Source organism: Coccidioides immitis (genome assembly GCF_000149335.2).
Source record: "Coccidioides immitis RS genomic scaffold supercont3.5, whole genome shotgun sequence".
NCBI classification, from domain to species: domain Eukaryota; kingdom Fungi; phylum Ascomycota; class Eurotiomycetes; order Onygenales; family Onygenaceae; genus Coccidioides; species Coccidioides immitis.
The window spans coordinates 1450160-2476832 of record NW_004504307.1 but is presented as its reverse complement, the minus strand read 5'-3'; the positions used below and the strand labels follow the sequence as shown (position 1 = coordinate 2476832).

Here is a 1026673-nt window from a genome sequence, read left to right as displayed (position 1 = left end):
CAAGGACCAGGTTTCACCGGGTGTCGCAGACTCTCAGTGGCTTCCTCAAAAGTCTGTTGGGTGGCCATACATTGCGTTGAATTTCCTTAGCACATGCGGATAAATCTACATGTATGTCTGGCCTTGTCACGCCGTCCTTGTGGTTCGGCGACCATGGTCCACGGGGTGACGCGCGCTTTCTGCGCTGCCTGAAATGGCCGCGGGTGTCCCAAAGAGGGAGGATCCGCCTCACTGCGTCCGTCGCGTCAGAAGATCCGGTTTCGCTTCTGATGTCACATCGCGTTCTGCCTTTGATTGTCGTCTCAATCACTGGCTTGGGACCCAGGCTTTTCAGACACACTCACGTGATAAATATATGATGCCAAAAATACTCAGCCTTTTTGTACTGTATTGCAAGGTACGGTACCGAATGGTTACGGAGTACGGAGTACGTGGTCACATAACGTCGCCGACTCAGAGTTACGGTTATCGCCCAAAAATCTGCGCGCTGGCAGGACCGAGCCACCTCCCAGAAAAACTGTGCCCTTCTTCCGGATGACGTACGAATTCGCAACCGGGGCAACGGGGAATTCCTCGTGGATGGCGAACTTTTTTGGTCGGCGACCCTTAAGATTGTGGCGATGATGGATAATCCACATCTGGGACAGGATTTTGTGATGGGGCAAGTTGTAAAAATATGCATTGCTGCGCGTATGTAGGGAAATGGTGGGCACCCCCTTTCTCTTCGTCTTTTTTGGCCTCAAACCTTGGGAGTCCATCGTGGAGCACCTTCAGCAATCAAATCATGGCAAACGCCGAGAAGAGATGGAGCACGCGGTACGGAGTACCGTCCGGCATAATTTTATTGACTACTGTGTACGGGGCACGGTGGACGGTTGTACTCTGTACTCCGCACTGTAAAATACCTAACGAATTCTTGCTGTATCCTCCAGGAACAGCATACCTGCTAGTCAAATTGGAAAACTAGCCACAGGGCCCTGAGCAAGTGTCATCACATGTTTCTCCGAACTTTGCAGAAATTCCATACAGTGGATGTTGATCCTTAATGCACAAATTATTAAAATCGCACCAGCCCCGTACGGAGTACCGAGCGGTTACTCCGTTGTGTGATGTGACATTCCTGGCGATGTTTGGATAGGTGGATGACTCCATCCACGGCATGGATGGCTTCGGGGATGGGCAGTATTATTCCGTACATGACATGGAATTGGTAATAACGGGATGACATGAACAGCTCACCCCTGCAAGAAAAGTGTTCAGCCAATTAGGTGCCGTGTTCTTCGGTCGTCTCAACACATGCGCCGCGCCCATACATGCTCAGTCGGTACTCTGGACGTATCCACCGTATTTTATGATACGGGTGGTTCGGAGATGCTAGTCGCCCGGATTTAACTTGTGGGCTCTGGCCTTCGGGGCTCGCAAGGCTTAAGGTTAGAAAATCCAATCCTGGAGGCTGGAGGGCCCATCACAATTTGTTACAACATCACCCGCACATCAGCGGCTGGGGCCCTGCTTCCTGTCCCTGCAGGAGGTGTTTCCCCAATAAAATTAGCTGCAAACCCAAACTTGGCGCTACCAAAAGGAAGTAATTTTTCTTTTTCTTTTTCTTTCTCATTTTCGCCTGCTCCGTTCTCCAAACCTTGATCTCTCCACCACCTTGTTTGGCTGGGATCCAGTTGCGAGTCAAGGATACATTCTGGAAGCTCGGCTTGTCAAACAGATCCAGCGCTAACTGCATTGTTAGGCTAGTCAAGAATGGCTGCGAGATGGTAACTTCACGACATAACACCGGGAACACTGCACCCACTCTCCACTATCCACGGCTAACAAGCTGTGTATGATGTCCAGTCCCAAGCGGCCGGTTTTCCATGTTACGCATGCCAGCCGATATGACTTTCCTATTATGAAGCAGGCCAGCACATCCAAGTAGGATTATTAGCTCATAAACCCTACTATTTGCTTCCTTTTTTTCTCTCTTTATCTGCTCTCCCGTCCATCATAAGAGGAATACTCTGTATTCTTCCTTCAAATCTGTCTTCCCCTTTATCACTTTCTTCCAAGACACGATGGCTCAATTTGATACGATATCTTCTATCGACTTGAGTGGGAGTCCTGGATATATGTACCCAGTACATTTCGGTGGCCTAGCAAGGAGACACTCGAACCGTATCACTAAGATCCCCAGCGCTGGAAACAGCCCCCGAAACTGTGTGAGAGGAGATATAATGCCCAAGAGTGGATCGCATCGTCGCTTTTCCACCCAAAGTGACAAGCTAGCGGCAAGCTTTTATGCTGCTCTCCAGAAGGCAACTGCATCACGTCTCGATCTAGCACCCATGCCGAGCTATCAACTTGCTCTCCCTTTGGCAATACCTCCGACGACAAAGGAGGATGTTTCAGCAAATGCCCAAGTTACGGCTGCATCCGACAGCTTCATGGACTGGGGATTTGCTGAGATGTCAGCTCTTGCCAACAATCAAGCCCAATTCGAAACGATTTCTACCCAGTCACCGTTTGACGGTTATTTACCGCCACAACAGCCCGTGTGTTATCAAGAGCCTGAACCGGAGTCTGACTGGCCGACATATATACCTATGGTATCATCAACTTCGATCGACTCTGAGTATTCTCATTCACCACGAGCGAATACGCCTCTAAACTGTCGCGTTCCGGTATCCAGAGATACTACAGCAGCTTCCTCGCCAGAACTGTTTTCATACCGAGAGTTTCCTGAACCGAAAACCCCTCCATCATTCTCTTCGGAAAGCACCAACAAATCAGAGGAGGTCCTTGTCGGAGTTGGTTTATATGATGAGCCCGATGCCGTCTCGTGGGATGAATCATCGAGACCAAATCATTATAGGATTGGTGCCATTGGTGGTCCTTTATTTAGAGCCGAGCCACTGGTTGGAAAAGGACTGAAGTTGGAGGAGACTTTCAGTCCACCCCCTCTCGAAAGCGACGACGATGACGACGCGAAGTCTGAAACTGGCTAATCCTTGACCTGGTTTAAGCCGCCCTTGCTATCCGAAATATTCATAGGCGCACTAATTTTTGATGGCCTGCTGCTTTGATGAGCGTCTTAGCTATTCTTGTCTTTGTACCATATTAACTATTAACACCCATGGATACACCAGTGTATATTTATTGAATGATGATGATAATGAGCAGGTTCAAATTCCGGAGGATAAAAAATTGCAAAGAATTTGATTGATTACATAACACTACCGTAGCACGACATTTAATTGGTTTAAATGAGATGATGGTTAGGCTAAGCATTTTAGCTTTAATCTAAATTCAAACTTTATCTTCGCCCATCAAATTCGGCGAGAATGCCAAAGAACGCCTTCAGGTCGGAAAGGAGCTCCAACAGCTAACACCCAGGACGACATTGAATATGGCTGTTTCATTTCGTTCCAAGATTTGAAGTTTAAGTCTTTCGGAATCTAACATATATCTCCTCTTTCTCTCTTTCCAAAGCATAGAGCATTGATACCCATATTTTCATTTCATTCGCATATCAATCTTCCTACCCCATGATCCTGAGCTGGCGCTATTAGCATTTCGCTTGCCAGAGTCACCTTCGAGTTCAGACCCGCTTCTTCGCCTATAAGCGAAGCAACTCAAAAGATAGTGTTGTCATTGAATCATATAACATGCCGCAATTAACATTCACTCCCTGGAAGGAGTACTCCCAGCTCGTTGCAGTGCGAGATCAATTTTATCCGCCACCTGGTTACCAGGGACCCGACATGCGGCCCAAAGCCTCTAGTATTGTATGCTGCTTATCAGTTCTATTACCTTTTCCTATGTTCTGACGTGCAATAGGTATGGGTCTGGAAAGTCCGAGGAAATCTGCCGCATGCCGTGGAGGCGACAGCGCTTTTGACGGACGCGATTTTGCATGATGACCCAGGAAAGAATTCGATATTTTCGATACGCGCGACGTATTCATCAGCGTTTTGTAGGTAAGATAAATGATCAACCTATTATTCGCTTACCGCATTGGAACATTTCATATTTGTCTGCCTGTGGCTAATGTAGCGTTTCAGATTTATCACTGGGCTGGTAGATTCCAAACTACATGGAAGGAGACAAACCATGTACCAAAAAGCCATGACACTTGGGGTACCGGCGTCATTTGTGGAATTACGTCACGAAGCAACACATCGCGAACTCCCCTCCCTGGTGGTTTTACGAAACGCAGCTCAAAGATCGCTTGAGTGGCTGTGGGAGTTCTACTGGGAGAAGATTGGAGCTAGCATTCCGGCGGAGTTGGGTCCACTGGATAATTCACATTCATCTGAACAAGCTCTGAGCGATGCCATTTGGGGTATTTTACAACCTCTCACAGAGAACAGGGCAGGACGGAGTGACGGAAGTAGAAAGCTAAATTTGGCATCAAGCATACGTGAGCTCGTCGCCATCTGTGAGAGCGAAAATGGTGGGAATAGGCTTCTTGTGAGGGCGCTTCTGCGGCCGGGCGTCCTGGTACCGGAAACAAGGAGGTATGCGCCGTCTTAAACTCCAATGCGTTTTTAATGCTAACAATTTGATATATTTGAAGTCTTGGAGATCGAATGGACCATATTTTGTCCACATGGGATGACTTCCTGAAGGAGATATGCCGACATTACACGCCATTCTTGACAAAGTTCGCAGACGAGATGGCAGACTTACTGTCTCTTTCTATGTCATTGGATGCAGCAAAAGATCCCTACAGAGAGGGCGTTTACGGATGGTTTGAACACGTGCTGAAGTCGAGCTCGTGGGCTCTGCTTCGAAAACAATATTTGATTCTATCCTATGCCCAAGCAGTTTGCCGAAATGGAGGGGGATATTGGAGGGATCGCCTTCATAATTTAATCGAGAGCTGCGGAGACTGGTCGGAGTTATCTGCTAGATCCGCGCGCATCTCTCAAGAAGCCACGAAACACGAATCGGAAACTGGGCTACATATGGTCAGCCTACGAGATCATGGCTGGACTTTAGAGCGAAAGCGCATCTTCAGGCCTATAGGCGTGGTCTAGGGCATAGCTATCGTTTTAACGGGGTACCAGGGTTTAGGGTTGCCGTTCTGCTGCTTATGCAGCGTATAATTCCTTCCCCAAGGTACGGTAATTATCAATAACTAAAAGATTCCCTGTTGCAGAAATGATTAGCAATTCTAAGGTTTCGCTGATGCTCCAGGAATATGAACCTGAGCAACATTGTAATGATAAATGAGGGATCCGAGTGCTAGGCATACCAAATGCTTGAGATATCCGATTTGGCCGATGTCTACATGGAGTAGAACGCGCTTGCGGATGACCGAGCCGGAAGTATACCAGCTGTGAAACGTTTTGAACGTGGGGAACAGCCGAGTCACCCGGCCGTGGAAAATGTATTTTTAAATAACCATCTGCTGGAAATATAGCAAGGTTTGTGATGTATGAACCTGCTTGCATTTCACAAGTTTCAATTTAGTGAACTGAGAATGCCAAACCCAAGTGCTACAAGGTATGAGCAATATAGAACAAACGAACCAGTAACCCTTTTGTTGGATTTCATCGAAGACTGTCGCAAGTACGGAGTGCTCCTCGCAGTTTGGTGTTGAAGCTTCCTCCGAAATTGGCTTGGCAAGCCCAAGCTAGCCAGGAAGCCGAGCCGAGCTCTCAACGCGAAAGACGTCACCCCGCATCTCCCACAACATTCTCCCACAACATTCTCCCACAGCACTCCGTACTTAACGGAGTATTTGCCCGTTCCTTCAATTGTATAATCGCATATTATCTCCGCAAACCCATGCTTTCAAGACGGCCCTTTATAGAGCTGATATCATCTTCAGGTATATCTAGATTGGTATCCAAACGCAAAATGCATATCGAATCGATTCCCATGTGTATGTCTTCCTCCGGTAGAAAATGCGTTGTATGGCCATATCATTATGTAGGAATTCATTTTGGATTCCTAAGTGTTGGCTTCGCTGATGGAAACGGGACCATGCGACAGGGACTGGCAAGGGCAACAACTATGCCTATCTGATATCCGATGAGCCGACTAAGGATGCTGTGATCGTCGATCCCGCAAATCCGCCGGAGTATGTTTAAGGCTCCTTTTTTGGCTGTTGGAGGTGCATTCGGCAGTATCGGGAATGCTGACGGATGGAGAGGTTAGGGTAATTCCCGTTCTGAAGTCACATATCGATTCCGGCAAGATTAATCTGAAAGCCATCATCAATACACATCAGTCAGTACATATACACCACCATGGGCTTCATGTTGTGACAAAACTGACCACTATTTAGCCACTGGGATCATGCTGGTGGGAACGATGGAATTGTAAGTGTTATTTCCGTGCTCAAGGCTAGTCTGCCTTTTTGGTGCAATATCAAATTGACAAATTCCGATTGCGGATATCAGCTTCAGCAATTTGGAAATCTCGACGTGATCGGTGGCAAGGATTGCAAGATGGTCACCAAGACTCCAGCTCATGGTGAAAAATTCAAAATTGGCGATCGTATAACTGTGACTGCCCTACATACCCCATGTCACACGCAAGATAGTATCTGCTACTTTGCTGAAGACGGAAACCAGCGGGTGGTATTTACCGGAGATACCCTATTTATTGCCGGTTGGTTGCGCGCTATCGGTTGAGGATAATGAATGCTTACCATGATGCTAGGATGTGGCCGATTCTTCGAGGGCAACGCCCAAGAGATGCACAGGGCTCTTAATGAGGTTCTTGCAACGCTGCCAGACGATACTAAAGTCTACGTAAGTTTACACCGCTGGTGCCGGAAATGATATCTAGGAAGGACCGGATTCAGTTCTGTTTCGGACAGATGCTGATCAAGATCATCCTCTCGTAGCCCGGTCACGAGTATACCAAATCCAACGTGAAGTTCTGTCTCTCGGTATCGCAGTCAGAGCCGATCAAAAAGCTCCAGGCCTATTGCGAAAATAATTCGCGAACGGAGGGTAAATTTACTATTGGGGATGAAAAGGTATGCCCATGCGTGCATTCTCCTCGAGCCAGCTTCTTTTTAGTGTAGTGACTAACTCAAGGTCTTCTAGTTACATAACGTTTTCATGAGAGTCACGGTGCGTAGCTAGGATACACCCCCCATGGTATTCGGCGACTGACGTATTCCGCTTCACAGGACCCCGAGATGCAAAAGGCTACAGGGATGACAAGCCCTGTGGATGTTATGAATGCCTTGAGAGAAATGAAGAATGCTGCGTAGGTCCGTGACATAAATATCCAATATCAACAACGCGGACGGCTTAAACCCCGGAAGGTGAGCAAGGCTCCCGAGTACCGCATCACAAACGTAAGATTCAAAGCTCGGCGACCAGGTGGGGAATTTGTTATATCTTGATTTTGATCTTCTCCTCAGTGTATTGTATTTGGCTAAATATATGGAGTTTGACACTTCGCTGTAACCTGTTGATAGGCCACTTATGACGTCACTCTCATGGAGTATGCGTGGGCGAAGATATATAAACGAGTGCCCTATAGATTCAATACCAATAGCGACAACTGGAAATGGTCGCTTTTGCCCAGAGATCAAATATCTTAACCTATCTTTCAGCAGGAAACACAGATTCGTCGCAACAGCCATGTCACAAGCAGGCGCAAAAGAGGTTCCCGGCGAACCTATGACACTGGAAAACAAAGCGCTCACAACCGGAGCATCGATGATTCAAAACTTCAAGCCTGTCAACCAAATATGCGCCCATTTACATGCATATCATGTGTATGCAGACGATCCCACCCGATGCGTGGAGGCCAATCACTATTGTAGCCACGTAAATGCAGGTCAGTACAAACCTTATCTTTCCGTGCGTCCTGGAATTCATAACTAATGGCCGGAATGCAACTTGTAGACTTCAGGCAGTGTCTCATCTATGACTCCCCTGAAAAGAATGCCCGCCTCATTGGAGTGGAGTACATGATCACGCCAAAAATATACGAATCGCTTCCCAAGGAAGAGCGCGAATTATGGCATTCCCATGAATTCGAAGTCAAGAGCGGAATGCTCGTTATGTCGGCTCCAAAGGGTAAAGCTTTCCTTTCCACGTACCCCTTATCAGGGAGAAGCGAGTAGCTAATGGGATGATCGTTTTAAACATATTCAGGTACACCCGCAGCCGTCTGGGACAAAGCCGAACTCGCAGAAATGGAAAACGTGGTGCCTCTTTATGGCAAAACATATCACATGTGGCAAGTAGACCGAGGTGACGCGGTGCCCATGGGTGCGCCTCAACTTATGGGTAGTTTCACGTCTGAGGAAGCGGTGAAGAAGGCGTGCCCAGGTGGTATTCAGCAGCTGGCGGACAGTACGAAAGATAGATTTGGCATTGATATTTACAAGAAGCGGGAGGAGAGAAAAGGAGTGAGGCCAGGGTGGAAGATCCATCCTGATGCCGACGCATTTTGGAAGAAGTAAGGCTCGCCCTGCATGGAAACAAAATGAATTACTATCGCCTGGCTCTCGGAACGGAGTATACTTGGAATGAAAAAAGCTCACCTCCACTTTACGCAAAATATGCTCCCTAGGATGCATGAAATTTGCATAATACACTAGATGGGAGGAATTATCATGAATTCTCTTATTACTTTTATCTAATATTGAGATAGTATCGTATCTCATAATGCCAATGCACTGAGCATCATAAATCTCGGTCCACTCTGTACAGATAGAAACTCCTAAAGACCCAAACATCATGTCTCCCACTCAGTCCGCCTAGTTTCTCATTGTCTATACTGAAATAAACCAGAAACCAGGTTGACTGCTTTGGGCAAAGTCCACTCCATCTGTTGTGTATGTGGCTCCATAGTATACTTTTGCTTCTTCGTCCACACTCGCACGCTCAGGGAAAAAGGTTCTTTTTCGGCAACGACGAGCTCTAGCATATGCAGAAGCGTAGAGGGGAAAATAAAAGGTATGAAATGGGGGGGGGGGGAAGGCGTGGAACTCGTGAAGGGTTGCGCATGGAGGTGGCGCTCGGAGTGACAGTGACTAGGAATTCTCATTCATTTCTAATTGCTCGTGATGAGCTTAGGTCGAGCTGAGGTGGTCGAGTTGCGGACGGAAAGATTCAATTATGCCCAAGCATCAATGTTTGCAATTGTCAATATAAGCTTCATCATGATGCGCTTGCCTTTGTCAGCACATGATTACCAACATTGCAAGCCATAGGCAGTGAGTAATGAACAATTTGTGAGGTGGTTGAACCGTGCAGCCAAATGGGGATTGGAAGCTGAGATGTTTCGAGAGGAAAATATTTTGCTTTTATGCTGTGTGCTCCGGCGAGCCGTTTGCACCACGCGCGTAATTGATGTTTGCTGCGTAAGTTATGGGTGCAAAGCAGGCAAACAGCTCCCCCCCCTGTCCCGTTAGAAGGATTGTCGACTCCATTAATGAGTATCGAACTACGAGGGGTGTAAAAGTGTGCTCAGAAACGAGTGGCTTGACTTTCTTTACCAGAATAAGTTTACAAAAAGCTCTATTCAGCCCACGTTACCCATGAGCGCCAACAATATATACACTACCACAAACTATCATGCTTCGTCAACCCATTCTCTCCCTCCATTTGCGATAGCCTTTGTTTTCCGGTCAAGTACTTCAGACACTTTCGTACTAACACCATCTTTTCCTGCGTGTCTGTTCTCAAATTCCTTGATGGTTTTTGTCTTGGAAGCAGCGGACTGGCGTACATATTCTCGGATGCTGGCCTCAGAAGGGAGCGTAAATATCGAGTGCGGATATTCCTTGTAATCTCCTTCGGGGTTCAGTAGTGGAAGACGCTGTTCACCCGGCTGGATACGGAAAAACTCATCCACATCCTTTTCGGTGACTTCTTCCAGGGTGGCTGGTTTCCAGTTGGGCTTGGTTGGGGGCTTGTTGATGAGGCGCGCGGTGACCCCTTCCACAAAATCTGGGTGCTCCATGAATCGGCCAGCAATTTTTTCTTCACGCTGGAAGGTTTCAGCAATGGACCATGTACGACCAACACGAAGTTGGCGGAGAGTGACTTTGAGCGCAGTCGGCGAGCGTGCTTTTAGTGTCTCCACTGTCTTCTGTGCCCATTCCTTGTTATCAGTTTCAGCTTCAAGGGCAACAATGATCTCCTCGACTGTAGGTTTTGAGAAGCAGCGGTCAATGGACTCGCGGAGACTTCCACCTAGCAAGATCTTCTCGTCGGGTAGACCCGTAGAAAACTCCGAAATCGTACGGTTGATCAGGGCTAGGCGCTCTTTCAATGGAGCATAATCCTTGAAAACCAGTTCAGAGAGACGTGCCGTGAGGTTGCTGAGGGAGCTTGAGTGGAGATAGTGCGTAGCAATTCCAGAATAGAAGGCCTGGACACCCACGAGCCTCTCCGAGGTCAACGCGAGGTAGGTTCCAATTTCTCCATCAAGGCGTGGCAGGAAGAAAGATCCTCCAACATCAGGGAAAAATCCGATTGTCGTCTCAGGCATGGCGAAGACGGTTTTTTCAGTAGCGATCCGGAAAGGAGCATGGACGCTAAGCCCAACACCACCACCCATTGTAATGCCATCTAGGATCGCAATGTACGGTTTCGAATATGTCGCAATGAGGTGGTCGAGCTTGTATTCGAGGGAGAAGAAGTCTTTTGATTTCTGCTGTCCTTCCTTTCCTTGGGTATTCTGCGACGCAAGAGTAGCAACATCACCTCCAGCGCAAAATGCCTTTTCTCCGACTCCGGAAATCATGATTATGTTCGCCAGCTGCGATTTTTCCCATTCCTAGTAGAATCACTTTAGTGTCGCATCGCGCATGCACGTAAGGTAAAATGCATACCTTTAGTCTGGGAATAATTTTTCGCGCCATAGAGCCATTGAGAGAGTTCAATTTCCTCGGCCTGTTAAGCTCGATTGATCGAATACCATAGAGATTGTTGAATACGACATCATCGGGCTCATCGCCGGGGAGTTCTCTAGGAATCTCTGCTGCAGTGGTCGCCATCTTGAGACCAGTCCAGTCAGTCAGCAAAGTCCAGCCTCATTATGGGAAAAAGACAATTGATCTCCATCGATTACTCACCCGTGCTTGTCCTGCGAAAGCTGAGTTCACCACCTTCGTTCTCAAGGGCATGGTGTTTGAGGAAGCCCGCGAGAACCAGCTCAGCGGCGATGACCGGACACAACTAGATCGGAGGAACATTAATGACATTAGGAAATCTGCAATATCAACTGCACCGTAGTTGAAAGCAGTAAACTCGCGGGTGTGACAGGAAGTCGATTGCTGTTCCCTCGAGCCGGAGTGGAGCAGTCTCGGCGATTGGTGGTGATGGGAAAAAGTTGGAGAGCTTTCCTTTCTCCGCTCGGTTGACCTCGGACAATATCATCGCATCAATGGACTTGATTTTCGCATTGATTTCTCATTAATTACAGCCAAAGAGGCATAATAAGCGAGGAATGATTCGTGTAAAGTCAGTAGATTTTTTTTTTTCTTTTTTATTTTAAAAAAGCGCTACATTTGTTTCGAGAAATAACTCCTGTCACGTCCTATTCCGCCGCCAAAAGAGACAATATCAAATCAAAAGCCAAAGGGCATAATAGATACTTCAAGCAAAATCTATTGTACAAATAATATGTTTCCAATTACGCTTTGATTGGCCTGCTCTGCAAATCGCTGGAATGGTTGGCGAGCATCCGGTCCAGTGCCATCTTCTCGATGATCAATCGTCCGGTCTCGAGTAAATCCTTCACATCCACGTCCTCACGATCAAGCACCCTTGCCTCTTCGCTGATTTCTGCTATGGATCTAAAGAGCTTCTCCTTCTTCACCTCCGTAATAAGGAGCGATCGCCCAAATTTCTTTCCCCAGTTATGCGTATCGAAAATCTCCTTTAAGAAATGCACAGTCGTATCCTTGGGCATAGAAATATTGTCGTTAACAATGATTAATTGTCCCCGGCGGTATCGATAACTTAGTGCAGTCCGCCATGCCTTATCGTAGATCTTTTGTGGCAGTTCTGTTGAAAAGTCTCGCGGGTGGGGACCATGTGCAACACCACCCCCCCTCAACATGGGCGACTTCTTATCTCCCAAACGCGCTCTACCAGTTCCTTTCTGTGGGCGGATCTTTTTGCGGCTTCCTCGTACTTCACTTCTCCATTTGGTGTTTGCAGTGCCTTGGCGTGCCATGTCACCCTCATAGACCACAGCACGGTGCAATATGTCGCGGCGAAGAGGGAGAAGCAGGTGCTCATGCTTATATTCAAGGAACCGAAGTGGTTCCATCGTAGGAAAATCGTAGAGAGTGGCAATGGCAGGAGTAGGTTTCCAGATCGGTGTAGGGATATCGTTTGGAGATGTAGAAGCTACGTGGGCATCAGCAAAAGCTGATAAGGGCGTACCGGCCGGGATTTGCGTCTCTGTAGCCATTGAGCGTGATAGTTGTTTTGGGAGACATTGCTGAAATTCCCGTTAGCTATGAAAGAGCACACGGACTGGTTAGAAGGCGTACTTTGGGAGGCTCGAGGGCTCCCGCCCAGTTGCAACTGCGGCTTAGCCACTTCAAAGCCCCAAGAGCTTTGCTGCCGTTCATCGTGATATAGACCGGAGCCTAGTTATTTCCTTCGTCGCTTCAGGCAGATTGGAATGCTGAGGATGAACGATCGAGTCGTTCGTCGCAAGGTGATTTTGCGGATTTCGAATTTTGGCGCTAGTGAACCCAATTCGGGACACGAAAAATCTTGGGCCCTTCCAACCCTTCTCAACACCACCCATTCTGATTGACCAGTTCACTTTCTCTCGTCAGTACAACCATGGGGCACTGCGAGTTGGCGTCAAAGCAATTGCTGCAATGTGTGCGCCAATCCTATAAAGGTGGCCTTGCAGCGTTACAGCTCCAATCGACCCGCTCATTCACCTCCACCGCCATACCGTTCGAAGAAGCGCAAGCCGAAACTCCAACGCAGCCTTTCTACCGAGCGCCAGATCCCGCTTTAGTGACGAGCCCTCGACTGGAACGAAGACTCATCCGAGCTGGAAAATTTCCTATTGGTTCGCGCAGACGAAGAGCGGCGCTTCAGGGTTCCCTTAATATCCCATTCGAACAGCTGCCATACCAATGTTTCCAGGAAGCTCGAAAGGTTCTCATAGAAGACAGAGCGGAAAAGTTGAAGCAGATAGAAATAGAACGGGCACGGTTGGAGAAGTTACGTGCAGTAAAGCCCGAGGATATTGGCGGAGAGGCTCTGAAGCAGTCCAGAATCAAGGGCACGGAGCGATATCTCGAGAAATTGAAGATCCTTGCGGACATCAATGACCCTCTGATTAAGAGGAGGTTTGAAGATGGATTGGGTAGGTTTCCCTTTATTTGGAGCAATTGCCCAATTAAATGTCCTAACAAAGCGTAGGGGATATGACAAAGCCCATCTATCGATTCCTAGCCAACAAGAAGTGGAGAGAATACCGACGGGAGATTCTCATCCAACGAATTACACAAATGAAAGTAATTCCAGACGTGCTCCCCCACATTGACCCCGTCGTTGATGTGAAGTTATCATTCGGCAGAAAGAGCGTACAGCCCGGCGAATTTGTGAATTCTCGTGTTAGTTCCGTGGCGCCCAAACTTGAAATACAATCGTTCATCAAAGGAGAAAAGCTGGTCACCATCGCAGTCGTAGATCCCGACGTGCCAAATCTCGAAACCGACGGCTTTGACAGTCACTGCCATTTCCTTGCTGTCAACGTACCCATCAACCCCACCGACACCTTTGTTTCCCTAGGCGACTTATCCGCAGAGTCACAGGTTCTCCTCCCGTGGTTCCCGCCGACTGCGCAGAAAGGAAGTCCTTACCACCGGCTCTCAATCTTTATCCTGGAACAGAAGGATCAGAAAGCTTTGGACTACAAAACCGTCGCCGAGAAAGTTCAACGAGAGAATTTCTCTCTTCGAAGCATTCAGGGAAGACATCAGCTCAAGCCAATCGGTGCCCATTTGTTTAGAACCCAGTGGGACGAGGATATGGCCGATGTGATGAATAAGTTTGGAATTGAGGGTGCAGATGTTGAATTGAGACGAAAGAGGATTGAGCCTCTACCATACAAACGTAGAAACCCGGCTTCTTTTAGATAATCTCGGTAATGAGCGGCTTTGGGGTCGGCGTGCTTTTGTTGGGACGTTTTTTTTCGTCTGATTTCATATTGTACAATAGGGCTATTTAAACAGAGAGGCTTCTTTATAGATAGTTGTCCCATGTATTTAAAATGGTACTTCATGATGCTACGGTTCCACGATATCCCCGAAGAAATGGGCGGCGATCATGGCTGGCTCCTTGAGATGTCTTCGACGGGTTTCAGCGAGTTCTCCATACGCTGATAGTTGAGTGGCCACCACATTTTCCCAATTACTTTCCCCGAGATTAGACCCATTGGGAGTGGACCGAAATCTCTCGAATCTCTTGACCAAGGTAGGTTATCACCAGTGACCATGATATGACCTTCAGGAACCTATCCAACAACCAGGCGCCATCAGCACTTCCAATTCGCTGTAATTGAACCCAAAAACATCTTACCTGGATCATCTTCGCCAAAGGGCCTCCATGATCCTCCGGATCAACCAACACATAGTCTCCCGGCATCCCGACCACCCTCTTCGCCGCCATCATCACATAGGATGGGTGCTTAAAGGTAACGATATCGCCGACCGCAATTCCCCTTCCATACTTGTAATATTTCGAGATTAATAGGTAGTCGCCTTTGAAGTGTATCGTCGGGTACATTGACGGCCCCGAGGAAAGTTGGAGCTCGTAAGCATGCTCGTTAAAGACTTTCGCGGCACAAAAGGTGCCTGCGACCCATAGACCGAGGCGAAACGGGCTTGCCCGCAGCCTGCCTCTTTTGCCGCCGGAGCGGAACAGCCGGCCAATTAAAGAGCTGGTCATGGAAGTATTCGCAGTTGCGGTCTCGACATCTTCCTTTTCGCCCGGCAGCTTCAAAGTTGGAGTCGTTTGGTACCTGCGCTACAGAATTGGAAGTGGAGGATACCCATCACGTGACCTGGAACGAGCCATGCGTGATGTCGTGATGGGTTCGAATATCACAAAGAACTGCTTTGAAGGAGATTGCTTTTCGCCTACTTTCCCAGCTTATAGACCGTGCCGAATTTTGAGTTAGGGATCGCGACTCCCTGCCCGGAATAACTGTATAACTCCTCCATACATAGAGAAGCCACGCCAGCCATTCGATATCGAAGACCTTGGGCAAAAGGTGCATTCTGCTATAATCCAAAATGCGTAATCGTTACAATACTTCAGTAATCAAACCTCTAGCCTGATGCCAAACGCCATCGCCTTTCACTTGAGCGAAACCCAACTCCGAATCGAATGCACCCGTGCAACCTAATACCGGACCCATAATATTAGAACCGGCACGCCGCGCAGAGATCTCAATCAAAATACGCCCGCCCTCTTCATAACATCTTTGAATTGTTCAACATTTACACCTGCATGCAGCCCTTCCCCTCCATTCGCTTCCCGAATCATATCTCGCAACAGCTCGTCACTCACTTCTTCTTTTAACTCCCTTGCAACACGTCGTAAATGAGACAGGAGAATAGGCCCATCCGTGCCGCGCGTGAAAAGATGGTACGCGTGCTCTACTTCCTGCGATATAGCCTCTTCGGTGCGAGCGTGTAGTTTCAGAGCGCATACAGAGAGAAACGGTTCGTAGCAGACATATCCTGTGCGAGATGGATCGACGGCAGAGAGAATGGAGTTAAGCTCGGATTGAGATTGGGGAGGTAAGCCGAGGGCCCTAATGTGCATTATGCGCGCGTTAGCTTAGGGATTGTAAACATACACCAGTTTGAAGAGGAACCTACACCAGCGCCCGTCGCACATTTTCCGTTTCGATCACACCCTCCTCCTCATCGGCGTATTCCTCAGCATCGCTAGGGAGATCGTCAACAATGAAGAGGCGGAACGCCTCTTTTATTTCAGTTTCTTCTTCAGCGGTGATATCATTCTCTTTTGCAAGCTTCGAGAGTCGAGCTTTCTTGGGCTGGCTTTGGGCGGGGGCGGATGTCGCCCCGCGACGTTTTGGCGGCTGATGGGAAAACATTAGTGATTGGGAGGAGTTATTGTACACCTATTGAAGTAGAGAGGTTTGATACGGCATGGGTACTTACCATGGTGAAGGGATGATTATGCAATGGATCCTGTGCGGAGTTTGGATGCTTCGTGCCGGTAGTGCTCATGGGTTCTCAGCATTGACGTAAGGCAGTCGGAGCCTTGGAGCATCATCACTCCAAAGAACCCAGCTATATCCTGATGCTCCGTCTATCTCTCACTCAGATGTGTTAAAACACTGATTTTCTATCCCTCAGATTTATGATTAAATAATTTTGACAGGTTTACTATCACTTTAGTCTCGGACACCATCCAATCTGGTTATATAATTCAGTTATCGCAATGGACGTGACCTTATACATCTACGACCTGTCAAATGTGAGAGCCTCCGGCACTGAAACGCATCCCGCTTTTTCCGAAGATGCTGACTTGATTCTAGGGGCTTGCTCGAAATGTATGTTCTATGATATTCATACAAAATCCTTGATGTGCAGCTTGCGCTGATATCGTCTCATCAACCAGCTCTCTCTACAAATAACTGGGACACAGATAGACGCAATATACCATACCTCGCTTGTTTTCGCTGGAGTAGAATATTACTTCGGTCGGGGAATTCAGCAAGCCGCCCCTGGATCGACGCATCATGGCCAACCAATCGAGACCCTTCTCCTCGGGAGGTCAGAACTTCCGATGGAGGTGATTATTGAGTATATGGATTCCCTAGCAAGAACCTATACAGAAGACGTATGGACCTGTCTAATCCTTTCATTCTCCTCGAATCTTCCTTTATGCGAGACCAAACCTGATAATTCTTAGTCCTATGACTTATTTCTGCGAAACTGCAACAACTTTACACATGATTTGGCCATGTTCTTGGTTGGCAAAGGCATTCCAGAGCATATCAGAAATCTACCAGAAACATTTTTGAATTCGCCTTTCGGGCAGATGATGAAGCCATACATTGACAATATGCTCCGAGGCCCAGCACAAGGACCTCCACCTCAGCCCGGCCAACCAATGACCCCATCAACACCACAAGCACTTGTTCCGTCTCCGAGTGGGCGAGTTCATAACGTTACAACTCTCAACGAGCTTAAGAATTTACTCTTGCAAGCGCAAAACTCGTGTGCCGTGATATTTTTTACATCGTCAACTTGCCCCCCTTGCAAGCTTGTGTATCCGGCATATGATCAACTCGCTGAAGAGGTTGGCAACAAAGCCACATTGATCAAAGTGGACATAAATTATGCTTATGAGATTTCATCAACGTATAATGTTCGGGCTACGCCTACTTTCATGACGTTTTTAAAGGGACAAAAGGATGATGAATGGAGCGGCGCCGACGAGGGTAGACTTCGCAGTAATGTTCGCCTATTGGTTCAGATGGCCTGGCCACCGCATCCTCATACCAACATGAAGCTCCCCAGCTTACAGAGAATGATTGATTCATATATTTGCTATAGGAAAGTTCCACCTTTGGATAAGCTCGTTCAAAAAGTTGGGGCTGCGGCCAACGATCCCACCTGGGCAGAATTGGTTACTTTCCTTAAGCAAGAAAGCAAACCAAACTCTGCAAAACCGCCCATCCCAAACTTGTCATCCCTCGCAGCTTTTATCCAGACAAAGTTCCCCCGACTGCCTTCGGAGATCCAGTTCGCCGTGGTCGACCTGGTGCGAACCGCCTTCATCGATCCAAGAGTGAGCGGGTTCTTCGCCGAAGAGAAAGACCACAAGACTCTCTTGACCCTGCTGGATCGTGCCAAAGACCCCTCAAATTGCCCTTACAATCACCAACTGGTCATGCAACAACTAATGTGCAACCTTTTCACCTCCCAGCTTTACCCTGACCAGCTATTATCCCACGACGCCCTCCGTGACACCTGCATAAATTTTGCAACTGCTTGCTTACTCGATTCGCACGGAAATCTTCGTGTGGCAGCGGCTTCCTTCATTTACAACCTCGCTGCTCTAAACCATAATGAGAGGCTACAGGATCACCCGGATAAGCTAACGGAGAGCACTCAGGTAGAACTTGTTGCATCGCTGCTTGAGGCTATTCGCAAGGAATCAGAGAGCTCTGACAATTTACGTGGCTTGCTTTTGTCGTTGGGTCTCCTGGTATATTGTGCGCCCATGGATGGGGATATCTTAGAGCTATGTCGAGCGATGGATGCTGGAAACATTGTGCTAGACAAGTCAAATGTCGAGGCGTTTTCGGGAGAGAAACTTATCAAAGAGATTGGGAGTCAACTCTTAGAGGAGGGATTGGTGTAATGCCCCCTAAAATAGAGCAGAAAACAAAGGATATGATTGCCACTCCAGAGTATATGTTGTCACCAATAACTTCAATTTTATATTCGAGGTAAGGAGACAGAGATTGTGTCCGTCTAAAGGCCCCAGTTAAACGGCACTTTAATAGAAAAGCTAAAAGAGATCAAGAAAAGATTGCATCCTTCATGTGCTATCAAAACAAGAGAAAGCAAATTGACATGACAAAAAGGTTCCCACCAGGGGAGTCGTTAACCCTGATGATACGTCCTTGCCGAGATTCGAACCCAGAGTGCCCCTGATGCCTCCCGTCCCGTTAGGGCTGTTCCAGGGTTGTTGACTTAACAACTAGGCCACAGGGGCTCTCTGGATTGCTTGCCATAGTATATCCAGGGGGGATAAGTTCATCTGGTTGTCAGGGAAATGTAAGGAAATTGCTGTGAGGTCCTGCATATATCAAGGCTTCCCCCCAATTATGTCCCAGGCCAAGGTGTCTTCAGAATGAATTTAATTGAGCGAGTGCGTGGCATAGATATTAGATCCCTAAAAACTGCGCCTTGAGAAGGGCCCATTGGTACTTTTAAGCCGTCCTATTTGTGATGTAAGCAGTGCTTATTTTCCTTGCTGTGAAGCATCAAGCTGATCTCTATCAGAATATAACCTCACAACTTTTGAAATGTAGGGATAAAATGCAGCGCTGCATGATATTTGATTTTATCACCAAATACATTATCTGTACGCTAATTCCATAGGGAATATGGTTGAACTTAAATATTCAGTTGTTTTCAAATTTGGTTGGATGTTATCCCTGGGTATCAGAACAAAAATTCCTCCCCCAACTAATCATAAGAGATCTGCAGAAGCAGTTGCAAACAGAGGTTCATATTCTACTTCTGCGTGTGCCCATCAAACACGTGATGTATGGACTGTACATGAAAGCTGTGGAAGCAAAAAGGGTGTCACAAAGTTGTCTTGTGGACCCTGCTGGGGCGAACATGGCTTGATCCTCCCTTCAACAGCATGGGGGTAGGCACTGCTTCTTGTTTGTGCGAGCCCAAAATTCATATACTTGCTATCAGTGCCAAGTTCTTTATCCTTTCTTTTAACGAAAATAAAGAATTGCAACTTGAAGGCTGGATGATAGTATCCGGCGGGCATAAGCTCCTCTTAAACCTGTCTTCGCGTTTTTTGTCATGGACTGGCAGCATAACTACCTATGCATAGCCGGAAGAAAATCAAACTGGCTGGGTGAATTCTGGCTTGTTGCTCGAACATTTTCTAAACCACCTGACTCAATATCTAAGAGGCACTGTACTAGAAAAACGATGTTAGGTCGGGATCATAAAGTACTGAATGGTTCCCTGGCTGGCGGTGGCTGTCGGGTAGATTTCGGAGTTTGATAGTTGCTATGGCAACACTGCCGGCCTTGTATTTCGTCATTGGACTGGCCAGCCAAACTCAATTCATTTGTGGGTGGCGAAATGGTACAGAGCACAGTTGTTGTTTGAGGATGGAGACACTGCTACACTAAAGAAGAACAATAAGAAGCGAGTGGAATAAGCTGTTGTTATTTTGTTTATGTTGGGCGCGAGGCCATAGTAGTGCACACACAAAATGACAGGGAGAATAAATATGGAGTGCTCCATAGGCAAGGCTGTACTCTGTAGGGCTGCACACACACTCCTTCCATAATCACGCGGGGCGGCAACAGAGTTGGCTGGGTCTCACATATACATTGTTTGGATCCCCTTCTCTTTGTCTCTGAAACCTTTCCCCTCCTCACCATGTTTTACAAGAGATAATGGATTCTGTTTTCACACTGATTGAAGATATAGTCCCGTACGCCCGAACTGATAATCGCGCCCACATTAGCTACTCTCTTGTGAGTTTGCTCCTTAACAAACATAAGCAAGCGGAAAACATACTAACAGATTCGAGTTGCGCAGTGTCTTGAATTTCTATGGGATATTTCTCCTGCGAGTACTCCGTACTTTTGCGAGGATATCACTGTTTTCCAACCACTCTAAATTGCACTTGGCCTAGCCTGCACTAGCTAAGGGCTCAAGGCACACGCTAACCTTTTCAAGCAGTTTCACAACAACACCCGTCTGGACCAGCAGTTCGACGGGAGCTGGAGCGGCCGCCCAAGTCCCTTCACAGTTACACAGGAGCATGAAGATATCAAAACATTGAAACACTTTCTAGCATCAGTTGTGCATTGTCGGCAATAGTTAAAGCTGCTTCGCAGGCTCGCCCAAGAAAACAAAACCCAGGAGTATTGGATAATGAACATCTAGCCGTTTCTCCTCAGTACCCTCTCGATCGTATGTTTTATAATTATCTCTGTCGACATCGCGACATTGCTCTGCAGCTTGACTGGATGCTAAAAAACACAAAGAACATGTCTTTGGACCCGCGCTTTTACAATAGTATTGCCCATCTCCCGCCGAGACCCTCTTTGTCGCATTCCTCGTCAAACTACCCGCCCGAATATGGAAGCTTTACGCCGAGCATGGCTTCTTTCACGTCAGCGTCCGTGGCGGGAGTTAGGTCAACTGCGTCGAGCCCGTCGTTGCGATCGAAAGAGAGAATAATAGCGCCCGCGACCAGGCCTGGAACTCCCATGAATGGAGGCGGGGGCGGAGGAAACGTCAAGGTGGTTGTCAGAGTCAGAGGGTTCTTACCGAGGGGTATGTCGGCGCTCTGGAATAATCGTCCCATTTCTCGGAAATATCTAATGCTTTCTTTTCCGATAAACTGCAGAGATACAACGTGGAGCGCACTGTTTAGTTCATATGAACCCGGCTACTCAGAGCACAACGCTCTTGGCACCGTCTGGAGCTCAAGGCCAAATCTCTAAGGTGCAAAGTCGAAGCAAGGTGGTCGAAGATAAGACATTTACGTTTGATAATTCCTTTTGGTCGCATGATGAAGACGATCCCCACTACGCAACCCAAGAAGACGTGTATAACTGCCTGGGAGAAGAGTTTCTTGATCACAATTTCGAGGGTTACCACACGTGTATATTTGCTTATGGTCAAACAGGATCCGGAAAGAGTTATACAATGATGGGAACCCCCGAGAACCCAGGTCTAATCCCCCGAACGTGCGAAGACCTCTTCCAGCGAATCGAAAATTCCCAGTCGCCCGATGTGACGTACCATGTTCGAGTGTCATATTTTGAAGTATACAATGAACATGTTCGCGATTTGCTCGTGCCGAGAACAGATACGCCCTACTATCTGAAAATTCGAGAATCTCCCACAGACGGGCCATATGTGAAAGATCTCACCGATGTTCCCGTTCGAAATTTCGCAGAGGTGTTACGCTACATGAGAAAAGGAGACGCGTCCCGGACGACCGCAAGTACCAAAATGAACGATACTAGCTCGCGATCCCATGCAGTTTTCACTATCATGTTGAAACAAATACACCATGATCTTACCACTGATGAAACCATTGAGCGCACTGCAAGAATTCGACTGGTGGATCTAGCGGGATCAGAACGAGCGAAAGCAACCGAGGCAACTGGGCAGCGGCTACGAGAAGGGTCGAACATTAACAAATCGCTTACCACATTGGGCCGCGTGATAGCTGCACTAGCAGACAATAGACCTGGACGTGCTCGTAAAAATAAGGATATCGTTCCATATCGTGACTCTATCTTGACTTGGCTACTTAAAGACAGCTTAGGAGGGAATTCAAAAACAGCAATGATTGCGTGTATCGCTCCGTCAGACTACGAAGAAACGCTATCAACACTCCGCTACGCCGACCAAGCCAAGCGCATCCGAACCCGGGCGGTTATCAACCAAGATCATGTCTCAGCTGCAGAGAGAGACGCACAGATTGCAGAGATGGCTGAGACTATTCGCACACTTCAATTGAGTGTCAGCCAGCAAGCCGTCTCTAAACGTGACATGGAAATGCAGAACGAAAAGCTTGAGGAATACCAAAAGCAAGTGACAAAGCTCCAAAGACTGATGGAAGAAACCAAAATGGTCAGTGAAAACAAGATTCGACAGCTTCAGACCGAAAATGAAGCTCTAAGGCTTCATTTGCGTCTTGCATTGGACAGTTTGAAGAATCCGATACCCCCTGTTGAAGTGATCAAGAGGCGTAATCGGAATAGCAGCCCCGCTCTAGCATCAGCTAAGGAAGAGATTAAGAGCGAGAAGGATCGAGACAAAGAAAACACGGCACCACAAGAGCCACCGGATCTTATCTGGGAGGATTCCATCAGCGAACTGGATGTCGAGGTGCAGGCCGAGATGGAGGATCTTCTTTCCGACCTAAGCTTCTTCCGACGTAAGCTGGCCGACGATTGTGAAAGGTTCGGCGTAAAACGACGGAGTCGCGGGGATCGCAAAACACTTTCTGAAGTTTCGATGAATAGATGACGGATTAATTGGCTTGGAGTTTTCCCATGGAATCCCGAGGACTTGGAGTTTGGACGGAAGTTTTGCGAGCGCATGGGCTTTGTTTCGGATGAGTGAACTGATTTTTCATTTTCGACTGAAGAACGACGTTTTTATGCATGACTTTCTTGAGATATTCTTATGCTTCTGATACTCTAGGTGGGTCAGGTTTGTCAGGACAGCGATGACCTTGTATGTTGTATGATCAGTCATTCTTCCTTCTATTATCACAGGATAAGAAAATACTTCTTGTGTGACATTGATTTTCTACTTTTTGCTGGCATGTACACTGTTTGTTTCTTGACTCTATTTATTTCTGCAGAGCGGTTAAAATGTTCACATATCAAAATTGGGATGCTGAAGAATTGATTGCACGCTGCCCAATTCATTGGATGAGGGCAGTGAAGGTCGGTCCAGACTGAAATCACAGCAGCCAATATGCAGTACCAGTGTGCCTAATCCTTGGTATGAATCATTCTCAGTTTTAGTGACAGTCCCTCAATAATGAAACTTGATAAGGCATGAAAGGAAGAAGCAAACAGCGAAAGGAAAAGAAAAATGGCTCCTATATCAGGAACACAAATATTATGGCTCCTGAGTATCTTATTGATATTTTATTTCTCCCTACCTGCTTTCCTACAGAAGAAACTGGCATTCAGAATGACCGAATCCACAAAGAAAAACGGGTTTGGCAGGGCAACGGTCGCGTTGTCGCGCAGGTGTTTGAGATGGCCGCGGAGGAAGTTGATGGGGATCTTCCGATCCAAAAAGTCACGACCGCCGAGAGCTCCACACATGACTCAATACGCCGTCCAGCACCATCGTCACCACGCTACCACCGCCGAGGAGAACTCTAATGGCAATATCGCTGTCGACAAGGAAATTTTACGCACTGATGCAATTATGTGGGCTCCACAGGGCGTTGTGAATTCCGGTGTGCCGCAATTGAGCGGAGGTGAGTCATCAACGAAGAAAGGTGACAGAACAAGTGCGGCCGCGACTTCTGGTTCTCCTTCTGCGGCGATGAATGGTGGGGTTGAGAAGAAGAAGGATGAGGAGAAGGGGGTGGATGGGAAACAAACTACGGAGAAGAAAGATAAGCCTGAGGGCGCTGCCAACGCGCCGAAGTTGTCCAATGCAGAGTTGAAGAAGAGGGCTAAGGCTGAGAAGGCTGCGAGACGGGCGAAAGAAAAGCAGGAGCGTGAGCAGCAGGCTGGTCCAGCTGCGCAGTCGCAGGCGGGCCAGCAGCCTGCTGGGCCGAAGAAGGGAGATAATAAACAGTCGCAGAAAAAGGGTGAGGGTCAAAAGGCTCAGAAGCAGGGCGCGGGAGCGGCGGTGGTTGCGCAACGGAGGGGATCAGTACATGTTCCTGCCGCAGAGGCCAAAAAGAAGAAGAAGAAGGCCGAGAATGAGAATATTGTGGCTGTTTTTGGACATCTGCCGTGGCATTCCCGCCGTGCTGGGATTGCGGGTGTCGGTAAAGAGATTCACCCTGCTGTCGTTGCTCTCGGAATGCAGCTGCGGGATTATGTGATTTGCGGAAGCTCAGCGAGATGCGTTGCGACATTGCTGGCTTTAAGAAGGGTATGCTGCTGTGCAAAGCTCGGGTCGATTGGCTCTAGGATTGGACGGAGTGCTAAGATTTTTTTTTTTTTTTTCATGATAGGTTGTTCAAGCATATATTACACCGATCGGCACGTCCCTCTCTCGCAATCTGACCACGTACCTTTCCCACCAGATTAACTACCTGACGACGTGCCGTCCTCTCGCAATCAGTCAAGGAAATGCCATTCGTGCGTTGAAATTGGAGATCACAACCATTGATCCTGGTGATTCTGAAGATGAAGCGAAGCAACAGATTTACGACTATATAGACAACTACATCCGTGAAAAGTATACTGTGGCTTCTCAAGTAATCGCCAACAGCGCTGCAGAGAAGATCAAAGATGGGGACGTTATACTTTGCTATGCGAACAGCAGTGTCGTTCAAAAAGCCCTGCTTACAGCGCATGCGCAAGGCAAAAAGTTCCGCGTTTTCATCGTTGATACCCGACCCCTCTTCGAGGGAAAGAATCTTGCTCGTACACTATCCAAGGCTGGCCTGGAGGTGCAGTACTCGCTTATAAACGGAATCGCATATGCTATCAGGGAGGCAACAAAGGTATTCCTAGGCGCTCACGCCATGACCAGCAATGGATGCCTCTTCTCAAGAGTTGGAACAGCACTCGTCGCAATGTCGGCGAAGGAGAGAGTGGGAGGTATTGATATTCCTGTCATCGTATGTTGCGAAACAGCCAAATTCACGGACCGTGTTGCCCTCGACAGTATCGTCGTGAACGAAATCGCAGAAGCGGATGACTTAGTGGGTATCGAACCGTCAGAACAAGTTACCCAATTATCGCCGCCCACACCCGCACCAACTAGAAAGGGTGGTTCTACCAAATCCGCCGGAGCGAATGCAGATACCAGTTCACTAGCCTCGTCGCTTGGCCCTACATCCCTGGTGACTGATCACAATCGGCCGCTGCAGAATTGGCGAGATATGAAGCACCTACAACTGCTAAATATAATGCATGATGTTACGCCGGCGCAATATATTGACATGGTCATCACAGAAATGGGAAGCTTACCTCCCAGTGCTGTGCCCATTGTACACCGGATGAGTACCGAATCCGAAGGTGGGTGAAATCTCCTTGGCTGCCTTTGGAAGTGCTTGCTTTGAGGTGTATTTGTGAGGTTCGCTAACTTGGAATTTACTACGAAACAGACTCGAAGCACTATTAAACGCGGTGCAATAAATGACTATTTTGGTCCTTTCCTATTCTTCAGTTCCGATATTTTTGCGTATCCTGTCTAAGCTGGAATGATTCTTTCTTTTCTGACAGTTGGGACGGAGGCCTTGGGACCTTTCACCTCTTTTTGATGTATGTATCTACGTAGCCGTTTCAAAAGTTGGGCGCCGGGGAAAGGATTGTTATTTATACTGGGATCACTTTAGATGCATGATTAGCCACAAGGTATAATTGAACGGCTGAGATTTAATAATGACTCTCGATCTTCAGTAGTTGCTAATTTTTTGAACGCATCCCTCATGGGCTCTCTCAAATCTTCGTTATGTCAGCATATCCTTTCTAAACGGCTCTTGGACCAAGAGTCAACAGCAAACAACATAGCACAAGCTATTGATATTCAAAGGCCTAGCCAAAGGGAAACACTGAACTAATTTAGAATTTGGAGATTTCCAAAGCAGCCATCACAATGGTACTCACAATCCTTCCGTACTCTACTTTCATTTCTACCCAAGCTCAGCGAACTGACACGAACAACCATAGTCTAAAGATTCCTCACCCACGTATATCCATTTCCACCACCCCCGCCTCGCCGACCTTTTCGAAGATTTTAACCGCCCATACACCTCTGCGGCCAGCATATCCTCTGCAAATAACCCTTCATCGATCGCTAACCCAGCCCACCACGCCCAAAACCAATCCATACCAGCATCCCAAACCCCTTCTTTCCTCCCCATCGAAGACATCTTTGTCCTTCCGCAATTTCAACCTGTGAATCCTGAAGATGAGGATGACGTGGTTCCAGATCAGCATGCGGCATTTGGAATTACGAGGGCGATGGATGGGCGGAGGGAGACTGTTTGGCGCGATCTGGGGTTGGAGGAGCTGATGAGAGGGGTGAGGCTTGGTGGTGCGGAGAGGAAAGGTGGTGGGGAAGGAGACTTGGTGGGGAGTCGAGCAAGGAGAATGAGGAGGGTTGTCTGTTTGAGATGAACGTTGCTTTTTTGCGCTTTCACAAGGCTAATGGGGTACATACTCTTTGCGTTTACTGTTCGCATACGGACTGGAACTTGGTCGAGGCTGGCTGCATGGAATGGCGTATGAGTTATCCGGTTCTATGTCGTTGAGCGAGAGGGAGTGCGCCATCATTAGATACTCTCGGAATTCGTGTGCGTTGCTATCATATAATAACGATGTTCGTGATGATTTTAATGGATACGAGCCCTTAACCCTGCAACCCGATCCCGATTTACATTATCTGCTTTAAAAGTGCCCAAAACTCCGAAATTTCCGCGTATTCCCGCTTAAATCCTGATGATATCAACCCTCGCCCTTTCGAACAGTCTATGATTAATATATTTCGCGTTCTGTTCTTCCTCCGTGAGCACCCGTGGATGCACTGCGAGTTGTGCGTAGGTTCCTGGCCCTCTCCTCTTGGATACAGTGCCTGGGTTAATCACCAAAACACCCTCAATAACCTATAGACCAGGTAAATTTTCAATCTTACAGTAGAGGGGTTGAATGAGGCGTATAATCTTACCTTGACGAATGGTGGTAAAACGCTAGGGATAATGAGAACATCCGGTTGGACATTCCACCACTCTCCCAATTTCAAATATCTAAGGTCCAGCATGGCGCCTGTCGCAATTCCATTTTCGGTGCCAGACTTTGGTAGATGCTCTCTAGCAGACGGTGGAAAAACGGGAGAAAAGTGTCGTTGCTCAATAAGATACCGTGATAATCTCGTCAACAAATTCCCTTCTGTCGGCTTCCCGCCTAGCACTTCTTCTCGTCTCAGCTCGTATAAGACGTCATACGAGCATAGGCCAAAAACAGATTCATTCAAAGATATGGTAACAGGATTAGGTACCATGCGTACTTGTTTAGGTAGTCCAAGTTCCAACCTTGGTAGCATATCCTGGGGCCAGGACACGTGTCTGTTCACTGCATCGCGCACAGAAGGAACTAAAACAATGGTGATGCTAGGTACGGCCATGGCCAGTCGATGCAGTGGACGTGAGATACAGTACCTGAAAAGAACTGAGAGTGTCGCAGTATCAGGATCTAGGCCATTTATTTCTGGAAGATCAAAGTCTCCGGTGGCAATTAACGGATGTTCAATATCAAGAAAAGGCCCTGTTAATACTAATGTATCAATAGACTGCTCAGCAGCTTTGGCGCAAAGTTCGTTCAGGGGCTCGAAGTTCAAATTGTCGTCCGTCGTATATGGTCCTGAGGCAACGAGTATGTTTAAGGGTGCACTGCCTGACTCGCTGAGTCGCTCATTTATAGAACTTATAATTTCGGGGGAGGAAGCAGCAGGAGGAAGAAAGGGAGGCTGTAGAACTTCAAGAGCAGAGAAATATTCGCCGGAAGCGTTAATTCCCTTGATTGCGACAATTTGACCTGGAAACAATTGGACTGATGGTAGTGAGTCGACCTTGAGAGGCACGCGCAAACCAGCACCCGTGCGTCGAGACATTTCAAAAACCAAAGATGCCGTGTTTAGCCTGCCTTCCATGCTGTCAGAAGCAATTCTACCTACGGCGATAACTTCCCTGGTGCTTTGGTGAGCTGCATTCCCAAAAGGCGTATCATCCGAACTATGTTGCTTTTGATACACAGCCGCGAACTCGTCTATCCGGTCGTCGAGGACTTCGGAGCATTCAGACAATTTCATAGCCATTGGTTTGTATGAGAACTTTTTGATGTCCGTGTTTGCTGCCAACTTTATGCGCGCTTCCGAATAGGGGGCTACGGGGGCCTGAGCCGCCGGGAGGTTGGGATTTAGGGTTTCCAATATCTCCCCGTTATTCTTGCGTTCGGAGAAAGGGGTGGGACTGTACTGGTTATTAGGCTAACATTCGAATACAGAGGAAATGCGAGTGGTACTCATACGCAGGTAGGTTAGATGCCCCACCGGATAGTTTGATAGGAGTGCGGGCATTCAATGGGGAGCTGAAGTCTCCTCCTCTGCTCGCCTTGGACGTCAAAGGAGTGTCAAATCCAGCTTTCCGCTTAACGGGTTTCGCAGCAGTATGTGGTGTATTTGGGACTAAGTCTCCTAACCTACTTGACAGTTAGCAACGAAATGTGATTGAAAATAGAATTCCCTAATATCATACATGTCAAATACATCCTGGTTATTTTTAAGGGCACGAGGAGCCGCAGAAGCCATGCTCCTTTTTTCTGATGGTCTTAGGTGACCTTTTCCTCTTGATTCCCGTTCCAGCGTATCCTGAATATCTTGTTTCAATGCACGCGCTGTGTCCAAGTTCAATTGTGTCTCTTCCCCCATCTTCATGGAGTATGATTCCCATTTAAAGAACAGTTCTTGCGGGGATAGTGCGTGAATATCCATAATGGATCGAAGCTCCGCAAGCACATCTCGAGGCAGTCCGTCAGGACTACCTCCCGCAAAAAGCTCATTGAGCTCCGCTGTAATTTCGTCCATATTTGATTTAAGATTCTGTAGTGTAACGCTCAATGGTTGTCGAAGGAGATCAACCGTACTCAGTATGTGCGGAAGGTCTCTCCCATCCCATCCATCGAGCCGGCCGTTTGACGCGTGTCGACGCGTTGAGTGGTCTGCGCCGGAACAACAGTTTTTGCGGAAATTTGTGTTTCTGCCAAAGGCTAAAATAACGATCAACCACTATTGGCTGATCACACTCACCGCTTTGGGTGAGCTGGACCTTGTTGAAACAGCTTGCGTTCAGCGTGCCGGGCTTTGGATGCAACTGGTACTCGCGCTCTTTGAATTCATCGAGTTTGGAAGCTTTGAAGCTTGTTTTGTCCCTCGTTTCTGGTGGCACTCTATTATTGAATTTTAAGGACAATGGAAGCGCCAAAGGAGGAATCTGCTGCCCCTGTCGAACCTCAGCAGCAACCGGAGACCCCGGAGGATGCGAAGGAGGAAAAAACGAATAATGAAAATCAAGCAACGACTACAACAGACAACAAACCAAATGAGAATAAATCTTTCGCTGATACTCTTCCCCTCTCGGCTGCCGATGGCCTCATCAAAACTCTTTTTCCCCGACCTCTCGACGACTGCAGGCCTTCATCTCCCCCTGAATTGACCGCCGAGGAGCAGACGAAGTATGAGACCGTGTTGAAAGCAGTCTCCGAGTGGACGACGATTCCGACTACGTCTTCCAAAAATGCACCAACCGAACCTCTTACAGATGATGAGCGAATGTTCCTTACCCGAGAATGCTTACTCCGGTACCTTCGTGCCACAAAGTGGAATGTCGCGGATGCTATCCAGCGCCTCCAGGCAACTTTAACGTGGAGACGGGAATACGGTGTTAAAGAACATACTCAAGAATACATCTCGGTTGAAAATGAGACTGGGAAACAAATTATCCTAGGTTTTGACAACAGTGGTCGCCCCTGTCTATACTTGAACCCAGCAAGACAAAATACCGAGCACAGCGATCGCCAGATACAGCACCTTGTGTTTATGCTGGAACGGGTAATTGATCTGATGGGACCGGATCAAGAATCCCTCGCGCTGCTGGTCAACTTCAAGCAGACAAGGTCCGGGCAAAACGCCACAATCGGTCAAGGCAGGCAGACCCTTCATATTCTCCAGAATCACTACCCTGAGCGTTTGGGACGGGCCCTGGTAATTAACAGTGAGTTTCGCTGTAGCTGTGTGCTTTAATATAACTCTTTTGCTAAACCACTTCCCTAGTGCCTCTCGTCATTCTGGGATTTATGAAACTAATTACACCGTTCATCGACCCACGGACTCGCGAAAAATTAAAGTTTAACGAGGATCTTCGACAACATGTCCCCCCTGCTCAACTCTGGAAGGCTGTCAATGGAGATGTCGAATTTGAATATGACCATGCTAGCTACTGGCCAGCGCTTAATGCCCTCGCCGCCCAGCGGAGAGAAGAGTACCGCGAAAGGTGGAATAAAGGAGGTAAACTTGTGGGTGAGCACGAAAACTATCTTAAAGGAGGACCGGGAAAGAGCCGTGCGGAGACCGAAGTGCCCAATACTGCTAGAGTCGAAGAGAAATTGGAGCAGTTGGATGTTACCGATTCACCCGCCGCCCCAGCCCAGCCCGTGGCGGCATAAAAGGATGGAGTGTGGTTGGGCGATGTTCCGTATCCTCTTCCGGGGTTGCATCGTTTTCGGTATTTCTTTTTCTTTCTTTCTTTCTTTTTTTTTTTTTTTTTTAAATGTGGTCTTCGCACAAAAGAGTTTCCATGGTTTCACGGGAGCGTTGATATTGCTACATCATGTCGAGATAGATACCCGCTAGAATATACTTTCTAACCTTATTATTTTTAATGACATCAATCATTGTTCTTTCGAGACGTACGGAGTAGCTGTTTCCATCCGCGATGGGAGAGAGCAAGAAAAGGCATCGTTCATTCGTCACGGCCAGCAGTTACACAGCATCCTGGACGACGGGGACGATCATCAAGTTGCTTCCTCGGTGACCATCAACCTAAATCGACGAGGATATCGCGGAACAACAAAGGGCCGAGACATCCCACTTCAAAAAGCCAGTGAAACTAATGTGCCCAGAGGAGGGAACATCATCGTCGCCGCCGCCGCCAACTGGGCAGAGTAACTGGAGGATGCGGGCGAATACCAACTTAGATCGAATGCATGGATAGCTCTGTGGCAGTCACTTCCTGGCCTGGTTGCTTGAACAAACTGTAGGCCTGCGTTTCAACCCTATTATTTTTACGTTGGATGAATGTCTGGATTCATGTGAAGCTCTCGTGAGCTATTAAGTCGACGCACTTGGATTGGGAGTGCACTGTGCCTCGTTCATGTTTCTGCGACAGCCAAAATCGCAATCGCTTCACGCAACCCACCCATCGCAAGCTGATATTAATCCCTCTGCTCCGCTAATACCTTTCTCACACTATTTTATGCAGCTGTTGTCACCGGAGCCCACACCGCAATGATGCCGGATGAGGCTCTGACTCGACCACATGCGACGGCTTCCACAAAATCTTCACATCCCGCCTCGAACCTGGGCTCATCGCCTTACGGCACATCCAGAAGCGGTCACGAGGCGGGATTTGTGCAGCCGTCGTCCTACCTGCGACCGAGAGCTGCCTCCCGACCAATTGTTCCTGTTGAAAGGCCCGTTGACCGTGAAGAACGACAAGCTCTGGTGAGTGCTATCTCTTCACGAGGGAGAAATCATTCTGTTGCCCTTGGAACTACGCTTTTGACTTCTTGACTTTCCTCCATCCTTCTCTCCCTTCGGCAATCTAACCTTTCAATAACCAAGCAACTAACTCGTTCCTCTTAGTGGCATATCCGAGATTTCTTGAAAAGTCACACCAGTTATGATGTTTTACCTCTCAGCTTCCGCCTTATTGTGTTTGATACTTCCTTGTCAGTCAAAGAGAGTCTGAATATTCTCATACAAAATGGTCAGTTAGCAACCCCGTTCTACCGCAGTCTGAAGAAATGTGGAATTCCGTTCGTTAACCGCGGTACATATGCCCATAGGCATCGTTTCCGCTCCTCTTTGGGATTCGCACACGTCGACATTTGCCGGCTTGCTTACCACCTCCGACTACATAAATGTTATTCAGTATTATTTTCAGAACCCTGCCGCGCTGGCGAAAATAGATCAGTTTCGGTTAAGCAGCCTCCGAGGTATCGGTGATCCCCTCCAATAACCAATTTGCAGCAAATGTTAACAAGTATTCACTTGGTATTTTCAGAAATCGAAAGAGCACTTGGTGTTGCTCCGCCAGAAACGATCTCGATCGATCCCGAAAAGCCCCTTTATCAAGCATGCCGGTACATGCTATCTTCAAGGGCGCGTAGGATACCGCTAGTGTCATACGACAGTCAGACCGACAGACCTCTCGTTGTCAGCGTCGTCACACAGTATCGAATCCTGAAGTTTATGGCGGTTAACGTGCCCCAGACGCAGAGCCTACGTAAACCACTTAAAGAAATCGGCTTGGGAACATACAAGAATATTGTTACGGCGTCAATCGATACGCCGGTTATCGATATTATCCATAAGCTGGTTGAGCGCAGCATCTCCAGTGTTCCAATTGTCAACTCGGAAGGTAAGCGGATAGTGGGCAATGCTTTCTTGGCTTCCCATGAAGAAAGTCGTTTTCTCACGTTTCTCGTCTTCATTAGGTGTTGTCTACAATGTGTTTGAAGCCGTTGACGTCATCACGTTAATAAAGGGAGGAGTTTATGACGATCTGAGCCTCCCCGTTGGAGAGGCACTGAAGAAGCGTTCACCGGTGCGTGTGAAATCTTCAAACCCCGGTGTGGACGCCAGCTGATAACCAGACAGGATTTCCCCGGTATCTATACGTGCTCCGTTGAAGATGGCCTCGATACTATTCTCGACACCCTTCGGAAATCTCGAGTTCACCGGTTCATCGTAGTTGACGAATTCTTTCGACTAAAAGGCGTTCTTACACTCAGTGACATCCTTCACTATCTAGTCATCGAGGGTGAACTGGACGAACCTTAACATTCATGCACGGAATACAAGGAGTTTAAAGAGGGACGGAGTTGGTCTGGGAGCATGCATGGTATACAGGGTGGTTTTGGACTCGGAACTTTGGCTTTCATACGCCTCTTATTGTAAAAAAAAGAAGGGTAATTGGGACCGGAAGGGGCATGTCAACCGGTTTTCTTCAGTTATGGATCCTCGAAGATTGGCACATTTTCCTTTGAATCACGACATATTAGAAGAGATCATGGCGGCGCCACAACTCTCGACGAACTTGACACAAAATCTTTTGGTATCCGCTTCTACTATTGTTCATTAACTTGGTTCCTCATTTAGTCGCTTCTCATAATCGTCTATATCTTGTTAAATGAATTTTAACTAATGACAGAGACAGAGCATCACCAGGCTGAGATCATCTAAGCTGTCAAGGTTGGGTCCGCTCCCAGCCGCTTCCAAAGCACAGCCAGCTTGAAAGTTTGGTGGCTGTCAAGTTTATCTCCACACACCACGAGCCCAGTGATACTTTCCCAGGAAATATCTGAGTGGATTGCACTTTCACGGGCTTGCCGAAGCAGCGTCCCTGCCAGTTCCAAACCTCAACGCCGAGTCTTTCGTCATATCCTCCCGCAAGGTGGATTTCCTTGCTTTTTCAGCATGTTGCTCTTCAACCCCGAGGAACGTATAATTCATCGCAGCTACACGACTCTGCCGTCATTTAACAAATAGGAAAGCAACTGTGGGACATGGGATGTGGGAGATGGGATTTGCACAAGCTCGACAGTATTTATCCCGACTTTATAGGAGAACACCGAGGAAAGCGGCCGAATCAGAATCAAACAGATCCGAGTCCACCACTCCTTTCGCGCCTGCGACTATCAATTTGGCTCAAAAGCTAGAGCTCTGTGCCAGTAACACTCCTAAAACACTTGACCTCGATATTGCAGACCAAGCATTGGCTCAGCGCTCACAGAACAACAACAATTCCTCACAAGTTGATGTGCAGAAACAGCACAGCTCAAAATACAGCGTCTCAGCTATCACAGTCGAAACGCCTACCGATCAGGCTGGGCAGCAATCCCTTTCCAACATCTCCAACATCCGATGTGCGTCAAGTCGCCACAATAAGGATTCATTCCTCTCAGTTTCTCAGACTCCCCGCTCGGATGAATTGGTCCCTGCTAAGAAGCTGAGAAGGTCACCGAGAGCAGAAGCTCTTGCACTCAGGCCGAACCCAGACGATCAGCTCACGTCAAGGCATACGAGTAACCAAAGCATCTTTTCCGAAAAGTCTAATACGACTGTGCATCGCTACCCCTCAAAAAGATGTCAGAGTCCAATAGCTACGCTAGATGCGTTCATCTCTCAACGGGCCATTGATCCTTTTTCCGATAGCCATGCGATCAGACAGGCTTCAGAAGGGTCGTCACGTCATCGATCCTCACAGAATACGACTGATCGAGGCCATAATGCTGAACTGGGAAGCTCCCATGACTTCCTGATTTCCGAACTTAAGCATGGTATGCATTCGGTGACCTTACCTGCTGCACCAAGCGGCAATCATTCGATCTCGAGGATACCAAGTAGCTCATCCGACGGCACCTCACGAAGAATCCTGGAAAGGAAAAGCACCGCGCGGAGGGAATTCGCGAGGTCTAAGGCATTCCTTGCATTCAATACCTCTGCTCCATATTTTGGACTTGAGTCCCTTATCTCACCCAAAATGCATACACAGACCTTAGGTATGTAGTAGATCTTCCGAGTAGAAAAGGCTTAAATTTATAATAATTTGAATTAATCAGCTACCCCGGCGGTCAACCAGCCCAATTCCTTTCTCCGTCGGATCCGGACGGCGAAATCAACCTTGACAATAGGACGAAAGAAAAGTGTCAGGCAGAAACTGAGACGCATGAAGACTTTGGAAAGCCTCACAGCACAGTATCGCCCGGGGTCGTTGACAGGTAGAACTTTAGAGGACCTTTCTCGCCTTGGAGGAGAAAGCATATTGTCAAAGCTTCCTTCCCGATACTTTCCTGGGACACTGAAGCTTCCAACTTGTATCGCAGCAACCGTTAACGCATTGATAACACATGGTAAATAGAACTCCCTGTATTCAACGAACTTGACAGTGACTGGAATGCAGGTACCGCTCTTCCATTTATCCACAGGGAGCCGGGCAAACCAGAGTTGGTTAACGCTTTGTACAGCTATTATGCAGGGCAAGTTTTGGGTGCGGAGAAGCTTAAGGATAAGATCAACAAGACCATGAGACCGATAGACCTCCCCATGGAACAGATAAATGCTCGCGAACGTGGCCGAGCCGACAAGTATATGCATGTCATATCTACTGTGCTCAAACACTTTCTTGCTGAGATTCCTGGGGGCATATTCGGTTCCGTACGCTTATTCCACGCACTAGAGGGGATATATGAGAATGAATTTTCGCATATGAGTAGTCGCTACGACCCCGGCCGAAAGCATTATTTGCCGGAAATAGCGCCTTCTCTAGCAGCTAAAGTCAGAATGATCGCGCTTGCAATGATGGCATTGACAACTGATGCACAGTTGGAGCTCATTTTCTCCATTTTTGGTTTGCTCGCAGTAACAGCAGATGAATCTCATGTAATGAAACAATTTCACTATGATTGTCTCCACCCCAAATTGGAATGTGATCGCTGTGCAGGGCTCACAGACTCTATCCAGCTGGGAGAAAACTTTGGACATCTTTTGTGTGGAATTCGAGAACCTGAATCGGCGGTGGGGTGCAAAACCTATCAGGAGACACATGCTGCCAATATCGCTACAATGTTGATTATCCTGTGGAAAGATATTTCACGGCAGTTCTGCCGGTGGGAGCTCATTGAAGCGTGATCAAACTATAGCTGCGGAAATATGTGAATGAGCAGCACAAGCATCTGCTGCTATGCCATATGCTTATCAGCAACAAATATTTATTATGATGTTGATGTGCATTACTCCAAAACACGTTTATCCAATTAAAACACAATTTTAAAACAATGCCATATGCTTCAGGCAGTGATTCTGTCACCTCTTGTGTAACATGATGCTAAGTATCCGGTACGTTGCATCTTCATCTGCCTTTACCCCATCTTGTCTCCTTCAACAGCTTGTACCTGCGATTCGCTCACGGGCAGAGTTCGCTCTTGCTCTCTTGGCCATCTGGCCCGCCACGATGTCCATTGTTCTTGTAAATTGTCGGTTGTTGGTCGAACATGGGTCCTCACATCGGATATAAGCTCTCCAATATCGGGTCGACCCCTATAATACCACAGCCCGCCACGGATCACGAGCGTAAACAGGGCAAGCCAAAATAGGGTGGTAAACAAGAATCCAATAATGGCGATGACAGCGGACAGGATGAAAGAGATAGCCGCTTCTAAGCCGAGTGGGATAAAGGCTGTTATCTTGAGAATGGAAAGGAGGACGTATCGAATTGGAAAAGTTGAAGTGGGTGAAGCTGAATAGGGGGGCTCCGGTACAGTGGCGGAGAGCATGGGGGAGAGGGAAAGGGTCAGAAGGGGCGCTTTCGTGGAGGGGGGTTGCTGGTCCTGTGATTTCGTACGTTGGTTAACGGATGACCTTGTGGTAAGTATTTGAGAAAGGCTTGCAACGACTTACCCAGTCCGGCCCGTCCGTCCGGATTTCTAGGTCTCCATTCTCATTCCATAGCGTTCGAAGGGTTACGTACATCCTCCCATTGGTCGCGGAGGCGAAGAGGAGCACGGCGTCTGCTTCATCGAACTATGGTGGGCTGATCCCATCAGTTTCTCCGGCTGGGGACCGCACGGTGAATGGTTTGGAGGCAGAGAGGATATTGGTTCCATTATTTAGTGGCCTGCTTCTAGGTAAAGAGATGGGAGTTGAGTGGGAGATTTTGAGGCTGAGATTCGCACCATCTGTATGTGGGAGAGCGGGTGCGATGGTGAAGGAGAGGGCGAAGTACGATTGTTCGTTGAGCCGAGCCTTGTCGATGGCTTCATGATCTCGCTCGGAATAAGGAAAATAAACTGATGTTCTAAAGAATTTGTTAGAGATTCCAATACAAATGAAATGGTACGAATGATTCGCGTTCATGTGAACCGAGATACTCACGAGTATACCCTTGTTAACGTCTTTCCTGCGCGCAAGACTTCAGTAGGATAGTTGGTGCCATCGTCGTTACGTGCTGGCGAGGGCAAAGCAGCATATATGCATGCGAGGACTAGTCTGGGTCAGGACTCCGATCGCCTCGGGTTTGGGGTGTTCTTCGGTGACATATGACTCCATAATAAGGCTGAACTCCTTTTGGTCCCTCTGTTCTTCATATATCACACACAGAACCAGGTGAAAACACTGTAAATGGTGGTCCGCAACGCGGTTCTCGGTTCGTATCGTCGCCGCGCTGTGTCACGATCCCGAAACACCATTTTCAAGCGAGAATGTCACAAAATTTCTTCTCCCTTAAGTTACATAAATCTACCCTCGATTCCAATTAGGCGTCAAAGTACTCCGTATACTCAAATTAACGATGAGACGGTTACCACGGCCTATATAAAACGGCCATGTCTGACGCCGTTTTAAGCCTGCTGCTAACCAAGGCCTGACTTGGCGCCACACCCACTCATGCCTATCTACTGGATTACATAAGCTAGAAAGGCGTAACTAACTAACTAACTAGCCCAAAGGGGCTTAGCATATGTAAAATAACCAAGCTTAACCTCTTTGAGTTTGAGAGCCAAACGAGCTTAATTTTGAGCCTCATTCTTGGCAGGTTTGGGATGATATTTGGCCGTCTCGCCGCAGAGAAACCACTTTCAATGAGCCGAACGGACACACTCTTCCTGGGGGCTTCATCCGTCTCATCTCGATCCCATGCTTTCGTCAGTGAACCGTTGCTTGCTTCGTCTCGCGAAGAGGTGTGATGGAGAAGTGGCAAGTTGATGACAAAGATCGGCCCCACGGTGATTGGCGAGTGAGACGAGCCCCCCCACACTTACAGCTGCATCATCTCTCAACCTCCCTCATCAACACAACCAGAAAGGCGACTGCAGCCACAATGTTGAGCACGAACGGGATCAAAAGCCAGAATTGTCACCTTGATCGCGCCACTGTGGCCTTCTCAGGCTCTTTGGTCTGAGGGGCAGCATTGGCAACCTTTTGAACCAATTCGTGGAGCCTCAGTCCGATTCTGCAGACAGTTCCAGCCCCGCCTCAAATTCGAGTGACAATGAGTCTCCCAACCTCCCGCAATCGCACCTCCTTCCAACAGCTGGAAAAGGTTTGTTGTCTTTGTTTGTGTTTAGAGAGAACAGATCGAATTTTAAATTCATTCACTGACTATGCATGCACCAGCTGGGCGAAGGTACATATGCAACGGTTAGTTGGTTTCCCGCCTATCACCCAAGATCAGGAAGCCAAAAGCGGGGCTAGTGCTAACGTATGCTTTCCCCTACACATATAGGTCTACAAAGGGCGCAACTGCCAAACGAATGAGATAGTGGCCTTGAAGGAGATCCATCTCGACGAGGAAGAGGGAACTCCCTCGACCGCGATCCGGGAGATTTCTTTGATGAAGGAACTCGACCATGAAAATATTCTTTCTCTACGCGATGTTCTGAATACAGACAACAAACTCATCCTTGTGTTTGAGTACATGGACAATGACCTCAAGCGCTACATGGATGCGCAGAATGGACCTCTGGATCCCAACACTATTAAATCGTTCTTCTACCAATTGATGCGCGGCATCGCCTTCTGCCACGAAAATCGCATTCTCCATCGAGATTTGAAGCCCCAGAACCTGCTGATCAACCGGAACGGTCGGCTGAAACTTGCCGATTTTGGGCTAGCACGTGCCTTTGGGATTCCCATCAATACCTTTTCTAATGAGGTGGTCACCCTCTGGTATCGGCCCCCGGATGTGCTGTTGGGGAGCCGCAGCTACAATACCAGCATTGATATCTGGTCTGCTGCTTGCATCATGGCTGAAATGTACAACGGTCGCCCGCTGTTTTCGGGAACGACGAACGAAGACCAGTTGCTCAAGATCTTTCGCGTGATGGGCACCCCCACTGAGCTTACATGGCCTGGAGTCAGCCAGCTACCCGAATACAAATCTACTTTCCCGGTTTACGCCCCGCAAAGCCTACGACGCCTGGTTCCACGGATAGATCCGATAGGCGCCGATCTTCTGGAACGCATGCTGCAGTTACGCCCAGACTTCCGCCTCAGTGCGAGCGATGCGCTGCAACATCCGTGGTTCCATAGCCTCCCTGAATTCACAGCATCCCACCAAAATACCTTAAAACTGAACTACCCAAATTAACGATATTGCTCACATGTGAACGAGTGAGACGAATATTCCTTAGCAAATGCAAGTTAACTTGAGTGCCTGACCTGGCTTGACCGCTCGCCCAATAATCATGTGCACCTCGTCCCAAACATGTCTGGGCTCGATAACCTGAAAAAGGATCTCCAAAATCGACCGAGTCGTCTGTGAGAGAGCCGGAAAATCTAAATTCTGTTAGACTCGAGCTCTAAGTATTGGATTTTTGTCTATCTTCTGTTGTTTGACCTGAAAATGTTGGTGTTGCATATCTCTAAGGCCTTCCATTCAGGACTGGGAGTCACAGATCTTTCAGCAGACACACGCACCCACCAGGACTTTGTCTGGGAATGTAACATAACTAGTATAGTATATCCCGTATACAGTGATAAACCAATGGAGTAAACCTTGCGCCCTGTTTCTCAGAGATCAGGAGGAGATGCCACTTAGTTAGCTGGGTGGCAGGTTGCGGCGGGTTACTACCCAGGCGCCCCATGTAACCTGGTTAGACAGGGGGTTAGTCAGCAAGACCGCAAAAATAACCAGGTTTTCTGGGGGGTTGGCGTCGTACGGTTATCTTGGCGGTTGCATACTAGCTGGTACAGAGGGTGGTGCTGAGTCAGCCATTTGGACCAGTGAGAGTTCTTTATTACAGAGGTCTTTCAGACAGCGCCGTACGGCTGGAACAGCAGTATCGGGGTGCACCCACCGGACGACCGACCGACCATCTGTGATAGCTCAGGTCAGCAGCTGGGGATCTCAGAGAAGGTCCTGTAGAGCAGGCAAATATAGGTTCTGTAGATAGCTAGATGCCTACATAGTATGATTATACTATTCTCTATCCCGTACGGGGCAGAGTGTGTGTGTAGCAGTGCTGCTCAGCACCAGCGCCTGATGCAGCCGTGATGCTGCCCCGATGCTCAGTTTGTTTATATACACCATACCGATACACCGTACGGCAGGTAGTATCAGAATCAGTAAACAGTAGATTAAGCATCGTCTTGACAACAGATTTTCTTTTCCTTTCTTCCTTCTCTCCTCTCCTCTCCTCTCCTCTCCTCTTCTCTCTTTCTTTTACTCTAAGCCTGTTCATCAGAGCCTTCATTGCCACCATTGCTTTGCTTCTCTCGTGAGTCTTCCTGTAGATTATGCATCAGCCATCATCCATCAATCGTACGATAGCAAGCTGACTGACTCACAGAACAATTTCACAATTTCGTGTCGCTACAACGTCCTCCGCCGCTAAGACCTCCGCTCGCCCCTCCCCCCTCTCCCCCCCACAAATCTGAGAAAGAAAATGTCTGTACGGCCCTGTGTGTTGGTGGAATGCGAGAAGGAGGCGCTGACTCGTTGATATAGGGCGCTTGTTCGATGGACCCCCTCCCACCCTGACCAGATGGAGCAGGACCTTGCTGAAGCTGCTGCCCGGGCCCAAACTGATGGTCAACCACCCTGTCTCTTTGTTGGACAGAATCAGCTGGCCCCGTACGCCCACTCCCCTCAGTCACGGCGACTGCTTGCTCAACCAGGAAGGAATGTGGAGTTTGTTCTCGGACGAATCTTCCCCTACCAGATTAACATGCACCGCCAGTCGTACATCAATGCAATTCTGATCCAGTCACGCGGGAGAACTTTGCACTGGAGCAGTATCTGCAACAGATGCACAGAGATGGAGCCCATGGCCCCATTCCCATTGTGCCGCCGTGCGTACGGTCACTTTGGAGGCGCATGCGGGAACTGCAAATGGCCAGACTATGCATCCCGCTGCTCTCTGCATGGCAGGCCAGAATCTGCAGTGAGGTATGATGACAGAGGACCGAGTTCGTACAGAGCTGCTGGCCACCCACACACACCAGGCAGCAGGGCCAGCCTGGGACTGTCTCCTGCCCGCCCAATTCTTCTCCTTGAGAGTGGGACAGCAAATGATCCCATCCATGTTGAAACCAATTCCCCCCCGCCCCGCTCTGGAGATCCGCCGTCAGTCTTCCCGTACGAGATTGAGGAGCCTGAGGAGCCAGAGGATGGCTCTCAGAGCAATCCTATCACCTTAAACTAGGTATGCATGGACTTTCTTTTCTGGCTTGTCTGCTTTCTTTCTTTTCTTTGTGATTTTTCTCAACTGCTCTTGCCTAGTCGTACAGGCCCTGTGTACGGCACCTGGACATGGTTTGCACTTCTACGCAGTGTCCAGGACCAGTAGCCCTAAGGGGTGAAGCCAAGCAAACCACCATCATGTATTCAGCATCTCTTCTTCTTTATCTTCCTATCGTACGACGGGCCGTGCTGGGTATGATGGACAGGGTTTGCCATAATAAGAATCAGGGCAGTTTCTTTTTCACTCGCAGCATTCTGGATAGTCTGTTCAAACTGAGCTTCCCACGCTGCCGTACAAGCTCTAGTTCCTCTACAGCAGCACTGCCACTGGCACTCCCCTGTCTCTGTCTGTTAATATAATCAATGATCACCTTTCTTCTGCTGTAGAACATTCTCTCTGTGCCACCTGGCCGCCATTTTGCTCCGTACAAGGCATCTAGACTCTGTACTGAAGGGCCACCCCCCAGACCAACTGTCCATTCCTGCCACAGATCTGGGACTGTAGTGATTGTACGAGAAAGCTGGTATGTGGCTGGAACAGAGGCACTAGCAGAGGCTGGAGCTACCCCTAATGAACAGGCTGGGGCTTGTGCTTCTCTGGATGCTGTAGAACCACTGTCTCTCTCTTCATCTTTATCTTCAAAGGCAGCAGCTGCTGTCATCATTCTTTGACCAGCAGGAAATGCTCGTACAAGAAAAGAAACCTGCCCACTGGTCAGTGCTTCTAACTGGTTGTTAATTTTTTGCAGTCCTGTTTCCAGGGCAGTATGTAAATGACCACAGGCCACACCCAGATCCTGCTGTACAATGCGCAGCTGATCTGCCACCATGGGCACTGTCTGCTGCAGCTGCATTTCGTACGGCTCCTCTTTGTGGGTGTTGGCCACCCGGACTGCCTCTGCAAACTGACGATAGTCCTCCCTCATGAACACAGGGCTGGTCCACAGGGGGTGGCCGGGGAAGAGAGGCTGAAGGATGACAGAGTCCTGCAGGAGGACCGTACGGAGATGATGGAGCAGGCGTAGAAACCCTTGAGCAGCCAGATCATCCCTATCCAGCCGCACAGCAGAAGGTCCCCTGGGCTGGTCCCAAGGACCACTCTGATCTGAAAATCTTCTCAGCTCTGGCCCCTGGAGGCAGGAGTTGGGGTCCTGGGCATCATACGACTCAAACCACCGCATCCAGTCATCAACCCAGGGCCAGACAGCGCGCTCCAGTGACTCAGGCACAGGCACCCTGGCCCGCGGCAGGTAGAAGTTCCCAGGTGTGCGGGAGTCAAAGCCAGCCATGGCCCGTACAAACTTCCTGGGGATGTTAGTCAGATAGCACTGGCTGAGGGCATCACTGTTCCATCTTCCAGCACGGCGGATCTGGCCCTCACTGACCCCAACCTGCTCTGCATGCCTGGCTCCAGCAGCTCGCCCAGCATGGGTCTTCTTCAGGCCAGAAAGCCCTGTCCCACTGTAGATGCGTCGAATCCAGTCCAGCTGGGTCTCATACGACAGGGGCTTCCTCACATCATCCCCCTTGATCAGGTGCAGCTGGTACCAGTCCTGGCGGTTGTGGAACTGGGGTGGTGGCTCTCGTACAATGTCCCATCGGTAGAAGAGGTAAAAGGCTGTCTGTGCCATGGTGCAGAGCAAGGGGTTGCAATGGCGCATCACTGTGGCATACTCAATCCGGCCCATCTGGTTAGTCTTGCCATTTCCCATGATCAAAACCATGGGGAAGCAAGGGGTTGGGCCTTCATTTGTCAGCTCCAGGGTGAAGAGATCAGCCAGCTGTGCCGTACGGCGGGATTCACCGCGGAGAAGCATGCTGTGGCCCATTAGGAAGTCCACTGCAGTGCGGAGATGTGGCTCCACTGACTGGCCTTTTTTGGACTCTGACCAGCCCTGCCAGCAGTACTCAACCAGCCGTACAATGTCCTTCTCATGATATCCATCCAGCAGGGTTCCTGCGCCGCGATCCACAAACTCTGCCTTCTTGCGTTCATGCTCCTGTCTTGAATGGGTTTCAAGCAGGGCCCGGACGGCCTGGCCAACTGGATGGGGGTGAGGGTTTGTACGACAGCTCCGTTGGTAGCTCCAGAGATTGACAATTGCAGCCTTGTAGGCCTTGATGGATGGTTGGCCCAGGGTTTGCACAACAGGCTCTCCATTCTCATTTGTACGGTCGCGGGAATGGCAGGATCTTTTGGCTGGACGGCCAACCACACATTCAGACAGGAACCAGAGCAGCTTCTGCTCTGTCACCAGCTCTCCATCCTGGAAGCCCTTCGTCCGGCAGAAATGCTAGCAAGTAGAAGCCAGAGGGTGTCAGCCAGGCCAATGCAGATGCGTCGTACGGCATGAGAACAGGGCAGAAGAGAGCAAGAATCAACAAGAGGATGCATATAATACAGATACCTACCCTCCACTCCTCCTGGCGCGACTCATACTGCATCCGGGTCTTCTTTGGCCGGGCATCCAGGGCGCTATCAAGTGCATGCCGTACGCGTGCCTCCATCTCCACCATCAGGGCAGACTGGCTGTTCAGAGTTGGAGTGGCCATGCTGTCTAGTGTTGCAGAGAGTATGTCAATTAATGTAGATTCATCAGAAGCAGAAGCTCCTGTACAATACAGAATGGATTGAGATGGAGCTGAAAAGATTAGTGATCTTGATCACTCTGTACTGATTATATAATCTACCTCTCACCCTCCCTGGTCCAAACAGGTTATTTGGCGGCTTGGCAGTAACCAGGCAGCAACCTGGGTGATCACCCACACTAAACCCCCCCCATCTATCCGCTAGTTATAGGGCATGGGTGGTGTCGAAGCTTATGTAACAAAGAAAGCTGAGGGCCCCACACTGCGACCCGACCAAATCTTATCAAAAAATAATATCCGCGATAATTGTCAATAAAAAAAAGTCATCTTGAAGTCAAGGGTGAAAGGGAAAGATGAAAACTCCGAAATTAAAATCGAATAGAAGTAAGGTGATCGCGGAAACTTTCTTTTTGAGATCTGCCTCTAATTGCCCACGGCATTCTAGCGAAATCCGTCCGCTCTCGTGCTGCGCGACGAGATGCCTCTCCAAGTGTCGATGTCGACAAGTCTATAGCGTCACTTCCCCGTGCGGAGCGAACTGTCTTGACCCGACCTTCCGTCCTCGGTGCACAGCATGTCGCTGGTGTATCGAAAAAGAAGCAAAAGCGCCAGACGCGGGCGCAACGTCTCCGGCAAGAAAAGGGATTAGAACGGGCAGAAATAGTGATGGATAAAACTGAAAAGAAGGTTGCGAAGAGCATGAATAGAGGAAAGGTTGTAAAAGCACGAAAGGTGAGGAAAATAATACTCCGTGTGTGTGTTCAGTGGTATTGACATAGGGCACAGGCTACGTGGGATGACCTCAACAAACGGGGCACAAATGCATATAAGATTCTACAAGATCAAGGCCCTGATGCCATGGATACGAGCGACAACGAAAGACAACCGAAACAACGAAAACCAGCCGTGTCATCCGTTAATCCACCGCAACTCGCCCAACCCGCGCAGACGGAGCAGTTTGATTTTGAACTCGACGGAGAGATCACCTAAACCCGGACAGCGGCTTCAAAATTATTTTCACAATGGATCTTATTTCTTGGGCCTCAGTTGAATAATCATCCGGTCTATTTCCGCCACAGTATTGCCGGAGGCGCGAGTTCTTAACCGCTCAAGGCTGCTGATATCTTTTGCCTTGAGGGCCTCTTCTCCGGCCTTAACTACCATTCCGCACTTGATCCACATCTCAATTCTTTCGGAAACGCCTAGTGTGGTGCACTTGGGGATAAATGTGGAAGCAAGTTTCGTGTTTCCGGCCCCGAGAATCTCGTTGTAAAAAGGCTATCATATATAAGCTACCATTCACGCAAAAAGATTAAATGGCTCCCTGCTGGAATTTCCAAGGTTTAAGGAACATACCTCCCATCCAATAGGGGATTTTTTGGCTTTGCCTATTTCTTCAAGCTCCCCCCAGTCACGCTTTGCGACTAAACCTCGCAGTCTCAACCACCAATAAGTTTTCTCGGGAACTTTGAATTCACTCTGAACTTTGCTGGCGCGTTTCCCGTAACCAGATCGAATCAGCCTGTATATAGTTTCGTTCACACTTAGACCAACAAAATTGACGCCGTCAGAGAGATCTTTGTCTAGGCCTTCTTGGATTTTCAGGAGTTGAGACGCTTCGGTTAGTGCCTTGAGATGCGATTGAACGTTTGCGTCTTTAGAATCTGAGAGCAAGCGAGATGCGATACGCATCTTATCTATTTTTCCTTGCAGACTGGGTTGTTTTAGAGCCTCTCTGAAGAGCAGATTCGATCCATCAATAGACCTGTCATCTTGGTAAAACAAGTCTTTTAGTAGCTCGACGTCTTGATCCCAAGCGGACGCTTCGACCAGCGCTGAAGCCACCGGTCGATTGTTTATTGTCCTGAAGAACGTTGCCAACGGAAGCTTTCGTTTCAGTTGGAGCAAAACGAAGAAGATTAGATCTGTATCTCCACTCTCTATCGCTTTATCCAGTGCAAGCGTATCTTCCTCCATGCTCAAGAGTAATGGAACCTGCTTCCCTGCACGGGGCTCAAAATTCAGGAGCTGCGTAGCTAGATGTGCACGACCTTCATCGTAGGCTGCTCGAGCGATAGATTCGAAAGATATTCCTTGCTTTCCGTGCAGCCTTTGAACTATCAAATGGCAAATTGCTTCGTCATCTTCACTCGAAGTCTTCACTTTCTGGCTCGCCCAGTGGACATAGATTTTATCAGCAGGCAATCGAAGATACTCGGATAAACGAATGGCAAGGAGGTATTCATGCCGGTTAATTAAACGTTCAATTAACCTCTCGGGAGTAAGTCGGAGATATTGCTCATAAGAAATGGGGAGGCCGATCCGGTAATCGCGAACCGCATTCAGCACGCGTAATTTCTCACACATATCTACAAATTCGTCGCTGTTATATAGCTCAAGAATCGATTTGCCGAACGATGCAGCCTTGAGAAGCTGCTTCTGCCAAAAAGGATTAAACTCCTGTCCCGCTGCCTTGACACATGTGTCGACCGCCTCGACAAGGTTTGGCCGAATACGCTGGGCGTTTTCATTCGCGGTTGGGGACCTCTTTTCAAGTTGCTCAACTGAATCTAGTAATACTGCAGCTGGAGAATTTGAACCAAGTCTGAATACTTCTGCTGTCATATCTGCTCTAATGTTAGATATTACTTGAAGATATTCGAAGGAAAACGAAGCATTACCAGGAACCTTCTGCAAAAACTCGCAAGCCTCGTTAGTGAACAGTCTCACTCCATCAAAGTCCGGGATAACGTGAATGTGGCCATCATAAAAATACCTTCAGCAGCATGTCAGTCTCGATCGTATTCGGAGTTGAGGTGCGTTATATAGTACTTAGCAGAGGCCCCGTTGGGACCAACATTATGAACTTCATCCTCCCAAGATAGAACTACAGAATCATTGCCACACCATGTTACGCCTTTAGGTGGAGTTTTGGCGCCGGAATCGTATTCACTGAATTTGTTCTGAAAGTCGCTGCTGACGACCCAGAGCTTCCCATCACCTGTGAACAAGGCGACAAAACGGCCGTTCGAAGAGACGCTAATATGCTTAAAAGGGCCATTTTGCAACACACGATCTTCTGCATCAGTAACATCTACCACGTAGATGGTCTGACTAATTGAAAGGAGCACTTCCACGGAACGAGAAAGCGTATAACTAGGTGGGGTAATTGACCATGAATGGATTTCCCCTTCTGGCGGAAGGGCGAGCAGCTTTGGCCGGGGCTCATTGTAGCTGGTCACTGATACCAACTGATTATTATAGAGAAGAGCAACAAACCCAGTCGACCAGAATCGACAGTCCTTTACACGGTGCTCTTCCGCAGCCTAGAGCCGAGTTAACAAATGAACATAATAACACACCCAAAACAAAACAAAAAAAAAAAAAAAAAAAAAAAAAAAAAAAGGGAAGAAAGAAAGAAAGAAAAGGCACCAGTTCATACAGCTCCTAGAGAAAACGGCGAGAAATCTCCGTTCAGACCATAGTAGCACCGCACGGTACCATCTTCGGCCACCACCAGTAGCTTTTCGTCTTCCGACCACCCAAGGCCCCGAATAGACCCATGATCCCACTAAGTAAGATTAGAATTTGAATTCGCATTAGAGGGAGGACCGCAAACTAACATTGATACGGTTTATCCGTTGTCCAGAATACGAAAATATATCTATACTTGATTTTGCGGGCTGCGGATCTCGATATCTTTGCAGCTTACTTTCATCACGATACAAAGCTAATAGATGGATAATTAGTTCAACTCAAGCGACATGCGATGGGAGCAAGTTCACCTATTGCACCGCCGTACGGGGCGCCAACGGCAATATAGTTTTCTAACTCTAGGTCTTCATCAAAAACCGCATCGTAGATTCGGATTTTGCGGTAGAGCTGATCACCAACTTTCTCCCAATCAGCACGGGGATTTGTAGAAGCCATTGGAGCACATGAGAATCGAAGTCGCAGGCCTCATCGCATTAAACGGTTGAGTGATAAGCTACTGTTCACATATGCAGAGAGAAGGTTCGAGGAGGGAAAAGTAGCCGTGTATTGGCAGTCTCTCCTCCTGGTGGCCTGCTTCGATGGCTTAAACTGGTCGATCAGGATGGTTGGTTCGTTACTAGTGGTTATACTTAAATACTGGAAATATTACAGAGGGCTGTTACATACTCTCGGCGGCCCATCAAGACGACCGCCACGGACGACGATAATACCAAGCAGCACTTCCGTTATTTCGGCATGGATTATGAAAAAGGGCAGAGTGGTTATTATGGCGGACAATACTGAGTTATATGATAAACTTGAGGATTTATCTGACCTTGAAATTGCTCTCCTACTCTGTCTCGTCTCCCAGGAACATGGCATCATCGATACAGACCCTGAGGCTATCGATGATCTAGGTAGAGAGTTGAGCCTGGTATGGGTGATATTCTGTTTTCTGTATGACTCTTTGTGCTATGGGCTTAGCTAAGTCGCCTTCAGATTGTCGAGAATACGTTTGGGTTATCAAATGTTGTTTTTGATGGCTCTCCTCATACCTCCCTTGAGGAGTTCAGCAATGCAATTTTGACACCGGAGAGAGATAGAAATGAGAGTCGAAGATCTCGATGCTCACAGTCAAGCGCTGATGTGGATGGAGTAAGTCTATATTTGCCGAAAGCCTACTTTCGCTGCTCCAATGAAGCGGCTTTCTTTACGATGTTGATGGCACCCTCCGACTTTTCAATGCGCTGACGGTTCTTTAGTATTTCGAAACCGTTTCTTTTTACAGCGATGTAACTTCTAGAGACAAACATAAGTCGCGGCTGAGACAGAGCTACTTGGACGATAGGAAAGTCGTCAATGTCATCATTGCGAAGAGGTTTGACCAGACGCCCGACGAAGTTCAGGTCCAAGCCTTGGAGGTGGGTTGGTATCCGCAGTAAATTCTTCTTAGCACCATCGCTAATAGGTGGTGAATTTAGCTTATTCGGCTGAAGCGCATCTTTACCAGAACTGCGGTACATAACACACCAAAAACGTTTCTTTTCATCCCATTGCTTGCCGCCAATGGTAAACCTTTATCATCGTTACTAAACAAACACCTGGTATATTAGCACTGCCTAATGAATGAAGGAAACAGTCACTAATTAACTGATAGAATGACCACATTTTCCTTTCTCATTTTCATGACGCAATGGATGGGTTTGCAAATCTTGAAGATGATTCCGGTTGGATATCCGATGGAGCGGCTTCATCCTTGTCAGTAGTTCGGCCGTCTTCTCATTTATCACCGGCTATCCATCGACCCCGTCCAATTCTGGAAGAAGTATGATATCACCCAAGGCCTTTTTTTGCAACCACCATGGACTTTGCTCACCGGTTATTATAGGAAATTACGATCCTCCGACGACTAGGCGATAGCGTAACTATTTCCGCCGACATGACTTGCTATCTTCACAACTTTATTGTGTTTTTAAGGCTTCACCGTGGAGTTTCCGGTGGTATATCAGCCGCATCAACTTGTCACTTTCAGACATTAGCTAGGTAAGTTAGCAAAGCTCAGAGATCTTTTCCGTCTCTTACACACTTTGTAGATTCCTCGCTCCGTTGCAACGGCTAGATTGCTTAGTCCCTTCACTGGTCGCCATTGCTGCCAAAAAGGCATACAGGCATCGCATCGTCGTTGCTCGTCCAAAAGACGATCGCAGTCTGCTCTATGGGAGCAGCTTGGCCGCGGCCAGATCTGTTTTAGCAGATCTGACCCCGGAGAGTATTATTGAGGAAGTCCTAACAGAGGTCGAGGCACCTCTGTAACTGGAATGATTTCCCAATGTTGTCAAGGTTGATTGATTGATGTGCTGTTCTGGCAATACTGGCATTACTGTAGCTCTACAGTGGAGGTATTGTTAGCCTTGAACATGGATGAGCGAGCACAGTATTACCCTTATGGGTCTTCATTTTGCCTGGTACCTTCCAGGTCCAGGTCAAATGTTTGGGCTCCTGACCACAGGACCAGGGTCGAAGAAGAAATGTCGACGACATGAGTACACATTGTGGTAAGGTCCTGAATGTACATCCTGAGATGAGCAGAACAATTACAGTGCCATAGGTAGGTTGTGTTCTTACCCAGTGGAAACCACTTAGCAGTGTGCCCTGCCTTACTCAGTTGAACAAGGCCCCATTCAATTTGACAGCTCTGGTGCCTTACACTGAGAGTTTCTCTTGATATCACCGGGAGATGGAAGGGTGAATTCCAGCTGCACATTCCTTGGTGGTTTCCAAAGCCTCCACTTTCCTTTTTCCACCTGGAAAATGAAGCAGGATCCTGGTGCTTGTGCACTTCTACATTTGTTGATTTCGTTCTCCAAATGCTACCGCTCTAACAATTTTTCTCCCCTTACAGACTATCAAGATAGGGATATTTCAAGTATTGGTATTCTCCTTGCTTCGAGATTAACAGCTTCAAATCTCCTTGCCACATTTGGAACGCCGACAATTCAAGTTCTGTGACGTTGATTGATAGAGAATACTTTCACGATTCCAGATTTGTGGCTTCTATCAATATCAGATGGCACGAGCGCGGTATGATAACAACGGAAGGCCCATATTTGAGGTAATTGCCCCACACAATAACCCAAGGAGTCAATTAACGGCGCCAAGGTAATACTGACGTTTATCTCCATATTAGCTGCCGTACATTCCGCTCCCGGAGAAGATTCCCGAAGGCCTTACTCCAGACTTAGTGACAAGATTCCGCTACGGGCTTCGGCGATATCTTCTTCTTGAGCATTTGTGGACGGTCCAACTTGGCACAATATATGTGCGAAACCACAGAAACATTGTCCATGCACACGCCTTTTGGTCGGAACATGGCCCGCGGACATGGGAAGGGAAGCAGTACGGTTTGACGGAGACCTGGATCACTAATGCGATGTTGAAGGCCAAATATGAATTGATCGGCTTGGTTCGCACTAGCAGGCTTCGCACTTTAATAAATGCTAGGCTAAACGAAAGATCAGAAACCACACCTCCACAGATATCAGGAAAGGCCCAGGAACCCATATCTCCACGGAATTGCGGTGGCAAGTCAGACTCCACTAGTAAAGAAGAAGATGTTGAGTCATATTCATCGGGTCAGAACTTGATGGAACTCCGAGCATCTCGACGGGGGTATTGGAGCCGACCATCGTTTCCAGGTAAGACAAAGGAAGAGCCTTCGATCCGAGAGCCGGGAGGCGACAATCAAATGGTGACTGTAAGACCCGAAGATATAGCTTCGTCCCTAGGCCGGAATAGTCTCAAGGAGTCATCACCTGCGATATCGGAACTTGTGTCATCGATTTCGACGGACCACTCGCAGGTTCTGAACCCTTTTACGCGAGCAGAAGGGCACAACAATGTGGTCCCAAACCGCCTTGGCGAGCAACTTCAGAAAATGAAAGATGCAGATCCGGGTTGGGAGAGGAGAGAAATGGAGAGACGTAAACAACTCCAGGTCTTCAAGCGGAAGCAAAATCCAATGTTCGGAAAGGGGCCATCAGATACACGAGACATAATCGTGAATATTTCAGGGATGGCGGGCCGGGTCCGGTTCAAAGGTCAGAGAAGAGCGACTGACAACCAACCAGCGGCAACCCTTCGAAGGTCGCAGAGGATAAAGGCACAGGACACCTCACTTTCCCGTCGTTTTCATCAACCTGGAGAACATGGAGATGGACTTGCCCCCACCGCCGGGAGCCCCGGGTTGAAAAGGAAAGAAGGAAGGATGTTTGGTCCCGAGAATACGGGCCAAGGGAGGTCACTATCTCCCAATGGCGAAGGAAATGATGCAGAGATGGAGCTCTAAAGTGACGCAAATTTGATCACAGGCCTAGTGGCCTGTTACCTACCCTTTTTTGCCTTTCCTGTTTGGCGGTCTAGCAATCTTATATAGATTAAGTGATAAAGACAGGGGATTAGATATTCCATAACTCTTTGAAGCACGCCCTATTAACATCATACCGTATCCTTCAAGAATGACTTAGGAAGGACAAGCAAGCCCATGCGTCTTCATACCAGAATTGCTAACACAAAATTATATAGTCTGACTGCATGGATGTCGCCATAGGAGTAGCAAAAGGGTGCACGGGGTTGCTAAAGCTATGAGTGGATAATGAGGTTGAGTATTCGAATCTTTTGCTGTAGGTGGTAATAGGGATCAAGGAAGTGCCCAAGTACTCCGTATCGTGATACAAATTAAGGGGCTTGTTGGGGCTGCTAACTTGGATTGTCTTCTGTTGGGTATCAATTTCTCTGCATGCCTTATTCGCAGTAATGTAGAAGAGTGTGGCTGTGCTATGCATGTACACAGAACTCTGTACATAGTTACTTGGAGTGTTGTACGAAATAGTACGGAGTATTTCCTGTGATAATTAACTTAATTGTGTTCCATTTGCAAGTACGAAACTCTCTTGATAGCGTTGATCATGATCAAATTGAGCAACTATGTAACTAATATCTATAACCAAGCTCTCGGAGGTTAATTCTGCGTAACATGTTTGCAAAATAATCTTAAAATCAACCAGGCAATCCAGGCTCCTTATCAGGATGTTGATGAGAACAAGGCATAATAAAGAACAATCAATGGGCATCCAAAGAGACAACCTTGCTTAAGCGTATCCAGGAAAAAAGAGTACATAGCATCCAAAACAAGCTTTCACAAACCACTGGATGGACCAAGCTTCTACAAACCCAAATTGGCTGTGAATGAGCATGACGTAGCTCACCTTCCAAGTTACTGTGCATTATTGATAAACAATTCTCTCCTCCTAAACCCTCCACCATTCCTGACCTCATTGTTCCCACCATTCATGTCAACCGCTTCATCCGAGACTTCGGTAACCCGCTTCCACTCATTCAAGATGGCTTCGATCTCGGTTCGCTGATCCTCCACAATGGCATCCATTTTGATGTCATTCCTATCGTACCCAAAGGGGTCTTCGAGCTGGGAACCGATACCTTCGATCCCGTAAAGGGTGAAGATGACAAGGCTGACAATGGGAACGGCCCACCATCCCATGTCGTCAACCATTGCAAAGGGAAGAACACAGCCGAACAGGGCGAGGACCTGCTTTTGGTGAATGCTGTGGAAGATGTTAGCAGAGCACTCAAACGCGCCATCAAACCCCTCCTTCCCCCCCCAAAGAGAAGGAGAGAAAAAAAAAAGGAAAGGAAAGAAAGCCATTTTGCGGAAAGGCGTACAGATGAGCAATAGGGATAGGCGTCAATTTAATAGTTTCCATCTTCCCATACGCGTCGACCATCGTGGAGACTTGATTTCCCATTTGACTCGCTCCTGGAGGATCAAACCAGCCTCTTTCGAGACCACGCTTGATAAAGCCCTCGACGAAAAAGCTCAGTTGTAACGGGATCGACAACCCATTATCCTCGAGGCACGCAAATCCGGTGGGCAGCAAATCTACGTATTCCTCTTTCGACGAGCCGCCGCCGACCCCAGCACCGTTCTCGATGATCGGCTGTACTGACCATCCCACGCTCCATTCGGCGCGTAGGTAGTTCTTCACGGCATAGGGAAACGCGATCATGACCCGAATTGTACGCTCGATATCTTGTCTTTCTGCTACGGTGAGGGGGCGATTGCGATTGCATGAATTAAGCAGGATGCTTCTCGCCAGGTTACGGATGGCGGTGTGGATGGTGGTGAGGGCATTGCGGCCATCCCAAAAGCGATTGTAGGACGTTTGGTTACGGAAGACGAGGATGAGACCGACGACGATGGAGAGGGAAGGTATCTATAAGGGCAACAAAACAAGTGGTTTTTGCGTTAAGATTGGGTGTTGGTTTGTCGAAGATGAGGAATTGGAGAGAAAAGGAAGGTCATTTATTGATCTCACGATTGTTGGTGGTAAACCAAGGCTATCATAGACGTATTTATCCAAGCAGACAACCAGCACGGTAAACAACGCGTGACAGATCAGTGGGACGAGAACGGCACTATGGACGGCACCCTTGATGAAGCGTAGGACGAGCGGCCATCTAACGTTACACAGAAGCAAGGGTTAGCGAATGAGAACGGAAATGCAGGCCAATTTCGAACATTCACAGAGTCGTCGTTTCTATGACTGACCTTCGAGGCTTGGACCTATGCGACTTCATGAACGGATGAGTCGCACGTCGCTGATGATGCTGGGTGTTTGTGGTAGAACTTCCGTTACTGAAGTTCGACTGCTCCACGAGACGCATCGTCGTACACACACACCGCACTGGGGGAACTAGGAGACACAGACAGATTTCGAGATTTATGATCACGCGATGGCCTGGCCTATTGTAATAGCAATGAAATGAACTCTGCCGGGTTTGTTTCAGAAAAGGAGAGAGAAGAAAAAAGGTCCTAATATTCCCCCCACAGCCCCTTCTTTTCTCGAAAGACAGTTAACGGCATCACCACTGTCTGGCTGGACGCCGTTTTAAAGGCTGAGACTGAAACCGGCGCCGCCAGGGAGTGGAGAAGTGGAGTGGAAAAGCAAGATTTCATCCCTGAGGCTACCGAGCTCTCCCCCCCTCACCATTTCACAACCGATCAGTGACAGCTCACACCGTTGTTAGTGTTATCCAATGACCAAATAGATAAACTATGGTTACGGAGTATAGAGTACCGACTTCAACAAGGCAAGAATTAGGTATAAACTACAGTCATCAACTCCTCAGAGTTGTATCGGTTCCTTCAAAAAACCATATGCTCTCTCGATGGATGCCGTAAAGAGCCTTCCAATGCATGATTGGAACTCCAGCACTCCGTGAACGCCTCCCGGTGGGAAGCTGCAAAACCACTTAAAACGCTACCACGGGCAAGTGTAAAAGAGAAAAGAAAGAAATTTAAAATGAAAAAGTCACGATGCGCCGCAGTCCCAATTACCAAGAATGTGTAGATAGGCGAATGTATCGTACGGACGAGCGTCGAAAAGACGTCCAAAAGAACAGTATGGTAGGGTACTGATAACCTTTGGAGATGAGCGTTACAATCGGCCCGCGCGGCCATCTAATGCCAGCGGGCCTAGATCGTTTCTAGGGGTCAAAGGGCAATCTTCGAAATTATCGCGAACGATAGGCGAAGCGCCAGTTGAGGCTGCGAGTCGGTTTTGTGTGGCCTGATCTACAGTGCGCGAGAAATTTCTGCGAGGAATATCAATGTTCGGAGTGCGTGCAATTTCGTCTATCGACTCGCTCTGCACGTTTCTCGTAAGAGAATCGTCCGACTCCGGGTTTGCCTCTTCGGAAGGCACGTCTGGGGCGTCATGGAACACGTCTTGAGCGGTGTGCACTCCTTCAAGTTCGCTAGAGCGGTGGCTGTTGAGTGGGATTTGGCCGTCCGGTTGACAGTCACCTATCCCAGAAGCTTGGTCTGCAACAGCGTTTAGAGAAGCGCAGGGTGCCTCTATAGCTGGGTGGTCCTGTGAATGGATAGGGCCATCCTCGTCTTCATCACCCATGTCATTCGTATCGTCTACATCAGCACTCAAATCCGTATAAGCTCGACAGTTGGGGCACTGGAACATGGGATATTCAGGAGTATGGATCAATCTGCGGATGCATTTGTAGTGCCACACATGTGCGCAAGCCGCCATGAAAAGACATTGATAAGGTCTCTGCTGATAGGTTAGCCCTCATGTAAAGATGATTCCAGATTAAGATTAGATAGAAGTGGGAGCACGAACCAGAACTGAATTGAGACAAATAGAACACTCCCTGCAGCCTTTGTAGTCTGCATCAGCACCTTTCCCAAGGCTGTTAATAAGACTTTCTGTGTTTTTACTGGCATCTGCAATCAGCCAAAATGATTATCATTTATTTGAGGTTTACAACTTACTTGAACTCATTTGGCCCACGCTGCCATGTCCGATTGCACTCGATGCGGATCCGGACGCATCTGAAAATCATCTCTTCTCCGCCTCTGAAATCAATACCTAGTTGTATAACATCACCATCTCGTACAGCATATAATCTTGACGGAGTGTTTGGCTGGCTCAGGCGCATGTGGTTAAGGAATGTCCCAGAAGAGCTACCAACATCTTTGATGTGCCACTGTCCATTCACGAATGAAAATTCACAGTGCTTCCGGCTAACAACTTTGGACTTAAACCCAACTGGCGCGGCTGACGGTTTAGATGGGTTTGCAACTGGTACGCCGTCACGTTCCGAGTACCTGCCCACTTTGATAATGCAATCGTCGTCGGGCATTGTGCGAGATATTGGAGTAAACGGCAAGGATGGTCTCGAGTACTGGGCATGGTGAGGGATCAATCGGATAGTGGGTCGTGAACGAGCTTTGGCAGGTCCTATGCTACTGGGAGTGGCGTCAACTGTCATATGAGTGGAGTCTTGCTGAGTTGAACCGTTGGGGTAGGACTCTGAAGTAGCCGGTGGGGAAGTATGTGACTCGTCGGCAGGGCCCGATGTAGTTGGAGGTGAGGAAAATTGTTGGGCCATGAAAGCGTCGGTTGACGCCACCCGCAGCCGCATAGGATCCGATGGTCTAATGTCTGCCTCGTTTGCCGGGGTCGATCGGGAAGAGTGGGAAGACACGTCGGAGCGGTCTTCTGAGGAGCTGGAGGATCCACTCGCTTCGCGATGATTCATACCAACGTCGTTAGTGTTGCCGCTAGCATGGGAGTCTCGTGGTTCAGGAGCCGACCGTGTAGAAACGGTCGGTTGAAGATCGTGGGTGAGATGGTCAGCGGCGGTATCAAAGACTGGAGAGTGAGGCGAAAGGGCCAATCCGACGGCACGTGTCAGGCTGTACCGGTTGGAACGTGATGATTGAGTTGGAGAGTGAGGGGAGTTGGGGTTGTGGGTATGATGGGTTCGAAGTTGGCTCAGGCGCCGGAGTCGACTCGCAAAGGACAAACCTGACGGCGGAGACTCAGGAGCAAAGCTTGCGGAAGAAGCCGTTGTAGTAGTCATCGACGTAAAGTAGAATTCACCCTGTCGGGGGAAGGTTGATTTGATGTTAGCGCGGGATTCTTGACATATCAAGGTGCCAGGGAAGAAAGAAACTTAAACGGGCCAACGGCGGGATTGTCTCTGCCCGGTTTCGAGCAAAGTGCTATGCCAAATACCTTAAATGCTTAGGAATTGACCGGAACAGAGGGTCGCAGGCTAGGAGGAGAGCAATAGATGTGTTCTAGCTCCGCTGAGAAATGTCAAAAAGTGGCCAGCCTTACGAGGCGCCTACCAGAAGGTTGGCAAACTCCCCGGGTGTGTGTTTCGAGTTTTGTTCGAGAGTCCTGTGATTGCCTGCAGGGATTGGCGACGAGGATAATTGCTTCTTTTCGAGATCTCCAGCAATAGATCTCCTCGTAGCAAGTAGATTGAGTGGGAGAACGGGGCGATCAGAGAGGCATGCAGGCGATGAATATGAAAGCAGTTCAGAGCAGAGTTCTCAAGCACCGCAAAAGTGAGGAGTCGCAGCCGGGATATTGCATGCTGCGGTGGGCAGGGGAGCGAAAGGAGAGTCAAGAAAAGGTGATGATACGTTCCAAAGATGATGTCGGCGGTGATGGTGCTTTTATTTTACTCGTCATGGACTGACTGTGGAGCAAGTCGCGATGTCACGAGCTTCTCTTGAAAGAAACCTTAGTTGAAACTAAATCCAAGCAGTCCTCTCCCTCACCTCCTCGCCATGAGTCCGCCGGCACACCCACGGTGTCGCCCAATCCCAGCCGCCTCTTTTCCAAGCCCATCCCCGGCTTTCCCAGGGCGTAATTAATGTGTGATTGGGCCGCCCGCTCCCAGCCCGCATGCACCATTTTTGCCCTTGAGGGCGCTGGGACTCGCGAACAGCTCCAGTCACCCATCGACAGTCACTCCGGACCACAGACAGCGTGTTTTCGATGCGAGGAGAGCTGATTTACACTTTCTCCCTCCTCACATGGGTCGTTTCCGATTTTCTGGGTTATCTCAGTGGCTACTGGATATCGAATACGGAGCGGTATTCTGGGCTTCCAAGCCTTTCTGCTTCTTAACTTTGCAGGCCATTTGCCTTGTCCCGCTTAGAGTTGCTTCCCAAACTTCCGCGGGGGAGCGTGGCACGGTGCGCTCTGAAGTCTGCACGAGCCGTAACTCTGAACACATGAATGTACACCGTACTCTCTCCGTATCTATATATAGCCGCCTGTACCTCGGAGGGTGCTCGCCAGAGCCGGTTCCATATTTCCGCTGCACGCCCTATACGCATTTGCCACAGAGCCGCGATTGATGGGCGCGATCGACTCGAACCATCGCGCTTAGATCTGTTATCTGCTGCTCATTCTTCCTCAAACTCCTCTGAAGGATCATGTCATCGGTAATGTGTACCGCGTTTTGGCTGGGATATCTTCCGAGACCATGTACCCTGTCCGTCCATCGACCATGCGGGCAGCTATAAAAAAGATCCCAACTGGCAAAGGGATCCCCGTCTTTTAGAGCGACATTTGCCTTAAATGTCCAATTTGTACGGAGTATTTTCCATGGTTCAACCCTCAAATGGTTACTTAAAGGGCCAATCACCTTTCTATGTTTTATATGAACTTGAGAGCGAAATGTGTCCAACGGACTTTTGCGATCACAAACCCCCGTGAGCTATTTATGAAATTATCTTCCCCATTAAAATGGCTGATAACTTTCCTTCCCCCCCCCCCCCCCCCCCCCCCCCTACAGGTCGAGTACGTTTAATTCTGCGTTGTAGGGTTGACTGCGACCTTTGAAGATTCGGTTTATCTGTCGATATCCTAATACCCGGAATTTGACTTTTCTCTGCATTTATTCGATAGTAATACTAAGGCAGGTTTAGCGACCTCAAGACCTTCGAATGTTGCGCCGGTGGAATTAATGCCAGAGAATGCAAATTGTGGCTCGCCGTGGGAGTCCATTTGGATATATGTGGACGATTTGTAGTGTCGCTACGAATGGCATTTATGGGTCTCCTACTCTGTACGGAGTACTGAAGCTGGGTTCCTTTAAGATTCTGGTGGTTCTTGGGAGGTTGAGAGGAAAGAATTGTTCTGCATTTGACATCTGGCAAGATTGCTCTGCTGTCTACATTAAATGTTTAAAGGTCTTTTCCGCCCCATTGTATTTCGATGATAATAGTTATCCTGAAGCAGCCAAAGTTCAAGGGCTCCCAGTGGTTATCACATATGGCTATACTCAGTACGAGGATTGCAGTGAATGAAGCGAACTCTTTCAGGCTTTTTTCCATCACAGTTGGTTCTCCGCATGAATTTGAAACCTTAGCTCGTTCCCCTGCAAGTGTTCCTGTGGAGGGGTAGCTTGAGAGTTATATCTGATACGCCGGTAAGTTACTTAAACAATCGCTAGAATAATCGCACACGCTAGGTGCGTAGGCTGGCCCGAGGCTATTCGGTTAAGCTTCTGTCCAAATAAACCAGCCTGCGCTCGCACAATGTGATTGTAGATATATTCATCAGTGCGTTGAAAGGAGGATATTCCGTACAAGGATGCAGAGTTCCCCAGCTCAGCGCCTTAAGTGGACGAAGTCCGAAACCATCGCAGCCATGTTACATAGCTATGGAGTACTCGTTGCTCTCGAGCTAATTTTGCGGAATCGAACTCTTGTGTTAACGAAGAGTAGTTAAATTAGCGAGCCGGCGAATTAACTGGCAGCGGAGAGATGACGGGCGGGAGTTCGCGCCTCCTATTTATTTCTCGCCCAAACACCCTGGAGCGATCGAACGAGTTAGTCTGTAGCGCTGCTCCACACTGGCGAGCGATCTTCCCCCGTTGCATCTCGTCGTGTTCTCCATCTCACTTCCAGAAAACCTCCCTGAGTGCTGCCCAAGCCAATTGATCATTTCCATGAAGTAATCATTCTTAGCAATTCTCCATTCTCTCCTTCGTTTGATCTCCCTTTTTTTTGTTTCCCTTTGTTCTTTGTTCCTTTTTGTCCCAGTCATTCCTTTCTGATTACAGCCGCCGGTCGCTTGAATCAGGAGGGAGAGTCCCCTGTTCGCTTTGGCCCAATTCCAATGTTGGAAAATAGCTAGATATGTCTCTTAATGGCTTAGATGATCCAGCCATCATCGAGTCCTACCAGACTGCCTTGACCGAGGCCGGAGGGTGGTGAGTTCTTGCTGTGTCTTTTTGGTTCATGGAAAAGCCTATTTATCGTTTGCCCATTATCCTCTCTTCGTCCCGATAAAAGCGAAAATCAAAACATTGCAAATCATTTATCCATCGCATTTACTAACAGATTGGTCAACCTTTTATGCAGGTTCCTTATCAAATATGTCTCCAGAGACGTGGTCGCGCTTCTGGCCAGAGGTACGGGCGGCGTCGCTGAGATCCGCATTACAATCGATAGCTACGAAGAGAAATCTCCGCTCTATGGATTCTTACAATATCGCCGGAGGAAAGTCATACTGAGATATGTTCCGGAGGGGGTTTCGAGGATCTTGCAAGGTACTCCTGTTTACACAATGGCGTTGACCTCTTGTCTTTATCAATTTCCCCTGGAGGTCAGGCCCCTTTTCTCTTGGAGCTAGACGCTGACGTTTCTACTCCTAGCGCGGATCTCCGTCCAGTTCCAATCGGTATTGGATAAATTTTCACCGCATGACACAGTCTTTTCTCTGACGGTTTCCTCCGAACTTACCGAAAATGCGTTATCGTCCGCCTGTTTGCTCCATACCGCATCTCGCTCCATGACCTCATCCTCCAGTTCCTTAAGACGTTGTCAGTTAGGAGAGATCACAGAAGACGCTGAAGTGGAAGAGAGTGCCTCGATTGCGGATAGATCGATCGCCGAGAGTAGCTTGGCTGCTGATGACCGGAGAGGAAGTATTTGTAGTCGAACTTCCGAGGCCACAGCTGTACCAGGGCGCTATAAGGCGGGAGAATCACAGGCTCCTTCAGTGGCTGAAACTGCGTCAATACGGTCAAGAGGCTACTCAGACCATAGGTCTGAGAAACCATTGCCTTCTATCCCACACGACTACACACGGAGTCGAACAAACGGGGTAGCTCACAAAAACCTAGTGGATCAACTCTCCCAGTGCGCGAATGAGCCGCGAAAATCAACTCAGTCTTCAAGACCCTCAACTAGAGATCTAGACCAAGCGAGCCTACGTCCACCAAAGATAAAACTAGGACCTCGCCCGTCAGTGGATGTGAATGGCCGACCTCGCACCGCCGGATCTATGGGTAGGTCGCGTGAAAGTCGTCCGGTAGCCGCACTCCCTGCTGGTGTTCGGTCAACCAGCAGAAGAAGCTATGCTCCTCGACCCAAGTCTCAACCGGATCTTATTCCTCCAACTCTTGCGGATGCCCCTCCAATCCCCACACTTTTGCCTCCTCCCCCCGTCCTAGGTTCATTTTCGAGAAACCCACCTGCTTCCCCTAAATCCGCCAGAAGCGTTGCTTCTTCGATCGGAGTGACTCCGGAGAAGCAAAGGCTAATGAAGGCTCTAGAATTACGGAAAAGACAGATAGAAAAACAATCCCAGGAAGCCAAGAGACGCAATCAACAAGAAGAGGCGGAACCGAGAGAATTGAAGAATGATACGTCCCAAGATGTTTTAACGAGGCCCTGTGTCAAGCCTGAAGCTTGTGAAATCAAAGTTGAAGAAGTACAAGAGACAAAACCAGAAGAACCAGCGGACTCATCGCAGAGCATTCCCGAACTGCCTGCGGCTGTTGAAGCCGAAGCGAAAGTTCCAGTGGGTGACCCATCCAAACTTGACTCAGCCGTTGATCTCTCTGTCGCTGAACAGACCCCTCAAAAGGATGTTTCGAAGCCGTCCGTGGTCCTTGATCATGCTGAAGCATCTTCATCTCTGGCTCTTTCATCAGGCACGCCCCACACTCCTGATACCGGTGTTACTGAACTATCTAAGGCCGATCAACATGATCATCCCCCGTCTAGCCCTAGCCCTGCTGGAGAGACGACAGCTTCGACGGATGATACACTCGCGCAATTAAATAAGTCTCTGGATGCTAGGGAGCCGGCGGACATCGACCCATGTGAGATTGAGATACCATCTGATCTTCAATGTCCAGACACCCCTACCCCACGCGCAATTCCGGTTGAATTCTCTCAGACAACGGATCCTGAATCAGAGCGTTCTTCTATCGAACGACCGGGGTCTACGAATGCAAGTGAAGAGATATCTCAGCCTGATACCGAGGTCTCTCAATATCAGTCAGACGTTTCATTGCCTATCGCTGAAGACAAAAACACAGAGCAAGATCCAGAATCTCAAGGAGATAATGAAAAGCACAATGATCGCAAACAGAAACGTCGTGCTATGCTTGAGCCTATCCATATTCCGGGGCGCAATGAGGACTTGGATGAAGAAAACTTGCTCTCGGATGATTCGTTCATGGAAGAACTGAAATCAGCAACTGTTCAGGAAGCCAAACCAGTCGCTGTGCCTAAGACTCCTCTTACCCCGTTTTCCACGAGTGGAGATCTTTCTTCTTCGGAGAGGTGGAGAGGTTCTCGGATTGTATCAAATCCAAGTGCCGGTGGCATAGACATACAGGCGCTCCCTATCGGAAGATCTGCATCAGGGTCGTACTTCAATAATCAGGATGCGATTCCGGTACTCGTGGCAAAGAAAGTCAATGTTTCCTCGGGCATCTCTAAACGCATTAAAGCCTTGGAGATGTTTTCTAGCCGCGAGTCCGGCCCGAGCCATGCACCCGTAGTTCCATCGTCATCCACTTCAACCTCTCCATTCGAGAAATTCCGCAAACGAGCCACGATGAGCCCGGCTAATGTGCTTTCTCCTAGTACCCCTAAGGGGAATAAATCCCAAGCAGCACAAGAAGGTAGTAACCAAATACCTAAACGCAACGATTCACTCTCTCCCACTGGCTCAACGAAGGGAAAGCCAAACTCAGTTTCTGTGACCGCCCGGATCGTTCGTGACCCTTCTGCTCCTCCTCCAGACCCTTCTGTCGATCCCTCTGAGCCCAGTGTTTTGAATCTTCAGCGCAGCCAGTTGATAGTTGAACATGACGGCGACGGCGAAACACATTCAACAAGGCCAATATCCCCACCACCAAAACAAGAAAGAAAACGCTGGTCTATTTCGTCCATTGGCTCCAAGCACATTCCTGATGCAATTCCTCTACGACGTTCTGATTCAACTACAAGCAAACTCTCTGTTTCGTCACGCTCTAAGTTGGATGGCCCCCTTCCACGCTTATCTACTGATACACACACCCACCTCGATAGTGTTGATGAAGTACTAGAGGACAAGAAAGAGTCTAGAAAGTCGCGATTGATGCGGCGTATGTCGACAATAACATCACATTCCCGGCGGGGTATAATCAACGCTCTCAGCCCAACAGTGAAGGAAGAAGACCCACCAAACCCGCCACCAAAAGAAGAAGAGGAACAGACTCCAGAACTTCCACAAGTCGTTGATATTGGGGAGGTAAACGTGCAATTCCCAGATACGCTGCTTTGGAAACGCCGATTTATGCGTATCGATGACCACGGATACCTTATCTTGACCCCGGGAACCATCGATGGGACCACAAGAAATATTATCAAACGGTATCATCTCTCTGAATTTCGGACGCCATCTCTACCAGACCAAGATAGACAAGAATTGCCAAACAGTATTGTGCTAGATTTCAAGAACGGAAGCACTTTGCAATGCGCCTGTGAGTCGAGGAACGGCCAGAAAGCAGTTCTCCAGAGTAAGTTTAACTTTCAACGTATCACTTTGTGAACCCGGTGCTAATTATGTTTTGCAGTACTTCTCGAAGCCCACAATTCATATCAGCATCGATAACTGCCAAGTTCGCCTCTCGTCACTCTTCGATTTGCACTTTTGCTTCTTGGAGTCAGACAACTTATTTTTCTTTCCACCTACCAGTTATTTTCAATTACTATTAGTTATTTTCGATTTCTATTTCTTTTATATTTCTTGTGTATACAATGGCAGATCTCTCGCCTTTCCTTTGGTCTTTTCCGATGGCAGGGATACAACACTTGGGCTTCCCGTTTCTCATTCAACCTTTGACCGTTATGCATTGTTACGATACCTCCCTTCGATTCTTCTCTCCCTCGCTTTGTGTTTCGTTTGTTTCCACTTTTCAATAGGTGGGCTACAAATCCATATTTTTCACCGATTTAGTTCTTGGATGGCCACCAACAAAATATTCGAGCTTCATCATTATCTTCGATACCCCTTTTCCTATTTTTTTTTTTTTTTTAACCCCGCTCAAATCCTCGTTTTAGCGAGACAAGCCATTCGCTACCTGCTATACGCGGCGTATTTTACGCGATATCAAAATTCTAATCTATTTATTTTGCTCTTCAACCTTGGACTGGGCCCGAGTATTTTTCAAGCTGAGCTCCTCGTGAGGAAAGACAACGTCACCCACTGACTTGTTTCAGATGGACTGTTTCTATTTTCCTCTTTTAAGTTCTCACCCCTTGGTAGATACTTCTAGGAGAAGAATGATCGAATCTATAAACTCTGGACATACTACGAGGGTCCCCATGGCCAAGATTATGCAAGCTAACCATGTCTAGGAAATGGCCTATGTATATTCGACATTGTTCATCATACATATGTGCGCCTCATCACTCATTGGCTCTCATTCCCACTTCCACTTTCTTCGGTTTTGCTTTTCATCTTCTCCTGCCACTCATCTAGGAACCTCTGCACTTTTGGTCCCCACACCTCTTCACCAGCCTCAAGATCCTTATACTCTAAAATCTTATCTGGTGAGAGTTCGAAATCTCCCTGACGAGTGCGGACCAGGGAACTCATTATTGCATTGCTGTTCAGCGCTAGACCAAGGTCGTGCGCAAGGGAGCGGACATAGAAGCCAGAGGAAACTGTCATGGTGAGTTTTACAGCCGGTGGTGGGGGGATTGGTTGTACGCAGTCTGATGCAGATTGAGATTCCTGAGGCTCAGACGCAGCGACCGGTAGCGAGTCTGCTGTTGTGGGTTCTGGTGCTGTTTCGGTTTGGGTGTTGGAAGGATTTACCTTCTGACGCTTCGACGAAGGTTCTGCTTCCTCTGTTATAATTCCATCAGCCGATGGCGATGGCTTCCTTTTAAGAGACTTGTCTTCCTGCACATGCTTCTGTTCCTTTTCAATAATATCCTTCTCTTTTGAAATCATTTTCTCCGCGACGTTTTTCTCTGTAGGTCCGGCTTCTTCCGTGGGCCATTTCCATCCATGCGTCCCGGGCTCATACCATTCCACGATCTCCAAATTCGTTACTTCGACCGGCCTCTCTGCAATCTCCACAGGCGGCTCTTTTCCCTCTCTAGCATACTCGTAGAGCTTCTTTCCTTGAACTTTGAGCGCCGAGAATATCGAAGGCCGCTGCATAATCTTGCCTCTAAAGCCCTTCAGTGCCTCCTCCACAGTTTCCCTCGTAATATGCTCGTATGGCGCCCGGCTAACCACTTTCCCTACGCGATCATACGAATCGGTTGCAACACCGAACAGGACCACGGCCTCGTACGTCTTCGTGCACGCGAGGAAGTTGTTCAATTGTTTCGTCCCTTTCCCCACACCAGTGATTAGCACGCCGGTGGCAATTGGGTCGAGCGTGCCTCCATGTCCTATTTTCACTTGGATGCGCTTATCTCGGCGTCTTCGCTGCTGGTTTCTCGGCTCCTGCTTACGACGCTCGCGCTCGGCCGTGAGCCAAGGTTGGAAGAATTTGGACGGGTTGAAGTGGCGCTGAAGATCTCGAAGGACGTCGGCGGAGGAGATCCCACCGGGCTTATGAACGGCTGGTATATATCTCCGTTAGATTGCCGATATTCAATTGGAGAATCTGAGCTCAGGAAAAAGAAGAGGCGATTTTTTTCTTTTCCCTCGGGAGGACGTGGAGACTCACCGAAAACTCCCTCAAGGTTGGACATGGCGGGCCGGAGCTTAGTATGCCACCGGCTGGTTAACATCGAAAATTATATTTAGGAGCGAGTTTGTTGGAAATTTTGGGGGGAGAAAAGTTCTCCACTGGCGAGATGTCGTGGTGAAGCTTTCCAATCCCGACGCGAGTCTCGAACCTTCAACCGACCTAATCAATGCTAGAGGTAGCGCAAACGGTACTCCGTATTGCACTATGAATATTAAATTTACCAGAGCTTTATTGTGATTATATGCAAATACAAAGCACGGAACACTCCGGGTTCAGTTTGGAATCTTCTCTACGAAGCTGCGTAGTCCGTACACAAACTTTTGGAATTGGAGGGCTGGCGGTTGGGAAGGCCCCTGAGCCACCCCTATTGAATGGCCTAAAGAGCCCCCGGACTCGGCCTCCGGGACCGCCCAGCCAGGGCCTGTTTCCCCTAAACTTAATGGTGACCAGGGGATCAAGGCCAACACCCTCCCCGGTACGATACGATACGGTACGATACTGAAAGCCGAACACGAGAGTAGGGGGGCTGATACCGTACTCGGTAATTGGCCTGTTCAGCTAGTGTCATAACCAGAGCTCTCCTTAGCTAAGCCGGGCCGCCTAGCTCGTTCCTGAGAGCTGCAATGACGATGATGTGGGTGATATGAGGTGAAAGATATGAAGTAGTCCTCCCGCCCAGGAACGTCAAAGTCCAATGCCTTCTTCTCTGAAGACATCTCATTTCCTCCTTTTCGATTCGTTCGCCATGACAGTTCCGGAGAGATGACTGCGCGAATTGAAAGTATTCTCGCTGCCAGGAGCCCTTCCCTTACAGATGAGAATGACTGGGAAGAGTTCACCTTGAGTGATGTCAAGGTCCGGGTTCCAGGCAAGGTCCGATACGCCAATCTCCTGTATGCGTCTCCCGAGAACCCCGTCTCTGTCACTGGACAGTTAGAACTGGTCGAAGAACATCAAAAGCCTCTAGGTACGGCCCAAGTCGATTGCTGGAAGCACAGCTTACTGATCGATCTATTACCTCTAGTTTTGGATGAAAATTATCGCGCGAAACGAGTTATCATTGAAAATGTGACGCACTTTGCTTATGGCCAACATGACGATGGGGAAGTCGGAATTTGGGTCGCTGGAAAGCCGGGGTGGTTTTCGGTCTCTCCGGCCAAGGGCTACAAAGCGGTATTCAACGAAATGGTCGAAGCTGTTGATCTTTTATATTTTATAACAGACAAACACCAACCAAAGGGTCGGAAGAGAAAGCAGTGGAATCCTAAACTGGACTACCTCCTTGATCAAGTGAGGCCCGTTCCATCATTATAGCTTGGCTCAGCTAGACACTGATTCATGAAAGTATATAAAACACACGCATGAAGCATGCGAGGACGCAGATGATGCTGCTGAGGTGTTTGACAAACACCATGCTTTTCTTATGAAGCAAATGTTTCAGGGGAGAGAAGGCATTGACTGGGATACTACGCCTATCTACAAATATTTTCGGGACAAATACAAGGTATGGTAATTTTGGTGTGACCTTATATTCTTCACGGAAATGCCCTAATACTCCTCTCTAGGAATTATTCCAGGAACTAGAAAATGAATCTGCCAAGGAAGGTCCTATCAACATCACCGGCGACGAAGAGGTTGAGGATGATAATACCGAATCACCGGATGCTGTTACCGTTGAAAGAACGCAGGCCGATACTGTATTTGAGGCTATTCTTGATATGCGGAAGTCAAAACAAGGCCTCAAACCGCAACTGACATTGAAAACTGTCGCAGAATACTTGCTAAAGCGCTTTGAGATGGTTTCCTTAGATTATGCTATTGATCTAATGAAAGCACGTGCAAGTTATTTGATTGAGATGATGGATAACGCGAGGAATTCATCCTCCGTTGACTGGTCCCGGAAAACGATTTATAAACAATTAAAAAAAGCGGAACGTTCGGCCAGCACCCAAGACGTCTGCAACACTCCCTTACATCCTCGCCCTCCGGAGGACCAAGAGAATTCTTCATCTTCTCCCGAAGAAAGCGACGAGGAGGAACTTCCAAGGCAGAGACGAGCACGTATGTCAATTCTTCGGCCGAAATTAAGTTCTGTTCCTATGAAGCGTGCTGGAAAATCCGCCAAGCAACCCCCAAGTGAAGCTTCCGACTCGGAGGAATTAGAAGACATGAATCTAATCGAAGATACACCGACGCGACCTGGAGGACATCACATGACTCAAGAACCGTTGCCTCCGAGAGTAAATGAGCTTGCGCGATCCGTCATCTCTATTTCCGACTTAGAAACATCATCTCCTCACGCGAGGTCCGTACAGGAGGCTGTAGAGCCACCTGGCAAAACTGGACCCTTTATCAATGGCAATTCCACAATGCCATCTCCAGCACTGGCGCCGCCCGACGTTAATCACCCCCCAGACACATGGATTTGTTCCGTACATGGATGCGGCAAGGCGGTCTACAAAGCTTCCTCGAAGCGATCCAAAGAAGTAATCCTTGACCACTCACTAGTGCATGCTAATGATACCCAGACAAAGCTGAACTTAGTGTTTGCTGAGCAACGTCTGAATGTCAATGCTTCCGTGGACCATCTCCTAAATAGAATTCGCGATTTTGGATCCCTTCAAGAAGACGCCGGCGATGGGGAGATAGATTCCGGCTCGAAGAAGATAAAAGTCCATGAATGAAACCTATACCCAAACTTTATCAGCCTTGGTGGTTTTATACTTGGTGCTGTTTTGCAAGATTATAATGAAATTCCAACCCGTATACCCTTGACAATGGTTTGGCCGTACTTTCTCCGCATATCACACAATACCCGGGACATTTCTTGCTATAGCCAGGGTTGTCTTCCCGCATATCCCAGCTTTGGGGCACCTTCTCATCCTGCTCCCCCAGGAAGTTAGGACATGGGCATCCACAGCTCCAAGGATATGAAGACCTCTAATATATTTTGCAGTGCTCCCTGCAGATCTTCCATTTCCATCCCAGCAATCACACACTGGTATTCTAAACAGCTGTCAGTTTACTATGCAAATAACGTTTTGCACCTTTCATAACTCCCGTGGTCTACACTACACTACTTTAATAACCATATATCATTATTATACCTACATGGATATGCTCTGGCAAAAGGTTTCGTTATTAGTATGAGAATACATGTTTCGGACATGATTAAATGAAAATACCAATCCAGTTCAGTTCAAACCGAAGTGAAATTAACGCACTGAATTTTTTTGACTATGTCTATTCCCAAGCATTTATGCCATAAAATTCAGATTTTCCAGTCCGTGCCACAAAATAAAACCAACACCAGGGAAGGAAAATTACCCTTGATAGTGCGCACAAAACAAAAACTACAAAGGGTACATGGCCATAAAAGGAGACTGTGTGGAAGCTAGCAAATGTGTGGACATAAATCATCTCTTTGCCGCCGCCCTCCTACTCTTGCCTGGCCGCTTTGCTGCACCACCAGGTTTCTTCCCTTTCATCTTGCTTACAGAGAACCCTTTCAAATCACCACTCGACATTGCATCTCCACTCTTCGCAAATCGCTTCTTCCCTCCGAAACCGTACTTTTCGTTCTTCTTTTGCCGTTTAGGATTTGGCCCACCCGTAGGATTTTGCTTCTTGCGCTCGGATTTACCGGCGTCTTCGAGTGCAACGTCAAAAAGATCTTCGTCCTCAGTCGGAGCTCCACCGTCGATTTTGCGTTCTACATGATTGATTAGCATATGGTTTATCCTGCAATGGAAACTGTCTTTTTGGTTTATCCAGATCTCAAAAGTGTGGGGGAACACATACTTCTTTTCAAACTGTTGATCTTCTCCAGCGTCTCTCTCTTCTCCTTCTGTCGCTGCTGCAGCTTCGCAATCTGCACTTGCTTTCCGAACTTCTTCAATTCACGCTGCTTCTTCGCTTCTGCACTAGCTTTCTTCGCGGCTGCTTCCTCGAACAATTTCTTTTTAATCTTGCCCATATGCTCATCACTCTTGACCATCTCCGCAAAGTAATCCGTCGGTCTAGAAAACGGAACACCTTCTTTCTTTAATAGGCTCCGGGCGTTCGTAGCTGCAGATACACAAACTTTATAGAAAGCTAGTTCACGATTTAGATCGTCGTTGGGGTCGGGTATGTCTATTTGCTCTGTGGATGTGAGGGAGTTATGCTCTGAGAATGGTGTGCTTTCGTTGATGAAGGATATCCGCTTGAGAGATGCTCGTATGGCGGCAGAATTGTTGATGGTGAGTCGTTGGTGCGGTATTACGTCTGCTCGATCGTCTTCAGAAAGCTCTGAAAGGGGGATGTCTTCGTCTGAATCTGCCTCTCCGGCATCGAGCTCATTTTCGTCGTGTTCGTCCTCATTTTCAGAATCCCCCTCGTCTCCCGACGCATTGGTCTCTGCCTGTGTCGCTTTTGGGTCTTCTTTCCTCTCGTCTCCTTTCTTGGTAACAGCAGCAGTATCTCGTTTTTCTTCGTTGAGATTGCTTGAGTCTTCAGGTCCGTTCACCTTCTGATTTAAGCGCTGTGTCAGTGATATGCGATACTTTCTCAAATCTATAGGACTAGAAATCACCTCCTCGTTATCCACTTCATTTTCTTCCTTCTGGCGTTCCGCCCTTAGTCGTTTCTTCTTCTCTGCTGCTTTTTGTAGCTTTTTCTGACGCTCCTTGTCGAAATCTCGGCCCTTGTGGGCGTCAAGGGCGTTGAGCAATTTGCTTTTCTTCACCATTTCGAGGTAGTGGTACAATAACTTTCAATTCACTCAGACAAAAACGTTCATCAAGCAGCCATGATTCTCTTCAGCGCGAACATGTCTGCGATTCTTCTCCCGCGAAATTTCGGTAGCTTTCGCGCTAGACCGGGAATAGGCTAGTGCCGGTGGAGCTTGTCCCCAGCACGTGAGATTGATCTTATCTAATCTAATCTTTGGACGTCCCCACCAATCAGGTCACACCACCACCACTCTTTGTGCATGTTGCGCCAAGTGCAACCGCCGGAGAGCAATCACCAAACACCCCCCTTCTTCCGATCACACCGGGTTGCTATGTGCCCGTCTCCTGCAAAATTTCAATTGCTCTTTTCTGTCCCTTAGTTTTGTAAGGAAGAGTGTGCACTGCTCTATCTACTCCTGAGTCTGCTGTTGAAAATGAGCGGTACCGGCACCCCTAACCGTGCTTCCATTACCTCTCCAAGTACAACAAAGCAAGGGACACCCGCAGAGGTGAGCTTCGTTTCCCAGGAGTCCCCATATTTTTTATAAAGATCAATTCTGACCTATCTCCGGTTTCTAACCCTAAGGCATCAACCGAAGACAACGGCTCCCAGCAGCTCGCCGTGGCAGTCGACGATCTCCTAGATCAGCTACAGCACCGGTTTACCAATGTGTCGAACGAGATATTTGGAAAATGTGAGGCCCGAAGATCCTGTGCTACTCTCCCTGACCGGTTTCCCAGGGGATAGTTTAGCTTTTGCAGGTATATACTAACGTATGGGCATGGGCAGTGGACGATATGGCGCGAAGACTCGATGAATTGGAAGCTTCCCTGACGATTGCCAGCGAGGCAGACCGATCGAATTAAGGCTTAATCCTTTCCCAAGCGCTCGTCGAAAGTCTTTACTACGCTACAACTATCTTGACAATCCAACTTAATTATGACGAAATGATGCATGTCCGATTTCTGAGCGAAGAGCTCGTCAAATCCGGCGGTTGATACCCTTTTTATCGAGTTGCAACAATGATACCATTTGATATAACTACTGTAATGTCTGATTTCACGGGCGTTATACCAAACATACACCTTTGTTGTTTGACTCGCATTACACATGTATGTTCATATAATCCTCGGATGAATTTTTTGCCCTTTAGAGGTTGCTTTTTTAATTTGCTCCCTGTAACTGGCCATGTACCCTGTAGGCAACCAGTAGCTGTACATACATACAAAGATGACATGAATATTTTGGCTTGAAAGTTAACCGTGACCCAACACTGTCCCTGTGCTCATGTTAAGCCTAAAGCTTAGTCAATAGGTATACAATGCCAATAGATGTGATAAAAACCTGCAAACACCATCAAAGCTCATCTTTGGCTCCTTTCTTTCCTTCCTTGCCCAAAAATCTTCTCAAGATATTGGATCTTGAGACCAGATCGTCTAATTTCTCTGGAGCCAGGCTACCCTTGCTCTTCATCTTCTCCAATCTCGCCAGCTCTTTAGCAGCATATCCAGAATTCTCGGAAAGCTTGGTGGCCACCTTGACATAATACTGCGCATATTTCTGCTTGAGATCTCCTGCGGCAGCCTTGATGTCCTTTGCAATCTCAGCAATTGCTCCTCCGGAAACGTATCTGGCTACAATATCATCGAGAGCTTCAATGGCCCCGCCTTTGGCATTCAATCCTCCTCCTACGGCACGGTGTGTTCCGCATTTCTCGTTCACGAAATTAACCAGAGCGTCTTCAGACCGGGGACCACTGTAGGTCTCGCCTTCTTTAGAACCCTTGGGGAAGAATTTAATTGTTGGGTAGCCAGTGACCTTTTGGTCGCGGGCAGTGGCTTTCGACTGTTCTGCTTCAGCGTCGACTTTCGCGATAAGGACGTCAGGTTCACGCATGAAATCCTCAGTGAGAGCTTCCCATGTAGGAGCCAGGGTTTTGCAGTCTGTACAGTTATGTCAATAAGTGAATTCCAATCACAATGCGTTGACCAGAAAGCTTGAACGGGAAAAGGGTACGTACGACCGCACCATGGAGCCGTAAAGGCCACAAAAACATGCTTATCTCCTCCAACTTCCTTCGCAAACGACTGATCCGTCAACATCTTCACCACGCTGTCCCCAGCCTTTTTTATCCCCTTGGGCTTCACGCCGGTCTTATCCGTAACAAACTTGGCTAGGCTCTCCAGATCCCTTCCACCCTCATACTCTTCACCCTCAGCGCTCTTCCCATCGAACCATTTCAGCGTTGGGAAGCCCTGGACCTTATTCTTCTTGCCTAGAGACTTATGCGCATCCGCATCGACCTTGCTGATATGCAGTTTATCACTTGCATGGGCGAAGGCGTGGCCGAGCTGTTCGTAGACCGGAGCAAGGTTGCGGCAGTGCCCGCACCAGGGGGCGAAGAACTCGACGAGTCCCGGCTTGCCGGATTCAAGGACGATTTTTTCAAAGTTGGAGGGGATTAGATCGAGGACGGCGGAGTCGGCATTGACGACATTGGTGAGGAGAGCCAGGGAGGCCACGAGGAGGCTGCTCAATCGAGCCATGCTAGAAACGAAAACTTCGCTCTACACCACTCAGGAGGGTAAAAGAGAACCAGAATCACGAAGACTATTAAATAGTATATGTTCAGTAAATGGTCGTATGTCAATGGGCAGCGATGTTTGGAAAGCTAAATTACTCCAGACGTTGGAAGCATAGTTGACCGGTTTTTTGCTGACGTGCTGAACTTATGTGGCTATCGAGATCAGGACACCGTTGCTTCCTTGAGAACTGCGCGCCCCATAGTTAGTTGACTGCGAGCACGCTTGTCTTCATCTTTACTTCTATTCTACTTGAGGTACGGAGCAGCTTGGTGAATAACAAGCATACGAGCTCTCCATCAGATTTCTCGGCAAGTCGACGCGTCATCGAAATGTCCTCTTCCCAGTTATTATCTTGACACCTAACGGCGTGGCACGGTAACTTGTGGGACGGACCTTTCGGAAAGTTACCCCTGTCAATATCCGGACGTGTACGGAGTACTCCGTATCATCCTCTCTAAATAATCGCCTTACACAGCTCAGACGCCGGGCTTCGCAACCGATCCCTGCGACACTGGATTGGCGATTATCTCATCCGTCCTTGTTCCACCATGAGTGCGGTTGGAGTCCCTTTAGACAGACCGAGAAACACGCGAATAGCGTACGTCGACAATTAGATGGACCTCAGTAATCAGAATTGAGGTTTGCTCACAGCTTCAACAGGTTGTCGGAAATGCCACGCGCGGAAGATTAAATGCTCAGGCGACATACCTTGTACCAACTGCAGGCAAGCCAACAGCCATGCAAAGTGCATATATCCCAGCCGTAACCGGCGTGTCAAGGTCCAACAGAGGTACCACGCCCGATTGGATTATCCCGACTGTACTGAACAGGATACTCTAGCTACATAGATGACTTACTTGAAGAAATCCACCGCCTTCGGCAAGCCGCCCAGGCTCCCGAGTCCACCCAGCGAACCAAGTGAGTTGGAGGCCCATGTAGCGCCGAAACGGCCAGGACTGCCCCTCCGGATCCATCTTCAGCCGTGTCTGTCACGAGTGTCGAGGCAAACACGTTGCAGGGTGCCGATACCGGTCCTGCAACGCTGGCCGCGAAGACTGGGGATGGTGTTCGAAATCCACTGCTAGATGAGCGTCCGTGGTTTTTCCCTTTGACTGCGGAGATGCCCATCCTTGTAGGGGAAGCCACCGATGTAGCATTTGCTACTAGGTTCCGCCAAGAGTTATTAGGAAACTCGCAGAGTCACTTTCCGCGCACTCAAAACGTACATGACGAGACCATCTGTTCCCTATGGAACTCGGAATACCCCTGGCCTACTCCTTCAAGAGCTCGTTTTCTGCTCAAGGTGTCACTCAGTACTTACTGCATGCCGACGCTACTACCTCGTGCAGAGGAGCTCTACTCTTCAACTTCTGGAACAGGCAATTCATACTCCTGCGTTATGCGATATAATCTCCATCTGCAAGCTCCTTGCGCTCTTTGCTCTAGGCGAAGCATACTCTACGAGAACCTGTCTATCTGAAGACCAGTTCCCTGGCATTGGGTATTATGTGAGCGCTACACGGATGCTTCGGGTGCTTAGTGAGCAGCCCAGAATTGACTGCGTTGAGATTATGATGGCGCTTGAACGTTAGACGCCCATACCGCGTACAGCAACAATGCTGATCACGTACTGTCCATATACTCACTTGCTATGAACCGCCGACATTCTGCATATTGCTTAGTAGGATATGCCGTACGGTTTGGCATAATAATGGGCCTTCATCTCAATGTTCCGCAGAATCAGCTACCCAGCCGCGAGCTACAGGAGCATCGGAACCGAGTCTGGTGGACCGCGTACATACTCGATCGAAGTTGGGCGTGCATGCTCGGCAAGCCGGTATCTATCCAAGACGAGGATATTGATGTCAATCTTCCCTCCACGATTCCATGGTCCTCTGAAAGCACTACTGAAGACTTTGCAGATACTGATTATCTGATAGCGAGTCTTCGTATTGCCAATCTGGGTGCTCAGATCACCGGATCAATCTATAGTCGGAGAACACACGGTAGCTCCTTTTCTTGCCGGGTCCAACAAGCGCACGGCCAAATAAACTGGTTTGTTTCGGGCGGCAATAAACGTACATCGGCTCGCAGTGTGCCTGGAATTTACCCTCGAGGAAGCAAAGCAAGACGACATGAGAAGTAAACATGCGTTTTTGCGTGTATGTGGGCCCACAATATGTGAGTACTGGCTCCAGTAACGTATCCTGTACTCCGAATATCGAGCTTTCGTCTCTATGACGATAATCGTACTTCCACAGCGACCACGATTTCCACGTTTCAGTATCGCATTCACAGATGATTTTGATCCGAAATAAGTACGAGGGGCAAGCGGGATATAAAGGGGGAGCGAGCCCTGCTTCATGATCTTTTTTGTTTGATTTGCTTTCTTTTGTCTTGTTCCATTTCCTTTGTTTCGCTAATCAGTACGGGAGTATTTCCATCATTTTAATGAGACACTGCACCATAAGCCAAAACCAATGTGCTGCGGTTTCTGATACCAATGGGTCACGCCCAAAGCGGCTCATGGGAAGTCAGCGCTTTCTGCTGCATTTCTTGAGTCTTGGGTGTTTGGGCAATGCTTTTGTTAACACCTTTCCTTGCTTGCTTTCCTCTCTCCCAATCTATCAGAATCAAGGCGCTTCAGATACTAGGTTGGACGTTACATTGATAAGAATATTGTAACCTTGGGAAGCTCATAGGATGTACTTTGGATATGCAGAGAACCTCAACAGTCATGGGACATGTCAGGAGAGATACTGTGTCCAGCTTGACATTTGCATAGAAAAGCTTGTCTCTGACGCAAAAAGTACATGAAATTTAAAAAAGGGGGCGGAAAAACTGATGGAGGACTCATATGCTTGTCATTCACTAAGCTACCTAAAGGGGAATCTCGGCTAATCTATGTGGGTCACATGAGCGAGGTGCTAGTTGGATTACCTAACACCCCCCCATGCAATGAGCTCCAGCAGTGAGCAAGAGCCACAAAGATCTAAAGCTTCCAAATCTCTCAAATCCACAATAAAAATTAATTACAAAATCCAGATTTATTTCTTCTTTAGGCTTAGCTCCATTCACTGTGATATGGTATTTTCACCAGCTTTACTGATAAGCCTTCATATTTTCCTGTATTAATCTGTCACCCCTATTACACTTACAAATTGAGTATAGGAATCCATTGTGAAAGTCTTTGTAAGCCTGTCAGCTTTATTTGCATCACTTCCAATATGCTTGATTGAGATTTCATTCTTTTGCATCTAGTCTCTTAGTATATAATACTGAATCTCAATATGGCATGCTCTTCATATTATAGCTTCAGCTTTGACTAAGTTAATGGCTCTCTTGTTGTCAATACTTAATTTTGAGCTTTTTAGTCTTGCTGAGCCTTCACTAATTACTTTAGTGTCTATCAACAGGTTGTTGATTCAAACTAGTTCACAAGCAGCTTTGCTAGCTGTCAAATACTCTGCTTTGATTGTAGATTTTGAGATAGATGTCTGGTGTTGTGATCTCTATAATATTGGAGCTCCATTCATGATAATAATATAGCTGCTGGTGAATTTGTATGTGAGGTTGGCTCCAGTCCAGTCAGAATCTGAACTGGCTGCTGGTTTCAAGTCTTTAGAATTCATATCTTTTTTGAAGACTATTTCTTTTGATTTTGTGCTTTTGAGATAGTGTAGAATCTGCTTGAATGCTGTCCAGCTCTCCCTATTGGACCTGCTATTGAATCTTGCCAGATAATTGACTGTAAATGTAATATCTGGTCTTGTACATGTAACTAGAAACTGTAGGGAGTCCAGGTCTTTTCTATAATTTGTAGGCATGACCTGCTTGTTAACTCCATCTTTAAAAGTCTGATCTGATGTAAATTTGATGCTTATTTCTTTCTTCATTGATGTTTTGGAAGATTTACAGTCTTTTATTTCATATTTATTTAGTAAATTCTTGATATACTGTTTCTGATTCACAAAAAGATTGTGAGGATCATACATGTGGATCAGCATGACAATGAATCTATAGGAGAAATTGTATGTAGAAAAGAGTACACAAGATAAAAGATCTGGTATTGACAGCTATGTATGACTTCTAGACAAGATTGCCACTGGCTTCTAACAAGAAATTTATACAGTGGCAGTCTTTTATGTGTGCTTGTGAGTATATGACTTAGTGTCTCACAAGAACACATGTACTTTCAACAGCTTATAAGTTCAGATCCTGAGTTTTTGCAGATATTATTTGTCTGTATAAGAGATTTGCAGATAAATTCTTACAGATTCTCTTTTCTTGTAAGTCTTAATCTCTCAAGACAGCTATTTTATTAAAAATCTTCATGAGTAAAAAAACAAAATCTCTTGAGAAAAATAAAAATTTCCTCATAAGAAAAAGAGTACAGCCTCACTAGAGATATAATATTAACACAACTCTAATAATATAACACAACATAATAATATAACAGAGCTCAATAACACAATAATATGTAGAGAGTCTTTATTATTCTTACTAGCTTTATGTTATTATTAGATAATAAGCACTAGCTTAAGAAAGAGCTTTCTCTTACTTTTTCTTTCTCTTCTTTTCTTCTCTTTCTTCTCTAGTCTATATTACTATTATTAAGATAAGTGAATCCTTCAAGCACTGCTTTGCATGAGAGACAGGCTTGTAGAAGATCTCTGATAATTAAAAGAATTAAAAATAGCTTTATTCAGATATTTTATATACTTGATTTTACAGTTACAAGTTAGTAAGTTTACTCTTGATTACATCTTTACTTTATATAATCATGAAGTTTTATCTTTATATAGAATTTGATTTACAGAAAGACTAATACTTACTAGAAGTTTCTACAGATTTACAGTCTCTTCTTCTTCTCTTTTATAAGTTATTGCTGCTCTTCTTTCTTAAAAGAACTCTTATCTTTTTTTTTGTGAAAGAAGTTGGGCCTTTAATAAGTAATCTTGAGAATTTAAGAAGAGTTTATAACTGATAATTTTAAAGTATTATTACTTCTCTCTCTTTCTCTTCTTTATCAGTTGTTGTTACTTTCTCTTTATTAGCTCAAGCTGTAAGTACTTCTTGCAAGCTGACATTTAATTTACATGCTAATGAAGTTAGAGTTCTGCTGCTCTGTCTCTTCTCTCTGTAGTTGTTATACTGGCTCCAGTCAGAAATATGAGTATTCTCTATCATATTTCAGTTTACAGCTAACTCTTTCTAGATTATTGTTGCCATTCTCTCTGCTCTAGCAGGATTTGTGAATGCTATAGTTCTGTAGAATATCTGGAATTATCCAGTATCTTTCTCATGAGATCAATAATAATAGTTCCAGACTATCTTTATTTAAATACTGCCAGCTACTACTTTTGCTGGTGCTTCACAAGCTAATTCAGTAGTTTTTCCAGATCTTCTACTTCATACTGAAGTACAAGCTTTATCTGCTCACAAAAAAGCATGGTATCACAAGTCTATTTAAAGATCCATGCTTATTACTGGTTTGAATAATTCAAATTAGTTAGCTGTTCACATCCAGCTCTGCAAGAATATTCTTGTAACTTGAGCTGGAGTCCAGCTGTTATTAGAACAGAAGTGCTCTATCTGCAAGAGAGCTCAGCAAGACTATAGTAATATAGTTTTTACAGAGTGCATCTCTACAGGCTTGAATTAAAAATATAATAATTATTTATACTGTAGATATCTTGCTTGCTCTTTCCAGCAGTAAGATTATAAATAGTTGTTACAGATCTTTATAAGAGAAAGCTAGAGGCTCTTATATAATTCTTAGCTTAGTTTTTTCTTCTTTTAAGATTAATTTAATTCAGTTCAGACTATATCTTTTCTCTTTCTAACTTATTTTCTAGCTTTACTACCTTCATTCATCTTTTTTATAAATCAGGCTTGTCCAGATTTCTACTATAAAATTGTTGAAGTAGCTTTCTCAGTAAACAGATATTGCTTACAGATACTCATATCTTGTTCTTCTTATTATTATAATCTTTCTAATATACTCTATATTACAGTTTGTAACTCTCTCTCTTTAAGTTAATTATCTTACAGATCTGATACTTCTTTTCATTCTTGTTTGTCTTATAAACTTTATAATAAGATAAGCTATCAATTTCTTTACAGGTCTTGTGCTTGTGGAGCAGAAATACATAAAAAATATCATGAGTTTACAGATCTAGAGACAGCTTCAGTTTGTAGACTCACAAATCTATCTTCTTTATAATTCTACAAGGCCCATGTCTTAATAAATTCAATTTTTTATTAGACTGTACAGTCTTGATATTGTGAAGGTCAAGTCACATCTTGTCTTTCATCTGAAAAGTCTTTATAATGTACTTCTGATTATAGTACTTCTTCTGATAGACTTGTATTTTTATAAGTAATTTCTTGATCTTCTTGTGGAGCAATCTTATTGTCTCTGTCTGATTCTTTAAATTCTTGCACATATAGTCATACTTTTCAGAGTCCAACAGATTCATTTGTGGATTTAATTCATATATTAGCTGAAAAGATAATTTCTGTGTGGAGGCCTGCTGTAAGTTATTGTATGTGAACTCTGTTATTAGTAATTACATTATCTAGTCATCTTAATCATAACTGATATAGCTTTACAGATACTGCTCTAATATACTATTTAGTCTCTCAGTTTGATTATCAGTTTGCAGGTGGAATACCATGCTTATTACTCTTGTAATCTTCAAGATGTGAGTTAAATTACTCTAAAATTCACTTGTGAACAAAGATTCTTAATCTGTTACTATGCTTGCAGATAATCTGTATAATCTCACTATCTCATAAACAAAAAAATAAGTTAATTTCTCTGATATCAGCTTCTTTATTATAGGGATAAAGTGAGTCATTCTTATAAGCTAGTCTACTACAACCAGAATACAGTCAAACTGCATCTTCTTAAAATTCAGGCTTGTGAAGAGATCTGTAATAACATTTATGCTAATAAATTTTCAAGAGTAATTCAGAATTAATAAGAGTAATAATTCTTCTTGAGATTTCTTATAAACTCTTCTTAAGCTCTGGCAGACTCTACAGACTTCACAATACTTCTTCACCAGTTCTCTTATTCTTGATCAAAAGTATTTGTGAGCTATAAGCTTGTATGTTCTTACTGTAGCAAAATGCTCTGCAAGAGATAAATTATAATAACATCTGATTAGCTCTATTCACAAGGCCTCATTCTGAAAGATGTACATGTAATCATCTCTATAGAGAATGCTCTTCTTCTCTTTTCACATCATGAATTTCTTCATGCCTATCTTAATGTCTTTACAGATCTCAGCTGCATAGTCATCACTTTACAGTAGATTTGGCAATAATGTTAACAGATTAAAGCTGCTCTTCTTATAAGAATTCTTCTTGTAAACCAGATCTTTGATTTTCTAAATCTGTATTATAATCTTCTTTACTTTGCATGTGTCTTTCAAGATAATCTTTACAAGTAGTTTCTTGATTGCAATTTAAAGCTTTACAGAGATGAGTTATATGTTCTTATCTTCTCTCTTCTCTCTCTGGTTAAAAGAAACTTGAGCTGTCAGTTTCAACTTTTCTGTAGTCTCTTGCTTCTTCACAAGCATCATCCTCAGTTGGTTTACAGTCTTGTAACTCTTTGTATCATCTAGACCAGTCTTCTTGATATAATCAAATCTTTATAAGAGTTCATTTGCTGAGTTCTTGATTTCTTTCACATGGTTAACTGTAAATCAAAAGACTGTCAGTCTTTGTGTCCAGCAGACCTGTCTTTACAAGAGATCTTGAGCAGTCTGAAAATAGTGCAAGCTATTATAATCTGTAAGAACTTGAACTGATGTTTGCAAGTCTTTCAACCAGCAGTATTAATATCTAAATGATTCTACAATTGTGAGCAGTTCTTGATTATAAATATTATAGTTCATCTCTACAGATTATATCTTCTGTAAATAAAACTCAACTGGAACTCAAATGCCATTTTTTGCCAGCTGTAATAGAATATTATATACTATAAAGTCAGATGCATCTGTTTCCAGTCTGGTCTTCTATTTTATATCAAAATAATAAAGCATAACAGCTTCTGTGAACACTCTTTTTAGATTTATAAAGACTTTGTGATCTTTCTTAGTCATGAAAGTGTTGGCCTCTCTTCTTATCTCTCTTCATGCATGTCTGCTTAGCTTTACTTCTTCTTTCTTTAGGAGAGCAGTCAGCCTGCAGACTATCTTAGAGAATCTTGAAATGAAGTATCTGTAAAAGTTTGTGAATTCTAAGAAGATCTGAACCTCTTTCTTACTGGTTAACTCTGGTCAGTCAAGAATAGTGTCCACATGACTCTTCTTCATAAGAATACTCTCTAGTGTTATAATATACTCAAGATAGTCAATCTTATAAGTATTGAACTTGCACTTTGCCAGCTTGCAATAAAGATCTGTATTCTTGAGTGTCTTAAGTACTAATTTTACATGCTTCTTATGATCTTTCTTATAAGCTGAGTACACAATCACATTATCAAGATAGGTCACTGTGAACACATCCAGATATTTGCTAAGTGCCTTCACAATATATAATTGAAAGGCTGCTGGTGTATTCATGAGTTTAAAAGATACTATCAAGTACTCAAATAGTCTCTGTAAAGTTCAAAATGCAGTCTTTCATTCATTCTCTTTATGAATTCTTAATCTATAATAGGTATTCTTGATATTTAACTGAGTGAATATTGCAGCTCCTACAAGCTTATACAACATATCTTCAATTAGTAGTAGAGAATATCTATTCTTGATCATTTTTGAATTCAGATTATGATAGTTCACACACATTCTTAATCTGCTGTTCTTCTTGAACACAAACAGAATGGGTGCTTCTGTAAATAACTTAGAAGAGCAAATGAACCCATGAATTAGTGCACTGCTCAGATATTTGTGAAGAGTCTCTTGTTCAGCTTATAAAAGTCTGTACATTCTTTTAAATTCTGGCTGCTTCTCCAGCTCAAGATCTATAATTAAATTATCTTTATAATGTGGTGGCAGCTTTCAAGCTCTCTTATTGCTAAACACTTCTGTAAGTTTGTAGTAGACTTCTGGTATCTGAAGATCTAGATCTGCTGTCATCACTTGTTCTGATTTGCAGAGAGTTATTATATAGATAAACTTCTCTTTCTTCACTAGCTCTAAGAGATTAACTGGTTTAATCTTTGTGAGTAGATTGTGACACACAGTTTGGTAACTCTAGTCTTAGTTCTCTGAAATACATCTTGAAATTGTGTTACTGTAGTCAGCTCAAACTTACTAGCATCTCATCTTTTATATTTATAACCATCACTTGTTCATGAAACAACTGCCAGTTTCCCTGAAAGTCACAGACTTTAAAGAATATATTCATAATCTCTTCTGTAAGAGTGATATTCTCATAATTTATAGCAGTTTCAATCTCTATAGATATTTTGTGCACCTCTAGCACTAGCTTTGTGGTCAATTATAAGCTAATCACTAGAGATTGAGAACCAGAGTCTATTAGTGCTGACCAGATGATACTTCTGTCAGTTGAACTTTATATGTCTAGAATAATGAAGAGGAGAGCAAGAAGACTTTTCTTGAACAACTTTATTATATTAATTCTATCTACTTGTGGCCTCTCAATTTTCTATTTACTACTCTTCTTCTTGAGACAGTCTTTCACAAGATATTTCTTTTAGCTACACTCAAAGCACTTCTCTTCTTTTCTTAAAGCTTTATAATTCTTGATAAGATCTTTCTTCATCTTCTGAGCAGATCTCTAAAGTTAACTTCTCTTATTTATTTACAGTCTTAAGTTATCAGTCTTCATATCTCTGCAAGTACTTTCAACTGGATTGATAGACTTTACATGCAAGGCATTCTTTTCAAGAGCTGCTGTCATACTTGATCAGAGTCAGGTAGTCAGTACTACTATCTTATTAATATTATCTGGTATTTCCAGCTGTTCATTCAGTTTAGCTTGCATGAGCTCATTCAAGTTCTCTATATATAGATTTTTTTTTATTTTTTCAAAACTTTCAAATTCTTCACCAATTTCTGTTGTGAGCTCTAGAAATTATTAGTGATAGACTTGGTCAGTTTCATTCAAATTCTTATAAAGATTAAAGATTGCTCATCAAGAGTTTTATATATGATTTGCTGGATCTTCTAGTCTTATATGTAGAAATTTCTTGAGATTATTTCAGTTATTCTTTAATAAATTATTTTTACAGTAAATCTTCCAGAGATCTTTTTCAATATAATTAAGTTCTGTAAGAGCATACATGAGGGTTTTCTCATCATTCAATTTGCTTGTGTTATGAGTGAATTCAATACTAAAGGTGAACTGCTGATATTTTGTATAAAAGCTAGTCTGATAGAGCTTCATATATTATGGTGGTCTCAAGACTGATGAATGCTTTACAGATATTAGATTAGAGATAATTATATCAAGAGATTCACTTCATAAGTGCTTTTAAGTAGTCTGGAAAGTATTTAACTTTTGTTGTCATTTTATCATTCTCTTTAGTAGTTTGGTTTTCTCACAAAGTTGTTGAATTTTATCTCTTGATACTAAGATAGACTCTCTCTCTGAAGTCATAATATTAGTTTTGATTTCATTCATGGTTGAGAGAGCTGAGATAGTTTCAAGATTTATTATCTTCTCATAAACTTGGGTTTGTTCTTCAGATAGATTTTCTGCTGGTATTTCAGGTTCACAAGCTTCAGAAGATTGGCTTCTTTGTATTGATATTATTATCAGGCATCATTAAAGAAGAGTGGCAAAATGTGAGAATCATACATGTGAATCAGTATGATAATGAATCTATAGAAGAAATTGTATATAGAAAAGAGTACACAAGATAAAAGATCTGGTATTGATAGCTATATACAACTTCTAGACAAGATTGCTACTGGCTTCCAACAAGAAGTTCATGCAGTGGTGGCCTTTTATATATGCTTGCAAGCACATGACTTAGTGCCTTGCAAGGACACATGTACTTCCAACAGCTTGCAAGCCCAGGCTCTGGGCCCTTGCAGGTGTTGTTTGTCCATGTAAGGGGTTCGCGGGCAAATTCTTACACTTTCAAGAGAGACCTGAGATACAGTGGAAAAGTCTATTAACAGAGTTAGTGAGAATGACACTACAGTCTGCTGGCTCAGAAAGAAATTATATAGAGAGATTTCTAGCAATTTATAAAGAATTTGAGAGATTAGAGTTCAAACAACTGGACTACACTCTACATAATATTTTGAAGATGAACATTATATCTTAATAAAGAGAGTTCATACAAAATTAATTTGATATGACATACCAGAGCAGAACAAATCTATCAGAGAAGAATTTGAAAGATCTATTAAAGAATATTCTCTATCAAATTCTCAAGAAAGATCAGAAGAAAGACAGCAGATTTATAAGATTAAATACAAATGTAATAACAAGCTCAGATCTTCAAAGATCTTATAAGAATACAAACTTCAAATTCAATTCAGAGAAGAGCTCACTGCAAATCTGGAACTGCTATATCTATAGTAAACCTGGCCACTTAGCTAAATTCTGCAGATCTAATAAGAATATAAAGTCTAACAAGTCTAAGAAAAACTCTAAGAGCAAAAGCAAGAAAGCAACAACAGTTGTAACAGACAAGATTTATTTAGTTCACAAAGCAGTCTTTTCTACAAGAGAAGCCTGCAAATCCACAAACAGATGGATTCTTGACTCTGGAGCTGAATCTTACATAATCTTACATACAGATCTAGTTCAAATAGACTCAAAGAGCCATGCAATATAACTGCTTATGACAAATGGTTTGAAATCAGTCACCAGAGAATTAAGCATGGCCAGTATTCAAACTAACAATAATGAATTGAGTATTAGAGAGGTTAGAATCATGTCTGATCTCCAGGTTAATTTCATAAGCTTTGAAAAGCTTATACAAGACAGTTTTACAGTAGAACAGCTTTATGTTAACAGAGAACACATCTTTCTACTAAAATCAGAAGATAAAATACAGAGCTTTGAAGCCATACTTAATGAAGATGATATTCTAGTCCTGCAAATATCTAGAATACATAATTTACTAGCATATGTGTTTCCAGTATCTACAAAACTTCTAGAGTTCTGCTATATAACAGCAACTCTAGAGAATAAAGATGACATGCTTTTGGCACCAAATCATCTGGCAAAGATATCAGAAATCAAGAAGAATACAATAGCCAATTGGCACAAATACTAAGGGCATCTGAATGCCTATAATATAGCTATTTTAGCTAGAGACCTGAGAATGGCAATACTAATAAAGAGAGTGAAGAAGCTAGAGTTCTGTAAAACCTGTACTAAAGCTAAGCAAGCTCACAATCCATTCAAATCTAGAACATACTCTACAAAGTCTGGAGCTAAAATTTTTATTGATATTGCAGGTGGCAGCCATACTCTATCTACAGACTCTAATTCTTCAAGCTACAGTAGAGCAAAGTATTTCCTACTTATAACAGATAATGCCACATGATATAGATGAATCTATTTTCTGAAGAAGCAAGTAAAAGCTCCAGAAACTCTGAAGAACTGAATTAACATGATTAAAGCATCCATCAAACAAAAGATTGACACTATACTATCTGACAGAGCTCCCAAATTGACAAGTTAATAACTAGCTGAATTCTACAGAAGCAAGAGTATACAAAAGAAGATTACATGTTCATATACATCTCAACAAGATAAAATAAGTAAATAAGAAATATAACTTCTTTGCAAACATACAAGAAGTGTACTTATAGACTCAGAGCTACTCAATAAGTTATAGAGTGAAGCTCTTGCTACAGTCTTCATGATGATAAATCTATCACCTACCTCAGTACCTCTATATGAATGCAAGAGCATGAAGCTGTTGACACCCTTTAAAGTCTGAACAGGTCACTAACCTCATTGCAGATGAGTTCATAAATGAAGATGTGATATCTACATGAAGATCTTGAACAAATTCTCAAAGCTCCAATCTAGATTCAAGAAGATTAAATTTGTAGAATATCATGGCATGCACATCTACAGGCTTTGGGACCCAGAAACAAACAGTATAATGATCTTACAAGATATTATATTTGACAAGAAATTGAATTAAATCCCTACAAATTCACTAACAGAAGCTGAATACATTGAACTTCTGGAGAAGTATGATTATATAGATCCATTAAATGGCTGGCAACACAAGCTACTAGCTTATCTTACAAAGTCCCAGAAATCATAAAGAAGCTTACAGACAGCAAATTAGAGGCTTTAGAGCTTACATATCTGGACAAAGAGCAAGAAATTCTCTCAGATGTAATGAAAGAAGAAGAGGCAAATGAAGCTGAGCTTCCAGTACTCAGTATACATACAAACATATTAAAATTCATCACCAAAGCCAAACACTTTGAAGAGTGACTTTATTGAAAGAAGGCTCTAGATGTTAAAGTCTCCAAACTATAAGAGAAAGACATCTGAATTTTAATTAAGAAGAAATCTGAAATACAGATTCTCTCTGACAAATAGGTATTTAATAGAAAGCTCAATAATACAGGTGGTACAGTACAATTCAAAGCCCATTGAGTTATACATAGATTTGAACAGCAAGAAGATATTCACTACAAGAAAATCTATACAGCAGTTGTCAGTAAATCTATAACAAGAGTCTTCTTTGCTATCTCAACAGTCAAGAACTGGAAGATCAGAGTTTTTGACTTCATAACAGTCTTTCTAAATAGCACTCTTTCAGAGAATAAATGTGTATACATTCAACTACTTACTGGATTCAAGCACAGGCAGGGTAATCTAGTAGAGCTCTTATTCCAGGAACTCTACAGATTAAAGCAAGCTGCTAGACTCTGGTATCAAGCAGCTACTGACTATCTGAAATCTCTAGAATTCCAGATCTCTCCATATAATATGAGCCTACTCTACCACAAGAAGAAGCAAATCTTTCTAACCCTACATGTTAACAACTGCTGTATAATGAGACATAATGAAGCTGAAACAGAATGACTTATCAAGAAGCTTCAGAAATGCTTCAAGATCAAGAAGATTATGAAGCAAGATTATTATCTAGGCATGTGAGTTCAAAAGCAGCCAAATAAAGACCTTTGTAAGAATTTGCCTGTGAACTTCTTATACAGACAAACAACACCTGCAAGGGCTCAGGGCCTGGGCTCACAAGCTGTTGGAAGTACATGTGTCCTTGTGAGGCACTAAGTCACATGCTCACAAGCACATATAAAAGATTACCACTGCACAAACTCCTTGTTGAGAGCCAGTGGCAATCTTGTTTAGAAGTTATACATAGCTGCTAATACCAGATCTTTTATCTCACATACTCTTTTCTATATATAATTTCTTCTATAGATTCATTGTTACACCAATTCACACATATAATTCTCACATTTTGCCACTCTTCTTTAGTGATGCCTGACAATGATATCAATACAAAGAAGCTAATCTTCTGAAGCTTGTGAATCTGAAACACCAGCAGAAAATCTACCTGAAGAACAAACTCAAGTTTGTGAGAAGATGATAAATCTTGAAACCACCTCAGCTCTCTTAACCATAGATAAAATCAAAACTAGTATTATAACTTCAGAGAGAGAGTCTACCTTAGCATCAAGAGATGAAATCCAACAACTTCACAAGAAAACCAAACTACTAAAGAGAATGACAAAATGGCAAGAAAAGTTAAATACTCTTCAGATTACCCAAAAGTACTTGTGAAGTAAATCTCTTAATATAATTATCTCTAACTCAATACTCACAAAGTATTCATCAGTCTTGAGACCATTATAACATACAAAGCTCTATCAGACTGACTTCTATACAAAATATCAGCAGTTCATCTCCAGCATTAAATTCACTTGCAATGTAAGCAAATTAGATAATAAGAAAACTCTCACATATGCTCTTACAGAACTTAATTATATTGAAAAAGATCTCTGAAAGATTTACTGTAAAAATAACTTATTAAAGAATAACTGGAATAATCTCAAGAAATTTCTACATACAAGACTAGAAGATCCAGCAAATCATATATAAAACTCTTGATAAGTAATCTTCAATCTTCACAAGAGTTTGAATGAAACTAATCAAGTCTACCACCAACAATTTCTAGAGCTTGCAACAGAAATTGGTGAAGAATTTAAAAGCTTTAAAAAAATGAAGAAGAATCTATATATAGAGAACTTGAATAAGCTCATACAAGCTAAACTGAATAAACAGCTGGAAATACCAGATGATATTAATAAGATAGTAGCACTGACTATCTGACTTTAATCAAGTGTGACAGCAGTTCTTGAAAAGAATGCCTCACATACAAAGTCTATTAATTCAGTTAAAAGTACTTATAAAGATATGAAAACTGATGACTCAAGACTGTAAACAGATAAGAGAAGTTAACCCCAGAGATCTGCTCAGAAAATAGAGAAAGATCTTATTAAGAATTATAAAGCTTTGAGAAAAGAAGAAAAGTGCTTTGAGTGTAGTTAAAAGAGATATCTTGTGAAAGACTGTTCCAAGAAGAAGAATAGCAAATAGAAAATTGGGGAACTATAAGTAGATAAAATTAATATAATGAAGTTGTTCAAGAAAAGTCTTCTTGCTCTTCCCTCTATTGTTCTAGATATATGAAGCTCAACTAACAAAAGTATTACCTGGTCAGCACTAATAGACTCTGGTTGTTAATCTCTAGTGATTAGCTTATGATTGGCTGCAAAGCTAGTGCTAGAGGTGCACAAGATGTCTATAGAGATTGAAACTACTATAGATTATGAGAATATTGTAGTGGGGATTCTGGTACCATATTAGGACAAAGGTTGTTCCAGTCTGAGGCGCAAAACCCCCCCAGCTACTATCTCTGAGCTATATAAACCACCCATAGCCCCTGCATCTCACTCAATACCTTTGCGCACCTTTGTACTTTTCCACACACTCATTCTTTATTGCTAGTTTGGTTATTAGTTAGAGAATATGAAGATCTCTTGTTCATGAAGCTTGTCACTGTTTCTTATTAGAGCTGCCTGTATTAGTACAGGCTCTTTAGTACTATTATTTCTTATGAGCTTAGGCATCCATTAAGGCATGCTTCTCTGTTCTTACTACTTGGCCATTACCATTCTTACTATGTTGTGATTTTTCATCCTTCTTGCACTCTCACCATCTCAACCAACTCACCTACTTTGACAAGGCATCCCATCATACCCTGCTTCATTTGGTGACCAAGCTGAGACCTGAAGATGATGATGTGGTGATTTGATGGCTGCCAAGAAAGAAAAACAAATTCTGAGACACATGAAGCAATACACTATTTCAAGGTAAGATCTTATGGACTAGGAATACAGTACTAATCAGGTTTTTGTTTAGGAACAAGATTAGAGAGCTTAGATTTGAATGGCTCTTATCTAAAGCTTGCTCAATAAATAGGTTTTTTTGGAAAGATATTGAATCATTGAGAAACAACAGAACATACTATGTGACATGACCAAAGATCAAGAAATCAAGAAATCAGGATCAGAATCAACTATGGTTGAAGGTACTACAGGATCATACACAACTATGTCACAAGGTGAGGACAGGAGAATTGTGGTTCACTCCCACATTCCTATGCCTTCCCCTGGCACGGCAAATGCACCTTGGTTTGATGGCAGAGATGCTATCTTGTTTATTGAAAGGTTTTATCAAATGTGCAAGGATCATGGGGTAATTGACTCTAAGAATATTATCAAACAGTTGGCTAGGTACTGTGTTACATGGATTGGAGAATGGATGAAGACCTTAGAAGACTACAAGGAAGGTAATTGGGAAGTATTCTCTAAAGAGATTATTCATGAATTTCATGATCAGGACATTACTTACAAGATTCACCATTGGAATTATCTTCAAGCAATTACAAAGAAACTGCATGCTTGGGATAGCAATATTCGCGCCTATATTTGAGAATACACTACTATTACCAGTACAGTACAAGCCAATGGAAGGCTTGATGAATTCACTAAGATGTCTTGGTTCCTTCAGGGGCTGCCTGAGAAGCTCCAGAATAAGATTATTGACAAGGCAAAGCTCAATCTTTCAGACAATATGTCACCTATTGATTTTAGGAAGGTTGTTCAAGTAACCATGGATTTGATCAACCAGTATGAAGGAAATAAGAAGGTCTTTGAAGAAGATGAAATGAAGCAGAAGAAAATGGAGAAGCTTGGTGAGTGATATTAATTAGCTAACAAACCTCCTACAGTTGAGGCTCCAAAGAAAACAGCTAGTTCTGTGAAGACTGAAGAATCTGAATTGAAATCCAAAGCCAAGAGCTCTGAGAGCACCAATATTGAAGCTGTAATTGAAAAGATGACCAATGAGTTTACAAATTTGGCATTGACCATGAGAGTACAGTCAAATCAGATACAAGGGAATTCCAATCAGTACTATATGCTGCAGAGAGAAGGGCCTCCAAAACCCATACCAAATTATACAACAAATGTGACTACTAATTCTGCAACAGTACAAGAGAACATCCAACTGCAATTAGTCAATTCTTATGTGACTCAAAATGGTTTGCTGATGACAAGCTATCATTCTAGTGGCCAAGGAGGAGCTTGAACTGGAGGAATTTTAATATGTTCCTCATGCTTTTACTGTGGAAAACCTGGACACCATCAATCTCAGTGTTACAAATACCAATCTGATGCAAATAACAGATTCTGTCATATTGATGATGAAGGGAACTTGTGCATGGGTTCCTCTGGTCAAAACTATCAAGTTGTCACTCCTAAACCTGGAATACTGAACATGTATATTGTATGATTTATGGAAGAGGATGAATGGGTGATTCTGGAGTTGACAAGCTCTAAAAAGAAGACCAATCAGCAAGAAGAGACACCTCCAGCAAATTCAACCAGTGTGAAGATCCAAGCAGGATGACTTGCATACCTAATGTCTGATGGAGAATCTGATTCAGATAAGGAATATGAACCACTGGAAGAAAGAATATCAGTCAATGTTGGAACTGTTGGAGAAGCTAAGAACAGTCAAAAAGCTAAGATTGCAATACCCCATACTCAGTGTACTGGACAATTTATTATCTACCAGGATAATCAAGCTAGTGTCAATAATGATATCATGGAAGACATTGAACCAATCAATCAGAAGAAGCCTGAAATTCAGAACAAGACCATGGAGAAACAAAGACCAAGATATTCTGCAACAGATTGTTTATTCTCTCAGATCTGTGATTCAACAGATGCCAATGAATTAATGGGTTGAATTCTCAATGGGAAGATTGAAGTGTCAGTCAAGAAGCTTATAGATGTATCACCAAAGCTTTATCAAGCATTCTTCAGATCAGATTAGAATAACAGTACTAGCAAAAGCCATGCAAAGGTTGGAGTCTCCAAACTGGTTCAGTCTGAGCTAAAGATCAATTCCAGTCAACTTACATTGAAGCCCATGGTACCAAAATCCAAAACAGCATATGGAATGCATTCATTATATGTGCCAGTCACTATAAACCAACAAGAATTAATGGTGTTGATTGATACTGGTTCAGAAATCAATTTGTTGTCTTGGAAGTACACTGAAATGTTGAATCTGCCAATGAAAAATAAGCTGTGAGTGACCATGGTTGTTCAAACAGGAGAAGTTGCTCCTTTTTACACATTTTGTAATGAAGTGCCTGTTCAGATCAGAGACATTATTACCTATACCCCTTTTCTTATATTCAAGAGAGGGGATCAGCAACTTATTCTTGAAAGACCTTGGCAATTTGCTGCCTGTTGGGGATGCAACACCTCAGATGACAGAGGAGTGAACTGTAAAATTTATAATGAGAAATGAACACATCATCTAGTTTTTGAAGGCTTTAAGCCAAGCTTGAGCAACATGAGATATGCAACTGATAAATCAAACAGCAATCATTTAAATAATTCAACAGGTATTTAATCAGGCAGGTGCCCGTGGATACAAGGCCTGATGAGAATAAAGAAAATGCAATGAAGACAATGGGTATAAGAATTAATAATGAGAAGGTTAAAGGTCAGGAGGTTGAAAAGAATAGAGAAGTCAGAAGCATTGGCAGCAGTACTGGCATTGATGGCTACAGCAATAAGAAGAAACATAGTTCTGGCAATGGTGAATCCAAAAGTGTGCTAAGCCTAATTGGATTGACCAGCACACTGGTGAATCAAATGAACCAATCAGAGGACAAGAATAATTTTGCATCAGGAGTTTGGATTTTCTGTTCTCCACTTCCCAATCTGGACAGCATTACAGCTCACTGCAAACATTACACACACAATATTAATTCCAGCTTAATTTGAAAACCTATTCCACAAAGTGCTCAATCAATTTATACATCTCTGAACAAAAATCATGATTTTGTCACAAAGAAATTGTGTCAAGTTGACATTTTCAATAGTGGCTGGAACATCAGGCTGCCTTCTTCAGAAGTCTGGAGAGTGTGCACTGCTTATAAGTGGAAAGCTGATAAGATAAGGCTGTTAGCACCTGGAAAATCTAATGGAAGCAAACTGGAAGGCCTAGATAATTGGGTGGATGTTTGTTTGGATAAGTATTATCCTGAGGAGAAACACATCACATTTAATTATAAATTTGATGACCACATTAGGCCTAGAATTACACCTTTTCCTGTTGGAGAACAGCTAACAAATGAGAGAATTGAGAAGCTCAAAATTGGATTTGAACTAACAAGTCAGGAGAAGGAATTTTTCATATCAGTCCTTTATAAATGTGAAGAGGCATTGGCATAGTCATTCAAAGACCTATGTGGCATTCATCCTGAATGCTTGCCTCTGCAGGTTATTAAGACAGAGCCTCATGAAGCTTGGCAGACTAAGACTTACCAAATTCCTCATGCTCTACATGATAAGCTAATTAAAATCATTCAGGACAGGTTAGAAGCTAAAACATTGGAGCCTTGCCATGGTTCATATACCAACCCCTATTTTCTGGTTGCAAAGAAACAGAAAGGTGAATATTATTTAGTTAATACAGCACATATGTACAACAAAGTTACTATTCAAGATGCTTTTATTCCTTCTAATGTTGACAAATACACTGAAGACTTCAGCAGACTTGTTATGGCTAGCCTATGCAACTTGTTCTCTGGATATAATAATTTTCCATTAGCTGAAGAGAGCAGGGATATGACAGCCATTGCAACCCCTATTGGGCTCTTTCACCATACAACTTTAGTTCAAGGGGCAACAAATTCACCAGCTCAAGCCCAACACAGGATAATGAAGATTATACAAGAAGTTTTTCCAGAGATTGCTTGAGCCTTTATGAATGATCTTGGGGTAAAGAGATCATGTGTCAAAAATGAAACTGAAGTCCTCCCAGAAATAAGAAGATTTGTTTATGACCATCTGCAGAACCTGGACTATGTTCTATGGCTTGTTGAAATCTCTGGAGCTAGAATCTCCAGCACCAAATCTCAATTCTGCATGTCTGGAGTCAATGTCATTGAATGAATCTGTAACTATGACAGACAACAATCTGAGGAAACTAAGGTAGCTAAAATTGCAAATTGGCCTACTTCTATAAGTGTTACAGAATTACAAGGATTCCTAGAGCTTGCTGAATATTTCCAAATACTCATAGAGTATTACAGTTGGATAACTAAACCTTTACATTATCTGCTTTGACAAAATGTTATATGGTCATGGACTGAAGAGCAAAATGATGCCTTTATGCTTTTGAAGAAAAAGTTATGTTCATTCCCTATCATTCTTCTAATCAATTATGGACAAGATCCTTTGCTTATCACTGTGGCTGTTGATGCCAGTGGATTAGGATGGGGAGAATGCATTATTCAGGAGCAACAAGGGGCTCAACATCCTGCATGATATGAATCCAGGGTATGGAATGATTCAGAGAAAACATATGATGCTGACAAACAAGAATGCAGAGCTGTTTTGAAAGCCTTCAAGAAATTCTGACACCATATCTATGGAGTACCCTTTACCTTGGAAATTGATGCAAAAACTCTTGTCACCCAACTTAATAGGACTGCTACAGATGTTCCAGGAGCTTTGGTTACTAATTGAATAGCTTGGATACACCTCTTTGACTTTACTGTTAAACATGTTCCTGGGACAAAATACACAGCTGCTGACAGACTGTCTCATCAAGGACTAGATACTGGGGAACAATCTGAATCTGAAGAAGACAAAGATCTGTTTGCCTTTATGGATTCTATAAGAGTTTTAGCTGGCTGAGCTCTCAATAGTGAAGATCTTAGGATACTGGACTCCACATATTCAGAAGAATCAGAGAAAATTGCACAATACCTAACCACCCTATCAAAACCATTGGGCATGGAAGGAAAAGAGTACACAAGATTCTGAAAGAAAACAATTAAATATGTGGTGGAGGCCAATCAACTATTTAGACAAGTGGGATCTGGTGTGTCTCTAAGACATGTCATGGACAACAAAGAACAATGCAAACAAATTTTACACATGATGCATGACAAATTTGGCCATAAAGAGCAAGAGAGAACATACTCTACCTTACAAGCTCAATACTGGTGGTCAGAGATGTATAAAGATGTGTCTGCTTATGTGAAGCACTGTTCTCAATGTCAACAAAGAGATTCACAAAGGTTAAGTGAAGAGCTTCATTCTATCTGGACTCCTATCTGTTGAGAGAAAGTTGGAGTGGATATCAAACACATGCCTTCCTGTTGAGGATGAAATTATTTAGTTGTTGCAAGATGTGACTTCACTGAATGGGTGGAAGCTAGAGTATTGAAGAAGGCAACAGCTGAAGCTGTGGCCAAATTTCTTTATGAGAATATCATCTGTCAATGGGGCCTGCCTGCCAAATTTGTTATGGATGGAGGACCAGAGAATAAGAATGTTGTGGAGACCTTACTAAAGAAATTCAACATCAAATGCATTGTTATTTCACCCTATAATCCTCCTGCAAATGGTATGGTGGAAGTTGGTCATAAGTCTTTGGCTGATGGATTAGCTAAAGCCACCAATAGTACTGGAAGGGATTGAATTAAACATCTTCCTGCAATTCTGATGGTGGATCAAATGACAACTAAGGCTAGTACTGGTATCTCCTCTTATAGATTGCTAATGGACCAGGAGGCAGTTCTTCCAGTTGAACTCAAGATTCCCACTTGGCAAACAATTCCATGGCAAAATGTCCAAACAACTGAAGACCTTCTTCTGATGTGTGCATGTCAAATTGAACAACAAGATGAGGATGTTCTGGAAGCAGCACATCATCAGCTCCAAATGCACACTAAGAATAAGGAATACTTTGATGATACCCATAATATTCAGACCAACCCTCTTCAACCTGGAGACCTTGTCTTGCTTCACAATACCAAAGAAGAACAGAATATGTCTAGAAACAACACCCTGTGCTTTTGATAGCTAGAACCCTATAGGGTTAAGTCCACCAATCAAGAACTAGGTTCCTATCACCTTGAAGAGTTAGATGGCACTGAAATCAAAGGATCTATTGCAGGAAGCAGATTAAAGAAGTACCTTATAAGACCTGGAATGGAGCAGCTCAGTGATAGCCCAGCAGATTCAGATGAAGAGATGGAGAATGTTCCTCAAAAATATGCCACAAGAAGCCAGCCTAATATTCCCTCTAGCAGTTCCTTGAATGTTAGCTTCTTGAATAGGGGGGATGATCAAGGTCAGAGTGAGAGCAAAAATGAAAATGATCAAGAAGAAATAGAGCAAATGCAATTACTAACTGTTATATCAGATGACTGGAGCTTTGCTGTTGTTATATCTCCACAAGATGTTTAATTTGTTGTGTTTTGTTTGCAAAAGTGAAGTTTTTGCTTGCTTATTTGGGAAGTTTCTCTTTCTTTGTTATTTGCAGAAGCCTTCACTTTTTCTGAATTTTTCAGAAGATATTTAAAGACTGATTTTTCTTTTCTGAAGCTTCTACTGTCTTTTACATTCAAGCTTGATTCTTTTTACAGATTCAACATTTTCAACACTTCTTCTTGCCTTCTATTTTGTTATTCTGACATTTGCAATTCTTTTTGGATCACTAATATCCTTCAAAATGGCTGGACAAAGCAACTTGCCTCCTCTAGCCCCTGCACCTAAAAACCAAGGCCTGGTCATTACCAGAGACAGTAAAGTCAATCTGGATGGCCATTTCTTCAATAACCTAACAGCAGCTATGGAATACATCAATAACCAAGCTCTGCACCATCACTACAGCCTACAGATCAAGCTAATGAATGCACTGATGTGAGTGACTGATGTGATTACTGACTTAGTGGCCCATTTCTATCAATATGTTGAAAGATTCAGAGCTTGACAACACATTATACACACTAATTTCAAAGCCAATTTCCATGATGCTCAAAAGGTTACCCTGGATGTCAAACAACATCACATTAATATGCAAAAGATCAAGGATAGACTTGTCACTACATGAGGTATTGACAGGATTGATGCTATATGGTCAAAAGTGGAGAGCCTGTGGGCAGCACAAAAGCTTTATTATACTCTAAATGTCTACAAGAATTGGGATAAGTTCACCAATAATATTAACAGTGCAGTGCTCTGAAGACTAGATGCTACAGGGGCTGGACATCACCAGAGCTTAGCTATATTGCCAGGCAATTATACTACAGCCAACAAAGAAGTTGACTGTATATGTGAACTTTCTTCAAGAGATGCTCTATGCTGATGGGGCCTTACCATTGGCAACTACAGTCTTCTACAGCTGTTGGCTCTTCCACAGTCATCTAGCTCCCAACATTCAATTCAGAATATTGCTAGGAGCTCTTCCACTGCAAGCAGCTCCTGAGATCTACTGGAAGGACTACAGTCTCCAAGATTGCCAAGAGACATTCCAATGAGTGAAATATCTATATCACATAGCTGTAATGTGTTGGGAGCCTCTATATATAGCACAATGTCAATTAGATTGCATGGATTTGAAACTGGCCAATTACAGCCACCATTTGAATTCACCAGCATGCTGGCCAATCCATCCAGCTAATCAGAAGCTCTAAAGTGCTGCAGTGAAAGAATTGCAGCCATGTCAGCACACCAAACCCTCCAAGACTTAGGTAACAATGATGAGTCTGTTATTCCTTCTGAAAGTGATGAAGAGATACCTCAACACAAGCATGAAGAATCTGTCATGGCAGTATGCTCTGGTACTTGCTGTTGCTGTGGATTTGAACAGCAACTCCTGCAAAAGATAAAGAGTATTAAAATGTGTTCAGAATTGGAGCTTATTTGCATTCTGGAGCAATTAGGAAAGGCATTTAGCAATAAGAAAGCTGATATCTACCTATACTATAACCATGCAAAACTAATGGCTTCAAAACTCAGGTTGCAGACTCACACACTTAATAGAGAGGAGCTTCTCAACTGTTTGGCTCACATCCATAGAAATTGTTGCAACATTAACTCAGTCAAGACCAATGACAGCACCTACCTCTGGTTCTGTTTGGCAAATAGACTGGCTAGAGCTGAAGATGCTTTAGGCATTTACAAATTCAAACATCAGCCAATTATCTCTCTGGTTGCAAACATGAGAATGTTTGACTTTAACTAATACATACAGATCACTAGAGTTAACAAGTTCATCACCAGCAATCTTCAGAAGGAATGGGAGACTACTGGATCTGTTATTATTCTCCAGCTAATGCACTGGTGGAATGATAGGTTACAAGGCACCACCACCACAGTACTCACTCAGGTCAATGGTGAATATGATATGTACTACCATCATCAGTGAATGATGGGAGGTTGTGACAATTATGGATGGTTGAGAACAATGTACCACAGTATCAGCCAACAACTCATGTGCCAGGACCCTGTGTACTACCTATAGTACATGCTGACAAGACCTGACCATGCTTGGAAATTAATCTTCTATCCATATTATGCCAAGTATGCTAAGCCAGGGGATAAAACTGGATTTCACCATATTGATGTCAACATTCCAGATGCTATTACTACTGGAAGGGGCATTAACATGATACAAGGATCCTTGACCTTAACAGCAGAAGAGCCTGGCAACTACACAGAAATCTTGCCAGGAATGCATAACCATCTAGAGAATTGGTGGGAACTAGTTAAAGAACAAGACTTATCCACCAATGGCTATGTTCACCATATTAAGAATACAATGTATACCAAAGACAACAAAAGAAAATTTAGTATTAGGTGGACCAACATCATTTGTAAATCTGGCAATATCTGAATTACAAGCCCTCTGCTGCCCCATGGAGCTCATAGTCCATGCAAAAAGATCCAGTGTACTATGCTATCCTGGTATGTGGCAATCCAGGAGGACCATGAACATCTTGAAGTCAATAAAGCTGGTACCTGGTTACAGCTCTTCACTGCATATAGAGATCTAGTTCCAGAGTCATCATCATCTTCCAGCCATTCAAACCATTACACATCAGTTCCATATTGATTCCCTACTGCTATTCAATTGCAAGGCTTAGGAGCTATATCAGATGCCTTGGTAGGCCAAATTAGGTGGGACAACTCTATGATAATTGAGGAGCTCAATACCCTCTTTGGACCAGAAGAGAAGAAGGCTCAGAACTTCATTAATAACTGATGCCTAAAGGCCACACAAATTGCTTTGGATGCCATTGTCAAGACATACCAAATTGAAAAGAAAGCTTTTGGTAACAAATTCTATTGGCATTGTGTGCACAACAACATTGATCCAGCATCAGTTTGGCCTTCCCCTCCTCCCAAGAACTTGGTGGAAGAAGAGAATCATGGTGATTACTATTAGGGATTGCTGCTGTCACTCTCTTTATTCTTATTTCCTATCTCTTTTCTTACCAGATTGTTACTAATTCTTAGCCTCTTATTTTCTTTACTAAATTGTCTTTGTTTTGTTTCATATGTTGCCTGTTGTCAGGGGATGCCAACAGTGAAAGCCAGGAGAAAATGTAGTGGGGATTCTGGTATTATATTAGAACAAAGGTTGTTCCAGTCCAAGGCACAAAACTCCCCCAGCTACTATCTCTAAGCTATATAAACCATCTATAGCTCCTGCATCTTGCTCAATACCTTCATGCACCTTTGTACTTTTCCACACACTCATTCTTTATTGCTAGTTTGGTTATTAGTTAGAGAATATGAAGATCTCTTGTTTATGAAGCTTGCCACTGTTTCTTATTAGAGCTGCCTGTGTTAGTACAGACTCTTTAGTACTATTATTTCTTATGAGCTTAGGCGTCCATTAAGGCATGCTTCTCTGTTCTTACTACTTGGCCATTACCATCCTTACTATGTTGTGATTTTTCATCCTTCTTGCGCTCTCACCATCTCAACCAACTCGCCTACTTTGATGAGGCATCCCATCGTACCCTGCTTCAATATCACTCTTGTGAAAGAGATTGTGAATATATTCTTTAAAGTCTGTAACTCTCAGAAAAACTGGCAGTTATTTCATAAACAAGTGATGGTTGCAAATATAAAAGATAAGATGCTAGTGAATTTAAGCTGGCTGCAGTAATATAATTTCAAGATGTATTTCAGAGAACTAAGACTAGAGTTCCAAACTGTATGTTGCAATTCACTTGTGAAGATTAAATCAGTTAATCTTTCAGAGCTAGTGAAGAGAGGGAAGCCCATCTATATAATGATTCTCTGTAAATCAGAACAGATAGTGACAGTGAACCTAGACCTCCAGATACTGGAAGTCTACCACAAACTTGTGGAAGTGTTTAGTGACAAGAGAGCTTGAGAGCTGCCACCACACTATAAAGATGATTTAGCCATAGATCTTAAGCTGGAGAAGCAGCCAGAATTTGAAAGAATATACAGACTTTTGCAAGCTGAACAAGAGACTCTTTATAAATATCTGAGCAGTATACTAATTCATGAGTTTATCTGCTCTTCTAAGTTATCTGTGAAAGTACTTATTCTATTCACATTCAAGAAGAACAGCAGACTAAGAATGTGTGTAGATTATCACAATCTGAATTCAAAAATAGTTAAGAATAGATATTCTCTACTACTAATTAAAGATGTGTTGTATAAGCTTGTGAGAGCTATAATATTCACTCAGTTAGATGTCAAGAATATCTATTATAGATTGAGAATTTATAAAGAGAATAAGTAGAAGACTGCATTTTGAACTTTACAGAAACTATTTAAGTGCTTGATAGTGTCTTTTGAACTTATAAATACACCAGCAGTCTTCCAATCATATATTATAAAGGCACTTAGCAAATATCTGAATGTGTTCACAGTGGTCTATTTTAATAATGTAATCATGTACTTGACTTGTGAAAAAGATCATAAGAAGCATGTAAAATTGATACTTAAGATACTCAAGAATGCAGATCTTTATTACAAGCTGGTAAAGTGCAAGTTCAATACTTGTGAGATTGATTATCTTGAATATGTTATAACACCAGAGAGTGTTTTTATAAAGAAGAGCTGTGTGGACACTATTCTTAACTGACTAGAGCCAATCAGTAAGAAAGAGATTCAGATCTTCTTAGAATTTATAAACTTTTACAGATGCTTCATTTCAAGATTCTCTAAAATAGTCTACAGTCTGACTGCTCTTCTAAAGAGACAAGAAGCAAAGCTAAGCAGACATGTGTGAAGAAAGATAAGAAGAGAGATTAATACTTTTATGACTGAGAAAGATTATAAAGTCTTTATAGATCTAAAAAGAGTGTTTACAGAAGCTGTTATGCTTTATTATTTTGATATAAAATAAAAGACCAGACTGGAAACAGATGCATCTGACTTTACAGTATGTAATATTCTATTACAGCTGATAAAGAATGGCATTTGAGTTCCAGTTAAGTTTTATTTGTAAAAGATGTAATCTGTAAAGATGAACTATAATATTCATGATCAAGAACTACTTGTGATTATGAAGTTATTTAAATATTAGTGCTGCTGGTTGAAAGGCTTGTGAACATCAGTTCAAGTTCTTACAGATTATAATAGCTTGTACTATTTTCAGACTGCTCAAGATCTCTTGTAAAGACAGATCTGCTGGACATAAAGACTGATAGTCTTTTGATTTATAGTTGACCATGTAAAAGAAACCAAGAATCTGGCAGATAAATTCTTGTAAAGATCTGATTATATCAAGAAGACTGGTCTAGATGACATGAAGAATTATGAGACTGCAAATCAACTGAGAGTGATGCTTGTGAAGAAGCAAGAGATTACAGAAAAGTTAAAACTAACAGCTCAAGTTTCTTCCAACCAGAGAGAAAAGAGAGAAGATAAGAATACACAACTCATCTCTCTAAAGCTTCAGATTGTGATCAAGAAACTACTTGTGAAGATTGTCTTGAAAGATATATATAAAGTAAAGAAGATTGCAATGCAGATTCAGAAGATCAAAAATCTGATTTATGAGAAGAATTCTTATAAGAAGAGCAGCTCTAATCTGTTAGCATTATTATCAAATCTACTGCAAAGTGATGACTATGCAGCTGAGATCTGTAAAGACATTAAAATGGGCATGGAGAAATTCATAATGTGGAAAGAGAAGAAGAGCATTCTCTATAAAAATAATTACATATACATCTCTCAGAATAAGATCTTGTGAATAGAGCTGATCAGATGTTATTATAATCTATCTCTTACAGAGTATTTTGCTACAGCAAGAATATACAAGCTTATAACTTGCAAATACTTTTAATCAAGAATAAGAGAACTAGTGAAGAAGTGTTGTGAAGCCTGTAGAGTCTGTCAGAACTTAAGAAGAGTTTGTGGAAAACCTCAAGAAGAACTATCACTCTTACTAATTCTGAATTGCTCTTGAAAATCTATTAGCATGAATATTATTACAGATCTTCCTGTAAGTCTGAATTTTAAGAAGATGCAGTTTAACTGTATTCTGATTGTAGTGAACCAGCTTATAAAGATGGCTCACTTTATCTCTATAATAAAGAAGCTGACATCAGAGAAATTAGCTCATCTTTTTGTTCACAAGATAGTGAGATTATACAGATTATCTGTAAATATAGTAACAGATTGAGAATCTCTGTTTGCAAGTGAATTTTGAAATAATTTGACTTATATCTTAAAGATTGTGAGAGCAATGAGTACAGTATTCCATTTACAAACTGATGGTTAAACTGAGAGACTGAATAGTATGCTAGAGCAGTACCTGCAAAGCTATATCAGTTATAATCAAGATGACTGAGTGATGTAGTTATCAATAGCAGAGTTTACATACAATAACTTACAGCAGGCCTTCATACAGAAATTATCTTTTCAGCTGATATATGAGTTGAATTTGTGAACAGATCTGTTGGATTCTGAGAAGTATAGCTATATGTACAAGAATTCAAAGAATCAGGTGGAGACAATAATATTACTCTATAAGAAGATCAAGAAATTACTTATAAAGGCACAAGTCTACTAGAAGAAGTATTATAATCAGAAGTACACTATAAAGACTTTCCAGATAGAAGACAAGATATAGCTTGATCTTTACAATATCAAGACTGTATAGCCTAATAAAAAATTAAATTTGTTAAGACATGGGTCTTGTAGAATTATAAAAAAGATAGACTTGTGAGTCTATAAATTAAAGCTGCCTTCAGATCTGCAAACTTATAATATTTTTCATGTATTTCTGCTCTGTAAGTACAAGACCTGTAAAGAAATTGATAGCTTATCTTATTATGAAGTTTGTAAGATAAATGAGAATAAAAAGAAGTATCAGATCTGTAAGATAATTAACTTAAAGAAAGAGAGTTGTGAGCTGTAGTACAGAATACATTAGAAAAATTATAATAATAAGAAGAACAAGACATGAGTGCCTGCAAGCAATATCTGTTCATTAAGAAAGCTACTTTAATAATTTTATAGTAGAAATCTGGACAAGTCTGGTTTGTGAAAGAGATAAATGAAGATAGTAAAGCTAGAAAATGAGTTAGAGAGAGAAAAGATATAGTCTGAACTGAATCAAATTAATCTTAAAAGAAGAAAAAACTAAGTTAAGAACTATATAAGAGTCTCCAGCTTTCTTTTATAAAGATCTGTAATAACTATCTATAATCTTACTGCTGAAAAGAGCAAGCAAGATGCTTACAGTATAGACAGTTATTATATTTTTAACTCAAGTTTGTAGAGATGCACTCTGCAAAGACTATATTACTATAGTCTTGCTAAGCTTTCTTGTAGATAAAGCACTTCTGTTCTGGTGACAGCTGAATCTCAGCTTGAGTTACAAGAATACTCTTACAAAGCTAGATATGAACAGCTAACTGATTTAAATTATTCAAACCAACAATAAGTACAGGTTTTTGAATAGACTTATAACATCATGCTCTTTTACAGACAGACAAAGCTTGTACCTTAGTATAAAATGAGAGATCTGGAAGAATCATCAGATTAGCCTGTAAAGCATCAGTAAAAGTAGTAACTAATAGTATTTGAGTGAAGATAATCTGAAATCACTATTATCAGTCTTGTGAAAGAGATACTGAATGATTTCAGACACTCTGTAAAACTACAGCACTCACAAATCCTGCTGAAGCAGGAGAAATAACAACAATAATCTAGAGAGAGTTAGTCATGAACTGAAATGTGATAGAAAATACTCACATTTTCAGTCAGAGCTGGTGCAATAATTACAGAAAAGAAAGATAGAGCAGCAGAACTCTAACTTCATTAGCATGTGAATTAAATATCAGCTTACAAGAAGTACTTATAGCTTGAGCTGGCAGAAGAGAGAGCAGTAATAACTAGTAAAGAAGAGAAAGAGAAAGAAATAATAATACTCTAAAATTATTAGTTGTAAATTCTTCTCAAATTCTCAAGACTACTTATTAAAGACTCAACTTCTTCTGTAAAGAGAAAGATAGAGATTTTTCTGAAAGAGAAGAGCAGTAATAACTTACAAAAGAGAAAAAAAAAAGACTGTAAATCTGCAGAAACTTTTAGCAAGTATTAGTTTTTCTGCAAATCAAATCTTATATAAAGACAAAACTTCATAACTACATGAAGCAAAAATGCAATCAAGAGTAAACTTACTAACTTGTGACTACAAGATTAAGTATACAGAATATCTGAATAAAGCTATTTTTAATTCTTCTAATTATTAGAGATCTTCTGTAAGTCTGTCTCTCACATAAAGCAGTGCTTGAAGAGTTCACTTATCTTAATAATAATAATATAAGCTAGAGAAGAAAGAGAAGAAAAGAAGAGAAAGAAAAAGCAAGAGAAAGCTCTCTCTTAAGCTAGTACTTATTATCTAATAATAATATAGAGCTAGTGAGAACAATAGAGACTCTCTACATATTGTTGTATTATTGAGCTCTCTTATATTATTATGTTGTGTTGTATTATTAGAGTTGTGTTGATATTATATCTTTAGTAAAGCTGTACTCTTTTTCTTATAAGAAAATTTTTATTTTTCTCAAGAGATTTTATTTTTCTACTTATAAAGATTTTTAATGAGACAGCTGTCTTAAGAGATCAAGACTTACAAGAGAAAAGAATCTGTAAGAATTTATCTGTAAATCTCTTATATAGATAAACAATATCTACAAAAGCTTAGAGTCTGAACTTGTAAGCTGTTGAAAGTACATGTGTTCTTGTGAGATACTAAGTCACATGCTTGCAAGCACACATAAAAGACTGCCACTGTATGAATCTCTTGTTGGAAGCCAGTGGTAATCTTGTCTAGAAGTTATATATAGCTGCCAATATCAGATCTTTTATCTTACATACTCTTTTCTACATACAATTTCTTCTATAGATTCATTGTCACACCAATCCACACATATAATTCTCACAGAAAGACTGTTCTTACAGCTTTCCAGAGTTTATAAGCACTAAGACTATCTGATTTCTTAAAATGTTCACTGACTTGTGCAGATATTGTACTGCCAATTAGATTATATAGTTATTTATTCTAAATATTCTAGTATTGTGAAATCTTTAAGTTCTCTGGCTATAGTGAGATCTCTTGTCTTTCCAGAATAATCTTCTCAGTATCTACTTGATGAGCTATCTTTAGAATAGCTTTACTTCATGCTAGATAGTTGCTGGCCCCAGCCAGAATTATAGACTTCTTTACTGTTTTTAAGATCTTTATAAATTAATTGATCACTTTGCTGGTTTGTGTATTCATGTCTATAAGATTACTGACAAATTCTTCTAGTTTATTCTCAAAGTCTATTTCTTGATTCTCTTTTTATTGAGCTTCTTGCTCTGGATTTTCCTGCACTGTTACAGGTGTGTTTACTTGGCCTGATAAGAGACTTACTTGCTGTATCAGCTATTATATTGTTTTCTGTTGTTGCAGCATCATTCTGTATAATATTTGAAGTTCACTCTTCTCTTTAGACTTCTGCTTGTCATTTGGCCAGTTATCTCTAAGCCTACTCAATCATCTAAGCTTGATTTAAGATGTAGAGAGATTTATTGGAGCCTTTCAGTCAGAGGTTCAGTGCTCCAGTTCATCTGTATGGTTCATCATGGCTTTGGTGTTGCCAGATGCTTAATTTGCTTGCTAGATGTGTTTAGCAGATGTTTTGCTCACTTTCTGATTAAGTGCCAGAAAGCTACAGAGTTCAACTTGCTCTTCAGCTCAGTGCCAGAAAGCTACAGAGGTTTGCATGTATAGAAGATGTCTACTTTGATGTATGCTCTCTTTAGTGCTTATAAAATCTCATTATTCACAAGAATAATCATTCAGGATGTTGATCATAAGCTTCAATATCCAATTAAGCTGTAAATCAATCTTATATGCTTGCTCTTCAGCACAAAGGACTATAACCTGATGGAGGACTCATATGCTTGTCATTCACTAAGCTACCTAAAGGGGAATCTCGGCTAATCTATGTGGGTCACGTGAGCGAGGTGCTAGTTGGATTACCTAACAAAAACCCTTCGGCGGAGCTCAGATCTGCCCGCCGAGCTTTGTGGCATCACTTTGCTATCGCATGCTTTACTCATCACCCCTATCACCACCCTTAGCCCCCCAACCCTAATCCATCTCTAAGTCCCTAAATCATGGAATTCGTGTGTAGAAATGGGTGTAGGATAGTGAACAGTGCTAGAGATACTTCCTTTACCAAAAGTTGAGAAGTCCTCGAAAAATTTCTTGGCAAAATTCTAGCACCGCCGAGCGAAGGACCCGGAATTGAAAGGCTGAGAACTGATGTTTCCCATCTTATGAACCCTGTTAAGTACCGTAGTAACATTGGGATGCTTTAACCGACTTGTCAGTTTCCCAGCCCACTTGGGTGGTGTGTCCTCACCCAAGCCTCACCTACCTCGCCCTCCCCTTGGTGAGAAGGCTGGGTTACCTCCAGCGTTCCTCCAGGACCAGTGCCAAAAGAGCATTGTGGAAAAATCCGGATTCCCTCTTGACTTTTGGAGGTCTATAAATCCATTTTTACAGACCCATAGCAATGGCTATGATCACTTTCCTACGACACGTGTGTCCGCCCCCACACCATTTGTTTTCCCCTGTTCCTTGAGTCTCTCACATCTTAGCAATATTTGTTGCCAGCGGAGCTTTTACTCTAGGCCGGAATACATAAATGGTACATTATAGAGTATAATTGGAGCTGATAATGTACAGGAAGAGCGTTAGGTTGTGTATGAGAATAATAGGTTACCTTCGGTCCTGAAGCCACCTGTTCGTGTCCTCCCATAAGTTAGCATCCTTAAATTCTTTCGAAGGAGCGTTCTGAGTAACTTTGTAGACCTGCGCCTCTTATCAGCACATGAATCGCGGAACTAAGGCGAAAAACTTACTGCATCCCAGATCTGGAAAGCCATGTCTAAATTTTCAACGAAACTGTGACTATGCTGGAACCATTCTTTTCCTTTCGTCTTGACCTCGGCCCGCACGGACTGTGATGTCGGCTCAGGTTGTTGCGGCAAGTCGTCCAGATAGGTGCGCACAGCGATCCCGAGGCCGCAGTCATTGTCATCAATAAATGGCAGGCTAGTGACACTGTCAGTGCAGGCAACGATAGTCAAACGGAATTAACGTACTCGAGGCTCAAGCTGGACAAATCACTTCGATCCCGACACGCTTCTCCGCTAAGAAGCAAGCCAGCGAGTATGACTTCTATTAAGTCGCGGAGAGTCGACCGAATTGCGTAGATCAACGAATGGAAAGACAAAAGCTGTCTACTTAATGGACCAGAATATCCAATGGACTTGTGGCGAATTTTGCCGAAACATGCAACGCGAGAAACAAGCAGGTTAAACGATTTCTCCTCAGCTATCAAATGATCCTTTCCATCAGTACAACTGAATAGCCAAATGCCCGGGTTCACCTTACCTGTGCCTCTCATCGGGCCCCCTGAAATGTTCGCAAAAACATCTTTTGAATTTAAAATTCCTAAACGGAGCATTTCTACCGCTAGAAAAGCGGGTTCCTCTAGATTTTCAGATGGGTTTAGCGAGGATAGAGCTGCTTCCAATGCTTTGCCCCATGTTGTGAGCTGGTGCTTTTCGTCAATGTAGCCTCGTAGCTGCAAGAACCGCCAAGTGACATTGGCGAGAATTTCAGATTTTGAAGAAAGTGGCTAAATCAGTCAGCATGTTGAACATTAAAGCCCAGGCGAGAACCTACCGGAGCATCTTTACCGGCGAACGACTTTGAAACAAAGGCCGGATCTTTAACGATCGCCAAAGAGGATGTCAGAAGCGGAGATGAGCCCTATTGACATGTTAGAGCGCAAAGAGTATGCAACACATCTTTAGATTGGGTCATTGAAATTACCTGAAGCTCCTGTAACCCATCAGGAAGCTGGGCTTTGCGAAGGCGCCAAGACACGATGGTCTCTTTTACCGATGGCAAGGTCTTTAAGTTGATAGTTCGGTCGGCTTTGTTATCATACCAAGGACGAATATGAATAGCCTTTGTCTGATAAAACCGATGCAGCGAGTTGGAGAGAAGACAAAGAGATTGAGTACGGATAGGAGTAAGCATATCGGATACGAGGCGGCGATAGATGTCGGAATCCTCCGTGCCAAGTGGGAGAGTGATTGGAATTTCACCAGATGTTAGCCAATTGGGAACATTTGGCCCTAAGATGCCTTTAGAAATATAAAAGTAAAGTTCCTCTGGGAGTCGTTGCCCAATCAGTTCGTGCAAGTCGGACGATGCATTCTCAGGGTCCATTGGCCCTACTTTGCCGTCGGTGTCCATAACAATGTGATGTTTTACAGTCATAAACGCCCGTTTAAAACGATCTGCATACTGTAGATCTCGTTGATCATCTTCGAATTGGGCACAGAGAGCAAGAGCATTCCTCCCAGAGCTGTTGTACAAGTTCAGCGCTTCGCGAATGTTCAGTACCTTCCCCGGATACGGGTGGTTTTCGAAGGGAGGAAAGGTTCGGAGAAAGGGAGAGCCGAGAAGCAGGCAGAAGTCGACGAATTGATCGTTGCTCAGGTGATTTAAATCATTGGCACATGTCTGCCTCGTGATCCAACTGAAGTGGAAAAGATCTGTATCAACTTTCGTGATAACCTTCTCGACATCGAATAAAAAGAGCTCTGTCGGTCCAAAGACAGCATCAATAAGCCGGTTCGGCCCTTTCTCAAGGTAGGCTAGCTATAAAGAGACCCAAAAGTAAGCTAGCAAACCTGGGAATCAAGAAGCAAAGTCCTAATTTACCTGAGGGGCGGCAGAATATGGCGCAACAATAAAATCAATTCCCTCTGCAAGAAGAATTCTTTGGAGAAATTTATAAAGTGATTCCGGCTTTGCGCTTCCTGTAGGGTCAAAATCAGCCACCGCCCTATCTCTTGATTGATCACGCATCCCTACCCGCGTTGCTGAATGCATCAACCACCTGTTCCGCCTGTTGCTGATCGTAGTATTCCCAGGCCTGTTCTAGGGCGCGAGTAGACTGATTCTGAGCTATGATATCCGGTTCCGGCTTGCCGACTTCCAATCCATCGAACACAAACACGCACGTAACTCCGGCATTCTTAAGAGCTTGGAGTTCTCTTTCAATGTGGGACTTTAGCGCAAATGGGAATCCTCCCAGGGCAATCAGAAGAGGTTCCTTGGTAACATGATGGTTTAAATGAAGATCAAGGTAGTGAGAAGCATGGATACCAATCACGGCACCCTTTAAGGCGGAGAGGGACAAGGCCTGGATGCGACTGGTTGCCCAATCATCAAAACCGCGGACTAATCAAGGAATTGGTTATTAGAAAGACCCGGTGAAAGGTTAACACCCAGGATAGTTTAGAATGGCACTTACTCGGCATTGTTGATATTGCTGTCAGTGGGCTCTCACCACCTTGAGCTTGCTAAGATGAACGTCCCACAGAATTGAGGCCAAGTCAAGATGAGGCTTGACGACGCCGTAGGGTTATCAAGTCTGGGGCCCACTAGGTCCAGGAACAAGAACGAGACCAGAAGTTGATTGGAAAAGCTACGCTCAACCAGTAAGCACACCTTCTGAACAGGTGGACTGGGTGAAGAGGTGCAGGAGAAAGGCGACTTTTGTCTGTAAGGCTTGGGAAGTGCCAGTGAGCTTTCACCTGTGACACTCTAGTCTGCTGAGTCATCACCCGCATCCAGTTTGCTGCACTCAACACTTGCATATGAAACTGAGCACTCAAAATGCCTACAGCCGATTAGCAAACTCCTTAGAAAGCAGATATCATCTTTCAGAACCATCATTTTCATTCCATTGTTCATCTCTAGCACTACCCGCAGACAGCTAAATACAAGTGTGTAAACTTGCACCAAAAAGCAGAGGAGGCTTCGGGCGAGGTACCAGGAACGCCAAGAGGACTGGTTGGCTAAACCCTTTTGGGAATAACTAGTTAGCCAAGCACGGACAGCCGATAAGATAAGGGCCCGTCAGCTTTTGTCCCTCCATCGGCAAGCCAGGGCTGCAATGTCCGAAGAGGACGGGTATCGACATCATACATATCCAGCTGCAGAGTTGGACTCTCATATTACCTTACCGTCCGTTGAACCACCATGGCAAACCCTTCTCGGTACTCTCCATTGACGAAGCTTCCCATTCAACTCCCCATTATTGATATTTCGAACACCCGCCCGGAAACGGGCAAAGCGATGATAGATGCAGCCACCAAATACGGATTTCTATACGTTGATAGTGTGACCAGTGACTTTTCAGATGAGGATGTGGAATCGGCTTTTGCAATGGTATCTACCTAACACTCTAACTCGTGTATGCAAGAATGATGTACAGTACATGCCTAAACTCGACGATGGCATACCAACACCTACACTTTAAAGGTACTATCTCCAAGATACATCGCTGATAGCTTTAACGTAGGCGCGAAAATTTTTTGCATCTCCACATGAAGAAAAAGTGCAAGTTAAAATCGGATCAAATGTATAGATCAACCCGGACCTGTCATCGTTGCGCTTCATTGCTTAACAGGCGTAGAATAGGGGCTGGACAGGTATGCATGTTGAGACTTTAGATCCGAATCATCAAAAGGTATGACCCTTAAAATGAATCAAATAGCTATTTTCAACAAGACTGATTGCAGGTACCTTGGCAGAGAGGTGATTTTAAGGAGTATGTAAAATCTTATTCTCCATTGGCAAAGTCGTCCAGGGCGTTTCTCTCACGAATACAGAGCATTCAACTTCGGCGAATTCAAGAATGATAAAGCGCAGCAACCTCTCCCTTCCTCCCTCGTCCCTCATGAAGCGGAGATATCTCGCTTCATGAACCTATGCAGAAAGACATGTGACCGTATTCTCACCCTTCTTGCGTTGGGATTAGGAGTACGTACCCCCCACTCGGGGTGTCTTCCCGCCAATCTAATCACCACCTCTCTCCATCCATAGATCCCATCGGATTGGTTCACCACACGACACGATTCCTCCAAAGGTCCCTCGGGTGTGACATTCCGCTTCCTCTACTACCCATCCATCCAATCCCCTTCGACCTCCACATTCCAGCAAAACATTGACGTCCGGGCCGGGGCCCACAGCGACTACGGAAGCATCACCCTCCTCTTCCAACGCGACGGACAGCCCGGCCTCGAAATCCAAACTCCAACGGGGGGATGGGCACCTGTTCCCATCCGACCCCAGCAGGAGTCCACGACGACAAGCTTCCCGCCGATTCTGGTCAACATCGGCGACTTGCTCAGCTACTGGACGAACGGGCTGTTGAAGTCCACCGTTCATCGAGTTGTGTTTCCAGTGGAACAGCAGTCAGGTTCTTCTCACGGCGATGATAGATATAGCATGGCGTATTTCTGCCATCCGCTGGACGATACGGAACTTGTTCCCGTGCCTAGCAAGCTAGTTGAGCAGCATAGAGATGCAATTGCCGGCTACGGGCCCAACGCCGATAAAATTATGACGGCTCGCGACCATCTTGCAAGTAGACTAGCGGCAACGTATGGTGGCAATCCAAATGAGTATAAGTAAGATTGGAATAAATATAAATATATATCTGATCGCATAGATAGCCTCAAGAGTTTGCTTGATATATCCCAACTGACGTATAACAAAGCCCAAAGCCTACGATCTACCCATATGAGAATACTATGCAGGCATTATGTTCAAAACAGACAAGAGTTTGACATAAACCAACCAGGGTAAATTCACTAGAACACAAAAAAGTATCAAGTATGTGAGTGGTAATATACTAAGGTATCAAATTTCAGAAAGCACAGCTGCACACAAGGGAAAAAAAAAACAAACAAATGAAAATTATTGGGGAGTGTGATTGAACGCTATCAGCCAAATGCGTTTGAAAATTGTGGTAGTAGGAATTTGGTGTAAAAAGAGGGAATTGGACTTGAGACCTCCCAGGATGAAGTAGAAAATTGAACAGAAGTCAATCTGGGAATCACACAGAGGGGAATAATGTGTAAATTTACTAATCAATATGAGTAATAGGGGAAAATCGCAGGGTTTGCAGTAATATCATTATACTGATCGTGGCATGTATTGGTATCACAAAGGAGACTCGTGAAATGCGACTTTTCGTCATGGTATCAGGCTTGAGTGAAAACATCAAACTTGAGAAAGGACTAATTGTTGGGGTATTACCGCAATGCCAGCGCACCGTTCAATGTCAAGATTGCAAATGCAAAGTAGAATGTATAAGCCAGAGGGTATATGATAAGAACAGTAGTAGGCGGACGAACACCATGCTGTCTATGGATTAGGGTGAGCTGTGGCACCAGTGCCGATGGTAGACCCAGGCGTTCTTCTGGCATTCCTTGCTGCAGTACTTTGTCCGCCGGCAGCGACGGCACTTGGCAAACTGCCTTTGGAATTCCTCCCATTTCCCACATTTATAATAAGCACACTGCCGGATGCCACCACGTGAATCATCTTTTCTGCAAAGGTTTCTCATCACCACGCAGGCCCAGTACTGCATTTCCTTGGTGTGATGTCGGACAGTAAATTTCTCAACAAGAGGAAAAATGTTGAAATCGTCAGGCAACAAATACTCCTCTGTTTCCTCAGTGGGTTCTGTCGGGGGCACCAATAAGCCGCTAGGGTCGTCCACAAGGTGGATATCCTTTCCGATCTTTAATTTAGGGACAAGATGCGTATTCTGGAAATACGACCGCAAGCTACAGTATTTGGAAACATAGGCTAAAAGTTGGAGTGCCATAAGCACATCCTCATCCCGAGGCATCGCCGCTAAAACGGCGTTTGGCACAGTGCGGTCACGAAGGTAATAAGGATATGGTATTTGATTGGCCGCTGGTGTCGCCGTAGCGACGGCTGTACGGGTAGGAGAAAGGGTGATCGCACCGTTCGCTTGTTGTGCTGCCGGATTCATCAGGCTGCCGTCAGGGACGGATCGGTGTGTGATATTAAATGTCTCCGCATCAGCTTGTTCCGAAGGATTCGGAAGCGCAATTCCGTGAGAGTCTGTGCCATCATTCATGATAGCATCCTGGTCCGTGACACTTTCGATTTCCATCCCAGCTTGAAGTCCGACGATTGATTCAGTAACATTTGGCTCAGCAGAGTCATCACCCATAACAACATCTTCAGTATTTCCATCGTCAGATTCGCCAGATGTTGAACGCTGTTGACGAACGGAGGGGCGCCGTCTTGCTCTTGGGGTGAATTGTGGGATTGACTGTGCTTCAACAGCGGTGTGAGGAGTGGTCGGGGAGTCCGGTTGGGAGGTAAGCCCGTTTTGTAAACCGGGCACCTGTGACGGCAATCGGTCTGCATCGCGAACCGGCCGTAAACCGAAGCCATCGGTAGTATCCATGGATGGAACAGCCGTTGCAAGAGGCTGTATGATCCTGTGGCGATGACCACCTGGTTGAAGCGTGCGGTGTGAATGTGTTTCACGAGAGAAACTGGTTCGCTCCGGAGGAGACGTTAGAACCATTTGCGGAGAAGGAGTGATTTCCATGGCACCCGCGTCGGGTTGACGGGCGTCTTGGGAAAACGGATGAGGTATTTCTATTGATGGTGGGGGTGCTTGCCGCCGAGTCGTGCGATGTTCTGAAATGGAAGCCGCTGAGCGGTCCAAGGACGAGCGGATGACTTGTTCCCGGGGACGCGGTTGAGCTTTGTGGGCTTTAGCAGAACTCCGTTGGGGTTCTGCGTCGGTCGCGCTTCGTATCTTATCGACAACTTGGATATAGTTATCGAGAATAGTCGCAATCACCGGGACCATATCAGCCTCCACAACTCTTGTTCGCACATTCTCGGAGCCTCGTACACCGATATTCACGATACACTGAAAGGCAAGATTCCACTTCCACATTTCCATCAAATCTTTGCTGCGTCCCTCTTTGAGGATACAAACTAAACGCTCGATCCCTCCATCAACAGTGAGGATATCTCGAATACGAGCGGAAGATGTCGTGAGATATGCTAGATGGTTCAAAGAGTTTATAAGCGGAAGCGTTGACGTGCAGTCGAGTGCACGTCGGTCATATAGAGTTGTGGTGATGCTAACAGCCGCCTTATTGACGCTCGGGATACTAAAGTTGACTTCCCGCATCGTCACGGAGGATCTGGCTATCGTTTAGAAGGGGTGGTCTAGTGAACTGCAGATACGGCAAGAATTTTAGCTTCAGATGTCTCATCTGGCTCCCACAGCACATCTTACCTTTAATGGATTTAGGTCTCAAGAGGATAATACCTCAGATGATAAACGCGAGAAGCTTAGCAAGAACCGGGACGCAAAAAAAGGCACTCTAGAGTAACCACAGAAGAAAGATCTTAATGAAACTATGTCGATGATTGCAGGGGTATTGTTCCAGAAAACGTGAGGCTTGAATCAAACTTGGCGTTAAAGCAGGTTTCGAGAAGCATAGAACATTCAGATTCGGCCGTATTAGGGCATATTATTGAAAGTAAGGAGGCGGATCGGTAAGACTCTAGATGTTTTGACAAGTTCGATGTCAACGAGGTGGCTTGTCGAAAGGTTGGGCCTGTAATCAGATGGAGCGCGGGAGGCTGGTTGGCCTGCAACTTGAAACAGGAGAAAAAAGGACACGGATCACCAAAAGCAATCTCGAGGTCGTCGAAGTCGAAAAACTTGAATAATGATAGATTGCTGCCACCACCAAGGTCTCAAGTTGCAGATGAGCAGCAGGTTTAGGGGGTTGACGGCTTAGCGAGCGGAGGAGAATGAGGAGGAGGCGGCGGCGCGGCGGCGAAGAATCAGGCACTGGCGGCTGTGAGAAGCGGTACGAGCGGAGTGGAATGGAAAAGAAGGAAAGGTTCAAAAATCGGCGTAGAATGAAAGAATATCAAATAGAGAGAGGGGGTGAGGGAAGAAAGACATAGAGGAGATGATGTGATTAGGGATTGAAGAGGAGAACCCGGTGAGGATTGTCACAAAACCCTCGAACAGCGTGGATGGTGTTACAGGGGGAACTTCGCTGGTGGAAAGGCTGCGCTAAGACTGAGGTCCGATACCTTTTTGCCCCCAAGCCAAGACCCGGCCAACCAACTCTCTCAGCGACTGCAAACCAACCGATCACCAAAAAGTCGAGGAGTGAGAACCTCAGGGGAATTAGCTAGAGAAAGTCTTGCAAGCTTCTTATCGCTCTGGGGGATCACTTGCAGCACGAAAGGACGGGGTTTGTTTCGGGCTGTCTTGCGAGTTGCTGAGACCTTGTGCGCGTTATCCAGTTGCTATGATCTTCTGATTCTACTCCCTCCATGTTGGGCACGCCACCATAAATGTTAAAACGAGCATTGGGTTGCCCTCTATGACTCGGACAGAAATTTCCTCTCATTGACCCCGTTTTCAGAGAGGAATTTTCAGCCTAAACTACAGAGTACTCCAGCCTACCTTTCCGTTATGGTACCTGCATAGTGCCAGAGACCATACCGTATTCAAGGGTCAAATGGGTCGGACGGAAGGGTGCCTGATGACATGGTGACCTTCGCCGAGCGGACGCTGAGCTCTATTTCTCATAGACCACAATAGTATGTAGGCAATTACACAACAGCATTTGCATAATGGGAGCTTCGAGTGATGAATTGAGACAGATGACAGCAACATCCTGGTTTCTCAAAAGCTTTCGTGGGCCATGGTAGACGCCGGGTTTGCCACAAATTTTTTGGCATGACTCTGGTGTACATTCCTTCTCATCTTGAAAACCTCCATGCAACCTGACCACATAACCTTGCTGGCAAGTTGACTTGTTTCTAAAAACGTTATCCTGGGGCAAGGTGCGTGGCGAAGGGGTGCTTCATAATGGCTGTCCAGAGCAGCTTTTGCTCTATATTAGTTAATCAGATACGAAAGAAGTTGCCGAGTCCGAGAACCGCCATAGACTCTCTGGTTATCTGATGGAATGACGGTTCCGTTCATTCGGGAATCGCGTGTGCTCGTTATCGAGCTTTCAAAAGGTTTCATCAGTAGAACTTTGTCGGTAGTTGTGTGTAACTCTCCGTGTCACTCTTTTTTCTTTTCTTTTCTTTTCTTTTTTTTTTTTGAAGATTGATGGATGTGTTTCGACGGGCAATCCGTATTCATGAATATTATTAGTACTCCGTACGTACTTGGGAGGATTCGTTCATCTCCCGCCATCGGGATGTGATCTGCGATGACTTGCATTAATCAAGGCTCTCCGAGGAAACTTATTGCGGTTCGACCCACACTGGTAAATTTCCTCGTCCGCAGCGCGGATGTAGGGGGTTGCTCCCATTTGTTCCGCTGTTAAGACATCGACGGGATATAAAACGGTGATACATATGCCTGGGGGACCGAGTCCTCCGTGTGTGGCTGAAGATCCATTCGAGGGCGGGAGATCGCTTGGCGTGCTGGGAGGGAGCTTGGGGGGCTTTTCGGGTCCAAACCAACTTCCGCTCGTTCTGACGCTGAAATTCCCACGCAGCCAGTCATTTCCCTAGAGCCAAGCCTGGATCAGACGGCTTTATTGGATGGCAATTCTCCTGCTCGGGATGCGTGCAGCCAATCGCTGTGGCCAAAACCCGGTTACTTTGGCGCCCATAATAAGCCATAATAACATACAGGCGTGTATCGGTCTGTCGAGTACGGTTGATACATACAGCTGGTCAAAGCTTCCGGCCTAATCACTCTAAAAAAATTACCCCCTCGGCACTCCGGATTACTGCCTCCGAACCACTCATTATTGAAACACTTATTTAGCCTCTCTGTCTCTGATATCAGCAGGACTCGACCGAGAATCTCTGTGCAGAAAAGCTTCGGAGAGGGTGATTGCTGTGTTGGCGTCAGTCGGCCAATCCGCCTCAAGCTCATGTTGCACAAGTTACGGCACACAAAGAACGAAAAAAGATAACCCCCTCAGCTGTTAATTCGAGAATCTGATAGGGCCGTTGAGCGCTCCCTCCGCCTGAGTCAACGAGGGGCACGGTATCGCCTCCAAAGTCTGGATGCATCATCTGTCCAAAGCGTTGATTGTGTTCCGCACAAGAAGGAGATAGCATTGATAATCGATACGGGCAATGCCTGGAGTGCTATTTTGATTAATTTCATGTTGCTTGCATGTCTTGGAAGTCTAGGATGACCGATAACCCCATGGATGATCGAGGGTTCGAGAGGAACTCAGGACCCCACAAGGCCACATTAATAATGTAAAGTTAGGCTTTCCAATTCATTCCCTCTCAGAGGTTGAGAGCCTGAAAGTAGCGACGGAGGACTGGGCTCCGGAATGCTGGATATGACCCGAGCGATGGGATGTCAAACAGCTCTGTACGGAGCCGTACCGCGTAAAATAATGACGTGCAGCCTGGAGAAAAGAAACAACGAGCAACAATTGGCCATGAACGAGGGGAAGTGGGTAACTTGTATGGAGCGCTGGGGCTGTTTTTCGCCAAAGCTCCCGTCCATCCTTTGTCCTGTCCTCCGTATGTAGTAAAAGTGTTCTGCTTGAGAGTAACTGACATGGTGCGGAGAAGATAGGCATGTTTAACGGCTGCGAGGGATAAGCGTTACATGTCTTCTTTCAAACCACCTTTTTGAGAAGATCTTCCCCCCAGCCGCAACGCCCAGAGTGGAATTTTCATTCGAGAAAACGTCTGGTGCCCCTGGAGTCCGTGATGAAAGCCCACCTGACCCCACAGCAGAGCCGTATGGTTACATGAATGTATTTTCGGCTCTGTTACCACGAGCTGAAACTTAATTCGGTATGGTTATTTTTACTGGTATTATTAACCAGAAACCCCAAAAGGGGATAACTGCACACCCAACCAATTACTGCGCCTCTGGTGACACTGCTCATCTTTCCACGACCCCAATCTGAGGACTTGGACTGACCTATTCTTGCCTTACTCTCCAATCAAGGCCTTCTCGCTTCGTCTCCAACCTATCATTGAGTCAGGCACGCAGAGGCTCACGACATTCATCCTCTCTCACCACTTCTGTGAGAGTGAGCGCCCCTCCGGAACCCCCCGTGGGCATACAGCTAGTCCGCTTCGGTTCAACCCCCCCGGCTCGATCGTCCTCGCGTTCCTGCACCATCAATCTTAACAACGAAAATTAAGGCCCCCCTGGATCAAGATTCAACCATCAATCGACCCTTTCTCTCTTCCTATCTCCATCCAATTGATCCAGCTCTACGCCTCGTTGCCACTTGACATCGCCGCCGATCATGGACAGCGAGCAATTGCAGGCGAAGATAACGGCTGCCAGACGCGAGGCAGAGGGTTTAAAAGATCGAATCAAGCGAAGGAAAGATGAATTGGCCGATACCACCCGTAAGGCCCTCCCTTTTTCGCAATTGTTCCCTCGCGCTTCCTCTTTGATCTCATTGTTTTGTTTCGAGTCACTCCTATGGACGGGTTGTCGGAGTCAAGGGGCAACACCGCCAACGTGGAATCTGATAGCCTTGTTCATCTGATGTTAACATCTTCTCTTCTCTATACCAGTTCGCCAAGTTGCGCAGAACAATACGGATCCGTTACCGCGGATTGGCATGCGCCCTCGACGAAATCTGAAAGGCCATCTCGCCAAAATCTACGCTATGCACTGGTCGACCGATCGCCGACACTTGGTCTCTGCTTCTCAAGATGGGAAGCTCATAATTTGGGATGCATACACGACAAACAAAGTTCACGCTATTCCCCTTCGCTCTTCCTGGGTTATGACCTGCGCCTACGCTCCCAGTGGAAATTACGTCGCATGCGGTGGTCTTGACAACATTTGCTCAATCTACAACCTTTCTTCGCGAGAAGGCCCCACCCGGGTCGCCAGGGAATTGTCCGGTCACTCAGGTTATCTATCATGTTGCAGATTCATCAACGACCGCCGAATCATCACGTCTTCCGGCGATATGACGTGTATGTTGTGGGATATTGAGTCGGGAACAAAAGTCACCGAATTTGCCGACCATCTTGGGGATGTCATGAGCATCAGCATTAATCCGACAAACAATAACATCTTCGTTTCCGGCGCATGCGATGCCTTCGCCAAGTTGTGGGATACCCGAGTTGACAAGGCCGTTCAAACCTTCTCCGGCCACGAATCCGATATTAACGCCATCCAATTTTTTCCGGACGGCAATGCATTCGGAACTGGCTCGGACGACACTTCTTGCCGATTGTTTGATATCCGGGCGGATCGCGAATTGAACATTTACCAGGTCCGTCAAATTCAAAGCAGTTCTTCTTACACAGTTTTACTCCAATCACATACCATGAAAACTTGCGTGAAACTAATCATCATATTTATTTAGAGCGATCAAGTTCTCTGTGGAATCACATCTGTTGCTTTCTCGGTATCTGGACGACTTTTGTTCGCAGGTTATGATGATTTTGAATGCAAAGTATGTTGCGCCTTTTACCAGAGGCTCCTTTTTCGAAATTCATGCATTTATAACATGTCATCTAGGTCTGGGACGTTTTGCGAGGTGATAAGGTTGGCTCGTTGAGCGGCCACGAGAATCGCGTGAGCTGCTTGGGCGTGAGCAATGATGGAATAAGTTTATGCACAGGATCTTGGGATTCCCTTGTGAGTTTTCATTTAGCCATCAATTTAACAAGTTACACGCTTACACTCGGTTAATTAGCTCAAAATCTGGGCTTGGTAAGGCCCAAGCTCGGGTTGGAACTTCGAAGTCGCCATCAGCTGCCAGCGTATATCCTCGAAACAGTCAAGGCCCCTCCTTGTACAATAACCAGTTCATCATTTGACCGTCGCTTCCTCTCTACATTTCGCTATCCGTACATTACATTATTGCCATACGAGACTTCCTTTTTGAAACCCTTGAGATGTAAAGATGGCTTGGTTATCTGTGCGCGCCTCCGCGGTTAAGAAGCAGTTGCTCGTTCTGACCTATGAGCCTGTTGTGAACGACACAGCACGACGACGACATGACAGTATTTTGTTGGCTCTCCATATCACAAATCCATTTGACTGTACCGGCAGAAGACCCGAAAAAGTGGGTGAAGGAGAATTTGCGAAAAGTGTGCTTCCAATATATTGGAGCAGACATAGGAAGTTTTGAAATTATATCGCACATTTTTTTGGCTCTTAATTGATCGTTGGGTTGGGTTGATGATTGATACATGGCTTTTTCTACCTAAAACCCTCAGCGGCTTTGCAGACGGTTCTTCCTCATCTTTTTTGATTTACATGTACCGAATCCTTGTTCCCTTGTTTTCCAGCTTTGTATCGCATTTGGCCCCGTCGGCCATGAAATTTCCCTTTTTTTTTTCCGTTGGTGTTTCCTTTTATCCCTTTTCTTTTCCCTTTGGCGGGTCGGGAACGATAATGCGCTTCATACCAATCTTTTTCTCATCCTTTAGGTACTAACCTTTATTCTCGCCCCCACCGGTCGAACCTTTTTCCTCCCTCTTTCCCGCCCGCCCTGTTCCTGCAATCAGTTCATTATTCCCCCTTTGTTGGTGTTTTTTTCATTTCCTCTCCTTCCATGGCTGGTTCCGACCAAGCCGCCCTTTTCTGTATGATTTTTCAGGGTGCTCTTTATCATTCACCTTTGTCTACACCTTTCCCTTTTTTTTTTTTTTTTTTTTTTTTTTTCTCTTTCTTCCCTTCTTGGCCCAGAAACATCACGTGGTTGGGTTGTTGAGCTGGGCCGTCATAAATCTTTTTTAATTCTTCCTATTATATGTATTTAGGCCCAGAGTGTGAGAAAGGTGCGTGTGTATGTATGTGGTGGTTACGTTTGGGGTGACAAAGCAGTTTTGATATTGTTAAAATTTTAAAAATTTTTGGTCTATTTTTTCTTTTTTTCCTTTCTTTTGGTTCATATGTACGGAGATAGCCACACCTTGCTGGGTCATGTACTCATCATGGGCTATATCATTTACATCGTCCCAATCAGCAGCTCCCGTTACCACAGCCTCCAGTCATGTTGTTTTGGATACTATGTGGGTTTACGTATTTATCCTCTAGATTTGTAAGAGCTGAAGGAATTTTGCGTATTCCTCTTTCCGTCTCCCAGGCCTAGAAAATCGGGATCCGGAGATTGCGGGTGCTGGATATTTCCCAACTCCCCGATAGCATTGCACATTATCGTTGATATCTGTTTAGGTTGCGGTTGCGAGTGTTCCATCCTATTTCTCAATATTCATATATATATACTAGCCACATCTTTATAGTATATATGTAGAAATCACCATCTGGTCCGCAATACCTACAGACAGGAAAGGATGAGCTATCAAGGCTTCAAGCAGCCAGCATCAGCTTCTCCTTTCTACCCAATTCACTGGTGCGACGGGAACGCCGGTGGTCAAGCAAGCTTTGATATTTTCCAAGCACTCCAGTTCTGAAAGCATCCATGCTCCAGTCGTGTTTCCTCCCAAGTGGGGCTGAATGATACATTTCTCACTCGTCCTGAAGTACTCACTGTGCAAAGGGAAATTAGATGAAAAGAATATATAAACAGTATGTGGCTTATCCGCTCAATATCATAAGAAACTCACAATAGCTCCATATTGGGATGCAGCTACCTTTGGCGGCCGGGTGGGAAGATATTAAAGAACAAGAGAAGAGAAGAAGGGGGGAATACATACTTGATCGTCGGCTCCCCCTCAAACACATCTAGTCCTGCCATTTTCACCTTTCCAGCCTCCAGAGCTTCGATCAGTGCGCCTTCATCGACCACTTCACCCCGTGCCGTGTTGACGAAGTATGCACCATCTTTCATTTTCGCAAATTCTTTTCGACCTATGAGACCTGTCGTCGCATCGTTCAGTGGGCAGTTTATCGATACGATGTCGGAAGTAGAAAGCAAATCGTCCAGCGTTGGGCAGTATGAGGCATTATATTGCTCTTCAATGTCCAGGGACAGGCGTTTCCGGCTGTAATATCTGATCTTGAGGTTGAATGCCAACGCTTTTTTGGCCAAGAGCTACCGTTGGATTCTCCGTAGAAGGGAGATATTCTCAGTCAAGGTTAAACATCCTTTCTTTTCCCCTCCATAAACGTAGCTGTTCATGATCTGGTAGGGAATTCCACGACGCATGGGCTTGGGAAAAAGGGGTAATTGCACATACCTTTCCGATACTCCCCATTCCCACAATACCCAGCGTCAGACCCCTCGGATCCGTCGACGGATTAACAACCAAATCCCTCCATCTGCCTTCCCTTGCCGATCGTTCTGCCACTGTTGTGTTCTTCAATGTCGCCAAGATGAGAAACATGGCCATATCCGCGGTGGCTTCTGAAATTGCATTGCGTGTATTACAAAACCAGATGTTATTCTTGGTCATCCAGTCGACGTCGAAAGCGTTGAATCCGGCAGGTGCCGCAGCGACGATTTTGAGATGTGGGAGCAAGGGTCCGAAGAGTTCGGCGTCGAATGGTTTAAAGGGAATGATTCCTATCCGGACCATGACCGCATCGAACGGACCGCAGGAGGCTGCCAGTTGGGCGATCTCGGGAATCGCACCGGCACGGTCCGTAGATTTGAGGACCTGACTGGCGGGTTAGCTTGGGTGGGTGAAAACTCGTCTTGATATTTGAAAGGCCAGCAGACATGGAGTTCGAATTTGGAGGTGAAGTCTTCCAGATAGGTCTTGTTGGTGTAGGCTGGATAGCTCAAGGCCAGGACCTTTGGCTTCCTTGATTGTTGTTCTGAAGACATTGTAAGTGTTTTAAAGTAACTGACTCAATTGTTGCGTCGAGCTCTGTTTCTTGAGCATTGTCCACCATAGCCCAGGCCGTTCTATTCCCTAATATTTGCAATGTTAATGATGCTTGTGCTTTCCCCGCGCGTCCAGAGTATTTCGACCGATAGATTTGAGGATTGCGCGCGCCTACTACCTGTTCGGCAAGAAAGAGAAGCCGACGGCGAAAGTCCGTATTCCCATGCAGAGCTAGTTTTGAGCTTCGGGATGTGACAGTCCATCAATTGCCGCACAAGTCCACCGATTAAGGGCATAGTCCCAATTGTGACATATCTCGGCTCATTACGACCAAACTTCACAGACAAGATGCTCTCTACCTGCGTATATGTCTCCCTCTCTGATACGGCACCGTTTTGAACGCCATGGATTGGGGATGAACCCCCTGTGGGGATACATCTGCACAGGGCGTGCCGATGATATAACAACCAATTCTATGGTGAATCCGCTGTGCTGCTGTGGCTTTCCAGTGTGGAGAACGGAATTGCATGCATAAAAGGCTTAATTGGTCGGCAGGAGTGGTTTGAGGCTGAGTAGGGCGGACTTGGGCTAGCCGAAGGGCCGCGGTGGGAGACAGGGTGCGTACGAGGGAACTTGAAACTAACGAAGTGACACCCTTTTGGATGGAGTACCTCTCGTGGTGAAGTTGCTGCGGAGGTTGTTGGCTCTGGGTTGTGGAGCATGGAGCCTGGAGATGGATTTGCAGGCCAATCCATCAAGCTATAACCCACAAGAGCTAGTCTCGGGACGTTGGGTTTGGATAAAGGGGATGGGATGTGGTCTGGATGAACTGTGTGCCATGGTGAGGCAATTCCAAACAGACATTTCCAAGACAACTCCCAACTTGAGCATGAGCCACATCCACATTCACTTTGCTAACAGCCTTTGAAACCCCCCAAGACAGCTCTTTTGAGTGTTTTGGGAGCAACCGGAGTTCAAGCAGCAAAACGGAGTCCCTGAACCACAATCCACAAATGGGGATAGCCCAGGCCCACGTCGATCAGCAGGCTGCCGGTTCCATTCCGGCCCCCCAAAGCTGACGTGTAATCAACGAACAATAAAATTTAGCTCGAACCAGTTGCACCTGGGCTATGAAGCCGCATTACTCCGTACATACATTACTGTACATGTTACGCATGGCGCTGTTGTTGGTCGGGAGGAGTCCCCGTAACGATGATCTCCCATTCATCAAAGAGACGCCTGCGGGTGATGGATGTCCAGCAGGCTGCTTCCTTTGCCTTTCCGTGTGTCTTTCTCAGGAGGACTGTTGCACTCTCGCAGACAGCCCAAGATGCCTCAGTCCTCCTCGTTCGAGCTTCTTCCGCTACGACAGTCGGTCGACACCCTTCCTGAGCTTGATGACCACCTCACGCTCCTCCCCAAGTCTCCAGGCGATGTCGACCCAGGTCTGTTCCGCCAGCCCAGACCCGCGAGGACCTGGCTAGGCTCTTGCGTTCGATACTCTCGCTTGCCCTTCTCGCTGGTCGAACAGTGCTTGAAAACACGCAAGACCACGCGGAAGAGATTCGGCTTTCGACGCGTCCTCAGGCTCACGGTCTTACTCATCGGCGCATTCATTTGCATATCGGTCGTTGAAGCAATTCTATATCCCTCCTATCAGACTCCTCCTGCGCATTATCATGCCCTGCAACGGAGAATACTTGGTTCAGCGCGGCCGGGCCGTGGGAATCCAAACGGCGAGAAGATATTCATTGCAGCCAACATCATAAACGAAGACCTGATCCGTGGAGCTTGGGGGGACGCGATGCGGGAATTGGTTGATATCCTAGGAGAAGAGAATGTTTTCGTCAGTGTCTATGAGAATGACAGTGGCGTTGGAACGTCCGATGCTCTTCGAGAATTCCAAGAAAGGCTACGATGTTAGCACATGCTCCTCAAACTTTTCCACTCCCTTCTCATCGTGGTATCTTAGCTGACAGTACCCGCAGGTAATTCCTCCATCGTCACGGGGGACAACCTATCCTTGTCAGACCTACCAAGCAGCACTGTACCTTCCGGTGAGAAGAGGATCAAACGCATCGCATACCTCGCTGAAGTACGGAACCGCGCTCTCAGACCTCTTGACCCTACCTACACACCTCTTGATTCTCAAACAGGATTCCAACACGCGAATATGAGATTCGACCGAATTTTATTTCTGAACGACATCTTCTTCTCCCCAGCTGATGCCGTACAGCTATTGTTCTCGACGAATAAGAGCAGATATCGTGCCGCATGCGCTATCGATTTCGTCTCGAACGTGATGTTCTACGACTCATTCGTCGTCAGAGACACCAATGGGTATGGCATGGGGCTGATGTTCTTCCCGTGGTTCCCACCAACAGGAAGTGCCGAAAGTCGAAACGCCGTCTTAGCCGAGAAGGATGCAGTCCCTGTTCGCAGCTGTTGGGGGGGAATGGTTGCCTTTGAGGCTGGACAGTTTCAGAGCTTATCTACTCAACTTTCTCCCTGGTTGACGGCACGCTTTCGCTACGAGCCCGAATCGTTCTGGGAGGCTGCCGAATGTTGTCTAATCTTTTCAGATTTGGAGGATGCCTTTGGCGAGCCAAATGTCTCCGAGGGTACAGGGGTGTTTGTCAACCCGTTTATCAGGGTGTCGTACACCCGGCACACGTGGAACTGGCTGCCGTTTTTCAAGAGATATGAGCGCATATTCCGCAATCTACAGTATATCGTCAGCAAGATCGGCTACCCTGAATACAATCCCCGACGCTTGCATAAGCCAGGTCAATTGGTGAAGCAAAGATCATGGGTGAACAATGTGGACGGACCAGGAACGGGAGGAGCATTTCAGATGGTCGAAAGCAAAGCTACGCCAGGAGGCTTTTGCGGACAGAGACGCATGTTTCTGATGAAGCGTGACTTTGAATCGGCAAATAGACGGGAAGAAAAAAATTGGGAGAGTATACCAGTGCCTTGGTAAACATTCGGTGTTCAGAACTTTTCTTTTTTACCTTTTTTTTTTTTTTAAATTATTCGCATTCGGGAGCGAGAGTAAATCTGCACAGCACTTGGCGGAGTTTTATGGGACTTGAACTGAGCGTTAAGCAACATTTCACAAGCGATAAACACACTTCATGTTGCAACTACGCAATGCCTGACTACATTCTATTAATAGCTAATAGCTTTTTACCTGCTAGCTTCCATACTTTGTGGACACAACTCGGCCAGCGCAAGATCCAACAATAGACTCCTGCGAATAAAAGCCCCTTATGAAGGCAGCATTGGTACCTTTCAAAATCACATACTTTGATGGATCTCTTCCTTTTCCCTTACATGTTAAAGAGTGATCATGCCTGCGAAGCTGCGCCCCTATTGTGCTTGGAGAGTGGAGATTCTGCACGCAATCACTTCATGGTGACAGAGCTATAAAATTGTCAGGGAATCATGCTGTCATGGCTATCCCTGTTCTTTGATCCTTCTATAGATCTAGAGAGCTGTAACGTGCAATCTGACCATTGTTTCCTTTGTCTTTTTCTTTCTTTCTTTCTTTTTTTTTTTTTTTTTTTTTTTTTTAAATTTGTTTTTTTGGGAAGGAAATGGGGGTAGATCTGTGGGCACAAACGTGGCAGATACCTAATAGTATGCAGAAGGGATCTGCTGAATTAAAGGCCGGTCCGAAAACACGGGCCATGACTTTGTAGGACCTTGAGATGAGAGGGAGAGGGAATATTCTTGTCGAGCGGGAGCATTGACCGGGGAGACTGAGTTGTTCAGAGGATGTCAAGGGATTGAAGGCAGTTGAAATTGATCTGATCGACAAGAGACCAGACGCGGATGCTCCGTTACCGTAAGATCATCATGTTGGGGTTGCTAATGGTTAGCCCGAATGCAGTGGCGGGAAGGGTTGTCTTTTGCACAGCAGTTGAGCAGAACGCGTCCCTGGGATCGATGTCAAGTTAATTGGCAATGGAGACATGTCAACGGGCGTCAGGTTGACGGAAAGCAAAACTAGGCATGAAAGGAGTCACATAGTTAGTATTAAATAGTAGTTATGGCCTGCGCTTGTCTCGGAAGCTTCCAATATCAGCTGGACGCAGTGGGGTTTTTCCCCTTGTCGCCCATCCCGGCGGATGTCGTTAATGTTTGACGAGTTGAGTGAGTCGCCCGGGGAGGACAAGGGGTTGACTCACTTAACCTGGCGCGCGTTCAACACGAGGTTAATCAAAGAATGATGCCACACGTGCGTCTTGTTTGCTCCCCGACATGATACATGATGCGGCTCGCCTACGAGCAGATCGAAAGCCACCGATGCAATCGTCCTTCGGTATGTCCGTCACGACGATCGCGAGTGGAGTTTTTAGTGAGGCTGGTTTTATGTTGAGAACGTGCCACGCCACCGATGGCGGTTTCATGTGCTTCTGGCGCCGTCTGGAAGGAGTTCGCGTGGATGGACTCTTTCAATTTCTCTAACCATGGTCGGCCAGCGTGGTCGTCGCCTTATGGGGCCCGGTGGTGGGAATTGGCCGTTTTGTTGTGTCTGTGATCCTGAAACAGGGGCCCCTGAGTGGCGCTAACGGGGCGAAAGGACCGGCAGGCCTCAACTATTTTTGAGAATCTGGCCAGGATGGGCATCGAGGAGAGGCCACACTGGTCCGACAGATGACGATCTCCAGTCTTTTGCTTCTTCCTTTCAGATTCCTTTTCGCGGGCCCGAATTGCGAGAACAGCCACGGCGACTCAAGAGACGCGCGAGGCGTGACCGCTCATTGGTCCTGAAACAAACTCCACGCCCCTCCGGAACTGCCCCCTTCTTCAGGCTGGAATGTTGGCTCGCCCAGCCGTGTCCATTGTTTCATGAACCCTTTCTTCCCAGAATTCGTCAAGTGACATATATATCCTAATCCCCGTTTGCCGGTTCACCTCCGAGAAATTTTTTTCTTTCTGTCTCTTTCACCATGTCAGCTGCCCAGGACGAAGTGAACCGCCTTCTGAACAGTCAAGAGGATCGAGCCACCTGCCATCCCGAAGACCGCCTCAAGACCGAAGATCTCCATTCCTCTCCCTCAGAAGACGAAGAGGAAGAGGTATCACGACGCGAAAAGAGAACTTCCAGACTAAAGTACATCCCTTCCGACTCCGACGCCGACGACAGCGATTACAACATGATCACCTCGCAGCCAGCCGCTTATCATGTCCCCAAAACATGGTTCGACGCGAACACCGGTCCTAAGGGTGTCATTGCCGACGCGCAATCTTATGAGCGCGCAAAGAAGAGATCATTCCGTCGTACTTTGATGAGCGCCGCCGGCATCGATTACCAGCCGTCCTACAACAAACCAGAAGCTATTCACCAGGAAAAAGCGAGTCCATCGGCCCCTCAGACCCCCGAGGAAAGCGACGATGAAAAGTTCATGCGAGAGTGGCGAGAGGCGCGCATGCGCGAACTTCAAAATAAGAACATGAGACGTTCGAGTCCGAGCAAGAGAAGATACGGATCTGTCGAAGTTGTCGGCGCAAATGGATACCTTGATGCCGTGGAGAGAGTCACGGCAGACACCGTTGTCGTAGTCTGCATATATGATCCTGAGGTTGGTGAATTGCATTTCCATGTCTCCCTTCAAGTCCGACGACAGTGTATTCTAACAGGTTCTTGTCGAAACGTTGTAGTTGTCCGAAAGTTCTATCGTTGAGGATTGTCTAAACACAGTCGCACGCAAACATGCTACGACACGATTCGTTAAACTACACCACGAAATTGCGGAAATGGACCACATCGAAGCTCCTGCTCTGCTTGCTTACCGTGGCGGCGATGTCTTTGCGACCATAGTGGATATTTTCCGGCAGCTTCCTGACGGGCGCGATTGCAGCTCGTCTAGCCTTGAAGCTCTTCTGATGCAGTATGTCTTCCGGTCAAATCCTCGCGGGCTATGGGAAACAAGGAACACTAACTCTCTATAGACATCGTGTTCTCTGATTTACGACTCTGCTTTCTTTCGTCTCACTCTTTTCTTTCTTTTCGCAATTTCCATAGACTCCGAAATGACGTGAACCAAACAATAAGTTGATTTAATGTCCTACAACGCTGCTGGACACGGCGTATGAATAAAGCCGGTCAATTGCTCCGGACATCTACGTTAATTTTGCCTTTTTCTTTCTAATGAGCTTTTTTTTTTTTTATCCTGGAGTTCTAGCACACGTACATCCCTTAGATTGGTCTTGGGAGGGTATATTGGAGGCGGATCTTTTTCAGGTGATTTTTTGGGAATTGGAATGAGCGGTAAACTGATATACAGCAAGAAAAATCTCTTGATGGCTGATGGCAGGATTTTTTTTTTTTTTTTTTTTAATCCCTTTTTGGGCTTCTGCATGTTTGCTTTGGACTCTGTATTACTATTAATTCCTTCTTTATGCCAAATGTCTTTCTGGTATGTCTTCCGCTCCTCAGCCTCCTTGGCAGCTGTTACGTATCTCCTTTCTTTTTGCCAATAATAGATCACTTGTCTTGAAAATAATACGATCCTTAAGGTTAGGGGGTTCTCCTCTGAGCTACCTCTGGGCAAGCTGGTGGATTCTCGCACAGACACTTGAGGAGATCGGTATGCTGAGACCCGAGAGTTGCGTAACCTACGATCTGAAACAAAAAGATGATGCCCAACGTGGTTAGCGAAATATCTCTTACCAGGTGCTCCGATTATCAGGGATTGGGTGAACACTTCCAATTGGTAACTTATTACTCCGTATCCATTATGGACTTGAAGTTTCCATGAAACAGAAATCAATCGCGTACATACGGAGCACTGTTGGCTGGTTGATAGAGGAGATATTTACTCCATGTTTCTGGACTTTTGGCTGGACATGATATCCCAACTGTTTTCATTAAACGAATTTTCTTCGAGGATTCAGAACTAGTCACTATCAAAGCCATGCCAGGTTTCATCAGAGCCATCACTATCTCCATCCTCTGTTACCTCCCCTTTCGAACTGTTTGATGTTGAATTTTGCTCTCTCACAAACCCTGCCACGAAAAATCCACCGGTACCCTCTACATCTCTGGCGGAACATCTCAAACAGGCCTCACTCTCCATGTCTGTTAACTCCCATGTCTCCTCTCCGTCGACAGGTTTATGTTCACGTTTCAGCCATCCTCGATGAGGCCAATTTTTCAGCCCTTCAGCCTGTTCTGATCTTGGCAAGATTTTCCATTGCCGTTCCCTAGCGACAGAAGACTGTAGGGCACGATAGACTACGTTTTCATTTTCCTGGGCGTGTATAGAGCAGGTGCTGTAGGTGATCCGCGTAGCACATGGGAATTTAAACGCATGTTCGATAATTTGGGCCTGGAGATTTGAAAGCTTGGTGAGACGGGAAATATCAACTTCTCCGCCCACAGCCTCGTTTTCAAAGGTGTCCGGCGCTGGCGATTCCGAGGTCGAAGCCTCTGGAGGACCTGGCTTGCGTTTTCTCTTGCGGCTGTTGGGGCCACTATTCACAAACCCCCGGCTGTTTTGAGACTTTGGCTCCGGTAAATCTAGCCGAGGGACGTCCTCACGCTTTACAATACCACTGCCCGAACAGCTTGGGTCGAGAAGAAGACCCGTGACGTTCTTGAATCGAGGGTCTTCAGGATCCAAAGCCAGGAAATCCTGGCCCGCAAGGACAGTGACCCGATCATCTACTCCTGCGATTCCAACCATCTTCTGGAGAATTTTTGATCTGGTAGGTGACGCATCAAGGGAATATATTTTGGCCCCCTTTCGGCCAGCCGCAGATAACAATGACGCTAAATGGGTTGTTTTGTTTCCCGGGGCGGCACAGCCGTCTATTAGATCTCCACTCCAAGAAGCTGCCTGATCTCCGAGCAATAAGTACGCTGGGAAACAGGAAGCCTTGTCCTGGAGGATGATCTTTCCTTGCTTATACGCCGGAGTCGAGAGCAATTGCGACGTGGATGCGACGGCAATCAGGTCTGGAATATGCTTGTCAGCATAATATGCCCTGGTCGTCGATGTCGAGAGCCCGTGAAGGGATGTAACAGGGGTGTAGCCGGCAAAGGTGGTGTTCAACTCTTGCTCCAGGGTGGTGCGGGCATTGTTGATGCGAACCCATCGGGGACTGGGGAGCGCCTTGTCCCCTGCATCTCGATTTGTTGCCGTTTCTATAGCTGAGCGTAACTGTTCTACGGAAGCGCAACCACGACGTATGCGAATCCTGGTGAACTCTGCGTTCAATCGTGTCTTGTGTCGTTCAACTGCGAGACGGAGGGGATGGTTGGAGGGAGAGGCGATTCCCCTTTTAGATAGGAGGAGATCATGGGTTAGGAGAAGTGAGAGAAGTGGAGTGAGCTATTTTGCCTAAGTCGCATTGGTTAGACTTCTCCGTACTTTCGCCGTTTTCGAGCATTGGTTTCAGCTTGGATCGCTTATCCGCCGAAATCTGTCGGGGAAACGGAGAAGAAAGCAAACAGAACCCACCTTCGGCTCATGTGCAAGAATATCCGAACTGTCCACCACTTCCTTCAATACTGCGTTCCATTTCGTTACTTCGGTGATGAGAGCATATATTTGAGGCGGAGATGATTTCAGACGGGAGTTGTATATTCGCGATTTCAATGAACCGCCTACCTCAAGCGGGGCGGTCAAAATGGACACCACATCGAAGTATAACGACATCTCAGACCCCTTCTCACAGTGAGCCTCCAGCAATGTTCTCGGGCTTTGCGATCGCCCTCGTCATGTTTTTCTCTGCGCTGAAGACCGTGGTCGCAGCGGATCCCTGGCAAGCGCAGTTAGTCATCGGATCTTATCTTATCGTTCCAGGCCTGCTAACTAAGTAGTTACCCAAGACAGTTTAGCGTAGCTAACTCACTAACTAGCTCGGAACGGCGCTAGCATGTCCACGGTAACAGTTCCACCTCGGTTGCGCTAGTTAACGGAGTAGTTCAATCGAATCCTTCGACGGTCGACCTCGCCGTCGTCGAGCTAACCTCGTCTGCTGGTCGCCAACAAGGCTCTCGACAGCTCCTCCAGCTGCATGAAAGGCATCTACTTATCATGAATCCAAGTTTACGTTGCTTTATTTCTAAGTCCTATTATGTAGGATGGTGACTGTCAACGCCTCTTCTCCCTCATGATTCAGCATCACATCCGTCTTTCACATGAACATTCACAAGGATTCAACAGTTCAGCCTTGCTCTTCTATCCTGGAGAAACGCTAAAATAGCAGAAACAAGGTGTTTTACCAAAGCATCTTTTGAGTTTACCCCTGACTACGGCCTCGCTCCCCGTCGAACCAAGCGCAGAACTTGTCAAGAACGGAGGATTCGCACGGGAAACTTTTCTTCTCTTCTTTTTTCTCCGGATATACGTACACCTATGCCAGAGTACGGAAATCGGTCACGTCCAATTATGGAGACTCATAAAGGTCGCCATGTTATGGAGCAAGGCGCCCTACTCCGTAGATCAGTTATTTCATCATAGCGCCGTCCGTGTCCGGGGTTTTATCCGGTCGTGAACTAGTTCTTTTCTGGTACATTCCCTTTGCAGTCGGCGCCGCTTCGCTCCACTTCGTGGATGGGCCATAAACTGCAAAGTTTGGAGTATCCAATAGCTAATGGATTGTCCTCCTTAGCGGACGATCAAATGCTCTTGTCTCTTTCTTTCTTTTCTTTTTTCCGGGCTGGATGCGGGAACACGTGTTGGACTTCGGACACCTTCGCATCCCAGAAGTGCGAAGAATATACGGGGTACATACAAGTCTCTTCCATGAACCCTCCTGATTCCAAAAACAAGGGTCCTCTACTGAATACCCAATAGGAAGGGAGCGGCAAGAGTCACGATGCTGGATTCCGTGAACTTCTCGGTTGCGCCAAGGGAGTCGCTGGTTTCAAGCTTCCAAGGCCGTTGCATGAAGTCGTGATGAGCTGCATTAGGGTGGCCTGAACTAGCGCCAAATATGCTTTGAACTCCTGCCTGGGCGAATATCTGGGAGGAATAGCACAACACTTGAACCAAGAAACGAAACAGCCGTTGCTTTCCTCAGCTGACTTTTTTTTTTCCGTTTCGTGAGACTTAGGGTCACTGAGGGGTCAGGGGCTGGGTGCTCAAAGATGAGTATATAATCTTCGTCACCACTCCCTGGTTAGTGATCCTCTTTCTTTCGAGCTCTCACAGCCCAAGTCATTCGTTTTGTTTTTTTCAAAGTAGTCATTCGTTTTTACAGCAGGATTGCTGTTTGAAAATGCGCTCGTCGTTCTTTTCCACTATTGTGGCAGCGTTGGCTGCTGCCACTGCCGCCGTTCCTTTTCCAGGCCCAGTGGCCGCCCCGAAGGGAGAAGCCTTCATTGAAGCTTCGACTCCCAATTTCTTACGACCTATCAAACTCTCAGACCTCGAACCACAAGACAACCTCAACGAGCGCACCTTGCCCGACTTTTCTTGCTTTAAGCCAGTGCAAAATGCTAACATGCTCTTTGGTGGCCTCGCCGGTATGACACTGCGCTTGTCAATTGTTAATTATGGCCTACTCGCTGATTCTTTAAGGTTCCGGCAAACTCTTCCTGGCAAATATGACGCTTCATGCGTCTGATAACCTCCCTATCGTCATGATGGAAACTTTTGAAGACTTGACCTCTGCTGTTGACTGCAAGGGGGACGATGGAGAAATGTCCCTTACTTTCAAATCGAAGGCTGCTTATGAATTTGCCATAACGTCGTGGGACTATATCAACGCCAAAACTGATGCAGAATTCCTGATGATTGCCAATCATGCTAGTTGCGGTCCCGAAGGACAACGCCAGGCGTACAGGTAAAATTCAGGACGACCAGCCTATGATCTATGTATCGATATTGATTTCTATTTTAGGATTACTGACGTGATTAACGATGCCGGAGAACTTTGTGTTACTCTCAAGGCCAAGGCGGTCGCCTGGAAGCAATTTGCCGGCGCCTTCGACATTGACTTTGGTCATTATAAGATGTCCACGCAAGCTCTCTTCTCTCTCCAAGCAAAGGGTGTCATTGGATGGATTGGCGAAGCTATTGAAAAATTCAAGGATGGCCTTGATGCTGGCTTCAAGGGCGGAATCAAGGATATAATTGACGTGATCGATGGTGATGGCGATATTTGCCTGCCAGTCAACATTCCCATCAATATCTTCAAACCAAACACTGAAGTTACTTTGTACAAGGGCCCTGGGTACGTGTCACCCGTGAATGCTTGAAGCACGACACTGATATGATGTTCCTAGATCCCCTGCCGAGATTGAGCTCAGCTGTCAGAACTGCTACGTGCAGGGAACTTTCCTTACTACTGGAACTCTGAAGGTAATGATGCTTTCTTATATGGTAGTGGACTATTCTCATATTTTCTAGGTTGAAAACTACCTCACTACTGAATTGAAACTCGAAATTGAGCCAAAGGATTTCAGTACCGCTGCTGAATTCGAACTCGACTTGGTGAACGTCAAGAAGGAGATTAAGTACTCTCAGACCATTTTCGAAAAGGTTATTCCATTTACCGGAATCGAGATCCCCGGTATCCTGTCCATTGGTGCTAAGGTTGGCTTGTTGATCCACGGCGACGTCAAGTTCACTGGCAGCGCCACTGTTAACTTCGGATGCACCGCCAAACTTCCAAATGGCGGCAAAATGACCCTCGTCCTTATCGGCGATGGCAAGTCCGGCGTCGTAGGCTTGGACAAGATCGAGGCGAAGTCGGACGTCACCTTTAACAATGGATACATTGACCTTGATACCACCACTGTTCCTGAACCCAAGATTACTTGGGGCTTTGAAATTCTTGGCGGTGCTGGCATCGAAGCTGGCGTCAAGTTTGGCATCCCAATTGATCTCAACCTTACTGCTGGTCTCAGTAAGTTTATTGACTCTTCCATGTCTGGATTTTGTTTATTCTGGTTTCCCGGCTAACTTGACATTTTCCAAACAATTCAGAGGAGGGAGGTTGGTGCCCAGATAGCAATGTTAAGACTGGTGTAACTCTCGCTGCCGGTGCCAGTCTGCAGCTGGACCTTGGAGTCTGGGAAGTCGATCGGACCCCAATCTTCGAGATCCCTCTCCTGGATTTCCCAATTCAATGCCCGAAGTACTGCAAGCCCCTTCCTGGACTTGAGCCCGGAAAGAATGAACCTGGAAAGGAAGAACCTGGAAAGGGAGAGCCTGAAAAGGGCAACCCCGGAACCAAACCCCCAATGAAGTGCAACAAATGTGGTATGTTTCATGTCATTACGATTTGAGGGACCCCCAATCCAACCGCAATATCATTCTGACTGCTCCTCTTTAGGTAAATGCACGCCAATCTAAATAATCAGAGCTTCTGCTGTGAAAATATGCACTTTTGCAACACACCGTCTCGAGTGTGCTAATACTAGTGGATACGATTCCCGCCTATGCTGATATAGAAACCTGCACACCACGCCCAATATATTACTTAAACCACCTCTAGGGTGAATTTAACTGGGATGTTTTGCAGAAGTTTCACTCTTAATGTTTAGTTACCTAATGGCTGTGCTTGATAAAAAGTCATCTAACCTTCGCTGATGTCCTCTCTGTCTTGGGAGTGTATGTACGGAGTATATGACATGGATATAATAGATTCTGCATCCTTGTATGCTACACCTGTATAAAGTATAACTCCTTATAATTGCAAGCAAAGATCAATGCTCTTGTGTTCACACCCATCTCTGAGTACCTGGGCAAAGCTTTGCCAACCGTAGGCACAACTGATAGTGACATAGTTAAAAATGTGCTTGTGGGGTAAAGGTTGAAACAATGAGTAGCATTAGAGGAAAGAAAAAGGTTAAACGGTGCTTTCATATGCCATTCAATTATTAAGAGACCCAACCCAGAATATCTCATGCCATCAGTGAATGTATCGCCAGAATTACACGAAAGTGGAACCTTGTCGCCAATGTACTCCGTGGCAAAATCAGACCAAAAGATGAGAGAAAAATAACTCAAGGCTATGAGTAAAAGGAAAGACCATATGCGGGGCCAATGGCAGCAGAGGACACGAAGATGTGGGCGGAAGCAAAGAGATATGGCCTATTTTACATCTGTATTTTCAGCACACGCAATTGCAGGACTTTTTTTTCCCTTTTCTTTTTCTCTTCTCCAGCTTTTGGTTCTTTTCCCCATATTTAACAATGCTGGTTATCTCCCAATGAATTTCGATTTTAGCATATTAATTTAAAATAGGGGTGCAAGCATATTCGCTCACACAACTCCCTTTTCCTGAGAGAAATCCCAGAGCATCTTGATAAGGCTGTCGGGCAGGGTATACAGGTCGACATGGAATTCACCCTCTATATGTGCAGTAGAAATTAGTAAGGCATAGATGTTATATTGAAGCATAATACTTACGTTCAATATCATTCTTTGTATATGAATCTGGTGACTTATGATCATGAACCATCTGAACAACTTGAAGAAGATCATCCTCTCCAAGCTTCTGTAAACCATCGGCAAGCCTCTCCATATCAATCTAGAGATAATAGTTAGTGACAGAAGCACCAAATCTGACTGCAATACCACAGAGGCTTCAATCAAGGCATACATTCTTATCGACGCGTTTCTTTTTCTTTGAGCTATCATCCTGGCCACGCTTCGACTTCAGACCATTTTCATCTCCTGGGACGGGACCAAATTCGCGTAGGGCAGCGAGGACGGCTGGCTTAGGGTTCTTAAAGGTCTGATATCCGACTGTTAGAGACCAAGGGACCAGATATCGGAAACAGTGGCATCGAATATAAAGAATATAACTCACAAGAACGTGCTTCGACTCGTATCTATTCTGTTGGAAGTTCAAATCATGAGCGATAACATGTTCCTTGTCCGGCGCAAGAAGCCGAATGGACATGTCAAACTCTCCCCATCCCTCTTCTTCAATTCTGAACGGCGGAGCCTTGAAAGCTGGCAACAGAAGAGAACTAGTTAGCAGGGCCCCAGCCCTTACAATACAATATAAATGTCACGCGTGTCTTCCGGTAACTTAGGGTACCAAAAAGCATGAATTAGACGCGCAACTCACTTTGAACAGCTCTGTCTTCGAAACTCGGGTGAAGAGTATAAGTCACTTCACTAAAAAGAGTCGCAGGAACCTGTTCTCCATGCTCGTTCAGGAGATAAACTTCAACGGACCACCGACGGACCGGCAAGCCGTCAAATTCAGAGGATTTCTCCCTATCTCATGATATACCCAATCAGCACGGGTCCCAACGCACAGTACTCCTTTTCGGACATAGCTTAGCAGCACAGCAGCAGCATCCATGTATATAGAGCGAGATTTATGTGGTACATATTCTCTCATTCCGTTTCGAAAGGGGGAACCCGCGGGGCGGGGTAAAAACCGCATGCACGGCGGTGGACGAGTTCCAGCAACACAGGTCGACAACAACAGGGAGGTAAGAATACATACGTCGGGGCCTGCTCTGTAATGAGCTTGACAGTGCGTTTGACCTGCGTGTGTCTCGGCATTAGTATTGGCGTTCACCTGAAGAGCTGCGTGATAGGTGCGACAGAGGTTGAGTGTGAAGGGATGGTGACGCGATGATGAAAGAAGCTGTTTTTGCAAGAGTGCAACATGAGGTCCAGAGGGCTCCGGAAGCTTACATCAGGCATCCTTCCTGGTTGTGTTATTGACTGTTTCTGGAACACTTGCAGAAGTGTTGGTGGTCGCGAAGTTGTGTTGCGGGGAACGCCGTTGTTGGCCAGGTGAGTTCTCTGGGTGATTGTACACAGACAATGTCAGAGGGAGGAATAGAGATCTCTAGACAGAGTGCTGATTGAGAGATTAAGAGATGAGATGAGATGGATGATATGGGTTTCGTCTCATTTCATTGTAAGAGGAGAGTTGCCGCCCGCCATCTAGAGTGGGATGCGACTTTGGGGTGGTTATCAGCAACCCACTCTCCAAGCAGAGTTAAATAGTTAAATATTAGAATGCGGAGCTGTCCAGCAAACATCTTCAACATCAAACAACAAACCATACAAAATAAAATTCAATACTTGTCAAAATTCACTTGATATTGGGGTGCTATCAACTGAGTGCTCTATGTACTACTGGTGTTTTTTTTTTTTCGTTTCCCTACAAAATAAGGGCGGAGGGCCCAGGACCGGAGCTATTCGTAGTACTCATCATCTGGTATTCACCATCGATCCGAACCGCTCTCCCTGGAGCCAAACGGGGGTTTGATAGAAAATAGCCACAGAGCTCGATGGTCGCAATAGGGAACTCAAAGGGGATGGGGTAAGTGCATCGGGATGAGTTTGTTTTCAATAGATCTGGGCGTAGGGACGGGGATGGAGCAAATTAGTGTAGATCACTGTGGGGAGCTATCTCATCTCTGTGGGTTTCGCCATGGCGGGCAACCGTTCCTGGTCGACTTCAGGAGAGAATCATGTACGTTTACTGTTTGTTGAAAAGTTTTTCGTTTTCCTCCTGAGCTTTCTCGAATGCCTCCTTGAAGAGATTGGCGTCTACAGACCGGTATCGTTAGCCTCAGTCTATCCACTTTTTTCCCTCTTTAAGTAAAACTATCAACTCACTTTCACTATTGGCAAAACGAATGGCCAAAGTCTGCGCCTCGGGTTCACCTTCGCTGACGTCCGCGGCAGCATTCCACACCCAGCTTCGATCACTTCCAACGTTTGGAGACAACTTCATATCAGGGACGACTAGAACGAGCATATTGTCAGTATATCATCCTTCCTGGTTCCAATCCGCAAAGAAGGAAAGGAACGTACTGTAGTGGTTCGCGCAAACTTTGTGAGTCTTATCTCTTCGCATAACCAAGCGAGTCTTGTGGTTCTCCTTGTGCTTCAACAGTCTCACATCGCCGGTTCCACGCTCTTTCCACTCTCTAGAGTCGGTATCAAACTTGAAAAGCTTCGCACGCATCTTGAAAACTTGCTCCTCGAGCTCCTCATTTGTCTTGATCTCAACCTTCTCAGTCAGGCGATAAACGGGCTCGAAATCGACATCAGGCTCGGCTTCAACATCCTATAGCATTGCAGTTTCTATTAGCCTTTGGAAATATATTCCTCGCAATGGCAAAAAAGTTTATCAAAATGAATGTGATAAGCAGCACCGCAGAGATCGACCGCGGGGAGGGAAAAGAAGAAAAGCAAAAAAAAAATAAAAGGAAAAAAATAAAAGGAAATAGAAAATGATTCAGCGGTCGGAGAAACAATCTCCTATCAAAGACGGCAAAATTCCACAAAGCTGAGCAGCCGCTTACAGCTTCTTCGCTCTCCTTCTTCTTTGAAGATCCAGATGGTTCGGCTTGATCATCCTCGGCTGCTTCTTTCTTTTCCTTCTTGGGACCCCCACCAAACATCGAGAACACACTGTCAGAGGTGACAGGCTTCGCCTCCTGCTCAGCAGCAGGTTTGTCTGTGGTCTCTCCTTGCTTGGTTTCGGCCTCAGGTTCTGTGGTGGCAGGGACCTCTTCCTTCTTCTCTTCGGGAGGGGCAGTGGTGGTGGGGTCGGGTTTTGTCTCGGTGTCAGACATCGTGAGCGGTGCTATGTGTTGTTGAGGGCAAAGAAAATGTAGAAAAGGGCAATGTAAATGGGAGACTATCTGGGGTAAAGGGATCTAGATAGCAAGACCTCTATTACTTGATGATCGGGTTGTTTGGCATTAAAGGTCAAGGGGAGAAAATGTGGGCTGATAATGGTGGTGCACTACTTAGTTAGCGCCCAATCTTGCAAGACAAGCTCCACACGATTGTTTGGGATATATTCTTCTCACGCTCTTCAAACATGGAGAACTCCCTTTCTTTCACCTCTAGAATGGTCTTAAAGTATCAATTCCCAATGAGATATTAATTCTGTCTGCATACAGAGCACAAGATACAAGAAATTCCCACCACCATGATTCCTGATCAATTCCTTGATTCACCTTGAATGTCAAGAAGGCTGATATGCGAGAAAATAAGAGGCATTTCTACCAAGGAGAAGGGTGAACTAATAACTACATTTCCTTGGAGAAATAATTATCATGATTGGCATATTTGCGCCAAACCTGCAAACCAAACACCACCTGTCCTTGAGATGTCTCATACACGAAAACAAATATCAACAAGAATGAGAAGAGGAAAAGAGCAAACACAGGAGAAGAGAATATAGTAGACTCTACCTCTGCTTAATCCCTTTGGCAGAACATGATTTTCCATTACAAGACTCTTGCGGCTTTCTCCATCCAAGTCGAGCATCTCGAGCCAAATGGAACGCCTGCTTCTGCGCTGCAGCCAGGGACTGCGACTTGGTAGCTCTTTCGGCTGTGCGCTTTAGCTGCGTGAGATCCACATTCAGTGCTGACTGGCGCGCTCGCTTTGCGTGCTGCTGCACTTTCGAAAACATCCCGTGGGCAATCTCTGTGGTTTCTTTGGCAATGATCTGCGCTTGCTCTCGTAAGAGCCGTGAAGACTCCTTCATCAGCTCTGATGACTCTTTTTGGATCTCTTCAGAATACCGTTTTGCCTTGCTCACAGTCTCGCATGCCGCCTTAAGGATTTGCTTGATTGAGGCTTGAGGACCAAAGCCGCTTTCTGCTCTGAAAGTGTCGCTCACGGACTGCAGGTCAAAGAAGACTCGATAATACGCCTCGGAAATCCCGGCCTGAGCAGCACTCAAGTCGTTCCTTAGCTGATACGAAAGAGATTGAGCTGCCTTTTTCCAGCTTGCTATTTTAAGCCATGGAGTACCGAAGTCGATCTCGGTGATTTGTTCTACAAGCGGCTTCGCTTTCGCTGAGATTGTGACGTTCATAACCCCGTGGGCATCCTCTCTGGCCAGTCGTAATGTATATACATTATCGAAAAGCTTTGAAAGGTGGAAATCCAATTTTGTATCCGCCTTTGTGATTTTGACTTCGAATTTTGGAACCTTTCTCATCGATGATATGCGAGTTGGTACTTTGATGATCACATGGCAATCACCCACGACATATACCTGAAACTTGTCCGTGTTATTTGGTTTCTGAACGTTCGAGTGGGTCAATTTCAGGATATCATCATTGACACTCAGAGACTTGTCTTTCGCGCAACTGGAGAGAACCACCGCATTCGATTTCGGTAGCAGTGATGTTCCCATTGAATTCGATTTAGTGCTTGGAATTAGTGTCGTGTGGGAGCCGGCCGAAATCTTTCCATGTGCAATGGAAACAGAGACATTGGCGAATCCGGCAAAATACTTAAATAGAGCAAAGAGTAGTGTTCCTAATCCAGTGCAGCAGAGACATATCATAGCAACCCCAATAATCAACCCTAGGATGCGGCCATTCATGGTTCTTAAATTGCACCCATCTTTCCAGAAATGATAACAATTTGAGCCTGTCCCATATTTCGCAATGTCAGACATTCTCCCGTCTTGGTTCGTATATCGCCGAAGAGAGACTAGCTTCGCTTGTTCCTTGGGGTGAATTCCGGCAAGGGACGCCAAGTTTCGATTAAGTTGCGCGGGTGAAATATTCTCAAAGGTGACTAGGTCTATGGGATATCTACCCACGACCTTGGAGCTGCCACTGCCTGGATCGCGCGATTCTAGGCAGATATGCAGGGTTCGCGGATCAATAGAGATTGAAGAATCATGGCCATCCCAAAGCGGAGATTCGGAGATCACCATTGCAGGTATGTTATGCCTTTCCATGAACGTGAAGGCGAGATTGCGCGTGGCATATGTTGAGATATCTTCAGTTTCTCTCACGAAGAAAATGGTAATATCTGGCGCAACCCAACTCGAAGCAGAAATTAACTGAAAGCCAGACTCTGTCCTTGTGGATATGACCGGCTCTCTGTCCTTGAAAGAAAGGCCAATACTGTCAGCATTTCTCGGGCCAGCTAACGCCTCGGCGGAAACGGCTTCCTCCACGACAAGCTGAACGTGGATGGGGAGTAATTCGGCATAATTTGGGGTGGCATCTGGGCCAAAAGAAGCTGGGACAACATGGAACCGTGATGAATTTGCAGAGCCAGCATACACACTATTCTTAGGGCTAGTAACTAGTACGTCTCCAAGTTTGTCCAGAACGTTAGACTTGAACATTGGATTCCCAATGTAAAGCACTCGGAATGGCTTTTCCACATCAATGGGCTTTTTGGAAACTGATTGCTGAACGGAGATGGCAAGGTCTCCCTGCCCGATATCGAAGGGAACGCCGAAACGCAAAGCGTCGGCTTTATCAAGTACCTGGACGGTGTGCTTCAATTCCACAACTTCCGTAGATGGCCAATAATCCGGTTCATCGAATACAATTGATTCAGACGTCGACATAAAACTAGCTTGCATTTTGTGTTCATTTTCAAAGTTATTTTCAGCCTCGCGATAGATAGGTGGTAGGAAAGGCCGGGATTCAGAGCAGTGACTCTCGGTGTCCTCGCTGTCGATATCACTCTCCAGGTCCCGGCTGCCGAGACTTGCAACATCGTCCGCGACACTATGGCCGACTAGGGACATATTATCTGTATGCTCCGAACGCCATTCATCTTCGGAATGCGCGTCTGAATTGCTGAGCGTGGCCCAGCTCTCGCTCAGGGAGCTTGCGGGTCGATTAGAGGGTGCTGACGTCATCGTATTGTCGGATTCAAGTGTCCGGCGAGGACGACGATGAGAGAGCCGTTCGATAGAGAGGCGATGGGGTTTGTTGAAGGAGAGCAAGCCCTTCAAATTACATCTGGAAGCAGGGCATTAGCTATCATTCACTCGTCTGCTGGAATATCAAGAGGTTGAGGTCAGAGGTACTCCTTACAAGATGTATAAGCTTGACGGCGGCGGCGTCAAGTTTAGGTCGGGGCACCGCAGCCCCTGGAAGATGCAGAAAAGAAAGGTTGAGTAGACCTTTGTCACGAGGAAGGGAGAAAGGCACCGGTAGAAAGCAAGAGGTATAGTGCGTTGAAGCGGTCGGTCGTTACTCCTGATCTAGATTGGGTACGGGAGCAGGCGGAGCTGTATTTCGAAAGAGTGGGGTTTCGAAGCAATGATCTGGATGCCGATTAGTTTGTTGGCACGCCGCAGCAGCCCCTTGTCTGGCAAGGCATATGAAGTAGCGTTCTTAGAAGGTCATCACATCTGCCCGAGCTCCTTGAATACCGAAGCTGAGGGTTGAAACGATGAGCTGGCACGACCTCAGTTGATGGGCGAGTCGAGTTCACAGGTGGGGTCGGATGCTGGGGGGTTAAAACATTGGTTAAGCTTCGCGTCAATACTTAGGCAGAACCGCTGCCTAAGGCTCATCAACCAATGGCGCTGGCAGATCTCCCACAAAATGCAACTTCAGCCTGCTATGTGATTTCAGCTCATCAAAGCACCATCAGGGAGCGGATATTTACTTGATTCCCTGGAGTACGAGCAATGGGTTATCAATAGCAGAGTACCGCATTCAGCCGGAAAAGATACAGAATATGGAGTAAATTGTCGATGGAAATGTCCCTGAAAGCATGTTCCACTCTTTCAAAGGCGGGCTGTATGCGCACGGATGATATCATGACTCTAGCTTTTTTGGTCCAGGCTTGTTTGGAAATATCTCCAACCTCAACAATGTTGATATTGAGAGCGCATGGAGAGACGGGTATAAAGCTTCCATCATGTGGAGCGGATATTCGTTTTCCAGAGTTTACCAATCACTTATGTTAAATGTCAAATGCCAGACATATCTTTTGTTTGATGAAGATTTTCGCCTGATGGTTCATTTGCAATATTAGACAATGGGCAAGTAGTGAGAGCTCATCGTCTGAGCAGCTCCTTCATCAACCCACGAAAGACATGTACCTTACCTCGTAAGCAGAAATAGCAAGTTAACAGAAGCCTAGAGTCCGCTCGGACCTTTCTCCCTGAATATAAACATGCTGCGGAAGAACACATGAATCGAAAAAGGAAAAAAAGAGTCAAACCATCCTATGTACACACCGAAAAAGGTAAAGAGGGTGAGAAGAATATTATAAATGTAAATGGAATAGGATGGTCTACACGGTACAAAGTTATTTCATAAGCAGGATGTTGTACATGCCTTCAGCAAGGATTTTCGAATCATTCCAGCATCTGGATGTAGTGTAACTAGAGGACCACTGCGGATGGAGATGGGGCATGGATATACGAATAGGAGAAAACATAAAAGGTGCATCTTGTCACAAGCAATTTTGCCTCTGTGATTCACTTTGGTGACACCGAAGCTTGATAGCGCAACGTTGGTTGGATTAACCGTTGTTGTTTGGGTATGGCATATCTTTTTGGGAAAGCCTATACCGATAACACTCAAGCACGACGCATATCTGTGGACAGGGATGGAGGGTGTTAAAACAGAGTTATGAAGAAAAGTGGATTTTATGTTCATCCAAAAGAATAGAAGCGTAATTAGGCACCATAAAAATTCGGAAGTATAGTGTTGTTTTTGAATTGAGAAGGTTGATGAATTATCCCCCGTGAAACGCCGTGTTTCCGATTATCCCATGGCCAACAGGAAATGCAGGAATAAACTGAATATAGGCTTCGAAGTGCCAGATAGAGGTATAGGTATTGAACGCTCTGTAACAACTTTCGAGGACCATACGGAGGAGCGCTAAAGAAAACGTACGGAAATGCGCGCTGAATCGAGTCGTTAAGGAGATGCCCATCCTCCGGCTACTTTAACCCATTCGGCCAAGCAGCTACCTTGCTTGCCTTCGACATCAACGATGTCAGTATCACATCTGCATCTGCAGCCGACCCCATTTTCCTTTGGAGGATCTGGAGTGTCCCAATACTCGTCCTCTTCTTGACGCTTCTTTTCGTCTTCAGTCGTCATTTCCAACCACGGAATACGATCGCGCTGGCGGGCTGGAGCATTTGCTGGACAGTGCTGAATCGTTGTATGTCGGTATCCGAAATCTCTGAAGTAATGGATGTCGCTAGGTGACAAGAGCGCACCGGCAGCAAGAGAATGTATGGGAGCATCACCCCACTAATGACAGTTAGCAAGATTTAGAAGTGGGAAAGGTGGCACATCTCTGCTTACCCTTTCCATCCAGAAACCTCCGCTGCGGTCCATCATCGTAAAGAAATCTTCGTACTCTTTACTACGGAACCAGTCAAGTCGAGCAATTTCAAAGTTACTCCAGAAATGGCACATGTTGTACTCTTCGCCCTCCATGGCCTCGGGACTAACCTCCGGGATGCCGCTATCGCCGGGCGTTGTTTGTAGGAGTTCATCTGGTAGTGGATTTTCACCAGGTTTTCCCTCCTTTGGCTTTTGTTGGGTTTCCACTGGCTCTTCCAAGAACATTTCCCAGAGTCCTTTAGATGTCAAATTATTCATTCGCTTGTAGGCAGATGCATAGCGGAAAATATTCGGTACGGTCTCTCGGAGCTCCTTAACAGCAATGGTAAAGCCGTAAGTTTTGTTGTGCTCGATCATCTTAAGGAAGGGATCACTGTGAACCTAATTAGCATCTCTGAGAGGTAGGAGGGAAAGGAGATCATACTAGGTAATGTCACAGAAATATTTGATATCGGGTTCCAGGCGCCAGTACCACTCATAGTTCATGAGCAGAGGATGCTTATAGAAGAACCTGGATTTTGCTGTCAGCGACCTTCACTTGGCACTGACCGATGCGAAGCTTACCCTGAATAAAAGCGGCACATGTGGTGGTAACTCTCCAATCCGCCATACATGATAGCTGCATCACCTTGTTTGCGGATTCCTTCCTTTGCCACTTCATGATCTATCCAGTCGGGATAACCCCACATGGTCGAGTCGATTTTACCGAATTCGACCGAAGCACCGGTATAATTTCTCACTGTGGATTTGAAATCCTCATCGAAATCGCCGTCGTTTAAGAACACATAAGGATAATTGTAGAATCGATTGAAATGCCTCTCGATCGATTTCATGGATTGTATCACGCCATCTATCTCCTTATTTCGGGCCAAGACGACAAAAGCTGCGTTGGCCCTGGGGGTCGAGGTATCAAGTTCGAGGCAGCCGGTTGCGAATACTTTGTCATACTTCTCGCTGATTTTTCTATAGATTTGATCGCCCAGGTCAACTGCGATGCACTGCAAAGGGCGTGGGAAGCGTAACGGGGAAGGAAACTCACCTTATCGTCGGAGGAGTGCCAGCTGGCACGAGGATTCCACCCGAGGAAGAGGGATGGGTGACGATGAGAAGAACAATAAGAACAATTACAATACATGGAAATAATAAAACAAATCCTAAGGGAATTGAGATGGCGGAGTTTCTTCTTAAACGTATCCGCCGTCTGAAGAAAGCAAAACGTGGTATTATGGTCCCCTTCTCGCTCAGAGCATTGTCGAGGGATGCCGCCACGGGCAAGTATGATACTCGCTTTGCGAGTCGATGTATGATGCCCATCGAAGTGACGTGATTGTTGTATCCTTCAATCCTCGTTAGTCAAGGAAGGTGGATCGCGGCGGCCGGGGGCCCCTTATTGGGAGAACGTAGTGTCGCTTGTTGCAGGGCCACGATAAAAGCGACAGATTGGGGGACCTGGGCCACAGAGAGGACCAAAATCGTCGTAGAAGGGTGAGGTTGGCAGGGCGTTAGGCGTAACGAGCGACTAGGGAGTGAAAATCGGCTTCGCTTTCACAGTCGAAAGGCTCGATCTGGGGAAACCTCTTGCTCTGCCAGGATCACTGCCGACGACAGTCATCCAATGGACCGAAATCCGACCACCGAAAGGAAAACAGATTGCCCAGCAATGATCATGGATCAGAAACAAGACCGAGAAAGGTGATATTGGTTGATTCCGGCGAAAAGACGGGAGGTCTGAGGCTTTTTTTCTCCTCGTCGGCTTTCTTGCAGATGAACCTTCACAGGAGAAACAGTGCCAAGACTGATTCTAACCACAAGGGACGAAAGTCCGCCAACAGAAAACCTCCCCCCGATCGCAGATATCAAATCTCGGCCAACCAAAAAGAGTCTAGAATTTTGCCATCCAAAATTTTGACCAAGGTTCTGACTTTCTGTCTTCCTTTCTCAGCACGAGTTATTTCCTCTGTTCTACTCCGTACAGAGTACAGATACTCTTCCTCCTTGAGATTGATACTGGATTACTTTACTGTGCGACGAAGGCCTCCTGAATTCTCAACAACGCCCGTATTTGTGTTATTTAGCTGCATAATAGGCTCACCCTGCATTCCTCCATCATTTTTCCAGCCAGCGACTGAAGCGGAGTTTTATTAGAGTCGGATCAGCAGGCGAAAGAGTGGGATAGCTAAGCAAAAACGCGTAAGCTGTTTTAGTGGGCTTTGTTGGGGGCTTGATGGACGCAAACAGAGCAAACATGGAATACCTTGGTTCTTGGGCAACATACTGGTAACCGGGACCTGCAACATCAATATCAACACCAACTCGACCATCCCAACTTGGAACTGACTGAGCATCCTCCATTCTACGGCCCACATGAATTTGGCAGGATGATGGCAGGATGTATACCGCTCACGACAAGCAGACTCCTTCGCTTTTGAGTGTGCTCTCTTCCAAATTCAATACGGACATACTCCGTGCAGTGGATTTGAATGTTCACTTCATCTCTTCCTTTGCAATCACAGCATCAGCATTTAACCTCACGTAGAAGGCTGTAGATTTGCGGCGGACCTACACACTCGTGAGCACTCAATATTTCAATACGGAGTCATCCGTACCCAGACAACTGACGGCAACCCACCCACTCTCTCCATAATTACTCTGTAAAACCGGCCCGTCGGCAGCAACCCTAATTCCGGCTTATGTCGGAAATTCGGATCGGGCAATTTTTGATGGCAGGTTCAGGGCCAAGGGAACATCGTTTTTGAGTTGAGAAGAGCTGGGGAGCTGAGACTCAGGAATGTGACTTGGCAAGCAAGCAGTAATCGTCGTCTGTTATTTCTGATGTCATAGTCAGATAACGGTCGACAAAGGGGCATGTGTAAGATTGGCGTGTGGTTGTCCTATTCACAGCCCCCGAGGTGGCCAACGAGTTGCATGAAAACTGCTTGAGAGCGGAGACCAGCTTGCTGTCTGGAAGCTGGAGGAAGACAGCGATATACCAAGATTCCTTGCCGAGACAAATGCCTCAGGGAGAAGTATGGCATCTCCAATGGTGACCGCCCGGCTGCTGGAGAGCTGATGTGAATTAGATACCTTCATCATGCTCATGCAATGATCAGTGGTAAACTCACATGTTATGCTCTATCTTGTATGGTTTGCATCTCCTTCGATGGTCCCCGGAGTTTATTACTGGTTGCTCTCTGGAGCTTATCGTCAATTAGGCATTACCGCATTGGCAATTATGGCGGAATTGTGAATTCTCCGAAGATGAGCTGGAGCCAAGATGTTTCGTATGCAGAGAGGTGGATTTTAGTGTTGTCAGGTTACAGAGGACAGAGCTGAATGAATCCAACTGTTTCCTGCTATCTCTTCACTCCTTATGGCCGTTGATTTTGAAAACAGAAATAGAAAGATGGTTATTGTAAGGCTTGTAGGATATATTCAGTGAGATGAGTGGACTATTATTAATTACTGGTGAAATTCACTGGTCAACTACAGAGTATGTCAGTGCTAAAGCGCCGTGTTCCCTACCGTACGGATGAACCTGTAGCTCCCCATCCTCGACTCAAACAACACATCTGCAAGTTAACTGCATACTTCCCTCGATTCCCTCAACTCTAGTATTCCACAAGAATCATTGACAAACTTGATCAACATGCCCGCTAAACTACGAATTCAACCCCTACCGAAGCCCGACCCGGCCTAGAAGGAGGTAAATTTTCTAGACTCCTCCTTTTTCGCGACCAAGGCAGGCCAAAAAAGGGGGTTGCCCACTCCCATAGAAGTCATCGCCCTCTCAAAAGACTTCAAAACTGATCCACCGCCCGCCCCGGTTAAGTTTGATCATCTCAACCTTCTTGTCAAGTTTGGTTCAGCTGTGGAGATTGAAGAAGCCCTATGCCTACGCATGATTCGAAAGACCTTCTGTGACAAGATACCTGTCCCAGAGGTGTATGGCTGGAAAGTTCACAACGGCTGTGTATTTATATACATGGAGCTTATTCGAGGAGACACATTGCATGATCGATGGGATTCTCTAAGTGAAGCTGAGAAGGCCTCAATCTGTGATCAGCTTCAGGTGATCGTTTCCTCACTCCGCCAGGTTGAACAAGATCCAAAGGATCCATTTATTGGTATGCATGCCTCGCACTATTTCATGAAACTGTTGTGCTGATACTTGTAGGATCCATCGCTCGTCAACATTTACATGACTATGTATTTGAAACTATGCCCTGGAAGGGACCTTTTAAAAATGAGAGAAAATTCAACGACTGGTTCTCTTCACTGCCTCAGCACTGGCTTCCTGAATCACGCAAATATCGGGACCCCTATCGTGACTACTTGCCAGACAATGGAACCATCAAGCTGACTCATGGGGACTTGCATCATGGTAACATTTTAATCTCGCCAACACGTCCCCCGCGTATTATTGCTCTCATTGATTGGGCCCATGCTGGTGGGTACCCAGAATTCTGGGAGTATTGCAAGGCTCTGTACACATCACATTATGAGGGAGAGTGGCGTAATGTTTGGATACCCAAGTTCTTAGACCCGTACGAGACTGAGGGTACTATTTTTGGGGGAATATGTATCGCAGATGGGAGCAATATGAGTTGTTCAGATTGAATTTCATGTTTGATGATATTTCTCACAACCTTATAATGTTTAGCCATGAAGATGAAATTGCTATAGCACTGATGGTTGTGGGAATTGCTCTCAACACTGGAAAATAATAACATACGAAATACAACTAACCAGCCACCCTGTTGACCAGTCCAGATTTGGTAGTCGTGTCGGTTAAGGAGAGAGATCGTATCATTGCCAGTAAAGAGTCTTTCACTAGCTTCTAAGAACACTTCAGATCTTGGTTTAAAATCTTCGCACTGCTAAAACTAAATACTTGGCAGTTTGATAAATTATGAAGTGCCTGTACTCCGTACTCGTCAATTGTATGCATGTATGTACATACATGCATGCTTTGGTGAATTTACAGGTACAAGGAAATACCAACTCAGGTTGAATGAAATGCGTGGTTAGTTGGTGGTGACAAATTTTGAAGCAGCTGGTTATGACCCTTAACAAGTTAATACATAGCTCAACCACTCCATACTAGCTACGAAGTAAATATTAATTTCTCTTCACAGAGTACTATGTCTTTGTTCTTTAATATAACCATACCCCAAACCTTCAAAATATCTTCAAGATGGTTATGGTTGTCACGAACGAAGCTTGACTCCTTATAACAAATTTGATAGTTGGCTGCTTTTACCACTGCACATAAAAAGCCCCTGGATCAAGGCCCCCAAAACCAGCTAGGAAATATCTCCGCCTAAGAACAGATACGGATTTTAGGCGCCATCGCAAACTGGGTTTCCGAGCTGAACGCGTTAAATTCACTTTGAATACCCTGTCAAATTACCCTAATATATTCTTAACATCGGATCGCGTTCGTGGGAAGAGGATCACCAGCCATGGACGGGGACGAGAGTGGATGGGAGATGTCGGACAATGAGGTATACAAAGGCGACAACACTTTGGCCTCGTCACATTGCACCACAGCATCCGGAAGATCAAATTTCCTTGAGGTGCCCGGCAACGGCATGACGTCGTCCTCGAATTACTCCACAGCTCCTCGGAGGCCAAAGACGCGTCATTCAGCAATATCGCCAACAGGCCATGCCGACGCCCAACCATCAATTGACAGCCATAGCCCTTTAAATAGTGAATTTGAATCAACAAATATTCACCCGGAGCGTGTGATATTCAATGGATATCTCTTGTATCTCAGAAACAAGAAATGGGTTCGGCAGTGGAAAAAGTTTTGGGTTGTTCTTCGGGTGGGCAAACTAGCATTCTATAAGAATGAACAGGAGTATTCGGCAATGAAGATAATTTCCATTGACGAGGTGATCGATGCCGCCGATATCGACCCGATTTCCCGATCCAAAGTGTTCTGCTTCCAAATTATCACCGAAGACACTAGGTATAGGTTTTGCGCTCTCGACGAAGCTGCCCTTGGGAAATGGCTCGGCTCGTTGAAATTTGTGTTGACAAGAGCTCTCGGAGCGCCGCGCTGTCAACCCTCTAGTTCAGATGTTCCAGACTCTTCCCTGGAAATGCGATGAACCATACTCTCTACTCCGCACCTTGTTGGTGAAGCTTTCATATCAGCCCCGTCAGTTCCTCGCTCAAGGAACACTCGATTTACTGCGCGCATGTATTTTTTCAGCATTGCGATATGGCAAAAAATTCCTTCCCCCTCATCCCATATTTTTGCATTGCTATTGGGATATATGAACGCTATCTACGTACTCCGTATTGGTTGTGGGGTGTTCAATGGTCTCCTGATGACGCTGGCGACTCTCCGTATTCTTCGGAAACAAGATGTATTTACATGGGCGAGCTGCGTGGCATTTTTAGAATGATGGGCTACCTTTTAAATAGCAGGCTTTGATACCCTTTAATGTTCTGCTTAAGACAATGTTCTATAATTATTCCCTTTGGTTTTGGTATCCTTGGACATTCTAAGTTTTTCCCAGAATGATACAGAATATTTTTAGCTTCAATCCAGGAGTGGCTGATGGTCTGAGCACTGGCGCATGTCCTACCGAGTTCGTTTGTTCGGAGTACCCACGTTGTCTTGGCACCGGGATTGGGGCTTTGGCGCTAGAGGTCTTGGCTCATAAACGGATCTGCGCCGCAGTTTTTGCGGCTCGAGCGTTTCCTTCTCATCTACTGAGTATTATCAGTAATTTTCTGCCTTCGTCTTTTTTGGACTCACCTACATACATTCCTTTTTCATCATTTCTTATCTTGTTAATTCATCTCCATTCTTTTTCGTACTTTTTATATTGTCTCTGCTTACCCTCGTTTGGCTTAGAACTGTCCGGCTTTAGAAATGAGCTTCTTTGATCATCTCCAGAAGAAAGGTGTTGGGGCGATCCAGGCGCAAAAGGTCCAGATTCGCAAAGTAGAGCGCAAACCATCTAAAGTGGTATCCTCCTCGTCTTCATCCTCGATTGCGAAGCCGCAACGGCGTCTAGATACTGTCTCAAAACCCGTTGCAGCCCGCAGATCCGCAAGCTCCGCAAGCAAGCCTGCACGTCATCCTCAACCGAGATCGAGGCCGCCTTCGCGCAAAAGGAACACTATTGAGCCAACTCTTTTCGGTAGTAGCGAGGAGAGCGATACGGATGTGTCTCTAGACCTTCGGATAACCAAGAGGGCAAGGGTTAGCTCCAGCGTTGAGCCGGATTTACACCGTCGCGTTCGGGATACAGATGCATTTTCCGATGGAGAAGCCGCATTTGATATGATACATGCTGCAGATATTATTTCGTCTAAAAAATCTCTAGGTTTTAATAATGCCTTCGGGATCGAGGATGGTCCAATCATTGTGGAGTTACAATATCCTGGAGCTCCACAGAAAGAGAGGTTGGTTTAACTAGAGCTGGCATGTGTTTCATTTGTATCTGGTTTTCTAAACTTGAAATTTTGCAGATATCAGTTGGTAGTGCCTCGTGACAACGATGGATTCAAACCCCTTGACGATATTGTCCAGGTGTTAGAAATTGTCTCGCAGAACTACATTTCCGAAGAACACCTAGCGCTTTTTGAAGACGAATCGAATGGTCTGCTACGACGCTTGCGTCGTGCGTTGAGCAATACGTCTTTAACGGACTTTTTAGATGGAGTCAAAAGCTACAATGAAACTATCCAAAGACTTCACCAGGACGGATCGATTTCTAGACATTTGGATTCTAAACACGCGTTGGCGCTTCCATTAGTCGAGAGGATCTTGACACAGGTGTATTCGCGGACGGTTTCGCCTCGAGTAGATTCTCTGCGCCAATATGAGAACGGCTCTGACAACGTTTATGGTGAATTATTGCCGCGGCTTGTCTCAAAGATTTTCGCCGAAACCCGTTTGAAGTCAGATCAAGTATTCGTCGACTTAGGGTCGGGAGTTGGAAATGTCGTTCTTCAGGCAGCTTTGGAAATCGGATGTGAGAGCTGGGGCTGTGAGATGATGCAAAACGCCTGTGACCTGGCAGAACTCCAAGAAAAGGAATTCAAAACCCGTTGCCGTCTGTGGGGTCTGCAACCTGGCCAGACACACCTGAAAAGAGGTGATTTTCTCGAAGTTGATAGCGTTGGCAAAATTCTCCAGAAGGCCGACGTGGTTCTTATCAACAACCAAGCCTTCACCCCAGAATTAAACCACAAATTGGTAAACTACTTCCTCGATATGAAAGAAGGCTGCCAGATTGTATCGCTCAAGTCCTTTGTTCCTGCGGGACATCGGATACAATCTAGGAATTTGAATTCGCCTATTAATCTGCTTTCGGTCAAGCAAAAGCAGTACTGGTCTGACAGTGTCAGCTGGACCAATGCCGCAGGAACATATTTTATTGCAACCAAGGATAGTTCCCGACTGAAAGCCTTTTTAGAGTCATCGACGTGAAAGAACAAGTGTTTTTTGGCTGATCATGTTTGTTGGTGGCTTTTCTAGTTTGCATTATAGTACTCGTTCCTCCTTTTTCAACTTTCTTTTGGATATATGCGTATAGAGCGAGGGATACCCTATTACACCCGGCTAGATGTGTTTTACAGGCTTGGATTGAGCAAGGTTGGATCTCTCTTTGAGGGTATTAAATTGGTTTTGGCGAAATGGATGACCTGGGATATGTAATTAGACGACATTATTATGAGATACCCGGATCACCGCTTCATGTTGCTATCGCTGCTGAGAATGAGGGGTGGAAATCCCTGCTACAGCGAATGTATGATGTTGTGATCGACTAATGTTTATTTCCATAAAGTCATTAGGAACATAACGCTAGTACATTGCATGATACTCATCATGACATTCAATCGTCTTAAGGATATTCATGAGAATTTCGACGCTTTATTCATGGCTTCGGCTTCCTGGCCCATTCTCGCCATCCACCGGTCGATTAGTTCTTTATTCTCCTTTTCCAACTTTTTTGCTCGGTCTTCTGACATATTAAATTGCAAATTAAGTGATACGAGTTCATCTTGGACATCCTAATATTTCCGCCCAAAGGAGTTGAATAGTCAGAGAGAGAGAGTCTGAAGGATGCCCTCTGCGCGGACACAAAAAAGGGCGAAGGGGACATCTTACATCCAATAGCTTCGCCTTTCCTCGAAGTTCTTCGTCTCTATCCCTGAGGCGCTGCTGCAACTGTGTTCGTTCCACTGATAGATCCAAAATCTTCTTGTTATCGACAGTGGCCTTCTTCTTTGCGTTTTCCAGGTCCTCTGTTGTCCTTTTTAATCGGACTAGGAGCTCTGTGCGCGAACGTTGCGCCTCAGCAAGGTCCTTGCGCGCGGCAGCCAAAGCATCGGGAACACTTGGAGGCTGTATAGGAGGTGTGTCACGCCTGCCTAGTTTCTTAGGAGTGGCTGTGGAGGGGGATTGCGGCGGATTTGGGATCGTAGGAGTGGGAGGGAGAGAATTGGAAGTTTCTAGTTTGCTGGTGCGGTCGGCAAGGCGGGTATCTAGGGACTGGTGGTGAGCAAATCTTCTTTGAAAGAGACTCACATAGAACCCCAGCCTGGAGTAATTATCATACAGGCATCATAGAGCGACTCATTCGCTTTTTCCCGCTCATCGCGGACTCCAAGGGCGGTATAGTACTCTTCCCTCCAATTGGACATCGTAATTAATGGCGTTTATCTGTCTCTCTCTCTTGAAGGTCAACAACAAGAAGACAACGCGGTAGGTCAATGATCTTCGACTACCCCGGTATGGGATCGAAGTCTTGAAAGGTCAGCTGGGCATTGAGTGCTCCTGGAGAGGTTTGGAGTGGGTGAGCGGAGGCATGAGCTCTATTTACTACATGGGTGGATCATAAATAGAACTGCTCTGTCCTCCAAGGTCTGCAGTCAATTCCTCTTTGTGAAGATATTGTCAACCTAATATTTTGTCGTTTTGGAGAGGGTGATGGCTGGCGCTGGTTGGCATGTCTTGGCAACGATGATGCATGGTTGAGACCTGGTCAGCGGTCACCTCACAAGTTACTCCCCCAAAGCTCTCTCCATCTGACCATCCACCTCCGCATCCACCAACCACCTTTGCAGTCGCAAGTGGCTCCTCTTTTATTGCCTGAACTATCATATTTCCACCTGAACACTATATGTTGCTATATTGTATTGCGGTCCACCTTTCTTGACCTGTATCTCCAGAACATCGGTGTCCATAAAACGATTCCCGTCCCCAAGCCGCCCACCAGAGTGGCAGTCAAACCTCATTCTCGTCCACTCATACTTTCATTACAGTCATGGCAACGCGGAAGAAGGTCCTTCTGAAGGTTAGTATACCCTCTGTAACTGGTTGTTATTCGTATTTTCGCTAATGCTTCTCCATGTTTTAGGTTATCATCCTCGGTGATAGCGGTGTCGGCAAAACTAGTCTTATGAACCAATATGTCGGTACCTTTCCGTATCGCACAGCGGCCTGGGTGATACTTATACTCTGTTGTTGAATAGGTAAACAAGAAATATAGTGCTAGTTACAAAGCTACCATCGGCGCGGACTACCTGACGAAGGAAGTTCTAGTTGACGATCGATTGGTTACTATGCAGGTATCCTCTCTGCCAGCCTGAAGCCGCCCCTGCCTCTACTAACTAAATTTCAGCTCTGGGACACTGCCGGACAAGAAAGATTTCAGTCACTAGGTGTCGCCTTTTATCGAGGAGCAGATTGCTGCGTGTTGGTATACGATGTCAACAATTCCAAGAGCTTCGAGAACCTTGATAGTTGGCGGGATGAGTTTCTTATTCAGGCTTGTCCCAGGGACCCTGAGAGCTTCCCATTCGTAAGTGGTTCAAATATTGACAGGTCTGGTAGATCGGCTAACGGAGTCCCAGGTTGTGCTTGGAAACAAAGTCGATGTTGACGAGTCCAAACGGATGATATCCACCAAACGAGCGTCAACGTATTGTCAATCTAAGGGAAACATTCCATATTTCGAGACGAGCGCCAAAGAAGCTATTAATGTAGAGCAGGCATTCGAAGGTTTGTGTGAATTCCATTTTTGCTGATGTTTTATTTGCTAATGTGGAGTATAGTTATTGCAAAGGTTGCTCTTACGCAAGAGGAATCAGAAGAATTCAATGGCGATTTCACAGACCCGATCAACATCCATCTCGACAACGACCGCGATACCTGCGCATGTTAACAATGCCTCGTCATTTCCTGGTTCGCAACCAGCAACAAGTGGCCCCCTGGAAATAATGTCTGGTACTCGATGCTTCCTATGGGGGGCCACACATTACTGATGGTCAATGTGTCAGATAAAAAATACATTGACGTTTGATTAATATCGTTCCGCTTCATGGGCTGGGGTTCGTTCGGCGTTGTTTCCGTGGTTTCTTTACCTGGATATGGATTATGGCACTCCTTGTATCATTTGGACTTCTTGCTAGCCATACTTTCCTACAATATTTTGACTCTCAAGGCGCGTTTCATTCTTGCCCTCTTGGCTGCAGGACAAAGGGTCGGACACTTATTCGAAATAATCAGAAGTATAGCACTCCTTTCGTCCGATATGGGTGTTAGTAGCATTTTATTGTCAACGGTAATTGATCAATCGAATGATAAGACACGGCTTCGGTTTCAAAATTTTTTTGAAGTACATACACACTTTTGATTTCACTGGGAACGGATTAAGCAGGCATTGGAGGTATTTCAGTGTGGGTTGCGGGTTTACTTGGCCCCCGGAAGTGACCTCAAGGTACTATGGAGGACGCGAGCTAGCCCCGATAAATATTTACCTTTCAGATTTCGTGAACATTCAACGTTACACCTCTCTGGCCACGGGGGCGAGGATGTCACGAATCACACTAGTCACAACTTGGTCCACCTTTGTGCGTACTTATGGATACAAACATTGATGTACTTGTGTCACTCCTTATCTGATTCGGTGAACTGCCCTATTGGCGGATCATAGAACGTATGGCGCTCCTGGAGGCTACGGCTGGGGAGACTGGAACCTCTGCTCATGCGGGCCACGCCGCTGAAGAAGGTGTTGCATCCTATGGCGTGAATCAAGAGTTTCCTTCTCGAGAGACTGCATACAAACCGTGCGGGAAACCCACCGTCAGGCGCTCACCGTTCGGAGGCATCGCGAGGCATACACTAGGCGTGCTTCTCCTACTGATTGTCGTATTTTTATGGACCACATCGAATTTCCTTGCCAGTGTACGTGCAATTCATTTTCGAGGTTATAAGTGTTTCATAGTCCCATTTATATCCCAGTTGATATACTGACAGTCCACTCAACATCCACGCAGACGATCTTCGCGGATAATACCTATTCCAAGCCCTTCTTCGTGACGTATCTCAACACTGCAGTGTTCACCTTACCACTTATCCCATATGCATTGCGCAGAGGTTTCCAGTGGTGGAAAGAAACGAGGGCAAACGCGGATGTCTCACACCAAGCAGAGGATGGACCATTAGAAGAAGAATCGCATCCATTTCTGAGCTCGGAGGATGAGCCCGGGATTAGACACGATGCTCCTGGCAATCCATCAGCGTCTGCAGATGGGCTACCTCGGTGTAGCAAGGAGGTTTGCGAAAAATTGGATTTCCGGGCGACTGCGCGATTAAGTCTCCAATTCTGCCTCTTATGGGTGAGCGAACTACACCTACGGAGCGAACTTGCACCCACCTGCTAACAAGGCTCCTAGTTTGCAGTGAGTGCCTCATTTACTTGACTACTATCATTACATCCATTTATGATGAACCTTCAGGCGAACTATTTCGCGTACGCATGCCTGCAGTATACCACGGTTGGGAGCACAACGATTTTAACATCGACAAGTGGTGAGTTGGGTTCGTTTGCATAATCTTGGAGGATACTGACAAATTAGGGGTATGGACTCTTATTTTCGGGGCAACACTCGGTGTAGAGAAGTTTACGGCACGTAAACTTTTCGGCGTCATTGCCTCTCTGACGGGAATTATTATTATCTCCAGGGTTGATTTATCTGGATCCAACGATGAAAATCGTGGCTCTTTTCCCTACAAGTCCCCAGCTGAGATAGCTATCGGTGATGCAATGGCTGCGTTTAGTGCCATATTATATGGCGTTTACATTATAGTGATGAAGAAGCGGGTAGGCGATGAAAGCCGGGTGAGCATGGCCCTGTTTTTCGGGTTGGTTGGCCTTTGGAATACTTTTATTATGTGGCCCGGGTTTTTTATCTTGCACTTTACCGGACTAGAACCGTTTGCATGGCCTGACTCACACTTAACATGGACGATAATCCGGGTATGTATTAAGATGTCATCTTCACAGTTTATCTTTTGTTTCTCCCATCTGAAACGAGCCTTCGCGGTTGAACTGCTAACCAACCTCGCTCTCTAGACTAATGCGATTGTATCGCTGGCTTCGGATATCTGCTGGGCCTATGCTATGCTTCTCACTACGCCATTGGTTGTGACAGTAGGACTCAGCATGACAATTCCTTTGTCCCTTATTGCCCAGATTTTCATCCATGGCCAATATTCGACCGTGCTTTATTGGATAGGCGCAGCGATCGTCTTTCTGTCTTTCATTTTTGTAAACCACGAGAGCAAGACTGAAGCAGAGTGAATTGAAGTAAGAAGGGCTGGGCGATACAATCATTTTGCATGCTGCTTAACCTAGAGATACCCTTATATATACATCAGTGGAGCAAAATCCCAACTAGAAAGTACATGGACGATCTAGCCGTCGAATATCATATATTTCGGATTCTTAGAGTAAAGCTTCGAGATGGTGCACATCCATCATGTATCTAGATGGTGATGAAGAGAATCTATATTTTGAAATATACCGATTCACATTCCGATGCAATACGCCCAAATATACTCCATAGTCCCATAAAGGACGGTATATGCACTTCCCTATCCAATCAGAAGCCGACATCCGGAGCAATTGATTACTTATTCCGCTTCTTGGCTAATCTCTTCTGGGCCCTGACATCCTTTTTCAACCTCGCATCCACAATCTTATATTTGCCCTTGACGCCCCTTGGCCGGCCTGAAATTCCTCTGTTACCACCCTTTGCTACGACTAACTTCACGTTCTGTTTGGGCTTCTTCTTTGTCGCCCTTGCCATCATTCTCGCAATGGTCTGTGCTTTGTCTCTCTCACTCACACCCTCGTCTTCTGCCAAAAGCGCGGATTTTTTCTTCAGTTTTTCTAATCGCTGAGCTTCTTTGAATTTTTTCCTGCCCTTTGCTTCACGGACTTTCTTGATTGGCCGAGCGTTGATAGCACGCATCTTTTCGCGGATTGCAGCAGCGGCGGCGGCTGTTATAGGTCGGAGAGGTTTGGAATGTTTGTTCTCATCATCAAGGAACCATTCGGGCAGACCATCAATATCTCTGAATGCATACTTGTTGAAACCATCGTCGACGACATCGGCGGAAGTTTTCTCGCCTGTGGCCATCTGCTGGGCGAGTGCCATGGCTTCGGCAGTGATGATGTCGATATCTTATCTTAGGGTTAGCAATTTGGACATATTCAAAACCAGGCAAGATTTGTCACCTACCGAGTTTACCTTCCTTCGTGCGAGGATCATCTTTTTGTTCTTCGAACCCTTCTGCATTTGGTTTGGAAGAACGGCCACTCTGCTTCTTTGTCGCCGGAAGGGAATCCACAGACATTTTGCTCTCGTTGTCAGTCGTTTCGTAATCTTCGGAATCATTGTCATCATCAGTCTCCTCATCTTGTTCCGATGGATTCTGTTTCCTCTCTGCTTCCTCTCCCTCTTCATCTTCCTCATCGTCCTCATTGCCGAGACCTTGGAATAAATCCTGATCAAAAAATAACGCCGCTTTGTTAGAAAGACCATTTGCTTGACCATTTCTAAGAATGCCAGGTTGCGCTTGAGGGGCGTCCTCATCATCGTCAGTTAACCTATCACTTTCTTTATCAGAGTCTGAAAATCCTTCCCACTCCTCCGTCTCTAAGCCCTTGCGAGCTTTCTTGGCCCGTAATTTTGAATCGCGCTCCTCGCGATCTTCTTGATACTTTTCGTACATTGCATCTAGTTCTCGTTCAAGGCGGTCCTCCTCATCATCACTCGCCACATCGCTTGTAGCTGAACTTTCTTCATCTTCCTCGCTCTGAACATCAACCATCTTTCCACTCGTAATATTTCTCGTCGCTCCCTCTCGAGTGATAGGTTTTATAGAGAACATCGCTCCCTCCCCCATCGGTCCACTCTGCTCCATACCAATGTCCGTTGGCGTGATCATGTGCATTTGTAGCCGTACTATTTCTTTTTGCTTCCGTTCGTTTTCTCTTCGGCGTTCTTTCTTTTTCCTCGATGACTCGTGTTCCTGTAATCGCTGCATTTCTTCTTGGATAGCGAGCTCTTCATCCATGGGCTCGATTTCAGCAACCTCTTCTGATTCCTCTGCCTTCTTGGCCCCCTTTTTGACCGCCAGCCCAAACTGCTCTCGCACCTTTAGACGCCATCTTAAGAGAGTTCGGAATTCCTTTTTTCCTAAAACTTTGAGATCCTCGCAGCAACTTCGAATTTCGTCTGTGGTCTCAGGAAGCCGTTCGAGGGTTGCCAAAGCAAGGTCACCACTTGGAGACTGATGAAAACTCAATGTATTATACGTTCCGAGGATTGCGATTGGGTCGGTAGTATTAATGAATTCTGTGACGGGGATTTCTTTATGCTGTGTGTAATCTCCCTCTTCATAACCCTCTCTTTTTCTCTTTTTCTTCTCCGGGTTGAATACCTTCGCTTCATTGTTCGGCGTGGGATCTTGCAATTCCGCAAAAACATGTCTGGGATCCAGGAATTTCGGGTCCATGCGCTTCGGTGCTTTAAATCCCCGGCATACAACGAAAATTTCCGCAGAAACATTTCTTGAGGACGGGGGTTTCGTTGCTTCGACAGAAGTAAACAATTGCTTAAATACCCACAACAATGAATTGTAATCCTTCGATCTAAAGACCTTTGTAACGAATGTTCCGCCGGCAACCAAAAATTCCGTTGCGAGTTTCAACGACTGTAGGGCTAATTCGGCCTGGGAGAAAGCATCTTGTACCCAAGCAGTACCAACATTGGGAGCTCCGTCGTGAAGAACCGTATCCGCTTTCCAGGTTTTCAAATGTTGCCGGATTGTCGCACGACATTTATCCGTGGTGATGTCGCTTTGAAAGGTGATCACTCGAGGTATCGGTTTAATTGGCGCGAGGTCAACTCCGACAATAAGAGACTCTGTGGGCATACATTCCGCAGCCACTTGACACCATGACTAGAAAGGAATTTCGGGTCAAAATAACTTCACGAGGAGTAACATAGGACAACGTACACCAGGTGCTGCGCAAAGATCAAGAAGTACTTTGCTCTTCTCAAGGAAACCGTATTTTTTATTAAGTTGGATTAATTTGAAGGCTGCTCGAGCTCTATAGCCTTTCTCTTTGGCAAGCTTATACCACTTGTCCAAGCGACCCTTGCCATGCTAGGAGACGAAATCCTGTTAGCTGATGTTCTCAGGGAAGTGCTTGGAGAATGGTCAGTACCTTTTTCTGGATAGCCATAGTTACGCGACCTCAAGTCTAGAGTAGCTGAGGAGCAAAACGGACAACCAGACGCCGCTCACCTCGCCGCCTTCAAATCAGCTCGATTAGATACCGAGATCGAAATATTTGAATGCCAAGATCCATCAACAGCCACATACTTCTAGCCACAAATCACATGATATTATGTAATCCGAATATGGCTTGGCGCGGATGACATCACGTTACTCTGGCTCTCGGCCTATCAGATGATGGAACGACGACCACGCTCAGTGGTTGTCATGATGATGGCATTCAATGCCAATTCATCACTCTCTGAAAGCAACCCCCAGAACCCTATCCTTCTATCAAGTGACTCCCCTTCGAGCTTTGATTCATGTTTTTTGCGGGCTTCATGTGATGCCGGCTCATAGATTCTTCTTATGGCGCATACGGAGCCTCGGAAGCTGGTGAACCAACAAAAGGGCCGTCAGTCAGACCCACCTCCGAAATCTCATTTAAAAGAGGACTCTTCACAGAATGGGCGCGAAAATGTGACCGTATGTGTCATTTCATCTGTTTTAGTGGTGATAGCAGCTGAACTCCTTTTGTTTAGACGTGGTACATGAAGTCCTGGCCTCGGAAGTCCAAGGCACCAGCGATAACGGAGGTTGCGCGCGAGAGCATTTCGGCAACAAATACACATCTGTCGGAACGGACTCGATCTAGTACACCTGTGTCGCGACAATCGAGGACCCAATCCATAGACCTTATGAAGAAGGGTAGACTGTCAACAAGGTCACTTCCCGCCGATGTTACTACTACGAGAATCAATGTTGCTTCCAGTAGATCGTCACCTGTGCTGGGAACGTCCAATGAGTTCTCGCCGGCTACCAAACCTGAAAATGGGGACGATAGCGCTAAAGAGGAGGCTCTGATCCCTGTGACCGAGACAAAGAATAGCGCACAAACAGAAGAGCAAAATAGATGGAAGGAAAGTCTCGAGACTGACGAAGAACCGACGAAACCAGATCAGCCAGCAGAGAAAGGCGCTCAAGGAAATACGGCAAGTCCACAACCTGGATGGTTCAGTTGGCTTTCACGTAGCAAAGATGGGGCGGATAATTCTACCACTGATGAAAACAGGCAAACCACACCAACCGGTGTCACGTTAACTAAATCCCCGATAAAGATTGAGCCTGCCCCTGAGACGGAGCCAGAGACTGTAAATCAGTTGGTAGCTGATTCAGACCAAGATGCAAGCAAGAATATGAGTGTGGAGCCTCCTACGAATACGGACAGCACTTCGACCACCACACCTCAAAAAAGATCTTGGTTATATATGTGGGCAGTGAGTCCTGCCACTTCTCAAGAAGCGAATTTTGGAAATGGGAACCCCAAATTAGAAAAAAGCCAATTAGTCGAGACGAACCCAGCAGAGTCGTCGCAGCAGGTGATGCCGGACCAGGCAGAAAGTATGCATGCGACGGGACCTGACGTGAATGCTACTGTCAATGATGCTACCCCGGTACGAGACGTTGCCAGACCAACCAGCTGGCTTTTTTGGTCTAGAGAAAGACAAGATACGGGAGCTACGCCGAACACCGCGCAAGAAACCTCCACAGAATCACCTGGGTCAACACAGCAGAATAACCCGGAAGCTACAGTAGGCCCGGTAGATGCCCAACCGGCTCCCGCTGTATCAAATCTAAAGTCAAAAAATAAGGGCTCTTCAAAATCCGCAAAGGCTGTTGCGGTGGAACTAGGCCCTGAAGTTCCGCCTGAATCGGCTAAACAGCCTGTGTCTTCGCAAGCAAAGAAGTCCCATACTCCCCCCAATCAAGTATTACCTTCATTTGAAAACACTTTCCCCTCACAAGAGCGGCCCGGCATATTTCAGCAACTAGGACGCTTAATTTATTATGGCAAGGGCCCGGAACCGAAACATGTTTTACGTGTGCAGGATCGGCCTCAGATTAAGAAGGCACTGGCTATCGGTATTCATGGCTACTTTCCCGCTCCGTTGATACGAAATATCATTGGTCAACCCACAGGAACATCAGTAAAATTCGCGATGATGGCAGAAAAGGCCATCCTACAATGGGCCGCAACTAATAATTCACCATGCCAGGTTGAAAAGATCATACTCGAAGGCGAGGGCCGTATATCTGAACGGGTGGATCTACTATGGAAACTACTACTCAACTGGATCGACCATGTCAGGAGAGCTGATTTTATTATGGTATCCTGCCATAGCCAGGGAGTACCTGTGGCAACGATGCTTGTAGCCAAATTAATTGCTTTTGGCTGCATTAGCTCTGCACGTATATGCATCTGCGCAATGGCCGGGGTTAATCTCGGTCCGTTCCCAGACTATAGGTCAAGGTGGATAAGTGGCTCTGCTGGTGAATTGTTCGATTTTGCCGATTCGAAAAGCAAGGTTTCCCAGGACTATCTGACAGCACTTGAAACTGTGCTCGATTCCGGAGTCAAAATAGCGTACATAGGTAGTATTGATGATCAGCTGGTGTCCCTAGAGGTATGTCGCCCCCGATATGTCATTCCTAGTCCACTTCTGACGTAGCAGCAGTCGTCTGTTTTCGCAACCATTTCCCATCCTCATATTTGCCGCGCCGTATTTGTGGACGGTAGGGTACATGCGCCAAGTTTGTAAGCAATATCCCACTTTGTGATCATGTCAGTGCTGCGGCTTACCCATCCTCTTGTAGTGTATCACATTTAGTTGGCTTCTGTATGAAGCTGCGTAACCTCGGAATATCCGATCACGGCCTTATCCGTGAACTCAGCTCCCCATTGGCAGGAAGTTTATACTTAGGAGAAGGACACTCTCGCCTCTACGATGACGATGCTGTTTACCAGTGAGTTCCCTCCTGTGGTCATTCCGGGTTTGCTTTGCTGACCTTTGCTGACTTTTATCAGACTCGCTGTCCGATTCGCGCTCGAAACAACACCTGCTCCCAGTACGAAACTGGAAATACATACCGTTCGTCTATCGAACCCCTCGAATCCTTATATTCTCCCTTTTGCCATGCGAGGTGTCCTGGAGGAAGAATACGTTCGGAGAGAATTATCCGAAGAAACAATCGAACTTCTAAAACAATTTGATGACTGGAAACCATCTACCAAGGTATTGAAGGATGTAAAATTTAGATTGGAAGGGATCCGGTCGAAGCTGTGACTCAGGTTGAACAGTAACCCATCTGGGGGTTCAAAGAACTATAAAAGATTTTCCTGCCATTTACTCCGGAATCCACGGAGTACCACTTAGCCTTTAGCCACTATGTTATATACCCTATGTCCTTTAAGCCATGAGCTTTGCCATGCTAGTTGTCTTGGGGGTCTATGTTTAGAATAGAGATAGAAGTAAGTGAATAAGAGATGAAATTGTTCACGCTCTCTCTCACTATCCAAAATAAAGTAGAACATTCAGAGATAATAGCTGCAAAGGATGTCTTATCATCCTTCCTCTCGGTCATCTATATTCTTAAATACCTAATTTTTTTTTTTTTTTTCACACACTTTCACCAAGGCTCTCAGGCTATGCTTGACCAATATTAATATAATATCTCCTCAAGCTATGCGATATATGTGGTTTCATACACACACAAGTAAATTCACAGTTCTGACGATCTGTAAATTGGTGATGTCCAATTGACCCTGTCCTTTCGATCGATGCTCGAATATTCATACCCGCATATAGAGGACTAGAATTCCAGGAAGACATATAATAGCTCTGCAGGATATATTCACTTTCAGTTTCTTAGCAACTGTGAAATCCACACAAATCCATTTTACGCAGAAACTCTGAGCGAGGGGAGATAGAGATACAGTGATGGGAGCAGTTGTGAAGGAACGCAGAATGTCGCCCAACTGAGAGTGGAACCGAAGGAAACTCTTCAAATAAATAGCACTAAAATGATGCGTAAGGTGGCTCACCACTCAACGAGCCAAACCACTCAACGAGCCAAATTCCTTCCAATGCTCCACGCTACGAATTTATTAATTATCTCAACAACGAATTATTATTATTAAACTAGCTATTAAATATTAAATGAGTGTGTTCTTTAAAGCATAGAAATTAGTGTGGCTATGAAAATAAACGTGTGGACAGCCTGATATTGCGGCCAGAGCGAGAGATACGGGGGGTGGATAGGAAAGATTGTAAAGGAATGTCAGCAGTAGATTTCTCAGCTAGAGAGCCTAAAGGCTTGTTAGGGAGGCTAGTAAAGCTCTTACTACTGCTTTGGGAAGATTGTATAGGCTTGCCGCGACGAGGTTCTTTCGTAGGGAGGCCCTGCCGACGGCGCTTTGAAGCCGGCGCTTGAAGCTCTGACTGCCAGCATTTACTAGCACGTTCAACAGCCTGTCTCTCCTTCTCTGCTTGTTGTAAAGCCTTTTTCTCCTCACAGGCAACACGCTGGGCCTCTCGTTGTATAGCACGTTCAAGCTTTTCAGCCTCTCATTGCTCGCGGGCCTTCATACAGGCAGTCTCTCATTCAATCCGTTTTTCTTCAGCCTCCCTAGCTGCCTGCTCTCTTTGGAGCTCCCGTTGAAGCTTTGCCTCTTGTGTTTGAGCAATTTTGTGAGCTTTCTCAGCCTCTATTTCATCCCAGCGTTCCTGAGCCTGCAGAACTTTTGTAGGACTCCAGAACTGGGCCTGGCTCGGATTATCGCGATCAAGTAGGCCTAGGGGCTTGCCTCACTTGCGGCGCTGTTTCTCCATCATGATAGTCAATTTTAGAGCCCGATTTTCATGCTCTAGCAGTTCATTTCATATTGCAAATTGCTTGCTGGCTTTGATAACCTGTCCAATACTCTGCGAATTTAAGCTGTGCTGAAGATGAATACCCTTAACCTCTTGACAAAGCTCCTGTATATTTGTAGGGATGGAAGGCTCAACTAGTGGTGCAGGGCCTTGTTGATCAGCAGTTTCAAATCAGCTTAGTTGATGCTGGGGATCCAGGGGATAAATGCCAGTCTTTGCAAAGCCAGCACATATATTGTCACCTGTCAAAGCCTTCTTCCATGCTGCATTGAATAGTCTCCAGAAATCCCTTTTTGTCATTCAAATATAGCCCAGTCCACAGCATAGTAGGGATTCCAGCTCGCTGGAATACACCTTGCCCAGCGGCCCAAAAACACCAACATCAAGAGGCTGCAAACAGTGGGTAGAGTGTGGTGGAAGGATCAACAGCAGGATCCTTTCGCGGTTTGCATATTCAATAAATTTCATATTTATATGGGAAGAATGCCCATCTAGTAGAAGCAGACATCTTGCCCTACCTGCTTTTGCCTTTGTATGCGGATTAAAAACCCGTTGCAACCACTCCAGGCCATATTCATCATTGCTCCAGCTGTTCACTGAGGCTGCAAAGTAGGCATATTCACTTCTGTCAAAATCATCCAGCCATGTATCCTGAAGATCTCTGGATTCACCCTGATAAATAAGAGCTGGAGGTAATGCAATCCCATCTGCAGAGACTGAACAGAGCAGTGAGAGGAATTCCCGGCTTCCATCCTGAGTTGCAACACTTTTACCAGCTTGTAGGGCTTTAATAGAGACAAGGTGCTTTGAGGCATGACAGGAGCCTAGGAGGAATCCTTTTTCATCAAAGTTGTATGTGTTTTCTGGTGTAATATTATACTGGCTGATTTTCTCACTCAACTAAATGCAGCAGTGCAAGCACTCAACAAGTTAGCCAAATTCAACAACTGCACTTGCAAAGAAGCAAAAAAAAGCATCAAATTACAAGGCTATAGAAGTGCTGAAAGCAGTGGTAATTATCTGCTACCTGTCTATTCTTGTCAAGCGGCTTGAGATAAACAGTCTTGATCTTGTCCTTGTGGCGCTCACAAAACCATGTCACCCAGTTGATTCCCATGTCCTCTCCCGTCATCTCTTGCATGATATTTTGAAGGATTTGAGGCGTAGGAGCAAGGCCGCGGTCGCAGAGCTTGTTTATATACTCTAGGAGCTCATCCTCCTGTATATTGGTGAGCTTCTTCTTATGTCTGGAGGTTGCTTCATGGTGATTGACTTGTAGGCCTTGATGCCGCTGGCGCAGGGTCTCTTGGCTGAGTGAATATTTTTTCGCGGTCGCACTGTAATTTGGAGTCTCTTGCGATTCAAGATCTTCAATTGCAAGCTTAATTGCTTCGTTGTTGACCATGCTATTGCATAATGAAGTTGAGCGTTGAAGAAATTTGATGGTGCGAAAATTTGGCTCGTTGAGTGGTTTGGCTCGTTGAGTGGTGAGCCACCTTAACTATTTCGCCCCTCCCCCCCTTTTTTCTTTTTCTTTTCTTTTCTTTTTCTTTTTCTTTCCCACAAAAGTCTTGAGAACCTTAAGGCTTAGCTGTAGTTAAACCTTGCGCTTGGGGATATATGGAGGGGGCACGAAATTAATTGACAGTATATAGGGTATCTTTTTATCACGTGTAGGATTATTGTCTAATGGCTGTACATTGGCGGAGCTGGTTGACCTGTAAAGAATTTGTTTCGCTGGCCCTCGGTGATGTTAGGGGCTAGAAGTCGGAAAGCAGCGTAGTGTCTCTATTCGACAGTGAAGAAAACCATGAGCAGAGCTCGATAGACGTTCTGCATCTTGGGACAGGGACCATTCAAGGTTACGGTTGTGGAAACGCCGTCAAAAAGGCTCCTTCGATTTCATCTAGAATTACGAGCTTGGTTAACATACTAGACACTCACAGGGCAGAAAGTACCAAAACAGTCTCTTGATGGAAAGAGGAGAACGCACCTCTCATCCCATCTAACGCCTCGAAAGCAATTGCATAGTTCTTGACTGCGTCAATCACGCATCTCAATCCATGCCGAAGCCGTTCACGTAGCTGATCTGTATTGCTCAATGGAGTGTTTTCCGCATTATGTTTTGTGATGCAAGATTTGTAGTATAACATGAGCATAGCATAGCTACTTTGCATAGCACAGCAAGCGAATGAAGGCATTGTGCGCGGCATCGGGTCACATGATGGAGTAAAGCCTCCAGGTGGTCTGTCTCCGTAGGGAGGGTGTGGGTACGGCAGACTGTCAAACATCTGAGCAATAGTAAGGGCAGATTCAAGGCATATACTGGTCGAATCGTAATTGGAGAATGGGAAAGATTCTTCGGATACCCAGGAGTATGTCGATGCATCTGAGGCGGGAGGGGAAACAGACGGCGAAATATCGCTAGGAGTCGGCACTTGAGATAAACTGGCACTGCAACATGAAACTTTAGAATCTGCTCGCTGTTCGGTGCTCGTGCTTTCTGTATCTGCGGAACCGATACTCGCGCATGTAAGGTCACAGTGCTTTTTTATAAAAATCGGTATATCTAAGAAGGCGCGGAACCGATGAATTTTGATACGAGCACTGTAACTTCTTTGTTACTATGCAGACTAGGGCGTTGTTGGACGGAGACTCATATGTACCTGCTGATTTTTATTCGCGCAATTGCCCTGACGCTATTTGCAGTGATCGCCTCTGAACGATACGCATCAAGCGCAGAAACATGTGGTGGGGGATGAATATTAGCTTGGGAGAGGGCAGCTAAAGCCCAAAAATCCAGCTTCTTCACTCTCTCATATATGCGAGACATATCGGCGCGGCCCCTTAGAGCACGATTGAGGTCACACACGTATTGCGTTGCAGAAACGAGAACTTGCTGCGCTTGGACTAGTACAGCCCATGCCTAAAGCGCTGTCAGTAGCTCCTCGAAGCAAAATATTTAAGAGATCGGGTACGGTACATCAGAATCAGCAGAAAAAAGGGGCAATGGGGTGACAAAGTGAGGGTCCGTCACGAGGATTGCGGGAGCCTAAAATTATAATAGGGATTAGACAGCCTTCATTGACTTAGGGATCCCGGCCTTACCGTGTTACTAACGATTGAGCCCTGACAAACGCAGTAAAACTAGAGTGATGATTAAAACCTATCCATATACCTTGCTAGCGGCGTTCCGCCGGGGGGGTTTTCATCATACTGTCATCCACCACGCTCTCCGTCTTGCTTCAGCAAAAATATCATCTTCCCTGCCTTGTGTGTGAAGTGACATATTGAGAGCCTTGACATATGCCTCGCCAGCACGGTTCCGCATTTTAACAAGGTTACCTCGCTGTGTATATTCATAAACGCTGAGGATAAGCAGCGCCAGAATGCTCTCCAGTTCAACGGGCGTGTTTGGGTGCACTGGAAGTCTTTTGGGTATCGGTTGCTCATTGAGGAGCGCTTGCGCAGGACTATCACAAGATTCAGTCAATTCTGACTCTGCTTCCACGCTATCTAGCGCGGCACGGGCAAATCTATGAGAATATGCGCGTCTTATCAATATAGACTCCGACGAAGACGGATCCGGATCTGCTGGGTGCGGAACACGCGCGAGCACCGCCGAAATGGCTAAGGTAACCGGTGATTTCGGATGATAAACAAGTGGCGGGTTATCAGATGTCATATCCGGGCTTGAAGGAAGCTCCAGGGGTGAATCCAAGCCTTGCGGTGCGTGGGGGGGAGGGAACACTGGGAAATAATCGTGAATAAATGTGTAATAACCATTCAATCTAGTATGCGTATTAGAATGCCGAAATTAAGAATCCGAATGGAAGAGTTCGACAGAGTAAGCACTGACATGTCTTGTTCGCTTCCGTAGACCCTAACTCTAGTCGGGGCCGACGGAGGGAGGGGTGTTGGCACAGGTTCTGAGGCCAAAGCCGGATAAGAAGCAGAGGATCCCGGCATAAAGAGGCCTTCAAGCATTGACTGGACTTCGTTGGGAAAATCGAGTGCTCTGAGACCGGCGCCAGGAACGGCAAGCGTGTCAACTTGGTTGAATAGTTCTATTTTGCTTATCGGATCAACGCCATCCCGTCAAAGGTCTCTTCGCGGCGGCTCATACCTTCGTCAAGCCGAGGAATCGGATGGACAACGCTCCATATTTTACTTTCCGAAGATTCCATCGCTACTGATGCTGCCGGAATGACCTTCTTCTTTCGCGGACCGCCGCGTCTACTTGGTAAATAACTGCAATCTTTTCCCTTGAGGGTGCACTAATGGATGGATAAAACCGTTTAGCATGTCTTCGAATACTGATATTTCTGCACGGCCATTGGCGCTTTACCCACGTACACCAGAGCATGGGTCCTTTCCGTCGCATCTAATTCTGGAGGCTCGACTAAGATTGATTTTGTTACTAAATAAGTTATAGTTCGTACACAAAGCATGAGAGTGGAAAGCCATTTTAACAAGCAGGTAGGCCAAGGAGAACAAACAGCGCGGAACCGAACATTGTCAATACGAACTGAAACTGGGCGTGACTTCAGGTAGCAAAGAGAGTCCACCATGAGGACGCATCACTTACCATGATAGACAAGCAACCTTGACGGGCGGCTTCGTGAACTTCTTGCGCGTTCCTTTCCCCGCTGGGGGCCTTTCCAGGCGCATCTCAGTCTTGTTGTCCTGGTCCATGGCGAGACTGAGGGCGAAGCTGCCTGGTTACGGCGACTCAGAATTGAGAGGCAGTTATATAGTTCAGCTTCCTAGCAGCTTGGCTGTCTTAGAGTGAATTGACATGCTTGGGAATGTAGCAACAGTCCAGGCCGGGCGATGGGCGGGTGTGTGTTGTTGAGCGATAGTCGGGATCAGCCTAACGGGGGGGAAACTCGAGACGGCTCCAAAATTGCATATGTCATGTGCCAAGAAAAAGGTTCGTGTCCGATCCGCTGATGAGTCAGCGACCCATCTGAGATCTCACCAACGGATACCCCACCATCGATCGTGACGGCGGCTTGGCGTCAGCGCTTGGCTCTTCAACGGCTGCACGCCTACTGGGAACCACTGGAGGGAGGGCCTCGAGGGCTCAGCCCGCCACGCAGCTCTACTAATAGAATCTTGCCAGGTCGTCAATGGCACTCGCTTACTCGGCTTGCCAGATCCTTGGAACGACTGACATCCACCTGCATTGACAGGAAATTGCCAAACGAGCCAACACATGAGCTAATTATCGACGAGTGGCCGGACTTCATACCAAGCTTTGCCCGAAGTACCAATTTGGCTAGGCCGCGAGCTCGGCTGCAAGCTAATATACGTAAGTCTGCTGGGGACGGCCGCACAAATGTGGGTCACATGATTCTGGCGACGCCCTGTATTGATCTATTGCCACCAGGTTGACAGCCACAATATGGAGCACTCAGCCTGGATTGGTGCGGAATTTGAGGTTGGGCGATCATCTTGGGATGGGGGAAGTTGTTGGATCTGCATGGCTAGCCTTTTGAGAATAGTCCTGAGAATGGTGACGAGGAAATCTTGCATTTCCTCATTGGAGAAATTCATCATGGGCATGATGTGATGAGAAATAGAATATCGAGCCGTATTTTAATGATCTATACGTTGTAGTATGCTCGCATTTAAGATTGTTGATATATTTTTCTCGGGGCCACAGCTACTGAACGCTCTTCCATACACTTTTGGGCACATTTGTTGGCAATCCGTGGCCCTTCAAACACTGATCAATAAGCCACATTCCCACGACGAATTCCTCCCTTGACAGCATGCCGACAGCGTCGTGGCTTACTAGTTTCCAAATTTTCGCCAGCTCAGCCTGCGGTAGCCGAGAGCGACTCCAGATATCTCGGACCACCAGGTCTACAACCAGATCTTCATATGCAAGCGACTTCCTAATAACCTTCTGATCGACGTTCGGGTCATGCATAACACCAAATCGGGCCACACCTCTATTAGCTTCCCAAACTTCCTCGTATCTTTTCCGCTCACTCGAAATGACTTGGCCCTGCACGACGTTTCCACTCTCTATCTGAAACACTTCAGGGTTGGGATTAAAAGTCACCCGCCTTGGTGGTTTTGGGGGTAATTCACTGCCAGATTTTGGCTCATCGAGCATGTCCATCCCCCTTTTTAATATCTCATCAGGGCCGAGGGCTGGCGGATTTACTTTGCTGGAATCGCTTGATAGCTGCAATAAGGGCTGAGAGGGAGAACCTCTCTGCCTTGGCGGTGGCGGTGGCGGTGGTTGTTTAAGACCACGTTTCGAACCCAATGCAGCGTGAGAAGGTATCAAATATGATGCGGTCATTGCGTCCGCTAGTGCGCTGTCGGATATGTCCGATTCCCGTACTTCCAATGTGTGGTTGACCCCGGAACCTTCTTGGTCCGTATGCAGACTTGGTGGGTCGAGCTGTAGCAGTTCTGACTCCGTAGATAATTGGGACGATCGTGGTGGAACGGGGGGTGCTTCTTTCTTCCTCTGAGGAAGGGGTGTCGGGCTCTTCCAAGAACTCATCTCGGCGTGAGGATCTCGACTGCCGTGTCTTACAGCCTTAGAAGCTGTGAATTCTCGTCTATCGGCTAGCTCAGCGCCTGTCTCCGAGTCCGAGGATAATATGGCGGATGTATTTTTATTGCTCAAAGGAACAGCTGGAAAATGAGCAATTGGGGAGATATTGCGACTTCTGCCGTGTTGTTGATTGCCACATAGCTCTGTTCCCGTGGCCTTTACCAGCTTGGTTCCTGGTTTCAATGCGGCTCGTTGTGGAGGAATAGGAGGCTTGGCCGTGATAGAAGGGTTTTGAGAAGGTGCTTGCCGCGAGAAAGATGCCTTTTCAAGGGGTATTGAAGCCTCGGCGGAAAATTGCTTGATTCTATCTCTCACCGTCGCCGTGGCCCGAATATCATCATGCTGAAGCCCATCCTTACTCGCTGACTCGGCGTCAGCGGTCACAGGAATCTTCATCCCATTTTTTCCTTGCCTGGTTCCTTGTTTTAGCAGGAGCGGCTTTGAGAATTCGAGATGTAAATCCTATTATTGCGCCGCGCAAAGCGTTGAATGAGAATTCGTCCCGGGGCGCCTGTGGTGTCTAGAGCCCCTGTCACGTGTAGTAGATTAGTCAGCATATTAGTTGTCTCGCTAACCAGTTAACCTAGTTAGTTACGAAGTTAGTTACGCAGTTAAATAGTTTAGTTACATACATCCCAAGGATCCTTGATAATATGATCATCACATCATTCTCAGTACATTTGGTAGCATGCTCCTTGGCTTTCATTCAAGGATTGCTGCATTTTGCTGTGATAATATTACCACGGACATATAACCACTTCTGATCTAGTTGACTTGCCACAATAAGAGATTGGTCAAAGCCTGCTTTGATACATGATATCCAAATTTTTCAAGACTTTACAGGCTTCTTCTGCAGGTTTATATATTGCTATGCCAGAATTACAGCATCTTTGACTAATCTGTTACAGAAGAGCAGCATCAGGTCTTTAATTCAGTCTGCCCAAATGAGCCCTGCCTATTTGCCCATCATGCTCTCCGACTTTAGTTCGAGTTACTACCCTAGTAAACTCTATGGTTCAGTTAACTGCTTAGCATATAATTCATCACATGGAGCATTCTTCCCTAGGTAGATCATATATAATATTCAGCACAAGTTACAATATTCATTATAATGTATTCATTAGTATATAGCATCATATTTCTATCTTCATATAATGCTGCTCTAGCCTGAAAGGGATCAATTCAATACTTCTGTTGCAAAAAAGGTAATGACCACGTCGACCCTCGCAGTCTGGGTTCCAAAGGTGAGTTGCTGAAATGTGAAAGTACATGAGGGAGGCAATCGTGTCATGCCAATGAAGCTCGCCCCTACCCCGACTACTACTACTTAGGAGGACGTCCTATTGATGTGAAATTTGCCTTTCTGTGTGCCTGTAGGTTTTCAAAAGGCTCTGAAGTGCATATTATAACCTTTTGTCAAATTCCTATAGCTTGCTGTGGTTTGTTTGGCTCCATCATTGTGTCTTCCACAGTGCTACTGACTTGAAGTTTCCACCATAACACAACTTTGCTGAACATACAGCCACAGACAACCAGAAATGATTCTGAGATTTTCAACTCACAGAATGCTGCTGATCCAAATCCTGTCAATAAGGCAGCAATTGCTGATGGTGGCATCTGTGGTCTGATTTACACAATTCACAGAGCAAGGGTCAGATCAGGTACATCTGAAGATCAACTCCTGTTAAAAGAATAGCATGGATGGCTGTGCTCCAGATTTCAATTCCTTTCAATCCCAAATGAACTAACATCCAGGATCTCCCCAAACCACTAAGCGATGAGCTCTACGCATGCCCACAAATTTCCGAATAACACACCCAACTATCGTACGCGTTGTACCTCTGCGGAAAACCAACATAACAAGCTGGCTTCGACACCACTTTACCCCCATTTGGGTAACATTGGGCTACGACATGCCCATCCGCATTGGGTATGTATCCCTCCCACCGAATCCGGTTATCACCACCAGCACCCTTAGGACGGTACCAGAAGTCTATCTCTGCAACACCACATACTTTTTCCAGTTTGACCTTCCATTCGCCGTTGCTGGCCTTTCCAACGAATCCAGTCTCACTGCGCCGGTCACCATCGCAATAGCACTTCCTCTCGAAGTAGTTGGATGGGCAGGTGAAGTACCTGACAGGAACGTTCGGTCCGTCGCTGACCATTAGATGGAAGTCGGCAGTGGCACAGCAGGCCAGGACAGCTGCAATAACTATGTTTTGAATGAGTGAGGCGCGCATGGTTGCTCGTGGCGAGGACTTGATTGATGATAAATAGGTGGAGGGATTTAGTTGGGACTGCATCGGTGATCAGCTATTCCTGTGCATTTCTTGGACGCAGCTTATGTAGATGTTTCGCGGTCAGACTTACACCGCGGAATAATGGGGAGGCTAGATTCGCCGCTGAGGCGATCTGGTTCGGGGTAGAAAAGCGAGAAAGAAGAGGAGGGAAGCTGCTGCAAGATGGTGGTTTAAGGAGTCCATGGTCGGCCGACGACCGTTGATCGATCGTCTGTTCAGCCTTCTCCAGCTTCCTGGGATTGGCCTCCCCAGTCGTCTAGCGCGCGCATTGCCACGTCAGGATCAAAAGTTCCGCCCGAAAAGAGGAGATGGCCGGTCTGCATGGCCTGTACGGAGTACTACGGACTAAAATACGAGCCTGTGCATTCCCGTGCATCCCCCATACGGAGTACTCCGTAGCGGAGTAGTCATCCAGAACACTTGGCGCCAAATGACGTCAGGTCACCTGATCTTGTGTTGTGGTCGCGTTCTGCTGCCTGGAGACAAAACATCCTGGGGCGTGGAGGTCGGTTTTGGAGGTCAGGCTGAGGGCATTCTCGGCTTATTTATATGGAAGGAGGCTTATATTTTGGAGTATGTCCAAGGAAGAAAGTGGTTAGTGGAGCTAGCGATTCACTCTGTAACTGCCATATCTGGCAATGGACCGATTGAACAACGTTGGGGGAGAGACTGAGAGGGAGCTCGATGAGAAGTTCGCTGATGAGATACCATTGCCTGTAGACAACGGCTAATTTGTGTATTAGATATCCCAACCGTCCCCGCAATAAACACTCGACATTACCTTTCCATGACCTTTTCCTTACGCTTTTCAATCCTCTAAATGGAAACAAGAAGAGACCAACAGGACCTGCCGCCGCTCGCAAGAAGTTGGGACCACATGGAGGACAACAGACCCTTTCCCCGCAGGAATTACGGCGAGATATTATTCAACGTTTCATTTCACGATGGAGAAAGGAAGTAGGGAACGATATCTATCCTGCGTTTCGATTGATCATACCTGAGAAAGATCGAGATCGTGCGATGTATGGCTTGAAAGAGAAGACAATTGGAAAACTGCTGGTTAAAATTATGAAAATTGATAAAAACTCCGAAGATGGATTTAACCTTTTGAACTGGAAGCTTCCAGGCCAAAGCATGGCGAGTCGAATGGCTGGCGATTTTGCTGGTCGCTGCTACGAAGTGATATCAAAGCGACCTATAAGAACGGATGTTGGCAACATGACCATCCAGGAGGTCAATGACAAACTGGATGTTCTAGCTGCTACCAGTAAGGAAGATGAGCAGATACCTGTTCTTGAAGAGTTCTACAGAAACATGAACCCTGAAGAACTGATGTGGCTCATAAGAATCATTTTGCGTCAAATGAAAGTTGGAGCCACTGAGCGGACGTTCTTCGAGATATGGCATCCAGATGCAGAGAGCCTGTTTAGCATATCCAGCAGCCTTCGCCGAGTTTGTTGGGAATTATATGACCCGAATGTCCGCCTGGAGGCCGATGAAGCACGGGTGACGCTCATGCAATGCTTTCAACCTCAATTGGCGCAGTTTCAAATGCATTCATTTCCAAAGATGATCGAGAGGATGCGGCTCTCCCCCGACGATCCAACGTTCTGGATCGAAGAGAAGCTAGATGGTGAGCGAATCCAGCTTCATATGATGTCCGACGACTCCATTCCTGGAGGTAAAAGATTTGGATTCTGGTCACGTAAAGCAAAGGATTATACATATTTGTATGGGAACGGATTCTACGATGAGAATGGAGCATTGACGCGACATCTTAAAGATGCTTTTGCAGATGGTGTTGATAACATTATTCTCGATGGAGAAATGATTACCTGGGACCCAGAACAAGACGCACCATTGCCCTTTGGCACGCTCAAAACAGCAGCTTTATCAGAGCAGAGGAACCCATTCTCGGCTACTGGCCAAAGGCCCTTATTTCGGATTTTCGATATCTTGTACCTCAATGATAAAGCCTTAACCAGATACACATTACGGGATAGAAGACGAGCCCTTGAAGCCAGTATCAAACCAGTCCATCGTCGTTTGGAAGTTCATACCTACGAAATCGGTAATTCTGCTGCAGATATTGAGCCTCAGCTCCGGAAGGTGGTGGCAGAGGCATCTGAAGGGCTTGTTCTTAAGAATCCAAATTCACCTTATCGTCTGAATGACCGCCACGACGATTGGATGAAAGTGAAACCTGAATATATGACGGAGTTTGGTGAATCCCTTGATTGCGTTGTGATCGGTGGATACTATGGCTCAGGTAAACGGGGCGGTGGATTAGCAAGTTTTCTGTGTGGACTGAGGGTTGACGAAGCCCAAGTTCGACAGGGGGCTAGCCCGATGAAATGCTACTCATTTCTTAAAGTTGGAGGAGGATTCACGGCTCCAGACTATGCGAATATTCGCCACCATACCGACGGCAAATGGAAAGATTGGAATCCCAAGAAGCCGCCAACTGAGTTTATTGAATTGGCTGGTGGTGATGCACAGTACGAACGCCCTGACGTATGGATTCGACCCGATGAGTCTGTTGTTCTGTGTGTCAAAGCAGCCTCTGTGACTCCTAGTGACCAGTTTCGATTGGGGTTGACAGTTCGCTTTCCGCGATTCAAGCGGTTACGAATGGATAAGGATTGGAAAAGCGCCCTGTCCATTCAAGAATTCATGGACTTAAAGGCGAATGCAGAAAGAGAGCAGAAAGAAAAGGAATTCAAGATCGATAACTCCCGAAGAAAACGGGCGAAGAGGGCTGTCAAGAAACCGCTTACAATTGCTGGATACGATGAAAGCAAAAGGGCCGGTTTTACAGGTCCATCAGGGCATGTTTTTGAAGGAATGAATTTTTGTGAGTACCTATCGCATTTTACAACGCATGACTCATCCTAATCAGCCCTCGCAGTCGTTATTACGGATTCAGTTGAGCCGGAGAAGAAGTCCAAACTTGAGCTGGAACAATTGATCAAAGCAAATGGCGGGAAAATATATCAAACCCATACGGCAGCACCGAATACTCTTTGTATTGCAGAGAGAAGTATGTTCCCGCAGCCCAGAAGACTTACGAAGACGATGCTGACAAAGGCTGTAGGAACTGTTAAGGTTGCATCTGTGCAAAAAGTAGCAAAAGAAAGTATCATTCGTCCGTCTTGGCTGTTTGACTGCATTAAGCAGAATGAAGTCGACAAAGGGCTACCGGATTTGTTGATCCCCTTCGAACCGAGGTTTGTCTATGACTGTTGTGGACTTCGCACAGCTTCCTAACTTGTATCTCTCTGCAGACATATGTATTTTACGGTGAAAAGCCAAGAAGAAGAGATAGCCCGACATGTGGACGAATATTCAGATAGCTACGCGCGAGATATTACCCCAAATGAGCTAAGCAAGGTAAAGCAGCAATTTTCAGGAGCAATAGTAGAATCTAACATTTTAACAGCTTCTTGTTTCGATGCCCCTAATCCCTAATCTCCCACCACCCCACATTTCAAAAACGGAAACCCAGATACAAGAACGAGAAAGCACCTTCCAGGAGCTGCGAGGCTGGCTATTCAAAAATCAAGTGCTACATTTTGTCAAACGTCGATCGGATTCCATGCTGTCGCTCCCTCTACGTCTTGCGTCTAATCTTGCTCGATTCGCGGGTGCTTCGGTGGCAAATGAACTGGAGGACAAAAGCATCACCCATGTCGTCATTGACACGGACAGTCAACCGGCTGATGTTTCTGCTTTGCGCTCTGCGATATCGAAGCGTGTAGCTGCTGGGAGAAGAATTCCGCATCTTGTGACTATTGCCTGGATCCAAGACAGCTGGAAGGCAGAATCATTGCTAGATGAAGAGCGTACGTGTTCCCCTCGTTCTGTGCAGCCAGGCATTTTGTTTCGCTCCTTTTTTTTTTTTTTTTTTTTCCCTTTTTATTTGGCCATATAATTGATCTGTTATATGCCCCTTCTCGGTTTAACATGTCATTGCATACATAGGGTTCGCTCCGACCGCCTAGTTATGGTTGGTCAACTCCGTCAACTGGTTTTCTACGATTGGTAGTTGGATAGGGTGGTCGTATCATCCGACTACTTGTTCGTGTTGTCAAATGGAGCTTGCTTGGACAATAGAGATCTCTATTAACAGGGCTATACGTATTATAAGGATAATAATTAAAGGACAAAGGGGGCTTCGATCTAAAACAGGTGATTGCGGGAGATATATATATATATAAAACTATACTTCAATAAGCTACTCCATGGTGTTTTTGGACACTATTTCCGGGGTGGGAAGTTGACATTCTCTTTCTTTCTAAAATCCACTATCAACTGGAAGACATTGGTTTGCTTAACTACAGCAAGTGTCTCTGGTGGCCAATGGCGCTCTCTTCCGGTTCGGTGGCATAGTGGCTGAATACTTTTAATAGTCTGTACTCCGTAAGCAGGACATCGATTCTTGATGACAGAACCCCAAAAATGGTTTAGTGCGCTCGTGACATAGGCGCGGCTAGACACGGTTCCAACCTTGGTGTTTGCGGATAATCAATTTTCCGTCGCCGTAGTAGATGAGGTAGGTAACTTAGGTAACTAGCTACAGCGGGCGCGAGCAGCTGGGAATGCAGCTTTGGCCGAAATAATCTCCGTCCAGTTGACAGTCATGCGGTGGTTTCAAGAAGCGCGATATTAGCACGCATCAACTTGATTTATGGCACCCCTACTGACCAGCTGAAATGGCCGAGCCTAAACGACGTTTCAAGCTGATCCTTTTGACCCGCCCTTGATGATGTCTCGATGATGCAGCCTTGCGGTCACTTCGTTCTCCTTGTTCGCATCATCCGTTTCGCAAACCATGAATGCACATTCCCGCCAGGGTCTTTCTTACCCTATCCGAAACCTGAGCGACCGGCACCTTCACGATGATACTGTTGCTCGATGGATGCCATATCTGTCAGCGATAGCATACGCTTTCGTATCCTCTGTCTTCGTCTACTCCTTACTTGTATATCTTAATATTTTACCGTCGTTTAACTTATCCAGACTAGCTTGGAAACTCATAGTTATGCTTTCTCCGGGTCCTATTGTCTTCGCCCTCGATAAAAATCCGAACGAAGGAGGTGTTTCGAAGGATAACAACCTAGCGCGTGATATCCCAATGAAGGAACAGGCGTTGCGGAGAATTTTGCGCTTGGATAGAACATCTTTCTTGTCTGGGCCGTCTGGGTATCCGAAAACAGGGTCGATCCATTTACGTACAACGCGCCTAGCTCCTGCAGGACTAGGAAACTTCAATAATTCATGCTACCAGAACAGCATTATTCAGGGATTAGCGTCGCTTCGTCAGCTTGATTATTTTTTAAAAAACAACCTTCAAACCCTTGGGCACGTACAACAAATGTCCACGCATGTATCTCTGAAAGAAACAATAGCGCAGCTTAATACCCTTTCAAATGCCGGGCGCAAGCTATGGCTTCCCAACGAACTCAAATCGATGAGTAGCTGGCAACAGCAAGACGCTCAAGAATACTATTCGAAGCTGGTGGAGCAGATTGATAAAGAAATAAGCGAGGCGTCAAAATCTCTGGTTACCGACGATGGCTTTAAGCTCAGCCTAACGGCGCTTCAAAGAAACCCTTGTTCTTCTCCCGATGAAAACCGCGTCTGTGAAATATTAAAACGAATCGGATTTGTGGACTTGGTCGGTCCTTTCGATAACCCTCTAGAAGGGCTCATGGCGCAGCGCGTCGGGTGCATGACGTGTGGCTATTGTGAAGGGCTTTCTCTAATCCCATTCACCTGTCTCACGGTTCCACTTGCCCAACATATTGAGTACGATGTAAGAGACTGTTTAGATGACTATACCGCGCTAGAGCCAATTGAGGGGGTAGAATGCATTAAATGCACGGTTCTACGCGTCAAAGCGGGTCTGCTCGAATTCCTCGACAAGTTAAGGTCTAATGATTGGTCACAACTTGAGCCAAGTGATAAAGCGCAGAAGGAGGCTCTGAGCCAAATGACAGAATCCAGGTTAAATGCAGTCCAGGATGTCCTGCAAAATGAAGATTTCTCGGAGAAGGCTCTCTCAGAACATTGCCGCCTCAACCCGAGGAATCGTGTCTCTTCGACAAAGTCGAGGCAATCGGTCATTGCAAGGGCACCAAAATCGCTCGCTATTCATATCAATCGCAGTGTGTTCGACGAGTTAACCGGGGTTCTCAGAAAGAATTACGCCAAAGTTATCTTCCCAGACATTCTAGACCTAGACGAATGGTGCTTAGGCAGTAAGCAAATCGGTACAACGGATGATACTTTAACTGAAAACTGGGAAGCGGATCCAACGAAATCCATGCTCTCTTCCCCTAGCGCAGCATTTCAGTCTCTAAACAGAAAGTACGAGCTGCGTGCTGTCATTACCCATTATGGACGGCATGATGATGGGCACTACATTTGTTATAGGAAATTTTCGACCGAGTTGCCTACAGATTTAGTCTTAGCCGACAATAGGCAGAGCAAGATGGAAGGGGGAGAAGAGCAGTGGTTTGAACTGAGCGATGCGGACGTTACCTCGGTCAGCAAAAACATTGTCATGGAACAAGGAGGCGCGTTCATGCTTTTCTACGAACTAATTGGTAATGCCTCAGAAAAGCCTATTGACGTTCCTTCTGATCCCTCTTCCCAAAATTTCACCGAAAGCTCCTGCGAAAGCCCAGTTGACGGGCCAGATTGAGAGCAGACCGGTTTTGCTCAACAATTGAAACGGCCCAGACTGCCTTTAGCATCTTCGCGTCAACCCATATAGTTGCTTGGATGCTTCACAGCACCTCATCTAGTGGCTCAATGGCATTGTCTACCCCGTCTCTCCTTCGAACCCGGCTTGTACGTCTGTCCGTGGCTATTGGACTCTCAGGAATCCTCAGTCCATTTTCTCCTAGCCATTATCTTCCTTGCAACGCCTTCGTACGCCATATTGAGCATGAGAGCTGTTACTCGATTGTCGCCCTAACAATCGTTCCCACCAGCACCATTTTCCTTAATGGATAATGCGCAAGGTGCCTCTGTAGCTGCAATGTTTAGCGATATAGATAGAGTTTTTAGAAAGCTCACTGCTTCTTCTCACGATTGTTCTCTTCAAGAATCACCGCAATATGCAACTGGATAGGCAATATGGACATCGGTCCTCGTTGGACCGTCAGGTAGAAGCTAGTAGGAGGTTAGAAAAAGGACGTGTGAGTCAGCCCGGCTTGCTCGTTGACTTCTACATCAATGATTAAAGGAAGTTTTTTTCTGTCGCAATTCATCGAGCTGCTGTGACTCCATCAGCTTGATGCAAGAGTTATCAAAACAAACAGTCATATGTATATAAACAAGTCGATGACGTATTGTATTGGGGATATTATGGCGGACGAGGTATAAGGTGCCGTAAGCTTACTTTACAACTCTTGTTTACTCTTTGGACACTGCTGGATTTGTTAGGAAGTACCGCAACCTTAAGTTAACTCCCGTGTCAACCGCACATGGCCATGGCCGCGAAACCCAGCGAGAACTTGGAAGCAAGGTTCGGCAGAGCACGCAGTCATTCAAGCTAAACCACTTTCTCCGTACCAGAAAGAAGGAAAGCATGCATGTGGGAATCGAGTCATGTAGCTATCGCCAATCCTCTATGAGTAAACAGTGATGTGAATGTGACGGATTGAATCGATCCACGGCAGCTTAATGGGTTCGCTGTCAATCGAAATAAGCTTTCTACCTTGACGGAACCTTAACCTTAATCTAAAGCTAATATCAACTTCTGAGTCCCCAATTGCCAAGGAGTCCTCAAGATTGACACCGAGAAACTATTCTCAGACCATGCACTGGGGTATGGAAGAGCCCTATTTGAGAGATGTTGCAGGCCAAATACACAATAGATATCATTTAGAGGTGCTGTATGTTGTCAATCAAAATGTTATTTTCTTTTTCCCCAAAGCAAGGGGCAAGGGCATGGAAACACGTGAGGAGTTGTGACCATCTCCCAGCCATCAGCAAACAGGGTTTCTGGAACCACAAAGCCAAACAACAAAAGTTACAGTATTAATGTTTACTGAATCTATCAATGCTTTTAGGAGCCTACTACAGTCATAAATGCCTTCGGAGTCATAGCCAGTACTGCTTAACAGTGGAACGCCTTTGAGTTGGGATCCGTTCTCAATTGAAGACTATGCATTTCCCTCATTTTGAATTGGTGACGAGCATTCGTACCATGGCATAGCGCTGATTGCTCTGTTGTTTAGGAAAATAACTTCCTAATTGAGATCTCTGACTTCTGCCGCTATGTTTACTTCTAGCTAGAGCTTCTTAAGTTCTGTGCGATGAGCGTTTAATCCAGAGATATTCTATATGAGATAGGCCTTCGGCTGAAGGAAGAAAAGAATCGGAAAAGCAATACTTGCCCGTGTGTCCCCAGTATGCGTTTTTTTAATCGATAAACGGCCCGTAGGTGAGTAACAAGTTTATCGCTTCCCTGCTAGCTGCACCGCCGGCGGTGTGCAATGGCCGTCTCATGAGTTGAGCGAAGAGATCCATGGAAGCGGAGCCCATAACAATCTCTCTGAAAGTTACTCCCAGTTAACTCCCCCGTAGTCGACATGTCGGTTCCATGGCAAAGTTTTGACTCCAAATCTAGAGGACTCATATTCCTGTTCAAGATGGGCCGTTTTGATGTGATGCGATACTTCTGGCGAAATGAAAAGACTCATAGCCATCCATATTGCTCATTGAGAGTCAGAACTTTTTATATGACTCGAGTTCGAAAAAATATAAATAGCCCGCTTGGTCGGCATTTCGAATCTTTCCTCCCTCGCTCTGTTCTGAGTCCCAAAAAGAAAAGAAAAACATTCAGTGCATATCATCCATTCTCAAGGAATAGTTGGTTAATACCTCTTGCACATATCTTTCATCCTCGGCAAGCCTCCTCTTTACGATGCAGAACACTCAGTCCGACTTTTTGCCAGAGAGTTTCACTGGATTGCTGGAGAACGACATCAACGCCAACATCACTGCTCTGGACATGCCATCGGCTCCTGATGGCTACTACTCAGTCAGCCAATTTCCTAACGGCCCTGGCTCATTCATGTCTGACACTCAAATGGATCCATCGATCTCGAGAATGCCATGGTATGTATAAACCGCCCAAGTTATGGAGAATGACCCCGTTCTCCTAAGCAGACTTTGTTTATCAACCCAATAACTAACGGAGATTGCAGTGGAGGGGAAATGGGCGCAGCTCAACTTACCCTCAATCACCAAAATCCCGCAATGAATTCACAAATGGAGAATCCTCATGAGGACCTGGACACTTTTCTTGACTTGCCCGCGATTCCCGACTTGCCTTGGTCCGACAACTTCCTCTTCGACGACAATTCGGGTTCGGCTCCCGCAACTCAAATAGAGGGAAGAGAGGAAAATCCTGAAAGTCCTAGCGAGGGCCAAAGTGCGCCTTCGAGCCCACCCTGCGAATCCAGCGGGCCGAGCCAGCCAGTCCCAAAGCGCTCCTTGCCGAAAGACGACGAGGATGCAAAAGCTCACGAGCGTCGGATCAAGAACCGACATTCGGCGAAGAAGACTCGAGAGAAAAAGAAAGATGAACTCGCAGCAATGACTGCTAAAATGGCGAGAATGGAACAGAAACTTCGACGCCATGAATTCTTCCACAAATCGATCCATTCAGTGTGCGATGCATATGGTGGAAGTTGCCCGGGCAATTGCCAGCTATCTCAATGCATCAAGCAACTTTTCGCCCGTGAGGGAATTAAAAATCTTCAGCATTTGGTACGTGAACTAGAGAACAACCAATAAAAAGAATAAAAAATGGGAAGAAGGGGGCGAAGGTGGTGGTTGTACTGTGCTGTTACTAAAGAAGAATGTTGTCTGTCAGCTTGTGGATGTCTAGACTGTCTTGAGCTTGCTTGCTCTTTTCTTTGGAACATGTTGAAAAGATTTTGTTCTTGTTTCCCTATATTCTTATCAGTGTATTTGTATCCTGTCTATTTTTCTTTTCCTTTTTCTGTTCTCTCATACACCAAAAAAAAAAAAATAAAAAAAAAATAAAGAGACCAGGAGTAGGAGGGAGGGATTTAATTTTCCTAATAATGCTGTGCATGCAGAAGCAAGTTCAAGTCTGTATCATAGATTGCTTCTATTCTGTATTATTAGCCACATTTTGCAATGAAATGTTTAATTATGCTTCAACTCATGCAACACAGCAGAATGCAATAATCAAAGGAGGAAATGGACTTAGCGCTGTGAAAGTTACCATGCAAAAGCTACGAGACTCTCAGAGGATAAACTCCATACTCTACGGTGTACACGGAAACTTGACAGGCCTTGTCACCTTGCTAGATATGGAGTGTAAGAGTCCCCATAGTTGAATACCCTCGACTATGACTATAGCTACCTCACTATGAGATCGCTCTTCTCTGGGCCACTGCAATAGTCCACAGCATATCGGGTTCTTGTACTCCGTAGGTAAAACTAGAAACACGACGTTGCAGGACAAAAGGTCGGCTGGTATGACCGCCGGGTTTTGTCTGCAGCTTAGTTAATCCATCAATGCAGGGGCTCCTATTGGCTGATACGCCGACATCGTCTCGTTTCGTTGCCGCCCCATGTCTGGTTGCCTCGTGGGGTCGATCGCCCCAAGATTCACCGCGGATCAACGAGCGAAGGGTTGAGACTCGCGCAGCGCTGATTTGATTCAAGACAATTCCAGCCTCCTCCCGAGCCCTATTGCGCTTCCTGCCATCCCGTTATTGAAATTGTGACGGCTTCTCGGGTCGTGCGCAGATTTCGTCCCATCGTCGTCCTAATCATCTCGACTTCCAACGGCCGGGAACAACCCTGTCCTGACGCTCCGTGCGGATCGTTCATGGCTGGCGTCTTCCTTCTTGGTCGTGGCTAGGCTTTGCAAACTCATCGATTCGTTTGCTGCTAGCTGGAAAGTGCGCGCTCATAGAGTCTCCCGAGACCAATACGAATACTCGAGATTACCTCGTTAGACCTCCAGCCATCGTTCATGCTGTGTTCACCCTCGTCGAGCGGCTTCCTCTCCGGCCAAGACGACCCTTACGACATATTTTACGCCGATACTACGTGTTGAAACGGAATGCGTCAGCCCACCAAGTGGGAATGACCCATCGGCCGATATACTGGTCAAGGCTCCGCATCGAAGATTTTTTAAACCGAGTGCAATTCTTACAATAATGGCTGATAGTGAGGCCGCGGCAGATGTTGAGCGGACGGCGGTGGCTAAACAAAGGGTTCGTCAATCCGGGAAACAGAGATCGAAACTCAAAAATCAAGACAAGACACCTGCAGCTAAGAGAAGATGCGTCTCAACTGCATGCATTGCGTGCAGGAAACGGAAGTCAAAGGTATGCTTGCTGCAAATCCATTTAGACTATACATGCGCTAATAGAAATTACCTGCAAGTGCGATGGAAACACTCCTAGCTGCGCTGCGTGTTCCTCCGTTTACCATACGCCATGTAAGCACACCAATTTGTTTGTCTTTCCTGTGGCTAAGATATGATTGGTAGGCATATACGATCCAAACTCGGATCATAGACGCAAAGGTGTTTATAAGCAAGACATTGATAACTTGAAGAACCGGAACACAACACTTCAAACTTTGGTCGAAGCAATCCTCAACTACGATGAAGATGATGTTTTGGACCTCGTGCGCCAGATGCGGTCCAGCGATGACCTGGAGGCAGTGGCGGAATCTATCCTAACACGGCAATCTAAGAAGGATGGTTCAAAATCGGAACTCCCTTCTCGGAGCGATGAGGACATTGCTGCCTTTGGCGTACCGCAGTTTGAGTCCGAATTGGCTGGAAGGATAAGCGAGCTCAAGCTCGATGGCACGGTGAAGTACGTTGGCGGGACTTCGAACTTGATATTTCTACCTGCCAGTTCCGATTCCGATGACTCGGATCCGTGCCTACCCGGCTTAAGTAGTGCTGAGCCTCTGGATGACTCGATTAGATGCTGGACTACGGTCACAAAAAGCAAGGAATTGATTCGTCACCTGCTCACGATGTACTTTACATGGCACTATCCCTACTTCACGACTTTGTCAAAGAGGTTGTTTTATCGCGATTTTGTACGAGGCCGACCAAGTGAATACTGCTCTGCTCTACTCGTCAATGCCATGCTTGCTCTTGGCTGCCACTTCAGCTCCTGGCCTGCCACTCGCGAAGATCCCAATGATTCTGCAACCGCTGGAGATCACTTTTTCCGTGAGGCGAAGAGGTTGATCCTGGAACACGATGAGCATGAGAAGGCTAGACTCTGCAACGTGCAGGCTTTTGCAATAATGTCAGTCCGAGAGGCTGGCTGCGGCAGGGAGGGCTCTGGTTGGGTGTATAGCGGCATGAGTTTTCGTATGGCTTATGATTTGGGGCTAAATGTGGACGCGACGGGCATTGGTTCTAATCGGTTAAACGACCAAGATATAGACGCACGTCGCATCACCTTTTGGGGGTGTTATTTGTTTGATAAGTTAGTAGATTCACCGCTTAACTTGGATTGTTGTCTAACACATTTGCAGGTGCTGGTCAAACTATCTAGGTCGACAGCCACAGCTATCCGGCGCGCAAATTACAGTCCCCAAAGTTGATGTTTTTCCTGATGAAGATTCAGAGATGTGGTCACCTTACACAGATGTTGGAGTTTCGCAAGAGCATGTGCAACCTGCTCGGACAAGGGCGGTTGCACTGCAAATTTCCAAACTCTGTGAAATTAGCAGTGATTTATTGTCAAGCTTTTATAATCCTATCCCTGTGAACAGACATATGGGAAAGCAAGAAGAGCTCAGACGACTAAGTCAGCTACACACCAGACTTGAAGCATGGAGAAAAGATCTGCCGAAAGAGATGGAACCAAAGGATGGGCAATTGCCCCAAGTTTTACTTATGCAGTAAGCCAAAACTTAAAAGTGCTAACAACCGAACTATTAGTCGCTTGCTAACCCATATTAGCATGTTTTTCCAATTACTTTTTATCCATCTCTACAGACCGTTCCTCAAGTATACCAAAGCAACATCTCCCCTCCCGCAGCACGTTTCTCCAAGGAAACTCTGCACACAAAGTGCTTCCATGATTTCGAAGCTGCTTCGAATCTATAAACGAAGTTACAATTTGCGCCAAATATGCAATGTCGCTGTATATATTGTCCATTCGGCATGTACGATCCATCTTCTTAACCTTCCCGATAAGGCGTCACGGAGAGATATTGTATACGGTCTCAAAAACCTGGAGGAAATGGCAGAGAGCTGGCTATGTGCCCGCAGGACTCTTCGGATTCTAGATTTATCTGCACAGAAGTGGCATATCGCTCTCCCCGCTGAAGCCACTGCCATCCTAGAGCGGTCTCACGCGAAATTTGGCTCTTGGGCTTCCTGGGATCAAGTGCACTCTTCATCCACTTCTGATGAGTCAACTAAAATGCCCAGCCAGGAGGCCCCATCGATCCCTTCAACCCGTGGATCAAGTCCTGATGAAAATTTGAAATCTGTTCAAGCTCATCCTCAACCAGCAGGAACTCCGTTGCAAGTGATGCCTCAGTTCGCCCAGGCTTTCCGTCCCGTTTCCCAGAAGTCGGCAATACATCCATCGCAATCCGTTAAAGACTTTCAATGTAACCCATCACTCCCAGAACCGCCTCCAAAGCCTTCCTGTTATACAGATGTGGATATTCAGCCAAAGTTGGAGGATTCTGGATCTCCGCCAATTTTAACAGTGACTGATACTTCCTCCACAAGTTTGGAAGCACCTCAAATCCCAGCCTTTGCCGAGATTGACAATCTTGTGGAGGAGAGTCAGGATTGGTGGTTCAAAGACCAGAACGCTTTAGCCCTTGGGCTAGACAACTGGGACTGGGGTAGCCCAGATGGAGCCTGTGGAGATATTGACGTCGAACGGACGATGCCGCCAACAAGCACGCCGACACCATCTTTTGGAGAGAGTCCTCACTTGATACCTGGTCAGGTTACCGGAGTGATCAGCCCCAATATAGGAGTGCATAATGCTCCCCATGCCTACAGCGGTGGCTATTATGTCCCTGAGTCCACACCTGACAGCATCAATGTTACACAGCCTTTTACAGGGCCGCCATCTGAACCTGGGATTCACACCCCCAACCAAATGTACTATTAACAATACCATCGCAATCAGTCGATTGTGGCTCATGACTTATGAATTGTCATCTCATTGTAATCTGGTGCGGGATTTTTTTTTTTGTTGATTTTTGATATTCTGTTCATTTGTGATTCTATAGATGGTTCTATGTGAGAAGCCTTGCTTGCAGAAAGCATTTGCCTCACATACCCTCAACATTTCTCCTTTTGGCTCTATCTTTTGGGAATTGGGGGGGTTGTACATCAAATTGGCACTGGTATGTTTTCTTTTCGCCCTCTTTTTTTTTTTTTTTTTTTTTTTTTTAAAAAAAAAAAAATTTCGGGCTAAACAGGATTTATGGATATCTTCTTTCTTTATGTGCAAACTTTCTCTGTGGAAAGTTCGGCTTTTGGATTCCGCTTTGGGAACCTGATATCGATTCTTGGATGTACATAGTTGATTTAGAGTGTATATATTTTAATAATTTTCTTGTATTTCAGCTGCTTTGGGCAATTTAAATCAGGACATTTTGCCTCCCAGGTTTATAAACATATACATTGCATGTGGTGAAGGAAATAAGCCAAAAGCAAGCATGGAACAGGGCGTTGGTATCACTGTTGATTGGTTTCTTGTTAGCATCTAGCAGCAAACACTCAAGAAACATTGAAAGAGTGGAACCCACCAAAAAGTAATCTGCAACGGGTTTCTTTGCTGGCATTCCTCTGGTATCCTGAGGTGCAGCATCGAATACTCTGTATCTCCTCCCTGGTCCGACGATACTTCGCCTCTCACCACGTCCACCTCGGATGCCGCCCAGACTCCGACCATAGTCACCATTACTTCTCGAGATGGTGCCTCCACCACTCGCATCCTCACCTAATTCTAATATCGCGGCAACATTGCCACACCTGTAGCAGTAATTTGGTGCTGACCAAACTGTCACAATACCACCATCGAACATCTCCTTGAAGCCTTCCATGACGAGTTGATGTGCGCGAGCAATCAAAGAGAGATCGTTCTTATAGCTAAAATGCTTCACGATGTCTGCACCGAAGAGGAAGCCTGCACCTCTGGGACTTAAACCCCACCCTTCTATCTCATCAGGGTCAGACCAGAGTAAATCGCACATGGCACCTTCGTGGGGCACTTCTTGCTTTCGATCGATGAGACGGATCTTATCCACGCTGTCGACAAGCGGTGAAAGCCCACCGTGAACGCAAAGAACAGCGCCCGAACTGCTTGACAGACTCCCTATGCTGTCAGAGGTCGCGCCTGTCCCCGCAGGCCCCGTTCTGGACGGCGTGTTGGTGGGAGCTGAGGATATGTCTCTGGGTGGTGAAACGTCCCGGATATCGTTCGCCAATTCCTGCGATCCACGGTCCCTCCGTCGATAGGCTGCGTATGTGACTTCGCCTTTCGAATTTAACACTTCAATCTCGAGTATCCCGTCCTCGCTGGTCGAAGACCCGGTGATGGAATGTGAAGTGCCCAAGGAATCGTGGACCATCGACGTTGATGGCCCCGTTGGTTCCAGTTCTGAACTGGCGCCCAGGACCAAAGCGCCCAAAGCTAAATAGTCAAATACCTCGCAACAATAACGCCAAACATTCGCATTACCATATTTTCGAATACATTCATCGTAGAACCCATAAACTGTCGTGATCTGTCTTGATTCATGATTACCCCGGATCAACGTGATCCTATCTGGATATCGCACTTTCAAACACAATAGCAAGAGGAAGGACTCGAGGGAGTAGAAACCGCGATCAACGAAGTCACCCATAAAGAGGTAGTTGGTATCAGGGACATCACCACCGACGCGAAACAGTTCCATCAAATCATGAAATTGGCCATGGATATCTCCACAAATCGTGACCGGAGCATCGACCGTGACGACGTTGCCCTCTTCGATGAGTAGCTCGCGGGCTTTGTAGCAGAGTTCGCGGACTTGGGGCTCGGGGATGGGGCGGCATTTGCGCAGTTGCGCGATGGCTCTGTGGTAAAGGGAGAACGGTAGTCAGCACTGTGTCGCAGCATCAATCAAAAGAACTTGCACGTACTTGTCAAGGTCACTCATTTTGTAGGGAGTGTGTTCGATGCTTACAATCAGCTCATGCGGCGCGCTCCTGGGCTGCTTCGGCACAAGCGAGTGAGGGTTTGTCTATGTTTGCAGGAGTTCTGGCTTCTTCATTTTTAAGAAACAGAAAAAAAAGAATAGTGAAGGACTGACGCTAGACTAGGATGGAGACATCGCTTGTCAGGAACAAGATACCTATGACGGTAAGTCGAGCTGCGAAGCTTCGATGGCGATAAGGACTTCACAGCCGATTTCTGGAGCGCCAAGCCATTGACGCGCTCCAACTCTGAACCCCAACCACTTTAAACTCTGCAGATCGCAGAAATCAGCACCGCTCATCCATGAAATCCGCAAGCATATTTCTTGCATTCCTTTATTCTGTAACCCCCCTTCCCCCCAAACAGCTCTTAGAAAGCAAGTTGTCCTTTAACAATGCTACTTGCTGCACTGATTTTGGGATCACGGGTCGGATAACAAAGTACAACCCTGATATGGCCGGTGGGAGCGTTGTTACTTCTCTTATCCTTCCAACGTCTTTGCATTAGCCTCGTCGTATCACTCAGAAAAATGGCTCTGTCGAATATTCCCGCAATGGAAGAAGGAGAGCTAAAATATCTGGTTTCCGGTGAATTTTAATGATAACCCAGAGAGCAAGGAATTCTCAAGGACTCCTAGTTGCTCATATGCCCTTAAAACCTCAATACTTTGGCAATGTCTACTGATATGTCCTAGATCGCAGGCACAGTGACACAAGCGGTAAAGAGCTAGTGAAAACCTCCTTCAAATTGAAAGGTCGGCGACCTGAGCTACACGGAGGACAGAAAAAGCGCCTTGAACTTGAGTACTACGACAAAGAACAGGTGGAGTCGGGCGTGGAGAAACGACTCGTGTTAAAATAGAAAATAGAAGAAAACGATGTCGAACTCGGCAGAAAACTTGCAGAGTTCCAGCAAATTTGAACCAAGATGGTGGTTTTTCGCCGTGAACTGAACACAAGGTCAGCTGTATTTCTAACTCCGTCATCGATGAAAATCGGTGGTTGTTAAAATGGCAAAAATGACCCAGAAATCGATGGACGAGTGATCCGCCTACGATGACCTTTTGATAGGCATCAGCAGCCTCTTTTTATGTTCCTAGTCATCAAATAGAAGAAACGACAAGCTTGCCCGTTGTGAGGAGATGATTCTTGTCATTCTCAAAAGCAAACACTCAAACAAGAATGCCCCATATTCCCCTAAGGGAGCTCTGGCGGTTGTGAATCGGAATTCAAGAGGACCCATGGGTATCAGTGCAACCACCAAATGTGTACATTTCTAGCTCCGAGCTATAGAGTAATTCTTTAGGTGCCTGGGCCCGCGATATAGCCTCCTCATATTGATCTCGCGGCATAAGCCGGAAGTGGTTGTGCTCGGGGGACGAATGGTGATACAAGTGGTAGATTGGAGTGCGTGAGAAGCCAAGGCCCTGCTTCTCCTTGGGGTTCTGGTCCATGCTGACTAGGAGTGTTTTATTGCATCACCAATTTACGTAGTCCGCCGAAGAACTTGATGTATTTATTGCACGAGGCACTACGGAGTACTTCGTAAACAGCTTTAGGTTGTCTGCAGAGTACTGCATACAGAGTAAGTGGATCAGGCGTTAGTGTTCTTCGCCCGGCTTGTTATCCGCTGCGAATAACTTCTGTGCGGAGTTGGCTTGGGCCCCCTGCTGAAAGGTTTGCTGTTGGCAGTCTCACTCCTTGTCAATGCGTATACTCAATGTTTTTGCGGGACGACGAAGTTGGCAATGGTGAAGTCACGTGACAATATGTTTTGCACACACCCCGATTGGCCAATTCTTTTCTGAGTTGAAGCCCGAGATCCATTCCAAAGTGCGCAAGAAATAAAAATCATCGGGATTCACTCAATTGCCCCCATGTGCAGGTCACAATGAGACAAGTTGTGTAGGTGCGTTCGAAATTTTCGGGGCTTAATTAGAGAGAGGTTGCAACTTGGCTGATATCCTTCTTTTCAGGAATAAAGCCACCGGGGACCGTTGACTGAAGTACGCAATGCGGGAGTTGATGAAAACGTACACCTAAAATACCTGTCCCAATGCCCCCGCATCTCCATCCGCGGTCGCGTTCGACCACATCGCTCTTTACAGCGACGCTCCTAGCCTCGTTCCTAATTGTCGGAATGCCGCATCTTTTCCCGTGTCCCGCGCCCCGACATACGTTAGCGGACTCCGAAATGATAACGATGCCGGACGGTCAACAGAGAATACGAAGGCGTAGAAGAAAAGAAACAGGAAAAGTACCAGAAGCACCGGGAGAATTGCTTTCCGAGCAGGCCCATGAATTGGAGGACGCTGCAGCAGAATTCCGACATATGGACGCGGAGGCAAGAAGGCTCACGAAGATGGGTAGAGAGTGCCCGGTCCCGAAGCCCAAGGGTATCGTTGGCCAAATTCTCGGCCTAGATGCACGAAGGGAAAGTGGCGGCGGAGCCGATTTTAGAAAATTAGATGCTCCGCCCAGAGGAAACGACGGATGACCAAGGCCCATTGATGCGAAGGCCGTCGACTTTTAACGGCCATCCTATGTACATTATCAATTTCCCAGTTTATACGCGGCATGAGATTGGAGTTATTGCAATATCATATTTGGGGCGTGTAACCCGACTGATCTTGGGAAGGACGTTGCACGTTTATAGTCGGATTCTTTTTATACGCTGATTTAGGACGGCACAATGTTGGACAAGGAAGATGATATCTGGTGGTTGAGCCTGTATCATCTATTGCTATCGTGGCTAGAGAGCCCCGATATATGTACTTTATAGATGCGGTTACGGCGTAGCAATCTGTGTGAACAAGGGACTAAACCACTCCATATTCCAGGACGATCCGTTCAGAAACCATACAAGGACAGCTTTCAATTACATTCTGATGATGAAATAGTCTTTCAAAGATCAGATGAAAAGTGCAGCCACTGCCAAATTATTGTATATCGGGTAACTAAGACAGAAATTATTTATCTCCACTGGTCGGTAGAGCCGGAGACAAGGGCTGCAAGGGCAGGATCGCGAACACCCATCTTTTAAGGAATTGATGGTTGCGCTAGCATCTTTAAAGGCCAACAACAATACAAAAACTAAAAATAAACAAAGCCTTATCAGCCAGATTTATCAGAATGAATGTTTAATAAATTGCCATTCTTGATACGCTTAACTAGGCGGCGTTGTCTTGACGAGCGGATTCCACCCGAATATCCTCCTGGCCGTCCGACCCTCCGGCATCAAGATGGAGCTTTGCAGGCTCTGTATTGACCTCTGCACGAACCCAAAGCATTCGAAATGGATCTGCCCATTACTTCTGCTAGCAGAAAGTGTTCTATGTTCCCTTATTGTTTGGAAAATACCGTGTAGGTCTAATCCCCCCTGTCATGGCCTACGATTACCGCAGCTCACCTGGTAATGTTTGTGACCAGACACGGAGATCGACTGGTCCACTTATATGCAACAAGTTTCGATATTTCTCTCCGGTGAACGTGATTATACGCTTATCAAAGGTTCTACGGGACCCCTCGTCTACCCTGCGGGACATGTCTACGCGTTCTCCCTTCTATATTCCGTGACAGATGAAGGACGGGACATCGCGTTTGCCCAAATTATATTCGCCGGGCTATATATTGTTGCGCTGGCTCTTGTCATGGCAACTTACTGGTCGGCCGGTGCTCCGCCGTACATATATCCACTTCTTGTGTTGTCAAAGCGCCTGCATAGTATCTTTATGCTCAGGATGTTTAATGACGGGATTGCGACGCTGCTCCTTTGGGCGACAATATACATGCTCCAGAAGCGTCGATGGTCCACTGCCGTTATGCTGTGGTCAGCAGGAGTCAGTGTTAAAATGACTCTCCTCCTAGTTGCTCCTGCGCTTGCGGTAATTCTTACTTTAGCCGTCGGGTTTCCCAGTGCATTAGGCTTAGGGATACTATCTTTGCTTGTACAGGTGCGTCAACACAAAATATCCTACTTATTCTCTGAACTAATAGATATGTATAGCTTCTCATTGCAATTCCTTTTTTGCAGAAGAGCCCTGTCGGATACTTTGCAAGAGCCTTTGAGTTCACAAGGCAGTTTCTTTTCAAATGGACCGTCAACTGGCGATTTGTTGGCGAGGAAATATTCCTTTCTAGGTCATTTTCATTGACGCTATTGGTTGTGCATCTATCTCTTTTAGCTCTTTTTCTTGGATTCTCCTGGTTACACCCATCACGGAAGTCTTTGACACAGATTGCCAGAGATATACTGCAAGGGAAAAATACACGATACACCCTCACAACCAACTTCATTACCAAAACTATGTTGACTTCGCTGGTTATAGGTTTCCTGTGCGCAAGAAGCCTGCACTACCAGTTCTTTTCGTACCTGGCATGGGCTTCGCCATTGTTGCTCTGGGAATCAGGCCTTCGACCACTTTATATTTTCGCGTTATGTCTAATACAGGAATATGCTTGGAACGTATATCCAAGCACATCCTTGAGTTCAATGGCGGTTGTGATGGCCCTTGCATCTCAAGTCTTGGCTCCCGCTTTAAACTAAGACAAAAATGCCAAATGAGAAGCTTTCTTGTTCGCAAGGGGGGCAGAAGGGAGGGCGGGCGGACGGATCGTACTCGAGATCGATCAATCCTACATAGAAGCTTGCTTATCCTCAGGGAATTCGATAAGTTTTCATCTTGCACTATCCGCCTGTCACTCTTCATCCGAGGCGTCCGATGGCGGCATTTTGCCCACATTGGAGTCTTCGTCATCGCTATCCGGTATGGGTTGTCTCACAAACTCTTTCGGCCTGCTAAAAGGATTAACATATGGCAGGTTGGCGGGGAAACATCGAAGCGCACTAACCAAAAATCCGCTTTGCGCCATGCCTTTTCGTCTCTCACAATGTTTACTATTTGCCCGGAGAGTTTGTTATCCCTCTCTTCAAGTGCATTCGTATCAACGACGACAAAGGATCCCCGTTTCATCCAAATAGTTGAGCGAAACCGAGCGGGCAACTCCACCAACATCGACTCCCTGGACGGCAGTTCCACGGAATAAAGGTTATTTCCGGTCGCGCGGATAACTCTGGCGATTCGATGGCCTTCTGGCAGAGCAGCTGGTGGTATGAGAGTCTCTTCAGCTGTAGCCAGCAGCCTCCTTCTTGGTGGCGCCATGATCCTGCTCGTGATGAAGCTGAAAGTTTGATAACAGCCAACAAGACTGGTTGTTTTGTGGGTTTGGATATCTTCTCGTGCCAAGACTAAACCTTCCCCGTGGATCGATTGATGGATCTTTTGGTTGGTTGAATGGAGCCGAGCTTGCCGCATTTGGCCTAGTGCAGATCGGTTCTACTTCTACGAGCAAACATCGGAAATGTTTCGTGCTTCAACGCCTGTTTTCCTCGCTACAACTTCATGCTTCAGCCATCTTACGAGGTATGAAGGGAATCGGCTCCAATCCTTGATATGCGAGATCTTGCATTTGCTCTACCAGGTATCAAAATCGAAGTACACGACTCAGACCACAAAAATGTAAAGTTCAAAAATCGCCGAGATTCCTTGGAGTGTGGAAAAGCATTGGGCCATAATTGAATCGCGAGCATCTCGCGGTTGATCGATAATCAGCAAGTATCGCTGTGGTTGTTGCCTCCATCATGGCAAGCCGCTCCGCAGAATTTGATAATCTTGATTTCGCCGTTCGGTCCACCAATGCATTGGAAAAGAGTATTCTGGACGTGCCGTGGGTCGGTCGGCATCTTCGCTTCGTGCAACGCTTGAGTGATTTGGGCATAATAGTTTCCTAATGCCGAAGTTAGGACAGAGATCCAGGAGTAGTATGGAAGAACATGTGTCAGTCCTCTCAACTTACCTTTCCTCAAGAGGACGTAGCCGCAGTACTGGAGACCGGTCTGGCAATTGTCCGCAGCGACAAGAGAAGCCATGGCGCCCACAACGGCGAGGGCAATTGAAGTAAATTTGACCATGGTGTCTAGTTGAGGGTTTGGCTTTCGCGACAAGAGGCTCGGGGAGTGGTTTAAACTGAGAGATTGATTTTGCTTGATTGTTGAACAAGACATACATTTGAGCGGGAGAGTGACGGGTTTATATAGACTTGGATTCTCATGTTTTCACACATGTGGATCCTTTGATTATTCTAATTGCAATAGAAAAGGCAAGCACCATAGCGAAATGGATGAGAAAGTCTGCATGGTCTGTAGTCTGCAAGCTGCTTACCAATAGTAGTGTATAACAATGTGTTGGTTCTGCTTGCTCCGTTTCCAATGCAACATGAACTTGCAACTGCTCAATAGGAGGTCAGAAGTTGAGCAACTTCATGCATTTTGAAGGATTGTGGATAAGTCGAGATGTAGATGTTTGTGTTGGTTTTCTTGTCATGTTGCTGTTGTTCCTGGGAAGAAAGTTCATGAATTTGCAATGTGGTGCATTAGTTAGTTATCTTCCCGTTTCGGACTCCGTCAACGCAAACAAGCAATCCGTACAGAGTAGTTGCAATTATATGAAGTTTCATCTTTCATTTTTTTCATTTTTCATTTTTTTCAATTTTTCAATTATTTATATATATATATATATATATACATTCATATACTGATCCTAAGCTTGATTTGGCATTTCAAGTCGGATCGCTAAAGTTGCTGATGGGATCAGGCTAGAAGATGGATCGGTGCGGATGGAGTCCCAATTTACACGCTTTCCAAGGCACAAGAAGACGAATATATCGACATATGGAGTCCTTTGCTGCAAGATAGGCCGTGGAGACCTGACAAGCCCGTCTTCAGGGGGAAATATTGGTGCAGATCATCAGGCCATATTCAGAACAAGGGATTCCACCATCGGGAGGTTATACCCTGGCTATTCCGGGTCAAAGAGGGGCTGATTTTACGAGCTGTTCGAAGTCTGCCAAAATTAGCCGGCGATTCCAGGTGGCCTGCCACGGTTGAGCATCCCTGACATGCTGCAGGATAATTCTTCGCTTTGGGGTTCAGAAATTCAATTACTCCTACCCAGATTCAACAGAACAGGATCCCCCATCTCTGGGCCTGCATCATTGTCCCGCCAGCCCATAAAAAACATGGTCCTGACTCCTCCGGATAGGGCAATTTCCCGCAAAGCTTGAGATTTTGCCGGAGACACTACTTGAAGCTATGGAGTAACCACTGACAAGTTCCTTCATTGCTTGCATCACACCTGCTCGTCAGCTTGATTAACTACCTCAGCAAGCCGCAAGGCGGGTTCATCACATACCTGACGGAGGTTTTTGCCGTCAAATACATAAATAGTCCCCAGCTAGGAGAGCCTCGGCAAGTCCTCTGTACTGGCATAAAAATGTCCTTGATGAAGACAGGCATCTGAAACTTTCCATAGTCATATGCTTGTCAGATGTCTTCGTTCGGCTCCACCTAACTACAAGGCGGTGGGCTATTGGAACATTTCGGGAGCGTTGCACCGCCTCCTACGCGATGGCAAAACGGGGCAATGAGCGGCCAGCATCGCACGCGCGGCCGAGCCAACAGGTTTGGAAACAAACCTAAACATTTTAGGTTTACTTAGCCATCCTCTGGATTCCTGTCATCCCCAAAGTACTCGACTTGACCACGGACATCGAATGAGAAAGCTGCTTCCCACTCCCTCTATCCCTCCCGCCGCTCCATGTTCCGCGTTTATGGAACATGTCCTATACTGCCGGCTCTTGTACTGAGCTCGACCAGCTACCCCCCGCCTTAAGCCCGGCGGTTGTTCAGGATCGTACGGAGGGCGGAGTGCTAGTTGCTACAAAGAATGAACCACATGGCTCGCAGTTTACGGCACATAATCGCCAACCTCTGCGGCTCGGGAATGACAATCACGATCCTGAAGGTAGAGAGTCTGTATCATTCGCCGAAAATGAAGCCCCAAGCGTCGCTCAAAGCTTTGCTTTCCCGCCGAAAACTACATGTCGAATGCTTAGCTGTTGTTTGATGACTTTGGAGGCGGCTTAAATGACAGTGCTCCCGGTGCATTAATCCCCTACATCGAAAAAGAGTATGGCATTGGCTATGCGGTCGTGTCTCTCATATTTGTGACCAACGCCTTGGGATTCATCCTCGCTGCACCCTGTACCCATGTCCTTGAAGCCCGTCTCGGCCGCGCTTGGACATATTCGCTGTCTTTATTAATGGTCGCCATTGCACATGCAGCAATAATTGCCAAACCGCCGTTCGCTGTGGTCGTTTCATGCTTTTTCTTCATTGGATTCGGGCTTGCGGTTAGCCTGGCACTCAACAACGTTTTCTGTGCCAACCTAGTGAACAACACGGCTGCACTTGGGGGTCTCCACGGCGCTTATGGCGTCGGTGGTACGATTTCGCCGCTAATCGCAACTGCAATTTCGGCGAGCGGCATCCCCTGGAGCATCTTCTACGTTATCCCGCTTGCCGTTGGGCTTATCAATATCGTATTCTCGGTTTGGTCTTTCCGAGACTATGAGAAAGACCTATCCGTCCACCAGCCCCCTACTGCCCGACAAGTATCTCCTCAACATTCTGCTCAGAGCACAGGAGCCCATAGAGACCATGCTCTTAAGAAAGCCATCAAGAATAGGGTCACGCTACTGGGAGCGTTGTTCATATTTGCGTACCAAGGTGCCGAAGTTTCCATTTCTGGATGGGCCGTGTCTTTTCTTGTTGCTTATCGCGGGGGGGAAATTGCCAAGGTCGGATATATTAGCACTGGCTTTTGGGCTGGCATTTCCCTAGGCCGGTTCCTTCTGTCTCATCCTGCTCAGAAACTTGGGAGAAAGGTCTCTACGGCCGGCCTCATAGCGGGTTCAGCGTTTCTTCAACTGCTCGTCTGGCTAGTTCCTAACATCGTTGGTGATGCCATTGCGCTCGCCATTGTCGGTCTTCTGCTTGGTCCCATATATCCGTGTGCCACAGCTGTTTTCGCGACATTGCTTCCACGTGGAATCCAGCTTTCGAGTCTAGGATTCGTTAGCGCCATGGGTAGCAGTGGTGGCGCAGTAGCGCCGTTTTTCACCGGTCTTCTCGCACAGAATCTTGGTACAGTAGTGCTACACCCGATATGCATAATGCTGTATGCTGTGATGCTTGTTTCTTGGGTTTTCCTTCCAAAGATTCGAAAAGAGGACTGAATGACCAAACAGTTCGCATCCTTAAGGAACCAACACAACTTCCTAGCCTCAGGACATAAACTATTGATCAGTAATTCTCCCCAAAGGTGGGAGCAATAATGCCCCGTCCACCAACGTCTCTATCCTTTCCACTTTATACACACATATTCATTGCGCAGATAACATGAAACTAGGTTGAACGTACAGAGTACAGATGTGCTAGTTTATATATATCTTTGATATAATTAGCCTTTTTTAGGCCTAGGGCACCATATGTTTTACAGGTCATCCCGCCGTACCGACGCCCGGTTGAGAGGGATTCTTTTCTATATATTGTTGAGGTGCTCAGCTTTCAGCCTGATCCTAAGAAAGGTTGGGGCGTCGAGCAAAGGGGGCAAAAGGGCTCTGGGAGGAGTCAGCTACATTCAACGGCTACCTTCACCATGCCAACCGAATGAGGAATAATGTCACTCCGCAGCAATCCCTTTGCTGGTAAGTTCTAGCTATGTAAACTCTCCAGCCATCTTAATTTGGACTGCCCGTCTTGAACCCCTCCCCTGGAACGGCTGTACTCCATGCAACAACAATCATTTTGTGGCGTCGGCCAGATGGAGGAAGTAGTCAACCAAAGTCCATAATCCCGTGGGACCAAACACACGCTGAGAAAACATTGTCACATCTCCGAGTTGGCCATTTCCGGAAACTGGATCATCCGTTATACATAATCCCCATTAGAAGCCACACTCGTGTCTCCTGAGGAGCAACGATTAAGGCGAATCTCTATCTCCCGTGGTTCCGTAGAACCTAATGTAACCAGCCCCCGAAGCCAGGAAATACCGTCAGGTGATTGGGTCGGAGTGGACAATTAAGGCCGTAAAGGTTCAAGCACGGAGGACTCACCATCTGCGATGAGAATGAATAGGGCGAAATTATTGCAACTTGTCGACACAACTGCAGCCGACAGCTTTTTCATCGATGTCAAACCTGGGCTGCAAGAGTCAAGTTCAGGCCAAGATTTGGATTGGCGGGTGTGCGAGAAATTTATCCCCACCATCGCAAGCGGCTCTTTTAGTTCGTTCCCCTCCCTGACCGTATGGATTACACCATCCGTCGAATCGCAACTAAACCATCTGCCTCGAAACCCTAGATCTAGGATAAACTGGGAATACCACACGCAGCTCAATCCACAGTTGTATATTTTGCTAATTTCGATATTTTGCGTAACTGGGGTTTCATTCGTCTTCCGGTCGTGGGCAACTGGGCCCTTGCTCTGCCTCACGAGTGCGATCAGAGGTATGTTCACAGTGGTGATGCACAGCATTCGCTGGCGCCTCTCTACAGTTTTATCTCCTTCAATCACTGCGTTGATCATGTAAACGCTGCCTCATATCTTTTGTCCATGCCCTGTTGTGGTTCCGCCGAGCAAAGGGGTGACCGGAATCTTCTACGGGGCCATTCACGCAAGCTTAGCCCTATCTCTTCCCACGAACACAACAAAACCAATTTAAACATCTCTGCTAATTTTCACTTCGTCAAAGCGCCAACCAACTGATTAGTCTCAACCAAAGAGCGGCCTCTGCAAAGGCGCAACCGCAAAGATGGATGGCGACGACGAGCTCATGGCCAAAGTCTACCGCAAGATCGAGCGGGAGAAGGCCCTTATCAATGCCGCTACAAACATGCGCCAGTCGACCGATAATCCTCTCGTGCAGCAACGAGTCGATGCGAATATCCGTGATGGCAGGAAGAATATCGCATATTTAGAGGAGAAGATGCGGGAATTGCAACTGCGAAAGATGGGTCGTGAAGCCGGTCAACAGCCTGGCTCGCCAACTCAGCAACGGCATTCCGGGGGAGCGCCACCGCCTCCTCCAAAGGATGGCGGACATTATTCTTCTGATATCGGTTACGCTCAGGAAGGTTCAGGTTCGATGCCATCTCAAGCCCCCTTCCATGACCCTAGACCAGGAGGCCCAATCCCGAAGGCTAGACCAAACTTTAGCAAGCTAGGTAGGCCATACAGCCAAATCTTCATATTGCATGAAACGTCGGTCAGGCTAATGATTTCTCAGACTTAATCAAATACGACACTCCTTACCTTGGTCCCAAAATCCAACTCATGTTATCCCAATTAGAATTCAAGCTGAGCGTCGAGAAACAGTATAAAGCTGGTATAGAAAAGATGGTTCGCTTATATCAAGATGAAGGTGACAGAAAAAGCCGAGCTGATGCTGAGGGAAGACGTGTTGAGAGCAATCAGAAAATCCAGCTTCTAAAGCAAGCTCTGAAGCGATATGAAGACCTGCATGTGGATATTGAAAGTGCAGACCATCCCGATGGTACGTAGCTAGTATGTGCGATTTCCATTCGTGTGCTGACCACCCCTTCCCCTACCGCAGATGAAAGTTTGAGCTCCCCAAACATTCGTAAACCGCTTACGGGCCATTTGACCATGCGCATCCACGCAGTGAGGGATGTAGATCATGCTGCTGGCTCGCGATTCTCCAGGGGACCTGAAACATTCGTCATCATGAAAGTCGAAGATGCAATCAAAGCGAAGACGAAGGCTACGCGCAACGACAAGTGGGCAGAAGAGACCTTCAATGTTGACATTGACAAGGCCAACGAGATAGAACTCACTGTATATGATAAAAGTGGAGATCGCCCTACCCCTATCGGCATGCTCTGGATTCGACTCTCCGATATTGCCGAAGAAATGCGTCGTAAGAAAATCGAAACCGAGTTTAATACGTCAGGATGGGTTTCGGCAGATAAGATGGAACATGGAGCTGCAAGAACTGAATCTCATTTCCAAGTCAACGCTCCTCAACACCCCCAACATGACCAGGCTAGCCAACCTGGACCAGGCGCCACAGTGATGATTGACTCTTGGTTCGCCTTGGAGCCAGTCGGTAGGATCCATCTTACGATGAGCTTTGGTGAGTAAATCGCTATGTAAACATCTTTGCTATAAATTTGGTGTTAACACGTCTGTAGCCAAGCAATTGAAGGATCGCAGACCTTTCGATATTGGTCTTAACCGACAAGGAGCCGTTCGCCAGAAGAAGGAAGAAGTTCACGAAAAACAAGGGCACAAATTCGTTACACAGCAGTTTTATAACATTATGCGTTGTGCGCTTTGCGGTGATTTCTTGAAGTACGCCGCTGGTATGCAGTGCTCAGATTGCAAATACACTTGTCATAAGAAATGCTACCCCAAGGTGGTCACGAAGTGTATCAGCAAAGCCAATTACGAGACCGATCCCGATGAGGAGAAAATTAATCACCGCATCCCACATAGATTTGAGTTTTACTCTAATATCTCGGCCAATTGGTGCTGTCATTGCGGATACTTACTGCCCTTTGGCCGGAAGAATTCGAAGAAATGCTCAGGTAAGGTCCTTGTTCAAGCGATGATGTTACAACGCGCTGATTTTCATAAGAATGTGGGCTCACCTGCCACGCTCAATGCGCACATCTCGTGCCTGATTTTTGTGGCATGTCAATGGAGGTAGCCAACAAAATCCTCGAGACTCTCCATAAGACCAAGAACTATAACAGGGCTGGAGGTGCCATGGCTGCCAAAACACTTCGTCGTAGTGATAAACAACCCGCTCCTGAGACACAGAAACCTACAGATGCCTTTGGTCCACAAAAACCTATATCCGCCGACGCTGTCAGTGCCGCGCATTTGTCTTACACGGCGCCCCAGTCTGGACCAGCTGGTAGACCAAGCGCACCTCCGACAAATACTGCGGCTGCGGCTGCAGCTGCAGCTGCTGGTATGCGACCTCCGTCTCAACAAGGAATCCCCTATGACCGAAATTCCACAGACTATACCAATAATAGACCTCCTTATATTGAGACTCAGACACAACCAAAGCCACCACCTCATGCCCATTATGATCCAAGTGCATATGCAAGCATAGATACATACTCGCAGCCACCTCAGCTTCCTCCAATTCTAGTATCGCAACAGGTACCCCATCATTACGGTATGCAACAGCAAACTCCAATTGCTACCCAGGCGCCCCAGGTATCGCTGCCTACAAAAGAGCAAATGCAGGCACCCGTCCCAATTCAGCAACCACCGAAGCGAGTTGGTTTGGATCACTTCAACTTCCTTGCTGTGCTCGGAAAAGGAAACTTTGGGAAGGTCATGCTCGCAGAGACTAAAACGACCAGGAAACTCTATGCTATCAAGGTCTTGAAGAAAGAGTTTATCATTGAGAACGATGAAGTTGAAAGTACGAAGTCTGAGAAACGAGTCTTCTTGATTGCAAATAAAGAGCGACACCCGTTTCTTCTGAACCTACACGCATGCTTCCAGACTGAAACCCGTGTCTATTTCGTCATGGAATATATCAGTGGTGGCGATTTGATGTTGCATATTCAGCGCGGCCAGTTTGGTTTAAAGCGAGCACAGTAAGACCTGTCCGATTACGCTGATGGCAGGGATGCTGACATGAATTAGGTTTTATGCTGCCGAGGTTTGCCTGGCGTTGAAATACTTCCACGAGAACGGCGTCATTTATCGCGACTTGAAACTCGATAATATCTTACTCACTCTTGATGGTCACATTAAGATTGGCGATTATGGTCTTTGTAAGGAGGATATGTGGTATGGTTCCACCACTAGTACATTCTGCGGCACTCCGGAATTTATGGCGCCTGAGGTACGACTCCCTTTCTCTAATCGATTCATGACGTACTAATAACTGATTATATAGATCCTGTTGGACAAGAAATACGGACGTGCAGTCGACTGGTGGGCGTTCGGTGTCCTCATTTATCAAATGCTTCTTCAGCAGTCTCCTTTCCGCGGAGAGGATGAAGACGAGATTTATGACGCCATTCTGGCCGATGAGCCTCTGTATCCGATCCATATGCCTCGTGACTCGGTTTCCATCTTGCAAAAACTGTTAACCCGGGAGCCAGAATTGCGGCTCGGCTCTGGCCCTACCGATGCACAGGAGATCATGTCTCATGCATTCTTCCGAAATATCAATTGGGAGGATATCTACCATAAACGGGTCTCACCGCCGTTCTTCCCAACAATTACCAGCCCGACTGATACAAGCAATTTCGATCAAGAATTTACAAGCGTGACTCCCGTTCTTACCCCTGTGCAATCTGGTAAGTAGTCATGAACTCCTATGTTGATGTACGTTTACTAACTTATCCTTCCCACAGTCCTTTCTCAGGCCATGCAAGAGGAGTTCCGTGGATTCTCGTATTTTGCAGACTTCGTGTGATTTCCCACTTGCAAATAATTGATTCAGACTACTACGTCATATTCTGCTTACATGAGAGTTTTGTCCTCTTTTTCTTTTTTTTCCCTTCAAACGGATTTGACGGGTTTACGATGATGTAATTCCACATACCCCTTAATGTGTCACAAAAATGCAGCAGGTCGGATAACAAGCAGAAGAAAGCAGGTGTGGTTCTACTATTTTTACCAACGGAAAGTTTGGGAGGTCAGGTCTCTATATCGTTTCCGCCTTTTCTAAGGTTATCCCAACGCTCTCCTCGGGTTCTATTGTTTTTCCGTCCTTTTGGCGCTAAATCCGTTAACAGTGCTTCGTATAACACCAGTAATTTTCCCCCAATAGCCTCGCCAATAGAACTTATTTCAATCTTCATTTTTCAGCTGATGAGAGCGAGTTATTTACAGAATTCGATATTATTTATTAGATGAAAATCATCCGCCCAAGAAAGTGAAAATAACTAAAAGCACAAACCGACGAACGAGGAGAGACTTGTCAATTTCTCTCAGAAAAAGCAATCCCTGAATAGCGAAGGTGCAGCACAAGTTGATGCGAATCTGAAGTCTACATTCCCGGACCAAAGCCCACCAATGGGACCCTTGCCGTGCTTCACCCGGATCTTCACCAAATTGCACATTAACCATGGCAAATTCATGGGACCTAGATGAGATTTTTGCGAATATGTCCTTGCCGCTCAAAGAGAAGACATGGTGTCTGATTCTGAAGGCCCTTCTTCTGATATCGAAGTTTTAATTCCCGACTACGAAAAATACGTTGATCCTTGCTCCGAATTTAAGTGGCTGAAGGTGATTGATGGTGAGACTATATATCAACGGTCCAGTCGTTCACGCTTGGTACATAATCGGGCACTGCAGGGCATTCCTAATTTGAAGAAATAGGACTGAGGATACGTTCCGGCATAATATGGAGGAGCCGGAGCATGAAATGGCCGAGCTGGCATTCGAGCTCTTTGATCAATTCGGCTGTTTTCAATCCCAGTCCAAGAAACACCCGGTGAAACGGGGATGGGGGGTCTGGAGTGACGAGCCGAACAATAGAAATACTATTTTGATTGAGGAGTTGACAATTTCACCAACCCATCAACAGCAAGGGATAGGTCCCAGGCTGGCTTGTGCAGTCCAGGAGCTAGCTTCAGAGAAAAGCGGAAAATTTGTTGGGATAAGTTGGCCGGGGGTTTCTTGAACATGAAGTGCATCGTGAAACCTCTGGTGGGGAGACTGTTATCAGGAGACAACTTGAGGATGCTGCGCTCTCCTTCTGGGGAACATTGGAATTCCGGGGAATTAGTTCTTCTCGCTGGCTCGGGTATTCGCCCGATGAACAGCACCCAAGTCGCTCTCTATCACCTGGACAGGATTTTGACTTGCCTCGCTTCCAGAGGATGCCTCCTATACAGGAGATTGACCTTTTTAATCAAGGCACTCCCAACCATCGATGATCCAGAGTGCCTGACTCGGCTTGGAAATATCTTTGGCGATGCTTTTCTAGACGATACCAGATGGGAAGCCACAGATGAGGACGGCAATACACTACTTCATCTCGTGCCCTCTTCTTCCAAGGCGTAAACTGCCCAGTGGCTGATGCAGAGGGATTCCGGCCTCCTCTCTCAACGGAACGCCCATGGGAATACCCCAGTGGAGGTCATGGAGGCATCAATGGAGCGAAAACGGATAATCTACGAGCACGGATTTAAAAGAACAGACATCTCCGACCAGTTTACCGGATACGACGACGTGACGATCTCATGCCTAACCATGCTTAGAGGACTCGTGCTGAAGCAGATATTAGAAGCTTAGCTCTCGCGTCTGAAATTTGGCTGTACATGTGGTAGCTGCCTTGGGGGGTTCCTTAACACCAACTTGCAAGATATGTTGCCTTTTCATGCCGAGACAACGTTAGACTTCACTTACACGATTGGAGATGAAAGGGACAGAAAGTCTTGGTGTTCGGAATTTGAAGATGACCTTGATTACCTTTCCGAGCCGATTGCGCAGAGTTTAGCCACAAACAAGGACTCGAGAACTGGTTTTCGCATGTTGTGGAAGTATCTTGCTAACTGTATTAGGGCAAATACGTTGCCTACAGGAGAGAATCTTCTGCTCCTTGTTCAAAATGTGAATGAATGGCCACCACACTGTCGGAATTTTATTCAAAGGGGGAAGCTATCTCATCGGTAGCTAATATGTTATTCAAGAAAACGATGGTGTTAAGGGGGCTTTTATTACATATTAGCACCCAAGAGCCGAGAAGGAAAATATACACAGTGTCGCAGAACTTGCCATGGAAGTAACATTATCTTGGTACCACGAATCCAATTGTTGTTCGGTTTAGGTTCATCTAACTCGTTAGCACATTGGATTGAGCATCTCTCAGAGGCCTCACGCGCATCACCTGCCACACCCGCGCTGAAAAGCGGCATGCCTCCAGCACTCCTGCGGGACTAGGACTAGTGCTAAAGAAGTACTTTGGGAACATCCAGATTTCCTTTTGAATTTGGGAGGTGGCCAGCAGGCACAGAGTGCTTTATACCAAGAAAGCCCGATACACCTGCGGAAGGTCTATACCATATCAACTACACCGGCCTGAAGCTTCCTCTGAAAGAAACAGTGGCAGCATGGTGTCTTTAGCTTTCTGAGGCATAGACTGACAACAAATGTCATTGTTCAAGATGGGACATGCATCGTGCGCTTTTTCATTCCTGACAAAGCCCATTCACTAGTCATAGTGTGGATGACAATGCCTTACATGTCTATATGCAAATCAACTTTGTTTTTCCAGTGTCTGGAAGCCGAACTTGCTAGTTCTTTCTGCTCAAACATCTTCAAATACCCGCAGTTTCCAGTCCAGTGGCATCCACATGGCATTGTTAAGCAATATATGTTTCATTTTCCTGTCCTGCGCTGATACTAAGTGAACCTAGCTGCTCTGGAGGCGAGTCCTTCTTTTTTAGTTTCGAAGTTTCACCACTTTCCGCCTAATGGCTGACGTTGATGAATATGTCTTGTATCAGTACTGGAACTGCATATATAATGGTGACCGTCCGACACCTCACCGCAATCAGAACTTTGATAAAGGCCTTGACGGCGACACTTTAGTAGGCGATGCAAATACCCCCTTCAAAAAGCAAAGACGACTCGCCGGCCCTCGCTATACACTTCCGAGACCTGATCGATATATGCGGAGGGATACATCTTTGGACATTCATGGCAATAGCTCGGTCAGCTCCGCCACACTGTGTGGCGATGATGATGATGCGGAGCCTAGACACAGGGCTAAACTTTCGGAGTCTGATATTGAGTCCGGAGGGCCTTTCAATTCCGGAGATCAAGACGTAAATGCAAGGCCAGGTAGGGCGTCAACGGGCGCACGGATCTTGGATGATACTTCTAACAGCTCCGTACCTGAAAACTATTTAAATCACACGATTGTTCCCCAAGGCGCACAAGAGAATTCTCTCTCCGCTGATGCAAGCCTGACGGAAGGACATAGTCTAGAAGCGCTTATAGGGGCCAAGCATCAGGACGAGGAACCAAAAAGCTGGGCGGCTGCTGTTGAACTCCCCTCTGGTTATTGGGCAGATGCGGAACTAGAGCTTCTCTTCCGGCTTTCTACGCGAGGACTCGAGTCTCTGGTTCCCAGCACTTGGAGATTGGACTTTCCCATGTTCCCCAGATCATTGTTTTGCGAGTGCGGGACAAAAGATTCCTTTATTGGGTCAATGAAGGGGCGAGAGTTCCGTGGTACGTAGACCCCTTTGATGAAGGCAACTCCCAAGAAATATTGAATACTAATGGTCAAATATAGCAATAAAAGCTCTCAAAAGCGTCCTATCCATAGGACCTCGCGCCGTGAGAGACCGCCAGCTTTGCCATCTTCGCCCAGAACTTGCCGTTAAACGCATTTTGGATTCCTATATCCGCTGGGCGCTTTGGGACGCGGACATACTTCATCGCTGGTGTCTTATACCACTTTACACTGTATATGCTCTCCGGGAGAAGCAATCAGTCAGTTCCGGCGTGAAGTTCACTATTCGCAACCTTATATCAATGACCAACCGATATCGTACTACACAGCGTTTGAAGCAAAACGCTCAAGCTCGAGCCAATATTATCAACAGTCACAACCAGGGATATGAGAAGTACGGATTTCCTGTCCTTACAGGGTTCTTGATATGCGGGTCAATTGTTGCTATTATCACATTAGACTCGGATCCCACTGCAAGACCTGCGCTTGATCCGGAAACGTCTGCCCGGTTTATTGCAAAGTTAGACTTTAGCGAACCTGGCCAAGACGTGTGGAATTCTCTGGCAATCGCAATTTCCGTAGTTTGGATGCGGAATAGGATGTTGCAGCTGGGCAGTAAGATACTGAATCCGGAGCGTCTGTGCCTTGATCCCAATTGCGGCTGTTCTGGCAAAATTTCATAGTGGTAAAATTTAACCATGAAAAACCCGTGAAGCCGATAACCATATCGTCAACAAACTAATTTCCATTGGCTTTTATTAATGTATCAAGAATAAATTCAGCCAATAGAAGTTTAAGATTTGAACGTGTTTCCAAGGCGCTAGTATCATCACTGTAAGGCATCAACACTCCTTACAAGCCGCTTGATCTCAGCACGCAATGGACACCCATAAATAGCGATGGGTTCAATAATACAAGGTCACGCATCGTGAATCATGGATGCGCCGGGAGACAGAGATATTGAACTTCAGCGTGCCTCTGGGGATCTTATACATGAATTCAAGGCAAAATTACCTCCCCTCCTTTGGAAATCTGCTGGCGATAAGCGTCAAGTCCATCGATGGGCCCAACGTGTACGGACAGAAAAGTTAAGGACCCTTGTAGGTGCGACCTTTTCTTCTACAGAGAGAAAATCGTGACTAAAGAAAGATACAGTTAGAACCTTTCCAGGAATGGCCACAACTGTTAGATCCTCACTTGCAGGGAATATTATCCCAACTGACCGATGCCTTTCTTACCTACCTTGAATTGTATCAAGATCAATATGCCTCCACTGCGGCTGTCACTATCCCTAAAAATGGAGCCGTGGAGCCGCTTCCTCGAGCTATTTGCAAACTCATCTACGTTCTATGCAAAGTTCGTGGCGTGAAAGTCATTACTAGGTTCCTCAACAATGAGCCAAGGTATCTTGAGCCCATTCTTCGCGCCTTCATCGACTGGGATAGCGTGGTTGCGGATAACGATGCGGCTGCGTCATCTATGGGCCAAGGACTACCGTTGACGTGGGAAGAGAGATATGTTATCCTTCAATGGCTGTCTCACTTGTTTCTGGCGCCATTTGACCTAGCATCAATCTCGTCTGACACCATTCCTATTCCGTATGATAACCTCTCTGTTCTATCTGGATTATCGGCTTATCTTCCTCCTGTGACGCGGTCTGCACTTTCAATCAGCCTAAAGTATGCGCTACTTCCAGGGAAGGAGAGAGAAACCGCCGTCGCTCTATTGGCGAGACTTGCATTGAGATCGGACATGCAAAAATTGGGTGTCCTCGAGGCGCTCATTAATTGGGCTTACAGTACGTTGGATTCGAATTCAAGTGGCTCAACAAACCCGGAATATGCAACTATCGGGATTTTGTCCTTTATTGCACGGCTAGGCGTTCAGGGTCGAGCGGATGACCTTGGTCCATATGTGGAATCTATATCTGATAGGACTATGGCGCTTACAATAGAAAAGTCTCCAGTTTGCAAGGCTATTCGGGCGTCCGCATTTGCTCGAAAGATTTTGATTAAGATTATCAGATCTATGGCCATCCTTACACTTGCGCTAGAAGAGAGGCTTAGTAGGGAGTTCTCGGATAAGAGCTCCACGATCTTAGAAAATGCAATCGATCATTTTCTCCTGTCACTTGCAGATAAAGATACCCCTGTGCGGCTGGCCGCGAGCAAAGCGCTCAGTATGGTGACTCTCAAGCTAGGTCCAGAAATGGGTTCTGACATCGTCGAAGCGGTTTTGGAGGCGTTGGAAGACAATATTCTCTACGAAAAGCGAGACGGTACCCTGATCTCCCGTTTCCAGGCCGAGAAGACCGACCCGAGCCTCATCAAACGGAACACAAGTGCTGTCAATACCCAAATATGGCACGGACAGATCCTGACCCTGGGGCACCTGCTTTTCCGACGAGCTTTGCCTTCGAGCAAGCTTGGGCAAGTGCTACAATCATTATTCTGTGGCCTTGACTTTGAACAGAGGTCATCAACTGGAAGCTCTGTCGGGAGCGGCGTTCGGGATGCATCATGTTTTGGCATTTGGTCCGTTGCTCGAAAATATTCCACTAAGGAGCTTCAAGTTTTGGATCCTCGCGAGGTGAAAGTTAGAACAAGTCAGGATGACAACGTCTTGCAGGTTCTTGCCATTGAGCTGGTTTGTGCAGCGTGTTTGGATCCCTCCGGAAATATACGTCGAGGCGCTTCAGCCGCCTTACAAGAATTGATTGGTCGTCACCCAGATATGGTATTTGAAGGGATATCTCTTGTCCAAATTGTTGATTATCATGCAGTCGCTCGCCGGGCAAAAGCCATGCAGGAAGTTGCAAGGGACGCTGCAGCCCTTGGAAGTATATATTGGTTGCCGCTCTTTGGCGCATTGCTAGATTGGCGTGGAATAGGATCCCCGGACTCTCGGTCAAGAAGGGCTGCTGCCTCTGCAATTGGAGAGCTGAGTTCACAGGGAAGTTATAATACCATACTTGCTGTGCTGTGCCAGACCCGTCAACGTCTCTCGGATATGTCGCCATACGCTATTGAGCCGCGGCATGGGTGTTTGCTATCACTGGCAGCGGTGATAGAAACATTCCTATCCTTTAAACTGACAGAACCTGATCCCGATGGCACTGCTCGCCAGATCGCATCCGAAGTATCTAAGCTCTGGGAGATTTTAGATAGCAAAACAGGGCCAACCAAAGAGAGCCTCACTCTTTCTGAGCTTCGACCTGACTTGATTGCGGAAGCGTCTGCACGCTTCTTATCCGCACTTGCTCGATCATATGCTCCGGCGGCTGGACAAAGTGGCCCAAGCCGAAGGCTCCCAGAAAAGTTTCTTAATAAAGCTATTGACATTTTGGGGCTTTGCGTTTGCCGTAGCGATGATATCCCTATGAAGGCATCGTCCGAGGCAGCCTCTGATCTTTTTGTGCTTTTATCCTCGGAAAAGCAATTGGATGTATTGAAACGGTGGCTAGACAATATCGATGCGAGCTGGAAGTCCGCAACAGGCCAAGGCCAAATTGCAGCCTTGGGAGTGGTATTCAAGCATGTTCCAACTGCAGGCCAGGGAAGAAAATTGATTTTACGCGGACTTCTTAAATCAACTGCAGTCGAAGAGTTGATTGCTAAGCGGAAATCTGCCGCGCAATGCATTGCAACGCAGATTTTGCCATTCTCAGGTTCCGTATTTTCTTCCCTAGCAGGAAATGAAATGCTACTAACAGACACTTAAAACAGATGAGATTGAACTTCTTTCCAGCCACCTTCAAGTGTTCCTAAATGATTACACAACAGATAGGAGGGGTGATATTGGCTCATTAATTCGACTCGAAGCCATCGGCGGCGTAAAACTCAATCTCCAATCTAAATTCAGGCGGTCGCCTTACACACATGATTTAATGAAATGTGTAATTAGGCTTGCCGCGGAAAAGCTAGATAAAGTGCGCTTTGAGGCGTGGAAATGTTTTGAGGCCTTCTGGGGTTCAGAACCTGCCCTGCCCCCATTACAGATGTGAGTATACTCTCCATGAAGTATTCATTCAGAAGCTGATCATCCCCAGGATGTATGAACATTTAAGTGAAGTTTGCACAGTAGAGTACTTCTTACAACTCTTTATTCTCCTTTCGGTTGACTGGCTTCGACCATCTCTATTAAAGGGGTTAGTGACGTCTTTCAGCGCCGGTACAGAAGGTTTAGTTCGAGCCTCGCGACTTGCTCTGGTGCAGTTTATTCAAGAACAGGCTGGAGACGATAGCAACCGGTTGAAGCTAAACATTTTCAATGACATGATGTGGGTATTAGAGAGCACGATGGATGATGATCGTTACGCTATACCGGCTGTTGATACCATCTGTTTTCTCCTCGGCAATTGCTTCGAAGACTTAGCAGGTTTAGATCTTAAGTAAGTATGGTATTAGAACAAAAGTTAGCTTGTTGGTCGCTAAACAAAAACTGTACAGTTTCCGAAAATTATTTCTTCTTGTCCAAAAGTCACACTTTAAGTCCTCGAACATACCCAGAATCGAGGTTGCAGTTAAAACATACGCTACCCTACTGCGCCAGGAATGCATTCAGAAAGACGTTATGAAGAAAATGATGAGTCTGTTACTACATTCGTACCCCAAGGTATGCAAATGTTGATTATGGGGGATATTCTCGAAGTTGAAAGAAATGATGGCTAATTTGCACTAGATTCGCTCGATCACCGCTGAATGCCTTTTCATGGAGATAAACAATGAAATATTTAAGAAGACCGATTGGCTATTGTCACCACACCAGCTGAAAACTACCGTGGATAAACTACGACAAGAGTATCGTCTCACTTAGAATATATATATATATATATATATACATAGACATGGAGTCTGAAGTATCATTGAAAATAAAAGCATCCAAAAGGTGACCCTTTTCAACATTATGTCAATTTTTCAGTACTCCAGCTGTCGGCCTAACTTCCCTGGCATAGTGGATGAGGCAACCCCTTTTAAGAATGCCCTAGGATTACTTCTGCTGCTGAAGATTGTAAATTCTATGGCAAATGTCATGGAACAGTATTGAGTCAGAAAGATATCCCGCTGTTACTTCGTTTTTATCATGAGGTTGAAGCGCAATAGAAACTACTAAGCTCTGAGGTTGATGCGGATGGATGGAATGGATGGAATGGGTGGAATGGATGGTGCTCTTAATGTAAAGCGGCGATGTGTTCTTGGTCGCGTAGGTTATAAATGGGCTTAAAACAGCGTCCAAAACAGGACTAGAGCTGGACCTGCCCAGGAAGCTTGTCGGCCCGACATTTCCCCGGCTGCTTTCCTGCATCCATAGCACGAGATACTTGGATCAACACTGCTATCTGGAGGAGCTTCCACTAAGAATTTGTGATTGAATATACTGTCGCCCTGGAGATGGCAGTCCTAGCTCCAGCCGCTTCCGGCATACCGCCGAATTCAACGTAAGCTCCGTCCCTTCCCTCCTCGCGCCTTTTCAAGTCCGGTACAGAACTGATGTTTTCGATAGAGTCTATGTCCGCGCCAGCCTTACACCTTGTTCAGATATCCCTCTTGCTGACTACATCATTGCATTGTGCAGGTCCGAAACCTTGAAGAGAGAATAAAGGTAGAGCAGTTAAAGGAAGCCCTATCCGAAATCTTCTCCGAGTACGGCTCCATTCTTGAGATCGTCGCAAAGACAAACGTCAAGGCGAAAGGCCAAGCTTTCATTGTGTTTGATAACGTCGACTCTGCAACACGCGCTATTGAGGAGATCAATGGGTTTGAGTTGTTCGAAAAGCCCATGGTGTTGGACTATGCGAAAACAAGAAGCGATGCTACGGTCTTAAGGGAAGGGGGTGAACAGGAATTAGAGGCACATAAGAGGAAAAGATTGGCTGAGAAAGGTTTGTTGATAACGCCTTTGGATAACTTAGAGTGTAATCCCTGTGCTAATTTGCTTTCCTGGACATACAGAAAGAAAACAAGCCCAAGAAGCACTCGAGGCCCAGAAGAAACTGAAGAGACCGGCCGCCGCCACCGCAGATACTCGCCCAGCCAAGACAACGAGAGGAGCAGGCTTGAAACCAACTGGTGCTGCTGCTGCGCCGGTCATACCAGATGAATATCTTCCACCCAACAAGATTCTGTTCTTAAGAGAGGTCCCGGATTCATATGATGCGAGTGGCCTCACGGCTATATTCAGCCGCTTCGAAGGATTTAAAGAAGTACGTATGGTCCCAGGTCGAAAGGGAATCGCGTTCGTGGAGTATGAAAATGAAACCGGAGCCATCAGTGCAAAGGAGGCAACATCTGGCATGGCGTTGGGCGAGAATGGAAAGCCAATGCGGGTCACCTACCAGAGACAGTAGTCATGCGGGGATTCTCCCGTCTTTTTCTTTTTTTTTTTTTTTAAAAAAAACTTTGTGGGATGATATGACAATACTCTTTGGTCGTTGGGGCGTCTGGGTGGTTTTTTAATGATGGATTCGGTAGCCAAGTTAGCATTGAGTTCCACAGTAGTCAATACAAAGCGCCCGGTTGTGTACTAGCTATACATCTGGAATTATCATGTGAAATATAATTTCCATGGCCTAAAAAATCACATCTTCATCCTCTTCCTGCGCCAATAGGTCTGCAGGGCCATTGTTACTGGGAGACTCCTTTCCGGCAGCCCCCTCCGCTTTGTCCCGCCTTGCTTTGATCTCTGCATCCAATGCAGCTGTGTCTCTTTGCTTCTTGTTCGAAACCTAATGCCAATTGTCAGTACCTGTCGTCGTATTGACCCATGATTACATACCTTTTTTAACCGGTAGAATTCCTCTCGGTCGAGCTCATCCAACTCTGAGTTGATGTCTTGCATTATATTAGTATGCATTAGTAGAATTTAAGGGCGCGAAGACGACCTACATTTAATTGTGTTCTCAGTTCGAGGAATGATGACATGCTCACTAGGTACGAAAGTTAGAATAGATAATGGGACATAAGATGCCTGGTTTTTAGGTCGTCCGTACATTGCATTCACTGGCAAGGGACGGTTAGCAGAAGAACGCTATATTCATATGGAGCCAAGCATACCTCTTCTGTTTACCACCTTAATCACTTCGTCTAAGATTACGAATGCAGTCTTCAAAGATATTCAGCCTAATTCTCACAATACCTGGAGAGTATGCTCACCTGTAGACTCGCAAGCTCAACGAGCGTCTCGACCGCCCTCGCGTACGTCTCACGACATCTTTGTACCTGTTGGCCTCCCTTGCCAAGGCCAGTCAAACCGAAATCGTTGCTTCCTTCCGCAGTAACACTTTCAAATTGCGGCAAAAGGACGCCCGAGACGTTTTCTTGCTTTGTTCGAACCCGAAAGCGGGCCTGCTTGGCGGACTCCTGAATCTGAAAGCCGATATCACCGCCAACCGCGTACGACACCTCAGCGAGGGAGAAAGCCGCGATTTGCATTACACGGCCCATTTTCCGTTTAGCTTCATCGATTCGCCGCGTAATGTCTGCTGAGGATTAGATTTGTACTAAAGGATAATTTGCACCGGGGATCCATCAGACCTCGGAATCGCCTGTACTCAACGAGATCTAATCAGCCGGAAAGAACCGCATAGAATAAAGACACGTATAACAAGCGTACTTTGTCAATGCTTCACTTTTGCGTTTCAGGAGACTGTGGCCTTGTTCCGCACCCTTCAGCTTGCCTTTCATCAGGCCCAGCGATTGTCGGGTGGGAAACACGGCTTCTCGATCCTAGCAGCCAGCAATCAGAGACGACAACTTGGCAGAATTTCATCACGCCGGAGAGCTTACAGCTGATCCGGACATCTTCAACAATATGCGAGCACCCTTTGATGAAATGAAACTGGGGAGCAGGCGCCTTACGTTTCGGCGCCCGTCATATGACCACCACAGCGATTAGACGTCGCGCGGTCATACGAATGACGCTGTCCGCAGAAGCTTGGACCACCCAGACTACGGACGCGCACCGTTGACTGACTAATTTAGTGGTCAGCCCGCATTGATGTCACGTGAGCGCGGCCATTCCTTTCAACATCCAGAGTTGACCCAAGTGTCAAAGAATTGCAAGCGCCAACAATCACCGTTGACTACAGGTCTTACATTTCAGGAGCACAGTGGCGACCTCACATAGGTCCCACTCTCGCGAGTGGTGAAATGCCGGGGACCGTTTTGAACGCCAGAGCTTCGCAGCAGCGCGCAGAAGTCGACAAGATGGATTCAGCTCGGTCTGATCTCTATTTGATTGTGAGCGCTGATCTTTTGGATTACTCCGGTCGTTGTGCTGATATATTTTTACGCAGTCCAGCGAGGATGCGGTGTATGAGCAGGATATTCTGCGCGATCCGGCCAGCATTAAACCCTGGCTTTCATATATCGAGTTCAAGCAGCAGAATGGAACAGCGTACGAACAGGCGTTTGTAAGTGACCGTTCGCCATAAGCAATGGAGCCTTACCTAATATCAATTTAAAAAGGTCATGGAGCGGGCTTGCAAGCATCTCCCGAGGTCATACAAGCTGTGGAAAATGGTATATGGCAGTTTCCTTCCTTCTGTTTTCTTTGGGCGGTAATTGACCGTTGCATAGTATCTCGAGTTCCGAATCAAACATCTCCGAGGGCGAAACCCGGCGGTTCATCGAATAGAGTATCTCAAGGTCAATGCTCTCTTTGAACGGGCCGTCATTCTTCTCAATAAAATGCCACGGATTTGGGAAATGTACCTCGCATTCTTGCTAGAGCAGCCGTTGGTTACGCAAACTCGGCGAACGTTTGACCGTGCCCTTCGCGCTTTACCAATCACCCAGCATAATCGAATATGGAAACTGTACAAGTCCTTCGCGGTCTCTGCTTCCGGTGACACGGCCGTCAAAATATGGGATCGTTACATGCAAATACACCCCGAGAATGCCGAGGAATACATCGATATCTTGGTGGAGATGAAACAATATACTGATGCCGTGAGACGATATATTGAGGTCCTAGACGATCCAAGATTTCAGTCCAAAAAGGGCAAAAGCCATTTCGAACTCTGGACAGAAATGGTAGAGCTACTTGTCAATCACGCCAAGGAGATCGAAACAGGCCCGCAGTCGGGAATTGACGTGGCGGCAATCATTCACAGCGGCATTGACAGATTTCCCGACCAGAGAGGTAAACTCTGGGTTGGTCTAGCGACATACTGGATCACTCGCGGCAATTTCGAAAAAGCCCGGGATGTTTTCGAAGAGGGTGTCACAACCGTTATGACGGTCCGTGACTTTACAATGATATTTGATTCCTACGTTGAGTTTGAAGAATCTATCATTAGTGCCTTGATGGAAACAGCCGCTGTTCGTTTGGATGAAGGGAAGGCCGATGAGAATGCTGACTTCGACCTTGACCTTCGTATGATGAGATTCGAGCAACTGATGGATCGCCGACCCTTTTTGGTTAACGATGTCCTTTTGAGACAAAACCCCAACAACGTCGTAGAGTGGAACAAACGAGTGGCTTTGTGGGGCGATAATAAAGAAGAAGTTGTCCGCACTTATGGGGCTGCTATTGCTGCAATCAACCCCAAGAAGGCTCACGGGAAATTCCACGAACTCTGGGTTAATTTCGCTAAGTTTTACGAGAAAGGTGGAGATCTCGCTACCGCAAGGATAATTTTCGACAAAGCAGTCAAGGTGCCTTTCAAGTCCGTCGAAGAGTTAGCTGAGATCTGGTGCGAGTGGGCAGAAATGGAGCTGCGGAACGAGAATTTCGATCAAGCTGTGAACATTATGGCCAAAGCTACTCTCTCATCTAAGCGTTCTACCGTCGACTACTTTGACGATAAGCTGACTCCTCAACAACGCATACATAAGAGCTGGAAGGTATGGAGTTTCTATGTTGATTTGGTGGAGAGTGTTGGGAACCTTGATGAAACGAAGAATGTATATGAAAGGATCTTCGAGCTTCGGATTGCAACTCCCCAGACAGTCGTCAATTATGCCAATCTGCTGGAGGAGAATAAGTATTTTGAAGAATCCTTCAAGATCTATGAGCGAGGTCTTGATCTCTTTAGCTATCCAGTTGCTTTCGAGCTGTGGAACCTCTATTTGACCAAAGCCGTTGACCGGAAAATCAGCATTGAACGATTACGGGATCTGTTTGAACAAGCCGTGGATGGATGCCCACCTAAGTACGCTAAGACTCTTTACTTAATGTACGGCAATCTTGAGGAAGAGCGGGGCCTCGCACGTCATGCAATGCGGATCTACGAGCGCGCGACTCGCGCAGTATCGGATAAGGACAGATTTGAAATGTTCAACTTCTACATCACCAAATCAGCATCCAATTTTGGCTTAACGTCGACTAGGCCTATTTATGAACGCGCCATTGCCGCGTTACCCGATAATGAAGCGAAGGAAATGTGTCTGAAATTTGCAGAAATGGAGCGCAGGCTGGGTGAGATCGATCGAGCTCGCGCAATATATGGGCATGCCTCTCAATTTTGTGATCCTCGGACCAACGCCGGTTTCTGGCAAAAATGGGAGGCATTTGAAGTTCAGCACGGTAACGAAGACACATTCAAAGAAATGCTACGTATTAAACGAAGTGTCCAAGTTCAGTACAAGTAAGTTTTAGATCATCCCTATCTATCTCACATAAGCAACATGCATAAACTAATGTGGAACTACAGTACGGATGTCAACTTCATTGCATCCCAGGCGATCGCCAGGAGCAAGCAACTTGCAAAAGAAGCAGCCGACGTCGCAGCCGCTGAAGAACCCGAGGAGCGTGCGGACGCCATGGCAGCTTTAGAGCGCCACGCCAAAGCTCCAGCCGGCTTTGTTCCCGCAAGCACTGGCCCTGAAGGAGGTAACCGCCCAGTTACAGAAAGAGATCAAGCACCAGCAACCAATCCCGATGCTATTGATCTCGACGAAGATATGGCTGCGGAGGAACCTCAAGAAGCCAGTTCATGAACAGCCCGACGCCACTCAATGCATTATCTTTGAGAACGCTTAACCGCTCTATTGAATTTCCACGATACCATATGTCGCACAAATTGCTCGGCATTTACATTTCCATTTTCATTTCTTGATATCTTGAATTGATTCGATGTTATCAGCTCAAACAACTTTTCTTCTTCATATTCAGTGAAGGAATTCTCTATCGTTCTCTACCTTTCTTATGAGTATATTTATTCCCTCACTCCTTTAGATCTACTTTTCTTATGTTTTCGATTCTGCGGATAGCTGGGGAAATGGATTTAGGCGTGGCTTATCAGCGATACGGTGTTCAACGGCGCGAGAAGGTAGACGGGCGTGCTGTCCTTGTGTACACCTACTCACATATCAAACAACCTTCCCCTTGGAGATATGCATGATTCTTCATTATCTTTTCATAATCAGGAGAATCTACTGCATATTGTTCTATGACATCTACTAGCCTCTCTAGAGTGCTATCACTGTTATTCTGTAGCTCTTGTATCATTTAAGTATGGGCAGTGTTGTGACAGATATACCTTTCCACAGTTTAAGAGGCTGAAACAATTTCCTTGCTAATAGTTTTATTTAATTGAACTTTTTTTTCTGCCACTTCAACTTTGTATTGCTTTTAATTGTCGTCTGTAGTTACTGCGATCTGGCCGCATGGTTGGGGCTCCCCTTAGATCGGGTGCGGAGAAGCCGCCAAAGGATGGCGTTGCGTTGGACAACTTAGTTAATAACTTCAGAGCTCGGAGCTGCGCGTGCCATTTTCAGCAAATTTCTCACAAATCAATATTTTAGAACATATCCCTGCGTTGAAACCTCCTTTGGCCCATCGGAGAATTTCTATTGCAGGTCCTTTTTGTTGAATTACCCATAATTTTGAAAGGCAATGCTATCCTAATTCTTTGAACACGTGGTTCGCTCCGAGCTCCTGCTTGTCGCCTCTCACAGTCTACCGCCGTTGACCTTAACCAAGGAAGAAGTTTACAGGGTAAACATGAGCGTCGAGTCCGGATCAAGCGTCAGGAATGATTCGCAACAAGCTCCCGGTCAATCATCGTCGGCGAGATCCTCTACGTCGATTCCAAATGGACCCCACGCCGAGACCGCGAACTCGCAACGACCGGTCCCCATAGCGGTGGACCCGATCGCCTTGGTGACTTCAGAATGCATCACGGTTACTTCGTCGATGCGAAAGCATGCGAGATGGGCACATTCCTCTGTGGCAGCTATTCTGGGAGGAAGCGGGTCGTCAAGGCCATACGAATTGGATGCTTCGACGCCCCCCAGCCCGCGGCATGGCTCATCCGGCCAAAAAGCCAATACCGGGTTAGCGCCTCCGAGAGCGAGTACTGCGAGCAGTGATCTAGATCTTGTGCTTGCTGGAAGATGGGGTCTACGGGGAAAGAAAGGGAAGAGTATGCAGGATAACCCTCTTATGTCGGCCTTCACACGACTGCGTGTCGACTTGAAAGAATGTCGTGATATACGCACCTTCGATGCACCCTCCCTCCTTCATCCTTTCCTTCAGGTTATCCGCTCTTCGTCCACCTCCGCACCCATCACTTCGCTGGCCCTAATCGCGATCACGAAGTTCTTTGCCTATGGTATCATTAACAATGATTCCCCGAGGCTATCAATGGCACTCCAGCGATTGTCTGCAGCTATAACGCACTGCCGGTTTGAAGCTAGCGATTCCGCTGCAGATGAGATCGTTCTGTTGCGGATTCTAAAACTTATGGAGGGAATGATTTCCAGGCCGGAAGGAGAGCTGCTCGGAGACGAGAGTGTCTGCGAGATGATGGAAACTGGATTGAGCATGTGCTGTCAGGTTCGGCTATCGGAAGTCCTTCGGAGATCCGCTGAGATAGCGATGGTGAATATGTGCCAGGTTATTTTCCAACGTCTAACTCAACTAGACGCAGAAGCAACGTCTGGCGATCAACTAGCTAGGGATGATGAGTTGCTTGATGATACAAATACCTTAAAGATGGATCCTTCAGTCGACGGAGATACTGTGGCGTCTCAACATCAATCCAGCTTAGACCCAGATACTTCTTCTGCTGAGCCGCCACGCCCTAGCGGTGATGGACGACCGAGCACGACTGTAAATGGTGACGGAACCATCCAGCCCGAGGAGTTCATGTATCCTGAAGCGAAGCCATACGGTTTACCTTCCATCCGGGAACTGTTCCGCGTGCTTATTGATTTGCTTGATCCTCATAATCTGCAGCATACAGATGCCATGAGAGTCATGTCCCTGAGGATCATTGACGTGGCTCTAGAAGTCGCGGGCCCATCCATCGCAAGACATCCCAGCCTCGCTCAGCTCGCTCGGGACTATCTGTGCCGATATCTGTTCCAACTGGTGAAATCGGAGAATGTAGCTATTTTGAACGGCTCTCTCAGAGTCGCAGGGACGCTCTTGTCTACTTGTCGACACGTCTTAAAACTACAGCAGGAGCTATTCCTATCCTACTTGGTTGCATGTCTGCACCCACGGGTAGAAATACCCCGGGAACCTGGAATCGATCCTGCGCTCTATGTTGGCGTTCCACAGGCCCCGAAACTAGTGAAACCGTCTCCTTCGCAAGCAGGTAGCGGACGGTCGACCCCTGTTCCCGTCAAAGATCGTCAAAAGCTTGGGATGGAAGGTGGATCTCGAAGACCTGAGTCCAGAGAGGCTATGGTAGAGAGCATAGGGGCTTTGGCACGAATTCCCAACTTCATGACAGAGCTTTTCGTCAATTACGATTGTGAAGTCGACCGAGGTGATCTTTGCGAGGACATGATTGGGCTATTATCTCGAAATGCATTTCCCGACTCCGCGACGTGGAGCACAACTAATGTTCCACCACTTTGCCTCGATGCTCTACTAGGTTATGTCCAATTTATTGCCGATAGGCTTGATGACGAACCAAAATACGAAGGACTCCCTGACCTCTCGCGATTAAAAGAGCAGCGACAGCGAAAGGCAATTATAATTCAAGGAGCCACGAAATTTAACGAAGACCCTAAAGCTGGAATTGCTTTTTTTGCTTCGAAAGGGATCATTGAGGATATCGAAAATCCAAAGCTAATCGCAAGATTCCTCAAGGGTACGAGTCGTATTTCCAAAAAAACGCTGGGGGAATACATTTCCAACCGCAACAATGAGAAGATTCTGGAGGCATTCATGGAGCTGTTCGATTTCGAAGGCGTCGGTATTGTGGATGCCCTTCGACACGTTCTGGGTTCTTTTCGGCTTCCGGGAGAGTCTCCTTTAATCCAACGGATTGTCACCGTATTCGCTGAAAAATATCTTGCTGGAGGCAAGCCCAAAGAAGCCGCTGACTCGGATTCTCTTTTTGTTTTGACGTACGCCATTATAATGTTAAACACCGACCTACATAACCCCAACGTAAAGCCCCAAAATCGCATGACGTTAGAAGGTTTCACTAAAAATCTTGGAGGAGTGAACGCTGGCCGCGACTTTCCAGCTGAGTATCTGGAAGGAATTTATCGCTCAATTCAACAAAATGAAATTATCTTGCCTGATGAGCACGAAAACAAGCATGCGTTCGAGTATGCGTGGAAGGAATTGCTGATAAAGGCAACCACCGCTGGTGACTTAATACGATGCGATTCTAACATATTTGATGCCGAGATGTTCGAGGCGACTTGGCGTCCTGTGGTAGCTACTCTCTCTTACGTCTTCATGTCTGCATCGGATGATGCGGTGTTCTCCAGAGTTGTCATTGGATTTGACCAATGCGCGAAGATTGCCGCGAAATATGGGGTAACAGAGGCGCTTGACCGCATAATATTCTGTCTTAGCTCCATTAGCACTCTCGCCTTGGAGGCCCCCCCCAACACTTCTCTCAATACAGAGGTGCAAATAGGGAAGAAAACGGTTATGGTGAGCGAGCTCGCGGTGAAGCTAGGAAGAGACTTCAGAGCACAACTTGCTACAGTTGTTTTGTTCCGCGTGATCTCAGGCAGCGAAGCGGCTATCCAGAACGGATGGGGATATGTCGTCAGGATCCTTCATCATTTATTCATAAACTCTCTCATCCCTCAACTCGATATACGAGACTCCGGTCTTGATATTCCCCCGATCCCCCTTCAACCACCCTCCCAAGTTGTTGACCGAGATGGGCGTAGTAACGAGGCGGGCTTGTTCTCTGCGTTTACGTCCTATCTCTCCAGCTACGCGGCTGATGACCCCCCTGAGCCGTCCGATGAGGAAATTGAGAACACAATGTGCACTATTGACTGCATTAATGCATGCGGGGTTTCTGACCTACTTGAGAGCATAAGGTAAAACGGACCTCTGACGGCAATATGCTCTTCTCTTCTAATGTAATAGCAGGTCCATTCCCATATCCTCCAAATCTCATCTTGTCAGCGCTCTTCTTGCCAAACTTCCCGATACGAGTCCTGCTGTCATTACTGTAAAATCCGAACGCCCACAGGTTCATTCATCGAGGGCCGCAACCAGCAAAACGAACATTACGAAGCCCGCCTATAAACCAGGAACGGTTTACATACTCGAGTTAGCGACATTGCTTGTGTTACGAGACGCTGATACAATACAGCAACTGGGGGAGAGTCTGATGCGAACATTGCAAGACATTATTCGAGACGCTAAAAATGTACACCCGTTGATGCTTTCTCGCGTAATATATTATCTTTTGGTTCTTCTGCGTCGCAGCTACGTATGTATTCGTGTCCTTTGACCTTTTTTACTTCATGACTAACGTTTCACAGGAATATTCCTTTATGAGGCCCCCAGTTGTTCTCCATTCCATATCCAGTTTTGAACAAGATACCCTTGAAAGCGTTGCTGTCCCAGTAATCACTGGTCTCGCAAGCATTGTCAGCGAGGCTCCACTCTGGAAAGAAATTACGAAATACCCAGACTTTTGGTCCATCCTTCAAAGATTACATCAACACCAAGACGGAGCTGCCATGATATTTGAACTTTTGCAAAATATTATCGAGTCTGACCCCGCGGTGGTTACTGCGGACAATTATGAGGCAGCAGTTGGCCTCGCGAATGACTTTGCAAACTCCGGAAGCATTGTGGCTTCTCAAGAATTGCGGTATGAGTCTTCAGTGAGAAGGTCCCGGTCGGTCAAAAAGTCCAACAAAATACAGTTCGTTCTCCCACAGCTGGTTATGTCCATCGCTATTACACCGGCATGCTGATGTACTCCTCGAGTAGGGATAATCCTTTCGTAATCCGGGGCACAAAAGCGATAGGAATCATCTTCCACATGACTGCTCGTGTACCAACGCTCATTAGCCAGTCGCATCTAGAACGAAACGAAGGTAACAATCACCCGCGGGCTACTCTGATAGATCTCTGAGCTGACATAACCCTAGCATGGGCTGCATATTGGTCCCCAATATTCAACGCTCTTACCACCCAATGTCTCAACCCTTGTCGAGATATCAGGCATCAGGCAATTTCTGCCCTGCAACGAACGTTGTTATCTCCGGAACTTGCGTCTACAGATCATAAGGAATGGGTGGCGATTTTCAGCGAAGTCCTATTCCCGTTAATATTGCGCCTACTTAAGCCGGAGGTCTACCAATCGGATCCAGTCGGCATGAGCGAGACCCGAGTTCAGGCAGCGACGCTTGTGTGCAAGGTATTCTTGCATTATCTTGTCTTGCTGTCCGAATGGGAGGGTATGCTTGACTTGTGGTTGAACATCCTTGATATCCTGGACCGCATGATGAATAGTGGGCAAGGCGACAGTCTTGTAAGTATTTCGCGTTGTTAGTTGAGAAATTAAGAGAAGGTGACCGGATCTAATTCGAATGTCAAACTACAGGAGGCGGTCCCTGAGAGCTTGAAGAATATACTTCTCGTCATGGCAGATGGAGGATACCTATCACCTCCAAGCGAAGATCCAACCAAGGAGAAGATATGGATTGAGACCCAAAGAAGACTAGATCGGTTTCTTCCCGACTTGTTCAAGGAAATATTCCCGTCGGCTTTTGAAGAAAAGGCCGCCCCGACAGCATCAGCGCATGACCAACTTCCACATCCTACAGCCGAGAGGGCAAGCGATGAGAAATCCAGCGACAAGGGTGACCAAGCCCTAGAAGAAGGGGACAACGTGGACTAATACTATTATCAATATGATGCATCCCTTTTGTGCGCTTTGGGCCCCACAAGCGGCAATGACTTTTGATAGACAAGCTGCAATTAAGGTGTTTGTGATATACTAGAGTAAATAGAGAGTTGTGCTGCTGAGCGAGTCCCTTTATCAGAATGGTGTATTATGCTGTCGCTGGTATATGCTTTCATTTTTCCGTATTGAAATTCTGCCTGCTGGGTTATGATAAGGACTATTTCCGTCCTAGTTAACTAGTTAGTTAACTAACATCTGAAATCCATCTGATGACTAATTAACTATATACCTCTCAGCGCTGCAGCACCCTGTGTATTTTCACCCTGAGCTTGTGGCTTTGAGGTGTGTCTCTTCCTAGGACAAAGTTATGCTTTAAAAAGTATACAGTTTACATGCCGACATATCCTGATTTCCCCATTTGAAGATTTGGGAGGAGATCTGTGATAGTTCTTCTCACACCCCATTGACAACTTTAATGAATGTTAGCTATGCATCATCCCAGATCAATGGGCCCACGTTACTGCTATGAGTGCGCCCACACTGCTAATAAAGACACGAAGAGGCCTCGATGTTATTCCGAGGCTACAGGTGAGGGGTGCCCTTGGATGCAGTTTTGGTCGACTCAGAGTGATGAGAAGCTACGGGCTGAAGCTTTTACTAAGGTGCAGGGTACTAAAACTAATTGGGATTCTTGAGAGCACCGGCCCCCGTCTCATTACATGCTCCAATAGGGGCTCCAGCGAGACCTATCTCATAAGATAGAGGGGTAACTAACCAGAGACGCATGCCTTTCTTACATGCCCAGTTCGAATATGACTGTGCTCGCCGCTCAGTAAGGAGGCGCTGTTTGTTCCATGAGGGGAATTCCACACGAGGTGTTATTGAATGGTTGATGAGGAGTTTCTTCCGCGCAGAAAACCCAAGTTAACTCTCTGGTTGCACAGCAGGCATCATATTTCGGGGTCGCAAGAGCCAATGGAGAAGTTGAACGGCTATGGTTGTCTCTCCTCTGCCCAAGGTTGTGTCTATCTTCGGCTGGGCCCGAAGTGCTCGTGCGTCAGGCGTTCATGTATGTATGTGCGGGATTATTTACAAGATCGACTCCTCCCACGTCAACTGCTTGGCCCCGAAAACAAGCTCATCTGGACAAGAAGGCGACGATGCATGAGTTAAGGCCCAGAACGTAGAAAAGCGAGCGGGTGATAATTGGCTCGACACCGAGCCATTGCCGGTGGAATACAGTAGGTGCTTGAGAGGAGGTTGAGGGCCGGTCACAGGTACTTGCAGGTACCCTCATGGGAACTGGATCCAAGGTCGTTAGCTCATGTGACAAACAGTGTGTCGTACTGTGGCTGTGGTGGATTCCATGGATCCCGGCCTGAACTGGTGTCGAAGCTGGGGAGTTTCTTGCAACCCCACCACCAAGAAAAAAAAAAAAAAAAAAAAAAAAAAAAAAAGGTTAAAATTAAAAGTACAAGGCAGTTTGTTACAGTGTCCTGAAAATAAAAAACAACAACGGGCCTTGTGTGCGGTTTACCCGGATCGAACGGGTGACCTCATGATATTTATTCAAACACCGAAGTTTCAACTTCAGTCATGCGCTCTCCCAACTGAGCTAAAACCGCTGGATGAAGAAATTCTAACTTCCATTCTGTATGTGTTGTTTTACCCTTTCAGTCGCCTACCGTACTACCCAGCCAACCAACCAGCGTTAAGATGAAAGAACAAGATTTTGCGGGCACCAATGAACCGGTATCCTCGTCTTCTTAACACAGAAAAATGATTTTGGTAGTTTTCTCTCACTCCGAGACATGGCTGCTGGAGTGCTGGCAGGGAAGGCTACGTCTGCGGTGCTGCTGAGCACCCCGCTGGAGAAAGGGGGAGCGGAGTCCAGATTTGATACTCGAATCTCGGCTAAACCTTGGCTGACGGTTGTTTGGGATGGACGCTGTGGCTGGGTGGCGAATTCCTGGACAGCGGAGCCGGAACATTAATAAAGCGAGGGATTTGCGCTTTCCAACCAGCCCCGGTAACCAGGACCCCCGCCACAACCCGCACGAGCGCCACCCCGCCAGCCCATACGGAGGAGGGAGCCTCTCCCAGACGTGGGCACATGCGCACCTACGTAACACCCTCTTAAAATGACCAAGCCGCCGTGCGTGTATCCGAGGTAGGTAGGCCGTTCAAGAGCGTGAAAGATGGCCGTGCATGCAACAGAACCTGTGGCTCGCTCGGATGCCAAGGATGCTCTACACGGTCTTAGCTCGTTGGGAGGTGGCCAAGCGGCTTCCACACGGACCACTACTCTATCTCGGCATCAAGCCCTATGGCACCACCTCTGTCCGACCCCAGCTGCACTCTGAGGATCTGCCAGCATCTTGTGCGCCTAACCTTCGAGAATTTGTTATCCCGTGAACCACCCCATCTCGGTTTCGGTTTGCTCCAAATTTGCGAATGAGCAACAGCCAGCAATCCCGACTAGCTAATGTCTCACCACATCTTCACCACCCCAAGTACTTCTTGATGTCTGAACACTCTTCCTTTCCTCCTCACCCAAAAAAGAAAAAATAACCTAAAAGCTTTTGCTCCTGAGCAGTGATGCATTCTTATTCGTTAAATAAGAAAGGCTCGGCTGACGGTCAGCTGCGACATTTTGTACTGCAGAAGTACAGTGTACGTCATCTGGAGCGGCAAGGGTCCATGCCAGACTTCCTCTGGAAATAAGCTACCTTTCTTTGCATCACCCCACATGGCGAAGGTTTGGATTGCTTATTGATCGCACGCGCAACAAGATAACCATACCTAAAGCGTCATCCACATTGGCTAAACCACGCTCGTCTCATAGCCCAACCATGATTATATATGCCCACGACCCAATGAATCGGCGAGCTCGAAAGCCAATCACCCCTCAAGTCTTTAGGCAGGGGGTATCCATGAAGGCTAAGTTGCGACAATTTCTACGGAGTACGTACTGACGAATCTTTTATTGCTGGCGACCCGTCGAGTCTGGGCCGCCGGACTGTGGCTGGGGACCGGTCTGTGTCCGTTGTTCAGCCAGCTTGCCCTCCACACGTTACTATAAGACCACTTCTCGTCCTATCATCTCCTCTCTGACTCAAAAGACAGATAACAAACGACCCGCCATCGTTGCTCTGTCATCATTATCAGATCCTCAGTTACAAAACAAGCATTTAAGACACCACCTTAACCTTTTCCTTCTTTCTTTTTCGTTCGATTTTCCACCCCCGCTCTGAAAGGATACATACCTCTGATATCCAGTATCTCATCCACATTCATACCATCTGCTACTCGCTTGATGTCTGGAAATACGAGGCACGCCGCCAGCCCAGACGGAAGGGAAAGGGGTAAGTGCGGATGCTACATCCCTTCTTAAGCTTCAAATCCCCCCGTTCTCAATTTATATCCTTCACTTCTCTGCCTTTTTCTTATCGGCCTCTCAGCAAATGCTAATGCAGAAATATTATGCCAGCTGGAGCAGAGCATATGCACGATCAGCGAGGCTCAAACATGCAAACTCACGAGTCGCCCCAGCTAAGAGATCCTTTCACTGGACGCTCTCCTTCCACGGATTCTGGCGTTATCGAGGCCGAATCTCCTACTCAAGGTGATGCTCGGCGTTCTGACCCTTTGTCTACCTCTGAATCAAAGTCGCCGCTGCGGGATAGGCGCATGAGCAAGGAGTGGGGTATGCGAGCCCACATTTTTTTTATCGAAGCACCACCTATTGGATTTGAGGCTAATTTAGGATTCTTAGACGCCGCTAAAGTGCCTCCATCGCGATTTCAGAAGCCAGAAGGCAGCATCTTCTCGACGTCCAGCTCGCGAGACAGCCACATCACAAGACGGGATCGTGATGCTTCTTACCACGCCAAATTGAAGGAGAAGGCATGTAACAATCACCCATCGATTCCATCCTCATAAATGGATAGATTCGGCAGCCTCAAAACTGCATTTTGCTAACAGCTGCTCTGTTACCATAGGGTTGGGTGTGAGTGTCGCCGTTGATTTATGACGTCATTTCTCTCGCCGCTTTAAAAAATAAACAAGCTAGTCTCGCCAAGACACGATAAATGCGTCTGATTTGCCAAGCGATTGCTATTCTGCAGCTGCACGGTTGCTACCAATTGATGCTCCCCACGGATGTTATTTATGCCTTTTATTCCAATTGCCGCTACGATATCTTGGGGCTCATTCGATTCAAACGTTTTCTATTCGGTTTGATCAAAGAAGATGCCCTTGCTGATTTTACGCCAGTGGGATTTTGTGATTGCTGAACTCGGCAATGGATCCATTGGCTTTCTGAGTGTGGATGCGATTTGTTGCTACTTTTCCAACTTGCAATTTACAGATTGATATTTTGTGTATGACAACAATGAAAGGACATTAGAGAGAACTTTTCTCATATTTCCTGTATTCTTTGTGTTTTGAGTGTTTGGCAAGGGGTGATTTCAAATGGACATCTTCGGTGTCAACCGCATAAGAATTCGTCGTTCTTGGCCCGAGCCCCGAGATAAGGGCCAGAGGATGTACCTGAGCATGGATGGACAAAAGGACGCTGTGCAAGCCCCAGCAGAATTTGCTGGGGTCAATATGCGCAAGGAGCCCTGATGGTACGGGGCTTCTTTCTTTTTTTTTTTTTTTTTTTTTTTTTTTTTTTAAAAAAGCGGGAAGCAGTGTTCGATCTGATACCCAGTGCTAGTTTAATTAAATTCTAAAAGAGTAACATAACTGCTCCGTACTCGATAAGCTGGGGGGGTTAACTAAAAAGAAACAAACTGACGAAGCATTGGGCTGGCTGGCTGGTTCGCTCGCTAGGCCGGAGCCATCCGCAAGGTTAAGCTCGCATCCTTCCGCTCTGCGAGGCACTTGCCGGGAGATCGATCCCTTGCTGCACAACATTGGCTCAGCTCTGTGGCTGGCTGGCCGGGCTGATGGCGCGCCCACCCCCCCCGTTCCCGGTGCGATCGACTCCATCCACAGCAGGGGTTTCTCCGAATTCGGTTTGTTTATCGATTTCCTCGATGGGGGGTTTGTTTTCCCAGGTACACGTGTAGCTCCGCCCCGCGCGGCCAATCACACGGCGAGCTTGCTGGCAAATCGGCACCAACAAGTCGATCAGGTTAATTAGCGGCTCTCCACGCTGTCGTTAAATAATAGGCGCCTCGGGAACGGATTCGCGCTTGCCTCTCCCATTCATTTCCATTTCCTCTTGCCCAGCGTGCTCCAGTCTTTTTGGTCGAGAGATATTGGCAGGTTGCCTTTGATTGGATGGGGGTCACGATGGATCGTTAACAGCCACCCGATCTAGATCAACGACTGCGATCCCAGCGGTCAGCTTCTTCCCAGTTACCTGAGTTAACCAGGATAAACGAGGAGGGGGTGACGAGTTGGGTTCGCTTTGGGCGTTTCTCGAGCCAGTTGCCGCATTGGTTGGGCAGGAGTGACCGCCCGCCACGCCATCTGCGGGATGATTTGACGACGAAAAGAAAAGCCCCGAACAATACCTATAACTAGTTACTTGTCATACCCAAATCAGGCAGTCGAATTATTTGTGCCTGTGGACTCTTTCGAAAACGGAGGAGGCGCGCCTTTTTGCTTCCTCGGTCCCTCGCTACATTTAGCTATCCTGCCCTGTCTGGCTGTTTTTTGCCGATTGCAGTTAAGGCATCGTTTCCACCCGGCATCCCGAAACGACAGGCGCGGGGACCGGTAGTGGCTTGGGCTTTGTTTTCTTTTTCCCTTTTTTTTCCCTTTTTTTTTTTTTAACACCTGCCAGGCTTGTTAGTTACGACAGGCCCCTCTGCCTTTCCTGATCCGTCTCCGCCATGGCTTCCTTATCCAGCTCCCTCGCGGGGCTTCCGCTGGAGCAGCTCGCCCTCTTCCACGCCGTCGACCCCTATCTGTCTTCCGTCTTCATCTTCCACGGCCCCGCCACCACCGCCAATTCGACGCTGAGCAGCTCGCGCATTCAAGCACACATAATCGCTCCCGGTGGGGTGCATAGCTATCCCCGAATTACAATATCTCCCGCCGCCCCGCTCTACGCTGCAGTCAATCACCTACCCCGCGATAAACAAGGGGATGAAGTATATCGTGGTCTGGCCGTGTGTCTGTTCAAATACTTTTGCGAGTTACCAGAGGTGGTGAAGGATGCTCTGACGGCCCTGACACTGTCGGGAAAGCAATGTACGCTATTACCGAATCTCTTCAACGAGGTTCATGCAGCGGATCTGGCGAATAAAATGGCAAAGGTGGAAAATGCGGCACAAGTAATACCGGATCTGAAGGATGCGTTTGCGGATAGGATCGTTCCGTGCATCGACGTCGACTTTGTTTTACCGCCGGGGACTGTCAACATGGCCACGCACACTTCACGCGATGCAGGGTCTGATGCTGAGCAGTGTCAGAAGTTCTCTGATCGCTTCGGGGCATATGCTCCTCTTATTGAAGCGTTGGGGGATCCGATCTTCCTGCCAACTTCGAAATTAAAACGTGCACCGTCGCAACCGACGAATATGAGCAAGTCAAGGCTTTTTTCTGCAGCGCAGAAGGAGACCTTGCGTCTTTCTATGTGTGAAGTGGTGGATACCGAAGAGAGATATGTTGGGAAGATGTATGACTTGGTTCACAACATCGCGCATGAATTTCGCCAGAAGGCTAGGGATAGATCCGTTTCTAGCACCAGTCCTGATGAGAAGGACTTAATGAAACTATTCCCAACTTGTCTTAATGACATACTTGAAGTCAACCTCAGATTCCTGAATGATATACGCCAAATACTCGAAGATACAGAGAAAGATACTCTTGGAGACATAACGAAAGACACTGTACTTGATTCGGCGGCACTGGCTAGAGACTCTAACGGAAATAGAAAGGATCCAATGGGGATTATCGCCTTTGCACGTTGTCTCCAAGAGTGGTTCCCGCGATTTTCCCAGCCGTACGGGGAATACATGAATGCCCACACCGGATTCACAAAGGTTTTAAACACGTTCTTGCATGATCACAATTCGTCATTCTCGAAGAGAGTCTATGAATCTGGCGAACAAAGAATGCGCTCATTACTTATGGAACCGGTCCAACGTCTACCGCGATACAGCCTCCTCATTGATGCAATGACAGGTGCGCTTCCAGTTGTGCATCCTGCTGTCAAACCGCTCTTGAACGCACGCGATATCATAACCGAAATTTGCTCCTTGGATTCGTCGAGACGCAATGGGCAAACCTCTAAACGGCTGCAGGCCTTGGTGACGGGATGGCCCGCCTCGGTTTCTCCATCCGGGAGATTAATTACTGCGGTTGACTTTTTCACCCTTGTCCCGCCATATCGTCCCGGACTTCAAGGATCCCGAGGTGAGACTGGCATTATGCTAGTCTACACTGATTTTCTGATTCTTATGTCCAAAACTCCGGAAAGCAAACTCACCGCCCGTGGATTGTATGCCGAGCTGGACAAACCGCAGCCAGGATATGGAACGGATCCAGCAGCTTCTACTCCCGAGCTGAAATTTTTGCAAGCAAGTCGTATCGGTAGTGTTCGTTGCACCCAGTCCAAGTGCGGAAACATCATGTATCTTGCTCCGGCTGAAAATATCTTGCGAAATGAGCGATCGCCATCGAAACTAATGCTTCACGCCCTTGAATTGATGTCGAGCTACGAGGGTAAGGCGCATCGGTTGATTGAGGAAATCACAAAGGCAAGAATTGAGGGAAGATTTCCAGAACAATATCGCGAACGCGGAAAATGGTCCCTACACTATCCTGACGGGGCTTACGAGAACCTGGGAACTTTGATATCCGTATTTGAGGAAAATTCAGACGAAACGCTTCCTTCGAGCACATCATCGACAGTAAGGCTGAATTTCGATGGTCCAAAGACTAATCTGGTGAAGGATGCAGCAAATACCGATGTGGAAGTGAGCGTTGTGATGTCAATGGCTGCTGGCGGAAAATACAAGATGGAATTTGATTCTGTTGTTGGGATTTCTTTCACGGATCTATTTGCACCACAGGACTTTATTTTAATTCTGTCAAAGCGACGTAAGTGTATGGTGTATCTATGTTTAAGAAATAGGGCTAATTATCATAGTTCATACACTCCTTCGGCCATTATGTCAGCCCCAGAATCCTTTCCTTACTGATGCAGTCCTCAGTGCGAACTTTAGCATACTCCGCATTATCGCCGACCATATCCTCGCCTCAGCTAAAGTGACAAAAGGCCTCCGGCCACGATCTCCATCCAAGCTTCTATCAAGCTTTTGGGGAGGTGGCCAAGCAAAGGAGTTGCATTTACCCCAAAAAGGCTTGCTTCCACCGGCCCAAATAACACCTAGTCCTCCCACCTTTTCTGTTGCAGATTTCGATAGTCCACAAAAGGAACTCCCTTCAACCCCATCCCCTCAGAAAGGAGCGAAGGCTATTGATGGTGGAATATCCAATGGAGGAATAAATATTGCAGATGAAACTGCCACTCAGTTGGAACAATTGGAGAAAACGTTTACCGCATATACTATCGCGATACGCTCAAGGAGCGGAAATATTGTGGGTCGTGTCCTTCGAGCCAGAGATCGAGCTGATCAGGCAGCTGTGAACGAGCTTTATAATGTTCTTTTGGATGATGCCGGTAAAATTCAGGCCGCTGCCGAAGCCCCCGTGGATGTGCTCATTGTAGCGTTTGAGACCTTTATGGCTAAAGCTTGGAAGGAGAAGATTGGCCCTGTTATTCCTGCTCAATCTCTCGTGCTCATTCAGAACCAATTTGACTCTATGTTTCCGGGTGATTTTGAGGATTTCTTTCATAGATTCCTAGCAGAAATGAGTCCTCAGACACGGAGAGCTCTCACAGGCCTTGTTAAGTTATTAGCAGAACTGCTTGATGCTTCAGGCAACGATGGTGACCGGGGTGCATTGACTGAAGTTTTCTCGGAAATCTTGACTGAGGAAGGGGACCCTAGGGAGTATATTTCTCTTCTAGATCGCCTTGTTGAAGACTTTGAAAGACTATTTGATGGGAACGCACCTTTCATAGCCCCGATGGAGGGTACTTTGCTCAATGACCCCACAAATCGGCGTGATCGATCACAGTCAGTCAATAATGGCTCCATCAATTCCAATAGTTCATCGTTTCGCAAGAGATTCGGTTTCGGGCTTCACCGTGAACGCAGCAAAACGGAGAGCGAGAGCAAAGTTAGCTCCATTATCCGTACTCTCAGTAAGTCGAAGGGTTCTGGATCTGGGTCCGCTGCAGATGCCGAAGCGCCAGCTTCGACATTACCAAAGGTCGGCCTCATGCGAGCCAAATCAACGGACGTGGATACCAGGCTACATACACTCTTGCGCCCCGGTTCACGAGACCGTCCATTTATGCCGACCTTTTTCTCCAGTGATCACGACTTATATCGCCCCGGCAGCGCTCATAGTAACGCAGCAACACTAAGCTCAATAGGCGAGGATCGTGTTGAGAAGCCTGTTTCTCCTCGAAAGAAACGTAGAAGTTCCCTGTCGGATCTGAGACCGCTGTCTGCAGGCGATATAACACCATTGTTTCAGTCTCCTAAAGCGACAAGACGGGTAGAGTCACCCGTTACGCCAGCCAGTCACAATTCAGAATCCGATCCATCGACTACCCCAACGGGATCATCCGGCCAGAGAAATGGGACAAGTCTTCGATCTCCTATCCGGCTTCCCTCTCCTCCTCGCGTTACGTCTCCAGTGCGAACCCTCCCAAGAAGTCGCAAAGAGAATACCCCTCCCTCTCCTCGGACTGCTCTTGGCGATAAACCCGTGAACAGAAAGACCAATATATCGACAAGCCCCAAGAAACGCACAGATATTCGGCCGCAAAACTACCATTCAAACGTTACTGGTCTTAAGGAAAGATCGTTGCCACCGAATGGAACTGAAGCATCTCGGATACCACTGTCCACCACGTCTACACCAAAGGTCCAGAAGTTGAAGATGCAGAACCCACAGAAGGTATGTCGCACATTGGGGTTCGTTTTTGGAGATCTGTCTAACCTTTTCTGTAGCTTCGAGAACGAGTCCAAAATGAAAAGAGAACAGTTGCATCAGCTGAATCGACGTTGCAGGCAGAGCTGGCATCCATTGGGCAAGAGATCTCTAATTCACGAGCTTCTCCTATCAAAGGGCGCCCAACATCGTCCAGTGGAACTTCCAAATCAATATCCTCTCCTACGTCATCGAGTCCGTCGACGGCACTTATTGCCCGTGTTCGGGGTCTTTCCGATAAAGTCGCTGCTGTCACTTCGGACCTTAATTCCAGGACTGCGTCTCTTGAGAAGGATATTGAAAATTCCCTTATCGTTAGCGAGAGACGTGCAAAGAAACTCGATGAACTCTATCGCGAAGCTAGTGCTGAGAATGAAGCTTTATACCAGCGCTTTAACGATGAGCTGAGCAGAATTGCCAAAGATGTTCGACATGGAGCTGGGGAGATGGCGCTCAGGGAACAGTTAAAAGAGAGCCTTGACGAGCTTGCTAGAGTAAAGAAAGAAAATTTCCGATTGAAGAGAGAAATTGGTGGATTGAAGGCGCAACAAGTTGTTACTGACTAATGTTGAAATGCATGATGATGATGGCTGAAAAGGAGGTGTGGCTATTCTTTCGTGCTGGGTACATGCGAATTTGGCGTTATAGGAAGGGTGGATTGTTGTGGATGATACCATAAGCCCATTGATGATCGCTTGGAGCCGTTTTCATTCCTTTTTTTTTTCTTTTTGTTTTTAAGCCAGCCTTGGTGGTCAGCGATTTGAAAACTTTTAAGGTGGTTTGCATTGCTTATGAAGTACAGTGTTGATACAGCATTGGCTTGAGCGGATATACGGTTGGGAGGCATTGTGCTTGTTTTTAGCCTGTGAATGTACAAATTCTAACGAAAATATACAACTTTCTTCGTCTCGGATTAGGATCTTTTACTCTATATGGTAATCCTCCTGCTGGCCTTTGGTAGGAGCATCGCGCAGCGTGCGCATCCATCAGTAGCGAGCTGTTAACTCTTGACATGAGAATATCTTACACAAGTGCAGACCGTAGTTGAGGTTATCAATGCCCTAATCGGAAAGATTACACAGTATCTATTCATACCGTGCCGCTCATTAAAATACACGCGGAGCAACGGCTAGGTTTGAAAATCGATCTTCGGTACTCATGAACCGGGGGTATCGTACATAGATACAAAACACACATCTCAATACTTTACACATTATCCGTATGAAACTTTGCTGGAACGCGCGTGTCTGCTTAACAACCTTTGCAGTCTTATCTATCAGTGTCCACTTGCGCCGTATCAATAGCTTTCCTCCGTGGACGGAGAGGAGCTCCATAATTTACGTTCCCAGTTCATGCACCGGATCGTGACTGGATCGACATGTTTGAATATAATATCCCATTCAATGATCCAGGGACAAATGTATTCGTCATCTGGGTCCTGCTCCTGGTCGACTGTTTTGGGCGATGTTAGGTCATTCGATGGCGCTTGGATAGATTTTCGAGGCATTCGTACCCATATCTTCTTTCCCGTGCGGCGATGGAATGATGGTACGGCAACAAGTTTTCGGGTGTCATTTATGTTATAGTGTTTGTCTTCTTCATATTCTCCGTTACCGTATCTTCCTTCGTCGTTTATGTCGTCTCCTTCGGGAAAGCCGGCAGTCGCTTTGGCTACATCGTTTCTGCTGCATTTTGAAGTTGGGGGTAGAGAAGCAGATGGGGAATCTTCTGGGCTGTCAACCTCTATCTTCTCGGGGTCTGAGGCTGGAGGCGTATTAGAGCCCGCAGGGATGGACAGGGCTTCTTTTCTTCCTTCCTCCGGCTGAATGGTTTCCGGGGTAGAATGCCAGAGCACTGGAATTGTCTTTCGAAGATTGCCCGGTGCAAAACAAGAAAGGAGAACATCGAAGGCCTTCTTCTTCCATCGGGATGCATCGAGCCTTCGGCCCCCCGGGTACGATTCAGGCCGTAAATCTCGATCCGTCAGCTTCCATGAACTCCGACGTTGATAAAAGGGATTACCAAGTTCAGATCGGCGAATTCCAACGACGTCCTCTTGAGACATGGGCTTCATTGTTACTTGAATGGTGTCACCAAAGCTGTAGATGTGTGCCTTGGGAGTCGCACCCCCTTTGAGAGCGAACGTTTTGTTTTGTCTAGTCGCTCGAAGACGGACCCAGTATCTACCATCCCAGAGTTTCCACTGAGTCCACCTGCTTTCGTTTACACTTTGCCATCCTGCCTTGTTAATTTGTTCAGGGACCGGGTCGGGAAGACATATTCCAAACTTAGTGATGGGTGGCGGTAAATGTCGGCGTAAGGGCTCTCGCGAGAGTAGCCAAATATTTGGGTCTGTAGGATTGTCTGCAACGCCTCTGAGATTCTGGAACGCGATGAGAGCGTCCTGACTCCGGCGCTTGAAACTATGCGGAAAGACTCCATATTTCCCCTTTCTTTTTTGGGGTTGAAATTGAACGCCGCCGAGCGTGAATACATCGGGAGATGATGTGTCTTCGGATGATCGAGGCCAGAGCAGTTTGGCGGCTCTGACTAGACCCTCTTGCGACACCTGAAGATCCGATTCTGGGGTTACTAACTCAATTAACGTGCGTACGACTTTTAATTGCACGTCAAAAGGATTTATATGTGGATGATCTTGATGGGGATCGTTAAAGGTCTCTTTAAAAAAGTCAACTTCTTCAGCGAAGGGTAGCCGAACGAGCAATGTTCCAGAGCTAAAATCAAAGTTGATGACGCGGACAAGTTTTAAAAAACTGTCGGTCAGATCCTGTAAACGTTCCTTGGCTCTTTGATTCTTGCTGATAAATGCTAGTATTGAAGGACTTTGTAACGCGCGAGGCAAGTCCCCTGATGACAACAGCTTGCGCACAGTGTTTCGGACGGTCAGTGTATGGTCTTCATTGGTGGGATCAATCACAAATGGGACCCTTGCAACGCGGCAAGTAGCTTCCAGTCGTGCCTTTGGGAATGAGCGAAACGGGCGGAATATATAAACACCACCAGTTGCAGTATAGAGGCTTGAATCCGGTTGTGGCAAAGGTGCTCTAGCACCCTCATTATTCATTAGATTTGGTTTTATCGGCGCCATTCTAGGAGTTCGATCAGCGGAGATGGCCTCTATGCTCGTAATATCACCACTCTGTGATACGCCCCATAGACTGTGGCACTCAGGAATGGGAGAAACGCTGTCAAATCCAGCAAGACCAAAGCGTCCATGACCTTGGGCTAACCGAAGCAAGGCAGTTTCAACGTTATCATCTCTGTGATGGCCTAGAAATAGTGCTCGTATGTTTTCCGTTACACATGCAGTCCCAAGAGCTTGATAGCGAAGTCTCCTTGCGAGCGTTTCAAAATTTGGCAATCTTGCTGGATCTTTTGTTCCCTCAGGCCATTGCAGTGTGAGAACCTGGGATTTTAATCCTAAAGTGTTTCGGTTAGCTGCAGCTTAAAATAGATATGTCATCGAAATAAAGGGTCTCACCCATCGACTTGATCCATCCCGCAACCTTAAGAGCTTCATCGGTGCTTTTTTCTCGAGCTTTATGATCCACTATAAATGCTTTCACGTTTAGGTCTGGAATATGCCCTTCTACTATTAACCTTCTACAGAGATGGGCCAAGGCCATAGAATCCGGCCCACCGCTAACTGCAAGGGCTGAGGTGGTATGTTAGAAGCCAGATGACATAGCAGTCGGATACAACCAGTCCACATACCAATATTGCGTGGAAGAGCATTTTCCTTTCCATTTTGCCCTACCCGCAACCTCCAGGCTCTCTTAACTTCGTGATAGAATTCTTGTGTGAAGACCGGGCGGATGAGACTATTCTGGGGTTTCAAAGTCATGACCGAATAATCTCCTGCCTGAGAGTAAAATGTACATTCTGCCTTCCTAGGCACAAACTCTCTATTATTCGGAGGATATAATGCAATTTATTTGTTCTTCGCTCACTTTTCGGCCCCTTTGAAGCTTCAAGGAATATCGATCTAACTGTCCCGGCCAATAGGGTTACGGTTCCCCTGCGGAATTACATCACGTGGAAGAAAACGTTAGTAAGCTGGCCAGCCGTAAGGAGTAAGTTGAAGTCTGCTACAGGTTTGCTCGTCGGAGTGGCCAGGAGAGAAGTGATTAATATTCTAGGAGAGAATTATGCTGCCAGGAAGATGGAGATTGAATATCCACGGGGGATAATACGAGTATGCACGCCTTTGAGAGCGGCCCTGGCGGGTGTTTCCCGAGCGGAGAAGGGCGTGATACTCGGTTTTCCGATGACGTTTGAAGCCTTGGAAACCTAAATTTCTGCTCAAATTTCCACCCTCAAACATCCAAAAAAAAGCCCTGGAGGATCGCACCGTGGGAGCTGCGGTTGCCGTGGAGTGAGTTGTTTGATCGTTCCTTTCGGTTGGACAGCATGTGTTTGGATAAAATCGCTACGTAACAACTCACTCGCTGTCGCCAATGGAAGCGGTTGACCATCCCCGAGAGGATGCGTCACAGGCCTTAGTCCCCTCTCTCTGGACGAGATCCCTCTTGGTATGTGCTTGATACATATTAATGCACTATTATCAATCACCAATTTGGAGACTCCAGCTCCAAATCTATCTTTGCTAACTAGTCTACTTTTGGTAGGCCGGAGCGGTCGCCGGTCTCACGGTTGACGTCTCTCTCTTTCCTCTTGATACCATCAAAACTAGACTCCAACAAGCTCGAAAGCGCCAAGTTAACTCCAGTTCGAGCCCGTCGGCCAAAACTGGGCTACCATTACTCCGCCAGACCTTCCGAGGCATTTATGCCGGCTTGCCGTCGGTGCTCCTAGGGTCCGCGCCATCCGCTGCGAGCTTCTTCGTCGTTTACGATGGTGTGAAACGCCTCCTCCTTCCCCCTCGACATTCAACTGAAAATATACCGGTATCATGGCAGCATTCGGTGCTCACGCACTCTCTCGCCTCGTCCATGGGAGAAGTATCTGCTTGTGCAATCCGAGTCCCCACCGAAGTGATCAAGCAGCGGGCTCAGGCCGGACTATTTGGCGGCTCCACATTGTTAGCTCTCAAAGACATCCTTTCTCTGCGTCATGGTGATTTACCAGGTGGAGGCAAGGGAAGTTGGAGACTGGTTTTCCGCGAACTGTATCGAGGGACGGCAATTACTATCTCGCGCGAAATCCCGTTCACCATCTTACAGTTTACAATGTGGGAACGGATGAAAGATGCATATGCCTCGTGGAAGCACAAATCAGACCCTACGGCCCCTGTATCGGCGACTTCGAGTGCCTTCTTTGGCAGTATTGCTGGCGCGATTTCTGCGGGTTTGACGACTCCGCTCGATGTGGTTAAAACGAGAGTCATGCTGGCTCGAAGAACTGGGAGCGGTGACGGTGCAGGAAAGATCAGGGTGAGGGATGTTGTACAGGGGATTTGGAGGGACGAAGGGTTTGGTGCGTTTTGGAGGGGCATTGGCCCACGTGTCGCTTGGATTGGCATTGGGGGTGCAGTGTTTCTTGGAAGCTATCAACGGGCGTGGAACTTACTTGAAGGCAGGAAGCTTAAAAGGGAACGTGCTGAGTTGGATTTGTAAGAACGCAGTGCGTACTGCGGGTTGGATTTGGTATGTCCAATGCCGCAGTATTCAAATTTGTACAATATGAACAATGGATTTATAATAGACTTGAAATACACATGTTTGATATCTGATGCCTCACATATTACTAACATAGAATATGCTTCCTATAACCACCTTGTCGGAAGACGGGCTTGACATGCCCCAATGTATGGCAGCTTCCAGGGTGATTTGGTATCATCCCTGAAGAATCGTTTTTATAGCTAAAGGAGGGCTTTCAACCATGCCATTCCAAATGTGGTTCGAAACTTTAGCACACAATAGCAAGGATGATAAAGGAATTGGCTCCTAGCCGTCCAAAAGAAGTTGGACAAGATGAATAATGAACTCGCTCCGGAAATCGATTTTATCTCTTGCTGGTGGTCCAGATAGAGTATGGGCTCGGGCACATCGTTAGCAATGTACTCCGTACTTGCAATATTATGCAAACTGCATCGGAAATATCCAAAAGAAGACATGAAAATGGAGCAAACTTCGTGGAGTGGGATGTCTGGTCGGAAGATGGCCGGCTAGGCTTCCATTCATCTCCGAACCCGGACCGCCAGCGCCATGAGATATATGTTTGAGGACCTCGAGACTAGTCTATTGTCGCCCGGCCGAAATCGGACTCGACTCCATAGTGGAACCTCGTGACACAAGGTCCTCCATGGTCCAGTTGCCACTCTTAAGCTTCTAGCAAAAACTTGGGGTATATTGACAGTAGTGGCATCGTTCATGCAAGTGGTCGTTGGCAGCAGTACGCCTGATATGCCGATTTCTCCTCCCATAAGGTCAAATATGGCTCTGGTCTGAACTTTGAAGGGAGGTGGATTGGCTGTGGGTTGCCAAGTTGGTGGGGGGTATTTACCAAGCGAGCAGTATATGAAGACCTTGGCCAAGCGTGGCGATGGTGCGGAATTTGGTGGTCACTTTTGATACGGCAAAGTGAAGCAGAAAACGGGAGTGAAACAACGGGTTGCGGTGGGGAGAAAATGGCACGCAAAGCGACCAAAGCTATTTCGAAGTCGAATACGGAGTACAGAGTACGGAGTCTCGAGCAAACTAGAGGAGTGGCTTGCCGGTTTGTTGGAACAACAGCAGACGAGAGCAACTCGAGAGAAGGGGGGAGTGAACGGCATTGATCTCGCGTCTGGCCTCGGAAAGCTAAACTTCTCGAGAAGAGCCGGCAGCCGCCTATTGGTCAGGCGGCAAGTGGCGCCAAGACGCTAAAACATCCACCTCCTCACACCGGGACGGGTCAACTAATCCCCCGGCACCTAGTCTCATCGACAACTCGACGTCCTGGCTTGGCTCCTGAGACTTCGCTGTCCAGTTCTGCTCGGTTTTTCGCCGGCTAACCAAGCCTGAGGACCCCATGAGGATGGCTCTAAGGATCGCACCCCGTAACCTTTGCTGAAATGGTCCGTCAAACTCGGCAAATGCTGATTCTCTGCTTTCCTCGATCCTTTTCGCCTTTCACACATGGGTTTAACTCCAACCCGTGTATCACAGCTAATTTTCGGACGCTCAGCTCTTATCACATAAACAACCCTGATATACAGATACTAGTGCAATAGTAACCCATCGACAGGCTATAATTGTTGGGTATCTGCGACCCGCAACACACAGTTCAACCTGGCTGGAAACTGTGGAGAATTTGGACTTAAAGCTACGGAGTGCTCCGTACGGAACATTCAAATGGCAACTTCGTTCCCACGAAAAATAAGAGAGAAAAGAGCAACTCTAAATTGAAAGCTGAAATTGAGGCCGTCGAGAACCACAGGGCGGTATCTTGAATCGCCCGGAGGCCCGCTCTCATGAATCATGACCACACTCGCGCGGGGCATCAATTCGAGATCCAAAGCTTTCGTTCGTCGCCTACAAGACTATCCAGCCTCTCCACTTCTATGCTGAATCCATTGCGGCGTCTATGGGCATAACCATTATTTGCCAGCACTCACAGGACTTCAAAGGCCAAGTAAACGTGTGCTTGGCACCGTCCCTGCGATTTGGTTCCGAAGTTTAAACCTACTTTTGAACTTTGGTCTCAAAAAGCTGGATGAAATGCTAGCCGGGTCTTGGCGGTGAGATCGTTGAATGTGTCAAAACGCCGCTACGAAATCGATCTCTATCCGCGGAATATCCTAGAATGCATTTTGCCGTGGGATCTGGAAACGGGAGCACCGGCAATTCGCCTCCTTGTGTTCCTATATGCTATGTAGGTACGAGAACGTCCAGCCCTTAGTAGCCACGAATTTTGGCGCCTGCAGCACACGAATTCGTGGCGGGATAGAAAAATTCAGAAAACGCTGAGGCGACATCGTCCCCGAATAGAGAGATCTACAGGGGACCTTTGAAGCTCTTTCTGGCTTCCCAACAGCCCCATTGTCGCCACCGGTAGGGAGTCAATTCACGATCGTCCCGGGAAGAGGCCTCGGTCCGGTCATGTATTGTATGTACTCCGTACGCTCTCCGCATTTACCCCGCGTCTTCTGTCCTTCTCACGCTAACGGCGATCTGCGCCAAGCTGATGCCAAGAACCTCAAGAGGCAAAGGAAAGGGCCCCTATTCCACCCTCGTGTTAAAAAAACGCGGAGAGTTTGTGTCCCATTACTTGTTTAGCCGCAGCGATTAGGTCGAGAGCTGCCAAAGCTCCGGTCCTCATACTCAAATGACTAGTTTAGAGCCCCATTGCCGTGCGGCCATTTTCTCGTATTGCAAGAATGGCCTTAATTCAATGATTCATGGCCTCCACCAGCAAGATTCTGGGTCCTGCTGTGTAGGACGATGGTTCCGTACATAAACTACCACCTGTCGTGCTGTGCTCGACAGCTCTCATCTCTTCTTCAAACATTTTTTTCCTTCTCGTTTTTTCATCTGCCAGAGAGCCACTGAAGAATATGGCGTCCCAAACAACCTCGGCGGAGGGAAAGCAGTCTCCTATCCATATCGAGGATGGATCCAAGCTCGATAGTGAGAGCAACGAGGCATTTACCCCAAAAGAAGCTGCCTCCTTGCGGCGTCGAATTGATCTGCGACTTATTCCGGCGTTGGGTTTCATGTATGGAATATCACTTATGGATCGAAAGAACGTCTCGAATGCGGCCATCGCCGGCATGAGGACAGACCTTTCCTTGCTGGAAGGATATCGGTACAGTCTCATAACTCTATGTTTCTTTATCACATACGTCGTTTTCCAATCTCCGATGACAGTGATATGCCGCAAGGTCGGGCCTCGCATATTCTTACCAGGCATCTGTTTTCTATGGGGCGCTCTCGTTATCGGGCTTGGATTTGCGAAAAATTGGACCACAGTGGTGGGCCTGAGACTTGTGCTTGGAATTCTGGAAGCTGGCTATTTCCCCGGCTGTGTTTACCTCTTGTCGACGTGGTACACCCGGTGTAAGATTTCCTCCTATGTCACATTTATGCATTCTTCATTCGTGCTAATCGCCAACCAGTCGAGGTTGCACGGCGATACTCGGTATTTTACTTGATCGGTAGTCTTGCGTCCGCCTTGTCGGGAATCCTTGCATATGGCTTAATGCAAATGGAGGGTGTTCAAGGTGTTCGCGGATGGAGATGGTAAGCATTCTCGGCTTGATTTCTACTTGGCATTTGGCTAAATAGTTGTTCAGGATTTTCATTATGGAAGGTGTTGTAAGTTTTACTATTGTCTCGAAACCGACCCTCTGCGTGTGACTCATGATATACAAGATAACCTGCGCAATTGCAATTTTCGCATATGCCTTCATCGTTCGGTTCCCCGACCAGGAACGAGACAAACCCTCCTTCCGGTTTCTACAGCCTCACGAATGCCAGTACATCATTGATCGTCTGGAGGAAGATAGACGAGATGTGGTAGCTGAAAAATTTACCCTTAAACGATTTTTGAAGCCGGCTGGAGATTTCGAGATATGGGTGTTTGCATTCATGTTCTTGTAAGGAATCATGTTCGAAGGCTGCTTTTGGAATTGACTTACGTCTAACATCATCATTAGCTGTCTCACCACTGTCACCTATGCGTTTGCATGTAGGATACCGACATCTTGACCATCTCATTTCAACCTTATCTACACATACTGACAGGAATAGTCTTCCTACCCATCATTCTACGAGATAATCTGGGTTTCAGCCTTGCTGCGTCCCAATGTCTCATTGCGCCCCCGTACGTCTTCTCGGCAATTCTGATGTTCGTAACATCATGGATTAGTGATCGCTACCGGATGCGCGCCCCCATTATACTCCTGAACTGCATCATCTTAATTGTTGGACTCCCTATCATGGGATTCCATTCAAACAACGCAGTGCGATATTTTGGGGTGTTCATTGCTGTTGCTGGTGCCAATGCCAATGTTCCTGCTATAATGGCATATCAGGTACTGTCCCACTTCCGGTCTTAAAACAAAATGCATTCATCATTGACATATGTTCACCTGCAGGCAAACAACATTCGTGGCCAGTGGAAGCGTGCTTTCTGCTCAGCGACCCTGACTGGTTTTGGAGGCATTGGTGGAATCTCTGGGAGTCTTGTGTTCCGAAGCCAGGATCGGCCCGACTACATGCCCGGTATGGTGGCATGTATTGTGTACGTACTGCCATTTACACTTGGGCCAGTTTTACTTTTGTGAGAGTACACTGCTAACACTTTTGATAACTGCCTAGCTGCGCGGTGGCCATTATGATCTGTGCTACACTTCTCACCCTGTACTTCAGGGCTACAAACAAGAAGGCTGATCGGGGCGAGAAGATTATTGGTGAAGATCCTGACTTCAGGTATACGCTGTAGAAAGTTGTGTACTCGCACAATTTCGTACGTTTTACGAAGATGAAAATGATTCCTCGATAATCGAAATAATGAAATTTGACGATGATGAGGATTCGCATATTTCCGAAAGTCTCCTAAGAAAAACTCTAAAAATTTTGGAGCCTCAAGTTTGGGCGAGGTGAGATGCTGACAGCGCCATCTGTTATCCCATCCAATCCACACCGTAGAAAAGGTCTTTCAAGCCATCACTTTTTTCCAGAAAGGAAGCACTTATGATCAGACGGGGACAGCTAGGTCACAGAGCTGAGGACAATCAATCCATCCGAATGGCCAACTATAGTGTGAGCACTAATATTGGCCATGTCCGAAAGGTGGATTTCCCGTGTAATCCCCCGCACCGCACCACTCGCCGAAAACGATACTTTTCGAGACACATCATATGGATCTACAAAATCTCCTGGAATTTACCGGCGGCCCGCGGGCCCTAGAATGAACCGAAATTCCAAGTTGACCAATACAGATTCGCTGCTCGAGAGCTGTGTGCTAACCGTCCGTTGGTTACATCATGATATTACCAATATTTAGACTTGAGCCTTCTTTAGTTCCGCCGCGCGGGGGGCGGGGCGGTGAAATGGACTAGGGATGGATCTCAGTGTGTGCTAACTCCAAGAAGTATGGATGGTTTTACACCAGAACATGTCACAGAAGAAGCTCCCATATGGGATTCATTGATGAGAACTAAACTTATAGTGCCATAGACTCTGGATCAGTGTGCAACAGGATGGACAGAAGCACTTTGACTGTTAGTGCGTGGTATAGAGACGCATGTTTCTTCTATTCCCTGTTTCAGTTGTATGGTATGGAGGTTATAAAAGTGCCATTTTAAACTTTTCTAACGGCTGCCAGTCCCTGCTGCCGTTTGGGTGCAGTGGAGGATCCAATAGGGGTATCGTTTGCGTCTCCGGCATTTGGTGTCGCTATCGTCTGAGTACAACGCAAAGACAATTGGCATCACACCGCAAGGGAAGCGCTAGCTTAAAAATTAGACGCATCGGGCGATCGCCTGCGCGACTTGAGAGAGGCAAGGCGTCAACGCTTTACATGGAATGGTTGGAGCGTAAGGTTATGATAATTGCGGTATCACTTTGCAAAGAAAGAGGAATTCATGTCCAGAAGGACTCAACCTACATGGATAATCCTAGGAATTGGGGAAGGTATGGATAATGTAGTTGCTGATACCGAGCTCAGATCACAGCGAAACCGGGTATATGGCTGCCTGCAACACACCAAGCGGGAACCCTATTTTCAACCGCGTCCAAAGAAAAATCACCCAACAAAAAAAAAGCAGACCTCCAAATGGGTTACAACCGGCGACTCACGTCTGGCGCCTAGAAAGGAGCAAAAAAAGTTGGAGCTGCTGGGAATCGAACCCAGGACCTCTCCCATGCTAAGGGAACATTATACCACTAAACCACAGCCCCTATTCGCTTGTTACGCTGTTGTCGAGTTATGCACTAGTAATTACATTTATCCGTGACGTCACTGGCCGAGATTTCACGTAATTTTTTGGTAAGAGCGGCGTATCATACATCAATACCCGCGAACTTTATCTATGCTTAAATAAGGTTGCTCCCCACATCTCATCTGCTGGCTTCGGCTCCATCCCAAACGTTCCCTCCCACGATCCGACGGGATTCAGAAACCCCATGGCGGCCTTCAGTCTACTAAACACCCTATATATGCTTGGTCGACAACCCGAAGCCGTCCACTGGTCATTGCTCAACTTGTCTCCGTTCAATCTCGAGTGAGCAATCCCTCCGGATCTCTTGGATGGCGAGGAAACATCTCCAACGAGTCAGCTATGGTCCGTGAGCATACCGCGCGGATAAATCCCTTCTAATCCTGTCCTGAGCTTACCAATATCGCTCCGATTTAGAGCTGCCTATGCCCGATGGCCCGGGTGGACATCGCTTAGGTGTGAATGGTCTGGCCATTGACGCTGGTCGTTCCATCTTGTGAGTCTATGTCCCCGTTCGCGATCGCGCGTCGTTGTCGCAAACCCCCCGACAAGGTGGCTTTCTTGGCTAATATATTACACTTACAGATACTCAGCTGGTCGCGATGGCGTTATATGTAGTTGGGATTTACATCTCGATCCCCGCTCTCGAGATCCTTCACCGAGCCGTTCTTTGTCGTCTTCGCTGGGCGAAGGTTCGCAAAGGCCGGGGTCAAGGTCCAGCACTAGTTCCGCGCAACAAACCACCTTTCGCCGACAAGTCCAAGCCCACACCCACTGGATAAACGATATTACCCTTGCTCAAAGCAATACCGTGCTTGTATCCGGCTCATCAGATACCACCGTTAGGGTCTGGCGACAGGATTCCGAGGATTCAAACATACCGTCATCCATTGGCAGACACAGGGACTATGTCAAGTGTTTGGCATCTCCTCGACATCACGCCGACTGGGTCGCATCCGGTGGGTTGGATCATAAAATCTACGTTTGGGATTTGAACGGCGGGTGGGAAAAACTCAAGATCGATGTCTCGGAGGATGGTAAGGCGCAAAAGGGTTCGGTATACGCTCTGGGTGCCAAAGGGTCTATTCTAGTTAGTGGAGGGCCCGATGGTGTCGTCCGCGTATGGGATTCCAATTCTGGGAAACTTGCAAACAACTTTATGGGCCACACAGACAACGTTCGTGGTATCCTAATCAACGATGACGCAAACACTATCATTACAGCGTCCTCGGATCAAACTGTCAAAGTGTGGTCGATAACCGCCGGCCGATGTATGCATACTCTTACTATGCACAACGAGAGCGTCTGGTCGTTATATTCGGACCACCCTCAACTATCCGTATTCTACTCGAGTGACAGAGCCGGTGTAGTGGCGAAGACAGACACAAGAAACGCCGCCGATATGGATCAAGGAATCTGTGTCGCTGCTTTGCAAGAAAATGAAGGAGTGTTTAAAGTCGTTGCTGCCAACGATCATATCTGGACAGCTACACCCAAATGCAGTATTAATCGCTGGAGCGATGTTGACACCACAGATATCGATTTCATCCCATCACAACAGTTATATCATCATACATCTAATGTGGCTACGCAACGCGAATCTACCAAGACCGCCAAAATAAAAATTTCGCGATCCTCGATTTTAGCCCTGTCTGATACCTCTCAAACTCCGCAGTCGGAAGAAGCATGCATTCCCGCTCAAACTCAGCCAAAAGAGACCCTTGAAGGCAAGAATGGGCTGGTGAAGCATATGATGCTAAACGATAGAACCCGTGCTCTTACTAAAGATACGGCTGGTGAAGTTGTCTTATGGGATCTCATAAGAGTAAGATGGTCATAGAGTCCACAGTATCCCCGAGCGTTCTGCTAACATTTCAAAGTGCGTTGCGATACAGTCGTTTGGCAAGGGTCATTTAGATGATATTGCTGCGAAATTAAACACCACTAGGACTATCGCTAATTGGTGCACGTTGCATATCCGAACAGGAACACTCTCCGTTATTTTAGAACCTCATAGGTGCTTCGACGGCGAGATGTATGCTGATGAGTCTGATCTGCCAGACTTAAGCCAGTTCAGGGAAGATCAGAGAAGTATGATGTGTCCTCCGTCTAATTTATTCATCTTCTGACGTCTTTCCGTTAAATTTATAGTTAATCTGGGGAAGTGGGTCCTTTGTTATCTGTTTGCCGGTCTCGTTGATGAAGAGATACGGAGGGACGCTGAGTATCGGACGTCTCTCGAAGCAAAAATGCAGGACTCAAAGAGTACTTCCGGACCGGAAGCTCCCAACTTTATAGACATCCCGCCTATTACGATCCAAAATCCGGAATCAGAAAATTCGCCTCGGTCGCCCGCAATGGCGGCTCAGTCTCTGGGTGAGCTACGCTCGACAAGTATGTCTCCAGGGATGTCAATTGGTGTTGCAACACCGGCACCGCTTTCCACATCCACACCAGAAAACCCCTTCTCGAGCCTTGCGGATTCATCGGGCGATGACCATAATGGAAAAAGAATTGATCGTCCTGGAGCGGATGGCTATTTCGTTTCCAAACTCAGTACCTCATCCGTGGATTCCTCAGCGTCGAACGCGAAAACCCCAGCGGCTGGAGAAACTACGTTGCCTGGCCCCTCCCCAACCTCTCCAGTTGGACCAGAAAAAGAAGAGAAAGCTAAGCGCAGTGGCTCTCTGTTTGGCAAGAAATTCCAGATGTCTTTTCCTAAAAAGCTAGGCCGGACGTCTACGGAAGCAAAGCCCGTCGTGGAAGAGAAAACGGAGGAATCTGACGGCTCTTCAGAAAAGGAAAAGGAAAAGGTGCCTGATCTAACGTTTCGCGGTGTTATCGACGAGATGAGAGCTTCGTACGAGACGGCTTTGGCAGCAGAGCCCGAACAAAAGCTCCAGTCAAAGATCACACCGATCCCTGAAAATGAAACGCCAGTAATATCCATTCCACCAAATACACCTATTATCATTCAAGAGGATGGCCCGGGCATTCCAGTTGCCCCTGATATCTATAGAGGAACTGTAACGACTATCAGCCGAGATACTGACGAGCTAGAGAAAGTCGCACCGGCGTGGCTTGGGCGTCTTCTCTTGGAGGTTAGTAAACGTAGTCCAACAAGATCAAATGATCTGCTCCCTTACTTCATAGACAATGCTGACGCTGGCCAGAATCGAATGGAGGGAGATACTGTAAAAATTACATTCTCCGTCAAACCCTACAAAAACCTCTTGCCTGAGGCCATCGATCCGTAAGCCTTTCCTATTTCTTTTGTTTTCTTTCTCCCGTCTGAAGTCTATTATATTTCTGCCCCAATTGTGTTTCGCTCCCTTTCTTCCCAGATTCATCACCATTACAGACCATGTTGTTGGAACAACAGGGCAAGAGCTAATTTTGCCGAAAAAAGGAGTTCAACCAACTCTCGATTAAGCGCCAATCGAATGCTTCGTGCCAAAAAGATCCTTGCATATGTCGCAGAACGTATTGATCCACAGTACTCCGCGGATAACTCAGATGAAAACTACATGAAGCCGGAAGATTATTTGGAATTGTACTGCCAAAACACAGTATGTTGCCTGCTCTTTATTCCTTGACCCTATCTTGTGTTATGAGTACATACTAACATTCTATGATAGTTAATACCTCCCGACATGACTCTGTTGACAATGCGCACCCATGTCTGGCGTACAGGCAATGATATGGTCCTTTACTACAAAGCAAATGGCAAACGCATAATCCCATTCCATCAGAAGGACGACTCGCAGACCTGTGCTACCAATGGTAGCACCGCTGTCGCCGCTGCAGGAGAAGATAACGATGGCCAAAAACAACCGCAGCAAGAAAACGGCAAATCTACAGAATCTACAGGCATGTTACCAGCAGCAAACAGCAATTCCGGAGCCAAGAAAGATGGGACGGCTGGGATAAGCACTGGAGGTTCGACGCCCGCGTCTCATTCACGAACTGGGTCTTCAACTGAACTTCTAGCATGAGGGTATCAGAGCAATCGCTGATGCATATCTGCTAATCATTTAATTCACCATTATATTCTCCCTAACCCCCCTCCGGGGATTTTCTACCAAGGCGCGCATTTAAACTAATTGGATTGTATGATTGCCCCGGCAATTGAGTTGTACAACGTGTTCATTGATTTCGTGTCTATATCTTCGTGTCATTCATATACATAATTTACGGAATCGGGAACTAATCGCTCATCGAAAAGTTCCTATTTATGGATATGGATGTATGTACAACAAGCTTCTTTTTAAGAACAATCCAGAAATTTTTTAAAAAAAAAGAAAAAAAGAAGCCTCCGTAAATGAATAAAACCGACACCACATAACAAAAGACGACCAAAAAGCTTCCCGCTTCCCTATTCGCAGTAAACGCCAGTGAAAGCCCAGCCTGGTCAATCCCATATTTAAAATGCTATGATTACTAAAAGTAAGAAAAGGAAAGAGGAAAGAGAAAATGAGGGAAAAGGGAAAACTCTCTTTCTTTTCTTTTGAGTATCGGATATATCAAGTCTCGTAATCATCATTTCTGGTTTTGATTATTTGTTGGTGGCGGGGCCCCGGATGGTGGCTCTAAGACGTGCGTATGGTTGGGCGCGTTCATAACTTGGCCCGACTCTTCTTGTCTACAGATCTCGCTACTTCGCACCCATTCGTCTGAGAGCACTTCTTCCAGCGTCGCTCGTTCACGTGGGTTAACTTTCAACATGCGGCCGATGATTTGTCTGGATTCTCGGGGCAGAAGCCGGAGGAGTCTCCAGGGGCCTTTGATAACTTCCTGTCGTTGACCGGAGCCGCCATGCGACTGTGACTGTTGCGATGGTGGTGGATTGGTAGCTTTCGGGGCGGTTGTCGGCTGTTCGGATAGTGAGCTGGTGTTATTGGGAGGATGATTTTCGTTCTTCTTCAAATCTCGCGCCGCGGGGTCGGATTGAGGGTATATTCCTCCGCTCCCATGCCGGTGATGATGTCGAGAGACCGGTGAACGTCCACGGTCACTTCGCCATTCTTTATCCACAGAAGCCAAGTCTGCCGTAGATCTTGGCCGTGGTCGACCAACTTCTCTCGGTGGACCGTCAGGGACTGGAGTTCCTGGTGAAGGTGGTGAAACAAAAAGCTTATACGAGTTATCGGTTATTCTAGGTTGCTTCCATGGGAATCGACGTAAAGACATGCAGCAAAATATTATAGCTAGTGACCAGATGTCCGTCGCCCGGGGATCGTATTTCTTCTTTTCTTCGTACACTTCCGGGGCCAAATAAGGGTCAGACCCGACAATACCTGCAAAAAAAGAAATGGTCAGTTCAATCTCAATTGCAGTGTCCAGTTCCATCTAAGATAAACATACCGGAAGATAGAACAATGTTGGTCTCAAAGGGGTACCTAAACACGACTGCACTTCCGAAATCAATCAACTTCATGATTCCGCGATCGTTGACAACCACGTTGTCTAATTTGAGATCCCGATGCGCAAGTCCCATGCTATGGAGGTAGGTAACACCATTGATAATCTGCAGGAAAGAGCATGTGATCTCTTCTCGTGTCATCTTGCCTGTCATCACACATGCAAATAGGTCGTATGGTGCGTACTCCATGACTTGATACCAGCTATTGTTCTCATGGAGAATATCCAAAGTTTCTATAATATTCCCATGGTGCAGAGTGGAGCCAATACAGAATTCTGCTGTAACTTTCTTCGCGTATTCCTTTTCCGTCTCCCACTTATGACGATCTCGGAATTGCTTAACAGCAAATGTGACTCCATCAGTATTTCGCTTCAGTAGGCGGACGGAGCCTCCTGCTCCTGATCCAAGAACTCTTCCTAGCTTTCCGTACTTGGATTGGAGGCCATGATCATCAGCAAATGGAACGCTAGGGCCACTAGCCCGGAATGGATCGGCTTTGCTTGAGGATCTTGAAGACCGTTTACCGTGAATAGAAGCAGGCGATTCGCCGCGTTTTTGTTTCCCACCCATTCGGAAGAAACGCCTCAATTCGGACATTGAGCCGTGGGGCTTATGCTTCTCCAGATGGCCGTCGAGATGGCGATTTTCCTTTTTACCAAACAACTTCTTATCATGTTGTTTTTCAAAGGCAGGTGCTAAAGGAGCAGACGAAAGAGACTTGTTGGAACGACGTTTTGAATCAAGGCTGCCGAAAATGAATCTTTCATCCAATTGGGAAAGATTCGTTTGTGGGGGAGGCATTCTACTCCTAGAATAGGGGTCATTCTGGTCCCCCAGAGGAAAGGGAGCACCGGGGCCCATGATAGAAGAGGCAGAAGAGCCGATATCGTGTCTCGGAGTTGAAGGTGGGCTCTCGTCAGAGGGTCCAAGGAAGAATTTCGGCTTGCGTTGGGATTCCCTTGGAGGCGCGGGGATATCAGACATGGAATATGGCCTTGCTGATGTCAGCCCTGAGGATGAAGAAGGCCTTGAGCCGTACCCGGCCGGCGACCGGGAACCATAGCTCTTGCCCGAATTATCATTTGAGAGGGATGATTGTGGTGTCATGGCCGAATAGTTCACAATTGTCCGGTTGATTCTATCTCTCATCTGTTCCGCATCGTGGGGGCCGAGAACAGGAGAATGCGGTCCGGAAGGAGGCGGGGAAGGGCCATCTCGATGACTACGCGTAGTTGAGTCCCTAGAAGGTGCCTAGAGTGAGGGATTAGTAAAGAGCTTGGCCTCGAAATAGTAAAATCCGAAAGCATCTGCAGGAATTGGACACGGTTAAACGACCTGGCTGAATCGCAGGAAATCAACATACTCTTGTAGGTGGGAGGGAAACGGGCTCAAAAGCAAAATTCTGCATCCGAGTCTCTTGCAGCCTTGATTTTTGTAATTTTATGGTAATATCGCGCAGTTCGGTTCGGCTTTCGGGACGCAAAGGATTTGCATGATCCCCTTCCGGAGCTTGTGGCGGGTCATTGGAGAGAGTTATTGTAGGCCGACTTTTCGAGGGTTCGATTTCCTGGTTCTTGGAAGCAAAGCGCACGGCTGCATGGCCTCCATTGAGGCACGAAGAATCGTCCGCAGTTGCCATGGTAGAGCCCGACTGTTGAGAATCAGTTGCAGTCGTGGACATGGTTGGGCCTAAGAGTTATAACGGTGAGCATGGAAATGCTTCGAGCTAATACTTAACAGCAGGAAATGCACAGGGAGCTACAGAAAAGGGATAATGGCAAAAGAAGAAGAAAAGATGGACGAAGGTCGGAAGGGGGAAAAAAAAATAAGAAATACCAAACAAAAGAAAAAAAAAAGCTGACTGACGTGGTTTTCTTATCTGAATCCGATACGGTCGAGTGAAATCACTGTATTGGGTAAGAAGATAAGCGACCCGGGATTTTTTCCTTGTTGACGCATCCCCAATTCAATTATCGTCGGTCGTGGAGGAGAGGCAGCTAGTTATCAAGTCGTTCGTCGATCGCGTCTTGTTTCTAGGAGTATGCAATCCTGATTCTAGGTGGTGGCTACCCAGGACTTAAATATCGAAACAAAACGAGGGTAGTCGTTATGATTGTTTGGAGACGGGAACGAAAGAACCTCTGCTGCAGCTGGAGCTGTACGCATAAAGTTCTAAAGGCGGGAAAGGGTCGTTCGTTGGCCGTTGGCGGTGAAATTGCGATCAATCCGACGATATCTGGGCGGGACAGAGCGGAGTGGGGAGGGAGTCGCTGGAGATTTGGATGCGGGAAGGGGTCTTCGGTCAAATTTGCACCCGACAAGATTTTTAGTACAGTGAAGGAGCCAGCCAGCGAGCTGTGAATGGTGGGCTTGCAGTTGATTTGCATTCACTACGAGCACCACAAACGTCCAGAAGACGATGTTCTCGGTCTCGACAGGAGTTGGCTTCTTTGCCGCAGAAAGGAAAAAAAATGTCAGTTCCTCGCGGCTTGTAGTTGAAGTTGTCGGCGCAAAAATTCGTCGAAAGGTTCGCAGCGTGCGCCTCTATGACATAATGGCCTGACAGGGTGACGGATTAGTTACGACACGCCCGGCGCCGTGCAGGTACCGTGGCCACGATAACCACGGGCAGACTGCGGGAGCAACCTCAAAGGGGTACACCGTGGTGGCCTGATATGCGGTAATATTACAGTGGCGTTACCGCCGAGGGACCTTTGGCGGCTCATGTGGCTTTCACGTGATTAACCGGTGCATGTGTGATTACTAAGCAGTGTTCTAGAACATTTCCGAAACAAGAAAAGCGTGGCTCAGCCTTTCTTTCTGCCAGGCGGCGAACACCGGCACTTCCGGATCCGTCATTCACCTTTTTTGCAGCTAAATTAGGTATATTCATACTCCAGACACGGTTTACGGCAGGGCGCCACCCAGCTTGGTCCGCGGTAGGCAGTGCCGGCCCCTGTCCTGTGAAGCATCCGAGCACCCACGCCGGATGATAGTTGACTGGGCGACGTGGCATCATTTTGGCCAAATATAGCTCGATAACGTCGTAGACGTACATCCATCATTTTACTGCAAGGAGCTTCCAATATAGTACAGTCCATCACAAATACACAAAACAAAGAAAGAGGATATCCTCGCTCTTCTTCCCATAACGCCATGCAATTGAAAATGAAACGTTGAAAAGCTGCTTCCGACGCCCTTCCGCTTCGCAGGGTGTCATGGTACAACCTCAAGGCCAATTGACTTCGCCTGCGCGATCACACTCTTACACAGCCCCTCCAAGCTTAACCCAGACAATCTGATCTCTGACTGCTTAATCTTGGCGATTTCGTAAACATGCTTTAGCGACACCGAGCCGATGCTCTCATGACCCGGATTTCCACCACCGCGCAGACGGCCAGCACGCTCGTCCACTCTTGCGGCCTGGAGTAGAAGCCAAGATGTCGCTGGGGTTCGAAGTTCGAATGTGAAAGATCTGTCAGGACGCACGGTTACTCGGGCTGGAACCGGCACGCCAGGATTGATGTGTGCCGTGCGGGCATTAAATTCCTGTCATACGGGAGCGGTTTAGCCGAGGAAAGGTAAGGTACAGCGCAGGAAGGAAGCAGCTTATATACTCACCTTGCAGAAATCCATGCTTTTCACACCCTTGCTACCAAGAGCCGGACCGACGGGAGGACTTGGGCTGGCCTGGCCAGCACCAACGATCAGCTTGACGATCTGATCTTTTGGGACGATCTTCCGCGTAGCCATTGTGACGAATGCTCCGGGGACTCTGCCGGTTTCTTGAAAGCTGCGATGTACTTCGCTGCCAACCGGGACCTCCTTTGCGATCCTGCAGCGGCTTCTGCTTGCTCTATGTTGCGCTGGTCTATCCGAACCGAGTCGCTTTTTCTTGTCCGAAGTTTTTTTTGTCGTTAAGCGGGCGTTTAGGTAACCGCCTGAGGATCGCGCTTACCGCATCCAATCATGGGCTGCTATGTTTCGGAATAAATTTATTCCGTTACCCAGGTCCCTGACATCGTCAGCTTCCCTGCAACCTCCGTTTCCCGAAATCTTGATCTCTCGCTGCCCAACCTCAGGTTCCTCCGTAGCGTGATCAAACAATCCTGACCACTCCATCACCATGAACTGGCTAAAATCTACGTGAGAATATTCTTTGTGGCAAGCACTATCAAAAAAGGTTCTTCTCGGCAACTAACTACGTTGTGTTGTATTTAGCTTAGCCACTGTCGCTGGTACCCAAGAGCCCATCTATGGCCCCACTGCGATCCAGTCTGTCGCAGAACAAACAAAGACAGCTCCCTATTCGGAGCTGAAAAAGGATGACATGAAATGGAAAGCTATGCAGTCCACTTGTGTGGAGACTCAAACGTTCTATATTACGTCCGACCAAGGTGATCAGGCAATGGTCCAAGTGATCTACAGCAATGTCGCGTGAGAATCCTTCAAGGAGTGCCTGGCGCCCTTAATCAAGTCCTATGCTGAACAATGTGTCTTTCTTGCAGCGGACTTCATACGACATGCCATCTCAACACCAAGATTTACTCCACAGACCCCCAGATCCCGCACAAGTGGCACTCCGATACCATCCACAATCACATCTTTGACGAGGATATGCTGTCATTCGGCGGCGACAATGTTGCAATAACCCTCAGTGAGGACGGTACTTCTTACACCATCAAGTCCGCCCTCAATGAGAATAGCCTTGTCAATCTCACCATGACCCGTGTGGCCCCAGGCTTTGTCGCCGGGACCAATGGTACATCGAATTTTGGTACCGACCCCGAACGACCCTGGGGTAGCATGCGTCACTCTTTCTGGCCTCGATGCAAAGTCGAAGGGACCATTATAACCCCGGAGCGGGAAATAAACTGTAGTGGAAGGGGATTCTTCGTGCATGCATTGCAGGGAATGAAACCCCATCATCTCGGTATTTTCATTTATTCTCCCACCCGGCTTCTATTTTACATTTTGCTCATACGTAACTTAGCTGCGAGATGGAACTTTGCCAACTTCCAAAGCCCCACATATTCTGCCATCATCATGGAGTATACCACTCCCCCATCCTATGGATCGACCGTCGTCAATGTTGGCGGCATCGCGAAAGACGGGGAAATCATATATGCAGGGACTTCGAATACGGCATCGCATGGGGAGATCGTCAAGGACTCGGAAAATGACTGGCCAGAGCCAAAGACTATCAAATTTACATGGTCTGGCCAAAACAAGGACGACAAGGAAGTTAGTGCCGTCCTTGAAGGCCCCCTTGGACAGAGGCTTGATAGAGTCGATGTCATGGCAGAAGTCCCTGGTTTCATTAAGTCAATTGTTGGCAGTGTTGCAGGGACAAGACCCTATATCTACCAGGTTGGCATTATCCCATGGCTTTTCTTGTGCCCCCAAGCTTGAGAGTGGTTGCATGCTGATACAAGTTATAGTATTCTCCTCAGGAGAAGCTGAGTCTGAAACTCCGTGTTGGAGATACGGAGATCACCGAAGAAGGGACTCTTTATTCCGAAGCAACCTTTATATCTTAGAAGACTTAGAGACCGGCTTGGCTCTATCCTTTTGGCTGGTTGGATTGGCGTTAGAGTTGTCTTTTGGCATGTCTGAACGAGACAATCCGTTCGCTTTTTATCATTATTAGAACAATTTTAATCCTAGTGAAAATATAGATCTCCTTGGGAGATCTAATTGTCCTTCAAATGATATATAATTTTGTCGAGTGAGGATTTCTGGAGTTTCTCCTTGCCCATTGGTCTACACAAAGTGTTTACCAACACCTAGTTGAGTTCATACGTTGGAAGGCCCAGCCTCCTTTTCCCAGTCGTACTCGGCGACAAGCAGCACATCTGCTGCGAGTAACACAACAGTTGTCATGGCCAAAAAGGCTTTCTTTCCCTCCTTTTGATCCTTTTCCCCTTCCCTTCATCCTCCTCTTTCTCTTCATTTTCATTCTCGTCCCCGAACCTCGTTACCCCCTTCCCTTCATCGCTCAAAAAGTCAACATATTCCTCCCTTTCCAAGAACAACTCCACAAGGGTATTTTACACCATGACCATTCCATACTCTACCCGCCCACTTTCTTCCAAGGGAATGGAACACTTGACTCATTTACGCTAGTAAGTTCGAATCCCTCCCTTGCCAACTGCTGGCGCCATCTGAACCGGGTAGCGTGGAATCTTTGGGTCCCGGGTCGAACGACAAAGCCGAGAGAGCGTTGCTAATGCCCTTTTTTTCCCAATATACAGCAGGAAGCAATCCAGAGACAACATTATCGGAATCAGTAAGTGCAATGACTTTGTCATTTTGCTTTCTTGTGAGAGACGTTGATGCTAAAGGCTGCCACAGCTCGCCCGGCTATCCGGTATGTCAGAATGCTTGCTGCATCTCTCTCCAGGACCAGTAGTCCTTTTTCACCTTTTATGTGAGCCTGCAAGTATTTACTTTGCTCACTCCTTTGCACTGTCTATTTAGCCGTCTGGCCAGACGTGGAGGCGTCAAACGTATCCAGAAAAGCATCTACGATACCGCTCGTGAGGTTCTCCTGGATCGATTGAGAATGGTAGGCTTACTCGACTCTCAAAAGATATTACCTACTTTGGCCTTCCTCTAATCCTATACCCAGATCATCAGACAAATTGTCGAAGTTCTCGAATCGGGAGGTTCAAGTTCGAAAACGAGAAAAGTGAGTCACCGCTGTGCTTTAGGATGATATATGACGCAGAGTTCGACCTATCATGCCGTGACTAACTTATATTAGACCGTTACAACTGAAGACGTAAGCTTCCCTTGTTCGGCTCAAGCAATGCTAGGCTGATAATTACTAACCGCTTGATGGGAAGGTTGTTTATGTTTTGCAGAGGGTAAGTACATAACTTCATTCCGCATCCCTTCTACCCATTAATTACATACATATCATATGTATTGCAATTGGCTAATGAGACCCAATCCTCCTGCAGATCGGGAGTCGTATTTATGGTTTTGGCACAACGCTTAAACTTAAGTGATTGTTTAGCTTGTTCTAAACCTATCGACGCTGTTTTCGGTCACCGGGTTTTGTGTGGTCTGTTTGTGATCTTGGGCCAACTGGGCTTACGAAATTTCTGATGTCGGTGGAGCATGTTTACTGGGATTTGTGTTCGATATAAGGCATATCATTTCTTTACTTTTTTATGTCTATCGAGCAGGGTTACGTACTTGGCAAGTCAATAGGTAGACCATGCGACATATTTGATTGTTAACAGATATGATGTTATTTACGCACTGTATTCGGAGATCAGGCCTTTAACAAAGATATAAAGCAAAACTGGTATCATATCATAGTCACATTACACATAAGGCATCAAAAATCCATGTCATCATCATCGCAGCCCAACTTAGCAGGGAGGCTTGTCCACATTTGATGAAAAGGCAAAGGGTCAATAATCTATAACACAAAAATGTGCTCATCACATCGAATCAATGGATAAAGCTCGTTTCTGGGCTCGTTTTCTTGCCCTTTCCCTGCATTTTTTGTTGTATGCCGTGTATTCTGAATGATGTTTCACAGCTTCTTTCCACCCGTCAATGGACTTCTTGATCCCATACGCCGCAACTGAGAGTGTGGCCACGTCTTTCAGATTTCCCACCAGCCGCTGCTTGCGTGCCTCCGCGGGACTGATCTTGCCTTGGCTCAATTTTAACAGCCGCTCTTTACGCTTTTCTCGGCTCTCGTAGAGCTCGTGACCGGCATGAATCGTGGCCACGGTGGCGAGGCCGGCAGCGAATAACCCTTTCCCGAGTATCTTGCGACGAGTGTGTGCCTCGTCGGTACTGGAGCCGGAAGATGAGCTTGTGTCTGAAGAAGAGCTGGAAGACTGGTCTGATCCATCACTGTTGCAGTCATGACAAGGCACGGAGCATGATCTTCGTGGACGGTATCCATCAGAGCAGTACTCATACTCTTCCGAAGAGCTATAGAACTCTCCAGGGCAGTAACCAGAGACGCTTTTGGTTCTACGTCTGTGAGAAGAGCGGGATTTGCTTCTTTCATCGTCACACCGGCCGCGCGACAAAGATCTATACAAGTCACAGGCCTTTTTGCCTGCCGCAGCCAGTATGCCGGATGGAGTCAAATCTTTAAACCTATTCTTTCTCTCGGCTTTTGGAGATCCACCATGACAGGATTCAGACTCCGAATGATCATGGTCCCGCCGTCGACTCAACCTAGGGGGTTCAAAACCCTGGCGCCCACGGCTTCTTCCACGAGACCTCGGCCCAAATGATCTAGACCTAGGGGAACACCGACGAGAAAGCAGCGAACGACCTTGAAACACGGTCAGTCTCATCTCTCGAGCAAGTAGTCTATCGCACCACCAGCATCTAGAATGGACCAGGTGGACCCATCTAACGCGTAAACAAAGTCCAACTTACGTGGAGAAGCTTCAGGTCCATGACAGTATCGGAGGAACGCGTCTTGGTATCGAGATGGGGAACGTCCTGATACTCGGCTCCGCTCGCAGTAGATCGTCTCTCCACCGGTAGAGACCCACTCTTGATACCGAGAGCCAGGCGGAAAGTCTCTTTGGATTTCTTCCACGTCGGATCTGAGACTCTCTGAAGGCCAACATGGGGGATGAGAAGGATATGGAAGATATGAATACGCCATGGCTGCGGGGCAAACACGGCTATGGAATATAATACTGACACGGAGTCGAGCAGTAGGGTTTGAATAAACCCGCACATTTCTCTGCGGCCGGCGATCTCAAGCCATCACCTGCTCGTGAGACCAGCTGCCAGCGTGACCCCGACAATGACGTCAGTGGGCTAACCGTGTGGTCGAGATCGCGCTCGCTGCACCTCTCGGTGTGCTGGTGGCTTGAAGCGTCCTTTGGTCGTATCTTCAGGGTATTCCATAACCGGCTACTCTGTGGTATCTCAGAAGCATTTCTCACAAGTCAAATTTGTGAGTTGGTGTACGGAGTACTCCGTAAGCAAAGCACAATATGTTCAGAATGGGGCTTGGAAAGATGCTGGCCAAGGCTTCAAGGGCCATCCCACTATCACGAGGTCAAGATGAGGACGACTAGTTATATCACCAAAAGTCCCGTGCTTCAATGGATGGGGGGTCGCCGTTTGCTTGTTTGCTCCAAGGATCCATGGACGATTCTCACCCCTTGAACCGTCGGCCATTGTTTCTACCCATCAATCCACAGATCCGGTGATGTGATTCCTTATTACAGGCATGTGTAGGATATGCGCGGGTATATCCTGACCTGACACAATATTTCATCATGTTGACCGACATAGCATCGTCAATGCCGGAGCGCAGCCTTGATAAGAATACGAGCTGCCCGCCCCCGCCGTCGGTTCAGCTTTTTTCTCCGACCGTCCGGCGTCAAGCGTGAACTTCTCCTCGAGTGCTGAGCAACAAAGACACTCCCATGTAGCCAAGATATGCATTCGCAGAGAGGTTGCATGCTATCGACAAAGTCGCGAAAATGCTTTATAGCTTGCACTGAGAGGACCGGAGGAATCTTGGTGTGCGAGTGTTCCGTACATCCACAAGCCAGGCATTTGACAGGCATTCGACTCTTTTCACGTTGCTTATTTTATCTAGTTACTCCGTACGGAGTAGTCAGTTAATAATGGGCCCACCAGAGCTTACGACAGTTGGATATCTAGTGACGCCAACGTTGTATTCCTGCAGGCTGCCATGCTTGGGCGGTTGAATTTAAGACCCAGCCGAGAAACGGTGCGCAGACCTCTTTAAAATTCTTCAACTACGACTACGGAGTATTTCACCTTATTTACCGAAGCTGTTGGGCTTGGGTATGTAAGTCAACAAGCATTTTCCAAGCAAGAGGTGTCAATATTGAACACTGAGTTTCTTTGTGTAACCAACTCCCTGTGTCGCCGATGACACCCATGGAGCAGGATAAACAGGGGGCGAATCCCAACTCTAAAGGAAAGAAGCATGGTGCCAAACCAAACCCTTGCTACTCTGAAACACACCTCCACTGCTTCAACAGGAGCGTGAAAGCTGAGACCCGGGAACAGAATGGTAGATCAAGGGTACATGCGGGTTGAACCAACATGGGCATCCTTGGTTGGAGCATGAGTTCGAGTGACAAAGTGACAGCACCGCGTGACAATGGCTTCCTTTGGGGATCTTTGCTTTATTTATTCTAGGTTGAAAATAGCAGATTAAGAAAACTCCATGCTCTACGCCGTATATACACTCCAGACTTGGTATCTTGAAAATATTTTGCATGTGGGTCGCTAGATCAGGGTATATTGCATAGACTTAAATATCATCCTCAAGTACGGAGTAGAAACCACCCAATTTTCAAAATGGAGCAAAAAATCCCAAGAAACTCCAATCTCCTCACTCATCCATGTCACTCTTCAAATGAGTACCTTGCGCGAAGGGATAATAACCAGGAGCGTTAAAAATGTCTCCATCGTGTATTCCGTAAGCTCAACGACTTCTCTTGGCCAATATAATCTGCTCCAAAAACGCCCGAGCCCACTTCTCCTGCTTCTCAAACACAGTATTAAACATCATAGGTAGTGGCTTTACCGAATTTGCATGATCATCAGCGAAAATCGGCCCGTCCAATGTTCGTAGTCGACAGTTAGCCACAACATCCGTTAAGAGGCGTGTCCCAATACCTCGAAAGCGATACGTCCTCTTAACCGTCCACGCGCGAATAATACCCGTCCACCTCGCGGAGCTTTTCCGCCTTGATGACCTTGGTCGAACGCCCAGCATGTCGGGAGAAGTCATCGCCTTTGCGATTCTCAGGACAAGTACCCCGACTACTTCGCCGTTTTCCTTGGCCACCAGGATCTCATCTCGTTTGTGCGAGGCACCGGTTATCGAGTTCCCCGACAGCCATGGCCAACTTCCAACTCTTTCAATCACATCTGAATATCCCCGTAGCATGGATTTGACTATGAGCAGCAGCATGACACTATAGCCGACCCATGTACTCATCATAAGTATCACATCGCTCAACGATCCGGTATATAGTAATTTCACACTAGTTAGGAAGAAAAGAATCGAAACTGCTAAAATCAGTGGGTGGAAGATAATGGCCTTTGCCGCCATTTGACGTTGTTGGGAGATGCTTTCTGCAATCAGCTCGAGGGCTGCAGCAGCATCTTCTTCTGTGGTCGCCTGCGATATTTGTATGGGAAGATCCGCAAGTAGAGGATCTATCTCGGAAGCATAGCTTGTTTTCTCATCTAAGTACGCCGGGTCTGATGATATGTGGATAGTTGCGTCATCGGAGGAAAGCTCCGTTGAAAGTGGATGTCGAGAGAAACGTGAAGACGGGTTGAGTGTTTTGGGTGTGTTCAAAATTGATATAGGAGTGGACGGACTGTAAATATCTTCTTGGTCGGCGGCACAGATCTGAAGGTTTGCACGTAGGTAAGAAAGAAAGGCTAGTATTTCAATTCGAGTTAGACAAGTTCGTCGAGCTACCCAAGGCCAACAATGGAATGCTACTAGAGTTCCATAGGCTTGAAAGAGCTGCGTATATTTGCGCAATGCCTTCAAAGTATGCACAATCACACCTGCAGCCGGCTTTGGAGAACTCACCTAGAGGAATAAGTAGCCCTGGGACCTGATCTCCCCCGGTCCAATGCTGCAACCTCGCTCCATTCCCATCATCACTGCTATAAAGCAAAGGCACACGGGAAAGAACCGAACTTGACTGTGACGGTACCGAATGGGGAGACAGGCGTAATTCTCTTAACTTCGCTGGCCGCTTCATTTTGTGGAAAAGCTCGAACAGCAATCCAGGCTGGAGTGTATATAATTCGAAGACATCAATAACAGAAAGTCGGGTAAGAAGGCGTAGACCTCGAGGCACCGGGTCAAGGGCACAATTAGAAAACTAAAATCGTTCCAGCGAGAAGGCGATATGCCGGGAATAGAGTAGTTAATATGTTGAAAAGAATTAAAACAGGAAAAAGCTCCTCAGGGCCTCGCTTTCATTCACCAAAAAGAAAAAAAAAAAAAAAATCTCTGTGTGAAGAAATAAAGGAAAAACCCCCAAACAAGTTGGCCGGGAGTCGATAGCTAGATAAGTAACCAAAATGATAGCCCACAAAGAAAAGCCGTAACAAAATAAAAATAAAAATGAAAAACGGAAAAAATCACCCCAACCCAGTCAAAACCTGGCCCTCTTTTTACATAAAAAGAAGAACCTCCGTGGAGGGGAGGGGGAAAATCAGCCCTGAGGATATCCCGAGTCGAGTCTGCCCTTTTCCACTCTTCCCCGCCCTCCAGCTGCGGGACGGGTTCCAATCACCATCGCTCATTGCTTCGTTGACGTACGGCAAAAAAGAAAGTCCGGGGCCAAACGAGAAGGTTCACCAAAGAGACGCCTCGACAGCGAGCTGAAACAAAGCCCCAAACGGGGCCAAGAGGGCGAGAATGCAAGAAAACACAATCCGCAACCGCTGGAGCTTGCGTCACGCCGCCAAGGGATCAGCAGCTCCTTGTCTCCTCTTTGGCTCCATTGGCAGAGTCCGGCGGCCACCTCTGCGGCACCCGTTCATCGCTGTCGGGCTCACTGGATCCGGCGATGGGGATTAGCCTCAAGCGATCTCTGATCTTCAACCATCCTGTGACAAGGGAAGGGCGAAGACGTTCGGCGGGCCTCCGCTGTTTCGGATTGATGTCTGACCCCAATCCCAGGCTTCCCGCAGAGTTTTAAAACAAGGGGCTCCCCCGCAAGAACGTTGAGAGCAGCACTCTTATCGACTGGATATTTCCGCAGCAGGAGTCAAAAACTTCCGGCAAAAAAATGTTTATATTAACTCTACACAGTCGTTCCCAACTAATACAAATCTTGAAGTAAAGTCAAATCTAACCATTTAGCTAAAAACACAAGTCGACGAAGGAGATGGAAATGTAGTTCAGGATATAACAACAGGCGAGAAGTAGACAAAAGGGCAATGGACACAAATTAAGGGGAAAATGGAGACTAGAAGACCAGTGCACCAAGGAAAATACTCTCGATGGAGCTGATAAATGTCAACAGCAAGTAACTCGCGGGTATCCACCAAACCAGGACGAGATGATGGGCAATCAAAAATGCAACCGGAACGCCTCCAAAATGTTGGCGAAAACGAAAAGAAAACGAGCGGATTAAAGCTTCCAAATCCCTTAGTTCCATTACCCATGAACCCAGACCCGAAAAAAAGGAAGAAAGTGAAAATGGTACGAGAGACAATAGTCGCCGAGTGTGCCCGTTTCAATTGCGATCACGCTGCGCTTTCACCCTGCTAGATCGCAGCCGCTTCGATCATCAGTTGTTCTCCTTCATCCAACAACGTCGTAATCTTGGCTAGGTTGGCAATCATGCGTTTGCCATGACCAACCAAAAGTAACTTCTCGGCATTGCCAGGGAGTCCCAGATACGTAGGTGGTTCTCGCTCCGGCAGCCGGTTCACCCACTCGTTGAAATCGCGGATACCGGTTGTCGAGGGCAGCAGTAAAATTTCGTCTTCGATGCCCGGAATCAATTTATGATCGTCCTCGAACGCTGCTGGTGTCATAAACGTTCGCACAAGATCATTTAGCAGCTTCAAGTCTTCAGCATCGTCTATCTTCCCACCATACGTTTCAGTGATTAGCGTGCGAAGCAAGTCCCAAGGGAACTTTTGCGGTGCAACGTTGGATCTGCCCTGAGCCACTGACGCCACCCAGGTGTCGATGATGAAGGCGCAGCACTCGTACTACAAAGGCATAATACGTCAGCATAAAATCTCAAGCAATACAAACGAAACACTACTTACGTCGCTGTCATTGAACTCCCAGAAGCCTTTCCATCCCAAACTTGGCGCATATCGTAGTCTCTCCTGGACAACAGCATGTAAGAACGATAGCAAAAGGTAGATACGAGCCTTCTCAACGGGTGGTTTGCTCGCCCTCAAGCTCAAAGAAGAGAGGGAATCCTTCATGTTGGCACGGATTCCAGCGGGTTGTTCGTACATCAGGACTCTTGAAGCTCGGATCAGATTTACGGGGATCTTCGGACTCGATTCCATCGAAAGGAAGAGTCTAAAGTTAGCATGCGGCTTGAGTGAATCGAGTCGTTTCTCTAAACTTTGCAGCCAAGATGGTGCGAGGTGAACGTTCTTGACCAAGACCCAAGTTCCGGTTGCGGCCGCATTGTTGATTGCCTTGTCTGCGCTCTCGAGGCCTTCGTTAGATCCCATGGCGATATTGGCGCAAGTGGCATGCATTCGCTCGACAAGTCCATCGACTTTGTAACTAGCGTCAAATCCGGGGCTGGAACTGAGCGCAATCGGAGTGGTGGCTGTTACTTGGTCAACGACTTCCTTGAGATCTCCACTGTCTTCAAATAGCGATCGTCCAAATACTGTTACGACAAAATTTTCCGCAGCAGGGACAAACCTGTCCATTCGGAAGAGCTTCACAAGCAGGAGGGAGCGAAGTTGCCGATCAAAAGCCTCCGTGCTATCCTCCCAGACAGAGGGGACGAAATTTTCTGCAATTTCTTCAGTGAAGAACTGTTCCCAGATTTCTTCCTCAATAGTTGGAATGATGTTCTTGAAAACAACCATTTGGGAAGCCTTGGACATGACGATATCCTTTGCTTTAGGAGCCGTTGAGACATCCCATCCTTCCAAAGTCGGGTCGAGAATGTCGTCAATAATGCTCCTGTCCATCTGATATGGAGATGCCTGTGCTAGGAGCATAGCTAGAGTTATTCTATCCTTCTGAAGCAGGCCAAGAGATGTTCGCTGGAATGCAGTGATGAAAAGATCACGTAGAATAATATTGACTCTGGCGGCATGATCCTTCTCCTGGGATAAACGATGATTATTGTGCAGGACATTGTTAAAGATATCGATAAAGTATTGGAGAGAGAACTGGTAAAAATGGTTGAGGTGGTGAAGCTGTTCGAGAACAGCGAAGACAGCACTGCATGATCTGGCAATGACATTGTATTGCTGCGTAATATTCTCGACTTCTGTCATCACACCCTCTGTCTCCACCATCTTGTTCGAAATCTCGGCTGCCTCCTTCTTTAGCGTTTCAAGTGTTTCGATAACGTTATCATCGTCTAGAATGTTACCGCGGGACTCATTAAGTGCTTGAAGAAGCCGTTTTTCTAGCTGACGAAGATGGATCTTAAATTCGCCTTGGAGCTTGATAAGGTTCGTTCTCCGCTCATCGACGTCAGGACGCTCTACTTTGAGCACTTCATTGAGAGACTGAGTTTGCAAGCTGCTTTGGGTGACCGTGAAGTTGACAAATGTGGTTCTGCTGCATACATCAGGAGGGAAGCAGGCAGATGGGTCTCGTGTCGACAAAAAGAGTTTGAATGCCGGCGAGAAGTCAATTTCTTGCTTTCCAAGTTGGATGAGGACACGACCACCGGTCTTCTGGTACTCTTTATTGAGAACATGATTGAGGATCGGGTCCAAGTGTTCAGCGTCCTGGATGAGGATGGGATTGCCAAATCGTAGTGCACTCTCAAGTTGTTTGATGAACGAGTCATCCAGGAAACTTGTGACAGTTAGTTTTCGTTCTTTGCTCTCCTTCTGTAAAAATTCGGTAACTCGACCGGACGGGTCAATAATGAGAGGATATCTATTGAACCGCTTGAGAATGATTGCGTTCTCCGTACACAAGTCGTCGACGGGAAGAGAGTTCTCCTGCCAAGATAGCCTTTCATCTGCGTTGGAGAGATATTCCGTGATTGGATTGTGTGGTTTGAAGTTGATACCGGATTGTGCTAGTTGATTTACCCAGTCATCAATCATGGCCTTGCGGAACTGCTGATCGTACAGCCCACCGTATGCAAGGAAAGCGGCCGCAATAAGAACGTCTCCCACTAAAGTAGAAATTTGGGTTTCGAAAGATTTGCTTCCCTCCTCCCATCGAGAACGTTCGGAGGATAAGCTGTCAAGCAAACGAACGCTTCTATCAACTTTAAACTCCACTCTTGACATTTCTGCTTTGATTGCCTGAGTTTCACTGATAAGAGCTGCGTATTCGGCTTTGTATGTTGCAATGCTATCCTCAAGGTTGTTGATCGTGTTCTCAATAGCCTGTGCTTCGGCTTTTGTCTGGAGTGCCTGGTCTTCTAACTGAATGACCTCTTCGCGGAGCGGGCCTACTCGATCTAGGATCTCAGAATAATTAACCTGCGCTTCCACCCACTGAACGAGCGGGCCGCAGGCTTTACTAGCACGGTTAACTCTTTCGAAAGTGAAATCTTCCTTCGACAAGTAGTCGTTGTTCATCCTGGTTCTAAGGCCGCGGGTCATCTGCCTTTCATTATCATAATTGACAATGCTGGCAATAAAGTCATCTCTGCGAATAATACCTTGTATGGTTTTCCAGCTGTCCACTCTGTGACCGAGAAGCGTGCACACGGATTCCAAAGCAAGACGAACGCCCGCAGGGGGGTTCGCCATAGAACGAACTTCTGTAAGATGTTGTTTCTTGATATTGCTAACACTTTTCTGGGCTTCAATGACGGCGGGCTCGGCTCTTGCAAGATCGTGGAGTACAATCTCTTTTCGTTTGGCAACTTCTTGCTCTTGCTTTTCGAGTGCTGCTTGAATTTCGAGCGAAGCGGATTTACGCTGTTCCGCCTCCCGTTGATCGGCCACCATTCGTTGTAGTTTTTCGTTGGCTTCTGCATCTTTCTTCTCAAGTTGACTCTTCTTTTGGGCTAGACTTGCTCTCAAGTCCCTGACTTTGTCGACGGTCTCCCTGAGTTTCTCCAAGCCAACATTGAGATGGCGTTGCTGTTCCTCTAGGTCTTCGCGTTTCTCATTAAAGAGCCGGACGTACTGCGCAACGAAATCTAGATAATGTCGAGGCGTGAGATATGTAGTTTTGCCCTGTTGCTTGTGCAGGCGTTGGTTAAACCGATGCAAGGAATAGTGAATATAAACCATCGAGTTAACGACGGTATCACGATGAGACGCCGGGAGGGAGAGAGCTCGATAAGCTACAGGAATACTATCCGGGGCAATGAAATTTGGTTTATCGAGATCGACGGATTGTGTAAGTTCATAGCCAACCTGGTATAGAGCCTGATCAGACCAATCACCAAGCCAGTTGAGTACGCAGCGATTGAAAAGTGCTGGACTAGTGGCAGCTTTGGAGGATAACCCGTCTTCTGGAGGGTTCATGGTGAACACAACATGGAGATTTTTGACGATTTGCTGGGTGAACCACTTGTAAAGCTCTTCTTGCGAGTCCAGAAGAAGGCCTTGTCGTTGAGCTCCTTCTTTGCAAGCAGTCATTAATGATGCAAATTCGTCTCCCTCAAAGAGACCAGGAACTTCGGCGTTAGCGAGAAGTGTATTCATGCGTTCCAAAAAGCCTGAATCTAGGACGTTTGACTCGTCCATGATAAAGCAAATTTTCTCTCCTTTACAGCCAGCTCTGCGAAGCACACTTCTAAGGTCCTCATCAAAGTCTTCCGCTGAGTACTTGCCGTGTACCTTGATTTGGAATACTTTGAGGCCGTTCATCCAGGCAACAAAGCGAGACAATGTCGTCTTACCACTTCCACTCACACCAATGAGGATAAGATGGCCTTGAGGTTGTCGGAACACACGATCAATACGTAGCGCATGCTCCAATACATCGTTGAATAACACTAGAGGCACATCCACCTCTTCCTCGCAGAAAGTTTTCAGTCTTGCTTTCACGAACTCGCGGAGTTGTTCCTGCTCTACCGGAACATAATGTTTCGAAAGCCAGTTCGAGAAAAGAATTGGGGCTTTCAACGCTTGCTGCTCATCGATAGTTGGGAAGTGCTCGAAGGCAATGCGCCTGACGCTGTCAGCGGTCCACTGTCTTTCATCCTCCTCTACGAGTCGGTCCTGGAATAGTCGCAAGGCTTCATGAGCCCATATCCTAACAAGGCCTTCAACGGATAGATTCTCAAGTGGCTTGATAGCCTCGTATACGCCACGAACCCATCTGGTAAGCTCTCTTGGGGAGTAGACATAGTGGGGTTGGATTTTTGGAGTGAACCTGGCTTGAGATTCCAAATAGAACTGGACCATAGCCTTTGTGAGAGCTTCAGAATAACCACGAAGCATAGGAATGATCTTGAGAATCGCAGTGTTGAAAGTACCGTAGATTTGTAATAAGGAAACTTCTCCCGGGTAATCGACCATAATCAAAGGAGCATGACGGAGGAATCTCTCACCAAGAGGAGTTCTACCAGCATCAGTAGGGGGGTTGCAGGCACCAACGAACTGAATGCGATCCAGAGTAATCCAAGTCTTGTCCGAAGTTCTCCAGAATCCGTTTTGCTCGACTAGTTGTCGCAAGAAAGAGATGGCACGCTGTGTTCCGTATTGATCGGGGGCTGGAAGGTTGATTTCGTCGCAGAAAATAACGAGCCAACGGCCAATTTGGCTTGGTGACATTATCACGCCATTAAGGGTCTTCTTATATTCGCAGTACTGCTCAAAAGTTTTAATCAACAGGTCTGGTGTAGTCGCACTGGAAAAGTTAAGGCCAACAACTTCCATATTCGGCAACTTGCGAAGGGCAGAGAACAGCGTCATGGTTTTACCGGATCCCGGTGGGCCGCAAAGCAGAAGGGGTTTGTGCTCGGCGAGCCAAGAGTATAAAACGTCCTCATGTCGAACGGTATCCAAAGTTGGGATAATGACATCCGTTTGCGTGACCGAATGAGTGTTGATTTCCACAGACGGCACTTGAGACTGCCAAGTTGTCCATTCGCCCTTGGGTAAAGTAACATCATAATCGATGAGGGATGATGAATTGCCAAGCAAGGGGGTATCAATGGTTGAGAGTGCCGTGACAAATTCGCCAAACGATTTTCGTTCTTCTAACGGACAGTCACCAGTCAATGACCAGACGAGTGCGAGGAGTAACTTTTTGGACAAATATGCATCCATCTGTTCTGCTTCTAAGGGGAAGTCCATATGTTGGATATTATACTCCAGAATGTTCCGACATGCCTTGTTGAGCAAGCTGAAAAGCGTATTAAGGGCCCGTATATCGCTGTATTCCATGATGTGGGTATATTTTTTGGCTTCCTGGAGGGTTTTTAGAATAAGATCGTCCCTTTGCAGTAGCTGGTCAAGAAACAATGCAAGTGTTTTCTGGGTGTCCAGGGTTTTAGCAGACGCTTGGCCAGTAGGAACAGTGTCGTCGTCGAGGTCTTCGAACGTTCTTGTTTTCAGGGATTCAATATAATTTGTCACCATCATATTCGGAGTCACCGTATCGTCACTAAACCACACCATACCACATCGGCTGACAGTGGCCAAAGTAGCATACTTGAGGTTCTCAACTTCAAACATAATGCGAACATTCGGTGGGAGGTTCAAACGTTCACCGTTGGGCAATGTCAATAATTTATTGTCGTCCAACACGCTGTTCAAATTTTCAACCCATTCTGGGTCGACGTCGCCATCAAATACGATCCAATGTCGTTTGGAATCTTCACCACGTAGATTGTCCACAATCTTTCTTAGGATGCCAGTAAAGAGACCATCTGTCCATTCACGGGTCGTGCTGTCGAGATTCCCGTACAGAGCCTCCTTGGACATGACCTTGGAGTCAATAACGTGGCAAACACCTTCGATGCCTTCGACTTTTTGTAGGGCTTGTAGGAGAACTTTCCAAGCTGAACTTTTACCGGATCCAGACCTGCCAACCATCATGACGCCATGATGAATACCTTGAATTTGGTATAACTGTAGAGTCTTCGTGATCCATGTGTCTGTTGCAACGAAATGGTTCTCAACAGCGATCTCGCGAATAGCTTGCGTCAGCTTTTCAAAGTTGGCAGGCACATACTCAACGCCAGGGAAATCTTCAGCCTGAATTTCCAGCATCATTTCAACATCCTGACGAATGAGTTTAGGCGCAATTGTTTCGCGAACGCTCTGGACGATAATTTGTGGTTCGACTATTTCATTGGGTCCAATATCACCATCGGAGTTGGCAAGGCGAAGACGTTTCAAACCACCGGAGCTCACAAGCACACTCTTCAAGGCTCGAAGGCCAAAATCATAATGCGCTTGTTTTGTGAGGCGAGTTGAGCAGTGATCAAAGAAAGGAACAGTCTGCCGGGACAGTGCTTTAGCCTGTTTGAAACCTTGGGAAAACAACATGACTTCAGCAATGAGTTCCTTGTCCGGTTTAGACATAGCGACACTTCGGAAAAGTTTCTTCAAATTGTCCGGCAGGTTTGAACGACCAGCATAACCAGGATTCATCGTGATGAAAATTCCGGTATTAGGATTGACACGAAGACGACGCCCAACCAACTCAATTTGAGCCTTCGTTTCATCATCAGTATTCTTCAGACCAATTTGGATGTTCTGAATCTGCTGAGATACTGCGGAAAGGATTCTTTCCTCGAGGCGGTTAAATTCATCGAAACATCCCCAAGCACCAACCTGGCAGATACCCAAGAAGATCCTACCCATAGCTTGGAAATCAAATGTATCATCACAGCAGAACACGAGAGTGAATCGGCCAAGTTGCAACCCGAGTGCCTTAACTGATTCGGTCTTACCGGTACCTGCAGGGCCATATGGAGAGCCACCCAACCTCTGACACAGCGCTTGAGTAAGGGTGAGGAAACACCGATCAGTAAGTGGGGTGCGAACAAGCCGTTCGGGAACACCGAGATACTCAAAACCATAGTCCAATTTCGCATTGGCCATCTGGACGTGAAGGCGCTGCAAAAAGTCACCCTCAGCACGATAAACGTAGCGCATTTGTAGTAGCCACAGGTAGTGCGTCGGGGACGAAGCATTATTATCAATCAACTTCGCAATAGCATCGCGCTGGTGAACAAACTCGGTGATCATGTGTTCGCACTTCTTTCGTGTAATCGGATCCAGTTCACCAAGGACAGTAACTGCTAGAAGGTCGAGGACTCTCGCTTCAGAATCGTACAAAGCTTGCAGCCCGCTACCACCGTCCTCGAGGGCTTTTTGGACTGCATTGGTCCATACAACCTGACTTCCAAGGACAACGATTTGCGCTGGATAATTTGCGAGGTAATCACTAAAAGCGGTTTGGTCAATCTCCGTGGCTGAATAAATAGACTCGAATTGCTCAATGGCTTCCGCAAGGAGCTCCGCCAGGGTCGACTTCATGCTATTTTCAAGGGCCGCGAGCCAATCATTGATTCTGGGAGACTTAAGCAGAGAGACCTCTTTTTTCAGCCTCACTTCTTCACCCTCTTTGGAAGTAAATCCGACGATATTTCCGTCATCATCCATCACTAGTCCGGACAATCCAGCAAACATTTTCTTGAAATGTTTCGCAACACGAAGGGTATCATTGCTATTGCCGATGATTTCCAATAGATCCTCGTCACCGACAAAATAAAAGCGAGGGAAGGACACACGCTCCCGCTCGAGATATTCACCGAGAGCTTTCTGTATCTTATTGAGGAGCTCAGCCAACCTTTCAAGGGACTTCTGTACTCCATTAATCGCCAGAACATCAAGGACAAACGGCGATTTATAGACTTTCTTCATCACAGCAAAGAATTCCGAATTTATGTTTTGAAAACGGCCGGATTCCAGGGGCAGTAGATGCTTGATATCCGCATTTCCAGTGAAGACACCTTCAAGGTAGACCCATTGTCGCTGAACGTCAATCCAGACATCAAAAAGCACGTGTACACGGTTTAGCTTATCTTCCCAGGAAGTAGCCTCTTCCTCGAATTCTTTGTAGTACGGTGAATGTCTCATCGCCTGAAGAGAGTTCAAGTTTTCACTACATTTCGCAAACAAATCATCGAAGCCTTTGATCAGACGGCATTTGTTCTGGTAGTTCACAAGGTCCAACGAATAACTCTGCCACGTTTCGCGAACCATTTTTAAGAACTCTTCGAGGGCCATCTCTCCTTGCGCTTGAGTGATGATATCACGAATCACCGCCTCGCTGGCCGCAAGATTCAGATCCCAAACATCACCAAGAGCCAACGAAACTTGGGAGAACCGTTTTCCCGGCTTGAGGGCCTTGAAAATCTTTTGCCAGTGTCGCTCGCGCACCGCTTCGGATTTCATGTCGGAAAGTAACGGATTAACCTTCAGTAGCTGGCGGAGTATGTTCTGGATATGCTCAAACGCAGCGTATTGCCTCATTCGACTAGGCATTTCCTTCGTCATTCTAATAAGCCCATCGAGAGATTGTCGAAGCTTACGAGGTTGGACACTGTTCCAAAGAACGTCCCTTAGCTCATTCAGGCTTTTCCAGATAGTTGATAGGGCAGCCCAAACAGCCATAAAATCCTGAACCTCCTCAAGAATGGCAGCAAGAGCGGTTTCGGGGCTACTAGGGAGATCAAGCGCTTCTTTTGCTTTTGAGACCATCTCAAATTCGGATTGCAAGCTTTCCAGACGGGATTGGAAATGACTAAGTGTTCTGGATGCCTCTTCGGGAGGAGTGGAGCCAGATACAGGCTTTTCTTCGTTCCACTGTGAGATAATCTCGGCAATCTTGTCGTTGATTACTTTATCCTCAGCGGTAATCTTGGCCCTCAAAGCGTCGGTCTGGTCTTGGACCGTCTTGCTCCTACGCTCTAGTATATCATTGAGAGCTAGCCATTCACCGTCAACCTGCTCAACGTGCAACCAGTCGTTGGGGAACTGATAGCGCTGACGAGCAAGGGTGGCCTGACCCTGTCGGAAAAGATCGACCTCCGGTTCCCACACCCGGGCTTTGCGTTTGCATTGCTGGACAATGGTAATGAATGACACTGCATGCGCGGTTGACGATGCTTCTAACGACTGTCCCTCGAGGTCTCTTCGGGCAGCCTGGAGTTCGGCATAAACTTCTCGCATCCGGGTCCCGAGCTTTCCACCAAAATTCAGTAATATTTCCCGTTGCCATTGATCGTACTTCGCATTGACCTTAGTTTGAACTTGTTCATAATCGATCCTAATAGTACCAAAAGATCTTCTAACTTCAGACGTATCAAAAGTTGCGCGGCTTCTGCGAATCTCTTGAAGTAATTGTAACCATTGTGACAGGTCATCGCCAAGGACATCATAAACATATGAGGATTGCAGATCCCATAAAGATTGGAACTGCAGCCATTTTTCAATGTATTCGGAAATCTCTTGCAGTCTAGCTTCCACCACAGAGTAAACTTCTGTCAATTCATCGGCACAATATTGAGGAAGTGCAGAGAAATGCGTTTCAGAAAGACGAGCTTTTTCTGCATGGATTGACATCTTATATCTCGACGATTTTATTCTTTCCAAGTTACACAGAACCCCAACCCATTGATCGAAATGAGAGAACCAATTGGCTCTCGCAAATTCTAATGGGGGATCCAGGTGCATAACTTGATTCCTCATCGATATCTCGTGAAGGAGGTTGGGAAACTGGATGTTCTGGATTTGAGCTTCTTCTGCTGAATCGGAAAGTTCTCCATGGCTAATTTTGTGAGCTTGTTCATGTTTCGCTTCCTGGAATGATCGGATCCAGTGCCGAATCGCTCTACGTAGTCGATCCTGTAGAATTGACTCGACCATGTTGTTCAAGTTAGCGACCCAGAACCCGAGATTAGCATAATTTTCCAAGTTCAGTTTGTCAACGGCGATTTGAATTTGGTCAAGACGCTGACGAAAGGCATCGGCCTCGTAAGGGCAAGACTTGAGTTCAAGGATAGTTTTCTGAACGGATTCGTCGATAGAAGTCAATGTGGCAGATTTAGCTTGCAACACAGATGCTGAGAGAGCAAATTCTCGAACAAACTGAACATGCTTGCTTTCGCCTCGAGCGGGTGTAACAGAAGGGTCCACAGAGCCGTTGGCAATGCCCTGTTTGACATGAAGCTCGTACGAGTGGATGAATGATTCCCATCGCAGTGGCAGGCCCTTCATGATGAGAGCTTGAACATCATTCTGATACCCATTCAGGAGTATGGTTGCTTGTGACATCGATGCGATCGCCCGAATAGTCTGGTGCAGCGTTCGGACACTTTCCATTAAGCTGATCGCAAAAGGATATACACGCTTGGCCTCCTTGGATATGCTGTTGATTGCGTGAGGAATCTGGAAATTTAGCCAAACAAGGTTTCTAACTTCCTTGAAAAGGGCGATTATTTGTGCGTCGAAATTAACGACAAGTTCGAAGGCGTTACCAGCAGCCCTATTGCGAGTAATGTTAAATAATCGTCCAGATATCGTGATATTTCGTCTTTGAACATCTTGTAGCCAAGCTTGGTAAACGGGTCGAGTGTCGAGCTTCTTACGGAACATGTTACTTTCGGCTTGTAGCTTCTGTCCTTCGGAATGAAGATCCCAGTCTTCTCCAAGGACATCTTCTACCTTTCGCATGTACCCATCTAATTGTCGCTCGATCTGTCGTGCCCAGATAATGGCACCTGATACCGGTGGAAGATCTCGTAGCTGCGCCATTGCATGAGCTTCTGAATGGCCATACTGCTGTTTGAATCGTTCATGTAAGGCAGCGATATCCTTTTTCACATCATCGATCAATTCGGTCTGATATTTCCCAATAGCACTCCTGATCTTAGGGCGGACCAGCAAGGCATTGAATTTCGAAAATACACGGAATTTCTCGTTCGCATTCTGCGCGGTGGCAAGGCGATCCCGAAGTCGTGCAATTATCAGGTTTTCAACCCGGGATGTTCTTTCATTATACGCAGTCTCTTCCCGAATCCATCGCTCCGTGCCTTTTGGCGAAACGTCAAGAACATCGACGTCTTTCAGTGGTGCATACGCTTGCCTCACCTCTTCAACAGCATCGACATCTCCGATATCATCAAGAGCAATGGTATCAGTTTCAGTGCCTAAAGGACCGCCAGGCTGGGTTGACCTGGGGCCAAGGACATTCATAATCGTGCGTTGAAGTTGTTCGTGGTTCGTCCGGAACGTGTTGATATATTTTAGACGATCCTGTGTCTCCGCATGTTTCGACCTGACTTTAATGGGGATGAATTTCTCATTTCGACGCCTCATGGCATCACGAGCGACGTTGGTGAATTCCTTGATGTTCTCGTCCCATGCACGCCATACTACTTGGGCGGCGCGCATTAAAGAGCGGAATTCCTTAAAGTCAAGATGCATGATCGCCTTGCCATTGATTAAAGTGTGTATTCTTGAATCAAGATCTCCGGAAATGGCTTCTACAAGAGACAAAGCGCGCTTGATCGGGTACGGGCAAAGGCGGAGCTTTTTGTTCAAATGTGCGAATATCAAGTTCAACGCCTCCTGGACCTTCTGCAGAGATGTTGCTGACTGTAATTCTGGAAGAGGAAAGTCGCGAAGCAGTTGGTTGTATTTCTGCACCGTTTCTGCAGCTTCCTTTAGACCGGTATCTGCGACAAAACTCAGGGTAGCTTGGTAACGTTTAGCATGTCGGAGGATATCCATAGTCAGCTGAACCCCATCCGCTTGAAGTTGGGCCTCGATCCCCTCAAGAGCAGTTTCCATGTCGAGCCAAAAGTTGATCTCTTGAGCCGCAGAGCCGCTTTCAGGGTCGCGAGACATCTTTGTGATACTTTGAATAGACTTGATCCACCCATTAACAGTACTCTGAATACTGTTGATGACAAGGTGGTTCTCGAGCACAGCACCTGGGACAAGCTCTACCGACGGTTTCACGCCTCGGAGTTGGGCCTCATCTAATGCCGACTGCACTATTTCATGCATGGGGAGGTTCAAAGCCGGGATTTCTATATTTTGCTGAAGATGCAGCAGGCTAAGTTCGAGCTCGGCGATCTTTTTCTTCGCACCTGGTACACCAGTTTTGGCGTCCGCGTCTCCTTTCGTTTTGGAAGCATCTTGACCCCTTGTGTACGCTTCAAAATATGGCGCTAGGGCGAGATGGACAAAGGAATGGAGGACTTCATACGGTGAAGTTGCAGGGCCCTGAGATATGGCCGTGTTACTCGAAGCAGAAAACCCCGGTAATGTGAGAACCTGGACCTGTGATGAGACAGGGATCGCGGGATCAAGTGGCGATGGTGATTTAAGAAACGCGACTGCGGCAACCGTATTTGATGCTATTGATATCTCCGAGTTAAGAGTGTAGATGTATTGGGTGGATGAAGCTTCAACAAAAATGAGAAATTCGTCAGCTTCTCAATCCTAGCATCAGCGTTGGAGGTTGCATCATTACATACAAGGTTCCTCTTCTGTTCCATTAGTGTCCTCCACTTCAGCGACTTCCTTGTGAGCGTAGATCGCGGTCTGCGACTCGGAAGCGAATCGACTGCATCTTTGGAGTGTTTCCGAATATTTTGACGTTGACAGCAAGCTTCCGGTGCTCTCTAAATCTTTCCTTAGCGCCCCTAGAGTCCCCTGGAGGACTTCCGCCAGGTGTTGGACAACGATAGTTGGATCCGTAGTCGGGAACGTTGTTGGCGGAGCGAGGCCATTTGACACCCCTTGCGAAGCGACCTCCATCCTCTGGTACCCACGAACCCTAACTAGTCCCACGGGTTCATCGAAAAGGTGAACTTAAGAGAAAGGATCCAGGGTCATATGTACATCGACCGATAATGTGGTGGTCGTTAGAATCATGTAAAAGAGAAGTAAAAGAGTCAAGCTCTCCTGTTTGACAATGCTGGATCTCCCCTGCTTCAACTTTTTGGTGGACGCGGCGTGTTTACACCATGCAGGTCACGGGACTCGGGCCGTCAGGGGGTGTGGTTAAATTAGAGGCCCGGCTTCGCTAGTCCAATTACAGCTTAGTGGATCCTGAAACGTGGTTCGTGGTTCCGTGAGTTGATGACTAATGACGTGGCTCCCTTTATTTTGAACCATTCCCTTGCTCTTCAAAAACGATTTGCTGTACGGAGAACGCGGAGTACTCCGTACGGATATGGTGTACAGAGCATGAACTGACGGAGCCGACATCCGTACCTTTTTGTTAAAGAAAAAGAAAAATAAAAGAAAAAGAAAAGGGAAAAGCTCATTTCCATTCAATAACTACTCCGTAGGATAGCCTTTATTCGTTTCCAGCTTCGCTTTGACCTGCCTGGCAATTACATCCATATATCTCCCGGAATCTGAATGGCGGCAAGCCCTCAAGTTTCGAAAGAGCTGCCTCGCTCGCCTTCAGCTTAGCATAACGAGACGAAGAGGCTACGCCCTCAGCCACTACTTCATCATGCACGATAACAGCTGCAAGCACCCGCGTGCCTGGCCCATCAACATATGGCACTTCGCCAGCTTTCAAGCAGTAATTTGAACAGCCAAAGTCGATGGCCAGCCTGTTATGTAGATACGTCTGCAATATTGTTAGCCTGGATTCCACGTCTCTTTGAGCCCAGAAACTTAACCGTTGGGTGTTTGTTTGCGTAGGTGTCGTAAATGGTCATGTCTTCGAAATGCTTCTTGAGGAATTTCTGGAAGAATTCCTCGACTACCTCAAAGCTGAAGCCTGAGTCAATAAATATTGCGCCAATATACGCTTCTACCATGTCTGGAAGGCACTATAGAACCGGTTAGACTCTGATTTGCTCCCAAGGAGCTCGACGAATTATGGAAGCGGCGTACCTTCGGCGGGTCGCTCGTCAATGTCCACGCATCAGGGGGGTCACCACTTTCTAGCTCTGCTGCTTCAATTTCCTCCACATAATTGGTAATTTGCGACTGAAGCGAGGTGGAAAAGTGGTTGAGATGAGAATGGAGTCCAAGTCTCACTGCAACAGAGCCAAGAAACTTGTTTGACACCATCGCCATCTGGATACATTGTTAGGACATGGCTGAAACGGTGGCAGGGTTGAGGGCCTTACTTTATGCTCTGTGAGCCATTGAGGATCTTTATCTGGATGTTTATGATAAATGTGCTCGACACAGGCCATATCAAGCAAGGCGTCACCGAGGAATTCCAACCTTTGATAACAGGGAACTCTCGCCCACGCACTAGGGTATGAAGGGTGCGTAAAGGCAGACCGTAGGAGCTTTGGATATTTAAAATCGTAACCCAATTTCTTTTTAACTTGAGCTGCTAAGTCAAGTTCTGCGGCATCCACGACAGCTGTTTGATACTTAGGAATTGAGTAGAGCCGAGAGTATTGCTCCCAATTCAAAACGTTATGATCATCGCTACTGACGAGAGCAGTCACCGCTTTAACTGCGATGTCAAAGCGGTGATTCTTGCTGGCTAACAGGCAGCATGCCCCAATCAGAGCTTCACAAACGTCGGCAATAGTTTTATCTGCAAGGGCATGCTTATTCTCGGTAGCACCTTTACTCTGCCCTTTACCCTGCAGCAAGGTCAGGCCTCCTGGATACCAACCTCTCCTATTCCCAAGTCAGTATGTAAGCTACATGGTTCGGGCAAATGGGTATATACCTGGAGAAACTTTGACTTCGTATAAATGCATAAAGCTTGAACCGTACTGCAGTTTTGAAAAGGTTCTGGTTACAGACCAAACACATTCGCTTGACGTGAAAATCATACTCGTCGTTATCTGGATTCATTGCAAATAACGAGATCGAAGTTGCCATTTTCAAAAAGCAATCACCAAGAAATTCTAATCGTTCGTAGTTTTTGCCCATTCCCCTCTGAAAATGAATCTGTTGGGCTCGATGTTCATCGGTGTTATCTGAGTCCTTAGTCAAAGCCTCAAGTGCGAGCTCCGGAGAAATGGGTAGATCCAATTCCTGGCAAGCTTCTAAAGCAATAAGATACGATTCAATACGACTGATTATCGCCGGAAATGCGAAAGCAAAGGCGGCAACTGAAGCTGGTATCTTTCAAGTGTGTCAACCATTTATAGTAGCTCCCGCATCCCAATTTAAACTTACCGCCGAAATCGTTAGAGGCTCAAGACAAATATAATAGTCTCCTTCTTTTATTTTTTCCTTGTTAGTCCGCTTATCCAAAAGATTTCTGCGTAACTGAATTATCTCCGCCTTAATAACGGGTTGGGTCCAGTCGCAATTTTCCAGGAACTTCTTTCTGGCATTTTTAAACAGACTAAGACAGTAGTCCATTATATTGCCCATATGTCGTCGCCGTGCCATTGAAGAGGGCGGAGGGTCCGAGGGTCGAAGACTTGGATCAATTCCGTGTGTGAAGTAGCGGTACCTGCCATCCCATCTGTCATAAACAAATCGATTGGCAAAGAATGCCGCCGAGTTACTTGAGGACCAGGGAATCTCCGGGTTATCAAAAACAAACTGAAGAATCCCCCAGTCCAGAAGATCGCGTGATGCCGAAGAGGAGATATCGCAGCTTAGATTCAAAGGCGCAAGCCAATACGTCATCATTCCTACATCTCGATCATAGACCTTATGAAATATATCCTGAAATATCCGAAGCGTAAAGGTAGTAAGGACCTCCAGGTCATGGCTCGATACTTGGAAACCAGAGCTTATTGAGCTGCAAATAACGTCGCACTCAATATCATCCTCCAGATATAATGGAAATTCTGGAAAATGTGGCAATTTCTCTCGAGTTAAGAGAACCAGTGGATGATACTCCCTGTGCAAGAGTCTTCGCGGGCGAAAACCAAGAACCACGATATTGAGGGAGGTAGGTATGATTCCACGAGAAGTTTCCCACAATTTTGGTTTAACCTTCATATCATATTGATTGCTTTTCTTAGAGGAGATTGCCAGGCGCGCATTTCTCATGGCCGGTAAGCGTTTATGGTATGTGGACACAAAATGATCGTCAAGGAGCCCGTGCTTTCGGAGCAACAAGCATGTTTCAAAAGCGGCAGATTGTTTGGCAATTAGTTTCTTCGAGGCGGGTTTCCCAACTATACCACGTATTGGTGATTTCTCTGGAAGGACAACCTCACAGACAAACGCGTTTTTTGTGAACCGGTGGTAATAGCTCACTACTGTTGAGGTCTCCTTTTCGTATTGCTGAAAATAATGTCAGAGCTTAAGCAACCGAGCAAATAAGGAGGCCTTACCAGGGAGTTAGCAAAATGGGCTAGAACAACCAGGGAAGAACTGTAAGTTAACTTTGCTCCAGTAGTTTGGACAGTGTAGGATTTCCGATTTCGATCACTCTCGTAGAGTGCGTCTACATCATCGGAATTTAGAATGCGATCCTTTGGGAGAGAGATACAGAACCGCTTCATAATTTCCTGTTTTTGCGTGTGATGATTAGGCATGTCTAGGCAAGAATTTTAGGGGAGTTCTTACTTCTGAAGATTGAAGATGATTCACACTTTCTCTGTGAACAAAATTATCTCGCTCCACCAAGTGAGCAAACTAACAGGAGGATCAGCAAAGGTCAAAATCCTGTGACGCAACAGCCCTACCGTTGAATTCATGTGTCTTGCTCGCCCCCGACTCTGGATGTATTGAGTAAGGGTTGACGCAAGGTCAAATCTGCCAACTTGAGTTGAAGAGAAATCCATTAAGTAGCGGCGGGACATGCATACCTGACTATAAGGTTGCAGTCCGGAATATCAAGGCCTTCCTCCGCAACAGAAGTTGCAAACTTCGGCATTGTTAATGGGAATACGCAGTAAATACATCGGCAGTCTTACCAAGCAATTCACCTCTCCTTTTCTAAATGAAACCACTGCCAAAACCTGCTGCCGGAACGATATATTCATGCCGCCAGAGGCATCTGACCGCACCCCTATTAATACTCCTGGCCGAAGATGCTTGGTTCCAATCCTAGAAAAAAGATCGCATAGAATCCTGGCAGTGTGTCGCTGCTCTGTGAAAACGATGCACTTGGTATCCGTGTGTCTCTCAAAATATTTCAAGAGCTCATGATGCAATCTCCGGACTTTGGGGCTGAGAAGTTCAGGTCGAACCGCAGGATCTCCAAATTTATGGGAACGTATTATTTCACTTGCTTCGCGAATACGTTGGATTTCGGCTTCGGGTCTCACAATTTTAGCTATTGGTAGATTGCCCATGGCAGTTCGAGCTGCACGCCCTTCCAGCTTTGGCAATGATTCCTCGGTCAATGCATATGACCAAACCCAATCGGCGCACCAGGCCCCCAGATTTGACGAGGCCTTGAGAGAAAATGTGAAAAGCTTTTCGAGTGCACGTAGATCCCCAAAACGGGAACGTAGTTCTTTGTAAAGTCGCGTTTCAAATGGTTGATCAAGTCGATCATAGCTCCAGACCTCCTCGTTAGGTCGCGGAACACTCTGCCGTAGGAGAGAAAGATTGGACGCCGTCGCTATTTGGCTATTCAACAGTGTCTCAAGGTTTCTATTTTGGGTTAGCATTTTCGAATCACGCGTCTGGAGAATGTCGCGGATAACCTTGCAGCTTTTACCACATCCATTTTGGCATCGACGGGTGATGCTGTCATGCCAAATATTTTCGGCCTTTTAGCGTTTCCATCCTTCAAGTAGAAGTCCTTGACAATCCTATGAGGGCTATCAGCTCTGTATTACCACACATACATTGAGCTTTACCTTGCATAGGGGTGATCTTTCTTTGCATTATGAGCTTCGTCGAAGATCAGCAAGTTGATGTTTTCCATTTTAACAAAAGCATGGAGTAGACACTGATATAGCACTTCAGCAGTGCAAACAATGACCATATTTTTAGCAAGATGTCTTTCCCATGTCTCTCCATTCCACAAGTCCGTTTCCATGGCACCGCAAAATTTATCGACCCTTTGATTGATGTTATTCTGAAGCACTGCAGCTTGTTGGAAAACAAGCGTTACACTATCGACCTACAAGAGAGATTAGCTGGGGAAAGAGTGTTCCGAAAAGATTATATCAAACCAAAAAAAAAGACACTCGATGAGGTTTCTCAGCACTTCGGTCGATCAGCTCTTGCTCAATTATGTGCTTAAGAAGCAACACTGCTATCAACGTCTTCCCAGAGCCTACGCAGAATCAGACTTCCATCGCCAGCCCGTCCGTTAAATTCAATGAGGATAGGAGACAAGATGTAAAGAATGGAGACGCCAATAATACCGGTATCTAGGACAGCAATGATATTGTCCTTCTTTGCCTTTTCGAACAATTCTACCTGATACTCTCGTGGATCATGTATCACGGAGGCAAAGTCTTGCTTTGCAAGGAGATTCGACATAGACAATTCATCGTCCTTCGTCGCTTTGATTACTTCCTTGATATCTTCTGCCGTGATTTCTTCTGCCCGCGCTGATAATCTATACCATAACCCTGTTAGAGAAAGAGGAGGTGAGTGTACTTTTGGGAGGTCAACCAACAGCTCCTTGAATCGCAAGTTTTGCTTCCGGCGAATACTGGGTTCGTCGGCGTTGTTTGGATGGGTATGTTCATCTTCGCTGTCTGATTCTGCAGGCTCGGACGGTCCAGCTGGATCGGGCACAACGGAGTCGTTGGGTTCATCGTTTATCCTCTGCGGCTCCTCCATTTTGCAATCTGAGGTTCCCGTTTAACAAGCCCTATGGTTTGAAGAATTGGCAAGACAGCAATGAATGGAAGTAGAGTTTTTAGGGGAGTTCAGCTTGGTAGAAAAAAGCTGGTTCTTTGATATCACCTTGCAATCTAAACTTGCATCGCAAATCTGTGACCACTGTACTGGATGGAAAGGCCAGTTGATAATTTCTTCGGAATGACTGAAGTGAAGGGTAATCAAAGCAGCCTTAGGCTGAAAGAAAGATAAGGGAGTTTCTTTTGACCAAGGGTTGGCCAAAACAGCTACCCCGCTGTTCCATTCGTGTAAACAGAGGGAACAAGAGAAGAGGGTGTATGGCAAGTGAGGATGAAGATTTCAATTCACCTAGCAATGACCCTTAGATGCATGGCATACAAAGGGTTGACGGCAAGTGCCTGGCTCTTTTCTGTTTGTTGGTTGCTTATTTCAATCAAAAAGTGGTCCTTGGACCAGAGATGAATGTCAAAGAAGGCATGCAGGTTCGTACACCATGTGTTCTGCTGAGCTGGCAGACACCCAGAGCCAATCGGAGGCAGCAGGAATACACATTGAGAGACCTTCCTGATGTGTTGAGCAAGACCTCACTGATATATCCTTTCTATGAACACGTCTACACCTGGTCAGCATGTATCAGTGAATCTTAAAACATGCAAGCTCAAGATGCTTGGAATGGCGGTGGGTCCTGACCATGAATGAAACATTTATTGCCCACATTTTAGTTGCGGCTTGCTTAGGAACTAGTTCCATCACAAGCTCCGACGAGTGTACATACATACCTACCACACTACTCCGTACTCTGTACCCTGTACACTTATCAACATCAAGTTTGGCAACTAACTCGGGGCACTCTTCAGCTATTGCACAACCAGCCCACGATGGACGAGGAACCTAGGAGTCTGCAGGCTCTCTTTACTTCCGCCAAGTCTCAAAAAAAGGCATTGGAAACTGCTACCGACATCAACGACCCCTCTAATGGAGACCAGCTCAATTCCACAATTCAGGCGTTTGAATCCTGCCAGAAACTAATCCATAAGCTCTCCATATTTAGCCCAAATGAGTCTCTGGAAGACATCGCCACCGCCGATTTGCAGTACGATTCCTTTTAATCTTGGGTCGCATATTCCAATCTAACCCGCAGCGCAATCTTAGGTACCTCTCCGTTGGCTACCTTTTCGCTGAACTGCTCCAACGATCACAATATGCAGATCGCCTGAAGAATGTTCAACGCACTCGTGAAGAGTATGAAAGTTTTCTGGAGTTGCTGGATCAGTATGGAATCCTATCTCAATCATATAAGAACCTCTACGAACAATACGTCGAATCTCCGGACTCATTCAGTCTTGCTCCGTCGAACGATTTTGCTGCCCGACGACAAGTTAAAATTGATCGATTTCGCGAAGAAAAGGAGTTAAAACAGAAAATTGAGGTATAAACCTCGAAATGGCCAACGATAGGGTACAATTAAACGATCTACTAACTTCTACACTTTCATGTTATTAGTATCTCTCCCAAAATCAGAAGTCGATAGACCACGATGATGAGATTGTGAGACAGCTATATCTAGCAGAAATAAACCTCTACACACACCACACCTTTCAATCTTTGGACATGCTGTCGCAGGAACTATCTATGCTGAAACTTGCGGCAAAAGCTGCCTCAGAGCGTCCATCCCAAACCCCGGAGGACTCAAGGACACCTGGTACAAGCAGCGCTCCAGGCTATTCGGAGCGACTCGATGTTGGCCTTTCTTCGGGTAGTCGTGGAGGAAGAGGCCCTCTTCTTAGCAAGGGTGGTGTTCCCCTTCAACCTTTCGTCCTAACGAGTCGAAGGGCAGAACTTCAGAGAGGAGTTTTTCGGCCTGGTCACAATTTGCCGACAATGACAATAGAAGAATACTTGGAAGAAGAGCGAAAGAGAGGAGGAATTATCGAAGGTGGGGGTGAACAATCTGGCGCGCCGAAAGAAATTGACGAAGATGACATGAAGAAGGCCGACGAAGAAACGATGAAGGCACGAGCGTGGGATGAATTCAAAGAGGAAAACCCAAGAGGTTCCGGCAACACCTTAAACAAAGGCTAAATAGGAATGCATCATTATTTCCTCTACAATGCTGTTGACCTTTTGTGTCAATCCTTCACTGTCTGACGAGTGTTCCGAGGGACAAGATTATGCCGAAGTTATCTCGCACGGCCGGATCGGGAAATTCTCGCTTTTCAACTCTGGCCATCTTTTTAAAACGAGATCTAAGAGACCTTGGCCGAGAATTTCATACCCCTGTCAACTATAACGTTAGCAGATAAAAGGCATCCGCACAACGTCACTTGCAAAAACCTGCCTTTTCGCCCAGATGGAGGCCGTCAGTGAAATAACCGCGTCCAAATCGTTTCGACCCCGGCATGCCACAGCCTGGTAATATATCTTCGAGATCAAGTTTGTGGAAGATATCACCTGGGTCGCCGTCGCCGTCGTCTAGACACGCAGCCTTGGTGATAATAGTCCAGAAGTCTAAAAGTGCCACTCGTTCCGCCCTTTCCTGAAACTCATGCCCAATTTCGACAATTTTCTTCGCAAATTTTCTTTTCGATTCCCAAGTCCTGTAGCCTCGACCCTTGGCAGCCACATGCCACAAAGCGTCGGCAACCGAGGGGATATCCAAGTCGCTTTCCGAGCCCTCTTTTGGAGGAGGAGGTACGTTGACCGGTGGTGGTGAAATCAAAATGACTTTAGTGCCCTTTGTAGCAGGATGATTAAGGATGCTATTGACATAGTGTCGGATATGTTCTTCGTATTCTTCTATGGGAACGTATGTGCCGGCACCATCTAAACAGGCGTCATTAGCTCCAAGAAATATCGTTATAAAGAGCGGCGCGGGTGAGCCACGCTCCTTTGCCTTGTCAAGGATTCGTTCCTTGAAGATTCTGCGAAGCGACCTTGTCGTTTGTCTTCTCCAACCACGATCAGCAAATTCATTTTTCCTCTATTTCTCTATTTGTAAGGGTAATAGGTGCATAGAGCGTACCCGGCATATCCTATTTCAAACTATATCAGCGGGTGAACTCCACCATGGGCCTTCATGAACCCAACAATGGTAATTACCTTCATTGACAACCTCAACCCGGTCTTTGTAATACTGTTCTAATCTCCACCCAAACCCCGAATCCAATTCCGAACACCCCCATTCCGTTAGAGAATCGCCAAAGAGGTAGACTCGCGGATAATCATCTGGAGCTTGGCTGTCGCGGAGATGATCGATGGATCTGAACATTATCAACAATCAACAGAGTTTCGACTTAGCTGTCAAGCCTGGTCTTAAGCTTGAGGGGTATTTTGGGGATGTGAAGCGGAGCCGCGAAAGGGACTTGGGATGTGAACAATGTATCCGGAAGATTTGAAAGTATCAACGGCCACTATATCCTTGGGTGTTGTGGTTCTGGGTTTTCCCAAGGCAAAGCAGCTTTAGGTCGATAGGCAGCCGTGGAGCGATTTAGCCAATAATACACACACCCGCAGCTTCCATGCTACCTGGGCTGACGAGCAACACGACGACCCCGAGCATGTCAGCTTGAGAAATTGACGGTAGTTACGGAGTACATTGGAATTGGAATATCGGATTTCGACAAGTATGTGCAGTTTAGTTGATACAAACTTCCTGCTTTGGCATTGGGGATCAGGTCTCATCTTGAGTTGTATACATTTTACCTGCAATAATCAAGAAGAAATAAATATCTCCTCGTTTATTGCTCTTTTTTCTGGTTTTGAATATCTTCAAGTATCTTCCCGGCCCCCCTGGCAACAAGCTTCAACGCTACCTCTTTTCCAAACGTCTCCGCCGCCTCGTCCGACTGGACATTACCGTCTTCCTCGATTTCCACGGCTTCCTTTCCGTCAACACTCGTCACGATTGACCTCAATCTGAGGAGATCCTTCCCATTATCATCTTGAATCCATTCCGTTTCAACACCAAGGGGTGCGCTACAACCACCTTCAAGGATTCTCAGTAAACTCCTCTCTGCGAGGCATGTATATGTAGTCTTCACATCTCCAATCTTGTTGAGCATATCTCTCATAACCTCATCGTCGGTGCGGATCTCAATTCCCAGGCCTCCTTGGCCAACGGCATGAAGCATCTTTCCGTTTGTAGAATCCAAGTATTGAGAGATGCGATCCTCCCGACCGGTCCTTAGCAGTCCAGCAGCAGCCAGTATCAAGCAGCTGAATGGCCCATCTTGAGCGTCGAGCTTTGCTAACCGGGTGTCGATATTGCCTCTGACATCCTGAACCTTCAGGTGTGGATAGTGTCGTGCAAGTTGAGCAATGCGTCGGACTGACGATGTTCCTACAACTGACCCTGGTGGCAGTTCAGCCAGAGTCATCGAAGGTAGGCCCTTTTTTAAAACTAGCACATCTCTTGGATTCTCGCGTTTCATAACAGCTGCCAGTACGCAGGCAGATGGAATTTGCGTTGGGATGTCTAGCGCAAAGAAAGATGTCAGCCGCGGATCTTGAGGTTGTGTTGAGACAGAAGCACGATTAACCTTTTAATGAATTCACCACGAGATCTACTTGCTTCGCTATGAGCAATTCCTCAAGTTCTTCAGTCCAGAGGTTTTTCGTCGTGAACGCTCGTAGAGGAGTAACTTTGTTCAAGTCTCCAGCAGCATCGCGACTATGGACTTTGAATTCACAGTCAGGGAAAGCAGCTTGAAGAGCATTTCGAACAAGGTCAGTTTGTACGAGAGCAAGCTGAGATTTTCTTGTCCCGATGGTAAACGTTTTCCTTTCAGTTGAGGCCATTGTGATGGAGGGGGTTGGAGGGGTAAATCGGAAGAAAAAAAAGGAGGTAGCTAGAAGGTGGAATGGGATCTAGCTGGACTTTTTAGTAAAGGAGACTGCAGGTTAAGAAAAGTCTTTGCAACTGTGATGAGAGAATACTGTTTCTAAGGTTCTTCAAAATTCGCAGCTGATGGTTGTCGAGTTGATCAGAATCTGAATGCTCCGTACTCCATACATGCTCTTCACCTCCCACGTTTCGCGCGTTGGGACCCGAACCTTAACTGATGAGGAGGTTGACCATACACAACTCCGGTTACGGCACTTATTCATTGTTGCCCCTCGCTTTCAATTCCTTGCATGCTATTAATTCATCTCAGACGTATTTACGCCACCAATGCCCCAAAACATTCGAGTTTTGCGAGACGGATTCGGCCGTGATAGGTCTTGCACCACGCGGCGAACGCCGACAGGCCAGGCAAGTGTCACGTGAATACACTTTGCCGCCGGGGTTTTGGCCTCTGGTAAAACAAGAAGGCTGCTTACGGTCAGGGAAATACTGTAATACGGTAACCTCGGTATATTGCTGCTGGCACGGTGGCACCGTTTCTCCCTTTCATCTGAGGGGACATTATCCGGTTCTTGGGGATTTTCTTCACATTGTCTTTATAAAAAACCCACTGCCCTTGCTCTTTACGTCTTGATTCACACAGTAGCTGTTGTTCTGATCTCCTGAGATGGCCTCATAGTCATCCTACATAAAAGCCTGCACTCTAGGTCCTTTACACATCAACTACCATGAGTTCCACGAGTAGCCGAACGATGAAGCTCCCTCTTATCCCTCTAGCGAAGGGAACTCTCCTCCTTCCCGGCACGACCTTGCGAATTCCCCTTGCGGACCGTTCCGATATACCAATCCTATTGACGTCCGTATTTAGTCGATCTTCTCAAAGATACAGTAATGCCCCAATTATTGTCGGCTGCGTCCCTCTTGGTTCACCGCTCCTTTCGAAGGACGGTCAACGCTTGCTAGAAGATGGAGAGCATGAGAACGAACGATCCCAAGATACTACGAAGGTTGACCCGGCACGTGCATCCAGAGGGGATTTATTTGGATATGGTACCGTTGCCAAAATCATTGGTGTCCAAGGCCGGCCGAATGCCGAACCGTACATGCTCGTAGAAGGGGCAAAGAGGTTTACAATTCGCAAATTTACAAAGGACAAGCCACATTTTGAAGCCGAAGTTGTCGTTTATGATGAGCCAGGTATGCTTTGCTTCTGTTCATCTGGAATATGATTACGATCTGCGCCTGTGCTGATTGCTCCGGTCTTCCAGTGCCTCATTCCATTGATGCCGAAATCCCAGATCTGTTTGATCAACTCAAACACTTGTCTCGCGAGTTTCTCGCGTTGCTAAGGTTGGCGTCAATGTTCTCGTCGAAGTCAGGCATGTCGCCACTTGTTGCGAGAAGGTTCGAGCTTCTCATCTCCAAAAAGGACCTTTCCCAGGCGGGTAGTCTCGCCGACTTCATGGCAGAAATAGCCGATGGGAGCTTTGAAGAGAAGTTACGAGTATTGGCGTCATTGGACCTGAAGACTCGGCTGGAACGCGTAGTTGAATTGCTTGTCAAGCAGGTGCAGTCCATCAAAAATGTCATCAAAGTTACCACTATCTCCACGACCGGTCTGCCCACAAACATCGGAATCGACATAAATACGCTGGACCCTCGCCAGAGAGAAATGTTTGCAAGACGCCCAGCTGGTGCGGTTATGCCGTTGGGAAAGGGTGATGGCGAAGGGGAGAAGGAAAATAGCGAAATCGATGAGCTCCAGCAGAGACTCCAGGATGCCCAGTTGAGCCCTGAAGCCCAAAAGGTTGCCGATCGAGAACTCAAGCGATTACGGCAAATGAACCCGATTAATGCGGAATATGGCGTGTGCCGTACCTACTTGGAGAATCTAGCCGAAATTCCATGGACAAAGGTGACAGAGGACCAGCTTGGCGTTGAAACATTGCAACGAGCACGGAAACAACTCGATGATGACCACTATGGCCTGGAGAAAATCAAGAAGCGGCTGCTGGAGTATCTGGCAGTTCTCAAACTTAAACAGTCACTTAACAGCGAAGTTGATGCCGAGATCTCCAAGCTGTCCTCTGATCTAAATGCCACTGAGGGGAAATTGGATGAGGGAGAACCAGTACCTGACGCCGAGCGCGACAATATTGAAGCCAAGCTGCATGTGCTTAAGTCTAAGCGAAAGACTGATAAATCACCAATTCTACTTCTAGTCGGCCCTCCTGGCACTGGTAAGACCAGTCTTGCAAAGTCAATTGCGACGTCTTTAGGACGCAAATTTCACCGGATTTCACTGGGAGGAGTGAGAGATGAGGCAGAAATTCGAGGCCATCGTAGAACATATGTTGCAGCCATGCCTGGTCTCATCGTGAATGGTCTCAAAAAGGTTGGCGTTGCAAATCCGGTATTCCTGCTCGATGAAATTGACAAAGTGGGCGGTGCAAACTTCCACGGTGATCCATCAGCAGCGATGCTCGAAGTTTTGGATCCTGAGCAGAATCACAGCTTTTCGGATCATTACATCAATATTCCAATCGACTTGAGCAAAGTATTATTCATTGCAACTGCCAACTCGCTGGACACGATTCCTGCTCCATTGCTTGACCGTATGGAAACAATACAGCTGTCAGGCTATACCACCATCGAAAAGCGACATATCGCGAGGAGACACCTCGTCCCGAAACAAGTCAGAACGAACGGTCTCTCCGAAGGACAAGTCGAATTGTCAGACGACATCCTCGACAAAATAATTACATCATATACTCGTGAGTCCGGAGTTCGCAACTTGGAAAGGGAGATAGGCTCCGTTTGTCGATTCAAAGCTGTTCAGTACGCAGATGCAAAGGATGCCAACAAAGTTGCTACATACAATCCCAATGTCACCATTGAAGATCTGGACGAGATCCTTGGCATTGAGAAATTCGACGAAGAAATTGCGGAGAAACATGCGAGACCTGGGATTGTCACTGGCCTTGTAGCGTACTCGAGTGGTGGCCAAGGCAGTATCCTTTTCATTGAAGTTGCTGACATGCCCGGAAATGGAAGTGTTCAACTGACTGGCAAACTTGGTGACGTCTTAAAGGAATCCGTCGAGGTCGCTTTGACCTGGGTCAAAGCCCACTCGTATGAACTAGGTGTCACACAGGACCCAAATGAGGACATCATGAAGCATCGCAGCCTCCACGTCCACTGCCCATCTGGAGCCATTCCAAAGGATGGCCCTTCTGCAGGCCTCGCTCATACTATTGCCTTGGTTTCGCTTTTCGCGGGTAAAACAGTTCCTCCAGAGATTGCCATGACAGGCGAAATCTCTCTTCGTGGACGGGTGATGCCAGTTGGCGGTATTAAGGAGAAACTCATCGGTGCCCATAGGGCCGGTGTAAAGACAGTCCTTCTTCCCGATCATAATCGAAAAGATGTGCGGGATGTTCCCATGGAAGTGCAGAGCGGCCTCGAAATTGTCTATGTCAAGTAAGTCGTCAACAACCACCCGTCTTTGATTTCTCTCTCATCAGGCTAGCTCCCCGCAAATGCTAACGTTTTGTTTTAAAGGCATATCTGGGAAGCTATTCGACACATTTGGCCCCACGGCCATTGGCCAGGTGAACATCGTCACCCGCTATTTGAAAGCAGGCTGTAGTCCCATTTTAATGCATATCGGAGTGTTCTTCACACCAGATTTGATTAGTCCTTTTGTGTCACGCACATTACATATCGTGATATAGCGACGGTGTTGGAGAGAAGTGGCGATTTTGTCTTGCTTTGAGCGTTGGACTTTTCAGCTCAGTCATATGTATACTACTATAATCATTGCACTCTATTTCTAGTTCTTTATTTCGAGATTTTCCTATCTTTGACCACGTCAATATGATCATGGTAGGGTCCACTTAGTACCAGATGCGTGTAAATCCACATGTCTATTGATACAGTCCTGGCATCTAGAGGCCAAGGAAAAATAGTGTTAGATAATACATATTTGAGGTTGAATATAGCCAGACATCAATCTTAAACTTCAAACGCCGTCAGTTTGTATCCAACTGCGCGTTAAAAGATCCCAAATATCTTCTCACAGCTCTCTGCTGCCATTCGCTGCTTGGATATATATTACTTTTACGAGGACGATGACGTTTGTGAGGACGGTGTTGTTTGTGGTCTAAGCAATGGCCTCTCAAAGTTCAACCCAAGAGTTTGCCACGTTGGCTGCCACGTCTCCCTCCCCTGCTTTAGGCGCTTCGCCTGCTCGGCAAGCAATTCTCTCTGGCGTTCCGGGGCTTTCATGCCGGATTCTGGGCCGTGCGCCTCCTGATAATCCTCCTGCATCTTTTTCGCTTCGAAATAGGTGTCTCGCTCCCACCTGCAAATCAGAACGAGTAGTTAGTTTTTTATCATCTCTTCACGCAAATTGCTTTGATGCGTCAACCCTGTGAGAAGAGGAAACACAGTCATAACATACGGTGAAAAGTCTTTTGGTTCCTCCGGCCACACAAACGGCTCTGTCATTTCCACTGTCATCTTCTTCCTGGCCATCGGCCTTCTAAGTGGACCATAGCCCTCTTTGCCCATTGGTCTCTCCCTTGTGACTTTCTGCTGCTCAACGTAGCTTCGCACCTTGATCACGTCGACGTCATATACTCTTTTCAAGTAATCCTTCATGTCCAGTTTGTTGAAGGACAGCGGAACCCAGAACGAGGCGTAGCGTGGTGGGAGAAAAGGTGTGCGGATTAAGGTTATTGTGAATTCTGGTCTGTATGATGGTTACATTAGCAAAGAATTTTCGAGTTTTCTGAGAATTATCCGGGAATGGAAGAAAGCGCATACAGGTAGACTTGTTTCCGCTGCTCAACGGGAGCTGGAGGTTTGAACCAATTGAACGGGAGGTTCCTGATGCTCGGTGCTCTCGGCATTTTATTATTATATACACGGTGTAATGCCTAAAAACGGAAATTGAGGCGACAAGGGAAGATAATTCGGGCTGCTTGAGCTGGGAGGTAGATTGTCAGAGCGACCTTGCTGTCGCTGGCTCGGCGATGATCTTTTTTGCGGCTTGAGATAAGACTGCGTAGTTTGATGTTGCAGCACTCCGTAGTCAATTAGTTAACTAGTTAACTATTCACTTAGTTAGGCTTTCTCCCGAACATTGTCTGGCAGCCCCTAGTTGGACAGAGTTTTCTACACTCTGAGGTAAAAATCGCGTTTGTTTGCCTTGACAGGGTTTTATCGTAGTGGGAATTTGAAGAGTGTGTCCTAACTACCTTTGATACTTTTTCAGCATCGAGTAGCATAAATGACATGTACGGGATAATTTCATTGTTTGAATTACTCATTACGGCTGCTTATGCGAACTCAGTCCGTATGGAGCACCCCATAGACTAGCTCCTACTCATGACGGCTCTGAAATTCGAAGCCTATCAATTCCTAGGGTATCTTTTGATATTGATGGTGCCTGTTGAGTGCCATCATCTTCTTCCCTCGTATTGAGCGTAGTGCCTCCGTCCTCATCTTCGTAGTCTTCGTCAGAATCCAATTCCGATTCACTGCCCTCATCGCCTCTCTCCCCTCCAGCACCCCCATCAACGCCAACTTCTTTCATATACGCTTCTAAATCTCTAGCCATTTTTCTAGAAAAGCCAGAAGCTTCCACTTCGACGTCCAATCTCACAGCACCGTCTCTGCCAACGAGCTTTTTGGCATCACGGAAAAAAGGCCCCGGCTCATCACTCACAAAGCCAAACCTTCTCTGGAAATACCTTTTGATGCAGTTAACATCTCTATCAAAATACATCTCGGCATTCATGTGATCTGTGGAAACCATTTGCGGAAAGTCAATGATCACAGGCACTAGTTGAAGGTCGTCCAAATCGATTTCTGATCCTTCTGGCTGCTTTCCTTTCGCGGCCTTCTTCGACTCTTCTTTGATTAATATATTGAATTCGTTGAAATCACCATGTATTAGCCCGTATCTTGCGAGACGAAGGATCATATCGATCAACTCAGAATATAATGACGCAGGATCGGGCACCGAAGCGATCTGTCGTAGGGGAAAAGCATCGATCAAGCTCATGACAATAGTATGGCGATTCTGGGCGATTGGCTCTGGCACTGGAAAACCATGTTCCCTAAGTGCCTTCATGAACGCAAATTCCTTAACCGCGGCTAATCGAGACATGTACATCCATGATGCGGACGTGCGATGCCGGAGATAATCCCGATTATTCTTAATCGATCGAAACGAGATTCGACCTAAACGGTGAATTTTCAATATCCTCTGCGTTTTCGAGTTGTCTGCAACAACTATAATATCCGATTCCTTCCCGACGCCAATCTGATTCCCGATTGAATATATGGTCTTCTGTTTCTGGTGGGTGTGGAGCGCGAGGTAATCGAGACCGCCATACGTTAGTCTATATCCGTCATCTATTCAAACCCAGACATATCAGTCCTAGATTTCTTGACAGCCACTATTGTCCTAAGCATTGGGTCGAGTTTACTGCACATTTTGCATTTTTAACTCTCGCTATCAAGTTCAACTTTGCGAGATTCGATATACACTTATGAACGCCGCTGCCACCGCGAAGGCCAGAGAGCTGAATGATCAGAGGTGTAGGGACAACTTCATGATTTCTACTTCCAATTTCGATCTGCGGAGATATAACTTTTGCTCAGAATGCCTCTCATAACGTTGTACGGTGCGGGGGTACTCACGCCTGAAAGAACTCGAAAATCCTCATTCGTGAGGTATCGCATCGCCTTTGCGTCGAGCTTCATATTAACGGACTAACCCCTCACTAGAGGTTGGATATTTCGTATTGATGTATCCCAATGTCCAAATGCAAGACAGCAACCCTGTATTTGCCTTTGATACTCTGAGCTTGACACGACTTTTTCTGTGCTGTCTGCTAGATAAGGCGGCCACAGATCTTATCAATCACGTGATACTCAATAGCCGATCTTCAAAGTGGAATGAATGCCACAATCAGACAGTTTAGCCTGCTACCCAAGGCGTGTATGTTCGGTAAGATCCCTCTCTAAGAAGCCTTTTATTCCGGTGATCCTGAAAGACATAAATCATAGAGCACTATGTGACTTTTCAATTTTGAAATTAATTGTATTGAACACACCTACTTGCCGCAAAACAGGAACCCCAGTTTATCTAGCAGTAATGCAAAAGAAAATACATTTCATCCCATAGAACAATCCAGATCCGACATGCCAAAACCTTATGATGAGCTTTCCCATTCGGGGTTCTACAAAAGGGTTGCAGTTAGTATCTGGTTCAACATTCGCAAAAATAATTGATTTTTTGCTTACCTTTCGCAAAATGACAAGCCCTTCAAGGCTGCTACTAAGACTGATATACTCCTCGTCTTCCAGCTCGGCCCTTTCTCCATAGGACAGGAGGACAGGAGTGCTTTGTGTTTGCCAGCCAGTGATAGTCTTTGGTCTACCAGCCTGGCCCACGACATCCACAGCTTGGCCAACCCGAACGTTCACCTTAAGTGGCTGCAAATCCTCGTCGAGAGTAACAAGGAATCGAGGGTACATGGCGGTAACAAGATAATATAAAAGGTAATGCGAGTCGGCAAGAACGAAATCTTTGGCATCTATCATGGCGACCAAGACGGTGAGTAGACCGGCTGCAGCAACTCGCGATAGAACCTGACGGTCAGTGTGGAATGGGTTGAATGTAAGACTGCCTTTCCCCATGTGAAGGAGACCCTGAGCAATTCGGACCATGAACAAAGAGTTTTGGTCACGGTGATAGTAGCTGGCAAGTTGTCGGAGGAGTTGTGCAAGCCTAGCATTGTTGGTACCCGCACCAAGGAGACCCATCGCGAATATGGCATTGATGGCGACGTCATTGTCATTATCGTGACTGTATCGCGACAAGGTATCATAAACGCCCATTTGTGGGTTGCTTGCGCTGATGAGACCCATAGCAAGAGGAACGGCTTTTCTGATATTTGCAGCCCCGTAGTGCATGAGATGTCCGAATTGCCGGAGCACCATCTCTTGGCCAATATCCTCTCCCATTGCGATAAGGGACAGACCCAGAACGGCATATGACTGAACGAGCTCCTCCCCCTTCTTCTCCTCCTTGTCTTCAATTTGATCATTGCAAATATGGAGAAGCTCTTGAAGTTTTAAGACCGTACCGGTGCCTGCCCAGGCACAAACGGAAGCCAAGACAGAGGTGGGCTTGGCCATCGGGTGATCAATCGCTTTCAGGATATCAAGAATTACCTCGACTTCTTCCTGTCTTCCAAAATACAGGAGCGCAAGTCCAAGAGCCATAAATCTTGTCCACTTGTCTTTTAGCTGAGGTTGTCTCTCTTCGTCCATCAAAGTCGTAGCGATGGCCTCGCTAACCTGATGATTCGAAGAGCCAACAAATACTAAACCTAAGGACACAGCTGCCATAGCCGAAATTTGCATGGGCAATGATGCATCTTCAACAATAGGTAGCAATAGGTCCAACAGGTCCTCTCTGCACGATCCAGCGTACGAAAGACCCAAGCCCATTATCGATGCTACTCTCATCATGGTGTTTTTGTTAGACAAGTTTTCCGCGTCACCGAGGAGAGCAAGTGCGGGATCGGAATCAAGCCGGACACCAGAATTGAGAATACCGATGGCGAGTAATGCTCCCGCCCTGATTTGGTGCTCTTCTGCATATGTGAACTTGTCGATTTTATCCAAACCTTCCTCAACGTTCCATTGAAGAAGCATTCCCATCGATGCGGTGGTCGACATCATACCATCATCCTTCGTTTTCCAAACCCACGGTCCCTTATCATCTTCAACCAACATCATCTTATCGTTGCAGAACCCAGCGTTCGTGAAGGCATTAACGAAAGCACTGGCAAGGTTATGTCTTGCAGAATCGACATTGGTGAGGCCCGCACCCCGATTGCTCTCAAGGTGAGTCTTATAGATATCTTCGGGCATTCTTGGATCGATGATATTTAGTTCCTTCGCAAGCGTCCGGAAGTGTGTGGAAAGCTGAGTGTTGTTTAAACAATCCACCAATTCCGAATCTTTATCGTCGTCAAGATCAAGCCAGATTTGTTGACGAGCAACGAGGAAAGCCATCTGTCTCCTAATCGATTTGTCGGTTGTAGCATTGAAGTCGCTCATTATCAAATCAATATCGTTCAAACGAATGGCGATAACGATGGCCTGCGTAAATTTGTTGTACCGCATATAAATATCGTGGGCCGTCCGTAAAAATTGGTGATCCTCCGGATATGTGAGCAGATTGACCATGCTGACCATATAAAGGCACACTCTGGGGTATGTATTTTCGTCGACAAATTTGGAAATCTCTTCGATCATTTCTAGCTCGCTCAAGAGATCAACGGCATCGGCTTCGGCATTATGTCTGAGGAAATAGGGCACCAGAGACAATGCGAGGTCAACCAAGTCTTGTACATCCTTTTCGTCCGTTATCCTATTCTGATACTCCTGCCCAATCTCCAAAGCAAGGTGTCTGATATACTCATGGCCCCAGGACCCAAGGTCATCTGATCGGGAAAGAAGGCGATATTTTAGCGTTTCAAACTTTTCTTCATCACCGTATGTCATCCCTAGTACGGATAGCATATCTGCAAGCGAGTCCTGCGCGATGTTAGTTTCCACTGTTACCCAAGGCACTCATCCCATCTTACTTTGTCGTCGCCAGCTAACCACTGTTCGTACAAAGTTGTGAGCTCGTCATAGTGTGGCCGCAGGAACTTCAAGGGCTTTGGCACCGCGGTCATAGATGAGGTGGAGGTCTTGATAAGCTCTTTGATCGTCTCTAGAGCTTGTTTGTATAATGAGGTATTGGGTTCCTAAATACGACAAGTGAGCCACTGTTCAGATTGTGTAAAGACTGCGCATGTCATTTTACCTGCAATCTTTCCACCAGCATCTCAAGCTTCTCCTTCAGCTGCTGGTCTTCTTCACTGAGTTCTTCTATAGAGCACATTTAGCACCACATTGCGGAAAGTGCTCAAAGTCTCAAAGAGTCACGTCGTCATACCTTCTTTAGGCTCCTCATCTTTCTTCCCATTCATCATAAACTTTCCATCTTTGCTGTCCTTTTTATCCTCTTGTAGTTCGCGAACATCATCTATCTTTCCCTTGCCCTTGTCCGAGGCGCCAGCTTGGTCCTCCTTCGCCATCGTGGAGGTCGTGGAGAGAAAATGGGAAAATGTGGATTGATGGAGTAACACAAACTTTGCCCGAGACCCCAAACTTCGACAGAGGGAAAAGATAGGGGAATACGACGAGAAGAGGTAAATGGGTTAAATTGTTCTTTGGAAGTGCTTGAAGTTGAAGCTCCAGGTTGCTGCTGGTGATGCAGCTTCACCAGGCTGCTTAGTCAGAATCGAAGCCTGAAAAATGCGCAGTCCGCCAACTTCGAAATCCTTTCTCAAGCCTCACTCAACGTATGGGGTTGTTTGAGGTCGAATTGCTTTTGTCCATGCCATTCTCCTGGCTCACAACTCAGCAAAACTAGGCCTACGCACGCATTCGAGCGAGTTGTCGTTAACTTCTTGGGTGACTCCGAAATATAATGCTTTGTATGCAGTTGGCCTTCTCCTTACTTCCACCGAAAATGGCTCCAAGATGGAGCATCCTACGGAAAACTAAGGCTGGCTCTTGCCGCGAAATATATATCCACATATGTGTAGCCATGACCTGAACAAACGGCCCAGTTTGAAAACCAAGGAAAATGCAAAAGGAAATCCATCTTCGCCATTCCAATCCATATGGACCCCAAAAATGTCGCGGAAAGAGAAAAAAAAAAAAAAAAAAAAAAAAAAAAAGGCGCCATAAATCATGCAGTAGAAGAATTGTTATCAGAGGCCCCCGCGTGAGTAGCCATCCATTAGTACATAATGCCACAGTCATTTTTCGTCGTCTTCCAAGCAAAACAGATCGTTCGTGCTCAGAGGAACCAAATCAGGAGGGTCATGCTCAGAATCGCAGCCTCCAACCTCCAATCTGAAGCTTTTGAGATATGATTCAGTGGAGTTAATGAGGTCGTCGGGTCCGTTCTTGGCCCCAGACGGCGACAGGATACTTAGGGATGAGAGACGTGGCAGGTGCCCTGGAAATGCACTAAGTAAATTAGACATAGACAAAGATTCTGACACGGCCTTCTCAGCTGACTCAAATCGAGGATCATAGCTTGAGTCGTCAATTAATGTTGCTTGCGGGTCGTGGATTTCATTCTGGCTAAGTTCAGGGGGTTCTGCTTCTTCCGTCGATGCGTGCTCTTCCGGAATCTGGAACAGCTCGTTATGGACAGTAGCCAGAGAGAAACCATCTTCCGCGGCAAATGCCGGGTAGAGAAGATAATAGCCACGTGCTCGAATAAATTCCAGCATATACTCCATCCAAGAGGGGTATCTGTTTAAAACAGACTTAGGGCGGGTCGTTTGTTTTGTTTTCAATGACGGAGCAAATCGATTCGAAAGGAAAGAATGGAACTCAATCCATTTGTCCCCAAAGTAGAGCGCAGCATTGCTATTGGGGGCCTGCCAAAGGAAAACAGGCAAAGTATGGCTGTGTTCCGCAAGTGACACTGTCTCCATATATGGGGGTGAAAACTCGGTCCCATCAGTCGGTTTAAACGAAGGGAGCTCCAGCGAAATCCCTAACAACTGATAGGCAGCCCGTGCTTCCATGATTGAATATTTGTATTTTAAAATCGAATATTTGAGAAAATGGTAAAATGATGGCGCTAGCTCTGCGTGCGGGGAAAGTACCAAAACGTGAGAATACCAAGGTTTTCGTGGGTAAAATGCATCGATGCTTCTTATAGCCGCCTCTTCAGCAGCTGTATTTCTCGTAATGCGACGGCGAAGGGTAAATTGGCGGCCTTCCGTATGTGGCGGCCAGGTAAACCTGCCAAGGAAGTCTGTCAATGCGGGATCAACGTCAAAAGGTAATTCAATAGTCAATCCAGGTGCCGGGCCAAAGTAATCCGCCTTTTGGAGGGATTTGAGGAGTCGTAAGAGAGATCCAGACGAAGCGGGTGGAGCATGAACGAGGATCTCAATCTGGGCTCTATTCCAAGCTGTGAGGCGGTTAGAATTGATTTGAAGAGAGCGGGATCCGACAGTCTGAAAATATTTTGTTCACCATACCTGCCAGAGCCCGTGAATCCAGCTTTGTAATCCATTTGAAGCTCGAGGCACGGCCTTTAAGGCCTATATGTGCTATACCTGTTTGCGATGCCCGCGTTTTCACTCCCCTCACAAGAAAAGGTTCGTCTCGACTTTCATGCGTGATTATGGCACGGGGATGAAGGATTTTCAGCATATGAACAAGTCCGGATTTGACACTTGCTTCCATTCTCGCATCCGTGGACCAAGGGCCGTAATCGGGACGAGCATCTAGACGGAGTCAATATGCATGTAGACAACACGCAAACATCAGGTGCAATCTTGCATACCATGCCAAATCAATGGGCATTCTGACTCATTATAGCCATTTACTTCTTGAATTCCTTCAATTGACAGCTCATCCCGACCCATCAGTGCGATATGTACCTGATTCAGCTCATGTCCGGACATTTCACAAGCAAGCGGCAGAAGGTCCGAGATACACTTCAGATTTGCAGCGGCGAAGAGGACGAGTTTATTCTGGCGACGATATCTCATAAATCCATGGACGGAGTATAGCGACCTAGCTAGCGAATAAAATCGTATCGGGCCATTGAAATAGTGACTGCTCTGTTTACCATTCGAGGCGTTTGGAGGGCCATTTGGACGCATTATTCCATTGCGAGTCGGATAGAACCCATTATCAACAGTGTCTCCAGTAGAATCATCATTCTCGCCCGAAAGACTTCGAAAAAGTGAATGGCTGAGGAGGAGGCAACAAAGAATGATGCCGATGATCACGAAGAATCGTCGGCGGCGCGGAAGCCGGCATGATGCGAGAGACGGCCTTCGGAGCTGTGCAGGTTTGCGAAAGTGGTCATCATCCTTCTTCCCGAGCTCTTCATCTGCAAGGAATATTCTCCTTGAGAGATGCATGGCCGCTGCCGTTAGCGCTGCGCTCCTCGGGAGCTCTTCCACGCGACTTTATCATCGAAAACGTATGCGGAGCAGTGGAGTGGAAAGGGGCCAGCCGGGAAATTGCTGGTTACATAACCAACTCGTGAATTGCTGATCATATGTGGCTTGTCGACGAAACCATTGCCCGCATGCAGATTTATGATCTGCGCCGAGTGTTCCTCTGTGCAAGAAAATCGGAGTAACATGGCGGATTTATTTGTCCCGGCAGTCCACTTCTAGACCGCTGCCAACTCCTACTGCCCCGTCCCACCCCGTCTTGGCGTTTTGCGGCGGATTTCGAAGGCCAACGCGAACCACCATCGTCTGTCCCGGACGGCCGCACGATAAACAACACAAAACCATTTCGCCTGATGATGCGGATATGCTCTCTTGAATCTGCACCCCTATGTCAGAAAGAATAAACAACCCATGCCGCATCCGGCGGTTCATTTCAACAACAATCGACACCCTCTTGCCGCACACTCCCAAAACAACCATACCCTGTAGCTAAACATCATAACTACGTCTGATGAACTAGTCTGTAGCCCGTGGCTAACCCATATACTGCGATCAACCCCCGTCCCCAATGGATCAAGACACGATGGAAATTGATGGCATCCAGGACCATAGAGGAGTCAAGCGCACCGCCGCTGACGCTGGATTCCCAGGTCCAGGCCCGAGAAAGATCCAGGTATGAAATGTCCCCAAAGTTATCGTGCGCTATTGATTGACGGCCCAACAGGCTTTGGACCCGGATGTTGTTAACAAAATTGCTGCGGGAGAGATCATCGTTGCTCCCATGCATGCATTGAAAGAGTTGATCGAGAATTCTGTGGATGCTGGTGCTACAGCAGTGGAAATCCTGGTCAAGGATGGGGGTCTTAAGCTCCTTCAAATCACCGATAATGGCCACGGAATCGATGTTAGTCAGGCCTCCATTGCTTAACGGTGTTGTGAAAGTCTTGGCTAACGTCTTGCGCAGAGTGAGGATCTACCGATACTGTGCGAAAGATTTACTACGTCCAAGCTCAAGGCCTTTGAGGACTTGTCCAGCATAGCCACTTACGGTTTTCGGGGTGAGGCCTTGGCAAGTATCAGCCATATAGCCCATCTCACCGTGACCACCAAGACAGCTGGCTCTAGCTGCGCATGGAGAGCACATTATCGAGACGGTAAACTTGTGCCTGCGAAACCCGGGCAAAGTGCAGAGCCTAAACCCACAGCCGGGCGCGGCGGCACCCAGATAACGGTACGGAGAACCGCATGTTATGTTGTTAAAACCTTTTTCTTACTGATCTTTAGGTCGAGGACCTGTTCTACAATGTTCCAACCCGACGCCGTGCTTTCAGGTCCGCAAGTGAAGAATATGCGAAAATCCTTGACATCGTTGGACGCTACGCTGTCCACTGCAATGGAGTTTCATTTTCCTGCAAAAAACATGGAGACTCAGGGGTTAGCGTATCAACTCCAGTGAACTCAAGCACGATTGACCGCATAAGGCAAATTCATGGAAGTGCCGTGGCCAACGAGCTTATTCCTTTTGATGTAGAGGACTCGGCACTGGGCTTCCGTGCGTCAGGCTTCGCAAGCAATGCAAATTACCATGCTAAACGCACGGTTATTTTGTTGTTTATCAATCATCGGTCCGTGGAATCATCTGGAATACGGAAAGCCGTGGAGCAAACGTATTCCGCTTTCCTGCCGAAAGGCGGGCACCCCTTTGCGTACCTAAACATCGAAATCGAGCCGCACAGAGTGGACGTCAACGTTCACCCCACAAAGCGAGAAGTTAACTTCCTAAACGAAGACGAAATAATTGAGCTGATCTGCAATGCGGTCAGGACGAAATTGGCGAATGTCGACTCCAGTCGCACTTTCATGACTCAAACATTACTTCCCGGCATACATCCGTCGGGCACTCCACCCGCCGATACCTCTTCACCGAGAGCTACGATAGAGGGGAAGGTACCACTCCGAACAGTAGCTGGGTCTAAAAGGCCCTACGAGAACAATCTAGTCAGAACAGACGTAAAGATGAGAAAGATTACGTCCATGTTCCCAGTCGGAACCCCGGAACAAGGTGCAAACCAAGAAGGGGGTTCCCAGTCACAACATACCCATAGTTACGAAGCCAGCGGCCGTGAATCGGTTAACATTCGCCTCACGTCGGTAAAGAACCTGCGGGCTGCGGTACGATCGACGATGCATAATAGTTTGACAGACATCTTCTCTTCGCTGACTTATGTGGGGTTGGTGGATGAACGACGCCGGATCGCAGCGATCCAGTCTGGGGTCAAGCTCTATCTTGTAGACTATGGAATGGTCTGCAATGAATTCTTCTATCAGATTGGATTAACTGATTTCGGGAATTTTGGGGTGATCAATCTCGAATCATCGCCACGTTTAGTAGACCTGCTCTCGCTTGCTGCCGCCGTCGAACGTGATGAGCACCACCGCCGCATCAAAGCAGGCGAGGGAGGAGAGTCCAATCCATCCAACGCTGTGAACAATGGGGACCCTAGCAATATTGACTTCAGTCGAGTTCCAGAGATAATCGCTGCCCATCTCATTGAGAAGAGAGAAATGCTCAACGAGTATTTCTCCCTCTCCATTTCGGAAGATGGTAGCCTGCTATCCATTCCCTTACTGCTAAAGAATTATATGCCTTCCCTAGCAAAGCTTCCACGATTCCTTCTCCGTCTCGGACCATACGTTGATTGGACAAACGAAGAGGCCTGTTTCCGGACATTTCTAAGAGAGCTGGCCGCATTCTATACTCCAGAACAATTACCCACCATCCCAGCCACCCCCACACCCGCCATCGCCAGCCTCGGCGCCGACGGTTCTAACACGCAGGGAGAGCGGCCAACACAGGAAAGCTTGAACGCCCAGCACCAGTCGGAAACTCAACCTAGTTCTACACCACCGCAAAAAGAGGACCCGTCTATCACCCGCCGACGAACCCAGTTGGCATGGATGCTGGAGCATATCCTCTTTCCGGCGATCAGATCTCGGCTAGTGGCGACAGATGATCTGGTAAGAGGGGTTGTGGAGGTTGCTGATCTCAAGGGCTTATACAGAGTTTTCGAAAGATGCTGAAGCGCAAGAGAGCATACTTGCTGAAAAGTTGGAAATAATGAAACTGACTACTCTTTAAAAAAAAAAAAAAAAAAAAAAAAAAAAAAAAGGAAAAAGAAAGAGATAATCTTGGCCGTAAAATTTAATGATGGTTTGCTCATTTCCCACCCACCCGGGGCTCTTCTTCGGTTGATTTCTGTCTTGTTGGTTTGAAAAGGTCCTCTTTCATTTATCTTTTCTTTTCTTTTCTTTTTCTTTTTTTTAACGTGAAGCGCTCTACTATGATATTAGCTACTTCATTTTCTCTTCGGCATACGTATATACCCCCCAATATCAATTTCCGGAACCACATTCCCCCCAAAAATTACTATGAAAGCTCAGCAAACAACAAAAGGGTAGTTTATTAGTTGATTCTTGTAAAACACACCCTACAATATGTTTTATAGCGCCAGCAGGATGAGACACGAGAGAGATGATGAAAAAAGAGATTTGATTCTTGAGCCTGCTAATTTTAGACAACACGTCCAAATTGAGAGAGAAACGCGAGGGGAAAAAAAAAGAAAAAGCAAAACAGGGGAAAAGGAAAAGGGAAGATAACCAAAAAAATGGAAAGGTTCATATTTCTCAGTGTCTCTCTCATTGGTACCAGCATATATTTCCGTGTAATGTATTCTCCCATTTCCTCTGTAGTTAGTTCGTGTGTCTGTGTTTGATTTAATCGATACGATCCCTCGACTCCAAACAAGTGCCTGTCCAGTCCAGTCCAGTCCAGCTAAAAAATCATAGATCTCCGACCTCGTAGAAAATAACAAGAGAAGAAAGAAGAGGAGAAGATAGAAGAAAGTCTGGCAGATCAGAAAAAGGGGTAAAAAAGGAAAAAGAGGTAGAAGACCCATACATTCCCGCCATATAAATATATAAAATACCGAAGTCAGCCATCATGAAAACAAAAAAGGGGGGAGAAAGATCATATTCCTCATCATAGTGCGTCCGCGATAGTCGTTAAAGCAATTAAAAATGACAAATATTACGCTCGGACGCCTTCTATTGTCTCGAGTACGGCTTATTCATGAGAGCTATCTCACGCGCAATCGTCGTCCATTCTAGCTCACGTCGGATGGGCTGGTTACGTTTTAGCTGGAGATGCTCGTCCCATTTAAGAAGTTCGTAGCTAATGGCTCATCAGCATCGGCTCAAGGAGCGATAACTTGTCCTGGCCTAATTGCGGTGGGTTTGACCAGGCATTCATGGGTACATAAGCTAAGTAAGGGTATACAGAGCTAAACACTCACACAAATCGCAGATGTGGTTGGATAATGACGTTTAATCTTCTAGCACGAACGTAGCAGCTGCGGTCCCGTCAGCATGTAATTGCCTCAAAACACATGGAGAGAGAACGTACTATGCTCGGGGAAAGGACAACCCCAGTGACGCCATCACCTCTGCAATGCAGATAGTCGCCGACCTCGAAACGCCAACACGACAATGGACCAAGGCAGCAGTGCCGTCCAATTTTCCTTTCTCTGGATGAAGCTGTTAGTCCCTCTGACCATTCCCCAAGTTGCGATCCAAGCAGTACAAATATCGAGGACCTACCGATAAATTGCAAACATCGATCAAACTCCTTTGTCAAAGGATCTATACCGTTGTCTTGAACGTCGTCTATCATCATTAGGTTCTCTGAACCCCAACTCATAAGCTCCGTTTCCGGCCAGGATACCGGCTCTCCGATGCTCAGTATACGTCCAATCCCCAAGGCTTTCAACAACTCAGGATTGTTCGCATGTGTCAAGTTACCCAGATACATATACGGCAATATCCGACTGGGAAGGGAGCCATCCAGCCGCGCCATCCAGCCAGGGTCAGGCTGATTGATAAGCCTCGCCGCTTTCGCAGCAGGGCTTTCGCGCAATAACTGGTGCTGTATAGTTGTCAAAAATGTGACATCCGAAGGATACGCGAAAAAGTTCCTCTTCTTCTCACAATGTAGCCTTAGCCATGCTTCGTGAGCCGGCACACCCTCGGCAAACATGAAATATGCTATAGCTAGAAGGGAACTCTCAGTGTACCCATCAGCACAATGGATCAAAACTTTCTTAGGGCGAGGACCCAGAGTGATCATCTGAATATCTCCGTCAGATTCGACTCTTGCTTGGTCTTGCATTTGCTCCGATCCCTGTGAGTGTGTGATATGGTAGATCCATCTGCAGGTGTCAATGATGTCAAACACTTCAACCTGGCTCAGTTCCGATGCTATGAGACTTCCAGATGAGGGAAATTCTATGCTCTGGGGCCCAGATTCAAGGAGAGCCGTGACTTTGGTTAGATATCGTGGGTCCGGTATATTGGCAACATCGTGGGCCTCGATCATGAGGTCAAAACCTGCCTCCAGCCCGTTATTTGAGGAGAGCTCCGGCGTGAAGCCAAGGTAAACGTTTTCCGATATTTCTGATGGGTGAGACATGTTACACATCTCTATTCTCTCCCAGCGGACTAGGTTGCTCAGTAAAATTGCCATCCAGCCGACGGACTATATGAAGGACTTACAGAAATCCATCAGCCCATCGTTGACCTGCCCATCGGAGCGAACGGCCACCAATTCAGGATGTTGCTGTTCAAGGTGGTGGAAGGGCGCTGGGATAGTCAGTTCATGTTCCAGTGAGTGACTATGAAAAAGCAAGGCGACACCTACTTGATAGAACAAAGGTGTTCACGAGGCGGAGCTCCTCTCCAGGGTCGAACCTGTGCCTCCATGCTTCCTGAGCTGACGAGATCTCTTTAGCCAAAGATAGCACCTGGGCGGGCCTGACACCATCTTCTCCGTAGAGGATAATGTCCGAAATGGGAGCGAGTTTGGCGGTCTGAATTTGGAAATTTCGCACCGAGAATCCGACCGGCGGGTCCGGGTCGGGGAATGTAGAGCCATTGATGATCTCACCGGGTGCCACTGCCCCTTTGACCCTTGAACTGGCCAGTTCTCCGCCCACCTTGACAATGACTATACTCCTCAAACATTTCGGTATACGTCGCAGGGTCCTCCGCCTTGGGACGAAGAACGCCAATTGGATCTGGTTGTCTGGATGTAAACCGTGCAGCCATGGAAAAACTTTGTTGGGTTCCGGTAGGGCTCGCGTGGACGCCTCGTCGAGCGCCGCAGCCAATTGGTCTGCGTCGATGGTGTAGACCGGAGGATTATCATAGACCTTTGGGAACTTGGTGGGAGGATAGAGAAATGTCTTCACAGGCTTTGTTGTCGATATGGATGGAGCTGGGACCTTGGAGCTTGCAGGAGGTGGACCTGTGGGGCAAACTGGGAGGTGCTTATTTGGTATCGGCGTTTGGGCTCTCGGTGCGGAACCACTGAGGCTGAGGGCGGAGGGAAGGGGAGGGGGAGTCGAAGAGTGTTGAACTGGATGTTGCTGGACCACAATCATCGCCATATTACGCTGTCTGGGAGCTTAGAACACTCGAAAAAAAGCTGACCCCGAAGCTGTTTTGGTGGACGTCACGTAGCTTGGTTCGGACGAATCACGGTCACATGTGAGGGGCAAGTAGGAAACGTATATAGCTGGCGGAGGTTGTTGGATGAAAAAGCAGCAGCGCTGGAGATATATAGGGTGTGGGAAGACAAGCGAGCGACAAGTTGAACGGGAGGATGAACTGGTGACACAGCGTTAACAGGGAGAACAGCAAGTATTTGCCAAACGGGAAGATCAGCCCACCGGGTCGACGAGAGACGAGCGAGAGCATCAGCACTCGGCCATCGTCAGTATCTGCACATCTGAGGGCCGCGAAAGCGGGTCAATTAAGAAGATCGTTGAGGTCCTGGTGCTTTTACAGCAACCGCATGGAACAAATCAACAAAAGCAGCAACTCACGCTCTGATGCGAGTAGAACCGATCGATTCTCTTCCTCACTTTCTGGCAGGGGAGCAACGGATAAGGCACGCCAAGAGCAAATCGAAGTTCAATTACGTAGACGACGCCAACGCATCCGGCAAAGAATATGATCAATACTAAATAGCAACAGAGGGCAACAGTCGAAGCAAAAGGAAAACGAAGTGGAGAGTGCCGGACAGACGGCGATGAACAATAATACGGCCGATATCCATGGGTTTGAAAAAAGGGAGAATGGATGGGATGGCGGGGAGGGGGGAAGAGAGAGCGCATCCATGCAGGTGATTTGCTGGGCGACCAAAAGTAGCTTACGGAGTTTGTTACCCAGTGAGTTAGGATTTAGGCCCGCGGACGGAGCAAACTAAACGGTGGTGTTTTCCGTCCCGTATGTACTCCGTACGTCCATACTTTCATCCACACATCCATACATAGTTTGGGGGGGGGGGGGGGGAGGGGGGCAGAGTGGCATGATGGCTACATCGGGATGTGGAACTTGGTACGGTGGGGAGACCACCGGGTTTTGGTAGGGCAGAGCAGGGGATCTCCCTCTTGTTCTTTATTTTATTTTATTGTTTTTTCCTTTTTTTTTAATCAAAACCTCGTTTCAGCGGGGATTCAAGAAGATGTTTGATGATATGTTTTTTTTTTAAGCTAGGCGTTGAAACTGGACATGCTGTTTCTGTTTCTTCTTCCTGTTAGAGTGTGAGACGATGCGAGTCGCACACAATCCAACCGCGGCTGTGAGGAATCAATCAGGTTGGGTCAAAAGGACGAACCGTCCTCCAGCCAACAGTTCATCACAGCATGCAGGACGCGAGTGACGGCCAACACATCAACCTTGCAGGGTGTGCGTGCTTGGAAGGCAGGGCATATAAGCACGGAGCAGGCATGTATGGACATATGTACCTCTCAGGTACCTCTTCTTTTTGGGTTCGCCATCTAGACACGTTTCTCTCCCTTTCAAGTCACTGGCTGAACTTCTAGCCCGCTCTGCTCTTCTCTCTCTCTCTCTCTCTCTCTCTCTCTCTCTCTCTCTCTCTCTCTCTCTCTCTCTGTCTCTCTCGCGCGCCTCTCTCTCTAAGTCTCCGACTCTCGCAGCCCGCCGGTGACTGGGCCCAGTCCTTGTCTGCGTGCATGGCGCCCGCCCAGGAAGAGGCAGAAAACAACCCTGTGGGGGGTGGCGACTCCACCAACCAAAACCCAGCCCGGCCCGGCCAATCGCAGGCCGCGGAACAGGGAGGGTGGGCCGATTGGGCTTTTGCTGTGGTGGGGTAGGACATCCCCAAGGCCGGACAGTGGGACGTGTTTTTTCTTTTTTTTTTGTGTTGACCCCGGACTTGGCTCCGTGTCATGTGGGAAAAACAGCTCAGGAGTAGGAAAGAATAGGTAAGTAGGCAGGAAGGCAGTCGGGGGAGAGGAAAAGAAAAAACCTGGAATTTTTGTTCACTGCTTTTGGATGGATGGAGGGCATGATGATGGTAGTCAATTGAGGCTTGCGTGATCAAGAATCTGGCCTACTTTTTTTAGGGGGAAAAAGATGCTTTTTATTCGCTGATGTGACTGACTAGTATATGTATGTACATATGTACACATGTTTGTGTATGTGCTTGATCAGGATGAGATCAGAATCTAGGCTGGCACATTCTTTGTTTGCGGGATGCTCTTGCAGGTGACCTATGAGGGATGTCGGGTGGTTGTTTGGCGTTGGGACGGGAGAGAGAGTCCAGACCTTCTGCGTCAAAAAGTGAAGGGGGATCATTCTTGAAGGTGGTTTGACACACACACACTCTCTCTCTCTCTTTTTCCCCCTCCCCTTGGAACCCTGCTGGCTGCTTCTGTGCCTACAGGAAAAACGCAAGAAATGTCCTTGAGGAAGAAGACCAGACTACGTTAGCTCAAGGGGCCTCGAAGAGGCGATGGTTTAGTAACTCCCCCGTCTCATTCGACACGATATACAAGAAGCGAATAGACACATGTAGCAGGTATGTATCAGCCGTTTCGGATCCAGGGCCTGCGTGTCTGACATGGATGTCATCCTGCCTTTTTCTTTTTTTGCCCACAATCCCCCTCTAGCCACCCGCTTGTTTATTCATCCCGCATGTAGGATACGGTCACGTGGTCGCCTTCTGCCTGAGCTCGTCGGCTAGCCGATCAAGATAGAACCGGGCAACATCGCTGGGCAGCCGATCAAATGAACGAGCAATCTTCTCCACATCCTTGCGCCCTTTCTCGTAGGCGTGTAGATCGCGGTTGCCGTACACATCCCGCCCGGGTGCGTAGCCCTGCACGAGGCTGCGGAAAAACACGTTGACTGCCACACTGACCCTGGCCGTGGGGCAGGCTGTGTGGAGCCAGAGTGGCGGGAGGAAGAGGATGTCTCCAGGTTTCATGACTGCCTCGTGCGGAGTCGTGCCGTACGGGGATGTGGGCTGGCTATCTGAAGTGTTCTGGAAGACGTTGATCGAGGAGCTTGACGCGCCGGGGGCGAATCCTAGTTTCGAAACGTCCCATGGGGGATACAAGATCAGCTTCTTCTCGCCTCGCACTTGGCAGAGAACATTGGCAAGAACCTGGATATTTCAATAGCCCCGGTCGTCAGCTCAAAACGAAACTTGGCTGCTGGGGCGAGAAACACAAGAGAGTTGTTTTTGGGGGGAAGGGGGAGGGGGGAGAAAGGGGAGACAATCTCACATCGTAGTGCAGCCATAAGATCACTGGCCCCGATATCCTTAGTGGAGAGCTATGAGCCTGTTCCGAAACCAATGACAGCTCGGGTGGCAGTCTGAAGTCGTCCTTAAGGCCAGGAAAATCCGTAGAAAGGTTGGCAGGCTCTTCGGAAGGCTTCTGAGCTGAAATCGCTCGCAGGTATTGTCGAGAACCCGCATGCACTTCATTCAAGAAAGTGCCAAATTCCTTTGTCACATACGTGAAGTTTTTCGTCTGAAAGTCCATATGCTCCGAACGCGAATCATGAACAACGACCTAAACGAGTTGGTGTTTTGATTCAATTTCTGATTCTCCCCGAGATGGGCTTTCGAAAGCAAACATACCTTCCGGTCATGTCCAACTGCGTTTCTGAGATATTCCTTAGTCCATGACTCCACGCATGGCCCGATATCGAGCCCTTCTAGGATCACAGGCCTCGACTTGTCAACAATCGTTCGAAAATCTCGAGGACTGGCTATCTTTACCCGCGAGACTGTAACAAGTGAATCTGCACTAGTCACAACGGGCTGTGGCGTCGCTGTTATTGTTCGTGCTGGACTTTGCTCTGAATCGATGGATGGCTCAACTGGAAGCCATTCATTAACCGCATTCGGTGTTGCGTCTTGCAGAAGCCATGTTCCTCCATTCCAGTAAGTTCCGAAGGAGAAGCATACTGCCCCGCCACCGACTATCAGAACTTTGCGCTCTGCTACAGGAAACGAGGAATGACCAACAAGCAGTGGTCGTGGGCCGTCAGAATCGATTGCTATGCCTGCTGCGGCCAAAATGCTGTCGCTATGTGATAGCGGGTCTTGCATAAAAGACCGCAGTGAGCTTATATCCAAAAGTATGATCTCATACTTTTGAGGAACAGAGCCGTCAACAGTTATTCCGCCGCTGACGATAATTTTGTTTCCCATCAGGTTGGCCGTTGACCCGAATCTCCCCAACCACCTGAACAACGGCATTCTAGTTGAAAGTTTTTCTGTCAATTCTTCCAACGTGAGGGAGATATCACCCTCGTCGGATCTAGATATCTGCCAGGTCCAAAAATCATTCAGAACTACGCCCCCCTGTGACATCCCGCCGAACATAATCCCTGTTTGGTTGTCAATACTGATAAGCGAGGCGCCAAATCGCGCTCTTGGGGTTCGGCCAATAATGTTTATCTCATTCCATCCGCTTTGTTCAGACCACAAGAGAAATTGCCCCAAGGTATCGCCAGTTGCTGACTTGCCTCCGTAGAGTAGAACATGCTTGCTACCTTGGCCTAGGTCAACAGCAACTGTAGAATGCCGGAAGCACGGAATCGGAAGACTATCAACCTGGTTCCATTTACCATTTGACTTTAGCCAGCAATCGCCTAATGGCATGGTTGGCGAGGCTCTTCCACCCGTAAGGAGGCATTGTTCGCCAAAAACGGTCGTAGAATGACACATTCGCGCCCCGATACTTGTTGGGGGCATATCGTGGATCGAGTGGTTTACCTCAGATTCGCTGTAAGCTTGTGCTGATGAGAGGCGGGTTTGGAGCCCCAATCCGCCGTGCAAACCAACCATGTGCTTCTTGATGGGAACAATGGACCCAAATCGCCTTTGACCATTAAATCTGGGCGGACACTGCGGCACCAGCCTTAATTGTTCGACATGAGTATCAGTTTCTCTTGTGGGCTCTTCAGAATCACCATTAGTTTTCGAACGTTTTGTCGAGGCCAGAAGTAGGAAATAATGGGATGCGAAAAGGGCGAATTCTTCCCATTCGTCAAAGGCTTCGTATTTGTCGAGAGATTCCCTCTGTAGATCGTTCAAGAATTGGGAATCGCTCCATAGCTCCCATAAGCTCTTTGCATTCGCGTATTTCCAGCCGGCATCAACAAAACGTTGTTCTTGTTTTCGTAGCGAAGGATACTCATGGATGGAGTACAGCGGAGTTCTTAGTTTCTGGAAATGATTCATCATCGTCTGCGAGAAAGGGTGCCCAGGTCCATCGGGGAAATATTGCTCGAGTAGACAGAAATTCGTGTCTGCTATTCATCAGTATATATGTAAGGAGGTCGCTGGGATCACACTTGTTCGTACCATCGCTTAGTGTCGATGCCCACTGAAGGAGGGCATCTGCAGATTTGACATCCATGTAAGTCAGAGACACTTCAGCGGTGCAAAGTATAGAGAAATCACTAGGAGAGCCGAGTTCAGACCTCAGCGACTTTTCCAATTCTGAGAGCTCGACCAGGTCGCAACCAATGCCGATGTACTGCCTGCTGCGTAGGAGCACGACGTCATCTTCAGCTGGATACTCGGCATCTGGGATAAGGCTACTAAGTGCAGCGGTTTTGTGTATCGTGTTTCGTTTCTCGACCATCAGCTTGTGGTAGTCGACATCGATAAACCGGACATTTTGGCATAGTGCGGGATCATGGGTGAGGAATTGAAAGGGCAATGGATCACTAGTTAGAGTAGAAACAGGGCCTCCGTTAGCTTTGCAGGACCAATTGAGCCTATAAATGCAAAGTGCACCTACAATCCGCAGCCGAAATTTATAATGACCTTTGGTCGATCGGAAGGTCGTTCAAGAAACACTTTCACCGTATGTTCAATGGCATACATACGCAGCCAGTACCCTCGATTGATCAATGGCGACCGCCGCTGGCGCTTCTTCACGAAGTACCGAATAAAATGCGGCTCGGGATAGTATAGCTGTTCCACACTCCGTTTCGAAATAATACTACTTCCATTCGTCTAAATGTAGACCGCTTAGTAAACTTAAAGACGTGTTCCGGTAAAAGCTGGGGTTCGAGGACAGCTCACACCCATGACCAGGCCTTTCTCCAGGTCTGTTTTGGCATCTGGCTGCCCGGAACCTGGGCATCGTAACCGAGGCATCTTAACCCAAGAGCAGGATGTCCGTTCCTCCCTGGCGAGCGCTACATTCTTCCATACAGCACTGAGGTCCTATGCCCCTCTAAAAATTCGTTATCGGCTCTGCTATCAAACACGCCAAGCCGGCGGCGCTTGGCCAAACTCTCCACGTGACGCCATCGAGATGTGGTCCGAGCGTTGGCGTTGGCGTCATTTGACTTCCCGCAGATTTGGTGGTGACCTACCAGAGTATCTGAACCTCACGACCTCGCTGCAGGCAACGGGCGAATCTCATCGTGCAGCTTCCCGGAAAGCTCCTTTGTTTTTCTCTCCATCTCCGTATCCTCAACCGCCCCGACCAAACTCTGTCAAAAGCGCATTCGTGATGAACGGCTTATAGCCTTTCAAGTGGAGAGTTATCCGGCGCGGAGGAGCCTTGGGAGTCTTGTCGTCGTGATTCTGCCCACACCACCTTGTTACGGGACGGATATCTTCTTTTACAACCCTTTCCTTCTATATCTTTCGCGATTGCACCCTGTTTGCCTAGCATGTCGATGAACTTTGTGACTTTCAACCAGGACTACAGCTATCTGGCTGTTGGTGTGTGCAGACATTCCTGCCCGTGAACAGCATGCATTCCCCCGCACTCGCTGCTGACGCTTACCGGTTTTAGGTACCTCAAAAGGATTCCGAATATTTACCACAGATCCGTTCGGGAAAAGCTATGAGACCAAGGAAGGGAACATAGCTATCCTAGAGATGCTCTTTTCGACGTCTCTGGTCGCGGTTATCCTCTCACCTCGACGATTGCAGATCATGAACACTAAGGTATCACATCCAACAATCCAGAACCTTTTTACTACAAGTGTAGGAAGCTTCTTTGTCCTGATTGCTAACTTTTATGCTCCTCTCAAGCGACAATCCGTCATATGCGAGCTCACCTTCCCGACCACTGTTCTAGCCATCCGATTAAACAGGAAACGTCTTGTAATTGTATTGGAAGACCAGATATATATCTATGATATTCAGACTATGAAACTCGTTTATACCATTGAGACCTCGCCGAACCCAAATGGTAGAGTTGCTACTACACGGTACTACTGTTGGAAAACCGGGCTAATTCTATCCCTTCGAATTTCTAGCTATCTGCGCCCTTGCACCATCCTCAGATAATTGCTACCTCGCCTATCCACTTCCTCAAAAGGCCCCTCCACCAAGCTTCTCTCCTCCCTCCCATGGCCCCCCTTCAAACACCCATATCCCTCCAACCAGTGGAGAGGTTCTGATATTCGATGCATATAAACTCGAGGCGGTCAATGTGGTAGAAGCACACAAGTCACCTTTATCATTTCTTGCATTGAACAGTGAAGGCACTCTTTTGGCAACTGCGTCTGACAAGGGAACAATTATCCGCGTCTTTTCGGTTCCCGCTGCTCATAAATTGTACCAGTTCAGAAGAGGGTCAATGCCGTCACGAATCTATAGTATGTCCTTTAACATAACGTCCACCTTGCTGTGCGTGTCATCAGCGACGGAGACCATTCATATTTTCAAACTGGGACAGCAACAAGGGTTGTCGAAAACCAGCAGTCCAAGTCGCAAACTGGAATCCAGTCGAGGTTCCGGAGATGAGTCTGCTGTCGAGTCCGCAAGTTCCGAGATGTCATCTCGAAAACATAACGGCACATTCATGGGAATGATCCGACGCACCTCCCAAAATGTTGGCAATAGCTTCGCGGCCACCGTTGGCGGCTATTTGCCCAAGGGAGTAACGGAAATGTGGGAGCCAGAACGCGATTTTGCCTGGATTAAATTACCTAAGTCGAATGGCGGCAATGGTGGCTCTGGACCTGTACGGAGTGTTGTCGCGATGAGCAGCAACACGCCTCAAGTGATGGTGGTGACAAGTGAGGGTAACTTTTACGTTTTTAATATTGATCTTTCAAAAGGAGGAGAGGGAACGTTGGTGAAGCAATATTCGTACGTTCCTTCACTTGTACTTGGCAAATGCTCCCCGAGCTTATGCTGACGTTTTTACTAGGGTGCTTGACTCCAGTGATAGAATGGGCTCAACAGATTTAGATTATTAAGATGCCTCCTTACGATACCAGGTCGGAATTTTCTGTTTTTTAGCCATTTTGGTCTACTTTACCTTAGGTTCTGTGCTCCGGAATTATTGGGCGTTTCGTGGTGCATTGGCAGCGACTTTTCTTTTTCTTTTTTTTCTTCCCCCCTTCCGATATGATTTCCACAATGGGTTATTAAATAGCAATTTCTCATCTCGTCCAGCTCGAATTTTGCTGGTCCACCGAGTGGAATACATACTGATTATGTATGTGCGGGAAGTTAGGATACATCAATTCAAGATACCAGATATATTACTGGTGAGGGTATCTGCGTAGATTTTCGTATCAAAAGTTTTCGTCCGGCAATTCTTCCCGCTTCCTGTGAGTCATTTTCGTCGGGATCCCAGCGGAAGCAGAGAAAGGTCCAAACTCAGCCCAATAATACGTTGAGAAACAGGGATACAGTCCAAACGGGTCTTAGGGGAGGGCTGAGATCATATGAGGTTTTATCTTGCATGAGTCTGGGAGACGAGCGGAGCTTTGCATTCTCAGCACACGAGCCAAATCCCGCCTGGAACGGCGTGGGCATCGACTCGGAATTTAACTCGAGAAAGATGGGGTTTGATCAACAGAGCTAAAGAACTATGCAGAACCTGCATTTATGCGACTTTCCAGCAAGGCCACACGGAAATCTGCTTCATAAGATGGGGGGCCCCCTTCGTCTGACTGACTTCTAGCTGTTTCTTTTTTGGTTTGCTCAAAAAGTTTTGTCTTTTTCCGCCAACTCAAAAAGTGTTGCATTCTCGATTTGCTGAAGGTGCCAACAGCGATGGAGCTGCAGGCTATTCACCAAGGCCCGAGTCGAGCCGGGACTATGCCAAACGTGAACGCTATAGAGTCCGAACCCAAAGCTCCATCTGACAACCCTACGTTGTCTGTGGAGGACCTGGCCGCTCCACCCACCGCTGCTACCATCCAGCCTACCTGGAAGCATCCCAAGACGAATATATGGCGCTTTATCTCGTGTAATTATAGCTTTATCATTCTTGGTGCCAATGATGCCGCTTATGGGGTAGGTTATCAAATATCCATTGCCAAGAATGAGCTCCCGGTTGACTATATCTTCTAGGCAATTATCCCATATGTATGTTGAGCTGCTTTCAACTACCGTCATGGGCATGGGAGAACCGTTTCTAATCTGTTGCGCAGCTTGAATCGTACTATAATGTCTCCTACACAGTGGTTTCTCTTGTCTTTCTATCGCCGATCGTGGGCTACGTGACTTCAGCTTCAATTAATAATATGATTCACATGAAGCTTGGTCAGAGAGGCGTTGCCATGTTGAGCCCTGGAGCACACCTGGCGGCCTATATCATTATCTGCGTGCACCCTCCCTTCCCAGTGCTTGTCATTGCTTTTATTCTGGCAGGGTTTGGCAATGGCCTGGCAGACGCCGCGTGGAATGCCTGGGTGGGTGGAATGGCAAATGCAAATGAGTTATTGGGCATTCTCCATGCATTCTATGGTTTGGGTGCTACGCTATCACCGACTGTTGCAACCAGTCTCATCACAAAGGCGCACTGGGAATGGTTTCAATTTTACTATCTGATCGTTGGTGCTGCGATTTTAGAGCTGGTATTCATGACGGCAACATTCTGGACAGCGACTGCAACAAAGTATTGTGCTGATAATCCTCCTGCAGCAATTCCGGAGTTTGATATTACTGCTCATGCACCAGAATCGACAAAGAAATTAAGTGTGATATTAAACAGAATTTTCGGTGGTAGTCGAACTGCGGAAGCACTCAAGAACAGAGTCACCTGGGTCTGCAGCATCTTCATCTCAATTTATGCGGGCGCGGAAGTCGGCCTTGGAGGCTGGATCGTCACATTCATGATCAACATCCGCCATGGAAGTGCCTTCGCGTCGGGTATGAGTGCAACCGGATTTTGGCTTGGACTTACCGTGGGACGCGTGATCCTAGGATTTGTAACTCCACGAGTCTTCAGGTCTGAGAAACATGCCGTCATCGTGTATCTCTTGTGCACTATCGTCCTCGAGTTACTCTTCTGGCTGGTCCCTCAGTTCTATGTGTCGGCGGTGATGGTCTCGTTCGTCGGCTTCTTTTTGGGACCTCTATTCCCGATCGCCATTGTTGCTGCGACAAAGTTGCTGCCGAAGCACATTCACGTATCAGCTATCGGGTTTGCAGCGGCTATCGGGGCCTCAGGATCCACTGCATTCCCTTTCGCAGTGGGTGCCATCGCCCAGGAGAAAGGTGTACAAATTTTACAGCCGTTCATACTCGGAATTCTAGTTGCGTGCCTGGGAATTTGGCTGTTTTTGCCGAGTCTATCAAAAAAGAGGCAGTAAATAATAGATGTTCTTACAGCATGAGAGATGAAGAACGAAAGTTTGAAAGGTGTGCGTGCGCACTGTTAAGTATATCCTGAGTGCTATACGGAGTACACTCTTGGAAAAGAGCATTAAAATATCCTGATAGGCAAAAGCTGATAATAACAAAAATAAATATTAATATTTGTTGCCGGAGTATTGTGTAAAGTGTTCTCGAAAATTATTGTATACTTCCAGTTTGCCCGCATTTGACTTTCCACAGAAAAGATCCCTAGCCCACTTCCTGCATCTCTCCCTGTGATCATCTTTGATGGCTTCGTTAAATAAATAAATAACCGAGCTGTATCTATCAGTCCCTACAATGAATCGACCCTCCCATATAGACCAGGCGCAAAGCTTAGATGATCCGAAGGAGAAGTTTTCATCTGAAAGTCTTTCCACATCCCGAGTACGGCACAAGCAAAGGAATCGGGCAAATCCTTTACAGCGCGGTATCGAAGAATTCTTAACGTCCCACATCTCTTCGTCATTTCTCATTGAGCCCAATATTCCATTTTCAAATCTAATTTCCTCTCTGCCTAAGCGCTACACAATATACCCGCCTCTCCTCCTTCTCCCTCAAAATACTTTCGACTCCGACCCTCATTGGAAGAGGTTGCTCTCCTCCTTCAAGCAGGACCAACTGAACACTTTATATGCCTGCGTTGCAGCGGCGTTTTCTGCCCAGGGCGTGACTCATATTGCAATTAACGCCCCAATTGCACTTAGGAAGGGCGATTCTGGCGATGAAAATCGAATGAGGAGTCCCACGGGTGTTACACCCTTGTATGGCGACTTTGGACATTTACCAGCTGATTCAGATACGGGAAAGGAGGAAAATCCCAGTGCTTCGGACTTGCAATCAGCATTCTGGGTCCAGGTGGTGCAGAATTCTGGAATCATTCAGATTTGGGCGCCGCTCTTCTCGATGTTTAGTCGGGGTAATATCATTGAGAAAGCGCGAATACTCGGCGCCGCGTCAACGTTTGAAGGCCTCACGGAGGCTGAGTTGGGCCAGAAACTAAAAGACATTGCGGTGGTCGACATGTACGCCGGAATTGGGTATTTCGTGTTTTCCTACTTGAAAAGAGGTGTTGGAAGAGTGTGGGCGTGGGAGCTGAATGGCTGGTCGATTGAGGGACTGAAAAGAGGTGCTCAGGCGAATGGCTGGAAGATTAAGAGTGTACGGGTGGACTCGAGCGGGAGTGTAGAGGGATTGGATGAGCTAATAGAGGGATTGAGTGACGAGGACCGGGTTGTCGCATTCCATGGTGATAATAGGTTTGCTGCGCGCATTCTATCGCAGGTGAAGGAGAGGCTGGAGAGAAAGGGGGCCTGGAAGAGTATCCGCCATGTGAATCTTGGTCTACTGCCTACATCTCAGGATTCTTGGGAGGGAGCAGTCGGATTACTAGACCATAAATACCAAGGTTGGGCTCATGTTCACGAGAATGTTGCGGTCGACGATATCGACGAAAAGAGTGACTATATTGTTCACGAGTTTGAGTCGCTTCTACAATCAGCTAGAAAAACCCGGCCATCATCGAGCTCGAATTCAGCTGTAGAGTGTCGAGCCGTGGAAAGGGTGAAAACATACGCCCCAGGCGTCATGCACTGTGTATTTGATATTCGTGTATAGCAGGTTGTAACTATGGGAATCTCTGGGATGCAAAACCCTTGATGGACAAACTCGCTCGAAACGCTCATGGTCAATGCTTAACATGAACACAAATCGCGGTCTATCGCCGAAGGTAGCCAAATCGTTCATAAAGGTTCTTCAAATAAATCAAACCCATACTCCTCGCAAAGAATACATAACATATGGAAGATCATGGCATAACCAAGAGTATGCATGCAGTGTTAAGAGGTGCTCCTCTTAAACTTCTCGGGGATGTTTGCCTCCACTATAGACATCATCTGAAGTTGGTCGAGTTTGTTCTGGGCGTGCTCCTCCTCGTCATGTCTGCGGAAATGCTCAATGTCCTCCGGATGCGTTAGATCCTCCGGCCTAGCATTTTCACCGTGGTATTTCTCGAAGTGGTGAATCTCATATTCATACTCCATATCTCCGTGATGTCCGGGGCCGACGCCAAAGTCGGGAAGTTTCTTGCCCTCTTTGGAGAGTCTCAGCCACTCTTCCTTTGTGATCACGCCAGTCCTTTTTGGATCAAAGATCGCAAACACCTCAGTCAAGATTTGTTTCTTTCGGTCTTCGGTTAAATTAGAATTAGATTCGTCGTCGAGACCATACGTCTTTCGCACTTCTTCGGGAGTCCATGTTCCAGTGCTGTCGTAGTCATGCAGAAGGAAGAAGGAGGCGGCATCGAAGTCAGAAATATGATGTTCCTCTGTGAAGAGTTCAGTCGTCAGCTCTAATCTGAAATATAGCGACCAATGGGGTGACCATGCAGCAAGCGAAAGATACTAGTTATAATGATTTGTCTTCCGTACCTATCATATGCCTTGTCTCCCAGTCCGCGTCTGGGGGAACCTCCGGTATATGGGCAGATATTAGTGGCATCGCCACTAATAATGCTATCAACAAGCTGTGTATGACCGCCATTTCGACAACGAGGAATCTAGATATCTAGCCGTTTCGGCTGCATGGGCGCAAATCGAAACGTGCCATAACGCCGGGTTACAGCCTGTCCTCTTGTCTCTCGCTGCCGCACGCGCGAGCCAGGGCAATGTTTGCATCGTTTGTTAAGCAGCTAAACGCTGACGTAAGCACTGCAGCCCACCTCCCGAGATTGCCCAACGACAACGCAAAAAAAGAATGTCGTTGTGATGGAGACGTCTGTCCGAGCCCTTTCTGGCTTGCGGTTTACGATCAATGTGTCTGCTACCCAAGTATTGTCGCCGCCCAGAGTTACTTCGAAATCGAATCGTGCCGAGTATAGACGAATTGGAAGATAATTGACGCCCGCCAACCCGGCCGCAATGACAAGAACCTAGCTCGATCATGCAAAGCCTCTGGTTCCGATCGGCCCCCCCGACCTGTACTTGCCGTTGTATATCGTGTCTAAGTACTGGTTCCAATGCGGTATCAAACAGGGCGGCCGCAGCGGCCAGCCGGAGACGTTTATTGCTCGGCAATTCCATTACAATGTTCTACTCTACCATTTTTGTGACTGCGGTGATGCTGGATACCAAGTCTAAAGGGAAGCGACGGCTTGAGCGGGAAAAGGAGATTGAAGCAGTGAAAGCGGAAGTCCGGGAAATGAAGGAGGAAGAGCATCGTATATTGGAGTCGTTGGCACGAAGATGGAGACCACTCCAGCGTTCTTTCCGGTCGGCGAGACGTCACTATAGCACGGCTGCAAGCCCCGTGGCAGAGTATGAACGATACCGGAGTATGGCCTCGCAATCAACTAAAGAACTGTATGAGGATGCTCCCGAAATTCCCTCCCAGACAATTCCCGAAAATGAGGATGAACAAGAACCTTTCGAAGGAGCGCCAGAGATAACACCCACGCGAAAGAGGGCTATACGACTACTTGCTATGAGAATGCTTGGGATAAGATTATTATTGCGGCCTTCTATAGCGCATACATATGGAACCGAAAGCAAGACTCGTGTCCACAATCCCAAGCCGGTCAATCTGAGCGTAGACGAACTACTTGAAAAACTTGAAGTAGTACAAAGGCGGCTTATGCAGATTAAATTTTCTTCAAAGGCTTATTACGGCGACGTTTGCGTCGATATCAATCTCGACGACCATGGACGTCTGCTTCAGACGAGAAACGCAGCGTCATATAAACTACTGAGTCTTTTTCATTTTTACGAGTCTGGGAGTATTTCTGTCGATCATCTTATTTCAGAAGTTGCGCGGATACTTATCGCCGCAGAGGAACCTCTATCTCCGAGGGGTGTTGAGACATTGATTTCCAAGTTTGCCCGGGCCCGAATGAATGACGTGGTGAAAATGGCGATGGACTCCTTATTTAAAAATTCATTTCCCTTGACGATTCCCGTTATAGTCTCTTCGCTCAGTTGGTTTAGCAAGGCCAGGGATTTATCTGGATTTGAAAACTTTTTGGATTTACTACGGAGGCCTGACCCGTTCGTCGATATGCCTTTGCGCTGGCATTCCACCAACATCGGTGGTGTTGAAATAGCCATTCCTCCTAGTTCGACGCCTAGCCCCTTCGTTCTCAACTCCCTCATTGCATGCGCTCTTCAATTTGATCAACCGCACAAGGCCGACGCATGGCTTGATGTATTGCGTGCGATGGGCTTTAGTGACACGATCCCAACTCTAGGAGCTTATCTTCGATATTATTCACTTCGAGCCGACTGGACGAAGGGTCGACATGTCTTGATGAGGGCTGTCTTCTATCTTTTGTCAAGTAGGAATCATCCGAGGCACGAAATTGAGCGGCTGATCCTCTACATGATAATACTATGCGAAACCTGTGGGAGGAAGCAGATCGCCGATCTAATTGTCGATGCAGCAGTCTCCTCTGGGGTTAGATGGGAACACTCAACCTCATCACGAGATTCCAGGCCAGCGTTATTGTGGGCAGTCCAGAAATGGCGAGATGCTGCCATCGATTCCGTGGATAGTGTAGGCGACCTCTCTCCAGGAGAAAGATACTTTCAGTTTGCACGAAAAATTGAACCGGGCATTCGAAGAGTGGTCGAGGAATTTCTTCCAGAGGATGATCTAACGCAGCAACGACTGAGGCTTCAAGAGAGCTTCAATATGAAGTATTACAAGTTAATAACCAACTTTGGCGATAGTCCCTCTCGTCCTACCTCCACAGTCAAAGATCCAATAGACGAGTTCGAGTCGACCAAAACAGAACTAAGGAGACTACGGGGGGTCGTCAGCCTCCAAGGCGCGGTAATTGCGAAATTAGAGGCCTCTATATCATCTCCACCTAGGACACACGGCAGGGCACCCTGGCACACCAAGTCGTCAATACATGCACGAACACAAGACAATATGGCGAATCGGGAATTCGGCGGCTTTCCTAACAATATAAGGGGTAATAGATATCGGCTAGGTTCCATCCTCAATCGGGGGAGTTTCGCTCGAAACAATAAAGACGAGAACCAAACCGCGAGCGTTGATATCCGCGATGATACCGAGGTGCCCCGATAGTTGCCCTGAATCCATAACCTTAGGACATACCGACAGTCGTATGCATAGCTGGATACAGTGCATTATGTTAGCATCCAATCCATACCTGCTGCCCACAGGACTCATTTGTAACCCGTCGTCCCTTGACCACCTTTTACCTTTTTCACCTGCACAGTCTACAATGAAAACGCCGGCGGCTTTTCTTTTAGTATCTGCCCGGCGTGGCACTTTGATGTTCAATGATTTCCACGCCAGTAACCGAGTTTTTTTCCTCGATATACCTGTACGAATAGTTACCTATCTTTTGGTTACCATATAAAATCATTTCCATGCTTTATATTAGGAATTCTTCGCTCCTCACCGGGTGCTCGGTTTGGTACCTCACACCTCGGGAACTTGGATGTGTGAATGGGTTGACGGTTTTAATTATAAATGGACATGGCATGGCGTTTCTGACTTCTCTGGATATTAACCTTTAAATGATAGGAAGCTTGCTGCCTATGTGTACATATATATGGGCCATGGAGTCAAAATAAAATACAATAAATTATTGCCTGACTAGTTGGATCTTATACGGTGCATCTGAGAAGCATTGACCCTGCAAGTCTAAAAAGAAATAAAAGTATATCAGGAGACCGAGATACGGAAAATATACGCCATCATAATCTATATATGATCTTGTTCTAGGTCAAAGGGGTTGAATAACGGAGAATTCATTAATATTATACATATTCCCCTCAAATAACAAGAAACGCCTCTAGCTTTATTGGATCCAATCTGAAAAGGTCGGAGCAACTCTAGGTCGGAATACAAGGAACATAATTGCGTCAAAGTACATAAAAAAAAAAAGAAAAGAAAAGAAAAGAAAAGAAAAAGAAAAGAAAGAAAAAGAAAAGAAAGAAAAAAAAAACACAGTTTATCGTTGCTTCCTCGATTCTGAACGCATTCTCTCCTTTCGTGAGAGCCGCTCTGCAGCACGAAGTAGGGCAGACCTAATTTCGCCTTTGGGGAAAGTCGAAATATCATAATATGATGGCGCCATGTCCTACGATATAGGGGTCAGCGCACTCGAATATCAAACCTCAAACCTCAAGGGGGTAAGCCCGGAAATTCTAGGGACACAACTTACGAGTAGCCATTCACCCTTGATAGCGGTCACCGTTCGGATGAAGTTCTTCGAGGTCAAAACGAATTCGTTATACAAAACCCACTCCGCTTCGTGGCCAAGCACTGTACTTGGATGCAACAGTACAGAGTCGTTATTATCCTTCACGGTTCTATACAAGCTCTTGCCTTGACTTTCTTTCTTGGCAACTTGCATGAAAAATCCAGTGACTAGAGCTCGACGAATGTTTTCATAGTATTTTTTGTCCTCAAATGGCGTAGACACAAGCTCGAGTTCATTTCGCTCCATTATGCGTTGTAGTTGCTGGCGTACGTTGTCTGCAGACTGCAGAGCGCGAAACGAGAGGAAATGATCATGACACCACTGTCGAGGGTTTGCCTGTGCCTCTGGGCTTTTGAATGCGTGGTATACGTTAAGGAGAGTTAAATGATCGCCATCGGGGTGCGCAAACAATGCCTTCATGTCGTCCGCGCGTTTTCGTTGAGAGGCAGGGCGTACAAAGACTTGCGGGACAGAAAGAAGCGACGTGATCGAGAGGATCTCATTGGAGCAATAATACTCAGCAGAAGATATTAGCATCACGGCTAGCGCAGGGTCCAAGGGGAATTCCGAGGCTAGACGGCCCAGATCCGTGAGTTCTCCCTCGTCGTCCAAACAAGCGAGATAATTCAGCTCTTCCAAAGCGCGCATGAGCGTCTCGGGGGCAGGAGGGTCCATGAGATCGAAATGAACAAGGTCCTCTATTCCGAGTTTCTTCAACTCTAGTACCGTTGCGGACAAGTTGGAACGGAGAATTTCCGGATATGTTTGGTCAATGAGTTCCTTCTTGAATGCACCTTCAGTGTATAAGCGGAAGCACTTTCCGGGCCGTGTTCGACCTGCACGACCTGCACGCTGTTGTGCCGATGCCTTGGATATAGGCGAGACTAAAAGTGATTCCACACGGATGCGGGGATTGTAAATTTTCTGCTTGGAAAACCCAGGATCGACCACATAAACTATACCGTCGATGGTAAGGGACGTTTCGGCGATATTAGTGGAGACGATGCATTTTCTTCCAGGACGTCCGTTCGGCTTACGAGGCGGAGGGGCTGGATCAAAAATGCGTTGTTGCATAGCAGGTGGAAGCGTGCCATACAGGGGATAGACTTTCATCGGGCCAGCATCCGCCTCTCGGATCATTTCATCTACCTCCAGGGAGATCTTGCGAACGGCGTCTTCAATTTCTTCTTCGCCGGTCAAAAACAAGAGGATATCGCCTTCCGGCTCGGTGGCATGAATCTGCAGGACGGTTCTAATCGCAGCTTCCACGTAATCTTGCTCTGGTTCTGGTGTATAGAAGATTTCGACTGGATGAGTACGGCCAGGAACAGCTAAGAGAGGAGCGTCGTTGAAGTAACGTTGGAACTTTTGCGCATCCAGCGTCGCAGACATAACAATCAGTTTTAAATCGGCTCTGCGCTTTACAACATCCTTGAGCAGCCCCATCAGGACATCTGTCGCCATTGTGCGCTCGTGGGCTTCGTCGAGGATAATTGTGCTATAGCGAGTAAGATCAGGGTCGTGCATAGCTTCTCTTAGCAACATGCCGTCGGTCATATATTTCAAGATAGTTTTAGGGCTGGTCATGTCTTCGAATCGAATACTGTAACCGACCTCATCTCCAAGCTTGACGTCCATCTCGTTGGCGACGCGCTCAGCGACTGACATTGCTGCTACTCGACGAGGCTGGGTACATGCCACTATTTTGTTTCGGAGTTGAGGAAGGTCGTCGTAAAGTACAAACTGAGGAATTTGCGTCGTTTTACCAGAACCGGTTTCACCAACGAAAACCAGGATCTGCGATTTTTGGTAGAGCTGCAAGAATTCATCTCTGCCAAGAGGGAAAAGGTATTAGATTCATGGGAATGAAAGAGGACGGAAAGCGCATCACAACGCACCTTTGCGCATGGACAGGCAGGTCTCTACGCGTTTTCAAGATGGAAAAGTATCTCTCGCTTGCAGGCTTGCCGGTGAAAGGATTAACTTTGGAGTTTTCCACCGCCCTTGCCATCGCAGAGTTCGTCTTGTGCCTCTTGAATTCGGCTAAAGGAGAGTCCGTTGAAGCTCCATTAGCTCTGCCGTTGCCGTTCGCCGAGTCTTCGAACATATGGGCAAGGTAGGGGTTGTCGCGCGGATCAACATTTGTGGCGGTGGTTTTCAGTCGTTTCGCTGGAGGTTTCTCTTCTGTTTTGGGGCGCTTTTGAGCCATAGCTACTAGTTCTTATAGGCAGGAAAAGCTACGGGAGGTAAAGATGGAGTGAGGACTCTTTGATGCGCAGTTGGCGATGTGATAAAAAAAAAAGTTCGCGTGGGGCGAGATAGGAAACTTAGCCGAGTTCTCTTATCGCGCCAAACTTGCCCTGGCACACGCCCGTCACAATTCGTCGAATCTGCCAAACATCGAAGCAACCTGCGCAGAGAGGCACGATGAGCTCCCAGAGCGAAGATCCCGCGATTACTTTTTCTGCTTGTTGATCATTTGGTTCTCTCATAGTTGGATAAACATGACGTGATTGCGAGCTCTGCTAAATAGCCAAATAGAACCGCGAACTCCCGCCCCGCTCCACCAGGCCTGAGGAAAATATTTCTCCAGGGTTTCGGGAAGCAATTCGGATCGGTGGGAGAAGCTGCTTGGTTTTTAGTGATATCTATGCATGATGGAAGCCTCGGACAGTTGGACTCCCACATTTGTAGTGGGACAGCATGAAAGTGACCGAAAACTACCTGTGTCTCTGGACACCGTCCAGCGGGCTCACGACTGCAATGTATGGATGATTTCCTCTCTCTTTATGCTCAGGAAATGGCTAACCTTGCTGAAGTATGATGTTGTCACAACTCCAATTACAACGTCCGAGTTTCATTCCAACGTCCTCACCTTGATTGGCTCCCATCTATGTAGCCTGGAGCGGCCGGTCCAAGATGCGTGTGGCACGCTGGCGACATCCCAGAACACCAAACCTCTTACAATTCCATCCTTGTCGCTTTCCGATTCGCATCTGAGCCCGAATGGATCCCTAGGCAATGTGATTGCCATCACCAGCAAGTGGATTGATCTCTGTTCGCCGGATCCTCTAATCGCGGACGTCTCTCGCCAAATATTAATGCATGAGGTTGCCTATGCTGCGTTCTGCGGTGTGAGCTATGTCATCATTCAAGGACCCAGATTACATCATGGGAGCCTTCGTGGCGAAGGCTTAATGTATTATGCTCGCACGATCCAGGAAGTCTTGAATGTTGCGCCCTATATCCAAGTACATATTTGGTTTCAGATGACCGATAACCCCAGTGCGGAGACCACTGACATTGGCAACTTGGCTCCCTTTGCGCGAGCGGAATATCTACATCAGCAGGACCCAACTGTATCCACTGATCCGGATCAATTTGGTACTTGGGATGCGTGGGATGCGGTTAGGAGAGTCTGTAAACATCACTCGCGTCTCTTCGTAGGTATGAAACAGATTTGCTTCTTCATTTCCGCGTCATTTGTACTCCTAAATACCCTTTTTGCACCATTCGCTTCGTCAGATGTCACATTTTCTCCTTTCTTTCTACCCGATAAATCATACTAATATTTGACTTCGTAGCCTTGACGCTACCTAAATATCTTCCTTCTGCACCTGTGCAATCAAGGTGGCTCTCTGAACCTGTCCATATTCTGACCATTGACGGCAATGTGTTCGTGAAAAATCAAAAGGGATACCCAGTCCTGTCTAGGGTGCATCAGGGTCTGATTTCTCGGTTCATGCGCCTTAAGGTGCAACCTTGGATTATTCTATGTGATGTTGGCCCTATTCCCGATCCTTTTCAGCAGAGTGATGAATCTCCCACCCCCGCGGAAGCAGTGCAAAGGCTCGGTCCCAATTTTAGCAAAAAGAGCTACGACCCAACGCCTCATCTTTCATATATACGAAATCTCCAAACAAAACAACCGCCCCGCACGCCTATGGAGCGCTTCGGAGTGGGGTATCAAGACTTTTTGCAAGCGCCGTTGCAACCGCTGACCGTGAATCTGGAGAGTGTGACATATGAAGTTTTTGAAAAAGATCCTATTAAGTATGAATGGTATGAACGTGCGATTGCAAAAGCTTTGAAAGATTGGATAGCCAAAAAGAAGACAACTTCTTCCCCAGATGGACGTGTTGTTGTCGCAGTGGTTGGGGCTGGCCGCGGGCCTTTGGTGACCAGAGCGATACGGGCAAGTGTCGAGGCAGGTGTGGATATTGAAATGTGGGCTGTTGAAAAGAACCAGAACGCATTCGTCCACCTTCAACGACAAAACAAGACTATATGGGCAGGGAGCGTAAATTTGTGCCAATCTGACATGAGGAGCTGGAAAGGTCCCCATCGCGTGGCCTTACGGGGACCTGATGGACAAGATGCCTCGACGCTTCATTACCCTGTTGACATCTTTGTTTCCGAGCTCTTAGGCTCTTTCGGAGACAATGAATTGTCCCCGGAGTGTCTTGATGGAGTCACGCATCTCCTGAACCCAGACCATGGAATTTCCATTCCAGCATCATACTCCGCCCACCTTACTCCTATATCCTCTCCTCGTCTCCATGCTGATGTTACTGCTCAAAGCGCGTCTAACCCAGCAGCCCCAGAGACACCATACGTTGTCATGCTTCACGCATTTGACTTCCTCTCCACGGTTCAACCCGCCTCAGGAACAGCCAGTCCAAAATCTTCAAACGGTCAGAATTCCTTGCCTTCAAACAAGATCACCAAGACCCCTACGCCTCCACCTACGTTCGAAACTCCAACGCCTATCGTCCATACAGCTTGGTCCTTCTCCCATCCAAACTCCAATATCCCACCCCCTTCCAGGTCGTCATCCGTCCTGTCGAACGCACACAATGTGCGTCAAACACGGCTTACGTTTCCCTGCCGAGAACGTGGTGTATGTCACGGTCTGGGTGGATATTTTGAAACAGTGCTGTATGACGATGTGGAGTTGTCCACAAACCCAGTAACGATGGACACAAAGAGCGAAGGGATGATAAGTTGGTTTCCGATCTATTTCCCATTAAAGGTAAGCCCTATCGAACCTGGCCTCTAGCAAGTTGATGATTTCGGATAATACTGATTTTATGCTTTGTTAAAACACAGACACCCTTGCACGTTCCTGAAAACTCCGAAGCGGTTGTCACCATGTATCGACAAACCGATGACAGGAAGGTGTGGTATGAGTGGATCGTGGAGGTCTACGAGCTACGTGAAGCAACGGGGAATGGTGTCCGAAAGCTGCGTGTAGCGATGAGTGAATTTCATTCAAGTATTAAGGATGGATGTCTAATGTAATCGGCATCGAGCCAGCTACATGCGATCTGATGAATGCAAATCATGCCACATAACTACTAGATCACTCAAAGAATAATTGGATACTACAAGCTGATTATTGGATACATCCTGATCGCACATTTCAAGTCCTAACAGATTAAAAGCTATCACGCACTCCTGCGCAGTCCTTGACACGTTTCGCCAATGACTCTGTGGCTGATTACAACTTCCTTACGCTTCTCGCAGCTCGTCATGCCACTCGTCTTTTCATTTCGAGACTTATTCTGAGGTTCAGCAGGGGCTTCAGTAGGCTTGGGTTTAGACTGCTGGCCCATGGAGCTGGTTTCTTGCATAGCGGCCATCCAAGGTGGTCAGACTATCTTTAACACCTCCGCGGTCGTTCTTGCGAGGCCTGGAGGAGAGACGACGGATAGCATTTTCTTTAATTCTGCAAGACTTTTCTCAAATAGGTCCAAATTTTCTATGATTTCACGAGTTAATCATATGCATTGTTGTTCGAACATAGTTCGGTGAAGGCCATCTCTTCGCGCTCTGATCTTGTCCTCAGCCATATGAAGTCTGTTCTTTGTTTTATTAGTCGACAATATATCTCTAGTGATACATTAGCCTGATTGTGCAGCGAGTTTATCTTTCAAGTCGCGGAACGATTCTTGTGTCATTCCAATGATTTGTGGAAGCATCTGGTCAGTCTGTCTAAATTCCACAAGCGGGTCAAATGTGCTCGCCCTTGATAGAATCCAAATTCGCTGCTTGCGCCCCTGCTGCAAGCTATGGACCTGTTTGATCGCACTCAATGTCATATTGACGTGGATGGCCGGCTCTAGAAACACCACTTCAGAGCATTCTTGATGAAGGTTTACGCCCATGGAGCACAAATCGCAAGCTACAACAAGGACTTCGATCCCGGTGTGCCGGTTGTTGAACTCGTCACGTATGCTTGTCCATCCTGACGAAGGCATACTAGCACGTAGGGATAGGACGTTGTACTCAAGCAATTATAGAGAAGCTACAATGTGAAATGGACGATAAGATATTCCACAAAGACAAGGAGTCGCTACTTCTCTGCGCCCACTACCTCCTGTATATCTTCACAAAGGTAGGGGATTTCGGTGTAGTATTGCAGAGGAATTCTGCCATCACGATCAGTAGAGACACTGCGAATGTTGATATCAACAATCATTTTGCTAATCAGCCATTCAGGCGCTGAGTCTGGTTTCTTGAGCAAGTTGGCGTTGTCTGTGAGGTCTTTCTCGACGTACATGTAGAACAAGAGCGTTTCCAGTGAGAATGAAAAGGAAGCATGGCGTAGTCGTCTATAGGTCGGCATGTTAAAGTGATCACCTACACAGGCGCCATGTCCCATATACTCTTAGCTTAAGTTTAGGTATCAAAAAGAAAAAAGAATAAAACGAAATCTTAAATAAGAAAACAAAGCTTGAGCAGAGCTTGACAAAAGCCAACAACTCGAGCCAGGTATTTGAAAATTCCTCGACTAAACCGACTCCCAGACTTGATGCACCATCAGGGCTGGCAGGCTCGCTGAATAAGAAGCGCGCGTAACTAAGTGTTAACATGATGACAATCAGCTTTATCATTCCAAAGAGGAGGACCTGAAGCCCAAGAAGTATTAGGTCTATGGCTTGGAAACATGGAAACGTAGTGCCTATTACTAAAAAAAAATGTTTCAACAACACATTAGAGCAGGCTGCCGTATCATAACAGCTATGCCAAAAACTAGGACGAAGTAACCTGATTCTCCGCCTCCGTCAAACCTTTCCGAATAGCGAGAACGCTGTCGACGATAACCGCGTCGATGCCCTCGTTGACTTGTAACTAAATCACACCAGAAATGTTAGCGGCATTACTTACTAAAAAAATTTAACATGTCGAGGGACACTTTCTGAGCCTACCTTGACGTTCGCCGGATCATTATTCGCCACCCCGTACGAGACGCAAACCAATCCAGACTCTTTCACCACCTTCACCAATCTGGGACTTATCACTAGTGGTTCTGCCGTCGTGACAACGCCCAAGAGATTCCACCTGGACGCGAAGCGAATCGCTTCCTGCAAACTACTCGCGCGGATATCTCCGACAGCCCCGACTCCCGAGTCTGTCAAAAACAGGACAGGGATAGAGGGCTGTTTGAAGGAGAGAAGCAGGCAGATGTCTGGATTAAACGATGAGAAAATCATGTTGCGACCTTCGCCGAGATCGTAGACGGTGGTGAGCACGGTGTCGACAAATGAATTAAGCTCGACAGCGTAGGTGTCCATCTCTTCTTCCTCACTTTCGTGAAGCATAGGGTATTCTGAAGATTTCATTAGATGGCTTGGCATGCAAACAGCAAGCGAAGATAAAAAGAATCTTACTCATTTCCATGTTGAAACCAACCGATTTCGGTAGCTCTTTGAATAAATCTCTGAGCGTGGCGAAAGGGGCTTGAATATGACTTCCGCGTGTGTTGCCTTTGAATCCCTTTTTCTTAAAATCTCTGGTATGCTTCATCCTCTCATCAAAGTTTGGCACACCCAATTCTTCACCAACCGACATAGATCTCTGCCGTATAGGAGCCTCTCGCAAATTGTCCAGCGACGGATTAGCACTTCGAGCGCTCCTGGTATTCTGAGTCGCACGGGGAGTTCGACCGTCGCTGACATGCAAGAACTAGCAACCGGTTAGCGTCTGTGAAAACTCTCCTCAAGTAGTCTAAGCTACTGACTTGTTCCAAAGTAAGGGTGTGCACCGGGGCGTCGATTCCTGTCTCGCTGACTAAAAAGTCATGATAGATAACAGGAACATGATCTTTGGTCAGCTGAATATCTACTTCAATTAGCCAAACACACCATTTCTGCGGGAAAGGACAAGTAATATATACCAAACTATATAGCCTGTTAGCCACGATACACAACTCGACGGTATATTTCTACGCAACTCACCTCAACATAAGATGCTCCAAGGTTTGCAGCAGCGATAAAGGACTGTTATGGTTAGATAAACACTATTCCAAGATCCCTAAATGCAACACACCTGGACCGTGTTTTCCCCCAACTGCAATGATTTCCGGCCAGCGATGTTCTTTCCAAGACCTTTACAGATTACATAGGTTAGGAGTACACATAACCAAAAGGATGAAAACGCGAAGTGAAGTCACCTCGATGTCCGATAACCATTGTCGAAGCCATGGTCTTCCAGTACGTCTGATCCTCCTTGACCGACATCTTCGGATGACAAAACGGAGTAATGATCAAGAAGTTGAACGTAACCGACCCGATAACGTCAAGGGTGTTGGCAGCGATAATGGGCACGGTGGAGTCGCCTTGAAGACTGATGCGCTTAGATCCCACGTGAGGCTTGATGCTGGATAACAATGCAACTCCTCTTCCAAGGACACGATCTTTTGACCCAGCATAAGTTGGGACCAGGTCAAAAATAATCTTCGCCTTGGTCGCATCGGCGGAATGGAAAACAATAGGTTCGGTAGACAGGTTATCCTGGATCGGCAGGTCAATGATCTCTGGTTCACCATGAGCACCACTTGCAGAAACAACGATGGATAGAGCAGTGTCAAGTTGAGTAAGATGTGCATTTGCCATGGGAATGCGGTCAAGGTTGACCGCCGGAATGTGCTTCCTCATGTCCATTGTCCCAAGACTGACCAAGATCATGCTCTCATCAGTCAAATATCTATGGCCAAAGGTCTTAATGGCTTCTGCGGGCCGACCATTTCCATTGGTGTTGGATTTGCGATCGGCCAGGGAGGATTGAAGCGGTGGAGACGAAGAGAGGGTAGTGGGCACAGAAACATCGGACTCGCTGCAACATTCGGTGGTGGATGTAGCTTCTGCCAAAAGCTTCGCGATCGAAATATGCCCTCTGAGTGCAGCATGTTCTTTGGCAGTCCATCCTGAAGAATCAGGTCTCTCGAGGTCAGCACCAGCTTCAATCAAAAGTTGGACAACACCAATATTTCCATCAACGCAAGCAATGAATAAAGGTGTCCAGGAGTAGGTGTTCTCCGCAAGCTCTGTGTTTGCCTTTTGGTGCTCTGTGCCTTCGAGAAGCGCTTTCGCACATTTCTCGTGGCCGAACCGAGCAGCAACATGCAAGGCAGTTTCTCCTTGGTCATCTTGATAATTGATATCAACGTCGGCGTCAACCAAGAGCTGGACAATGTCAATGAAGTTCGCTTTCGTAGCCAAAGCGAGAACGGCACTAGATTTGGAAACGTGTTTCCGGATGGCCGCCTTTTCCTCGCTCCTGCCCCTCCAGTTCTCCGCATCGAGGAGAGCCCGGGTCGTGAGAGGGTGCCCTCGAACGACGCTCAGATGTAAAGGGGCCCAACCTTCTTCGTCTTGCCAGTTAGGGCCGTCGATGCCTTCCGAGACATCAAACATATCCCATGCCTGAAGGTGCTCGATGATCACTTCGCAGACAACCTTGAACCCATACTGCGCACCGTAATGCAACGGGGTGCGGCCAGAGATGTCTTTGGCCAGCAAAGCAGAACGATGGCGGGGCTGGAGATTGTCTAGCAAGTACTCGAGAAATGCGACAGAAGGGTCATCACGCTGCAAAATCGTGGATTGGTCTGCCTCCTTTGTCACGGGGACCTGTGGTACAAGAGAGGGCGGAGCCGCCGGAGTTATATAATTCGAGTTATCAACGGGGAAGTTAAGAACCGTAGATGCAGAGGTGTCAGAATCGGCGGTTGTTTGTGATCTTCCAATAGAGATCACTAAGCGATGGATACAGTTGCGTTTGTTAATATCATCTTCTTCTTCAAGGTTTTCAAGCTTTCCGAGCAAAGCAATGAGGCACGCCTTTGAGCGGTTGAAAATCGATCGCTGCAAAAGTGATTTCAATACTCTGGGGTATACATTGTCGCCAAGATCATCGGCCGCGATCTTTAATGTCTGCAGTAGCTCTAAAAGGATGTGGGTGTCATCCCTACGGAGAGCCTCATCGACAGCATTAAGCAGGCTTGCAGGGAGGTTTAGGCTCTGGCGAGACGGCACTTTCTTCAAAGATAGAGAAGAGTGGGTCGAACTGGCATCGTCCATGGATTTTTCGTCTCCGAGCACCGACAACCAGTCGTTAACAATTTTCATACGGTTCGTCAGCCGAGCGTTGGTTGCAAACGGCGACGGATCAACCTTGGTGGGCAAGTATCTCATTTGCGCCTGCGCACCGGGGAGCTTTTTGTCCAGCTTCTTGGTGATTTTAATGAATCCTCGACGATTCACCTCGCCGTACCATTGTAACTTTCTCAGCTGTCCACGCAGCTCCAACAAAGCGGCCAAAAGATCATCCAAATCTTCAGCATCAAGCCGGTGTGAAGGCATCACCGAGTGACCGAAGCGGTCTTCAAGCAGCTTCAATCTACGGGAACAATCTGCAAACTTTTTGTTGTAGAATTGATCCACATCTTCGAGGTTTCGGTCGAGGGAATAGAAGAAGCCTACGACCCGTCACGTAAAAGTTAGCAAATCTGAGACCCTTTAACAAGAGTAGCGACGAGTTCTGCGGTTTTTCATACCAGCCAGATCAGGCTCCTCTCCATTTTTCTTCGCCTGGATCGCGGACTTGATGAGCTTCTTCAAGCTCTTGTATTTGATGTAGCTGGCACTCCATTCCGGCACCATATTACGGGGTAAATTCCTTCCAAACTTCATCTTGACCCGCTACTCGAGACGAACAACTCCCAATAAACCCTGAGGGGAGTTGCTACAAGCCCTTCCAGAGGATTTTCGTCTCGTCTAGCCTTGACCCTTATGCGACAACCAACCCGTTTCACGATGGCGCCAGAGCGGAAAAGACCGGGTTCAAAGGACGACTTGAAGAAATCGACGGTTAAAAGGATAGGTTCGAAATTCCTCCCAGACGAAACGAAAGAAAATAGCCCGAGAAGGGGAGAAGAAGGGAAAAAAGTAAGATAGTGAGGGCAAAAACAGAGCGAAAACCGGTGCAGCACTTTGTTTCTCAAATGAAAGTCGAACGGCGTAAACGAACCCGGAAAGAAAGGCAAGCAAACGAGAAAATGGTTGAGGGCGCCATCGGGATCGAGTTGTGTCAATACATCAGGCGGAAGATGGCGGTATAAACCCGTTGTCTTTGGATATGACTGCTCAGCAACAGTTCGAAAAAGGAGGTGAGGTGGTCACTAACTTGTTAGTCGAGGGGATTAAATGAGGTGGAGGAGATGGTTTAAGTTGGCCTGAGATTTAACCAGCAATTAACAACGTTTGAGAAGAAGTCAAAAAAGCTTGGTCTGTTAGCCTGTCGTGGCGTACTTAGTGGGGACGGAGAGGTTCATGTGCAGAGACGATTGGAGCGGGAGGACCGCTGGGCGACGGCGAACCCAGGTTGACGATGAGCAAGGGACCAGGGGATGGGGCAAACCTACCACCGGAAGAATGTGGCGGGGGGCTTCGGCGAGTGATTCTTATCGTTCGCTCTGCCGGAGAAGCGAGGATGCGATGGGAATCGAGTTGGGAGAAGCGCACCGGCGACGACTCCTTGCTTGATGAGCTGGTTAGTCCGCTCTGTACTCCGTACTTCGAACTCCGTACGAGTTGCACTTTTTGCAGCTAACTGAGGCGGCGGAGAACAGCAGCTGAGTTAAAAATAATAAACTAACCAACTAGCTCGTGAACCTCTCGAGAAAACCGACGGTTATTGGACAATTGCCCTCCACCCCAGTGACACTCTGCAGGCGAGACGAGAGAGGTGCAGCATCGCAAACGGCCAGCTCCCTGTCTCCGAGAAGACCCTCCCGGGTGCTCCATCCATCCTCCCATCCCATATTGATTAACCGACTAACCCACCTAACGCAGGATCATGAACACCCGCAAAAAGCAATAAAGCGTGCCTCCAGGCTCATATCCCGTTGGACAGGCGAGAGGTTCACCATGTACGATACAAACGCCGAAGCTGCTGCTCATAGCCGACAAATCGACCGACAAAAGCTCCTCTAACAAACGATCCAAACGGTGGAAGATAAATCGATCGTCTTCCGCATGACCAGGTCAGCCATTCTCAAAATCAGGAAACAAGAATTAAAAAAAGGACCCAAAAGCCCCAACCTAAACATGTCAAAAAAAAAACTCATATTCACCACCATAACTACGGTACGCAGCGCATATTTCCAATCGAAACAACCCCGCTGGACCACACTTGAACTTTCAACCAATATAGTGGACTACCGGCACACCCTCCTCTTCCCCCCTTCCAACCCATTTCCTGGCAAAACCAGAACACGCCCACCATGTGTTCCAGTGGAAACGACACACCCTGAGTGATCAAAGCGCCACTCGACAGAGCAAATGCCGCCCCAGAACCCCCTGTATCCTCGTCGCCAGGGATTCGAGCTGTGACGGATGCCAAGGGAGCGCCCAGAACAAGCTTTCGACGCCGAAAACGACCGAAGTTCCCGGCCTGTGCCCAGCGGTCAAGTGACCAATCAACTAGGAAATGGGAGACCGGTGGCATTGGCCGTTGGGATACGGGGGGTGATGTCTTGATAAAGCGGCCGTCCTCCGACTGAGGAGCCCTCATGCGTTTCCAGGAGCTGTGACCCGGGATGATGGACATAATATACGGCTGCTTCGTATGATGGTGAAAGATGTAAGTACCAAGGATGACGTGCGACGACAACAGCCAAACTCTGGTCATAAAATGTATATCTGAAGACCAGGGAGACATGGATTACTCTCGACTACAGAATAATCAACTCATATCATCATAATCTCAGAAAGTACAGCACGCACCACTCGGTCGTGTGAGAAAACGAAAGAGGAACTCGAATGGAGACACAGGAAACGCCCGCCACGTACGCCCAATGCCAAAACCCAAAGAAAAAGAACAGGAGTGAATGGAGCGCCAAAAAAAGCCAGAATAAACGTTCACCCTGGCGCCGTAGACACCAAAACCATTATCAAAACGGGAAAAGCATGTAAAAGAATCACCGAAATCGCTCGCCCCGGCGGGGACGAGTTTGGTCACTGCACCCAACAAAACCGAGAGGAAAACGAAAAAAAAAAGGCCAAACCCCCCCTGCCATTCCAAATCACCAGTCATGTCAATAATTTCCAATGCCTGCCCCCGATGTATATTATGCTCTGGATTAAATAGTCATTCCGAGAAAGAGGAGGAAAAAAAAGGTAAACAAGGATGGAAAACCAAGAAAAACCACGGTCTACTGCCACGTATCGCTTTCAGTTGATCAACGCTTTCAACGCCTCAACTCCGCTTTCCACCACTGCCGGATTATGCGATTGTGTAAGGCACGTCTTCAACGTATCTAGTGCGCCATTCTCGAGTAAGTCCTTCTTTGCCCGCTTGCCAATATCGCCGGTGGCCCGGACAAGGTTGTTCAAGCAAACAACGCCCCGATGCACCAAGCCATCGTCATCGTCGGCGCACAGTCCCAGAATAATCTTCAATCCCCGCTCCCGATCAAGAATGGCAGACACCGCCGATTCGTATTCAGTAAGCATAGCCAGAGCGCCGCCAGCCGCTCGGCGGGTCGGAAGGTCCTCCACGTCCGCGAGAGCGAGAATTATATGTAGACGCTGGCTCGCGCGGGCCGATCTGTCTGCAAATTTACCGATACCCTGTTCGCAGGTCATCAGATTGCAAACGAGCTCGCAGGCAGCACGTTGGATATAGCTGTGACCTGACAAAAGTAGGTCCTCGATAGTGGTCCATCCGGCACGGACGATGCTCGCTCCGGCGTTTCTGTCGGGTGACGATGCAAGATTTGTTAGGGCAAGAAGGCTTTCAAAAATTGGGAGGAGGTCGCGTGGCTGGTCCGTAGAACTCGTCTCTGATGGAGTAAGGAGAAGCAGTAATGGCCGAACCGCTGAAGTGATCTGGGGGAATCCCGAAGATGGGAAAACGTGAGATGGATTCACCGAGATTAAAATTCGTGCAAGCGCGTGCGCAGCATTATAAGTAGAGTCGTTCAATTTCCGAGCCGCGTCCCCTCCTGGATTAAGGGCCGCGACGAGAAGTTTCACGGCACCTTGCTGAGCTAGCTTTCCTCTCGATTTAGGGTCTCTCGACAGAGCCAAAAGGATCTGATGGTTAAGGCTCTTTATCGACGAGAGATTCTGCTTTTCGCAATCAATCAGTAGAGGCACAACGCCGGCATCAATGACGGCAGTGCAACGAATTTTCACGTGCTCTTCATCGTCTAGTTTATGAGGTTGCGCTGGCTTCGAGGTATTCGCGTACGCTTTAAGTTCCGAAAGCTTCCTTTGCTCCTCTGATAGATTCGGTCGATATTTGGTGACGTTCCATATCGTCATGAGCCCACCATACAACAGCGTATTCTCCGCCTTCCTGTTCCTCAGAATGTGAACCAGGTTCTTGAGAAAGTCCGAGTCCTTTGCTATTTGCTCTTTCACTTCCGGTTTCACGGAGGAATACGCCAGTCCTTCAGCAGCATGACCGATCCCTTCTCCCGAAGGTTGTTCAGAGAGCAAATTTTTAAACCGTTCCACCAAGTCATGGGATTCAGTGCTTACTTCCTGCATACGGCTTGACAAAGCTTCTGATTTTTTTTCAGAGGCCTGGATTTTCGCTAGAATCACTGCAGAAAGACCCGCAGCTTCCTGTGATCCGTTGCTGAGGGTATATGACAAACATTCTGAATGGTGCTTGTCAATAGCATCCCTGCAAGCTCGATCGATGCAAGCCGCATTAAATAGCTCCAGGACTGCTAATTCCAAAGCAGGGTACTTTTGTCTCTTATAAAGCAAGGGAGTAAGTGACTGTAGAAATCCCTCTGATAAGAAAAGGGTTGACGCTATGGCGGGTACGAGAGGAAAGACAACTGCAGCAGCGGAGAAAGCGATGATGTAGTCTTCGCATCTACGCCTTGCGACGCGCGCTTTCACAACCTTTGTGAAAAGTTCTTGACCGGTCTCTTGGGACGCCTCCAGGTACTTTGCAGTCGCCAAGGTCGCTTGGCTGCGTACATCAACTGGAAGTCTTAGGTCAAGAGAAGAAAGGATCACATCGAATCCTTCTTCGTCGATTAGATGATGCAGGCATTGTGCATCGACAGCGAGAAGTCGCGCGATTCCTTTGAGGGAGCGGCCGTCATGGTCATGACCGGATTCCATCAGCTTTGCGATAAACAGCTGGAGAAGCTCCCCTTCACAATGGCTCCGATTGGTCTCTGATGGCCAGAGCCCTTTATCCAGAACGACCGTGTCCAAACAGACCACAGCGCCATCACCGCGATCGTATATCTCATCGAAGAACTGCGTCGCAGAGCTCTGCAGCTCTGCAGCGAAGTACTGTCGACAAGACGCGCTTTGACGAACCAAACCACTGATTATATCATCCTGCGTGGCAGAGTGTTTGGAGGCGGGAGATGCGAGGACAAGCTTCAAAGACGCGAGGGCTACATCAGTAGGCGGCTCAAGCCCCTCTTGGCGAAGGTATCTTGCTGCCTCCTTGCCGGCATCTTCATCCTGCTGGTGGATATAACGCCGACAAAGGTTCAGCAGCGTGTGGTTATTCTCCTCATCTTCTCGAACTTTCAAAAATGCCGCTTTAACTTCGGCGTTTTCAGGAGCGAGAGCTATGGCTTCGCGGAGGTTGCGGGAGGCAGCCTAGAGAATAACCCAGGGGCCAAATTAGCATGGGAACTCATCTGCAGGTCTTTGAGAAGGGATCCGGGACGGACCTCGCGATGGCCAGCATCTACAAGCTCAACAGCTTCCCTTACAAGTCGCGCCGCCTGATCGTTATTAAGCACCGAAACCATGGGCGGCGTACTTGAATCTGAGTGTATTTTTTTCTTTTTTTTTCGTTCTGTCAAAAGAAATACGGTGTTGGTTTTCTTTCAGTCTCAGTTCGTTTGGTGGGAAAATCGAGGAAGAGTTGTATCTATTGTGTCAGTCGCCTCCCTTCGCCTTTGACTCAGAAAATCACGGGCGGAATTTTTATGCAGAAGCTGCTCGACAGAGGTAAATATATCCAGGCTAGTTTAGGGACTCTCGGGGGCGGCACGGTGACCATCCAACCAAGCACGGGCTGGATTAAAACTCCGGGGATGGGGGAGGCGTGAGGATTCCGTGGCGAAAAGCAATAACACGAACGGAGCAGTCCGTGTGATTCTCCGTACGAGCACAACTGCGGGATCACCCCGGCCGCGAAAGGCAGCAGTTCTGTTGGGAGCTGGCTGGCCTCTGGGAGGCGTGTCTGTTGGGGAATGAGTCAGGAGGGCGGCCGTGGTTAGAACAGGGAGCCGCTGTCCCTATGAGGCTGTTGAGCGGGATATGCAGATTGGTGAAGGTGAGGAAGAAGACACAGATGGAGGATCAGACGCGAGAGATGACAGAAAAGAGTCTCTCTTTCGTCACGCATGCAAAAAGTGTCCTGTGAAAAATGATTTATCATGGCAGGCAAAAGAGGGTTTGGTGAGCTCTGGAACCGCCCAAGATAGGACATGCTCTGAACCATTCCCTTTTCATGCGCAGTGGAGCTTATCTATCTCTTGGAAGTTACATCACAACAAGGCGCCGCACAGCGGAGAGTTGTCCAGTAATTACGCACAGTATGACCCAGCTGCTGAATGCATCCATCCAACCACGCACGAGCTCCTGGACATGGTCTGGCGTGACTTGTGCAGGTGCCCGGCTGGCGCTGGTTGCACGCCGGGCGCATTCTCCTGGTAATGAAGTAACTAAAGCCTTATCGGATCTGATAACGGGATCCAGAGTTCGTTGGTATAGCTAGTTGGTTGGCTGGAACTCCTTGTTGGTTTGTTACCTGGCTGTGACGGCGCATATTCGGAATGCAGATGTAACACAATGGGGGTTGGGAGCACTCCATATGATATATAATAGACAGCCCGGGGCAACTGAGCAACTCCATACATCTAGCAACAATTCAAGCTCTCACCCTCCTTCACCTTGACCTTCACCGATCAAAATGACGGTGAGGACTAGCTGAGTGATATTCACGCCCAAAGGCGAATACGAGGATGCGCATTGCTTGGCCTGATAAGGCGTATTGTCGATTCCCTCCCCTGTAACAGGGTTTTGTACAGAGTACGTTTGTGTATTACGTCTGTGAAACCCCGCTTATGTCATCAATGCACATCGAAGCTCTGAGCATCGCAAAGCTGCGGGACGATGACATCGCATGGGGGTTTCAACGACGAGGGAGACGGGCTGGTCATGCAAGAAATTCTCCCCTCCCCCCGCTAAACTTCGCGGAAAGGAGATCTTTATTTGCACGTTTCCGGCTTTGGAAGAGAGGAGCGAGCCTGGTGTTCCTCCGTCAGGGCACCCGGCATCATGAACCCTGTTGATTCTTCCGATCACTTTGAAGCTGGTATGATCCGAAGCTTCAGATTTCCATCACCATGCGAAATAAGCCCCGCAGGAGAGAGAAAAGAAAAAAAAAAGAAATTGATAAAATAGGATCAAAGCTGACTGAGTGATTTTCTCCCCCAGATACCGCTGCATCACTCCTAACCATTGTGCTCGACACCAACCCGCACGCTTGGGCCCTGCTAGAAGACACCCTCCCACTCTCCACAGCTGTCGCCAATCTCCTCGTCTTCGTCAACGCCCATCTCGCTTGCAACTATGCGAACAAGGTGGCTGTTGTCGCCAGCCACTCCCAAGAGGCCCGATGGCTGTATCCGACCCCAACCACAGCCCCATCAAACACAAACCAAGATGAGCCAGCAGACACAGACGGAGACGTCGCCATGTCTTCCACAACAGGAGGCGAAAGCCCAGCATCCAACAAATACCGCCCCTTCCGCATCGTCGAGGAGCAACTAACCCGCAACCTCAAAGCCCTCCTCGCCACAACCTCCCCGGCCTCCGTCAGCTCCGCCACCTCGACCATGATGGCCGGCGCTCTCACCCTTGCCCTGAGCCACATAAACCGCGAGACAATCGCCTACGCCGAAACCCACGGCACTTCCAGACTCGATAGCGATCCTTCCAATCCCACCCCGACGGCCACCGGCCTCCCTCCACCACCAGGCTCCCACCCAGACCCAACCTCACAATCATCCCACTCCTCCCCGACCGGCCTCCAGTCCCGCATCCTCATAATCTCCGTAAGCAGCGCCACGGGCTCAGCCCACCAGTACATCCCTATCATGAACAGTATCTTCGCCTGCCAGCGCCTGCATATCCCCATCGACATCTGCAAACTCTCCGGCGATGCCGTCTTCCTCCAGCAAGCCTGCGACGCCACCCGCGGCATCTACGTTCCCGTAGACCACCCCCGCGGATTCCTACAGTACCTCATGGTGGCTTTCCTCCCGGACCAGCGCTCACGGCGACACCTGATCCTGCCCACACGCGTTGACGTTGACTTCCGCGCCGCCTGCTTCTGCCACCGGAAGGTCGTCGATGTGGGCTTCGTCTGCAGCATTTGCCTGAGCATCTTCTGCGAGCCTCCAGAGGGCGCGGACTGTCTGACCTGCGGTACTCACTTGGAGTTGGGAGATTACGGTGCGAAGCCGGTTGTCATCGCGAGGAAGAAGAAGCGTAAAAAGGGTGCTACAAAGGCCCTCGTCGCAAATGGAGGCTCGTCTGGCGGAGCGACTCCAATTTCTAATCCAACATCAACACCTACTTTACCTTAGGAGATCACCAGAGACAATATACATACCAATCGGACCCATTTCGCATCCTTCCCTTCGTCCAGAAACCCTATTCCGTAATCCTCAGAGTGAGTTGATCTTGAAGATTACCTCTAAGGGATTCTTAAAACATGTACGCAGATTACATAAAAAAATGAAACTAAAAGGGTTCTAGAGACTTTATAGGATTTCCCTAGCACTACATCTCAAAACCCAATTGGAATTTGGAACTACGCGAGGTTGTGAAGACAAAAACAAAGGCTTCCTCACTGCCCTCGCATCATTCCAGATCCATTTTACCAACCATACCCGCCCGTTTTATGTGCTGAGAGGAGCATATGACAAAATATTTAGGAAGAGCACGGAAGAGCAAGTTTAATGGGGTTCAGGGTCAGATTAGGTAAGAGGATGCCAGCCTCCAAAGGCAACACAACCGTCTTTCATAGGAACTTCGTCCGGATATTTTTTCCCCCCTAAAATTGACCGGAAATCCGAGGGTATCTGGCCGCAAAGCTGGTTTATGACTTGCTTGGCTTGTATCTAGATCTACCGCGAGAAATCATCAGCACTCTCAAACTACTTTGTAAACTGGTTTCGTTGAATCATGGGAACGGGAAGGATGCTGGGCGCATTGCGAGATGCAATTTACCTGTTCAACCTAGTATATCGTCCTCCTTGTGCCACTTTGCTGTAACCTTTGTTTCGGGACATAAGGCAGCACGGCTCGGGATCATCTGAAGTCATTGAGGCAATGGCCTGTGAAAGAACGGTTGGCAGTTAGCTCAAATAAGGCTCCCTATAATCATTTGGGGAAGTAGTTCTCACAAAGGAGTCCGTGTTATGCCCAAAAAAGAAAGCTATCCCTTCGGTTGTCCTTTTGACAGCCATGATTCCTATCGCAGCATGGCAATGGCTCGCTTTGACACCGGGATGACCTACAGGCCAGAGTATAGCACAAGAACAAAGTTAATACTAACGAATCATACAGCATAGAAGTAAAATTGCGTAGGCTAGGGGGAAGCGGAACAAAGTCAATAACGTACCCATGAACTCATTCTCGATCACGGCCTTCAAAGCTTCATCTTCAGTGACTTCCTCGAAAGTTCCCGGCTTGCCTGGGACTTTTCGAATACTGCTATATATCCGCTCTGCACACAGGCCCGCGGCCATTGTAGTAGCCATGTGCTCGCCGGTTCCGCTTGTCACCGCCGCGGCCGAGGTTGCCGATTCATCCTTTGGCTCTACTGGAACGACAGCTGTGCCAACCCCGACCAACGCAGCCGGTCCTGTTCGTCCGCAATGTTTCATGCCAATACCCCCTGAGGATGAACCAGCAGCGATATTCCCGTAGCAGTCTATCGCGATAGCACCAACTGTATCACTGATATCATCATCCCTACCTACAAGCAATTGTTCATTCAGCCGCTTGAACCTCCCCGAGCTTTCAACCTGCAACGGGGTGGTACCGGCTTCCGTTGCAGAGGATGCTGGTGGTAGACCGATTGGAGGTGGATAGGCGGCACGGATATCGCCTGAACATTCCCTTGGGAGCTCGTTGGCTTGTGTATCGGATGTTGACGGGACAGGTTCCCAATGAACGACGTTGTCAACATAGTCTGGGTCGCTTTCCGCATTTGCATCGGGCTCTGAAGCGCCATCGTCCGGCAAATTACGATCAACTATGGTGTTAATAGCCGCATCAGTGTCCACATCCATCTCGCAGACAAGATTTTCTCGAACTGAGCCATCGGGGCTCGATTCAAGATCCATACGTCCTACGTTGCTTGGCGAATTGGCGCTGCGCCTCGAGCGATGCGATGAACTGGGGCTAGAGCCTACGCATGCTTGGGAAGCTCTGGCTGTACTTGGTTTACGAGGAGAACGGCATGCAGGATCCCACTCTTTCGCCTGGCGTTGTAGCTCCAGTTGCTGTAATTCGTGGTTCCAACGAAGCCAGCGTTCTCGAGCACCCCTGGAAACAAGCGAGTTTGCGGGAAGGACTGATATTCCCTGCTCGTAGGCAAATTCAATCGCGCCAGCTCCTGCAATAAGGTTTGGAGGCACACGATTGAAGGCCAAGGGCTTGGTGGATGCGTCTAGGATGACACGAGCGAGAGTAATTGGATTTTTGACGTCTATGAAGCAACGGCATCAGCGCAAAACTTGAATGATCCGAGGGATACAAGTCACTAACGCTCAACTGCTCCGACTGCTCCGCTACGACCAAGGTGATCCACAATAGTCGCGTCGCATTCGACTGTGCCGTTGATTGTAAGGTTGCTACCATAGCCAGCGTTTGTAATCTCGTGGTCTTCGAGAAACTTGACCGCAACTTCAACGGCGTCCACAGCGCTGCCTCCGGATTTTAAAACGGCCATAGCAAGGATAGCCGCCCTTTATAGCCTTAGTTACGGCTGTCCGATTAAAAAAAAAAAAAAAAAAGAAAAGAAAAGAAAAGAAAAAAAATTAGGCAAGAATCTTTCGAGGAACAGCTTACTGATTGCAAACCCATAGATGTATTTCCTCACTTTGGTGGCTATGAAACCCTGCACCGGCATGAACATAAATGGCAGATATGCCTTTGGCCTCAGATGAAGCTGAAACCATCATGTTGGTGATTTCAAGGAACCTCAAGAGTTGGTATCAAGCCTATCACCCAGGAGATTATATAACGTTTAGACGCGTGTGGTATCTTGCAAGGCAAATTTTCAAACACCAAGAGCCTTCCTGGATGCAACGCGCTCAGGAGTCAGTCGGGCAAGGAGTGGTGTGAAAGTGAGATGAATGAGCAGGATGAAAACTAATCGCGGCAGGTTGGATATCTTGCACATAGAGCACCCTTTATCACTGGTCTCGGTGGTCCACAGCTCTAGTTGAGAAGCTCCCAGCAAGGCATATAACAGGGTGGAGAGGTAGAAAGGGGATTCATGTATAGTCTAATAGCAGAGAATTATGAGCTGTTGTCCAGAAAATACTTTCATCTTCACGTCACTGGAGGTGATACCAACAGGATCAAAGGACAAGCCACAGCACATGCAGCGTAAAGGACACAGCAACGTGCCTCTTGTGCGTGAAGCGATAATAGGAATATACAATAACGAATGGCTAGAGAGCAGAGGAGGTAACCAAATGAGAAGCTCTCCTCTTACGAGATTCAGACGGGTATAAAGAACAATGAACAGGGGAGCGAGGCCTTGAAGGGTCGTGTTCAATTCTGCCTCAAGCCATGAGAAGAGAACCTCAAGGATACAGTGAGATCATATAGCCACGGAAGCTGCCATAATTGTACTGCATTGATTAAAAACACCAACTTCCCTATCCCACAGCCCGAAGAGGAGGAAAGTCCAGATGGGCAGACGCGCCGATTCGCAGTGATTGCTTCCAGCAGGAAAGGCATCCGATCCGTTCCTCCCACTACCACAGCATCAGCTCTACGGGCTTCTCCATTCCGTCTGACATACGGCCCCGCATCGACCGAAGTACAGTGAATAATATTCAATATAAAGCTGCCAATATATCTTCCACTATTCGGGCTAATACAAGCCACGAGGTTGGCCGCCCGGGAAGCGCCAAATTGTTAATCCGACCCGTTATTAGTAAGCGAACTTCCAAAAATCACAACTTATATATCACAAATGAGTTTGTACGGTGCCTTCGGGCATTTGGTCTTATTGAAACGATACAGAGAAGATTAGCATGGCCCCTGCACTAAGGATGACACGCTCAATCAAAGAGAAGCTCCAAGTTTTTTTGCCGGAGCTGCGTTGGGGTGCGGTGCGAATGCTGGCTCCTGTCTTCCGGCACGGTGCGACGGGACTCTCGCGTTCGAATCTGGGTGCGGCCCGGTTTTCTTTTCTTGTTTCTGTTATTCCCAACTGCTTGGGGCGGATAGCACGATAAGGTAGCCTGAGAAATTGTAACGGGGCCGAATCAAGTCCATTCAGCTATTGCAGAGTCTGAAATGAAATATGCTAGGAGTAACCATAAGGTACTTAAACGGAGCTGTGCAGTAACTACGTACTTTGTGTCCGCATATCCGAGGTGCTTGCTGTCCGTCTGGCTTAAGGGTATGCTCCAGTTAGAATAATACTTTAAAGCCTTCCACATATTTTGCTGCTCAACATACTTGTCTGCTAGCAAGTCAAGCACACCAGTTGCAGCATACTTTCAACAGCTATTTTGCTAAAGCAAGAACTACAGAGGACAAGGAAATTAACTCGCCATCGTCGCCATGGACGGGGCAGTTATCCCCCCCGGTTTTGCTTGGCTGGAAAGCAAGATATACTAATGTATTCAGTTATTTACATCTTCTCTTAGCATCGGCAAAGGTGCCATGGCCTACTCTTCACATTTCCCATCGAACCGTAGGTCATAGCTTTGCAGCGTATTCTATGGTTATCCAGAGAAAAACATGTTTCTGGTGTTGATGAGTGCAGCCAAATCCATCTCCAGTTGAGGCGTGGCTTGGCACCAGCGAACCCCCAAATGACGCGGATGCTTCACCCACCACGCTGCTCCTCTCCGTGCATACATATCCACCCAATTCCCACTCCACGTCGCAACGGAGTATGTTCTTTGCCGACACTACCTCGACCATTGAGTGACATTGTTTTCGCCATTGTTTGAATTCCTGAGACTCTGATTGCCCACTCGTAGGCTCAACAGCAGCCAGCTAGGCCGCCATCTCCACACATCCCGCAACCATGGCGTCGCAAACACCCGCCGTTGTCATGGACAAGTACGATGATCTTATGTTTGTTCCTCTGTTGCCTCCTTTCAAGCTAACAGATATTCTACTTTTAGCGGCACCGGATACTCTAAGCTAGGTGTGTTATAGCTATCGCAAATCAGGCGTTACTTCAGCTGACGATCCATTCAAGGTTTCGCCGGAAACGACTCTCCCTCCTTTGTCTTTCCAACCGCGATTGCCACAAAGGCCAGTGGAGGAGCAGCAGGGACGGGCTCGGGTAGACCGCCAGTCGCAAATAAGCCGTCGTTCTTGACTGGAGGCGCGGGGCCAAGTTCTTCGTTGTCCGCGAAGAGGGGCACGGAAGACCTGGATTACTTCATTGGAGATGAGGCACTTGCTGCAACTTCAGGGCCGGGATATGGCCTTCATTATCCTATTAGACACGGCCAAATCGAGAATTGGGATCATATGGAGCGTTTCTGGTCCAATTCTATCTTCAAGTATCTGAGAGTGGAGCCAGAGGATCATTACTTCCTTCTCACCGAACCGGTATGTTTGACCCCCTTTACCTTTTTGCTGCTCGCCCGAGTGAGTTGATTGACTGCTGGTAGCCATTAAACCCGCCTGAAAATAGAGAAAATACTGCTGAAATTTTCTTCGAGTCTTTCAATTGCGCAGGATTATATATCGCTGTCCAAGCCGTGCTAGCCCTTGCTGCATCATGGACGTCATCCAAAGTCACTGATAGATCTTTGACGGGTACCGTCATTGACTCTGGTGACGGTGTTACACACGTTATCCCCGTGGCGGAGGGATACGTCATTGGATCCTCAATCAAAAGCATCCCCATTGCCGGCAGAGACATCACATATTTCGTTCAGAATCTACTCCGTACAAGAGGAGAGCCAGATAGCTCAATGAAGACCGCAGAAAGAGTCAAGGAAGAGTACTGCTACGTCTGCCCGGATATTGTGAAGGAGTTCGCCCGCTACGACAAGGAACCAGACCGATTCTTGAAGCATACCGTCACTTCTCCTAACGGACGAAGCGTCACTATAGATATTGGCTACGAGCGATTCCTTGCCCCGGAAATCTTTTTCAACCCTGAAATTTACTCGTCAGATTTCTTAACCCCACTCCCCAATGTTGTTGATGGTGTCATCCAGTCTTCCCCGATTGATGTGAGACGAGGTCTATATAAGAACATTGTCTTGTCCGGAGGATCGACCTTGTATAAGGATTTTGGTCGCCGTTTGCAACGCGATATCAGACATCTTGTCGATGCTCGTATCCGCGCTTCAGAAGCTCGTAGCGGCGGGGCCAAGAGCGGTGGATTAGAAGTCCAGGTTATTACCCACAAGAGACAGCGCCATGGACCCTGGTTCGGTGGAAGTCTCCTTGGCCAGACACCTGAATTCCGAAGCTATTGTCATACCAAGGTAGGTTGTCTTAATCTCCCCCTAAACACTTGCGGTGTAACTGAGACTTTTGACAGGCTGAATACGACGAGATTGGCCCGTCTATTGTGAGACGATTTGCGCTACTTGGAGGACCGGGGAGCACCTAGATAGCATCGCAATACAAGGCATAGGCCCTTCCAACTTGACATTCGCGCATATAATCTCTGTGTATACGATTAAATGGTTCAAAGCATCTAGGTAGAGGGCCCCAAAGCTCACCCAACGTGTCGTGTGGGTGATAACCGAAATTGACATCCAGAATCATATTGAATCAGATTTCATCACGGGTATTTCTAGTAAAAATTTGACTTTTCTGGAGCTCAAAGGAATATTGTACAGGACCACGCACTCACACTCACTCAACGTTGGCCACTCTATTCAAAACAGCCACACTCTCCACATGGCCGGTTTGTGGGAAGAAGTCAAAGCCCTTAATACTCTCAATCTCATACCTCACACTACTCTTTCCACTTCCATCACCCGTATCTCCCCGGACCATCACGCCAACATCTCTCGCTTGCGTATGAACGTTACAGCTCACATATACCACCCTCGCGGGGCCAAATGCCAACAGCTGCTTCAAAAAGTTCGTATCACACCCCTTTCGCGGGGGGTCAATAACCAATAACGTCTGATCCGGGGGATATGGTACATCCTGGAACAACTTCGCCGCGTCTGCGGCGGCAAAGCCCGTGTTTTTCAATTTGTTAAGACGGGCATTTTCACGGGCTGATTCGATGGAACCCGCTGCGACATCTACGCCGAGAGACGAACGGAAGACGGTAGAGAGGGCGATCGTGAAAAGACCGGAGCCGCAGTAGGCGTCGAGAAGATATTTTAGTTTGGGCTTTGAAGGGTCGGAATCGGCAGATGCTGGGAGGGCACGTTCGCGCACGTATTGGGTGAAGGGAGAGAGGATTGAGTTGTTATTTTGGAAGAACGTTCCGGCGACGTTGCGGAAGAGATAGTCGTCGATGTATTCAGATGAGATTCCTTTTTGGTCCGTGATATAGCTCTTTTCTTCGATGTAGTCCGGGTGGTCTATCCGGATCACATCCTTCTTCTCTGTTGCGTTTTCCTCAATTTTGTCTCTGGGTATTCGTCTCGTATTTTCCCGAACCAGCAGAGTTGCGCCGGCCTTGAATTGATGCAGACTATCCAAGACTCTTTGCCGCTCGTTCTTCAGCCCTACTCTCACGATGTCTGTTCCGAGCGGGCAATCTTCGATGTCCATAACCTTTCGTCGTCCTTTCATCATAAACCCAATATTTAAAGGCTCTGTCAAGTTATGGGCTGCCTTCTTCACTCGCCCGGGAAGCGAAAAGTGCGGGGTCAGTTTCGTCCTGTACCCATACTGCAACGGCGAACCCATTGTTTCCTCTATGCCAGGAACCTGCACCGAGTTCAGTCCCGAGAAGTTGATATATGCTTTTTCGATAATTCTCTTCTTATGCTTAAGCTGATCTTCGTAAGGAAGCATTTGGAACTGGCAGCCACCACACTTCGCGAAATATTGACACTTGATTAACGAATCGTCCCGTTGCGGCGAAGGCTTCGTCACTTCAATGAAATCAGCAAGACTGTAGGATTCCCTTCCCATAGTCCTATATACCCTTATTTTTACCGTATCGCCAGGGAGAGTGAAAGGAACAGCGTAGACATGGTCGCGCGCGGGCGAGAGCGCAAGGCCGTCTCCGGTGGAAGAGAGTTCGGTTATTGTAACTTCTGTCTCCGGAAAATTCTCATCTTTTCCAGTACGAACAACAGTAGGAGATGCCTCTGTCTCAATAGTATCTGCTTCAGGCTTATTCCTCCGAAGAAGATCCCTGATATCAGTCAGGAGTACATCATCTTCAGCCCCTCGGTCACGATTCTGCTTCTCACTGCCTCTCTTTCTCTTGCGCGAGCCTTGTCCGCGATCTCGGGAACCTCCTCGCGAGCTATGCTCCATTTTAAATGAAAGTTTCGTCTGGTTTAACCCTGACTGAGCAACGTAGGTACGTAACGGTAAAGGTGTCCAGCACCGGGTTACGGGTGGTCGAGCAAACTGTCGCGCAGACCAAGCGAGTCGCTGGAAGAAGAAATGGGACATGGGCTAACAATCCAAGCAACCCATACGCTTCCAGCCCTGTCACCCTATTCTTCACGGCTCCGGTCGATATGGATGCGACTCTTTTGACCTCCAATCCTCCGGAAGTTTTCCTCGTCCAGCTGGTCGCATAACGGTCTTTATGCGACCAAATTTTGGCGCAAAAAGGAAAAACGTTCCTCCGAGCAAAGCTAGGTCTTCACTTCATCCCAAAACCTCTCTTCAACCAGCCCGAGTCGACCTCCAATTGACCAAAGTCCAGGGCCAATTCCCCCGGCCTCATACCCGTCGTCAAGATGAGCATCTCACGGCCTACAGCTCGTTGCCTTTTCTGCTCGTTTTCGCGACCAGCGACGACGCCGGTGCTATCTCGCCTGCCCCGACGCCAATTCCACCCATCTCCCGCTCAATCCAAAAACGACGAGAAAAAGCCCGAAATCCCAGAACCGACGCCCTCAACCTCAACTTCAACTTCAGCCTCAGAAGGAAAGACATGGCACGACCTTAAATCGTCGCACTTCAAATCATACACGGAATTAGAGAAGTCGCGCTTTTACGAGGAGTACTCCGGCAAGCAAATCGCGGCCATCGAAGCCGGTGAAAAGAGCATCGACCCAGAAGACCTCGCCAAACAATTCCAACAGCGCGACGACCCCTGGGCCATACAATATCTCGATGACTTCTCGACCATCGAGCCCGTGATTGACCATCACAAGCGCGCCCCAGTTACGAATTACGACCCCAATTCCCGTCTAAAGACCGAAGATGAAATCGTCGACGACCTTGCCGAGTATATAATGAATATGCCGGACGACGCAACAACCGCCGACTGGCTCCGATTCACGGACAACATGCGTCTAACGGTGGGTAAAGCCGAAGCCGAGCTCGACCCCCACAGCTCTCTCGTGCCCGACCTCTTCGAACCCGGCGAGAACCTGGAAAATATCGGCGAACATCAAAGAAAAGACATGAAGAAAGCCGCGGCCGGAGAAGGAGGCGAAATCGCTCCTGCATTGCGGCAACTGATGCAGGTCACCGGCTACTCTCAGCAACAGATCAAGGGGTTGAGGGTCAAAGCCCTGGTGACGCACAGCGTCGTCAACCAAACTCGTTTGGGGAAAATCCGCAAGACCTACGTTCTCTCTGTGGCGGGAAATGGAAAGGGCTTGCTGGGTATCGGAGAAGGAAAATCAGAAGAACCCACCGAAGCGCGTGTCCAATCCCAATACCGTGCAATCCGCAATATGCAGCCTATCCTACGATATGAAGATCGAACCATCTTCGGAGACGTCAAGGGAAAAGTCGGCGCCGTTGAATTGCAACTCATGCATAGACCCCCAGGTAAAGTTTCATCTATCTCCCGGAGCAACTCTTGGAAAGAGAAATACCACTGACACTTTTCCCCGCCAGGCTTCGGTCTCCGTTGCCAACAATACATCTGGGAAATGTGCCGCGCAGCAGGTATTCACGACCTCGCTGCCCGAGTCACCCGCTCCCGGAACCCCATGAACACCGTCAAAGCCGCTTACCAAGCTCTCCTGAGCCAGAAGCACCCAGAGGACATTGCCCGCGCGCGAGGCAAGAAATTAGTCGACGTGAGAAAGGTCTATTACGCCGGAAACGTATAGTTAATTGCACAGATTTCTTCGGGTAAAGTGGCAGGGGGGAAAGTCGTACCATCGTCTAGTGGAGGTATCTCTTACTGAAGAAGGGGATGAAAGGATTTGTTTAACTACTATACACAGTTCTAGCGAGCTACAAGTCCCCAAAAGTGATATCCCGTGAGGTTGTACTTGTACTATACACGGAGGAGGGATTCTTTTCATGTATACATACACATCATTCTGGATAGAATCGTCTTTTTTTACTTTTTTCTATTCGATTTCCGTTGGCAGCAAATGAGAGCAGATAAAATGTATTTTTAGTCTACTTAGGCAAGGACTATTAACTAGATATCTAGGAAATCTCCTTTTGTGCTTTGCTCTTTTATTTCTCTTTCTCTCCCACGAAATCAAGAGGATCTCAAGACCCATTTATCTTTCAGTCCTCATATCTTCATTCCTAGCGGCTCTGTCTGCATCTTAGATCTAAAAAGGGGGTAAAAAAAGGGAAAAAAAAAAAAAAAAAAAAGGGAGAGAGAGAGAACATGCAAGCCATCAAAAATCGTCAAGACAAAACAGACAAAAAGGAGGGGAAAAAAAAAAAGATCCTCCAAGCAAGACACACATCTTAAAATACGGCACACACATAGATAACGCCTCGGCACAAAAGACAAACCGACACGCACATCAGCACAAAGCCCTCCTTGAGTCGACAAAAATAAATACGAAGGGGGGTGTCCGATGAAGAACAAAACGCACATTTCTGCCAAGACTTTGATTGAGGGAGGTTGAATGCAAACCAAGCGGGAATAATAGCTGGTGAACTTTCATAACACAACAAAAAGGACAAAAAGCCACAGTATTGAACAGGGCAAATATGCATGTCAAAGACCTTGATGGGAACAACGGCACGAAAGATAAAAATCCCACCGCTTCCTCCCAAAGAGTAAAGAAAACACCGAATACTGCACTTGTGTAAATGAGAGACAGGAGTAGCAAATCACTTTGAGGGCAGGAAGTGATTGACACGTAGCGAGAGTCCGTTGCGATGTCCAGAAAACGGTGTTGTAAAGAAGGGTAAGGAATTGTAGAAAGAGCTCGACTTCATCTGGAGAAGTGATCCACGAAGCGAAAGGTGAGGAGGAACAGGCGAGATAAAAGAGTCGGCTCTGAAAAGGTGGGCACATTCTGGGGGAAAGGCGGATGGGTAATAATGGGGATTGATTGAAACAGAAACGGAGCCGTGCAGGGGCTGGAAACGGAACAATAACTCAAACCGCACTCCGAAAACGCCCACGAGCATATGTGGCAATGCAAATGAAAAGCAGAAAACAACAAGCAGTGCGTATCTTAGCGAAGAAGACAAGAAGGAAAAAAAAAGGAAAGTCAAAAAGAAAATCATGCTCTATACCCATTAAAGCTATCATCAGCCAGCTGTCCATGATAATCGCCGTCGTGGTGAAGAGTGACGCTATTGAAGTCCTCAAAAGGATCGGGTATCTGTTCTCCTGGCGTTGCAAGCCCCGAGTCCATCGGCACACCTTTCAATTTGCTTGTGCCACCGATATCAACACTGGCGCTCTCCTTCATGTTGCGGAAATTCACGGTATCAATAGCGCGGCCTTGGTGAGGAATCATCGGTGGTTTCATATGTCGAATGAGCGCCCACTGGGTGGTGCGGAAAAAAGGATGTGTCTTGACGTCCGACGCGCCGGCACGGGCACCTAGTCGTTTCGTTTCGTCTTTGATAAGGAGCTTGCGGATGAGGGATTTACAGAGGCTGGAGAGACTATAAGTAAGCCGCTTGCTGAATTGGCTCAAAACTGAAGAGAGAGGGAGAAAGCTACTTACTTCGATATTTGTTGGGCACCCGCATGGTCGGGGAACGGCACGTCATTCCTCAAGATATTTGCGAACGTAGCGTTTCGATTCTTGCCCTTGAACGGCGTAATTCCGTAAAGCATCTCGTATATCAAAATGCCCAAGGTCCACCAATCAACAGCACTTGTGTGTCCATCGCCTTTAATAACCTCAGGCGCAATATATTCCTCTGTTCCGACGAAAGAATTTGTCCGGAAGTTGGCGATACATGACTTAGTGTCGATCGTGGGTAGAGAAGATGACGAAGTCCCGTTGCGACCAACTATCATCGTAGGGGCACCCCCGGGGCCAGATTGCTTGGAGAGGTCGAAGTCTGACAACATGATATGCCCTGATTGATGTAGCAATATATCTACATAGTGTTAGAATGTGCCAAAAGCAACCTCACCAATGACAAGGTATACTCACTTTCCGGTTTGAGATCCCGATATATGAATCCCATCAAATGAAGGTATTCCAAGGCAGCTGTCACCTCTGCAGCATAGAAACGGGCATCATCTTCGGGAATACATTTTCCAGGTCGTGTTTGGAGGGCTAGTACAGTTTAGCAAGGCCATCCGCAACAGTTTGTTCGTAGCACATGGCATACCTCTAAAGAACTCCCCGCCACTGCAATACTCCATGCAAAGATAAAGATGCTCTTCAGACTGGAACGAGTGGTACAGTGTAACTATGAACGGATGATTGCTCGTGGCCAGAATCTCTTGCTCCGCCAAGGCTCTCTTGATTTTATTCCGCTTTATCATCTCCTTCTTGCTCAAAACTAAGAAGTCGAGACGTCAGAAAAGAGAAAACCAAAAAAAAAAAAAAAAAAAAAAAAAAAAAAGGTTTGGGTAGGGGGGTCCTGGGACGTAGGGCGTCATGGGTCAACACCCACCTTTCATGGCATATAGTCTATTCGATTTCTTCTCGCGAACCAGGTAGACTTTGCCGACATCGCCTTTCCCAATCAACTTGATCTTATCAAAGCTTCCGGGGCCCACCTCCACATTGCGCACCTTGATCGAATTCGAGCTATACGTCCGTCGGCAATTGACAAAACTCCGGGGAACCGACAGGGTTGAAGCACGTTCATCGGAGATCGAAGCGGCCTGGGATCCCGGCTGATCGACAAAGCTCAACTTGGGCGAAGCTCCCCCGGAGGCAACCAACGGCTCCTTCCCCAGCTCTGCAGTCTTTGGTCGATCACCTGAGCCATCGCCGCTGAACAATCCCTGGGCATTGGGCGCCGACGCCACTCTTCTCAGCTTCCTAGCCAGCTCTTCTTTGCCGGCCGCGGTGGCCTGGTCTGATGCCGGGACGCCCTCCACCTGCAACTCCGGTGTATCCGGGGGCGAGGAAGGAGCACTGTCATCGTTCCGATGTCGTAAAGCCGGATAACCCTGATGATGGAAATACGGGTTCGCATCGGCGGTCGGAGAGGCAATTTCATCGAGCGGATTACCTTCGCTGGCAACTGTAGTAGACCGATTCCGACCAATCGTAGGGAGGAAGCGAGACTGTCTAAAAGTAGACTTGCTCTCAGGCTTAGTCGAGAGGTGTGCGTGACCGGAGGAGGTATGATGGGCACCACCGCTCCCGCTACCGCCGCCACTGTTGCTGACGGTCGGGGTATTCGATGAGGAGGAGCTGTTTATCCGGAAGAAATTCTTTAGTCTGGTTGGGAAGTGGGATGGATCGCCGGAATGTTTTCTGCTGGGGAGCGAGAGGCCGGGGAATGGACGTTTCTCTGACCCAACACCAGACGAACCGGAGGAGGAGTTGAATAGCTGTGTCATTGCTCTTCACCGGCGTGTCGAGCGTAGTCGAGGTGAAAGGACAACACAGAGACACACGCAGTGCGGAGGATCGTCAAACAAACAACGACGGTGAAACAGGATACGCGGAATCGTAATAACTGGACATGAAACTCAAGACGAAGAAACGATGACGCGATACCACTTTTGGCCGAAATTGAACTTCCGGCTCTAAACGAACGTCCCTTTTTTTTTCCTTTTTCCTTTTAACCCTCTTCACTAGGAAATGTAATTATGTACTCGGCCGACGAGGACGAAGTAAGTGGCGACGACTCTCTCTTTTTTTTTTTTTTAAATTTAATATTTCAGGAGATGTGGGGATGTTAAGAAACTGGGGTTCCTGAGTTGTTGAGACAGGCTAGCGGAGGCGTTGTCCAAGGATCGAAGGGTTGCCGGCCATTGACGCCCAGAGGAGCACGCAAGATGTATGTAGGATGCCGCGGGACAAAGGAAAGAGTTGCAGGCGACCTAGACCGGATGGTAATCGAGTACGCGGTCAGCTAGAGCGTCCAGAGCAGCAGGAGGGCTCGAGGACGGGGATGAGCGAGAGAGAGGAGAGCAGAAGAGTTGTAGCGGATGGTGCAAGTCGGTGGCTTGGTTGACCCCGAGACCGCAGCATCGCCGGCGTGATCCTTTTTCCTCTTTTTTTTTTGGCTCAGAGTTGGTTTTGACTCGCGCTTAGTTGGAGTCTTTGACTCTTTTTTTTGGGGGGGGGGAAAGAAAAAAAAGGATGACATGCAGAGAGACACAAGTCGACAGGCCGCGCTTACAGGCACGATACGCCGGTTACGGCCCCCTACGCCCGCCTGCGTCGTGAAAAATTGAAACGTTACGTTTTCGGATGCTGGGTCTGCGTCTGGAAGTGGAACCTGGGCGGAACCTTCTGCTCCATAAGACTCGTCACCAAGAACACAGTCTCTGGCATGTATAACTGTCGTACCTCACCCAGCGACTTTCAGCAACGCCGAAAACGACACACATTAAAAAAAATATATATATAAATAATAAAAAAAAAAAAGAAAAGAGAAAAAAGAGAACTCTCAAGAAATCCCCTGTGGCCCTATCGGAATGAAAAGATCTACTACTACAGTTGAACGCCTCGCCGTCCCAACGACCCATCCAGAGCGATTGCCACAACTCTTCCTCTTCGCCATCGTGGAAGTGTGAAGCATCCGGGATAGGACCTTCTCACCACGGTTGCTGTCGCTGGCAGACCCATGGAACGTAGCCGAGCCTCCTTGGAGCTTTGGGTTTTCTTGATCAAACAATCGCTACAGTGCGCAGCCCTGATCCCTTCAGGCAAAAAAAACTAGTCAAGGAAAGCAGAACACTCGCTAGCAAGCAGGTCTCTATATTAATTCTTTCAATGCATATGGGAGCTACTCCAATATACCCACATAAACAATAGCAAAGAGCACAATCTATCCTACCGTCATCCTTTTCAGAGGGCAATGGGACAGAACTCCGAGCGAAAAAAAGCAGACCAGATCTCAATCTGATGCCTCCCATGTTTCTTCCCAAACACCCCAGCGAACCGTAACCCCCCGGAGTACTTACGGAGTACGGAGTACAGTGTGCCGAATCTACGGCTCCCAACTATATAACTAGGTACAAAAACACCTAAAATACTCCGTACACGCAGTACCTCAAGAAGAACACCAATAAATTCACCGCCCAAGCTTTACCAGAGACCGAAAAAATTAACATTATTCCCCAGGAAAAGAAAATCAACGGGAAATCTGGTCGGACAACGATGTTTTTCGTCCGCTCCGAGAAAAAAAAGCAGATCCGTTTTTTTTTCAACTTAATGCACAATAACTATCTGCCACAAACCTTCGGAATGCTGACCTCTCTTCTCGCCACCACGATCCCCTTTCGCAGCTTGCGCCTGACAGGCCACCCTTACGAAGATATCCGGAGACAAAAAGAAACACACCGTTTGCAATGATAGTTTCTAGACGAGTATTGCTGACTCACAATCGTGGCCAGTTCTAACCCCAATGGCCATATGTTCTGTACGCGCATTACGGAGTACTATGCATGCATAGCTACAGAGTACATGTTCTCATAGTCGTCACTACAATTTCTTCCACCGGCCACATCGGCCAGATCCAGTCCGTTCAGCAGGCAGAACCCAACAAGCCGAGATCACAATATAGACAGAGGCTGCAGCAAGGCTTACGAAAAAAAAAAAAAAAAAAAAAAAGGGGAAGGTCGAATCCTCTGTATCCAAGATGCGACCACCTAGTGCAAGACCCATGATGTCGCCGGACTTGATTCCATGTACTCCATAGTTATCATGGAAACTATTATATACGAAGCTCGCAAAGTGGTATCATCATTATATAAATCTATACCTAAAAAAAATAATAAAATAAAATAAAATAAAATAAATAATCAAACCATCAGCTTTTTCGAGGGAGGGAAGTAATTAGAAATTCGTCAGATATCATGTGTAGGACCAAACATTCTTTTTTTATCCGTCGTTTCGAAGAATGGGTCTCGTTTAAAAAAAAAAATAAAAATAAAAATAAAAAAATAAAGATAAAAACCCCAGCTTATGAACTTTGCTGCTGCTGCTGCTCCAATTGCCGCAGCTCGTCAACAGTCAACTCGCTCTTCGCCCGCGTAACACGCACCCTGAGCACCATGATCAAAAACGCAACCACAGAGCACCCAACCTGGTACCAAAATGCGACCTGGTAGCTCTTCTTCCGCCCCAGATGCTCCGTCTCCACCTGCGCGATGTCGCCGAATCCAAGGAAGAACGCAATGCTAAGATGCAGCACGGAGTTGATCAGCGCGCCCGCGAGGCCCTGGCGCTCGCTGGGTTGCTTCGTCGTGATGAAGATGTTCGTGATGTTGAAGATAATGTCGATCCCCATGGTCGCGCATATCATCGCCGGAAACACAAAGGCCCAGTATGAAGCGCCCTCCGGCATCAACGCGAACAGGAGGCCGGAACCCATCCATACGAGCGCAGAGATTCCGAGTAAGATATTGCCGGATACTAGGTGAAGGAAGATTCCGATGGCCATGGGGAAGATAAACCCGCCAACGACCATGGGGGTGCACCAGGCAACGACCTGCATGGGGCTTGCTCCCATTATGTGGACCATGCTAGGGACATTTTATCAGCATTTCTCTCATAAATTTTATTCAGCTGCGGGAATAGAGAAGGGTAAACGTACTATAATGTTCCGTACAGCAAGAACACGCCAAACGATCCGTAAAAAAATAGAAGCGCAATGACCAGAGATTTCATGTGCGGCACCGCAAACAGGTCAAACGGCAGCAGAGGATGTTCCGCAACCCAGCCCTCCACGTAAAACGCCGCTCCTAAAAACAGCCATCCGAGAATGAAACAGACGCAGATATACGGCGTTTTCCAGCCATTAGCGGCATGTGCACTGTCGGTGATGGCGAAGACAATCAAGACCAGACCAGGGACGATGAGGGCCGCGCCCCAATAGTCCATCTTGACCCCTTGCTTCCTCCTCTGTTCAGAGTCCGACGGAATAAAGATATACGATGTCGTCGTGGTGATGGCAACGAGAATGGCTCCGATCCAGAAATACCACGACCAATTCAGGTACTGAGCACTGAGCCCCGAGAAAAAGATGCCGGCGAAGAATCCAATAACCGCACATGTCCCGTATATGCTAAACACGAGATTCTTCCGGGGTCCGGGTCGGTAGACATTAGCCAGAAGCATTAGGCTCGTTGGGAGATAGGCGGCCGGCCCCAATCCTTGCAGCGCTCGACAGATGATGAGCATCAATCTGTTTTTCGAAAATCCAGCGATGAGGGACCAGATGCCCAGCCATGCCATTCCCCCAACATAAACGGGGAAGCCGCCGATCATGTCACCGAGCCGGCCAAAGAACAGCAAGACGGAGGCAATCACCAGCGAAAATGCACTGGCGGGCCAAACGGCCATTGCATCAGGGATATTAAACTCCTTCACCAGCGTGGGTATAATCACGTTGAATCCAGATATAAAATATTCCTGCGCACAGCATGAGTTAACCCAAACATAAAGATAAAATAAAATAAAATAAAAAAATACAGGAGGCAAATAACTTACCGACAGAACTTGCGACATGACAATCGAGAAACAGAAGGCAATCTCTGACCACGCATTGTTGAACACGTCGGGGCGGGCTCTTCCCAGCTTCTCGATATCCATCTCGCTGTAGTAAGGATCGGAAGATCCACTCCCGTCCTTTTCACGCTGCTCTTGACCCGAGAGCTGCTCACAGTCTGTCTCGTATTTCTCTTGCTGGACATCTCCACCACCAGCTGCCCCCTGGCTCTGTGCAGATTTTATAGACATCGCGGGCAGTGTCGGTTCGGAAAAGCCCTAGAGTTGATCTTCTCCAAAGGGTATATGCAAAAAGAAAGAGAGATGGTGTATATGTCAGGTAGGTCAGGTATATATGTTATGTATGCAGGGCAGATGATAACTATTAATATATGAGGCGGAGGAACCACCAACCCCCTGCTCGATACAATCACGATCGGTGTTGGAAACGAAGGATTATGTATCTGCTCAAAAGCGCGCGTCCATGCATCTATATATGCCAGAAGGAGTCATCATCTTCTCGCTTTCCCCCCCTCTGTTCGAGAATGATAAGCAATGAAGAAAACAAGAACTAGGGAAGTCGGAAGAAAAGAAAGGAATTAATAAAAAAAAAAAATGAAATGAAATGAACGAATCCCCCAGAGCAATGTGACTCAGTGCATTGCTGATAACCGCTAACTCTCTTAAGCTATTGGGCGGAAGCGAAAAAAATTATTATAAAATATTAAAGCGGATGTGGCTTCTCTTTTTAAACGCGGAGGGAGCGGGAAAGCGGAGACCCACGGAGCGAACTGCTCTTGTTCGAACTTGGGCGGAGAAGTTTGCCAAGGGAAAGGCTACAAATTTAGGAGGTTAAGCATAACTTGATGTGTATTCTGTACGGACTAATTGTGCTCCGGATTAAAAAAAAATGCAGAGTTGTTGGCTCTGGTTTCTTTTTTGTTTCTTTTTTTTTTCCTTTTTTTTTTTTTTTTGCCTTTTTAGAAAATACATAGAGTAGAGATAGACGCGGGACGGGTTCGCCACCCCCCAAGAAACGTGCTTTAGCAGCTTTATGCGCCAGAACATTCCCCGTCTGGAACCGCCCGGTCCGAGGCTTGACAGGCGGAAAAGCGCGCTTGCCTGGCCCGCGTGGCTCTCCGTAACTCCCGCCCACACAAACAAAAGCCACAAACGCGGTCTCGACTTGCCCTCATAAAATTCACTAGCGCGTCGGAAAACGCGGAGTCTCCTTTTTTTTCTTTTTTCTTTTTTGGGGGGTGGGTATACTTTCCCTTTTGGGATATACAGCTGGCCCGGTCCAGTCAAGTCCGGCCAGGCCAGGCCAAAACATGCTGTGGCGGACCTGGACTCTGCAGGCGTGACGTCATGTCCTACTGGCGCCCCCGAGCTTAGTATCACGTGACATTACGGTTTAGATGATACATTTGGAAGGGGGCCGCAGTGAGGTGGATTTATCTTAATCGCGTGTTGTTTTGTCGGTTAACTGTTCAGATGCAAGCATCCAACTCCTCCTCCACCAATCCGTCGTTCGTGGGAGTGCAGCCTAAAATTAACTACTACATGGCACCAACTCGCAAATTCGGCAAATTCGGAGTACATATCACCCCGCACCACGCGAAAGTCAGATGCCACTCTACGGGGGCTGTATAGTCTCATTCCAAATGACCATTTGTCCCAACATCCCGCCCGGCGCCGTACCTGCGGCACAGAGCGTCACACAGCCGAGGCCACGAGGATGTAGTGTAACTGATGGAAATGCAATTATCTTCATGTCTTCCCACCACACCAGGCCGCTACTGGGAAAATGCCGTATATATATATATTGCCAGGGGGCTAGAAAACCACAACCCGCGGTTAATACAGAGTGCATTCTCGGGGAAAAATTGTTACAGCCGTTGTGGTGAGATGTATAATCGGTACTGACAACATGATCCATAACGAAATCACGGAATATTCCTGTATTGCTGTACCGCTATTGATCTAAAAAGACTCTTAATTGCCTCCCTTTTACCTCCAACCTCCCAGCGAATTCGCTGCCGGCCCTCCCCACTTTCTTGAATTCAATTATCGTGACTTTCCATCGTGTTTTCCTCCAATATCAAAGCTAATCGATTCACCATACCCTTCTAGAGAAAAATGCTGGCTGGCTGGCTGGCTCTTAGGCCAATGTATTCCAACAAAGAGTATAAACCACACTTCAATCCATACGAATAGCATAAACCTGTTATAAAGTAGATTCAAACTGGGGACCGTCGCAACATGTGTCTGTCAGAATGGTGGGTGGTCAAGGTCCTGTTTCCTGATTTCTGCTCTGTCTTCCTCTCGTAGCATCTGGAAGAAAGCGCGCACTTCCATGGCATTAGGATCTTTGCGCATCTGCCGCCGAAACCACGACATCTTCCTTCCATTTGCCATATCTATGCGGTCATTGCCCTTAATCAAAGTAGCATCGGGTGTTACATCCGTTGTAGCCGTCGTGGGCTTCGACGTCTGGCCCGCTGAGTCGCCGGCTCCATCGAACGGCGGTAAAATGCCCATTGAGCTAACCTGAAATGAGGCACCTGATCCAACCCGTCGAGCGCCAGAGTTGTGTCCCGGAGCTTTCGAAGACGTTGATAGGTTAGGAGGCGCAAGCGTCACTGATTGAGATTCAGAGTATAATCCAGATCTAGCATTTCTGCTTCTGTTGCCAACCTTATCTCGGTTCTTTACGCAAGTGCATCGTTTTGGCTGTTGGTTCGATAAAGGGCTTAAGGGCTGCCTGTATAGAGTTAGAGTCTATTATGCATTAAAATGACGAAGCTCGATTTCCGGTACTTGCATTTGAGATTGCCCTTTAACGACCGTTTTCTGGGGGCTAGTCTCGTTCGCGGCACCTATATTGTTGCAGCTTGAGCTGTCCTCTATTCCCGGGACTTGACTATTATCGAAGGTCAGCGGAGATCGCCCACCGGATTTAGAAAGTTGAGACATACAGAGCGTTCTCATTTGACAGAGGAACCCCTAGCCTTGCTCCTGTCATCAAAGCAGAACTCTGTGCTCTGTCCTCCCTGGCATTGCTCGAAGAGGGTGCACCGTCTTGTAGCTGCGCCGAGTCTCCAACAGAAGAATCAATCCTCATCGCATTCATTACTGCTGTAAGTCGGGAAAGCTCCCTAAAATAGGGCTCGAGAGGTTCTTTGCGTTTTGCTGCTTCTTCGATTCTGTGATAAAGTAAATCAAGCTCGTACGGAGGAACCGCACTCATTTTATCGGCCTGTCTTCCCTCAAATTTGGCTTTGCCCATATCCGCCCCTATGGTTCGGCAATATGCATTTTGGGCATTCAAATAGTTCTGTATGGCCAGGTCAGGGTTTATGCCCCAGTTCTGAGCGGCAGTAAGTGTCCGATTAAGGTCTGCGGGAAGATGGCAATTCTGAGAGGGGGGATTGAAAGTGTCAAATTGAGCGTACGGTGCTGCAGCCATTGACCGCCCAGGAAGAACAGGACCAAAGGCATCGTCGGAAAAGAAATTTGACGCTGGAGTAAGTCCTGCTGGATTCAATCCCAGCTGCAGATGTGAACCCGCTTGAAAAAAAGTGGAATTATTGTTTGCTGGCTGAAAGGCTCCATATGCGCCTAAAAAAGGAAACTGGGTGGCTTGGCCTGGGTTAATCATGGAGGTATGGTCAGAAACCTGACTGGTCCCTGGAGCCTCGAATTTTGAGGATTGGACAAGGCCTTCTAAGTGCTCCTTGTGTACCCTCGCAGAATCTAATTTCCGGACTAGTTCGACACGCTGCTCTACAAGCAGCTTCTTAGTCGCAGAGTCAATATCCCAGGTGTGCAATGCCATATACCTGTCCAAATTTGAAAGTTGGTTAGCGATGTTATCGTGCTCTTGGACAGCCGACTCTAAAAGGCTTTTCGCTCCTGTATCGTGATCCCCTCCATTTAAAGCAGAACTGGCCCCATGGCCAATATAAGGATTAAAGGCAATGCTACCATTCACGGGGATAAACTGTGGAGATGGGTTGAGGGGAAAAGTGGTACCCAGCTGGTACATTCCAAACGTATTGCCAGCCTGGGGAACATACGGAAGTTGAAGCGGCTGCTGCACATTCTCTGGGAATTCCATAAGCTGTGGGACATATAGTTGCGGGTTCGGTGAAAACATTTCGAATTGGTCGCTTTCACCGACATTCGTTGGTACCGCTTGGGAAATTGAGATTCCGTCAAACGACATTGGGCCTAATTTCACGGACTGCCCGGCACCGATGGCAGTCGGGATATTAGTTTTTTGATTTGAAACTCTCGGTACATTTGTGATTGATGCCTTGTGAAGACCGGTCTGCCCTTCGGTTCCAGTAGTGATCTTCAGATTCGAGACGGCATGTGTTCCTTCGTGGCTGGATGGTGGTGCCTTGATGGGTATTGCTCGGCTATGTGATCCACTCGGTGCCTTCCGTTGCCTCACATTGCCGGCACAGGGTTTGGTTTCAAGGCTCAAACCTTGCCTTTCTGCTTGGACCCCTTTCATTATGGCGTCAGTCTTCGCTTCAACGGCGGTCACGGGCAACTTGAATTCTGGTGCTGGACCTTGCAAGGTCATTGGGACGATCCGTCCACCAGCCGTGACCCTATGATGTTTAGGCGAAGAATGCTCCTTGAGAAATCGTGCGAAACCTGCATGGCTCTGAGCAAGGGTTCCCTGAGGCGCATTGACGGGTTGTCGACGGGGATGCCGTACAGACTCGTGACCATCATCGGTGGTAACAGAAACGGTAGAAGACTGACGCTGGTGGTTCACGGACCTTTCTCTTAGAATACGACTTCCAATGCCATTATTGCGCCTTGATCCCGCAGCATCTATTCAAGGTAAGTTATACGACAGCAACACAAGGACTATACCGGGCAAGTCTATGGATATTAAAATTGCTTCCGTACCATGAAATCCAGCACAGTCTGAACTCGGTCCTTGCATGGACTTTCCAGCTTCTAATTGAAGTCCAATATCAAGTAGAGTTGGGATGTCATATCTCTGGCCTCTTATTGTTTGTCGTCCGACACCCGGTCGACTAACCTTACTTGACTTAGGAGGCTGTGTGGGTGGCCGGGCGGATTTGGGAGTTTGGGGAATCATCTTAGTAGAATCAATGGCCCTAGTCAACGCAGGAACGGCCTCGCTAACTTTGTTTGATGGCGAAGCGCCTATTGTAGGAAGTCAACGTCAGCGCGTAGGAGTTCTGGATACATCCCAGAGCATACCTTGGCTCCTTAGCTTCGAGGCTGCGTAATCCTCTGACAACATGGAGTCTCGCCTTATTCGCAGTCGTTCCGACCTATACTTAGCAACCCAGAGGGATATTCTGGAGGTTTCTAACTAAGGATGATTCAAGAGAGCGGTTATCAAAAGTTTAGGATAGAGAATAATCTGAAGATACGGGAAAGGGTAGAGACAGAGGGAGGTTCTTCCGGCTGCAGATGGCCCAGCTCCTCCGCTGTCACGGAAGGAAATGGCCGCCCGCTTTAGGCTGACCGCTGGACAGTGGAAATAATGCTACTTTGGATGTACGTCTGATAGTTGTGGAAAGGATTTGGGGAGTTAGGACGGGAACAGTTCGCAAGGCGGGAAGCTTCTGACAGCAAGACAGACTCTTCTCGGAGCAGAGATGGAGCAGAGATGGTAAAAAACGGACGAGAGGAAAGGGGGTCGTGGAGGAATGTTTGTCGCAGAGAGTCAACGACAACAACACAAGGCAGGGAAGGTGGGCGAGGCAACGAAAGGGAAGGAATCAAGCAAGGCAAGCCCCCTTGGAAACCGCAAAGGCTGTCGGCCATTTGACTGCCTCCTTCAATGCGTAGCTCATTGCGCTCTGCTCTCCCTTCAGCGCCATTGTCCAGGGCCATTGGACTGGCTGGGTAGACGGCGCATTCACCTGGCAGGTAGCCATTCAATCAGGCGCAGTCTGCTCGTCACAGCAAACCAGCATCGTCAATCCCAGACAAAGGCACGATTCCACGACCGCGGTCAGGGCCTTTCCCACCGAAACAAACACAACAAACTTGCCGCGCACCCAGCAGTTCAGGGGTGTGTTTCTCACAATTATGGAATAGTTACGGAGTCCTGAGTATCTGTTTCCGAATATAGATTGCATGCACTCGATTATTATGCTAGGTACGGAGAACATTGGATGCCGTATTTTTTTGGAGAGGATATGTAAGGACCAATACTATTCATCATTCTATCAACACTTCATCTGATCATATATCAGGGGGGAGCACAGCTTTGAAGAAGGGGGAAAAAAAAAAGGGTTCAAATAAAATAAATACATACAAATGGATGGATGCATCACATCACATCACAACAAGAACATAATAAAATCAAACAGCAATTTATACATGAACGTGTCAAAGTTTCAAAAACATAGAAGAACAGACATCCAACCCGGAACCAACATAACTTTCGTAAACACTTAGTCAACATCCCTCTCCGGATCCTTTCCTGCGTCGACCTTGGGCTTTCGCCACCCGAGGCAGTAAGAGACAAGCGCGATGATGCCTCCAACCACCATCATGAAAACAATGATAGCCCCCACCACCATTAGGGCCTGCAATCGCCGGTGATCCTGTTTGTAGGACTTCTGGTCGACGTTGACGTGGTCATCGTTGTTATCGTTGTCCTTCTGGTCGGTGACTGGTGGGCAGAATTCGGCCTCGCTGCCGCAAAACGAACACCACTGTGTGGTGGACATCGAGATGCTACCCATTTGACTGATAAATTCGTCGTAGGGTATCTCCACTTTCGATGCGAAGAGTGGATATGGAACGTAGCCGGCGTCAGCGTCCGCTGTGCTGGTCCCGTTGCGAAGCAAGAATCTGACTTGCAGGTCGGTGGCCCTTTCCGGGTAATCAGTGGAGTTGTCCGATGGCCGGCTAAAGAGCTCGATGCTCATCGAGGCCCCGTGATTTGGCATCCCTTGAAAGTCTTGCTGGTGGCCGGAGACACCCGCAACCGAAGCGAACGCGATCATAGTGGAGACGTCACCAAACAGAAGCGACATCTTCTTGTTGGTGCCGCGAGATTCAACATTGCTTTCGAGAGCTCTTGTAATAGCAGGTGCCAGAGTTTTACCAGCGACCGCTCGTGTATACTGCCGGTCGGCCATGGTGAAAGGCTGACTGTTCAATGCAGAAGTCATGCGGCTCGCAAGATATCGTGCTCGCAGTAATTCTTCCGCTGAAATAAGATTGCGGGCAGTTTCATTGTTCGCGTATTGGTAGTCAAGATGCTCCCAAATAAGACGCGCGTTGAGAAGATGGAGTTTGTTTGGTTTGATAAGGCCATCGAGGACACGAGCGTACAATACTCTGTAGAAAGCTTCCGCTCCGTCTTGAAGTGCGTCGAGGTCTTCGTTTTGCAGTAATGCAAGCCGTACTCCGTTTAGCACGGGGCAATTCACGTTTCCGGCGAGTTCGATAACCGCAGGATTTGCTGGGGTTAAAGTCTCAAAGTTTGAGAGTGGAAAAGAAGCGTTGTCGCTTCTAGGGAGAGATGTCGGTGGATAGAGACCCTGCATGAATGCTTGGGCCGAAGCAGATGTCAGTTGGTCCGAAGTCACAACGACATCGATCTCTCCGTTGGTAAAGTTGCTTGGCGGGATTCCGTCGATTTGGTGGAACTCAACCGCGCCCTCAGGGAGGGGGGAGATGTAGCGATTTCGAACAGAAGCGCCAGCGTGGATAAGCTGCCTGGTTCCCAAAGGTGTCAACTCAGCATCGCTCAGACCCGGGTTGCCCTGCCCGACCGTGGTAAAGACGACGGTGCCCCAGATTTTTTCTTTGAGTTCGGTCTGAGCGTTGGCAGTGGCCGCAAACAAGGCAATGCCAATAGTGGTGGAGTGGAAGTGCATGTTGACAGGGAAGCAGATGTATTGAGCTTTGAAAATTGTTTTGATGCCAAGAAATAGGGCAGAATTGTTCTTGTTTTTGTTTTTTGCTTTTTTAGCAGTGGTTATGCTTCAATCATAAGTGGAACAGCTCAGGAGCTGGAAGCAGTAGTATGGAGCAGGGCCACAGGGAGGGAAAAGAAAAAAAAAAGGAAGGAAAAAGGGCAAACGAACGCCCTTTTATAGTGAGCCTTTGAGTCATATTTTTTTTGCTATGAGCCATTCTACAGTCATGATACAGTCAGATATGTGCTCTGACGAGGAACAAGAACCGTGGATTGGCAAATATATCATCGAGGATAGTCATAGTCCAGACCCAGCGATGCGGTTGTCCGCACGGAGCGGCACACCGAGTTGCACTCATCTTTGGAAGAGAACCGTTAGAGTCCATCATCTGAGAATGATATTCAGCTGAAGAGGCTATTTTGATATTGGAGTGCATAGAGCTTTAGAGAAATAGAGCTCTCTAGAGTTCGAGACAGTTGGGACTGTCCAATGCATGGTGCCACGGAAGCGAAGGATGTGTGACACATATATATGAGTCCATCTTCTCAACACAAGAAGATGCTGATGTCAATGAAGCCGTAGAACGGGCCAGAGTGCATGACGCTGCGATGTCCAGCGTAGATGACTGGAGATGTTGACTTGGAGAGAGGTTGAGGACCGGGCCTCCTGACTGGCTGGACCGAAGAGTCGCTGACTAACGAAGATGACTAAGACTCCGGCTGACCACGCAACGCAGGTTGGCAGAAGTTCGAAAAAGTGAAAAAACAAATTGTGGGCGAAGAAAATCGGTGGTTGAGATGTGAAATTGCTCTTTTTCCGTCTGACTTGCCCTTCTGTCTCGGAGGTTTCCATCGCGTTGATCTCTTTATCGCATGTTGCACGATTCTCGGCCTGCACTCTTGTCGGCCACTGGGCGGGGGAAACAGATCCCACGTTGAGCCCTATTCCTGCGCCCTATCCCTAAGCCCTCATTTCTTCTCCTGGAAATAGTTACCCCGTTTGTCATCTCGGCGGCCAACCATCATGGCCGTCGCTCAAGCTCCCAGCCCTCCTGTCCAAATAAAGACGGAGGGTCCCTCTTCCCCAGTCGACGATGCGACGTCGATCAACTGTAAGCTCTCGATCTCTCTACCACCGGCACAGGCCTCTCTGCAGTGCTCCCGGCCAGACGTAGCTAGAGCAACTACTGACCTTTCCCGCGTCGTGGTAGCTACTCCCAAGGTGACACATGCCCGCGACGACGATGAGCCCCATGGCCTTTCTCCTGCCACTAAAAAACGGCGAACGGGTTCTGCCGGCGAGACCGCTTCGCCGAGCGCAGAGCAGGCTCCAGGTTTGAGCTCAGAACCGCGCCCAGTCCAGAATGCTCCGGCTCAATCAGCACCGCCATCTCAACTACCGGAGCCGAAGGCCCATTCTGCCGACCAAAATGGCCAATCTTCGGCAACAGATGCTTCCAATAAGAGCTCCTTCAGTGGGGATGTTTCTGCACCTCCTGCGACACAGGCTCCATCCGAGTCTAATGTCCTGGAAACGATATCGTTCATCATGGACCAGCCCGGGAGAATCGAAAACCAATCTTCTTTGAATAAGCGACTACAGGAGGCAAGCAAGTCGGCAAGCATCAATGCGGTTAAATCAAACCCCGATTGGAAGACAGAGAGTCTTCCCATTCTCGATAATTTGGTATGTACTATTGCAAATCCGACCCAGCCGTTTTTTCCTCTCCTGACTTCCTTTAAAGGCAACCCAAATTCTCTCCTTGTTAGCACGGTCGAGTTATAAAGACATCACGTCCATAGTATCTGAGCCGAATTCAGAGAATGGCCATGCCTACTCTAGCATGCGGTCACTTTTCGATCATGCCAAAAAGGTCTACTCAACCAACGGCCCTTTCCTATCAGCAACACAACTAGGTTTCACCGAACCGGGCCAAATTGACATTATTCGAAAGGCGAATATGGCATCTTTCGTTTCGAGTATTTTCGGAACTCAGGGGATTGGGTTTTCTGAACTCCACGATCACTTCCTGGAGATATTCGTTCCTGAAGGAAGTCGACTTCTCAAAGGGCAAGGTGCTCTATTCCTCGAGCTGAAGACACAGGCCTTTATTGCCTCCATGAACAACAGTGAGCAAGGTCGACGCGAGATCCTCCGCAATCTGTTCCCTGACGATCTTGGACTGAAGCTCCTGGCAAGAAGACCGGGAAACAAACAACTTGCGCCGAGCGAAACCGACTTTGTGAAGCGGGCATGGTCACGACGTGACATTCTTCTGGCCGAAATAGATAATCCTGAGTCAGTCAGAACCTTGCCAGAAAGATACCGCTGGGAAGATTTCTTGAGAGATTTGAGTTCTTACGTTAGCAAACATTATGACTCTACAACCACTCAGGTAAGTGACTGCCCTCTCTTCAGTTCCATTCTGTGGGCTAAAATATTCACACTACTAGTGTAAAAAGGCAAGCAAAGGTCCCTCTGTAGAGAGCGGAGATGCTCCCTCACAGGCAGCGAATCCACCCCCCGAATCACGTAATATGCCTCTTGAAACACAATTCTCTATAACCCCTAATCCTCCCGAGGCCCCCATCGATCGTAGTGCTGGGCGAGTCGATCTTGTTGCAAGAGCTGCTCGTGCAGCGCAAATTGCCCTCCAGGGACAAGGGTTCCGACATACGCCTCGGCCAGTGAGCAACCCGAACCCACAGGCGCCACAACAACCACAGCAACCTCAGCAACCGTTCAACCCAACTCCGCCCCATGTGCAGCATCAGCCAGTAACAGCCGCTCAACCGACCTTTCACTACACAACTGCTTCGCCGACACCCCCTCCTCCCCCGCAGCCGACGCAGGTCACCTTCCATCAGAACCAGTTTCATTTCCAACAGTATAATCCTCAGGCCGCATCCGCCTCCTCCAGAGCCAATGCCGCCGCGAATTATGGGTATATGCCTGGAATTCCACATTATTCCCAGTCCCAACCCACCCAGATTCTGTATGAGCGAGCAAGGATGGCGACAACCGCGAAATCATCTCCCACAAGCCGCCGAGCCGGGCTTCCTAGTCAGCGGCGTCCTTGGACCACTGAGGAAGAAAATGCATTGATGGCAGGACTTGATCGGGTGAAAGGCCCTCATTGGAGTCAAATTCTTGCCATGTTTGGGCCAGGGGGCACAATAAATGAAGCATTGAAAGATCGCAACCAGGTCCAGCTCAAGGACAAAGCACGCAATTTGAAATTGTTCTTTTTGAAAAGTGGGATTGAAGTGCCTTATTATCTAAAGTTCGTCACTGGAGAGCTCAAGACCCGTGCGCCAGCACAAGCCGCTAAGCAAGAAGCGAGAGAGCGAGAGCGGAGAAGAGGAGAAGAAGATAAAGCGCATGTGGAAGGACTAGAGGGTATGATGGCCCTTGCAGGGGCCCATCCTCCACATAACCAGGGCGAGGCTGCTGCAACACCTATGAATATAGCTACTCCACCGGCTTATCCTCAGACTCAAGAACAGCAGCAAGCGACACTTGACCAGACCACTGAACAAGCCTTAATTCAGAGACTCACACAGGAAACCAAAGCCGAGAGCTTGCAACCGCCTCCACAGCAAGGTCCAGTCGATCCGTCCCTGCAACATCGGGTTTAAAACAGTTGATTTTCCAGTTTTCTACCTCGCATTAACTCTTGGGAGAACAGATATTTGTATTTCTAGTTATTTATTATCTTCTTTTTCGAAATTTTGGGCAGGCAGGGTTTGTTCTAAATTTTATTTTATGCAACAGGTTGGGATGGTGGCAGCGTGGAGTTCGGGGAAGCTTTTAAGGGCATTGCTTCAAGGCTTGCAGAGTAGTCCGAGATACGTTGCGGTTTTACATACAGTTTGGAAATAGAGGAGGAGGAGAATGAGGAGAAAATACCATTCTACTTGGATATTCTTTCAACAGGATTTGGGTGAGCTTTTAACCTTGGTGGAGCTCTTAACGTTAAGCCTGTCTCGTATATTATCACCCAGAAAGGCCTTTAGAAAATTCATCTCGACCCAAGACTTGGATCCAAGGCAGCGACCACAAGAGGCATAGTTGCTGAGTCGTCGACCGACCTGAGCAATATCCGTTAATCCATTTGATACCTATACACTCCTGGCAGCATTTTTCTGGTGACGATTTCTCTCCGGCACTTTACGCCTGCCCGAAAACCCGCCGTTGATAATCACTGATCTCACTGTGAAATCCATCAAATCTATCCCTAGCAGTGATATTCTGAAGAGGCCGTATTGAGTATTACAGAATCCCGTTTTCGACCCATCCCATCCCATCGCATTTTGCCTCCATTGTTCAGTGACTTGAAACATATAATAGCATGGCCGAATCAAAATCGCCGCCTTCCTCAGGCCAACAAACTGACGTCGCACAACAACCATCACACCCGGAACCACAGACTCAGGCGATACCAGAGTCGTCAGAGGCTCCTTCAGGATCTGCCACCCCAGCAAATAATCAACAGGTCACCGCAGAAGCAGCAGAGACTGCATCGGCACCACCATCGCTGCCGCAACCGTCACAGCCACAGCAGCCGCAGGAGCAGCAAAATCCCGTGCCTCAGGCATCAGAACCCGCGACAACACCAGACACAACCGGGTTGACACGACATGCTTCGGCTGGTGATGATGTTGAGATGAGCACGGATCCTAACGACAGTACACCGCACCAGCACCAGCACCAGCAACAACACCAGCAGCAGCAGCAGGAAGACGTAGTCATGGGCGGAACAGAGACTGCCACCGGCTCTAGTGGCAGCGGTGGAGGGAACAACAATGCAGCGGCAAATGGAGCAACTGCCGGTGCGACTGCAACGTTGGAGGCTAATGGCCTTGGAGGGAATATGCTGAATGGAATAGATTCGATCGCACCGCCGACTAAAAAGCATACTAGCCTACGGGAGTTCCTGGGACAGATGGATGAATACGCTCCTATCGTACGTCTTATTGATACCCTAAGCTTTCTTAAGAGGGTGATGATTTTAATTCTGCGTTCTTCATCTACATGCTAACTTGAGTGCTCTCTCATCCTTTTAGATTCCCGACGCCGTAACAGCTCACTATCTCACTATCGCCGGTCTCCCACCTCCCGGCAACGGGCCCAACCAAACCCCACCCCATCTCGCCCGCCTCCTCGCCCTCGCAACTCAGAAATTCATCGCCGACATTGCTGCAGATGCATACCAATATTCTCGCATCAGAGCATCCAATAGCTCCTCATCAAATAACCCCATGGGCGCAATCAACGTGACTGCAGGCCTCAACGTGGCTGCTGGTCAGGGCGGCAATGTTGCTGGAGGCAGCGGACAAGGCGGATCGGGTGGTGGAGAGCAGCAAGGCAAGGGAAAGAGCGGCGCAGCGGGTTTGCACCTGGGAGTTCAGAGAGCTGGTTTTGGCGGTGGTGGACAGGGAGGCGGACAGGGGAAGACCGTGCTTACGATGGAAGACCTCGGTATGGCGGTCGGAGAGTACGGGGTGAGTGTGAAGAGAGGGGAGTTCTATCGATGAGTCTGGCTGGAGGGGAGAGAGGAGCGTGGATACGTGTTGGTTTTATTCGAGTTCCTTGCTCTTTCGGGGTGGTTTATGGCGTGCGGACGGATCTAGCATGGGCTAATGATTCTCCTTGTCCATTTCTATATTTCGTTCTGGTGGGTCGGGGAGTCTGACATGGAAACGGCGTTATTGCTGGCGTTGAAAAGGAAGTTAAGGCTAGTACTTGGCCACTGGAATATCCACGGTCTCCTTTTTATTTGGCCGATCTACTTTAATTTGCATATTATATGAAGACATGTATTATACACCAGGAAATGCATGCGTTGGAATCTCTCCATTCCACGATAACGTACGCCAGATATCAATACAATTCCACGAACATATTCCGTACAATAAGGGGTCCATTTTCTATAATACATTTAATCCCAGACAAATCTGCCATAAACTCCATGCGATGGCGCAAAGAGCAACCCTAGCGGGTATATCATCAATATATCCATCCAAGGAAAAATTCAGTTCCGCTCTCGCGGTCGCTCTTCCAAAAGAAGGAACCCAACGTCAAGCTTTCTCGTTTGTGATAAGACGCCTGGCAAAACACAACGAACGATCTAACCACCAACCAACAGCTAAAAAAGGGGTGGGGAGGAAAATCAAGAATTTTTCGAAGGTTGATGCAAGAATCTCTTCCTCGTCCTATAGTCGTCCCAGTCTATATCAGCACCAGGTGCAAGCATCAAACGAAAGAGCGTACAGAATGGGATAGGAGGAAAACTCACGGCACAAACTCCCCCAGCTTCCTCCCCACCATCTCTTCCGTTATAAACACATCGACATGGTCCTTGCCATTATGCACCGCGAACCTTAGACCCACGAAATTAGGCAGGATGGTGGCGGACCGCGCATTCGTCTTGATGGCGGGTGTGCCTGGTGGTGGAGGTATAGTGCGCGGGAGAGGAAGACTACGGATATAATGTTTCTCGAGTCAGTATTAAAGCATTGCGGGGGGAACTTTTTTTTCCGTTGTGTATGGCACAGATTAGGAGAAAAGAAATCCGGCCCAGAGGATGGGGATGCGATTGCGAGTGCGAGAAGTTTCGGGGGGAAGAATTGGGTGGAGAGAACGTACGGGACGATATTCGGTCCTGGGTGACATGTTGGCGTTAGCAAAACCACAGTAGAACAAGGAATATAGTAAAGAAATATGCTGTACCTTTCCATACGGACCGTTTGCAAAGAGCGCGTGTGAAGAACATCTTGTACTGTTTCCTGACCGCCGTCGCTGCGTCCGAACGAGCTCGACGTGATAAACTCCGCTGCGGTCAAAATCAATGGGCTCCGAGTGTAGATCACGTGACCTTGAGCTTGGTGGCTCGACTGCCGGCTGGAATTGTTATGGAGTATTCAGAAGGATTATGCACACACATAGGTTAAGTGGTTGAAGAATACTGGTATATTAATAGCTCAACGTCCCTCGTTCACTACATAAATGCTGAATGTAAAATATACTGCTTTTGTTGATTTCTAGAGGGGTTAACCCTCCGCCAGCTCCTCCAGTATCTGAGCTAGGCTACGGAGACCTTGAAGAGCATTCTCATCGGGGCCTTGCCCAGGAGTCCATTGCGCGTGCGCAAAATCTATTAGACGGGCATCGTGTACCTTCTTAGGTTCTTCTTCATCCTCGTCGAGTTCTCCAAAGCTGGCAATATCCTCGGGTCCAATCTCTATGTTGATCGTGCTCTGAGCCGCTAATTTCTGTGCAGCTTGAGGATCTAGATCTGCCATTGAAGCTAAGTCCATGATTCCATCACCTTCCTCTCCAGCTTCAGTGCCGATCTCCGAAGAGCCTTCGGCCTTCTTCTTGTCCTCTTCAACCAGGGCTTGTTCGAGGGATTTGGCGCTTCCCTCGTAGACAAGGAGGACACTAGCAGAGTACATCCGGCTCTCTTCATTTTCAAGCATGGACTGCATGCCTCGGATTTCCAACGCCAATCTTTTAGCAATTATTTTGGAGTAATCTGTGCCTTCGGTTTTGGCACTGCCAAGGAAAGCTTTAATTCCTTGCTTCACGTTCTGTTTGTTGAACGCTCGGCCATAGTACTTGTCGTAGCGTCTATACCCAGCAGACTCGGCGATATTCACTTTTTCTTTAACTTCATCGTCAATACTGGACGGAATATGGTTGTGTACCGGGACGAGCGTGTCTTCTTCTTCACTCGGATAGTCATTTTCTCCCCCAATCCAGACTTTCATCCCAGCAATACGGAATCCCAAGCTTGAACTAGTGGTTTGCTTCGACACCTCGTCTAACTTTGCTCTTTTGCTTGGGGTCGCATCGTCAGCCCACAGCCTGGCACCGAGTTTCACGTCCAGTACACAGGGTCTTTTGAAGCCACTGGCGATGTTTTCTAGTACAATAGAGAGACCAGTGTCCAGCTTGCGGCCACCAGAGGGCACCCACTCCGGTTCCGGCTGTGACGTTGATTTGGTTATGGAAATAGCTTTGGGGTGTTGAGACAATTCGGGAGTCAGAGGAGTGTCAGTGCCAGATGCTTCCGTGGACGTAAGAGCAATGGATGTCTCGCCAATCTGCTGTACAGGCAAATTGAGAGACTCTTGAGGTGCAGCGGTCAGTGTGCCCATGAACGTTGGGATATAGCGGAGAAATTCAAGGTGGCTGGCGCAAGATTCGTAGAATGTAATCTCGTGTTGGGTGCAGGGTTTGGCGATAAGGGAGCCGTCGGCATGGCAAAGAACGCCGTCACTAAACACCATTGAAATTAGCTTGAGATATCCTAAGGTGTTTAGGGGTATCTAGCGGTGGTTCCCGAGGCGTAGACATTCGTGGGAGGTCACTTACTGTCCAGCGGCGGCATGATCAAAAGCAATGAAGCTGTCTTCATGCAGCCTCGCGGCCTTCTGGCCTCTGGGGTTTGACGATTCCGACATTATACGGCGGCTGCTATACAGCGGATACCCGGGAGGATGAGTGGGAGTGTATGCGTGGACTGTTGGGGAGTGCGAGCGTGCAGGGACAGCGAGGCGGCGGGAGGCAGCGAAGGGGGGTTTGTACGTGACATGTTGTCCGTTACAGATAAAGCAGCCGCGGACCCACAACGTTGCGGGTGCTTAAAAGTCTAACAGGCAAGCGAGGCAGTCACGACTCACTTGGGCGAAGCCGGGGAACTGGGAAGGCACACAGGGGTGTTTCTGTGCGAGGCGTGCGTGAGTGGTGGTTGCCGTAATCTGCATGCAGCGAGAAGATCCGGTTCGGGAAGCCGTAGCTTACTTAGCCTTTATTAGTTATGCGTAACTTACGGAGTACAGAAGACAAAAACAGCCCCGAAGCGGCGGTGCAGGAGCTCACTTCAATGAATGAAGCAACATCTCGGCTAGGCTATGCCGGATCGAGTAGGTAGACACCAGCCACACCAGCCAACGTGTCATTATCTTATCAATCTTATCAATATCTTCTGCCGTTGGCTGCCCTGTCGCCGTGTGGAGGAAGAGATCACGGACAAAAAATAAAAGCTCACAGAGAAGCCATCCCACTCTGTAGTTACAAGTTATGGGGCCAAATAGGTCTAATTATTTGGTTTATTTCTTTATCATTTGAGATTCATGCTACAACGTCGCCAATGATGGCTATGCCTGTGGGTAATAGTTTCACGGGGCACTGCAGCTCATTATACCATGCAGCAATCGATCATCCAGACCGGTAAAGTCATAAAAAAAGGGGCTTGCATAGTTAGTTGGTTGGTTGATTGAAGGATCAGCTACAATTCTAACCTACCGTGAAGCATTCTGTCAAGTTTGTCTCCATTCACTTTTGTCCTTTCAACAAGGAGGGAAGATGACTCTTGTAGAGTGAAGCCTTGAACCCAGAATGCTCTGAATCAGTGCATCGACGCCTATTTCCTCTCTCTCTCTCTCTCTCTCTCTGTGTGTGTGTGGGGTGAAGCCTCATGCCTTCACTTCACCCTTCTTATTCTCTCTTTGTTTGACCATCCCGCAACTGCAGCTTACTAAATCTCTTTCTCTTCTCACAACGAGCCATTCTCTCACATTCCAAACTTTGCATCCCAGCACATTTTCTGTAACCAGTCTTCAAGTTTGGTTGGTGTCGTCATTATGGCATCTGAATCTCCTTCTGGCAGCCCATCTATCGCAGAGACACTGTCTACTGCTGCGCCTATTGACTTGCCGTATCGCCCAAAACCGGGAGCCTCATTGGATCAACCTGCAGCTCTGAATGGGCCCAAAAGTGAGCCTGAGAATGATGCAGACGATGAGGAGGACGCCGGTGCGGGAGGTGAAGTCGCAGAGATGAAAAGGAAAAAGAAGAAAAAGAAAAGAAAGCCGGGAAAGTCTAAGGTCGAATATCGGGTTGTTCTATTTGTTGACTACAAAGCCTGACTTTCCGGTATAGAAGAAACCCTCTGGGTATGAAGAATACTATGTCGATACTCCGATGACACCAGCTGAATATGAGGAGGAGAAGAAATTATATGATGAGTGTGTTTTGCTAGGACTCCCTAAAGATGATATTAAATTACTGACAGAGCCATATTCAAGGTCCTTTTCCGCAATTCAGTGAGTCTCCCCTCTCTGCTGTTCACCATAGACATAGGGGTCTAATACCCTGCTAGTCGTCTTGAAACCTGCATCCAGCGCTATGAGACCAAACGTCGAATGAACTCGGAGCGCAGAGATATCTTCTTGAAATATCTGTCATATGGAGGCGTCAATGTCGGTCCAAAAATGTTCGAAGGAAATGATCAAAAAGATCTTCAGCGTCTAGACTCGGAGGATATAGTCACGGCCACAGCCCAGACAAACATTCCTGAGGATCGTGCTCACTGGGATGTCGATTTTGAAGCCGTTGCCAAGGGATTCCTGTATGTTATTCGTTTCTACGTTATCCTGTGTCGCTTCAACTTAGCTTTTGCTAACCGTATCATCAGCTCCTCCGTCATCCCGCGATTCATCGGCCTTGAGACCGAACAACAAGTTGATCTAGTGACGAGCACGATCAAGAACTTTCTCAATTATGTTATATACCATGACGTCTGCCCCGAACATAGAGAAAACATCATGGCTGCACGCACAATCTGCGATAAAGCGAAGGACCAGCTCTGGAAAGCCCAACAGGCGAATACAGTCGCGCCGGGGGACTTCAACATGGCCTGCTCTACCTTGTTCGGTGGTTCATACTTTGGCGCCTACACAGGTGACCATGAATGGAGCAAAGGCCTAGAATCCGCCGGCATGCCTGGAATGACGGCACGAAAAGTTGTCAAGTTTGGCATCGCGGGTGCCGGCACCTACGAACAAGCAGAGCGTTTCCGCGACCTTGTGCACGCCAATAGAATCTCAGCAAAGCTTGTTCATGAAGATGGATTCGAAATATTATCGATTACCCCGGCCAGTCCAGAAATCAAACAGTTTTACCGTGAGTACGCACCGGATCTTAACCCACTTGCAAAAATGCGAGCTCGTGCATGGCGTAATCCGGAGCTACCAGCAGAAGACCTTCCAAAGGGAGAGTCTCCAAAGTATTTGTCTGAAGATGGATCTGGAAATCCGGCTGAGTTTGAGTTTTTCATCGAGGACAACCTTCTCCAGTTTTATTTCGTGGGCATGAAAATTGAGGCGCATGTGCGTGAGCTTAATAGTGGCATTCATTACTTTGACAATGTCTTTGCGATGTACTGTGCGTTTCATACCGTCTTACCAAACGAAGCTATGATGGGGTGGAAAGAACCAAAAGATATCCGGCCTGATCACCTCTGCTGGGAGGCGCCCTGTGATTCTAAGGAAGATAGGGAAGAAACTGCGGTAGCGGAGGATGAAGTGGAATAATGGGGCAACATTATTCCTGTGTCACTCACCTCATGTGGTTTCGATGAATGCTCCGGATATCGAGGAAGAGAGTCACCGGGAAAGAGAACATTCGAATTGCAGATGGCTTAAAACTTGAGTCATTTAGCCTATCGGTACGTCGTACTTAATACATACATCGGTATTATCAATCCTTTATGTATGCACCAGAATCATAAAGTGAATCAGTTTCTATTGAACTTGGTTCCATACGTTATTATCCTTTATCCTTTCTTTTTTTATTTTTTGCTTGCTTGTTAAGCACGCGGCCAAAATAACCATGGATTACGGCCTCAAGAGAAGTTTGCCGGTCGTTTTTCGGCCTTCAAGATCCTATTAATGCCGTTAGTCTTAGTTCATAGATTGCAAAACAAAACCGACTTGCACATACAATATGTGCTTGAGCAGCCTGCTCCAAGGGGTAGATCTTGTGAAGTCTAGTTTTCAACTTTCCGGATTTGACCATGTTGAAAAGCTCATTCGTATAATAGTCGAATTCCTCCTGGGTAGCGATGTAGCCGAATAGAGAGGTGCGGAGAACCTTGATATTCTTTGCAGAGAGGAGCCTGGGAGAAAAAGTCAGCGTGCCTCCAAGAGGATGAACATACAACAAAACGCCTTGGACGTACTGGATATTTAATGGAGGAACAGGGCCACTCGCATTGCCAAAGAACACCATGGTTCCCTTGCGCTTAACGGCTTTGATGCTGTCCTCCCACGTATCCTTGCCCACCGAATCATAAACCGCCGCGACACCCTCACCACCAGTGACCTCCATGACTTTCCCAAGCCAATTAGCTCCCTCGGGAGACTTATAGTCGATCACCACATCCGCACCCAAGCTCTTCACCAGCTCCGCTTTCTCCGGCCCGCCCGCCGTCCCAATGACCTTGGCCCCAATATCCTTCAGCATCTGCGTCATGAGAAATCCCGCACCCCCCGCCGCAGCATGCACCAAGATCCAATCACCCTTCTGCACAGGATACGCCTCCTTCACCAACGAAAGCGTTGTGATCCCGCTCAACAACACAGAGAGCGCCTGCTCATCGGAGATTCCCTCAGGGATCCTCACCACCCTCTTCTCCGCCTGAGCCACGGAGTACTCTGCATAGCCACCTGTGTTCAGCCAGGCAACGCGATCGCCGACCTTGAAGCCCTGCGGGTTGGGTCCGGAACCGAGCGCCACGATGATCCCTGCTCCTTCGCGGCCGAGTATTTCGGGCTTGGGGGACTGGTAGAGCCCCGTGCGGAAGTATGTGTCAATGTAGTTTACGCCGGAGAGATTGTTTTTGATCAGGACTTCGCCTGGGCCAGGGGTGGGGACGGGCAGGGAGGTGTGGTATTCAAGGACTTCAGGCCCGCCCGTGCGGGAGATTTGAATGGCTGCTTGGGTGGTGGGGATGGTGATTCCGGCCATGGTGCGAAGGTATCTAGATGCTTGGAGAAAGGATCCGGTCGTGGAGGGTGTTGGTGTTGCCCTGGGACAGATGCGGGAGAGCAGAGGGTTTTGTAGTCGCAGGATAGGCCCCGCTCGATATGACAAATGGAGAATTGATGTCATGGTTGTCTACTTGCATCGGGATTGTGGAAGCGGGACGCACCGTTCCCAAGTTATAGATTACTGCGGGAGAGGTGGTTTGCATCGTGGAGTTTGGATGGCGGTGTTAGCAACTCGTCCGGGAGGTGTTTTAACAATCACATCCCCGCGGGGGTTTGCGCCCTTTGACTGCAGTCGATTCGAAATCATGGTGATCAAAACAAGTTTGCCAGTGGAGGCCAGGCATAATAGACTTCGTCGTGGCCGGGAAGACGAGGAAAGTTCGGCGGTAGTTTGTTGAACCGGCAGGCTGCATTTGTAAGCGGCGTGCGGGATCCTTGGCGGCCGTCTCTTCTTGGTTAGGCGTACGGGGAGCTTAACCGGGGGCAGCTTCGCCCCTGCAGCACAGGGGTTGCTTAGGCGCCGTCATTAGGGCCCAGGGAACCCTCGTTCGGCTTCAAATCGCCGTTCCCATCACGAAAGATCATGATGAGCAAAAAAAAGAGAGGGGGGGAAGAAAAGAAAAGAAAAAGAAACAAATGTTAAAGTCGAAACTGCTGCATTGCCAGCATCGCTGGGGAATTTCTCATTCTGGTCTCATCTCTCAATTGCTATCTTCGACGTTGCTTGGTATCGGTGCTGGCAGGTATGCACTACCTTGCTGTTAAGAGACTAAAAATAACGTTCCACTGAAAGCATCCACAGCGTGCGGGATTCTCAATGAGGATCAACGTGGAGGTGCCTTTTAAGGCCGTTTAGTTATACCAGTGTCGCTCAACATCTCCGCCCAAATTCCGGATTTCCTCCCGCATGCTCAGGCATGATGCGACCCAACTAGCAAAGCGACTTTGTTCTAGTGGTTGAGAAGAGAGAAATGTGAACTCTGCGTCCATGATCGTTTTGCAGCCTAATTCAACCATCGCGACGGAAAACGCGATCCAGGGAACTAGAGTTTAATTGCCCAATCGGTTGAGAAAGGTCCGCAACACATGCATCAGGACAACACCAGCTTGATCGCGAGAGCTGCTAGTAGAGGGTTGTGAAACCATACCTAGGACTGGAAACCCATATTTCCGCAGCGGTCAAGTTCCACAGGACAACGCAAGGTGGTGTGCGCCAGGACATCTGATGCAGAAAGCAATATTCTCCTGCCGGCCAAAGGTATTGGGATCGGTGCTCGGGTATGGAAGTCCATACATACAACTGAACGTATCTCTCACGGCAACGGCAGCTCACCCAACTTAGGGCAGCCTTTGGCGTCCACCCATAAGTGAAAGACAGGTGTTTCCAGGCCATCGGTCTTGCAAGACGTGCATCAGTGCATCAGCAAGCCATGACTGCCCTTGAGAAGCCAGCATTTTGTGCTTAGTATGCGCACACTCGATACTACCCACTCCTATGGCCGCAAGAACAATCGCAGGCACCCATACAATACATGTGGTCCTGGTGCTCTGTCACTAGCTCTGTGTAGATTTGGCAGACAAGACTCGCTGGCGCAGGCTTGTTTCAGGCGCGGGGTTTGAATTGCGAAAGGGTTTCATCGGCAATATCGAATCCATCCATCCAAGGGTGCCAGGCAGAAAACTCCGAATTGTCTGTCTTCTCCTCCATCTGCCGAGGGTGGCATGCTGACCATGACCATCGAGTTACAAAACCGTTGTAAGGGGGACTCGGGCGAGCAGCAACGTGGAGTGAGGGCCTATCGTAATGCCATTAGGTGGTAAAGAAGGGCAATCCTCGGTAAAAACTCGAGATGAATGACGACTCCACGTCTCGTGGTAGAAGAGACATACGCATTCTTAGGTGACATCACAAGTGGATGCGGCATCCTTTCAAAAGAATGCCTCGATATGATCAGAAGCCTAGTTAGGATTCGATCCCGTCCTCGGTTGTTGAGAGGGCTCTTCCTTGCAACCAGATCATGGGATTGCCAGGAGCCAAGCGGAACTAGTCAGTGTGGGATAGAAAAGGGTTCTCTGTCTGCTATTGTAATGCTCGATCGCATAAGAACTCTTCCCATCGAACGGCCATCTATCGTCCGGATTGGATAGACCATGCAAGCACAGCAGAAAAAGCAGCCATGAGCTGAGTGTTTATGGTCATTGCAGCTCGTGGAGAAGCTTGCTCTCGGGAAATGAATAACTCGCTGGGGAATCTGCAGCCTTACGCCCCGTTGACGTGCCCAAGCGATATTGGGCACGCAAAGCACCAACCAGCTGTCAGGCACCGCCAGTCCAGGGATCATCGCTGGATGCCGACTACCTCGCGCGCTCCTTCAAAGGTGGACTTCTCCAAGAACCACATGCAGGCATGACGTCGTGGTTGCGCCTCTGCTGGGCGATCCACTCCAGCGAAGGAGTTTGAAACAATCACTGGATTGTTTCGTCCCCGTCGAGGTGGGCAAAATGCACGAGCAGTGGGCTTTTGTCGTCATCGGGCAAATTGAAGCGCCAGCAGAGGACGAAAGTGTGTCGCATCTGTGCTGCCACCTTCAGGCCAAATCCATCGTGGTTATCCACATCGCTGCCCACGGCTGGTGAGGCGAGGAAGCATTGAATTTTTTTTCTCCTTACCCACCCTCCAGCCTCCGCAGATTGCTGCAGATGGGTTTCAAATTCACGTTCCACAACGTCCAACCAATTTTGTGACCCATGCCGCATCAAGGAAACGGGCGCTGAAATTGGTTTGGTGCTTTGGCTTCATGATCCCGGCTTCATCCAATGAATAACCACAAGGCAAGCGCCTGCAGCCAATCCAGAGAAACGAAGCCAAAAGATCAAGAGTTTTTTCTGCGTTGCCAAGTCACAATGTCGCCTGCAAGTCGATATTGCGCCTGTATGTGAGTATGTATGTTCTCTGCACCTTGAGTGACGCTTCTCTACATTGGCCGAGGAACGGCACTCTGGCACGCTCAGAAACCCAATGGCTCCAATTGTCATTTACTGCCTGAATATCCGCCTCTGTGGGGATGAGGTTATTCTTCCTTTCCCGCCACAATTCCCTTTTCCTCTGCTTAAATACAAGTGATCGTTCCCGCCGGTCACCTCTTTCTCTTCTCCCTCCCCGAACCTACACAATGCTAAAATAACCAAGAAGATCACCGTTGGAAATTATATGGTTGAAGCCCCGGACTGAACGCCTTTCCCTTGGATCCTGATTTCCGTTCGCCTGCATTGCCCGCGACCACCCTGTGCTGCCGGAGCCGACCCCTAGGATATGTCTGTTTTGAAGAGATTGTTACGGGAAAATCTATCATGGATGCGTTCTAGCAGCTAATATTTCCCGGACGTTGCGCTGAGCATTTTTATTTTCTTTTTTTGCCGGACGGAATTGCCTTTCTTCCTACTGTTTCCATCAAACACCTTGCTGTTCTACGATGCCTTCCACAGTGTCCGTTGCGCGGAGCTGGCCTCCTGCGCCTATTGTTGAAGACGAGGCAGAATCGGTTCTCCATGAGATTTTTGAGGATGGCTCTGCTGTGAACAGAGATGATGTTTCCATAGTATCCCGAGGATCTGTTGATCAGTATCCCATTCTTGTTCCTGTGGAGGTGCAGGAACCCTTCCCGGCGTTGGCCGACTCAAATGGGAATCACACTTGGAATGTCAAAGCAAGTCATACAACGCTGAATGCCGGGTCTGCAGCCCCTCGTTCTGGCTCTCTGAGTCGCGCGTCTTCTATTTCTGGACCACACTCAACCAAGAAGAAGACGAACAAGGTCCGCTTTGCGGAGCCGGTTCATGATTGCCACAAGCCCAAAGTCCAGCCTGGTTGGAACCCATTACCTTTAGAACTCCTCGGATCTATGACTAATGTTCTTGAAGGAGTCGAGTATCTTCCAGTGCCAGCGAGTTATGCCAGAGAATCTTCTGGCGCACAGGATCATGACACCTACCAATGTCGCCCCTCTCGCTCCGAGGTGGATCAACTCACTCGTAACTCTCGACGATACTCGCAACGGCCTGCCGAAAACTATAACAATCTTGACGATGTCCGGCAATCTACCCGACGGTTAAGCTGGAACACATGGGAGGAGGAGGACCAGGATGGTAATGTTTCCTGGATCAAGGAGAGAAAATACGAATGGCACAGTGATGATGAAATCTCCTCTTACCGCGGGACCCATTACAAGCACTGGAGAGAATCTAGCCGGATTGTTACTGAGAGAATATCGACTGAGGTCTCGCCAGTCAGATCATCCTCACAACGATATATTGATGCCCCTGACCGCTCTCGAGACCGGGGTGCGATCAACGGTTCCAACGAGAGTGTTGCCAGTTCTACCGGTCGTCGAACTTCGACAATGAATGGGGCTGCTGCTTCAGCGGCTAAATACAATAACGTTGTATACTCTCAGAGAGGCAGAACAGGAAAAGATTCGTCGCGGAGAGAACATTCTCGGCCTCCAACTTCTCGCGGTGGCTCGGAAGCATCTTCGGCGCGGCGAGGTCACTCAGTTTATCCTCAAGCATCCTCAAACTATGATGATGTCCGTGCGCCACAATCGCACGTATCCTCCCGGTCTCCTGCAGCCATTTCTGGCACAGTTTCTCGGCCTCGAAGCTCAAGCGATGGAATCCGACGCCCAGTAGATAGCCCGAAATTCTCTCTCTCACCTTGCCCAAGGTCGATTCCAATGGCTGGCTACCGCGAGTGGTACACGTTTATTGGCCTGACCCATCTTGATATCTGCCCTTCATGCGCGAGTCAAATTGAAGCAACTCGCTTCCGTGATTTGTTTATTCCCAGTCTTCCAAAGCCCGCCGATGCAAAAATCCGGTGCTCTTTCAGCCAGCCATGGGCTCGACTAGCATTTGTTCAGACAATGAAACTCGGACTCAATCATCTAGAGTTGTTATACCAAATTACTCGACCTCCAATCGGCGGCCAGCCTTGCACCGGCCGAGTACCTTCGCTACAATCTTGGTATCGCGTCTCAGATCTCGAGACGGGACGAACCATCTCAGACTTCAACGCATGCTCAGCCTGTTTCCGTAACCTATCGATCCTCATGCCATCCCTCCGCGATTCATTCCGACCCGGTCCCATCGGACAAGAACGTATCTGCGACCTTCGCACCGACAGCACTCGATTTATCCAGTATCTCGACCTGTTCGACGCCGCTGTGACACGCAGCTTCCATGATCCGCACCGCTACATCGACCTACGCGACTTCATCCGCTACGCCAAGCGCAAGAACAAGATGTACGACTGCCCACGAGACCATATCGTCGTTGGATCCTGGCATTATATCCCCGAACTCCCTGAATTTACCATCTGCGAAGACTGCTATGACGATGTGGTCTGGCCGATTGCCAACGGTCCCATCGCGAACAGGATCACTCGCACCCTGCAACGCCTCCCTGGCGGCGGAAAGCAGGCGAGTTGCTATCTGTATAGCCCACGTATGCGAGCCAAGTTTCGGGAAGCCGTGAAACTAGGCGATTTCGGGTCCCTGAAAGCTGCAGTGCTAAAACGCTATGGTGTGGAGACGAAGTTCCGTGAGAGGAAGAAGCTATTGCTCGAAGACGTTGCGAGGGGCTACGATCGCGACAGAGACTTGAGACTTAATGCTGAGGGTTGGAAGAGGAACGAGTAGATGGGAGAATTTCCAAGTTTACCGCCATTTGTCACGATTATGAATTGCGCGCTCTCTCTGGTCAGATTGTGCTGCGATGTATTTGGAGGGGCTTCACTATAAACATTTTCCAACGGTTGATCTTCAGGTTATTTTCTTTTCTTTTCACTCTCGTTTGGGTTCGGCCTTAATGTTGCCCTTGACAATACTGGTCTGTTTGCTGTCTGCATTTCAGGAGTTACTGCGTTTTATATCTCTGACTGTGTGTGGCTCGCATAGGTGTATTCGTATTCAACTATTTGTTTTGTCTCTTTTTTGGGTTTCATATCTATTCCCTGTCATTTTTATTTGTCTTTTTAAGGTGACATTGCTGTTTGTATTGCTGTCTTCATCTTTAACACCCTGTACTCTGTACACGTCACTCTTTTGATATATTATCACGAAATGGCTGTAATTCAGAGGTTGTGACGATATCTTAGGTAGAATGAGAATGTATAATAGGACTTTTTCCTGTGGGCCTAATAGATTCCTTGGTAGAATTTCATTTATTCGTCTTTCAAATGTTCTATTTATTATTCCTTCGAAATAGATGCATACCTTGTCCTGTTCATATAATCCTTCCCTAAACCTGGGTTTTTGTCCGGTGCCCTATTGTGCATAAGTATCATCTTCCACCCATCCAGATGCCCGCCAAATTCATTCTCTCGAAATGAAGTGAAATCATGGACTCTATCCGATCAATCCTACCACCTCACCAGGCCATTTTCTCCCCCAGATCATCGCCCTATTCGGCACCCTGCCACCGACTGGCGCTAGCAGCCTTAACTTACCACCTTGGCCCTTCTTCTCGTCGACATCTGCAATGTATATGAAACCCATAATACTCGCATCGCGGACCTCGTCCAATGACGCGTTGGGAGCAGCATTGGTGATTGCTAACAACGTATTCGCTAGGGACATTGGTGCTGGGGAAGGAAGATTTGTAAACGGAGTAGTGGAACTTGTAGAAGCGGATGGGAAACCTGTGGTGGCACTTGGGAGTTCGGATCGGAGGCCTGGGAGAAGGCCAGATGGGGGTTGAAGGGAGGTTGTGCCCGTGAGAGAGGTATTATGATCGTTTTCTTCATGTCCGCCGGGCAGGAATGAATCGAATTTTGATGGGTCGTATTCATCTTCTTCGCCTTCTGTGGCGATGGTGATGCTGTATATAGATAAGCTGTTAAAGTCGACCTGCGAGGTGTGTGGAGAAAGCGTCATCGTGGTGCCTGTGGTTGTGGAGGAGAGCGAGAGCGCTGAGGATGCAGTTGATGGTACAGGACTTCCAAAGAAGTACGACCGTATTTGAGATTCGCGAACATATTTCATGAATGTCGCATCACGGTCGACGCAACCGCCCGATTTGGTGAGTTTCACCACTGAGATTCGCTCATCAGAAGCAGCTGCTGTCGCTGACGTGGCGATTGGTTTGTTATCGTAGTTTTTGACCATGGTGCTGTAAAGGCGCTCTGAACCGATGACAAGGATGGTGGATACTAAAAGCGCCCTGTTAGCCGGTACCGTTTCGTGTGAAGCAAAAATAGGGGAGTAGCATTATCTTACTTGAGAATTCGGTCACAATATGATGTATAACGTCTTCAGAAGCACCTTTCCCTTGGCCAATGATGCCGGGCGTGTCAATAATGACACCAGCTTCCCTCGCATCCGAATCCTCTGCCATCCTGCCCGTCACAGCCAGTGCCAACCTGGATACAATCGCCTTATAGTAACTCCCATCCCCATCCAAGCAGGCCGGTAACCCATAAAAATACACCAGCGGCAGCTTCACGGGTATCGGACTAGGGCCAGACATCGGACTACTCCCCCACCCTTCTTCCACATCGATCATAGACCGAAACGCCGTCGCCGTCAACGCCCCAGGAACACTCAGCATGCCCTCCGACGGATCCAAATTCACAACCAAGGGCTGTCTCCCCATCTTCGTCGCATATCCCGTCAATATCTTCGCCAGACTCGTCTTCCCCGCATCTTCCGGTCCGAGGATGAGCACCCGTGGCCCATCTCTCCCGGCGGCTTTGGCATCATGCCTCATCGTCTCCAGCGCGAAGTGCACATTCGCATATTCGGCCATGGGCGTCTCTTCGGCGATGTATTCGACCTGACATCCCCCGTTCCCGGGGCCAGGAGGTACAGGCGCACTTCCCACAGGCCCAATGGGAACGGGGTCACCCGCCCCGACTTCCAGCGTACATCCGTGCCATGTGTATATTGCGGCTTTCGTTCCAGAGAAAGTGTAAGTTTGCGACGTAGCAAGTTCAGTGCCGAATAATTCTGCAGTGCCCGCGAGTAACTACACAGGCACCCCTCCAACAAAAAGGGCATCACTGTTAGCTTCTTTCGTAGCAAACTGAGCGGTTTGTCAGGCGTCGATGGAGCTCTCCCAGTAGGCCCAATTACTTTGAATCACGCCGGAAATCTTGACAGACAAAACGAAGAAAGAAAAGTATGGAAAGAAGGCGTGACGTTACCTTCACCCGGGTTGTATTCCCGAAAGCGACTTCAAATCTCCATTCCGATCCCTTGGGAAGACTGATCTGCGTCGGTTGCGGGGGAGCTCTTCGGGCTTCGATGGGCTGTTGTGAAAGCTCTAACCCGGGGAGAGACATTGCATTGCCCTCCACCACCTAACTGCCAGCGCAAAAGGTGTTTGTATAGGATTTATAATTGGATTTAAGGCAATGAGTCCATAAAGTAAGCTGCTGGCGGTCGTGTGTAAGGTTGATTTGGAACAATTGAGGTTGTCGTGCAGCTATCCGGAACAATGCTTGGGGTTCAGTTGCGGAGCAGCAGTCAGCTTGTGCCACACCTTTGACTACAGAAATATGCGACGAATATCAACCTTACTACACAGCTATGTGCTACAGATACCTATTTTTATTAATAGTTGAAGATACATTCTGGTATTCTGATCAATCATTCACGTTAATAACCTGAGTTTTCAATCTTTGCATTGCCCTCTCTCACACTCCTAACCTTTTTAATCAGATTGCCACACTGTCCCATAACTCAGTCAAACAAAGCTTTGCCAAACACTAGCTGACTTGAAAGTCACAAGCTCAAACAAAAGAGGGGGGGTGGTTCTGAAATTTGCGGCAGACTTCAAAACTCATGCCGTGTAAGCAACACGCGATAACAAAGGCAATTATCTCGGATGAAATCTTTCCCCTTTTGGTCCCAAAAGAAAATCGGAATTCAATTCACATGGAATAGTCCTGGGAAGAAGATAGGACCGAGCAATCAATGCGCAGGTCTAGCGCGTATTTCAGTCAAAATACTGACAGGATCGATTGATGAATGAAATCTCCACCACTCAGTAGATGCCGGGGGAACAAATCGAAGTGAAGCCGACACTCATACCACGCTGGGTTTATTAAGGGGGTTAATAAGATATTAAGGGATTAAGGAATGACGGGAAAATGTGATGGAGATGATGGTGCTTAGATTGAGAAGCAATAGAAGAGTCGACTGGAGAGAACGAGGGATAGCGAACGGGAAGAGTGGCCACATTTGTCGAGCTTCAGGCGAGTAGGGGGTCCTGGGACGAGATAAGCGCGGTCTTGGGGAACGTATTGGCAATAGATTCAGTGTGTACAGCACAGAGGTATGAATTGTTAGGGAGGGTTATGGGGAAAAAAAAAAAATAAAATAAAATGCTAGAGCGCAAAGGGATGAAAAATCAATTGACATGATATACAAGATTCCTAACAAAACACACTGCAGAATAAACCATTTCGAGTAAAGGAATATCACTGGCCTGGACACCTCGTCGAGACGATGGAAAGGCGGGTGATGGGCTAAATTGTAAGATATAAGCTGGAGAGCGGTCTCTGACTGCCTATCCTATCAAATGCTTCGTGTAGTGCGTACTTAGTGAGGCAACCAGCTGTTTCTGTTTAGCAATTTTGCTAAAAGAAATACGGAATTGTAGCGCTGTAGAGCAGTCATTAGCAATGCCTATTCTCAAGGGAAAAGATGGTCACCTACGCAATCGCCAATGTTGCTGTTACTCCGATAAGAGCCCGGTTTCGAACTCGCTCGCGTCTCAATCTCTCCTCGAGTAGTCTCGCCTTCTTAGCTGGTTGCGTCGGAATGTTTTCAGTATCTTCTTCGCCTTCTTCAATAGTTGCTTCCACTTTTCGCTTCCTGGAGGCCTTCGGGGACGGATTGCCAGTCCCTTCCTGCCCTTCCTGTAGTCTAACCGCTTCTTCGACCATTTCCTTCGCCTTTGCGATCATTTCCTCAGTGTCATTCGGCATGGGTAGTTCCGGCAGACCATCTGGCACTTCGACAGTAACATTTGTTCGTGATGTCTCCAAATCTTCCGTTGTATCGACAACTGTTTCCGACTCGACACTTACTTTAACATGGTCGGTGGATTTCTTTACCGGTATCGTCTCTCCTTCAGAATCGCCGACTTCTTGTTCTCCATTTACTTTAACGGGTTCTTCCTGCGCCTCTTCGGCATTCTCGCCGTCGCCTACAGCTTCCGTATGCGCAACAGAGGCAACAGCGTCAAGAGTGCTTTGCAAAGATTCACTAACTGCAGCAGCCGACGGTGTGCCAAGGTCCTTTTGAGCCCGCGTTTGCCTCTTGCGTGGAGTGGCTTTCTTAGCCGCAGATGACTTGGAGGGCGACGCCGATCGAAGCGTCCTGGTCCGAGCGGATGGTGGTGGCGCGAAGCTTGAGCTATCGATCTTCGAAATATCAAACTTGGGGGGTGGGTTGATTATGTGTTCAGGTTTCGAAGGGGATTTAGAAGAGCTCTGGGGCATATCTGCTGGATCCAATAACGCGCGAACCCAATGGCTCATCCTGTATTCTTCCGCGAGTTCCAGTGCTGCACAGATGTCGTTAGCTTCAGCATGGATTGGGGGGGCGAATGCATCGCATGATCATTCATACCGAGTTCGGGGGATATCCAGAGATTTCCAGCGACCTCATCCGGGCTGGTTTCGGGAAGGCCTCTCAGATATTCGCGCTCACTCTTTTCATCGGCTAATTTGGCCCAGGGAAAAGCAATCTTAAACATGCCTGTCGCGCTCACATAACCGTCCTTGCTGCGTCGCTATTATGTCAGACGAAACCAGTTAGTAAAAGCGCAATCATTGAGTGGACGTATAGCCTAAGTGCGCTGTCAAACGAAGACGGAAATGTCTCACCATCAAAAAGTATGTGTCGGGGTGCTGATTTGTTGGAGAAAGCGGGAAAATCTCCGAGCCCTTGAGGTTCTTAGGGAGCGGCGCTCGCAGGTGCGCATACTCGAATATTCCAAGATTCTCAGGCCTGGTGGCATTAGATGTCCCGACATGATCCGCACGAACGGTCAGGTTCGTCGACCCAAGACGACGACGCGCAAGAAGCTCCTCATCTGTAGAAAATCCAAAAAAAAAAAAAAAATGAAAGACGCGTTAGTCAAAAAACTACACTGAGGGCATCAGAAGAAGCGTGACACAATTGCCCCGGTCGCGGTCGAATCGCGGGCTGCAGCAGGAAAAAAGAAAACGAGAGGAGCGAATAAGAGTCGTACTTACACGATGGGGAGACATCTGGTTGAATCATAGGATTATGTTTCGCTGGAAGTGGTCGCATGGCGAAAACGGGTAGATTGTCACTATTCAAAGGCACACGATGACTTGCGCCAAAGGAAAGAGAGAAGAATTCTATCGATTGCGGATTAAGCGTGGGTTGGCAAGGGTGAATTTGTGCTGGGAGGGACGGGTGCCACGTTGCAGGCGCGTTCCTCAAATCGCAGGGAAGACTACAAAGATCCGGGTTTCGCGTGATGGAACACCCGCGCGATAAATAGCACCAAGAGATAAGATATGGTGACGCGATAGAGTTGCTTTGGGGCCAAGGCAGTGTGGGCCAACTGTCAGACGGGAAGGGGAAAGGGAAAAAAAACTTCTGAGGTAAAAGGGGGATGGTTGGGGGGTGAAGGAGAAGAGAGTGACGGTCAGCAAGAATCGTCGAGCCCGCGATGAGATCAACCAAGAGCCAAACAAGGGGGCCCTCAACAAGCCAGCGCCGCCAGCGGATTTGTCACGCTGGCGATTTAGCGGGCACTTATCCAATCAGGTCGGCCGCCGCCCTCGCCTCCTCCCAACAACCTCCCCAGAACTCGTGCTGAGTCATACAATTGGTGCCCCATCCGGCAATCGACGACTTCAACGCCTGGTTCTATGCGCAGGGCCAGTTCAGCCCGACGGCTTCAGACGATCGAGATGGCTACCTGTACTTTAGCTAAGTTCAAGTCCGGCATGTACGGTATCAATACACTGACACCCCACGAGCGCTGAAACTCGAACTGCGCGTTTTATTCTGCAGACACCGTCTCGGCGACCAGAGCTGCATGTCCATCCGCATTCCTCAGTGAGATGTACCATTGACCTAAACCTGCAAAATGCCATGACACCAGCCCATACAATGCTCATATGAATGACACTGTTTGTATATAAATACACGCGCCAGCCATATCTCGAAATCCCCGTCTAAAGTGACATCGACAGAGCCCAATTCGCTACCTTTAGTCAATCGTAACAGACGTGGTTAGAAGAGATACCAGCCAGGAAGACGAAGTGTAGTTTTCGGTTCTGGTGCAGATGGAAATACTTAAATTCAGCCATAGAGACTTATCATCCCCCATCCTGGTAACTCACCAGTCAGTACGGAGTACAAACATCAATGAAAGATATCACTGATAATCATGCTGTAAGGGTCCTCGCGGACATAGATATTTTATGTCCTATTGACCATAGTTATTAACCAGAGGGAAATTCTTAGGTAATCTACCTTTGGGAGTGCCCAGCGGACGCCAAATGGGCTGGCCACTCTTGAGGCCAGAACCCCCACCATAGCTTCGCAGCGCCCGCCAGTCACGACTCACCGGCCAGCGTATCCAGGCAGTTTTTCCCACCCAATTCGACAACGACCCACGACGCTTAGTTACCCCTCGTTTCAGCCAACAAACATTGCGACATCTCCCCAACTTTTCCTTTCATTTCTCCGGGACTTATTTTCATCTGCTCATCTCCTTGCCGCCTGTCATCCGGTCCATACGCTTCAAAAGTCTTATACATATATCCATAGAGCTTAATAAAAAGGCTCGCTTTGATCCTTGGTACGCGTCTCGAGATATTACGTGATCTCTCCCCGCATGTTCACCGACACCTGTACGAGCGTGCAGTCAAGCAAAACATTGAAGTTGGCAGCTGACAACACTCTTTGTTCTTGACAGGCTATTTTACCATGGCTGACCACGAGCATGACGATGACTTGAACCCAACCAAGACCGAGGGCTTTAAAGTTGGCGAGAAGAAGACAGTGGAAGAATATCAGAAGCTTGGTACGTCGGACCAGTACTTCCCCTTGTTTTGGAACGCAATGTCTACATTTTTTGCTGGAGATCAGCAGGGAATTTATATTTCTCCCGTTCGATTTTTTTCTTTCACATCATTGCGGAGTGTCCTTGGCGCAATGGACGGGAATAATATGTGGTTTGGGACCATCACTGTACACTGGCTTCGGCTACGTAGAACCACTCCACCTACCCCAATCAACCACTCATATACACCCTCCCGGCATCTAAGAAAACAATCAAATGCCAAAACCCACCATGCTAACCCACAATTCACTCCATCCAGACGCAAACGATGAATCTCTCAACCGCTGGAAAGCCTCCCTTGGACTTGGCAGCGGCACCGCCATCTCCGACCCCAACGACCCCCGCAAATGCATCATCAAATCTCTCGCTTTGGAGGTCGAAGGCAGACCAGATATCACAGTCGACCTCTCCGCACCTGGGTCAGTGGAGAAGCTAAAGGACAAGCCGTTCACCATCAAGGAAGGCTGCAAATTCCGAATGAAGGCGACGTTCGTTGTTCAGCATGAAGTGCTGAGCGGATTGAAGTATGTCCAGGTGGTTAAGAGAAAGGGCGTGAGAGTGAGCAAGGACCAAGAGATGCTTGTAAGTTTGGGTTTCGTCATCCCTTCGACGAGCGGCCTTTTTTTTTCCCTTTTTTTTGCCGTCGAAAATGCGTCTAGGTTAAAAGTGTATCTGACGATATACCCCAGGGGAGTTACGCTCCAAACACCACAGACAAGCCGGTCTATGAGAAGAAGTGTAAGTCCCTGAAGCAGTGTTCGTTTAAATACTCGGTTTTAACCGATACTCGCAGTCAACGAGGAACAAGCACCGTCGGGCATGCTTGCTCGGGGTCATTATACCGCCCTTTCTAGATTCGTGGATGACGACGACACCACCCATTTGCAGTTCGAATGGTCTTTCGATTTCGCCAAGGATTGGTAATTTTTCGTCGAGTAGCAATTTGGCGTTCATTCAGTTGAAATATCATAGCGAACACGCGTCCTCTTTGTTTCTCCGAACATTGGGATCCTTTGCCATACCCTGATATTCTTTTGTTCTTTCATTTAAATCCAAAGCTCCATCTGCATCGATCCTCATTCTTGAAACCGGTCTTTTACAGACAACTGGTGTATGCTCCCGTCTACCATCAGAAATATCGTGTTTGCTTTTTGTTACCAGAGACGAAGGGATCTATCCGATAACCAAAAGGAAGGAAACGGGAAGAGAATTAAAAAAAAAAAAAAAAAAAAAAAAAAAAAAAAGAGAAAACCTGTTCATGCTCATAGGTATCTTTGCACACATAACAAGAATCAAGGGTATCATAAAAAGTATTCAATTACAGGGCTCTGGCCATTCTTTCCCTGCTGAGCGTGTTGGTCGCCACGATGAATGTCGTTGTTTTCCGGCGCCGCATCGAAGATGTTAAAATAACGCTCGCCCGTGTCGCTGACTTCCAAGACGCTGGCCAAGTTCCCGCACCGGTAACAGTAATTTGGGGCGCTCCAGACGGTGCTCAGCCGGTCATCATAGAGGATCTGGTATCCCTCCTGACATAGCTGATGCGCTCGTAATATGTGGGACATATTATTGATCTCAAGAAATTTCTTCACCACCTGCGCACCGAAGGTGTATCCCGCACCACGCGGGGATAAAGAGAACTCATCGCGTTCCGTATCCGGGTCGGACCAGACGAGATCTGCCATGGGTCCTTCATGAGGGATCTCTCGAAACCGATCGATGATTTTGATCTGATCTATGGAGTGGATGGACGGGGAGAGGCCGCCATGCACGCAGAAGATCTGGTCGTTGATCACTACGCTGAGAGTAAGGAAGTCGAACATGTCGGTGAAGTAGTGCCAGACGTTGGCATTGCCGTACTTGCGGGCACATTCGGTATAGAAGCCATATGATTGGGTGACGCCGCGGGATTCATGGTTGCCGCGGATAAGATGGACGCGCTGGGGATAGCGCAGTTTGAGGCAGACGAGGAGGGAGATTGTTTCGACGCTGAAGAGGCCGCGGTCGACGTAGTCTCCTATAAATGAAGTGAAAGGGTGAACATCAGTTCAAATCCCCAATCTGGAGAGGAAAGGAGGTGTCTTCATACCGAGAAATAGGTAATTGGTATTAGGACAGAAGCCGCCAATCTTGAAAATCTCAATCAGGTCGTAGAACTGACCATGGATGTCACCGACCACGGTGACCGGAGCAGCGATGTGCACCACATTGCTCTCCCGCATTAATAGCTCTTTCGCTTTGGCGCATATTGCCTCGACTACGGAGTCGGCGAGCAATTCCTTTTTATACAGTCTTTCGATGCATTCATCTAAGTCGATGCTCGCTGCAGAAAAGAAACTCGAAATTAGCCTCAACATCCCGGCGCCAGAGACGGGGAGCAACTAACCCGGTAGTCCAGGCATGACTGCAATGCAATGAGAAAATAATTAGGGAGAAAAAAAGATTGATCGTGATCCTCTCAAACAATAAGGATAACCTGCAAAAACCCGAAAAGAATAGTACTCCTAAAGAAAACAGGAGGGGAACCAGTGAGGGAGATCAGTCGCATCGTTGATGTTCATCACGTTGAACGGGGTGGAAAAGAAAAGGAACGGATCTAGAGTGCAAAGAACATGTTCACATCTACTTCAGCAGCTGGGCATGGTACACACATCAACATGAAATATCTGACAAGGCAATGCGGTTCTCAAAAGGTTTGGTTCGCAGCCATCGGCCCGTGTTAGAGGAGCTTTCCACAAAGTCCGTTGCCCGACCTGCTGACTAACAAGGTGCGATGCTTGGCTTGCCAAGGGTTCCAGACTAGGCCTAATTTGGCGGTGGTCCAACAGCCCTTGGAGTTCACAAGGAAACTAATGCTTGCTCCAAGGATGGGATTTGCAAAGTGGATGGCAATATTTTCTTGTTATTTGAGGGTAGCACAAAGATTGCTTGGGATCAAATTTTATAGTATACTCTGTACATTCAATGAGTTTCCAATGCATCCCCAAAGATGCTCACACCAAAAGTTTATCATGCAGCACAGGCGGCTGAGAAACATGCACAAATCTAATGCCTACAGAGAAGGTGTTGAGGTTGCTGTACAGAGTAGCAACCAAAGAAAATGTCGCAACTGTGGCTTTCATGCTTATTCTTAACACAGGAGATGGCTTCATGAGTGCCAGTCTCCTGAGGAGCGCATGATCGCCAATGAATTGCTAAAAGGACATAGTCGATCCACCTCCTCTCATCTTCCAGAGTATCTCTCTAAAGCCGGATCGCGGCGGAGACCCTGTACCAGCTTAATCCCGATCACCCGGAAGGTGGAAGGCTGTTTCCAGTAGATAACCAGCTGCTAGACGAACCCCCTAAGCTCGCGCGTGAGACACCAGTTGCATTCACTTTCTACACCCACGCGAAGTACTATGTTGGCGCCCCCCCCTCCCTTAGATAGGAGTCTTTGAGCTCCGGCATGGATTCTTCTAGACTTTTTTTTCAAAGAATAGTGGAGTGAACAAACATGCGTGTTTTATTTGGCTGATGAGCCTGCTATGTGTGTTTGTAAAGCCGCTGTTTTGGATGTTTGAGTTGGCTAAATGGACGAAGCACATGGGAGCTTTGTGATTCTGGAGTGTTCTGCTCAAACATTGTTTTCTTCGATAGATAAAATGACCTAGCATTGGACGAGTTACCATGATGCAGTTGCTTGGTTTCTAGGTCATCGTTCTGTGTAGGCGGGTGTGGTCGACACGGTGACGTTGAACAAGAACCCTCACCCAGGAAGTGATCCAAGGCGGCGGCCAGAGCTTGTGGCTAACTAGTTACGCAAATCAGGGCAAGGGGCAAGAATAGTTAGTCTGAAATCACTGTGATTGCTGTGTAAACAAGGCATGCTCAACAAACTGTCACAGTAACAGAAATAATCATCATCTCGATGTTTTGAATGCTTCCTGGGCCAATCAGCGCAAGACCATCGCGCCACCTTGTTCTGATCCTTTCCCAATAGCGTTAGACTGAAAGATAGCCACACGTGACAGAAGCTCTTCCAAAGGGGATTTTGCGTCCATGGGAACCATCCACCTTGACAGCATCACCTTCTCTCCTCCTCTTCCTCACCCCAACCTCACCTCCTCAGCTCCATTCCTGCATTTTTGTCGGCCTTTATCTTCAGGAAAGATAAAATAACACAATTTGTTTTTTTCGGCTAATCTCCTGTGTTTTCGGGCTTGATCATTGTTTGTTGTGCAGCATCCAGAACTTGAGGTTCTGCTCCGTATATATAGCAGTTTTGCAACGCACAGGCGGCTTCAGTCCTTTAGACACCTGCCGTAGTTTTGTGCTTGGGTTGCCCTGGCGAGTGCAACAACAACATCATCATCATCTGGATACCATATCTGACCAAATATTTTTTTGGATACTACAGAGTACATACCATCTATTTGCCTTTCCAAATCTGAGGGAAAAAAAAAAAAGGGAAAAAAACAAGAAGAAAAAAAACTGGTTTCCATTTATTTGCATGATTTTGTCCCCGCTATCGGGTTGACTTCTGATGGTTGCGAGATAGTCGCTGCAATTGTTCCTCCCACTTCTGAGAAGCACATGATGCCAGCCTGTTAAGCCATCTCACTCCCCTCCTCATCCCTCTTTCTCTCACTTTCTATCCATCCCGGCCAACAAGTTGGGTTCATCTTCGAAGCCGGAAACGATGCCCAATCTAGCAGTGCCTGACGGAGGCTTGGATCCTCATCCACAGCCAGCTTCGGCCTCCAAGGCACCGCCGCGAGGGCATAAAAATCATGGGAAACGGCAAAGGAAACACCAGCACTCCCATCCGCCGGGCCCTCCCGATGCAACAGGTCAGGGTCCTCCAGCCCATGTATGTTATAACTGTGGGTCTCCCGACCATTTCATCCAGCACTGTCCCGAGAGGCGCCAGGATGGCTATTCGTAAGTCTGAACCATTTTGAGCCATGTGTCCTCGAAAGAAGGCAACTGATTGCGCTACATTTAGCGGTTCTCATCGACATCCACATCCTCCAAAACGACAGAAAACATCAGGATCACTGGAGTCGCATTACCGCGGGAGTTCGTCCTCTCACAAGCAACGCTCTCGTCCTCAACGGGGCTTCACCCATCCGCCTCCTCCCGACTATCACCAGATGCCCAATCAGGGCCTATATGAACCGCCTCCTGGGCCTTATCCTCCCCAACATCATGATCCTTGGCATCCACCCCCTTCTCAGCCTTATGGGTATCCTTATGGACCCCACGAGCCGCCTTATCCTTCAAGCTCCTATGGCCCATCATACCCCAGCCCACGAGGCGCTCACGGGCCTATGCACGGCCAACAAGATTATTTCCCCCCACCGTACGCCCGCCACTCTGGAGAAAGGGATCACCCTCCTTATCAGTCGGAGCGTCGACCGCCCCCGCCCAGGGAATCACGTCGTGGGCATGCTCGGGAATACTGGAGTCGTTACGACAATATTCGCCCAATCGCACCTACCGTCGAGCCCTGGATGGAAGATCTAGATATGGTGGAAATCCCAGAGCCTAGGCAAGATCCGAATCAGATTGGTAAGCTCGACATCATTACTTTCTTCATTCAATGCTCATTGTACGCCCAGTATGGAGGCCTCCCCAACCCGTTGCCCGACCTCTCCCGTCAACGTTAACGGACCGTGATGAGATTACAATGCCCCCGCCACTAGCATCCTTGCCCCGTGGGATGTCTATATCGAAATATATTCTCGACAAGAAAGCCGAGGAGTTTACTTGTAACATCAGGGATACTGAAGATTGGCCTTTTATTATGGATGATCCAATTTTTATGGAAATCCCCGCGGATGGAAAGTTAATTTCGATCAAAGAACTCCTTGCCATTCAAAGCAAGGTCTACGAGACTCACCGGGTCGAACGCCCATCCACACCTGAACCAAAAGAAGATGAGAGCGAAGAGATCAACGAAGAAGACAACGGCCAAGTCGATGAAGAGGAAGCACATGACGATGATTCGTATGCAAGTGGCTCTGACAGACGTTACGATGATGACTCTAGATCGTACGCCTCCTCCGAAGTGCAGGATGAGCCCGCTTCACCCGTTTCTGGCAAAGCTATTGAGCTTAATGTCCATGAGCAGCTGCGAGATGAAGATGACAGCGAACATTCAGAAGAAAAGTAAGTTTGGACCTTTGGTCAATACTCCCCTTCTTCTAGGGATTGTGACCCTGATTTATTTATTTTTTCTAAAGGTTTCATAGTGATACCCGAGAAAAGTCCAATGGCCGACCATGGCCTCGAGGCCGCAATAATCATGACCACGTAAGACATAGCGATCCCGGACGCGATAGTGAATTTTCTAGTAGAAAACAACAGGCGTCCAACCGTCGTGTGAACAACAATAAACCCCAACCATGGTGGCGCCCAAGACCGCAGCATCAACACCAGCTTCCACCGCCACCTCCACCGCCAAAGGACGAGCTACCTCCATCGAAAAAGGTGTCAATGGAGAGTAAAAGCCAAATTCTTAGCGGCCACTCTACTTCCACTGGTCATGACAACGACCAAAACGGCCAGCGGCAAGGCACTAATATCAACAAAATCAAATCGGAGGCACGTCATGAGCACCGAGAGCCTCGAGGCCATGCACAAGCCCATCGTAACAGCCATAAGCGGGTCAAAGCCGAAGATCCTGACAGCGACGGCAACGAGCCTCGTCGCCAAGTTGACGACGTTACGCCGAGAATGAAACGACGCCAGCCCCAGGTGGCTGATGCCTACAGGTAGCTTCCTATTTCCCCGTACTGCCGCTTGCCTCTTACTGATTTAAAGCAGTCGTCGATGGTGAGCCGGCGAGACGTACGTAAAGGACGACAGCCCATTTACTTTTTCTTTCTCCTTTTCCTTCGATAACCCATACCCTTGAATATATTTAATATAAGCTTGTCCTAGTTAGGGCTACGGCTTATTCAACTCTCCTTCGCGAGGTCCTCTGAGGGTTTGTTTGATCGGCAAGAGATCATATATATCCAAAATGTCACTTTTGGATCAATGTCTCTGCTCCAAGTGGCCACGCTATTCGATGCCGTGTGGAGCCAACCGCGCTGTCACAGGTCTCCACAAAGCCAAAGGCGTCTCCGTGCGAGAAACCGGGGCGAGAAGATATTTTTCCTTTCAATTACCATTCGGATGGGTTAAAAAGAAAACATTTCATCTCTATTACAAGAGCATTTTTAATTCGGAGTTCTGTGATTACTCTTGCACTTTACCAAGTGCTGGTCATTTTTCCATATTATGGAGGCATTTCTATATCCATGCTTTCAGTTTCCTTCTGGAGCGTCTATGACTGTATCATCTATGAGAGCCCTTGTCTGTGCACAGAACAGAGTGTACCTTTACGAGGCTCTCCCAAAGTAAAAGGTGATATCTCTCAGGTAAGCGAATCTCATTGTAGATAAGAGAGATATTGGATCCATCAACCTCATTAACCACTCCTGCACAAAACGGCGGGGCCTCAGCTGAGGCAGCCGGTTTGGCCTCTGACCCTATGTGATACAAAGGAAATATGCATCAGGTAAAAAGTCAAGGTGCAGTCAAGAGCTTTCTAGCCCTAGCCGGCTTCGCTTGGATTCTCTGCGCGACGTCCTGGGTTGAGGATTATTCATGGAGAGCCCGCTTTGCCCGTTCTGTGTGGCGCAGGGCGGGTTAACTTGCTGAATGCGAATGCAATGCAGGGAGATAGAGGATGTGTGTGTAAGGCCTTGTTACCCTTCTGCCGTTGGAAGAAATTTTGAGCCTCTCTGCTAGGGGGTTATTGATCCCTGGAACCGGATAAAACCGTAAAGCATGCATTAAGCATACTGGCCCTACAGATGAATAATGTCTCACATGGGGCAAACCCTGTGGTTGCATGATCTGACTGAGGCTAAAAGTTGAAGGACGAGAGATATTTCGCTGCTTATGAATATTTCCTCGTTTTTGAAAGCGTGTGTGAAGCAGTGGTGCGCTCGGGACGTTCTCAGGAGCCTTACCCTTTTTTTTTTTTTTTTTTTTTTTTTGGCTAGATGGGAGAGGATGTTGCAACGCTCCGTGCTGACCTCCTCACTATTTAATACGACGGTCAAAGCTATGCAGCGACTGGATGGTAGGTTGCTAGAGAGATAAAGGCAAAGTTAAAAAGGCTTAGAGGTAGAATCGGATTTTGTTTTCACGAAATTGGATACTTATTCCACTTGCTACGCTCCAGCTCTCAAGCCCATCTGACTCGCATGCAGGGGGTAAGTTCTGCTCTGCCCAAATACACCTCTATTGTCCGTAGTTAGATCTAGATCTCCGATGGAGGTGGCCCGCGTCGATGATCTAAGGTTGACGACACGAACGGGGTTCATGCGTCGCAAACATAAAAGGAGCTGATTGGGTTAAACTCTACGATCAGAAACATTCATGCTCGAGAGCGCTCGCACAGAGTTGAAACGAAAAAATATCTTGATCTCGACCGGGGGTGGGAGAAAATACGGGTGCTGCGGATCAGCAGGTCAGTCAACCATTCGATCAAGGCTGAATAGCTCGACAGCCAGCGCTGCTTTGACGGAAAACCTTCTCCATCTCATAAACAAACTGACTCCATGGGGATTCAAGAAGTTACACAGACCGACATGCTGGAAACATGGGTCTGGTGCGGATAGATGAACCACGAAACGCTGGCTCCCGTTCAATAAATTTTTCTTGGTCAATAACCGTTCTCAACCATCAAAAGAAATACATGATTGACAGGGCCCGAGAGAAATATTCTCGTTTGTCCAGCTGCACAAATGTCGGGCTTATCTTAGCCTCGTGTTCAGCCTATTTTAAGCCTCGTTTCGCGTGCGCGTGCAAATCGGATTCCTTGCTAGTGTCCTTCTCGGCCATGTCTGTCTCCGGCTAGTACAAAAAGTTATCAGGGGAGGAAAGGGGGAGGATGTCCAGCAGAAAATATTAAGCCTCGACGAGGAATGCCGCCGTTTTCGATCTCGTCGTCCGTTCCTATTCATCGATATCGGTCCGGAAACTTCATGGCTGTCAACTCGTCGAGCGTTTATCATCTAAAATTTGAAGCTGCCTGAGTATCGAGATCCTGTCGCGATCCTCTCCCGACAGAGAGGTGAAGTAAGTTCCCTTTTCCCCACCTCTCTGAGTTAAAATAGCATGACAAACGGCGTAATATGGAGACGTGGGATGGTTAATTATGCATAGAGACTTTTTTTTTTTTTTTTTTTTTAAAAAAAAAAAAAAGAAAATTGTAGGACATACCAGTCGAGCACTGCAGAAGAGACTCACTGGACCAGAGACAATGCCACGATTCTTCCCGGCCAGAACCTGCCTTATTCTCCTAGTTCTCTTTGCCCTTGCTCACGGAGGCCCCGTCGGAGCTCCCGCTGGAGGCTCACCTGGAAATGGCCCTCTCGGCTCCTCTCCAGGCGGACCGCAAGGCCCAGTCCCCGTTGGCGCTGGCGGAGATTCCGACGGAGCCAAACCTGCTGCCAACCCCTTTCAGAACCTCTATCGAGGCGTGAATACCACTCTAGCTATCCTCAGTGCTGTGTTGATGACAATGACATACGCTGTGTTGATTGGACCCGGCACGAGGCTGTCAAGCACCAGTAAGATTCCACTGGGCGCCATCAGAACGAATATTGGCAATCTTCTCTCTCGTACCTGGCCTGATATGAGCACGTCTTCGGATACGACCGCCACGGGGAAGTCTGTTAAGTCGACGGACGGGGACTCTATCAGGCTGTTCTACGTCGGCAAGCTAGATAACGACGGCGGTGATGGAAGGACAGCTAGAGGAATAGAAGATTGCGAGGGCCTTCCCAAGACGAGGATCCAGACTCCGCCAATGTGGCTGACTGCCGGCTCGTCGCTAACGAAAAGCATTGTACAAGTAGCCATTTGGGAATGGGTCTGCTTGTGGATGGTCCTGGCCATGATTATCGCAACGCTGATGTATAACGGTTTCCTCACGAAACAGAAAACTCCGGATGCCTATCCCCGACTTGTCGTTGCGATTATCTACTTTACTGCCTTTGGCATTCATGCGTGGTATGTCTGGAAGACGTGCAGAAGCTTTTTCACGCTCCTGGGCGCCGGCGCGACCTGGAGTTTGCTGAATAAGGCTTCTTTTTCTTCGGTTGACCTCGGCCAGCTTAAAGCAGGGATTTCGGGAGGCACACCGCCTGTTTTCAGGAAGATCGGGAAACCTGACACTAGCCCTAACTTTCCTCCATATGAAAACTGTCGTTTGAAGGAGACCAGAGCTTTGAAAAGTGCTGATCCTACCGAGACCTCTGCGACTCCCGCTGAGGAAGACGAGGGCGCTGTGAATACCGTGACACGCTGGCAGAAGCAAGAGATTTCGTCTACCGTGCAAGCAGCTAGCGTCGCTCTAGAGAGAGTGATTACGAACGTCGTGTCAATCGTGGGTATCACCATCACGACTGGATTTGCGACATGGACAACGATTTCCGACGGCGGGGACAGTACCACACAGCTCGGTTCGCTGGCTCTCCTTGCTTCTCTCACAATCGGGTCTGGAGCGATGTTCAGCAGTGCCATCGAACTCAGCGTTATGGAAACATCGTTCCGAAATGTCCTCTTCTACAAGGAGGTCCTGATTAACAGGCAGGCTACAGCACACGTACAGAAACGAGCTAAAAAGAAGGATGTTGTTGGGTTCACGCATAATACGGTGGATATGAAAACAGTCGGAGTCCTAGAACTGGCTCGTTTCACGAAGCTATGGGCTTTGATCATATTTGGTCCTGCATACGCACTATTACCTAGTGAAGAGGACCACTTCAGACAGTCTGTTGGCGCGGATTTCGAAGTTTGCAGCGCCGTGAGGGACAAGCAGGTGTTGCTAACGACAGCAGCTACCACTGAACGCCAGGCACACACTGATGACGGTAATTTCGAGTCAATTAACGTCTGTTTCCTTGCGAACAGGGACTGGAGATCCCCCGGGAGTGCAACTTCATTGGAAACCACGGAACCCCACGTCCTCAGCAAGACGGTATAGGCGTGTCTCGTCCTTGGTTTCCTTCCCAAAAAAAAAAAAGTCCCATGATGCATATTCATACAGTATCCTCCTATAAATCCGTTTTCCGCTCCCCGTCCACGAGTTCCGTCTGTGAGCCGGGTTTCAAGAATAAAACGCTCATGCTAAGTCCATGCTTCGGCCACTCACGACGATACGACTGATATCGAAACGCGCCTTTTGGTTCCATGTCTGTCGAAGGATGGCGATCAACAATCGTTGATCCCCCGCTTTCCGTAATTTTTTGGTGGTTCACCCCATTGCGTTCAAGCTCACACACAGCCAATGTTGACAGCTTGAAAGATGTCCCGGGCGGAACCTCTTTGCCCAAAGCCAAGGCCAGCTCTTGTCGATCACTCTCCGTCATCTCGTGTCTTACAATCGAGTCGTTTAAAAGATCCTCACGCCCCGCCTGAATAAACACATCCCGGATGTGTGGTTCCATTTCGTCATCCCAATGAAACTGGGTGTACCGATCACCTATTCCCGGGCCTATATATGCAGAAATATCATTCCTGTCCGCTCCACATGCGACCATCGCATTGACCGTATTTGAAACCACTCCTCTGACCAGCGGTTTCCAACCAGCATGCGCGAGACCAATCACTCCCGATTCCGGCGCATATAGGAATATCGACGGGCAATCCGCGCCCTGCACTCCAAGCACAAACTGAGGCGACCTGGTAACTACCCCATCATAAGTCACTGCCTTCGGGTCGTTACTACTAGAACTCCTCTCGACGGGCATAATTCCTCCCGTACGCTTGTTGGAAATCCATTCAAAGTCTTCCGCTATTATGGCCTGTCCAGAATGGGGCCAGCCTCCATTCGGCCACGTTAAGCGCCGAGAGTCAAATCCGAGCTGGGTCGCAAGACATTTCAAATTTTGCGCAAAATAATCCGAGTGGTCGCCGCCATCGCCTGTAGTTGGCGGTGGGCGAAAGGAAAAGCTGTGGTTTGCTTCAAGCGATGTTCCCTTACCCGTAAAGGCAGCGCAAATTCGACGGTGAGAGTCAAGCCCGGAGGCGTGGAATATCGGAGAAAGCATGGGTATCGATGTAGCTCTCATTTGGCCTTTCTGGCATGTATAGAGGTGTAAGAAGAAAATAGGGTCAAGTTCGTATAAAACGTTGCGGGGTAAAGTTGCCCTTCTTTTGCTTTGGCATTTGCGTTGGCTAGTTAAATGCGCAGATCAGCGGTTAGGGAGTTTGGTTCGCCATTTCAGTCGCTTTCACACCCCTTAAGGCATCCCTGCAACATCCCCTGTTCCTGAAGCGTGCAGAAGCAGCGTGATGCATCATGGGCGGCAAAAAGTTCAAGGATGCGACCAACACAGACGTTAGAAGTTCTGAGTCAGGCAAGGAGTCATGTGACTGGGACCTGATGCCCATCGAGATGCGCAACAGAAACATTCAAATGCAGCTAGAATCGCTATGCCTCTATACGTAAAAAGCACCCATGCCTCCCCGGAGATGAAGATACACAAGTCTATGTTATTACGAGCCTGGCCTTCTCACTCTGGGGTTCATCATCTTCATCATCCTCTTCCTCCTCGTCAGACTCCTCTTCATCATCCTCATCCGTGCTTTCTTCCTCTTCCTCTTCGTCGGTTTCTTCCTCCGTGCTGCCTTCTTCTTCGTCATCCTCTTCCTCTTCCTCCTCGCTCTCAGCGAGCCAGTCATCCAGCGTCAAGTTTTTACTCCGACCGGCCACTGCGCCGCCATTCAGTTTACTTCCAGAAGCCGCAGCTCCATCATGCTCCTTCAATGCCCGGTCTAATCGCTCGCCAGCCGTGATGTAACCCTTCTCACCAGCCTCACCCCTGACTTCTTCCTCTCTGAGCCTTGGATCCGGTTCCTTGCCAGGTTCTACCCAGTCTGGTAAGGACTCATAACCCTTCAGACCATGGACACCCGCATCAGAACCTATGACAAGCGTGGCCGAGCCGAGAAGGAAGTCTTTTCTCGATTCAGAGGGCGAAGGGGTGTGAGGAACTGGTTTTGGTGCAAGAAGGAGCAAGCTGGCCAGCTCCGTGGATGCAGGATTTTCCAGAAGAGCCTTAAATAGTCGAGCTCGATCTCGAAGATCGTAAGACGTATCGTAGCGAACCAGGAGAAGGATATATCGCCAGAGAGTTGTGATGGTGTCCTCCTGTGGGGCACTCTCTTCGGGGCTGTTGGCGGCTTCCGATTGTTCCTTAGGCTCTTCGCTTGACTGGGCAGGTTCTTGGGACTTTGCCTTATTTAAAAGATGATGGAGGTATACCTTAGCCCCTAGTAGGAGAATTTGTTGCTTCGCCGTTTCAGATTCGTCTGCAAACCCCTTGGCTAGGATCCTCAAAACGTCGGGTGCTATATTATCTTTAGAGTCCATCCCTGCAAATTCTCCGACTAACCATATGATCGTCGCTCGAGCCTCTGGACTCGTCGTCGTATCAAGCCGTTTTGCGAGCACCACAACGGTGCTCTTATGCGAAGCGGGATCCTGTTGAATAAGGTGTCTTATAACTGTCAGGGCTTCCGAGACTAGGTTCTCATCAACACTAGAGAGTTGTCTAAAGAGGATATTGAGGCATTTCCCGGATGTACTGGTGTCATTCTGAGCACATCGGCCAATGGCGCGAACACTTTCTCGGACCAGATCAGCGTCAAACCCATTTGAGAAGTGCTCCAATTCACTGAGAATAAGTCCCTTCATATGCATTCCGCAATGAGGGAATAAGATAGTCAAAAGCTCCAGCTTCAAAATCCATATTTGTTGCGGGTCTGTTGACTGAACCAGGAAATGGCTGATGTATTTCGTGAACGCCTTAGGAATAAGCAGTGCGATGGCGACAATGTTGTATAACGCGATCTGCCGGATATCCTGGGGACTGCGGAGTAAGGCAACCATCGGCCCCACGGCGGATTCCAGCTGTTCGACGGATCCTAAATACCGGAAACACCGCACAACGTCAAGGATAACTGCTGAGTTTCGGCTCTGGAGTAGTGGTTTGCAAGCCTTTAAAAACATATCGAGATCGGGATCCACCACTTCTATTTCTTCTTCCCCTTCCTCGACCTCGCCACTGGCATCATGTTCATCATCATAGAATCCTTTCAGGGTTGACTTCTTGACCTTTTGCGTCCTTCGTGGAAAACACTTCCGTGCGTACACTGTCATGAGCCTTAGGGTTGCAAGCTGACCCCACTCGTCCATATCGACCAACTTCCTCACGATACTGCGGTAGTGCTTGTGAATCAAATCGATCCTCTCCGGGCAAACGTCCATGAACGCAGCCACAGCCGGCCCAACCACAAAATACTGATGGTCGCCTAGTAGTGTTGAAAGATATTCTGTGAGCTGAGGCAACGTACTCGGATCCAAGCGGTAGCATTTTGGAATGGCCAACGCAGCAGCTTTGCGTACATGCGGACTCATGTCACCGCACCCGCGTTTGATCGCCAGGGAGACAATTTGGCTTATCACTGGAACTCTAATTCCCGACATTGTCCGTAGGGCCAACGCACGTACTTGGGGGTTCTGGTCGGTGAGGGATTTCTGGATCGTATTGATTGATAGAAGTGCGAGATCCGGCTCTTCCTCCGCATACTTTAACAGATATATGTAAACAAGCTTCTTGACCTCAACATTCGGGTTTGCCACGTTCTTGACGACGGAGGAGAAGAAAGCTAGGCATGATTCCGACCTGTACATCATCTGAAATGTGGTCAATATCAGCTGTCTGCGTGCTTCAGGTCTGCGGGCGAGTGGCGAGTTGTTACCGAAATGACTTTTCGCAGGCCATCGAGGATCTCTCGATCAACCCTGCTATCCAGAAGCTTCTTAATTTGTGAGGAGGAGGCATTTCGAGGGGAATAGCTTGATCTCTGGGCTCTGACGCTGCTGGCGGAGTGGGCGGCTTCAAGGGTGAGTTCGCGGGCTGTATAACAACATGAGTAAAGGCTGAATTTCCAGTCGGGGTACACCATATATACCTGTTTCCAGCATGGACGAGATCCGCGATACTGTCTCCATCGTGGCTAGCGCTGGGCTTCACGCCCCGGAGTCTTTGGGCAAGAATTCAGGTGGCCGTTTGTAGAGTTAAACTTCGCACGGAGAACGTCTGACCCGCGCCCGTGTAGTCAGCATGACAACATCGGCCTCTTCCCCACAAATGCAACGTCGACTTCCACACTTTTTTCAATCACCAACGGGTACGGAGGCAAATCGGGGCTATAAATCTTCTCGAAATACGCTGCGGATAACATAACAAATAAAATGGTATTAAAAATGCCTCTTGGATAATCTTCGGCTCCGTTGTGTCTCGAAACTCAATGAACTCCCTTCCTACTCCGACAATCAAATCCTTCGACCTGGTAGCAGACTTCTTAGAGCACATTCTACATGGCAGTGCCTCGAGCACCACACTGATCGTTTGCTGGACAAGAGAAAAATTTATACAGAAGCTTATTTCTTCAATTCAGCTTCAATCTAGGCAAACTGAAGGCGAAGAGCACCCTACATCCGAGGAGGCTCCGATACTTTCCTCTACCCTTCTGTCGAACACAATTGACATTCTTGACAAGTCTCGGAGAGTGACTTTATCCTTTTGCCCCAGCCTGGAACATCTTCGCGCCTACCTAGGAACATCGAATAAATGGCCCGGCCCACGATTAAATCCAGAAAATGGCCCCGATACAGAACAACCGCTCCTCGCCATACTCAGCCCTATTGCTCTGCATTTCCACACTTCTCAGTTTTCTGCCCAGGGTATTTCGAGAACCCTCGCTCTCGCTGTAGAAGCTGCCTCGAGGAAGAGCACCCGCTTGGTTTTATGTGAATGTCAGGACTTGAACGCTGGTGAAGAGGAACATGCGTTTTCAAACAATCCATGGGACATGGCTGTTCCTCTATTGAATTCATCAACCACATCAAGGCAACCGGTTGAAATATCAGCTGCACAGACTGTCCAAATCAGGAGGATTGCAAAAAAATGGTTCCATTTTGACCAAACAGAGAGAGAAGCAGCAGGACCTTGAGCATATAACTGCGGACCAAAAAAATTACCAACGCCGCCCACGGCGTTGTGCGTACACACATGCATCCATCCATAGACCCGGACTCCCATAATACCATACAGCAATAGGGTATCTTCAAAAATAAAAAGGTCAACTGAACTCCCAACGTGTACCATCCCAAATCCCATTCTTAAAGACACTTTTCCATCTCTGTAATATAAAGTTTAATGTGTGACTCCATCTTCAGATATTCATCATGCGCCCGATGAATCTCATTCTCAATATTCTCTTTGAGGTCGACCATCTGGATATGAGTTAATAAAATCAGACATTCAAACCTGCGACAAGGTGCTTAGGTAAATACCTTCTTCTCTGTTTGCTCAATCCTGATCCTCCTCCGCTCCATGTCGCGCTGCTTTTCAGCTCGCTCTTCACGAAGCTGCTTCTGTATGTTGTGCAACTCTTCCATTCTCGCTTGGGCTTGTTCAGCCTTTTCTCGGGCGCTTTTCCTGAGAGCTTCTGTCCGTTCATGCCATCGCCCTAGTTGTCTTTGCAGCATCCTTTCAGTCTGAGCCACTTCTCTCACCGTATTTCCTCTCTCAGCCAAGGCATCCTTATTTCGAATTGCCCGAGCATCTTCTTCCTCCTCTTTCTGCAGTTCTGCTGAAATATCCTCCAAAACCTTGATACAGCTCTGTACGTCGTTGCTTATAACGCTAAAAGTGTCCATCGACATTTGCAATGCTCGCATTCGCCTCTCCATATTATCAATCTGGATTTTATCCCTCGTTAGATTTTCTGATAATTCTGTTAGTGCCGCTTGGAGGATCGCAGGGCTCTGTGACACATATGGTCGCAATTTCTCGCTTTCTTGTCGGGTTTTCAGCAGTTTTTCAGTTTTCTCCTCTAGCAAGGTTTGCGTTCGTGTCTTTTCTCCTTTCACCCTCTCGAACGTTTCCGCAACACGCTCTTGATTCCGCCTCAACTCCAACAGTCTCGCCTTCATTTCATCGTTCCTCCTGACTTTCTCCTTAACCACCCCTTCCATTTCCCTCTGCTGTGTATGCATTTCTTCGAGACGCTGCTCCAGCTCCTGGTTTTCCGCGTATAACGACTCAATGCGAGATTTTGTGTTTTCGGATTTGTTAAAGTGCTCATCGATCACGGCCGTCTGCGATTCCCGAAATCGAACGAAATTGATCAGGTACGAGAATATTTTAGCCATTCGGTCATATGTGGGCTTCGTGAGATCTGTAAACGTAAAATCTTGAACTCCGCACTACATTTCAGTGAAAGTGTAAGCTGTGAAGCGGAAAAACTTAAGCCAGTTAATTCGTCGTATCCGCGTACCTGTATCATCAGCTTACGCAGCGAGACGAAAAATCCCATGAGATTGCGCGAATCGGGTGGGATAATTCCAGCATGGTCACCGCAGATATCCTCTGCTGCCGCCAGCATGGCAGGCTCGACCGTTTCCCGGGTTGTGTTCATGAATAGCTCCGCAAACCACTCGAAGATGATCTGAATTTGTTGGGGATTGGGTTTCAGCAGATCCGCTACCGTAAAAGGAATCCCGATGTCATTGATACATCCCGCAATGACTTTGTCTGGCTGGAAGCTATATGTTAGAGTCGCCCAAACTTCAAGCTGGATTGGGAGCTGGGCGAGCTTACAAGGCGAAGGAACGCATCGGTGTCGTCTTCCTTGGGTTTCCGGTTTCGATTATGCTGCTGTTGACCGCCATGATGAAACTGCTGGCTCATTCGAGAGTTGTATGCCATTATCGCGAGGAGTAATGCTGCCTCGAAGCAGGGTGTCACGGATGGCGCTGGTGATGATGCCCCTCTGTTTGGTTTGTTTACATTGAGACCGGATGGAAGATGTGCGACTAGGCCAAATGCACACTAGCTCGTTGGAGGAGACATTTGGGCACCGGACAAACAGTGCAAACATGCAGCTGTGACTCTTCCGTCCAGCATTATTATATTGTCTGCGAGCGAACGGTCGCATCCAGGTCTTCAAGCCCGTATAAACCTGATAACCATTCTCATTTTCTCTCTGGCGGATCTTTCAATTCCAACTTCGGCCCTGGAGCTATATTGACTACACGCTCTCTCCCTCCCAAAGTCGTCCTCTGTTCTAACAAAATTCCAACCCCCGCCAACCTTTTTCTGAGCTTTCGAATCTGCATTATCCTATCGCAAACGAGCATTTTGGCATAATTATACAATACCATGGGGAACGAAACGGAACCCCAAAATGGAGAATCAAAGCCATTCGAGTGCGCCACCCTATAGCCCCAAGCTGTTTCTGTATCTCCTGCTAACCGACTCTTCATTTAGCATCATTTCCACATATAATGAGCTTCTAAGCTCCGATCCCGATCTCACAATGCCAATTGCCGCTATTGAGGCCTTAGTCCTACTACTAACTCACTCTCCTTCATCGACTATTTCCGAAACCCTCGACCTCCTAAAGACACACACGGAGCGCCTGAAGCGTGCAATCCCGAACCCCATCGGCCTTTCCGCCGGCACCGACCTTTTCCAACGATACATAATCAGCACCCTGCAGAGGCCGGGGAAGCTAGGGCCTGCGGGAGACTTCAACGCTATAAGAGCGCATCTGCTATCAAACGGTCGGCTGTTTATCAAACGGGCCAAGGAGAGCAGAGATAAGATCGCGGCTTTTGGCAGTGGATTTGTACGGGATGGGAGTACGGTGTTGACGAACGGTGGCTCTCGCGTGGTAGGCGCTCTGCTGAAAAAGGTTGCTGCGGAGGGTCATGAGTTTAGTTCTTCTCCCGTGCGGTTTCGCGTGATATATGTGCTCCATGATGGGCATGATAACGGCAATTCTCAGACCGATCGAGATACGGAAGGGATGGATATTGTTCTCTCACTTAGATCGAAAGGTGTTCCTGTTGCGACAATTCCAGAGTCCGCGGTCGCTTACTCCATGGGGATGGTGGACATGGTGATTGTGGGTGCTGAAGGGGTCGTCGAGAACGGAGGTATAATATCCCGACTGGGCACGTACCAGATGGGACTGTTGGCCAAATCGGTGGGCAAGCCATTCTACGTCGTCACCGAAAGCCATAAATTCGTCAGGTTATACCCGCTGGGCCAGTACGACTTGCCGATCAGTCAGCACATTATGGATTTCAAGACCAGTGATGATTCGATCAAAAAAGAGGTGCCGAAGGAGGAGACGCCGAAATCTGGCGCCCTGCCCAAGCGCGAGGCGGTGGATTTCACACCACCACATTTAATAACTGCTTTGATAACAGAAGGGGGAGTGCTTACGCCGAGTGCGGTCAGTGAGGAGCTGATCAAAATCTGGTTTTAATGAGATTGAAATGAAAAGAGAAAAAAAAAAAAAATGAATGATGATTCTCTTTAAACAAAATCTGTTATAGAAGCTTCAAAATCTATGGGCTCATGGAGTAAATGCTGTGCCTAATGAATGGGGGAAATTCGCTTTGACCGTGCTTGCTAGTCTCCCCCGCAGTTGCAGAAGCAATGAGAGGATGAAAAAGTTAAGGATGAAGTTAAGAAAACCAGCTGGACTGATGTGGAGAAGTGTTGGCATTCACCCAGTCCTAATGAGCATTGCACGATGCCGGACACTGAGCTATGTGTTCGAAACTGTCGGGGGATTTGAGGTGATGGGCTTTATGTGATAAATCTTATCATACTACATTCATCTCTGCATTTACAAAAGTGGTGGCCAATATGTGTACATATCACCCAAAGAATACCAATCATAGCTTGCACCAATTTCTTCGGTAAAAAATGCCCTTAGCCATACTATGTGTATGTATTTGTATGCACAACTGCAATTTCGCCCCCGCCGAAAAAAAGAGGTTCGCCAATCAATGCTCTTGTCTCTCTCTGCCCCCCTGAATGAGACGACCTCCATACACATCACAAAAGGGATACCAAACGATCTATACATGGGTAGTTTTTAAGAATGTATCAAAGACAGTAGCGAATCATTGGAATTCTCCAAAATCCTCATCGTCATCAAATCCTGAAGGACTGTGTTTCTGCTCGGTGACTTGCGTGGTGGGTTCCAAAGTTGATAGCGGTCTCCTGCGTCGATCCGTCCGGCTGTCTCTCGCTGCAGGGGGTGGAGGAATAAAGAACGAGCTTTGGTCAAGGCCATTACCGGAAGATGCAGCACCAGCAGCAGCAGCAGGAGGAGGAGGCGGGGGGATAGGAAAGGGGGCCTTCTGATCTTCTTGAGTAGGAGTATCTGAAAGTCGGGAGCCAGCAAATGGCCGTTCAGGCCGTTGCCGATCGCCCATGTCGACAGTGATAGTCTGTCCCGGTTTCAAACTGTAATCCTTGGGTTTGGTGTCGACAGGCCTTGGAGACGTTTGAGGCTTTGGCGGCTGCTGCCTTATCCCAGGCGACATACACACCCTACCTCTCGGCGGAGCAACCCCGGGCCTCCTCCCAACCGCAGCATGGGAGAGCATCGGGCCCTTCTGAGACTCGACATTCTTATCCCCATCGACGGGCTTAAAACCCAGAACCTTCCTCGCCTCCTGCAGCGAAACGCCAAAATCAAACGCTTCGCTCCGATCTTGAAACCCAATCCCCAACATCGCCTTCCTGCCTTCTCCAACGACGCGTAAGGCGAAAAATCGCGACGAATCAATGACGTGCTCGACGACGCCGGCGTCGGTGTACGGTGCAGCGGCGAATAGATCCCCGGTGCTCACATCCTCCAGCAATATGTCCGTTTTCACTTTTTCCTGCGGCTCTTCTGCACTGGTGGCCGGTCGTCCGGACCTGACGAGCGGACTGGCGGGGACGGGGATAGCGGTTTCGAGAATGCGCAGACGCGCGGTGAATATCTCCTTTGTTTTGCCGTCGTTGCGGGGGTCGGGAGTGGTCCAGTCGGCGGCAGTGTAGCCCTTCATGGACATTAAAGGCGGAATTGCGTAGACGTGGACCGGATGGCACACGTAGAGGACGCGCTGGATGGCGTCGGCGGGAAGGGGTTGGCCCGTTGCGGGATCGACGATGCCGGACATTTTGGGCGGCAAGGAGGGGGGAAACTTGGAGGATCAAGAGGGGGAGAGTGGTTTGGCGGCGGATTTAGATGGATTTAGGCATCGGGAAGAGGTTGGGAAGTTCCATAGGCAAGAAAGATACAGGAGATTGAAAAGGACATGTTTGCTGCGAGGATATTGCACCACGTCGGAGGGAGGGTTGTTGCGCCTCAAAGAGCTTCCGCGTGTTATTCGTTCGCGATCGGGCGGGATCATTGGGGAGGTGGGGGTTTGATGCCAAGTCCTCCGTTTCAGCCGTCGTGACGAGAGATTGACACGAGTTTTGCAGGGCGACAGACTTGCATGCCAGTTCACATTTTCAAAAAGGAAAATAAAAAGATGGAAGTATATCGATCTTGCCAGCATCGTCACCCTCTCGTTGGAGCATTGCCCGCCCGCAGAGTAGTTGGTCACCACTATTTGACTAAGAGATGAAAGGTAAACACTCTCTACAAGTCAAGGGGACCCGTGGCGCAATGGTAGCGCAGCAGACTCCAGATCTGAAGGTTGTGCGTTCAATTCGCACCGGGTTCATCGCAGACAGTTCCACGGAACATCTTCTTTTTTTTTTTCTTTCGTTTACTTTTTTTAGTTATTATTTCTCCATCTCGCTGAATCGGTCGGTTAAAAAGGCAGCTTTTCCTTTTTTTCTTTTTTTCCTTTTCTTTTCTTTTCTTTTTTTTTTAAAGCGGTGTATGCGAATTACACATTTTGGAAATTGTAACAAAATACTCCCAGTCTCGAGATCAACGAGTTGAGCAGCGGCAGTTATCATCCCATCGCCGCAGGACGGACGGCCTCTTCCAGACTATACTTTGGAAGCAAAAACACTCAGATGGATGAATTGCTGTAACTGCACTTGTTATTATGATGTCCCAGTAGCCAAAGCATGCATTCTCTTTGATCATAAGCACAGAATCAGTGAAAGACCACAGTTCCTTGCACTACGTACCGAAATACTGACCTACGACCAGCAGGAAACTTCAAATAAGATACATGCACATCATACCAAACTGGAAGACGCTGGTCTGGTTGTCCATCCTGATGAACTAATACCACAGCTCAATATATAAGCGATGACTGGAAACTCGGTGTTCTTGCCAGAGAGGAGTGCCCGCGTGCTAAAATGCTCGGGATCGGGCATAAATGAGTCGAAAGAGGATGGGCTTATATTATGTAGACCGGCTAAATTTAGGTCAAATGTTCTCAGACGAGGTAGCTTTTCCAACATTGCTGCTTGCAATGTTGGATAGTTCAAGCCACAGCTCTCCTCATTCACTCTTTGTTCGAGAGAATTAGAATCTTCTTGAATGCATTTGATCATCCCTCCTACACGCCTAACACCTACGAATCATCAAACCGAGCAATTAAGCACTGCGTATCGGGAAATTCATCAGTGCGGAGAACCTCCCTGATTTCACCGTCCCACCTGTCATTATCGGGTGGTAGATGGTCTCGAATTCGCAGAACAAACTGCGCAGCGTTCCATTTCGACCGTTGACCGGAGCCCCTGGTCCACCTCTAGGGAGACTCGGCGCTGGACGCCACAGCGGGCAACACTAGATCGAGAAACGAACCAGCGAAGTCGTAGAGTCTGAGATCGTACGAAGTGCTGGCTTAGTGTTGTGCATACGGTTCCAGAGGTTGCCATGGTTGTGTGGTGTGATCGAAGTCGTTCCTGATGATGAGAGCATGTCCATCCCGTTTACTCTCCCTTTGCGGGGAGGAAGAGGGATCCGGAATGAAATGGTTCTGAATATCCAGCAAACCATTGTCTTTTTACGATCTAACGTGAATACAGAGTAGAGCTGGCAGTAAGCATCGGATACGTGGCTTATAGATTAACATATCACTTCCCACAACCTCTTCGTGGGGTGGACGACTCCTTCACTCTCCCTTGGATAGGATATGACCAAACTTTCACCACTAACACAAACTCGGCGGCTCGAGGCCCGAAGCGCGCCGCGGACTGCTTGGAGTCGAACCCGCAAGTTAGATACTGCACGGGAACCCGGGAAGCGGATTGGCACAGATCGATGGATGTACTCCGTAATCACACATGTATATGGCATTCGGTTCTCTTACTCCGTATTCGTGTCACTTCTCATGACTCAGAAGACGGGGATCGTGTCTCCTCTTTTGCTCTCCTCACCTCCGCCGTGTTATCCAGATCCAACGTCGGCGCGCGCAGCAAAAAGGCATGCGATCCCAATTGCACAAGGCAATTTTCGAAGTGAATAAGGGGATTTCTACTCCGTACACCGCGGTATATATATATATTTATTTCCCAGCAACTCGAGAGCAAGCTTGGTGCTAATTAACGCCCTTCCGGAGAATCATTTCGGAGGAATTTACGGAGCACAGCTAACTAAAATAGTTAGTTACAAAGTTCGCTGGTAGGGCGTGCAGCGGCCCTTCGCATGATCCCTGTCACGGTAGCATCTATACAACCGGCAACTGAGTGCCGACCAAACTACATTTCTAATTCTGAATGACGCTTGATGCTTGCTGCAGTCCATCCTCTGAAGCACCTCAGTCAAATGATGTTAATTTCGTCACCGATAGCGGATGATTCAGGAACCGGACAGATCTAAGCGACAACAAACCTGTGGTTGCAGGAAAGTCAAAAGTCTCAAGCCTCCTTACACGCTTGAATCATGATATTCCTCTGCACACGATCCATGTGGGGGAGTGCAGGCCGGTTTGTTTCGCTGGCGGGCAATCCCACAATGCTTCGTTGTTGTTCTGGAAGTGCTCGTGTTCTCCATCTCGGCCAGCTGTGGGGATTGTCGGGGTTTAAATAACTAGCTCCGTGCGATTCTTTTTTTTTTTTGAGGGCAAAGCTACAGGCATGGTTTTAGTTAAGCTTGCTCAGAACCTTAACCACCAGAGGGGAGGCAAGTAGAAAATCATGGATATGCGAGGGAATTTTCGTACGTCATTCCTTCCTGGGTTCAATATTTCATATGCGAGTCTTTGCTGTGAGTGAGCTACGGGATGACAAGGAGGCTGCCGATCCCATCGGATTCAGTGGCCGTGGATTGTCTCGCTTCGCCACCTTGGAACGATTCCACCTCTTTCGCGCTCCAAAGATACACCAAACGGCGTGGATGGATAGACTTTTCATCCTTTCTGGCGGAAAATTTCTCGCCTTGCTCTGTTGTTGACCCACATCGTGCCACCCTCAGAAACCGGAGAAAAAAATGATCGGCCACACAATACGGAGCCATATTGGAGATTATTCTCCTCATTCTTTCTTCCTCTCCTCCTGCTTCTGGAGGGCATTATTCAGCCTCGGGTCTGCTCGTGTGTTCTCCCCCTCAAGAGCACGCGCCCGTCTGGCTCATATACGTCCGGCTCTCCTATAAAAGCCCGGCCCCGCCCACTTTTGCCCCCCCCCCCCCCCCCCCCCCCCCCGGGTTGAGCATCTTGCTTTTGCTCCCTTGTCTTGCACCGCCAGAATCGGTTGTGCATCTCGCAACAACCGGCCAATAATGGCGAAAGAGGACGGGTTTCCGCCGTCTCCTGAGATCTTCGAGAAGGAAACAAGCGAGCAGTTGACTAAGGCTGGTTCCGACGATGTGGAGCAGCATGGCGGCTCTAAGTTACCTGAGCTCAAGAGAAAGCTCAAAAGCCGACATTTGCAGATGATTGCTATCGGTACGGGCCCTGCTCTAGGTTTCATTTTGTCTACTCTTTCGTGTCTTTCCCGCCCTCAAGGACGCCTCGTGAGGGATAGATAACTTATACTTATTGAACTTTCCTCGATCTCTAGGCGGAACGATCGGGACGGGCTTGTTCATTGGTAGCGGTGGTGCAATCGCCAAATCTGGTCCCGCCGGAGCGTTGATTGCATATGCGTTTGTCGGCTCTATCGTCTTCTCAGTCGTCGTCTCGCTCGGCGAGATGGCAACATACATTCCTATAGCCGGTGCATTCACCTCCTATGCCACTCGATTCGTCGATCCCAGTCTCGGTTTTGCCATGGGGTGGATATACTGGTTTTCATGGGCCATCACCTTCGCACTTGAACTCACAGCAACTGGTCTTATTATCCAGTACTGGAAATCCAGTATCTCGATCGCCATCTTCATCGCCATCTTCTGGGTCGTCATCACTGTTATCAACTTGTTACCCGTCAGCTTCTATGGGGAAATCGAGTTCTGGTTTTCCACCATCAAAGTGCTCACCGTGATTGGTTTCATGATCTTTGGCATCTGCATGAACGCAGGAGTGGGTCAGCAGGGGTATCTAGGATTCACCTACTGGAAGAACCCGGGTGCCTTCGCTCCATATCTCCTTGATGTCATCGGTGAGGACAAAGTAGCCCTCGCGAAGTTCATCGGCTTCTGGGCTGTGCTCATCCAGGCCGGATTCTCTTATCAGGGAACCGAGTTGGTTGGTGTCGCCGTGGGAGAGACTAAGAATCCCCGCAAATCTGTGCCAGCAGCGATCAAGAAGACTTTCTACCGAATCCTATTCCTCTTCGTCCTCACCGTCTTTTTCATCGGCATCCTTATCCCTTACACAAATAAAGATCTCCTATCCGACGCTTCTGATGCTTCCGCTTCGCCATTTGTCATCGCAGTCAAACTTGCCGGCGTCAAGACACTTCCCGGTCTCATCAACGCCGTGCTACTCACCGTCGTCCTCTCAGCGGCCAACTCCAATGTCTACTCTGGCAGTAGAATTGCCGTCGGCCTGGCCCAGGTCGGCTCAGCTCCGCGCTTTCTCGGGAAGACAACGTCCAGAGGTGTTCCGATCTGGAGCGTCCTGTTCACCTCCGCACTGGGGCTCCTAGGGTTCCTCAACCTCTCCAACGACGGCTCCGTCGTCTTCGAATGGTTCATGAACATCAGCAGCATTGCCGGGTTCATCTCCTGGTCGTGCATCAACGGCTGTCACATCCGCTTCATGAGCGTCCTCCGATCCCGAAACATCAGCCGCGACTCCCTCCCTTACAAAGCGCCCTTCCAGCCGTATCTCGCGTGGTACGGCCTCTTCTTTAACGTCCTCATCATCATCACGCAGGGTTTCACAGCTTTCATTCCATGGAACACGACCAACTTTTTCATCGCATATGTCAGCCTAATCCTCTTCGCCGTGCTATTCATCGGCCACAAGGTCATTTTCAGAACCAAGCCTGTCGAGCTGTTCGCAGTCGATATAGATACAGGTCGTTTGGAGCATGAGGTGGACGAATGGGAGAACAAGGCAGCTTTGACTTTCAAGCAGAGGGTTCGCCGGCGGTTAACAAGGATGTTTTGCTAACAGACTGCTCCCCACCCCCGAGCGCGTGTACGTCATTTGTCTTGTTCCAATCTTCGCTGTTATATTATTTCCACAGATACCACATAAACGGGAAAAAAAAACAAAAAAAAGGAAAGAAAAGAAATTTTTTATGATTAGTCTGCTGCAAGAGTGAAGCAGCAGTATTTCCCACCTGCAGGGAACGCCTTCTTGCCTTGGCTGTGATTGAATATCTTACAAGCTCCGTCCTCACTTTTGACCAGGAGGATGATTTTTCGAGACGCAGCGTACGTCCACTTCCTGCTACTCTTTGACGGACAGGCTCGAGCCAGTCCTGCTGGCGGTCTCAGGCTAGACCGTGCCGATGATCCGCAGCCACCCCCCTCATAGATATTTAACTCCATCCAGCTCACAACTAATAATGGATCTTTGATTTTTGAAACCTTGTGCTAGAAAATCAGCACTCGCAATACCTCTCATAGTCTTTTTCTGGAGCCAAAATCTGCCCTGACAACGATCATGACTTTGTGCTCTGATAGCGGTTATGCCAAGATCTATGTGTTGTAGGATCTCCCATGGAATTCGCGGAAATGTAGTGACTTGTTCTGACTGAATTGGAGGGATTAACGGCCAAGCTTATCTTAAATTTTCTCTTCAATTTTATCTATTTGATCAGCACCAATGAGCTCCCATATCTGTTATAACGGCGGTGTCGGAGATGGTGTGGATCAAAGGCTTTCTTTTTATTTTTCGGATCTAAAGAAAGTTGCTAAAGCCGACTTTCAAGACTGTGCCCCGGGGGACCGACCAGTTGGCTAACAAGCCAAGTTGATTTAGCTAGCTACCGAAGTAAATGGCCAGACATACTCTGCAATCCATCTTCAATCCCTCTTTGTAACTAAGGGAGAATAATCAATTACGAAATACTGTACTCCGTACGGAGTACGTGCAAAAATAGAACGGCAGAGCCTCCCTGACTTCTTCTTCAATGACATCCCTGAACCCAGCGGCCCCATTCTCACCTCAAAAACCTCCATAGCCTCCGCCAAACCGCGACGGGGGTTTAGTTACGATAAGCTGGGTATTGGAGTAGGCTTATCCTCCCCCCCTCCCCCGGGGGGTCTCCCTGTTCGACTTGAGACAATTGCCGCGAACCCTTGACTTATCCACCTTTCTCTTTTTTTTTTCTTTTTGGGCTTTCCGGAGGATATTTCCAAAACTCCCCCTTGCTAGTTTTCCAGGCACAGGACAGGGAAAAAGGGGTTGGGGGGGAGGGAAGGGAAGGGCAAAGGGAAGGGCAGAGTAAGGGTTATCCGTAATACTCCGCCCAGCTCACTTTTCTTCCTGCTTCTCTTCGTACCTAACCCCGAGAGATAAAATTTCAGCCTCTTCGTTCACTATTCGTCATTCTGATAGAAGGCGCCCCGTTGCTCGTTTTCTTGGGCCTATGTGTTGCCCGGCGGGTTCGTCTCAACCTCCTAACCAAAAATTTATCTATCATCATGATAATGAACTATGTTAGTATACTAATGTATGTATGGAGTAGTTTATGCAAACTATATCGAGAGCTCTCCGGCCGGGGGGTGAACGGTGACACAAACTCTCTTTACCCTCCCTCCTTCAACCCGGTCCGCAAGATGAGGGAAAGCGAATCTTGGTACGGAAGAGGAGTCGAGACATAAGCCAAAAGAAGCCTTAACTATTCAAACCCCCACCCTCTTTTCAAAAAAAAAGAAAAGAAAAACTCAATTGCCGACTTTTGAGCAATACGGCCGGCCGGCTATATACATATGCACCAGGTACGTATTGCGTTGAGAATAAAAAGGACAAGCTTCTCCAGGTTCCCCAGGTCCTTGGATGGAGGAGATATTTATGCTTGGTCCGTTTTTCTTCTCCTTTCTTACTTTCTATCAATGCTCCATCGTTAGTTGATGGTCCCCAAGGGAGCAAGATAATGCTATCGACTCGGAAAAAGCTCGTCAAGACGGAAAAAAAAGAACAAAACAAAACAAAACCCAAACTCCCAGATAAACATGTTATTGTGGAGTAAATCGCATACAGATCATTGGTAACCGGGACGCCATGGGAGTCTTCCCCCCTCCCCCCCTCCTCCTCCTCTTTTTGAAGTCGTGCTGAGGACTCGTTCCCAGTTCTAGATTAACTATAAGCATGGACTATGAACATATATGTTGCACCCCAGACATAACTTGTGGAATAGGAAAAGGAAACAAAAATCTAATAGCCGCGAAAAGCTAAGCCCCTAAAATATATATATATATATATACTCTGTATATACTCCGTATTTATACTGATATGATAAAGGTACCCAGCACGCAGTAGCTTGCAGTATATACATGCGGAGCGGTGATGGGTTGTTTCAACCGTAGAATTCTCGGGGCCAAACAGGAACAGCCAAGCCCACAGACCCTTGTTTGGCTTCCGCAGTTGGCACCCTGTTGCAGCTGAAGAATAATGTAGTGTCAACACTAAACCTTGGAAGATGGGTCCCTAGGACTTCCCAATGAGGCATCCAAGACATCTCTCGTCGAGACGCGGTAAATCAGGGTCAGAAGCCGTCACCGTCAACAAGGGGAACAGTCTGCAAGTCTCGCCGAATATTCCCCTTTTTTTTTTTTTTTTTTTCCTGGCTCTTCCCGCAATTCCGTTACGATCACACCATAATTTATGCAGTACAACACCCTAGCCTCCGCTGGTCGATAGTTCCAGGAGATCCTTGCTTTTTCGTACCCACCTCAGGCCTGAGGGGAGAGAGAGGAGTATGACAGGGCAGGCATCACAAAGAGAGAGAGAGTTTCTGCTATCCCTAGCTGGTAGACCACGAAGAGAGACAGATAGAACAGATGACAGATGAGATTGCGCGGGCTACGGTGGCTCTGCTGGCTCTGCTGGCCCTGCTGGCCCTGTTCTGGCGGAGTTCTGGCCGGCCGTCAGCCCAGTTGCGCCGCCGCGCCTCCAAGCATCAAGGGCGATCGAGTGCAAGCCATGTTCCGGCCGCGACCGGGCGGGAGCTGCCCGCGGAGGATCATTGTTCCGGAGCTGCGAGACACGGCCAATCGGGGTAGATCGCGCTAAGCCCTACCGGGGCTAGTGAGTACGGCGCACTAGGCCCAGAACGGCATCGCCCCATGTGCAAAACTTCGACCCAAAAAAAGCAAGCGCGCCCACCTTTCCCGACACAGAAAGTTTCCTCCCCCCCCCCCCAAGAGGAAGGAACCAACCGGGCCCCCAGTTGCAAAGTCAAGGAAACTGCCCCAAATTTTTACTTTTGGGTGACAGGAACACAAGACTCAATCTGACATCAACAACTGCAACGGCTCACTCTCTTCCACTCCTCCTCTCCTCTCCTCTCCTTTTCTCTCTTCTCTCTCTTTCTCTCTTCTCTCTCTCTCTTCTATCTTCTCTCTCTCTCTTCTTCCTCACATCCCATCTCCATGTCCGCCTTGCATAAAGCCAGCCTCGCACACCCTCGTCCCACTCCATTTGACTCTCCATCACTCCAATTAAAAAAAATACTTGACCCCACAACCGTCACAACACGTCATTTTTAATTTTTTTTTTTTTTTTTTTTTTTATTTGTTTCGTCCCTCGCTGAGCTGGCGTTGTCAGTCGTCGGCTGTCGGTGCAAGCTGCCGCACCGGCTCACGCAGTCGTGATGGCACTCTGGCCCTTCGGAAAGAGGAAGAATCGTGCTTTCAGACGATCTGATGGAGCATCCAGCCCGTCATCCGCTCAGAGAGCTGCCTCCTTCTCCTGTACCGCCAAATCTGAGTCCTCCATCCCGAACCACAACGCCTCTGCTACACCCGTAAAGACCCACCGAAGAGACTCCAAGCGGCGGAAGAACCGTCGTGACCAAGGTGCAATCGGCGGTGAGGACTCCTGCCTTCCTCCTCGCCAGATCACCACCCCGTCTCCCGTTCCGTCCCCCGACCTCGACACGAGCCCGTCCTTCCACTTCTCTGCCCTGGCCCGCCCCGAACGCGTCGACTCTCCTTCCGTCCGCACCTTCTCTCCCTTCAGGTTCCAGCCCAGCCTCAACATGTCCCAGAACAGCTTGTCCAGAAGCTTCAACGATGTCCCGACCCTGCGAAGTCAGAGGCGCTCCACAGAACCGAGCCTCTTGCGCCGCAAGTCAAGCAAGCGCAAACGTAACGACTACGCCCGAGAACAGGAAATTCGGAACATGGCCCTCGAGAGCAATTGGGACTTACCCCCCGGTCGGGCCCAGACCGACCTGAGAGCTTCGCGCCCCAAGTACGAACGCCTGCGATCCATATCCCCAGATTCCCACGCATACAAGCTCAGTGTCTTCGATGCATTGTCTCCCCGTCCTGTCTTACGCTATGCACGGACTCCTCGATACGTAGATCCTTCGAGGTCCGCGGCTTCTAAGAGCAAGTGCAGGGCTTTGCGACTCGGAGACCTGGATGGAGAACACCGGATAAATGAACTTGCCGATGATATGGACGCGGGGACTCTAAGGGAGCTTATGGAAAGAGATCGTCGTAGGAGGGCGGCGAGACGAACCGCTTGTCCCACGGTCAAGCTCGAAAACCCCCCGAAACCACGTCGACAGCATTCAATGAAGCATAATCAACCTCCTCCTTCAAACAACCGCGAAACAAATATCGACACAGCGATGACTAATCGGAAACATGATCAGATGGAGTTGTCAAAGACGCCGAACCATACTGAGTCTTGGCTCCGGGACCCTTCCAAAGAAAGCTTTACCGCAAATGCAAATGACGAAGTGCACGAGAAGAAGCCAACGGTGGAGGAAACCCAGATCGTTGTCGACGATGAAAAATCCTTTGTCCACGTTTCGGCAATCGACGCCGCCGCCGATATCAAACACGAACTCGCCGGGCAGGAGATGGGCTCCGTCTCGGATATATCACCAACGCAAAAAAGTGAAAAGCGGCTGTCCTCAAATGCTGGCCGCATCGGTCGATCCCTCTCATCATTCTTTCGTCGTGGCTCTCGGTTCAAGAGAGAACCTCAAGGACAACCGAAAGAAGGCCCAAGCTTTTCGGTCCCGTCCCGAGAATCTTTCTCAAGGATCTCCCATACGGAAGTTGCGGGAATGCCGCCGGCGATCCCGAAAAAGAGCAGCCTCCGATTTGACGGACAGTCTATGCAGTCCAGGTTCACCGAGCACTTCGATGAGCCCATGGATAACATGCGTTCCCCGACCGCGATCGATATATACCCCACATCACATCGATTCAGCGTTTGCACTGGTAGGGGAACTGTGGCGACTGCCCCAATCGAAGCCCAGGACACATTCCGCGCATCCGGAGCAAACAGTCCAGATACACGTCCCAACAGCATTTTCCTAGCTCAGTCCCTAGCATCCATAGACTCGGAGGGCAGTTGGCTCTCAGGAAAGCCGTCTCGTCACCTTTCCCAGGCACGGTTAGCCCAATACCGTGGCAGCGCAGAATCCAAGGATGATCCAACCGAATCATCACCAGAGGAACGTCCCGCAAGCGATGAAATTCTCGGACCCCTTTCTATTCCTGTCCCTGAAGAAGAGGAGGAGTTCGAGATCCCTATCAGCGGCAATGCTAAACCCCAAGACAATGACGGGACAACTTGGCATGACAGCGTTGGAAAGCGACCGCGTCTCATTCGTCCTTGTACTCGAGCAAAATCCAAAGAAGGATTGTTTACTGAGTTCCTCGAAAGCGCTTCAGAGGTCGACACACCCTCGGACGACAGTCCGCTCGACATCGAAGCGGAAATGGAAGTCCATCGTGCCACCAGCGTTGACCTGGGAAAAGGTCATACACGTCACATCAGTGCTGGAAGTGCAAAGCTTTTAGACCTGTCTTCTCGCCTATCCGAAGATCGAAGACCAAGTTCAGGGACTTTCAGCAGCGGTGTCCTACCGTCGCCACCACTTAGCCAATAGAACGAGCAAGTTGAATCATAGTACTGGAGACGAATATTGCAACTTACCCTGATCTGACGTCCACTCCTTTCCACCCATTTCCTTTGTCAGTTACGTCGAAATGTCGTTTTCCTAACGCCCTTCTTTCTCTTCTTCATGCCCCGACCGATACGTCGAATACGTGACCCACGCTCCTTTAGCATATCATTTCCTTTGTCATACAAGAGAGGAAAAAACAAAAAGAAATAACATCGAAAGTCAGATGAGTAATGACGACCTGGATATCAAGCCGACCAACGTTAGTGGCCATTGCTGCATCGTCAGATTGGCTTCTTACCCAGGATGTTCAGCTCCAGCAGTTCTGCCAGCTTCGATTCGGGGTCTTTTGATTTTAAATTTGTCCTTTTTGCATTTGTTAATATGGGGTTTGATCGTCTTTTTCTGTTTATTGAACTGCTGTTTCTTCATTTGTCATTTCGGGTTATGATAGGTTAGGCAGAACGGCCCATGGTTTGCATTGGAAGAGCACGGCGTTTTGCGGTGCCTAGAGAGAAAAAAAACGTGAAATACCCCAGCGAGCCCTCTTCCAAATCGATTCTTGTGCGTTCTTCGTGGGCCACGGCGTTCAGTCTTGTCCTCATTTGCTAAGTTTTCTTTCGATATTCAACGAGCCTGGGTCGAGGGATGGCACTCCAGACGGGGGGATGGCCGCGGATGGCCTGGCGGAGGGATGGAGGAAGTCTGAGAGAAAAAGAAAGAGCGCAGAAGCTGAGGCCGAGAAGGAGGGCGCTTTTATATGTGTTCGTCTGCCCAGGCAGCGGTGGCTCGGCGGCGGCAAATATCGAAATTCACCCGCCGCAGTGTGTGACTGACCTGCCTGTTTTGACGAAAACAACCAGCCGCTCTCTTTCTGGTGTCTTCACCTGCCCGCCCCTTGTTTTGCCGCTGTTCTGGCCGTTTTTGCTTGTTTCCCCCGGATACGATACCCACCTGTGCTTCCCACTGGCTGTCTCAGTTGTCACCTGTAATCACGTTTGCTCCTCTTCCTCTACTACATCCCCAGTCCTTCTTCTGAGTGTTTTTTTTTCTTCTGCATCAACAGAGCAGTGGAGTTGCCTGGGCAGTGATATCTTGTGTTTTCTTCTATGTTTTCTTTTATCAGGATCTCTTTTATGAGACTAGCAGGGCACAGAAAGATTATCTTATTTGTTTTGCGACAAATCACATAGCACACATATCTGCAATCAATCTACCTTTGTCCTTAGCTACTGTTTTGTTGCAATCACCAGATCAGAACCAGCTATGACAGCCTGACCTCTTTCTATTACTTTAAGCACATTCCACATCCAGAAAAGCTCCAGTGTCTCTGTCGCGAAGGGCTGGTGATTGACAACATAACCTTCATCATGGGGCGTTGTGATCTCTGCTGTATCTGCAAATTGCCCATTGGCGTCACCCCGTATATCGAGACAGACCAAATTGACTGGGAGAGAGTGGCCTGGTGGAATCACTGCAGATTCAGTATGTTTATGGCTCATAAATTAGATCTCCCCTTTCTCCTTGCCCCTTTCTTTTTTTAAAAGCTTAAACCAAAAGTATTTTCCCGTCCTGACATGAATCTAGTCAATCTACCTGGTTCACCTCCCGACTACGAGGTCTCTGAAGCTTGCTACTCCGAAAATGGATGTGCATACGACAGTTTGAAATACGAGCCGAGCGACCACGAGGTGCCGACGGACAGCTCGCCTAAAACGAATCGTATGGGCCGGTACCTCGTCTGGTGCCAATGCGTCCCAGGCACTCCGTGTCACGCCCCCGAGCCACACTGCTACCAGATGCACACCTTCTGCTGGAGCTTCTTGAATAAAGTATTGGGGTCGCGCGTGGAGAATAATATGGATACCCTGCTCGAGAGCATTGAGGTCGTCTGGGAGCAAGGGACAGCAGCAGCAACGACAACAAGCGACACGCCCTCCGCCGACGACGAGAGCGGTCAACAGCAGCATTGCCTTGAGGTTCCGCATTCGGGGAGTTTCCCGGGGACTCTGTCGATGTTCGGCGTGCCGTCGAGTAATCCTGCGCTTGAGAGGCTGATCGATCATTGTCGAATTGACAGCGACAGTTTGAGCGAGAAAGAGGCGAGCAGCGACGACGAGGTTCCTCTGCGCCAGCGACGTGGTAGCTTCGGTCGTCCTGGCAGGTTGCCCGTAGAGTTACAGCTGACCGTGCTCGATTTTCTTACGGACATCGCGGATATCGGCAATGCGGTGGCTGCGTTTCAATGGAGCGTGTCGGGTTCGTACCTCAGACGCCGGTTTCCTTACAAGGCGATCTACGAGTTGGACGATATCTCGACAGACGAGCTGGACTGGTCGGCGTTTATTATTGGATTTAACGAGCTTCTCATGGATCCGTCGTGGGGTATACGCCATCGGTTGCGCATCTTTAAGATTGTGTGCAGCATTCGCGACAAGTTTCTCGAGCTTGAGCTCGAGAGTGATAAGAGCGAGTGAGCAGGACAGAGTTGAATGTTAGGGGATAAGATGAGACACCATTTGGAAACTCATTTCTGGTTGCAATTTTTTTTTTTGTTCGCAGCTCTTCCTCTGTGGAGAAAAAATGTTGACATGATCTGGTGGGCTCTGGTTGGCAAATGAGCTGCGTATTTGCGATTGCTAGTATCTCTGAAAGATTCTGTGTTTGTGATTGTCTTTTTAATTATTCTCTTGCACACTATTCCTCTCTATGTGTGGGTTAGAAAAGACAACCGATTGACGGAAGAAGTGTTGGCCTCTACACTACATTTGTTTGTAAAGCTGCCTTGGACAAATCCACTATCCTAATGCAATTAGTTGGTCGTCCAGAGTGTTTTGTGCATGCTCGTAAAGTTCGTGGGATCCAAAAAAAAGATATCCCCGAACTGCGTCGTAGATCATGTAATAAGCAGGCAGGGGCATACCTATTGCTATCAAGCGCGAGAATGTTCAGTTTCCAGTAGATCTAGCTTGCAATCTGTTTGACGACTGGCTGCGCACTGAGATAAATAACTTCTTAGCGACAGCCGCTAAATTGGGCTAGAATGAAGGGACCCGGCGCAGTGATGGGTTTAAATAGCCAGTAATTCCCGCCCCCCGAGGCCCGTAAACCATCGCATATAAACTCTGTATGACTCCTCCATGCTTTTCTTAGTAGTGTTTCTTGACATACTTCATACAATATTGAGTCGCTCGATGACAGGCGCAGTCTGGACTCCGAGGAGAATTTTGACTTTGGGGGAGAAAAGCCTGTAGGAGCGCGGACAAGGATGGGAGGGGAGCAAAAATGCCAGAGCAGGTTGCATATGGTATGTAAGGTTAAGATCCGATCCGGGGGGGAGGGTTTGGGATGGTTTTTCTCAACAAGCAAAAAGATCGTTGCCAGCGATCGGCAAGCTGTCATTCTAATTCTAATCTTATTCTCTGTTTCCTGCGATATTCTTTTCGCCGGTTTTGGGCTCTGCAATTTTTATTTTTTTTTTATTTTTATTTTTTAAAAGCACGACGCCGGTAAGCAAGCAGGCAGTTAGCTCGGGATCCGAATTCCCCTCTTTTCGACCCGGGCAAGTTCGCTCGACCTCGTGTCTGAATTGGCTTGGTGCTCAAGGGGCCATCCCTGCAACCAGCAAGCAACGCAAACTGGCAAATGGTGCTGCTGGGGCCGGCGAGTGATGGGATATCCGGAAATGGCTCGACGCGCCCTTCCTCCTCCTCCAGCTCCGACTCCGATTCCGACGGGCTTGGTTCCAAGGAACGCCAACGCCTCCGGACCGGATTGAACCTCTCTCTCTCTCTGTCTCCTCTGAGTCGGATTCTTCCCCCCCGCGACACCGTGAACGGAGCTGCTCGCTTGTTTGCCTGCTGTGCCGCGGCGATCGACAGCTGCGCCATCACGTGGGCGACGAGATCGGCTGCAACAAGCACTCTTGGCGAGCGAGTTGCTGGGAGGCATTTTCCGGGGGGAGAAGAAGAAGAAGACGAGGAGTATGGTACGTCGAGAGTATCCCTGGTGGCTTTATATTTACACTCGGAACGCACGCTCGCGCATGGCCACTCTAGCTGGGCCGGCATCAGGGCCAACTTACTAGGGGAGAGAGGGGGGGTTGAGAAAGGCGTCGCTCGGCCCTCAACGGCCGGCGAACATTTAACAAGGCATCCGATGTCCTTGCAAGGGGAGGAGGAGGAGGAGGAGGAGAGGGGGGACGGCCCAAGGACACGATACCAAATTCCCGCTAATTAGTGATTTTATTCAAACGGACGGGAGAAACTGGGGCGTTTTCTTGCTTCCACCGGTGTTCGATGTAACCATGAACCGCCGCCAAGGTCATCCATGGCACTCTCTCTCTCCTCTCTCTCCATTCTCTTCTCTGTCTGTGTCTCTCTCTCGGCCTCTCTCTCCACGAAAAAGCCACCAGCCTGCTAGTCATGAAGGTTACTACGGTAGTGTTGCTACGGGCGTGTTACTCTGTCGAAGAGGGAAGAAAACAAAAGGCCGACTTCTACCCAATTATTATCACCCAGTGATAATATACTACGACAATTTCCCCTCTGCCCATGTACGCTGCTCCACCGTCTACCCATTTTTCGGGATTGCTCGTCCATTGACGATGATGCTTGAACCGGGTACTCCGTATAGAGGACAGCCCTCAGCGCTATTCGTTGCCTGGTGCCGGATGCCGGCGATGAAGTGCTCAGGCAGCAACAAGGGCGCGAAAAAAAAAAAAAAAAAGAGGGAGAGAAGCGGCTCGCATTCCGCCATGGTTCTAGTGTTTTTTTTTTCGTTTCCTCGTGTTTTTTTTCTTTCTGCTTCCATCCGGTATTCCCTGATCGCCAAGGATGAAGGAGTATACACATTTAATGTGGCCCGCCTTTGACATTACATATACATATATTAAATTGCGGGGGGAGAAATAAGCATTTTTGCTTTTTCCAGAGCTTCCCGGCGCCGATCGCTGGTATAAATCCGGGTAGTAGGCCGGTTTTCTCGGAGAGGCTTGCAGCTTGCTTTGCCGCCTGCTCAGTCATATAATTGCTTCCCTCCCTTCCTCGCCTTCCCTGCCACTGGCTCTCTCTCTCTCTCTCTCTCTTTTTTTTTTTTTTTTTTTTCTCTTTTTTTCTCTCCTTCTCCCTCTGTCGTTTTTCTCTTTCTCCCTTTTGTCCCTCCCAGGTCGACGGGGTTGAGTATCAGGTATCAGAGGTCACCATGTCTCAACGGACAGAGCACAACGGAAGCTGGCTACGGAACGCCGGGTCTCTCCTCTCGGTCCTAGCCTGCGTAGCTGTCCTTGCCAGCCCAGCTTCGGCCACCCCGGCATCAGCAGCAGCTCCCCGGACCGATGACTATCTAAAGCGTGCGGAACGCATTCTCAAATTCACCCCGCTGATCGACGGGCACAACGACCTCCCCAACTTCATCCGGAAGACGACGAAGAACCAGATCTATGATGGGAAGATTCCGTTTGAGGACGAGCTGCCCGGCCACACTGACCTGAAGAGGCTGCGGAAGGGCAGAGTGGGCGGACAGTTTTGGAGTGTTTACACACCCTGTCCTGACCCACCAGTGCCCATTGACGACCCTACAGTGCGTATTATCAGACGGATAATCTCTCTTTTTTTTTTTTTTTTTTTTTTTTTTTTTTAATTTTGCCTGGTGGGAAGATGGAATTGGCTGATCTGGTGTGGTTTGTTTGTGTTTTTTCCTGGTGTAGTGGTCCGTTCGGGATACCTTGGAGCAGATCGATGTGACTAAGCGCCTTATCGAAAAATACTCGCGCGATCTGCAGTTCTGTGGAGACGCAAGGTGTGCTCGGAGGGCGTTCAGGAGAGGAAAGATTGCCAGTTTCCTGGGTATCGAGGTAAATAAAGCTTCCCCCAATTCCTTACAATTCTGCAATTGCAAAAACGGCGAAAAAAAAGGGAACTTATGTCTCATAATATATTCTGCTTGAAACAAAACACAGGGAGGACATCAGATCGGCAACTCTCTCGGTGACCTGCGCCGGGTGTATGAGCTGGGCGTGCGCTACATCACGGTCACTCACAACTGCGACAATGCATTTGCGACCGCGCAGTCGACCGTCGCCGACGGCTTGCCGGACACCGGACTGATGAAGCCGTTCGGCATCGAGTTCGTCAAGGAGATGAACCGCCTTGGCATGCTCGTAGACCTGTCGCACGTGTCCGCAAACACCATGAGAGACACATTGAAAGTCGCGCGGGCACCGGTCATCTTCTCGCACTCGTCCGCATACGCGGTGTCCAACCACCTGCGCAACGTGCCCGACGACGTGCTGAAGGAGGTCGCGAAGAACAACGGCGTGGTCATGGTCACCTTCGTGTCCCGGTTCGTCAACGTCGAGAATCCCGATGCTGCAGACATCAACACCGTGGTTGATCATATCTTCCATATCGCCAAGGTTGCCGGTTGGGACCACGTTGGCATTGGAGGTGACTACGACGGCACCGTTTACCTTCCCAAGGGTCTAGAGGTAAGATAGAAAGTCCCCCCTTTTTTTTTCTTTTTTTATTTTTATTTTTATTTTTATTTTTTTTATTTTTTTTTTTTTATTTATTTATTTATTTTTTTTGCCCCCCTTTCTATTCTCCCTGCCAATTCGATCCAAAAAAGCTAACGACTGCTCGACAAGGATGTGTCCAAGTACCCCCACCTCATCGCCCGAGTCCTCGAACGCGGAGCCACAACCCAGCAGGTCCGCAAGCTCGTAGGCGAGAACATCCTCCGGGTGTGGACTGAGGTGGAGAGAATCGCGAAGCGCCTCCAGAGAACCGAGCTCCCCAACGAAGCGTACTGGGAGGGCCGCAACTGGACCAGACCCGCCAAGCGGGATCTGAACGCTGACTTCGAGGGCAGAAGCGTGCCATTGTTCACTTCTGCGTCGAACGGCGACTTCTGTGATTAGTTGGAGGTGGAACTGAGATCCTTTTTTTAATTTAATTTTATTTTATTTTATTTTTCTTGGTACATGTCAATATATTTTTTTTTTTTTTTTTTTTTGTTGAGGACGGGCCTGCTGCGGCCTGCCTTTTGGATAGTATATAGTATATACAGGGAATACGGAGTGAGTATTCCGTAATATAACTCTTCTTCTTCTTCTTTTTTTTTTACTTTAATGCATATCTGGCCATCTCGGTGCTAAGTCCAGGAATACTGTTAACTCTTTCAGTTATCGGCACCGGCAATTGGATGTGTTGCAGAGTGATGTTCCCTGCTGATACAACCACTAAACCCAGAAGGGCATAGAGGCGGGAAAATCTCTGCTCAAAAAGCAGAAAACGACCAGACAAGACTTTCAAAAGCAAGGCAAAAGCAAAAAAAAGAAAAAGAAAGAAGAAGAAGGAAAACAGAAAAAAAAAAAAAAAAAAACAAGAGAAAAGAGAAAAGAGACAGAGAAGAGAGCCAAGACAGAGCGAGTCTCTTCGTTGTCTACGACTCTGCTGAATTAGTAATTGGATCGCCGTCTAGAATCCCCTCGCGAGCGGCTAAGCATGGCGGCGATAACGTCATCCCGGGCGCCCCTCCTCTCGCTCCTGCGCAGCCGCTGCTCTCCGCGCCCTCCTCAGAGCACTACTAATAGACAGCCCGTCTCGCCCCTCCGGCATCCTGCTCATCCTGCTCATCCTGCTCATCCTGTTGCAACTGCTGCTCTCTTCCGCCCGTCAACCTGCACCGTGGCATCATCGCTGCTTCGAGTCCTGCCATCAGCATCAGCATCACTGTCATCGTCCGCGCGAAGGACATTCAGCACCACCCTCCCACCCCGCTTTCGAGGAACTGCCGCAAACATGGTTGTCACCGCACTTAAGGAGTGAGTCTTGTCCCCTCCCTTCACAGCACAGGAGAAAAGGAACAAAGGACGATTGTTGTTTCATTCATCAAAAGGCCAAATCAATCACATATCCCCATAAAAAGAAAAAGAAAAAAAGAAAAGGAAAGAAAGGAAAGAAAAAAGAAAAAGGAAAGAAAAGAAGAAGAAGAAGAAGAAAAAAATGCCAGCAGCCAAAACCCCATCCCACTTCACTCCCTCACCGCCCTGCCCTGCCCTGCTCTACACCGTTTCTCCCCAAGTTACCCCGCTCCCACTTCCACACATACCCCCCCTTCCAATAACCATCCATTTTCTTCGCTCTCTCTTCCTCTCCTGACCCACTAACCATCCTTCCCAGCAATGCCGCCTTCCAAGCTGCCATAAACCCCGCTGCCGTCGCCAGCGAAGGCAAGAAACTCGTCGTCGTCGACTGCTTCGCGACCTGGTGCGGCCCCTGCCAGGCCATCGCCCCCAAAGTCAACGAGTTCAGCGAGAAATACCCCGACGTCGCCTTCTACAAGATCGATGTCGACGATGCTCCCGACGTCGCGCAGGAGTTGGGCGTGAGGGCCATGCCGACTTTCGTGTTCTTCAAAGATGGACAGAAGGTCGACGAGGTGCTCGGCGCAGTGCCTCCGGCTTTGGAGGCGGCGATCCAGAAGAACCGGGCATAGATTATTTGATTATTTTTCCCTTTTTTTTTTTTTCCGGTTAACAAGGGGAGATGTTGAAGATCGAAATTTGGGATGAATAGATGCTTGGGATACTAGGGAGGGAGGTTTGAAGGGGTAGACGTTTGTTGTTATTGATTCTGCTTGTTTTTAGAGGCCTCTGCGGTGGTGTTTTTTGTAATTTTTGCTTCAGATATCTTGAACAGATCGGATCTGGGCATACCTTAAAAAACCACACCCACGCCCTGTCTACCTACCCACCTACCTACCTACCTACTCTACTCTACTCTACTCTAACCAATGAAGAATCTACGACAAAACTGTTTTGGTTGCTCTTATGCATAGCATCCCATGACCGGAATAGAGATTTATTATATCCCATCCAAATACTTGAAAAGTCCTACCCAAGATTCCTTTCCAAGCAGTTCCGAATCCAGAGGTTTTTTTTAAAAAAAAGGCTGCGTCCTGAGAAGTTTATGCATCACTTTTTTTTCCTTTTGGCCAGCTCACCAACCACATAAGTCATTATCGTCAACCAGCCCAAAAATATGCAGGAACTTACCCCCACTCAGATATAAATAAGACATTACTACTAACTAGCTAGCCACACACACATTACCAGCTAGTGGCTATTTGAAGACTGATCCTATGTATATATATATATATGTACTCCGTATATATATATGTATATTTTCCCAAGGTTAGTAACACACAAAGGCTTACTGACTCTCTGTCCTCAATCCATCTTCGCCTCAAGAAAATTCCCTTCCCCCCACCAGCCAAAACAGGCCCCCCACCTTGGCCGCGGAGAGCCAAACCCTCTAGATCTATCCAAGTAGTGTATGAATAAGGATAGTTTTTCACCCTACCCTTTACCCAGCACGTATATAACCCCATTTGCTCAAGAGAAGAGAAGAAGGCGTTTTCATCCCTTGAGGAGACCTTTTGACTCGGATCCGGGAGGTGATTGAACTCGGAGAATCGGGCGAATTCGATGGAAGGGGGGTGGTTTGGCGGGTTACTGATTCCCATCCACCCTTATCACACGCTCTTTCTGACTTAAAAAAGGGGGGCCATATATCATTTTTAAGTCGTACGTAGCTGAAGGGAGGTTATCTAGTTCATAACTACGCAGTTTGATAATAGCCGTCGCGGGACTCCTTTTTAGCCCCTGAAAACCCGAAGTCAAAATCTGTAGATTATAAGGGAGCTGAATCAATTTTCAGCCCTGTCCCTCCCAATGCTTAAGAAAATCAAACGATTGTTTTTTCATGTTACCTTTTACCGTGTAGGCAGTCCTTGTAATATAACTGGCAAGCAATGCCTAGAACCCAAACACCATAATGCTATGGAATCTATGACCATCATTGGTCTTTATGCTAGCGGAAAACGAAGTGAGAGATAGAAAAGGAGCAGAGGAAGATGCATAGGATATGAGGCATAGACATGAGAGAGATAAGGTCGCCAACGTGGCGCTGTGTACCAAGGCCAACTTAAAGAGCGAACTGAAGATGTCGAAACAGGCTATAATGGCATGCAGTGGACTCCTGACAGCTGAAAAGAGCGAAGGTCTCTTTGTCCTTGTTCTGCAGGAGAGGTTTGTCAATGAGACGCAAATTTCGATAAAACAAAACATTAACACTAAATCTATGCCTCGTTAAAACAGCAAACATGTAGATACGCGAGTATGCATTCGCTTTAGAAGAGTCCATATCCGGGACATCTCTATGCAAGGACCAGCCCAGGAGACTTAAAACCCCAAAAACGCCAAAACACCACGCTATGCCATGACAATCGTTGCGAATAAAGGGAGCCCAACGGTTCATCAACGGGTCGGGTCATAAGATTTCGGCCCAGTTGCTTTTAAAGAAAGGTCATTTATCGGAATCCCCGGAGTCGTCACCTCCCTCACTACCAGTCGCAGAATTGCCGCTGTCGGGACCCCCAGTCAAAGTGCCGTCGGAGCTCTTAGCTCTGCGTTCACCGGTGTTTGGCTCTTTCTCGGGAACTTTGACTTCTGTGTCTTCGTCTGTCTCGACTTCTGTGTCGTCTTCGGGAGTGTCAATTCCCCTTGGCGTTTCAACCACGGCATCTGGATCGACCCTCAATTGGATTGAAATGACGTCATCTCTGTTGTCGCCCCTGACTGAGATACCGACGGTCACGTCCTGCAGGATACGACGCTTGCGCTCTCTCGCAGAGCGACGGACGCCGGATCGAACAGGGTCTTCGTCGTCGTCGTCGTCGTCGTCGCTAGGGTCGGCGGGTCGTTTGCTTCCAGTGCTATGGCGGGAAGAGGACCTTGACGAAGCTCTCAAGCATGCCCGAGTGGCCGGGTTAACACCGCCAGGTGAGGCCATGACAGTACCAGAGGTCTCAGTACCTGGCGTTGGAGCTACGGACGATTGAGAGGACGAGGAGAAATCGTCATCGAGAAGACGGGAGAAGGCGAAGTCGATGTCCCCACGGCACTTTGTCAACACTGCCCTGATTGTATCGTAATCAAGGAAAGGAAGGGCTTCAGCAATCGTGCTGATCTTCCATGGCTCAGCCAGGGTCAGTGGTGTCGGCAAAGTCTGCGTTGCAACAGAATGGCTTCGAGCGTTTGCAGCATTCTTGTTGCCCTCCTTGACGACTTGAGCGTCAGCTCCATTTTTATCGAGTCGTCTGGGGAGGCTTGGTAGCCCTTCACGAGGGGCATCCAGGCGTCTGACTGACGAGTAGTGTTGGTACTCCTATCAAAAAAAAAAAAAAAAAAAAGGGTCATTTAACCATGGCCTGCAGGTAATACTGTTTCAAAAAGAATAGTAAGAGGGCGTACGTGGTATGCGAGATGGACGGTCTCCCTGTCGGGATCCACGTCGTGGAGGTTGCTGGTGAACTCCTGCACCGTGTCGGCCTGGTACACAACGATATCTCGTGCGTAGGCCTGACAGAATGCCTGGAGCTCAAAAGCACCACCCCACTCGTGCGGCTCGCCCATCTTCGAAAGCATCTCCTCGAACTTGGAGTTTATCCTGTCCACGCTTGGGGTGGAGCCAACACTACTGAAAGATCTGTTTGCCTGCCTGGAGGCCTCTCTTGTGGAACGAGGGCGGTCTGGACCGAGATCTACGAAATGTATGAAGGAGTCTCGGTGCTTGCGGATGTGGTCTACCAGTCGCTGGCGGACCTTGTCGTGGTGATCTGGGGTTCCGTAAAGCTGGTCTGAAAGGGAATAGAATAGGCAATTGCCTGGAGAAGGTCCGGTTAGTAGGAAGGGGGGTAAAAAAAAAAAACAAATCACGGCTAAGATCTCAACGAGGGAAACGTGAGAAATATTGTTGCGTACCATCTCCCTGGATATCGGCTGCATAACAATTTAGTCTTTCAAGGCGTTCCTTCAGACGCCGATCGGACTCCTCCACAGTCGAGTTTCTGCGCGAGGAGCGAGCACTCAGGCCAGCGGATCGTGCATTAAGCCTTGAACGGGCCATAATAGGCACAATCCTAGTGGCAGGAGGCAAAGTTGTGTCAGCCATATTTGCGGAAGTGTGACTTGCAGCAGCGGCATTGGAGGAGAATCTGCAACGAGGGAACTAAGGGCTCCCTCAAAACATGCCAGAATAAAAATAAAAATAAAAAAAATTGAGATAAGTATAGTTCTTCCAAAATAAAAAAACAAAAGGAAAAAAAAATATAAAAAAAGAAAAAAAAGGGTAGATATCAATCGACAAAGAAGTTGAGAAAAAAAAGACAAAAAAAAAAAAAAAAAGATGTGGAAGAGAAGCCGATTGAGCCTCCCCGGCAAGAAGTGAGGTTTTTGAGAGGGAGAGGGAAGAGAGAAAGAGGAAAGGGCGAAGGAGGGTGTGGGGGAGGTCAGGAAGGCTTAAAGGGGGAAGGAGAGAAGGGGAAAGAGAGAGGAAAGAGAGGAAAGAGGAGAGGTTGAAGAGGGAAGGAAAAACACGAAAATTGACGTGTTAGCAACAGGCAGGCGCGACTTTTCCCTTTTCCCCCCAACCCAAATTAGTTCAGAAACGGGTAAGGGCTAAAAAAAAAGAAAAAAAAAAGGAAGAAAAGAAAGAAGGAACAAGCAAGTTCTTGGCGTCATCGTCCACTCTTTCCGTGAAACTTCGCTGGAATTGGGAAGGTGCTTACCGGGAGCTCGCGGAGGAAGAAGGTTAATCCAAGCAATGTGGTTGGCGGAAGTGCCGACAGATTGTCGCAGTCGACCAATGGGAGGCGGGAATAAGCGCGGATGGTCGGGGTGTGGGGCCGAGTGGCGGCTATCCTTTCGGTGGTACGGAAAGAAACATATGTGAAGTACAGAGTATGTATGTTGAGTCTAAATGAAAGGGAGAGTGTAAAAGTGAAGGACTTGTCACGGATAAATTGAATCTCAAGAATCTCGCAAAGCAAGGAAACTCGAGAAGGAAGGGAAGAAAGAAAGAAAGAAAGAATGAATGAATGACAATGAAGAAAAAAAAAATGAAGGAAGGAAATTAGAGGAGAGAGCCGAGTTGTGAAGCAAAATTATAAAAACACCATCATTCAATCCTCATTGTGATGCCAACTAGTCATGAATGGGTGCTCACTTATATTGAGCATGCTGCTACAGCAGTGAGCGTACAGCTGCCCGTCATATTGTCATATACCATATAATATTGTGGCCCTATTCGCCCCTATTCAACACAGCACAATACTTACTCCCCATTTGCAAACGCCCATTGACCCTTGACTTATGACAAGCTCCATGAAAACATGTCCACAGTAAAGCCACGCGGCCTGACGTTGCCTGGATGTTTAGAGATGCCATACAACAGCATTGGAATATATCCTCTTGTAGGCCGTGATGCAGCACCCAAATTGAGTATTTCTTTTTCTTTTTCTTTTTTTTTTTCTTTCTCACAGAGCAGAATGGCTAGGCAAATCCCTGCTCTAGCTCTCGAATAGATTTCAATGGATATTCCATCATTTTTGAGCCACGGCAACCCATGCATGCTAACATTAACACCCAAAAATCAACCATGTAACCAGCATTTTTGCATGTTTTGAGAAGCCTTCTCCTTCGGAAGAAATATCCTGATGGCTGGTTGACAAAAGCATAGGATTGTGGTGAACATGGGAGGAGTAAATAAAAAAAAGTGGTTAACATCGCAAAGTAGAGAGGAGCTGTCATATAGCAAGCCTGTGGCATTTGTTTCTATGATGGCTATCCGGCCCCAGGTGTCACAGCTCCTTTGCGGAAGCAGATCGGTCTTGGCTTGCAACTGAGGGACATCTCCACGCACGCGGGTTTGGTTACAGAAGAGTAGACGCAAGTTTCAGCTTTGTGAGAAGATGTAGGACCCTGGGCTGGGATCAGGTGAGACAGGAGAGGAGAGATACTAGAACCGATCAGTTCAAGGTATACTGATAATACAATAATCCAACGCAAAACGAGTCTATAAATGGATAGTCAGGACTGCACTTCGGCGCTAGACTGATCCCGGTCGACTAGAAGAAGCCCTACTGTAGAACGACGCAGATGAAGCGAGTATCATGTGCGGGTATCATTTACACATTATTGGTATCCGCTACTGAATCCATTTTTGGCCCTGACTAGAGCCATCCCGGTATGACAACAGGTTCGTCTTCAGTTCAGACGGAATTCGCGTGCAGCATACCTACCAACAGGTTATCTCGCCGACGACCAGCTGACAATGTTGGTCGTCGCACAACAGGCGATGGGCCGCCAGACCGGAATCGGCCATGGCTGGACATCAGCGAACGACGTCGAAAAGAAAAAAACAAACATCCCCTGAGTAGGCTCACGTCGCCATACCTGCTGACAGTATTCCCGAACGATCAAGGCTTCGTACGAAATGAAAAAGACATTGGGATCCTAGCTCTCTAGATAAGGAGCTTGGTGATCTAGAAGCCTGCTACCTAAAATACTAATAGACATCATAGCTCCCCTCGATACCCCTTGCTTTGTGTCCCCGTGGGCCAAGGTATCACAGCTACCTCAAATATCCTTATCCGTCGAAACCTAGCCATCCCGGAAAACTTGGGAGTCGCTTGGTGGATCGATATTTCGCTTGGAGGGTCGCACCCGAGACATGAATCTTTTTTACCTTTCTTTTTTTTCTTTCTTTTTCTTTTCTTTTTTTCCCCCTTGTTTGGCTGGATAGGAGGTGGCTTTTCGGCCTTTAATTCGCTGATTTCTGCGTGGGAGACGCGATATGCATGCCTTGGAGATTTACGGCTTTTGGGATTTGTTGGCTTATTCCGACAATATTTTTTTTTTAAACCTCTGCTTTAACGAGGGTGGGACGGGGCATGGCTGTTTCTCAGAAGCTTCTCCGCAGTGAACAATGGAAGAACCCACAATAATACGGAGTACATAGCTAGTGCCGGCACTCTGATATAGTTAACGACGAAACCCGGAACACGCCCCTCACGAGTCACGCCCTTCGCCGCTCTTTCACTGTCGAGCTTCTTTCATTTTTTTCATTATTCTTTTACTTTCTCTTCAAGGATTCAGTGCTTGAATTATCTCGACAGAGCTTTATCCCTGCCTGATCCCAGACAATGGCGTCCAACAAGATCGTTATCATAGGGTGAGCTCTCCGCCGTGCTGCACGTTAGCCGGAGCCGAAAACGCATCGCTTACCCGGAGTCTAGGGGAGGCGTGATCGGATTGACTACCGCATACCTACTCTCCAAGGATAAATCCAATGTTATTACAGTTGCTGCAAAGCATATGCCCGGCGATTACGATGTTGAATATTGCTCTCCATGGGCCGGCGCAAACTTTCTGCCGTGAGTTGGCCCGAGAAGCTCTAGTCCCTTCACGACATATACCTTGCTCCGGTCTGATATAATCCGCTCTTGGTTGCAATTTTGCTAATTCGGGGCTTATACATAGTGTAGGAGCTCCGGGTAGCGCTCATGCGAAATGGGAGGCCAATACGTGGCCTGTATTTGAGGACCTGGCGCGGAATAATCCCGAAGCAGGAATTCACTTCCAGGGTGAGACTTTACCACTGCGGCGGTTTAGCAACGACAGAAGCACTGAGCTGCATTTTTTAGATTCTATTATATACAATCGCCTCAAGGACGCCAGCTCTGACACTGCTGTCTGGTTCAAAGAGCTGATCAACCCGAACCCTTGGTACAAAGACATTGTCCCCGACGTATGCAAATATACAAACCGCGCTCCCTCCCCCCCCCGGCTCTCCAGCCAAGCTGACACCCACCATTCTTAGTTCCGCCCCATACCCAAGGAGAAATTACCCCATGGATTTGACAATGGCTCCTGCTTTACCTCTGTTTGCCTCAATGCGCCGGTCTACCTTGCGTGGCTCGTCTCACAGTGTCGTAAGAATGGCGTAGTCTTCAAGCGTGCTGTTTTCACGCATATTGTCGATGCAGCCGGTGCTCACCACTCTGGTCAAAAGGCCGATGTCGTCGTCAACTGCACTGGTCTATCTTCCAAGTATCTGGGCGGTGTTGAGGATCAAAAAATGTATCCAGCCCGTGGACAGGTGATTGTCGTTCGTAACGAAGTTCCAGCGATGTACTCTGTATCGGGAACCGACGACGGTCCTAACGAGGCTGGATATATCATGATGAGGGCAGCCGGTATTTTTTTTTTTTTTTTTTCTTTTTTTTTTTTTCTTTTTTTTAACATCTACCAAGCGAATCTCTGAAATCACCTCGGATTGAAGGATCCCAGCTAACTCTCACAATTTAGGTGGTGGAACAATCCTAGGGGGCTGCTACCAACGGCACAACTATGAAAGCCAACCGGACCCTAATCTCGCCATCCGCATCATGAAAAGATGTGTTGCTCTTTGCCCCGAACTAGTCGGCAAAGACGCCAACGGCAATCAGCGCGGTATAGAAGCCCTTGATATCGTCCGACACGGCGTCGGCCTGCGGCCTCTTAGAGAAGGAGGTCCTCGAGTGGAGCGTGACAACATCGGCGGCGTTTCTGTCATACACAACTACGGCCACGGAGGGTTCGGGTATCAAGCTTCATTCGGTACCTGCGCTGATGCGGTCGCGCTGGTCGAAAAGGCACTGGATGAGAAGAAGCGCAGGGCTAGACTATGATTTAGATGGGGTTGATTGTTTCATATAACTAGTTAGCTTAGACCTGTTTCTTTTATTAACTAATGGCTTTAGGGTTCAATTGTTTTCCAAATCTTTTTGCTAAGCATTGTTCTAAACATTAGTTAGTCCAGCAAAGGTAAACTTTCATTCACCACATGAGTAGAAAACATCTTCGACGAGTTTTTCTTATACAGATGTGAGACCTTCCTGGGATGCCACTCTCTCACTTCGGCATGCCACCCCGCAAAGAAACTTTTTCACGATCGACGGCAACGCGGAACTGTAACCGGCCAGCTTTTGAATACTTTTTCCTTTTTTCCTCCCGACCCTGGCTCGGCTTTGCGGTTCGACAAGGATAAGACGGGCAAGGTGTATTCCGCTGTGCGCTAAAAACGAGAAAATATTTTGAGCTCCGTCTGGTGAGACGGGGCGTGATCGCGAGAAGTTTATTTGTCCTGCGATGTCCGTCCGACAAGGCAGTTTGAGAAGCTCATATTAATTAAATAGCAGCCCTCTGGACCTCTTATCGGGTTTAGAATTCAAATTACTTTCTGCCCTAGTGCTCTGTCCTGGGAGGTTTAGTTATTTGCCAGCTTGAAAGCCGTTGTTTTCGTAGCTGTTAACTGAGCTCCCCATACTGATAACTTTTGAGGAATTTGATCCTTAAACCTTTTTTTTTTTTTTTTTTCCCTTCTCTCTGATTTATTTTGACTCCCGGGGAAGTGGATCCAACACTGTGCAAGAGCTCTACAGAGCCTTTTTTCTTTTGACTCATCGAGTTGAATCGGCTCTCAATCTCCTCCGTGCATTGAGAGTAACATGGCAGCCTCTGTCAAGATGCCAGAAGAGCAATTGAAACCCCCGCTCTCCAAACAATCCACGCAAGAGCATATCCAAGAGTCTCCTGCCAATGGTATGGAGGACTCTGAACCCGGTGACGAGCCCAGTCTGGCCGAAATCAACCGGATATACAGGTATGCCACTTGCACCTGAACAAAACACACAACCCCCGCGCGCCGGGCAAAGTGTGCGTCTTCAGACCTAACCGACCGATCTGATTTCTTCTGCCTACAGAAAACTCGACTGGCGCATAATACCGCCGTTCTGGGTGCTTTACTTCCTATGCGCATCCATCAGATCCACCGTCGGTCTCTCGCAGACCATGAATATTGCAGAGAAGCATGATCTCGGGTCCGTTCTGCAGATGACCCCGCACGAGATTTCTACGAGTCTGGCGCTGTTCTACGTGTGCTACGTCGTCTTCGACCTTCCCTCCAATTTGATCATGACGAGACTCAGCCCGAGAGTCTGGATGAGTCGGATCGTCATTGGCGTGGGGGTCATTGGAAGCTGTATGGCTGCCGCGAAGGCAGCATGGTCGCTGTAGTACGTGTGATCCGTTATATATAATACCGTTCGCACTAACTTGGGTTGATACAAGTCTTCTCCGCCTCCTCCTTGGAGTCGTGATGGCTGGACTATGGCCTGGCATGGCGTACTACCTCACGCTTTTCTACCCGCCATCGCGCACCGGCAAGCGAATTGGCTTCTACTTCACAGCAGCACAGGTCTCAGCGGCCGTGGTCGGCCTGGTATCTGCCGGATTCCAGAAGATGGACGGTGAAAGGGGTATTGTTGGTTTCCGATGGATGTTTCTCATCTACGGGATCTGTGGTACCGCGACGGGAATTTCACTGCTCTGGTGGCTTCCAGAACGACCCTTGCCGCCCGGTGAATCACCCAGTCCCCGGTCAAAAGTGTCCAGGTGGCTGCCACAGACGCCGCCCGCATTGACGGGAAGAGATGCGGAGGTACACTACCGCGACCTAAAACGTATTTATCACCGGACACAGTGGACGCTCTCGGATCTTGGTCGTGTCCTCATGGACTGGCGCATCTGGCCGTTATTGATCATGTACTTCGGCGTCGTCGGCGTAGGAATAGGCGTACAGAGCTACGGGACGGTGATCATTCGTGCCACTAATCCCAAACTCACAGGCGTCGAGCTCAGTCTCCTCTTCGCCCCTATCTGGATCGTACGTACCCTGAAATCTTTCCCATATATATGAACCCCCCCTTTCTCTTCCCCCAATGAAAAAAAGAAACAAGCAACTTACCAACTAACCCAACCCCCCCAAAAAAAAACAAAAACAGACCGACCTCCTCTCCATCCTCCTCATCACCCCTCTCTCCGACCGCTTCCACCACCATCGCGCCCTCTTCTTCTCCCTCCCCGCCACCCTCCAGATCCTCGGCCTCCTCCTGACCACCTACGCCGGCAACCCCAGCACCACCCCCTGGCCGCGCTACGCGGGCCTCCTCATCGTCGGCTTCGGCCTCGGCCCCACCGTCCCCATCACCATGACCTGGACAAACGAGGTCTTCCAGCCCCGCCACGGCGAAGTCGGCGTGGCCGCTGCGTCCGCCGTGGTGTCCGGCCTGGGCAACCTGGGCAGCATTGTGAGCACGTATGCGCTGTACGCGGGTTGGGAGAGTGATCGGCTGGCGAGCGGGGCGAGCCAGTATCGGAAGAGTAACTGGGTTATGATTGGGATGTTGGTGGGGAGTATTTTGGCGGCGGTGGTGATGGAGGTGTTGTTGAGGGTTGTGGATGGGAAGAAGGGAGGTGCTGAGGTTGATGGGGATGGAGCGGCGAGGAGGGAGTCGAGGCAGAGGGGACTGGAGGGAGTGTGGTTTTTGAAGTGGAGGAAGAAGTGAGAAGAAGAAAGAAAGAAAAAAAAAAAAGAGAAAAGAGAAAAAGAAAGGGAGAAAGCTGAGCTGCGGGACTTCGCCGAACTCACCCGCCTTCTGACGATCCCCTGCTGCCCGAATCGATTCATATGGAGTACATTCCTGGGATTTTGCAGGCTGCAGCGTCACGCCTAAGTGTGCTCTACGTCTCCTGTTTGAAAGATGATATTGATTTTCACCGAAAGTGAAATCTTCGTGTTTATATAAGACCCTACGCGTAACCAAAAAAAAAAAAAAAGATATGTTAGAAGTCTCCATTGAAGGGGCATCGCTGATGAGATCGAATCATCCTACTACGAACAAACTTCTCAATCACCATGGCTACCACGGGCAAATTGCAGAAGTGATCCGTCATTATCTGCATGAAGATTGCACATTTTGAAAATTAAACCAGACCGAAGAGCTCTTGTGGCGCAATGGTTGAATTCAGGATATTCTGAGGGAATCACAATTCCATCAAGTTGATTAAGATCCAGCACAAACTCCCAACAACCTAGTGTCCCATGTAGTGATAGAAGTACAAACCGCGCACCAGACATGCACCACCATCCCAATGCATGATATGTATATATATACTCAAAACAGTCATGAAACCTCGAAAAGGATGTCAGATTGATCGAATGGGCGATTCTGCGTTTGGGAGACCCAGTGGCATGCGTACTCGAATAGTACTCCGCGAGTGTTTACTAGATGTTTACCAGCAATACTCGTGTCGATAGAATTCACATTCCCACCGAAAGTGATTGCAATTTGGTATTTCTCCAGTAATTCTCGGTTCCTTTTTTTTCTTTCTTTGCTTGAATCCAGCCACGGTGGGCTTCTTTCAAAAAAAAAGAGAAAAAAATTGAAAAGGAACATGGCTCATCTGGAAACATGCTTGACATGGATCCGTCAGAGCGCAGTTCAAAAAAACGCAAAGCGCGGTCAAATGATCGAATCTGCACATCGGGGAAAAGAATAACAAAGTGGGGACACAGTGATTAGGAGGGGAAGATGGAGTGTATGGGTTAAGAATAAATGTGATCATGGGCGTCAGGGCAAAAACGTGTGGGGTGAGAAATATATATAACAAAAAGCGAACAAGTCTAATTATAAGTGATTGACACTCATGCCTAGTCGCCAGTCTCCAAATCGTGACGCCAGTGGGGTATAAGGGAAAGCAAAGGACAAGATTTAAGAAGCACCGCAGAGCTAAAGAGAGAGAGAGAGAGCCATGTCAGCGTGAGCCTGGGAAAGATGTATCTGATGTAGTCAACTTACAGTTTCGACAATAATGCCGGTGATCTGATAAGGATCGGCATTACTGGCGGGTCTTCTGTCTTCAAAGTATCCCTTGCCGTCCTTGGCGACCTGGCGAGGAATGCGAATGCTGCCACCACGGTCGGCAACACCCCAGCTGAACTTGTCGATGCTGCCGGTTTCATGGCGTCCGGTGAGGCGGTCTTCGTTACCTTCACCGTAGACAGCAATGTGCTCGAAGTGGCGGGTTTCGAGTTTCTTCATAGCAGCCTCGATGACCTTCATACCGCCCTCGTTACGCATAGCCTCGGTGGAAACGTTGGTGTGGAGACCAGCACCGTTCCAATCGCCAGGAATGGGCTTTGGAGCGAATGAAATGATAGCACCGAATTCTTCAGCGACACGGTTGAGGAGGAAACGAGACATCCAGAGCTGGTCACCGACTACACGCAAAAATCCAATTTAGTTGCCAACATATATGAAAAAGGTCTAATGGGAGTGGAAACTCACGGTCGATGCCTTCACAGGGGCCAACCTGGTATTCCCACTGAGCAGGCATGACTTCGGCGTTGATGCCAGAGATGTTGATGCCAGCATAGAGACAGGCCTTGTAGTGGGCCTCTACGATGTCACGGCAGTGGACCTTGCCGGTACCAACGCCGCAGTAGTATGGTCCCTGGGCGCCTGGAAAACCACCCTTGGGCCAGCCATATGGCCAGCCGTCGGGGCCAAGGAGGGTGTACTCCTGCTCCAAACCAAACCAGAAATGTTCATGGGCATTAGCTCGCATTAACCGAGCGGCCTCGTGGCGGTAGTTGTACTTGTTAGGGGAACCATCGCTGTCCCAGGTCTCGCAGAGAACCAAAATGTTCTCTCCTCGTCGGAAGGGGTCTGGGAAGATGGCAACGGGGCGAAGGTAGACATCGGAGTTGTCTCCGGGAGCCTGACCTGTTGATGAACCGTCGAAGTTCCACTCTGGAAGCTCGTCTGCGGATTTTACGACCTTGTTGACGGTCTAAAAAAAAAAAAAAAAAAAAAAAAAAAGATTCGATCAGTCGGAACCACTCCGAAACAGAACATTTGGGTGGCGATGACTCACCTTGGTTTTTGATCGAACACCGCCGCAAGCATCAATCCAGATGTATTCCGCCATGATCTTACCCCGCTGATCGAGTTCCATGTATTTTTTTAACTATATCCAGTGCATGTCAGTGAATTGGTGTAGGGTGAGCGAGTTCAAGCCGAATCGAGGGCAACGTACGTTCTCCGCATTGGAGATATGAGTTTTGGGAGCCTAATTGCAGATAAGAATTGTTAGTCCGGTCTCGCGTCAATTCGTGCAACAGGCACACACATGGGGAGGTAGAGAGAGAGAGAGAGAGTCTGGACGTACCATGGTGACTGATGATATGTAGGTCGAGGCCGTGACTGACTGCACAGTGGGCACTACTGTTCAAGCAAGAGTGGATGGAGGGGCAATCAAGAGCGATGTTCAGAAGCGACTGGTCGAGAGCAATAAGCCTTACTTCGAAAGAAGAAAAGATGGAGAGGAGATTTGAAGCAGATGCAACACAAAGAATCGAGGGATATCACCAAGAAGGGAATAAAAGGGAAAAAGAAAAAAAAAAGGTTGAGGAAATAATGTGGAGAGAAGTCGGAGGAAGAAAAGAAGGGAAGAAGAAGATTTTATGCAAAACCGCGGGACTCGCTGGCTGGGCAAAAAAGATAAAGAGCAGGAAGCTGTGTGGGATCAGGTTTTTTCCCTCGGGACATTACCGTCACCGTAATACCCGCAATGCGTGGCTGTATCACTTGTTCCGCGCTAAAGTTTAAATCCCTCAGCTGGACTTGCGGCGGTGCACTGCCAAATTTAGCAGCAGCCGAGCGATTCTCGGGCAGAACAGGAAGCTAAGTCACGTGTTTGCGGGCACCATCCGTGGCTGGAGAGTCGTTCTTTCGTCATTTTGTGTGTCTCGGGCATTCCGAGATCGCTGAGGCATTAAATCATCAGCGCGGGGACGGCCGACTCCGTGCTTCACTTCGATGGCATCTGACTGCATATTTATTCTTTACGAGATCATGCCTCATTTGCGTTGTCTGCGCTCGAGGTTTGCAACAGGGGAAGCCGGGAGCGTGTGAAAAGAAATTTGAATCACAGGGAAAATCGAGACCTTTTGTGTGAGTGTGAGTGAGAGAGAGTGTGTGTGGCGCGATCACGCCCTGTGGTGGGCATGTGTGGCAGTTGTTTCAGGACACCGCGATACCGTTCTGTTACAGTATTGAAATACCGAGCGACTCGCATGGCCAAACCCTGATAAGGAATCCGCAGGACTGATAGGCTTATCGGGTGCTTATCAGGAACGAGGGAGCCGCGACTTGCTGACTGGCACCAGGAACAGCCTGGCAATCCCGCAGTGCACACGAATCGCCGTGACAGCGACGTTGCTCCAATACCGCAATTGAACTACAGTACAACAGCGTTGTCAGCAAGACCGGGGATGGAGGCCGTGGCTGCAGAGAGCAACTGGAAAGCTCGAGGAAGCTTTCCTCCCCCCCGGTTTCACCAACTTTGAAAAACATCCAATCCCCGCTGCCCAAATTGACCGCTTCGAGAGCTCTGGACCAGTCTCCATCGGGCAGCAATACACTGGACAGCAAAAAAAAAGGAGAGTTGATCTTCCTTTTTTTTTTTTTTTTTTGTTCCCTCCCTTATCGCGACAGGCGGGTCGAGAGGCCCGGAGTTAAAAAATAAATAAATAAAAAAAAAGAGAAGAAGAAAAAGAAAAGTCCAGCTGCACCAACCCTGCCCAAGCTGGCCCCGTTTCGATTGGATGTTATTCGCCGTCTGGATCGCGTTCCTTATGCAAGGGGCCGATCGCTTATCGTCCGCCAACGGACACGCCATGCCGAATCAGGACTGGTCCCGCCAAGCCTGCTGCCGTCATCGGGTGGAGTCGGGGTGTCGCCGCCAAGCTGTTATGTAAGACGGAAGATCTCGATTCTCCGCCGTATACGGAGTAGGGAGATTTTACCCCAAAACAGGTACTTCCGTCCATGCTTACAATGTAGTTTACTGTCTGCTCCATGCTTCTGTAGTTTTAGTTTTATGGTTGAATTCTCCTGTGTATTTCTTTTTTCTCTGCCAAAAAAAAAAAAAGTCAGATCCTCAACCGATATGTGTGCATCGAACAAACAATTCAAAAAAAAAATAAAAATAAAAAGAATGGTCCCTTGCAAAGCAGGCTGGGGACGAAAGGAGAGGCTCGAATTCAATCTCAAGCCGAAAGATAAACCATCCGCCTTTGATTGGCCGGTTCCCTGTTATCGTCAGCCCTGTTTTCGCTCTTCATTATGTATGTACGGAGTACGGAGTATGTAGTACTGTATGCTTCTTCCCCACACACACACACACTCCTGACTGTCACAAAGTTGAGCTCCCCGCGTGAGACGGAAGTTTCTTCCGGAAGATGCTGGTGCGGGAAGGCTCCGGGGCCGCTCATTCCACCCGTTAAGCGGGCTGCCCGCTTCCCGCTTCAAATCTCGCGGGGTAGTCAAATTCGCTCCCGATGGGGGGGAACTTTGGTGATATAGATGGGGAGATATAAGTTCAATTGGAGATGGTGGGATGGGTGAGCTTCGTCGGCTTGGGAGCTTAAAAAAAAAAAAAGAAAAAGGTTTAGACGCTCTGCTCTCCTCGTGGAGCTTCTTCCTCATTGAAGAGGCAAAAGTTACGAGCCGGGCGATCGGGGATGACCAGGAAAAGGGACATTGGCAGGAAGTCCAGGTCATCCAAAAGTGTGTCATCCGAGGTCTTCGAACCTGTTACTAACATAAGTAACTTACATACGTAGAGCTGCTGGCCTTTTTTTTTTTTTTTTTTTCCCAGTATGATGATGGATCACCCAGTGGCCCGCAGGCCATGAAGCTGGATTAGTTATACAGCCTCAGAATCAGGCAGCGAGCCTCGTTCGAATAACCAGGTTTCCTTTACCTGAACCACCGCCGGTGATGTAATTCTCCTCCGTGAAGACTTGGATTTTTTGTCTCTCACTCATCACCTTCTTTTAAACGTATTCCTACCCGGTGAATTACAATGTAGCAAATAACCGTGAATTACACCCAACCCTGGTTTATTCGCTGTAAAGTTAACCTGAAGATGCTAAATGACGTTAGAGATCGAGGGGGATGAAGATATCTCGGGATTGACAAGGAGAGAGGGAAGGCCTAGGTCTAGCGGGGTCCCGTTGTCGTTGACTTTTGCATCTTCTCCAGGATCCAACCCCCGTTTATTTATTTATTTATTTTGGTACCTTTCAGGACATCTAATCTAGCATTAGCAGAGGTCTATCTTGGGGGAAAAAAGCATCCTCTATTTGAAATAGCAACGAGAAGACAACATGCATTTAGTTGGGACGAGCTGACCTTATCCGTCCCATTGCTTGCAGTGGTCAACAGTGCTTCCTGGAACCCCGATTCGCTTAATCTGAAGCTCCTCGAAAACTGGAAGATTGGTTTAAATGGCCAGATGTTCCGTTTTTTATTTTTTTTTGGATCACAGACCATTCTATGAGAGACTAATTCTCGGAACCACTTCCAAGAAAATGTGGGAGTTTGTTTAAATAGGCCATTTCCAGTCCTGGTTTTTGTACGTGCATCCAATGGGAGGAGTCCGGGATATCAGACAACATAAATTGATTATCATAGAGTCGATTCAACAGCTGTCTAGATTTCTCAAGACCATCTCTGAGAGCACGTATCAGATCTCCCCCCGCCGCCATTCCTGAAAAGCATTAGAGCTATAGGGACAGGTCCGGGAGGAACTATAGACCACGGGAAGCTAGCTTCTGAAACTTTACATCCCTGGCAAGATGAGTTTGGGGGTGCATAGGATATATGTACGGCTCAAATTAGTTATGAGCAGCACGAAAGCTATAGAGCAGGGTTAGCAGGCATCCCTGATGCGACTGAAATACCCGCAAAACTGCATTGTGGGTTTCCCTATAGTTTTCCTAACTTTTTCAACACTGACTCCTGTGTCTGAACAAAAGTGATTACGCTCTAAAAGCGCTATTCCAGCATGCAGATGGGCAATGGCAGCCTCGTCTTTTCCATTACCTCCAAATTCTTTAAACCGTACATGATAACTTTCTGGATAGAACCATATGCCCATGCATATTGTTCTGCCAAGAATCCTGCTCCCGTATTGCCAATTGGAGAGCTGATAGGAAACGGGGTTTATTCGCCCGATGAATTGAAGTGGTGTAAGTGGTTTAGGAGGTGGGACAAAATTAGACAGGCAGTACCAATGGATTGATATGGAGATGGCCTTTGCGGGGGTTTAGAACAGAGACAGCATGGAATTGATATCTGAGTAGAGCTTACCAATAATAGTACCGTCCAGTTGCATTCCGCCATCCTTTAGTTATTGTACAAAAGTTCGACCGTGGCTACCGGTCAGGGAAATAATATTATCGGCGGAGGCTTTGTTCTTCAGCCCGCAGCCGCTGGACAAGCTTCTCCCTCAAGAACGGGCTTAATCCGAGTCTACACACCATTAGACATAACACTCTGCTCAAGCGAGAGAGAGGAGAAAACTTACATTCCATTTCTCGTTACAATTCGGTACGTTCCTAAACAGGGTCTGTTAAGATAAAAAAGGTCTTCAAGCAAACACGCGCAATCGGCCAGCCTTGCATGCAGCCATAGAGGTGCAAAAAAACAACATACCACTAGGTTGATAATTCCCATTCCCTTCAATATTTCCATTCCCGTCTACCTCCAAACTTCCGAATATATCTTCCGGCCTAAGGATCCCCGTTAGTCGAAAGATATATATATATATATATATATATATCGAAGTGGGGAAATGTTCTCGATACCAAGCAATTCGTCCGTATTCCGGCGGATTTCTGCTATCCGACACATGAATCCATCCGCCGCGGCCACCGGACCCGACTCCGCCCTGGCCGCTCGCTCCGCCGCTGGAATCGCCTCCCGTCCCACCCCCGCTGCCGTACGCTGGCCTCTTGCGTCGGGGCTGCGGAGAGAAAAACACCCCGCCGGATCCTAAATTTGCGCCCGCCGTAGAGGCCATGACTTGCGCTTGCGATTTGACGTCCGGGTCTTCGTGCGCATGTTCGGAGACGACGGATTGCAGGATGTTAAGAAAACGTGGGTTCTCGACGAATGAACTTGGGGTGGGCGGGAGCTGGGAGGTGGTGCCGATGGCAAGCTCTGGGGTTGGGGGGTTGGCGGGTAGGAGGGAGAGGGTGTGGGTGTTCGGAGAGAGTTGGTTGGCGAATATGTACTTTTTTTTTGTTTTGAGATTGTATCTCTCGATTAGCATTGCTGTGCTGAACGGAGGATTTCGCGAGTGTTTTATTGGAGGTGCGACTTGATGGCGGAGAGCTTACAATGTGAGGATGGCCTTGGAGCGTCGAGGATGGTCTGGTCTGGAGTATCCTTGGGTTCAAGACAGTTCGGCGGAAAGGCCCTAGAATAGAGGAGATGGGTAATTGAGCCATTGTTGGTCGCTGATAAAGGAGTTGGATACTTCAAGTAGAAGAATCGCTGCTGTTGCAAGTAGACAGTTCCCAGCGGAAAAACAAATGTGACGATGACACCGTTAGTTAAACTATGTTGTAACTACTACGCATATCCTTGTGGAGACCGAAAACCACACCGGGCTACCTATAAACTGAGAGGTACTCCATTGACCTTCTCTCACTTTCTACCCATCAAGCAAGCAGCCAAATCCTCCCTCCCTCCCTCCCTCCCTCAGCCTCTCAGGATAGAACCCGTTTTGCCTCGCCGTCTGGGCACCATTCCACTGCCACGTCCCGACGCACCAAAACATGAGTGTCAACAGTCTTTGGTTCAAGTGGAAGAGCTTAAGACTCCCGTGGCGGAGATTTTTCTTGGTCGGTGCGTTTCCCATTGCTCAATCTTTTCTTTTTTAACTAATTTCTCTAACTGCGGCTTCAGGCCAGGATCTGGCCGGCAACACCTTCTGGGAATTCAAGGACGCTGCCAATTCCTCACGGCTCAGGCGCATCGTGAAATACAATCCAAAGACCCATTATGCAGATGTCAAGGTATCACGTAAGTGCCTCATCTCCCTCGAACATACTCGGAGTCGGACCACTGACCAAGCTTGCCCTTAAACAGCGCAATGGCACCAGTGGCTGCGACATGTTCGGCCAGAACCCCCTTCGATAGCAGAACAGCAGCAGGAGCTTGTACGCCAAGAGCAGATCAAGTATCTCGCCAAACTTGCCGATGAACGATGGGCCAGCAAGCCTTCGTATCTCGACAAGCCACAGGAACAGCAGTCGGGACCTGCGATCGAATCGAGAACGCCGGCATACCATACCGGCCCGAAACCAACCGCCGAACAGGCCGGTGTGCGCTCAGCGATCGGTAGCGAAGCCGAACTGCTGCAGCAAGGGACGAAGAAGAAGAAGAGGAAGATAAAGACTAGTCCTTGGGAAGGGGAATCCGGTGCGCCGGGCGAAAAGTGGCAACCGGAGGCGTGGAATCCTTCTGCGGCAAAAAGATAAAAAGAATCTTCTCCCTTGGGGATGTCACAGATTTACCAATTCGACGTATAACCACCAAGTCTACGCGGGGAGCAATCTGCTTCATGTTATGAGTATCAGAAGACGTTCAAAGGCCATTCGAGCCACCATCTTCATTGACCATTTGCCCGTGCTCCACGGGACAAGTGAGACGCATTGACGGCAGTTCGAAAGAAGAAAAACATTGATCAGGCACGGACTTTCTCAGTGCAGCCTTGCAGAATCCCCTCCGCCATCTCTTCCCGATGATCACGTCGGATCATCCGCTTCAAAACTCTCCATTCTTGGTGACAATGATCGCAGACCGGCTACTTCTGCCATGTATGTATGATACTGTACCATAGCGTTTACATACTTCGTGTGTACATTTACTTTGGATAATAAAAGCAGGACTTACTTTACACCTGTTTGCACAGAATCCCGTGAACTTCATGATGCGCCTGGCATATGTATGTATCTGCGCTGCAGGTGCCTTTGGCACTCATCCTGTGATGCGACTTGGTCAACTCCTATTTGATCCACAGACGCTTTTTCTTTTCCCATCGACCACAAATTTGGAAATACATGCAACCCACCGCCAAAGGGAGAATAACCTAAATTCGGAGCTCTTGGGTTACTATGGGTAGTGGCACAACCCCCTCCAGTGGGTAGATCGGTGGCACAAGATCACACCAGGCTATTCAATCTCTCGGTTACCTCGACAGGTTCTCTCTTCCCGTCTGACTCGAATGTGTGTCGCATTTTTCCTACTGCCAGCGAGCCCTAGCACCGATCGAGCGGTGATTCTCTCCCCACCGTTTCATTTAGCCCCCTAGGGTTCTTGTTTTTCCTTTCTAAAGAGTCCTTTTTTGTTTTTTTCTTTTCTTTTTTAGGAGGAATTGCATCTCTATTCTCGAGCTTTGTCCTAGTCTCAAAAGGGCCCAGGCAGGCACCCGTGCATACTTGTACTCCCTTTCTTCCCTGTTTCTTTTCCGCACTTTTCCACACACTATTATTAGAAAATCCAGGGGTGGGGGGAGAGTCCGTCCGTGTGTCTGTTTCCGCTTCATGACTCAGGAGCTCGGCTGCCTTATGGTCAAACAGAGTCAGGCGTACATGCTCTTCATATCAAGCCATGATAAGATACTTTTCCCCTTGCACAAATGCAGGGATTCCGTTCCATGCCCGTGGATTTCTTTTTCTTGACTGTTTGTTTAACTCTTGTCATCCTCCTCGCTTTGTTATCGCGAATATACCATCGGAGAATTAGGCCTCCCTCTCCAATCGAAACAACCTGCATAGCTACGTCAGTGAGACAATCCGAGGCCTCGGGACATAAAGACTCCTTGATCACTAAGCTGTCCACTCTGCACGTATCTAGCCAGGGATTTTTGTGCGCGTATGTGCCGTGAGACCCGCTTTATCTTGTTCAGCTCGTGCAGATGAAATTTATGTATAGGCTGACAGGCATCAGCATGTTTCAAAACCCCTTGCTACAAATGTGTGTACATACATAGTCCTACTTACTTTCATGCAGGGCTAACACGAAAAGAGAACATTCAGCGCTGCTCATATGTATGTACCTATGTGTTGAGGTGATATAAATAGTCCATGCGTACTACATACAATATGTATACGGGAGTGGGAGTGAATCCGTGAGAACAGAACACGATGCACGTTCGGAGTGTTAAACAAAAGGGGGTGGAAGTCAAAGCAGCCTGCATTGGCATCTGCCCAACCCCAATGTCAATGTGCTCCCAAGATTGGAAGACACAGAGGCACATGACAGCACAGTTTCCTCCTCTCTACCTTAAAACACAATACCCTGAATACCCGGGAGGGATAGGCTACTAGGGCTATCATCGATCGGCTACAGAGCATCCCAACGATGTCTTCGGTAATCGTCCCACTATGCATATACTACCCACCGTCCACATCACCATAATTCTACCTACACTTCAAAACTTCTATTTTCAACCCTGGAGAACACTTTTCAGCCATTTCGGAAACTATTAAAAAAATTAAGATAAAGAAAAGGATCTTTCATAAGTCAAATAGTTTGCATACATCCAGGTGGCCTCTTCAAACCCCGCATGTTTGGTCGAACGTCCCGCGTAGTACAAGCACTTCAACTCATTTTTTAGGTAGAAGGGAAGGGGAGGATCGTTCTGAGGCTCGGGGGGGCTTGCCACTGCATGATCCCTTAGTCCAGATTGGGAGTTTGTTCTTTTTCAAAATACGGGGGTTACATATCCCTGTGGCCTCGCGGCGAAATCCCCATGGGGGCGTTGTATTATTGTGGCACAAGGAGGTAAAAGCCGGAGTACTGTGGAAAGGAGCGGAATTCGAGGATATGAGGAAGAATGATTGTATCTGGGTTACATACTCTGTTTGGTCATGTTGAATTTTTAAAAAAAAAAAGGTAGACTGGTAGATAATGTATTCAGTTTTCATAATAGCCATGCGTAGAATTCATTTCCAGAAAAAAGGCTTCAAAAAACGAAGGCCACCCAGTATGTAAACAGTAGACAGTAGAAAAATCATCAAAAGCCTCCAGAGGTAACATGACAAAAGAGGAAAAGAGAAGATGAAGGAAAACAAAGACGATGGGTCCAGCAAGCGAAACGAGACATCCTGTCAGCGCTCATCAGAAAAAGGCCTCTAATATATACATCCACTTTAAGAAGAAGAAACGAAAGCAACCCGTGCTTAACAAAGTACAGCCTCCAACGCCTCGACGTCGCCTCCTGCCTTTCGAACGGCCAGCAATGCCGCTTCTGAGAGCTTCCTTCGCTTCTCCCTTGCTTCTTGCTCGCGTCTGGCTTTGGTCTTCGAGCTGCCGCTCGGTGCAACGCCTGTAAGTAGTTTCTGGCTATCTTCAGGTGTAAAATTAACGAAGGAAACGGTGACGGGGTTTCTATTCCCCATCGTTGAACTGCAGTGGGGAGTTGTGTTGTGGACTGGCATTGTTCTGGTAATTTTTGAGGTCGAGGTACCTGGAAAACTGGATGCTTTGCGCGGGTTCGTACGTCGTTGATGATTTGTGATTTGCTGTCGGGACTTTGGCGAGCGGTGGCTGGCTCCAATCGGAGTGACTCGGGCAGGCGTCATTGGCGGAACTGTTGACCCAGGAGAGACCGAAGACGCGTGGGATGGCGATGCGGAATTATGCGACGATCCAAATGACGGCGGCCGCTGCAGAGATTCGGGGGCGAGTTCGAGTGGATATTGCGGGCCTGCTGGAGGCTCTGGACATGAGAGAGGTGGTACCGTAAGACTTGGTTCCGTAACATGCGGAAGTTCAGTGTGTTGGGTGACGTGGAGGCTCAAATCGGCATCATGCACCGGAACAGCGGTGTGGTCGGTGCGATTATGTTGTGGCCGTTGGGGAGCCGGTGCCATCAACATCGGAGCATAGCCACTGTGGGAATAGGGCTGTAGGCCTCTATTCGGCAGTGACGACGGGCCCCACCAGGTTTGCGCATCTGAAGGTTGATGCTCATGATGAGAGTACTGATATAGAGAAGTATCAAGAAGCTGGGAATTCCAGGGTTGATAAACCGAACCTTCCGATTGAGAGCGTAGGAGATGCATGGGAGCGGTCTGGCTGGATGGTAGAGCTATCGGTGAAGGTGTTGTATGTTCGAGGCACCGCGGGAAAGATGCAGTGCAGGGCGCGGGCATTGTCGAATGCTGCGTCGGAGAAACCATATTCGATCCATACTGTGTTGGTGACGCGCTTTGCTCCGAAGCACGACGTGTGTTAACAGCGGGAGTTATGTAATCGCGTTGAATGGCGGTCTGTGGCATCGGTGAGATTGAAATGCGTTCGCCAGCAGGTTGCCCACAGCTCGGAAAACGGCCGTGCCAGGCCTCTTGATATGCCATTGTGCAGCTAGAACGCGGTGAAATCGTCAATTCAAAAGGAGAGCCCTGTTTTCGAATTGAACCGACATAATCATTCGATTTATGGTTCGAGAGGTCCGTTGCAGACAGGTCTCCGTACTTGTATGTCGGTCGCTGGCGGAGCGTCGAAGCAGACCTCGAATCTGTTTCCTTTCGCCCTCTAAATAGCAACCCCGAATCGAACGTAAATTCATCGACTGTGGAAAGTCTGCTCACGTTGTCAAAGGCCTGCGTTGCCTCAGAGCAGAGCGTTTCCGACGTGTGAAATGGTGAAAGATGAGGGCTCCAATGCTGGGATGAAAGCTCGCCGCCCTTCATTATCGAAGATAGACTCGCATGAAAGGGGTCTTCCAGACCACATGATAACGGGACTTCTTTGTTGCTGGCATGCCTGAAAGTCTGTATCTCATCATGCTGGTCGAACGCACTCTGCAGCGAGCCATCAGCAGATTGAGCAGCAATATGCTGATCTTTATCTTCCGTTTTCGTCGAGTCTTCCACCGAGTTGGAAAGGGGCATCATGACTAGATGCTATAATTGGATAGGACAATATTCCGCATATAGATTCCAAGCTAGCCTGACAGAAAGGCCCGCTCAGTTTACATAAATGGCAAAGTGAGGGGTAGGAGGGAAATGAATATAGGGCGATTCCTTCGGCGTGCAAAAAAGCGCAGAGGAAAAGAAAAAGAAAAAGAAAGAAGGAAAAGAGAAGACTTAAAAATATAACCCAACGGACGAAGATCAACAACCGATGGATGTACACGGAAAAAACCACGTCGAACTAAACTCGAGAAAATGTCGGACACAGAAGGAAACAGCCTCGAAACCAGCAGCGGACTCTTAACAAGCCGCTCACAATGATGTTCGCCGACCACGACAAAAGAATTAAAAAAGGACGCGCTCGGCGATCATGCAGTCGGAATAGCCGGTTAAGTGAGAGCGAAACGGACGAAAGCTCAAGGGACCTATGCAGTGGTGGATGGAGATGGTGAAGAAAGGTGGAGAGCGAGGGCAGACGGGGTTAGGCAGCCGCAGCAGCCCACACCGGCCTTGAAACGGGATATATTTGCAAGAACAGCAGCCGTTGAGGGCATCAGTGCAGACACATGGGAAACAAAGAATGGCCAAAACAAAGTTACCGAATAACAAAGACCTCAGCGAAACCTAAAGATATATAGCAGCACATGACTGTACACTATATATCATATATAAATTCCCAAGGGAAATGACCGGAGAAAAAAAAGGGAAAAGGAAAAGGAAAAGGAAAAGGAAAAATAAAAATAAAAAAATAAAAATAAAAAGTAACGTGAATATGATTGATGAGCCAGAAACCAGACTGGTCTCGTTGCACGAGGCGAGGCCCAAAAATATTAATCAATGGGGTCAAAGGAAACCAGTCGGTTGTCAATGCACTACCGTACACTAAACAAGGCTTGCCGCCAAAAACTTGATCCCGACGGCATGGAATGAACGATGACTTTGCCTGCATAATATAGGTAAGCTAGTCAGATATCCAGGAACTGCTCGCTGAGGTTGTTGTCCAACCACACAGCAAGTGTTCTGCGAATCAGAGCTGAGCAACATGGACAAGGCCAGAAGAAAATGGAACACAGGCCGTTGGTGGGAAAAATGACAAGTCAGCAGGGCAATGGTCCCTCATTCGAGGTCACAACCAATCTCCGGGAACACAGAAGCTCGAGCATAGAGCAACACGGCCCGAAATGTTGACTTCTCTACGTCATGCAGGTTTCCCGGTTGAGGCAAGGAGGCGAAGGCTTAATGGTCACGATATTAAAGATCAGGTTGGTACATGAATATGTAATTTGAGTTGCAGGCCAGCACAGCACACACCAATAGATACACACAAAAAAGAGATAGAAGGGGGAGAGATGGGAGTCGAGCGTTCCGAGGTATAGTTCCTGCAAGGGAGGAGGGACTGTAACATGACACGAGAGAAGGTTGTACACCACGTTGCTGACACCAGCTTTCGAAGGGATGTCAACCGTGGATTTGCCGGGAGATCAAAAAGCTATTTCTGCACGCTGCAATTGCGGCTCGACTTTTAAAGCATTCAAACAAAGAGATCTTAGCTCCGAGGAGCAACTCCTTTGTCTCTGGGAGAGATTTTGGGGAGAATAATACTCGTATTCGACGTCTAGTTAGCCACTTACAAAAAAAGTCAGTCCATACCTGAAATATTCCAGAGTTACCGAGCTGACGGGACCTAAAAACCGAGCCAGACAAGTTAATCCTCTTTATGACAGATTTTGGCCTGAGGACGACGAGCAAACCAGACTACCAGCACCGCAGCCCACTAACCAGCGAGATGGGAGTTTAAGCTCGAGCTACTCCGTAGAGCGAAGAGAGGAGAGATGGGCGTCGTCCCCCACGCCAGGAGCTTTCCATCGACAGACGGATGCACGACGGCTGTTGAGGGCTCTCTCTCCGGCTCGCCTGGACGATCAGCAATGCGGTTGCGAGGCAGACAGAGAGAGAGCGCTGACGGGAAGACGGGATGGTGCAGCTTGCTTTGTGAAGTCTGATTAGAGTTGGGGCCAAAAAACGAAAAAAAGAGGGGCGGGCGACTAGATCACGTGAAATATTACATCATCTGGGGGGAGCGTGTGACTGCTGACTAATAAAGAGTGGCAGTCAACATGATCGGAAAGGTAAATAATCCGATCCCGTGGCTCGGCACCTTCCGCCCCATGACGACAAAGGTCCCATTTTCCTTCCCTTTTTTCTTCCCATTTTCCGCGACTTCCTTCTTCCGTCCCGCCCAAACTTCTCGTCTGGGAAACGACGAATGTGACGTCCTTCTCCCCCCTCATCGATTTCTCCCCAAACAGTGACTTCTCTCTGTGCGCAAACAGCACACCTTTACCAAACGCGCGTTTTGTTTTGCATCCGCCACCAACGTGCCTGCTTTTCAGCCTCCGGCCATCGTACCTGCCCAACCCGCACTCACTCCGCGTCCAACAGTCATCCTTCCTCTTTCCACTTCCACCTCCGCTTCGTCTTCATTTCCCCCCGCCCTCCAAACCTCCTATAAAACTCTCCACCTCCGTAACCGTCGCGCGACTACTCCCTGAGAATCTCCCCCCCCCCCCCTCCCAAAAAGTATCTATTCGGCACCCTTCATCCCACTAAGCCGCGTCGTTAGACCAAATGCTGTTCAAAGTCAAACTCTACCGATTGGATGGAAGGAATACTCTACTATATCCCAGGAACTTCAGACAAAGCATTCATCCCCAAGACAATTCTCCTAGGCTATTTTCATTTCGCTGCGACGAACCCAACCCCGTGTTTAGATCTATAGCGGAGAGTAGGAACCATCTTTAACCGCAGAAGAGATATATCTCTGAAGAACAAAACAATAGCTGCTCCTGTAGCCCTCTAAGAGGCTCTGAAAAACAAAAAAAAAAAAAAAAAAAAGGCCAACACACAAAGACAGGTGAACACAAAAATGGGTTTTATCATGGGCCACTGGACGCAGTGGTGTGCGGTGTCTGCTTGTTGAGTTTGGTGATGCTGCCAGCCATGGTTCCCTCCCTCGCTGTCTGGGGGAATCCCCGCCTGATTCACTCTTCACTGCCCTCGACTCTCTCACACCTTAAAGAATCGCCTTGAGACCCTCGCTCCCTCTCTTCGTCCTACGCATATCCCCAAACCCTCTCCTGCTGCTGCTTCCCCATCCACTCCGGCATCCTATCTTTGCCCTATCCATCCAGCCGAACACGTCCTCGAACTTGCATCCTGCTCAGTGCTTCAGTCTGACACTGATCCCCTTGACACCTTCCCCCCTTTCTTTGTAGGAGTTCCAAAAAAAAAAAAAAAGGGTGTGGACTCCAATCGCTGTTGGAATATTGGTTTGTTTCTCGCCTTTTTAGATATTATTTCTTGGCTGTTTGGCCTCTCTTTGCTCCTTCGGCAGGCTCTTCTCCTTAAGCTTATGCGCTCTTCTGGAGACCACACAACGATGTCGCAAAGCGAGGACGAAAAGCCCTCCTTGGAGGACTCGGGCCCGCTCACCTCTCCCCACTTTAACCTCGCCAGCTCGATCATCGCACACTGCCTTGCCAACAACCCTTTCGAAGCTGCTTTTATAAATCGCGGCCCTGGCATCTTTGCTGCGGCATTTGCCTCCTTTTCTCGCTTACCTGCTGCGTTCGTTGGGAACAAGGCCAATCCAAATGCCCCTTTCCGCACTAATATGGAAGCCGTTGTTGCGGCGAACGATGATGCGCATTCGTGCTCGAGTTTCGCATCCACCGCTATGTCTTCGGATGTTATGTCCCCTTCCGGCATGTCCACGCCATCGACCATGATCGGCGACGCCTCCGTCGATTCCTCGTTTTTCTCTATCCCACCCCGGTGTTCATCTCCTTACACACCCCCATACGACCTTGGGTCGTCTTTTAGAGATCCCGAGCAGGCTATGAGCAACGTGGATGATTCTGACGAGGATCAGTACTCCGATGAGGATTCTGATTGCGAATTTGCCGATGTTGAAAGCGACCATGGATCTGAGGTCGGATCCGCTGGATATGACGAATATAGTGTCGATGAAATGGCATATGAAGGCTCAGAGGATGGTGATTCGTGCATTGGGGGTGACGAAATGGAAAATGACGGTGTGTACCATTGAGTGTATCCTTCTCTCTGTTCAGCACTAACCAGTCTTTTCCAGATGATTCCATCGAGGAGCAGCTGTCTTTTATATCGTTCGAGCGCTCAGTTCACTTCTCCTCCGCTGATGATGAAGTGATCCCCGACGCTGGCTTTGAAGAGCCAGTCCCGGATGCCGTTCCTGAGATGACCTGTCATGAAAGGATGGCTTTAGCGGAGCATCTGAAGACCCGACGAATTGGAAACTGGGAGAATGGAGGAGACTACGATCCCGAGGAGCATTCCCGCGATTCTTTACAGCTGGACAAGGAGCTCCTTTCCGCTTATATTAACGGTTTACGCACCTTGAATAGAAATCGCTGTGAGACAGCTCTCCGATCACGAACGCTGCATGCGAGCCACGAGAGGCTAGGCCAAGTCGATGTGCAGACAGATAAAGATATGAATGAATATTTTGAGCGTATCAACGACCTCCTTCGTGGCATTTTCCCCAACCTATTCACCGAAGACGAGTACCTTCGGATCCTTTCCGAAGCTGAATCGGCCATCTCCATTGATGAATGCGGTCAGCTGACTTATGAATCCCATTCAGTGGCTGTCCAGCACATGATACGGAGCCTGCTGGCTGAACGACTTGGTTATGATGATATGTTCCTCGAAGATGAGATACTGGAGTGGTTCGCCGGCAACCTGATTGCACCGCTGGGTCAACAGGCTCTGGCCCGTCGGCATCAAGAAAACTGAATGGTTTATCTGTCTTATGGATTTATGACGATCTATTATCTTTTCCCGTACGGGTTACCCTTGTGCTTAGCATGTTCCTGCCTGACCTTTGGTTTAATCCGTTTAGAGGGGCCGATTACATAAAATCAAGGAACGAGGAGTTTCATGGAGTTTTTCCTCGGTTTCCTATTATTCCCCCCCCAATTTTTTTTTTTTTTTTTTAAAAAAAAAGAAAAAAGAAAGTAGTGCGATTTACTGATTTCGGGACTTTGCGGGAGCTTTTCTGTTTCTTGAAAATTCTACTGCCCTTTTCTTTAATAATGCTAATTATTTATTTTCTTTTCCCTTTTCATATGTGCTGTACGTTCCTTTTCAAGTGAAAGATAGAGGAAGTTTCTCTCCATCTTTGAACTGCTGGAACAATGCTCCTATGCGTTGCCATCGAAATACTCTGTGTTGTGGCAGAGTATCTATATATATATATCTATATGTAGAGTACAATTCGTCCATCGCACGGAGCAACTGCGATACCACTTCATATAACCAATGGAGTGTAACCTCCAACAATCCAGTACATAAAAAGTTTCTTCCTGACATCCGGTGAATTCGGAGCTTTTTTGTGCCTCCCCTTTTTTTTTTTTTCTTTTTTTTTTTTTTGGTTTTAACTACATAACTGTGTACCTGCTATATCCCACCCCCTTGTACGGGCCTGCAGGCTATAGTGCTACGGCTAGTTAGTTTAGGGCATGTTATATAACTTGCTTATAAAAAAAGGATAAAAGAAGAAGAGAGAGCAAGCAAGGAGAAATAGAATAAGGAAGTGAATTCATCAGGGTGCTTTTGGCTTCTTTCTTTTGCTTTTTCTTTTCTGTTCTCTAAAAAAAAAGGGACGAGGAAAGTTATTAGCAACGCACACCATATACGTACATACGTACCGTGCTCTGGTTGGATTCTGGAGCGTGGATATTACATGCAAAGGCAAGCATCCTCAGACGAAGGGAAGGGGGTGGGGGAGAGGTGTCATTTAATCAGAGATCCCTGTAGGATGTGTAACGGCTAACGCCGGTGGTCCAGCAGAAGGGACGGGCAGATTTTATACTTAAGGACTGTGGGTGAGGTGAATGAATGAATGAGTGAGTGAGTGAGAGAGAATGTGTTTCGTGTCGGCGCTAGCAGTTTAGTTACGTATGGACGGAGTAGCTGAGTACGAAAAATGTGTTCTTATCATTCCTTTTTAGCTTCTAGAAAACGATCTCGAGATTGAGTAGCTAACTAGAGAGGAGAGAGCCTGGGCTCTTCTTTTTTTCTTTTTTATTTTTATTTTTATTTTTATTTTTTTTCGTCAATTTCAGAATTATAACTGCATAACTAAGTAATAAAATGGGCGATATTACTGCCGTGCTTCTGGGGGGATACAAGCCACCCCCAGGGAGAAGGGAAAATCTGGGGGCGGAATAAAATCTCGCGGGTGGTCATTTAAGTTGGTCAACCGACCAGGGGTTGGGCTCCCTTTCTTCCCCAGGGCTCGCTCTCTGCCCGCCAGTGTCCGGGGGGTGCCGCGACAGCCCTATTGGCCGGCAATATCGATCTCTTTTTCTCGTTCTTTCAGTCATCTTTTCGCCTTTGGATCCTTCTCTTGGGGCGGTTGAGATTCTAACTTGTGCTGCCTTGTGCTGCCCTCTCTGTGAAGGATGATTCGGGGAATTCCACCTTTTCCGTCCTGCTGCTACGGGGGGTGACAATTCCCGTTCCAATGTTCTACGAGCCCCATCATCACTCTCTTTGCTTTCGTGTTTCGATTCCTGAGGTACCATGTTCTCCGTAGCTCGGATGCTGATTTGTCAAGCTCCACAAAAAAAAAAAAAAATCATCGATTGCGTGCCCGCGATGGACTGACTCCAATTCATGGCCCGGCGAAGGGCCCCAGACATGGCACTAACCGTTATCCTGGAGGTTCCTGGACACTCGCCGACAGGGGGGCCGATTGGGGGGGCGCGCGGCGACAAGAGCTAGCGGCATGCATGACATGACAGGGATGTGCGAGCCACGCAAACCGCGAACTCGATCAATTTGAAACTTGAAGCTGGAGGAAGGCAAGAGAGAGAACGCCTTAAACTATCGGTTAACTCGATAGTTTGTTAGTTCTGGATCAACACTGCGATCAAGAGAGATACTAGCTCGAAGAGAGGGGGGTGGGCACGGTCGTCGATAGCTTACTCATGACCTCTCTCGCTAGCGAGCGAGTGTCCATCCATCATCAAGGTTGGCACTATTGGAATCTGAGTCTCGCTCGACCCAAGCGGCCAGAGGTACAGGTGGGCCGGTCGTCCCCATCATGCGATCGAATGATTGGGCTGGGATTTCCGGATCAGACAGTCTTCAGGTCTTTCGAAACCTTCAATGCCTGGATGGGTGGGTATGATAGATGGACGGGGCTGCTTGATTCCCAATCTTCTTGATTTTCTTTTTTGGCTTTTTTTGTTTTCCCATGATCTTCCCCAGGGCTCCAGGGTTGCCTGCAGGTTGCATCTGCGGCACGGTGCACTTGCGAACGGTTGTTCGATGATCATTCTATGGAAATTCCACCGGCGAATGTGGCAATGGGTCTTCTTTTGATCTGCAGGCTTTGGAAGAGAAAAAAAAAAAAAAAAAAAGGAAAAAAGAAAAAAGAAGAAGAAGAGATGACTGGTTGAGTCTTGTCAGTTGATAACTACGTTCGGTAAAACAGGACGAGAGAGATAGAGAGAGACATGATAGCTCTGGGCTACTTTCGATCCAGAGAGGACTGATTATGCGAGAAGGGGAAAATTCAGCTCTACGTTAAATTCCGGCCTATCAGACAAGTAAAAAAAGGGGCGCCCCCTTCTCGCAGAAGAGCACTCCGCCCCGTGCTCCTCTGCGCTCTCTCGCTCAGCTCTGTGTAGCACAAGCGACGAGGCTTCCCATGATTGGCATTCGTCTGCTGCTCTGTTGGGGGGTTGCGGCTGGAAGACGAGAGAAGGGCAGAGCCAGCTCGCAACGCCGAATTTCAAGTCGCTTTCTTCAAGTCCGCCTGTGTTCGACAGTCAGACAGAGGAGCAAGCAACCGGCGATCTCGCGACCAAGCGGAACGCATATCTTTAGTAGAAACTCAGTTTTAGGGCCGCCAGCTGACGAGTTAACATCGCTAGCTGGGCTTATCGTAGTTTAACTAACCGCCTAGTTTCAACTGCGCTCCGTGCTCCGAACAGCGTCAGAGAGCAAAGGGAAGAAGAAAAAATAAAAAAAATAAAAAAAATAAATTTACTTAAGACCCTTGCCGGATCTAAAGAAAAAGGGCCCGCATCCCGCAAATCCCCACTTTCTCCTGAACTCCTCTGCTTGTCGGTAGTTTTCTCTTGAAGAATCTTTTTTTTTTTCATTTTCCTCCTCGAGGCTTTTCATTTCCCTTTCATCTCTTTCTCCTGCTCATCTCGACTTCGGTGCTGAGGCGGTGTTGCCACTATCTCTCCTGCTTTGACGCCGTCGTCGCAACCGTCGTCCTGCAGCTGCTGCCGCCCCGTCGTCCAATTGAATTTCCTCGCAAGCCAAGGGCTCCTGAGCAAACTACGACCGTCGAGCGATCATGGGAGTGTCCATGCTGCCGGCGCCCTGAAAATCAAACGACGACTAAAAAGGATAAATATATCAGACAAGGGCTTTCTTTTGCAATTTCGGAGAAAAAAACCCAGTACCCGCACTGCCCGTTGAATAATTTACATGCCGAAGCGGACTTGGCTCTTCCTCCACGGCTTAAAACGAAGTAGTAAAGATATAACTGTTCCTTGTTGCGTTGTCTCGTCCGTTTCCTTTGTGTAAGTCACCGCTACCCGTCCGACCGCCTCCCGTGTGCAAGGGGGAGGGGATTTATTTCCATCCCCAGGGTTAAGAAGGAAAGATTAAGGCCCGGGGGGGGGGAAGAAAAAAAAGAGAAAAACAAATACGGAGTACATCGTGGATGTTTGCAATCCCCCAGTCCTCTGTTGCTGATGCTCCCCAATTGCTTCAGGTACATTGCTCCTTTTTCTCGATTACCGACCTTTTAAACCCCCCTATGTCACGCCCGCAGTGAATCCATCTACCTTTTTGTTTTTGGCGGGAGTTGTACAGGCGGCCCCTGAAACCGGCGAAGCTGTTTCTCGCACGAATGACCTTCCGTGTGGACTTCGAATGAAATTCATTCCCATCCCGCCATGCAGCGCGATCACCCACCTCAGGGATTTGGCACGCGGTCATCCCGGCGAAACCGCAGTTCCAGCTTGTCCACAGACTATAAGAAGATCCCAAAGACGAGCTGCCTACTTTCACCGCCCCTCGTCAACCCGCAACCGCAGTATGTAGTGTCCTCAGCCGTCCGACAGGTGATCACCGCGGATCACAACGCCGCCACAGCGGATAGATTCCACAACGAGCGTATCGATATCACGGATGCGGCGTTGATGCTGCTGAATGGCTTCCTGGACAACCTGCTGTTCAGCATCCTGTTAACCGCCAAATCCACCAAGATCATTGCCATTCGACCGGCGGTGTCCGAGGTGCTGAAGCCCAGATTGGCGAGGGAGGTGGTTTCTGCCGCGGACGATGAGCTGGGTGAATATATCGGAGGAAGCGATGACGAGGATTTCCCAGAGTTCTGCGGTGGCCAGGAACCGTCCGGGCATTTCGAGCTGGAGAGGTCGTGGAAGCTGACTCGCCTGAGATGCATGGTGTACTCGAGGTTGGGCGACATGGAGGAGGAAGATGAGGAAGATCACCTCCGCCGAGAAGGCCTGGACGAGAACGGATCCCGTCCCGGTCGGTTTTCCAATCACATTGGACACATCACACCTGCAGCCGCTATTTTTCTTACGTCCATATTAGAATACATTGGCGAGAACGCTCTCCTTATTGTCGCTGAGAATGCACGTAACAGGTCAAGTTACGGGTCCCCGAAATCCAACGAAGGCCAGTCGGAGGAGGCCCAGATACCCAGGCCTTTAATAATAGACGACGTTGACGTGGAGAAAATAGCTTTGAACCCAACGCTGGGCCGGCTGTGGCGGACTTGGAGGAAGCATTCCAGGCTACCTGGGCTTTCAAGGACCCTCTCGCGGGAATCCCTGTTACGTTCACCACGAAAGACGAGCAGCAGACAGAGCAGCGTTGGCACGCTAGAGACCGTTGACGAACCGCAGCTTCGTCCAATTACCTCCCATCCACCCGTCTCGGAAAACGTCGAGCCAATAGACCCTACCGCCATACCTCTCCCACTATCAGATAACGACGTCGACGAAATTGAGATTCCGGGTTTTACTGCCCAACTTGCTGTAGCGATTCCTGCACGCGCCTTTCGACCACGAAGTCTTTTCATAACGCATAATGATATTAATCCTCGCGCAACCCCAGAGCCGGCCTTGCCCAAATCGGCTTCTGTTCTCGAATACCGCACACATTCGCGATCTCACTCTCTCCCCACCACGCCGCTGAAGGTTAGAGCGACTCCTCCCAAGAAAGCTCCAGACCTGGTTGTCATTCCGGCGAAGAACGAGGAGAAGGAGGAGGAGGAGGTGGTGGAGGATAACGATTCGGAAACAATGGATGAAAATGCAGAGCATGTCAATATAACTCGAACACGAGGATCCAGTACCCTTGATTGCGAGTCGCGTCCTCAGCGACGTGAGTCCGTGACACTTAATTCTTGTCTTAACGCCGACGATGACCTTGGAAGCCCCGTTTCTTCACTGCATTCTGATGCTATTGGAGTGGCGATCGGTCATTCCCAAATATCCGAAGCTCCTTCGCCAGTTTCTCAAAAGGACAGTTGGATATCAAAGGGAAGTTCAGAGTATGAAGACTACGAACAACAGCCACAACAACAGCAGCCAGCGTTCACAATTCCATCGGCCAATCAGCCAGCAGCGCTTCACGGACAGCAATCCGGTAGAGAAAAGGAGACACCGATGACTCTTCGCCCGACACAACAGCTCCCCGTAGATCTTTATTCGACCGCTCCATCTCCTATCCCACAAAAATCTCCTTTACGACGTTATGCACATGAGCATCCCACCCCTCCCGCTGAAGGAGATGACACGATAGTCGAGACTGCGTTCGTTTCGCAGCCTAGCAGTTCCGTCTCTCCGCCCCCGAGACTCACCCCTCTTCGGGAACTAGTTGCAACAGCGACCAGTACTCCAGACGAACACTCGCCCAGCCTGCCTGCAGTTTCTCAATCTGCAGCGTCATCCGAGCCGATGTCTGCGTCGAGCAAAAGCGATAGATCTACAAGCTCTCAAGCTAAGCGCATTAATATTAAAATCCCCGTGACTGGTAACACGGTCCACGCGATGACCAACTCTCCTCGAAGTGTTTCTTCCGCGAGGGAGCGTGCTGGAGTGCAGCGTGTTTCCCCTCCTCCGTCTAAATCGCCTAGTGAGCCGGGAGGGATGAGACCTCGTCGTTCAGAGAGCAATAGTAGTTTTCCCGAACGGAGGCCTATTACGTCCGGCTCCGGCACTTCTCAGGTATCAAGCAAGCTCAAGGGGCTGGTGAGCAGACAGATGACTAGCACATCATTGCGTTCATCTGGGGATGCAAACGGCGACGGAACTTCCGACCTGGACCAGCTTATTGAGAGCGACGAGACTCTTCACTACACGCTGACGCCCAAGACTATGAGGGAAATAGAGGTAAGTTGTCACTAGACGGCTTTACAATTACGTAACCGCGCTAATCCCCGAGCGCAGGATCCTGGTTCTCCCCGGTGGGCATCCGTGCGGACAGGGAGCGTGGATTTGAGAGATTCCGGCAGTGCAAAGGGCTCGCCTACAATTGGTGGCGGCTCAAACGGGCTGCGTATCACCGCGTCTGCACAAAGCCCTCCCAGAGGGCCTGCGCCACAGCCGAGAGACGCTCGTGCAGAGGTGAAATCCGTCCGAGAATTCGCCAACTTTATCAAACACACCGGCCCCGGGCCCAACTCGATGAAGCACACTCCCATCGTCATTCCTAGCTCGATACGGCAAAGCAACATGTCGCACGACTTCACCTCTATGGCCTCACCATCACCCGTATCGTCCCGTGCACAGAGTTCTATGTCGGGATACCTCTCAAGACCCAACCGGCCTCGCCTGGAGGCCCGCCCGGCTGTGGCGCCTAAGGATAACCAGACTTCGGAACTGATCGATTTTATCCGGGAAGGACCTCCACGGGATGGATCGCACCGAATTCCTCGGACTGTCGCACCGTTCCGGACGACGATGGATTCAGATGACTTCCACTCTCTAAGTCCGACACGCCTGGATAGAGACACGTTCACCCATAGCTCCATAGCAAGCACCCAGGATGATTCTGTGGCCGCACGATCTTTCAATTCATCTTTTAATTCGCGTACGGGGCTGCTCGAGGCGGTGAGCCAAGGGAATAATCGGCCGGTTAGACCTCAGGCTCAATTGCACTCTGTACTGGATTCGCCAGTGGATGAAGTTCGGGAACCTGTTCGGTCTCGCCGGCGAGTGAGAGATCCATACGCCATCGACACAGATAGCGAAGACGAGTTCGATGAGCAGCCGCGGAGACCTCAGAAAAAGGAAGAAAGCCTGATGGATTTCCTCCGCAATGTTCCCCCGCCTCCCACCAACGACGAACCTCCTCAGCTCCTATCCGTCAACATGCGCGCTGCAAACGCGATGCAGCCCGTCAAACCTAGGTCCAAAAGCACGGCATCCACGATGAAATCTCGTCTCATGCGGACCACCTCAACAGACAAAGCACCCAAATCTAAACTATCACGATCCTCTTTACGATCCCAGAAGTCCTTCGCGACAAATCCTGTCACAACGACCCCAGCGGATGCGCCCGCCCTCCCCTCACTACACACAACCACGTCATCCGTATCATCCCAGTATTCCTTCCGACAGGAACCGTACGCCCCTAATGTGACGACATACCCTGCACACGTCGATCGCCTTCGAAACGGGTACAACATGGGTCCGCATCCCACCGACGACATGCGAACACCACCACATTATCGCACTGGTAATTCCGGAACCGCGGCGTTGGCGGATTTTCTGAGAAACACGGCTCCTCCGGAGTCTCCGCAGACGTCTCGCCCGCCTACTTCTTCCGCAAAGGAAAGTGGTGGAGGCCTTGGTTCGTTCTCCAGGGTGTTTTCGCGGAAGAAAAAGCAGGCTATTTAATTTTTTTTTTTTTTTTTAATTACTTTTTAAGTTTCCTTTGCTTTTTGGCTATTTTCTCTCTCTCTCTCTCTGTGTGGGCTCTCGGGAGATATGCTATATCGTTGCTTTGGGATAGGGCATCTTTTTTTTTAATGTCTCCTATATTTATTCTATCTCTTTATATTTTCCTTTTTGGAGCGCTGCGGCGTTTTTGCCATATGCATGAATGATTCAGGAATTCTTTCCGTTGGAATATCATAATTTCTTAGAAGAGGACTGTTTTGATTTCGATTTTGGCACTTCCCTACTATCACTACTATTTTCGCACCAAGCTGGGTCAAGTTTTTCCTTTTCCTTTTCTTTTACTTTTTCTTTTTCTTTCCTTTTCCTACTCGATTCCCTTTAATCCCACGTTTGTTCATGTATATATTTTATGTACTGGGAAGAAGGATACCTCTTATGTGACGAACGTCAGCCGCTTATTTGGCGGTTGGTTGGTTTTTTGCTCCAATTGCTTCACTCCTTATCTCTCTTTTCTGCCTTATTCTTTTCCAATGCCGTTTACTCTGGCTCTTTAATATCCATCTCTGATATCCTGCCCTCCAAAGACGGTGACGTACGACCCATTTGAGTTTTGTGCTGTACATATATATCTTGCCGTAGCTGAAGGAGGTGCGTCCCTCTGATTTGCAATTTCCACGTCGCGGTTTTCTCCTCTTTCTGGCACTGCGAAATCTCTGTTTCTATGCCCTTTGAGGTCGGTGTCTTGTCAGCATCATGAGAAGTTATTATCAGCCCTGTCAAGCGCGAGGCGGATGTGCTTTGCTAGGCTTCCCTCCGTCAAGCTCCGAGGGTGAAGTCTCACATTCGATAATGCGATGGCGTACCCCTTCATCGCATTGGCGTGGATTTCGGGCAGACAGCTTTCATGGTTTCAAGACTTCCCAATACCACCTCAGACAAAATATTGCATTGATACATGCGCCGCTTATCGAATATAAAAAAGAAGTTGGTATGCCTGATACATTTACTTCTTTTTATTTTACCCCTTTTTTATTTTACCCTTTTTTTTTTTTTTTTTTTTTTTTAATTTTCCCCTTCATTCTACCCTAGGTTATCACATCAATGCAAGTCATCCACGCCGTTGCCCGCCGGCCGTCCAGCACTTGTCGTGGGCCTGTTCGCTTCCTCACCATGCTGCTGCCTCTTTCTCGGCAGGCGGAAACAATGCTTTTTGACGGTCGAAGGAGCTACCCATTCCGGCCGGGATGCACCGCTCTCTCCAATCGCGGGCAAGCCACGACAGACACCTCTCCTGCCTACAAGACTCTGCTGCTCTCTAACTCCCTCATCCATTGTCAGACCTTCACTACTCCTTTCTTGATATCTACCTGATACAGAGGGAAGAAAGGACTCCCGGCTTTTTATTCACCTTAACCATACGTCTTGAGTTCATCTCAGCCATGTCAAGTATGGAGAAGAAATGCTATGCTGTGGACCCGGACGGAGATGTTGTGCTGCTGGTGCGGCAGCAGGAAACGCCGTTTGCTGCGTGGGAGGGGGGCGCGTCAAATCCGTCTAAGGTAGAGGGGTCCAATTCCCCTTACCCTCCTCTGCAGCGAAAACCTTCAATTTTGAAAGGAGACAAGAAGGGAACGGAGCACAAAAAAGGTAGAAAATCTGCTGATTTCATCAAGGAACCCGTGTCCGCCGAAGGTCCCATGGCTGTCCACGATCCTGAGCCGATTGAACCGAATTCTCATGCTGATCAAAACCAGGCTAGCCAGCCATCTACTCCTGCGAAATCCACGCCATGGAAGTCGGCCAATAACTCTACTGATTCCTCTCAATCAGAAAATCTTGCGACACAAGATGAGTACTCATGGTTTAAAGTCTCTCCGCGCCACCTGATGCTGGCTTCGCCGCACTTCAAGGAAACGTTGACTGAAGGAGGGAGAAAAGCGCACATTCTGGATTCTGATGGATGCATAACCATCCGAGAAGACGGCAGAGACCCAGACGCTATGTTGCTTCTGATGAACGTTATCCACGGACGCACACGCATGGTCCCGCAAGAGATTACCCTTGAGATGCTCGCTAAAGTTGCTGTTCTCGTTGACGTGTATCAATGTTCCGAGGTTGTTGCGGTATTTTCAGACATTTGGATTCAGCGATTAACCGTCCCTTTTCCAAACACCTATTCTAGGGATCTCATTCTATGGATTTGGGTCGCTTGGGTGTTCCGAAAGCCAGAGGAGTTTCAGCTAGCTACACAAATTGCCCTGTGCCAAACTCCAGGACCACTTCCGACCCTTGGGTTGCCAATTCCACAGAAAGTAATTGGTAAGGAGTCTGAGGTTTTACGTATTCTTTGGGTGCTAATCGGCCGTTTAGATACGATCGATGAACAGAGGAAGGATTCCATTGACCAGATAGTGGAACACCTCCATGGACTTCGACAAGATTTCCTTGAGCAACAGGAGTCATGCTCCTTTGAATGTAGTTCGATGTTGTTCGGTGCGCTTACTATAGAGATGCACAGGCGGAATCTTCTTCCACGGACTGCATCGCCTTTTCCCGGTGCTAGTTTCGCGAAGGTTGTCCAGAGTGTTCGCCTGATCCGATCTCCCACGTGGTGCCCTGTTGCCGGATGGGTCTCGTTTAATTCCACTTGCAGAGCGCATGGCTGCATTCTGAGCAAATTTATCGATCCGGTGATTGAAGGCCTGGAACACGATCTGGCGGGATTAGAGTTGAATGATATCGAATGATTGAAATTTCATGCTTACAAGAGTTTATTGCCAAACACTCAGCCCGCAGCGAAAGGGACAAGGATGGGTTATCAGCATTGCAAATGAAGACACTTTTCTGGAGTATGGATCACTTTGAATGTTACTTTCTATCTTATTAGCGAACAAGGCAAAATTCTATGTCTTCTAGTAGTCAGCTATCTGTTCTGAGTTAGTGTAGGAGGGTTGGCTGAGGCCATCCTAGTTCCATCAAGTATACACAATAAGATGGTTTTGTTTGCTTTTGTTGGAATATGTGGCCAGTGGGTCAGATAAGTGATGTCCATCTCTTATATCCAGCTTGTATTCTTTCTTTTGTCTTGTTGTTCATTGGTTAACTTCTATCCAAATCATTGATATCAGCATTGGCTGCTTCATTGGACCAGATGATGAATTTAGTGCCCTGAGTTTTTGGAGATAGCACAGCTGGCACAGCAGATATCATAAGTTAGAGGGATCTGAAATGAGGAGACTTGTGGAAAAGAGAGCCTACAGATTCACAGAATTACTGCTGAGAATGAAAGACGGTATACGCCGTAGAGCAGGTATGTATTTGGGTGCAGAGCGCGGAAAATCTTGCTTCCGGCGACCGAAGCACTCGGCCTCCTGAACCAACCAACAACAGTGTACCGTGGCATCGAGCTGCAACAAGCTATAGACGTTCACGCAATTCCCCCTTCGAGGACGCTATCTTCATCCAAGATGGGTTCTACGGATGTGGGCCTCCGGTGCCTTTTTCGCAGATTACTGCTCCTTTGCATCTTCATCTCCGTTTCTAATGCCTTGAGATTCGACCTTATTGCCAACACACATAGCGGGAAGCACGAGCGATGTGTACGCAACTTCGTCAATCGGGACCAGCTTGTCGTTGTGACGGCCATTGTTAGCGGGCAGAAGGGGGATGGACAGGTTGTGAATATGCATGTATGTTGGGGATTTCCTTGCTTTCTTTCCTTTTCCCCTTTCCCCTGTCTTTGATCTGTTTACCCTGGTGTCCCCGAGTTCTCCGAAAAGGAACTAAGCTAATGCTTTCGCCTATGGATGCGCAGATTAAAGATTCCGTGGGGAATGAGTACGGTCGTCCGAAAGATGTAGTGGGCGAAACTAGACAGGCTTTCACGGCCTCCGCCGACGCCTCTTTCGATGTGTGCTTTTCGAATATCCTCGTTGGCCGATGTGCGTTTCATCCCCTCGTTCCCCTTCTTACATCGATCTTCTCTCCGTTTATTGGATGAATTTTCTAACAATTTTGTCGCGAGTAGCATCCGGAGCTCTTCCCCACCGCAGTGTTGAGCTAGATATCGATATTGGCGCTGATGCCCGGGACTGGGACGCCATCAAGGTCCAAGAGAAGCTGAAACCCGTCGAAGCCGACCTGCGCCGTATCGAAGCCATGGTTGGCGAGGTTGTTACGGAGATGGATTATATGCGTCTGCGGGAGCAGAAGCTGAGAGACACAAATGAGAGTACGAATGAGCGCGTCAAATGGTTCGCGTTTGGAACAATGGGTATGTTGCTGGGGTTGGGCGCTTGGCAGGTCGTCTATTTGAGAGCGTACTTTAGGTGAGTCCCCCTACGTTTCTGCAGTTCTCCATGTTTGTTTCCTGTCTTCAAGGAGGAGGGACAAGGACGGGTTAGCAGCTGGTGATGTGGAGGAGCCATGGGCTGACGCTACTGGCAAAATAGATCGAAGCACCTTATCTGAGTTCGTCGATTTGCTCTTTTGCTTTTGGTGTTTATACCCTTTACCAGCAATGGGAATACATATAAAAGGTTTACACTCTGGCGAGAGGGGGATGGTTTCCTGAACATGTTTCTTTGTCTTTGCGTCTCATGGCTACGGTAACAGGCGATGAAATTCATGGTTGTGCTCCCGTATGTTGGAATACATATTAATATAACGATGATATGCCTTGACATAAACTTCTTTTCTCCCAAATCTGGACGTTTTTGCATGTATTCAGACCCAAGGAAAGATGAGTATCATGTTTGGAACATGGTCCTGTGGGATTAAACTTAGTAAATATACTCCACTATGCTCTCGAGCCATTTAGCCGCCCGGTTGAGGTTTATGCTTCAACTAACTTCTACGTACGAAGTATTTGGTTTAAAGAGCACCTCGTATACGCTGTTATCAAATGGTGTGCCGGCGGAAAAGGCCGAAGTGCTTAGTGCAAACATACCAAACAACGAAAGCGTCCAATGGCGTAACCGGCCTTGATGCGCAGAAAGAGCCGGCAATGAATGCATCTTTGACCTCTCCCTGCTTGGAAAATCAAGAAGTTCAGTGAAAGATAAGCCTGCCAAAATGAATAGCTCTCGAAGTATCTGTCGTTATTTAGGACATTTCACCTCGTCTCGGTTTGGGCGGAGTATCTCCCCTCGACAACCCAGCGGATTCGAGCTGTTCACATTACCACCTCGGTGCTTATCAACGAGCAATGCTTGGTTAAATAACAATGGATCGTCACAGCCAGTCTCCTCCTCGTCATCAGGAGGACAAGGGCGAAGCGGCACACCGAGAAGGCATGAACTGGAGTTGGGTGAGATGGAAGGGATCACATTCAAAGTTGAGCCGTTGAGGAGAACGGGAGAGGACGTGGCAACGATGAGAGCGCGGCTATTATGTTTGTCATCCCACCTGTTGATACTCTTTCCCCGATGTGCGGAGCTGCATCGCTGACTCTCACCGCGGGAATAAAAAACAAAAGATCAATCCCGCAAACGTGGAACTCTTGAATCAGATCTACTCCTATCAACCTTTGCCGCCACAAACCTTTCCACCATGTCCAAGTCCCAATTGGAAGAGTATGATCGCTTCCTCGATGAAAATGACTGGGATATATACTACTGGGCTACGCAAGAACCTCCCGCGCCCGGCACCGAGCCTGAAGCCGATGCAAAGCCAAAGGATGCTGTCACCGACACCTGGAAGAACGGAGCTGCGAAGAGTGGGGAGTGGGCACAGACGGTGGGTGCGTTCAAGCCGGCCTACAGACCGGTGCCGGAGAGGTGGGCGGAAAGTGAAATTCTGAAGTTGCTGAGAGAGCACGTCAAGGATAAGAGTGCGCTGGGGGAGAAGAGCGGTGACAAGGCCACTGGGGGGGGCCTGGGAAGGATGCCCAACATTGAGGTTTTCAACTCGTAGGGCTGGATATGGAGGTTGTCTCAATGTATGTACTATAATTACCCCATTGCATGATCGGTGTCCCAGGCATAAAGTACTCCGTATATAGATTTGAGAAAAATTGTATATTAAAGCTGTACCATGAAGATGCCTCGCGCTTATAATATGTAGGTCATCTGAAAAGAGTGGTGATATATAAGTATATATGGGGACGCGCGATGTACATCCCTGCAGCTTCGACCAGAACAAGTTAACGGGTCGTTCCCTCGAAAGCGGTGACAGAAGGGGCGAGCTCCCCGGGAGCGCAAACTTGGCTCACAGCTGCTCCCACACACGCCGGAACTCCGCCGTCGCGACTGTGCTGGTGCCGCTGGTGCCGCTGGACGTTGCGGTGGTCGAAAAAGCTCCCGCTGCAGGGCGGACGGGGAAGGTCTCGCTTAGTTCCCAACTAGGCCTAGCGCGCACAACGACCCCCCGACCCAGCAAATCAGCGTGCGCTTAGGGCTTCTGTGTGCGTCTTTGCTCCCTCGACAATTTGCGAGCAACCGACAGCGCTTCATAAAATCCAACCCCCATTGCTCGCCCACCCTCGCACTCCCTCCCGCCCACCGTCGAGGTTTCTTTAAGACTCTCTCAGGCTTCGAGCACAGGTCTGCATAGCAATCATGGCTGAGCAGTTGGTTCTCCGTGGTACCCTTGAGGGCCACAACGGCTGGGTTACCGCCCTGGCGACTTCAATGGAGAAGTAAGATGAAAAACGCATCTGTCCTTGCGGATCTGGCGATTGGGATCATGTACACGCAAACGAGAACCAATGGGATGCTGACAGTCTCTCGATTTTAGCCCTAATATGCTCCTCTCCGCCAGTCGCGACAAGACTTTGATCATCTGGAACTTGACCCGTGACGAGACCGCATATGGATACCCAAAGCGAAGCCTCCACGGCCACTCTCACATCGTCTCTGACTGCGTATGTTTCTTTTTGCCTGGAAAATGACTGCTTGCTGCAAACTTCGGCTTGGAAATAATCGTTCGTGCATGGCTAATTGGTTACACGTTGTTCCGTCGCATAGGTCATCTCCTCCGATGGTGCTTATGCTCTCTCCAGCTCCTGGGACAAGACTCTTCGTCTGTGGGAGCTCTCCACCGGCAACACCACCCGCACCTTCGTTGGCCACACCAACGATGTCCTCTCCGTCTCTTTCTCTGCCGACAACCGCCAGATCGTTTCCGGATCTCGTGACCGAACGATCAAGCTCTGGAACACCCTCGGAGACTGCAAGTACACCATTACCGACAAGGGTCACACCGAATGGGTTTCCTGCGTCCGCTTCAGCCCCAACCCTCAGAACCCCGTCATCGTCAGTGCTGGCTGGGATAAGCTCGTGAAGGTACGCTTGATCTTGTGTTCAGATATCGCTTTTGTTCTACGAAAACCCTCCCAAAGGATGTTTTGCAACCTTAAAAGTATTTGCTACTTCAGAGCCCCGTTGGGCCATGAGACAATCATCACCAATTGCCCTGATGGAAATCACGTTAACATTCAATGTGTTCTGCGCGTACATCTTTTCTTTTTATCGGCATTTCTTGCTAATTTGTAACACCAGGTCTGGGAACTCTCCACCTGCCGCATCCAGACCGACCACATCGGTCACACTGGTTACATCAACACCGTCACCATCTCCCCCGACGGCTCCCTCTGCGCCTCCGGCGGCAAGGACGGAATCACCATGCTCTGGGATCTTAACGAATCCAAACACCTCTACTCCCTCCAGGCCGGAGATGAGATCCACGCCCTTGTCTTCTCTCCCAACCGGTACTGGCTCTGCGCTGCTACCTCCAGCTGCATCACTATCTTCGACTTGGAGAAGAAGAGCAAGGTCGATGAGCTTAAGCTCGACTTGGTCGAGGGTGGCAAGAAGAGCGGCGAGCCTGAGCCAATCTCCTTGGCCTGGTCCGCGGATGGCCAGACTCTCTTTGCTGGTTACACTGATAACAAGATTCGCGCTTGGGGTGTGATGTCGCGGGCATAGAAACCGAACTAGGTGTATCCTAGAAAATTGTTAAATCAGTAAACAAGTAATGGGCTGGGATGGACGAGCGATGAGCAATGACTTTTTTCCTCGAAATCACAAAAGAAACCAACGGTTGGAGTTTGGGAACGATAAAAGAATGGAAACTTTTGAAGAGTGAAGATTCCGTTCTTTCGTTGGTCCCCTTTTCCAAATGTCGGATATAAAAGGGCGTCCTGGTCCAACGAGGGTAGGAAGAGTAATTAGCCATGGATACGGGGATTGGTGTGTCTCCCAATTTACTGGCTTCCTTTCTATTTGTCCTCTACTTTTTCCTTGTTGTGCACTTGTTGGTAGATATACGGAGTAAATCCCGTTATGTTCAACTAGGCTCCTTTTTTCCCAAGCTGTCCTTGGTCCAATATCATTTCGTAGACTGCTCCGTGTAGAGTGTGCCGACCCAGTTACCAACCGGAAGGCCTCCCTTATCACAAGATCCCACAGTTGTACCTATAATGTACATACAATACATGTTTTATATTCCCCAAACATATCACAGAAAAAGCATGCCGAACTACCTTATCATCTATGCTGCTCTCACGCCTGCTTTTTTAGCCTTTCCAGCCCTTCATTTGCTCTGCTCACGCCTTCAGGGGATTGGATTTTCTTCGCTATCTCCCGAGCCTCTCCATAATACTTCTTTGCCTCGCTAAAATGGCCCTGCATTTCCGCGATCTCTCCTAGATTGTAGGTCGCAGTCAGACAGCCTTGATCGCATTCTTCAGTACGCACTGGCGGTTGAATCTTGTCCGCCACATCGAGAGCTTTCTTGGCCCATTCCGAGGCCGCGTTGAGCAATTGGTCACGCGATACGGGAGGCATATGGGTCCCCGATGTGGTTTCCGCAGGAGGCGGGGTTGGATTCTGGGCCTGTTCCGCCATCTGGCTTGAGATATTGTTCAGTAAAACGACCTGGGCGCATGTGCTCGGTCGATCCTGCTGGTCTTCTTTGATCAGGGAGAGGGACTGCATGTACAAAGCCGTCGAGAGGTCGCTCCGACCTCTTTCAGCGTAGAAGTCTGCGAGTTCGTTGAATGCAAATGCTACCTCAGTGAGGTTGAGGTAATAGTCGCCGTCTCCTTGGGAAACGGGGAGGTTCATTTCCCGGCGGTGCTGAAGCTCGGCGCGGCTTAGGTCAACGGCCGAGAGGAGTGCCTTTTCGGCTTTGTCTGTCTCTCGCACATAATCACTTGAGTAGAGTTCTGCAATCTTGACCCCGACTCCGGCGGCTCTTTTCATGACGAAACCACGCCGTCGCTCCTCCTCTGCCTCCTTTTCCTGTTCTGCCTTCCGCTCCTCTCCCGTGCCAGTGGGGTCGTCTATCCGGTTTCCATCCCTTGCCCGTTCTCTGTTCCTGATCATCTGCTTTCTCCTCCCGTTCTGCACCCATTCAAGACAGTCCTTCTGCGTCTTCTCTAGTACTTCAATGGCTGGCTTCATCATCCCCGCTTTCTCCAACATATGAGGAATCTGCAACCTAATCCCCAACACTTCCTCCGAAAATGGGTGCATGCCCAGCTGATCCGCAGCAATCAATGCCTGCTTATACCAATGTAGGGCGCGAACGGGATTTAGTTCGAATTCGGTGTAATATATGGCTTTGCGTAAGCTGTCACCCACGGGTTTGGGGAAACGCGAGAATTGAGGCTCCACGCGAGTGATGTGGTCGTATAAGAGGTATATGAGGCCGCTTGTCATGCTAACCGCAAAAAGAAGGGTTGCGGTCATGCCAATGGGGCGTTCGCGCCAGACATGTTTCCTGGCTTCGTTGAAGTTGTCCCGGAAGCGGGAGAAGAGGGTATAAGGTCGAGATTGGGTTGGATGAAGATATCGGGGAGAGAATTGAGGTCGAGACATGGCATTAGGTCGGTAGGACAGGGGGTTCCCTTGCGTTCGGCTGCTGAAGAATCGGGATGGGATGATGGCGGGAGTTGGGCCAGTCGGCGGGGAGGCGCCAATGCGCCGGAGGGTTTGGTTGAGCATTTGTAGACTTCAAATATATTATGACGGCATAGCAGAATTGAGGTTATTAATAAAGTCTAGCAAGCCATAATACTTCAGATAAAGGGGTTGGTTGCACTTGAAAAAGATGGCTGTTCCGTATGGAACTGGGAGTCGGAGAGAGCCTCTGAAACTTTCGACGCTTTGGATCAAGCTCCGATGACGTCTTGGCAGAGGGAAGTTAAACCGGACTTCGGACAAAATGGCATGGATCAGTACGGAGTACAGGGTTACTGACGCACGCGGTTTGTTGTCGGAAATGCTATCACATTTTACTTGAAGCCGTTCGATAAGACTGGTTGTTTATCTACGAGACGGGACATTTTCATATCGCGACGATGTGTGGTCGATATGCGTTGGGCGTTGTATGCAATACCGTTGATTCTACATGGGTCTTCACCGACCTTTTTCGTGAATGAATGATATCTGACTGTATCTAGCGCCTCGCCTTCATTAGACACCAACTGCAACGTCAAGGCCAGCAAGTGGATGAAGTTCCAGATGACGACGACGTGAGAGAAACTTACAACTTCGCCCCTGGGTACTATGGTGCCGTCTACCGCGCTGATACCCCTGACCAGGGGGGATATAATCCTGCTGAGGCATACGACGGAGGACGTCATGCCGCAGAGCATAAGATGCCGGAAGATGAGGGCAAGGCACAGCTGACTAGTGGAGGAATCGAAGACGAACGTGTCAAGTATAAGCTTCAGGGTATGAAATGGGGTCTTGTTCCATTCTGGACGAAACGGTCACCAAATTATGGCTCGTTGATGAAAACTATCAATTGTCGAGACGACTCTCTGGCTGAGAATAAGGGGATGTGGACGTCCATGAAAAAGCGGAAGCGCTGTGTAGTTGTTTGTCAGGGGTTCTATGAATGGCTAAAAAAGGGTAAGGAAAAGATTCCACATTTCATTCGCCGGAAAGATGGCGATCTGATGTGCTTTGCCGGATTATGGGACTGCGTCAAGTATGACGGTATGTATAGCGGCCGCCGGGAGCTTAAGATTTCCTAAAAAAGAATTTTTATTAACACTATATCCAGATTCCGATGAAAAACTGTACACTTTTACAATAATCACGACTTCTTCAAATGCCTACCTGAGCTTTATACATGACCGCATGCCTGTTATCCTGGAACCGGGAAGCCCAGAAATGGCCGCATGGCTTGATCCCCATCGGACCACTTGGACTAAAGAACTGCAGTCCATGCTGAAACCCTACCAAGGGGAGCTGGAAGCATACCCGGTGAACAGAGATGTAGGGAAAGTGGGAAACAACTCTCCCGACTTTATTATCCCGATCAATAGCCAAGAGAACAAGAAGAATATTGCCAACTTCTTCGCGAACACACAAAAGAAGGCAAAGGCTGAGGGACCGTCATCACAGCCCGGCAAGGTAGTGAATGAAATCGAGCAGCTAGAGAAGGATTTAAAATTTAAATCAGACCTCGAACCTGAATCACAGGAAATATCTAAGGACAAGGGACCTATGACCGAATCTGCGGGGACCAAGCGCGGATATCCGGTCGACGAAGCGGCAGACGTTAAGCCAGCCAAAATTCCTAGGACGGGAGGCACCTCCAAGTCGCCAACCAAGCGTGCAGCTTCAATATCACCGGTGAAGGCTACCATTCCAGGAAGGAAGACGCGCAGTGCTACAAGCAACGGTTCAGCCGCTGGCAGCGGCAAAACGGCCGATGCGAAGCGAGCTGCGCGTGGAAGTCAGCGGATCACAAGTTTCTTCAAGAAGTGATTTGCCAATTACGGCGGATAGAAGAGCTAACGCTGCACTACATCCTCGAATCTCCCCGTGTTCCCCCGGGCGTATCCTCCTAACCAGCGCCTCTCTCTCGCCGAAGCATCCGTGCCCATCGAATTGAGTCCTCGGCTGTGCCTGGCGGAATGACGTCAGCCTGACTCAGCCCTTACCTAAGCCCGCTCTCCCGCGATTGCGCTCCGTTCTTCGGCTCAGCTTCACCGCCGCGCCGGCTGCTTCCCCGCATCGCCAACGCCTGCGCAGCGATCACGACGGACGGCGCCCCGGCCAATTGGTGATGTTTGCGCGCTTATGGCCGTTTAGGCTTGAAACTCTCGGTTTTCCGGACTTGCCGGATTTTCATCCCGACTCCGGCTAACTACCCCAGATCGACACGGCAGAACCCTACCTTAATAGCCTTGGACGTAGTTCTCCCGGCGGATATATAACTTGAATGCTTGTCTACCTAATCTGAGCTTCATTTTGGCGTGTCTTATTGCATTGGCTTGCGTGTTTCCTACTGCATTATTATCGGATTGAGACTAGCTACGCTCGAGTCACTGAGCCGGTCGCGCCGGTCGACATCGACCTTCATCCACCCCGTTTTCTCTTCCTCTACTCCCGTTTACAAGCAAACTTCGTTCCTTTTCATCATGTTGTTATCTTTTCTTTTTAACCCGTATGTTCTTGCGGGGATTTTCATCTTTGTGTTTTATATTGTGCCCTATCTACGGCTTTCGTACCTGCGTGATATCCCTTCGCCATTCGCTGCCGGGTTCTCCAACCTCTGGCTTTTATATCAATGTCGAAGGGGAAAGAGATATCAGGCTGTGCATGACGCTCATAAGAAATATGGAAAACTCGTGAGAATTCAGCCAGACCATGTCTCCGTCGCCGACGCCGATGCCATCCAGACCATCTATGGTCATGGAAATGGTTTCCTGAAATCGTAAGTGTAATCGAAACTGTACATAAGCTTTGTTTATTATCGCACCTACTTTCCAATTGAGCGAATCTCTGCTCGTTCCATTTCATCCCATGTGCTAAATTCTGCCTGCGTAGTGAGTACTACGATGCTTTCGTGTCCATCCGTCGCGGGCTCTTTAATACTCGCAGTCGGGCCGAACATACTCGAAAACGGAAGACTGTTTCCCACACCTTCAGTGCCAAATCAGTAGGCCAGTTTGAGCAGTATATCCATGCCAACCTGCAGCTTTTCTTCCAGCAATGGACCAATATTTCTGAGGTGCAGCGAAACCCAAAATCCGGATATGCATCGATTGACGCTCTGAATTGGTTTAATTATCTTGCCTTTGATATCATTGGCGACCTAGCATTCGGTGCCCCATTTGGCATGCTTTCAAAAGGGAGAGACGTGGCGGAGATGAGAAAATCGCCGGATTCCCCGGCTTCGTACGTTCCTGCCATTCAAGTTCTCAACCGGCGCGGAGAGGTTTCAGCAACTTTGGGATGTTTCCCCGCTCTGAAACCGTTTGCGAAGTATCTCCCAGATAAGTTCTTCCGGGATGGGTTGGAAGCAGTGGAGCACCTGGCTGGTATTGCGGTAGCACGTGTGTCCGAACGTCTTCGCCCGGAGGTGATGGCGAAAAATACTCGAGTTGATCTTCTATCTCGCCTGATGGAGGGCCGTGATGAGACTGGTGCAAAACTCGGCCGTGAAGAACTCACTGCCGAAGCATTGACACAACTCATTGCAGGTTCAGATACGACTTCTAACACCTCTTGCGCCATGCTCTATTGGGTCTTGAGAACTCCGGGTGTCATTGAGAAGTTGCAAGAAGCCTTGGACGAGGCAGTTCCGGCCCACGTCAACGTCCCATCGTTCTCTATGGTCAGAGACATTCCTTAGTATGTGGCTATCATATCATCTGTTCATTCTATTAAACCAAACATCTAACCACCGTTGTTAGCTTACAATGGGTTATTTGGGAAACGATGCGCATCCACAGCACTTCGTCTCTCGGTCTTCCTCGCGAAATCCCACCAAATTCGCCGCCGGTCACAATCGAAGGCCATGTTTTCCACCCAGGAACTATCCTCTCAGTTCCCGCTTATACCATCCACCACTCACCAGAGATCTGGGGACCCGATGTGGAAGAATTCGTCCCAACTCGGTGGGATCCCGCTCGACTAACCCCACGACAGAAGGCGGCATTTATTCCCTTCAGCTATGGTCCACGCGCCTGCGTTGGAAGAAACGTTGCGGAGATGGAGCTCCATTGTATTGCAGCAACGGTCTTCAAAAATTTTGAGTTCCGGTTGGAGCAGGATGGTCCCATGGAGACCTCCGAGGGTTTCCTGAGGAAGCCCCTTGGGCTGATGGTCGGCATTAGGAGGCGACAGCCAAACTTGAACTAACAGTCAAGGCTGTAACATCGAATATATGATTATTCTCCATGAGAAAAAAAAAAGCGTCTATATGGGCAGTTCATAACGGTGGGATCGACCAAAAGGAGGCATGCCGGGAGCTATGCCATATTGAAGGATGAATTTCTGTGCTATCGATGGTGGACTTCTGAACTTGTTTCGGGATGGCTATATGGCCAGCACATGTGAATTGTGTACCTAAGGAATAAGTTGGGGGTTGTATTTAGGAAGAGTTTCTCAGGTCTTTTTCGTACGAGCTTTGTCTTCTATCTCAACATCATCACACTTTCTACTGCCGACTTTCAGAGCTTATATTGCAAACTGCAAAGGCAAAAATGAAAAAGCAGAATCAGCCATCAGTGTGCTTCCTTATCCACTTCAGAACCCATTCGACCAACATTCCCAAATCCTCGCAGGTCTCGAGTACTCTCGCAATTTGTGACCGTAGTTTCCTCTTTTCATCTTCGCATTTTTCATTGGATGTGTAATCGGTAGCATTACTAGGCAATATGCCAGAGATGTGTGATATATTAATCTCTCCATTGAGACCGATGTCTGCACCAATCATGACCTGCCGGGAGGCGATTCGCGTCAACAGCGGAGCTGAGTCTGAGCTCCTCATCTGATTATCCTCGTTGATGTTGAAAACAAGCAGTACTGTAGGTGGGAGAGACATTGGTGTTCTAAGCGAGATATCGACGCGGACTTCGTTTGCAGGAGGTGTAGAAATCGCTGTTGGGGGCGGCTTGAAGCCGTTATTTCTTCCGCTTCTCAGCAGCGAATTAAGTCTGCATTCCGTAGGGTTGACATTGCTGATGAAGTATCCATTCGGTCTGGATTCTTGGAAGAGTTGAGGAACTGACTTTTCTCCTGGTGTTCTCTGGGTGTCGCTCCTGGAGGCCGTTTGGGAATCAGAGAAAATTCGTCGTAAAAGACTGGAAATAAATGCATATTGTCGCAGGATCTTTTCATTAATTAGCATGGTTTAATACAGATTTGAAAGCGGGGAACGGCTAGGCTACTCACAGGAAGCACATCGGCTAATTGACGCGGATGCGAAAAGGGTATATCACGAATTGTGCGACCCGGTACCTGTTCAAAAGTATTGAACGTATAAGTATGTCGCTGTTTGACCGGTTTTCCATCCGCGCCGAATGTAGATATCTCTCTTTTTTGCATAACCTGTCTCCCCTCGAATTCAATAAAATTAGAATCACCTTGTGAAGGAACCACAAGGCTGTCGTAGGTAGTAGTCTTGGATTCCTGCATCATATTCGCCCCTATGGCTCGATAAATCTCGACAGCAGCAAATATGGGCATGTCAACTGGCGGCTCAAGCCGTGCGACGAAGCGTATATTGGGCGCCGTTGAGGATAATATGGTCGGTTCGAGAGCCACAGAATCCGGATTGTTGCTCAGAGGAGATACTAGTGTAGGCGGGGGTTCCGTCCAATTAATCATTCTAATCTCAAGTCCGTTGTCGCCGCCATCCTCATTTCTAATCTCTGTAAAGACGTCTGCTGAGACCCATTCTTTCGACACGCGAAGAGACGGGTATCCGGTTTCACATTCGATAGCGGCGCTGTAGAAATTAGCTTTGTCGGGAACCTCTTCGTCATCCTGTGCTGGCAGGTCGGTGTCCATCGCATTACTCGGCGGGACTTGTTTGGCCTCAAACATGCGCCTTTGATCAACCCAATACCTAAGCATCAATCCAACGTGCTTTCCTCCATGCATAGATGGTTTTCCAATCCATCCTTTGCATATATGATCCAAGTGGCTTTGCCGCGTTCCATGTTTCTTCTCTTCGTCCCAAATCCTTCTCAAGCATTCATAGATCCCTTCGACAGCCTCAAAACAATTGATTTCTCTGCTCAACTGGTCCAATCTCGCTAGCCGCCGCAAATTTTCATGGAACTCTGCCATGGACTTCCAATGTCCACCTTCCTGTTCTCCAGGACCCTGCATCAAATTCCTCTTCAACACTTCCGACGCCTCAACTCTCCTTTCCCCTTCCGGCGCGTCAGGAGTCGCATATCTCAAGGTAACATTCTTAACAATCTCCTGACCGGGTTCAAACTCGACTTCCAAATCGAGAGAATTTCCCGCTATGCTGAGATCGTTATCTTGCCACATACACTCCAGGCCTTCCAGTTTACCCAACCTCTCAATGCCCTCGCGACACACGCCTCGACCGGCAACACGCGTCCGAAGTAGCTGCAAAACCTCGTCTATACGTTTCCTTTTCTCGTCCTCGATATCCTTTGGGCCGGTTATACCCAGTGACGGAATCGCCATGGAGTGCAAGTCGCCCTCATTGATGCCTTGGCCACCAAGGGCGTCATTGGCCGCCGGAGACGGCGTAATTCCACCCAGCCCAAGCGCTAAAAGAGCTGATGGAGAGCTGAACACGGCCACATCTTCTATTGCGGCCGACGTGATGGGGAGAGGCGTGGGATACTGGTGTGACGACGTGCTGGGGTAGTTCTGATGCCCCTGGCCTGAAGCGGAGGGCGTCTTCATGGAAGGAGACTTGTGTGATAGAGGGCGGCCCATGGGTACGGCTGACGGGTGAGGAGAAGATGTGAACTGGGTGGGAGTGGCGCCCAGATTGCTCTTTGAAAACGGCGTTGCCATCGTGGGAAAGAGTAAAGGATATAGCCCCGACTTCTTCAAAAAAGTGGATTTACCTCAGATAAAAAGAAGCAGCTACCATAAAATTTCCGGTGATAAAGGTATCCAAGGAAACGCTCTCAGCACATGCAGCTAGGGCGCGAGCTGAGAGCATGGGAGCATGTATTAGTATGTATTTATATCCGTTCAATGCTCAAAGTCAACCGTGCTCTGAGTCCTTCAGAGGCTCATTCCAAGAAATCAATCACAATGCCATTGAATGTATCAGACTCTTGAATTGCACAAATTACACTTTTTGTTTGCAAATCAGGACTATTATTGTAAGTAGTGTTGACTCTTTTGAGGTATGAGCTGATGAAGACTGATGATGTTCATCGGACTGCTTGCCGCTTTTGCAGGGATTTAGTGCCGCTTTTAGTTAACTAGTTAACTAGTTAGTCAGTTAACCAGTTTAGCCAACTCAGCCAGTTAACTAGTTAGCTCCTGGACGCACTTATAATACTCTGGAAAAAAAATATGCTAGACTATCACAACCAACATGAATTCAAAGTTTCATAGATCCTTATTCATATCCAAATTGGTGTATTTACAGGAAGCCAATAGCTCTGTTAGATGTGTTCTTTGGAGCTTGGAAAATAACAATGTTTTCAGTCGAAAAGAGAAGACAAAATATGTGCAGGATCCATCTAGCTGTACAAAACTAACTCGGGTGTCCAGCACACGACCACACACACACAGGAACCATTCTATCTCGCGTAATGTGTATTTTCACAAAATCATTGACTTGCGAGAGATTGAAGATTTAAGTCATTTACTGACCGTTGCCGTTGTAGGTAAGCTTGTTGGTGGTGCCGGCGCCTGGGTTGTTGATGACCTCGAGACCAAGCTCCTTGATACGGTCACAGGCGGCGCTGGCGGTGATGTTCTCAAGGGCGATGAGGTAAGCGCCCATACCGGCAATGTGAGGAGCAGCCATGGAGGTTCCGGACAAGGTCTGGGTGCCACCGCCGGGTGCGAGGGAAAGGATCTCCTCTCCAGGGGCGTAGATGTCAACTGCATTACGGGTTAGAGCTATAAACTAATAAAGGCTTGAACTCTTAGATGCGTACCGACGGCTCCAAAGTTGGAGAATGAGGCCTTCTGGTCGTTGATGTTAGAGGCGGCGACTGTGCAGACGGTTGGCTCGGAGGCCGGAGAGCTGTTCTCGGCATCTTGCTGTAGGCAAATCAGCGCAAATTCCCAAGTAACTAGACTGCATCACTGCGATCTCAGCTCCTTTGATAACTTACGTTGTCGTTTCCGGCGGCGACAGCAACATGGAGACCAGCCTGGACGGCGTTGGCGACAGCCATGTTGGTGGTGTCACTTCTGGCTCCACCCAAGCTCAAGTTGATGACGGCTCTCTCAGCAACATTGTTTTCCATCGCATGGTTGACAGACCAGTCGATACCGGCGATGACTCCACTGTTGGAGCCAGATCCCCGTGCATCGAGCACCTTAACAGCGATGATTCTCACTTTCTTGGCAACACCGTATGTCAGCGAGCCAATGGTACCACCAACGTGGGTACCGTGACCATTGCCATCAGTATCATCATCATCAACATGGTTGGAGCCCCAGACAGCACGGCCCTCGAAGTCAGGGTGCTCAATATCGACACCGGTGTCGATGTCATAGGCCCAAACGCCATCACCAGCAGTATCATCATAGACATAGTCCATGTTTCCAGGCTCCTGGTGGGAGACACGGCCGAGACCCCAGGTTGGTGCGTCTGGCTGTTCGACAAGCTCGGTGAGTCTGACAACGTGGTCATGCTCGATAAATGCGACCTAATGTCGTTTAGTATTAAAGAGTCAAGGTTGCGCTCGGAAAGGTGTAGCATACATCAGGGCTCTGGGAAATATCCTTGATAGTATCCCTATCGAAAACGCCGCTGTAACCCTTCATCCGCATGAAATCATAGGTCTTCTTGATGCCGTGGTTCAACAGCGCCCGTCTTGTCAAGTTGGTGTGGTGCATGTCGGAAACCCAGGCGCGGTGGCTGCCAAAGGCCTCGCCGGAGACGCCGTCCTTCATCACGACAATGTACTGGTTGGGGATGACATCGTCGGGGCGGCTGGGAGAGAGGATTTTTGCAGCATTGGCAGCAGATGCTGCTGCGAGGGAGATGGAAAGAGTCTTGATGAAACCCATGATGAGAGCTGACACGAGATAGACGATTCCAGCAATGTTGGTTGATGCAATGGGTGAAGATGAAAGCAGGGCACTTCGCAGGCTTTTATAAATTCACGATACAGCTTCATCATATCATTGAAGTGAGGGATTCACCGTATCTAGCGCGGTTATTTCTGCAGCATCCACTAGCAAAGTAACCTTGCACTGGGAATAGACACCGTGGGGGGCCGTACTTGGGGAAATCATATTCGGGTATTCATGGACGCAGCATTCCAGCGCCGCAAGCTAACAATAAGCTGTAGGCACTAAGCAGCGATTTCGAAGGGTTCATCATTGACGGTTTGAGTAATAAAAGTCGCCGATGAGGTGAAACCTTGCTCAAGGATCAAACGGATGAGGGCCCAGGTCCCAATGGCTGAACAGAATAATGAGCAAGGGATCCAATTGCATGTTCCAGAGGTGGAGACAGGGGTAGTCGGCCAAGATTAATTCTTCAGATTCCGATGATCTGTGCATGAGAGAGATACAGCCAAATCCGCCATACTCGGCGACAGCACTGAGTTCAGAGACAAAGTTCATCTCCCGCCTCAGTAGATGATAAGGTAACCTTGAATTCAGGATAAGTACTCCGTAAAGATAACAAACAATAAAAGGGCAATCCCACGCTTCCAGAGTAGGAGTCACTACGATAGCACAAGTTAACACCGGAGCTGGTCTTAAAATGCCGAAGACGGGAAAAGTACAAATAAAGAGGGACATAAATCGCCGCCTAGGGGGACTCGGCTTGATCGAAGGGCATGACCGGCAGCTAGAAACCCTTGTCCACCGACTCTGTATCAATTCCTTCGGTAACATGATTGTCGATGCGATCGACAGCCAGAACAAGCGGAGAACATCAGTTTGGCAGCGGGAGCACATGTGCACTCCAGGATAGTGAGAAGACTCCTAAGCCTTCTATGCTTCAAAAGTAGTCGGGCCGCCTCCGAAGTTCCTCAAAATTTGTAAGATCTACTCAGAATTTCCTTGAAAGATCAGTGGGCAGAACAAAGCAAAGGTGTGGGGTAATTTGACAAGGCAAGGGTAGGAAGACGCTCAACGAGTCATGAGACCCTTGGGAGGCATATACACATGTAAGAGGTTCTCGGGAATTAATCTCCCGAATTCCCCGTCTGAAGGGCGGTTATTCCGTACCCCGTAGAGGGGAAAGAAATATGCGCAAGATACGGGCAGTAGCGATGACTAAGGATGCGATCTATGCCTTCAGCCAAGCGACTCAACATCTTGATAGAACCATCGATGGGCTCGAGTCAAAGATGACAGGGTATATAGGACAAAAGCCCATGCGGCTTAGACACTATGCATATGGGGGATCCTTAAGGCCCAGAAATCCAAGCATATTACTCCGCATCCCCTGCTAGAAATGCCATGGAGCGGCAAAACATCAAACATTAGCCCCTAACAGATGAGTGGTATACTTCGATAGACTTAAACGGCGGTCCATCGCGTCATGAAAGGCTGGCTGAATTGTCAGAAACTGCACCGCGTTCCCGACTGCCAGATGCACTCTTCTTCAAGAGCATTGCGAGATGGGAATCTGATGGAACAGCGTGACAAGGGTGGCTAAAACCACGGCGAGTGCATGTAGCTATCTGGAGAGCGGGGATATCGAAGGATGCTCGACGCGCGTGTCAGCCCGACGAAGAGCAAGGATGTGAGTATTAAAACGACCAACGGCAGCGCCGTCTACAACAGGAAACAGGTCGGCGTACGTCAGTGCTCAGAAGGTTGCAGGATAAACAGATAAACAGCCGATGGAGGCCGTGAGAGCGCTGTCTGGAATCCCTGGGTTGTCGAGCGAAGGAAAGGTTCGAGGACGTCTGGAGAACGCAATCGGCGAAGAGGGCCATCCCGTTTGACGCCGATCAACGTCGTGATGGGCAGGTTCGAAAGGGCTGATCGATTGCTGGTCGACGGTCGATGAAACAGCAACAGAAAGGATGTTGGATTAAGCTTCGGACGCTAACGTCTCAATACGCCGAGTTACCCGGCCGGAAGGCCATTCTATTGGCCATGTGTAAATTAGCGCCGGGGTTGCAGCATACCATTGGACAGATTTGTTACCACGTCCCAGTCGTGACAAGCGCCGACGATCACAGCGCCGTGCTTTGCTTGGGGGAAACGCGCCGACGATCCAACTCCACTTCAGTCTCCTCCAGCACAACCAACCTGGGGGATGGCCAGGAACTCCGTGCGCACCGGCATTTCATTCGCAGTCCGTCCTCGACGCCTCATAGAGATCAGGCCCTGTGGTGGGAACACACGTCATGTCCAAGCCCAACACGCGAGTCGCACATCCCACCTGACGGAACCCTATTTCCTAAGCGACGGCGGAGCTATCAACCCCAAGCTAATATGACTATGGGGTACGGAGTAGACAGGTCAAAGCCAACGAAGTTCCACGTGAAAACGAAACGAATCATCTGCAATAGCCGCGTGCATCGATCGAAGCCCAAGATTTTCTAGAAGAAATTACCCCAGGGGCAAGGGCGGGCGGAGCAACGATCGACCCGGTGCACAATGCAACCCATCGAACCATCCTCGTAATCGGCCGACATGGAAGGAACAGAGTGCCTTGCCGGTAATAACTCGCCTTCTGTGTCTCTCATGGCTTTAAGGAGAGGACCTTGGTTGCAAATACGTATTCTCCGTGCTTCCCCAGGCGCTCCAGCTCCTCCGGGATATGCAGCTTCGCTCCTGGGGCTAGGATTGACCGACGGCACATGAAAAAGTTGGGAGCAACCTAATTTTGATATCTTCACTTGAGGGGGGGCTTCTGGAAGGCGCAGAGGACTTACAGATTACCGGTATTGAGAGGTTTGTTCAGAGACCTCCCCATCGATTCATATGTCCGTACCCTCTGCAAAGATGTCGTGCTGCGTTAAATCTGGGTACGTACGGAGAGGTCGCTGCTTCTACCCATTTCTTGGGTCCTTTATCGACATTGATTATTTTCTCGAACCGCGCAAAATACAGATACCGAGTGATACGCCCGTCTCAAGCCTAACTCAATCGTCAGATTTGAACGATTCCGACTTCCCACACACGCACATGTGCCAATCGAGAAAATCAGGTTCAACATCGTATAACGGCATCCACATCTTGTGGCTCGGCATCCCGTGGACATCTTCATTTCAAGTTGGAAACACCGAGCGTCTCTTCCATTGTGCGCAAATGCTATTGGGTCCTCCCTTCTCAAAGGGAAAAACCCTGAGTTTCTTGATGCTCTGTGATTGCTACTCTCGTGCAACAACTCACAGGAGGTTTAATGATCACACCACTTGCCATATATCGGGAAACAATATACCTGCGAGTTGTTTATTGAGCTCCCCCCGTGTTTGAATACCCTTCAAAGACAAGGGTCTTTCCCTGGTTTTCTTCGAATTAATACACCGCAATAGTACATCAAATAACGTCGCTCCATTCGACGACGATTTTGAGATCGTGCCAACCACAGTACACTCAGATTATCCTTTTGCTCGGGTGATGCTATAAAAAACGAGCATGGATGCTCCAGAGGATTAATTTCTTTCGTTAATCGCAGTCTCAAATGCGTATCTGATGTTTTGCATTTAACAAAGTTAGATAGCGACAGAAATCATGTCCGAAGCCCTATTCGAGGTAAGCCTAGTGACATAGGAATTGGATAACATAGACCTAGGAAAATTTCCGTTAATAGATCTACGGGAATGGATCTACCCGATTTCTATATCCCAGATATCCGCATCAGATCTACATCGATGTACGGAGTAGATTCATCCTAGGTTCTACTCCTCCGGGGCTGACTTCACTTATTCTTCACTTTTTATCTTTCATATCCACTGATATTCAAGTTGATGTGAGCAGCAAGAACTTATTTTCAAAGAGCGATTTTTACCTTTTCCTACAATTCTGCTTCACTGAGACTTTCTTAGCTGTTCAGCATCATGAGGCTTTCGTGTCTAGGATTCCCTTCTTGAATATGCTAATGCGAGGACATAATCTCATTGAGTTCCTGAATATCACTGACCACAGCTAAGATCAGGAAAGGAGAAAAGCAAACAGGAGATCGATCCTTCTGTGTTGTTTGGGCTCCTATTTGTGCTCAAATCATAATTCGCACAATCATGGCTCATATGACGGTCATCGTACGCATGCAGCAACGCCATGAAGGCCGGACTTACGTTCGATGCAGGCACATATATAGCCTTGATTTGTCAAAACGGCTCAGGGACTTCTCAGCGTTTTGGGAGTTCGCGAGTTCAGAATAGATCTTGTGACATACGCTACCGTGTATAAAGATTTGGCACAGGGGCCCAGACTTGTGGCGGAAAGGTAATCAGCTAAAATGAACTTGTTGTGAGGTATTCGCCCAGAAAGCATATTTCAAGATGAATCGTTACTGAAATCAAACCCGTTGGATTAGATTTTCTATGGTCCACCGCCCGAAAGCGTCCTAATCTTACCTGTGCAATGAAAGACTGGCTTTAGAGTTTGTTCAATTGATTGCCACATAATGTCGACTTCCGTGTGGCATTGCCTAGCAAGAGGCTATAGTCAAGCACAAAGCAGCAACCAGGAACTGCCCAATAATTAAACTTAGGAATCCCCCGGCCAAAGCAGAATCTGAGTATACGCAAAAAGGTGTACGTTGAAGAATCTAGCTTAAAAGCGGACAACTCGACTTTGGGCGGTGAAACTCTGGGCATATTGAAGCTCTACAACCACTCAGTGATGAAGCAATCCCCTCTATGCTTTTAGTTGGGGCACACCTTGGAGACGCGAAGAGTCACCTGGGCTAGGAAGCATTGCCCTTTGGGAAAAATTTACAGAGTAGCTTTGCTGACGGGGTTCAAGAGGTACCTAAAAAAAGAAACCCGTGGCGCATTAGAGTTTTCCTCCAAATTGCGATTTCATCCCTCTCACCTCGAAAATTTAACTTGCCCATCTACACGCCCCTTGGCGCGAGTCCTTAGAGGATCTCCTTGCTGGGCGGCGGTATCAACCTCCCCTGGAGAACATTACGCTCCCTACCAGGCAAATCCCTCGGAGAAATGGAACGTGATGTCCAGGAATCAGCTAAGACTAGCTAGACATAGCGGCTGCAGCCAGCAGCAGAGGATAAGGATGTTGTCGTTCCTAGGTACGATGAAGTGAGCGTCGGCGTTGACCAGCGACACGCTCCACACACACAAACAAAAAAAAAAAAAAAAAAGGCTACTCGGCAGAAATCTTGTACGTCCTCCTCTATGCACCCTTTTAAAAGGGTAACCCAGCATAGACTTGCGCGGCAATTTGTTGGACTGGAGGACCAGCCTTAGTTCACTTTTCGGTGATTGAACCCAATGTGTTTATGCTCTCTGACGGCTCCTCTCTGCCGGACACCTCCAATTCCCATTTAATCCGATATGGGAGCAGGCGGCGGGAGAATATTGCCAGGATGGTAATCGGAGGTTGTCAATGGCGCAGGGGATGCGCAATAACCTTTTGTGGCGGTTGGACAGTATGTGTGGTCGAGGGCTCGCTGCCTATCCCGAAGGACCTTTAGAAGTTTTTGCTCCCAAATCGCTATGCGGGTGAGATTCAACGTACTGAATAGGATCTTTAAGTGGACAGATCAATGATTCAAGCCTTTATGCAAACCGGGCGCAGCAGCTCAGGATCACAAATGCATAACCTTGTTCCAAGTCACGATATCACGTTGAGCAAAGATACCATCTAGCAACAAGGCACGAGCCTACAGTACTATTCCAAGATGTGTTTCATGACGGAGTAAGGTGGATATGGAGGTAAGTTTGATAAAACCAGATATCATTCAGCTTTGGTCCTGGGATGGTGCTAGAATGGTTTTATAAAAGACTTTTTGGCTTCTGGCCCTCTCCTCGGTTACTTGAGGAAAGCTACCGATGGGGTAAAACTGTCGATGACCATTAGGCCAAAAGAGGCTGTCCTCTAATGGCCCCTGGCTGCTTGAGCTGCTAAGATATGTGAGGCTACCTCCTCCAATGTGACAAAGTTTCACGGAAAAAGCGAGGCTTGATATCCAAAGAACTAAAATTCACCGGGCCTAAGAGATGAACTTGGTAAGACACAAACTCCATACCAGCTAGTGGCCTTGTCAATGATCTTGACATTGCTGTTGTTTCGGTGCAGATGACCGGGTGAAGCAGAGCTTCATCCACAGCAACATTTAGCAAGATATAATCTATCGGAGGTTACCGCACTTATCAGCACTGCTGCCTACAAGTCAACTCAAAGGGCAGGGCTCTAGAACATCCGAACACAAATAGCCTCAGAGTGACAATCACTCCCCTACAACCATGGGTTGGATGCCAAGCATGATGCCTGCGTCTCATCATAGAATCGTCTGAACACACTAACACTCCTCATGATGCAATGATGACAACGGACATCTCTATATACTTATGATGCCATGTTGAACCCAAAAGAACAGGGAAAAGGGGAACCTATACCCATGATTACATATTTAACCCTTTTCCCGTTCCTTTTTTTTTTTTTTTTTTTCCCTCCTTATTTTCACCCCTGAAAACTCCTCTATCCGTACTTCATGTGGACAATATTTTATAATATTAGTCACACAATATCCATATGTTACCGGGAGCTTGACAATCTATCTACATTTTCACCCTCAGATTACAAAGCCATGTTTCTCTTCTGGCCAGAAGCCCTTGAAAAGTTCTTGGACGATCATCACTGCTTCAGACTTGCAACTGCCTTGAATATCTTCAAGACTGTGTGTCACATGCCTATAGCCAAAACGGATGTGCAGGGGGAAAGAGCCGATCGTTACAAGGCCGAGGATAAGGAGGCTTTGGAGACTCTTCATCGTCGAGAGCAACTTCTGGAAAAGAGGATGGCGATTGAAATGAAAACCGAAAAGCATACATCCGCAGAGCTGGAGGAACTGAATATATTGGACAGTGAGCTGAAGGTATTGAAGGCGAAGTACTGGAAACATCAGGATGAAATGTATCAGCTTCAGTATGATACTGTCTTCTATCAACCATACATGTGGAGAATACGGCGGGCGCATCTTATAAGACAATGGAAGGCCAAAAAGGGCAACAAACCGGTTACTATGTGGCCAAAAGACGTTAGAGCGTGCAAGGCCAGAGGGGGATGCTGCGTTCGACAATGCGGATGCTGCTTCCGCCCGCGCTCAAGTCTGATTGGAGCCGAAGATGTATATAGTCACTGCACCAAAGAGTGCAAATGCTGTGTTCACTATTTCAACTTGCCATAAAGGGGGATTAAGGAGAGCACCTGCCCCCCTAATTGAATGCAGTTTCCATCTTCATTCCTTCTATATTCAGCCCTTCATGGCTCGCCGGTTTCCAGTTTCAGCGCTCTTGCCGTAAAGGGAGAAGTGAGAAGGGAAAGAGAGCACTGGAGAGCTCTTTCCTTAAGCTCCCCATTCCCCCAGTATATATTCCCCCTCTTCCCCCCCGTTTCTTCCTCTTCTCTCTTCGTCTCTTCTTCTCTTTTCTCCCCTTGTGGATGCCACAACAACACCAACAACAGCACCAGCACCAGCAACAACAGCAGCAACAACAACAACAACAGGAGAAGGAGGAAAAAAAAAAAAAAAAAAAAAAAAAATTAAATTATATATATATATTTTTTATCATGAGGACCGTCGAGGTCGCCTCGGCGGGTTGGGTGGCGGTGGTGGGGGTGGGGGTTCTTGGGGGGGTGGTGGTCCTCGTGGCGGGGATCAGGTGGCTTGCTGGCCCTATGGTCAGCAGCTGGGCAGCTCGCCGGTAAGTAACCCCTAACCTAGTGAGCCTTGTCATTCAGTATATGCTGACTTGGCTCAAGGTGGCCTGCCCAGCAAGAGGCAATAGAGCTGGTTGCCGTTGAGAGGCCAGCTCGAGCCCAGGCTGGCCAAGAGCCAGCAACACCTGCCCCTGCCGCAGGACAGGGGGGTGAGGTGGTTGGGGGGGTGGTGGCCGCGGCCGGGCGGGACGCCGGGCCTTAGTTTTTATTTTTTATTTCTTACTCCGTATTTCTTATTTGTATTTTTTACTTTTTATATTTTTACCTTTGGGCAGGTGGTGTGTGGCGGCGCGCCAAGCACGCAGTCTGAGGTAAGCCAGCCCCTCCCGTCGATCCGCCTTTGAGATCTATCGATTTGCCCCATCGTTGTCGGCATTCTCCTTCGTCCACATCACGTTCCCGATTGCTCAGATGTTTCTCGGTTTCTGACAAACTCCTCCCATTTTCCTCCCCAGATCTTTTCGCAGGCTTCAGTCGAGTTTCTAACATGGCATCTGTCACTTCACTAGATAAGGATCTCAGATCATTGCGCCTGTCTAGATACACACCCCAGGCTGCCAATGAAATACGCGACTGGATCGAAGAGGTTTTGCAGGAGAGATTGCCTCCGGGCGACTTCCTGGAAGCGCTGAAAGATGGTGTGGCTCTTTGTCGGTATGCGCGAACGCCGCGTCTTATCAGGGACATTCAAGTGCACTAATTGGTAAAAACGCTTCTAGGCTAGTTAACCTTGCCGTCGGTTCTCCGGGAGTTAAATACAAGGTCTCAACGATGCCCTTCGTTCAAATGGAAAATATATCCCACTTCCTCCACGCTTGTCAGATGGCGCCCCTGAGTCTTCAGCCCCACGATGTCTTCCTCACAGTCGATCTCTACGAGTCAAAGGATCCCGCCCAAGTCCTCCAATGCCTCATTGCATTCAGTCGGAGAGCCCATACCATCCAGCCAGCACGGTTTCCACGCGCAATTGGCAAGATCAAGAGTGATTTGGTGAGCCCTCAATTGAGTGGATCTAGTCAGACCGGCTTCAAAGCAACCTCCGCATCTGGTCGAAATCGCGGAACTAGCAACGTCAGCGAGTCTGGTTCAAAACCGTTTAGCCCCATTTCCGGACGGTCAAGCCCGGAAAAGCGACCTCCGGCATCTCCAAGTTCTCCTGGGTCAGCCAAGATAAGCGCCTGGAGCACTAAGACTGAGGAGGCTACGACATTACCAGCATGGAATATCCACCAGTACGGGTATATGGGAGGAGCTAGTCAGGGAAATCTGGGGATATCCTTTGGCGCAAGACGACAGATCACTTCTCAGACTCCGCCTGTCCCAAGCTTAGCCGAGAAGGAGAGACGGAGAAAGGAGGCCGCTGAAGAAGAAAGGCGGAGACGAAAAGCGGAAGAAGCCGAGCGCCAGCGCCAACTCGAACGCGAAGCTGAGGAACAACGTGCTAGGGAGGAAGAAGAAAGGAGATGGGAAGAGGAGACAAGAAAGCTACGGGAAAAGGAGCGGCTTGCTGTCGAAGAGGAAAAGAGACAATGGGAGGCGGAGCAGCGACAATGGGAAGAAGAGGATCGCCGGCGACAGCAGGAAGAAAGGGAGGCTGAAGAAAGACTGGAGAAAGAAAGGCAGCGGAAACGCGGCCTTGCGGATGCTCGGCTGAACGGCCAATTCTTGAGTCAGTATCAGGCGGGTCAACGATCAAACCGTGGTACTTCCCCTGGTGAACCGGCTCCCACGCCAGAGAGTGAACGTATTAAAGCCCTTGAACGGGAACTCGAGCTTGCGAAAGAAAGAGAGAGACAATACGAGAGGGAGCGTCAAGAACTCGCCCGCTCGCGTCAAGTATCGAGCACAAGCAACGCCTCGCAAGATAGTGCGCGCAGCCGTCCACCCCCCAAGCCCGCAAGACCAAGCTACGACCTGACCTCTCAGGAGGAAGAGCGGAAACTCCTCCGGTCCGAATGGCAAGCCAACCAAGATGCTGCATCAACATTTGAACACGCACCACCCGCCTTACCACCGCGCTCTCTTCCCGAGCCGCCCGTATCTCCGCGTCCACTCCCGGACCCGGCTAACTACCCCAAAACTCGCACAGACCGATTCTTAGCGACCAACCCTGCACCACAAGCAACCCAGCCGGCCTCCCACCGACCCCCGGAATTCTCCACCGAAGCTGAAGTCGACGAAGAAAACCGCCGCCGCGTCGCTTCGACTCAAAAGACTCGTGCCGGGGGCTGGGCATCGAAGTCTCTCCTGGAGCGAGAAATGGAGCGTGAACGCGAGCGCCAGCGGGAGTGGGAAGAAAATCAAAAGCATACTAGAGAGGCCGCTAAATCTGGCGTGAATACCGCGGGGACGGGTCCGGGTGAAGGCGGTTGGGATGTTAACCAGTACGGGTACATCGGTGGCGATAACCAGAACAGAGGCTCGACAGGGATCGGATTTGGTGCGAGGAGGCAGATTATTGGCCCGCGCCCGCCCAGATAAGTTATCTGCGCTGTATCTGTCGTGTCGACGTGGTTGTGGGCGGGATGGCTTGAAATTAGGCCTTTTATATGTTTCGACTGATACCATGCATTGTGTTATCCTTCATTTTTTTTTTTTTTCTTTTCAACCTTTTTCTCCAATCCTTTGCACGCCAAGCTCGGCTTGATATATCATTTCTGCTTTTCGTTGCCCTTTGTCTGGCCCTTTAAACAGCCTAATTTTATTGACACGCGGCTGCCTGGAGAACTGTGCGAGCAAACCTGTAAATACATTCCGAAATAGTTCTTTCTGAAGTACATAGAATTGTGTTTAATTATGCTCTCATGTAGATGTATGGGCTTCTATCATTGACCGTGCTATCAAATCGGGTTGTAGCTGGGTATTATAATATCAACGCAGTATGGCGCTACGTTCATAAGGACCGATACTAAATAGACATCATGAGCCGGTTCCACCGGTTTCCGAAAACGAACATCCCTAAAACGGGAATATTGTCTGCCGTATGGAGCTGAGCGCGTATATATGAAGCCTGTTCGGCGAAACCCCCCGCGTGGACGGAAGGTATCCTTTATGGGTAAACCACTGCCCTTTGCCGTTGGACCTCAGATACACACGTCTCCTATATCAATTTGACCAATTCCAAATTCGCGATCCATTTACTAGCGCCATCCCAAATGAGATTTCACTCCACTGGTGGTTCAGGCGGTGCAACCCGCTCAACCAGGCACGTCAATCGCTCTCCACTCTCAATCAACCACGTCCATCCAAACTCCTCCGCCTTCATCTTACTCTGCCCTATCTTCGTATCCTTCAGCGCTTTCTCCGCCCTTGCCTCAATTCCCATCTCAACCGCCTCCTTCAATGACGGCCCGCCCTGTAGCAATCCGCTCGCCGCTAGCAGACGAAGCACGGACTCGAGCAAGATCGACATCCTGGCGTTGTCGATAGTATCGGACGTGCTCGCGGCGTAGGGAAGAAAATCTAACTCCAACTTGTCCTGGGTGAGGTATGGCTCTCGGCAGGTAGGCTTCCTACTTTCGCAGAGGCGCTCGAGGAGCATCTCGCATAGGGTGGTTTGGGCATCGACGGAGAATTGACATAGGACAGAAGGCGAGACGAAGACTTGGAATATGGGCAGGGGCAGGTGGCGGATGAAGTCAACGTAAAGGAGGTATAATCTATCGACACTCATGAAATGATCTGGGATGGAGGCTGAGACGCGGGATATGATAGCCAGAAAGCGCTGGCGAAGAGCGAGTGAGTCCAGGTCGCCGAGCATGGTCAGGTTTTCGGAACAGGCTCTGTTTAATAAATCGTAGTTCTTGTCGACGTCGTCATTACCCGCATGGCGGGCTTTTGTTGTCCTCTGTCTCTTTGGGCGCGTAGGCAACGTCTCCCTGAGTTCGTTGCGGACTGAATCACTCTCGTCGTCGTCGACGTCCCACTCCAGGTAGTCCCCGTAGATCTCCTCATCAATATTCACGTTGACCTCCCGTTTCCTCGGCTTAGCGGTCTCCTCCTTGAGCTCCAGCAACTCTTTATGGAAAACTTCTCGAAACTCATTCGTCGAGCCAGGAGTTCCATCGGCAAAAATAGCTCTCATCATCCTTCTGTCCGGACTCGACACTCCCGACGTCGCTTTGTAATACTGGTAAATCAAACTGCCGCACAGAATCCTCTCGCACTCCGCACGGACAGCTGTTTCCCCCTCAGGATCTCTCTCCAACTCCACGACCAGCCTCATTCTTTCCCTCCAATCCGCCTCGAGGGCCTCACACAGAAACTCCAACAGCAATCTCCACCTCGGCCACCGACTAGGATGCAAAACCGCACAATTGAACGCCCAGCCAACAACATGCCAAAAGTCCTCCGCGCGCGACCACAGAGCGCCGCGATGCGCCAGCTCAAAATTCAACGCCTCCTTCTCCATAGGCTTCTCCGCTCCATCGTCCGCCACGGCCCGCCTTGCTCCGGACCGGGATTTGGTGAAATGTGTAAAAGTAAACGCGGCGTCGAAATTCGCCGCCAGGGGGCCGACCAGCGAATTCGTCAACCGGAGCAGCTGCAGGGCGATGTTCGCGGCCTGCTTGTTATCGGCAGATTTCGCTCGGGTCGTCGTGGACGGGTGCACGACGATTGTCGCGGCGACGGCGAGGAATTCAGGCGGTGGTGAAGGAACTGGCGCGTCGGGCGTTGCGCTGCCCGAGGAGAGGAGGCTCAGGAGGAGGTTAAGACCATGGCAATCTGGAAGAGTTAGATTTGTTTGCTTTTCGTTTTTAGATAATTTTCACAATGTGGAGGATAATTTATGCCCGTGCGGGGCTGTTGGTGAGGGGGAGACGAACATAGTTGTTCCTCGAAGTAAACGCCGCAGTGCTCGCGGAGCTCGAACGAGAGCTGCTTTGTCGGTCGGTATTTGGACCGTGAAGGCCTGGCCTGGGTATCCATGGCTGGATCGAAGATACTCATACCATCCTTGCGATAGTGTAATGGCTGTTAGAGCGAGTTTCCAACCAGCTAACCCAGTAACTGAGCCGTAGTTGGTTGACCAACGCGCCGAGGGGACGCGAGAAGTTAATGAGGCTTCTGGATAGCCAGGACCAGCAGATCGGGAAGAGTCAAAAGAAGGTTAAGTACCGACTAACTAGTTTAGCGTGACGGGGCAAATCCACACAGCGTGAAAGTATTTTAGCTCCTAAAGGTCCCAGAAAATATGGTCGAAGACGATGATATGAAATGGCGATCGAGTACGGATTAGGACTGCATGGACAGCACAAGAAACGGTCATTATGGCTCCCTTTGCTTTCATATGGCGGAATCAGACAGTACGAGAGCAAAGCCAATATCTTCGCTCCATCTGCCATTGAACATGAAGCCAAAGCCATCCCGAAGGTTTAATTTTCGATATTTTTGACCAGAGAGAATGGCTCCTCCTGCAACTGGATTAATCGTTGCTACCGGGCGTCGGTGTCTGTTCAAGCAACTGATTCAGGAGAGACGGCGTTACTCGGTCGCGTCTGGTTAGCAACATACAAGCATCCTTGCCCCTAATAGTATATTCCAGTGACCTCACAGTTTTGCAGGTCCGGGCAGAACAAACTTGTTCTAGACGATGTTTTGAAGACCATATTCTCGGGCTTTAATGAGGATATATAACCCCGGCTTCACGAAAGTCCATATATACATAATTACCCCATAATAGCATTCCAGATCAGCAGATACCTGTATACAGATATCTTCCTGATGACTTCCTGAACTTTGCCAGGCCAAGGATATTCCTAAGCAGTTCAGAAAACAGATTCCCAAAGCTTACTTGGAAGGGATTGCTGAACCACAACAGCCATGATGTTATCCATTTAAGTGATTCAGAGCCAGTTTCCTTTTTCATACCCCTATCTACCTTCATCCAGATATCAAGCCTGACAACATCATGGTTGACTACTGTGGTGTTCACCAGCATGCAAGACCTAGGCAAAACAGACGAAGGCATCTCACTGTTGCCTCATTTCCCATAACATCAAAATGCTGAATAACTACCCCGCCAGGACTCAGTGTGCTGCCCTCGCCGACTGGGAATTTAACAGCCACAACTCAGTTTCCGGCGAAGACCTCAGGGTTGTTACCAAGGACGCCTCCTAGTATGAACAGATACCAGCTCATGTGATTGGCCTCACAGAAAGTGGGCGAGACAACCTGGTATTCCTGCTGGACAGAGAGAGCGGCGTCATTTATTAGCCTGAGTGTCCCGGGGAGATCCGGTACGACTCATCCGCCCTGCGGGAGCAGGTGGTCCGCGATCCGTATGACTACGCGCGGGAGACTGAGGCGGTATGGCGTGCCAGGGGTGCAGTCTGGGAGATCGCGGATGTCTTTGAGATTCTTAAGGGCCAGTTTTGGCGGCTTCACTTTGTGCCCACAAGCGAGCAGTTGGTCACGGATGTCGACACCTTGTACTCTCCAACCAATGATGAAGTGGTATCCATGCTGCAGAACATCTATCACGAGCACGGCTGGGACGACTTACAGAAATATCGCACGCGAGAGTGTCTGGAGGCGGTGAAGAAAGCATTGGAGGAGCACTATCCTTGACGGGATGGACTATCATGGCAACAAGGCTTTGGTTTTGTGGTGTTTTCCCGGAAATTTATCTCATCCTTATTGGGATGGGCGGCTTGCCTTACTGAGGAGTGCACAGACAATTTGTGCGCACAAATGGTTGTAGGCCATGGAGATATGGAAGTGAAACCAATTGAACAGTTACTCGGTTGTCCAAAATATGAAATGTACGTACACGGGTGCATCATGTACTGGTTATCGACCAGTTGTTGGGATTGGATATACATACACATAATATCGCATCTTCCTGGACCAAAAATATAAAAGAAACATTTGGCATTTAAATTTGTATTTATTTAATCAACTAGCTTACTGACTATATGTTATGTTGTGGGTACTGATTTGGCCTACCGATTGTGTTCTCCACAACTTCGACGTTGAGAAAATATATAGCTTCGTTTTTCTCCCACGCGCTGCCAGCCTTGAGGAGTAGGCTGGTTATCCCTCATGTTGGAGGAGCAAGGCGAGTATTTTTACTTGGGTTTGTTCCCGAGAAGGCCATGCAACATCGCGGTGGGTTTGTGTTGGATAGGGATGGAGAGGAAATCCAACTTTCACCCTTGTAGAGTCAGCATCAGGTTTCTAGGCCCCCCCCAGCGGAAGTGGTATCTTTCTCTGGTGTTAACTCGCAAATTAATCCCTGCATTTATCTACTAAATGGTAACTGTTGGTGTGAAGAGCTGAGTTGAGAAGTTTGACATTTCAACTCATCAGCTCCCATCCATAACAACCACCCAATAGAAGCAAACCAAAGCGAACTTAGATTTTCTGCAAGACATCCCGCCGGCACTTCTACGCGTTTCGCGACGGCGTCGCCCATGCATATGGACCCTTGCCACGGACTGATCTAGCCAGCTTGGGGTGATTGCGGCTAGCATGATTTAGCCCGCCGTGCTCACAGGAGGTTAACCCCTGTGGAAGTTCCTAACAGTATGGAGGACTCCGTACGGAGTACTCAGTATCCCCTCTCATGATTGAAAGTGGCAGAATGATTGGGCTGACTACCTGGTGAAAGTTATCCAACCTTATCATTCGGAATACGCAGTCCATTCGTTCTTGACTGAGACACTATAGCGATGCTGACATAGATACGGTGTACACGTATATGTACAAAGAGACAGATACACATACGGAGTACTCCGTACAAAAAGGGGAGGGGGGGAAGAAAAGCATGACTCCTTTCCATGACCTTTTTGAGTCAGCCGCGGCTTTTTGTATCGTGGTGGGAATTTGTCTGCCAGGCCCCCTGAAGCCATGCTTGAGAACCGGAGTGCTCCGTACGCCCCGTACCTATATATAGAGTACTCCATGTATGCTTTTACACCTCGAGGAGAGCCTGGTGAAATGCTAAATTGGCTAGTCAGATTCTTCCGAATGCCCGTCATATATTGGTCTTGGAATCCAACCATCGAGCATCGAGCAGCGTACATTACTGTACATATCTGCTGGCTGGTGGCCTCGGTGTTTTGTAGTAGTACATATGGAGCTGGCAAAGCTTTTAACTAAACAAAGTCGCTTTTTAAGCCCCTGGCTGCCAAGAAGTGCCCGCCAGCCAAACCTTTTAGTTAAACGATGGAAATGCCAAGGCACTAGGCCTATTTTGTTAAAAAGTGCAAAGTAATTCCGTTTTCCGTTCTCCGAAAGTATTGACTGCGAAGGACGTGTCATTCCGGAATAGAAGCCTAGTTTTTTTGAGCTCGCTTTTTTCTATCTCGATAATTCTAAGTAGAAGAAAATTGACATAGAGTGGCATGAGGACTTGGCAGACGTCGATTGCGACAAAAAAAAAAAAAAAAAAAAAAAAAGAACACTTCGCTAAAGCCGACACACAGTTCCAAGTTACAGAGCGGGCGATTTCCCAACGGCATTCTCACGGGAGAGAGTAAAAGGGGATGAAAAAAAAAAAAATTGACAATATGAAATTTGCTGTTTTGCGCTTTACTTAGACTACGAATCCTCGTCCTCCTCAACGAACCAACCAATCCGCATGCGGTGAGACTGGATGAGTGTGTTAGCTCAAATTCCCATTTTGACTCATTGGGATATCCACGATGGTCTTGCCGGGATAGAAACCCCAACAAGAGGGGAAGGGGAGAGGGTTGGGGGTGGGGGTCTCACTATCGGAAGCTTTGGAATAACGACACCAAGGACTGCCAAGAAATTGATAATGAAATATGTCAAGTCGTAATGCGTGTAGTGGGTGCTGAGGAGAAACAGGACTATTGGAACGCTGAGGAGGAACTTTTTGGCTGGGGTGTACTGGTCGCCATTATCGATTTGCTCCCACATATTAAGGTTGTCGTAGGCGCCGGCATTAAACTCAAAGGGTACGCCACGGACCCAGTGGAACATGAGGAAGGAGCCGAACATGTAGGATATGTTGGTGAGGGTCCATGAAGTCTCCTGGGAGACACCGGGTATGATATCGTAGAAGATCTTGAGGGCGATGATGAGGACGAAGTGGATGGTCCAGGCACCTGCAGTAAACACCCGCAAGAGTCAGCCAGATGCATTGCAAACGCGGAGGAGACGCGCCTCAGGGTCACGGCGACAGGATGTTCGGCTTCTTGGAAAAGGAAAAAAAAAAAAGAAGAAGAACCACCCACCCCCTCACTTACCTTTCGCATTTACCCAGTTGGCGTTTAGGTTCGGCAGGGCGGCTTGGTCGCTGGTATGCTCGATGGATTCCTGCGGCTCCTGGTAGATGATGCTGCTGGAGCGTCGTCTGCGGCCTGTCTTGGTTTGAGACATGGCGGCGTCGGGCGAAAGATGGTTTGGCCGATTGAGCTTTCCGGGGTCGAGTTCGGCCGTGAGGGCGGAGGTTCGGGGAACTAGGAGGGACGACAGTTTGGCGGTGTTGGGCGGGTCCCTTTCTTTAAAAAAAAAAAAAAAAAAAAAGATAAAAAGAAAATAGATAGATAAATAAAAAAAGGGGGGGTGGAATGAAAGGGAGAGAGGCAAAGAAAGAGCAGAATCGGGAGTGGAGCGAAGAGGATCGAAAGCAATGAGAAAAGGTCGATGCAGCACTGCTAGCGCTAAAAGGCCCGGGGGGGTTCTGGCTACCGAGGCGAGTTTGAAGACAAAGCTGGCCGGAAATCGGGAGTGGGTTGTGACGGAAGGAAAAAGAGGACGAAGAGGAGGATGGAGATGAAGAAGCGAGCGGAATGCAGGTAGGCAGGAGGCGCTGGGCGCGGAGACGGCGGCCGGGCAGTAGGTAGTATTCACAGGTAGGATTGATTGTATATAGTAGAATGGCTGTTCTGTGTGGCAAGCAATATGTATAGTGGTAGTAAGCACTTTGTAGTTATGTGACAACAACAACAACAAAAAAAGGTACCAATGACTTATCACACCCTCAAAAACAAAAAAACCCCCCTTAAGAGATATGTAAGCAAGCAAAAAATTGAGATTTGAAAAGTGTTTTTTTTGGCGACGAGAAGAGCGGCGAGAGGGAACAGCAAGGGCACTTCCAGGGCGGGTCGACGGAGGCAGACGGGGGGATGGCAGAGGCAGAGGCGGAGGGCAGAGCAGCAGCACGACTGAAGAAGGGCCGGGGATGAAGATGTCCGGGACAGGCAGCGCGATGGCGTTTTTGAAGTTCGAAGCTTCTGCCGTCGTCATCTTGCGGGCACCGGCCACACTAGGCCAGATGGGGGATGGCGTGGCTGACTAACATGTTGGCACGTGCATGCAAATATTCAGAGCAAAAACCAGACGACGAGACAACAGAGACAACAGAAAGACAAGAGAGAAAAGAGAGAGAGAGAGAGAGAGAGAAAACACAGAGCACTCCTGCTGCTGCGAACAGTGTTGGGCTAACTGATTCATCTGTGAACCACCTAACTAGTTACCCCACTACTTGCTGCTGTTGGTGTGTCCGTCTGTCATGCCTGGCCGCGACCAGGGAAATGACAGCGCCGACGACTCGCGGACCGCTGCCGTCCGCCCTCGATCCAAGCAGAAACCTTCCCGGGTAACAAAGCCGCCGCCACCACCGCCGCCATCGTCGTCGTCGCAGCAGTCCGCCAGAGGCCGTCGCCCGCCGAGGAGTCGCAGGGCCGGCCGCCAGGATCCCCTAGATTTCGTCCCGCGCGGCGCCACCTTCACAAATGCGTCGCTCCCCGTCGACGGAGATTCCAGCTCAGATCAGCCCTCAGATGACGGCGGAAGCCAGCACTCCCCTTCAGATGCCGCTGCGCAACCTCTCTCCGACGTGATCATGCAGCCTGCCGTCAATTGGAACAAAGGCGGCGGGGGCGCGATCAGAACAAGCCTCCGTGGGTCTGGAGGCACATCCACTCCCGTCTCTGCGCCTGCGTCCGCCGCGTTCGACGCTGTCAATGACAGATATTGGCGTAGTCGAAGCGCTTCCGCCTCGGAAGACGAGGGCCCCAACAGCTCGAGGCCAAGTGCAAATAAACCAGATAACAATTCTGGTGATGATGGGAGGATATCAAACGAAAGTGCTGGAGGCTTGGTGATGTCTGAGGACTCGGAGCTTGAGAGTGACGCAGAGGCTGATAACTCCATAATGCTCAACCTGAGCACGCCGACTCAAAATGAAAACGTTGTACAAACAAGTGCAATAAATGGAATGGAGACCTTTAATTCCCACGCAAACGGGCCCACTGAGACCCAGACCCAGATGCAAGAGGTCAGAGCAGAGAGTGTTATTGAACAACCACCTGTCTCTCGTGATAATGCAGTCTCTCGCAAGCACAACAGTGCAGAGACAATTGCAGCATTTGAGTCCTTTAGTTCAAAATACCCCTCTCCTCCACACACTCTGGCTGATCTTGCCCGAGAGGACCGAGACATGCAGATAAAGTATATTCATTACAACAAAGAACTTAAAAATGTTGATATGAATCTGCCGATTAGATGTACAGATTGTATGGCGGAAGGCCACCTTTCGGAGATCTGCCCTTATAAAGAAGTGAGAATTCCATTGTTCCCTGCCCCTCTCCTCTTTTTCACTTCCTTTCTTATTTGCTCTCGTTCTTTTTTTTTTTCAAAACTATATTTTTTGCTTCTCTTGCCAAAAAGAAATATGAGCTATCTGAGAAGTTGACTCTGAAAACAGTGTAAACATTGTGGCGCTTGGGGCATACACGAAAGCAGATTTTGTCCCGCTTGGAGGCGGTGCCAGAGGTGTAGAGAGCGGGGCCATGATGAGGTTGACTGCCCTTCTCTGCTCAAGGGATTGGCCTCCGAAGTTCCATGCGATTTCTGCGGCTCTAGCCAACACATCGAGGGTGAATGTGACCTGCTATGGAAGCTACCCAAACGTGACCTAGGTATAAGTCAAATCTTTGTGTCTGTATGCTGCAGTTTCTGCACGAGCAAAGAACACCTTTTGGGCGACTGTCCAATCCGGCCGTTTTCTATGAACTCTTCGTCCTGGACTCTGAGAACCGTTGATCCGGCCTCTATTGCCAATCTTGGCGACACCAAGCTTTCCCTCGACGCACAGAATACCAACAGAGATGAACATCTTACAGGCCTGCGGATTAAAGGACGTGCCAATGAACGTGCGGAATCAGATGAGGAGAATGACGATTTTACCGGGGCTACCCGCTGGAAGCCACTCAACAAACAGCCGCCTCGTACACATATCCGATTCGGTAGTGGAATCGGTCGCGGACGAAATCTAGGCGAAGACCGCCAGGATGGAAACGGAGGTGATAGGTACATACCTCACGATTATGGACGCGAATATCGCGATCGAGAACCCTTCGCTGGCCGTAGCTCTCGGCAACGGTCCTTGTCGCCCGAACCGTACCCTCCACGGCCGCGAGGCGGTGGTTCTGTCAGACCTGCACCACCCAGATCCCCACCTCGTGGACGTGGACGACACCCACTACCACCCCTGCCGCCACCGCCTGCTCGGGGTGGGAGCAAGAACAAAAGGGGTGGCTCTCGTGGTGGGAAAGGCGCCAAAAATTCCGATAATAGGGATGTGTATCGACCAATGCCCAGTGCCGCGAAGCGGGCTTGGGACAAGCATAGGTTTTGAAAATATGCGATTCTAAGTTCTAGTGCACATTGTTTTTGACCAGCCGTGCCGAAACGCTTTCCTTTTTTTGGTCCTTGGGTTCAGCCACGCGGGGAATCGAGGAATAAGTCTAGTTACTATCGTGGCCCGCCGATGGTCTTGCAACAGCATTGCGTTGCTAATGGCTCTATTGATGCCAGAGAACATACCTGCCAGCCGTCCACTTTAGGCTACTGGGCTTATACAGTACATACACGCAGTCAGTGGCCAAGGCGAGAAATGATCCTGTCCTGCTAGGTTCGCATCGTCCAGGAAATCATCATAAGGCCGATCTTAAAGCAGGCTGTCGCTGATTGTAACAAGGTACAGAGCACATACGTCTATTTTGCAAGGGGAAAATAGTTGTCCCCGGGTCACCGAGCCCTCTGATTCATTTTTGTCCAGGAGGAACAAAAAGGGGATAGGAAAAAAAGGAGAAACTGATATGGAACCTCCTAATTGCCCGACTGTCATGGCCTAAATAACTAGTAATTACTGCTTCGCGTAGTTGAGGCCCATGACATCAGGGGCTATGGAGTAGTTTCTAGCAAAAGAATCGGGTATCCGCCATGTTTGCCATGCATAGAGCTGACCATAGAAATAGTCCGCACCAAATTAAGATCTATGTTGGTCAACTCGCATGTCAGGAGTTTTTCCAGTCAGACTCATTAACAACAGATAGAACTAGGCACTACAGCAAGTCTATTAAAGCCATGTTTAGTTCTATGCTCAGTAGCTATTTATTTACATCATTTGTCTCTATGGCAAGTTACGGGTAGTTAACTAGTAGTGCATGAAAGCCAGAGGGGAAAGGGGAACCCGTCACCGCGAGCCTTAAATTACTTAATCTTCCCCGGGAGATACAAACCCATTCTCCAAAATGTCAATCAAATCGTCCAAGCGCTCTATCCACAGATTCGTGTGGTCATGTTCTTTCAGCGCCTGGTTACGGTCGTTAACCAAGAGCACGGTGGCGGCTCCGGCTTTATGGCCGGCTGTCATGTCGTCAAGGCTGTCTCCGACCTAGAGATTCGAATATGTTATTTGCTATATTTCTTCACCTTGAATGGCCAGGGCTTGGGAAATGGGTCCTTTTTTTTTTTTTTTTTTCTTTTTGATTTTTTTATTTTTCCTCCCGTAGGGGAGGAAAGTCGGTTGCAAACTCACCATAATCAAGTCATCTGCTCCATTCTCCAGCCCCCATTCCTTCGCAATGTGCAAGATACCAGCTGGGTCCGGCTTTGGCATCAAATCGGGAGTATCCCGAGTTACTATCGGAGTGAATACATGCGTGGGCAGATGTGTTGTCAGGAGATGCGTTACCGGCGCCCTTCAACAAGCAAATCAGCTGCCAGGAAAACAAGACAATTTACCGGGGCCGGGGGGGGAAGGGAATAAATAAAGAGGAACATAGCATACTCGAAATTTCGCGTACACAGTGCTCGCTTCATGCCTCTTGAGTGGAGGTAGTCCATGAGTTGGGTGAGGCCCGGCTGGGGTTTCTGCTTAACCATCGCAGAGCGCTCGATTGCTTGGACCTTGGCTGCGGCGGCCGTTCGTTCTTCCTGGGTGGGAAGGCCGCGAATGTGGGTTATGATGTCCACGGATTTATCGATGCCTAAGGCGGACCTACGAGATACAAGTACTGGTGTTATCATTGGGCTGGATTATCCTTTTCTGGGCGAGACGGGATAGCTGAGATGGAAGGCAGCACATACCGCATCTCTTGGAACATGTAGTGCTGTGGCAGGCTAGAGTGGGGGGGTTAGCTTGATGTATTTGAATAGGAGATAATGTAGCAATTCAAGTCATGAAACACACTCTTTTCTTCCCTTGAAGCGGAAGAATGGAAGATCATCAGGCCTAATCGTTGCGAAAAATTCACGCTGAAGAGCTGATACACCTGCTTGCTCGCAGCATCCCATGGAGTGGGGGGTATATATATGTTCTCCTCCATGACCATAGAATAAAACAAGGAAAATGGAAGCAAATTCCCTCCTGAAGAGACGTACATGACAAACCATACCCAAGAGGAATGAAATGAAAGAAAAGAATGGAAAAGAACTCACCAGAGTGTCCCATCAACATCAAACACCACGCCCTTCAAATCCGGCGCTGTTCCCCCACTTCCGAGCCGCACCCTCACCTCCGGATTCAACGGCGCGAATCTGCGCATTCTCCCCCGCTGCTGCTGCTGTTCTGACTGCGCGCGTACCTGCGGAGCAGACGACATATCTCTTTTTCTACTGCTGCGGGTTGCTGTTGGTGATGAGACGTAGTGGAGAATGTGGTTAAACGGGTGGGACGAGAATAGTCGGATGGTGTGGTGATGCGCGGATCTATGGAGAGGCGCGAGCATCACTTTCTCTAGAGTATTAGGGAGTCAGGACAAGGGTGGGCGGGACGCGGCGTGTGAGTCTATGGGGGGGTATTTCATGCATGCACAACCGTCGACGTAGTTAAGCTGGCTGGTGCGGTCTCTGCGGCGTGATTTCGGCGGGAGAATCGGCCGCCAAGACTTTGCTGCAATATCAGCTATTTACGCAGTACTGGCCGGCTAGACCGCAGCCACAGATATTAGGATTAGAATTGGAATTGGAATACATTTTTCACATTGATGATCATAGGGGGGTTAATTCATACACCAGAAACACAAAAAAGAGGGAGGGGGGCGTAAAGAGAAAAGCACACGACGCAGAAACGAAGGTGACAAAACCTAGGCCCACATTTATCGCCCGCAGGATTTAACAGTCAAAAGCTTCATCACCGGCGCTGAGCTGCATAGGCAAATTAAATCGAAGAAGAGAAAGCAAAAAAAAGAAGGGAGGCCATTGTCATCAAGTCATCATACCAATCCGCAACGAGGCTTTAAAAAAAAAGGAAAGGAAAAGAAATAGCAACGCGAAGGAAAGCTAGGAAGGGGGAATACAAAATCATAAACACAAGGGGGAGTCAATATTATTTTTGTCTAGGGAAAAAAAAAAAAAAAAAAAAGAGAGGATCCATCAAAAGCGCTCTCCTTTTTCAACCGTCTGCATAATGGATCGTCTTCCTCTTGTCGCAAGTGCCACACAGCAAAAGCGGTGCATGGGAGCACGGAAGAAATCGAAACTGATAGACAAAATGTGTTCACAGGCCTGGAAACGGAAAAGTGGAAAGACAAACAAAGAAAACTGAAAAATAGCAAATTTAATACTCGTCGTCCTCATCATCGATCTGATGCGGACTACCCTGATGCTGTGTGTGTCTCTTCACATTGGAAAAACCACCTTGGCCACTGCTATATTTCCCAGAACTGGGATTTGGTCGAGGACCGGTAGGCCTCCGCTGAGGACCAGTGCGGCCGGGAGATCCCTTAGGTGACCCAATTTTCTACAAGTAAAGTTAGGGTCAGTCCCTGAAAAAGCTAGTAGGTAACGAGTAGAGAGGATTGAAAATCTTCCAAAAAAAGGAAAAAAAAAAAAAAGAACATACCCCATCTGGATTGCTCATATTACTAGTTTCTCGCAGTGCGACTCTCTCCGCATAGCTTGGCTGAACTCCATCTTTAATACTCGCTGGTCGGTGTGGAACTAAGGGGCCCTCGTCTCTGATCTTGGGCGGTCGGGGTGGCCCAGTGTGTCTACTGGTGATGGATGAAGTAGCCGAATATCCTCCGTCGGAAAGTGGTGACCGACGACCCGCGTTAGACTGAGGCTGATGCTGATAGCCAGCTCCTTCGATGCTATGGTTCGACACCCAAGCTTCGGTCGCTGGTGACTCCATATGCGTGTAGTTATGCGCCTGCGTTTCAAGGTGCGTTTGGTACCGTGCGCCAGGACGCGGCTGCGGGTGTTGAAGGTTCAAACTATCCCTGTGAGCGCGATACTTCGGAATCTCTGATACCTGCGACGGGACGAGGGGAGAGGGCGGTCGATTCTCGGATCTGTTCTCACGATCCAAACTGCCGTTTGAGCGGAGTCGATCGTCACCTCGGTGGTCGTAGCAATCGTTCGTAGCATATCCGCTCAGATTCAGATCGGACCCGGAGCGCGACATTTCTGAATACGGACGCTCCTTCCGGCCCAGCTGCATGCTGTTCTTGATGTTCTCGCCCATAGAGGAAGCTGTCGTCTTCGACCAGCGTGATACTCTCGGGAAGAAAGAGGAGCTGCTCGATTTGTGCTTGCGAGATTTGTCCGTGGACATCTTGGGTGTTGTCTCGTTGCTCAAGGCTCCACTGGCAACGGCAACTCGCTCAGGGGTTGTTATCGGAACCGACCCTCCTCGCTTATGGCGGCCGAGAAAATGAGCATCGGCGTTCATCTGAGGGTCAAGAAGCACTTCTTCCTGAGGCGTCAGGGGCTCTTCGTTATCCTCCATCACCGGGCTAATACGGCGTTCGGTCTCATGCTGCAGGGACAAGTGCTTCGCATCGCCGGTGGAACGAGGAGAGTTCGAATACCGCGCGGACTGATTCGAGCCGTTTGCCGGCTGTCCTTGAGACCCGAAACCATCTAAAGAACCACGGGGGTTATCCAGTGAGTTACGAGTTTCCGTCAGCGTATTCCCTCGTAGCTGGTTCTCCTGCGTAGCCCTTAAAGCCTCCACTTCCGCAAGTAGATGAACAAGCATATCCTCTATGTGCGTCAAATCATTGGAACTCTTCAAGCTCAGACCCTTCAGCGCGCGTTTAAACACGTTCTTCCTCTTCGTCGGCGTATCATCATCGTCTTCCGACGTGCGTCTCGGGGCCCGTGAAGCGCTCGCTGGCTGTGGTCGAGGTCCATTGAGCATTTGACGAGTCTGTCCATGATGTTTTTCGGTAGTATCCAGTAATTTCTCGTCCTGCGTCGCAATAAATTTTTTCATATCTTCGAATGAGTTGCGCATTTCTGCCGCGCTGCGTACGAGAGTGACCAATATCTCAGTATCACGAGCATTTCTCTGAGCGTCTCGAACGGTCAACTAGAATAGCGGTTAGTATCAGGATATAAAAAATAAAATATATATAAATAAAAAGAGGGAGAGGCCAAAGCAGAACAAAAAACGATGGTAGACAAACATGATCCATAAGCGCGACAATATCCTTCGACTGAATCATATCAATCCCACGTCCAGTAGCACTATCGTACAGAGGAGACGCAATGCCATGAGAAAACCCACTGAGCTGCCGTCTGTGCGTATATGGATCGTCATCCTCTTCCAACGGGCTACTAAACGGAATATCTTCCAGTGCCGCCAGACCTTTCCCCTTTGGCTCTGGCGTAGCGGAGCTGGCAGATCGGTGATTCGCACCAGAGATATAACCCTCGTCTTTCCCTCCTCCGGGAGAAATCACATCGACACGGTCGTTGTGATAGGCGTTTGATTGGTCATAGTATGGCTGATCGAGAGGAGCGCTCTCTTCGGCGATCACTCCCAATCCCGTAGGTCCAGATCTGTCCATGAGCAAGGGACTTGGTTCGAGAGGGTCATGGTATTGGTTCGGATTAGTCAGTATATCTCCCTGGACGCCTGGGGGACTGGAACCAAAGGGCCAATGTTCACGACTGCCTTGCGGCATGCCGCCGATCGGACCTTGTATGATTGACGGATTCGTATTGATCTCAGATTCCTCTGAGTCCGGAATATGTCCAATTTCGGGGATCGGGCTTCCGGCGCTTGGAAGGCCGGTGGCACCCATATATGGTCTGTCATCTTCGTCCGTGGAGTTTGCGACGCTTTGAGGCGGCGAACTGACTCCCATCCGTTTCTGGAACGATGTCTCAGCGGGTCCGGAGGGAATGTTTAACTGTTGTTTCAGGGGGCTTCCTTTTCTGTTTACGGTGACATCGCGAGTCAACTCTCTCACGGAACCCGAAGAACCCCAGCTGCGGGGACGGCTAGGTGGCTCGAGGACTGGCGAGTGAGTCGACCCCGCATCCACGACAGACGGATCAAGCAGAGACGCCACGGCGGATTCCACACCGATCGGCGTATGGATAAACTCCGCGTTGGCAGCGGCACCTCTTGCAACTTCGTGACCTGGATCAAAGGGATCGTCAAAGTTCTCATCAGTGTACCTAGTCATTCGCTTCGCGTCGACGCTTCCCACTTCGGTTTCCTCTCCTACGCTTCGATGATCGTCATCGTATTCTTCGTGCTGACTCTCCTCCCAGTGCTCATCGCTCCGCGAAAGTCTGGGGGAGTCACCGTATCCAAGCTCTACACCAGATTCATTCTGATGATCGCTCAGGGCTCTTCGTCTCTCGCTGCTATGGTCTGTGTTTCGCGTCGACCTCGCTAGGTCTGTGCTTGGTGCTGAAGAAAGAGAATCAATCGATAGTCGGTGGTCGCCGTGGGCTAAGGGGGCATGTTGAATACCTTCTTGCTCTTCCTCATTCTCCTCTTGCTCCTCCTGGTAACTTGCAACGCTCTGTATCGGGCTAAGCGCACCACGCTGTAAAAATAGGTTGCCGCCCTCCTTGCCGTAGGGATAATCAATGTCGATGCCTGGGATGTCCGGGCTTGGAGAGGCGTCTCGTTCGTGAGCTGGTTCCTGCTCGATCTCGTCGATATTGAGGGGAGGGTTTGACAGATTACTTCGGGGCGATTTAAGGCTGTTTTGCGAAGCTCGTGGAGTAATATCGAGAGGTCTAGTGGTGGGTGAGGTAACTTCTCGGGGTGAACCGCGGACGACCTCTCCGCGGAGAGGGCCGGCGCTGTTATCGGACATCTGTGACTGAATAGACTGTCTGGTGACTTGTGATTCCAATTCGCTCCGCAGGTGAGGCATAGGCGCCACATCGTGCTTCTCAAAGATAAGTTCAGTCTCGTTGATACCTCCACTGCCGCTACGTCGCGAGCCGCGTTCCCGCTTGCTACCAAAGCTCGACGTCGAATCATGGTGCTTCAACGCAGCCGCAGTAAGGGCTGTTCCAACGATCTTTGCCGCTTCGGCGTCGCGAAGACCTTTACTCTTCTTCCGGTAGATTCCTGGCTCTTCTGGGGCGAGGAATTCGGCGAATTTCGAACCCCTCCGTTCTCGTGGCGGTGAATGTTGCTTTTTCCGCCTTCGCTCTCTTCTGCTGCTATATTCGTTTGACGGGCTCTGCGGACTCTGGGGATCTTCATTGCCAACCACCAGCCGTGGCTTACTCACATCGGGAGCGCTGGCATGCTTCGACAAGCGTCTGGTTAATTCGTCTTTCGAGCCAACGCTTCCCGAGGCGCGGGAGGCACTTGTGTCGTGTTCAAATTTCGCACGGTTGGATTGCACCTTCTGATCTTTCTTTAGCTCCTTTAGCTCGGGGAGAATGAGTCGTCGAATCGCGTCTTCCACGGTCTCTAGGAGCTTAGGATTATTGAGAGATGAACGTGAAGTGCCCGATCGGAAAGAACATTGATCACCGCCGGCTTTGCTGTGTGAAAGTGCAGAGTTACTCAGCAGGCTGGACTCTGGACTGATCAGATCTTTCTCTCGATGCTTTCCGGATCGCTTTCTCGGAGACTTTAGATCGGACTCAAATATATCCCGTCCCATATCCCTGCTGCTCTGGGCTCTCTCGTTCGGTCTCTGTTTTGGCCGCGAGACGTGGTCTCTCGGCGCACTGCTCAGTTTCTCCGCGGCCTTTTGCGCGATCCTCTCACGACTCAGGCTGCGGCTCCTTCTACGTGAGGGTGTCTTCAGCAGATTATCGTTTTGCTCAAATTCTTCTTCGTCACTGAAACTATGGCGTCTGCGACGTTGGGTCTCGGAAGCACCACCCATCGTGCTCCCAAACAGGCTCTCGGGGGGCATGGAAGAAATTTCAGACGTAGGTTGTACGTATCGCGAGGAGACACCGCTATTGTGGTCCACAAATTCGATCTCTACGGGCGGTTGGCGCGCAGTCGGGGTCTCATCCGCTCCAGACGTGGCCGAGCTATCGTCAGCGGCTCCCTCTGCCGACTCCTTTGTGCGATTAGGCGTCCCGAGGGAGATGCGCCTGGTGTAGGACGGCTTGCGCCCGGAGGAAGTCTCGGTGATGTGAACGTGGTCGTCTCGATCTTTATTCTTGCGTGACGAGGACGGAGTCACCCTGACACGCACGCTGGGTCGGGAGTTGACGCCGCTGGATCTCTTCCCGCCTTCGAAGTACTCTATCAGAAGGGAGGTGTGAGAGTTGTGTCCAGAGCGCGACACCTTGCTCTCCTCTCGCTCGCGAGGCTGGGACTTGCGGCGAGTGGAAATGGTGATTGGGCTTCCGTCGTCGGGGAGGGAGTAGGATGTTTTGTCAGTGCGGCGGGATATATCAGTGGCGATGTCGGTGCCGGTGCCGGTGCCTGTGCCGCTGCCACCGGTTGTGTCGAGGAAAGTAGAATCTGTGGGTGCTGGGAGAATCGGTTTGCGGGTGTCAACACCCATCTTGATCAAGGACCCTTATCCGGCCAATATCATACTCAAGAAAAAATTGACACAAAAAAAAAAAGTGGACGCAAAGGGAGGATGGAAGGAAGGGAGAGATAGCCAGGCGGAGGGCGGTCTTCGCGAGGTATGTATATGTTATATATGTATATGGATACTTCGTGGAATTGGAAAAGCGAAAGAACTTGCAGGATTCGACTTGTGAAGAGGCTAAGAGTGCTGGCTTGTTGGAGACATCTGGTTCTGTGACACAGCGACTATTACCTGCTGAGAAATGTTCCGGAAACCATGCGATGATGTCGCCTGCGGCTGGGTGTTGTTGTTGTTGTTTGAGAGGCCTTGAGGAACGCAGTCAGCCAACCTTCTATTCACATGAGAGAAAAACCGATTTTTTTTCTATTTCTAAGGTATCTGCTTGAAGCTTGGATTAGGTTGCGAGGGAGAGACAATGCTCACAATCTGGTTTGTTGATGTTGGTCTGTTTGCTTTGTTGTGGTTGTTCCTCGAGGCACAACGAACTAACTAGCGGACGTAACTAGCTAGCTTCACCAGTTGGGAGGTGGTCGGTCGAGATGATATCGCTGGGCAGCCAAGCAGCAGGAGATGGCAGCAGTGCGTAAGCACGATGTGGGAGATGAGTGGCCTTACGAGGGAATTGAAAAAAAAAAAAATCAAAAGGGTAGCATTCAGAGAGGCTCGAGGGCCAGGCCGTGGTTGCAGCGGGCGGCGCTGGTGGTGGTGGTCGGTGGTGGGGACAAGCAGGTGAGGTGATACAGCAAAAGGAAAAAATTCCGATCTGGTGGCTGGAGAAACGACGGGAAGAGGAGGACGAGCAGCGTGAACAGCGAGCGAATTTGGGGTTGAGCGAATACGGGGCGCGCGAGGTGCGTTTGGCCCAGTCAGCTAGCTGGTGTTTTGATGTGTTGTCCAGCTCCTCTGGTCTTTTTTTATTGTTTTTTTGTTTTTTTTTATTTATTTATTTATTTTATTTTTCCCACCTTGTCTCGCCCGGCAGAGGTTGAGGGTGAGAGAAAAGCACCGACCGAGAGAGCAGGGCTGAGATGGGCGCTCACATTGGCGGCCTTGGAGAGCCAATGAGGGGGAGCAGGGCCACTCATAACTCATTCAAGCGATTCACGCTGACCTTGACAGCCTGTCAATGCCGGATGTGCCTAGAGTAAAAAAAAAAAAGAAAATTCTCCAAAACCTACAGAGTACTCCTTACATAGTTCAAATGTCAACAAAAAAAGGTGCAGACAGACTTTTTTGCCCGATTTCTGGAACGTTGCTGGGGACGAGCCACAGCCGCCTGCCGCTCCGCCCACCCGCCAACCAGCAAAATGGCAAACCCAACCAGCCCAGCCAACCCGGGCCAGCGTGTCTCATGTCTCTGTCTCTCTCTCTCTTCCCCCCGCAGCCAAAACTTACTTAACTGGTTAATTGGCTAGCCTTCAGCTCCGTCACTGTTTTGCTCTGTTTACTCTTCAATCCTTCCAAATAACCATGGCTGGTTTGAAAGGGTCAGGGTTTGTTATGGAGGTACCTTTACAGGGTACAGTGCTTCCGAAGAAACTTTGCTGGTTTTACCCAGCTCTCCCAGGATGATTTTCTTCTGGACTTACATCATGTTATAGTTAGCGCAGCTTAATATTCCATTTTATAATTTTGACCTCACCAAACCATTTACAAGGTTCTAAGTCTCAGGCAGTTGATGAAGAGGGGCATCTTTTCAGACCCTCATTTGGGTTCCATGTGTATCTCGACGCAAGTACTCCGTACTCCGTAGAAAAATAACAAATGAGCTCCACAACTTATATAAGATCAAACTGACCATCACAGATCATACGAAATTAACTTTTCCTTTGCCGCAACGAAGGAAACAGCACTGGTCTCAAGGAATGCATCGACAATAAACTCTTTGAATGGAGCTTGAAAAGGGCATTCAGATCAAGGTGGAGGTGCTTGATGGGGGAAGGGCGGGATTTAACCCCTTACTACAATGCAGTTCCAGTCCGTGGAGATATCGAGGCCTACACTGCAGAGAAGTCTCTGGGTTAGAGGTATTAATTCATCGGATACCACAAACAAAGTATCCTGCGGGTATGTTAGCTTCTCATTCTCGAGTAATCTAGGCTTTTTTTTTTTTTTAGCCTCAATATACTCCGTACATTGGTCAAATAATGGTACTTCGTAGACTGTAAGAAGACAGTTTCCCCCAGAGGATGTTAGGTACGCTGCCCAAACTCAGAAGTTGAGATACGGATGCAACCAAAAATTCATAAAGACGGAGATTGCGAATTTCGGGGCTAGATGTCTGGCTGTTGGACCACATATATACTGGAGCTGGTATCTCTGTGTTTTGGATTGGAGGGCAAGAAGACCATTCTAGGCCTGTTTTCTCAGAGGATAAGCTTGGGTCCGGATGCGCAGTCTTCACTACCGCGCGTTCGGGCCCTTCGGAACGGACATACATACATACAGCGTGCATCGTACGTACATATGCTGGTAGCTTACGGATACTTCTCATGCCCTGAGTGTTCCCGTGAAGATCACCAAGCCTTGAAGATGGTTTCTTTTTTCCCCCTTAAAAGACCACTACATATGTAACCAGTGATTATTTTCCATGTATGGATTAAATAAACTGTTTACCCCAGCGTAATGCCCTAGTAACATACATACGTATACACATGTATGCCCCCGCAATCCAGGGCAGGAAACAGCCGGCAAAAACAGGGAAATCCGCGAAATGACGCCGTATGTATGTATTGCCGACCGGCCGAATTCTCCAGCATTGGCCAATCACAGTGTGCCGTCACCATCCAGCCAGCCTTAGCCCATTCCTCTTCGGGAAAGTAGTTGTAATTGCCTGCCGGAGTGTCCGTTACGTGATCGCTGCTTGGCTTAGTTTGGAGAGTTGCTTGGAATGTTCCTCTCACCGCGCCTGTATGTGTGTGTGTGTGTGAGAGCGCTTTTGAGCCCCGGAGCCGGCAGGAGGACGTGCTGTGCTCGAATTGACATCCACTCCATTCCCCCTGAAGAATAACTAGTCAACGGCGTGGTGTGATCCCCTCGAGATTGCCCCGTCCTGATACATTACGGGAACAATAATTTCAGGCCAGCCATGCTCTTGTCACGGTATACCCTTTTCTGGGCGTTGTCCGCCGCGCTGAGCGGGTACGCCAGTGCCGCTGGAGAAGTATTGAGACGGCAGGATTCAGTCGAATGTGAGACCATCCTAGAGCTTCCAATGTTGCTCAAAACGGAATGATGTTGCTAACGATACTACTGCCTCCTTCGACCGACTTTAGTGTCTGCTACGACCGAATTACCATCTACTACGGCCACCGCTGATGCCTCCGTGTCTGCGTTCACTTCAGAGGCAGTAGAGACCTCAACCGCTACGGTACCAGCCCCAACGCAGGACGCTTCTCCTCCAGAGCCCACGGATAGCGACGTGGAGGCATGCCATGCCGACGAAGGCAGCCCAGGCTACCCGTTCTGCGAGCCGCGTGTCGGCCAGGAGCTCTATGTTGACGATGTTCCACATCCAGGTAATGCCAAACAAAGATAATAACTGTGCTTTCTTTGAGCAGTGCTGACTCGATATTGGCGGGGGGAAACCACAGTAACATGGGACGTCGATGCATTCGGAATCAATTCCACCGTCATCATCACCCTCGAATTCGTAAACGTCTCGGAAAGCGAGAGCAAACTGGCCTACACCTCCGAGCCCAGACCCAACAAGATCGGCTTCGTAGATATCAAGATGGACAAGTCCTGGCTCCGAGACAAGCCACGCAACAACCTGACCCTGCACCTTATCAACTTCGTCGCGAACAACGAAGAGCACCGCAACGTGAAGATCGGTCCCACATTCTCCCTGACCAAGAAGCCGGTCCAGCACTACCCGCCGCCTCCGCCGTCCAAGCCCAATAAGCTGGGCCTGATGGTCGGCCTGCCCGTCGCCCTGGTTGTCGTCTTCTTCATCGCCTGCGGCCTGTGCATCGGTATGCGCAAACACCGTCGTATCGGGCTGGGTAGCATCATGGGCCGTCGGAGCAAGGGCTACGGAGGAGCGAAGTCGAGAATAGAGAGACTAGGAGGACGCGGTAGACGTCGAGATCGATCCGTCCGGCTCGACGACCTGGAAGATGTGGATCGGTACACTGATGACCCGCAGGGAAGGGCTGACATGGACCGGTTCAACGATATGGAGAGGAATCAGGGGAATGCGTTCAAGACCGATCTTGCACGTATGAAGACCTGGAGATAAGGGGTTAATTTATATTTTTCCCTAGAGAGGGCCCTACTCCTACTCCAATTCCTGCTTGGATGAAGGCTCTTCATGCCGCGGTGTTTCCTTTGGTAAGATGGCAGGCCCGTTGGGTACTGTGACTTTCTTTTTCCCGTCACATTTAGGAATAACAGAGGGGTCTTCATGCCTCATGACTACCCTCTGGTACTGGTACTTTGGTTGATGCTGCCATTACATGCGGGAAACATTCTTCTCAATTGTATGATATTAGCTATTATGGATTGATTGTACACTTCTTTTGCGGGAACATGTATATACTATGGGGGAAGTAAAAAAAAATGATATGATGGGTCGGGGTCGGGGTCAATTGGGAAAATAAAAGGGGAGGCTAATTAAATAGAATAGGATACTTTTGTGATGCCCTGATTGCAATCTTGGACGCAAACTACCATAAGAGGGAGAAAAAAGCATTGGGCTTGGGTCCGGGAGTATATTAATACCCAAGGCCTTTTCTTTTTTATATCATATCCCTTTCCATTTCGGTCTTCCGCGCCTCTGCACGGGAATCCATGGGCTAGCTCTCTTCAGCATTGAAGTTCGGATTATATGAGCTTTGTATGGAGTAAATTCCTGCAAGAGCAATCCAAATATAACTACATCGGTCTCGAATACTACATCCCTTCAATTAGAGATTTCAGCATTTTACGGTTATCTGGTGAGTAGGAGGCTAAATCCGATCCATCTTGTGGCCGGATCCGGCGCTCTTCTCGCTGAAGGCGTCTCCACGCACAATGCTAGGTAACTATTCAACAAGTTGTCGCGGGTTTCTCTTAGCGATTCAAATCGATAACTTGTCAAACAGAGGAGAATGTTGCGAGATAGAAGAATACAAATTTTCTCTTTGAATCCTCACTTATAATCAAAGGCACATTGCCACACTGAACTGTGGAAAGCAATCCTTACAACATCTGTGTGATGAGCTTCTAGAGAATTACAAATTGCCAGTGAGAGATTAAAAGAAACAGAAACAAAATCAACAAATCTATCAAACTGCTGAGACTGCACTTTTTCGATGTCATGCACGGAGTAAACTATTAGTCAGCAGAAGTACGGAGTACTTTCTCCTCAGTTATTTTAGGAGATCCGGCAGTCTCCCTCTGAGCATCATCTTCACACTTATCACAACATGTCTGCTAGCGATCTGCTGTTGTTAATGACTCACCTCGCTTCCTCTAAGGGAGCTCAGGTTAATTGGGAGATGTTTTCAAGGAGTTCGAGCGGCAGAGAGGTTAATGGCATGTCGTCTTGTTTTTCCTTAGTGGCACCGATGGGCTGAGGATTGGGACAATCCGCGATTGTGGTGGATTTGAAGATAGTCAAGGTGAAGGTCAAAGAATTGAGGTATGTAACCATCGCATGACGACCCGGATCATCTTGTTCCAGATTAGCGTGCCACACACGCCGCTTTATCTTCACCCTTCCTCGTCTTGCCCTCAGCTCTGTTCTCCACCAAGTCGCCCTTCGCTCCATCACTGTACTAGGTCTACGCAATGAGCTCTGTCAACTCAACATCTCTACCCCCGGTCCCCAGGCAGGCTACTTTTTGCTTTTCCTTTATCCAGGCTTGCCCTACACTCATGTTGACAGGCTTGCTTTTTCCCCCCTTTTTTGTTCTTGCAGAGTTCCATTATGTCTAAGAAGATCGCTCTTGAAGAGTGGTACAGAGACTACATGCCTTCGGCTTTGACTTCAACAAATTAAAGCTAAGTGGCAAGTAGGTGCTTAGGACACTGGAAGATAGCACTAAGAGAAATTACAGAAGTAGCTGGAAGCTCTGAGAGGAGTAGGTCCCACGATCCCTAGGCCTTTGATATCTTGTTGTCTGCTGGCTGACAATCTTGGAGGTTCCTGTAGGTATTATAGCACGTATGCTGAGCATGATATCTACCACAAACAGACCAAAAAGCATTTCATCATACAAACTGCTCTAAGAGACATGTGCAAAAGAAGCCCAAGGACACATACATTCACCAACAATGAAAAGATCTCACAGCTGAGTGGAACAGCCACACTGATAAAAAGCATTTCATTACTATGACCAACTTATGTGGCTATTTTCCTTAGATATCAGAACAGAAGAGAACACCCATGATTGGCCTGCTTTTTCCTCTCTAATTTATCTAGGAGGAACTGCACAAGTGTGTGCTAATTAATTGTGGGCGGCATAAAGTGAAGTACTTGACACTGATCCACTTCAAAATCATCCCCCAGCAGCCCTGGTGCAATGACTGGCATCTCTATCGGTATCTGATCTACTGCATATACATGCCTAGCCTGCTCAAGAACTGCATGTAAGCCTGGACAAGTACTGGAATGAACATCATGCTTGGGTTCAGGCTGCAAGTTCTATATAGAAGGAAGAGACAGCGGTTGCGAACTAACCAAACCAGAACTTGACCATTCTGTTGCCCTCAAGAGGGACACAAAGAACATGTTCAACCAGCGGCAAAAGCAGTTCAGGCCCCTTTCCAATTTTTCCTTGTGGCCCTTCGCCACTCTCAAGCCTAGGCCGAGCCCTTATCCCCCGATGACATTTCACGGGTATGTCTTGCCCTCCTCACACACCCGCTTAAACACCTCTTCCGTGTGCTGCAGCACTTTCTCCACCGCGCCCTCCTCCCTCGTCTTCCCCAATTTCTTGTTCGCTGGGAACACCTCTCCGTCCCAACTCACCCAGTAACAACCACTCCCCTTCGTACTATCGCTGCCAACCGCGACATCCCCTTCCATCCCCTCACCCTCAGCTTTGGGAGGAAACCTCTCACTCGTCGCAGCAAACAAATGCCTCTCCCCACTCTCGTCAATCGGCACCATAAATGCACTCAATAGCGGTGTCAGCACAGCAGCCAGCACGCCCCCAGCCGGCATTTCACGCATCAGGCCCGTGGCCACACCAGAAGGGTACGCGTGGACGAACGAGGTATGCGGGTGTCGCTGCGCCATGCCCTCCAGGAAAAAATCACCCATCAGGCTGGCATGCGCGCCGCAATTTTTGAGGCTGAACGTGTGCTTCAGACTGAGGTCGGAGAAGTTGAGCTTACCGGAGCCGCCGGCGCGGACGGAGACGAGCGGTTCTAGTACGGAGACTACGCGGGATAGTCTAGCATTGGCCTTGACAGAGGGGTCTTGCGCGGCCACGGTTAAGAGGGGAAGCAAGTTGACAATGAATCGCATCCGCGCGTAGTAATGCAGCACGAATTTGCGGTCCAGGCCTTCGGCCGTCTCGTCCCGGCCTTTCAGCGTCATGTATCCCGGTGTCATGAATAGCAGGTTTAGCTTTTTCTCTTTGGCTGCGATCTCGGCGCACACGCTATCGACGTTCTTAAGCAGGGATATGTCGGTTTGGAGAAAGGTCGGCTGGGCGGAGGAGTTTATGCTTTTCATGGAGGCAATGGCGGTGTCGGCGGCGGACTGGTTGCGGCCGATGAGGTAGATTTTGGGGGAGAGCGTGTGACGAGCGAAGGCGAGGGCTGTGGAGAGGGAGATGCCGGAGGTGCCGCCGACTGGGGGGTATTAGTGAAATGAAAAGGCTTACAAGAGATGAGATAGGGTAAAGGAGAGCCTTTGCAGCGCGGGCATTCTGCTTCAAGAGCAAGAATATTTTCGGCGGGAGTATCGTAAAGAGTGAAACGTTGGAGCACGTTGAACTTACCAAACACCGCGACGAGACCTGGGGCTAGAGATTTGAGAGCCGCATTGTGGGCTTGGATAGCTTGGAGGTTCACCATCGCTGCTTCGCGGAGACTGGATACGGAATTATCGGATGTAGGACCTTTATGAGATCTGGGTTTCCTTATTGCGAAGAACACTTGGTCCAAGAAGAGGAACTGCAAAAGCAGGGGAGGCCGTTACCGTTGGTAAATGATTAACTATCCGATAGCCCAGCTGTGCCTTGGGGAAGTGAGATAAGCTTCAGCAGCCGGAACGAGGTGGTGGAACCGCGTCAAGTACTCCGAGTGCTTTCTCGTGTGTGATTCATACGTTGGTTGAGCTCCGACGGGAGAAGACTGGACAGCACGGTCCGTAAACAAGGATTGGGTTTTGGATACAGACGAATAATTTACTTAAAAGGCCCTGTGGTACCGGAAGGGCCTATGCATACGATGACCACAGGCAGATAGTGAGCAAGCAGGAGTGTTCCAATTAATGCCAAGCCCTTCTGTGAAGCTGATGGAAGCTCAAACTGCGCAGGACAGACGAAGCAAGCCTAAGTCGAACCAATGCAACATGGGCTGGGGGGGAAGACCAGACCACTGGACAGGGATAAGTCGGTTTCTGGCCCAAAACGGCGCAAACCCGCGTGGGTTCCTCTAAACTAGGTTGGGCCAAGGCCCGAAAACTGATCTGGCTGACACGATACATCGACCTGGCTGATGTGAGCCATTGCCTGAATGACGCAGACCAAAATTGGTCGCGAAACACGTCCAGGCCTTGTTGGTATGGATCACGTTAGCCATGTGTTCGGTTCAAAACCGAGAGCGAAGAAGCCCGGGGCGCGCTCTCAACAATGTGCTGCTTCATCTAATGATGCCGCCCCGGAGAATCTTCTGCTCCTGGCAGTTGACGCCCACCCCGACAACCATATTCCACCCTTCTACCTTCAGTCCTTCTTTTTTTCTTTTTAGTATAGTTAATACGTTCAATTGATGTTTATTCGCGCCGTCGAACCAGGACACCCGCAGAGATGAGCTTGGTGGGCAATTTCGGGGCTAATGACAACCGCGGAGCCGAAAGTGCGAAGGACGGCGTCTCCAGCGTGGTGACGAGGGAAGAGGAGGTTCATCAGCTGGCCAGGCAGTTCACAGAGCAGAGCACTTATTCAACGACTGTGCAGAACCGCTTTGCGGCGGATCCTGGATCGGCCCTCGACCCCAATGGAGATAACTTCAATGCCCGGGCTTGGTGCAAGGCCATGCTGCGGATGCACACCGAGGACAACCAAGCACATCCACTCCGGACACTGGGCGTAGCCTTCAGCAACTTGAACGTGCATGGCTTCAGTTCCGATGCTGATTACCAGAAGAGCGTAGGCAACGTCTGGTTAGAGACTCTCAGCCTGGCGAGAAAGTTCATAAGTCAACGTCAGCGCAAAATCAAAATTCTACAGAGCTTGGATGGATTGGTTGAAGCTGGAGAAATGCTTGCAGTGCTTGGACCACCTGGATCGGGATGCTCGACATTCTTGAAGACCATCGCTGGAGAGACATACGGCCTTATTGTCGACAAGACCTCAAACATCAATTACCAAGGTACGTCCGACATCATTCATAGGACGCCTTCCTGCTAATGGTCATCAGGTGTGAGCGCAAAGCAAATGGCCAACGAGTTTAGGGGGGAAGGCATCTACACCGCTGAGGTCGACGTCCACTTCCCCAAGCTCACGGTTGGAGATACTCTCTTCTTTGCTGCGCGGGCCCGAGTACCACGCCACATTCCTGGAGGAGCAACTGTGAACCAGTACGCCACGCACATGCGGGACGTCATCATGGCCATTTTCGGTATCAGCCACACCAAGAACACTATCGTAGGAAACGACTTCGTCCGCGGTGTATCCGGTGGAGAGCGCAAACGTGTTAGTATTGCTGAAGCTTGCCTCAGCATGGCGCCGCTGCAATGTTGGGACAACTCCACTCGTGGTCTCGACAGTGCCAATGCCATCGAGTTCTGTAAGACTCTTCGCATGCAGACTGACATCAATGACACCACGGCCTGCGTTTCCCTTTATCAAGCTCCTCAGGCTGCCTACGACAACTTCGACAAGGTCCTGGTTCTATACGAAGGTCGCCAGATCTACTTTGGCCGCACAACCACGGCTAAGCAGTATTTCCTTGACATGGGTTTTGCCTGCCCTGACCGACAAACCGATGCCGATTTCCTCACTTCCATGACTAGCCACCTCGAGCGTGTCGTGCAGCCAGGCTACGAAGCCCGCGTGCCCCGGACGCCTGATGAGTTCGCCGCACGATGGAAAGCCTCAGCAGAGCGAGCACAGCTTGTGAAAGACATTGAGGCGTACAACGCAAAGTTTGCACTCGGTGGTGAATATCTGGACAAGTTCAAGCAATCCCGGAGAGCTCAGCAAGCCAAGGCCCAGCGTGTGTCGTCACCCTACACTCTTTCATACGTACAACAGGTTAAATTGTGCTTATGGCGCGGTTTCAAACGATTAAAGCCTGATCCCAGTATCACTATTTCTTCATTAGTTGGAAATTCTATCATGGCTCTCGTCATCGCCAGTATCTTTTACGACCTCAAGGCCGATACCAACAGCTTCTTCCAGCGTAGTGCTCTCCTCTTCTTTGCTGTTCTCATGAATGCTTTTGGTTCCGGCCTTGAAATGCTCACTCTTTATGCTCAACGAGGGATTGTGGAGAAACACTCTCGATATGCCCTCTACCACCCGTCTGCTGAAGCATTTGCATCTATGCTCATGGATTTGCCCTACAAAACTCTCAACACCATCACTTACAATTTGGTTCTCTATTTCATGACAAATCTAAGACGAGAACCTGGTGCTTTCTTCTTTTTTGTATTCACCTCATTCATTCTGACTCTAACCATGTCCATGTTCTTCCGGTCCATTGCATCGCTGACAAGAACCCTTGTTCAAGCGCTCGTCCCTGCCGCGATTCTAATTCTGGGTCTCAGTATGTACACTGGTTTCACCATTCCGACGCAGTACATGCTTGGATGGGCCCGTTGGATTGCCTATATCAATCCTATCAGCTATGGTTTTGAGTCTCTAATGATCAATGAGTTCCACAACCGTGACTTCGCCTGTGTCAACTACGTCCCGTCGGGCCCTGGCTACGCGGGTATTGGACCTAACAACCATGTTTGCTCCACAGTCGGATCAGTGCCTGGACAGCCCTATGTCAATGGCGACAGTTACATTGAGTCATCTTATGGCTATACCGCCTCGCACAAGTGGAGGAACGTTGGCATTATATTTGCCTTCATGTTCATCCTCATGATTGTCTATCTGGTTGCTACTGAGTTAGTCACCGAGAAGAAGCCAAAGGGCGAGATCCTCGTGTTCCGTCGCGGACACAAGGCCCTGAAGAAGAGCAAGTCAGAGGATGATGTCGAAAGCGGTAGTGGCCGCAGTGTTGTTGTGGAGAAGTCCCAATCAGATGACATTGCCATAATCGAACGCCAGACTGCTATCTTCCAATGGAAAGATGTTTGCTACGATATCAAGGTCGGAAAGGAGCATCGCAGGATTCTTGATCATGTTGATGGATGGGTCAAACCAGGTACCTTGACCGCGCTTATGGGTGTTTCTGGTGCTGGGAAGACCACACTATTAGATGTTTTGGCTACTCGTACCACCATGGGTGTTATCACTGGGGAGATACTTGTTGATGGCAAACCTCGTGATGAATCCTTCCAGCGCAAGACTGGCTATGCTCAACAACAAGATCTGCATTTGAACACCTCCACGGTTCGCGAGGCCCTTACCTTCTCTGCTCTTCTACGCCAGCCTGCTCACGTCCCTCGTCAAGAGAAGATTGACTATGTTACAGAGGTCATAAAGCTTCTAGAAATGACTGAGTATGCCGATGCCATCATTGGTGTGCCTGGTGACGGTCTCAATGTCGAGCAACGCAAACGCCTCACAATCGGTGTGGAGCTTGCCGCCAGGCCAGCTCTACTTCTCTTCTTGGATGAACCTACATCTGGACTTGATTCTCAGACATCGTGGGCTATCCTTGATCTCCTTGACAAACTGAAGAAGAACGGCCAGGCTATTCTTTGCACCATTCATCAACCCTCCGCCATCCTGTTCCAGCGCTTCGATCGTCTCCTCTTCCTCCAGGCCGGTGGACGCATCGTGTATTACGGAGATATTGGCGAGAACTCTCAAATCCTTATTGACTACTTCGTCCGCAATGGTGGACCCCCGTGCCCTCCTGCTGCTAACCCCGCTGAATGGATGCTCGACGTTATCGGTGCTGCTCCCGGATCCCACACTGACATCGACTGGTACGACACATGGCGCAACTCCCCCGAGTATAGACGTGTCCAAGAACACCTCGCCAAACTGAAACTTGAAAGTTCCCAACAGGTCGGCCTTGCCCGCACTCTCTCGGGCCAGAAGCGCGAGGACAAGGCTAGCTACCGCGAATTCGCCGCTCCATTCGGTGCACAGCTCTGTGAAGTCCAGACCCGAGTGTTCCAGCAAATTTGGCGCTCACCCACGTACATTTACTCCAAGACCGCACTATGCGTTAGTTCGTCTCTCTTTGTCGGTTTCTCTCTGTTTAATACTCCCAACACGATCCAGGGACTTCAGAACCAGATGTTCGCTATCTTCATGTTGTTGACTCTTTTCGGTCAACTCATCCAGCAAATCATGCCACATTTCGTTGCCCAGCGCGCTTTGTACGAGGCCCGCGAACGTCTATCTAAAACTTACTCTTGGAAAGCTTTCATGATATCTAACATTGTCGTTGAACTCCCTTGGAACTCGCTCATGTCCGTCCTCATGTTTATTTGCTGGTACTACCCCATCGGTCTGAACCACAATGCCGAACCTACTGACTCCGTCACGCTACGTGGCGTGCAAATGTGGCTCTTCATCTGGACCTTCCTTCTTTTTTCATCCACCTTTGCACACTTTATGATCGCGGCTTTCGAAACTGCCGAGAACGCCGGTAACACGGGTAACTTGCTCTTCATGCTCTGTCTCCTGTTCTGCGGTGTCCTCGCTACGCCCAACCAGCTCCCAGGTTTCTGGATCTTTATGTACCGCGTCTCACCATTCACGTACCTCGTCAGTGGTATGCTGTCCGTCGGCATCTCCAACACAGAAGTCACATGCGCGCCAAACGAGTACCTGCGCTTCGACCCGCTGAACGGGACCTGCGGCGAGTACATGGAAGCGTACAAGGCCACTATGGGCGGCTACATCGAAAACGAACTTGCGACCTCAAACTGCAATTTCTGTCCCATCAGCGACACAAATGTTTTCCTTAGTTCTGTCTCAGCCAACTACTCAGATGTGTGGCGCAACTTCGGCATTATGTGGGTGTACATCATTTTCAATATCTTTGCGGCGTGTGCGCTGTACTGGTGGGTGCGTGTCCCGAAGGCAAAGAAACCAGTGGCCGCCAAGACCAACTAGTGTCTGACACGATTCTTCGTGTTATGAGTATACCTTGCTGGCTCAACTTGCCAGGACTTTACGACAACAGAATAAGTTCTTACATTGGGCCTAGTTCCTCTTAAGCATTCAGGACGGAGAAATACAAGAAGACTTCTCCCCAAACTTCCTGCATGTTTTCCTGTACACAATAGACGAATGTTTCTTTTTCTGTCGTTACCCTGAGGTTTCACTTTGTTATTCTGCTTTTTGGAGATTGCTCAGAGGGTGTTATCTTTGGTACCTGCTTGCATATCTCTTTTTGGGAAAGCTATTAGGTGTGACATGCCCCGTGGTTAAGGCTCAGTTGGGATCTGCTACTTTCGGGGTTTGCCTTTTTGAAGCTGGCATGAATTGGTATATGGTGGGTAATTTGCCTAATCCGGCCATTCCCCATTAGAATCAAAACAAGCTACCCCAAGCAAAGGAAATTTGACCTGTTCTATCGTTACTTTCCTTTCATCCATGGCCTCTAAACTGCAATAGCTTTCCGCTCTGATGTTATACAACATCGATCCACCTTCAGTCTCATACTCACCCTACTCCTGATCATACCCACTTCACAATGCATTCCGTCACATTCTCCTTCATCTCGCTTTCAGCCTGTCTCCTGACGTCGACTGTTGTTGCGTCAGCTAGGCCTTTGACATTTGATCTAAAGAACTTCACATTGTCATACGGGATGTGGCTGTTATCGGTGGCGGCTCTGCAGGCACATATGCATCCATTACTCTGAAGGATGAAGGCAAATCGGTCATTGTTATTGAAAAACAAAACGGGTCAGGTGGGCCACACCGAGACATATATTGATCCTGCGACCGGCACCACAATTGATATGGGGGTCCTGATCTGGCACAACATTACAGTTGTAAAGGACTACTTTAAACGATTCGATATCCCAATCACTAATTCTGCTGGTTTCTTTCAATCTGCGTTAAACTATGATTTTCGTACCGGAAAAGAAGTCACAACTCCATCGGAAGCGGAGGTATCCGCAGCCTTCGCAGCCAATACGACACAGAATTCCAAATACCCCGGGTTGAACGATGGGATATTCCTTCCAAGCCCTGTGCCCGAGGAGTTGTATATGCCTTTTGGTGAGTTTGTACAGAAGTATGGACTTCAAGCGGCGGTTCCCACCATGTTCAACTACAATCCGGGTGTCGGAAATATACTGGCGAATCCAACGCTTGAACAATTCCGATACTGCGGATTGAATACGGTGCGGTCCTTATCGGCTGGCTTTCTGACTACGGCCCGGCAAAACAGCAGCGAGCCGTACTCCAGAGCCGAAATAGAGTTGTCTTCGTCCTCAAGTCTTCTCCTTGATTCCAAGGTCGCGTATGCGGATCGAGGCGAAGGAGGGGCAGGTATCAAACTCGTTGTTCGTACACCCCAAGGCTACAAGCTTATTCTCGCGAAGAAGCTCCTCATTGCCATACCCCCAAAGCTTGACTTCCTAGCCCCGATGGACCTTAGCGACAAAGAAAAGAGAACTCTTTGGAAAGTTTATTGACGCGGGCTACTATGTCGGCATCTTAAAGAACACGGGGCCTCCCCGAGGACGCCAGCATCTCGAATGCTGCCCAGGATTCGGAGTACAACTTGCCTCCTCTCCCGGGAGTGTACAGCTTCGCCCCATCTAGACTTCCCGGATTGCAAATGGTCGCCTACGCCACTCCGCAGAGTCCTAAATCCTTTCCCCTGTCTAACGCGATGGTGAAGGCGGACATAATAAGGACCGTCAAGAGACTTCAGAAGCAAAATCCGGACAAGTTTGGCCAAACAGATCCTGAATTTGTTGATTTTAGATCGCATGCCCCGTATACTCTTCAAGTCAGTGCTGAGGATATTAAGGTCGGATTTTATGAGAAGCTGTATGCGTTGCAAGGCCCAAGAAATACGTACTGGACTGGCGCGGCATTCAGGGGGGAAGATAGTAGTTTACTCTGGAAGTACGTGGAGGAAATAGTGGTGCCGCAAATGCTTGCAGGTCCATGAGCTTTTCGTCCAGGATCGATAGATTGAACTTGCTTGCTCGGGCCATGACTCTGTCAAATCTGCGATTTAGAAAGACAGCACAAATAAACAACCGTAAATATGACTTGGACTTCATATTTCAATCCTATCTAGAACATCTAGTGCAGTTTCAGGTATATATTTTATGTGACCTAGTCCGGGTGATCTGTGTCCTGTTAACTAGTTAGCTAACTAACTAACTGTTAGCTAGTTACTCCGTAGTTATTACATATGAGCGCTGCTCCGTACTCCGAGCGGTCCGCTATGCTCGGTAGTTGTGATCACATCACAGCCACTCCACTCGTCCCCACCACTTCTCCAGACTTTGTCACAGGCATTTGGCACCACACCTTGTCCATCAGAATCGCATCTGTGGCTACACGATGCCATTACAAACTCGAGAGGTCAGACAACAGAGTGAAAGCGTAGGAAAGGAGAAACGGAAACCTGTCCGCCGTGACCCGGAGAAGAGGCGGCAACAGAACATTCGAGCACAAAGAAAGTACCGTGAGTGCAACTCTTCTCTCATGTCAGCAACCCCCAGACCATAGGCACAGGAATCTCTGGAGAAATAAATACTGACTATTCATCCACTAGGAGAGAAGCTTCGTGAGCGTCTGGCTTATCTTGAAGCACTTGCTGCATCTGCAGCACAGAGCGATGCTATTGAACGAACATCGACTGCGGGCACAGGCCAATCTGAGGCGGTCACAACGCATGGCTCATCCAGCACTCCAACCCATATACTTCCAAAGACTCCCCCATCTTATGATGCTTCGGACATATCTGTTTCCAGTTTATCTCCAGTCACTCTAGGAGAATATCAACGATTTATTCCACATTCAGATGACACCCTATCCTCACTGACCATCTGGGATTCTACACCACATTTTTCTATCCGATGACATGTCATCCGCACCGAGTTTATGGGATTCTCCAACACATGTTGATCCTTCCCTTCTCATTCTTGATAAACAAAACGACAGTCTTGGTCCATATTGGACCACCACCATCGATTGCGGCTGCGCCAGTCCACACTTCCAGATACAGACACACGGTTCAGATCCATTTCGCTATGGCGAGGTCAGGGTACTCAAATTTAAACCGAGTGCCACAGCAGCAGATCCGTATGCCAACAACCTTCGCATTGAAAGAGTCTGCACTATAACTGCATTATATGCTCTTGGAATGCATGTTGGCATCACCGAGGAGATGGTCTGTGCTGACGAATCTTTCTCACCGTTCTTCCGGTCTATCACGGAGTCGATAGATGATATGATCAAAGCAAATACGATTGGCACAGTGCAGAGAATCTTCAAAACACTGAAGCCTGACTTGAGGCCGAGTAGCGAGCAAATTACTATCCAGCATCACCCATACATAGATATTCTACCCTTTCCGACACTACGAAAAAATCTCATCACCCATCAGGAAGAGATTGACGAGGATGAGTTCTTCCTTGATATCCTTACCGGATTAGTGTGTTGGGGAGGTGCAGGCATTGGAAGGAAGGATCGAGAAGACTCCACTGGATATGCTTCGACAGGTACGCCCTGGGACGTCCGTAGTTGGGAGGCGAGGGTGTGGTTTTTGAAGAAATATTGGACTTTGCTAGGTGGTGAAGATGGAGAGCTTGTACGGCAAAGCGAGCGGTGGCGCAGTATCCGAGGGGACGACACGCTGAACATGGAGGTGCATAGCTAGCAATAGAATTCCGCAATCGTTGCTAAGCTTCAGGTTACAGATGGCCCGTGGTGTCACCAATATATGCCAAGCATACCGGACCGAGCGTAGCATTCTCAGCAACGGGAGGTTATTAACAACCAGCCAATCCTGCAGCAATAGCTATGAGGGCAGCGGCGCTCACTGTGCAACTCACATGTACGGACCGGAATTGTTGGCAGGCTCTCTACTACTAGGATTCGCCTCGTGACAACTGACTAGGGCGGTAAAGCGATACGAAGCACAATGATCTCAGTGGTATCAGAATTCTATCTACCGTGCTATCCCCTACCAGTCTATGAGCTCCAGTGACCATGGTCCCTGCACGAGAAACACAGGTCACAGGTCTAACCATAGTCCGTCCAGCAGCTATCCTACACTTTCAGCATCTCTAGCATCAACCTCAATGAAAAGTTCTCTTCACCGAACTTTGCTTCTAAGATTCCAACCTCCCTTTCCAACTCGCCATGCAGTTCCCTGAGAACGTCGAGCGTGTAATCCAGACTTTTTGTCTTTTTCATAGTTGCCAACACCTCTCGCTTGGCCTCAATGCTGAGCTTTCCGTCTAGCCTTCTCTTCATGAGGAATGCCCGCAGCTGCATTGCATCGCCCGCAAACTTGGGCTCTGACTCAACAGTTCAGATGCAGTGGATCAGCGTGAAGGAGAGCTTCCCTTCATCGAGGTCCTCGGCAAAGCCCTTCTGCTTAGCGTAGTCGGCGGAAGCGAGGTTCTGGTAGTCGTCGCGGATCTGGAAGAAGCGCCCCACGAGGCAACTCAACAGGTTCAGAGCGTCGTCTGACACCTTCTCGCCGACCGGGCTTTCGGCGACCATCAATCGTGTCAGCATGCGGAATAGGCCACCCGTCTTCATATCAACCATTTTCAGATACTCTGATACGGACGGGCATAGTGTATTGTGCGTCCAGTAGAGGTCATAGCTCTGCCCCACATGCAGCTGTTGCATCTCTTCGATGAAGATGCGAAGGCATGACGGGTTGCCGAGCTCGGTAGCCATACCTGTCGCTTTGACATATTGGTACGTCGCGCTGTTGATTGTCTGGGCGGTGCCATAGATGTTGTGAGTAGAGGGCCTACCACGACGAAGTGGTGAGTCGTCTTCGATGTCATCAAGCCTGAGCATCGTTAGACGGTTTGAATGAGACATGGCAGGATGGAAGAGTGAGAAAAAAAAAGGTGGGTAGCAAGGTAATTGGGCCTGAATGAGTAGAAGAAGACTAACATGAGAGATGCGCTATGCAGCATCTTGACGATGCTCTTGATCATTTTAGCCGACTTCTGGGGCACTTTAAGCCATGTGTTGAGGGAGTCTATGGCCTGGTCACGGAAACCCTTAGAAGGAAGGGAGGTGAGGTATCGATATGGTTGGAGAACAACCTAATAATTACCGTCAGTTACACCTCCGAGGATATGTCATATCTATATTTGAGGGGAATCAGCGTAGGGAAGACGCCCAACTCACATCATCGCTCAGCTCTGGTAAATTCAGATCAACGGCCAAAGACACCACATCCGCAAGAGCAAATGAATCCGTGCTCAGTTGCGATATCTGTGCCGACTTCTTGACACATTTAGTGCCATTCTTCTTTGTGTCGTCACCCGTACCGCTACCGTTCCTCTTCCTCTTGAGGCCGTTGGCCTTGGTTGATGCATAATGCCCATTACCGTTGACAAGAGGCTCCTTACGTTCGGTTTCGACAGGAAGGCCGTTAGTTGCATCCTTCGGTGGCCACATTGCCGGGTATTTCTCCAGGCCATACTCAGCTCTCAGCAACTGCAACTCATTGAATTTGGTTGGTCCGTTGTATCTCGGACAATTAGTACTCCAGGCAGCGTTTCCTGAAAGTGTGTACTGCATGACCTCTATGTATCTCTTAAGTTCATCACTGATATCCGTCCGTGCCCTGGTGTTCTTGACCACGCGGACATAGTTGGCACATTCGACGCGGATGCGCTCTTTACAAATCTCTCTTGCTTCTTCTTCGCTACAGCCGTGCTCCCTCATGACAACCAAGATGGCGTTTTGAACATTGGCGTCACCGCGCTCCTTCTCGAATGAGAATAGATCATTAGTGAGAGAGGCAGTGATCAAAGCAGGCTTCAGAAGCTCCCTCGCCTCATCCGCCTCTTCCTCGGGGATGGTAATAGCGCAGCCAAACGTGACAAGACCATGCCAGCGCCTTGATAGCAGAACACAATTAGTCCCAGCTAGGTAGGCTTAATCTAGGATGCTGAAGTCATTGGTGGGTGCGGGAGGCTTACATGTATCCCACGTCGAGGGCCCTATAAGGGATGTACTCCTCAAGAGTATTAAAGTGCGTTTCGTCCTGCCGTCTACTGGAATGTTGGACGCCAGCAGCCCAGCTCTTGGCGACAGTCATTGCTCTCTCAGGGTCAATTGCCATCATCTCGCGGAGAATCTGAGCGACGATTTTACGCTTTCCAGAAGCGGCTTTCTCGTCGATCTTGCCGGTCTGACCGCCCTGTTCCAAAGCATGCTCCATTTCGTCCAAAGATGCGTTGTGGATCTCTTTATCGATGACGTCTGCAATCAATTAGCCTCATTCAGGATACTTCACAGGGCTACAGGCAATTGACCCATACCGTCATGCATGAAACCAAATTCAAGCGCATAAGCGGTAATCTCCATTCTGTCTGGGAGACATTCGGGCACCGCGGCAGTGATGAAGCTAAAGTCTGGGCCCAAGAGGCCTGCATAAGGCTTCTCTAGGGGCCCAACCAAGCGGCGCCAGTCTTCCTGAGCCCTAAACGCACCGACTTCTTCGAGGTCGCCAGCCACGTGCCTCCTGAGATCTATTCCAGGACAAAGACCTTGCGTGTCGTAGGTGGAAGAGTCGATGATCGTCGAATACTTGTGGGCCATTTTATATGCAAACGCGAAGAATGTTTCCGTGGTAAAGGGGTGTTAAGGCTTTGAGGTCGCAGAGAAACGAGACAAGTTGTCATACATAAACACGTACAGGCTCAGCAAAAGGAGATGGATAACAATGATATTTCCGGCTTGAGCAATCGTTCTGCGGGACATCTCAGCATCCACAGTGCTGGCTTTTGAACAGTCAGGCGCTTCTAGGAGTGATCCGCTTCTCTTAAATGGCGCATTTCCACTTCTACTACGCTACCAGGTGGTAAGAATAGAGCCATTTGCCGTATGAAGACATTCGACTCAGATCTTCTTCTTCTGGTAAAGTGCCTAAAGGGCAAGGCCCGATGCAGGACAGCGAGAGGCGAGCTAACAACCCGTAGCCCCAAGAAACGAATAGATAGGTCGAAAGATGGAACGGGCGAATTTCCGCCCCTCAAAGAGGGCAGAAGGGAACCTTGGTAAGACTCCTCAAGGCGCCGAATAGAGAATAGCCATATTGGGCGATTTACCGAGATATGTCACCCAATAAGCGACTGGGGTCGTTTTTGGGGCCGCGAAAGAGCAAGTCCCTGAAGAAGTGTATTCCGGTAAGATAGCGCGACTTGTGTTCAAGCCCTTTATAAAATGTGAATTCAAGACTTTTATCTTGTCTGGTGCCGCAACTCACTTGTGCGTCGTGATTTCACTTATCCATCAGGCCTCGTTGAACCATGAGAGGCCCCCCTTCCCCTGACCCAAGCGTCTCCCGACTTCTTTTCTCCAAGGCTTCCATCGGTCTATCTCAAATGGAGGCATACTTGCCCAAAAATCTCGGTTTGCGTGCTACCGTCGCTATCCTCGTTATAAGTGTGTTCTATATTCTCAGCCTAGTCATATATCGCCTCTTCTTTTCTCCTATAGCAAAATTTCCGGGTCCCAAGCTTGCCGCAGTAACGGGTTGGTACGAGTTGTACTACGATGTTGTCAAGAAAGGGAAATACCTGTTTGAGATTGAGAAGATGCATGACAAGTATGGTATGTACTATGACTTTCGTGATTTTCAATAGCTCCACCGCACAAGAACCAGTGCGCATGTTGTAGAGGAATGAAGCTCACGACTTTTAAACTATGTAGGACCAATTGTAAGGATTAACCCACATGAGCTCTCCATTCGGGACCCAGAATACTACGATGAACTCTACGTCGCGGGCTCCGTCCGCCCAACGGAAAGGTATAAGGGTTTCGTTGATGGTATTGTCGACTTTGACGGATCTCATCTCGCGACTATAGGACATGACCTCCACCGCAAGAGGAGAAAGCCACTCGACCCCTATTTTTCTCGAGCTGGGGTGACAAAGCTAGAGCCCATGGTGGCAGAGCTTTGCGAGAAGCTAATTATAGAACGGTTCGAAGGGTTTAAGGGAACTGGGAAAGTAGTGAGACTGGATCATGCCTTCACAGCCTTCTCTGGCGACGTGATCAACAGGATTTGTATTGATGACCCGCCCAATCTCGTGGACGATCCGGAGTTCGCTCCATGGTGGTTTGAACTTTTCCATAGTGGTATAGTATCGCTGCCTCTGTTCATGGGTCTGCCTTGGCTAATCCAGTAAGTAACCTCCGCATCCATAAAGTTCATTTGCTAATCCGAATAGTTTCATCCGTCTTATTCCCGAGAGCATTCTCGCGAAACTGGATGCCAGGAGTCAGACTTTCAACAAGTTCAAGCTGGTATCAATAAGCCCCAAATCCCATCATCTCTATCTTCATTTCCCTGCTGACACTTTTTAGATGTGCGACGAACATCTCCGCGTGGCCAAGCGTGAAAAGGCTGCCCTAGGATCCAAAGATACGACAGCGATGGGTGGGCGCCTCACCCTTTTCCGGCATATGGTCAGCAGTGACCTTCCGCCATCTGAGCTCACAGACGAGCGCCTGTCGAAGGAAGCCCAAGTCCTAATTGGTTCTGGCACAATCACCACAGCTGGGACGATGGGCTTCCTTTGCTATCACATAATGGCCAATCCAGCTATCAGGAAACGTTTAGAAGAAGAGCTGAAGCCTGTCATGGAGGGCTACCCTCAGAGGAAACCGACTTGGGCCCAACTGGAGAAGGTAGCATATTTGCAGGCATTGGTTAAAGAGGGCCTTCGGTATTCTTTCCTCGTGTCTCTGGTGGCTGAACCATCATTAAAAACAGCTGACTGACTGACATTGTGTAATAGCCTCAGCTACGGCACAATGCACCGCCGTCCGCGTGTTTCTCCGAAACAAGCTCTCCGGTTCAAGGAGTGGGTGATCCCAGCCGGCGTTCCGGTTGGCATGTCCGCATACTTCGCGCATCGCAATCCTCACTTTTTTCCGCGACCATTAGAATTTATACCTGAGCGATGGCTGGAGAACGTTACTCCCGAGATGAATCGCAACTTCATCCCATTTTCAAAGGGGTCACGGCACTGTTTGGGAATGAAGTAAGCCTGTCCTTTAAACCCGGCCCTATTGTCAATCGGGTTGACCGGAGGGGATAACGTCTCTGACTTGCCAATTTGAATAGTCTTGCCTATTGTGAACTTAATCACATCCTCGCCGCCCTGTTCCGCCCGGGAGGTGCCGGTTTCAGCCTTTACGAGACAGACGAGTCGGACGTCATGCCAGCTCATGATTTGATAGTACCTTTGCCAAAGCTGGATACAAAGGGTGTTCGGGTCATGTTCCATTAAGTGCCAGAGCGCGCTCTTTCCGGACCTTGGCATGATCAGCATTGGAGCTATGTAGTGTATTGTGATGAAGTGGTGAATGCCGTAGTTAAACATTCTGAGTACGCGCCAGTGACGAGGGCTTAACTAGTTAATAAATCCTCAAGCACCAACCTTCTTCTATATCACGCACGTAACCTTTTAGTTGGCTTAAAAACGTGTGCATAAGGATCGGCACTCGAAAACAAACTTCATACTAGGAATGTTTACGGAGTAGAGCATTCACCTCTGTATATATCTTTCTCAAGTTCGCCGAGTCTTATTTCAGCTCGCGCCAGGTTTGCTGTCTGCGCCTCTCACAGAACCTTGCTACCCACGTTCTTCAGGTCTGCTAACAACTCCATCACCGCCCTTAATTGGAGAAGGATTAGAACGCGGACCAGATGCTCCCATTCCAGGGGGGAACTGATCTCGTAGTCGCCTAGAAGGAGTTTTCGCCAGTCCGACGATGTTCTCGTGCGCGTTGATACGATTTGGCCGGAGTGCCTATAGTCGGTCTTGGGTGAAGAGGAACAAGCGGATGTAGCAAGGTCTCGATCCTCAACGTTGGCATGATGCGAATGGCCATCGGTGGGCGAGCAACCCGGCAAGGAGGATGGTACCAAGCCTGCCCTGGTGTCGCCGTCTTTCATATGGTACAATCCGACAATCTGTCCACAACCCGCAACGAGCCTTTCGGCCATGAAAACCAATAGAACAAGATTCTCTCTCTTAGTCATACAACCGCCGCACTTGAGCTTCGAACGACAGAACTTGATGGCTTCCTTCTGATACGCGATGATGGAGTCCAGTTCGGCGCGCTTGCCAGAGTTATAACTAGCCTCAAATTCCTCGACGGCGAAGATAACTGCAGCCAAGCACCGGCATGACTTCCCCAGGGGGTTCTCAGACGAAAATGCAGTTGAGGCTAAGCTGGATATGTGTAAGGATGTGGGCGTAGCGATGCAGCCCATGTCGAGGGACAAATCTTGGGATTGTCCGGAAGATGGGGAGTACCGTAACATCTCATCTCCTAAGCTTAATGGCGATGATGGGAGATTTTCAGACGTCCTAGCAGCCGTAGGTTGGATTGACTCAGGGCCCGTTCTGGGTAAGCTCGTGGAGAAACTAGGCGATGGTGAGAGGGTATCGTTGGAGGTGTTATCTCCATCTCTATCACGAGCTCGTTGATCAAATCCAGCAAGAAAAGACTGGAAAATGTTCAGTGGGATGTCGGTCAATCTATGTGTTGGAAGTTCTGCAAGCAACTGTTGTCCTTGCTCAGCAACAACATTGCCATCCGCCGGGAGTGAAGACGCAATGGGCTGCTTGTCTGAACACAACCTTTCCTCATGCTCGGTTATTTCGGAGCTTGAAGGGGCTGACGACGGAGTCAACAGGGCCGGCGCGTGCTCGTTCTGTGGAATATTGATGCTTGCCTTCTGTATTCTCTTATTGCCCCGATGCTTTATGGAAGCGAAAGTGCATTTCTTTCCAAGGCGCTTGCATCGGCCGCAGCCATCATGAGCGGGACTGCATTTGACCTACGGACATAGATCAAATCTGTCAGTATGAATGTCCTGATCTCTACAATGTATGTGATCCAGAATTTTCATTTGTTACCTTCTTGGCTCTGCATCTATCGCAAACTAAAGTTCTTTCTAGATTTGATGATCCGAGAGGCCTCTCAACAAACTCTACCTCGTTCTTATGAGAGTTCCAGTGCAGAGTCCCAAACATAATGTAAAGCCTGCTATTAGATATATTATAGAACTGACTGCATAAGATTATAATGAATAATAATAATAATAATAATAATAATAATAATAATATATTATAGTCAGACTATGGTTGCTAGGGTCTCGGGGGTGTGGTCTGACTATTTGCTTTTATATATACATGTATACTCCGTATACGGAGTATATATATATGGTTTTGTTTTTGAAAACAAGTGCAAGGTTGCATCCAACAGATCCATCAAACAGCTTAGGCTCCTGAAGGTTTGTTTCATCACAAAGCTTATATCAACGGAGCTCATATTTCCGGGCCATGACTAGCTCGTCAACCGCCTCCTGCAGAATCAACCTACCAGCGCTGACGTTGGCCCTCCAGGAATGTGAGCAGTCCCGGATTGTTGACAGACATCCCCACCCTTCCCTTGGGCTTAGAATCTATGCTGCACTGGTCGGGGACGCTGAGCCAAATAAATGGTATTGACAGGTGCTCGTCCTCCGTACTGTGGGTCGCATCCACCGTACCTCAAATAGAGTGTTAGCTACGGCACAACATTGTCAGGAAATGGACGATGAAGGGGAGGGAAATTGGGTACGAAACGAACCAAACCAATCCCGAATTTGGCAGCTTGCTTTGCTGATGGCAGCCCGACAAAACATGTATCAACTGGTGCTCTAGCTCAAATTGAGGTCTTCAAATCACTCTGTGGCTTAAGGGTATCATCGGGTGGGTTCGGTAGGATAGATAAGACCCCTGGAGCCCAGAGCGGTTAAAAAATACATGCGACAGTTTTATAAATAGTAAGGAATCAGTGTGAAGCCAGATCCATTTGGCAATCGTTTAAAGTGTGTGAGCAGGGAGTGGCAAATGTAGGATGTCAAAACGAGGTTAACCGCTTTAGCCAGAACAATATCACCCCTCTGTGTTGCTTTGTGAAGTTGTCATCCAACACAAGGCTGGAACCTCAAGCACATGGATCCTTTTCCGGACTTGGCACAATCATTTATTGGAAAATTTACACGAGGAGCTCGATTTTTGCTTGCCAGCGAGGGCTGTCGCTCACCCTGCCTTTACCCTGCTCTACACTTCACGCCCGCCTTCAGCCCTAGGCTTCAGGAAAGCCTCTCGCCAATCCAGATTAAAGCCGCTCGCCCTCAACCCAAATGCAACCCCAGTGCCAAAAGCGGATTTTCGCTGAATGCAGACCCCCCTATGGTGCTTAGAGGTTATTTGGGTGGGGGGGTTCTTATATTACGACCATTTAACTATTGCTGGGGGCACAGGAATTATTGGCCAAAAGCTTCTCACAGCGGTCAAGTAATAGCCGCGAGTCTGTCCAGTAATCCTTAGAGTTTCAATGCCTTGTAACCGCAAATAGAGCGTACCGCGACGGCTGTACTTTATTACATGGCACCAGGGCTTTGTATGGATGTGAAATGTAAGTTGGTTGGTATTATACTGAGGTGGCTGTAGGCACCAGTGTCTCTATTCTACTTTGGTACAATATCTTGAATGCTGAGTACAAGTGTGCTACAAACAGATTATCTTATATCCTCAGAAGCCTTGAAAGCTCTCGGTATCAGTGAAAGAGTGGTAGATTTAACTAGGTGTGTTCATTTTCTATATATTTGAAGCATTGATTGCTGCAGTTGCTATATGCCCATTGTTCACAGCAGAAAAGATCTCTCGATACCTAGCCAGAATCAGCTCTCTTCTACCATAAACAGAAGCTGTGTGTTCTTCTTATGAAATCATCAGCATGTCTTGCGTCCTTGATCCTGCATTCTTTTGTCATAATCAGAAGTTGCAAGAATCTCTGTGAGGCTCTTTCTGAGCTACAGATGAGCCTCTTGCCCACCAGCAAGTAGCCTGTAAGATGTTCAATCGATGAGGCAACAACAGACACAAGCATCGGGATATCACTCATCAGGAGCACTAGCAAGTTAGAAACAATGGATAGCTTGATGTGTTGTATTGCTTTTGATATCTTGATGAACAAGCAAAGTGTGTTCTGCTTCAGAGATACGACCCTTGAGCTGCTCTCACCTTCACTAGTCATTTAATCATCTTCCGCAACATCATCTCCGTATCGAGACTGATGATGTAGTTGTAGGTATTCCACTTACCGCCGGGCGCAATGCTGGCGTCAACAGCTGAAGGGTAAATAGGATGGGGTAAACCATTATAGCCCATAGGTACTTCCACAGCCAGCTGCTCTGGAGGACACAGATCCGCATTCCCCGCAGGGCCTTGCAATGGAGCCTGACCAGAGACCTGGGTTTGGCTCACTAGGTCTTTCAATGAATGGAGGGAGATCAGAGAAGTATATGGTACTTCACTGGTTCCAGTTCTCACTTCTGTAAATGTCTCTATCTGTAGTGGGCTAGATGTTTCACTCCATCTACATTGTCCAAATTGATCACAATTGACTGGCCTGGCAGGATTGAAAGGGTGATGTCAATGATATAATAAGGACAACACATTATAGACAAAAGAAAGGAGAGGAAGGAAACTCAGCCATACCTGTCACATGCTTGATTTCATGCTATTTGCTGCTGTAGGGAGCGGGCTTGACTTGGTGTCACAGCTTTCGCACATGGGAGAAGAGTCATGATTGCTGGTGAGATAGTCTACAGCCAAGATGACAGAGCATGTCATGAACTGATCAAGACATGTAGATGTTGATCTCTCATCTGTCCTGAGGCTTGGCTCTGTGCTTGCTTCATGCACGGAAAGACTGATGGCAGTGAAAGCCACAGCCTCAATATCCTGAAGTGCCTGATTGAAGTGAAACGCATGAAGACTCTCTGTGATGGACAATCCCAACTCTGGTTCTGATTCATGTTCATGTTCATGTTGCAGTTCACTGGTACTCTTGAAGCACATCTGTGACATTGCACATGTAGTGGATGGCTTGAACATAATGGGGGTGATGCTGGGCCTGCAATCGCCTGGATAGGAGTTTCTGGGGTAGGGCTGATGGGAGGAAAGCTGGTGGTGGTCCAGGAGTATGTGCGGGAGTGGAAGCAGCAGAAGTGGAAATAATCATGGAGGGCAATGTAGGTTGAGAGAGACTTGGAGGAGAGAGGGACAGGAAGAAGAGCCATGTGTGTTCCTTGAGATATCTTTTTGCTGGGATTGAATGAAGACCTTGACAACCCGGGGGTTTGGTGTAATATTATATCATCCAGATTGACTGCCATTCCCAATTGGTACTCTGGGGCCATCTGTTTATGCTTCCTGAGCGATCAGAGGATGATTTCCAAGGGAATAACCCCCCACTTATATACAGATTATTGAAAGGGCATGAGGATGTAGGGGTCGCTGATCCCTCTTGATTGCTGCAGCACATCTCCATAGTGATTCCCAGAGATAACATTCCGTGGAATCATGATGGCCAGGCCCACGTCATCTCGCTCGTGTATTCAGCTCCACACGGCCGATTGTTATATGCAACCCAATCTTTACCCTTGGCTCGTTGCGTTGCAGATTAATCTGCCGGTCTCACGACGTCTCACCAGGTGGTTCTGCTTCCATTTTCAAACAGGACAAAGAGACAAGCCCGGACTACCAGTGTCAGCTGGAAGGGGGCCCGGAGGTTGGACAAATGAACCCAATCCAGCATTCTGCTTTGAACAGCAGCATAGGAAAGCTGGGAATTATCTCTTGGCCAGATAGAATTGCATATTCTTGTCATTGTACACCACTGAAGATCAATCTATTGAAGTTCATGTTCAGAGTCCCCAAACTACGAGGCATTTGTGTCATTAATCAGAAGCAAAGCAAGCAGCATTGATTTCAATTCCACATCAGCTTAAGTGTGCTAGCTCAAGTGCTAGAAAAGGAAAGAAGATCCAGCATCAAGATGATGCAGTGACCACAGAGACAGAGAAGAGAGGATATAGTTGGATCGAAGCCTAGATGGTAATAGACAATCACAGCAAAAAGTATAGAGAGTTGAAGAGTATGAGATCAAGAGGCATAGAGAAAAGGGAGGGGGAAAGAGAGAGAGAGAGAGAGAGAAAGAGGAAGATGGATACGGAGAACACTGATCTCAGATGCACGATGAATGAAGGCAAGGAAAGGCCAGGAGAAGGCAGCTAACAGTGTGATGGAAGTGAGGACTAGATTGAAATGGAAAAGAGGAAATGCTTGCAACACAGGCAATTGAAGGAGGTGTTATATAACTTGAAGGGCGACGCGGTCATGGCATTGCTAGCAAGTGAAGACTTCCAAAGTGATAAACACAGGACTGAGAGAACGGCGCGAGACTATTTGCAGCGAGGCGCCATGCCAGATGGGGCATAGCGGGCTTGATGAAGAACTCCCAGTGGAAAGATTACAAAAGAAATAATGATCAGAAACATACTCCGTATAGGGAGTATTAAATATATTGCGTATCTTCTCTTCTTCCACAAGGCATACTCCACACGGGGTAAGCTACATTAGCTAGCTAGCTAAAAGCTCTCACTCATACTTTTCTAGTAGCCATATAAGCAAACAAGCCAACAATTTCTTTTTCTTTTTTTTTTTTTTGAAAAGAAAATATAAAGAAAAAGGAGAAAAAGAGAAAAAAAAATTAATCATGGATCATTTCAATCATTCTTCTAAGGATTCATTCCCTTTTTCCATCCCCCTTCTCCCGCTTCTGTCCTTTCCGTAGGTAGTTTAGGGGGAAAAAAAAGAAAGAAAAAGAACAAGAACAAGAAAAGAAGGAAAAACAGAATCCCACGAAGGAAGCTTATTTCTCCATTTTGTCTCCCGTGTATCGTTGAGAATATAGAAAAAAAGGGGCAGGGAAAAGAAAAGGTGAAAGAAAAGCAAGAACGCCGTTTCTTGATTGCGAGATACCACAATAAAAAAGGAAAGGAAAGAAAATAAAATAAAATAGAAAACGAGATAAATAAACCCGACCGTTGATATGAACTCCCAAATGTTTTCATTCCTCTTGTTCCTCGGTCTTTCTGTGCCTAGGGCACGTTGAGAAGACGAGTGCTTCGACCCGAATCCCAGCAAAGGCCAGTGGAGTGGGAAAGAGATGCAAAATAAGAAAAGATATGATCAGAGGATTGCGGGGTTACAGTGTGAAGGAGGTAATACATAGATGAATAGGTGGCCTGAGAACTTGAGAATGAAGGGAACAACCTAATCAGATCTATTACTCCATTGGAGCACCGTAAAAGCGCTTCAGCAAGTTGGAAACCTCCTTGTATTCTTGCTTCACATCGGTAAGAACCCTGCTAGCTTTTGCTAGACACTTGGCTTGGTCGGGCTCAAACCGAGTACCGGACTCGTCCTTTTGGGCACCAAAGTGTTGGATCTTCTCGCACGATTCTTTAACCTTGTTGAGTCCAAGGGTGGCTGAGGAGCCTTTTAGAAAATGTCCCAATTGGGAGACTTCTTCGAGGTTTTTGGAGTTGCTAAACCAGCAAAACTTCCGTCAGCAAATCAAATTCAGCGGGGAAAGAAAAAGGAGGGGAAGAAAAGAAAAGACAGGAAGAGGGGAAGCTCGTCGGATAATCGTAGGGTTTGATTGCCCAAGTCGTGGTGGGTGTATAAGGGATTTGTCGGAACTTTTGAGAGTGTGTCACGAGGTATTGCGATGACGTCATACGGTGCGCTACTCACATTGCCTGTTCTATGTTGTCAAAGGTGGCCTCCGCCTGCTCGAAAAAGCCATAGACGATGCCTTTGCTGAATTCTCGCTCTTCCTCGTCGTCGTCCATTTCCAAAATCTGTTCAAATGTTACACGGTCGATCAGCTCGTTTTTGAATAAAATATCAGTTTCGCCGGTCTATGGAGTAGGCAGCAGGTCAGCTCTCCAAATCCCGCATCAACGAGAGAGGATGGAATGATCTTGGGCAGGGGCACGATACCGAGGTTTCCTCAGCCGGGGTTGCTGGAGGCGCCATTTTGGATGATGAAGGGTCGGAGTGGGAGGAGGAGTATGAGGAATGCACCAAGGATGGCATTGATTATGGTGATGTCGGGTTTCTTGCTTGAAGTCGATGAGCTTCCCTCCGATGCGCCTTAGCAATGTGGGCCTTTCCTTCGCCGCACTTTCCAATATGTAGTAGAAATGAAGAAGCAAGCCAGTGCAGCGAAGCGTGTCTTGCCAGAGTTTATCACCGTCGTATGCAAGTCAAAAACCGCCGGGAAGAAAGGTGAGCGGGGTCTAATATGGTGGACTGGAGGCTGCGCCAAACGTAAGGAAATAGTTCTAGTGAGATTCACTCCTTGTAATGAAGTTAGCCAAATAATCTCATAAGTATCGTGGCAAACAAGAGAGTTTGAAAATAAAAGATCTAGAAGCACGGTGGGGTTGGAAATGCCATTGCTCCCTATGTTAACAGGGCTTTGCCACGCTACAGTTCAGGCCTTGCCCTACGCTTTTTTTTAATACATTCCTCTCCTTTTTCTTTTTCTTTTTCTTCTCCTTCTTCCTTTTTTTTTTTTTTTTTAGACGTGCCATAATGGCCCTCGTGGGTCGACACAGCAAGATTCGGAGAATGAGTGGCAGGCTCTGCCAATGAAACAGGGTGTGATAGTGATAACAGCGTAGCAAAGCAAGGAAGGCTGCGGGACCCGGGGTACTTTGGCAGAACACAATAAAAACGCACGTCTGTACTGTAGGAAAGAGGCACACGAGCAACAAGACGCCTGCTACTCACCCCTCGGTTGATTTCAACTTTTGTATCGCAAGCCGGAGTGATTTTGACTTCGGAAATGCCGAGGCCAATCAAGCACGTCTAAGCCAAGCGGAAAACGTCAGGTTAAGCTCAGAGGGTAATTAAGGAGTAAGAGACAGAGAGAGAGAGAGAGAGAGAGGGAAAGAAAATGGGAGGGGAGGAATGGATGGAGTGAGGCAGCGTTGAGAGACAAGGTTAAGAGGGAGGCGGCGGTAGTGGTGGTTTGTGGTGGTGGGATTTTCTAATGGCGCAGCGGCGGGGAAGCCAAAATGAGGTAATCAGGTAACTAACGTTGACAGCAACAAGGGTAGCACACCAACAGAACCAAGCACAAGGGAGGAAAATGGACATCTCCTGTTCATTCAACAACAAGATGCAGTGAAAGGGGGGGAAAAAACAAAAATGCGTGCAGTGGTCAAGTCCAGGCTGGCTTGAGGTAGTAAGCCCCACAGACAATAAAGTGCTCCTCTCAGAGCTGCGAAAATAGTGATAGAACTGTAGATGTGGGTTTGATGGAATGGGAGGGGAGGGAAAAAAAAAAAAAGTTAAAGTGTTAAAGTGTTTTAACATCGCCCAAGATTTGGCTCTTAGGTTTAAAAGGTACACTCTGTTGCTGAAAAAAGCGTTATTTTATGAACTGCTTACCTTCTTCACCTTTGAGGATTTCACTCTGAACAAGCAGAGAATCCAAGTGATACCACAAGAGATATGTTCTTTTTGGCTAATCAGAAGCAGGAAACAATGAAGGAAAGCTTAACAGAATTCTCAAGAGAAGGGCCAAATTCTTTCGGCTGTGTGATTCAGCGGAATGGAGCTTTTGAGGACCGGGAGACAAACAAGCTGATCGAAAACAGGGTGAAGGAGGAAAGGCAGAGGAGAATCTTCGGTGCAAGGATGCGAATCGCGTTGTGGAGGAGACCGAGGAGGATGTGGGGGGAGAGGAGTGATGAGGAATAAGGAAAAGTGAACTGGACAGACGGGCGCAGAGGGAGAGGGAGAGAGGAAGACAGCGCGTGAGGGAGGGAGGGAGGCCAAAGAGGTAGCGGACTAGTCGAGTGTGAAGCTAAATAATTTTAACTCTACAGGAGTGAAGAGCAGCGCTGTAGTGGATAATCAGCAGCGGAAAAGACTGCTGTTGCTGCTGCGTCTCTGCTTGTCTCCCCCTCGAGGGGCCTGCACACAAAATGAAAATCACTAAACTATCAGTCTGCTGTTGAGTTACATAGCACATGCTCCGAACTGCCACAACCCTGCTTGCCGATGCCAACTAATCCTTTCTCTTTCTCCCCCCTCTCCCTCTTTTTTTTTTTTTTTTTTTTTTTCCTCTCTCTTTTCGGGCTCGTCATTACAGCGTCCTATTTTCCCCCTAATTTTTTTTGGCATAGGGTCGAAGAGAGCTTTGCATCCATTCTTCCCTCCCTTTTCTCAGCGACGTGCCACTGGGGTTGACGTGGAAATGCGGTCTCTGCATCTGATCCTTGCGTCTGGCCTATTGACTTTTCCCCTTTATCCTCTATGCCGCTGAGAGCGTCTTGTCCTTCGAGGGAGGTGGGCTTCCCTGTTACTCTGTACAGTCCGTCATTTGACCGCTTCTTTTTTCTACCTGCCTCAAGAAGGGGCTGCACCCTGCGTTGCAGGATGGGTGAGACCGAGCAACCTCCCCGGCGAACCGCTGTGATCGTCTCTCCTGGAGCATGCAAGGAGGGCTGTCACACTAACTATGTATTTCTTATTTATACCCGCAAGCGTGCTCTGGACAAATTAGCCGCCCGCCTTTTTGCCCGTCGAAGCATCTGCTTCCGGCCTCCTAAGATTCCGTATCGCTGGGGAGAACTCTAAGACCGAGCGAGCGCACTGTGGGCCGGGTCTTGTCCAACTGACGTAATGGGAAACGCCAGGGCCAGACTCCCACAGTAGCCCTGCTTCACATCGCTCACACCGAACCCCGTCCTGGTTCCTTTTTTTCCCCCCTCTCCCTTGTCCCTTTTTCTACTTCCCGGAGAGGGATAAAATCCAGCATGTTGGGTTAGCCTCTCACCCGCCGGCCTGTCAGAGGCTTGCAGGGGTCTCGTCCATAGAAAAAAAAAAAACAAAAAAGACAAAAGACAAAAAGGCGCCGGAGGAGCGTGTCGTTAATATCCACTTGAGAAAGTAAAAAAAAACAAAAAAAAAGGGAAAAGAAAAAGAAAGAGAGTGAGGGAAAAGACCAAAAAAATCAAATATTGACTTTCGTCAGATCGTCTACCCCAGCAATGGTGTATCGTCGTAGGGGGTCTCGGCCTTCCCCCGTTGGCTGGGAGGGCGACGTTTCCGTGGGCGAGCAACTGTCCGAGCAGAAGAAAAAAAGAAAGTTCACCCGTTTCACGCGCTGCTGCTGTTCCTGCAAGATGACGATGTCACGATGAAACCCACCAGCCACCACAATCACTCTCCCTCCGCATAACTCCCCTAACTCGGCAGGTACTTTGGTCGTACTCAACGGCTGGAGTGACTTGACTCGCTGTGACGAAGCTGCATAGAGTTCCTTCTGCATCTACCCCCTTTCCTTTTTTTTTTTTTTTGGTGGCTTCTGCTGCTGCTACTACTTCCTCTTCTTACCCAATTTGTGGCTCAACTAACCCCTCGGCTACCCGATCCGGCCACCCTTGACGACCGGGGAGGGAAAGAGCTCCCCCGCCCGCGTTTCCCTCCCCAAAACACCCCCGATGATGTCACTGGTGGATACCGTCACAGGCGTACTGCAGATACACTGTGGAGCTGCCATTGTTACCAGATTCCGAGAACTGGGCCAATCAGCGCCCACAGCCCTCGTGCCATGTCCCGCTGGCCTGTGGGTTCCGGACGTACCAGAGGCGTAAGTGTGTCTTTTACCGTTATCGAGCCGCCCGAAAACTAGCCGGTTCGGGCTGCCCAATTAGACCGCGGCCCTCTCCTATCTTTTTTCTTTTTTTTTCGCTCATCGTCGGCGCAGGTCTTGCTGCCGTTGTCAAATGGTGCTGCTTTCTGTTGCTGTTGCTGCTGCTGCTGCTGTTGTTGTTGTTGTTGACCTGGCTGCAGCAAGCGGGCGGTCTCAGCTTGAACCTGCAGACGCCTCCGGTCACAGGTTGACTTGGTCGTCCCGGTTGGTTGGCTAGAGCTATGTATCTGTTTCCTTCCCCGGAATCTGATCACAGCAAGGACCGGCCTTCCCCCTCTGGCTAAAGTCGCACCATCGGGGCGACCGGCCACCAGCAGATGTGCTGCAAAGAGCACTGCACTGGACAGACTGCAGGCAATGGAATCCCTCAAACAAGGCAGATGAGTTGCAAATGCCGTTCTTCACTCAGGATGCTCGCGTCCTGTGCACAATGGATATCCTCTGCTCCTTTTAGGAAATATATATTCCGTACATATATATTTTATATATGATACTTTTGTTCGCGTGTGAGAAAAGTGACTGATCCGCTCATACTCTCCCGTGTTGCAAATGAACTTGAGATTCTACGTCCAGTCACCAGCTTTCCTTCCCACATTCCCTTTCTACCGTCTTAACCTCCCAATCTTCCCTCAGGCTTCCTTTGACAGGCAACTGAGCACATCCAGGTGGACCTCGGGTTCTGTTTTGAACGAAATCATACATCCAGACAACCCCACTGGGACGTAGGCCACCGCAGATCAATCTGGAAGTAACGTTGCCAGCTTCTTCCAGTACCAGAGAAGTACTTCGATCTCTTCTCCCTTCTCATCTTTCAGCTGAGCTCCTCCTGGACAACAGGGCAAGCCAGCCGACGACGGATGTCGTGGGAAGAGTTAAAGCGACGGTGAGAGATTGTGAGGTTTTTCTTTTTCTTTTTTTTTTAAAAAAAAAGAAAAGAAAAATAATAATAACAAATGTCTCGCAGTTCCTCAATCTACGATAGACAAGCAAGGAGATATCTCTACTTCCGGTTCGTTGTAGCATACTTACAAAACAAGTCAAAAAGGGAAATCTACCCTTGACCAAAGAGATTAGACTCTAGACGAAGCAATAACGTCTGGACAAGCCCTAGATATCTTGGAGAATCCACGCTTCAGGCGCTGGTTGGGAGGATGTTCGGGAGCGAACTTTCTGGTGGGTTGATTTCGACGGGATGTTCAAAGGGAGAAGAAGGACGAAGAGAAAAGAATGGTTAAAGGCGTACAGAAGGGACGGGCACGTACGTATCCGGATCTGACTGTGAATTGATGCCAAGCACGAGGATGGCTGTGAAGTGGAGTAGCATTTGTTCCTGACGCCCTTCCTACATATATGTTTTTGCTCTCATTGAAGGCTGGGCATGTGTTTTGGAATCTCCCAACCTGCCGATACACTGGTTTCCTAAATAGGCAGGTGGGTTGCCCGAACGGTATAACAAGTTCTACGCCATTCACCGCTTATTTACACCCTCATTCTACGTATATACAGGGGGAAAGCAAGCATCGTATCACATTTTGCGGTTTTATTTTCTCTTTACGACACTTATAATTTACCGAGACTCGAGGCTCCCTGTTGTGTAGTAACTTTTGGAGGGGTAATACCTTCTACCGAGAAGAAGATGGAAGACGAAAAAAAAAAAAAAAAAAAAAGAAAAAAGATCCCAAGAGAAAATGTCTCTCTAAATTCGCACTCTTCGGGAAGGCCGTCGCCTCACCAGGGCTGTTTCGTAACCGTTCCTCGTATCATCATCCAAAGCACTTTAAAATTATAACAACAAAAAGAAATTAATATCGGGGGCCGACCGAAAGAGAGTGTACGAGAGAGCAAAGGGGAAACAAAAGTGGCCGAAAGGAGGAAAAGGGGGGTGATGGTATAAGAGCGGCGGGGCGACCGGGGGGAAACAGGAAAGGAGAAGAGTAAGTAAATTTTTGAAAACCAAAAGCAGAACGCCTACTCTATGCCTCTGTGTACTCCTTCTCCTTGGCTGCGAACTGCGCCTTCTCGTCGGCAGTGAGGTCCAGGAGGGGGTGGTCCTCGCCGGACTTGAGGTTTCTGTGGTATGCACGAATAATGCTGTCCGCATCGTCGATGGCGATAGGCCTGATGTCGGCGAGCGCCTTGATCTTGGCCGTGCACTCCTTGTACTGTGCGTCGGTCATCTCGAGGTTGAGTTGTTGAGCACGTGACTTGATGGCATTCCAGCCGGTGAGCCGGGAGGCAAAATGCACGTATCTCGTCATGCCGAAGTCGGCCGGGTTGATGATCTCATATGTGCTAGGGTTGTTCAGGATGGCCTTGGCATGGATACCGGCCTTGTGGGTGAAGGCGCAGAAGCCGGTGATGTAGTTGTTGAAAGGAATGTTGATCTCGACAGCTTCGGCGACGAGGTCCTCGATGTCCTTGAGCTTGTGGAGCTTGTACTTGCTCATCACGTAGTCGCGATCAACGGCGATCATGCGGGCCATGAGACCTCCGAGAGGGGTGATACCATTGCGTTCACCGATGCCGAGAACAGAGGTGTCAACGTGGGTGGCACCACCTTCCAAGGCACAGTAGGCGTTGGCAATCGCACATCCGGTGTCATTGTGCAGGTGAATTTCGATGTCGCACTTGACGACGCCACGCAGGACACGGACGAGCTCGTAGACTTGGCGAGGGGAGGCGCAGCCAACGGTATCTGCAATACCAACTCGATTGACACCGACTTGGTCCACGGCAGAGTACAGAGAGAGAAGCTCTACCAAATCAGATCTGAAAGAGTCTTCGCTGGAGAATCTGACCTCAATGCCCTTGGACTTGACGAATTCGATGACCTCAATCGCAGTGTTCTTGATGTATGTCATATCCTTTCCATGGGAATGCTCGCGGAGGTAGGACGATGTGCCGATAACGACATCACTATTGAATATGTCAATGGCCTGCAACACACGGCACAATTATACACACATGCAGCAAGAGAGGCTTACACTCCATCGACACCGGTTTCCACCGCGACTCGGGCATCGTCCATGTGACATCTGATATGTGTGAGAATCTACAGCGGCAAAATAAAGAGGTCAGCTTAGTTGTCCCTCGGCCTGTCACAGCGTTAAGCACGTGGAGGCACCGACCTTAGCCTTCAATCCAAGCTTGCAGATAGCTTCACAATCCTTCCTCGATTGTTCCGAAGCGCACGGACTAGTGAGTTCAATCTACCCGACAACCATGTCAGCTTTCTTTGTTTAATTTTCTTGTCATTTTTTACTTTATTTTTTTTTTTTTAATTTTTTTTCCCCTCCGATGTCTGGCGATAAACAAATTAGGCCAAGGGTCCCCAAGGTAAGTATGACTCACATAGTCAACGCCAAAGTCGTCCAGTGCCTTGGCGATCTCAATCTTCTTCTGGGTATCAAAGAACGCATTGGCGAACTGTTCGCCCTCTCGTAGAGTACTCTCGATGATCTTAAACCTCGAGACGTTGCTGAGGAAGTCTGTGACTCCGGCATTGTGGCCGTATGGATTTCTGGCAGTGTGTGGGTGTGGGTTCTCTCGGGCAGGAATGGCTGTGTAACCTGGGTGATTGGGGAGACCTGTCCCTGGAGGCAGGGAGTGTGTCAGTAGAGCAAATTTCAAATAAGTATCTGAGGGCTGCAAGAAAAATAAACACCCAGACTCACCGTTGACACCATTCACGCCATTGGCGTGGCCGTTGGTTGCGGACATTGTGAAGGCGGGGTATGAGCTCGAGGCAGAGTGGTGGGATAAAAGAGAGGAACTGAGCTTCAAAGAGGAAGAGAAAGGATCAGAGAGATATGTGAAAGCAAAAGTGACAGTGAGTCAGAGTAAATAGATGAAGCGCAATTGGCACAGAGAAGAAAAGAACTTTTTTTTAAAGGTAGTGAGAGTGGAGCGGAAGAGAAAGGAGATCCCAAGCCAGAAAATTATGACTCTTTCACTTTGACTTTTTTTTTCTGGTTTATTTTTTTTTTTTTTTTTTTTTTATTTTTATTTTTTGACTGATATCGAACTCGACCAAGGCTCGGCGCGGAACATTTCACGGCAAAAACTAAGACAGGCTAAAAATACACCAAGTTTAACTGGCAGCCAGCCACTCGGAGCTCACCGCTTTTGTAATCAGCGGTATCGTTACGGGTTTGCCGCGGAGAGACAGGGGGGCCAAAGTGGTCAACTGTATTTCCCCAAACCCAACTCGCGGAAAAATACGTACAGGGATTGTCATGTAACTAACCTATTATCTTATCTTCGAGCTGCCTCGACATGCAAAGCGTCTGCATCGTTGCACTGCATCTTGCGAAGAGAGGTCAATTGGCCTTGAAAGAGAGTGGCTTCCCCCGTCTCGTTTAAAAGAAGGGATCCAGGGAAGATGAAATGCCACATTACGCCCCAGCCGCAAAGAAAACAGAAACCTGTTCTGTTTGGTATCGAATTTGAAATAATAAAAAAAAAGAAAAAAGGGAGTGACAGGACAAGCTTCTTGCAGCCGATTACGGAGCAAACAGAGGAAAAGCCAAACCCACAATCCTGGCTACCAAGAAACGCTATTTCCCACCCAAACCCGCCCGAGCACGAATATTTTGGCTTTGCTTCCCTTCCTCCCCCACACACACACACACACCAGACATATTAGCTCCCGGCCCCCCCTGGATCGCTTCGTTGGCAGATTAAGCCACAAATGACTGAGACGTGAAACCAAATGGAAAGTCGACGCAGAACATACATAAACTTGTAAAAGGGATTGACCGAATTCGACGTTGATTCTAGTACTTGCCTGTTCCTGCAGGGTCTTGCGGTGGACGAGAAACATTTGGCTCTACCCCACCGGAGACGAAGCCCATGTGTGGTGGGTATGCTGGCTCGTCGTTCGTTTTGCGTAAGGACCTGCTTAGGCAAATGCGCCGACAATGGACATTCCGGCCGCTTTGTTGAAAGAGGTGTCAGTGCTCCTCCGCTTGAATGTAACGCCAATGTCTCATTAAGCTTACCTCCCATCAAGACATAGATGAAACCGGAGATCTTCTGCTTCTTGGTCAGATGCTGGGCCTCCTCAGAGAGGAAATCTTCCGCTAGAAGGTCCACGAGGGCGGCGTAGATAAGGAGACCAGAAGAGCTGGTTTCAATCAGTATATGGCTTTTCAAAATACTTCCTCCTCTCTCTCACTCTCTTTCTCTGTGCGAGAGAGAGAGAATCAGGTGGGAAAACAAGGTCTTACATCGCATTGAATGTTCCAACCATAATCAAACCGAACGCGCTCTCGGCATCATAAGTGTTGCGAGCAATCAACCCAATCGCCTGGCCAATCGGAGCCGTCGTGCCGAATGCCAGAACCAAAAGCCATGGACGCATTGATCCCTTTGGATAAGGTACTGCCGCAATGCGAGACCCCAGACCCAGCCCCTCAAACGCCTGATGGAACAAGATGGCGATGAGCAACACCATAAATCCTTCCGTTTCAATGGATACGGTCATCCCGACAAACACGGAGTGGAACAGGATACCGCCTTCGAGGATCGTGATGTTGAGAGACATTTTCCTCAGCACCGCCGGGTCGACTTCCCCTACTTCCAGGTCCCGAGGGATATCAGATTGCACAGGGGCGGTCTGTTTGAGCTCTATGGTTTGCATGTCATCATCGCGGCGCGCTGCTGTCCGGAGCATCGCTTGTGTCCACTCGCGCTCTCGCACGTATTGTTCATAGAAGACCATAAACCACGTTGGCATCGAAGACGGTTCGGACAAGTACGAGTCTTCAAAGCGGTTTGCACCGGAGTAGACCCTAAGAAGGAACCAATTAGCAAGCAGAAACCTCACCCGCATTTTCTTGCCAGGCCTAGTAGTCGACTGGGAACGAACTTATAGGCCGCTTTCTCCTCGTACCAGTCATCGGATGATGCATCGCTCATAACCTTGTTCTCTGTTGGCCACGAAATTTCATTGTTCCTGGTCTGTGCATTGTGATGGTGCTGGTGCGGACGGTTGATACTCTCCCCTGTGGCTCCGCCATGGCTGTGGCCCCCGGTTTTCGCGTTTAAATACATCTCTAAAGCGAAAAGCGCAAAGAGCGACCCGAGCATGATTACGCCCGGCATCGCGGGGTATTGCTCGGTAAAGAGAGGCGGTAGGCATGGATCATTCAAGGAAGTGAATGCAGTTGGGAGGAGCTATTTAGCCGTTAGAAGCGGAGCATCCAAACAATCGCGTCGCTGGAGAGAATGTACATGTACAAAAGCCGTTGCGATCAAGACACCTGTGCCGAAATGCTTACAGAAAAAGAAAGCATTCGGCGGGATCTGTAGACGCGGAATCTTTTTGGCCACGACTGGGAAACCGGCGCCTGGAAGAAAGAGAGTGCGTGAGCTCAGATGCTCATCGGCGACGTCTTCTTTAGGTTCTTGCTCATACCCATAGTACTAAACGCCAGGACGAGGACTTTATTCCATGTTAGATAACTCGTCCATGATGCTGGTGCAAATGAGTGGGGATGGGCATACACAGTGCGGCGACGTGCAATGGGAGATCATACTCCGCATCGTTCCCTTTCGCGCCGCCACATTGAGGTCGAGACATGTCCTCCATGATGATTGTCCTTCCGCGTCCTGACTGCGCAAAGATACAAAATTACCGCCCAGCGGTAAGAATCATAATCAGAAATGAACGATGAATGAAAGCAAGGAATAAAAACGGGCTTGCATTGACCAGCAATGTGCACGTATGAGAAGAAAATAAAATAATAATAATAAAAAAAAAAAAGAGGTCAGGATGGCCCAGTCAAAACATTGTTGAGTGAAAGATGAAATGGACAAGAAGTTCCAAGGCCTGCATGATATGTCACTGGAATTTGGATTTTAGCTTCCAGTCCGCGGAAAGACTGCAGGCTGGGATTTGTTAAAGCTCGCCGATCAGGTGCAAAAATTAACTACCAATCGGTTGTTGCAACAAACGTGTTTTGATAGGGGGCCTAATCCATTCCCCGTCCGATCAGATAACTATCTGACAGTGAAGAAAAGGGGCGCTAAGCAGCCCCGAGCAGACAAACCCGGTGCTCTAGCCCGAACTGCAGTCTCCTCTCAGTCTCGTAGATTTAGAGCTCCAGTGAAGAAGCACGTCGGAGCCGTCACGAAGATCCGCTTAGTTTAAACCTTCTGCGAGCGGAGTTTCGGCTAGAATCTGTCGCTGGAATAGGCAGTGCTTTGACCAGAGAATCGAAGACGTAACTTCCAGCGGTTTATCCAGTGTCTGGGGACGGCATGTCTTGGACTCTCCCATCATGGCAATGACCGGCAGGGCGCTTGATGCCAAGAGCTGGAGTATTTGGGGATTCCCATGCCAGGAGATCTCAAGCTCAGAACTTTAGCTGTAGTGAGACACCACCAAGTCAAGCCAAAACAAGCAGCACCAAGCACAGCCCAGTCATGGGTGTGCATCAGGAGCGCAAAGTCTTTTTCATCGGTCAAGTGTTCCCCGGAGAAGACGGTGGTGGATTTTAAGGTCTCTTGTCTTGCACGCAGCTTGGAGCCGTCGATCTTGGCATGCGGTTATGCGACAAGACAAGTTTGGGACTGTGCGGCAGACATCTTGGCGGCCATCGCTCACGGTTACAGATCGTACCCGCGACGGTGCTCAACCATTGAGCGTTTCAGGCGAAGTTACGGCGAGAAGAGGCAAAAAGGAAAAAAATGTCGTCCGGGCCGGGGGGGAAAAGCGATGAACACTGCCTCAATGGTGTTCGTGACGTAGCTGCTGCCGCTAGAAAAGAACGGGCATCTGATGCAGCTTATAACGGCTCTCTTCTCTCGTCGTCGTCTTGCATCGACCTTACCTTATCCTCATGAGGGGGATTGTTTGCCATCTAGATTTCAGATCTTTTGCGGCAGCTCTGCATGAAGCACTGATCTTACTGTTTTGTGACACCCGCCAAGCCCCTTAAATACCTTCCTCTTCCACTGAAGGATCGGTCATGGCGACAACTCCTGAGGGCCAAAACATAGATCGAGATATCGTTATGCGCGATGCCTCCGAGAACGTTCCACGTTTGAATCAACCAGTCCCCGGTGACGATGCAATCCTCGCAATCAACGCCCCTTTCAACGCGTCAGCTCCCAAAATCGACCACGAAGACCCTCTCGGACTTAGCCAGCTCAAGAAGGCCGACCTATCCTCAATCAAGGTAGACTACCCGGCGGGGAATCAGAGGAAGATCAAGGCGTACTACACCAAGCAGAACGCACTCATTGATCAGTTCCTCCAGAGCAAGGATGAAGAGGCCCTAGCTGTCCAAGACTTTCAGAGGAACGGGGGAAAAGTTAAATGGGCCGTGAACCTGAGTTTCATGGTCAACTTCTGTTTGTTCATCATTCAGCTGTATGCCGCGATCTCGACTGGATCCCTATCGCTGTTTGCAACTGCGGCAGACGCGTTTATGGACCTCGTCTCATCGATCGTGATGTTGACAACTTCACGAATGGCGGCTCGTCCCAAGCCCCACAAGTACCCAGTCGGCCGGCGCCGGATCGAGACCGTGGGAATCATCCTCTTCTGCGCCTTGATGACAACAGTCGCGATCCAGTTGATCATTGAGTCGGGCCGGGCTCTGGGAAGCGGCGACACCGACAGCAGCGAGGAGCTGCACATTATCCCTCTGATATTCGTAGGAACCGCCATCTTCTCAAAGTTCTGCCTGTTCTGCTACTGTTTCTGGCTCCGACGGTATCCAGCGGCACGGATATTTTTCATCGATCACCGGAATGATTTGGCCGTCAATGTTTTCGGTCTGGTCATGTCCATCGTTGGCGATAGGTTTGTTTGGTACCTCGACCCCGTCGGCGCTATCTGCATTGCGCTCCTGATCCTCGTCTCTTGGGTATCCACTGCGTTTGAAAACGTCTGGTTGCTGGTGGGCAAGGCTGCACCCAGAGAGTTCGTCAACAAGTGCATCTACGTTTCACTTACGCATGATGCCCGCATCCAGAAAGTAGACACCGTAAGCACCCCACCCCTATTTCCACAGGCTCCTGTATCCACTGGTCACTGTGGGTTTATCGTTCATAGCTCCCTTTATCCTCTTTCTATCAGCACGTTAACGTGTGATGCCTCTGTTGTTTAGTGTCGAGCGTATCATTCTGGCGAGCTCTACTATGTCGAAGTAGATGTTATCATGGACCCAACCACTCAGCTTAAGGACTCACACGACGTGAGCCAGGCCTTGCAACGAAAACTTGAGGGTTTAGCAGCTGTAGAACGGGCGTTCGTCCATGTTGATTATGAAGACGATCATAATGTGCATGAGGAGCACAAGCCGCTATTCGATCCTGCAACCTATCGGCAACCACGAACACTGAAGGAATGGTTGAAAGATATGGTGCAGCGGCGATAAACTGAACAATGCGCCAAGTTTTGTGTGGGAAAGCTCCCAGCCAAAACTCTTTCTTTTTAGCAAATCGATTGGGTTCTCTGCGATGGCTATGGATGGCTCGCATGCCGGCTCCTATGACTTCTCTCCTAATGATAGAATACTCGCAAAGATTAATGCACCCCAGAGCCGCTGATCCATCCCTAACCAGCACTGGATTCTGGGAACATCATGTGTGGTTTTATTCAAAGTATTTGCGTGCTTACTATCCCTGCCTGGAGTACACAAGGAGCCTCAACATTCTCTGGAATAAAGTGGGCCCTCTCAGTGCTCCCCTCTGTCGTCGTTTCCTGCCTCCTGTCCTTTGGACTGATCTTCATTCATCACGGACGAGATAAACCCCTGAGAACTCTTCCAGTTCAAGGCCTATTTTAACGTTGCTGTCACGGATCCCTTCAGACACATTTGACAGCTCTTTTATTATTCGATATAGAACGGATGTTACTGGCCAGAGAAGTATACGGCCGTTTTGCGTTTGCAATGCCCCTACCTGCCCAGCCACCATGGTCCCCAGCAAAAAATTTGTTGATATGGCCTAAATTTTATTTCTATGCTTCCGAGTCTTCAGTAATAATTTTGCTTTGTACTCCGTACGGAAATTAAAAGCCCAGAACATAGCAAATGAATCGGGTCACCAACATGCTGATAGAGGACTGGTGTGCTAAGGCCCCTTCCCTAAGCCACCCAACCCTAACCGGAGCTGAGCATATGTATGGCGTTTCGAATATAGAGGCTCCTGTACTCCGTATATGGTCACTGCTATCGCTATGCAAAAACCTTCCGGCCTAAGAGCTTAACGTTTGGGCTTGAAGGGCAAAATTAAAAAAAAAAAAGAAAAGAAAAAATAAAACTTATTCCGTAAATCGAAAATGAATGCATATACAGAGTATGGAGGACGGAGTAGAACCAAAGCTGATTATTTGGGAGCACAAATCAAGGTTTGTGACTTGTCAACAGGTTTGTTCAGACCTATGGTGCCCAAACAATGTGGCGGTTCGCTCTGTGCTTGCAAGTGTTTATCATGCAAGATCAAGCTCAGGATTCCTTCTCGGCTGCATCCAAAGGTTCAAAGAAGCAGTGCTTCCGGTCCATAAGTGCATGCCCTGGGAACCAAAAGAGGCGCGTCTCTGGAATGCGCGACACGGAGGTCCTGGCCCTCAAAAAACATGGACTGTTCCCGCTACTCCAGTGTTGTCGAAAGCGACCCCGCGTTAAAGTGGACAGGAAGTCATTGGGGCGAGCACAGTGAAGTTACTGCCTGGTTACAGAGTAAAGACACTTGGTTCCGCACCCAACAGCTTATTGATGTGTCTTTCTCGAGCATGCCGGAAGCAGAACTCTGTAAATGGAGAACGGCGACTGCAAACATGGCTGGAATGAGGTAACTCGGCTGGATGCAGGTATGTGTGTGACTTAAGTGTTGGGGTCCGATAGTTACTCCGTACGGAGTAGAAACTAAGGTGTTTTGGGACTGGGCCCCAGGTTAGCAGCCTGTTCACCCCTGGTTCATGAAACAACCTTGATCTCGGTCGCACACAGCTGCCTTGTCCTTGTCGTTGCACAAGCATCTGGAGCCTTCGCGTCTTCATTTTTCTTCTTTCTTCTTTGATTCTTCTTTTTTTTTCGCTCCGTGTCGTTTATTGCCAATACACCTATCTAATCTCTTATTTTGAGGACCAGTGCTACCGAGAGCAAGCTCCAAAGGTTACGTGTCTCCTTTCAACAGCTCCTATCCGCAATGCGTCTCTCCTCGACCCTCGTCCTGCTTCCAGCGCTCGCTGCAGCGCAGAATCAATTTCCATTTGCAGAGCAACTGCAAGGACTGATAGAAAAAGCGAAGTCTTTCCTTCCGACCGCTCCGGCCGTTGCTACGCCCCCGGAACAGTCCGCTGCCCCTCCAGTTGTACCCAAGAGAAAGAAGGACGTGGCCTCCGTGAAGTTGAGCAATTGGCAATCACTACTTGCGCCTGTTCCGGCCGACGCGTCACAAGAAGCGCGAGAATGGCTCGTCTATGTCACTGGAGGGAACAAGACGTGTTTTGGGCGTTGCGGACCTGCAGACAAAGCCTGGAATGTGAGTTTCCCTTTCCCCCCCTTTTTCCCCCCCCGTCTGAAACAAGTTCACTCGAAATTTTTCCACCCCCAATAATACTGAACTATGCTATGACCTATTAGGAGTCGATTCCTCTATTTGCGACGGACCTTACCTCCCCTTCCCTGGGTGTCCTTGACTGCGAGAAGGAAGCCATACTTTGTTCCATTTGGTCTGCTGGTGCCCCTTCACTGTGGTACTTCCAGATTCCCGTCGCCCCAGAGGCCGAGCAGCCTAAACCTGCCACTTCGATCCACACTTTGCACGTGAATGTTACCACAGTCACGGCGGAAGACATCTACAAGGTCCATTCCGAGAAACGTTGGGAGAAGGTCCCCGCGTATGAGGGTGCCTTTCACCCGATGGATGGCTGGCTCGCCCAGTACGGTCTTAATGTGGTTATTGGCTACATCGTTTTCGGAATCGGCCAGGTCCCAAGTTGGCTTATGATGGTTGGTATCAGTTTCATCAGTCGATCGATGATGTAAGTTTAACGAAATATTTGTTGTTTTGTTCACAGTTGCTTACACCACCTAGGAGCCGCCGACTTGGTCCACAGCAGCAGCAACAGCAACGGAGAGCCGCTGCTGCACCCCAGGCTGCAGGAACGCAGTGAACGCGCTTTGCTCTTTTCCCTGAAAAAAATTCTTTTTTCTTTTCCCAACCTCTACGGGTTACGAATCTCCAGTTCTTCGAAATGTTTTGCGATGCTCGATAGTAGATAATGAGGATTTGGACTGGATGAAAGCCACTTTATATCAATGATTAATTGGAGGGGCTAGATTTAACTATGTGATTTCTTCATGTATGTATTTGTTAGTTTTCAATGGAGTTCACGAGTATGTGATCATTTTTCTCGACATTCAGGCCTTATCGCGCTACGGAGAATGGGATATAAAAGTTGAAGCAGAGCAATACTAAATAAAGAATTCCAAAGAAAAATATATATATATATATATATTCATCTATAGAAATGACAGCCGAGTTGAAACAAAAGTACTCACTGCAACTTGTTTATACCCCGTGCTCAAACTGCAGGACATCATCAGAACCACACGCGACCAAGGTTCGATTCGGACAACCTTCCCTCAAAGTTTAACCTTCCACCCTCATTCGATACTCCGGCTGTACTCCGATTTCACGCGTTTCCATTCACTTTCAAGCATTAAAATACTATGGTCTCACCCTCCATGTCGCCAATGGAGCGGCCTCCGCCAACGACGACGGCGATCGTGATCGCGACAGCTATTTTGGCAGGCGTCGCGGGATATTTTATTGGCCAAGGAGCATCCATAGGGCTTTTCGGGTCGGCGCCTGTTTCGCACCGACGTGCGCCTGCGGTGAAGGATGTCTCTGAAGACGAAGAGAACGACGAGGAGGAGCTGGAAAGTGAGGATGAGGGAGGTGAGCTTGCAACGTTCGAAGGCAATGCAGAGGAGGTGAAGCTTGTTCTGGTGGTGAGAACGGATTTGGGCATGGGGAAAGGTGAGGATTTTCATAAGTAGTCTGACCTTTCTTTTTTCTTTTCCTTTTTTTTTTTTTTTTTATTTTTATTTTCATTTTTTTCTTGCTATGGCTTTATCTAGGATTCGCCTCTCGATTTAACTTGTACAAAGATTTAGAATAGAGGCGTCTCGCTCGCCATCTTACTGAGGGTTTTGCTTTGGCGGCGTATCGTTTGTTTTCTGCTTTCTCGACAGCGTGCTGACTCGTCACGGCTGGTTCTTCTCTAGGCAAAATCGCCGCTCAGTGCTCCCATGCTACGCTCGCTTGCTACAAATACTACTTCTCCAAGGCTCCTGACTCATCTATCCTCAGACGCTGGGATAGAGGTGGTCAGGCCAAGGTTGCGCTTCAGGTGAAGAGTGAGGAAGACATGCTACTCCTGCAGGCGCAAGCACTAAGCTTAGGATTGTGTGCTCGTGTAATACAAGATGCTGGACGGACACAGATCGCGAGCGGCAGCCGGACAGTTCTAGGAATTCTGGGACCGAAAAGTGTTGTTGACAGTGTGACGGGCCATTTGAAGCTACTGTGATGGGTGCTCTTCTTTTTCAAGAGAACATTCTTGATAATCTGTTAGACACGGGCGTTTGAGGGAGTACAAAACCACAGGAAAGAGCTGTTTGGGATAGGAAAGGTTTTCAAGAAACTTGTTTTTATTGACTATATAAAATGTGTGGCTGTATATATGGGTTTTGCGCATGCAGCAAACATAGAATTTCAGGCCCATCAAGGCCAGGGTCCTTCATACATGAAAAGCAAATTCATTTCGTCGCAAGCGTTATGCCTAAGCGAATCAATCACAGAGGAGACAAAAAAGGTATGTTGGCTGCCATGGTTTTTCCCTAACCTCATCAGCCGACGGCCTAATCCCATAAAGGGATGTATCGGTGAAGGGAGGTGGAATATGGCGTCTTCAGCATATCAGGCCATCTCACCGAGCTCACCAAATGGGAGCTCAAGGCAGAGTGTACTCCTGACCGCTGCATCTCAATCTGAGATCTGTCGACCGGAAATTGACACCATGAAATTTAAATAGTGATGGCTCCATAGGTCGTCGAACTGTCCAGAATCAACCGAAACACAGCCGAAGACCACCACGAATGATGGTCGACCGCTCGAACAGGATTGCTGGGCACAGATCTGTGGTTTGGTTGAGGAAAAGAAAGGAAGAAAAGGAAGAGAAATCGAAGAAGAAAATTTTGGCCTTTATTCTGCCGACGGAGAGTTTTCGGGACGGGAGAATTTTGATCCGTTGATACAGTTAAGTAAGCAGGCTGCCGAAGCTTATTGATGGCTGGCCGAGACCGTGCTGGTATTATTTGCCTCGTGCCAGGCGCGGCCGTACAGCATAGCTCTGCTCTACCTTCTCAACGACCTAACAGTTAATCGCTGAAGTCTGCGACGCTTTACAGCATGGCGGACGCATTGTCCATTGAACAAAATAACAAAATTCGGGTCGCCCTTGGTCTGAAGCCTCTCCCTGTCCCCGGCGCCTCGAACGAATATGATGGCCCCGTTTTCAAGCCATCCAAAGGCGATGAAGGGTCGAGCTCCGCGGAAGATGAGCCTGGTAGCACACTAGAGTCTCGAATTGCTCAAGGATACGATAACTGGAAGACCCTCCAGGATGAAGAGGAAGCAAAGAAGAAGCGCCAGGCCAGAAATGAAGCCATCAAACGGGCCAGAGATGCGGCGCAGCGGATGGCGAAGTTGGAAGGCAAGGGTCTAGGAGAGGTTGATGACAATTTGGATACCAAGTCATGGTTAATGCAGCATAAGAAAAAGCAGAAAAAGATCGAGAAAGAGCGCGCACGAAGGTTGGCGGAGGAGCTGGCTGAGCGAGAGCGAATGGCAGAGTATACTTCTAAAGATCTGGCGGGTGTTAAGGTGGCACATGAAATCGGTCAGTTCGATGAAGAGGGAGAACATATTCTCACTCTCAAGGACACAACGATCGATGAAAATGAGGAAGAAGGGGATGAGCTGGAAAATGTCAATTTGAGGGATGTCGAGAAGACAAAAGAAAGGCTAGACTTGAAAAAGAAAAGGACTGCCTATGACCCCACTGACTACGATGGTTCGGGGTCGATACTGGCACAGTACGATGAGGAGATTGAAGGGAAGAAGAGGAGACATTTCACACTGGATGCAAAGGACATCACGCCCGAAGAAAGGGAAGCGAAACGACAAGATGTTACATCGAAGCTGAAAACTGGCATGGTCAATCTCGATGTTGTACAGGACACCATGCCTTCTGATTATCTCGATATCTCTGAAATTAAAGTCAAGAAGCCCAAGAAGAAGAAGGCAAAAAGCACCCGACGAAAGGCAGTTGACGAGGAAGAAATATTTCCTCTACCTGATACTACCGAGACGTCTACAGCTGGTCAATCCAACGGAGACCAAATGGATGTTGACCGTGCAGAGGGAGAAGGTAGCTCGGCCCCTGCCGTCCAGAAACGGCCTCGTGAGGATATATCTTTCGCCGACGATGAAGATCTACAAGCCTCTTTAGCAGCGCAGAGAAGGGCAGCATTCAAGAAGCGAAAGAAGATGCGGCCAGAAGATATAGCCAGACAACTTAGAGAAGAGTCTGAGCAAGCCGCTAACGGGATGGATATTGATACGAATGAGGACGATCAGCCTGGTTTGGTCATTGATGAAACCTCTGAATTCGTCGCCAATTTGCAACGACCAACAATTCCAGAGCGCCGGCACAGACCTACAAGTGAATCAGCAGGAGAAGAAGTGCGTGCGGAATCACCACCTATAAATGTGAAGGAGGAACTTGAAGACATGGATATAGACCGATCGTATGGCGATATTGAGGATGAAGAAGAACTGAAGGAGCGCCTTCTGCGCGAGGGCTCACAGCCCAATATTACCACGACTGGATTGGAAGAAGAGAGCACCCTAGATCAAGGCCTTGGGGCTACGCTGGCTATGTTAAGGCAGCGTGGTCTCGTCAAGGAATCGGAAGCTAGCGGTCTCAATTCTCTTCAGCGTGACCGCCAGAAGTTCTTGCTCAAGAAACGACAACGAGAAGCCGAGGCAGAGAGGCGCGCAAGAGCTCAACGCGAGCGGGATCGTGCATCTGGGAAACTCGATCGTATGTCAGCACGAGACAGGGAGGAGTATGCCCGGTGGGAGAACAAGCAGCGCGATCAGCAGGAATCCCGTTCGATGGCGGAAATTTTCAACCGCGAATACAAGCCCGATGTTCAGTTGAAGTATGTGGATGAACATGGCCGCTTGATGAATCAGAAAGAGGCGTTTAAACATCTGAGCCATCAGTTCCACGGTAAGGGCAGCGGAAAGATGAAGACGGAGAAGCATTTGAAGAAGATTGAGGATGAGAAGAAACGAGAGGCGATGAGTACGCTTGATAGCAGCCAGCATACTGGGATGAACAATGCAATGGGGGCCACTGCACGGCGAACAAGGCAGGCTGGCGTTCGACTTGCCTGAACGACGCCGTTCCTGTCGAAGGGTTGTCAAGGAGAGTGGGTTGGGAATTTAATTATCGAGGACCTTTGGCGTTTCCTTGCTATTGCTTGTTACAAACCCAAGCCTGATAAATGGATTTTCCTGCTGTTACATGGACAAAGTCCGCGCCGGTCATTTACTGCGCTTGTCATCCAATTCCCACTTTTATGGAATGGACGCATGTCTGGCATCATCCGTCCATCGCTGGACTAACCGTGAATGTAAATGTCATAATAGATATGATGATGATGTGGAGATACTCGAAGCAAGCCCTTTTGTTACTTTATCAATAATGCCCATAGCTTGTACTATATAGTAGAGTCTCTACAGGTGTACCTCATCATGTCCCAGGCGGCTTCTATCCTTCTCTCGTGTCTTCCATCGACATGGATTTTTGGGTGGCGCGAATAGCGGCTGCAACGATCAAGCGATCGACAATCAGACCATTTGTGATCTCTCCTTCCATGATACGCTAAACTCAAAGTAGTTAATCTACGGCAGAGACACAGAATCAGATGGATGACTCAGCAGATGGAACATGCCAAGCCATATCTTACGTACTCCAACGGCGACTTCAGCCTGCCTTCGAATCGTCATCCAGCACAGCGAATCTAATCCCCAAGTTGGCCGACGTCGCTCGACGTTGAAGAGACCTTTGCGAGTCAGCTCGACGGAGTGGCTACCCGTTTTGCCGGATTGACGATGAATCCCTGTTCTCGATCCCGTCGAGTCAGCGTTAATTGTCGAACTACCAAAGTCAGGCCGTGACGCCCCCAGTTCGCCGCCACCACACTCGCTACGACGAAAATTACCCGGCTGGCTTTGGAGGAAAAAGGGAACGCGCCAGACGACGGGGATTAGGCTTGTTAAATATTGCGGGAGCTTCTCTCCAACAAGCTCACTGCCGTTGTTCGGATAAAAACAAGACTACTGAGATTTAGCCATTGCCATGGCTGCAGATGATGACCAAAGGCACGATGGTAGACTTGCACCGGGATTACCGAGCCGCCAATCTTCCAGATCGCCTCTGAGAAATTCAACAAGCGGCGACGAAAGGAATAGTGATACACAGGAGGAGCAGATATTATTGCAAGATTTAGGGGCATATAGTGCTCCCGAGGATGCTCGAGAGGGCCCAGTGGAACCTACCGATTCGCAAAGTTCTGCTGCAGAGCAGACTAGGAGGGCTTCAGATATAGAAGCCACAACTTTCCGCAGACCCTCGCAGCGTGTTCGATTCTCCACGGATATAGAGCGTACCTCTGAAGCTGATTCCGGCCACGATACTCTCGGGGAGTTGGCAGACCGTCCTACTAGTCGCGGCAGCCGCATTGCCGCTTCTGGGCTTACCGTTGGGACGGAAAACATACCGCTTTCGTCCCATCCCGCTCGATTGTCTCCTAGAAGCGCTGAGAACCCCCCCCGCGTCTCCCCTGGCCCTGGCGGCTCTCCTTCCTCACCTGCCGTGACATCTCCAACGTCTCGTAGCCGAGGATATTCACTCCGACGTTCGCTCTTCAATCGGAATCTCCAACAGGGTACTTCGCCGGTAAGAGATACGTCTACTAATCCAGGACATATTGCCATCGACGGAAGTGTTACGGCCAAACATACGCGGTCGCACAGCGGCTCGTCCAACAAGAATGGAGTTATTGAAGTTGCGCGAGTATCATCCAGTAGCAGGGAAGATGATTCTGCATCTGCCTCAGAGGAAGCGGACACGCTCAAAAAAGTCCGTACATCCCGCTTACCTGGCTCCGTCGACCAATGGGCGATGAAATGGAGATTCGTCGATTGGATCATGGTATGGTTGGAATCATTTGGTACCGCATTTCAAAAGCATGTCCTTCGAATCAAGCCAATTCCACCAAGTCAAGATGGGAGGCATATCGACCTGGATGTCCACCGGACCGAGCCCCTCATTGATGAGCGAACTGGGAAGCACTATATAAGCAACTACATTCGGTCAAGCCGATATAGTTTATGGAGCTTCTTTCCCAAACAGCTCATCGCCCAATTCTCAAAACTTGCGAATTTCTATTTCCTCATTGTTGCTGTTTTACAAATGATACCCGGTCTAAGTACGACTGGTACTTTTACCACATTCGTTCCATTAATGATTTTTGTTGGAATTTCTATGGGCAAGGAGGGATTTGATGATTTTCGTCGTTATAGACTGGATAAGGAGGAGAACAATCGGATTGCTTGGGTTCTCCGCCCCGGTAATCCGGACGAAGATGCACCGGAAACCCCACTAAATAGATCTGAACCAAAGGTGGAAAGACCAGAAGCCTGGACACCGACAAAGTGGATCGACATCCAAGTGGGCGATGTCATTCGGCTGGATCGCGATCAGCCTGCCCCTGCTGATATAGCACTTCTGCACGCTGAAGAACCCAATGGAATCGCCTACATCGAAACTATGGCGCTTGATGGCGAAACAAATTTGAAAAGCAAAAAGCCGAGTATTCCTGTTGCAAAGACTTGTGCCACCATTGAAGACATCATCTCAAATAAGTCTATCCACTTCGCCGTGGAAGATCCGAATATTGACCTCTATAAATTCGACGGTAACGTCGCGGTCGGGGCAGAGAAACTGCCCTTGACCAACAATGAAGTTATCTATCGTGGGAGTGTTCTTCGCAATACACATGAAGCGATTGGTCTGGTCATCTATACCGGAGAAGAGTGCAAGATTCGAATGAACGCCAACAAAAACCCGCGAATAAAAGCACCTGCTCTTCAAGCTGTGGTGAACAGAGTTGTAGCGGTGATTGTCCTCTTCGTTGTTGTCCTAGCTTCTGCCTGTACGATTGCTTATCGCTTCTGGTCTCACGATTTTGAGAGCATGTCCTGGTATCTTGAGGAGGCCAAAGTTTCTTATGGTCCAATCTTTACTTCGTTTATCATTATGTTTAACACCATGATTCCGATCTCCCTCTACGTCAGTCTCGAAATCGTCAAAGTTGCCCAAATGTTTTTACTAAACGATATTGACATGTACGACGAGGATTCGAATACTCCTCTGGAAGCGAGAACCTCCACCATCAATGAGGAACTCGGTCAAGTTAGGTGAGCAGTAGTCAATCACGTACTTTACAACAGAAAATGCTGATGATAAGGATTGCAGTTACATATTCTCCGATAAAACGGGCACATTAACAAACAACTCCATGCGCTTCCGCAAAATGAGCGTAGCCGGGACAGCCTGGCTTCACGACACTGATTTAAACGAAGATGCGGAAGGCAAAATGCTTCTGCATAAGAAGAGAAAGGGCAAGAAAGTAGCCGGCAGAAAGTCTGTCGCGGATGAGGCAACAAGAATGTCCCGATTGTCCAGGCCTTCCAATGTCTCAAACAGTAAAGACCGGGCCGGCACCTCACCTTCACGATGGAAGTCAAATAGGCGGAATAGGCAATACCACGGTGGACGAACAACTGAAATGATGCGCTATATGGAGCAGAAACCCCACACATTGTTCGCGAAAAAAACAAAACTATTCATTCTGGCCATGGCCCTGTGCCACACTTGTCTTCCGGAGGAGACTGAAGATGGAGACATCTCGTTTCAGGCCGCCTCGCCAGACGAAGTTGCATTGGTCCTTGCTGCTAAGGAGCTTGGGTATGTGGTTGTAGAAAGACAGCCAAATAGTATAACCATACGGAAACAGTCTGTTGGTTCCGATGAGGATTATGTTGATGAAGTTTACGAAGTTTTGGATGTCATCGAATTTTCAAGCAGCCGGAAACGAATGTCGATTGTGATACGTCTACCGGATCAACGAATTTGTATCTTCTGTAAAGGTGCAGATTCAATTCTAATGAAGCGACTCAAACGCTCTGGTTTGGCGGAAGAAAAGGTCACTGAGATCGAGAGGCGAGCGAGTGTGAGGAAGAGTATGGAAGCTAGGGAGGTGATGAGACGTAACAGTGAACATCAAGCCAGGAAGGACATCAAACGATCCAGTCTGAGTATTAGGCGTCCCAGCTTTGTTGGCGGGCGGAGATCGAGCGTGTCTGGGATGCCACGCTCCGCCCTTCGGGATAGTATTGACGTGTGGTTACGAGACCGTGAGACTGACGGCGGAATGGATCTTCGAGTCGATGGAAATGAGCATTACAGCCCGCGCCCGTCTGCCCAGTTCGGTGGTCGAGGTTCTCTTGCCTATTCTGATGGTCGGCTTTCATTTCAAACCGATGATGGCGAAGACCTAGTTGAAGAGGCTCTTGTTGTCAACGAAGCCCAAGTTTTCGAAAGATGTTTCCAACATTTGAACGATTTTGCGACGGAGGGCCTGCGAACACTCCTTTATGGATACCGATATATCACTGAAGCCGAATACAAAGAATGGAAAACGCAGTACCATGACGCCATAACTAGCTTGTTCAATCGCCAGGAGAGGATTGAAGAAGTAGCAGAGCAAATTGAAGATCAGTTTGAACTTCTGGGTGCAACTGCCATTGAGGATAAGCTCCAAAAGGGTGTGCCAGAAGCTATTGACAAATTGAGACGGGCTAATATCAAGTTATGGATGCTCACTGGCGACAAGAGAGAGACCGCTCTCAACATTGGACATTCTTGTCGCCTGGTAAAGGATTATTCGTCTGTTATAACCATCGATCATGAAGCTGGGAATGTCGAGCAAATCATAACCTCCACAGCATCTGATATACAACTTGGCAACGTGGCTCATTCAGTTGTTGTTGTGGACGGTCAGACGCTTTCTGTTATTGAAGCAGATCCGGTCCTTCAATCTCTTTTCTTCGACCTCGCCATCCTTGCCGACTCTGTGATATGCTGTCGTGCAAGCCCGAAACAAAAAGCATTCCTCGTCAAAGCAATCCGAAAACGGGTAAACAAATCTATCACCCTAGCGATCGGGGATGGTGCAAACGATATTGCGATGATTCAGGAAGCCCACGTTGGTATTGGAATAACTGGAAAAGAAGGGCTCCAAGCCGCTCGAATCTCAGATTACTCGATTGCTCAGTTTAGATTCCTACTCAAGTTACTACTTGTTCACGGTCGGTGGAATTATGTCCGCGTCTGCAAATATACCTTGGGTACATTCTGGAAGGAAACTTTATTCTATCTGACGCAGGCTCTTTATCAGCGTTGGAATGGTTATACCGGGACTAGCTTGTATGAGCCTTGGGCTTTGAGTATGTTTAATACTCTCTTCACATCTCTACCGGTCATCTTTCTCGGAATTTTCGAAAAAGACCTCGCTGCTTCGACTCTGCTTGCAGTTCCCGAGCTGTACACAAAGGGCCAACTGCGCAAGGGTTTCAATATCAAGTTGTATCTTGGATGGGCATTTATGGGAACCTGCGAAGCGATGATTGTCTACTTTGTTATGTATGGGCTGTGGGGTACAGCCCCCATCACCAATGACAACGGCGTATTCGCCATGGGTTTGCTTACGTACTCGGCTGCCGTGGTTATCATATCGGTGAAGCTCCAGGTGCTTGAGATCCACAACCATTCCGTGATGGCTGTGATTTCCACCGTGCTTTCTATCGGTGGTTGGTGGCTGTGGAACGTCATCCTATCAGAACGCTACGAGATCGACGAGATCTACAACGTCCGCGACAATTTCCTCATTCGCACCGGGCGGGATCTTCTTTGGTGGACGACGCTCCTCCTCTCTATCGTCGCTGTAATCCTGTTTGAAGTTGCCGTCAGCACGGTGCGAGCCACCCTCTTCCCGACAGACATTGATATCTTCCAGGAATACGAGCAGGATCTTGAAATCCGGAAACGCTTCGAGGAAGCCGCCGCCATGGAACTGCAGCAAGGATGGGATCGTGGAACCAAGAAAACTAGCGCTGAGCTGGAGCGCGAAGCTGCGATTGAAGCGGCGAGAGAATTACAGGTTCAAGAATTGCTCGATCGACGGAATAATGAGGAGGAGGTTCTCATTGGCAAGGGAGCGGCCACGGCCTCCGGAGCTCGCCGTTCCGGTGACCAGATGGAGGATATAGATCTCGGCGATGGAGAACGCCGCGGAAGCTCGGCTGGACCACGTCGGTCGTTGGACATTAATGAATTATTTAGTAAGGGGTTTGGAGCGATCCGGAAGGGACCGGATCTAAGATGATCTCCTACATCTCAGCGACTTCTCTGTGGAGCTGCTGTGTATCCTCTTTTCGGGCGCCTCTCCCTTGAAGGCGAGCTCCTCGTTCTCCCAACTCTTGCGTATCTTTTTTTTTCGGTAAAGTTTCTCTTGTCTACGGTCAACGCTGAATGTGTTGCATGACCTTTGATGGCTTTCATGCTCTGTTCTCATACAACCGAGATTGTATATATTACTCACCCTCCTTATCGTGCCCCCAATTTGCACATATTTCTCTCACTCTATTTCTCTCACTCTATTTCTCCCCCTCACCCCCCCTCACCCCCCCAATTTCTATATCCTCACTTAAACACCCCTTTCAGCTCTCCAGTCCTTCAAGAGTCAACATGGTGAGAGCTCGGAAACTCTTGGGAGAAAAAGTCCTTTCCCTTCCCCCCCCCAACAGGTATCCCTGAAGATGCATCACCTGACATTCCAAATCTGACGCCGGTGTCTTACATGTTTCTGTTATAGGGTCCGCCATTCATGCAGGCCTTAGACCCTCTTTCACCAGGGCCCTAAACCGACATGTATCTTCACATCCCCCCAAGGTTCCACTCTCCCCTGTATATAGATGGTATTGTTTTATGATATCCCTGTTTCGTTGATTGGTTGAAATATTAACTTTTTTTTTCTTTTTTTGGTCCTTGGATTCCCTTTACGTTTTTTGGATGCATCGTCGCCAATTCGATGATTTCCTGCTGTTTATGCGATGATTCCATAGGCAGAAGAGTAGGTAGATAGGGTGAAACAACTGTGCTTTCTTATGTAATATGTGTTATACATCCGGTTGGGGAGAGATGATGATACTGTCGATGATGTTGTTGAACCGGATGGGAGACGAATTGGTCAGGCATCGGAGTGTCCGGTGCGGTGAGTGGGTTGTCCGCCTTTTGGCCTTTTTGGAAGCTATCCATCCCAGGTCTATTTAGTTAAGCACAACCCAAGCATCCCTGATAATGGCGTATGTTTCAGAAATATTTCAGAGTGCCTAATTTAAATAGGGCTCTTTTTCTCACTCTTTCAAGATTTAGCAGCAACCTTCGAGAATGAAGTACTCCGTATGGAGAAGCTTTCCTTGAGCACGGACTTTCTCGGCCCCCTTGCTACCACGTACTTAATAGCTGAGTGTCTTAAGTGTGAGACGAGAGAGCATGGGTAATTTCGCCGTCATTGTCAGCTCGACTCGCGGCCAGAGGTAAGGTCAAGATTTTTTTTTTTACTTATTCTGTTCGGGGAAACGAAGCCGATTTCCCAGCGGACTTTTCCATCCAGTGTACATACGTATGTACAGTACGTCTCGCCGCAAAGCGATATACGATGCCCCTTGACGACTATTAAGGGCAAAGATGATTCGCATTTCCAACTTCTCTCTTCGTTAGTTGACTAGTCAGATGACGATGAAGACAGCCAACATCCCCAAAATTATTAGGTAAGTGGTTGACCAGGGGCCCCGGGCCGGGGTACATAGTCTATTTCCAGGGTTGCTGGGGTGAAACGGTTTCAATTTCGCTTGACTCGGGTCCCTCTCTTTGAAAGGTGGAAAATCTAGAAATTCCTGCGATGGGATGGTATGCGTGGCGAATTACATTGTCTTACTCCGCACAGAGGACAGAGGACTGACTCACTTGCAAGATCACGCCATGAGATTGAGCGAGGAGTTTCATCAGCCGGATGTTGGGATACATTTGTGATGCAGGCATGCATGCATGCAAGCGTGCTAACACGCTGCATGCGGGTGATTGCCCTTGCAGAACTGCTTGAGTACCCGCGTGGACCTGCTTCGGGAACCGACTGCTGATGGGCCGTGGCTAAGGCTGGCAAGCGAATCAGTTCTTAGAGGCTGATAGGGGTCAAATCGTGTTCGTTAAAGATGGCTACATTTGAGTTGATATACGGAGTAGGGAGTAGTCCGCGTGTAATTACCTCCTTGAGCCATCGAATACTGCTCTTGTGCGACGATAAGGGCCACGGGGCTAATCCGCGATAGCCGCTCGATATTTCTTTCGCCAATCTATGCTCAGACTTGAACAAACCCTGAAATTGGCCCAAAAGCTGAAGGAGGACTCGGGAAGTGCTTCATTGATTGTTTGGAAAAGGCAACTTGTTTGGGGGGAGCAGTTATCTATTGACGGAGTGGCATTTTGAACTTTGGTCTGACTTGATTTTGCGGCCAGTTTGAGTCAGTCCTTGTCATGGAGACGGAAAACGCGCCGGGACTATGTCATGGAAAGGAAGTTAAAGCGCATGAGCGTTGATCGACACGGCGACGGCATATCGTGAAATTGTTTTTTTCCTCTTCGCATTGACCATCAGCTAAAGAGATCCAAGCATTACATAGGAAGTGGAGAGACAGTTCTCATAACACATATGTAGGAAAACGGGTTGGCTAACTCACTAGTCTCGGGCTCTCGTCGCGATTTCGAGGTTGGTAGGATTTTTTCTGGAACATCGCGAGGGCTTGTCTTGTACCACCTCGCCAGCTCATGCTTTCACTCCTTTCCGCACCCCTTTTGGTGTGCGACATTTGCTTTTTATTCTGTTTCTCAGCCTTGTGGAGCCGATTTACCTTCATTTGGCGGGTTTCGCTTGGAGTCATGAGACTACGCTACAGAGAAACATGGACATGGGGACGTGCTCTAAATCGGCAACAGGAATACGCTCTAACTCGGAGCGGGAGCCACGAAAAACACGAAAAGAGGAGATGGTTCCCAAAAGTGTTGCTTCTAATAATAGTACACTATAGCGGCCCTCTCCGGAGTTGGACGGATGGCAAGCCAACGCGTCTTCCCGCATAATTTCCGGGTTAGCCAAGGTGAAAGACGTGTGCAAGCCTCGCCCTTTTCTCAGAGTTGGGACGATTCTTCATAGAAACGTCTCTCGCATGTCGATGCGGAGGTGGTTTGAGATCTCTCTCAAGAAAACTTCCAGCGCCTTTCGCGGCATCCCCTGCATATACGAGACGAACAGGAATGCTGCAGGCAACACGACGACTCGGGCTATGTGTTGTGCCTGAAGTTTCTTTTCCGTTATATTTCATGACCCCCTTGTAATAATAGGCAAGATTGTCCCGAGCGAGAAACGTGGGGAAAGACGTGTCCGCCTTTGAGGAAGTTTAGCCAAGGTATGTTATAATTCGGGTGCTTGGCCAGGACTCAGCACGGTTTTGTTAATCGAAGGCTGGAAGCTTCGAGATCCAGTCTGCAATTTCGAAAGTTAGCCAATCACCGACTACTTTCGGTGCATATATCACCGTGGATATACATCGCCAGTGCGAGAATGGAATAATTTTCCTCGAATCCCTTCCCCCCAGTTTTAAGGGAACCACCTACGGAGTACTCCGTAAGGGTAGTTAATATTACGCCTTGCTATCGACAGGCTTGCTCTGCGATTGTGCTGCAATATATCTTTGTTTCAAGTAATAAACTATCGAGTCGAAAACACCAAGATTGACGGAGCTTTGAAAGGTTTCAAGAAAAGCTTTCGTAGCCGCGTGACACGGACCCTCAAGTCTGCAAATAGAGAGACGGAGGAAGGAAAAAGCTTTTCGATAGCAATTATATACGCACCTTTCGCTCTCGTCATGGGTAGCATTTTCCTAATTGTATGCGGGGAATGGATGGCTACCTTCCCCCCTGCATCACAACAGAAAACGGCCACTTGTCGTTCGCAGTCAACATGCGTGGAACTGTTTATCGGAAGCGAGACTTCGGCGGATCATTGAATATAGCTCGAATTCCAAAGAAGAGAGCGGGGGTGTCGCAAAAGAATATGAGGAAGTTTTGGGTAGAAAATCTTTGGCCTTTTAGCCGCGGGGAGAGCAAATGTCTCATTATCCCTGCGAACGATGCTGGAAGCTTCATTTCAATATTTCTAGATTAGAGAGCCACCAGAACCGGGTTTAGCTTTGAGTGAAGAACGGTTCCCTCAGAAGATTGGCATTTTTTTGAAATGGACCCCCTCGCATCTGGTGGCCTTGTGATCAAAATCTCTACCAGTTTCGCACGCGCAATGCAACCGAACCGGTGCAGGCCCAAAAGTCTTTCATCATACCAAATGGGGCGCGTGAAGCATGGTATGAGCTGCATGTCAGAGAAGAGAGGGGGGAAGAATCGCATGGTACGCAGGGCTTGTATGTACCTGTTTCCATGGCGCGAATTGAATCAATGGATGGGGTGTTTGCTTCTCATCTGAGCGCTATGAATAGACAAACGCACCCCTGCATATGCGGTGTCAGTTTTTGTCTTCTTCATCCATTATCTTAAGGCAGATCAATAGGAGCTTTGTGCTACGGACGGAGAAGCTTCTTAAATATCCGAGAATTCGGGAGGTTGTACGGAGTACTCCACAGCCGCATATGTGTGGGAAGGAGAGAGGAAAATGTCAAACCCAGCTCCCAGCAGCGATCATTCCTCGGGTCAAGCGGGGAGACGATGTTTCCAGATCTGTCGGTACAGGACACGGGGTCTGGGATATGGCCTTTGCCAGGGTGAGTTTCAAACATCCCCATGTGGGTACAGGGCGGACCGGATTTGGACGCCAGGAGTGGCAAACGGGGCGTGAACCATCGCCTGCAGGAGTCGAGTTGCTGCAACGGTGCAACCCCATGACTGCTTCGCCCATTCCCTCGTCTGTTTTGGCATTGACGGTCGATGCTCAGGCCGCGATAGCTGGCAAGACTCTCTGGGTATCGCTCTTGGCGGGGAGGGGCCTCAAACGGAGCATGTCTCCGCACTCATGGCGGCATGGTACTTGGCTGTTTCTGGACGAGCAACGGTCTGGTGACGTCGTCCTGGATGAAGTCGGTGAGACCACATTGTCTGATCGTCTGCATGAAGGTTGAAAGGCGAGGTTGAGGAGCAAGGATGGAGAGAGAGAGAGAGAGAGAGAGTGAAGGCGAGCGAGAGAGACATCCAGTGCTGCCCCTCCTTCCCCCAATTTTTCCTATAGTTCTCTCCTTCCCCTTCTAGTGGTTGTTTAGGCAGTGTGATTAGTCATCATGATGCACGCACGCAAACAAACTTGGAAAGCGCATGCTTGTGGCGCCGCTAGTCCGGATCGGGTCCGCTGAGCAACCGAAAATGGCCAGGCACGCAGCCAATCAGCACGCGCGAACTATTCGCTTAGGCGGAAGCTAAACTTAATCGGGCGCTGCAGATATTCCAATCAGAAAGCGCACCGTTGGGAGTGAGCATCCGCTAAGCCGGTTCGGGAAGGGTACCTGACGGCGCTAGTTCTGGATTGGGTAAGGTCTGGCTGTGCTGGCAGCGTCACAAAACACCACCCGTACGGCAGATGCACCCGGGATAATTACGCTAGGGTAGGAGGAGGAGTGACCTGGTGTGTCTTACACTCTGCAGTGTAAAGGAATGTACCACGTCTGACGGCAGGGTCTGGAAGGATACCGAAACAGGCCTAGCGGGGTATTAGGACGGTCCCCTGGGCGGTGTTTGGCTTGACCTCATCCGGGCTTGGCTGGGCTGTTTCGCCGTGACGCTCAGTCTCGCTGCAGCGTTGCTCTCTCTGTCTCTCTGTCTCTCTCTCTCTCTCTCTCTCTCTCTCTCTCTCTCTCTCTCTGTCTCTCTCTCTTCGCTCTCTTTCTTCTCTTTCTCAACAATCTTTTTTCTCTTTGGTCTCAGGCACTCTTTATTCTTTTTCCCCCCACACCCTCCTTTTCCCCTCTCTGCCACATCACCTTCTTACTCTCCTTTCACATTCATTTTCATCCTCTTTTTATTTTTTATTTTTTTCTTTCTTGGTTCCCCCTCTCCTTTTCAACAAGAGTTATCTCTCTTATCAGGATTGTCCGTTCACTCCTTCACGGCTTCCACTCCACACTCCTTCGTGATACCAGATACGCTTTTCCTTTCCTAGCTGTCCATCCCATTCTTTTTCTTGGCCCTCAGTCCATCACTCTTCGTGGCAATCGACGACGACGTTCTTTGGAGAACCCTCCCGACTGACTGACCACCAAACCTCGCCTTACCGGCTTGATACTGTTCCCTGTCGCTGCCTTGGTCCAGCGACTCCTGTCGTTTCTTGATTCTTTTCTTCTTCTGGACCTTTCGCACCGTCATCCACCCTGGTCCTGGGATGCCCCAGCGTTGATTCATCCGGGAATACGCCACTTTCCAAACGTCCCTACGTTTTGAACTGCGGTTGAAGCGTCGCAAGACCACCATCATCTTCCGCATATCCCACCGGCTCTCGACGCCTACGTTCGTTTCAAACCCTTATTGTTACCCCCGTCCGCTCTCTTCAGCAAAACAAGAGACCATCCTCGAGCTTGATGCCTCGAGTTTCTACGATCTGACGATTCATCGCTGCTTGTCGACTGGCTCGCGACCAAATACATTCTTTTCTTTTCTTTTCTCAAGTGCCCTCATCGACTGACCACACAAACATACACGCACACACACACACACCTACCCGAACCTCCTTTCCCGTATCCTCTTGCGATCACCTTAAATCTTCACTGAGGAGATTAAGATACTCCACCAGCATGTCACTGAAGCCGGAGTCTCAGAGCATATCTGCTCCTTCGGGCGCCCCTGCACCGCCCGTTGCTCCCGCGATGGCCAATGCGCCGACGAATTCCGGTGCGCCAGGCCCTGCTACCTCTGTCCAACAACAACAACAGCAGCAGCAACAACGTACTTCACGACGTCCTCCGCGAAAAAGCACGCTCACTCAGCAGCAAAAGAACCATAAGCGTCAACGTGCCACTCAAGACCAGCTTGTGACTTTGGAGATGGAATTCAACAAGAACCCCACGCCAACTGCCGCAGTGCGCGAGAGAATCGCGGAGGAGATCAACATGACTGAACGCTCGGTTCAGATCTGGTTCCAGAATCGGTACGTGTTGGAAGGATTGGGTTTTTAGCATCTGATCTTTGTGAGGAGTACTTGGCTAACCCCTAAAACTTTCTCTCACAGACGAGCCAAGATCAAGATGATTGCGAAAAGAGGAATTGAGACGGGCGAAGATTGTGATTCCGTGCCCGAATCGATGCGCCAGTACTTGGCCTTGCACTGGGACCCTTCCAAATCCCGTAATTTGTTCAATCGGGGCTATGGTTCTGGTGACCCGATGCTCAATGCACCGACCTCGTCCAGCAAAATCGGTATGTTCCCGTTTTATCCCGCGGACAGCTGTTGGTCACCGTCAGTTCTAACCAACTCTTTCCTGTCGCCAGTGATATCCCACTTCTCCTGTCGCTCCCTGAGAGTTGGAACGTGGAGACGTGTTGGCCAAAACACGATGGACTTGGTCATCTTTTATTCACCGGACAAGTCTTGTATGACATACTATATCAACAATGACTCTGCAGGATACAAGATCGAGTATCCGTTTTCATATATCAAGAATATCGCCTTGGAACCTGCGGAACCCGGTCCAACCGGTGATGCTACCCCTCCAAAGTTTGGTGGAATTGTCATCGAACTAAATCGTCCTCCAAATTTCTACATGGATTCGTCCAACTCCGGTGGCTTCTATCAGTGTGGTGACTTCACAGAAGATCAGCAGGCCACCAAATCTCTTGTTCACCATCTTGGAGGCGGTCACCCAAAGGTCCTCAGCGTTCAATTGGCGAAGCTAGTATCCTTGGAATCCTTTCAGAATCGTCATATCCACTATGGCTTTACCGGTTTCGCGTCGGCTCCGGTGTCTCCGCACATCATCCATCGCCCAGCTTCACAGCCAAACCAAATGGCCCGTCGCCAGTCCGCGATCTACCAGGAAAATCATTTTGGTATGGGGCTACATCCACCGCGTGGCCATAAACGCCAGCGCAGTCGTTCCGTGCCCGTTCCAGTTGATTTCTCCGCGATGCAAACGCCCATGCCATCCTTCCACGTTCAGAACCCGTCGACGCAATTCCAACCCAATCCGAATATCTTTGCTCCTGTACCCCAGACGCATATCCCGGTGAATGGGGTTGCAGGTGCGTTACAGGTTGACACTTCTGCTGGCTACAATCTCGATTTCCACAATTACCCCATGTCTGCAGCGACGGCTTCTCCTCCAGAATTCGCAAGCCCATCTCTTTTTGCGACCACGGCTCCCCCCGACCAGCCACAGACGACTCACTTGGGCGCGCCATACAATGTCCCGTTCTTGTCACCTTCGTCGATGGTCGACCATGGCAATGTCATTGCACACTCAGCATCTCCACTGTCTCACGTTAGTCAGGCCGAACCTAGCATAGCAGACCAGTCACCACCACTTACCACTACGCAACGTAGTTCTCCCGCTGAAATGTTTCCCGTTTCAAATGACCCAGCATCTTCGCTGCCTGACGACGGTCTCCTCCTGAGCGAGATGTATTCCAAGCAGAACCTAAATGTCTCGATGCCCTCACCCCCAATGGATGATACCACTTTCGCCTTAACATTGCAAGGCCTCCATGATCAAGGAGCTTCAGATAATGGCGTTGATTTCCATGGCATGCTTTCCTTCGACACAGTGGATCCAATGTCGCTGGGTGCCGATTCTTAATACTTGGTTCTTTTAGAAGAGCAACCATCGAATCGCAACAGCATCTCTTGGTTTTGGGTCACCCTTTTTAATATATAATTGATCAAATCTCCCACATGAATTTGGAGCGTGAACAGCTGTCGACCCGCGGAACATATCTTAGGAATATACCGGACGAGAACGTCGCTGAAAATGCGTGAATTAGCCCGTTACCTACATGCATATCATCTGCATTATTTCCTTTAACCATGCGACATTTTTATCACCACGATTCGCTCATCGCAGCCAAGTCTGTTTTAAAATCCTCAAAAAATGAAAAAGCACTGTGAATCTACGGCATTCTGTCTTGCACTTGAACGGGGAAATTCTTACTGGAGAACATACCGCCAAAAACCCCCCCTACTCATGCCTTTACATCCTTGCCTACGGCTGGGCCTGTAGACGCTATATTCTTTGAATTCCGCTCGATTCTTGAAATTGAAATATCCACTTGTTTTCCCTGGCCTTTTTTGTTTTTCTTATTTGAAGCGTGAAGTTCTTTTTTCTTTTCTTTTCTTTTCTTTTCACTTTTCTTTTTTTTTTTTCTTTCTGTTACGTTTTTTATTTTAGTTTCTATTCCTATCCATCAGAATGGCTTTTCATTTTATTATGATCTATCGATTTTTTATTCATCATACCATTCCTGCTATTTTACGCGTGTATTTTCGAGGGAACTTCGGATGGGATTGGGGTTTGAGGTTGATTCGCTTCTCCATTGCCTTTTTCTTTTCTCTCTCCACCCCCCCTTTTTTTTCCCCTTCTCTTCTTTTATATATTCCTATTTTATTCATTTCTTTCCATTCGTCCAGACAACGTTTTGTCAGAGACCTCTTAATTGCTCTACTCCACTTTTTTTGCCCCTTCATAAAGCTTCCCCTATCCCAACTATCAGTGGGTGATTTTGTTCATTGCTCTCTAGCAGCCAGCTTTCCCAGCTTGGAGGCTCTGAGTATGCGGCCTAATATCTCGGACGATGCCACGGCCTTTGGTGGATTCTCTGCTCCCGAAAGCACCGTCTGTCTCTGGTGCAACCCTTGCCGAAGCCGCGAGCGAGCGAAAACGGGCTACCAGAGGAATCAAGGACGTAATTGACTTTTGGATGTTTACGAATGGGGAGACTTCTTTGAGAGAGTGGGAGGTGCTTGCTTCTTTTTCTTTTCCTGATGACTAGGGATGAAATTGATTCATAGTTTGTGCCCTATTTTTTCCTCTGTCATTCTGCTTTCCTATTTGTTTTTTTTTTTTTCTCTGGGAGCGGAATTGATCCTCTTTTTTTGTATCTTATAGCGGGACCTATGTATACCTATCAATGAGTATCTTATTCTTACGCCAATGAACTGGAGTGAACAAACCCTCACAATGCCAACCCTATTTTGCCGTCAGCGCAATATTTAAGAAAGGAAAATCTCCAGCAAAGCACCTGTCACAAGGGCCATCACTGGCCAAAAAATCATCCATCCTCTCTTGGCTCACATCAGTCCGCTCCCTCCCATCCCTTCGGCACCGAAGGTTTCACACCTCTTCTCCTCAGATACGCTTCCAACCTTGCCTCTAACTTAGCCAGCACACCACGATAATCCACCCCTTGCCTACCCCGCCCCTCACCCTCCGCCCCCTCCGTCACCCCATCACGAACCCAAACACTCCACGCACCCATCAAGCTCGCCATTAACACATCTGTGCCCAAGCGATCTCCCACCACAGCTATCTCCGCAGGCGACTCGACGACGTTGCGCGCCATGAGATATTTCAGGATGGCGGGGAACGAAAATGGTTTCTTCAGCGGTGTCTTGTGGCCACCGGGGTGGTGTTGGAGGGGTGGGGAGCGGAAGACGGGGATGCGCAGGTCGTGAAGGTGGGATTCGAGCGTGGTGGCTTCGGCGGCGTAGATGGGTTGGTCTGGGTTGCTGCCGGAGGTGTTGGAGACGATGAGGATGCCGTGCGGGTTATGGGTGAGATTGAAGGGGGAGGATGGGTCGGTACGCAGTGCATGTAGCTTGGAGAGGTAGCTAGGGGGGATAGAGAGGGTGTTGGGGGGTGTGAAGGTGTTGTCTTTGTCGAGGACGAGGGCACGGATAGTCGGGGGCGGGCGCGGGTGCGTTGCGGTAGAGGAGGGCGGGAGGAGGTGCGGGCCTAGGTCGTGTGGGAGGTCGAGGAGGGTTGGGATGGTGTAGTTTGGGAGCAGGTAGGAGGGCTGGCGGAGGAGCGTGGAGATGGTGAGATTGAAGGCTGGGATGTTGCTGTTGAGCGGGCGCATGTTGAAGCTGGTCGACAAGCCGAGATTTTGAGGAGATTGGGGTAGAGTGCGTTGGAATACGATCAATTGGTAGTAGAATCACATCTCTATGCCCTGTGGGAGTGGAGCCATGCCAGTGACGGGCAGAGAGCTGTTGCGCATAGTTTGTTTTGTCTTCATCATCATCATCATCATCTTGGTGGCTTTTGGATCTGATGTTGGCCCGTGCGCCACTCTCCAACCTTCAGTGAAAAGACTCGCTGCGTGTCGGCTTCAGCATCATTTTGCGCATTCACCCACTCACTCACACGCCTCACAAATAGCTGCTTGGAAGTTCCTTTTCCTTTCTACCTGAGCTGTCTTCTGTTTCCCGCCCCCCCAACTTCGAATAATCACCACCCACCATGGGCAAGCTAACCAGCACAATTGGCATTCCAATCAAGCTTCTCAACGAAGCACAGGTGAGTCGGCTTTGCCACCCGCCTTGATCTACACATGCTGCCCCGGAGTGGCACCATGCCGTATCCTAGCCATAATGCATATGCTGACTCGTGTGCACTGCTCCCAGGGCCATGTCGTCACCCTCGAAATCACATCCGGCCAGGTCTACAGAGGAAAGCTCCTAGAAGGTGCGCAATACATCCCGCTCTACTTCCCGCGATATATCTCTCCTAATTCGCAATCCCACGCACTTATACTTGGAGGGAGCACACTGGATAGTAATGGGAACAACGCTAACAGTTTTTGGTTTTCGCGACGCTTAGCCGAAGATAACATGAACGTCCAACTGAAAGATATTACCGTCACGGCGCGCGATGGTCGTGTTTCGCATCTCGACCAAGTCTATATTCGTGGAAGCCATGTCAGATTCTTTATTGTTCCAGATATGTTGCGGTATGTCTGATCCTTTCCGCTTCTGACGTGTGCCATGGCGCATCTTTTTTTTGGGGGGATTTTGGCTTTTTTTTCGCTAGATGGGTATGTTCGATACTAACGGGTGCCGTTTTCTATATAGAAACGCACCGATGTTCCGAACAAGAGGTCAGCGCGGAAGAGGTGTTGGTTTGGCTCGAGGCAGAGCGACGGTCAACAGAGCCCGTGGTCAGCGACGAGGTTAGGTGTGATGTGATGTGAAAGACTCACGAAGATACCGGAGACAGCATGTAGAAATGGCCACGGTGCTGAAACATGCCTGCCTGTCCTTCACGGACATATCCACCGTGGCGGTTGTGCGTTTATCTGCCTACTTTTGGGGCTCCTTGATAGATAACGGCTGGCGATGAGGCGTGGGAGGTTTAATTCTACATGGGCGACGCTGAAACCCTTTTTCTTTTTCTCATGAGATAATTGATTGCCTGTTCTAACGCTTGGGACGAAACGAGAAGATTGATTTTTCAACTGCCGCGGTCTGTGTTAATGACTAGCCCTCCAGTTACTTCATCGGAAGGTGGGCCATATATATTATTGGGATCCTACCAAACCCAGCTTCAAGTAACATAAAATCCAATGCACTTGATGTGAATGGCTATTTACAGTTCAAGGCTCTCAGCTCCCCGCGTAGCGTAGTCGGTGCCCTTGCACGATACCCAAGACAAGTAACAATTTGTATTCAATCACTTTGCATTTTAACTGCTTATACGGAATAGATCAAAAGAGTCAGGGAGCAGCAGTGAAGTTAGTCTGACCCCATTGATATGGTATAAAAGACTGAACGCTTTCCTCTCGTTGGGTTCTTCGACTTCCGCCCCGCGTTTCTTGGTTCCTGTATTCCACTCCGCTCCACCCTCATCGCACCTCGATCATCATGTCTTTAACGGCCTCCGGGGCTACAGCACAGACTCAGAAGAATGCCAATAGAATATCAAATCCTCAGCGACTCCTGGTGCTGACACCACATGCGCATTCCCAGACCACCATCCCACCCTTTCTGCACAGCTTGACCGGGAATCCGGTTCCCCCGCCAGGAGTACAAAATGATCCCCCGCCAAACGAAGAAACCAGCGAAGGTATATCCCAACGCCCTTCACCTTTTATTACAGTAGAAAGAAAAAGACTCTCAAGAGCTAATCTAACCGCGTTCAGGACCGGGACATCAATCAACCGCAACGTTCGCCGGCTACTCCACCCACCCACCATTGCCCCTAAACACCAAATACTACTCAGCCGATATCCCAATATGGGTAGACGAAATTCCTATCCCAGCAGTCTCTTCTCCCGCCTCATTACAATCCCAGACATCCCAAGCAGAACAAGAAAATAACACGCCATCCACCTGGTCCGCCACCTTCCTCGCTCCGCCAGCCGCCGAAGTCCGCGCCGCCATTGGCGCGATACTTATCTTGCTCCAAAAGCCGGTCAGCGTGAGTTCGGCGGTACCGAGCGGGGAAGCGACGGTGGAAAGAGAGCGGGTGCGTGAGGGTATAGCTGCGTTGAAGACTGTGGTCAAAGCTGTGGCGGATGTAAAGAGGAAGATTGAGGAGGAGAGAGGGGATAGCGGGATAGGTGACGTGCCGGGACTGGTGATCTTGGTTGGAAGCGAGGATAAAAAGGGGAGTAAGCGATTGGGAGAGAATTTTGAAGATGCCTCTCTAGGTGGTGGGGAGGACGGAGGGCTGAGAGAGATGGCGGAGTATGGAGTGAGATGGTGGGATGAGGAGCTGACTGGGATGGGAATATATGATTTTGAAGTTGTGGGCTGGGATCCTGCTGGGGCTGAGACTGAGGGAGAGAAGAGAAGGAATGAATTTGGAGGTAGGTTTTTCTACATTTAATTCCTCCTTTTGAAGCCCTTTTTCTTCCGTCTCTAACGAGTATACGATAGAGCTTGAAGGGATGCCGAGGATACGGGAGGTCCTCGAGACCAATGAATGGGCTATGGCTTCCAGCATCGGGGATGATCTAGATTCTGCTTCTGGTTTCCTGGAGGATCTGGATGACGACAGGCTAGACTTAGAAATTGGCGAACTCGAGCGGGAAATGGTTGGGCTGCGGATGGCAATTGAGAACGGCGGAGGTGACGGTGCCGACTTGGAAGGGGAAGATTTTGATGAAGACGATCTGAAGGTCGAGCAAATGGAGGGATTAATGCTCAGAGTACAAGCCATCAAAGGTGAGTATTCCTCCATTTCGCCCAAGTATTCGACTGATCCCTGTTTTCAGATATGGGAGCTGATCTCCCCGACTCGGAACGGAGGACATTTGCAGCCAAAGCAATCAGGGATATCATGAAAGACTTATGATCAATGTCCGAACATTTCACGAGAACATTAGGTTGCATGTTATTTCCTCCACCTTTATCCGTACACTCCTAACAACCCATACCAACAGACTTCCTCGTGCTCCGATACCGTTTTGATCGATGCACACCATGTACCCATGTCTCTCAAATGTCTTTGCAGTAACCCAAATGAAAAATCACTTTCTATCGTACAAACTGCTGCGTCCGATGCAGAATTCCGGAGAATCGCATATGTATGCATCGTCTCAGGTGGCTTTTTTTGCCGCGGCTTTCATAACCTTTCGTCTTTGAGCCATCATATGCGTGTACAAGATGTACGAGCCTATATTTGAATCAGAAACCCTATGCTCCGCAACGAGATCCAATGTCATGTTTGGTCGTCCTTACCTGGGACATAAACTAACAAAATAGCCTTAAACACCCACGGCAGTAACGGATGCACCATGATCGCCGGCTCCAAGGCAAGATACATCAACACGCACTCGCTCGAAATCCCGATCGGATACAGCACAAAAAAGGTATTATACCTAGATCAACCAAAACATCAAATCAGCATCGTTACCCAAGCACTCAAGTACGCGGAAGGAAAAAAGAGGAGGGGGGAAAGCAAGAAACTAACCTCAACCAACTAAGCCATCCAGGCACTCCATTGCCCGAAATCTGCAGCATAAAGAACCCGTATCTCACACATTCTGTCACTCCCCAAGCTCCCAAACACCCGACGAACCCCCAATCTCCCAACTTCCCTCCCCCCCCTCTACCCCCACCGAGGATTCCCATTTCCCTCCCCACCCTCTCCTCCGCAAACATCCACATCACTCCCCAAACCACCACAATCCTGCTCGCAACCTGCATCAGCGTCGTAATCACCGGTGCCCGCACGATGCCCACCAGCGAATGCACAATCTCCAGCAGCGCAAGCGACTGCGTCACCCGCAGCAGCGGGAAGAGCGCATTGTAGGTGGCTGCTACATGGCCGGTGGGGACAAGCAGAGCTAAGAGAAGAAACAGACGAAGAGTGATGACGCTCCAGAGGGCGAAGGATGCCGTGTTGTACAGGAGGAGGTAGGCCCGTGAGGTGGTGAAGACAGTTTTCGCGGGAACGGACGAGGCGGGAGCTTTGGCAGACATTTCGTTCTTAATTTTTCGTTTCTGTGGCACAGATTAAGTTTTCCGGGGGATGCCTTCGCCTCCTCTCCTTGCACCTGGTTCGAATCCAGAAGCGGGACGGCGATTGAGTCTATATTCGCGTTCGCGTGTGTGTGTTGTGCGTTCGTTGCGTCTTCATGAAACCGTGAACCTTACTCCGTGCCTGAGCTCCGTTTTCAGTCACGTGATAGCTCCCCCTGTTGAGCCGGGCGACGTCATCCTCAAGCTAAGGTCAAGGCTTCAGCACAGCAACAGCCAGCTCGCGCAATAAACTAACTAGTTACCTGTTGGGTGTAGGAAATAATAGCATATAGAGAGGAATTTCCATTTCAATGAACGACTATATAAAGGCAATGTACAGTACATAATCAACATATTCCATGCAGCCCACGATCATTCATTACTCCGTGCCTCTGCTCCTCATATTAGTTATACGAATAAACGTGGTATCATCGAAAATTAACACTTCAACATAAAAGCACATTGCAAAAAGAGGGTATATAAATTTGAGTCAGCCCATTCCTGAGGTAGAATGACGTCCGAAAGGAAGACATTTTTCGACTCCTTGCCTGTCAGTATTTACTGTTTAAACTGGGGCTCTGGTCCCAGGAATCGTGTGAGGGCCGTTGAGCGTAGCTTCACCAGCAGCGGTGGAGAGTGACGGATAGGTGGTTAGAGGCTGAGGCGCGGGAGCAGAAGGTTCTGTAGTAGCAGGTTCTGCAGCAGCACGCTCTGCTGCCTCTTGCTCACGAGTCTTGACGACAATCTGATGCGGTTTGCGTGTGATCGGAGCAAGTGTCGGTAAGCTGCTGCTCTCGGACGCACTACCGATTCCAAAGACAGGTGACTCCCATCTTTCTCCCTTCTCGGCGAGCTCTCTGTATTCAGTGGCTTTGGTGGAGATGCCTCCGGGTAGTTCAATTCCCTTGAAGATAGAATCGTGCTGGGTGAAGGCCATGTTGACTTTGGTCTCGCTCTTCGGTTTAGCCTCCGCCTTCTTCCGTGCCTCCTCTTTTCTTTCTGCCATTTTCTTCCGTGTTGCTGCAAGATAGTGTGCGTACATGCTACGTTTGTCTTCGGGATCACTTCGAGCGGCCTCTCGGGTACGTTGAGCCTCGTTGTAGATTTCATATGCGAAAGCATCCCCCTTCGTGAATGAGTCGCGAATTTGCTTTTCTACCGCCTTCTGGATGGCTGGTCGCATGACCTTGAACAGAAGGGGCCTAAACATAGTGAAGAGAAGCTTGTGTTTGGATTTCTTCAGTTTCACATCAAAATTTTTGATTGTGACATCGACGATTTCAGGTTTGATGAAATGTTGCCTATCCTCTGCTTGGGAGGTTGATCCAACGATTTTAAAACTGAAACCTTCGCCGCCTAGGTAGATGTTCATGATACCGACATCCGAAATTCTTGGAAATCCCTTCTTCTTCCGTACGTAATAACTCACATCTATGGAAATGTATCAGTTACGGCCAATGCAAAGTGAAATAGGAAGACGCACCCTTCAAGTCAGATTGGACTCCTGTGGCGGAGATCATCACTTTGTTGTCGTGCTTGTTGGTGATTTTCTTGCGTCCCCAACGCCAGTAATTATCGCTACCAAACTCGAGCACATTGGGCATCAGGTTATCGGTTTCAACGGCAAGATTTTCCACAATCTAAGAGTCAGTCAGTAAAAGATCCCGATGGCCTCAAAGCTTGTCATCTTACTTACCAAATCTATCATCGGATCAGACACTTCAATGCGTGGGATAGGAATGTAATGAAGATTTTCAAAGATCCCTGGGACCACCACATTGGCAAAGTCTTTAAGCAGATGTTTCTTGAAGACAACCCTTCCCTGCATATCAGTTCCAAGATTCGTCCAAAGCCGCTGCAGAGATTGAGCAAAATCTCTGTTAAGAGGATCCTGATCAAATTGTTCGCCGATAAACTTGACCTCGCCCACAAGGCGGTTGGTGTCGTCTCGATAACGGTCTCGGAGCAGGTAGTGACCCTCATCATAAAGTCTCTTCCACTCTTCGTTCGACTCTTCCTGCAAGACGAATCCTTGCTCCTGGAGACAGCGGCTAAGTGATATATTAGCAACGCCTTCTACTTGCCATTCAAAACTTTAACGACTTACCGAGTAAATAAATTCACGGATTTGAACCACTCTCTCAGTCGAGGATCACTGTCGGCATCTTTATAGATCTTATTAACAGCCTCGAACACGTCATCAAGAGATGTGGAGTTGGCAGAGCGCTCGAGGAGTGTCTGCTAAGCAGTCAGCAAAACAAAATATCCAGCCGACCTAATTTTCTTTTCTTTTTTTTGGGGAAGCATACTCTAAGCTTGGTTTCCAATTTCTGGAGATCGGACTCTTCCCTTGCACCCTTCAACGTTCCTGCTCCCTGCTTGGATAAGGATTTGGTGTGGCCGGTATATGTTTCTGCTACTGACAGCAGAGTTTCAATGGCATGTTGGTCTATATTGAAGCCCTCTGTTAGCAACGACTTTTTTTTTCCTGATGGACGGTACGAGAGCATACAATCAGAGTGTCCCTGGATCTCCACAATCATCTTCTTCACTCGCCACACGGTTTGCTCTCGACGCTCTTTCGGCATCTTTGAAGCGAGGAATTCTTTAGTGCGTTCAGTAGCCTCGCGTCTACGGGATTTGGCCTCTTCAGTTACAGCACCATCGACTGTTCCGTTCTGCTCAGCAGGCCCTGCTTCTTTAGCCGCTCCTTTGCGGGCCTCCTTGTCCTTTTGAGTCTTCGTTTTCATTCGGGCTTTGATGCCCTCCTTGGACATATCGGGCTTCTCATGCCACACACCCTCAGGAGCTGGTTGGTCGATTTGAGCAAGCCTATCCTCGGAAGGCCTCACGACGTTTGCGGCCTTTTGGGCCGTATCACCAGCTATATCACGGAGGAGGAGAGTGGCATCGCTAACTGCCAAGAGGTATTAGTCCATTGCGATTGAAAAGTGAGGTTACATATTACTGACGGAGCTTTCTGAATTCCCCATTGGTCACCAAAAGCGTCCCCAAGGTTTTCAAACCCTCGGCGACTTGCTGACCGTGTTGTTTGGCACCCTCTCTGTCTACTGGCTTCTCTGGAGTTTCCACTTGAGGGCGCTGGAAGTTCTCGGCATCCCAAATGAACTCCTGCAAAAGGTTCCCTTCATTTTTAACTAGGACGAGATTCTTGGCGCTATTGATAACATTGCGAACGTCCTGTACGACCACGCGACCTTCCTCGGAGAGTTTGGTTGACGGTGAAGTAAAAGGTTTAGATTGTAGCACACTGTTTAATGCAATATCAATCTGTTTGTTCTAGTTATCCTTTGTTAGTATGTCGTCCCAAGTGGAGGCTCAATTGGCTACTTACTGATGGCACTTTTCCTCTTTTGAACGCCGAATATATGCCATAGACTTGCAATTTGCGGTTAATATCCTATCCTAGCAGTTAGAATGGAATTGGAGTGATTTAAGATGTTAGGAAGTGTCACCCTTTCCCTCTGTTCGGGGTCTAAAGGCTTATTGACTACGTTGGTTTTCGGCATTTTGAAAAACGTCTCTCAGCACTAACTTCGATACGTAAGGAATAGTATTAGACTTGAAGAATTAAAAGCATATGTCAATTGACATCCGGACTTGGGTGGCAAGAAGAGCTGTCCAAGGGATTGAATAGACGCGATCCAGGCAAATTAGGGAAGGGGTAAATTCCGTATGTATACAAAATAAGCAATAATTAGTCAAGTAGGATAGAGAGGTTCACGAGGTGGAAGAGGATCGGCATTTGTAGGTAGCGCCGGGGGTATATCCTCAGTAGAAGGACGAAAGGAAGACAAGAAGGCAGCACGATCGACTAATGTCTTTAAGAACCCCCGGAAGGAGATGGGTAGCACTTGACGTCATGGAGTTCGCATTCCGTCTCCCTCTTCACTTTCTGGCAGAGAAAAAGCTATTTGGCAGGAAGGAATATCTGATGGCAGGAAATGGAAATCATCTTTGTTATGATGATGATTAGCATGTAGCCGGTGTCCAAGGACTTCTACTTGGATGAGGAAATCCGGGTTCTTCCATCCTCCTCAGGCAGTCTCGCACGGCCCTGTGGCACCACCAAGGCGCTGATCATTGTTGCTGATCGGCCAGTTGGTGAGGAGGTCAGTCGCATCGACGAGCAGGATTGCTCGCGTCACTGCAAAGCCTGCGTTGCAGGTCAGGGAGCTGAGTCGTCGGCTACGTCATGACCCCAGAGCCAGGGAAGTCAATCAGAAAGCAAACGAGCAGGCTCGAGAGCTGAACAAGCCATGATTGGCACCTGTGCTGCCAACAATTTGCATTAACTTTTGCTGCCTCCACACTGAAAGTCTCGACCACTGAGTTTGAAGTTAATTGGCCCGGATTTCCCTGAGGAACATGTGGCTTGCTTCCCGCTGATGGCAGCTTCAACGTTCCAGGGTCTCCCCATACTCCTCCCCAAGACTAAAGTCTGACAAGGCGCACGGCTCCAGACGGGAGGCAAGGCTTGCGCATTCGTTGAGAGTTGATCTCGCCCGTCGACTGGCGGACGAAGCGCAACCGGCAGCCTAACCCCAAACTGGCAATATTGGTAAATACATATCACGTGATATCGTGACTTCAGCGCCGCACTTTTGGACGCGTCTTGCGAGGGGCAAAACAATTGGAAATTTGACATATTTCCGTTGTCTTGTTTTCTCTCGGATATAGACTTTTATAGGCGGCTACTGTATCAAAGTGCGACGATCAGAGTTTATCTGAAGTGCCTGGCCGGCTCATCCATCCTGCAATGCGCCCGAAAAGGCAGACGAGATTGAACTTTACTCCTGTTTCATCCTCCTCTCCTAAGGCGGTACACAGCTCCGCCCGAGCCACTGATCGACTTGCTAATGTTCGTTATTCTCCAACCTTTAGCTCACCGCTCGCGTCAAAAGCGGCTGTCAAACGCGAGCCGATCTCAAGTAGCCCGACTCCGTTGCGCATAATAAAGAGTGAGCCGTCGTCCGATGAAGACGAGGATCCCATTCGGGCTCCAGGTTCGGCCTTCCGCTGTCGTCGATTCTCATTGCGCGAAGTAAAACAAGAACCATCGTCCGACGACGACGATGAAGAAGAAGAAGACACAGTCCGTGCCCCTCATCCTAGCCGTCGAACGGGGAAAAGACCAATTGTTGGATCCAGCGACGATAGTGGTGGGCAAGAAGACTCCGATTCTGACGATATCGTTAAGCCATCTCGCACAAAGCGCAGAAGGCACAATGAAGAAGTAAAGACTCCTGTGCGGTCTCGTGACCAATCAGATCAAGAGATGCGCGACCTAGAGGAGGATATGGAGGATCTCCGGGACACTGGTATCTCCTCTCTGTCCTTGTTTAGGCTTTGGAGAATGCACTGGTCTTACTAACATGCCATTTACTCTAGCTACGACAAAACGCAGAACAAGGGGATACGCCGCTCAGTCGGCCAGCAAACTTAGACAAAAGCAGCAGCTAGAGGCTCTGCGTCGTCGTCGTGCCGGTGAAAGACCAGCAACGGTATCCCCGCCCGAGAAATCAGAAAGTTCGCAGGAAGACGAAGAAGCGTCCATATTGTCCGTCTCTACTTCCTCGGACGAGGATATACTAGAGGATAGCGACATTGAGCCTGCCGTCCCAGAAGACCTTGATAAATACGAAGATGATTTTGTGTTGGAAGACGACGACGCCGAAATTGGTGCCCCAGCGCACCTGGTTGACATGCCATTCGAGTTCTCCCGTCACCGGTACAAGCGACTTAGAGACCATTTCAGAGACGTCGTCGAGTGGATGGTGCATAACAAGCTGAACCCAGCGTTTTCTCGAGAAGACGAGGTGTATAAAGTTGCGTTTATTAAGGTCAATGACGAAGTGACAGGTGTGGCGGGCTCGCAGTTGGTGTCTTCTGTCTGGAGCAAAAAGTTCATACGAGCGCTCGAAGCCCGACCAGGTATTGAAGTCACCCCCGAACCGCATGCGAGGCTACTTCAAAATTGGTGTGACGCCTGCAACAGATCAAAGCATCCACCTAAATTTGATATCCGCTTCACCGGGAAACCATATCTCCTGGAAACCCTGGAGCCGGTTTACGATGATGAGGACAGCATCGCTAGCGACGATGTCGTCGATGAAGAGGAAGGAACTGACCCGTTAGATCGAAGCAACATTGACCGCGAAGGCCGCCGGATCGCTGACGAAAGTACTCATTTCTACGTTGGAAAGTTCTGCAAAGCGAAAGCAACTATGGCACACACCCTTATCCACTGGCGCTTCCGCCTCAATGAATGGGTCATTGATTATCTGGAGCGCAAAGGCGTCTTTTCAAACGCGAAAATTTTGGAGCGAGAGCATTGGAGTGTGAAGAAGAAGACGCGGTACGCGAATGAGGTGGTGGATGAGATGCAAGAAAAGGAGATCGATCGGCTGTGGAAGGATTTCAACTTGAACTTGAAAGGGGCGAAGCAGGACGGAGGGGTGAGTTTTCGCTTTTCTTTTCTTTTCTTTTTTTTTTTCCCTCCCCAAGGTCATAGATTTATAGGGACCAGGGCTGACGGATAATTAACTTGTCAGGAATAACAACGGTGATAAGCCTTCGGAGTGATATGGTTCTGGCGTTCTCCGTACTTTCCTCCCTAATGATAGTAGCCCGCATAGTCCGGGTGCACTCAGTATCATGTTGACTATTTGCCCAGCAGGAAGCTTTGGTCTAGAATTTTTCGAAGCCTTCAACCCCGGCTGATATCCTTTTTGAGATACCCATACTCACCTTATTTTTCTCTTCACTCTTTAAATATGTTAAGATTAGATATCAGCCGTAATGGCTTCATTCGGGTCTTAGCGCGGTCCAAATGATATGAGTTAACCAAATTCCCATTGACTATATACACATACCGCATCCTCCGTTGGAAAATGATAGCATTAAAAGAAAGATCCCAGGGCGATAAAACTACAGGTTTTCGAAATGTGAGAGAAGAGAGAGGATAAGGCTGGTCGTGTCGTAGCGGGAGTTCGGCAGAACGGAGGAAGAGAAAACCAATTGGTGGGCATATTCATCAATGCCCTACTAGGCTTAGGAGAACCGATTGAAAAACGTGGTATCTTTTGCACGGTCATAAGGAGATCCACCACGACCTCGATAGCGTATTTTGGCATGGGCACGTATTTCAGGAACCGTATGAAAGAAAACAAATTCATCGTTGGAAGACAACCAGCCACCACAGGCTCAAACGGCATGCGAGATAAAACCTATACTGGGGGTTGCATTCCGTCGTCCGATTCAATTGTATTCTTCTGGTTCAATTTGGACGAGTTTGGTTCCATCCGTTTAGATGGCTGGCTGAGCGCCTTGCTGACCTTGCGTCAAGGCACTCGTGGCACCGGGAGTTAACATCTGCAAAAAGTTACCCAAGTCAGCCAATGTGTCCCAAGCTAGATATATCAATTGGAAGGCGGTCCTTTTTCAGGGGGTTACAGACCTCGTTAGCGCCCTTGATCATGCCCTGCTCCCTCTCCATCTGGACATATTGCTGCTCCTCGGCCAGGGCGAGGGCCCAAGGCACACCCAGCAAGAAAGCACTTGTGCTCACCACCCACAGCGTCTTCCCGCCAAAGGACAAGGTTGATTTTGTGAAGGAGGTGATGGCGGAGACTGTGCTTGAGATTTTCCGCCGGGAGGATGGGGGAATGATATCTTGGAGGGCGGCGATGCGTTCATAGAGGGATTCTTCTTCAAGAGTGGCGTAGGAGTCGGTTGAGATCTCGGACTCTTTTGGGATGGGGGGCAGTGTTGTTAGTTAACTGGAGGACAGAGAAGAGGAATGGTGAAGGACATACCGGTGTCTGTGTAGTCGTCGTCGTCGTCGCTCAGGAGTAGGGCGTCGTTCTTGGTTGTGGCGGGCTTCTCCTTGAAGTGCTCGTCCTCGACCTCGGTGAGCTTGACCATTTTGAAAGTTTTACTATTAGGTAGGTATAGAGGCTAGTAATACAAGAAGAGCTGAATGAAAAACAAGCTCACTGGCGACGGGAAGACGAAGAAGAAGAAGAAGAAGGAGGGTGCGTTTGGGCGTTGGACGGAGAGCAAGCTTCGAGTCTTCGCTTTTTCGCTGAACTTCAGAAAAGAAACCAAACTTTTTCTGCTCGCCGCCTTTACGGTTGCTGACTAAATGATTAGCTAACGGGCCTCTATCCAGGGCGGCACTGCGCTTTTCCCTTTCTGGCCGCCATCCGACTTTTCTTCCAGCATCGCGAGAAACAAACAACGCCGCAAAGGGAGTGCCAGACTGCACGATCGAGGATCTTCGCAGTGGGCACGGCCCAGTGAGCGCATCAAGAGACGGTTCAATTGCAGCGCAATCTCCTCCTGTCACACCCTTGCACGACTTGGAAAAGTCTCTTTTGGCACGTTGCACACCCGCCCAGGGTCTCGACCGTCCATTTGACTTTGGCAAACAACCTTCTTTGATATCCAGGCAGTCGGCCAGACCTGCCGCCGACCATGAAAAAGGGTTCTACACAGAAAGGCGCCGATCACCCCCCGTTGCCTTTTTTTGCAAGATTTCCGTCGCCAGGAAAGGCCTGCCGCTGATACAGCTCGCTGTGCCTTTGGTCCCCTAGCTGCCCATACATTCCTTGCAAAAGCGCACCCCCTCCTGCAGCGGCTGCATCCGCTCGGCCCGTATTCGCAGCGGACACAAAATCCAGATCCAGGAACAAAGCATAGAAACCGTCACCGCCGAAATGCGCATGCAGCGCCGTTCATTACGCGGCCATTTCTGACTGGATTTTAAAAGAGTCGGGAAAAGAAGATAAGTAATAATATTTTTTTTTTGGAAAAAAAAAAAAAAAAAAAAAAAAAAAGAGGGCTGGCGCAGAAAAATTTCGCCTAGCTCGGTTGCAGCGGATTCATTAAATTCAAAGCAATACCACTATCGCATTTCCCGGAATCCTCAACTCGCACGACCAAATAACACTCTTCCACTCTCCCTTTTTCCTCCCCTTACCCAGTCTCTCTCTCTCTCTCTTTGTGCTGGATTACTTCCTCAAGCGGAAATCCAACATCATGGCCGAAGATTATTTCCCAGACATCCCCATCCCTCCGCCCAAAAACCGGGGCTACCTCCAACCCTTCATCCTCCCCCCGCGCCGGCAGCACACCCACACCGTGATTCTCCTCCACGGCCGCGGCGGCAACGGTCGCGACTTTGGCGTCGAGCTGATCACCACCAAGCTTCTCTCATGCGACACGCTCCCGCAGCGCTTTCCCAGCACAAAATTCATTTTCCCCACCGCCAAGCTACGGCGGTCCACGCAGTTCAAGCGCATTCCCATCGCGCAATGGTTCGACCTGACGAATCTAGGCACGGAAAATGAGCGACGGGACATACAGCATGAAGGATTGAGGGAGAGCGCGCAGTTCGTACATCGGCTCATCGAGGAGGAGGCGGCGCTGGTGGGGATTGGGAACGTTGTTGTGGGCGGGCTGAGTCAGGGCGCTGCGCAGGCACTACATATACTGATGAGCTACGATGATGGCGGGAAGGGCGGCCTGGGAGGGTACGTGGGTATGAGTGGTTGGTTGCCGTTTCAGAAAGAGATGGCAGAACTGGTGAATGAGTACTCTCGTGATGCGAACGGTGACCGATTGGACGACCCGTTTGAGGGGAATGGAGAAGACGGGCCGGCGCACCTACTAAACTTGTCGGGTGATAGCCGTTCCGATCTTGGCGCTCGTGCGGTGAATTTCTCGCGTGAATGTGTCCTTGATATCGACCCGCTTCCACCGAGGGATACGGCGCCTGGCTGCCTATCCACCCCCATCTGGCTTGCGCACGGGGCGCTCGACGAGAAGGTCCGACCGCGCTTGGGCGAACTGGCCGCTCAGACGATGGAGAAGCTTGGGTGGGACGTTACGTGGATGCTGTATGATGACCTGGAGCATTGGTTTGCGCCATACGAGCTGGATGATATGGCCATATTTTTGAGCGCGAGGGTGGGCATACCGGAGGTAGATTAGCCCGTCGGATATCGCACTTATGGAAGAGGCTCACCAATCGAAAAAAAAAAAAAAAAAGGAAATGAAAAAGGATTGGCGCAAGAATGGGTATCGTGGGATTGGGCGCGGCTGGCATGTGTTCCTTTACCGATGAGATATGGGTTTTTGGGGTTTCTTTTCTTTTCTTTTCATTTGGTCTTCGATATCAGAAAATGATAAGCTCTTGCATGGCAGGACCGTTTGGGTGCTTAAGGGATGCCTTTTTTTTTTTTTGTTTGCTTGCCCGGGTTGTTGGTTTGTGCATTGGCATATGCGGGAATACCGCGAGTGATGCAGCTATTTTGCTATTGTGTTTTGATGCATATCATGATATCAATTCAGGTAGTTCAGAGTACTTGGTATGTACTTGTATATTAATTTCTATCACAATGCATGTATCAAACTAGAGATAACAATAACGCCACAGCAAATTTTTCCCTTGGAAAGGTGAGAGTGTTGTACAAACATCCATTATCCTCCACTTATCCAGATGTTCATCCCCTTTCTTTCATAGCAGAAATATCCAATCACTCATACCACAAGCCTAGACAGATAAAAAGGAAACCAGGGGATCACAAAGGCAAAAAAAAAAAAATGATAAGATCACCTTCTTCCTAGATACCACCCGTTAATCCTATCCTGAATATCATTCCACCTCATCGGATTCAACTTGACTCCTTCCAACTCTCCCTCCTGCAACACCACCGTCGGCAGTCCCGTGCCCATCCCCTTGTTCTTCACCTTACCGAAGAACACGTCCTTCGCAACACGCCGTAGATCCGCCACCGTCACGGCCTCGATCTGCTTACACATCTCCATCGCCCCGATCTTGCGTCCGTGCACCTGCACCTGTCTGCCCAGGTCCTCGAGCTCGACCATGCGCGACTCCAGGTTCATCAGCAGCGACGAGCGCAGCTGGTTCTTGGCGCGATTGACCTCGGCGAGCTGCAGGGCCGAGTAGCCCTTCTCCAGGGTGAGCGCCTGCAGCTCACCGCAGATCACATCGATCATGTGTGTCAGGCGTTGCGGATGGCAGGAAGCGGAGATGCCGAAGAGTCCGCTGTCGGTGTAGCTGAGGTTGAAGGCCATGCAGCTCTCGACCCAGCCGTGTTGATTGAGAACGTTGGTGTAGAGGCGTGAGTACATGCCTTTGCCGGGACCGCCGGCGGAGAAGGAGCCGCCACCGCCGAGGAGGGTTTGGAGGGTGGCGAGGGCGTAGATGTCTGGGGAGGAGATGGGGAGGGCTTCGAAGGCGATGTGGATGTAGCTGAGGCGGGGGAGGGCGGGGTTAGCGGGAGGCGGGATGGGCGGGAGGGAGAGGAAGCCGCCGGTGTAGTGGGATACTTGGTTGAGATTGAGAGTGTCGGGTTTCAAAAGGTCTGGAGAGAGCGGGGAGACGGAGGCGCGTGCTGAGGCGGAGGTAGAGAGGGATTTGAGGAATGGGAGTTTGGAGAACATCCCCGACGATGAAGATCTGGACGTAGACGCAGAGGACGATGTTCTCGAAGACGAGGAGGAGGAGGAGGACGACGTCTCGGCCACTGTCGTAGATGAAGGAGAAAACGCCGGCATCGTAGGAACCTCCTCATCGGCATCATTAACCCTGATCTCGCTGCCTACTCCCTCTAGCACCGGCGCCGTCTTCCTCTTCATATCGCCAAAATACATCTCCGTCAACCTCACCGCCTCCGCATGCGGCACGCCGGCAAACGCAACTACCATCCTCTCCGGCCCAAAGAACACATCCCGATACCTCTCCACCGTCTTCCTATCGATCTGATCCAGCCTCTCCTTCGGACACAGCAGCGGATTCCCCAGCGTATTATCCTTGTACGCCGCCATGTTCACCAGCTCCGGCAATATCATCTCGGGCTTCGCCCACAGCTCACGGATCTCATAGTCCGCCACGGCAAGCTGCATCTGCACCTCTTCGTCCGTGATGAGCGGCTCGCGGATCGTCTCCGCCAGAAGGCCCAGCGTCGTCGGCACCGCGGAGTTGAAGCTCGCGGACTGGTACATCAGCGACTCCCGCGACGACGCGCACTGGATGTTTCCCCCCAGCGACTCCAGCGCCTCGAGCATCTGGTCGCCCGTCCGCGTCTTCGTCGATTTGAACGCCAGCCGGTCGACGATGTGGCTCACGCCGCGGAGGCTTTCGTTCTCGTATCGTGAGCCTGCGTCGATGTACACGCCGACGCCGGCGAAGGGCCCCGGCAGCGATTCCGTGGCGACGCGGAGGCCATTGGGTAAGGTGGTGATCTGGTCAAGCTCAACGGGGTCCTACAGAGAATAAAGAACGAAAAAAGGGCCTTTGCGTCAGACAATCTTCTTCTTCTTCTTCTTCTTGTTTTGTCGGGGAGGTTTTTGGCTTACCTTGGTTGCGGTCTCGGAGCCGGTGGATTTGACCTGTGCGAACCGTTTAGTCCATCGAGGATTGAACCTCTGCGCTAGATGCGGGCGAATAAAAGGTCGTAATGAGCCCGGTCTTATTGCAAAACGAGGCATTGTGGAAGTGATGGCTTGCACGGAGACCGACTGTCGTGGAGCTCTCTCTCTCTCGTCTCTCTTCCGACGCGGTTAAAGGAAAGAAAAGAAAATCCGCTCGCCGTTGTGGTGATGCAACAAAAACGGGCTTCAAGCGCGAAAGTTACTTTTTATTTTTAGCGCAGCACATGACGAGAGACGATTTATATATATATATACTCCGTATATATATATATATATATATGAGGTCCAGACGAGAAAAAAAAACAGTTCGCATCAAAAAGACTATGTACATACAGATGATGTCTATGAAAAATATATATATATAGATTTAAAATGTAATGTCTACTAATACTTCAAGGGATTCCGACATTCAAAAACAATTCACAAGAAAAAAAGTAAAATAAAAATAAAAAATAAAAAAATAAAAATAGTTAATGCTCGGCGGCCCATTTCCGATACCACTCGAGACAGGCAGCATTGGCAACGCTCGCTCCCGTCTTGATGTTCAATCCACACAGGATCTGCTTCACTGCGTTCTCGATCTTCTTGCCATTGGATGTCACGGGAATCTCTGGGCAGGAGTCGATGATGGCTGGCACATGGCGGGGACTCAGCTCCTTACGGATCACGGCCTGGATGCGAGCCGCCAGACCATCAGGCAGAGTCGGCGGCTCCCTGAGGACTCCGTTTGGAGTAGAGACCCCCGAGGACGACGCGGAGGACGTGTTGTTCAGCTTGACGAACAGGACAACGGTCTCGTCGGTCTCAATTCCATTTCTTCGCCGTCCGATGCACAGAGAGTCCTCGATCTCGTCGGCAAAATGCTTCAGGATCACGTTGTATATCTCAGCGCTTCCGAATCTCACGCCGGCGGGCTTCAACACACCGTCGCTTCTGCCTAGCATGACCAGTCCTCCCGTGACGGGATTGATCTTGACGAAATCCCCATGGTGCCAGGTGTGATCTCCGTACGTCTCGAAGTAGCTCGAACGGTACTTTGCTTCGCCGACGGCGCCCGGAGGCCAGAACATGACGGGTTGCGCGGGAAACGGCTTGGTGCACACCAGGTCTCCAGCGTCATCCGTCTTGCTGATGTCATTGGCCGCGTGGTCAAAGACGGACACGGCCATGCCCAGTCCTCGACACTGGATCTCTCCTCGGTGGACAGGAAGGATCGGGCAGCACGCTCCAAAGAGCGAGATGATGTCCGTGCCACCGGTGATGGAACCCAGCAGGATATCCTCGTGGATGGAAGAGTAGACGTAGTCAAACGTCGAAGGGGCCAGCGGAGAGCCAGTGCTGAAGATTGCCCGCAATGTCCGGAACGTCACGGGTCGGTGGGGATGCTTTCGCGGGTTCAGCGCGGCCTGCTCCAGCACGGAGAGGTATTTCGCAGAGGTTCCGAAGTGGGTGATGTGTAGCTCGTCGATCAGTCGAGCCATGGCCATGTCGCCTTTTCCGTTTTCCGGGTCCAGCGGTCGGAAAGGTGATCCGTCATAGAGCACAATGCTCGATCCGCTGGCCAGCGCGGACACGAGCCAGTGCCACATCATCCATGTTGTGGTGGTGAAGTAGAACAATCTGTCGCCAGGGCCGATGTCGCAGTGAAGCACATGCTCCTTCTTGTGCTGAAGAAGGGTGCCCAGGGCTCCATGGACGATGGGTTTCGGTGCTCCGGTCGTGCCGGAAGAGTAGAGGATGTAGATGGGGTGATCGGGCGGGAGATATTCGAATCGTAAGGGAGCGTCTGACGTCCGGGCGGAGGCTATGAAGTCGGCATAGGTGACAGTGGAACCGTTGGGTGATACGACGGAGGAGACGTCAAAGGCATGATCTCTGACGGCGTCAAAGATGACGACCAGCTGCAGGCACGGCAAACTTGCGGCAACGTCGGCGACCTTTGCATGTGTGTCGTGGACCTTGCCGTTGTATATGGAGGCATTGTCCGCAAAGAGCAGCTTGGGCTCGATCTGGCGCAAGCGCTCTAGGACGGCGTGGACCCCGGTATCCGTGGAGACGCCGCTCCAGAGAGCTCCTATGGAGGTCGTGGCCAGCATGGCGATCAAGGTGTTGGGATGATTCCCGACGAACCCGGCAACCCGATCTCCCTTGGCCACGCCAGCATCGCGCATGGCGGCGATGCACAGCCGAACCCTTTCGCGCAGGTCCTTCCATGAGATGTGTTCGCGGGTGGATTCGGTGGCAGCGATGACGGCGACGGCGTGCTCGTGGGGATTGCTGGACGGGAAGAGGAGGTTCTCCGCGAAATTAAGCAGAGATCCATCGAAGAACGGGCGTTTCGGGAACAGGAGGGCTTCCGGTTGGCAGACCTAAAGAGTGCAAGCTTTACCATCAGCGCAAGATGTTTCTTTTCCTCTTTCTTTGCTTTTCTTTTCTCTTCTTTTTTTTTTTTTTTTTTTTACCCTCCCCGCCTGAAAAGAGAGAAAAATATCAAGGGTTAATTAAAACTGACCTTCTCATACGGCCTGTGAGCCTTGACGCCGGTGTAGTTCCACACCTCCTCCCAGAACTTGGCGGGCTCATCGACGCTCCATTGCCAGAGATCGTGGTATGACTCTAGACCGGGAGCGTGCTTCGAGGCGACGATGGACTTGAACTTGTGGATGCTGGTGGCCTCAGGGTTGGCGGGTCGCCACAGCTCTCTTGCGTCTTCTGCGTAGTCCCCCATACCGTTGGTCCTGTCTATGAATGGCATCACCGGGGGCCAGCAGGCTTGGTGAGTGGGAGGAGGGAGGGGTTTCTTTGTTTCCAGGCGGCGGCGGCGGTGGTTCTCCGAGAGCTAGTCTACTGTTATCGGAGCGGCGGATTAGAATTTGGGTGAGAGTACGGAGTAGAAGTATATAAGTTAACCAACCAACTAACTAGTTACTGGACACTCCCGCGAACAACAAGGCCCTCCCTCTGTTTTTCTGTGAGACAGTTTGAATCCGCCCGCCTCTCAACTCCTCTTTTCAACTCGCTTTTCAACTCGCTTTTCAACTCGCTTTTCAACTCGCTTTTCAACTCTCTCTCTCTCTCTCTCTCTTCGACTTTTCGCTTCCGCCGCCGAAACTCGCGTCCGCTCGCCGCCTTCCGAAAAAAGATCAAATTTCCGAAGCGTCGGAAGCCGAATTGGCCAATCAGAGGCTGTCGGGGCCTGGCTTGCTTAGGTAATACCAACGCTGCCTCCTGCCTAATCGGGACCGGAATCGGGTTAATATACTTCCGCCCCACCGTTTTGAGCCGCTGTTGGGACCAGTCACGTGAGGTTATGGGAGGCTGTGCAACTTGCACGGAGCAACCTGCTGTATGTAGATACACTGTATATCTTATGTAGAGGGTTGCACACAAGGAGTACATGCGCCGCTGTGCACTTAGTTAATTATAAAATCACACGCCCCGTTTGCTTAACCTGAGAGGAAACGCAGAAAACGGCCTCTACAGGGATTCGCCGGCGATGGGGGTTGGGGGTTGGGGGTTGGAAGACACGCACAAAATTGGGTAATTGGCAACGTTAAGATAAACTAACTATAGAATAACTCCGCCCATAGTTGGGTAGCATGTGCCTTCTTCCCCGTCTGACCACAACTCCTTTCTCATTCTTCCAGCGTCTACAGAGTAATGTGGGTGGCTTCAGCCATCCTTGGTCTGGATCGCTTCGATGATGTCTTCACAAGCAGTCTGGATTGTACGGGAGTAATATGCATGACCGCAACTAAGAATGACGTGCACTCAAAGGAGTGAGCCGCTGAACCACGCCTCTGGACCACAGGTTCTAGAACGATAGGCGAAATCCCAATCATGATCGAAAGCTTACCATATTTTTTCCTCGTTGTGTGGAAAGTGAGCGGTGGTGTTTTTGGGTCGGGGGAGGAATCGCAGCTCAGCTAGACCACGCATATTTCCGCCAAGGGAGACGAAGGAGAATATTTGGAATGAGCATATCTAACTCTCCAACTGCTGTAGTTCCGGCGGCGCAACAGGGTGTCACCAAATCGACACGAGAGAGAGAGAGAGAGAGAGAGAGAGAGAGAGAGAGAGCGTGTGTGTGTGTGTGTGTGTGTGTGTGTGAGAGAGAGAGACAGAATACTCCGTATTGGAGTGTGCTTCTTCCAGCTCTCGGAGCGAGCGATTTGAACTTGTCTTTTCGGGAAATTGACGGCAGATCCCACAGACGTAAGCAGCCCACTCGTGGCCACTTGGGGCTCTGCGTCTGGGGAATTGATGGTCTCGTAGGTCTGGATATCATGCATATCAAACTCGCCATCTGTAGCTACATTACCTTCCGACTCCTCACAAAGGCACCCGTATGTCATCTGTTCTTGGTGGCCACTCGGAGGCTAAGCGGTATGGCTCGCAGGAGCGATACAGATCAGACGAATCTTCTATCGATCAGTGTGCTAAACTCGAGTGGACCCCGGCACGGAACGTACTTTGCTGCTGCTGGCGATGGGGAGTGTGTCCAGGTGGATCCTCCGTGGCCTTCGGAGGAAATATCCTGAAGAAGACTTAATCTAGGCTTATCATCTTACGAGAACCAGCTCCTTTGCGTCACAAGCAGAGGATCCGGGCTGCAATTCTTGGTCCGAATCCTTGAGGCCAGCAGCAAAGTAACTATGTAGGCACTGGGCGTATGGGCATCTACGCCTCCCTCAAGCCAACGTTCCTTTACACACCTGCAGATGACTTGGGCTAGCCCCCTTTTGTCTTTTCTGTTCCTTTTTTTGTTTTTTTTTTTTCTTTTCTTTTCTTTTCCTTTTTTTTTTGCAACTCAGAGGAGAGGTCTCAAATCCACATCAGGCCAGAGTTCCGGTAACCGGGAGGCAGAATGGATGAGTCCTGCAGGGTCTCGATAGAACAGACATGGAACGCGAGGTTGCTCCCTTGCCCACACTTTTCCAGTGTAGTACACAGGCCAGGGGAAATTTGCCGGCTTGTCGAATGGCAGGCTAAGATGTTTTGTGGTTTTTCCAGTTGGGTTCATTGCTTTTTGTGGTTTTTCTAAGTCGGGTTCATTGCTCCATTCCTTCAAAATGGCATACACAATATGATGACGCCTGGTACCCCGGTCCTTAGGATCCAGCCCACTCTGCACCACCACCAAGACGGAGCAGACAGCACGATAGAGGCTAGAGCCGCCGCTCAGGGCGTGATGAGACAGCAAGACCCTTCGCCAGAGAGCGAGTTCCAAGTCAGAGCTGCCGGTCAACTAAATAGCTTGCCCTGCCTCGTGTGCTTTTTTTTTTAATTTTTTTTTTAATTTTATTTCACCAGTTCATTCAACGTCAAGCTGTCTCTCCCACGCAATCCCTCGCCGTCACGAGCGTTGTGCCCGTCAAAGCTGTTTTTAGCTGCTTTTTTTGCTGGTTTGCAGTTTTTGCTTTTGCTTTTGCTTTTGTTTTGCCCCTGAATGCGCTAGTAATATTAGGCCCGTAAGATTACTTTACCTCCCTGTGCGGTGTTGTGGTTGGCTGCGCGCGGGCGGCGGGCGGTAACGGCGTTTCGCGTCCGAATCAAACGCAGACAGCGAAAAACAAAAACAAAAAAAAAACAGCAGCAAGTCAAAAGTCAAGTAAGAGACGAAAAGTTCTCCTCAAAAGTCTCCTAACAACTAGTTAGTTACATCTCCAAGAGAGAGACGTGCAGTCTTCCGATGTCGTGAGCCTGGAGAGCTCGTCCTCGCGCGTCTGTGTGCTCTCTCTCTCTCTCTCCCCCCCCGTTCCCCTCCTCTCTTCCTCTCTTCCTCTCCCCTTTCTCTCTCTCTCTCTCTCTCTCTCTGTGCTCTGGTTCCCACTATTCCCGGCTGCACCGGATCGCTCCACTGAAGGTTTGTTCTCGGCCCTCTCTGTCCTTGCTCGACATGAATTTCTTCCCTCTTTTTCTTTTTCCTTTTTGGCATTTCTTTTCTTACGCCACACAGCCCTTAAAATTGAGACAAAAGATATCATGATTTAAGCGTAAACGGTCATCAGTGTTGATAGGCGTTCTCTGGAATTCCTCGTCGCTCCCTTTTTCCATGGATGCAATCGTTGACCTTTCTCGCCAGAAGCTTTCTCTCCCCAAAACTCAGCCTTCCATCGAGACTACCTCGCCAGCGCCATCACACTGCTCTGCTCTCCTCTCCGGCTGCCGCGCCAATCGGCGTAGTTGAGCTGCGATTCGAGCCCTTCAGATAAACCTTTTTTACTTCCCTTTTAATCTCCCTCTCTCTTTTTTTTCCTTTTTTTTTTTTTTTTTTTTTTAAACCCTCCCCCTGCGATGCCTCGTCGACCTACGAGCTCCCTCGTCGACATCTCCTCGAACTCCTCGTCCTCTGCTTCCACCGCGCCTGAGAAACTCTCGACGACAAAACCTACAAATCCAAGTCGCAACCGCTTCAGCCAATTGCTCCTCAGTAGCCCCAAGCCCAAGTCGGAAGCCGTCTCGACCCCTGGTGGTGGCTCACATCCACGCAACGGTCCTGCTGCTGTGAACGGCTCCGCTCGTCTGCCCACCATCTCCCTTTCCACCGCAAACGCGCCCAGCATGGATTCCTCCGCGACCACTCTCTTCCAGCCGCCCTCCCCCCACGAGGCGCACCGCATCGCAAAGCAGCATGCCCAGTTCGGGCCCCTCGGTCATCCTACCCACCGCTACACCTCCCGTCACCAGGGCGGCGCCTTTCCGGACCCGATCATGGACGAACCCCCGTATTTTTATTTGCTTACCACCTATATCAGTTACTTAATCCTAATAGCGTTTGGCCATGTCCGCGATTTTTTCGGGAAGCGGTTCAAGGAGAAGGACTACCGCCATCTGAAACCTCAGAACGGTTACGGCGCCCTGAACAGTGATTTCGACAACTTCTACGTTCGTCGCCTGAAGCTTCGCATCAACGACTGCTTCGAGCGCCCCGTCACGGGCGTTCCCGGACGATATATCACCCTGATCGACCGTGTCAGCGATGACCAGAATCGCCATTTTCGCTTCACCGGCACGACCACGGACACCCTGAACATGAGCTCGTACAACTACCTCGGGTTCGCCCAGTCTGAAGGCCCGTGCGCGGATGCCGTTGAGCAGACCATCCGCAAATACGGCATCAGCTCCGTCGGCACCAGAGTCGACGCCGGCACTCAGGATCTCCACGTCGAAGTCGAAGACCTGGTCGCCAGATTCGTGGGCAAGGAAGCGTCTATGGTCTTCTCCATGGGATTCGGCACTAACGCCAGTATCTTCCCGGCCCTGGTGTCCAAGGGGTGCTTGATCATCTCGGATGAGCTAAACCACGCGTCTATCCGCTACGGTGCAAGGTTGTCCGGGGCTTCTATCGAGATGTTCAAGCACAACGACGTCAACGCTTTGGAGAAAAAACTGCGTGAAGTGATCTCCCAGGGCCAGCCACGCACCCACCGCCCGTGGAAGAAGATCCTGCTGGTCGTCGAGGGGCTCTATTCGATGGAGGGTTCAATGTGCAACCTTCCGGGAATCCTTGCCTTGAAGAAAAAGTACAAGTTCAACCTGTTCATCGATGAAGCCCACTCCGTCGGAGCCATTGGACCACGGGGAAGAGGAATCTGTGACTATTTCGGCATTGACACAAAGGAGGTCGACATCCTGATGGGTACGCTTACAAAGTCGTTTGGTGCGAACGGTGGCTACATCGCTGCGGACAAGGTCGTCATCGACAAACTGCGCGCATCAAACGCTGCGGTGTTCTTCGGAGAAGCACCAACGCCGCCAATATTGGCTCAGATCTCTACGTCTCTAAGGATCATCACCGGAGAACTTGTTCCCGGCCAAGGAGAAGAGAGACTGCAGAGATTGGCGTTCAATTCACGGTACCTGCGCCTGGGCCTGAAGCGTCTTGGCTTCATCGTCTATGGAAACGATGACTCACCGATCATCCCTCTTCTGCTCTTCAACCCCGCCAAGATGCCGGCCTTTTCACACGAGATGTTGAAGAGGAAGATATCGGTCGTCGTCGTCGGTTACCCCGCCACTCCCCTCGTGTCATCTCGAGCTCGATTTTGTGTCTCCGCCGCACATACGAAAGACGATCTCGACCGTTTACTGTCGGCGTGTGACGAAATTGGAAATGTGTTACAGCTCAAGTTCTCGAGTGGTGTCGCTGGTGGTGCCCTACCTCCTCCAGACGGAGTAAGCCCAGAGATGGAGAATGACTGGTATCGTCAGCAAACCACCGCGGGCAAAATCACTCCTCCGAGATGGCGTTACGAAGACGTTGTTCGTCGGGGGGTCCAAGACGTCAAGCAGCCTCTAAGATAACGGGAGGCTTCTATTTGTCGGCTGCGTCTTCCGAAAGGAGGGTGGATCAGTGCGGGCCGTTGTGATACCCTCCACCGTCTTCAGATGTGGACTGCCTCTTCTTTCGGTTAAGGGGTGTGTTACCACCCTGCTGATGTGAGCCGTTTGATGGCAGAGGGAAAAAGAGAAAAAAGAAAAGAAAAAAGGGAAAAAAAAAGGAAAAAAAAAGGGGGTTCCAATTGTCTAGCATTTTGCAGCGTACACTCGCTCTAGCTTTGTCGGCGTTGTTGTTGATGGGAGCTTGGTTCCCCCAGAGCTCTCTTCTGCTGTGGAGGTAATAATGTCTTGGGTGACTCAATCCCGGTTGTTTGCTTCTTCCTCTTCTTCCCTTTTTTTCCCTTTTTTTTTTTTTTTTTTTTTTTTTTTCTTTTTTCTTTTTCCTTTTATCTCTCCTCCGCTTCTTCCCTCATTCTCTGGCGAGGTTTCCTGCCGAAACTTGCTGCCAGCCCTCCTCTGACGCGCTATTTGTCTCGGAAGCTAGCCTATGTGGTATATACAGAGTATTCGATGATACATCGGGTTGCCGCTTCTGAGATTCATGTCGGCTACAGTCTGGCCCGGCTTCGTGGCCGAGACACTGACTCATCGGGCATGATATTCCCTCCCGCATGCGGTTTTGCTCTCCAGAGTTGTCTTTGGCTCTATTTCTCTGAGATTCCCACTCGTGTTGTACGCGCCTTATGCTCCGCTTTTACCTCTTCTCTTCTTTTTCTTTTTTTTGCCTTCTTTTCCCCGATTTGTCTCAGTTTCTAGCTTCCCCCAATTCCTTTTCCCCTCCACCGCCCCCCGAAAAGGGAAAAAAAAAAAAAGGAAAAAAGGAAAAAAGACTGAAGACCGCGGATTTGTACATTCATGAGAGAATGAAAAACCTAATGCCTTTTAATGGACAACTTTGCTTCTTTGCGGCTTCAACTCTTTTCTTGAGGGTTATTCTTCCTTTTTTTTTTTCCCCCTTTTCTGCCTTTTTTTAATTACGATGTCAATAGAGAAATGTCTGGAGATGGGCATGGTTTGTAACTAAACTAATAATGCATAGCTATCTAATATCCCCGCCTAGCGGAAGAATCGGATGATGTGGCTTTTTTTTGGAGTCCAGGCAGGATTTTCTTTTCCCTCTCTCTTTTTTTTTTTTTTTTTTTTTTTTCCTCTGTCTTACTGTCTGTTCATTGTGCGGCCTGGGCTCTTGGACAACTAATGAGGACTAACATATACATACTTATCTGCGAATTAATATTACATGCATGATCCTAATGCAGCAGCGCAGTCGATATCCGCTCTTGCAGCGGGTTCACTTTTCCCATTGTCCTGCTGCGAAACCTCCCTCCGGAGATTCTTTCCATCCAACCACACCGTGTTTCTTCTCAATCTCCCCCCGGCTAGGAGCGTTGAGACATGTCTTTCATATCGGAAGAGTGTCTGCCGGCTATCACTTGGCATGTTTTCGCTCTCTCTCTCTCTCTCTCTCTCTCTCTCTCTCTCTCTCTCTCTCTCTCTATCTTTTCCCCCTCTCTGTCTGTCTGTGCCTGTCTGTATTTTCTTTGTCTTCAACTATCCGTATGTACACGCGTGCATTACTTCTAGCCTCTTGGTACCATGGCGTCCCGCTCACTGTCAAGAGACGGGAAGACACTGCCTCCCATTATTGGACATTCAGGGTGGAAAACGGCCCTTTCATTTTCGACATGTTAGCCGTACACACTGTCCACCTTTTGTTTTGTGTTTTTTCGCTTTTGGCCTGTTGATCTGCTCTTCTTTGTGACACACAGCTTGCAAGACCCGGTAGGTGGAGGGGGAAAAAAGGGGGTCTGCGCGGATATTCGCTCTTTTTGTCTTTTGCAGAGACGGATATGTGCCCTCCTCCGCCCCAGCAGTGGCCTGTGCGTGTATGCTAGCAGTCTGAGCCTGGCTGGCCTTGGGCGGATGGGAAAGGGTATATTAAGGCCCTGGATTCCTGCGAAAAGACCAACTTTCCTTTTTTTTCTCTCATCATAATCAACACAATCATGGTCAGGATCCTGGAACTTGCTTTCACATATATAATGTTGTTCTGAGGTTTGACTGTTCGTCTCTCAAGCTGCTCCAGAAACAACAGATTCCGTGGAGCTTTCCTGGTCATCTACCGCTGTTGCTTTTTTTTTTTTTTTTCCCCATTTGAAGCTCTTCGTCTTGTGATTTTGAACCTTGCTCCAGCTTTGATTTGCAGGGAGAAAATCGATTGCCTTCGTTTTCCCAGTTATTGGGAGGCATTTCCCCCTTTGCAGCTCCTGGTCTCCCTCCCACTTCCTGCCGAAGCCTGGATACGTCGCATATTTCCCGTCTATCCGACAATTCTCGTGAGTATACCGAACATCTTAAGTGCCGTGCCTTCTTGCCGTCTTCGCTTCAGGGCTATTCCAGCCTCTTTGTCTGTCTCCTCTATACGGTATATACGGGGTTATTTTGAATATCCGCGTCTTCCCTGCTTGCCGGTGGTAAGTTACTGTTCTCTGACGTGCTGCGTCCGGTTCGCCTTCTTGATCTAATGTGTGTGGCATGTAGGATGATTCCGTTACTTCATTTTTGGCACCGTTAGTCCTCGTGCTGTTGTTGTAGGGGATCCAGGCGCATCTCCTCAAAACACAAGTTTTCAAACGGTGAGACATCCCGGGCTAGCCCCTCTGATCGAAGATCTGCCGATGTGAGCAAACTACTCTTCGTGCTCCGGTCCACCACACAGATCAAATATATACGTGCCGTCTTCGGGATTGGGAGAACTTTAACGTGGGGTCTGTTGAACGGTGATATAAGGTACCCGCGACGATACTATACAACAGCTTCTTCAGACCTCCGTCAAAATTGGTCTATTACTTGTGCCTCTCTCTCTCTCTCTTTCGCGCTCTCTCTGGATTTGATAGGAGAGAGCAACAGTTCGCGATTCGTGAATATATTGTCCTTGTCCCGGCGGACTGCCTGACGGCTGTCAGAATTGCAATATTCTCCCCCCTCCTCGATCACAGTCACACATCTCCCGGTCTACATTATACAACTCTCCAGATTACCTTGTCAGGACCTCTTGTTCTGCCAAGTATATCCTAAATCCTTCCCTCCTTTCCTTCTGCTCCTTCGGTGTCATCGCTTGTTTTGAGCCTCTGAATTCGAAATTCATCCGGCAAAGGCTGCCTACGACACTCAACGAAGAGTATTTAAACGTCCCGAGAAAATGTGCCATCAAATTATTCGACATTGCGTCTGCGGTCATACGGAATCCGGTGGATTTCATCCATGTCAGAGGAAGGGCAACAAGAGGGATGGGTGTCGTCGGGTGATAGAGATCCCTACGGGATGGGGATTATGCTATTTGTGCCGGAGGAGCCGATAAGCCACGGTCTTCCTTCCTTTTAAGAGCTTGGGGGATTTGTTTTTTTTACTGCTATATATACGAGACCTGGATGTCCGTACCCGAAGCAAGACATGTGCCATAATATCTCGCGGTTCGGCGTTTACAACGTTCATTCAGCTGCGCGATATATATCCAACAACGAACGGTCGGCAAAAAGTGCATTGCCCTTAAAGCTTGGGTTCTCATGCGGCTTGCTTCTTCGAATCAGGGCCGACGCGTCTGTGTCCAAGCCGAATCACCTAAGCGAAAACAACGCCCGTCTTGAAATGGGGCGTCGCTGGTTGGCCCGAATCCGCTGCATCGTTCCGTGCCATGAAGAGCTTTGATTTCAATCGATATGTTCGTATTACTGGCATCAACAAATTCACTGTCAACCTACAAAAGGAGTGGGAGACTACTGGATCCATGTCATTCTTCAGCTTATGCGTTGGTGGAATGATAAACTGCAAGGGGTAACCGCAACAGTCCTGACACGTGTGAACGGCGAATATGATATATATTATCATCATCAATGGATGATGGGCGGAAGAGATAACTATGGATGGCTTCGCACCATGCGTTCGATTCACGGCTCAAATCTCAGATTGGCCACTATATCTGGCTGGTTGAACACGCAGGGGATATCAAAATGGCGGGTCCCCTCAGTATGTATATATGTAAGGTCTTGCGCGGGTGTCTTGGAGTCGCAGTGCTACAACTATCACACAGAGCAACGGAATCCTCTTTGACAAGTATGGCTTCATCTCGGAGCTGAGGGTGATCACCAGCGTGACGGAGATCCGATGCATGTCTTGAAGAATATCCCAACCCCATGTGGCTTTCTTCGTGATCCATTGTCGAATCTGCTCAGGTTCTGCCTTGTTCTGTCAATGGTCCTGTTATCCAAGAGCTTGGAATAGCAGGTTATTTTCCGTGCTGCTTGGAATGTCATCGTTCGCGTGCGCCATCGAAAACACGGGCTCCTCTGTTGTGTCTGTAGTGTCGAAGCTCTTGGAGTTGTCTACCTGTCCCCTCTTCATCGGCACTCTTCACTCAGTGTTTGATGTATGATTTAGCTATCGGCCTCTCTTTATCGGGCGCGCTTCGAGCTGACTGTGTATCTCAAACCGTCTAGGAGCATCATGAAAACATGGGCTAGATCCTAACAGTAGCCATGTCAGTTGCGTGGGTCGTTCGCCGTGTCTTGACACTCCGCTACGAAGTACTTGCGCGGGGGCATACCAGATCCTACGTGTATGTTATCCCAACTTATAACTGCGAGCTCGGCTCATTAAATTGACGCGACAATGCTGGGATTGCATGCTTTACACATGAACTGAAGCTAGTCCATGCTTCCGCAAAGGATTCGCTCTGACTACAGTTCGGACGGACTGCGCTATTCCGCATGTAACCCTCTTGTGTGCAGTCCCGATGCCCAGAACGCTCAAAGTATATATATGACGGAATGGCAATAGATATGATACCATTTCATTGGATATTGCGATAATTCATCTATGACGGAATCAACTAAATTTCGACAATAGCGATATTAGAGGTATCGGCGATTATAACTCAAAAACACTCCAACATTGCCTCTTCGCGGTCCTGCTCAAGGTTGGGCCTAGGGCCTGCTGTTGAGCTTTGTTAAGGAGGGATGTTGTCGATAGTTTGGTATTCGTTCGATCGGTTACCTCAATCCCTATATCAAAACAGAGGCAAGCCAATCCAGTTCAGAGCAATATATAGAATCCGGATTCCGCATGGGGTCTCGATATGTGAACTTTTTCGAATCCTCCCCCTTGCAATATGAACGACACATGCGGCCGAGGCAGCATGAGGCATTGAACCTAGAGAGTCCGAGCGCTCTTTGGTTACATACTTTCTACCTTCTCTGAACTAGCTTAACAACAATTTCGTCGTTATAAAATTAGGGAAGGGCGTTTTCTGCTGCACTGGTAATGTTCATGCAGGGCTGGCTTACAGCGACTTTGACTACTGGCAGTTCATTTCTCTTCATTTCTCGATGCAGGACTACAGTACAGGGATGCTCTCCTCTCGGATCACAATGAGAGGCGATATTACGCCTCCCCCTAGGACCATGTCAATCCTCCAAATGAATACCCCTGATATGGTCCCGGGTCGGTGCAGGGGCGCACTCTTGCTTTACTACTGGTGATGACGTATATTATATATTTGTTCTACCCCTTAATACTTGAGGGAGCTTTAATGATGGAGCCACACAAACATCGTCCGGGTTCGAATGCTTGCGCCGGTCAAATCCTCTCCGCTCTGGACAACCGCCTTGATCATGAGTTCAAGCATCTGCGTACCCATCATCCCATACCGTCATATTCAGAATCCAGAATAGGAAACCAAACATGCCACCCTGGGTGTGTTTGTTTGGGTACGTCAACTACAGTCGACAAGCTATCATCCGCAGTTGTGATTCAGCACAATGCTTGCTGATCCGCCTCAGCTCTCTTGCTTGTGGTGAAATGTGCCCCACGCCCGACATGTCTTTTTTTTCCTATACCTCCAAACTTTATGATCGGACAGAATTCATGCTCCTCGCTATTCTGCATTAATCGTATCACGACCCGTTGTTCTATGCCCCCTACTGTCCGTGGTGCGGCCTGCTGCTCAAGTGTGTTCACTCGGCATGTGAACAGTATTTTCGATTGCATAACCCCCCGAGCCTTTTATATATTAAATTGTGTTCCCCGCCAGGCATATTTAGAGGCAATGTTGAACGTCATAAGGTCCCCTGGTGATCGAAATCTCAACATGGGTCGCTCTTCGCGGGAAACGGAGAGCGACACGCATGTCTGTTGGATATTTTATTCTATTTTATTATTTTGACTTTCTTGTGAGCACATTGTTACCTTCTCTTTCTCTCTCTCAAGTTCCGGTTGAACCTTTAATTTGTATGGATAGTATCAGAATCGAGGGATTCATTGATGACGCATACATTGACAGTTTTGACCGGTGCCTTCTTATCAACCATTGTATCTCTAGGTTAGTTATCAGCGAATCTGGATTCTCATATTCCGAGTTAATGCAATAAGCTTGCAACTCTGTCCTCACCCTTTCTCCATCTCATGATTCCCACCAGTCATCTGTCTGGGAGTCATCGGGTATCGGTTTTCTTCCCAGATCAATGGAAATAGACATCAGCATTGGGGCGGACTGTGCTTGCTCGAGGGATGGTTGCAATGAGGTCAAAAACTGCTTTCAAATCTTGGTGTCGGATGCTTTGCGGATGACAAATGCGCTGGGATGAACATTATCTGAGAAGGCATGGCTATATGAAGTGTCAGGCAATGAATTGTGTTCCTAAGCAACTATAACAGGGGGCTGCCCCCCCCCCACCGAATAGTCTCGCGTATCAATAAATATCCCCCAGATGGGGTTCATAAAGCCTCTTGAAGTCTGGTAGGTTTTGCGAATCGAAATGTGCATATTAGGGTTGTTCACATGAGGTGAAAATAAGGGAGTCCAGCTCCCAAAGGAAGAAATAAGCTATTCTGCTGACTACTAGGTATCTGCCTCAAGAACATTAAACCTCACAGCAGGCAAAGAATATGATGACGGCCCTCATCATCTGGGATTTGGCTTCTCTTCTGTCCCTACGCCGGCTACTTTTCCATTCGCGAAAGAGCCGTCACAATAGAACTTAACTCTCGTGCAAAAGCATCTTCTCCCTGCCTTGATATCACACGCTTCCTCTTTCGGTTACCAGCGTTCGGGCTTATCGGCCCTAAGGCCTCCCGAGAATCGAGTTCGGAGCGTTCAAAATCCACAATCATGACAGTTCCAGTATGTTTGTCGTGGAGTACATTGCGTGGTGCCGCGTCACAGTGAAGAACACCAAGCTTGTGCATCTCTTTGTAAGCTGCGGTCACAGTGTCAGTGACATTTTGCTTGTTCAGCAGGTTCATGCAATGAGCTAATGGCTGACCACCCCAGCTGAGAAATAAAAAGTGACTAAAGACACCACAGTCATAGTAGTATGGTAGAATTAGATCTACCATTCCGAGGCATACAGGGACGTACTTGCCCTGGATAGATCGGAGGCGATTGTAGATCTTGTTCTCATGCTGGAGTCTGTCAAGATCAAAGCTCTCCATGCCTTTGGCTACCATGGTATAGCTGTGAGATGACAGGCACACCTTAAAAAGAGACCCGAGCGCCCCAGATATGTAGAGCGGGACGCAGTCCGCATCGGGGCCCCGGTCTTTGGCAAGTTGTTCGCGGATAAGTTGCTGAAATTCCTGCTGGCTGATGTGCTCTGGCCCATGATGCTCGAAGTTAGGACATGTTTCATCCACTGGACCACCATTTGCTAGCCCCAGTAAGCACTTCTGGGTGCAAAATGGTCGATTGTTTATCACTCGCTGTTGCACTGGTTGCTGACCTCTTCGAGAACTGTTGGGCTTTTTGTCAGATCTTGTCCCTGGGGACATCAAGGCCTGGCGTCTACCAGAACGGTAGGAGTGCTTTGGGCTGGGAGAGGGCGGGCCTTCTTCGCTGCTGCTGCTGTCATCATCGGCCACCATGTCACTGTCCAAAGGCTTGCACCGACTCCGGGTCTGAATCGGAGAGCGTTTAAAGCCTTTCCAACGTTGTGGTTTATATGGAGTAGCGCGGGGTTCTTTCCGCACCGTCTCGGGAATGTCTCTTAGCACGTCGTCATACTCCACTGGCCAAACATCCAGGGTAGTCGTCCGATCGTGCCATGAAGCTGGGGGCGGGTCGACACTGAGGGCTTGGATAGCAAAGGCAAAAGCCTGTGCGGCAGCCGTGCGATGGAGCCTTGTTTGGTCATCGTCCATGACATCTAGGCTCGGGACACACAGTGAAAAATAAACGATTGTCGGGTCATCATTGGGAATATGCAGGAAGACAAAAGCTTCTCCTGTGCACACATAACCGTACTGGATACCCTTGCCAATCATGTAAGAGAAGAGCTGAGTAACAATCGCAGCAGCGAGGCACTTGGCTGCAAATGCAAAGTTTCCGCCATTCTTGTTGATCACATCGCGCTCTGGTTGGATTTCGGACTCGAGCCCTGTGACAAGCTCATCGAGACGCAGCTTGTGCGGTGCTTTGTACTCGATCGCAAATACCGGGATATGACCTCCACCAGAGTCTCTATAGACGCAGTACTGGTCAGCTTGATTGCCTTTTCCCCTTGCCTTGCGCCGGGGTTTGGTGGCCCCGGGGGGAACAGGTGACGGCTCGAGGTTAGTATGGCTCTCAAATGTCACTGTTCCTCGGAGGCCCAGGGCATCCCGAAGCGTGGAATCTTTGTATACCTCATCCATCAGAGTTTGTACCGGGTTCTCAACGACGTCACGTTCAAAATAACGGAGGCAGTTCTCACTGCTGAGCGGCCTCAGATAAGACTTTACAAACTGCAAGCTATGTTGAGATGGAAAAAGAGGCTGCGAAGAGAACAAGCTGCTGCCTTTTAGCTGGTTCCAGATTGCCTCCTGTTGCATTGCAAAATCCTCACCCCATGGAATGATCCGTCGAGGGAAGAGCCTATTGCTCGGGTTGGTAGGCTCCCCTTGTGTGGTCAGGGCGGGGTTGGTAACTATCTGGATCGAGAGCTGGAGTGAATGGCAGGCTTCGAGGTATTGCTCAACAGTTTGCGGCTGGGCCCCCCGTGCAAGCTCCTCGGCTGCTTCTCGACGGAGCTGTGCTTCCAATGCATTGCTCTCGGCTGCTTCTCGACGGCGTTGTTCCTCCTCGCGGAGCCGCTTCTCTTCCTCATAAAGGCGGCGAAGCCGAGTAAGCTCATCTTCCTCCATGGCGAGCAGCCGGCAGGCTCGAACGTAGATGATAATTATCACGCACAAGCCGTCTATAATAGCCCTATTATAGGAATAGATATAGGCTTTGATGTTAAATCATAGGTCAGCAAAGGGGACTGGCTGGACCTAGGGATAAGAAGGAACCTTAATTCTTCGCGTAGATATTGACAGGATATTGAACTAACCAACTGAGCCAAAAAGGATTGATCCTTTTTGGCTAGAGGCGCTCTAAGTCTAACACAGGATTGACCAGTGGGAGCCCCTTTTGCTGCTGTGGCTCGTCGCTGGGCTAGCATAGGTGAGTGGTGAAGACTTCTGTATGCGTCGTCGTCGACGCGTTGAAGAGCTGTTGTTGTTGGGGAAGGCTTCAAACCTTAACCTTCCTTGGAAATAGTGCCGCCGGACTGGAAAAACAATCCCCCGAGAGACAAAAGCTCTTAGGATAATTGGACTCACCCCCTAGGTGATTGGCCTTTTTCGTAGGTGGTCTAGATTTGGGAGGATCAGGGAATGGTTAGGGCGGGTTGAAATGAAATTTTAGGGGATCAATTATGGGGGAAAATATAAATTTGAAGTGTTAACTTAGTTACTTTGCAAGTTTGGTTTTGAAACTTTCATCACGTTACAGCTGGTTGGGTCAACTTTGCTGAGAGCTCACGGTAGGTTGATCTGTACGCTTGTCAGTTGCCTTGCTCCTTCACTTACAAGGACAACACTGCTGAATAACAGCAGCGAGTACGGAGTACTTGAGGACAATCCAATGCACTCATCCATCATATTTCCCGTCTCGCCGGGTGAGTGCTCTTCGGGAGAAGGGTTTATACTCTCAAAAGGCCCCAAGCATGATGCAAGCCAATTTCAACAGACATTAAGAGGCCTGAGCAGCAACCATTTCGACCGAACGTATTTTCTTTTCTGGCCATGACTTTACTACGGTGGCACTCTGTCACACGATTCTGACTCGATACAGACAAGGAGTCAAGAATGGCTGTGAGATGCAAAGGAAAATGCTTTCCACATCGTTCTACTGCCTGAGAACTCTCTATATCTGATTTATTCCTCTTACTTCAATCTCAGATATATCCAACTCCAAAATTAACGATTCACACGTCATTATTTAAATACATTGACAGGCTTTGCATCACCCCATACAATGTCTGCCTGATGCAAATGATCCAATGTGTCTGCCATTTGACTCGTCCACTTCTGCTGTAAAGAGGTTGGGACGCAGAGTACCCCGTACGTTCTAATGTTATATGCTAGCAGTCCATCCAATACAGTAGTACTCCTAAAACCCGGGAAGGTTCTTTGTCACAGACTATACCGCAGAGGCTGGGGACTTGTATATTCATATATGCTTCCAATTCCCCTATTCATTTGTAGCTCTCGATCTCACAAATAATACTTCTCTCCTCACCAGCACCTTAAGAAACAAATCTTCACATCCACAAGCACTTCTTTGGGGGTCCAAAGCGAATAGTGTAAGATTTTTCTGGTTGAGGTAGTCACGTAGAACTTCGCTTTGCTGGCAGCTGGCAAGTCTCGAAATAATGACAGGAATAGTCGTAGTGCCCCAGTCTTGGAGATATTCAGGATGTTCATCTGTATCCGTCGCTTCGACGAGTCGTAAGTATTGGTTTAGAATAGCTAGAGAAATACGAAGCTAATCAAGTCCTACGGAAAATCAAGCAGCTCCTTTTATCTAAGAATATGTCTTTAACTAATTTCATAGCTCTAAGCAAACTTAAAGAAGTAGAGATCTGATACTTTATAATCTAAAAGAATCATTGATTCAAGAAAAGTTCTTTTGATACTATAAAGAAATTAAATAGAACATTATCTGAGTCTTTTTTGATATCTTGTATACATATCTGAAAATCAAGAATGATTTCAAGAGTCTGCTTACTGTCTGAAACTCAGATATCCAAATAAATAAGACTAAAAAGCATTCTGTATTTCTTATTGAATAATAGATATCATTGTCAAGAAAAATGCAAGGACTTGAGAAGTCATATCAAGTAAGGCTTGGAGAGGAAGAAATATATTGCTTGAGCTAGAAGCTATAACAGACTTGAGTGAAGGGATCTGACTCTCTTCCTGCCACTTGTTCTGGGGTTCTGCTTTCCTTAACCCTAGCTCCGACACAGAAGCGGAGACATTGTAGTGACAATGTCTGGCTGTAGCCTTGCAACATGCATGTGAGAGTGCCTTTTCAATCCTTTCATATCTCGCGGAGATTTGGGCGACCACGCTCTGCAGCTGTTGGTCTACCGTGAAGTTGACGGTCAGGTATCCCCATCATCTACCACTTTTTGTTTGGTGTTGGCGGTGGAAACTCATACTCCGCAAGGACCAGAAACATCAGCATCAATGTGGCAGTCATTGCAGAAGTGAAAGACTTTATTCAGCAGACTTTCCAGTCATCAATGTCACATCTGTTGAGGACGACGACAATTGAAATCTTGGCTTTCGTCCGATGGCTTCCAAGAAAGACGATAATATAGCTCATCTCACTATAGTAGCATACAAACAAGACCTCTATGTGGGTAACAAAGGTCACTTGGGTATAGTGTGCATTTGGCCCACTGGAGATATATAGTTAACAGAAAAGACGCACTGAAAAAGGCCAAGGAGCACAAATAGGATGCTGGCTAAAACATGCTGCCATATATAGTGCACGGCATGCTGTGGGGGATCATGATGTGAACATGCTGTGTAATGTAATCGCCAAAACGCTAGAACATCGCCAATGTAAGGTTATAGGCAGGTCGTGATCATCATTGTACACTAGGGTATCAACAGGCTCTTGCGTGTTGAAAAAGGGCCAAGTGGATGCTGGGGAAACAAGCAGGCTAGCGAGGGTAGAAAAGAAGGGGAAAAAAAAGAAGCAAAAAGATCCCCTTAGGCCCATGTGTAAGTCTAATGGGATCTGACCATATGCACCCGACCATCTAAAAGATGCTGATGTCAATCACAAAAGAAAACAAGCATCGCATCACATCGCATAGGGTATAAAAATTACATAGCCCTCTTAAACACCACCATATGAATCACTTCCGCGGGATGCCAATAATGCTCGGTTCTCCACCGCCATCGCCGCCCGTAGAGCCTCGTTATCTCTCTCCGGCGAGCCCGAGGGGATCCAGCCCCTCATCCAACCCGTGACTTTCTTCCATCTGCTTCGGCCCTCGGCCTCCTCACGGATCTTGATCACGAGCTCCTCATCCTTCTCTGCGTACATCATAAACTGCAATCCCACCGTGAAATCCAGGACTAAGACGCCTGCGGCGCCAAGCCAGAAGGGAATCGCTCGCCCAATCCATTCCAAGCGGTCGCTACCATCGGGACCAGCCCATCCACCGCCGCCGTACGGTGGGAAATCGAACCAGGCATTTGGATTAGTGAGCAAGGAGGTCGAGTAGAAGAAATTCCCGCAGAAAGCCGCGAAGAAAAGCAGCGGCGACAGGCCGGTAGTGCTCTTCCGGCGATAGTTCTTGAATATCTGCGGCAGGCGAGAGGCAAGATACATGATGGTGGAGGTCCAGGACGCGATACGCCCGGCGATTACTTTGACGTCGGAGTCCGGCAGCGATGGGTGAGGAGTGGTAGGAGGAGCGCGGGATTCGGGGATTGAGGCAGCATTCGAAAGAACAGCGCAGAGCATGGTGATCATGATAACCGTGCGGGGGGATGTGAACGGCACCGGGCTGCTCGCGCTGGCACCTGTGCGTTCAATAGTACGACTGGACGAACTTCTTTTCTCGCTCTGGTTGGAGGGAGTGTGGCTTTGTGGTGTATCCAGACTCCGAACGGTTTGTGTCGCAACGGTCTTACCTTCGAGTCGCGGCACCGTAGGAGTGGAAGCCAACTGGCAGCATGAGTTGGTTTCCAAGGACAGCACGCCTTCCCATGACTCTTCCTCGTCGTCATCCTCGGGAGCACTTATATAGCCATATCGTGGGAACCGCCATCCTTTCAAGTACGTATACCAGTAGTATTGGAAGACAAGCACAATATCCACCATCACATAGTAACTAGCGATGATGACCTGCCAACCAGCCTGGTTCGTTAAGACTGAACCTATCAGATTACCCGAGTCGCCCAGGCACCATTCGACGAGAAACCACACTGACAACCCCGCTGTTGACTGGAGACTGTAATTCTTGTATATCTGCGGAAGCTGCGCGAACAGCCAGGAAACGATGCTCAGTGTTCCCAGGGTCGACGACAGCAACGCTAAGTGCGTCGGCAGACATATGTGAAGGAACGACGATACGGTAGCCAGGAAGGGCGTAGCAGGTTCGCAGTGCTCAGGAATAGCCGCTGTCGATGGGTACTGGACCCATGGTGAAGGCATTATCTGATGCTCTTCGCCCCCGATCGCTTGTGATTTTGACAGTGGCTCACTCCTTGCCCATAGGTGAGTCAAATAACGTCAAATAAACGTTGGGAAGGTTGAGGACAGGATGGTTGCTCAAAAAAAAACAAATATAAGAGGAAGCGTTGAATAAAGAGTCCCGATGACCTCGGGAAGTTGTCAGGCGACGAAGTCAGGTTGGAGGGTTGGGAAGTCGGTGTCTTAACTAAGAGTCAACTACTCCGTAATAGGGAGGGTTTCAGAACGCGGGCGGAAAGCCTTCGACGAGCAGCGCGTGAAACGTGAAGCCCTGTCGGACAGGCCAGGTACGTCAGAGGCTGTTTTCGATGTTGCCCGTCACTAGTCCGTGGAAGCGTGAAGGGTCTGACGTGGTCAGGTTCGCGGCCTCAGGTTGCATTCGCGGGATGAACACGCTGCTCAAAGCAGAGAGGCAAAAAAAAAAAAATAAATAAATAAATTAAAGGAAGAGAAAACAAATGGAAGCACAACAAAACGCTTCAGAGCTAAAGAGAGTGAACGAAAGAGAATGAGGGACGGGCAGGGACTTTTTACATCACTCCCTCTCCTCACTCAACATCGATGGAGGAGACGCTCTTGGGTCGGATTAGACTTATCACGCGGACGCGATTTGGATTTGTTCGGCGCCAGAGTTAACTTAGTTAGTTAGCTGGCACGAAGTTGACTGGTCAGTTGGCTGTTGATAAGCTGAACTCACTCACTAATTGGCGGACTGTAACTGGCTTGATGTGATCTAAACTTTTGATCCTGACAGCAACTCTGCAGACCCACAGGCAAGCCTCTCTGCTCACCAGCAGACTCCGCATCCCATGAACTGTTATCGCGAGCGAGCAAAAACAGGCGCACCGCCATCTTGTTAAAGCAAGATGTGGTAGCTATTGAATAGGACCCTGTTTGTATCTTTAAAACTGGGCTGCATCCGTGTCTTCATGGCTTAGCTGAGGGCTGACATTTCACACACCATGGCTTGGAACCCCCTCGACTGACTATCACACGTGCGGGCAAGCAGTTCTGAAAAAGATCGCAAAATGGAGGGAAAAAAAAAAAAAAAAAAAAAAATCATAGTGCAGCATGTGCATATACATAGCTTTCGAACCAGACTTTGAACACAGCACTGAGCGTCAACGTGGATCAGATCCCGGGCTGGAGGAGGTCACCCTGTGCGACGAGGATGAACCCGCAGCTTCATTGACTGTATGTAAGTCACCAGGCGCTGCGTTCGCCTTGACCTTTTCCTTTCCTTTTTTTTTTTTTTTTTGTTTTTTTCCCACGGGCCAAAAGGATGCTAAGAACTCCTGCATACGAAAGGGAACACTCCTTGAAGTTGCAGGTATTCGTAAATGTCTTTACGTTTCCCACACGAAGAGCGATCTCGTGCCGTCGGGGATCCGCTGAAATGGCTTTTTTTCAACTCTACACATATGGGAGATAATAGTGGAAGCGATAAATGCTCGTGGTCTAGGTTTTCCACCATCGCATCTGTCTCCTTTCTTATTCAAAGAGGCATTACGCCCAGTCTCCCCGGAACACAGCGGATCTCGTGCGTCAAATCAACATCTATCCCAAGGGAATTGATGTCGAGAAAATGCTCAAAAAAAAGAAGTGACCCTTCTCAAACTCAAAATCCTTTATACATAGTGTTTGCCAAGTATGTGCCTATGAGTGTCGGTAGTTGCCTATGTATGTTACCAAACATTAAACACTAGAAGCGGACAAAGTAAAGTGAAGGGTGGTATGTAGAAGGGAAAGGAGGACAGCAAAAGATCATAGTTCATTCATGGGATATGGAGTGAGATGCAAGGAGCAATCAAGTTTTGAACGAGAAACGAGGAATGGAAGGGGGAAAAAGGGCACTAAGCCAAATATAAAATAGGTCACAAAGGAAAAGAATATCGAAGGGAAAGGGAAAGGAGGACATAAATATGTGCATACAGACGTACCAAAAAGTACTCCGAATTGGGGGTGCAAGAATGAAAGTAGAAGAGGGTCCAAAAGAATGTATGGAGAGAGTCGACTTGATTCAAGGACATAGAAATGCTGAGGGTATTCAAAAGCATGGCAAAGAAGGGGGGAAAAATAAAAAAATATAACCACGGAATAGGCCGCAAGAGCTTGAGCAACGCCCGAAAGCTCCATCACACCTCAGAACTGTTCGACTCATCGAATCATTTTGGCATTGGATCTGCTGGGTAAAGCAAGATGGCCGCCGTGCAGAAAAGCATGAAAGACAAGGACCAAGAGATGCCTAAACTTTTAGTGGTAGTGCCTTCAACGAAATTTTCAGCACAAACACAACAATAATGGCCCAGCAGCCCATTGCTGAAAGCGCAGTGGCTTTATCACACGATAAGATTGCTCAGCCGGTTCAGCAATATCTCTTGGCTTGAGGCAGATCTCAGCTAGTATCGCCGGTTTATTTTACTGCAACGGTAGATTTTCGAGCTAACCACCCGTTGAGCATATCATCGAGGCGACTAGACATCTCATTGAGAGACCTGCTCTCATCCTTGAACAGATTTCCCGTGACCGGATGATCTGGCCCTGCTGGCAAGACATTTGACTTGTCGTGAACGATTATTATTAGATCTCGGATATCACTGCCGTCTTCCAGATAGGCTCGGAGACCAGCATCATTCCATATAGGGCTGTGAACAGGTGAAACTACGGTACTCGCTGGTGCAGTAGTATCGGTTTTCGTTTGGTGGATGTCAAGGATATCGGAAGAGGGCTGGGATAGGGAACGTGTAGAGATAGAACCATCATCGTTGGATAGCCTCTTTGTCGACAATACCGGGAGATCGTTAACGCCCTGAATATCCAAAGAAGGACCTCGAGACCCGCTCTCGTGTGATTCTTTCGGTGACATCGGGTTATTTTCTTCCTTAAGAGGAGCAACGGCTCGAATAGAAAGCTCTGCAGGCTTATCGACGACATCGACTGAGGGAGCGGGGGTATTTTGGAAGCTGGGTGAAAGGGGAGATGACACTGCAGAGTTGGAAACAGAATCTGACGCAGAAGTAGCGGTTGTCGTGGTGAAAGATGGGTCATGCCTAGGTTCGGAAGGACTTGTGTGGATGGCAGGGTTGGTGTCTCCATTGAGGTCAGGCGCCACAGCCCGTACCGACGATTTATGGTTCTTGCTTGGTGTGGTCGAGTCGACCGTCTGTGGAGAGCCTCCGCGTGGTTGCTTTTGGAGCTTACTTGGATGTCTCTGAGGCGCTGCCTGCGGTTTCGACGGAGGTGTTTCTTCTTTTAATGACTCCGTGGAGAGTTTACGCTCCGTCGATGATCGGGCGGACTCTTCGGACACTTTTTCATGCTCCTCCCCATCGTCTTCGAAGGCTTTACTCTTCCTGTCCTTTCTCTTGAACAAGCCACTGAGCATCCCTGATTTCTTTTCTTTCCGCTTTTTCTCATCTTTGCTTCTGTCGCCAATCAGCGCCTCGAAGCTTCCACGACCTCTCGTCTGCGGCCAAAAATTAGTATGAATGCCAAGACGGCTCCTTGCGACATCCAACTTACCTCTTTCGTGTCGGTCACTTGACTACTTTCATTGGCATCATCACGCAAAAGATTTGGAGTAAGCGATATTTTCTTCGTCTCGACAGTGTCATCCTTGAAGAACGAATCTGTATTTCTGAATACTCCGTTTCTAGACCTTCCATGCCTAAATTCTTCTAATCTTGAAGTTAGAATCGCAGCTTTGTCCTACTGTATGACTTTAGGCATTACCTTGCTGATTAGCCGACTCCTCAGAGTCTCGCGTCTGATCCGAAGTTCGATCTGTTGACTCCTCGTCTTGGGGCTGCGAGGGATCCCTGTCAGCTTGAGGCTTAGGACGTAGTGGTTCGACCTTCATGTTGCCCATAGAAGATTCTTCTCGTATGACCTGAATATCTGAGCGTTCGGACTCGTATTCTCCTTCCCCTTCTTCCTCCCGTATCCCTTCTTCGTCGAAAAGCTGATCGTCAATATCTTCTTCCTCGGTAGAATAATCGATGTCCGACGCCTCAAAGTAAGTCGGGGATGCGAATGTCACAGTTTTCGCGTTTCGCCGACGTATGGCCTTTTTTAATGAGTTCTTGGGCTTTTCTGCATTATCACTAAGCATAGTGGCCGACAGCTACTGTTGTCAGTAAAAGTCCCAGAAATATGGTATGGGATGTCCATACATCAATATTCCTGTGTTTATTGAAACGAGCAACTCGCTCTGTTGGTGTTTCAATATGCTCAGCAGGGAGATAACCTTAACTAAAGTTAGTCATGGACACAAATTGGGATGTTGCGTGTGAAATTTACCTATGCTACCATCTTTCACAACTCGAACAAGCCACCAATAGCTATTGCTATCATCCAGAAGGACCATTGTGTCGCCTTTGGTGGCGTTGGCCTGGCCCTCTACAGTTGCAAAGAATGTATGCAGAGCATAAACAAATTCAAAATCAATATCCTCTAGTTTTTGTTAGTAGTTTGCACTGACAGAGATAAAAATCCATAGACTGGGAGACCAGCCATCTATAAAGCCGGAAGATCGGAGTAACAACAGGGTGACTGTCCATATACTGCTAAACAGGGGAACTCGATAGCGGCAAAACTGTGAGCAATCTAGGCTAACGCCAATGGTGGAGTGATAGGGGCTTTCTCAATCAATGAGCAAGCTAGCCTCATTGGTATTGTCCATGCAGCGGAAGTACCCTCTCCCGACAGCGGAAACCAATGTGAAGCCAAATGCTCTCACACCAACAACTGGAAATGATAAATATTACCACTGTATTAAAGTGATAAAGAAATTTACGTGTAGGAGTGTATTGCGCTCCTCTTTCTCTGGGGCTGTGGGGTATGCAGTAGGAGGAGAGGTGCTATTGAAGGGGAAAGTAAAGTAGCCTGCTGCACCTACCATCGTCGATTGAGGGAGAACTGGAGATTTTATCCAGCATATCATCGTCTAGATGATCGTCCATGTCGTCGTCCGCGGCGTCCTCTTCGAGATATTGTTGATAACCGCCCATCCGATCACCGTGCAATCCATTCAGGTGGTCAGGGTCATCCTGATCGCTGTAGTTATACTCTTCGTCGATCCGGTGGTGGACGTCTCTTCGAAGATCGGCAATCTCATCCGGAGTATCGCGTTCGGCATTTCGCAGCGCCTGGTCTTGGTGGCGGCCGTGGGGGGATGGAGATAAGGATTCTTGCAGGTCAGCCGTTTCTAGGGACGGCAGCGAGTGGTTAGTACGGCGGGTGAGGCCTGAAGCTGCTGATCTGGTACGGAGTAGTCAGGTCTTACCGGCTCGGGATATCTGGGGTCGAGTCATATTGCGTCACAGACGTGGTCGGGGCACCGACTAAGGGGGTAATAAAGTGGCAGGTGGAAAGGCGTGATAAACATTGATATGTGGGCCGGGAGAACGAAGCGGGAGTGTAGCTCTTGCAACCTTAGAATTTGGCCCGCGTGCAGGGACCATATAGCAGACAGAGTCAAAGGATGGAGATAGAAGTCCGCTCCGGAGCGGGGACACTTGCAGGCAAGGAAAGGAAAGGAAACGAAGGGAAGGGAAATTGCCCAACCACGATGAGAGCAGGCGATGTGGACTAGAAAAGAACGACGGATCCGCTCTCATCGGACGGCCGTGCCATCATTCGTGGTTCGCAGACAAAGGGAGAGGATGAGGAGGGCAGCTGGAAGTGAGCGAAGAGGCGCGGCGGTCGTTCAAGCCCGGCAGCATCAGCACCAAGCAGCAGCAGCAGCGACGACAAAACGGGGCAGACAACAATTTAGACTTTCAGGAGGTTGACAGGCGGTTCCAGATTGAGTTTAGCGTTGGGCGGCAACGGTCTGCGGCGCTAAAAATTAAGGTCTGGCGCACTCTAAACCAGATGCGGCCTAGCGTGTGCGCCAAGCGGCTAACGCAGCCTAATCTCGAACAAGCAACTGGTCAGGGCTAGCCCTGGAGTGTCCGGCGCCGATCGACAGCAGGGCTTGGCATACACGTGACTGAGGATGACACCATTCCCTTATCTAACCGATTGATGATGGCGCCCGATTGGGTTTAGCGGCGCAGCGATAAGGCATTCTCGTTGTTTTGTTCCGGAATCTCCCGAACCTGCGCGACGGGGAAGGAGCTTCGAGCAGGCAGCGCAGCCCGGCAGGGATCTTTTCTGCTTGCTTGCTTTGCTTTGCTCTGGCTGCTTGGTCTTCCGGGCTCATCCCATCTCTTCTCATCCTCCTGTTCTTTTTCTTCTTCTTCTTCTCCTTTTTTTTTTTGCCTTCTTTCATCCTCCTTCACCTCTACCTAAGTTCTTTCAATCCTCCCCAACTTCACCTCATATATCTGCGTGACATCACAACCTAAATCACCCCGATAATAGACTTTCTGAAGATAACAAAACTCTATCGACGGCGGAGTACCAAGATCCAATCTGGGCGACACACCCCCGCAGCCAGTCTCCATCTTTGGACCCTCTCTCTGCTCATGAGAGAAACCCCCAAGCTCTTTTAAGTCATCCTCAGTCCCTCCCTGAGCATCTCCCCATAAGAGCTTGGCCGAAGCAGAACTTCCTACTCTCTCTTCACGCTGCTCGCTGGCCTGTACCTGCGCTACTTTTGCCTTCGCTTCTGCCATCCCCGTCCACCTCGAAGGGGGGATGGCCCATACGGAGATCGTTCCATTTGAAGACAAGAAGACTGACACGCGTTACTCGAACTCACCCATCCCGGTGCGAGAAGGCAACAACTTTGACTACGATGGCAGAAGAACATTCAACCCCCGAGACGCCTTCAGGTATGAAGGAGGCATGATACATCCCAGCATGTCTACCCAACAGGCCGAATCCTGGGAGGAGCACCATCCAACCCCCCCTATTGCTGTTCCCTATCCTGGAGACAAGCATCCCGATCACGAATCTTACCATGATGGCTCACCTTACGAAGAACATTCATCGTCCCTTGAGGATTTTACTCGAAATAGGCGGACGTCTATCAGTTTTAACCCGGAGGTCACCCTTGACTGTGGCACTCACCATGCCTTGGATGAACCCCTGAGGAACCTACGTCTTAGGGAGCGAGCCGCTGTGGAATCACCTTGCAGCGGTGACAGTAGCGAATCCGGAGAAAACCAGGCGGGCAGCTCCCACGAGTACCACCCTGCTGCCCGTCCGCTGTTCCCACGAGGCTTCTCGCAGCAATCCTTGGGATCATCGGCTTCTGACAGTTTCTCTGTCGATACAGAATTACCTCGTGCTTCGTCTCTAACATCGCTGTCCACCGCTTCGCCGGTCACGGACGAACTGCGAACACCCCCAGACGGGCGTCGAGATGTTTATATCCCGACATTGCCCTGCTCTCCTTTGTCCCACCCGCATTCCTTGGATGGAGCGGAAGGATGGTTTGGGAGATACGGCCTTGGTGGCAAAGCGCGGAGCTACTCAGGCAGACCCGGCAGCTTACGACTTCGTCATGGGTCTCGAAGACCCACAACCTCCGGTGGCAAATCTCCCGCCAGTGCTTTTTTGTCGATGTTTGGCCGTGAAGCGTCCGCACCGAAACCCGACGATGAGGGACAGTTGGTGGGGACGGATTATGTTCTTGGCAAAACCATCGGATACGGAGGTTTTAGCACTGTCAAGGAGGTTTTCAAGGTCAATGACGATGGCCGGACAGAACGCCTCGCGGTCAAGATTGTAAAGAAGAACCTTGTCGGACAGTCTGAAAGACAAAATGAACAGTTCCAAGCCGAGTTCGACCACGAAGTCCGAGTGTGGAGATACCTAAACCACCCTAATATCTTGCCGCTCGAGGCGGTCTATGAAACAGATTACGCTACATTCTGCTTTACTCGAATGACAAACGGTGGCACCTTGTTCGACCTCGTCAAAAAGCACCACCGCGAAGGCCTCAGGATGGACCAGGCGAAGCATTACGCCTATCAGCTGGCATCTGCCATTAGATATCTGCATGAGGACGCTCGCGTGGTCCATCGGGATGTGAAGCTTGAGAACTGTCTTCTCCATTTCAAAGACCCCAATGATAAGGAGGCGCTCGGCAAGCTGTATCTCTGTGACTTTGGGATGTCTGAATGGATGATGGCAGACACCAGCGTCAATGCTCCTGCCCCCTACGGTGATGCTGCCGATCGACCACCGCCAAAGAATATCGGCCCATCGAACATGAGTACAAGCATCGCCGGCGGTGTGGGAGGAAGTCTCGAGTATGCTGCACCGGAGTTGATCATGTCAAAAGAAGGAGTACTTGAGCCGGCCGCTGACATATGGGCTCTCGGAGTTATTGTTTTCGCTCTTGTGGCCGGTTCCCGACCTTTCGATCACTCCTTCCAACCCAAGGTGCAAACGAATATTGTGCATGGACGATGGGATAGGGGTGCTGTTTTCAAGGGTGAACAAGAACTTGAGCAACGCAACGATGCGCTGGCTTTGATTCAGGGATGCCTTGAACTGGACCCAATGAGGCGCTGGACGATCGCCGATGTCATGGAGTGTCGGTGGTTTGATGAATACGTTGAAACAGTCGAAGAACATATTCCTCCACAGTGGAAGTACTAGACTTGACTTCCCCTTACTTCTACACTTTACCTCTTTTTCTTTTACGAGAGTTATGGACTTTTTTACGGAGCAAGAATTGCAAGGCGTCTTGGCTTGTTTTACTGATGCTTGGCCTGGGATCGGGGACGGGCGGTTTCGTTGATACCCTCCAAATGATACCTTGGCGTGCTTTTTTCTCGCTACTCTCCCGGGAGCATTGTCTGGGGTTCGACGGGATTGGTCATCTTTGTTTGTGTTTTTGTTTTTGTTCGGCCCTTTTTGCGGAGTCATTTTTCAAAGTTTAAAGCTTGTTTTCCTTTCCCTTGCTCATAATCCTATATTGCCTTGTCACCCTATTTGCTATCTATGGGGGGTGGTTGGAGTTTGTCTTATTGATATCCTTTTCGGCAAGGTCTGCATGCTCCTGGCTCCGTTTCCATTGTGCGATTAATATCCTCCTTTTTCAATCTTTGTCTAGGTGGGTTTATCTACTTTGGTGGCATGGAGTTGGTCGCCTTTTTTTTTTTTTTCTTTTCGGGTATTATTTGATATCAACTGGGATTACAAGCCCATATATTTCCGCCTTGCAGTTTTGCTATTGTTCAGGTGGCGCTTGATGATAATGTCTTACATTTCCTGAAGTTTTCACTTCCTATCAGTTATGGCCCTGTTCTTGTTTTTGATAGGATTTGTTTTCTTTTTCTGTGTATGGCGTCCTGGTGGCTGGCTTTCATGTTTTGCATCGCTGGATTCATGCATGTCTGGCATCTCTTATGGGGAACTTTTATGGCCAATAACTGTACCAGTATGCTGCTATTATGCAATTGCTAGTGGGAGAGGATATTCATCACTTTTTAGCTTGAAGATAAAAAAGCAATAATGCATAATAATCATACAAATCACTGGATCATCCTTTTTTGGATCGTAGAGGAGGAGGAGAAGAAGGACGAGGTGATGGTGGGGAAGCATTTAAAACTGGGCTTGACCGGTGCAACACCCTGGACCCGGGAGTATGCAGTTTTCAAGGCATGTGTACGCCACGGATGCCAGCCAAGTCAACCGGGTCCGGGATTCAGTCTCTTGATAAGAGTTGGTATGTCATTCCAGGCGTGCCCAATGATCAGGGCCCAGAGTTTTCGTGGAGATAAGTGCCAATCAGCCAATTGTTCGCAGCTTCACAGGACAATGCATGTATATAACCAGACATGCTCCATGCATGCATGCATACATAATGGAATAGGGAAAAACACTGGTGTGGGGGTGGGGGTTTTGGTTGGGAGGGGGGTGGAAGTGCAGAAACAAATCATCGGTATCTGGTTGGCTCCAAGTACCAGAACCAGGATTGTGAAGAGGTAAGGTTGTGTGATATGCACGTGTGCGGAGTAGCAAGAAGGATAGAGAAAAAAGAAAGGAAGAAAAAAGCATGAGGTTATTTGGTAAAGCTAAGATTGTTGAAGCTTGTCGACAAGACGGAGTCTATACTCCCGTATGTACGGAGTACATTGCAAAGTCTTCCTGGAAACAGTTCGATGGAAGAGGACCCAAGGTCTAGTACTGGCTCTTCCTCGGGCTGCAATTGGCTTTTGGAAGGCGTTGAAGCTTGGGCCCTCTTTTTTTCTTTTTTTTTTTCCCTTTTTTTTCCTTTTTCTTTTCCTTTTTTTTTTTTTTGCGGGTGGAACCGGGCGGGCAGAAAGTTGTGTATTTGATTTCCGAGGAGAGCGGGATGAGTTCGTTGTTCTCCGGGGTTGAATGGCTGCTGGACTGTTTGTTAGATGTGTGTGGGCTTTGGGGAGATTTCTTCAACGGCTGCTTTGCTCGTCAAGCTTTTGCTCGAGTTGGACGGCTTAAAGAGTCCAACAGGACTCGTAGCAAGTTCGAATTCGACATGGTCAACGAGTATCTAACTAATTAAGTAGATCATCCATCCCCTTCGATTTCCACTGAACAATCTAAAAAAGGAGAAAAGAAAATGTAAGAAAGAAAAAGTGTAGTCTGGTCAAAGTCCCCGAACCAGTCTTAACAGATGACAGCTTGACTCGGACGGACGATCGGGACCAAAAATCATTGCTGCGAGAGCTGCACGCACCAGTGCGAACTCGTCCACGAAGAATCGAAGATGTGATTCTAGGAAGAGGAGCTTTTGCTGTCTGTTTTGAAATGCTCTGAATGAGCCACCACAACTTCGGGATGTCCAAGCTGTATGTCTGAAGTTTAGGCATTACTAACTAATCAACTACATGGCCTGGGATCGTCCTGGCGGGGGAATTCAAACATCTCCTACGGAGTACTACAGATAGACACTTTCGAGATTTGCCACCTGTTTTGATCTTGGTTGATGTCATTTCTTTGCTGGAGAACGAACATGTCAGCAAGATAGTGAGTGACTTATGGAGAATCAGAGGAAAAATCAAGGTTAATTCCAGAATGGAACCATCACCAATTCATGACTAGTTAGTTAACCATCATCAGGATGCGAGCTTTTTTTATTTTTTCCAGCAGAAGAACTTCCCAAACATCACTCTGCCCCTTGCTCCATAGACCACGCTGACTCCTGAGCACGTCAGCCCGCAGACTTTTTCTCTTTTTCGCCTCCAGATTCACAGATCAGCTCCACCGCAACCAAGAAGGCGAAAAGAGCGCGCTAAAAGAGTGGCAACGCGGCCGTCTTGTTTCGGTGAGTTAGTGGCCGGCCCTGCACACCAATCCACGGGCTCGCCGGCTTCAGAGTTCTCGCCTGTGATCCAAGAATAGCGCGAGTTTAATCCCGTAAAGAGTCATCTTTTGCTCTTTGTCCCTTGTTTCTTTTTATCACATCTGCTGCGCAATTGAGAATTTTCTTCCCTAGCTTTTTTTTTTTTGTCTGGTCTGACACATCCTCATCAGTCTGATCTCATCGCGCTACCCTTTCTGTCTATTGTAGCTAATTTGCAAAGACTCCCGGATCCTTCAGCGCAGTCGTGTTATTGCTGTAGTATCGTGTCATACCCAGGATAACAGCTGATAACGCCCCAGTACAAGCACAACAACACACAACACATATGGTCAATTCAAAGGTGCTGGCCCGGCCAGCATTGCAGCTGTCAATCGCTGCTTCTCGCCGACCTTTACCGACCGTCTCCCAAAGACAATTCGCCCAATTGACACGTCCCGTAATACGGACTCGCCGCGGAGTAATCGAGCACTCTGCCCCTCGTCGGACCAATGCCACCGCCGCCTCTCCGTCACCTGCACCAAAACCAAAGAAGAGAGCTGGGTTCTTCAGATGGTCATATCGGTTATTCCTGCTATCGCTGGTGGGCGGAGTGGGCGCATTGGGACACAGTATCTATCTACTGCGTCACCCCGCCGAGCAGTTTGCTCCAGATCCAGAGAAGAAGACCCTGGTGATTCTGGGTACGGCATCCCTTTTCCTCGACTGAGGAGCACATCACTGACAGCATTGGAACCATACAGGCACCGGCTGGGGCTCAGTTTCCCTCCTCAAGAAGCTTGATACCGCCAACTACAATGTCGTCGTCATTTCTCCGCGCAATTTCTTCCTCTTCACCCCTCTTCTGCCATCGTGTACCACCGGTCTGATCGAACATCGCTCGATCATGGAGCCTGTTCGCAACATCCTCCGGCACAAGTCCGCCACTGTGAAATACTACGAGGCCAAGGCCACAAAGATTGATTATGAGAGGAAGGTCGTGCAGATCAGTGATGAATCGGAGATCAAAGGCGATACTTCCCAGACCGAAGTCCCGTTCGACATGCTGGTCGTGGGAGTCGGTGCAGCCAATGCGACGTTCGGTAGGTCAAGCGCATAAAAGTAATGTCTCCCGCCTAGCATGGCATGAGCGCTGATTCGTCTGGAACATCAGGTATCCCTGGCGTCAAGGAGCATTCTTGCTTCTTGAAAGAGGTGGGCGATGCGCAGAAGATTCGCACACGAATCATGGACTGCGTCGAGACCGCTATCTTCAAGGACCAAACCCCCGAGGAGGTCAAACGCCTTCTTCACATGGTCGTCGTTGGAGGCGGTCCAACCGGGGTTGAGTTCGCCGGTGAACTTCAGGACTTCTTCAATGAGGATCTGAAGAAGTGGATTCCGGACATCAAGGATAACTTCCACGTCACTTTGGTCGAGGCTTTGCCAAACGTATGGCCTTAAAAAAATAAATTCACAATCCATTTTATTGCATTGATGCTAACTTGTTACTTCAGGTTCTTCCCATGTTCTCCAAGCAGCTTATTGACTACACCGAATCTACATTCAAAGAAGAGGCGATCACTATTCGCACCAAGACAATGGTGAAGAATGTCACAGATAAGTACATCGAAGCCGAGGTCACCAATCCCGATGGTTCAAAGGAAATGGAGAAGATTCCGTACGGGCTCCTTGTGTGGGCTACCGGTAATGCCGTGCGCCCCGTCGTCAAGGATCTGATGAGCCAAATCCCCGCCCAAAAGATCTCCCGCCGCGGTCTCGCCGTTAACGAATATCTCGTCGTCAACGGAACCGAGAATATCTGGGCCGTCGGCGACTGCGCCATAACCAACTACGCACCCACCGCCCAAGTAGCTAGCCAGGAGGGCGCATTCCTTGCAAGGCTCTTCAACACCATGGCCAAAACTGAAGCCATCGAGAAAGACCTGAAGAAACTCTCCGTCGCGCAATACGAAGCAAAGGACGACGAGAAGCGCAACCAGCTCCTCGATGAGATTCGGGCGCTGCAGAAACAGCTCCGCCGCACCAAGCAGATTGGCCCGTTCCAGTACTCCCACCAGGGAAGTCTAGCGTACATCGGCAAGGAACGCGCCGTCGCGGATATCAGCTGGCTCAGCGGGAATATCGCTAGCGGTGGGACCCTAACGTATCTTTTCTGGCGCAGCGCCTATCTGAGCATGTGCTTTAGCAGTGAGTTTTTATCTCTCTTTTCTTCTCGCATGTGCTATTTCGGCTTCGTGGCCGAGTGCGAAATCCCATCCTTCCGTATTTTCCCGAAATGAGCTTTGGTCCTCTTTTTTTTTCTTCTTTGGTGGATTTCTAACATGGATCGTCATCCGATTTAGCGCGCAACCGCGTCCTCGTCGCACTCGACTGGGTCAAAGCCAGACTCTTTGGTCGTGATGTCTCCAGAGAGTGAAAATAAAAGCAAAAGAAAAATAAGCCCAAAAACAATAACGACTCGTTTCTCGTGTATCTTGATATGAAATCGGACCGCATCGTTCGGCATTCTCGCCGAAAGCCTCCTACCCTTTTTCCCCCCCGCAGCGTCGGACGCCAAATCCATCCACCAGATCCTGTGTGTTAAGAGCGCGCACTTGTCCTTTTTCTTTTTCTTTTTTTTTTTTTTTTTTTTTTTTTTTTGATTTGATTTCTCTCCCTGTGTTTTTGAATTGACTCTGTTTTGAAAAGTGTTTTTTCTCCCCATTTTCTTACTTGTACAACATGATCTGGGCATCCATTAATATTTGATATTTTGAGCTAGCGCTGTTATCCTCTAACTTTGGTGGTTATTTTGGTGTTCCATACACACAAAGATGGCATCTGTTCTTTGCCCTCCTGTCTTTTCGTTCTGTCTTCCTTTTCCATCCTTTGATATTGTTTAGAATACACATAGACTTTTCGCACCCGGATCACTCCGTATTCTGCCTTTTTTTTTTTTTTTTTTTTTTCTTCTTTTTTTCTCCTGCTTTTCCGTACCTTGAGCAACCGTTTTCTTGGGACTATAGGAGATGAGAATATACTGACTTTATAGAACAAGTCGCACGGATACCCATGGATCTGGCTCTTTTGCACAAAGGATTGAATGACAAGAATGCTATCACGATAATTCGCCTTATCCCTTCCATTTAAAGAATCTACATTGTAGATTTGATAGTAAATATAGTTATACTCGTGTGGGCTTACATACTGTATATCCAGAACTAAGATTTTTGCAAAATGAAAGTCCGAAGCTGAGGAACAGCGTGTTCTCTCCCCCCCCACAAACACCACTGGATCGTCCCCCGATTCTTCTTAGGTAGCGCTCAGGTTCCGAGGTGTGTATAGCAGCCGATACGGCCATCGTAGTTGGTGATGAGTTCATCTATAAAACGAGTTAAAAAAGCAAAAAAGGAGAGGAACTCTGGTGGGAAGCAAAATGTTCAGTGCATACCCAGGTTGATTTTCGACTCCGGCGCACCGCCACGGCCATCTTGACACTTGCACGTCATCCAACCATCGCGTTGTACGATACAGTCTTTGCAGGTTTTGTGGAAGTGGCCGCTATTCATTAATTTTGGGTTAGCATTCGAGTATGTACGTATCCAGGTTGGGGTGAGGGAAGGGTCTCAGGTCAAGAAGCCTTGGGCTGTTTTGCCCCCGCCGGACCCCCGCCCGGGGGGGGGGGGGGGGGAACATACTTGTTGCGAGGAACAATTTTTCCGTGATCATTCGCGTAGCAAAGGTTCAGATCTAGCTTGCTGGCGTGGCTATCTTTGTCGCACACGGTGAACAGGAAGGCGTCGGCAACAGCGGTGACCGAACATGTTTTTATGAAGCCGCCGGCATCGACTGCCGTAGCCAGGGCGGCGACAAGAAGAGGGATGGCTGTGAGGAGCTGCATGTTTGACTAGGCTTTCGAAAAGGTATTATCCAGAGAGAGGCCTTTTTCTTCGGGGATATGGATGGACGGCAGATGCTGCTTTCGTGGCCGGATTCGAGGAATTTGCAGGGGGAGGTGCCGGTGGTTTATATATCTTTTCTCCTGCGTGGACAGTTATGGCCCTTCTGTAATTAGATATTGGTTAGATCTATGTCCCATGATTCTGCTGTCTTATGTGTTGGGGAAACATCTGTGCCCCCATTCCGGCGCCAGAAGGCGCTTTGTCTTTCTTCAATAAGCCCAAAAACTATGGGAAGGGGTCAGAGGAGGGCCGTGCCACTTGACCTCCGGAAAGCCAATGCGACAATTACATATTATATATGCAGTTTGCATGCATATACATACAGAGTGCAGACATTGAGGCACAGATGCTGCTCAATATCGACTGTCGGTGCTGAACACTGACTTTACTAGTAACCCAGAAGTCCGTGGCGGAATACCCTGGCTGCCAAATGTTTTAGTCTGGCATGAATCGTGCATGGCTCTGCCATGATGATCCCTTGAGCTTATGGCAAGGCCATTAACAACATTTGGATATATGTACTGTCGAACTCGAAGGCCGCAAGACTCCTATCTTCCTATTTTTCATGATCTCTTGCAACAGGGACTTCAAGCGTGTCTCGTGGCGGAGTTGGGATGTGTAATTTGGATGCGAATTGGTAGATTGCCTCTTTCTCTTCCTTCAGCGCAATGAGATAACCAATACCTAAACAAGATGCGAAGGCTGACCAACCCCACACGAAACAGGGCACACACAGTGAACTCCTTGATCCATGGATCTAGAGCTATTTCAATGTATGATCTCGTTTTCCTTTTCAGTCGATTGTGGAAGGCGTGCACCAATAACAAGCGGGCTCTTAGCGTTGGGATGTTGGCGTCGATTGTTGGAAGGCTATGCCACCTGCCGAGCTGCGAGAAATCCGATTTCGTGCCAGGATAACTAGGCCAGGAAAGCCCTCTCGAAGCAGAAGCATTTGTATATATGCACATACTAGTATAGTATGTATGTGTGGCTAGCAAAGCGGCAAATTATATCGGCCCTATTTTATTGTTGTGAAGCAAGTTTAAATTCGACAAAGGGTATCCGACGAGACGGTTCAAAGAACCACGAACGCATTGCAGCAGATGTGGAGCAGCAAAGACTCAAGACAAAGAAACTTGCCGTGCCCTGTAGGTTCAGCTGAAGCCAGCTTATTTACCATCTATTTTCCTCATCCGTCTCTTCCGAGGAGACCTAGGAGCCCGCCACAATCGCACAGCGACGGCTGTGAAGTTCCGGAAGGGGGCGTGTTGCGGAACGGTCTGGACGGACGACGGGAGCTTGGACCGATTCAAGGTCATCCGCATCAAAGGAGACTCTATCACGACGAGAGACTGTGTAGGTCACTTTTCTGCAAGGCTCCTTTGTCAAGTGCTGGTACCGTGCCGACTCCTGTCCTGAGCAAGAAGCTTTGTCTTGGCATCCTGTTCTATATCATGAAGGAAATGGATGTTTGTCTGTTGATCCTCAGAACGGGTTCTATCCGCGCCGAATCTCTTGGCTATGTTCATTGGGATATCAGTGAACGTTTTTTCTTTTCTCTTAAAAAAAAGGCCGCAAACCCCGGTCTCGTCACAGGGATTACACAATAAGTGGCTCCATTATGGCCTACCGTCAAGCTACTCCATCGAACTACATTTATTTTCCATAACTCCAGATTTAAACCAAGTATATAGTCTGTCCAGCAGATCTTCCAATACTCAAGCAGGGCGAAGAAAGAGAAAACTTGTCTCTCCCTCATGATCCGCGATGGCCATAGCAGGTGAGATGTCCATCAATGTTCTTCACAACAGCGTCTATACACTATCAGCCACATCATTCAAGGGGAGAGGATGCTCCAAGAAAGATGAGATTTTAATTTACTCATGTCTATTTTCGTATCCTCCTGCCCGCTGCCCTTTTTGTTGCAAAAGCACCGAAGAATTCCCTCTCCAGTTCCACCGCAATAGTTGCAGCTGTTGTGGAAGTAACCCCTATATTTAACAGTGATCGCGATGATTAGTCTCTCTCAAGAGTCACCCATACCTCCGAGTAAACTGCAGGAGGAAAAGTGACTATCATACTCATTCCGAGCAACGATTTGTCCATCAGAGTTTGCAAAGCAATGGTTCAAGTCGAGGGATGTTCGTATCTCACCCCTAGGCGCTTGACAAAGCGCAGTGAGGGTGTTCTGCTGAACGCCGAGGATATCGCATGACTTTGAGAAATTATCGGCAAGCGGGACGGCAATAGCTGCAGGAGATATGGATGAAAGTAGCAGAGGCAAGGCGTTGAGAAATTTCATCTTGTCTTGATGTTGAATACGAAGGACAGCAAGATTGGCACAGCTTTGATTCCTCCTTGGATTTGGGAATTTGAATATCTCATATTGGAGTGTGAGATGGGAGGGTTGACGGCTTATATCCCTTATCAAGAGTCCTCACTTCAAGTTTGCGTTTGCCATGCGACGGACATATCATTCTCCGGGACATGCAGCCACCCTACTCTATAATCCTGTGTTTGTGAGAGCTTTGGTTGTTTATTTGAAACTTGCGTCGATGGATACCTCGCCGTTCATGGACGGGAGCCACAAACAAGAGTCCTGTTAGATCGGCGAGTGGAGATGCCTGAGCATGAATAGGTTAAGCTTGATCATGTCTGTAAGCGCCCTAGGACTCTTTCGGGGCTACTATGCGGGGAACCTAGTCCTCGGAAGGCCAACTGGGCTATTTCCCGTTGAGATTCTGCCGTGCACAGGGGAGGAGAGAAGCCTGTATTTAGGGTAGCGGAGATGCAGGGTCCAGTCGGAGACGCATTAAATAGGTAAAAAGATCAAACAACAATAAGTATTCCGTGCCAGGAAACGGCTTTCCGTTATAACTATCCTCCGGTGAAAACTGAAACACACTATTGATGCTTCTAGGCGTGGACAGGTCTTAGGATATAATAGAAAATTTGGGTTTGACGCCTTTAGTTGCGTGAACAGCCTCCATACTGTCGGCCCTGCGGGATCGAGGAAACGTTTTCTAATGCCGCAGAGGAAGCGTCTCCAGCGTCCCTGCAGGCGATTCAATCCAGAAGCAATAGATTCAAAGAAAGCACTGAGACCTTGATTGAGAGAAAAGGGCGTTCAAACGCCATGGGGTTATGCGCCTGTCATACCATGACGGATAAATTGCCCCTTTAGACCCTTGCTCCCCGGCCTTGCAGAACTCGCTTCTCACGGAGTTTATATAGGCAACACCGCCTTAAAAGTTCCACTCTGCCGATATCCGTGGAAATTGGTCTAGAATGAACAGGGACTTGTTGGTTCCAAGGCCATTCTCTGCTCGTGTGATGCGGATTGATAAACACGGTTTCGAGGAATCTCAAGCTCCTGATGGCGGAGTTGAAGGTGGGGGTTTCAAGAGGGGCAATAATTCGTAGAAGATAAGGGCGGTGAGCAACAGCAAATCAAGCTTCCATCATGTGTTGAACACTGTTGCTCAAAGGACCAATATTTCCCCAATCAGGACTAGCAGGAAACTATTCCGGCCCGGGGGGGGGGGGGGGGGGGGAATTTGTAGGGATGCTTTTGCCCGCAAACTAAGTGGTGTATATGGTGGTCTGAAGCCTCCATGACGTGCTTTTTGTGTTTTTGTATCTAACTGTGGTTTAGCAAATATGAGTAGGGACTGCTGCACCTGCTTCGGCCCCAGCATCACTGATAGGAACAATGCCAAATTTTAACCTTTGCCATTCACACTTACATACCTGGCTTTCTTCCCTAAGTTTACAAGGCATCAGTTGGCTCACGATGTGCACAGAGCTCAATGCCCTTTTTGCCACCGTTGCTGCTGGGAAGATACAATTGATCTTCACATGCACAGATTTGCCAATGTGATCTAGCTAGTACGGCAGGCTACCGGCCCATGCTCAAGAATGTTCCAGGGTTGCTAAGTATGCGGAATGGAGGCACTCAAAGAATGGCTGTAGTGGCTAAGTCCTTTATTCAACTCATATTTTAGTATTAATACCGGGACTTTCCCTTTCTTATCCTGTCTTCACAAGCATTCTCTATCTCCATTGATTTACATTGTTCACAGTTGGATGGTAAGTTCTCACCCTTAACGTCTGAAAATGAGCAAGCCCTCTCACTCAACTCAAGATTCAGACAACAGAATGGAATCATCTACACATGATTTCTCCTGTCAACCCGTTGAGCCGACTCAGCACACTTGTAAAGCCGGGTTTGTCGTGACATGCCAAGTTGTCGTGACATGCCAAGTTGTCGTGACATGCCAAGTCGCATAAAACTTTCCATCTTCCTTGACAGCGCAACGAAGTAATCTCAATCATTGGTTTTATTTTGACATTCTTCGACGAGGCGTGGGTTGCTGGATGCTTGATATTAGGCGCGGTATTGCCACTCGATAATGAGGCCTTGAGAAGAATCTGTTTCTCAGTTATTGAAAGCATCGTGCCCAATCTTTCCCCATGTGCTACATTGTTGTAAAACACCACAATCCTTTGGAAGCTCCTTGTTCTCCAACTTATTGTGCCTACCTACGGTTGACGATTTGTTTGTTGAATGGAATGTGTAACTTGTCATGCACCGTCATTATGTCATATCCCGGCCCTCTTAACTTGTTAAAAGCAAATGATTCGATTCCTGGGTATAATACGGCGTTATTGGCATAGATCATAACAATCATAAGCACGACATTGAATAGAACCTGGATCGTCCCCTGTATTTCAATAGTTTTGAAAAAGCAGACGCGAATCAGTAAAGCGCTCGCCCACTCTAAGTACTCACTGCCTTATCAAGCCATCCTCCCAATCTCAACGTGATGAGTCGACCCAGTTCCGTGGACCCGCCCTCTCGCGCCCCGAGCTCCTCCATGTCCCGAAGGATCTTGTCAATGTACTCTCCTGCGCCTGACAAATGAAGGATATACGCAATTGCTCTGTGTAGAGCAAGGAGTCGGGCTAGTGGGGGATCGATGGACCGATCATCAGTGAGGTGTAAGGTACGGGTGATAGGAAATCGGAATTCTGGTAAGGCAGCAGCAGGAAGAAAAGTATCGATTTGGTAGGTGTGTTCCTGGTTAGGAACAGGCTCGAAGTAAATTTGGAAGTTGCCAAAGATGGTATGAAGGTCACGGGCCAGGGTCATGGCGTTGAAGGCTCGGTCGATATTTGTCCCATCAATGAGAAGAGATACATCGCAGTCGAACATATTGAGGATCATAACTGCGGCCTTTTTGGACTCACTCTATGCACCAGTTAGTCCTGAATGATTGGAAAGAAAAAAAAAAAAAAAGAAAAGAAGAAGTCAAGAAAAGAAATCCGTTTCAGCAGATGCCTTACTAAAGTATTGTCCGAGTCTGTCTGTGTTAGAGAATGTGGCAGAATATGCGCCACTTCGAGAAACTTTAATGGCTGGCCTTGAAGTTGATGTCCTTCATCGTCCTGAGCATTACTACCCTGCTGTATCAGTCGAATTATTGCCTCTTTCCGATCAAACGCACGAGATATCACGCAGCGATGACGGTCACGAATAAGGCAAGCGCCTCGGAGAACTGATAATCGTTCTGGCGTCCCGACAGACTCATGAGCTGGACCCGTTGAACTGCTGAAAGATGAGCGGGTGATGGTTGCGTGGTGCGCTGGCTAGAGGCTTTTACTATATGAAGCAAGAAGAAAGAAGTTTAGCAAATGTCACACAATGGATGTAGTAGTAGACAGGGCAACAAACGCGGTATAAAAAAGTTGTCCAGCAGGAAGTCTGCAAAACTGGTCAGCTTCTCATTTATCTCATCACCGTTATCATCAAAGTCAATGTCTCCTCCAGCAACATCTAGGTCTATCGACTCAAAAAACGCGCGTAAGAATGTGTCTTGCGATAATTCTGAGCACGAATACTCGTAAGTGTACTGCACAAGGAGTGGGCGGCTGTATGCAGCATCAGGCGATTTCTCTGTTCTACAATAGTTGATGATACTGTAGAATCTTTGTTTTGCCTGCGTGCGCTTCTGCACTGGTAAGAACTCAGGTCCTGAGACGTTGAGGATGCCCTCTAGGGAGGCCTGGTGGCGGTGTGGAGCCATTGTTTGCTTCGTCGAAGGACAATGGGAAAAAGAGAGAAGAGGCGCGTTTACATTGCGTTGTTGACTAAGCAGGTGAGAGGAAGGTAACTAATGTTAGCAGGGTCTCCATCATAGTCAACGTGGTCGGCACGTAATATTAATTTCCCGAGAACATCACGTGATCCAGAAAATCACCGCCGAAACGACGAAAAAGCAGTCGAACTTGCGGCGAGTGAATGCAGACACAGCACGCTCCTTGCTCCGGATAACAAGATATAGACACAATGCCTCCGCGGTTGCCCTGGCGGCTGCCGTCACACCTATCTCCATCACTAGGGGCCCTATCCTCGCAGCCACAGCTCCTCTCCTCGGCCCCATCACCTCTCCTCCGCAGCCTCCCTTCTCTTCTCCCATGCCAGTCGTTAAGCCAGCAGTCGAGCCAGAACCGCTACGCATCGATCCTGTCGACACTGTCCGATGTTCCAAACGCATACAATAAGCGCATTAGACGAGGTCGCGGTCCCGCTTCCGGCAAGGGTAAGACCTCTGGTCGAGGTCACAAGGGTCAAAAGCAGCATGGCAAAGTACCCGCGGGCTTCAACGGTGGACAGACCAAGGATATCGTCGTCCACGGAGAGAGAGGATTTGACAATATGTAAACTCCTCCCCCACTCTCCTCCCCCCCTTGCCCTTTCAATAGGCGATCCGGACCCGTTGCTAACCCGATTGAAACCAGCTTTACCGCGGACATCTCCAAGGTCAATCTTGACCGCATCCAGGACTGGATCAACCAAGGCCGCATCGATCCCTCGCAGCCCATCACCATCAGAGAACTCGTGAAAACCCGCTGCATCCACGGCATCAAAGACGGCGTCAAGCTGCTCGGCCGCGGAGGCTCCACCGCCCTCAAACAACCCATCAACATCATCGTCTCCCGCGCCTCCGCCTCCGCCATTGCCGCCGTTGAAGCTGCCGGCGGAACGATAGTGACACGCTACTACACGCGACATGCCATCAAGCGGATCCTCAACGGCAGGACGGATCCGTACGTCTCGCTGGCGTGGGCGAATGCCCAGATTCACGCTGAAGCTGAGGGGGACGGTGCTGAGGCGAAGACGAAGGAGTTGAGTATTGGTATGGGATTCGATAAGCCCAGGGCAAAGGGCGAAGGGTTCCAATACCGGTTACCGGATCCCACGAATCGTAAGGATATCGAGTACTACAGAGATCCCGCGCATAGGGGCTATTTGAGTTATCTAGTAGGAGAGGGAGAGGGACCGAGTTTGTACTTTACGCCGCCGGGAGAGGAGGGGAAGAAGACGAAGAAGGTCGGCAAGAAGGCGTCGGAGAATCGGGTGTGGTAGTTTCCTTTCTTTGTTTTGCTTCCGATGGTGTATATTAAGTGAACTGGTTACATGGCATCTACGCTTGTCTGCGAATAAGGCTATTTCATATTATGACCTGAGCTTTCTTGCGTGTATATGACCGAGGATACTCTCTATGTACCGTCTAAATATGTCCGTAACCCAGCTAGAACAGACAAAACAAAACAGCTCTACAATTCCCGTCACGAAACCAAAATGTATCACAGCTTCACCCCATCATCCCACACCCTTAGTAGTCCATCTTGTATTGTCGTAGCCACCAGCGTCCCATCCGGTCCCCAAATCTGCCCCTGATGCAACGCCCTATTCTCCCCCGCCCTTGTCGTCCTCGCCTCGATAGTAAACCACTTCCTACCCCTCCCCTCACCCAAATCTGCTGTCCCCTCAGCCCCAGCATGCACATCCAACCTATCCCAATCAATCATCCTCATCGCCGGCCCATGCGTATGTATGACGACCGTATGACTCAAACTCGCAATCCGCCTCACCCGCTGCGCCCTATTCAGCGCCCACGCAATCAACCACAGCGAATTCCTATCGCTCGCAAACAGATGCGCGCATATATGCAAATTATCAAACTCACCCGCCTCATCACGAGCCCGGAGCGCAGCGATATCGTCCCTGCCGTAACCGCTCCCCTCCTCATCGTCGCCGGGGAGCCCAAACAACCTATAAAAATGCACCTGCCGATACCGCGTCGGATCCTCCTTCGCCCCAACCATCTCGTTATACCTTTTCATCTTCACTTTTCTAATATCGGTACCCGAGAACGGCACGGCCGGACGAAGGCCCTTCTCCACCTCCTCGGTCCACTGTGGTGTATCTAACGACGGTGCTAGCGGCTGGTTTTCCCGCTTGATTCCCTGGAGAGCCACCTTGTACCTTCCGTCGATGTCCATGGGGGGCTGAAAGGAGAAATTATAACTGCTCTCAACGCGCTTGAAGCTAACAAGGCATGAAAAGCAGATTTCTTCCTTCTGACGGACGTCAACGGCGCGGAGGCAGTAGGTTTGGCCTTCGCGGACATGGCGGACGTAAAATGTAAAGGGGATGGATCCGGTGCCTGGAGCCGTGAAGGAACCGGTAATGTTCTGCAGGAGTTACTCCTTCTTTTTAGATCTAGTTGATGAAACAGGAGGGCTTTTTATCTCAAAAAAAAAAAAAAAAAAAAAAAAAAAAAAAAAAAAAAAAAGGAAAGAAAAGAAAAGAAAAGAAGGGGGAAAAGGCTCATGATGAAGCAAGCAGCCAAAGATCCACCAAGCATGTATCGATCAATACATACGTGTATCAGCATCCCCTTATCCACCGTTTTTGCTGCTGCATACGCGGAGTGCCCGAATACATAACCCCCATACGCGACTCTAAACTCGCGCGGTCGCAGGGGCGCGTATTTCGCGCGAAATCGCTCGTACTTATGCCCACTGGGCGATTCCGTACCGGCATCGAGACGATCGAGAGCGAAGAGCTTGACGAGCGGGAGATAGGCGGGGGGTTGCGGGGCCGTTGGGTATGTGCTCTCGTCGACGGCTGGGTTTTTTTCCGGCAACGGAGCGGAGGAGCTGGAAGGGGCCATGTGGTCGGAATCACAGCCTGCGGTGTACTGTGAGCAATAGGGGTGGAGCTCCTCTCCTCTTTTTATCCGGGAATAGAGGCGAGAAAGACTGGAAGGGAAAGACGCAGGAAAAGTGGAACGAAGTGAAGAAGACCAAGCCTCCCTCGTCACGCCAGTGAACAGCACAAACATTCAGAGCACAAACAAGGGAAATAGGAGAGAAAAAAAAAAAAAAAAGAAGAAGAAACAAAGAGTCCAAAACGGACTCCGTAGAGTTATTACTTCCTAGTAGCCAAAACCGCCTCCTAGGTTCAATATCCCCGCCCCCCGCGAGGCTCGGTTTCCTCCTCCGCCGCCGCCGGGGGTACTTAAGCTGTCCGGGACGTCCAAGCCCTCCATACGGAGCCTTACGGAGATGCCATTCCGCACCATTCTTCACGCAATGATCTTCCCAACATAGCTTCGTACCCTACCACAGCTTCAAGGACGCCAGCGCGAGAGTTGTCCCGGTTGTCGCTGCGTCTGCTCAGGCGGCGGCTTTCTGCCCTCGGCAACCCCGGATTTACCACGGCCCGATCCCATCCCCATCACGTGACTCAGCCCCTTTTTCTTGGGTCAGCGAGTTCGTATGTGCAATGAACGCGGAGAATGTGGAGGGGCGAGTGGTGGTTTGAAGGGGAATGCTAAGATGCAATTAACGGTATGCCGTGCTATTCAAAGTGAAGTTTAATAGTGTGGGCACAACGGATACGGCCCCATGCAGTATCCGCCACAAACAAACACCCGCTGCAAACGGCTACAGACGTGATTAAAATCCATACGGAGTACTCATACAGAAAGTGTCTGAAAGTAAAAGTAGCAAACCACGGTCCATGGTTGCCACATAACTAAATTCATAGCCGATGTATGATATCGCAACGGTGGTGGTCCTTACTCCCATCCCCCATATCCGGGCACCAGACCAGTACCCAGCAATTTCAATAATAAATGAATAAGAAAAGATGACCGGGCCTAAAACTCACCCATCACCTTAAACGGGGCAGGCCAGAATAGAGATAAAAGTCCTCTGATAAAAATTGTCATGATCGCATAACGTATGTGGTATAAAACATGCATCAGTTTCCAATCTACAAATTAACGCCAGGGAAATGCAAAACGAAATAGGCTTCAAAGATATAATGCTGTACAAGGCGGCGGGAAAAAGAGGGTGAGAGAGAGGTAAGGCGTTGCTAGGCGTCTTCTTTTCAAGGGAACATGGCCGTTTTAGGTAGTTCTCTGAAACATGCGAGGAACAGAGCGTGTTGGTGTGTAAGGTTGCTCAGACCACCCGTCTGGCTGTGGGTAATAAGGCAACACGCCGGTTCGACGCTCAGTGATAGACTTGCTCAGTGGCTGGTAATGCATCATGTCCATGGGAAGATGTCTTGGTTGCTGAAGGGAGGCAGATGGTGGAGGATACAAAAGGGTGTTGACAGCCCGAACTGGTCGATACGGAGAGTTTCGATCCAGAACCGAAATTGGTGAAAGACGGGTGGGAGTATGGCTCGAATAGGCCGAGAGAGCAGGAGATATATCCGTTGACGAATTGATCGGATAAGGGCTCGACCGCCTGTTGAGATCCGGGACAATGGCCGGGACACTTGGGAGGTTGATAGGTAACGGCGCCAAAGATGTCGGAGTAATTGGTTGCTGAGGCCACGTACCGGGGGGTGCATACACGGCGGACATGGCACGGGCTACAGGGACAGGCAGCTGGTTGGAGAGGGTGGCACCATTGCACGGGAGGGGGTTGGTAGAAATCGTCAATGCAGGCGTAGGAAGCTGACAGGTCGGTAGCTGCGGAACACGGACACTTGGCTGGGATCCTACCGTTCCAGTTGACATACTGGACAAGGTGCTGCATGCAGAAGTTGATAGTGGTGGTACAGAGGTCGGGTAAAGAACATGGGACGATATTGGCTGGACACGGTTGTTTGATCCTGCCAGCTTCTTCACTGGGTGAGCGTCTGCCTGTCCGTCCCAGCTCCGCTTTCTATTATTCATCAGTGGCTCGACAGTTGCCGGTGAGTGAACGATCGGAAGTGGGAAAGACACCCCGGAAGAATTCGTTGCAGGTGGAGAAGGTAGAGTCGGAATTTTAGGCTGGGGAAGGGTGATAGGGCTACCGGACATTGGTGTTAAGGATGGTGAGATCTGAAGAATTGGCGTTCTGGGTTGCTGAGACAAGGTATCCTGGGGCATGCGGGACGCACGATCGAAATACAGAGCGAAGATCCGTAACTTCGAGTGCCATTTCTCCCATTCCTCCTTGGTGACAAAGAGATTATACCGAACGTTGCTAAGGAATTCGACTTCCATCACATGGATTTCTTGTATTGCTATACCGGAAACTTCAGCCCATGTCTTGTTCGTGTAGGTATTGTCGTCGAGAACTAAACAGATCTATGTCAGCATCCCTCGACTTCACCTGACACCTCAAAAGGGAGGGGGGGAAAGGGGGATTCATACACTTGTTCCCCATCATCAGAGCAATTGTCATCAATCTGAACTCGCTACCCCGTTTACCTCTCACAGACGGATTGAACTTCTTCAACCGGTATACGAACAGCAAAGCCAAAAGGACAACGTTCCGACTGACTTGTGTTGTGGAGAGAATCGTGGTCATCCATTTTCTGAACCCGATGCTAGGCATAGACTCTGGATCAAGGGGAGGAAGATTATAGTAGGGTGAGGACGCTCCATCTTCGATTTGCTTGAGTTTCGAGGCTTTGGCGAACCAGAAGAGACAAGTTATCTACAAACAAATCACCTGTCAGTCAAAAAAGCCGCACAATTTTGATGTTTTTCCTAGAGGAATAGGTCTCACCTGAGCAGCAAAATCCGCCAAGCTACCTCCATTCTCGCAGATCGATGATGGGACCTGAAGATATATAGCAATGGAGCTTTCCTTGGCTGGCTTGGGTTCACTTTCTGGTAGCTGGCTCGTCAGTGACGGAGGCTGTTGTTGTCGTGAGCCCTGAGTGACCACTTTCGGTTCTGACACCGAAGGAGCCATAGGGACGTTGCTGATGTTCGTATGCAAGGGACCAGGAAATTTGTAGCCGTGCCCCCCATGACTGAGCGGGAAGGCGAGGTCAGTCATGTCCTTTGGCGGGGTTGATAAGCCGTAATGGAATTCCGTCGACGAGCTCAAGGCATTCGCGGAGGCTTCTAGACCGGTAGCCTGCTTATAAGTTGGAGGTTCTCGAGCGGGTCGGTTGGTAAAGGGAGGTTCGGTCCAAGTAGGAAGAGGAAGATGAAGCATGGGGACTTGCTGGACCGGCGACGAGAAAGAAGGTGAAGAAGGTGGTGTGTTGTTGACAATTAGTTGACGTTCGAGGTCAGGAAGGAGAAAGAAGCATTGAGAAGAGTGGTGAAAGCAAAATCAGAAAGGAGGGCGTCCATCAACCTAAGGTTTGATCGTTTTTGCATTCAAGTGGAGGACGGACCATGCCTCGAAAGGGACAGAGAGGTGAAGTGGATCGGGGAAGATGACAGAAACAATGGGGAAAAAAAAGAGTTCATGTCAATGGAGTCAATGAAGGCAACAAGAATAATATTAATTTTGAAGCTTTTTTTTTTTTTTTTTGGTAAATTTCTTTCCCTTTTTCTGCCTGTTTTGTTTTTTTCCCCCCTTTAGTATTATTGAGGAGGGACGGCGAAATTGTGGTAGGCGCTGTTAGGCGTCGTGGTGTAATGCAATGAGGAAGCTGGAAGAGCAGGCCGGGTGGAGTCAAGTGGAAGCTTCTCGGCATGATTTGTTGGAAGTGAAGTCTCACATATAGATTCAACCATGGCGGGGATGGACCGTCACCACATGCCACCCCAGGCGGAAAAGAGTTAGCGGTGATAGCAGGAGTAATTAACAGGAGAAGTCCGGAATTAGAGACCAGGCATGCTCCATCAAACTCAAAGTAAGAGAGACGGCAAAACACAAAAAAAAAAAAAAAAAAAAAAAAAAAAAAGGAGTGACGGGAGTGCCGGGTAGAGTGTCGCAGTGATCCCTTGGGTTAAAAGGCCGTATTCAATAGACTGTGGTACTCCGGATGTATGGATAGACACAAGAGGTGCCTCTCTGACCCGGGGAAGGGTTACGGAATCATACTAAAGAAGAGGGTCTCACTAGTACTAAGCATAGGGAGTTACGGAATGTACGTAACTGGTGGTGAGAAAAAGTCTTGCCGAGGAACCAGGTGTTCTGGAAAGGGAAAAAATAAAAATAACAAAGATTGAAAAAGATGGAACACTTTCTTTTTCATCCATGATCCATTCAGCAGCTACCTTTTTTTTTTTCCCACCAACAGGATCATTGAAATTTGGCGGGAGTAAAATAAAAAAAAAAGGCAGAAAGGGCAGAAATAATGTTTTTCGCAAATTAATGCCGGCCTTCTTTATTGTGACCACCCTGGTTCTAGCGGTAGTTGGCGAGGTTTGACCCAGAAACAGGACCAGACCGGACCGGGAGGGCTGAAGGCTGATCGCTGCTGGTGCTTGGATGGCTGCCAGAAAGATCCGATCTTGCCTAAATTTTTCGCCATCCTTCGTTAATTTTTCTTGTCGTGAAGATGGCAAAAAGAAGAAATGTGCGCGAGCGAGGGAAAAGGGAATGGGAGGGGGGGGGAAAAGTGGGAAGAAAGGGATGGGCTAGCGCGGTTGATGTCAGCAGTGAATGTGGCACGGTGGAGTTGGTAACGTTAGGTCGCTCGTCTCGTCCTGTTACCTGGTAACACCCGCATGACCACCCGTATTCATTGGTCCGCCGTCGTATGTATTACACCGTACGCCCTGTGTTCTGTAAATTCCCTTCCGTCCTCACGGATGCGCCCCAAGCAACCTCCCCTTACCTCAAACGCGCGCCCCCCCCACCAACTAAAGTTCGCCCTGCTTTCCGTCCATCCCACAACGCCTCGATCCCTCTCCGTATTACCAATGTATTACTCCCTGTCGGATGGCCACCGGAGTTACTCTCGTGGAGAGGGGGGCAGGGTGTTTCCGTTCCATACATACGGAGCACATACATTGAGATCCTTTCCGGTGGCTGAGGATGATCCAAGGAATGTGCAGCGCCAGCGTCACTTATCACCAGTCTTTGGTCCCAGATCCGTAATCATAATCATCGTTATTAAGAATATTAATCATAAACCACACGTAATATCAAAAAAAGTCCATGGTCGATGGAACGGGGCTTCATCACCCTGCAGTCTTTGTGCATTACATGTATGCCGCTTCCGCGACACCTCAACTTTCGGGGAATACCAAGATAGTCCATCGATCGCCGTTATAGAGTCCTCCGTAGAGCGATTCCTGGATACAGAGTTGCAGAACCATCGCAGACTATCGAATGTATGATTGGGGTGTCGAACGATCCAAGGGAACGATCCATGTGGAGGAATGATACATCCCATCTTTCACCTGCCATGTTCACACCCGCAAATCACCACCCAGGACCGATAATTTTAAGCGACGCCTCTTCTGAAATTCCCTCGCCGGAATTGCTGGAACATATCGAAGCATGTTAGGTCCCCCAGGCGCCAGATGTAATGGAGTGCACCCAACGGAGGATGAAGGGGCGGGGCAAGTTTGAAGGCGCTGACCCCGACGCTAAGGTAAGTGGAGAGTTTGTGAATGAACGTAGCGCCCTGCAAGCTGGCGTATGATAGCCCATAGTAACTGCGATGTTGAGTTATACTAACTCCAGGGGAATGCTACATACGGAGTACACTTTGCGACCTTTTTGCTCCAACAGAATTGGCGCCCTGGGCGAAGATGGGTTTAAACTACGGAGCACACCGGTCCAGTGAGACACTTTTCCTCCAGCGTCATGCACGACTGTTTGATTTGCCTTGATGGGCGTAACACGGGAATATACGGAGCCTGGGTGGATTTTGTGGGCAAGGCACACGCGCACATACCCCAGTCTGCAAACGAGAAAGAAGTAATGAGAAGTGCAACACAATACCCGATAATATATGTATGTATGTATGTACTCCGTATGTCGATTTATTCTGCTCGCCCTGGATCTTTTTACAAGCTGCCACGAAGCGTGATATGATAGACCCGGAAAGGTAGGAGATCAAGGAGGCGAGGTTCCTTAATGCGTGTGATACACCTTCTCGACATACTGGAGCAAAGGAGTCCTTGACCAGGGCAAAAAAAAAAAAAAAAAAAAAAAAAAAAAAATAGATAACTCATAAAGGAGCTCTGTAAATCGCTGCCGTTGTTACGCTTGCTTCCCAGCACGCCGCAGGTCATGAAGGATAGGCACTGGAGAGTGGGGGGATATTACTCGTCCTCCTTGTCGGGGTTTTGAATCCAGCCAGGGTTGGAGGGCTGAGCAAACTCCCCGGATCGCGACTGATAGCGTTCCTTACAGTGCATGAGATGAGACTCGGCAACCAAGCTTTGTCCAGTGAAGTTGGTAGAGAGGGAAAGATTGACGAGGAAAAAGGATCAACCTGCGGCCGGATGACGATTGCTGATGGCTGAATAACGACGGACCCAGGCGCAACACCCCCTATCAAACTTCGGTTGCGCAAGTATGCACGGAAGAAAGGGGTTGGTTGGCAACGGAATCGTGGGTTTCCTTTCTGGTCCACACAAAGCCGGGAAAGGAGGAAAGTGTGATTCTGGGGAAGGGAAGGCTAGGTTTCTTTCGATTTTCAGACCGATGATAAGTGAAGGCTGAATGAGACAAGAGGCTGGACTGCACGCAGCTGCTTGCTGCGATGCAATCCCGCATCGAGCCTGGCAGGTCAAATCTCACCAAAAAAGCCTGTAATTTTCAAACCCAGCCTTGCCCAGTGGAAGCTCATATTCAATCGTATTGGATGAGCGAACGGCCAATCAGGGGAGCAACCTGGGAAGCGCAAACCCAAGCCGGTGCGGTAAAATTGCCTCGGCGGTAATCTCCTCACGGTGGCATTGCGGTGGATTGAGAGGGCGACCACATGTAACGCTGTAAGTTACAGTGTTATGAAGATACGTATGTATATACAGTGTCCCGTAGTCCGTATCCCGTACTGTACGCGGTCCAGTATGTAACTCGGAGTATGGACGGAGTACGTATGGGTGTATTCGGTGGCATCAGATCTTCCCTCGGTAGCCCCATCAATTTTGCATAGGTGTCTAAAGGACCGCCGTCTAACGCCAGGAGCACGATCCAGTGTTTCCTATCCAACTTTGCCTGCTGCTTTTTGTTCCTCTGGCGATCAATCACCAGCCCAACCGAGGATGCCCGTTTCGACGAAACGAATGATTGTCAGGTGAGCCATTAATATATCTGCCTTGGGTCATGGATCCAACACATTCCCTTTCTGTGGACTCCTTAGCGTTGGCACTCCCAACGTCCCAGCATCCCGACGGACGGGCGGTGGTTGGATGGGCCAGCTGATTCGCCTGCCAGCCGTGTCTGGCCCTGTTGATGCGGTACATGCTGAGCGGACGCGGAGCAGCGAAGGACCAAAGTTACGAGCGTGGCATTCATGACTAAGAAATGAACCCAACGCGTTCCAAGGGTTGGACATTAGCGCGGTTAAGCGGCTCTTGATTGGATTCTGGCCGGTTTTATTCGCTAGGAGAACGCGAATCACGAATCGCGACCCATCGCCCTCGTTTTGCCATACGGGACTGATACGCTGCTGCTGGAATGGGTGATTCGTCCCGCCCGTAACTCGTCAGATTATGTGGTCTCTGTGCCTTGTTCGCTCACAGGAGTGTCGCTGGAGCGCCTCAGAAGGGAAGGGAAGGGGAAATAAGACACAAAAAAAAAAAAAAAAAAAAAAGGAAAAAGGGAGAGACCCTTCAAACCTGCCCTGTCGTAGCGTATTCTCAATGCTGGTGAGGTGAGTGGCTATTTTGGTGCCGGCTCATCTCCCCAGCCAAAAGAGTCTCCCCGTCCACCTGCACGAACGGCACACAGATGCTCGCATCAGGCACGCGTATTTGGTCGGGCAAAGGCGGGTCTTCCTTGTGGCTCAATCTCTTGTCAATTTCCGTGACTTTGACCCAAAGTTTCAATCCTCGCAAAATGTACGGACTAAGGTTACAACAGCCGTTACATACTTGCCCTTAAACCATCACCGGATCATCAATGGTTCAAACAAAGATAAGTGTTTCTCCCGCGTGCGTTGAGCGACGCTCGGTATCGGCGAGGTGATGAGCATCAGGGTGGCTGGCTCACCTGTTGCATGCATCCAAAAAATCTTAATCATCAGGATGGTTTTGTCTTGCATATATGTGTGTGTGTGTGTGTGTGTGTGTGTGCCTGAAAAGGGAAAACGAGACGGTGCTGCCACTTCTTCCCTTGTCTCTTGTGTAAGCCCAATTTTCTCGCCCTTCAATGACGGACGTATGTGTGTACATCCGCCTCCTGTATTCCACCACCCATGACACCCCACGGTACAGGATGCCTTGCCCGACAGTTCCGCATTGAACAATCAACTGCCCGTGTCCGAATTGCTGAACAGGCTTTTCGAAGCGACGCGCGTGTCTCCTTGGGGCGAAGATTGGCGCATGTGATAACGTTCAGTACTCCGTAGTTCGTCCTTTATTGCGTGATCTTTTTCCCCTTCTCAAGGGTAAGAACCTCGCAAGTTGCGTCGGCGATGTGGCTAATTTTTCCCTCCTGGGCCCCGCTAGTTACGGCATACTTTCGCTCACCGAGTTTTAAACTATGGATTCCCGGCCTGCAGCTCCTACAGGATGGTTTGTTTTTTTCCCCGAATCTCCCTGTCAGATAATAAGACCAGTTTGAACCTTCCTGTTTTAAGGATCTAGCCCGGCAAAATTTGAAGTTGCTCGGAATTCATTAAGTTGACGAGGATAGTCTTGTCACGTCCTCTTTTTTTTAAAGGAGCGTGGATTCGGTTATGTCGCGGTAGTCGAGAATCAAACTTGGACTCTCAGCAACACCACATTGGGGGGGGGGGGGGGGGGGAAGCATGCTGCAACCCTAAGACAAATTTGATCCCCAGTGAGCCTGCAGGCATGGATATGGAGAATCGAGCCACCAGTCCGTCACGAATTACCAGCCAGATAGAGAAAGAAAATTTTTCGCCGCTGGCCAGGCCGAACCTTGTTCAGAATATGGATTTTGGGTTGGCTACGACAAACAAAAGTCGTGGGACAGTCTTGCTCAGAGGGACCTGCTGGATAAGCCCTTCGACAAGGTGGATCCGGTGTATAAGCATCTGTCTCTTTCCTTGTTTTCCCCCATGAGATGTGATATTTTTCCTTGCCATACAGGATCGCTTTGTGCTGTTGGCCTTGCAAATCCTCCCTTTTTCAAGAGCAAGGAAACCGGAGTTTGAAAGGGAGTCGAAAGTAGGAGCTCTAGACGCAGGGTGACTCCAAAGAAATGCTCCAGACTATTGAACCCACTACTGATCCCATGGAAAATCCATTGCGTCTTGCACCCAATATCCGCGGATATCATGAAAAGGCTTGCTTTGCTCTGAAACCTGTTGGGACAAGTGAAGACGAGGGATAAGCTTACACTGCAGTTTTACTAGCAGCGTCGCATAAGCAATCCACTTGAAAATGACGATTTTTACGATGCCCGACATTCTCTCCCATCAGGAACGGCGGAAAGAATTAGCACCCTGCCCTTCTCGCTGTGCAATGGATATTGCATACTTTCATTAGTTTGTTTCTGGGTGCTGGAGCAGTTGAAACCCTGTATGAGAATGATGGGGATGTGTCAATACTTTTATCTGAAAGCACTTCGGAATACAGCCCCATCATCCCCTTACCAGGCAATATAATATCACACCTCTGAGACTCCACTGGAGTATGTGGTGGTATATTTTCTTCTTAGCATTCAGGCGGCTCGTAACTTTATACATATATCAGCAGTATTAATATATCTTTATTCGGAAATAGTGTTCCACTGAGTGACGATGATATCATGAGATTTGTGATTCATGAGAGCAACAGGAAAAAGAGTGCGTGCATGTCCCAACCATTTCCGGTTGGAAGAGATCCAGGAGCCTAACCGAGTGACATAAGATTGAGTCTGGGGATAGGAATGACGCCGAGTGTTGCCATGCGGCAGGGTCAGGTCAGGGATTCAGCCCTCGGACAGGGTATTCTAAGCCTGCATAATACCTAAACCCGACAAAGGATCAGTGCGCCGTCATCATAGAGTCTGACTTAGTGACGGGCCAGTCTCCACGTCTTTTTGGCCTTTTCTTTTCTTTTCTTTTCTTTTCTTTTTTTTTTTTTTTTGGGTGTCCGGCGGATCCAGTAACTTGAAGATAGGCTTACTCAAAAGTGAGAAGGCGAATTTAGGCGGGATTGCATTGTAAAAAAAGGGTCATCCATGCTAACTCCCAAGAGCAATTATGCATCCAGAAGAAAAGGAAAGCAAAATAAATAAACTAACGGGGCTGCAAAGAGGAATTCCCTCTTCTTCTCGTCATGCAAGATTCGCGCTATATCCCGATGCCCTCTCGCATTCTTTAAAAAGAAAGAGAAAAATCATCATCTTTGTCAAATACCTGAGGCGTATTCGTGGAGTCATCTGACATAGCTCACGCAATAAGGCAGCAGATTACTCAAAGTGTTCCCGTTCAGCTGAGCTGCAGGTCGTGGGCAGGCCTGGATAAATCTCCCTCTATGTGTCAAGGATAAGATGTTCTATGGGGTGCTCCGTACGGAATACGGGTAAGTGATCCAGAAATGGCTACTCCTTTCTTTGGTTTCTGACGATCCAAGGGATTGCTCCGGCGTCTTGTCACACTCTCTGATGCTGCACGACGGCGACAGCGATTTGGCGAAAGGCACAGGATGGTATGATGCATGAGACCTGAGTGATCTCGCGGGGGTCCGAGACATTCGTTCTTGATTGATTGATTGAATGCAAGCCATACGGTATTGAAATTTTGAACTTAAACCTATTTTCATTTGATCGAGGAGAGGACATTGTTTTATGGGCTGAGCCCGGATCAGCAAGACAACCGACATAAACCCGTTGTCGTTTGGGTCAAAGATTCCAGCAAAGCCTGGACGACAGGCAAGGATGTGCCAGCAACGGTGCAACATCGCCAAGGAAATCCTAGACCGCGGCCTGCTACAGGGTCACCGCCTACATTTCAAGCAAGTGATTTTTTTACTTTGGAGCATATTATTCAATGCCTGAAGGGGGATAGGATGCGCACACCCGCCCATCATTTATCATGATCATGCAATCATTGCCCGTTGCGACGTCGTTTTCGTTCAGGTCGACCTCCTTTACGATAACTCCGGCCTTTGTCGCCGCCGGGACTAGCGAATAACGTGCAGGTACATATTATATTTTCTATGATTTGGGTGTCGGTCATGCACAGGGGAACGAACGAAACCCAGAGCTCTCAGATTCCCAGATCCAGCTTTTTTCTACAATATCCCGAAGCTCGCCCGGCTTTATCCCCTAGTATATACCGCGGATTGGCGGTCTTTCGCCGTTGTTTCCTTCCCGGTATCGCACCCTGACCTGTCAGAGAGCCAGTCCGTCGTATGCGTGTCCTGGCTATGTATGCTTGGGTTCGGGCGAGTTGAGAGCGAGTGTTTTGAGGAGAGGTGATCGTTCAAATGAACTTGAAGGGTGGGAAACGGTGATGGGTTTTCGTGTCTGTCAGCCACGAGGCCAAATCGGACCTGAGACATGTCGAAAAGATCTAGAGGATCTAGACACTCAAAAGAAGTGAATTTGAAGACCCGAGCAGACTTGGTGATGTTTCTCGTCTAAATGGCATTCGCAGTTGAGTGTGCGCTCGCGTCTGTTGAAAGTGCAAGAATGCTGCGGAGCATGGACTATTAGGACATGGAAAGTCTAGCTTCAAACACCCCCCCCAAAGCTGGTCTGGGCAGAAAGAAACGCGGAGGAGTTCCGTATTTGGATGCCAGTCTTGAAACGTTAGGATTATGCGAGTTGACTGAGAACGGCTGTACTTCGTGCGTCAACCCGCCTCCTGAGTTAGTCAATTAGGGGTTCCGGGAAATGGTAATGCAGCGACTCTTGCCACACTCATTCCAAATCGGATTGAACAATTAACTGATGCATTATTGGCGGAGCGATAGAGTAAGCATCAAGTCACCGCGCGATTTTGGGGATATCACGGGTTCCACCAAAGAGGATGCACAAGGGCGAAATGTATGGACGCTCTTCCCCGGCTGGGACTCTGTAACTAATGGAGAGCAGATCTCTTCGTGTTAGTTATTGGCGACAAGAATCTAGCAAGTCAGCAGATATTCTTGGGCAAGTTGGCGCCTATTTTTAGAATGTTACGGCTGCAATGGACTGAGACTCGAAATGGTCTGTATGGAGTCGCGAAATCAAACACGCTTTGTTTCTGGGATGTGACCAGAAACATGCACCTAGCATGTATGCGGCGCCTTTGAGCGATAGCTAAAGATCCAATCTTACCTCGCGAGAGATGGGGGCGGCTAAGTTGGTGAGTTTGTATTTAACCCTGGCATCGGCGACAGGGGATGGCGAACACCAAATGAGTTCGCAGCTCAACGTGCATCCGGCTTTGATTATTGTCGTGAGCAGATATTCGATATCGCCGCGAAGCCATCGGGTGAAGCCCGTCTTTTCCCCAAGATGAGAATGTAACGATAGATTGGGCGGGATCGAAGCTCATTCATTTCTCCTGAGTGACCATTAGTTACAGCTGATGTCCGCCTCTTCCCCTCTCGCTGGCGCCGTTGAAGCTATCACTGCTATCCCTGATCCTTATTATTTCACCCCCCCGGTCAAGAAGAGAGGGACGACCTCAAGTTCACATGTTTTCAGTGGGCTGTGCCTGAACCGACCCTCTCCACAACCCAGCCCCCCATCTTTCATTTCCCAAATTCTCATTCCGTTCTCCTGGATCATACATGGCGGATTATCAATCAGATACATCTTGCTAGCTTCAAGAAAGAAAGAGGAGCGCTTAACCCAACATTCATGTGTTGGTATTTCCCGCCTCACCATTTTTTGACACCAAGGCATGGCGGGACCTCGGGGTTGAGTTGACGGGGCAATCAGCTGCCTTAGTTTACTCCGTACCCTCATCTCCGTTTTAAGAACCGATCGCTGCCTACGAGTCGATTCGACCCTTGATCACTTGCCTGCTACCGGAATAGGTCCATCTTTCACACCATCTCACGGGCGGTGATGGAATTACCCCTATTCTCTCACAGGCTCCAACATACAAACACTCGACAATGGAGGGCTCCTGGATGCTTGTTCTATTGGTTACCCGAGGATTACCGGTAGCCACTGGTTCTGCAGGAGTTACATTCCTCCTTAAGGAAAGAAACAAGATACCAATTTTTTTTTTTTTTTTTTTTTTTTTTTTTTTTTTTTTTTTTTTTTTTTGGAAACATTTCTCGTCGCTGGAAAACGCAAGCCCAACACCTCCATGGTTACCGAAGGCTTGGCAGTGCGCTGTTGCGGATCGATATGTGGCCACTATCGATGTTCGCTGTATAGGGAGAGGAAAAACAAAGGAAAGACGGTGTTGCAGAGTTGTTGCTGCGGCTTCCCTTTAACAAGTTATAGAGTGTTGAACCAGTTGGTTTCGCTATTGGTGATTATCAACGAAGTTCCCTGCTTCCTAGCGTTCTGTTCGCACAACTGGCCTGCGTTGCAAAGACACCCTGAGATTGGTAGCTGTTTCTAAACTCACTTGTTTGCTACATTTAGGCTACCCAGTAGTAGCTCTTGCGTTGTTCCGTCTTGCTCCAAGATATTAAGAAAATCCAGTTACACTGTCCTTCTATAGCTACTAGACCAATGCGGCTTTCTTCCCGAATTTTGTCGCCTGGCCATTTCTATCTTTCTGGAGAGGAACTTGCTTATGAGACTACTTAGGATTAAAACTGCCGAATCTTGGGTGGTTCAATCCCTCGTAGAGGGTGTTCCGCCTCTTGCTCGAGCTGTCTGGAATGTCCGGGTGATACACAAAGCTTTAAGTCCACTCTACCTTCGAAAACAAACCGACTGAGGTCCGCTATGTGGTTACATCATGCGGGTTAGAATGGACGGTTATTTGTCTTCCCGAGATGTGGTCTCTGTACCACTTTTCCAGTGTCACGCTGCTGTTGACAATGACAACCGATTCATTGTCACACCCTGGTAGAAAAAGGTATAGGGTCAATTTCAAATTACCAGTCTACAATGGAACGGATGATATCAATTGCTATTAGAAGACAGCTTGTTTGTTTTACGCGTTGCTCTTTTTTAGTTTTTCCAGCATCTCAGACATACTCATTCCGTCGCATCCGGCGAATGTCCAACATTGTTTTCTCACCTTTCGCCAGTACAACAGTTCAGCCGAGCCGCTCTCAGAGATTGGAACGAACCTCGGAGGCTCTTCAAATATTGGCCAACTCTGGATGACTCTGTCACGGAGAATACGTACTGCCCTTTCTGGCTTTCTTTGTGATCCGGGACTGGTAGGTGGTTGTGGTGTGATGTTTTATCTATTGCGATATTTGAGCGACTATCTCAACTATGTCTTGAACTCCGTTGGACAAGTGCCGATTCCCGGTTGTCCTATGAACTTGATTGGTATGTAATGGGCAGTGCGCTGAAGGATCTCCGGATATCGCGGGCGGTAAGTCGATGGTGGCTGGTTCAACGTCTTGACAGCGTTAGGCGAGCCTCAGAAGGCAACTGTAGGACTCGAAGGCGGGATCATGACCGTGTAGGTTTCGAAAATAGAGAAGACTCGATGCCACCTGGGATCAGTACTTCGTGCCAGATGCCTTAATACTCACATGACAGGTTGAATTGGGAGGTAACGCATGCGCTCAGCCATTTTGCTTTTTCCCAGGGATGCACTTGGCTGATGCGATGGTTCGAAGACATCAGCATGGTTAATTATCTCTCCTATTCCCGCCGTCAGTTACTCCTTACCAAGTTTTAGAAGCTCCCTTGTGTCTAGCTGTGCGTTGACCTTAAATGCTTCCCTGCATTATCCTCTTGCACATTCCTCTAGTCGGTTCATATCCTCCCTGAGTAGCTCCCCTTAGTCTTTCGTATGGCTTCCCTTTACCTCCTCTTATCATTTACTCCCTATAGCTTCCAAAAAGCAATCCATACTGCGCCCGACAACCTCGTAAACCTCCCTTATCCCTTACAACTTCGCCTTTGACTCCTCCAATGGTTATTACCTCACATGATCTCCATAAATGGGTTTCCTGGTTTGGACTTCGTCTTAAGGAGTACTTGGTGCTGTAGTTAGTTAATTGGCTACGCAAGTTTTGCATTGGCGGGAAATGGGCCATTGCTCGGTCCAACTTACCACTATTGCATAGCTGTTCAATTAGCCTTGCAATCGGGATGATGCTCAATATCCCCAAAAGGCTCAAGATATTGTTCTTGGCAAGGGGTTCGGTTCTCGAAGTGCTATATCTTAAGCCCTTCACTTATTCAGGCATGACGTAATATCGCACCCTGTCGCGCAGACGGTGAGCCAGATGCGTTTGTCGTCAGCTTAAGCGATTCGGTTCTCTCGGAAGCCAAAAAGCTACGAGCCATCGAGCGCGGGAACAAAACAGATAATGTAGAATGAAGAAGACTCTGCTTCTCGTCTTCATTCATGGGTTCAAGGTGGGGTTTGCTCCTCTGCAGTGCATTAGCTAGTACTCAGGAAGTCTGACTCTGACTATGACGAAATGTACAGGGCGGAGACGATACCTTTGGCACTTTTCCATCGCATCTACGTGCCATAACCAGCCACGCCCTGCCTAACATCGATGTTGTTGCGGTGACATACCCCAAGTTCGAGACAAGGGGTGATTTGCAGGACTGTGTCGCCAGGTTGAGAGAATGGTCCGTCTCGTCTCGTCTCTTTTGCATGCGTTCAACACCAGGGACATGACCTGGCTAACACAGGAAGCAATAAAACATGCGCAACAGGCTTCAAAACGTTGTGATAGACATCGAAGTCTCCAACCAGGCCCCCTCGCCTACCGTCGACCCATCTGTCCACGTTATCCTCATTGGACACTCCATGGGCGGCGTCGTCGGTGCAGAAGCCATACGTCTACTCGCATCTGAGCAGTTACTCCCTCCGTCTGGCGCTGCGCACCCATCATCGAAATGGGACGATGCCAAACTCTCAGACGAACGCGCAGCAGGAATCCAGCCCAACGCGTTTATGTTTCCTCATATCCAGGGCCTCATGGCTTTCGACACCCCTTTCCTCGGGATCGCCCCGGGGACGGTCTCCTACACAGCTGAAAGCCAATACAAAGCCGCCACTACGGCTTACGGCGCAATCACAGAAGTCGCCAGCGCGTTTGGCTGGGGCAGTGGCGGCGGTGGCGGCTCTTCGGCCTCGAAAAAGGACCGCAAGGAACCACCCGCCGCCCTTCCACCCGCAACCAAATCTACTGATGACGCTGCAGCCACACCATCATGGCAGCGCTGGGGACGGTACGCCATGTTCGCGGGCGCCGCAGGTGCCGTGGCAGCAGGCGGAGCAGCGGCTTTATACACCCAACGCGACCGGTTCTCAGCGGGCTGGACGTGGGCGACCTCGCATCTCGAATTCGTCGGGTGTCTAGCTCGTCCGGAGGAGTTACGTCGTCGCATCTCCGCCATTGCGCGGCTGCATGTAGACCGCGGAATAGGCGCCGCGAATTTCTACACACGCCTTGGCCGCAGCGCAATCACCGTGCCCTCCGAGGTGTCAACAGGTTCTGCCCAGCAACAACAGCAGCAGCAGCAGTTCTCAATAAGGGATGTATTACGCTCGAAGATCCGCACGTTTTGCAATCTCCCACAAGATGTGGAGGAAAAGAAAGCGCGGGATGAGGGCAATTCTCGCGATCTTGAGTCGAATGAGGGGTTGGAGTGGATCGAGGTAGTAAATGATAATGCCCAAGATGAAACCAAAGCGCATATGACTATGTTTTCGCCTGCGGATAACCCGGCATTTTACGAGATGGCGCACCAGGCGAGAGATTTGTTGATCAGATGGGTTGATAAAGGATGGTACTCAACCGCAGGCAGTGCTCCGGGGAAGGAGAGTGAGGATCGTTGACAAGGTGCCCACAGGGATGAAAGGTCATCAAATATACCCGTATTATATGGGAAAACGCATCTTCCATAGACCAAAGGATATAATATTTAGAGCGCAATTATCTATTAAAATTAATATAAAAGGGAAAATATGACACTCGACTCGTGAAGACTATGTGCAAGAAAACAACGCTTGGAGTAAGATTGAAGACTAGACCAATGTGCGCCGGGGAAAGAAGCCATGTAACATCAAAACGCCACAAAGGAGATTCATCACAAAATCTTAGCGGGATAATAAGGGTGAAGAATAAGACATGGGCAAAGAGGGGGGAAGAGATTTGAGAGGTATCAGCTTATACGAAAAGTCGCGTGAGCCAAATTATAGGTGCTCTATGTGCGGTAAGCACTATACATCCGGCGCGCTAAGAAAGGTGGGGGGAAGTCGAACGAAAGTGGTGGATCTAATAATTCGATTGTCCGCCATAAGTGGATGAGCGATGGTGGTACACACTGCCCGCGTATTCTGAATTGGTATCGAGGTATACAGTGGCCCTGCGTTCCTCTTCAGGAAGGAGCTCTTTGACCTCCCAGTTGTTCTGCTTTAAGCCGACGGAGAACTCGAGATCTTCTTTGGTAATCGAATCCCAGTACTATAATACTGTTAACTTTCTTTGCGCATCGAATGACGAAAGCGTTCACTCAAGGAATGCGACGTACCTTATAGATCATCATGACGGCAAGAAGGTTGCATAGAGTTGCGAAAAACAGGCCATCCAAATAATGCTGAACACTCTCACAGATAACAGCGCTGAAAGAGTAGAGTATGACTTGGCCTATAATAAAAAAGAATACACCAAAGGTAATGTGCCAGAGCGGCCAACGATCTTGGAGTGTATTCACAACCAAGATGATCTGCATGACCACATATACAAACAAGCATATGGCGTTGAGAATGTAGACGACAACAAAAAGGCCGATGGTGTTTGATGGAGAAAGTCCGGCCCAGGACTTGAAGGTTAGGAGTGAAACGGCGCCCGAAATTAAGAACATCCCAAGAGAGGAGAGTCGTAGAAGCCAAACCGAAAGGGCGGTTCCATCCTCATAGAGCTGGAACCCTACGAATCCGTTGACCAGCAAACAAGTGCAGAGGGCGGAGGCAAAACCATTCTGAACTGCAGCGAAGAACGGGAAGACGGCGTTTCCAGGGGGTGCGACACCGGAATCCAAGACCAGAGAGCATATCGTCAATGCCATATAGATGTAGAAAAATGTAATTATCTCCTTGCGTCCTGTAACACCAATGAGACGAGAGGGCTTAGTGCCAATTGATCATCATATCATTGTCGGCAACGGTAAGAATGCGGGAAACTTACCGACAGCAGTGAACTTTGATCGTACATGAATGATCATAATCGCAGTCATGGCCAGAGCTACAATGTGCATGACATCTGTGGCGCCCTGGAAGATAATGGTGTTGGCAACCTCAATATTCCTTGCGTAGCAACTTGGCAAAATCCCTTTTGTACCGGACAACGAGGACGAGCCGACTAGTGAGCATAAAGGAATCGCTGCCTTCCGGCATAGCGAGTCAAACTGGCCGAAGCTCATGGTGCCTGGTCACAGAACTCCTCTTCGGGGAGTGCCGATGTCGAGAAAGAAAAGCGCGGGGTCGACGATGGTGAGAGAGAAAGGCTGCGCGGTGGCTGGTTAGAGACTCGGTCGGAAGGCAAAGGAATAAGGGGCGTCGACGAGGGAGGTAAAAAAAAAAAAAAAAAAAAAAAAAAGCAGTGAAGCTAAACGAGTGAATACAATAAAGTGACAACACGGTAGAGGCGGAGGGAGGGTAAGTTTGGCGGCGATGAACAGCGCGAAGGACGGCGGATGTTGTCGTCGTTCGTCGTCTCGGCGGAGAGGACTGACATTGGGGTTTCCTCTTTGAGGCTAGTTGCGGCTTTACTGTTTTGGGTTGGGAGGTTTGATTAGATTAGATAATCAAGGATCGTGGATCCCAGCCACACTCTAGACCTAACAAGCACTAGCGCCGATCCTGGGTTGGGGCTTGCCGCTTTCCAGACCAGGACTAGAGCAAACCTTGCTATGCTGACACATTCCCCCCTGTTTGGCACTAAACCGGATCAGGCATTTTCAACAATTGATGCTCTGGCAGTTTGATAAAGCATTAATATGACGGCTATATTATTGCCTCTAAACGGCTATCATGGATAATTTTTCATGCTTTGCTTGGGGCAGAGCCTGTGCCTGAATATTGGTGACAAATTGGCATTTCGAAGAACTTTCTCTCTGACACTTCTCTTTTCATTAGGCTGCATGGGTACCCCTTCATACATCTAATCAAGATGCTCTGGTTCATTTCCGAATGGCTCCGACGGCTGTGGAGTAATGCATGGCGGATTCCCTCCTTTATGGAACACCTTATGGAGCTAATTCTGGAACTAATTCTTAACTCATCTAACCGCTCCTTAGTTCAATACTGATGACCCAAATATCCGAGTGACAGGGTGGTGTGGGTCACGATCCAATCACCGGGTTCCTCTGGCAAAGTATCAACTTCAATTATCTCTCTGCGAGTCTGATATACGTCAAAGCGCATGCAGAAACATTCCAGATTTTCCCCCCTGGGACTTGGGTTCCGGGATTAACGTCTCTGATTCGGTCATGCCTTTCAGTCTTCTAGAAATCACGCCATTGCGACGAACAAGATCCAAGCCTAAGCTCCATTCTGAATATGACTGACCTATCAAGCTAATAGTTTTGAGACAGCGATGCTGCCATCTGATATCGGGAATTGGCGGATATCCTTGCATCCCAAATGCCACTCCAGCAAAGTGCGTCCGAGCACTCCTTGTGGAGAGAAGCTGATTCAAAGTGCGCGTCTCATTTCTCGTATCTTCGTGTGGCCAATTGCGGCTGCGCGGAGAAACCGAGGGAATCAGGCTGCTAAATCTTTTTCCCTCAAAGTTCATGCCAACTGCTACATGCGTCAATGGCTGATTGCTCTGAGAAGCACCTACCCGATTCCCGAAGTAGTCACAGCGGGAACTTTGTCAGACTCTTTATATTCCTCAAATCTCACCGTTCTTGTCTAGCTTCAAAGTTACGGCGTCTACTGGTTCCAACAAATTTTCCTTTTTTTTTTTTTTATTTAAAAAAAAAAAAAAAAAAAAAAAAAAAATTGCAGAAGTAAATAAATAAAAACCGCTCAGCGAGCAGCCGATATTGCGATCGGGATGTTTCATGTAAAGCGTACTGTCTAATAAGATTAGGAACCCAGCAATTCTTCAATCTTTTCAAACGGGAACTAGTCGAGATTCCCCGCCATCATGGGTCCCCTAAGGGTACTCAAGCTCTGGCACGTCGATGGAAGCGTTTGCTGTGGCCTGGTGGGCATCCTTGAATTCCCTTTGTTTCGTCATTTTCACATGCGACAACAGCGATAATGCCTGTCGACTGGTGTATTATTGGTACTTCAGCCCTGGAAGCTTGGATCCTCATCCATCCTAGCTCCGATCTACAGTGGTTGAATCAGGCAATCTCCACAATGCTGCAAAGTTTAGACGTCCCAAAAAGAGCGTGAGCTTTGGGAGGTGGTTCGTGCTTTTGACAGCCAAATTTTCCCGTCACATTAGGTCGGTATGTACGGAGTAGCTTGGCTGGTTTCGGATTAGTCCTGTGTGATTCCCATCAGAGGGATGTTGCTGGCCTGGCTGCCATTGAAAAGAGGCCTCCCGCCTGCTTCTTCTGAGCGAAAAGCAGTCCGGACATCCATAGTTCATTCAAACTTCATTTCTTATCGCGACACTGACAATTGAAGGTATGGAAAGGGCTAAGTTCTCCAAAGGGACATTCCAGACACTGACGCCACCCATTTATAGATCGTTGCCTGTTTTACACACGTAATATCATCTCAGAGCTCCGGCGTTTACAAGATTTTACGGGTTTTAGTGAGGCTCCGAAAAAGCCATCTACTCAGACCCTTGCAACAATGTGCAACTTTTTCAAGAATTTCTACGTCTATAGCTCTTGTCGAGACCCTGCCAACCATTTCTTCCGCATTTCAACAGATGGGAATGGCGGATCCCGGTGCAGCGGGAGCCCCCACGAGCGGTTTATTGTGGTTGTGGGCCAATGCCGAGTTTGCAAGCGTTAATTGGCACCTTCATGAATCGCAACCGTTGTGTAGCAAGGATAGCTATGTCGCAGCCCTCATACAGCTTCGAAAGAAAGCTGCGCATTGATGGAGAAGGGACGAGGCTGGGACTCCCCTACATCCAAGCACTGTGGTGAGATCCCCTGTATGACGCCGAACTTTCGCATAATTATTCTAACTGGTCTCGCAAGGTATTGCTGGCAATCCTGGTTGATGACATCCTACACGTCCCCTGGTTAGGGCTGTGTCTGCTACGCCGTGATGACATCTCATGATTAGCTGAAACGGGGAGTTCTGGTGTCTAGTCATGGGGAGACAACGGCTGCATTTGCTCTGGAGCAGTTTCCCTATTGAATCTTTGTAATTTTCCCCCTTTGCTAATCCCATTTTTGACTATAAAATTTCTACTCCTGTGTCGCGCACTGCCAAATACCCCGCTTTGGTTTTTCCTGCTTTTGTTTGGTGCTCTTCTCCTCATCATCTTTTTTGAATGGACTGTCGATTTTAAAAGTATCGTGGCGTTGTATTTGGAGATCCTCTTTTGGTTCAGTCTTTCAGAGGTATTTTTTACAATACCAAGTGACTGGAGCTGGAACGTTCTCGGTCACTTCCTATCAGCCGCGGAGTCATATATCGATTGTATTTCATCCGTATGTATGAATCATGAATGCCCCTAGAATTAAGTTGATACGTCAAATATTTTTGGTGGGACATAAAAAGGAGCCCTCAATTTTCACTTTTTTTTAGAGATATTAGTGCTACAACTCCTCTGTACACGTGCATTTCCCGTCTGCAAGTATGTGTATATTGTGCGTTTGACAAATCATGTTGAACTCACGGCGATTTTCTCTTCAGATTTCAGAGCCTGGAAAGTAGATGTGCAGCTCGGCGGTCTCCTTACTTTGATTTCTGGGTACACGAGCTAGTCCAGCATCCAATAGTACCCTCTTATGCGAGAGGAGCACGGGCATCCCACATCATGCAGAGTCCTCCGAATGGTGTTGGAGAAAAACAAAATTGCCGAACGCTGATCGAATGCACGGGACCGTAGTTTAAAGGTCTTTGGACCCAAGGAGTCGGGACACCATTTTGGAAGCAAATATTTCCAAATGGAATCGAAATGAAAAGTCCCGATATCAACGCTTTCGAGGCAGGTCAACACTCCATCCTTGGGATACTCTTGGCAACCCGACGTTTAGTGATCTCGGCTGCTCAGCCAACCGCGTTTGCACAAAATAATAACCTCCGTGCAATATAGAAGTTTGACGTTTTCAAGAGGGGCCTGGGTTTGCTTGGGACCAGGATCCGACAAGGGTGTAACGAAACCTTCACATTCTGATTTTCGCGCCCAGCCATAACCCACGGGCGTGCCATACAGGGATCATTGGTAGGGGGGAATGCGTGGTGCGGTCAGTTAATGTTCCTTCTTATGCTCAGTCTAAACTATCCTCTTAATTTGGTGACTGTCTCGGGTGTTTACCGGCAAGGATGGCACGCCTCAAATTCCGAATGTGTAAAAAAATGAGGGGTTAATCTGACAACTCGAGGCAAGCCTTTTGTCGATGCCTAGTCATAGAGAAGGACGGGATAATTCCCTCGTTGTTTTGTCAAAGGGGTGATGATGCCGTTGATCTCTCTCGATAAAGATCTGATGGACACGCATCGGCGTTATATGCAATTGAATGCACCAGGCCGCTTCCATGAAAGCCCTCCGGGCGCCGGGAGCGAGGGGAGGACCACGGACAATTAAGCCAGTCCCGGCACACAAAACTGTCCGCTGCACAGGCCTCGTCGGCCACAACGCCAAGGTAGAATAGCAGTTTGCTTTGCACGGAGTAGAACTGCCTTCACTCTAGTTAAGCCAAGAGGAAGGGGGGGAAAAAAAAAAAATTTCGTCCTTCCCCTATTAGGCCGAAAAAGCAAAGGAGAAACGGTTTTGTGCAAGAAAGAAGCGGCCCAGCTTCTATTCAGTTGTTGGGTATCCCGCTCTCTCGCATCTCGGCACATCCCACGCATTGTCACGCATAGCTAAATCGGGATCGTTCCATCCGGAATTGAATGATACTTAATGCGAAGCCGCTGCCTCCGTGCTTCAGCACATATTATATGTACCCCCGTTTTGGATACGGGTTGTCCCTCACATCCGTGGGCGATATTAATGGATCCTATTATCGTTAAGGGGGTGGGGGAGAGGGGTTTATTCTTCCAGAAATGCCGGGGGAAACCGAGATCAAATCCCAAAAGCATCAAAATTTATAGTTTCGCACCGATTAGGGGTTGCTTAAGTTCCCATCAGCTGGTTGGTGAGCTATGGTGTACATGTCCCAGGGTTCAACAACTGGCTAAAAAGCTTCTGCCAAAGGGTTGGATTTGACCCATGGAGGCTTCAAAGGAAATTTTCGGCGCAGCAACTTTTTGTGGTCAAGAAAAACAATTATCTTATTAGTTAAGTAAGTTAACTGGCTAACTACGGAGTACCTCACCAGTCAACTTACTCGAAGCAACACCTCAGAGGCATGGATTGCAGTCGCCGCAGTTCTTTGAGTAGGGGGCCCATGGACTCTTGACTCCAGTCTGGATGACTGTCCGCTGCGGTGAGGAGGAGATAGGTTTCAGTTATCTCAACTGATGCCAGGGGCAGATGTCATTGTGCAGTCTTGTGAAAGATGGATAAATGGACCCGAATCAGGAACAAAGAAGCTCCCCAGCCACAAAATGGCAGTTTCTCGAAACCACCTTCTTTCTCCTCCAAACTCATGGGCCGCATGAGTTCACTACTCCGTACATACCAACCTTTACTCAGATATGCGCGGTTGTCGACAGCCGTACCCACAAGGCGCGCTGAGTCGTCAGCGCATGCATCATCAGTGTTGGAGTCGCCGTTGGATCAGCATCAACCAGCCAATCATTTGCAGTGGGGAAATTTAGGACCAGCGTCCAAAATATCAAACACCCTTAAGTTGGCGGAATGATCTCATGATAGGCGTGGCACTGCGGTGTTGCCCGGAGAGCTTTGTCTCTCGAGCTCCAGGGATGAACGGCTTCAAGAAGCAGCGCGGGCTGCTGGTTCTTGGGATACAGCTGCCCTTTTTTTTTTTTTTTTTTTTTTTTTTTTCCGGCCTAATTTGACTTATATGTGCGGTGGAGACAAACAACCTGGACTTCTAATGAAACATTGCAGGATTCATGAGAACTGGTCTCAGTATCTCTAGAAAATGCTACTCTGAATTTGAAAGCACATATCCCAATATCAAGTCTCCTGGCTTTTGCCCCTTTTGTCCCGAATCATGTTCGAGTCAGTTCCATTACTTTCGCAGTTTCTTAAAGAAACGGAATCGGATGAGCATTCCATAGACTTGTCTTCGTCATATCGGACAGATCTCCAGAGCTCGCGCAGCTCCACGCCGCTCTGGTCCTTCATCGGTTTACAGATTGCACGATTTGGCCGCCGATGTCGAGCGGGGTTCCGATATCAGAACGTATTATACATCAAGCAGAGCCCCATATCGCGTCGATCGCGCGTCTGCTGCCTCTTGTTTAAGGCCCTAAAGATTACGCTTTCTTTCGGTATCTTATTCGTCTTGGTCTCGGCCATCGAAGCAATTCTGTATCCATCTTATCAGAATCCGCCGAAGCACTACACCGAACTACACCAAAGGATTTTCAAGGCTTCCTGGTCTGGTCGGGGCAATGTGAATCACGAAAAGGTGTTTATTGCGGCAAATATCATCAATGAAAAATTAATTCGAGGCCCGTGGGGGCAGGCGTTGATGGAATTAGTGGAGATCTTGGGGGAAGAGAATGTGTTTATCAGCATTTATGAAAATGATAGTGGGGAGGGCACAAGCGCTGCGCTCAACGGCCTGCGGGATGCTTTGCTATGTTTGTGTCTTCAGCTAGAGTTTCAAGGGGAATATAGCAATGGAAAGACTGACCAGCTGGCCCTTATTAGGCAATTCTTCTATTGTGACTGGTGACCATATTCCTTTATCACAGTTCCCTACCGTGACTCTGCCAAATGGAGAAGAGAGAACAAAGCGAATTGCTTATCTCGCAGAAGTACGCAATCGGGTGCTTAGGCCGCTAGACCCGTCGTATAATCCTGGAAGTGACGCCAATGGTTTTCGGCGTACCTCGACCAAATTCGACAAAGTTCTTTTTCTAAACGACGTCTACTTTTCCCCGATTGACGCCGTTCAGCTGTTGTTTTCGACTAACGCGGACCCCGGGGGCCGTGCTAGGTATCGTGCAGCATGTGCCGTCGACTTTATCTCCCCAGTCAAGTTTTATGACACGTTTGTCGTAAGAGACGCTGAAGGGCATAGCATTGGAACACCATTCTTCCCTTGGTTCTCCACTGCAGGCGAAGGTCAGAGTCGAGAGGATGTGCTTGCGGGAAAGGACAGTGTGCCTGTTCGCAGCTGCTGGGGAGGAATGGCAGCCTTCGATGCTAAGACGTTTCAGCGGCCACAGAGTTCAGAGACGCTTGAGCTTTTACTTCCGTTCCGACACGATCCTGAGCCATTTTGGGAAGCTGCGGAATGTTGTTTGATATTTGCAGATATAGAACAGCACCTGGGCACCCCTGATCCCGAGAAGGCGTCAGGGGTATTCATCAATCCTTATATTCGTGCCGCTTATTCACGTAGGACGTGGGAATGGCTCCCTTTCGTTCGGAGATACGAACGGATATTCAACAATTTCCAGCGCATTGGAAGTGCGTACGGCTATCCGAGGTATAACCCTCGTCGACTACATGAGCCCGGACAGCTTGTCAAGCAAAAAGTTTGGGTAACTGATGCCCAAAGACCACTAAAGGGTTCATATCAAGAGTTTGAGAGGCTGGCTTCGGCCGGAGGATTCTGTGGAGAAAGGACAATGTTCGTTATGCAACGGGATGTTGCAAAGGCGAATACTAACGGCGGCGGCAAGAACTGGAAGGAAATCCAGGCTCCTTGAATCTTGATGTAGGGACAACTTTGAAAAATCCCGCAACGGCGAGATTTGGTGGGAAGTATCAACGATATCCTGAAACACCTTTTTTTTTCCCCTCGAGGGTTGGTTTCAGGCCAATTGGATACTCCCGCGTGGTCACGGCATGCCGTTGTGCCGGGATAACTATGTTTGCCAAGATCGGGATACTCCCTCGACTCGTGGGAGCCTGGAGGCCCATCTGGGCGATCGGCATATTGAAACGAAGGGTACAGATCGTCAGGGAAATCGCGAATATTTTGGAATATTCTCCTTTACAGATGCTATAGTTCCGCGAGAAGCATGGATGTAGACCCCTAAAGACTACCAAGAGAGTTACTCTGCTTCCCAAGGTTGTAATGCGATAAATTAACGGTGGGCAGGGGCAGAGTTATTGAGATTACCTCGTACACCCGAGTGCATATTGAGAAAATAATAGGCAGCGCTTTTATGGACATTTACCATTGTAACCACTCAGTTCTTTTCTTTTCTTTTCTTTTTCTTTTTTTTTTTTCTTTAATCGATTCTGGTTTATATTGTCTTTGCCTTTCCCCATTCACCTTTTCCTCTATTCATGGGTCCCTAGACCTGACAATTTCTCGATTTTCAGTGCCATACTAATAAAAAGAGGTTGAGATCTGAACTGTCACACTCGTAGGACTGGAAGCTAAATAGCACCTTGCAGGGCTGGGTAAACTGTGGCAAAAAGATCAATAGTGAATGTTTCAATTCCCCGGCATCTTGGCCTAGATATAGCGACATATTCATGAACATGCGTTCCGGTAAAGGAATATTTAGAGTGAGCGGTAAGAATTTAAAATTCCCTGAAGGGAGTGAGTTCGAAGGAACGGTCAAGATTGAGTAGATAGTCGAGGCTTAATCATAAGAAATTTCTGTCGTCTAGGTGTTTTATTTTGGGTTGGTGGGGGGGGGAGAAATAAAATAAAATAAAATAAAATAAAAATAAACCATGGGTCTCCGTATATGGGGATGCGATGAGTACTATCATAGGAGAGAGGGGGGGTATATATTGCATGGGAAAGAAATCTGACCAAGTGATCGGCTGTGCTGGGCCGGCGGTTGGGTTTAAAGTATTCCACCTTAGCCAAAAGATTTCGTAGAGCGTCTTTTCATCTCTTGCAATTTTCCTTTTGGGGACATGCACTCTGAGTGTTGCCTAGTGCTGATGGAATTGGCCACCGCTGTTGGAGATGGCGGATAGTCTGACTCTGCCCACTTCCGCCTCATAATTCGAGCTTGCTGATGCAAAACCCAACTCGACGTGGTTCTGAAATGTGGTGGTTCGCTGTCTTCCGAGAATACTGTGCCGGCGTAGTTGCTTGTTAATGAGGGTAATCGATACGTTGGGGCCGCTGAGGACATCGAGGTTCTCTTTGTTGTTGGGGTGGACCATGAAAACTTGGAGATGCTCCCGCGAACCCGACCCTTGAGAGGACTGCCCGGGAATTCTTGCGAGCAGTAAGGTCGCGGGCGTGGAGATGGAAGGTCTAGGCGGAATGCTTCTGATGATCTCGTGCTGATGGTGGCATGGGTCTTTGCAGGCATTTTTGGAAGGTCGTCCATGATAGAATCTCGGTCTGTCAGGGATAACTCGGAATTGGTATCGGGAGGGTTTGGCAAGGGCTTTTCTCGCAGAAGAATATTGGATAGACCTGAGCCTCTTCGGGATTGCTTGCCGGCATGCATTAAAAATTTTCGAAATATTGACGAGGCTGACGAATCAGTCCGTGAATGGCGGAATGGCCCAGCGAAAGCTGGTGCAAAGGTGGATTCAGGGTCCCAATTAAGGTCCCCAGGTCCACTCGGCAGCTGGTTCTTTTCGCTAATCCATACTTCATCTGGGGCACCTCTTTGATTCGAGCGCCGGGAGTTAGTGCTTGCGGCCCCGCATCTCCGCCTTACGCATCTCAATATTAACCAGCCGATTAGGGTTAGGAGAAGAAGCGTAGCAACTAGTACACGTCAGTTAATCAATGCCTGGCGAGGCCTGGCTCAAGGTATTTTCATACTTGTGACACCAACCGCTAGACAGGCAACACGAGCAGGGTCATGGAGAAAGTTGTTGGACTTTGGTCCATTGTCGGAGATCGAAGACGAGGATGGAGCGACGCTAGGCGAACTGGGATGGGTTCTATCCGAATTGGCTGTTTCTGTAATCTTGGAAACGATAGTTTCTGTTTTGATGCCGATGGTGGGTGTAGGCTGCTCAACGAAATTGGAACTTATGGGTTCAGTCGTCGAGACGGTTTCGAACTTGGCCGTGGAAGTCGGCATCTGGGAAGTGCGGAGCACGGATTCCGGTTGATCGGGAGGAAATATTATAGGTGGTCCTTCCGATGGTGGCGGCGGTGGAAAAAACACGGGAGGAGCAGGGAAGTTGTTGTTTTCCCTCCCTCCATCCGGATTATCAGGAGGAGCCCCGTTGTCCGGCCTTCCGCCTCCATTATTCCCGCCCTTCCCGTTCCCGTTGCCGTTCCCGTTTCCCATGCGACCTTTATTTTCCCTCTTACCAATCTTCAAGGAGGGATTAGACACACCCAAGTCAGCCACAGATCGAACGAATGAGCGACATGGGATTGATTTTCGGGACGCAAAATCGGCATGATGCCCTTCGCGGTTTTCAGCAAAGGTCTTCAAGTCCCGTTCGCCGAGGAAGAAGGATAAAGATGAGTAAGCTCTTTGACCCCACGAATGATTGCCGCTGGCCTCTTTTCGTGTGAGAAGGTTGTTATGAGATCGACGTCTTGAACTCAATTCCTCCAGTAGGCATTGCGCCGTCTCGTCATCCTCATTGCTCCTAGCAATACGGAATTTCCTCTGCGCGCGGCTCATTGCTTTTTCCTATCTCTTTCCGAGTTGACCGAAGTGAGCGTTGTTCGTAAAGCAAGGTATCCGAGGGCTAGCTACCAGGCCAGCCGAATTGTGAAATGAATGGAGACCCTCTTCAAGAATTGAAGCTCAAATTAAAAGGAAACGTGTGCAAGGGGGAAAAAAAATAATTGATGAAAAAAGAAAGGACAAAGAATACGAGGGAGGGTGTAGCAGAGAGAAGTCAAGGCTAAGATGAGAGTCTGTCAGTGGGAATGTTTCTGCTTAAGTCGGAGATACATATTCCGCTCTCTTGTGTCTGTCTTGTGGGGGAATTCGGGAGATCGTCATTCTACCCCAAGTCTGATGGAGACTTTGGCCTGGACGGGACTGTGGCGCTGCAGAGTGGATTCCTTCGATAGACGTGCAGAGGGAATGGCCACACTTTTGCTACGATGCACGTCCTCAGTGATTGCGGGAGTCGAACAACTCGCTAGTTGCTTTCGAAAAGGGGGAGACAACAGAATGAAGCACAAGATTTGATGTTAGCAAGGGTCAGGGTTCGAAGCGGCTGGGATACCTAATTTTGTCAGCTGTCAGACATTATTCAGACTTCACGGGATGACAGCATACGCATTGGGCTCATGAGGTCTAGGTCATGATTTTTGAGGAGCAGGTCTCAATCCAAAAACAGAGGCATTTTTCGATTCATCACTTATGTTATGTTGCAAATTGAAGAGTCATACAAGAAATGTTCGTGTTCATAACGATGATAACATCAATTTAAAATGAACTAGAGTTGTGAATGATCCCTGATTGTGCTGACTGAATAATTGGGCAAATTCGATCGCCATATAAACAGGATTTATTAATTATATCTGGTAATTGATGGGCATAATCCCATACGACGTCCTCGGTGCGCCTTTTCCCCGTCGAGTTTCGGAGGAACAGGCTAATAATGCCACCACTGCAGCTTAACTCATTAGCAACTATGCGCGACCGCGCGCAGAGTGAACCCAAACAAAATCGGTCGTGCTTATTCGGAATAACTCACCAGAGGTTCTCGGAGAGGGAAGAAGCTGCCCTCGCGTCTGTGAAAAGGAGCTTTGACACAATGCAAGGACCCCGAGGTTCGGAACAGAAAAACAGGAACTCAGTACGAGATGCAGACAGGGAATTGCAAAATTAAATCGCTGCGACGATTGTTGATGAACAAGGCCGTATCCTTGTCTCTTTAATGAGTTCATAAGATCGTTGCTGTCATCCCGAACTCGCGAGGCCTTCGCATGGCGCTGCCCTTCTCTCTTTGTTCGTTCAAGGCGTCGACTTGTTCAACGAGCAGCTTTTTGGGAAGTGTAACTTGGATCCCTTAGCCCAGACACCGCCTGGCTCCTCTTTTCTTTGGCCGGTGTTGAGCGTGTGTCACAGTGACGAAACTATTAGCTGGGGATCTGGCCAACACCTCAAGGGTCAAGCGCGCGATCACGCTGCCAAAACGAAGGGAGAGACATCGATCGTGCATTAGCAGAATGCAAACTGGGGCCCGCTGATTGGCTGTGGGGGATAGCTCTGCCGCTAATCTTCATCTCGTGGATGCAACTCACCCGTGTTCATTTCGCCCGACCACGCTGCGGCGGTCTCGATTGCTGCTGGCGCGACGAACGACGTGGGGAGGTCGCTGACGGCGCCCTTACATAAGACGCTCAGGTACCACGACGGCGATGCATAGACTCGCTGCGAGATCCATCATCTTCGTCACAACCGTCGTCAACGACTGAGAGAAGAAGCGGTTAGGGAAATCTGGAGAGGGTAAATCCTCATGTCAGGAATGGGACGGTGTCTTTTGCCGTGTTTCACCAGCTCTGCGCTAAAAACCTTGCGTGAAAAATCGCAACACGGAGAGCGAGTTCGCTGCGCATGAGCCAACGGGCACTCCGAGGTTGGCTTCCTGATTCTGAGACACGATGATCCTACGATTGAGTTTGTCTTCTTGAGGTGAGAATGACCGCGTTGCTTCACTATTCGATAGTTTGCTAACTAGGTGGCCGAGTGCTCCGCATTCTATCTTGCCCTCGGCTCCGCTAATACGATGTAAAGTCTGGAGTCCCGAGTTACAGAGGCTCAGCTTGACCACGCCCTAAAAAAGCTTCTTTGGTGGAGAATAACAGAATGGCTGTCCCGGAAAAACAGAAGCTCAGTTCTCTCATTTCAAATTCATCGGTTCTGTTGCTCAAATGCTCAAAGGCAGACACTATGCTGGTGGAAAGCCTCCAACCGAAATGCTCATGCAGGTTGAAACGTGAACCTGTCACCCACAACCGAAATGTACGCCCACAAAAACAACTAATTACGGGGAGAATCAATGGGAGTTCAGCTAACTTATCTCTCCAATAACTAATGTCTTGTTGTCCTTGGTCTCGGTGCTTCTCGGCTTAATATTCACTCCGCTTTGCCGTTTGTCATCAGCGGCTTTGGATCGCGGGTCATGCAGAACAACTATGGGGAGGGAAAGCCATGCACGTTAACATCATATCTTCAATCTTATGATGAAGAAACATGCTCACCTTGCACTGCGCCCCATTATCATTGCAATCCAAATCTCCAACAACCTTGAAGCCCATGCGTTCATAAATTTTGACATTGGGTTCGGCCTTCGAGCTCTCCAGGTAACACCCCATGCCTTCTTTGTCAGCTTGATCCGTAACGATTTCTACCAACTTCTTCCCTATTCCCTTCCCGTGCATCCCTGGCAGGACCGCGACTATGTTGCAGTGATAATATCCCTGAGGATCAGTCAAGAATTTCTGTTCTGCTTTGAACTGGGAGTCTTTGTAGATCCAGTATCGACGAACCAGGAGTCCGCCGCGACCCCCAAACTGGACGTTGGTGACCAACTGACGAAAGCTGAGGAGCCAATCTTGGAAGCGTGAAGGCCAGCTCTCGCTCTGTCCAGCGACATGTGGCTTGAGCCACATAGACACGCCGACCACACGGTACGATGGCGATTTTTCGGAACCGTTCTGGCCGTTGCCTTGTGGGACTCTCTCTCGGGCAACATAGAACAGGCCATTGTTGATGCCCCAGAGGCAACGGTTCCTTAGGGATGCGGTATTTCTTTCCTTGGAGAACTAGTGTTTCTCAATAAAACAACCCAGAGGTCATCTGGCCGCGGGCGAAGAAAGACCTCGGCCGCGAAACAAAGTGGAAAATGTCAGTGATATTTTTATACTGATTTGTGTATGGGGATCAACAGCCGCATGCTCTAGTCTACTCGACGCCAATATATGCAACCTCGACGTTAATTGGAGCCGTGACACATACCTTGGCAGGGTCAAACACCCAGCGGAAATATGGGTCATCCTCAAAGGCCCTCTGAACGCACTCAATTGCGCCAGGGATATCCTCCAGGGTCAATGGTCTGACTTCGATCGACATAATGGACTGTGTTTTATACAGCAATCCTTTCCGTCTCTCTCTCTCTCTCTTTTTTTCTTTAAAATTGAAATGGCTCAAAAGCAAGCAATCACGAGTCGTCTATCGGCGATGAGGCTAACGGCTTGTAGCAATATAAAATACTACTACTATTACTCGGAGGTCTCAAGAAGAGAGCTAATGCAATAGCACAAGGAGCAGAAAGCCTGCAATCCAACATCAACGTTGATAGTGCTAGGAAGATCCCTTAAAGAATTGGGTACTAGGGTTCAAGAGAGAGGACGTGGAATCGACAGTATGCTCTGTCAGACGTCACGATGGAACAAGTAATGTGTGAAACGACGGACAAGATTCTTGCAATGTCAAACGCGCAGCGAAGATCTCCGAAGTCAACGTTCTTAGACAGACTGAAATTCTCAGCGCTACCGGAAAACGATCACTTTAAGGAGCGGATGGCGATCCTTTTATATTCCAGGCCACTGGGTTTAGGCACGGAAAAGCAATGTTGCTCTCGACATGCTCTCGCTTTCCCACCTTCAAGGAATAAAGAGTGACGCGGTAGACTCTCCCAACAGGTGGTGAGCGGTTCGGTTCGCCTTCAGCTTCGGAGACTTGGCTCTTGGATCCCATTTGTCACTTGATCTCCCTTCCCCTCCTGATCACAACGACGGCTCACATGGGTGCGGAGAAGCGCATAATGCTGCAGTCACTGTCCCTCGATGGCGCTGGCTTGTTCATCGAGCATCGTCGCTGCGACCGGCCTCGGCCAATCGGATGGGCGGCGGCGCGGATTAGTCAGGTGACGGTTCTTGGGCTGAGCAGCCAATCGCAGCGGTGCTTCGGGCGGCCTCGCAGCGCCTTCTCCGCAGCTACCATTGCCGAGTCGCTCCGAGCTGCAGCCGCCCGGGCTTTCGGCGGGCGCTCAAACCACGCTGGGCCGCTGCTGGGAGTCTGGGACTCTCGAGGGAGGTTTCACCGGCTGGGCTGTGTGTCGCGCTCCGGGCTTCAGGCGCGCGCCGCCCAGGCTCCTCGAGGTCACCTAAACAATTATTATCATTGGCCGCCATGACTCCCCGGGCAGTCGTCGCACAGAGGGCGGAGAGTTTGGCATGCCGTCTTGGTCTCGACCTCCCTCTATCTTCGTTGAGTTTCAGGTACCCTCCACATCGATTCCACCAGAGCTCCACTCGAGCGCGCGCCAAAAAACTGACCTACAGCAGGACTCCGCTGCTAGATGAATGATGTGTCCCGCATCGAGCTGCTTGTCATGGCAAGTACAAGCGTGATCCCATCTGCTGGTGACCGCTAACTATATTTGGTGGTGTTTCACCTCGCGAGGCAGACTTGCTGCTTTGTTCCAGTCCACTGAGAAGTGTAGAAAGTGAGCGCTACCTTTTTGTTGGTGAGTTCGAGATCGATGCCTTTTTGACAGGATGACTGCGTTGGCAGTGGAATCTATGGCCTCCTCCAATGTTTGGACATCGCAGCGTACTGCCTAAACCGTATCGTACATGTAAACTTGAGTTCAACCAGATTCTGTTCTCCTTATGTTCCTTCAAATCCCAGATCCAGATCTCTATATGGCCAGTGCCTACGAGAATCTCAATCGATCGTGGGTGATTGGAATAAAGCCGGACCCTTCTAACCCACGTGGGTTGAGCACTGAAGGGCGAAATACATGATTCGTCTCTCAAATTCGAGGAGCCCGTATACGATACTTTTCCTTTCTTTTCTTTTTTTCTTTTTTCCCTCAAACACCTTGTGGTCTGGCGAATGGGAAGTTGTTCCCATTCGGCTGCATCTCACATTAAACAAGGGATTTGGATGCAATCCAAGGGACAGCGAACAATTCACATAAACAGCTCAAAAGAGCAAGAGATCTGACCATCAGGCAAATATTGTATTTTGATGGGATTGAAAAACGCTGCTAATAGCAGCATTTACAACATTGCGAGTGCAAGCACTAACTTCCAAAAGAAGGATGAGAAGCAGTGGAGCGAAGACAAATCTATGCCACAGTGGATTCCATCATCGTCCTGCTCCCAGATTTTTTTTTTTTTTTTTGGGTTGGGGGGGGGGGGGGGGGGGGAATTGGGACAAGTTCTAGGACAAATTCTGGGCCCTGGATGCCCCCAAACGCCATATCGGAGGATATCCGCAATCATGATCAATCCCGGGGATGGCGGGGAGGCCGACGCGGGGCCGTTTTAACCCCGGCGGGGGCGCAGTGCTTATGGGGCTTCGGAAGCCTTATCAACAAGTGTGGACGTGCGGGAGCGGAACAAGTCCTTTAGCTGTTGTTCGGGACTTGGGCGGGATTCAATTAGGCTATTCTTCTCCAAAACCAGGATAGGTAATCCCATCCGAGACGCCAGTGGATCCAGGGGTGACTTCTTGCAAGTGTTGAGTATATATGTTTGCGGTGAACCGCTGGGATGCCGGGCTCTCCCTCTTGTTCAATTACCTCCAATTTCCATCCGAAAAAGACCGGCCTTGATATCTTCTAAGGGCGTCTCTCCGAAGAATCTGATTGGAGAACTACAGAGAGATACTCTGGTGCACTACAACTGTTCATTTGCTTTATTATCGTTGGCGTAGATGTCGATGTACAGGGCTCGTCCTCAATTTGACCCGGTACCTTTGGGGCACCTCCGGAAGTGAACCTCCAGACCGATCATCACAGTTACGCTGAGCTTCCCCACACGGGAGTGCCGCGGGCCGTACCTTCGTCTTTGATCATCGAGCCGATATTGCCTTGGCACGTCTAGCCTCTGTCGCCTGGAACCGCCTATGAAGGTATCATAGGAACAACTTGGTCGGCACCTTGGATTCGAGAACCGTTGATCAAGGCTGGTCGACCGGCATCGCCCCTTAAGGCATACTTACCCTAAAGGGCGTTCGCTATCATGCAAGTTATTCAGATATAAGATGAAAGTGCAATAAGCTGGAAGTAGATTGTGACGTGCAGATATTATGATATTTCTATTTTTTTAAGTTTAGCTATTGAGCCATTCTAGCACACAGCATGGAGCCCTGCCTGAACGCCAGAAAAGAAAAAGGAAGAAAGAAGAGAAAGGGAATAAAAGTTGAGAGAGCTGTCGCGGTTTCGTACCTACAAGTGTTGCTATCACGGATATCCACGAGTTACCAGTTTGTCACGGTTCTATACGACTTTCGCGGGATAGCTCGTCCAGAAATCGAGTCTCTCGCTCCAATCGCTCCACCCTTCATAGTCCTTTCCTCAACATCAAAGCAACCATGTGTCGCCGTCCCGTTGTTACATAACGGCCAAACCTCTCTATGTTCCATGTCGCAAAACAGGTTATCGCTCAGTGAGACAAAGTCAGGCCCAACCGAGGTTCGGCTCTGGCACAGCTCCTCCGCCTTATGGTACGGCGAGCCGCTCACAACCAATACTTCTCTCTTGAACTGGGAGCGGAGTTTCTGTTGACGCCGAGAAATAGGCCGAGAGCGGGGCATTCGGTAGTAGTCGTCATTTCTGCGAGCCCTGTACGGCCGTCTTCCGTCCTCAGTGAGTTTCCCGCCCACAAGCACCTTTCTGATGTCCTTATCCACAAGACCAGGGCCATACTCGAGGGGTGGATCAAATATATAGATGTCGTCTTCCGTTTTCATATACTCATACGCATGGAATCGTGGCCTGCTGCACATGGTTTCCGGGTATTTGGCATATTGCATCTTACGGCCTTCCCCAGAAACATCGAAGTCCGTAATATGCATTGAGATCCCTTGAGTTCGAAATCCGGAGCTACGGTCCCGATCGATCCAGATACATTTCGGGTTGAATTGCGCTGTGGGCGTGCCTCCTTTGCTCTTGAGCACTGTATCGGTATAATACCAGTCCGCCCCGCATATACCTCCAACGTCGCCGATCCAGCCGTAAACGTCATTGTTCCATTTCATTCCAATATACGCAACGCAAATTGCATCGATTCCACCATTAGTTATTGAGATATATTCAGCTAGTGGTTGACCGAGTTCGTGGTAATGTTTCACCAATATATCAACAGGGCTACCGTTGTAAACACGTTTTTTGGTTCCGACTGCGTGACCAAGTCTTTTCCCGTGTACGCTCCATACAGAGACTCCCGGGATATTTCCAGAGGAACTATATTTCTCCCGAAGGGATCCGGTCCCAACCTTGACGAGTGTGCCAACCGGCTCTTTTTGAGGAATAAACGCTGGTATGGCCATACCGACCATAGCCAAACCAAGCAATAGACCCACGATGCCGAGGACATCGCGACGGGCAATGGAGGCCGCCACTTCCGTGGAGCGCGACATTTCCACAAGGTCGATTGAGGAGTTTGCCCGTAGCCCGGTCATTTTTAATCAACCGCAGTCTGGGGGAGAATGCTGCAATTAAGCAATCTGGGCAAAGAAAAGGCATTAGGTAAAATCACCAGTCAAATGAATGTCCACATTCCAAGAGGATGCGGGTGAAGAGTCCAGTTTAAAGAAAGAAAGAAAAGCATAGAATTTGGATACAAATTGTCCAGACGGACGGGCTTTTCATGCTCGGATAGAAAAGAACTGGTTGCCAGGGAGTGAGATCAAAATTCCTAACGTCAGACATAATCGGATGACACACGGAGAATACTTCTAAGTGAGAATCGAGGTACAACTAAACTCCTGGGCTATAGAATTACGACGGAGTTAGGGCTATACTGACACGGATGATCCGACTCGAGAGCCTCTTCGGGGCGTTGGATCGCGCATCGCTTTGAGGTGCATATTTTCCAAAAAGTCTGTCCACTGTTCGCCGGTTTAACGAAAACGCTTGCAACAACAATCTGAAACAGCTCAGAGCCCTATGATAATCTTCATCATTTCAAGCCCTGTGGGATTCATCGGAGATGTCTTCGAAAGGAGGCAAGACACCTTCTCCCCGTGTCACATAGGGAGCCGGACCTTGGTTAGGCTCCCTGACAGTTTAACAAGGTGACTTTTTGTCCAGCCATTTGGAAAAGAAGAAGTCTTCTCCTTCTCCCCCCGAGGAGCTAGGCGGGTGTTGTTTTCGCATGCTGCAGGGACCGAAACAGACAGAACCCGCAGACAGTCGCGCTTTTGATGTTTTGGAATGGCGTCTTGGCATCACACAACGTCCTCCACTGTCGCGGTGAGTTTGAGCATCATTGTTATCATTTTTGGAGGAGTTCAGTGCACAACGTCGTTACATACCAATTACTCCTTTGCTATCCAAGCGAGCTCAGTGTCAAACTTGTCTTCACATATTACGGCTACACTGTTCTGCCCATCCTCCAGGACACAATAATGATGAAAGGCCATGAAAACCAAGGGCAATAGGATTTCCCCATTTCAGCGGCTACAGAGCACATAGTTGGTCCGGAGGATTGATTGAAGCAAAAAGGACCCGGCGGGTTGAAGTTTAGCTAAACTGCATAGGTATGATGAGGCCTGGGGTTGCATTTCTCTGCATGCTTTTTAATCGCCCTAAACCAAGGATCTGGCAAGCTACATCTCAACTACACTGGAATGATGTCTTGAAGGGCAGTTTTTTACTAGCAATTTCAATTCGATGACTACGTGCGGATTTCCAACTCGGAATACACAGATGTGGGGGATGGCATGTCGCACGATCCAGACTTGAACTCAGGCCCCGGCAGAGGTTGGGCGGTCAGTTCTGTCAATCAGGATCGATGACTGACTCGCCAGGTTTCCTATCACACAAGCCACCGGAGGAAAATCCAATTCCTGTTGGGAGGGGAGCTATCCCTCAGCCAAAACAGTCCGGGTGACAGGAGGTTCCATGGGTTCAAGGCCGTATATAACCTGAGTGCTGGAACCGACCCAAACAATTTAGCTTGATCATAGTTTGCAGATCGCCTTGCTCCTTGGGCCCTTTCGCTCCGAGCTACCCTTTACGATGGGTTTCAATCTAATGAAAGCAATATTCCTATTGATAGCCGCCCCTGTCCTCAAAGCTTCGATTATACCCGCGAGGAGTTCTACTCCTGATGCTGGGCTGTTACCTGTCCTAGAATCTGTTAGCCAGCCCACTGATATCCAGCAACGCCACGGTATGCGACCTTTTTTGCCCTGCTATTGGCATACGCCTTCAAGTAGCTAACAATTGGTTAGAGTTACGGTACCGTAAAGCTGATGAGTTCGGAAATGCTCCCGAACATAACGTCGGTGCGGCGTATTTTGGAGGCCTAAAACATGTGCGCGCTCCACCAGCGTTTCGTCCAAGGCCCCCGTCCCCGGGTGGAAGGGGAACGTCGGGGGGTGCGGGCGCTAATTCACCTCCGCTCAGTCCGCCGAGGCCACCAAGCCCGGGGATAGGAGCAGGAGCAGGATCGCGAATCGAAGGACCGGCTGAGCCTGTTATACCGCAGTCTGGCAAAGGGGACTGGAGTTATTTTTCTCAGTCCGGCAAAAATTCGAAAGAGTGGCTAGATAAAGTGATTGCACGCAAGCAGCCCGATGCGCCACCCCGGCCGTGGCAGGAATTCTACGCGAAAGATGCATCTCCTGTGAATATCAAATTTTCCAAGGATATACAGGCGGCAACCAAACTCCCGCAGAATTTGCAGTTCACCCGACACACTTTCAAGTCGAAATCTTCAGAACTAGGAGTGTACGAGAATGGCGTCAACCACGAAAAAGGTGTCATCATGTCGATCAGAACAAATAATAAGAATGACCACCTTACTGCAAAGGAAAATAGAATGGAGTGGAGTGAAGCCGCAATGAAGTCATGGAAGCAAGACTCCCCAAAAGATTCCAAGAGCCTAGAGTGGGTTATAAAGGATCTTGTGGACAATGTGGACACGAAGGCGGTTATGGCGCAGGCGCACGCAAAGGCAGGTTATCCGGCGGGCAAGGCGGGAGCGCAATTTCGATATGACGAATCGAATCCCAAGATGAAGGAGGCATTCATAGCCTTAAGCGGAACTAAGGAGGTTAAAGGGGTTTATGGCCTGCTGGGCAACAATCGAGCCGCTCTTGGGGATAAGAAAATATCCTCAATTTACACCTTTCCGGATTCACCACATTTGGCCATCAAGGTGGACAAAGCGAAGGCTCCCGAAAAGGCGGGAGAACCAGGGCCTGCAATGAGAGTTCGTTTTATGGCGAGGCACGGGCTGGCCTAGTGCACTGGAAAGTGGAGTCGGTATTCCACTTGGGCTACAGAGTACTTCGGTGAGATGCTCGGTATAGTTAGTTATACTCAGCTTTTGAATTTTGTCTTTTTCTTCTAGAATTTCTATTCCGGGTGCACCTGTTCGTTTCGAGGTACAATACAATGCCAATAGACTTAATTATATTAACCTTCAACTGCATTGGCAATCCTTGCCCAAGCGTTTGCACGTTAACATTTGCATTTCTCCTGTGGAACCTGGCCAGATGGAAGCCCTGCTACTGGAGATGTTCCAGCATATATGGTTATTTACCTTCCCAAACCCTATTCGATGTGTACCACTTACCTCTCACTAGCTTGGTGCAAGCCATTCGTCTCACCGTGCTGAGCAGAGAAAACGGGTAATATTTTCGGAGATAGGTCTAGTTTTGGGAGTGTCCGACGATTTGGATCCGCTGATCGAGTCTCTGGTGAATCATGCGAGTGACAGTGAGGCCGAGTTTAGGCTCCTAGGTCAATGTTGACGAAATCATATATATCTAAATATTACATGACTAGCCGATCACCCCTACTGGGGATACAACAGCCGCAATGGCGAAGTTCTACCTAGGATAGGGTGTGACCTTATTACCCTGGACATCTTGAGGTGTTGATTTTATATAGCTGCACTTAACGGAGACAAGTTTGGTGATATAGAGACCTGGAGTGATTTTATGGTATGTAAGCTGCTTTTCTTGAGTTGATACGTGAAACCATTCCAAAGATCAGATGCGTATCGACAGACTAGTTCGACTCTCTCAAAAAGCCTGAGTTTATGCTTTGGGAGGTTTTGATACAGATATACCGCCGTGGAATTAAATCCAATGCCTGCCTCCGCTTGTAACTCACGCTAAATCCTGTTTCGTGAAGAATTCATTTCAGACAACCCTACTCCGTACAGTTCCGTCGAGCCATATATTATTCTCGCCGATGCATTATCAATCCATTCAATTCGCAATAATTCTTCGCCTGAAAAATGCTCCGTCGCTAAACGCTTGATGTGGTCCGTCATCAATTCGTTGACGCACTAGGGTCCTTTTTTGTGTCGGCTATGGCTATCACAAGGCGGGCTAGACGAGCGGTTCATCTTCACCTCAAAGTGGATTCATGAACTTGAACAACACTGCGTAAGTCTTCAGGACTTGACCTTGACTATCGCAGTACTGGGCTCTGGATGCACTGCGTTGATTAACCGGGTCTCATTGCTTCTCGAGTCTCTGAGCAAATTCCGCCGGCCGTCATTCGTTGATATTAATGATCCTCTAAAAGCTCTGGTTAATTTCGCGGATGAACGCCCCGCTCGCACTGCTCTCTAAACCATTATCAAAACTAAGCTGCAGGAAAAGTCTACTTTGCGATGATTGAGGCCGGGATTCACTATAGTGTTGGCCCTGCATCACTTTGTCCTCGTGAGAGGAAGTTTTGACATTTTTGGAGGGGAAGCGTAGGAATTGGCAAGAGAATTGGCCTAATTGCCCTCTGTTATTAGACTAGGTCGCTTCATATGAGTGCTTTTCGGATGAATTGCGTTGAAATTTGGGGCATAGCAGAATTATGCGTGGAAAAAGGTCATCACCATATAGACAAATATCTGGCAGGGAGGAATTAGGCGTAGAGCGCGCCAAGATTAAGATGTGAAAAGCTGGAGGCAATGCAAGGAAAATGATGCTACTAGCTAGATTCACAATGCGAGAAACATGAAGTCAACATGATGGGTATATACATGCACTGACAGGAAATGGGATCTTATGGATTGATAGGCATGGTGATACATCTTTCACACAGGGAGGGAACTGGGTTTGATGTGGCGGCTAGGCTCCTATGCGGATCTGAACAAATAGGGTTTGAGGGCGTAATTGTGTCTGATTTGTGACACGACTGCCCTTCCCTCAACGACAGGTATGTTTTTTATTCCCCGTGAAAGGAGCATTATTCTGGTTAGATCCTATGATGGCCGAGGTGACCCTCTGCCATCTGGTATCATTGAAGCTCTCTTCCGAAGTTGCTCCAATATCGCTGCTTCCTCCTCTCTTATTGCCATTTCTTCTGCTTGTAGCATTTGTAGCTGTGATGCTCGCTCCTTTCTCCGCTGCTCCACTGCCGCTAGATTTGCTAGCAGACCGTCTATCTCGCTACCTTGATCGGATACAGGACTAGTCGGGGGGTCGACTAATGATGGGCGCCGCGACGACGAAGGATCCGACATGCGTACCGGTCTTGGAGGAGGGGTTGATGGAGTCATGGGGCTCACAGACTCCGAATTTGAGGCCCGGAAGGGCGCACAGAGCTTTGAGCCACTATCAATTCGTTGGTGTCTCGAAGACCCTGCGAATGAGGTTCTATCGAGGTCTATTTCCCCGGTCGGCTGAGTATTCCAATGTGAAGAGCCAGCTTCGGACCGAGACACCCTCGGAGTCATAAGCGAGTCACCGTCGAACCTAGGCATTGCAGGGGACGCTTCTAACTCAAGAAACTGATTGCTGTTCGTTCTGCTGACTTCTGTGCCACAAATCTCATATATCATCGGTGGATCTTCTTCTTTTGTGGCCGGTGGCTCCTCCGGTTCCTTAACTTTGGCCCTTGTAAGGGGACCGATAATCTTTCGAAATGCGAACCAGATATCCTTAACTTTTGGCTTTGTACGGACATGGCCAGTCCTTCGCAACGCGAACCAGAGGAGTAGCAATAGTAGTAGCCCTCCAAAAAGGGCCAACGGCACCGCGATAGCTATGGTAGTCGTCTCGTCTATGCCGCTACTGCTCTCTTCCTCATCGTCTTCTGTAAATGAGGTAGTATGTGACTGAGTGGGCGATGGAGTCAATATTGGTGAGGTTGTAAATTCGGGCGAAGACGTCGTTGGGGTAGAAGTTGCAGAAACGTCTTCGGATGTTTCTGTAGAAGTATAGGAGATTGTTGTATAGGATGTGCTATACGTGGTGACATCCGTCGCGGATCTCGTTGCGATGAAGTCTGTTAAGATATCATAATCCCATTGAATTGTGACATAGGCTGAATAACATTCGTTTGTGATAATTTCCCAAGCGTCAGATCCAGCATCTGCCGAACAGTTATCGTCGAGACATTCCCCAATGTCAAAAAGATAACTCGTGTTCTCACAGCAGTCGGTGTCTGTCAGCCACTGATCGCAGGCGTAGTCGTTGACAGCGCTCTGAAAACAGCTTTCCTACATCCTCCACTATATCAACATTGTAGTCTTTAGAGCATTTGGGGACGAAGTTTAATTTCCTTACTGCACATGCTGGTGTATCCCGTTTTAGCAAACCAACGGCAACGGCTGCACCGACACCTGTAGCGCCAGCAACGACAATGAAAGCCTGGGCGGACCGCATCTTGGCCCAAGATTCACGCGATTACGGATCAATCTTGCCTAGTACGCTTACTCTGCTGACATTCTGATTCCCAATAGGCAGAGCAGAGGGCGTTTCAGCATTGGTTGCAACGCTGACGGAGGCATAGATTCACGAGCACAAAGGCATTGCTTTCAGGAAGCACCCGGGACCACCGAGGGATGTCACGATCTCCCCATTCCAGAAAGGAGGAAAGGGGCGAATCTCCTGGCATTTTGCATTGCAGGGTTCATATATTGGCCGTTTTAAGGGTGCATTCAAGGTCAACCACTGGTATCAATGTTCCCTTCCTGGGTACCAAACTGTTGGGTGTAGGAACTAATAGCAGCATCAAGTCTAGCCTGCTTGTAACTAGGGGGACCGGTTGGTATCCATGCCTAGGAGATAAAATTCGACACTACGGCTATAGTCGATGCGCTTCCAACGGCTGCTGGCAAGTTGCTTTAGGAACTTCTAGCGACGCAATAATTGGACCGGCAGCAATTGGTTTGAATGAGGACGCTAATGTATGTCGTGCTTGCTACCGCTGGCGATCAGTCGCATCCCCGCTAGCCAAGCTTGAACTAAAGCTCCAAGCGACAAAGCAATGTGAGTGGCGCAGAATTACCAAGGTTCTTTTGCATGGATTTCTGGTCAAGCTCCCGTCGAGAAACGGCTAGGCCGGATGTTAATTATTTACGTGGATGTGATTCCAGATGAGCACTCTCATAATTCGAGCCAGGTATTTCGGAGCTCGATCATTCTGGGGTTCGTTAGGGCTTTGTTTGGAAACCGAAAAGCTATCTCCAGGTGATATCATTTCCGTACGGGGTATTATGTATTCCAATGTCGTCATTGAAGGCGGATATGTGCCCATGTCTGAGCCGCCGAGGGTACCCTTCCCAGGCCATCCTGCCTCGCCTCCCCGAAACTTGACCAGAATAGCTAAAGCAACATGGCTCTCCCGCCGCGGATCCAACACTCGAGCAAGACCTATTTACACATATTCCAAGGTGACATAGCTGTGCAGAGACCAGATATTGGACGAAAGTGAGACATATCTGTGGAGATGGCCACAAGGAACCATGTGCCTCGATCACATCTCCAAAAGTCGGGACCAGCCCGCTAATGGACGATGCGGGACGGTGGCGTTGGGGGCTGTTTGTTTCTGCCGGGCCGTCCAACCTGCCAGCGACGGTTTGGCGTGCATCTACTCCGTAGTCGTATTCGCATTGACCCTGATTTCCGGAAAGGACATGTGATTTTCCACGTTGAGACGGGAATTGTCCATCACAATGAGGTTTCTGCTTTGCAGCCTAAGTAGAGGAAGTCATGAAGTTGAAACGGCATGTTTTCAATGAACTGCGGAAGAAGAACGGTCGAGAATTCTTGAACCAACTTTGATCCCGCGCATAATTAGCCCGCTTGCGTAAAAACTGAAAAGGAGAAATGTTGGCTACAGTTCGATCTCAACAAGTCAATGGTAACCACAAGAATCACTGCAAAAAAAATTGGAGCTGCTGGGAATCGAACCCAGGACCTCTCCCATGCTAAGGGAACATTATACCACTAAACCACAGCCCCTTTGTGTGATGCTGGGTCCGGCCCTCGTTATTGTCAGAATAAGCATTCCGAGTACTGCGTAGGGCTCCAGAGGAATGCCGATGGAAGTTCGAAGAGGATAAAGCCCCAGGTCACCCAAGAAGAGGGAGAATGAAAATGCTTCGGGACGAGCAGTATATTCTCTGTTGCAGCCCTTCATCGGCTAAGGGCCAAACACCCGCAGCCGTCTGCTCCCAGGTGGGTTCCCAACAGGGTTTAGCGCCTAAATTCACAATTCCACAAAGTGTGAGAACTCAGATGGTCGAAACAGAACAATGGATTTAGCCTTTCCCTGTTAATGTCATTCCTTTGAATACACTGCAGCTCCTTCTTTGTCAATTGATATGAAATGGCCTTGTTATACGCAGGCCGGGAGGGTGTACCTGGCCACGGCCTCTTGCAAACTTGGTTAGGGATTCAGGTTGTTTAGCCTCAGATCAGGCTTCGTGGGCGATCGTGAGACAGAATTGTCCCTATCCAGGCTCTAATGGAGCCTGACTAGCCTTGCGTAAGGGCCATGGGACGTTGGCGCCATCGTTCGTGTCATGAACCTGGGCATCGCGGTTACGGGTGGCCTGGATGTGGTTTGGCAAGTAAAAGGCTTTAACTTTTACCGACTTGCCAATGTATGTATTTCCTTCGGGTTCCTCAATATGCCCAATATATATACCATACCCTGTGGCAGTGTTAGGGATACTCTTATTTTGTGCTTAGACTGTCTGCCATCTAAAAGAATCACAACTATGGCAGGTAGCTTGGAGGAAGGAGATTTCGAATTCATTTTCAACAATGTTATTTTCCCGCCACAGCTACCTCAATCTGGAGACGCTGATGAGTGGAAACACGAAGATGCTCTTATCTCTTTGGCGCTGAGTGTTACGCGAATCTTTCTTGAAAATGATTCCGAAGAGGCCCGGCCAACGTGGCATTCCGTTGCCGATATGCTTGAGAACTTGAAGGCGATTGGCAAGCAAGACCTGATCTCCGAGATTGATCTTGTCCAAGTCTTGGAAAACCTAAATGGTTCCAGTAAGTGGAAAACATCCCTGAGGTCCAACAGCACGGTTTGTCTAACCGGTTCAGGGGGGCATGATGTGCTTCATACGCGCTCAAAACTGTGGCTGGCTCATGCAAAGTGACGCACAGGCTCGAAGCGTTATTGTCGATGCATTCGAGGCATCCCCAAGCTGCGAAGAGGTCCTCAAAAGCAAAGGACCGCTTGGTCCGACATTTCCCTGGAAGAAGCGTGCGGATTCCTCTTGATATAGTGGAGAAGACAGAATTTCAAGAGTATCTGGCACGGGAACTCTCCTGCCTTTCTCAAGAGCAAGTGGACGAGATGGTACCCATCGCGGGCGGGGCTGGGCAGGGCGTTTTTTTTGGTTTGTTGAGGAAGCCTTTGCCCTCGTTCGCAAGACACGGGGAATTTTGGGGGATTCAGGGCAACATTTGATTTCTTCTGTGAGTGGAATGTCTGTAACTAAATTCCTACTAGAATGACCCAGAATGTAGGATAGATCTCACAATCAAAAAGGATAGGTAGAACTACTCCGTATTACCTGTCGAAATAGTCCCGGTATCCTATCATAATAAGAACAGTGCCTCGTATTTACTATATATCTACTCCGTATTTATGTGTGGTGTAAAGTACGTTGGCAGCGGATTAGACAGAACACATGCTCCCGACTTCATGTCATCGATATGCTAGTTAATATACTTATATGTTTTTGGCCTATACACATTCTTTGACGAAAAGTACAGACTTGGGGGTCATCACTAATCACGTTTTCTTTTTATTTGCAGGCCAAATTCGTTCCAAGTCGTACCCATTACCATTTGAGTCAAGAAGCAAAAAAAAAGAAAAAAAGAAAAAGAAAAAGAGACAGATGCGAGATAAGAAACCAGTATTTCGTAGTAGCATCATATCCGTACGGCGTGGAGCACGTTATGAAAAGGCTTTCCCAAAATGTTGCCGGAAAAAAAAGGGGGGGGAAATGGAGAAGCAAGGAAAAAAGCGCGAATTACCACCCCCCATGCAAGGCATGCTTGTTATTTTGGTTAAAAAGTAAGGATTAGTTCTTCACTTTTGCAACCTCGAAGGATTAAACAATTAAGAGGGAAAGGATATTCCGGCTTGCAAAAGAAAAATAAAAAAAAAAAAAAAAAAAATAAGGCAAGATAAACAAAAATAAATGGATGCAGGTATACATATTCCTCAAGAGGACAACCAAAACACCGCACCCCTCCCGTGACACCTTGATCTAAGGGATGAACCAAACCCGTTTTTCGCCCCTTCCGATGATGCAGGCATATTGAATAAGAATACCAATAGCTCCAAAAAGGTGTTTGAGAGAGGGAAAAAAAAAAAGAAAGAAAGAAAGAAAGAAAGAGAGAAAGGAGGAGTAAAAAGAATGGACAAAAGATGGAGATGAATATGGGTTAGGTAGGTAGTTGTTTGTCTGTCTGCCTGCCTCTCAATCTGCAATCGCGTCGATCCGGACCAACTCCCTAGGTATCTCTATACTCCGGTGCACCCGGCCCCCTGGCGTTAGCGGGACATCCACTCTCGCGTTACCGCGCGTGTTTTCATCGTATTCCTGCTCCGCGTGATGCAGGCGGTGGAAGTAATCCAGGATGCCAGCGCTGGGGTCGTCGGTCGGTATGATCGTGGAGTAGTCTGGTGGAGGAGTGACGAGCGGTGGTGGTGGCGGGACGTCCTCGAACGGGGGCGGTGCGAAGGATGGGATTCGGATAAGGTGAATGGGGCGGGTGGGTATGTTGGAGGGATTACTGGATTCGCTGCTGTTGTCGGCTTGGTCGGCGGTGAGAGTGCTGGTGGAGCTGGTGGAGCTGGATGGCTGTGGGTGGAAGGATGGGTCGCTGGACATGTTGAGGAGCATGCTGAGATGGGCTGGGCTGGCGCTATGGGCGTGGTATGGGGCTTTCGTGGTTGGTTGGGCACCGGGGCAGCCACACTCGTACTCTTCAGAAGGAAAGGATGAAGGGGAGGAGTAGGACGGGAGATAGATGTTCGACTGAGTTGCTAGGCAGGATAGGATATGGAATGGTGAATCGATCGAGATCTCAAAGTGGCGACGCTTCTTGGGGTAAGCTTCATCCGGTCTGGATAGACGAAGAACGATCTGTAGAGTGTTAGAGTCTTGCTGATGTGCTAGTGACAATTGACAGAAATAAATGACTTGCCTTGATCCAGTGATTTATTTCAATGTTCTCGTACATCGTATCACAATGCAATCTTTGCGAAGAGTCCCTTTCCTTCATGAGTGGGCACGTAGGAAGCTGCACATCGAACTCCATCTCTGTAGGTCCGGCTCCAAAATCACTCTCAAGATCACCGAGCAAACTCGTCCGACGTGGATCGACTACCTCGTGGCCCTGCGCCGCGGCGGCTCGATCATCCCAGTGGATTCCACCACCGGCAGTGATCCGCATCCTACTCCCCGGGTAGGCGCTAACGCTAGCAGAGTCCGCACGCTTCTCAAAAAGCAGGAGTTGCTTACTGCTATCAAGGCGATGCGCGGTCTTGCCCGAGGTCCATTGCTGGATCGTCTCGGTCACATACACTTTTATTCGATGGCAGGCTACTTTTGCCAGAGGGGTGAGCTTGAATGCGATTGGGATCTTGGCTCCTAATGGGAAAGATTTTCCGGATATGACGATGTCGTAGTGCAGCTGATCCTCCCACGTACGAGAAATCGCAATTGGCTCGACTTGCTCCAATGACCCCTGAGACGGCGTGCGAACGAAAAGAACCTCCTTCACACCGAGCAGGTTTGGCCGGAATACACCAGCACGCTCCACGCTCACGTCCAACCAGTACTTGACCGAAGCGCAATCGGTCTTGATAGTCTCGGGGAGTTTCGAATCGATCGGCAGCTCGAAATTGTAGATATAGTCTCCAGGCCGGAAGGTTTTGTATCCCTTCTGGGCTACCGATTGCCCGTTGTAGTACGCTTCACCCTTTACGAAGCTTCGAGATGGCGTGTGCTTGAGAGATAGGCTTCTGAGCTCCTTTATACCTACTCGTTCCATGCTTGAAGCCGAGTGTGCCTTGTTAAAGACTTCGATTGTCGAGATGCCTAATCCCTCCTTGCCTCCCTGCGGACGAGTCAATTGAACAAAATCTGCGCCGTAGCCGTTCTCCGCGCTGCCAAACTGAGCATTGAAGAACGGCCATGTATGCGTCATCAGGCTATGATCGTCATTGTACTGAGCCCTTTTACCCGGCACGCCTAGGAAGAAGAAGAACAAGAAGAAGCAGCAGTCAGTATATCACCTTCAAAAACGCAAAAACGAGGCGCGCTCTTCCCCCCAACTCCAGGTGTCTCTCACCTTCTGGCCACGCGGAATGCACCGCACCCTTGAACGTGAGGTATATCTTTTTGATCTTGGTGGACTTCGAGATCTTCAAATGCAGATGGCCCCTCAGCATCGACGTCTTCGATGCCTCCCGCGCATCGAATCCTTCCATGAAGATGACCGGCTCCGTCTGGGCGATCGAAACCGAGATGCCATTTCCGGAGGCTACGAGCTTCTCGTTCGCCAGCGGCGGCAGCACGGAGGGGGCATCGGAGCTGATGGAGGACCGGGCGGAGTCGTCGTTCTGGAGCCGGTCACGGAGGACGTCGGCACGGGTCTGGTGTTCTAAGTCGAGCCACATCTCCTCATCCCGGGGCGCAGGTTCGCTTGGCGGCTCGTCAAGTACGAAGCACCCTGGTCTCGGGGGTCGGCGATGCCTTTGGAACGAGGAAAGAGGGTGCTCCGGGTGGGGAACGTGGAGGAGATGTCGTTTCGCGTTTTCCCGTTGCAACGCCACTTTAGCAAAGCTTGTCGCCAGAATTCTTTAAGATATAGGGGAGCAGTTGTGGAGAGAGATACCGAGGCTAAAAAAAAAAGAAAAAGGAAAAAGAAAAAGGAGGAAAAAAAGAGTATAAAAGGGCCGCAGATACAAAGGTGCAGGTGGCTAAACTGGAGAAGAGTCCGTCCACCTTAAAGTATGACGTGCGGCGGACTGGATGGCATGTAACTCCGTCGTTGGACGATGAAAAGCACCATCAATTCCCGGAGCTCTACGATAAAAAAAGGGGATTTGAATCGAGGCAGAACTCCCGAGGAAGCGAGTGAGGGAAGAGAGAAGTGGTTGAAGATGGGTCGGCGTCAGAGAAGAGAAGAGAACCGCAGGACGAGGCAGAATAAGCTCCACGTCAAGATGCGCCACCTGGTCGTCGGAGGTGCAGAAAAGAACCTCGGGGGGGAGGTTAGAAAGTCCTTTTTTAGGAGTCTGGCCCACGGATTCTCCTGCTTTTGAGTTTTTCTCGGCGACGAGCGATTACATAGGGGAGAAGGGCAGAGTAATATACTCCGGATGTAGGAAAAAAAAAAGGATTCCTAAGATCGAGAACAAGCACAAAGGCTAAAAACGGCCGCCCCGAGCTTTTGGGCTTTTTTCGCCTCGAATGGTCCCCTTGACGTAATTCAAAAAAGAAGCGTGTTTTTTTTCCCTTTTTTTTTTTTCCCCTTCCGGCAAACTCGAAGCTTGTGCTTGTTCGCGGCCAGAAGAATTGAGGAAGTGTACAGTAGTAGCTTGCAACTGGTGATGATAACCTCGGAGGACCTGACGATCTGGAACTCACTCCAGAAAATTCCCTCCCAACGTTCAACCTAAAAACAAATGCCCCGGCAAAATGATGTCAATTCTCTTTTTTCTTTCTTTCTTTTTTCTTTTTTCTTTTTCCCGCTTCCAAGACCTCTTCAAGCCTTCAGAACTAGCTCCCCGCAATGACTAAAAAGCGGAGCGCGACGCGAAAGATGATCCTCGCCGTCCGCCCCAGTCCGTCTGCCAAGATGTCAATCCGGCGTCAAACAGGACAAGGTTGAAGATCGAAGTCGGATCTGGCCGAGATCAATACAGCAACAAGTGATCGACGGGAAGTTTTTTTTGACAGAAAGAATTGCTGGAAAAAAGGGAAAAAAAAAAAAAGATGTAACTCCGTAGTTTTTAACTATCTCCCGCCGTAGCTTGAGAAGTCAGATTTTAATATCTTGTCTCTTCTTTATTTTTTTGAATTTTTATTTATTATTTTTATTTTATTTTTTTTTTTTCAAATTAATCCAACTCCCATCCCCCATCCCCAGCCCCATCTGGCCATCCTCTCCCTGCATCACTCGGCCAGTCCCGCGGAACGGCGCTCGAACTCAAACCCGTCGAAACTCCGGTCATTGGCTCTAACGTGGCGGACACGAGGGCACTTCCCCGACCCTTTTTCTTTTTCCCAGCTCCGGGGCTTGAAAAAAAAAAAAAAAAAAAAAAAAAAAAGAGAAAAGAAAAAAAGAAAAAAATCGTTAAATCACGGGGTTGAAGGGGGAAAAAAAAGAGTGAAAGTTTTGATGGACGTCCTCGGATCTAAATACATAAACTACATTATTCTTTCAAAAACCAACCTCCAGAGGGAAAGGGGGGAAAGAAAAGGGAAGAAAGGGAAGAAAGACCATCCCGGTAGACTTCCGAGGAGGAGGATATAACTTCCCGAGGACGGAAATGCTTTTCTTTGGTGGGATAAAACATCAATGTAAATGTACGGAGCATTATGCGTCACGATATGGAGACGGAAGTGCTTTGAGGCTTGGGGTCGCGAGACCCTCTAAGGCCCGGGATCAGGTCTTAGTTTGAAGGTTACAGGGACCTCCCAGGGGTCTGCTGCAGCTGGTCTGCGATGCTGCAGACCGACACGAAGCAGCTCGAAGATACCTCCCCCCCCCTCTGCGGCACGACCGCCGACATTTCTCCGGCCGCGCCAGCCGGCCAGCGGGATGTCCCCGTCTGTTATCTCAAGCAAGACGCGACGACGTAATCACGACGGAGAAGAAATGTGTCTAGGGATGTTTTGTAGATATCTATAGTGGCAATTTTTCGCTTCTACATCAAATTCATATGGGGTATCGAAGTCATACAGTGATTATCGCTAAAAGCAAAAAAATTGGGGTAGCTTAAACCCGGCTGAGGTCGTTTCACGCAAACCATGAGTCGTCCAACTCCCCGATATCAGCACCGTGGAGCAGCAGGTCATCCCCTCCGCCCACAAAATCTGCTGCCCCGATGAATGCATCGTCAAACGCCGAAGCCACGTCGTCCATAGGTATGTCGGTCCGTCCCGCCTCCTGAGTCTGCGTGGTGGATGGGTTTGCCGGATTAGATGTGCCATTGGATGCATCCTTTGGAGGATTGGCCTCCTCAGCAGTGCCGCTTTCGAGGCCTGGCAGTCCTATGATGGCCTCGTCGGTGCCGGCATTTGCATAGCTCTCCAGCCCGGGAAGAAGAGACCCGAATGTTCCCCCAAGGTCGAGCTCGCTCTCAGTCAGCGGAAGTGGGCCTTCCGGTGCACCCATCTCCTCCGTTAGGTCTATATGGCTGATGTTCGCGGGGGTGCTTTCAGGATCTGCTTCCGGTGGGGCACCGGCAGGGTTCTTTTCCTCGACGGAAGGTGGCTGGAGCGCCGGAGCCGTTGCCGGTAGGGCAAGCGCCGTGTCCGCGGTGGTAGGAGGAGCGGTAGACAGGAGATTCTGATCTGGAGCCGAATCGGGCGGTGCGGGGGGCGTGCTTGTTGAGAGAGGCTGCGTGGTTGGAACGGTGGGTTGCGCCGGAGATTTCGACTCAACTTTCATGGTGACATCATCTCGGCGTTGCTCATCGGTGTCCTCCATCTGCACATCCTTTGTCTTCTCTTCCTGAGTAGTGGCCAGAGGCTTGGAAGCCCGTAACGTTGACTTTCTCAACACGATAGCTTCATAGTCCTTTTCGAGAAACGCCTTTGCGATGAACTGCAGCAAGTCAGTAAATACAGCACAAAATTGTCCTTTTCTTTCTGTTTCTCTTTTCTTTTCTTTTCTTTTCTTTTTCCTTTTTCCTCATTTTTATGTTTCTTCTTTTTGGGGGAGGAAAGGTGGAAGCTGTTGACGTACGATCTGTTCGGACAGGTCATCGAGTGCGGATTGATACTGTTCGTGAACGGCGGGGAAATTCCTCTTCAGCTGGGTTCGGGACTGAAGCGACCCGCAGGTTCGAAAGAATCGACCGGTCTCGATAAGCTGGTTTGAGTCGCGTGTCAGCGTCTGATTTGAACGCCAAAAGGCAGAAAAGCGGCAAGGGCGAGGTCGAGGACAGACCGTCTGGTTGACCATGGCGGTCAACGTTTCCAGGGATTCATCGCATGGTTGCATGGGCGTGGCCATGGCTGCATAGGAAGTGTGCAAGTAGCGCTGGGCGGAACTGGGCAGATCTGGCGAGATGAGATTAATTTTAAGCGTTCAGAAGATCGCTTAAAGGACAAAAAGACCGAGACCAGGACTGGGGGATGATGAGCATTGACTGCCTGATCTGGCAGAAAGCGGGCGCGGGTAAGTAGCAAGAGGAAGGAAGCGATGCGAGACTCGTGGGGGGATCCGACTGATCTTTCCTTAACAGATAGGGCAATATCCAAAAAAAAAAAAAGAAAAAGAAAAAGAAAAAGAAACAATCGGCAAGAGCAGCAAAAAACAGCAGTAAACAACAGAAAACAGCAGGCGGCGGTGGCGGCCGACGAGAAAGGGAAAGGGCGGTCCAGAACGAAGAGCCCCAAAAGCGGAATGGCGCGCCAAGACCGGAAAGCTCGCTGAGCCCATGGCACCAATGACTAATCCCCCTTTCCGCCCCCAGAAACGACGCCGCTAGACCCGGAGCGGCTTAGGATCCCAGCTCCGCGGCCAATCATCAGCTCGTACCGGCCACTCAGTCGCCAAGCACGCCCTTTTCCTGTCCGGGCATGGTCCCACAAGCTTCTTTGTGACTCGCTGCTTTTTCTGCTAGGGCAGGTGTTGTGCTGTTGCTTGCCGTTTCTCCTCCCACCACCACCAGCGAGAACCACCAACAAACCACCGCCAAACCGCCGCCTCTTCATTTCTGCTTCTCTTCTCCTCCTCTCCTGCTCCTGCTCTCTCTCTTTCTCTTCCTCCTCTCTCTTTCCTCCTCTCTCCTCCTCCATCCCAGTCAAGAGATCCCAAACGTGCATTTTATTTTCCTCTTTGTCGGTTGTGTGGCTCTCTTTTCTCTTTCCCTCTCCCTCTCTCCCTCTCTCTCTCTTTTTTTTCCTCTCTGTACCAATCTGTTGTTATATATATTCTGTGTGTCGTGCTTTCGTCCCACCTTTCCTATTCATCATAGCAAGTCTTGTTTTCGTGGCTTGTTAGCTTCTCTCCTCCATTGTTTCTTTTTTTTTCTTCCATCTTCTTCCTTTTTTTTTTTCTTTTCTTTTTTTGATTTTTTTTTTTTCCCTCCCTCTCTTCCGCCCTCTTCCACTTATCTCTTTTCCCTCTTCCTTCACGATAAATTTTCTCCCAGCTTCTTCCATTGTTGGTGTTGGCAATTTTCTTCCCTATCCCGTGCGATAACCTCCAATTTCTCCCCGTTGTGCGACTTTCTGTTTCGAAGCTTCGTTCGACTCCTCCGCCCCTCGTCTCTATCTCTGCATCGCGGATCTAGGCGTCTGGCATTCCTCGTGATTGCTCTACTTCTTTCCACTCGCCTCCTCTCTTCATTAGCGACCTTTCTCCGTTAGACGTCTACGATTACAGTTTAACGTCTTTCTCCCGCCCCTCCCCCTCAAAAAAGAGGAAAAAAAAGTCTTCGTGGTTTTAGCTGTAGCGTTGTCGGCATCCGATCGAGTTTGCGTCGGTTTGGCTAGCTTAAAAAACAAGAAGAGGTCAACACAAAAGTCCATCAACGCACCAATAATCGACCCCAGCTGCGCCGTCTCCCAGCATCTTTAGTCCTTTTTAGACCGGTTTGGAACCGGCTGTCCGTGCGTACATCTTCCTCCCGCTCCCATCGAGTGACCATCGACCAGCGATAGTGACGGATCTTGTTTCACCAGTAGTTACACTTTTGCCTACTTCTGCCATCTCTTCGACAGCAATACCCCGGTCAAATCCAGAAGGGGAAAAAGCACACACACACACACACACACACACACACACCAAAAACAAAAAAAAAAAGGAAAAAAGAAAGAAAAGAACAAGAAGAGATACTCATCCCTCTCACAGTCGAGTAATCTCTCCTGACGTGACCTTCTCCGTTCCGTCTGCTTGTTTCTCTGCGTTCTACCAAACACAATGGCCGACAACGCCCCACCAGCCACCTCTTCGTCCCTCCCTCCTCCTCCACAGGCACCTGCAGGCGCTCCCGGCCAGCAGCAGTTGGACAAGGCTCAGGGGAACGGCCAGGGAAACCCTTCACACATGCCACCTCCGCCGCTGCCGCCCGTCGTCATCCCCCAAAACACCAACCCAATCCCTACTGCCATCACCTCTCCCATGTCTGGCAACATGATGTCACCGACCAGCGCTGGTGGCTACGTGCGTCGAGCCGCTCCCGAGCCAAACAAGCGTGCCTTGTATGTTGGTGGTCTCGACCCACGTGTGACCGAGGATATCCTGCGACAGATTTTTGAAACAACTGGCCACGTCCAGAGTGTGAAGATTATCCCCGACAAGAATGTAAGTGGCTTCACGCTTACCCAGTTCGGGTTCTTTGTTTGGAGCAAGGTTGAAGATGACTCCCATGGCTGCCCCTCCACACACCACACACACACAAACTCTCTCTCTCTCTCTCTGTGATACAGTCATCAACAACTCTTTACAACATCTGATACACAATACCACTACCTCCCACAAAGCGCAGTTACTGATTGATGCAACCTAGTTCCAGAGCAAGGGATTGAACTACGGCTTTGTTGAGTACGACGATCCAGGTGCCGCAGAACGCGCAATGCAGACTCTCAACGGCCGTCGCGTCCACCAGTCGGTATGTGATCCACATCAAAAACTCCCCCGCCTCTCTTCAAAACTGCCTTTTGCTCTTTCTCCCTTCTCCCTTCTAACCAAGTCTATCATCATGACAGGAAATCCGTGTCAACTGGGCTTATCAGTCGAACAACGCGAACAAGGAGGACACCTCCAACCACTTCCACATATTTGTTGGCGATCTGAGTAATGAAGTGAACGACGAAGTTCTGCTTCAGGCCTTCTCTGCCTTTGGCTCTGTCTCCGAGGCCCGTGTTATGTGGGATATGAAGACCGGTCGCTCCCGTGGTTACGGTTTCGTCGCTTTCCGCGAACGTGCTGATGCTGAAAAGGCCTTGAGCTCCATGGATGGTGAATGGTTGGGTTCTCGTGCGATTCGCTGCAACTGGGCCAACCAGAAGGGTCAGCCTTCGATTTCTCAGCAGCAGGCCATGGCCGCAATGGGCATGACGCCGACCACTCCTTTCGGCCATCATCATTTCCCCACACACGGTGTCCAGAGCTATGACATGGTCGTCCAGCAAACCCCTCAGTGGCAGACTACGTGCTACGTCGGAAATCTGACCCCTTACACCACTCAGAACGACCTTGTTCCGTTGTTCCAGAACTTTGGCTACGTCGTCGAAACTCGATTCCAGGCCGATCGGGGATTTGCATTTGTCAAGATGGATACTCATGAGAATGCTGCCATGGCCATCTGCCAGCTCAACGGCTACAACGTCAATGGGCGACCGCTGAAGTGCAGTGTAAGCTTTCCTTTAAACCTTGGACGTTGGGAGCCACCTTGGTGCTAATTTAGTTTCTTTTGCAGTGGGGTAAAGACCGCCCTCCAACTGGCCAATTTGACTATTCTCCTCAGCAAGGTGCTAACCCAGCCTTTAATTCCGGTACCTCCCCATACTTCCCCCAATATGGTGGTCCTGGTGGGCCTATGACCCCTCAAGGTCGGTAGCCAAATACGCTGGAGCTAACACCATAGTTGGCAACCCTTCTACTAACCCTCTCTCCCACAGGTCCTAATCCTGCCGGCCGTGGCTGGGATCAGTCTGGCGCCAACTTTGGCCCTGGAATGCCCGGCCAGGGCTATGGTCAAGTTCCCGGAGGTGCTGCTGGGTACGGCCGTGGCCAGAACAATCCCGGATCGGGATGGGCACAGCCCAATGCTGGCAACTTCGGCAACGGCTTTGGAGGCTATCAAGCTTAATCACGCTCGAAATCTCGCACCTAACGATAACCACTAGTAATGCCATCTTCAATCACTCCCTGTCCTGGGTTGTCATCTATAATCCGTTTTATCATGAAGAACCCGTGTTACTGGTATTTTCCTCCTTTTTCTTTTTGCCCCTTTCTTTGCTTTTTGGTTCCTACTATTATTCAACGAGTGTGTCTTTGAAATTTTTCTTTTGATGGTTCGTCATCGAGATTTCCCCAAGTATTTTTTCCAAATTGCTCGATCCAAGTGGGCTCTTGCGAGAGTTTTCATTCTGCTTTCGATGTTCCGTTTAGTATTGGCCGTTTTCGAATGAAATTCTCTTCCTGTCTAATTAAACGAACAATACCCCTTGGATTTATTCGATGTCATCATTCAAGATTGTTCTCGAAATCTCCTTATTATGACTTGCAGTTTCTAAGATGCTATGCGTTTTTCTCACTGGGAATTTGGTGCTATAATTTCTTCCTCTCTGGCTCTTTTGTTATTTCCCCATGAGCGCCTTAGGATTGATTGAAAAGCGAAAAGTATCTTATGATTTCCGAGTGATGATGAAATCCTTTTTCTACTGAATGTGACTCTCTCGACTTTGAATATCCGTTATTGTTGGAGTTGTGCTTTCCAATTTTTCTCCTAGCTGATTGGCTGTGTAGCGTATGGTCCTACCTTTTTTTTTTTTTTTAATTTTTTTTTTTTTTCTCCTGATCAGTTCCTTCATCTGTACGAAGTATGCCTCTGGCTCAGTCCGCGATATTCCGCCACAGGCTTTGCAAAAATTGCTGCTTTTTCACTTTTGAAGGTGCAAGATGTGATATACCTTTTCTTTTTCTCTGGTCTGTTCGCAAGCATCCATTGATTCAAGTGGAACTCCCTGAGTCACACAAGGCATTAGATAACTACGTGGATGAAAATGTATCCTTACACGTCAAGCCAGCCGTTCTGGTCTCCTCCAGTCTATCTGTGGTCCTGTCTGATTTCTTTCTTTCTTTTTTTTTGCCAAACTCTGTATAACCGGCTGTGTGAAGCTTATACTGGCTGGGATGACCCCATATTATAACATGCTTGCCTTTCAATCCGAGCGGCTCTCCAATGGATTGTGCACTTGCTGCTGTCAAAGTGTGCAGCCTTGCGGATCTTTCTCCCTCTTGCTCTCAGACCTGTCACTTAATAATTGATATTGAAGTGGTAGTGAAAACGCTGGGTCTTTTGGATGGGCGTTTGTTCTAGGTATATATCTAGAATGTATTGCTTTCCTATAAGAATACCTATTTGATTTCGTTTGAATCCATGTCGAGTAAGATTTACTTACTCTAGACAGGGAGATGATAGATAACAATGTCGATAAAGGGAAAAGGAGGGCCTTGTGCTACTGATCCGAATACCCGAAATAATGAGCCATACCTGTCAGGAGAACAGACAGGAGTGCCCGCCGAGCATTTTAGCTGTTTGTACCATCTTGTAAACGATGCGATATTGTCACAATATTGCACGCATGAGGACTGATTATTTAGGTTCTGTTCAGCTCCTTCAGTTCCTCTTTTTTTCTTCTTCTCCTCCTCCTTCTCCTTCCCCTTGATCTTCATCTTCTTTCGCTCCTTTATTAGGCAATTCTTTGGCCTAGAAGATCAAGACTTCCTGGTAAAAGGGAGAACACCTCCAACATGCCTGTGAAGGACTTCCTTCACTCCGGGCTCTGTGCCAATACTAAGCTTTTGGATGATGGCACTCAATTTTCGTGTCAAGAAAATGCCGACAAAGGATGTGGTGGATGCCATTTGGTTCAGGTCAGTCCTCAATAGAATCTTTTGCCCTCCCCTCAAGATACGATGCTGATCTTGTGCTCCTCCAGTATTGCAGCAAGGACTGTCAAGCTGCTCACTGGGCACAACACAAACTTTTCTGCAAGTCTCCTCTAGGAACAGCGACATGGAGGCCAGCATGGGCGGTTGAGAGGCGTCCCCCAGCTTTTGATGAACCCGGCGTGTCTTCTGGTGCAGGCTCTGCCAGTCAAACCTACTTTGGGCGCCCAGATAGGAAGGAAAATCTTCTCGGGGATATGCCGGCATTGGATTTGCTGAACTTGGAGAAGAACGAGGGGAGCCATGCATCTCAAGATCTTAGCGTGCTTTCCGCTGGTAAGGAGATCCCTTCTATTCGTAAATTATACTGAATCTTGACCGATGTGAGGAAGCATCGGGCGACATACGCAACGTCGTAAAGACTATCGTTGACGTTCCTAATACTTATACCGGGGCATTGACGTTCGTTGTGAACGATTCCAACTTTGACGTTGTGGCCAGAAATGCAATCCTGCTTCTCACGGCTTTCAATTTTCCGCCTGAAGAAGCGACGCCGATTATGCTCCATTTGTGGTATTCTGCTTTCATCCCGGCGGAGATCTTGGAAGCGGTACAGGAAAAGCTGCTGCCACTCGTTGACCATGTGTGCAGAAAAATACGTAAGCGTCCAAACAATGAATTCTCAATGATTTGGAGGCGCGGCCAATGTTCGCTGCGTCTAGTCTTGCAGAAGGGCAAATGGTTTCGGCTGCGTCAGTTTTTCAAGGTCCCGGACAATATGTCGGTTCAGAACGCTATGGGCATTCGTCAGGATACAACAATGGCTATCCACAAATTGGATTCCGCTCAGCGTGTATACTACTCCAACCCACCGTTCTGGCGCGTCTCGAAGTTGAAGTTCCGCGAGGATGGTATTGTGCTGCCCTTTGGCTCATGTCGTGCAAAGTTTAATACTCCAAATCCGTGAGGAGCCCCCATTTTTTTTTTTTTTTTTTTAATTTCTAATTTTGTTTTCTTTAACTAAGAATGAAGAAGTCATGGGCTAACAGCTTGACAGGACGCTGTTCTTCGAGAGCAAAGGCTGGCTTCTGCCAGATGTTGCCGACCCTCTGGAGGGCTGGTGTCTTGAGGACATCTTGGTAAAGACTCCCCTGGCAAAAAATGACCTCTATGGCGCTCTTTTCTTTTATCTGAGGGATATCATTTTCAAATTTTGTCGTCGCGTTTCGGCTATGGAGTGTCATATCGATCTCTTCCAAGTCAGGGCGGCATACCTTCCGGCCATGGCTGGAGGGCCAATATTTGATAGGATTGAGGTAATGTCTTTTCCCCGACTAAAAAAAAGTTTTGTCGTCCTTAATCCTAACCATATCAGCTTTCCAACCTCGCCGACAAAGAATACTATGGGATCGGACACTGCATCGGTGCGTTTGGTGTCATGCTCAAAGAGAAATCTAAGAATCCGCATGCAACCATGTTGACTCTATTCATGAACGCGGTCGACGGCAAGCCAAAGCCTAACAACGTGACCAAGAACAGTCTTGTCAAGAAGGCAAATTTGGAGCGATATATTCCAGGAATCTCAGAGCTGAAGCTCTCCCCATCTCCGTACGATCCGGACAAGTTCAAGATCGTAGAGGGTCTAGCGCTTCTGCGGAATCCAGAAGGGCAGTTTCATCGATACATGCAGGTTATGGAGTTCTCGAAGTTGAGCGAGGCTTTCGAGATGGGGATCAAGGGGGTTAATACCATAGCGCCCAAGTGGCCTCTGCGGCTTCGAGAGAATGCTACGAAGGCAGAGTTTGATATGTTGCTGGCATCTGCGAAGAGCGGCACACCGCGGTACGTGGAGTGGACTCAGGCGAAGTAAACAGCATGGAGGGATCCAAGGATGCGAGTGTGGGGTGCTACGGTGTAATCTTGACCCTTCAGGGATTAACTATTGTGGCAAAGACTCTGAACGCCTGGAACCTGGATCTAAGGCATCGTTTAAAGCTCCCTGTCAACCTTCTACATTGATCGAGGCATCGTGGCATTGGTAAAAATGGCTTGTTGATATTGAGAACAAAGCAAAAAGGAAAAGAAAAAAGAGGAAAAAAAAAAAAAAGGAAAAGAAAAGAAAAGAAAAGAAAAAAAAAGGAAAAGAAAAGAAAAGAAAAAAAAAAAAAAAAAAATCCAGTTAAGACTTGAATGGTAGTTAGTTATTAGCTTACAAGGCTTGAGGATAGTGAATATCAAGGTATTCAAATCTGAGCTCTTTGAGAAACCCAGAAATAGAAGAGTAGAAAACCAAGGGGATGGTCATTTACTTTGGTAGCTGGGCTCGGTTTGGCCAGGAAGGTACGGAGTAGTCAATGAAATATTTCTAATATGCGCCAGAAGCGGTATCTCGTCCCGTTAATTCTGAGATATTTGCTGAGTACGGAGTATAGAGTAAAGATTTAGATTACAGATATCGCAAGATCTATATAGTACTCGGTCGTGATTTTCGTGGAAAGGGATTGTTTTAAGGAGCTTTGGAAACAAAAAAAAAAAAAAAGAAAAAAAATGGAGGGCTTTTGAGGTGATTGGACGGAAAGGAGGTTGGCCCAGAAGCGTACGCTCAACGCCAGCCCAGCCCAATATCTAAAAACCAATTGCTTGTCTTCAGACCGACACTATCATACGAAAATATATCAGTCTGCGGCTTGATTCCTGTTGCGCTGAATATACGACACAAAAAAGTTTGGCCCAAGGTCTTTTCCGTGCCTTTGAGTCTAAGTTCCGCCCCTTGGTTCCCCGCCGGTTTCCATGGAAAATGGAGGCGCGCAACCAGGAGCGCCAGTTCCACACCGCAGCGGGAACAATGAAGCCGGTCGAAGGTCTAGATCCGGCAGCGCCTCCAGCGTGCTGCACAAACGAAGCTTTTCGTCGTCATTATTTTCCAAATTTACCTTTGCACGTATGAACCAGTCGAGCGGTAATGTTGCCGAACGCGGCGGTGAAAACGCGGCCCAGATGCAGGGCGAGGATGCTGGGCCATTTTTGGGCCGAGAGATATTGGAGGCGCGAGCGGGGGGAGGGAGGGCTATGGCCACTGCGTTGCAGCAGCAGATAAGGACGAGGAGGAGAAAAGGCTCCCTGAGAAAGACAGCGCTGTTGGGGACGGGAGTCCTGAGAATGGCCCAGAAGGGCCCGCCCAGCCGGGCTGCGGAGGTCTCTCGCGATGTCTCTCCCAACAAAGACATCGACCGAAACAAGGACACGGGCGCGGAGCAGACAAGCCGCGATGGTCTAACGCGCTTTCCTGATCTCTCTCTACCTGTCGGACACGATGAAGGTGCAACAATGGCTTCGCGGCCATTCGATCAACGAGCTCCTCCACGACCACCTACGCCTCCCGTCCGCCCATCTCCCCAGCCGGCCTGGAATCACCATCCATCCCAAGGGCGGGAGCAGCCACAGCATCAACAGCAGATGAAGAAACCCGTACAGCAAGTCACCTCACATTCGGCCTCGGAAGCCCGCAGCACAATGAGCTCCCTGCGCGACGATGTCCCCACCGACGAGGACGACCTGGTCTCCTTCCCGCCCCTCACCAACTCCCTCTCGCGCCTCTCCAGTCAAACAAGCACCAGCAGCATCTCCGCCTTATCCTCCCTGCCCCCGCGCCGCATCCCGCTATCAATTCCCACCCTCTCGTGCAGCTCAGACTCTTACTTCCCACCCCTCGGCTCCAACGACGCCGGAACCATCGCGAAATCCCGCCCTCGCGCTCCCTCCCAGCGCGTTCGGTCCCCGCTCGCAACAAACCCCGCCGAAATGGCCTCCTCCCCCGAAGGATGGGACTACTCCGAGACCGAATGGTGGGGCTGGATCATACTGGTCGTGACGTGGGTGGTGTTTGTCGTGGGCATGGGCAGCTGTCTGGGGGTATGGAGCTGGGCATGGGATGTTGGAGAGACACCCTATGCGCCGCCGGAGCTAGAGGATGATCCAACGCTGCCAATTGTGGGATACTATCCAGCGCTGATTATACTGACGGCGGTGATGGCGTGGGTTTGGGTGGTGGTGGCGTGGATGGGAATGAAGTATTTTCGGCATGCCAATATTTCGGGAGAGGATATATGAATGGCCCTCAGTTGGTTTGCGCAGATTGCGTTTTGGATGTTATTACGACAGATCCTATCCGGTTGAATTTGGATTTCTCGCCCGATATGGTAAGTAATCTCGCGGGAGCTGTGGGAAATTAAAAAAAAAGGCGAGCAAGATTGAAATAAATATCTTTGTGTGATACCCAAAAAAGCTTGCTAACATGCTATAATAGATTCTTAAGACGCCCGAGACACCAACCTATATCTAAAGGACGCCCGCTCAGTGGTATAACTATTTGTAAAAATCAACAATTTTTGGGGGCCGGCTCAAAGAGACGCCAGCAGCCAATAGCAGGAATTTCCAGAAATCAATCAGTGTTTGAACACGATCGCGTTAAAGACTGGCCTGTGCCATCTTTCGATTTAGCAAGTGAAGCCTGCGCACCTCATCTGTTTGCCGTCGATCGATGGGCTCTTCAATGGGGGTCGTTGACTCAGATGTGTTCGGAGTCCCCGTTTCTCCCAGGGCAACAGTCGTGCCTGGTGCTTTGCTAACCAAGCCCTTGGAAACTGCGAAGCCGGCGGAGCGATCGTGATTTGGATCCTCATCGTAAAACTCATCTATGATGGGATGGATAAGAACTGTTTGTTTGTGGATGGTAAGCATAGAATTTGTTGGTACCGTCACCCAGTTATCTGTAATGACATAGTTAGCAAAAGCACGTCTTCTCTGACCAGCGAAATTATCGGGTAAAATAGGGGGAGCTGGGATATCTTACGTCTCTCGAATGTTAGGGGTTCGCTCGCAACTAGGACAATATCGGCCCCTTTATCGTGCCTTTCCATCTTGAAGTGTCCTTTCGTTTTCCCTTCCTTCCACTTTGTCCCGGACGAGAAGTACAAACTTGCAGCCTCATCGGTCTTGCTGCTCACATATCGCGTGCAGACTACGGTGTGGCCATCTGTGACGGCAAAGTTGAGGAGGCTTCTGGTCTCGACGTCGGTCATCGGGCAATCTTTTGGGATGTTCGCCACCATCTCGTTGATTCTGCTTATTGTCCTATTCATGACTTTGCGTAAAAGCACATGACCGAAGCCGCCTTCCGGTGCGTCGCTTGGGTTGACTCCTTCGCGCTCCATTAGATCCAAGAACAAGGCGAAGGCCCATTCGCTGTCTGTGCCCCCTTTTACGCCAAGATACCATTTATCGGCGAGTGAATCGGCCAGAGTGCGCTTGATATATTTCCACCCTCCCAAATTTCCATTGTGCATCCACATCAGCGTGTTGTGTTGGAACGGGTGGCAATTATTATCTGCAAGGGCTCCTTCAGTGGTAGCCCTTACATGCGCAAAGACCAGGGATGAGCATGTTTTCGAGGCTATGCGTTCGAGGTTCTCGCAATTCCAGGCGGGTAATGTCGAGGTGAAGATGCAAGGGTCGCGGCCGAGTTTTGGATCTGTGTAAAACCCTACTCCGAAACCATCGCCGTTCACCGGGCGGCGGGTGTCCTGAAAACAAGACGCGAGTGTCAGAAAGCGCTGTCCGCAGAATCCACGCCGGGGATGAGGTGACTCACAAGTCTGAGCCGAGAATCATAGGATTGTGTAAGGATGGAGTGAGAGGGTTCGGTGATGAGCTTGCTCAAGAGGATGTCATTCCTGCCCTTGTAGACCTGTGATTTTGTTAGCGACTCGGATCAGGGTGCCTTTCGATAAATATCAAATCTCAGTACATACGAGAAAACGACACATGGCGGGTAATAATGACCTGTCAAATCTTCGAAAGCAAACAGACTAGCGGCCGGTCAAGGTGGTGAATCACACTGGGGAGAAAAAAAAGGATTACGCTACTCGCAATCTGCGCTGTTGTTTCACCTGGAGACAACTACAAGAAAAGGACAAGCAATCAATGAATAATGAGATTGGGAAAACAATTTTGTCTGCATTAACTCGAGATAAGGTTGCCTATATCATTAGTTTTAGCTGAGCTGTCACCTTCTCGATTGCCAACACACAGGTAAAGCTCCTAATGCACAATATCCAGCAGGCTTTCTGGCTCGCAGAAAAGTAGATTTGGAAGAGAATCGAGGGATCTTATCATAGAGAGAAGAGACAAGAATAACCAGATAGTTTATTTTTTTTTTTCAAACCTCTTGTCCTCCGTCCCCGGCTCCTCGCATTTATTGGTGACTCCTCTGCGTTGGTGCAAATCGGAGCTTCGAATGTCGTGATGCAACCCGTGTCACGTGAAAGTCTCTCCAGCAGGGTAAGGTTTATGCTAGTACATATATGGCTAGTTTAAATAATACTTGATTAGTCAGATACTCCAGATGTCTCGGCATTTTTGGTAACCACCCAAAAGCGTCGAACGCGGTTTCTCGAGCCAGAAGCCGGCATGCTTCAACGATACACGGGCCCAGTTGACGCGTATCACTGCTACACGCTTGCATATCCCATAGACACATGAGAAAGAAATCATGAGTGGGAGACTACTCTCCCGCAGCTCCGCGCTGTTATCTAGGAGAAGCGCTTTGGCCGCCCGACGTCTCCATCATGCAGGCGGTATTCAGTCCGGCGGGCTCCTACGCACGCAGGGAAATGGATATTACCTACGTGCACGCCTCCCCTCGGTGATCCGGCAGAATTGGATACATAATGTCCCCGCCGTGCGGACGATCTCGTTTGCGAGGATCATTCCAAAGTTGGCGATGAAGTTAGTGCGGGTTCCGGCGATGTTTGGTGGAGCGATGATTGCGGGGTTGGCGTATTTGCAGTATCAGGCTTCTCGTACGTTATTCCCTTTTCTCATGCGGAAGGCGATGTGGAAATACATGGCGATGGGGCTAACCCGTGCATTTACAATATCCCAGAGGCGGGGAATTATGTCATTGATTTTTTTAAATCCGCTGGCGAAACGGCTGGAGGAATTGCATCTAGCGCTATTCAGGGTATCCAAGGAGTAGCAGAACAGACCCAGAGAGGATGGGAGAGGACGACGGAAGGGATCGAGTTACCCGAGTGGGCACAGAAGATACTTCGATTGGAGGAGCATGCTGAGAAAAACGGCGGCGGGTCCGGTAGCGATGGAGCTGGTGGAAGTGGTGGCCCTAAAAAGAGCAGAATTGGTGCCGCTGGGGTGGCAGGCGCGACGACCGGCTCGGCTCTCGGGTACGATTCGACAGACGACGAAGTTGCGGAAGGGCGGCGAGCAGTGGACGAGCAAATGATGACTCTGACGAGGAAGATGATCGAAATCCGAAACATGCTTCAACGCATCGGGCAATCAAACTCTCTCACCCTCCCTTCTATCGTTGTTATTGGTTCACAGTCCTCCGGGAAAAGTTCGGTTTTAGAGGCCATTGTTGGACATGAGTTCCTCCCCAAAGGATTGAATATGGTGACGAGGAGACCTATTGAATTGACTCTAATCAATACACCAAACTCTCAGGCTGAATATGGAGAGTTTCCAGCTCTGGGTCTTGGCAAAATCACTGATTTCAGCCTCATCCAGCGTACTTTGACAGAGCTAAACCTGGCGGTACCGGAGAAAGATTGCGTCGCGGATGATCCTATTCAGCTTTCAATATACTCACCCCACGTGCCCGATTTATCTCTTATCGACTTACCTGGTTATATTCAAGTTGCCGGCCGCGACCAGCCGGCGGAACTGAAGCAAAAGATTTCCGATCTTTGTGACAAGTATATCCAAGGACCCAACATCATTCTCGCAATTTCTGCAGCAGACGTTGACCTCGCAAACTCGACAGCACTAAGAGCTAGTCGTCGTGTTGATCCACGAGGAGAACGTACAATCGGGGTTGTTACGAAGATGGATCTTGTCGATCCCGATAGAGGGGCCAGTATACTCTCAGATAAGAAATACCCCCTGCGATTGGGATACGTGGGAATAATCTCACGAATTCCTCCTACTTCGGGATTATTCTCAAGAGGTTCTGGTAATTTAACCAATGCTATTGTCAAGAATGAGAATACGTATTTCGGCAACCACCCTCAGCAGTTTGGACCTGGCGCTGAGGTCTTAGTTGGGACGACAACATTGAGAAAGAAATTGATGCGTGTTTTGGAGCAGACCATGGCGGCCAATTTGGCCAGTACACGGGATGCGGTGTCGCAGGAGCTGGAGGAGGCGACATATGAATTCAAAGTTCAGTACAATGACCGGCCCCTGAGCGCAGAGTCGTACCTTGCGGAAAGCCTGGACAGTTTCAAGCATTCATTTAAAGAATTCACTGAAAGTTTCGGCCGCCCACAGGTGCGAGAATTGCTGAAAGCTCATCTAGACCAGCGTGTGATGGATATTCTTGCCCAGAGATATTGGAATCGACCCATCGATGACTTATCACCTCCCCTTCCTGATCCCGATCCCCTCACAGACCTACCGAAAGCCGATCCAGAGTCTCTCTATTGGCACAGAAAGTTGGATGCTTCGTCCTCAGCCTTGACAAAATTGGGGATTGGACGACTGGCCACTACTGTTGTGGCAAATGCGTTGCAGAATCGCGTCGATGATTTGATCGCCTGCTCCACATTTGCTTCACATCCATACGCTCAAAAGGCCATTGGAGATGCCACTACGAGCATCCTGAATGACCGATTTTTTAGCACGAGCGATCAGGTTGAGAATTGTATCAAACCATACAAGTACGAAATCGAAGTTGATGACTTTGAATGGACAAAAGGCCGAGAGAATGTCGGTAAGGTATTGAAAGAAGAGCTAAAGGCTTGCGAATCGGCATTGAAGCATGTTGAAGACTCGGTGGGAAAACGTAAACTCAAAGACGTCATGAACTTTGTTGACAAAGTGCGAAGAGGCGATGTTCAAGTTGAAGGTGATGGTACTGGGGGAGCAGGCGGATTCAGTGCTGCCCTGATACAAAAAGGTTTGTATCTTCGCCCCGTTCCTAGTTGACTTTGGGATGTGAGCTCACGTAATATTAGGTCGAGAGGGTGCCTTCCTTCGAGACAGGGCCGATATCATAAAGATGCGGCTCTTGGCTGTTCGTTCAAAGCAATGCGCTTCTAAGAAGAACAAATATTACTGTCCGGAAATATTCCTCGACGTTGTTGCCGACAAACTCACCGCCACAGCCGTCCTTTTCCTCAACGTGGAGCTTCTTTCCGAATTTTACTACCATTTCCCTCGTGAACTGGACTTGAGGCTCGGTCGCCATCTCTCCGACGCAGAAGTTGAGCGATTTGCGCGCGAAGACCCGCGGATTCGTCGTCATTTGGATATAATTCAGAAAAAAGAGATGCTTGAGCTAGTGTTACAGAAGATTGAGAGTTTAAGACAGCTGGAGGGAAGGAGCAAACCGAATTCCCAGCAGCGAGGCTCACTCTCGAAAGAGAGAGCGAAAAGTTGGCGTCTCTTTTAGGATCACAACAACTTAACCATCCTTTACTTACTTGTTTCTTTTCCGTTAAAGCACTTTGCATTTCTTCAACTGTCTTCCTTTACTTTGCTTTTGCCATATTATATACCAGGGACTTATCACATTTTGAATGGCGTCAATTGTTCTTTTTTGGGCCATATACAGGTGGTTTCGTTCCATATCTTTCTATTCTTGCAACTAACGGATGAAATTCGGGCGGCCCTCGCTTCTGATGAGAAATATTATCTCTTCTCTGCGTATAGTCTTTCTTTTCCACTTCCCGTGTCTTTTTTTAATGCTCCGAGTATAGAGTCGGAACACTGTACCACTATTTTTGTTTGCCTGCTATCGCATGGCATCGAGAAAGAAAATGGAGATACCGGATTCGGCGTTGGGATCAATGCAACACTCCGTTGAAATGCAAGGCGCTTTTGAGCCAGAGTAAGAAGAAAAGTTCTATAGTACATAGTCCACCTATGGACCGCCATATCCCAGCATAAAATTGGTATACAAGAACCCCGTTTGTCGTCGAAATCGAGAAACAGACACAAAAAAGAATGCAATGCAACTCTTCAAAACGCCAGTGAGCCCCCACGGCCAAAATGTGTATATCATAACGACAGTCGCAAAAGACCCATATCTCCCACCACCGACAGTTTTCACACTTTCGCCCGTCCACCGGGTGAACACGGATCCCCTAGATCTGGTCCTGCAGTCTCTGTCTATCATTCCACTTCACTTTACCCTCCACATCTTTGATCTCTTCCAGCGTCGAACCCAACTTGACCACGGAAAATCGGATCATCCGGGGATCCAACCCCAGCGTGCGACGGACTTCTTGCTGCACGGGCCCAGAACTGTCGAAGCGCATTATGAAGTGGTAGCCTGTGGTGTATTGTGCTTGATGCTTGGTGGTGGGGTGTGGGAGGCGGAAAGCACCCCAGTTTGTGAAGCCGCGAACGACGCCGCCGGAGCGGAGGACTTGGAGACCGGCGGTGCGGGCAATTCTAAAGACAGGTGTTGGGTGAGCTCCTTTTTATCGGGGGGGATGGGCGGGATTTTAGGGAGACGTGTAAAGAGAGTTGAGAGCTTACTCTTTTACTTCATTGAGACTGCCCGGACGGACCTGCGAAGATGACAGTTAGAGACCTTCGGATTCTGGGAGATGGAAGCAGTATGGACTGCGAACGTACAATTGCAATTAGTTCGTATAGCATTGTTGAAACGTGAGGAGATGGACTAGGTGGCGGAGGGCGGGTTTGGACGGTGAAGAAGATGAAGATTGAGGGTTGAGAGACGCTGTATTTAATTTTCAGATAATTGTATCAATTCCGTTACTGTAATTTATTTGGGACATATGGTACTTGAATTTCTCCCGTATATCTCGTTGCAGTTTAGCGTACAAGCAACTTGTCAGGTCAGGTATTGGTATTACCAATGTCCCCAGCTCCATGAGAAGGATAAGAGCGGCTGTTGATGTGTGCAGATAGGCATTGCAATTCACAGAATTTCACAGAGGATAAAACCACACAAAAGGTTAAAATACTGAGAATTATGGTACTCTAGAGCTCATCTGGTAATCTAGTTTGTTCTCTGAACAATTGGCCTTTCACAGGCTCTGAAAATACTGCCGACTCCAAGTTTCCCGTCGGAGAATGACCAAATTCCAGACTCTTTTCGTCCGAATGAAGCAGCATTTCTCCCACCCACACTAGCTTTGCTGTCGCATCCTTGCATCGACACAACAGAACATTGTTACTCACCAGAGAGTGAAAACAAAAAAGAAAAATTCAATTCCATTGTGATCAATTCATTTCCCACTGTATCTCAATTGCGCCATCAGAATGTCGTCGGCTGCCGTTCGAATTGTGAACCCGCTGTGGAGTGCCTTTGCGGCAGCTCCCAAGGTCCGAGTGTGCTCTTCTCCCCTCCGCTATGCCGCTCCCTCTTGGAATGCATTCTATAATACCAGGAGGGGCTTTTCACAGAGCGCTTTCTGTACGTATAGCATAATTGACCCATGACTTTATATCTCCGCCTGGTTCATTTCTCACAACATTCGCCGCATAACACCGCCAGATGCGCTTCAACCTTGGTAACGATTTTTGCTGACTCGATTGACTATCAGGCCAGGCGAAGAAATACACCGAGCAGCATGAATGGGTCGAGTTGTCCGCAGATAACACTACCGGTACGGCTAAATCCGCCCTCTAATAACGTCCCTGCCTCTCCATCCCTCTCTAACACTTCTCTCTAGCCACTGTTGGTATCACCCACTACGCTGCCAAGTCCCTAGGAGATGTTGTCTTCGTCGAACTTCCCGCTGTTGAATCCGAAGTCAGTTCTGGAGAAACCATTGGCGCCGTGGAATCGGTCAAGTCTGCTTCCGATATCATGTCTCCGGTCTCTGGCACCGTCGTTGAGACCAACACTGCGTTGGAGGAGAAACCAAAGATCGTCAACGACTCTCCTGAGGCTGACGGTTGGTTTGTCAAGATCAAGGTCACCGACCAGACTGAATTGGAAGGATTGATGGATGAGGCCGCTTATAAAGCTTCCTTGGAGGAAGAGGAGTAGGCTGCGAACTTCTTTTCATTGCCGATTGTCTTGAGATGCATGCGCCTCATTTAGGGTCTCCCCGTTTGTGTCGTTTGTTTAAAAAAAAATAAAAATAAAATAAAAATAAAAAGGACTAGAAAAGCCCACAAGGAATGGTCGTCCCTCGCATTATCGATTGCTGGAATTCGCCGGCTGTCGTCTCAACACTCTTCCATCCTTCGACGTCCATTGCGTGAAATGTCGAAGTATAAGTCGTTGTTCTACGTTCTCTTGGTCTATGATTTACATGATCTTGTACTAAATGCTCTAACCCTCGGGCTGAAAGAGCGTAGAACTGGGAGCGATTCGAGCTGGTTGCTATTTTGCTTCTATCTCGTCTAACTACGCTGCATACACGATGTTCTGTACATACATCTTTCTTCAACAGATTCTACATCCTAATCCTACCACCCAAAGGAAAATTTGCGCAAAGCCGCATCAATATTCCCAGCTAATTTCATCGTCGCGTCCTCCGTACGGAGCGTCTACGTAACTAAGTACTTAAGCAGTGCGAAACTTTAAACGGTTCACAGCCCTGCTAGGTCCACGGCAACACATCAACTTCAAGAAATGCTCAATCCGCTCCTACAATCCCCAGCCATTCTGAAGGCTAAATTATTTCGAAGCCTTGAACCTGGAACGTAATGCAGCTTTCTTTTTTTCCCGTCATACTTGGTCGGGATGACTCCCTAGTCAGCCTTGCTCAGCCAAAACTGCTAATATCTCGGCCGCCCAAACATGTCGATCCTTAGCTGTTGGGCCGCGTGGACCTTGTTGAGGGACCTGGTTGGAATCTGCTAGCCCTTGAATCAAGCGATTCAAGCCCCTCTCCTGAGCCTCGCTAACAGGCGCAGTTCGAGCAAGTTGAGAGAGCGGCCGTCTCTTCATTTGCGGGATTCGAGTTGAATTTTTTTTTTTTTTTTCCTCCCTCCTTTGCTTCGTTTCCTCTTCTTTTCGATTGGCATACATGCCACACGCTGAGAAACGTCTGTTGTCTGGCTGGCAGCGTTAAACACGGCAGATGAAGCAGCTGTTGTCTAAGGCATGGCGCTATCGTCAAAACGGGTGGCGACAAACAGCTGTGCTCAACACGGTGGGTATATCCATTTTCACTCTCTTGAATATCGCTCTTCTGGCCTGGAGCAGCGCGAAACTTGGCACCATCAACGGGAATGTCATCCTCTTCAGAGGCAATTGCGCCACCACCAAGAAAGCTAACATATGGTTGCATTTACTTCTCAATGTCTTCTCCACGGGAATACTCGCCTCGTCCAACTTCTTCATGCAAGTTTTGAGCTCTCCATCCCGGAGCGAAGTGGATTCTGCCCACAGGAAGAGCATCTCCCTTGAAGTCGGCGTTCCATCCATCAGAAACGTCTTTTACATCTCCAATTTTAAGAAGATATGCTCGTTTCTCTTTTTCCTCAGCTCAATCCCGGTCCATCTGTTCTTCAACAGTGCCATCTTTACCACCGATTATCAAGGGAGTAAGTGGCAACTTACTATCGCGTCAGAAGGCTTCGCCAATGGCGCCCAATACTTCCCGCCAGGCGCATTGCTCTTGCCCGCTGGTGCAGCTACGGGTGTAACGGGATACGGTCAACCAGTTAGTCTTACCGATTACTTAGACCATGATTCAGAAGTGATTAAGAAAATTTCATCTACGGCTAAAGAATCCCGCGGCTGGAAACGCATCGAGGTTCCCGAGTGCCGATCACAGTATCAGTTTTGCTCCGCGCGCACTAAATACGGTGATGTGGTGATGGTTGTCGAGTCCCACAACTCAAGTTTCATGTTCAGCAGAGACAAACGTCTGGGTTGGACGCGAGACGGCATCTTCGAATCTCCGTCTCGCAATGCTGCTCAATTTTGGGACCCGTATGTCCCTGCTTCGGAAAGCAATTCTCTTTGGTTTTCTTCTATGTGTAGCACGGAGGCAGATCTTAACCCACGGACGCATCGCTTTGCAGGATGTTTTCAAAACTGCAGCCGTGCTTACGGACAAATTGATAGGGGATACGACGTCCTTCCCGCAGACAGGATCAACCCACATTATAGCTTTAACTTTTTGCTGGACGAGTTTGTTGAGGCCAGCTTGCAATCAAAAAGACCGATAGTTAAGTCTCAAAATGCCTTGAAGTTTGACCTGAAATATTGTTTAGTTCAAGAGATCGACCCAGTTTGCAAAGTCGGCCTCTCAACCAAAGTGCTGCTGATCGTCTTCTTTTGCCTTATAACGAAAACATGCCTATGTATAGTGGTCCTTGCAACACCACGTCCAGAGGATTCTCTGGTCGTGCCAGGAGATGCTATTGTCTCGTTCATCACAGCGCCAGAGGAGAAAACTGCGGCAAGATGCACACTGGATCGTTTCGTTGCAGACAGGATTTCGAGCAGCATGACATCCAGACCGATACAACCTCAACAGGAACCACCACCACAGCCGCAGCAATGGCGCCGAAGAAATCGGCGATGGCTTTCAGCTATACCAATTTCAGCATGGGTGCGGAGTTATTTTATTTTCACAGGCGTAATTATCTTCTTGGTCGCCATGTTTGTGACTGCAAACAACACGTACCCTGTCAAGGGCGGGTAAGCACACCCCCTTCCTTTTTTTCGCTTTAATCTCGAGGTTAACAGCTTTCTAGACAGCAAGCCTTCTCTCATAGCCCACACAATGGCCTCCTAAATACAGAAGGGTCCTCAGGGCTATTACTGTTGCCCGCCATTATATTGGCTAACGCACCCCAACTGCTTTTGTCTTTTTCGTACTTTGTGTATAATGCATTGTACACAAGATTATGTGTTGAAAAAGAGTGGAATTCACTTAGCCAAAAATACCGCCCAATTCGTGTCACTCGCCCCCGAGGCCAACAAATATCAACCTACCGACTCCAGCTCCCATATCGGTACAGTATCCCTTTGATTGTCATCAGTGTACTTCTGCACTGGTTAGTATCAAACACGCTATATGTCTTCATTCTCGAGGGCGGTGAGTTATCCGTTCTGTTGGGCCCCCTTATATGCGGATTCGTACTGATATTGTATCCCTCACAGGCTATTTTCTGGTCGAACAAAAATCTTATCAATACTTCAATCCGGTGCAGCCAGATCCTGTGCCTCGTGTTTCTGGTTTTAGCGATGATTCCTACGTTGGTATTGGCTTCTCAACAATATCGATCCTTGTTGTGCTCTTGATTGCCTGCTTTCTCGCCACCATTCCTTTTATATTATGCAGCAAGAGGATGAAAGGTCCCATGGTCTTGGGGGGGAGCAACTCGATGGTGATATCCGCTGCTTGTCATTTGTCTTTAGTTTCGGCAACGGGTTCAATGTCGCCATTGGCTGGGAGCGAAAGAGAGGACGGGTATGAACAGGTTCCATTGAGAGAATGGCCCCAAGCCACCTCACCGAAAAATAAGCTGTTTACGCAGAAGATCTCTCAGCTAGAGACGTTTGAGGTGCAGGGTCTGCTTGAATCCGCCCAGCCTCCCTCAGGCGGAGAGCAAAGGCAGGGTGAACTAGATTGCAAGGATGATATAGGAGCAAGTGAGAAGGTTGCATTGATTCAAATGGCGCAAAGTCGACTTCGTTGGGGAGTGGTTAAGATGCCGGAATCATTCTACCAACAGTTTTCAGATATGGGTGAAGACGTGGGTCACCTTGCTTTTGGTATAAAGGAGCAAAATGTTGAGGAGCCCGTGGATGGACATTGGTATGCATAACATAAGCTGCTAGAAACTTGTGCTAAAGCGGCATGATATGGATACTGTATAGGAAACTTTTGGGGTACTTCCATAATAATGTGTTATATTCATATTTGGACAATAGTTTCCGCTAATGACGCATAACGAGTAGATGTAGATAACTGGTTTAGGTGGTTGCGAACGGAAAGTTGAAGGGAAATCATTAGAAATGGATCCAAAGACCAACGAGCAAGCCTGGAAGCTTGCTCTACCATATTCGGCTCACTGTTGCTCGCTGAGCATGTGGAAGGATATTGAAATGCAAGGCGGGCTTTACGGTTGATGAGTGATGACATATATCAGTTTCTGCAGGGCTTTTTGCGGTCTCATTGTCGTGCTCGCTCGCTGTCAAAACATGTATCGAGAAGTATCCAGGAGAGTTCTATTTGCCTCTTAGCCTGTCATCACTTCCCTGTAGTTCAGCTGGGACAATCGTCTGTGAATCAAGCATTTGTGGTGGTGTCGCTGCTGTTGGTTTGACCGCATATTGCATATATTCCCTTGAAAGTGGCTCTGCGGCAAGGTTGGCTTGAGCAGCCCGGCGCCGTCTTCGAAATAACCACCATCCGGCAGCAATTACTGCACCAACTGCTGCCGTGACACCCACCCCGATGCCGGCAGTAGGTCCGGCCCCGAGGCCACGGTCGCTCCTATTGTCTGCTTCTGAATCGGAGGTTGAAGTGACTGGTGGCGACGCTGTCGTCGACGAAGGCATTATTGATGATGACGTTGTGGTGGTGTCGGACGTGTCGTCAGTGGCATTTACAATGCTAAACTTTGGCGAATCAATCGGAGCGCCAAAGCGTGTGCCGTTAACGATCAGGAACTGGAATAAATTCGATCGAGTCAGATCGAAGCCGTAGTCGACGACCGTCCACGAGATCTTTTTCGGACGATCTACCGTATCGGCTGTGTAAATCGAAAGTGAGTAAACCAGCTTCATTTCTCCCAGCGACCTCGTCAAGATGTCAAGGTGGAGAAAATGGCGTACATATGAGCCAGCTAATTGTCATGTTGACTTGTGGCTGATAAATCCCCAGCGATAGGATGTTATAGCTATCTGTTCCATCCCAACGCAGGGTGACTGTTTCGCCGAGTCTATATTGTCTGCTGCCATCTGGTCCAGGCGGCTCGATGAACTGTGCTCGGACAGCCTGGAGGTAGTTAAACACAAGAAAACAGAGCTGCCATAGTAACAACATTCTGTTCACTTGTAGATGAAGAGAGGATCACCATCAAGTTTCACGAGAATCAGCAAGGGAAAAAAAACCGAGACAAAAGGGACAAAAGTAAAAAGAAAACCTCTACGGAGTACTCCGTACAGGTATCGACTCAAGATGTGGCCCAAGGCTTCACCCAGCAGCGCAATCAATTGCTATCCACCCTACTACTCAGGCAGCGGCTTCAGCTCTGTGCCAAGGGGAAGGCGTGGGTCCAACAGTCTTTGCAACACGCCAGAGGACGGGAATGCTCACTAGTCTGGTTGGTAACAGGGCTCATTGGCGGATAGACCGGGAACTGTTTCAGCACATCCATGCGACGCTCCTGACAGGTCCATGATTGATGGTTGCCATCACAGCTCTGGGGGCGAAAAAAAAACAAAGGGGGGTACGGAATACGACGTGCTAACAATTGGGATCGGGTCATCCTTGTCACAATGGGCCCATTGCTGGAATCGTGACAAAACATTTCCTCGACGTTGAGGAACCGGACTCGGGAGAGAGCGATTCCAACAGGGAGTCTGGAGCCTCTCATCTGCCGAAGAAACATGCTAGTTCCAGGAGAGTGGTGGCTCTTAATTATTTCAGTTGAAATGTTCAATTTCGCGGAATTGAAGCCGAGTCATCTCACCTTCTGGAAAATGGGTATTGAAGTGCAGACGAACTCGGCTGCTGAGTTTGATGGAGGCTGCAATCCACCGACCCCAAACGCCGTAAATGAAAGCAGTCCCTAGAGCGATGGAGTAGTACCAACGCTACATCACGATAGAAAAGGCGAGCTCACATTCCGAGGAGCAACATTATTCACAAGAAATATCTCATATTAAAGCCCGAGCGCGGTAGTCCGTACAAATGCAATCTAGCTGCCATAATCCCCTTCTTCGCCCTCAAATTCAACTCTAAAATCTCGCCTAAATAACTTGACGCCGGTTTGTATTCCCAGCTTGCTTCCCCGCTATATCTCAGTGTCTTCATGGAGAGCATGAATTTCCCTCTGGAGCGGATTCACTCGAGGCGAGGTCATGTGATAGCGATTAGAATTATGGATGTGAACCAAATGGTTACCCATAGTCGAGCCTCCCATCAAATTCTCACTAGAAGCCTCAGGGGTAACTTCGGCCTAGATTTTGTGAGTGTACTCCGTAAACGTCTATGTATTCCGTAGATCGACCGTCAATCTAGGCCAAATTTGCCGCTAAGACCATGGCGCATGAAAAGCGTCGTTTCCTGTGTAGCCCTAAGCATGAAGCTTATCGAACCCCGTCATCCTAGGGCATCTGTCTCTAGGCCGAGCTTTGCCTAGCTTCGTCCTTTTCACGGCTTTATTTATTCTCGATCAATATGTGCAGAGTGTGTCAATCAGATGTCACTGTAACAATGCAAGGAGAGATCATAGTATGTACATAGCTGTTATACGGGAGGAATCGATTCTCGACATATTGGACACTGCAGTCGCAGTCTCATCCAAGTCTCCAAGCACGAACTATGGAAAATATGGCGGCACGGGGTAACCATATATGTACGCCGACTCAGAAGATTTGTGGCACTTTCGGTCACACTAGTCCCTGAACTGCTTGCTCCGCTTCCAGGGGTTAAGAGAACAGGCACGTCGATGTCCTGCATGCAAATGGCGCAGTCGAAAACCTTTCTTTTCCGGTCCTTGTTGCCTTGTTTGTTGTTGTCTCGCGAGTTTTCAGGACCGTCCCGCTGTTCTGCTCGGAGTGAACTTAGAGGTAGGATATCACCAGATTCCAAATCTTCACCTGATCCACTAGCAGATGCATCTCGCAGTATTGGGTGATAATCGTATGCTGGTGGAACCCAAGTCTTTGGGACAAAGAATCTTGGGCCGAGAATATCTTGGGTAACGAGCACCCAGTTTTGGATCCAAATCCACGAAGCAAAAGCGAACAGTTCAGCCGAGCTAAACGTCGTTAACACGGCGTTGCGGGGAAACAGGTAGAAGTACGTAAAGGGGAAAATACGCAACATGCTTTCCCCAATCACGAACTCCCACCGAAGCGCTTTGCGACAATTGCGCATGATATTTCGATATATCTGGGGTATCCAGAAAGAAAGGTAGATAAAGATGAGAATATCCGCGTATATCGCAGCAAGGCGAGTTGGCCAGAAAGTCGCCCACGAGGAGAGGAAAAACAAGCTGAAAAGTGTAAAGTAAAACCGTGTATACATTGCCCCTGCGCTGACACCGGGTTCGCTGTTGGCCTGCCTTTGATTTGGGGGTGTCTCATCTGAGGGACTGTCCTGATCTGGAGGAAGGATGATTGGAGTGGCACCGGTGTCACGCGGGCTTGGATTAGTAGCCGGTGCGGGAAGGGAACCTGGCTGAGTGGAAGAAGTTTGAGAAGAGCCAGAACTAGAGAGAGCCTCTCTTCGCTCGGGCTCCTGGATTGTCCATATCTCAATCTGGAACTTCATTCCTAGAAAGCTGATGGAGAAAAAAGCTAAAAATGAAGTAGCGGTGATTAATAGAAACGAAGCCTCTGACCAGAGTTGAACCAATACGAAGGATATCAGCAGAGCGTCTCCCATTGACATCACCGCAATCGTAAAAAAGCTTACTCGGCTTCGCGTTGATGGGGTGGACGATTCTTTCATCTGCCGCATAAGCAGATTGATATGCAGAATAAAAATGCCAGCAATAATAACAATGAATCGTTTCGCATATTTAGAATACTCCTCACGCTTTAGACCCGAAAGATAAAGTTCATCCTGAGGGGTATAGACTGGAGGCCCCTTAGACTCAAGGAAGAAGCCACAGTCAGGAGAAATCATAGCAGCCGACATCACGATTGGGGGTGGATTTGGAATAGGAGCGCCTTTAGGAAATCGAAGTTCATTTTCAATAGCATTTAGTATAGACGTCTGGGCAGTTGTAGCTCCAATTACGACAGGATGCTGCTGGATATAAACGATATATTCGCATTTAGGAGTCGGAAATGCCGCTGTCTCCCCGTCATAGGGCAAAGACGACCAAGGCAAGTATTGTTCTGGCTGGGTCCGCTTTAATTCCAGAGCATCAGAGAGGGTCTTGTTAAGCAATCGGCGAGAGGTTTGGAAACTGTCTCTGGACAAAGCGAAATGAGGCAGAGCCGTAATGCCAGCAAACTTCTCGCTCGTAGTGGTCAACACGATTGCCCCTGTCGCCGGGAAGTGTATCCCAAACAGTGGCACAACCCAACTGTCGCCGAGGGCATCGTTCATCTCCACTAACATGCGAGCTCTGATATCTCTGACGGAAACGCCGTTCACATCCAAGGCCTTGCCACCTTCCTCCTCTTGAAAGTCAAGGACGAGTCGCCCATCATTTGCAGTGATATTGCGCCCAAACTCATGTGTGAAGTAGTCATGCTTTGTTGCTATGGACGTCAAGTTCAGGTTTGGGCGATGGGCGAGCTCTGGTTCCATCCACCGTACCCAATCGCCCCGCACCCTGCCAGTGACATTTCGGTACACAGGGAGAATCAAGCCCGTCAGGTTGGATTCGGGAGTGAGATCATGGGACTGAGCTAAAGAGAGCTCCGGGACCGATATCCCGTAGGTATGAAGGATAGAATGTAGTTGTTTCCTGGCTCGAGTTTGCACCACAGGGAGGAGGCCCCATGCGTACCCGTCGTCCTTTGTTAATCCGGCGAGCGGCAGCCAGCGATCGTTCTGGCTATTTAAATCCCCATATCTTGAAGAGTTGAGCCAGGACAACGCGCGCTGTTCGTCAGTTATTTGCTTTTGGAGCTCCTCCTTGGACACCGGCGCTCGTGGGTGCGGATCTGGCGCGGTGAAGAGGAAGAACAGGAGAAGGAAGACGAGAAAGGCACGGCGGCTATCCATGAACAGCAACCAACAGAAACCATGGAAGCCTTATCCCTTGTTCTGAAATGAAAATCCATTGCCAGCGCCAAATTTGAGGCCGGATGGTGGCGAGAAGTCTGTATGCAGGACCAACAAATGGTGGTTGAGATGTGGAAAGGCGCGCCTGTGAACGCATTCCACCAAATATGCTTTCACCTGGGATTGCTAGACCAACGTATGTATCATGAATACAACAACAAGACAACAGAACAAACCAATTTCCCTCTGTGAATTGATATGATTGTGCTGAGCATGGCAATAACAACTGGATAATTTTTGCTTTTACTCTTGTTCCTCCCATGGAAGAAGGATTTGCACCATCCTCAGCCTTCATCAGCCATGGCTTCGAATCCCTCAATCCCCGTCCCTCCACGGACTCCCACTCCTCCATCTGATGAACCCGCGACTGCTAATTCAGTTGGCTCTTCTTTGGCGACTCCGATGACAGCTTCGTTCTCCCGCGATGCCCTTTCCCCCATGGTCGACACGTTTGCATCTGGAGGTATGGGATACGGCTAGTTCAACCTATGGCAAGCAAGGGCTAATGCGAAAGTCTTTTCTCAGATCCCGCTTGGAATCCACAGAGACGAGCCAGCCAGGATATTTCGGGGCCCTTCAATTTTAAGCCGACCGCTCTTGCGAAAACTCCAGTCGTGAAATCCGTAAGCCTGAGCTTATCAACGGTCACCGAATTCAGCTAACCTCGACACAGGGCGTAGGGCAGCGTCGTGGCCACAAATACAAGCACAGCAGCGTATCTCATCAGATATTCCTCGAGCCGCCTCCAAGAGCACCGCTGGCACTCCCCAACTCGTTGCCTATTCCGACATTAAAAGAATGCCGTGGCAGTATGTCTAAAGAGCAAAAGGTCCGCTTTTGGTGGAGCTTATGCCATATGGCAGTTGCCGGAAATACGCTGTGGAGTGCTCATGGATCTATGGCCATGACTGGACTTTCACATCTATTACTTTTCGACTCATTGGGAGCCATGCTTTGCGTCGCTGTTGACGTCCTTGGGAATTTTGAAGTCTGGAGGCGATCGACTGTCCGTCACCCGTTTGGCCTTGAACGTGCTGAGGTGGTCGCCGGCTTTGCCCTTTCTGTCTTGCTCTTTTTCATGGGCGGAGATCTCATATCTCACGCTATCACTCATCTCCTAGAGACTTCGGGTTCAGGGTCCCATCGTCCACATTCTCATGGACGTGTTTCCTCCGGGAGTATTGATATCACTGCGCTTCTTGCTCTTTTAGCCACTATCATATCCGCCATTGGCCTGAAAAACCATGCAAGGATTGGAAAAGCAATGCGCTTTGCATACATTGAGTCGTTGCCTTCTTTACTCAGCAATCCGGCACATTTTCTAACGCTCTCATGCTCCTCTCTCTTGCTGCTTCTTCCTCTTTTGTCTGTGACTATCTACACGTGGATGGACAGGGCCTTTGCTCTGGCAGTTGCTGTGTCAATGTGCGCTCTGGGGATAAGACTTGTGGCTACTCTTGGATCTATGCTTTTGATGTCATACTCAGGACGGGGAGTTTCAAGCCTGATGAAAGACATCGTGTCTCACCCATCTGTCTCAGGAGTCGAAGAAGCCAAATTCTGGCAGGTCCATTATGGGCTTTGCATGGCAAATCTCAAACTTAGGGTCGCTGGACCGGAAGATAGCCTTACCAAACTGCGGGAGCGGATCTCAAGTATGATCAAGGAACGACTCGGAGGAGGATATGGATCTGGAGGCCAGAAATGGGAGGTCTCCATTCAGTTAAATGTTGAACAGCTGTGATCTTTCTCCAAGCATTGGATTCAAGCTATTCAATTGGTTCTTCCCACAGCATACCATGATACCCTTGAAGCAATGTTTCTTGTGTCTATTTGTTCTATGTGGCTGCTATAATACGTTTCAGCCTATGTTTACATTTTGAAAGTGCACTAAAAGCTTCGAGATGCTTCCATGTCAAATCCTGATAATGTGACGAGACTTCTCCTGCCAACTCTTCTCTTTTGCACTATCCTCTCAGCAGTTAGTTCCTGCTATGGGTAAACAACATATCACCGTCATCATCAAGTGCCGGTTGCTGTGGCGATCCCAAGAGAAGTGAATTCAGGCCAGTCTCCTAACATTTCTTACACAACAAACTCTCATTCATCTTCCTTTTCTTCCAAGCCTCTCTTACAAAGCTATGCGGCCATGATTCACAACCATCATGGCTCCACAGTCTCTTATCAAGGAAACTGATAATGAAAACTTAATTGAAAGACCTGCTGATGTACAAACGCCTTGCTTTTTGACCTTACCATTAAATGTGCGTCAAAAGATATATCATTTCGCTCTTGTTCCGGAGCGTGTCTTCATCAAGCCATTTGTCCCAACGTGCTTCAGGTCGGGCAATGATGAGCAGAAAAAGTACGAGAAACCAAATCTCGCTGTTTTACGTGTCTGTAAACAGATTTACGAGGAAGCAGCTGTAGTGTTCTATAAAGAAAATAAGTTTTCGATCGTCGTCCCGGACTTTCTACTCTGCATGATTCAGAAATACCCGCGCCTCGCGCAAAACATCAAGCTTATTCGCCATGTGGAAATCATATTTGATATTTGCGACTTCCATTATCTCACTGGTGTGTTTCGTGTTCAGTTGGAGATGATGGGTCAGACTATAACGCGTCAAGAGGATAAATTCCCTGCTGGCAAACCGGCTGCAAAGAAGATCTTTGCTGTCAGTGCACGTCTCGCAGGTGCGGAGGAATACATAGTTGGCAAGGGCAGTGGAGACAATACCAAATGGGACGACGAGGGTGACGGCACCGAAGGTCATGACGCCGAAATCAATAAGGGAAGCGAGAATGGACCGGCACAACATGTCGAAGATACAGATGGAAATGAATGCAAAGTGGAAGTCCACTGCCAGGGCGCCGAAGCAAGCACGCATTCTTTCTCTTCAGACTATACGACCGATACCACTCCCACTTTTCTGGATTCAGCCCATGAGAAAGACATTGCAAGGCTCAATGATCTTCTTTGGGGCCGAACCCTAACATTCATTCGCCAGCGCCTGCAGTTAGAACATATTTACATGGATTTTAAAGGTTGTTTCTGCCCTGGTGGGTGCTGTCGTCCTATCAGTCATGCCATGGAATGGGGAATTATCAAGCATTTCCGCCATGGTATACCCAATTTTGTGTCCATTAGTGGGGCAAGCGAAGCAGAACGCGAGGAAGTTGTCGACATTCTTCATAAGCAGCGTCTGACCAGGAGGGTTGTCGAAAAAATGTCAATGGGCGAAAATGCCGATGAAGAGTTTGAAAATACGCAAAGAGGCAAAACAGGTGATGGAAAGGAGGAAGTACGGAACGAAGCAGAAAAGGTCGGCAAGGAGGTGAAGATGGATCCGCCCAACTCGCCAAAGAGGAAAGTTCACAGAGAAGACGTTGCAGATGGGGATGGGAAGGACGCAGAAGAGAGGATCGAGCCCGCACTGAAGAGTAAGGGTAAGGAGAAGCAGAATCCGAAGGACACGGATGCTACAGAAGACGCTTCCCTGCACAACGTTGGAACAGCCCCTACATGCTAAAATGAGGTGACTGAGACCTTAAAGGTGCCGTATCCAACAAAAGGGTGTTGCATAAGCTCAGTTTCCTCGGGTTTTGGCACTTGAAAACAATGAACGAGAACTGAAAAGGGATGCAAGGTTAAAATGTAGTTATTTTACATCTATTTTTCATACCGTCCTTTGGGAGTTTCTCGGAAAACATAGTTGAATTGACAGAATTGAACCAATTGTAAAATCGCAGAGAAATTGTAAAATCGCAGAGAACATGCCAGAGTCCTTTTCTTCATGCCTCCACGGAACCGAACCATTCGTTATATTTTTGGACATCCTGTCCTTTTTCTCTGCGTCTCCGTCCCTTATACTCTATCGGACCCGACCAGCCGCTCAAGATTGTATTGCCACCTGGGTCTCAATCGAATTCACCCAAGTATTGTTTACGAAGTGCTGGCCAGCATTCCGCCCTCCTCTATCTTGCTCAACCCTGGCTCGCCAGCTTCTCTCTCGGCTCTTCTTCGTCGTTTTTCCAAAAGCATCTCTTTTCTATCTGCGAGCATTTTCAATTGTCTCGATTCGACCCCTTCAAGCCAGTATCCAAAGCTTCCGCCGACGGTCGCAAAAAGTGGGTAAACCCATAAAGATTCTCTGTTAAAGAAGGGGCGCATTTCGATACCGAGCTGCCAGAGACGGACGGCAATACCTATAGAAGAATATGTCAGGCATCGGCTATTATACAGCGGGGGATATAGTGCACGGTGTATGTGAACTTAGGTAATAACAGCGAAGCAATTAACTGTAATTTTGCAAGATTATGCACAGAATACAAGGTTGCGTACCGAAACCGCTCCAAAAAAGCACCTTATGCACAGGCATGGTGGGTTAGAATGTGGTTGATGCGGAGCGACCAAAGTGAGATGTGCGGATAGTAGGCGTGATATGGTCTCAATGTAATGTACAGGAAGAGAAGGCGGGCGACTAGTATCCTCTGGCCTCTGATTTTTATTGGGGTTTTCCCTTAGCGAGGGCCGCAATTGAGTCCTGAGCGTTTTGATTCGGGATGATGTCGTCGCGATGCGTTGCACACCAACCCTTCGTCGGGAAGGACTGTCGGAACTGGGGGAACCTTTATCCGTATCCGTCGCGCTCCAGTGGAAGCTTGAGCTGCCACACCGGCGCATGCAGCCAGCAAGGCCTGGCAATGTGGAATCCTTCCCCTTACAGTCACCCTCCCGGATATTTGTAGCGATGGCTACGTCCGATATTGAAATGACTGGTACCAAGCGGTCGGGAGAAGAAATCGGCAATGTCTATCGGAAAAAGTTCAAAGCTTCGGAGCTGCCGATCTCTCCTGCCCAGCGCGCAGCCATTGATAATTTGCTTTACTCTTTCAAGAAGAAGGGCGGATTTGATGCTGCGCGGAAGAAAATATGGGCTGAATTCAATAATGATAGTGTAAGTCCAGAGACAACCAATGCCTTAGATCTAGCCAGCCCAACTAGTTACTGAATTCCGATACGTTTCTTTATAGGAGGCGAAGAAGTCTTTTATCGTATCTTTAATTGAAATGGCGGAATCTGAAATTGAACGTGACCCTTCGCTATTATCCCGCGAGAGGGGTAAAGCTGCTACGCTTATAGAAGGCGCTGTGGATCGAAGCGATCTCTACAAAAGTGTAGAAAACGCAATAGATGCATTGTCTGCCAACTGTCTTGAGGAAATCCTCGACACCCTTAGAAGTATTCGTCGGCAGGAAGTGGGCGAGGAGATTGCTATGGCAGAGCAACGAAAGGGCAATACTACAGATGAGGAATACGCCCGTTTGGTAGAAGCTAAGAGGCAGGAGAGGGAAGAAGCAAGATTGAAGGAACTAGAAATGAAGAAAAAACTCGAAGAAGAACGCGCCAAGGCTGAAGCAGAAGAACGACAGAGACAAAGAGAGCTCCGGAGACAGCAAAAGGAAGCTGAACGAAAAGAACGTGAAGAGCGCGAGGAAAAGCGTCGTGTCGAGCGCGAGAAGCGGCGCGAAGAGGAAAGGAAACTTGAAGAACAACGAGAAAAAGAGCGCGAAGAGCGGAGAAGGCGACGTGATGAAGAAGAGAGAGAGCACCGAGAACGCCGGCGCGAGGAGCGCGAAAGGGAACGAGAGAGAGAAAGAGAACGTGAAAGAGAAGACGATCGACGCCGTGACGAGCGCGATCGCGACCGTGGGAGAGACCGTGATAGAGATTGGAATCGTGACGTAAAATCTGAGCGAACACCCAAAAAGGAACGGTCCGATACTCCACGGGAACCCTCTCAACCTCCCGCACCTGTGGACGAAAAGGCTTTGGAAGACGAAGCTCTAGAACTTCTTCTCAAGGAGGGGAAGGAGCTTGCCGCCAAATCCCGGCAACGTCCTGAATTTGATTTTGAGAAAGCAGAAGCGTTGGAGATGGAAGAGCAGCAAGCCCAAGCACCACATCAGGCGCAAACACGAACCAGCATCCCTTCTCGTCCAAAAACAGAACGAGCATCTGATCATACAACACGAGAAGCTACTGAAGATCGGTACGACAAGTACCGAGGCCGACAACGTGATGATTCCAGAAGCAGGTCGCGAACTAGGCGATCGTCGCGCTATGAAGATGACCGATATCGTTGGAGGGACTCTGACAGGAGAGATTCTGAGAGAAGAGATCGTGAGATGGACCTATATCGGCCATCACGTGAGAGACATGATCGAGATGATCGGTCGGATACACGGAGGAGGAGTCGTGTCCGGAGCCGAACGCCTATCCGGGATCGAGATCGAGGCGACGGCTATCGGCCTCACGATAGAGAAGGGGAAAGAGAGAAAGACTCAGATAGGGACTTCAATCGGGACCGGGACAGGGACAGGGAGAGGGATAGGGACAAGGAAAGAGAAAGAGAAAGAGAAAGGGAAAACGACAGAGATCAGGATAAGGAAAGAGGGAGGGATAGGGATAGAGACCGAGATAGGGAGAGGGATAGAGATAGGAACCGGGATCGGGATCGGGATCGAGACTGGGATCGAAGTGACCGTAGCTATCGTCCCCGCGCTTACTCTCATTCGCGGTCACGTTCACGTTCACGGCGTCGAAGATCAAGGTCTCGGGTTCGTTCTCGCTCTCGCTCCCTGACACGCAGGGGCCGGGAGGAGAGAGACCGCTCTGAGTCCCGCAGGCGACTATCTCGTCGATCTAGATCGCCTAACCAGCTCGATATTGACCGCTATGTGCCACCGACCTCTACTCGAAGTCGCTCGCCTAAACGAAGGGTGCGCTCACCGGAGCGGGACAGAACATGGTCCGATAGGGACCGCGTTCGTGATCGGTCCCGTGATCGGGACAGAGACTGGGATAGAGATCGCGAGCGCGATCACGATCGAAGCCGGATAGATCGGTATATCCCTGGTGGTGGCTCTGTCGTTGGCAGTGCGAGTTCAGTCCGTGGCTCGAGTGTTGATAGAGATGATCGCAGGAGTAGACGGAGAAGCCGGAGCCCTAGGAATGATTTTCTGTACGCTCTCTGCTGATGGATAATCATCGAAACTTGATTTTTTGCTTGGGTTCAAGGTGCATATTTGCGCGGCGCATATTTCCTACGAATAGTTGGGCCGGTTCAAGTTGTTGACTCCCGCCTTCATCGTTTTCGTTTCAGCTTTTTGGTATATACCCTAGTCATGTGTGTAATGGGCACTGTTAATGTCTGATGGATAGATTGGTATGGAGAAGGAATTTGGTCCCAATTTGTTGTCATGCTTCATTGCAGATTGTAGCGGAAGTAAATGCCAACTTCAGGAACCGAACCATGAACGCTAGTCGTCAAATACACGTTAGCCAAGGTGCCGCAAGGCGCAACATAAATCTATCGGAATGCCTCATCCTCGCATAAAAGAAAGAGTCCCTCTCAATGTCAAAAATCATTAAGCCCCCAGAGTATACGAGAACCTCCAAATTGACACTTTCATTTTATTTTACTTCCCAGCTTCATCCCCGCCGCCGGGGTCCTTTGATGGACATTGGCTGGTCTCTTTATTTGTGGCATTATTACTCTCCTCTTTGTTCTTCATGGCAGCTTTCATGGCAGCTTCATACCCGTCATGCTCGTCATGCCGTTTATAGTAATACGTTTTTGACGAGGCCGGTCGTAGTTCATGGGAAAGGCGCTCGATGATTGTCTCCCCAAGTATTCGGATGGATTTTTCATTTCTACCGGCTTTGTTCCAGACAGAGATGAGGTGGGTTTTGAAACGGACGGAGGAAGACACGCCCAGAACATGATCGTGCTCTAGGGAGGTCGAAAAAAAAGAGGAAGAACAAGTTAGATTTGTTGTGCTTGATATAAATCTTTAAGGCTCTTTGAAATGCAAAAGCAGCTCGCGACTTACCTCCTTGCACGGCGGCTTGTAGTTCATTCGCCATGCAGAGAATGGCTAGTTCGTGAAAGAAGGCGTGGCATTTCGCCTTGGGGACCTGGAAAGTCCAACACCCGCCGTTCGCGTTCTCGGGGTCCTCCCATATTGGCTTCGTTCCTTTTCTGAAAATATGTACTGAATCTCGCAGCTTGACTTTATCCCAAGGATAATTGTTGTATACTCGGTAAAAGGTAGCGATATCCGCAACATCCCCATGTAGCAGATATAGTCTCTCGTCGTAGTTGGTTGACTCCACCTGCTTTTCGTACCATACTACCCATCGGTACTGGAAAGGAAGCGGCCGCAGTTTGCCAATAATATTCTGGTGGAGGGATTTGCGGGTTGCGGGGGATTTCGTGTCGTCGTTACTCTCGTCTGGCTGCAAATCTGGGCCTGTGGTCCTAATGCTCGGATTGCTCATGGTGGACGAGGGCATTTTTTGGAATTTGCAGCTGGAAAAAAAAAAATGGCCGGAGATGGGCATTCGGCAGCTGTTTTCTTCTTCCAGGTAGAAGAGACTCAAGCTCAAACCATCTAGGACCAAAGGAGAAAGGGAGACGTTTTCAGGATACACGCGGTCCGCACCATTTGCCGGGATGTTTGTAATTTGCTGTGCTAGTTGATGGCTGTGCACCCAGCATCACACTCGTAAATGAGAGAAGTCAGCCTGCGGCTCTTCCAAATAAGCAAAAATTCAGCAGCCACCTAAACACAGCACAATGTTAAGCTAGTTGAAGCTGGGATAGGATCGAAGCAGATCCACATTTCATGGGATGCTGAAGCATTGATGCCGGAGCGGGCAGTTAATACCGCAGATTGTGAGGAGTTGAAAGAGGCGCGGTCAACCCCAGACACGGCGGTTAAGTAACTATGTACTCCGTACGGAGTATGAACTTGTTAGTCAACGAGCTATGACCCCCGCCGGCCCAAGTCCGAAGAACAGCGCGCCTTCGAGCCGGTGAGCACACTTGGATTTGTCTGCAAGTTAAACGGCAATGATTAGGCCTTCACTTTATAGCGCCAAAGAACCCCCTTCACTCTCATTCCGGACATCCAAGGCCAATCAGCGTAGGCTTGGTATGAGTTCGGGGGGTTTAGTTATGGAGACGATTGCTCCCTACTCCGTAGGCGTAAGAGAGAATGCGGAGATTAGGCTTTGGCCAGTTACCATGCGGATACCTCCGCACTTCTCCGTACAGAACCACGGATACTTACCACTGCCATGCCGCAGAGCATGCCGGTTACAGGAGAGCCATTCGAGCCATGCAAAAATTTTACATACATGCTCCATATGTATGTCGGGAACAGCCTTGTGGCGCGTCAATTGGTCACGAATCTGGCCACTTCTCTTTTGTCTCTCATTTATTTTTCTTTTTATTTGCTTTTTTTTTTTTTTTTTTTTTTTTTTAATTTTCTACGGAGTACATAAATTAACTGTTACCTGCTAGCCAGCTGTAGAGCGAGTTATGTAGTAGCGTGTTCATGGTTTAATGATTTGTGTTTCTGTCGCTCGACCGTTTTGCAGGTTCAAAGACGAGCAAAACCCGAGAGAACTCGAAGGAAAAAAAAGAAAAAAAAAAAAAGGATTGACCTTGGCAGGGCTCGAACCTGCAGTCTCCTGATTCGTAGTCAGACGCGTTGCCAATTACGCCACAAGGCCAGTTGGTCATTCACGTGATCAATTCCATATATTTTTTTTGGAAGAGCGTGAGCCCCAGAAGGAATATGTGAACTGAGGGGGCGTCTCGACTGCGGCGACGGCGGAGTTTGTAACTCGCGCCGCTGTGACTGAGCGAGCCGTCTCGCTGAAGTTTCGTCAACGCTACCGGGAGGCACCATAAAAAATATGTTCCTAAAATCCACTACGGTAGGTACAGTACTCCGTTGTTATCATATGATCTGGTTCCCTTGACCGCCCGTTAAGATTGGACAGCAGAATCGAATGATGTCAGATTGTCGCACTACAGAGAGTTTACGGAGTACCGTACTCCGTACTCCGTAGTCGATTTCTCAAAACTTTTCATGCGTCGCAACGGTTTTACAGCCTCGAATATTCAAGGGCATTAGCTGTTTGCGGATGATCAACGCGAGACAGAAGTTATCTTGTTCGACCGTTTGATCCATCTGAAGCTTTCATACCGTTCAAAGGCCAATTTTGGTTGCTCCATCGCCCCCGACACAAATCCCGCCAGGAGCTTCAAAAGTCAAACAAGCTGCAAACGTCTGATCTTCGCCGCTAGTCTCGGGCTACCATTGCATCCCAGAACTCCGTATCTCGATAAATATCATGTCGAGATCATCGAACAAACGCCCTCCCGAAACCGACGTGTCCGATTCAAGCCCAAAAAGGCCCCGACCCCACTCTAATCGCAGCGTTTCGACAAACAGCGATAACAGCGGTGCATCCTCCCACAACACCGCCTCACACGAGCTAAGCTCGCCAAGTTCCCCTTCTTCCTCCTCTTTAGCTCCTACCCCTTATTCGGCTTCCTCATCATCGTCGAGTGGTCGCCGCGATCGTGATGATTTAAGTTCTGTCGCGCCCAACGGCGACGCTGTACATTCAGTACCGAGCGAAGATGAGGAAAACGAGCCTATAATACTCACACGCCCTAAACCTCCTATGTATCGCATCCCTACTTCCGACCTATCAGCGCGTCTCGCGGCATTTCTCCCCGCCCTCAGAGCTGCGAATGACAATCTCGAAAGAGACATTGCTGCAGGAAAAGTAATGAGTGCCGAAATTCACGATGATAGTGAGGACGTCGATGATCGCGCCGATGGTGAAGGTCGAAGGACCGATCAGTACATTGAGATGGTCAGCGGTGCTTCCTTGTATCTGTCGAAAGAGTGTTGAGCTGATATCTAGACCCTAGAATCTCGGCCTTGGAGTCCTGGAACAGAAATCGGATGATGAGTCTGAGGCTAGTAGTGACAGAAGCCCTGATTCTTCCAATGGTGAAAGTGAGGGCACCCGGTGGTCCAGAGGCGATACAGATGTCTTGGATAGGTTAATGGGGAATAAACCCATAACAACAAGGCCAATAATTGAAGAGATGGAACAATGATATCCATCACAGCAACATACCAACTGGTGCCCAAACTTCTTTGGCCCACCTTCTAAATAATATTTTCTGGATACCTTTAGCATCTTGATATACGCTTTCTTGGCTACCAGGATTTTGGTTTGATTTATGATACCCAAAAACATGCAGTTTCCAATATAATCTGAATTTTATATTTCTCCAAGTCGTACCAAAAGGACGCATTTGCAAAATATGGACTCTTTCTTTTTGCCACCAAAAAGAAGAATACTATTTTAGATAAAGGGAAGAGTACATGTTAAGACTTCAACAGGTATGAAAACAAGGCCCAGCCCAAGAAACAATGAACATGACATTTAAAGGGAGAAATTGAGGGCGCACAGAGAACTTGTTCGCTTTGAATCAACGTTTCTTGTCAACATCGCCATAGTCATCAATTACTATTATATACGCAGAAATAAGACAGAGGGCGAAGGGAAACAGTCGTCAAAGAAATCTAAGTCTATCTTTAAGTAATTTGCTTGACACGACATTGCCAGCCGGAATCCTTGCTGAGAAGGGGAAGACTAAAGAATAAAGTGTTAGCATGCCATCCACGCCGAAATGAAGGGAGGAAATATCAATTCCGGATATTTCCTTACCTGGCACCCAAACACCATCCCAGCTCATTTCCATCGATTTTCTTTGCTGTCTTAACTTCTCTATCAAGAGGCATCTCATAGCCATGATGAAGGAGTGAAAGCATAAAGTTCAAATCCAAACAATATTCGGGGCGACCCTTTAGTTCTTCTAAAGCGTCGGCGATTCCACTGAACACACCCCAGCTACCTTCCCCAGAGCAAACTGTGCTTGTCAAATGTTGAAGATCGCGCAGAGTAAACGAATCAGGCATTCCAAGCGGAGCCGTGCGGTCATAAAAGTACGAGAAAATGTACACATCCTCTCGGGCAAACGTTTTGGCAAGGGATGGCTGATGGATACCATTGAACGAGCAAGGTTTAAGAGCGCATTCGGCATCTTTCCGGAGAATTTTGTCAGCAATGCTGCGACATTGAGCTGCCGCTGAGGAACCCTCCTTTGGGCCAACCATTTTGACCTGAAGCTTAGCTCCAAGGGGATGATCCTCAGCAAGTGTGACGTTGACAGCGGCTTCCATGCCGGGACCAACGCAAGGATTAATAATTGGGTCAGAAAGCCAAGATCGGTCTTCACCATTAGAAGTGTGCATTGTTTCAACGATAGCTTTATGAACTGCGTTCCTGGCTGCCATGAGCCCGTAGCCGAGATGTGAGTGTTGATATAAGGTGAATTTTCTGCCGCCGAAGGTGAGCTCATATTTATGATCACCGTCTTCCATCTGGTCCGGAACTTTGAACATCGGTTCAAAAACAATTTGAGTGGAGCCTCCTCCGAGGTCAAATATAGCAGCTGTGGGGTTTTGCTCAGGGCTACCAATATTCCCGAGAAGATAGTTGGTCGTGATCCATGCATATACACCCTCGTCTTTTCCATCCATAATCTCGACTCCGCCTTGCTCCTTCGACACAACCGGGAATGGATACACCGTTTCTAATCGATGTCGTACCGCTTCCAAAATCTTTTGGCTAAGCTCTGGGCCAAGCATACGTAATCCCGCTGTCGCTTTAACAGCCACCGGCGAGCAAGATCTGTACTCTTCCGGCACCGTATCTAAAGCCACCTGCATCAAAGGGTCGAGACTCTTTGCAGCCCCTTCTGCGTCTCCACCATAAGAACTGAGTCCAGCTCCGCCTTTCCTCTTTTCTGTCATCTTAAACTCCTCATGTTCAAGCTCGGGGGTAGGGCCGCAGTTATTGAATCGATAGACATGAATTCTGGAACCAGTACTTCCAGCATCGATCATCAACGCGTATTGAATTAGAGGCTTCGAGGGGTGATGTGGTTTCGTGCATTTCGACGTTGCAGTGTGACTTCCGATGGACGTGGATGGGTTACTCGACGGCGAGAGAATGTATATGAAAAACAGCAAAAGAGCGAGGACACCGCCCGTTTTCAGGTATCTTGTCCTCTGGCTTTGTGTCATAACGACGGCTAGGCAACCTTTCCCTAGCTCCAATAAAGACTGGTCCCCACGTCTGGCCAGGATTTCGAGGCGCTTTTCCTTTCGGTTCGTACGCTTTCGGGTGGTGGGCTTTCGCCTGAGAGAGGATCGTGAATCTAAGGGCGTCGAAGTACTAGTATTAATTGTAGTCTCAAAGGACATACGGTCCTGAACAAACAACGGCTTGTGCAAGAAATCAACGCAATAAAACAATCCCAGTCAGGGGTATTCAGCGAGTGGCACGCCCTCGAAGAGTCATAGATGGAAAAGCGACGCGATCAAGAATGGGTAAAAACTGAATCTGCACGGTATTCAGCTATACATTCCTAAGTCCCTACCCCTTTTTTTTCCCCGTAAAACTGACAAGAAAATTGTAGTGAGGACAGAAGTTGAGAAGCCAACTGGAAGTTTCGCGAGACGGCAAAATCAGACTCGGACTGTGGCGCGGAAAGTGTGGCTCGATCCCTGCTCGCCCTGTATTTCTTGGCTTTCAGAAACATCACAGGATTAACGCCGTCAATTGTCGTGCAGCTACAGGTTCAACAAAAGAAAAGGATCGATTTAGTCTCTCATCTGATTTATCAATTCACACTCTTGCTCTTCAAAGCTACCATGACACACACACCACCCGTGTTTTCCGCCGCCCAAGCCCTCCGGTCTGCGTTCCTTCCGCGTATTCAGACCCACGCGCGACGCCCAGTTACAGGGTCCCTAAACGTATACAAGTTAAAGAGATTAAATCATTCAGAACGTCAGCCTCTGCAGCATCGTTTCGGTGCTCGTGCCCAGCAGATTCCGTGGCCAAAGATTCCCACAACCCCCTCACTCAAAGCCCCGCGAGACGAGGCCATTCGGCATCAGCGAGTACACATTGTGGAGGAGGATGGATCGATAGGCCCGGCAATACCGCTCCGACAAGTACTCGGCAGATTCGATCGCACAGAGTACTCCCTCGTTGAGTTGATATCGCCATCCGAGAATTATGGCTCTATTTGTAAAATCATGACCAAACGGACATTGCGCGAGCAAGAATATGCCAGAAGCCGAACGTCCAAACCCAAGCCCGCGAAGCAAATTGAGTTGAATTGGGCAATTGATCCCAATGATCTTGAAAACCGGCTGAATCAGATGGAGTCGTTCATTGCCAAGGGGAAGAAGGTGGAATTGATATTGACTTCAAAAGCTCGGAAGAGAAAGGCTACAGAACCCGAAGCGCAAAAGACGTTGGCAGCAGTGAAAGAGAAAATACAGGAAATTGGAGCTATTCAGAGCAAGAAAATGCAGGGACGACTGTTAGGCCATGTCCAGTTCTTCTTGGAAGGGAAGAAGTAGTGGGTGTATAACATCATCGTGCACCTTGTCGATTCGTTGAGATGAAATGTGGTTATATTGAGGCCTTGTTCACTTTTTTCTACAATATACCCCTTAGACAGATTGGTTTCCACTTCTTTGCGAGTCTTCCGTACGGAGTACGTATACTGTAATTTCGAGAGTCCTTCGTCTTCCGCAGCTTTGTCCGTATGGGGATGATTTAGCGCGGTTCCTCCACAGTGTACTTGGTGAGCCCGTCAAATCATGTTCCACAACTGTGGCGCAGTCAATGCTGGAGACCAGGGCTGCGCTCTGATTGGCTAGCTCTGTTAGGAGGGTGCTGAGTAAGCAACCTTGTTCGGAAAAGTTTTGGGAGAGGAAGCTGTCGCAGCGTCAGAAAAATTTTGTTTTGGAAGTTGGGACGACGGGAAAGCAGCCTTGCCAATTCCACCTCTTCTTTCATTAAAGGATTGTCAAGATGTCGAACATTTCTAGATCTCTCAATGTCCTTCTCAGGACCAGCAGAATCTCTCTGCAAAGACCGAGAGCCGTCAATCCTGTCCAACATGTCTTCGCTCGAGACAGACTGGTTGCTCGGGGCATGGCGACCGCCTTCGAGAGAACCAAGCCCCACGTCAATGTTGGTAGGTTGCATAGCAGATTTAATCCGTTGTTTTCTCAGCTAATATTCAAAAGGCACCATTGGTCACGTCGATCACGGAAAGGTTGGTACCAATCCGAGCCACTGTTCGAATCTCTCCCTAACGATCTCCACAGACAACCTTGACCGCAGCCATCACCAAGCGTCAAGCAGAGAAGGGCATGGCCAGCTTCTTGGAATATGGTGCAATTGACAGGGCTCCTGAGGAGAGAAAGCGTGGTATCACTATCTCTTCTTCGCACATCGAATACCAGACAGACAACCGACACTATGCCCACGTCGACTGCCCTGGACACGCCGATTACATTAAAAACATGATTACTGGTGCAGCCAACATGGATGGCGCAGTTGTCGTCGTTGCTGCTTCAGACGGTCAAATGTATGCAACCGAGAGCACTCCCGGATCTTGGTTTAAATGGCACTAATATAAAGACAGGCCTCAAACTCGAGAGCATTTACTTCTCGCCCGTCAGATCGGTATCCAAAAAATCGTCGTCTTCGTGAACAAGGTTGATGCCATCGAGGACAAGGAGATGTTGGAGCTTGTTGAATTGGAGATGCGTGAACTCCTAACCAGCTACGGTTTTGAGGGTGAAGAAACTCCCATCATTTTTGGCTCTGCTCTCTGTGCCCTCGAAGGAAGACAACCCGAGATCGGTGTTACCAAGATTGATGAGCTCTTGCAGGCCGTCGACACCTGGATTCCCACTCCTCAGCGTGAGACTGACAAGCCCTTCTTGATGTCCATTGAGGAAGTGTTCTCTATTTCCGGACGAGGAACCGTTGTCTCCGGCCGTGTGGAGCGTGGTATCCTCAAGAAGGACTCCGAAGTTGAAATTGTCGGCGGTTCGCCCGAGCCAATCAAAACCAAGGTTACCGATATCGAAACCTTTAAGAAGTCTTGCGACGAGTCTCGCGCTGGTGATAACTCCGGCTTGCTCCTACGAGGCGTTAAGCGTGAAGATATTAGCCGTGGCATGGTCGTCGCTGTCCCAGGCAGTGTCAAGGCCCATACTGAATTCTTAGTTTCGCTTTACGTCCTTACCGAAGCTGAGGGTGGGCGCAAATCTGGATTCAGCAGCAAGTACCGCCCACAGATGTTCATTCGCACTGCCGGTATGTAATACTGCGATAATTTCGTTGACATGGTACTGATTGAATTCTATAGACGAAGCCGCTCAGCTCAGCTGGCCCGGAGAAGATCAAGACAAGATGGCTATGCCAGGAGACAATATCGAAATGATTTGCACCACCTTGCACCCAGTTGCCGCCGAGGCTGGCCAGCGATTCAACATTCGTGAAGGTGGAAGGACCGTCGCTACTGGCCTTGTCACCCGTGTCATTAAATAAACAATTTGAACTACGCTCTCTCGCCATTACTACCATTTCATGTACCACTTTTATAAGCACGCATGCTAAAACAGGTGAATTCTGGGGTACCAATAAACGGAGTCTGTGTCTTGACTGTACATCATGTTAATTTTCGTGTGGGTTCATTTGCTACTTTGGTCTTTTTTACACGGGAAGGAATCTACATGTAACAATATGATATAGCTTCTCTCGACTCTTCTTGACTTGTTATTTTCACACGAATTGAATGATCTTAATTCCAGAGCTTCTATTCAATGGCATATTCCTATCGCGTTAGGTATGGCTCGTGTTTCCAAAGCCGGCAACGGCCCGGACTTCTCGTCTGTAAGAAGAGATAGTCTGGTGAAGATATCCCGGAAATCAAACTTTACAATCGCAAGGTTCACGTTCCATTCATTATCGCCACCATCTTTGTCCTATGTTATACCCAAATAGCGATACATGATTATTTGGAGAGCCGTTTCCACGCTTCACAGTTTTGAAGCACTCCCGAAAACGAAAATATCACCACTCGCAGTACCTGAAGTCGAGAGCAGAAAATCTGCGTGTCCGAGAACCACCGGCCGCAATTCCATAACATTGTTCGACAATTAACAGACCAGCCTTAACGCACAGATCTTCATTCTTGAATTTACCGTTTTGGGCAACGTATCCGACGCCTCCCTCAGTGCCCTCGACTTTCTTCCAACTGACACACTTCCTGTGAAAGTGACCACGGCAGTAAGCCGCGACGGCTCTCTTGGCATCATCTTTGCTCATGCAATTTTCACCTTTGGCCTCGTGGTGGCATATTGCAGCAAGAGTGCTGGACGAAAAGGCCGCCAGCGCTACGGTGACGGCGGAGAGGACGTGCATGGTTAACTGGATCGGGTGCTGGCTGGCTCTCTATGTGAGACGAGTACTGTTATATTTATCACATAGATATCATCTTACCTCGAGAAGAGGAAGCTCTTCAAAAGTGTCGGCTTGAAGTATACTGACGGGGATAGCAGAGGTGCTTGCGGAGAATTGAACAATGATTTTTCCTGCTCAGCGGAAACCAGTGATTTTACATATCTCTCTTCACTTTCCCCCTTTTCTTCTTCTCGCTGGCAACGCCGCCCCAGGAGATACGTCAGTTGGCCTCAAATCCTCGTCTAGGAGCCACATCTCCAGAGGGGGACCTTGAGGTTGCCGTTGCATTGATTATCCAGAGGAATTTGGATACTTCATATTCTCTAAAACAATATCGAGTCAAAGATAGAAATTTTGAGCCCACTGGTGGTCCAATCATTCGCAAGATCACCAGACTTGATGGTACCCTGACGAAAGCATCGAATACATCTCTACTCCGTAGACGATGCATATTTATATGATTGGCTCGATATAATCAACAATTATTGGTCCGTTGTTTTGAAATATTGGGTGACAGGTCGGTACGGCTGAGCTGTGTAGATAACTCACTACGACGTTTACCTGAATTTTAATCCGCAATAAAAACTTTTAAGTTTACGCGCGCGATTATCAGGATGCTAGAGATTATAGGCTCAACACGGCTATTGGTATATTATCGATCCGCAACAGGTGCCGTAGTATCTGATTTGTTCGGAAGAGACCGTCTGCAAGGCCAAGCGTCGCCTATTTATACCTGAAAGTCTTCCATTCCGGGGGCCTTTCATAGCACTGATTGATACAGTAGGACACGACTCTGAAGTATGTGGCCAGATTGCTATGCAACGTGGGTCCATCCTGAGACAAACTCGCATCTGCGCCACATCTTCCCGAGCTTTCGAAGGGAAAAAGTGAAATCATTCGTTCGTTGCTTCTCGGAGACATGAAGAGTATATAGTACAGTCCTCCGAGTTTGAATACTGTTTAGCAGAGCCGTGTTGAACCTGAGGATTCCGGTTTTTAACCTTGAGCAATCTCCTGGTCAGCGCTTTGTACTCCCTGAATATATATATATATATATATTCATATATATCCATATATATATATATACAGCTAGCGCATTTCAACCACCAGGCAAGCTCCCCACGCAAGCTGTTCCACGCATCTAATCATCATAGGTTGCATTTGGAGCGTAGATCATCAAGCTTAGATGAGGTAGTCGCGTGTATGGAAACAGAACACACAAGCCTTGTTTAAATTCCCAGTGAAAGGGCGATTGGCTAAAACCAAACAGTTTCGATATCCTCCCACAGATGGCATAGTACATAAGCGGAGATCACAACAGGAGCCATGCCATAATTTGTTAAGGTTGCTGAAAGAGTATCTATAGAGTCACAGGCCCAGGCTAGAGGTAAAAATAGTATAAAACTTCCATGGAAAAATTTCTTCACTGTGATAACCGCGGAGCGACCAGAGCTGTATACATAGCATCATTTTTCAAATGCCTTCAGAAGGCTATGTGAGCAAACACATGCGTCTATCCATTAGCATCAAGTCTAGCATTGATGGAGGCGGGAAACATCCACTGTTTCCCAGTATTGGGTAATAGATGGGTCAATTTCCCATAGATATTGGACTAAGCTAGGATGTATAATCACAATGTCATGTGTGATCGTTCTGAACCTTATCTAAAGTAGGAGGAACCACAATGTCAGAGAATAGCCTTCTTGTGTGAATCAATCTATTCAATGTTTGGAAGGTGATTGCAACCAGGAGAAATAAACAATATCCACAGGGCTCTGCGAAGCAGGGCTGGTAGTCTTATTATTTGGCCAGCCGGATCTTCCAAGGAAGCATGTGGATGTCAACAAAATTTGCGAATCGCGTTTAAGATGTCAGTGGCTATAGGGTATATTTTGTCATCATATCAAGCAAATCCAAGAACTCGGTCAGGCATAATTGATATCAGCAGAGATGGCCTTCACCACATCAGAAGCAATGTGAGCCGCTGAAGGAGGACATGGGCAGAAAAGTCCCTCCTCCCCAACCACGAACCCAGATTCATCAGTGGGTTTGAGCACATTGTTGAAATGAGACATGCACGTCAAAAGGCGGTTCGCAAGTCAAGGTAGAAAGCAACATGAAAAGAGTAGAAATTATACTCGCCATGGAGGAAGTGAGACTGAGTGGCAAAAGAAAGTACCTGGAATAATGCCAAGATTGGCGCGATCGGCGACTCGGTGAAGCGTAAGTTAGTTAAGCTCTCGGCAAGGAAGCTGGTTCGCCGAGCCTTACCAAGCCACGAGGGACAGTTAGTTAACTGGTTAACTAATAATGTCGCTAGCCGGATATAGTTAGTCAGTTATTCAACCTCCCTCAGTTCCACCTTGGTTCCCCCCAAATACATTGCATCGCTGCCCTGCTCAGTACCTTTGTGTGAATTACAAACTAATCACTTGCTTTCACCTTTAATGCATTTTCACTTTTGTTATTATGGCGATATATATATATATTTATAATAATGCCCCATTCTTTGGAACGTGACAGCTTCCCAAGCAAAAGTGGAAGATCAAACTGTCAATATATATTCACAATAAAACCAACATTCTTTAGATACAGTGACTTGCAAATTCGAACAGATACCCTTAAATATTAACAAGTGGGAGGTTGAAATACAAGAAACAGATTTTTGAAAATCAAAAACAGACCCTCACTCAATTCCTTCTTATCTTCAACTCCAGCAAACTCAGCTCTATTATCTTGCCTTCTCTGCATCCCCAGCCTTGTTGTTTGACAATGTCATAAAGCCTAGCCATGTCTATTGGTTCAGGATTTGGGCATTGATAATACCGCGGATTTCCTCATAGTACTCGGGTGTCATGCCGGTCCAATCCATGCAAGAAGTGCCGCAGGGAATGGGTGTGGGACCTCCCGAAGTGTTGCCGTCAAGGACTGTGGCGAGTACCATGCAGCTGGTAGGTAGACCCTCCACTCGAATATCGTTTTCGTTAACGGGCCCAGTGATTGTGATGTGGCCTTTCAAAGCATCATTATAGCAGTCGTCCCAGTTATGTTGAGGCACGCCAGGAGGTGCAGGGCCCGCGCCGTCCCTTCGGACACCAAGCTCTTTTCTGAGCTCCCGGGCCATCTGTCGTGCGTGAATGTAGGCAGAACGACGGTGTTTGCAGGACTTTGTGACTGCGCAGGTGACGCCTACGCTAACTCCTCCGGAAACGATACCACCGACGACACCAGAAATGATACCAGCGCTGATTCCACTAGCGGCCACTCCAGCGGCCGCTCCAGCAGCACCTCCAGCAGCTATAGCAGTGCCAAGGGCGGCAAAAACTGGAGCGGGAACTCCCTGAAGGAAGACGAGACTGGCGAGGACGGGCGCGACGATGGTGATGGCTTTCATCTTGATCGGTTTCAGAGTGGATTTCAGAGTGAATAGGATATCTGGCGAAGTTCGATTTTGGGGACAGGAGGGTATATAGAGAAGTAATCTTTTGCAAGTGGTGAGTTGAGTGCGGACGATGCTGTTGTTGCTGGTAAGAATACTCGCAGCTAGACAGGTCGAATGCAGCCCTTTTATAGGCATCTCTTCTCTCCCAAAATGGCTTTTTAGGGAAAGCGATATGATTGTTTCAATGCCTGTCATTCAGCGAAGGATGATGATGAAACTACATTCTCCTTCGAAGGATCCAACCTGCTCAAGGAGCTGCAAATTCTCCATAGCCACAATCCCACATTTGTCCGATAAGGGCCGAAAGTATTGCCATCCAGAAGTTACCTAATAAAGGAACTATGGGGATAGAAGCAGGAGTCTAGCACCCTATATGCGCAGAGGGGTTTCAATCCTACTGTATCCTCAGCAGAATTGTTGGTAGTTAGTTATGAGCCTAATTGTTTGCCCTGGCATACATATGAGTGTGGGATGCTGATTCCAGCACTGCGCTAAGTCATATTGCAACGAATTCAAGATCAAGTGCATGCGCAATCTCAATTTTAGTGGGATGAATAAGACGAGTAGTCTGGATTACCTAGTTTGTAGATGGAAGAAAATGATCAAAGAACAGCCACACTGCCAGAGATTGGATCAGAAATAGATGCCAGATGTTTCATGTCTCGCATGGTTTGCCTATGTTTAAAGATAGAATCAAATTTTGTTGCTCATGCATGGGGCCAGGTAGCATCCCTCAGCTGTGCTTCTAAGGCTTACTTTGGCTGTTTCAAACCTTCACTTTGTTAAACTTTTTCACTGGTTAAATATTAACTAGAGAAGCTAGCTAAATTTATGTAGCAAAGTGATTGAGTGACTCAGGAATCTCCAGAAGGTTAGATCCCGCTGTCACTTGCAACCACAGCACCACATCCGCACTGATGCGTAGAAGTAGCTAAGCCGACAAACACATGGGGTTTGGCCCCCGCATTGCATGAGTTCATTCTTACATTGTTGATTGAACCTGCATCAATGATGTATAAAGCCATGGTTTTGGAATCCCCCCTGAGTCTTGTCAATCCAGACCACTAGGTCACTCAATTGTTCCCACAAGCCGATGTCTTTGCGATCGTGATATAGATTACTTCTATGTCTTCTGACCCAACTCCAACTTCTGCAGCGCCCCGAATATACTCCCTACTGGTTTCATTTGAGCATCACTGTCATGCGAACCGCACTGTCATCATGCCTGCCCGTGCTCAGAATCCTTGCTTCAACGTTCATGGCGTGGAAACTCCTCAGCCTAGCCACCAACACTTCCCATCCCGCTATGGTAGTCCTTTCAGGATCTATGGAACCCGCTTTCCAGAGAGGTGATATCATCTTCCTCTCGAATTGGACTCAGCAGGTGGAAGTCGGAGATATCCCTGTCCTTTGGTTCGAGGGAAACCCATTGCCGATGGTCCATCGCGCAGTGGAAGTGCAGTACGAGTAAGTATGAGCCAAGCTTTGTTCCTATTTTATTTCTTCGTAGTTTTATTCATTTCTTCCTTCCCCCCCGGGACATGCCTTCGATTCGGAGACCGAAAGGTGCAGAAGAAGATACTATGTGTTTCAGGGATTGGGGGTGGCTGACTTCTCGCCAAAGTGGGACCGGCCGACAGTTAATCATGACCAAGGGCGATAACAGCAAGCTAAGAGATGTGGCGCTGTACCCTCCTGGTCAAATATATGTGTACCGAACCCAGGTTGTTGGCATGGTGCGAGGGTATGTGCCTTATTTGGGTTGGGTGACAATTGCCTTCAGGGAGGTTCCCTGGCTTAGGGAACTGTTGATTATTGGCATTGGTGCTATAGGGATGTTTCAAATAATGCTTGGACAGGAAGAAAAATTGACTGGGAAAGGATGAAAGAAAGAGTAACTGGTCAACGAACATGGCTTTATCATCGATGTGTGCTGTTATTGGATTATGAAGTACCAAGCCCACAGATTGCAAACTTAATCACGTACTTCAGATAATTCGTCGTGATGCTTATGCCCAAAACATGTACATACATATCCATTTTTGGCTGACAGAGACTGATAAATAGAATCTGAAAGGTATATTCCACAATTAATCACTCCACGCCTACCTACTCCATACTCTGGATCCAATTACTATGCGCCTTTTCAACGTTGACTCTAAGACTTCGCATTTAACATAAGAGATTCGATCATCAACGCCTGTTTGATTGACAAACGCAACGCTTTCGGATACAACCATCTCGGCACCATCCAGAAAAACCACGAAAAAACCCATACGAGTCCCAATATTCTCCCCACCACACGCAGTTTGGAATTCCGCCGCAGCTCCAACTCAATCCATGTGCCCTTGACTGCGTATTTCCAGAGCCTTGCCACGAGGATTTCGACCGCGACAACAACAAAATTGGCGCAGAAGAACAATATATCAAGGTGCGCAAAGCCCTCGCCCGTTCGCCATGATGCCAGGGCGTGGGCTAACCCGGACAAGAAGAAGATCCCAAAAGCTTCTACTGTCTTTGCGACGCCAGTGGTGAGCTGAAGATGTAGAACTCGCTGGATGATAATTCGCGTCCACTGAGAAAGCGTTGGTGTCGCAATGCGGTGCCAGAAGCGGCCCCAGAACCGACGCACAGTCCACGCATCGGCGATATTTCCGAACAATGATGGCCAGTCTTCTGGATTGTCGAGACGGAGGATGGCAACAAAGAAAATGGCCAGAATGGCGTGACACGATTCGAGAAACACAAAATTAGCCCAGATCCATGAAACACTTATGAATGCGCGCAGTAGGAACTGGTGTCTGGAGATGGGATCAACATCCTCTTCATCAATGCGAATACCGAGGAGAGGTCGGATGATTGGAAGTTGATCTGGTGTGAAATCGAGAACGTTGCTGTTTGCGAAGAGATGTGCTTGAATTTTCTTGACAAGCATGCGGTCTATGATGACGATGGCGGCCACTTTAAGGCCGCTTCGGAGCGTGAAAAAGAGCAGAGATCGCCAGGGCGTAGATCCCGGGCCCGGCTGGCGGAATTTGAGGTGCCGGGGATTGTTCCAGATGCGACATGCCGCAGAGATGGTGTGTCTGTTCGGCCGGAGAATGACACTGCTGCTAGAAGCGGCAGCAGGAGTGTTATCTGGCTTTGCGACGAGCGAGTGCTTTTGCATAAACAGAATACTAGGAAGGATAAGCATGAAAATGGTGCTTGTGAAGGCTGTATATGAATCGAGCCCTATAATACCGCCCAGTGCCTTTTTGCTGTCAATGGAAAATAATGACCAAGCTGCTAGTAGCCATGTCGGTAAGAGGAAGACGCGGTGGTATTTGGCGGGGAAATGAAGTGCTCCTGTCGTCACTATGGTAGAGGCCACGAACAGGAGGGAAGGTCTGAAAGTATTCAGCAAGAGAGAAATCAATGAAATCATTTTTCTGTTTGCTTTGCTAGTAAGAAACGATAGCTAGTTGCTGACAGCAGAGAGCGAAAATGGGGGACATGGCCGATATTTGCACTGGGCGGCATGTCACAGTTATAGTCTAGCGCAGGAAGAAAAGAACACGATGAGACCGCAGGAGCATGGCTCCGTGGGTGGCGTAGAATCCGATCCATCAAAATATCTCTCTGTTGGGTAGCCACATGTAGCCCAGAGATGGGAGAGCATTTGATGTTGTCGCCGGCCCCATGTCTAGGGCAAGGTTGGTGATGGCTGTGGATATGCAGGGGCTAATCCTTTGACGTTGGTAACCCCAAAATAAATAATGTTTCGGTTAGTAAAATAATCCCATGCAGCTTTGATTAAGACCGAAAGTCGAGAATAGTAGTCACGGCTGTACTTTGCGTCCATCAGAGATATATTAAATCGGTTGTCTCTCTTTCATATCGCATCCTCACACCCAACCTCCATTATGATCTATCTCTTAGACTGCAGCCCGAAAATTTCTTGTTGAACATCCTACGAATTTTGATCAAGTTCCCTTATTCCCGAGATGTCTTTCAAGGATTCCTCTGTGTCTACAAGACCATCGTCCGAGTATACTGGTGTGTATGAAAAGGCACCACCTGTGAGAGGTCATCGTGTGAAGCTCCTCATCATCGGGATCATCAGCGGCGTAGTAATTGGGACTGCCCTTGGTATAGGTGTTGGTGTCGGCTTGTCGGAGAGGAAATAATGAGTATGGTCGGTGGTAAGTCACATGGCGAACACCCTGTGTATGTAGTTACCGTTAATCATTATCATGATAGAATAGACGAGCATTTGAACCGAGGCGTTTAGCCCCAGTCGTGATGAGTGGTGACCTCTAGTGGATAAGGAGACGTTCGTATGATAGCGGCCGCTGCAATTGGTGTGGACTGATCGATATCGATGGTTTTATCGAAGTGATGGTGAACTGGAGTTAGCTAGGGAGTGTGATGCTCAAGTTCGTCGGCTTGAATATCTGAGGCGTAGCCAATTTATTGCAACCCCATCTAATACATGGCGCCTCCGAATTTTCAAACTAGAGTGTAATCGAATCTTCGTCATGTAAAATTGATTCGCAGGCTCTTACTCAATACTCGTAGCAATGGTCCTGTTCTGGCTGTCAAGGAACCAGATCCTCATTCCCGTGATGATAGCCATGACGGCCCATCGGTCTCCCAACTCGCCCGTCTTTCCACTCCCCATGAAGCGAATGTTAAAAGGCTTGTTCATGGACCAAACCGGCTTCCACCCAAATACCGCGACAACTTCGACCTCACAGCCATCCCCCCATCCATCACTACCATTTCCTTCGAAATTGGCTGCTCCAGACCCATCCTTGGAGGAGGCCGACGTGGGCCTGGAGCGAAAACGTAAGAGCTTAACCGCATGTTTTGCATAGTCTGGGTCGTCAGTCTTCAGTTTTCGCCATTCGAATCGCTCGCGTCGGAAGCCGTCACGGCCAACCTCAATCGAGAAGCGAAACACAACAGTTTTCCGGTCACTCAAGACACTGGCGCGCATAATCTCTGTCACCGAACTTGTGTCCCCTTGCGCAGCGGGATCGTTGGTCAGGTTGAGGCCCGGGCCAGACGACGGGGTTAATGGTGGAAGGGTGATAACGCTGATAGGTGATTTGAGATTCCAGCCCTTTTGCTCACTGACGACGGCCAGCGCGGGGTCCTTGTCACTCGGGCCGTTATAGAGGACAACGCAGGGTATGTTTGGCCCTTTCGAAGAAATGCCAGCATGTGTTGAAGCAGTGTAAAGTTTGTGGTTGGTCGAATCGCCTAGGTGGAAGACCCGAGTGATTTTCCACTGATAGTACGCACTCAAAGCAGTGGGGAACGGGTGATATGGCGAGACAGACTGGTTCATCGAGAAATGGGCGACGGGCGATACATGTTGACAGGTGGAGAATGGTTGTGATGGCGGCTCGCATGGTGAGTATGGCGGTGGTGCGATGTCATTTTGCTCTGTCGTAGCCGCCTCTGCTTCGTCGCGGTTGCCCATATTGATGGATCGGCTGCTTTTTCGGTACGAGCTCGTCCTATCGTTAGAAGCGAGCAGGTTAAATGTCGCGCTTGTTTTTTGAACCTCAAGTTTTGAATCGGGTGGTCTGAAGCCAGAGGAGGTATACGGTGTATTCTTGCATCATGAGGGAGGACACCTCTGATTTCCGGGAGCTGCTCAGTTTTAATGCGCGACTGTTTGGCGAGAGAACTCCAACCTGCCCAACAGTGATCCTACATATGCAGCTACAGTAGCAGCGCAGTTTTGCCCTTAAATTAGAAACAGCCCGCTGCGCCACACCAGGATGTTAACTAAATATGCAAGGGGCGATTATAGCGCGAGCCAGGGTCAGCATCCAAATGGCATTGTTCCACTGAGTGGGCTTGGGGAATGGGGATATCAAAACATCATATTTCCAGCGTTATATTGAGCTTTTCAGGCCTTAAATAAATAGGGTTGGGGAGCCACTTCGTCGATTTATAAGAAAGCATGAAAATCGAGAAGGCAAGCAGGAGATGGTCACTGGTGATGTTTGGCTCCGTGTGCGCCACCTTGGCTGTGCGTAGTACCTCCTGTCTGCATTCCGCTTCTTCGCCCAAAGGGTCAAGAAAGACACCCAGAGAAATATGGCTCCAACAATTATCTTCTTAGGTGATAAGGCCATGCGCAATAGAAATTGAAAGGCGGTCCTCTAAAAGGATACCCAATGTCAATAGGACCACCCGGCAGCCCTGAGAAAGGAGCCCTTGGCCGACGATTGTGCCAGGACTACGGAGTATAACATGTATCATTTTTCTGTCTGCGCCTCTATGGGGGAGACCTGTCGCTCCACAGACCCGGATGCGAAGAGCATCCGCGATCACACCAATAATCCTGATTTTCTTCCAGGCGAGGTCATCCTCAATCTCTTGCAACCAAAGATGGACAAAGAAGAGGGTCGAGGTGGCTACCGCGCGGTTCTTGTCAATGGTTTTCCGAGACGCAGCGCAGGATGTCTCTATTGAGGAGCAGGTGAAAGGCCTTCCCATCCTGCCTTCGTCTGTGATCACCTTGTGCCGCCTGGAAGGCTTCACGGCTGAGAGGCGCAACGAAATTTTGGGGGGGAGAGAGCTAGATTGTGCGGCCGGGTGTTGCGATCCTTCCCAATTGCCCCGAAAGATAGAGCGAAACTACATTCTTGAGCCGAAGGCTCCCCGGACGGGATGAATACACCAATGAGATGCTTTGGAAAAAGATATCGTCAGCATGAAGAGAAGACCGTGAGTATTGTGGATCGGTATCGTCGAGTACATCCTCAAAGATGTTATAATTATTGCACTCTATTCGTCCCTAGAGGATCTTTCCAGCATGAACTAGGTTGATTCGAGCATAGAAAAGGAAATGTCTCATGATGCCCGTCTTAAAACCCAGCAGCAGAAAGCGATTTGGAGCAATCTCAATGAAGGCTGAGGTCCAATATACAGGATACCATGCTGGGCTAGAAGGCTGATGAGTAGGGCATCTGACCAGCGAAACTCCGATGTGCACCATATACTGAGAAGAGAATGACATAAAAGTGTTAATATCCTGGAAATCTCATTGAAGTCCGTGGACTGTGCTGAGTCCTTTAAAATGCCTGCCTAAAGCCCCCAGAAAAATGTTCTTTCGCCAGAACATTTAACTGAGTGCTCCGCACTCCGTACGAAATCAATCAAATAGGGAATCCCAACACTGGTTCAACTTTATTATTGGCTCAGTTTGTTCCAAAATCCGATTCCCAGTCGCAGCCGTGGAAGTCCTTGCTCAATGATAAGCCGAGAAACTCTAATTTTGTTTGCGGATAGAGTACGGAGTACGGAGTATTGATGTTGGGTCAAAGATGTTATGGGCCTGCAAGTTTCGGTTGCATCTTCAACAAGACTCCGCGAAATCAGCAGGCAGGGCCTCAAGTAGTTATGCAAGCCGGACTTTTCGACCGCATGCTCCGGCTAATCATTGAAGTGGAATGCAAACTCTGCTTCAATGATAAATCCAGAGGTTTTCTTAACAGTGGGAACAAATGCTCACCGCCCGGTTTTACGTCTCGACGATCTTGGCTGTCGAAACTTTGAGAGGATGCTTATTTTAATAGAGACATGCTTTTATCGCCACATAGAACGTGGCCTACGCAATCGAAACAAGAAATGGCCAAGCTAAAGTGCGCCCGGATCCTAAGGCTCGTTATGTCCTACTGTAGTTCGAGGTCGACTCACCCTCCGAAACCGCAAAGATTGTTCGTAGTGTCAATCCCAATCTTATACGTTCTGTCGAGCAACTTTTGGCTAGCGTAGATCGCCCCGTTTCACGACGTGTACGGAGTAGAAAGGGCAATGTTAATATCGTGTTCGATCGGACCGATTTTGAACATGGGGTACGGAGTAGACGAGGTGGAACTGGAACGTGAAATCTCAGTGGATCCCAATGACGAGGTTTCTATGGAACGAAAGCGGTCCGCTCTTGCGGAGATGCACGGAAAAATCGACGCGGTTAGAAAAGTATTCAAGATCATTCCTTGCGGTTGAACCAATGGGCAAACAATCGGCGGATTTCGCAACAAGTAGGGTGGCTGCATTTAAACTCCCGTCCCGGGAGGTTTGAGGAACGGCCCTGAAGGGAGCACGGGAAGGGGTTGACGTATAGTTAATTATCACAATTATCTGACTTTCACTATCACTTTACCGTGTCCTGCATCAGCGATTTCCGTCAAGTTGGGCCACCCGCGCCCAAAGTAAAGATTCCTCATCAGACGACATATAAATGCATGCACGTCGTGCTTCGTTAGGAATGTGCACTTCGTACACGCAATTGGTAAAGGTCTCCACCAAGCACATCAGCGGTTGCAAGTAACTTATTCGCACTGCGGCGGCATCCAACGCGTCTGGCTGGAGATCTGGTATAGCCATTGTTCCGATGGGCCGGGTTTGGGCTGACCGGGCTGGGAGAGTAAGTATGAGGCGGCCATGATGCTTTCCACGACCCGTTCGAAGGCAGCGAATGTGATTCCACATGTGCTCTCCTCTCAGGTTACACAAGAGTCCTGGGGCATTGACATCAAGTGACATTTCCATGGCAGCTAAGAGGGGGGGAAGGGGGAGAGTTCTTCCGCAAGGGCAAGACAGAGTGACAAAGTGTCGCGAATTGAGTTTTGCTGCCAAGGCGGGTCGCCTATCAGGGTTTGAATCAAACCTTGGGTGCATCGTCGCGCCTCCGCCACTCTCCCTGAGGCGTCGAGGACGGGGATGACGAAACAACCCCCTTCGGTTTTACCAGAAGATCCGAGCCAGGAACTTGCCGAAATTCGCTTGCTCAGGCCTCATGGTGAGTACAACATAAGGCGTTCGAGCAGCAAATCAGAATATGATGCCTCACTTCATCGCTGCCTCCTATTCCTGATCCAGCTAGTTTGTGTATGCTTTTTCCTTGCCCATTCTCCCTGGAATCCAACAATCTCTCTGGCCCCAGAACGACCCTTCTCTCTTCAAGCCCATTTGTTTTCTCTCCTTCAGGGGTTTAGGAATCTCTCAAGTCTTCTCAGAGGTTGGTGTATGCACATTTCTTTCCCAATCATCCGCATGCAGATTTAGGTTGTGCATGATGCGGGCTTGATGATTTGGAATCTTTATTAGTCGCATTCTAAAAGGTCTCGAGCTTGGAAGGTTTTCTTCACGAGGTCCGCCCAGTGTCCCATTTTGGTGCGAAACAGCCGGGTTTGAAAGGGGAAAAAAGGAACAAGGAAGAGCCCAAAAAAGATTTGTCAAACATGTCGACCACAACCTTGACGGATTCGCTGTGGCAGCGATCGAAGAAGAAGATTCCGCTCTTGGGGCGCATTTCGAAACTGAAAAATGGTGAGTGTTGCACCCCCTTCAATTATTCGCTTCCGAAGCTTTTGGAATTTTTTTTCCCTTTTGCTCCATTTTGTCAAGTTTCTATTCGCTGTTGGTCGACTAGGGACTCGTGGGGTCTCCATCTATTAATCTCCTTATGAGTTGCCCAGAGAGCAACCCCAGCCGCACAGATCAGGCGCCGCGGCGGGTTGATCCTCTCTATGAAATCACCCTCGACGCATCCTCACCGGCACCTTGATCGTGTTACGATGTGGAACTGTGCTTTTGATTTTTTCTTTTTGTCCACCAACGATGCCAATCCCTCTATGTCTCGTGGTACACATCATGGTTCCGGATCGGCCTGTGTTATATTATTTTCACTATAGTGGCATGATGTTGAAGGTTTAATAGGCACACTCACGGCTGAAAACGAAACCGACGCAGCAAAGGCTGCGCATGCGCGACGGCGGGAACAGGTCAGGAGAGCCCAGCGGTGAGTACATAGTTGTGAGACAGCTCCGCGGATCACGGCCAGGGTTCTTATAATTTTCTATACTGCCAGCAATCACCGAGAAAGAAAGGAAAATTATATCAAGGCCCTCGAACGGGAGTTTCGTACCTTGCGCGATGAGGAGGATTCCATAACGATGGAGACGCAGAAAATAGTGGACGAGAACAAGATACTTCGTGATATCATGCTTGCGAATGGAATCCCATTTCCGGGAAAGGCCCAAGCTCCAAGTGCCCAGACTCGACCACCCACTATCGTTAGGGTGATTGGGAATCCCGGTGATGAGCAGCGCTTACAAGTTTCTGTGGATGGTGCTCTCGACAAGCCACGGATATTCCCGCCAGACCCAATAGATCTAGACAGCCGAAAGATGCCAACTCCAGACCAAACTCCCTGTTGCCTGCAACCTGCCATTACGAATGACTCTCCGAATGCCGCCTCACAAAGCCCTCCGAACCATACTGTAGGACCAAATCATTGCAACCATGCAGTGCTGCCAACGTCTTCCCAAGGCCATCCCCTCGGATTAGATGCCACGCAAGTTGGAGTTGATTTTGTTCTCTTGTACATTCACCCTATCCCCCCCACCAAAAAGTAAATCAGGACGGTTGCTGACTTAGTTATTGGAAAAGCTTGGAACGCCACTGCTTACAACATGCAAGGACATCTTGTGCAAAGTCCCCATTCTCTGGTCACATTCTTACTTTCCAAACACCATTGCTTGCCAATGGTCCGGATGTACTTCATGATAATGACACATGGGAGATTCCCGCCTGCCATCTTGATCGGCTTTTTGACCTCGCTGGGGCGTTGAACCTTGAAGGTGATATAACTCCAGTGCAAGCATGGAATAGGATTAAACAGCACTCCTTGTTTCACAAGCTTAATGCGGAAACTTTGCGAAATTTGACTGTACAGCTGAGAAAGGAAGTCCAATGTTTTGGGTACGTGTGATTCCTGAGTATTCTTGGGTGTTCTAGGCTGCCTTACTCTGGAGATGGTGCTGACAGATGACTTTCAATTAGGTTCGGAGCTGTGATTGATGAACAACTGTTCAATATGTATTTGGAACAGGCCTTCCGTTCACTCTAAGTATCAAAGCATAGCCTCACAGTGTTTCTTTTGTTATTTTTTCTTTCTTTTCTTCATTTGCTTGCTTGGTGTTTTAGAGCAAGCGACCCAAATTGCAATTTTCATCCTAATTGTTTCAGGCAAAACTCTGGTGACATCATTTCAAGGATCCGCATTGTCAGATTCTCCTGAAGATTTTTTTTTCTTTCGCTCGCCTTGTTTGCTTTCTGTGGAAAATTTTTTTTATTTCAGTATTGTTTCTGGAATCACATTCACAAAGCGTTCACATGTATCAGATAGCCGAGAACAGCCATTTCCTTTTGCTTGATTATACCCTGCATCGCGCCTATATCTCCCATCTTGTTGCATGCTTAACCTCGAAAGCAGCTAGATAGTCCCTTATTTCCTTATACCTCTCAAATGGTTCGGTTTGCGCGAAATCAACATGATGTGCAATCTTGCGCCACCCAGAGAATAATACAAACTCGTCTTTCTCCGCACCATCCTTCCCAGATTCCTGTTCACGATCGATCCTCCACCCTCCACAGATTGGCTGCGGGGCCGTGAATTCGACCAGGGACTGCTTATTCTTCTCGAATGTAGCCACAAAACTATCCTTCTTCCCCGCGGCTATGAAATGTCTCACAATCGCAACTATTGGTGCTGAGAATGGCATGATGCCTTCTGAACCTTCCTTAGTCGCCAGCTGGTCAATGTCCAAATGAAACATCCACTCCACGGTAAGCAAATTCTCTAAAGCTTCTAACAATGCCTGGTTTTTTTCTGAGGGAATCCATTGATCGACATGCTGGGTGAGGCTGGTCCAGTTGCCGATGATGTAAATATAAGAAGGGTCTTCGACCTGCGTAAAGAAGTGGAATGGGTAGCCAGTGAACGATTCCATAGCGTGCTTTGCGGATCGGAGGGAGGACTGAAGAGCGGCATTGTCGACAGTGATTGTGGGTTTAAGATGAAGAAGGGCAAGCTCAGTGAGAGGCATAATTGCTTAGGTTTCCGGTTGAGATTTTCGCTCAACTTGTGTTTTGAGGATGGATATCAGATTTACTCGAGGAAGATTTGGACAGGCGTTTGGAGATTTAAATTCACGCGGTTTCCGTCGTCTCAGGACGTAAAATACTTTCGCAAATATATACTTCTCCGTTCTGTCCCTGTAGATTCGATGCTTTGTGATTTTGGTGTTCCGAGTATGCTTCTCAAAATTCGGGTTTCGAGATCGGTGGCCTCAAATTAACCCTAACTGCCTGAGTTCGGGATGCCGAGGTTTCGCCCCGTTTGCCCAAAGGAAGCTCCGGGTGCACGATATTGAACAGGCTCACCTGGAATGATTGGCAAATATATGGGAATAAAATAGGAACCAATGTAATATTTTTGAGACAGGCCTCGTGGAAGAAGAAGAAGAAGAAGACGACGAAGAAGAAGAAGACAAAGTTATCCTCATGAAATACTGTGTCCAGGGCCCAATTTTGACGTATGCTTTGTTGCCTCGTAAGCCCAGAACAACAACAGCGCTGCTTGATAATTGGTCATGATTTAAGCTTGAGGATGCACCACATAAGCTGAATTGCACACTAACACGCAATCACCCCACCACACACATATTCATTGTCCTAGTTCACTAGCTGTTTAGTAGTGTGTTAACTACAGTAGTCAGATGGCGCACAACAAGCAGAATAAAAGAAACACTCATCAAGGGTTGTGGCTCCCCTTGTGTGAACTGCCACTTCAGTCCATACAAGGCATAAAAGAAAAGCCGATCCCCTTATGGTTTCTTCCCCCATCCCTCCCGTTTCCTGGTTGTGATGTCACTAGCTACCCTATTCTCAACAGTTAAAGCCTCGCATTTAATAGGTTTGAAACTGCTCCTTACATACCCATGTACTCTGTATAGGTGTCTGTTGTGTGGTTGTCTTTCGCAGGACTCCCATTACTGCACTTTCCGCAGTCTTAAAACCTCCCTGGTTGTCAATGAGACCTCACCAGGAACTACTAATAGACTGATAAAGCAAAGTTGTCACAAGCAAACAGGGCATACTGCTTAACAGCCTTGAAGGCCCACAACCATTCATATGTCTGGCGTCACTAAGCTGAAGGTTTAAAGCTTGGGTGGTTTGACCCCCACTCCCGGTCTTGTTCCGGGAGGCAACCGGCGGGGACGACGGCTCGAGGGCAGTACTGTAGTTACTCAATCCAAACGGTGGACGGATTGGGCATGGTGGAAAACTGGGCCGCGTCCGGTAACTCTGTAGTAACCCCTTACTTACAGGTAATAACTACATGCTTGTTGCCCACAGTATCTCTGCGCCCAAAATACCTTATCAGCTCTGCAACATTATTGCAGATTAAAGTAGTTTCTCTTTGCATAATTGCATTTATATCAACTTGAGGTATATGTAAATCGATTATCATTATATTATGCAAATAGGAGAACCCGGGCTATTAACGAACCTTTCTCGTGGCAGTTTACACCCACCTCACGTTCTCCATTAGGCAAAAGGATCTGGGATAAACTAGACTCATTTTGAAAGTAAAAATAATGGATATGGATCCCTGGGTAGCAAGTATGTAGGGTTGAGGTTCAATATTGTCCCCCAGACATCTGCCAAAAACTATCTCTTAGACTAGGCAACAGCGAAAGCTGATTGAACTGGCTCTTTCATATGTCGATCAAACTTTTGATCTGCTCTGGGGGTTGAGCAACGGAAATCTTCGCGTCAACTCGTCCGTCTTGACCCGAAATATTCCAGGCGACTCCGTACTCCGTACACGAGGCCGATTTCAGTCCTAGGAATAGGGTTGGGGCATCTGTAGGTGCCACTGCTTACCGTTCCTTCGAGCGGCTGCTTGTTGTAACTGGTGGGAGAGAGAGAAAAGTTGAGCCTCTGGGCCAGGATAAGAGGTCTCTCGTCCACGTATCTTATTGACTTTTCTCTGGCTCTGGACTCTTCCATCGCGATTGCCAGTGAGTGATAATGAGCAGTTTGGTCTATACGGAGGAACTATCGGAGGAGTACCGTAGCGACGGCGTAATGAAATTCCCGATAAGCAGGAATTAGTAATTGGTAGAATGGATGAGTCCGCATCGGAGCCAAGGCGCAATTTTTGCCGATTCGTGAATCACAGTTCTCCGTAACCAACTTCTCGGGCTCAATCCAGCCCTACGAAAGCCATCACCGAATCATCACTCCATCCGGCTTCATTGGACTCCTCGTTGGAAAGCTGAGAATGTAGCCAAGAGTCTAGTTAGCGGGCTGGAACCTGACAAGTAATCCTCCACGTCATTATTAGACTGCTTCTTTACTTCCGCCAAAGTGACAATTGACGTCGAACGGACGAATTCGTCCGGTGGTCTTTCTCATCATGACTCCTCCAGCAAGATGTCGGGTTTCCGAATGGAGTCGACGGAGAACTGCTTCGATGGCTTCTCAATATATAAGAGCGGCTGTTACGTCGCTTCATCGTCCATCATCACCGAGTAAGGAGCCGGCAACGGAAACTATTTCAAGCCCTTTTCTCAAGAGCTCCTCGAAAAGGAAAACCCATCTTTTCAGTTTTTTCCCACAAAAGTTATCGTTTCTCTTTATAACATCATGGGTCTGAGCATAGCGGACTCGGTGACCCCAAGGCCCAGTACCTCATCTGGCACCACGGTGCAAGGCGACTCGGATCCAATATCGCTCAAATCGGGGAAAGCCACTCAGCAATCTCGGGATTTTCCCGGCGCTCCAGAAGAAGAGGGGAGTACCGAAGATGCGGCGGATGATGGAATGGAATACCCAGGCCCCCTGGCCACGTTCTTTATCGTCATTGCCCTGATTCTAGCGGTCTTTCTAATGGCACTGGATATGACGATCGTTGCCACTGCAATCCCAAAGATCACCGACCAGTTTAAGTCGCTGGACCAGGTTGGCTGGTACGGCTCTGCATTCTTCCTCACGATCGCTTCCTTCCAGTCCACATGGGGTAAAGGGTACAAATACTTCCCCCTAAAGTCGGTGTTTATGCTTTCGATTTTCGTTTTTGAATTGGGGTCCTTGGTATGCGCCGTCGCTAATAATAGCACGACCTTGATCGTTGGACGAGCCATTGCTGGTGCTGGTGCTTCTGGACTGGCGAGTGGCGCGTACACTATCATCGCCTTTGCTGCACCCCCCAATCGACGGCCTGCATATACCGGTATCCTTGGAGCAACCTACGGCATTGCTAGTGTCATTGGCCCTCTCTTGGGAGGTGTTTTTACCGACAAAGTATCATGGCGCTGGTGGTAAGTGTCTTGTGGAAAATTACAGTGAAATAATCACCTACATAGCACGGGCCTGACAGCGGATGAAATCTAGTTTCTATATCAACCTTCCTATTGGTGCTGTCAGTATTGTGATTTTGATACTGGTCTTCGAGGCACCGCCCGCCGCTGCACCGGCTAAAGCGACATTGCGAGAAAAGCTTCTCCAAATGGATCTAGTGGGGACGTCGATCATCATGTGTGCCGTGGTGAGCTTCCTGCTGGCTTTGCAGTGGGGTGGAGTCACGAAGCAATGGTCCGATGCCAAGGTGATTGGCACGCTGGTGGTTTTCGGTATGCTGGTCATCCTATTCGTGATCAACGAGTGGTGGATGGACGAAAGAGCTCTCCTTCAGCCAAGATTGTTGAAGAACCGCGACATTCTTGTTTCACTGCTCTACGTCTTCTTCTTTGCGGGACCCTTCTTCGTTTTGGTCTATTACCTGCCGATCTATTTCCAGTCGATTAAGCACGTTTCCGCAGCCCAGTCCGGGATCCGCAACCTTCCGTTCATTTTAGCAACCAGCATATGCTCAATTATTTCTGGCGGACTGATCACTGTCTTTGGACAATACTCTTATCTCATGATCGCCGGATCCGGCATTGCTACAATCGGCAGTGGGTTAATCTACATGTTCGACATGGACACGCCAACCGGGAAATGGATCGGATATCAAATCTTCGTGGGGATCGGTGCGGGCCTTGCCATCCAGGTACCTGTTATCGTCAATCAGGCGCTCGTCGCCTCTTCAGATCTGGCCAGTGTCACTGCGATCACAATGTTCTTACAGACCATGGGCGGTGCCATTTGGGTGTCGGCCGGACAAGCCGGTTGGGTGAACAAACTCCTCCAGAAACTCCCTCAAGTTGCACCTAACGTAAGACCCGATTTAGTGGTTGCCACTGGTGCTGCTGAACTTCACAAAGTCTTTGGATCGGAGGATCTTAATGGCGTGTTGATTGCCTATATGGATGGATTGAAGGTTGTGTTTATTATCTGCGTGGCGACCGCTGGTGTGAGCTTCACCATTTCCTTGTTTGCCAGGCCCAGAAACATCAAGGGGAAGGCAACAATGGGAAGTGTGGCCTAAAGAGGCCATTAACTGCACGTTTTGGGCTGGTGTTTAAAATTAGCGGTAAGGAGTATATGAGAGACTCTACGGAGTACTGATGTTTATGATGCATTTCTGACTGTACATATTTTATCCATTGGAGTAACCCTTAGTTAGAGCGAGCGAATAGAATAGAGAGCTGCAGGTGGGATTCTATTGGAACCTTCGGTACGGAGTACCTATCTTCAGTGCACGGAGCAAAAAATGGTCCGAGTCCCACATGATGGATGGACTCGCTTGTCATTCGCTAGCTATCTACGGAGGAAAGGGGATTTCGTCTAATCTAGGCACCAGTTAACTAGTTATGGGCTGTGCAAGCGCTTGGCTTATGTAACCCTTAACAAATAATAGCCTCGGACGAGAAATCGGACGTTTGCCCGGACAAAATTCGTCCGAAACGCCCGACATAGGAGATGCTGATATTAGGAAACGAGCTCAGAAGCCCTTGTGGGACAGGTTTGCGACGGACTTTATGAGCATCACGATGTCCGTTTTCTTTCATGGCAGCTTCCTCCTGTTCCGGAGTCAAGCTGCATATGATCTCCCATGGTATTCCTCCCAATGAAGTAGAGAGTTAATCTCAGCATTCCAGCTTGGGTCTACTCCGGACCTATTTTTATCCCTCTCGACCGCAATATAGAACTACGCCCTTCTCCAAATGGATCCCTTCATATACCACTCGGGGTCTAAAGCCCTCTCGAGCTTACCCCCAGCAACCTCTGATATTCAGCCGCCTCGCAAAAAAATGAGAAAGGGGACAAAGAGCTGTGTTGAATGTATGTGGCAGTTATCTGTATCTACGTATATCTTGTTCTTTTCCTCGGGCTTGTTCTGATACCTCTCCATCCAGGTCGACGTCGCAAGATCCGATGCACATTTAGTTCTTCGCGGCCCGAACGCTGCAATGAATGCTTTTCGCGAGGAGTGAATTGTATCGACCAGGAGCATGCGCCCGTAAACCTAAATAAGTCGCAATCCCGAACAGCTGAGCCATCGTACAGTTTACGAGAACGGGTCGCGGTTCTAGAGAGCACGGTGGAAGACATCCTTAGACAGCTAGGAGAGGAAAGGGGGAAGCATTTGCACGATGGGCTGCTTAAGTCCTCGTTCGGTTGGTCTTGTTTTTTCTGATTTTGTTGAGGCCATAACTATTACGGCGCTGACTGTTCATTCTGGTAGCTTCGGCATCGCATAATGGCTACTCCACGAATTGTGCTCCGACGCCGCCAGAGTCCGCTGACTCGGCGCCAAAAGGTCAGAATGAGCAGGCGCCCTTATTGTCACTCTTCGATAATCACATTGTCTCCCGATCTGCAGTTCCTGGGGAAAATCATGAATCTCTTTCGATGCAACGCGAGTCCCCAGAATATGCAGCCTTAAGATCTTTACTACTCTCACTAATGCCACCGGTCTCGGACATGCAGAAGATTCTGCAGACTTTCCCCTATCTGCACGGTGGTCTACTAAAGCAGTACCCTGAAATTTGCGGCGATAATCTATCACGCTTTCTTGCCGATAGGCCGGAAGTTGCAAGCCCAGAAGCATTGGGCGACCTCGCCAAGCTCCTTATCCTTCTCGTTATGGCTATTGATCAATCGTCTGCTTCATTCAATTTTCACGATCTCCAAGTCCCTCTCTCTCCAATTAGCTTTACCCACAACGTCCTCTCCACTGTAGATCGTATGATTTTCAGCGATGAAGATATCGCATCCACTGTCTCTGGGATTGAGTGCTTGCTTTTCGCCGGAAAGCACTATATGGTTGGGGGACGACCTCGGAGAGCCTGGCGGCTTTTTCGCCGGGGTATCGAATCTGCCCAATTACATGGTTTGCACTTGTCAATGAACCGAGCGCTACCTCACAATGACAGAATGAGCTTGCGACATTTATATATTTGGTGTTCATTGGTGTGCTGTGACAGATATATGAGTCTCATACTGGGCCTTCCTTACGCCGTTCCCGACCGCTTTGTCGCCCCTCATATGCAGCTTTTGGAAAAGACTGCATTCTTTGAAACCTCTGAGGGTTATGTTTATCGACTATGTCTCTTTTATGGCGGGATAATCGATAGAAATCAAGATCCAAACAACCTATCGCTTCCGAAGACACTCCAGCTTGATCGGGAACTCAGTGAGCTCTCAGCTCCATTCCGCCAGGGTAGCTTAGATGTAGAGCCTAACCGAGGGCCTGGTGACGTGCTTTTATGCCACTTTGTGCACAATTTTACCCGTGTGATGCTTCACCTTCCGTTTGTTCTAAACTCGGATTCAGACGCTGGGTCTCGGTACTGCCGCAATGCTGCGCTTGAATCCTCGCGGAATTGCATTAAATTCTACCAGAAAATTCGAACTGATGCCGGCCTGCAGTACACTGCGTGCAAGATGATTGACTTTCAGATGTTTACTGGCGCGATGCTTCTTGGAATTCATCTGCTTGGAGTGCTCAAAATGCCGCAGCACATAACGCTGGAAGATGCGGAGGACTGGCAAATGCTGAGACAGGCTGCCCGGCTCTTTCGAGAGATTTCTTCTGGTCCATACGGCACCGTGGCAGCGCAGTGCGCGAACGTTCTTGAGATGCTATGTGGCTCCCCTGAAGCCCCAAAAGAATGTCGAAATGGCTATCAGAACGGGTGCAAGGTTACTATCCCGTATTTTGGAACGTTCTATCTTCGCCCCGGGAGGAAGTTTGGACTACCAGAATCTTGCCAGCAGGCTTATTCACCTGGATCTGTTCAACGCACTAGCCGTTCCGATATCGACTCAAGGGATTACATCACGCCCTCAACAGCGACACCTGTTTCAGATGTCCCGCGCACTGGGCGGTCTGGAGATGGCCAATCTCCATTCTTAGACGGTGGATTTGTGTCTTTCGAAAACATTCTTGCCCTCCCCAACGTTGATTTTGACGTGAGCAAGATTCCTAACGTGGATGAAGACATGCGCGGGTGGCGGATGGATCCCAGCTTGGGCTTGGATCTCTGTCTTGATCAAGGATGGAATCTGGATTGGTTGGATCCCAGTAGTCTTCCAAGTCCACCATCATAAAGGAGCGTGTTGGCTTAGATCTCCTTGTCTTTGGCATCTGATACCCAAATGTTTGATCTGTGATTATGTACGGAGTACGGAGTATATACACTTCATCTTCAACTGAACTACGGAGTAAATCATGAGACTAATCGTTACATACTTGCAGCCGAACCTCCTCAGGCAGTCTATTGGGCAAGTGTTGTGGTTTGCCCAATTTTCGCAGAGTCATACGTGACAATATATGGACAATTGCTCCGTACTTATCTCCATTTGACTGGTCACAGCAATAAAAGTAGTGTTTCAAACGAATCGCCCTGGATCGAGCTCTTTGAAGTCTAAAAGTGCCAGGATGGCACCATTCCTTAAATAGTTTAGCGCCCCATAACACAACCTGCCCCAGTGGCTCCAGAACTGGCATCACCAGACACTCCCTGACCGATAAACAGTCAAATCACAGCCTACTCCCATCCACAGATGGCGACAGGCTATATTCCTTTCTCTCATTGCCCTTAATGACTGATAGTACCTCTAAGCATATACCATCTTTGCATCTTGCGGAGGCAGTTTCGTGCTGTCTCCGGCAGCTCTAAAATCGAAACATCTGAACCCTATTTTCCTCTCCACATAGCTTTATGCGACCTTGCGCATTTACACTGCAATTTTGCTTCGTACTACCCCGTTTTCCCTTGATTGGGTGATATATTGCCTTCTTCTCTCTAGCAGAGTACTGCGCAACAGGAAGTAGTAGCCATGGTGTCCAACGGCCATTTCGCATACGCAGAGGATGATCCTGTGGCAAGCTATGAGCATGGGGTGCAAGTGGTGGATGAGGACAAGGAGTTCAAGTACGCTCCTCGACTATCTATCAATCTGTTGACAGGACTTCCCTGAAGCTGTGCGCATGCAGGAATCTAACCTATTCGTTGACTATCTCAGTCCCAACCTCTCCAAGTACCTCGCTTACGAAGGCGTCACACCCGCCGGGTTTAATTACCATCTGATCTCTGTCTTTGGGTCCCAGTCTACCGGAAAATCTACTTTACTTAACTACCTCTTTGGCACACACTTCAGTGTCATGTCCGAAACCGAGAGACGACAGACTACGAAGGGAATATGGATGTCCAAGAATAAGCGCCAGGATTGTGAGCGGGAGAATAGCTTGCCTCATCTGCAGAATAACAGGATGGCCGATAACATACTTGTCATGGATGTTGAAGGTACCGATGGACGAGAGCGCGGCGAAGACCAGGATTTCGAGCGGAAAAGTGCGCTCTTTGCGCTTGCGACCAGCGAAGTGCTGATTGTTAATATTTGGGAACATCAAGTTGGCCTGTATCAGGGGGCAAATATGGGACTTTTGAAAACCGTATTTGAGGTCAATATGCAACTGTTCCTGAAAGACAAAAAGTATGGCGCCCCTCACTACGGTTTACGTTTATGGGAAACATATTTGCTGATGGCTCGGATGAAGATCTACCCCACGGTCATTGCTTTTCTTCGTGATTCGTGATTTCTTAGGAACCACGCCCCTCCAAAATTTGCAGAACACCCTGATGCAGGACCTCCAGCGCATTTGGACGTCGCTTTCGAAGCCTCCAGGCCTGGAAAATTCCACAATCGAGGACTATTTCGATTTCGAATTCGCAGCCCTTCCACACAAAAATTTTCAAACGGACAAGTTCGTCGCAGAGGTCAAGAAGCTTAGCATGCGTTTCCGTGAAGGACACCGAGATCCTTCCAAAGGTAATAAGACGGAGGGCGGGATATTTTTATCCGAGTACCATAGACGTATTCCTGCCGATGGCTTTGCTGTGTATGCTGAGGGTATATGGGATCAGATTGTGAACAATAAGGACCTGGATCTGCCAACTCAACAAGAACTACTGGCTCAGTTTCGTTGCGATGAGATCTCCCGCGAAGTCCTTGTCGCTTTTGACGAGGCCGTTGTTCCGTTTGAAACAAAACAGGCGGAAGCGGCTCAATCCGGAAATCCCGAAGTCTTCGCTGGCCTTGGTCCAGCAATGAAAAATGCAAGGGTGAAGACTCTAAGTGCTTTTGAGACGGAAGCTAGCCGCTATCACAAGCGCGTCTTTCAAATGAAAAGGGCAGAGCTGGAAGACAAAATGGACACTCGTCTCAAAGTTCTGTTCTCTGGTCAGCTTACCGCCGCTCACAAATCTGGTATCGCTCAATTTAGCGATGCTGTCTCCGCCGCTGTTAAAGCTGGACAAAAGAAAGGTGCAAGCTATGATTTTGCTGACATTGTAAACAAGGAGAAGAGAATCGCGCTAGAGAGATTCGAAGACGATGCAAAAGCCACTGTCATTGAGGGTGCTTGTTGGAGTAATTACACGCAAGAACTCGCCCTTTATCAGAAGGATCTCGAGAAGATCAGTGCGCAACTTAGAAAGGACGAAATGAGGCGCCTTGCGACGAGGGTTGAACGATGGGTGCGGTCTCGACTGGGCGAGTCCGTGGGGCTCGAATTCAATGCTCTTGGCTCGGGTAGAGGCGGTTCTGGCGCCCCCGAAACAGGCGATAAACCATCGGAAGACACCATTTGGGATAGAATATGGTCCATATTTGTTGCCACTGTTCTCGAGGCTGAGCAGAGATTCACTGAACGTGCTAGTAGCTTTGATGCTAGCTTAGAAGAGGTCGATGTTGGGTTATGGAGGTTGCGCAGAAAGGCTTGGGGGGTGCTGCGATCCAAGATCGACGAAGAGATGATGGAAGGTAACCTACTTTTAAAACTGCGAGAGAATTTTGAAGACAAGTTCCGATATGATTCGGCGGGTGTTCCGAGAATATGGCGGCCTACAGATGATATTGAGGGGCTGTATACCAAGGCCCGGGAGTCCACCCTCACCCTTATTCCCCTTTTATCCAGATTTCGCCTCCAGGAGACAAATGCGACTCCGCAACTTGATAGATGGGTTGGATACACCCCTAGTGCTGCAACCCCAGCCGACGAGGAGGACTTGGTCCCAATTGGCGGAGTTGACGATGACGGAAAAAGTTTGGAGGAAGAGATGACTATGCTCAGCGAGACCAAGAGGCAGGACTTGACAGTTCGATTTAAGAAGGCAGCCGACGGTGTTTATGTTGAAGCGAAGAGAAGTGCGATTGGCGGAATGACTCAGATTCCAGTGTACTTTTACATTTTATTGCTGGCACTTGGTTGGAATGAGATTATTGCTGGTGAGTTTTGTCGATGGATTCCCTCGTTTATTGTTTATGCTGACAATCTACCCCACACAGTCCTTCGAAACCCTGTATATTTTTTTATGCTCTTCCTTTGCTCTGTCGCAGCCTATATCATCTACCAGCTCAATCTTTGGGGTCCTATGGTGAAAATGGCCGAGGCGGCTTCGCATCAAGCCGTGGAAGAAGGCAAGAAGAGACTTCGGGACCTCCTTGAGCCGTCAGACATCGGACACCACGGTATGAAATATAAGAACGGTACGGAGCAGTATGAGATGTCGCACGTCCGGAGTGGCCGGAATGCTACAAAGATCAATGAAAGAGACGATGACGATGAAGTTGAAGGTGAAGAAACATGGTAATACCAAGATTTTTTTTTTTTTTTTTTAATATTCTTTGTCTTTTGTTGGAATACATACTGCACTCCGGTTATCAGTGTATACATAGCAGTGTTCATCAATGTTCAGGGACCCAAATACTTTTATACATAAGCAGAGGGTGCAGTTCACAGTGCCCTCTGGCTAGAGTCGGTCTGGACACTTAACTAGGTCTAACCACGATGATTTACGGGCCCTCTTGATGGCCCTCTTGCGACCGCCATTTAGATCTCCTCTCAGGTAGCAACGGCGGTTAATTTCTTTGAGAAAAGACATATTGATCTTGAAGCATTCGCATGTTGCTTCTCTGCGTTCCCTAACAACCCTATATCGAATTTGCAAAGGCATGTGTATTTTCACAGAGAAGTTTTTGACATATCGGCTCTTCTATGTTCATTCTCCCCATCGCAATGAATGCAGATCAGGGGGTTCATTCCTGTGTAGCTGTCACTACTTATTGGGTGTCTACTCTGTATGGAGCGAAGAAAATATGAGATTAATATTCTCTGATGATAAATTGGTGGGTTTGGAATCATCAGCACACCCTCATCATTTCCGATCCTCTTACTGGACCACGAGAGGCTGTCTCGTGTCTGGTAGTTCTTCGTTTGGGGGGGGGCACATTTGCTTTTTCGGCCTGGACGACATCTTCTATCGATAAATCCGCGGAGGAGCTTTACAGTGGATCTATGAACCAGCTGACTTGCCCGCTGAGGCGACTCGAGAACCAGAGCGACAACATTTCCTGACATTCAAAGGTGGCGTCATTGGAGGGCGGCGGGTCCCGAGCAAACGCCGACTGTTCGCTGGATCGGGCAAAACCGCCAAAGAGTCATCCATCGCCAACAAACTTGCAAATCCCGAGCAGTGAAGTATATTAAGACTATGGAGGAGAATCCGCAAGAACATCAAAGCATATAATTTGCCTCTGCGATAGCTCAATTGTCATTATTTAATTGAATTTTCCTTGGGGTATTCATTTTATCCTCCGCATTCTTTACTAGAGTTCTCCGGTTTTCTCCAGATAAAGAAAAAAAAGGAAAAATTCGACGTCATCGTATTCCTGACCCAGCTGCTGGTTTTTCTCGCTTCTTCCGATTACCACGGCTACATCCCCCCAAAGTCCCACGCTTTGGACATCAACACATTTCGATCTCTTTTCGGTTAATAAAGTCGAACTCCTCACCGCAATGAAGCTCCTCACCAAGGAACAGGAAGATGCGCACTACGAGTACGTACCCAGGTATCCCGGTTTTGTCGAAATTTTGCATCAAAAGACTAACCCAGCATGAAACAGTGCTGTCGTCAAGGGTGGCTCGATCGGCGGTGTCCTCGGCCTGATCGGGGGATACGCCGGTGTAGCACTTGCTTCTCGACGCTGGACAACCATCCGAACTCTCACACTACCCATGAAAGCCTTCCTCGTCACCTCTGCCGGCAGTTTTGCTGCCGTCATCGCTGCCGATATCAGCTCGCGAGATTTTGACTACAGCGTGCATCAGGAAAAGCGCCTTGTCACCGAGAGACAGGAGCGCCTGCGGAACGAGCAATGGGCGAGGATGACGACGATGGAGCGAGTCATGGATTTCGCTCGCAGGGAGAAGTATAAGATTATCGGTGCCACTTGGGTTGCTAGCATGATTGGCTCGTTTGTTTTGGTGGGGAGAAATCCGTACTTGAGTGGACAGCAGAAGATCGTGCAGGCTCGTGTCTATGCGCAGGGTCTGACACTGGCGGTGCTGTGTGCCTCCGCGGCTTTTGAGATTCATGACCAGAGACAGGGCAAAGGCGTCTTGGACGCTTTGAAGGCCAAAAAGGGCAAAGAGGGAAGCCAAGTAGCACAGGGCAGTGAGGATTTATGGAAGGACATGGTTGACGCTGAGGAAGAGCGGATGAATCGCAAGAAGGAGAAGGCCGACCCCGGCCACTGAGCAAAATTACGAAGACGGTCCCATGCGTTCTCCTTTGGCAATGTTACAACGTTGGTCTAGGCCACCTAAATCACGAATCTCTTGAGAAACCGCCTCCAGCTAACTGGTTTTCTCTACCCGCCGTCATCACTTCAATACAAAGATCGCACCTATCTCGACAGCTTGCTTTGATTCTCCGCGCCGGCGATGGAGACAGAAACCTGGTTGCCGACAAAAATTTCTCTTAATTTGTACAGTATACGAATTCACGACGCTTGCGAGCGCCACCGGTTTGGTCCGGTTTCATACTCGACTACTCTCCTCTCAACCTTGCTCTCTTTCTACGGAAACGTCTCAAATCGTTACCTGATGAATCTCTCCTTCCGACACATCATAACGGCGTTTTCGAGTTTAGTTTTGAGAAAGGGATATATGGCGGGTTTGTTCTGTTTCTTTAAACAAGAAGGTCCCTTCTTTCTTTCTTTCTTTTTCTTTTTCTTTTTCTTTTCCTTTTCCTTTTCCCCTTCTTTTTTTTTTTTTTTTTTTTTTTTTTTTTTTTTTTTCTTTTTTTTTCATAAAGGCTTTGTGTCTTTTCTGCATTGCATAGTCTCACATTTTTTAGGTGGCCTTTATTGGACTTAGGTGGTCTTCATATACACAAAGCTTGGTGTGTATTCGATAAATGAATACAGGCTTTCCCTTCTGTTTTTTTCTTTTATATACTACATTGCCGACATCGGCAGCTAACGTCCATTACAGATCAAAAAAGAGGCAATTCCTTTTGAGATGGAGCTCGTTTGAATGCCGTCTGACAATTACACACAATTATGAAAATATAGTGCTGTAATAATATCAATCCAATTCCATATCTAGAATATCTAAGAGTTACTTCGTATATAATTAAAATGTCCTATTCGGAGTTTATGCACTCGTTGCCAATAAACCTGAACTGCACCAATAAAGCCTCCCAAACGTAATAGCCAGGACAGAAAAGGTCCGGCGCCGATTACTGGAGATTCAAGGTCATAAACTTCTCCCCACATAGGAAGTTATAAAACCGACGCTGCCTCTTCATACAACTTCGCGTCCATATTGATAAAGCCCTGCACGATCTCCAGCCCCCGCAGCCTCTCCTGCTCGATTTTCTCCCAGGTCCACATCGAACTATCCCACGAGGAGCGGGCCTTCTTATCATTTTCCAACACCGCCAGATCCAAATTAGTGCTTTCACCGAGTGTCAACACCTCCCGGAGAGCAGACTCCTCCAACCCATCTTCTACATTAACTGCTTCTCCACTAGCCGGTGTTTCCAACGACACCGTTGCTGAAACTTCCCCATCGGGGCGTGGAGGTAGCAATCCACTTGCTCTCAGGACCTTCTCAGGGCGAATAGTCAAGCGACCTTTTTTCGTCACGTATTTACTCACTCCCACGGCAAGAAGCGTCTTTCCCTCACCCTTACGTTTCTCCGGTCGAAGGAAGAATGTCAAAACATACATCCACTTCTCGTCCCATCCGGCAACTTTGCTCTGCATCTCATAGCGTTCATAAGGCTTGATTTCCTTTTTAAAGGTGCAGTGCACGCTACCCAGCATTACTGCCAGTCTACCACGGGGGTACTTCGGTTTCCCCTGCTCGTCAACCTCCGTATCCATCTCCTTTCGGAGGACCCTAAACCCGGGTGTGTAGAGATTCGTTACTAGAACAGTACGGGCGATGTCGAGGTCAGAAAAGTAGGTGCTGTTCGATTTGTGGCAGTTATAGTCTGTCTCCCAAAGTGGAGCGCGGCTAGTTAAACCGGCTGGCATGAATATGGGGTGGAGATGCGGCTCCAGGCATGTCTTGGAATCGGATCGGAGTTTGGGGTCGGGGTAGACATGCGGTTGCCAGCGAATGCGACGGAAGAGATGGAAGAAGAGGCGGACCTATTTTTGTTTACAATAGATTTGGAATTAGCTAAGTTTCTCGACCCCGAGTGAATTGGAACGTTGTACTCCGTAGAGGATGTAGAACTAAAAAGAGGGAACCATACATGCCAGGAAAACGGTGCAGACTTGAGATTGAACAAGACGTATATGAAAACGGCGTTTCTCCATGTGCATTGCGATACGCACCATTCTATGATGGTCTTTAAGGTAGTGAAACCAGGAAGGGACAGGACAGCCATTGCTGTATCAACTGGTATATCGAGCTCAGAGTAGGAAACAAGTGCTTATAGTCTATACTCCACTAAATGCAATAAATCGGAGGCACTGTGCAGAAATTGCGATGCGGCACAGATGATGACCGAGTGCCGCAAAGGCTAGAAGAAGCAGCTAAGAATCCAGAAGTGAACGAAGGAAGAATTGAACCGTGTAGCTCTATTTCATACGTTTATCGTGATTTGAAGAAAAACAAAAGCGCGGCAACCTGAACGAGTGAAGATTGCAAAGGGGAAGCTAACACAAGAGAGAACAGGAATGAGGGAGTTTCAACTCGAGGAAGTATTTTTTTTTTTTTTGGGTCGTGATTCTTCTCTTTCATTCCAACAAGCGATCCGAGAGCTCCGTTAGAATAAAGTTCAGCTGGAAGTTAGAGTTATTTTTAAAGTTGAGCCGAGGCTCACCTGCTTCACATCTCTTTGCCCCTGACTCCTGAGTGGTACTTATTCGGGCGCTTTGGACTCCTGTATAGAGTATCCAGTACGGAGTACGGAGTACTCCGTAGTGTTATGAGGTCCCCTTAGACGTGACGGTGTCTCCGATATATTCGGCTATCCTACGGAGCACTCTGTATTTTGTACCAACCATGTGAAAGGAAGCTTCGCGTTATGGCCAACTGAGCACATCAACAAGTCGGTACTCCATACGGAGTACTGGCTCCGGAATACCTATCCAAACCCGCGAGAATGAGCGCCACAAGCATCATGTTATCAAGTGCGATATCAAAAGATATACTTCGTAGGAGCTTATCCCCGAACTAATGTTCGGGGCATTTATAAAGGCTGGGTTCCAGAACTTCCATTAACCTTCCTGCTGGTAGCAACAGACTGGACAACGGCAAACAGGCAGACTCATGACCAATTTTATTCCGACATATGTTATAGTTTAGAGGTTTGCACCTACTGCTAACCCGAGGGTAAAGCACGTTAACTATTGTGTGTATAACAGCACATGCTTGCATTATCCCAATGGCTGGTCTGGTGGCTTTTAATTTTCCTAACCCTACACATATGCCTAGGTTCGCGAGCCTTTGATTCAATGAGTACGAAGATGGCACAGTCCACTCCTGCCGGGAAAACAGTAAAGTTGAGCGACTTCGAAATAACCCCTATGAATACTCCGTACATGTTCATCAACTATGTTTGCAGGATTAATCACTAATCCACAGCAGCCTCATTACAATTCTTTTCGTTTATCTGCGCTATCTTTAAACATAAACGGCATCGGAATATCGATTGCCGCTGTCCATTTCCTACCAGACCAAGTCTCCTCATTGGGCTTCTCCCCCAGTGCTCTGATATTCTCGGCTATTTCTTCAACATTTGACCAGACACGGAGGATATTCTCTCCGATCAACTTTCGAGCTTGCTCGTCCGTTACTCCACGCTCAAGTAAAAGCTCAATAAGCCGCGGGTACTTTGAGACATTCTAATCAAAGGTTTAGCCAGGGAGGTGGTTCCTTATGAGAACTTAGGAAGGGACACTAACCTCAAGACCTTCGGGAACATCCGCAGTACCATCAAAGTCAGAGCCAATGCCAACATGATCCCACCCCGCCACCTTTGCTACATGGAGGATATGGTCAACTGCATCGTGGATAGTTGCAGAAGCAGGATCATCCACTTTTAGGAATGAGGGTACGAATGTAACCATTACAACACCGCCATTTTTGGTAACACCATTCAGCACATCATCAGGTACGTTCCTGAGGTGCTTAGAGAGCGCGTACGAAGAGGAATGCGAGAACATAACAGGAGCCTTTGTCACAGATAGGATATCTCGCATGGTCTGATGGGACACGTGGGATAGGTCAACCAGCATGCCAAGGCGGTTCATCTCTTTGACGAATTCGCGACCGAAATCCGTCAGACCAAGATCTGGTTTCCCAACAGCGACGGTTGAGGCTGCAGTGGCAAACGCATTGTCACAATTATGTGTTACGGTGATGTAGCGTACACCAAGATCATACACTTGTCTTAGTGAAGCAAGCGAATTTCCGATTTGATGACCTCCCTAATCATCATTTCTTTAGCCGTTTACCGGATCCTAAGGATGGAGAATGCAATTGAAATTCGTACCTCGATTCCCAGAAAACTGCCAACCTTTCCTCTTTTAAACGCAGCTTTGGCGCAAGATGCCGATTCGCAGTACTCGAGAAGGTCAGGGTACTCTTGCACGAGTCGTTTTGTGACATCAATCTGCTCAAGCGTATCTCTGACCGCCCACTAAACATGGAATGGATACCTTAGCACCTCTCCAATATCGGACAATGCAAAGTAACAGCAATTGGGCTTCTAATTCAAATTGGCACTTCATACCGTGGGATCATCAATCTCCGCATTTGGGTCTGTCGCGCACTCGACAAAGACACTCCAAAACTGACCTCCAAGCTTCCCTTCCTGGATCTTTATTTGGTCCGTATGACTTAGCAAACCGGTTCGAAACGGCAATTTTTCATGATCGTAGATCTTGTTCTTTGTCTCTAGTCGAATAAGATATGGAAGATCATTATGTCCGTCAATTAGTGGCGTGGTCGACAGTATTCGATTCGCTCTCGTAGCATAGTCGTGAGGGTCTATGTGAACAGACTTAAAGATAGAGTCCAGAGGGATTATGTATTTGGATACTATTCCAGCGCACGCGCAAATTATAAAAACCTTTATCATAGTACCCGTCCAAGACTGTTGCCGGGAAGGTCTCGGCACATTTTCGATTTCGGACGCCGCTGCGTGACTCGGCTGAGACCGCGCCGAGCCTTTTTCATTGTCGCGGGCCGACATGGTGGACGTGGGTTCGGCGGAATCTTTGTGATTGATATCCCAACTCCCCGGGAGAAAGCAGGGTGCTGGAATTGGTGAGATGCCCTTTGCTTATAAATAGTTTAGCCCAGTAGTTTATTCCACTCAAGCGGGGAAAGCTATCCTCATCTCATGTTTTGGTCGTCCAATGATGGGGAACACGCTCCGGTCAAGGAGACTCGGAAAGTCAAAAAACACCCCTTGGATGGGATTTAGGCCGACATAGCCGACGCCATGAAAGATACATAGCCAGTCTCGGCTTTACGAAGTTTGCGTGTTGTTATCCCAGCTCGGATTCCTTTTGCCGTAGTTAGCTTGCTGTAGTTAACTAAATGCTACATATCAAGAGTTCGTCCCAGCTGTATTAACTGACTGACTGCCGGTTGGTTAGTTAACGATTTATTCGACGGTTCATAAAATTCAACACACATCATGTATCTTACCTATTGTATGGCAAACACAACATCTATCAAGCCGTCGAGGAGCCTGCTGCACTAGCCAGCTCTCAACAAACAAGCGAGAAAAGAAAAATATAAATATAAAATCTAATAACGCCCAAGGGATTATCCCAATCTAGTATGTTACAGGATATGATGCAGGGGAAAAAGGTGTAAAGCAGTAAAGTAACATGAGAGATCCCATACTTTATTCACCTCCCTTATTATACAGATTCCTTGAACCTAGCCCGGCTCAGTTCGGTGCTGACCTTGTACGTACCCAAACTCCTGGGGGAATAATGCCCAAAGACTACCTCGATAGGGGTATGTCCTAATACTAAGCATTGCGCTCAAAGGCTAACTTTCATAAAATATAACATTGTTTCATCTGGGACGTGGATTTAGGACCGGAGATCAGTTGCTGTGCACTTCCCTTGGCTGTCAAGGGCTGAGTTGACGATCCAGTCGCCATTTCATCAGTTGGCTTTTCAGGCGGTGAGGCAACCGTTCTGGTTTCTGTTGCTGATGGGATCCCCACTACCTCCGAAACTGGGGATGCTGGCCATGCAAGCTTGGTTGGATTTGACGTCGGCGCTAATAGACGTGGTTGTGAATCCAAAGGTTTAAGGGGATTGGGTTCTTGGTCTTGCACCACTAACCTTTCAGCTTCCAGTTCCCCAGGCCGGGTATTGTCTAGTGCAAGTTCCTGCCCATCACGTTGCTCCGTTGTCTGAAATAATGATTCAGCATCCTTGGACTCCTTTTCGTCCTCATTAACCTGTCGTTCTGAACCATCAAATTCTGGAGCCGGATTTGACGCATGACTGTCAGTCACTGCGTCCTCAAGTTCTGCATTCTTGCCTGGAGAACTTTTAGCCGAATCTTCCAATGCTGGCAACATCTCAGCGGGCTTTACTGAGCGGTCGTCCGGTGTCGATCCATCAACTCTTGACAGTTCATCCGGGAGTTCTGCCTCTAATGTTGCGGTTTCGTCTTCGGATAGTGGGGATTTTAGTTTCATTTGAGTTCTAGGTAAATTAGGGGATGCATCCTTCATAGTCAGGAACCCGTCATCCTTTTTCGCTTGCGACATAATGACCTCATTTTCATCATTGTTTCCCAATTCTGGCAGTCTCTGTTTCGTACTGCTCGCGTCGAATTCCAGCTTCTCATCTTCGAGGCCACTGTTGAAAACTTTGCCAAAGGATTCTTCTAACAACTCTCCAACTAGAAATCGATTCTCGTTATTTTCTCTTAGCATGGCGTCTAAAGCTCTTTGCTCCCTCCTATTCAGTTCCTCTCTTAATTCTCGTATCTTGGTGAATTCATCCTTTAATCGGCTTTCGAGGAAATGCAAGTGTAACTCTTGCGATCGCGTGATCCTCTTAAGTTCGAGATGCAGCTCGTTCAACTGACACTCCCTGGTAGTGTCCCGAATCATGCCGGTGAAAATTATAGCATTGTGGATCATGTCATCTAATCCCCTGACACTAACATGTAGCCGGTGCACGGCGGCATGTCGAAGTCCACACAAGGAGGCGAACACAGAGGATATGTCCGAGTTATACCTATTGTCCAGAGCACCGTCCGGCAGATTTTTGAGTCGATAATACATGTTTCCCGTCCACCTATTCAATTCGATAGCCTCAGGACAATCCCATCCTCTCTCGGAGGCCAGTGCAGGTGCCCACTTTGAAGTGAATTCATAGCAACTCTTTTCCAGTAAAGTTTGAATTTTCGAAAGAATGGTGTGCTGGACCTTGTACGGGATGTATGGCGGGAACAACGAGCGAACTTTCGTCCCCGGAATATTGGTCCCAGAGCACTGCGCATCCAAGGCACCGTAATTAGTCGTCGCTAACGGCTTACGCGGAGTAGAATTTCGGGTTTTTGTCTCTTCGGCAATATCCACTTCACCGGCGGGTTGAACCTCGTCTTTTTGCGGGGTTTCTTGATCTAAAAGGCTCACTTGCTCAAGGATTTCACTCCCCGGCTCGAGCGTGTTTTCCTCCGATTGAGGATGCTCTGCAGCTTGCGTGGATGAAGTCTCAAACAAAGTTGGGAATTGTTCTTTGGCTTTTGACTCGGAATGAAACACGCCCTTCTGCACAAGAGATTTTAGGGTCTTAACAATCGTATCAATTCCGAGTCTTTCAACCAGGGACTCTGCAGCCCGTTTGTGACTGATGACAATATTTCTAAGAGAAACACCCTTTATAAGTTTTCCCTTACTTTTCTTCTCAAGAAGAGGTTTGTATGTGACGAAGATCTGTTGTTCGTCTGGAAGTTCAGAAGCCTCATCAGTGTTGCCGCTTTTACAGCCTTCGGCTTTTGAGGAAATATGTTGGCGTTGGACCTGACGGTTGTCAATCACGATTTACCCAGTAGCTATGGAAAGGAGATACATATCTTACATGTAAATTGAGTCGGTAAAAGTAGTGATGGTGCGCTACCGGCCGGTTCCTTCGGGGTCCCGTTATTGTACTGATAGGACAGCGCCATGATACCTGCAAGGGTCTTCGGTAGAGCATCCTCGACGCAGATAGCTGTCCTCTCTGCAGAGGTGATCGGCTGTAGCGCTACACAATAGTTTAGTAATTACTGATAATTCAACAGGGTGCTCGCATACCCCGTTGGATACTCTTTACTCTCCCGATTCACTTCCTCAAGGCTGGTTACAGGTGTCTCAGCACAGAAGAAGGAATGAGAAGGCGACCAAGAGCCAAATACTTGGGTATGGATCTAGCAGTGACTTACAGCAATCATTTCTCGCTGCATTGATTGCGCCAGGGTATGTATGTATAATCATATACATTAAAGCCAGGAGGGTTCTCACCGCATAGGAATAAATCAGCTCTTCCAATAAGAAACACGTGAACATAACATGTCTTCCAATCTAATCGCTCCGAGCTACGGAGTTACTCCAAACTGAATATCAGAAAAAAATCGAAAAGTCAGAATTTGATGTCCAATTAAAGTTTGTACCGATCGGATTGCGCCGATCTATGCTGAGTCATCGAGCCGACCCACTTTTCCGCGCAAATTAATTTTTCGGATGGCCGAGCCAAATCGGCTGGTCCCAGGAGACATCGAAGACTCAAAGTCTACGGAGTCCATCTCGGTGGTGCAGAGGCCATTCGGCCACCACATTCAGGTGACCTGGCGGGCCGTACCCTCCGATTCTAAAGCCACTTGGAAACCTATGCTTCAAAGGTTGCCTGAATCCAGGGACTCTCTGGTCGATAGGACAACCGGTTCTTGCTGGAATTTCACATAGTTAACGGTTGCGAGCATATTTGCGAAAAGTAGACCGAGCCAAGCAAGTCGGCTTCTGAATGTAGAAGGTGTATACAAGGGTAGGCCTTGAGTCCCTTCTCCTCGGTTGGAGAGATCCATTCTCGGGAGCTAGTTGAAATATCAATGTCTCCCTAGAACCCCCTCCATTCGGGATGTCTGGACACGGTATGCTTGTCAGATATGTGACGCCAAAAATTCTGCATAGTACGGAATGTTGAGGCTTCCAATCCACGACAGGTGCCACGGAGTCCAGTGTTGCCACCGTTCCGGTTACAAATATATCTTTTGGGAATACCAGAGGTCGAGTTTGTACAGCCCTGGGGCTTTCCGATTAACTAGAAAGCAACCTCACATATCTACCAAAGGAAATCTCGATGACACATGAAATTTAAGCTTTGGCATTGAAACGGAGATATCGACAGACGCTAGGTCATTTAAACATACCATTGTTTATCATATCCGGCATGGAAACCCTGAAGATAGCCCCCTGAATCAGATCCAGTAATGAACCAACCCAAATTCATAGTTTTGTGGAAATTCTATCTTGAGTAATGGCTTTAGTTATTGAGAGCAACGCCACAATTGCCACGCATTAATAACGATATCTCGTGGAATAGTCTATGAAAAATTCCCGCTATTAGCTTAGGGATAAATGCGACAAGGGTGATGACAGACAAAATCCCACTCACCCTTTGGACTAACAACCAAGCCCCTTCCCTTCTTAGCGCCTCTGTAAATTGCCTCTATAATATCAATCAACTCCTGCTTGTCCTCAAGCACCCAGTTCAATTTATTATTGTTTCCCGTGCCAAAGTCGCACATCATATGCTTGTTGCGAAAAAAGAACATGATTGTCATCGGGTCGTAAAGTTCGTACATCTGTTTGAAATCCGGAACCTGGTCAATATCGCAAAGATAAATGACAGCAAAGCTTTTCACACGGTCTGCAACTTTGTAAAGAACTTCATCCTGGGCCATGCCTATGAGAGAGTTAGTTAGGGTGGGTAGGTTAGAAAACAAACGCATTTGTTATGGATCTGCCTACAGTCTTTGTCCCAGTCGCGTCCAAAACGAATGACAACCAGCCTATCCTCTTCAGAAAGAATAGCTTGGTCGACATGCCAAGCTGTAGGCAAGTGTGGAAGAACAACAGAACCCATCCTGCGTGGTCTTCAAGGTTGGGGTGATTATGATGACAGTCGAGGTTGCAGCGGACGGTGATAAGGCTGAAATATAGTTTGGGTCACGTGGAGGAGAACCCGGGACCTCCACCCACAGAGGTGCGCAACTTCGATGCCTAATGTTCCCATCAGATCATTGTTGGAAACAAGTGAGAGATTGGTAAATTGTTTGTTATTGTTTTTCACTTTTTCCAGCATCCCACCATGCTGGCTGGCGCCTTTTCTGCAAGCTCTAGTGTCTGTCGAAGAAGACTTCTGAGGCTGATGGCCCCGCAAAACAACAATGATTCAGGTGATAGTTGAGTTGCAAGCATTGCAGGCTCTCATGACATGCTGCTCTACAAGACTCGAATAAGTCCTGAGCCTGTTAATCGAGAGAATTGAGATCAGAATAATTCACTTTACACGAGAAGAGGCATTTTAGGTACCAAAGATATCAAAAAAAAGCCTGGCAGCAGGTATCATTACTCAGCTATGCGCGTTTAGAGAATAGCACGGAGCCCTGGGAGGCCCATATTAAACTGCCAAGTTATCTTTACAGTTCCAATGTGGTAACTTAACCTATTCTGTTTTGGCGTTATTGGTATTCGAACCAAGCCCGCTGGACGCTTTGAGTTGAAAGATTTGAAACGGAATTTGCCAACCATGGAGTGATATAAGGCGCTTCTATGGACCCTACCTTTTGATAGTGACATTTTACTGAAAGCTACAGATCATGACTATTCAATACTATCAGCATCTACATATTAATTCCTATTCCTGTTGCCTGTCGCCGAAACTTGACCACGGACTGTGCGTACCCTCCTCACTCAATTTAACAGAATCTTCAACAGTACAAGACCTGTGGGCTAACAAGAAATGATAATAGGATTGTTGATTTTCAATCTTCATAGAAATGAAATGTGCTCAGCATTGCCGTCAGCTTCCACTGTATATTGAACAAGTGTGAATCTTCTGACACCGTTAACTACATACAGGCCAAATATCTAGTCAAGCACGTAATCACACCTCGGGTCATTGGTTGCTCAGCCGAGGATATTGTTTCCGCCGACGTGACACATTGACATCGTTGGACTGGCTTCAAGGGGCTCGTTTGAGACAAAATGGCTGTACCAGGTGAACTTCGGTCCAGGCAAGTGAAGTTCTCAATGATCTGGCATGAAGGATGTGTCCAATTTCAGCTGCCGGGTGGTATCCGGATGCAAAAAATGTAGCATACTCGAATCTCGGTCCGTCATCTAGTGCTAGGTTCGCCGGTGCGTCCATCGGGCAATCGAAATCAATCCGGCGGCGGAGAATCCCCGGGCACAACGACTGGGAATCAGAAGGACTGTGGTCCGACTACTCTCTCTCAGAGGCCATCCCGACCTCACCGATCGCCAAACATTTGCGAAACACTTCAACCTCCCTGATAGAATCGCTATTTTTCACTTTTCGCCGACTTTTATGGCAACAATGCTATAAACCAACTTGTGCGGTGTGATGTCGGGAAAACCTAACTGCGATCCACACCGCGTACGAGAGCTGCGGATGGAATTCCAATTATGGCCAAACCCTTAGTCGCGGTATTGATTTCACACGGTACTGCATTGTCTTGCGTTTCATCTTTTGACACTTTCATATTTTCACTCTCCCTTTCCACCTGTAATCAAGGCAGGCCCATCTCGCCATTAAAAAAGAAACCAGCGCGAGAACCAACACCCCTCCGGAGAAAGCAACAAACGCCGTTGTTCCCGCTCTTGATTGGAGTTCGGCTGTGATTGGAATAGAGATTAGAGTACTAATCCTGTTGTCAGCATGACTTCAATCATTCGGGTCACACTGGACGGCTTACGCGAGGGCCACCATGCTATAACTTGTGCCAAACCATTGACCGTACTCACTTGCTTTGCAGAGCTGTCCTATGCACACTGGAGCGAGGCTCACGACACTCCCAGAGCCGAAACCAAACACAGGCACCATGACATAAAATAAAGCAACATTATGGCCCACAGGCAACCAGAGCGCTAACGTAGCAAATACAGAGATCAAAATGGAGAGTAACATGCTATTGTACCGACCATAGCTGTCTGCAATGAACCCAGCTGTGAATCGCCCAATTGCTGAGCCGCTGTTTTGACCGAGTTAGTAGCTGTTCGTCGAACATCAGGAATGAATATACTAACGCATTTAGTATCGCAATCGAGTTAAAACTCGTCCGCTGCCCAAACCCTTGTTCAAGGGCGTAAGTAGGGAGCAGTCCAAACGTGGAGTAGAGCACAAACTCGAAACCTAAATTACTTTGTGAGTATTCTCTTGGTGCGGGATACATAAGAAAAGGGTTTTTAACATACACGAGATTCCAACAGTGGCCCAGGTGAATTTTGGATCCTGAAAGCATTTCAAACTGACGACTCCTTTTTGCTTCCCAGTTGGGAGCCGGCCTCGAATGAACAGATTGCCTAGGAACACAAGGACAAATATGACAAGCGCCAACAACCGCATTGACCAAGCCCACGAAAAATGATTTAATATGGGATTCAGCGCTAAAGGAAACGATATCCCCGCTAAGCTTGTGCCCATGAACGCAACTCCAGTTGCTAAGCCTCTTCTCGCTTCAAACCAGTGGGAGATCACTGAAAGCGCAACGGTAGTGAGGATCGCACAGCTAATTCCGGCCAACACTCCAAAGCAAAGCATGAAGTGCCAATACTTTGTGCATTCCCCCAATAATAGCACATACCCGACACATCCCACTGAACCCACGAGTGTTAATATCCTGGGCCCATATCGATCGAAAAGCGGCCCGACCTGCACGCCGAGGAAGAGGGTTAAGAATACTTGGGTCGAGGATATCCATCCAATTGCCTGCGAGCTGTAGGCAGAGAGTTGATTCAGTTGCCAGTACGATTGAAAAATCCCCATGGAATTAGCCATTCCAAAACTCGCGGCGATCAAGCAAAAGGACGAAAAGACAACAAGCCAGGCGGCCGGACCTCCTTCAGGAAATGATAACGTGCCAGATATTGTCTGGGATAGCTGGTTCTCTAACTGGTTCTCCTCATCGCCTCCGGCTAGTGCGGATGACAACGCTTCATGCCTGGGACGGGGAACGTCTTGTGTTTGCTGTCGTTCATGTTGCATGTTTTCCCTGTCACGCGAAGGGTCAGATATTGTTGGATTGCTTTCTGTGTTTGCAAATTGGGAGAGCGTTAAAACTGCTGATTCTGCTATTATTTAGTGGCCAAAACTACCAGGCTGCGAAATGTGTCGTTGGAATTCGTTAGGAAAATATACTCGCATCAGAATGAGTTCTGGTTATGAGTTGACGGTGCTTTCCTTTATGCTCGACACTCGGGTCACGCTCGTCACATTTTCTTCGGCGTGTCTCAGTCATCCTGTTCCATAACCACAAATTCAAGGGACCTGTCCTGCCATGCGGCGAAAATGCACGGAATTGGTAATTCTCGACGTCCACAGAAGCTGACGGAATTGATGCCGAGCCGACGCCATGACTGGTATTTTGTCGGCAATGCAAAGTTTTGATGATAATGCTAGATATCGCCACGCTTTTGCCAGGTTGACAATCGCTCGACGGATGTCGAAAGGCCTTTGTCGGCTTTATCTCCCAATGAATTGCATCCGCTTCTCCGTTAGAGCCGAGAGCGACATCTTGTCTCAAGCCTGGTAAGTCTCGGATCCACATTACTATCAGATTACATGAGCTAGGTCTCAAAGCGGCATGACAAACACGTCGATTGGGTCTAGCCCGTTTTCTGGTCAAGGTTACTAGTTAACTTAGCTACGGAGTACGTTAACCAACAAGCTAGGGATTTGCCCCATGTGGAGAGCACGTTCCCCAGTGCTTATCCCGTCTGCTTGGCCTGGGGTAACTAACAGTTTAATCCAACAGTTCTCGACCTATGCCTGACACTCTTTGCCCTAACGAGCAAGATCAAGCATAATACCCTAAGAGGACTTGATACAATCGACTTTATGACTTTCACAAAAATGAATAAAATCCTCACCGTACCTCCTGCGGAAAGTTTCCGCAGCAACTTTCCCTTTTCTCCTTATCGGCCGAAGGCCACTCTGATCATGTTCTATCTTCAGCCCATGCAGCTTTGGCCAACTATGGCGACACCAGCAAAGATCGTCAGTCCTGCACTGGACAATGTTTAATTCTCTTGATGATTTATATCCTCCTATCGCCACATTCTGGGTTGGCACTTCTTCATGGAAGGCCGTCATCGGAAAACCCATCTTATACCCATATACTTGATTGAATTGGCAACAGCTCTCCTTTCATATACCTCACTTCAACATGGTAGATGAGGAGAAATTCACGGAGGAGAATCCTTGTATACAGGGGCATGAAACGGTATTCGAGAGCAATAATGTAGCCACAGAGACAGAAAAGAGTGGCGGCCTCAGCAAGGTGTTCAGCGCCGCCATTGACTACGGAAAAAAGGACTCTACGGTTCACACAGATATTGGGTTGGGTCTCTTCCAGCAGTCTCTACAATACGACCAGGAGCAACTCGCAAGAGATGTTGGGAGAGTCCGATGGAAATTGGATTTGCTCGTGCTTCCAATGATGATGACCACCTATATGTTGAGCTTTTTGGATAAAATGACGTAAGCTATCTCCTCAAAATGAAAGTCCAGCATCTAACCATCCTCGAGTCTTAACTACTCCAATGCTTATGGCCTCCAAGAGGATACTCATATGAGCGGTGATGAGTACTCTTGGGTTGCTTCAGCCCTGTATTTTGGCTGGTTTGTGGGCTCATACCCGTCTAACCTCATTCTTCAACGAGTGCCAGTTGGGAAGTTCGTGGGCTACATGCTCTTCGTCTGGGGAGGAATTTGTATGCTTCAAGCTGCAGTTTTCAACTTCGCAGGTTTTTTCGCTGTGCGATTCTTCCTCGGCGCCGTGGAGGCTTGTGTGTCTCCGGCTTGGCTTTTGCTCTCTGCTACCCTATGGACTCGTGAGGAGCAACCTCTAAGGACATCATTCTGGCTTTCTACCAACGGCATGGCATCTATCATCGGTGCCCTCCTCAGCTATGGCCTAGGACATGTTGATAATCTCTCCGTTCCCAACTGGAAGCTTATCTATCTTGTATGTTTTTTGGAACGACCCTTTTAAATTAGAGAGTACCTAACCGAAGTTTTAGGTCGTTGGCGCAATGACAGTCGCTTGGGGAATCGTGCTAGTACTTTTTATGCCAGATGGGCCCCATAACGCAAAAATGCTCACTGAGTATGAACGGGTCGTCGCAGTGTGGCGTATCCGGCGCAATAAAACTGGAATTCAGAATGCAAAGTTCCGCCCATATCAACTCAAAGAAGCTTTACTCGACCCGAAATCCTATCTAGTTTTGCTCATGGGAGTATGCTACGGGATTCTGAATGGCGGAGTAAGCAACTTTCTGAGCGCGTTAATCAAAGGGTTTGGGTTCTCTGGCCTGCAAGCCAGTTTACTCCAGACCCCTTCCGGCGGTACTCAGATAATTCTGGGTATCGTGTTTGGCTACATTTCTACCATCCGAAATATGGTCGGTGTAACGGTCTTGCTTTCGTGTCTTCCTGGAGTAGCAGGGCTGATCGGTATTTTAACCATCCCACTCGAAAACCGTTACTCGCTCGTGGCGTGTGCATCGCTACAGACTGTCGTCGGGTCCCCCATCGTTCTAACTTGGACGCTGCCATCTTTAAATGTGTCAGGCCATACCAAGCGCTCTACCGTAATGGGGCTATATTTCGCTTGTTATTGCGCGGGAAATATAGCAGGGCCTCACCTGTTTATTGCTCATGAGGCGCCGCGATACATGTCTGCAATCAAGGGGTTATTGGCTACTTACGGGGCCGGGATAGTCCTGCAAGTTTTCTACACGACATTATGCTATTTTGACAACAAGAGCCGAGATCGCTTAGGACAATGTACGGATGAGGCGGAGGAAGCTCTTGAAGGATTTGAAGATATGACGGATAAAGAGAATAGGAACTTCAGATATCGTTTGTGATCAGGATCCGGTGAATAACTCTTGCCTAAATCCGCAAGATAAGCCTCCAGGCAGTGAATCAGTGTTCCAGTGGAATAGGACGAATTGCCCTTCGGCTTTTTGAATCAAGCAAGCAGATATGCTTTCCTGAGTTGCTACTAGTTATATCTCATGCTTCAAGCAGAATATGGTGTTCCTTATACTTCATTTGTGCTGTTCAATATTAGTAGTTTCTACAGAGTATCAATGGCCTTAATTCTAACCTGAAGTTTAACATGTAGTGGCATACTTCTATTTAAATAACCGAGTAGTTGGAAGGGTGATTTCGGTGTGCTGGATGCCAATAACCGGGCTATTCTGCTGCTCCAGATGTATGGGATAACCAACACTACATATAGAACTGCAACATCCATCGGACGATGGGCAAGGGGAGCGAAAGATATTATCTGCAAGCCTACCTTGTGTTCTGCTACTCTACATTCATACACCCAAGTGTGATTACCATGAGCTACATACTGTTCCTCGTGGCTAGGTATCCACCGAGTTACTCCCCCTCCCCGGATCTACAAAGAAAACCCGCCTACTCCGCACTCCGGAGGCGTCAACGTTGGGGTTCTCCAAGATACATGAGTAACATCTTGGGTGAGCGATGATCAAAAATACCCCGCTCGTTATTCGGCAGATACGCTCCAGAGAAAATTGCCTCGTACCTATAGGCCCTGGTACACGAGCCTCGAGTAATCACCTTAAGCTTTGGCTAACAAAGGTGTTTGCGAGTTGGGTTTTGCCGTCACTTTGCATGTTATTTTGGTTCTCCATGAGCATTCACTCGTTAACTTATAGCAGCTTGGCTGGTTGCCGATCTGAACCTTAAATGAACAACCAGCGATTCGACTTGTTCGCCGTCTCAAGGGGCCAGCCAAGTTGTTATCAGCTGCAATCTACGGAGTAGCTCTGGCAGGGCTGATTACAACAATACTGTGCCAATTTCTGCCCGCTAGCCCATCAACTGGCTAAGAAATATGCATGTAGTTGGCCCCTGTGAATCAGAGCTGCTTGCTCCGCAGCGGACAAATTATCAACTTAAAAAAAGGAGGCAAGTCTTTTCCTCGTGTTTGGAAGCCCGGCGGGGTATGCTTGGGATCGATAATCGTGGCCTTCGTGGTTTCTCGGAGCCAATTCCGCCACGCGAGTACTCCCTACTACTGTGGGTATCACGACTAGCCATGTTTCTGGCTGAGTTGTTTGCCGGCGGAGGACACCACGGAAAAGATATTCTTTCCCGAGTTCAGGAAATCGTATCCCGTTCCTTGGAATGGACAGTATGAAAGGAAGTGTGCGGAATTGAGGCCGAAGAGCGACCGATCGGATATGAGAGTGAAAGGACGGTTCTGTGGTGATAGAGCACCTCCGGAGCAGTTTACGTATGACAGGGTGTCAGACGCATTCCTCTTTGCTCTTCTGGCCCGCACCATCCGGTTAGAGGGGGAAGATGGCTGGCCGTCACATTGCTTCCCCATGACTGTTACGGTTCGATGCGTATGGTGTTTGCCCGCGAGCCCTCCTCATAACAGTACTATTATTTTGCAAAAATGTTGTCGTGCAGAAGGCTGCGATGCAGCTAATGTACACATGCCTCTTTGCAGCTGGAGACTCTGGGTTCCTGTCCGACAGAGATCTTCCGCAGCACCGGGGTAATTATCATCGCTAAACAGAATGTTCCGCAGAGTATACCTACCGCGGACTCCTATCGTCATGTCCTTGAGAACGAGCGCTTTCCTTGAAATGGTAGAGGTGAAGGGCTAGTCATTGGCTTTCACGGTTTCAGCTCCGGTCATTATACCTTGGGTATAGGTGTCCACTGATAATGACCTCTTTGCAGAAATAAAGTAATCCATATTAACAAGCCTTGATTTGCAAATTTTGTCGTTAGGCCAACTATGATAGACCCCAATTTCCACTTATACGTTACCTATCGGAATCCTCCGCTCGTATGAGCCATGCGGCTTCACTCCTCATCCAGCGATGTGACGAGCAAAGCCAGGGCCAAACTAGAGAGCCATATAGCCACAAATTACGGTCTTTTCCCAAGCTGACTCTTCTGTACTCGATAATTAGGCCCCCTGTCGAGTCCAGGCCCGATATTCCCCAACCCTTTCACTTCCATGTAATTAATATATATATGCATATGTCATAATTGCCACTCAGCAAAGGAAAACCGCCCGTGCGGCGTATATTATGTACCAGTGGAGTGCAAGGGTGCGCGCTTGATAGCACTGAAGCCAGGAGGCATTCGTAGAACTGAATGCACGCCTTCAACGCCCTGCTCAATTGCAAGCATTCTCGGTTTTGTCTCCCCAGCGCAGGTAGCCTTGAGACTGGAGGGCCGCCAGTAATTCATAACAGATAATTTGGGTTTATTGTTGATACTAGTTACCTTCGCTGTAACCCACGCCGCCATTTGCTCCCTAGCCTAATCCACCTCCCGGGACGCCATCGAGAACAAGAAAAGCTTCAAGGGGATGAAAATCACGTATCGTTACAGAACCAAAGCAAAACAACAAAGCGGATAAAGAGGCAGTATGAATAATGGGGTAGGGGAAGTTATTAGTTAATAAGTTGTCGACTCCGCAAATCACCTCGTCCTCCGGCATGCAAGAAAATAAGGTAGTCATCATCCAGTGATAAAAGCCAACGGGGCCTAGCGTGGTCATCACGATTTTGGTTAATGATGTTTAAATTTCATCTTTTCGAGGCTTTCGTCGCTGCAATCTGTCTAGCTTTCATACGCCTGAAGCGATCCTCGCCGCTAGCACCCAATGGGCGAGCAAATTTGCTTTCCTGCACCAGGGTGGAGCGAGGCACAACTGTATATGTCGTATGTCCACCTTGGGCGCGGGCACGGCTCGCTAGACGAGGAGGAAGTAGCTCTCTGGCACGAGCTTCGGCAGCAGTGGCTTGGGCGGATACTTGTCGATGGCGAACGGCAAGTTGACTGTGAAAACAAGAGCGTTAGATTTACAACACGAGAAATGTAGGACAACTGGAAATTGCAAATATGGTACATGCCGTGGATCAAAGTCAACTTCTTCATAGACTCTCTTGGAGTAGTCATCGCTCTTCTGCAAGATAGGGCGCGTCCATTCTGCTAGAAGCCGTTCTGCCTGCCGCTTGATTGTGGTTTGTGGTCGCTTACTTTTGGTGTAGAACACGATAACCTTGCCAATACCACTGGCAATTAATGCGTCTTTGGTGATTGGAAGTCTCGATAACGCGGCGAAAAGCTCTCGCTGAATGTCGTAAGCAGGCAACGAGCCATCGTCCAAAGGCTCCAGGAAGAACTTGACAGCCTCGAGAAGGTTGATTTCCGGATCCACCAAGCTATTCACATACTGATTGCGGTTTAGCAGCGAGACTACCTCGGGAAGCATTTTCAATTTGTGCTGGGCGGGACGGTTCTCTCTGCGGGCAATGCTGTCAAGTCTGGCTGCATCGGTCATCCTGCGACGGACATCCTCAATCTCTGCATCGGCTTGATCCGCAAGATCCTATGTTGATTCATAAGCATGACGTCCGTAGATGTAGATAAAACAATCACATACGATTCCATCTGCTTTTCTCACACGTCGTTTAGTAGGCTTTTTCAACGCCTCGTCCATCATCCGATCCAAGGCACGACGACGTCCTGAAACCACAAATTAGTCACAAATGCGATAAATCGGGTAGCCGTAATAGATCATACGTGTAGCTGGGTCCAACTCCTCCTCATTCACTTCATCGACGACCTTGCTGCTTCTCTCCCTGCCTTCTTTGCGCTTCCTTGACCGTCTGCCTTCCACCGTTTCGCCTTCGCTGAATGCATCATCGCTATCCCGTTGCTTCCTACGACTCTTCTTCTCACGCTTGGATTCCTTCTTTTTCTTCTTGCGCTGCGCCTCGTCCTCCTCTTCGGTTCTTCTGCGCTTATGGCGACCGATTAACTTGAGATTCTCCTCATCGATCGCGAGAGCTGGACGATCATCGATGGCGACGTTCGCCGGGTCAAAACCTTCAAACTGCGCTTCATCAACATCAGAGAGAACGGATTCATCATCAGAGAGATCCGCGGCGGCAAGAGGATCTGTGGGGACCGGGTCGTTCGCCACGGTTTCTTCGTTGTCAATAGTGGAATCGACTGGTGGGGAATCAGTTCGAGGCTCTGGCGAGGCCGACATTTTGATAATAGGCTTGCTTAGAAACCAATATGAAGAAGGCTCCGGGGAGGTGAGTGTGATAACAGGACAGGTGAAACAGGAAAGCTGTTGTGGTAGCGTTAAGAAAGGGTATTGTTGTTTTAAATGAAGAGCAAAGGAATAAGAGGGGGAAGAAAAGTGAATATAAATTGGAGACTGAACAGAAAACCCACTGGAACTGAATGTGGTGCTACAGTGAGGTTCTCGAAGGCGACCTTCATCTGCTTCCTCTTTGACCGGATTGGTTGGTGTTTGCATCAAAACTTTAAATTTTGGGCCTCTGAAAAAGTTATGATGACAGCAGCAACATCGGCCTTAAACAACAACTTCTCCAAACCCTGATTATACATCTTACTTAAAAATATTTTAGCAAGCTCTTTATTCATTGAGTGGATCCCTATTCTGATCTTAACAAGATGTTTATGCCAGGTAAGCCTTCAAATCACTTTCGGAACATTGTCCAAAGTATAGAGGAGTTCTAATATTGGCCAAGGTCAAGAGCAGCTCTCCAAGGAAGAGATCAAGGTCAGCCAGCACTTTGTTCGCTCATGAGGTCCTTCAGAACATCGCAATACCAAAGAGGCATGCAACTTTCCAGGACTGACAATTATTCCTGCAGGCCGGGGAAGTTGAAGCCCGCCAAACTGTCAACATGGTTGTTGCCGGAAGCATCCTTTTATATCTCTGTATGTTAGAAAAATTTGCACTTCATCATGAGGGCTGCTGCTGATCTGCTATCGTTCTTTCCTAGCTCCTTTCGCCATTGATTTGGTCCGTAAATTGTTTTAATTTACCGCCAGCTATGAGCTACGAAGCATACCGCCCACTCCCGAAACCTCTTTATACATACCATTACTATCTCAGGGAGCACGTTTAGGCACAGGCACATTAACCTCCATGCTTATGCATTACGGTTTGATTGTTCGAGGATAGGATAAGCCTATTTGACTTTAGATCTTTATTTGATTTGGTTAAGGGAAGGCAAACTCGGTGTATCAGGTCTCATCATTACACATGTACAATAAATAGCTGGCCAGCAGTACTGGAATATCTTGCTTTTGATTCTAGGCGGGAAATCCCAAAAAATATAAACCCGATAGCCGCTCACGCTCTCACCAACGCCACGGTCAAAGAGGTTACAAATTAATCCGTAAACAGTCCAGGTGAAGAGAAGAAAACGTCAAGATGGACGGAAACGTTAGAGTGGATATCTCTTTAAGATATGCTAGATTTCTCCAGGTCCTCATAATCTTTCTGAATCGCGGCAAGTTCTTTATTTAGGTGTTGTATTTGTGACGCATAATCATCCAAAATCTATACACGGTTAGCAAGATTGACTTGACAAGGTAAATGCCTGCGAAGCAATGTCATACCTTTTTGGCCGCCTTCAGCTGCGCATCGCTCAAAGTGTCATCTTCTTGTTGTGCCGCTCCCTTGCCTGTTCGTTCAATCTCCATTTGTAGACGTTTTGTATTTTCTCTGATTGCAAGCATCCTCGCCCAAATTTCTTCGGATCTCCCATTTAGAGTTGGATCAAACATAGAGCGTTCAAGCTGGAGCAGTTTCTTTGACAGCTCTTCTTCCGCTTCATCCATGGCATATCCACGATTCCTAAGCAACTGCGTTTTTGAGGCCAACGCGAGACATCTTTGGCTCAACACTTGATGTTTCCTCCTACATGCAGCGATCCTGACTGAAATCGTAAGGTCATGACGGGATAGTAGTTCGGTAAGGGCATTGTTGATTTCATGTAGCCTTGTTTGTATCATGGTCAAAAAGTCTCGTTGTCGCTGGGCCCGTTTCCCAAGTTCCCAAAAGCCCCTTACGAGAACTGGGACGTACGCGGGCCCAGGACGCTTCCGCAGAGCGTCTTCCCATTTATTCTCATCATCGATTGGACCTGGTTGGAAGAACGGCGCAGTCTCGTCGCTCGCATAATTGTACAGGTAGGAACGAAATGGAGAGGCTCGGTGTATTGGGTCCCATTTATCTTTGACGATCATCATTTGCATCGGAACAGTTCGATGGACTTGGGTGGCTCTTAGCATTGGTGTCAACTTCCGGAAATGACGTATAACTTACCACCAGTCATCCCTTGGCCGGGTGTCCATATGGTCGAACCAGGAGCCTGAGATTGTCCTAGCGTCTGACCCAATTGAGATTGTGCTTGCGGTTGCCCAACGCCACCAAGTGTTGACCCAAACGGCGGTTGCTTCTGACCAAGACCTGAAAATAGGCTACCAGCCTGTTGTGGCGGTTGTTGAGAAGTCGAGCCAAAGGCAGAGAAGAGGCCACCTCCACCCTGCGATGGTTGCTGCTGAGGTTGGGAGCCTACAACTCCAAAAAGACTACCGGTTTGTTGTTGTGGTTGTTGCTGGGTAGAACTGCCTAGCCCAGTAAAAAGACTACCAGTTTGCTGCGTTTGCTGCTGGGGCTGTTGCTGGGTTGAACTTCCGAGCCCAGAGAAGAGACCGCCAGCTTGTTGTTGGGGCTGCTGCGTGCCGGAACCAAATGCAGAGAAAGGACTGCTGCTTTGTTGCTGGCCTACACCACCAAACAGGCCGCCGGGTTTTGACTGCACTCCCAATGTTCCAAACGGCGAGGTGCTTTGCTGCTGCTGTTGTTGTGAGCCACCAAAAAGACCTCCACCCTGCTGGGATTGGCCTGTTGTTAAACCAGACCCAAACGGACTAGGTTTCTGAGCGCCAAATAAAGACATGCTGATGAAGATTGAGAGAAAATAGTAGCCAGGGGATTGGGGACAAAGACGGATTAATCGGTGGAGGGCTGCCTGTGAGTGTCACTATCAGAAGGCGGCGGAGAGGCTGACCGGAGTCAATCGCCGTGTGATAAGATCAATGTCATAAGGGACCGCAATCGGTTAATGCTCAGCTGGATTAAAGTGATAAGCACTATAGTTGTTGAAGTCGTAGGCGGGCGACCGGACTCCTCCAGGAACAGCACACCACCGCCGTTCTTTCGTGGTCGTTTGCGCACTGAGCAAGGATGTGCTCTAGCGGGCCTTTGTTTTTCTCGCAAAGCTCACAGCATGCATTCTATGACTAGCCCTTAATAGGACTAGCGGATCATTAATCCACGCTAAACTGCAAACAGATTAATCGAAATACTGGAAACTCAATCTCGCGTTCTCGACGCGTCGAGGTTTCGCGTAACTGAGACTTTGCTTTTCTCGACCGAATTGAACGAAAATGCGTTTGATGGATTGAACGATGATGATTATGCTCTTGTGATATTCGTTTCCACAATTCAACGCCATGCCACCAAAGGACCCTCAACAGAAAGCGCAGGAATTGGCCAAGCTGTGGCTCACAAAAGGAGGCATTCATCATGAGGATTCTGATGACGAGCTTGGATGTGAAGATCTTCCCTGGGAATGGATTTATGACTGCAGTTTCCCGGTTAGTGGCTTGGAGCAGCATCAGGAGGATGCGACGAGAAAGAAGAAAGGCAAACAGTCAAACTCAGCACCTGCCCAGGCTCCGAGAAAGATCATAGGAGCGCGAATGGGCTCTTTCGAATGCAGATTGGGTCAAACCGTTCTTCTCAAATCCCCCGAAGCGGGCAAGGATTGGGCCGGAATTATCTGTGAGTTCCTTGAGGAAGAAGCAGAGGAAAATGGACGCTCCATCGACCAGACATGTCCACTGAAAGCTGCAAATATCATGTGGTTTGCATCGCCAGATGAGTTTCTATCTACGAGAAAGAAGAAGAGATCCGATGCTCTTCCAAATGAGCAGTATATTACCGTTGATTTTAACGTAAACCCCTTAACTTCGATCAATGGGAAAGCGAAGGTGCTTTCTAAGGATGCGTTTTATGCCAAATATCCAGACGGTAAACCCCCAAAGGGCCGGTCTGCTTTGGCCGAATATAACAAGTGTATCATTTGTCGGAGAGGCGTCAATCAGCTTCAAGGAAGATATACGGAAGAGTTTATCTGGGAGGACATTTATAGAGAGAGCGAGGACGGCATTTTTGAGCTCATCGAGATTATCAAGGCTGGTTTAAAGCGGTCACGAAAGCGAAAAGCGGACGACCATGAAGTAAGTCATAGATACAATTTAATTGGAGACGATTCAAATGGATGTTGATTGATATGGCTATAGGCAAAGGCTGCCACTCCAACAACACCAAGAAAGAAGCAGAAAACCACATCCGTAGCAGGGACTCCCCACTCAGAACGCAAAAAGGTTCTCATGACCCCTACCCAAAAAAGGTATGCCAATATTTCAACGCTCCCCTAAACAATTTTGACAGAGCTGGATTAATAACTGCGATTACAGGATCTTAGTGAAAAAGCCCCTTGAATTCACGCCCCTTGGAACACGTATTCTCTCGCCATCATATTTCTCCACCCCTTACAGGCAAGCCCGAAATCTTCTCCATGTTTCCACGGTTCCTAATTCCCTTCCCTGTCGAGATGCAGAGTTCTGCACTGTATATGATAGCCTTCGTGTTGCTATTACCGAAGGTACTGGAACTTGTATCTATATCTCTGGGCCTCCTGGAACCGGGAAAACTGCGACAGTTCGGGACGTCATCGCACATCTAAATGCAGCAGTGATGTCCGAAGAGATGGATGATTTCATTTTTGTTGAAATAAACGGGATGAAGGTCACAGATCCGCACCAGTCTTACTCCCTACTATGGGAGGCTCTCAAAGGGGATCGTGTATCACCCTCTCATGCCCTTGGCCTTCTTGAACGGGAGTTTTCCCGGCCATCCCCGCGTCGGGTACCCTGTGTTGTCCTGATGGATGAGCTGGATCAGCTTGTTACAAAAAATCAGTCTGTCATGTACAATTTCTTTAACTGGCCGGCTCTACGACATTCCCACCTCGTGGTTCTAGCCGTAGCGAATACCATGGACCTCCCAGAAAGAACTCTCAGCAACAAAATATCGAGTCGTCTTGGCTTGACTCGGATTACATTTTCGGGATATAAACATCAGGAGTTAATGGAGATTATAGGCTCACGTCTCGAAAACGTTCCGGGAAATATTGTGGATTCTGATGCGATACAATTCGCTAGCCGGAAGGTTGCAGCTGTTAGTGGAGATGCACGTCGCGCACTCGACATTTGTCGGCGTGCAGTAGAGATTGCAGAACAAGCTAGCGAAGCTCTCCAAATGAAGAACAACAGTCATTCTTTAGATGCAGATGGAGATCTGCCACCCACACCAAGCAAGACTAGCGGCTGTCGCGGCCGAAACAATATCAAGGAGCCTCTTTTAAAGCCACAAAACAATGAGCCTAAATCAGCTCAGCAGCCAGTCACTTTACCTCGCGTCACAATTGCAACAATCAAGCAAGCCATCCAGGAAGCGACATCCACTCCTCTCCAACAATCTCTCCGCTGCCTCCCTCTCGCGGCCAAAGTCTTTCTTTCCGGCCTCCTCGCACGTGTCCGACGCACGGGAATTACCGAATCGGCTCTTGGTGATATCCTTGATGAAACAAAACGCATATCTGATGGTGCAATAGCAGTGACCGGTGCGGCTAGTGCGGTATTAAAAGAATATATATTATCCCAGTCGCGCGTTCATGCGATGGGATTTGCAGCGGTTGAGTTAATGAATACGGGGATTTTAGCATTGGAGGGGGAGTTAGGGATTAAAAATGGGTATGGAATGGGTTATGCGTTGGGTAAAGGAAACCGAAGTGGAAAGGTGCGGTTGAGGATCGCACCCGAGGACGTCAAGGCGGCATTTAGGGATGATGCCGAAGCAAAGATGTTAGGAATCGGATATGAATGTTAGAGGCATGGTATGATTATGTATACACGGGCACGCCGTCATGTGGCCGACCGTGAACGCCTGGTCATGTAATGAGGAACAGATACAGATCTAGATATAATTTTGTAACCAACTGAAGTTCTCCCAGGCCCAATTACAAGCATTCAAGCGAAGTTAAGAACAGGATAAACGCCATGAAATGCAAGAATACACCAAGGCGGACCATTTGCAGCAAATAGCTCCCCAATTAATACCGCTGTCTTCCTAGCGTAGGTTTCCAATCCAGTGGGTGCGTTTCAGGGGTAGCTTCATCATCAGGCTTCCACACCTTGATCGTCTTATCAGCCTCGCCACATATCAATCTCAAGCCTGTACGATCAAACGTCGAAGACATGACTCCAGCTTCAGCCTCCAAGGAGCCTGGTTGTGCCGTAGTCTCTAATGTTTGAAAACGATGTCCTGATTTCCAATCCCAGAAAGAAATTGACCCATTATCACCACCGGAAAATAGAACGTTGTCCTCGTTGACGGAGAGAGTATTGATAATGGCATTGTGGCCTTCAAAGTTCTGCATAAACGCACCCTCTGGACATTTCCATTGTTTGATACTTCCCGCACTAGCGCTTGCAAAGGTGAACTCTTTTGGATGGATAGCTAAAGCCCGGACACCTTTCTTGTGGTGAGTCAAAACGCCCATTGTTTTGCCTGCAGCAAGATCCCACAACCGGACAGTGGCGTCCAGGGAAGCGGATATGACCTGTGGATCTGCCTCTTGGCACTTCACGTCCGAGACAGTCCCCTTGTGGCCGCTGAGGACATGGATATTGCTCCGAGTTCGCATATCCCATACTCGAGCAACACCATCTCTGCCACCTGTAACTAGCACGTCCAAGGTAGGGTGTAAAGAGAGAGTATATACGCCACTTAGATGGCCATGATAATGGCGAATAACTTTGTTCGTTTCTAGGTCCCAGCATTTCACCATCTTATCTTCGCCACATGAAAATAGGTAGGGATGTCGTGGAGACACTGCCAGGCCTCTAACGGTGGAAATATGACCCGTCAAAGTAAGTCGGAGAGCACCTGTAGCCAAATCCCAAATTTTAATCGTTCTGTCTCCGGCGCCGCTGGCAAACCACTCATTATTCGGCTCCACGGCTAAACTTCGAACCCATCCAAGATGCCCGGATATCACGCGCATCAGCTTCCATGGAGCATGCCATTCCGGTTTAGGTTGTTGAGACACTGCTGGCCGTCGCACCAGGCTTCTAGGAGCTCCGTCTGCATTATTTTGGACCCCGCTTGAGGACGAACTTTTCACGAGTGCCGTCGAGGTCGCTGTACCTCCTTCCGCTCTGTTTTTTGGGCGCTTTGCTCGACCGGCGGCCGACGCCTTTGCTTGCTTCTCCGCTAACGATGGAGGAAGTGCCTGTAAATCACTGTACTCTGCTTTTCGACGGTATGACACGCCAATAGAATCACCGCTGGTGGAGGTCGATGAATTAGATAGGAGGTAATCAGAACCGAAAAGGTCTAATGTTCGCTTTACGGAGGTTCGAACAGCTTGATCGGAGGTTGGTGAGCTCTGGGCAACGTCCATGGTCGCAAAGCGCAATCCGCCCTCTGTGATATTTGACTATTGAGAATTGCTCCGCGCAAAACGCGTTGGCGCGGAGAAAATCCGATTTGGGGGAAAGAATAAACAAAAGCTTTGAATTTTATGCCTTCTCCTGGCTCATCTGCAATATGTACTTCTCAAATGTTCCGAATGGCGAGAAGACTGGAGGAAGATGAAACTGCAAGCTCAAAGTCCTGTCAAGACGGCCCGACAGCCGGTCTTTCAACGCCAAGACAGAACCAAGCTCTCATAGCCAACTCAAAGTCGCCTGATACCCGTCTCCGCGGGCATTTCGCATGGCTGACATGACGAGACTAGAAGTTGATGACTCTTTAATTTACTACTTGCGGAATTAATTGCCCAACTAATGGATCCTGATTATCATGCCAAATTTGCTATACACGAGGCTACTCGTGAAGGGAAGAGTATATAGTTCCCTCTCTCCTCTCCGCAAGTTCAATCACTCTGACCAGCCAAACTATTAGCTTCTGAAGTTGAGTCTCTGCTCAACGTAGGTGGCACCGGAGCTCTTGGATATCAAATGCAAACTATTTGCTAGGCCAGTATTGTTAATATACTTCGTCGTTCAGGCCAACCCAAAGCTTGCTGTCCTGAGAGATGGCGATGACCGCTTGCCCATTCACTGGGCTGCAGCTTACAATCAATTGCCCATAGCTCGACTGTTAGCTTCTCAGAAAAAATTTGATCCAGATGTTACCGTTCGTGGAGCTTATATATTCCCGTTGGAATTTAGAATACTATGCATATGTCATGGCCAAAAACTAATCTCAGTTGTCGGCGATTTAGGACTCTTCGGGATGGACCCCTCTCATGATCGCGGCTAGTCTGAAGGACAATGAAGGCCGGCCCATGATAGAGCTCCTTCTACAAAAGGGTGCAGACGTCAATCTAAAAAGCACCACAGGCCAGGTATCTCGCCCTACCGTGCCACCAGAGCGTCTAATCCTCATCGTTTCTGCTTTGAATACTAAATTGTCTACATAGAACGCAATTCATTTTGCAGCCTCCAAGAGCAACACGGACATTGTTCGTACTCTCATCTCTAATGAATGCAGTGCCAGAGTCCGCGATAATCGAGGCCAACTTGCTCTCCACCGTGCCGCGGCAATCGGCTCAGTTCCAATACTCAATATCTTATTGCGAGAAGGGAGAAGTCCACTGAATGCTACTGACGTGGATGGGTTAACTGCATTGCATCACGCAATTTCAGAAGGTCATGGGGAGGCCGCATTAGTACTCTTGCGCGCCGGTGCGGAAGTAGACAAAAGGGACAATGAAGGGAGGTTGGCCATTGATTTGGCTCCTGATATCAAGGTACGCATAATTATACTTAAACTCGCAGAATTTATTCCTCATTTATTCCTATCACTCTAGGTTCGGAAGTATATCCTACAAGCCGCTGAGCGGGAAGGAATTGAGTTGCCATGATGAATTTAATGCCTCTAATTTTGTTTTAATACCTTCAAATGATCAGCAAACCCCTCATGGAACAGAAAATACAATAATATTACCCATAGAGTTGGGTCTTGGGTTGAACTTGTCGAATATATATACTGCTGGTCATTTCATTGTACTCTCCACAAGCTCCCGGTATATCTTCTTTAAATCTTGGATATCTGCCTTCTGTTCCTCGACGAGCTCGCTCTTCTCACCAAGCATTTCGAGTGTAGTCTGGTATCTTTCATCTAAGTCCCTAACGGCTGCCTCTAAATCTTGTATTCGCTTATCGCAAGTTCTTTTTTCTTCCACTTCTTTCATCAATGCAACGACTTCCTGTCTGGCTTCATCTCTTTGATTTGTTATGCAAACTAGCTCATCCTTAAATGCGGCTCGTTCATTTTCCAAACGGCGGACCGTAGCACTCATCCTTTCAACAAGTTGAACCGAGGGACCAGCAGCAACCGTAGAAGCAGAGACTATATCATTTATCCCCTTGGACTGATGGGTTTCCGGAGCTGATGGGGTTACAGGGCTTATAGCTCCTGTGAAATACTCCTCTGGCTCTAACACCTGCACGGAAGAAATCTCCAACGACGCCGAGGAATTGTCATGGGGAAGATGCCGAAGGCAGAGACTTGAATTTAGTGATGAATATGAACTTTGTCTGGGTGGGGTATTTAGTCCTGGAGGGAAAAGGGGGAGCACTGGCGATCGGCGGCTTGAAGGCCGGTCAGGCATGGTTGCAAGAGTTTCAGACTTCCGGTTTGCTGTCATAGGTGATTCGCTATGTGGGTGAAGGTATGGTGGCGAGGATGATAGCTGCTCATGCCATTTCGACTTCTCCTCTTCGAGGCGTTGAGACCATGCAGCATCCTGGCGCTCTCTTTCAGTTTCGAATGTTTGCTTCGCTTCAAGAAGGTCGGCCTCTGCCTTAAGGAGCCTTTGTGATAACTTCTTTACTTCTCGTCTACTTTCTTCTAGGTCTCTTTCCATTTCCTGGAAAGCTTCGTGGGAGTTCTCGACTTCGGTTTCAATACGCTTAGATTTCAGGTTCTGCACCATCGTTAATATTAGCAATTTTCCTCTCACTTTCGCTCCACGTAGCACAGCTTACCGCTTCTCTGACCTTCCGTCGCAAGTCACCTTCCCTTCGTGCGAATTCGTCCCTTTCGTTTTCAACATTTGCCAAACGAGATATCAGCGAGCTCTCAATACCATTCCAGTTTTCTCTCGCAACTGCGTACTGCGTTTGTAATCGTTCGATTTGCCGCAGAAGCTTTGCTTGAGCGTCGCCCGTGGCACTGGAGGATACCTCCTCTGCCCTAGCCCGCAAAGTTTCCATTTTACCTTCCAACACCGATAATTCTCCCCGAAGCTCCATCTCTTGTACTCGGCTACGCTCTCTTTCCCTTTCAAGAATTTCTTTTAGATCTCGAATCTCTCTCCGCAATTTCTCTTCGCTTATTTCGCGCTCAATTTTGGCGCTAGCAAGGTCATCCTTGAGTTCTGCCACCCGTCGGCTTTCAGCTTCCGATGAGCCCATTTGTGCTCTTCGCTCAGCTGCTTCGGCTCTGGCGACTGCTTTGTTCAGCCGGGAATTTAGATCCGCCACTTCTGCTCTCAAGTTATCTCGTTCCGTAGTAACGTTCCCCAAGTCTTTCTCGGTTTTCGCCTGAGCATTCAATTTCGACAAAGCCCGTTTCTCTGCTTGTTCAAAGCGTTGAGCTCTATCCTCTGCCTTTGAAAGGTCTTTCTCTATGTTTTCTATTCGCCTTTTGGCGTCTGTCTGCGACTTTGTGCTTTCTGCAATATACTGCCGGAGCTTCTTGATGGTCGCGCGGTGCTGCAGTTCCGTTTTTGACAGCTTTTGCCCTTCTTCCATCAAGGCAGCTATACGCTCGTCCTTCTCAAACAACTTCTTCTCTAAACTTCCCGGAGTTGCAGTGGCAGCCGCGTTCTTCGCCGATTCGGCCGCCTCCTTGGCCAAATACTTTAGTTTAGCTTGTAAAGCGTCAATTTTTTCGATGTAACCGTGCATCTCTTCCTGCCACTGGGCTTCAGCGGTGTCGTGCTCAGCCTGTAATCGAGATGAGGCCCCTTCAGTCGCTGTCTCTTCTTCATTGGGCGGCGCAGAAACCCCAATTGCCGGGATAAGTCTGTTATGATACCCATCCTGACTTGAATCCAACAAAGTCGTACCTCTATCAGAACTTATGGATTGTCGCGGCTCGGATCCAGACACTTTCCCTGAGCCTGCGGGTATGTCCTCCGATGTTCTGCGAGACGAGTTGCCAACATCAGGGCTCGAGAGTAGAGTAGATACATCGTCGGCCCTTGTCAAAATTTCCAGAATGCTTCTTGGGCTATCTACACTCGCCCTAATCTCTGTAGAAGGACGTGGGCTGGGAGCCTGGGAAGGTACGCCTGGCGAAGAGTGATTGCTGACAACGTTTGAGGATGATCCGCTTTGCTTCACCATCGCACGGGCAAGCCTCTCTTGGAGACGGTCATTCTTCCGAGCAGAAGAGGAGCTTCTTGAAATAGCTACGACCGTAAGCTACTGGAATGCTGGGACAAAAAAAAGAGAAGAAGAAGAAGAAGAAGAAGCCGCTGACTTACTAGCTGAGGCACTTTTTGCGGAAGGTTTCCCGGTGAACACATTGGGCTGCTCTGTAGTACTCTCTTTCTTATTTTCATCTGCAGGTATATGGTCGTCATTTTCCGCCAGTATAGTATCCAAACGCGACTCGACACCGGCGACCGCTTGCTGCAGAAAGGAGCCGACGGACCATTTTGGAGTTTTTGTAGACTGTGGATTGGTAGACATTATCCAGGAAAATATAGATTCTCTCCTCTAAACAGTGGCAAAGCCTGTCATTGAATTACTCTGTCGATTCGTCCCATCGAAACTCGCGGGGCCCTTTTCCAGGCTGGTAAATTGGAAATTGGCTCCCGCTTCTGGATATTGCGCCGACTCCTAATCAGGGAGACTGTCTGGTTCGGCATGAGAAGTGGGCTTGAAATAACTATCGAGCGTGAGAGTAAACAATCGACCACAGGCAGTTGTCAGTTCATACTAAAGCCTTTGTCAAGGACAGCAATGGGTCATTTGAGTTCGTTTTACCTTGAACTCAGCGCCGTCTTGGGTTGCCCTGTTAGCCAAGCCCATTCTTGGCACACCCCAGGCCGCATCACAAGTTAGTTAGCGTCGTTTAGCCAACCACAGCCGACGACCATGTCTATGTCACTCCGTAGCTGCATGGAGGGAAGCTCACTTCGACGTCAGATGAACTGCATCCAAGGGTTATAATCAACCCCTTCCTCCCCGCGGCCATATGCACTGCAACTACATGCCATATTATTCTTAAATTCCTTTTCGTCGATAATGTCTTTAGACTCGCCCACGTACTTGAACTCTTTGCAGAACAATATCCGTGCCCGGCCTATTCCATGGGAGGGCGCAGTTCGAGCTGGAAGCATCACCGAAGAGCAACTCAGGCGGGTCAAGGCTGTCGATAAAGTGAGGAAAGATCAAAGGCAAAAAGCGGTTGAAAAGGATTTGAGCGCCTATACAAACCTTCTCGCTGGTGGAAGCTCCGGGAAGAGTATCTTAGAGTCTGCCGCCAGGCGCGCCGACATCATCCAGTATGTTTTGGTGCTTGCCGGGGATCTAATCAACGGTATGCGAAACCCGATTCAGCACCGACTGTCTTCAGAACCATCGTCCAGGGATGATTGCATTTTAACCAAGTCTCTTTCCTGATGCTAGATGCTCCGGCTCTCAAGAAAGCACTGCTCGAAGATCAGGGAAGCTACCGACATTTCCTTCCTCTACTCCAGCACTCTTCCACCCCCGAAGACCCGATCCCACTTTTAGCCTCGTGCTTCTTAATCAACCTCATCTCCGCCTCCTTGCTTTCCTCCCAGAAAACCAGGCGGAAGGATGAAGAAGCCCTTCCGCGACTTTTCTCGTACCTTGCGACATTAACCAAAAATGCGGACACCGGCCTTCAGGATATTGGTGTGCAGGGCTTTTCAGAGCTCTTAAGGACGTCACGATCTAGGGAGTTGTTTTGGGACCACAGGGCGGCTACTGTGGAACCGCTTATGGACATTTTGCGCGCTGCTGCAGGGTCTGGGAAAGACAACGGATCTACCACCCTCGCTGGAAGCAGCGCCCGAACGGCTGAAATGAAGATTGGAGGCGGTGTAGGGATCCAGCTCCTGTATCATGTGCTCATCGTGATCTGGGAGCTTAGCTTTGAGGGTAAGCTGGTCGGTGACCAGCTAGAATTGTACGGGTTCTCCTGGCTTAATCTGTGCTCGAACTTCACCTCTAACGGACCTCTAGGGATCATGAAATTATCGCTCTTTATGCACATCTTTTGCGAATTTCTCCGAAAGAGAAAACCACTCGTCTGCTTGTCTACACGCTTTTGAACATCCTTTCCACCAACAAGACATCTCTACTCCCCGTGGCTGTGTTCGTCGGCCTCCCTTCCTTGTTGACTACCATGGGTGCTCGACACTATGTCGATGAAGATCTTCTTGAGGCTATGCAATCTCTATCTGATATGCTCGAAGAATATACCAAAACACAAACTACCTTCGATACATATGCCGCGGAAGTTATGTCAGGCCATTTAAGATGGTCCCCGCCTCACAAGAATACAACCTTCTGGCGTGAAAACGCCCGCCGCATCCTCGACGAAGAGCGTGGGCAACTACCAAAAAAGCTTGCTGAAATCCTGTCGAAGAGCTGGGAGACGGATAAGCAAGTGCTGGCAATCGCATGCCACGATGTTGGTTGTCTGGTACGGGAAGTTCCGGAACGTCGTCATCAACTCGAAAAGCTAGGCGTTAAGGCTCGGGTTATGGAGCTGATGGCCGACCGGGACGAATCAGTTAGATGGGAAAGCTTGAGAGCTGTTGGGGAATGGTTGAGATATACCTTTGACAACTGAGATCTTAATTAAAACTGCCATGATTCCCGGACTCTCTTGTATATCAGCGACATTCGACTCCTAATTGACATCCTTTGCTAATCTACATACTTAGAACCTTCGTGCATCCGATACTTTTTATTTTTATTTTACATTTTTTGGGAAGAGTCTACTTCTCCGAGGTTCGGATCGGGCTTTTGTCTTTGCCAGGTATGAGCATTACTGAGGAGTATTGTCCTACGGTACCGATGCTAAATAAGTAACATATACGGAGTATTTGACTCTGGCAAATGATCCGTACATAAAACAGAATAGCGAATCGATACGGGCATGGAGTCCTCCTTCTGGGGTAATCTGTAGATATGTACGGAGTAAGAGTACGGAGTACGGAGTACATACATACATACATACATACATGCGCGTCTTCATCGGAGGGCTGCAGCTAGCGATGTCATGTTTAGTGGGTTCCTCCGTGTCGCATGGCGCTGGTGTTGAAAAGAGGACAAGGTCAGCCGACGTCAGCCGAATTAAGCGCTGTGTTGCAAAAGCCGTATCATCGGTGTGTGGACGAACGTGTTTGGTCAAGGCAGTTGGGAAAGTTACCGTGACAGTTCGCGCCGTCAACAAAGGCTGCTGAATGGCCGGCGACCGCGTTTTGCCCCTGAAACTCTCGTAATTCCGGAACGGTAACTTTTGCCCTGATTGGCTGTTCGCTGCTGGCGGGTGTCGAGTCTTCGGGTCTCCCAATCTGCAGCACCTCCGTCCATCGGTAGACAACAAACTTACGCACTCTGTAACTACCGGTGAGTCGAATGGAAAATATGCCATGCGCTCAGAGACAAACAAGACCCAGGGTTACTGGAGGATTTGGCATCCTTCAGGATGGCAGCTGAAGAGGAACGGAGTAACCCTGTGTTCTTCTTGAACCTGCCGCGGCTCGAGCAACAGCGTTTTCTGCCAGGCTCGACTCCAGCCCGGCTCGCGGGCTGGTTGCTTTGTGGTGATTGGCAGGAACAGGAGTTCACTGCCTGAGGCCTGTTTTCGTTGCAGGGACAGGTCCGCAGCTGATTGGCGAGGAGGGGGTGTTCCTGGCCTCCGCCCCGTCCCAAAATAACCTAGCCGTCCAACATTCTCGCTCCACTGGCATCGACGGCCTCAGTTCTCCACTCCACCAAGGCTATTCTTCCCCTGACTTCTATTATTATGGACAAAGCCCATTTCATTGACCCTTCCCACCATTTCGCCTCCCGTCAATGACCATTCATCTTGCGGTTTGGCATGGTTGCCGGCTAAATGCTTGTAGAGCCTGGAACTTCCACCCTTCCCCTCGTCTTTCTAGTTTTCATCGTTCAGCTGTGATGCTGGATTCCCGATAGCCCTCCAGATATACGTCTCGGCCTTCACGATTCGCATCCATGGCCGCTGACTTTCCTCCTACTGATCCCCCTGACACAAGCCTTCCCGCCGTGCGCTAAGCCGTTAGCTTTGCTAATCATTCCCGATTGGTCCCTGGCCTTAGCATGATAACCCCAAATGACCCGGCATTTCGACAATTCACCCCTGATCCGGTAGACCACGATCTGCCAGGGTTGACGATGACCCCTTCTCTCGACTCCCCCGGTGTCTTCACTGTTTCGTCAGTCGCGAGATCAAGCACCGTAGCGACTTCGATCGAGTCAAGACAGTCCATCCAAAGCCCCCAGTCCCCAAAGGGCTCCTTTGCGCCTCACCCTCATTCTCCCAGGAGTCCTGCCTTTCTTTCATCTCCCATTCGCAGGAAACCCCTTCCTCCCAATGTTGCTCCTCTGACCCGTACGGCGGTTCATCACCGGTCGTCCATAACCTCCTCTCCATCTGCCGCCACCAGGACCACCACAAGAACAACAATCACAAACAATATACCCTCTTCGGCTTGCCTACAACAGGAGCAGTTCACCCTGAGGGATCTTGATAAGTTAGTGGCTTCCGTCGCCTTCCCCTTTGACCCTGCATGCTAATTATATTCCCGTCCGTACATTCGCTGACTCGTTCATTGTTCTCATTGTTCTCATATGCAGGTATCCTCACGGCCAGAGTCCTCTACATACGCCACGCGGTTCCATCACAGCCTTTCCGACCGCAGATATACCAAAACCAAGAGTTGCCAATGTCTCCCCATTCGAGAACTCTATACATACTCGCATTGCTAGCCAGCCGCTAATACCAACAACCCACCGTGATCTACCTCCACAACAAGGGAAGGAACCGAAACGAGCACTGACCATGGCGCTTCATCTACCTTCAAGCCGGCCTCCTCCCTTGCGGATCGACCTCAATTCGCGTAAGATGTCATCCGGTTCTAGCGACTACAACAAACAGCTTCCTAAAACTCCCGGTAGCAAAATCACCTCATTCTTCGGCTGGAAGAGCGCCGCGTCTCCTGGTACTGAATCAAATAGCACGGAAATATCGGATTCTATTCTATCTCCGATGCCATCCCCGATGATAGCATCCACTCAACCGTCTGCACAATCATCTAGATTCCCTTCGCGGGACTCGTTTGCTGCTCCATCCCCTAAGATGTTGCCTTCGCGGGCACATACGATGCCAGCAGAGCATGCCATCAGCTCGAAGGTAGCAGACCTCGAAAATGAACTGCGCGAGATAAGTTGCGAACTGGCAGGCTCGATACGGAGAGAAATGGATTTGGAGGACTTAGTTGAGCGGTTGCAGACGGAAATGAGTATACCTGACGGGCATCGTCGCGGCAGCGACTACTTTTCCGACTCTGGCTATGGCTCCGTTAAATATCCTCCGAGTGAGAATGGAATGTCTAAAGGAGAAGATATTGAGAAGATGAAGCGATCATATGAACAGGAGCGAGCCCAGATGAAAGTCGACTTGTCCCAAAAACTTCAGGAGGAGAGATCTCGCCGACAGGTTGCCGAATCTCACGTACATATATTGGAGGGCCAAGTGCACCAGGTATGGGCATCCAGTCTAGATACCCCTTGCAACATCCTGCGCTAACAATGACTTGCTACACAGCTCCGACGGGAGAAAGTAGATACCTCAAATGCAGCTGCTCGAGCAAAGGAACTCGAAACTGCTCTAGAAGATACGCGTCGGCGGCTAACAGAGGAAAGACAGTTGAAAGATAACTTTGAAGACCTTCTCACTGCCATGAGGGTGGAGCTGGAGCAGCATCGAAATGAGCGAGATCAGCTTCAGAGTCGCATGCAACAAGAGATAGAAGCTCTTCGGAATGAAAACTCTCTCCTGAGCCAAAGCCGGAAAATGATCACCGATACGCAACCCCAGCAGTCTCGCTTCAATTCCATAGCCGAAGAAGATGGAGAACCCCCTATGCGAATGTCTGGCCTCTCGAGGTCCAATTCCCTCGCAAGAATTCCCCCAAGCCGGTCAGGTGGTTTGTCAAGATCAGGGTCTCTATCCCGCCCGAGCTCTATGATTGGAAAAGAACGCGATTTTCGAGAATCACTGGTGGATCGGGTAAAGGACGTCGAAATGCAACGCGACGCTCTCCATCAAACTGTGAAAAGCCTCCTTGAGCGTCAAAATTATCTGGCCAAACAACATCAAAAGCGTGTTCGACTATTAGAGCTGGAGATAGACCGTATCAAACAATCTAACTCGCCACGCAGACCAGGATATGAGCGAGAAGTTATAACTTTGAGAGAAGAAATTAATATCCTCAGGCGGCGCGCAGACGACGCTTTGGAACAGAAATGGCAGTGCGAGAAGGGCTTAGCCGGCTTAAAGATGGACCTTGACCGCGCAGAGCAAGAGACGAGCTCCTTGCGAGCCCTCCTCGAACACGCCGTTAATCCTGCGGACCATGGCCTTGAAGCAGATGACCTAAGCGATTTCCATGCCACGTCTAAGTCTCTTGAGGATGCGTACAGGCAACTCCAGTCCAATAGACAAGGACGTTTCGTCTCTGCAGATGACCCCGACTTAGAGGATGCCCTCGTTCGTCAAGTGCTACAGCAAGTTGCGATGAACAGTGCACTTCGCAATAGGCTGGCTCAGGCTATTGGCCAAGGTGAACAGGAACAAAAAATTTCAGCCGAAAGAATCAATGAGATGCAGGCCAAGCTAAAGCTGCTTGAGGAGACATTAATTTTGGCGCAGCAGCAGTCCGAAGATGAGATGGCTAAGCATGAACAAGAAATTTTAGCCTTGAATGAGAGCCACAATGCTCAGCTTTTACGTGCTAAAAACGGAGTGCGGAGTCCAGCGCTATTGTCGCCTCTTCTTCCAACCTCGCCTTTCTCTGGTCCGCGATCCCCGCGCCTCCAGGTCACCACTAGTGGGCCTGGTGTTGCATTGAACGAGGCCGTTCACGTTTCAAGCCTTGAGGCGAAAGTGAAGGAGCTTGAAAAAGCTTTGCGAGATGCGGATAAGGAGATGGAGCAAGTTGTGGGCAGAATGAATAAGGCCCAGATTGAGGTCGCGGAACTCCAAACCGATAGGTCAGTGATAAACTATATGTCCGATTACATCCAAGAGCCATCCATTGACATGATAATCTACAGAGACGAGGCACTCCGTCGGACGAGGAGGCTTCAAGCCCAGATCATTGACCAAATCAACAATGGTGATAACTGATCTTCAGCCTTACATGATGATATGAACGTCAACGTTACCGTACTGGCGCATCCGAAATTCTAATGCGAAATTCCTTACAACCGACATGCTGCCCAATGGCCGTCCGGACCCTCGAAAATTTCACGTGTGTCCAATCACTGATCAATCGATCTGTTTCATTTTGTTTACACGACTATTTCGATGATATTCATATCATATCCCATTTATTTTCGCATTTATATATCTAATTTTATGATTCGTTCCCCTCGAGGATAAATTCACACGTTAATTTCTAGTCAAGGGCTATACCTTTGAATTGTGGGATCGAATGGATTTGTGTCCATTGACCGTCCCTACTTAGCTTATTTCATTTTTAATAAGCTCTCCCCTTTAGGTGGTGCTTCCCATTTCATCTCTTTGCATCTTAGGCGGTTAAGCGGAAGATCATGACTTAATGTATTGTATGTACATTATTGGGTTTGGAGTTACCTTCACACCATTTGCCTAATTTTTTACTGCATTTTCAGTCGGTTGGTTTGGTGATTTTCTTCTCTTTTTCTTTTTCTTTTTTTTTTTTTTTCCAAATAAGATGCATCATTGGAGTTTGATACCAGGATTGGTGTGATTCTCTAGACACCTGGATTGTGTCCCCCTTCTCTTTATCCTGCCCAAAGGGTATGGTTTGTGATTTATACTTCTCTTCCCAATAGGGTGATGTACGTTCTCGAAGCTTCCTATTCTACTTCTGTCTCTCTAAATTATCTCCCGTATTTTGGTATGTGGTTATAATGATATTATGGCCATTTCATAAAATCGGAATCTGATAATGATGGTTTAGCTATTGCACTACGATCGCCCAGTCGCGTTTTCTCGTTCGATCAAGACAGACCCTGCCCTGATGGGCCCTCAGAAAATAACGAAATTGCCCAGCCTCCTGGGAGACCGATCGAATAAAAAGCGCATAGATTTATGTTATTGTGGACGAATTGAAAGTCAATCATCTTCTCCGTTGTGTGAACCTCGTGTTGCCAAACACCGAAGCCCCGAAACGTTATCAGATTGAAAACAAAGTTATCTGATAATCTTAGACCCAAACCTTAATTTAACCCCACCTGGCAATATCCAATGGGCAACACTCATCCGTGCTCGTCGCTGCGGCGGCAAAGAGACTGAATCTTCTGATCTCTTCAGTCTCGAGATTAAAGGACAGGCTGTTTACAAATAATATGATAGAACAAGCTTCTGGGCACATCTTTCCTGCTGCAACAAATATGGCTCACTTGACTGAGGTTAACAACTGGCCAGGCATCCATCCGAACGATAAACCATTCTCGCAGCAGGATGCGGCGCCTGACTTTGCCAAGCCAAGGCGTGAAGTGGGCCTATCGGCCCATGTTCTTCCTTATCTGATCAGATTTTCTTCATGCGCGGCCTTCTGGTAACCGTGTAGCCACCTTTCTCGCCTTGCGCCTGTTCGTTCTTCTCTCAAATGCATTCCTGAAGATTTACCGGTGCCTTACGAAGACACTTAAGATAAAGTGAAAATACCTTGTTCTTTTTTATCCTTGCTTTTTGTGTTTGCATCCCGAGTCGAAAATAGTCAGTGTCGAGGCCCGGATGTCCGAGCACCTAGCATTTCTTCAATCGGGTGTTGTCGGCACACAGAGATTGATTCCCCTGGTTCCTTTTTTTTAAAAAAAGAAAGGGAAAGAAAAATAGCTCGGTAACTCGTTACATTCCCATTTTCCGGAAATGCTAAGACTCTAGAAGTGCTCTGTGACATTGCTCTCTTTGCCTTTCCCTTTGTTGTCCTTTCTCGTGAGAAGAGGCTCGTTTATACAGGATACTTCCCATCATCTCCACGCTGTTTTTAGAGACTCTCTCCTGAAAGACAGAGAAAGGTAGTAAGCAATGCGCTTTCTTTCCGTATCCATCGTCCTTTCGGCCGGGGTGTCCCTGGCCGCCGATATCCCTGAATCAGCCCGCTGTGTAATTTCAGTTGCAGAGGCTTTGTCTCATATAAGATTCGCCGGCTCCCTCAATTCTACATACACTGGTTATATTTGCACAAATAGGCTCCATACCTATTCTCTTTACGCCGCTATAAAGCTATACTGCTCTCTCTCGAATATTGAGCCCGGTTTGCACGTGTTGGATGGTGATTGCGAAAAGGAAGGCTTTAAAAGAATACCCTATAAAGATGTGGAACCGCAGCTTTCTGATGAGTATCTTGCTTCGTTGAGAGTGGTGGAGTTTGGAGAAGTGGCTAAGAGGATACGATTACCGGAACCGGTTCTTATTTCAGGGAATTACTTTTGGAGGGCATTTAGGACTAATGTGAGATGCTCTTTTATATTTCAGTTATGTTCTTTGAATACATCTTAGAATAGCTAATAGCATATACTCGCAGAGAGCATGGGCTTTCGAGACTTGGGCACACCATGCATTCGGGTGAGTTGGTTATTACAATGATATCTTATCTTAGTTCCCATGCTAATTCGGCTGATAGGAACGCTTCCTACTGGTTTTGGGGTGTCGTTCTACTATGTGGTGTTATTAATCGTCTATATGAATATTTCTTGGCTGGTAGATTACTCCGTTGGAGATACGATCAAGAAGGGCATTATTCGCTCGCGAGATCCGCGCCGCGACGTTTCGCTTCGGCTTTTCTCACCACTCGCCATTGGATCAGAGCTTATTTAATCCTTCCACCTGCAATTGGCGATTATCATCAACGGCTTTTGTACTGGTGTGCAGTTCCTACCCGCATCGAGGCCATCGTGATCGTCCTCTATTATCTTCTCAGCCTAGCCCTCACTATTGTTGGGTACGACGTCTTCAAAGGAAATCTTTAGTAAGTGTATTCGGATCCTACACACACACACACACACACATATATATATATGTGTGTGTGTGTTTCTTCGGGTGCAGAAAACCGGGAATTGACATGAAATTTGATTTAGCTGGGATGATATTTCTACCCAGGCATGGCGCTACCTCTCTGATAGAGCAGGCATAATGTCATATGCGAATCTAGTGCTTTTATGGCTCTTTGCAGGAAGAAATAATCCTTTCCTCTGGGCTACAGGTTGGAACTTCGGAACTTTCAACCTTTTTCACCGCGCTGTTGCCAGAGTCGCCACAATACAAGCGATCATTCATTCCGTGGGCTATACCGTGTTGACTCTAAGGGGTAAGAAAAGTCAGCCCTCCAGCATGGACCTATGCAACTGACTGTTGTAAGTGCATTCGTATCTCTCATATTGGCCGTCGGCGTGGTGGTACATGGGAGCAGTGGTAAGTTTGAGCATGACCCTTAGCTTCCTCAGTTTCCCTATTCTAATGCATTGGTCATTTAGGGTACTATCGGAATGGGGCTCCTCCTTGGATTTTCGTCTATCTGGCTCCGACGTAATTATTATGAGGTCTTCCTGCTTATTCATATAGCCCTTTCAGCGGTAATCTTAGTTGGCTTATTCATGTAATACCACCATTTATGATCCGAGGACTCTAACACCGAGCAATGCTAACTGTTAATAGCCATACGAGCATCTTTACAGGAGGATATGACAAATATCTCTGGCCGGTGGTGATTGTCTGGCTATTAGAAAGGGCCGCCCGCCTCGTCAAGCTGGTACACTGCAATATTTACCTCCGCCGCAATGGCAAGAAGCCGTTGATTTCGAAAGGCACAGCGTACTACGATAGGTCATCTAACCTCATCCGACTTCGAATCGTCCCAGGCTTGGGAACACTGGTTCCTCGGCCGGGGCAGTTTTACTATATTTATCAGCCGCTGAAATTGAGAGGTTATGAAAGCCATCCATTCACTGTTGGCAGTTGGTCCCAACACATAGAAGGGGAACCTTATCACTTTAGGCCTGTCTCTCCTGGGAGGCACAAGATCGAAATGCCAATCAGTCACTCTCTCACGTTCTGGATTCGACCTTTTAACGGCTGGACGCGGAGGTTACAGTCGGAATGCATCTCGCAAGGCTGTGCAGTTCAGTCCACGTTCCTTCTTGAAGGCCCGTATGGCGTCTCAATTCCGCTACACAAATACGAAAATGTTATCCTGATTGCCGGAGGAGCTGGATTTGCGGGTGTATGGCCACATATCGAGGAGCACTTGAGACGTTCATGCGGGCCCGTTTTACAGCTAACGGAAGATACCCCTCATTCTAAAGGCTTGCCTATTCCGGCCACCCGAACAAGAAATATGACGTTGATTATGGCCTCAAAGCAACGGGAACTCTACAATGAGCTCCTCGACGGGGAGAAGCTGCGTTTGCTTAGCCAAATGGGCATTAGGACAGAATTCTATTCCACGTCGTATTCCACATGTTCATCGCCGTCGGCCGAAGAAGCGCTTGACGAAACTAGCCAGCTACTTTCTCGAGACACAGATCCAATCCATGGCCACCGCGCTTTAACGTCGATACCAATTAAGCATGGTCGTCCGAATATCACAAAGATAATCAACCATTCATTGTATGACGCTTACGGAGACGAGGAGCCTGTATCCAATAGCGGCCTGCAAACGGCAGTGTTAGTGTGTGGTCCAGCGGCGATGGCAGATGATACGAGAGCCGCAGTACGTGATTTACTTAAAAAAGGGTACAAAGGAATTGATTATTTTGAAGAGGCTTTCAATTGGTGAAAGAATGGATGGGCTTCAGTGTGCATGCTTCAAACAAACAAGACCATTACTCTCACCCTTTTTAGGAGGCAACTTGCCCCTTACTAAAGAAATACTTAGAGCGAGCTACCCAAAGTTAATGTTAGTTTTTCTGTGAAATAGCTCGTACAAAGGAGGAGAGACATCTCTGCCGAGGACAATAGAGCACTTTTTGCTATCCTCACCTTTAAAAAAAGATCCAAAAAAGTTATCACGAAATGCATCGGCCGGGAATCGAACCCGGGGCCCGTCGATGGCAACGACGGATTTTACCACTAAACCACCAATGCTGATACGCTTCTGGATTGTAGATCCGATCCTGAAGAGCAATTCAAAATGCGCAGCCATATATAAGGTTTGTTTTCGGATTTTCCGCCAAGGCTCTTGGCAGTACTCCATACAGACGCCAAGCCCCTCGTCCGGCTGCCAGGCAAAATTAGCGCCTTGGTACCAGATTACAAACTACAGTATTAATGGCGTTTTTCTGACCAATAGGTTCACACACTAAAATATATGGGAATCTATTGGTTAAGCAAAACACATTCATAGCTGGTTTTTGTGTTGATTTTCAAAAACGCGTTTTCATTGATATATCAAATCAGTATGGAGTATAGAGAATCCTATGAGACCCATCACACCAGCTAGAGGACCTGACTGCCAGTTCTCTGGTGGCTGCTTGACCATGCAATAATCAATGCTTATATGCTTTACCAGCTATCTTGTTCCTGCTCTACTACTAGACTGATTGGGCATATGGCATTCTGGGAACAACTCTATAAGACTCTCTTCAAATCTGCTGACCCCCTACTACCACAATAATCAAGTATGGATCTTATTCATTCACAAACTACATTGTCAGCTATGGCATTTTGTGTCTGGTGTCAGTATATAAAAAGCAACAGAGTCAAATGAAGAAAGGGCAGGTCCCTAGATCACTATATGATTGCTCAGCTTATAGTAGCTCTCTGCCTCAAGGGGTGTTGCTGGGAACAGTGCCATTCTATGGAATTGTACAGAGTACAGAGTACGGAGTACAGAGTAATATAATCAAAATAGGCTTAGAGGGAATAAATTACAAATTACTGCTAAATACAGCCAAATACACCAGTTTCCAATAGAATTCCAGTATTAAATACACTACTGTACACGCTAATTTCTACGCTAATTTTGCCTGGCGGCCGGACGAGGGGATAATATGAGTATCAAACGTTTGTTCCGTTTGCATGGGAGCGCGAAACATCAACGCGAGGTGCAGAGTACCGAGTATGCGAGCCGTCGGAAAAGCACGATTTGTAACCTCGAAACATAATATTTTTTTTATTTTATTTTCATTGCTTTTTCCAAGTAGTAATACCCCGGACTGAATATTCCCTGGCTGTTACTGTTGGACTTTTTAAAGCTGGCTGGCCTCACTCTTTCTCTTGAGCTCGAAATCAACCTTCCATTATTTCACCCCTCCTGAAAAAGTTACCGCTCCACGAAAATATTCGCACGCAGTGCGCGATCTCTATGAGCATATTCCCGTAGCTCAACATTCATAAATTGTGTGGCATATCGATCGAAGAAGTTGCCAGGGAGATGGAGGTCATTGAAGGTAATAGAGAAAACCACTCCTTTTAATGGATATAAGGAAGCACTAGATCAATTGACAGTCAGCTAATTGTCTACGTTTTATTTGTAGAATACGTCATCCCTACTTTCCACACAATACGAGAGAATATTCCACCATCCGTGTATCTCCAGATTGCTTCCTATGCCGCTATCGCCAATGAGTACTTCCAATACCTCCGGTTTGTATATGCCGAACCATATATCATCAACCCTATAAACACCCTGATCAATTCGCCCCCGGATCTCTACTCAATCCTGATCCTTTTCTTCATTCTCGTAATCTCGCTCAAAGTCCTTGATTATGCTCGGCGAGTGATTACGTTTTGGATTGTTCTTTTTCTCCGGCTCCTATTTTGGAGTGCGATCTTGGGTGGCGGTTATTATGTATATAAGGTCGGATGGGGAAAGGCATCGCAAGATGCCGCTTGGATTTTGGGGCTGATGGAAGGATTCATACAGCAGCTGTTGAGTGAAAGTGATACCTCTACACGAAGCAGAAACGGGCCTGGGTATAAGAGAACAGGACAGGGACGGAGGCTGAACTCGGGTCAAAGGGGATAGCCGGATTATTGCAAGAGTTTAATTGGCATATTTACAAGCATGCCATAAACTGAGGTTTTTCTTGGACTATTTCATATCGAAGTCTATGGGTGACTGTGCTCGTGGCATCTTGATGCGTATACCATTATTTTCTTTCTGGAGCCCATGCGGTCTCTTTATGTGTCACTCTCGCATATCACCATTCTCACCGCTCGAAAGGGCAGGTTTCTAGATTTGCGGCTCAGCCAGGTCAGCTGAAGCCGCATTGTAGAGGCCGGTCCTGGTGGGAAAAAGCCTCTCGTGCGATGAATGGACCTTTGCAGCCTTCCAAGCCACAGCATCGTGATCGGGAGCGAAGTAGATGGTAAGCCTCAAATGGCTTTCCGACCCCAACGGTTTATCATGTTCAGGCTTTTAGGAGTATTCAACAACGCAGAAGCTGCCTCACTCCAGGTCATATTCTTGCTCGTCTGCCGGCTCTCTCGGCTCTTGTGCCTCATGGAACTGAATGGCGTCATCAATGTAGCTTAGCACTCCCGCAATGCTATCCTCATCCTGCACGTTTAGCTTCAAGAACGATACCATGCTGAAGTCGTCAATAAGTTGACCGACAGCACGGTTTAGCCGTTTGAAGGAGCTGCCGCTTAGTAATTCGCCGGTAGATGAGGGATCACAGGGTGTTTCTCCATCATTCTTTTCATCATTCAGCAGCTCAACGTCGACGGACATAAATCTCTTCAGTTCCCGCTTTCCCACCAACCCTTTGACCTGGTCCATCTTGCTTAAGATATTGACGTGCGGTATCTCTAGTAAAATCATGGCAGACATGGCACTCAGGGTGCCAGCAAAGAATTTTGCGCGATCCACCACAAATATGCTTTCCATGAGGTATGCAGCGCAAAGCGAAATATTCAACGGGCCAGCACGGGAAAGATATTGTATCAGCGACGGCAGTAACGGCACATGAGTGTATAACTCTATTTGACCTGGCATGTCAAATATAATTAAATACTCTTCGCTCAATGGATCCAGCGCTTCGTTGAGAAAATCGAGGTTCTGAAGGAGGAATTCAAAACAGTACATCAAACCGCCGTTTGGGCCAAGACCCAATTCTTCCATCACATCTTCCAGAGTAATAAGCTCTCGAATGTCCAAATCCGGTTCATAGGCAAAAGATTCAGCGGCGGGGTCGAGATTTACGTAGAAGCAACTGCGTCGCGCGTTTTGAAGGTGTTGTATGAGCGCGGTGCAAAAGGTCGTCTTGCCGGCGCCCGCTGGGCCCATAACCAAAACACCGAATTTTGACATAGTAGGGATGGAAAGATTTTGGATGGTAGGCCAGAAGGCTAAGACAAAATTCAGTTGTAACTGTGTGTTTCCTGAAGAAGTGGTTTTTTCTCCTCCGCCCGGGATGTTGACTAGTTAATTGGTGGGGTGTGAGAAATTGAGTGTGTGGATGGATAACTTTGCGGGAGGAACACGGACTTCACGACAGCACATCCTCCTAGTGTCTCTGATCAATAACTCTGCTAAAGGCCATTGAGCTTGTTTGTTGCTTTCTCCAAGTTGGGATGGGTGGGGTTATCCATGACGAGCAGAGTATGCACAATAGAGGCATGCGTTGTTCTGCCATTCTAATCCGCCTACCATTTCCGACACCCGATGTCGCAATCCAGACAAACAGAGCAAACACTGCTCGGAGCCCGAACGAACCAAAAATTACTCCGCGCCCCCAAGCAAAAAGCCCACTGCTCCGCCCCTCCCTTGAAAAGAGAAACTCCGAAATCCTCCTCTCAAAACCCCTCTCTCCCTCATTTCCATCAGCATTCCCTCTTGCCTTTATCCCTTTTCCATTTTTATTCTCCCTTTTTTTCAACTACCTCAGTTCTATCCCAACTTTCTTTTTGCATCGATTGTTTTCCGAGACTCAAGCACAATGGGCTCCATCGCAAACGGCGTGCAAAAGCGAGAGGGTACTTTCCTCTTCACCTCTGAGTCTGTTGGAGAGGGCCATCCAGACAAGATTGCGTACGTGCTTGACCAAAGCCGCCCTGTAAAAGTGGATCTTGTTTGAGCCCATTGAATCTAACTATAGACACAGCGATCAGGTGTCCGATGCCATCCTCGATGCCTGCCTTGCTGAGGACCCTTTGTCAAAGGTGACTTGCCCCGCTTGCGTTGACCATCATTCAAAAAACTAACGCTCAGATGACAGGTCGCTTGTGAAACTGCAACAAAGACTGGTAAGATGAAAAAATATTAGCTGTTGTTGATAATTGTAATTTGATGTATTAACCTGCACCAATAGGCATGATCATGGTTTTTGGTGAGATCACCACCAAAGCCAATCTTGATTACCAACGAATTATTCGAAACGCTATCAAAGACATTGGCTACGACGACTCCTCTAAAGGTTTCGATTATAAAACTTGTAATGTCCTTGTTGCCATTGAGCAGCAGTCTCCCGATATCGCCCAAGGTCTTCACTACGACGAAGCTCTGGAGAAACTCGGTGCTGGAGACCAGGGTATTATGTTTGGCTATGCCACCGATGAAACCCCTGAATTGTTACCATTGACGATCCAGCTTGCCCATAAGCTCAATCGGGCCATGAAGGAGGCTAGATTAGATGGCAGCCTTCCATGGCTCCGCCCTGACACTAAAACTCAAGTTACCGTTGAATATGCTCATGACAATGGTGCGATGAAGCCTCTTCGCGTTGATACTGTGGTTGTCAGCGCCCAGCACAGTGAGGATATCACTACTGAAGAGCTCCGCAAAGAGATCTTGAACAAAATCATCAAAAAGGTCATTCCCGAAAACCTCTTGGACGACCGCACCATTTACCATATCCAACCATCCGGCTTATTTATTATCGGTGGTCCTCAGGGTGATGCTGGTCTAACCGGCCGGAAGATTATTGTTGATACATATGGCGGCTGGGGTGCCCACGGTGGTGGTGCTTTCTCCGGAAAAGACTATTCCAAAGTCGACCGTTCTGCTGCTTATGTTGCACGGTGGATCGCTAAGTCTCTTGTCAACGCCGGCCTCGCTCGTCGTGCCCTTGTTCAGCTCTCTTATGCTATCGGTATTGCTGAACCGCTTTCGATCTTCGTCGAAACTTATGGCACCTCCACCAAATCTTCCGCCGAGTTGGTGAAGATTATCAGAGACAACTTCGACCTCCGACCCGGCGTTATTGTGCAGGAACTTGACTTGGCCAAACCGATCTACTACAAGACCGCCAAAAATGGCCACTTCACAGACCAGAGCTTCGCCTGGGAAAAGCCCAAGACTCTCAAGTTCTAAGTCTCCCACTTCCCAGCCTCGCTTTGTACGAAATAAATGTCTTATGATCGCGACGATTTTGCTTTGTTTTCAACAACTCAAAGCACGGCTATAGATGGATGGTTCTTTCTCCCGCTTTCCTTTTCTCTCATTGCACGAGGCCTATGACCACGGCGCTTTGGCAAAAAATTCAACATGTGATACCAATTTCTTTTTACTGGATGGCGTTACAGAGGGCGCTGTAAAAGTTTCGACAGAAGTTGTCTGGATTTCGGAACATAGAAAATGAACCACACTAATTCATCGGACCTGAGGGAGGAAGGAAATACAATTATATGCAATGGATAATCGGGTTTCCCCAGTCGCAACGGTGGATGACCCAACGGTGATGGAAAGGGCCAATTGTGGCCTCTTATTCTTTCAGATTTATCAATTTTGCTACCTCTATGTAAATTTTAGCAGCTTCAACGGATGTGATATCTCAAGATGCAAAATAATCCCCAAAATTCAACAAAGGTCATGAGGGATTGGAAGTCGAGCTACCGAGTACAGAGAATGAGATCGTCTTACTGGAACACCTGCCCACTCAGTGCAAGTCATGTGATTAGTTTATAGTTATACGGACTATTACGGGATTCGGAGGGTAAGGAACTACGGCCTACGGAGTACGGGGTACCTCATACTCCGTATTCCGTATTATTACGGAGTACTCCGTACATGTACTCCGTATGGATGTGGCATGACGCGTGAAGATGCGCCGGAAAACGCAATCACCAGCGATGACGCTCGACCAGGTGTTAGGGTTAAAATCATCAGAATCTTCTCCATATTGCACATTAATGTATCTTATGTATGGGACTATTTTTCTAGTCTAGTTCTTACTCGATAAACCTCATCTCTTCGTGAAGCATGAATGGCGTCCCTTCGAAATGTCACGGTACTCGAACCCTCATCTTTAGCATCTTTAAACACGCAAAGTGACTTTTCGGCCCCGGCATTGAAAAAAAGAAAGAGGTTCCACGAGGATGGCAAGAACGGTGCCAAATGCATATTGTCCTCTGCCATCGATATTCAGGTGTGTGCTGCATGTTCATACTGTACAATCCTCCTCGTTCAACACCCAAAGCTCTGCTAATGCTTTCCGCACAACAGCCCTACACATCTTCATTATCGGATAAAACAGAAACCCTCATACCTATCATTTTATTACCACGATCTAGGTTACCCCTCTCATGGCTGGATCCTTGCCCGAACCCACCCCGAAGCATAGCGCCGGGGAAACTCTTCGTTTCAAATATTCTCGCCCTTGAAATCGGACTACAGGATAGGGGAAGACATGTCGTGCTTGTTGCACGTTTGCGCGGTGAAAAGCATTCGTCTATAAATTTTATGGGCCCAACAGAAGGAAGTGATTGTGAGGAGGAGCTATATGTTGTCGAAAGAGTGAAAAAGGGTATATACTCCGTATGTCCCTTAGGTCGTCATATTCGAGAAGGGGACGTCATCGTCGCGTCCAAGGGCTGGAAACCTGAAGGAACGGGCCATTGTCTAAGTTCGGGTTCAGCAACCGGGGAAGACGACTGGTTCCAGAGAGCTAAAATTCTTCACGACTTTGAGGGAGGGAATTTTGGGAACCTCGCCATAAACGATGTAACACTAGTATTTGATCAGTGGCCAGGAATCACAGGAAGTGCAAACATCACTGAACAGCCCGAGAGTGTTCCCGTACCGGAAGAAAATACGTCCATCGAACTAGGCTGTTTGTACGATGCTATCCACCAAGGGCCTGAGAATTCCTTTGGAAGTCCCGGTCAGAAAAATATCGAAGGTATATTACTTGAACATATTTCAGCTTATATGCTAATTCCACTTTGACATCAGCGAATTCGCCGTGCCCCCGAGACATATTGGATAATCTTAAAACCCAGTACCTCGAAACCCTCTATATTTCCAAAGTAAGTTATTTGGCCAAACTAGACAATTGTAGTTTAGGCGGCTCACAACCCACAGGCTTCTGTAGCCTACTTCGCTAAAGGACCGCTTTCTCGCGCGCGCGCAGCTTTTCAATCCGCTAAGGATACTGCAGCCATGCGTGTGTTAGATCTTTATTACTTTTACCGGGAATGCATTATGCCTGTGAAAAGAATGGATATAAAATATCGAGATTCTGTGCCGGAAGTGGTGCGGAATTTCGCCCTGGGCCTCGCGGAAGGTGGAAAAGCCGCTGTACTCTCACTGAAAGGAGGAAAGCGCAAAAACAGAAAGAGAAAAATTGGGAGAAATGGTTTGTATCCAGATGAACGGGATTTAATTGCAAGGTGGTGGAGCCACAGAAATGTGGCAGAATCGCCGTTGGAAGCATCTTCCGGAGATGAAGAGCTGAAACAATTGGTAGCAGATCTGCGCTTCCGCGAAACACAGCTCCAAATACTTCTGATTCTTGAGGCAATGTCCTTGGAACTCTCTATGGGTGCAACTGATGGAAATATTCCGGAGTTAGAGCTGCAAGTCTCACGGGCAAATAAGGTCTCCAAGAAGAAAGCTCAGGACTTAGGCATGCTTCTCGAACTTCTGGTAGACAGGCTTTGTATATGGCATACGGTAAGTTCGAATGATCCTGTCTCAGTTAATCCTGTGAAAAGGCAAGACAAGGGTAAGGAGAACGATAAACTACGAGACTTTTGCACGGAGGTTATAGTCCCTTTTTACGCCTCTCGCCTTCCAGAGCAATGCAGAGCTCTGAGCGGAAAACTTGGTGGGCCTATATCCGCCTCACCTAAACGTCCCACTATATTGCGGCAGAAGAGTTCAGCGGATAGCGCTGGTGAGACGGTCAAGAAACAAAATCAAAGGTCTCGTCGGACTCTTCAACGCGTTCTAACTGATGAGAAAGCTGCCATAACAAGACTCAATGCGGCTGTTCCAAAACTCAAACGAGAGTCCAGCGAGCCGGATTTTCAGTCTCTGGTCTCAAGGGGACGGGGTGGTATCCAAAAGCCCAGGCGTATCGATAACCGGGAAATAGATCTCGATGCTGTTGCGCGGCAGCATGAAACAAAACTCAGGAAAATGGCCATGCTTATTGAACAAAAGAAGGAATTGGATGCAGCAATCAATGCCCTAAGAAAGCCGAACAGAGAGCTGGTAGCTCGGGATTGGGCGGATTCTGCGGAGAAGAGGGCTTCGATCGGGAGCTCAAGAAAGCAGAAAGATCCGATCAGGAACCCTTTAGGCGAAGGAGTACAGGTAATTGTAACTCCTAAAGGTCTTCGAAAGAAAGACTGTGAGACATCCAGTGTGCCTTCCATCTCAAGACGTCCTCTAGCATCGAATGGAGAGATAGGTTTATCGACATCATTTGGCGTGAACGAGCAAGTCATTCAATCTTCTGCTCTGCGATCGCACAATCTCTTCGGATCGAGGCTTAATCCTAAAATCATTCCGAAGTCCGTCCAAGAAACCCCGTCAAAACGCTCTTCACAGATTCCGGTGGTTTCAAGCTCTACTGTCAATACTCAAGCTGGTCCGACTGGCGTTTTAGAGCCCACCGAAAAGCCTTTCAAAGTTCCTGGACCTTTGAGACGGGGTAACTTCAAATCGTCCGCGCCTGGGTTTACGACACCTACGAAACCTCCAAGGTCCCATATTAACAATGGAGTCATAGCTTCATATGCAGGTTATAACATGAAAAACGATAACGAGTCTACCTTTGGCGTTGAGGAGACTCCACCTCAGCTACTTCCACGCCGACTTGGTGTATCGAAAACGTCCGGGGACACCTCCGTTCTCTCAACTAAAGCGGTCGATCCTATTACCCTCAGAACTCCCATAAAATGTGCTGGATCTGTATCCAACGGCAGCGCGTCTCCCACGGTACAGGTCTCCATTAATTCACGCTTAAATGCGGAGAAGTCAATATATGATCAATTGGGATGGGATAATGATGAAGAAGACGACGATGAACTTGCACTGTGTTAGAGTAGGTAAACTGATGTTGGTGCTTACCAGTACTCTACTCTACCTAATTAAACTCATGTTGGCTGTTCTCCCGAGTCACGATTTTCAAAGTATCGTTTGGAAGAGCCGCATGCTGCAAAACCCAACATCATCCGCTCGAGTTGGACAAGATCTCAAGCTCTGTCTCCTATTACTTAAGTGCAACTCAAGGTCATCTGATTCAAGCTCCAGAGCCCAGAAACTTTATGAAATATCATGCCGTGACACCATATCTCGAAAGTGTCAAAACGAGGGTATGCCCGCTTCGGTTCTTTTACTCTAGGCAGCCCTGACCATCTGCGTTTTGTTTCAATATCCCCGAGTCCGACAAGCGCCCTAGCCGTTCCAGGGTGTATGCTTATCGACTTGCGTCATGATTTCGTCTTGCATACTTGATATTCACGCGGATATCCCCTTATTTGGTCTGAAAAACCAAAATCGCAGATCAGACTAATTTTCGGGCTTCCGGTGGTAAAACTTGCATATACGTGAAATAGCTAGATAGAGTCCAGCCATTCTGTTCGCCTGTCACTAGTGGTCGAGAATTTTCCCGATCGTGTGATTCAAATTTTGAGTATGATTAGTCCCACATAAGCACATCGAGGATTCCATGATCGCCCCTCTGTTTTTCACCCGTGTTCTTGAAACAAATATGAAACATTAACAGCTGACCCTTATCCCAGGAATCGTGTAACATTCGTATGTTTCCAGAAGCGATTCGAACTTCCTCACAGCTCTTTAAGAGCGAGCTGAGGAACGTTTAAATCGGTAACGGGTGGAGAACTCGGGAGGATGCAGTGATACAGCGCCCTTTGTGTCGCGATTCAAGCTTGAGGGTGTTACGACGCGGAGGCCGGTCTTGATATATATCCAACAATATGGTTAAGTCCGAGAGGCAAACCAAATTCCATAAGTCCTAAAAGCCGGACAAAAAGCCGGCTTCAGCTATTCATGTTACACTCAACTCAGATAGCGGGATGATTCGGTCGTCTGTTTACATGTCAGGCTCGAAGCTTCAAATATCTGGTGCCTTGCTCCTCCCCGCTATCCAAACCCTCTAATGGAGTAAAGCCTTCGATATTTATCGTTCATTGTCTGTCTGCCAATAGTCATAATGCGCCTCAGTCCATCAAAATTGTTGCTCCTGGTAGCCTTCCCGCTTTTCAAGGCTAGCGTTGTTCCACACGATATTCCTATCAGGCAACCCACAGGGCTCCAGACGCTTGATAATGATCATGGTATGGGCCTTTTGTCACGCTTGAGGAACATCTGAGTTAACCAGTAATTAGTCCCGCAATCTCATAAGATACGGGGGTTGTCCAGAAATTCGCTTGCAGGCACGTTCCAGACTGCCCATGGTATCTTGAAGAACTCGCGGGCCCCTCCAATCCGTCCCCCATCTCGTGGACCCTCGCCGGGTCGTGGCGGAAAGCCACAGAATGAGCCCTCTGTACAACACCCCCCCGAACCTAAAGCTCCGAATTCACCGGGAGCCACGATCGGGGATCGAATCCCAGAACCGGGAACACTACGGCCTCCACCTTCCGATGTTGGAGATTGGAACTATTTTCTGAAATCAGGCACCAACTCTCAAAAGTGGTTAGATGCAGTTTTCAAATCCAAACAAGCGGATTTCACCCCCATATCCTGGGAGCGCGGATATAAAAGAGTCGACCATGCACCGATTTCTTGGGTACCGGATGCGGAGGTACAGGCTATCACTAAATTGGAATCTGGACCGGGTTACATGCTGATGAATTATAAGAGCGAGGGTGCGCCCACGATTGCTTTCAACAATATCTTCCACAAAGACAAAGGGGCTATCGTCGCGCTAGTTAACTTTAAAAGTCAAGATGTGTCTGCTCCTGCTGTTCGACTGAAGTGGTCAGATCTCATGTGGCAATCCTGGAAAGAGACTGCTGGAGACAAAGCTAACAGCCTGCGCTGGGTTGTGCAAGACAACATCGTAAATGCTCATACAGAATCCATTATGATACAGGCACATGGGAAGGTGGGATTTCCCCCAAACAAAAACATAGGGAAATTCTGGTATCATGGTGCAGATGACAGCATGAAGGAATCCTTTTTGGCCTTGGCAGGAACTGATAACGTCAGAGGAGTATTTCGCATCGCAGCAAATTACCGCAATGAGTTAGATAATGCCTGGGTGAAGAATATATACACCATTAAGAGTGGACCCCATATTATAGTGGAGTTGGGAAGAGGACCACGTCCGGCAAAGAGGTCCGATATCCAAGGAAAACACATCCGTCACTCCTCATGGAAAAAACAGCCCATTACTATTTAGAATCAAGGCCAACATCCACTTAACATGCTAAAACCCAGGCTACTGCGGAGGAGGATGATGAGGGGTGTTGTGAAACTGAGGGAAAGTGAGGCACAATCTACTAGGATTGCGCATGTGCCCTCATAGATCCAACCCTGGCTATTTGTATCCTGCTTTTTTCTCTCCTTCTTTGTTGATTGGTTGTAATACGGAGGAGGCTCAGTTAAATCTTGCTTTTGAAGTTCCCCCCCCTTTCTCCGGCCTGCGACTCTTGTCTCGGGGCTGGATCTCTATGGAGTGTTTTATAGATTTCGAGCGCAGCATATCCAACGGCCGCTTTGATTTTGCACGTAAAGGATTTTTTGGAAACTGTAAAATCCAATCCTCCAACCTCTGCATTTCATTCTGAAAGAAATCAGTAAATTTACCGCCCAGCCGAAAGAGACGTCAAGCCGCCACATCAGGAGAGCCATTTCTTGCGGCCGATAAGAGTATCGGAGATGGATTCTCGGCCCTGAAGTTGCACGGAAAAGCTCGAAAACTACTTACCATACCATGTCTAGTTGGGCCTAGATGGTGAATTTGATCTAGGAGCAAGCTCGCGGTTCGGGTGCTAATTGCCGGGCCCAAGTCTTATATTATTGAATGTTCCCTGAGGAACACACTGTCACCAAGGACTGTATGATCTGCTACTTTTGGGAGTATACCCCTTGTCCGTAGGTTGAGGCACAATTAGCGTGGTTTCTAGTGTGTAATAGAATACAGAGAACTACACATCATAATTGGTTGATATGGACTTATTACTGTATGCCAAGGTTTCAGTGACTATGACCATGTTCTATTGGCCAACACAGAAAGTCTAAAAAGTATATTGCCCTGTCTCACCGCCGAACCACCTGGCCGAGCAAGAGTATGAAAATTAAGCCAGCATAAATGTTTAAATCAGAGGCATATTGGCCAGAAATACCTTTCAAAAGAGCTTTTTTGACCATGGTTGAGGCATTAGAGAGTGCTGTATGGAGAACAAGATGCAGGTTTTCATGGAGAGATGTGTTTCTTGCACCAACATGTTGCAACTTCATTGATGGTTCCAGATGCTCTAGCCAATAGATTTGCATTTTGATTTGCAGTGAACTCTATGTAAGTAGTATGATGTTTCATTGGCTTTTGGATCAATGCTACTCGCTAGTGTTGTATTCAAACAAAATCGCGCTAATTGTGCCTCAACCTACGGACAAGGGGTATACTCCAAAATAGCTCTGCCCCTAAAGCCTCCAAAACTTGAACAATGCCTTCATGCATAGCAGCCTAGCCTTGGGGTAAAAAGATGTGGGATTGCTGTCCTGGGGTTTGTGAATTTCCCTGATGGTTTTCACATGCGGAAACATAGAGCGGTTCTCGCTTTGTCTTGCGCCCTGGGTATGTATTGTTCTTTAACCCTTGAGGCCATATCACTGCTAATTGCAAATGACCTCTCCTAAGGAACAATCTGGAAATGAACAGGGCTTTTATCAAAGACTATTGTGAAGCAATGTGATAATATTCAATCTCAGGCCCCTTGAAGTGGATGAAGTTCACAATGACTTGACGCCACAACCTGTATCAGCCCATACATTTAACACAGCTTTGGTTCTTGTTACAATGCTTGAACCCCCGTTGTATCTCCGGTCTAGGTCAGGACTTATAGGTGACAATGTCTACAAAAGCCGGGAATAATTTTTGAATGCGGTATTGAAAGAGCTCGGGGGCGCTGAATTTTCAGATGGACCCTAGCCTGTTAGTGTATCAGACGGGGTTCTCTCGAAAGCCCAAGGCCCGCGTGACGGGACGTTGCCTCGTCCCTACTGAGAGTACTCCGTATTAGTCCCGAAAACTGGGGACTAGCGTCTCGACAAGTCCTGGATACATATTGTGGCCCCAGACTCGCAACGGGTGGATCACCAACTGAAAATCTCAAGAGTGTAAAGGGAATTTATCCGTATTCTCCTCCGGAGACCGTTTTGACACGCGATTGTTGTGCGATGATGTAGGCAATGTGGACTGAGTTCCATAAGAGGCTAGTGGTGTCTGATTGCCAGATTCCGAGTACAACGCATTGTCCCTCGCCTCCCCCCGGGGAGGGAGGTGTAAAATGTCCTGACATGAAAGCAGGAAGAGGAAATTAGAGGGAAAAGAGCTTCCTAGGACAACCTAATCCATATTTTGACCCTAGTGAGAAGATTAGTTCCTTGTCAATCAACATGGAACCCTTGATAATTACTATTCATTTCCAATGAACTTCTCAAATATACTAGGAACAATGCGGGTTTGAGTAGTTAAAGCATTCATTCAGGCCCAAGTACTCTGTATTTCAATGATGTACTCCATACATAAGTTCTCACTATCCATCTATTTTTTATGCACCTATGAAATGCGCAACTGGCCATTTTGAGTGAAAATATCAAGTTCCATACTGAAAACGGAGTACATAAGAAAGAATTAAGAAGTAAGGTAATTCATAAGAAAAGGTGTCACCGATGCTGGCTATATAAGGAGCTTGCTAGAAGGTAACAGATGTCGAGTTCCATAAACCATATGTCTCCCAAATATTTTCATCACTTTATACACTCTCAAAATCTTTGTGGTTTCATACATTACCTATTTTTTTCTATGAACAAACCCATAGCTCTATTCTTGGTTCAGGTTCCCATCCGCGTGAACATGCTTTTGAGTGTCATATTGATGGGCCGAGGACATTGGATATATGCGAGGCAGGTGGAGAGGACCCAGAGGAAGCAGTGGATGGCGCAGAAATAGTGATGTGAGCGGACGCATGAGAGAGAAAGGTGGTCTTGAAGATGACAGAGAAAGTAGAGGTAGCAGAGGCTTCAGAGGCATGGGAAGAATGGACAGGGAACAAGAATTTGGGGGCCGTGGTTATTGTTCTATACATCTGAGTGAAGCCGAAGATACCTCGAAATCTGTGACGTCAAGAAACAGTGTGGTGCGCTCAGGTGGAAAGTTATCCGAGCCCCTCAAGGCTGGATAGCCGAGAAGAACAATTTTGCTACCGGAGGTAGTTCGACTTCTTTCCTGTTTCAAACCAGAGGGGAAGACCTGCAGCGAAGCAGATATGAAGCATACTCTTCATACCTCATCCTTTGTTTTGAATATGAAGTGGAGGAGTTACAAGAATGCGCCAGCCTTATATCACAACCAGATAGCGGAGAAAGCACTAGTGGTTTGGCAGCGATCATCATTCTCACACCACTTTTTAACAATCACACTGAGCGGGCGTAAGCTATTACTAGGAAGAAATTTATTCTTCTTGTGATGCCTATCTTGGCAAATATTATGGGCCCTATGAGACCTATTTAGGGGCCCACTAGCAATTTGCACACAGGACCCATTGGCAAGGGCCATTCATGCAAGTAAATTCTTTTGATCATCATGATACGCACCAGGTATCATTATTTATTTAGACTAGAAGCCAGATAAGCACTTCAATGTTCATCAAAATTGATGATTGTGGACAAAGTATTCCAAGGAGTTTCATGGCCCGTTTCCGGATAGTAACATCTAAATAGCAGGAAGACATGGACTAACCTAGTCTTCTTTTCATTCCCAAATTGGAGATTCTGATATTTTTTGTTTCTTGTTGTTCTGCCCAAATGCCCCTAGCTTTCTTTGTAGGCAGCTCCTAATCACCATTGGTGGACAGGCATGGTGTCCCTAGTGCAATTGCTGTCTGATTGTTGTATGTAGCCATTTGAGCATCAGAAAAACAGCATGTTTTTAATGGTCTTGCTGGTCCTCAAGCTCAAAACATTACAATCCACAGAAAGGCACCAAGAGTTGTTTGGTGAAGAAATGGGTTATATAATAAGGCTACTAAGGTTTCACCCAGTTTGGAGCTGTCAAAATATCACAAGCATTCTCCTTTAGGCTTGTTACAATACATATAACTAAGTTACACTGAATCTAGGTATGATGTTCTGGAGGCTCAATAAGAGCACTTAGGACTTCTATATCTCTCCAGCTCCGACTGTCCTCACCAAGTTGATTCCTCCAAAAAGCATGTTCTTTCTCAGTGATTCTGTCATACATATTGCTATGAATATTACTCCTTTTAACTTTATATATACTTTACTATCATACAGAGCTACATCAATCCTTCAATTTTGTGATGTGACAGTTATCTGTTTACGGGCTTCCGCTACTACTACTACCTGATGCGGCCTCTGCCTACCAAGGTCGGGGCCTCAAATTCAATACCTACAGACACAGGCAGTATGGATGTAAACAGCATTGTCACTAAATACCCATGACCATGCCAAGCCTTTCTGTATCAGTTGGTGGCCTGCTCTGTCCTCCGTAGCTGGCGACCTCATTCCTTAACTACTCCGTACAGGCGCGGAATTGGCATGGTTCTGGAGGTGACTTCATACTTGCCTACCACATCTCTGTGCTCTCCGATTGTTGCACAGCCAAGCTTTGGAGATGACAATAACCAACCAGCTAACTCCTATTCTATTACTGCTATGCAGAGTACTCCGTACAGGAGGTAACTAACTGTTTTATTGTTTGTGTGATTTTGCCGCTAACTCAACCGCCTTAAGAATGGAGATGTTGGACAATGACCGAGAAGCCTTTTTTTTTTTTTTTTTTTTTTTTAACAAATGATTTGGGACTGATACGTAAATTTTTAGCTTTCTCAACTGAAACAGTCTTCAAATGCTGGTGAGCTCTCTTCCCAGCGAAAAGCTAATCATATCAAGCCATCTCCCGGGATCCTGGCCGTGATCACATACATTTGTAAACACGGCTCGGTACCCAACTGGCCGGCGTTCCACAGCACTGTCGGAACAATATCTTTTAGCGAAAAAGATGCTCTCGAGGAATTTGTTTCAGGATTCTCCTTGGCAACCTTGTCATTGCCTAAGTAAATGAAGGCCACCCTGCATAATTGATCCGATCTCCGATTCGACCAAAGACGTCCGTTCACGGCCTTGAACCCTTCGCCTGGCAGGCTCACCGTTTTACCCAGACTTACTGGGCTTGAGTCGAGCCATGGCTCTGGATTAAATCTCTATATCCTGCGGCATTTTCCCTAGCTTGGTGAACTTTGTCGAAGGCATGGGTGGTCGGGTTAAGTTATAGGGCAAAATGCAAAATGCCCCTCCGATAAACTGCGAGCAAAGGATCTCAGGTTTGCACCGTCCGAGTTCTCCACAGCCGGCATTTCTTTTTTTTTTTTTTTTTTTTTTTTTTTTTGTTTGTGAGAGAGACCTGCACAAAGATACCTGCGAGCAAATACGGAGTAGTGTTTTCGCTGATCGATTGTCATATAATCTTGGCTATATGTCACGACGTATCTGAAGAAGATCGGCTCTTTGTGCTTGAGTAACGGGACCGGAGTTGGTGATGTATGGCTTTGGACTATCGCTGCAGCTGCTTCCCTAACACGGAGCTTTGTTTTCGGCACCGAAATGCAAGTTGAAAACTGTTTCGTGATGTGTCCGAGAGGCGATATCAATCTTGATATGTTCTACGCCATTCTCCAGAAGGACTACGCAAACAAGGTATACATGGAGATTTACGAGAAAACCAATGCGGGTTTAGGGATATAGAGATCACTAGCCAAAGTTCCTCGGGTCGATTACGGGATTTTACTGCCCGTCAATCTTAGGACTTAATGCCGTTATTCCAGCGGGCCTGGATACCTGTTTCGTTTGCTCCAAATCCTTTACCTGTTGGGAAATATTTCAAGATCTAGAGTAGTGCTCCGACGGAGGGATATAGCAAGTTGACATTTTTTGCACATAATTGCTCTATGGGCCACCTCAGAGCCTTGAAGGCCGAACAGTTCCTTTCTGTAGAAGTCTCCTCGCATGAAAAGAAATTGTTTATGCAGAATATGACATCAAGTACTCCGTAAGCTAGGGCGTAAGGCAAATGGGCCGGCTTGTTAAACTGGGCACAACCTATCCAGTCAAATGCTCAACCTTTGTGAGACAAAGATTCTTGGCCTTGCTACCTGATGGCAAAATAGTAGTCATGGGACCAAAACGCAGCACAGATCGAAAGGCCAAACCAGAAACGCTCTGGGATCGGCACAACGATTGATAACACCGGCCCCTGGAGCGAATAATCATGGGGTTACAAAGACATGTGTTAAATGGGTGGCATGTCTCTTTGGGACTCGAAGTGCCTGAGGTGAGTAGTCTTGATGAGAATATTGTGGATTATGTGCTCTGCACACTTGAGTAAGTTTAGGGAAGGAAAACAAAAGGCAGTTCGAATTTGTTCCAGGGAACGCAGGCTCGAGTGCATCGTCCTGACGCCTCTGTATAACTAATCTGTCGATCTTCTCCTTGTTTTACTATCTTTTCTTTTTAAGTCGGACGGAAGTAGCGAGAAGGAACCGGGATTCTAGGAGACTGACTCAACATTGGGATTCGAGGCGAATAGGATGTTGACATTGGCGGCCGCTTCCTGGATATCCGCCGGTGGTCGTTCTGTTCCACCCGTATCATAGGTATCGTTTTGCAGACCGCTCGCACAAGATGAGCGAGCTTGTTGCCTAGCCATGTTTTAGTCTTATGTACTCCGTACTCCGTATGTCGAAGCCGGTTTTCGCATCCGGCTGGACCAGGGAGCGTTGCCAGGCAATCACCTCTTAGTGTGGGCCGAAATAAAGGCAAACGGAACTGTAATATCCTGAAGAAAAATAAATATTTCCATACTTTAGGATTTGCGTGGGAAGGTTACACAAAACCAAAATGGCGAGATTTCACATGCGAGTCCAGCTAGGCGGCTGGGGCGAGTAATGACGCGGAAAATGAGCTGCTGAGGATAGCTGGATATGAAGAACACTGCAGGACATGCATGTCCTTACAGGGAAGAATTGTCCCGTGAGCTGGAAGAGATGGTGCCTAGTCTCGTAAAAAAAATCAAACATGGCTTTATGAAGTACATTGCAATGATTGCCAGAGTCGGACAAAGAAGTCAAACCTGACCACATGAGCTGCATACATATTACTCTGCTGGCTGTTTGTGAGATATTAGGCCAGGGCGAAGTGTTTCACAAGCAATATGTGGAGTTGTGCCTTGCTACATGATGGTGTTATGGTTTCCTCACGGGAAGAAATTGGGTTTGATCTTGTTTGACTTGCTGTGCGTGAACAGGGGCGGGGAAGGAAAGAAAAGAAAAGAAAATGAACAAGCTCGGTTTGGACTTTAATGGCTCGCTAAACAAAGTCTTTGAGGCCATCAGTACGGAGTAATAGACAGATGAATCATAAAAAGTTGCTCCCAGTGTCTGTCTCATAAACACAGAGTATACATCATACCCCGCTTTATGAAACTTTCCCCAAACCTGTGCACTGGGAACCGGAAGGCAAATATTATGTATGGAGTAGGGTATGCAGTAACCTAACATCGATAGGGATCCATGATGCTATCAAGAAGTCAAGTCGATACACAGCTTTAGGAGATCCCGCCTTTTTGATTGATGCCATATCTGGCCGTGCCGCAACTAGATGTGATGTGCAAAGGACTCCTTATGTGTAGTGGTCGCGAAGTGCAGTGTATGGATGCACTCGCTCCAGGAAATTATTGACCTGGATGAAATAGGTCAAGGCGGTTGCTGGGTGGGCGGATGATCGACCATGCCCTAGACAAGAATATGATCCGCGAGCGAACTGTTACGGCTCCAAGATCCGAAGGCTACCTGAAGTGACGACGACGATGATGATGAAGATGACTCGTTCGCTCGGGCAATAATATGATTGCAGCGGTATCCTGACGAGCGCACGGACGCCGAACCACGGGTCATGGGTTTTTCCGCTGCCAATTTTGGATTTTGAGTTAGGTTATGAAGTTGATCGTCGGTGTGTGAACTCATGTTTCCGGCCCATGCAGCTCTCTAGAGGACTCCGCATCATAACCCGGGTGGTGCTGCGATGGAGCACGGGAAGGTCTGGTGGAGGTCGAGCAAACTTCCATTAATCGTCGATTGACTCAAGAGCCAAGACAGGCAGATGCCCGTCCTCCAATCAAGGTTCGAAGATAAACGCCAAGCCTGTATTAGTCATCCCGCTCCGTGTCGCGCAAGCGAGTCTGGGCACATGACTTTCTTTTCTGCCTTTCCCCTCACTTTCTCCTTCGTCCTTCAGCCTCTCTGGCCGGGACGGACAACAAGACGAACAGACAGACAAGACAGGCAGACATCCATACATGCACCCACGCCGCACCCGGAGACACTTTGGGATGGGAGCAGCAGCAGCAGCAGCGAAAAAGAGGAATGTGTCCCTTTGAACCCTGCAGATCCTGTCACCACACCTGACGACTCTCCGCCGTCCTTCCCTGCTCTGCCCTAGATTCCTGCTTGTGGTGAATAACACTCTTCACTGCAACAACGTTACGACCACGCACCCCCCACAGCTTGGCTTTCTCTTATTAATCTACTTCTTTTCGTCCCTGGTCCGTGACCTTATCATCCGCCATTGCTGCGGGAGGAGAATCTCTCCGCTTTTCTTCCTGCTGTCGCCTGCTGGGCTAAACCAGCTTGCAAATCTTGCATCTCCACCTCTTCCCCCCCGATCAAACTTTTGATAATCATTCACTTCCGAGCCTTGCCGTGCTTCGTTTCCATCCCACCCTGGCCTGACCATCAATCTCTCAGCCCCTCTCAAAACACTCTCTGTCCCTTTATTTTTTTTTTGAATTTTTTTTTTCTGACATACCCCATTTTACTTCTTCCTTTTGAGTTTCTCCCTTCCTCCTTTCGGTCTTGGTTCCCTCCCCGGCTCATCCCAAAGCCGCGTGTGGCAGTGCGCGGCTCTTTCCGCCACCCACAGCCCAAGAGAAAGTTCCGCTTAAAGGAAAGAGCAGGAGGCTCCACCTTCTTTGGTAAGGGGCATAATCACTGAAGCCTAAGAAGAAGAAGAAGAAGAAGAAGAAGAAGAAGAAAAAAAAAAGAAAGAAGAAAGAAGGAAAGAAAAAAGAGAGGGGGAGAGAGAGAGAGAGAAAAAAGAAAGTCACAGCATTATTGTTTTTCCAACCCAGAACGCGAAAACCAAGACACACCTCAGTCCTCCCTTTGGCGCTGAGTCGATGCTGTCGATAGGCAATCAGTTGCATTTTACTCTTAGAGCCTTCTTGTCTGGAGATCGATTTTAAGTTAAGACACACCGCATAAGTCCAAGTATCACCACTGTCTCCAGACATCAGGGTATGTAACTAGACCACATCTTGTGTTCTATTTCTCATTTGTTTTTGGCTTTGTCATCTGCCTGTTGCTCCCTTCCTCTGGGTGGTTTAGCCCCCATACCTCATGTTAGTTCTTAATGTCTATCACTCCATTTTTTTTGTTGTTGTTGTTTTTTGGACCTTCACCTTAAGTACCCACCCGCGTCAAACCGCCCCTCTTGCAAAGTATTTCCTCCTTGCATTGTTTGTCTGTCCGTCATCCACCCAATCGCCTCCCCGCCCGCGGTGCCACCTCAAACCTCGATGCGCTTGTGCTGCCGTTGGAGTTTTAACCACATTACATCACATCCCAGCTGCAGCTGGACTCTCCCTATCTTCGTCTCATCTGATTTGAACAGTGTGCCGCGTTTCAACTATTATTGTTTGATCAGCATCCACTGTCTTATTTGATTTCTATCGCTTCACACCCTTGCTCTCTCAGTTTCCCCATTTGTTGCAACTCTCGATCCCCACACATCCCCGCCAGCCCGCAAATCGTTTTCTTTTTTTCCCCCCCCCCCCCAAACTCATCTTTCCGCCCTCTCTTCCCCCTCTTCCGGCGCAGGATCTGGCCCGCCGAGTACGCCAACCTCAAGTCTAACTCCTGCTAGCACCCAAGTCCCGCAGACTACCTCGGTCCACCACTCTCTCTCATCGTCATGTACGCCAGTTCCGCATCAGTACAGGGGTCCATAAACGGCCTTGGTAGCGACCTCATTGATGGTTCTGGCACCATCAACCCCGCAGCTCTCAATAATCCAGGTATGCCTCGACGAACTCTTCCACCTAAGCCCGGAAAGCGAATCATTATGTATCACTTTCGTTCTATGCCCTTCGATGCTTTTTCCTCTAAAGTCGTTGACAGTCTTTTCATCTTTTATACTCGAAATGATACTGACGCGGTCGCATCCAGCCACCCTTCACTCCTCGCCTTTAGCCGCCCCAGCCTCTAGCACGCCAACAAGTGACGCCCATATCAACGCTACGGCCACAAGTATTCCCGCTGCTGATAATGCTCACGCAAACAGTCCTACTCTCACGCGAGGCATCAAACGCGGCCGTTCAGCCGACCCATACGACGAACAGCACGGTGAGCATGAAGCTGTTGAGGATGGTACGTCGGCTACATGTAATACCTTTTCTCTTTACGTTTTTGTGTGTTTTATACCTTACTTGGGGGAAAGCTATCTTATCCCTCTATCTTCTGGCTATAAAGCGTAGACGATCTGACCTTGAATTATCCCTAGATGAGCAAGTACGTCGTAAGCGAGGGAGACCCCCCAAACATTCGCGACCGTCTGGCTCGACCCCGACCTCAAGCCCATTAGCCTCCCAAAAACAAACCAAAGGCCCACTCACCCAACAGCCACAAACTCCGCAGCTGTCGGCACAGAGGCTCCCAACCATGGCCGGCACACCTGTTTCGCAATCATCTCCTCCTCCCAGACCAACGCCAACGAAACCGGTCATCAAAGCGTTGCCCACTGTGAGAGATCATACGACCGACCAGTTAAGTCCGGATGGTGACGAGTATATACCCAAGGAATTTGACGCGAGTGGTGAGAAGAAAGTGGATACACTCGGATATCTTCAGGATGGTCGTACCTACAAATGCAGAACTTTCCGCGTGTATAATAGGGGGGACAAGCTGTTCATGTTGGCTACGGAATGTGCTCGAGTCTTGGGATATCGTGACTCTTACCTGCTCTTTAATAAAAATCGGTCGTTGTTCAAGATAATCGCTAGCCAGGAGGAAAAGGACGATTTGATCAGCCAAGATATCCTTCCATATTCATATCGATCACGCCAGATTGCAATTGTTACCGCGAAGTCAATGTTTCGCCAGTTTGGTAGTCGGGTTGTCGTCAACGGTCGACGAGTTCGCGACGATTATTGGGAAAGTAAAGCAAGAAAACAAGGCTTTACAGAGGAAGACTTGGCGGGAGAGAAGCGACCGGGAGGGGCTAAGGCAAGAGAAGCAGCTGAAGCTGCCAGTGCGGGAACTCTTCCGGCCCTTGGCCACGGGGATGTGATTTATAGCAACGCTCCCCCTCCAGACGGCTTGGTTCATGCGCCTGGATTGCCACCCGGTCTGGCAACGACTTTAGCCCCCCTTCCGATGATAAATCCTGTCCCAACGGATGATCCGCGGATGAGGGAGTATAGCACTATACCGCGAGCTAGACAGGAACTTACGGGACAGCCTTATCAGGATCGCATTCAAACTACGGCCACATCCGAGTTGTTAACCCAAGCAACGCACACAACCGATTTTAGCAAAGCCTTGAATCAACAACGAGGATTCCGTGGGAGAGGACTGGAGGATAGCTGGTTCAAGTCGCGTGATTTGCCGACATCAGATCAGGGTCTACCATCCCTCTCCGGCCAGATCGAGCCAAATTTAGCCTCTTCCCAAACTCTCCAGTCTCCACAGTTGACTTCGTCCGGAATGCTTACATCGACCCCGATAACACAGCAGCCACAGCGTGTGCTCACCCCTCAGTCTTCTTTCCCTCAATCTTCAATGACACCATCGATCCGCGGAGTATCTCAAGGTATAAGGCCCGAACAGTTACATCACCGCGCTCCCCTATCGTCTGCGAGTACGAGTCAAGCCTCGCTGTATACGTATGCCCAGCCTCAGCAATTGTGGGGTCAGCCGCCCGCTCAACCCATGGGAGCACCCCAGTTTAACCCTCAGGTTCATTCCCAGCAGTCGCCTTCTCCCCATTTACCGTCACATCAATCGCCGCGGCATTTAAGTCGTCCCGCTCAGTCTCCTCAATTGCATTCTCAGTCCCAGAGCCATGGTCAGCAAAATCTTGTCGCAGTTAGTTACACTGGCACGACAGGAGCTGCGTACCCATCAATGCCTGCTGCAAGAGGAGCTTATTCCCCGACAAATCCAAATATGGGCCAGTCTTATCTCGCGGGTCAAAATCCACAACCAAATGTAGGCCTAGGGATGGTTACAAGTGCGACACTTCCTGGTTGGTCATCAACTACTACTGGTGGTCCTTTACACTCCGGCCAATCTCAGGGAGGCCCTACACAGAGCGGGTGGCCGAATACATTCTAAGAGAGACACGAATTCTTATGATTCATTTCCTAGAGTCTTATTTATTTTTATTTTTTTATGAATGCACAAAGCATAGGTGTTGGAATTGGCATATATACAGAATGCTGGGTGGTGATGTGTCTTTCTATTTGCACTCTGTCTGTCTTCGGCTAAATTGGAAAGTTCTCCTAATTCCATCCGGTTCTTTGTCTTCTTGAATTGTTTTAAATTGACTTATTCCCCCCTTTTGCTTGTGCATTTTCTGTTCATACCGGGTAAGGTTTGATTTTTTGCATGAGAATCACTTAATTTTTTTTATTTCTCTTTTATATGTATATTTTTTTTTTTTTTTTTTTACTTTTATTTTATTTCTCTTACTATTGCGCTCTTTGGTTGAGCTTTATTCATGCCCTAGCCCCATTTTTCTTGCATAAGAAGCTGGGGGATGTTGTAATTAATGTCTTCTCAGCTCTGTATAGTTATGTATGTATCCTTTTTCATACCCTGAGATGATACCCATTTTTTCCTTGTCTGCTTGAATTAATCCATTCATTCCTTTTTATGAAGATAGGTATAATACTGTTCCTCGAGCCTCTATTTCCCAATGAAAAGGAGGGCCCCGTCGTCCCTTTTATTATGCATTTTTAAATTGCCAGATTGGCTAGGATAACTTTTTTTTTTTTTTTGCCCTGAAGCAGTACACCCTTTACGCCAATGGGGTCATGTCCACAAGTATTATTCTCAGGGATAGAGAGAGTAAAGCAGAATATATCAATGCTGCGTAGACAGAGCATATGGTTTCATGATCAGGAAAGGAGTATATACATGTATTGCACTACACTTTGAAGCTGCTTATTAGCTAAATGTATATTATTAGAACCATTACTTCATACACTGGACAATATTATGCAACACAAGTATGATAATCCTGTAGTAGTTCATTATATCCTTGCTCTTTTAGATAGCTGCTTGTCAAAGACACAGCTTGTCACATTAATCCACATATCAGTATTAAACAGTAATCAGCATGAAGGATAAGGTTTGGACATAGGAAAGGGGGTAGGTAGACTATAACTAGGGTCCTGAAGCCAGAGGCTTCATATGAAGTTCAGTAGACACAAGCACAAAGAAAGGGAAAGATAAAGAAAGACTTGGAGGACATGGCTAGCTAGGAAACCAGAGTCAAGAATTGGACATAAAACCAAAAGAAAAGGATTAGAGATTAAGTAATATTAATTTATCAATGCTGTGTTGTGGATAATTTGTAGGGAAAAGCAAAATAGAATCCCAGCCAATTCCGGTTCACATGTGGTCATATACATTCCGCAGAATTAGGTTGGGTATAATTGAAAATTTGGGCAAAGCTGAGTGCTAGTGATGTCGGGAAAAGGTGTTAAATAGGGTATTGATGTATATATGATGAAGGCACAAAAGCAATTGGGTAATGTGAAATCTGTGAGCCCATCTAAAAGCACACGCAAGGAACAGTAGACTTTGAACAGTAATTTTTGTCACCGAATTCACCAAGGCTTTGATTGATCTTCGGCTGCCCGGAAGCAAGTTGGTGTGAAGCAAGCATATCGGTATGTTGCTGATGCTTAAATTCTTTGATCATAAACTCAGAGTTTTGGTGCAGGACAGGCAGGGCCATGTTGTGACCATGATGAGTTAGGTCTTTGAACCTGACATTGCGGAGTTGGCGGGAACTTGACTCTCCAATCTTCCCCAGTTGCTGTACATGCTCCATGAACTTGAGTGGCTTTGTTGGGTAATGGGGAATATATGAATGGGTTTGGGCATAAGAATTTCCGGCACCGACATACTTGCTGGGTTTACTGTTGTCTCCACCCACAGATCATTCAACATAGGACCATTTGATATGGGCTGCGAATAACCTTCATACGATGTTGTGGACATCGATGATAATGGATTGAAAGAGTGATAATGCGGCTGTGATAAAACATTGGGATTGTGCGGGGTTCTCGGAGGAGAATGGATGTCTATGGAGTGCGATAATGGAAATGGCTGGGGACACCGCATTTCATCTGTTGGCGAGAGACAGTATTGCGCGTCGTTTGGAGTTGGCGGAACTAGGTATTGTAAATCATCTGGTGTCAATGGAGTGGGTGGTGCCATGCTTGTTGCCACTAACGGAGGAACCATAAAATCCGAATTGGAAGATGAAGCACCACTAATGTCTAGTGAAGCTCTCATCCCTAGAGGAGAACGGAGGGGAGCCGAAACTTTGCGTATCCCCCCATATCTTGGGCTCAAACTCGAGGAGAGATTGTGCGAAGACTTGACGTGTCGTAAAGAGTGGGATACCGCCCATGTGGGTGTTCTCGTAGTTGGAGACATCGAAGAGGGTCCAACGAGGGCTTGACTTGGCCCACCGATTCCGATAGCAGCCGGACGCGGCCGTTTTCGACGGGCTGCAAGATCTAGCTTCTTATCACGACGGCGTGGGAAGATAGTGCCATCGGGCGGAGAGACTTGTGGATCCTGCAACTCTTTCTCAATAGACCGCTCAGCGATGGACATACTTTGCACAAGGTTTCTCTGACTAGAGTATTTTTGTGGACATGATGGGCAAGACTCTTGTCGTTGAACTCTTATATCTGTAGCGCCAAAGTCCAGAATCGCTGTATGGGGGAAAGTTTGCATAACGGGCTCATCATTTGGATACGATCGGCCTTTTGACAAACCGGAATGCGCCTCGCATGTGCTGTAAGATACGCAAAAAATGGGTTTATTGCCGGCATCTGACTCCTGTTGCCAGAGTTCAGCGGATCTGAATTCAGTGGGCGGTTGCGAGCTATTCACGTTGGGCGCATCGATAGGTTCCGTGCAAAGGGCGTTATTAAGCTGGCTTGAGATGGACCAAGCGGAAGATTCGAGTTGATCGGCTGTTAGACCGTCGTTGGTCTTTTCTGGTAAGGCATTTTTTTCTCGGCTTTGAGGCCCCTCGGCAACATCAACGGTCTTTGTTGTACTTGTCTCATGCGGCCCACGTGGATCTAACTTCCGCGATGGGGGCAAAGAAACGCCTTCCTTCACCGGAGGATGGGATGAATTTGATTGATTTCCTAGGGGCTCTGCATTCAAGTTGCCGTCATTTGGGGTTGACACAACTTGGTTCTCGCCCAGCATATGGTCAGAACCAGAAACTTTGTCCGCATACTGTGTTCTTCTAGCATCGGTAGATGAGGAAATTTCTTCTCTTTTTAGGTTTTCAGAGCTTTTCATCGCTTGCATTCTTTTAAATTCCTCTTGACGCTTTTGTTGTTTTTCTTTGGCTCTTCGATTCTGAAACCAGTTCTGTGAAAGGTGAGTTAGTTTCCACTTATATCTACTCTCAACCTGGGTACATACTGCAACTCGAGGTAAAGTGAGGTTTGTTTGCATAGCAAGCTGGCGCTTTACATTACTAGTTGGCTTTGGCTGAGCTTGAAATTGTGCCTCCAAAGTCTCAACTTGTTCCTTCGTCAAACGGGGTCTTGACAGATTTTCGACATACTCATGGTAATCTTCGAAGGGTACCGGGTGTCCATAAAACCCGGGGAATCCGGGGAACTCGCTCGGAGAATAGGAAACAAAACAAGGATCCGTGGGCGGGTTACACTGGGTAAACGAAGCTGGAACACCATAACCGACGGACGGGTCAATAAAAGGACCAACATTGTGCTCGCCAAAGGGAAATGGAGTGTGGATGTAATCCATTTCGGGAGACCTTCGAAGGAATGACCGGACTCTGAACTCTGGAAGTGGAGAGCTCAGATACCCGAGCAAAAGGCGATTTCCAAGTCAACATTTAGCTCATTGCCTCCGGACAAAGGGCATGATGGTCCTTATATGTGTTGGTGTTAAATATGGAGTGAACACATGTAAACAGGCTCTGGCTCGATTGAAATTAGAGTGTACTCTGTTCAGTTATTTCGGCGATTCAGTAATGAGAGAACAGAGGCCAGAAAGAAAAAGACACAGTATTAAATGAATGAAAGAAGTTGGATTGAATGGCTAATGAGTGTATGACAGTGAGTAAAATGCAATAATAATGATTGACTGGGAGTAAGGAAACAAACGAATGCAATGAGGAGCAAGTGATGAGTGAAGGAGTGGTTGCTGGCGGGAAAGGCGTCCAGGGAGAGGCAGCGCCAAGGTTCAGTTAAACCTGCTGGTAACTTTGCGTTAAGCTTAGGGGAGAGGGATGGGCGGGAAAAGACCGTTTCGAGGCATGGATCCTCATTGGCTGGTCCCTGATCAAAAGGGCGGCAATTGGCTCCATCACTGGTCGGGTTGGAATGGGACACGATTAACTGGTTACGGAGAGTTAGCTAGTGGGAAGACGGGGAAGTTGGGAATACCGGCCGGCGCGCATACGCGAGAATACCGCAGCATTATCTTCCATGGCAAAAGCATACAGCCCTGTCGAATTGCCGGTGGGTAATGATCTCAGATGTAGCTTACATTTTCAACTTGCTGCACAAGCCACTCTAAATTATCCAGCTGATGTTCCACAACAGAAGCAGTTCGTTGTACGGAGTACTCCGTACACCTGTTATCTTACGGGCATAGGCTCCATTAGGCTCAAATTATCCCTGGCAGGATGGAAACCTCTTGATAAAAAGCCCAAAGCGTTCCTCTCCTTTTTCTCTTTAAAAGAAAAGGATTTTAATTCCGTTTGTATTTGCAAATCAAAAATTACATATATTCGACTCTACATAGCATTAATTGGCCCTCTTCCTGTCTCAAAAGGGCGTCGCTTTCTTCTTGACAGTTGTCCTGTCTTGGATCTCTGTGTTTAACCTGGTTCTTACGGAGTAGTTCCTCATAGCTTAAGGATATATTCTTCTACTTGTCTACGAGCCACTTCTATGTACCGATTGTGGGGGCTTTTGTTAGTTTCGTGGCATGGCATTCTTAGATCAGAAGGAAAGTATGAACATCTCGAGAGCAATCTAGTATTATTGCCATTGCAAACAGTTGCGTATTTCTACTTGGACTTGACCATTATGCTTAATCAGTTTGAAGCTTCGAAGGTCTCGTATAATCCAGTCAGCCCCAGCCTGTTTCAATCGGGTGGGATCATGGGTTGTAGCAAGCGCTAGGACTTTGAAGCCCGCTGCTTTGCCCGCTGTGACACCCGACGGGGCATCCTCGATGACAAGCATTGATGAGTTCTCGTCAAACCCAAGCCGCGAACGCCCCAACTGATAACACTGAGGGTTTGGCTTTCCAATTTTCACGTCTTCTGCGACCACAAGGTTCTTGGGGCGCGCAAGCTTCAGCACGTCTAACCAACCATTTATCAAAGCGTGGGTTCCAGATGTCACAACTGCCCAAGGTGCCCCTGCCTCATCGAGTGCATTTAAAATATCTCTTGCACCAGGAATTTCGACGGCATCGCTACCGTATTCTTTGGGAATCCGACCCTCGACGGAGCTGACATCTGGGCAAGTCTGGAATTAGCATGCATTTTGTATAGAGAGCATAAGGTGAGCTGATATACACGATACGCACATTCCCAGTTGGCTCTTTCTGGAGCATGGATCTTTAGGACATCAATGCTTCTACGGCCATGGGATGTCACAAGGATCATTGCTGGGTCAACGCCAATTTCTTGTCCTATTCTATTAATGTTTAGAGACAAGATAAAATGCTTAGTAGAATCATAAACATGCCATATCATACTGACCTGTGCCAATGCTTCACGATTGCTGTGCGACAGGAAGTTGATGTCAGCAATAATTCCAATATACAGTCTTCCTGAAACCAACCTTCTGTGGAGTCTATTATTGTTCCATCAAAGTCAAACAGGAGGCCATCAAAGGCGTGAACCTGTGGTGGACCAGAGAAATTCGACATTGATCCCATTTTGTTATCTTTAGTTTGGGAATTTAACTACGCTGGGTAATTAGGGAAGAATTTCAGAAAGCATGGGTCTTGAATAAGGTGCTTGAGGAACCTCTTATTGTATGCATCCATGTACCTCAAGCTAAGGCTTGATTCTCAAGTGAATGCGCTATTTTCAGCCTTATGTTGATCAACAACGAAAAATCTCTGCACATGCGATCATGGCTTCCAAGTGGCTTTCAGGTGGAGTTAAGGTTTTCTCAAACTTCCCATTGTTACAAGCTCGGGTGTACAGAGTACTTCATACAGAGACAGGGGTTGGGACAATAAGTTCCTGCAACAGGCTCCTCCGCATAGTTGCTTCATTAATAACTCACTTAGGTACAGTAAAGCCTCTATATAATGATCACTTTACATAACGAATCCTCTACATAACGGATGAAAATCTCTTCCAAAATTAAATCTCCATACAAAATATTCATTAACCTGTATACGACAAGATTTGTTGAATATCTCTCAAGATTTCTTAATATATCATTATAAAAAGGCCAAAAAAGACCAAAATGCCCCACTAAACCATAATTTTGATTGAGCAGAAGAAGAAATTACACTCTCACAAGACTCTTAATTCTTCCCTCTCCAACAAGGTCTTGATGACATGGTGAAAAAGCTTTGCTTGTATGAAGAGCAGCAGGATAAGGGAGATACAGAGCTAATTCAACAGTTAAATCATTATGAGAGAAGATTAGAGGCTCAGAGGCTTGAAAATCAGCAGCAGCAGGATATTAGAGTGTATTTTGTATGCTAGCTCTATATAACGGATCCCTCTATATAACAAACTGAAAGACTTCAAAAATTGATTCGTTATATAGAGGCTTTACTGTATAGTTAAGTTATATATAGCTTAGCTTAGTACTCCGTAATTTACTTTGAAATTTCACGTAAGATACTGTTTTTCTGTGAAAGGTTACATTATGGCCTGTCCCTTGATTACTTCTATCATCAGGTGAGCTCTCCTCTTGCTCACAGGAAAATGTTTTGTGATGGCTTAACCATATTTCCACCACTGCCCAACCCCCCCCGATCTCCAGTATAGTTTGCACTGGTGCACTCTCTGATGCCTGGCCATCTGGCTGGTAGACTTCTCCAATCTCTTGTAGAGAAATCCTTTTAACTCCTCCTGCTATCCACAGACCACCCTACTCCGGGCTCCTTCCAACCAAACCTGCACAGTGTCTTGAAACTCCAACGCAACTAAGACTGAGGGGCCTGCTATAGAAGTTAATAGGCTTAAGTCCTTGCTGATCTTTATAGTAGCGTTTCAACAATAAGTTGACCCCAAAATACTCAGTGTAGACGACATCAAAGTATGAAACTCGTGGTGTCAAGCCGTAACAAAGGCAGGCTGACCGAAACTAAATCCAGATATGGTTCGTTTTTTAGGGAAGGTATTGTATTAGGACAAGACGACACAAACCTTGACATGGAAAAGTAGCCATGTGCAGGAGTTTAGCAGCAGTTAAGATGGAATAGCTTCAACAGCTGGAATGGTGAAAGGGAGGACAGCTAAAGTGATTTTCATCATTGTTGCTAAGTGCATCGTTTTAGATACATGTTGCAACATATTATCATGATAAGAAAGCTTGAAACATATACTCCGCAACCACTCCAAATTTAAGCCTGGCACAAATTTAATTAGCTATATCCATAAGAAAAGGCCTACTATCAAAATTTCTCACCTTCACAGCATACTTGCGCTGCGGGAAATGCATTTGCTTCTTTCGTTGTTTCTCTGTGATAACTGAAGCTTCATGTTTCGTGAGTCGTCTGCGGATGGCGCGGGTTTGCTTTGGTCGGAGATCAAGAGGGAGGTACTTCTTCTTCTTGTAGAAAAGTCGGAGTTGGGCGCGTTGGTTAGCATTGATGACTGTGAGGACTCGTGCGATCGCTTTGCGAAGATCGTGACTATCCCCAGAATCAACAAAAACCTTTTATCAGTTCACCATATTTTGGAATCCACAGATTGGAAGACATTTCTCTGACACACATTCTAGTAAGCTTGGATGCGGCACCACCAGCAATCTTTTGAACCCGCAATTGACCCAATTCCGTCTTCAACTCATCGAGCTGTTTCATAAGCTCGTCTTTGTTTTTGCCCCAGAGCTGGCCGGTCTTCACCTTCATGGTCGACTATTAAATCTATTAGCAATGCAAAGTATCAAAGCGCAATTAATAACGTACCATGGTGAGCGGATTTGAAGTTGTCGTGTTGATATCGACTTGAAGTTGGGGGTTGGCATCGCAATTAATTTTGTGGGCTAGGGCTGAAGTCTTTGGTAACGTGGATAGGCGAGTAGCATCACGTGACTAACCGACAAGGCTTTAGTTTTGAAAACGCTCAACCCCAAGACCTATTAAGTCACATCACGGCCTTTTTGATTGTGAAGCCTTCGTACGAGATATCAAACTTACAAGCTTCATGATCTTTAAGATGCACGGGCTAAACTCCTCTAGCACGTTGACCATTACTCCTTCGAAACTTGTGTAATAGGACAATGTCTTCATCAACCGGTAATGGGTGGGCCCAACTCCGCCAACAGGCTCGATCGCTTGAGACTCAGGTATATGCTGCTGAGGAGTGCTTTCTTCATGAGTGCCACTTGCTAACTACCTAGACCGAGTCGTTATTCCATACCTATGCCCAGTACGCTTCCGCGGCTCAAATCCCCGCTCAGCCTTCGGAAGAGGAACAACGTATTGAAGTTCAATTGAAAGATCTCCTTGAGCGTGTGCGACAGGTCCTTGGGTCTAGTTTTCCAAACGCAAGTACTAATAACCATCCCTAGCGTGAATATCTCATCTCTCAACTGGCCCGACTTTTGGATTCGGAATCTGGCCTAACCGCTTCCGCCTTGAAACAAAATAATCTTTCCCGACACCGAGCAGTTCTTCAAGAGCATCAACATGAACTTAGACGCCTGCACAATGCTATCTCTGAAACTCGCGATCGTGTGAACTTGCTTTCTAATATTCGCTCAGATATTAGCGCATACCGCGCGTCAAATCCACCAATTGCGGAAGCTGATTATATGTTGGAAGAACGGGCACATCTGGATAATAGCCACAATATGATGGACAGTGTCCTTAGTCAGGCATATGCTGTTAACAATAATTTCGTCTTGCAGAGGGAAACCTTGGCGAGCATAAACCGTAGAATAATCGGTGCTGCGAGTCAAGTCCCTGGAGTGAATTCGCTGATAAACCAAATCGGAGCCAAAAGAAGGAGAGATGGGCTCCTTCTTGGTATCTTTATAGGTATCTGTTTTCTAATGTTGTTGTATTTTCGTTGATACTGCTATTCTTCGTTGACCGTCGAGTATCGATCGACCAATTGATCAAGAGAAGAATAAGCGGATTTCAGCACTGAATTAGGAGCAGGATTTCACTCAGGAAACACTCGTACAAATGCTATAGTCGTATATATGTACATACGATGATCAATAGCCTTGCTTATTTGGGACGCTAATGGACACGACGTACGGTGTACCGTCCGGAGAGACTTCTCATGATCGGCCCCACGATGTGTCTCGTACATTTTTGGTTGCTGTTGGAGTGATTGACCACAGTGCAGATCTAGGCTTCAAATTCATTGACCTATGCTCATGTTCCTCCGCTTTTCTTCAACCAGTCTTCGCAGACCATTATTAAGAGATTCCATCTCAGGTGGAGTGGCAACGCTGTTGCCGGCCCACCTAATTCGGCAAACTTCATCCAAAAGATATACGTATCCAACCTTGCCGTTTATGATCCCGATTTGCTCCTTCAATTGATCTGTAAACCCTTTCGTCACTAGAAAGTACTTCCCATGTTGTGCTTCAGGTAACTTCTTTCGCAGTCTTGACGTGAAGCTCCTGATAAGAAGAGCCTTTAACCAATTATCCTCGACATTGATTTGTACTTGCTGCACAAGTTCATTCGACCCTTGAAGTATCTGATGCAACGTTGGGTTCTGCTTTATACCAACAAAAGAAGCAGCTTGCTGTTCTGCCCAGAGACTTGAGAAGACACTGACAATAGAGATTTTCCCTCGAAATACTGGGGTGGTATGCTGTAACGGATTCAACCGATCTAGCGTTCGTCCAAAAAGGTTTGGGAAGAAAAGTGCTTTGTCACTTTTAAAGATACGCTGGTTTGATAGAAAAGTTTTTCCTTCTTGGTAGCGCAACCCGGTCCATTCACGAAAATACGGTTTCGAAAACTCCTTCACACTATTAATATTTAAATCCAAATAGATTTATATTAGCTTATACCTAAAGAATATAACAAGATGGGGAGAACGGTACAGACAGTTGAATGCGGCGTTCCATGTGCTTTTCGTGATTCATAAACTCAGCTTTGCGCTGGCGAAGCGTTCGACTATCAACTCCTGTGTTTTGCCCAACCTGAGGAGGGTATGGTAAACCTAGAGGGCGGTTGAGTGGTTTCGGCCCAATTGCATCATCCTTCTGAGAGTTGCTTGCCTCTGATATTCCGGGTGACTTAGTACTCGCCTGCTTCCGCCAGGATCCATTGGGGGGAATACAATGAGGCGCTTGACCGAGGTTGAGATTCCGATGTTGATAAGAACAGCACGGCCTTTGCAGTGCTGATGCTTTATGAAGCAGGATAGTGTGACGATTTCTCATAGTTGGGAGGTTCGGAAAATTTTCCCCTCGCTATTTTGAAGTTTGCAAAGTTTGTCAAGCATGAATTCTGTAACGAGTAACTACGTATGGAGTACGGAGTAGTGTGCACTAATGAACATTAGCAACAACCCAATGGCTTTTTAGCCATCTACTCCGTACTCTGTACAGAGTACAAATTTAAATCTGACCTAATGTACGGAGTACGAAGGTGTGAATTAAAAGCCTTCACTCTGTACATTTAAACCAAACCTGTACAGAGTATAATAGCCATTATTTATAATTTTTCAAAAGAAATCAAGAACTTAGTGTGGAGCGCGGGTGTATATTTAACTAGAACCCTTGAGATCTGGCTACCCCCCGCAAATGCATTCTGTATGGAGTACTCCGTACTTAAAACGCGTTGTCCTGATTATTTCCACGCGGATACTGGCCCTCTGCTGATGGTATCGAGATTTTCCACCATCCACACCCCCCCGCAAATACATGTCCGTAGAACAACTGTTTTCACAAGCAAGCGAAAAGAAGCTAAAGACTTGGGAGATGTTGTATCTTCGGAGACCGCACAACACCTTGCACATCGTCTCTTTGGTTGCTTTGACTTTGCTTGTGGCTCCCCCAGTTGGGTTATTGTTTTTTTGAGAATATCAACTTCATTCCGCCGCCGGAATAGCCTTGTTAACTTGTCATCATCGATCCCTAACCAGCTGTAGTCCCAAGTGCATAAATGCAATAGGTCAACATCTGGTCGAATCAAAGTCATAGTATTTGTCAGAATAGTCACAACAGCTGGCTGCAGCACCGGCGGGACACTAGCGGTGATGAGTAAATCCCTCTCTGGGGTAGACCTGTCAGTGCTTCCAAAACCAGCGTTTTGATAGGTGTATTTGATCACGTTATCGATGCTCAAGAGAAATTTTTCGTATACATCCACCCTCAAAGGCGACTCTTCGATGAGCCTTACGATATTAGAATATACGCCAAAGGACTCATTACTGAGGTTCGTAGCACTCCGAAAACTGCTCGGTATCCCTCGAAGGCCGCGACATATATACTTGAGGAATGCACGAGGGATGCTGGAAAGGACGAGAAGCATCGAAAACGACTCTAATTTTTTGTCTTAGAGAAAAAATTAAGGTCAACGAGATCATGTAGAGTGAAACAATAATATTCACCGCCTTACCAGATTGGTCACCTGAATGTTTGTCAAAAGATGAAGCTATTTCAAACAGGTCGTCAATAAGATACTTCGCCAGATCAAGAGCCCACCTCACATTGCCGAGCACCATTCGTAATATATCTAGAGATTCCCACATATCAGATACTGCCCCCCAAAAGTAATAATCTCAAGCGTCCCATACCTGGCTCATGACATTCCGAATCGCTGCCACTTTTGTTAAAGTGAAGAAAATACGCAAAGAGAATGGAAATTTGCCTCAGCTGTAATGTAAACCAGGGTATAGCTGCAGCAAGATTGCGCTGTTCCAATCGCCCATTAAATCCAAGAGCAGCTTGCATACTAAAGCACTTTTGGATATATGGATTGTTCATAAGCTTGTCTTGCTCGATTGTAAAGTCAGCATTCACAGATAAGGCATGATAGACTTCAGTGATAAATGTTTTTCGAGTATCTAGAAACAATCAGCAACGATGTTTATGACATGGTTTTGAACATGTGCATTACCAGGAGTGAGAGATCGGGCTGCAATCATCATCACATCGTCGCTGCTGCTGTCATTGCTACATGCATGTGAAAATGCTAAAGCAAGAGCAGCTACAGCAGCACCAAACTGTTCTATAAATATAGATGTCAGACAGCATCATGTAGCTCACATACATTAGCCACCATACCATCATTATACATCCCATGTTCTATCCCGAATGAATGCTCCATAACATGAAGGTGAAGCTCAGAATCCTCATCAAGGGTTACGGCTAAGCAGCCATTGGGAGAAAAAGATATGCAAGTTACTGGAAAAGTTAGCAGAAGGCCGACACAACCACATCAATATAGAATAGGCGTACTGCATCCAATATTGGGGAGGTTGAACCCTGCTTGAGGCATACTTGAAATGGTTGCAAGATCCTCATTATCACTAATTGCATTCATGGTTTTTGCGTCATAAAATGAAATGCTGCCATCATCAAATGTCAGGGAAACAACACTCCCAGCTTCAAAATAATCAATTGAAAGCACACGTTTATCAAAATGTATATCATCCCATCTAGTGAGTTCAGTTTTGGGCTAATAAAATAGTATTAGTGGGGACCACACTTCCTAGGATCGAAGAATGTAAACTAACTTACTGTCAGGTTAAATGTCTGCCTTTTTGGGGGTATTTCATCAAAAGAGGAGTGGGTACTTTGGCCGGTCGATTCAAGAGCCCAGCGAACGATACTAGAAGTGCCGTTGAATTGCCGCTGAGTTTCCAAGGCAGACACGGGAATCGCAAAAGCCGCTAGGATGTACGGTTCCACATATGACCCAGCCGAACCATCTGACGCTATCCCAACAATGTCAAGATGAGTGAGAACAGGCATCACCCTGGCAGAGGGCGAACGTTCATAATCATTGTCAGCCCTTTGGAACACACTTCTCTGAATTTCGGTCCTAATATGAGTTATTTGGATTGTTGGTGTCTGTGCCACACTAAAACCAACTGGCTGTTGCTGCGTTGTATCAACGGGTGCGGCGTCCCATTTGATGTGGACACGATATACAAAAAGCCTATGTTGCGTAGAGTACGTGACCATTAAGATCGACCCACCTATTTTATTATGAATGAGCGCGGTTGAGCACATAGCACAGGGTGAGAGCAGAACCTTGAGAAGCGGAAAGCGCAGCATGCGTCAAGATATCGTCGGAACATGAAACGGTCTGCAGATCCACGTGTACTTCATTCCACTTGGGGTCCTGGCTTTGGTATAGAAGTCTAATATGACCCGATCGAGTCACACATACCAAAGCGGATTTGTTGAGTGGATGAAATGGGCCTAGGGGGCGACGGACATAACGAGAATATACCCATCGACCATTTGTTTTGGAGGCTTTATTGAATGCATGCACCTAAGGCTATTGGTCAATGACTGCTTCCAGAAGTCTAGCAAGGCAGCTCACGGCACCTACAGGCCGGTTCACACCAAGCCACATCAAACCAACTGGCTGGTTCCCATCATCATCGGGGTCAATGACTATTGAGCGTGAGACAGCAAACGCATTAAGTGCAATGGACATGGACACAATCATGACTCGGCCACAAGAATCCACAATTGCAAGATCAGATCCTGATTCATGCCAGCAGAGGTGAATAAAGGTATGGCCACTTTGTGCTTCTGCTATTTTACAGCGAAACCTCCCATCACATAAGGACCATTCACCATCATCTGCGTTGCAAAGAATATTTTGTAAGAAGACCTTTTGGCCGTCATTGGAGATATACGCGATCGCACCCAGTTTTGACCAGGCTAATTTCCTATTAGCAATTCAGTTTCCTCCCAAAAGGGGTTCCGCAAAGCGACAGCAGAAAGCAAACATACCGACAGCATCCCGAAAGCCGTAACTCGTCAAATCTTTGAGATAAACTTTTCCAGGTCGGTGCAGAGGCGGCAAGGCCCAACTCCAAGGAATTGGGGTCACCGAAAAGATCGTCCACATCAATGCTGTCATCCATAGCTGGCTGTATTCAGGAAGATCTCAGTTGATGCAAGTATTTAGATGCAGAGAAAGTCACGGTTAGCCAACGTAGTTATAAAGGTAAGCACTCCATACCGAGTACAGAGCACGGCTGATAGAACTCTCGGGGAAAGCTTCCAATGAATGTAAGCGACCCACCCAACTTTTAGTCCGGAGACAAGTTCCCTCACCATGCAAACAGTGCAAACTTCACAAGTCATCAAATAAAAATTATTTTCTGTCTAGAGGCAAAACGTCCCGCAAGCCCATCATCTTGGCTGAGCAAAATATATCACCTTTGCACAGTATAAATAGTGTGACTAAATGTCTGGAATCAAGCGTGCAGGCCAATGCACCCAGGACAATGCCAGGAAAAGAAGCAAACTGAAAAAGCTGTCGCCAACACCCCACGACAGACAGCTCAACGAAGCCAAGCAAGCGAAGACCCAAGCTGTGAGCAAACCTTTTGATTCCGATACCCAAAGCCTATCGCCGAACTCTCAATCTGGGGCACCTGGGGAAGAAGTACAGCACCAAAATGGAGGGACACTTATTGACGGAAGCAATCGGCCTTTAATTGCGCCTTTAAAAGCGGCTTCACCGGGTAGGCGCGGTCAAGGTATGTATTTCTATTCCTTGCTGTTCACAAGGGCAATTCTAAAAGTAAATCTGCAATAGCAATGTCGAATGATATAAACATAAAGCAGAAGTTACTTGCCCGGCAACGAAAACTAGCCAAACCAAACTCGGACTTGATTGTTAGGACGAAGAAAATATGGGAACGATTGCGCCTGAAATCACATGTCACTCGTGAAGAAAGGGAGCAATTAGTCACAGAGCTCTACAGTATTATCACTGGCCGTGTGAATGAATTTGTGTTCAAGCATGATGCTGTGAGAGTTATTCAGACTGCGCTGAAGTACGGCACCGCCAAGCAACGGAAAGCGATTGCTGTGGAATTAAAGGGAACCTATCGAGAATTAGCGGAAAGCAAGTACGGCAAATTTCTACTGGCCAAACTTGTTGTGCATGGAAATTCAGAAATTAGAAACATGATCATACCAGAGTTCTATGGCAATGTTGGAAAATTAATGAGGCACCCAGAAGCATCTTGGATTCTGGATGATATCTACCGGATAACGGCGACATCCATACAGAGGAGTATGCTTCTCCGCGAATGGTACGGCCCTGAATTCGCCTTATTCAAGACCGATGCTGCTGCTCAACTAACCGCACAACTGTCGCAAATATTGGAGGAAACTCCTGAAAAAAGAAATCCCATTATGCAGCATCTGTTTGGGTCCATCAATCAGTTCATTCAAAAGAAAACGACGGGTTTTACCATGCTCCACGATGCAATGCTCCAGTACTTCTTAAATGCGAAGCCTGGTAGCGCTGAGGCCACCGAATTCATGGAGCTTCTGAAAGGAGATGAAGACGGAAGCCTGGTAAAAAATCTGGCTTTTACAAAATCGGGGTCGAGGTTGATGTGTCTTGTCCTTGCGTACTCGAACGCTAAGGATAGAAAATCATTGCTGAGAATATATCGTGGTATGATTTCGATGCTAGTGGAGGACGTGCATGCCCGAACCATTATCCTTGTCGCCTATGAAGTGATTGATGATACGAAACTCACAGCCAAATTGATCTTTCCTGAACTATTTGGTGAGAGCTTTCCAGAAGCAGAGCGACATGATTACTTACTCCGCCAAGTCAATGATGTATCCCATAGAATACCTTTACTTTACCTTTTTGGAGGGGAAAAATTGTCGTGGTTGCTCGGCAGCGTCGACGAAGAAATTCTCGAAGAAGTCTGCAGAATCAGGTCCTGGACATCAAAGAAAGACCCCACAGTCCGTCGAAACGAACTGATTAACGCAGCATCACTTCCTATGCTCCATTTTATCGCTTCGACTGCGGAATCGCTTGTGGCTACAAGCTCTGGCTGCCGGTGTATTACAGAAGTGCTCTTTAGTGCTCATGGTGATAAGAAACCAGCTCTTAAGGCTGTTGCCGCGACCGTGCGATCAAAACCGGAAAACATGGGTACGCCAAGTGCTGGACGCATGTTAAAGGCTTTAGTACAAGGTGGTCGGTATAATGCCGCACGCCGTTGCGTGGATAAGACTAAGGTTCCCTTAGAGTTTCATGCCCTGCTATATGAGCATATTCAACAAGGTATAATGTCGTGGGTAACAGGACCAAATCCGTTTGTTGTGGTCGCGTTGGTGGAAGCTAGCGATTTTGGTAGAAGAGGCGAACTCATCGATACGTTACGATGTCACATGCAAACACTCCGAGCACTGGCCTCCAAGTGCCCACAGGTGGACGGCAACAATGGGTTCCAAGGAAATAGTGCTGCGGCAAAGCTTTTGCTGGATCTCATTAACCCTGACTCGACATCAATAGCTGAGCCTGTGGCAGAAAATACACCATAGGTCTGCAAAATAACATGGTGTTTCGTTTTCATAATCTAGAATTTGAATATTTCCTAGAGAGAAGAATCTGAATCTTTTGACGCTGATAAAAAATAAACAAAAGAACTATGCTCCGGAAAAGTGACGTGTTCACTCCATCATTTCATCTCCTTGATAATCCTCATTTCCCCATAAACCTTCCATCTTAAACTCTTTGGACCACTCAGACACGATTGTTTTTGTATCCCATCCAATGCTTGTAGACGAGCAATCCGTGGAAGAAGCAACCTGTAACATAGGCGGCTCTAGCCATCCCTGAATACGGCCATCCCGCCAGTCGGTGATGACAGTCATCGCAGCACTATTTATATTTGGCACACCCCCCTTGCCCAACCGTCCTCGTTTTCTGGCAACTTGGACAAGGAAATCGTTCGTTTTCTCTCCGTTAAGAGGGAACAGAGGTGGTATACTGTAAAACTCAAGCATTTTGGAGATGAGGCCGGAGGAGGACAGTCTATCCAGGAGAAGCGCAACGGCAGGAATAGGATCGGATATTTGCTTTGGCGGAATTGCATTAAGGAGGATTAGGCGCGCTTCTTCGTTAAGCTTCTTGTATAATGGTTTCCTTTTATCAGAGTTTGGGAAGACGATCCCGGGAGAATCAATAAGCTTTAATTTGTTGTCAATTTTGATCTCTCTTAAGCTTGTAGTAATACCGGCTTCTGCCCCAACCGGACATGTTGAAGCAGCACCCCGGTTTAGGCGTGAGACCAGTGCGTTGATGACGGACGATTTTCCAACGTTTGGATAGCCGATCACTCCCGCTGATATTGAACGCTTCAGCTGCTTACTATGAACATATGACTTTAGTGCTTTCAATAGAGCCTCGGTTGTCGCTTTCACTGTCATTTGCTTGTGGTCAAAACTGTTCGAGCTCGGTGCTCCAGTTGACGCCCTTAGTGGTAGGGTTGGGAAGGATCTTCGAAGATGCGAGAGCCAGCCTTTTAATACCGACGGGGGAACCAAATCGATTTTGTTCAGGATTAATATCAACCGCTTCGATCCACCGTCTGCCGCCATAATTTCTCGTTCTACTTCCTTGGATCTCGTGCCTTCAGGGTCTCGCGCATCCAAAACATATAATACCACGTCGGCGGCTTCAATGACTTGCTTAAACATCTTATCGAACGCTCGTCTCGAGGTTTCTATCAAGACTGGACCCGAAGACGGCTTCACTGACAGAATATTGTCGCCACCGAAGCCGCTCTCATCTTCGATTTTGTCGACGTCCTCATCCACTTTATGGAATTGTTCGTCACCATTTTGTTCTGCGTACTCTATCGCTCTTGCTTTCGCCGACGCTAATAAAGCAGCCATAGGACCGGGGTCATCTCCATCTTCCATCTCGTCATCTATTAGATCATGGGCCCTGTCTAATTCTTCGACATGAGCTAATTCGGCATCGGGCAATGAATCAACGCCACCGACTCCTCGACGCCGAAGGAGCACCTCCTCGCGCAATCGCATGGCTTCTTCTTCCTTCAACCTTTTCCGCTCTTCAATTTCATGGAGAACCTTGTCTTTATATGGGAATAAGTTTGGAATGCCAGGATCCTTTTTCAGTTTGGAGCGCCACTGTGGATTCTATATCAAATAGTCAGCATCTACACCATGAACATATACACATATATGCTGAATGGAACAAACTTTTTTTGCTAATTTCCGTTGCTTCCTCTGTTTAGCTGTGCTGGCCTTTTCAATCTTGTGACGCAGACGGACCGGCGTCCTCTTTGAGCTCTTGCCTGAAAGAAAAAAAAAAAAGTAAGTTTTAGAGGTATGCCATACATCAAAGCCTTTAAAAATATTTTCTTTTCCAATAATGTACATACCAAGCTTCACCATTTTGCTGGTGTACTAACTGACAAGCTCTATCAAGCCCTTCAACCTTGTTCTGGCTCTTTGAGGTGTGCTCTCTTTTCTTGTTCTTTTCTTTTTTTTCTTTTTTTTTTTGGGAGTGAACTTACTCCATATGTACTGTACCTTTCAGCTCAGAGGAACTAAAAATGCACCACACTGCTCATTACATAAGGTGATCCAGTTGCAATAACGTTAGTGAACTAGTTAGTTAGTTAGTTATAGTTAGGTTAACTAGTTAACTAACTTACTTAACTAGCAGGACACAGATGACCCGGACCCCTTATGTAAGCCAAGATGGACCTCGTAAAGGTCACGTGATGCTTATTAAGCAAAGCGCACCTCTAGAAAAACAGTCACGTAAGTTTTTTTTCTTACCTTTACCAAGCATTTCCCAAGCAGTCCCCCCCCCCCCCTTTTGGCGAAGATGGCTCATTTACGCGATAATGTGAGTAGATTTAGCTGTTAAATGTGTTATTTTGATGAATCTGATGCAAATTGATTAAAAAATGATTGAATTGATAGGCCTACTACCAATGGTATCTTGAGGGTGTTGCCAGTGGAGAGATTGTCCTGCCTGAGTACACAACAGTGCGTAACACAATCATTTGCTAATCAGTTACTAATCAGTTACCAATCAGTTGCCAAGTGATTCATAAGCACTTAATATAACTAACTGTGTGTATCATATCCTCTGCTTCCTCCCTACTACGACCAGCAATATTAACAACATATGCATATCCATGTTCAGTGGTATTCAGATATTCATCAAGGTTCAAGGCAAAAGCAAGCACTTGAGTTGTAATCAGATGGGATAATCAATTCCCAATCAATTAATGTGTGCGAAGAAAACTGTAAATAATTTGAAAATTCAAACAGCAGAGCTACACGTATGGTATTTATAGTACTGAAGATGGACTTCCTTAGTCAGCATCACATGACTTTTATGAGGTCCGCAAACTTTATTTATGAGGTCCCCTGATCTGTGTTGCTCACTAACTAGTTTACCTGCAAAAATGCTGTATTATTAACTAGTTAATAAATGCATTTTTAAATAAAAAAGTTATAAAGCTTTCAAAAAAAATAAGCACTTGAAGAGAACTTTAAGTAGAATTGTAAATATTCTTATTATATCTCTGAAAAACATATTATTATTGTTATTATTATTAGGACGGAGTACTCTGTACTCCATATTAGTATTATTTTAAAAACACAAACATCGAAAAGGCAGGTATCTGCACTAGACTGCTATTATCTGGAACTGCATGTCAAACAAGCCATGGCTACCCAGAAATCCACTGATAATGCTGAAAATAAGATCAGCATCCTGGAGGTTGACACTTGTGTGAAAAGTGGAAAGCAGCATGCTGCAGAGTTAGGGGTGAATGTTGAAGTATGGGTTTGATAATATGTCTTCAGTCTTTTGGCCCACATTCTTTCTCAATATCAACTTGAGGCGTGACTGAGTCTCCACGTGCAATTAATCTTTGAGAATATGTCAGTCTTGCTAACTATGGCTCATCATTGGAACACTTTGCAGGATTTTCTTCTTCCACGGACTCTGACACAGAGATTAGCTAAAGGAGCCTTGCCGCCCAATACTTCCATCCAAAAAGATGCATTGCTGGCAATCACAAAGGCAGCAACAGTCTTTGTATCATATCTTTCTTCCAAGTGAGTAATAGTAGTGCACTTCCCCTCTTTTCTCGCTAGCTCCTGTAACTGACATAAGTTTGGTCTTCCAGTGCGAATGAGGAAACAGAAAAGAAAACAATCACCCCACAAGATGTCCTATCTGCACTGAAAGAAATTGAATTTGACTCATTCCGTCCCCAGCTGGAACAAGAATTGGTTATCTATATGGAAACCGCTGTGCAGAAGCGACAAAGTAAGAATGAGAAGAAAAGCCAAGGAAATGCATCAGCTAAGGAGAAAGCTTGTGTTAATGATGGCAACAAGGAGCCAATTATCAAGCGACAGAAGAGGGACAATGAGCAACACACACCAGAGACAGGCCACCACAGACATGTCAAGAATTCAGAGGTAACTTATTCTTTACAGGCATGCGGGATCATGCCATACAACGAGGAAGGCGGGCTGCACACAGATGATACTGAAGAGGATGATGCTGAAGAAGAAGAGGAGGAGGAGGAGGAAGAGGAAGAGGAGGATGATGATGACGATGATGATGATGATGGTGACGATGATGATAGCGACACTCAAATGGCTGGCGTGGCAGAAAAACAAGTGAATGATGATGGTAACGATGCAACCGAAGAGCAGGAACTTTCTGAAGATAGCAAGAGTGATATGGTGAGGAAGAAACACTTCAACCTAGATTCTGGGATAGACAGTGAGAGCGATTGATATTGGTATTTCTTATTCTTTTTCCTTGGGTTGGCTTATGGCAATCGGGTTGGCTGGATTGGTCAGTATGTCATGAATATATAACATACACACATTGTATTCAGCCCATACTACTTCTACCCTTTTTTACCTGTGTTGCGGCCTGAGCTTGTCGCTAGAACTGGAACTAGCTGATTTCAGCGCCTATATCTAACAAGGTGTACATCTCTACACCAGAAGGCACCACCGGATGATGCCGCCCCTTACAGGTATGGGGGGTTTAACAATTTGGCCTGGATGATATTGGCAAAAGGCTATTATATCATAAGACTAGCATTTAACAGCAAGCATTCATGTAGGCATTGCAACATATTCACAAATAGGAACCGAGAAGAACAGATGGCCACCCCCAACAAGTACAGACACAATTCCAAACAAGGAGAACATCCTCTAGTCGTGCGGGTGGGGTTTTATTCAAACACCACAATGCCGGGAAATGCACGCAGGGACGGTGCTTTGCTTGTGAAGTCTTTGATCTCTCCATCACGTCCCTTTCTCTCAATTTTTATTACTGCAGGATATCCCTTCATACCAATGAAAATTACTGATCTTGAACTTAACAGAAGGATAAGAATTTCAATCACCCAGGAGCATAAGAACATATGTTAACTGCTCTAAGATCATCAACTCCAAACCTAAGGACGGATGATATCTATAAGAATGGCCTAAAGGCATCAAAGTAATATAGGAATACAGCAGAATCTAACCTGTCATTCATTAGTTCGGCTAATGAGGATCTTTTGCATATCAGCAGGTATTCTGCCTATAGGCGAAATAATCTCGGTGTCGTTCCACGGGGTAGTGGCTGGGGGATGGGATGTAGACGACGCTACCAACTCGGGGAACATGGGACCATTATTTCGTGCCGCACCCGGGGATATTGGATGCATAATTGTTGAGACTTGCATGTCAGGAAAAATGTTCTTGACGTTATTTTTCTCACCCTGATTACTCGGCTTGCTAACGCGGAAATTTGATGGGAGCTTTCTTTGAGGTGGGGATTTGTTCGTATGTGGAGTCCTGCGCTGTCTGGGGGGCTTCTCTGCTTTTCCGTCAAGGGGCTTTTTGAGAGGATGGTATTTGGTAGCGGGATTTGCAGGCATTTCGACTGGGGTTATATGCGTCCTTGCTTTGGGAGCCATGGCTATGGAACGAGGAACCACAACAGCGATATTATTGCCGTGCCCTTGCTTGAAGCTTTCAGCTTCAGGTGCCGAGAAGGCAGCAAAAGTTTCGTCGCCTGTATCGTTCCATCGTTTCAAACCCACAAGTTCGGCAACCTCATCACAATCACCTTGGACCACGAGATCCCAACAGTGTTCAAAGTCTCTTCCAACAGGAGCCGAATCGTGATTTATCCACATGGTAATTCCATCTTTTCTCCCTTGGACTACACGGCACATCTCTTTAACGATACGGCGGACCCCCGGGATTTTTAAACTCGTCCCAACTACCACCAAGGCATCGGGTCTTGTCCGTAGATCAGCCCTCACCACAGACCCAATCGCTTCTTCATCAGGGTTATGTTCATTATAGAGCACAATTCGAGGTCGTAACTTCCCAACGCCCCGGCTCCGCTGGCCCGTACTCATGCGATGAGAATCTTCTTCACAACATTCAGGGCAGAGAGGGGGATCAGGCCCCTGGAAGAGGTGGGCCTTGAAATCTGATGTATGTCTACACTTTTGACATATCATTTTCTTCAAACCGCCATGGAGCTGGATAGTGCGCGGCCATGGGGCCTTCAAATTCAGAGGAACTTCGGTAGTTAACGGCGGCAGTGATGTGTCAATACCGTCTATGTTTTGTGTGTATAAACGCAGCAAACGATCCTCCTTCGCAAGCCGCGCCAATAGGTGATGAAAAGCTGAGGGCTTTGCGGTGGCCGCCATATCTGACAACAAACGAACCATATCATGAAAAGAAGAAGTCATCGTGCTGTCCAGATAAACCGACGCGTCGAAAAGTTCTTTCCCGGATGCTTTCAATTTATGGTCTTTCCGAAGCGTTTTAAATAATCCGTGCGACGATCTGAAGTCAGGAACTATAGCGATGGCTATTTTAGTATTTGCACAGTATCCTAGATTAATGGGTGCGGACAAGATACATACTGCCAGCTGAAACCGAGATTCCAGCTCCGGCGACAACCACAATTTTTCGTTTATTTTGGAGCGCTGAGACCAGCAATTCCAGATGATCGTTCTGATCCTTGTGCGACACAAGGCCTAGGTCAAGATGTCGCGATATCCGAGGTTTTGGTGGCACCGCACGCCTTCTCCTATTATTGGTATTCTTATTGGTGCTTGTTGGCGGTCCCGGAGTTGGTTGCATCGGTGGTTCGGAGACTATGGGTGGAATGATTCCGAGGCCTTGGGAAGTAGGAGGGGATGGATAGAACTCTGACGGAGGAACTGGAGACATTGGCGGAGAACTCAGGTTCGACGAAGTGTCTGAAAGGTCGTAGGCCTCCATCTTTGTGGTGTTCTTGGATTAATTGCAGTGACTGGGTGGAAAACACGATGTCAGTTTCGCGGAGGAGGAAGTGAATAAGAGCACAATGAGAACAAGGAGATACCGATGACCAGTAACCATATCACTAACTAAACATAGGCAATAATTGAGATGAAGAAGCTAGGGATTATGAATTGGTAGTTAGGGTCAAGCTTTGAAAGACAACCACTTAGTAGAGCTAGGTAGTTAACGTAACCCACATACGACCTGGCCACCCAAACAAGTCGGCCACCAAATTCAAAACATCTCAATTTTCTAATCAAGCCACTTCAACGTGCAATTATGCCATCAGTTTGCAATAAAAATGCAAGAAACTCTATAGAGATAGAGAGGAAGCTTGAACTTGCAATAAATACTAATGTAATCCACAACTAAGCAGGACACCTAAGCAAGCAGGACACCTAAGCAAGCAGGACACCTAAGCAAGCAGGACACCTAAGCAAGCAGGACACTAAAATCACCATGTAGTAATTGAATAGATTTCAACCTGAAATATATATGCTCAACAACACTTAATTAAATTATAAAATTACACTAGAATTAGAGTATCTTGTTCTTTTATGCTTATGAGAACCACAATTGCTGCATCTTGAAGAAGTTTGTAAGTATAATGCAGGCTTAGAGACTGTAGAATTAAGAGATTAACAATAATAGATTACTTAATAAGCTCAGCAGACAGAATAATAAGATTCTGAGCTATTTTTCTAGTTAGATCTTCTTTATATAAAATTCTGTAAGTAAATCTCTTGTATTTTTACTTTTCTTATCTGCTGCAAAAATATCTTGATATTACTTCTTTATAATAATAATATTGATTATTTTGTATTTATAGATCTTGATAATTTAATTAAGTTTTTTTATTAAGTCTTATAATAAGCTCTTAAGTTTTTATTTTATAAAATTCTTAATCTTATTCATCTGTCTATATAACTAACAGAGATTGTGATATAATGTATTTCACAACTGAGCAGAACAACCAAGCAAGTAGAACACTAAAATACACATACAAATCTCAACTTTTTGCTTTTTTATATTCTAACAAGTCTATGTTTGATCATTATAAAATAAAGAAGATACTATACAGATATAATAAACTTTGTAAATTATAAGAATTATTTAAATATATATTAGAGGAGTCCAATGTAGATCTCATAGATTTTTTCTAGAATTGGAGTACAAAAGAGCTAAGTAGATCTGATGTCCACAACTGATGGAAGAGAGTTATGTGTAGAATGTATAGATTTACTAACTAGAAGACTGAACACTGAGATTCCCATAATCTGTAAGAACTGTGTGATTCTTATATATTCAGAGTTATAGATTATATAATGTTCTCTGAACATCTGATATTATCTGATGCTTGATTGATTTAGGCCTACATTCATAACACTATATCTCTCTCCAGAGGCCTTGAACTTTGAGATATAGAGTATCATAAGCCTAGCTGAACTTGTTACTAGCTAAGACTTTATATACACAAATGTATTGCTTAGAAAGAAAGAGAGAAAGAATGATAGGTAAGTATATATATGATATATTCACAACATTAGTGTGTAGCACTAAGCCAAAAAGAGAATAGTGTGAAAATCTTCTACATAACATGCTATCAAGAGTTCAGCTCAAGAAGAATAAAGGTCCAACTCTCTACAATATCTCTTTTCTGCTCTTCAGATATTGTGCTGTTATTGATATTTACAGATGCTAGAGATCTTGTCTTGATACTTACAGCATTCTCATCTGTCAAGAGTTACTGTCTTCTTTATAAGTATGGTATTATTTTATGTTAAGTGTGCATATTCTTTCCATTTGATGAGATATTCAAGATATTAATAGTTTCTTTACTTCTTGAAAATCTCTTCTATTTTATACTTCTTCTCTTTCTTAATAGTAATCTCTGGCAGCTGCTAATCTGACTGTTGCTGGCTAGAGAAAGAGTTTGTGGTGACTAGATAGAGAAGCTGCATATAAAAGATATTGTAAATCTCCAGTAATATATTCAGGTGCTAGCTATATAAGTTAATTATCTCAATAACTATAAACTTAATATTCTTTACATCTAGCTTCTTGCTTATACAGTTTGTCTTGATGTTGTACAGATCTAGTCAGACTTTATTCTCTATTTTAAAGTTTTATAAAGCTTTATAGTTACAGTTAGTATACTTTTCTTGTTTTTGTTGAATAATAATTATTATAAACTGGATTTATTTGGTAGTATTCTGCATTTTGTACATAATAATCTCTGCTTGTTCAATAAAGTTGCATGGAGACTGACTTATAAGTAAGATATTGATTTTGAGATTTAGAGAGCTTATATTATACTTATGTATCAGAAAGAAAAAGCTTGCTTTTATTAATATAGTATTATAGTTATTGATTACTAACTTTGCTAGTAGCAGTTATTAGACTTAGTTATTCTGTATAAAGTTAATGAACTTTCTAAGATAAGTCTTTAATATTTGATTCATGTGTTCTGTAGATTTATCAGTTTCAGAGTATGCAGTTGTGAAGAAATATCTCTTGATTTTCAACAGCTGATACAGATAAATTCAAAAGTCATCTATAAATTATAATCTCTGATTGAAAACAATAGCTATAGATAATTTATAACAGCAGTATATGCTTTGTATAAAAACTTGAACTACTATTTTAACTTTAATATTCTTGCATGATTTAAAGATAACTTTTTTGGTGAGTTAATCTGTAATAACTATAATATTTGTACATTCTTCTGATTCTAGTAGATTAATAATGAAGTTCATTAAGAGTTTTAATCAGATTTAATCAGAAATAAACAAAGGCTTCAGCATCTTTTTCTGATAATCTCTTTATATTATTGTTGTCTGACAGAGATTACAGTTTTATACAAAGCATCATATATTGTTAGCAAACTTAGACTAAAAATATTTATGCATGAGTATAGAGATTATTTACTTTCTACTCAGATGACTTATTATTACAAAATCATGAGTTTCTTGCATGATTCATGTGTGTAACTTTTTGAAATCTAGAACTCAGCACCATCTCTAAAAGTAGAGCTCATTATTATTATTAAATGAGCAGTCTGATACAGATAACTTTACTAGAAGCTCAGAGAGAAGTTATAAGTATTTGTTCTTGAGAGCTTGTTCTATCTCTTGAAGTTGCATATCTGTAATGTATATTTGTTTTCAGTGTTTGACTAATAACAGCTTTATTGTATTGTCTACTCTAGTAATATGACAGGCTATTGCACTGTTTGTGATTATATAAGACTTTAGTAGCTGTGCTTCTTGATTCTTCAGTTATTTATTATCAGTGTTGACTAGTATATCTTAATTATATTATGAGAGCATATCTGGTTCTGTATTGAGCTTTCCAGAATGGTAATCACTCTGGAAATTAAAGTTGTTCAGAGTATTCATTCATTATATCTGTCTTTTATTAAGATATTATCAGGTCATGAAGTACTCTAGATTCTTGTATTCAGTAAAAATCTTAAATTTCTTGATACTATAGAGCTTGAAGTTCTATTCTGATAGATATTCTACTACAGCTAATAGTTCTTTATCATGAATCTTATAGTTATATTCAGCAGGTGTATTCTTTCTTGAGAAATAGATATATGATTGTAGCATGCTTTTTTCATCATATTGCAAGAGCATGCCCTCTATTATATAGTCTGAGAAGTTCATCTTGATTACTGTCTTACAGCTTGCATTAAACTGTAAAAGAATAGATACAGTAGTAAACATATTCTTTAGAAGTTTGAAGACATTATTATATTTCTTGATTTATTTAAATTTACTGTCTTTTCTAGTTAGTACTGTAAGCAGTGCTACTATTTTAAAGAAGTTCTTTATAAATTATTAATAGAAGTTTGTAAACTTAATAAAGCTATACATATCTCTGACTGTTGTAAGAGCTTTTTATTTCAGTATAGCTTGTATCTTTCTAAGATTCATTTGTACATCTTTGCCAGTCTTAATAATAAATTCCAGATATTTTGTTAAAGTGACTTCAAACTCACATTTACTAATATTAATATGTAAGTCTGCTTCTTATAACTAAAGTTGTAGCATCTTCTGTATATGCTTCTGATATTCTTTGTATGATCTGGTGGAGAAGATTAAGATGTTATCTATATAGATGGAGCAGAACTTATTCAGATAGTTACAGAGCATCTAATTAATATATTTCTAAAAGATGCTTAAAGCATTTGCAAGCTTAAAAAAAGTAACTATTTATTTAAAGAGCTTGTATTATGTTTAGAAGACTGTTTTTTATTTATTACTCTCTAATATTTGTATCTGATAGAATACTTAAATAATATCTAGCTTTGTAAACTATTTGATATGTCTAATCTGTTCCAGAGTTTTGTTAATTAGAAGCAATAGATATTAATCTTTCTTGATCAGCTTATTTAGTTCTTGATTATCTACACAAAAATATAGACTGCTGCTAAACTTCTTTGTAAAGAGAACTGATGCAGCTGTGCTAGATTTGCTGACTCAGATAAATTTCTTGTTCAGTAGATCTGTTAGTATCTTCTGTAAAACTAGAATCTTTTTCTGTGACATGCTATAGAGTAGCTCTCATGATAGCTGAGATTTCTTTCCATTCTCTGCTATCAATTCAATCTGGTGGTTGATTCTGAATCTGTAATAGAGAGATAGCTTGTTGATATTCTTTATACTGAAAAGATCTAGAAATTTGTGGTATTATCTTAATAATTTTACGTGAAAGTCTGGATAATTCTTCCCACAGAGAATCTTGTTGATATTAATTAAACTAGTAGTAAAAACATAAGCTTGTTTAATCTTCTGTTTCTGATATTAAGTTATCAAGCTGCTGGCTGAGATTTGCAATACTTCTATATCTTGAGCTGTCTGCTCTAGATGTTTGGTGAACAGTATAATATTAGAGAGCTTGAATCAGAGTATGTCTTTTTCTTTGTTCAGCATAACTATTTTAAACTACAGCCAGGATTGTTTTAGTATTATATTACATTTATTTAACTAAAAAACTTTATATGTAAAGACTTCTTGCATTTTATGCTTTCTAATATTCAGATTCATTTTCACTACATATCTTATTATCTTGTAATTCTTTGTATTGAATCTCTTTAGTATTTGTTTAAAGATAAGTATATACTCAAGCTTATATTTCTGTATGGCTTGAGAAGTAATAAGAGAGTAATCTTAGCATTTATTACCTATTATAGTCTTAGTAATATCTGTATTATTAATAATTACATGCATGAGAAAGAGTTCTGTAGCAGACATCTTCTCAAACTTTCTTTACTTCTCTTATATAAGCTTCTTGCAGTGCTTCTGCTAGTGCTTTTTAACAAAAGCTACTCTTTTCTCTTTTTCTTATCATTCTTTATTGTATATTCTTTTTTCAGTCTTGATGTAATGTAGGTGGTGATTATAAATTATAGTTAAGCTTAGTGTTGTGGATGTCAAGATAAAGTATAAAAGCAGACTTGTATTATATAATCTGATCTGCTATAATATAAGCAGAGTTTTTTTTATCACTGTAACTCTATTTGCTTGTTATCTATTAGTTTGACTTGCTGGAGCTGTCTTCCAGCACTGGCAGAAAAATTTATAGAATTGCCAGCAGAAAGAGAAGCAGACTCTTTTGAAGTGTAGAATCTAGTGCTGAAGCTGGAAGTGAAGAAATGTGTGTGTGCATGGAATTTAATTCAATTTAGCTCTTGTATCTGGTGATTGATCTAGTGAAGTTGTGTGCAATATCTCTTATAGATCTCAGCTATAGATATTTCAATAGCTCTTTTTATTAGTTTGGTGCTTAGAGCTGATTATAGATATTTCTTTCTTGATCAGTTATTCATTGACATATCTGATTCAAGAAAAAGATAGTTGAACTTAGATAAAAAGATTATGAAAAAGATTTGTTCTTGCTTGATTAAGTATAGGCTTTGCAGAACTTTTTATTAGTGTGCAGAGTTACTGAAAACTAGTCTTATCTGCTTAAAGAATTCTTAAAGTATATACTTTATTATATTATAGTAAGCTTTGATTTAGAGAAGTATTATTTTAGCTGCATCTTTCTTTAATTATAAGTTTATGTAAACTATTTGATCTTGTTCATTTCTAATAATATATTTATTAATTTATAACTTGTCTTGTAGATTTACTTTAAAACTTGAATACAGACTTAAGTTCTTTCTGTTAAATTGAATGCAATCAGAAAGCTAATAACAAGAGTGCTTAACAAAAGTTTTGCTAGTGCTAACTGAATTAAAGCTAGTATTGTTCCAGATAGCTTTCAGCTGCTAGTGCAGGTTCTCATTTATCTGGTTCTGGGTATGTTGATAATTCAAGAACTATGCCAGTGTGTTTCTCTCTATTCTTTTCATTGTTTTATAGCTAGTTTTGGTGTCTGGAAGAGACTCTGAGAATTCAAATATGGGCATCCAGTTTGTATTTATAGTTTGTGATTCTTATAGCTACTGTTGATATCTCAGAATGTAAGTGTGAGACTGACTTTTTAGTGCTATCTCTTGTGGTTCTGTTCTTTCTATTTCTCTGCTCATAAGCATCTATCTTGTATGGTGAAAAAAGAAAGCAATATATAATATTATAGATCTACCTGAAGTTACTAGCTAAGACTTTATATACACAAACATATTGCTTAGAGAGAGAGAGAGAAAGAATAGTAGATAAGTGTATGTACAATATATTCACAACATTAGTGTGTAGTGCTAAGCCAAAAGAGAAATAGTGTAAAGGTCTTCTACATGATATGCTATTGAGAGTTCAGCCTGAGAAGAGTAGAGGTCCAACCCCCTACAAGAGCTATCAAGATAGTTTTTCATATATTATTGTAGCTCTTCTGTTATTGGTGAAGTGTTGTAAATTTTTGAATATGCAGACTTGTGCATCTCTACTGCTTGTTTATATAGACATTCTGCATGCATATCACTACTGATTGCAGTAGATATTCTTTATTATAGAATATTAATTATTTTATTATAAAGGTTCAGTATTTTGTCACATTATTATTTCTTTATTTGTTTGCTTGTCTGATTGCTATATCATCTATTATCTATTATTATATTATTTATCAACAAGTTATAGGACTAGCAACTTTAGTATATTATAGTATAAATATAAATAAAAATCTTTTCATTCATATTCTTTTCTTCTTTCTTCTATTATATCTTGATGCAAGCATTATTATTTTTTCTAAGTTCTCTTTTATTATTATATCTTGTTTAGAGAATTCTGCTTTCAATACTGAAAAGAACATATTCCTCTGCTCTATCTATATATATTTAATGTTTACAGATTATTTAGATGAAGCAGAATCTTGTATATAAGATTTTGAAAAAAAAATCTTATACCTATTATTTAAAGTGCTAAATCTGTACTTATTATAATATAAGTATGTTTTCATTTATTTTTTCTTATTATTCTGATATAACTATAGATATTAGAGTCTGCTATTAATGTTGTCTGTTAGCTTTTATATCTTTAAGAGAAGTATTACTTCTTTAATACTGCAGATCTATACTGTTCTTACAATATAAAATATATAAGTGTCTTGATAAAAAAGTTCTATAATCTTGATTCCAGAGCTGCAAAATATTGATGTTGTTAAGCTACTTTAGTTCTTGATAGATTTTTTTTGAAATATTGTTGTTTTAGTTCACTTTATTAATCTAAAGTTATAAATCTTGTGTCTGAAATAAAATTTATCAAGAATAATCTGTCTGTATTTTTTTGTTTATTAACTTCAGTTTGTGTTGTCTTGTTTTAGATTGAAATAAGATTAAAAATGTCTGTACTTTACTTGATTATCTTACTACTTAATAAGTAAGATAAAAAACCTTCAAAGCACTACTGAAACTAATTTTATAGATTTACTTTACTATCTTTACTTATTTTCAGACTAACTTCTGTATAGATTAATATCTCATCTTTTATTAATGAATTGACTGTTGTGATTACTGATAACTTTCATAATATTATGTGTAAGCTTCATACTCTTTATTGTTTTTCTGATTCTGATTCTGTTATTTTATCTTTATCTGAAGTCTTTATTACTTCTTCTTTATCTGAAGTTACTGCTGTATCTATAATTTATGTTTCTGTATCTTTAGAATCTGCTGGAGCAGCATCTGCTTTAGAGACTTCTAAGTATAATTCTTCTTTTACTGACTTGTCTACTTTATAGCTGTATTTTAAATATTCTTATAGTACTTTATCTTATTATTGACTTCTTTATTTTCATTCTATAAATACTTAGACTTGTCTTGTCTTCTTCTTGTATGTAGATTTATTTATCTTGTAGTAGTTACATTTTTTTTTTAGATAATTTTTAAGGGTCTCTTGTGTGTTTTTGAGATTTTTCTCAGATTTCTATATTGATTTCTTAATAGAGAATTCTTTCTACTTCACCAAGTAATGTTTTTTATAATAGTATATCTTGTTATCTAACATTTTATTTACTTTCCACTTATAATAATTATTTACTAGTACTATAAGAGAATATATTGATGTCTTACTTTTTCTTATACAATATAATTTCCATAATAAGATGTGGAAGATATTATGAATCTGATAGCTTGAAAAAAGCTTCAGTTAATATATGTTATTTTCTATAGTCTTTACTACTGAGAAAGATTTATAGTACTTGTTATCTAATTTTTTACAAGAGTGTATTGTTTGTAGATTTCTTGATAATAATATTATTTTATCACCAGATGCATACATCTTATCTTAATATTTTTGATTATAGAATCATGCTTGATTTTCTTTTGCTTTTATCAAATATTCTACCAGACTATCTCTTAATATAGAGATTATTCTCAGTTTTCTGTCAGATGTTATTTATGTGTTGTTAATTAACTTCTGAATCTTGTCTGATTCTCTAGATTCAAAGCTGTACATTGCTTTAAATAGAAATATATATATTGTGAAGTGTTCTGATCTGTTGTATGCAAATTTTGCATATACAAGCTATTTCTTCTAATTATCTTGTTTATGATAATAATAGATACAGAGATATTTCAAGATCTTGTTAAGTATTTCTGTTTGACTATTTGTTTGTAAGTGAAAAGCCATGCTAAGTTTTTGTCTAACCTTCATGTGAAAACATAGCTCTAATTAATTTTTGCTTGTAAAGACAGATCTCTGATTCAAGATAATATTATCTGAAAATCTGAAGTTCTTAAACATCTTCTTCAGTAAGAGATTTACTATCTTTAGTGTGTTAATCTTCTTTTTACATGCAAGAAAATGTGCAAGTTTTGTAAATTAATTTATGATAACCAGAACTGTATTATATAAATTCTTTTTCTCTTTACTTGAAGAAAGATCTGTTATAAAGTTTATAAATATTAAATACCAGAGACTACTAAATATTGGCAATAAAGTAAGCAGCTTATATAGTTTGTGTGTTGGAGTCTTCTCTTGTTAACAGGTTTGGTATTTATGTATATATATCTGAATATCTTATTTTATTCAATGTTATTTATATTTTTGCTGGAGTAAGATAAATATCTTTACTACATTAAAGTGATTTGCAAATAGATTATTATAATAAACTTGTAGTAGTTTCTGTTTTAGAGCTGGATTACTGAAAATGTAGATTCTGCTACCTTTTGTCCAACATACTCTTTTTACAACTCACTCAATTCTTCTTCAAACGGGATGAAATCACATTCATTTGAAAGCTATTTCTCTACCTAACAAGCTCCCCAACTTTCATGTGAATGGCCTTGCAAGTTGTTGAGATATAAGTGGAAATAAATGGTGCCAGCCTCACACCTGTCAGAAACACTTCTCACACTATTACTCAGCAATCACATGGTCTTTTTATCTGAATTTTGAAAAACAAGCCCAATAACACTTTTTAAACAAATTACCAAATTTTCTTTACTATATCTCTACTATTTGTTATGTTATTACACTTTTTTTATCTGAAAAATCTCTTACTGAACACTCTCTTATTTTGATTTTCCTTGCCAAGACTCTTACTTACTTACATTTTGTTAAGATATGCCAAGCAAAGCTAGAGCTCTTATCTTATCTTGTTTACTCTCATCTTATCTCTCTGCCTTTTCTCATCTGATCTTTGCTCCCCAGGCTTCACACTAGCACTAAATCAGGTCTATCAACTTGATACTCTTAGTATAGCTGAGCCAAATTGATCTCTGCAAATTCTGACCAATCTCCACTAAATACTAGTATGTTCTATACTGTTTGGTAGCTGAGAAATCAGAATTAATTAGTGAAAAATAGCTTTTTAAATACTTATAGTAACTAAGTTTTTGAACTAGAAACAAGCTATAATATAGACTATCTTGCAAATCAGAGCAGTTTTTATTAATTTTTCTGCATTTAAGAAAAAAATCAAGCTAGATTTCTAGTAACTCAACAGGTTTGCTATCTTTTCTATCTGATAAAAGATATGCTAGCTTTCTGGTGCTACTATATCTGAAAAAACCAGCTGCTCTTCTTCTCTTTCTGCTCAGAATATGTTTTATTTTTATAGTATTAGCTCTGGCATCTTGAATGTGAGTCTTTACTACTAAATTTAAAAATATTTTCAGCTGATTTCTGAAAGCTTCTCTGCAAAAAGCTCTCTAGTTTGATACTTCTCTTCAAAAAGTATACTTGCTAGTATTAATCTAACTGATTTTTGAGACATAATTACTTATATCTCTTAGATTTACTAGCTTGCCCTCTTGCCCTCTACTCTTTCAATAGTTTTTTCATAGTTTTTACTTTAGAAGTTGTTTCCACAATTACAGTCTTCAAAAAAAACTATATAGTTTGCTAGTTCTCTCAAAAAACTAGTTTAGACTTTAATAAATGTAGCTCTGACTAAAGAAAAATCTACTACATTGAGATTTTCAACTCTCAGTAAAACAACTGAACTAGTTTAGGTTAACTAGCAAGTAAGATACAAAATAATCTTCAAAGATTTTCTTAAGAAAGTAATTTAAAAAGATTATCTTCTGTTTTCTTATTTAAGATGATATTTCTTGAAATATAGTTAAAATATCTTCTACTTCTGATTCTTCTTCTGAATCTGAACAGCAAGATTTAAAGTTAATTCTTAATCTTCTTGCTAAAAAATCTTAGAAGAAGAATCATATTCTTGTGCAAAAAGAACTAAATACTTGTATCTTGAGTATTCAAAAAATCTTTTCTTTTTAAGCAAAAGAAGATACTACTATTTTTGAGAACTTTGAACTTCAAAATCTTGAGAAAAGAATTATACAGCTTGAAAATCAGAAAAGAGTAGCTACTGATAGTAGTAATACTTTACAAATCTGCTCTCAAGAGAAAGTATCTACTAGTAATACTTCCAAATCATATTCTTCTACTTTAAAAACTGGACTAAATACTGAATCTTCAGTAAAGTCTTCTTTACTCTCTAAAGTAAATAGTAAAGAAGATAAGAAACAGGTCTCTAAGCCAAAACTCTTTAGAGAAAGAAGACTAATTCTTAAGATAAATATTTAAGTACTTGAAGAGATCAGTAATAAAGCTTTCTTCTTTAGAAATAGAATAAATAACAGCTTTACTGAAGTAAATATTACTGAAAAACCAGTTATTTTTTTAATTACTAAGTTATTTAAAGACCAATCTCTAATTCTAATAATAACAGAAGACTTTTCAGCTGATTTTCTTCAAAAACACAAGCAGACTTGAATATTTACATTCTCAGATCTAATGAACTTTGATATAGAAAGCATGAAAATTCACAAAGATAAGCACTGAAGAGTCTTTATAGTTCATGATATCTTTACAGAGATCTTCAATATAGAGAATAAATTATCTCTTCTAAAAAAAGAGTCTGGTAGAAACTTTTAACTCTATCTCTTTAAAAAGAACTTCAATCTGGCTATCTTCTGCTGAAAATAGAATACAGAAAAGACATGTATCAGCTGTCTTTCATATTCAAAATACTACAATAGCTGAAAATCTGAAAACAGTTGTGATTGCTGGACAGAATCTTAAAGTTTGTAAATATAAATAGTCAGAAAAATTTAGAAGCACTGTGCAATGCTTTAACTGTTAACTTTATAAATATACAGTACCAACCTGTAAAAAAGAAGCTAGATGTAGTATCTGTGCTCAATAACATTAAACAAGTATGCATAAATACTCAATTTGTGAGATTATTGGAAGAAAATATATACACTCTACATTAAAATATGCTAATTGTCTAGAAAATCATGTGGCTAAAAGCACAGAATGTGTTTTCTTCAAAAAATTCAACTATTCAGCACAAAATACTAGTAAATCAATGCAATTAGTAAGAGCTGAGGAGAATCTTTCCAGAACTAAACCTGTTTCTAAAAATTCTCATGAAACAGATTTTGAAGATAAAAATCAAGTTATAATCTCTAAGAAGAAGATTCAAGTTAGACCATCATTTATTAATCTCTATTAAATAAAACTTTAAATACTTCTTCAAAATTGATCTTTCTTCAGAATAATATTGGAAGAAATAAAAAGTCAATGCATACATATCTTAATATTGAGTTTGAAAAGAAAATTGATTATATTTTATTTCAGAAACCGTGGATGAGCTCAGATAATTAATTTACAGTCTCTTATAATGCATATTATTGCATTCTTTCTGAGAACAAAGATTTGAGATTTAGAGTAGCTATTTTTGCTAGAAAACAGTCCAGATATCAACTCTGCTTAAGATCTGACATATGCTCTAGTAATGATCTTCTAGTTATAAATATTAAAGATAAATACAATCAGTTTGAAACTATAAAACTAATAAATATCTATAATCAAAAAGATCTAGAGAACAACTCAAATCTTTAAACTATTGAGAGAGAACTAGTAAATATCTCAGCTTTTCAATGCTCTATTGTTACTGAAGATATGAATGCTCATTATTTATAGTAGAATTCAAATATAGTCAATTTAGCTAGAGCTGAAAAACTAGTAGAATACCTTGAGGAGAATAATATGGATTTAATAAATAAGATAGACAGAGAAACTTTCCTCAGGTCAAATCTATCATCTAAGTCAATTATAGATTTGACCTTCTTCTCCACTAACTTAACTCAAAAGATATATGAGTGATGGATTAATGAAGCTCTTCACTCTGACTCTGATCATGAAATTATTCAATTTAATATTGAACTAAATACTGAAAATCTTGTTGAAAATCCACTTTATTCAAATCAATATAACTTTCAAAAAGCTAATTAAGATGAAGTAAATAAATTTCCTCTTCAAAATCTAGAAAAAAAAGAGGTTCAATGGACATCAATAGAAAATACTTCATTAGAACTTGAATTAGAAGCAATTAAATTAAGAAATCTAATTCAAACCTCCATTGAGAAACACATTCTCAAAAAGAGAATAACTGAGAGATCTAAGCCTTGGTGAAATAATAAGCTAAAAATCAAGAGAAAAACTATAATAAAAGTCTTTAAAGAACTGAAGAATAAGCAAGTTAGCTTAGAGTTCTTTCAACAAATTAGAAATAAGAACTTTAATGTTATTAAAAAGGCAAAGTTATTATATTGAAATGAATTTCTGGAGAATGCTTAAGAAAAAGAGATTTTTAAAGCATATAAACATACTAAAGAAAAAAGAGTAGAAAAAACTCCTATTCTAAAATTCTCAAACTCTGAAAATGAAATAGAAAATAAAGCTATCTTATTTAAAAAAAAATGTAATACTTTTATAAAAACTCTTTTCAGAGAATCTCCAAGTTATCCACCAATAGATTGGAATGAATATCATGAAAATTCAGATTGAAAATGGCCTAATCTTCAAGAAATAGAGATCAAGAACTCTATTTTTTCAGACTTTAAAACCAGTACACCTGGCCTAGATGATATATCTTTTCTTATACTACAAAAAATCTATCCAGTACTTAAAGATGGATTTTTCAAGTTATACTCTATACTATTTGAAAATAGATATCATTCAGAAATCTGGAGAGAAGCTACTGAAGTTATTGTAAAGAAATCAAATAGAAAAGCTTCATTACTAAAGTCTTACAGAATTATCTCTCTACTTAACTGTTTGGAAAAAGTTATAGAGAGAGTTATTGCTTTTAGACTTTCTTATTAAGTCTTCTAAAATAAACTACTATATTTTGATCAGTTTGGAGGAAAGAAGTAATGCTTTGCTATAGATACTGTAATGAGTTTAGTACATGATATTTAATTAGCAAAAGCCAATAAATTGGTAGCCTCAGCTCTTTTTATTGATATAAAAGAAGCATTTGACTATGTTTTATTAAATAGACTTTTAAAAGTTTTTTCTGATTTGCAACTATTTAAATCAGTAGCTATATGGATTTTTCATTTTATGCAAACAAGAAAAATCCAACTGGTTTTTGATGATGAGAAATAACAACAAAAGATATTTATAAATATTGGAATTTCTCAAGATTTATCTCTATCTCTAATACTTTTCTCTATATATACTATATTCCTCTTTAAGAACAATAATGATTTAGATCTTAAAGATATCTGAATTTCTAGTTATATAAATGATACTGAACTTGTTGTCTTCTCTTTTTCAATAGAAGACAACTGCTCTAAGTTAGATAAAGCTTTACAACCAATATCTAATAGACAAGATTCTCATGTGGTTCAATTTAATATGGAAAAAACTGAGTTAATCCACTTTACTAAATCATTTAGTGAAGATAACTCAGTTAAACTACATGATCAAGTTTTCAAATCAAAAAGACTAGTGACATGGTTAGATATTTAGCTTGACAATACTCTTACTTTCAAGAACCATGTTGAAATTAAGATATCAGCTGCTGAAAGAGTTCTTAATTAAATAATCAGACTCTCAAATACTGAAAAAGATCTTACTTTTCAAGCTATAAGACAACTTTATATAGCTTGTATTACCTCAGTAGCTAATTATGATGTTCAGATTTGGTGGAAGAATCAAAAGAATCTTAATAAGTATGAGAAACTTCAAAACTCTGCTTTAAGAAAGGTTTTAGGAGCTTTTAAAACTTCTCCAATTTATACTATAGAGATTGAAGCTGCTATTCCTCCTGCCAATGTAAGATTTAATAAACTATGCAGAAACTATGCTTATAGATTATTAAAAAAAGAATATGCAATCAGAGAAAGAGTATCTTCTAGCTTTTCACCTTATAATAATAGTGTTGATTTTGATTGGAGAAGGTTTTTAAATTGAAATTAATCAGAATTAAATAATAAATATGTTGAACAAATATCAACTAAAAGAAAAAAAAAAAGAAAAATCAATAAGTAAAAAAAGTATTCAAGTCAACTATTCAGAATTTGTTCAATGATTTCAAATATATTATCTTTTCTACAAACAGAGAGAATCAAAGCAAAATAAAATGCATCTTGATCTGAAAATCTAGCTGATTTGATAGATATTCAAATTGAAAATTCAGACAAGAAAACAGCTAAAGATAGTCATATAAATAAAATTAAAAATCTAGATAATAGATCTTTAATTCTCTATTCAGATAAATCTAAAGCTGTAGAAAATTAATATGCTGGTGCTGATATATACAATCTACAAGATAATATTAGATTTTCATAGAATCTAGACAAATATCTTGAAGTCTTTAATGCAGAACTGTTTGCTATAGATAAAGCATTTAAATTAGCAAGTTCTATCTCTCAGTCTTAAGTAAGATCAATATCAGATATCTAAGTATTTTCTGATAGTCAAGCTACTATTCAGGGACTTATGAATCAAGATCTTAATTCTGACTTATATTATCTTCAATCTATAAGAAAAACTGCTAAGTATATTAAAAATCAGTAAATAAATCTACATCTTCATTGGGTTTCTGCACATGTAAATATACATGAAAATGAAGAAGCTGATCTAGTAGCAAAAAAAGCTACAGAATTAAATCAAGTTTGTTCTGAGAGATATATATCTCTTACTTATATAAAAAGACAAATAAAAGAACAAGTCATGATAGAGTAGTTTGAAGATCTTTTTAATAGCAAAAGTTCTACAAATTACTACTTTTAATTGAAAATAAAATCCAGATAGAAAGCATCTACTCTTTCTATATCTAAAAAAATATGGTCAACTATTTGCCAATTAAACCTTGATTATGAATATTTCAGATCTTATCTAATAAGATTATCTGACTACTTTTTCAATTTATGCTATTTCTGTAATTGTGCTGAAAATCCAAACTATCTACTATTAGGCTACTCAGCTTATCATACTGAAAGAAGAAAAATTTAACAAGAACTTGATATTTCTTAACTATCTTTAAATTTTATTTTTGAAACTGAATTAGGTCTAAAATGGCTAGTTTTATTTTCTTTTGATTTGTATCACATTGCTACAAGAATTTTTATTTTCCTTTAGAATTAATATTATGTACTATTTGTTATTTGACTTTTGTGGAGAAAAAACATCTTATATTGTCTTGAAATACTTTCAATTTTTTTCTTTTTTCAGTTTCTACAATGTATACTAAGTAAATTCTAACAGAGAAGCTGTTAAGTAGTCTTTATAGTCACTGACTGCATAAGACTATAATGAATAATAATAATAATAATAATAATAATAATAAGCTACTTTTTGTCAAAAAATCTTGTTTGTTTATTTTTCACTCTGACTACTGGAATTCTGTCTTGATAAATCTTGCTTGTACAGAGAAATTGTTTTTTTGTATCTCTAGTAACAAGTTCAACATACTTACAGTTAATTTATTATAAGTCTTTTTGTTTTTTATTGTTATATTCACATGCACACAGGGAATTCAAAATTTTTTGGGATTTCTATATTAAGTTTCTTCAGTATCTCTGGCTGGTGCTTTCTGAACTAACTTAACTATTTTGATGTTACTAGATCTTCTCTGCATCATATCCACTTCACTGCTTTGAACAGCATAAGCAGTACATACTTAAATGTCTTCTTTATTAAAGAAAGTGTCTTTAAATAAGTTTTACTCCAAAACATCATCTGTATTATATTATTTGTATGTATATGTAAGCAGACTCATATTCTCTTCTAGTTTGATATAGTCTACTCTTTGTGATAATGTGTCAGCTAGATTATGCTTCTCAAAGTAGTAGAGAATCTCAAAGTTATATATTCTGAGAATCTTAATTTATCTTATGTGTTATTATTATGCCATCTTGTTTGTGAACTTTATGAATGAATAAAGATTTGCATAATCTGTAATAATCTTTATAGAATACTTTATTTCTTCTAAGTACTGTCACTAATAAATAAATACTTAAATAATGATCAACATCTTCTTATCTGATATGCTATAGACTTGTTGAGCCTGATTAAACTTGAATAATTAGTAGATAACTAGATATTATTCATCTTTAAACAGCTGTAATAATATTATACCTGCAGCATATTCTGAAGTATCTGTTTTCAGATATATTCTATATTCTGAGTTAGTAATGAATGACAGACTTTTTAGAGAAAACTATCTGTAACTTGTAAAATACTTCTCTAATAACAGATATCAGAAGAAATGATTTTTTCTTCTGTTTCTTTTCACTACTTTTTAAGAGATTTATTAATAGTGCTATAATAACTGAGTACTTTTGTATAAATCTTCTATAGAAGTTTGCAAAACCCAGAAATATCTGAATATTATAAAAACTTTATGGTAAAAATCACTTCATAATTATCTGTACCTACTTTGAGTCCATCTTAATATCTTTAATATTAATGATATATCTGAGGTATGAGATTGTTTATCTTTTAAAAGTGCACTTGGCAAGCTTTATAAACAACTGGTATTCTCTTAGATACTTCATAACTAATTTAATGTATTTCTCATGCTCTTTCTCTGAGACTGAGAAGATAAGAATGTTATCTAGATAAACTATATAGTGTTACAAATGTAGGCCTAGACTAATCTTGCATCAGACAACATCAGATGTTCAGGAGATGTTATGTAGCTTATACCTTTGAATGTATAAGAATTGCATAATTCTTATAGATTATGGGAACCTCAGTATTCAGTTTTCTAGTTAGTGAATCTATATGTTTTATGCATGATTCTCTTTTATCAGCTATGAGCATTGCTCTATTTAGCTCTTTTGTATCTCCAAATCTAGAATGACTCATAAAGTCTATATTAGATTCTCTTTTAACATTCTGAATGCTCTGACATATGATTGTCTAAATCAGTATAATGCTATCAAGATTTATAAGATGAACCATGACAATATCTCACATTGCAGATCTGACAGAGATGGGGACCAATATAGAGAAAATGCACATTGATAAAGATGCTGGTAGCAGTAAAACTACTATTAGTGAAACACCAGTAAATAATATAGACAATAAAGATGTATCTCTTAATGCTTCAGATGAAACTTGAAGAGACAAAACTCTTGAAGAAAAGAAGATATATTTGCAAAAGAATCTAGCAGATATATATAAATAAAATAAAATATGCAGACTGCAAAAACAGATTAAATATAAACAGAGACTGATAGATAATGATTTTTCTTTGAAATTTCTCTTACAGACATGACTGATGAAGAAATCAGATAACTTTAAAAATGTGAAATCTCTGAAAGCATCTTATTATCATGGCAAATCACTTGATAAGTGTAAAAGATAATTAGTCTTAATAAAGCAGTATTTTTGTCTGAGAAAATTACTACAAAAAGTAACAGATGCTGTTAGAATTGACTGAGTATTCAGCTATTTTTGTGATAAACTTCAGATGTATTAACAGATGTTAGAAATAAAAGAAGATTAAATACTCACATTATAAAATAAGTTTGAAATATAGTGTAAGAATGATGTTCAACTCAAGATAACTTGCTGTTGAGATACAACACAACAGTATTATAATACTACTTAGTAGAAAGATTAATTAATATCTTTATTTTTCATGTATATTGCTGAACTTGAACAAGATCTGGAAAATCTACTGAATAAATTCTTCTGCATACTTTTTTTTATAAATAAAGCTCAAACTAATCATCTGGGCTAAACTTGATAAATTGCAATATTAATTAAAAATAGTTATAAAATTATAAGAACAAGTAATTCTTATTAAGTTTATTCTAGAAAAGAAGAACAAGATCAAGATAACAAGAACTTAAATAAGAAGAAATGAAAAATCTCAATCTTTCAAAAAAAAAATGTATCTTAACAGAATAACAAAGAAAAACTCTTACAGTTAAAAAAGATATCTGTAAAACCACTTTTGAAGATATCTGAAGAGAAATATAAACAACAAATAAAGAAGAGACTCTGTCTAAAATATAACTAATCATATTATAGAGTGAAGTTTTATTTAAATAACTTCAACAAGTTTCAGCAGACAGATAAAAAGAATGAAAACTGGATGAAAACTAGAACTGTAAAGCTTATGCATGAACTAGATCAAATATTAGAAAGATGCAGTATTAACTTACTAAAGAAGATAAGCAGACTCTGCAGTATATATCTGTTAATCATACTGACTACACTATCAGATGATTTCATGAAGCAAGCTGCACTGTTGAACTTAGATACTACAGTAGACAGTATTTTCTGTAAACTGGTATCTCAATTGGACTGGAATCAGCTGGAAATGCCTATAAAAATCATTAAGATGTTGAATGAAGCTGAGACTGACTGATATAATATCTACAAGACTCAACTCACTATAATAAACTTTATAGAGACCACAAAAATAGTAAGATGAATATTTACAGTAATTGATATGATTAATATAAATGTAGTTTTAGACATGCTGTAGTTGAAAGACTTCAACCCAGACATTAACTGAAAGAACAAGATGTGATGTTATTAATCTTTAAAGAAAACAGTAGAACTTCTGAGTATAAGTAAATTTTTCTAAGTGGTGTGCATCAAGAATGAACTTTTCTATATCATTTTTGTATCAGATAATAATCAAGTTCTGACAAAGATGTGTGAGTAATTAAAAGACTATAAAGATGTTTTCTCACAAGAAAAAGTAACAGAATTCCTGAAATTAATAAAGATTAGTTATCTGATTATTCTTAAAGATGGTTGTGAATCTCTGTATATATTAATTTATAAACTATTACTTAAGCAGACAGAGATTCTATAAGAGTATATTGAGAATAAGCTCTATAAGAGTTGAATATATCTGTTATAAAGTCTAGTAGAAGCTTCAGTATTATTTATACTCAAGACTGATAAAGAACTCAGGCTCTGTATTGATTATTGTGGTCTTAATACAGTTATAGTGAAGAACTGTTACTCTCTGCTGTTGATAGATAAGATACTAAGCTGGCTAGCAGAAGCATGCTACTTTTCTAAAGTAGATCTATATAATGTCTATCACTGGATTAGAATCAGAAAAGAGGATGAATGAAAGACCATATTTTATATAAAGTTTAAGAGTTTTGAGTATCTTGTTATGTCTTTTGAGTTATCAAATGCACTAGTGATCTTCTAGTTCTATATTAATAGATTACTAGCAGGCCTGATTGATATATACTGTATAGTTTATCTAGATAATATTCTTATCTTCTTGACCTTAGAGAAGAAGTATGAAAAGCATATTAGATTAGTTATAAAGTGTTTAAGAGAATATCAGTTATTTGCACAGCTTGCTAAGTATGCTTTCAAAAAATAAATAATCTTGTATCTTGAATATATTATTAACACTGAAGATATTAAGATGGACTTAAAGTAAGTACAGATGATTATAGAGTGATCTTTGCTATAAAGTTTTTATAATATTCAGATATTTCTGGGTTTTGTGAACTTTTATAAAAGATTTATATATAAGTACTTGATTATTATAATGCTGTTGACAGATCTTTTAAAGAGCAGTAAAAATAAATAAATGAAAAAATCTTTTCTTCTGATATCTACTGTTAGAGAAGTGTTTTGTAAGTTACAGATGATTTTCTTCAGAAAGTCTGTTATTCAGCACTATAATCCAGAATATAGAATATATCTGAAGATGAATGCTTTAGAACATGCTACAGATATAATATTACTACAGCTGTTTGAAGATAAGTGACATTCAGTTGTCTTCTGATTATTCAAATTTAATCAGGCCTAATAAGTCTATAGCATGCTGAATAAGAAGATGTTAATTATTGTCTGAGTGTTTGTTTATTAATAGCAGTACTTAAAGAAAATAAAGTATCTGATAAAGATTATTATAAATTATATAGATCTTTATTTGTTTATAAAGTTCACAAATAAGATGGCATAATAATAATATGTAAAATAAATTGAGATTCTTAAAGTGTATGACTTTGAGATTCTCTACTGCTCTGAAAAGCATAACCCAGCTGATATATTATTATGAAGACTGAACTATATTAAACTAGAAGAGAACATTAATCTGCTAATATATATGCTTAAATAATATGATGCAGGTGATGTTTCAGAATAAGACTTATTTGAAGAAACCTTTTTTAATGAAAAAGATATTCAAGAATGTGCTACTTGCACTGTTCAAAGCAGTAGAGTAGAGATGGTGCAGGAGAGATCTAGTAGCATCAAGATAATAATTAAGTTAGTTCAAGAAGCACCAGTCAGAAATGCTGGAGAGACTTAATATAGACATTGCAGGAGATTCTGGATTTCCTGTATGTATGTGAACATGATGATGAAAGATAAAAAGACTTATAATAAATTAATTATAAGTATATTAAATTTATTACTAGAGATATAGAGAAATAATCTCTCTGTATAAGTGAGATTTGCTGAGACAGAATTCCAGCAGTTAGAGTAAAAAATAGATAAATAAGATCTTTTAATAAAAAGTGGCAGAATCTATATTTTCAGTAATCTGGCTGTTAGACAGGAACTACTATAAGTTCATCATAATAATCTATTTACTGATTACTTTGATGTGATAAAGATATTTATCTTGCTCTGATAAAAATATGAATGGCACTTAATAAGATAAGATATCTAGATATATATATGTAAATATTAAATCTGTTAATAAGAGAAGACTTTAATGCACAAATTATATAGATTGCTGGCTTTGTTGCTGACATCCAGTAATCTCTAATATTTGATATTCATGAACTTTATAATGAATCTTTCTCTGAATAGAAAGAAGAGAAATTTATATAATACAGTTCTGATTATTGTAGATTGATTTATAAAGCTTGCATATTTTCTTGTATATAGAAAGAAGATTAATACACCAGCAATGACAAATCACTTGCTAAAGAAGATATTCAAGAACTTTGAATTTTTAGATACTATTGTCTTGAACTGAAGATCTATCTTTATAAGTGAATATTGATCAGAGCTATATTTCTACATAAAAGTTAGACAAATACTTAGCATGACTTTTCACCCACAAACAAATAGCTAAACCAAGACATTGAATAAGATTTTAAAGAGATACCTCTGTATTTATTGTAATTATAGACAAGATGATTAAGAGAAATAGCTTGTATATGCAGAGTTTGCATATAACAGGTCAGAATACTTTGTAATGCACATGTTCTTATTTAGAGTAATGTATGGCTTTGAATCTAGAGAATTAGATAAGATTTAGAAGTTGACTGATGATGTACAGACAATATCTGATAAAAGACTGAGAATAATCTCTGTATTAAGAGATAATCTGATAGAATGCTTAATAAAAGTAAAAAAAGATCAAGCATGATTTTATAACTATAAATAACAAGACAAGATATATGCATCTGATAATGAAGTGATGTTATCATCAAGAAACTTATAAATAATATGCTTTTGTAAAAAGTTAGATAACAAGTACTATAGACTCTTCTTAGTGATAGAGATAGTAGAAAATAATGCATATTAACTGAAGCTCTCTCTGGACTATCAGATTCATGATATCTTTCATGTCTCATTGTTAGAATTGTATTGCATGAGAAAGAGTGAGATGATAATATGTTCTCCTGTAATACTGGTGAATAATCATCATGAGTGAGAAGTAGATAAGATTCTAGATGACAAGATGTGCTATTATAAGAAATGTTATCTAGTGAAATGAAAGGGATTTTCTATTAAGAAATTGATATGAGAATCTGAGAAAAACCTTAAAAATGCACAAGAAGTTCTTAAGAATTATCTATAAAAAAAGTGAAGTCATTTTAAGACAAATAAATCTATATACAAAAAGAAGATGAAATGTGCCAAAGATCATTACATGTAATGAAACCAGACAACTAATAATGAGAAGAGATATCATGAGAGCACTCAAAATGTAACTGTAATGAAGATGAGCCAGTCAAAAAGGAATGTGATTTGGGTGTTGTGAGAACAGGTAACATGATCATAAATAGCATGATAACAGATGGTGCAACTACAGAAGAAGATATAACAGTAAAAGAATGTTAAGATGAATGAAGTATCTTTATAATGCTCTGAAAACCAGAGAAGACAATGTTAGCTAGACAGTTGATAGAAAATATAAGATTGACCTAGACAGAAATTAGTCTGATAATAAGTAAAAAATAGTGAAGAAAATCTACAAGACTGATTTCTGTAATACTCTGAAGAGTTTTAGCTTCATCTGTTAAATAAGTGATGAAATAATCAAGTAAAACTCAGATGTTTCTGATTTTATTTTCTATCTGGAACAGAATAGTACAGACTGGAGTTGTTGAACAAGAAAGTTCAGATGTAGATTCTGTTTTGAATATGAGGTTCATGGTCTTGTTTTCATAATGTGATACAGAACAATGATGCTTTCTAGAAGATTTCTTTTGGCACTTTGATATATCTAAGTTCAAACTGTAGTAATCATGCATCAAACTGCACATCTTTCTTGTGAGAGTAGCTTGTTGAGAATCAGTAGGGTCAAGATTTAGATAAATCTTGTGAAGGTGTAACAATTTGTAGATGAGGCTATTTGCAGACTCATAAATCTATACTCATATTAGAATAGTAAAGAAAACAAGTTGAAATCTTGTATATTGTAATATTTATAAGTAGTATGCTCTAAGCAGTGTTTGCAGAAATTCTTTTCTTTACTCTACACACAAGATAATTTCTCTTCAAGATAATCTGTAAATATAGAGTATACACAAGCAGAACAAGAGAAAACATCTTTGTCTTTATTTATAATGAGAATCTGAGTTGATAACATGATAAAGATTGTGAATAAGAATGAGATTGCAAAACATAAAGAAGAAAAAGAGAGAAATAAGAACAAGAAAATCTCTATTTATATCTATTTCATAATGCACTAAAGTTGCTAGTTCTATGACTTGTTGATAAACAAATGTGACAATGAACAACAGATGATATAGTAATCAGACAAGCAAATAAACAAAGAAATAGTAATGTGATAAAATGCTGGACTTTTGTAATAAAATATTTAATGTTCTATAATGAAGAATATGAAGAATGTCTACTACAACTGATAATGATATGCATGCAGGATATCTATATAGACAAGTAGTAGAGATGCAGAAGCCTGCACATTCAAGAATCTATAATACTCTGCTAATAACAGGGAAACTATAATGATGTATAAAAAAATCATCTTGATAGCTCTATATCTTGAAGTCTGAGGTTTCTGAGGAGGGGAATAGTATTATGAATATAGATGTAGATCAATCTTGCATCAGATAATGTCAGATGTTCAGAGAATATCACATGGCCTATATCTCTAAATGTATAAGAATTGCATGATTCTTATAGATTGTGAGAACCTCAGTGTTCAGTCTTCTAGTTAGCAGATCTATATGTTTTATGAACAACTTTCTCCCATCAGCTGTAGGCATTGTATCTATTTAGCTCTTTCATATCCCTAAATCTAGAATAACCCATAAAGCCTACATTGGGTTCTCTTCTAATATATAGTATATATCAATCAAATCTGTCAATGCCTTATTTATATAGGACTAAAAGATTGCTGGTGTATTTAATAATCTGAAAAATATAACAAGATACTCAAAACTCTCAAACTTTGTATAAAATGTGGTCTTTTATTTATCTTCTTCTCTAATTCTAACCTAGTGGTAGGCATCATGTAAATCTACTTTAGAAAAGTAGTGTGCTTCTGCTAGCTAGCTTAGTATCTTGTCTATTAATAGCAGAGAGTAATGGTTCTTCACTGTAACTGTATTAAAACTATAATAATTAATACAGAGTCTGAGGTCTTTATTAGTCTTGAGTACAAATAACACTAGAGTTTTTGCTGAACTTTGTAATAAATATGTTCAACTCTTATATAGCTTGTTCTTGATATACTCTTGTAAAATCTCTGTCTGCTTCAATAATAATTTATAAATTAGTATATATAGAGGCTTGCAGCTGTCTTTAAGAATAATTAAATAACTAATCTTTATTAATTCTGGCAACTCTGCTGTTCTTTCTTCTGAAAAAATATCTTTATAGTCTCTTCATCACTCAGATACTTCTGTCAGAACTTGGTTGTTATCTGACATAAAAATAGTATAAGAGAGTTTGTTCTTAATATATACTGCTTGAAGAAATCTATATGTATTCAGAAGTTCTACTGTTTTCTCTGAAGATAGATAATACTATATCTTGTTCTTTTAGTTAATATTCAGATTGAAGTTTTTCAATTATAGCATGTTTAAAACTATATTCATATCAACTATATTAATTACTGTAAATGTTTGTTTTATTATCTTTGTGGTCTTTATAAAGTCTGTTATAGTAAGTTAGATCTTGTAGATACTATACTAGTTAGTTTTAGCTCTGTTTAATATTTTAATAACTTCTATAAGTGTCTCTGACTGATTTCAGTTTAATTGAAATGCCAGTTTATAGAAAATACTATTTACTATAGTATCTGAGTTCAATAGTACATTTTGTGAAACCATCTGGTAGTGTAGTCAGTATAATTAACAGGTACATACTGTATCTGCTTTTCTTATTTATTGAGTTGATATTCTGTTTTTCTAATGTTTGATCTAGATTTTGCACAAGCTTTGTAACCCTAGTCTTTGTCTGATTCTTGTTCTTTTTGTCTGTCTGCTGGAACTTGTTAAAGTTATTTGTACAGAGCTTTGCTCTATAATCTGGTTAGTCATATTTTAGACAGAGCTTTTTATTTATTTATTATTTGTGTTTCTTTTCTGATATCTTTAAAAGTAATTTTGAAGATGTCTTCTTTATTTGTAAAAAACTTTTTTTATTGTCTTGTTAAGATGTATCTTTTTCTTGAGAAGTTAAGATTTTCTGTTTCTTCTTATTTTAATTCTGTTCCAGAAACTTTATTTCTTCTTTTCTAAGATTAATTTGATAAGAGTTGCATGCTTTCTTAGTTCTGCAATTATTTCTGATTAATATTGTAATTTGTCAAGCTCAAGTTAAATGTTTAATCTAAGCTTTGTCTGTAGAAAGAGTAAGGTAGTTCACCACTAAATAAGCTACACCACTAAACAAGCTAAATTTTCCACCACCAAATTCCTTCAACATTCAATATGTGACAACATGGTCAACAACACCTCAATTAGGCTTGTAATTGAAGATCTTGAATTACAAGAGACCTTAAATTACACTGCAACTATAAGAAAGTACTCAGTTAACTAAGAGACTCTGTGCTGACACTGGTATAAAAACTTGCAACTTGCTCAGAATAAAGCAGCCTTCTGATATAAGAAAAAGCTCTCTGATATACAGGAGACAGAGCTTTTGAATTATATAAACAAGCTCTCTAGCTGCAGCCTTGCCATTACATCTCAGATTCTATAAAATATTATACAAGAGATAACAGAAGACAATATTAAAATCAACTAGATTAATTAATTTTGCAAGCAGTATAATGACAAGATCAAATGCATTTATTTCAAAGCAATTAATTAAAATAAACAGATAGCAGATAACTATCAGTACTTTAAGCACTTCTATATACTTGTAATTTAATGATTTATTTGATTAATTATGATTGTAGTTGTTGATGCTGGCTAACTAGTTAACTACTTACAGTTAGAGCAGAAAATCAATCAATATAATCTTAAGCTCTCAAACATCTACAACTTTAATGAAAAAGGATTCCTTCTAGGCTTCTACTATACCTCAAAGTAATTAGTCTCTATTGAAGCTCTACAAGCTGGAAAGAATACCACCACCCAGAATAGTAGTCAGAAATTCCTCTCATTGCTCTGCTCAGTCTCTGCTAAAGAAATTACACTACCTTCAGCTCTTATTTATCAGAGTGAATCACAAGATCTCCAGAATACATGGCTAGATAATTATAACAAAAGCAAATAAGCCTACTTTGCAGCTTTAACAAATAATTGAAGCAATAATAAATATAGAGATTATTCAAGCCAGTAAGCAATTTGCTCTTTATAACAAACTGCTAGAACATAAGAATCAGTATCTAAGATCAACTCTAGTAACAGAAAAGTAACACCACAAGCAAGGCAAGCTCCTAGGCCTACTTAATAAAGATAATTCTAGTCAAGTACAGTTCTGGTCTCCAACAAAAGTTTTTAAGGCACACAAGCACCTGGATAAAATAGAGGCTAAAAAAGCTGATAAAATTACTCAAACACAAGAGACAGAGCTTTAACAGAAGCTTCAAAAAAAGCAGGCTGCTAGAAATGTTGAAGAAAGACAGATTAAACAGAAGAATGTCTATAAAAAGACCCACAAGCAATAAGAGACTGAAAAAATCAAATGTACTAGACAAAGAAAGATACAACATGTTGCTTATGAGAAGAAGAAGACTTTAGAACTAGCAGAGAAGGAAAAACAGGCAGTTGAACATGCTGCTAAATACTGGCAGTCAGGGCTTCAAGCACCAGCTTCAAAGTGCTGTTGAAATGACTTCTCTACTAAAGAGCCTTATTACAGAGAGCCTATACAATCTTCTAAAAGAGAAAGTAAGAGCTCTACAAGTCTCTCTAGTAAGGTATTAAACTTTCAAGTCAAGAAATCTACTGTTGATATTTCTTTAAATTCTTTCCTGTCTACCTCCTGAATCTCTCACTCTGGTTACAATATTAGGCCATCTACCTGTTTATTTTTCTAACTACACTAATTTCTATGCTTCAAATAACACATTCATTTAATATTTAATAGCTATTTAATAATAAAGATCTGGTTATTGAGATATTTAATAAATTTATTGCATAGAGCATTTGGCAAAATTTAGCTTATTTAGTGGTGTAGCTTGTTTAGTGGTGAACTACCTTATATAAAAGAATTTGTCTGATAGATTGTTCAGATCTTGTTTCAGCTTGATAATATATGTAAAAAGTAAAAATATAAATTGGTTTTTCTGTTGAATAATATTATAGTATTATTGCATTATATTTTAACTATAAGTTATCTTAAGTTTAATATTATTCTTACACCACATTTCAAACTTATTTCATAATGTAGGTACTGGTTCTTCTTCTATTCTTAGCATCTGTCAGTATATCTGAGATTTGTTATAAAAAGAACTAAATACTCAGTCAATCTGGACAGCATCTGTTACTTTATATAGTGATTTTCTCAGATGAAAGTGCTGTTTCATTAAGACTAGTTATATTTTACACTTGTCAAGTAATTTGCTGTAATAATAAGATGCTTTTGAGAATTTCATATTCTTAAACTTGTCTGATTTCTCTGTTAGTTATATCTGCAAGAGAAATTCTGAAGAAAAATTATTATTTGCTAATCTCTGTTCATGTTTGATCTGTTTTTACAGTCTGTGTATTTTATTTTATTCATGTATATCTGCTAGATTCTTTTGCAGATATATCTTCTTTTCTTCAAGAGACTCTTTTCTTTAGATTTTGTTTAAAGTATTGAAGAATGCATCTCTGTTATCTATATTATTTGCTGGTGTTTTACTGGTGATAGCTTCACTGCTACTAGTCTCTTTATTAATATTTGTTTTTTTTATATTGATGTCTGTCTCTATTGAGTCTGCAATGTAAGATGTTGTAATTTATCTTGTGAATCTTGTTGGCATTATACTAATCTTGACAATTGTACAGTGTCTGAGTATTCAGAATGTTAGAGAAGTCTAATGTAGATCTTGTGAATTTTCTCTACAATTAGAGTACAAAAAAGCTAAGTAGATTTGATGCCTATAACTGATAGAAGAAAGTCATGTGTAGAATGTATAGATCTGCTAACTAGAAGACTAAATGCTGATGTTTCTATAATCTGTAAGAATTATGTAATTCTTATATGTTCAGGATTATAAGCTACATGATGTTCTCTGATGTTGTCTGATGCTTGGTTGGTCTAGGCCTATATTTGTAACAATATAATAATTATTTCTTAAGTTATAGTATTTTATTATTTTTTTACTAGCATGTATCAAAGTACCTTCACAAATAATAGAGTTAAATAAATCAAATTAATAATACTGTTTATTAATTGTCTATATACTTTACATCTAAATTTTAAATTTTACATTCAACAATGTTGTTGAGATATAAGAGAGCAAAAAGTTGAGATTTGTATATGTATTTTGATGTCCCACTCACTTGATTATCCTGCTCAGTTGTGAAATATACTATTTATAAGATTCAAATATATTACATCAGTAGCTAATTATAGTGTTCAGATTTGGTGAAAAGATCAAAAGAAACTACTCAGCAAGTATAAGAGACTTTAAAACTCTGCTTTAAGAAAAATTCTAAAAGCTTTTAAAATTTTTTCAGTTTATACTATAAAGATTGAAGCTGCTATTTCTTCTGCTAAAGTAAGATTTAATAGACTATATAGATACTATACTTATAGACTATTAAAAATGTCAAAAGAATATACAATTAGAGAAAGAGCATCTTCTAGCTTTTCATCTTATAATAATAGTATTAATCTTGATTAGGGAAGGTTTTTAGATTGAAATTAATCAGAATTAAATAATAAATATGTTGAATAAATATTAACTAAAAGAAAAAAAAAATCAATAAATAAAAAAGGTATTCAAGTTAACTATTCAGAATTTATTCAATGATTTCAAGCATATTATCTTCTTTAAAAACAAAGAAAATTAAAGTAAAATGAAGTATATCTTGATCTGAAAACCTAGCTAATTTAATAGATATTCAAATTAAAGAATCAGATAAAAAAACAGCTAGACATATTTATATAAAAAGAATTAAAAATTCTAGATAATAGATCTTTAATTCTCTATTCAGATGAATTAAACATTAAAGAAAATTAATATACTAGTACTAATGTATATAATCTACAAGATAATATTAAATTTTCAGGAAATTCAAACAAATATCTTAAGGTCTTTAATGCAGAACTGTTTACTATAAATAAAGCATTTAAGTTAGTGTTAGAAAACCCAATATAGACTTTATAAATGTTTTCAGAATTTGGAGTATGAAAGAGCTAAGTAGGTTCAATACCTACAACTAGTAAAAGAAAGTCATGTATAGCATATAGAGATTTTCTAACTAGAAGACTGAATGCCAAGGTTTCTACAATCTGTGTAAATCATGCAATTCTTATATATTCAGAGTTATAAGTTATGTAAGTTCAGCTGAACATCTAATGTTATCTAATGCTTGGTTGGTCTACATTTGTAACACTATTCTCTCTTCTAGAGATCTCAGACTTCAAGATATAAAGCTATTAAAGTGGTTTTTTGTACATCATTATAGCTTCTTTGTCATTGGTAAAGTATTATAAATTCTTAAATGTGCAAGTTTCTGTATTTTTATGGCTTGTTTATATAATTATTCTATATGCATGTAATTATTGATTGCAGTAAATATTCTACATTATAGAGTATTCATCATCTTGCTATAAATATCTAGTTTTTTATCATATTATTATCTTAGTTTATCAGCTTATTTTGGTTGAATTTGGTTGCTATATTATCTGTCATTTATTATTATATTGTTTATTAACAAGTTATAGATCTAACTATTTTAAGATATTGTAGGTAGTTTACAGATATAAGTAAAAATTTTGTTGTTCTCATTTTTCCTCTCTTCTTTAATCATATTTTGTTTACAAGAGTTATTTTTTCTCATATTTCTCTTGTTAGTTTATTCTAGATTTTACTATATCTGTAATTAAAGACTTTGTCTTGATATTAAAGAACCCAATATAGGTTTCATAAGTGTTTCTAGAATTAGAGAAGTTCTCAGAATTGGAGAAGTTTCCAGAATTAAGGTTACAAAAGCGCTAAGTAAGTCTGATACCCATAACTAATAGAAGAGAGTTATGCATAAAATATAAGAGTTCTCTAACTAGAAGACTACATACTAAGATTTTTATAATCTGTATAAATTATGTAATTCTTATACATTTAGAGTTATGAATTATATAAGTTTCTCTTTGAAATATTCAATGTTGTCTGATGCTTGATTAGTTTATATTTGTAATACTATCTCTTTCTCTAGAGATCTTGAACTCTGAAATATAGAGCTACTGAAGTAGTTTTTCATATATTGCTGTAGTTTCTCTGTTATTAGTAAAGTGTTATAGATTCTTAAACATGCAAGTCTTTGCATTCCTACTGCTTGTCTATATAGATATCTTGTATGTGTGCTGCTACTGGTTGCAGTAAACATTCTATATTGTAGAGCATTTATTATCTTATAATAAATATCTAGTCTTTCATCATATTATTGTCTTGATTTGTTAGCTTATTTTGGTTAGATTTAGTTGCTATATTGTCTGTTATCTGTTGTTATATTGTTTATCACCAGTTATAAATTTAATTATTTTGAGATGTTGTGAATAGTTCATAAACATAAGTAAAGATTTTCTTACTCTTATTCTTTTTTTTTTCTTTAATTATATCTTGTTTGCAAGAGTTATTCTTTTCTACATCTTTTATTAATTTATTCTTTTTTGTACTATATTGATAATTAAAAACTCTGCATTAAGCAAGAAAGAGAAGATCTTCTCTTGTTCTGTATATATTTATTTCATGTTTACTGATTACTTGAATAAGAAGAAGTTATACATTTAAGATGATGAGAAGAACTTTTGCTTATATTATTTGAAGTGCCAAACTTGTCACATGCTATAATATAAATATGTTTTTATCTGCTTTTCTTGTTATTCTGATATAACTATAGATTTCTGAGTCTGCTGTTAATATTATCTGCAGACTTTTCTAACTTTTTAAGAAATATCACATTTTTGACTTTACTAACTGTTGTTGTTCTTATAATATTAAAAGCATGAATATTCTTGTATGTGAATTCCATGATCTTGATTCTCAGGCTGTAAAATATTGAACAAGTTTGTTAAAGATATATATCTTTTGTTATTATCAGACTTCTTCTGTTATTAATAAATTTTTATTAAAATATTGTTGTTTATTTGTTAGAAGAGACCTGATGTAGGCTTTGTAGATTGTTCTAGATTAGAGGGTACAAAAGAGCTAAATAGGTGTGATGCTTACAGCTGATGAGAGAGAGTCATGTGTAAAACATATAGATTCACTAACTAGAAGACTGAATGCTGAGATTTCCATGGTCTGTAAGAATTGTGCAATTCTTATATGTTCAAAGATATAAGTCATGTGATATTCTCTGAATATCTAATATCATCTGATGCAAAATTAGTCTAAGCCTATATTTATAACACTCTTCTCTTCTTCAGAGGCCTCAGACTCCAAGATATAGAGCTACTGAGATGGTTTTTTTGTATGTTGTTGTAGCTCCTCTGTTATTAGTAAAGTATTGTAGGTTCTTGAATGTGCAGACTTCTGCATCTCTATCACTTGTCTATATAGACATTCTGCATGTGTATTGCTGCTAGTTGTAGTAAATATTCTTCATTTTTCTTTGTTGTAGAACATTAATTATTTTATTATAAAAGTTCAGTATTTTATCATGTTATTATTTCTTTGTTTATTTGCTTGTCTGATTACTATATTATCTGTTGTCTGTTATTGTATTTGTTTATCAACAAGCTGTAGAACTAGCAACTTTAGTGCATTATAAAATAAATATAAATAGAGAGTTCTTTACCCTCTTTCTTCTTATCTTTCTTCTACTTCATCTGAATGTAAGTGTTGTTATTTCTTTCAATCTTAGCTCATCATAATGTCATTGTCAAAAAATCCTATTTCTTATAATAAGAAACATGCTTTTTTATGTTCTGTCTGTATATACTTAATGTTTACAGATCACTTAGATAAATCTGTGCCATGTATATGAAATATCAGTAAAGAATCATGTGCACATTACTTAGAATATCAGACTTGTATCTGTTGTAATATATATATATCTTTATCTATCTCTCTTGTTGTTCTGACATGGGTATAGGTTTCAGAATCCACTATTAAACTTGTTTGTTGACTTTTATAACTTTAAGAAGAATACTATAGTTTTGATGTAGCTGATCTCCATTACCTGTATAATGTAAAATACATGAGTGTACTTATACAAGAATTTTGTGAGCTTGACTCTGAAGCTGTCAAATATTATTGCTGCCAGATTACTTCTGGTCTTGAAGAATTTTCTATAAAGTATCATCATTCTGCATCATATTGTGAAATCAAGACTGTAGATCTTGTATCTGAAATAGAATCTATTAAAGACAGTTCATTTAGACTTTCTTGTTTAACAATTCCAGTCTGTATCATTCTGTTCCAGATAGAAAATAAAGTCAGAAATGTCTGAGTTTTGCTTGATTATTTTACTACTTATTTAATGAATAAAGTCAAAACTTTTTGAAGTACTACAGAAACTAGTCTTGTAGATTTTCTTTATAATTTTTTTACTTATTATCAGACTAACTTCTGTTTAGATTAATCTTACATCTTCCATCAACTGTCTAGCTAATATTATCTTCTCTGGTTTTCAGAGTGTTGTAGAACTACTTTATTCTACTTATAATTCTTTATCTGTTATATCTACTTTTGTTACAGTATTATTTATTGTTGTACTAAATGTTTCTGTAACTTTCAAGTCTTGATTATCTATAGCCAGTTCATTACTGTTATAGCTATATCTCAGATACTCTTGTGGTATATCTTCTTGCTGTTAAATTCTTGATTTTATAAATATATTATAGTCTTTATGTTTGTTTCTTATCATATCTATCTTTTCTGATGTATGTAGCTTTGTTTGTCTTTCAGTAATTATATCTTTTTCTTAGATAATTCTTAAGAGTCTCTTATGCATTTTCAAGATTTTTCTTAGATTTCCATGTCAATTTCTTAATAGAGAATTCTTTTCACTTCACTAGATAATGTCTCTTGTAGTAATATACTTTATTGTTCAAGATTTTATCTACTTCTTACTTATAATAATTATTCACCAGTACTGCAGAAGAATATATTAGCATCTTACTCTTTCTTATGTGATATAGTTTCAATAATAAGACATGAAAGATATTGTAAATCTGATACCTTAGAGAGAGCTTCAGTTAATATGTATTATTTTTTATGACTTCTAGCACTGAGAAGAGTCTGTAGTACTTGTTATCTAATTTTTTACAAGAGTATATTATTTATAAGTTTCTTAATAATAATATTACTTCATCACCAGATGCATATATCTTGTCTTGTTATTTATAGTTATAAAATCATGCTTAGTCTTTTTTTACTTTTATTAAATATTTTACCAGACTATTTCTTAATACAGAGATTATTTTCAGTCTTCTGTTAAGTGTTGTCTATATATTATTGATTAACTTCTGAATCTTGTCTGATTCTTTAGATTCAAAGCTGTACATTACTCTAAATAAAGATATATGTGTTGTGAAGTATTCTAATCTATTATATGCAAACTCTGCATACACAAGTCATTTCTTTCAATTATCTTGTCTATAATTATAATAAATGTAAAGATATCTCTTCAAGATCTTGTTCAGTATCTCTGTTTAACTGTTTATTTGTAGGTGAAAAGCTGTATTAAGTTTTTGTCTAACTTTTATATGAAAATATACCTCTGATTAATATTTGCTTGTAAAGACAGATCTCTAATCTGAAATAATATTATCTGAAAATCTGAAGTTCTTAAATATCTTCTTTAGTAAGAGATTTGCTATCTTTAATGCATTAATCTTCTTTCTATATGCAAGAAAATATGCAAGCTTTATAAATTAATTTATAATAATCAGAACTGTATTATATGAATTTCTTTTCTTCTCACTCAGAGAAAGATCTGTTATAAAGTTCATAAATATTAAATATTAGAAATTACTGAGTGTTGGTCATAAAGTAAGCAGCTTATATAATTTATGTATTAGAGTCTTCTCTTATTAGTAGATTTAGCATTCATGTATACATATCTGAATATCTTATCTTATTAAGTGTTATTTATATTTTTGCTGAAGCAAGATAAATATCTTTATCATGTCAAAGTGACCAGCAAATAAGTTACTGTAGTGAACTTGTAGTAGTTTCTGTTTAAAAACTAGATTACTGGAAATATAGATTCTGTCACTCTTTATCAAAAGATCTTATTTATCTATTCTCTACTCTAACTGCTAGAATTTTGTCTTGATAAATCTTGCTTGTAGAGAGAAATCATTTCTCTGTATCTCTAGCAACAGATTCAACATACTTATAGTTAATTTGTTATAGATCTTTTTGTCTTTTGTTGCTGTATTTACATATATATAGAGAATTCAGAATCTTCTGTAATTTCTATATTAAGTCTCCCCAGCATCTCTGGCTGGTGCTTCTTGAACTAACTCAACTATTATTTTGATGTTATCAGATCTTCTCTGCATTATCTCTATTCTACTGCTTTAGATAGTGTGAGCAGTATATTCTTAAACATCTTCTTTATTAAAGAAAGTTTCTTTGAATAAGTTCCACTCTGAAATACTACCTGTATCATATTGTTTGAGTATATACATTAGCAGATTAATGTTCTCTTCTAGTTTAATAATAGTTCAGTCTTTATGATAATGCATCAGCTGAATTATATGTTTCAGAGTGATAGAAAATCTTAAAGTTATACACTTTAAGAATTTCAATTCATTTTATATATTATTGTTGTGCTATCTTGTTTGTGGACTTCATGAATAAATGAATATTTGTATAGTTTGTAATAATCTCTACAGAATACTTTGTCTTTTCTAAGTACTGCTACTAATAAATCAATGCTCAGATAATGATTAACATCTTCTTATCTAGCATGCTATAGACTTGTTAAATCTGATTAAACTTGAATAATTAGTAAATAACTGAATGCCACTCATCTTTAAACAGCTGTAGTAATATTATATCTGCAGCATACTCTAAAGTATTCATCTCCAGATGTATTCTATATTATAAATTATAGTGTTGGATGACAGACTTTCTGAAAAAGACTGCCTGCAACTTATGAAATGTTTTTCTAGCAGCAGATATCAGAAGAAAAAATTCTTTCTTCTGTTTATTTTTACTGTCTTTCAAGAGATCTGTCAATAATACCACAATAACTAAATACTTATATATGAACCTTCTATAGAAGTTTGCAAAACTTAGAAATATCTGAATATTATAGAAGCTTTATAATAAAGATAACTTTATAATTATCTGTATCTGCTTTAAGTTCATCTTAATATCTTTGGTATTAATAATATATCTGAGATATGAGATTGTTTGTCTTTTAAAAGTGTACTTAGCAAGCTTTGTAAATAACTAGTATTCTCTTAGATACTTTATAATTAATCTAACATGCTTCTTATACTTCTTCTCTAAGATTAAGAAGATAAGAATTAGAGTGGTATCCGGTTCCGGGATTTCCCGTCCCGGTCCCAGATTCCCGTCCCAATTCCCGTCCCGAGGACGGGATCAGGTTGAAGCTCAGCTTAATGGGATGGGACCGGGTTGTTTAACAGCATATTGGGACAGTTCCGTGGGAACTGGGATAGGGATGGGAACGGGACCTCAAGCTCTTGAGTGGGATGGGACATGGGACTGAGATTTCATATTTGGGATCCCGGCTGTTTCTAAATTCGGGACGGGGACCAGGTTCAATGGGAAATGGGATCCCGTCCCGGTCCCGAATACCAGCCTAATAAGAATATTGTTTAAATAAACTATACAGCATACATTAATCAGGTCTGCCAGCACTCTATTAATATAGAACTGGAAGATTGCTAGTGCATTTGATAATCTGAAAGATATAACAAGATACTTAAAACTTTCAAACTTTGTATAAAATATGATCTTCTATTTGTCTTCTTCTCTGATTCTAATCTAGTAGTAGACATTATATAGATTCACTTTAGAAAAGTAGTGTGCTCCTGCTAGCCAGCTTAGCATCTTATTTATTAATAGTAAAGAGTAACAGTTCTTTACTGTAACTATATTAAGACTATAATAATCAATACAGAGTTTCAGTTCTCTGTTAGTCTTGAGTGCAAACAATACTATAGCCTCTGCTGAACTTTGTGATGGATGTATCTAACTTTTATAGAGTTTGTTCTTAATATACTTTTGTAGAATCTCTGTCTGCTTAGGTGGTAGTCTGTAGGTTGGCATGTACAGAGATTTACAGCTGTTTTTAAGAATAATTAAATAATTAATCTTTATTAATTCTGGCAATTCTGCTGCTTTTTCTTCTGAGAAAATATTTTTGTAGTTCTTTAATTATTCAGACACCTCTATCAGAACTTGATTATTATCTGATATAAAAATAGTATAGAAGAGTTTGTTCTTGATATATACTACTTGAAGAAATTTATTTACACTCAGAAGTTTTACTGTTTTCTCTAAAGATTAATAATACTATGTCTTATTCTTTCAGTTAATGTCTGAATTGAAGTCTTTCAATCATGATATATCTAGAACTATATTTATACTAACTATATTAATCACTGCAAATATTTATCTTACTATCTTTGTGGTTTTCATGAAGTCTATTATAGTGAGATAGATCTTGTAGATATTATATTAATCAGTCTCAGCTTTATTTAATATCTTAATAACTTCTATAAGTGTCTCTGGCTGATCTCCATCTAATTGAGATATCAGTTTGTAGAAAATGCTGTCTACTATAATATCTGAGTTCAACAGTACAGCTTGTTCTGTGAAATCATCTGATAATGTAGTTAGTGTAATTGACAGACACATACTGTATCTGCTTGCCTTTTCTAGTGAGTTAATATTCTGTCTTTCTAATACTTGATCTGGTTTATGTATACACTTTATAACTCTAGTTTTTTGTCTGGTTCTTGTTCTTTTTATCTGTCTGCTGAAACTTGTTAAAGTTGTTCAAACAAAACTTTACTTTATAATCTAATTAATTATATCAGACAGAGCTTCTTCTCTATTTGTTATTTATATTTCTCTTTAAATATTTTTGAAAGTAATTTTGCAGATGTCTTTTTTAACTATAAGAGTATTTCTTTATTATTTTGTTGAAATACATCTTTCTCTTGAGAGATTGAGATTTTCTGTTTCTTCTTATTTAAGTTCTTGTTATTCTGATCTTGCTTCTTCTTTTTTAAAATGAACTTAATAAGAGTTGCTTGTTATTGTAGTTTTATAACTGTTTTTGATTGATATTGCAATTTATTAAACTCAGCTTAAATAACTGATTTGAGCTTTATCTGTAGAAAGAGTATACAGAAGAATTAATCTGATAGATTTTCTAGATCTTGTTTAAGTTTGGTAATATATATAAAAAATGAAGATATTGATTGATCTTTCTGCTGAGTAGTATTATAATATTATTATATTATATCTTAACAGTAAGTTATCTTGAGTTCAATATTATTTTTATATCATGTTTTGAATTTATCTTATAATGTGAATATTTGATCTTCTTTTATTTCTAACATCTGTTAATGTATCTGAAGTTTATCATGAAAATAACTGAATGCCCAATTAATTCTAACAGTATCTGTTACTTTTTGTAGTGATTTTCTCAAACAAAAATGCTGTTTTATTAAGACTAATTATCTTTTATACTTGTCAAGTGATTTGCTGTAATAATAAGATGTTTTCAGAGATTTCACATTCTTAAAATCATTTGATTTCTCTGTCAGTCATGTCTGTAGAAGAAATTCTGAAGAAAAATTATTATTTGCTAATTTTTATTTATATTTAATCTGTTTTTACAATCTGTATATTTCATTCTGTTCATATATATTTGCCAGATTCTTTTGCAAATATGTCTTCTTTTCTTCAAGAATTTCTTTTCTTCAAGTTTTATCTAAAGCATTGAGAGATGCATCTTTATTATCTGTATTATTTGCTGATATTGTGCTGGTAGTAGCTTCACTGCTACCAGCATCTTTATTAATGTTCATTTTCTTCACATTAGTCTCCATCTCTGTTGGGTCTGCAATGTAAAGTGTTGTTGTGGTTTATCTTGTAGATCTTGATAGTATTATACTGATTTAGGCAATTGTATGTCAGAGTATTCAGAATGTTAAAAAAAACTCAATATAGACCTTGTAGATTGTTCTAGATTAAAGAGTACAAAAGAGCTAAATAGATGTAATGGCTACAGCTGATAAGAGAAAGTTATATGTAAAATATATAGATCTGCTAACTAGAAGACTGAATGCTAAGATTCCCATAATCTGTAAGAATTGTGCAATTCTTATATGTTCAGAGATATGAGCCATGTGATATTCTCTGAACATTCAATATTATCTGATGCAAGATTAATCTAGATCTACATTCAGAGAATATTATATAGCCATAACTCTGAATGTATAAGAATTGCACAATTCTTACAGATTGTGGAAACCTCAGCATTCAGTCTTCTAGTTAGTAGATCTATACATTTTATGCATGACTCTCTCTTATTAGTTGTGGGCATTGAATCTACTTAGCTCTTTTGTACCTTAATTCTAGAAAAAATCCATGAGATTTATATTGAGCTTCTCTAATATTCTGAATGCTCTGATATATGATTGACTAAGTTAGTATAATGCTATCAAGACTGACAAGATAAATCACAATAACACTTCACATTGCAGATCTAACAGAGATAGACACTAATATAAAGAAGATAAATATTAATAAAGATACTGGTAGTAGTGAAGCTATCACCAGTGAAGCACCAGTAAATAATACAGACAATGGAGATATATTCTTAAATAATTTAAATACAATCTGAAGAAAAGAGACTCTTGAAGAAAAGAAGATAAATCTGTAAAAGCATCTACCAGATATATATAAACAGAACAAAATACACAGACTGCAGAAACAGATTAAATATAAATAAAAAGTAACAGATAATAATCTTCTCTTAAAGTTTCTCTTGCAGATACAACTAATAGAAAAATCAGATAACTTTAAAAATATGAAATCTTCAAAAGCACTTTATTATCATAGTAAATTACTTGATGAGTGTAAAATATGATTAACCTCAATAAAACAGCACTTCTATCTGAGAAAATCATTATACAGAGCAATAAATACTATTTGAATTAACTGAGCATCCAGCTATTTTTCTGACAAATCTCAGATACACTGGCAGATGCTGGAAATAAAAGAAGAATAAGTATCTATATCATAAAACAAGTTTGAAATATGATGTAAGAACAATATTGAATTCAAGATAACTTGTAGTCAAGATATAATATAATAATATTATAATATTATTCAACAGGAAAACCAATCTGTACTTTTATTTCTCACATATATTATCAAGCTAGAACAAGATCTGAACAATCTATCAGATAAATTCTTTTATGTACTCTTTCTACAGATAAAGCTTAGACTAAATATCTAACTTAAGCTTGACAAATTGCAATATTAATCAGAAATTATTACAGAACTAAGAGAGCAAGCAACTTTTATCAAATTAATTTTAGAAAAGAAGAAACAAGGTTTCTGAAATAAGAATTAAAGTAAGAAAAAACAGAAAATCTCAACTTTTCAAGAGAAAGATGTGTCTTAACAAGACAATAAAGAAAACTTCCTATAAATAAAGAAGATATCTGTGAAACTACTTTTAAAAATATTTAAAAAGTAATACAAACAATAAATAAAGAAGAGACTCTGTTTAAGATGTAATCAACTAGATTATAGAGTAAAGTTCTATACAAATAGCTTCAACAAGTTCCAGCAGACAGATGAAAAGAACAAGAACTAGGCAAAGACTAAAGTCATAAAGTTAATGAAAGACTCAGATTAAATATTAGAAAGATGAGGTATTAATTCAATAAAGAAGACAAGCAGACACAGTATATATCTGTTAATCACACTGACTACATCATCAGATGGTTTTATAAAACAAGCTGTACTGTTGAACTGAGATACTATAGTAGACAGTATTTTGTACAAACTGGCATTCTAATTGAACTGGAATCAGCCAGAGATATCTATAGAAGTTATTAAGATGTTAAACAGAGCTAAGACTGACTAGTATAGCATCTACAAGACTTAACTTACTATAACAGACTTCATAAAAATTATAAAGATAATAAGATAAATATTTACAGTAATTAATATAATTAATATAAATATAGTTCTAGATATACTATAATTAGAAGATTTCAACTCAGATATTAACTGACAGAACAAGATATAATATTACTAATCTTTAGAGAAAACAGTAGAATTTCTGAGTACAGATAAATTCTTCAAGCAGTGTGCATCAAGAACAAACTCTCTTATATTATTTTTATGTCAGATAATAATCAAGTTCTGACAGAAGTATCTGAGTAATTGAAAAATTATAAAGATATTGTAGTGGGGATTCCGGTACCATATTAGGACAAAGGTTGTTCTGGTCTGAGGCACAAAACCCCCCCAGCTACTATCTCTGAGCTACATAAACCACCCATAGCCCCTGCATCTTGCTCAATACCTTCGCGCACCTTTGTACTTTTCTACACACTTATTCTTTATTGCTAGTTTGGTTATTAGTTAGAGAATATGAAGATCTCTTGTTCATGAAGCTTGCCACTGTTCCTTATTAGAGCTGCCTGTGTTAGTACAAGCTCTTTAGTACTATTATTGCTTATGAGCTTAGGTGTCTGTTAAGGCATGCTTCTTTGTTCTTACTACTCAGCCATTACCATCCTTACTATGTTGTGATTTTTCATCCTTCTTGCGCTCTCACCATCTCAACCAACTCACCTACTTTGACGAGGCATCCCATCATACCCCACTTCAATATTTTCTCAGAAGAAAAGATAGTACAGTTGCTGAAATTAATAAAGATCAGTTATCTAATTATTTTTAAAGACAGCTGTAAGCCTCTGTATATATTAATTATAGACTATTAGTCAAGCAGATAGAGATTCTACAAGAGTATATTGAAAACAAGCTCTATAGAAGTTAAATACATTTATTATAAAGTCTGGCAAGAGCTCTAGTATTATTTGTATTCAAGATTGATGAAGAACTCAGACTTTGTATTAATTATTGTAGTTTTAACACAGTTACTATAAAAAACTATTACTCTCTACTGTTAATAGATAAGATACTAAGCTGGCTAGCAGAATCATGCTACTTTTCTAAAGTAAATTTACATGATATCTACTACTGAATTAGAATCAGAGAAGAGAACAAATAAAAGACCACATTTTATACAAAGTTTAAAAGTTTTAAGTATCTTGTTATATCTTTCAGATTATTAAATGCACTAGTGATCTTTCAGTTCTATATTAATAAGTTGCTGGCAGGCCTGGTTAACATATACTGTATAGTTTATCTAGATAATATTCTTATCTTTTCAGTCTCAGAGAAGAAGCATGAGAAATATGTTAGATTAATTATAAAGTATCTAAGAGAATATTAGTTGTTTGTAAAACTTGTCAAGTACACTTTTAAAAGATAAATAATCTTATATCTCAGATATATTATTGATACTGAAGATATTAAGATAAGTTCAAAGCAGATATAAATAATTATCAAGTGATCTTTATTATAAAGTTTCTATAATATTCAGATATTTCTGAATTTTGTAAACTTCTATAGAAGATTTATACAAAAGTACTTAGTTATTATAATGCTGTTGACGGATCTCTTAAAAAGTAGTGAAAATAAACAGAAGAAGAAATTATTTCTTCTGATATCTACTGTTAGAGAAGTATTTCACAAGTTGCAGACAGTCTTCTTTAGAGAGTCTATCATTCAGTACTATAATTCAGAATATAAAATATATCTGAAGACAGATACTTCAGAACATGCTGTAGATACAATATTACTACAGCTGTTTAAAGATAAGTGGTATTTAGTTATTTACTAGTTATTCAAGTTTGATCAGATCTAACAAGTCTATAGTATATCAGATAAAAAGATGTTGGCTATTGTTAGAGCATTTGTTATTATTATTATTATTATTATTATTATTATTATTATTATTATTATTATTATTATTATTATTATTATTATTCATTATAGTCTTATGCAGTCAGTAACTATAAAGACTACCTAACAGCTTTTCTGTTAGAATTTACTTAGTATATATTGTAGAAACTGAATAAAGGAAAAAATTCAAAGTATTTCAAGGTAATATGAGATGTTCTTTCTCCACAAAAGTCAAATAGCAGATAGGACATAATATTAATTTTAAAGGAAAATAATAATTCTTGTAGCAATGTGATACAAATCAAAAAGAAATAAAATTAGCATATTTGGGAAAGCTACTGTCTAGTAGCTATTTCAGTACATTTCAGAAATAAAACTAGCCATTTTAAGTCTAATTCAGTTTTAAAAATAAAATTTAAAGATAGTTGAGAAATATCAAGTTCTTGTTAAATTTTTCTTCTTTCAGTATGATAAGCTGAGCAGTCTAATAGTAGATGCTTTGAATTTTCAACACAATTACAGAAATAGCATAAATTGGAAAAGTAGTCAGATAATATTATTAGATAAGATCTGAAATATCCATGACCAAGCTTTAACTAGCAAATAGTTGATCATATCTTCTTAAATATAGAAAGAGTAGATGCTTTCTATCTGAATTTTATTTTGAATTAAGAGTAGTGATTTGTAGAACTTTCTCTATTAAAAAGATCTTGAAACTATTCTATTATTGCTTGTTCTTTTATTTGTCTTTTTATATAAGTAAGAGATATATATCTTTCAGAACAAACTTGATTTAATTTGATAACTTTTTTTTGCTGCTAGATCAGCTTTTTTATTTTCATGTATATTTACATGTGCATTAACTCAATGAAGATGTAGATTAATTTGCTGATTTTTAATAGACTTAGCAGTTTTTCTTATAGATTGAAGATAATATAAGTCAGAATTAAGATCTTGATTCATGAGTCTCTGAATAGTAGCTTGACTATCAGAAAATATCCAGATATCTGATATTGATCTTGATTAAGACTAAGAGATAGAACTTGCTAATTTAAATACTTTATCTATAGCAAACAGTTCTGCATTAAAAACTTCAAGATATTTTTCTAGATTTCATGAAAATCTAATATTATCTTGTAGATTGTATATACCAGCACCAGCATATTTATTTTCTTCAGCTTTAAATCCATCTGAATAGAGAATTAAAGATCTATTATCTAGATTTTTAATTTTATTTATGTGACTATCTTTAGCTGTTTTCTTGTCTGAATTTTCAATTTGAATATCTATCAAATCAGCTAGATTTTCAGACCAAGGTGCATTCCATTTTGCTTTGATTCTCTTTGTTTTTAGAGAAGATAATATATTTGAAATCATTAAACAAATTCTAAATAGTTAACTTGAATACTTTTTTTGTTTATTGATTTTTCTTCTTTTTCTTTTTCTTTTAGTTGATGTTTGTACAATATATTCATTTTTTAATTCTGATTGATTCCAATTTAAAAACCTCCCCTAATCAAGATCAACACCATTATTATAAGGTGAAAAGCTAGAAGATACTTTTTTTCTGATTATATATTCTTTTGGCATTTTTCATAGTCTATAAGCATAGTTTCTGTATAGTCTATTAAACCTTACTTTGGCAGGAGAAATAGCAGCTTCAATCTCCATAGTATAAATTGAAGAAGTTTTAAAAGCTTCTAGAACCTTTCTTAAAGCAGAGTTTTGAAGTTTCTCATACTTATAGAGAAGATTCTTTTAATTCTTCCACCAAATCTGAACATCATAATCAGCTACTGAGGTAATACAAGCTATATAAAGTTGTCTCATAGCTTGAAAAGTAAGACCTTCAATTTCAGTATTTGAGAGTCTGATTATTTGATTAAGAACTCTTTCAGCAGCTGATATCTTAATTTCAATATGGTTCTTGAAAGTAAGAGTATTGTCAAGCTAAATATCTAACCATCTCACTAGCTTTTTTGATTTAAAAACTTGATCATGTAGTTTAACTGAGTTATCTTCACTAAATAATTTAGTAAAGTGAATTAACTCAGTTTTTTCCATATCAAATTGAACTACATGAGAATCTTGTCTATTAGACATTACTTGTAAAGCTTTATCTAACTTAAAGCAGTTTTCATCTATTGAGATCCCTGTCCCTCAGCCACTCTAGCTCTGGAGTTCTAGGCCCATCCAGGGGTCAACCAGGCCTGTAGGAAATGCAAATGCAGGAGAATACACCTTAAGCTATTATACATGCACCTATAATAACTGACCACTGTGAACTGTCCTCTCAAGCCAGCATTAACTATTCTGATTCTAGTTAAGCCACTACTGCCCAGTCTACTGATCTAGTAGCTAGTTCTCTAGAAGCTAAGCTAGCCTACTACCTACTAGATTCTGCCTTCCAGTTGCTAATCTCAGCATTCCAGCCTACCAATTAGCTGTCACGGTCTCACCATATAATGACTAACCAATTATCTCTATCAGAGATAACCAGGGGTGCTCTTGTCAGGTGGTTTTCAAATTCATTTCCCTGAATTAATGCCTCACTTAGTTACCCAATTATTAGTTATTATTGGATTTCTAAGTGAAGTAGCTTTTAGTAGTGCAGTAGAGTGTTATGAATCCTGCAGCACAACAACAGAATACACAGAATGATTGGATGACACCTGACAAGACAGAATCATAAACTGTTGCAGAAGAACTTTAAGGCAAGAATTATGTGACCCACTTACCAAAAAAGTTATCTTTAAATCATGCTGACCAATCACACCAAGCATGATAAGATTGATTGAAGGACATAGCAAACATATTGCAGTAGAACAGATAGAACAGCTTAGCAGAACTATTATCAGAGAAGCATCATGTATATAAGAACACTTATTACCAGAGATCTGATGGACTTGTTCATTATGATTAATCTTCTTACTTATTTACTAGATATCTTTAAATCAGATACTTTCATATCTTGATTACTTTTTATATTACTGAAGTCCTGTAATACTGTACAACTGTGCCTGATTCTGCTACTCTTGAGAAGGCCTTATAGTCTTGCTCTGACTCTGTTACACCTGCATGGAAACTCTTTGTCATCAGAGCAAGACTGCAAGCTCAACTGAAGCACTATTGAACTATTAATTACTATTTCAATCTGTTATTACTTACTGTGATACTCTTTGATCTCTAATAATTCAAAAGTGTCATTTGAATATATAATACATTAATTACTTCTGACTCAGAAGAGAATACACCTGAGACCTCAGAAATTATGTATAAAGAAAGAACTTTCCATATTATGTCAAAAGATAAAGATATGATTCTATCTCATATCAAGATCTAACAGAATATAGAAACTATATCTGCATTCAAAACACCAGCTGTCAATGCTCAAGATCTTATAAATAGAATCTTGCAGCTCAAACAAATTACTGAGAAACTTGAATAGCAGAACTATGAATTAAAAGACCATAATGAGCAGCTTAAGGCTCAGATCATGGCTATTTCATTTACTGGACAACAGAAAAAGAAAGATAAAGCTAAAGTCAATTCACTAGAATTCTTTAAGAGCAAGTAAGAAAAATTATAAGCTTTCTTGAGTCAACTATGCATCTACATGAATATGAAAGGCAAAGAACTCAACAGTAATAAAGATAAGATAATAATAATAGTATCATATCTTTATAGAGCAGCATTTGATTGATTTGATATCTATCTGCAGAATTACTACAAGAAAGATGAAGATAATCAGAATAATAATATGGTCAAGATCATTAACAGTTACAACATCTTTATTCAGATATTGAAAATCACTTTCAGAGAAGTTGAGAAATAGAATGCAGCAGTCCAGCAACTACATCATATATAATAAAAGATATCACCACAAGACTATACTATAAGGTTCCAGCAAGTCTGTATCAATACTGATTGGAATGATGAAGTCTTAGCTGACACTTTCTACTAAGAGCTATTTGATGAGATCAAAAACAAAATAGTATAATTAGAAAGATTATCATGCACCCTGACCAAAATAATTGAAGTGGCAGTCAGGATCAGAAACTGACTTTATGAACAAAAGATGGAAAAATAAGAAAAAGCATCATGAAAGAGAGCCAGCCTATTAAATTATACAGGAAATTAAGATTGCAGCAATCAAGTACAACCAGATTCTTATAAACACACACCCATAGAGCTGAACATGATAAAGTTTGATACTCTCAATAAGAAAGAGAAAGAATAAAGAAAAAAGCAAAAACTATATTTTTATTATATCAAGCTGGAACACTGAGTGAGACAATGCAGAGCAAAGAAGACAGATTAAAAAAACAAGCAACTCAGAGCAATCTTAAAAGAAAATAAAGAAGACTCTGAAGTGAAACAGTATTTCTGAGTAATAACTCAGAAAGAGCAAATTAAAAAAGAACTTCAATAACAATTCAGAAAGATATTTGAAGATTAAATTATGAAAGCTTATCTGAAGCTACTTCAGCAGCTGAAAAGTAAATCAAAATGCTGAAACAAGCTGAATGATGAAAAATGGGAGTTATGTGAAGAACTATATATGAGAACAAGAAATAAATCAAGTAATGATTAAGAGATTTGATCACTTAACTGTGAATATCATTATGAACAAAAAATGAATGAAATTCAAGACTCAAAACACAAGAAACATGTCTAATACTTAATCTATAAATGTTCATGCAAACTTCATCAAAAACAACAAGAAAAGTTCAAATAATGAACATAAGTTATAAAAGACTTCATGTATTACAGAGACTATAGCTGTAATATTAAAAATTGCCAGTATTGCAGATGCAATACTGAGAAAGAAGAATAGAAGATGCCAGACTTATAAAATATCTTATATGTGAAACATCCAGACCACATCAAAATTCATTAAAGCTTTTATTACAAGAATGATTGCTCTATTTATCAAGATGAAAAGAATAATAAATATTACTCATGACTACTGAAGAAGTTGCAAGCAACTCAGAAACAAGATAACAGCAATAATGAAAAATATTAATTAAACAAGAAAGAAAAGCCTACATTAAAATTGAAAAAAGAACTAAGCTGAAAAATATGAGAATTTGAGAAACATAAAGAAGATGTCATAAAAAAATTAAGTCTTATAGAAAGTGAGATACTTGAAGAGGAAAAATACTTAATAGTAAGAATATTACAGATTTAAGATAATCAGTTGTACTGAATAACATGTGAAGAAAACAACAGATTATTAGTAATAACAATATATGAACAGCACTGGAGTGAAAAACAAAAAGAGATGAAAGAACTAGATCACTCTTGCTATAACAAATTTGAGTATAAATACTAATATAAATTTCATAAAAACAAGAGATTTTAGAAAATAGCAAGATTTCTGCATGATTTAGAAGAATGTAAAACCTGCACAGAATACAGAGACAATAAGTATATGCAAAGAATATATAAAATCTGGTGTATTAATAAAAAACATTGCACAATACACAAACAGACACTTAAGATAACTCTTGTTAACTCAGAAAATAAGCAGGCTGCTATAAATGAGAGCCTGTAAGCAGTATAAATAGGCAAGCAAAACTGTTAGCCACCAACAGACAAATCTGTTATTTCAGAGTTACAGTAATCTTACTTGAACCAAAGTGTACAACAGTCTTAGTGAACTCAGAAGTAACTGGACTATTTATTAACAGAAGATTTACTAAATAAGCTGGCATTGTAAAGTAAATAAAGAAATATCTCTACCAGTTATCAGAACTAGAAGAAGAAACTCTGAATAGAGTTGAAGAAGAGACATATCTCATTAGAATGAGAATAGAATAATATCATGAGAAAATGTGTTTTGAAGTGATGAACCCAGAGAACTATAATATAGTCTTAGAATACTCTTGATTGAAATGGCACAATCCAGAAATTAACTGGCAAGAAGAAAAGATTAGGCTGACAAACTGTAAATGCTCTCTTAAATCAGAAAACTATAATCAGAAACCTACACTCAGAAATGACTTAAACAAGATACTGACTGTAATAAGTCAGATCAATCAGAAGATACTGCATGAAGAATAATCAATTAATATTAAAAAAATTTATAAATATTCAACTTATGATGAAAAAACAGATCAAACTATAAAGAATCTCAATGACTTGGTACAGCTGCAAGTATAAAAGAATGACCAGAATAAAGAAATCAAAAAGACTTTATCAGAAGAATTTTGAGAATACATTAATATATTTAGAAAGAAGAATCAGAGCAATAGCTTATCAAAGTATAAACTTTGAGACCATGAGATAAAGCTACAAGAAGAAAAACAATCAACAAAACTGCTAATATACAGGTTGAATGAAAAAGAATTAGCTGAAGTGAAGAAATATATTAAGAACAATCTTCAGAAAGATTACATAAGAGAGTTAATATTACTGACAGAATATCCAATACTGTTTGCATCAAAGAAAGACAGAACTCTATAACTATGTGTGAATTACAGACAGTTGAACAGCATTATGGTTAAAAACTGTTATTCAATATCACTGATTGAGGAAGTGCAAGACAGATTGAGAAAAGTAACATGGTTTACTCTAATTAACATTAAAGATATCTATCATCAGATATGAATCAAAAAAGACAACAAATGAAAAACAAATTCTGAAACAAAATATCTTGATAATGTGGTTATATATATCAAAGAAGACTAAACGAATCACACTGCAAAGATCAAGAAAGTACTAGAAAAACTATGAAAGTACAATCTACCAGCAAAACTAAAAAAGTGTGACTTTTATAAGAAAGAAATTAAATATCTTGAACACATTATATCAACAGAAGAAATACAGATAGAGCCAGAAAAAATTAATAAGATACTACAGTAGCTGACACCAAAAGAAGTCAGAGAAGTGCAGATGTTTCATAAACTAGTGAACTACTATCAACAATTTATACATGAATTTTCAAAGAAAGCAAGATCACTCATACAGCTATTCAAGAAAGACAAACTATTCAAATAAATGACAGAGTGCCAACAAGTGTTCAAAGTAATAAAAAACAAATTCAGGAAAGAAGAAATGAGAAGACACTATAATCTGACAAAAAGATGTATGATTGATACAGATACATCAGATTATATGATAGCAGGAAGACTATAACAACCAGATGAACAAGAGAGACTAAGATTAGTTACATGCTATGCAAGAATAATGACACCAGCTAAACAGAACTATAATATTCATAACAAAGAACTACTAGTAATAGTAGTATTACTGAAGAAATGGAAGATCAAACTGCAAGAAAATCAACACCAAACAGAAATTATCTCAGACTATAACAATCTACAATACTTTATGATGATAAAAGAGCTCACAAGAAGACAAGCCAGATGGTATACAGATGTACTGGTACACTATAACTTCAAGATAAGACACTATAAAGACATAGAGAATGCCTGAATGAACACATGAAGCTAAAAACCAGATCTGATGAAAAGAGAACAAGATTCAAGAACACTCTTTAAAGAATTAGAAGAAATAAAGAATATAGTTCTGGACCAACAGATATTAAAAGCAACAAGAATCATTACAGAAGAATCAGACATTAAAGAAAAGATTAAAGAAGTAATAAGAAAAGATGAATACACAAGAAAGATTAATAAAGAAAATGAAAACTTCAAGAAAGAAGATGAAATGATACTATATCATGAACTGACCATATAGAAAACTGCAATCAATACCACAACTGCAAGAACCATGGAAATCCATAGTAATAGACTTTATTACAAAACTTCCAAACTTAAAGGACATAGAAGAGAAGAAGTACAACTTAATGCTAGTAGTTACTAACAGATTGACAAAATACAGATACTTCATACTGTTCAGAAAGGCAACAACAGCACCAGATACAGCAATAGTGATACTATAAAATGTACTCACCAACTATGGAATGCCAGAAGAGATAATCACAGATTGAGACACCAGATTTATAAGCAAATTCTGAATAACATTAATGACACAACTAGGAATCAAACAAAAAATATCAACAGTCTACTACTCACAAACAAATGGATAGACAGAATAATTAAACTAAATCTTGAAGCAATATCTGCAAGAATATGTTAACTATTAACAGAATAATTAAGTTATGCTACTACTTATGGCACAATTAGCTTACAATAGAGCAAAGAACACCACTACAGAAATGGCATCATTCTACATAAACTATAACAGGGAACTGGAAATATAGAAACAATCAAGAATTACATAATAAAAAGCTTAAGAAGCAGAACTTACAGCAACACAACTATAAGAACTGTAAAACCAGATAAGACTAGATATTGAATTTCTGAATAAAAGAATAAAACACTACTACAATAAAAGGTGCCAGAAGGCACCAATCTTGAAAAAGAGGGAAAAAGTATTTCTAATTCAATAGAATATCAAAATCAAAAGATCTAGCAAAAAACTTGATTTCAAAAAATTGAGACCATACAAAATCACAAGACAGATCAGAAAAGTTAATTACAAACTCTAGCTACTTAAAAAGATAAGAATACATTCAGTATTTTGTGTCTCATTATTGGAGAAAGCACCATTATATGTTAAAGAAATGCTTATGAAGATTAATGAAGAACAGAAATATGAAGTTGAACAAATACTGAATTATCAGAAGATTAGTGAAAAACTTCACTATCTAGTGAAATGGAAAGAGTATAATATCTTGAAAAACATCTGAAAATCAACAGAAAACTTCAAAAATGCTCAGACAATTATTATAATATATTATTAATAATATTCTTATCCAGCAAAGCATTAACAAACAAATCAGAAACAATCAGAAGAGAATCTAAGAAAGAAAGATTACTTAATAAAGTAAGCAGACTCTGAATCTCTATCTGCTCAGCTACTCTTTTCTGCTTCTTCTTCTTGAGATATTTCAAGTTCTCTGTGGACTTTAACTTGAATTCAAGAAATTTGCCAGCTCAGTCATAAAGCAGCTTTTTCTGTTTTTAAAGATAAAGAAGATAAGAGAGAGTTTCTTGCTTAGTATACTTGAGCTTGTTCTGAGTCTCAAATAATTTCTGTCAATCAGCAGCAGAAGAACTATTATTATAAATATAATAGTGACCAGCATGAACATACTTGTTATACTGAGAAGAATGACTTGATTTTCAGCAAGTCTTACTTAATAAAGAGTACTGAGAGCAAGAAGAAAGCATCATAAATTCAGATTACTTAATAACAGAAAGAAGATTATTCTTGTAAATATTAGAAGCAGATGACATGATGAAAGAAAATTATAAGAACACTTACTAAGAAGAAAGACAAGAGAAAACCAGAAACTTAAGAAAGAGAGAACACTCTTTTATACTTTAAAAAGTAACAGACAGAGTGATTAAAAACAATATACTATAAAAGAAGAGAATGATATTATAAATTTTATAGCACAATAACAGAACATACAGAATGATTAAATGATATCTAACAAGATGAAATCATGAACTATTACAGAAGAATCTTAAGATGAGAAAATTATATAACCAGTAATAGAACTGATAAGCTGATCAATTACACTGAGCATGATAAAATTAATCAGAGAATATAGCAAATGTATTACAGTAAAATGAATAGAACAGCTTAGTGAAACTATCACCAGAGAAGCATCATATATATAAGAATGCTTATTATCAGAGATCTGATGAACTTGTTTATTATAATTAATCTTCTTACTTATCTACTAGATATCTTTAAATCAGATACTTTCATATCTTGATTACTTTCCATACTACTAAAGTTCTGTAATACTATACAACTGTATCTGATTCTGCTACTCTTGAGAAGACTCCATAGCCTTGCTCTGACTTTATTACATCTGCATAGAAACTCTTTGTTATCAGAGCAAGACTGCTAGCTCAATCAGAGCACTATTGAACTATTGATCACTACCCCAATCTGTTATTACTTACTGTGATACTCTTTAACCCCCAATGATTCAAGAGTGTCACGCGAATACATAATATAGAGCCTACCCACTCACATTCATTTTAGCTTCATCAGATGCTAGGTGGACCTACTATCTTTACTCAATCATCAGTTATTATTAGGTAAGAGGTAGTAAGTAGCTTAGTAGAGCCATGAGCATACATGTATTGCTTTTTACACTGCAACTCTGGTGGGTAAAAAAGTGTGCCAGTTGAAGGATTTGAACCCTGCACTCTAAAGTGCATCTGCAGCTCATTTTACCAGTGAGCCACCTGGTTGAGCATTTGTTTATTAGCAACAGTACTTAAAAGAAATAAAGTATTCTGTAGAGATTATTATAGACTATACAAATCTTCATTTATTTATAAAGTTTATAAATAAGATGGTACAACAATAATACATAAAATAAATTGAGATTTTTAAAGTATATAACTTTGAGATTCTCTACTACTCTGAAAAGCATAATTCAGCTAACACATTATCATAAAGCTTGAACTATGTTAAACTAGAAGAGAACATCAATCTGTCTATATATATACTTAAATAACATGATATAGATAGTGTTTCAGAGTGGAACTGTTAGAAGAGAACCTGATGTAGACTTCATAGATTGTTCTAGATTTGGGGGTACAAAAGAGCTAAATAGATGTGATGCCTACAACTGATGGAAAAAAGTCATGTGTAAACATATAGATCTGCTAACTAGAAAACTGAATGCTGAAATTCCCATGATCTGTAAGAATTGTGCAATTCTTATATATTCAGAGATATGAGCCATGTGATGTTCTCTGAACATCTGATGTTATCTGATGCAAGATTTGGTCTAGATCTATATTTGTAATACTATTTTCCCCTTCAAAGGCCTTGAACTCTAAGATATAGAGCCATTAAGGTAGTTTTTTTGTATATTGTTATAGCTTCTTTGTTATTGGTGAAGTGTTGTAGATTCTTAAATGTGCAAGCTTCTGCATCTCTACTATTTATTTATATAGATATTCTACATGTGTATTACTGCTAGTTGTAGTAGACATTCTTTGTATTCTTTATTGTAGAACATTAATTATTTTATTACAAAAGTTCAGTATTTTATTATATTACTCTTTCTTTATTTGTTTGCTTATCTGGTTGCTATATTATCTGTTGTCTATTATTATGTTTGTTTATTAACAAGTTGTAGAACTAGTAACTTTAGTCTGTTGTAGTGTAAGTATAAATAGAGATCTTCTTGTTCTCATTTCTCATTTCTTTTTCTTCATGTTTTGCAATCTTGTTCTTGTTCACAATCTTTATTATATTATCAACTCAGATCTTTATTAGAAATAAAGATGAAGATATCTTCTCCTGTTCTATTTATATATACTTCATGTTTACAGATTATCTTGAAGAAAAATTACCTTGTGTATGAAATAAAGAAAAGAATTCTTGTAAATACTGCTTAGAGTGTACTATACAGAAATGTTGTAATATATAAGATTTTAACTTATTTTCTTTTGCTATTCTAATATAGATATAGATTTATAAGTCTGCAAATAGTCTTGTCTGCAAATTATTATGTCTTTGTAAGATTTATCCAGATCTTGATTCTACTGATTCTCAACAAGCTACTCTTGTATGGAAGATGTGTGGTTTGGTGTGTAATTATTATGGTCTGGACTCAGACACATTAAAGTGCTAAAAGAGATCTTTTAGAAAGTGTTGTTATCTTGCATCATGTCATAAAAACAAAACTGTGAACCTTGTATCTGAAACAGAATTTACTAAAGATGGTCTGTCTGAGCTTCTTTATTCAACAACCCCAGTTTGTACTATTCTGTCTCAGATAGAAAATAAAATTAGAAATGTCTGAGTTTTGCTTAATTATTTCATTACTTGTTTAATAAATAAAGCCAAAGCTTTTTGAAGTATTACAGAAAGCAGTCTTGTAGATTTTCTTTATTATTTTTACTTATTGTCAGATTAATCTCTCTTTAGACCAATCTTATATCTTTCATTAACTGTCTAGCTGATGTTATTTTCTCTGGTTTTTGAAGTGTTGTAGATACAATTTGTTCTTCTTGTGGTTCTTTATTTGTTAAGTCTACTTCTGTTATAGTACTGTCTGTTATTGTATCAAATGTTCCTGCAACTGTCAAGTCTTACTTGTCTATATCTGATTTACCATCATTACAGTCATATCTCAGACATTCTTATAATACATCTTCTTGCTGTTAAATTCTTGATTTTGTAGATGTGTTATAATTTTCATGTTTGTTTCTTATCATATCTATCTTTCTTGATGTATGTAAATTTATTTATCTTAGAATAATGTTACTTCTTTTGTAGATAATTCTTAAGAATTTCTTATACATTTTCAAGATTTTTCTCAGATTTTCATATTGATTTCTCAATAGGGAATCACTTCTATTTCACTAGATAATATTTCTTATAATAGTGCACTTTGTTATCCAAGATTTCATCTACTTTTCACTTATAATAGTCATTCACCAGTACTGCAGAAGAACACATTGATATTTCACTCTTTCTTGTATAATATGATTTCAATAATAAGATATAGAAGATATTATAAATCTGATAGCTTGAAAAAAGCTTCAGTTAATATGTGTTATTTTCTATGGCCTCTACTACTGAGAAGAATCTATAGTACTTGTCATCTAACTTTTTACAAGAGTGTATTATTTGTAAGTTTCTTAATAATAACATTACTTCATCACCAGGTGCATATATCTTGTCTTATTATTTGTAGTTATAGAACTGTACTTGATCTTCTTTTACTTTTATTAAACATTTTATCAGACTATCTTTTAATATAAAGATTATTCTCAGTCTTCTGTGAGATGTTATCTGTATATTATTAATTAATTTCTAGATCTTGTCTGGTTTTCTAAATTCAAAGCTGTATATTACTCTAAACAGAAACATGTGTATTGTAAAGTATTCTGATCTGTTATATGTAAACTCTGCATACATAAGTCATTTCTTCTAATTGTCTTGCTTATAATCACAATAGATATAAAGATATCTTTTCAAAATCTTGTTTAGTATCTCTGTTTGACTATCTGTTTATGGGTGAAAAACTGTGCTAAGTTTTTATCTAACTTTCATGTAGAAACATAGCTCTGACTAATGTTTGCTTGTAAAGATAGATCTCTAGTCTAAGATAATATTATCTGAAAATCTGAAGTTCTTGAATATCTTCTTCAGCAAGAAATTTGCTATTTCTGGTATATTAATCTTCTTTCTACACACAAGAAAATGTGCAAGCTTTGTAAATCAATCTATAATAATCAGAACTATATTATATGAATTTCTCTTCTTCTTACTTAAAGAAAGATCTGTTATAAAGTTTATAAATATTAAATATTAGAGATTACTGGATGTTAGCAATAAAGCAAGCAGTCTATATAATTTGTATATTGAAGTCTTTTCTTATTAGCAAGTTTAATATTTATGTATATATGTTTGAATATCTTGTCTCATTAAGTATTATTCATATTTTTGCCAGAGCAAGACAAACATCTTTATCATACTAAAGTAACCAGTAAATAAATTATTGTGATGAACTTATAGTAGTTTCTGTCTAAGAACTGAATTACTGAAAATATAAATTCTGTCACTTTTTGTTAAAAGATCTTGTTTATCTATTTTTTACTCTAATTACTGAAATTCAGTCTCAGCAAATCTTACTTGTATAGAGAGATTGTTTTTCTGTACCTCTAGCAACAAATCTAACATGCTTACAGTTGGTTTATTATAAATCTTTTTGTCTTTTATTACTATATTTGTGTGCACACAGAGGATTCAGAATCTTCTGTAATTTCTACATTAGATTTCTCCAGCATCTGTGGCTGGTGCTTCTTGAACTGACTTAACTATTATCTTGATGTCATCAGAGCTCTTTTGTGCCATCTCTACTCTGCTGCTTTGAATAGTATGAGCAGTATGTCTTTAAATATCTTCTTTATTAAAGAAAGCTTCTTTAAATAAATTCTATTCTGAAACACTATCTGTATTATATCATCTTTAAATATTTTCTTTATTAAAGAAAGTTTTTTTGAATGGGTTTCACTTTGAAACACCATCTGTATTACATTATTTGAATGTATATATTAGCAGACCAATGTTCTCTTCTAGTTTAATATAGTTCAGTCTTTATAATAATGTGTCAGCTGGATTATACTTTCCAGAGCAGTAGAGAATCTCAAAATTATATACTTTAAGAATCTCAATTTATCTTATATATTATTATTGTATTATCTTATTTGTAAACTTTATAAATAAATGAAGATTTGCATGAGCTGTAATAATCTCTACAGAATACTTTATCTCTTCTAAGTACTACTGTCAATAAATAAATACTTGAACAATGACCAACATCTTCTTATCTGGTGTGCTATAGACTTGTTGGGCCTGATCAAACTTGAATAATTAGTAGGCAACTGAATGCCATTCATCTTCAAACAGCTGTAGCAATATTATATCTGCAGCATGTTTCAAAGTATCTGTTTCCAGATGTATTCTACATTCTGAATTATAGTGCTGAATAACAGATGTTCTGAAGAAGACTGTCTATAACTTACAAAACACTTCTCTAGTAGCAGATATTAAAAGAAAAGATTCTTTCTTTTATTTATTTTTACTGCTCTTCAAGAGATCTGTTAATAATATTATAGTAACTGAGTACTTATATATGAACCTTCTATAGAAGTTTGTGAAACTCAGAAATATCTGAATATTATAAAAGCTTTATAATAAAGATCACTTCATGATTATCTGTACCTATTTTAAGTTCATCTTAATATCTTTGATATTAATAATATATTTAAGATACAAGATTGTTTATTTTTTGAAAGTACACTTAGCAAGCTTTGCAAACAACTGATATTATCTTAGATGCTTTATAACTAATCTAATATGCTTCTCATACTTCTTCTCTGAGGTCAAGAAGATAAGAATATTATCTAGATAAACTACACAGCATATGTCTACCAGGCCTGCCAGCACTCTATTAATATAGAACTGAAAGATTACTGATGTATTTGATAATCTGAAAGATATAACAAGATACTTAAAACTCTCAAACTTCATGCAAAACATGATCTTCTATTTATTCTCTTTTTTGATTCTAATCTAGTAGTAGATGTCATATAGATTCATCTTGAAAAAGTAATATGCTTTCATGAACTAGCTTAACATCTCATCTATCAATAGTAAAGAGTAACAGTTCTTCACTGTAACTGTATTAAGATCATAATAATTAATATAAAGTCTTAGTTCTCTATTAGTCTTGAGTATAAATAACAAATGAAGCTTCTGCTAAACTTTATAATAAATATATTTAATTCTTACAGTGCTTGTTCTTGATATACTCTTGTAGAATCTCTATCTGCTTAGATGATAGTTTATAGATTAGTATGTATAGAGATTTACAGCTGTTTTTAAGAATAATTAAATAACTAATCTTTATTAATTCTGGCAATTCTGCTGCTTTTTCTTTTGAGAAAACATCTTTATAGTCTCTCAGTCACTTAGACATCTCTATCAGAACTTAATTATTGTTCAACATAAAAATAATATAGAAAGATTTATTCTTGATATGTACTGCTTGAAGAAATTTACCTCCACCCAGAAGTTCCACTATTTTTTTTAAAGATTAATAATACTACATCTTGTTCTTCCAGTCAATATCTAGATTGAAATCTTCCAACTACAGCATGTCTAGAACTACATTTACATTAATTATATTAATCACTGTAAATGTTTGTCTTACCATCTTTATGATCCCCATGAAATCTATTATAGTGAGTTAGGTTCTATAGATGCTATATCAGTCAGTCTCAGCTCTGTTCAACATCTTAATAACTTCTATGGATGTCTCTGGCTGATTCCAGTTCAATTGGGATGCCAGTTTGTAGAAAATGCTGTTCACTATAATATCTGAGTCTAATAGTATAGCTTGTTCTGTGAAACTATCTGATAATGTAGTCAGTATAGTTGACAGACACATACTGTGCCTGCTTGTCTTCTTTAGTAAATTAATATTCTGTCTTTCTAATATTTAATCTGGTTTGTGCATGAGCTTTATAGCTTTAGTTTTTATCTGGTTCTCATTCTTTTCATCTGTCTACTGAAACTTGTTGAAGCTGTTTAAACAAAACTTTGCTTTATAATCTGATTAGTTATATCTTAGACAGAGTCTCTTCTTTATTCATTATTTATATTTTTCTTTGAATATCTTTAGAAGTAGTTTTACAGATATCTTCTTTAACTGTAAGAGTTTTTCTTTATTGTTCTGTTGAGATGCATCTTTTTCTTGAAAGATTGAAATTTTCTATTTCTTCTTATTTAAGTTCTTATTATTCTGTCTTTGCTTCTTCTTTTCTAGAATGAGCTTAATAAGAGTTACTTGTTCTTATAATTCTGTAACTGTTTTTGATTAGTATTGTAATTTATTAAGTTTAGCTCAAATAATTGTTTTAAGCTTTGTCTGTAGAAAGAGTATGCAGAAGAATTTATTTAGTAGATTTTTCAGATCTTGTTCAAGTTTGGCAATATATATGAAAAATGAAGATATTAATTAGTCTTTCTGCTGAGTAGTATTATGATATTGTCACTTTTTGTAGTAATTTTCTCAGATGAAAATGCTGTTTTATTGAGACTAACTATCTTTTATACTTGTCAAGTGATTTACCATAATAATAAGGTGCTTTTGAAGATTTCACATTTTTAAGATTATCTGATTTCTTCATCAGTTGTATCTGTAAGAGAAATTCTGAAGAAAAATCATTATTTGCTAATCTTTGTTCATATTTGATCTGTTTCTGCAGTCTGTATATTTTATTTTATTTATGTATGTCTGCTAGATTCTTTTGCAAATATATCTTCTTTTCTTCAAGAGTTTCTTCTTTTTGAGTTTTGTCTGAAATATTGAGAAGTGTCTCTGTTATCTGTATTATTTGCTGGTGTCTTGCTGGTGGTGGCTCTACTACTACCAGTATCTTTATTAATGTTTGTTTTCTTCACATTAATCTCTATCTCTATTGAGTCTGTAATGTCAGATGTTATTGTGGCTTGTCTTGTAGATCTTGATGGCATTGTACTGATTTAGACAATTGTATGTCTGAAGTGTTTAGAATGTTAGAAGAGAATCTAATGTAAACTTTGTAGATTGTTCTAGATTTAGAGGTACAAAAGAGCTAAATAGATGTGATGCTCATAACTGATGGGAGAAAGTCATGCATAAATGTATAGATCTGCTAACTAGAAGACTGAATGCTGAGATTTCCACAATCTATAAGAATCATGCAATTCTTATATGTTCAGAGGTATGGGCCATGTGATGTTCTCTGAACATCTGATATTGTCTGATGCAAGGTTCAGTCTAGGTTTACATTTATAACAGGAACTTATTTAAAGAAACTTTCTTTAATAAAGAAGATATCTAAAGATGTGCTACTTATACTGTCTAAAGCAGTAAGATAGAGATAGTGCAGGAGAGATTTAATGGCATTAAGATGGTTAAGTCAGTTCAGAGAGCACCAGCCAGAGATGCTGGAGAGACTTAATATAGAAATTGCAGAAGATTCTGAATTTCCTGTATGTATGTGAACATGGTGACAAAAAACAAAAAGATTGATAATAAATTAACTATAAGTATGTTGAATCTATTGCTAAAGATACAGAAAAACAATCTCTCTGTACAAGTAAGATTTATCAAGATAGAATTCTAGCAGTTGAAGTAAAAAATAAACAAATAAAGTTTTTTAATAAAGAGTACATTTTCAGTAATCTAGTTCTAAGACAGAAACTACTATAAGTTTACCATAATAATTTATTTGCATTACTTTAGTATGACAAAGACATTTGTCCTCCTCTAGCAAAAATACAAATAGTATTTAATAAGATAAGATATTCAGATATATGTATATAAATGTTAAATTTGTTAACAAGAGAAGACTTCAATACACAAATTATATAAGCTGCTTGCACTATTATCAATATTCAGTAGTCTCTAGTATTTAATATTTATAAACTTTATAACAGATCTTTCTCTAAGTAAGAAGAAGAGAAATTCATATAATATAGTTCTGATTATTGTGAATTAATTTACAAAACTTGCACATTTTCTTGTGTCTAAAAAGAAGATCAATGCACCAGAAATAGTAAATCTCTTGCTGAAAAAGATATTTAAAGACTTCAGATTTTCAAATAATATTATCTTAAACTGGAGATCTGTCTTTATAAGTGAATACTGGTCAGAGCTATATTTTTACATAAAGATTAGATAAAAACAGCACAGTATTTCACTTACAAACAGATAGCTAAACAGAAATACTGAACAAGATCTTGAAGAGATATTTTTATATCTATTGTGATTATAGACAAGATAATTAAGAAAAGTAGCTTATATATACAGAGTTTGTATACAACAGATCAGAATACTTTATAATATATATATTCTTATTTAGAGCAATGTATAGCTTTAAATCTAAAGAATCAGATAATATTCAGAAGTTGACTAATAATGTACAGACAATACTTAACAGAAGACTGAAAATAATCTTTATATTAAGAAATAGTCTAGTAAAATATTTGATAAAAGTAAATAAAGATCAAGCATAGTTCTACAACTGAAAATACTAAGACAAGATGTATGTATCTGGTGATAAAATACTATTGTTATCAAGAAATCTATAAATAATACACTCTTGTAAAAAGTTAGACAAGTACTATAGATCTTTCTCAGTAGTAGAGACTATAAAAAATAATACATATTAACTGAAGCTCTCTCTAAACTATCAGATTTATAACATCTTTCATGTCTTATTATTAAAACTATATTGCATAAGAAAGAATAAGATATTAATATATTCTTCTACAGTACTGATAAATGATTATCATAAGTAAGAAGTAGATAAAATCTTAGACAACAAGATATACTAATGTAAGAAATATTATCTGATGAAGTAAAAAGAATTCTCTATTAAGAAATTAATATGAGAATCTGAGAAAAATCTTGAAAATACACAAGAAGTTATTAAGAATTATTTACAGAAGAGGCAAAGCCACTCTAAGACAGATAAATCTATATGCAAAAAAAAGACTAAACATGATAGAAAACAAACTTAAAGATCATCACATGTCATGAAATCAAGCAATTAATAATGAGAAGAGATATTATAACAGTGCTTAAAGTGTGGCTGTAACAGAGATGAGCCAGTTAAAGATGTATGAGATTCAGATATTGCAGAAACAGATGGCACAACTACAGACAGCACCATAACAGACAGCACAGTCATGAAAGAAGATACAGCAGCTGAAGAATATTAAGATGAACAAAGTACTTTCACAATACTCCAGAAACTAGAGGTAATGGCATTGGGTAAACTATTAATAGAAGATGTAATATTGATCTATACAAAAATTAGCCTGGAATGAGCAAAGATAATAAAGCAAACATACAAAACCAGTTTCAATTATACTATAAAGCTCTTTCATTCTGCTAGTTAAACATGCAGCAAGCTGATTAATGAATACTTGTACATTTTCTACTTTAACTTCAATCTGTAATATTCTAGTATAAATGAAAGTAAGAAAGTGTGAAAACTCTTAAGTATCATCATTACAGATAGCATCAGGAGAAATGTAAAGAATATTATTAGATAATAGTGTTAAACAACAACAACATTTTGTAGAAGAACCAGCAATTGAGAACAAGACACAATAATATAAAGTATACATTTTCTTGATTAAACTCTTCTGACACTTTGCAGCACCAGGATTCAAATCATGTATCAAACTATACATCTTTCTTGTAAGAGTTGCTTGATGAGAATCTGTGGTAGCAAGGTTTAAATAATATTCACAAAGACATAATAACTTTTAAACAAGACTGATTGAAGACTTATAAATCTATACTCATGTTAGAATGGCAAAGTAAATAAGTCAAAACTCTTGTACATTGTGGTATTTATAAGTGGCATGTTCTAAACAATGCTCACAAGAATTTTACTTCATATTTTATATGCATGATGACTTCCAAAACAATTGGTAAACATGAAGTAAATGCACACCAAACATGAGAGAATATCTTTGTTCTCACTTAGAACAGGAATCTGGAAAGTAAACATTGTGAAGCTGTAGGCCAGATATAATTAAAAAAGAAGAAGAACAAGAACAAGAGCAAAAGTACCTCTATTTATACCTGTACTATAATGCATTAAAGTTGCTAGTTCTCTGACTTGTTGATAAATAACATGACAACAGATAACAGATAACATAGCAACCAGATAAGCAAACAAATAAAGAAATAATAATGTAATAAAATGCTGGACTTTTGTAATAAAACAATTAACATTCTATAATGAAGAATGTCTACTGCAACTGATAGCAATATGCATGCAGAATGTCTATATAGATAAGTAATAGAGATGCAGAAGCCTGCACATTCAAGAATCTACAACACTCTACCAATAGCAGAAAAGCTATAATGATATACAAAAAACTATCTTGATAATTCTATGCCTCAGAGTTCAAGGCTTCTGAAAGGAAAATAGTGTTATGAATGTAGATCTAGACTAACTAAGCATCAGATAATATTAAATGTTCAGAGAATGTCACATAATTATAACTCTGAATATATAAGAATTGTGTAATTCTTATGAATTGTGAGAACCTCAGCATTTAGTCTTTTAGTTAGCAGATCTATATGTTTTATGCACAACTCTCTCTTATTAGTTGTGGGCATCAGACCTACTTAGCTCTTTTGTACCCCTATTCTAAGAAAACCTATGAGATTTATATTGGGCTCTCTTAACAGTTTGTCTTCTTTTTATTCTACTAAGTCTGTGAATCTTGTATCTGATTCTGAATTTCTTAAAAATATTCTGTCTAGCTTTCTTTATTTACTGATTTCAGTTCATGTTATTTTATTTTGAATTCAAAAAAAAATTAGAAATATACAATTTTTGACTAACTATCTTATTGATTATCTGATAAGTAAGACAAAAAAGCTTTAAGAGACTACTAAAACTAATTTTATATATCTATTTAGTTATTTCTGAGTGTTCATTGCTGACTTTTATATAGATGAATATTATTTCAGCTATTAATAAATTTACTATTATAGTTACTGATGACTTCTATAATATTATATATGAGCTTTGTGCTCTTTATTATTTTTCTGGTTCTGCTTTTATTATTTGATTTTTATCTGAAGTCTCTTCTGTATCTATAATTTATATTTCTATATTTTTAGTATCTACTGGCACACTATCTGCTTTAGAGACTTCTGAGTATAGGTCTTCTTTTACTGATTCATCTGCATTATAACTATATTTTGAATATTCTTGTGATACTTTATATTATTATTGACTTCTTGATTTTTATTCTGGAGTATTACTGATCAGCAAATCCCTATCAGACCTGGGGCTAGCTCTGGGTGTCTGAGCAGTCAAGATGTCTGTACTTATATCACTTCCCTGAGCTCATCCTGAGTGAGCACAAAACTCACTCTGGTAAGTATTTTTCTCTGCTATAGTCTTTAGCAACTTCTAATATAATGAGCATCTTTACTGCATCTGCTATTAATTTAGCATGTTCTGTAAATGTCATTATTTTCAACAACTCTGTTATATTTACTAGATCTGTCATTTTCCATTGATTCACACTAGCTTTTTTCTTTTACATTGGTGTTAATGATAGCAATAAAGATATTATTAATATTTTTGTTCACTTCACTAATAGTATTACTTATATGATTACTGTTATAATTAATATAAACAACACTATTATTAAATACATTAATCTCTTATTTCATGCTGCTGCTGCTAACACCAGAGACAATAATAAATATGCTGCTCTTAACTTTGCTGTAGAAAATAAATCTAGTAATATAGTCAGATAATCCACTACTACTGACATGAAAAACATAATTACACAGAATCTCATATTCACTCTTTAATACTATTAATCTAGCTATACAGCATGAAATAATCATGCTGTATAGCTAGAATAGCAAGCTTTACTCATTAATTTTTATTTTCTGACCTTTTCACACTCTGTATTCTCAAGAGTATAAGAACTGCTCTTTTTATTATCTTTATTAGCTTTATTATTTTTATCATCTCTGTTGTCTCCATCAGTCTCATTGTCTCTATCAATATCAGATATCTTGTTTATAAGACTGTAGATACACTTCAAGTCAATATTTTTGATATCAACAAGCTTCTACATGTTTGATTTACATCTGTTAGTATAATTCAACAAACTGAAGTTAACTTCATGTCAGACTAATTAAAGTACTAGCATCCAGGGTCTCAATATCACTATACTATAATATGTACTCATTATTATTATTAGTATCTTTCACAAAGTCCAGCTCCACCAAATCATCTAAATTATTCTCATACTTATTGATAATATCAGCAGCAGCAGACTTTCTCTTCTTCTGAGCATTCTATTTTATATAAGCTCTTACTTTATCAAGAATGATTTTGTGAATATATAATTGTTATTCTTCTGTTTATTGGTTTCAAACAGCTTATAAGTATTCAAAAATATTTATTAAAGTACAGTACTAGTTAGCATTTAAATCAATCAATTTAGTATTTGTAAAGTAACTTACCCTGCAGAGCTTAGCTCTCAAATCTAATATATTCACAACTATCAGTCCCATACTTCTTGATAGCATGGCACAAATATGTCAATGCTCAAATAATACAATCAGCAGACAGAGAATCAAAGAGATATATAATGCGTTCATTCATAGTAAAGCTGTATATATCTCTACTATAGAGAAACTCACTGACAGTAATATATATTATCAGGTTTAGAAAGCATCTCTTGCTATTCTGCTATCTCAGACTTTTTAATAGTAGATTTTATCAGATAGATGTCTGTTAGGGGAACCCAATATAGGTCTTGTGGGTTGTTCCAGAATTGAGGTATGAAAGAGCTAAGTAGATCTGATGCCTACAACTGATGGAAAAAGGTTGTGTGTAGAATGTATAGATTCACTAACTAGAAGACTGAATACTGAGATTTCCATAATCTGTGAGAATTGTGTGATTCTTATATATTCAGAGATATGAACTATGTGATGTTCTCTGAACATCTGATGTTATCTGATGCTTGATTAATCTAGACCTATATTTGTAACACTATCCCTCTCTCAAAGATCTCAGACTTTAAGATATAGAGCCACTGAGGTGGTTTTTTGTATGTTATTATAGCTTCTCTGTTATTAATGAAGTATTGTAAGTTCTTGAATATGCAGACTTCTGCATCTCTACTACTTGTCTATATAGACATCCTACATATATATTACTGCTAGTTGCAGTAGATATTCTTTGTATTCTTTATTATAAAATATTAATTATTTTATTATAAAAGTCTAGTATTTCATCATGTTATTGTTTTTTTTGTTTGTTTACTTGTCTAGTTGCTATGTTATCTGTTGTCTGTTATCATGTTATTTATCAACAAGTTGTAGAACTAGCAACTTTAGTGTGTTATGGTACAGATATAAATAGAGACTTCTTTATTATTGTTTTTCTCTTCTTTTCTCTATTATATCTTGATGCAAGTGTTGCTATCTTCTTCAGATCCTGTTTTATTACTATGTCTTTATTAAAGAATCTTGTCTTTAAGAATAAAAAGAACATGTTTCTCTGTTCTGTCTGTATATATTCAATGTTTACAGATTGTTTAAATAAAGCTGAATCTTGTATATGAGATTCTGAGAAGAAATTCTGTACTTATTATTTAGAGTATCAAATCTATACTTATTATAATGTAATTACTTTTTATTCATTCTTTCTTGTTGGTTCTGACATAGCTATAGATACCAGAGTTCATTATTAATGTTGTCTATTGGCTTTTACATCTTTAAGAGAAGTATTACTTCTTTAATGCTGCAGATCTGCACTATTCTTATAATATAAAATGCATGAGTGTCTTAGTATGAGAATTTCATGGTCTTGACTCTGGAGCTGCAAAATATTGTTATTGTCAAGTCACTTCTATTCCTAATAGATTTTTTTTGAAATATTGTCATTCTACTTCACTTCAACAAACTAAGACTGTAAATCTTGTATTTAAAATCAAATTTATCAAGAATAATCTGTCTGCACTTCTTTATTTATTAACATCAGTCTATGTTGTCTTGTCTTGAGTTGAAAATAAGATTAGTAATATCTGCTTTTTGCTTAACTATCTTATCACTCATCTGACAAGTAAAGCAAAAGATCTTTAGAGAACTGCAGAAACTAGATTTATAAATTTGCTTCACCATCTTTATTTGTTCTCAGACTGACTTCTGTGTAGGCTCCTGTTACATCTTCTATTAATAGTTTAACCAACACTGTTTCTTCTGGTTTTTAAAGTATTATAGAAGTGCTTTGTTCTTCAGCAGTTGTGCCTTCTTCTGTAATTACACTGTTTGTTGTTATACTGTCTGTGATTGTGCTATCTGTTTCTGCAACTTCCAAATCTTGTTTCTCTTTAACTAGCTTGTTTCTGTTGCAGCTGTGCTTTAGACATTCTTGTGGTACCACTTCTTGTTATTAATTGCTTAATTTCATGATGTGTAATAATCTTAAATCTTGTTTTCTGCCATATTTAGTCTTCTTTTTGTATATAGATTTGTTTATCTTTTAGTAACTTTACCTTTTCTGTAGATAATTCTTAAGAATCTTTTATGTATTTTCTAGATTTTTCTCAGATTTCTACATTAATTTCTTAATAAAACATTCTTTTTATTTCACTAGATAATGCTTTCTGCAATAGTGTAGCTTGTTGTCTAGAATCTTGCCTACTTCCCACTTATGATAGTTATTTATCAATACCACAGAAGAATATATTGGTGCCTCACTCTTTCTTATATAATACAGTTTCAACAATGAGATATAGAAGACATTGTGAATCTGATAGATTGAAGAAAGCTTTAATTGATATATATTATTTTCTATAATTTCTACTACTGAGAAAGATCTATAGTACTTGTTGTCTAGCTTTTTACAAGAGTGTATTATTTGTAGATTTCTTGATAACAACATCACTTTGTTATCAAATACATATATCTTGTCTTGATATTTCTGATTATAGAATCATACTTAATTTTTTTCTACTTTTGTCAAATATTCTACCAGACTATCTCTTTATTATTATTATTATTATTATTATTATTATTCATTATAGTCTTATGCAGTCAGTAACTATAAAGACTACCTAATAGCTTCTCTGTTAGAATTTACTTAGTATACATTGTAGAAACTGAAAAAAGGAAAAAATTCAAAGTATTTCAAGATAATATAAGATGTTCTTTCTTCATAAAAGTCAAATAACAGATAGTACATAATATCAATTTCCAAGAAAAATAAAAATTCTTGTAGCAATGTAATATAAATCAAAAAGAAATAAAATTAGTATATTTTAGAAAGCTACTATCTAGTAGCTATTCCAGTATATTTCAGAAATAAAACTAGCTATTTTAAATCTAATTCAGTTTCAGAAATAAAATTTAAAGATAGTTAAGAAACATCAAGTTCTTGTTAAATTTTTCTTTTTTTAGTATGATAAGCTAAGCAGTCTAATAGTAGATGCTTTAGATGTTTAACATAATTGCAGAAATAGCATAAATTAGAAGAGTAGTCAGATAATCTTATTAGAAAAGATCTGAAATATCTATAACCAAGCTTCAATTAGCAAATAGTTGACCATATCTTCTTAGATATAGAAAGAGTAGATGCTTTCTATCTGAATGTTATTTTGAATTAAAAGTAGTGATTTGTAGAACTTTCTCTATTAAACAGATTTTTATACTACTTTATTATTGCTTGTTCTTTTATTTGTTTTTTTATATAAGTGAGAGATATATATATCTCTCTAAACAAACTTAATTTATTTCTGTAGCTTTTTTTGCTGCTAGATCAGCTTTTTCATTTTCATGTATATTTATATGTGCAGGAACCCAATGAAGATGTAGATTAATTTGCCGATTTTTAATATACTTAGCATTTTTTCTTATAGATTAAAGATAATATAAGTCAGAATTAAGATCTTGATTTATAAGTCTCTAAATAGTAGCTTGACTATCAGAAAACATCCAGATATCTGATATTGATCTTGATTAAGACTGAGAGATAGAACTTGCTAATTTAAATACTTTATCTATAGCAAAAGGTTATGCATCAAAGACTTCAAGATATTTGTCTAGATTTCATGACAATCTAATATTATCTTGTAGATTGTATACACCAGCACCAGCATATTAATTTTTGTCAGCTTTAAATCTATCTGAATAGAGAATTAAAGATCTATTATCTAGATTTTTAGTTCTATTTATATGACTATCTTTAGCTGTTTTCTTATCTGAATTTTCAATTTAAATATCTATTAAATCAGCTAGATTTTCAGATCAAGATGCATTCCATTTTACTTTGATTCTCTCTGTTTTTAGAGAAGATAATATGTTTGAAATCATTGAACAAATTCTGAATAGTTAACTTGAATGGTTTTTTTGTTTATTAATTTTTCTTCTTTTTCTTTTTTTTTTAGTTGATGTTTATTCAACATATTCATTATTTAATTCTGATTAATTCTAATCTAAAAACATTCCCTAATCAAGATCAACATCATTATTATAAGATGGAAAGCTAGAAGATACTCTTTCTCTGATTATATATTTTTTTAACATTTTTAATATTCTATAAGCATAGTTTCTGTATAGTCTATTAATTCTTACTTTGACAGAAAGAATAGCAGCTTGAATCTCTATAGTATAAATTAGAAAAGTTTTAAAAGCTCTTAGAATCTTTCTTAAAGCAGAGTTTTAAACTTTTTCATACTTATTAAGAAGATTCTTTTGATTCTTTTACCAAATTGGAACATCATAATCAGCTACTGAAGTAATACAAGCTATATAAAGTTGTCTCATAGCTTGAAAGGTAAGATCTTTTTCAGTATTTGAGAGTTTAATTATTTGATTAAGAACTCTTTCAGCAGCTGATATCTTAATTTCAACATGGTTCTTGAAAGTAAGAGTATTGTCAAGCTAAATGTTGAATCATCTCACTAGTCTTTTTGGTTTGAAAACTTGATTATATAGTTTAACTGAGTTGTCTTCACTAAATAATAAACTATTTCTTAATATAGAGATTATTCTCAGTCTTCTATTAAGCATTGTTTGTATATTATTAGTCAACTTCTGAGTCTTATCTGATTCTCTAGATTTAAAGCCATACATCACTTTAAACAGAGACATGTATTATGAAGTGTTTTAATCTGTTGTATGCAAACTCTGCATACATAAGCTACTTCTCTCAATTATCTTGTCTATAATTACAATAACTATAAAGATATCTCTTCAAGATCTTGTTTAATGTCTCTATTTAGGTATCTGTTTATGAGTGAAATGCTGTACTAAGTTTTCATCTAACTTTCATGTAGAAATATAGCCCTGATTAATATTTACTTGTAAAAACAGATTTTCAGTTCAAGATAATATTGTCTGGAAATCTGAAGTTCTTGAACATCTTTTTTAGCAAGAGATTTGCTATCTCTAGTATGTCAATCTTCTTTCTATATGCAAGAAAATGTGTAAGTTTTGTAAATCAATTCACAATAATCAGAACTATATTATATAAATTTCTATTCTTTCTACTTAAAGAAAGATCTGTTATAAAGTTTATAAATATTGAACATGAGAAATCACTAGATATTAATAATAGTGCAAGCAGCCTATATGATTTGTACATCAGAGTCTTCTCTTATTAACAGATTTGATATTTATGTATGTATGTCTGAATATCTTATCTTATTATATACTATTTGTATTTTTGCTGAAGCAAGACAAATATCTTTACTATATTAAAGTAATCTGCAAATAAGTTGTTGTGATGAACTTATAGTAATTTCTGTTTTAGAGCTAAATCACTAAAAATATAGATTCTCCCACTCTTTATTAAAAGATCTTATTTATTTATTTTTCACTCTGACTGCTGGAATTCTGTCTTGGCAAATCTTACTTATACAGAGAGATTATTTCTCTGTATCTTTAGCAACAAATTCAACATACTTACAGTTAATTTATTATAAATCTTTTTATTCTTTATCACCATGTTCACACACATATAAGAAATTCAGAATCTTCTGTAATTTTTATATTAAGTCTTTCTAGTATCTCTGGCTGATGCTTTCTGAACTAATTTAATTAACTTGATGTTATCAGATCTCCCCTGCACTATCTCTATCTTACTGCTTTGAACAGCACAAGCAGTACATACTTAAATATCTTCTTTATTAAAGACAGTTTCTTCAAATAGATTCCACTCCAAAATACCACTCATGTCATATTATTTAAGTATATACATAGGTAGACCAATATTCTCTTCTAGTTTAATATAATTCAGTCTTTATAATAATATATCAGGACTTAGCTGGATTATACTTTTCAGAGTGGTAGAGAATCTCAAAGTCATATACTTCAAGAATCTCAATCTATCTTACATATTGTTGTTGTGCCATCTGGTTTGTGAACTTTATAAATGAATGAAGATTTGCATGATTTATAATAATCTTTACAGAATACTTTATTTCTTCTAAGTACTGTTGTCAATAAACAAATGCTTGAATAATGATTAATATTTTCTTATTCAGCATGCTATAGACTTATTAGATCTGATCAAACTTGAATAATTAGTAAACAACTAAATACTATTCATCTTCAAACAGCTGTAGTAATATTATATCTGCAGCATGTTTCAAAGCATTTATCTTCAGATGTATTCTATATTCTGAATTATAGTGACAGATGACAGACTCTTTAAAGAAGACTGCTTGCAACTTGTGAAATACTTCTCTGACAGCAAATATTAGACAAAATGGTGTGTTCTTCTATTTATTCTTACTGTTCTTCAAGAGATCTGTTAATAATACTATAATAACTGAGTACTTTCATATAAATCTTCTATAGAAGTTTACAAAATCTAGAAATATCTGAATATTATGAAAACTTTATGGCAAAGATTACTTTACAATCATCTGTACCTGCTTTAGGTCCATCTTAATATCTTCAGTATCAATAATATATCTGAGATATGAGATTATTTGTCTTTTGAAAGTGCACTTGGCAAGCTTTGTAAATAACTGGTATTCTCTTAAATACTTCATAACTAATCTAATATGTTTCTTATGCTCTCTCTCTAAGACTGAGAAAATAAGAATATTGTGTAGATAAACTATACAGTATATATCAATCAGGCCTGCTAGTGCTCTATTAATATAGAACTAAAAGATTACTGGTGTATTTTATAATCTGAAAGATATAACAAGATACTTAAAACTTTCAAACTTTATATAAAATATGATCTTTTATTTGTTCCCTTCTTTAATTCTAATCTGGTGGTAGACATTACATAAATTTATTTTAGAAAAGTAGTGTGCTTCTGCTAGCTAGCTTAGCATCTTATCTATCAACAGCAGAGAGTAACAGTTCTTCACTATAACTGCATTAAGATTATGATAATTAATACAGAGCCTGAGTCCTTTATTAGTCTTAAGTACAAATAACACTAGAGCCTTGGCTGAACTTTATAATGAACATATAATACTTTCAAATCATATTCTTCTGCTTTAAAAACTGGACTAAATACTGAATCTTCAGTCAAATCTTCTTTACTCTTTAACTAAATAGTAAAGAAGATAAGAAACAGTTGTTTAAGCCAAAACTCTTTAAAGAAAGAAGACTAATTCTCAAGATAGATACTCAAGTACTTGAAGACATCAGTAACAAAGCTTTCTTCTTCAGAAATAGAATAAATAACAGCTTTACTGAAGCAAATATTACTGAAAAACCAGTTATTTCTTCAATTGCTAAGTCATTTAAAGACTAATCTGTAATTCTATTAATAACAGAAGACTGTTCAGCTGATTTTCTTCAAAAACACAAGCAGACTTGGATATCTATATTTTCAGATCTAATGATCTTTGTCACTTTGATATAGAGAACATGAAAATTCACAAAGATGAGCACTAGAGAGTCTTTGTAGTTCATGGTATTTCTACAGAGATCTTCAATATAGAGAATAGATTATCTCTTTTAAAAGAAGAGGTAGAAACTTTCAACTCTATTTCTTTAAAAAAAAACCCCGATCTGGCTATCTTCTGCTGAAAATAGAATACAGAAAAGACATGCATCTGCTGTCTTTCATGTTCAAAATACTACAATAGCTGAAAATCTGAAAACAGTTGTGATTGCTGGACAGAATCTTAAAGTTTGTAAATACAAATAGTCAGAAAGATTTAGAAGCACTGTGCAATGCTTTAACTGTCAAATCTATAATCATACAGCATTAAACTCTAAAAAAGAAGCTAGATATGGTATCTGTGCTCAAAAACATCAAACAAGTATGCATGAATGCTCAATTTGTAAGATTACTGGAAGAAAATATATACACTCTAGAGTGGTATTCAGTTCTGAGATTTCCTATTCCAGTTCCAGATTTCTGTTCCAATTCCTGTCCCAAGAACAGGATCAGGTTGAAGCTCAGCTTAACAGAATGGGACTGGATTATTTAACAGTGTATTGGAATGGTTCTATAGAAGCTAGGATTGGGATGGAATTGGGACTGGAATCAAAATCTAGCTAATAGAACAGGTCTAGGACCTGGCCATGACAAAATGAAATAGGACTGGGATTTTAATATTATATATGAAATTGGACCAGTAAAGTATAGAATGGGACTGGAAATTCTGGTCTTATTTATGTTGTCAAAAGATAATAAAATTTGATAATGATTTTAACATAATTTTATCAATTTATTTAACTTTGAAAAAGTAACAAAATTTGATAACATTCTTTGCATAATTAAATCATATTACAAGCTATTAAGCTTTAGCTACTTGAGTTTATCTATTAATAATATTGATACATTTTCTCTTTCTTATCTGAATTAAGTAGTGAATTTAACAGGCTTGCAATCTCTTTCTGTATAATCTTTAAAGTATCTTGACTATCTTAATTATCTTAAATAGCTTTCTTAGCTAACTTCTTATATAATATGAGTACTTCATTCAGTATATATATTTTGTCTTTATATTTAAGCAGCATAATCTTCTTAATTGTAGATGCATGAAGCTGTAATTGTTGATAATAATATATATCTCAAGTAATATTGAAAATCTGTTCTATCTCAATCTTTATTAAAGACACAGTTAGAATGTTTCTTGTCATTTAAGTAATAATTAGAAAATCAGACTCTAGTATTCTTTACTGTTTCAGAATTAAAGCTTGAGATAATGTCAAATTCTTATTATTTAAATATTACTTTATTTTATTTTGGAAATTTACTTGTCTTTAATGAAGTCTCTCAAAAATCATTTGCTTAATATTCTAGAAAAGTTAGCAAAGAGAAAATTAAAATAATACTTATAATAAATATACATTATTTATATCAAGTATTACTTTTCTTAACTGTTCATATTTCTTATAATACTTTTTTTAAAATCTCAAAATATGTTGTTAATATGTTTTACACTCATTACTGGTTTAATTCTCTGAATCATATACTCCTATATAATGTAATAAATAGAGAGTAGTAGTTACAGCTAGTAGCTTATTGTTTGAATGCTCAGTATTACTATAGTATTTCTGAAATTTCAAGTTAACAGCTTTAATAGCTTCTTTAATATTCTTTCTTGTTATTAACTGTTGAGTTTTGTTCTTCTCTCTTTCTAAATACTGGAAAGGATGATTATAGATTATCTATACTAGATAAATTATTGAGTCTGTTGTTTTAGATAGTATCTCGTGACTGAATAGCTGCAACAGTCTAACTATATACTCTAGCTACTTTCAGTTATAATTTAATAAGTAAAGTCTTTAATATTTTTAGTGATGAGTTCTGAATTCATAAGTTCACAGCTTATTAAAGTAACAAGACATGAATACATATCTTATAAATAGAATTTCATCTTGTGTAAACATCTTGAATTATCTTGCACTGGTTCTCTTGTTAATATTCTTAGAAACATGTAGCAAGTTGAGAAGAGATGTTAGTTGCATTAACAACAAGACAAATTTATTATTAAGCAAAGATTAGTAAATTAACTTAAGTATATTAAAACTATTATCAAATTTCATTATCTTTCTAAGAGTATTTACAAATATATCTGTTAATACTAGATTATCAGTAATTAAGCTCTTATTAAAGATAGTGAATAAAGTATTATTGTCTGGCTGAATCTTAAGATTATAAATCAGCTCTTAAATTACAAGTTGAATTTTATAAGTAAGATAGAGTATTATCTTACTGTCTGCATTCTAATTAGTTATTTTATTCAACTGCTGTAATGCTGGCCTTAACTAATATATAAGATATGCTTACATGATATTATTGTTTGATGCATTGTTACTTGTAATTACAAGAAGATTGCTCTCAAGTCTTCATACTGCTAATAATTATTAAAGAATCTTTATTATATTCTTGTCAGTATAAGCACTTTTTAAACTTTCAAAACTTAGTAAATACTTACAGTACTTTCAATTCTTTATAATGTACTTCATAGTAATTATTAATTACTATAAAGACAAGATTATTGAAACTCGTCTAATTATCTACTGCTAGAGATATCTCCATTATTGGGTCATGATTGAAGAGAAGATTTTGGAATAGCTGATTGTACATATTATTTATAATCTAATATAATATTTCTTGTGTGAGTATCTGTAATGCTATTGCAGGATTGAGCATAGTTATTAATGTGTAAAATACTAAATTCTCAATAGTATAAAAATAAGAGATTTAAAAATATTAATATTTGCATAAGCTGCTAGAGAAAATTGTCTTGATTATATTCAGAAACAGACAAATCTGAATCTGTTTGAGAATACTTTAGAAACTATTACTAAGACATCAGAACTGTTACTAAAATTTATTACATTTGAGAAATTAGAATCCATGATCTATCATCATTTTAATCAGAGTGTTACTCTGTCTGTTACCAGTTTTTGTACAGTCTTTACTGATTAAATGCTTCTTCAGATCACTTTTACTGTTTTGAGAAAAGCCTGAATAGTTAAGAAAGATTTAGCAATGCTTGCAAATCATCTCTGAAGTACTTTTAGAATGCTCTGTCATCTAATTAAATTTTAGCAAAAAATCAAAATAGTGTTGCTTTGTCTTTCAGTTGGGATCACCACACTTCTTATTCTTAATTAACTGAGCAGCTTCAGTAGTCAACTACTAAGTAACAAATAACTTATAATGCTGCTTCTTTCATAATATAAATTTTTTTTTTTATGTTAAACTATAGTTAATTTTGAAGAAATTTCTGTAGATTTTGCTTGTTTGCTGGCTTCAGCTATTAATTAGGGTTTTTTTTTTTTTTCACAATTAAATTGATTTTTCTCTGAGTTCTGTCTTAGTCAAAAAAGTAACAAAATTTGGTAATAGTTCAAGCAAAATTTGATAACTCTCAGCTAGTTAGGCTCATTCTACTCTGCACAGTAACTAATTACAAATTCATTATCTACAAAATGAAACATTCTTCTTCAGAAAAATAAAATATTTTGCTAATTTAATAGCACCTTATTTTCAAATTAATACAAAAAAAGAACTAAAAACCTAACTTTCTCTTCTAGATATTAATAATTTAATCATCATTCATCTTATTGTTCTTCTTATTGTTCTTATTAGAGAATATTATAATCTCAAAATTATCTTTCTTCATCTTCTCTAAGATAGGTAAGCTGATGTTATCTTTTATCAGACTTTGTAATTAATTCAGAAATTCTCTTATCTTCTTCTTAATTCTCTCTCTTGACATACTGACTGCAGCAAGATAATTAATTATAAGCTATAATCTTGATCTCAAGCTTGGCTATTATTTGACAGAATCAGGCCTGCTTATATACAGTAATAAAATACTGCATCTGGCTTGTTTTAATCTAAATATATTAGAACTGTTATCAAATTTTATTACTTTTAAATTTTATCTTCTTGTTCTGCTGAGCTTTATTCTCAGTTTCTGTAGTTTCTTCTTGATAATACTTTTTCTTCTTCTCTCTCTTCTTTTACTGAGAGATTATAAGCTGATACTTATAATACTTCTTTAACTTACTCTTAACAAATTACTTGATCATTAACTATTTAATAACTTTATTCTTAATTATCTTGTGATTTTTCTTGCTGCTATTCTGTCTGTAATAAATGTTAATATAATTTAATGTAAACTACTGAGAGTGTATATTACTTATATTTGACTTGAATTCTCTTTAGCATATTATAATATATCTTGTAATCTGTCTCTTCTATCTTAAATATATCTTTTTGATAATCTTTCAAGATCTGATAGTAGTTTCATACTTGTTGTGTATTCACATGACACTCTGCAATCTTTAGGGTTGAAGAGTATCACAGTGAGTAACAACAGATTAAGATAGTAATTAATAGTCCAATAGTGCTTTAATTGAGCCAGCAGTCTTGCTCTGATGACAAAGAGTTTCTGTACAGATGTAATAGAGTCAGAGCAAGACTATAGAGTCTTCTCAAGAGTAGTGGGATCAGGTACAGTTATACAGTATTACAGGACTTCAGTAGTATAAAAAGTAACCAAGATATGAAGGTATCTGATTCAAAGGTATCTAGTAGATAAATAAGAAGATTAATTACAATGAACAAGTCTATCAGATCTCTGGTAATAAGCATTCTTATATACATGATACTTCTCTGATAACAGTTTTACTAAGCTGTTCTATTCATTCTATCATAATACATTTGCTATATTCTTTAATCAATTCTATCATGCTTAGTGCAATCAGTTAGCTTATCAGTTCTATCACTAATTACATGATTCTTACTTTAAAGTTTTTCCACAACAGTTTATAATTTTATCTTGTCAGATTTTATTTAATCATTCTGTGTGTTCTGCTGTTATACTACAGAATTCATAACATTATCTCCTTCTTTTACAGCATATTATCTTCAATTACTCTGTCTGTTGCTTTTAAAGTATAAAAGAGTGTTTTCTCTTTCTCAGATTTCTGGTTCTTTCTTGTCTTTCTTCTTAGTGAGTGTTCTCATGATTTTTCTTCACCATCTCATCTGCTTTTAATGTTCACAAGAATAATCTTCTTTCTGCTATTAAGTAATTCAGATTTATGATGATTTCTCTCTGCTCTTAATATTCTTTATTAAGTAAGACTTATTTAAAATTAAGTTGTTCTTTTTGATATAGCAAGTATGTCTGTGCTGGTCACTATTGTGTTTATGATAATAATTCTTCTGTCATTAATTGATAGAAATTATTTGAGACTCAGAACAAGCTTGAGTGTATCAAGCAAGAAACCCTTTCTCATCTTCTTCATCTTCAAAAATAGAAAAAGCTGCTTTGTGACCAGGCTGATAAATTTCTTGAATTCAAGTTAAAGTTCATGAAGAACTTGAAATATCTCAAAAAGAAAAAGCAGAAAAGAGTGACTGAGCAGACAGAGATTCAGAATCTGCTTACTTTATTAAGTAATCTTTCTTTCTCAGATTCTCTTTTAGTTACCTTTAATTTATTTATTAATGCTTTGCTGGATGAGAATATTACTAATAATATATTATAATAATCATCTGAGTATTTCTGAGGTTTTCTGTTAATTCTCAGATATTTTTCAAGATATTATACTCTTTTCATTTCACTAGATAGTGAAGTTTTCTACTGATCTTTTAATGATTCAGTATTTATTCAACTTCATATTCTTGTTCTTTATTAATCTTCATGAGCATTTCTCTAGCATGTAACAGTACTTTCTCTAATAATGAGATATGAAATACTGGATGTATTCTCATCTTTTTGGGTAGTTGAAGTTTGTAGTTGACTTTTCTAATTTACTTTATGACTTTGTATGGTCTCAATTTTTTGAAATCAAGTTTTTTACTAGGTCTTTTGGTTTTGATATTCCATTAAATTAGAAATACTTTTTCCCTCTCTTTCAAGATTAGTGTCTTCTGACATCTTTTATTATAGTAGTGCTTCATTCTCTTATTCAGAAATTTAATATCCAGTTTCATCTGGTTTTGCAGTTCTTATAGTTATGTTATCATGAGTTCTGCTTCTTAAGCTTTTTATCATGCAATTCTTGATTGTTTCTGTATTTCCAGTTCTCTGCCATAATTTATATAGAATGATATCATCTCTATAATAATATTCTTTACTTTATTTTAAGCTAATTGTGCTATAAGTAGTAGCATAACTTAATTGTTCTGTTGATAGTTAATATATTCTTACAGATATTACTTTAAAATTTAATTTAGTTATTCTGTCTGTTCATCTGTCTGTAAATAATAGATTATTGACATCTTTTGTTCAATTTCCAGTTGTGCCATTAATATCATCCAGAATTTGCTTATAAATCTGGTATCTCAGTCTGTAATTATCTTTTCTGGTATTCCATGATTGACAAGTACATTTTATAGTACTATTATTGCTGTATCTGGTGCTGTTATTGCCTTTCTGAATAGTATACAGTATCTATATTTTGTTAATCTGTCAGTAACTACTAGTATTGAGTCATACTTCTTCTCTTTCATATTCTTTAAGTTCAGGAGTTTCATGATGAAGTTGATCACTATAGATCTTCATGATTCTTACAGTTGCAGTATTGGTTGCAGTTTCTCATATAGTCAGTATTTGTTAGCTTTACTTGATGCACACATCTCATATTTTTTAATATATTGTCAAATATTCATCTACATTTCTGGCTAATAGTAAGTTCTCATAATCTTTTTTATTATCTTGTTAGTTTCAAAATGTTCTGCAGTAACTGTATCATGTTCTTGTACCATCACTTGCTTTCTGATCTCTTTGAATACATATATTAGTTCATAATATAGTATCATTCTATCTTCTTTCTTGAAGTTTTTATTTTCTCTGTTAATCCTTTTTACATATTTATCTTTCTTTATTGCTTTTTTGATCTTTTCTTTAATGTTCAATTCTTTTGTAATAATTCTTTGTCACTCTCAACATCTGTCAGTTCAGAATCATATTTTTTATTTCTTTTAATTTTTTAAAAAGTGTTCTTGAATCCTGTTCTTTTTTTATCAGATCTGATCTGCAGCTTAGTGTATTCACTCAGACATTTTCTGTATCTTTGCAGTATCTTATTCTAAAGTTATAGTGTACCAGTACATCTGTATATCATCTGGCTTGTCTTCTCATAAACTCTTGTATCATCATAAAGTATTACAGATTGTCATGATCTGGAATAATCTTCATCTGGTGTTAGTTTTCTTGTAGTTCAATCTTTTACTTCTTCAGTAACACTACAATCACTAGTAGTTTCTTGTTATGAATATTATAATTCTGTTTGGCTGGTATTATTATTCTTGTATAGCATGCAACTAATTTCAGTCTTTCTTGTTCATCTGGTTGTTGTAATCTTTCTGCTATCACATAATTTAATGCATTCATGTTAATCACATATCTTTTTGTCAGATTATAGTATCTTCTTATTTTCTCTTTTCTGAATTTATTCTTTATCACTTCAAACACTTGTTAGCACTTCATCATCTACTTGAATAGTTTGTCTTTCTTGAATAACTGTATGAGTGGTCCCACTTTCTTCAAAAATCCATGTATGAATTATCAGTAGTAGTTCACTAGTTTATGAAACATTTGCACTTCTTTGACTTTCTTTAATATTAGCTACTGTAGTATCTCATCAATTTTTCCTGGTTCTATCTATATTTCTTTCATTAATATAATGTGTCCAAGGTATTCAATTTCTTTCTTGTGGAAGTCACACTTTTTTAGTTTTGCTGGTAGATTTTACTTTCATAGTTTTTCTAGTACTTTCTTGACTTTATTATTATTATTATTATTATTCATTATAGTCTTATGCAGTCAGTGACTATGAAGACTACCTAACAGCTTCTCTGTTAGAATTTACTTAGTATACATTGTAGAAACTAAATAAAGGAAAAAATTCAAAGTATTTCAAGGCAATATAAGATGTTCTTTCTCCACAAAAGTTAAATAGCAAATAGAACATAATATTAAATTTAAAGAAAAATAATAATTCTTGTAGCAATATGATACAAATCAAAAAGAAATAAAATTAGCATATTTGGAAAAGCCACTGTCTAGTAGCTATTCCAGTACATTTCAGAAATAAAACTAGCCATTTTAAGCCTAATTCAGTTTCAAAAATAAAATTTAAAGATAGTTAAGAAATATCAAGTTCTTGTTGAATTTTTCTTCTTTGAGTATAATAAGCTGAGCAGTCTAATAGTAGAAGCTTTGGATTTTCAACACAATTACAGAAATAGTATAAATTGAAAGAGTAGTCAGATAATCTTATTAGATAAGATCTGAAATATTCATGACCAAGCTTTAATTAGCAAATAGTTGATTATATCTTCTTAGATATAGAAAGAGTAGATGCTTTCCATCTGAGTTTTATTTTAAATTGAGAGTAGTAATTTGCAGAACTTTCTCTATTAAAAAGATCTTCAAACTACTCTATTATTATTTGTTCTTTTATTTGTCTTTTTATATAAGTAAGAGATATATATCTTTCAGAACAAACTTGATTTAATTGTGTAGCTTTTTTTGTAGCTAGATCAGCTTCTTTATTTCCATGTATATTTACATGTGCAGGAACTCAATGAAGATGTAGATTAATTTGCTGATTTTTTATAGACTTAGCAGTTTTTCTTATAGATTGAAGATAATATAAGCCAGAATTAAGATCTTGATTTATGAGTCTCTGAATAGCAGCTTGACTATCAGAAAACACCCAGATATCTGATATTGATCTTGATTAAGACTGAGAGATAGAACTTGCTAATTTAAATATTTTATCTATAGCAAACAGTTCTGCATTAAAGACTTCAAGATATTTTTCTAGATTCCATGAAAATCTAATATTATCTTGTAGATTGTATACACCAGCACCAGCATATTGACTTTCTTCAGCTTTGAATCTATCTGAATAGAGAATTAAAGATCTATTATCTAGATTTTTAATTCTATTTATGTGACTATCTTTAGCTGTTCTTTTGTCTGAATTTTCAATTTGAATATCTATCAAATCAGCTAGATTTTCAGACCAAGATGCATTCTATTTTGCTTTGATTCTCTCTGTTTTTAGAGAAGATAATATATTTGAAATCATTGAACAAATTCTGAATAGTTGACTTGAATACTTTTTTTGTTTATTGATTTTTCTTCTTTTTCTTTTTCTTTTAGTTGATGTTTGTACAACATATTCATTATTTAATTCTGATTGATTTCAATCTAAAAATCTTCCCCAATCAAGATCAACACCATTATTATAAGATGGAAAGCTAGAAGATACTTTTTTTCTGATTGCATATTCTTTTGACATTTTTAATAGTCTATAAGTATAGTTTCTGCATAGTTTATTAAACCTTACTTTAGCAGGAGAAATAGCAGCTTCAATTTCTATAGCATAAATTGAAGAAGCTTTAAAAGCTTCTAGAACCTTTCTTAAAGCAGAGTTCTGAAGTTTCTCATACTTATAGAGAAGATTCTTTTGATTCTTCCACCAAATCTGAACACTATAATCAGCTACTGAAGTAATACAAGCTATATAAAGTTGTCTTATAGCTTGAAAAGTAAGATTTTTTTCAGTATTTGAAAGTCTGATTATTTGATTAAGAACTCTTTCAGCAGCTGATATCTTAATTTCAATATGGTTCTTGAAAGTAAGAGTATTGTCAAGCCAAATACCTAACCATCTCACTAGTTTTTTTGGTTTAAAAACTTGATCATGTAGTTTAACTAAGTTATCTTCACTAAATGATTTAGTAAAGTGGATTAACTCAGTTTTTTCCATATCAAATTAAACTACATGAGAATCTTGTCTATTAGATATTACTTGTAAAGCTTTATCTAACATAAAGCAGTTTTCTTCTATTAAGAAAGAGAAGATAACAAGTCCAGTATCATCTATATAACTAGAAATTCTGATATCTTTAAGATCTAGATCATTATTATTCTTAAAGAGAAATATAGTATATATAGAGAAAAGTATTGGAGATAGAGGTAAATCTTGAGGAATTTCAATATTTATAGATATCTTTTCTTGTTGTTTCTCACCATCAAAAACCAGTTAGATTTTTCTTGTTTGCATAAAATGAAAAATCTATATAGCTAGTGATTTAGGTAGTTGCAAATCAGAGAAGACTTTTCAGAGTCTATTTAGTAAAATATAGTCAAATGCTTCTTTTATATCAATAAAGAGAGCTGAGGCTACCAATTTATTAGCTTTTGCTAATTGAATATCATGTACTAAACTTATTACAGCATTTATAGCAGAGTATTACTTCTTTTCTCCAAACTGATCAAAATATAGTAGTTTATTTTGGAAGGCCCAATAAGAAAGTCTAGAAGTAATAACTCTCTCTATAACTTTTTTCAAGCAGTTAAGTAGAGAGATAGTTTTGTAAGATTTTGGTAATGAAGCTTTTCTATTTGGTTTCTTTAGAATAACTTTAGTAGCTTCTCTCCAGATTTTTGGATGATATCTCTTTTCAAATAGTATAGAGTATAACTTGAAAAATCTATCTTTAAGTACTAGATAGATTCTTTGTAGTATAAGAAAGGATATACCATCTGGACCAGGTGTACTGATTTTAAAGCCTGAAAAAATAAAGTTCTTGATCTCTATTTCTTGAAGATTAGACTATTTCCAATCTGGATTTTCATGATATTCATTCCAATTTATTGATGGATAACTTGATGGTTCTCTGAAAAGAGTTTTTATAAAAGCATTGCATTTCTCTTTAAATGAGATAGCTTTATTTTCTATTTCATTTTCAGAGTTTGAGAATTTTAGAATAGAAGTTTTTTCCACTCTTTTTTCTTTGATATATTTATATGCTTTAAAGATCTTTTTTTCTTGAGCATTTTCCAGAAATTCATTCTAATAAGATGACTTTGCCTCTTTAATAGTATTAAAGTAGTTGTTTCTAGTTTGTTGAAAGAACTTTAAGCTAACTTGCTTATTCTTTAGTTCTCTAAAGACTTTTCTTATAGCTTTTCTCTTGATTTTTAGCTCATTATTCCACCAAGGCTTAGATCTTTCAGTTATTCTCTTTTTGGAAATGTGTTTCTCAATAGAGATTTGAATTAGATTTCTTAATTTAATTGCTTCTAATTCAAGTTCTGATGGAGTATTTTCTATTGAAGTCCATTGAAATTCTTCTTTTTCTAGATTTTGAAGAAGAGATTTATTTACTTCATCCCAATTAGCTTTCTGAAAGTTATATTGATTTGAATAAAGTAGATTTTCCACAAGATTTTCAGTATTTAGTTCAATACTGAATTGAATAATTTCATGATCAGAGCCAGACTGAAGAGCTTTATTAATTCACCACTCATGTATCTTTTGAGTTAAGTTGATAAAGAAGAAGATCAAATCTATAATTGATTTAGATGATAAATTTGATCTGAAGAAAGTTTCTCTGTCTATCTTATATATTAAATCCATATTATTCTCCTCAAGCTATTCTACTAGTTTTTCAGCTCTAACTGAATTGACTATATTTAAATTCCACCATGAATAGTGAGCATTCATATCTCCAGTAACAATAGAGTATTGAAAAGCTGAGATGTTTACTAGTTCTCTCTCAATAGTTTAAAGATTTGAGTTATTCTCTAGATCTTTTTGATTATAGATATTTATCAGTTGTATGGTTTCAAACTGATTGTATTTATCTTTAGTATCTATAACTAGAAGATCATTACTAGAGCATATATCAGATCTTAAGCAAGGTTGATATCTGGACTGTTTTCTAGCAAAAATAGCTACTCTAGATCTCAAATCTTTATTCTCAGGAAGAATGCAATAATATGCATTATGAGAGACTGTAAACTGATTATTTGAGCTTATCTATAATTACTGAAATAAAATATAATCAATTTTCTTTTCAAATTCAATATCAAGACATGTATATATTAACTTTTCATTTCTTCCAATATTATTCTGAAGAAGAATTAATTTTGAAAAAGTATTTGAAGTTTTATTTAATATAAATTAATAAATGATAGTCTAACTTCAATCTTCTTCTTAGAGATTACAACTTGATTTTCATCTTCAGAATCTGTTTCATCAGATCTTTTAGAAACAGATTTAGTTCTGGAAAGATTCTGCTCAGCTCTTACTAGTTGCATTAATTTACTAGTATTTTGTGCTGAATAGTTGGATTTTTTAAAGAAAACACACTCTGTACTTTTAGCCACATGATTTTCTAGACAATTAGCACATTTTAATATAGAGTGTATATATTTTCTTCCAGTAATCTCACAAATTGAGCATTCATGTATACTTGTTTGATGTTTTTGAGCACAGATATTACATCTAGCTTCTTTTTTACAGTTTAGTACTGTATATCTATAGGTTTGACAGTTAAAGTATTGCACAGTACTTCTAAATCTTTCTAACTGTTTGTATGTACAAACTTTAAGATTGTATCCAGTAATCACAACTGTTTTCAGATTTTTAGCTATTGTAGTATTTTAAATATAAAAGACAGCAGATGCATGTCTTTTCTGTATTCTATTTTCAGAAGAATATAGCCAGATTGGGGTTCTTTTTAAAAAGATAAAGTTAAAAATTTCTATCTCTTCTTTTAGAAGAGATAATCCATTCTCTATATTAAAGATCTCTGTAGAGATATCATGAACTACAAAAACTTCTCAGTACTTATCTTTGTGAATTTTCATGCTTTCTATATCAAAGTTTGTTAGATCTGAAAATATAAATATCTAAGTTTGCTTGTATTTTTGAAGAATATCAGCTGAAAAGTCTTCTGTTATTATTAGAATTAGAGATTGGCCTTTAAATAACTTAGTAATTAAAGCAATAACTAGTTTTTCAGTAATATTTGCTTCAGTAAAGGTGTTATTTATTCTATTTCTGAAGAAAAAAGCTTTATTACTAATCTCTTCAAGTACTTGAGTATTCATCTTGAGAACTAGTCTTCTTTCTCTAAAGAGTTTTGACTTAGAGAACTGTTTTTTATCTTCTTTACCATTTACTTTAAAGAGTAAAGAAGATTTAACTGAAGATTCAGTATTTAGTTCAGTTTTTAGAGCAGAAGAATATGATTTGAAAGCATTACTAGCAGATACTTTCTCTTGAGAGCAGCTTTATAAAGTATTACTACTGTCAGTAGCTGCTTTTTTCTGATTTTCAAGCTGTATAATTCTTTTCTCAAGATTTTGAAGTTCAGAGTTCTCAACAACAGTAGTATCTTCTTTTTCTTTAAAAGAAAAGATTTTTCAAATACTCAAGATACAAGCATTTAGTTCTTTTTATACAAGAACATGATTCTTCTTCTGAGATTTTTTAGCAAGAAGCTTGAGAATTAACTTTAGATCTTGCTATTCAGATTCAGAAGAAGAATTAGAAGTAGAAGATATTTTAACTATGTTTCAAGAAGTATCTTCTTGAATAAGAAAACAGAAGATTTTCTGAGATTATTTTGTATTCCACTTGCTAGTTAATTCAAACTAGTTCAGTTGTTCTACTGAGAGCTGAAAATCTCAATATAGTAGATTTTTCTTTAGCCAGAGCTATATTTATTAAATTCTGGACTAGTTTTTTGAGAGAACTAGCAAACTATATAGTTTCTTTTGAAGACTGTAATTACAGGAACAGCTTCTAGAATAAAAACTATAAAAAAACTATTAGAAGAGTAGACAGCAAGAGAGCAAGCTAGTAAATCTAAGAGATATGAGCAATTATGTCTCAAAAATCACTTAAATTAATACTAGCAAGTATACTTTTTGAAGAGAAGTATTAAACTAGAGAGCTTTTTACAGAAAAGCTTTCAGAAACCAGCTGAGAATATTTTTAAATTTAGTAGTAAAGACTCACATTCAAGATGCCAGAGCCAATACTATAAAAATAAGATATATTCTAAGCAGAAAAGTGAGAAGGACAGCTAGTTTTTTCAGATATAGCAGCATCAAAAAGCTAGTATATCTTTTATCAGATGGAAAAGATAGCAAACCTGTTAAGTCACTAGAAATCTAGCTTGATTTTTTTCTTAAATGCAGAAAATTTAATAAAAACTGCTCTGATTTACAAGATAGTTTATATTATAGCTTGTTTCTAGTTCAAAAACTTAGTTACTATAAGTACTTGAAAAGCTATTTTTCACTAATTAATTCTAAATTCTCAGCTACCAAACAGTATAGAACATACTAGTATTTAGTAGAGATTGGTCAGAATTTGCAGGGATCAATTTGACTCAGCTATACCAAGAGTATCAAGTTAATAGAGCTGATTTAATGCTAGCACAAGATCTGGGGAGCAAAGATCAGATGAGAAGAGACAGAGAGATAAGATGGAAGTAGATAAGATAAGATAAGAGCTTTAGCTTAGCTTGGCACATCTCAATAAAATGTGAGTAAGCAAGAGTCTTGGCAAGGAAAATCAAAATAAGAGTGTCTGGTAAGAGATTTTTCAGGTAAAAAGAGTGCAATAACACAACAAATAGTAGAGATATAGTAAGGAAAATTTGGTATTTGTTTAAAGAATGTTATTGAGCTTGTCTCTCAAAATTTAGATGAAAAGACCATATAGTTGCTGAGTAATAGTGTGAGAAGTGTTTCTGACAGGCATGAGGCTGGCACCATCTATTTCCACTTATATCTCAACAACTGGCAAGGCAATTCACATGAAAATTGGAGAGGTTGTTAGGTAGAGGAATGGCTTTCAAATGAATATAGTGTTGTCCATTTTGAACAAGAATTGACTGAGTTGTGAAAAGAGCATGTGTAAGGCTATGGGAGTTGTGTAAACTGATTATCTGAGCTCATCCATAGTTTCTGAAATAAAATATAATCAATTTTCTTTTTAAATCCAATATTAAGACATGTATGCATTGACCTTTCATTTCTTCCAACATTATTCTGAAGAAAGATTAATTTTGAAAAAGTATTTAAAGTTTCATTTAATATAGATTAATAAATAGTAGTCTAACTTCAATCTTCTTCTTAAAGATTACAACTTGATTTTCATCTTCAGAATCTGTTTCATCAGATCTTTTAGAAACAGGTTTAGTTCTGAAAAGATTCTGCTCAGCTCTTACTAGTTCAAACATTGATTTACTAGTATTTTATGCTGTATAGTTGGATTTTTTGAAGAAACACACTTTATACTTTTAGTTACATAATTTTTTAAACAATTAGCATATTTTAATGTAGAGTGTATATATTTTCTTTTAGTAATCTCACAAATTAAGCATTCATGCATACTTGTTTGATGTTTTTAAGTACAAATATTACACCTAGCTTCTTTTTTATAGTTTGATGCTGTATAATTATAGAGTTGACAGTTAAAATATTGTACAGTACTTCTAAATCTTTCTGACTATTTGTATTTACAAACTTTAAGATTTTGTCCAGCAATCATAACTCTTTTCAGATTTTCAGCTATTATAGTATTTTGAATATGAAAGACAGCAGATGCATATCTTTTCTATATTTTATTTTTAGCAAAACATAGTCAGATTGGGGTTCTTTTTAAAGAGATAGAGTTAAAAGTTTCTACCTTTTTTTTTAGCAGAGATAGTTTATTCTTGATATTAAAGATCTCTGTAGAGATGCTATAAACTATAAAGACTTTCCAGTGCATATTTTTGTGAATTTTCATGCTCCTTATATCAAAGTTTAGTAGATCTGAGAATATAGATATCTAAGTCTGCTTGTGTTTTTGAAGAAAATCAGCTGAAAAGTCTTCTGTTATTATTAGAATTAGAGATTGGCCTCTAAATAATATAGTAATTAAAGAAATAACTAGTTTTTCAGTAATATTTGCTTCAGTAAAGCTGTCATTTATTCTATTTCTGAAGAAAAAAGCTTTATTACTGATCTTTTCAAGTACTTAAGTATTTATCTTGAGAATTAGTCTTCTTTCTCTAAAGAATTTTGACTTAGAGAACTGTTTCTTATCTTCTTTACCATTTACTTTAGAGAGTAAAGAAGATTTAACTATAGATTCAGTATTTAGTCCAGTTTTTAGAGCAGAAGAATATGATTTGAAAGTATTACTAGTAGATACTTTCTCTTGAAAGCAGATTTATAAAGTATTACTACTGTCAGTAGCTACTGTTTTCTGATTTTCAAGCTGTATAATTTTTTTTCTCAAGATTTTGGAGTTCAGAGTTCTTAAAGATAGTGGCATTTTCTTTTCCTTAAAAAGAAAAGAACTTTTAAATACTCAAGATACAAGTATTTAGTTCTTTTTATATAAGAACAGAATTCTTCTTCTGAGATTCTTTAGCAAGAAGATGAAGAATTGACTTTAAATCTTGCTATTCAGATTCAGAAGAAGAATCAGAAGTAGAAAATATTTTAACTATGTTTTAAGAAGTATCTTCTTAAATAAGAAAACAGAAAATAATTTTTTGAAATTACTTTCTTAAGAAAATCTTCTGAGGTTATTTTGTATTCTACTTGCTAGTTAACCCAAACTAGTTCAGTTGTTTTACTGAGAGCTGAAAATCTCAATATAATAGATTTTTCTTTAGTCAGAGCTACATCTATTAAATTCTGAACTAGTCTTTTAAGAGAACTAGCAAACTATATAGTTTTTTTTTGAAGACTGTAATCATGGGAACAGCCTTTTGTTATGTATTCGCGTGATACTCTTGAATTGTTAGAGTTAAAGAGTATCACAGTAAGTAATAACAGATTAAAGTAGTGATCAATAGTTCAATAATGCTCTCATTAAGCTGGCAGTCTTGCTCTGATGACAGAAAGTTTCCATGCAGATGTAACAGAGTCAGGGCAAGACTATAAAGCCTTCTCAAGAGTAGCAGAATCAGGTACAGTTGTACAGTATTACAGAACTTCAGTAGTATGAAAAGTAATCAGAGTATGAAAGTATCTGATTTAAAGATATCTAGTAAATAAGTAAGAAGATTGATTATAATGAACAAGTTTATCAGATTTCTGATAATGAGCATTCTTATATACATGATGCTTCTCTAGTGATAGTTCCACTAAGCTGTTCTATCTGTTCTACTGCAATATATTTGCTATGTTCTCTAATTAATTCTATTGTGCTTAGTGTAATTGATCAGCTTATTAGTTCTATTACTAGTTATGTGATTCTTGTCTTAAGATTCTTCTGTAATGATCTGTAATTCTGTCTTGTCAGATGTTATTCAATTATTCTGTGTATTCTGTTATTGTGCTGCAGAATTTATAATATTATCTTCTTCTTTTACAGCATATTGTTCTCAACTGCTCTGTCTGTTGCTTTTTAGAGTATAAAAAAGTGTTCTCTTTTTCTTGAGTTTCTGGTTTTCTCTTGTCTTTCTTCTTAGTGAGTATTCTCATGATTTTCTTTCATCATGTTATCTGTTTCTAATATTTGCAAGAATAATCTTCTTTCTGCTATTAAGTGATCTGGATTTGTGATGCTTTCTTCTTGCTCTTGATGCTCTTTATTAAGTAAGACTTGCTTAAAATTGAGTTATTCTTCTTAGTATAGCAAGTATGTTTGTGCTGATTACTGTTATATTTATAATAATAGTTCTTCTGCTGCTGATTGACAGAAATTATTTGAGATTCAGAATAAGCTTGAGTGTATCAAGCAAGAAACTCTTTCTTATTTTCTTCATCTTCAAAAACAGAAAAAGCTGCTGCATGACTAGACTGGCAAATTTCTTGAATCCAAGTTGAAGTTTATAAAGAACTTGAAACATCTTGAGAAGAAGAAGCAGAAAAGAGTAGCTAAGCAGATAGAAATTCAGAGTCTGCTTGTTTTGTTAAGTAATCTTTCTTTCTTAAGTTCTCTTCTGGTTATCTCTGATTTGTTTGTTAATACTTTGCTGGATAAGAGTATTATTAATGATATATTATAATAATTGTCTGAACATTTCTGAGATTTTCTGTTAGTTGTTAGATGTTTTCTGAGATATTGTACTCTTTTTATTTCACTAGATAGTGAAGTTTTCTGCTAATCTTTTAATAATCTAGTATTTGTTCAACTTTATATTTCTGTTCTTTATTGATCTTCATGGGCATTTCTTTAGCATGTAATGGTGCTTTCTTCAATAATAAGACATGAAATACTGGATGTATTTTCATCTTTTTGGGTAGCTAAAGTTTGTAATTGACTTTTCTGATCTGTTTTGTAATTTTGTATGGTTTCAATTTTTTGAAATTGAGTTTTTTGCTAGATCTTTTAATTTTGATATTCTGTTGAATTAGAAATACTTTTTCTTTCTCTTTTAGAGTTAGTGCCTTCTGGCATCTTTTATTGTAGTAGTGTTTCATTCTTTTATTCAGAAATTTAATGTTTAGTCTCATCTAGTTCTGCAGTTCTTGTAGTTGTGTTGCTGTAAGTTCTGCTTCTTGAGCTTTTTATGCAATTCTTGATTATTTCTGTATTTCTGATTTTCTGCTGTAGTTCATATAGAATGATGTTATTTCTGTAGTAGTGTTCTTTGCTCTATTATAAGCTAATTGTGCCATGGGCAGTAGCATAATCTAATTGTTCTGTTGATAGTTGATATATTCTTGCAGATATTACTTCAAGATTTGATTTAATCATTCTGTCTGTGCATCTGTTTGTGAATAATAGACTGTTGACATTTTTTCTTTAATTTCCAGTTGTGCTATTAATGTTGTCCAGAATTTGCTTGTGAATCTGATATCTTGATCTGTAATTATCTCTTCTGGCATTCTGTAGTTGGTGAGTATATTTTGTAGTACCACCATTGTTGTATCTGGTGTTGTTATTGTCTTTCTGAATAGTATAAAATATTCATATTTTGTTAATCTGTTGGTAATCACTAGTATTGAGTTGTACTTCTTCTCTTTCATGTTCTTTAAGTTTGAGAGGTTTGTGATGAAGTTCATTGCTATAGATTTCCATAATTCTTGCAGTTGCAGTATTGGTTGCAGTTTTTCATATAGTTAGTGTTTGTTGGCTTTGCTTTGTGCACACATCTTATATTCTTTGACATGTTATTAAATATCTGTTCACATTTCTGGCCAATAGTAAGTTCTTGTAATCTTCTCTATTGTCTTGTTGGTTCTAAAATGTTCTGAAGTGACTGTATTATGTTCTTGTACTATTACTTGTTTTCTGACCTCTTTGAGTACATATATTAGTCTATAATATAGTATCATTTCATCTTCTTTCTTGAAGTTTTCATTTTCTTTATTAATCTTTCTTATGTATTTATCTTTTCTTATTACTTCTTTAATCTTTTCTTTAATGTCTAATTCTTCTGTAATAATTCTTGTTGCTCTTAATATCTGTTGATCCAGAACCATATTTTTTATTTCTTCCAATTCTTTAAAGAGTGTTCTTGAATCTTGTTCTTTTTTTATCAGATCTGATTTTCAGCTTAGTGTGTCCACTCAGATATTCTCTGTATCTTTGCAGTATCTTATCTTGAAGTTGTAGTGTACCAGTACATCTCTATATCATCTGGCTTGTCTTCTTGTAAGCTTTTTTATTGTTATAAAGTATTATAGATTGTTGTGATCTGAGATGATTTCTGTTTGATGTTGATTTTCTTGCAGTTCAATCTTTTATTTCTTCAGTAATGCTACTATTGCTAGTAGTTCTTTATTGTGGATATTGTAGTTCTGTTTGACTGGTGTTATCATTCTTGTGTAGCATGTGACTAATTTCAGTCTCTCTTGTTCATCTAGTTATTGTAGTCTTCCTGCTATCATGCAATCTGATGCATTCATGTTAATCATATATCTTTTTGTTGAATTGTAGTGTCTTCTCATTTTTTCTTTTCTGAATTTGTCTTTTATTACTTTGAACACTTGTTGATACTTTGTTGTTTATTTAAATAGTTTATCTTTCTTGAATAACTGTATGAGCAGTCTTGCTTTCTTTGAAAATTCATGTATGAATTGTTGATAGTAGTTTACTAGTTCATAAAATATCTGCACTTCTCTGACTTCTTTTAATGTCAGTTACTGTAGTATCTTATTAATTTTTTCTGGCTCCATCTGTATTTCTTCTGTTGATACAATATGTTCAAGATATCTAATTTCTTTCTTATAAAAGTTACACTTTTTTAGTTTTGCTGGTAGATTGTACTTCTGTAGTTTTTTTAGTACTTTTTTGACCTTTGCAGTATGATCCTTTTGGTCTTTTTTGATATATATAACCACATCATCAAGATATGTGATGATAAAGTTGTCCAGATACTCTTGCAGTACATTGTTAATTAGTGCTTGGAATATTACTGGTGCATTTATGAGTTCAAATAATATAATGTTGTATTTATACAGTCTGTATTGTGTTCTGAAAGCTGTTTTTCATTTATTGCCTTTTTTAATTCATATCTGATGGTAGATATCTTTAATATTAATTAGAGTAAACTATATTACTTCTTTCAGTCTGTCTTGCACTTTCTCAATCAGTAATATCAGCTAATAGTTTTTGACTATAATGCTCTTTAACTGTCTGTAATTTATGTATAGTTGTAGAGTTCTGTCTTTCTTTAATGCAAACAGTATTAGATATTCTGCTGGTAATATCAACTCTCTTATATAATCTTTCTGAAGATTATTCTTGATATATTTCTTCACCTCAGCTGATTCTTTTTTATTCAACCTGTATATTAGCAGTTTTATTGGTTGTTTTTCTTCTTGTAGCTTTATCTTATAGTTTTAAGATTTGTGCTTTGATAAGCTGTTGCTCCAATTCCTCTTTCTGAATATATTAATGTATTTTCAAAATTCTTCTAGTAGAGTCTTTTTGATTTCTTTATTCTGATTATTCTTTTATACTTGCAGCTGTACTGAGTTATTAGAGTTCTTTGTAGTTTGATCTGCTTTTTCATCATGAATTGAGTTTCTATGAATCTTTTTAATATTAATTGATTGTTCTCCATGTGGTATCTTCTGATTAATCTGACTTATCATGGCTAGTATCTTGTCTAAATTATTTCTGAGTGTAGATCTCTGCTTATAGCTTTCTGGTTCAAGAGAGCATCTATAGTTTGTCAGTCTAATCTTTTCTTCTTGCCAGTCAATTTCTGGATTGTGCTGTTTTAATCAAGAATATCTCAAGATTATATTATAGTTCTCTAGATTTATCACTTCAAAACACACTTTCTCATAATGTTATTCTATTCTCATTTCAATGAGATATGTCTCTTCTTTAACTTTATCCAGAATTCCTTCTTTCAGTCTTAATAACTGATAGAGATATTTCTTCATTTACTTTATAATATCAGCTTATTTGATGAATCTTCTATCAATAAATAGTCCAGTTGCTTCTGAGTTCACTAAGACTGTTATGTATTTTGATTCAAGTAAGATTACTGTAACTCTGAGATGACAGATTTGTTTATTAGTGACTAACAGTTTTGCTTATCTATTCATACTGCTTACAGACTCTTATTTATGATAGTCTGCTTGTTTTCTAAGTTAATAAGAGTTGTCTTAAGTGTTTATTTGTATATTATGCAATTTTCTTTATTAGTACATCAGATTTTATATATTCTTTGCATGTACTTATTGTCTCTATATTCTATACAGATTTCATATTCTTCTAAATCATGCAGAAATCTTGCCATTTTCTAAAATCTCTTGTTTTTATAGAATTTATATTGGCATTCATACTTAAATTTGTTGTAGCAAGAGTGCTCTGGTTCTTCTATCTCTTTTTGTTTTTCACTTCAGTACTGTTCACATATTGTTATCACTAATAATCTGTTGTTTTCTTCACATGTCATTCAGTACAACTAGTTATCTTGAATTTGTAATGTTCTTGCTGTTGAATATTTTTTCTCTTCAAGTATCTCACTTTTTATAAGACTCAATTTTTTCATGACATTTTCTTTATGTTTCTCAAATTCTAGTATTTTCCAGCTTAGTTCTTTTTTCAATTTCAGTGTGAGCTTTTCTTTTCTGTCCAACTAATATTCTTTATTATTGCTGTTGTCTTATTTCTGGATTACTTACAGCTTCTTTAGTGGTTGTGAGTAATATCTGCTGTTCTTTTCATCTTGATAAATAAAGCAATTATTCTTGTAATAAAAGCTTTAATAAATTCTGGTGTAATCTGAATGTTTTACATATAAGATATTTTATAAATCTGGCATCTTTCATTCTTCTTTCTCAGTATTGCATCTGCAATGCTGGTAATTTTTAATGTTGCAGTTATAGTTTCTGTAATACATGAAGTTTTTTATAATCTGTATCTATTATTCAAACTCTTCTTGTTGTTTCTGATGAAGTTTGCATGAATATTCATAAGTTAAGTATTGAGCATGTTTCTTATATTTTGAATCTTGGATTTTGTTCATTTTTTGTCTGTAATGATATTTGTAGTTAAGTGGTTAAATTCTCCAATCATTGCTTGATTTATTTCTTGTTCTTATATAGAGTTCTTCACATAACTTTTATTTTTTATCATTCAGCTTGTTTTGATACTTTGGTTCACTTTCTGACTGCTGAAGTAGCTTCAGATAAGCTTTCATAATTTGATCTTTGAATATCTCTCTGAACTATTGTTGGAGTTCTTTTTTAATTTGCTCTTTCTGAGTTATCACTCACAAATACTGTTTCACTTCAGAGTCTTCTTCATTTTCTTTTAAGATTGCTCTGAGTTTCTTGTTCTTTTAATCTGTCTTCTTTACTTTATATTGTCTTGCTCAGTATTCTGACTTGACATAATAGAAGTATAGTTTTTTCTTTTTTCTCTGTTTTTTCTCTTTCTTATTGAGAGCATCAAACTTTGTCATGTCCAGCTCTATAAATGTGTATTAATAAGAATTTGACTGTACTTGCTTGCTCTGATCTTGATTTTCTGTGTAATTTAATAGACTGGCTCTTTTCTATAGTGCTTTTCCTTGTTTTTCCATCTTTTGTTCATAAAGTTGATTTCTGATTCTGACTGCTACTTTAATCATTTTAGTCAGGATATGTGGTCATCTTTTCAATTATGCTATTTTGTCTTTAATCTTATTGAATAGCTCTTGATAGAAAGTGTCAGCTAAGATTTTATTATTTTAATCAGTATTGACACAGACTTGCTGGAACCTTATAGTATAGTCTTGTAATGATATCTTTTGTTGTATATGATGTAGCTGCTGAACTGCTACATTTCATTTCTTAACTTCTCTGAAAGTGGTTTTCAATGTCTGAATAAAGATGTTGTAACTGTTAATAATCTTGAGCATGTTGTTGTTCTGATTATCTTCATCTTTTTTGTAGTAATTCTGCAGATAGATATCAAACCAATTAAATGCTGCTTCACAAAGATATAATACTACTATTATTATCTTGTTTTTATTGCTGTTGAGTTCTTTGTCTTTCATATTCATGTAGATGTGTAGTTAACTCAAGAAAGCTTGTAATTTTTCTTACTTGCTCTTGAAGAGTTCTGGTGAATTAACTTTAATTTTATCTTTCTTTTTCTGTTGTCCAGTGAATGAGATGGTCATGATCTGAATCTCAAGCTACTCATTATGATCTTTTAATTCATGATTCTGCTCTCTAAGTTTCTCAGTAATCTGTTTGAGCTGCAAGATTCTATTTATAAGATTTTAAGCATTAACAGCTGGTGCTTTAAATGCAGATATAGTTCCTATATTCTATTAGATCTTGATGTAGAATAAGATCATATCTTTATCTTTTAATGTGATGTGAAAAGTTCTTTCTTTGTACATAATCTCTGAGATTTCAGGTGTATTCTTTTCTGAGTCAGGGATAATTAATATGTTATATATTCACATAATACTCTTGAATCATTAGGGTCAAAGAGTATCACAGTAAGTAATAACAGATTAGGATAGTGATTAATAGTTTAATAATGCTCTGATTAAGCTGGCAGTCTTGCTCTGATGACAAAGAGTTTTCATGCAGGTGTAACAGAGTCAGAGCAAGACTATAGAGTCTTTTCAAAAGTAGTAGAATCAGGTACAGTTGTACAGTATTACAGAACTTCAGTAGTATAGAAAGTAATCAGGATATAAAAGTATCTGATTCAAAGATATCTAGTAAATAAATAAGAAGATTGATCATGATGAACAAGTCTATTGAATCTCTGGTAATGAGTGTTCTTATATACATGATACTTTTCTGGTGATAGTTCCACTAAGCTGTTCTATCTGTTCTACTGCAATATGTTTCCTATATTCTCTGATCAATTCTATTGTGCTCAGTGTGATCAGTCAGCTTATCAGTCCTATTGTTGGTCATATGATTCTTATCTTAAGGTTCTTCTGTAATGGTTTATGATTCTGTCTTGTCAGATGTCATTCAATCATTCTGTGTATTCTGTTGTTGTGCTGCAAGATTCATAACACTTTTAGAGTAAAAACTATGAAAAAACTATTGAAACTTTAGAGAGCAAGAGAGCAAGCTAGTAAATCTAAGATATATGAGTAATTATGTCTCAAAAATCAGTTAGATTAATACTAGCAAGTATATCTTTTAAAGAGAAGTGTCAAACTAGAGAGCTTTTTGCAGAGAAGCTTTCAGAAATCAGCTGAAAATATTCTTAAATTTAGTAGTAAAGACTTACATTCAAGATACCAGAGCCAATATTATAAAAATAAGATATATTCAGAGCAGAAAAGTGAGAAGAGTAGCTGGTTTTTTCAGATATAGCAGCACCAAAAAGCTAGCATATCTTTTATCAGATGGAAAAGATAGCAAACCTGTTAAGTCACTAGAAATCTAGCTTGATTTTTTTCTTAAATGCAGAAAATTTAATAAAAACTGCTATGATTTACAAGATAGTTTATATTATAGCTTGTTTCTAGTCCAAAAACTTAGTTACTATAAGTATTTGAAAAGCTATTTTTCACTAATTGATTCTGATTTCTCAGCTACTAAACAGTATAGAATATACTAGTATTTAGTAGAATTTGGTCAGAATTTGCAGGAATTAATTTGGCTAAGCTATATTAAGAGTATCAAGTTAATAGAACTGATTTAGTGCTGGTGTGAAGCCTGGGGAGCAAAGATCAGATGAGAAGAGATAGAGAGAAGAGATAAGAGTAGATAAGATAAGAGCTTTAGCTTGCTTGGCATACCTCAACAAAGTGTGAGTAAGCAAGAGTCTTAAGAAAAATCAAAATCAGAGTGTTTGGTAAGAGATTTTTCAGATAAAAAAAGTGTAATAACACAACAAATAGTAAAGATATAGTAAAGAGAATTTGGTAGTTTGTTTAAAGAGTATTATTGAGCTTGTCTCTCAAAATTCAGATGAAAAGACCATGTGGTTGCTAAGTAATAGTGTGAGAAGTGTTTCTGACAGGCATGAGGCTGGCACCATTTATTTCCACTTATATCTCAATAACCACCAAGCCAATTCACAAGAAAATTGGAAGGCTTGTTAGGTAGAGAAATAGCTTTCAAATAAATATAGTTTTATCCAGTTTGAATAAGAACTGGCTGAGTTGTGAAAAGAGTGTGGTTGTTGTATATTATTTAAAGAAATCTATCTGCATTCAGAAGTTTAATTAATTTTACTGAGACTTAGTAACACCATGTCTCATTCTTCTAGTTAATATCTGAATTGAAGTCTTTCAATCATGGCATATCTAGAACTATATTTATATTAACCATATTGATTACCACAAATATTTGTCTTACTATCTTTATAATTCTTATAAGATTCATTATAGTAAGTTGGGTCTTACAGATATTATATCAGTTGGTCTTAGCTCTATTCAACATCTTAATAACTTCTATAGACATCTCTGATTGATCTCCATTCAGTTGAAATACTAGTTTATAGAAAATACTGTTTATTGTAGTATCTGAGTTTAATAGTGCAGCTTGCTTTATAAAATCATCTGATAATATAGTCAGTATAGTTGACAGACATATACTGCATCTGCTTGCCTTCTCTATTAAGTTAATATCTCATCTTTCTCATGTTTAACTTAGATCTTGTATATTTACTGGAACTTGTTCAAACTATTTATACAGAACTTTGCTCTGTAGCCTGCTTAATTATATTTTAGATAGAGCTTTTCATTTATTTGTTATTTATGTTTCTTTTTTAATAACTTTAAAAGTAATTTTACAGATATCTTTTTTGTTTATAAAAGACTTTCTTTATTATCTTGTTGAAATACATTTCTTCTCTAAGAGATTAAGATTCTCTGTTTCTTCTTATTTAGATTCTTGTTCTACAGACTTTGTTTCTTCTTTTCTGAGATTAATTTAATAAGAGTTACTTGCTCTCTTAGTTCTGCAACTGTTCATAATTAGTATTTTTATCAAGCTTTAGTTGAATATTTGATCTAAGCTTTATTTGTAGAAAGAGTATGCAGAAGAATTTATCTGATAAATTATTCAAATCTTATTTAAGTTTAGCAATATATATAAAAAATAAGAGTACAGACTGGTTCTTCAATTGAATAGTATTATAGTATTACTGTATTGTATCTCAACTGCAAGTTATTTCAAATGTGATATTGTTCTTACACTATATTTTAAACTTGTTTCATAATGTAAATAATTATTCTCTCTTTATTTTCAATATCTGCTAGTGCATCTGAGATTTGTTATGAAAGTGGTTGAATGCTCAATTAATTCTAACAGTATTTATTACTCTATATAGTAATTTTCTCAGGTGAAACTACTGTCTTATTAAGACTAACTACATTTTACACTTATCAAGTGATTTGTCATAATAATAAGATACTTTTAAAGATTTTATATTATCAAGATTATCTGATTTCTCTATCAGTCACATCTGCAAGAGAAACTCTAAAGAAAAATTATCATTTACTAATTTTTGTTTATATTTAATCTGCTTCTGAAATCTGTATATTTTATTTTATTTATATATATCTGCTAGATTCTTTTGCAGATGTGTTTTCTTTTCTTCAAGAGTTTTTTTCTTTTAGTTTTATCTGATGTATTCAAGAATATATCTCTGTTGTCTGTATTATTAGCTGGTGTTTCACTAATAATTACTTCACTACTTTCAATATCTTTATTATTGTTTGTTTTCTCCACATTAATATTTGTCTCTATTGGATCTGCAACATGAGATATTGTCATGGTTTGTCTTGTAAATCTTGTTAGCATTGTACCAACTTAGACAAATATATGTCAAAGTGTGCAGAATATTAGAGAACCTAATATAGATTTTATAAATGGTTCCAGAATTAGAGTTACAAAAAAGTTAAGTAGATTTAATGCTCACAACTAATAGAAGGGAGTTATGCATAGAACATAAAGATTCTCTAACTAGAAGACTGAATACTGAGATTTCCACAATTTATGCAAATCTTGCAATTCTTATACATTCAGAGTTATGAGTTATGTGAGTTTCTCTGAACATCTGATGTTATCTGATGCTTGGTTGGCCTATATTTATAACAGGAAGAAGACTTGTACAAAGTACTATATATAAAGATATAGCTGAAGATCAAGCCACTAGAGCTTAGAGTAGCAGAATAATCTTGATCTGAAGATAGTATAGTGCTGCTGTAATATTACTTTCCTGTTTAAAGTGCTTGCTCTAAAGTAGCAAAGTAAACTGTTATATAAGCTCAAACTAGCAGATAAGAAGAAAAGAAAAGAGAAAAAGAAAGAAAGAAAGAAATCAAGAAATTAAGAAATTACTTAGCCAGTTTTCTTATTTTCTTATTAATTCAGGCTTCCTCTTTCTCAGTATTTGAGTTTTGTATGCCATTGATTCATAGTGCAGTTTGGCATTTGATAAAAGAAAGTTGGTGGTCATCTAAGTTAATAAAGTTAATGTGAGTTGTATTGAAATTTATAGAGTTACCATAATTGTGATTAGTAGTGAGTGAAGAACTGAAAGAGTGAGAAAATATCTGCTAAGCTGTACAAAAAACTTCTTGTAGATTTATAGAAAATTGAGCTGCTGAGCTAGATAATTATAAATATTAAAATTAGAACCTTGATAAAATATAGCAATCTTTGTAGTGTTAGGCAAATCTTAAGCTCTAGCTTTATAGAGAATTCACTTAAATCTTGCTATATAGACTGGCAAGAAATCAGATTCTTAATTAAAAACATGCAGTCTATTTTCAGCTTTTACTATCTTATTAGAATTGTTGTACATATGGAAAAGTTGTTCTAGAATAGTATTGTAGTTCTAAATATCTGACTCTTTAGTCTAGACTGGTATTCAGAACTGGAACAGGATTCCATTTCCTATTGAAGCTGGTTCTGGTCCTGAATTTAGAAACAGCCAGGATTCCAAATATGAAATCTCAGTTTCATGTTCTATTCTACTCAAGACCTTGAGATTCTATTCCTATCACTATTCCATAAATTATTTCCCAGTCCTGTTCTCAAATAGAAAATTATGTTCTATGTTCCATTTTAGCAGAAAAGATAGACTCTTATTTCTTATTCTGGCTAAATCTATAGTAAGACTGAAATGGGACCAGGTTTTCCAGCTCTATTATATCAAGAGTCAAACTGGTCAAATTTTGCATAGACTGTTACCAAATTTTATTACTTTTTTGATGAAGATAGAACTCTTAGAAAAATCAATTTAATTGTAAAAGAAAAAAAATAAGTATTAAAACTAAGTAATGACTGAAGCCAGCAAATAATTAGAAACTATCTAAATAACAAATTCATTATTCTTGTTATTGTTATTATTCTTGTTATTATTATTATTCTCTTTCTCTTTCTTCTTTTTTCTCTTCTTCTTCTTCTTCTTCTTCTTCTTCTTCTTCTTCTGCTTCTCCAGAACTGGCTTTGTGAACCAGACAGAGACTCTAATATCTGCTATTTGATGGATGGAGACCCTATTAGTGCTGAGGGAAGACAGAGAAATAGTAGTAGGCAGTGGCAGTGGTGATGGAGCAGCAGCAGAAGTAGTTAATGGAGTGAAAGCAGAATGCAAATAGCAGATAGTGGCAGCAGAGATAGGAACAGCAGAGACAGAACAATCAGGCATATTAATTAGACTGAAATAGTTTGATCTGGTTATAGTACTGATGTCAAGAATAAGTTTCATATTATTAGCATTAATTATAATATGCTTATAGTGCACCATTATCATAACAGAGCCTATATTACTTAGTATAATTATTGGTGCTATTATTAATAGTAACTTATACTTAAACAGAGTGCACAAAATTACTTCAGTAGTCTTCTGAAGTAACTTAATAACAGTATGTTGCTAGTAATATTTATGTTCTTGATAACAGAACAAAGTAATTTCCTGAACTAATTACTGAAACAGAGTTACCAGAAGAATTAGCTCTATAAAGCTCTAAAAGTAACAGATTTTCTTGATAGCATCTATTTTATTAATTAGCATCAAGACTGTTACTAAAAATTGTTACTTTTTGATATATAAGTGCCAGACTTTCAATTATAAACTGGAGAGTGAAGGCAGAGATTCTTCTAATTAAAGTTAGTCAGATTAATATCTTTATTAGCTTTATACTAATTACTCTTCTTTAGAGCTTATTCTTTTAATACAGTCTTGTACTACTTCTCTCTGGCTCTGTGAAACAGATGTATACACCAAAAACTAACATCTTATCAGTAAATAATATGCATCAGAGCAGAATTCTGCAAGCACTTATCTCTTAATACAACCCATTATTACAGCACAGTTTGTTATACAGAGAGATGTTGAAGAGCAGTAAATAAAAAAAGAGATCAGAAGAGAGAAAGAAAATTATTAATATTAGTTCTGAAGAGAAAGAAGAAGAAGAGAAAGAGAAAGAAAAGAAAATAGAGACTAATCTTATATTATTATTCTGCAGCTAGTATAGCAACAACATATTAAGCTTGTCCATAGCAATATGTCTGTAGAATATACACAATATATATAGTAATTATTCTATACAAGTACTTGATTAATACACTTCATATTCTTATTATTCTGTAGCTAGTATAGCAACAATATGTTAAGCTTGTCTATAGTAATATATCTGTAGAATATAAATAATATGTATAGAAATTATTTTATACAAGTAGTTAATACACTTTATAATTCTATCATGCAGTGTTGTTAATTCAACTTATTGCATATAATTATGAAGATGAAGCTAAAGTAATATTTAATAAGAGAGAAGATCTGTACAGCATAAGAGTACTGTTAGGTCTTGAAAGATTATTAAAAAGATATATTGAAGATAGAAGAAACAGATCACAAGATACACTATAATATATTGAAGAGAATCTGAGTTAAATATAAGTAGTATGCACTCTTAGTAATTTGCATTAAATTATATTAATATTTATTACAGACAGAATAGCAGTAAGAAGAATTACAAGATGATTAAGAATAAAGCTATTGAACAGTTAATAATTAAGTAATTTATCAAGAATAAGTTAAAGAAATATTATAAGCACTAGCTTATAATATCTCAGCAAAAGAAAAGAGAACAGAAAAAGAAGTATTACTGAGAAAAAATTACAGAGACTAAGAATAAAGCTCAGCAGAACAAGAAGATAAAATTTAAAAATAATAAAATTTGATAACAGTTCTGATATATTTAAATTAAAACAAGCCAGCTGTAGCATATTATTGCTGTATATAAGCAAGCCTGATTCTGTTAAATAATAGCTAAGCTTGAGACTAAGATTATGGTGTATAATTATAATTATCTTGCTGTGGTTAATGTATTGAGAGAGAGAATTAAGAAGAAGATAAGAGAATTTCTGAGCTAATTACAGAATCTGATTAAAGACAACAACAGTCTGCCTGCTTTAGAAAAGATGAAGAAAGATAATTTTAAGATTGTGGTGTTCTCTAATAAGAATAATAAGATGAATAATAAGATGAATAATAATTGAATTATTAATATCTAGAGAAGAAAATTAGGTTTTTAGTTCTTTTTTTATATTAATTTGAGAATGGAGCACTATTAAATTGGCAAAATATTTTATTTTTCTGAAGAAGAATATTCTATTTTATAGATGATAATAATTTTATAGTTGATTACTGTGCAGAATAAAATAAGTCTAACTAGCTGAAAGTTGTCAAATTTTACTTGAACTGTTACCAAATTTTGTTACTTTTTTAACTAAAACAGAACTTAGAAAAATCAATTTAATTATGAAAAAAAAATTTAATTAAATGGCTGAAGCCAGCAAACAAGTAAAATCTACAGAAACTTTTTCAGAATTAACTATAGTTTAACATAGAAAAAAACAATTTGTATTATAAAAGGAGCAGTATTATAAGTTGTTTGTTACTTAGTGATTAACTATTAAAGCTGCTCAGTTAATTAAGAATAAGAAGCATGATGATCTCAACTAGAAGACAAAGCAATGTTATTCTGATTTTTAGTCAAAATTTAATCAGATGGCAGAGTATTCTAAAAGCACTTCAGAAGTGATTTGCAAGCATTATCAAATCTCTTTCAGTTATTCAAGCTTTTCTTGAAATGATACAAGTGATCTGGAGAAGTATTTAATCAGCAAAGATTATATAAAAACTAGTGACAGACAGAGTAATACTCTGATTGACATAATGATAAATCATGAATTCTAATTTTCCAAATATAATGAATTTTAGTAATAGTTCTGGTGTCTTAACAACAATTTTCAAAGTATTCTTGAACAGATTCAGATCTGTCTGTTTCTGAATGCAATTAAGATAATTTTCTCTGGCAGCTTATACAAATATTAATATTCTTGAATCTCTCATTTTATGCTATCAAAAATTCAGTATTTTACATATTAATAATCATGCTCAACTCTATGATAGCATTACAGATAGCCACATGAGAAATATTATATCAGATTAGAAATAATATATATAATTGGCTATTCTGAAATCTCCTCTTTAATTATAATCTAATAATCAAGATATCTCTGGTGGTGAATAATTGAAGAAGTCTCAATAATCTTGTCTTTATGATAATTAATGATTACATTACAAAGAATTAAGAGTACTGTAAGTATTTACTGAATTTTAAAAGTTTAGAAAGTACTTATACTGGCAAAAATATAATAGAGATTCTCTAACAATTATTAATAATATGGAGACTTAAGAGCAATCTTCTTGTAATTACAAGTAATAATACATCAAACAGTAGTATTATATGAGCACATCTTATACATCAGTTGAGACCAGCATTACAGTAGTTAAACAAGATAACTAATTAGAATGCAGACAGTAAAACAATACTCTATCTTGCTTATGTAATTTAACTTATAATTTGAGAGCTGGTTTATAATCTCAAGATTTAGCCAGATAATAATACTCTATCTACTATCTTTAATAAGAGCTTAATTACTGATAATCTAACATCAACAGATATATTTGCAAATACTTGGAAAGATAATAAAATTTAATAATAATCTTGATATACTTGAGTTAATTTACTAATTTTTGCTTAATAATAGATTTGTCTTATTGCTAATATAATCAATATCTTTCTGTAACTTACTGCATATTTCTGAGAATATTAACAAGAGAATTAGTACAAGATAATTCAAGATATTCATACAAGGTAGAATTTCATCTATAAGATATGTGTTTGTATCTTGTTGCTTTAACAAGCTGTAAATTCATGAATTTAAAACTTATCATCAAAATGCTAAAGACTTTGCTTATTAAATCATAACTGAAAGCAGATAGAGTATATAATTAAACTGTTACAGCTATTCAGTTAATTTATCAAGATACTATCTAAAATAACAGATTCAATAATTCATCTAGTATAAATAATCTATAATCATCTGTTCCAGTACTTAGAAAGAGAGAAGGACAAGACCCAACAGTTAATAATAAGAGAAAATATTAAAAAAGCTATCAAAGCTGCCAACTTAAAATTCCAGAGATACTATAGTAATACTAAGTATTTAAAGAGTAAGCTGCTAGCTGTAGCTACTATTCTTCATTTATTACACTATATAAGAGCATATAATTTAGAGAATTGAATCAGTAATAAGTGTAAAACATACTGATAATATATTTCAAGATTTTACAAAAAGTATTATAAGAAATATAAACAGTCAAGAGAAGTAATACTTGATATAAATAATGTATATTTATTATAAGTATTATTCTGATTTTCTCTCTGCTAACTTCTCTAAGATATTAAGTAAATGATTTTTGAGAGATCTTATTAAAGACAAGCAAATTTTCAAAATAAAATGAAGCAATATTTAAATAATAAGAATTTGATATCATCTTGAGCTCTAATTCTGGAACAGTAAAGAATACTAGAGTCTGATTTTTCAACTGTTACTTGAATAGCAAGAGATATTCTAGCTGTATTTTTAACAGAGATTGAAGTAGAATAAGTTTTCAATATTACTTGAAATATATATTATTAATAATAATTACAGCTTCATGCATCTATAATCAAGAAGATTATACTACTTAAACATAAAGACAAGATGCATATACTAAATAAAGCACTTATATTGCATAAGAAGTTAGTCAAGAAAATTATTCAAGATAATTAAAATAATTAAGATATTTTAGAGATTGTATGAGAAGAGATTGCAAGCCTGCTAAATTCACTACTTAATTCAGATAAGAAACAGAAAATATATTAATATTATTAATAAATAGACTCAAGTAGCCAAAGTCTAATAGCTTGCAATATAATTTAATTATACAAAGAGTATTATCAAATTTTGTTACTTTTTAAAGTTGAATAAATTGATAAAATTATATTAGAACTGTTACCAAATTTTGTTATCTTTTGACAACATAAATGAAACTGGAATTTTCAGTCCCATTCTACACTTTACCAGTTCTGTTCTATATATAATATTGAAATCCTAGTTCTATTCTATTTTGTCATAGCCAGATTCCAGGCCCATTCTATTAGCTAGATTTTGATTCTGGTCCCAATTCTATCTTAATTCTAGCTCCCATGGAACTGTTCTAATATGCTGTTAAACAACCCAGTCCCATTCTGTTGAGCTGAGCTTCAACCTAATCCTGTTCTTGAGACAGGAATTGGGACAGGAATCTGGAACTGGGACAGGAAATTCTGAAACCAGATACTACTCTACTTTAGTCTGCAAGAGTTGAGAGAGAATTATAGATTGTACAGAGCTATTAAGATTCAGATAGATATAATAAAATTAAGCTATAGAGACTTTAATAGCAGATCTCTTAATGTGTAGTTTAGACTTGATTAACAGAAGCCAGATATGAAATTTGAGAGTTTAACTAGTAAATTTCTCAGACTCAGATACTTAGAACAGACTTTAAATAAGATTTTAAACAGAGATAACAGCATGATGCTTTTTTTACAACTTGGTTAATCTTTGTGCAAACTAGATGAAACCATATTTGTTTGAAAGCTATTCCTCTATCTAAGAAGCTTTCCAGTTTTCAGGTAAATTGCCTTGCTGGTTGTTGAGATATTAGTAAAAAGTAGATAGTACCAGCTTTGCAGCTTTGCAGCTGTCAGCAACACTTCTCACATCATTACTCAGCAACCACAAGGTTTTTCAATCTGAATTTTGAGAAACAAGCTCAATAACACTTTTTAAACAAATTGTCAAATTTTCTTTATAATATCTCTACTATTTGTTGTGTTATTACACTCTTTCTATCTGAAAAATCTCTTACCAGACACTCTCTGATTTTGATTTTTCTTATCAAGAATCTTGCTTACTCACATTTTGTTGAGGTGTGCCAAAGAAGCTAAAGTTCTTACCTTATCTACTCTTATCTTATCTCTCTACCTTTTCTCATCTAATCTTTGCTTTCCAGGCTTTGCACCAGCACTAAATCAGCTCTATCAACTTAATATTCTTGGTATAGCTGAGCCAAATTGATCTTTGCAAATTCTGATCAATCTCTACTAAATACTAGTATCTTTTATACTGTTTGGTAGCTGAGAAATCAGAATTAATTAGTGAAAAATAGCTTTTCAAACACTTACAGTAACTAAGTTGTTGAATTAGAAACAAGCTATAATATAGACTATCTTGAAAATCAGAGCAGTTTTTATTAATTTTTCTGCATTTAAGAAAAAAATCAAGCTAGATTTCTAGTGACTTGACAGGTTTGCTATCTTTTCCATCTAATAAAAGATATGCTAGCTTTCTAATGCTGCTATATATAAAAAAACCAGCTGTCTTTCTTACTTTTCTGCTCAGAATATATCTTATTTTTATAGTACTAGCTCTGGCATCTTGAATATAAGTTTTTGCTACTAAATTTAAAAATATTCTCAGCTGATTTCTGAAAGCTTCTCTGTAACAAGCTCTTTAGTTTAATATTTCTTCTTAAAAAGTATATCTGCTAGTATTAATCTAACTGATTCTTGAGACATAATTACTTATATCTCTTAGATTTACTAGCTTGCTCTCTTATTCTCTACTCTTTCAATAATTCTTTTATAGTTTTTATTCTAGAAGCTGTTTCTGCAATTACAGTCTTTAAAAAAAAACTATATAGTTTACTAGTTCTCTCCAAAAACTAGTCCAGAATTTAATAAATATAGCTCTGGCTAAGAAAAATCTACTATATTAAGGATTTCAGCTTTCAGTAAAACAACTGAACTAGTTTGAGTTAACTAGTAAGTGGAATACAAAATAATCTCAGAAGATTTTCTTAAGAAAGTAATTTCAAAAGACTATCTTCTGTTTTCTTATTCAAGAAAATATTTCTTGAAATATAGTTAAAATGTCTTCTACTTCTGATTCTTCTTCTGAATCTGAACAGCAAGATCTAAAGTCAATTTTTAATCTTTTTGCTAAGAAATCTCAGAAAAAGAATCATGTTCTTGTGCAAAAAGAACTAAATACTTGTATCTTGAGTATTTAAAAAATCTTTTCTTTTCAAGAAACACAAAATACTGCTATCTTTGAGAACTCTGAACTGCTAAATCTTGAGAAAAGAATTACATTACACAGCTTGAAAATCAAAAAGCACTATTTACTAAGAATAATAGTAATAATGCTTCACAGATCTTTTCTCAAGAAAAAGTATCTAGCAATACTTTCAAATCATACTCTTCTGCTCTAAAGACTGAATTAAATACTAAATCTTCAGCTAAATCTTCTTTACTTTCTCCATCTTCTAAATTAAATAGTAAAAAAGATAAAAAAAGGTCTTCTGAGCTAAAGCTCTTTAGATAGAAAAGACTACTTCTTAAGATGAATACTTAAGTACTTGAAGAGATCAGTAACAAAGTCTTCTTCTTCAGAAATAGAATAAATAACAGATTTACTGAAGTAAATATTACTGAAAAACCAGTTATTTCTTCAATTGCTAAGTTATTTAAAGATTAATGTCTAATTCTAATAATAATAGAAGATCTTGCAGCTGATTTTCTTCAAAAACACAAACAGACTTGGATATCTATATTTTCAGATCTAATGAATCTTGATATAGAGAGTATGAAAATTCACAAAGATAAGTACTGGAGAGTCTTTGTAGTATATGATATCTCTACAGAAATCTTTAATTCTATCTCTCTAAAAAGAACTTCAATCTGATTATCTTTTGCTGAAAATAGAATACAGAAAAAACATGCATCTGCTTCTTTTCATATTTAAAATACTACTATAGCTGAAAATCTGAAAACAGTTGTAATTACTGGACAGACTCTTAAAGTATGTAAATACAAACATTCAGAAAAATTTAAAGATACTGTACAATGCTTTAACTATTAAATCTATAATTATACAGCACCAAACTGCAAAAAAGAAGCTAGATGTAGTATCTGCCATGCTCAGAAACATCAAACAAGTATGCATGAATACTTAATTTGTGAGATTACTGGAGAAAAATATATACACTCTACATTAAAATATGCTAATTGCTTAGAAAATCATATAGCTAAAAGCACAGAGTGTGTTTTCTTCAACAAATCTAACTATTCAGCACAAAATACTAGTAAATCAATACAACTAGTGAGAGCTAAACAGAATCTTTCCACAACTAAAACTGTTTCTAAAAAATCTCATGAAACAGATTTTGAAGATGAAAATCAACTTGTAATCTTGAAAAAGAAGATTGAAGTTAGATCATTATTTATTAAGTTATATTAAATGAAACCTCAAATACCTCTTCAAAATTGAACTTTCTTCAGAATAATGTTGGAAGAAATGAAAAGCCAATGCATACATATCTTAATATTAAGTTTGAAAAGAAAATTGATTATATTTTATTTCAAGAACCATGAATGAGCTTAGATAATCAGTTTACAGTCTCTTATAGTGCATATTATTGTATTCTTCTTGAAAACAAAGATTTAAGATCTAGAGTAGTTATTCTTGCTAGAAAACAGTTCAGATATCAACCCTGCTTAAGATCTGATATATGTTCTAGTAATAATCTTCTAGTTATAGATATTAAAGATAAATACAATCAGTTTGAAACTATATAATTGATAAATATCTATAATTAAAAAGATCTAAAGAACAACTCAAAACTTTAGACTATTGAGAGAGAACTAGTAAAGCTTCTCAGCTCTTCAACTCTCTATTGTTACTGAAGATATGAATGCTTATCATCTATGATAGAATTCAAACATAGTCAATTTAGTTAAAGCTGAAAAACTAGTAGAATAGCTTAAGAAGAATAATATGAATTTAATAAATAAGATAGACAGAGAAATCTTCTTCAGATCAAATCTATTGTCCAAATCAATTATAAATTTAATCTTTTTTTCCACCAACTTAACTTAAAAAAATACATTAGTAATAGATTGATGAAGCTCTTTACTCTGACTTTAATCATAAAATTATTCAATTCAGTATTGAACTAAATACTGAAAATCTTGTTGAAAATCCACTTTATTTAAATCAATACAACTTTCAAAAAGCTAATTAGGATAAAGTAAATAAATCTCTTCTTCAAAATCTAGAAAAAGAAGAGTTGCAATGAACTTTAATAGAAAATATTCTATCAGAACTTGAATTAAAAGCAGTTAAATTAAGAAATCTAATTTAAGTATCTATTGAAAAACACATTTCCAAAAAGAGAAAAACTGAAAGATTTAAACCTTGGTAGAATAATAAGCTAAAGATTAAGAGAAAAGCTATAACAAAAGTCTTCAGAGAACTGAAAAATAAGCAAATTAGTTTAGAGTTCTTTCAACAAACTAGAAATGTGTTACAAATATAGATCTAGACCAATGTTGCATCAGATAATATTAAATATTTGAGATGCTACATGGCCATACCTCTGAACATATAAGAATCACATAATTCTTATAGACTGTAAAAATCTTAGCATTCAGTCTTCTAGTTAGCAGATCTATATGTTTATGCATGACTCTCTTTTATCAGTTGTAGGCATCACACCTATTTAGCTCTTTTGTACTCTAAATCTAGAATAATCTATAAAGTCTATATCAGATCCTCTCTTAACATTTTGAACACTTTAATATATGATTGCCTAAGTCAGTACAATGCCACCAAGACTTATAAGATGAACCATGACAATATCCCATGTTGCAGACTCAATAGAGATAGAGATTAATGTGAAGAAAATAAACATTAATGAAGATGCTGGTAGTAGTAGAGCCACTATCAGCAAGACATTATTAAACAATACAGACAACAGAAATACACTTCTTAATGCTTCAGATAAAACTTAAAAAGAGAAAACTCTTGAAGAAAAGAAGACATATTTGCAAAAGAATCTGACAGAAATATATGAATAAAATAAAATATACAGAAGCAGATGTAGTATGTGTCTGTTGATCATACTAACTACATTATTGAATGGTTTTACAGAATAGGCTGCACTATTGAACTCAGATACTATAGTAAACAGCATTTTCTACAAACTGATATTCTAATTGAACTAGAATCAGCTGGAGATATCTATAGAAGTTATTAAGATGTTAAATAAAGCTGAGACTAACTGATATAATATCTATAAGACTCAACTCACTATAATAAACTTTATAAGAATCACAAAAATGGTAAGACAAACATTTATAGTAATTAATATAATTAATGTGAATATAGTTCTAGATATACTGTAGTTAGAGAACTTCAATGCAGATATTAACAAAAAGAACAGAATATAATATTATTAATCTTTAAAGAAAACAGTAGAACTTCTGAGTATAGGTAAATTTTTTCAAGCAGTATATATCAAGAATAAACTCTTCTATATTATTTTCATATCAGACAACAATCAAGTTCTGACAGAGATATCTGAGTAGTTGAGAAACTATAAAGATATTTTCTCAAAAGAAAAAGCAGCAGAATTGCCAGAATTAATAAAGATTAGTTATTCAATTATTCTTAAAGACAGCTGCAAACCTCTATATATACTAATCTATAAACTATCATCTAAGCAGACAGAGATTCTACAAGAGTATATCAAGAACAAGTTCTGTAAGAATTAAATACATTTATTATAAAGTTCAGTAGAAGCTTTAGTGTTATTTATACTCAAGACTGATAGAGAACTCAGACTCTATATTAATTATTGTTATCTTAATACAGTTATAGCAAAGAACTGTTACTCTCTGCTATTGATAGATGAGATGTTAAGCTAGTTGATGAAAGTATATTACTTTTTCAAGATGAATCTACATGACATCTACTACTGAATTAGAATCAAAAAAGAGAATGAATAGAAGCTTATGTTTTATATGAAGTTTGAGAGTTTTGAGTATTTTGTTATGTCTTTCAGATTGTCAAATACACCAGTGATCTTCCAGTTCTATATTAATAAAGTGCTGGCAGGCCTGGTAGACATATGCTGTGTAGTTTATCTAGACAATATTCTTATCTTCTTGATCTCAGAAAAGAAGCATGAGAAGTATATTAGATTAGTTATAAATCATCTAAGAGAATACCAGTTATTTGCAAAGCTTGCTAAATGCACTTTTAAAAGATAAACAATCTTGTATCTGGAATATATTATTAATACTAAAGATATTAAGATAAACTTAAAATAGATACAGATGATTATAAAGTGATCTTTATTATAAAGCTTTTATAATATTCAGATATTTCTGAGTTTCACAAACTTCTATAGAAGATTTATATATAAGTACTTAGTTATTATAGTACTATTAACAGATCTCTTGAAGAGCAGTGAAAATAAACAGAAGAAAAAATCTTTTCTTCTAATATCTGCTACTAGAGAAGTGTTTTGTAAGTTACAGACAGTCTTCTTCAGAAAGTCTGTTATTCAGCACTATAATTCAGAATGTAAAATATATCTGAAGACAGACACTTTGAAACATGCTGCAGGTATAATATTACTACAGCTGTTTGAAGATGGATGACACTCAGTTGCCTACTAATTATTCAAGTTTGATCAGGTCTAACAAGTTTATGGCATATCAGATAAGAAGATGTTGGTCATTGTTCAAGTATTTATTTATTGATAGTAGTACTTAGAAAAGATAAAGTATTCTATAGAGATTATTACAAACCATGCAAATCTTCATTCATTTATGAAGTTCACAAACAAGGTAACATAATAATGATATATAAGATAAATTGAGATTTTCAGAGTATATAATTTTGAGATTCTCTACTGCTCTGAAAAGCATAATCCAGCTAACACATTATCATAAAGACTGGACTATATTAAACTAGAAGAGGACATTGGTCTGCTAATATATATACTCAAATAATATAATGCAGATGGTATTTGAGAGTGGAACCTATTCAAAAAAAATTTTTTAACAAAGAAGATATCTAAAGATGATATAATGCAGATAGTATTTCAGAATAAAATCTATTCAAAAAAACTTTCTTTAATAAAGAAGATATTTAAAGACATGCTGCTTACACTATTCAAAGCAGCAGAGTAGAAATAATACAGAAGAGATCTGATGGCATCAAGATAATAGTTAAGTTACTTCAAGAAGCACCAGCTAGAGATGCTGGAGAGACAATATAGAAATTACAGAAGATTCTGGATTTCTTGTATGCATATAAATACAGTAACAAAAGATAAAAAAATTTGTAACAAACTAACTGTAAGTGTATTAAATCTGTTGCTAGAGATACAGAAAAACAATTTCTCTATACAAGCAAAATTTATCAAGGCAGAATTCCAGCAGCCAGAGTGAAAAATAAATAAACAAGATCTTTTAATAAAGAGTAGCAGAATCTACATTTTCAATAATCTAATTCTTAGACAGAAACTACTATAAGTTTACTACAATAACTTATTTACTGGTTACTTTAGTGTAGTAAATATATTTATCTTACTCTGACAAAAATACAAATAATACTTAATAAGACAAGATACTCAGATATATATATATAAATATTAAATCTGCCAACAAGAGAAGACTCTAATACATAAACTATATAGACTGCTTGCTTTATTGCTAACATTCAGTAATTTCTGACATTTAATATTCATGAACTTTATAACAGATTTTTCTTCAAGTAGAGAGAAGAGAAATTCATACAATACAGTTTTAATTATTATGAATTAATTTACAAACCTTGCATGTTTTCTTGCATGTAGAAAGAAGATTAATATACTAGAGACAGCAAATCTCTTACTGAAAAAAATGTTCAAGAACTTCAGATATTTAGATAATATTATCTCAGATCAGAAATCTGTCTTTACAAGTAAATATTGATTAGAGCTATATTTTCATATGAAAGTTAGATAAAAACTTAGTACAGCTTTTCATCCACAAACAGATAATTAAATAAAGATACTGAACAAGATCTTAAAGAAATATCTTTATATTTATTATATTTATAAACAAGATAATTGAGAGAAATAACTTCTGTATGCAGAGTTTGTATATAATATATTAGAACACTCTGTAATATATATATTCTTATTTAGAGTAATGTACAGCTTTGAATCTAGAGAATCAGACAAGATTCAGAAGTTAACTGATGATGCACAGACAATATTCAACAAAAGACTAAGAATGATTTCTACATTAAGAAATAGTCTAATAAAATATTTGATGAAAGCAAAAGAGGATTAAGTACAGCTTTATAATTACAAATAATAAGACAAGATGTACATATCTGATGATAAAGTAATATTATTATTAAGAAACTTACAAATAATATATTCTTGTAAAAAGTTAGATAATAAGTACTACAAACCCTTCTCAGTAGTAGAGACTATACAAAATAATATATATTAACTGAAGCTCTCTTCAAGCTATCAGATTTATAATATCTTTCATATCTCATTGTTGAAACTATATTATACAAGAAAGAGTGAGGCACCAATACATTCTTCTATAGTACTAATAAATAATTATTATAAGTAGGAAATAGATAAGATTCTAGATAACAAGATGCACTATTATAAGAAATATTACCTAGTGAAATAAAGAAGATTCTCTATTGAGAAATCAATATGAAAATCTGAGAAAAACCTTGAAAATACACAAGAAATTCTTAAGAATTATCTACAAAAGAAGCAACATTATTCTAAGACAAACAAATCTATATATATTAAAAAAGATAGATGTAATAAGAAACAAACATGAAGATCATAATACATCTACAAAATCAAGAATTCAATAGTGAAAAGATGTACCACAATAGTATTCAAGATACAGCTGCAACAGTGGCAAACCAGCTATAAACAAGTAAAACTTGAGAGTTACAGAAACATTTGGTACAATAACAGATAGTACTGCAATAAAAGTAGGTATAACAGATAAAGAATCACAAGAAGAACAAATTATGTCTACAACACTTCAAAAATCAGAGAAGATAACATCAGCTAGATAATCAATAAAAGATATAAGATTAATCTAAATAAAGATTAGTCTGATAACAAGTAAAAATAGTGAAGAAAATCTACAAGACTACTTTCTATAATATCTTAAAGGATTTTGGCTTCATTTATTAAACAAGTGATAAAGTAATTAAGCAAAACTCAGATATTTTTAATTTTATTTTCTATCTGGAATAGAACAGTACAGACTGGAGTTGTTGAATAAGAAAGCTCAGACAGATTGTATTTAGTAGATTTTATTTCAGACATAAGATTCATGGTCTTGATTTCATGATGTGATGCAGAATAATAATGCTTTGTAGAAGATTCTTTAAGACCAGAAGTAGCTTGACAGCAATAATATTTAACAGCTCCAGAGTTAAGTTTATAAAATTCTCACACAAGTATACTTATGCATTTTACATTGTGCAGGCAATACAGATTAGCTATATTAAAACTATAGTATTCTTCTCAAAGTTTCAAAAGCTGATGAACAAGTTTAATAGTGGATTGTGAAGTCTATATCTATATCAGAATAACAAGAGAGATAAACAAAGACATACATACATTATAACAGATTTGAGTCTGATGTTCTAAGCAATGCACACATGATTCTTTACTGGCATTCTATATACATGATGCAGATTTATCTAAGCAGTTCATAAACATTAAGTATACACAAACAGAATACAGAAGAGCATCTTTCTCATTATAACAAATAGAATCTTTTGAGAACAACATTATAATAAGCTAAGATTAAAGAAAATAACAACACTTACATCCAGACAAAGTAGAAGAAAGAGAAGAAGAAAGAGAGTGAAGAACTATTTATTTATACTTACATAGCAACATATTAAAATTGCTAGTTTCATAATTTGTTGATAGATAACACAATAATAAACAACAAGTCATATAGCAACCAGACAAGCAAACAAATAAAGAAACAGTAACATGACAAAATGCTGAACTTTTATAATAAAACAATTAATGTTCTACAATAAAGAATACAAAGAATATCTACTACAACCAGCAATAATATGTATGCAGAATGTCTATATAGACAAGTAGTAGAGATGCAGAAGCCTGCATATTCAAGAACCTACAATGCTCTACTAATAACAGAAAAGCTACAACAACATACAAAAAACCATCTCAGTAGCCCTATACTTCAGAGTCTGAGGCCTCTGAGGGGGGGAGAATAGTGTTACAGATATAGGTCTAGACTAATCTTGCATCAGACAATATCAGATATTCAGAACACCACATGGCCATATCTTTGAACATATAAGAATTGCATAATTCTCACAGACTGTGAGAATTTTAATGTTCAGTCTTCTAGTTAGTAGACTTATACATTTATGCATGACTCTCTTTCATCAGTTGTGGGCATCACATCTATTTAGCTCTTTCATACCCCAAATCTAGAACAATCTACAAAGTCTACATCAGGTCTTCTTCTAACAAAATGACTACTTTAATGCTATTAAAAAGGCAAAGTCATCATGTTAAAATGAATTTCTTGAGAATGCTTACGAAAAAGAGATTTTTAAAGCATATAAATATATTAAAGAAAAAAAAGTGGAAAAATCTCTAATTCTAAAATTCTCAAACTCTGAAAATGAAATAGAAAGTAAAGCTATTTTATTTCAAGAAAAATATAATACTTTTATAAAAACTCTTTTCAAAGAACTACCAAGTTATCCACCAATAGATTAAGATGAATATTATAAAAATTCAGATTGAAAATGGTCTACTCTTCAAGAAATAGAGATTAAGAACTTTATTTTTTCAGGCTCTAAAATTAGTACATCTGGCTCAGATAGTATATTCTTTCTTATACTACAAAAAATCTATCCAGTACTTAAAGATAGATTATTCAGATTATACTTTATACTATTTGAAAAGAGATATTATCTTAAAATCTGAAGAGAAGCTACTGAAGTTATTCTAAAGAAATCAAATAGAAAAGCTTTAATATTAAAATCTTACAGAATCATTTCTCTTCTTAACTGCTTGAAAAGATTTATAAAGAGAATTATTGTTTCTAGACTTTCTTATTAAGCCTCTTAAAATAAACTACTATATATTAATCAGTTTGAAGAAAAGAAGTAATACTCTGCTATAGATACTGTAATAAGTTTGGTACATGATATTTAGCTAGTAAAAGTCAACAAATTAATAGCTTCAGCTTTTTTTATTGATATAAAAAAAGCATTTGACTATGTTTCATTAAATAAACTTTTAAAAGTCTTCTCTGATTTGCAAACTATCTAAACCACTAGCTATATTGATTTTTTATTTTATGCAAACAAGAAAAATGTAACTAGTTTTTGATAGTGAGAAACAACAAGAAAGAATATCTATAAATATTGAAATTTCTCAAGATTCATCTCTGTCTCCAATACTTTTCCCTATATATACTATATTCTTCTTTAAGAATGATAATGATTCAGATCTTAGAGATATCAGAATTTCTAGTTATACAGATGATACTGAACTTGTTATTTTCTCTGTCTCAATAGGAAAAAACTACTTTAAATTAGACAAAGCTTTACAAGCAATGTCTAATAGATAGGATTCTCATGTGGTTCAATTTAATATGAAAAAAACTGAGTTAATCCACTTTACTAAATTATTTAGTGAAGATAACTCAGTAAAACTACATGATCAAGTTTTCAAATCAAAAGAACTAGTGAGATAATTAGATATTTGGCTTGACAATACTTTTATTTTCAAGAGACATGTTGAAATCAAGATATCAGCTGCTGAAGAATTTCTTAATCAAATAATTAGACTTTCAAATACTGAAAGAATCTTACTTTCCAAGCTATAAGACAAGTTTATATAGCTTGTATTACCTCAGTAGCTGATTATGGTGTCCAGATTTGATGGAAGACTTAAAAAAATGTTCTTAACAAGTATGAGAAACTTCAAAACTCTGCTTTAAGAAAGATTCTAAAAGCTTTTAAAACTTCTTTAATTTATGCTATAGAGATTAAAGCTGCTATTTCTTCTGCTAAAGTAAGATTTAATAGACTATATAGAAACTATACTTATAGACTATTAAAAATGCTAAAAGAATATATAATCAGAAAAAGAATATCTTCTAGCTTTCCACCTTATAATAATGGTGTTAATCTTGATTAGAGAAGATTTTTAGATTAGAATTAATTAAAATTAAATAGTGAATATGTTGAACAAATATCAACTAAAAGAAAAAAAAAGAAAAATCAATAAACAAAAAAAATATTCAAGTCAACTATTCAGAATTTGTTCAATGATTTCAAATATATTATCTTCTCTAAAAACAAAGAGAATTAAAGCAAAATGAAATGCATCTTGATCTGAAAATCTAGCTGATTTGATAGATATTCAAATTGAAAATTCAGACAAGAAAACAGCTAAAGATAGTTACATAAATAGAATTAAAAATCTAGATAATAGATCTTTAATTCTCTATTCAGATAGATTAAAAGCTGAAGAAAATCAATATGCTGATGCTGATATATACAATCTACAAGATAATATTAGATTTTTATAGAATCTAAGCAAATATCTTGAAGTCTTTAATACAAAACTCTTTGCTATAGATAAAGTATTTAAATTAGCAAGTTCTATCTCTCAGTCTTAATCAAGATTAATATCAGATATCTGCATATTTCCTGATAATAAAGCTGCTATTCAGAGACTCATAAATCAAGATCTTAACTCTGAATTATATTATCTTCAATCTATAAGAAAAAGTACTAAGTATATTAAAAATCAGCAAATTAATGTACATCTTCATTGGATTCCTGCATATATAAATATATATGAAAATGAAGAACTTGATCTAGCAGTAAAAAAAGCTACAGAATTAAATCAAGTTTGTTTAGAGAGATATATATCTTTTACTTATATAAAGAGACAAATAAAAGAACAAGTAATAATAAAGTATTATAAAGATTTTATTAATAAAGAAAGTTCTACAAATTACTACTTTTAATTTAAAATAAAACTTAGATGAAAAGGATCTACTCTTTCTATATCTAAGAACATATGATCAACTATTTGCTAATTAAAGCTTGATTATGAATATTTCAGATCTTATCTAGTAACATTATCTGACTACTTTTTCAATTTATACTATTTCTGCAATTGTGTTGAAAATTCAAAGTATTTACTATTAAACTGCTCAGCTTATTAAACTGAAAAAAGAAAAATGTAACAAGAACTTGATATTTCTCAACTATCTTTAAATTCTATTTTTGAAACTGAATTAGGCCTAAAATAGCTTAGTTTTATTTCTGAAATGTACTGAAATAGTCACTAAACAGTAGCTTTCTTAATTATGCTAATTTTATCTTTCTTTGATTTGTATCACATTGCTACAAGAATCTTTGTTTTTCTTTGAAATTGATATTATATACTATCTGTTATTTGACTTTTGTGGAGAAATAACATCTTTTATTATCTTGAAATACTTTGATTTTTTCTTTTTCAGTTTCTACAATACATGCTAAGTAAATTCTAATAAAGAAGCTGCTAGATAGTCTTTATAGTTACTGACTGCATAATACTATAATAAATAATAATAATAATAAAGTTCTGAACAGACATATAGATAGGTAATTTCAGCTTGAAGATTTTGAAGTATTATATTAAATTAATCAGTTAACTTCTAGTGAAGTAAAGCAAAAGAGTTGGTATTTATAAACATAAATATTCAAAGTATAGAGAATATCTGCAAATCACTCAGAGTCTCACAAATTACTCTCAGAGTTAGCTAGTAGCTTCAGCCTGACCTATGACAAATATATATATAATACTTGTGTGTGGTACTAGGCTAAAACAAGATGTAGATACTAGACTAGAGAGAGAATGAAGATTTCTTGCATAGCATGGCATTAAAAGCTTGGTCTGAGATTCTTAGTATAGCATGATATTAAAAGCTCAGTCTGAGAAAAATAGAGATTCAATCTTTTACACTTTTAAATTTTCTCTATTTCTATAACTTCTTATCTTATAATATCTAGTACAGTAGCTCTATTATTTTAACACTTTACAATAAGCTTTTATATACTTATATCTCTGATATTTATAATAAGTAGAGAAAAAGTCTGTCCTCTAAAGATAACATAATTCACCTTTGAGCAGCTCACACCATCAAGCAGCTCACTAAATATACATACAAATCTCAACTTTTTGCTCTTTTATATCTCAACAACATTGTTGAATATAGACTTTAGAATTTAGATGTAGAGTATATAAACACTTAATAAACAGTCTTATCAATTTGATTTATTTAACTTTATTATTTGTGAAGATACTTTGATACATGCTAGTAAAAAGATAATAAAATACTACAACTTAGGAAATAATTATTATACTTAGATAATTCTTATAATTTACAAAGTCTATTATATCTGTATAGTATCTTCTTCATTTTATAATGATCAGACATAGACTTGTTAAGATATAAAAGAGCAAAAAGTTGAGATTTATATGTGTATTTTAGTGAGCCACTTGGTAGTGTAAGCTGCTTAGAGGTGAATTACATTAATTCTATTATATATTATATAATCTATACTTTTCTTCATTTCAAACTTTATTGCTACTGATAAAGTTTTTTTATTCTTTCAATTTTATTTAAGCTAATCTAAGTAGATTACTTTGAACTTATTAAAAGATAAATTACCTTTTTTAATACTGTTTCTTAAAGTTATAAAATTTGAAATATTTATCTATATACTAAGTTCATAAATAATCATATTATATACTAGTATTTATATACAAATCTTTTCTTCTAACTACTTTATTTCAGTTTATTTTATATTAAATTAGTTTCTCAGTCTTCTTCTAATTACTGATATAGAATATTGTATTTCTACTGAAGTATTTTCTAACTATAATAATTTGAATATTCTTCAGATTTAATTTTATATTTTTTTTAAATATTATATCAATTTTTTTTTTAATCTTTTCTGCTGTTATTTTTCTTAATTTTACTGCTGACTTTAATTCTTTTAGCTTTACTAGAATTTTATATTGTTTTATTATAAATCATGATCTGAGAGATATTATTATCTGGAGATTTTTAACTGCTTGTATGTATGTTCATATTAATACTTTGCTATTTGAAGCTAATAATAGACCTTTAATCTGAATTATATTCTCTCTTATCTTATTCTGTGTTCTTTTTATTATATTAATCTCAGCTACTAACTTCTGTATTATTGATATATTTCTGATTTTTTCTATATACAGCTCTATATTATTTAGCAAAGCTTTTATTATACTTTATATTAGATTTCTGTTCTTGTTTAGCATATTTAATCAGAATTCCTCAATAGCTTTAATATCTGCTTGTATTTGAGTTGCATGATTATATATATTTTAGGGCTGGAGACCCACCTGTAGAGCAGTTTGGCTGCTTGCCATATTTCTTGGTATTAGGTGATACCTGGAGCTCTGGCAAGCAGATTGAGCTATTGTGTAAGCTAAATAGATAAGTGGTTGTGAAGATATTTCAAAAATTAAGCCCTGACAGCATGAGGTTGTTTTATCATGTTACAGTGTTAGATCTAATTCAAGATTATAAATCATTGTCAACTTTCAAATCACAATTGGTTTTCAATTAATTTTCAAGAACTACTGGGGAGCTCATATGAAAGCATGGTTTATTAAGTGGTGAGAAACAAATGAAACAGAAGAGTGTATGGGTTACTTCATGGAAAATCTAATGACTTGTGAAGTAACTCCATTTTTTGATCTGTTATTCATCTTTTTCAAGATCTTTAGGACTTGGATCCCCGATTCCATCCTCATTGATTGCAAATAAACAATCACTTTCTGGCAAACATGGGCTATCATAAATCTTACAAATCCTAGTTTCTCCTCTTCCTTTTTTAAGGCTTAAACGGGTTGTGCTTGCATGTGCTATTATATTTCCTCCAATGGGCTTTTTCGGGTCAGGATTAAACATCGCACTCGGACCGCCTTCAACTTGGGCAACGACCTGATTGGTGATAACGACAGCAACTCCGAATTCATCAGCCAGGCGCTGCAATGTTCGCATAAACCGAGCGAGATGAGTCTGCCGCGATGAAAGTTCTCCTCTCCCACTGAAATCTGTTCTGTACAGCGATGTCGCTGAATCCACAACTAGGAGCGAGAACCTGGTCTCACACATCATCTGAGAAGCCTGGTTGAGTAGTTGAAGTTGATGATCAGAATTATATGCTCGAGCATAGGCAACATTATCGAGCACCTCTTCTCCAGCCAGGCCGTAGCGCTGTGCTACCGCCAAAAGGCGAACTGGGCGAAAGGTTCCTTCGGTGTCGATGTACAAGCATTTGCCTTCCCCTCCACCCATGTCAAAGGGCAGTTGGCATGTAACAGCCAATGTATGACAAATTTGGCTCTTTCCTGTCCGAAATTCACCAAAGATTTCTGTTATCGAGCCAGTTTCTACCCCCCCGGCAAGTAACGTATCAAGTTGTCTAGAACCTGTAGTGATGCATATCAAATCAGCTCTTCGAGCATGCATTTCTGTTGCTGTCGTAAATCCCATGGGAACAATCTTTGTTGCTAAACAAAGGACACGTCAGTGGCATTGAATTGTCAGCGTGTTCAAGAGTAGAAAAACCTTCTGCTAATATTTTAGCAGCCTTCTGCTCTGATATTCCTTTGATTTGCTCCAGCATTCTCTTTGGTCTGTACTATTATCAGTAAGTTTTGCAAAGCGAAGGGGAATGAAGATAGTATACGTGTATGCCACGGCCTCGACTGTATGGTACCCTCCATCGATCAACAATTTGATATCTCGTGCAGTAAGACCATTCACTCCCTGACACATGAACTCAGAAATTGGCCTTCTAATACCTATATGAAAGGTGTATACCTCAAGAGCAGAAAGTGGAGTGGGTGCTCCAGGGGCATGGCAATCCCCATCTTCATAACCATCAAGTTCAGCTTCCGCCCCCATTATTGAATATATTAGTTTCAACTGTATTGAGCAATAACGGCTTCGAAATTATGGACAAGGTTGATTTTGGATCGAGATAAGGACTGGGTATCCTAAAGTAAATGTCATCACTCAGCATAGCTCTGTCCAAGGAGTAAAAACAATGGGGAATTGACTTCAGAGTATGGAGGTGTGGACCAAGTCTTTGAGCCCGCTAATGTTTCCGACCACCCAACACCTTTTACCACCCAACAACTGCAATTTCAAAATCCAATCCTCAATCTTCCAACTGCAATAAAATTGTTAACAAAGCTGCAATTAAGCAATAAATAATTTAGAATCTCAAAAACTTTTGAATTATAGATCTACAGCTTTAAAATATAAAGTTATTAAAACTACACTTATTTAATAATTTAAAGACTTATAAATTTTTTAAATCTTCTTCTTTTTATTATAAATTATTAACAAACTTGCAAGAAAGATTTGTTTTTAATTATATAAATAATCTTATAGTTAAAGTATTACAGACTTAGAAGAAATAGAGCAACACAGAGAAAGTGATTATGGTAGGTAACAGTATACCTGTAGAAAGATGATATTGTAATTGGTTGACATATAAGTATTCTCTATTATATTTCAGTTCACAGCTAATCTTCTCTAGATTATTGTTGCTGTTTCTCCTGCTTCAGCAAAGTTTGTGAATACTATAAGGTGGCTCACCACTCAACGAGCCAAACCACTCAACGAGCCAAATTTTCGCACCATCAAATTTCTTCAACACTCAACTTCAATATGCAATAGTATGGTCAACAACAAAGCAATTAAGCTTGCAATTGAAGATCTTGAATTGCAAGAGACTCCAAATTACAGTGTGACTGTGAAAAAATATTCAGTCAGCTGAGAGACTCTGTGCTGGCAGCATCAAGGCCTACAAGTTGATTGCCATGAAGCAACCTCCAGACATAAGAAGAAGCTCACCAATATACAGAAGGATGAGCTTCTAGAGTATATAAACAAGCTCTGCAATTGTGGCCTTGCTTCTACATCTCAAATCCTTTGAAATGTTGTGCAAGAGATGACAGGAGAGAACATGGGAATCAACTGGGTGATATGATTTTGTGAGTGCTATAAGAACAAGATCAAGTCTGTTTATCTCAAGCTGCTTGACAAGAATAGACAGATAGCAGATAATTACTACTGCTTTCAGCACTTCTATAGTCTTGTACTTGAATGCTTTTTTTGCTTCTTTGCAAGTGCAGTTGTTAAATTTGACTAACTTGTTGTGCTGCTGCATTTAGTTGAGCAAGAAAATCAGCCAGTATAATATTACACTGGAAAATATATACAACTTTGATAAAAAGAAATTCCTTCTAGGCTTCTGTCATATCTCAAAGTGCCTTGTCTCTATTAAAGCTCTACAAGCTGATAAAAGTGTTGCAACTCAGGATGAAAGCTGGAAATTTCTCTTACTGCTCTGTTCAGTCTCTGCAGATGGGATTGCATTACCTCCAGCTCTTATTTATCAGAATGAATCCAGAGATCTTCAGAATACATAGCTAGATAATTTTAATGAAAGTGAATATACTTACTTTACAGCCTCAGTGAATGATTGGAGCAATAATGAATATGGCCTGGAGTGATTGCAACAGATTTTTAATCTGTATACAAAGGCAAAAGCAGGTAGGGCAAGATGTCTGCTTCTACTAGATGGGCATTCTTCTCATATAAATATAAAATTTATTGAATATGCAAACTGTGAAAGGATTCTACTGTTGATTCTTTTACTGCACTCTACTTACTGTTTGCAGTCTCTTGATGTTGGTGTTTTTGGGCCACTGGACAAGATGTATTCCAGTGAGCTGGAATCTCTACTATGCTGTGGACTGGGCTATATTTGAATGATAAAAAGGGATTTCTGGAGACTATTCAATGCAGTATGAAAGAAGACTTTGATGGGTGATAATATATGTGCTGGCTTTGCAAAGACTGGAATTTATTTCCTGGATCTCCAGTATTAACTAAGCTGATTTGAAACTGCTGATCAACAAGGCCCTGCATCACTAGTTAAGCCTTCTATCCCTATAAATATACAGGAGCTTTGTCAAGAGGTTAAGAGTATTTATCTTTAGTACAGCTTAAATTTGCAGAGTATTGAATGGATTATCAAAGCCAGTGAGCAATTTGCAATATGAAATGAACTGCTAGAGCATGAAAATTAGGCTCTAAAATTAACTATTGTGATGGAGAAACAGTGCTGCAAGTGAGACAAGCCCCTAGACCTACTTGATTGTGATAAGCTGAGTCAGATCCAGTTCTGGAGTCCTACAAAAGTTCTGCAGGCTCAGAAATGCCAGAATGAAATAGAGGCTGAGAAAGCTCACAAAATTACTTAAATACAAGAGGCAAAGCTTCAATAGGAGCTCCAAAGAGAGCAGGCAGCTAGAGAGGCTGAAGAAAAATGGATTGAATGAGAGACTGTCTGTATGAAGACCTGTGAGCAATGAGAGGCTGAAAAGCTTGAATGTGCTATACAATAAGAGGTCCAGTGTGTTGCCTGTGAGGAGAAAAAGACTTTACAACAAGCAGAGAAGGAGAGACAGGCTGTTGAATGTGCTAGTAAACACTGGCAGTCAGAGCTTCAAGTACTGGCTTCAAAGTGCTGTTGGCACAGTCTTCTTATGAAAGAACCTCATTGTGGCAAGCCTATATAATCTTCCCAAAGCAGTAGTAAGAGCTCTACAAGCCTCTTTAACAAGTCTTTATGCTCTCTAGCTGAGAAATCTACTGCTGACATTTCTTTACAATCTTTCCTATCCACCCCCTGTATCTCTTGCTCTGGCTGCAATATCAGGCTGTCCACATGTTTATTTTTATAGCCACACTAATTTCTATGCTTCAAAGAACACACTCATTTAATATTTAATAGCTAGTTTAATAATAATAATTTGTTGTTGAGATAATTAATAAATTTGTAGCATGGAGCATTGAAAGGAATTTGGCTCATCAAGTGGTTTGGCTCGTTGAGTGGTGAGCCACCTTAATCTTCCAAAATACTTGAAACTACTTAGCATCTTCTCTGTAAGATTAACAATAATGATTTCAGACTATCTTTATCTTCTTGTCACTAGCTGTTGTCTTTGCTAGTTCTTTACAAGCCAATCCAGCAGTTCTCTTAAATCCTTTTCTTCATATAGAGATACAAGCTTTATCTGTCTGCAAAAGAGTATAATATCATAAGTCTATTCAAAAATCTGTGCTTATTACTGATTTGAATAATTCAAACTAGTTAACTGTATGTGCTCAGCTCTGCAAAAGTATTTTTATAATTAAAGCTGAGGCTCAACCATTATTTAAACAAAACTGCAATGCCTGCAAGAGAGCTTAGTAAGATTATAGTAATATAATTTTTACAGAGTGCATCTCTGTATACTTGAGTCAAAAATATAATAATTATTTATATTATAAATATCTTGCTTGCTCTTTTCAGTAGTAAGATTATTAATAATTGTTACAGATCTTTACAAAAAAAAGTCAGAAACTCTGAGTTATATAATTTTTTTAGATAGTTCTTCTTTTATTTGAAATTAATTTAATTTATTTGACTATATCTTTTCTCTCTTTATTTCTTTTCTTGTTCTACTATCTTCATTTATCTCTTTCACAAATCCAGCTTGTCTGAATTTCTATTATAAAATTATTGATGTAGCTTTCTTTATAGACAGATATTACTTACAGAAACTCATGTCTTGTTCTTCTTATTATTATAATCTTCTTAATGCATCTTGTACTACAGCTTACAACTTTCTCTGTTTAAGTTAATTATCTTACAGATTTAATACTTTTTTATTCTCATTTATCTTACAGACTTTATAATAAGATGAGCTATTAATTTCTTTACAAATCTTGTGCTTGCAGAGCAGAGATATATAAAAGATATTATAAGTTTACAGATCTGAAGACAGCTTTAATTTATAAACTTACAAGTCTATCTTCTTCACAATTTTACAAGACTCATGTCTTAACACATCTAATTTTTTGTTAGACTATATAGTCTTGATATTACAAAGATTAAGTCATATCTTGTCTTTTATTTGAAAGATCTTTACAGTATGCTTCTAGTTATAGTACTTCTTCTGGTAGACTTGTGCTTTTATAAGTACTTTCTTGATCTTCTTATAAAGTAATCTTATCATCTCTATCTGATTTTTTAAATTCTTACATATATAGCTATACTTATTAGAGTTCAATAGATCTGCTTACAGATTCAATTTATATATTATCTGAAAAGATAATTTCTGTATAAAAGCCTGCTGTAAGTTATTGTACATGAACTTAGTTATTAATAATTATATTACTCAGTTTTCTTGATTATAACTAATATAACTTTATAGATACTGCTCTAGCACACTATTTGGCAGTCTTTTAATCTGATTATTAGTTTGCAGGTGAAATACTATACTTATTACTCTTACAATTTTTACAATATAAGTTAAATTATCTCAAAATTCACTTGTAAACAGAGATTCTTAATCTGTTACTATACTTACAGATAATTTGTGCAATCTCACTATCTTACAAATAAAGAGATGATCTAATTTCTCTAATATTAGCTTCTTTATTATAGAGATAAAGAAAGCTATTTTTATAAGCTAGTTTACTACAATCAGAATATAGTTAAACTGCATTTTCTTAAAATTCAGGCTTACAGAGAGATTTGTAATAACATTTATACTAATAAATTTTTAAAAGTAATTTGAAATTGATAAGAATAATAGTTCTTCTTAAGCTCTGGCAGACTTCACAAACTTTGCAATACTTCTTCATCAGTTTTCTTATTCTTGACTAAAAGTACTTGTAAGCTATAAGCTTGTATGTTCTTGCTGTAGCAAAATGCTTTATGAGAAATAGATTATAATAATATCTGATCAGCTTTATTTGTAAAGCCTTATTTTAAGAGATGTATATGCAACTATTTTTATAGAAGATGCTTTTTTTCTCTTTTTATGTTGTGAATTTCTTTATGTCTATCTTAATGTCTTTGTGAATCTCAGCTGTATAGTTGTCATTTTGCAGTAAATTTAACAGTAATACTAACAGATTAAAGCTGCTCTTCTTATAAGAATTCTTCTTGTAAACCAGATTTTTGATTTTCTGAATTTATATTGCAATTTTCTTTACTTTGCATATATCTTTCAAGATAATCTTTACAAGTAGTTTCTTGATTGTAATCTGAAGCTTTGTAAAGATGAGTTGTATATTCTTATTTTCTCTTTCTTCTCTTTAGTTGAAAGAAACTTTAGCTATTAGTTTAGTTTTTAACTTTTCTGTAATCTCTTGCCTATTTACAAGTATTACTCTTAGTTAGTTTATAGTCTTACAACACTTTGTATTATCTAGACCAGTCTTTTTAATATAATCAGATCTTTACAAGAGTTCATCTGCTGGATTTTTAGTTTCTCTTACATGGTCAACTATAAACTAAAAGTTAGTCTTTGCACTCAGCAGATTTGTTCTTACAAGAGATCTTGAGCAGTTTGAAAGTAGTACAAGCTATTATAATCTGTAAGAACTTGAACTGATATTTGCAAGCCTTCTAACCAGCAGCATTAATATCTAAATAAGTTCACAATTGTAAGCAGTTCTTGATTATAAATACTATAATTCATCTCTGCAGGTTGCATCTTTCATAAATAAAACTTAACTGGAGCTCAAATGCTATTCTTTGCCAGCTGTAATAAGATATCACATACTGTAAAGTCAGATACATCTGTTTTTAATCTGGTCTTTTGTTTTATATTAAAATAATAAAGTATAACAGCTTCTTTAAATACTTTTTTCAGACTTATAAAGACTTCATAATTTTTCTCAGTCATAAAAGTACTAATTTTTCTTCTTATCTTTCTTTACATATATCTGCTTAGCTTTGCTTCTTCTTTCTTTAGAAGAGCAGTCAGGCCATAAGCTATCTTAGAGAATCTTGAAATGAAGTATCTGTAAAAGTTCACAAATTCTAAGAAAATCTGAATTTCTTTCTTACTAATTGGCTCTGATTAGTTAAAAATAGCATTTATACAGCTCTTCTTTATAAGAACACTCTCAAGTATTATAATATACTTAAAATAATTAATTTCACAAGCATTAAACTTGTACTTTACCAGCTTGTAATAAAGATCTGCATTCTTGAATATCTTAAGTACTATTTTCATATGCTTCTTATAGTTTTTCTCACAAGCTAAGTACACAACCACATTATTAAGATAGACTACTGCAAACACATTTAAATATTTACTAAGTGTCTTTATGATATATGATTGAAAGGCTGCTAGTGTATTTGTAAGTTCAAAAAGCACTATCAAGTACTTAAATAGTCTCTGTAAAGTTCAAAATACAGTCTTCCATTCATTTTCTTTATAAATTCTCAATCTATAGTAGGCATTCTTGATATTCAACTGAGTAAATATTTGTTATAGATCCTACAGCATAATAGCAAAATACACAGAACAATTAAATAAGATCTGACAAGAAAAAATCACAAACCAACACAGAGAAACTTTAAGGCAAGAATTACATGACCAGTAATAAAACTGATAAGCTGACTGATTGCACTAAGCACAATAAAATTAATCAGAGAATATAGCAAACATACTGTGGTAGAATAGATAGAACAGCTTAGTGAAACTATTATTACAAAAGCATCATGTATATAAGAACACTTATTACCAGAGATCTGATAGACTTGTTCATTATAATTAATTCTCTTATCTATCTACCAGATATCTTTAAATCAGACACTTTCATATCTTGATTACTTTTAATACTATTAAAGTTCTGTAATACTGTACAATTTTGTCTAATTCTGCAACTCTTGAGAAAGTATTATAGTCTTGCTCTGACTCTATCATATCTGCACAGAAACTCTTTATTACCAGAGCAAAACTGCTAACTTAATCAGAGTACTATTGAACTATTAATTACTACTTTAATCTGTTGTTACTTTCTGTAATACTCTTTAATCTCAAAGAATCTCAGAGTGTTACACAAGTACACAATATATTAATCACTTCTGACTCAGAAGAGAATACACCTGAGATTCCAGAGATTGTATACAAAGAAAGATCTTTCTGCATTACATTAAGATAAAGATACAAACTCTACTTCATGTCAAGATCTAACAGAATATAGAAACCATATCTGCTTCTAAAGTACCAGCTGCCAATACTTAAGATCTTATAAATAGAATCTTGCAGCTCAAGCAGATTATCAAGAAAACTTGGAGAGCAGAACTATAAACTGAAAGATTATAATAAGCAGCTTGAGATTCAGATTATAGCTATCTTATTCACCAGACAACAGAAAAAGAAAGTTAAAGTTAAAGTTAATTCATCAGAACTTTTCAAGAGTAAATGAGAAAAATTACAAGCTTTCTTGAGATAACTGCACATTTATATGAATATAAAAGACAAAGAACTTAACAATAATAAAGATAAGATAATAATAGTAGCATCATATCTTTATAAAGCAGTATTTAATTAGTTTAACACTTAGTTGCAGAATTACTACAAAAAAGATAAAATTAATCAGAATAATAATATGCTTAAGATTATTAACAGCTACAATATTTTTATTCAGACATTGAAAACTACTTTCAGAGAAATCAAGAAATAAAATGCAGTAGCCCAGTAGTTACATTATATACAGCAAAAGATATTACCACAATACTATACTATAAGATTCCAGCAAGACTGTGTCAACACTAATTAAAACAATAAAGCTCTAACCAGTACTTTTTATCAAGAACTATTTAATAAGATTAAAGACAAAATAGCATGATTGAAAAAACAATTACACACTCTGACTAAGATAATTAAAGTGGCAGTCAGAATTGGAAATCAACTTTGCAAACAAAAGATGAAAAGATAAGAAAAAGTATTATAAAAAAGATTCAGTCTGTTAAATTATACTGGAGGTCAAGATCAGAGCACATAAATACAACCAGATTCTTACAGACACATATCTATAAAGCTGGATACAATAAAAGTTGACATTCTTAATAAGAAAGAAAAAGAATAGAGGAAGAAAAAAACTATACTTTTATTACACCAAGCCAGAACATCAAGCAAGACAATGCAGAAAAAAGAAGACAAATTAAAGAAATACAAAATTCAGAGCAATTTTAAAAGAAAATAGAGAAGACTCTAATGTTAAATAACATCTTCAGACAACAACTCAGAAAAGGTAAATTAAAAAAGAACTTCAACAGTAGTTTAAAGAAATATTTAAAGAACAAGTAATAAAAGACTATCTGAAGCTACTCCAGCAACTAAAAAACAACCTAAAGTGCTAAACAAGCTGAACAACAAATAATAAAAGTTGTGTAAAGAATTATATATAAGAACAAGAAATAAATCAAGTGATAATTGAGAGATTTAACTACTTAACTGTGTTATGAATGTAGATCAACTAAGCATTAAATAAATGTAGACCAACTCAGCATTAGATGACATTGAATGTTCAGAGAATATCATATGATCTATAACTTTAAATATATAAGAATCACATGATCTGCATAAATTATAGAAATCTCAGTATTCAGTCTTCTAGTTAGCAGTCTTATATGTTCTATACATGACTCTTTCATTAGTTATGAGCATCAGATCTACTTAGCTCTTTTGTACCCCAATTTTAGAATAATCTATAAGACCTATGTCAGACTTCTCTAACATTCTGAATGCTTTTTGATATATGATTGCCTAGGTTAGTATGATGCTGACAAGATCCATAAGATAAACTATGATAACATTCTATATTGCAGACCTGATAGAGATGAATATCAATATGGAGAAGATAAACAATAAGGAAGATATTGGAAGTGGTGAAGTAACTATTAGTAAAACACCAGCCAATAATGCAGATGATGAAGGTGTATTCTTCAATATATTAGATGAAACTGAAAGAGAAAAAGCTCTTGAAGAAAAGAAGATATGTTTACAAAAGAATCTAGAAAACATATGTGAACAAAATAAAATATACAAACTGCAAAAACAGATTAAACACAAACAGAGATTGGTAAATAATAATTTTTCTTTGAAATTCTTCTTGCAGACATAAGTAATGGAGAAATCAGATAATCTTGAGAATGTGAAACTCCTAAAAGCATCTTATTATCATGATAAATCACTTGATAACTATAAAATATAGTTAGTTAATGAAACAGCACTTCTGTCTGAGAAAATCACTATACAGAGCAATAAATACTGTCAGAATTAACTGGGTGTCCAGCTATTTTTGTAACAAATCTCAGGTACACTAGCATATGTTGAGAATAAAAGAAGGATAATTATCTACATTATAGAATAAGTTTGAAATGTGGTGTAAGAATAATGTTGAACCTAAAATAACTTGCAGTTGAGGTATAATGTAGTGATACTCTAATATCATTCAATAAGAGAACTAGTCTGTACTCTTATTTTTCATATATATTGCTGAACTTGAACAAGATCTGAACAATCTACCAAATAAATTCTTCTACATACTCTTTTTATAAATGAAGCTCAGATTAAATATCTAACTTGAGCTTGACAAACCATAATATTAATCAAAAATAATTATAGAACTAAGAGAGTAAGCCACTCTTATTAAATTAATCTTAGAAAAGAAGAAACAAAGTTCTTAGAACAAGAACCAGAATAAGAAGAAATGAAAAATCTCAATCTCTTAAAAGAATGTGTTCCAACAAGATAATGAAGAAAACACCCTATAAATAAAGAAGATATTTGTGAAACCACTTTTAAAGATGTCTGAAGAGAAACATAAATAATAAATAGATAAAGAGCTCTGTCTGAGATGTGATCAATCAGATTACAAGATAAAATTCTGTATAAATAGCTTCAACAAGTTCCAACAGACAGATACATAGAATAAAGACTGAGTGAAGATTAGAGCAGCAAAGTCTATTCAAGATCTACATTAAATATTAGAAAGATAGAGTATCAACTCAATAGAAAAGGTAACCAGGCACAGTATATGCCTGTCAACTATACTAACTATACTGTTGAGTGATTTTATAGAACAAGCTGTACTGTTAAACTCAGGTACTACAGTGAACAGTATTTTCTATAAACTAGTATCCTAATTAGATTGGAATTAACCAGAGATGCCTATAGAAGTTATTAAAATGTTAAACAGAGCTAAGACTGACTAATATAACATCTATAAGACTCAACTCACTATAATAAACTTTATAGAAATCATAAAGATGGTAAGACAAATATTTACAGTGATTGATATGGTTGATATAAATATAGTTCTAGATATACTGTAATTGAAAGACTTCAATCTGGATATAAACTAAAAAAACAAGATATAATATTACTGAGTCTTGAAGAAATTAGTTAAACTTCTGAATACAGATAAATTTCTCTCAGTAATATGTGTCAAGAATAAATTCTTCTATATTATTTTTGTGTTAGATAATAATCAAGTTTTGACAAAAGTATCTGAGTGGCTGAGAAACTATAAAAATTTTTTTTCAGAGAAAAAAGTAGCAGAATTGCCAAAATTGATAAAGATTAGTCATCTGATTGTTCTTAAAGATAGCTGTAAGTCTTCTTATATACCAATATATGAACTATTGCTCAAGCAAACAGAGATTCTACAAGAGTATATCAAGAACAAGCTGTATAAGAGTCAAATATATCTGTTATAAAGTTTGGCAGAGGCTTCAGTATTGTTTGCACTCAAAATTAATAAAGAACTCAGACTCTGTATTAATTATTATAGTCTTAATACAGTTATGATGAAGAACTATTACCCTTTGCTATTAATAGATAAGATACTAAGCTAGCTAGCAGAAGCATGCTACTTTTCTAAAGCAGATTTATGTGATGCCTATCATCAGATTAGAATCAGAAAAGAGAATGAATGAAAGACCATATTTTGTACAAAGTTTGAAAGTTTTAAGTATCATATTATGTTTTTTAAGTTATCAAACACACTAGTAATTCTTTAGTTCTATATAAATAGAGCATTGGCAGGCCTGATTAATGTATGCTATGTAGTTTATCTAGATAATATTCTTATCTTCTCTGTCTTAGAAAGAGAACATGAAAAACACATTAGATTAGTTATAAAGTATTTAAGAAAATACCAGTTACTTGCACAGCTTACTAAGTATGCTTTTAAAAGATAAATAATCTCATATCTTGAATATGTTATTAATAATAAAGATATTAAAATGCACCTAAAGCAGGTACAGATAATTATAAAGTAGCTCTTATTACAAAGTTTCTATAATATTCAGATATTTCTAAGTTTTGTGAACTTCTATAGAAGATTTATATAAAGGTACTCAGTTATTGTGATATTATTAACAGATCTCTTGAAGAGCAGTGAAAATAAATAAAAGAAGAAATTATTTCTTCTGACATCTGCTATTAAAGAAGTATTTTATAAGTTGTAAACAATCTTCTACAGAAAGTCTATTATTTATTACTATAATTCAGAATATAGAATATATTTGGAGACAAATGCTTTAAAATATGCTGCAGATATAGTTATTTGAAGATGAATGATATTTAATTATCTACTGATTATTCAAGTTTGATCAAGCTCAATAAGTCTACAGCATACTGAATAAGAAGATATTAGCTATTATCTAAGTGTTTGTTCATTAATAACAGTATTTAAAAGAAATAAAGTATTTTGTAGAGATTATTACAGATTATGCAAACCTTTATTTATTCATAAACTTTATAAACAAGATAGTACAATAACAATATGTAAGATAGATTGAGATTCTTGAAGTGTATAACTTTGAGATTCTCTACTGCTTTAGAAAGCATAACTCAGCTAATGCATTATTATAAAGATCAGATTATGTTAAACTAGAAGAAAATATTGATCTTTCTACATATACACTCAAATAATAATATGTAAATAATATTTTATAGTAGAACTCATTTAAAAAAACTTTCTTTAATGAAGAAGGTATTCAAGTATATATGTGAGAATCATACATGTGGATTGGCATGACAATAAATCTATAGAAGGAATTGTATGTAGAAAAGAGTACACAAGATAAAAGGTCTGGTATTGGCAGCTATATACAACTTGTAGACAAGATTGCTACTGGTTTTCAACAAGAAGTTCATGCAGTGCCAGTCTTTTATATGTGCTTGTGAGCACATGATTTAGTGTCTCACAAGAACACATGTACTTTCAACAGCTTGCAAGCTCAGGTTCTGAACTCTTGTAAGTGTTGTTTGTCTGTATAAGAGATTTACAGACAAATTCTTACAGATTTTCTCTTCTTGTAAGTCTTGATTTCTCAAGACAGCTATCTCATTAAAAATCTTCATGAGTAGAAAAACAAAACCTCTTGAGAAAAATAAAAATTTTCTCATAAGAAAAAGAGTACAGCCTCACTAGAGATGTAATATTAACACAACTCTAATAATACAACATAATATAATAACACAACAGAGCTTAATAATACAATAATATATAAAGAGTCTCTATTGTTCTTACTAGCTCTATATTACTATTAGATAATAAGTACTAGCTTAAGAGAGAGCTTTCTCTTGCTTTCTCTTTCTCTTCTTTTCTTTTCTTTCTTCTCTAGTCTATATTATCATTACTAAGGTAAGTGAACTCTTCAAGCACTGCTTTGTGTAGGAGACAGACTTGTGGAAGATCTCTAATAATTAAAAGAAAATATAGCTTTATTTTAATATTCTGTATGCTTGATCTTACAGTCTCAAGCTGGTGAGTTCATCTCTGATTGCATCTTTACTTTATATAGTTATGAAGTTTTGTCTTTACATGAAGTTTGATTTGCAGGAAAACTGATGCTTGCTAGAAGTTCTTGCTGATTTAAAGTCTTTCTCTCTTCTCTCTTGCAAGTTATTATCACTTTTCTCTCTTAGAAGAACACCCATATCTCTCTTTTTTAAAGAAGAGATGTTCAGGCCTTCAGTAAGTAGATTTAGAGACTGAGAATTTGTTTGTAACTAATAGTTCTAGAGCATCACTATTTCTTTTTCTTCTTCTTCTTCATCAGCTGTTACTCTTCTTCTGCCAGCTTCAGCTGTAAGTGCTTCTTGCAAGCTGATATTTAATTTACATACTGATGAAGTTTAGAGTTCTGCTGCTCTGCCTTCTTCTCTGGCAGTTGTTGTTGCTCTGACTCCAGCCAGAAATATAAGTATTCTCTATTATATTCCAGTTTACAGCTAACCTTCTCTAGATTATTATTACTGTTTTTCCTGCTCTGGCAGAATTCATGAGTACTGTAATTTTACAGAATATCTGGAATTGTCTAGCATCTTTCCCACAAGATCAATAATGATGGTTTCAGACCATCTTCATTTAATTACTGCCAGCTGGTACTTTTGCTGGTATATTATGAGCCAATTCAGTAGTTTTTCCAGGCCTCCCATCTCATACTGGGGCACAAGCTTTGTCTGCCTGTAAAAGAGTATGATATCACAAGCCTATTCAAAAATTCATGCTTATTGCTAGTTTGAATAATTCAAACCAGTTGGCTGTACAGTCTTGATATTATAAAGATTAAGCTACATCTTGTCTTCTATCTGAAAAGTCTTTACAGTATACTTCTGATTATAATACTTCTTCTGGTAGACTTGTGTCTTTATAAGTAATTTCTTGATCTTCTTGCAGAGCAATCTCATTGTCTTCATCTGATTCTTTAAATTCTTACACATATAACTATACTTCTCAAGATCTAACAGATTCATTTACAGATTTAACTTATATATTAGCTGAAAGAGTAATTTCTGTATGGAGATCTGCTATAAGTTATTGTATACAAACTCTATTATTGGCAACCACATCATTCAGTCATCTTGATTATAACTGATATAGCTTCACAGGTACTGCTCTAGCACACTATTCAGTCTCTTAGTTTAACTATCAGTTTGCAGGTGGAATACTGTACTCATTACTCTTATAATCTTCAAGATGTGAGTCAAATCACCTCAAAATTCACTTACAAACAGAGATTCTTAATCTGTTACTATGCTTACAGATAATCTGTACAATTTCACTATCTTGCAAACAAAGAGATGAGCCAATTTCTTTAATATCAGCTTCTTTATTGTAGAAATAAAGTAAGTCATCTTTATAAGCTAGTTTACTATAACTAAAATACAATCAAACTGCATCTTCTTAAAATTCAGGCTTACAGAGAGATCTGTAATAACATTCATGCTAACAGATTCTCAAGAGTAATTTAGAATTAATAAGAGTGATAGTTTTTGAGATTTTCTGTAAACTCTTCTTGAGCTCTAGCAGACTCTACAGACTTTACAGCACTTCTTCACCAGTTCTCTCATTCTTAATCAAAAGTATTTGTAAGCTATAAGCTTGTACATTCTTGCTGTAGTAAAATGTTCTGTAAGAGATAGATTATAATAATATCTGATCAGCTCTATTTACAAGATCTCATTCTGAGAGATGTACATGCAACTATTTCTATAGAGAATGCTCTTCTTCTCTTTTCATGTTATGAATTTCTTTATATCTGTCTTAATGTCTTTACAGACTTCAGCTGCATAGTCATTACTTTGCAGTAGATTTGGCAATAATGTTAACAGATTAGAGCTGCTCTTCTTATAAGAATTCTTCTTATAAACCAGATCTTTAATCTTCTGAACCTGTATTGCAATTTTCTTCACTTTGCACATGCCTTTCAAGATAATCTTTACAAGTAGTTTCTTGATTGCAATCTGAAGCTTTGTGGAGATGAGTTGCATGTTCTCATCTTCTTTTTTTTCTCTCTGATTAGAAGAAACTTGAGCTGTCAGTTCTAACTTTTCTGTAATCTCTTGCTCCTTCACAAGCATCATTCTCAGTTAGTTTACAGTCTTATAACTCTCCATGTCATCTAGATCACTCTTTTTGATATAATCAGATCTTTACAAGAGTTCATCTGCTAGATTCTTGATTTCTTTCACATGGTGAACCATGAATCAAAAGACTGTCAGTCTTTGTATCTAGTAGATCTGTCTTTGTGAGAGGTCTTGAGCAGTCTGGAAATAGCACAAGCTATCATGATCTGTAAGAACTTGAACTAGTATTTGCAAGCCTTCCAACCAGCAGCATTAATATTTAAATAACTCCACAATCACAAGCAGTTCTTGATCATGAATGCCATAATTCATCTCTACAGATTGTATCTTCCACAAATAAAACTCAACTGTAATCCAAATGCTATTCTTTGCCAGCTGTAATAGAATATCACACACTATAAAGTCAGATGCATCTGTTTCCAGTCTGGTCTTTCATTCCATATTAAAATAGTGAAGTATAACAGCTTCTGTAAACATCCTTTTCAGATTTATAAAGACTTTGTAATCTTTCTCAGTCATGAAAGTATTGACTTCTCTTCTTATTTCTCTTCACATACATCTGCTTAGCTTTGCTTCTCCTCTCTTTAGGAGAGCAGTCAGACTGTAGACTATCTTAGAAAATCTTGGAATGAAGTGCCTGTAAAAGTTCACAAATTCTAAAAAGATCTGAATCTCTTTCTTACTGATTGGCTCTGGTCAGTCAAGAATAGTATTCATACAGCTCTTCTTTATAAGAACACTCTCTGATATTATGATATATCTAAGATAGTCAATCTTGCAAGCATTGAACTTGCACTTTGCCAGCTTGTAATAAAGATCTGCATTCTTGAGTGCCTTAAGTATCAATTTCATATGCTTCTCATGGTCTTTCTCACAAGCTGAGTACACAACCACATTATCAAGATAGGCCATTACAAACACATTCAGATATTTACTAAGTGCCTTCACAATATACAATTGGAAGACTGCTGGTGCATTCACAAGTTCAAAAAGCACTATCAAGTACTTAAATAGCTTCTGTAAAGTCTGAAATGCAGTCTTTCACTTATTCTCTTCACAAATTCTTAATCTATAGTAGGTATTCTTGATATCCAACTGAGTAAATATTACAGCTCCCACAAGCTTATACAACACATTTTCAATTAGTGGTAGAGAATATCTATTCTTGACTGTTTTTGAATTCAGATTACAATAATTCACACATATTCTTAGTTCATCATTCTTCTTGAATGGGAACAGAATGGGTGCTTCTGTAAATAACTTGAAAAAGCAGATGAATCTATAAGTTAGTATACTGCTCAGATATTCATAAAGAGTCTCTTGTTCAGCTTGCAAAAGTCTGTATATTCTTCCAAATTCTGGCTGCTTCTCTAGCTCAAGATCTATAATCAAATTATCTTTATGATGTAGTGGCAGCTCTCAAACTCTCTTATCACTAAACACTTCTGTAAGTTTGTGGTAGACTTCTGATATCTGAAGATCTAGATCTGCTGTCATCACCTGTTCTGATTTACAGAGAGTCATTATATAAATGGGCTTTTCTTTCTTCACTAGCTTTAAGAAGTTAACTAGTTTAATCTTCACAAGCAGATTGTAATATACAGTTTAGAACTCTAGTCTTAGCTTTCTGAAATATATCTTGAGATTGTGTTACTGCAGCCAGCTCAAATCCACTAGCATCTCATCTTTTATGTTTATAATTATTACTTGTTCATAGAACAACTGCCAGTTTCTCTAAAAGTTACAGACTTTAAAGAATATATTTGCAATCCCTTTCACAAGAGTGATATTCTTATAATTTATAGCAGTTTCAATCTCTATAGGCATCTTGTGCACCTCTAGCACTAGCTTTGCAGCCAATCACAAACTAATCACTAGAGATTGACAACCAGAGTCTATTAGTACTGACCAGATGATACTTCTGTCAGTTGAGCTTCATACATCTAGAACAATAAGAGAGAGAGCAAGAAGACTTTTCTTGAATAACTTTATTATATTAATTCTATCTACTTACAGTCTCTTAATTTTTTATTTGCTACTCTTTTTCTTGAAACAATCTTTTGCAAGATGCCTCTTTTAATTACACTCAAAGTACTTCTTTTCTTTTCTTAAAGCTTTATAATTCTTGATAAGATCTTTTTCTATCTTCTAAGCAGGTCTCTGAAGTTGACTTTTCTTATCTGTTTGTGATCTTAAGTTATCAGTCTTTATATTTTCACAAGCACTTTCAACTGGATTAATAGACTTCACATATAAGGCATTCTTTTCAAGAGCTGCTGTCATACTTGATTGAAGTCAGGTAGTCAGTACTACTATCTTATCAATATCATCTGGTATTTCCAGCTGTTCATTCAGTTTAGCTCATATAAACTTATTCAAGTTCTCTATATATAGATTCTTCATTTTTTCAAAGCTTTCAAATTCTTCACCAATTTCTGTTGTGAGTTCTAGAAATTATTAGTGGTAGACTTGATCAGTTTCATCCAAACTCTTGTGAAAATTAAAGATTACTTGTCAAGAGTTTTGTGTGTAGTTTGCTGGATCTTCTAGTCTTGTGTATAGAAATTTCTTGAGATTATTCTAGTTATTCTTTAATAAGTTGTTTTTACAGTAAATCTTTCAGAGATTTTTTTTAATATAATCAAGTTCTGTGAGAGTGTACACAAGAGTTTTCTTATTATTTAATTTGCTTGCATTACAAGTAGATTTAATGCTGGAGGTGGACTGCCAATATTTTGTATAGAAGCCTGTCTAATAGAGCTTTATGTGTTGTGATGCTCTCAAGACTAATAGATACTTTGCAGATGTTGGGTTGAAGATAATTATATTAAGAAATTCACTTCACAAGTGCTTTTAGATGGCCTGAAGAGTATTTAACTTTTCTTGCCATTTTATCATTCTCTTTAGTAGTTTGGTTTTCTCATAAAGTTGTTGAATTTCATCTCTTGATGTTAAGATAGACTCTCTCTCTGAGATTACAATGCTAGTTTTGGTTTCATCTACAGTTAAGAGAGCTGAGATGGTTTCAAGATTTGTCATCTTCTTACAAACTTGAGTTTGTTCTTCAGGTAGATTTTCTGCTAGTATCTCAGATTCACAAGCTTCAGAGAGTTGACTTCTTTATGTTGATATCATTATCAGGCATCACCAAAGAAGAGTGGCAAAATGTGAGGATTGTACATGTGAATTGGCATGATAATAAATCTATAGAAGAAATTGTATGTAGAAAAGAGTACACAAGATAAAAGATCTGGTATTAGCAGCTATATACAACTTGTAGACAAGATTGCCACTAGCTCTCAATAAGAGATTTGTGCAGTGGTGACCTTTTATGTGTGCTTGTGAGCATGTGACTTAGTGCCTTGTGAGAACACATGTACTCCCAACAGCTTGTGAGCCCAGGCTCTAGGCCTTTGTGGGTGTTGTTCATCCATGTAAAGGGTTTGTGGGTAAATTCTTACAATATACTACTTTAACTGTTTAAAGCAGAAAAGTAGAAGTAATGTAGAAGAGATCTGATAGCATTAAGATAGTTAAGTTAGTTCAAGAAGCATCAGTCAGAAATGCTGAGAAGACTTAATACAGAAATTGCAGAAAATTCTGGATTCCCTGTATGTATGTGAATATAGTGACAAAAGATAAAAAGATCTATAATAAACTAACTAAGAGTGTGTTGAATCTATTGCTAGAGATACAAAAAAATAATCTCTCTGTATAAGTAAGATTTACTGAGACAGAATCTCAGCAGTCAGAGTAGAAAATTAACAGACAAGATCTATTAACAAAGAGTGGCAAAATCTATATTTTTAAGTGGATTCAGCTTTAAGATAGAAACTACTACAAGTTTATTATAATAACTTATTTACAGATCACTTTAATATAATAAAGATATTTCTCTTACTTCAGCAAAAATACAAATAACATTTAATAAGATAAGATGTTCAGATATACATATATGAATATCAAATCTACTAATAAGAGAAGACTTTAATACATAAATCATATAAGCTGCTTATACTATTGCTGACACAGTGATTTCTGATACTTAATATTCATGAACTTTATAATAGATTTTTCTCTGAGTGAGAAGAAGAGAAATTCATATAATACAGTTCTAGTTATTATGAATTAATTTATGAAACTTGCATGTTTTCTTGTATGTAGAAAGAAGATTGACACACTAAAGATGATAAATCTCTTGCTAAAAAAAAATGTTTAAGAACTTTAAGTTTTCAGATACTATTATCTTGAACTGAAGATCTATCTTCACAAGTAAATACTGATCAAAGCTATATTTTCACATAAAAGTTAGATAAAAACTTAGTACAGTATTTTATCTGCAAACAAATAATCAAACAGAGATACTGAACAAGATCTTAAAGAGATATCTTTATATTTATTATAGTTATAGACAAGATAATTAAGAAAAGTAGCTTGTGTATACAGAGTTTGCATACAACAAATCAGAACACTTTATAATATACATATCTTTATTTAAAGTAATATACAGCTTTAAATCTAGAGAATCAGATAAGATTCAGAAGTTAACTAATAACATACAGACAATATTCAACAGAAGACTGAGAATAATCTTTGTATTAAGAAATAGTCTGGTAGAATGTTTAACAAAAGTAAAGAAGAACCAAGCATGGTTCTATAACTGGAAATATCAAGACAAGATATATGTATCTGGTGATAAAGTAATGTTATTATCAAAAAACTTACATGTAATACATTTCTGCAAAAAGCTAGATAATAAGTATTATAGATCTTTCTCAGTAGTGAAGGCTATAGAAAATAATATATATTAACTGAAGTTTCTATCAAGCTATCAGATTTATAATGTCTTTCATGTCTTATTGTTGAAACCATATTATATGAGAAAAAGTAAGATATCAACACATTCTCCTGCAGTACTGATAGATAATTATCATGAGTGGAAAGTAGATAAAATCTTAGATAACAAAGTGTACTGTTGTAAGAAGTATTATCTAGTGAAGTAGAAGAGATTTCCTATTGAGAAATTAATATAGAAATCTGAGAAAAATCTTGAAAATGCACAAGAGGCTCTCAAGAATTACTTAAAAAAGAAATATAGCTATCACATGACAGATAAATCTATATATAAAAGAAGAGTAAACATGATAGAAAACAAGATCAAAGATCATTATATGTCATAAAACCAAGCAATTAACAACAAGAAAAAGTATCATGCAAGTGTCTAAAGTGTAGCTGTGATGAAGATAAGCTAGCCAACAATGAACAAGATCCAGAAGTTGCAGAAACAGATGATATAATTACAGACAGCACTACAACAGATAGTGCAGCTACAAAAGAAGACAAAACAGCTGAAGAATAAAGTACTTTCATTACACTCCAGAAACTGGAGATAACAGCATCAGTTAAACTATTGATAGAAGATGTAATATTACTCTATACAGAAGTTAGTCTGAGAATAAGTAAAGATAATAAAGCAGATCTACAAAACTGGTTTTTGCAGTATCTTGAAGATATTTCATCTTACTTGTTAGACAAGTAGTAAGATGGTTAATTAAAGTGTGAATATTTTTAATTTTGTTTTGAACCTGGAACAAAGCAGTACAAACTAGAGATGACAGATAAAGAAATTTAAATGAATCATCTTTAATAGATTTGATTTTGAATACAAGATTTACAGTTTTAGCTTGACAAAGAAAAGATAGATGATGATGTTTTCAAGAAGATCTATTAGAAACAAAAAAAGCTTGATGATGATAGTGTTTTGTGGCTCTGGAATCAAGATTATGAAACTTTCACACAAGAACACTCATGCATTTAATATTATAAGAATGACATAGGTCAGCAGTATTAAAGAAGTAATACTTCTCTTGAAAATGTAGAAGCTGGCAGATAATATTGATAGTGGACTCTGAAACCTATAGCCATGTCAGAACAGCAAGAAGAAACAGATAAGAACATACTTATATTACAGCAAGTATAAGTTTGATACTTCAAGCAGTGAATATAGAACTCTTTTTTGGCATTTCAGATACAAGACTCTTTCTTGTCTAAATAATCTATAAACATTGAATATATACATACAGAATAGAGAAATACATTCTTCTCATTATTAAAAACAGAATTCTTTGTTCAAGTCATGATAACAGAAGTAGAAGTTAAAGAAAATGATGATGCTTGCATACAAGATATAGTAGAAGAAAAGAAAAAAAACAAGAGTAAGAAAGTCTTTATTTATACCTGCACCACAATGTCCCAAAGTGATTAGATCTATAACTTGTTGATAAACAATATAACTACAGGTAATGAACAATATAGCAACCAAAACTACTTAAAACAAGCTGATAAACAAAGAAAGAATGATGTGATAAAATGCTGAACATTTGTAATAAAATAATTAATGTTCTATAATAAGATGTCTACTGCAACTGGTGTTGATGCACATGCAGAATATCTCTATAGACAAGTAGTAGAAATGCAGAGATCTGCACATCCAAGAATCTATAATGCTCTACCAATAACAGAGAAGCTATAATGATGTACAAAAGACCACTTTAGTAGTCTTATATCTTGAAGTTCAAGGTCTCTAAAGAGGAGAACAGTGTTATAAATATAGATCAACTAAGCACCAAACAAATGTAGACTAATCTAGCATCAGACAACATTGAATGTTCAGAAGATATTACGTAACTTATAACTTTGAATATATAAGAATCACATAATTTGCATAAATTGTGGAAATCTCAGCATTCAGTCTTCTAGTTAGCAGATTTATATGTTCTATACATGACTTTTTTTCATCAGTTGTAAGCATCAGATCTACTTACCTCCTTTATATCTCAATTCTGGAACAATCTATAAGATCTACATCAAGCTCTTCTAACAAACTGTAAATATCATTATAAGCAAAAAATGGACAAAATCCAAAACTCAAAGCACAAGAAACATGCTTAATATTCAATCTATAAATGTTTATGCAAGCTTCACCAGAAATAACAAGAAAAGTTCAAATAATAAATACAGATTACAGAAGACTTTATATATTACAGAGACTACAGATACAATATTAAAAATTACCAGCATTGATACAATACTGAGAAAAAAGAATAAGAAATGCCAGATCTACAGAATATCTTATATGTGAAATATTCAGACCATATCAGAATTTATTAGAGCTCTTATTACAAAGACAATTGCTCTCTTTATTAAGATAGAAAGAACAGCAGATACTACCTATAATTATTAAAAAAGCTGAGAGTAATCCAGAAATAAAGCAACAGTAACAACAAAAAATATTGGTTAAGTAAGAAAGAAAAGCTCACACCAGAGCTGAAAAAAAAGTCAAGCTGAGAAATACTAGAATTTAAGAAACACAAAGAGAATATTATAAAGAATAAGTCTTATAGAAAGCATGACACTGAAAGAGAGACAATACTTAATAGTAAGAGTATTACAAATTCAAGATAATTAGTTGTACTGAACAATATGCAAAGAAGAAAACAGATCACTAATAATAATAATATACAGATAGTACTGCAGTGAAAAACAAAAAGAGATAAAAAAATCCAATAATCTATACCACAATAAATTCAAATACAAATATCAATGCAAATTCCACAAAAGCAAGAGATTTTAAAAAATGACAACATCTCTGCATAATTTAGAAGAATGTGAAAACTGCACAGAATACAGAGACAACAAGTACATACAGAAAATACACAAGAATTAATGTATCAACAAGAAAAATTGCACAATACAAAATCAGATACTTAAGATAACTTTTATTAATTCAGAAAACAAGCAGACTGCTATAAACAAGAGTTTGTAAGTAGTATAAATAGATAAGCAAAGCTATTAGCTATCAATAGACAAATCTGTCATCTTAGAGTTATAGTAATCTTACTTGAATCAAATCACACAACAGTCTTAATGAACTCAGAAGCAACCAGACTATTTATTAACAGAAGATTTATTAAACAAGCTAGTATTATAAAGCAGATGAAGAAATATCTCTATCAGTTATCAGAACTGAAAGAAGAGATTCTGAATAGAGTTAAAGAGAAAACATACTCTATCAGAATAAAAATAGAATAACACTATAAGAAAGTGCATTTCAAAGTAACAAATCTAGAGAACTATAATATAGTCTTGAAATATTCTTGATTAAAATAGCACAATCTAGAAATTAACTGGAAAGAAGAAAACATTAGACTAACAAATTATAAACACTCTCTCAAACCAGAATATCATAATTAAAGATTTATACTTAGAAACAACTTAAGCAAGACACTGGCTATAATAAGTCAGATTAATCAGAAAATATCACACAAAGAGTAATCAATTAATATAAAAGAAATTCATGAAAATCTAATCTATAACAAAAAAGCAGATCAAGCTATAAAAGACTTCAACAACTCAGCTTAGCTGCAAGTACAAAAAGATGATTAGAATGAGAAGATCAGAAAGACTCTACCAGAAGAATTCTGGAAATATATTAATATATTCAGAAAAAGAGATTAAAGCAATAGCTTACCAAAGCACAAACTCTGAAATTACAACAATTATTATTATTATTATTATTCATTATAGTCTTATGCAGTCAGTAACTATGAAAACTACCTAACAGCTTCTCTGTTAGAATTTATTTAGTATACATTGTAGAAACTGAATAAAGGAAAAAATTCAAAGTATTTCAAGATAATATGAGATGTTCTTTCTCCACAAAAGTCAAATAGCAGATAAAACATAATATTAATTTTAAAGAAAAATAATAATTCTTGTAGCAATGTGATACAAATCAAAAAAAAATAAAATTAGTATATTTGGGAAAGCCACTGTCTAGTAGCTATTCCAGTACATTTCAGAAATAAAACTAGCCATTTTAAGCCTAATTCACTTTCAAAAATAAAATTTAAAGATAGTTAAGAAATATCAAGTTCTTGTTGAATTTTTCTTCTTTCAGTATAATAAGCTGAGCAGTCTAATAGTAGATGCTTTGGATTTTCAACACAATTACAGAAATAGCATAAATTGGAAGAGTAGTCAGATAATCTTATTAGATAAGATCTGAAATATCTATAATCAAGCTTTAATTAGCAAATAGTTGATCATATCTTCTTAGATATAGAAAGAGTAGATGCTTTTCATCTGGATTTTATTTTAAATTAAGAGTAGTAATTTATAGAACTTTCTCTATTAAAAAGATCTTCAAACCACTTTATCATTATTTGTTCTTTTATTTGTTTTTTTATATAAGTAAGAGATATATATCTTTCAGAACAAACTTGATTTAATTCTGTAGCTTTTTTTACTGCTAGATTAGCTTCTTCATTTCCATGTATATTTACATGTGCAGGAACTCAATAAAGATGTAGATTAATTTGCTGATTTTTTATAGACTTAGCAGTTTTTCTTATAAATTGAAGATAATATAAGCCAGAATTAAGATCTTGATTCATGAGTCTCTGAATAGCAGCTTGACTATCAGAAAACACTCAGATATCTGATATTGATCTTGATTAAGACTGAGAGATAGAACTTGTTAATTTAAATGCTTTATCTATAGCAAACAGTTCTGCATTAAAGACTTCAAGATATTTTTCTAGATTTCATGAAAATCTAATATTATCTTGTAGATTGTATACACCAGCACCAGCATATTGATTTTCTTCAGCTTTGGATCCATCTGAATAGAGAATTAAAGATCTATTATCTAGATTTTTAATTTAGATTTTTAATTCTATTTATGTAACTATCTTTAGCTGTTTTCTTGTCTGAATTTTCAATTTAAATATCTATCAAATCAGCTAGATTTTCAGATCAAGATGTATTTCATTTTGCTTTGATTCTCTTTGTTTTTAGAGAAGATAATATATTTGAAATCATTGAACAAATTCTGAATAGTTGACTTGAATACCTTTTTTGTTTATTGATTTTTCTTCTTTTTCTTTTTCTTTTAATTGATATTTATACAACATATTCATTATTTAATTCTGATTGATTCCAATCTAAAAACCTTCCTCAATCAAGATCAACACTATTATTATAAGATGGAAAGCTAGAAGATACTCTTTTTCTGATTGCATATTCTTTTGGCATTTTTAATAGTCTATAAGTATAGTTTCTGCATAGTTTATTAAATCTTACTTTAGCAGGAGAAATAGCAGCTTCAATCTCCATAGCATAAATTAGAGAAGTTTTAAAAGCTTCTAGAATCTTTCTTAAAGCAGAGTTTTGAAGTTTCTCATACTTATAAAGAAGATTCTTTTGATTCTTCCACCAAATCTGAACATCATAATCAGCTACTGAAGTAATACAAGCTATATAAAGTTATCTTATAGCTTGAAAAGTAAGACCTTTTTCAGTATTTGAAAGTCTGATTATTTAATTAAGAACTCTTTCAGCAGCTGATATCTTAATTTCAACATGATTCTTGAAAGTAAAAGTATTGTCAAGCCAAATACCTAACCATCTCACTAGTTTTTTTGGTTTAAAAACTTGATTATGTAGTTTAACTGAGTTATCTTTACTAAATGATTTAGTAAAGTAGATTAACTCAGTTTTTTCTATATTAAATTGAACTACATGAGAATCTTGTCTATTAGACATTGCTTGTAAAGCTTTATCTAACTTAAAGCAGTTTTCTTCTATTGAGAAAGAGAAGATAACAAGTCCAGTATCATCTATATAACTAGAAATTCTGATATCTTTAAGATCTAAATCATTATTATTCTTACAAAGAAATATAGTATATATAGAGAAAAGTATTGAAGATAGAGGTGAACCTTGAGGAATTTCAATATTTATAGATATCTTTTCTTGTTATTTCTCACCATTAAAAACCAGTTGGATTTTTCTTATTTGCATAAAATGAAAAATCCCTATAGCTAGTGATTTAGATAGTTGTAAATCAGAGAAGATCTTTAAGAGTCTATTTAGTGAAACATACTTAAATGCTCTTTTTATATTAATAAAGAGAGCTAAGGCTACCAATTTATTGGCTTTTGCTAATTAAATATCATGTACTAAACTCATTACAGCATCTATAGCAGAGCATTGCTTCTTTCCTCCAAACTGACCAAAATATAGTAGTTTATTTTGGGAGATCTAATAAGAAAGTCTAGAAGCAATAACTCTCTCTACAACTTTTCTCAAGTAGTTAAGTAAAGAGATGATTTTGTAAAGTTTTAGTAATAAAGCTTTTTTATTTGGTTTCTTTAGAATAACTCCAGTAGCTTCTCTCCAGATTTCTGGATGATATTCTTTTTCAAATAGTATAGAGTATAACTTGAAAAATCTATCTTTAAGTACTAGATAGATTTTTTGTAGTATAAGAAAGAATATACCATCTGAGCCAGATGTACTGATTTTAGAGCCTGAAAAAATAGAGTTCTTGATCTCTATTTCTTGAAGATTAGGCCATTTCCAATACAGATTTTCATGACATTCATTTCAATTTATTGGTGGATAACTTGGTAGTTCTCTGAAAATAGTTTTTATAAAAGCATTGCATTTCTCTTTAAATAAGATAGCTTTATTTTCTATTTCATTTTCAGAGTTTGAGAATTCCAGAATAGAAGTTTTTTCCACTTTTTTTTCTTTAGTATATTTATATGCTTTAAAAATCTCTTTTTCTTGAGCATTCTCCAGAAATTCATTCCAATGAGATGACTTTGCCTCTTTAATAGCATTAAAGTAGTCATTTCTAGTTTGTTGAAAGAACTCTAAGCTAACTTGCTTATTCTTCAGTTCTCTAAAGGCTTTTGTCATAGCTTTTCTCTTGATTTTTAGCTCATTATTCCACCAAGACTTAGATCTTTCAGTTATTTTCTTTTTAGGAATGTGTTTCTCAATAGAGATTTGAATTAGATTTCTTAATTTAATTGCTTCTAATTCAAGTTCTGATGGAGTATTTTCTATTGAAGTTCATTGAAATTCTTCTTTTTTCTAGATTTTGAAGAAGAGATTTATTTACTTCATTTCAATTAGCTTTCTGAAAGTTATATTGATTTGAATAAAGTGAATTTTCAACAAGATTTTCAGTATTTAGTTCAATACTAAATTGAATAATTTCATAATCAGAACCAGAGTGAAGAGCTTTATTAATTCACTACTTATGTATCTTTTGAGTTAAGTTGATGGAAAAGAAGATCAAATCTATAATTGATTTAAATAATAGAGTTAATCTGAAGAAAGTTTCTCTGTCTATCTCATTTATTAAATCTATATTATTCTTCTCAAGCTATTCTACTAGTTTTTCAGCTCTAACTGAATTGATTATATTTGAATTCCACTATGAATGATGAGCATTCATATCTCCAGTAACAATAGAGTATTGAGAAGCTCAGATATTTACTAGTTCTCTCTCAATAGTTTAAAGATTTGAGTTGTCCTCTATATCTTTTTGATTATAGATATTTATCAGTTGTATGATTTCAAACTGATTGTATTTATCTTTAATATCTATAACTAGAAGATCATTACTAGAGCATTTGTCAGATCTTAAGCAGAGTTAATATCTGAACTGTTTTCTAGCAAAAATAGCTACTCTAGATCTCAAATCTTTATTTTCAGAAAGAATACAATAATATGTATTATGAAAGACAGTAAACTGATTATCTGAGCTCATCCATAGTTCCTGAAATAAAATATAATCAATTTTCTTTTCAAACTCAATATCAAGATATGTATGCATTGACTTTTCATTTCTTTCAACATTATTCTGAAGAAAGATTAATTTTGAAAAAGTATTTGAAGTTTTATTTAACATAAATTAATAAATAGTAATCTAACTTTAATCTTCTTCTTAGAGATTACAACCTGATTTTCATCTTCAGAATCTGTTTCATGAGATCTCTTAGAAACAGATTTAGTTCTGGGAAGATTCTGCTCAGCTCTTACTAGTTGCATTGATTTACTAGTATTTTGTGCTGAATAGTTGGATTTTTTGAAGAAAACACACTCTGTACTTTTAACCACATGACTTTCTAGATAATTAGCACATTTTAATGTAGAGTGTACACATTTTCTTCCAGTAATCTCACAAATTGAGCATTCATGCATACTTGTTTGATGTTTTTGAGCATAGATATCACATCTAGCTTCTTTTTTACAGTTTGGTGCTGTATATTTATAGATTTAACAGTTAAAGTATTGTACAGTGCTTCTAAATCTTTCTGACTGTTTGTATTTACAAACTTTAAGATTCTGTCCAGCAATTACAACTGTTTTCAGATTTCCAGCTATTGTAGTATTTTGAATATGAAAGACAACAGATGCATATCTTTTCTGTATTCTATTTTCAGCAGAAGATAGCCACATTGAGATTCTTTTTAAAGAGATAGCATTAAAAATTTCTATCTCTTCTTTTAAAAAAGATAATCTATTCTCTATATTGAAGATCTCTGTAGAGATATTATGAACTATAAAGACTTTCCAGTGCTCATCTTTATGAATTTTCATGCTCTCTATATCAAAGTTCATTAGATCTGAATATATTGATATCTAAGTTTGCTTATATTTTTGAAGAAAATCAGCTGAAAAGTCTTCTGTTATTATTAGAATTAGAGATTGGCCTCTAAATGACTTAGCAATTGAAGAAATAACTGGTTTTTCAGTAATATTTGCTTCAGTAAAGCTGTCATTTATTCTATTTCTGAAGAAGAAAGCTTTGTTACTGATCTCTTCAAGTACTTGAGTATTCATCTTGAGAATTAGTCTTCTTTCTCTAAAGAGTTTTGGCTCAGAGAACTGTTTTTTATCTTCTTTACCATTTACTTTAGAGAGTAAAGAAGATTTAACTGAAGATTTAATATTTAGTTCAGTTTTTACAGCAGAAGAATATGATTTGGAAGCATTACTAGCAGATACTTTCTCTTGAGAGCAGCTTTATGAAGTATTACTACTGTCAGTAGCTACTTTTTTCTGATTTTCAAGCTGTATAATTCTTTTCTCAAGATTTTAAAGTTCAGAGTTTTCAAAAACAGTAGTATCTTCTTTTTCTTTAAAAGAAAAGATTTTTTGTATACTTAAGATACAAGCATTTAGTTCTTTTTGCACAAGAACATGATTCTTCTTCTGAGATTCTTTAGCAAGAAGCTTGAGAATTGACTTTAGATCTTGCTATTCAGATTCAGAAAAAGAATCAGAAGTACTTCTGAAGGCATTTTAACTATATTTCAAGAGATATCTTCTTGAATAAGAAAACAGAAGATAATCTTTTGAAATTACTTTCTTAAGAAGATCTTCTGAGGTTATTTTGTATTCCACTTGCTAGTTAATTCAAACTAGTTCAGTTGTTTTACTAAGAGCTGAAAATCTTAATGTAGTAGATTTTTCTTTAGCCAGAGCTACATTTATTAAATTCTAGACTAGTTCTTTGAGAGAACTAGCAAACTATATAGTTTTTTTTGAAAACTTTAATTGCAGGAACAGCTTCTAAAATAAAAACTATGGAAAAACTATTGGGAGAGTAGAGGGCAAGAGAGCAAGCTAGTAAATTTAAGAGATATGAGTAATTATGTTTCAAAAATCAGTTAAATTAATACTAGTAAGTATACTCTTTGAAGAGAAGTATTAAACTAGAGAGCTTTTTGCAGAGAAGTTTTCAGAAACTAGCTGAGAATATTCTTAAATTTAGTAGTAAAGACTCACATTCAAGATGCCAGAGCTAATACTATAAAAATAAGGTATATTCTAAGCAGAAAAGTGAGAAGGGTAGCTGGTTTTCTCAGATATAGCAGCACCAAAAAGTCAGTATATCTTTTATCAGATGGAAAAGATAGCAAACCTGTTAAGTCACTAGAAATCTAGCTTGATTTTTTTCTTAAATGCAGAAAAATTAATGAAAACTGCTCTGATTTACAAGATAGTCTATATTATAGCTTGTTTCTAGTTCAAAAACTTAGTTACTATAAGTATTTGAAAAGCTATTTTTCACTAATTAATTCTAATTTCTCAGCTACCAAACAGTATAGAACATACTAGTATTTAGTAGAGATTGGTCAGAATTTGCAGGAATTAATTTAGCTTAACTATACCAAGAGTATCAAGTTGATAGGGCTGATTTAGTACTGGTATGAAGCCTGGGGAGCAAAGATCAGATGAGAAGAGATAGAGAGATAAGATGGAAGTAGATAAGATAAGATAAGAGCTCTAGCTTAGCTTGGCACATCTCAACAAAATATGAGTAAGCAAGAGTCTTGGCAAGAAAAATCAAAATAAGAGAGTGTTCAGTAAGAGATTTTTCAAATAAAAAAAGTGTAATAACACAACAAATAGTAGAAATATAGTAAAGAAAATTTAGTAGTTTGTGTAAAGAGTGCTATTGAGCTTGTCTCTCAAAGTTCAGATGAAAAGATCATGTGATTGCTGAGTAATAGTGTGAGAAGTGTTTCTGACAGGTGTGAGGCTGGCACCATCTATTTACACTTATATCTCAACAACCAGCAAGGCAATTCACATGAAAATTGAAGAGGTTGTTAGGTAGAGGAATATCTTTCAAATGAATGTGGTTTCATCTATTTTGAACAAGAATTGACTGAGTTGTGAAAAGAGTGTGTGTGAGATAGTAGGCTAGCTTAGCTTCTAGAGAACTAGCTACTAGATCAGTAGGCTAGGCAGTAGTGGCTTAACTAGAATCAGAATAGTTAATACTGGCTTGAGAGAACAGTTTGCAGCAGTCAGTTATTATAGGCGTATGCATAATAGCTTAAGGTGTATCCCCCTGTATTTGTATTCCCTACAGATCTGGTTGACCCCTGGATGGGTCTAGAACTCCAGGGCTAGAGTGGCTGAGAGCCAGGAGCCAAAGCTGAAGAAAGTCAATATGCTGGTGCTGGTGTATACAATCTACAAGATAATATTAGATTTTCATAGAATTTAGGAAAATATCTTGAAGTCTTTGATGCAGAACTATTTGCTATAGATAAAGCATTTAAATTAGCAAGTTCTATATCTTAGTCTCAATCAAGATCAATATCAGATATCTGGGTGTTTTCTGATAGTCAAGCTGCTATTCAGAGACTCATAAATCAAGATCTTAATTCTGGCTTATATTATTTTCAATCTATAAGAAAAACTGCTAAGTCTATTAAAAATCAGCAAATTAATCTACATCTTCATTGGGTTCGTGCACATGTAAATATACATGGAAATGAAGAAGCTGATCTAGCAGCAAAAAAAGCTACAGAATTAAATCAAGTTTATTCTGAAAGATATATATCTCTTACTTATATAAAAAAACAAATAAAAGAACAAGTAATAATAAAGTAGTTTGAAGATCTTTTTAATAGAAAAAGTTCTACAAATCACTACTCTTAATTTAAAATAAAATTCAGATGAAAAGCATCTACTCTTTCTATATCTAAGAAGATATGGTCAACTATTTGCTAATTAAAGCTTGATTATGGATATTTCAGATCTTATCTAACAAGAATATCTGACTACCCTTTTAATTTATGCTATTTCTGTAATTGTGTTAAAAATCCAAAGCATCTACTATTAGACTGTTCAGCTTATTATACTGAAAGAAGAAAAATTTAACAAGAACTTGATATTTCTCAACTATCTTTAAATTTTATTTTTGAAACTGAATTAGACTTAAAATGGCTAGTTTTATTTCTGAAATGTACTGGAATAGCTACTAGACAGTGGCTTTCTTAAATATGCTAATTTTATTTTTTTTTGATTTGTATCATATTGCTACAAGAATTACTATTTTCCTTTAAAATTAATATTATGTCCTATCTGCTATTTGACTTTTGTGGAGAAAGAACATCTCATATTGCCTTGAAATACTTTGAATTTTTTTCTTTATTCAGTTTCTACAATGTATACTAAGTAAATCCTAACAGAGAAGCTGTTAGGTAGTCTTCATAGTTACTGACTGCATAAGACTATAATGAATAATAATAATAATAATAATAATAATAAGACATTCTAAATCTTTTACAGACTTTGGCTCAGATTCAAGAAATGTACTAGTTCAATCACAAAGCAACTTTTTCTGCTTTTAAAAGATAAAAAAGACAGAAGAGATTTTTTTACTCAGTATATTTAAGCTTGTTCTGAGCTTTAAATAATTTGTGCTAATCAGCAGCAGAAGAACTATTATTATAAATACAACAGCAACCAGCACAGACATACTTACTATATCAAGAAGAATAACTCAACTTTAAACAAGTCTTATCTAATAAAGAGTACTAGAAATAGAGAGAAAGTATAACAAATTCAGATTACTCAATAGCAGAAAAAAGATTATTGTTGCAAACATTAAAAGCAGATAATATAGTGAAGAGAAAATCATAAGAACACTCACTAAGAAGAAAAACAAGAAAAAAACCAGAAACTCAAAAAATAGAAAACACTCTTTTATACTTTAAAGATAACAGGCAGAGTGATTGAGAACAACACACTATAAAAGAAGAGAATAATGTTATAAGTTCTGCAGTATAACAGCAGAATATACAGAATAATGAAATAAGATCTGATAAAACAGAATCACAGACTGATGTAAAGAAACTTTAAAGAAAAAATCATATAACCAGCAATATACATCTAATACACACTCTTTTTACAGCTCAGTTAATTCTTGTTCAAACTGGACAAAAACCATATTTATTTGAAAGCTATTTCCCTACCTAACAAGCTCTCCAATTTTTAAGTGAATTGCCTTGCCAGTTGTTGAGATATAAGTAGAAACACTTCTCACACTATTACTTAGCAACCACATGGTCTTTTCATCTGAATTTTAAGAGATAATCTCAATAGCACTCTTTAAACAAATTATCAAATTTTCTTTATTATATCTCTACTCTTTGTTGTATTATTACACCCTTTCTATCTGAAAGATCTCTTACTGGACACTCTTTTATTTTGATTTTTCTTGCTAAGACTCTTGCTTACTCACATTTTGTTGAGATGTGTCAAGCAAGCTAGAGCTCTTATCTTATTTTATCTACTTTCATCTTATTTCTCTGCCTCTTTTCATCTGATCTTTGCTCCCCAGACTTTGCACCAGCACTAAATCAGCTCTATTAACTTGATACTCTTGGTATAGCTAAGTCAGATTAATCTCTGCAAATTCTGACTAATCTCTACTAAATACTAGTATATTCTATACTGTTTAGTAGCTGAGAAATCAGAATTAATTAGTGAAAAATAGCTTTTCAATTACTTATAGTAATTAAGTTTTTGAACTAGAAACAAGCTATAATATAGACTACTTTGCAAATCAGAGCAGTTTTTATTAATTTTTCTGCATTTAAGAAAAAAATAAAGCTAGATTTCTAGTGACTTGACAGGTTTGCTATTTTTTCCATCTGATAAAAAATATACTAGCTTTCTGGTGCTGCTACATATAAAAAACCAGCTGCTCTTCTCACTTTTCTGCTCAGAATATACCTTATTTTTATAGTATTAGACTCAGGTATCTTGAATATGAGTCTTTACTACTAAATTTAAGAATATTCTTAGCTGGTTTCTGAAAGCTTTTCTGCAAAAAGCTCTCTAGTTTGGTATTTCTCTTTAAAAAGTATACTTGCTATATTAATCTAACTAATTCTTAAGACATAATTGCTTACATCTCTTAAATTTACTAGCTTGCCTTCTTGCCCTTTACTCTTTTAATAGTTTTTCTATAATTTTTATTCCAGAAGCTGTTCCTGCAATTACAGTCTTCAAAAAAGTCTATATAGTTTGCTAGTTCTCTCAAAAAACTAGTTCAGAATTTAATAGGTATAGCTCTGGCTAAAGAAAAACTTATTATATTAAGATTTTTAGCTCTCAGTAAGACAACTGAACTAGTTTAGATTAACTAGCAAGTAGGATACAAAATAACTCCAGAAGACTTTTTTAAGAAAGTAATTTTAAAGAAT

At 45.0% G+C, this 1026673-nt stretch overlaps 332 protein-coding genes and 6 non-coding genes across 353 annotated transcripts in view; 171 read left to right on the top strand and 167 right to left on the bottom strand.

Moving 5' to 3' along the window:
* CIMG_09285 (uncharacterized protein) overlaps positions 1-981 on the bottom strand; it is a 1077-nt gene extending 96 nt beyond the window's left edge. Inside the window, exon 1 of the mRNA XM_001239663.2 lies at positions 1-981. This exon is cut by the window's left edge and continues 96 nt beyond it. Within this exon, the coding sequence (XP_001239664.2) occupies positions 414-758 (345 nt within the window). The 5' untranslated portion in view covers positions 759-981 and the 3' untranslated portion in view covers positions 1-413.
* A 283-nt stretch (positions 982-1264) lies between these two features.
* Positions 1265-1738, bottom strand: CIMG_09284 (uncharacterized protein; the record flags this gene model as incomplete). Its single annotated transcript, XM_001239662.2, has 2 exons — positions 1265-1407; positions 1561-1738. The coding sequence occupies 2 exons, from the start codon at positions 1736-1738 to the stop codon at positions 1265-1267; spliced, it is 321 nt and encodes a 106-aa protein (XP_001239663.2).
* Positions 1739-2066: 328 nt separating this feature from the next.
* Positions 2067-2996, top strand: CIMG_09283 (uncharacterized protein; the record flags this gene model as incomplete). Its single annotated transcript, XM_001239661.1, has 1 exon — positions 2067-2996. The coding sequence occupies one exon, from the start codon at positions 2067-2069 to the stop codon at positions 2994-2996; it is 930 nt and encodes a 309-aa protein (XP_001239662.1).
* Positions 2997-3390: 394 nt separating this feature from the next.
* Positions 3391-5155, top strand: CIMG_09282 (cell morphogenesis protein Las1-like protein). Its single transcript, XM_001239660.2, has 4 exons — positions 3391-3776; positions 3829-3968; positions 4053-4508; positions 4568-5155. Exons 1-4 carry the CDS (start codon positions 3657-3659, stop codon positions 5028-5030), a joined length of 1179 nt encoding a protein of 392 aa, XP_001239661.2. The 5' UTR covers positions 3391-3656; the 3' UTR covers positions 5031-5155.
* A 551-nt stretch (positions 5156-5706) lies between these two features.
* CIMG_09281 (hydroxyacylglutathione hydrolase) lies at positions 5707-7424 on the top strand. Its single transcript, XM_001239659.2, has 9 exons — positions 5707-5881; positions 5992-6079; positions 6157-6228; positions 6287-6320; positions 6402-6612; positions 6664-6755; positions 6851-6985; positions 7056-7082; positions 7142-7424. The coding sequence occupies exons 1-9, from the start codon at positions 5857-5859 to the stop codon at positions 7223-7225; spliced, it is 768 nt and encodes a 255-aa protein (XP_001239660.2). The 5' UTR covers positions 5707-5856; the 3' UTR covers positions 7226-7424.
* Positions 7425-7601: 177 nt separating this feature from the next.
* On the top strand, positions 7602-8431 carry CIMG_09280 (uncharacterized protein; the record flags this gene model as incomplete). The annotated part of the gene is made up of 3 exons (XM_001239658.2): positions 7602-7800; positions 7869-8042; positions 8121-8431. 3 exons carry the CDS (start codon positions 7602-7604, stop codon positions 8429-8431), a joined length of 684 nt encoding a protein of 227 aa, XP_001239659.2.
* Positions 8432-9435: 1004 nt separating this feature from the next.
* CIMG_09279 (mitochondrial 3-hydroxyisobutyryl-CoA hydrolase) lies at positions 9436-11257 on the bottom strand. The gene is made up of 3 exons (XM_001239657.2): positions 11054-11257; positions 10811-10975; positions 9436-10755 (listed from the first exon to the last, which is right to left on the bottom strand). The coding sequence occupies exons 1-3, from the start codon at positions 11102-11104 to the stop codon at positions 9547-9549; spliced, it is 1425 nt and encodes a 474-aa protein (XP_001239658.1). The 5' UTR covers positions 11105-11257; the 3' UTR covers positions 9436-9546.
* Positions 11258-11428: 171 nt separating this feature from the next.
* Positions 11429-12624, bottom strand: CIMG_09278 (mitochondrial 54S ribosomal protein YmL6). Its single transcript, XM_001239656.2, has 2 exons — positions 12482-12624; positions 11429-12429 (listed from the first exon to the last, which is right to left on the bottom strand). Exons 1-2 carry the CDS (start codon positions 12560-12562, stop codon positions 11614-11616), a joined length of 897 nt encoding a protein of 298 aa, XP_001239657.2. The 5' UTR covers positions 12563-12624; the 3' UTR covers positions 11429-11613.
* A 113-nt stretch (positions 12625-12737) lies between these two features.
* On the top strand, positions 12738-14263 carry CIMG_09277 (mitochondrial 54S ribosomal protein YmL35). Its single transcript, XM_001239655.2, has 2 exons — positions 12738-13320; positions 13377-14263. Exons 1-2 carry the CDS (start codon positions 12783-12785, stop codon positions 14096-14098), a joined length of 1260 nt encoding a protein of 419 aa, XP_001239656.1. The 5' UTR covers positions 12738-12782; the 3' UTR covers positions 14099-14263.
* On the bottom strand, positions 13432-14947 carry CIMG_09276 (mitochondrial inner membrane protease subunit 1). Its single transcript, XM_001239654.2, has 2 exons — positions 14538-14947; positions 13432-14472 (listed from the first exon to the last, which is right to left on the bottom strand). Exons 1-2 carry the CDS (start codon positions 14904-14906, stop codon positions 14284-14286), a joined length of 558 nt encoding a protein of 185 aa, XP_001239655.2. The 5' UTR covers positions 14907-14947; the 3' UTR covers positions 13432-14283.
* Positions 14948-15200: 253 nt separating this feature from the next.
* CIMG_09275 (EF-hand superfamily Ca2+-modulated protein) lies at positions 15201-16367 on the bottom strand. Its single transcript, XM_001239653.2, has 3 exons — positions 16151-16367; positions 15845-16068; positions 15201-15777 (listed from the first exon to the last, which is right to left on the bottom strand). Exons 1-3 carry the CDS (start codon positions 16217-16219, stop codon positions 15414-15416), a joined length of 657 nt encoding a protein of 218 aa, XP_001239654.2. The 5' UTR covers positions 16220-16367; the 3' UTR covers positions 15201-15413.
* CIMG_09274 (thioredoxin) lies at positions 16312-18415 on the top strand. Its single transcript, XM_001239652.2, has 4 exons — positions 16312-16469; positions 16531-16545; positions 16614-16835; positions 16908-18415. The coding sequence occupies exons 1-4, from the start codon at positions 16434-16436 to the stop codon at positions 18363-18365; spliced, it is 1731 nt and encodes a 576-aa protein (XP_001239653.2). The 5' UTR covers positions 16312-16433; the 3' UTR covers positions 18366-18415.
* Positions 18416-20760: 2345 nt separating this feature from the next.
* CIMG_09273 (kinesin family protein) lies at positions 20761-23040 on the top strand (the record flags this gene model as incomplete). Its single annotated transcript, XM_001239651.2, has 2 exons — positions 20761-21049; positions 21123-23040. The coding sequence occupies 2 exons, from the start codon at positions 20761-20763 to the stop codon at positions 22757-22759; spliced, it is 1926 nt and encodes a 641-aa protein (XP_001239652.2). The 3' UTR covers positions 22760-23040.
* A 295-nt stretch (positions 23041-23335) lies between these two features.
* CIMG_09272 (translation initiation factor eif-2b delta subunit) lies at positions 23336-25800 on the top strand (the record flags this gene model as incomplete). Its single annotated transcript, XM_001239650.2, has 3 exons — positions 23336-24361; positions 24444-25455; positions 25545-25800. The coding sequence occupies 3 exons, from the start codon at positions 23336-23338 to the stop codon at positions 25559-25561; spliced, it is 2055 nt and encodes a 684-aa protein (XP_001239651.2). The 3' UTR covers positions 25562-25800.
* A 77-nt stretch (positions 25801-25877) lies between these two features.
* On the top strand, positions 25878-26796 carry CIMG_09271 (Apc13 domain-containing protein). Its single transcript, XM_001239649.2, has 2 exons — positions 25878-26038; positions 26110-26796. The coding sequence occupies exons 1-2, from the start codon at positions 26036-26038 to the stop codon at positions 26557-26559; spliced, it is 453 nt and encodes a 150-aa protein (XP_001239650.1). The 5' UTR covers positions 25878-26035; the 3' UTR covers positions 26560-26796.
* Positions 26797-26870: 74 nt separating this feature from the next.
* CIMG_09270 (DNA polymerase alpha/primase associated subunit) lies at positions 26871-29096 on the bottom strand (the record flags this gene model as incomplete). Its single annotated transcript, XM_001239648.2, has 4 exons — positions 28692-29096; positions 28465-28635; positions 27107-28406; positions 26871-27044 (listed from the first exon to the last, which is right to left on the bottom strand). The coding sequence occupies exons 1-4, from the start codon at positions 29018-29020 to the stop codon at positions 26871-26873; spliced, it is 1974 nt and encodes a 657-aa protein (XP_001239649.1). The 5' UTR covers positions 29021-29096.
* Positions 29097-29341: 245 nt separating this feature from the next.
* Positions 29342-30776, top strand: CIMG_09269 (CRAL/TRIO domain-containing protein). Its single transcript, XM_001239647.2, has 2 exons — positions 29342-30206; positions 30266-30776. The coding sequence occupies exons 1-2, from the start codon at positions 29405-29407 to the stop codon at positions 30655-30657; spliced, it is 1194 nt and encodes a 397-aa protein (XP_001239648.2). The 5' UTR covers positions 29342-29404; the 3' UTR covers positions 30658-30776.
* Positions 30777-31476: 700 nt separating this feature from the next.
* Positions 31477-33055, top strand: CIMG_09268 (nuclear protein SNF4; the record flags this gene model as incomplete). Its single annotated transcript, XM_001239646.2, has 6 exons — positions 31477-31714; positions 31856-31979; positions 32059-32208; positions 32277-32633; positions 32710-32819; positions 32873-33055. Exons 1-6 carry the CDS (start codon positions 31499-31501, stop codon positions 33053-33055), a joined length of 1140 nt encoding a protein of 379 aa, XP_001239647.1. The 5' UTR covers positions 31477-31498.
* Positions 33056-33390: 335 nt separating this feature from the next.
* Positions 33391-36050, top strand: CIMG_09267 (uncharacterized protein). The gene is made up of 3 exons (XM_001239645.2): positions 33391-34776; positions 34837-35127; positions 35178-36050. Exons 1-3 carry the CDS (start codon positions 33786-33788, stop codon positions 35903-35905), a joined length of 2010 nt encoding a protein of 669 aa, XP_001239646.2. The 5' UTR covers positions 33391-33785; the 3' UTR covers positions 35906-36050.
* An 85-nt stretch (positions 36051-36135) lies between these two features.
* On the bottom strand, positions 36136-37461 carry CIMG_09266 (uncharacterized protein; the record flags this gene model as incomplete). The annotated part of the gene is made up of 5 exons (XM_001239644.2): positions 36136-36603; positions 36674-36796; positions 36842-37070; positions 37148-37256; positions 37371-37461. The coding sequence occupies 5 exons, from the start codon at positions 37459-37461 to the stop codon at positions 36136-36138; spliced, it is 1020 nt and encodes a 339-aa protein (XP_001239645.2).
* Positions 37462-38056: 595 nt separating this feature from the next.
* CIMG_09265 (CMGC/CDK/CDK5 protein kinase) lies at positions 38057-39804 on the top strand. The gene is made up of 3 exons (XM_001239643.2): positions 38057-38312; positions 38387-38410; positions 38496-39804. Exons 1-3 carry the CDS (start codon positions 38262-38264, stop codon positions 39357-39359), a joined length of 939 nt encoding a protein of 312 aa, XP_001239644.2. The 5' UTR covers positions 38057-38261; the 3' UTR covers positions 39360-39804.
* An 852-nt stretch (positions 39805-40656) lies between these two features.
* CIMG_13598 (uncharacterized protein) lies at positions 40657-41415 on the top strand (the record flags this gene model as incomplete). The annotated part of the gene is made up of 2 exons (XM_004444830.1): positions 40657-40676; positions 40719-41415. The coding sequence occupies 2 exons, from the start codon at positions 40657-40659 to the stop codon at positions 41413-41415; spliced, it is 717 nt and encodes a 238-aa protein (XP_004444887.1).
* On the bottom strand, positions 40714-44006 carry CIMG_13597 (uncharacterized protein; the record flags this gene model as incomplete). The annotated part of the gene is made up of 2 exons (XM_001239641.2): positions 40714-43747; positions 43866-44006. 2 exons carry the CDS (start codon positions 44004-44006, stop codon positions 41678-41680), a joined length of 2211 nt encoding a protein of 736 aa, XP_001239642.1. The 3' UTR covers positions 40714-41677.
* Positions 44007-44330: 324 nt separating this feature from the next.
* On the top strand, positions 44331-45824 carry CIMG_09262 (uncharacterized protein). The gene is made up of 3 exons (XM_001239640.2): positions 44331-44426; positions 44488-44774; positions 44829-45824. The coding sequence occupies exons 1-3, from the start codon at positions 44396-44398 to the stop codon at positions 45030-45032; spliced, it is 522 nt and encodes a 173-aa protein (XP_001239641.2). The 5' UTR covers positions 44331-44395; the 3' UTR covers positions 45033-45824.
* On the bottom strand, positions 44857-48099 carry CIMG_09261 (vacuolar protein sorting vps16). The gene is made up of 7 exons (XM_001239639.2): positions 47828-48099; positions 47666-47772; positions 47485-47613; positions 46875-47368; positions 46724-46818; positions 45399-46669; positions 44857-45320 (listed from the first exon to the last, which is right to left on the bottom strand). Exons 1-7 carry the CDS (start codon positions 47970-47972, stop codon positions 45072-45074), a joined length of 2490 nt encoding a protein of 829 aa, XP_001239640.2. The 5' UTR covers positions 47973-48099; the 3' UTR covers positions 44857-45071.
* A 204-nt stretch (positions 48100-48303) lies between these two features.
* CIMG_09260 (uncharacterized protein) lies at positions 48304-50409 on the top strand (the record flags this gene model as incomplete). Its single annotated transcript, XM_001239638.2, has 7 exons — positions 48304-48450; positions 48516-48671; positions 48779-48937; positions 48998-49120; positions 49174-49341; positions 49405-49559; positions 49610-50409. 7 exons carry the CDS (start codon positions 48304-48306, stop codon positions 49827-49829), a joined length of 1128 nt encoding a protein of 375 aa, XP_001239639.2. The 3' UTR covers positions 49830-50409.
* Positions 50410-50421: 12 nt separating this feature from the next.
* On the top strand, positions 50422-52053 carry CIMG_13596 (uncharacterized protein). Its single transcript, XM_001239637.2, has 3 exons — positions 50422-50628; positions 50704-51211; positions 51290-52053. The coding sequence occupies exons 1-3, from the start codon at positions 50584-50586 to the stop codon at positions 51859-51861; spliced, it is 1125 nt and encodes a 374-aa protein (XP_001239638.2). The 5' UTR covers positions 50422-50583; the 3' UTR covers positions 51862-52053.
* A 527-nt stretch (positions 52054-52580) lies between these two features.
* Positions 52581-54427, bottom strand: CIMG_13595 (uncharacterized protein). The gene is made up of 4 exons (XM_001239636.2): positions 54142-54427; positions 53909-54050; positions 53256-53806; positions 52581-53137 (listed from the first exon to the last, which is right to left on the bottom strand). Exons 1-4 carry the CDS (start codon positions 54255-54257, stop codon positions 52789-52791), a joined length of 1158 nt encoding a protein of 385 aa, XP_001239637.2. The 5' UTR covers positions 54258-54427; the 3' UTR covers positions 52581-52788.
* A 193-nt stretch (positions 54428-54620) lies between these two features.
* Positions 54621-57513, bottom strand: CIMG_13594 (FHA domain-containing protein). The gene is made up of 4 exons (XM_001239635.2): positions 57131-57513; positions 55882-56996; positions 55730-55826; positions 54621-55660 (listed from the first exon to the last, which is right to left on the bottom strand). Exons 2-4 carry the CDS (start codon positions 56973-56975, stop codon positions 55031-55033), a joined length of 1821 nt encoding a protein of 606 aa, XP_001239636.2. The 5' UTR covers positions 56976-56996; positions 57131-57513; the 3' UTR covers positions 54621-55030.
* A 2259-nt stretch (positions 57514-59772) lies between these two features.
* CIMG_13593 (GPI-anchored cell surface glycoprotein) lies at positions 59773-64148 on the top strand. Its single transcript, XM_001239634.2, has 4 exons — positions 59773-60131; positions 60283-60470; positions 60576-63719; positions 63777-64148. The coding sequence occupies exons 1-4, from the start codon at positions 60058-60060 to the stop codon at positions 63812-63814; spliced, it is 3444 nt and encodes a 1147-aa protein (XP_001239635.1). The 5' UTR covers positions 59773-60057; the 3' UTR covers positions 63815-64148.
* Positions 64149-64419: 271 nt separating this feature from the next.
* Positions 64420-66006, bottom strand: CIMG_13592 (tRNA pseudouridine(55) synthase). Its single transcript, XM_001239633.2, has 2 exons — positions 65892-66006; positions 64420-65784 (listed from the first exon to the last, which is right to left on the bottom strand). The coding sequence occupies exons 1-2, from the start codon at positions 65953-65955 to the stop codon at positions 64616-64618; spliced, it is 1233 nt and encodes a 410-aa protein (XP_001239634.2). The 5' UTR covers positions 65956-66006; the 3' UTR covers positions 64420-64615.
* Positions 66007-66598: 592 nt separating this feature from the next.
* Positions 66599-68968, top strand: CIMG_13591 (uncharacterized protein). The gene is made up of 4 exons (XM_001239632.2): positions 66599-66882; positions 66940-67205; positions 67261-67419; positions 67481-68968. Exons 1-4 carry the CDS (start codon positions 66678-66680, stop codon positions 68597-68599), a joined length of 1749 nt encoding a protein of 582 aa, XP_001239633.1. The 5' UTR covers positions 66599-66677; the 3' UTR covers positions 68600-68968.
* A 179-nt stretch (positions 68969-69147) lies between these two features.
* Positions 69148-70677, bottom strand: CIMG_09253 (rRNA processing protein). The gene is made up of 3 exons (XM_001239631.2): positions 70489-70677; positions 69717-70425; positions 69148-69627 (listed from the first exon to the last, which is right to left on the bottom strand). The coding sequence occupies exons 1-3, from the start codon at positions 70642-70644 to the stop codon at positions 69332-69334; spliced, it is 1161 nt and encodes a 386-aa protein (XP_001239632.1). The 5' UTR covers positions 70645-70677; the 3' UTR covers positions 69148-69331.
* Positions 70678-71743: 1066 nt separating this feature from the next.
* Positions 71744-73356, bottom strand: CIMG_09252 (protein disulfide-isomerase). The gene is made up of 2 exons (XM_001239630.2): positions 72649-73356; positions 71744-72571 (listed from the first exon to the last, which is right to left on the bottom strand). Exons 1-2 carry the CDS (start codon positions 73172-73174, stop codon positions 71985-71987), a joined length of 1113 nt encoding a protein of 370 aa, XP_001239631.1. The 5' UTR covers positions 73175-73356; the 3' UTR covers positions 71744-71984.
* A 405-nt stretch (positions 73357-73761) lies between these two features.
* CIMG_13590 (uncharacterized protein) lies at positions 73762-75359 on the top strand (the record flags this gene model as incomplete). The annotated part of the gene is made up of 6 exons (XM_001239629.2): positions 73762-73815; positions 73874-74003; positions 74062-74131; positions 74168-74435; positions 74563-74800; positions 74896-75359. 6 exons carry the CDS (start codon positions 73762-73764, stop codon positions 75357-75359), a joined length of 1224 nt encoding a protein of 407 aa, XP_001239630.2.
* A 31448-nt stretch (positions 75360-106807) lies between these two features.
* Positions 106808-109431, bottom strand: CIMG_09242 (posttranscriptional regulation nuclease; the record flags this gene model as incomplete). The annotated part of the gene is made up of 9 exons (XM_001239620.2): positions 106808-106900; positions 106951-107143; positions 107194-107425; positions 107486-107732; positions 107780-107866; positions 107930-108766; positions 108830-108927; positions 108983-109351; positions 109425-109431. 9 exons carry the CDS (start codon positions 109429-109431, stop codon positions 106808-106810), a joined length of 2163 nt encoding a protein of 720 aa, XP_001239621.2.
* A 642-nt stretch (positions 109432-110073) lies between these two features.
* On the top strand, positions 110074-111732 carry CIMG_09241 (oxidoreductase). Of its 3 annotated transcripts, none has more exons than XM_004444825.1 (6): positions 110118-110344; positions 110478-110537; positions 110597-110645; positions 110710-110726; positions 110788-110938; positions 111002-111732. In XM_004444825.1, the coding sequence occupies exons 1-6, from the start codon at positions 110316-110318 to the stop codon at positions 111590-111592; spliced, it is 897 nt and encodes a 298-aa protein (XP_004444882.1). In that variant the 5' UTR covers positions 110118-110315; the 3' UTR covers positions 111593-111732. The 3 variants fall into 3 exon arrangements, with proteins under 3 accessions (XP_004444883.1, XP_004444882.1, XP_004444881.1); XM_004444824.1 differs by having other exon boundaries at positions 110592-110645; XM_004444826.1 differs by lacking the exon at positions 110478-110537 and having other exon boundaries at positions 110074-110473; positions 110544-110645.
* On the bottom strand, positions 111574-114951 carry CIMG_09240 (MYND domain-containing protein). Its single transcript, XM_001239618.2, has 2 exons — positions 114294-114951; positions 111574-114198 (listed from the first exon to the last, which is right to left on the bottom strand). The coding sequence occupies exon 2, from the start codon at positions 114150-114152 to the stop codon at positions 112335-112337; it is 1818 nt and encodes a 605-aa protein (XP_001239619.1). The 5' UTR covers positions 114153-114198; positions 114294-114951; the 3' UTR covers positions 111574-112334.
* Positions 114952-116184: 1233 nt separating this feature from the next.
* CIMG_09238 (uncharacterized protein) lies at positions 116185-117536 on the bottom strand (the record flags this gene model as incomplete). The annotated part of the gene is made up of 2 exons (XM_001239616.2): positions 116643-117536; positions 116185-116517 (listed from the first exon to the last, which is right to left on the bottom strand). Exons 1-2 carry the CDS (start codon positions 116889-116891, stop codon positions 116185-116187), a joined length of 582 nt encoding a protein of 193 aa, XP_001239617.2. The 5' UTR covers positions 116892-117536.
* Positions 117537-117574: 38 nt separating this feature from the next.
* On the top strand, positions 117575-120833 carry CIMG_09237 (guanine nucleotide-binding protein subunit beta). The gene is made up of 6 exons (XM_001239615.2): positions 117575-117778; positions 117936-118348; positions 118520-119232; positions 119326-119415; positions 119481-119600; positions 119659-120833. Exons 2-6 carry the CDS (start codon positions 118243-118245, stop codon positions 119677-119679), a joined length of 1050 nt encoding a protein of 349 aa, XP_001239616.1. The 5' UTR covers positions 117575-117778; positions 117936-118242; the 3' UTR covers positions 119680-120833.
* Positions 120834-121161: 328 nt separating this feature from the next.
* On the bottom strand, positions 121162-122778 carry CIMG_09236 (glycerate-and formate-dehydrogenase). The gene is made up of 4 exons (XM_001239614.2): positions 122593-122778; positions 122111-122530; positions 121628-121965; positions 121162-121460 (listed from the first exon to the last, which is right to left on the bottom strand). Exons 1-4 carry the CDS (start codon positions 122698-122700, stop codon positions 121295-121297), a joined length of 1032 nt encoding a protein of 343 aa, XP_001239615.2. The 5' UTR covers positions 122701-122778; the 3' UTR covers positions 121162-121294.
* A 1106-nt stretch (positions 122779-123884) lies between these two features.
* Positions 123885-125982, top strand: CIMG_09235 (uncharacterized protein). Its single transcript, XM_001239613.2, has 2 exons — positions 123885-124620; positions 124690-125982. Exons 1-2 carry the CDS (start codon positions 123954-123956, stop codon positions 125682-125684), a joined length of 1662 nt encoding a protein of 553 aa, XP_001239614.2. The 5' UTR covers positions 123885-123953; the 3' UTR covers positions 125685-125982.
* A 1594-nt stretch (positions 125983-127576) lies between these two features.
* CIMG_09234 (phosducin) lies at positions 127577-129089 on the top strand. The gene is made up of 3 exons (XM_001239612.2): positions 127577-128292; positions 128372-128601; positions 128663-129089. The coding sequence occupies exons 1-3, from the start codon at positions 127660-127662 to the stop codon at positions 128676-128678; spliced, it is 879 nt and encodes a 292-aa protein (XP_001239613.1). The 5' UTR covers positions 127577-127659; the 3' UTR covers positions 128679-129089.
* Positions 129090-129554: 465 nt separating this feature from the next.
* On the bottom strand, positions 129555-131431 carry CIMG_09233 (NOL1/NOP2/sun domain-containing protein). Its single transcript, XM_001239611.2, has 2 exons — positions 131176-131431; positions 129555-131046 (listed from the first exon to the last, which is right to left on the bottom strand). The coding sequence occupies exons 1-2, from the start codon at positions 131371-131373 to the stop codon at positions 129610-129612; spliced, it is 1635 nt and encodes a 544-aa protein (XP_001239612.1). The 5' UTR covers positions 131374-131431; the 3' UTR covers positions 129555-129609.
* Positions 131432-132852: 1421 nt separating this feature from the next.
* CIMG_09232 (uncharacterized protein) lies at positions 132853-135268 on the top strand. The gene is made up of 7 exons (XM_001239610.2): positions 132853-133187; positions 133243-133507; positions 133565-133897; positions 133950-134025; positions 134074-134572; positions 134653-134928; positions 135002-135268. Exons 1-7 carry the CDS (start codon positions 132941-132943, stop codon positions 135019-135021), a joined length of 1716 nt encoding a protein of 571 aa, XP_001239611.1. The 5' UTR covers positions 132853-132940; the 3' UTR covers positions 135022-135268.
* Positions 135269-135518: 250 nt separating this feature from the next.
* On the bottom strand, positions 135519-137595 carry CIMG_09231 (transcription initiation factor subunit). Its single transcript, XM_001239609.2, has 7 exons — positions 137329-137595; positions 137135-137175; positions 136748-136899; positions 136484-136629; positions 136274-136408; positions 136081-136201; positions 135519-136022 (listed from the first exon to the last, which is right to left on the bottom strand). The coding sequence occupies exons 1-7, from the start codon at positions 137335-137337 to the stop codon at positions 135934-135936; spliced, it is 693 nt and encodes a 230-aa protein (XP_001239610.2). The 5' UTR covers positions 137338-137595; the 3' UTR covers positions 135519-135933.
* A 126-nt stretch (positions 137596-137721) lies between these two features.
* On the bottom strand, positions 137722-139354 carry CIMG_09230 (ran-specific GTPase-activating protein 1). Its single transcript, XM_001239608.2, has 4 exons — positions 138957-139354; positions 138463-138718; positions 138265-138393; positions 137722-138195 (listed from the first exon to the last, which is right to left on the bottom strand). The coding sequence occupies exons 1-4, from the start codon at positions 139227-139229 to the stop codon at positions 138125-138127; spliced, it is 729 nt and encodes a 242-aa protein (XP_001239609.1). The 5' UTR covers positions 139230-139354; the 3' UTR covers positions 137722-138124.
* A 162-nt stretch (positions 139355-139516) lies between these two features.
* CIMG_09229 (uncharacterized protein) lies at positions 139517-142774 on the bottom strand. Its single transcript, XM_001239607.2, has 2 exons — positions 142467-142774; positions 139517-142391 (listed from the first exon to the last, which is right to left on the bottom strand). The coding sequence occupies exon 2, from the start codon at positions 142286-142288 to the stop codon at positions 139853-139855; it is 2436 nt and encodes an 811-aa protein (XP_001239608.1). The 5' UTR covers positions 142289-142391; positions 142467-142774; the 3' UTR covers positions 139517-139852.
* A 520-nt stretch (positions 142775-143294) lies between these two features.
* Positions 143295-146465, bottom strand: CIMG_09228 (alpha-1,2-mannosyltransferase). Its single transcript, XM_001239606.2, has 5 exons — positions 145789-146465; positions 145314-145712; positions 145174-145260; positions 144708-145122; positions 143295-144653 (listed from the first exon to the last, which is right to left on the bottom strand). The coding sequence occupies exons 1-5, from the start codon at positions 146061-146063 to the stop codon at positions 144312-144314; spliced, it is 1518 nt and encodes a 505-aa protein (XP_001239607.1). The 5' UTR covers positions 146064-146465; the 3' UTR covers positions 143295-144311.
* A 251-nt stretch (positions 146466-146716) lies between these two features.
* CIMG_12314 (uncharacterized protein) lies at positions 146717-147645 on the bottom strand. The gene is made up of 3 exons (XM_012358337.1): positions 147313-147645; positions 147025-147248; positions 146717-146874 (listed from the first exon to the last, which is right to left on the bottom strand). The coding sequence occupies exons 2-3, from the start codon at positions 147113-147115 to the stop codon at positions 146762-146764; spliced, it is 204 nt and encodes a 67-aa protein (XP_012213760.1). The 5' UTR covers positions 147116-147248; positions 147313-147645; the 3' UTR covers positions 146717-146761.
* A 596-nt stretch (positions 147646-148241) lies between these two features.
* On the top strand, positions 148242-149366 carry CIMG_09227 (phosphotransferase enzyme family protein; the record flags this gene model as incomplete). The annotated part of the gene is made up of 3 exons (XM_001239605.2): positions 148242-148272; positions 148466-148873; positions 148924-149366. The coding sequence occupies 3 exons, from the start codon at positions 148242-148244 to the stop codon at positions 149364-149366; spliced, it is 882 nt and encodes a 293-aa protein (XP_001239606.2).
* Positions 149367-149913: 547 nt separating this feature from the next.
* Positions 149914-151300, top strand: CIMG_09226 (uncharacterized protein). Its single transcript, XM_001239604.2, has one exon. The coding sequence runs from the start codon at positions 150212-150214 to the stop codon at positions 150863-150865; it is 654 nt and encodes a 217-aa protein (XP_001239605.1). The 5' UTR covers positions 149914-150211; the 3' UTR covers positions 150866-151300.
* A 206-nt stretch (positions 151301-151506) lies between these two features.
* CIMG_09225 (histone-lysine N-methyltransferase, H3 lysine-79 specific) lies at positions 151507-153540 on the top strand. Its single transcript, XM_001239603.2, has 2 exons — positions 151507-152174; positions 152241-153540. The coding sequence occupies exons 1-2, from the start codon at positions 151639-151641 to the stop codon at positions 153202-153204; spliced, it is 1500 nt and encodes a 499-aa protein (XP_001239604.1). The 5' UTR covers positions 151507-151638; the 3' UTR covers positions 153205-153540.
* CIMG_09224 (autophagy protein Atg16) lies at positions 153513-154706 on the bottom strand. Its single transcript, XM_001239602.2, has 3 exons — positions 154337-154706; positions 153886-154262; positions 153513-153788 (listed from the first exon to the last, which is right to left on the bottom strand). The coding sequence occupies exons 1-3, from the start codon at positions 154419-154421 to the stop codon at positions 153630-153632; spliced, it is 621 nt and encodes a 206-aa protein (XP_001239603.1). The 5' UTR covers positions 154422-154706; the 3' UTR covers positions 153513-153629.
* Positions 154707-154803: 97 nt separating this feature from the next.
* On the top strand, positions 154804-156383 carry CIMG_09223 (small GTP-binding protein). Its single transcript, XM_001239601.2, has 6 exons — positions 154804-155074; positions 155138-155191; positions 155253-155348; positions 155402-155581; positions 155634-155781; positions 155835-156383. The coding sequence occupies exons 1-6, from the start codon at positions 155045-155047 to the stop codon at positions 155942-155944; spliced, it is 618 nt and encodes a 205-aa protein (XP_001239602.1). The 5' UTR covers positions 154804-155044; the 3' UTR covers positions 155945-156383.
* A 208-nt stretch (positions 156384-156591) lies between these two features.
* On the top strand, positions 156592-158531 carry CIMG_09222. 2 transcript variants are annotated; one of them, XM_004444821.1, is made up of 6 exons: positions 156596-156966; positions 157059-157400; positions 157458-157463; positions 157521-157593; positions 157641-158041; positions 158138-158531. In XM_004444821.1, the coding sequence occupies exons 1-6, from the start codon at positions 156721-156723 to the stop codon at positions 158363-158365; spliced, it is 1296 nt and encodes a 431-aa protein (XP_004444878.1). In that variant the 5' UTR covers positions 156596-156720; the 3' UTR covers positions 158366-158531. The 2 variants fall into 2 exon arrangements, with proteins under 2 accessions (XP_004444877.1, XP_004444878.1); XM_004444820.1 differs by lacking the exon at positions 157458-157463 and having other exon boundaries at positions 156592-156966.
* CIMG_09221 (AdoMet-dependent rRNA methyltransferase spb1) lies at positions 158383-161383 on the bottom strand. Its single transcript, XM_001239599.2, has 4 exons — positions 161303-161383; positions 161092-161241; positions 159309-161034; positions 158383-159250 (listed from the first exon to the last, which is right to left on the bottom strand). The coding sequence occupies exons 1-4, from the start codon at positions 161318-161320 to the stop codon at positions 158694-158696; spliced, it is 2451 nt and encodes an 816-aa protein (XP_001239600.1). The 5' UTR covers positions 161321-161383; the 3' UTR covers positions 158383-158693.
* A 241-nt stretch (positions 161384-161624) lies between these two features.
* Positions 161625-164661, top strand: CIMG_09220 (uncharacterized protein). The gene is made up of 5 exons (XM_001239598.2): positions 161625-161838; positions 161895-163817; positions 163869-163948; positions 164008-164157; positions 164219-164661. The coding sequence occupies exons 1-5, from the start codon at positions 161722-161724 to the stop codon at positions 164475-164477; spliced, it is 2529 nt and encodes an 842-aa protein (XP_001239599.2). The 5' UTR covers positions 161625-161721; the 3' UTR covers positions 164478-164661.
* Positions 164662-167714: 3053 nt separating this feature from the next.
* CIMG_09218 (C6 zinc finger domain-containing protein) lies at positions 167715-170759 on the bottom strand (the record flags this gene model as incomplete). The annotated part of the gene is made up of 10 exons (XM_001239596.2): positions 167715-167970; positions 168058-168671; positions 168731-168990; positions 169048-169116; positions 169173-169211; positions 169282-169855; positions 169924-170131; positions 170191-170341; positions 170421-170466; positions 170653-170759. The coding sequence occupies 10 exons, from the start codon at positions 170757-170759 to the stop codon at positions 167927-167929; spliced, it is 2112 nt and encodes a 703-aa protein (XP_001239597.2). The 3' UTR covers positions 167715-167926.
* Positions 170760-171675: 916 nt separating this feature from the next.
* CIMG_12312 (increased rDNA silencing protein 4) lies at positions 171676-173106 on the bottom strand. Its single transcript, XM_012358336.1, has one exon. The coding sequence runs from the start codon at positions 173038-173040 to the stop codon at positions 171733-171735; it is 1308 nt and encodes a 435-aa protein (XP_012213759.1). The 5' UTR covers positions 173041-173106; the 3' UTR covers positions 171676-171732.
* Positions 173107-174302: 1196 nt separating this feature from the next.
* Positions 174303-175274, bottom strand: CIMG_12311 (increased rDNA silencing protein 4). Its single transcript, XM_012358335.1, has 2 exons — positions 175018-175274; positions 174303-174944 (listed from the first exon to the last, which is right to left on the bottom strand). The coding sequence occupies exon 2, from the start codon at positions 174885-174887 to the stop codon at positions 174429-174431; it is 459 nt and encodes a 152-aa protein (XP_012213758.1). The 5' UTR covers positions 174888-174944; positions 175018-175274; the 3' UTR covers positions 174303-174428.
* Positions 175275-175460: 186 nt separating this feature from the next.
* Positions 175461-179356, top strand: CIMG_09216 (DNA ligase 4). Its single transcript, XM_001239594.2, has 7 exons — positions 175461-175638; positions 175691-177801; positions 177856-177987; positions 178042-178174; positions 178232-178337; positions 178387-178789; positions 178929-179356. Exons 1-7 carry the CDS (start codon positions 175586-175588, stop codon positions 178946-178948), a joined length of 2958 nt encoding a protein of 985 aa, XP_001239595.1. The 5' UTR covers positions 175461-175585; the 3' UTR covers positions 178949-179356.
* A 422-nt stretch (positions 179357-179778) lies between these two features.
* CIMG_09215 (ubiquitin C-terminal hydrolase) lies at positions 179779-181653 on the top strand (the record flags this gene model as incomplete). The annotated part of the gene is made up of 1 exon (XM_001239593.1): positions 179779-181653. One exon carries the CDS (start codon positions 179779-179781, stop codon positions 181651-181653), a length of 1875 nt encoding a protein of 624 aa, XP_001239594.1.
* Positions 181654-183885: 2232 nt separating this feature from the next.
* CIMG_09214 (uncharacterized protein) lies at positions 183886-184760 on the top strand (the record flags this gene model as incomplete). Its single annotated transcript, XM_001239592.2, has 2 exons — positions 183886-184079; positions 184169-184760. 2 exons carry the CDS (start codon positions 183886-183888, stop codon positions 184758-184760), a joined length of 786 nt encoding a protein of 261 aa, XP_001239593.2.
* An 877-nt stretch (positions 184761-185637) lies between these two features.
* On the top strand, positions 185638-189178 carry CIMG_09213 (nitrogen assimilation transcription factor nirA). The gene is made up of 5 exons (XM_001239591.2): positions 185638-186334; positions 186393-186447; positions 186499-187462; positions 187512-187880; positions 187942-189178. Exons 1-5 carry the CDS (start codon positions 186164-186166, stop codon positions 189116-189118), a joined length of 2736 nt encoding a protein of 911 aa, XP_001239592.2. The 5' UTR covers positions 185638-186163; the 3' UTR covers positions 189119-189178.
* Positions 189179-189553: 375 nt separating this feature from the next.
* On the bottom strand, positions 189554-191343 carry CIMG_09212 (serine/threonine-protein phosphatase 4 catalytic subunit B). Its single transcript, XM_001239590.2, has 2 exons — positions 191140-191343; positions 189554-191073 (listed from the first exon to the last, which is right to left on the bottom strand). The coding sequence occupies exons 1-2, from the start codon at positions 191154-191156 to the stop codon at positions 189594-189596; spliced, it is 1497 nt and encodes a 498-aa protein (XP_001239591.2). The 5' UTR covers positions 191157-191343; the 3' UTR covers positions 189554-189593.
* Positions 191344-191529: 186 nt separating this feature from the next.
* On the top strand, positions 191530-192419 carry CIMG_12310 (uncharacterized protein). The gene is made up of 2 exons (XM_012358334.1): positions 191530-191781; positions 191889-192419. The coding sequence occupies exons 1-2, from the start codon at positions 191724-191726 to the stop codon at positions 192053-192055; spliced, it is 225 nt and encodes a 74-aa protein (XP_012213757.1). The 5' UTR covers positions 191530-191723; the 3' UTR covers positions 192056-192419.
* Positions 192420-193014: 595 nt separating this feature from the next.
* On the top strand, positions 193015-194032 carry CIMG_09211 (uncharacterized protein). Its single transcript, XM_001239589.2, has 2 exons — positions 193015-193102; positions 193170-194032. The coding sequence occupies exon 2, from the start codon at positions 193250-193252 to the stop codon at positions 193688-193690; it is 441 nt and encodes a 146-aa protein (XP_001239590.2). The 5' UTR covers positions 193015-193102; positions 193170-193249; the 3' UTR covers positions 193691-194032.
* Positions 194033-194195: 163 nt separating this feature from the next.
* On the top strand, positions 194196-196157 carry CIMG_09210 (dolichyl-P-Man:Man(5)GlcNAc(2)-PP-dolichyl mannosyltransferase). The gene is made up of 4 exons (XM_001239588.2): positions 194196-194556; positions 194623-195146; positions 195200-195959; positions 196015-196157. The coding sequence occupies exons 1-3, from the start codon at positions 194436-194438 to the stop codon at positions 195737-195739; spliced, it is 1185 nt and encodes a 394-aa protein (XP_001239589.2). The 5' UTR covers positions 194196-194435; the 3' UTR covers positions 195740-195959; positions 196015-196157.
* Positions 195386-196508, bottom strand: CIMG_09209 (eukaryotic translation initiation factor 1; the record flags this gene model as incomplete). The annotated part of the gene is made up of 2 exons (XM_001239587.2): positions 195386-195988; positions 196045-196508. The coding sequence occupies 2 exons, from the start codon at positions 196506-196508 to the stop codon at positions 195892-195894; spliced, it is 561 nt and encodes a 186-aa protein (XP_001239588.2). The 3' UTR covers positions 195386-195891.
* A 125-nt stretch (positions 196509-196633) lies between these two features.
* CIMG_09208 (uncharacterized protein) lies at positions 196634-197236 on the bottom strand. The gene is made up of 2 exons (XM_001239586.2): positions 197050-197236; positions 196634-196980 (listed from the first exon to the last, which is right to left on the bottom strand). The coding sequence occupies exons 1-2, from the start codon at positions 197162-197164 to the stop codon at positions 196802-196804; spliced, it is 294 nt and encodes a 97-aa protein (XP_001239587.1). The 5' UTR covers positions 197165-197236; the 3' UTR covers positions 196634-196801.
* Positions 197237-198854: 1618 nt separating this feature from the next.
* Positions 198855-200552, top strand: CIMG_09207 (MFS efflux transporter). Its single transcript, XM_001239585.2, has 2 exons — positions 198855-199055; positions 199147-200552. Exons 1-2 carry the CDS (start codon positions 198978-198980, stop codon positions 200326-200328), a joined length of 1260 nt encoding a protein of 419 aa, XP_001239586.2. The 5' UTR covers positions 198855-198977; the 3' UTR covers positions 200329-200552.
* A 498-nt stretch (positions 200553-201050) lies between these two features.
* CIMG_09206 (AGC/PKC protein kinase) lies at positions 201051-205949 on the top strand. Of its 3 annotated transcripts, XM_004444817.1 has the most exons (11): positions 201051-201378; positions 201455-201600; positions 201846-202317; positions 202380-202646; positions 202707-203246; positions 203305-203700; positions 203751-204089; positions 204141-204732; positions 204782-204983; positions 205038-205443; positions 205501-205949. In XM_004444817.1, exons 3-11 carry the CDS (start codon positions 201906-201908, stop codon positions 205560-205562), a joined length of 3216 nt encoding a protein of 1071 aa, XP_004444874.1. In that variant the 5' UTR covers positions 201051-201378; positions 201455-201600; positions 201846-201905; the 3' UTR covers positions 205563-205949. The 3 variants fall into 3 exon arrangements, with proteins under 3 accessions (XP_004444874.1, XP_004444875.1, XP_004444876.1); XM_004444818.1 differs by having other exon boundaries at positions 203751-204732; XM_004444819.1 differs by lacking the exon at positions 201051-201378 and having other exon boundaries at positions 201422-201600; positions 203751-204732; positions 205501-205677; positions 205739-205948.
* A 267-nt stretch (positions 205950-206216) lies between these two features.
* Positions 206217-208268, top strand: CIMG_09205 (uncharacterized protein; the record flags this gene model as incomplete). Its single annotated transcript, XM_001239583.2, has 4 exons — positions 206217-206320; positions 206474-206757; positions 206883-207136; positions 207182-208268. 4 exons carry the CDS (start codon positions 206217-206219, stop codon positions 207389-207391), a joined length of 852 nt encoding a protein of 283 aa, XP_001239584.2. The 3' UTR covers positions 207392-208268.
* A 304-nt stretch (positions 208269-208572) lies between these two features.
* On the top strand, positions 208573-210022 carry CIMG_09204 (uncharacterized protein; the record flags this gene model as incomplete). Its single annotated transcript, XM_001239582.1, has 2 exons — positions 208573-209335; positions 209400-210022. 2 exons carry the CDS (start codon positions 208573-208575, stop codon positions 210020-210022), a joined length of 1386 nt encoding a protein of 461 aa, XP_001239583.1.
* A 204-nt stretch (positions 210023-210226) lies between these two features.
* Positions 210227-214154, top strand: CIMG_09203 (beta-tubulin cofactor d; the record flags this gene model as incomplete). The annotated part of the gene is made up of 6 exons (XM_001239581.2): positions 210227-210439; positions 210495-213006; positions 213065-213338; positions 213388-213729; positions 213788-213953; positions 214020-214154. The coding sequence occupies exons 1-6, from the start codon at positions 210275-210277 to the stop codon at positions 214152-214154; spliced, it is 3594 nt and encodes a 1197-aa protein (XP_001239582.2). The 5' UTR covers positions 210227-210274.
* A 528-nt stretch (positions 214155-214682) lies between these two features.
* Positions 214683-215788, top strand: CIMG_09202 (U1 small nuclear ribonucleoprotein). Its single transcript, XM_001239580.2, has 4 exons — positions 214683-214776; positions 214842-214848; positions 214914-215220; positions 215291-215788. Exons 1-4 carry the CDS (start codon positions 214730-214732, stop codon positions 215683-215685), a joined length of 756 nt encoding a protein of 251 aa, XP_001239581.1. The 5' UTR covers positions 214683-214729; the 3' UTR covers positions 215686-215788.
* Positions 215786-217229, bottom strand: CIMG_09201 (V-type proton ATPase subunit D). Its single transcript, XM_001239579.2, has 9 exons — positions 217124-217229; positions 216951-217063; positions 216872-216882; positions 216491-216816; positions 216392-216440; positions 216328-216337; positions 216224-216264; positions 216114-216169; positions 215786-216063 (listed from the first exon to the last, which is right to left on the bottom strand). The coding sequence occupies exons 1-9, from the start codon at positions 217136-217138 to the stop codon at positions 215908-215910; spliced, it is 777 nt and encodes a 258-aa protein (XP_001239580.2). The 5' UTR covers positions 217139-217229; the 3' UTR covers positions 215786-215907.
* A 174-nt stretch (positions 217230-217403) lies between these two features.
* Positions 217404-220900, top strand: CIMG_09200 (pre-mRNA-splicing factor syf1). The gene is made up of 5 exons (XM_001239578.2): positions 217404-217576; positions 217633-217749; positions 217805-217858; positions 217916-219927; positions 219994-220900. Exons 1-5 carry the CDS (start codon positions 217487-217489, stop codon positions 220277-220279), a joined length of 2559 nt encoding a protein of 852 aa, XP_001239579.2. The 5' UTR covers positions 217404-217486; the 3' UTR covers positions 220280-220900.
* Positions 220901-221058: 158 nt separating this feature from the next.
* On the top strand, positions 221059-226407 carry CIMG_09199 (Sec7 domain-containing protein; the record flags this gene model as incomplete). The annotated part of the gene is made up of 6 exons (XM_001239577.2): positions 221059-224587; positions 224640-224985; positions 225038-225426; positions 225495-225601; positions 225656-226038; positions 226111-226407. The coding sequence occupies exons 1-6, from the start codon at positions 221286-221288 to the stop codon at positions 226405-226407; spliced, it is 4824 nt and encodes a 1607-aa protein (XP_001239578.2). The 5' UTR covers positions 221059-221285.
* Positions 226408-227940: 1533 nt separating this feature from the next.
* On the bottom strand, positions 227941-228038 carry CIMG_15103. Its single transcript has one exon. It is a non-coding gene; the product is annotated as a tRNA-Phe (tRNA).
* Positions 228039-228840: 802 nt separating this feature from the next.
* CIMG_12306 (uncharacterized protein) lies at positions 228841-230659 on the top strand. The gene is made up of 6 exons (XM_001239575.2): positions 228841-228938; positions 229078-229377; positions 229540-229778; positions 229904-230119; positions 230189-230319; positions 230415-230659. Exons 3-6 carry the CDS (start codon positions 229730-229732, stop codon positions 230424-230426), a joined length of 408 nt encoding a protein of 135 aa, XP_001239576.2. The 5' UTR covers positions 228841-228938; positions 229078-229377; positions 229540-229729; the 3' UTR covers positions 230427-230659.
* Positions 230660-232259: 1600 nt separating this feature from the next.
* On the top strand, positions 232260-237008 carry CIMG_09196 (rho guanyl nucleotide exchange factor; the record flags this gene model as incomplete). Its single annotated transcript, XM_001239574.1, has 3 exons — positions 232260-234474; positions 234524-236409; positions 236463-237008. The coding sequence occupies 3 exons, from the start codon at positions 232260-232262 to the stop codon at positions 237006-237008; spliced, it is 4647 nt and encodes a 1548-aa protein (XP_001239575.1).
* Positions 237009-237524: 516 nt separating this feature from the next.
* On the bottom strand, positions 237525-240593 carry CIMG_09195 (tRNA(Ile)-lysidine synthetase). Its single transcript, XM_001239573.2, has 3 exons — positions 240178-240593; positions 239945-240118; positions 237525-239883 (listed from the first exon to the last, which is right to left on the bottom strand). Exons 1-3 carry the CDS (start codon positions 240305-240307, stop codon positions 237740-237742), a joined length of 2448 nt encoding a protein of 815 aa, XP_001239574.2. The 5' UTR covers positions 240308-240593; the 3' UTR covers positions 237525-237739.
* A 196-nt stretch (positions 240594-240789) lies between these two features.
* Positions 240790-242162, top strand: CIMG_09194 (mitochondrial carrier protein). The gene is made up of 2 exons (XM_001239572.2): positions 240790-240995; positions 241092-242162. Exons 1-2 carry the CDS (start codon positions 240921-240923, stop codon positions 242037-242039), a joined length of 1023 nt encoding a protein of 340 aa, XP_001239573.2. The 5' UTR covers positions 240790-240920; the 3' UTR covers positions 242040-242162.
* A 2798-nt stretch (positions 242163-244960) lies between these two features.
* CIMG_12303 (phthalate transporter) lies at positions 244961-248082 on the top strand (the record flags this gene model as incomplete). Its single annotated transcript, XM_012358333.1, has 10 exons — positions 244961-245462; positions 245522-245645; positions 245699-245720; positions 245778-246001; positions 246062-246093; positions 246156-246439; positions 246503-246648; positions 246726-247006; positions 247119-247685; positions 247735-248082. The coding sequence occupies 8 exons, from the start codon at positions 244961-244963 to the stop codon at positions 246847-246849; spliced, it is 1458 nt and encodes a 485-aa protein (XP_012213756.1). The 3' UTR covers positions 246850-247006; positions 247119-247685; positions 247735-248082.
* Positions 248083-248237: 155 nt separating this feature from the next.
* Positions 248238-248309, bottom strand: CIMG_15102. Its single transcript has one exon. It is a non-coding gene; the product is annotated as a tRNA-Ala (tRNA).
* A 187-nt stretch (positions 248310-248496) lies between these two features.
* Positions 248497-252655, top strand: CIMG_12302 (WD repeat protein). Its single transcript, XM_012358332.1, has 8 exons — positions 248497-248692; positions 248765-248843; positions 248933-250172; positions 250228-250438; positions 250499-251448; positions 251521-251600; positions 251757-251916; positions 251986-252655. The coding sequence occupies exons 1-8, from the start codon at positions 248659-248661 to the stop codon at positions 252340-252342; spliced, it is 3111 nt and encodes a 1036-aa protein (XP_012213755.1). The 5' UTR covers positions 248497-248658; the 3' UTR covers positions 252343-252655.
* CIMG_09191 (HAL protein kinase) lies at positions 252538-256224 on the bottom strand. Its single transcript, XM_001239569.2, has 4 exons — positions 255636-256224; positions 255133-255458; positions 253712-255020; positions 252538-253644 (listed from the first exon to the last, which is right to left on the bottom strand). Exons 2-4 carry the CDS (start codon positions 255448-255450, stop codon positions 252887-252889), a joined length of 2385 nt encoding a protein of 794 aa, XP_001239570.1. The 5' UTR covers positions 255451-255458; positions 255636-256224; the 3' UTR covers positions 252538-252886.
* A 465-nt stretch (positions 256225-256689) lies between these two features.
* On the bottom strand, positions 256690-257646 carry CIMG_09189 (mitochondrial 54S ribosomal protein YmL19). The gene is made up of 2 exons (XM_001239567.2): positions 257391-257646; positions 256690-257318 (listed from the first exon to the last, which is right to left on the bottom strand). The coding sequence occupies exons 1-2, from the start codon at positions 257520-257522 to the stop codon at positions 256986-256988; spliced, it is 465 nt and encodes a 154-aa protein (XP_001239568.1). The 5' UTR covers positions 257523-257646; the 3' UTR covers positions 256690-256985.
* Positions 257647-257846: 200 nt separating this feature from the next.
* CIMG_09188 (survival factor 1) lies at positions 257847-259504 on the top strand. The gene is made up of 5 exons (XM_001239566.2): positions 257847-257915; positions 257991-258206; positions 258278-258702; positions 258763-259139; positions 259211-259504. Exons 1-5 carry the CDS (start codon positions 257896-257898, stop codon positions 259307-259309), a joined length of 1137 nt encoding a protein of 378 aa, XP_001239567.1. The 5' UTR covers positions 257847-257895; the 3' UTR covers positions 259310-259504.
* A 161-nt stretch (positions 259505-259665) lies between these two features.
* CIMG_09187 (histone H4) lies at positions 259666-261035 on the top strand. Its single transcript, XM_001239565.2, has 8 exons — positions 259666-259894; positions 260024-260058; positions 260124-260139; positions 260250-260337; positions 260401-260460; positions 260536-260553; positions 260618-260638; positions 260735-261035. Exons 1-8 carry the CDS (start codon positions 259827-259829, stop codon positions 260780-260782), a joined length of 354 nt encoding a protein of 117 aa, XP_001239566.2. The 5' UTR covers positions 259666-259826; the 3' UTR covers positions 260783-261035.
* CIMG_09186 (uncharacterized protein) lies at positions 260988-262472 on the bottom strand. Its single transcript, XM_001239564.2, has 2 exons — positions 262188-262472; positions 260988-262080 (listed from the first exon to the last, which is right to left on the bottom strand). The coding sequence occupies exons 1-2, from the start codon at positions 262420-262422 to the stop codon at positions 261224-261226; spliced, it is 1092 nt and encodes a 363-aa protein (XP_001239565.1). The 5' UTR covers positions 262423-262472; the 3' UTR covers positions 260988-261223.
* A 1529-nt stretch (positions 262473-264001) lies between these two features.
* On the bottom strand, positions 264002-266185 carry CIMG_09185 (acetyltransferase). Its single transcript, XM_001239563.2, has 2 exons — positions 265363-266185; positions 264002-265205 (listed from the first exon to the last, which is right to left on the bottom strand). The coding sequence occupies exons 1-2, from the start codon at positions 265535-265537 to the stop codon at positions 264235-264237; spliced, it is 1146 nt and encodes a 381-aa protein (XP_001239564.1). The 5' UTR covers positions 265538-266185; the 3' UTR covers positions 264002-264234.
* CIMG_09184 (uncharacterized protein) lies at positions 265906-266485 on the top strand (the record flags this gene model as incomplete). The annotated part of the gene is made up of 2 exons (XM_001239562.2): positions 265906-266136; positions 266177-266485. The coding sequence occupies 2 exons, from the start codon at positions 265906-265908 to the stop codon at positions 266483-266485; spliced, it is 540 nt and encodes a 179-aa protein (XP_001239563.2).
* Positions 266486-266561: 76 nt separating this feature from the next.
* Positions 266562-280329, bottom strand: CIMG_09183 (dynein heavy chain, cytoplasmic). The gene is made up of 3 exons (XM_001239561.2): positions 279935-280329; positions 267570-279862; positions 266562-267509 (listed from the first exon to the last, which is right to left on the bottom strand). Exons 1-3 carry the CDS (start codon positions 280215-280217, stop codon positions 267057-267059), a joined length of 13029 nt encoding a protein of 4342 aa, XP_001239562.1. The 5' UTR covers positions 280218-280329; the 3' UTR covers positions 266562-267056.
* A 382-nt stretch (positions 280330-280711) lies between these two features.
* Positions 280712-286794, bottom strand: CIMG_13589 (dicer-like protein 1). The gene is made up of 17 exons (XM_001239560.2): positions 286615-286794; positions 285937-286547; positions 285680-285876; positions 285485-285588; positions 285167-285432; positions 285011-285118; positions 284273-284957; positions 284165-284223; positions 284042-284111; positions 283923-283991; positions 283688-283864; positions 282570-283637; positions 282115-282515; positions 281552-282062; positions 281313-281498; positions 281096-281248; positions 280712-281043 (listed from the first exon to the last, which is right to left on the bottom strand). Exons 2-17 carry the CDS (start codon positions 286101-286103, stop codon positions 280762-280764), a joined length of 4503 nt encoding a protein of 1500 aa, XP_001239561.2. The 5' UTR covers positions 286104-286547; positions 286615-286794; the 3' UTR covers positions 280712-280761.
* Positions 286795-286914: 120 nt separating this feature from the next.
* Positions 286915-288232, top strand: CIMG_09181 (TOR signaling pathway regulator). The gene is made up of 3 exons (XM_001239559.2): positions 286915-287217; positions 287277-287553; positions 287628-288232. The coding sequence occupies exons 1-3, from the start codon at positions 287003-287005 to the stop codon at positions 288204-288206; spliced, it is 1071 nt and encodes a 356-aa protein (XP_001239560.2). The 5' UTR covers positions 286915-287002; the 3' UTR covers positions 288207-288232.
* CIMG_09180 lies at positions 288045-289534 on the bottom strand. 2 transcript variants are annotated; one of them, XM_004444814.1, is made up of 4 exons: positions 289224-289534; positions 289147-289156; positions 288463-289069; positions 288045-288401 (listed from the first exon to the last, which is right to left on the bottom strand). In XM_004444814.1, exons 1-4 carry the CDS (start codon positions 289390-289392, stop codon positions 288294-288296), a joined length of 894 nt encoding a protein of 297 aa, XP_004444871.1. In that variant the 5' UTR covers positions 289393-289534; the 3' UTR covers positions 288045-288293. The 2 variants fall into 2 exon arrangements, with proteins under 2 accessions (XP_004444871.1, XP_004444872.1); XM_004444815.1 differs by having other exon boundaries at positions 288045-289069.
* A 181-nt stretch (positions 289535-289715) lies between these two features.
* On the bottom strand, positions 289716-291090 carry CIMG_09179 (porphobilinogen deaminase). The gene is made up of 2 exons (XM_001239557.2): positions 290663-291090; positions 289716-290598 (listed from the first exon to the last, which is right to left on the bottom strand). Exons 1-2 carry the CDS (start codon positions 290919-290921, stop codon positions 289862-289864), a joined length of 996 nt encoding a protein of 331 aa, XP_001239558.1. The 5' UTR covers positions 290922-291090; the 3' UTR covers positions 289716-289861.
* A 374-nt stretch (positions 291091-291464) lies between these two features.
* Positions 291465-294815, top strand: CIMG_09178 (ATP-dependent protease La). Its single transcript, XM_001239556.2, has 3 exons — positions 291465-292164; positions 292236-294447; positions 294529-294815. Exons 1-3 carry the CDS (start codon positions 291696-291698, stop codon positions 294614-294616), a joined length of 2769 nt encoding a protein of 922 aa, XP_001239557.1. The 5' UTR covers positions 291465-291695; the 3' UTR covers positions 294617-294815.
* A 79-nt stretch (positions 294816-294894) lies between these two features.
* On the bottom strand, positions 294895-295974 carry CIMG_09177 (mitochondrial 54S ribosomal protein YmL41). Its single transcript, XM_001239555.2, has 3 exons — positions 295795-295974; positions 295430-295720; positions 294895-295330 (listed from the first exon to the last, which is right to left on the bottom strand). Exons 1-3 carry the CDS (start codon positions 295878-295880, stop codon positions 295087-295089), a joined length of 621 nt encoding a protein of 206 aa, XP_001239556.1. The 5' UTR covers positions 295881-295974; the 3' UTR covers positions 294895-295086.
* A 287-nt stretch (positions 295975-296261) lies between these two features.
* CIMG_09176 (Atypical/RIO/RIO2 protein kinase) lies at positions 296262-297748 on the bottom strand. Its single transcript, XM_001239554.2, has 3 exons — positions 297679-297748; positions 297470-297614; positions 296262-297390 (listed from the first exon to the last, which is right to left on the bottom strand). Exons 1-3 carry the CDS (start codon positions 297739-297741, stop codon positions 296357-296359), a joined length of 1242 nt encoding a protein of 413 aa, XP_001239555.1. The 5' UTR covers positions 297742-297748; the 3' UTR covers positions 296262-296356.
* A 316-nt stretch (positions 297749-298064) lies between these two features.
* Positions 298065-301270, bottom strand: CIMG_09175 (26S proteasome regulatory subunit rpn-1). Its single transcript, XM_001239553.2, has 4 exons — positions 300998-301270; positions 300866-300930; positions 300642-300806; positions 298065-300591 (listed from the first exon to the last, which is right to left on the bottom strand). The coding sequence occupies exons 1-4, from the start codon at positions 301137-301139 to the stop codon at positions 298123-298125; spliced, it is 2841 nt and encodes a 946-aa protein (XP_001239554.2). The 5' UTR covers positions 301140-301270; the 3' UTR covers positions 298065-298122.
* A 598-nt stretch (positions 301271-301868) lies between these two features.
* CIMG_09174 (uncharacterized protein) lies at positions 301869-304161 on the bottom strand (the record flags this gene model as incomplete). Its single annotated transcript, XM_001239552.2, has 3 exons — positions 303422-304161; positions 303114-303362; positions 301869-303043 (listed from the first exon to the last, which is right to left on the bottom strand). Exons 1-3 carry the CDS (start codon positions 304005-304007, stop codon positions 301869-301871), a joined length of 2010 nt encoding a protein of 669 aa, XP_001239553.2. The 5' UTR covers positions 304008-304161.
* Positions 304162-304614: 453 nt separating this feature from the next.
* CIMG_09173 (DNA mismatch repair protein MutL) lies at positions 304615-307217 on the top strand (the record flags this gene model as incomplete). Its single annotated transcript, XM_001239551.2, has 4 exons — positions 304615-304719; positions 304771-304950; positions 305011-305277; positions 305331-307217. 4 exons carry the CDS (start codon positions 304615-304617, stop codon positions 307125-307127), a joined length of 2349 nt encoding a protein of 782 aa, XP_001239552.2. The 3' UTR covers positions 307128-307217.
* A 358-nt stretch (positions 307218-307575) lies between these two features.
* Positions 307576-311221, bottom strand: CIMG_09172 (pps1 dual specificty phosphatase). The gene is made up of 6 exons (XM_001239550.2): positions 309799-311221; positions 309654-309740; positions 308703-309599; positions 308509-308629; positions 308399-308455; positions 307576-308277 (listed from the first exon to the last, which is right to left on the bottom strand). The coding sequence occupies exons 1-6, from the start codon at positions 310544-310546 to the stop codon at positions 308151-308153; spliced, it is 2037 nt and encodes a 678-aa protein (XP_001239551.1). The 5' UTR covers positions 310547-311221; the 3' UTR covers positions 307576-308150.
* A 1108-nt stretch (positions 311222-312329) lies between these two features.
* CIMG_09171 (leucine carboxyl methyltransferase) lies at positions 312330-316642 on the bottom strand. The gene is made up of 6 exons (XM_001239549.2): positions 316516-316642; positions 316229-316446; positions 315787-316154; positions 314053-315731; positions 313694-313984; positions 312330-313572 (listed from the first exon to the last, which is right to left on the bottom strand). Exons 1-6 carry the CDS (start codon positions 316588-316590, stop codon positions 313114-313116), a joined length of 3090 nt encoding a protein of 1029 aa, XP_001239550.2. The 5' UTR covers positions 316591-316642; the 3' UTR covers positions 312330-313113.
* A 208-nt stretch (positions 316643-316850) lies between these two features.
* On the top strand, positions 316851-318925 carry CIMG_09170 (protein-vacuolar targeting protein Atg18). Its single transcript, XM_001239548.2, has 5 exons — positions 316851-317166; positions 317240-317394; positions 317482-317641; positions 317709-318546; positions 318608-318925. Exons 1-5 carry the CDS (start codon positions 317115-317117, stop codon positions 318654-318656), a joined length of 1254 nt encoding a protein of 417 aa, XP_001239549.1. The 5' UTR covers positions 316851-317114; the 3' UTR covers positions 318657-318925.
* Positions 318926-319198: 273 nt separating this feature from the next.
* On the top strand, positions 319199-321176 carry CIMG_09169 (MFS transporter). Its single transcript, XM_001239547.2, has 4 exons — positions 319199-319306; positions 319370-319704; positions 319762-319776; positions 319842-321176. The coding sequence occupies exons 1-4, from the start codon at positions 319294-319296 to the stop codon at positions 321003-321005; spliced, it is 1527 nt and encodes a 508-aa protein (XP_001239548.2). The 5' UTR covers positions 319199-319293; the 3' UTR covers positions 321006-321176.
* A 159-nt stretch (positions 321177-321335) lies between these two features.
* CIMG_09168 (tRNA wybutosine-synthesizing protein 2) lies at positions 321336-322711 on the top strand. The gene has a single exon (XM_001239546.2). The coding sequence runs from the start codon at positions 321349-321351 to the stop codon at positions 322663-322665; it is 1317 nt and encodes a 438-aa protein (XP_001239547.1). The 5' UTR covers positions 321336-321348; the 3' UTR covers positions 322666-322711.
* Positions 322630-323647, bottom strand: CIMG_09167 (secretory pathway protein). The gene is made up of 2 exons (XM_001239545.2): positions 323478-323647; positions 322630-323374 (listed from the first exon to the last, which is right to left on the bottom strand). Exons 1-2 carry the CDS (start codon positions 323587-323589, stop codon positions 322887-322889), a joined length of 600 nt encoding a protein of 199 aa, XP_001239546.1. The 5' UTR covers positions 323590-323647; the 3' UTR covers positions 322630-322886.
* A 445-nt stretch (positions 323648-324092) lies between these two features.
* Positions 324093-326543, top strand: CIMG_09166 (uncharacterized protein). The gene has a single exon (XM_001239544.2). The coding sequence runs from the start codon at positions 324133-324135 to the stop codon at positions 326131-326133; it is 2001 nt and encodes a 666-aa protein (XP_001239545.1). The 5' UTR covers positions 324093-324132; the 3' UTR covers positions 326134-326543.
* A 424-nt stretch (positions 326544-326967) lies between these two features.
* On the bottom strand, positions 326968-329544 carry CIMG_09165 (pre-mRNA-splicing factor ATP-dependent RNA helicase PRP43). The gene is made up of 3 exons (XM_001239543.2): positions 329179-329544; positions 327242-329111; positions 326968-327157 (listed from the first exon to the last, which is right to left on the bottom strand). Exons 1-3 carry the CDS (start codon positions 329487-329489, stop codon positions 327029-327031), a joined length of 2310 nt encoding a protein of 769 aa, XP_001239544.1. The 5' UTR covers positions 329490-329544; the 3' UTR covers positions 326968-327028.
* A 142-nt stretch (positions 329545-329686) lies between these two features.
* On the top strand, positions 329687-333187 carry CIMG_09164 (protein methyltransferase RmtC). The gene is made up of 4 exons (XM_001239542.2): positions 329687-330045; positions 330100-330727; positions 330865-332312; positions 332390-333187. Exons 1-4 carry the CDS (start codon positions 329935-329937, stop codon positions 332579-332581), a joined length of 2379 nt encoding a protein of 792 aa, XP_001239543.1. The 5' UTR covers positions 329687-329934; the 3' UTR covers positions 332582-333187.
* Positions 333184-333908, bottom strand: CIMG_13588 (uncharacterized protein; the record flags this gene model as incomplete). Its single annotated transcript, XM_004444813.1, has 2 exons — positions 333184-333567; positions 333657-333908. The coding sequence occupies 2 exons, from the start codon at positions 333906-333908 to the stop codon at positions 333184-333186; spliced, it is 636 nt and encodes a 211-aa protein (XP_004444870.1).
* CIMG_09163 (glycerophosphocholine phosphodiesterase Gde1) lies at positions 333750-338839 on the bottom strand. Its single transcript, XM_001239541.2, has 9 exons — positions 338121-338839; positions 335736-338042; positions 335612-335670; positions 335521-335562; positions 335460-335463; positions 335304-335404; positions 334954-335248; positions 334492-334892; positions 333750-334414 (listed from the first exon to the last, which is right to left on the bottom strand). The coding sequence occupies exons 1-9, from the start codon at positions 338254-338256 to the stop codon at positions 334316-334318; spliced, it is 3444 nt and encodes a 1147-aa protein (XP_001239542.2). The 5' UTR covers positions 338257-338839; the 3' UTR covers positions 333750-334315.
* A 114-nt stretch (positions 338840-338953) lies between these two features.
* Positions 338954-339558, top strand: CIMG_09162 (uncharacterized protein; the record flags this gene model as incomplete). The annotated part of the gene is made up of 3 exons (XM_001239540.2): positions 338954-339115; positions 339229-339360; positions 339418-339558. 3 exons carry the CDS (start codon positions 338954-338956, stop codon positions 339556-339558), a joined length of 435 nt encoding a protein of 144 aa, XP_001239541.2.
* Positions 339559-340240: 682 nt separating this feature from the next.
* On the bottom strand, positions 340241-343916 carry CIMG_09161 (actin cytoskeleton organization protein). The gene is made up of 2 exons (XM_001239539.2): positions 343281-343916; positions 340241-343206 (listed from the first exon to the last, which is right to left on the bottom strand). Exons 1-2 carry the CDS (start codon positions 343359-343361, stop codon positions 340798-340800), a joined length of 2490 nt encoding a protein of 829 aa, XP_001239540.1. The 5' UTR covers positions 343362-343916; the 3' UTR covers positions 340241-340797.
* A 594-nt stretch (positions 343917-344510) lies between these two features.
* CIMG_09160 (transcription factor tfb4) lies at positions 344511-346254 on the top strand. The gene is made up of 2 exons (XM_001239538.2): positions 344511-344935; positions 345058-346254. Exons 1-2 carry the CDS (start codon positions 344899-344901, stop codon positions 346209-346211), a joined length of 1191 nt encoding a protein of 396 aa, XP_001239539.1. The 5' UTR covers positions 344511-344898; the 3' UTR covers positions 346212-346254.
* A 155-nt stretch (positions 346255-346409) lies between these two features.
* CIMG_09159 (asparaginase) lies at positions 346410-348818 on the bottom strand (the record flags this gene model as incomplete). The annotated part of the gene is made up of 6 exons (XM_001239537.2): positions 346410-346754; positions 346858-346964; positions 347034-347143; positions 347252-348343; positions 348403-348602; positions 348706-348818. 6 exons carry the CDS (start codon positions 348816-348818, stop codon positions 346727-346729), a joined length of 1650 nt encoding a protein of 549 aa, XP_001239538.2. The 3' UTR covers positions 346410-346726.
* Positions 348819-350564: 1746 nt separating this feature from the next.
* CIMG_09158 (Arp2/3 complex subunit) lies at positions 350565-352680 on the top strand. The gene is made up of 6 exons (XM_001239536.2): positions 350565-350774; positions 350874-350946; positions 351012-351034; positions 351089-351447; positions 351510-352337; positions 352394-352680. The coding sequence occupies exons 2-6, from the start codon at positions 350912-350914 to the stop codon at positions 352463-352465; spliced, it is 1317 nt and encodes a 438-aa protein (XP_001239537.2). The 5' UTR covers positions 350565-350774; positions 350874-350911; the 3' UTR covers positions 352466-352680.
* Positions 352607-354538, bottom strand: CIMG_09157 (tRNA(m5U54)methyltransferase). Its single transcript, XM_001239535.2, has one exon. It carries the CDS (start codon positions 354448-354450, stop codon positions 352714-352716), a length of 1737 nt encoding a protein of 578 aa, XP_001239536.2. The 5' UTR covers positions 354451-354538; the 3' UTR covers positions 352607-352713.
* Positions 354539-354705: 167 nt separating this feature from the next.
* Positions 354706-356430, top strand: CIMG_09156 (mitochondrial 37S ribosomal protein MRPS5). The gene is made up of 2 exons (XM_001239534.2): positions 354706-355788; positions 355858-356430. The coding sequence occupies exons 1-2, from the start codon at positions 354744-354746 to the stop codon at positions 356073-356075; spliced, it is 1263 nt and encodes a 420-aa protein (XP_001239535.1). The 5' UTR covers positions 354706-354743; the 3' UTR covers positions 356076-356430.
* A 746-nt stretch (positions 356431-357176) lies between these two features.
* On the bottom strand, positions 357177-359943 carry CIMG_09155 (AGC/RSK/RSK-UNCLASSIFIED protein kinase). Its single transcript, XM_001239533.2, has 5 exons — positions 358807-359943; positions 358519-358692; positions 358338-358463; positions 357900-358281; positions 357177-357828 (listed from the first exon to the last, which is right to left on the bottom strand). Exons 1-5 carry the CDS (start codon positions 359705-359707, stop codon positions 357447-357449), a joined length of 1965 nt encoding a protein of 654 aa, XP_001239534.2. The 5' UTR covers positions 359708-359943; the 3' UTR covers positions 357177-357446.
* A 105-nt stretch (positions 359944-360048) lies between these two features.
* Positions 360049-361234, bottom strand: CIMG_12296 (uncharacterized protein; the record flags this gene model as incomplete). Its single annotated transcript, XM_012358331.1, has 3 exons — positions 360049-360225; positions 360496-360656; positions 361156-361234. The coding sequence occupies 3 exons, from the start codon at positions 361232-361234 to the stop codon at positions 360049-360051; spliced, it is 417 nt and encodes a 138-aa protein (XP_012213754.1).
* Positions 361235-362040: 806 nt separating this feature from the next.
* CIMG_09154 (MFS multidrug transporter) lies at positions 362041-364061 on the bottom strand (the record flags this gene model as incomplete). The annotated part of the gene is made up of 3 exons (XM_001239532.2): positions 362041-362845; positions 362917-363734; positions 363813-364061. The coding sequence occupies 3 exons, from the start codon at positions 364059-364061 to the stop codon at positions 362284-362286; spliced, it is 1629 nt and encodes a 542-aa protein (XP_001239533.1). The 3' UTR covers positions 362041-362283.
* Positions 364062-365721: 1660 nt separating this feature from the next.
* Positions 365722-369731, bottom strand: CIMG_09153 (uncharacterized protein). The gene is made up of 5 exons (XM_001239531.2): positions 369060-369731; positions 368739-369002; positions 366788-368660; positions 366634-366732; positions 365722-366573 (listed from the first exon to the last, which is right to left on the bottom strand). The coding sequence occupies exons 1-5, from the start codon at positions 369100-369102 to the stop codon at positions 366081-366083; spliced, it is 2772 nt and encodes a 923-aa protein (XP_001239532.2). The 5' UTR covers positions 369103-369731; the 3' UTR covers positions 365722-366080.
* Positions 369475-369908, top strand: CIMG_13587 (uncharacterized protein; the record flags this gene model as incomplete). The annotated part of the gene is made up of 2 exons (XM_004444812.1): positions 369475-369623; positions 369683-369908. 2 exons carry the CDS (start codon positions 369475-369477, stop codon positions 369906-369908), a joined length of 375 nt encoding a protein of 124 aa, XP_004444869.1.
* Positions 369909-369993: 85 nt separating this feature from the next.
* On the bottom strand, positions 369994-371775 carry CIMG_09152 (uncharacterized protein). Its single transcript, XM_001239530.2, has one exon. The coding sequence runs from the start codon at positions 371702-371704 to the stop codon at positions 370268-370270; it is 1437 nt and encodes a 478-aa protein (XP_001239531.1). The 5' UTR covers positions 371705-371775; the 3' UTR covers positions 369994-370267.
* Positions 371776-372585: 810 nt separating this feature from the next.
* Positions 372586-375725, top strand: CIMG_09151 (MYB DNA binding protein). The gene is made up of 4 exons (XM_001239529.2): positions 372586-372857; positions 372957-373432; positions 373491-374141; positions 374200-375725. The coding sequence occupies exons 1-4, from the start codon at positions 372770-372772 to the stop codon at positions 375382-375384; spliced, it is 2400 nt and encodes a 799-aa protein (XP_001239530.1). The 5' UTR covers positions 372586-372769; the 3' UTR covers positions 375385-375725.
* Positions 375726-375802: 77 nt separating this feature from the next.
* CIMG_09150 lies at positions 375803-377657 on the top strand. Of its 2 annotated transcripts, XM_004444810.1 has the most exons (3): positions 375803-376578; positions 376636-376712; positions 376813-377657. In XM_004444810.1, the coding sequence occupies exons 1-3, from the start codon at positions 376098-376100 to the stop codon at positions 377281-377283; spliced, it is 1029 nt and encodes a 342-aa protein (XP_004444867.1). In that variant the 5' UTR covers positions 375803-376097; the 3' UTR covers positions 377284-377657. The 2 variants fall into 2 exon arrangements, with proteins under 2 accessions (XP_004444867.1, XP_004444868.1); XM_004444811.1 differs by having other exon boundaries at positions 375838-376712.
* Positions 377584-378547, bottom strand: CIMG_09149 (mitochondrial 37S ribosomal protein RSM19). Its single transcript, XM_001239527.2, has 4 exons — positions 378479-378547; positions 378395-378410; positions 378045-378227; positions 377584-377961 (listed from the first exon to the last, which is right to left on the bottom strand). Exons 1-4 carry the CDS (start codon positions 378519-378521, stop codon positions 377919-377921), a joined length of 285 nt encoding a protein of 94 aa, XP_001239528.1. The 5' UTR covers positions 378522-378547; the 3' UTR covers positions 377584-377918.
* Positions 378548-378798: 251 nt separating this feature from the next.
* CIMG_09148 (arginine metabolism regulation protein III) lies at positions 378799-380214 on the bottom strand (the record flags this gene model as incomplete). The annotated part of the gene is made up of 2 exons (XM_001239526.1): positions 378799-380029; positions 380126-380214. 2 exons carry the CDS (start codon positions 380212-380214, stop codon positions 378799-378801), a joined length of 1320 nt encoding a protein of 439 aa, XP_001239527.1.
* A 1173-nt stretch (positions 380215-381387) lies between these two features.
* Positions 381388-383364, top strand: CIMG_09147 (uncharacterized protein). The gene is made up of 5 exons (XM_001239525.2): positions 381388-381639; positions 381695-381780; positions 381841-381858; positions 381915-382163; positions 382230-383364. Exons 1-5 carry the CDS (start codon positions 381397-381399, stop codon positions 383125-383127), a joined length of 1494 nt encoding a protein of 497 aa, XP_001239526.2. The 5' UTR covers positions 381388-381396; the 3' UTR covers positions 383128-383364.
* Positions 382481-384861, bottom strand: CIMG_09146 (quinone oxidoreductase). Its single transcript, XM_001239524.2, has 3 exons — positions 383775-384861; positions 383537-383711; positions 382481-383478 (listed from the first exon to the last, which is right to left on the bottom strand). Exons 1-3 carry the CDS (start codon positions 384704-384706, stop codon positions 383431-383433), a joined length of 1155 nt encoding a protein of 384 aa, XP_001239525.2. The 5' UTR covers positions 384707-384861; the 3' UTR covers positions 382481-383430.
* Positions 384862-386773: 1912 nt separating this feature from the next.
* On the top strand, positions 386774-390763 carry CIMG_09145 (uncharacterized protein). Its single transcript, XM_001239523.2, has 3 exons — positions 386774-387529; positions 387779-388452; positions 388507-390763. The coding sequence occupies exons 2-3, from the start codon at positions 388059-388061 to the stop codon at positions 390279-390281; spliced, it is 2169 nt and encodes a 722-aa protein (XP_001239524.2). The 5' UTR covers positions 386774-387529; positions 387779-388058; the 3' UTR covers positions 390282-390763.
* Position 390764: 1 nt separating this feature from the next.
* Positions 390765-393068, bottom strand: CIMG_09144 (protein Clp1). Its single transcript, XM_001239522.2, has 3 exons — positions 392786-393068; positions 391860-392607; positions 390765-391792 (listed from the first exon to the last, which is right to left on the bottom strand). The coding sequence occupies exons 1-3, from the start codon at positions 392921-392923 to the stop codon at positions 390990-390992; spliced, it is 1689 nt and encodes a 562-aa protein (XP_001239523.2). The 5' UTR covers positions 392924-393068; the 3' UTR covers positions 390765-390989.
* Positions 393069-393201: 133 nt separating this feature from the next.
* CIMG_09143 (APSES transcription factor) lies at positions 393202-396203 on the bottom strand. The gene is made up of 5 exons (XM_001239521.2): positions 395849-396203; positions 395477-395685; positions 395220-395382; positions 394302-395154; positions 393202-394247 (listed from the first exon to the last, which is right to left on the bottom strand). Exons 1-5 carry the CDS (start codon positions 395904-395906, stop codon positions 394223-394225), a joined length of 1308 nt encoding a protein of 435 aa, XP_001239522.2. The 5' UTR covers positions 395907-396203; the 3' UTR covers positions 393202-394222.
* A 1090-nt stretch (positions 396204-397293) lies between these two features.
* Positions 397294-398935, top strand: CIMG_09142 (rho-gdp dissociation inhibitor). Its single transcript, XM_001239520.2, has 5 exons — positions 397294-397434; positions 397552-397659; positions 397958-398280; positions 398388-398436; positions 398492-398935. The coding sequence occupies exons 2-5, from the start codon at positions 397563-397565 to the stop codon at positions 398620-398622; spliced, it is 600 nt and encodes a 199-aa protein (XP_001239521.1). The 5' UTR covers positions 397294-397434; positions 397552-397562; the 3' UTR covers positions 398623-398935.
* On the bottom strand, positions 398318-400370 carry CIMG_09141 (Ser/Thr protein phosphatase). Its single transcript, XM_001239519.2, has 3 exons — positions 400085-400370; positions 399788-400021; positions 398318-399715 (listed from the first exon to the last, which is right to left on the bottom strand). The coding sequence occupies exons 1-3, from the start codon at positions 400098-400100 to the stop codon at positions 399000-399002; spliced, it is 966 nt and encodes a 321-aa protein (XP_001239520.1). The 5' UTR covers positions 400101-400370; the 3' UTR covers positions 398318-398999.
* Positions 400371-401760: 1390 nt separating this feature from the next.
* On the top strand, positions 401761-404990 carry CIMG_09140 (uncharacterized protein). Its single transcript, XM_001239518.2, has 5 exons — positions 401761-402621; positions 402686-403251; positions 403302-403851; positions 403935-404456; positions 404509-404990. Exons 1-5 carry the CDS (start codon positions 402380-402382, stop codon positions 404519-404521), a joined length of 1893 nt encoding a protein of 630 aa, XP_001239519.2. The 5' UTR covers positions 401761-402379; the 3' UTR covers positions 404522-404990.
* Positions 404991-406350: 1360 nt separating this feature from the next.
* Positions 406351-408757, top strand: CIMG_09138 (uncharacterized protein). The gene is made up of 2 exons (XM_001239516.2): positions 406351-406818; positions 406906-408757. Exon 2 carries the CDS (start codon positions 407003-407005, stop codon positions 408728-408730), a length of 1728 nt encoding a protein of 575 aa, XP_001239517.1. The 5' UTR covers positions 406351-406818; positions 406906-407002; the 3' UTR covers positions 408731-408757.
* Positions 408699-409896, bottom strand: CIMG_12293 (uncharacterized protein). Its single transcript, XM_012358330.1, has one exon. It carries the CDS (start codon positions 409815-409817, stop codon positions 408801-408803), a length of 1017 nt encoding a protein of 338 aa, XP_012213753.1. The 5' UTR covers positions 409818-409896; the 3' UTR covers positions 408699-408800.
* Positions 409877-412815, bottom strand: CIMG_12292 (AP-3 adaptor complex subunit beta). Its single transcript, XM_012358329.1, has 3 exons — positions 412726-412815; positions 412513-412670; positions 409877-412447 (listed from the first exon to the last, which is right to left on the bottom strand). Exons 1-3 carry the CDS (start codon positions 412763-412765, stop codon positions 410237-410239), a joined length of 2409 nt encoding a protein of 802 aa, XP_012213752.1. The 5' UTR covers positions 412766-412815; the 3' UTR covers positions 409877-410236.
* A 249-nt stretch (positions 412816-413064) lies between these two features.
* On the top strand, positions 413065-413769 carry CIMG_13586 (uncharacterized protein; the record flags this gene model as incomplete). Its single annotated transcript, XM_001239514.1, has 1 exon — positions 413065-413769. The coding sequence occupies one exon, from the start codon at positions 413065-413067 to the stop codon at positions 413767-413769; it is 705 nt and encodes a 234-aa protein (XP_001239515.1).
* Positions 413770-413938: 169 nt separating this feature from the next.
* Positions 413939-415529, bottom strand: CIMG_13585 (kinetochore protein nuf2; the record flags this gene model as incomplete). The annotated part of the gene is made up of 4 exons (XM_001239513.2): positions 413939-414052; positions 414113-415027; positions 415099-415359; positions 415422-415529. 4 exons carry the CDS (start codon positions 415527-415529, stop codon positions 413939-413941), a joined length of 1398 nt encoding a protein of 465 aa, XP_001239514.2.
* A 230-nt stretch (positions 415530-415759) lies between these two features.
* On the top strand, positions 415760-417231 carry CIMG_13584 (translation initiation factor eIF-2B alpha subunit). Its single transcript, XM_001239512.2, has 2 exons — positions 415760-416029; positions 416091-417231. The coding sequence occupies exons 1-2, from the start codon at positions 415983-415985 to the stop codon at positions 417094-417096; spliced, it is 1053 nt and encodes a 350-aa protein (XP_001239513.1). The 5' UTR covers positions 415760-415982; the 3' UTR covers positions 417097-417231.
* Positions 417232-417316: 85 nt separating this feature from the next.
* CIMG_13583 (NECAP endocytosis associated 1) lies at positions 417317-418957 on the bottom strand. The gene has a single exon (XM_001239511.2). The coding sequence runs from the start codon at positions 418790-418792 to the stop codon at positions 417743-417745; it is 1050 nt and encodes a 349-aa protein (XP_001239512.1). The 5' UTR covers positions 418793-418957; the 3' UTR covers positions 417317-417742.
* Positions 418958-419272: 315 nt separating this feature from the next.
* Positions 419273-419344, top strand: CIMG_15101. The gene has a single exon. It is a non-coding gene; the product is annotated as a tRNA-Trp (tRNA).
* A 212-nt stretch (positions 419345-419556) lies between these two features.
* On the bottom strand, positions 419557-421012 carry CIMG_13582 (uncharacterized protein; the record flags this gene model as incomplete). The annotated part of the gene is made up of 6 exons (XM_004444809.1): positions 419557-419754; positions 419820-420090; positions 420159-420331; positions 420388-420618; positions 420664-420736; positions 420963-421012. The coding sequence occupies 6 exons, from the start codon at positions 421010-421012 to the stop codon at positions 419557-419559; spliced, it is 996 nt and encodes a 331-aa protein (XP_004444866.1).
* A 65-nt stretch (positions 421013-421077) lies between these two features.
* On the bottom strand, positions 421078-421783 carry CIMG_13581 (uncharacterized protein). Its single transcript, XM_012358390.1, has 2 exons — positions 421748-421783; positions 421078-421653 (listed from the first exon to the last, which is right to left on the bottom strand). Exons 1-2 carry the CDS (start codon positions 421750-421752, stop codon positions 421443-421445), a joined length of 216 nt encoding a protein of 71 aa, XP_012213813.1. The 5' UTR covers positions 421753-421783; the 3' UTR covers positions 421078-421442.
* Positions 421784-422251: 468 nt separating this feature from the next.
* Positions 422252-424191, top strand: CIMG_13580 (amino acid permease). The gene is made up of 2 exons (XM_001239508.2): positions 422252-422470; positions 422586-424191. Exons 1-2 carry the CDS (start codon positions 422305-422307, stop codon positions 424079-424081), a joined length of 1662 nt encoding a protein of 553 aa, XP_001239509.2. The 5' UTR covers positions 422252-422304; the 3' UTR covers positions 424082-424191.
* Positions 424192-427733: 3542 nt separating this feature from the next.
* On the top strand, positions 427734-429995 carry CIMG_13579 (uncharacterized protein; the record flags this gene model as incomplete). The annotated part of the gene is made up of 1 exon (XM_001239507.1): positions 427734-429995. One exon carries the CDS (start codon positions 427734-427736, stop codon positions 429993-429995), a length of 2262 nt encoding a protein of 753 aa, XP_001239508.1.
* Positions 429996-430410: 415 nt separating this feature from the next.
* Positions 430411-431238, top strand: CIMG_13578 (uncharacterized protein). Its single transcript, XM_004444808.1, has one exon. The coding sequence runs from the start codon at positions 430659-430661 to the stop codon at positions 431148-431150; it is 492 nt and encodes a 163-aa protein (XP_004444865.1). The 5' UTR covers positions 430411-430658; the 3' UTR covers positions 431151-431238.
* A 142-nt stretch (positions 431239-431380) lies between these two features.
* CIMG_12290 (uncharacterized protein) lies at positions 431381-432487 on the top strand (the record flags this gene model as incomplete). The annotated part of the gene is made up of 2 exons (XM_012358328.1): positions 431381-431495; positions 431598-432487. 2 exons carry the CDS (start codon positions 431381-431383, stop codon positions 432485-432487), a joined length of 1005 nt encoding a protein of 334 aa, XP_012213751.1.
* A 1168-nt stretch (positions 432488-433655) lies between these two features.
* CIMG_12289 (uncharacterized protein) lies at positions 433656-434249 on the top strand (the record flags this gene model as incomplete). The annotated part of the gene is made up of 2 exons (XM_012358327.1): positions 433656-433998; positions 434098-434249. 2 exons carry the CDS (start codon positions 433656-433658, stop codon positions 434247-434249), a joined length of 495 nt encoding a protein of 164 aa, XP_012213750.1.
* A 943-nt stretch (positions 434250-435192) lies between these two features.
* On the top strand, positions 435193-436929 carry CIMG_09127 (microsomal dipeptidase; the record flags this gene model as incomplete). The annotated part of the gene is made up of 4 exons (XM_001239505.2): positions 435193-435590; positions 435718-435864; positions 435970-436497; positions 436657-436929. The coding sequence occupies exons 1-4, from the start codon at positions 435213-435215 to the stop codon at positions 436927-436929; spliced, it is 1326 nt and encodes a 441-aa protein (XP_001239506.2). The 5' UTR covers positions 435193-435212.
* A 429-nt stretch (positions 436930-437358) lies between these two features.
* On the top strand, positions 437359-438893 carry CIMG_09126 (thioredoxin). The gene is made up of 2 exons (XM_001239504.2): positions 437359-437835; positions 438194-438893. Exons 1-2 carry the CDS (start codon positions 437516-437518, stop codon positions 438507-438509), a joined length of 636 nt encoding a protein of 211 aa, XP_001239505.2. The 5' UTR covers positions 437359-437515; the 3' UTR covers positions 438510-438893.
* Positions 438894-439758: 865 nt separating this feature from the next.
* CIMG_09125 (uncharacterized protein) lies at positions 439759-442260 on the bottom strand. Its single transcript, XM_001239503.2, has 3 exons — positions 441838-442260; positions 441328-441740; positions 439759-441241 (listed from the first exon to the last, which is right to left on the bottom strand). The coding sequence occupies exons 1-3, from the start codon at positions 442025-442027 to the stop codon at positions 440381-440383; spliced, it is 1464 nt and encodes a 487-aa protein (XP_001239504.2). The 5' UTR covers positions 442028-442260; the 3' UTR covers positions 439759-440380.
* Positions 442261-444764: 2504 nt separating this feature from the next.
* Positions 444765-446738, top strand: CIMG_09124 (D-amino acid oxidase). Its single transcript, XM_001239502.2, has 6 exons — positions 444765-445087; positions 445152-445289; positions 445396-445499; positions 445560-445663; positions 445736-446111; positions 446224-446738. Exons 1-6 carry the CDS (start codon positions 445059-445061, stop codon positions 446583-446585), a joined length of 1113 nt encoding a protein of 370 aa, XP_001239503.1. The 5' UTR covers positions 444765-445058; the 3' UTR covers positions 446586-446738.
* Positions 446739-447404: 666 nt separating this feature from the next.
* On the top strand, positions 447405-449303 carry CIMG_09123 (MFS transporter; the record flags this gene model as incomplete). The annotated part of the gene is made up of 4 exons (XM_001239501.2): positions 447405-447559; positions 447660-447971; positions 448027-448621; positions 448740-449303. The coding sequence occupies 4 exons, from the start codon at positions 447405-447407 to the stop codon at positions 449301-449303; spliced, it is 1626 nt and encodes a 541-aa protein (XP_001239502.2).
* A 303-nt stretch (positions 449304-449606) lies between these two features.
* On the bottom strand, positions 449607-452216 carry CIMG_09122 (glutamine synthetase). Its single transcript, XM_001239500.2, has 6 exons — positions 451969-452216; positions 451837-451869; positions 451675-451767; positions 451086-451590; positions 450597-451018; positions 449607-450527 (listed from the first exon to the last, which is right to left on the bottom strand). Exons 1-6 carry the CDS (start codon positions 451969-451971, stop codon positions 450510-450512), a joined length of 1074 nt encoding a protein of 357 aa, XP_001239501.1. The 5' UTR covers positions 451972-452216; the 3' UTR covers positions 449607-450509.
* A 3108-nt stretch (positions 452217-455324) lies between these two features.
* CIMG_09121 (uncharacterized protein) lies at positions 455325-457161 on the bottom strand. The gene is made up of 7 exons (XM_001239499.2): positions 456989-457161; positions 456455-456882; positions 456303-456379; positions 456175-456205; positions 455958-456119; positions 455590-455901; positions 455325-455504 (listed from the first exon to the last, which is right to left on the bottom strand). Exons 1-5 carry the CDS (start codon positions 457097-457099, stop codon positions 456044-456046), a joined length of 723 nt encoding a protein of 240 aa, XP_001239500.1. The 5' UTR covers positions 457100-457161; the 3' UTR covers positions 455325-455504; positions 455590-455901; positions 455958-456043.
* A 121-nt stretch (positions 457162-457282) lies between these two features.
* Positions 457283-459828, top strand: CIMG_09120 (uncharacterized protein). The gene is made up of 3 exons (XM_001239498.2): positions 457283-457499; positions 457560-457676; positions 457743-459828. Exons 1-3 carry the CDS (start codon positions 457430-457432, stop codon positions 458132-458134), a joined length of 579 nt encoding a protein of 192 aa, XP_001239499.1. The 5' UTR covers positions 457283-457429; the 3' UTR covers positions 458135-459828.
* A 1012-nt stretch (positions 459829-460840) lies between these two features.
* Positions 460841-463127, bottom strand: CIMG_09119 (uncharacterized protein; the record flags this gene model as incomplete). The annotated part of the gene is made up of 1 exon (XM_001239497.2): positions 460841-463127. The coding sequence occupies exon 1, from the start codon at positions 462557-462559 to the stop codon at positions 460841-460843; it is 1719 nt and encodes a 572-aa protein (XP_001239498.1). The 5' UTR covers positions 462560-463127.
* Positions 463128-464058: 931 nt separating this feature from the next.
* Positions 464059-465023, bottom strand: CIMG_12287 (uncharacterized protein; the record flags this gene model as incomplete). Its single annotated transcript, XM_012358326.1, has 4 exons — positions 464059-464192; positions 464357-464576; positions 464644-464915; positions 464987-465023. 4 exons carry the CDS (start codon positions 465021-465023, stop codon positions 464059-464061), a joined length of 663 nt encoding a protein of 220 aa, XP_012213749.1.
* A 993-nt stretch (positions 465024-466016) lies between these two features.
* On the top strand, positions 466017-467911 carry CIMG_09118 (uncharacterized protein; the record flags this gene model as incomplete). The annotated part of the gene is made up of 2 exons (XM_001239496.2): positions 466017-466671; positions 466728-467911. 2 exons carry the CDS (start codon positions 466017-466019, stop codon positions 467408-467410), a joined length of 1338 nt encoding a protein of 445 aa, XP_001239497.1. The 3' UTR covers positions 467411-467911.
* Positions 467912-468861: 950 nt separating this feature from the next.
* Positions 468862-469203, bottom strand: CIMG_09117 (uncharacterized protein; the record flags this gene model as incomplete). The annotated part of the gene is made up of 1 exon (XM_001239495.1): positions 468862-469203. The coding sequence occupies one exon, from the start codon at positions 469201-469203 to the stop codon at positions 468862-468864; it is 342 nt and encodes a 113-aa protein (XP_001239496.1).
* Positions 469204-471600: 2397 nt separating this feature from the next.
* CIMG_09115 (uncharacterized protein) lies at positions 471601-476246 on the top strand (the record flags this gene model as incomplete). Its single annotated transcript, XM_001239493.2, has 2 exons — positions 471601-474072; positions 474130-476246. 2 exons carry the CDS (start codon positions 471601-471603, stop codon positions 475579-475581), a joined length of 3924 nt encoding a protein of 1307 aa, XP_001239494.1. The 3' UTR covers positions 475582-476246.
* Positions 476247-477023: 777 nt separating this feature from the next.
* Positions 477024-478331, top strand: CIMG_09114 (uncharacterized protein; the record flags this gene model as incomplete). The annotated part of the gene is made up of 1 exon (XM_001239492.2): positions 477024-478331. The coding sequence occupies one exon, from the start codon at positions 477024-477026 to the stop codon at positions 478329-478331; it is 1308 nt and encodes a 435-aa protein (XP_001239493.2).
* A 666-nt stretch (positions 478332-478997) lies between these two features.
* CIMG_09113 (endoplasmic reticulum vesicle protein 25) lies at positions 478998-480296 on the top strand. The gene is made up of 4 exons (XM_001239491.2): positions 478998-479273; positions 479399-479525; positions 479612-479912; positions 480036-480296. The coding sequence occupies exons 1-4, from the start codon at positions 479052-479054 to the stop codon at positions 480052-480054; spliced, it is 669 nt and encodes a 222-aa protein (XP_001239492.1). The 5' UTR covers positions 478998-479051; the 3' UTR covers positions 480055-480296.
* Positions 480297-480599: 303 nt separating this feature from the next.
* CIMG_09112 (TPR repeat protein) lies at positions 480600-481622 on the top strand. Its single transcript, XM_001239490.2, has 2 exons — positions 480600-480976; positions 481061-481622. The coding sequence occupies exons 1-2, from the start codon at positions 480658-480660 to the stop codon at positions 481495-481497; spliced, it is 756 nt and encodes a 251-aa protein (XP_001239491.1). The 5' UTR covers positions 480600-480657; the 3' UTR covers positions 481498-481622.
* A 399-nt stretch (positions 481623-482021) lies between these two features.
* On the top strand, positions 482022-483898 carry CIMG_09111 (guanine nucleotide-binding protein subunit beta-like protein). The gene is made up of 4 exons (XM_001239489.2): positions 482022-482221; positions 482320-482446; positions 482550-482867; positions 483084-483898. Exons 1-4 carry the CDS (start codon positions 482142-482144, stop codon positions 483507-483509), a joined length of 951 nt encoding a protein of 316 aa, XP_001239490.1. The 5' UTR covers positions 482022-482141; the 3' UTR covers positions 483510-483898.
* Positions 483899-483926: 28 nt separating this feature from the next.
* On the bottom strand, positions 483927-485639 carry CIMG_09110 (TPR domain-containing protein). The gene has a single exon (XM_001239488.2). It carries the CDS (start codon positions 485529-485531, stop codon positions 484086-484088), a length of 1446 nt encoding a protein of 481 aa, XP_001239489.2. The 5' UTR covers positions 485532-485639; the 3' UTR covers positions 483927-484085.
* Positions 485640-485764: 125 nt separating this feature from the next.
* CIMG_09109 (uncharacterized protein) lies at positions 485765-487307 on the top strand (the record flags this gene model as incomplete). The annotated part of the gene is made up of 3 exons (XM_001239487.2): positions 485765-485914; positions 485990-486530; positions 486598-487307. Exons 1-3 carry the CDS (start codon positions 485888-485890, stop codon positions 487305-487307), a joined length of 1278 nt encoding a protein of 425 aa, XP_001239488.2. The 5' UTR covers positions 485765-485887.
* Positions 487308-487963: 656 nt separating this feature from the next.
* CIMG_09108 (benzoate 4-monooxygenase) lies at positions 487964-489689 on the top strand (the record flags this gene model as incomplete). Its single annotated transcript, XM_001239486.1, has 3 exons — positions 487964-488259; positions 488373-489179; positions 489242-489689. The coding sequence occupies 3 exons, from the start codon at positions 487964-487966 to the stop codon at positions 489687-489689; spliced, it is 1551 nt and encodes a 516-aa protein (XP_001239487.1).
* Positions 489690-490047: 358 nt separating this feature from the next.
* CIMG_09107 (uncharacterized protein) lies at positions 490048-492676 on the bottom strand (the record flags this gene model as incomplete). Its single annotated transcript, XM_001239485.2, has 2 exons — positions 490725-492676; positions 490048-490662 (listed from the first exon to the last, which is right to left on the bottom strand). Exons 1-2 carry the CDS (start codon positions 492333-492335, stop codon positions 490048-490050), a joined length of 2226 nt encoding a protein of 741 aa, XP_001239486.1. The 5' UTR covers positions 492336-492676.
* A 278-nt stretch (positions 492677-492954) lies between these two features.
* On the bottom strand, positions 492955-494525 carry CIMG_09106 (subtilisin-like protease; the record flags this gene model as incomplete). The annotated part of the gene is made up of 4 exons (XM_001239484.2): positions 492955-493385; positions 493442-493547; positions 493622-494161; positions 494217-494525. 4 exons carry the CDS (start codon positions 494523-494525, stop codon positions 493144-493146), a joined length of 1197 nt encoding a protein of 398 aa, XP_001239485.1. The 3' UTR covers positions 492955-493143.
* Positions 494526-496770: 2245 nt separating this feature from the next.
* Positions 496771-497487, bottom strand: CIMG_09105 (uncharacterized protein; the record flags this gene model as incomplete). Its single annotated transcript, XM_001239483.2, has 4 exons — positions 496771-496877; positions 497041-497267; positions 497363-497424; positions 497464-497487. 4 exons carry the CDS (start codon positions 497485-497487, stop codon positions 496771-496773), a joined length of 420 nt encoding a protein of 139 aa, XP_001239484.2.
* A 677-nt stretch (positions 497488-498164) lies between these two features.
* On the top strand, positions 498165-499735 carry CIMG_13577 (uncharacterized protein; the record flags this gene model as incomplete). The annotated part of the gene is made up of 4 exons (XM_004444807.1): positions 498165-498185; positions 498244-498402; positions 498579-498907; positions 498970-499735. 3 exons carry the CDS (start codon positions 498165-498167, stop codon positions 498657-498659), a joined length of 261 nt encoding a protein of 86 aa, XP_004444864.1. The 3' UTR covers positions 498660-498907; positions 498970-499735.
* Positions 499736-501207: 1472 nt separating this feature from the next.
* Positions 501208-501733, top strand: CIMG_12285 (uncharacterized protein; the record flags this gene model as incomplete). The annotated part of the gene is made up of 2 exons (XM_012358325.1): positions 501208-501545; positions 501616-501733. The coding sequence occupies 2 exons, from the start codon at positions 501208-501210 to the stop codon at positions 501731-501733; spliced, it is 456 nt and encodes a 151-aa protein (XP_012213748.1).
* Positions 501734-502815: 1082 nt separating this feature from the next.
* On the top strand, positions 502816-505124 carry CIMG_12284 (calponin). The gene is made up of 2 exons (XM_012358324.1): positions 502816-502994; positions 503060-505124. Exons 1-2 carry the CDS (start codon positions 502828-502830, stop codon positions 504819-504821), a joined length of 1929 nt encoding a protein of 642 aa, XP_012213747.1. The 5' UTR covers positions 502816-502827; the 3' UTR covers positions 504822-505124.
* Positions 505125-505186: 62 nt separating this feature from the next.
* On the bottom strand, positions 505187-507364 carry CIMG_09103 (uncharacterized protein). Its single transcript, XM_001239481.2, has 2 exons — positions 507167-507364; positions 505187-507065 (listed from the first exon to the last, which is right to left on the bottom strand). The coding sequence occupies exons 1-2, from the start codon at positions 507288-507290 to the stop codon at positions 505504-505506; spliced, it is 1686 nt and encodes a 561-aa protein (XP_001239482.2). The 5' UTR covers positions 507291-507364; the 3' UTR covers positions 505187-505503.
* A 190-nt stretch (positions 507365-507554) lies between these two features.
* Positions 507555-508293, top strand: CIMG_13576 (uncharacterized protein). Its single transcript, XM_004444806.1, has one exon. It carries the CDS (start codon positions 507558-507560, stop codon positions 507717-507719), a length of 162 nt encoding a protein of 53 aa, XP_004444863.1. The 5' UTR covers positions 507555-507557; the 3' UTR covers positions 507720-508293.
* Positions 508294-508343: 50 nt separating this feature from the next.
* Positions 508344-508910, top strand: CIMG_09102 (uncharacterized protein; the record flags this gene model as incomplete). The annotated part of the gene is made up of 2 exons (XM_001239480.2): positions 508344-508436; positions 508557-508910. The coding sequence occupies 2 exons, from the start codon at positions 508344-508346 to the stop codon at positions 508908-508910; spliced, it is 447 nt and encodes a 148-aa protein (XP_001239481.2).
* A 2061-nt stretch (positions 508911-510971) lies between these two features.
* CIMG_09101 (unfolded protein response protein Orm1) lies at positions 510972-511688 on the bottom strand (the record flags this gene model as incomplete). The annotated part of the gene is made up of 2 exons (XM_001239479.2): positions 510972-511414; positions 511556-511688. 2 exons carry the CDS (start codon positions 511686-511688, stop codon positions 510972-510974), a joined length of 576 nt encoding a protein of 191 aa, XP_001239480.2.
* Positions 511689-512823: 1135 nt separating this feature from the next.
* On the top strand, positions 512824-515606 carry CIMG_09100 (protein AIR1/2; the record flags this gene model as incomplete). Its single annotated transcript, XM_001239478.2, has 2 exons — positions 512824-513873; positions 514021-515606. 2 exons carry the CDS (start codon positions 512824-512826, stop codon positions 514951-514953), a joined length of 1983 nt encoding a protein of 660 aa, XP_001239479.2. The 3' UTR covers positions 514954-515606.
* Positions 515607-515677: 71 nt separating this feature from the next.
* Positions 515678-517417, bottom strand: CIMG_09099 (HAD hydrolase, family IA). Its single transcript, XM_001239477.2, has 5 exons — positions 517041-517417; positions 516690-516722; positions 516391-516600; positions 516139-516301; positions 515678-515994 (listed from the first exon to the last, which is right to left on the bottom strand). Exons 1-5 carry the CDS (start codon positions 517328-517330, stop codon positions 515815-515817), a joined length of 876 nt encoding a protein of 291 aa, XP_001239478.2. The 5' UTR covers positions 517331-517417; the 3' UTR covers positions 515678-515814.
* Positions 517418-517560: 143 nt separating this feature from the next.
* On the bottom strand, positions 517561-523339 carry CIMG_09098 (uncharacterized protein; the record flags this gene model as incomplete). Its single annotated transcript, XM_001239476.2, has 3 exons — positions 517561-518343; positions 518446-519918; positions 520016-523339. 3 exons carry the CDS (start codon positions 523337-523339, stop codon positions 518161-518163), a joined length of 4980 nt encoding a protein of 1659 aa, XP_001239477.1. The 3' UTR covers positions 517561-518160.
* On the top strand, positions 523093-524399 carry CIMG_09097 (uncharacterized protein; the record flags this gene model as incomplete). The annotated part of the gene is made up of 4 exons (XM_001239475.2): positions 523093-523815; positions 523879-523955; positions 524023-524223; positions 524355-524399. Exons 1-4 carry the CDS (start codon positions 523788-523790, stop codon positions 524397-524399), a joined length of 351 nt encoding a protein of 116 aa, XP_001239476.2. The 5' UTR covers positions 523093-523787.
* A 1816-nt stretch (positions 524400-526215) lies between these two features.
* Positions 526216-528026, top strand: CIMG_09096 (uncharacterized protein). Its single transcript, XM_001239474.2, has 3 exons — positions 526216-526563; positions 526648-526890; positions 526966-528026. Exons 1-3 carry the CDS (start codon positions 526461-526463, stop codon positions 527610-527612), a joined length of 993 nt encoding a protein of 330 aa, XP_001239475.1. The 5' UTR covers positions 526216-526460; the 3' UTR covers positions 527613-528026.
* Positions 528027-528836: 810 nt separating this feature from the next.
* On the bottom strand, positions 528837-529282 carry CIMG_09095 (uncharacterized protein; the record flags this gene model as incomplete). The annotated part of the gene is made up of 2 exons (XM_001239473.1): positions 528837-529131; positions 529173-529282. 2 exons carry the CDS (start codon positions 529280-529282, stop codon positions 528837-528839), a joined length of 405 nt encoding a protein of 134 aa, XP_001239474.1.
* Positions 529283-530189: 907 nt separating this feature from the next.
* On the bottom strand, positions 530190-531382 carry CIMG_09094 (uncharacterized protein; the record flags this gene model as incomplete). The annotated part of the gene is made up of 2 exons (XM_001239472.1): positions 530190-531157; positions 531307-531382. 2 exons carry the CDS (start codon positions 531380-531382, stop codon positions 530190-530192), a joined length of 1044 nt encoding a protein of 347 aa, XP_001239473.1.
* Positions 531383-532338: 956 nt separating this feature from the next.
* Positions 532339-537250, top strand: CIMG_09093 (ABC transporter CDR4; the record flags this gene model as incomplete). The annotated part of the gene is made up of 2 exons (XM_001239471.2): positions 532339-532903; positions 532952-537250. The coding sequence occupies 2 exons, from the start codon at positions 532339-532341 to the stop codon at positions 536779-536781; spliced, it is 4395 nt and encodes a 1464-aa protein (XP_001239472.1). The 3' UTR covers positions 536782-537250.
* A 288-nt stretch (positions 537251-537538) lies between these two features.
* CIMG_12282 (uncharacterized protein) lies at positions 537539-538800 on the top strand (the record flags this gene model as incomplete). Its single annotated transcript, XM_012358323.1, has 2 exons — positions 537539-538306; positions 538390-538800. 2 exons carry the CDS (start codon positions 537539-537541, stop codon positions 538798-538800), a joined length of 1179 nt encoding a protein of 392 aa, XP_012213746.1.
* Positions 538801-539128: 328 nt separating this feature from the next.
* CIMG_13575 (uncharacterized protein) lies at positions 539129-540522 on the top strand (the record flags this gene model as incomplete). The annotated part of the gene is made up of 3 exons (XM_004444805.1): positions 539129-539325; positions 539416-539624; positions 539869-540522. The coding sequence occupies exons 1-3, from the start codon at positions 539202-539204 to the stop codon at positions 540520-540522; spliced, it is 987 nt and encodes a 328-aa protein (XP_004444862.1). The 5' UTR covers positions 539129-539201.
* Positions 540523-541178: 656 nt separating this feature from the next.
* Positions 541179-543443, bottom strand: CIMG_09089 (geranylgeranyl pyrophosphate synthase; the record flags this gene model as incomplete). Its single annotated transcript, XM_001239467.1, has 5 exons — positions 541179-541674; positions 541782-541936; positions 542022-542739; positions 542822-543104; positions 543164-543443. 5 exons carry the CDS (start codon positions 543441-543443, stop codon positions 541179-541181), a joined length of 1932 nt encoding a protein of 643 aa, XP_001239468.1.
* Positions 543444-544153: 710 nt separating this feature from the next.
* On the top strand, positions 544154-546142 carry CIMG_09088 (cytochrome P450 family protein; the record flags this gene model as incomplete). The annotated part of the gene is made up of 6 exons (XM_001239466.1): positions 544154-544457; positions 544557-545031; positions 545078-545153; positions 545214-545575; positions 545648-545893; positions 545977-546142. 6 exons carry the CDS (start codon positions 544154-544156, stop codon positions 546140-546142), a joined length of 1629 nt encoding a protein of 542 aa, XP_001239467.1.
* A 332-nt stretch (positions 546143-546474) lies between these two features.
* On the bottom strand, positions 546475-547897 carry CIMG_09087 (uncharacterized protein; the record flags this gene model as incomplete). Its single annotated transcript, XM_001239465.1, has 2 exons — positions 546475-547701; positions 547781-547897. The coding sequence occupies 2 exons, from the start codon at positions 547895-547897 to the stop codon at positions 546475-546477; spliced, it is 1344 nt and encodes a 447-aa protein (XP_001239466.1).
* A 2010-nt stretch (positions 547898-549907) lies between these two features.
* On the bottom strand, positions 549908-550786 carry CIMG_09085 (uncharacterized protein; the record flags this gene model as incomplete). The annotated part of the gene is made up of 3 exons (XM_001239463.2): positions 549908-549942; positions 550018-550292; positions 550488-550786. 3 exons carry the CDS (start codon positions 550784-550786, stop codon positions 549908-549910), a joined length of 609 nt encoding a protein of 202 aa, XP_001239464.2.
* Positions 550787-552427: 1641 nt separating this feature from the next.
* Positions 552428-554690, bottom strand: CIMG_09084 (osomolarity two-component system, phosphorelay intermediate protein YPD1). The gene is made up of 4 exons (XM_001239462.2): positions 554564-554690; positions 553769-554128; positions 553520-553686; positions 552428-553311 (listed from the first exon to the last, which is right to left on the bottom strand). Exons 2-4 carry the CDS (start codon positions 553862-553864, stop codon positions 553050-553052), a joined length of 525 nt encoding a protein of 174 aa, XP_001239463.2. The 5' UTR covers positions 553865-554128; positions 554564-554690; the 3' UTR covers positions 552428-553049.
* On the top strand, positions 553972-554963 carry CIMG_09083 (uncharacterized protein; the record flags this gene model as incomplete). Its single annotated transcript, XM_001239461.2, has 4 exons — positions 553972-554115; positions 554356-554431; positions 554526-554678; positions 554881-554963. The coding sequence occupies 4 exons, from the start codon at positions 553972-553974 to the stop codon at positions 554961-554963; spliced, it is 456 nt and encodes a 151-aa protein (XP_001239462.2).
* Positions 554964-555902: 939 nt separating this feature from the next.
* On the top strand, positions 555903-556502 carry CIMG_12279 (uncharacterized protein). The gene has a single exon (XM_012358322.1). It carries the CDS (start codon positions 556220-556222, stop codon positions 556418-556420), a length of 201 nt encoding a protein of 66 aa, XP_012213745.1. The 5' UTR covers positions 555903-556219; the 3' UTR covers positions 556421-556502.
* Positions 556503-557473: 971 nt separating this feature from the next.
* CIMG_13574 (uncharacterized protein) lies at positions 557474-559063 on the bottom strand (the record flags this gene model as incomplete). Its single annotated transcript, XM_004444804.1, has 3 exons — positions 558199-559063; positions 558033-558061; positions 557474-557837 (listed from the first exon to the last, which is right to left on the bottom strand). Exons 1-3 carry the CDS (start codon positions 558304-558306, stop codon positions 557474-557476), a joined length of 501 nt encoding a protein of 166 aa, XP_004444861.1. The 5' UTR covers positions 558307-559063.
* A 20-nt stretch (positions 559064-559083) lies between these two features.
* On the bottom strand, positions 559084-561394 carry CIMG_09081 (homocitrate synthase, mitochondrial). Its single transcript, XM_001239459.2, has 5 exons — positions 561173-561394; positions 560850-561091; positions 560627-560707; positions 560483-560550; positions 559084-560414 (listed from the first exon to the last, which is right to left on the bottom strand). The coding sequence occupies exons 1-5, from the start codon at positions 561216-561218 to the stop codon at positions 559472-559474; spliced, it is 1380 nt and encodes a 459-aa protein (XP_001239460.1). The 5' UTR covers positions 561219-561394; the 3' UTR covers positions 559084-559471.
* A 1004-nt stretch (positions 561395-562398) lies between these two features.
* Positions 562399-564090, bottom strand: CIMG_09080 (ZIP family zinc transporter; the record flags this gene model as incomplete). Its single annotated transcript, XM_001239458.2, has 6 exons — positions 562399-562433; positions 562499-562623; positions 562727-563290; positions 563326-563675; positions 563733-563893; positions 564006-564090. 6 exons carry the CDS (start codon positions 564088-564090, stop codon positions 562399-562401), a joined length of 1320 nt encoding a protein of 439 aa, XP_001239459.2.
* Positions 564091-564978: 888 nt separating this feature from the next.
* CIMG_09079 (cation diffusion facilitator family transporter) lies at positions 564979-567476 on the top strand. Its single transcript, XM_001239457.2, has 2 exons — positions 564979-566494; positions 566618-567476. The coding sequence occupies exons 1-2, from the start codon at positions 565472-565474 to the stop codon at positions 566885-566887; spliced, it is 1293 nt and encodes a 430-aa protein (XP_001239458.1). The 5' UTR covers positions 564979-565471; the 3' UTR covers positions 566888-567476.
* A 613-nt stretch (positions 567477-568089) lies between these two features.
* On the top strand, positions 568090-568308 carry CIMG_09078 (uncharacterized protein; the record flags this gene model as incomplete). Its single annotated transcript, XM_001239456.2, has 1 exon — positions 568090-568308. The coding sequence occupies one exon, from the start codon at positions 568090-568092 to the stop codon at positions 568306-568308; it is 219 nt and encodes a 72-aa protein (XP_001239457.2).
* A 149-nt stretch (positions 568309-568457) lies between these two features.
* Positions 568458-569975, top strand: CIMG_09077 (uncharacterized protein). Its single transcript, XM_001239455.2, has 3 exons — positions 568458-568997; positions 569099-569499; positions 569553-569975. The coding sequence occupies exons 1-3, from the start codon at positions 568662-568664 to the stop codon at positions 569629-569631; spliced, it is 816 nt and encodes a 271-aa protein (XP_001239456.1). The 5' UTR covers positions 568458-568661; the 3' UTR covers positions 569632-569975.
* A 199-nt stretch (positions 569976-570174) lies between these two features.
* CIMG_09076 (peptidyl-tRNA hydrolase) lies at positions 570175-571672 on the top strand. The gene is made up of 2 exons (XM_001239454.2): positions 570175-570500; positions 570749-571672. The coding sequence occupies exons 1-2, from the start codon at positions 570191-570193 to the stop codon at positions 571051-571053; spliced, it is 615 nt and encodes a 204-aa protein (XP_001239455.2). The 5' UTR covers positions 570175-570190; the 3' UTR covers positions 571054-571672.
* A 262-nt stretch (positions 571673-571934) lies between these two features.
* CIMG_09075 (DNA binding protein SART-1) lies at positions 571935-574464 on the top strand (the record flags this gene model as incomplete). Its single annotated transcript, XM_001239453.2, has 1 exon — positions 571935-574464. The coding sequence occupies one exon, from the start codon at positions 571935-571937 to the stop codon at positions 573987-573989; it is 2055 nt and encodes a 684-aa protein (XP_001239454.2). The 3' UTR covers positions 573990-574464.
* A 261-nt stretch (positions 574465-574725) lies between these two features.
* On the top strand, positions 574726-580761 carry CIMG_09074 (phospholipid-translocating P-type ATPase, flippase). The gene is made up of 2 exons (XM_001239452.2): positions 574726-577079; positions 577138-580761. Exons 1-2 carry the CDS (start codon positions 574957-574959, stop codon positions 580106-580108), a joined length of 5094 nt encoding a protein of 1697 aa, XP_001239453.1. The 5' UTR covers positions 574726-574956; the 3' UTR covers positions 580109-580761.
* A 1588-nt stretch (positions 580762-582349) lies between these two features.
* On the top strand, positions 582350-583479 carry CIMG_13573 (uncharacterized protein; the record flags this gene model as incomplete). Its single annotated transcript, XM_001239451.2, has 6 exons — positions 582350-582402; positions 582525-582554; positions 582674-582830; positions 582870-583021; positions 583183-583247; positions 583340-583479. The coding sequence occupies 6 exons, from the start codon at positions 582350-582352 to the stop codon at positions 583477-583479; spliced, it is 597 nt and encodes a 198-aa protein (XP_001239452.2).
* Positions 583480-584480: 1001 nt separating this feature from the next.
* On the top strand, positions 584481-584966 carry CIMG_09072 (uncharacterized protein; the record flags this gene model as incomplete). Its single annotated transcript, XM_001239450.2, has 1 exon — positions 584481-584966. The coding sequence occupies one exon, from the start codon at positions 584481-584483 to the stop codon at positions 584964-584966; it is 486 nt and encodes a 161-aa protein (XP_001239451.2).
* An 815-nt stretch (positions 584967-585781) lies between these two features.
* CIMG_12275 (uncharacterized protein) lies at positions 585782-586539 on the bottom strand. The gene has a single exon (XM_012358321.1). The coding sequence runs from the start codon at positions 586315-586317 to the stop codon at positions 585994-585996; it is 324 nt and encodes a 107-aa protein (XP_012213744.1). The 5' UTR covers positions 586318-586539; the 3' UTR covers positions 585782-585993.
* An 86-nt stretch (positions 586540-586625) lies between these two features.
* CIMG_09071 (homeobox domain-containing protein) lies at positions 586626-588623 on the top strand (the record flags this gene model as incomplete). Its single annotated transcript, XM_001239449.1, has 3 exons — positions 586626-586978; positions 587060-587247; positions 587320-588623. The coding sequence occupies 3 exons, from the start codon at positions 586626-586628 to the stop codon at positions 588621-588623; spliced, it is 1845 nt and encodes a 614-aa protein (XP_001239450.1).
* Positions 588624-590115: 1492 nt separating this feature from the next.
* Positions 590116-590898, bottom strand: CIMG_09070 (HAD phosphatase, family IIIA; the record flags this gene model as incomplete). Its single annotated transcript, XM_001239448.1, has 1 exon — positions 590116-590898. The coding sequence occupies one exon, from the start codon at positions 590896-590898 to the stop codon at positions 590116-590118; it is 783 nt and encodes a 260-aa protein (XP_001239449.1).
* Positions 590899-591180: 282 nt separating this feature from the next.
* Positions 591181-592364, top strand: CIMG_09069 (small nuclear ribonucleoprotein Sm D3). Its single transcript, XM_001239447.2, has 4 exons — positions 591181-591338; positions 591446-591506; positions 591642-591771; positions 591893-592364. The coding sequence occupies exons 1-4, from the start codon at positions 591282-591284 to the stop codon at positions 591993-591995; spliced, it is 351 nt and encodes a 116-aa protein (XP_001239448.1). The 5' UTR covers positions 591181-591281; the 3' UTR covers positions 591996-592364.
* Positions 592365-592664: 300 nt separating this feature from the next.
* CIMG_12274 lies at positions 592665-594470 on the top strand. Of its 2 annotated transcripts, XM_004444801.1 has the most exons (5): positions 592665-592883; positions 592960-593628; positions 593699-593986; positions 594037-594147; positions 594205-594470. In XM_004444801.1, exons 1-4 carry the CDS (start codon positions 592682-592684, stop codon positions 594114-594116), a joined length of 1239 nt encoding a protein of 412 aa, XP_004444858.1. In that variant the 5' UTR covers positions 592665-592681; the 3' UTR covers positions 594117-594147; positions 594205-594470. The 2 variants fall into 2 exon arrangements, with proteins under 2 accessions (XP_004444858.1, XP_004444859.1); XM_004444802.1 differs by having other exon boundaries at positions 594037-594470.
* Positions 593981-595380, bottom strand: CIMG_09068 (protein tyrosine phosphatase). The gene is made up of 3 exons (XM_001239446.2): positions 594735-595380; positions 594503-594642; positions 593981-594437 (listed from the first exon to the last, which is right to left on the bottom strand). Exons 1-3 carry the CDS (start codon positions 595244-595246, stop codon positions 594361-594363), a joined length of 729 nt encoding a protein of 242 aa, XP_001239447.1. The 5' UTR covers positions 595247-595380; the 3' UTR covers positions 593981-594360.
* A 188-nt stretch (positions 595381-595568) lies between these two features.
* On the bottom strand, positions 595569-599363 carry CIMG_09067 (uncharacterized protein). The gene is made up of 9 exons (XM_001239445.2): positions 598762-599363; positions 598641-598706; positions 598258-598585; positions 597798-598202; positions 597595-597734; positions 597393-597523; positions 596982-597336; positions 596769-596925; positions 595569-596716 (listed from the first exon to the last, which is right to left on the bottom strand). Exons 1-9 carry the CDS (start codon positions 598813-598815, stop codon positions 595851-595853), a joined length of 2502 nt encoding a protein of 833 aa, XP_001239446.2. The 5' UTR covers positions 598816-599363; the 3' UTR covers positions 595569-595850.
* A 622-nt stretch (positions 599364-599985) lies between these two features.
* CIMG_09066 lies at positions 599986-602041 on the top strand. 2 transcript variants are annotated; one of them, XM_004444799.1, is made up of 4 exons: positions 599986-600401; positions 600507-600627; positions 600698-601764; positions 601861-602041. In XM_004444799.1, exons 1-4 carry the CDS (start codon positions 600066-600068, stop codon positions 601864-601866), a joined length of 1530 nt encoding a protein of 509 aa, XP_004444856.1. In that variant the 5' UTR covers positions 599986-600065; the 3' UTR covers positions 601867-602041. The 2 variants fall into 2 exon arrangements, with proteins under 2 accessions (XP_004444856.1, XP_004444857.1); XM_004444800.1 differs by having other exon boundaries at positions 599986-600627; positions 601861-602040.
* Positions 602042-602142: 101 nt separating this feature from the next.
* CIMG_09065 (mitochondrial import receptor subunit) lies at positions 602143-603549 on the bottom strand. Its single transcript, XM_001239443.2, has 3 exons — positions 603124-603549; positions 602766-603055; positions 602143-602680 (listed from the first exon to the last, which is right to left on the bottom strand). The coding sequence occupies exons 1-3, from the start codon at positions 603230-603232 to the stop codon at positions 602615-602617; spliced, it is 465 nt and encodes a 154-aa protein (XP_001239444.1). The 5' UTR covers positions 603233-603549; the 3' UTR covers positions 602143-602614.
* On the top strand, positions 603288-603903 carry CIMG_09064 (uncharacterized protein; the record flags this gene model as incomplete). The annotated part of the gene is made up of 2 exons (XM_001239442.1): positions 603288-603342; positions 603461-603903. The coding sequence occupies 2 exons, from the start codon at positions 603288-603290 to the stop codon at positions 603901-603903; spliced, it is 498 nt and encodes a 165-aa protein (XP_001239443.1).
* A 381-nt stretch (positions 603904-604284) lies between these two features.
* Positions 604285-605373, top strand: CIMG_09063 (uncharacterized protein). The gene has a single exon (XM_001239441.2). The coding sequence runs from the start codon at positions 604349-604351 to the stop codon at positions 605300-605302; it is 954 nt and encodes a 317-aa protein (XP_001239442.1). The 5' UTR covers positions 604285-604348; the 3' UTR covers positions 605303-605373.
* Positions 605374-605673: 300 nt separating this feature from the next.
* CIMG_09062 (mitochondrial processing peptidase alpha subunit) lies at positions 605674-607884 on the bottom strand. The gene is made up of 2 exons (XM_001239440.2): positions 607694-607884; positions 605674-607600 (listed from the first exon to the last, which is right to left on the bottom strand). The coding sequence occupies exons 1-2, from the start codon at positions 607823-607825 to the stop codon at positions 605924-605926; spliced, it is 1809 nt and encodes a 602-aa protein (XP_001239441.1). The 5' UTR covers positions 607826-607884; the 3' UTR covers positions 605674-605923.
* Positions 607885-608058: 174 nt separating this feature from the next.
* CIMG_09061 (acetoacetate-CoA ligase) lies at positions 608059-610523 on the bottom strand (the record flags this gene model as incomplete). Its single annotated transcript, XM_001239439.2, has 2 exons — positions 608059-610137; positions 610281-610523. 2 exons carry the CDS (start codon positions 610521-610523, stop codon positions 608239-608241), a joined length of 2142 nt encoding a protein of 713 aa, XP_001239440.1. The 3' UTR covers positions 608059-608238.
* A 905-nt stretch (positions 610524-611428) lies between these two features.
* On the top strand, positions 611429-612320 carry CIMG_12272 (uncharacterized protein; the record flags this gene model as incomplete). Its single annotated transcript, XM_012358320.1, has 3 exons — positions 611429-611547; positions 611595-612039; positions 612081-612320. 3 exons carry the CDS (start codon positions 611429-611431, stop codon positions 612318-612320), a joined length of 804 nt encoding a protein of 267 aa, XP_012213743.1.
* A 258-nt stretch (positions 612321-612578) lies between these two features.
* CIMG_09060 (uncharacterized protein) lies at positions 612579-613086 on the bottom strand (the record flags this gene model as incomplete). The annotated part of the gene is made up of 2 exons (XM_001239438.1): positions 612579-613005; positions 613079-613086. 2 exons carry the CDS (start codon positions 613084-613086, stop codon positions 612579-612581), a joined length of 435 nt encoding a protein of 144 aa, XP_001239439.1.
* A 967-nt stretch (positions 613087-614053) lies between these two features.
* CIMG_09059 (serine palmitoyltransferase 2) lies at positions 614054-616235 on the top strand. Its single transcript, XM_001239437.2, has one exon. It carries the CDS (start codon positions 614066-614068, stop codon positions 616073-616075), a length of 2010 nt encoding a protein of 669 aa, XP_001239438.1. The 5' UTR covers positions 614054-614065; the 3' UTR covers positions 616076-616235.
* A 2447-nt stretch (positions 616236-618682) lies between these two features.
* CIMG_09058 (uncharacterized protein) lies at positions 618683-619337 on the bottom strand (the record flags this gene model as incomplete). Its single annotated transcript, XM_001239436.1, has 2 exons — positions 618683-618881; positions 619153-619337. The coding sequence occupies 2 exons, from the start codon at positions 619335-619337 to the stop codon at positions 618683-618685; spliced, it is 384 nt and encodes a 127-aa protein (XP_001239437.1).
* Positions 619338-623107: 3770 nt separating this feature from the next.
* CIMG_09057 (uncharacterized protein) lies at positions 623108-625285 on the bottom strand (the record flags this gene model as incomplete). The annotated part of the gene is made up of 1 exon (XM_001239435.2): positions 623108-625285. One exon carries the CDS (start codon positions 625283-625285, stop codon positions 623108-623110), a length of 2178 nt encoding a protein of 725 aa, XP_001239436.2.
* A 1372-nt stretch (positions 625286-626657) lies between these two features.
* CIMG_09056 (uncharacterized protein) lies at positions 626658-627671 on the bottom strand (the record flags this gene model as incomplete). The annotated part of the gene is made up of 3 exons (XM_001239434.2): positions 626658-626935; positions 627379-627461; positions 627631-627671. The coding sequence occupies 3 exons, from the start codon at positions 627669-627671 to the stop codon at positions 626658-626660; spliced, it is 402 nt and encodes a 133-aa protein (XP_001239435.2).
* A 36-nt stretch (positions 627672-627707) lies between these two features.
* Positions 627708-629842, bottom strand: CIMG_09055 (PQ loop repeat protein). Its single transcript, XM_001239433.2, has one exon. The coding sequence runs from the start codon at positions 629643-629645 to the stop codon at positions 628320-628322; it is 1326 nt and encodes a 441-aa protein (XP_001239434.1). The 5' UTR covers positions 629646-629842; the 3' UTR covers positions 627708-628319.
* Positions 629843-632097: 2255 nt separating this feature from the next.
* CIMG_09054 (SH3 domain-containing protein) lies at positions 632098-635394 on the bottom strand (the record flags this gene model as incomplete). The annotated part of the gene is made up of 7 exons (XM_001239432.2): positions 634969-635394; positions 634582-634890; positions 633984-634136; positions 633857-633930; positions 633417-633807; positions 633207-633361; positions 632098-633150 (listed from the first exon to the last, which is right to left on the bottom strand). Exons 1-7 carry the CDS (start codon positions 634994-634996, stop codon positions 632098-632100), a joined length of 2163 nt encoding a protein of 720 aa, XP_001239433.1. The 5' UTR covers positions 634997-635394.
* A 574-nt stretch (positions 635395-635968) lies between these two features.
* CIMG_09053 (CAMK protein kinase) lies at positions 635969-639121 on the top strand. The gene has a single exon (XM_001239431.2). The coding sequence runs from the start codon at positions 636327-636329 to the stop codon at positions 638238-638240; it is 1914 nt and encodes a 637-aa protein (XP_001239432.1). The 5' UTR covers positions 635969-636326; the 3' UTR covers positions 638241-639121.
* Positions 639122-641257: 2136 nt separating this feature from the next.
* CIMG_09051 (alternative NADH-dehydrogenase) lies at positions 641258-643348 on the top strand (the record flags this gene model as incomplete). The annotated part of the gene is made up of 5 exons (XM_001239429.1): positions 641258-641612; positions 641673-642011; positions 642083-642360; positions 642426-643119; positions 643275-643348. The coding sequence occupies 5 exons, from the start codon at positions 641258-641260 to the stop codon at positions 643346-643348; spliced, it is 1740 nt and encodes a 579-aa protein (XP_001239430.1).
* Positions 643349-644234: 886 nt separating this feature from the next.
* On the bottom strand, positions 644235-644812 carry CIMG_09050 (uncharacterized protein; the record flags this gene model as incomplete). The annotated part of the gene is made up of 3 exons (XM_001239428.1): positions 644235-644293; positions 644363-644472; positions 644610-644812. The coding sequence occupies 3 exons, from the start codon at positions 644810-644812 to the stop codon at positions 644235-644237; spliced, it is 372 nt and encodes a 123-aa protein (XP_001239429.1).
* Positions 644813-644972: 160 nt separating this feature from the next.
* CIMG_09049 (uncharacterized protein) lies at positions 644973-646246 on the bottom strand. Its single transcript, XM_001239427.2, has 2 exons — positions 645585-646246; positions 644973-645531 (listed from the first exon to the last, which is right to left on the bottom strand). The coding sequence occupies exons 1-2, from the start codon at positions 645839-645841 to the stop codon at positions 645372-645374; spliced, it is 417 nt and encodes a 138-aa protein (XP_001239428.2). The 5' UTR covers positions 645842-646246; the 3' UTR covers positions 644973-645371.
* A 382-nt stretch (positions 646247-646628) lies between these two features.
* On the bottom strand, positions 646629-647175 carry CIMG_13572 (uncharacterized protein; the record flags this gene model as incomplete). Its single annotated transcript, XM_001239426.1, has 3 exons — positions 646629-646687; positions 646755-646864; positions 646955-647175. 3 exons carry the CDS (start codon positions 647173-647175, stop codon positions 646629-646631), a joined length of 390 nt encoding a protein of 129 aa, XP_001239427.1.
* Positions 647176-649411: 2236 nt separating this feature from the next.
* On the bottom strand, positions 649412-650959 carry CIMG_09047 (uncharacterized protein; the record flags this gene model as incomplete). The annotated part of the gene is made up of 4 exons (XM_001239425.2): positions 649412-649597; positions 649666-650124; positions 650220-650518; positions 650608-650959. The coding sequence occupies 4 exons, from the start codon at positions 650957-650959 to the stop codon at positions 649412-649414; spliced, it is 1296 nt and encodes a 431-aa protein (XP_001239426.2).
* Positions 650960-651183: 224 nt separating this feature from the next.
* Positions 651184-652403, top strand: CIMG_09046 (mitochondrial 54S ribosomal protein YmL10/YmL18). The gene is made up of 2 exons (XM_001239424.2): positions 651184-651593; positions 651675-652403. The coding sequence occupies exons 1-2, from the start codon at positions 651223-651225 to the stop codon at positions 652300-652302; spliced, it is 999 nt and encodes a 332-aa protein (XP_001239425.1). The 5' UTR covers positions 651184-651222; the 3' UTR covers positions 652303-652403.
* Positions 652404-652409: 6 nt separating this feature from the next.
* On the bottom strand, positions 652410-654343 carry CIMG_09045 (acyl-CoA thioesterase II). Its single transcript, XM_001239423.2, has 2 exons — positions 653606-654343; positions 652410-653414 (listed from the first exon to the last, which is right to left on the bottom strand). Exons 1-2 carry the CDS (start codon positions 654065-654067, stop codon positions 652524-652526), a joined length of 1353 nt encoding a protein of 450 aa, XP_001239424.2. The 5' UTR covers positions 654068-654343; the 3' UTR covers positions 652410-652523.
* A 226-nt stretch (positions 654344-654569) lies between these two features.
* Positions 654570-657513, bottom strand: CIMG_09044 (mucin). The gene is made up of 3 exons (XM_001239422.2): positions 656742-657513; positions 656384-656669; positions 654570-656307 (listed from the first exon to the last, which is right to left on the bottom strand). The coding sequence occupies exons 1-3, from the start codon at positions 657177-657179 to the stop codon at positions 655139-655141; spliced, it is 1893 nt and encodes a 630-aa protein (XP_001239423.1). The 5' UTR covers positions 657180-657513; the 3' UTR covers positions 654570-655138.
* A 2939-nt stretch (positions 657514-660452) lies between these two features.
* CIMG_13571 (uncharacterized protein) lies at positions 660453-661668 on the top strand (the record flags this gene model as incomplete). Its single annotated transcript, XM_001239420.2, has 6 exons — positions 660453-660469; positions 660716-660871; positions 660921-660947; positions 661078-661176; positions 661243-661339; positions 661489-661668. 6 exons carry the CDS (start codon positions 660453-660455, stop codon positions 661666-661668), a joined length of 576 nt encoding a protein of 191 aa, XP_001239421.2.
* A 6911-nt stretch (positions 661669-668579) lies between these two features.
* On the bottom strand, positions 668580-669172 carry CIMG_13570 (uncharacterized protein; the record flags this gene model as incomplete). The annotated part of the gene is made up of 3 exons (XM_001239419.2): positions 668580-668623; positions 668802-668854; positions 668988-669172. 3 exons carry the CDS (start codon positions 669170-669172, stop codon positions 668580-668582), a joined length of 282 nt encoding a protein of 93 aa, XP_001239420.2.
* Positions 669173-669359: 187 nt separating this feature from the next.
* On the top strand, positions 669360-671081 carry CIMG_09040 (uncharacterized protein). Its single transcript, XM_001239418.2, has 3 exons — positions 669360-669497; positions 669571-669719; positions 669807-671081. The coding sequence occupies exons 1-3, from the start codon at positions 669456-669458 to the stop codon at positions 670933-670935; spliced, it is 1320 nt and encodes a 439-aa protein (XP_001239419.2). The 5' UTR covers positions 669360-669455; the 3' UTR covers positions 670936-671081.
* Positions 670978-672698, bottom strand: CIMG_09039 (chitin synthase export chaperone). The gene is made up of 3 exons (XM_001239417.2): positions 672287-672698; positions 671631-672202; positions 670978-671563 (listed from the first exon to the last, which is right to left on the bottom strand). Exons 1-3 carry the CDS (start codon positions 672519-672521, stop codon positions 671375-671377), a joined length of 996 nt encoding a protein of 331 aa, XP_001239418.1. The 5' UTR covers positions 672522-672698; the 3' UTR covers positions 670978-671374.
* A 522-nt stretch (positions 672699-673220) lies between these two features.
* On the bottom strand, positions 673221-673962 carry CIMG_09038 (uncharacterized protein). Its single transcript, XM_001239416.2, has one exon. It carries the CDS (start codon positions 673895-673897, stop codon positions 673514-673516), a length of 384 nt encoding a protein of 127 aa, XP_001239417.1. The 5' UTR covers positions 673898-673962; the 3' UTR covers positions 673221-673513.
* A 292-nt stretch (positions 673963-674254) lies between these two features.
* Positions 674255-675169, top strand: CIMG_09037 (uncharacterized protein; the record flags this gene model as incomplete). The annotated part of the gene is made up of 3 exons (XM_001239415.1): positions 674255-674314; positions 674436-674564; positions 674807-675169. 3 exons carry the CDS (start codon positions 674255-674257, stop codon positions 675167-675169), a joined length of 552 nt encoding a protein of 183 aa, XP_001239416.1.
* Positions 675170-675423: 254 nt separating this feature from the next.
* CIMG_13569 (uncharacterized protein) lies at positions 675424-677255 on the bottom strand. Its single transcript, XM_004444795.1, has 3 exons — positions 676562-677255; positions 675983-676504; positions 675424-675928 (listed from the first exon to the last, which is right to left on the bottom strand). The coding sequence occupies exon 1, from the start codon at positions 677095-677097 to the stop codon at positions 676828-676830; it is 270 nt and encodes an 89-aa protein (XP_004444852.1). The 5' UTR covers positions 677098-677255; the 3' UTR covers positions 675424-675928; positions 675983-676504; positions 676562-676827.
* A 941-nt stretch (positions 677256-678196) lies between these two features.
* Positions 678197-680040, top strand: CIMG_09035 (uncharacterized protein; the record flags this gene model as incomplete). Its single annotated transcript, XM_001239413.2, has 2 exons — positions 678197-678963; positions 679034-680040. The coding sequence occupies exons 1-2, from the start codon at positions 678369-678371 to the stop codon at positions 680038-680040; spliced, it is 1602 nt and encodes a 533-aa protein (XP_001239414.1). The 5' UTR covers positions 678197-678368.
* Positions 680041-681088: 1048 nt separating this feature from the next.
* Positions 681089-682905, bottom strand: CIMG_09034 (uncharacterized protein; the record flags this gene model as incomplete). Its single annotated transcript, XM_001239412.2, has 2 exons — positions 681089-682025; positions 682083-682905. The coding sequence occupies 2 exons, from the start codon at positions 682903-682905 to the stop codon at positions 681154-681156; spliced, it is 1695 nt and encodes a 564-aa protein (XP_001239413.1). The 3' UTR covers positions 681089-681153.
* On the top strand, positions 682524-683691 carry CIMG_13568 (uncharacterized protein). The gene is made up of 2 exons (XM_004444794.1): positions 682524-682743; positions 682840-683691. Exon 2 carries the CDS (start codon positions 683137-683139, stop codon positions 683422-683424), a length of 288 nt encoding a protein of 95 aa, XP_004444851.1. The 5' UTR covers positions 682524-682743; positions 682840-683136; the 3' UTR covers positions 683425-683691.
* On the bottom strand, positions 683642-684632 carry CIMG_12264 (uncharacterized protein). Its single transcript, XM_012358319.1, has 3 exons — positions 684486-684632; positions 683936-684368; positions 683642-683848 (listed from the first exon to the last, which is right to left on the bottom strand). The coding sequence occupies exons 2-3, from the start codon at positions 684126-684128 to the stop codon at positions 683754-683756; spliced, it is 288 nt and encodes a 95-aa protein (XP_012213742.1). The 5' UTR covers positions 684129-684368; positions 684486-684632; the 3' UTR covers positions 683642-683753.
* Positions 684633-684870: 238 nt separating this feature from the next.
* Positions 684871-687018, bottom strand: CIMG_09033 (acetyltransferase). The gene is made up of 3 exons (XM_001239411.2): positions 686203-687018; positions 685446-686009; positions 684871-685377 (listed from the first exon to the last, which is right to left on the bottom strand). Exons 1-3 carry the CDS (start codon positions 686314-686316, stop codon positions 685321-685323), a joined length of 735 nt encoding a protein of 244 aa, XP_001239412.1. The 5' UTR covers positions 686317-687018; the 3' UTR covers positions 684871-685320.
* Positions 686990-688260, top strand: CIMG_12263 (uncharacterized protein; the record flags this gene model as incomplete). The annotated part of the gene is made up of 1 exon (XM_012358318.1): positions 686990-688260. The coding sequence occupies one exon, from the start codon at positions 686990-686992 to the stop codon at positions 687380-687382; it is 393 nt and encodes a 130-aa protein (XP_012213741.1). The 3' UTR covers positions 687383-688260.
* Positions 688261-689457: 1197 nt separating this feature from the next.
* On the bottom strand, positions 689458-690793 carry CIMG_09031 (uncharacterized protein; the record flags this gene model as incomplete). Its single annotated transcript, XM_001239409.2, has 1 exon — positions 689458-690793. Exon 1 carries the CDS (start codon positions 690658-690660, stop codon positions 689458-689460), a length of 1203 nt encoding a protein of 400 aa, XP_001239410.1. The 5' UTR covers positions 690661-690793.
* A 1192-nt stretch (positions 690794-691985) lies between these two features.
* On the top strand, positions 691986-693648 carry CIMG_09030 (uncharacterized protein). Its single transcript, XM_001239408.2, has 2 exons — positions 691986-692375; positions 692437-693648. Exons 1-2 carry the CDS (start codon positions 692222-692224, stop codon positions 693450-693452), a joined length of 1170 nt encoding a protein of 389 aa, XP_001239409.2. The 5' UTR covers positions 691986-692221; the 3' UTR covers positions 693453-693648.
* A 1567-nt stretch (positions 693649-695215) lies between these two features.
* CIMG_09029 (proline-rich antigen 7) lies at positions 695216-696828 on the bottom strand (the record flags this gene model as incomplete). The annotated part of the gene is made up of 2 exons (XM_001239407.2): positions 695216-696662; positions 696730-696828. The coding sequence occupies 2 exons, from the start codon at positions 696826-696828 to the stop codon at positions 695424-695426; spliced, it is 1338 nt and encodes a 445-aa protein (XP_001239408.1). The 3' UTR covers positions 695216-695423.
* Positions 696829-698337: 1509 nt separating this feature from the next.
* CIMG_15100 lies at positions 698338-698409 on the bottom strand. Its single transcript has one exon. It is a non-coding gene; the product is annotated as a tRNA-Ala (tRNA).
* Positions 698410-698736: 327 nt separating this feature from the next.
* CIMG_09027 (uncharacterized protein) lies at positions 698737-699974 on the top strand. Its single transcript, XM_001239405.2, has 3 exons — positions 698737-698883; positions 698941-699456; positions 699511-699974. The coding sequence occupies exons 2-3, from the start codon at positions 698973-698975 to the stop codon at positions 699564-699566; spliced, it is 540 nt and encodes a 179-aa protein (XP_001239406.1). The 5' UTR covers positions 698737-698883; positions 698941-698972; the 3' UTR covers positions 699567-699974.
* Positions 699975-700565: 591 nt separating this feature from the next.
* Positions 700566-703320, bottom strand: CIMG_09026 (arrestin domain-containing protein). The gene is made up of 3 exons (XM_001239404.2): positions 702781-703320; positions 701608-702680; positions 700566-701570 (listed from the first exon to the last, which is right to left on the bottom strand). The coding sequence occupies exons 1-3, from the start codon at positions 703106-703108 to the stop codon at positions 700902-700904; spliced, it is 2070 nt and encodes a 689-aa protein (XP_001239405.2). The 5' UTR covers positions 703109-703320; the 3' UTR covers positions 700566-700901.
* A 2008-nt stretch (positions 703321-705328) lies between these two features.
* On the bottom strand, positions 705329-707222 carry CIMG_09025 (uncharacterized protein). Its single transcript, XM_001239403.2, has 3 exons — positions 706612-707222; positions 706408-706533; positions 705329-706266 (listed from the first exon to the last, which is right to left on the bottom strand). The coding sequence occupies exons 1-3, from the start codon at positions 706675-706677 to the stop codon at positions 705457-705459; spliced, it is 1002 nt and encodes a 333-aa protein (XP_001239404.1). The 5' UTR covers positions 706678-707222; the 3' UTR covers positions 705329-705456.
* Positions 707223-708485: 1263 nt separating this feature from the next.
* CIMG_09023 (nuclear and cytoplasmic polyadenylated RNA-binding protein pub1) lies at positions 708486-711350 on the top strand. Its single transcript, XM_001239401.2, has 5 exons — positions 708486-708975; positions 709181-709282; positions 709380-710027; positions 710093-710168; positions 710295-711350. The coding sequence occupies exons 1-5, from the start codon at positions 708592-708594 to the stop codon at positions 710483-710485; spliced, it is 1401 nt and encodes a 466-aa protein (XP_001239402.2). The 5' UTR covers positions 708486-708591; the 3' UTR covers positions 710486-711350.
* Positions 711351-712071: 721 nt separating this feature from the next.
* CIMG_09021 (uncharacterized protein) lies at positions 712072-714160 on the top strand (the record flags this gene model as incomplete). Its single annotated transcript, XM_001239399.2, has 5 exons — positions 712072-712275; positions 712341-712626; positions 712683-713253; positions 713348-713606; positions 713666-714160. Exons 1-5 carry the CDS (start codon positions 712153-712155, stop codon positions 714158-714160), a joined length of 1734 nt encoding a protein of 577 aa, XP_001239400.2. The 5' UTR covers positions 712072-712152.
* A 920-nt stretch (positions 714161-715080) lies between these two features.
* On the top strand, positions 715081-717078 carry CIMG_09020 (uncharacterized protein; the record flags this gene model as incomplete). The annotated part of the gene is made up of 2 exons (XM_001239398.2): positions 715081-716530; positions 716597-717078. The coding sequence occupies one exon, from the start codon at positions 715081-715083 to the stop codon at positions 716398-716400; it is 1320 nt and encodes a 439-aa protein (XP_001239399.1). The 3' UTR covers positions 716401-716530; positions 716597-717078.
* On the bottom strand, positions 716525-718441 carry CIMG_09019. 2 transcript variants are annotated; one of them, XM_004444791.1, is made up of 5 exons: positions 718215-718441; positions 718101-718157; positions 717941-718036; positions 717143-717872; positions 716525-717059 (listed from the first exon to the last, which is right to left on the bottom strand). In XM_004444791.1, exons 2-5 carry the CDS (start codon positions 718113-718115, stop codon positions 716758-716760), a joined length of 1143 nt encoding a protein of 380 aa, XP_004444848.1. In that variant the 5' UTR covers positions 718116-718157; positions 718215-718441; the 3' UTR covers positions 716525-716757. The 2 variants fall into 2 exon arrangements, with proteins under 2 accessions (XP_004444848.1, XP_004444849.1); XM_004444792.1 differs by having other exon boundaries at positions 718101-718441.
* Positions 718442-718732: 291 nt separating this feature from the next.
* CIMG_09017 (MGM1 family protein) lies at positions 718733-722164 on the top strand. Its single transcript, XM_001239395.2, has 3 exons — positions 718733-719150; positions 719234-721264; positions 721323-722164. The coding sequence occupies exons 1-3, from the start codon at positions 718841-718843 to the stop codon at positions 721757-721759; spliced, it is 2778 nt and encodes a 925-aa protein (XP_001239396.1). The 5' UTR covers positions 718733-718840; the 3' UTR covers positions 721760-722164.
* A 5-nt stretch (positions 722165-722169) lies between these two features.
* CIMG_09015 (mitochondrial 37S ribosomal protein YmS16) lies at positions 722170-723013 on the bottom strand. The gene is made up of 3 exons (XM_001239393.2): positions 722950-723013; positions 722851-722882; positions 722170-722763 (listed from the first exon to the last, which is right to left on the bottom strand). Exons 1-3 carry the CDS (start codon positions 722971-722973, stop codon positions 722454-722456), a joined length of 366 nt encoding a protein of 121 aa, XP_001239394.1. The 5' UTR covers positions 722974-723013; the 3' UTR covers positions 722170-722453.
* Positions 723014-723278: 265 nt separating this feature from the next.
* On the top strand, positions 723279-724715 carry CIMG_09014 (glycine cleavage system H protein). The gene is made up of 3 exons (XM_001239392.2): positions 723279-723754; positions 723885-723947; positions 724014-724715. The coding sequence occupies exons 1-3, from the start codon at positions 723601-723603 to the stop codon at positions 724331-724333; spliced, it is 537 nt and encodes a 178-aa protein (XP_001239393.1). The 5' UTR covers positions 723279-723600; the 3' UTR covers positions 724334-724715.
* Positions 724716-725375: 660 nt separating this feature from the next.
* CIMG_09013 (uncharacterized protein) lies at positions 725376-728179 on the top strand (the record flags this gene model as incomplete). Its single annotated transcript, XM_001239391.2, has 4 exons — positions 725376-726232; positions 726368-726946; positions 727003-727346; positions 727412-728179. The coding sequence occupies 4 exons, from the start codon at positions 725376-725378 to the stop codon at positions 728077-728079; spliced, it is 2448 nt and encodes an 815-aa protein (XP_001239392.2). The 3' UTR covers positions 728080-728179.
* On the bottom strand, positions 728145-729422 carry CIMG_12262 (uncharacterized protein). Its single transcript, XM_012358317.1, has 2 exons — positions 729092-729422; positions 728145-729009 (listed from the first exon to the last, which is right to left on the bottom strand). The coding sequence occupies exons 1-2, from the start codon at positions 729300-729302 to the stop codon at positions 728483-728485; spliced, it is 738 nt and encodes a 245-aa protein (XP_012213740.1). The 5' UTR covers positions 729303-729422; the 3' UTR covers positions 728145-728482.
* A 701-nt stretch (positions 729423-730123) lies between these two features.
* Positions 730124-733247, bottom strand: CIMG_09011 (RING finger ubiquitin ligase). The gene has a single exon (XM_001239389.2). It carries the CDS (start codon positions 733167-733169, stop codon positions 730731-730733), a length of 2439 nt encoding a protein of 812 aa, XP_001239390.1. The 5' UTR covers positions 733170-733247; the 3' UTR covers positions 730124-730730.
* Positions 733248-733390: 143 nt separating this feature from the next.
* Positions 733391-735313, top strand: CIMG_09010 (cation efflux family protein family). Its single transcript, XM_001239388.2, has 3 exons — positions 733391-733692; positions 733755-733852; positions 733903-735313. The coding sequence occupies exons 1-3, from the start codon at positions 733530-733532 to the stop codon at positions 734971-734973; spliced, it is 1332 nt and encodes a 443-aa protein (XP_001239389.1). The 5' UTR covers positions 733391-733529; the 3' UTR covers positions 734974-735313.
* Positions 735314-735394: 81 nt separating this feature from the next.
* CIMG_09009 (uncharacterized protein) lies at positions 735395-736759 on the top strand (the record flags this gene model as incomplete). Its single annotated transcript, XM_001239387.1, has 1 exon — positions 735395-736759. The coding sequence occupies one exon, from the start codon at positions 735395-735397 to the stop codon at positions 736757-736759; it is 1365 nt and encodes a 454-aa protein (XP_001239388.1).
* On the bottom strand, positions 736365-737785 carry CIMG_09008 (NADH-ubiquinone oxidoreductase 14 kDa subunit). Its single transcript, XM_001239386.2, has 2 exons — positions 737572-737785; positions 736365-737435 (listed from the first exon to the last, which is right to left on the bottom strand). Exons 1-2 carry the CDS (start codon positions 737606-737608, stop codon positions 737173-737175), a joined length of 300 nt encoding a protein of 99 aa, XP_001239387.1. The 5' UTR covers positions 737609-737785; the 3' UTR covers positions 736365-737172.
* A 21-nt stretch (positions 737786-737806) lies between these two features.
* Positions 737807-740270, top strand: CIMG_09007 (uncharacterized protein; the record flags this gene model as incomplete). Its single annotated transcript, XM_001239385.2, has 2 exons — positions 737807-738187; positions 738264-740270. The coding sequence occupies 2 exons, from the start codon at positions 737807-737809 to the stop codon at positions 740268-740270; spliced, it is 2388 nt and encodes a 795-aa protein (XP_001239386.2).
* Positions 740271-740711: 441 nt separating this feature from the next.
* Positions 740712-741588, bottom strand: CIMG_09006 (translation initiation factor eIF4E; the record flags this gene model as incomplete). Its single annotated transcript, XM_001239384.2, has 2 exons — positions 740712-741025; positions 741126-741588. 2 exons carry the CDS (start codon positions 741586-741588, stop codon positions 740712-740714), a joined length of 777 nt encoding a protein of 258 aa, XP_001239385.2.
* A 1151-nt stretch (positions 741589-742739) lies between these two features.
* Positions 742740-742812, bottom strand: CIMG_15099. Its single transcript has one exon. It is a non-coding gene; the product is annotated as a tRNA-Arg (tRNA).
* A 422-nt stretch (positions 742813-743234) lies between these two features.
* On the top strand, positions 743235-744292 carry CIMG_09005 (uncharacterized protein). Its single transcript, XM_001239383.2, has 2 exons — positions 743235-743970; positions 744029-744292. The coding sequence occupies exons 1-2, from the start codon at positions 743440-743442 to the stop codon at positions 744218-744220; spliced, it is 723 nt and encodes a 240-aa protein (XP_001239384.1). The 5' UTR covers positions 743235-743439; the 3' UTR covers positions 744221-744292.
* A 150-nt stretch (positions 744293-744442) lies between these two features.
* Positions 744443-746650, bottom strand: CIMG_09004 (guanosine-diphosphatase). The gene is made up of 2 exons (XM_001239382.2): positions 744838-746650; positions 744443-744762 (listed from the first exon to the last, which is right to left on the bottom strand). Exons 1-2 carry the CDS (start codon positions 746436-746438, stop codon positions 744705-744707), a joined length of 1659 nt encoding a protein of 552 aa, XP_001239383.1. The 5' UTR covers positions 746439-746650; the 3' UTR covers positions 744443-744704.
* A 186-nt stretch (positions 746651-746836) lies between these two features.
* CIMG_09003 (translation initiation factor IF3) lies at positions 746837-747705 on the top strand. Its single transcript, XM_001239381.2, has one exon. The coding sequence runs from the start codon at positions 746889-746891 to the stop codon at positions 747606-747608; it is 720 nt and encodes a 239-aa protein (XP_001239382.1). The 5' UTR covers positions 746837-746888; the 3' UTR covers positions 747609-747705.
* A 304-nt stretch (positions 747706-748009) lies between these two features.
* On the top strand, positions 748010-749869 carry CIMG_09002 (translation elongation factor Tu). Its single transcript, XM_001239380.2, has 5 exons — positions 748010-748231; positions 748284-748312; positions 748365-748627; positions 748685-749364; positions 749417-749869. The coding sequence occupies exons 1-5, from the start codon at positions 748066-748068 to the stop codon at positions 749596-749598; spliced, it is 1320 nt and encodes a 439-aa protein (XP_001239381.1). The 5' UTR covers positions 748010-748065; the 3' UTR covers positions 749599-749869.
* Positions 749870-750123: 254 nt separating this feature from the next.
* CIMG_09001 (uncharacterized protein) lies at positions 750124-750474 on the bottom strand (the record flags this gene model as incomplete). Its single annotated transcript, XM_001239379.2, has 1 exon — positions 750124-750474. The coding sequence occupies one exon, from the start codon at positions 750472-750474 to the stop codon at positions 750124-750126; it is 351 nt and encodes a 116-aa protein (XP_001239380.2).
* Positions 750475-753307: 2833 nt separating this feature from the next.
* Positions 753308-753907, bottom strand: CIMG_09000 (uncharacterized protein; the record flags this gene model as incomplete). Its single annotated transcript, XM_001239378.1, has 1 exon — positions 753308-753907. One exon carries the CDS (start codon positions 753905-753907, stop codon positions 753308-753310), a length of 600 nt encoding a protein of 199 aa, XP_001239379.1.
* A 1249-nt stretch (positions 753908-755156) lies between these two features.
* On the top strand, positions 755157-755841 carry CIMG_08999 (signal peptidase I; the record flags this gene model as incomplete). The annotated part of the gene is made up of 2 exons (XM_001239377.2): positions 755157-755422; positions 755580-755841. 2 exons carry the CDS (start codon positions 755157-755159, stop codon positions 755839-755841), a joined length of 528 nt encoding a protein of 175 aa, XP_001239378.2.
* A 30-nt stretch (positions 755842-755871) lies between these two features.
* CIMG_12261 (uncharacterized protein) lies at positions 755872-757382 on the bottom strand (the record flags this gene model as incomplete). Its single annotated transcript, XM_012358316.1, has 1 exon — positions 755872-757382. The coding sequence occupies one exon, from the start codon at positions 757380-757382 to the stop codon at positions 756114-756116; it is 1269 nt and encodes a 422-aa protein (XP_012213739.1). The 3' UTR covers positions 755872-756113.
* Positions 757383-758284: 902 nt separating this feature from the next.
* Positions 758285-759640, bottom strand: CIMG_08998 (uncharacterized protein). Its single transcript, XM_001239376.2, has one exon. It carries the CDS (start codon positions 759423-759425, stop codon positions 758499-758501), a length of 927 nt encoding a protein of 308 aa, XP_001239377.1. The 5' UTR covers positions 759426-759640; the 3' UTR covers positions 758285-758498.
* Positions 759641-759914: 274 nt separating this feature from the next.
* Positions 759915-760913, top strand: CIMG_08997 (uncharacterized protein; the record flags this gene model as incomplete). The annotated part of the gene is made up of 2 exons (XM_001239375.2): positions 759915-759983; positions 760142-760913. 2 exons carry the CDS (start codon positions 759915-759917, stop codon positions 760427-760429), a joined length of 357 nt encoding a protein of 118 aa, XP_001239376.1. The 3' UTR covers positions 760430-760913.
* A 1220-nt stretch (positions 760914-762133) lies between these two features.
* Positions 762134-762511, bottom strand: CIMG_12259 (uncharacterized protein; the record flags this gene model as incomplete). The annotated part of the gene is made up of 1 exon (XM_012358315.1): positions 762134-762511. One exon carries the CDS (start codon positions 762509-762511, stop codon positions 762134-762136), a length of 378 nt encoding a protein of 125 aa, XP_012213738.1.
* A 295-nt stretch (positions 762512-762806) lies between these two features.
* On the top strand, positions 762807-765180 carry CIMG_08996 (uncharacterized protein). The gene is made up of 6 exons (XM_001239374.2): positions 762807-762980; positions 763100-763291; positions 763682-763763; positions 763833-764345; positions 764414-764725; positions 764807-765180. Exons 2-6 carry the CDS (start codon positions 763204-763206, stop codon positions 764871-764873), a joined length of 1062 nt encoding a protein of 353 aa, XP_001239375.1. The 5' UTR covers positions 762807-762980; positions 763100-763203; the 3' UTR covers positions 764874-765180.
* Positions 765048-766237, bottom strand: CIMG_08995 (uncharacterized protein). The gene has a single exon (XM_001239373.2). The coding sequence runs from the start codon at positions 765850-765852 to the stop codon at positions 765199-765201; it is 654 nt and encodes a 217-aa protein (XP_001239374.1). The 5' UTR covers positions 765853-766237; the 3' UTR covers positions 765048-765198.
* Positions 766238-767389: 1152 nt separating this feature from the next.
* Positions 767390-770453, top strand: CIMG_08993 (drug:H+ antiporter-2). The gene is made up of 2 exons (XM_001239371.2): positions 767390-769134; positions 769208-770453. Exons 1-2 carry the CDS (start codon positions 768461-768463, stop codon positions 770241-770243), a joined length of 1710 nt encoding a protein of 569 aa, XP_001239372.1. The 5' UTR covers positions 767390-768460; the 3' UTR covers positions 770244-770453.
* Positions 770454-770660: 207 nt separating this feature from the next.
* On the top strand, positions 770661-773458 carry CIMG_08992 (uncharacterized protein). Its single transcript, XM_001239370.2, has 3 exons — positions 770661-771040; positions 771115-771375; positions 771444-773458. Exons 1-3 carry the CDS (start codon positions 770923-770925, stop codon positions 773309-773311), a joined length of 2247 nt encoding a protein of 748 aa, XP_001239371.2. The 5' UTR covers positions 770661-770922; the 3' UTR covers positions 773312-773458.
* A 375-nt stretch (positions 773459-773833) lies between these two features.
* On the top strand, positions 773834-776909 carry CIMG_08991 (protein SEY1). The gene is made up of 4 exons (XM_001239369.2): positions 773834-774138; positions 774230-774700; positions 774765-776494; positions 776555-776909. The coding sequence occupies exons 1-4, from the start codon at positions 774044-774046 to the stop codon at positions 776857-776859; spliced, it is 2601 nt and encodes an 866-aa protein (XP_001239370.1). The 5' UTR covers positions 773834-774043; the 3' UTR covers positions 776860-776909.
* An 837-nt stretch (positions 776910-777746) lies between these two features.
* Positions 777747-779240, top strand: CIMG_08990 (mitochondrial hypoxia responsive domain-containing protein). Its single transcript, XM_001239368.2, has 2 exons — positions 777747-778105; positions 778172-779240. The coding sequence occupies exons 1-2, from the start codon at positions 778065-778067 to the stop codon at positions 778803-778805; spliced, it is 675 nt and encodes a 224-aa protein (XP_001239369.1). The 5' UTR covers positions 777747-778064; the 3' UTR covers positions 778806-779240.
* A 382-nt stretch (positions 779241-779622) lies between these two features.
* On the bottom strand, positions 779623-781284 carry CIMG_08989 (uncharacterized protein). The gene is made up of 2 exons (XM_001239367.2): positions 780817-781284; positions 779623-780709 (listed from the first exon to the last, which is right to left on the bottom strand). Exons 1-2 carry the CDS (start codon positions 780949-780951, stop codon positions 779834-779836), a joined length of 1011 nt encoding a protein of 336 aa, XP_001239368.1. The 5' UTR covers positions 780952-781284; the 3' UTR covers positions 779623-779833.
* An 877-nt stretch (positions 781285-782161) lies between these two features.
* CIMG_08988 (dipeptidase 1) lies at positions 782162-783807 on the bottom strand (the record flags this gene model as incomplete). The annotated part of the gene is made up of 4 exons (XM_001239366.2): positions 783304-783807; positions 783064-783210; positions 782474-782998; positions 782162-782413 (listed from the first exon to the last, which is right to left on the bottom strand). Exons 1-4 carry the CDS (start codon positions 783763-783765, stop codon positions 782162-782164), a joined length of 1386 nt encoding a protein of 461 aa, XP_001239367.1. The 5' UTR covers positions 783766-783807.
* A 494-nt stretch (positions 783808-784301) lies between these two features.
* CIMG_12258 (uncharacterized protein) lies at positions 784302-787109 on the bottom strand. Its single transcript, XM_012358314.1, has 4 exons — positions 786978-787109; positions 786635-786799; positions 784880-786576; positions 784302-784814 (listed from the first exon to the last, which is right to left on the bottom strand). Exons 1-4 carry the CDS (start codon positions 786996-786998, stop codon positions 784709-784711), a joined length of 1989 nt encoding a protein of 662 aa, XP_012213737.1. The 5' UTR covers positions 786999-787109; the 3' UTR covers positions 784302-784708.
* CIMG_12257 (thioredoxin-like protein 4A) lies at positions 786926-789052 on the bottom strand. Its single transcript, XM_012358313.1, has 4 exons — positions 788563-789052; positions 788207-788497; positions 787962-788135; positions 786926-787873 (listed from the first exon to the last, which is right to left on the bottom strand). Exons 1-3 carry the CDS (start codon positions 788675-788677, stop codon positions 788110-788112), a joined length of 432 nt encoding a protein of 143 aa, XP_012213736.1. The 5' UTR covers positions 788678-789052; the 3' UTR covers positions 786926-787873; positions 787962-788109.
* A 272-nt stretch (positions 789053-789324) lies between these two features.
* Positions 789325-790318, top strand: CIMG_12256 (uncharacterized protein). The gene is made up of 3 exons (XM_012358312.1): positions 789325-789490; positions 789567-789600; positions 789676-790318. Exon 3 carries the CDS (start codon positions 789864-789866, stop codon positions 790179-790181), a length of 318 nt encoding a protein of 105 aa, XP_012213735.1. The 5' UTR covers positions 789325-789490; positions 789567-789600; positions 789676-789863; the 3' UTR covers positions 790182-790318.
* Positions 789547-792819, bottom strand: CIMG_08986 (MFS monocarboxylate transporter). The gene is made up of 4 exons (XM_001239364.2): positions 791032-792819; positions 790864-790969; positions 790533-790808; positions 789547-790478 (listed from the first exon to the last, which is right to left on the bottom strand). The coding sequence occupies exons 1-4, from the start codon at positions 791819-791821 to the stop codon at positions 790316-790318; spliced, it is 1335 nt and encodes a 444-aa protein (XP_001239365.2). The 5' UTR covers positions 791822-792819; the 3' UTR covers positions 789547-790315.
* Positions 792820-793001: 182 nt separating this feature from the next.
* CIMG_08985 (MFS allantoate transporter) lies at positions 793002-794868 on the top strand (the record flags this gene model as incomplete). The annotated part of the gene is made up of 3 exons (XM_001239363.2): positions 793002-793315; positions 793364-793802; positions 793858-794868. 3 exons carry the CDS (start codon positions 793002-793004, stop codon positions 794704-794706), a joined length of 1602 nt encoding a protein of 533 aa, XP_001239364.2. The 3' UTR covers positions 794707-794868.
* A 1037-nt stretch (positions 794869-795905) lies between these two features.
* On the bottom strand, positions 795906-797086 carry CIMG_08984 (uncharacterized protein; the record flags this gene model as incomplete). Its single annotated transcript, XM_001239362.2, has 4 exons — positions 795906-796207; positions 796424-796464; positions 796658-796736; positions 796930-797086. The coding sequence occupies 4 exons, from the start codon at positions 797084-797086 to the stop codon at positions 795906-795908; spliced, it is 579 nt and encodes a 192-aa protein (XP_001239363.2).
* Positions 797087-797427: 341 nt separating this feature from the next.
* CIMG_08983 (transcription factor iws1) lies at positions 797428-798899 on the bottom strand (the record flags this gene model as incomplete). Its single annotated transcript, XM_001239361.2, has 4 exons — positions 797428-797680; positions 797755-798233; positions 798288-798370; positions 798428-798899. The coding sequence occupies 4 exons, from the start codon at positions 798897-798899 to the stop codon at positions 797428-797430; spliced, it is 1287 nt and encodes a 428-aa protein (XP_001239362.2).
* A 1153-nt stretch (positions 798900-800052) lies between these two features.
* On the bottom strand, positions 800053-801901 carry CIMG_08982 (nucleoporin). The gene is made up of 3 exons (XM_001239360.2): positions 801000-801901; positions 800291-800946; positions 800053-800231 (listed from the first exon to the last, which is right to left on the bottom strand). Exons 1-3 carry the CDS (start codon positions 801634-801636, stop codon positions 800133-800135), a joined length of 1392 nt encoding a protein of 463 aa, XP_001239361.1. The 5' UTR covers positions 801637-801901; the 3' UTR covers positions 800053-800132.
* A 291-nt stretch (positions 801902-802192) lies between these two features.
* On the top strand, positions 802193-804695 carry CIMG_08981 (origin recognition complex subunit Orc1; the record flags this gene model as incomplete). Its single annotated transcript, XM_001239359.2, has 3 exons — positions 802193-802981; positions 803045-803154; positions 803222-804695. 3 exons carry the CDS (start codon positions 802193-802195, stop codon positions 804693-804695), a joined length of 2373 nt encoding a protein of 790 aa, XP_001239360.2.
* A 61-nt stretch (positions 804696-804756) lies between these two features.
* CIMG_08980 (pre-mRNA-splicing factor prp46) lies at positions 804757-806430 on the bottom strand. Its single transcript, XM_001239358.2, has one exon. It carries the CDS (start codon positions 806269-806271, stop codon positions 804919-804921), a length of 1353 nt encoding a protein of 450 aa, XP_001239359.1. The 5' UTR covers positions 806272-806430; the 3' UTR covers positions 804757-804918.
* A 163-nt stretch (positions 806431-806593) lies between these two features.
* On the top strand, positions 806594-808803 carry CIMG_08979 (proteasome regulatory particle subunit). Its single transcript, XM_001239357.2, has 6 exons — positions 806594-806714; positions 806775-806800; positions 806880-807008; positions 807097-807219; positions 807295-807624; positions 807685-808803. Exons 1-6 carry the CDS (start codon positions 806657-806659, stop codon positions 807736-807738), a joined length of 720 nt encoding a protein of 239 aa, XP_001239358.2. The 5' UTR covers positions 806594-806656; the 3' UTR covers positions 807739-808803.
* Positions 807647-810851, bottom strand: CIMG_08978 (uncharacterized protein). The gene is made up of 3 exons (XM_001239356.2): positions 810370-810851; positions 808865-810294; positions 807647-808803 (listed from the first exon to the last, which is right to left on the bottom strand). The coding sequence occupies exons 1-3, from the start codon at positions 810575-810577 to the stop codon at positions 807871-807873; spliced, it is 2571 nt and encodes an 856-aa protein (XP_001239357.1). The 5' UTR covers positions 810578-810851; the 3' UTR covers positions 807647-807870.
* A 165-nt stretch (positions 810852-811016) lies between these two features.
* CIMG_08977 (vacuolar ATP synthase subunit H) lies at positions 811017-813035 on the top strand. Its single transcript, XM_001239355.2, has 3 exons — positions 811017-811430; positions 811520-812045; positions 812102-813035. Exons 1-3 carry the CDS (start codon positions 811136-811138, stop codon positions 812712-812714), a joined length of 1434 nt encoding a protein of 477 aa, XP_001239356.1. The 5' UTR covers positions 811017-811135; the 3' UTR covers positions 812715-813035.
* Positions 812863-813521, bottom strand: CIMG_12255 (uncharacterized protein; the record flags this gene model as incomplete). The annotated part of the gene is made up of 4 exons (XM_012358311.1): positions 812863-812944; positions 812995-813047; positions 813105-813441; positions 813484-813521. 4 exons carry the CDS (start codon positions 813519-813521, stop codon positions 812863-812865), a joined length of 510 nt encoding a protein of 169 aa, XP_012213734.1.
* Positions 813469-817824, top strand: CIMG_08975 (uncharacterized protein). Its single transcript, XM_001239353.2, has 4 exons — positions 813469-814647; positions 814751-815657; positions 815721-817168; positions 817232-817824. The coding sequence occupies exons 1-4, from the start codon at positions 814214-814216 to the stop codon at positions 817302-817304; spliced, it is 2862 nt and encodes a 953-aa protein (XP_001239354.2). The 5' UTR covers positions 813469-814213; the 3' UTR covers positions 817305-817824.
* Positions 817825-819194: 1370 nt separating this feature from the next.
* On the top strand, positions 819195-822168 carry CIMG_08973 (FRE family ferric-chelate reductase; the record flags this gene model as incomplete). The annotated part of the gene is made up of 7 exons (XM_001239351.2): positions 819195-819620; positions 819694-819734; positions 819793-820137; positions 820247-820476; positions 820528-820580; positions 820643-820764; positions 820824-822168. 7 exons carry the CDS (start codon positions 819195-819197, stop codon positions 821941-821943), a joined length of 2337 nt encoding a protein of 778 aa, XP_001239352.2. The 3' UTR covers positions 821944-822168.
* Positions 822169-822180: 12 nt separating this feature from the next.
* Positions 822181-822251, bottom strand: CIMG_15098. Its single transcript has one exon. It is a non-coding gene; the product is annotated as a tRNA-Gly (tRNA).
* A 970-nt stretch (positions 822252-823221) lies between these two features.
* CIMG_08972 (uncharacterized protein) lies at positions 823222-824226 on the top strand. Its single transcript, XM_001239350.2, has 2 exons — positions 823222-823555; positions 823643-824226. The coding sequence occupies exons 1-2, from the start codon at positions 823540-823542 to the stop codon at positions 824131-824133; spliced, it is 507 nt and encodes a 168-aa protein (XP_001239351.1). The 5' UTR covers positions 823222-823539; the 3' UTR covers positions 824134-824226.
* On the bottom strand, positions 824111-825650 carry CIMG_08971 (ATP binding protein). Its single transcript, XM_001239349.2, has one exon. The coding sequence runs from the start codon at positions 825418-825420 to the stop codon at positions 824557-824559; it is 864 nt and encodes a 287-aa protein (XP_001239350.1). The 5' UTR covers positions 825421-825650; the 3' UTR covers positions 824111-824556.
* A 226-nt stretch (positions 825651-825876) lies between these two features.
* CIMG_08970 (S-adenosylmethionine synthase) lies at positions 825877-827970 on the top strand. Its single transcript, XM_001239348.2, has 4 exons — positions 825877-826140; positions 826214-826271; positions 826328-826355; positions 826421-827970. Exons 1-4 carry the CDS (start codon positions 826049-826051, stop codon positions 827419-827421), a joined length of 1179 nt encoding a protein of 392 aa, XP_001239349.2. The 5' UTR covers positions 825877-826048; the 3' UTR covers positions 827422-827970.
* Positions 827971-828313: 343 nt separating this feature from the next.
* Positions 828314-831378, top strand: CIMG_08969 (uncharacterized protein; the record flags this gene model as incomplete). The annotated part of the gene is made up of 4 exons (XM_001239347.2): positions 828314-828475; positions 828553-829228; positions 829282-829355; positions 829411-831378. The coding sequence occupies 4 exons, from the start codon at positions 828314-828316 to the stop codon at positions 831376-831378; spliced, it is 2880 nt and encodes a 959-aa protein (XP_001239348.2).
* Positions 831379-832510: 1132 nt separating this feature from the next.
* Positions 832511-833704, top strand: CIMG_13567 (uncharacterized protein; the record flags this gene model as incomplete). The annotated part of the gene is made up of 2 exons (XM_001239346.1): positions 832511-832634; positions 832686-833704. The coding sequence occupies 2 exons, from the start codon at positions 832511-832513 to the stop codon at positions 833702-833704; spliced, it is 1143 nt and encodes a 380-aa protein (XP_001239347.1).
* Positions 833705-840879: 7175 nt separating this feature from the next.
* On the top strand, positions 840880-841447 carry CIMG_08967 (uncharacterized protein; the record flags this gene model as incomplete). Its single annotated transcript, XM_001239345.1, has 3 exons — positions 840880-840937; positions 841110-841228; positions 841298-841447. 3 exons carry the CDS (start codon positions 840880-840882, stop codon positions 841445-841447), a joined length of 327 nt encoding a protein of 108 aa, XP_001239346.1.
* Positions 841448-841719: 272 nt separating this feature from the next.
* On the bottom strand, positions 841720-842170 carry CIMG_13566 (uncharacterized protein; the record flags this gene model as incomplete). Its single annotated transcript, XM_004444789.1, has 3 exons — positions 841720-841745; positions 841901-842039; positions 842132-842170. The coding sequence occupies 3 exons, from the start codon at positions 842168-842170 to the stop codon at positions 841720-841722; spliced, it is 204 nt and encodes a 67-aa protein (XP_004444846.1).
* Positions 842171-842683: 513 nt separating this feature from the next.
* Positions 842684-846480, top strand: CIMG_08966 (nuclear localization protein). The gene is made up of 4 exons (XM_001239344.2): positions 842684-842897; positions 843526-843676; positions 843828-844043; positions 844162-846480. Exons 2-4 carry the CDS (start codon positions 843574-843576, stop codon positions 845991-845993), a joined length of 2151 nt encoding a protein of 716 aa, XP_001239345.2. The 5' UTR covers positions 842684-842897; positions 843526-843573; the 3' UTR covers positions 845994-846480.
* Positions 846481-846813: 333 nt separating this feature from the next.
* CIMG_08965 (uncharacterized protein) lies at positions 846814-850064 on the bottom strand. Its single transcript, XM_001239343.2, has 2 exons — positions 849345-850064; positions 846814-849290 (listed from the first exon to the last, which is right to left on the bottom strand). The coding sequence occupies exons 1-2, from the start codon at positions 849690-849692 to the stop codon at positions 847641-847643; spliced, it is 1998 nt and encodes a 665-aa protein (XP_001239344.2). The 5' UTR covers positions 849693-850064; the 3' UTR covers positions 846814-847640.
* Positions 850065-850917: 853 nt separating this feature from the next.
* On the bottom strand, positions 850918-852000 carry CIMG_08964 (HAD hydrolase, family IA). The gene is made up of 4 exons (XM_001239342.2): positions 851750-852000; positions 851668-851689; positions 851493-851602; positions 850918-851421 (listed from the first exon to the last, which is right to left on the bottom strand). The coding sequence occupies exons 1-4, from the start codon at positions 851844-851846 to the stop codon at positions 850937-850939; spliced, it is 714 nt and encodes a 237-aa protein (XP_001239343.1). The 5' UTR covers positions 851847-852000; the 3' UTR covers positions 850918-850936.
* Positions 852001-852969: 969 nt separating this feature from the next.
* CIMG_08963 (60S ribosomal protein L35) lies at positions 852970-854111 on the bottom strand. Its single transcript, XM_001239341.2, has 4 exons — positions 854067-854111; positions 853873-854015; positions 853565-853790; positions 852970-853505 (listed from the first exon to the last, which is right to left on the bottom strand). The coding sequence occupies exons 1-4, from the start codon at positions 854067-854069 to the stop codon at positions 853500-853502; spliced, it is 378 nt and encodes a 125-aa protein (XP_001239342.1). The 5' UTR covers positions 854070-854111; the 3' UTR covers positions 852970-853499.
* Positions 854112-854259: 148 nt separating this feature from the next.
* CIMG_08962 (vesicle transport V-SNARE protein superfamily) lies at positions 854260-855493 on the top strand. The gene is made up of 3 exons (XM_001239340.2): positions 854260-854446; positions 854501-854614; positions 854672-855493. Exons 1-3 carry the CDS (start codon positions 854381-854383, stop codon positions 855173-855175), a joined length of 684 nt encoding a protein of 227 aa, XP_001239341.1. The 5' UTR covers positions 854260-854380; the 3' UTR covers positions 855176-855493.
* On the bottom strand, positions 855254-856535 carry CIMG_12254 (F1F0 ATP synthase assembly protein Atp10). Its single transcript, XM_012358310.1, has 2 exons — positions 856173-856535; positions 855254-856093 (listed from the first exon to the last, which is right to left on the bottom strand). The coding sequence occupies exons 1-2, from the start codon at positions 856508-856510 to the stop codon at positions 855472-855474; spliced, it is 960 nt and encodes a 319-aa protein (XP_012213733.1). The 5' UTR covers positions 856511-856535; the 3' UTR covers positions 855254-855471.
* Positions 856536-856665: 130 nt separating this feature from the next.
* On the bottom strand, positions 856666-860286 carry CIMG_08961 (RNA polymerase II Mediator complex subunit Sin4). Of its 3 annotated transcripts, none has more exons than XM_004444786.1 (10): positions 860045-860286; positions 859635-859980; positions 859331-859574; positions 858815-859275; positions 858533-858752; positions 858359-858478; positions 858192-858302; positions 857869-858138; positions 857691-857807; positions 856666-857626 (listed from the first exon to the last, which is right to left on the bottom strand). In XM_004444786.1, the coding sequence occupies exons 1-10, from the start codon at positions 860176-860178 to the stop codon at positions 856920-856922; spliced, it is 2730 nt and encodes a 909-aa protein (XP_004444843.1). In that variant the 5' UTR covers positions 860179-860286; the 3' UTR covers positions 856666-856919. The 3 variants fall into 3 exon arrangements, with proteins under 3 accessions (XP_004444843.1, XP_004444844.1, XP_004444842.1); XM_004444787.1 differs by having other exon boundaries at positions 858575-858752; XM_004444785.1 differs by having other exon boundaries at positions 859626-859980; positions 860045-860211.
* Positions 860287-860495: 209 nt separating this feature from the next.
* CIMG_08960 lies at positions 860496-862720 on the top strand. 2 transcript variants are annotated; one of them, XM_004444783.1, is made up of 3 exons: positions 860496-860799; positions 860859-862268; positions 862380-862720. In XM_004444783.1, exons 1-3 carry the CDS (start codon positions 860505-860507, stop codon positions 862616-862618), a joined length of 1944 nt encoding a protein of 647 aa, XP_004444840.1. In that variant the 5' UTR covers positions 860496-860504; the 3' UTR covers positions 862619-862720. The 2 variants fall into 2 exon arrangements, with proteins under 2 accessions (XP_004444840.1, XP_004444841.1); XM_004444784.1 differs by having other exon boundaries at positions 860859-862720.
* Positions 862620-864591, bottom strand: CIMG_08959 (GTP-binding protein). The gene is made up of 3 exons (XM_001239337.2): positions 864487-864591; positions 864305-864399; positions 862620-864241 (listed from the first exon to the last, which is right to left on the bottom strand). The coding sequence occupies exons 1-3, from the start codon at positions 864497-864499 to the stop codon at positions 862748-862750; spliced, it is 1602 nt and encodes a 533-aa protein (XP_001239338.1). The 5' UTR covers positions 864500-864591; the 3' UTR covers positions 862620-862747.
* Positions 864592-865767: 1176 nt separating this feature from the next.
* On the top strand, positions 865768-867195 carry CIMG_08958. Of its 2 annotated transcripts, XM_004444781.1 has the most exons (3): positions 865768-865904; positions 866052-866185; positions 866257-867195. In XM_004444781.1, exons 1-3 carry the CDS (start codon positions 865791-865793, stop codon positions 866876-866878), a joined length of 870 nt encoding a protein of 289 aa, XP_004444838.1. In that variant the 5' UTR covers positions 865768-865790; the 3' UTR covers positions 866879-867195. The 2 variants fall into 2 exon arrangements, with proteins under 2 accessions (XP_004444838.1, XP_004444839.1); XM_004444782.1 differs by lacking the exon at positions 865768-865904 and having other exon boundaries at positions 865997-866185.
* Positions 867175-869566, bottom strand: CIMG_08957. Of its 2 annotated transcripts, XM_004444779.1 has the most exons (3): positions 869493-869550; positions 869029-869420; positions 867175-868961 (listed from the first exon to the last, which is right to left on the bottom strand). In XM_004444779.1, exons 2-3 carry the CDS (start codon positions 869387-869389, stop codon positions 867628-867630), a joined length of 1695 nt encoding a protein of 564 aa, XP_004444836.1. In that variant the 5' UTR covers positions 869390-869420; positions 869493-869550; the 3' UTR covers positions 867175-867627. The 2 variants fall into 2 exon arrangements, with proteins under 2 accessions (XP_004444836.1, XP_004444837.1); XM_004444780.1 differs by having other exon boundaries at positions 869029-869566.
* Positions 869567-934621: 65055 nt separating this feature from the next.
* Positions 934622-935084, bottom strand: CIMG_13565 (uncharacterized protein; the record flags this gene model as incomplete). Its single annotated transcript, XM_001239329.2, has 3 exons — positions 934622-934640; positions 934738-934850; positions 935019-935084. 3 exons carry the CDS (start codon positions 935082-935084, stop codon positions 934622-934624), a joined length of 198 nt encoding a protein of 65 aa, XP_001239330.2.
* A 35892-nt stretch (positions 935085-970976) lies between these two features.
* CIMG_13564 (uncharacterized protein) lies at positions 970977-971315 on the bottom strand (the record flags this gene model as incomplete). The annotated part of the gene is made up of 1 exon (XM_004444777.1): positions 970977-971315. The coding sequence occupies one exon, from the start codon at positions 971313-971315 to the stop codon at positions 970977-970979; it is 339 nt and encodes a 112-aa protein (XP_004444834.1).
* A 20261-nt stretch (positions 971316-991576) lies between these two features.
* CIMG_08947 (DNA repair protein rhp51) lies at positions 991577-993286 on the bottom strand. Its single transcript, XM_001239325.2, has 5 exons — positions 993111-993286; positions 992872-993047; positions 992738-992817; positions 992617-992684; positions 991577-992558 (listed from the first exon to the last, which is right to left on the bottom strand). Exons 2-5 carry the CDS (start codon positions 992953-992955, stop codon positions 991744-991746), a joined length of 1047 nt encoding a protein of 348 aa, XP_001239326.2. The 5' UTR covers positions 992956-993047; positions 993111-993286; the 3' UTR covers positions 991577-991743.
* Between the last annotated feature and the right edge of the window lie 33387 nt (positions 993287-1026673).

Excerpts from the sequence above, each read along its gene's own strand:
- CIMG_09282 (XM_001239660.2), top strand. The coding sequence starts at position 3,657 with ATGCCGCAATTAACATTCACTCCCTGGAAGGAGTACTCCCAGCTCGTT. Across the intron at positions 3,777-3,828 it reads GGCCCAAAGCCTCTAGTATT|GTATGGGTCTGGAAAGTCCG; the intron begins GTATGCTGCTTA and ends GACGTGCAATAG. Across the intron at positions 3,969-4,052 it reads TATTCATCAGCGTTTTGTAG|ATTTATCACTGGGCTGGTAG; the intron begins GTAAGATAAATG and ends GTAGCGTTTCAG.
- CIMG_09281 (XM_001239659.2), top strand. The coding sequence starts at position 5,857 with ATGCATATCGAATCGATTCCCATGT. Across the intron at positions 6,321-6,401 it reads CTGGTGGGAACGATGGAATT|CTTCAGCAATTTGGAAATCT; the intron begins GTAAGTGTTATT and ends TGCGGATATCAG. Across the intron at positions 6,986-7,055 it reads TTACTATTGGGGATGAAAAG|TTACATAACGTTTTCATGAG; the intron begins GTATGCCCATGC and ends AAGGTCTTCTAG.
- CIMG_09279 (XM_001239657.2), bottom strand. The coding sequence starts at position 11,104 with ATGCCCTTGAGAACGAAGGTGGTGAACTCAGCTTTCGCAGGACAAGCA. Across the intron at positions 10,976-11,053 it reads CTTTCGCAGGACAAGCACGG|ATGGCGACCACTGCAGCAGA; the intron begins GTGAGTAATCGA and ends ACTGGTCTCAAG. Across the intron at positions 10,756-10,810 it reads AAATTATTCCCAGACTAAAG|GAATGGGAAAAATCGCAGCT; the intron begins GTATGCATTTTA and ends TGATTCTACTAG.
- CIMG_09278 (XM_001239656.2), bottom strand. The coding sequence starts at position 12,562 with ATGAACGGCAGCAAAGCTCTTGGGGCTTTGAAGTGGCTAAGCCGCAGT. Across the intron at positions 12,430-12,481 it reads GAGCCCTCGAGCCTCCCAAA|CAATGTCTCCCAAAACAACT; the intron begins GTACGCCTTCTA and ends CGGGAATTTCAG.
- CIMG_09277 (XM_001239655.2), top strand. The coding sequence starts at position 12,783 with ATGGGGCACTGCGAGTTGGCGTCAAAGCAATTGCTGCAATGTGTGCGC. Across the intron at positions 13,321-13,376 it reads GAGGTTTGAAGATGGATTGG|GGGATATGACAAAGCCCATC; the intron begins GTAGGTTTCCCT and ends AACAAAGCGTAG.
- CIMG_09276 (XM_001239654.2), bottom strand. The coding sequence starts at position 14,906 with ATGACCAGCTCTTTAATTGGCCGGCTGTTCCGCTCCGGCGGCAAAAGA. Across the intron at positions 14,473-14,537 it reads CTTTGGCGAAGATGATCCAG|GTTCCTGAAGGTCATATCAT; the intron begins GTAAGATGTTTT and ends GTTGTTGGATAG.
- CIMG_09275 (XM_001239653.2), bottom strand. The coding sequence starts at position 16,219 with ATGAGCACTACCGGCACGAAGCATCCAAACTCCGCACAGGATCCATTG. Across the intron at positions 16,069-16,150 it reads ATAATCATCCCTTCACCATG|CCGCCAAAACGTCGCGGGGC; the intron begins GTAAGTACCCAT and ends TTTTCCCATCAG. Across the intron at positions 15,778-15,844 it reads AATGTGCGACGGGCGCTGGT|GGCCCTCGGCTTACCTCCCC; the intron begins GTAGGTTCCTCT and ends AATGCACATTAG.
- CIMG_09274 (XM_001239652.2), top strand. The coding sequence starts at position 16,434 with ATGGACGTGACCTTATACATCTACGACCTGTCAAAT. Across the intron at positions 16,836-16,907 it reads CAAGAACCTATACAGAAGAC|TCCTATGACTTATTTCTGCG; the intron begins GTATGGACCTGT and ends GATAATTCTTAG.
- CIMG_09269 (XM_001239647.2), top strand. The coding sequence starts at position 29,405 with ATGGAAGCGCCAAAGGAGGAATCTGCTGCCCCTGTCGAACCTCAGCAG. Across the intron at positions 30,207-30,265 it reads ACGGGCCCTGGTAATTAACA|TGCCTCTCGTCATTCTGGGA; the intron begins GTGAGTTTCGCT and ends CCACTTCCCTAG.
- CIMG_09267 (XM_001239645.2), top strand. The coding sequence starts at position 33,786 with ATGTGGGAGATGGGATTTGCACAAGCTCGACAGTATTTATCCCGACTT. Across the intron at positions 34,777-34,836 it reads AATGCATACACAGACCTTAG|CTACCCCGGCGGTCAACCAG; the intron begins GTATGTAGTAGA and ends TGAATTAATCAG. Across the intron at positions 35,128-35,177 it reads TAACGCATTGATAACACATG|GTACCGCTCTTCCATTTATC; the intron begins GTAAATAGAACT and ends ACTGGAATGCAG.
- CIMG_09265 (XM_001239643.2), top strand. The coding sequence starts at position 38,262 with ATGAGTCTCCCAACCTCCCGCAATCGCACCTCCTTCCAACAGCTGGAA. Across the intron at positions 38,313-38,386 it reads CCTTCCAACAGCTGGAAAAG|CTGGGCGAAGGTACATATGC; the intron begins GTTTGTTGTCTT and ends TGCATGCACCAG. Across the intron at positions 38,411-38,495 it reads GCGAAGGTACATATGCAACG|GTCTACAAAGGGCGCAACTG; the intron begins GTTAGTTGGTTT and ends CTACACATATAG.
- CIMG_09262 (XM_001239640.2), top strand. The coding sequence starts at position 44,396 with ATGAAAACTCCGAAATTAAAATCGAATAGAA. Across the intron at positions 44,427-44,487 it reads GAAATTAAAATCGAATAGAA|CGAAATCCGTCCGCTCTCGT; the intron begins GTAAGGTGATCG and ends ACGGCATTCTAG. Across the intron at positions 44,775-44,828 it reads AGGTTGTAAAAGCACGAAAG|GCTACGTGGGATGACCTCAA; the intron begins GTGAGGAAAATA and ends CATAGGGCACAG.
- CIMG_09261 (XM_001239639.2), bottom strand. The coding sequence starts at position 47,972 with ATGGCTTCTACAAATCCCCGTGCTGATTGGGAGAAAGTTGGTGATCAG. Across the intron at positions 47,773-47,827 it reads CCCGTACGGCGGTGCAATAG|CTTTGTATCGTGATGAAAGT; the intron begins GTGAACTTGCTC and ends TCCATCTATTAG. Across the intron at positions 45,321-45,398 it reads AATCCCCTATTGGATGGGAG|CCTTTTTACAACGAGATTCT; the intron begins GTATGTTCCTTA and ends TATATATGATAG.
- CIMG_13596 (XM_001239637.2), top strand. The coding sequence starts at position 50,584 with ATGGCACGAGCGCGGTATGATAACAACGGAAGGCCCATATTTGAG. Across the intron at positions 50,629-50,703 it reads ACGGAAGGCCCATATTTGAG|CTGCCGTACATTCCGCTCCC; the intron begins GTAATTGCCCCA and ends TCTCCATATTAG. Across the intron at positions 51,212-51,289 it reads GAGCCGACCATCGTTTCCAG|CTTCGTCCCTAGGCCGGAAT; the intron begins GTAAGACAAAGG and ends CCGAAGATATAG.
- CIMG_13595 (XM_001239636.2), bottom strand. The coding sequence starts at position 54,257 with ATGCGTCTCGTGGAGCAGTCGAACTTCAGTAACGGAAGTTCTACCACA. Across the intron at positions 53,807-53,908 it reads TTGGTTTACCACCAACAATC|ATACCTTCCCTCTCCATCGT; the intron begins GTGAGATCAATA and ends TTGCCCTTATAG. Across the intron at positions 53,138-53,255 it reads CCTATCCCTATTGCTCATCT|CATTCACCAAAAGCAGGTCC; the intron begins GTACGCCTTTCC and ends CATCTTCCACAG.
- CIMG_13594 (XM_001239635.2), bottom strand. The coding sequence starts at position 56,975 with ATGACTACTACAACGGCTTCTTCCGCAAGCTTTGCTCCTGAGTCTCCG. Across the intron at positions 55,827-55,881 it reads CGTGGGCCAAATGAGTTCAA|TAAAAACACAGAAAGTCTTA; the intron begins GTAAGTTGTAAA and ends TGCAGATGCCAG. Across the intron at positions 55,661-55,729 it reads TTTGTCTCAATTCAGTTCTG|AGACCTTATCAATGTCTTTT; the intron begins GTTCGTGCTCCC and ends ACCTATCAGCAG.
- CIMG_13593 (XM_001239634.2), top strand. The coding sequence starts at position 60,058 with ATGTCTCTTAATGGCTTAGATGATCCAGCCATCATCGAGTCCTACCAG. Across the intron at positions 60,132-60,282 it reads TTGACCGAGGCCGGAGGGTG|GTTCCTTATCAAATATGTCT; the intron begins GTGAGTTCTTGC and ends CCTTTTATGCAG. Across the intron at positions 60,471-60,575 it reads GGTTTCGAGGATCTTGCAAG|CGCGGATCTCCGTCCAGTTC; the intron begins GTACTCCTGTTT and ends TTCTACTCCTAG.
- CIMG_13592 (XM_001239633.2), bottom strand. The coding sequence starts at position 65,955 with ATGTTAACCAGCCGGTGGCATACTAAGCTCCGGCCCGCCATGTCCAAC. Across the intron at positions 65,785-65,891 it reads CAACCTTGAGGGAGTTTTCG|CCGTTCATAAGCCCGGTGGG; the intron begins GTGAGTCTCCAC and ends GATATATACCAG.
- CIMG_13591 (XM_001239632.2), top strand. The coding sequence starts at position 66,678 with ATGACTGCGCGAATTGAAAGTATTCTCGCTGCCAGGAGCCCTTCCCTT. Across the intron at positions 66,883-66,939 it reads AGAACATCAAAAGCCTCTAG|TTTTGGATGAAAATTATCGC; the intron begins GTACGGCCCAAG and ends TATTACCTCTAG. Across the intron at positions 67,206-67,260 it reads TGGACTACCTCCTTGATCAA|TATATAAAACACACGCATGA; the intron begins GTGAGGCCCGTT and ends GATTCATGAAAG.
- CIMG_09253 (XM_001239631.2), bottom strand. The coding sequence starts at position 70,644 with ATGGTGAAGAAAAGCAAATTGCTCAACGCCCTTGACGCCCACAAGGGC. Across the intron at positions 70,426-70,488 it reads ATGAAGTGGATAACGAGGAG|AAGGTGAACGGACCTGAAGA; the intron begins GTGATTTCTAGT and ends CGCTTAAATCAG. Across the intron at positions 69,628-69,716 it reads GATCAACAGTTTGAAAAGAA|AACGCAAAATCGACGGTGGA; the intron begins GTATGTGTTCCC and ends TCAATCATGTAG.
- CIMG_09252 (XM_001239630.2), bottom strand. The coding sequence starts at position 73,174 with ATGGCTCGATTGAGCAGCCTCCTCGTGGCCTCCCTGGCTCTCCTCACC. Across the intron at positions 72,572-72,648 it reads TACGGCTCCATGGTGCGGTC|ACTGCAAAACCCTGGCTCCT; the intron begins GTACGTACCCTT and ends ATAACTGTACAG.
- CIMG_09241 (XM_004444824.1), top strand. The coding sequence starts at position 110,156 with ATGGCAAACCCTTCTCGGTACTCTCCATTGACGAAGCTTCCCATTCAA. Across the intron at positions 110,345-110,477 it reads TGGAATCGGCTTTTGCAATG|GCGCGAAAATTTTTTGCATC; the intron begins GTATCTACCTAA and ends GCTTTAACGTAG. Across the intron at positions 110,538-110,591 it reads AAGTTAAAATCGGATCAAAT|AATAGGGGCTGGACAGGTAT; the intron begins GTATAGATCAAC and ends TAACAGGCGTAG.
- CIMG_09240 (XM_001239618.2), bottom strand. The coding sequence starts at position 114,152 with ATGCGGGAAGTCAACTTTAGTATCCCGAGCGTCAATAAGGCGGCTGTT.
- CIMG_09237 (XM_001239615.2), top strand. The coding sequence starts at position 118,243 with ATGGACAGCGAGCAATTGCAGGCGAAGATAACGGCTGCCAGACGCGAG. Across the intron at positions 119,416-119,480 it reads ATGATGATTTTGAATGCAAA|GTCTGGGACGTTTTGCGAGG; the intron begins GTATGTTGCGCC and ends CATGTCATCTAG. Across the intron at positions 119,601-119,658 it reads CAGGATCTTGGGATTCCCTT|CTCAAAATCTGGGCTTGGTA; the intron begins GTGAGTTTTCAT and ends TCGGTTAATTAG.
- CIMG_09236 (XM_001239614.2), bottom strand. The coding sequence starts at position 122,700 with ATGTCTTCAGAACAACAATCAAGGAAGCCAAAGGTCCTGGCCTTGAGC. Across the intron at positions 122,531-122,592 it reads CCTCCAAATTCGAACTCCAT|GTCCTCAAATCTACGGACCG; the intron begins GTCTGCTGGCCT and ends CCCGCCAGTCAG. Across the intron at positions 121,461-121,627 it reads GAGGGGGAGCCGACGATCAA|TGAGTACTTCAGGACGAGTG; the intron begins GTATGTATTCCC and ends CCCTTTGCACAG.
- CIMG_09235 (XM_001239613.2), top strand. The coding sequence starts at position 123,954 with ATGTCCAGCAGGCTGCTTCCTTTGCCTTTCCGTGTGTCTTTCTCAGGA. Across the intron at positions 124,621-124,689 it reads ATTCCAAGAAAGGCTACGAT|GTAATTCCTCCATCGTCACG; the intron begins GTTAGCACATGC and ends CAGTACCCGCAG.
- CIMG_09234 (XM_001239612.2), top strand. The coding sequence starts at position 127,660 with ATGTCAGCTGCCCAGGACGAAGTGAACCGCCTTCTGAACAGTCAAGAG. Across the intron at positions 128,293-128,371 it reads TCTGCATATATGATCCTGAG|TTGTCCGAAAGTTCTATCGT; the intron begins GTTGGTGAATTG and ends GAAACGTTGTAG.
- CIMG_09233 (XM_001239611.2), bottom strand. The coding sequence starts at position 131,373 with ATGTCGTTATACTTCGATGTGGTGTCCATTTTGACCGCCCCGCTTGAG. Across the intron at positions 131,047-131,175 it reads TTCTTGCACATGAGCCGAAG|CTCACTCCACTTCTCTCACT; the intron begins GTGGGTTCTGTT and ends TAGGCAAAATAG.
- CIMG_09232 (XM_001239610.2), top strand. The coding sequence starts at position 132,941 with ATGCGCTCGTCGTTCTTTTCCACTATTGTGGCAGCGTTGGCTGCTGCC. Across the intron at positions 133,188-133,242 it reads GCTCTTTGGTGGCCTCGCCG|GTTCCGGCAAACTCTTCCTG; the intron begins GTATGACACTGC and ends TGATTCTTTAAG. Across the intron at positions 133,898-133,949 it reads ACTTTGTACAAGGGCCCTGG|ATCCCCTGCCGAGATTGAGC; the intron begins GTACGTGTCACC and ends TGATGTTCCTAG.
- CIMG_09231 (XM_001239609.2), bottom strand. Across the intron at positions 136,900-137,134 it reads ATTACAGAGCAGGCCCCGAC|GGAGAAATCCTCTGAATTTG; the intron begins GTATGTATTCTT and ends ATCATGAGATAG. Across the intron at positions 136,023-136,080 it reads TACAAAGAATGATATTGAAC|AGGGTGAATTCCATGTCGAC; the intron begins GTAAGTATTATG and ends CTGCACATATAG.
- CIMG_09230 (XM_001239608.2), bottom strand. The coding sequence starts at position 139,229 with ATGTCTGACACCGAGACAAAACCCGACCCCACCACCACTGCCCCTCCC. Across the intron at positions 138,394-138,462 it reads AGTTTGCGCGAACCACTACA|TCGTCCCTGATATGAAGTTG; the intron begins GTACGTTCCTTT and ends TGCTCGTTCTAG. Across the intron at positions 138,196-138,264 it reads TCGTTTTGCCAATAGTGAAA|ACGCCAATCTCTTCAAGGAG; the intron begins GTGAGTTGATAG and ends ACCGGTCTGTAG.
- CIMG_09229 (XM_001239607.2), bottom strand. The coding sequence starts at position 142,288 with ATGACGTCAGCACCCTCTAATCGACCCGCAAGCTCCCTGAGCGAGAGC.
- CIMG_09228 (XM_001239606.2), bottom strand. The coding sequence starts at position 146,063 with ATGGGCATCATACATCGACTCGCAAAGCGAGTATCATACTTGCCCGTG. Across the intron at positions 145,713-145,788 it reads GGCACTCCTCCGACGATAAG|AAAAATCAGCGAGAAGTATG; the intron begins GTGAGTTTCCTT and ends TCAAATCTATAG. Across the intron at positions 145,261-145,313 it reads ATGTGCCGCTTTTATTCAGG|GTTCTTCTATAAGCATCCTC; the intron begins GTAAGCTTCGCA and ends AGCAAAATCCAG.
- CIMG_12314 (XM_012358337.1), bottom strand. The coding sequence starts at position 147,115 with ATGTGGGCCGTAGAATGGAGGATGCTCAGTCAGTTCCAAGTTGGGATG. Across the intron at positions 146,875-147,024 it reads GTTGCAGGTCCCGGTTACCA|TCGCTGGCTGGAAAAATGAT; the intron begins GTATGTTGCCCA and ends ACTCCGCTTCAG.
- CIMG_09226 (XM_001239604.2), top strand. The coding sequence starts at position 150,212 with ATGGACGGGGACGAGAGTGGATGGGAGATGTCGGACAATGAGGTATAC.
- CIMG_09225 (XM_001239603.2), top strand. The coding sequence starts at position 151,639 with ATGAGCTTCTTTGATCATCTCCAGAAGAAAGGTGTTGGGGCGATCCAG. Across the intron at positions 152,175-152,240 it reads GGAGCTCCACAGAAAGAGAG|ATATCAGTTGGTAGTGCCTC; the intron begins GTTGGTTTAACT and ends GAAATTTTGCAG.
- CIMG_09224 (XM_001239602.2), bottom strand. The coding sequence starts at position 154,421 with ATGTCCAATTGGAGGGAAGAGTACTATACCGCCCTTGGAGTCCGCGAT. Across the intron at positions 154,263-154,336 it reads TGAGTCGCTCTATGATGCCT|ATACCCGCCTTGCCGACCGC; the intron begins GTATGATAATTA and ends ACCAGTCCCTAG. Across the intron at positions 153,789-153,885 it reads GAAAGGCGAAGCTATTGGAT|GATGTCCAAGATGAACTCGT; the intron begins GTAAGATGTCCC and ends CGGAAATATTAG.
- CIMG_09223 (XM_001239601.2), top strand. The coding sequence starts at position 155,045 with ATGGCAACGCGGAAGAAGGTCCTTCTGAAG. Across the intron at positions 155,192-155,252 it reads CTAGTCTTATGAACCAATAT|GTAAACAAGAAATATAGTGC; the intron begins GTCGGTACCTTT and ends GTTGTTGAATAG. Across the intron at positions 155,782-155,834 it reads TGTAGAGCAGGCATTCGAAG|TTATTGCAAAGGTTGCTCTT; the intron begins GTTTGTGTGAAT and ends TGTGGAGTATAG.
- CIMG_09222 (XM_004444821.1), top strand. The coding sequence starts at position 156,721 with ATGGCGCTCCTGGAGGCTACGGCTGGGGAGACTGGAACCTCTGCTCAT. Across the intron at positions 157,594-157,640 it reads GATTTTAACATCGACAAGTG|GGGTATGGACTCTTATTTTC; the intron begins GTGAGTTGGGTT and ends CTGACAAATTAG. Across the intron at positions 158,042-158,137 it reads TAACATGGACGATAATCCGG|ACTAATGCGATTGTATCGCT; the intron begins GTATGTATTAAG and ends CTCGCTCTCTAG.
- CIMG_09221 (XM_001239599.2), bottom strand. Across the intron at positions 161,035-161,091 it reads ATCTTTGCGCAGCACCTGGT|TCATGGTGTCAAGTGGCTGC; the intron begins GTACGTTGTCCT and ends ATTCCTTTCTAG. Across the intron at positions 159,251-159,308 it reads CACGAAGGAAGGTAAACTCG|ATATCGACATCATCACTGCC; the intron begins GTAGGTGACAAA and ends CCCTAAGATAAG.
- CIMG_09220 (XM_001239598.2), top strand. The coding sequence starts at position 161,722 with ATGGCGCATACGGAGCCTCGGAAGCTGGTGAACCAACAAAAGGGCCGT. Across the intron at positions 161,839-161,894 it reads ATGGGCGCGAAAATGTGACC|ACGTGGTACATGAAGTCCTG; the intron begins GTATGTGTCATT and ends CCTTTTGTTTAG. Across the intron at positions 164,158-164,218 it reads GATGACGATGCTGTTTACCA|ACTCGCTGTCCGATTCGCGC; the intron begins GTGAGTTCCCTC and ends GACTTTTATCAG.
- CIMG_12312 (XM_012358336.1), bottom strand. The coding sequence starts at position 173,040 with ATGAAGATTCCTGTGACCGCTGACGCCGAGTCAGCGAGTAAGGATGGG.
- CIMG_12311 (XM_012358335.1), bottom strand. The coding sequence starts at position 174,887 with ATGCGCGCCTCACTCATTCAAAACATAGTTATTGCAGCTGTCCTGGCC.
- CIMG_09216 (XM_001239594.2), top strand. The coding sequence starts at position 175,586 with ATGGACCGATTGAACAACGTTGGGGGAGAGACTGAGAGGGAGCTCGAT. Across the intron at positions 177,802-177,855 it reads TTTTGAAGGAATGAATTTTT|TCGTTATTACGGATTCAGTT; the intron begins GTGAGTACCTAT and ends CAGCCCTCGCAG. Across the intron at positions 178,790-178,928 it reads ATCATTGCTAGATGAAGAGC|GGTTCGCTCCGACCGCCTAG; the intron begins GTACGTGTTCCC and ends TTGCATACATAG.
- CIMG_09213 (XM_001239591.2), top strand. The coding sequence starts at position 186,164 with ATGGCTGATAGTGAGGCCGCGGCAGATGTTGAGCGGACGGCGGTGGCT. Across the intron at positions 186,335-186,392 it reads GCAGGAAACGGAAGTCAAAG|TGCGATGGAAACACTCCTAG; the intron begins GTATGCTTGCTG and ends ATTACCTGCAAG. Across the intron at positions 187,463-187,511 it reads GGGTGTTATTTGTTTGATAA|GTGCTGGTCAAACTATCTAG; the intron begins GTTAGTAGATTC and ends ACACATTTGCAG.
- CIMG_12310 (XM_012358334.1), top strand. The coding sequence starts at position 191,724 with ATGGCTCTGTCGAATATTCCCGCAATGGAAGAAGGAGAGCTAAAATAT. Across the intron at positions 191,782-191,888 it reads GCTAAAATATCTGGTTTCCG|ATCGCAGGCACAGTGACACA; the intron begins GTGAATTTTAAT and ends GATATGTCCTAG.
- CIMG_09211 (XM_001239589.2), top strand. The coding sequence starts at position 193,250 with ATGCCCCCGCATCTCCATCCGCGGTCGCGTTCGACCACATCGCTCTTT.
- CIMG_09210 (XM_001239588.2), top strand. The coding sequence starts at position 194,436 with ATGGAGCTTTGCAGGCTCTGTATTGACCTCTGCACGAACCCAAAGCAT. Across the intron at positions 194,557-194,622 it reads TATTGTTTGGAAAATACCGT|ACACGGAGATCGACTGGTCC; the intron begins GTAGGTCTAATC and ends GTTTGTGACCAG. Across the intron at positions 195,147-195,199 it reads TACTATCTTTGCTTGTACAG|CTTCTCATTGCAATTCCTTT; the intron begins GTGCGTCAACAC and ends AGATATGTATAG.
- CIMG_09208 (XM_001239586.2), bottom strand. The coding sequence starts at position 197,164 with ATGGTCAAATTTACTTCAATTGCCCTCGCCGTTGTGGGCGCCATGGCT. Across the intron at positions 196,981-197,049 it reads CTACGTCCTCTTGAGGAAAG|GAAACTATTATGCCCAAATC; the intron begins GTAAGTTGAGAG and ends CTTCGGCATTAG.
- CIMG_09207 (XM_001239585.2), top strand. The coding sequence starts at position 198,978 with ATGAACCACATGGCTCGCAGTTTACGGCACATAATCGCCAACCTCTGC. Across the intron at positions 199,056-199,146 it reads TGACAATCACGATCCTGAAG|CTGTTGTTTGATGACTTTGG; the intron begins GTAGAGAGTCTG and ends TCGAATGCTTAG.
- CIMG_09206 (XM_004444818.1), top strand. The coding sequence starts at position 201,906 with ATGGATGGCGACGACGAGCTCATGGCCAAAGTCTACCGCAAGATCGAG. Across the intron at positions 202,647-202,706 it reads AAGTGCAGACCATCCCGATG|ATGAAAGTTTGAGCTCCCCA; the intron begins GTACGTAGCTAG and ends CCCCTACCGCAG. Across the intron at positions 205,444-205,500 it reads TCTTACCCCTGTGCAATCTG|TCCTTTCTCAGGCCATGCAA; the intron begins GTAAGTAGTCAT and ends TCCTTCCCACAG.
- CIMG_09202 (XM_001239580.2), top strand. The coding sequence starts at position 214,730 with ATGGCAGTCCTAGCTCCAGCCGCTTCCGGCATACCGCCGAATTCAAC. Across the intron at positions 215,221-215,290 it reads GAAAAGATTGGCTGAGAAAG|AAAGAAAACAAGCCCAAGAA; the intron begins GTTTGTTGATAA and ends CTGGACATACAG.
- CIMG_09201 (XM_001239579.2), bottom strand. Across the intron at positions 216,170-216,223 it reads AACTGAGAACACAATTAAAT|ACATCAACTCAGAGTTGGAT; the intron begins GTAGGTCGTCTT and ends ATATAATGCAAG. Across the intron at positions 216,064-216,113 it reads AATTCTACCGGTTAAAAAAG|GTTTCGAACAAGAAGCAAAG; the intron begins GTATGTAATCAT and ends AATTGGCATTAG.
- CIMG_09200 (XM_001239578.2), top strand. The coding sequence starts at position 217,487 with ATGCCGGGGACCGTTTTGAACGCCAGAGCTTCGCAGCAGCGCGCAGAA. Across the intron at positions 217,577-217,632 it reads GGTCTGATCTCTATTTGATT|TCCAGCGAGGATGCGGTGTA; the intron begins GTGAGCGCTGAT and ends ATTTTTACGCAG. Across the intron at positions 217,859-217,915 it reads CATACAAGCTGTGGAAAATG|TATCTCGAGTTCCGAATCAA; the intron begins GTATATGGCAGT and ends ACCGTTGCATAG.
- CIMG_12306 (XM_001239575.2), top strand. The coding sequence starts at position 229,730 with ATGTCTGGAAATACGAGGCACGCCGCCAGCCCAGACGGAAGGGAAAGG. Across the intron at positions 229,779-229,903 it reads CCCAGACGGAAGGGAAAGGG|CTGGAGCAGAGCATATGCAC; the intron begins GTAAGTGCGGAT and ends ATATTATGCCAG. Across the intron at positions 230,120-230,188 it reads GCGCATGAGCAAGGAGTGGG|ACGCCGCTAAAGTGCCTCCA; the intron begins GTATGCGAGCCC and ends TAGGATTCTTAG.
- CIMG_09195 (XM_001239573.2), bottom strand. The coding sequence starts at position 240,307 with ATGACTTTGAAACCCCAGAATAGTCTCATCCGCCCGGTCTTCACACAA. Across the intron at positions 240,119-240,177 it reads TGCTCTTCCACGCAATATTG|CCCTTGCAGTTAGCGGTGGG; the intron begins GTATGTGGACTG and ends ATACCACCTCAG. Across the intron at positions 239,884-239,944 it reads GGGATGGATCAAGTCGATGG|GATTAAAATCCCAGGTTCTC; the intron begins GTGAGACCCTTT and ends GAAACACTTTAG.
- CIMG_09194 (XM_001239572.2), top strand. The coding sequence starts at position 240,921 with ATGGAAGCGGTTGACCATCCCCGAGAGGATGCGTCACAGGCCTTAGTC. Across the intron at positions 240,996-241,091 it reads TCTGGACGAGATCCCTCTTG|GCCGGAGCGGTCGCCGGTCT; the intron begins GTATGTGCTTGA and ends TACTTTTGGTAG.
- CIMG_12302 (XM_012358332.1), top strand. The coding sequence starts at position 248,659 with ATGGCGAGGAAACATCTCCAACGAGTCAGCTATG. Across the intron at positions 248,693-248,764 it reads TCTCCAACGAGTCAGCTATG|AGCTGCCTATGCCCGATGGC; the intron begins GTCCGTGAGCAT and ends GCTCCGATTTAG. Across the intron at positions 251,917-251,985 it reads AATTGTACTGCCAAAACACA|TTAATACCTCCCGACATGAC; the intron begins GTATGTTGCCTG and ends ATTCTATGATAG.
- CIMG_09191 (XM_001239569.2), bottom strand. The coding sequence starts at position 255,450 with ATGTCCACGACTGCAACTGATTCTCAACAGTCGGGCTCTACCATGGCA. Across the intron at positions 255,021-255,132 it reads TTTCCCTCCCACCTACAAGA|GCACCTTCTAGGGACTCAAC; the intron begins GTATGTTGATTT and ends CCCTCACTCTAG. Across the intron at positions 253,645-253,711 it reads CAACATTGTTCTATCTTCCG|GTATTGTCGGGTCTGACCCT; the intron begins GTATGTTTATCT and ends CTTTTTTTGCAG.
- CIMG_09189 (XM_001239567.2), bottom strand. The coding sequence starts at position 257,522 with ATGGCTACGCGGAAGATCGTCCCAAAAGATCAGATCGTCAAGCTGATC. Across the intron at positions 257,319-257,390 it reads AAAGCATGGATTTCTGCAAG|GAATTTAATGCCCGCACGGC; the intron begins GTGAGTATATAA and ends CCCGTATGACAG.
- CIMG_09188 (XM_001239566.2), top strand. The coding sequence starts at position 257,896 with ATGAACTGGCTAAAATCTAC. Across the intron at positions 257,916-257,990 it reads ATGAACTGGCTAAAATCTAC|CTTAGCCACTGTCGCTGGTA; the intron begins GTGAGAATATTC and ends TGTTGTATTTAG. Across the intron at positions 258,207-258,277 it reads GTGATCTACAGCAATGTCGC|CGGACTTCATACGACATGCC; the intron begins GTGAGAATCCTT and ends TCTTTCTTGCAG.
- CIMG_09187 (XM_001239565.2), top strand. The coding sequence starts at position 259,827 with ATGACCATTCCATACTCTACCCGCCCACTTTCTTCCAAGGGAATGGAA. Across the intron at positions 260,338-260,400 it reads TCCTGGATCGATTGAGAATG|ATCATCAGACAAATTGTCGA; the intron begins GTAGGCTTACTC and ends TCCTATACCCAG. Across the intron at positions 260,639-260,734 it reads TTGTTTATGTTTTGCAGAGG|ATCGGGAGTCGTATTTATGG; the intron begins GTAAGTACATAA and ends ATCCTCCTGCAG.
- CIMG_09186 (XM_001239564.2), bottom strand. The coding sequence starts at position 262,422 with ATGGCGTATTCATATCTTCCATATCCTTCTCATCCCCCATGTTGGCCT. Across the intron at positions 262,081-262,187 it reads TGGACCTGAAGCTTCTCCAC|GTCGTTCGCTGCTTTCTCGT; the intron begins GTAAGTTGGACT and ends CCGTGTTTCAAG.
- CIMG_09185 (XM_001239563.2), bottom strand. The coding sequence starts at position 265,537 with ATGAAGCGGCCAGCGAAGTTAAGAGAATTACGCCTGTCTCCCCATTCG. Across the intron at positions 265,206-265,362 it reads AGGGCTACTTATTCCTCTAG|CCTTTCTTTCTTACCTACGT; the intron begins GTGAGTTCTCCA and ends TTGAAATACTAG.
- CIMG_09183 (XM_001239561.2), bottom strand. The coding sequence starts at position 280,217 with ATGGAGGTCGCTTCGCAAGGGGTGTCAAATGGCCTCGCTCCGCCAACA. Across the intron at positions 279,863-279,934 it reads TGGAACAGAAGAGGAACCTT|CTTCATCCACCCAATACATC; the intron begins GTATGTAATGAT and ends TTTTTGTTGAAG. Across the intron at positions 267,510-267,569 it reads GGGAGTTCAATGACAGCGAC|TACGAGTGCTGCGCCTTCAT; the intron begins GTAAGTAGTGTT and ends ATGCCTTTGTAG.
- CIMG_13589 (XM_001239560.2), bottom strand. The coding sequence starts at position 286,103 with ATGGAGGAGCCGCAGAGGATAAACGATGAACCCAACGACTCCGTTGTG. Across the intron at positions 285,589-285,679 it reads CATTGCTGTCCTAGATACCG|GCTCTGGGAAGACGTTGATA; the intron begins GTATTATTGGCG and ends GATTCTGCGTAG. Across the intron at positions 282,516-282,569 it reads AGCCTCTAACGATTTCGGCG|ATACCAGCTTCAGTTGCCGC; the intron begins GTAAGTTTAAAT and ends CACACTTGAAAG.
- CIMG_09181 (XM_001239559.2), top strand. The coding sequence starts at position 287,003 with ATGGACGAGGAACCTAGGAGTCTGCAGGCTCTCTTTACTTCCGCCAAG. Across the intron at positions 287,218-287,276 it reads ATCGCCACCGCCGATTTGCA|GTACCTCTCCGTTGGCTACC; the intron begins GTACGATTCCTT and ends GCGCAATCTTAG. Across the intron at positions 287,554-287,627 it reads AGTTAAAACAGAAAATTGAG|TATCTCTCCCAAAATCAGAA; the intron begins GTATAAACCTCG and ends TCATGTTATTAG.
- CIMG_09180 (XM_004444814.1), bottom strand. The coding sequence starts at position 289,392 with ATGTTCAGATCCATCGATCATCTCCGCGACAGCCAAGCTCCAGATGAT. Across the intron at positions 288,402-288,462 it reads GCCTCCATCTGGGCGAAAAG|GGGTATGAAATTCTCGGCCA; the intron begins GCAGGTTTTTGC and ends TATAGTTGACAG.
- CIMG_09179 (XM_001239557.2), bottom strand. The coding sequence starts at position 290,921 with ATGGCCTCAACTGAAAGGAAAACGTTTACCATCGGGACAAGAAAATCT. Across the intron at positions 290,599-290,662 it reads CGTGGTGAATTCATTAAAAG|ACATCCCAACGCAAATTCCA; the intron begins GTTAATCGTGCT and ends TCTTTGCGCTAG.
- CIMG_09178 (XM_001239556.2), top strand. The coding sequence starts at position 291,696 with ATGAGTTCCACGAGTAGCCGAACGATGAAGCTCCCTCTTATCCCTCTA. Across the intron at positions 292,165-292,235 it reads TGTCGTTTATGATGAGCCAG|TGCCTCATTCCATTGATGCC; the intron begins GTATGCTTTGCT and ends CCGGTCTTCCAG. Across the intron at positions 294,448-294,528 it reads CTCGAAATTGTCTATGTCAA|GCATATCTGGGAAGCTATTC; the intron begins GTAAGTCGTCAA and ends TTTGTTTTAAAG.
- CIMG_09177 (XM_001239555.2), bottom strand. The coding sequence starts at position 295,880 with ATGCCGAGAGCACCGAGCATCAGGAACCTCCCGTTCAATTGGTTCAAA. Across the intron at positions 295,721-295,794 it reads CAGCGGAAACAAGTCTACCT|ACCAGAATTCACAATAACCT; the intron begins GTATGCGCTTTC and ends ACCATCATACAG. Across the intron at positions 295,331-295,429 it reads GAACCAAAAGACTTTTCACC|GTGGGAGCGAGACACCTATT; the intron begins GTATGTTATGAC and ends TCTGATTTGCAG.
- CIMG_09176 (XM_001239554.2), bottom strand. The coding sequence starts at position 297,741 with ATGAAGCTCGACGCAAAGGCGATGCGATACCTCACGAATGAGGATTTT. Across the intron at positions 297,615-297,678 it reads ATTTTCGAGTTCTTTCAGGC|ATCGAAATTGGAAGTAGAAA; the intron begins GTGAGTACCCCC and ends ATATCTCCGCAG. Across the intron at positions 297,391-297,469 it reads GAGAGTTAAAAATGCAAAAT|ATGACGGATATAGACTAACG; the intron begins GTGCAGTAAACT and ends GGGTTTGAATAG.
- CIMG_09175 (XM_001239553.2), bottom strand. The coding sequence starts at position 301,139 with ATGGCGAAGGAGGACCAAGCTGGCGCCTCGGACAAGGGCAAGGGAAAG. Across the intron at positions 300,931-300,997 it reads AGATGAGGAGCCTAAAGAAG|AAGAACTCAGTGAAGAAGAC; the intron begins GTATGACGACGT and ends TGTGCTCTATAG. Across the intron at positions 300,807-300,865 it reads TGCTGGTGGAAAGATTGCAG|GAACCCAATACCTCATTATA; the intron begins GTAAAATGACAT and ends TGTCGTATTTAG.
- CIMG_09172 (XM_001239550.2), bottom strand. The coding sequence starts at position 310,546 with ATGGCGATGATTGTGGTCCAGCAACATCCAGTTCAACACTCTTCGACT. Across the intron at positions 309,741-309,798 it reads GAACACCTTTGTTCTATCAA|CGCCCTTCCACCACCTTGAA; the intron begins GTAGGTGTCGCC and ends TGACTATCCCAG. Across the intron at positions 308,456-308,508 it reads TTGTCCTTTCCCCGAGCATA|CTGCTACGTTCGTGCTAGAA; the intron begins GTACGTTCTCTC and ends ACGGGACCGCAG.
- CIMG_09171 (XM_001239549.2), bottom strand. The coding sequence starts at position 316,590 with ATGCCTCGGTTACGATGCCCAGGTTCCGGGCAGCCAGATGCCAAAACA. Across the intron at positions 316,155-316,228 it reads ATAAATTTCGGCTGCGGATT|TGATCCATTGCCCTTTCAAT; the intron begins GTAGGTGCACTT and ends TACTCTAACTAG. Across the intron at positions 315,732-315,786 it reads GGCATCGACACTAAGCGATG|ACACGAATTTCTGTCTACTC; the intron begins GTACGAACAAGT and ends GATGAATAGCAG.
- CIMG_09170 (XM_001239548.2), top strand. The coding sequence starts at position 317,115 with ATGTCGATGAACTTTGTGACTTTCAACCAGGACTACAGCTATCTGGCT. Across the intron at positions 317,167-317,239 it reads CTACAGCTATCTGGCTGTTG|GTACCTCAAAAGGATTCCGA; the intron begins GTGTGTGCAGAC and ends TACCGGTTTTAG. Across the intron at positions 317,642-317,708 it reads GACCTCGCCGAACCCAAATG|CTATCTGCGCCCTTGCACCA; the intron begins GTAGAGTTGCTA and ends TCGAATTTCTAG.
- CIMG_09168 (XM_001239546.2), top strand. The coding sequence starts at position 321,349 with ATGAATCGACCCTCCCATATAGACCAGGCGCAAAGCTTAGATGATCCG.
- CIMG_09167 (XM_001239545.2), bottom strand. The coding sequence starts at position 323,589 with ATGGCGGTCATACACAGCTTGTTGATAGCATTATTAGTGGCGATGCCA. Across the intron at positions 323,375-323,477 it reads GGAGACAAGGCATATGATAG|AGGAACATCATATTTCTGAC; the intron begins GTACGGAAGACA and ends AACTCTTCACAG.
- CIMG_09166 (XM_001239544.2), top strand. The coding sequence starts at position 324,133 with ATGTTCTACTCTACCATTTTTGTGACTGCGGTGATGCTGGATACCAAG.
- CIMG_09165 (XM_001239543.2), bottom strand. The coding sequence starts at position 329,489 with ATGGCTCAAAAGCGCCCCAAAACAGAAGAGAAACCTCCAGCGAAACGA. Across the intron at positions 329,112-329,178 it reads CTGCCTGTCCATGCGCAAAG|AGATGAATTCTTGCAGCTCT; the intron begins GTGCGTTGTGAT and ends CCCTCTTGGCAG. Across the intron at positions 327,158-327,241 it reads TCAAGGGTGAATGGCTACTC|GACATGGCGCCATCATATTA; the intron begins GTAAGTTGTGTC and ends CCTATATCGTAG.
- CIMG_09164 (XM_001239542.2), top strand. The coding sequence starts at position 329,935 with ATGATGGAAGCCTCGGACAGTTGGACTCCCACATTTGTAGTGGGACAG. Across the intron at positions 330,046-330,099 it reads AGCGGGCTCACGACTGCAAT|TATGATGTTGTCACAACTCC; the intron begins GTATGGATGATT and ends ACCTTGCTGAAG. Across the intron at positions 332,313-332,389 it reads CGATCTATTTCCCATTAAAG|ACACCCTTGCACGTTCCTGA; the intron begins GTAAGCCCTATC and ends GTTAAAACACAG.
- CIMG_09163 (XM_001239541.2), bottom strand. The coding sequence starts at position 338,256 with ATGAAGTTTGGAAGGAATTTACCCCGTAATATGGTGCCGGAATGGAGT. Across the intron at positions 335,563-335,611 it reads TGGGGGAAAACACGGTCCAG|TCCTTTATCGCTGCTGCAAA; the intron begins GTGTGTTGCATT and ends TAACCATAACAG. Across the intron at positions 334,415-334,491 it reads ATGATCCGGCGAACGTCAAG|TTACAAGTCAACGAGGGCAT; the intron begins GTAGGCTCAGAA and ends GGTGTGATTTAG.
- CIMG_09161 (XM_001239539.2), bottom strand. The coding sequence starts at position 343,361 with ATGGTTTCGGTGCTTAATAACGATCAGGCGGCGCGACTTGTAAGGGAA. Across the intron at positions 343,207-343,280 it reads TAGATGCTGGCCATCGCGAG|GCTGCCTCCCGCAACCTCCG; the intron begins GTCCGTCCCGGA and ends GTTATTCTCTAG.
- CIMG_09160 (XM_001239538.2), top strand. The coding sequence starts at position 344,899 with ATGAACCCTGTTGATTCTTCCGATCACTTTGAAGCTG. Across the intron at positions 344,936-345,057 it reads TTCCGATCACTTTGAAGCTG|ATACCGCTGCATCACTCCTA; the intron begins GTATGATCCGAA and ends TTTCTCCCCCAG.
- CIMG_09158 (XM_001239536.2), top strand. The coding sequence starts at position 350,912 with ATGGCGTCGCAAACACCCGCCGTTGTCATGGACAA. Across the intron at positions 351,035-351,088 it reads CACCGGATACTCTAAGCTAG|GTTTCGCCGGAAACGACTCT; the intron begins GTGTGTTATAGC and ends GATCCATTCAAG. Across the intron at positions 352,338-352,393 it reads GAAGCTATTGTCATACCAAG|GCTGAATACGACGAGATTGG; the intron begins GTAGGTTGTCTT and ends GACTTTTGACAG.
- CIMG_09157 (XM_001239535.2), bottom strand. The coding sequence starts at position 354,450 with ATGTCCCATTTCTTCTTCCAGCGACTCGCTTGGTCTGCGCGACAGTTT.
- CIMG_09156 (XM_001239534.2), top strand. The coding sequence starts at position 354,744 with ATGAGCATCTCACGGCCTACAGCTCGTTGCCTTTTCTGCTCGTTTTCG. Across the intron at positions 355,789-355,857 it reads ACTCATGCATAGACCCCCAG|GCTTCGGTCTCCGTTGCCAA; the intron begins GTAAAGTTTCAT and ends TTTCCCCGCCAG.
- CIMG_09155 (XM_001239533.2), bottom strand. The coding sequence starts at position 359,707 with ATGACACAGCTATTCAACTCCTCCTCCGGTTCGTCTGGTGTTGGGTCA. Across the intron at positions 358,282-358,337 it reads TCGGGATCTCAAACCGGAAA|ATATATTGCTACATCAATCA; the intron begins GTGAGTATACCT and ends AACACTATGTAG. Across the intron at positions 357,829-357,899 it reads GGTGCCCAACAAATATCGAA|CCTCTGTAAATCCCTCATCC; the intron begins GTAAGTAGCTTT and ends TAGTCTCTCCAG.
- CIMG_09153 (XM_001239531.2), bottom strand. The coding sequence starts at position 369,102 with ATGTTGTCAGAGGATTACGCAGCCTCGAAGCTAAGGAGCCAAG. Across the intron at positions 366,733-366,787 it reads CTGTCAAATGAGAACGCTCT|TCAAGTCCCGGGAATAGAGG; the intron begins GTATGTCTCAAC and ends CTTCGATAATAG. Across the intron at positions 366,574-366,633 it reads GTTAAAGGGCAATCTCAAAT|GCAGCCCTTAAGCCCTTTAT; the intron begins GCAAGTACCGGA and ends AACTCTATACAG.
- CIMG_09152 (XM_001239530.2), bottom strand. The coding sequence starts at position 371,704 with ATGCACTTCCACTCCACCACTATTGGCATTGCCTTGTTTGCGGCCACT.
- CIMG_09151 (XM_001239529.2), top strand. The coding sequence starts at position 372,770 with ATGGCCGTCGCTCAAGCTCCCAGCCCTCCTGTCCAAATAAAGACGGAG. Across the intron at positions 372,858-372,956 it reads CGATGCGACGTCGATCAACT|CTACTCCCAAGGTGACACAT; the intron begins GTAAGCTCTCGA and ends GCGTCGTGGTAG. Across the intron at positions 374,142-374,199 it reads ATGACTCTACAACCACTCAG|TGTAAAAAGGCAAGCAAAGG; the intron begins GTAAGTGACTGC and ends TCACACTACTAG.
- CIMG_09150 (XM_004444811.1), top strand. The coding sequence starts at position 376,098 with ATGGCCGAATCAAAATCGCCGCCTTCCTCAGGCCAACAAACTGACGTC. Across the intron at positions 376,713-376,812 it reads TGGATGAATACGCTCCTATC|ATTCCCGACGCCGTAACAGC; the intron begins GTACGTCTTATT and ends TCATCCTTTTAG.
- CIMG_09149 (XM_001239527.2), bottom strand. The coding sequence starts at position 378,521 with ATGTTCTTCACACGCGCTCTTTGCAAACGGTCCGTATGGAAAG. Across the intron at positions 377,962-378,044 it reads AAGCTGGGGGAGTTTGTGCC|GACGAGGAAGAGATTCTTGC; the intron begins GTGAGTTTTCCT and ends GGACGACTATAG.
- CIMG_09147 (XM_001239525.2), top strand. The coding sequence starts at position 381,397 with ATGGCATCTGAATCTCCTTCTGGCAGCCCATCTATCGCAGAGACACTG. Across the intron at positions 381,640-381,694 it reads GAAAGCCGGGAAAGTCTAAG|AAGAAACCCTCTGGGTATGA; the intron begins GTCGAATATCGG and ends TTTCCGGTATAG. Across the intron at positions 382,164-382,229 it reads GCCGTTGCCAAGGGATTCCT|CTCCTCCGTCATCCCGCGAT; the intron begins GTATGTTATTCG and ends CCGTATCATCAG.
- CIMG_09146 (XM_001239524.2), bottom strand. The coding sequence starts at position 384,706 with ATGACATCAATTCTCCATTTGTCATATCGAGCGGGGCCTATCCTGCGA. Across the intron at positions 383,712-383,774 it reads GTTCCTCCATTAAATATCCA|GCTCCTCTCTGCAAAGAATA; the intron begins GTACGTCCAAGG and ends TTTTTCTCCCAG. Across the intron at positions 383,479-383,536 it reads AGGCTGCTCAAGCACATATT|GATCTTGAAGGCCGAAAAAC; the intron begins GTATGTGCAAGT and ends CGGCATTAATAG.
- CIMG_09145 (XM_001239523.2), top strand. The coding sequence starts at position 388,059 with ATGCCTTCCACAGTGTCCGTTGCGCGGAGCTGGCCTCCTGCGCCTATT. Across the intron at positions 388,453-388,506 it reads CAAGCCCAAAGTCCAGCCTG|GAGTCGAGTATCTTCCAGTG; the intron begins GTTGGAACCCAT and ends ATGTTCTTGAAG.
- CIMG_09144 (XM_001239522.2), bottom strand. The coding sequence starts at position 392,923 with ATGTCTCTCCCCGGGTTAGAGCTTTCACAACAGCCCATCGAAGCCCGA. Across the intron at positions 392,608-392,785 it reads GGAATACAACCCGGGTGAAG|TTACTCGCGGGCACTGCAGA; the intron begins GTAACGTCACGC and ends GTGCCTGTGTAG. Across the intron at positions 391,793-391,859 it reads TATTGTGACCGAATTCTCAA|TATCCACCATCCTTGTCATC; the intron begins GTAAGATAATGC and ends GGGCGCTTTTAG.
- CIMG_09143 (XM_001239521.2), bottom strand. The coding sequence starts at position 395,906 with ATGCGACCACTTCCAGCGAAACATAATCCTATGATTCAACCAGATGTC. Across the intron at positions 395,686-395,848 it reads ACCAGATGTCTCCCCATCGT|ATGAGGAGCTTCTTGCGCGT; the intron begins GTAAGTACGACT and ends GATTTTCTACAG. Across the intron at positions 394,248-394,301 it reads ACAGCAACATTGGCGATTGC|CGCTACAATTCCGTATTTCT; the intron begins GTAGGTGACCAT and ends ACTGCTCTACAG.
- CIMG_09142 (XM_001239520.2), top strand. The coding sequence starts at position 397,563 with ATGGCTGACCACGAGCATGACGATGACTTGAACCCAACCAAGACCGAG. Across the intron at positions 397,660-397,957 it reads GGAAGAATATCAGAAGCTTG|ACGCAAACGATGAATCTCTC; the intron begins GTACGTCGGACC and ends CACTCCATCCAG. Across the intron at positions 398,437-398,491 it reads GCCGGTCTATGAGAAGAAGT|TCAACGAGGAACAAGCACCG; the intron begins GTAAGTCCCTGA and ends CGATACTCGCAG.
- CIMG_09141 (XM_001239519.2), bottom strand. Across the intron at positions 399,716-399,787 it reads TACCAATTACCTATTTCTCG|GAGACTACGTCGACCGCGGC; the intron begins GTATGAAGACAC and ends CTTCATTTATAG.
- CIMG_09140 (XM_001239518.2), top strand. The coding sequence starts at position 402,380 with ATGCCCAATCTAGCAGTGCCTGACGGAGGCTTGGATCCTCATCCACAG. Across the intron at positions 403,252-403,301 it reads GCAAGATCCGAATCAGATTG|TATGGAGGCCTCCCCAACCC; the intron begins GTAAGCTCGACA and ends TTGTACGCCCAG. Across the intron at positions 403,852-403,934 it reads AGCGAACATTCAGAAGAAAA|TGATACCCGAGAAAAGTCCA; the intron begins GTAAGTTTGGAC and ends AAGGTTTCATAG.
- CIMG_09138 (XM_001239516.2), top strand. The coding sequence starts at position 407,003 with ATGCCACGATTCTTCCCGGCCAGAACCTGCCTTATTCTCCTAGTTCTC.
- CIMG_12293 (XM_012358330.1), bottom strand. The coding sequence starts at position 409,817 with ATGAGAGCTACATCGATACCCATGCTTTCTCCGATATTCCACGCCTCC.
- CIMG_12292 (XM_012358329.1), bottom strand. The coding sequence starts at position 412,765 with ATGGAGACAGTATCGCGGATCTCGTCCATGCTGGAAACAG. Across the intron at positions 412,671-412,725 it reads CTCGTCCATGCTGGAAACAG|CCCGCGAACTCACCCTTGAA; the intron begins GTATATATGGTG and ends GTTGTTATACAG. Across the intron at positions 412,448-412,512 it reads GCCTGCGAAAAGTCATTTCG|ATGATGTACAGGTCGGAATC; the intron begins GTAACAACTCGC and ends ACCACATTTCAG.
- CIMG_13584 (XM_001239512.2), top strand. The coding sequence starts at position 415,983 with ATGGGGAACGAAACGGAACCCCAAAATGGAGAATCAAAGCCATTCGA. Across the intron at positions 416,030-416,090 it reads GGAGAATCAAAGCCATTCGA|CATCATTTCCACATATAATG; the intron begins GTGCGCCACCCT and ends CTCTTCATTTAG.
- CIMG_13583 (XM_001239511.2), bottom strand. The coding sequence starts at position 418,792 with ATGTCCGGCATCGTCGATCCCGCAACGGGCCAACCCCTTCCCGCCGAC.
- CIMG_13580 (XM_001239508.2), top strand. The coding sequence starts at position 422,305 with ATGGCGAAAGAGGACGGGTTTCCGCCGTCTCCTGAGATCTTCGAGAAG. Across the intron at positions 422,471-422,585 it reads TTTGCAGATGATTGCTATCG|GCGGAACGATCGGGACGGGC; the intron begins GTACGGGCCCTG and ends CTCGATCTCTAG.
- CIMG_13578 (XM_004444808.1), top strand. The coding sequence starts at position 430,659 with ATGGCACTCCAGACGGGGGGATGGCCGCGGATGGCCTGGCGGAGGGAT.
- CIMG_09126 (XM_001239504.2), top strand. The coding sequence starts at position 437,516 with ATGGCGGCGATAACGTCATCCCGGGCGCCCCTCCTCTCGCTCCTGCGC. Across the intron at positions 437,836-438,193 it reads GTTGTCACCGCACTTAAGGA|CAATGCCGCCTTCCAAGCTG; the intron begins GTGAGTCTTGTC and ends CATCCTTCCCAG.
- CIMG_09125 (XM_001239503.2), bottom strand. The coding sequence starts at position 442,027 with ATGGCTGACACAACTTTGCCTCCTGCCACTAGGATTGTGCCTATTATG. Across the intron at positions 441,741-441,837 it reads AGCCGATATCCAGGGAGATG|GCAATTGCCTATTCTATTCC; the intron begins GTACGCAACAAT and ends GACCTTCTCCAG. Across the intron at positions 441,242-441,327 it reads CCGTCCATCTCGCATACCAC|GAGTACCAACACTACTCGTC; the intron begins GTACGCCCTCTT and ends TTTTTTTGATAG.
- CIMG_09124 (XM_001239502.2), top strand. The coding sequence starts at position 445,059 with ATGGCGTCCAACAAGATCGTTATCATAGG. Across the intron at positions 445,500-445,559 it reads AGCAGGAATTCACTTCCAGG|ATTCTATTATATACAATCGC; the intron begins GTGAGACTTTAC and ends TGCATTTTTTAG. Across the intron at positions 446,112-446,223 it reads TATCATGATGAGGGCAGCCG|GTGGTGGAACAATCCTAGGG; the intron begins GTATTTTTTTTT and ends CTCACAATTTAG.
- CIMG_09122 (XM_001239500.2), bottom strand. Across the intron at positions 451,768-451,836 it reads ATATCTCCAATGCGGAGAAC|TTAAAAAAATACATGGAACT; the intron begins GTACGTTGCCCT and ends CACTGGATATAG. Across the intron at positions 451,591-451,674 it reads GTGTTCGATCAAAAACCAAG|ACCGTCAACAAGGTCGTAAA; the intron begins GTGAGTCATCGC and ends TTTTTTTTTTAG.
- CIMG_09121 (XM_001239499.2), bottom strand. The coding sequence starts at position 457,099 with ATGGCTCAATTACCCATCTCCTCTATTCTAGGGCCTTTCCGCCGAACT. Across the intron at positions 456,380-456,454 it reads GAATACGGACGAATTGCTTG|GCCGGAAGATATATTCGGAA; the intron begins GTATCGAGAACA and ends GGGGATCCTTAG. Across the intron at positions 456,206-456,302 it reads TGGGAATTATCAACCTAGTG|GAACGTACCGAATTGTAACG; the intron begins GTATGTTGTTTT and ends GACCCTGTTTAG.
- CIMG_09120 (XM_001239498.2), top strand. The coding sequence starts at position 457,430 with ATGAGTGTCAACAGTCTTTGGTTCAAGTGGAAGAGCTTAAGACTCCCG. Across the intron at positions 457,500-457,559 it reads GCGGAGATTTTTCTTGGTCG|GCCAGGATCTGGCCGGCAAC; the intron begins GTGCGTTTCCCA and ends CTGCGGCTTCAG. Across the intron at positions 457,677-457,742 it reads TGCAGATGTCAAGGTATCAC|CGCAATGGCACCAGTGGCTG; the intron begins GTAAGTGCCTCA and ends GCCCTTAAACAG.
- CIMG_09113 (XM_001239491.2), top strand. The coding sequence starts at position 479,052 with ATGGGTTCTACGGATGTGGGCCTCCGGTGCCTTTTTCGCAGATTACTG. Across the intron at positions 479,274-479,398 it reads GACAGGTTGTGAATATGCAT|ATTAAAGATTCCGTGGGGAA; the intron begins GTATGTTGGGGA and ends ATGGATGCGCAG. Across the intron at positions 479,526-479,611 it reads GAATATCCTCGTTGGCCGAT|CATCCGGAGCTCTTCCCCAC; the intron begins GTGCGTTTCATC and ends TGTCGCGAGTAG.
- CIMG_09112 (XM_001239490.2), top strand. The coding sequence starts at position 480,658 with ATGAATAGCTCTCGAAGTATCTGTCGTTATTTAGGACATTTCACCTCG. Across the intron at positions 480,977-481,060 it reads GATGAGAGCGCGGCTATTAT|ATCAATCCCGCAAACGTGGA; the intron begins GTTTGTCATCCC and ends AAAAAACAAAAG.
- CIMG_09111 (XM_001239489.2), top strand. The coding sequence starts at position 482,142 with ATGGCTGAGCAGTTGGTTCTCCGTGGTACCCTTGAGGGCCACAACGGC. Across the intron at positions 482,222-482,319 it reads CTGGCGACTTCAATGGAGAA|CCCTAATATGCTCCTCTCCG; the intron begins GTAAGATGAAAA and ends TCTCGATTTTAG. Across the intron at positions 482,447-482,549 it reads CTCACATCGTCTCTGACTGC|GTCATCTCCTCCGATGGTGC; the intron begins GTATGTTTCTTT and ends TCCGTCGCATAG.
- CIMG_09110 (XM_001239488.2), bottom strand. The coding sequence starts at position 485,531 with ATGCTCAACCAAACCCTCCGGCGCATTGGCGCCTCCCCGCCGACTGGC.
- CIMG_12284 (XM_012358324.1), top strand. The coding sequence starts at position 502,828 with ATGGCATCTGTCACTTCACTAGATAAGGATCTCAGATCATTGCGCCTG. Across the intron at positions 502,995-503,059 it reads GATGGTGTGGCTCTTTGTCG|GCTAGTTAACCTTGCCGTCG; the intron begins GTATGCGCGAAC and ends AAACGCTTCTAG.
- CIMG_09103 (XM_001239481.2), bottom strand. The coding sequence starts at position 507,290 with ATGAGTATCTTCGATCCAGCCATGGATACCCAGGCCAGGCCTTCACGG. Across the intron at positions 507,066-507,166 it reads TTACTTCGAGGAACAACTAT|ATTGCCATGGTCTTAACCTC; the intron begins GTTCGTCTCCCC and ends TAACTCTTCCAG.
- CIMG_13576 (XM_004444806.1), top strand. The coding sequence starts at position 507,558 with ATGGCGATCGAGTACGGATTAGGACTGCATGGACAGCACAAGAAACGG.
- CIMG_09099 (XM_001239477.2), bottom strand. The coding sequence starts at position 517,330 with ATGCTCGCGCCTCTCCATAGATCCGCGCATCACCACACCATCCGACTA. Across the intron at positions 516,723-517,040 it reads GATGTTGATGGGACACTCTG|CCTGCCACAGCACTACATGT; the intron begins GTGAGTTCTTTT and ends CCCCCACTCTAG. Across the intron at positions 516,302-516,390 it reads CTGTGTACGCGAAATTTCGA|GGCGCCGGTAACGCATCTCC; the intron begins GTATGCTATGTT and ends TGCTTGTTGAAG.
- CIMG_09096 (XM_001239474.2), top strand. The coding sequence starts at position 526,461 with ATGCTCTTGTCACGGTATACCCTTTTCTGGGCGTTGTCCGCCGCGCTG. Across the intron at positions 526,564-526,647 it reads ACGGCAGGATTCAGTCGAAT|TGTCTGCTACGACCGAATTA; the intron begins GTGAGACCATCC and ends GACCGACTTTAG. Across the intron at positions 526,891-526,965 it reads TGACGATGTTCCACATCCAG|TAACATGGGACGTCGATGCA; the intron begins GTAATGCCAAAC and ends GGGAAACCACAG.
- CIMG_09084 (XM_001239462.2), bottom strand. The coding sequence starts at position 553,864 with ATGCCATCCTTGGTGCATTCCTCATACTCCTCCTCCCACTCCGACCCT. Across the intron at positions 553,687-553,768 it reads CCCCGGCTGAGGAAACCTCG|ACCGGCGAAACTGATATTTT; the intron begins GTATCGTGCCCC and ends CCTACTCCATAG. Across the intron at positions 553,312-553,519 it reads GACAACATAGAACAGGCAAT|CAACTCCAAAAACCTCGAAG; the intron begins GTGAGTAGCGCA and ends TTGCTGGTTTAG.
- CIMG_12279 (XM_012358322.1), top strand. The coding sequence starts at position 556,220 with ATGGGTGAGACCGAGCAACCTCCCCGGCGAACCGCTGTGATCGTCTCT.
- CIMG_09081 (XM_001239459.2), bottom strand. The coding sequence starts at position 561,218 with ATGTCCGCAACCAACGGCCACGCCAATGGCGTGAATGGTGTCAACG. Across the intron at positions 561,092-561,172 it reads TGGCGTGAATGGTGTCAACG|GGACAGGTCTCCCCAATCAC; the intron begins GTGAGTCTGGGT and ends CCCTGCCTCCAG. Across the intron at positions 560,708-560,849 it reads ACGACTTTGGCGTTGACTAT|ATTGAACTCACTAGTCCGTG; the intron begins GTGAGTCATACT and ends GTTGTCGGGTAG.
- CIMG_09079 (XM_001239457.2), top strand. The coding sequence starts at position 565,472 with ATGGCGACAACTCCTGAGGGCCAAAACATAGATCGAGATATCGTTATG. Across the intron at positions 566,495-566,617 it reads GCATCCAGAAAGTAGACACC|TGTCGAGCGTATCATTCTGG; the intron begins GTAAGCACCCCA and ends TCTGTTGTTTAG.
- CIMG_09077 (XM_001239455.2), top strand. The coding sequence starts at position 568,662 with ATGCGTCTCTCCTCGACCCTCGTCCTGCTTCCAGCGCTCGCTGCAGCG. Across the intron at positions 568,998-569,098 it reads CTGCAGACAAAGCCTGGAAT|GAGTCGATTCCTCTATTTGC; the intron begins GTGAGTTTCCCT and ends ATGACCTATTAG. Across the intron at positions 569,500-569,552 it reads TTCATCAGTCGATCGATGAT|GAGCCGCCGACTTGGTCCAC; the intron begins GTAAGTTTAACG and ends TACACCACCTAG.
- CIMG_09076 (XM_001239454.2), top strand. The coding sequence starts at position 570,191 with ATGGTCTCACCCTCCATGTCGCCAATGGAGCGGCCTCCGCCAACGACG. Across the intron at positions 570,501-570,748 it reads GGATTTGGGCATGGGGAAAG|GCAAAATCGCCGCTCAGTGC; the intron begins GTGAGGATTTTC and ends GTTCTTCTCTAG.
- CIMG_09074 (XM_001239452.2), top strand. The coding sequence starts at position 574,957 with ATGGCTGCAGATGATGACCAAAGGCACGATGGTAGACTTGCACCGGGA. Across the intron at positions 577,080-577,137 it reads GAGGAACTCGGTCAAGTTAG|TTACATATTCTCCGATAAAA; the intron begins GTGAGCAGTAGT and ends TAAGGATTGCAG.
- CIMG_12275 (XM_012358321.1), bottom strand. The coding sequence starts at position 586,317 with ATGCGGAAGATGATGGTGGTCTTGCGACGCTTCAACCGCAGTTCAAAA.
- CIMG_09069 (XM_001239447.2), top strand. The coding sequence starts at position 591,282 with ATGGGCAAGCTAACCAGCACAATTGGCATTCCAATCAAGCTTCTCAAC. Across the intron at positions 591,339-591,445 it reads AGCTTCTCAACGAAGCACAG|GGCCATGTCGTCACCCTCGA; the intron begins GTGAGTCGGCTT and ends CACTGCTCCCAG. Across the intron at positions 591,772-591,892 it reads ATTGTTCCAGATATGTTGCG|AAACGCACCGATGTTCCGAA; the intron begins GTATGTCTGATC and ends TTTTCTATATAG.
- CIMG_12274 (XM_004444801.1), top strand. The coding sequence starts at position 592,682 with ATGTCTTTAACGGCCTCCGGGGCTACAGCACAGACTCAGAAGAATGCC. Across the intron at positions 592,884-592,959 it reads AAACGAAGAAACCAGCGAAG|GACCGGGACATCAATCAACC; the intron begins GTATATCCCAAC and ends AACCGCGTTCAG. Across the intron at positions 593,987-594,036 it reads CAGAGTACAAGCCATCAAAG|ATATGGGAGCTGATCTCCCC; the intron begins GTGAGTATTCCT and ends CCCTGTTTTCAG.
- CIMG_09068 (XM_001239446.2), bottom strand. The coding sequence starts at position 595,246 with ATGTCTGCCAAAGCTCCCGCCTCGTCCGTTCCCGCGAAAACTGTCTTC. Across the intron at positions 594,643-594,734 it reads GGATGGCTTAGTTGGTTGAG|GTATAATACCTTTTTTGTGC; the intron begins GTTAGTTTCTTG and ends TGGTTGATCTAG. Across the intron at positions 594,438-594,502 it reads TTTGTTAGTTTATGTCCCAG|GCTCGTACATCTTGTACACG; the intron begins GTAAGGACGACC and ends ATTCAAATATAG.
- CIMG_09067 (XM_001239445.2), bottom strand. The coding sequence starts at position 598,815 with ATGCCGAAAACCAACGTAGTCAATAAGCCTTTAGACCCCGAACAGAGG. Across the intron at positions 597,735-597,797 it reads GATCCAGGGACACTCTGATT|ACCAACATGCCATTGAAACT; the intron begins GTATGCTCTCGT and ends GCTTCAATATAG. Across the intron at positions 597,337-597,392 it reads TCCGTGAATTTATTTACTCG|CCGCTGTCTCCAGGAGCAAG; the intron begins GTAAGTCGTTAA and ends TATATCACTTAG.
- CIMG_09066 (XM_004444800.1), top strand. The coding sequence starts at position 600,066 with ATGCGCCCGAAAAGGCAGACGAGATTGAACTTTACTCCTGTTTCATCC. Across the intron at positions 600,628-600,697 it reads GGAGGATCTCCGGGACACTG|CTACGACAAAACGCAGAACA; the intron begins GTATCTCCTCTC and ends CATTTACTCTAG.
- CIMG_09065 (XM_001239443.2), bottom strand. The coding sequence starts at position 603,232 with ATGGTCAAGCTCACCGAGGTCGAGGACGAGCACTTCAAGGAGAAGCCC. Across the intron at positions 603,056-603,123 it reads CGACGACTACACAGACACCG|AGTCCGAGATCTCAACCGAC; the intron begins GTATGTCCTTCA and ends CCATCCCAAAAG. Across the intron at positions 602,681-602,765 it reads TGATCAAGGGCGCTAACGAG|ATGTTAACTCCCGGTGCCAC; the intron begins GTCTGTAACCCC and ends AACTTTTTGCAG.
- CIMG_09063 (XM_001239441.2), top strand. The coding sequence starts at position 604,349 with ATGGCCGAAGATTATTTCCCAGACATCCCCATCCCTCCGCCCAAAAAC.
- CIMG_09062 (XM_001239440.2), bottom strand. The coding sequence starts at position 607,825 with ATGCCTCGTTTTGCAATAAGACCGGGCTCATTACGACCTTTTATTCGC. Across the intron at positions 607,601-607,693 it reads GCTCCGAGACCGCAACCAAG|GACCCCGTTGAGCTTGACCA; the intron begins GTAAGCCAAAAA and ends TATTCTCTGTAG.
- CIMG_09059 (XM_001239437.2), top strand. The coding sequence starts at position 614,066 with ATGCCTCGTCGACCTACGAGCTCCCTCGTCGACATCTCCTCGAACTCC.
- CIMG_09055 (XM_001239433.2), bottom strand. The coding sequence starts at position 629,645 with ATGCCTTCACCATGGGTCCAGTACCCATCGACAGCGGCTATTCCTGAG.
- CIMG_09053 (XM_001239431.2), top strand. The coding sequence starts at position 636,327 with ATGGCCCATACGGAGATCGTTCCATTTGAAGACAAGAAGACTGACACG.
- CIMG_09049 (XM_001239427.2), bottom strand. The coding sequence starts at position 645,841 with ATGTGCATATATACAAATGCTTCTGCTTCGAGAGGGCTTTCCTGGCCT. Across the intron at positions 645,532-645,584 it reads TGTGCCCTGTTTCGTGTGGG|GAAGAGAAAGAGGCAATCTA; the intron begins GTTGGTCAGCCT and ends ATTGCGCTGAAG.
- CIMG_09046 (XM_001239424.2), top strand. The coding sequence starts at position 651,223 with ATGCCTCCGCGGTTGCCCTGGCGGCTGCCGTCACACCTATCTCCATCA. Across the intron at positions 651,594-651,674 it reads GAGAGAGGATTTGACAATAT|CTTTACCGCGGACATCTCCA; the intron begins GTAAACTCCTCC and ends GATTGAAACCAG.
- CIMG_09045 (XM_001239423.2), bottom strand. The coding sequence starts at position 654,067 with ATGTTTGTGCTGTTCACTGGCGTGACGAGGGAGGCTTGGTCTTCTTCA. Across the intron at positions 653,415-653,605 it reads ATAAGGGGATGCTGATACAC|AACATTACCGGTTCCTTCAC; the intron begins GTATGTATTGAT and ends TAACTCCTGCAG.
- CIMG_09044 (XM_001239422.2), bottom strand. The coding sequence starts at position 657,179 with ATGCTTCATCTTCCTCTTCCTACTTGGACCGAACCTCCCTTTACCAAC. Across the intron at positions 656,670-656,741 it reads TGGCGGATTTTGCTGCTCAG|ATAACTTGTCTCTTCTGGTT; the intron begins GTGAGACCTATT and ends ATTTGTTTGTAG. Across the intron at positions 656,308-656,383 it reads TCTGATGATGGGGAACAAGT|TTCTCGACGACAATACCTAC; the intron begins GTATGAATCCCC and ends AGATCTGTTTAG.
- CIMG_09040 (XM_001239418.2), top strand. The coding sequence starts at position 669,456 with ATGAAGAAGACTCTGCTTCTCGTCTTCATTCATGGGTTCAAG. Across the intron at positions 669,498-669,570 it reads TCTTCATTCATGGGTTCAAG|GGCGGAGACGATACCTTTGG; the intron begins GTGGGGTTTGCT and ends CGAAATGTACAG. Across the intron at positions 669,720-669,806 it reads GTCGCCAGGTTGAGAGAATG|GCTTCAAAACGTTGTGATAG; the intron begins GTCCGTCTCGTC and ends CATGCGCAACAG.
- CIMG_09039 (XM_001239417.2), bottom strand. The coding sequence starts at position 672,521 with ATGAGCTTCGGCCAGTTTGACTCGCTATGCCGGAAGGCAGCGATTCCT. Across the intron at positions 672,203-672,286 it reads ATCAAAGTTCACTGCTGTCG|GACGCAAGGAGATAATTACA; the intron begins GTAAGTTTCCCG and ends TTGGTGTTACAG. Across the intron at positions 671,564-671,630 it reads CCGTCATGATGATCTATAAG|TACTGGGATTCGATTACCAA; the intron begins GTACGTCGCATT and ends ACAGTATTATAG.
- CIMG_09038 (XM_001239416.2), bottom strand. The coding sequence starts at position 673,897 with ATGAACTTTGAGGGAAAAAGATTTAGCAGCCTGATTCCCTCGGTTTCT.
- CIMG_13569 (XM_004444795.1), bottom strand. The coding sequence starts at position 677,097 with ATGCGTGGGATGTGCCGAGATGCGAGAGAGCGGGATACCCAACAACTG.
- CIMG_13568 (XM_004444794.1), top strand. The coding sequence starts at position 683,137 with ATGAGAGTCTGTCAGTGGGAATGTTTCTGCTTAAGTCGGAGATACATA.
- CIMG_12264 (XM_012358319.1), bottom strand. The coding sequence starts at position 684,128 with ATGAACTCATTAAAGAGACAAGGATACGGCCTTGTTCATCAACAATCG. Across the intron at positions 683,849-683,935 it reads TCCCTCTCCGAGAACCTCTG|TGGTGGCATTATTAGCCTGT; the intron begins GTGAGTTATTCC and ends GTTAAGCTGCAG.
- CIMG_09033 (XM_001239411.2), bottom strand. The coding sequence starts at position 686,316 with ATGTCGATCGAAGTCAGACCATTGACCCTGGAGGATATCCCTGGCGCA. Across the intron at positions 686,010-686,202 it reads GGGTGTTTGACCCTGCCAAG|TTCTCCAAGGAAAGAAATAC; the intron begins GTATGTGTCACG and ends GAGAAACACTAG. Across the intron at positions 685,378-685,445 it reads ATAATGGGGCGCAGTGCAAG|TTGTTCTGCATGACCCGCGA; the intron begins GTGAGCATGTTT and ends CCCTCCCCATAG.
- CIMG_09030 (XM_001239408.2), top strand. The coding sequence starts at position 692,222 with ATGGGTTTCAATCTAATGAAAGCAATATTCCTATTGATAGCCGCCCCT. Across the intron at positions 692,376-692,436 it reads TGATATCCAGCAACGCCACG|AGTTACGGTACCGTAAAGCT; the intron begins GTATGCGACCTT and ends ACAATTGGTTAG.
- CIMG_09027 (XM_001239405.2), top strand. The coding sequence starts at position 698,973 with ATGAACCTGGGCATCGCGGTTACGGGTGGCCTGGATGTGGTTTGGCAA. Across the intron at positions 699,457-699,510 it reads GGAAAACCTAAATGGTTCCA|GGGGGCATGATGTGCTTCAT; the intron begins GTAAGTGGAAAA and ends TAACCGGTTCAG.
- CIMG_09026 (XM_001239404.2), bottom strand. The coding sequence starts at position 703,108 with ATGTGGCTCGACTTAGAACACCAGACCCGTGCCGACGTCCTCCGTGAC. Across the intron at positions 702,681-702,780 it reads GCATTCCGCGTGGCCAGAAG|GCGTGCCGGGTAAAAGGGCT; the intron begins GTGAGAGACACC and ends TCTTCTTCCTAG. Across the intron at positions 701,571-701,607 it reads GTCATTTATTTCTGTCAATT|ATCGTTCTTCGTCTATCCAG; the intron begins GTCACTAGCACA and ends AACACTCTACAG.
- CIMG_09025 (XM_001239403.2), bottom strand. The coding sequence starts at position 706,677 with ATGGCCACGCCCATGCAACCATGCGATGAATCCCTGGAAACGTTGACC. Across the intron at positions 706,534-706,611 it reads CCGCCATGGTCAACCAGACG|CTTATCGAGACCGGTCGATT; the intron begins GTCTGTCCTCGA and ends GACTCAAACCAG. Across the intron at positions 706,267-706,407 it reads ATGACCTGTCCGAACAGATC|TTCATCGCAAAGGCGTTTCT; the intron begins GTACGTCAACAG and ends GACTTGCTGCAG.
- CIMG_09023 (XM_001239401.2), top strand. The coding sequence starts at position 708,592 with ATGGCCGACAACGCCCCACCAGCCACCTCTTCGTCCCTCCCTCCTCCT. Across the intron at positions 708,976-709,180 it reads AGATTATCCCCGACAAGAAT|TTCCAGAGCAAGGGATTGAA; the intron begins GTAAGTGGCTTC and ends GATGCAACCTAG. Across the intron at positions 710,169-710,294 it reads TAACCCAGCCTTTAATTCCG|GTCCTAATCCTGCCGGCCGT; the intron begins GTACCTCCCCAT and ends TCTCTCCCACAG.
- CIMG_09019 (XM_004444792.1), bottom strand. Across the intron at positions 717,873-717,940 it reads ATGATTCTCGGCTCAGACTT|GACACCCGCCGCCCGGTGAA; the intron begins GTGAGTCACCTC and ends TCTTGTTTTCAG. Across the intron at positions 717,060-717,142 it reads ACCCCTAACATTCGAGAGAC|ATAACTGGGTGACGGTACCA; the intron begins GTAAGATATCCC and ends ATGTCATTACAG.
- CIMG_09017 (XM_001239395.2), top strand. The coding sequence starts at position 718,841 with ATGAGTGGGAGACTACTCTCCCGCAGCTCCGCGCTGTTATCTAGGAGA. Across the intron at positions 719,151-719,233 it reads TTTGCAGTATCAGGCTTCTC|AGGCGGGGAATTATGTCATT; the intron begins GTACGTTATTCC and ends ACAATATCCCAG. Across the intron at positions 721,265-721,322 it reads TGCTGCCCTGATACAAAAAG|GTCGAGAGGGTGCCTTCCTT; the intron begins GTTTGTATCTTC and ends ACGTAATATTAG.
- CIMG_09015 (XM_001239393.2), bottom strand. The coding sequence starts at position 722,973 with ATGCTATACGAACTAATTGCAATT. Across the intron at positions 722,883-722,949 it reads TATACGAACTAATTGCAATT|GTCCGTCCGGGCAGTCTCAA; the intron begins GTACGTTCGCAG and ends TCATCTTCGCAG. Across the intron at positions 722,764-722,850 it reads AGTCTCAATGAAGTAAAAGA|AATTGCCCGCACCGCCGGTC; the intron begins GTAAGCTCTCAA and ends ACCTGTCTTTAG.
- CIMG_09014 (XM_001239392.2), top strand. The coding sequence starts at position 723,601 with ATGTCGTCGGCTGCCGTTCGAATTGTGAACCCGCTGTGGAGTGCCTTT. Across the intron at positions 723,755-723,884 it reads CTTTTCACAGAGCGCTTTCT|GCCAGGCGAAGAAATACACC; the intron begins GTACGTATAGCA and ends ATTGACTATCAG. Across the intron at positions 723,948-724,013 it reads GTCCGCAGATAACACTACCG|CCACTGTTGGTATCACCCAC; the intron begins GTACGGCTAAAT and ends ACTTCTCTCTAG.
- CIMG_12262 (XM_012358317.1), bottom strand. The coding sequence starts at position 729,302 with ATGTTGTTACTATGGCAGCTCTGTTTTCTTGTGTTTAACTACCTCCAG. Across the intron at positions 729,010-729,091 it reads GACAATTAGCTGGCTCATAT|CCGATACGGTAGATCGTCCG; the intron begins GTACGCCATTTT and ends CGATTTACACAG.
- CIMG_09011 (XM_001239389.2), bottom strand. The coding sequence starts at position 733,169 with ATGGATAGCCGCCGTGCCTTTCTCGTCTTCCTTCTCCTGTTCTTCCTC.
- CIMG_09010 (XM_001239388.2), top strand. The coding sequence starts at position 733,530 with ATGGCTTCGAATCCCTCAATCCCCGTCCCTCCACGGACTCCCACTCCT. Across the intron at positions 733,693-733,754 it reads CGACACGTTTGCATCTGGAG|ATCCCGCTTGGAATCCACAG; the intron begins GTATGGGATACG and ends GTCTTTTCTCAG. Across the intron at positions 733,853-733,902 it reads AAACTCCAGTCGTGAAATCC|GGCGTAGGGCAGCGTCGTGG; the intron begins GTAAGCCTGAGC and ends ACCTCGACACAG.
- CIMG_09008 (XM_001239386.2), bottom strand. The coding sequence starts at position 737,608 with ATGCCTGTGCATAAGGTGCTTTTTTGGAGCGGTTTCG. Across the intron at positions 737,436-737,571 it reads GCTTTTTTGGAGCGGTTTCG|GTATTGCCGTCCGTCTCTGG; the intron begins GTACGCAACCTT and ends ATTCTTCTATAG.
- CIMG_09005 (XM_001239383.2), top strand. The coding sequence starts at position 743,440 with ATGTCGAGATCATCGAACAAACGCCCTCCCGAAACCGACGTGTCCGAT. Across the intron at positions 743,971-744,028 it reads CCGATCAGTACATTGAGATG|AATCTCGGCCTTGGAGTCCT; the intron begins GTCAGCGGTGCT and ends TCTAGACCCTAG.
- CIMG_09004 (XM_001239382.2), bottom strand. The coding sequence starts at position 746,438 with ATGTCCTTTGAGACTACAATTAATACTAGTACTTCGACGCCCTTAGAT. Across the intron at positions 744,763-744,837 it reads GGATGGTGTTTGGGTGCCAG|TCTTCCCCTTCTCAGCAAGG; the intron begins GTAAGGAAATAT and ends TTTATTCTTTAG.
- CIMG_09003 (XM_001239381.2), top strand. The coding sequence starts at position 746,889 with ATGACACACACACCACCCGTGTTTTCCGCCGCCCAAGCCCTCCGGTCT.
- CIMG_09002 (XM_001239380.2), top strand. The coding sequence starts at position 748,066 with ATGTCGAACATTTCTAGATCTCTCAATGTCCTTCTCAGGACCAGCAGA. Across the intron at positions 748,628-748,684 it reads GCTGCTTCAGACGGTCAAAT|GCCTCAAACTCGAGAGCATT; the intron begins GTATGCAACCGA and ends ATATAAAGACAG. Across the intron at positions 749,365-749,416 it reads GATGTTCATTCGCACTGCCG|ACGAAGCCGCTCAGCTCAGC; the intron begins GTATGTAATACT and ends TGAATTCTATAG.
- CIMG_08998 (XM_001239376.2), bottom strand. The coding sequence starts at position 759,425 with ATGGGCAACCGCGACGAAGCAGAGGCGGCTACGACAGAGCAAAATGAC.
- CIMG_08996 (XM_001239374.2), top strand. The coding sequence starts at position 763,204 with ATGTCGACCACAACCTTGACGGATTCGCTGTGGCAGCGATCGAAGAAG. Across the intron at positions 763,764-763,832 it reads CAGGTCAGGAGAGCCCAGCG|CAATCACCGAGAAAGAAAGG; the intron begins GTGAGTACATAG and ends CTATACTGCCAG. Across the intron at positions 764,726-764,806 it reads AAGGAAGTCCAATGTTTTGG|GTTCGGAGCTGTGATTGATG; the intron begins GTACGTGTGATT and ends ACTTTCAATTAG.
- CIMG_08995 (XM_001239373.2), bottom strand. The coding sequence starts at position 765,852 with ATGCCTCTCACTGAGCTTGCCCTTCTTCATCTTAAACCCACAATCACT.
- CIMG_08993 (XM_001239371.2), top strand. The coding sequence starts at position 768,461 with ATGGGTCTGAGCATAGCGGACTCGGTGACCCCAAGGCCCAGTACCTCA. Across the intron at positions 769,135-769,207 it reads AAAGTATCATGGCGCTGGTG|TTTCTATATCAACCTTCCTA; the intron begins GTAAGTGTCTTG and ends GATGAAATCTAG.
- CIMG_08992 (XM_001239370.2), top strand. The coding sequence starts at position 770,923 with ATGGATCCCTTCATATACCACTCGGGGTCTAAAGCCCTCTCGAGCTTA. Across the intron at positions 771,041-771,114 it reads GACAAAGAGCTGTGTTGAAT|GTCGACGTCGCAAGATCCGA; the intron begins GTATGTGGCAGT and ends CTCTCCATCCAG. Across the intron at positions 771,376-771,443 it reads GCTGCTTAAGTCCTCGTTCG|CTTCGGCATCGCATAATGGC; the intron begins GTTGGTCTTGTT and ends TCATTCTGGTAG.
- CIMG_08991 (XM_001239369.2), top strand. The coding sequence starts at position 774,044 with ATGGTGTCCAACGGCCATTTCGCATACGCAGAGGATGATCCTGTGGCA. Across the intron at positions 774,701-774,764 it reads CTGTTCCTGAAAGACAAAAA|ATCTACCCCACGGTCATTGC; the intron begins GTATGGCGCCCC and ends GCTCGGATGAAG. Across the intron at positions 776,495-776,554 it reads TTGGAATGAGATTATTGCTG|TCCTTCGAAACCCTGTATAT; the intron begins GTGAGTTTTGTC and ends TACCCCACACAG.
- CIMG_08990 (XM_001239368.2), top strand. The coding sequence starts at position 778,065 with ATGAAGCTCCTCACCAAGGAACAGGAAGATGCGCACTACGA. Across the intron at positions 778,106-778,171 it reads CAGGAAGATGCGCACTACGA|TGCTGTCGTCAAGGGTGGCT; the intron begins GTACGTACCCAG and ends AGCATGAAACAG.
- CIMG_08989 (XM_001239367.2), bottom strand. The coding sequence starts at position 780,951 with ATGGCTGTCCTGTCCCTTCCTGGTTTCACTACCTTAAAGACCATCATA. Across the intron at positions 780,710-780,816 it reads CTGCACCGTTTTCCTGGCAT|GTCCGCCTCTTCTTCCATCT; the intron begins GTATGGTTCCCT and ends AAACAAAAATAG.
- CIMG_12258 (XM_012358314.1), bottom strand. The coding sequence starts at position 786,998 with ATGCAGCGAGAAATGATTGCT. Across the intron at positions 786,800-786,977 it reads TGCAGCGAGAAATGATTGCT|CGCTACAGCCGATCACCTCT; the intron begins GTAAGTCACTGC and ends ACTATTGTGTAG. Across the intron at positions 786,577-786,634 it reads TTTACCGACTCAATTTACAT|GTCCAACGCCAACATATTTC; the intron begins GTAAGATATGTA and ends GACAACCGTCAG.
- CIMG_12257 (XM_012358313.1), bottom strand. The coding sequence starts at position 788,677 with ATGGGTTCTGTTGTTCTTCCACACTTGCCTACAGCTTGGCATGTCGAC. Across the intron at positions 788,498-788,562 it reads ACGCGACTGGGACAAAGACT|GCATGGCCCAGGATGAAGTT; the intron begins GTAGGCAGATCC and ends ACTCTCTCATAG. Across the intron at positions 788,136-788,206 it reads CTTGGTTGTTAGTCCAAAGG|ACTATTCCACGAGATATCGT; the intron begins GTGAGTGGGATT and ends AATTTTTCATAG.
- CIMG_12256 (XM_012358312.1), top strand. The coding sequence starts at position 789,864 with ATGTGTCCAATTTCAGCTGCCGGGTGGTATCCGGATGCAAAAAATGTA.
- CIMG_08986 (XM_001239364.2), bottom strand. The coding sequence starts at position 791,821 with ATGCAACATGAACGACAGCAAACACAAGACGTTCCCCGTCCCAGGCAT. Across the intron at positions 790,970-791,031 it reads GGCCACTGTTGGAATCTCGT|GTTTCGAGTTTGTGCTCTAC; the intron begins GTATGTTAAAAA and ends AAAGTAATTTAG. Across the intron at positions 790,809-790,863 it reads TCGATTGCGATACTAAATGC|CGGCTCAGCAATTGGGCGAT; the intron begins GTTAGTATATTC and ends CGGTCAAAACAG.
- CIMG_08982 (XM_001239360.2), bottom strand. The coding sequence starts at position 801,636 with ATGTCTTTATTTGGCGCTCAGAAACCTAGTCCGTTTGGGTCTGGTTTA. Across the intron at positions 800,947-800,999 it reads CGGCCAAGGGATGACTGGTG|TCCATCGAACTGTTCCGATG; the intron begins GTAAGTTATACG and ends GAGCCACCCAAG. Across the intron at positions 800,232-800,290 it reads AGCTGAAGGCGGCCAAAAAG|ATTTTGGATGATTATGCGTC; the intron begins GTATGACATTGC and ends AACCGTGTATAG.
- CIMG_08980 (XM_001239358.2), bottom strand. The coding sequence starts at position 806,271 with ATGGACGTTGCCCAGAGCTCACCAACCTCCGATCAAGCTGTTCGAACC.
- CIMG_08979 (XM_001239357.2), top strand. The coding sequence starts at position 806,657 with ATGGATCCTGATTATCATGCCAAATTTGCTATACACGAGGCTACTCGT. Across the intron at positions 806,715-806,774 it reads GGCTACTCGTGAAGGGAAGA|CTTCTGAAGTTGAGTCTCTG; the intron begins GTATATAGTTCC and ends CCAAACTATTAG. Across the intron at positions 807,625-807,684 it reads ATTTGGCTCCTGATATCAAG|GTTCGGAAGTATATCCTACA; the intron begins GTACGCATAATT and ends CTATCACTCTAG.
- CIMG_08978 (XM_001239356.2), bottom strand. The coding sequence starts at position 810,577 with ATGTCTACCAATCCACAGTCTACAAAAACTCCAAAATGGTCCGTCGGC. Across the intron at positions 810,295-810,369 it reads CGCAAAAAGTGCCTCAGCTA|CTATTTCAAGAAGCTCCTCT; the intron begins GTAAGTCAGCGG and ends TTACGGTCGTAG. Across the intron at positions 808,804-808,864 it reads GACGGAAGGTCAGAGAAGCG|AACCTGAAATCTAAGCGTAT; the intron begins GTAAGCTGTGCT and ends ACGATGGTGCAG.
- CIMG_08977 (XM_001239355.2), top strand. The coding sequence starts at position 811,136 with ATGTCTTTAGACTCGCCCACGTACTTGAACTCTTTGCAGAACAATATC. Across the intron at positions 811,431-811,519 it reads TGCCGGGGATCTAATCAACG|ATGCTCCGGCTCTCAAGAAA; the intron begins GTATGCGAAACC and ends TCCTGATGCTAG. Across the intron at positions 812,046-812,101 it reads GTCGGTGACCAGCTAGAATT|GGATCATGAAATTATCGCTC; the intron begins GTACGGGTTCTC and ends ACGGACCTCTAG.
- CIMG_08975 (XM_001239353.2), top strand. The coding sequence starts at position 814,214 with ATGATAACCCCAAATGACCCGGCATTTCGACAATTCACCCCTGATCCG. Across the intron at positions 815,658-815,720 it reads TGGAGGGCCAAGTGCACCAG|CTCCGACGGGAGAAAGTAGA; the intron begins GTATGGGCATCC and ends CTTGCTACACAG. Across the intron at positions 817,169-817,231 it reads GCGGAACTCCAAACCGATAG|AGACGAGGCACTCCGTCGGA; the intron begins GTCAGTGATAAA and ends GATAATCTACAG.
- CIMG_08971 (XM_001239349.2), bottom strand. The coding sequence starts at position 825,420 with ATGTCAAAATTCGGTGTTTTGGTTATGGGCCCAGCGGGCGCCGGCAAG.
- CIMG_08970 (XM_001239348.2), top strand. The coding sequence starts at position 826,049 with ATGGGCTCCATCGCAAACGGCGTGCAAAAGCGAGAGGGTACTTTCCTC. Across the intron at positions 826,141-826,213 it reads GGCCATCCAGACAAGATTGC|CGATCAGGTGTCCGATGCCA; the intron begins GTACGTGCTTGA and ends CTATAGACACAG. Across the intron at positions 826,272-826,327 it reads CTGAGGACCCTTTGTCAAAG|GTCGCTTGTGAAACTGCAAC; the intron begins GTGACTTGCCCC and ends CTCAGATGACAG.
- CIMG_08966 (XM_001239344.2), top strand. The coding sequence starts at position 843,574 with ATGTACGCCAGTTCCGCATCAGTACAGGGGTCCATAAACGGCCTTGGT. Across the intron at positions 843,677-843,827 it reads CGCAGCTCTCAATAATCCAG|CCACCCTTCACTCCTCGCCT; the intron begins GTATGCCTCGAC and ends GGTCGCATCCAG. Across the intron at positions 844,044-844,161 it reads GGATGGTACGTCGGCTACAT|ATGAGCAAGTACGTCGTAAG; the intron begins GTAATACCTTTT and ends AATTATCCCTAG.
- CIMG_08965 (XM_001239343.2), bottom strand. The coding sequence starts at position 849,692 with ATGGATTACATCCACACTCCATTTCCCTTTGGCGAGCACAATGTTGGT. Across the intron at positions 849,291-849,344 it reads TCACTTTACCTCGAGTTGCA|AACTGGTTTCAGAATCGAAG; the intron begins GTATGTACCCAG and ends CACCTTTCACAG.
- CIMG_08964 (XM_001239342.2), bottom strand. The coding sequence starts at position 851,846 with ATGGGATCAATGTCGAATTTCTCTGGTCCACCACAGGTTCACGCCTTT. Across the intron at positions 851,690-851,749 it reads AATAATAGACTCCACAGAAG|CAATCGTGAAGCATTGGCAC; the intron begins GTTGGTTTCAGG and ends CCTGTCGCACAG. Across the intron at positions 851,422-851,492 it reads AGAAAGAGCCAACTGGGAAT|ATGTCAGCTCCGTCGAGGGT; the intron begins GTGCGTATCGTG and ends AGACTTGCCCAG.
- CIMG_08963 (XM_001239341.2), bottom strand. Across the intron at positions 853,791-853,872 it reads GCATCCAAGCTTACTAGAAT|TCACGATCTTCGCAAAGCGA; the intron begins GTGTGTCAGAGA and ends TTCTGGGGATAG.
- CIMG_08962 (XM_001239340.2), top strand. The coding sequence starts at position 854,381 with ATGTCTTCATCAACCGGTAATGGGTGGGCCCAACTCCGCCAACAGGCT. Across the intron at positions 854,447-854,500 it reads CTCGATCGCTTGAGACTCAG|ACCGAGTCGTTATTCCATAC; the intron begins GTATATGCTGCT and ends CTAACTACCTAG. Across the intron at positions 854,615-854,671 it reads TGAAAGATCTCCTTGAGCGT|CGTGAATATCTCATCTCTCA; the intron begins GTGCGACAGGTC and ends AACCATCCCTAG.
- CIMG_12254 (XM_012358310.1), bottom strand. The coding sequence starts at position 856,510 with ATGAGAAATCGTCACACTATCCTGCTTCATAAAGCATCAGCACTGCAA. Across the intron at positions 856,094-856,172 it reads ATGGAACGCCGCATTCAACT|TGTGAAGGAGTTTTCGAAAC; the intron begins GTCTGTACCGTT and ends AAATATTAATAG.
- CIMG_08961 (XM_004444785.1), bottom strand. The coding sequence starts at position 860,178 with ATGGATGACAGCATTGATGTGGACGATCTTTTCGGTGACCCCAATTCC. Across the intron at positions 858,753-858,814 it reads GGCAGACATTTAACCTGACA|CCCAAAACTGAACTCACTAG; the intron begins GTAAGTTAGTTT and ends CTATTTTATTAG. Across the intron at positions 857,627-857,690 it reads ACATTCAGGTGACCAATCTG|ACAAAAAATTAGAGTCGTTT; the intron begins GTAAGGCGGTGA and ends TTTTTCTCTAAG.
- CIMG_08960 (XM_004444784.1), top strand. The coding sequence starts at position 860,505 with ATGTCTGGAATCAAGCGTGCAGGCCAATGCACCCAGGACAATGCCAGG. Across the intron at positions 860,800-860,858 it reads ACCGGGTAGGCGCGGTCAAG|CAATGTCGAATGATATAAAC; the intron begins GTATGTATTTCT and ends AATCTGCAATAG.
- CIMG_08959 (XM_001239337.2), bottom strand. Across the intron at positions 864,242-864,304 it reads AACGGAAATTAGCAAAAAAA|AATCCACAGTGGCGCTCCAA; the intron begins GTTTGTTCCATT and ends TATTTGATATAG.
- CIMG_08958 (XM_004444781.1), top strand. The coding sequence starts at position 865,791 with ATGGCTACCCAGAAATCCACTGATAATGCTGAAAATAAGATCAGCATC. Across the intron at positions 865,905-866,051 it reads AGTTAGGGGTGAATGTTGAA|GATTTTCTTCTTCCACGGAC; the intron begins GTATGGGTTTGA and ends AACACTTTGCAG. Across the intron at positions 866,186-866,256 it reads GTATCATATCTTTCTTCCAA|TGCGAATGAGGAAACAGAAA; the intron begins GTGAGTAATAGT and ends TTGGTCTTCCAG.
- CIMG_08957 (XM_004444780.1), bottom strand. The coding sequence starts at position 869,389 with ATGGAGGCCTACGACCTTTCAGACACTTCGTCGAACCTGAGTTCTCCG. Across the intron at positions 868,962-869,028 it reads AATCTCGGTTTCAGCTGGCA|TTCCTGACTTCAGATCGTCG; the intron begins GTATGTATCTTG and ends CCATCGCTATAG.
- CIMG_08947 (XM_001239325.2), bottom strand. The coding sequence starts at position 992,955 with ATGGGGGCGGAAGCTGAACTTGATGGTTATGAAGATGGGGATTGCCAT. Across the intron at positions 992,818-992,871 it reads CTCCACTTTCTGCTCTTGAG|GGAGTGAATGGTCTTACTGC; the intron begins GTATACACCTTT and ends TTCATGTGTCAG. Across the intron at positions 992,559-992,616 it reads TGCTAAAATATTAGCAGAAG|CAACAAAGATTGTTCCCATG; the intron begins GTTTTTCTACTC and ends TCCTTTGTTTAG.